The sequence below is a fragment of the Nothobranchius furzeri genome, chromosome 1 (genome assembly GCF_043380555.1).
Source record: "Nothobranchius furzeri strain GRZ-AD chromosome 1, NfurGRZ-RIMD1, whole genome shotgun sequence".
In the NCBI taxonomy this organism is placed as follows: Eukaryota; Metazoa; Chordata; class Actinopteri; order Cyprinodontiformes; family Nothobranchiidae; genus Nothobranchius; species Nothobranchius furzeri.
Genome location: NC_091741.1, coordinates 114353683 through 115507115, shown reverse-complemented (window position 1 = coordinate 115507115; position 1153433 = coordinate 114353683). Strand labels below are relative to the sequence as shown.

Below are 1153433 nucleotides of genomic sequence, written 5' to 3'. Positions count from 1 at the left end.
AAATTGTGCTTCGTGCAACATAATTCTGGGTGCCATTTACAAACCTTAAGTGCTAATGACTCCATTCCTTTTGTGGATGTAGGGGCTGTTGATTGGAGAACACTAAAACAAACCTAACCTCTCTAGGACATTCAGAAGCCAAGTTATAAGCCCACAAAGGTGTAACTGGACTGCTTCTTTAAAGTGACACCAGGCCCGGTGACCTATGGGACATGGTTTGACCCCCTTAGGAAAGTGCTATCATCTTGAAACGTTCAGATCACTTACAACTCAATAGATTCTACCTTCTTGTAGCGTTTCAGCCTGATTGGACCTTGTTTTCACACAAATGAACCCAGAATGATGTGAAATTGTGCTTCGTGCAACATAATTCTGGGTGCCATTTAAAAACCATAAGTGCTAATGACTCCATTCCTTTTTGAGGTTGTAGGGGCTGTTGATTGGAGTACACTAAAACAAACCTGATCTCTCTAGGACATTCAGAAGCCAAGTTATAAGCCCTCAAAGGTGTAACTGGACTACTTCTTTAAAGTGACACCAGGCCCGGTGACCTTTGGGAAATGGTTTTACCCCCTATAGGAATGTGCGATCATCTTGAAACGTTCAGATCACTTACAACTCAATAGATTCTACCTTCTTCTAGCGTTTCAGCCTGAATGGACCTTGTTTTCACACAAATGGACCCAGAATGATGTGAAATTGTGCTTCGTGCAACATAATTCTGGGTGCCATTTACAAACCTTAAGTGCTAATGACTCCATTCCTTTTTGTGGTTGTAGGGGCTGTTGATTGGAGTATACTAAAACAAACCTGATCTCTCTAGGACATTCAGAAGCCAAGTTATAAGCCCACAAAGGTGTAACTGGACTACTTCTTTAAATTGATACAAGATCCGGTGACCTTTGGGACATGGTTTGACCCCCTTAGGAAAGTGCTATCATCATGAAACGTTCAGATCACTTACAACTCAATAGATTCTACCTTCCTGTAACATTTCAGCCTGATTGGACCTTGTTTTCACACAAATGAACCCAGAATGATGTGAAATTGTGCTTTGTGCAACATAATTCTGGGTGCCATGTAAAAACCATAAGTGCTAATGACTCCATTCCTTTTTGAGGTTGTAGGGGCTGTTGATTGGAGTACACTAAAACAAACCTGATCTCTCTAGGACATTCAGAAGCCAAGTTATAAGCCCTCAAAGGTGTAACTGGACTACTTCTTTAAAGTGACACCAGGCCCGGTGACCTTTGGGAAATGGTTTTACCCCCTATAGGAATGTGCGATCATCTTGAAACGTTCAGATCACTTACAACTCAATAGATTCTACCTTCTTGTAGCGTTTCAGCCTGATTGGACCTTGTTTTCACACAAATGGACCCAGAATGATGTGAAATTGTGCTTCGTGCAACATAATTCTGGGTGCCATTTAAAAACCATAAGTGCTAATGACTCCATTCCTTTTTGTGGTTGTAGGGGCTGTTGATTGGAGTACACTAAAACAAACCTAACCTCTCTAGGACATTCAGAAGCCAAGTTATAAGCCCTCAAAGGTGTAACTGGACTACTTCTTTAAAGTGACACCAGGCCCGGTGACCTTTGGGACATGGTTTTACCCCCTATAGGAATGTGCGATCATCTTGAAACGTTCAGATCACTTACAACTCAATAGATTCTACCTTCTTGTAGCGTTTCAGCCTGATTGGACCTTGTTTTCACACAAATGGACCCAGAATGATGTGAAATTGTGCTTCGTGCAACATAATTCTGGGTGCCATTTACTAACCTTAAGTGCTAATGACTCCATTCCTTTTTGTGGTTGTAGGGGCTGTTGATTGGAGTACACTTAAACAAACCTAACCTCTCTAGGACATTCAGAAGCCAAGTTATAAGCCCACAAAGGTGTAACTGGACTACTTCATAAATTGACACCAGATCCGGTGACCTTTGGGACATGGTTTGACCCCCTTAGGAAAGTGCTATCATCATGAAACGTTCAGATCACTTACAACTCAATAGATTCTACCTTCCTGTAACGTTTCAGCCTGATTGGACCTTGTTTTCACACACATGAACCCAGAATGATGTGAAATTGTGCTTCGTGCAACTTAATTCTGGGTGCCATTTAAACACCATAAGTGCTAATGACTCCATTCCTTTTTGTGGTTGTAGGGGCTGTTGATTGGAGTATACTAAAACAAACCTGATCTCTCTAGGACATTCAGAAGCCATGTTATAAGCCCACAAATGTGTAACTGGACTATTTCTTTAAATTGACACAAGATCCGGTGACCTTTGGGACATGGTTTGACCCCCTTAGGAAAGTGCTATCATCATGAAACGTTCAGATCACTTACAACTCAATAGATTCTACCTTCCTGTAACATTTCAGCCTGATTGGACCTTGTTTTCACACAAATGAACCCAGAATGATGTGAAATTGTGCTTCGTGCAACATAATTCTGGGTGCCATTTAAAAACCATAAGTGCTAATGACTCCATTCCTTTTTGAGGTTGTAGGGGCTGTTGATTGGAGTACACTAAAACAAACCTGATCTCTCTAGGACATTCAGAAGCCAAGTTATAAGCCCTCAAAGGTGTAACTGGACTACTTCTTTAAAGTGACACCAGGCCCGGTGACCTTTGGGACATGGTTTGACCCCCTTAGGAAAGTGCTATCATCATGAAACGTTCATATCACTTACAACTCAATAGATTCTACCTTCCTGTAACATTTCAGCCTGGTTAGACCTTGTTTTCACACAAATGAACCCAGAATGATGTAAAATTGTGCTTCGTGCAACATAATTCTGGGTGCCATTTAAAAACCATAAGTGCTAATGACTCCATTCCTTTTTGTGGTTGTAGGGGCTGTTGATTGGAGTACACTAAAACAAACCTAACCTCTCTAGGACATTCAGAAGCCAAGTTATAATCCCACAAATGTGTAACTGGACTGCTTCTTTAAAGTGACAACAGTCCCCGTGACCTTTTGGACAAGGTTTGACCACCTATAGGAATGTGCGATCATCTTGAAACGTTCAGATCACTTACAACTCAATAGATTCTACCTTCCTGTAACGTTTCAGCCTGATTGGACCTTGTTTTCACACAAATGAACCCAGAATGATGTGAAATTGTTTTTCGTGCAACATAATTCTGGGTGCCATTTAAACACCATAAGTGCTAATGACTCCATTCCTTTTTGTGGTTGTAGGGGCTGTTGATTGGAGTATACTAAAACAAACCTGATCTCTCTAGGACATTCAGAAGCCAAGTTATAAGCCCACAAAGGTGTAACTGGACTACTTCTTTAAATTGACACAAGATCCGGTGACCTTTGGGACATGGTTTGACCCCCTTAGGAAAGTGCTATCATCATGAAACGTTCAGATCACTTACAACTCAATAGATTCTACCTTTCTGTAACATTTCAGCCTGATTGGACCTTGTTTTCACACAAATGAACCCAGAATGATGTGAAATTGTGCTTCGTGCAACATAATTCTGGGTGCCATTTAAAAACCATAAGTGCTAATGACTCCATTCCTTTTTGTGGTTGTAGGGGCTGTTGATTGGAGTACACTAAAACAAACCTGATCTCTCTAGGACATTCAGAAGCCAAGTTATAAGCCCTCAAAGGTGTAACTGGACTACTTCTTTAAAGTGACACCAGGCCCGGTGACCTTTGGGAAATGGTTTTACCCCCTATAGGAATGTGCGATCATCTTGAAACGTTCAGATCACTTACAACTCAATAGATTCTACCTTCTTGTAGCGTTTCAGCCTGATTGGACCTTGTTTTCACACAAATGAACCCAGAATGTTGTGAAATTGTGCTTCGTGCAACATAATTCTGGGTGCCATTTACAAACCTTAAGTGCTAATGACTCCATTCCTTTTGTGGATGTAGGGGCTGTTGATTGGAGAACACTAAAACAAACCTAACCTCTCTAGGACATTCAGAAGCCAAGTTATAAGCCCACAAAGGTGTAACTGGACTGCTTCTTTAAAGTGACACCAGGCCCGGTGACCTATGGGACATGGTTTGACCCCCTTAGGAAAGTGCTATCATCTTGAAACGTTCAGATCACTTACAACTCAATAGATTCTACCTTCTTGTAGCGTTTCAGCCTGATTGGACCTTGTTTTCACACAAATGAACCCAGAATGATGTGAAATTGTGCTTCGTGCAACATAATTCTGGGTGCCATTTAAAAACCATGAGTGCTAATGACTCCATTCCTTTTTGAGGTTGTAGGGGCTGTTGATTGGAGTACACTAAAACAAACCTGATCTCTCTAGGACATTCAGAAGCCAAGTTATAAGCCCTCAAAGGTGTAACTGGACTACTTCTTTAAAGTGACACCAGGCCCGGTGACCTTTGGGAAATGGTTTTACCCCCTATAGGAATGTGCGATCATCTTGAAACGTTCAGATCACTTACAACTCAATAGATTCTACCTTCTTCTAGCGTTTCAGCCTGAATGGACCTTGTTTTCACACAAATGGACCCAGAATGATGTGAAATTGTGCTTCGTGCAACATAATTCTGGGTGCCATTTACAAACCTTAAGTGCTAATGACTCCATTCCTTTTTGTGGTTGTAGGGGCTGTTGATTGGAGTACACTAAAACAAACCTAACCTCTCTAGGACATTCAGAAGCCAAGTTATAAGCCCACAAAGGTGTAACAGGACTACTTCTTTAAAGTGACACCAGGCCCGGTGACCTTTGGGACATGGTTTGACCCCCTTAGGAAAGTGCTATCATCATGAAACGTTCAGATCACTTACAACTCAATAGATTCTACCTTCCTGTAACATTTCAGCCTGATTGGACCTTGTGTTCACACAAATGAACCCAGAATGATTTGAAATTGTGCTTCGTGCAACATAATTCTGGGTGCTATTTACAAACTATAAGTGCTAATGACTCCATTCCTTTTTGTGGTTGTAGGGGCTGTTGATTGGAGAACACTAAAACAAACCTAAACTCTCTAGGACATTCAGAAGCCAAGTTATAAGCCCACAAATGTGTAATTGGACTACTTCTTTAAATTGACACCAGATCCGGTGACCTTTGGGACATGGTTTGACCCCCTTAGGAAAGTGCTATCATCATGAAACGTTCATATCACTTACAACTCAATAGATTCTACATTCCTGTAACATTTCAGCCTGGTTGGACCTTGTTTTCACACAAATGAACCCAGAATGATGTGAAATTGTGATTCGTGCAACATAATTCTTGGTGCCATTTAAAAACCATAAGTGCTAATGACTCCATTCCTTTTTGTGGTTGTAGGGGCTGTTGATTGGAGTATACTAAAACAAACCTGATCTCTCTAGGACATTCAGAAGCCAAGTTATAAGCCCACAAAGGTGTAACTGGACTACTTCTTTAAATTGACACCAGATCCGGTGACCTTTGGGAAATGGTTTTACCCCCTATAGGAATGTGCGATCATCTTGAAACGTTCAGATCACTTACAACTCAATAGATTCTACCTTCTTGTAGCGTTTCAGCCTGATTGGACCTTGTTTTCACACAAATGGACCCAGAATGATGTGAAATTGTGCTTCGTGCAACATAATTCTGGGTGCCATTTACAAACCTTAAGTGCTAATGACTCCATTCCTTTTTGTGGTTGTAGGGGCTGTTGATTGGAGAACACTAAAACAAACCTAACCTCTCTAGGACATTCAGAAGCCAAGTTATAAGCCCACAAAGGTGTAACTGGACTGCTTCTTTAAAGTGACACCAGGCCCGGTGACCTTTGGGACATGGTTTGACCCCCTTAGGAAAGTGCTATCATCTTGAAACGTTCAGATCACTTACAACTCAATAGATTCTACCTTCTTGTAGCGTTTCAGCCTGATTGGAGCTTGTTTTCACACAAATGAACCCAGAATGATGTGAAATTGTGCTTCGTGCAACATAATTCTGGGTGCCATTTAAAAACCATAAGTGCTAATGACTCCATTCCTTTTTGAGGTTGTAGGGGCTGTTGACTGGAGTACACTAAAACAAACCTGATCTCTCTAGGACATTCAGAAGCCAAGTTATAAGCCCTCAAAGGTGTAACTGGACTACTTCTTTAAAGTGACACCAGGCCCGGTGACCTTTGGGAAATGGTTTTACCCCCTGTAGGAATGTGCGATCATCTTGAAACGTTCAGATCACTTACAACTCAATAGATTCTACCTTCTTGTAGCGTTTCAGCCTGATTGGACCTTGTTTTCACACAAATGGACCCAGAGTGATGTGAAATTGTGCTTCGTGCAACATAATTCTGGGTGCCATTTACAAACCTTAAGTGCTAATGACTCCATTCCTTTTTGTGGTTGTAGGGGCTGTTGATTGGAGTACACTAAAACAAACCTAACCTCTCTAGGACATTCAGAAGCCAAGTTATAAGCCCACAAAGGTGTAACAGGACTACTTCTTTAAAGTGACACCAGGCCCGGTGACCTTTGGGACATGGTTTGACCCCCTTAGGAAAGTGCTATCATCATGAAACGTTCAGATCACTTACAACTCAAAAGATTCTACCGTCCTGTAACATTTCAGCCTGATTGGACCTTGTTTTCACACAAATGAACCCAGAATGATGTGAAATTGTGCTTCGTGCAACATAATTCTGGGTGACATTTAAAAACCATAAGTGCTAATGACTCCATTCCTTTTTGTGGTTGTAGGGGCTGTTGATTGGAGAACACTAAAACAAACCTAACCTCTCTAGGACATTCAGAAGCCAAGTTATAAGCCCACAAAGGTGTAACTGGACTGCTTCTTTAAAGTGACACCAGGCCCGGTGACCTTTGGGACATGGTTTGACCCCCTTAGGAAAGTGCTATCATCATGAAACGTTCAGATCACTTACAACTCAATAGATTCTACCTTCTTGTAGCGTTTCAGCCTGATTGGACCTTGTTTTCACACAAATGAACCCAGAATGATGTGAAATTGTGCTTCGTGCAACATAATTCTGGGTGCCATTTACAAACCATAAGTGCTAATGACTCCATTCCTTTTTGTGGTTGTAGGGGCTGTTGATTGGAGCACATTAAAATAAAACCTGATCTCTCTAGGACATTCAGAAGCCAAGTTATATTCCCACAAATGTGTAACTGGACTACTTCTTCAAATTGACACCAGATCCGGTGACCTTTGGGACATGGTTTGACCCCCTTAGGAAAGTGCTATCATCATGAAACGTTCATATCACTTACAACTCAATAGATTCTACCTTCCTGTAACATTTCAGCCTGGTTGGACCTTGTTTTCACACAAATGAACCCAGAATGATGTGAAATTGTGCTTCGTGCAACATAATTCTGGGTGCCATTTAAAAACCATAAGTGCTAATGACTCCATTCCTTTTTGTGGTTGTAGGGGCTGTTGATTGGAGGTCTGACAGAGAGCCTACAGGAGAGAGGCCCAAGCAAGACGCGCCCAAAGGAGCGTCTTGCAACATGTCAACAATGGGTCTGACTGAGTGCCTCCAGGAGAGAGGCCCAAGCAACACGCGCCCCGAGGAGCGTCAGGCCAAATTTCACTACTCAGTCTGACTGAGCGCCTCCAGGAGAGAGGCCCAAGCAAGACGCGCCCCGAGGAGCGTCTTGCCACATGTCAACAATGGGTCTTACTGAGGGCCTCCAGGAGAGAAGCCCAAGCAACACGCACCCCGAGGAGCTTCTTGCCACATGTCGGCACTCGGTCTGACTGAGCGCCTCCAGGAGAGAGGCCAAAGCAAGACGCGCCCCGAGGAGCGTCTTGCCACGGGTCAACACTGGGTCTGACTGAGCGCCTCCAGGAGAGAGACCCAAGCAAGATGCGCCCCGAGGAGCGTCTTGCCACATGTCACCACTGGGTCTGACTGAGCGCCTCCAGGAGAGAGGCCCAAGCAAGACGCGCCCCGAGGAGCGTCTTGCGACATGTCACTACTCGGTCTAACTGAGCGCCTCCAGGAGAGAGGTCCAAGCAAGACGCACCCCGAGGAGCGTCTTGCCACCTGTCAACAATGGGTCTGACTGAGGGCCTCCAGGATAGAAGCCCAAGCAAGACGCGCCCCGAGGAGCGTCAGGCCACATGTCAACACTGGGTCTGACTGAGCGCCTCCAGGAGAGAGGCCCCAGCAAGACGCGCCCCGAGGAGCGTCTTGCCACATGTCAGCACTCGGTCTGACTGAGCGCCTCCAGGAGAGAGGCCCAAGCAGGAAGCGCCCCGAGGAGCTTCTTGCCACATGTCAACAATGGGTCCCACTGAGGGCCTCCAGGAGAGAAGCCCAAGCAAGACGCGCCCCGAGGAGCGTCTTGCCACATGTCAACACTGGGTCTAATTGGGCGCCTCCAGGAGAGAGGCCCAAGCAAGACATACCCCGAGGAGCGTCTTGCCACATGTCAACACTGGGTCTGACTGAGCGCCTCCAGGAGAGAGGCCCAAGCAAGACACGCCCCGAGGAGCGTCTTGACACATGTCAACACTGGGTCTGACTGAGGGCCTCCATGAGAGAAGCCCAAGCAAGATGCGCCCGGAGGAGCGTCTTGCCACATGTCAACACTGGGTCTGACAGAGGGCCTCCAGGAGAGAGGCCCAAGCAAGACGCGCCCCGAGGAGCGTCTTGCCACATGTCACCACTGGGTCTGAATGAGCGCCTCCAGGAGAGAGGCCCAACCAAGACGCGCCCCGAGGAGTGTCTTGCCACATGCAAACACTGGGTCTGACTGAGCGCCTCCAGGAGAGAGGCCCAAGCAAGACGCGCCCCGAGGAGCGTCCTGCCACATGTCAACACTGGGTCTGACTGAGCGCCTCCAGGAGAGAGGCCCAAGCAAGACGCACCCCGAGGAGCGTCTTGCCACATGTCAACACTGGGTCATACTGAGCGCCTCCAGGAGAGAGGCCCAAGCAAGACGCGCCCCGAGGAGCGTCTTGCCACATGTCAACAATGTGTCTGACTGAGGGCCTCCAGGAGAGAGGCCCAAGCAAGATGCGCCCGGAGGAGCGTCTTGCCACATGTCAACACTGGGTCTGACAGAGGGCCTCCAGGAGAGAGGCCCAAGCAAGACGAGCCCCGAGGAGCGTCTTGCCACATGTCACCTCTGGTTCTGACTGAGCGCCTCCAGGAGAGAGGCCCAAGCAAGATGCGCCCGGAGGAGCGTCTTGCCACATGTCAACACTGGGTCTGACAGAGGGCCTCCAGGAGAGAGGCCCAACCAAGACGCGCCCCGAGGAGTGTCTTGCCACATGTCACCACTGGGTCTGACTGAGCGCCTCCAGGAGAGAGGCCCAAGCAAGACGCGCCCCGGGGAGCGTCAGGCCACATGTCACTACTCAGTCTGACTGACCGCCTCCAGGAGAGAGGCCCAAGCAAGACGCGCCCCGAGGAGCGTCTTGCCACATGTCAACAATGGGTCTGACTGAGGGCCTCCAGGAGAGAGGCCCAAGCAAGATGCGCCCGGAGGAGCGTCTTGCCACATGTCAACACTGGGTCTGACTGAGCGCCTCCAGGAGAGAGGCCCAAGCAAGATGCGCCCCGAGGAGCGTCTTGCCACATGTCACCACTGGGTCTGACTGAGCGCCTCCAGGAGAGAGGCCCAAGCAAGACGCGCCCCGAGGAGCGTCTTGCGACATGTCACTACTCAGTCTAACTGAGCGCCTCCAGGAGAGAGGTCCAAGCAAGACGCACCCCGAGGAGCGTCTTGCCACATGTCACTACTCGGTCTGACTGAGCGCCTCCAGGAGAGAGGCCCAAGCAAGACGTGCCCCGAGGAGCGTCTTGCCACATGTCAACAATGGGTCTGACTGAGGGCCTCCAGGATAGAAGCCCAAGCAAGACGCGCCCCGAGGAGCGTCAGGCCACATGTCAACACTGGGTCTGACTGAGCTCCTCCAGGAGAGAGGCCCCAGCAAGACGCGCCCCGAGGAGCGTCTTGCCACATGTCAGCACTCGGTCTGACTGAGCGCCTCCAGGAGAGAGGCCCAAGCAGGAAGCGCCCCGAGGAGCTTCTTGCCACATGTCAACAATGGGTCCCACTGAGGGCCTCCAGGAGAGAAGCCCAAGCAAGACGCGCCCCGAGGAGCGTCTTGCCACATGTCAACACTGGGTCATACTGAGCGCCTCCAGGAGAGAGGCCCAAGCAAGACGCGCCCCGAGGAGCGTCTTGCCACATGTCAACAATGTGTCTGACTGAGGGCCTCCAGGAGAGAGGCCCAAGCAAGATGCGCCCGGAGGAGCGTCTTGCCACATGTCAACACTGGGTCTGACAGAGGGCCTCCAGGAGAGAGGCCCAAGCAAGACGAGCCCCGAGGAGCGTCTTGCCACATGTCACCTCTGGTTCTGACTGAGCGCCTCCAGGAGAGAGGCCCAAGCAAGACGCGCCCCGAGGAGCGTCTTGTCACATGTCAACACTGGGTCTGTCTGAGCGTCTCCAGGAGAGAAGCCCAAGCAAGACGCGCCCCGAGGAGCGTCTTGCCACATGTCAACAATGGGTCTGTCTGAGCGTCTCCAGGAGAGAAGCCCAAGCAAGACGCGCCCCGAGGAGCGTCTTGCCACATGTCAACAATGGGTCTGACTGAGGGCCTCCAGGAGAGAGGCCCAAGCAAGACGCGCCCCGAGGAGCGTCTTGACACATGTCAACACTGGGTCTGACTGAGCGCCTCCAGGAGAGAGGCCCAACCAAGACGCGCCCCGAGGAGTGTCTTGCCACATGTCACCACTGGGTCTGACTGAGCGCCTCCAGGAGAGAGGCCCAAGCAAGACGTGCCCCGGGGAGCGTCAGGCCACATGTCACTACTCAGTCTGACTGAGCGCCTCCAGGAGAGAGGCCCAAGCAAGACGCGCCCCGAGGAGCGTCTTGCCACATGTCACTACTCGGTCTGACTGAGCGCCTCCAGGAGAGAGGCCCAAGCAAGACGTGCCCCGAGGAGCGTCTTGCCACATGTCAACAATGGGTCTGATTGAGGGCCTCCAGGATAGAAGCCCAAGCAAGACGCGCCCCGAGGAGCGTCAGGCCACATGTCAACACTGGGTCTGACTGAGCGCCTCCAGGAGAGAGGCCCCAGCAAGACGCGCCCCGAGGAGCGTCTTGCCGCATGTCAGCACTCGGTCTGACTGAGCGCCTCTAGGAGAGAGGCCCAAGCAGGAAGCGCCCCGAGGAGCTTCTTGCCACATGTAAACAATGGGTCCCACTGAGGGCCTCCAGGAGAGAAGCCCAAGCAAGACGCGCCCCGAGGAGCGTCTTGCCACATGTCAACACTGGGTCTAATTGGGCGCCTCCAGGAGAGAGGCCCAAGCAAGACATACCCCGAGGCGCGTCTTGCCACATGTCACTACTCGGTCTGACTGAGCGCCTCCAGGAGAGAGGTCCAAGCAACACGTGCCCCGAGGAGCGTCTTGCCACATGTCAACAATGGGTCTGACTGAGGGCCTCCAGGAGAGAAGCCCAAGGAAGAAGCGCCCCGAGGAGCGTCTTGCCACATGTCAACACTGGGTCTGACTGAGCGCCTCCAGGAGAGAGGCCCAAGCAAGACACGCCCCGAGGAGCGTCTTGACACATGTCAACACTGGGTCTGACTGAGGGCCTCCATGAGAGAAGCCCAAGCAAGATGCGCCCGGAGGAGCGTCTTGCCACATGTCAACACTGGGTCTGACAGAGGGCCTCCAGGAGAGAGCCCCAAGCAAGACGCGCCCCGAGGAGCGTCTTGCCACATGTCACCACTGGGTCTGAATGAGCGCCTCCAGGAGAGAGGCCCAACCAAGACGCGCCCCGAGGAGTGTCTTGCCACATGCCAACACATGGTCTGACTGAGCGCCTCCAGGAGAGAGGCCCAAGCAAGACGCGCCCCGAGGAGCGTCTTGCCACATGTCACCACTGGGTCTGAATGAGCGCCTCCAGGAGAGAGGCCCAACCAAGACGCGCCCCGAGGAGTGTCTTGCCACATGCCAACACTGGGTCTGACTGAGCGCCTCCAGGAGAGAGGCCCAAGCAAGACGCGCCCCGAGGAGCGTCCTGCCACATGTCAACACTGGGTCTGACTGAGCGCCTCCAGGAGAGAGGCCCAAGCAAGACGCACCCCGAGGAGCGTCTTGCCACATGTCAACACTGGGTCATACTGAGCGCCTCCAGGAGAGAGGCCCAAGCAAGACGCGCCCCGAGGAGCGTCTTGCCACATGTCAACAATGTGTCTGACTGAGGGCCTCCAGGAGAGAGGCCCAAGCAAGATGCGCCCGGAGGAGCGTCTTGCCACATGTCAACACTGGGTCTGACAGAGGGCCTCCAGGAGAGAGGCCCAAGCAAGACGAGCCCCGAGGAGCGTCTTGCCACATGTCACCTCTGGTTCTGACTGAGCGCCTCCAGGAGAGAGGCCCAAGCAAGACGCGCCCCGAGGAGCGTCTCGTCACATGTCAACACTGGGTCTGTCTGAGCGTCTCCAGGAGAGAAGCCCAAGCAAGACGCGCCCCGAGGAGCGTCTTGCCACATGTCAACAATGGGTCTGACTGAGGGCCTCCAGGAGAGAGGCCCAAGCAAGACGCGCCCCGAGGAGCGTCTTGACACATGACAACACTGGGTCTGACTGAGGGCCTCCAGGAGAGAGGCCCAACCAAGACGCGCCCCGAGGAGTGTCTTGCCACATGTCACCACTGGGTCTGACTGAGCGCCTCCAGGAGAGAGGCCCAAGCAAGACGCGCCCCGGGGAGCGTCAGGCCACATGTCACTACTCAGTCTGACTGACCGCCTCCAGGAGAGAGGCCCAAGCAAGACGCGCCCTGAGGAGCGTCTTGCCACATGTCAACAATGGGTCTGACTGAGGGCCTCCAGGAGAGAGGCCCAAGCAAGATGCGCCTGGAGGAGCGTCTTGCCACATGTCAACACTGGGTCTGACAGAGGGCCTACAGGAGAGAGGGCCAAGCAAGACGCGCCCCGAGGAGCGTCTTTCCACATGTCAGCACTCGGTCTGACTGAGCGCCTCCAGGAGAGAGGCCCAAGCAAGACGCGCCCAAAGGAGCGTCTTGCAACATGTCAACAATGGGTCTGACTGAGTGCCTCCAGGAGAGAGGCCCAAGCAACACGCGCCCCGAGGAGCGTCAGGCCAAATGTCACTACTTAGTCTGACTGAGCGCCTCCAGGAGAGAGGCCCAAGCAAGACGCGCCCCGAGGAGCGTCTTGCCACATGTCAACAATGGGTCTTACTGAGGGCCTCCAGGAGAGAAGCCCAAGCAACACGCACCCCGAGGAGCTTCTTGCCACATGTCAGCACTCGGTCTGACTGAGCGCCTCCAGGAGAGAGGCCAAAGCAAGACGCGCCCCGAGGAGCGTCTTGACACATGTCAACACTGGGTCTGACAGAGGGCCTCCATGAGAGAGGCCCAAACAAGACGCGCCCCGAGGAGTGTCTTGCCACATGTCAACACTGGGTCTGACTGAGCGGCTCCAGGAGAGAGGCCCAAGCAAAACGCGCCCCGAGGAGCGTCTTGCCACGTGTCAACACTGGGTCTGACTGAGCGCCTCCAGGAGAGAGGCCCAAGCAAGATGCGCCCCGAGGAGCGTCTTGCCACATGTCACCACTGGGTCTGACTTAGCGCCTCCAGGAGAGAGGCCCAAGCAAGACGCGCCCCGAGGAGCGTCTTGCGACATGTCACTACTCGGTCTAACTGAGCGCCTCCAGGAGAGAGGTCCAAGCAAGACGCACCCCGAGGAGCGTCTTGCCACATGTCACTACTCGGTCTGACTGAGCGCCTCCAGGAGAGAGGCCCAAGCAAGACGTGCCCCGAGGAGCGTCTTGCCACATGTCAACAATGGGTCTGACTGAGGGCCTCCAGGATAGAAGCCCAAGCAAGACGCGCCCCGAGGAGCGTCAGGCCACATGTCAACACTGGGTCTGACTGAGCGCCTCCAGGAGAGAGGCCCCAGCAAGACGCGCCCCGAGGAGCGTCTTGCCACATGTCAGCACTCGGTCTGACCGAGCGCCTCCAGGAGAGAGGCCCAAGCAGGAAGCGCCCCGAGGAGCTTCTTGCCACATGTCAACAATGGGTCCCACTGAGGGCCTCCAGGAGAGAAGCCCAAGCAAGACGCGCCCCGAGGAGCGTCTTGCCACATGTCAACACTGGGTCATACTGAGCGCCTCCAGGAGAGAGGCCCAAGCAAGACGCGCCCCGAGGAGCGTCTTGCCACATGTCAACAATCTGTCTGACTGAGGGCCTCCAGGAGAGAGGCCCAAGCAAGATGCCCCCGGAGGAGCGTCTTGCCACATGTCAACACTGGGTCTGACAGAGGGCCTCCAGGAGAGAGGCCCAAGCAAGACGAGCCCCGAGGAGCGTCTTGCCACATGTCACCTCTGGTTCTGACTGAGCGCCTCCAGGAGAGAGGCCCAAGCAAGACGCGCCCCGAGGAGCGTCTTGTCACATGTCAACACTGGGTCTGTCTGAGCGTCTCCAGGAGAGAAGCCCAAGCAAGACGCGCCCTGAGGAGCGTCTTGCCACATGTCAACAATGGGTCTGACTGAGGGCCTCCAGGAGAGAGGCCCAAGCAAGACGCGCCCCGAGGAGCGTCTTGACACATGTCAACACTGGGTCTGACTGAGGGCCTCCAGGAGAGAGGCCCAACCAAGACGCGCCCCGAGGAGTGTCTTGCCACATGTCACCACTGGGTCTGACTGAGCGCCTCCAGGAGAGAGGCCCAAGCAAGACGTGCCCCGGGGAGCGTCAGGCCACATGTCACTACTCAGTCTGACTGACCGCCTCCAGGAGAGAGGCCCAAGCAAGACGCGCCCCGAGGAGCGTCTTGCCACATGTCAGCACTCGGTCTGACTGAGCGCCTCCAGGAGAAAGGCCCAAGAAAGACGCGCCCTGAGGAGCGTCTTGCCACATGTCAACAATGGGTCTGACTGAGGGCCTCCAGGAGAGAGGCCCAAGCAAGATGCGCCCGGAGGAGCGTCTTGCCACATGTCAACACTGGGTCTGACAGAGGGCCTACAGGAGAGAGGCCCAAGCAAGACGCGCCCCGAGGAGCGTCTTTCCACATGTCAGCACTCGGTCTGACTGAGCGCCTCCAGGAGAGAGGCCCAAGCAAGACGCGCCCAAAGGAGCGTCTTGCAACATGTCAACAATGGGTCTGACTGAGTGCCTCCAGGAGAGAGGCCCACGCAACACGCGCCCCGAGGAGCGTCAGGCCAAATGTCACTACTCAGTCTGACTGAGCGCCTCCAGGAGAGAGGCCCAAGCAAGACGCGCCCCGAGGAGCGTCTTGCCACATGTCAACAATGGGTCTTACTGAGGGCCTCCAGGAGAGAAGCCCAAGCAACACGCACCCCGAGGAGCTTCTTGCCACATGTCAGCACTCGGTCTGACTGAGCGCCTCCAGGAGAGAGGCCAAAGCAAGACGCGCCCCGAGGAGCGTCTTGACACATGTCAACACTGGGTCTGACAGAGGGCCTCCATGAGTGAGGCCCAAACAAGACGCGCCCCGAGGAGTGTCTTGCCACATGTCAACACTGGGTCTGACTGAGCGGCTCCAGGAGAGAGGCCCAAGCAAGACGCGCCCCGAGGAGCGTCTTGCCACGTGTCAACACTGGGTCTGACTGAGCGCCTCCAGGAGAGAGGCCCAAGCAAGATGCGCCCCGAGGAGCGTCTTGCCACATGTCACCACTGGGTCTGACTGAGCGCCTCCAGGAGAGAGGCCCAAGCAAGACGCGCCCCGAGGAGCGTCTTGCGACATGTCACTACTCGGTCTAACTGAGCGCCTCCAGGAGAGAGGTCCAAGCAAGACGCACCCCGAGGAGCGTCTTGCCACATGTCACTACTCGGTCTGACTGAGCGCCTCCAGGAGAGAGGCCCAAGCAAGACGTGCCCCGAGGAGCGTCTTGCCACATGTCAACAATGGGTCTGACTGAGGGCCTCCAGGATAGAAGCCCAAGCAAGACGCGCCCCGAGGAGCGTCAGGCCACATGTCAACACTGGGTCTGACTGAGCGCCTCCAGGAGAGAGGCCCCAGCAAGACGCGCCCCGAGGAGCGTCTTGCCACATGTCAGCACTCGGTCTGACTGAGCGCCTCCAGGAGAGAGGCCCAAGCAGGAAGCGCCCCGAGGAGCTTCTTGCCACATGTCAACAATGGGTCCCACTGAGGGCCTCCAGGAGAGAAGCCCAAGCAAGACGCGCCCCGAGGAGCGTCTTGCCACATGTCATCACTGGGTCATACTGAGCGCCTCCAGGAGAGAGGCCCAAGCAAGACGCGCCCCGAGGAGCGTCTTGCCACATGTCAACAATGTGTCTGACTGAGGGCCTCCAGGAGAGAGGCCCAAGCAAGATGCCCCCGGAGGAGCGTCTTGCCACATGTCAACACTGGGTCTGACAGAGGGCCTCCAGGAGAGAGGCCCAAGCAAGACGCGCCCAGAGGAGCGTCTTGTCACATGTCAACACTGGGTCTGTCTGAGCGTCTCCAGGAGAGAAGCCCAAGCAAGACGCGCCCTGAGGAGCGTCTTGCCACATGTCACCTCTGGTTCTGACTGAGCGCCTCCAGGAGAGAGGCCCAAGCAAGACGCGCCCAGAGGAGCGTCTTGTCACATGTCAACACTGGGTCTGTCTGAGCGTCTCCAGGAGAGAAGCCCAAGCAAGACGCGCCCTGAGGAGCGTCTTGCCACATGTCAACAATGGGTCTGACTGAGGGCCTCCAGGAGAGAGGCCCAAGCAAGACGCGCCCCGAGGAGCGTCTTGACACATGTCAACACTGGGTCTGACTGAGGGCCTCCAGGAGAGAGGCCCAACCAAGACGCGCCCCGAGGAGTGTCTTGCCACATGTCACCACTGGGTCTGACTGAGCGCCTCCAGGAGAGAGGCCCAAGCAAGACGTGCCCCGGGGAGCGTCAGGCCACATGTCACTACTCAGTCTGACTGACCGCCTCCAGGAGAGAGGCCCAAGCAAGACGCGCCCCGAGGAGCGTCTTGCCACATGTCAGCACTCGGTCTGACTGAGCGCCTCCAGGAGAAAGGCCCAAGAAAGACGCGCCCTGAGGAGCGTCTTGCCACATGTCAACAATGGGTCTGACTGAGGGCCTCCAGGAGAGAGGCCCAAGCAAGATGCGCCCGGAGGAGCGTCTTGCCACATGTCAACACTGGGTCTGACAGAGGGCCTACAGGAGAGAGGCCCAAGCAAGACGCGCCCCGAGGAGCGTCTTTCCACATGTCAGCACTCGGTCTGACTGAGCGCCTCCAGGAGAGAGGCCCAAGCGAGACGCGCCCAAAGGAGCGTCTTGCAACATGTCAACAATGGGTCTGACTGAGTGCCTCCAGGAGAGAGGCCCACGCAACACGCGCCCCGAGGAGCTTCAGGCCAAATGTCACTACTCAGTCTGACTGAGCGCCTCCAGGAGAGAGGCCCAAGCAAGACGCGCCCCGAGGAGCGTCTTGCCACATGTCAACAATGGGTCTTACTGAGGGCCTCCAGGAGAGAAGCCCAAGCAACACGCACCCCGAGGAGCTTCTTGCCACATGTCAGCACTCGGTCTGACTGAGCGCCTCCAGGAGAGAGGCCAAAGCAAGACGCGCCCCGAGGAGCGTCTTGACACATGTCAACACTGGGTCTGACAGAGGGCCTCCATGAGTGAGGCCCAAACAAGACGCGCCCCGAGGAGTGTCTTGCCACATGTCAACACTGGGTCTGACTGAGCGGCTCCAGGAGAGAGGCCCAAGCAAGACGCGCCCCGAGGAGCGTCTTGCCACGTGTCAACACTGGTTCTGACTGAGCGCCTCCAGGAGAGAGGCCCAAGCAAGACGTGCCCCGAGGAGCGTCTTGCCACATGTCAACAATGGGCCTGACTGAGGGCCTCCAGGATAGAAGCCCAAGCAAGACGCGCCCCGAGGAGCTTCAGGCCACAAGTCAACACTGGGTCTGACTGAGCGCCTCCAGGAGAGAGGCCCCAGCAAGACGCGCCCCGAGGAGCGTCTTGCCACATGTCAGCACTCGGTCTGACTGAGCGCCTCCAGGAGAGAGGCCCAAGCAGGAAGCGCCCCTAGGAGCTTCTTGCCACATGTCAACAATGGGTCCCACTGAGGGCCTCCAGGAGAGAAGCCCAAGCAAGACGCGCCCCGAGGAGCGTCTTGCCACATGTCAACACTGGGTCTAATTGAGCGCCTCCAGGAGAGAGGCCCAAGCAAGACATACCCCGAGGCGCGTCTTGCCACATGTCACTACTCGGTCTGACTGAGCGCCTCCAGGAGAGAGGTCCAAGCAACACGTGCCCCGAGGAGCGTCTTGCCACATGTCAACAATGGGTCTGACTGAGGGCCTCCAGGAGAGAAGCCCAAGGAAGAAGCGCCCCGAGGAGCGTCTTGCCACATGTCAACACTGGGTCTGACTGAGCGCCTCCAGGAGAGAGGCCCAAGCAAGACACGCCCCGAGGAGCGTCTTGACACATGTCAACACTGGGTCTGACTGAGGGCCTCCATGAGAGAAGCCCAAGCAAGATGCGCCCGGAGGAGCGACTTGCCACATGTCAACACTGGGTCTGACAGAGGGCCTCCAGGAGAGAGGCCCAAGCAAGACGCGCCCCGAGGAGCGTCTTGCCACATGTCACCACTGGGTCTGAATGAGCGCCTCCAGGAGAGAGGCCCAACCAAGACGCGCCCCGAGGAGTGTCTTGCCACATGCCAACACATGGTCTGACTGAGCGCCTCCAGGAGAGAGGCCCAAGCAAGACGCGCCCCGAGGAGCGTCTTGCCACATGTCACCACTGGGTCTGAATGAGCGCCTCCAGGAGAGAGGCCCAACCAAGACGCGCCCCGAGGAGTGTCTTGCCACATGCCAACACTGGGTCTGACTGAGCGCCTCCAGGAGAGAGGCCCAAGCAAGACGCGCCCCGAGGAGCGTCCTGCCACATGTCAACACTGGGTCTGACTGAGCGCCTCCAGGAGAGAGGCCCAAGCAAGACGCACCCCGAGGAGCGTCTTGCCACATGTCAACACTGGGTCATACTGAGCGCCTCCAGGAGAGAGGCCCAAGCAAGACGCGCCCCGAGGAGCGTCTTGCCACATGTCAACAATGTGTCTTACTGAGGGCCTCCAGGAGAGAGGCCCAAGCAAGATGCGCCCGGAGGAGCGTCTTGCCACATGTCAACACTGGGTCTGACAGAGGGCCTCCAGGAGAGAGGCCCAAGCAAGACGAGCCCCGAGGAGCGTCTTGCCACATGTCACCTCTGGTTCTGACTGAGCGCCTCCAGGACAGAGGCCCAAGCAAGACGCGCCCCGAGGAGCGTCTTGTCACATGTCAACACTGGGTCTGTCTGAGCGTCTCCAGGAGAGAAGCCCAAGCAAGACGCGCCCCGAGGAGCGTCTTGCCACATGTCAACAATGGGTCTGACTGAGGGCCTCCAGGAGAGAGGCCCAAGCAAGACGCGCCCCGAGGAGCGTCTTGACACATGTCAACACTGGGTCTGACTGAGGGCCTCCAGGAGAGAGGCCCAACCAAGACGCGCCCCGAGGAGTGTCTTGCCACATGTCACCACTGGGTCTGACTGAGCCCCTCCAGGAGAGAGGCCCAAGCAAGACGCGCCCCGGGGAGCGTCAGGCCACATGTCACTACTCAGTCTGACTGACCGCCTCCAGGAGAGAGGCCCAAGCAAGACGCGCCCCGAGGAGCGTCTTGCCACATGTCAGCACTCGGTCTGACTGAGCGCCTCCAGGAGAAAGGCCCAAGAAAGACGCGCCTTGAGGAGCGTCTTGCCACATGTCAACAATGGGTCTGACTGAGGGCCTCCAGGAGAGAGGCCCAAGCAAGATGCGCCCGGAGGAGCGTCTTGCCACATGTCAACACTGGGTCTGACAGAGGGCCTACAGGAGAGAGGCCCAAGCAAGACGCGCCCCGAGGAGCGTCTTTCCACATGTCAGCACTCGGTCTGACTGAGCGCCTCCAGGTGTGTCTTGCTTGGCCCTCTCTCCTGGAGGCGCTCAGTTAGACCGAGTAGTGACATGTGGCAAGACGCTCCTCGGGGCGCGTCTTGCTTGGGCCTCTCTCCTGGATGCGCTCAGTCAGACCCAGTGGTGACATGTGGCAAGACGCTCCTCGGGGCGCATCTTGCTTGGGCCTCTCTCCTGGAGGCGCTCAGTCAGACCCAGTGTTGACACGTGGCAAGACGCTCCTCGGGGTGCGTCTTGCTTGGGCCTCTCTCCTGGAGCCGCTCAGTCAGACCCAGTGTTGACATGTGGAAAGACGCTCCTCGGGGCGCGTCTTGCTTTGGCCTCTCTCCTGGAGGCCCTCTGTCAGACCCAGTGTTGACATGTGGCAAGACGCTCCTCCGGGCGCCTCTTTCTTGGGCCTTTCTCCTGGAGGCGCTCAGTCAGACCGAGTGCTGACATGTGGCAAGACGCTCCTCGGGGTGCGTCTTGCTTGGGCCTCTCTCCTGGAGGCGGTCAGTCAGACTGAGTAGTGACATGTGGCCTGACGCTCCCCGGGGCGCGTCTTGCTTGGGCCTCTCTCCTGGAGGCGCTCAGTCAGACCCAGTGGTGACATGTGGCAAGACACTCCTCGGGGCGCGTCTTGCTTGGGCCTCTCTCCTGGAGGCCCTCAGTCAGACCCAGTGTAGACATGTGTCAAGACGCTCCTCGGGGTGCGTCTTGCTTGGGCCTCTCTCCTGGAGGCCCTCAGTCAGACCCATTGTTGACATGTGGCAAGACGCTCCTCGGGGCGCGTCTTGCTTGGGCTTCTCTCCTGGAGGCGCTCAGACAGACCCAGTGTTGTCATGTGACAAGACGCTCCTCAGGGCGCGTCTTGCTGTGGCCTCTCTCCTGGAGGCGCTCTTTCAGAACCAGAGGTGACATGTGGAAAGACGCTCCTCGGGGCGCGTCTTGCTTGGGCCTCTCTCCTGGAGGCCCTCTGTCAGACCCAGTGTTGACATGTGGCAAGACGCTCCTCCGGGCGCATCTTGCTTGGGCCTCTCTCCTGGAGGCGCTCAGTCAGACCCATTGTTGACATGTGGCAAGACGCTCCTCGGGGCGCGTCTTGCTTGGGCCTCTCTCCTGGAGGCGCTCAGTCAGACCCAGTGTTGACATGTGGCAAGACGCTCCTCGGGACGCGTCTTGCTTGGGCCTCTCTCCTGGAGGCGCTCAGTCAGACCCAGTGTTGGCATGTGGCAAGACGCTCCTCGGGGCGCGTCTTGGTTGGGCCTCTCTCCTGGAGGCGCTCATTCAGACCCAGTGGTGACATGTGGCAAGACGCTCCTCGGGGCGCGTCTTGCTTGGGCTTCTCTCATGGAGGCCCTCAGTCCGACCCAGTGTTGACATGTGTCAAGACGCTCCTCGGGGCGTGTCTTGCTTGGGCCTCTCTCCTGGAGGCGCTCAGTCAGACCCAGTGTTGACATGTGGCAAGACGCTCCTCTGGGCGCGTCTTGCTTGGGCCTCTCTCCTGGAGGCGCTCAGTCAGACCCAGTGTTGACACATGGCAAGACACTCGTCGGGGCGCGTCTTGGTTGGGCCTCTCTCCTGGAGGCGCTCATTCAGACCCAGTGGTGACATGTGGCAAGACGCTCCTCGGGTCGCGTATTGCTTCGGCCTCTCTCCTGAATGCCCTCTGTCAGACCGAGTGTTGACATGTGGCAAGACTCTCCTCGGGGCGCGTCTTGCTTGGGCTTCTCTCATGGAGGCCCTCAGTCCGACCCAGTGTTGACATGTGTCAAGACGCTCCTCGGGGCGTGTCTTGCTTGGGCCTCTCTCCTGGAGGCGCTCAGTCAGACCCAGTGTTCACATGTGGCAAGACGCTCCTCTGGGCGCGTCTTGCTTGGTCTTCTCTCCTGGAGGCCCTCAGTCAGACCCATTGTTGACATGTGGCAAGAAGCTACTCGGGGCGCTTCTTGCTTGGGCCTCTCTCCTGGAGGCGCTCAGTCAGACCGAGTGCTGACATGTGGCAAGACGCTCCTCGGGGCGCGTCTTGCTGGGGCCTCTCTCCTGGAGGCGCTCAGTCAGACCCAGTGTTGACATGTGGCCTGACGCTCCTCGGGGCGCGTCTTGCTTGGGCTTCTCTCCTGGAGGCCCTCAGTCAGACCCATTGTTGACATGTGGCAAGACGTTCCTCGGGGCACGTCTTGCTTGGGCCTCTCTCCTGGAGGCGCTCAGTCAGACCGAGTAGTGGCAAGACGCTCCTCGGGGTGTGTCTTGCTTGGACCTCTCTCCTGGAGGCGCTCAGTTAGACCGAGTAGTGACATGTGGCAAGACGCTCCTCGGGGCGCGTCTTGCTTGGGCCTCTCTCCTGGAGGCGCTCAGTCAGACCCAGTGGTGACATGTGGCAAGACGCTCCTCGGGGCGCATCTTGCTTGGGCCTCTCGCCTGGAGGCGCTCAGTCAGACCCAGTGTTGACACGTGGCAAGACGCTCCTCGGGGTGCGTCTTGCTTGGGCCTCTCTCCTGGAGCCGCTCAGTCAGACCCAGTGTTGACATAAGGCAAGACAATCCTCGGGGCGCGTCTTGCTTGGGCCTCTCTCAGGGAGGCCCTCTGTCAGACCCAGTGTTGACATGTGTCAAGACGCTCCTCGGGGCGCGTCTTGCTTGGGCCTCTCTCCAGAAGGCCCTCAATCAGACCCAGTGTTGACACGTGGCAAGACGCTCCTCGGGGCGCGTCTTGCTTGGGCCTCTCTCCTGGAGGCGCTCAGTCAGACTGAGTAGTGACATGTGGCCTGACGCTCCTCGGGGCGCGTGTTGCTTGGGCCTCTCTCCTGGAGGCGCTCAGTCAGACCCATTGTTGACATGTTGCAAGACGCTCCTTTGGGCGCGTCTTGCTTGGGCCTCTCTCCTGGAGGCGCTCAGTCAGACCGAGTGCTGACATGTGGAAAGACGCTCCTCGGGGCGCGTCTTGCTTGGGCCTCTCTCCTGGAGGCCCTCTGTCAGACCCAGTGTTGACATGTGGCTAGACGCTCCTCCGGGCGCATCTTGCTTGGGCCTCTCTCCTGGAGGCCCTCAGTCAGACCCATTGTTGACATGTGGCAAGACGCTCCTTTGGGCGCATCTTGCTTGGGCCTCTCTCCTGGAGGCGCTCAGTCAGACCGAGTGCTGACATGTGGAAAGACGCTCCTCGGGGCGCGTCTTGCTTGGGCCTCTCTCCTGGAGGCACTCTGTCAGACCCAGTGTTGACATGTGGCAAGACGCTCCTCCGGGTGCCTCTTTCTTGGGCCTTTCTCCTGGAGGCGCTCAGTCAGACCGAGTGCTGACATGTGGCAAGACGCTCCTCGGGGTGCGTCTTGCTTGGGCCTCTCTCCTGCAGGCGGTCAGTCAGAGTGAGTAGTGACATGTGGCCTGACTCTCCCCGGGGCGCGTCTTGCTTGGGCCTCTCTCCTGGAGGCGCTCAGTCAGACCCAGTGGTGACATGTGGCAAGACACTCCTCGGGGCGTGTCTTGCTTGGGCCTCTCTCCTGGAGGCGCTCAGTCAGACCCAGTGTTCACATGTGGCAAGACGCTCCTCTGGGCGCGTCTTGCTTGGGCTTCTCTCCTGGAGGCCCTCAGTCAGACCCATTGTTGACATGTGGCAAGAAGCTCCTCGGGGCGCTTCTTGCTTGGGCCTCTCTCCTGGAGGCGCTCAGTCAGACCGAGTGCTGACATGTGGCAAGACGCTCCTCGGGGCGCGTCTTGCTGGGGCCTCTCTCCTGGAGGCGCTCAGTCAGACCCAGTGTTGACATGTGGCCTGACGCTCCTCGGGGCGCGTCTTGCTTGGGCTTCTCTCCTGGAGGCCCTCAGTCAGACCCATTGTTGACATGTGGCAAGACGTTCCTCGGGGCACGTCTTGCTTGGGCCTCTCTCCTGGAGGCGCTCAGTCAGACCGAGTAGTGGCAAGACGCTCCTCGGGGTGTGTCTTGCTTGGACCTCTCTCCTGGAGGCGCTCAGTTAGACCGAGTAGTGACATGTGGCAAGACGCTCCTCGGGGCGCGTCTTGCTTGGGCCTCTCTCCTGGAGGCGCTCAGTCAGACCCAGTGGTGACATGTGGCAAGACGCTCCTCGGGGCGCATCTTGCTTGGGCCTCTCGCCTGGAGGCGCTCAGTCAGACCCAGTGTTGACACGTGGCAAGACGCTCCTCGGGGTGCGTCTTGCTTGGGCCTCTCTCCTGGAGCCGCTCAGTCAGACCCAGTGTTGACATAAGGCAAGACAATCCTCGGGGCGCGTCTTGCTTGGGCCTCTCTCATGGAGGCCCTCTGTCAGACCCAGTGTTGACATGTGTCAAGACGCTCCTCGGGGCGCGTCTTGCTTGGGCCTCTCTCCAGAAGGCCCTCAATCAGACCCAGTGTTGACACGTGGCAAGACGCTCCTCGGGGCGCGTCTTGCTTGGGCCTCTCTCCTGGAGGCGCTCAGTCAGACTGAGTAGTGACATGTGGCCTGACGCTCCTCGGGGCGCGTGTTGCTTGGGCCTCTCTCCTGGAGGCGCTCAGTCAGACCCATTGTTGACATGTTGCAAGACGCTCCTTTGGGCGCGTCTTGCTTGGGCCTCTCTCCTGGAGGCGCTCAGTCAGACCGAGTGCTGACATGTGGAAAGACGCTCCTCGGGGCGTGTCTTGCTTGGGCCTCTCTCCTGGAGGCCCTCTGTCAGACCCAGTGTTGACATGTGGCTAGACGCTCCTCCGGGCGCATCTTGCTTGGGCCTCTCTCCTGGAGGCCCTCAGTCAGACCCATTGTTGACATGTGGCAAGACGCTCCTTTGGGCGCATCTTGCTTGGGCCTCTCTCCTGGAGGCGCTCAGTCAGACCGAGTGCTGACATGTGGAAAGACGCTCCTCGGGGCGCGTCTTGCTTGGGCCTCTCTCCTGGAGGCACTCTGTCAGACCCAGTGTTGACATGTGGCAAGACGCTCCTCCGGGTGCCTCTTTCTTGGGCCTTTCTCCTGGAGGCGCTCAGTCAGACCGAGTGCTGACATGTGGCAAGACGCTCCTCGGGGTGCGTCTTGCTTGGGCCTCTCTCCTGCAGGCGGTCAGTCAGAGTGAGTAGTGACATGTGGCCTGACGCTCCCCGGGGCGCGTCTTGCTTGGGCCTCTCTCCTGGAGGCGCTCAGTCAGACCCAGTGGTGACATGTGGCAAGACACTCCTCGGGGCGCGTCTTGCTTGGGCCCCTCTCCTGGAGGCCCTCAGTCAGACCCAGTGTTGACATGTGTCAAGACGCTCCTCGGGGCGCGTCTTGCTTGGGCCTCTCTCCTGGAGGCCCTCAGTCAGACCCATTGTTGACATGTGGCAAGACGCTCCTCGGGGCGCGTCTTGCTTGGGCTTCTCTCCTGGAGGCGCTCAGACAGACCCAGTGTTGTCATGTGACAAGACGCTCCTCAGGGCGCGTCTTGCTGGGGCCTCTCTCCTGGAGGCGCTCAGTCAGAACCAGAGGTGACATGTGGAAAGACGCTCCTCGGGGCGCGTCTTGCTTGGGCCTCTCTCCTGGAGGCCCTCTGTCAGACCCAGTGTTGACATGTGGCAAGACGCTCCTCCGGGCGCATCTTGCTTGGGCCTCTCTCCTGGAGGCCCTCAGTCAGACACATTGTTGACATGTGGCAAGACGCTCCTCGGGGTGCGTCTTGCTTGGGCCTCTCTCCTGGAGGCGCTCAGTCAGACCCAGTGTTGACATGTGGCAAGACGCTCCTCGGGACGCGTCTTGCTTGGGCCTCTCTCCTGGAGGCGCTCAGTCAGACCCAGTGTTGGCATGTGGCAAGACGCTCCTCGGGGCGCGTCTTGGTTGGGCCTCTCTCCTGGAGGCGCTCATTCAGACCCAGTGGTGACATGTGGCAAGACGCTCCTCGGGGCGCGTCTTGCTTGGGCTTCTCTCATGGAGGCCCTCAGTCCGACCCAGTGTTGACATGTGTCAAGACGCTCCTCGGGGCGTGTCTTGCTTGGGCCTCTCTCCTGGAGGCGCTCAGTCAGACCCAGTGTTGACATGTGGCAAGACGCTCCTCTGGGCGCGTCTTGCTTGGGCCTCTCTCCTGGAGGCGCTCAGTCAGACCCAGTGTTGACACGTGGCAAGACGCTCCTCGGGGTGCGTCTTGCTTGGGCCTCTCTCCTGGAGCCGCTCAGTCAGACCCAGTGTTGACATAAGGCAAGACAATCCTCGGGGCGCGTCTTGCTTGGGCCTCTCTCATGGAGGCCCTCTGTCAGACCCAGTGTTGACATGTGTCAAGACGCTCCTCGGGGCGCGTCTTGCTTGGGCCTCTCTCCAGAAGGCCCTCAATCAGACCCAGTGTTGACACGTGGCAAGACGCTCCTCGGGGCGCGTCTTGCTTGGGCCTCTCTCCTGGAGGCGCTCAGTCAGACTGAGTAGTGACATGTGGCCTGACGCTCCTCGGGGCGCGTGTTGCTTGGGCCTCTCTCCTGGAGGCGCTCAGTCAGACCCATTGTTGACATGTTGCAAGACGCTCCTTTGGGCGCGTCTTGCTTGGGCCTCTCTCCTGGAGGCGCTCAGTCAGACCGAGTGCTGACATGTGGAAAGACGCTCCTCGGGGCGTGTCTTGCTTGGGCCTCTCTCCTGGAGGCCCTCTGTCAGACCCAGTGTTGACATGTGGCTAGACGCTCCTCCGGGCGCATCTTGCTTGGGCCTCTCTCCTGGAGGCCCTCAGTCAGACCCATTGTTGACATGTGGCAAGACGCTCCTTTGGGCGCATCTTGCTTGGGCCTCTCTCCTGGAGGCGCTCAGTCAGACCGAGTGCTGACATGTGGAAAGACGCTCCTCGGGGCGCGTCTTGCTTGGGCCTCTCTCCTGGAGGCACTCTGTCAGACCCAGTGTTGACATGTGGCAAGACGCTCCTCCGGGTGCCTCTTTCTTGGGCCTTTCTCCTGGAGGCGCTCAGTCAGACCGAGTGCTGACATGTGGCAAGACGCTCCTCGGGGTGCGTCTTGCTTGGGCCTCTCTCCTGCAGGCGGTCAGTCAGAGTGAGTAGTGACATGTGGCCTGACGCTCCCCGGGGCGCGTCTTGCTTGGGCCTCTCTCCTGGAGGCGCTCAGTCAGACCCAGTGGTGACATGTGGCAAGACACTCCTCGGGGCGCGTCTTGCTTGGGCCCCTCTCCTGGAGGCCCTCAGTCAGACCCAGTGTTGACATGTGTCAAGACGCTCCTCGGGGCGCGTCTTGCTTGGGCCTCTCTCCTGGAGGCCCTCAGTCAGACCCATTGTTGACATGTGGCAAGACGCTCCTCGGGGCGCGTCTTGCTTGGGCTTCTCTCCTGGAGGCGCTCAGACAGACCCAGTGTTGTCATGTGACAAGACGCTCCTCAGGGCGCGTCTTGCTGGGGCCTCTCTCCTGGAGGCGCTCAGTCAGAACCAGAGGTGACATGTGGAAAGACGCTCCTCGGGGCGCGTCTTGCTTGGGCCTCTCTCCTGGAGGCCCTCTGTCAGACCCAGTGTTGACATGTGGCAAGACGCTCCTCCGGGCGCATCTTGCTTGGGCCTCTCTCCTGGAGGCCCTCAGTCAGACACATTGTTGACATGTGGCAAGACGCTCCTCGGGGTGCGTCTTGCTTGGGCCTCTCTCCTGGAGGCGCTCAGTCAGACCCAGTGTTGACATGTGGCAAGACGCTCCTCGGGACGCGTCTTGCTTGGGCCTCTCTCCTGGAGGCGCTCAGTCAGACCCAGTGTTGGCATGTGGCAAGACGCTCCTCGGGGCGCGTCTTGGTTGGGCCTCTCTCCTGGAGGCGCTCATTCAGACCCAGTGGTGACATGTGGCAAGACGCTCCTCGGGGCGCGTCTTGCTTGGGCTTCTCTCATGGAGGCCCTCAGTCCGACCCAGTGTTGACATGTGTCAAGACGCTCCTCGGGGCGTGTCTTGCTTGGGCCTCTCTCCTGGAGGCGCTCAGTCAGACCCAGTGTTGACATGTGGCAAGACGCTCCTCTGGGCGCGTCTTGCTTGGGCCTCTCTCCTGGAGGCGCTCAGTCAGACCCAGTGTTGACAGGTGGCAAGACGCTCCTCGGGGCGCATCTTGCTTGGGCCTCTCTCCTGGAGGCATTCAGTCAGACCAAGTGTTGGCATGTGGCAAGACACTCGTCGGGGCGCGTCTTGGTTGGGCCTCTCTCCTGGAGGCGCTCATTCAGACCCAGTGGTGACATGTGGCAAGACGCTCCTCGGGGCGCGTATTGCTTCGGCCTCTCTCCTGAATGCCCTCTGTCAGACCGAGTGTTGACATGTGGCAAGACTCTCCTCGGGGCGCGTCTTGCTTGGGCTTCTCTCATGGAGGCCCTCAGTCCAACCCAGTGTTGACATGTGTCAAGACGCTCCTCGGGGCGTGTCTTGCTTGGGCCTCTCTCCTGGAGGCGCTCAGTCAGACCCAGTGTTCACATGTGGCAAGACGCTCCTCGGGGCACGTCTTGCTTGGGCCTCTCTCCTGGAGGTGCTCAGTCAGACACAGTGTTGACATGTGGCAAGACACTCCTCGGGGCGCGTCTTGCTTGGGCCTCTCTCCTGGAGGCGCTCAATTAGACCCAGTGTTGACATGTGGCAAGACGCTCCTCGGGGCGCGTCTTGCTTGGGCTTCTCTCCTGGAGGCCCTCATTCAGACCCATTGTTGACATGTGGCAAGACGCTCCTCGGGGCGCGTCTTTGCTGGGGCCTCTCTCCTGGAGGCGCTCAGTCAGACCCAGTGTTGACATGTGTCAAGACGCTCCTCGGGCGTTTCTTGCTTGCGCCTCTCTCCTGGTGGCGCTCAGTCAGACCCAGAGGTGACATGTGGCAAGACGCTCCTCAGGCCTCTCTCCTGGAGGCGCTCAGTCAGACCCAGTGTTGACATGTGGCAAGACGCTCCTCGGGGCACTTCTTGCTTGGGCCTCTCTCCTGGTGGTGCTCAGTCAGACCCAGTGTTGACATGTGGCAAGACGCTCCTCGGGGCGCGTCTTGCTGGGGCTTCTCTCATGGAGGCACTCAGTCAGACCCAGTGTTGACATGTGGCAAGATGCTCGTCGGGGCACGTCTTGCTTGGGCCTCTCTCCTGGAGGCGCTCAGTCAGACCCAGAGGAGACATGTGTCAAGACGCTCCTCGGGGCGCGTCTTGCTTGGGCCTCTCTCCTGGAGGCGCTCAGTCAGACCGAGTGCTGACATGTTGCAAGACACTCCTCCGGGCGCGTCTTGCTTGGGCCTCTCTCCTGGAGGCGCTAATTCAGACCCAGTGGTGACATGTGGCAAGACGCTCCTCGGGGCGCGTATTGCTTGGGCCTCTCTCCTGAATGCCCTCTTTCAGACCGAGTGTTGACATGTGGCAAGACTCTCCTCGGGGCGCATCTTGCTTGGGCTTCTCTCATGGAGTTCCTCAGTCCGACCCAGTGTTGACATGTGGCAAGACGCTCCTCTGGGCGCGTCTTGCTTGGGCTTCTCTCCTGGAGGCCCTCAGTCAGACCCATTGTTGACATGTGGCAAGACGCTCCTCGGGGCGCGTCTTGCTTGGGCCTCTCTCCTGGAGGCGCTCAGTCAGACCGAGTAGTGACATGTGGCAAGACGCTCCTCGGGGCGCGTCTTGCTTGGACCTCCCTCCTGGAGGCGCTCAGTCAGACCGAGTAGTGACATTTGGCAAGACGCTCCTCTGGGCGCGTCTTGATTGGACCTCTCTCCTGGAGGCGCTCAGTTTGACCGAGTAGTTACATGTGGCAAGACGCTCCTCGGGGCGCGTCTTGCTTGGGCCTCTCTAATGGAGGCGCTCAGTCAGACCGAGTGATGACATAAGGCAAGACGCTCCTCGGGGCGCGTCTTGCTGGGGCCTCTCTCCTGGAGGTGCTCAATCAGACCCAGTGGTGACACGTGGCAAGACGATCCTCTGGGTGCGTCTTGCTTGGGCCTCTCTCCTGGAGGAGCTCAGTCAGACCCAGTGGTGACACGTGGCAAGACGCTCCTAGGGGCGCACCTTGCTTGGGCCTCTCTCCTGGAGGCGCTAAGTCAGACCCAGTGTTGACACGTGGCAAGACGCGCCCCGAGGAGCGTCTTGACACATGTCTGCTCTGGGTCTGACTGAGCGCCTCCAGGAGAGAGGCCCAAGCAAGACGTGCCCCGACGAGCATCTTGCCACATGTCAACACTGGGTCTGACTGAGTGCCTCCATGAGAGAAGCCCCAGCAAGACGCGCCCCGAGGAGCGTCTTGCCACCTGTCAACACTGGGTCTGACTGAGCGCCTCCAGGAGAGAGGCCCAAGCAAGACGCGCCCAGAGGAGCTTCTTGCCACATGTCAACACTGGGTCTGACTGAGCGCCTCCAGGAGAGAGGCCCAAGCAAGACACGCCCCGAGGAGCGTCTTGACACATGTCAACACTGGGTCGGACTGAGGGCCTCCATGAGAGAAGCCCAAGAAAGACGCGCCCCGAGGAGAGTCTTGCCACATGTCAACACTGGGTCTGACAGAGGGCATCCAGGAGAGAGGCCCAAGCAATACGCGCCCCGAGGAGCGTCTTGCCACATGTCAACAATGGGTCTGACTGAGGGGCTCCAGGAGAGAAGCCAAAGCAAGACGCGCCCCGAGGAGCTTCTTTCCACATGTCAACAATGGGTCTTACTGAGGGCCTCCATGAGAGAAGCCCAAGCAAGACGCGCCCCGAGGAGTGTCTTGCCACATGTCAACACTGTGTCTGACTGAGCGCCTCCAGGAGAGAGGCCCAAGCAAGACGCGCTCCGAGGAGCGTCTTGCCACGTGTCAACACTGGGTCTGACTTAGAGCCTCCAGGAGAGAGGCCCAAGCAAGATGCGCCCCGAGGAGCGTCTTGCCACGTGTCACCACTGGGTCTGATTGAGCTCCTCCAGGAGAGAGGCCCAAGCAAGACGCGCCCAGAGGAGCGTCTTGCCACGTGTCACCACTGGGTCTGATTGAGCACCTCCAGGAGAGAGGCCCCAGCAAGACGCGCCCCGAGGAGCGTCTTGCCTTATGTCAGCACTGGGTCTGACTGAGCGCCTCCAGGAGAGAGACCGAAGCAAGACGCGCCCCGAGGAGCGTCTTGCCACATGTCACTACTCGGTCTAACTGAGCGCCTCCAGGAGAGAGGTCCAAGCAAGACGCGCCCCGAGGAGCGTCTTGCCACATGTCACTACTCGGTCTGACTGAGCGCCTCCAGGAGAGAGGCCCAAGCAAGACGTGCCCCGAGGAGCGTCTTGCCATATGTCAACAATGGGTCTGACTGAGGGTCTCCAGGAGAGAAGCCCAAGCAAGACGCGCCCAGAGGAGCGTCTTGCCACATGTCAACACTGGGTCTGACTGAGCGCCTCCAGTAGAGAGGCCCAAGCAAGACACGCCCCGAGGAGCGTCTTGACATATGTCAACACTGGGTCGGACTGAGGGCCTCCATGAGAGAAGCCCAAGCAAGACGCGCCCCGAGGAGAGTCTTGCCACATGTCAACACTCGGTCTGACAGAGGGCATTCAGGAGAGAGGCCGAAGCAATACGCGCCCCGAGGAGCGTCTTGCCACATGTCACCACTGGGTCTGAATGAGCACCTCCAGGAGAGAGGCCCAACCAAGACGCGCCCCGAGGAGTGACTTGCCACATGCCAACACTGGGTCTGACTGAGCGCCTCCAGGAGAGAGGCCCAAGCAAGACGCGCCACGAGGAGCGTCTTGCCACGTGTCAACACTGGGTCTGACTGAGCACCTCCAGGAGAGAGGCCCAAGCAAGACGCGCCACGAGGAGCGTCTTGCCACGTGTCAACACTGGGTCTGACTGAGCGCCTCCAGGAGAGAGGCCCAAGCAAGACGTGCCCCGAGGAGCGTCTTTCCACGTGTCACCACTGGGTCTGACTGAGCGCCTCCAGGAGAGAGGCCCAAGCAAGACGCGCCCCGAGGAGCGTCTTGCCACATGTCAGCACTGCGTCTGACTGAGCGCCTCCAGGAGAGAGGCCCCAGCAAGATGCGCCCCGAGGAGCGTCTTGCCTTATGTCAGCACTCGGTCTGACTGAGCGCCTCCAGGAGAGAGGCCCAAGCAAGACGCGCCCCGAGGAGCGTCTTGCCACATGTCAACAATGGGTCTGACTGAGGGCCTCCAGGAGAGAGGCCCAAGCAAGACGCGCCCCGAGGAGCGTCTTGCCACATGTCACCTCTGGTTCTGACTGAGCGCCTCCAGGAGAGAGGCCCAAGCAAGACGTGCCCCGAGGAGCCTCTTGTCACATGTCAACACTGGGTCTGTCTGAGCGCCTCCAGGAGAGAAGCCCAAGCAAGACGCGCCCCGAGGAGCGTCTTGCCACATGTCAACAATGGGTCTGACTGAGGGCCTCCAGGAGAGAAGCCCAAGCAAGACGCGCCCCGAGGAGCGTCTTGCCACATGTCAGCACTGGGTCTGACTGAGCGCCTCCAGGAGAGAGGCCCCAGCAAGACGCGCCCCGAGGAGCGTCTTGCCTTATGTCAGCACTCGGTCTGACTGAGCGCCTCCAGGAGAAAGGCCCAAGCAAGACGCGCCCTGAGGAGCGTCTTGCCACATGTCAACAATGGGTCTGACTGAGGGCCTCCAGGAGAGAGGCCCAAGCAAGATGCGCCCGGAGGAGCGTCTTGCCACATGTCAACACTGGGTCTGACAGAGGGCCTCCAGGAGAGAGGCCCAAGCAAGACACGCCCCGTGGAGCGTCTTGACATATGTCAACACTGGGTCGGACTGAGGGCCTCCATGAGAGAAGCCCAAGAAAGACGCGCCCCGAGGAGAGTCTTGCCACATGTCAACACTCGGTCTGACAGAGGGCATTCAGGAGAGAGGCCGAAGCAATACGCGCCCCGAGGAGCGTCTTGCCACATGTCACCACAGGGTCTGAATGAGCACCTCCAGGAGAGAGGCCCAACCAAGACGCGCCCCGAGGAGTGACTTGCCACATGCCAACACTGGGTCTGACTGAGCGCCTCCAGGAGAGAGGCCCAAGCAAGACGCGCCACGAGGAGCGTCTTGCCATGTGTCAACACTGGGTCTGACTGAGCGCCTCCAGGAGAGAGGCCCAAGCAAGACGCGCCACGAGGAGAGTCTTGCCACGTGTCAACACTGGGTCTGACTGAGCGCCTCCAGGAGAGAGGCCCAACCAAGACGTGCCCCGAGGATCGTCTTTCCACGTGTCACCACTGGGTCTGACTGAGCGCCTCCAGGAGAGAGGCCCAAGCAAGACGCGCCCCGATGAGCGTCTTGCCACATGTCAACACTGGGTCTGACTGAGCACCTCCAGGAGAGAGGCCCAAGCAAGACGCGCCCCGAGGAGCGTCTTGCCACATGTCAGCACTGGGTCTGACTGAGCGCCTCCAGGAGAGAGGCCCCAGCAAGACGCGCCCCGAGGAGCGTCTTGCCTTATGTCAGCACTCGGTCTGACTGAGCGCCTCCAGGAGAGAGGCCCAAGCAAGACGCGCCCCGAGGAGCGATGATGATTGCAACAGAATGTCTGCGGTGAACATACAATCCCTGGTGTCAAAAGGCTATATAAATACAAAGCACGTTTGGGTGACCTGAACGTGTCCCCGTCTCAACAGTAGACATTAAAAGCATTACCCTCGAGCCGCTTATTAATGAATCCCAGTTTATATGTCTACAGTGGATAATGCACCCTACAAATTTTTGGGGGGTGGGGGGTGAGGGGGTGGTACATAATTTAAACCCCTTGATCTTCCTGTACAGTATGTCTTCGGCGTCTTACGATGCAATCCATGTGATGGACAGAACTTTCACCGATCATGAAAAACAGTCTCTTAAACACGTTGTTATTACATCGACTGATAAGGGGGTGGCGCTGACGTTGAGTGAAATGAGCCCGCAAAATCCCATGCGTTTGCACCATCACACAAATGCAATATTGGCACTGATGGCAACTTATGTCGATCCAACGTGCCCATCCAACATCGAGTATCCACAGATACATATGCAGCACGCGTGAACAAAAGTACATCAGGGAGACATCACAGCGCTTACTAAGTGTCCCTGGGTATCTTCTGGGTCATGGGCAATGGTCACCTTTCAGCCTCTGATGCGCACGTGGTTGTCCACTTGGATGTGAAACACGCCCTTTGTGTCGCAGGAGACGTGAGGTTATTGTAAAGTGCTTTGTGGGCGGTTAAGGTCTGAATGTCGCAGACGGGTTTGAATGAACACACGAGGTCAAATAGTCATGTAACATCGAATGCAAGCTGGCCACTTTGCATGCGGTCGCAGAATTCACAAGGACCCTGTCAAATGTTTGTCTCTTTACTGGTTTTGGTTTGTGTGCAAATAAAGATACTCGCCATGAAAACAACTTGTGTGTCTGTAATGTTTCTGTGTTAACCAAACTAGACCGTCCTGTCCATATGCTGTCGTCAATTATACTTGAGGTCATATTCTGTGAGTGGACCCACGGCACAATGTCTGCCGTGAGATTGCGCAAGTTATGCAGAACGAGGTCGGTCGCAAGACTCGCCGCCAGTCTTCAACGGCGTCTGCCGTAGAACAACTAAAGCGAGAAATGAACAGGCTCGTACGAGAACTACAAGTGGAGCGCGATCGGATGCGAGCGCTGTCCGCGCGTCCACTGTGTACGTGTTTGTCTACACGGGACTGTGCGTCTGGGGATCGTTCCGATGAACGTTTACGCGAGAATAAACGATCGCTAGGCGATCTCGACTTTTATTAGACAGAACTAGAAGCAACGAGGCTCGCGTTAGAGGAAGCGTGCGTAGAAAGCGAGACTCTCAGAGTGGAACTGGCTACAGTTAAAAGCGGCCGTGTCACTGTAACGGATGAGCCAGAAACCGCAGCTAAGGACCCAACGCATTTAGACTGGGTCGGTAGAGTCAGTCAAGGATACAACGAATTCCACGTGAAGGGCACGCAGACGGGCGCTCTGTATCGAGTGGTTCCTTAAAAATGGTACTACGAACTTTATTGCAATCGCGTAACGCTAGAAGCTCGCCGTGAAACCGGTTGGCTTTTGTGTAGGGCACGTTCAAGAGTTTCATGTAATCGACCACCCAGTCCAACTTACTGCCGGAGTTACCGTGCAAGTCGGTCACAATTTTGATAAACAGGTCCATGACAATCATGTTGTGATGACCGCGTGATTTCACCCTCCTCATCGAATCCAACGCCCTAGTGATGCCCGGCACCTTATACCACCTATGATCACGTACTGATTTGGTGCACAAACAACCCGTGCTCTTAGTGAATTCAACGGCTGGGTCACCTAACATTTTCACCTGACTCGCCATGACCACGAGTTTCGTCACGAGACCATGGCTTTGCGTGGAAAGCCGTATACTACTAATAGACAATCAGTAGATTCAAGTCTCGAGGTTTGGTGGGTTTTAGTAGACGTGCTCAACGATGATGAATCGCAACAGAATGTCTGCGGTGAACATACAATCCCTGGTGTCAAAAGGCTATATAAATACAAAGCACATTTGGGTGGCCTGAACTTGTCCCCGTATCAACAGTAGACATTAAAAGCATTACCCTCGAGCCACTTATTAATGAATCCCAGTTTATATGTCTACAGTGGATAATGCGCTCTACACATTTTGGGGGGTGGGGGGGGGTGTACGTAATTTAAACCCCTTGATCTTCCTGTACAGTTTGCCTTCGGCGTCTTACGATGCAATCCATGTGATGGACAGAACTTTCACCGATCATGAAAAACAGTCTCTTAAACACGTTGTTATTACATCGACTGATAAGGGGGTGGCGCTGACGTTAAGTGAAATGAGCCCGCAAAATCCCATGCGTTTGCATTTGAGTCATCACCATCACACAAATGCAATATTGGCACTGATGGCAACTTATGTCGATCCAACGTGCCCATCCAACATCGAGTATCCACAGATACATATGCAGCACGCGTGAACAAAAGTACATCAGGGAGACATCACAGCGTTTACTAAGTGTCCCTGGGTATCTTCTGGGTGATGGGCTATGGTCACCTTTCAGCCTCTGATGCGCACGTGGTTGTCCACTTGGATGTGAAACACGCCCTTTGTGTTGCAGGAGACGTGAGGTTATTGTAAAGTGCTTTGTGGGCGGTTAAGGTCTGAATGTCGCAGACGGGTTTGAATGAACACACGAGGTCAAATAGTCATGTAACATCGAATGCAAGCTGGCCACTTTGCATGCGGTCGCAGAATTCACAAGGACCCTGTCAAATGTTTGTCTCTTTACTGGTGTTTTGGTTTGTGTGCAAATAAAGATTCTCGCCATGAAAACAACTTGTGTGTCTGTAATGTTTCTGTGTTAACCAAACTAGACCGTCCCGTCCATATGCTGTCGTCAATTATACTTGAGGTCATATTCTGTGAGTGGACCCACGGCACAATGTCTGCCGTGAGATCGCGCAAGTTATGCAGAATGAGGTCGGTCGCAAGACTCGCCGCCAGTCTTCAACGGCGTATGCCGTAGAACAGCTAAAGTGAGAAATGAACAGGCTCGTACGAGAACTACAAGTGGAGCGAGATCGGACGCGAACGCTGTCCGCGCGTCCACTGTGTATGTGTTCGTCTCCACGAGACTGTGCGTCTGGGGATCGTTCCGATGAACGTTTACGCGAGAATAAACGATCGCTAGCCGATCTTGACTTTTATTACACAGAACTAGAAGCAACGAGGCTCGCGTTAGAAGAAGCGCGCGTAGAACGCGAGGCTCTCAGAGTGGAACTGGCTACAGTTAAAAGTGGCCATGTCACTGGTACGGATGAGCCAGAAACCGCAGCTAAGGACCCAACGCATTTAGACTGGGTCGGTAGAACCAGTCAAGGATACAACGAATTCAACGTGAAGGGCACGCAGACGGGCGCTCTGTATCGAGTGGTTCCTTCAAAATGGTACTACGAACTTTATTGCATTCGCGTAACGCTAGAAGCTCGCCATGAAACCGGTTGGCTTTTGTGTAGGGCACATTCAAGAGTTTCATGTAATCGACCACCCAGTCCAACTTACTGCCGGAGTTACCGTGCAAGTCGGTCACAATTTTGATAAACAAGTCCATGACAATCATGTTGTGATGACCGCGCGATTTCACCCTCCTCATCGAATCCAACGCCCTAGTGATGCCCTGCACCTTATACCACCTATGATCACGTACTGATTTGGAGCACAAACAACCCATGCTCTTAGTGAATTCAACGGCTGGGTCGCCTAACGTTTTCACCTGACTCGCCATGACCACGAGTTTCGTCACGAGACCATGGCTTTGCGTGTAAAGCCGTATACTACTAATAGACAATCAGTGGATTCAAGTCTCGAGGTTTGGTGGGTTTTAGTAGACGTGTGCAACGATGATGAATCGCAACAGAATGTCTGCGGTGAACATACAATCCCTGGTGTCAAAAGGCTATATAAATACGAAGCACGTTTGGGTGACCTGAACGTGTCCCCGTCTCAACAGTAGACATTAAAAGCATTACCCTCGAGCCACTTATTAATGAATCCCAGTTTATATGTCTACAGTGGATAATGCGCCCTACAAATTTTTGTGTGTGTGTGTGTGTGTGTGGGGGGGGGGGGGGGGGGTACGTAATTTAAACCCCTTGATCTTCCTGTGCAGTATGTCTTCGGCGTTTTACCATGCAATCCATGTGATGGACAGAACTTTCACCGATCGTGAAAAACAGTCTCTTAAACACGTTGTTATTACATCGACTGATAAGGAGGTGGCGCTGACGTTAAGTGAAATGAGCCCGCAAAATCCCATGCGTTTGCACCATCACACAAATGCAATATTGGCACTGATGGCAACTTATGTCGATCCAACGTGCCCATCCAACATCGAGTATCCACAGATACATATGCAGCACGCATGAACAAAAGTACATCAGGGAGACATCACAGCGTTTACTAAGTGTCCCTGGGTATCTTCTGGGTGATGGGCTATGGTCACCTTTCAGCCTCTGATGCGCACGTGATTGTCCACTTGGATGTGAAACACGCCCTTTGTGTCGCAGGAGACGTGAGGTTATTGTAAAGTGCTTTGTGGGCGGTTAAGGTCTGAATGTCGCAGACGCGTTTGAATGAACACACGAGGTCAAATAGTCATGTAACATCGAATGCAAGCTGGCCACTTTGCATGCGGTTGCAGAATTCACAAGGACCCTGTCAAATGTTTGTCTCCTTACTGGTGTTTTGGTTTGTGTGCAAATAAAGATACTCGCCATGAAAACAACTTGTGTGTCTGTAATGTTTCTGTGTTAACCAAACTAGACCATCCCGTCCATATGCTGTCGTCAATTATACTTGAGGTCATATTCTGTGAGTGGACCCACGGCACAATGTATGCCGTGAGATCGCGCAAGTTATGCAGAACGAGGTCGGTCGCAAGACTCGCCGCCAGTCTTCAACGGCGTCTGCCGTAGAACAACTAAAGCGAGAAATGAACAGGCTCGTACGAGAACTACAAGTGGAGCGCGATCGGACGCGAGCGCTGTCCGCGCATCCACTGTGTACGTGTTCGTCTCCACGAGACGGTGCGTCTGGGGATCGTTCCGATGAACGTTTATGCGAGAATAAACGATCGCTAGCCGATCTCGACTTTTATTACACAGAACTAGAAGCAACGAGACTCGCGTTAGAGGAAGCGCGCGTAGAACGCGAGACTCTCAGAGTGGAACTGGCTACAGTTAAAAATGGCTGTGTCACTGTAACGGATGAGCCAGAAACCGCAGCTAAGGACCCACCTGGTCACAATTTTGATAAACAAGTCCATGACAATCATGTTGTGATGACCGCACGATTTCACCCTCCTCATCGAATCCAACGCCCTAGTGATGCCCTGCACCTTATACCACCTATGATCACGTACTGATTTGGTGCACAAACAACCCGTGCTCTTAGTGAATTCAACGGCTGGGTCGCCTAACGTTTTCACCTGACTCGCCATGACCAAGAGTTTCGTCACGAGACCATGGCATTGCGTGTAAAGCCGTATACTCCTAATAGACAATCAGTAGATTCAAGTCTCGAGGTTTGGTGGGTTTTAGTAGACGTGCGCAACGATGATGAATCGCAACAGAATGTCTGCGGTGAACATTCAATCCCTGTGGTCAAAAGGCTATATAAATACAAAGCACATTTGGGTGACCTGAACTAGTCCCCGTATCAACAGTAGACATTAAAAGCATAACCCTCGAGCCACTTATTAATGAATCCCAGTTTATATGTCTACAGTGGATAATGCGCCCTACACATTTTTTTTGGGGGGGCGGGGGGTGTACGTAATTTAAACCCCTTGATCTTCCTGTCTTCGGCGTCTTACGATGCAATCCATGTGATGGACAGAACTTTCACCGATCATGAAAAACAGTCTCTTAAACACGTTGTTATTACATCGACTGATAAGGGGGTGGCGCTGACGTTAAGTGAAATGAGCCCGCAAAATCCCATGCGTTTGCACCATCACACAAATTCAATAATGGCACTGATGGCAACTTATGTCGATCCAACGTGCCCATCCAACATCGAGTATCCACAGATACATATGCAGCACGCGTGAACAAAAGTACATCAGGGAGACATCACAGCGTTTACTAAGTGTCCCTGGGTATCTTCTGGGTGATGGGCTATGGTCACCTTTCAGCCTCTGATGCGCACGTGGTTGTCCACTTGGATGTGAAACACGCCCTTTGTGTCGCAGGAGACGTGAGGTTATTGTAAAGTGCTTTGTGGGCCGTTAAGGTTTGAATGTCGCAGACGGGTTTGAATGAACACACGAGGTCAAATAGTCATGTAACATCGAATGCAAGCTGGCCACTTTGCATGCGGTCGCAGAATTCACATGGACCCTGTCAAATGTTTGTCTCTTTACTGGTGTTTTGGTTTGTGTGCAAATAAAGATACTCGCCATGAAAACAACTTGTGTGTCTGTAAAGTTTCTGTGTTAACCAAACTAGACCGTCCCGTCCATATGCTGTCGTCAATTATACTTGAGGTCATATTCTGTGAGTGGACCCACGGCACAATGTCTTCCGTGAGATTGCGCAAGTTATGCAGAATGAGGTCAGTCGCATGTCTCGCCGCCAGTCTTCAACGGCGTCTGCCGTAGAACAACTAAAGCGAGAAATGAACAGGCTCGTGCGAGAACTACAAGTGGAGCGCGATCGGACGCGAGCGCTGTCTGCGCGTCCACTGTGTACGTGTTCGCCTCCACGAGACGGTGCATCTGGGGATCGTTCCGATGAACGTTTACGCGAGAATAAACGATCGCTAGCCGATCTCGACTTTTATTAGACAGAACTAGAAGCAACGAGGCTCGCATTAGAGGAAGCGCACGTAGAACGCGAGACTCTCAGAGTGGAACTGGCTACAGTTAAAAGCGGCCGTGTCACTGTAACGGATGAGCCAGAAATCGCAGCTAAGGACCCAACGCATTTAGACTGGGTCGGTAGAGCCAGTCAAGGATACAACGAATTCCACGTGAAGGGCACGCAGACGGGCGCTCTGTATCGAGTGGTTCCTTCAAAATGGTACTACGAACTTTATTGCATTCGCGTAACGCTAGAAGCTCGCCATGAAACCGGTTGGCTTTTGTGTAGGGCACATTCAAGAGTTTCATGTAATCGACCACCCAGTCCAACTTACTGCCGGAGTTACCGTGCAAGTCGGTCACAATTTTGATAAACAAGTCCATGACAATCATGTTGTGATGACCGCGCGATTTCACCCTCCTCATCGAATCCAACGCCCTAGTGATGCCCTGCACCTTATACCACCTATGATCACGTACTGATTTGGAGCACAAACAACCCATGCTCTTAGTGAATTCAACGGCTGGGTCGCCTAACGTTTTCACCTGACTCGCCATGACCACGAGTTTCGTCACGAGACCATGGCTTTGTGTGTAAAGCCGTATACTACTAATAGACAATCAGTGGATTCAAGTCTCGAGGTTTGGTGGGTTTTAGTAGACGTGCGCAACGATGATGAATCGCAACAGAATGTCTGCGGTGAACATACAATCCCTGGTGTCAAAAGGCTATATAAATACGAAGCACGTTTGGGTGACCTGAACGTGTCCCCGTCTCAACAGTAGACATTAAAAGCATTACCCTCGAGCCACTTATTAATGAATCCCAGTTTATATGTCTACAGTGGATAATGCGCCCTACAAATTTTTGTGTGTGTGTGTGTGTGTGGGGGGGGGGGGGGTACGTAATTTAAACCCCTTGATCTTCCTGTGCAGTATGTCTTCGGCGTTTTACCATGCAATCCATGTGATGGACAGAACTTTCACCGATCGTGAAAAACAGTCTCTTAAACACGTTGTTATTACATCGACTGATAAGGAGGTGGCGCTGACGTTAAGTGAAATGAGCCCGCAAAATCCCATGCGTTTGCACCATCACACAAATGCAATATTGGCACTGATGGCAACTTATGTCGATCCAACGTGCCCATCCAACATCGAGTATCCACAGATACATATGCAGCACGCATGAACAAAAGTACATCAGGGAGACATCACAGCGTTTACTAAGTGTCCCTGGGTATCTTCTGGGTGATGGGCTATGGTCACCTTTCAGCCTCTGATGCGCACGTGATTGTCCACTTGGATGTGAAACACGCCCTTTGTGTCGCAGGAGACGTGAGGTTATTGTAAAGTGCTTTGTGGGCGGTTAAGGTCTGAATGTCGCAGACGCGTTTGAATGAACACACGAGGTCAAATAGTCATGTAACATCGAATGCAAGCTGGCCACTTTGCATGCGGTTGCAGAATTCACAAGGACCCTGTCAAATGTTTGTCTCCTTACTGGTGTTTTGGTTTGTGTGCAAATAAAGATACTCGCCATGAAAACAACTTGTGTGTCTGTAATGTTTCTGTGTTAACCAAACTAGACCATCCCGTCCATATGCTGTCGTCAATTATACTTGAGGTCATATTCTGTGAGTGGACCCACGGCACAATGTATGCCGTGAGATCGCGCAAGTTATGCAGAACGAGGTCGGTCGCAAGACTCGCCGCCAGTCTTCAACGGCGTCTGCCGTAGAACAACTAAAGCGAGAAATGAACAGGCTCGTACGAGAACTACAAGTGGAGCGCGATCGGACGCGAGCGCTGTCCGCGCATCCACTGTGTACGTGTTCGTCTCCACGAGACGGTGCGTCTGGGGATCGTTCCGATTAACGTTTACGCGAGAATAAACGATCGCTAGCCGATCTCGACTTTTATTACACAGAACTAGAAGCAACGAGACTCGCGTTAGAGGAAGCGCGCGTAGAACGCGAGACTCTCAGAGTGGAACTGGCTACAGTTAAAAATGGCTGTGTCACTGTAACGGATGAGCCAGAAACCGCAGCTAAGGACCCACCTGGTCACAATTTTGATAAACAAGTCCATGACAATCATGTTGTGATGACCGCACGATTTCACCCTCCTCATCGAATCCAACGCCCTAGTGATGCCCTGCACCTTATACCACCTATGATCACGTACTGATTTGGTGCACAAACAACCCGTGCTCTTAGTGAATTCAACGGCTGGGTCGCCTAACGTTTTCACCTGACTCGCCATGACCAAGAGTTTCGTCACGAGACCATGGCATTGCGTGTAAAGCCGTATACTCCTAATAGACAATCAGTAGATTCAAGTCTCGAGGTTTGGTGGGTTTTAGTAGACGTGCGCAACGATGATGAATCGCAACAGAATGTCTGCGGTGAACATTCAATCCCTGTGGTCAAAAGGCTATATAAATACAAAGAACATTTGGGTGACCTGAACTAGTCCCCGTATCAACAGTAGACATTAAAAGCATAACCCTCGAGCCACTTATTAATGAATCCCAGTTTATATGTCTACAGTGGATAATGCGCCCCACACATTTTTTTGGGGGGGGCGGGGGGTGTACGTAATTTAAACCCCTTGATCTTCCTGTCTTCGGCGTCTTACGATGCAATCCATGTGATGGACAGAACTTTCACCGATCATGAAAAACAGTCTCTTAAACACGTTGTTATTACATCGACTGATAAGGAGGTGGCGCTGACGTTAAGTGAAATGAGCCCGCAAAATCCCATGCGTTTGCACCATCACACAAATTCAATAATGGCACTGATGGCAACTTATGTCGATCCAACGTGCCCATCCAACATCGAGTATCCACAGATACATATGCAGCACGCGTGAACAAAAGTACATCAGGGAGACATCACAGCGTTTACTAAGTGTCCCTGGGTATCTTCTGGGTGATGGGCTATGGTCACCTTTCAGCCTCTGATGCGCACGTGATTGTCCACTTGGATGTGAAACACGCCCTTTGTGTCGCAGGAGACGTGAGGTTATTGTAAAGTGCTTTGTGGGCGGTTAAGGTCTGAATGTCGCAGACGCGTTTGAATGAACACACGAGGTCAAATAGTCATGTAACATCGAATGCAAGCTGGCCACTTTGCATGCGGTTGCAGAATTCACAAGGACCCTGTCAAATGTTTGTCTCTTTACTGGTGTTTTGGTTTGTGTGCAAATAAAGATACTCGCCATGAAAACAACTTGTGTGTCTGTAATGTTTCTGTGTTAACCAAACTAGACCATCCCGTCCATATGCTGTCGTCAATTATACTTGAGGTCATATTCTGTGAGTGGACCCACGGCACAATGTATGCCGTGAGATCGCGCAAGTTATGCAGAACGAGGTCGGTCGCAAGACTCGCCGCCAGTCTTCAACGGCGTCTGCCGTAGAACAACTAAAGCGAGAAATGAACAGGCTCGTACGAGAACTACAAGTGGAGCGCGATCGGACGCGAGCGCTGTCCGCGCATCCACTGTGTACTTGTTCGTCTCCACGAGACGGTGCGTCTGGGGATCGTTCCGATGAACGTTTACGCGAGAATAAACGATCGCTAGCCGATCTCGACTTTTATTACACAGAACTAGAAGCAACGAGACTCGCGTTAGAGGAAGCGCGCGTAGAACGCGAGACTCTCAGAGTGGAACTGGCTACAGTTAAAAATGGCTGTGTCACTGTAACGGATGAGCAAGAAACCGCAGCTAAGGACCCACCTGGTCACAATTTTGATAAACAAGTCCATGACAATCATGTTGTGATGACCGCACGATTTCACCCTCCTCATCGAATCCAACGCCCTAGTGATGCCCTGCACCTTATACCACCTATGATCACGTACTGATTTGGTGCACAAACAACCCGTGCTCTTAGTGAATTCAACGGCTGGGTCGCCTAACGTTTTCACCTGACTCGCCATGACCAAGAGTTTCGTCACGAGACCATGGCATTGCGTGTAAAGCCGTATACTCCTAATAGACAATCAGTAGATTCAAGTCTCGAGGTTTGGTGGGTTTTAGTAGACGTGCGCAACGATGATGAATCGCAACAGAATGTCTGCGGTGAACATTCAATCCCTGTGGTCAAAAGGCTATATAAATACAAAGCACATTTGGGTGACCTGAACTTGTCCCCGTATCAACAGTAGACATTAAAAGCATAACCCTCGAGCCACTTATTAATGAATCCCAGTTTATATGTCTACAGTGGATAATGCGCCCCACACATTTTTTGGGGGGGGGCGGGGGGTGTACGTAATTTAAACCCCTTGATCTTCCTGTCTTCGGCGTCTTACGATGCAATCCATGTGATGGACAGAACTTTCACCGATCATGAAAAACAGTCTCTTAAACACGTTGTTATTACATCGACTGATAAGGGGGTGGCGCTGACGTTAAGTGAAATGAGCCCGCAAAATCCCATGCGTTTGCACCATCACACAAATTCAATAATGGCACTGATGGCAACTTATGTCGATCCAACGTGCCCATCCAACATCGAGTATCCACAGATACATATGCAGCACGCGTGAACAAAAGTACATCAGGGAGACATCACAGCGTTTACTAAGTGTCCCTGGGTATCTTCTGGGTGATGGGCTATGGTCACCTTTCAGCCTCTGATGCGCACGTGGTTGTCCACTTGGATGTGAAACACGCCCTTTGTGTCGCAGGAGACGTGAGGTTATTGTAAAGTGCTTTGTGGGCCGTTAAGGTTTGAATGTCGCAGACGGGTTTGAATGAACACACGAGGTCAAATAGTCATGTAACATCAAATGCAAGCTGGCCACTTTGCATGCTGTCGCAGAATTCACATGGACCCTGTCAAATGTTTGTCTCTTTACTGGTGTTTTGGTTTGTGTGCAAATAAAGATACTCGCCATGAAAACAACTTGTGTGTCTGTAATGTTTCTGTGTTAACCAAACTAGACCATCCTGTCCATATGCTGTCGTCAATTATACTTGAGGTCATATTCTGTGAGTGGACCCACGGCACAATGTCTGCCGTGAGATTGCGCAAGTTAGGCAGAACGAGGTCGGTCGCAAGACTCGCCGCCAGTCTTCAACGGCGTCTGCCGTAGAACAACTAAAGCGAGAAATGAACAGGCTCGTGTGAGAACTACAAGTGGAGCGCGATCGGACGCGAGCGCTGTCCGCGCGTCCACTGTGTACGTGTTTGTCTACACGGGACTGTGCGTCTGGGGATCGTTCCGATGAACGTTTACGCGAGAATAAACGATCGCTAGCCGATCTCGACTTTTATTAGACAGAACTAGAAGCAACGAGGCTCGCGTTAGAGGAAGCGTGCTTAGAAAGCGAGACTCTCAGAGTGGAACTGGCTACAGTTAAAAGCGGCCGTGTCACTGTAACGGATGAGCCAGAAACCGCAGCTAAGGACCCAACGCATTTAGACTGGGTCGGTAGAGTCAGTCAAGGATACAACGAATTCCACGTGAAGGGCACGCAGACGGGCGCTCTGTATCGAGTGGTTCCTTCAAAATGGTACTAGGACTTTATTGCAATCGCGTAACGCTAGAAGCTCGCCGTGAAACCGGTTGGCTTTTGTGTAGGGCACGTTCAAGAGTTTCATGTAATCGACCACCCAGTCCAACTTCCTGCCGGAGTTACCGTGCAAGTCGGTCACAATTTTGATAAACAAGTCCATGACAATCATGTTGTGATGACCGCGCGATTTCACCCTCCTCATCGAATTCAACGCCCTAGTGATGCCCTGCACCTTATACCACCTATGATCACGTACTGATTTGGTGCACAAACAACCCGTGCTCTTAGTGAATTCAACGGCTGGGTCGTGTTCATTTGTGTGAAAACAAGGTCCAATCGGGCTGAAACGTTACAGGAAGGTAGAATCTATTGAGTTGTAAGTGATCTGAACGTTTCATGATGATAGCACTTTCCTAAGGGGGTCAAAACATGTCCCAAAGGTCACCGGGCCTGGTGTCACTTTAAAGAAGTAGTCCATTTACACCTTTGTGGGCTTATAACTTGGCTTCTGAATGTCCTAGAGAGATCAGGTTTGTTTTAGTGTACTCCAATCAACAGCCCCTACAACCCAAAAAGGAATGGAGTCATTAGCACTTATGGTTTTTAAATGGCACCCAGAATTATGTTGCACGAAGCACAATTTCACATCATTCTGGGTTCATTTGTGTGAAAACAAGGTCCAATCAGGCTGAAACGTTATAGGAAGGTAGAATCTATTGAGTTGTAAGTGATCTGAACGTTTCATGATGATAGCACTTTCCTAAGGGGGTGAAACCATGTCCCAAAGGTCACCGGATCTGGTGTCAATTTAAAGAAGTAGTCCAGTTACACATTTGTGGGCTTATAACTTGGCTTCTGAATGTCCTAGAGAGATCAGGTTTGTTTTAGTGTATTCCAATCAACAGCCCCTACAACCACTAAAAGGAATGGAGTCATTAGCACTTAAGGTTTGTAAAGGGCACCCAGAATTATGTTGCACGAAGCACAATTTCACATCATTCTGGGTCCATTTGTGTGAAAACAAGGTCCAATCAGGCTGAAACGTTACAAGAAGGTAGAATCTATTGAGTTGTAAGTGATCTGAACGTTTCAAGATGATGGCACATTCCTATAGGGGGTCAAACCATGTCCCAAAAGTCACCGGGCCTGGTGTCACTTTAAAGAAGTAGTCCAGTTACACCTTTGTGGGCTTATAACTTGGCTTCTGAATGTCCTAGAGAGGTCAGGTTTGTTTTAGTGCACTCCAATCAAATGCCCCTACAACCACAAAAAGGAATGGAGTCATTAGCACTTATGGTTTGTAAATGGCACCCAGAATTATGTTGCACGAAGCACAATTTCACATCATTCTGGGTCCATTTGTGTGAAAACAAGGACCAATCAGGCTGAAACGTTAGAAGAAGGTAGAATCTATTGAGTTGTAAGTGATCTGAACGTTTCAAGATGATCGCACTTTCCTAAGGGGGTCAAACAATGTCCCAAATGTCACCGGATCTGGTGTCAATTTAAAGAAGTAGTCCAGTTACACATTTGTAGGCTTATAACTTGGCTTCTGAATGTCCTAGAGAGATCAGGTTTGTTTTAATGTACTCCAATCAACAGCCCCTACAGCCTCAAAAAGGAATGGAGTCATTAGCACTTATGGTTTTTAAATGGCACCCAGAATTATGTTGCACGAAGCACAATTTCACATCATTCTGGGTTCATTTGTGTGACAACAAGGTCCAATCAGGCTGAAACGTTACAGGAAGGTAGAATCTATTGAGTTGTAAGTGATCTGAACGTTTCATGATGATAGCACTTTCCTAAGGGGGTCAAACCATGTCCCAAAGGTCACCGGATCTGGTGTCAATTTAAAGATGTAGTCCAGTTACACATTTGTGGGCTTATAACTTGGCTTCTGAATGTCCTAGAGAGATCAGGTTTGTTTTAGTGTACTCCAATCAACAGCCCCTACAACCCAAAAAGGAATGGAGTCATTAGCACATATGGTTTTTAAATGGCACCCAGAATTATGTTGCACGAAGCACAATTTCACATCATTCTGGGTTCATTTGTGTGAAAACAAGGTCCAACCAGGCTGAAACGTTACTGGAAGGTAGAATCTATTGAGTTGTAAGTGATCTGAACGTTTCATGATGATAGCACTTTCCTAAGGGGGTGAAACCATGTCCCAAAGGTCACCGGATCTGGTGTCAATTTAAAGAAGTAGTCCAGTTACACATTTGTGGGCTTATAACTTGGCTTCTGAATGTCCTAGAGAGATCAGGTTTGTTTTAGTGTATTCCAATCAACAGCCCCTACAACCAATAAAAGGAATGGAGTCATTAGCACTTAAGGTTTGTAAAGGGCACCCAGAATTATGTTGCACGAAGCACAATTTCACATCATTCTCGGTCCATTTGTGTGAAAACAAGGTCCAATCAGGCTGAAACGTTACAAGAAGGTAGAATCTATTGAGTTGTAAGTGATCTGAACGTTTCAAGATGATGGCACATTCCTATAGGGGGTCAAACCATGTCCCAAAGGTCACCGGGCCTGGTGTCACTTTAAAGAAGTAGTCCAGTTACACCTTTGTGGGCTTATAACTTGGCTTCTGAATGTCCTAGAGAGGTCAGGTTTGTTTTAGTGCACTCCAATCAACAGCCCCTACAACCACAAAAAGGAATGGAGTCATTAGCACTTATGGTTTGTAAATGGCACCCAGAATTATGTTGCACGAAGCACAATTTCACATCATTCTGGGTCCATTTGTGTGAAAACAAGGTCCAATCAGGCTGAAACGTTAGAAGAAGGTAGAATCTATTGAGTTGTAAGTGATCTGAACGTTTCAAGATGATCGCACTTTCCTAAGGGGGTCAAGCAATGTCCCAAATGTCACCGGATCTGGTGTCAATTTAAAGAAGTAGTCCAGTTACACATTTGTGGGCTTATAACTTGGCTTCTGAATGTCCTAGAGAGATCAGGTTTATTTTAGTGTACTCCAATCAACAGCCCCTACAACCACAAAAACGAATGGAGTAATTAGCACTTATGGTTTTTAAATGGCACCCAGAATTATGTTGCACGAAGCACAATTTCACATCATTCTGGGTTCATTTGTGTGAAAACAAGGTCCAATCAGGCTGAAACGTTACAAGAAGGTAGAATCTATTGAGTTGTAAGTGATCTGAACGTTTCATGATGATCGCACATTCCTATAGGGGGTAAAACCATGTCCCAAAGGTCACCGGGCCTGGTGTCACTTTAAAGAAGTAGTCCAGTTACACATTTGTGGGCTTATAACTTGGCTTCTGAATGTCCTAGAGAGATCAGGTTTGTTTTAGTGTACTCCAATCAACAGCCCCTACAGCCTCAAAAAGGAATGGAGTCATTAGCACTTATGGTTTTTAAATGGCACCCAGAATTATGTTGCACGAAGCACAATTTCACATCATTCTGGGTTCATTTGTGTGAAAACAAGGTCCAATCAGGCTGAAACGTTACAGGAAGGTAGAATCTATTGAGTTGTAAGTGAACTGAACGTTTCATGATGATCGCACATTCCTATCGGGGGTCAAACCATGTCCCAAAGGTCACCGGGCCTGGTGTCACTTTAAAGAAGTAGTCCATTTACACCTTTGTGGGCTTATAACTTGGCTTCTGAATGTCCTAGAGAGATCAGGTTTGTTTTAGTGTACTCCAATCAACAGCCCCTACAGCCTCAAAAAGGAATGGAGTCATTAGCACTTATGGTTTTTAAATGGCACCCAGAATTATGTTGCACGAAGCACAATTTCACATCATTCTGGGTTCATTTGTGTGAAAACAAGGTCCAATCAGGCTGAAACTTTACAGGAAGGTAGAATCTATTGAGTTGTAAGTGATCTGAACGTTTCATGATGATCGCACATTCCTATCGGGGGTCAAACCATGTCCCAAAGGTCACCGGGCCTGGTGTCACTTTAAAGAAGTAGTCCATTTACACCTTTGTGGGCTTATAACTTGGCTTCTGAATGTCCTAGAGAGATCAGGTTTGTTTTAGTGTACTCCAATCAACAGCCCCTACAGCCTCAAAAAGGAATGGAGTCATTAGCACTTATGGTTTTTAAATGGCACCCAGAATTATGTTGCACGAAGCACAATTTCACATCATTCTGGGTTCATTTGTGTGAAAACAAGGTCCAATCAGGCTGAAACGTTACGGGAAGGTAGAATCTAATGAGTTGTAAGTGATCTGAACGTTTCATGATGATAGCACTTTCCTAAGGGGGTCAAACCATGTCCCAAAGGTCACCGGGCCTGGTGTCACTTTAAAGAAGTAGTCCATTTATACCTTTGTGGGCTTATAACTTGGCTTCTGAATGTCCTAGAGAGATCAGGTTTGTTTTAGTGTACTCCAATCAACAGCCCCTACAACCCAAAAAGGAATGGAGTCATTAGCACTTATGGTTTTTAAATGGCACCCAGAATTATGTTGCACGAAGCACAATTTCACATCATTCTGGGTTCATTTGTGTGAAAACAAGGTCCAATCAGGCTGAAACGTTACAGGAAGGTAGAATCTATTGAGTTGTAAGTGATCTGAACGTTTCATGATGATAGCACTTTCCTAATGGGGTGAAACCATGTCCCAAAGGTCACCGGATCTGGTGTCAATTTAAAGAAGTAGTCCAGTTACACATTTGTGGGCTTATAACTTGGCTTCTGAATGTCCTAGAGAGATCAGGTTTGTTTTAGTGTATTCCAATCAACAGCCCCTACAACCACTAAAAGGAATGGAGTCATTAGCACTTAAGGTTTGTAAAGGGCACCCAGAATTATGTTGCACGAAGCACAATTTCACATCATTCTGGGTTCATTTGTGTGAAAACAAGGTCCAATCAGGCTGAAACGTTACAGGAAGGTAGAATCTATTGAGTTGTAAGTGATCTGAACGTTTCATGATGATAGCACTTTCCTAAGGGGGTGAAACCATGTCCCAAAGGTCACCGGATCTGGTGTCAATTTAAAGAAGTAGTCCAGTTACACATTTGTGGGCTTATAACTTGGCTTCTGAATGTCCTAGAGAGATCAGGTTTGTTTTAGTGTATTCCAATCAACAGCCCCTACAACCACTAAAAGGAATGGAGTCATTAGCACTTAAGGTTTGTAAAGGGCACCCAGAATTATGTTGCACGAAGCACAATTTCACATCATTCTGGGTCCATTTGTGTGAAAACAAGGTCCAATCAGGCTGAAACGTTACAAGAAGGTAGAATCTATTGAGTTGTAAGTGATCTGAACGTTTCAAGATGATGGCACATTCCTATAGGGGGTCAAACCATGTCCCAAAGGTCACCGGGCCTGGTGTCACTTTAAAGAAGTAGTCCAGTTACACCTTTGTGGGCTTATAACCTGGCTTCTGAATGTCCTAGAGAGGTCAGGTTTGTTTTAGTGCACTCCAATCAACAGCCCCTACAACCACAAAAAGGAATGGAGTCATTAGCACTTAAGGTTTGTAAAGGGCACCCAGAATTATGTTGCACGAAGCACAATTTCACATCATTCTCGGTCCATTTGTGTGAAAACAAGGTCCAATCAGGCTGAAACGTTACAAGAAGGTAGAATCTATTGAGTTGTAAGTGATCTGAACGTTTCAAGATGATGGCACATTCCTATAGGGGGTCAAACCATGTCCCAAAGGTCACCGGGCCTGGTGTCACTTTAAAGAAGTAGTCCAGTTACACCTTTGTGGGCTTATAACTTGGCTTCTCAATGTCCTAGAGAGGTCAGGTTTGTTTTAGTGCACTCCAATCAACAGCCCCTACAACCACAAAAAGGAATGGAGTCATTAGCACTTATGGTTTGTAAATGGCACCCAGAATTATGTTGCACGAAGCACAATTTCACATCATTCTGGGTTCATTTGTGTGAAAACAAGGTCCAATCAGGCTGAAACGTTACAGGAAGGTAGAATCTATTGAGTTGTAAGTGATCTGAACGTTTCATGATGATCGCACATTCCTATCGGGGGTCAAACCATGTCCCAAAGGTCACCGGGCCTGGTGTCACTTTAAAGAAGTAGTCCATTTACACCTTTGTGGGCTTATAACTTGGCTTCTGAATGTCCTAGAGAGATCAGGTTTGTTTTAGTGTACTCCAATCAACAGCCCCTACAGCCTCAAAAAGGAATGGAGTCATTAGCACTTATGGTTTTTAAATGGCACCCAGAATTATGTTGCACGAAGCACAATTTCACATCATTCTGGGTTCATTTGTGTGAAAACAAGGTCCAATCAGGCTGAAACGTTACAGGAAGGTAGAATCTATTGAGTTGTAAGTGATCTGAACGTTTCATGATGATAGCACTTTCCTAAGGGGGTCAAACCATGTCCCAAAGGTCACCGGGCCTGGTGTCACTTTAAAGAAGTAGTCCATTTACACCTTTGTGGGCTTATAACTTGGCTTCTGAATGTCCTAGAGAGATCAGGTTTGTTTTAGTGTACTCCAATCAACAGCCCCTACAACCCAAAAAGGAATGGAGTCATTAGCACTTATGGTTTTTAAATGGCACCCAGAATTATGTTGCACGAAGCACAATTTCACATCATTCTGGGTTCATTTGTGTGAAAACAAGGTCCAATCAGGCTGAAACGTTACAGGAAGGTAGAATCTATTGAGTTGTAAGTGATCTGAACGTTTCATGATGATAGCACTTTCCTAAGGGGGTGAAACCATGTCCCAAAGGTCACCGGATCTGGTGTCAATTTAAAGAAGTAGTCCAGTTACACATTTGTGGGCTTATAACTTGGCTTCTGAATGTCCTAGAGAGATCAGGTTTGTTTTAGTGTATTCCAATCAACAGCCCCTAAAACCACTAAAAGGAATGGAGTCATTAGCACTTAAGGTTTGTAAAGGGCACCCAGAATTATGTTGCACGAAGCACAATTTCACATCATTCTGGGTCCATTTGTGTGAAAACAAGGTCCAATCAGGCTGAAACGTTACAAGAAGGTAGAATCTATTGAGTTGTAAGTGATCTGAACGTTTCAAGATGATGGCACATTCCTATAGGGGGTCAAACCATGTCCCAAAGGTCACCGGGCCTGGTGTCACTTTAAAGAAGTAGTCCAGTTACACCTTTGTGGGCTTATAACTTGGCTTCTGAATGTCCTAGAGAGGTCAGGTTTGTTTTAGTGCACTCCAATCAACAGCCCCTACAACCACAAAAAGGAATGGAGTCATTAGCACTTATGGTTTGTAAATGGCACCCAGAATTATGTTGCACGAAGCACAATTTCACATCATTCTGGGTCCATTTGTGTGAAAACAAGGACCAATCAGGCTGAAACGTTAGAAGAAGGTAGAATCTATTGAGTTGTAAGTGATCTGAACGTTTCAAGATGATCGCACTTTCCTAAGGGGGTCAAACAATGTCCCAAATGTCACCGGATCTGGTGTCAATTTAAAGAAGTAGTCCAGTTACACATTTGTAGGCTTATAACTTGGCTTCTGAATGTCCTAGAGAGATCAGGTTTGTTTTAATGTACTCCAATCAACAGCCCCTACAGCCTCAAAAAGGAATGGAGTCATTAGCACTTATGGTTTTTAAATGGCACCCAGAATTATGTTGCACGAAGCACAATTTCACATCATTCTGGGTTCATTTGTGTGAAAACAAGGTCCAATCAGGCTGAAACGTTACAGGAAGGTAGAATCTATTGAGTTGTAAGTGATCTGAACGTTTCATGATGATAGCACTTTCCTAAGGGGGTCAAACCATGTCCCAAAGGTCACCGGATCTGGTGTCAATTTAAAGATGTAGTCCAGTTACACATTTGTGGGCTTATAACTTGGCTTCTGAATGTCCTAGAGAGATCAGGTTTGTTTTAGTGTACTCCAATCAACAGCCCCTACAACCACTAAAAGGAATGGAGTCATTAGCACTTAAGGTTTGTAAAGGGCACCCAGAATTATGTTGCACGAAGCACAATTTCACATCATTCTCGGTCCATTTGTGTGAAAACAAGGTCCAATCAGGCTGAAACGTTACAAGAAGGTAGAATCTATTGAGTTGTAAGTGATCTGAACGTTTCAAGATGATGGCACATTCCTATAGGGGGTCAAACCATGTCCCAAAGGTCACCGGGCCTGGTGTCACTTTAAAGAAGTAGTCCAGTTACACCTTTGTGGGCTTATAACTTGGCTTCTGAATGTCCTAGAGAGGTCAGGTTTGTTTTAGTGTTCTCCAATCAACAGCCCCTACAACCACAAAAAGGAATGGAGTCATTAGCACTTATGGATTGTAAATGGCACCCAGAATTATGTTGCACGAAGCACAATTTCACATCATTCTGGGTTCATTTGTGTGAAAACAAGGTCCAATCAGGCTGAAACGTTAGAAGAAGGTAGAATCTATTGAGTTGTAAGTGATCTGAACGTTTCAAGATGATCGCACTTTCCTAAGGGGGTCAAACAATGTCCCAAATGTCACCGGATCTGGTGTCAATTTAAAGAAGTAGTCCAGTTACACATTTGTAGGCTTATAACTTGGCTTCTGAATGTCCTAGAGAGATCAGGTTTGTTTTAATGTACTCCAATCAACAGCCCCTACAGCCTCAAAAAGGAATGGAGTCATTAGCACTTATGGTTTTTAAATGGCACCCAGAATTATGTTGCACGAAGCACAATTTCACATCATTCTGGGTTCATTTGTGTGACAACAAGGTCCAATCAGGCTGAAACGTTACAGGAAGGTAGAATCTATTGAGTTGTAAGTGATCTGAACGTTTCAAGATGATGGCACATTCCTATAGGGGGTCAAACCATGTCCCAAAGGTCACCGGGCCTGGTGTCACTTTAAAGAAGTAGTCCAGTTACACCTTTGTGGGCTTATAACTTGGTTTCTGAATGTCCTAGAGAGGTCAGGTTTGTTTTAGTGCACTCCAATCAACAGCCCCTACAACCACAAAAAGGAATGGAGTCATTAGCACTTATGGTTTGTAAATGGCACCCAGAATTATGTTGCACGAAGCACAATTTCACATCATTCTGGGTCCATTTGTGTGAAAACAAGGTCCAATCAGGCTGAAACGTTAGAAGAAGGTAGAATCTATTGAGTTGTAAGTGATCTGAACGTTTCAAGATGATCGCACTTTCCTAAGGGGGTCAAGCAATGTCCCAAATGTCACCGGATCTGGTGTCAATTTAAAGAAGTAGTCCAGTTACACATTTGTGGGCTTATAACTTGGCTTCTGAATGTCCAAGAGAGATCAGGTTTATTTTAGTGTACTCCAATCAACAGCCCCTACAACCACAAAAAGGAATGGAGTAATTAGCGCTTATGGTTTTTAAATGGCACCCAGAATTATGTTGCACGAAGCACAATTTCACATCATTCTGGGTTCATTTGTGTGAAAACAAGGTCCAATCAGGCTGAAACGTTACAAGAAGGTAGAATCTATTGAGTTGTAAGTGATCTGAACGTTTCATGATGATCGCACTTCCTATAGGGGGTAAAACCATGTCCCAAAGGTCACCGGGCCTGGTGTCACTTTAAAGAAGTAGTCCAGTTACACATTTGTGGGCTTATAACTTGGCTTCTGAATGTCCTAGAGAGATCAGGTTTGTTTTAGTGTACTCCAATCAACAGCCCCTACAGCCTCAAAAAGGAATGGAGTCATTAGCACTTATGGTTTTTAAATGGCACCCAGAATTATGTTGCACGAAGCACAATTTCACATCATTCTGGGTTCATTTGTGTGAAAACAAGGTCCAATCAGGCTGAAACGTTACAGGAAGGTAGAATCTATTGAGTTGTAAGTGATCTGAACGTTTCATGATGATCGCACATTCCTATCGGGGGTCAAACCATGTCCCAAAGGTCACCGGGCCTGGTGTCACTTTAAAGAAGTAGTCCATTTACACCTTTGTGGGCTTATAACTTGGCTTCTGAATGTCCTAGAGAGATCAGGTTTGTTTTAGTGTACTCCAATCAACAGCCCCTACAGCCTCAAAAAGGAATGGAGTCATTAGCACTTATGGTTTTTAAATGGCACCCAGAATTATGTTGCACGAAGCACAATTTCACATCATTCTGGGTTCATTTGTGTGAAAACAAGGTCCAATCAGGCTGAAACGTTACAGGAAGGTAGAATCTATTGAGTTGTAAGTGATCTGAACGTTTCATGATGATCGCACATTCCTATCGGGGGTCAAACCATGTCCCAAAGGTCACCGGGCCTGGTGTCACTTTAAAGAAGTAGTCCATTTACACCTTTGTGGGCTTATAACTTGGCTTCTGAATGTCCTAGAGAGATCAGGTTTGTTTTAGTGTACTCCAATCAACAGCCCCTACAGCCTCAAAAAGGAATGGAGTCATTAGCACTTAAGGTTTGTAAAGGGCACCCAGAATTATGTTGCACGAAGCACAATTTCACATCATTCTGGGTCCATTTGTGTGAAAACAAGGTCCAATCAGGCTGAAACGTTACAAGAAGGTAGAATCTATTGAGTTGTAAGTGATCTGAACGTTTCAAGATGATGGCACATTCCTATAGGGGGTCAAACCATGTCCCAAAGGTCACCGGGCCTGGTGTCACTTTAAAGAAGTAGTCCAGTTACACCTTTGTGGGCTTATAACTTGGCTTCTGAATGTCCTAGAGAGGTCAGGTTTGTTTTAGTGCACTCCAATCAACAGCCCCTACAACCACAAAAAGGAATGGAGTCAGTAGCACTTAAGGTTTGTAAAGGGCACCCAGAATTATGTTGCACGAAGCACAATTTCACATCATTCTCGGTCCATTTGTGTGAAAACAAGGTCCAATCAGGCTGAAACGTTACAAGAAGGTAGAATCTATTGAGTTGTAAGTGATCTGAACGTTTCAAGATGATGGCACATTCCTATAGGGGGTCAAACCATGTCCCAAAGGTCACCGGGCCTGGTGTCACTTTAAAGAAGTAGTCCAGTTACACCTTTGTGGGCTTATAACTTGGCTTCTGAATGTCCTAGAGAGGTCAGGTTTGTTTTAGTGCACTCCAATCAACAGCCCCTACAACCACAAAAAGGAATGGAGTCATTAGCACTTATGGTTTGTAAATGGCACCCAGAATTATGTTGCACGAAGCACAATTTCACATCATTCTGGGTCCATTTGTGTGAAAACAAGGTCCAATCAGGCTGAAACGTTAGAAGAAGGTAGAATCTATTGAGTTGTAAGTGATCTGAACGTTTCAAGATGATCGCACTTTCCTAAGGGGGTCAAGCAATGTCCCAAATGTCACCGGATCTGGTGTCAATTTAAAGAAGTAGTCCAGTTACACATTTGTGGGCTTATAACTTGGCTTCTGAATGTCCTAGAGAGATCAGGTTTATTTTAGTGTACTCCAATCAACAGCCCCTACAACCACAAAAAGGAATGGAGTAATTAGCACTTATGGTTTTTAAATGGCACCCAGAATTATGTTGCACGAAGCACAATTTCACATCATTCTGGGTTCATTTGTGTGAAAACAAGGTCCAATCAGGCTGAAACGTTACAAGAAGGTAGAATCTATTGAGTTGTAAGTGATCTGAACGTTTCATGATGATCGCACATTCCTATAGGGGGTAAAACCATGTCCCAAAAGTCACCGGGCCTTGTGTCACTTTAAAGAAGTAGTCCAGTTACACATTTGTGGGCTTATAACTTGGCTTCTGAATGTCCTAGAGAGATCAGGTTTGTTTTAGTGTACTCCAATCAACAGCCCCTACAGCCTCAAAAAGGAATGGAGTCATTAGCACTTATGGTTTTTAAATGGCACCCAGAATTATGTTGCACGAAGCACAATTTCACATCATTCTGGGTCCATTTGTGTGAAAACAAGGTCCAATCAGGCTGAAACGTTAGAAGAAGGTAGAATCTATTGAGTTGTAAGTGATCTGAACGTTTCAAGATGATCGCACTTTCCTAAGGGGGTCAAGCAATGTCCCAAATGTCACCGGATCTGGTGTCAATTTAAAGAAGTAGTCCAGTTACACATTTGTGGGCTTATAACTTGGCTTCTGAATATCCTAGAGAGATCAGGTTTATTTTAGTGTACTCCAATCAACAGCCCCTACAACCACAAAAAGGAATGGAGTCATTAGCACTTATGGTTTTTAAATGGCACCCAGAATTATGTTGCACGAAGCACAATTTCACATCATTCTGGGTTCATTTGTGTGAAAACAAGGTCCAATCAGGCTGAAACGTTACAGGAAGGTAGAATCTATTGAGTTGTAAGTGATCTGAACGTTTCATGATGATAGCACTTTCCTAAGGGGGTCAAACCATGTCCCAAAGGTCACCGGGCCTGGTGTCACTTTAAAGAAGTAGTCCATTTACACCTTTGTGGGCTTATAACTTGGCTTCTGAATGTCCTAGAGAGATCAGGTTTGTTTTAGTGTACTCCAATCAACAGCCCCTACAACCCAAAAAGGAATGGAGTCATTAGCACTTATGGTTTTTAAATGGCACCCAGAATTATGTTGCACGAAGCACAATTTCAAATCATTCTGGGTTCATTTGTGTGAAAACAAGGTCCAATCAGGCTGAAACGTTACAGGAAGGTAGAATCTATTGAGTTGTAAGTGATCTGAACGTTTCATGATGATAGCACTTTCCTAAGGGGGTGAAACCATGTCCCAAAGGTCACCGGATCTGGTGTCAATTTAAAGAAGTAGTCCAGTTACACATTTGTGGGCTTATAACTTGGCTTCTGAATGTCCTGGAGAGATCAGGTTTGTTTTAGTGTATTCCAATCAACAGCCCCTACAACCACTAAAAGGAATGGAGTCATTAGCACTTAAGGTTTGTAAAGGGCACCCAGAATTATGTTGCACGAAGCACAATTTCACATCATTCTGGGTTCATTTGTGTGAAAACAAGGTCCAATCAGGCTGAAACGTTACAAGAAGGTAGAATCTATTGAGTTGTAAGTGATCTGAACGTTTCAAGATGATGGCACATTCCTATAGGGGGTCAAACCATGTCCCAAAGGTCACCGGGCCTGGTGTCACTTTAAAGAAGTAGTCCAGTTACACCTTTGTGGGCTTATAACTTGGCTTCTGAATGTCCTAGAGAGGTCAGGTTTGTTTTAGTGCACTCCAATCAACAGCTCCTACAACCACAAAAAGGAATGGAGTCATTAGCACTTATGGTTTGTAAATGGCACCCAGAATTATGTTGCACGAAGCACAATTTCACATCATTCTGGGTCCATTTGTGTGAAAACAAGGACCAATCAGGCTGAAACGTTAGAAGAAGGTAGAATCTATTGAGTTGTAAGTGATCTGAACGTTTCAAGATGATCGCACTTTCCTAAGGGGGTCAAACAATGTCCCAAATGTCACCGGATCTGGTGTCAATTTAAAGAAGTAGTCCAGTTACACATTTGTAGGCTTATAACTTGGCTTCTGAATGTCCTAGAGAGATCAGGTTTGTTTTAATGTACTCCAATCAACAGCCCCTACAGCCTCAAAAAGGAATGGAGTCATTAGCACTTATGGTTTTTAAATGGCACCCAGAATTATGTTGCACGAAGCACAATTTCACATCATTCTGGGTTCATTTGTGTGAAAACAAGGTCCAATCAGGCTGAAACGTTACAGGAAGGTAGAATCTATTGAGTTGTAAGTGATCTGAACGTTTCATGATGATAGCACTTTCCTAAGGGGGTCAAACCATGTCCCAAAGGTCACCGTATCTGGTGTCAATTTAAAGATGTAGTCCAGTTACACATTTGTGGGCTTATAACTTGGCTTCTGAATGTCCTAGAGAGATCAGGTTTGTTTTAGTGTACTCCAATCAACAGCCCCTACAACCACTAAAAGGAATGGAGTCATTAGCACTTAAGGTTTGTAAAGGGCACCCAGAATTATGTTGCACGAAGCACAATTTCACATCATTCTCGGTCCATTTGTGTGAAAACAAGGTCCAATCAGGCTGAAACGTTACAAGAAGGTAGAATCTATTGAGTTGTAAGTGATCTGAACGTTTCAAGATGATCGCACTTTCCTAAGGGGGTCAAGCAATGTCCCAAATGTCACCGGATCTGGTGTCAATTTAAAGATGTAGTCCAGTTACACATTTGTGGGCTTATAACTTGGCTTCTGAATGTCCTAGAGAGATCAGGTTTATTTTAGTGTACTCCAATCAACAGCCCCTACAACCACAAAAAGGAATGGAGTAATTAGCACTTATGGTTTTTAAATGGCACCCAGAATTATGTTGCACGAAGCACAATTTCACATCATTCTGGGTTCATTTGTGTGAAAACAAGGTCCAATCAGGCTGAAACGTTACAAGAAGGTAGAATCTATTGAGTTGTAAGTGATCTGAACGTTTCATGATGATCGCACATTCCTATAGGGGGTAAAACCATGTCCCAAAAGTCACCGGGCCTGGTGTCACTTTAAAGAAGTAGTCCAGTTACACATTTGTGGGCTTATAACTTGGCTTCTGAATGTCCTAGAGAGGTCAGGTTTGTTTTAGTGCACTCCAATCAACAGCTCCTACAACCACAAAAAGGAATGGAGTCATTAGCACTTATGGTTTGTAAATGGCACCCAGAATTATGTTGCACGAAGCACAATTTCACATCATTCTGGGTCCATTTGTGTGAAAACAAGGACCAATCAGGCTGAAACGTTAGAAGAAGGTAGAATCTATTGAGTTGTAAGTGATCTGAACGTTTCAAGATGATCGCACTTTCCTAAGGGGGTCAAACAATGTCCCAAATGTCACCGGATCTGGTGTCAATTTAAAGAAGTAGTCCAGTTACACATTTGTAGGCTTATAACTTGGCTTCTGAATGTCCTAGAGAGATCAGGTTTGTTTTAATGTACTCCAATCAACAGCCCCTACAGCCTCAAAAAGGAATGGAGTCATTAGCACTTATGGTTTTTAAATGGCACCCAGAATTATGTTGCACGAAGCACAATTTCACATCATTCTGGGTTCATTTGTGTGAAAACAAGGTCCAATCAGGCTGAAACGTTACAGGAAGGTAGAATCTATTGAGTTGTAAGTGATCTGAACGTTTCATGATGATAGCACTTTCCTAAGGGGGTCAAACCATGTCCCAAAGGTCACCGTATCTGGTGTCAATTTAAAGATGTAGTCCAGTTACACATTTGTGGGCTTATAACTTGGCTTCTGAATGTCCTAGAGAGATCAGGTTTGTTTTAGTGTACTCCAATCAACAGCCCCTACAACCAGTAAAAGGAATGGAGTCATTAGCACTTAAGGTTTGTAAAGGGCACCCAGAATTATGTTGCACGAAGCACAATTTCACATCATTCTCGGTCCATTTGTGTGAAAACAAGGTCCAATCAGGCTGAAACGTTACAAGAAGGTAGAATCTATTGAGTTGTAAGTGATCTGAACGTTTCAAGATGATCGCACTTTCCTAAGGGGGTCAAGCAATGTCCCAAATGTCACCGGATCTGGTGTCAATTTAAAGATGTAGTCCAGTTACACATTTGTGGGCTTATAACTTGGCTTCTGAATGTCCTAGAGAGATCAGGTTTATTTTAGTGTACTCCAATCAACAGCCCCTACAACCACAAAAAGGAATGGAGTAATTAGCACTTATGGTTTTTAAATGGCACCCAGAATTATGTTGCACGAAGCACAATTTCACATCATTCTGGGTTCATTTGTGTGAAAACAAGGTCCAATCAGGCTGAAACGTTACAAGAAGGTAGAATCTATTGAGTTGTAAGTGATCTGAACGTTTCATGATGATCGCACATTCCTATAGGGGGTAAAACCATGTCCCAAAAGTCACCGGGCCTGGTGTCACTTTAAAGAAGTAGTCCAGTTACACATTTGTGGGCTTATAACTTGGCTTCTGAATGTCCTAGAGAGGTCAGGTTTGTTTTAGTGCACTCCAATCAACAGCTCCTACAACCACAAAAAGGAATGGAGTCATTAGCACTTATGGTTTGTAAATGGCACCCAGAATTATGTTGCACGAAGCACAATTTCACATCATTCTGGGTCCATTTGTGTGAAAACAAGGACCAATCAGGCTGAAACGTTAGAAGAAGGTAGAATCTATTGAGTTGTAAGTGATCTGAACGTTTCAAGATGATCGCACTTTCCTAAGGGGGTCAAACAATGTCCCAAATGTCACCGGATCTGGTGTCAATTTAAAGAAGTAGTCCAGTTACACATTTGTAGGCTTATAACTTGGCTTCTGAATGTCCTAGAGAGATCAGGTTTGTTTTAATGTACTCCAATCAACAGCCCCTACAGCCTCAAAAAGGAATGGAGTCATTAGCACTTATGGTTTTTAAATGGCACCCAGAATTATGTTGCACGAAGCACAATTTCACATCATTCTGGGTTCATTTGTGTGAAAACAAGGTCCAATCAGGCTGAAACGTTACAGGAAGGTAGAATCTATTGAGTTGTAAGTGATCTGAACGTTTCATGATGATAGCACTTTCCTAAGGGGGTCAAACCATGTCCCAAAGGTCACCGGGCCTGGTGTCACTTTAAAGAAGTAGTCCATTTACACCTTTGTGGGCTTATAACTTGGCTTCTGAATGTCCTAGAGAGATCAGGTTTGTTTTAGTGTACTCCAATCAACAGCCCCTACAACCCAAAAAGGAATGGAGTCATTAGCACTTATGGTTTTTAAATGGCACCCAGAATTATGTTGCACGAAGCACAATTTCACATCATTCTGGGTTCATTTGTGTGAAAACAAGGTCCAATCAGGCTGAAACGTTACAAGAAGGTATAATCTATTGAGTTGTAAGTGATCTGAACGTTTCATGATGATCGCACATTCCTATAGGGGGTAAAACCATGTCCCAAAGGTCACCGGGCCTGGTGTCACTTTAAAGAAGTAGTCCAGTTACACATTTGTGGGCTTATAACTTGGCTTCTGAATGTCCTAGAGAGATCAGGTTTGTTTTAGAGTACTCCAATTAACAGCCCCCATTACCACTAAAAGGAATGGAGTCAATAGCACTTATGGTTTTTAAATGGCACCCAGAATTATGTTGCACGAAGCACAATTTCACATCATTCTGGGTTCATTTGTGTGAAAACAAGGTCCGATCAGGCTGAAACGTTACAACAAGGTAGAATCTATTGAGTTGTAAGTGATCTGAACGTTTCATGATGATAGCACTTTCCTAAGGGGGTCAAACCATGTCCCAAAGGTCACCGGATCTGGTGTCAATTTAAAGAAGTAGTCCAGTTACACATTTGTGGGCTTATAACTTCGCTTCTGAATGTCCTAGAGAGATCAGGTTTATTTTAATGTACTCCAACCAACAGCCCCTACAACCACAAAAAGGAATGGAGTCATTAGCACTTATGGTTTGTAAATGGAACCCAGAATTATGTTGCACGAAGCACGATTTCACATCATTCTGGGTTCATTTGTGTGAAAACAAGGTCCAATCAGGCTGAAACATTACAGGAAGGTAGAATCTATTGAGTTGTAAGTGATCTGAACGTTTCATGATGATAGCACTTTCCTAAGGGGGTCAAACCATGTCCCAAAGGTTACCGGATCTGGTGTCAATTTAAAGAAGTAGTCCAGTTACACCTTTGTGGGCTTATAACTTGGCTTCTGAATATCCTAGAGAGATCAGGTTTGTTTTAATGTACTCCAACCAACAGCCCCTACAACCACAAAAAGGAATGGAGTCATTAGCACTTATGGTTTTTAAATGGCACCCAGAATTATGTTGCACGAAGCACAATTTCACATCATTCTGGGTTCATTTGAGTGAAAACAAGGTCCAATCAGGCTGAAACTTTACAAGAAGGTAGAATCTATTGAGTTGTAAGTGATCTGAACGTTTCGTGATGATCGCACATTTCTGTAGGGGGTAAAACCATGTCCCAACGGTCACCGGGCCTGGTGTCACTTTAAAGAAGTAGTCCAGTTACACATTTGTGGGCTTATAACTTGGCTTCTGAATGTCCTAGAGAGATCAGGTTTGTTTTAGTGTACTCCAATCAACAGCCCCTACAACCCTAAAAGGAATGGAGTCATTAGCACTTATGGTTTCTAAATGGCACCCAGAATTACGTTGCACGAAGCACAATTTCACATCATTCTGGGTTCATTTGTGTGAAAACAAGGTCCAATCAGGCTGAAACGTTACAGGAAGGTAGAATCTATTGAGTTGTAAGTGATCTGAACGTTTCATGATGATAGCACTTTCCTAAGGGGGTCAAACCATGTCCCAAAGGTCACCGGATCTGGTGTCAATTTAAAGAAGTAGTCCAGTTACACATTTGTGGGCTTATAACTTGGCTTCTGAATGTCCTAGAGAGATCAGGTTTGTTTTAGTGTATTCCAATCAACAGCCCCTACAACCACAAAAAGGAATGGAGTCATTAGCACTTAAGGTTTGTAAAGGGCACCCAGAATTATGTTGCACGAAGCACAATTTCACATCATTCTGGGTCCATTTGTGTGAAAACAAGGTCCAATCAGGCTGAAACGTTACAGGAAGGTAGTATCTATTGAGTTGTAAGTGATCTGAACGTTTCAAGATGATAGCACTTTCCTAAGGGGGTCAAACCATGTCCCAAAGGTCACCGGATCTGGTGTCAATTTAAAGAAGTAGTCAAGTTACATATTTGTGGGCTTATAACTTGGCTTCTGAATGTCCTAGAGAGATCAGGTTTGTTTTATTGTACTCCAACCAACAGCCCCTACATCCACAAAAAGGAATGGAGTCATTAGCACTTATGGTTTTTAAATGGCACCCAGAATTATGTTGCACGAAGCACAATTTCACATCATTCTGGTTCCATTTGTGTGAAAACAAGGTCCAATCAGGCTGAAACGTTACAAGAAGGTAGAATCTATTGAGTTGTAAGTGATCTGAACGTTTCAAGATGATCGCACATTCCTATAGGGGGTCAAACCATGTCCCAAAGGTCACCGGGCCTGGTGTCACTTTAAAGAAGTAGTCCAGTTACACCTTTGTGGGCTTATAACTTGGCTTCTGAATGTCCTAGAGAGGTCAGGTTTGTTTTAGTGTACTCCAATCAACAGCCCCTACAACCACAAAAGGAATGGAGTCATTAGCTCTTATGGTTTGTAAATGGCACCCAGAATTATGTTGCACGAAGCACAATTTCACATCATTCTGGGTCCATTTGTGTGAAAACAAGGTCCAATCAGGCTGAAACGTTACAGGAAGGTAGAATCTATTGAGTTGTAAGTGATCTGAACGTTTCATGATGATCGCACATTCCTATCGGGGGTCAAACCATGTCCCAAAGGTCACCGGGCCTGGTGTCACTTTAAAGAAGTAGTCCATTTACACCTTTGTGGGCTTATAACTTGGCTTCTGAATGTCCTAGAGAGATCAGGTTTGTTTTAGTGTACTCCAATCAACAGCCCCTACAGCCTCAAAAAGGAATGGAGTCATTAGCACTTATGGTTTTTAAATGGCACCCAGAATTATGTTGCACGAAGCACAATTTCACATCATTCTGGGTTCATTTGTGTGAAAACAAGGTCCAATCAGGCTGAAACGTTACAGGAAGGTAGAATCTATTGAGTTGTAAGTGATCTGAACGTTTCATGATGATCGCACATTCCTATCGGGGGTCAAACCATGTCCCAAAGGTCACCGGGCCTGGTGTCACTTTAAAGAAGTAGTCCATTTACACCTTTGTGGGCTTATAACTTGGCTTCTGAATGTCCTAGAGAGATCAGGTTTGTTTTAGTGTACTCCAATCAACAGCCCCTACAGCCTCAAAAAGGAATGGAGTCATTAGCACTTATGGTTTTTAAATGGCACCCAGAATTATGTTGCACGAAGCACAATTTCACATCATTCTGGGTTCATTTGTGTGAAACCAAGGTCCAATCAGGCTGAAACGTTACAGGAAGGTAGAATCTATTGAGTTGTAAGTGATCTGAACGTTTCATGATGATAGCACTTTCCTAAGGGGGTCAAACCATGTCCCAAAGGTCACCGGGCCTGGTGTCACTTTAAAGAATTAGTCCATTTACACCTTTGTGGGCTTATAACTTGGCTTCTGAATGTCCTAGAGAGATCAGGTTTGTTTTAGTGTACTCCAATCAACAGCCCCTACAACCCAAAAAGGAATGGAGTCATTAGCACTTATGGTTTTTAAATGGCACCCAGAATTATGTTGCACGAAGCACAATTTCACATCATTCTGGGTTCATTTGTGTGAAAACAAGGTCCAATCAGGCTGAAACGTTACAGGAAGGTAGAATCTATTGAGTTGTAAGTGATCTGAACGTTTCATGATGATAGCACTTTCCTAAGGGGGTGAAACCATGTCCCAAAGGTCACCGGATCTGGTGTCAATTTAAAGAAGTAGTCCAGTTACACATTTGTGGGCTTATAACTTGGCTTCTGAATGTCCTAGAGAGATCAGGTTTGTTTTAGTGTATTCCAATCAACAGCCCCTACAACCACTAAAAGGAATGGAGTCATTAGCACTTAAGGTTTGTAAAGGGCACCCAGAATTATGTTGCACGAAGCACAATTTCACATCATTCTGGGTCCATTTGTGTGAAAACAAGGTCCAATCAGGCTGAAACGTTACAAGAAGGTAGAATCTATTGAGTTGTAAGTGATCTGAACGTTTCAAGATGATGGCACATTCCTATAGGGGGTCAAACCATGTCCCAAAGGTCACCGGGCCTGGTGTCACTTTAAAGTAGTAGTCCAGTTACACCTTTGTGGGCTTATAACTTGGCTTCTGAATGTCATAGAGAGGTCAGGTTTGTTTTAGTGCACTCCAATCAACAGCCCCTACAACCACAAAAAGGAATGGAGTCATTAGCACTTAAGGTTTGTAAAGGGCACCCAGAATTATGTTGCACGAAGCACATTTTCACATCATTCTCGGTCCATTTGTGTGAAAACAAGGTCCAATCAGGCTGAAACGTTACAAGAAGGTAGAATCTATTGAGTTGTAAGTGATCTGAACGTTTCAAGATGATGGCACATTCCTATAGGGGGTCAAACCATGTCCCAAAGGTCACCGGGCCTGGTGTCACTTTAAAGAAGTAGTCCAGTTACACCTTTGTGGGCTTATAACTTGGCTTCTGAATGTCCTAGAGAGGTCAGGTTTGTTTTAGTGCACTCCAATCAACAGCCCCTACAACCACAAAAAGGAATGGAGTCATTAGCACTTATGGTTTGTAAATGGCACCCAGAATTATGTTGCACGAAGCACAATTTCACATCATTCTGGGTCCATTTGTGTGAAAACAAGGTCCAATCAGGCTGAAACGTTAGAAGAAGGTAGAATCTATTGAGTTGTAAGTGATCTGAACGTTTCAAGATGATCGCACTTTCCTAAGGGGGTCAAGCAATGTCCCAAATGTCACCGGATCTGGTGTCAATTTAAAGATGTAGTCCAGTTACACATTTGTGGGCTTATAACTTGGCTTCTGAATGTCCTAGAGAGATCAGGTTTATTTTAGTGTACTCCAATCAACAGCCCCTACAACCACAAAAAGGAATGGAGTAATTAGCACTTATGGTTTTTAAATGGCACCCAGAATTATGTTGCACGAAGCACAATTTCACATCATTCTGGGTTCATTTGTGTGAAAACAAGGTCCAATCAGGCTGAAACGTTACAAGAAGGTAGAATCTATTGAGTTGTAAGTGATCTGAACGTTTCATGATGATCGCACATTCCTATAGGGGGTAAAACCATGTCCCAAAGGTCACCGGGCCTGGTGTCACTTTAAAGAAGTAGTCCAGTTACACATTTGTGGGCTTATAACTTGGCTTCTGAATGTCCTAGAGAGATCAGGTTTGTTTTAGTGTACTCCAATCAACAGCCCCTACAGCCTCAAAAAGGAATGGAGTCATTAGCACTTATGGTTTTTAAATGGCACCCAGAATTATGTTGCACGAAGCACAATTTCACATCATTCTGGGTTCATTTGTGTGAAAACAAGGTCCAATCAGGCTGAAACGTTACAGGAAGGTAGAATCTATTGAGTTGTAAGTGATCTGAACGTTTCATGATGATCGCACATTCCTATCGGGGGTCAAACCATGTCCCAAAGGTCACCGGGCCTGGTGTCACTTTAAAGAAGTAGTCCATTTACACCTTTGTGGGCTTATAACTTGGCTTCTGAATGTCCTAGAGAGATCAGGTTTGTTTTAGTGTACTCCAATCAACAGCCCCTACAGCCTCAAAAAGGAATGGAGTCATTAGCACTTATGGTTTTTAAATGGCACCCAGAATTATGTTGCACGAAGCACAATTTCACATCATTCTGGGTTCATTTGTGTGAAAACAAGGTCCAATCAGGCTGAAACGTTACAGGAAGACAGAATCTATTGAGTTGTAAGTGATCTGAACGTTTCATGATGATCGCACATTCCTATCGGGGGTCAAACCATGTCCCAAAGGTCACCGGGCCTGGTGTCACTTTAAAGAAGTAGTCCATTTACACCTTTGTGGGCTTATAACTTGGCTTCTGAATGTCCTAGAGAGATCAGGTTTGTTTTAGTGTACTCCAATCAACAGCCCCTACAGCCTCAAAAAGGAATGGAGTCATTAGCACTTATGGTTTTTAAATGGCACCCAGAATTATGTTGCACGAAGCACAATTTCACATCATTCTGGGTTCATTTGTGTGAAAACAAGGTCCAATCAGGCTGAAACGTTACAGGAAGGTAGAATCTATTGAGTTGTAAGTGATCTGAACGTTTCATGATGATAGCACTTTCCTAAGGGGGTCAAACCATGTCCCAAATGTCACCGGGCCTGGTGTCACTTTAAAGAAGTAGTCCATTTACACCTTTGTGGGCTTATAACTTGGCTTCTGAATGTCCTAGAGAGATCAGGTTTGTTTTAGTGTACTCCAATCAACAGCCCCTACAACCCAAAAAGGAATGGAGTCATTAGCACTTATGGTTTTTAAATGGCACCCAGAATTATGTTGCACGAAGCACAATTTCACATCATTCTGGGTTCATTTGTGTGAAAACAAGGTCCAATCAGGCTGAAACGTTACAGGAAGGTAGAATCTATTGAGTTGTAAGTGATCTGAACGTTTCATGATGATAGCACTTTCCTAAGGGGGTCAAACCATGTCCCAAAGGTCACCGGGCCTGGTGTCAATTTAAAGAAGTAGTCCAGTTACACATTTGTGGGCTTATAACTTGGCTTCTGAATGTCCTAGAGAGATCAGGTTTGTTTTAGTGTACTCCAATCAACAGCCCCTACAGCCTCAAAAAGGAATGGAGTCATTAGCACTTATGGTTTTTAAATGGCACCCAGAATTATGTTGCACGAAGCACAATTTCACATCATTCTGGGTTCATTTGTGTGAAAACAAGGTCCAATCAGGCTGAAACGTTACAGGAAGGTAGAATCTATTGAGTTGTAAGTGATCTGAACGTTTCATGATGATCGCACATTCCTATCGGGGGTCAAACCATGTCCCAAAGGTCACCGGGCCTGGTGTCACTTTAAAGAAGTAGTCCATTTACACCTTTGTGGGCTTATAACTTGGCTTCTGAATGTCCTAGAGAGATCAGGTTTGTTTTAGTGTACTCCAATCAACAGCCCCTACAGCCTCAAAAAGGAATGGAGTCATTAGCACTTATGGTTTTTAAATGGCACCCAGAATTATGTTGCACGAAGCACAATTTCACATCATTCTGGGTTCATTTGTGTGAAAACAAGGTCCAATCAGGCTGAAACGTTACAGGAAGGTAGAATCTATTGAGTTGTAAGTGATCTGAACGTTTCATGATGATCGCACATTCCTATCGGGGGTCAAACCATGTCCCAAAGGTCACCGGGCCTGGTGTCACTTTAAAGAAGTAGTCCATTTACACCTTTGTGGGCTTATAACTTGGCTTCTGAATGTCCTAGAGAGATCAGGTTTGTTTTAGTGTACTCCAATCAACAGCCCCTACAGCCTCAAAAAGGAATGGAGTCATTAGCACTTATGGTTTTTAAATGGCACCCAGAATTATGTTGCACGAAGCACAATTTCACATCATTCTGGGTTCATTTGTGTGAAAACAAAGTCCAATCAGGCTGAAATGTTACAGGAAGGTAGAATCTATTGAGTTGTAAGTGATCTGAACGTTTCATGATGATAGCACTTTCCTAAGGGGGTCAAACCATGTCCCAAATGTCACCGGGCCTGGTGTCACTTTAAAGAAGTAGTCCATTTACACCTTTGTGGGCTTATAACTTGGCTTCTGAATGTCCTAGAGAGATCAGGTTTGTTTTAGTGTACTCCAATCAACAGCCCCTACAACCCAAAAAGGAATGGAGTCATTAGCACTTATGGTTTTTAAATGGCACCCAGAATTATGTTGCACGAAGCACAATTTCACATCATTCTGGGTTCATTTGTGTGAAAACAAGGTCCAATCAGGCTGAAACGTTACAGGAAGGTAGAATCTATTGAGTTGTAAGTGATCTGAACGTTTCATGATGATAGCACTTTCCTAAGGGGGTGAAACCATGTCCCAAAGGTCACCGGATCTGGTGTCAATTTAAAGAAGTAGTCCAGTTACACATTTGTGGGCTTATAACTTGGCTTCTGAATGTCCTAGAGAGATCAGGTTTGTTTTAGTGTATTCCAATCAACAGCCCCTACAACCACTAAAAGGAATGGAGTCATTAGCACTTAAGGTTTGTAAAGGGCACCCAGAATTATGTTGCACGAAGCACAATTTCACATCATTCTGGGTCCATTTGTGTGAAAACAAGGTCCAATCAGGCTGAAACGTTACAGGAAGGTAGAATCTATTGAGTTGTAAGTGATCTGAACGTTTCAAGATGATGGCACATTCCTATAGGGGGTCAAACCATGTCCCAAAGGTCACCGGGCCTGGTGTCACTTTAAAGAAGTAGTCCAGTTACACATTTGTGGGCTTATAACTTGGCTTCTGAATGTCCTAGAGAGGTCAGGTTTGTTTTGGTGCACTCCAATCAACAGCCCCTACAACCACAAAAAGGAATGGAGTAATTATCACTTATGGTTTTTAAATGGCACCCAGAATTATGTTGCACGAAGCACAATTTCACATCATTCTGGGTTCATTTGTGTGAAAACAAGGTCCAATCAGGCTGAAACGTTACAAGAAGGTAGAATCTATTGAGTTGTAAGTGATCTGAACGTTTCATGATGATCGCACATTCCTATAGGGGGTAAAACCATGTCCCAAAGGTCACCGGGCCTGGTGTCACTTTAAAGAAGTAGTCCAGTTACACATTTGTGGGCTTATAACTTGGCTTCTGAATGTCCTAGAGAGATCAGGTTTGTTTTAGAGTACTCCAATTAACAGCCCCCATTACCACTAAAAGGAATGGAGTCATTAGCACTTATGGTTTTTAAATGGCACCCAGAATTATGTTGCACGAAGCACAATTTCACATCATTCTGGGTTCATTTGTGTGAAAACAAGGTCCAATCAGGCTGAAACGTTACAACAAGGTAGAATCTATTGAGTTGTAAGTGATCTGAACGTTTCATGATGATAGCACTTTCCTAAGGGGGTCAAACCATGTCCCAAAGGTCACCGGATCTGGTGTCAATTTAAAGAAGTAGTCCAGTTACACATTTGTGGGCTTATAACTTGGCTTCTGAATGTCCTAGAGAGATAAGGTTTGTTTTAATGTACTCCAACCAACAGCCCCTACAACCACAAAAAGGAATGGAGTCATTAGCACTTATGGTTTGTAAATGGAACCCAGAATTATGTTGCACGAAGCACGATTTCACATCATTCTGGGTTCATTTGTGTGAAAACAAGGTCCAATCAGGCTGAAACATTACAGGAAGGTAGAATCTATTGAGTTGTAAGTGATCTGAATGTTTCATGATGATAGCACTTTCCTAAGGGGGTCAAACCATGTCCCAAAGGTCACCGGATCTGGTGTCAATTTAAAGAAGTAGTCCAGTTACACCTTTGTGGGCTTATAACTTGGCTTCTGAATGTCCTAGAGAGATCAGGTTTGTTTTAATGTACTCCAACCAACAGCCCCTACAACCACAAAAAGGAATGGAGTCATTAGCACTTATGGTTTGTAAATGGCTCCCAGAATTATGTTGCACGAAGCACGATTTCACATCATTCTGGGTCCATTTGTGTGAAAACAAGGTCCAATCAGGCTGAAACGTTACAAGAAGGTAGAATCTATTGAGTTGTAAGTGATCTGAACGTTTCATGATGATCGCACATTCCTATAGGGGGTCAAACCATGTCCCAAATGTCACCGGGCCTGGTGTCACTTTAAAGAAGTAGTCCAGTTACACCTTTGTGGGCTTATAACTTGGCTTCTGAATATCCTAGAGAGGTCAGGTTTGTTTTAGAGTACTCCAGTTAAAAGCCCCCATTACCACTAAAAGGAATGGAGTCATTAGCACTTATGGTTTTTAAATGGCACCCAGAATTATGTTGCACGAAGCACAATTTCACATCATTCTGGGTTCATTTGAATGAAAACAAGGTCCAATCAGGCTGAAACTTTACAAGAAGGTAGAATCTATTGAGTTGTAAGTGATCTGAACGTTTCATGATGATAGCACTTTCCTAAAGGGGTCAAACAGTGTCCCAAAGGTCACCGGATCTGCTGTCAATTTAAAGAAGTAGTCCAGTTACACATTTGTGGGCTTATAACTTGGCTTCTGAATGTCCTAGAGAGATCAGGTTTGTTTTAGTGTATTCCAATCAACAGCCCCTACAACCACAAAAAGGAATGGAGTCATTAGCACTTAAGGTTTGTAAAGGGCACCCAGAATTATGTTGCACGAAGCACAATTTCTCATCATTCTGGGTCCATTTGTGTGAAAACAAGGTCCAATCAGGCTGAAACGTTACAGGAAGGTAGTATCTATTGAGTTGTAAGTGATCTGAACGTTTCAAGATGATAGCACTTTCCTAAGGGGGTCAAACCATGTCCCAAAGGTCACCGGATCTGGTGTCAATTTAAAGAAGTAGTCCAGTTACATATTTGTGGGCTTATAACTTGGCTTCTGAATGTCCTAGAGAGATCAGGTTTGTTTTATTGTACTCCAACCAACAGCCCCTACATCCACAAAAAGGAATGGAGTCATTAGCACTTATGGTTTTTAAATGGCACCCAGAATTATGTTGCACGAAGCACAATTTCACATCATTCTGGTTCCATTTGTGTGAAAACAAGGTCCAATCAGGCTGAAACGTTACAAGAAGGTAGAATCTATTGAGTTGTAAGTGATCTGAACGTTTCATGATGATCGCACATTCCTATAGGGGGTCAAACCATGTCCCAAAGGTCACCGGGCCTGGTGTCACTTTAAAGAAGTAGTCCAGTTACACCTTTGTGGGCTTATAACTTGGCTTCTGAATGTCCTAGAGAGGTCAGGTTTGTTTTAGTGTACTCCAATCAACAGCCCCTACAACCACAAAAGGAATGGAGTCATTAGCACTTATGGTTTGTAAATGGCACCCAGAATTATGTTGCACGAAGCACAATTTCACATCATTCTGGGTCCATTTGTGTGAAAACAAGGTCCAATCAGGCTGAAACGTTACAAGAAGGTAGAATCTATTGAGTTGTAAGTTATCTGAACGTTTCAAGATGATCGCACTTTCCTAAGGGGGTCAAACCATGTCCCAAAGGTCACCGGGCCTGGTGTCACTTTAAAGAAGTAGTCCAGTTACACCTTTGTTGGCTTATAACTTGGCTTCTGAATATCCTAGAGAGGTCAGGTTTGTTTTAGAGTACTCCAATTAACAGCCCCCATTACCACTAAAAGGAATGGAGTCATTAGCACTTATGGTTTTTAAATGGCACCCAGAATTATGTTGCACGAAGCACAATTTCACATCATTCTGGGTTCATTTGTGTGAAAACAAGGTCCAATCAGGCTGAAACGTTACAAGAAGGTAGAATCTATTGAGTTGTAAGTGATCTGAACGTTTCATGATGATCGCACATTCCTATAGGGGGTAAAACCATGTCCCAAAGGTCACCGGGCCTGGTGTCACTTTAAAGAAGTAGTCCAGTTACACATTTGTGGGCTTATAACTTGGCTTCTGAATGTCCTAGAGAGATCAGGTTTGTTTTAGAGTACTCCAATTAACAGCCCCCATTACCACTAAAAGGAATGGAGTCATTAGCACTTATGGTTTTTAAATGGCACCCAGAATTATGTTGCACGAAGCACAATTTCACATCATTCTGGGTTCATTTGTTTGAAAACAAGGTCCAATCAAGCTGAAACGTTACAAAAACGTAGAATCTATTGAGTTGTAAGTGATCTGAACGTTTCATGATGATAGCACTTTCCTAAGGGGGTCAAACCATGTCCCAAAGTTCACCGGATCTGGTGTCAATTTAAAGAAGTAGTCCAGTTACACATTTGTGGGCTTATAACTTGGCTTCTGAATGTCCTAGAGAGATCAGGTTTGTTTTAATGTACTCCAACCAACAGCCCCTACAACCACAAAAAGGAATGGAGTCATTAGCACTTATGGTTTGTAAATGGAACCCAGAATTATGTTGCACGAAGCACAATTTCACATCATTCTGGGTTCATTTGTGTGAAAACAAGGTCCATTCAGGCTGAAACATTACAGGAAGGTAGAATCTATTGAGTTGTAAGTGATCTGAACGTTTCATGATGATAGCACTTTCCTAAGGGGGTCAAACCATGTCCCAAAGGTCACCGGATCTGGTGTCTATTTAAAGAAGTAGTCCAGTTACACCTTTGTGGGCTTATAACTTGGCTTCTGAATGTCCTAGAGAGATCAGGTTTGTTTTAATGTACTCCAACCAACAGCCCCTACAACCACAAAAAAGGAATGGAGTCATTAGCACTTATGGTTTGTAAATGGCACCCAGAATTATGTTGCACGAAGCACAATTTCACATCATTCTGGGTCCATTTGTGTGAAAACAAGGTCCAATCAGGCTGAAACGTTACAAGAAGGTAGAATCTATTGAGTTGTAAGTGATCTGAACGTTTCAAGATGATCGCACATTCCTATAGGGGGTCAAACCATGTCCCAAATGTCACCGGGCCTGGTGTCACTTTAAAGAAGTAGTCCAGTTACACCTTTGTGGGCTAATAACTTGGCTTCTGAATATCCTAGAGAGGTCAGGTTTGTTTTAGTGTACTCCAGTTAAAAGCCCCCATTACCACTAAAAGGAATGGAGTCATTAGCACTTATGGTTTTTAAATGGCACCCAGAATTATGTTGCACGAAGCACAATTTCACATCATTCTGGGTTCATTTGTTTGAAAACAAGGTCCAATCAGGCTGAAACGTTACAACAAGGTAGAGTCTATTGAGTTGTAAGTGATCTGAACGTTTCATGATGATAGCACTTTCCTAAGGGGGTCAAACCATGTCCCAAAGGTCACCGGATCTGGTGTCAATTTAAAGAAGTAGTCCAGTTACACATTTGTGGGCTTATAACTTGGCTTCTGAATGTCCTAGAGAGATCAGGTTTGTTTTAATGTACTCCAACCATCAGCCCCTACAACCACAAAAAGGAATGGAGTCATTAGCACTTATGGTTTGTAAATGGAACCCAGAATTATGTTGCACGAAGCACAATTTCACATCATTCTGGGTTCATTTGTGTGAAAACAAGGTCCAATCAGGCTGAAACATTACAGGAAGGTAGAATCTATTGAGTTGTAAGTGATCTGAACGTTTCATGATGATAGCACTTTCCTAAGGGGGTCAAACCATGTCCCAAAGGTCACCTGATCTGGTGTCAATTTAAAGAAGTAGTCCAGTTACACCTTTGTGGGCTTATAACTTGGCTTCTGAATGTCCTAGAGAGTTCAGGTTTGTTTTAATGTACTCCAACCAACAGCCCCTACAACCACAAAAAGGAATGGAGTCATTAGCACTTATGGTTTGTAAATGGCACCCAGAATTATGTTGCACAAAGCACAATTTCACATCATTCTGGGTCCATTTGTGTGAAAACAAGGTCCAATCAGGCTGAAACGTTACAAGAAGGTAGAATCTATTGAGTTGTAAGGGATCTGAACGTTTCATGATGATCGCACATTCCTATAGGGGGTCAAACCATGTCCCAAATGTCACCGGGCCTGGTGTCACTTTAAAGAAGTAGTCCAGTTACACCTTTGTGGGCTTATAACTTGGCTTCTGAATATCCTAGAGAGGTCAGGTTTGTTTTAGAGTACTCCAGTTAAAAGCCCCCATTACCACTAAAGGAATGGAGTCATTAGCACTTATGGTTTTTAAATGGCACCCAGAATTATGTTGCACGAAGCACAATTTCACATCATTCTGGGTTCATTTGAGTGAAAACAAGGTCCAATCAGGCTGAAACTTTACAAGAAGGTAGAATCTATTGAGTTGTAAGTGATCTGAACGTTTCGTGATGATCGCACATTTCTGTAGGGGGTAAAACCATGTCCCAAAGGTCACCGGGCCTGGTGTCACTTTAAAGAAGTAGTCCAGTTACACATTTGTGGGCTTATAACTTGGCTTCTGAATGTCCTAGAGAGATCAGGTTTGTTTTAGTGTACTCCAATCAACAGGTCCTACAACCACAAAAAGGAATGGAGTCATTAGCACTTATGGTTTGTAAATGGCACCCAGAATTATGTTGCACGAAGCACAATTTCACATCATTCTGGGTCCATTTGTGTGAAAATAAGGTCCAATCAGGCTGAAACGTTACAAGAAGGTAGAATCTATTGAGTTGTAAGTGATCTGAACGTTTCATGATGATCGCACATTCCTATAGGGGGTCAAACCATGTCCCAAAGGTCACCGGGCCTGGTGTCAATTTAAAGAATTAGTCCAATTACACCTTTGAGGGCTTATAACTTGGCTTCTGAATGTCCTTGAGAGATTGGGTTTGTTTTAGTGTACTCCAATCAACAGCCCCTACAACCTCAAAAAGGAATGGAATCATTAGCACTTATGGTTTTTAAATGGCACCCAGAATTATGTTGCACGAAACACAATTTCACATCATTCTGGGTTCATTTGTGTGAAAACAAGGTCCAATCAGGCTGAAACGTTACAGGAAGGTAGAATCTATTGAGTTGTAAGTGATCTGAACGTTTCATGATGATAGCACTTTCCTAACGGGGTCAAACCATGTCCCAAAGGTCACCGGATCTGGTGTCAATTTAAAGAAGTAGTCCAGTTACACCTTTGTGGGCTTATAACTTGGCTTCTGAATGTCCTAGAGAGATCAGGTTTGTTTTAGTATACTCCAATCAACAGCCCTTACAACCACAAAAAGGAATGGAGTCATTAGCACTTATGGTTTTTAAATGGCACCCAGAATTATGTTGCACAAAGCACAATTTCACATCATTCTGGGTTCATTTGTGTGAAAACAAGGTCCAATCAGGCTGAAACGTTACAGGAAGGTAGAATCAATTGAGTTGTAAGTGATCTGAACGTTTCAAGATGATCGCACATTCCGATAGGGGGTCAAACCATGTCCCAAAGGTAACCGGGCCTGGTGTCACTTTAAAGAAGCAGTCCAGTTACACCTTTGTGGGCTTATAACTTGGCTTCTGAATGTCCTAGAGAGGTTAGGTTTGTTTTAGTGTACTCCAATCAACAGCCCCTACAACCACAAAAAGGAATGGAGTCATTAGCACTTAAGGTTTGTAAATGGCACCCAGAATTATGTTGCACAAAGCACAATTTCACATCATTCTGGGTCCATTTGTGTGAAAACAAGGTCCAATCAGGCTGAAACGCTACAACAAGGTAGAATCTATTGAGTTGTAAGTGATCTGAACGTTTCATGATGATAGCCCTTTCCTAAGGGGGTCAAACCATGTCCCAAAGGTCACCGGGCCTGGTGTCACTTTAAAGAAGCAGTCCAGTTACACCTTTGTGGGCTTATAACTTGGCTTCTGAATGTCCTAGAGAGGTTAGGTTTGTTTTAGTGTACTCCAATCAACAGCCCCTACAACCACAAAAAGGAATGGAGTCATTAGCACTTAAGGTTTGTAAATGGCACCCAGAATTATGTTGCACGAAGCACAATTTCACATCATTCTGGGTCTATTTGTATGAAAACAAGGTCCAATCAGGCTGAAACGCTACAAGAAGGTAGAATCTATTGAGTTGTAAGTGATCTGAACATTTCAAGATGATCGCACATTCCTATAGGGGGTAAAACCATGTCCCAAAGGTCACCGGGCCTGGTGTCACTTTAAAGAAGTAGTCCAGTTACACCTTTGAGGGCTTATAACTTGGCTTCTGAATGTCCTAGAGAGATCAGGTTTGTTTTAGTGTACTCCAATCAACAGCCCCTACAACCTATAAAAGGAATGGAGTCATTAGCACTTATGGTTTTTAAATGGCACCCAGAATGATGTTGCACGAAGCACAATTTCACATCATTCTGGGTTCATTTGTGTGAAAACAAGGTCCAATCAGGCTGAAATGTTACAGGAATCCATGCTTTCGTTCTTTTTTAAACACAGAAACAGTTTTGTTTACCTGTTTGTAGCTACGGTTTGTAGCTACGGTTTCGATGACTCGTTGGATCGACGTAAGTTGCCATCAGTGCCAATATTTCATTTGTGTGATGGTGATGACTCAATTGCAAACGCATGGGATTTTGCGGGCTTATTTCACTTAACGTCAGCGCCACCCCCTTATCAGTCGATGTAAGAAAAACGTGTTTAAGAGACTGTTTTTCATGATCGGTGAAAGTTCTGTCCATCACATGGATTGCATGGTAAAACGCCGAAGACATACTGCACAGGAAGATCAAGGGGTTTAAATTACGTGCACCCCCCCAAAAAATGTGTAGGGCGCATTATCCACTGTAGACATATAAACTGGGATTCATTAATAAGTGGCTCGAGGGTAATGCTTTTAATGTCTACTGTTGATACGGGGACACGTTCAGGTCACCCAAACGTGATTTGTATTTATATAGCCTTTTGACACCAGGGATTGTATGTTCACCGCAGACATTCTGTTGCGATTCATCATCGTTGCGCACGTCTACTAAAACCCACCAAACCTCGAGACTTGAATCTACTGATTGTCTATTAGTAGTATACCGCTTTACACGCAAAGCCATGGTCTCGTGACGAAACTCGTGGTCATGGCGAGTCAGGTGAAAATGTTAGACGACCCAGCCGTTGAATTCACTAAGAGCACGGGTTGTTTGTGCACCAAATCAGTACGTGATCATAGGTGGTATAAGGTGCAGGGCATCACTAGGGCGTTGGATTCGATGAGGAGGGTGAAATCGCGCGGTCATGACAACATGATTGTCATGGACTTGTTTATCAAAATTGTGACCGACTTGCACAGTAACTCCTCTGCTGCCCGCAGATAAACGGAGAAGGAAGTGACGCGCCACCATCAGCGTCAGCCTGAAGAAGCCGGCAGCTGTCGGTGAAACCGTAGCTACAAACAGGTAAACAAAACTGTTTCTGTGTTTAAAAAAGAACAAAAGCATGGATTTACAAAGACACAGCAAGAACACACCTAAGATGTTACAGGAAGGTAGAATCTATTGAGTTGTAAGTGATCTGAACGTTTCATGATGATAGCACTTTCCTAAGGGGGTCAAACCATGTCCCAAAGGTCACCGGATCTGGTGTCAATTTAAAGAAGTAGTCCAGTTACACCTTTGTGGGCTTATAACTTGGCTTCTGAATGTCCTAGAGAGATCAGGTTTGTTTTAGTATACTCAAATCAACAGCCCCTACAACCACAAAAAGGAATGGAGTCATTAGCACTTATGGTGTTTAAATGGCACCCAGAATTATGTTGCACGAAGCACAGTTTCACATCATTCTGGGTTCTGTGTGTGTAAACAAGTTCCAATCAGGCTGAAACGTTACAGGAAGGTAGAATCTATTGAGTTGTAAGTGATCTGAACGTTTCATGATGATAGCACTTTCCTAAGGGGGTCAAACCATGTCCCAATGGTCACCGGGCCTGGTGTCACTTTAAAGAAGTAGTCCAGTTACACCTTTGTGAGCTTATAACTTGGCTTCTGAATGTCCTAGAGAGGTTAGGTTTGTTTTAGTGTACTCCAATCAACAGCCCCTACAACCACAAAACGGAATGGAGTCATTAGCGCTTAAGGTTTGTAAATTGCACCCAGAATTATGTTGCACGAAGCACAATTTCACATCATTCTGGGTCCATTTGTGTGAAAACAAGGTCCAATCAGGCTGAAACGCTACAAGAAGGTAGAATCTTTTGAGTTGTAAGTGATCTGAACGTTTCAAGATGATCGCACATTCCTATAGGGGGTAAAACCATGTCCCAAAGGTCACCGGGCCTGGTGTCACTTTAAAGAAGTAGTCCAGTTACACCTTTGAGGGCTTATAACTTGGCTTCTGAATGTCCTAGAGAGATCAGGTTTGTTTTAGTGTACTCCAATCAACAGCCCCTACAACCTACAAAAAGGAATGGAGTCATTAGCACTTATGGTTTTTAAATGGCACCCAGAATTATGTTGCACGAAGCACAATTTCACATCATTCTGGGTTCATTTGTGTGAAAACAAGGTCCAATCAGTCTGAAATGTTACAGGAAGGTAGAATCTATTGCGTTGTAAGTGATCTGAACGTTTCATGATGATAGCACTTTCCTAAGGGGGTCAAACCATGTCCCAAAGGTCACCGGGCCTGGTGTCACTTTAAAGAAATAGTCCAGTTACACATTTGTGGGCTTATAACTTGGCTTCTGAATGTCCAAGAGAGATCAGGTTTGTTTTAGTATACTCCAATCAACAGTCCCTACAACCACAAAAAGGAATGGAGTCATTAGCACTTATGGTGTTTAAATGGCACCCAGAATTATGTTGCACGAAGCACAATTTCACATCATTCTGGGTTCATTTGTGTGAAAACAAGGTCCAATCAGGCTGAAATGTTACAGGAAGGTAGAATCTATTGAGTTGTAAGTGATCTGAACGTTTCATGATGATAGCACTTTCCTAAGGGGGTCAAACCATGTCCCAAAGGTCACCGGATCTGGTGTCACTTTAAAGAAGTAGTCCAGTTACACATTTGTGGGCTTATAACTTGGCTTCTGAATGTCCTAGAGAGATCAGGTTTGTTTTAGTATACTCCAATCAAAAGCCCCTACAACCACAAAAAGGAATGGAGTCATTAGCACTTATGGTGTTTAAATGGCACCCAGAATTATGTTGCACGAAGCACAATTTCACATCATTCTGGGTTCATTTGTGTGAAAACAAGGTCCAATCAGGCTGAAACGCTACAAGAAGGTAGAATCTATTGAGTTGTAAGTGATCTGAACGTTTCATGATGATAGCACTTTCCTAAGGGGGTCAAACCATGTCCCAAAGGTCACTGAGCCTGGTGTCACTTTAAAGAAGTAGTCCAGTTACACCTTTGTGGGCTTATAACTTGGCTTCTGAATGTCCTAGAGAGGTTAGGTTTGTTTTAGTGTACTCCAATCAACAGCCCCTACAACCACAAAAAGGAATGGAGTCATTAGCACTTATGGTTTGTAAATGGCACCCAGAATTATGTTGCACGAAGCAAAATTTCACATCATTCTGGGTTCATTTGTGTGAAAACAAGGTCCAATCAGGCTGAAACGTTACAGGAAGGTAGAATCTATTGAGTTGTAAGTGATCTGAACGTTTCATGATGATAGCACTTTCCTAAGGGGGTCAAACCATGTCCCAAAGGTCACCGGATCTGGTGTCAATTTAAATAAGTAGTCCAGTTACACATTTGTGGGCTTATAACTTGGCTTCTGAATGTCCTAGAGAGATCAGGTTTGTTTTAATGTACTCCAACCAACAGCCCCTACAACCACAAAAAGGAATGGAGTCATTAGCACTTATGGTTTGTAAATGGCACCCAGAATTATGTTGCACGAAGCACAATTTCACATCATTCTGGGTCCATTTGTGTGAAAACAAGGTCCAATCAGGCTGAAACGTTACAAGAAGGTAGAATCTATTGAGTTGTAAGTGATCTGAATGTTTCATGATGATCGCACATTCCTATAGGGGGTCAAACCATGTCCCAAAGGTCACCGGGCCTAGTGTCACTTTAAAGAAGTAGTCCAGTTACACCTTTGAGGGCTTATAACTTGGCTTCTGAATATCCTAGAGAGATCAGGTTTGTTTTAGTATACTCCAATCAACAGCCCCTACAACCTCAAAAAGGAATGGAGTCATTAGCACTTATGGTTTTTAAATGGCACCCAGAATTATGTTGCACGAAGCACAATTTCACATAATTCTGGGTTCATTTGTGTGAAAACAAGGTCCAATCAGGCTGAAATGTTACAGGAAGGTAGAATCTATTGAGTTGTAAGTGATCTGAACGTTTCGTGATGATCGCACATTTCTGTAGGGGGTAAAACCATGTCCCAAAGGTCACCGGGCCTGGTGTCACTTTAAAGAAGTAGTCCAGTTACACATTTGTGGGCTTATAACTTGGCTTCTGAATGTCCTAGAGAGATCAGGTTTGTTTTAGTGTACTCCAATCAACAGGTCCTACAACCACAAAAAGGAATGGAGTCATTAGCACTTATGGTTTGTAAATGGCACCCAGAATTATGTTGCACGAAGCACAATTTCACATCATTCTGGGTCCATTTGTGTGAAAATAAGGTCCAATCAGGCTGAAACGTTACAAGAAGGTAGAATCTATTGAGTTGTAAGTGATCTGAACGTTTCATGATGATCGCACATTCCTATAGGGGGTCAAACCATGTCCCAAAGGTCACCGGGCCTGGTGTCAATTTAAAGAATTAGTCCAATTACACCTTTGAGGGCTTATAACTTGGCTTCTGAATGTCCTTGAGAGATTGGGTTTGTTTTAGTGTACTCCAATCAACAGCCCCTACAACCTCAAAAAGGAATGGAATCATTAGCACTTATGGTTTTTAAATGGCACCCAGAATTATGTTGCACGAAGCACAATTTCACATCATTCTGGGTTCATTTGTGTGAAAACAAGGTCCAATCAGGCTGAAACGTTACAGGAAGGTAGAATCTATTGAGTTGTAAGTGATCTGAACGTTTCATGATGATAGCACTTTCCTAACGGGGTCAAACCATGTCCCAAAGGTCACCGGATCTGGTGTCAATTTAAAGAAGTAGTCCAGTTACACCTTTGTGGGCTTATAACTTGGCTTCTGAATGTCCTAGAGAGATCAGGTTTGTTTTAGTATACTCCAATCAACAGCCCTTACAACCACAAAAAGGAATGGAGTCATTAGCACTTATGGTTTTTAAATGGCACCCAGAATTATGTTGCACAAAGCACAATTTCACATCATTCTGGGTTCATTTGTGTGAAAACAAGGTCCAATCAGGCTGAAACGTTACAGGAAGGTAGAATCAATTGAGTTGTAAGTGATCTGAACGTTTCAAGATGATCGCACATTCCGATAGGGGGTCAAACCATGTCCCAAAGGTAACCGGGCCTGGTGTCACTTTAAAGAAGCAGTCCAGTTACACCTTTGTGGGCTTATAACTTGGCTTCTGAATGTCCTAGAGAGGTTAGGTTTGTTTTAGTGTACTCCAATCAACAGCCCCTACAACCACAAAAAGGAATGGAGTCATTAGCACTTAAGGTTTGTAAATGGCACCCAGAATTATGTTTCACAAAGCACAATTTCACATCATTCTGGGTCCATTTGTGTGAAAACAAGGTCCAATCAGGCTGAAACGTTACAGGAAGGTAGAATCTATTGAGTTGTAAGTGATCTGAACGTTTCATGATGATAGCCCTTTCCTAAGGGGGTCAAACCATGTCCCAAAGGTCACCGGGCCTGGTGTCACTTTAAAGAAGCAGTCCAGTTACACCTTTGTGGGCTTATAACTTGGCTTCTGAATGTCCTAGAGAGGTTAGGTTTGTTTTAGTGTACTCCAATCAACAGCCCCTACAACCACAAAAAGGAATGGAGTCATTAGCACTTAAGGTTTGTAAATGGCACCCAGAATTATGTTGCACGAAGCACAATTTCACATCATTCTGGGTCTATTTGTATGAAAACAAGGTCCAATCAGGCTGAAACGCTACAAGAAGGTAGAATCTATTGAGTTGTAAGTGATCTGAACATTTCAAGATGATCGCACATTCCTATAGGGGGTAAAACCATGTCCCAAAGGTCACCGGGCCTGGTGTCACTTTAAAGAAGTAGTCCAGTTACACCTTTGAGGGCTTATAACTTGGCTTCTGAATGTCCTAGAGAGATCAGGTTTGTTTTAGTGTACTCCAATCAACAGCCCCTACAACCTATAAAAGGAATGGAGTCATTAGCACTTATGGTTTTTAAATGGCACCCAGAATGATGTTGCACGAAGCACAATTTCACATCATTCTGGGTTCATTTGTGTGAAAACAAGGTCCAATCAGGCTGAAATGTTACAGGAATCCATGCTTTCGTTCTTTTTTAAACACAGAAACAGTTTTGTTTACCTGTTTGTAGCTACGGTTTGTAGCTACGGTTTCGATGACTCGTTGGATCGACGTAAGTTGCCATCAGTGCCAATATTTCATTTGTGTGATGGTGATGACTCAATTGCAAACGCATGGGATTTTGCGGGCTTATTTCACTTAACGTCAGCGCCACCCCCTTATCAGTCGATGTAAGAAAAACGTGTTTAAGAGACTGTTTTTCATGATCGGTGAAAGTTCTGTCCATCACATGGATTGCATGGTAAAACGCCGAAGACATACTGCACAGGAAGATCAAGGGGTTTAAATTACGTGCACCCCCCCAAAAAATGTGTAGGGCGCATTATCCACTGTAGACATATAAACTGGGATTCATTAATAAGTGGCTCGAGGGTAATGCTTTTAATGTCTACTGTTGATACGGGGACACGTTCAGGTCACCCAAACGTGATTTGTATTTATATAGCCTTTTGACACCAGGGATTGTATGTTCACCGCAGACATTCTGTTGCGATTCATCATCGTTGCGCACGTCTACTAAAACCCACCAAACCTCGAGACTTGAATCTACTGATTGTCTATTAGTAGTATACCGCTTTACACGCAAAGCCATGGTCTCGTGACGAAACTCGTGGTCATGGCGAGTCAGGTGAAAATGTTAGACGACCCAGCCGTTGAATTCACTAAGAGCACGGGTTGTTTGTGCACCAAATCAGTACGTGATCATAGGTGGTATAAGGTGCAGGGCATCACTAGGGCGTTGGATTCGATGAGGAGGGTGAAATCGCGCGGTCATGACAACATGATTGTCATGGACTTGTTTATCAAAATTGTGACCGACTTGCACAGTAACTCCTCTGCTGCCCGCAGATAAACGGAGAAGGAAGTGACGCGCCACCATCAGCGTCAGCCTGAAGAAGCCGGCAGCTGTCGGTGAAACCGTAGCTACAAACAGGTAAACAAAACTGTTTCTGTGTTTAAAAAAGAACAAAAGCATGGATTTACAAAGACACAGCAAGAACACACCTAAGATGTTACAGGAAGGTAGAATCTATTGAGTTGTAAGTGATCTGAACGTTTCATGATGATAGCACTTTCCTAAGGGGGTCAAACCATGTCCCAAAGGTCACCGGATCTGGTGTCAATTTAAAGAAGTAGTCCAGTTACACCTTTGTGGGCTTATAACTTGGCTTCTGAATGTCCTAGAGAGATCAGGTTTGTTTTAGTATACTCAAATCAACAGCCCCTACAACCACAAAAAGGAATGGAGTCATTAGCACTTATGGTGTTTAAATGGCACCCAGAATTATGTTGCACGAAGCACAGTTTCACATCATTCTGGGTTCTGTGTGTGTAAACAAGGTCCAATCAGGCTGAAACGTTACAGGAAGGTAGAATCTATTGAGTTGTAAGTGATCTGAACGTTTCATGATGATAGCACTTTCCTAAGGGGGTCAAACCATGTCCCAATGGTCACCGGGCCTGGTGTCACTTTAAAGAAGTAGTCCAGTTACACCTTTGTGAGCTTATAACTTGGCTTCTGAATGTCCTAGAGAGGTTAGGTTTGTTTTAGTGTACTCCAATCAACAGCCCCTACAACCACAAAACGGAATGGAGTCATTAGCGCTTAAGGTTTGTAAATTGCACCCAGAATTATGTTGCACGAAGCACAATTTCACATCATTCTGGGTCCATTTGTGTGAAAACAAGGTCCAATCAGGCTGAAACGCTACAAGAAGGTAGAATCTTTTGAGTTGTAAGTGATCTGAACGTTTCAAGATGATCGCACATTCCTATAGGGGGTAAAACCATGTCCCAAAGGTCACCGGGCCTGGTGTCACTTTAAAGAAGTAGTCCAGTTACACCTTTGAGGGCTTATAACTTGGCTTCTGAATGTCCTAGAGAGATCATGTTTGTTTTAGTGTACTCCAATCAACAGCCCCTACAACCTACAAAAAGGAATGGAGTCATTAGCACTTATGGTTTTTAAATGGCACCCAGAATTATGTTGCACGAAGCACAATTTCACATCATTCTGGGTTCATTTGTGTGAAAACAAGGTCCAATCAGTCTGAAATGTTACAGGAAGGTAGAATCTATTGCGTTGTAAGTGATCTGAACGTTTCATGATGATAGCACTTTCCTAAGGGGGTCAAACCATGTCCCAAAGGTCACCGGGCCTGGTGTCACTTTAAAGAAATAGTCCAGTTACACATTTGTGGGCTTATAACTTGGCTTCTGAATGTCCTAGAGAGATCAGGTTTGTTTTAGTATACTCCAATCAACAGTCCCTACAACCACAAAAAGGAATGGAGTCATTAGCACGTATGGTGTTTAAATGGCACCCAGAATTATGTTGCACGAAGCACAATTTCACATCATTCTGGGTTCATTTGTGTGAAAACAAGGTCCAATCAGGCTGAAATGTTACAGGAAGGTAGAATCTATTGAGTTGTAAGTGATCTGAACGTTTCATGATGATAGCACTTTCCTAAGGGGGTCAAACCATGTCCCAAAGGTCACCGGATCTGGTGTCACTTTAAAGAAGTAGTCCAGTTACACATTTGTGGGCTTATAACTTGGCTTCTGAATGTCCTAGAGAGATCAGGTTTGTTTTAGTATACTCCAATCAAAAGCCCCTACAACCACAAAAAGGAATGGAGTCATTAGCACTTATGGTGTTTAAATGGCACCCAGAATTATGTTGCACGAAGCACAATTTCACATCATTCTGGGTTCATTTGTGTGAAAACAAGGTCCAATCAGGCTGAAACGCTACAAGAAGGTAGAATCTATTGAGTTGTAAGTGATCTGAACGTTTCATGATGATAGCACTTTCCTAAGGGGGTCAAACCATGTCCCAAAGGTCACCGAGCCTGGTGTCACTTTAAAGAAGTAGTCCAGTTACACCTTTGTGGGCTTATAACTTGGCTTCTGAATGTCCTAGAGAGGTTAGGTTTGTTTTAGTGTACTCCAATCAACAGCCCCTACAACCACAAAAAGGAATGGAGTCATTAGCACTTATGGTTTGTAAATGGCACCCAGAATTATGTTGCACGAAGCAAAATTTCACATCATTCTGGGTTCATTTGTGTGAAAACAAGGTCCAATCAGGCTGAAACGTTACAGGAAGGTAGAATCTATTGAGTTGTAAGTGATCTGAACGTTTCATGATGATAGCACTTTCCTAAGGGGGTCAAACCATGTCCCAAAGGTCACCGGATCTGGTGTCAATTTAAATAAGTAGTCCAGTTACACATTTGTGGGCTTATAACTTGGCTTCTGAATGTCCTAGAGAGATCAGGTTTGTTTTAATGTACTCCAACCAACAGCCCCTACAACCACAAAAAGGAATGGAGTCATTAGCACTTATGGTTTGTAAATGGCACCCAGAATTATGTTGCACGAAGCACAATTTCACATCATTCTGGGTCCATTTGTGTGAAAACAAGGTCCAATCAGGCTGAAACGTTACAAGAAGGTAGAATCTATTGAGTTGTAAGTGATCTGAATGTTTCATGATGATCGCACATTCCTATAGGGGGTCAAACCATGTCCCAAAGGTCACCGGGCCTAGTGTCACTTTAAAGAAGTAGTCCAGTTACACCTTTGAGGGCTTATAACTTGGCTTCTGAATATCCTAGAGAGATCAGGTTTGTTTTAGTATACTCCAATCAACAGCCCCTACAACCTCAAAAAGGAATGGAGTCATTAGCACTTATGGTTTTTAAATGGCACCCAGAATTATGTTGCACGAAGCACAATTTCACATAATTCTGGGTTCATTTGTGTGAAAACAAGGTCCAATCAGGCTGAAATGTTACAGGAAGGTAGAATCTATTGAGTTGTAAGTGATCTGAACGTTTCATGATGATAGCACTTTCCTAAGGGGGTCAAACCATGTCCCAAAGGTCACCGGATCTGGTGTCAATTTAAAGAAGTAGTCCAGTTACACCTTTGTGGGCTTATAACTTGGCTTCTGAATGTCCTAGAGAGATCAGGTTCGTTTTAGTATACTCCAATCAACAGCCCCTACATCCACAAAAAGGAATGGAGTCATTAGCACTTATGGTTTGTAAATGGCACCCAGAATTATGTTGCACGAAGCACAATTTCACATCATTCTGGGTTCATTTGTGTGAAAACAAGGTCCAATCAGGCTGAAATGTTACAGGAAGGTAGAATCTATTGAGTTGTAAGTGATCTGAACGTTTCATGATGATAGCACTTTCCTAAGGGGGTCAAACCATGTCCCAAAGGTCCCCGGATCTGGTGTCAATTTAAAGAAGTAGTCCAGTTACACATTTGTGGGCTTATAACTTGGCTTCTGAATGCCCTAGAGAGATCAGGTTTGTTTTAGTATACTCCAATCAACAGCCCCTACAACCACAAAAAGGAATGGAGTCATTAGCACTTATGGTTTTTAAATGGCACCCAGAATTATGTTGCACGAAGCACAATTTCACATCATTCTGGGTTCATTTGTGTGAAAACAAGGTCCAATCAGGCTGAAACGTCACAGGAAACTAAAATCTATTGAGTTGTAAGTGATCTGAACGTTTCAAGTTGATCGCACATTCCTATAGGGGGTCAAACCATGTCCCAAAGGTCACCGGGCCTGGTGTCAATTTAAAGAAGCAGTCCAGTTACACCTTTGTGGGCTTATAACTTGGCTTCTGAATGTCCTAGAGAGATCAGGTTTGTTTTAGTATACTCCAATCAACAGCCCCTACAACCACAAAAAGGAATGGAGTCATTAGCACTTATGGTTTTTAAATGGCACCCAGAATTATGTTGCACGGAGCACAATTTCACATCATTCTGGGTTCATTTGTGTGAAAACAAGGTCCAATCAGGCTGAAATGTTACAGGAAGGTAGAATCTATTGAGTTGTAAGTGATCTGAACGTTTCATGATGATAGCACTTTCCTAAGGGGGTCAAACCATGTCCCAAAGGTCCCCGGATCTGGTGTCAATTTAAAGAAGTAGTCCAGTTACACCTTTGTGGGCTTATAACTTGGCTTCTGAATGCCCTAGAGAGATCAGGTTTGTTTTAGTATACTCCAATCAACAGCCCCTACAACCACAAAAAGGAATGGAGTCATTAGCACTTAAGGTTTGTAAATGGCACCCAGAATTATGTTGCACGAAGCACAATTTCACATCATTCTGGGTCTATTTGTATGAAAACAAGGTCCAATCAGGCTGAAACGCTACAAGAAGGTAGAATCTATTGAGTTGTAAGTGATCTGAACATTTCAAGATGATCGCACATTCCTATAGGGGGTAAAACCATGTCCCAAAGGTCACCGGGCCTGGTGTCACTTTAAAGAAGTAGTCCAGTTACACCTTTGAGGGCTTATAACTTGGCTTCTGAATGTCCTAGAGAGATCAGGTTTGTTTTAGTGTACTCCAATCAACAGCCCCTACAACCTATAAAAGGAATGGAGTCATTAGCACTTATGGTTTTTAAATGGCACCCAGAATGATGTTGCACGAAGCACAATTTCACATCATTCTGGGTTCATTTGTGTGAAAACAAGGTCCAATCAGGCTGAAATGTTACAGGAATCCATGCTTTCGTTCTTTTTTAAACACAGAAACAGTTTTGTTTACCTGTTTGTAGCTACGGTTTGTAGCTACGGTTTCGATGACTCGTTGGATCGACGTAAGTTGCCATCAGTGCCAATATTTCATTTGTGTGATGGTGATGACTCAATTGCAAACGCATGGGATTTTGCGGGCTTATTTCACTTAACGTCAGCGCCACCCCCTTATCAGTCGATGTAAGAAAAACGTGTTTAAGAGACTGTTTTTCATGATCGGTGAAAGTTCTGTCCATCACATGGATTGCATGGTAAAACGCCGAAGACATACTGCACAGGAAGATCAAGGGGTTTAAATTACGTGCACCCCCCCAAAAAATGTGTAGGGCGCATTATCCACTGTAGACATATAAACTGGGATTCATTAATAAGTGGCTCGAGGGTAATGCTTTTAATGTCTACTGTTGATACGGGGACACGTTCAGGTCACCCAAACGTGATTTGTATTTATATAGCCTTTTGACACCAGGGATTGTATGTTCACCGCAGACATTCTGTTGCGATTCATCATCGTTGCGCACGTCTACTAAAACCCACCAAACCTCGAGACTTGAATCTACTGATTGTCTATTAGTAGTATACCGCTTTACACGCAAAGCCATGGTCTCGTGACGAAACTCGTGGTCATGGCGAGTCAGGTGAAAATGTTAGACGACCCAGCCGTTGAATTCACTAAGAGCACGGGTTGTTTGTGCACCAAATCAGTACGTGATCATAGGTGGTATAAGGTGCAGGGCATCACTAGGGCGTTGGATTCGATGAGGAGGGTGAAATCGCGCGGTCATGACAACATGATTGTCATGGACTTGTTTATCAAAATTGTGACCGACTTGCACAGTAACTCCTCTGCTGCCCGCAGATAAACGGAGAAGGAAGTGACGCGCCACCATCAGCGTCAGCCTGAAGAAGCCGGCAGCTGTCGGTGAAACCGTAGCTACAAACAGGTAAACAAAACTGTTTCTGTGTTTAAAAAAGAACAAAAGCATGGATTTACAAAGACACAGCAAGAACACACCTAAGATGTTACAGGAAGGTAGAATCTATTGAGTTGTAAGTGATCTGAACGTTTCATGATGATAGCACTTTCCTAAGGGGGTCAAACCATGTCCCAAAGGTCACCGGATCTGGTGTCAATTTAAAGAAGTAGTCCAGTTACACCTTTGTGGGCTTATAACTTGGCTTCTGAATGTCCTAGAGAGATCAGGTTTGTTTTAGTATACTCAAATCAACAGCCCCTACAACCACAAAAAGGAATGGAGTCATTAGCACTTATGGTGTTTAAATGGCACCCAGAATTATGTTGCACGAAGCACAGTTTCACATCATTCTGGGTTCTGTGTGTGTAAACAAGGTCCAATCAGGCTGAAACGTTACAGGAAGGTAGAATCTATTGAGTTGTAAGTGATCTGAACGTTTCATGATGATAGCACTTTCCTAAGGGGGTCAAACCATGTCCCAATGGTCACCGGGCCTGGTGTCACTTTAAAGAAGTAGTCCAGTTACACCTTTGTGAGCTTATAACTTGGCTTCTGAATGTCCTAGAGAGGTTAGGTTTGTTTTAGTGTACTCCAATCAACAGCCCCTACAACCACAAAACGGAATGGAGTCATTAGCGCTTAAGGTTTGTAAATTGCACCCAGAATTATGTTGCACGAAGCACAATTTCACATCATTCTGGGTCCATTTGTGTGAAAACAAGGTCCAATCAGGCTGAAACGCTACAAGAAGGTAGAATCTTTTGAGTTGTAAGTGATCTGAACGTTTCAAGATGATCGCACATTCCTATAGGGGGTAAAACCATGTCCCAAAGGTCACCGGGCCTGGTGTCACTTTAAAGAAGTAGTCCAGTTACACCTTTGAGGGCTTATAACTTGGCTTCTGAATGTCCTAGAGAGATCATGTTTGTTTTAGTGTACTCCAATCAACAGCCCCTACAACCTACAAAAAGGAATGGAGTCATTAGCACTTATGGTTTTTAAATGGCACCCAGAATTATGTTGCACGAAGCACAATTTCACATCATTCTGGGTTCATTTGTGTGAAAACAAGGTCCAATCAGTCTGAAATGTTACAGGAAGGTAGAATCTATTGCGTTGTAAGTGATCTGAACGTTTCATGATGATAGCACTTTCCTAAGGGGGTCAAACCATGTCCCAAAGGTCACCGGGCCTGGTGTCACTTTAAAGAAATAGTCCAGTTACACATTTGTGGGCTTATAACTTGGCTTCTGAATGTCCTAGAGAGATCAGGTTTGTTTTAGTATACTCCAATCAACAGTCCCTACAACCACAAAAAGGAATGGAGTCATTAGCACGTATGGTGTTTAAATGGCACCCAGAATTATGTTGCACGAAGCACAATTTCACATCATTCTGGGTTCATTTGTGTGAAAACAAGGTCCAATCAGGCTGAAATGTTACAGGAAGGTAGAATCTATTGAGTTGTAAGTGATCTGAACGTTTCATGATGATAGCACTTTCCTAAGGGGGTCAAACCATGTCCCAAAGGTCACCGGATCTGGTGTCACTTTAAAGAAGTAGTCCAGTTACACATTTGTGGGCTTATAACTTGGCTTCTGAATGTCCTAGAGAGATCAGGTTTGTTTTAGTATACTCCAATCAAAAGCCCCTACAACCACAAAAAGGAATGGAGTCATTAGCACTTATGGTGTTTAAATGGCACCCAGAATTATGTTGCACGAAGCACAATTTCACATCATTCTGGGTTCATTTGTGTGAAAACAAGGTCCAATCAGGCTGAAACGCTACAAGAAGGTAGAATCTATTGAGTTGTAAGTGATCTGAACGTTTCATGATGATAGCACTTTCCTAAGGGGGTCAAACCATGTCCCAAAGGTCACCGAGCCTGGTGTCACTTTAAAGAAGTAGTCCAGTTACACCTTTGTGGGCTTATAACTTGGCTTCTGAATGTCCTAGAGAGGTTAGGTTTGTTTTAGTGTACTCCAATCAACAGCCCCTACAACCACAAAAAGGAATGGAGTCATTAGCACTTATGGTTTGTAAATGGCACCCAGAATTATGTTGCACGAAGCAAAATTTCACATCATTCTGGGTTCATTTGTGTGAAAACAAGGTCCAATCAGGCTGAAACGTTACAGGAAGGTAGAATCTATTGAGTTGTAAGTGATCTGAACGTTTCATGATGATAGCACTTTCCTAAGGGGGTCAAACCATGTCCCAAAGGTCACCGGATCTGGTGTCAATTTAAATAAGTAGTCCAGTTACACATTTGTGGGCTTATAACTTGGCTTCTGAATGTCCTAGAGAGATCAGGTTTGTTTTAATGTACTCCAACCAACAGCCCCTACAACCACAAAAAGGAATGGAGTCATTAGCACTTATGGTTTGTAAATGGCACCCAGAATTATGTTGCACGAAGCACAATTTCACATCATTCTGGGTCCATTTGTGTGAAAACAAGGTCCAATCAGGCTGAAACGTTACAAGAAGGTAGAATCTATTGAGTTGTAAGTGATCTGAATGTTTCATGATGATCGCACATTCCTATAGGGGGTCAAACCATGTCCCAAAGGTCACCGGGCCTAGTGTCACTTTAAAGAAGTAGTCCAGTTACACCTTTGAGGGCTTATAACTTGGCTTCTGAATATCCTAGAGAGATCAGGTTTGTTTTAGTATACTCCAATCAACAGCCCCTACAACCTCAAAAAGGAATGGAGTCATTAGCACTTATGGTTTTTAAATGGCACCCAGAATTATGTTGCACGAAGCACAATTTCACATAATTCTGGGTTCATTTGTGTGAAAACAAGGTCCAATCAGGCTGAAATGTTACAGGAAGGTAGAATCTATTGAGTTGTAAGTGATCTGAACGTTTCATGATGATAGCACTTTCCTAAGGGGGTCAAACCATGTCCCAAAGGTCACCGGATCTGGTGTCAATTTAAAGAAGTAGTCCAGTTACACCTTTGTGGGCTTATAACTTGGCTTCTGAATGTCCTAGAGAGATCAGGTTCGTTTTAGTATACTCCAATCAACAGCCCCTACATCCACAAAAAGGAATGGAGTCATTAGCACTTATGGTTTGTAAATGGCACCCAGAATTATGTTGCACGAAGCACAATTTCACATCATTCTGGGTTCATTTGTGTGAAAACAAGGTCCAATCAGGCTGAAATGTTACAGGAAGGTAGAATCTATTGAGTTGTAAGTGATCTGAACGTTTCATGATGATAGCACTTTCCTAAGGGGGTCAAACCATGTCCCAAAGGTCCCCGGATCTGGTGTCAATTTAAAGAAGTAGTCCAGTTACACATTTGTGGGCTTATAACTTGGCTTCTGAATGCCCTAGAGAGATCAGGTTTGTTTTAGTATACTCCAATCAACAGCCCCTACAACCACAAAAAGGAATGGAGTCATTAGCACTTATGGTTTTTAAATGGCACCCAGAATTATGTTGCACGAAGCACAATTTCACATCATTCTGGGTTCATTTGTGTGAAAACAAGGTCCAATCAGGCTGAAACGTCACAGGAAACTAAAATCTATTGAGTTGTAAGTGATCTGAACGTTTCAAGTTGATCGCACATTCCTATAGGGGGTCAAACCATGTCCCAAAGGTCACCGGGCCTGGTGTCAATTTAAAGAAGCAGTCCAGTTACACCTTTGTGGGCTTATAACTTGGCTTCTGAATGTCCTAGAGAGATCAGGTTTGTTTTAGTATACTCCAATCAACAGCCCCTACAACCACAAAAAGGAATGGAGTCATTAGCACTTATGGTTTTTAAATGGCACCCAGAATTATGTTGCACGGAGCACAATTTCACATCATTCTGGGTTCATTTGTGTGAAAACAAGGTCCAATCAGGCTGAAATGTTACAGGAAGGTAGAATCTATTGAGTTGTAAGTGATCTGAACGTTTCATGATGATAGCACTTTCCTAAGGGGGTCAAACCATGTCCCAAAGGTCCCCGGATCTGGTGTCAATTTAAAGAAGTAGTCCAGTTACACCTTTGTGGGCTTATAACTTGGCTTCTGAATGCCCTAGAGAGATCAGGTTTGTTTTAGTATACTCCAATCAACAGCCCCTACAACCACAAAAAGGAATGGAGTCATTAGCACTTATGGTTTTTAAATGGCACCCAGAATTATGTTGCACGAAGCACAATTTCACATCATTCTGGGCTCATTTGTGTGAAAACAAGGTCCAATCAGGCTGAAACGTTACAGGAAACTAAAATCTATTGAGTTGTAAGTGATCTGAACGTTTCAAGATGATCGCACATTCCTATAGGGGGTCAAACCATGTCCCAAAGGTCACCGGGCCTGGTGTCACTTTAAAGAAGCAGTCCAGTTACACCTTTGTGGGCTTATAACTTGGCTTCTGAATGTCCTAGAGAGGTTAGGTTTGTTTTAGTGTTCTCCAATCAACAGCCCCTACAACCACAAAAAGGAATGGAGTCATTAGCACTTATGGTTTGTAAATGGCACCCAGAATTATGTTGCACGAAGCACAATTTCACATCATTCTGGGTTCATTTGTGTGAAAACAAGGTCCAATCAGGCTGAAACTTTACAGGAAGGTAGAATCTATTGAGTTGTAAGCGATCTGAACGTTTCATGATGATAGCTCTTTCCTAAGGGGGTCAAACCATGTCCCAAAGGTCACCGGATCTGGTGTCAATTTAAAGAAGTAGTCCAGTTACACCTTTGTCGGCTTATAACTTGGCTTCTGAATGTCCTAGAGAGATCAGGTTTGTTTTAATGTACTCCAACCAACAGCCCCTACAACCACAAAAAGGAATGGAGTCATTAGCACTTATGGTTTGTAAATGGCACCCAGAATTATGCTGCACTAAGCACAATTTCACATCATTCTGGGTTCATTTGTGTGAAAACAAGGTCCAATCAGGCTGAAACGTTACAAGAAGGTAGAATCTATTGAGTTGTAATTGATCTGAACGTTTCATGATGATCGCACATTCCTATAGGGGGTCAAACCATGTCCCAAAGGTCACCGGGCCTGGTGTCACTTTAAAGATGTAGTCCAGTTACACATTTGTGGGCTTATAACTTGGCTTCTGAATGTCCTAGAGAGATCAGGTTTGTTTTAGTGTACTCCAATCAACAGCCCCTACAACCACAAAAAGGAATGAGTCATTAGCAATTATGGTGTTTAAATGGCACCCAGAATTATGTTGCACGAAGCACAATTTCACATCATTCTGGGTTCATTTGTGTGAAAACAAGGTCCAATCAGGCTGAAATGTTACAGGAAGGTAGAATCTATTGAGTTGTAAGTGATCTGAACGTTTCATGATGATAGCACTTTCCTAAGGGGGTCAAACCATGTCCCAAAGGTCACCGGATCTGGTGTCACTTTAAAGAAGTAGTCCAGTTACACCTTTGTGGGCTTATAACTTGGCTTCTGAATGTCCTAGAGAGATCAGGTTTGTTTTAGTATACTCCAATCAACAGCCCCTACAACCACAAAAAGGAATGGAGTCATTAGCACTTATGGTGTTTAAATGGCACCCAGAATTATGTTGCACGAAGCACAATTTCACATCATTCTGGGTTCATTTGTGTGAAAACAAGGTCCAATCAGGCTGAAATGCTACAAGAAGGTAGAATCTATTGAGTTGTAAGTGATCTGAACGTTTCATGATGATAGCACTTTCCTAAGGGGGTCAAACCATGTCCCAAAGGTCACCGGGCCTGGTGTCACTTTAAAGAAGTAGTCCAGTTACACCTTTGTGGGCTTATAACTTGGCTTCTGAAAGTCCTAGGGAGATCAGGTTTGTTTAAATGTACTCCAATCAACAGCCCCTACAACCACAAAAAGGAATGGAGTCATTAGCACTTATGGTTTGTAAATGGCACCCAGACTTATGTTGCACGAAGCACAATTTCACAACATTCTGGGAACATTTGTGTGAAAACAAGGTCCAATCAGGCTGAAACGCTACAAGAAGGTAGAATCTATTGAGTTGTAAGTGATCTGAACGTTTCAAGATGATCGCACATTCCTATAGGGGGTAAAACCATGTCCCAAAGGTCACCGGGCCTGGTGTCACTTTAAAGAAGTAGTCCAGTTACACCTTTGTGGGCTTATAACTTGGCTTCTGAATGTCCTAGAGAGGTTAGGTTTGTTTTAGTGTACTCCAATCAACAGCCCCTACAACCACAAAAAGGAATGGAGTCATTAGCACTTATGGTTTGTAAATGGCACCCAGAATTATGTTGCACGAAGCAAAATTTCACATCATTCTGGGTTCATTTGTGTGAAAACAAGGTCCAATCAGGCTGAAATGTTACAGGAAGGTAGAATCTATTGAGTTGTAAGTGATCTGAACGTTTCATGATGATAGCACTTTCCTAAGGGGGTCAAACCATGTCCCAAAGGTCCCCGGATCTGGTGTCAATTTAAAGAAGTAGTCCAGTTACACCTTTGTGGGCTTATAACTTGGCTTCTGAATGCCCTAGAGAGATCAGGTTTGTTTTAGTATACTCCAATCAACAGCCCCTACAACCACAAAAAGGAATGGAGTCATTAGCACTTATGGTTTTTAAATGGCACCCAGAATTATGTTGCACGAAGCACAATTTCACATCATTCTGGGTTCATTTGTGTGAAAACAAGGTCCAATCAGGCTGAAACGTTACAGGAAACTAAAATCTATTGAGTTGTAAGTGATCTGAACGTTTCAAGTTGATCGCACATTCCTATAGGGGGTCAAACCATGTCCCAAAGGTCACCGGGCCTGGTGTCAATTTAAAGAAGCAGTCCAGTTACACCTTTGTGGGCTTATAACTTGGCTTCTGAATGTCCTAGAGAGATCAGGTTTGTTTTAGTATACTCCAATCAACAGCCCCTACAACCACAAAAAGGAATGGAGTCATTAGCACTTATGGTTTTTAAATGGCACCCAGAGTTATGTTGCACGAAGCACAATTTCACATCATTCTGGGTTCATTTGTGTGAAAACAAGGTCCAATCAGGCTGAAATGTTACAGGAAGGTAGAATCTATTGAGTTGTAAGTGATCTGAACGTTTCATGATGATAGCACTTTCCTAAGGGGGTCAAACCATGTCCCAAAGGTCCCCGGATCTGGTGTCAATTTAAAGAAGTAGTCCAGTTACACCTTTGTGGGCTTATAACTTGGCTTCTGAATGCCCTAGAGAGATCAGGTTTGTTTTAGTATACTCCAATCAACAGCCCCTACAACCACAAAAAGGAATGGAGTCATTAGCACTTATGGTTTTTAAATGGCACCCAGAATTATGTTGCACGAAGCACAATTTCACATCATTCTGGGTTCATTTGTGTGAAAACAAGGTCCAATCAGGCTGAAACGTTACAGGAAACTAAAATCTATTGAGTTGTAAGTGATCTGAATGTTTCAAGATGATCGCACATTCCTATAGGGGGTCAAACCATGTCCCAAAGGTCACCGGGCCTGGTGTCACTTTAAAGAAGCAGTCCAGTTACACCTTTGTGGGCTTATAACTTGGCTTCTGAATGTCCTAGAGAGGTTAGGTTTGTTTTAGTGTTCTCCAATCAACAGCCCCTACAACCACAAAAGGAATGGAGTCATTAGCACTTATGGTTTGTAAATGGCACCCAGAATTATGTTGCACGAAGCACAATTTCACATCCTTCTGGGTTCATTTGTGTGAAAACAAGGTCCAATCAGGCTGAAACTTTACAGGAAGGTAGAATCTATTGAGTTGTAAGCGATCTGAACGTTTCATGATGATAGCTCTTTCCTAAGGGGGTCAAACCATGTCCCAAAGGTCACCGGATCTGGTGTCAATTTGAAGAAGTAGTCCAGTTACACCTTTGTCGGCTTATAACTTGGCTTCTGAATGTCCTAGAGAGATCAGGTTTGTTTTAATGTACTCCAACCAACAGCCCCTACAACCACAAAAAGGAATGGAGTCATTAGCACTTATGGTGTTTAAATGGCACCCAGAATTATGTTGCACGAAGCACAATTTCACATCATTCTGGGTTCATTTGTGTGAAAACAAGGTCCAATCAGGCTGAAATGTTACAGGAAGGTAGAATCTATTGAGTTGTAAGTGATCTGAACGTTTCATGATCATAGCACTTTCCTAAGGGGGTCAAACCATGTCCCAAAGGTCACCGGATCTGGTGTCACTTTAAAGAAGTAGTCCAGTTACACCTTTGTGGGCTTGTAACTTGGCTTCTGAATGTCCTAGAGAGATCAGGTTTGTTTTAGTATACTCCAATCAACAGCCCCTACAACCACAAAAAGGAATGGAGTCATTAGCACTTATGGTGTTTAAATGGCACCCAGAATTATGTTGCACGAAGCACAATTTCACATCATTCTGGGTTCATTTGTGTGAAAACAAGGTCCAATCAGGCTGAAATGCTACAAGAAGGTAGAATCTATTGAGTTGTAAGTGATCTGAACGTTTCATGATGATAGCACTTTCCTAAGGGGGTCAAACCATGTCCCAAAGGTCACCGGGCCTGGTGTCACTTTAAAGAAGTAGTCCAGTTACACCTTTGTGGGCTTATAACTTGGCTTCTGAAAGTCCTAGGGAGATCAGGTTTGTTTAAATGTACTCCAATCAACAGCCCCTACAACCACAAAAAGGAATGGAGTCATTAGCACTTATGGTTTGTAAATGGCACCCAGACTTATGTTGCACGAAGCACAATTTCACAACATTCTGGGAACATTTGTGTGAAAACAAGGTCCAATCAGGCTGAAACGCTACAAGAAGGTAGAATCTATTGAGTTGTAAGTGATCTGAACGTTTCAAGATGATCGTACATTCCTATAGGGGGTAAAACCATGTCCCAAAGGTCACCGGGCCTGGTGTCACTTTAAAGAAGTAGTCCAGTTACACCTTTGTGGGCTTATAACTTGGCTTCTGAATGTCCTAGAGAGGTTAGGTTTGTTTTAGTGTACTCCAATCAACAGCCCCTACAACCACAAAAAGGAATGGAGTCATTAGCACTTATGGTTTGTAAATGGCACCCAGAATTATGTTGCACGAAGCAAAATTTCACATCATTCTGGGTTCATTTGTGTGAAAACAAGGTTCAATCAGGCTGAAACTTTACAGGAAGGTAGAATCTATTGAGTTGTAAGTGATCTGAACGTTTCATGATGATAGCACTTTCCTAAGGGGGTCAAACCATGTCCCAAAGGTCACCGGATCTGGGGTCAATTTAAAGAAGTAGTCCAGTTACACATTTGTGGGCTTATAACTTGGCTTCTGAATGTCCTAGAGAGATCAGGTTTGTTTTAATGTACTCCAACCAACAGCCCCTACAACCACAAAAAGGAATGGAGTCATTAGCACTTATGGTTTGTAAATGGCACCCAGAATTATGTTGCACGAAGCACAATTTCACATCATTCTGGGTCCATTTGTGTGAAAACAAGGTCCAATCAGGCTGAAACGTTACAAGAAGGTAGAATCTATTGAGTTGTAAGTGATCTGAATGTTTCATGATGATCGCACATTCCTATAGGGGGTCAAACCATGTCCCAAAGGTCACCGGATCTGGTGTCAATTTAAAGAAGTAGTCCAGTTACACATTTGTGGGCTTATAACTTGGCTTCTGAATGTCCTAGAGAGATCAGGTTTGTTTTAATGTACTCCAACCAACAGCTCCTACAACCACAAAAAGGAATGGAGTCATTAGCACTTATGGTTTGTAAATGGCACCCAGAATTATGCTGCACTAAGCACAATTTCACATCATTCTGGGTTCATTTGTGTGAAAACAAGGTCCAATCAGGCTGAAACGTTACAAGAAGGTAGAATCTATTGAGTTGTAATTGATCTGAACCTTTCATGATGATCGCACATTCCTATAGGGGGTCAAACCATGTCCCAAAGGTCACCGGGCCTGGTGTCACTTTAAAGAAGTAGTCCACTTACACATTTGTGGGCTTATAACTTGGCTTCTGAATGTCCTAGAGAGATCAGGTTTGTTTTAGTATACTCCAATCAACAGCCCCTACAACCACAAAAAGGAATGGAGTCATTAGCACTTATGGTGTTTAAATGGCACCCAGAATTATGTTGCACGAAGCACAATTTCACATCATTCTGGGTTCATTTGTGTGAAAACAAGGTCCAATCAGGCTGAAATGTTACAGGAAGGTAGAATCTATTGAGTTGTAAGTGATCTGAACGTTTCATGATGATAGCACTTTCCTAAGGGGGTCAAACCATGTCCCAAAGGTCACCGGATCTGGTGTCACTTTAAAGAAGTAGTCCAGTTACACATTTGTGAGCTTATAACTTGGCTTCTGAATGTCCTAGAGAGATCAGGTTTGTTTTAGTATACTCCAATCAACAGCCCCTACAACCACAAAAAGGAATGGAGTCATTAGCACTTATGGTGTTTAAATGGCACCCAGAATTATGTTGCACGAAGCACAATTTCACATCATTCTGGGTTCATTTGTGTGAAAACAAGGTCCAATCAGGCTGAAACGCTACAAGAAGGTAGAATCTATTGAGTTGTAAGTGATCTGAACGTTTCATGATGATAGCACTTTCCTAAGGGGGTCAAACCATGTCCCAAAGGTCACCGGGCCTGGTGTCACTTTAAAGAAGTAGTCCAGTTACACCTTTGTGGGCTTATAACTTGGCTTCTGAAAGTCCTAGGGAGATCAGGTTTGTTTAAATGTACTCCAATCAACAGCCCCTACAACCACAAAAAGGAATGGAGTCATTAGCACTTATGGTTTGTAAATGGCACCCAGACTTATGTTGCACGAAGCACAATTTCACAACATTCTGGGAACATTTGTGTGAAAACAAGGTCCAATCAGGCTGAAACGCTACAAGAAGGTAGAATCTATTGAGTTGTAAGTGATCTGAACGTTTCAAGATGATCGCACATTCCTATAGGGGGTAAAACCATGTCCCAAAGGTCACCGGGCCTGGTGTCACTTTAAAGAAGTAGTCCAGTTACACCTTTGAGGGCTTATAACTTGGCTTCTGAATGTCCTAGAGAGGTTAGGTTTGTTTTAGTGTACTCCAATCAACAGCCCCTACAACCACAAAAAGGAATGGAGTCATTAGCACTTATGGTTTGTAAATGGCACCCAGAATTATGTTGCACGAAGCAAAATTTCACATCATTCTGGGGTCATTTGTGTGAAAACAATGTCCAATCAGGCTGAAACGTTACAGGAAGGTAGAATCTATTGAGTTGTAAGTGATCTGAACGTTTCATGATGATAGCACTTTCCTAAGGGGGTCAAACCATGTCCCAAAGGTCACCGGATCTGGTGTCAATTTAAAGAAGTAGTCCAGTTACACATTTGTGGGCTTATAACTTGGCTTCTGAATGTCCTAGAGAGATCAGGTTTGTTTTAATGTACTCCAACCAACAGCCCCTACAACCACAAAAAGGAATGGAGTCATTAGCACTTATGGTTTGTAAATGGCACCCAGAATTATGTTGCACGAAGCACAATTTCACATCATTCTGGGTCCATTTGTGTGAAAACAAGGTCCAATCAGGCTGAAACGTTACAAGAAGGTAGAATCTATTGAGTTGTAAGTGATCTGAATGTTTCATGATGATCGCACATTCCTATAGGGGGTCAAACCATGTCCCAAAGGTCACCGGGCCTAGTGTCACTTTAAAGAAGTAGTCCAGTTACACCTTTGAGGGCTTATAACTTGGTTTCTGAATATCCTAGAGAGATCAGGTTTGTTTTAGTATACTCCAATCAACAGCCCCTACAACCTCAAAAATGAATGGAGTCATTAGCACTTATGGTTTTTAAATGGCACCCAGAATTATGTTGCACGAAGCACAATTTCACATCATTCTGGGTTTATTCGTGTGAAAACAAGGTCCAATCAGGCTGAAATGTTACAGAAAGGTATAATCTATTGAGTTGTGAGTGATCTGAACGTTTCATGATGATAGCACTTTCCTAAGGGGGTCAAACCATGTCCCAAAGGTCACCGGGCCTGGTGTCAATTTAAAGAAGCAGTCCAGTTACACCTTTGTGGGCTTATAACTTGGCTTCTGAATGCCCTAGAGAGATCAGGTTTGTTTTAGTTTACTCCAATCAACAGCCCCTACAACCACAAAAAGGAATGGAGTCATTAGCACTTATGGTTTTTAAATGGCACCCAGAATTATGTTGCACAAAGCACAATTTCACATCATTCTGGGTTCATTTGTGTGAAAACAAGGTCCAATCAGGCTGAAACGTTACAGGAAACTAAAATCTATTGAGTTGTAAGTGATCTGAATGTTTCAAGATGATCGCACATTCCTATAGGGGGTCAAACCATGTCCCAAAGGTCACCGGGCCTGGTGTCACTTTAAAGAAGCAGTCCAGTTACACCTTTGTGGGCTTATAACTTGGCTTCTGAATGTCCTAGAGAGGTTAGGTTTGTTTTAGTGTTCTCCAATCAACAGCCCCTACAACCACAAAAAGGAATGGAGTCATTAGCACTTATGGTTTGTAAATGGCACCCAGAATTATGTTGCACGAAGCACAATTTCACATCATTCTGGGTTCATTTGTGTGAAAACAAGGTCCAATCAGGCTGAAACTTTACAGGAAGGTAGAATCTATTGAGTTGTAAGCGATCTGAACGTTTCATGATGATAGCTCTTTCCTAAGGGGGTCAAACCATGTCCCAAAGGTCACCGGATCTGGTGTCAATTTAAAGAAGTAGTCCAGTTACACATTTGTGGGCTTATAACTTGGCTTCTGAATGTCCTAGAGAGATCAGGTTTGTTTTAATGTACTCCAACCAACAGCCCCTACAACCACAAAAAGGAATGGAGTCATTAGCACTTATGGTGTTTAAATGGCACCCAGAATTATGTTGCACGAAGCACAATTTCACATCATTCTGGGTTCATTTGTGTGAAAACAAGGTCCAATCAGGCTGAAATGCTACAAGAAGGTAGAATCTATTGAGTTGTAAGTGATCTGAACGTTTCATGATGATAGCACTTTCCTAAGGGGGTCAAACCATGTCCCAAAGGTCACCGGGCCTGGTGTCACTTTAAAGAAGTAGTCCAGTTACACCTTTGTGGGCTTATAACTTGGCTTCTGAAAGTCCTAGGGAGATCAGGTTTGTTTAAATGTACTCCAATCAACAGCCCCTACAACCACAAAAAGGAATGGAGTCATTAGCACTTATGGTTTGTAAATGGCACCCAGACTTATGTTGCACGAAGCACAATTTCACAACATTCTGGGAACATTTGTGTGAAAACAAGGTCCAATCAGGCTGAAACGCTACAAGAAGGTAGAATCTATTGAGTTGTAAGTGATCTGAACGTTTCAAGATGATCGCACATTCCTATAGGGGGTAAAACCATGTCCCAAAGGTCACCGGGCCTGGTGTCACTTTAAAGAAGTAGTCCAGTTACACCTTTGTGGGCTTATAACTTGGCTTCTGAATGTCCTAGAGAGGTTAGGTTTGTTTTAGTGTACTCCAATCAACAGCCCCTACAACCACAAAAAGGAATGGAGTCATTAGCACTTATGGTTTGTAAATGGCACCCAGAATTATGTTGCACGAAGCAAAATTTCACATCATTCTGGGTTCATTTGTGTGAAAACAAGGTTCAATCAGGCTGAAACTTTACAGGAAGGTAGAATCTATTGAGTTGTAAGTGATCTGAATGTTTCATGATGATCGCACTTTCCTATAGGGGGTCAAACCATGTCCCAAAGGTCACCGGATCTGGTGTCAATTTAAAGAAGTAGTCCAGTTACACATTTGTGGGCTTATAACTTGGCTTCTGAATGTCCTAGAGAGATCAGGTTTGTTTTAATGTACTCCAACCAACAGCTCCTACAACCACAAAAAGGAATGGAGTCATTAGCACTTATGGTTTGTAAATGGCACCCAGAATTATGCTGCACTAAGCACAATTTCACATCATTCTGGGTTCATTTGTGTGAAAACAAGGTCCAATCAGGCTGAAACGTTACAAGAAGGTAGAATCTATTGAGTTGTAATTGATCTGAACATTTCATGATGATCGCACATTCCTATAGGGGGTCAAACCATGTCCCAAAGGTCACCGGGCCTGGTGTCACTTTAAAGAAGTAGTCCACTTACACATTTGTGGGCTTATAACTTGGCTTCTGAATGTCCTAGAGAGATCAGGTTTGTTTTAGTATACTCCAATCAACAGCCCCTACAACCACAAAAAGGAATGGAGTCATTAGCACTTATGGTGTTTAAATGGCACCCAGAATTATGTTGCACGAAGCACAATTTCACATCATTCTGGGTTCATTTGTGTGAAAACAAGGTCCAATCAGGCTGAAATGTTACAGGAAGGTAGAATCTATTGAGTTGTAAGTGATCTGAACGTTTCATGATGATAGCACTTTCCTAAGGGGGTCAAACCATGTCCCAAAGGTCACCGGATCTGGTGTCACTTTAAAGAAGTAGTCCAGTTACACATTTGTGAGCTTATAACTTGGCTTCTGAATGTCCTAGAGAGATCAGGTTTGTTTTAGTATACTCCAATCAACAGCCCCTACATCCACAAAAAGGAATGGAGTCATTAGCACTTATGGTGTTTAAATGGCACCCAGAATTATGTTGCACGAAGCACAATTTCACATCATTCTGGGTTCATTTGTGTGAAAACAAGGTCCAATCAGGCTGAAACGCTACAAGAAGGTAGAATCTATTGAGTTGTAAGTGATCTGAACGTTTCATGATGATAGCACTTTCCTAAGGGGGTCAAACCATGTCCCAAAGGTCACCGGGCCTGGTGTCACTTTAAAGAAGTAGTCCAGTTACACCTTTGTGGGCTTATAACTTGGCTTCTGAAAGTCCTAGGGAGATCAGGTTTGTTTAAATGTACTCCAATCAACAGCCCCTACAACCACAAAAAGGAATGGAGTCATTAGCACTTATGGTTTGTAAATGGCACCCAGACTTATGTTGCACGAAGCACAATTTCACAACATTCTGGGAACATTTGTGTGAAAACAAGGTCCAATCAGGCTGAAACGCTACAAGAAGGTAGAATCTATTGAGTTGTAAGTGATCTGAACGTTTCAAGATGATCGCACATTCCTATAGGGGGTAAAACCATGTCCCAAAGGTCACCGGGCCTGGTGTCACTTTAAAGAAGTAGTCCAGTTACACCTTTGAGGGCTTATAACTTGGCTTCTGAATGTCCTAGAGAGGTTAGGTTTGTTTTAGTGTACTCCAATCAACAGCCCCTACAACCACAAAAAGGAATGGAGTCATTAGCACTTATGGTTTTTAAATGGCACCCAGAATTATGTTGCTTGAATCACAATTTCACATCATTCTGGGTTCATTTGTGTGAAAACAAGGTCCAATCAGGCTGAAATGTTACAGGAAGGTAGAATCTGTTGAGTTGTAAGTGATCTGAACGTTTCATGATGATAGCACTTTCCTAAGGGGGTCAAACCATGTCCCAATGGTCACCGGATCTGGTGTCAATTTAAAGAAGTAGTCCAGTTACACCTTTGTGGGCTTATAACTTGGCTTCTGAATGTCCTAGAGAGATCAGGTTTGTTTTAGTGTACTCCAATCAACAGCCCCTACAACCCAAAAAGGAATGGAGTCATTAGCACTTATGGTTTTTAAATGGCACCAAGAATTATGTTGCACGAAGCAAAATTTCACATCATTCCGGGTTCATTTGTGTGAAAACAAGGTCCAATCAGGCTGAAACGTTACAGAAAGGTAGAATCTATTGAGTTGTAAGTGATCTGAACGTTTCATGATGATAGAACTTTCCTAAGGGGGTCAAACCATGTCCCAAAAGGTCACCGGATCTGGTGTCAATTTAAAGAAGTAGTCCAGTTACACATTTGTGGGGTTATAACTTGGCTTCTGAATGTCCTAGAGAGATAAGGTTTGTTTTAGTGTACTCCAATCAACAGCCCCTACAACCACAAAAAGGAATGGAGTCATTAGCACTTATGGTGTTTAAATGGCACCCAGAATTATGTTGCACGAAGCACAATTTCACATCATTCTGGGTTCATTTGTGTGAAAACAAGGTCCAATCAGGCTGAAACGCTACAAGAAGGTAGAATCTATTGAGTTGTAAGTGATCTGAACGTTTCATGATGATAGCACTTTCCTAAGGGGGTCAAACCATGTCCCAAAGGTCACCGGGCCTGGTGTCACCTTAAAGATGTAGTCCAGTTACACCTTTGTGGGCTTATAACTTGGCTTCTGAATGTCCTAGGGAGGTTAGGTTTGTTTTAGTGTACTCCAATCAAAGGCCACTACAACCACAAAAAGGAATGGAGTCATTAGCACTTATGGTTTGTAAATGGCACCCAGAAATATGCTGCACAAAGCACAATTTCACATCATTCTGGGTTCATTTGTGTGAAAACAAGGTCCAATCAGGCTGAAACGTTACAGGAAGGTAGAATCTATTGAGTTGTAAGTGATCTGAACGTTTCATGATGATAGCACTTTCCTAAGAGGGTCAAACCATCTCCCAAAGGTCACCGGATCTGGTGTCAATTTAAAGAAGTAGTCCAGTTACACATTTGTGGGCTTATAACTTGGCTTCTGAATGTCCTAGAGAGATCAGGTTTGTTTTAATGTACTCCAACCAACAGCCCCTACAACCACAAAAAGGAATGGAGTCAATAGCACTTATGGTTTGTAAATGGCACCCAGAATTATGTTGCACGAAGCACAATTTCACATCATTCTGGGTCCAATTGTGTGAAAACAAGGTCCAATCAGGCTGAAACGCTACAAGAAGGTAGAATCTATTGAGTTGTAAGTGATCTGAACGTTTCAAGATGATCGCACATTCCTATAGGGGGTAAAACCATGTCCCAAAGGTCACCGGGCCTGGTGTCACTTTAAAGAAGTAGTCCAGTTACACCTTTGAGGGCTTATAACTTGGCTTCTGAATGTCCTAGAGAGATCAGGTTTGTTTTAGTGTACTCCAATCAACAGCCCCTACAACCTACAAAAAGGAAAGGAGTCATTAGCACTTATGGTTTTTAAATGGCACCCAGAATTATGTTGCACGAAGCACAATTTCACATCATTCTGGGTTCATTTGTGTGAAAACAAGGTTCAATCAGGCTGAAATGTTACAGGAAGGTACAATCTATTGAGATGTAAGTGATCTGAACGTTTCATGATGATAGCACTTTCCTAAGGGGGTCAAACCATGTCCCAAAGGTCACCGGATCTGGTGTCAATTTAAAGAATAGTCCAGTTACACCTTTTTGGGCTTATAACTTGGCTTCTGAATGTCCTAGAGAGATCAGGTTTGTTTTAATGTACTCCTACCAACAGCCCCTACAACCACAAAAAGGAATGGAGTCATCAGCACTTATGGTTTGTAAATGGCACCCAGAATTATGTTGCACGAAGCACAATTTCACATCATTCTGGGTCCATTTGTGTGAAAACAAGGTCCAATCAGGCTGAAACGTTACAAGAAGGTAGAATCTATTGAGTTGTAAGTGATCTGAACGTTTCATGATGATCACACATTCCTATAGGGGGTCAAACCATGTCCCAAATGTCACCGGGCCTGGTGTCACTTTAAAGAAGTAGTCCAGTTACACCTTTGTGGGCTTATAACTTGGCTTCTGAATATCCTAGAGAGGTCAGGTTTGTTTTAGAGTACTCCAGTTAAAAGCCCCCATTACCACTAAAAGGAATGGCGTCATTAGCACTTATGGTTTTTAAATGGCACCCAGAATTATGTTGCACGAAGCACAATTTCACATCATTCTGGGTTCATTTGTTTGAAAACAAGGTCCAATCAGGCTGAAACGTTACAACAAGGTAGAATCTATTGAGTTGTAAGTGATCTGAACGTTTCATGATGATCACACATTCCTATAGGGGGTCAAACCATGTCCCAAATGTCACCGGGCCTAGTGTCACTTTAAAGAAGTAGTCCAGTTACACCTTTGAGGGCTTATAACTTGGTTTCTGAATATCCTAGAGAGATCAGGTTTGTTTTAGTATACTCCAATCAACAGCCCCTACAACCTCAAAAATGAATGGAGTCATTAGCACTTATGGTTTTTAAATGGCACCCAGAATTATGTTGCACGAAGCACAATTTCACATCATTCTGGGTTTATTCGTGTGAAAACAAGGTCCAATCAGGCTGAAATGTTACAGAAAGGTATAATCTATTGAGTTGTGAGTGATCTGAACGTTTCATGATGATAGCACTTTCCTAAGGGGGTCAAACCATGTCCCAAAGGTCACCGGGCCTGGTGTCAATTTAAAGAAGCAGTCCAGTTACACCTTTGTGGGCTTATAACTTGGCTTCTGAATGCCCTAGAGAGATCAGGTTTGTTTTAGTTTACTCCAATCAACAGCCCCTACAACCACAAAAAGGAATGGAGTCATTAGCACTTATGGTTTTTAAATGGCACCCAGAATTATGTTGCACAAAGCACAATTTCACATCATTCTGGGTTCATTTGTGTGAAAACAAGGTCCAATCAGGCTGAAACGTTACAGGAAACTAAAATCTATTGAGTTGTAAGTGATCTGAATGTTTCAAGATGATCGCACATTCCTATAGGGGGTCAAACCATGTCCCAAAGGTCACCGGGCCTGGTGTCACTTTAAAGAAGCAGTCCAGTTACACCTTTGTGGGCTTATAACTTGGCTTCTGAATGTCCTAGAGAGGTTAGGTTTGTTTTAGTGTTCTCCAATCAACAGCCCCTACAACCACAAAAAGGAATGGAGTCATTAGCACTTATGGTTTGTAAATGGCACCCAGAATTATGTTGCACGAAGCACAATTTCACATCATTCTGGGTTCATTTGTGTGAAAACAAGGTCCAATCAGGCTGAAACTTTACAGGAAGGTAGAATCTATTGAGTTGTAAGCGATCTGAACGTTTCATGATGATAGCTCTTTCCTAAGGGGGTCAAACCATGTCCCAAAGGTCACCGGATCTGGTGTCAATTTAAAGAAGTAGTCCAGTTACACATTTGTGGGCTTATAACTTGGCTTCTGAATGTCCTAGAGAGATCAGGTTTGTTTTAATGTACTCCAACCAACAGCCCCTACAACCACAAAAAGGAATGGAGTCATTAGCACTTATGGTGTTTAAATGGCACCCAGAATTATGTTGCACGAAGCACAATTTCACATCATTCTGGGTTCATTTGTGTGAAAACAAGGTCCAATCAGGCTGAAATGCTACAAGAAGGTAGAATCTATTGAGTTGTAAGTGATCTGAACGTTTCATGATGATAGCACTTTCCTAAGGGGGTCAAACCATGTCCCAAAGGTCACCGGGCCTGGTGTCACTTTAAAGAAGTAGTCCAGTTACACCTTTGTGGGCTTATAACTTGGCTTCTGAAAGTCCTAGGGAGATCAGGTTTGTTTAAATGTACTCCAATCAACAGCCCCTACAACCACAAAAAGGAATGGAGTCATTAGCACTTATGGTTTGTAAATGGCACCCAGACTTATGTTGCACGAAGCACAATTTCACAACATTCTGGGAACATTTGTGTGAAAACAAGGTCCAATCAGGCTGAAACGCTACAAGAAGGTAGAATCTATTGAGTTGTAAGTGATCTGAACGTTTCAAGATGATCGCACATTCCTATAGGGGGTAAAACCATGTCCCAAAGGTCACCGGGCCTGGTGTCACTTTAAAGAAGTAGTCCAGTTACACCTTTGTGGGCTTATAACTTGGCTTCTGAATGTCCTAGAGAGGTTAGGTTTGTTTTAGTGTACTCCAATCAACAGCCCCTACAACCACAAAAAGGAATGGAGTCATTAGCACTTATGGTTTGTAAATGGCACCCAGAATTATGTTGCACGAAGCAAAATTTCACATCATTCTGGGTTCATTTGTGTGAAAACAAGGTTCAATCAGGCTGAAACTTTACAGGAAGGTAGAATCTATTGAGTTGTAAGTGATCTGAATGTTTCATGATGATCGCACTTTCCTATAGGGGGTCAAACCATGTCCCAAAGGTCACCGGATCTGGTGTCAATTTAAAGAAGTAGTCCAGTTACACATTTGTGGGCTTATAACTTGGCTTCTGAATGTCCTAGAGAGATCAGGTTTGTTTTAATGTACTCCAACCAACAGCTCCTACAACCACAAAAAGGAATGGAGTCATTAGCACTTATGGTTTGTAAATGGCACCCAGAATTATGCTGCACTAAGCACAATTTCACATCATTCTGGGTTCATTTGTGTGAAAACAAGGTCCAATCAGGCTGAAACGTTACAAGAAGGTAGAATCTATTGAGTTGTAATTGATCTGAACATTTCATGATGATCGCACATTCCTATAGGGGGTCAAACCATGTCCCAAAGGTCACCGGGCCTGGTGTCACTTTAAAGAAGTAGTCCACTTACACATTTGTGGGCTTATAACTTGGCTTCTGAATGTCCTAGAGAGATCAGGTTTGTTTTAGTATACTCCAATCAACAGCCCCTACAACCACAAAAAGGAATGGAGTCATTAGCACTTATGGTGTTTAAATGGCACCCAGAATTATGTTGCACGAAGCACAATTTCACATCATTCTGGGTTCATTTGTGTGAAAACAAGGTCCAATCAGGCTGAAATGTTACAGGAAGGTAGAATCTATTGAGTTGTAAGTGATCTGAACGTTTCATGATGATAGCACTTTCCTAAGGGGGTCAAACCATGTCCCAAAGGTCACCGGATCTGGTGTCACTTTAAAGAAGTAGTCCAGTTACACATTTGTGAGCTTATAACTTGGCTTCTGAATGTCCTAGAGAGATCAGGTTTGTTTTAGTATACTCCAATCAACAGCCCCTACATCCACAAAAAGGAATGGAGTCATTAGCACTTATGGTGTTTAAATGGCACCCAGAATTATGTTGCACGAAGCACAATTTCACATCATTCTGGGTTCATTTGTGTGAAAACAAGGTCCAATCAGGCTGAAACGCTACAAGAAGGTAGAATCTATTGAGTTGTAAGTGATCTGAACGTTTCATGATGATAGCACTTTCCTAAGGGGGTCAAACCATGTCCCAAAGGTCACCGGGCCTGGTGTCACTTTAAAGAAGTAGTCCAGTTACACCTTTGTGGGCTTATAACTTGGCTTCTGAAAGTCCTAGGGAGATCAGGTTTGTTTAAATGTACTCCAATCAACAGCCCCTACAACCACAAAAAGGAATGGAGTCATTAGCACTTATGGTTTGTAAATGGCACCCAGACTTATGTTGCACGAAGCACAATTTCACAACATTCTGGGAACATTTGTGTGAAAACAAGGTCCAATCAGGCTGAAACGCTACAAGAAGGTAGAATCTATTGAGTTGTAAGTGATCTGAACGTTTCAAGATGATCGCACATTCCTATAGGGGGTAAAACCATGTCCCAAAGGTCACCGGGCCTGGTGTCACTTTAAAGAAGTAGTCCAGTTACACCTTTGAGGGCTTATAACTTGGCTTCTGAATGTCCTAGAGAGGTTAGGTTTGTTTTAGTGTACTCCAATCAACAGCCCCTACAACCACAAAAAGGAATGGAGTCATTAGCACTTATGGTTTTTAAATGGCACCCAGAATTATGTTGCTTGAATCACAATTTCACATCATTCTGGGTTCATTTGTGTGAAAACAAGGTCCAATCAGGCTGAAATGTTACAGGAAGGTAGAATCTGTTGAGTTGTAAGTGATCTGAACGTTTCATGATGATAGCACTTTCCTAAGGGGGTCAAACCATGTCCCAATGGTCACCGGATCTGGTGTCAATTTAAAGAAGTAGTCCAGTTACACCTTTGTGGGCTTATAACTTGGCTTCTGAATGTCCTAGAGAGATCAGGTTTGTTTTAGTGTACTCCAATCAACAGCCCCTACAACCCAAAAAGGAATGGAGTCATTAGCACTTATGGTTTTTAAATGGCACCAAGAATTATGTTGCACGAAGCAAAATTTCACATCATTCCGGGTTCATTTGTGTGAAAACAAGGTCCAATCAGGCTGAAACGTTACAGAAAGGTAGAATCTATTGAGTTGTAAGTGATCTGAACGTTTCATGATGATAGAACTTTCCTAAGGGGGTCAAACCATGTCCCAAAAGGTCACCGGATCTGGTGTCAATTTAAAGAAGTAGTCCAGTTACACATTTGTGGGGTTATAACTTGGCTTCTGAATGTCCTAGAGAGATAAGGTTTGTTTTAGTGTACTCCAATCAACAGCCCCTACAACCACAAAAAGGAATGGAGTCATTAGCACTTATGGTGTTTAAATGGCACCCAGAATTATGTTGCACGAAGCACAATTTCACATCATTCTGGGTTCATTTGTGTGAAAACAAGGTCCAATCAGGCTGAAACGCTACAAGAAGGTAGAATCTATTGAGTTGTAAGTGATCTGAACGTTTCATGATGATAGCACTTTCCTAAGGGGGTCAAACCATGTCCCAAAGGTCACCGGGCCTGGTGTCACCTTAAAGATGTAGTCCAGTTACACCTTTGTGGGCTTATAACTTGGCTTCTGAATGTCCTAGGGAGGTTAGGTTTGTTTTAGTGTACTCCAATCAAAGGCCACTACAACCACAAAAAGGAATGGAGTCATTAGCACTTATGGTTTGTAAATGGCACCCAGAAATATGCTGCACAAAGCACAATTTCACATCATTCTGGGTTCATTTGTGTGAAAACAAGGTCCAATCAGGCTGAAACGTTACAGGAAGGTAGAATCTATTGAGTTGTAAGTGATCTGAACGTTTCATGATGATAGCACTTTCCTAAGAGGGTCAAACCATCTCCCAAAGGTCACCGGATCTGGTGTCAATTTAAAGAAGTAGTCCAGTTACACATTTGTGGGCTTATAACTTGGCTTCTGAATGTCCTAGAGAGATCAGGTTTGTTTTAATGTACTCCAACCAACAGCCCCTACAACCACAAAAAGGAATGGAGTCAATAGCACTTATGGTTTGTAAATGGCACCCAGAATTATGTTGCACGAAGCACAATTTCACATCATTCTGGGTCCAATTGTGTGAAAACAAGGTCCAATCAGGCTGAAACGCTACAAGAAGGTAGAATCTATTGAGTTGTAAGTGATCTGAACGTTTCAAGATGATCGCACATTCCTATAGGGGGTAAAACCATGTCCCAAAGGTCACCGGGCCTGGTGTCACTTTAAAGAAGTAGTCCAGTTACACCTTTGAGGGCTTATAACTTGGCTTCTGAATGTCCTAGAGAGATCAGGTTTGTTTTAGTGTACTCCAATCAACAGCCCCTACAACCTACAAAAAGGAAAGGAGTCATTAGCACTTATGGTTTTTAAATGGCACCCAGAATTATGTTGCACGAAGCACAATTTCACATCATTCTGGGTTCATTTGTGTGAAAACAAGGTTCAATCAGGCTGAAATGTTACAGGAAGGTACAATCTATTGAGATGTAAGTGATCTGAACGTTTCATGATGATAGCACTTTCCTAAGGGGGTCAAACCATGTCCCAAAGGTCACCGGATCTGGTGTCAATTTAAAGAATAGTCCAGTTACACCTTTTTGGGCTTATAACTTGGCTTCTGAATGTCCTAGAGAGATCAGGTTTGTTTTAATGTACTCCTACCAACAGCCCCTACAACCACAAAAAGGAATGGAGTCATCAGCACTTATGGTTTGTAAATGGCACCCAGAATTATGTTGCACGAAGCACAATTTCACATCATTCTGGGTCCATTTGTGTGAAAACAAGGTCCAATCAGGCTGAAACGTTACAAGAAGGTAGAATCTATTGAGTTGTAAGTGATCTGAACGTTTCATGATGATCACACATTCCTATAGGGGGTCAAACCATGTCCCAAATGTCACCGGGCCTGGTGTCACTTTAAAGAAGTAGTCCAGTTACACCTTTGTGGGCTTATAACTTGGCTTCTGAATATCCTAGAGAGGTCAGGTTTGTTTTAGAGTACTCCAGTTAAAAGCCCCCATTACCACTAAAAGGAATGGCGTCATTAGCACTTATGGTTTTTAAATGGCACCCAGAATTATGTTGCACGAAGCACAATTTCACATCATTCTGGGTTCATTTGTTTGAAAACAAGGTCCAATCAGGCTGAAACGTTACAACAAGGTAGAATCTATTGAGTTGTAAGTGATCTGAACGTTTCATGATGATCGCACATTCCTATAGGGGGTAAAACCATGTCCCAAAGGTCACCGGATCTGGTGTCAATTTAAAGAAGTAGTCCAGTTACACATTTGTGGGCTTATAACTTGGCTTCTCAATGTCCTAGAGAGATCAGATTTGTTTTAATGTACTCCAACCAACAGCCCCTACAACCACAAAAAGGAATGGAGTCATTAGCACTTATGGTTTGTAAATGGAACCCAGACTTATGTTGCACGAAGCACAATTTCACATCATTCTGGGTTCATTTGTGTGAAAACAAGGTCCAATCAGGCTGAAACATTACAGGAAGGTAGAATCTATTGAGTTGTAAGTGATCTGAACGTTTCATGATGATAGCACTTTCCTAAGGGGGTAAAACCATGTCCCAAAGGTCACCGGATCTGGTGTCAATTTAAAGAAGTAGTCCAGTTACACCTTTGTGGGCTTATAACTTGGCTTCTGAATGTCCTAGAGAGATCAGGTTTGTTTTAATGCACTCCAACCAACAGCCCCTACAACCACAAAAAGGAATGGAGTCATTAGCACTTATGGTTTGTAAATGGCACCCAGAATTATGTTGCACAAAGCACAATTTCACATCATTCTGGGTCCATTTGTGTGAAAACAAGGTCCAATCAGGCTGAAACGTTACAAGAAGGTAGAATCTATTGAGTTGTAAGTGATCTGAACATTTAATGATGATCGCACATTCCTAGAGGGGGTCAAACCATGTCCCAAAGGTCACCGGGCCTGGTGTCACTTTAAAGAAGTAGTCCAGTTAGACCTTTGTGGGCTTATAACTTGGCTTCTGAATATCCTAGAGAGGTCAGGTTTGTTTTAGAGTACTCCAGTTAAAAGCCCACATTACCACTAAAAGGAATGGAGTCATTAGCACTTATGGTTTTTAAATGGCACCCAGAATTATGTTGCACGAAGCACAATTTCACATCATTCTGGGTTCATTTGAGTGAAAACAAGGTCCAATCAGGCTGAAACTTTACAAGAAGGAAGAATCTATTGAGTTGTAAGTTATCTGAACGTTTCGTGATGATCGCACATTTCTGTAGGGGGTAAAACCATGTCCCAAAGGTCACCGGGCCTGGTGTCACTTTAAAGAAGTAGTCCAGTTACACATTTGTGGGCTTATAACTTGGCTTCTGAATGTCCTAGAGAGATCAGGTTTGTTTTAGTGTACTCCAATCAACAGGTCCTACAACCACAAAAAGGAATGGAGTCATTAGCACTTATGGTTTGTAAACGGCACCCAGAATTATGTTGCACGAAGCACAATTTCACATCATTCTGGGTCCATTTGTGTGAAAACAAGGTCCAATCAGGCTGAAACGTTACAAGAAGGTAGAATCTATTGAGTTGTAAGTGATCTGAACGTTTCATGATGATCGCACATTCCTATAGGGGGTCAAGCCATGTCCCAAAGGTCACCGGGCCTGGTGTCACTTTAAAGAAGTAGTCCAGTTACACATTTGTGGGCTTATAACTTGGCTTCTGAATGTCCTAGAGAGATCAGGTTTGTTTTAGTGTACTCCAATCAACAGGTCCTACAACCACAAAAAGGAATGGAGTCATTAGCACTTATGGTTTGTAAACGGCACCCAGAATTATGTTGCACGAAGCACAATTTCACATCATTCTGGGTCCATTTGTGTGAAAACAAGGTCCAATCAGGCTGAAACGTTACAAGAAGGTAGAATCTATTGAGTTGTAAGTGATCTGAACGTTTCATGATGATCGCACATTCCTATAGGGGGTCAAACCATGTCCCAAAGGTCACCGGGCCTGGTGTCACTTTAAAGAAGTAGTCCAGTTACACATTTGTGGGCTTATAACTTGGCTTCTGAATGTCCTAGAGAGATCAGGTTTGTTTTAGTGTACACCAATCAACAGGTCCTACAACCACAAAAAGGAATGGAGTCATTAGCACTTATGGTTTGTAAATGGCACCCAGAATTATGTTGCACGAAGCACAATTTCACATCATTCTGGGTCCATTTGTGTGAAAACAAGGTCCAATCAGGCTGAAACATTACAAGAAGGTAGAATCTATTGAGTTGTAAGTGATCTGAACATTTCATGATGATCGCACATTCCTATAGGGGGTCAAACCATGTCCCAAAGGTCACCGGGCCTGGTGTCACTTTAAAGAAGTAGTCCAATTACACCTTTGAGGGCTTATAACTTGGCTTCTGAATGTCCTAGAGAGATAGGGTTTGTTTTAATGTACTCCAATCAACAGCCCCTACAACCTCAAAAAGGAATGGAATCATTAGCACTCATGGTTTTTAAATGGCACCCAGAATTATGTTGCACGAAGCACAATTTCACATCATTCTGGGTTCATTTGTGTGAAAACAAGGTCCAATCAGGCTGAAACGTTACAGGAAGGTAGAATCTATTGAGTTGTAAGTGATCTGAACGTTTCATGATGATAGCACTTTCCTAAAGGGGTCAAACCATGTCCCAAAGGTCACTGGATCTGGTGTCAATTTAAAGAAGTAGTCCAGTTACACATTTGTGGGCTTATAACTTGGCTTCTGAATGTCCTAGACAGATCAGGTTTGTTTTAGTATACTCCAATCAACAGCCCCTACAACCAAAAAAAGGAATGGAGTCATTAGCACTTATGGTTTTTAAATGGCACCCAGAATTATGTTGCACGAAGCACAATTTCACATCATTCTGGGTCCATTTGTGTGAAAACAAGGTCCAATCAGGTTGAAACACTACAACAAGGTAGAATCTATTGAGTTGTAAGTGATCTGAACGTTTCATGATGATAGCACTTTCCTAAGGGGGTCAAACCATGTCCCAAAGGTCACCGGATCTGGTGTCAATTTAAAGAACTAGTCCAGTTACACCTTTGTGGGCTTACAACTTGGCTTCTGAATGTCCTAGAGAGATCAGGTTTGTTTTAGTATACTCCAATCAACAGCCCCTACAACCCAAAAAGGAATGGAGTCATTAGCACTTATGGTTTTTAAATGGCACCCAGAATTATGTTGCACGAAGCACAATTTCACATCATTCTGGGTTCATTCCTTTTTGTAGGTTGTAGGGGCTGTTGATTGGAGTACACTAAAACAAACCTGATCCCTCTAGGACATTCAGAAGCCAAGTTATAAGCCCTCAAAGGTGTAACTGGACTACTTCTTTAAAGTGACACCAGGCCCGCTGACCTTTGGGACATGGTTTTTCCCCCTATAGGAATGTGCCATCATCTTGAAACGTTCAGATCACTTACAACTCAATAGATTCTACCTTCTTGTTGCGTTTCAGCCTGATTGGACCTTGTTTTCACACAAATGGACCCAGAAAGATGTGAAATTGTGCTTCGTGCAACATAATTCTGGGTGCCATTTACAAACCTTAAGTGCTAATGACTCCATTCCGTTTTGTGGTTGTAGGGGCTGTTGATTGGAGTATACTAAAACAAACCTAACCTCTGTAGGACATTCAGAAGCCAAGTTATAAGCCCACAAAGGTGTAACTGGACTACTTCTTTAAAGTGACACCAGGCCCGGTGACCATTGGGACATGGTTTGACCCCCTTAGGAAAGTGCTATTATTATGAAACTTTCAGATCACTTACAACTCAATAGATTCTACCTTCCTGTAATGTTTCAGCCTGATTGGACCTTGTTTTCACACACAGAACCCAGAATGATGTGAAACTGTGCTTCGTGCAACATAATTCTGGGTGCCATTTAAACACCATAAGTGCTAATGACTCCATTCCTTTTTGTGGTTGTAGGGGCTGTTGATTTGAGTATACTAAAACAAACCTGATCTCTCTAGGACATTCAGAAGCCAAGTTATAAGCCCACAAAGGTGTAACTGGACTACTTCTTTAAATTGACACCAGATCCGGTGACCTTTGGGACATGGTTTGACCCCCTTAGGAAAGTGCTATCATCATGAAACGTTCACATCACTTACAACTCAATAGATTCTACCTTCTTGTAAAGTTTCAGCCTGATTGGACCTTGTTTTCACACAAATGGACCCAGAATGATGTGAAATTGTGCTTCGTGCAACATAATTCTGGGTGCCATTTACAAACCTTAAGTGCTAATGACTCCATTCCTTTTTGTGGTTGTAGGGGCTGTTGATTGGAGTACACTAAAACAAACCTAACCTCTCTAGGACATTCAGAAGCCAAGTTATAAGCCCACAAAGGTGTAACTGGACTGCTTCTTTAGTGACACCAGGCCCGGTGACCTTTGGGACATGGTTGGACCCCCTATAGGAATGTGCGATCATCATGAAACGTTCAGATCCCTTACAACTCAATAGATTCTACCTTCTTGTAACGTTTCAGCCTGATTGGACCTTGTTTTCACACAAATGGACCCAGAATGATGTGAAATTGTGCTTTGTGCAACATAATTCTGGGTGCCATTTACAAACCTTAAGTGCTAATGACTCCATTCCGTTTTGTGGTTGTAGGGGCTGTTGATTGGAGTACACTAAAACAAACCTAACCTCTCTAGGACATTCAGAAGCCAAGTTATAAGCCCACAAAGGTGTAGCTGGACTACTTCTTTAAAGTGACACCAGGCCCGGTGACCATTGGGACATGGTTTGACCCCCTTAGGAAAGTGCTATCATCATGAAACGTTCAGATCACTTACAACTCAATAGATTCTACCTTCCTGTAACGTTTCAGCCTGATTGGACCTTGTTTTCACACAGAGAACCCAGAATGATGTGAAACTGTGCTTCGTGCAACATAATTCTGGGTGCCATTTAAACACCATAAGTGCTAATGACTCCATTCCTTTTTGTGGTTGTAGGGGCTGTTGATTTGAGTATACTAAAACAAACCTGATCTCTTTAGGACATTCAGAAGCCAAGTTATAAGCCCACAAAGGTGTAACTGGACTACTTCTTTAAATTGACACCAGATCCGGTGACCTTTGGGACATGGTTTGACCCCCTTAGGAAAGTGCTATCATCATGAAACGTTCAGATCACTTACAACTCAATAGATTCTACCTTCTTGTAAAGTTTCAGCCTGATTGGACCTTGTTTTCACACAAATGGACCCAGAATGATGTGAAATTGTGCTTCGTGCAACATAATTCTGGGTGCCATTTACAAACCTTAAGTGCTAATGACTCCATTCCTTTTTGTGGTTGTAGGGGCTGTTGATTGGAGTACACTAAAACAAACCTAACCTCTCTAGGACATTGAGAAGCCAAGTTATAAGCCCACAAAGGTGTAACTGGACTGCTTCTTTAAAGTGACACCAGGCCCGGTGACCTTTGGGACATGGTTTGACCCCCTATCGGAATGTGCGATCATCTTGAAACGTTCAGATCACTTACAACTCAATTGATTCTACCTTCCTGTAACGTTTCAGCCTGATTGGACCTTGTTTTCACACAAATGAACCCAGAATGATGTGAAATTGTGCTTCGTGCAACATAATTCTGGGTGCCATTTAAAAACCATAAGTGCTAATGACTCCATTCCTTTTTGTGGTTGTAAGGGCTGTTGATTGGAGTACACTAAAACAAACCCGATCTCTCTAGGACATTCAGAAGCCAAGTTATAAGCCCTCAAAGGTGTAACTGGACTACTTCTTTAAAGTGACACCAGGCCCGGTGACCTTTGGGACATGGTTTTACCCCCTATAGGAATGTGCGATCATCTTGAAACGTTCAGATCACTTACAACTCAATAGATTCGAACTTCTTGTAGCGTTTCAGCCTGATTGGACCTTGTTTTCACACAAATGGACCCAGAATGATGTGAAATTGTGCTTCGTGCAACATAATTCTGGGTGCCATTTACAAATCTTAAGTGCTAATGACTCCATTCCTTTTTGAGGTTGTAGGGGCTGTTGATTGGAGTACACTAAAACAAACCTGATCTCTCTAGGACATTCAGAAGCCAAGTTATCAGCCCTCAAAGGTGTAACTGCACTACTTCTTTAAAGTGACACCAGGCCCGGTGACCTTTGGGACATGGTTTGACCCCCTATAGGAATGTGCGATCATCATGAAACTTTCAGATCACTTACAACTCAATAGATTCTACCTTCTTGTAACGTTTCAGCCTGATTGGACCTTGTTTTCACACAAATGGACCCAGAATGATGTGAAATTGTGCTTCGTGCAACATAATTCTGGGTGCCATTTACAAACCATAAGTGCTAATGACTCCATTCCTTTTTGTGGTTGTAGGGGCTGTTGGTTGGAGTACATTAAAACAAACCTGATCTCTCTAGGACATTCAGAAGCCAAGTTATAAGCCCACAAATGTGTAACTGGACTACTTCTTTAAATTAACACCAGATCCGGTGACCTTTGGGACATGGTTTGACCCCCTTAGGAAAGTGCTATCATCATGAAACGTTCAGATCACTTACAACTCAATAGATTCTACCTTCCTGTAACGTTTCAGCCTGATTGGACCTTGTTTTCACACAAATGAACCCAGAATGATGTGAAATTGTGCTTAGTGCAACATAATTCTGGGTGCCATTTACAAACCATAATTGCTAATGACTCCATTCCTTTTTGTGGTTGTAGGGGCTGTTGGTTGGAGTACATTAAAACAAACCTGATCTCTCAAGGACATTCAGAAGCCAAGTTATAAGCCCACAAATGTGTAACTGGACTACTTCTTTAAATTAACACCAGATCCGGTGACCTTTGGGACATGGTTTGACCCCCTTAGGAAAGTGCTATCATCATGAAACGTTCAGATCACTTACAACTCAATAGATTCTACCTTCCTGTAACGTTTCAGCCTGATTGGACCTTGTTTTCACACAAATGAACCCAGAATGATGTGAAATTGTGCTTAGTGCAGCATAATTCTGGGTGCCATTTAAAAACCATAAGTTCTAATGACTCCATTGCTTTTTGTGGTTGTAGGGGCTGTTGATTGGAGTACACTAAAACAAACCTAACCTCTCTAGGACATTCAGAAGCCAAGTTATAAGCCCACAAAGTTGTAACTGGACTACTTCTTTAAAGTGACACCAGGCCCGGTGACCTTTGGGACATGGTTTTACCCCCTATAGGAATGTGCGATCATCTTGAAACGTTCAGATCACTTACAACTCAATAGATTCTACCTTCTTGTAGCGTTTCAGCCTGATTGGACCTTGTTTTCACACAAATGGACCCAGAAAGATGTGAAATTGTGCTTCGTGCAACATAATTCTGGGTGCCATTTACAAACCTTAAGTGCTAATGACTCCATTCCTTTTTGAGGTTGTAGGGGCTGTTGATTGGAGTACACTAAAACAAACCTGATCTCTCTAGGACATTCAGAAGCCAAGTTATAAGCCCTCAAAGGTGTAACTGGACTACTTCTTTAAAGTGACACCAGGCCCGGTGACCTTTGGGACATGGTTTGACCCCCTATAGGAATGTGCGATCATCATGAAACGTTCAGATCACTTACAACTCAATAGATTCTACCTTCTTGTAACGTTTCAGCCTGATTGGACCTTGTTTTCACACAAATGGACCCAGAATGATGTGAAATTGTGCTTCGTGCAACATAATTCTGGGTGCCATTTACAAACCATGAGTGCTAATGACTCCATTCCTTTTTGTGGTTGTAGGGGCTGTTGGTTGGAGTACATTAAAACAAACCTGATCTCTCTAGGACATTCAGAAGCCAAGTTATAAGCCCACAAATGTGTAACTGGACTACTTCTTTAAATTAACACCAGATCCGGTGACCTTTGGGACATGGTTTGACCCCCTTAGGAAAGTGCTATCATCATGAAACGTTCAGATCACTTACAACTCAATAGATTCTACCTTCCTGTAACGTTTCAGCCTGATTGGACCTTGTTTTCACACAAATGAACCCAGAATGATGTGAAATTGTGCTTAGTGCAGCATAATTCTGGGTGCAATTAAAAACCATAAGTTCTAATGACTCCATTGCTTTTTGTGGTTGTAGGGGCTGTTGATTGGAGTACACTAAAACAAACCTAACCTCTCTAGGACATTCAGAAGCCAAGTTATAAGCCCACAAAGGTGTAACTGGACTACTTCTTTAAAGTGACACCAGGCCCGGTGACCTTTGGGACATGGTTTTACCCCCTATAGGAATGTGCGATCATCTTGAAACGTTCAGATCACTTACAACTCAATAGATTCTACCTTCCTGTAACGTTTCAGCCTGATTGGACCTTGTTTTCACACAAATGAACCCAGAATGATGTGAAATTGTGCTTCGTGCAACATAATTCTGGGTGCCAATTACAAACCTTAAGTGCTAATGGCTCCATTCCTTTTTGTGGTTGTAGGGGCTGTTGGTTGGAGTACATTAAAACAAATCTGATCTCTCTAGGACATTCAGAAGCCAAGTTATAAGCCCACAAATGTATAACTGGACTACTTCTTTAAATTGACACCAGATCTGGTGACCTTTGTGACATGGTTTGACCCCCTTAGGAAAGTGCTATCATCATGAAACGTTCAGATCACTTACAACTCAATAGATTCTACCTTCCTGTAGCGTTTCAGCCTGATTGGACCTTGTTTTCACACAAATGAACCCAGAATGATGTGAAATTGTGCTTCGTGCAACATAATTCTGGGTGCCATTTACAAACCATAAGTGCTAATGACTCCATTCCTTTTTGTGGTTGTAGGGGCTGTTGATTGGAGTACACTAAAACAAACCTGATCTCTCTAGGACATTCAGAAGCCAAGTTATAAGCCCACAAATGTGTAACTGGACTACTTTAAATTGACACCAGATTCGGTGACCTTTGGGACATGGTTTGACCCCCTTAGGAAAAAGCTATCATCATGAAACGTTCAGATCACTTACAACTCAATAGATTCTACCTTCCTGTAGCGTTTCAGCCTGATTGGACCTTGTTTTCACACAAATGGACCCAGAATGATGTGAAATTGTGCTTCATGCAACATAATTCTGGGTGCCATTTACAAACCATAAGTGCTAATGACTCCATTCCTTTTTGTGGTTGTAAGGGCTGTTGATTGGAGTACATTAAAACAAACCTGATTTCTCTAGGACATTCAGAAGCCAAGTTATAAGCCCACAAATGTGTAACTGGACTACTTCTTTAAATTGACACCAGATCCGGTGACCTTTGGGACATGGTTTGACCCCCTTAGGAAAGTGCTATCATCATGAAACGTTCAGATCACTTACAACTCAATAGATTCTACCTTCCTGTAACGTTTCAGCCTGACTGGACCTTGTTTTCACACAAATGAACCCAGAATGATGTGAAATTGTGCTTCGTGCAACATAATTCTGGGTGCCATTTACAAACCTTAGGTGCTAATGACTCCATTCCTTTTTGTGGTTGTAGGGGCTGTTGATTGGAGTACACTAAAACAAACCTAACCTCTCTAGGACATTCAGAAGCCAAGTTATAAGCCCACAAATGTGTAACTGGACTACTTCTTTAAAGTGACACCAGGCCCGGTGACCTTTGGGACATGGTTTTACCCCCTATAGGAATGTGCGATCATCTTGAAACGTTCAGATCACTTACAACTCAATAGATTCTAACTTCTTGTAGCGTTTCAGCCTGATTGGACCTTGTTTTCACACAAATGGACTCAGAATAATGTGAAATTGTGCTTAGTGCAACATAATTCTGGGTGCCATTTACAAATCTTAAGTGCTAATGACTCCATTCCTTTTTGTGGTTGTAGGGGCTGTTGATTGGAATACACTAAAACAAACCTGATCTCTCTAGGACATTCAGAAGCCAAGTTATCAGCCCTCAAAGGTGTAACTGCACTACTTCTTTAAAGTGACACCAGGCCCGGTGACCTTTGGGACATGGTTTGACCCCCTATAGGAATGTGCGATCATCATGAAACGTTCAGATCACTTACAACTCAATAGATTCTACCTTCTTGTAACGTTTCAGCCTGATTGGACCTTGTTTTCACACAAATGGACCCAGAATGATGTGAAATTGTGCTTCGTGCAACATAATTCTGGGTGCCATTTACAAACCATAAGTGCTAATGACTCCATTCCTTTTTGTGGTTGTAGGGGCTGTTGGTTGGAGTATATTAAAACAAACCTGATCTCTCTAGGACATTCAGAAGCCAAGTTATAAGCCCACAAATGTGTAACTGGACTACTTCTTTAAATTAACACCAGATCCGGTGACCTTTGGGACATGGATTGACCCCCTTAGGAAAGTGCTATCATCATGAAACGTTCAGATCACTTACAACTCAATAGATTCAACCTTCCTGTAACGTTTCAGCCTGATTGGACCTTGTTTTCACACAAATGAACCCAGAATGATGTGAAATTGTGCTTAGTGCAGCATAATTCTGGGTGCCATTTAGAAACCATAAGTTCTAATGACTCCATTGCTTTTTGTGGTTGTAGGGGCTTTTGATTGGAGTACACTAAAACAAACCTAACCTCTCTAGGACATTCAGAAGCCAAGTTATAAGCCCACAAAAGTGTAACTGGACTACTTCTTTAAAGTGACACCAGGCCCGGTGACCTTTGGGACATGGTTTTACCCCCTATAGGAATGTGCGATCATCTTGAAACGTTCAGATCACTTACAACTCAATAGATTCTACCTTCTTGTAGCGTTTCAGCCTGATTGGACCTTGTTTTCACACAAATTGACCCAGAATGATGTGAAATTGTGCTTCGTGCAACATAATTCTGGGTGCCATTTACAAATCTTAAGTGCTAATGACTCCATTCCTTTTTGAGGTTGTAGGGGCTGTTGATTGGAGTACACTAAAACAAACCTGATCTCTCTAGGACATTCAGAAGCCAAGTTATAAGCCCTCAAAGGTGTAACTGGACTACTTCTTTAAAGTGACACCAGGCCCGGTGACCTTTGGGACATGGTTTGACCCCCTATAGGAATGTGCGATCATCATGAAACGTTCAGATCACTTACAACTCAATAGATTCTACCTTCTTGTAACGTTTCAGCCTGATTGGACCTTGTTTTCACACAAATGGACCCAGAATGATGTGAAATTGTGCTTCGTGCAACATAATTCTGGGTGCCATTTACAAACCATAAGTGCTAATGACTCCATTCCTTTTTGTGGTTGTAGGGGCTGTTGGTTGGAGTACATTAAAACAAACCTGATCTCTCTAGGACATTCAGAAGCCAAGTTATAAGCCCACAAATGTGTAACTGGACTACTTCTTTAAATTAACACCAGATCCGGTGACCTTTGGGACATCGTTTGACCCCCTTAGGAAAGTGCTATCATCATGAAACGTTCAGATCACTTACAACTCAATAGATTCTACCTTCCTGTAACGTTTCAGCCTGATTGGACCTTGTTTTCACACAAATGAACCCAGAATGATGTGAAATTGTGCTTAGTGCATCATAATTCTGGGTGCCATTTAAAAACCATAAGTTCTAATGACTCCATTGCTTTTTGTGGTTGTAGGGGCTGTTGATTGGAGTACACTAAAACAAACCTAACCTCTCTAGGACATTCAGAAGCCAAGTTATAAGCCCACAAAGGTGTAACTGGACTACTTCTTTAAAGTGACACCAGGCCCGGTGACCTTTGGGACATGGTTTTACCCCCTATAGGAATGTGCGATCATCTTGAAACGTTCAGATCACTTACAACTCAATAGATTCTACCTTCTTGTAGCGTTTCAGCCTGAATGGACCTTGTTTTCACACAAATGGACCCAGAATGATGTGAAATTGTGCTTCGTGCAACATAATTCTGGGTGCCATTTACAAACCTTAAGTGCTAATGACTCCATTCCTTTTTGAGGTTGTAGGGGCTGTTGATTGGAGTACACTAAAAAACACCTGATCTCTCTAGGACATTCAGAAGCCAAGTTATAAGCCCTCAAAGGTGTAACTGGACTACTTCTTTAAAGTGACACCAGGCCCGGTGACCTTTGGGACATGGTTTGACCCACTATAGGAATGTGCGATCATCATGAAACGTTCAGATCACTTACAACTCAATAGATTCTACCTTCTTGTAACGTTTCAGCCTGTTTGGACCTTGTTTTCACACAAATGGACCCAGAATGATGTGAAATTGTGCTTCGTGCAACATAATTCTGGGTGCCATTTACAAACCATGAGTGCTAATGACTCCATTCCTTTTTGTGGTTGTAGGGGCTGTTGGTTGGAGTACATTAAAACAAACCTGATCTCTCTAGGACATTCAGAAGCCAAGTTATAAGCCCACAAATGTGTAACTGGACTACTTCTTTAAATTAACACCAGATCCGGTGACCTTTGGGGCAATGTTTGACCCCCTTAGGAAAGTGCTATCATCATGAAACGTTCAGATCACTTACAACTCAATACATTCTACCTTCCTGTAACGTTTCAGCCTGATTGGACCTTGTTTTCACACAAATGAACCCAGAATGATGTGAAATTGTGCTTAGTGCAGCATAATTCTGGGTGCCATTTAAAAACCATAAGTTCTAATGACTCCATTGCTTTTTGTGGTTGTAGGGGCTGTTGATTGGAGTACACTAAAACAAACCTAACCTCTCTTGGACATTCAGAAGCCAAGTTATAAGCCCACAAAGGTGTAACTGGACTACTTCTTTAAAGTGACACCAGGCCCGGTGACCTTTGGGACATGGTTTTACCCCCTATAGGAATGTGCGATCATCTTGAAACGTTCAGATCACTTACAACTCAATAGATTCTACCTTCTTGTAGCGTTTCAGCCTGAATGGACCTTGTTTTCACACAAATGGACCCAGAATGATGTGAAATTGTGCTTCGTGCAACATAATTCTGGGTGCCATTTACAAACCTTAAGTGCTAATGACTCCATTCCTTTTTGAGGTTGTAGGGGCTGTTGATTGGAGTACACTAAAACAAACCTGATCTCTCTAGGACATTCAGAAGCCAAGTTATAAGCCCACAAATGTGTAACTGGACTACTTCTTTAAATTGACACCAGATCTGGTGACCTTTGTGACATGGTTTGACCCCCTTAGGAAAGTGCTATCATCATGAAACGTTCAGATCACTTACAACTCAATAGATTCTACCTTCCTGTAACGTTTCAGCCTGATTGGACCTTGTTTTCACACAAATGAACCCAGAATGATGTGAAATTGTGCTTCGTGCAACATAATTCTGGGTGCCATTTACAAACCATAAGTGCTAATGACTCCATTCCTTTTTGTGGTTGTAGGGGCTGTTGATTGGAGTACACTAAAACAAACCTGATCTCTCTAGGACATTCAGAAGCCAAGTTATAAGCCCACAAATGTGTAACTGAACTACTTCTTTAAATTGACACCAGATCCGGTGACCTTTGGGACATGGTTTGACCCCCTTTGGAAAGTGCTATCATCATGAAACGTTCAGATCACTTACAACTCAATAGATTCTACCTTCCTGTAGCGTTTCAGCCTGATTGGACCTTGTTTTCACACAAATGGACCCAGAATGATGTGAAATTGTGCTTCGTTCAACATAATTCTGGGTGCCATTTACAAACCATAAGTGCTAATGACTCCATTCCTTTTTGTCGTTGTAGGGGCTGTTGATTGGAGTACACTAAAACAAACCTGATCTCTCTAGGACATTCAGAAGCCAAGTTATAAGCCCACAAATGTGTAACTGGACTACTTTAAATTGACACCAGATTCGGTGACCTTTGGGACATGGTTTGACCCCCTTAGGAAAAAGCTATCATCATGAAACGTTCAGATCACTTACAACTCAATAGATTCTACCTTCCTGTAACGTTTCAGCCTGACTGGACCTTGTTTTCACACAAATGAACCCAGAATGATGTGAAATTGTGCTTCGTGCAACATAATTCTGGGTGCCATTTACAAACCTTAGGTGCTAATGACTCCATTCCTTTTTGTGGTTGTAGGGGCTGTTGATTGGAGTACACTAAAACAAACCTAACCTCTCTAGGACATTCAGAAGCCAAGTTATAAGCCCACAAATGTGTAACTGGACTACTTCTTTAAAGTGACACCAGGCCCGGTGACCTTTGGGACATGGTTTGACCCCCTATAGGAATGTGCGATCATCATGAAACGTTCAGATCACTTACAACTCAATAGATTCTACCTTCTTGTAACGTTTCAGCCTGATTGGACCTTGTTTTCACACAAATGGACCCAGAATGATGTGAAATTGTGCTTCGTGCAACATAATTCTGGGTGCCAATTACAAACCATAAGTGCTAATGACTCCATTCCTTTTTGTGGTTGTAGGGGCTGTTGATTGGAGTACACTAAAACAAACCTGATCTCTCTAGGACATTCAGAAGCCAAGTTATAAGCCCACAAATGTGTAACTGAACTACTTCTTTAAATTGACACCAGATCCGGTGACCTTTGGGACATGGTTTGACCCCCTTTGGAAAGTGCTATCATCATGAAACGTTCAGATCACTTACAACTCAATAGATTCTACCTTCCTGTAGAGTTTCAGCCTGATTGGACCTTGTTTTCACACAAATGGACCCAGAATGATGTGAAATTGTGCTTCGTGCAACATTATTCTGGGTGCCATTTACAAACCATAAGTGCTAATGACTCCATTCCTTTTTGTGGTTGTAGGGGCTGTTGATTGGAGTACACTAAAACAAACCTGATCTCTCTAGGACATTCAGAAGCCAAGTTATAAGCCCACAAATGTGTAACTGGACTACTTTAAATTGACACCAGATTCGGTGACCTTTGGGACATGGTTTGACCCCCTTAGGAAAAAGCTATCATCATGAAACGTTCAGATCACTTACAACTCAATAGATTCTACCTTCCTGTAGCGTTTCAGCCTGATTGGACCTTGTTTTCACACAAATGGACCCAGAATGATGTGAAATTGTGCTTCGTGCAACATAATTCTGGGTGCCATTTACAAACCATAAGTGCTAATGACTCCATTCCTTTTTGTGGTTGTAGGGGCTGTTGATTGGAGTACATTAAAACAAACCTGATCTCTCTAGGACATTCAGAAGCCAAGTTATAAGCCCACAAATGTGTAACTGGACTACTTCTTTAAATTGACACCAGATCCGGTGACCTTTGGGACATGGTTTGACCCCCTTAGGAAAGTGCTATCATCATGAAACGTTCAGATCACTTAAAACTCAATAGATTCTACCTTCCTGTAACCTTTCAGCCTGACTGGACCTTGTTTTCACACAAATGAACCCAGAATGATGTGAAATTGTGCTTCGTGCAACATAATTCTGGGTGCCATTTACAAACCTCAGGTGCTAATGACTCCATTCCTTTTTGTGGTTGTAGGGGCTGTTGATTGGAGTACACTAAAACAAACCTAACCTCTGTAGGACATTCAGAAGCCAAGTTATAAGCCCACAAATGTGTAACTTGACTACTTCTTTAAATTAACACCAGATCCGGTGACCTTTGGGACATGGTTTGACCCCCTTAGGAAAGTGCTATCATCATGAAACGTTCAGATCACTTACAACTCAATAGATTCTACCTTCCTGTAACGTTTCAGCCTGATTGGACCTTGTTTTCACACAAATGAACCCAGAATGATGTGAAATTGTTCTTAGTGCAGCATAATTCTGGGTGCCATTTAGAAACCATAAGTTCTAATGACTCCATTGCTTTTTGTGGTTGTAGGGGCTGTTGATTGGAGTTCACTAAAACAAACCTAACCTCTCTAGGACATTCAGAAGCCAAGTTATAAGCCCACAAAGGTGTACCTGGACTACTTCTTTAAAGTGACACCAGGCCCGGTGACCTTTGGGACATGGTTTGACCCCCTATAGGAATGTGCGATCATCAGGAAACGTTCAGATCACTTACAACTCAATAGATTCTACCTTCTTGTAACGTTTCAGCCTGATTGGACCTTGTTTTCACACAAATGGACCCAGAATGATGTGAAATTGTGCTTCGTGCAACATAATTCTGGGTGCCATTTACAAACCATAAGTGCTAATGACTCCATTCCTTTTTGTGGTTGTAGGGGCTGTTGGTTGGAGTACATTAAAACAACCCTGATCTCTCTAGGACATTCAGAAGCCAAGTTATAAGCCCACAAATGTGTAACTGGACTACTTCTTTAAATTGACACCAGATCCGGTGACCTTTGAGACATGGTTTGACCCCCTTAGGAAAGTGCTATCATCATGAAACGTTCAGATCACTTACAAGTCAATAGATTCTACCTTCCTGTAACGTTTCAGCCTGATTGGACCTTGTTTTCACACAAATGAACCCAGAATGATGTGAAATTGTGCTTAGTGCAGCAATATTCTGGGTGCCATTTAAAAACCATAAGTTCTAATGACTCCATTGCTTTTTGTGGTTGTAGGGGCTGTTTACTGGAGTACACTAAAACAACCCTAACCTCTCTAGGACATTCAGAAGCCAAGTTATAAGCCCACAAAGGTGTAACTGGACTACTTCTTTAAAGTGACACCAGGCCCGGTGACCTTTGGGACATGGTTTTACCCCCTATAGGAATGTGCGATCATCTTGAAACGTTCAGATCACTTACAACTCAATAGATTCTAACTTCCTGTAACGTTTCAGCCTGATTGGACCTTGTTTTCACACAAATGAACCCAGAATGATGTGAAATTGTGCTTCGTGCAACATAATTCTGGGTGCCATTTACAAACCTTAAGTGCTAATGGCTCCATTCCTTTTTGTGGTTGTAGGGGCTGTTGATTGTAGTACACTAAAACAAATCTGATCTCTCTAGGACATTCAGAAGCCAAGTTATAAGCCCAAAAATGTGTAACTGGACTACTTCTTTAAAGTGACACCAGGCCCGGTGACCTTTGGGACATGGTTTGACCCCCTATAGGAATGTGCGATCATCATGAAACGTTCAGATCACTTACAACTCAATAGATTCTACCTTCTTGTAACGTTACAGCATGAATGGACCTTGTTTTCACACAAATGGACCCAGAATGATGTGAAATTGTGCTTCGTGCAACATAATTCTGGGTGCCATTTACAAACCATAAGTGTTAATGACTCCATTCCTTTTTGTGGTTGTAGGGGCTGTTGGTTGGAGTACATTAAAACAAACCTGATCTCTGTAGGACATTCAGAAGCCAAGTTATAAGCCCACAAATGTGTAACTGGACTACTTCTTTAAATTGACACCAGATCTGGTGACCTTTGTGACATGGTTTGACCCCCTTAGGAAAGTGCTATCATCATGAAACGTTCAGAGCACTTACAACTCAATAGATTCTACCTTCCAGTAACGTTTCAGCCTGATTGGACCTTGTTTTCACACAAATGAACCCAGAATGATGTGAAATTGTGCTTCGTGCAACATAATTCTGGGTGCCATTTACAAACCATAAGTGCTAATGACTCCATTCCTTTTTGTGGTTGTAGGGGCTGTTGATTGGAGAACACTAAAACAAACCTATCCTCTCTAGGACATTCAGAAGCCAAGTTATAAGCCCACAAAGGTGTAACTGGACTACTTCTTTAAAGTGACACCAGGCCCGGTGACCTTTGGGACATGGTTTGACCCCCTTAGGAAAGTGCTATCATCATGAAACGTTCAGATCACTTACAGCTCAATAGATTCTACCTTCCTGTAACATTTCAGCCTGATTGGACCTTGTTTTCACACAAATGGGCCCAGAATGATGTGAAATTTTGCTTCGTGCAACATAATTCTTGGTGCCATTTACAAACCACAAGTGCTAATGACTCCATTCCTTTTTGTGGTTGTAGGGGCTGTTGGTTGGAGAACACTAAAACAAACCTGATCTATCTAGGACATTCAGAAGCCAAGTTATAAGCCCACAAATGTGTAACTGGACTACTTCTTTAAATTGACACCAGATCCGGTGACCTTTGGGGCATGGTTTGACCCCCTATAGGAATGTGCGATCATCTTGAAACGTTCAGATCACTTACAACTCAATAGATTCTACCTTCCTGTAACGGTTCAGCCTGATTGGACCTTGTTTTCACACAAATGAACCCAGAATGATGTGAAATTGTGCTTCGTGCAACATAATTCTGGGTGCCATTTACAAACCATAAGTGCTAATGACACCATTCCTCTTTGTGGTTGTAGGGGCTGTTGATTGGAGTATACTAAAACAAACCTAACCTCTCTAGGACATTCAGAAGCCAAGTTATAAGCCCACAAATGTGTAACTGGACTACTTCTTTAAATTAACACCAGATCCGGTGACCTTTGGGACATGGTTTGACCCCCTTAGGAAAGTGCTATCATCATGAAACGTTCAGATCACTTACAACTCAATAGATTCTACCTTCCTGTAACGTTTCAGCCTGATTGGACCTTGTTTTCACACAAATGAACCCAGAATGATGTGAAATTGTGCTTAGTGCAGCATAATTCTGGGTGCCATTTAAAAACCATAAGTTCTAATGACTCCATTGCTTTTTGTGGTTGTAGGGGCTGTTGATTGGAGTACACTAAAACAAACCTAACCTCTCTAGGACATTCAGAAGCCAAGTTATAAGCCCACAAAGGTGTAACTGGACTTCTTCTTTAAAGTGACACCAGGCCCGGTGACCTTTGGGACATGGTTTTACCCCCTATAGGAATGTGCGATCATCTTGAAACGTTCAGATCACTTACAACTCAATAGATTCTACCTTCCTGTAACATTTCAGCCTGATTGGACCTTGTTTTCACACAAATGAACCCAGAATGATGTGAAATTGTGCTTCGTGCAACATAATTCTGGGTGCCATTTACAAACCTTAAGTGCTAATGGCTCCATTCCTTTTTGTGATTGTAGGGGCTGTTGGTTGGAGTACATTAAAACAAATCTGATCCCTCTAGGACATTCAGAAGCCAAGTTATAAGCCCACAAATGTGTAACTGGACTACTTCTTTAAATTGACACCAGATCTGGTGACCTTTGTGACATGGTTTGACCCCCTTAGGAAAGTGCTATCATCATGAAACGTTCAGATCACTTACAACTCAATAGATTCTACCTTCCTGTAACGTTTCAGCCTGATTGGACCTTGTTTTCACACAAATGAACCCAGAATGATGTGAAATTGTGCTTCGTGCAACATAATTCTGGGTGCCATTTACAAACCCTAAGTGCTAATGACTCCATTCCTTTTTGTGGTTGTAGGGGCTGTTGATTGGAGTACAATAAAACAAACCTGATCTCTCTAGGACATTCAGAAGCCAAGTTATAAGCCCACAAATGTGTAACTGAACTACTTCTTTAAATTGACACCAGATCCGGTGACCTTTGGGACATGGTTTGACCCCCTTTGGAAAGTGCTATCATCATGAAACGTTCAGATCACTTACAACTCAATAGATTCTACCTTCCTGTAGCGTTTCAGCCTGATTGGACCTTGTTTTCACACAAATGGACCCAGAATGATGTGAAATTGTGCTTCGTGCAACATAATTCTGGGTGCCATTTACAAACCATAAGTGCTAATGACTCCATTCCTTTTTGTGGTTGTAGGGGCTGTTGATTGTAGTACACTAAAACAAACCTGATCTCTCTAGGACATTCAGAAGCCAAGTTATAAGCCCACAAATGTGTAACTGGACTACTTTAAATTGACACCAGATTCGGTGACCTTTGGGACATTGTTTGACCCCCTTAGGAAAAAGCTATCATCATGAAACGTTCAGATCACTTACAACTCAATAGATTCTACCTTCCTGTAGCGTTTCAGCCTGATTGGACCTTGTTTTCACACAAATGGACCCAGAATGATGTGAAATTGTGCTTCGTGCAACATAATTCTGGGTGCCATTTACAAACCATAAGTGCTAATGACTCCATTCCTTTTTGTGGTTGTAGGGGCTGTTGATTGGAGTACATTAAAACAAACCTGATCTCTCTAGGACATTCAGAAGCCAAGTTATAAGCCCACAAATGTGTAACTGGACTACTTCTTTAAATTGACACCAGATCCGGTGACCTTTGGGACATGGTTTGACCCCCTTAGGAAAGTGCTATCATCATGAAACGTTCAGATCACTTAAAACTCAATAGATTCTACCTTCCTGTAACGTTTCAGCCTGACTGGACCTTGTTTTCACACAAATGAACCCAGAATGATGTGAAATTGTGCTTCGTGCAACATAATTCTGGGTGCCATTTACAAACCTTAGGTGCTAATGACTCCATTCCTTTTTGTGGTTGTAGGGGCTGTTGATTGGAGTACACTAAAACAAACCTAACCTCTCTAGGACATTCAGAAGCCAAGTTATAAGCCCACAGATGTGTAACTGAACTACTTCTTTAAATTGACACCAGATCCGGTGACCTTTGGGACATGGTTTGACCCCCTTTGGAAAGTGCTATCATCATGAAACGTTCAGATCACTTACAACTCAATAGATTCTACCTTCCTGTAGCGTTTCAGCCTGATTGGACCTTGTTTTCACACAAATGGACCCAGAATGATGTGAAATTGTGCTTCGTGCAACATAATTCTGGGTGCCATTTACAAACCATAAGTGCTAATGACTCCATTCCTTTTTGTGGTTGTAGGGGCTGTTGATTGGAGTACACTAAAACAAACCTAACCTCTCTAGGACATTCAGAAGCCAAGTTATAAGCCCACAAATGTGTAACTGGACTACTTCTTTAAATTAACACCAGATCCGGTGACCTTTGGGACATGGTTTGACCCCCTTAGGAAAGTGCTATCATCATGAAACATTCAGATCACTTACAACTCAATAGATTCTACATTCCTGTAACGTTTCAGCCTGATTGGACCTTGTTTTCACACAAATGAACCCAGAATGATGTGAAATTGTGCTTAGTGCAGCATAATTCTGGGTGCCATTTAGAAACCATAAGTTCTAATGACTCCATTGCTTTTTGTGGTTGTAGGGGCTGTTGATTGGAGTTCACTACAACAAACCTAACCTCTCTAGGACATTCAGAAGCCAAGTTATAAGCCCACAAAGGTGTAACTGGACTACTTCTTTAAAGTGACACCAGGCCCGGTGACCTTTGGGACATGGTTTGACCCCCTATAGGAATGTGCGATCATCATGAAACGTTCAGATCACTTACAACTCAATAGATTCTACCTTCTTGTAACGTTTCAGCCAGATTGGACCTTGTTTTCACACAAATGAACCCAGAATGATGTGAAATTGTGCTTAGTGCAGCAAAATTCTGGGTGCCATTTAAAAAACATAAGTTCTAATGACTCCATTGCTTTTTGTGGTTGTAGGGGCTGTTGACTGGAGTACACTAAAACAACCCTAACCTCTCTAGGACATTCAGAAGCCAAGTTATAAGCCCACAAAGGTGTAACTGGACTACTTCTTTAAAGTGACACCAGGCCCGGTGACCTTTGGGACATGGTTTTACCCCCTATAGGAATGTGCGATCATCTTGAAACGTTCAGATCACTTACAACTCAATAGATTCTAACTTCCTGTAACGTTTCAGCCTGATTGGACCTTGTTTTCACACAAATGAACCCAGAATGATGTGAAATTGTGCTTCGTGCAACATAATTCTGGGTGCCATTTACAAACCTTAAGTGCTAATGGCTCCATTCCTTTTTGTGGTTGTAGGGGCTGTTGATTGTAGTACACTAAAACAAATCTGATCTCTCTAGGACATTCAGAAGCCAAGTTATAAGCCCTTAAAATGTGTAACTGGACTACTTCTTTAAAGTGACACCAGGCCCGGTGACCTTTGGGACATGGTTTGACCCCCTATAGGAATGTGCGATCATCTTGAAACGTTCAGATCACTTACAACTCAATAGATTCTAACTTCCTGTAACGTTTCAGCCTGATTGGACCTTGTTTTCACACAAATGAACCCAGAATGATGTGAAATTGTGCTTCGTGCAACATAATTCTGGGTGCCATTTACAAACCTTAAGTGCTAATGGCTCCATTCCTTTTTGTGGTTGTAGGGGCTGTTGATTGTAGTACACTAAAACAAATCTGATCTCTCTAGGACATTCAGAAGCCAAGTTATAAGCCCAAAAATGTGTAACTGGACTACTTCTTTAAAGTGACACCAGGCCCGGTGACCTTTGGGACATGGTTTGACCCCCTATAGGAATGTGCGATCATCATGAAACGTTCAGATCACTTACAACTCAATAGATTCTACCTTCTTGTAACGTTACAGCATGAATGGACCTTGTTTTCACACAAATGGACCCAGAATGATGTGAAATTGTGCTTCGTGCAACATAATTCTGGGTGCCATTTACAAACCATAAGTGTTAATGACTCCATTCCTTTTTGTGGTTGTAGGGGCTGTTGGTTGGAGTACATTAAAACAAACCTGATCTCTGTAGGACATTCAGAAGCCAAGTTATAAGCCCACAAATGTGTAACTGGACTACTTCTTTAAATTGACACCAGATCTGGTGACCTTTGTGACATGGTTTGACCCCCTTAGGAAAGTGCTATCATCATGAAACGTTCAGATCACTTACAACTCAATAGATTCTACCTTCCTGTAACGTTTCAGCCTGATTGGACCTTGTTTTCACACAAATGAACCCAGAATGATGTGAAATTGTGCTTCCTGCAACATAATTCTGGGTGCCATTTACAAACCATAAGTGCTAATGACTCCATTCCTTTTTGTGGTTGTAGGGGCTGTTGATTGGAGAACACTAAAACAAACCTAACCTCTCTAGGACATTCAGAAGCCAAGTTATAAGCCCACAAAGGTGTAACTGGACTACTTCTTTAAAGTGACACCAGGCCCGGTGACCTTTGGGACATGGTTTGACCCCCTTAGGAAAGTGCTATCATCATGAAACGTTCAGATCACTTACAGCTCAATAGATTCTACCTTCCTGTAACATTTCAGCCTGATTGGACCTTGTTTTCACACAAATGGGCCCAGAATGATGTGAAATTGTGCTTCGTGCAACATAATTCTTGGTGCCATTTACAAACCATAAGTGCTAATGACTCCATTCCTTTTTGTGGTTGTAGGGGCTGTTGGTTGGAGAACACTAAAACAAACCTGATCTATCTAGGACATTCAGAAGCCAAGTTATAAGCCCACAAATGTGTAACTGGACTACTTCTTTAAATTGACACCAGATCCGGTGACCTTTGGGGCATGTTTTGACCCTCTATAGGAATGTGCGATCATCTTGAAATGTTCAGATCACTTACAACTCAATAGATTCTACCTTCTTGTAGCGTTTCAGCCTTATTGGACCTTGTTTTCACTCAAATGGACCCAGAATGATGTGAAATTGTGCTTCGTGCAACATAATTCTGGGTGCCATTTACAAACCTTAAGTGCTAATGACTCCATTCCTTTTTGAGGTTGTAGGGGCTGTTGATTGGAGTACACTAAAACAAACCTGATCTCTCTAGGACATTCAGAAGCCAAGTTATAAGCCCTCAAAGGTGTAACTGGACTACTTCTTTAAATTAACACCAGATCCGGTGACCTTTGGGACATGGTTTGACCCCTTTAGGAAAGTGCTATCATCATGAAACGTTCAGATCACTTACAACTCAATAGATTCTACATTCCTGTAACGTTTCAGCCTGATTGGACCTTGTTTTCACACAAATGAACCCAGAATGATGTGAAATTGTGCTTAGTGCAGCATAATTCTGGGTGCCATTTAGAAACCATAAGTTCTAATGACTCCATTGCTTTTTGTGGTTGTAGGGGCTGTTGATTGGAGTTCACTAAAACAAACCTAACCTCTCTAGGACATTCAGAAGCCAAGTTATAAGCCCACAAAGGTGTAACTGGACTACTTCTTTAAAGTGACACCAGGCCCGGTGACCTTTGGGACATGGTTTGACCCCTATAGGAATGTGCTATCATCATGAAACGTTCAGATCACTTACAACTCAATAGATTCTACCTTCCTGTAACGTTTCAGCCTGATTGGACCTTGTTTTCACACAAATGAACCCAGAATGATGTGAAATTGTGCTTAGTGCAGCAATATTCTGGGTGCCATTTAAAAACCATAAGTTCTAATGACTCCATTGCTTTTTGTGGTTGTAGGGGCTGTTGAATGGAGTACACTAAAACAACCCTAACCTCTCTAGGACATTCAGAAGCCAAGTTATAAGCCCACAAAGGTGTAACTGGACTACTTCTTTAAAGTGACACCAGGCCCGGTGACCTTTGGGACATGGTTTTACCCCCTATAGGAATGTGCGATCATCTTGAAACGTTCAGATCACTTACAACTCAATAGATTCTAACTTCCTGTAACGTTTCAGCCTGATTGGACCTTGTTTTCACACAAATGAACCCAGAATGATGTGAAATTGTGCTTCGTGCAACATAATTCTGGGTGCCATTTACAAACCTTAAGTGCTAATGGCTCCATTCCTTTTTGTGGTTGTAGGGGCTGTTGATTGTAGTACACTAAAACAAATCTGATCTCTCTAGGACATTCAGAAGCCAAGTTATAAGCCCAAAAATGTGTAACTGGACTACTTCTTTAAAGTGACACCAGGCCCGGTGACCTTTGGGACATGGTTTGACCCCCTATAGGAATGTGCGATCATCATGAAACGTTCAGATCACTTACAACTCAATAGATTCTACCTTCTTGTAACGTTACAGCATGAATGGACCTTGTTTTCACACAAATGGACCCAGAATGATGTGAAATTGTGCTTCGTGCAACATAATTCTGGGTGCCATTTACAAACCATAAGTGTTAATGACTCCATTCCTTTTTGTGGTTGTAGGGGCTGTTGTTTGGAGTACATTAAAACAAACCTGATCTCTGTAGGAAATTCAGAAGCCAAGTTATAAGCCCACAAATGTGTAACTGGACTACTTCTTTAAATTGACACCAGATCTGGTGACCTTTGTGACATGGTTTGACCCCCTTAGGAAAGTGCTATCATCATGAAACGTTCAGATCACTTACAACTCAATAGATTCTACCTTCCTGTAACGTTTCAGCCTGATTGGACCTTGTTTTCACACAAATGAACCCAGAATAATGTGAAATTGTGCTTCGTGCAACATAATTCTGGGTGCCATTTACAAACCATAAGTGCTAATGACTCCATTCCTTTTTGTGGTTGTAGGGGCTGTTGATTGGAGAACACTAAAACAAACCTAACCTCTCTAGGACATTCAGAAGCCAAGTTATAAGCCCACAAAGGTGTAACTGGACTACTTCTTTAAAGTGACACCAGGCCCGGTGACCTTTGGGACATGGTTTGACCCCCATAGGAAAGTGCTATCATCATGAAACGTTCAGATCACTTACAGCTCAATAGATTCTACCTTCCTGTAACATTTCAGCCTGATTGGACCTTGTTTTCACACAAATGGGCCCAGAATGATGTGAAATTGTGCTTCGTGCAACATAATTCTTGGTGCCATTTACAAACCATAAGTGCTAATGACTCCATTCCTTTTTGTGGTTGTAGGGGCTGTTGGTTGGAGAACACTAAAACAAACCTGATCTATCTAGGACATTCAGAAGCCAAGTTATAAGCCCACAAATGTGTAACTGGACTACTTCTTTAAATTGACACCAGATCCGGTGACCTTTGGGGCATGGTTTGACCCCCTATAGGAATGTGCGATCATCTTGAAACGTTCAGATCACTTACAACTCAATAGATTCTACCTTCCTGTAGCGTTTCAGCCTGATTGGACCTTGTTTTCACACAAATGGACCCAGAATGATGTGAAATTGTGCTTCGTGCAACATAATTCTGGGTGCCATTTACAAACCATAAGTGCTAATGACTCCATTCCTTTTTGTGGTTGTAGGGGCTGTTGATTGGAGTACACTAAAACAAACCTAACCTCTCTAGGACATTCAGAAGCCAAGTTATAAGCCCACAAAGGTGTAACTGGACTACTTCTTTAAATTAACACCAGATCCGGTGACTTTTGGGACATGGTTTGACCCCCTTAGGAAAGTGCTATCATCATGAAACGTTCAGATCACTTACAACTCAATAGATTCTACATTCCTGTAACGTTTCAGCCTGATTGGACCTTGTTTTCACACAAATGAACCCAGAATGATGTGAAATTGTGCTTAGTGCAGCATAATTCTGGGTGCCATTTAGAAACCATAAGTTCTAATGACTCCATTGCTTTTTGTGGTTGTAGGGGCTGTTGATTGGAGTTCACTAAAACAAACCTAACCTCTCTAGGACATTCAGAAGCCAAGTTATAAGCCCACAAAGGTGTAACTGGACTACTTCTTTAAAGTGACACCAGGCCCGGTGACCTTTGGGACATGGTTTGACCCCCTATAGGAATGTGCGATCATCATGAAACGTTCAGATCACTTACAACTCAATAGATTCTACCTTCTTGTAACGTTTCAGCCAGATTGGACCTTGTTTTCACACAAATGGACCCAGAATGATGTGAAATTGTGCTTCGTGCAACATAATTCTGGGTGCCATTTACAAACCATAAGTGCTAATGACTCCATTCCTTTTTGTGGTTGTAGGGGCTGTTGGTTGGAGTACATTAAAACAACCCTGATCTCTCTAGGACATTCAGAAGCCAAGTTATAAGCCCACAAATGTGTAACTGGACTACTTCTTTAAATTGACACCAGATCCGGTGACCTTTGAGACATGGTTTGACCCCCTTAGGAAAGTGCTATCATCATGAAACGTTCAGATCACTTACAACTCAATAGATTCTACCTTCCTGTAACGTTTCAGCCTGATTGGACCTTGTTTTCACACAAATGAACCCAGAATGATGTGAAATTGTGCTTAGTGCAGCAATATTCTGGGTGCCATTTAAAAACCATAAGTTCTAATGACTCCATTGCTTTTTGTGGTTGTAGGGGCTGTTGACTGGAGTACACTAAAACAACCCTAACCTCTCTAGGACATTCAGAAGCCAAGTTATAAGCCCACAAAGGTGTAACTGGACTACTTCTTTAAAGTGACACCAGGCCCGGTGACCTTTGGGACATGGTTTGACCCCCTTAGGAAAGTGCTATCATCATGAAACGTTCAGATCACTTACAGCTCAATAGATTCTACCTTCCTGTAACATTTCAGCCTGATTGGACCTTGTTTTCACACAAATGGGCCCAGAATGATGTGAAATTGTGCTTCGTGCAACATAATTCTTGGTGCCATTTACAAACCATAAGTTCTAATGACTCCATTCCTTTTTGTGGTTGTAGGGGCTGTTGGTTGGAGAACACTAAAACAAACCTGATCTATCTAGGACATTCAGAAGCCAAGTTATAAGCCCACAAATGTGTAACTGAACTACTTCTTTAAATTGACACCAGGCCCGGTGACCTTTGGGACATGGTTTGACACCCTATAGGAATGTGCGATCATCATGAAACGTTCAGATCACTTACAACTCAATAGATTCTACCTTCTTGTAACGTTTCAGCCAGATTGGACCTTGTTTTCACACAAATGGACCCAGAATGATGTGAAATTGTGCTTCGTGCAACATAATTCTGGGTGCCATTTACAAACCATAAGTGCTAATGACTCCATTCCTTTTTGTGGTTGTAGGGGCTGTTGGTTGGAGAAAACTAAAACAAACCTGATCTATCTAGGACATTCAGAAGCCAAGTTATAAGCCCACAAATGTGTAACTGAACTACTTCTTTAAAGTGACACCAGGCCCGGTGACCTTTGGGACATGGTTTGACCCCCTATAGGAATGTGCGATCATCATGAAACGTTCAGATCACTTACAACTCAATAGATTCTACCTTCTTGTAACGTTACAGCATGAAAGGACCTTGTTTTCACACAAATGGACCCAGAATGATGTGAAATTGTGCTTCGTGCAACATAATTCTGGGTGCCATTTACAAACCATAAGTGTTAATGACTCCATTCCTTTTTGTGGTTGTAGGGGCTGTTGGTTGGAGTACATTAAAACAAACCTGATCTCTGTAGGACATTCAGAAGCCAAGTTATAAGCCCACAAATGTGTAACTGGACTACTTCTTTAAATTGAAACCAGATCTGGTGACCTTTGTGACATGGTTTGACCCCCTTAGGAAAGTGCTATCATCATGAAACGTTCAGATCACTTACAACTCAATAGATTCTACCTTCCTGTAACGTTTCAGCCTGATTGGACCTTGTTCTCACACAAATGAACCCAGAATGATGTGAAATTGTGCTTCGTGCAACATAATTCTGGGTGCCATTTACAAACCATAAGTGCTAATGACTCCATTCCTTTTTGTGGTTGTAGGGGCTGTTGATTGGAGAACACTAAAACAAACCTAACCTCTCTAGGACATTCAGAAGCCAAGTTATAAGCCCACAAAGGTGTAACTGGACTACTTCTTTAAAGTGACACCAGGCCCGGTGACCTTTGGGACATGGTTTGACCCCCATAGGAAAGTGCTATCATCATGAAACGTTCAGATCACTTACAGCTCAATAGATTCTACCTTCCTGTAACATTTCAGCCTGATTGGACCTTGTTTTCACACAAATGGGCCCAGAATGATGTGAAATTGTGCTTCGTGCAACATAATTCTTGGTGCCATTTACAAACCATAAGTGCTAATGACTCCATTCCTTTTTGTGGTTGTAGGGGCTGTTGGTTGGAGAACACTAAAACAAACCTGATCTATCTAGGACATTCAGAAGCCAAGTTATAAGCCCACAAATGTGTAACTGGACTACTTCTTTAAATTGACACCAGATCCGGTGACCTTTGGGGCATGGTTTGACCCCCTATAGGAATGTGCGATCATCTTGAAATGTTCAGATCACTTACAACTCAATAGATTCTACCTTCTTGTAGCGTTTCAGCCTGATTGGACCTTGTTTTCACACAAATGGACCCAGAATGATGTGAAATTGTGCTTCGTGCAACATAATTCTGGGTGCCATTTACAAACCTTAAGTGCTAATGACTCCATTCCTTTTTGAGGTTGTAGGGGCTGTTGATTGGAGTACACTAAAACAAACCTGATCTCTCTAGGACATTCAGAAGCCAAGTTATAAGCCCTCAAAGGTGTAACTGGACTACTTCTTTAAATTAACACCAGATCCGGTGACCTTTGGGACATGGTTTGACCCCCTTAGGAAAGTGCTATCATCATGAAACGTTCAGATCACTTACAACTCAATAGATTCTACATTCCTGTAACGTTTCAGCCTGATTGGACCTTGTTTTCACACAAATGAACCCAGAATGATGTGAAATTGTGCTTAGTGCAGCATAATTCTGGGTGCCATTTAGAAACCATAAGTTCTAATGACTCCATTGCTTTTTGTGGTTGTAGGGGCTGTTGATTGGAGTTCACTAAAACAAACCTAACCTCTCTAGGACATTCAGAAGCCAAGTTATAAGCCCACAAAGGTGTAACTGGACTACTTCTTTAAAGTGACACCAGGCCCGGTGACCTTTGGGACATGGTTTGACCCCCTATAGGAATGTGCGATCATCATGAAACGTTCAGATCACTTACAACTCAATAGATTCTACCTTCTTGTAACGTTTCAGCCAGATTGGACCTTGTTTTCACACAAATGGACCCAGAATGATGTGAAATTGTTCTTCGTGCAACATAATTCTGGGTGCCATTTACAAACCATAAGTGCTAATGACTCCATTCCTTTTTGTGGTTGTAGGGGCTGTTGGTTGGAGTACATTAAAACAACCCTGATCTCTCTAGGACATTCAGAAGCCAAGTTATAAGCCCACAAATGTGTAACTGGACTACTTCTTTAAATTGACACCAGATCCGGTGACCTTTGAGACATGGTTTGACCCCCTTGGGAAAGTGCTATCATCATGAAACGTTCAGATCACTTACAACTCAATAGATTCTACCTTCCTGTAACGTTTCAGCCTGATTGGACCTTGTTTTCACACAAATGAACCCAGAATGATGTGAAATTGTGCTTAGTGCAGCAATATTCTGGGTGCCATTTAAAAACCATAAGTTCTAATGACTCCATTGCTTTTTGTGGTTGTAGGGGCTGTTGACTGGAGTACACTAAAACAACCCTAACCTCTCTAGGACATTCAGAAGCCAAGTTATAAGCCCACAAAGGTGTAACTGGACTACTTCTTTAAAGTGACACCAGGCCCGGTGACCTTTGGGACATGGTTTTACCCCCTATAGGAATGTGCGATCATCTTGAAACGGTCAGATCACTTACAACTCAATAGATTCTAACTTCCTGTAACGTTTCAGCCTGATTGGACCTTGTTTTCACACAAATGAACCCAGAATGATGTGAAATTGTGCTTCGTGCAACATAATTCTGGGTGCCATTTACAAACCTTAAGTGCTAATGGCTCCATTCCTTTTTGTGGTTGTAGGGGCTGTTGATTGTAGTACACTAAAACAAATCTGATCTCTCTAGGACATTCAGAAGCCAAGTTATAAGCCCAAAAATGTGTAACTGGACTACTTCTTTAAAGTGACACCAGGCCCGGTGACCTTTGGGACATGGTTTGACCCCCTATAGGAATGTGCGATCATCATAAAACGTTCAGATCACTTACAACTCAATAGATTCTACCTTCTTGTAACGTTACAGCATGAATGGACCTTGTTTTCACACAAATGGACCCAGAATGATGTGAAATTGTGCTTCGTGCAACATAATTCTGGGTGCCATTTACAAACCATAAGTGTTAATGACTCCATTCCTTTTTGTGGTTGTAGGGGCTGTTGGTTGGAGTACATTAAAACAAACCTGATCTCTGTAGGACATTCAGAAGCCAAGTTATAAGCCCACAAATGTGTAACTGAACTAATTCTTTAAATTGACACCAGATCTGGTGACCTTTGTGACATGGTTTGACCCCCTTAGGAAAGTGCTATCATCATGAAACGTTCAGATCACTTACAACTCAATAGATTCTACCTTCCTGTAACGTTTCAGCCTGATTGGACCTTGTTTTCACACAAATGAACCCAGAATGATGTGAAATTGTGCTTCGTGCAACATAATTCTGGGTGCCATGGATTTGTTGGCGCTGGAGTGACAGCAGCCTTTCCAAGTAGCTCTGCAACACCGGACTTTTTTCTTTTTTTTTTCTTTTTTTCAGACTAGGATTTTAACCTTAGTGATACAAGATGGATACTGCACTACTCAAAACTTCTGGAACCAGCTCCCTCATCTATTCGAGAGCGGAACTGCTGACACTAAGAACAAAGGGACAGGTCGGCTTGCGACATAACATCCCGGCTGAGATAAAGAGGAGCTACAGAGGCTGTAAGGCCGGAGCGAGGAAAGCGGATCACCGGAGGCGATTTAAACCATCAATCCCGACAGTGATAATGGGCAACGTGAACTCGCTGCAGAATAAAATGGACGAACTGTGTGCCCTGAATAACCTCCGACTATACCGTGAGTGCAGTCTGTTTATCTACACGGAGACGTGGCTAACTGAGCTAACGCCACAGGCTAACATAGACCTAGGCGGTTTCACATCTGTAAGAGCCGATAGGGACACGCAGGCCAGTGGGAAAAGCAGAGGCGGGGGACTCATTGTCTATGTTAACAACAGATACTGCAACCCTAGACACGTCTCTGTCAAAGTTTCGGTATGCCGTCCGGATTTGGAGCTGCTAGCTGTTAGCTTGCGGCCATATTATCTACCTCGGGAGTTCAGTCATGTGATCTGTGTGTGTGTTTACATTCCTCCGGGGGCCGACGCAGCAGCTGCCTGTGAGAAAATACACACAGTCACAGCAAGACTTCAAACACAAAACCCCGAGGCTTTCATTATTATTTCTGGAGATTTTAATCATGCCACACTGGATTCTACTCTGGCTGCTTTTCACCAGTTTGTGAATTGTCCCACAAGGAACAACAGGACAATTGACCTACTGTATGCTAATGTGAAGGATGCATACAGAGCCACCCCCCTCCCCCCACTAGGGAAGTCAGACCATAACCTGGTTTATCTACAGCCACAATACATACCCCTCGTCCAAAGGCAGCCTGTTACAACACGCTCCATCAGGAAATGGACCCCAGAAAAGGAGGATGTTCTGAGAGACTGTTATGACACCACAGACTGGGATGTGCTTCTGAGCCCACATGGTGAGGACATAGAGGGGGCGACACATTGTCTGACAGATTACCTCAACTTTTGTGTGGACACAGTCGCCCCTGCTAAGACGGTACGGTGTTATCCCAATAACAAACCGTGGGTAACACGGGAAGTCAAAGCTGTCCTAAACATGAAGAAGAAGGCATTTAGGAGCAAAGTGAAGGAGGAGATGAAAGCAGCACAGCAGGAGGTGAAACGCTGCCTGAGGGAAGCAAAGGACACCTACAGGAGGAAGGTGGAGCAGAAGTTGGAGAGGAACAATATGAGAGAGGTCTGGAATGGTGTGAAAACTATAACAGGCCACAACATTAAGAAAAACACAGTGGGGGGGACTGTGGAGATGGCAAACGAACTTAACAACTTCTTCAACAGGTTTGACCAGCCCACAATCCACACACCCTCCCCCTCATTCTCACCCTCACTCTTACTACAGAGCCATCTAACCACTCTCCTACCTCCCTCGCATCCCCCCCTTCATGACACTATGACACCCCCCTTTTTCAATCATTTACCTCATAACTTCTCTCAATCATCTCCCAGTGTCACAGTGGACCAGGTCACGAGAGAATTGAGGAAACTTCGCCCCAGCAAGGCAGCAGGCCCAGATGAGGTGTGTCCCAGGATGCTTAAGGCATGTGCTACTGAACTTGGGGAGCCGCTACAACGAGTCTTCAATCTCAGCCTGCGACTGGGGAGAGTGCCCGTCCTCTGGAAGACATCCTGCATCGTTCCGGTCCCCAAAAAGAACCGGCCCAATGAGCTGAATGACTTCCGACCGGTGGCACTGACATCACATCTTATGAAGACCTTAAAGAGGCTCTTCCTCAACCTCCTCCGACCACAGGTACAACATGCCCAGGACACACTACAGTTCGCATATAAGGCGGGTGTCGGAGTGGAGGATGCCATCCTGTACCTCCTGCATAGAGCTTACTCACACCTGGATGGGGGAAAAGGCTCGGTCAGGATCCTGTTTCTTGACTTTTCCAGTGCCTTTAATACAATCCAGCCTGGTCTGCTTCAGGAAAAACTGAACAGGATGGAGGTGGACCCCTGCCTGGTCGCTTGGATCACTGACTACCTCACTAACAGACCACAGTATGTCAGGCTAAAGGACATCATGTCCGGCACTGTGGTCAGCAGCACAGGAGCACCACAGGGAACTGTGCTGTCCCCACTTCTATTCACCCTGTACACCTCTGACTTCAGCTACAACTCTGAATTATGCCATATTCAGAAGTACGCAGATGATACAGCCATCATGGGGTGTATTTGGGATGATCAGGACGCGGAGTACAGAGGTCTGGTGAGATATTTCGTCGCATGGAGTCACTCGAATCACCTGCAACTCAACACCTTAAAGACTAAGGAACTGGTTGTGGACTTCGGGAGGTCAAGAGAGGGTCCAGTGCCGATTAAGATAGAGGGGGAGGAGGTGGAGGTAGTCACTAAGTACAAGTACCTTGGGCTGTGGATGGACAATAAACTGGACTGGTCATGCAATACAGGCCACCTGTATAAGAAAGCCCAAGGCCGACTGTACTTCCTCAGGAGGCTGAGGTCTTTTAACATCTGCAGGAAGCTCCTGAGGATGTTTTACGAGTCAGTGGTTGCTGGAGTACTTCTTTTTGCTGTGGTGTGCTGGGGGAGTGGCACAGCGAAGAAGGACACATCTAGGCTGGAGAAGCTGATCAGGAAGGCAGGCTCTGTGGTCGGCATGAAACTGGACACGTTGGTGTCAGTGGCAGAGATAAGGACATTAAAAAAACTGCTTGACATCATGGACAATGCTGGGCATCCTCTGCACACGGCCATAAACAAACAGAAGAGTCTATTCAGTGAAAGGCTGCTTCTCCCCAAGATGAGAACTAACAGACTTAAAAACTCCTTTGTCCCACACGCCATCAGACTGTATAACTCCTCTCTGGAGGGGAGAGGGAGGAGAACCAGGAGGACAACGGAGGGGGACACACCGAAGCTGTAGTGACTCTTCACTTCACTGTGCAATACCTCAATGCAAGTACCTTTGTTAAACAGTTAAATTGGTTTAATGGTCAACGGTGCTAAGGACGTTGATATCCGGAAGGTGCAATTCAATTGTATTTTTATATTTATTTCTATTTTTATTATTATATAATATTTTCTGACGTTCTGTAACCTCTGTCGGTGTTGCGCTGCTTTTTTTGGAAACTGAATTTCCCGAAGGAATTCACCCGAGGGATTAATAAAGTTTTTTATTATTATTATTATTATTATTATTATTTACAAACCATAAGTGCTAATGACTCCATTCCTTTTTGTGGTTGTAGGGGCTGTTGATTGGAGAACACTAAAACAAACCTAACCTCTCTAGGACATTCAGAAGCCAAGTTATAAGCCCACAAAGGTGTAACTGGACTACTTCTTTAAAGTGACACCAGGCCCGGTGACCTTTGGGACATGGTTTGACCCCCTTAGGAAAGTGCTATCATCATGAAACGTTCAGATCACTTACAGCTCAATAGATTCTACCTTCCTGTAACATTTCAGCCTGATTGGACCTTGTTTTCACACAAATGGGCCCAGAATGATGTGAAATTGTGCTTCGTGCAACATAATTCTTGGTGCCATTTACAAACCATAAGTGCTAATGACTCCATTCCTTTTTGTGGTTGTAGGGGCTGTGGGTTGGAGAACACTAAAACAAACCTGATCTATCTAGGACATTCAGAAGCCAAGTTATAAGCCCACAAATGTGTAACTGGACTACTTCTTTAAATTGACACCAGATCCGGTGACCTTTGGGGCATGGTTTGACCCCCTATAGGAATGTGCGATCATCTTGAAACGTTCAGATCACTTACAACTCAATAGATTCTACCTTCCTGTAACGGTTCAGCCTGATTGGACCTTGTTTTCACACAAATGAACCCAGAATGATGTGAAATTGTGCTTTGTGCAACATAATTCTGGGTGCCATTTACAAACCATAAGTGCTAATGACTCCATTCCTTTTTGTGGTTGTAGGGGCTGTTGATTGGAGTATACTAAAACAAACCTAACCTCTCTAGGACATTCAGAAGCCAAGTTATAAGCCCACAAAGGTGTAACTGGACTACTTCTTTAAATTAACACCAGATCCGGTGACCTTTGGGACATGGTTTGACCCCCTTAGGAAAGTGCTATCATCATGAAACGTTCAGATCACTTACAACTCAATAGATTCTACCTTCCTGTAACGTTTCAGCCTGATTGGACCTTGTTTTCACACAAATGAACCCAGAATGATGTGAAATTGTGCTTAGTGCAGCATAATTCTGGGTGCCATTTAAAAACCATAAGTTCTAATGACTCCATTGCTTTTTGTGGTTGTAGGGGCTGTTGATTGGAGTACACTTAAACAAACCTAACCTCTCTAGGACATTCAGAAGCCAAGTTATAAGCCCACAAAGGTGTAACTGGACTACTTCTTTAAAGTGACACCAGGCCCGGTGACCTTTGGGACATGGTTTTACCCCCTATAGGAATGTGCGATCATCTTGAAACGTTCAGATCACTTACAACTCAATAGATTCTACCTTCCTGTAACGTTTCAGCCTGATTGGACCTTGTTTTCACACAAATGAACCCAGAATGATGTGAAATTGTGCTTCGTGCAACATAATTCTGGGTGCCATTTACAAACCTTAAGTGCTAATGGCTCCATTCCTTTTTGTGATTGTAGGGGCTGTTGGTTGGAGTACATTAAAACAAATCTGATCTCTCTAGGACATTCAGAAGCCAAGTTATAAGCCCACAAATGTGTAACTGGACTACTTCTTTAAATTGACACCAGATCTGGTGACCTTTGTGACATGGTTTGACCCCCTTAGGAAAGTGCTATCATCATGAAACGTTCAGATCACTTACAACTCAATAGATTCTACCTTCCTGTAGCGTTTCAGCCTGATTGGACCTTGCTTTCACACAAATGGACCCAGAATGATGTGAAATTGTGCTTCGTGCAACATAATTCTGGGTGCCATTTACAAACCATAAGTGCTAATGACTCCATTCCTTTTTGTGGTTGTAGGGGCTGTTGATTGGAGTACACTAAAACAAACCTGATCTCTCTAGGACATTCAGAAGCCAAGTTATAAGCCCACAAATGTGTAACTGGACTACTTTAAATTGACACCAGATTCGGTGACCTTTGGGACATGGTTTGACCCCCTTAGGAAAAAGCTATCATCATGAAACGTTCAGATCACTTACAACTCAATAGATTCTACCTTCCTGTAGTGTTTCAGCCTGATTGGACCTTGTTTTCACACAAATGAACCCAGAATGATGTGAAATTGTGCTTCGTGCAACATAATTCTGGGTGCCATTTACAAACCTTAGGTGCTAATGACTCCATTCCTTTTTGTGGTTGTAGGGGCTGTTGATTGGAGTACACTAAAACAAACCTAACCTCTCTAGGACATTCAGAAGCCAAGTTATAAGCCCACAAAGGTGTAACTGGACTACTTCTTTAAAGTGACACCAGGCCCGGTGATCTTTGGGACATGGTTTTACCCCCTATAGGAATGTGCGATCATCTTGAAACGTTCAGATCACTTACAACTCAATAGATTCTACCTTCCTGTAACGTTTCAGCCTGATTGGACCTTGTTTTCACACAAATGAACCCAGAATGATGTGAAATTGTGCTTCGTGCAACATAATTCTGGGTGCCATTTACAAACCTTAAGTGCTAATGGCTCCATTCCTTTTTGTGATTGTAGGGGCTGTTGGTTGGAGTACATTAAAACAAATCTGATCTCTCTAGGACATTCAGAAGCCAAGTTATAAGCCCACAAATGTGTAACTGGACTACTTCTTTAAATTGACACCTGATCTGGTGACCTTTGTGACATGGTTTGACCCCCTTAGGAAAGTGCTATCATCATGAAACGTTCAGATCACTTACAACTCAATAGATTCTACCTTCCTGTAACGTTTCAGCCTGATTGGACCTTGTTTTCACACAAATGAACCCAGAATGATGTGAAATTGTGCTTCGTGCAACATAATTCTGGGTGCCATTTACAAACCATAAGTGCTAATGACTCCATTCCTTTTTGTGGTTGTAGGGGCTGATGATTGGAGTACACTAAAACAAACCTGATCTCTCTAGGACATTCAGAAGCCAAGTTATAAGCCCACAGATGTGTAACTGAACTACTTCTTTAAATTGACACCAGATCCGGTGACCTTTGGGACATGGTTTGACCCCCTTTGGAAAGTGCTATCATCATGAAACGTTCAGATCACTTACAACTCAATAGATTCTACCTTCCTGTAGCGTTTCAGCCTGATTGGACCTTGTTTTCACACAAATGGACCCAGAATGATGTGAAATTGTGCTTCGTGCAACATAATTCTGGGTGCCATTTACAAACCATAAGTGCTAATGACTCCATTCCTTTTTGTGGTTGTAGGGGCTGTTGATTGGAGTACACTAAAACAAACCTGATCTCTCTAGGACATTCAGAAGCCAAGTTATAAGCCCACAAATGTGTAACTGGACTACTTTAAATTGACACCAGATTCGGTGACCTTTGGGACATGGTTTGACCCCCTTAGGAAAAAGCTATCATCATGAAACGTTCAGATCACTTACAACTCAATAGATTCTACCTTCCTGTAGCGTTTCAGCCTGATTGGACCTTGTTTTCACACAAATGGACCCAGAATGATGTGAAATTGTGCTTCGTGCAACATAATTCTGGGTGCAATTTACAAACCATAAGTGCTAATGACTCCATTCCTTTTTGTGGTTGTAGGGGCTGTTGATTGGAGTACATTAAAACAAACCTGATCTCTCTAGGACATTCAGAAGCCAAGTTATAAGCCCACAAATGTGTAACTGGACTACTTCTTTAAATTGACACCAGATCCGGTGACCTTTGGGACATGGTTTGACCCCCTTAGGAAAGTGCTATCATCATGAAACGTTCAGATCACTTAAAACTCAATAGATTCTACCTTCCTGTAACGTTTCAGCCTGACTGGACCTTGTTTTCACACAAATGAACCCAGAATGATGTGAAATTGTGCTTCGTGCAACATAATTCTGGGTGCCATTTACAAACCTTAGGTGCTAATGACTCCATTCCTTTTTGTGGTTGTAGGGGCTGTTGATTGGAGTACACTAAAACAAACCTAACCTCTCTAGGACATTCAGAAGCCAAGTTATAAGCCCACAAATGTGTAACTGGACTACTTCTTTAAAGTGACACCAGGCCCGGTGACCTTTGGGACATGGTTTGACCCCCTATAGGAATGTGCGATCATCATGAAACGTTCAGATCACTTACAACTCAATAGATTCTACCTTCTTGTAACGTTTCAGCCTGATTGGACCTTGTTTTCACACAAATGGACCCAGAATGATGTGAAATTGTGCTTCGTGCAACATAATTCTGGGTGCCATTTACAAACCATAAGTGCTAATGACTCCATTCCTTTTTGTGGTTGTAGGGGCTGTTGATTGGAGAACACTAAAACAAACCTGATCTCTCTAGGACATTCAGAAGCCAGGTTATAAGCCCACAAATGTGTAACTGAACTACTTCTTTAAATTGACACCAGATCCAGTGACCTTTGGGACATGGTTTGACCCCCTTTGGAAAGTGCTATCATCATGAAACGTTCAGATCACTTACAACTCAATAGATTCTACCTTCCTGTAACGTTTCAGCCTGATTGGACCTTGTTTTCACACAAATGAACCCAGAATGATGTGAAATTGTGCTTAGTGCAGCAATATTCTGGGTGCCATTTAAAAACCATAAGTTCTAATGACTCCATTGCTTTTTGTGGTTGTAGGGGCTGTTGACTGGAGTACACTAAAACAACCCTAACCTCTCTAGGACATTCAGAAGCCAAGTTATAAGCCCACAAAGGTGTAACTGGACTACTTTAAAGTGACACCAGGCCCGGTGACCTTTGGGACATGGTTTTACCCCCTATAGGAATGTGCGATCATCTTGAAACGTTCAGATCACTTACAACTCAATAGATTCTAACTTCCTGTAACGTTTCAGCCTGATTGGACCTTGTTTTCACACAAATGAACCCAGAATGATGTGAAATTGTGCTTCGTGCAACATAATTCTGGGTGCCATTTACAAACCTTAAGTGCTAATGGCTCCATTCCTTTTTGTGGTTGTAGGGGCTGTTGATTGGAGTACATTAAAACAAACCTGATCTCTCTAGGACATTCAGAAGCCAAGTTATAAGCCCACAAATGTGTAACTGGACTACTTCTTTAAATTGACACCAGATCCGGTGACCTTTGGGACATGGTTTGACCCCCTTAGGAAAGTGCTATCATCATGAAACGTTCAGATCACTTAAAACTCAATAGACTCTACCTTCCTGTAACGTTTCAGCCTGACTGGACCTTGTTTTCACACAAATGAACCCAGAATGATGTGAAATTGTGCTTCGTGCAACATAATTCTGGGTGCCATTTACAAACCTTAGGGGCTAATGACTCCATTCCTTTTTGTGGTTGTAGGGGCTGTTGATTGGAGTACACTAAAACAAACCTAACCTCTCTAGGACATTCAGAAGCCAAGTTATAAGCCCACAAATGTGTAACTGGACTACTTCTTTAAAGTGACACCAGGCCCGGTGACCTTTGGGACATGGTTTGACCCCCTATAGGAATGTGCGATCATCATGAAACGTTCAGATCACTTACAACTCAATAGATTCTACCTTCTTGTAACGTTTCAGCCTGATTGGACCTTGTTTTCACACAAATGGACCCAGAATGATGTGAAATTGTGCTTCGTGCAACATAATTCTGGGTGCCATTTACAAACCATAAGTGCTAATGACTCCATTCCTTTTTGTGGTTGTAGGGGCTGTTGGTTGGAGTACATTAAAACAACCCTGATCTCTCTAGGACGTTCAGAAGCCAAGTTATAAGCCCACAAATGTGTAACTGGACTACTTCTTTAAAGTGACACCAGGCCCGGTGACCTTTGGGACATGGTTTGACCCCCTATAGGAATGTGCGATCATCATGAAACGTTCAGATCACTTACAACTCAATAGATTCTACCTTCTTGTAACGTTTCAGCCTGATTGGACCTTGTTTTCACACAAATGGACCCAGAATGATGTGAAATTGTGCTTCGTGCAACATAATTCTGGGTGCCATTTACAAACCATAAGTGCTAATGACTCCATTCCTTTTTGTGGTTGTAGGGGCTGTTGATTGGAGAACACTAAAACAAACCTGATCTCTCTAGGACATTCAGAAGCCAAGTTATAAGCCCACAAATGTGTAACTGAACTACTTCTTTAAATTGACACCAGATCCGGTGACCTTTGGGACATGGTTTGACCCCCTTTGGAAAGTGCTATCATCATGAAACGTTCAGATCACTTACAACTCAATAGATTCTACCTTCCTGTAGCGTTTCAGCCTGATTGGACCATGTTTTCACACAAATGGACCCAGAATGATGTGAAATTGTGCTTCGTGCAACATAATTCTGGGTGCCATTTACAAACCATAAGTGCTAATGACTCCATTCCTTTTTGTGGTTGTAGGGGCTGTTGATTGGAGTACACTAAAACAAACCTGATCTCTCTAGGACATTCAGAAGCCAAGTTATAAGCCCACAAATGTGTAACTGGACTACTTTAAATTGACACCAGATTCGGTGACCTTTGGGACATGGTTTGACCCCCTTAGGAAAAAGCTATCATCATGAAACGTTCAGATCACTTACAACTCAATAGATTCTACCTTCCTGTAGCGTTTCAGCCTGATTGGACCTTGTTTTCACACAAATGGACCCAGAATGATGTGAAATTGTGCTTCGTGCAACATTATTCTGGGTGCCATTTACAAACCATAAGTGCTAATGACTCCATTCCTTTTTGTGGTTGTAGGGGCTGTTGATTGGAGTACATTAAAACAAACCTGATCTCTCTAGGACATTCAGAAGCCAAGTTATAAGCCCACAAATGTGTAACTGAACTACTTCTTTAAATTGACACCAGATCCGGTGACCTTTGGGACATGGTTTGACCCCCTTAGGAAAGTGCTATCATCATGAAACGTTCAGATCACTTACAACTCAATAGATTCTACCTTCCTGTAACGTTTCAGCCTGATTGGACCTTGTTTTCACACAAATGAACCCAGAATGATGTGAAATTGTGCTTAGTGCAGCAATATTCTGGGTGCCATTTAAAAACCATAAGTTCTGATGACTCCATTGCTTTTTGTGGTTGTAGGGGCTGTTGACTGGAGTACACTAAAACAACCCTAACCTCTCTAGGACATTCAGAAGCCAAGTTATAAGCCCACAAAGGTGTAACTGGACTACTTCTTTAAAGTGACACCAGGCCCGGTGACCTTTGGGACATGGTTTTACCCCCTATAGGAATGTGCGATCATCTTGAAACGTTCAGATCACTTACAACTCAATAGATTCTAACTTCCTGTAACGTTTCAGCCTGATTGGACCTTGTTTTCACACAAATGAACCCAGAATGATGTGAAATTGTGCTTCGTGCAACATAATTCTGGGTGCCATTTACAAACCTTAAGTGCTAATGGCTCCATTCCTTTTTGTGGTTGTAGGGGCTGTTGATTGTAGTACACTAAAACAAATCTGATCTCTCTAGGACATTCAGAAGCCAAGTTATAAGCCCAAAAATGTGTAACTGGACTACTTCTTTAAAGTGACACCAGGCCCGGTGACCTTTGGGACATGGTTTGACCCCCTATAGGAATGTGCGATCATCATGAAACGTTCAGATCACTTACAACTCAATAGATTCTACCTTCTTGTAACGTTACAGCATGAATGGACCTTGTTTTGACACAAATGGACCCAGAATGATGTGAAATTGTGCTTCGTGCAACATAATTCTGGGTGCCATTTACAAACCATAAGTGTTAATGACTCCATTCCTTTTTGTGGTTGTAGGGGCTGTTGGTTGGAGTACATTAAAACAAACCTGATCTCTGTAGGACATTCAGAAGCCAAGTTATAAGCCCACAAATGTGTAACTGGACTACTTCTTTAAATTGACACCAGATCTGGTGACCTTTGTGACATGGTTTGACCCCCTTAGGAAAGTGCTATCATCATGAAACGTTCAGATCACTTACAACTCAATAGATTCTACCTTCCTGTAACGTTTCAGCCTGATTGGACCTTGTTTTCACATAAATGAACCCAGAATGATGTGAAATTGTGCTTCGTGCAACATAATTCTGGGTGCCATTTACAAACCATAAGTGCTAATGACTCCATTCCTTTTTGTGGTTGTAGGGGCTGTTGATTGGAGAACACTAAAACAAACCTAACCTCTCTAGGACATTCAGAAGCCAAGTTATAAGCCCACAAAGGTGTAACTGGACTACTTCTTTAAATTGACACCAGGCCCGGTGACCTTTGGGACATGGTTTGACCCCCTTAGGAAAGTGCTATCATCATGAAACGTTCAGATCACTTACAGCTCAATAGATTCTACCTTCCTGTAACATTTCAGCCTGATTGGACCTTGTTTTCACACAAATGGGCCCAGAATGATGTGAAATTGTGCTTCGTGCAACATAATTCTTGGTGCCATTTACAAACCATAAGTGCTAATGACTCCATTCCTTTTTGTGGTTGTAGGGGCTGTTTATTGGAGAACACTAAAACAAACCTAACCTCTCTAGGACATTCAGAAGCCAAGTTATAAGCCCACAAATGTGTAACTGGACTACTTCTTTAAATTGACACCAGATCCGGTGACCTTTGGGGCATGGTTTGACCCCCTATAGGAATGTGCGATCATCTTGAAACGTTCAGATCACTTACAACTCAATAGATTCTACCTTCCTGTAACGTTTCAGCCTGATTGGACCTTGTTTTCACACAAATGAACCCAGAATGATGTGAAATTGTGCTTCGTGCAACATAATTCTGGGTGCCATTTAAAAACCATAAGTGCTAATGACTCCATTCCTTTTTGTGGTTGTAGGAGCTGTTGATTGGAGTATACTAAAACAAACCTGATCTCTCTAGGACATTCAGAAGCCAAGTTATAAGCCCACAAAGGTGTAACTGGACTACTTCTTTAAATTGACACCAGATCCGGTGACCTTTGGGACATGGTTTGACCCCCTTAGGAAAATGCTATCATCATGAAACTTTCAGATCACTTACAACTCAATAGATTCTACCTTCCTGTAACATTTCAGCCTGATTGGACCTTGTTTTCACACAAATGAACCCAGAATGATGTGAAATTGTGCTTCGTGCAACATAATTCTGGGTGCCATTTACAAACCATAAGTGCTAATGACTCCATTCCTTTTTGTGGTTGTAGGGGCTGTTGGTTGGAGAACACTAAAACAAACCTGATCTCTCTAGGACATTCAGAAGCCAAGTTATAAGCCCACAAATGTGTAACTGGACTACTTCTTTAAATTGACACCAGATCCGGTGACCTTTGGGACATGGTTTGACCCCCTTAGGAAAGTGCTATCATCATGAAACGTTCAGATCACTTACAACTCAATAGATTCTACCTTCCTGTAACGTTTCAGCCTGATTGGATCTTGTTTTCACACAAATGAACCCAGAATGATGTGAAATTGTGCTTTGTGCAGCATAATTCTGGGTGCCATTTACAAACCATAAGTGCTAATGACTCCATTCCTTTTTGTGGTTGTAGGGGCTGTTGATTGGAGAACACTAAAACAAACCTAACCTCTCTAGGACATTCAGAAGCCAAGTTATAAGCCCACAAAGGTGTAACTGGACTGCTTCTTTAAGGTGACACCAGGCCCGGTGACCTTTGGGACATGGTTTGACCCCCTATAGGAATGTGCGATCATCTTGAAACGTTCAGATCACTTACAACTCAATAGAGTCTACCTTCCTGTAACGTTTCAGCCTGATTGGACCTTGTTTTCACACAAATGAACCCAGAATGATGTGAAATTGTGCTTCGTGCAACATAATTTTGGGTGCCATTTAAAAACCATAAGTGCTAATGACTCCATTCATTTTTTGTGGTTGTAGGGGCTGTTTATTGGAGTATACTAAAACAAACCTGATCTCTCTAGGACATTCAGAAGCCAAGTTATAAGCCCACAAATGTGTAACTGGACTACTTCTTTAAATTGACACCAGATCCGGTGACCTTTGGGACATGGTTTGACCCCCTTAGGAAAGTGCTATCATCATGAAACGTTCAGATCACTTACAACTCAATAGATTCTACCTTCCTGTAACGTTTCAGCCTGATTGGACCTTGTTTTCACACAAATGAACCCAGAATGATGTGAAATTGTGCTTCGTGCAACATAATTCTGGGTGCCATTTACAAACCATAAGTGCTAATGACTCCATTCCTTTTTGTGGTTGTAGGGGCTGTTGGTTGGAGTAGATTACAACAAACATGATCTCTCTAGGACATTCAGAAGCCAAGTTATAAGCCCACAAATGTGTAACTGGACTACTTCTTTAAATTGACACCAGATCCGGTGACCTTTGGGACATGGTTTGACCCCCTATAGGAAAGTGCGATCATCATGAAATGTTCAGATCACTTACAACTCAATAGATTCTACCTTCTTGTAAAGTTTCAGCCTGATTGGACCTTGTTTTCACACAAATGAACCCAGAATGATGTGAAATTGTGCTTAGTGCAGCATAATTCTGGGTGCCATTTACAAACCATAAGTGCTAATGACTCCATTCCTTTTTCTGGTTGTAGGGGCTGTTGGTTGGAGTACATTAAAACAAACCTGATCTCTCTAGGACATTCAGAAGCCAAGTTATAAGCCCACAAATGTGTAACTGGACTACTTCTTTAAATTGACACCAGATCCGGTGACCTTTGGGACATGGTTTGACCCCCTTAGGAAAGTGCTATCATCATGAAACGTTCAGATCGCTTACAACTCAATAGATTCTACCTTCCTGTAACGTTTCAGCCTGATTGGACCTTGTTTTCACACAAATGAACCCAGAAAGATGTGAAATTGTGCTTCGTGCAACATAATTCTGGGTGCCATTTACAAACCATAAGTGCTAATGACTCCATTCCTTTTTGTGGTTGTAGGGGCTGTTGATTGGAGAACACTAAAACAAACCTAACCTCTCTAGGACATTCAGAAGCCAAGTTATAAGCTCACAAAGGTGTAACTGGACTGCTTCTTTAAAGTGACACCAGGCCTGGTGACCTTTGGGACATGGTTTGACCCCCTATAGGAATGTGCGATCATCTTGAAATGTTCAGATCAATTACAACTCAATAGATTTTAGTTTCCTGTAACGTTTCAGCCTGATTGGACCTTGTTTTCACACAAATGAACCCAGAATGATGTCAAATTGTGCTTCGTGCAACATAATTCTGGGTGCCATTTAAAAACCATAAGTGCTAATGACTTCATTCCTTTTTGTGGTTGTAGGGGCTGTTGATTGGAGTATACTAAAACAAACCTGATCTCTCTAGGGCATTCAGAATCCAAGTTATAAGCCCACAAATGTGTAACTGGACTACTACTTTAAATTGACACCAGATCCGGGGACCTTTGGGACATGATTTGACCCCCTTAGGAAAGTCCGATCATCATGAAACGTTCAGATCACTTACAACTCAATAGATTCTACCTTCCTGTAACATTTCAGCCTGATTGGACCTTGTTTTCACACAAATGAACCCAGAATGATGTGAAATTGTGCTTCGTGCAACATAATTCTGGGTGCCATTTAAAAACCATAAGTGCTAATGACTCCATTCCTTTTTGAGGTTGTAGGGACTGTTGATTGGAGTACACTAAAACAAACCTGATCTCTCTAGGATATTCAGAAGCCAAGTTATAAGCCCTCAAAGGTGTAACGGGACTACTTCTTTAAAGTGACACCAGGCCCGGTGACATTTGGGACATGGTTTGACCCCCTTAGGAAAGTGCTATCATCATGAAACGTTCAGATCCCTTACAACTCAATAGATTCTACCTTCCTGTAACATTTCAGCCACATTGGACCTTGTTTTCACACAAATTAACCCAGAATGATGTGAAATTGTGCTTCGTGCAACATAATTCTGGGTGCCATTTAAAAACCATAAGTGCTAATGACTCCATTCCTTTTTGTGGTTGTAGGGGCTGTTGGTTGGAGTACATTAAAACAACCCTGATCTCTCTAGGACATTCAGAAGCCAAGTTATAAGCTCACAAAGGTATAACTGGACTGCTTCTTTAAAGTGACACCAGGCCTGGTGACCTTTGGGACATGGTTTGACCCCCTATAGGAATGTGTGATCATCTTGAAACGTTCAGATCACTTACAACTCAATAGATTTTAGTTTCCTGTAACGTTTCAGCCTGATTGGACCTTGTTTTCACACAAATGAACCCAGAATGATGTGAAATTGTGCTTCGTGCAACATAATTCTGGGTGCCATTTAAAAACCATAAGTGCTAATGACTCCATTCCTTTTTGTGGTTGTAGGGGCTGTTGGTTGGAGTACATTAAAACAACCCTGATCTCTCTTGGACATTCAGAAGCCAAGTTATAAGCCCACAAATGTGTAACTGGACTACTTCTTTAAATTGACACCAGATCCGGTGACCTTTGGGACATGGTTTGACCCCCTTAGGAAAGTGCTATCATCATGAAACGTTCAGATCACTTACAACTCAATAGATTCTACCTTCCTGTAACGTTTCAGCCTGATTGGACCTTGTTTTCACACAAATGAACCCAGAATGATGTGAAATTGTGCTTAGTGCAGCAATATTCTGGGTGCCATTTAAAAACCATAAGTTCTAATGACTCCATTGCTTTTTGTGGTTGTAGGGGCTGTTGACTGGAGTACACTAAAACAACCCTAACCTCTCTAGGACATTCAGAAGCCAAGTTATAAGCCCACAAAGGTGTAACTGGACTACTTCTTTGAAGTGACACCAGGCCCGGTGACCTTTGGGACATGGTTTTACCCCCTATAGGAATGTGCGATCATCTTGAAACGTTCAGATCACTTACAACTCAATAGATTCTAACTTCCTGTAACGTTTCAGCCTGATTGGACCTTGTTTTCACACAAATGAACCCAGAATGATGTGAAATTGTGCTTCGTGCAACATAATTCTGGGTGCCATTTACAAACCTTAAGTGCTAATGGCTCCATTCCTTTTTGTGGTTGTAGGGGCTGTTGATTGTAGTACACTAAAACAAATCTGATCTCTCTAGGACATTCAGAAGCCAAATTATAAGCCCAAAAATGTGTAACTGGACTACTTCTTTAAAGTGACACCAGGCCCGGTGACCTTTGGGACATGGTTTGACCCCCTATAGGAATGTGCGATCATCATGAAACGTTCAGATCACTTACAACTCAATAGATTCTACCTTCTTGTAACGTTACAGCATGAATGGACCTTGTTTTCACACAAATGGACCCAGAATGGTGTGAAATTGTGCTTCGTGCAACATAATTCTGGGTGCCATTTACAAACCATAAGTGTTAATGACTCCATTCCTTTTTGTGGTTGTAGGGGCTGTTGGTTGGAGTACATTAAAACAAACCTGATCTCTCTCGGACATTCAGAAGCCAAGTTATAAGCCCACAAATGTGTAACTGGACTACTTCTTTAAATTGACACCAGATCTGGTGACCTTTGTGACATGGTTTGACCCCCTTAGGAAAGTGCTATCATCATGAAACGTTCAGATCACTTACAACTCAATAGATTCTACCTTCCTGTAACGTTTCAGCCTGATTGGACCTTGTTTTCACACAAATGAACCCAGAATGATGTGAAATTGTGCTTCGTGCAACATAATTCTGGGTGCCATTTACAAACCATAAGTGCTAATGACTCCATTCCTTTCTGTGGTTGTAGGGGCTGTTGATTGGAGAACACTAAAACAAACCTAACCTCTCTAGGACATTCAGAAGCCAAGTTATAAGCCCACAAAGGTGTAACTGGACTACTTCTTTAAAGTGACACCAGGCCCGGTGACCTTTGGGGCATGGTTTGACCCCCTATAGGAATGTGCGATCATCTTGAAACGTTCAGATCACTTACAACTCAATAGATTCTACCTTCCTGTAACGTTTCAGCCTGATTGGACCTTGTTTTCACACAAATGAACCCAGAATGATGTGAAATTGTGCTTCGTGCAACATAATTCTGGGTGCCATTTAAAAACCATAAGTGCTAATGACTCCATTCCTTTTTGTGGTTGTAGGAGCTGTTGATTGGAGTATACTAAAACAAACCTGATCTCTCTAGGACATTCAGAAGCCAAGTTATAAGCCCACAAAGGTGTAACTGGACTACTTCTTTAAATTGACACCAAATCCGATGACCTTTGGGACATGGTTTGACCCCCTTAGGAAAGTGCTATCATCATGAAACGTTCAGATCACTTACAACTCAATAGATTCTACCTTCCTGTAACATTTCAGCCTGATTGGACCTTGTTTTCACACAAATGGACCCAGAATGATGTGAAATTGTGCTTCGTGCAACATAATTCTGGGTGCCATTTACAAACCATAAGTGCTAATGACTCCATTCCTTTTTGTGGTTGTAGGGGCTGTTGGTTGGAGAACACTAAAACAAACCTGATCTCTCTAGGACATTCAGAAGCCAAGTTATAAGCCCACAAATGTGTAACTGGACTACTTCTTTAAAGTGACACCAGATCCGGTGACCTTTGGGGCATGGTTTGACCCCCTATAGGAATGTGCGATCATCTTGAAACGTTCAGATCACTTACAACTCAATAGATTCTACCTTCCTGTAACGTTTCAGCCTGATTGGACCTTGTTTTCACACAAATGAACCCAGAATGATGTGAAATTGTGCTTCGTGCAACATAATTCTGGGTGCCATTTAAAAACCATAAGTGCTAATGACTCCATTCCTTTTTGTGGTTGTAGGAGCTGTTGATTGGAGTATACTAAAACAAACCTGATCTCTCTAGGACATTCAGAAGCCAAGTTATAAGCCCACAAAGGTGTAACTGGACTACTTTAAATTGACACCAGATCCGATGACCTTTGGGACATGGTTTGACCCCCTTAGGAAAGGGCTATCATCATGAAACGTTCAGATCACTTACAACTCAATAGATTCTACCTTCCTGTAACATTTCAGCCTGATTGGACCTTTTTTTCACACAAATGGACCCAGAATTATGTGAAATTGTGCTTCGTGCAACATAATTCTGGGTGCCATTTACAAACCATAAGTGCTAATGACTCCATTCCTTTTTGTGGTTGTAGGGGCTGTTGGTTGGAGAACACTAAAACAAACCTGATCTCTCTAGGACATTCAGAAGCCAAGTTATAAGCCCACAAATGTGTAACTGGACTACTTCTTTAAATTGACACCAGATCCGGTGACCTTTGGGACATGGTATGACCCCCTTAGGAAAGTGCTATCATCATGAAACGTTCAGATCACTTACAGCTCAATAGATTCTACCTTCCTGTAACATTTCAGCCTGACTGGACCTTGTTTTCACACAAATGGACCCAGAATGATGTGAAATTGTGCTTCGTGCAACATAATTCTTGGTGCCATTTACAAACCATAAGTGCTAATGACTCCATTCCTTTTTGTGGTTGTAGGGGCTGTTGGTTGGAGAACACTAAAACAAACCTGATCTATCTAGGACATTCAGAAGCCAAGTTATAAGCCCACAAATGTGTAACTGGACTACTTCTTTAAAGTGACACCAGATCCGGTGACCTTTGGGGCATGGTTTGACCCCCTATAGGAATGTGCGATCATCTTGAAACGTTCAGATCACTTACAACTCAATAGATTCTACCTTCCTGTAACGTTTCAGCCTGATTGGACCTTGTTTTCACACAAATGAACCCAGAATGATGTGAAATTGTGCTTCGTGCAACATAATTCTGGGTGCCATTTAAAAACCATAAGTGCTAATGACTCCATTCCTTTTTGTGGTTGTAGGAGCTGTTGATTGGAGTATACTAAAACAAACCTGATCTCTCTAGGACATTCAGAAGCCAAGTTATAAGCCCACAAAGGTGTAACTGGACTACTTCTTTAAATTGACACCAGATCCGATGACCTTTGGGACATGGTTTGACCCCCTTAGGAAAGTGCTATCATCATGAAACGTTCAGATCACTTACAACTCAATAGATTCTACCTTCCTGTAACATTTCAGCCTGATTGGACCTTGTTTTCACACAAATGGACCCAGAATGATGTGAAATTGTGCTTCGTGCAACATAATTCTGGGTGCCATTTACAAACCATAAGTGCTAATGACTCCATTCCTTTTTGTGGTTGTAGGGGCTGTTGGTTGGAGAACACTAAAACAAACCTGATCTCTCTAGGACATTCAGAAGCCAAGTTATAAGCCCACAAATGTGTAACTGGACTACTTCTTTAAAGTGACACCAGATCCGGTGACCTTTGGGGCATGGTTTGACCCCCTATAGGAATGTGTGATCATCTTGAAACGTTCAGATCACTTACAACTCAATAGATTCTACCTTCCTGTAACGTTTCAGCCTGATTGGACCTTGTTTTCACACAAATGAACCCAGAATGATGTGAAATTGTGCTTCGTGCAACATAATTCTGGGTGCCATTTAAAAACCATAAGTGCTAATGACTCCATTCCTTTTTGTGGTTGTAGGAGCTGTTGATTGGAGTATACTAAAACAAACCTGATCTCTCTAGGACATTCAGAAGCCAAGTTATAAGCCCACAAAGGTGTAACTGGACTACTTCTTTAAATTGACACCAGATCCGATGACCTTTGGGACATGGTTTGACCCCCTTAGGAAAGTGCTATCATCATGAAACGTTCAGATCACTTACAACTCAATAGATTCTACCTTCCTGTAACGTTTCAGCCTGATTGGACCTTGTTTTCACACAAATGAACCCAGAATGATGTGAAATTGTGCTTCGTGCAACATAATTCTGGGTGCCATTTAAAAACCATAAGTGCTAATGACTCCATTCCTTTTTGTGGTTGTAGGGGCTGTTGGTTGGAGTACATTAAAACAACCCTGATCTCTCTAGGACATTCAGAAGCCAAGTTATAAGCTCACAAAGGTATAACTGGACTGCTTCTTTAAAGTGACACCAGGCCTGGTGACCTTTGGGACATGGTTTGACCCCCTATAGGAATGTGTGATCATCTTGAAACGTTCAGATCACTTACAACTCAATAGATTTTAGTTTCCTGTAACGTTTCAGCCTGATTGGACCTTGTTTTCACACAAATGAACCCAGAATGATGTGAAATTGTGCTTCGTGCAACATAATTCTGGGTGCCATTTAAAAACCATAAGTGCTAATGACTTCATTCCTTTTTGTGGTTGTAGGGGCTGTTGATTGGAGTATACTAAAACAAACCTGATCTCTCTAGGGCATTCAGAATCCAAGTTATAAGCCCACAAATGTGTAACTGGACTACTTCTTTAAATTGACACCAGATCCGGGGACCTTTGGGACATGATTTGACCCCCTTAGGAAAGTCCGATCATCATGAAACGTTCAGATCACTTACAACTCAATAGATTCTACCTTCCTGTAACATTTCAGCCTGATTGGACCTTGTTTTCACATAAATGAACCCAGAATGATGTGAAATTGTGCTTCGTGCAACATAATTCTGGGTGCCATTTAAAAACCATAAGTGCTAATGACTCCATTCCTTTTTGAGGTTGTAGGGGCTGTTGATTGGAGTACACTAAAACAAACCTGATCTCTCTAGGATATTCAGAAGCCAAGTTATAAGCCCTCAAAGGTGTAACGGGACTACTTCTTTAAAGTGACACCAGGCCCGGTGACATTTGGGACATGGTTTGACCCCCTTAGGAAAGTGCTATCATCATGAAACGTTCAGATCCCTTACAACTCAATAGATTCTACCTTCCTGTAACATTTCAGCCTGATTTGACCTTGTTTTCACACAAATGAACCCAGAATGATGTGAAATTGTGCTTCGTGCAACATAATTCTGGGTGCCATTTAAAAACCATAAGTGCTAATGACTCCATTCCTTTTTGTGGTTGTAGGGGCTGTTGGTTGGAGTACATTAAAACAACCCTGATCTCTCTTGGACATTCAGAAGCCAAGTTATAAGCCCACAAATGTGTAACTGGACTACTTCTTTAAATTGACACCAGATCCGGTGACCTTTGGGACATGGTTTGACCCCCTTAGGAAAGTGCTATCATCATGAAACGTTCAGATCACTTACAACTCAATAGATTCTACCTTCCTGTAACGTTTCAGCCTGATTGGACCTTGTTTTCACACAAATGAACCCAGAATGATGTGAAATTGTGCTTAGTGCAGCAATATTCTGGGTGCCATTTAAAAACCATAAGTTCTAATGACTCCATTGCTTTTTGTGGTTGTAGGGGCTGTTGACTGGAGTACACTAAAACAACCCTAACCTCTCTAGGACATTCAGAAGCCAAGTTATAAGCCCACAAAGGTGTAACTGGACTACTTCTTTGAAGTGACACCAGGCCCGGTGACCTTTGGGACATGGTTTTACCCCCTATAGGAATGTGCAATCATCTTGAAACGTTCAGATCACTTACAACTCAATAGATTCTAACTTCCTGTAACGTTTCAGCCTGATTGGACCTTGTTTTCACACAAATGAACCCAGAATGATGTGAAATTGTGCTTCGTGCAACATAATTCTGGGTGCCATTTACAAACCTTAAGTGCTAATGGCTCCATTCCTTTTTGTGGTTGTAGGGGCTGTTGATTGAAGTACACTAAAACAAATCTGATCTCTCTAGGACATTCAGAAGCCAAATTATAAGCCCAAAAATGTGTAACTGGACTACTTCTTTAAAGTGACACCAGGCCCGGTGACCTTTGGGACATGGTTTGACCCCCTATAGGAATGTGCGATCATCATGAAACGTTCAGATCACTTACAACTCAATAGATTCTACCTTCTTGTAACGTTACAGCATGAATGGACCTTGTTTTCACACAAATGGACCCAGAATGGTGTGAAATTGTGCTTCGTGCAACATAATTCTGGGTGCCATTTACAAACCATAAGTGTTAATGACTCCATTCCTTTTTGTGGTTGTAGGGGCTGTTGGTTGGAGTACATTAAAACAAACCTGATCTCTCTCGGACATTCAGAAGCCAAGTTATAAGCCCACAAATGTGTAACTGGACGACTACTTTAAATTGACACCAGATCTGGTGACCTTTGTGACATGGTTTGACCCCCTTAGGAAAGTGCTATCATCATGAAACGTTCAGATCACTTACAACTCAATAGATTCTACCTTCCTGTAACGTTTCAGCCTGATTGGACCTTGTTTTCACACAAATGAACCCAGAATGATGTGAAATTGTGCTTCGTGCAACATAATTCTGGGTGCCATTTACAAACCATAAGTGCTAATGACTCCATTCCTTTCTGTGGTTGTAGGGGCTGTTGATTGGAGAACACTAAAACAAACCTAACCTCTCTAGGACATTCAGAAGCCAAGTTATAAGCCCACAAAGGTGTAACTGGACTACTTCTTTAAAGTGACACCAGGCCCGGTGACCTTTGGGGCATGGTTTGACCCCCTATAGGAATGTGCGATCATCTTGAAACGTTCAGATCACTTACAACTCAATAGATTCTACCTTCCTGTAACGTTTCAGCCTGATTGGACCTTGTTTTCACACAAATGAACCCAGAATGATGTGAAATTGTGCTTCGTGCAACATAATTCTGGGTGCCATTTAAAAACCATAAGTGCTAATGACTCCATTCCTTTTTGTGGTTGTAGGAGCTGTTGATTGGAGTATACTAAAACAAACCTGATCTCTCTAGGACATTCAGAAGCCAAGTTATAAGCCCACAAAGGTGTAACTGGACTACTTCTTTAAATTGACACCAAATTCGATGACCTTTGGGACATGGTTTGACCCCCTTAGGAAAGTGCTATCATCATGAAACGTTCAGATCACTTACAACTCAATAGATTCTACCTTCCTGTAACATTTCAGCCTGATTGGACCTTGTTTTCACACAAATGGACCCAGAATGATGTGAAATTGTGCTTCGTGCAACATAATTCTGGGTGCCATTTACAAACCATAAGTGCTAATGACTCCATTCCTTTTTGTGGTTGTAGGGGCTGTTGGTTGGAGAACACTAAAACAAACCTGATCTCTCTAGGACATTCAGAAGCCAAGTTATAAGCCCACAAATGTGTAACTGGACTACTTCTTTAAAGTGACACCAGATCCGGTGACCTTTGGGGCATGGTTTGACCCCCTATAGGAATGTGCGATCATCTTGAAACGTTCAGATCACTTACAACTCAATAGATTCTACCTTCCTGTAACGTTTCAGCCTGATTGGACCTTGTTTTCACACAAATGAACCCAGAATGATGTGAAATTGTGCTTCGTGCAACATAATTCTGGGTGCCATTTAAAAACCATAAGTGCTAATGACTCCATTCCTTTTTGTGGTTGTAGGAGCTGTTGATTGGAGTATACTAAAACAAACCTGATCTCTCTAGGACATTCAGAAGCCAAGTTATAAGCCCACAAAGGTGTAACTGGACTACTTCTTTAAATTGACACCAGATCCGATGACCTTTGGGACATGGTTTGACCCCCTTAGGAAAGGGCTATCATCATGAAACGTTCAGATCACTTACAACTCAATAGATTCTACCTTCCTGTAACATTTCAGCCTGATTGGACCTTGTTTTCACACAAATGGACCCAGAATGATGTGAAATTGTGCTTCGTGCAACATAATTCTGGGTGCCATTTACAAACCATAAGTGCTAATGACTCCATTCCTTTTTGTGGTTGTAGGGGCTGTTGGTTGGAGAACACTAAAACAAACCTGATCTCTCTAGGACATTCAGAAGCCAAGTTATAAGCCCACAAATGTGTAACTGGACTACTTCTTTAAATTGACACCAGATCCGGTGACCTTTGGGACATGGTATGACCCCCTTAGGAAAGTGCTATCATCATGAAACGTTCAGATCACTTACAGCTCAATAGATTCTACCTTCCTGTAACATTTCAGCCTGACTGGACCTTGTTTTCACACAAATGGACCCAGAATGATGTGAAATTGTGCTTCGTGCAACATAATTCTTGGTGCCATTTACAAACCATAAGTGCTAATGACTCCATTCCTTTTTGTGGTTGTAGGGGCTGTTGGTTGGAGAACACTAAAACAAACCTGATCTATCTAGGACATTCAGAAGCCAAGTTATAAGCCCACAAATGTGTAACTGGACTACTTCTTTAAAGTGACACCAGATCCGGTGACCTTTGGGGCATGGTTTGACCCCCTATAGGAATGTGCGATCATCTTGAAACGTTCAGATCACTTACAACTCAATAGATTCTACCTTCCTGTAACGTTTCAGCCTGATTGGACCTTGTTTTCACACAGATGAACCCAGAATGATGTGAAATTGTGCTTAGTGCAGCATAATTCTGGGTGCCATTTACAAACCTTAAGTGCTAATGGCTCCATTCCTTTTTGTGGTTGTAGGGGCTGTTGATTGTAGTACACTAAAACAAATCTGATCTCTCTAGGACATTCAGAAGCCAAATTATAAGCCCAAAAATGTGTAACTGGACTACTTCTTTAAAGTGACACCAGGCCCGGTGACCTTTGGGACATGGTTTGACCCCCTATAGGAATGTGCGATCATCATGAAACGTTCAGATCACTTACAACTCAATAGATTCTACCTTCTTGTAACGTTACAGCATGAATGGACCTTGTTTTCACACAAATGGACCCAGAATGGTGTGAAATTGTGCTTCGTGCAACATAATTCTGGGTGCCATTTACAAACCATAAGTGTTAATGACTCCATTCCTTTTTGTGGTTGTAGGGGCTGTTGGTTGGAGTACATTAAAACAAACCTGATCTCTCTCGGACATTCAGAAGCCAAGTTATAAGCCCACAAATGTGTAACTGGACTACTTCTTTAAATTGACACCAGATCTGGTGACCTTTGTGACATGGTTTGACCCCCTTAGGAAAGTGCTATCATCATGAAACGTTCAGATCACTTACAACTCAATAGATTCTACCTTCCTGTAACGTTTCAGCCTGATTGGACCTTGTTTTCACACAAATGAACCCAGAATGATGTGAAATTGTGCTTCGTGCAACATAATTCTGGGTGCCATTTACAAACCATAAGTGCTAATGACTCCATTCCTTTCTGTGGTTGTAGGGGCTGTTGATTGGAGAACACTAAAACAAACCTAACCTCTCTAGGACATTCAGAAGCCAAGTTATAAGCCCACAAAGGTGTAACTGGACTACTTCTTTAAAGTGACACCAGGCCCGGTGACCTTTGGGGCATGGTTTGACCCCCTATAGGAATGTGCGATCATCTTGAAACGTTCAGATCACTTACAACTCAATAGATTCTACCTTCCTGTAACGTTTCAGCCTGATTGGACCTTGTTTTCACACAAATGAACCCAGAATGATGTGAAATTGTGCTTCGTGCAACATAATTCTGGGTGCCATTTAAAAACCATAAGTGCTAATGACTCCATTCCTTTTTGTGGTTGTAGGAGCTGTTGATTGGAGTATACTAAAACAAACCTGATCTCTCTAGGACATTCAGAAGCCAAGTTATAAGCCCACAAAGGTGTAACTGGACTACTTCTTTAAATTGACACCAAATCCGATGACCTTTGGGACATGGTTTGACCCCCTTAGGAAAGTGCTATCATCATGAAACGTTCAGATCACTTACAACTCAATAGATTCTACCTTCCTGTAACATTTCAGCCTGATTGGACCTTGTTTTCACACAAATGGACCCAGAATGATGTGAAATTGTGCTTCGTGCAACATAATTCTGGGTGCCATTTACAAACCATAAGTGCTAATGACTCCATTCCTTTTTGTGGTTGTAGGGGCTGTTGGTTGGAGAACACTAAAACAAACCTGATCTCTCTAGGACATTCAGAAGCCAAGTTATAAGCCCACAAATGTGTAACTGGACTACTTCTTTAAAGTGACACCAGATCCGGTGACCTTTGGGGCATGGTTTGACCCCCTATAGGAATGTGCGATCATCTTGAAACGTTCAGATCACTTACAACTCAATAGATTCTACCTTCCTGTAACGTTTCAGCCTGATTGGACCTTGTTTTCACACAAATGAACCCAGAATGATGTGAAATTGTGCTTCGTGCAACATAATTCTGGGTGCCATTTAAAAACCATAAGTGCTAATGACTCCATTCCTTTTTGTGGTTGTAGGAGCTGTTGATTGGAGTATACTAAAACAAACCTGATCTCTCTAGGACATTCAGAAGCCAAGTTATAAGCCCACAAAGGTGTAACTGGACTACTTCTTTAAATTGACACCAGATCCGATGACCTTTGGGACATGGTTTGACCCCCTTAGGAAAGGGCTATCATCATGAAACGTTCAGATCACTTACAACTCAATAGATTCTACCTTCCTGTAACATTTCAGCCTGATTGGACCTTGTTTTCACACAAATGGACCCAGAATGATGTGAAATTGTGCTTCGTGCAACATAATTCTGGGTGCCATTTACAAACCATAAGTGCTAATGACTCCATTCCTTTTTGTGGTTGTAGGGGCTGTTGGTTGGAGAACACTAAAACAAACCTGATCTCTCTAGGACATTCAGAAGCCAAGTTATAAGCCCACAAATGTGTAACTGGACTACTTCTTTAAATTGACACCAGATCCGGTGACCTTTGGGACATGGTATGACCCCCTTAGGAAAGTGCTATCATCATGAAACGTTCAGATCACTTACAGCTCAATAGATTCTACCTTCCTGTAACATTTCAGCCTGACTGGACCTTGTTTTCACACAAATGGACCCAGAATGATGTGAAATTGTGCTTCGTGCAACATAATTCTTGGTGCCATTTACAAACCATAAGTGCTAATGACTCCATTCCTTTTTGTGGTTGTAGGGGCTGTTGGTTGGAGAACACTAAAACAAACCTGATCTATCTAGGACATTCAGAAGCCAAGTTATAAGCCCACAAATGTGTAACTGGACTACTTCTTTAAAGTGACACCAGATCCGGTGACCTTTGGGGCATGGTTTGACCCCCTATAGGAATGTGCGATCATCTTGAAACGTTCAGATCACTTACAACTCAATAGATTCTACCTTCCTGTAACGTTTCAGCCTGATTGGACCTTGTTTTCACACAAATGAACCCAGAATGATGTGAAATTGTGCTTCGTGCAACATAATTCTGGGTGCCATTTAAAAACCATAAGTGCTAATGACTCCATTCCTTTTTGTGGTTGTAGGAGCTGTTGATTGGAGTATACTAAAACAAACCTGATCTCTCTAGGACATTCAGAAGCCAAGTTATAAGCCCACAAAGGTGTAACTGGACTACTTCTTTAAATTGACACCAGATCCGATGACCTTTGGGACATGGTTTGACCCCCTTAGGAAAGTGCTATCATCATGAAACGTTCAGATCACTTACAACTCAATAGATTCTACCTTCCTGTAACATTTCAGCCTGATTGGACCTTGTTTTCACACAAATGGACCCAGAATGATGTGAAATTGTGCTTCGTGCAACATAATTCTGGGTGCCATTTACAAACCATAAGTGCTAATGACTCCATTCCTTTTTGTGGTTGTAGGGGCTGTTGGTTGGAGAACACTAAAACAAACCTGATCTCTCTAGGACATTCAGAAGCCAAGTTATAAGCCCACAAATGTGTAACTGGACTACTTCTTTAAAGTGACACCAGATCCGGTGACCTTTGGGGCATGGTTTGACCCCCTATAGGAATGTGTGATCATCTTGAAACGTTCAGATCACTTACAACTCAATAGATTCTACCTTCCTGTAACGTTTCAGCCTGATTGGACCTTGTTTTCACACAAATGAACCCAGAATGATGTGAAATTGTGCTTCGTGCAACATAATTCTGGGTGCCATTTAAAAACCATAAGTGCTAATGACTCCATTCCTTTTTGTGGTTGTAGGAGCTGTTGATTGGAGTATACTAAAACAAACCTGATCTCTCTAGGACATTCAGAAGCCAAGTTATAAGCCCACAAAGGTGTAACTGGACTACTTCTTTAAATTGACACCAGATCCGATGACCTTTGGGACATGGTTTGACCCCCTTAGGAAAGGGCTATCATCATGAAACGTTCAGATCACTTACAACTCAATAGATTCTACCTTCCTGTAACATTTCAGCCTGATTGGACCTTGTTTTCACACAAATGGACCCAGAATGATGTGAAATTGTGCTTCGTGCAACATAATTCTGGGTGCCATTTACAAACCATAAGTGCTAATGACTCCATTCCTTTTTGTGGTTGTAGGGGCTGTTGGTTGGAGAACACTAAAACAAACCTGATCTCTCTAGGACATTCAGAAGCCAAGTTATAAGCCCACAAATGTGTAACTGGACTACTTCTTTAAATTGACACCAGATCCGGTGACCTTTGGGACATGGTTTGACCCCCTTAGGAAAGTGCTATCATCATGAAACGTTCAGATCACTTACAAATCAATAGATTCTACCTTCCTGTAACGTTTCAGCCTGATTGGATCTTGTTTTCACACAAATGAACCCAGAATGATGTGAAATTGTGCTTTGTGCAGCATAATTCTGGGTGCCATTTACAAACCATAAGTGCTAATGACTCCATTCCTTTTTGTGGTTGTAGGGGCTGTTGATTAGAGTACACTAAAACAAACCTAACCTCTCTAGGACATTCAGAAGCCAAGTTATAAGCCCACAAAGGTGTAACTGGACTGCTTCTTTAAGGTGACACCAGGCCCGGTGACCTTTGGGACATGGTTTGACCCCCTATAGGAATGTGCGATCATCTTGAAACGTTCAGATCACTTACAACTCAATAGAGTCTACCTTCCTGTAACGTTTCAGCCTGATTGGACCTTGTTTTCACACAAATGAACCCAGAATGATGTGAAATTGTGCTTCGTGCAACATAATTCTGGGTGCCATTTAAAAACCATAAGTGCTAATGACTCCATTCCTTTTTTGTGGTTGTAGGGGCTGTTTATTGGAGTATACTAAAACAAACCTGATCTCTCTAGGACATTCAGAAGCCAAGTTATAAGCCCACAAAGGTGTAACTGGACTACTTCTTTAAATTGACACCAGATCCGGTGACCTTTGGGACATGGTTTGACCCCCTTAGGAAAGTGCTATCATCATGAAACGTTCAGATCACTTACAACTCAAAAGATTCTACCTTCCTGTAACGTTTCAGCCTGATTGGACCTTGTTTTCACACAAATGAACCCAGAATGATGTGAAATTGTGCTTCGTGCAACATAATTCTGGGTGCCATTTACAAACCATAAGTGCTAATGACTCCATTCCTTTTTGTGGTTGTAGGGGCTGTTGGTTGGAGTAGATTACAACAAACATGATCTCTCTAGGACATTCAGAAGCCAAGTTATAAGCCCACAAATGTGTAACTGGACTACTTCTTTAAATTGACACCAGATCCGGTGACCTTTGGGACATGGTTTGACCCCCTATAGGAATGTGCGATCATCATGAAATGTTCAGATCACTTACAACTCAATAGATTCTAGCTTCTTGTAACGTTTCAGCCTGATTGGACCTTGTTTTCACACAAATGAACCCAGAATGATGTGAAATTGTGCTTAGTGCAGCATAATTCTGGGTGCCATTTACAAACCATAAGTGCTAATGACTCCATTCCTTTTTGTGGTTGTAGGGGCTGTTGGTTGGAGTACATTAAAACAAACCTGATCTCTCTAGGACATTCAGAAGCCAAGTTATAAGCCCTCAAAGGTGTAACTGGACTACTTCTTTAAATTGACACCAGATCCGGTGACCTTTGGGACATGGTTTGACCCCCTTAGGAAAGTGCTATCATCATGAAACGTTCAGATCGCTTACAACTCAATAGATTCAACCTTCCTGTAACGTTTCAGCCTGATTGGACCTTGTTTTCACACAAATGAACCCAGAAAGATGTGAAATTGTGCTTCGTGCAACATAATTCTGGGTGCCATTTAAAAACCATAAGTGCTAATGACTCCATTCCTTTTTGTGGTTGTAGGGACTGTTGATTGGAAAACACTAAAACAAACCTAACCTCTCTAGGACATTCAGAAGCCAAGTTATAAGCTCACAAAGGTGTAACTGGACTGCTTCTTTAAAGTGACACCAGGCCTGGTGACCTTTGGGACATGGTTTGACCCCCTATAGGAATGTGCGATCATCTTGAAACGTTCAGATCACTTACAACTCAATAGATTTTAGTTTCCTGTAACGTTTCAGCCTGATTGGACCTTGTTTTCACACAAATGAACCCAGAATGATGTCAAATTGTGCTTCGTGCAACATAATTCTGGGTGCCATTTAAAAACCATAAGTGCTAATGACTTCATTCCTTTTTGTGGTTGTAGGGGCTGTTGATTGGAGTATACTAAAACAAACCTGATCTCTCTAGGGCATTCAGAATCCAAGTTATAAGCCCACAAATGTGTAACTGGACTACTTCTTTAAATTAACACCAGATCCGGGGACCTTTGGGACATGATTTGACCCCCTTAGGAAAGTCCGATCATCATGAAACGTTCAGATCACTTACAACTCAATAGATTCTACCTTCCTGTAACATTTCAGCCTGATTGGACCTTGTTTTCACACAAATGAACCCAGAATGATGTGAAATTGTGCTTCGTGCAACATAATTCTGGGTGCCATTTAAAAACCATAAGTGCTAATGACTCCATTCCTTTTTGAGGTTGTAGGGGCTGTTGATTGGAGTACACTAAAACAAACCTGATCTCTCTAGGATATTCAGAAGCCAAGTTATAAGCCCTCAAAGGTGTAACTGGACTACTTCTTTAAAGTGACACCAGGCCCGGTGACATTTGGGACATGGTTTGACCCCCTTAGGAAAGTGCTATCATCATGAAACGTTGAGATCGCTTACAACTCAATAGATTCTACCTTCTTGTAGCGTTTCAGCCTGATTGGACCTTGTTTTCACACAAATGAACCCAGAATGTTGTGAAATTGTGCTTAGTGCAGCATAATTCTGGGTGCCATTTAAAAACCATAAGTGCTAATGACTCCATTCCTTTTTGTGGTTGTAGGGGATGTTGATTGGAGTACACTAAAACAAACCTGATCTCTCTAGGACATTCAGAAGCCAAGTTATAAGCCCACAAATGTGTAACTGGACTACTTCTTTAAATTGACACCAGATCCGGTGACCTCTGGGACATGGTTTGACCCCCTTAGGAAAGTGCTATCATCATGAAATGTTCAAATCACTTACAACTCAATAGATTCTACCTTCCTGTAACGGTTCAGCCTGATTGGACCTTGTTTTCACACAAATGAACCCAGAATGATGTGAAATTGTGCTTCGTGCAACATAATTCTGGGTGCCATTTACAAACCATAAGTGCTAATGACTCCATTCCTTTTTGTGGTTGTAGGGGCTGTTGATTGGAGTATACTAAAACAAACCTAACCTCTCTAGGACATTCATCCCAAGTTATAAGCCCACAAAGGTGTAACTGGACTACTTCTTTAAAGTGACACCAGGCCCGGTGACCTTTGGGACATGGTTTTACCCCCTATAGGAATGTGTGATCATCTTGAAACGTTCAGATCACTTAAAACTCAATAGATTCTACCTTCTTGTAGCGTTTCAGCCTGATTGGACCTTGTTTTCACACAAATGTTCCCAGAATGATGTGAAATTGTGCTTCGTGCAACATAAGTCTGGGTGCCATTTACAAACCATAAGTGCTAATGACTCCATTCCTTTTTGTGGTTGTAGGGGCTGTTAATTGGAGTACATTTAAACAAACCTGATCTCTCTAGGACATTCAGAAGCCAAGTTATAAGCCCACAAAGGTGTAACTGGACTACTTCTTTAAAGTGACACCAGGCCCGGTGACCTTTGGGACATGGTGTGACCCCCTTAGGAAAGTGCTATCATCATGAAACGTTCAGATCACTTACAACTCAGATTCTACCTTCTTGTAGTGTTTCAGCCTGATTGGACCTTGTTTTCACACAAATGAACCCAGAATGATGTGAAATTGTGCTTCGTGCAACATAATTCTGGGTGCCATTTAAACACCATAAGTGCTAATGACTCCATTCCTGTTTGTGGTTGTAGGGGCTGTTGATTAGAGTATACTAAAACAAACCTGATCTCTCTAGGACATTCAGAAGCCAAGTTATAAGCCCACAAAGGTGTAACTGGACTACTTCTTTAAATTGACACCAGATCCGGTGACCTTTGGGACATATTTTGACCCCCTTAGGAAAGTGCTATCATCATGAAACGTTCAGATCACTTACAACTCAATAGATTCTACCTTCCTGTAACATTTCAGCCTGATTTGACCTTGTTTTCACACAAATGAACCCAGAATGATGTGAAATTGTGCTTCGTGCAACATAATTCTGGGTGCCATTTAAAAACCATAAGTGCTAATGACTCCATTCCTTTTTGTGGTTGTAGGGGCTGTTGATTGGAGTACACTAAAACAAACCTAACCTCTCTAGGACATTCAGAAGCCAAGTTATAAGCCCTCAAAGGTGTAACTGGACTACTTCTTTAAAGTGACACCAGGCCCGGTGACCTTTGGGACATGGTTTGACCCCCTATAGGAATGTGCGATCATCTTGAAACGTTCAGATCACTTACAACTCAATAGAGTCTACCTTCCTGTAACGTTTCAGCCTGATTGGACCTTGTTTTCACACAAATGAACCCAGAATGATGTGAAATTGTGCTTCGTGCAACATAATTCTGGGTGCCATTTAAAAACCATAAGTGCTAATGACTCCATTCCTTTTTTGTGGTTGTAGGGGCTGTTTATTGGAGTATACTAAAACAAACCTGATCTCTCTAGGACATTCAGAAGCCAAGTTATAAGCCCACAAAGGTGTAACTGGACTACTTCTTTAAATTGACACCAGATCCGGTGACCTTTGGGACATGGTTTGACCCCCTTAGGAAAGTGCTATCATCATGAAACGTTCAGATCACTTACAACTCAAAAGATTCTACCTTCCTGAAACGTTTCAGCCTGATTGGACCTTGTTTTCACACAAATGAACCCAGAATGATGTGAAATTGTGCTTCGTGCAACATAATTCTGGGTGCCATTTACAAACCATAAGTGCTAATGACTCCATTCCTTTTTGTGGTTGTAGGGGCTGTTGGTTGGAGTAGATTACAACAAACATGATCTCTCTAGGACATTCAGAAGCCAAGTTATAAGCCCACAAATGTGTAACTGGACTACTTCTTTAAATTGACACCAGATCCGGTGACCTTTGGGACATGGTTTGACCCCCTATAGGAATGTGCGATCATCATGAAATGTTCAGATCACTTACAACTCAATAGATTCTAGCTTCTTGTAACGTTTCAGCCTGATTGGACCTTGTTTTCACACAAATGAACCCAGAATGATGTGAAATTGTGCTTAGTGCAGCATAATTCTGGGTGCCATTTACAAACCATAAGTGCTAATGACTCCATTCCTTTTTGTGGTTGTAGGGGCTGTTGGTTGGAGTACATTAAAACAAACCTGATCTCTCTAGGACATTCAGAAGCCAAGTTATAAGCCCTCAAAGGTGTAACTGGACTACTTCTTTAAATTGACACCAGATCCGGTGACCTTTGGGACATGGTTTGACCCCCTTAGGAAAGTGCTATCATCATGAAACGTTCAGATCGCTTACAACTCAATAGATTCTACCTTCCTGTAACGTTTCAGCCTGATTGGACCTTGTTTTCACACAAATGAACCCAGAAAGATGTGAAATTGTGCTTCGTGCAACATAATTCTGGGTGCCATTTAAAAACCATAAGTGCTAATGACTCCATTCCTTTTTGTGGTTGTAGGGGCTGTTGATTGGAAAACACTAAAACAAACCTAACCTCTCTAGGACATTCAGAAGCCAAGTTATAAGCTCACAAAGGTGTAACTGGACTGCTTCTTTAAAGTGACACCAGGCCTGGTGACCTTTGGGACATGGTTTGACCCCCTATAGGAATGTGCGATCATCTTGAAACGTTCAGATCACTTACAACTCAATAGATTTTAGTTTCCTGTAACGTTTCAGCCTGATTGGACCTTGTTTTCACACAAATGAACCCAGAATGATGTCAAATTGTGCTTCGTGCAACATAATTCTGGGTGCCATTTAAAAACCATAAGTGCTAATGACTTCATTCCTTTTTGTGGTTGTAGGGGCTGTTGATTGGAGTATACTAAAACAAACCTGATCTCTCTAGGGCATTCAGAATCCAAGTTATAAGCCCACAAATGTGTAACTGGACTACTTCTTTAAATTGACACCAGATCCGGGGACCTTTGGGACATGATTTGACCCCCTTAGGAAAGTCCGATCATCATGAAACGTTCAGATCACTTACAACTCAATAGATTCTACCTTCCTGTAACATTTCAGCCTGATTGGACCTTGTTTTCACACAAATGAACCCAGAATGATGTGAAATTGTGCTTCGTGCAACATAATTCTGGGTGCCATTTAAAAACCATAAGTGCTAATGACTCCATTCCTTTTTGAGGTTGTAGGGGCTGTTGATTGGAGTACACTAAAACAAACCTGATCTCTCTAGGATATTCAGAAGCCAAGTTATAAGCCCTCAAAGGTGTAACGGGACTACTTCTTTAAAGTGACACCAGGCCCGGTGACATTTGGGACATGGTTTGACCCCCTTAGGAAAGTGCTATCATCATGAAACGTTGAGATCGCTTACAACTCAATAGATTCTACCTTCTTGTAGCGTTTCAGCCTGATTGGACCTTGTTTTCACACAAATGAACCCAGAATGTTGTGAAATTGTGCTTAGTGCAGCATAATTCTGGGTGCCATTTAAAAACCATAAGTGCTAATGACTCCATTCCTTTTTGTGGTTGTAGGGGATGTTGATTGGAGTACACTAAAACAAACCTGATCTCTCTAGGACATTCAGAAGCCAAGTTATAAGCCCACAAATGTGTAACTGGACTACTTCTTTAAATTGACACCAGATCCGGTGACCTCTGGGACATGGTTTGACCCCCTTAGGAAAGTGCTATCATCATGAAATGTTCAAATCACTTACAACTCAATAGATTCTACCTTCCTGTAACGGTTCAGCCTGATTGGACCTTGTTTTCACACAAATGAACCCAGAATGATGTGAAATTGTGCTTCGTGCAACATAATTCTGGGTGCCATTTACAAACCATAAGTGCTAATGACTCCATTCCTTTTTGTGGTTGTAGGGGCTGTTGATTGGAGTATACTAAAACAAACCTAACCTCTCTAGGACATTCATCCCAAGTTATAAGCCCACAAAGGTGTAACTGGACTACTTCTTTAAAGTGACACCAGGCCCGGTGACCTTTGGGACATGGTTTTACCCCCTATAGGAATGTGTGATCATCTTGAAACGTTCAGATCACTTAAAACTCAATAGATTCTACCTTCTTGTAGCGTTTCAGCCTGATTGGACATTGTTTTCACACAAATGTTCCCAGAATGATGTGAAATTGTGCTTCGTGCAACATAAGTCTGGGTGCCATTTACAAACCATAAGTGCTAATGACTCCATTCCTTTTTGTGGTTGTAGGGGCTGTTAATTGGAGTACATTTAAACAAACCTGATCTCTCTAGGACAGTCAGAAGCCAAGTTATAAGCCCACAAAGGTGTAACTGGACTACTTCTTTAAAGTGACACCAGGCCCGGTGACCTTTGGGACATGGTGTGACCCCCTTAGGAAAGTGCTATCATCATGAAACGTTCAGATCACTTACAACTCAGATTCTACCTTCTTGTAGTGTTTCAGCCTGATTGGACCTTGTTTTCACACAAATGAACCCAGAATGATGTGAAATTGTGCTTCGTGCAACATAATTCTGGGTGCCATTTAAACACCATAAGTGCTAATGACTCCATTCCTGTTTGTGGTTGTAGGGGCTGTTGATTAGAGTATACTAAAACAAACCTGATCTCTCTAGGACATTCAGAAGCCAAGTTATAAGCCCACAAAGGTGTAACTGGACTACTTCTTTAAATTGACACCAGATCCGGTGACCTTTGGGACATATTTTGACCCCCTTAGGAAAGTGCTATCATCATGAAACGTTCAGATCACTTACAACTCAATAGATTCTACCTTCCTGTAACATTTCAGCCTGATTTGACCTTGTTTTCACACAAATGAACCCAGAATGATGTGAAATTGTGCTTCGTGCAACATAATTCTGGGTGCCATTTAAAAACCATAAGTGCTAATGCTCCATTCCTTTTTGTGGTTGTAGGGGCTGTTGATTGGAGTACACTAAAACAAACCTAACCTCTCTAGGACATTCAGAAGCCAAGTTATAAGCCCTCAAAGGTGTAACTGGACTACTTCTTTAAAGTGACACCAGGCCCGGTGACCTTTGGGACATGGTTTTACCCCCTATAGGAATGTGTGATCATCTTGAAACGTTCAGATCACTTACAACTCAATAGATTCTACCTTCATGTAGCGTTTCAGCCTGATTGGACCTTGTTTTCACACAAATGGACACAGAATGATGTGAAATTGTGCTTCGTGCAACATAATTCTGGGTGCCATTTACAAACCTTAAGTGCTAATGACTCCATTCCTTTTTGTGGTTGTAGGGGCTGTTGATTGGAGTACACTAAAACAAACCTAACCCCTCTAGGACATTCAGAAGCCAAGTTATAAGCCCACAAAGGTGTAACTGGACTACTTCTTTAAAGTGACACCAGGCCCGGTGACCTTTGGGACATGGTTTGACCCCCTTAGGAAAGTGCTATCATCATGAAACGTTCAGATCACTTACAACTCAATAGATTCTACCTTCCTGTAACGTTTCAGCCTGATTGGACCTTGTTTTCACACAAATGAACCCAGAATGATGTGAAATTGTGCTTCGTGCAACATAATTCTGGGTGCCATTTAAACAACATAAGTGCTAATGACTCCATTCCTTTTTGTGGTTGTAGGGGCTGTTGATTGGAGTATACTAAAACAAACCTGATCTCTCTAGGACATTCAGAAGCCAAGTTATAAGCCCACAAAGGTGTAACTGGACTACTTCTTTAAATTGACACAAGATCCGGTGACCTTTGGGACATGGTTTGACCCCCTTAGGAAAGTGCTATCATCATGAAACGTTCAGATCACTTACAACTCAATAGATTCTACCTTCCTGTAACATTTCAGCCTGATTGGACCTTGTTTTCACACAAATGAACCCAGAATGATGTGAAATTGTGCTTCGTGCAACATAATTCTGGGTGCCATTTAAAAACCATAAGTGCTAATGACTCCATTCCTTTTATAGGTTGTAGGGGCTGTTGATTGGAGTACACTAAAACAAACCTGATCTCTCTAGGACATTCAGAAGCCAAGTTATAAGCCCTCAAAGGTGTAACTGGACTACTTTAAATTGACACCAGGCCCGGTGACCTTTGGGAAATGGTTTTACCCCCTATAGGAATGTGCGATCATCTTGAAACGTTCAGATCACTTACAACTCAATAGATTCTACCTTCTTGTAGCGTTTCAGCCTGATTGGACCTTGTTTTCACACAAATGGACCCAGAATGATGTGAAATTGTGCTTCGTGCAACATAATTCTGGGTGCCATTTACAAACCTTAAATGCTAATGACTCCATTCCTTTTTGTGGTTGAAGGGGCTGTTGATTGGAGTACACTAAAACAAACCTAATTTCTCTAGGACATTCAGAAGCCAAGTTATAAGCCCACAAAGGTGTAACTGGACTACTTCTTTAAAGTGACACCAGGCCCGGTGACCTTTGGGACATGGTTTGACCCCCTTAGGAAAGTGCTATCATCATGAAACGTTCAGATCACTTACAACTCAATAGATTCTACCTTCCTGTAACGTTTCAGCCTGATTGGACCTTGTTTTCACACAAATGAACCCAGAATGATGTGAAATTGTGCTTCGTGCAACATCATTCTGGGTGCCATTTAAACACCATAAGTGCTAATGACTCCATTCCTTTTTGTGGTTGTAGGGGCTGTTGATTGGAGTATACTAAAACAAACCTGATCTCTCTAGGACATTCAGAAGCCAAGTTATAAGCCCACAAAGGTGTAACTGGACTACTTCTTTAAATTGACACAAGATCCGGTGACCTTTGGGACATGGTTTGAACCCCTTAGGAAAGTGCTATCATCATGAAACGTTCAGATCACTTACAACTCAATAGATTCTACCTTCCTGTAACATTTCAGCCTGATTGGACCTTGTTTTCACACAAATGAACCCAGAATGATGTGAAATTGTGCTTCGTGCAACATAATTCTGGGTGCCATTTACAAACCATAAGTGCTAATGACTCCATTCCTTTTTGTGGTTGTAGGGGCTGTTGATTGGAGAACACTAAAACAAACCTAACCTCTCTAGGACATTCAGAAGCCAAGTTATAAGCCCACAAAGGTGTAACTGGACTGCTTCTTTAAAGTGACACCAGGCCCGGTGACCTTTGGGACATGGTTTGACCCCCTTAGGAAAGTGCTATCATCATGAAACGTTCAGATCACTTACAACTCAATAGATTCTACCTTCCTGTAACATTTCAGCCTGATTTGACCTTGTTTTCACACAAATGAACCCAGAATGATGTGAAATTGTGCTTCGTGCAACATAATTCTGGGTGCCATTTAAAAACCATAAGTGCTAATGACTCCATTCCTTTTTGAGGTTGTAGGGGCTGTTGATTGGAGTACACTAAAACAAACCTAACCTCTCTAGGACATTCAGAAGCCAAGTTATAAGCCCTCAAAGGTGTAACTGGACTACTTCTTTAAAGTGACACCAGGCCCGGTGACCTTTGGGACATGGTTTTACCCCCTATAGGAATGTGCGATCATCTTGAAACGTTCAGATCACTTACAACTCAATAGATTCTACCTTCATGTAGCGTTTCAGCCTGATTGGACCTTGTTTTCACACAAATGGACCCAGAATGATGTGAAATTGTGCTTCGTGCAACATAATTCTGGGTGCCATTTACAAACCTTAAGTGCTAATGACTCCATTCCTTTTTGTGGTTGTAGGGGCTGTTGATTGGAGTACACTAAAACAAACCTAACCCCTCTAGGACATTCAGAAGCCAAGTTATAAGCCCACAAAGGTGTAACTGGACTACTTCTTTAAAGTGACACCAGGCCCGGTGACCTTTGGGACATGGTTTGACCCCCTTAGGAAAGTGCTATCATCATGAAACGTTCAGATCACTTACAACTCAATAGATTCTACCTTCCTGTAACGTTTCAGCCTGATTGGACCTTGTTTTCACACAAATGAACCCAGAATGATGTGAAATTGTGCTTCGTGCAACATAATTCTGGGTGCCATTTAAACACCATAAGTGCTAATGACTCCATTCCTTTTTGTGGTTGTAGGGGCTGTTGATTGGAGTATACTAAAACAAACCTGATCTCCCTAGGACATTCAGAAGCCAAGTTATAAGCCCACAAAGGTGTAACTGGACTACTTCTTTAAATTGACACAAGATCCGGTGACCTTTGGGACATGGTTTGACCCCCTTAGGAAAGTGCTATCATCATGAAACGTTCAGATCACTTACAACTCAATAGATTCTACCTTCCTGTAACATTTCAGCCTGATTGGACCTTGTTTTCACACAAATGAACCCAGAATGATGTGAAATTGTGCTTCGTGCAACATAATTCTGGGTGCCATTTAAAAACCATAAGTGCTAATGACTCCATTCCTTTTTGTGGTTGTAGGGGATGTTAATTGGAGTACATTTAAACAAACCTGATCTCTCTAGGACAGTCAGAAGCCAAGTTATAAGCCCACAAAGGTGTAACTGGACTACTTCTTTAAAGTGACACCAGGCCCGGTGACCTTTGGGACATGGTGTGACCCCCTTAGGAAAGTGCTATCATCATGAAACGTTCAGATCACTTACAACTCAGATTCTACCTTCTTGTAGTGTTTCAGCCTGATTGGACCTTGTTTTCACACAAATGAACCCAGAATGATGTGAAATTGTGCTTCGTGCAACATAATTCTGGGTGCCATTTAAACACCATAAGTGCTAATGACTCCATTCCTGTTTGTGGTTGTAGGGGCTGTTGATTAGAGTATACTAAAACAAACCTGATCTCTCTAGGACATTCAGAAGCCAAGTTATAAGCCCACAAAGGTGTAACTGGACTACTTCTTTAAATTGACACCAGATCCGGTGACCTTTGGGACATATTTTGACCCCCTTAGGAAAGTGCTATCATCATGAAACGTTCAGATCACTTACAACTCAATAGATTCTACCTTCCTGTAACATTTCAGCCTGATTTGACCTTGTTTTCACACAAATGAACCCAGAATGATGTGAAATTGTGCTTCGTGCAACATAATTCTGGGTGCCATTTAAAAACCATAAGTGCTAATGCTCCATTCCTTTTTGTGGTTGTAGGGGCTGTTGATTGGAGTACACTAAAACAAACCTAACCTCTCTAGGACATTCAGAAGCCAAGTTATAAGCCCTCAAAGGTGTAACTGGACTACTTCTTTAAAGTGACACCAGGCCCGGTAACCTTTGGGACATGGTTATACCCCCTATAGGAATGTGTGATCATCTTGAAACGTTCAGATCACTTACAACTCAATAGATTCTACCTTCATGTAGCGTTTCAGCCTGATTGGACCTTGTTTTCACACAAATGGACACAGAATGATGTGAAATTGTGCTTCGTGCAACATAATTCTGGGTGCCATTTACAAACCTTAAGTGCTAATGACTCCATTCCTTTTTGTGGTTGTAGGGGCTGTTGATTGGAGTACACTAAAACAAACCTAACCCCTCTAGGACATTCAGAAGCCAAGTTATAAGCCCACAAAGGTGTAACTGGACTACTTCTTTAAAGTGACACCAGGCCCGGTGACCTTTGGGACATGGTTTGACCCCCTTAGGAAAGTGCTATCATCATGAAACGTTCAGATCACTTACAACTCAATAGATTCTACCTTCCTGTAACGTTTCAGCCTGATTGGACCTTGTTTTCACACAAATGAACCCAGAATGATGTGAAATTGTGCTTCGTGCAACATAATTCTGGGTGCCATTTAAACAACATAAGTGCTAATGACTCCATTCCTTTTTGTGGTTGTAGGGGCTGTTGATTGGAGTATACTAAAACAAACCTGATCTCTCTAGGACATTCAGAAGCCAAGTTATAAGCCCACAAAGGTGTAACTGGACTACTTCTTTAAATTGACACAAGATCCGGTGACCTTTGGGACATGGTTTGACCCCCTTAGGAAAGTGCTATCATCATGAAACGTTCAGATCACTTACAACTCAATAGATTCTACCTTCCTGTAACATTTCAGCCTGATTGGACCTTGTTTTCACACAAATGAACCCAGAATGATGTGAAATTGTGCTTCGTGCAACATAATTCTGGGTGCCATTTAAAAACCATAAGTGCTAATGACTCCATTCCTTTTATAGGTTGTAGGGGCTGTTGATTGGAGTACACTAAAACAAACCTGATCTCTCTAGGACATTCAGAAGCCAAGTTATAAGCCCTCAAAGGTGTAACTGGACTACTTTAAATTGACACCAGGCCCGGTGACCTTTGGGAAATGGTTTTACCCCCTATAGGAATGTGCGATCATCTTGAAACGTTCAGATCACTTACAACTCAATAGATTCTACCTTCTTGTAGCGTTTCAGCCTGATTGGACCTTGTTTTCACACAAATGGACCCAGAATGATGTGAAATTGTGCTTCGTGCAACATAATTCTGGGTGCCATTTACAAACCTTAAGTGCTAATGACTCCATTCCTTTTTGTGGTTGTAGGGGCTGTTGATTGGAGTACACTAAAACAAACCTAACCCCTCTAGGACATTCAGAAGCCAAGTTATAAGCCCACAAAGGTGTAACTGGACTACTTCTTTAAAGTGACACCAGGCCCGGTGACCTTTGGGACATGGTTTGACCCCCTTAGGAAAGTGCTATCATCATGAAACGTTCAGATCACTTACAACTCAATAGATTCTACCTTCCTGTAACGTTTCAGCCTGATTGGACCTTGTTTTCACACAAATGAACCCAGAATGATGTGAAATTGTGCTTCGTGCAACATAATTCTGGGTGCCATTTAAACACCATAAGTGCTAATGACTCCATTCCTTTTTGTGGTTGTAGGGGCTGTTGATTGGAGTATACTAAAACAAACCTGATCTCCCTAGGACATTCAGAAGCCAAGTTATAAGCCCACAAAGGTGTAACTGGACTACTTCTTTAAATTGACACAAGATCCGGTGACCTTTGGGACATGGTTTGACCCCCTTAGGAAAGTGCTATCATCATGAAACGTTCAGATCACTTACAACTCAATAGATTCTACCTTCCTGTAACATTTCAGCCTGATTGGACCTTGTTTTCACACAAATGAACCCAGAATGATGTGAAATTGTGCTTCGTGCAACATAATTCTGGGTGCCATTTAAAAACCATAAGTGCTAATGACTCCATTCCTTTTTGAGGTTGTAGGGGCTGTTGATTGGAGTACACTAAAACAAACCTGATCTCTCTAGGACATTCAGAAGCCAAGTTATAAGCCCTCAAAGGTGTAACTGGACTACTTTAAAGTGACACCAGGCCCGGTGACCTTTGGGAAATGGTTTTACCCCCTATAGGAATGTGCGATCATCTTGAAACGTTCAGATCACTTACAACTCAATAGATTCTACCTTCTTGTAGCGTTTCAGCCTGATTGGACCTTGTTTTCACACAAATGGACCCAGAATGATGTGAAATTGTGCTTCGTGCAACATAATTCTGGGTGCCATTTACAAACCTTAAATATTAATGACTCCATTCCTTTTTGTGGTTGAGGGGGCTGTTGATTGGAGTACACTAAAACAAACCTAACCTCTCTAGGACATTCAGAAGCCAAGTTATAAGCCCACAAAGGTGTAACTGGACTACTTCTTTAAAGTGACACCAGGCCCGGTGACCTTTGGGACATGGTTTGACCCCCTTAGGAAAGTGCTATCATCATGAAACGTTCAGATCACTTACAACTCAATAGATTCTACCTTCCTGTAACGTTTCAGCCTGATTGGACCTTGTTTTCACACAAATGAACCCAGAATGATGTGAAATTGTGCTTCGTGCAACATAATTCTGGGTGCGATTTAAACACCATAAGTGCTAATGACTCCATTCCTTTTTGTGGTTGTAGGGGCTGTTGATTGGAGTATACTAAAACAAACCTGATCTCTCTAGGACATTCAGAAGCCAAGTTATAAGCCCACAAAGGTGTAACTGGACTACTTCTTTAAATTGACACATGATCCGGTGACCTTTGGGACATGGTTTGAACCCCTTAGGAAAGTGCTATCATCATGAAACGTTCAGATCACTTACAACTCAATAGATTCTACCTTCCTGTAATGTTTCAGCCTGATTGGACCTTGTTTTCACACAAATGAACCCAGAATGATGTGAAATTGTGCTTCGTGCAACATAATTCTGGGTGCCATTTAAAAACCATAAGTGCTAATGACTCCATTCCTTTTTGAGGTTGTAGGGGCTGTTGATTGGAGTACACTAAAACAAACCTGATCTCTCTAGGACATTCAGAAGCCAAGTTATAAGCCCTCAAAGGTGTAACTGGACTACTTTAAAGTGACACCAGGCCCGGTGACCTTTGGGAAATGGTTTTACCCCCTATAGGAATGTGCGATCATCTTGAAACGTTCAGATCACTTACAACTCAATAGATTCTACCTTCTTGTAGCGTTTCAGCCTGATTGGACCTTGTTTTCACACAAATGGACCCAGAATGATGTGAAATTGTGCTTCGTGCAACATAATTCTGGGTGCCATTTACAAACCATAAGTGCTAATGACTCCATTCCTTTTTGTGGTTGTAGGGGCTGTTGATTGGAAAACACTAAAACAAACCTAACCTCTCTAGGACATTCAGAAGCCAAGTTATAAGCTCACAAAGGTGTAACTGGACTGCTTCTTTAAAGTGACACCAGGCCTGGTGACCTTTGGGACATGGTTTGACCCCCTATAGGAATGTGCGATCATCTTGAAACGTTCAGATCACTTACAACTCAATAGATTTTAGTTTCCTGTAACGTTTCAGCCTGATTGGACCTTGTTTTCACACAAATGAACCCAGAATGATGTCAAATTGTGCTTCGTGCAACATAATTCTGGGTGCCATTTAAAAACCATAAGTGCTAATGACTTCATTCCTTTTTGTGGTTGTAGGGGCTGTTGAGTGGAGTATACTAAAACAAACCTGATCTCTCTAGGGCATTCAGAATCCAAGTTATAAGCCCACAAATGTGTAACTGGACTACTTCTTTAAATTGACACCAGATCCGGTGACTTTTGGGACATGATTTGACCCCCTTAGGAAAGTCCGATCATCATGAAACGTTCAGATCACTTACAACTCAATAGATTCTACCTTCCTGTAACATTTCAGCCTGATTGGACCTTGTTTTCACACAAATGAACCCAGAATGATGTGAAATTGTGCTTCGTGCAACATAATTCTGGGTGCCATTTAAAAACCATAAGTGCTAATGACTCCATTCCTTTTTGAGGTTGTAGGGGCTGTTGATTGGAGTACACTAAAACAAACCTGATCTCTCTAGGATATTCAGAAGCCAAGTTATAAGCCCTCAAAGGTGTAACGGGACTACTTCTTTAAAGTGACACCAGGCCCGGTGACATTTGGGACATGGTTTGACCCCCTTAGGAAAGTGCTATCATCATGAAACGTTGAGATCACTTACAACTCAATAGATTCTACCTTCTTGTAGCGTTTCAGCCTGATTGGACCTTGTTTTCACACAAATGGACCCAGAATGATGTGAAATTGTGCTTCGTGCAACATAATTCTGGGTGCCATTTACAAACCATAAGTGCTAATGACTCCATTCCTTTTTGTGGTTGTAGGGGCTGTTGATTGGAAAACACTAAAACAAACCTAATTTCTCTAGGACATTCAGAAGCCAAGTTATAAGCCCACAAAGGTGTAACTGGACTACTTCTTTAAAGTGACACCAGGCCCGGTGACCTTTGGGACATGGTTTGACCCCCTTAGGAAAGTGCTATCATCATGAAACGTTCAGATCACTTACAACTCAATAGATTCTACCTTCCTGTAACGTTTCAGCCTGATTGGACCTTGTTTTCACACAAATGAACCCAGAATGATGTGAAATTGTGCTTCGTGCAACATCATTCTGGGTGCCATTTAAACACCATAAGTGCTAATGACTCCATTCCTTTTTGTGGTTGTAGGGGCTGTTGATTGGAGTATACTAAAACAAACCTGATCTCTCTAGGACATTCAGAAGCCAAGTTATAAGCCCACAAAGGTGTAACTGGACTACTTCTTTAAATTGACACAAGATCCGGTGACCTTTGGGACATGGTTTGAACCCCTTAGGAAAGTGCTATCATCATGAAACGTTCAGATCACTTACAACTCAATAGATTCTACCTTCCTGTAACATTTCAGCCTGATTGGACCTTGTTTTCACACAAATGAACCCAGAATGATGTGAAATTGTGCTTCGTGCAACATAATTCTGGGTGCCATTTACAAACCATAAGTGCTAATGACTCCATTCCTTTTTGTGGTTGTAAGGGCTGTTGATTGGAGAACACTAAAACAAACCTAACCTCTCTAGGACATTCAGAAGCCAAGTTATAAGCCCACAAAGGTGTAACTGGACTGCTTCTTTAAAGTGACACCAGGCCCGGTGACCTTTGGGACATGGTTTGACCCCCTTAGGAAAGTGCTATCATCATGAAACGTTCAGATCACTTACAACTCAATAGATTCTACCTTCCTGTAACATTTCAGCCTGATTTGACCTTGTTTTCACACAAATGAACCCAGAATGATGTGAAATTGTGCTTCGTGCAACATAATTCTGGGTGCCATTTAAAAACCATAAGTGCTAATGACTCCATTCCTTTTTGAGGTTGTAGGGGCTGTTGATTGGAGTACACTAAAACAAACCTAACCTCTCTAGGACATTCAGAAGCCAAGTTATAAGCCCTCAAAGGTGTAACTGGACTACTTCTTTAAAGTGACACCAGGCCCGGTGACCTTTGGGACATGGTTTTACCCCCTATAGGAATGTGCGATCATCTTGAAACGTTCAGATCACTTACAACTCAATAGATTCTACCTTCATGTAGCGTTTCAGCCTGATTGGACCTTGTTTTCACACAAATGGACCCAGAATGATGTGAAATTGTGCTTCGTGCAACATAATTCTGGGTGCCATTTACAAACCTTAAGTGCTAATGACTCCATTCCTTTTTGTGGTTGTAGGGGCTGTTGATTGGAGTACACTAAAACAAACCTAACCCCTCTAGGACATTCAGAAGCCAAGTTATAAGCCCACAAAGGTGTAACTGGACTACTTCTTTAAAGTGACACCAGGCCCGGTGACCTTTGGGACATGGTTTGACCCCCTTAGGAAAGTGCTATCATCATGAAACGTTCAGATCACTTACAACTCAATAGATTCTACCTTCCTGTAACGTTTCAGCCTGATTGGACCTTGTTTTCACACAAATGAACCCAGAATGATGTGAAATTGTGCTTCGTGCAACATAATTCTGGGTGCCATTTAAACACCATAAGTGCTAATGACTCCATTCCTTTTTGTGGTTGTAGGGGCTGTTGATTTGAGTATACTAAAACAAACCTGATCTCCCTAGGACATTCAGAAGCCAAGTTATAAGCCCACAAAGGTGTAACTGGACTACTTCTTTAAATTGACACAAGATCCGGTGACCTTTGGGACATGGTTTGACCCCCTTAGGAAAGTGCTATCATCATGAAACGTTCAGATCACTTACAACTCAATAGATTCTACCTTCCTGTAACATTTCAGCCTGATTGGACCTTGTTTTCACACAAATGAACCCAGAATGATGTGAAATTGTGCTTCATGCAACATAATTCTGGGTGCCATTTAAAAACCATAAGTGCTAATGACTCCATTCCTTTTTGAGGTTGTAGGGGCTGTTGATTGGAGTACACTAAAACAAACCTGATCTCTCTAGGACATTCAGAAGCCAAGTTATAAGCCCTCAAAGGTGTAACTGGACTACTTTAAAGTGACACCAGGCCCGGTGACCTTTGGGAAATGGTTTTACCCCCTATAGGAATGTGCGATCATCTTGAAACGTTCAGATCACTTACAACTCAATAGATTCTACCTTCTTGTAGCGTTTCAGCCTGATTGGACCTTGTTTTCACACAAATGGACCCAGAATGATGTGAAATTGTGCTTCGTGCAACATAATTCTGGGTGCCATTTACAAACCTTAAATATTAATGACTCCATTCCTTTTTGTGGTTGAGGGGGCTGTTGATTGGAGTACACTAAAACAAACCTAACCTCTCTAGGACATTCAGAAGCCAAGTTATAAGCCCACAAAGGTGTAACTGGACTACTTCTTTAAAGTGACACCAGGCCCGGTGACCTTTGGGACATGGTTTGACCCCCTTAGGAAAGTGCTATCATCATGAAACGTTCAGATCACTTACAACTCAATAGATTCTACCTTCCTGTAACGTTTCAGCCTGATTGGACCTTGTTTTCACACAAATGAACCCAGAATGATGTGAAATTGTGCTTCGTGCAACATAATTCTGGGTGCGATTTAAACACCATAAGTGCTAATGACTCCATTCCTTTTTGTGGTTGTAGGGGCTGTTGATTGGAGTATACTAAAACAAACCTGATCTCTCTAGGACATTCAGAAGCCAAGTTATAAGCCCACAAAGGTGTAACTGGACTACTTCTTTAAATTGACACATGATCCGGTGACCTTTGGGACATGGTTTGAACCCCTTAGGAAAGTGCTATCATCATGAAACGTTCAGATCACTTACAACTCAATAGATTCTACCTTCCTGTAATGTTTCAGCCTGATTGGACCTTGTTTTCACACAAATGAACCCAGAATGATGTGAAATTGTGCTTCGTGCAACATAATTCTGGGTGCCATTTAAAAACCATAAGTGCTAATGACTCCATTCCTTTTTGAGGTTGTAGGGGCTGTTGATTGGAGTACACTAAAACAAACCTGATCTCTCTAGGACATTCAGAAGCCAAGTTATAAGCCCTCAAAGGTGTAACTGGACTACTTTAAAGTGACACCAGGCCCGGTGACCTTTGGGAAATGGTTTTACCCCCTATAGGAATGTGCGATCATCTTGAAACGTTCAGATCACTTACAACTCAATAGATTCTACCTTCTTGTAGCGTTTCAGCCTGATTGGACCTTGTTTTCACACAAATGGACCCAGAATGATGTGAAATTGTGCTTCGTGCAACATAATTCTGGGTGCCATTTACAAACCATAAGTGCTAATGACTCCATTCCTTTTTGTGGTTGTAGGGGCTGTTGATTGGAAAACACTAAAACAAACCTAACCTCTCTAGGACATTCAGAAGCCAAGTTATAAGCTCACAAAGGTGTAACTGGACTGCTTCTTTAAAGTGACACCAGGCCTGGTGACCTTTGGGACATGGTTTGACCCCCTATAGGAATGTGCGATCATCTTGAAACGTTCAGATCACTTACAACTCAATAGATTTTAGTTTCCTGTAACGTTTCAGCCTGATTGGACCTTGTTTTCACACAAATGAACCCAGAATGATGTCAAATTGTGCTTCGTGCAACATAATTCTGGGTGCCATTTAAAAACCATAAGTGCTAATGACTTCATTCCTTTTTGTGGTTGTAGGGGCTGTTGAGTGGAGTATACTAAAACAAACCTGATCTCTCTAGGGCATTCAGAATCCAAGTTATAAGCCCACAAATGTGTAACTGGACTACTTCTTTAAATTGACACCAGATCCGGTGACCTTTGGGACATGATTTGACCCCCTTAGGAAAGTCCGATCATCATGAAACGTTCAGATCACTTACAACTCAATAGATTCTACCTTCCTGTAACATTTCAGCCTGATTGGACCTTGTTTTCACACAAATGAACCCAGAATGATGTGAAATTGTGCTTCGTGCAACATAATTCTGGGTGCCATTTAAAAACCATAAGTGCTAATGACTCCATTCCTTTTTGAGGTTGTAGGGGCTGTTGATTGGAGTACACTAAAACAAACCTGATCTCTCTAGGATATTCAGAAGCCAAGTTATAAGCCCTCAAAGGTGTAACGGGACTACTTCTTTAAAGTGACACCAGGCCCGGTGACATTTGGGACATGGTTTGACCCCCTTAGGAAAGTGCTATCATCATGAAACGTTGAGATCACTTACAACTCAATAGATTCTACCTTCTTGTAGCGTTTCAGCCTGATTGGACCTTGTTTTCACACAAATGGACCCAGAATGATGTGAAATTGTGCTTCGTGCAACATAATTCTGGGTGCCATTTACAAACCATAAGTGCTAATGACTCCATTCCTTTTTGTGGTTGTAGGGGCTGTTGATTGGAAAACACTAAAACAAACCTAACCTCTCTAGGACATTCAGAAGCCAAGTTATAAGCTCACAAAGGTGTAACTGGACTGCTTCTTTAAAGTGACACCAGGCCTGGTGACCTTTGGGACATGGTTTGACCCCCTATAGGAATGTGCGATCATCTTGAAACGTTCAGATCACTTACAACTCAATAGATTTTAGTTTCCTGTAACGTTTCAGCCTGATTGGACCTTGTTTTCACACAAATGAACCCAGAATGATGTCAAATTGTGCTTCGTGCAACATAATTCTGGGTGCCATTTAAAAACCATAAGTGCTAATGACTTCATTCCTTTTTGTGGTTGTAGGGGCTGTTGAGTGGAGTATACTAAAACAAACCTGATCTCTCTAGGGCATTCAGAATCCAAGTTATAAGCCCACAAATGTGTAACTGGACTACTTCTTTAAATTGACACAAGATCCGGTGACCTTTGGGACATGATTTGACCCCCTTAGGAAAGTCCGATCATCATGAAACGTTCAGATCACTTACAACTCAATAGATTCTACCTTCCTGTAACATTTCAGCCTGATTGGACCTTGTTTTCACACAAATGAACCCAGAATGATGTGAAATTGTGCTTCGTGCAACATAATTCTGGGTGCCATTTAAAAACCATAAGTGCTAATGACTCCATTCCTTTTTGAGGTTGTAGGGGCTGTTGATTGGAGTACACTAAAACAAACCTGATCTCTCTAGGATATTCAGAAGCCAAGTTATAAGCCCTCAAAGGTGTAACGGGACTACTTCTTTAAAGTGACACCAGGCCCGGTGACATTTGGGACATGGTTTGACCCCCTTAGGAAAGTGCTATCATCATGAAACGTTGAGATCACTTACAACTCAATAGATTCTACCTTCTTGTAGCGTTTCAGCCTGATTGGACCTTGTTTTCACACAAATGAACCCAGAATGTTGTGAAATTGTGCTTAGTGCAGCATAATTCTGGGTGCCATTTAAAAACCATAAGTGCTAATGACTCCATTCCTTTTTGTGGTTGTAGGGGATGTTGATTGGAGTACACTAAAACAAACCTGATCTCTCTAGGACATTCAGAAGCCAAGTTATAAGCCCACAAATGTGTAACTGGACTACTTCTTTAAATTGACACCAGATCCGGTGACCTCTGGGACATGGTTTGACCCCCTTAGGAAAGTGCTATCATCATGAAATGTTCAAATCCCTTACAACTCAATAGATTCTACCTTCCTGTAACGGTTCAGCCTGATTGGACCTTGTTTTCACACAAATGAACCCAGAATGATGTGAAATTGTGCTTCGTGCAACATAATTCTGGGTGCCATTTACAAACCATAAGTGCTAATGACTCCATTCCTTTTTGTGGTTGTAGGGGCTGTTGATTGGAGTATACTAAAACAAACCTAACCTCTCTAGGACATTCAGAAGCCAAGTTATAAGCCCACAAAGGTGTAACTGGACTACTTCTTTAAAGTGACACCAGGCCCGGTGACCTTTGGGACATGGTTTTACCCCCTATAGGAATGTGTGATCATCTTGAAACGTTCAGATCACTTAAAACTCAATAGATTCTACCTTCTTGTAGCGTTTCAGCCTGATTGGACCTTGTTTTCACACAAATGTTCCCAGAATGATGTGAAATTGTGCTTCGTGCAACATAAGTCTGGGTGCCATTTACAAACCATAAGTGCTAATGACTCCATTCCTTTTTGTGGTTGTAGGGGCTGTTAATTGGAGTACATTTAAACAAACCTGATCTCTCTAGGACATTCAGAAGCCAAGTTATAAGCCCACAAAGGTGTAACTGGACTACTTCTTTAAAGTGACACCAGGCCCGGTGACCTTTGGGACATGGTGTGACCCCCTTAGGAAAGTGCTATCATCATGAAACGTTCAGATCACTTACAACTCAGATTCTACCTTCTTGTAGTGTTTCAGCCTGATTGGACCTTGTTTTCACACAAATGAACCCAGAATGATGTGAAATTGTGCTTCGTGCAACATAATTCTGGGTGCCATTTAAACACCATAAGTGCTAATGACTCCATTCCTGTTTGTGGTTGTAGGGGCTGTTGATTAGAGTATACTAAAACAAACCTGATCTCTCTAGGACATTCAGAAGCCAAGTTATAAGCCCACAAAGGTGTAACTGGACTACTTCTTTAAATTGACACCAGATCCGGTGACCTTTGGGACATATTTTGACCCCCTTAGGAAAGTGCTATCATCATGAAACGTTCAGATCACTTACAACTCAATAGATTCTACCTTCCTGTAACATTTCAGCCTGATTTGACCTTGTTTTCACACAAATGAACCCAGAATGATGTGAAATTGTGCTTCGTGCAACATAATTCTGGGTGCCATTTAAAAACCATAAGTGCTAATGACTCCATTCCTTTTTGTGGTTGTAGGGGCTGTTGATTGGAGTACACTAAAACAAACCTAACCTCTCTAGGACATTCAGAAGCCAAGATATAAGCCCTCAAAGGTGTAACTGGACTACTTCTTTAAAGTGACACCAGGCCCGGTGACCTTTGGGACATGGTTTTACCCCCTATAGGAATGTGTGATCATCTTGAAACGTTCAGATCACTTACAACTCAATAGATTCTACCTTCATGTAGCGTTTCAGCCTTATTGGACCTTGTTTTCACACAAATGGACACAGAATGATGTGAAATTGTGCTTCGTGCAACATAATTCTGGGTGCCATTTACAAACCTTAAGTGCTAATGACTCCATTCCTTTTTGTGGTTGTAGGGGCTGTTGATTGGAGTACACTAAAACAAACCTAACCCCTCTAGGACATTCAGAAGCCAAGTTATAAGCCCACAAAGGTGTAACTGGACTACTTCTTTAAAGTGACACCAGGCCCGGTGACCTTTGGGACATGGTTTGACCCCCTTAGGAAAGTGCTATCATCATGAAACGTTCAGATCACTTACAACTCAATAGATTCTACCTTCCTGTAACGTTTCAGCCTGATTGGACCTTGTTTTCACACAAATGAACCCAGAATGATGTGAAATTGTGCTTCGTGCAACATAATTCTGGGTGCCATTTAAACAACATAAGTGCTAATGACTCCATTCCTTTTTGTGGTTGTAGGGGCTGTTGATTGGAGTATACTAAAACAAACCTGATCTCTCTAGGACATTCAGAAGCCAAGTTATAAGCCCACAAAGGTGTAACTGGACTACTTCTTTAAATTGACACAAGATCCGGTGACCTTTGGGACATGGTTTGACCCCCTTAGGAAAGTGCTATCATCATGAAACGTTCAGATCACTTACAACTCAATAGATTCTACCTTCCTGTAACATTTCAGCCTGATTGGACCTTGTTTTCACACAAATGAACCCAGAATGATGTGAAATTGTGCTTCGTGCAACATAATTCTGGGTGCCATTTAAAAACCATAAGTGCTAATGACTCCATTCCTTTTATAGGTTGTAGGGGCTGTTGATTGGAGTACACTAAAACAAACCTGATCTCTCTAGGACATTCAGAAGCCAAGTTATAAGCCCTCAAAGGTGTAACTGGACTACTTTAAATTGACACCAGGCCCGGTGACCTTTGGGAAATGGTTTTACCCCCTATAGGAATGTGCGATCATCTTGAAACGTTCAGATCACTTACAACTCAATAGATTCTACCTTCTTGTAGCGTTTCAGCCTGATTGGACCTTGTTTTCACACAAATGGACCCAGAATGATGTGAAATTGTGCTTCGTGCAACATAATTCTGGGTGCCATTTACAAACCGTAAATGCTAATGACTCCATTCCTTTTTGTGGTTGAAGGGGCTGTTGATTGGAGTACACTAAAACAAACCTAATTTCTCTAGGACATTCAGAAGCCAAGTTATAAGCCCACAAAGGTGTAACTGGACTACTTCTTTAAAGTAACACCAGGCCCGTTGACCTTTGGGACATGGTTTGACCCCCTTAGGAAAGTGCTATCATCATGAAACGTTCAGATCACTTACAACTCAATAGATTCTACCTTCCTGTAACGTTTCAGCCTGATTGGACCTTGTTTTCACACAAATGAACCCAGAATGATGTGAAATTGTGCTTCGTGCAACATAATTCTGGGTGCCATTTAAACACCATAAGTGCTAATGACTCCATTCCTTTTTGTGGTTGTAGGGGCTGTTGATTGGAGTATACTAAAACAAACCTGATCTCTCTAGGACATTCAGAAGCCAAGTTATAAGCCCACAAAGGTGTAACTGGACTACTTCTTTAAATTGACACAAGATCCGGTGACCTTTGGGACATGGTTTGAACCCCTTAGGAAAGTGTTATCATCATGAAACGTTCAGATCACTTACAACTCAATAGATTCTACCTTCCTGTAACATTTCAGCCTGATTGGACCTTGTTTTCACACAAATGAACCCAGAATGATGTGAAATTGTGCTTCGTGCAACATAATTCTGGGTGCCATTTAAAAACCATAAGTGCTAATGACTCCATTCCTTTTTGAGGTTGTAGGGGCTGTTGATTGGAGTACACTAAAACAAACCTAACCTCTCTAGGACATTCAGAAGCCAAGTTATAAGCCCACAAAGGTGTAACTGGACTACTTCTTTAAAGTGACACCAGGCCCGGTGATCGTTGGGACATGGTTTGACCCCCTATAGGAAAGTGCTATCATCATGAAACGTTCAGATCACTTACAACTCAATAGATTCTACCTTCCTGTAACGTTTCAGCCTGATTGGACCTTGTTTTCACACAAATGAACCCAGAATGATGTGAAATTGTGCTTCGTGCAACATAATTCTGGGTGCCATTTACAAACCATAAGTGCTAATGACTCCATTCCTTTTTGTGGTTGTAGGGGCTGTTGATTGGAGAACACTAAAACAAACCTAACCTCTCTAGGACATTCAGAAGCCAAGTTATAAGCCCACAAAGGTGTAACTGGACTGCTTCTTTAAAGTGACACCAGGCCCGGTGACCTTTGGGACATGGTTTGACCCCCTTAGGAAAGTGCTATCATCATGAAACGTTCAGATCACTTACAACTCAATAGATTCTACCTTCCTGTAACATTTCAGCCTGATTTGACCTTGTTTTCACACAAATGAACCCAGAATGATGTGAAATTGTGCTTCGTGCAACATAATTCTGGGTGCCATTTAAAAACCATAAGTGCTAATGACTCCATTCCTTTTTGAGGTTGTAGGGGCTGTTGATTGGAGTACACTAAAACAAACCTAACCTCTCTAGGACATTCAGAAGCCAAGTTATAAGCCCTCAAAGGTGTAACTGGACTACTTCTTTAAAGTGACACCAGCCCCGGTGACCTTTGGGACATGGTTTTACCCCCTATAGGAATGTGCGATCATCTTGAAACGTTCAGATCACTTACAACTCAATAGATTCTACCTTCATGTAGCGTTTCAGCCTGATTGGACCTTGTTTTCACACAAATGGACCCAGAATGATGTGAAATTGTGCTTCGTGCAACATAATTCTGGGTGCCATTTACAAACCTTAAGTGCTAATGACTCCATTCCTTTTTGTGGTTGTAGGGGCTGTTGATTGGAGTACACTAAAACAAACCTAACCCCTCTAGGACATTCAGAAGCCAAGTTATAAGCCCACAAAGGTGTAACTGGACTACTTCTTTAAAGTGACACCAGGCCCGGTGACCTTTGGGACATGGTTTGACCCCCTTAGGAAAGTGCTATCATCATGAAACGTTCAGATCACTTACAACTCAATAGATTCTACCTTCCTGTAACGTTTCAGCCTGATTGGACCTTGTTTTCACACAAATGAACCCAGAATGATGTGAAATTGTGCTTCGTGCAACATAATTCTGGGTGCCATTTAAACACCATAAGTGCTAATGACTCCATTCCTTTTTGTGGTTGTAGGGGCTGTTGATTGGAGTATACTAAAACAAACCTGATCTCCCTAGGACATTCAGAAGCCAAGTTATAAGCCCACAAAGGTGTAACTGGACTACTTCTTTAAATTGACACAAGATCCGGTGACCTTTGGGACATGGTTTGACCCCCTTAGGAAAGTGCTATCATCATGAAACGTTCAGATCACTTACAACTCAATAGATTCTACCTTCCTGTAACATTTCAGCCTGATTGGACCTTGTTTTCACACAAATGAACCCAGAATGATGTGAAATTGTGCTTCGTGCAACATAATTCTGGGTGCCATTTAAAAACCATAAGTGCTAATGACTCCATTCCTTTTTGAGGTTGTAGGGGCTGTTGATTGGAGTACACTAAAACAAACCTGATCTCTCTAGGACATTCAGAAGCCAAGTTATAAGCCCTCAAAGGTGTAACTGGACTACTTTAAAGTGACACCAGGCCCGGTGACCTTTGGGAAATGGTTTTACCCCCTATAGGAATGTGCGATCATCTTGAAACGTTCAGATCACTTACAACTCAATAGATTCTACCTTCTTGTAGCGTTTCAGCCTGATTGGACCTTGTTTTCACACAAATGGACCCAGAATGATGTGAAATTGTGCTTCGTGCAACATAATTCTGGGTGCCATTTACAAACCTTAAATGCTAATGACTCCATTCCTTTTTGTGGTTGTAGGGGCTGTTGATTGGAGTATACTAAAACAAACCTGATCTCTCTAGGACATTCAGAAGCCAAGTTATAAGCCCACAAAGGTGTAACTGGACTACTTCTTTAAATTGACACAAGATCCGGTGACCTTTGGGACATGGTTTGAACCCCTTAGGAAAGTGCTATCATCATGAAACGTTCAGATCACTTACAACTCAATAGATTCTACCTTCCGGTAATGTTTCAGCCTGATTGGACCTTGTTTTCACACAAATGAACCCAGAATGATGTGAAATTGTGCTTCGTGCAACATAATTCTGGGTGCCATTTAAAAACCATAAGTGCTAATGACTCCATTCCTTTTTGAGGTTGTAGGGGCTGTTGATTGGAGTACACTAAAACAAACCTGATCTCTCTAGGACATTCAGAAGCCAAGTTATAAGCCCCCAAAGGTGTAACTGGACTACTTTAAAGTGACACCAGGCCCGGTGACCTTTGGGAAATGGTTTTACCCCCTATAGGAATGTGCGATCATCTTGAAACGTTCAGATCACTTACAACTCAATAGATTCTACCTTCTTGTAGCGTTTCAGCCTGATTGGACCTTGTTTTCACACAAATGGACCCAGAATGATGTGAAATTGTGCTTCATGCAACATAATTCTGGGTGCCATTTACAAACCTTAAGTGCTAATGACTCCATTCCTTTTTGTGGTTGTAGGGGCTGTTGATTGGAGTACACTAAAACAAACCTAACCCCTCTAGGACATTCAGAAGCCAAGTTATAAGCCCACAAAGGTGTAACTGGACTACTTCTTTAAAGTGACACCAGGCCCGGTGACCTTTGGGACATGGTTTGACCCCCTTAGGAAAGTGCTATCATCATGAAACGTTCAGATCACTTACAACTCAATAGATTCTACCTTCCTGTAACGTTTCAGCATGATTGGACCTTGTTTTCACACAAATGAACCCAGAATGATGTGAAATTGTGCTTCGTGCAACATAATTCTGGGTGCCATTTAAACAACATAAGTGCTAATGACTCCATTCCTTTTTGTGGTTGTAGGGGCTGTTGATTGGAGTATACTAAAACAAACCTGATCTCTCTAGGACATTCAGAAGCCAAGTTATAAGCCCACAAAGGTGTAACTGGACTACTTCTTTAAATTGACACAAGATCCGGTGACCTTTGGGACATGGTTTGACCCCCTTAGGAAAGTGCTATCATCATGAAACGTTCAGATCACTTACAACTCAATAGATTCCACCTTCCTGTAACATTTCAGCCTGATTGGACCTTGTTTTCACACAAATGAACCCAGAATGATGTGAAATTGTGCTTCTTGCAACATAATTCTGGGTGCCATTTAAAAACCATAAGTGCTAATGACTCCATTCCTTTTTGAGGTTGTAGGGGCTGTTGATTGGAGTACACTAAAACAAACCTGATCTCTCTAGGACATTCAGAAGCCAAGTTATAAGCCCTCAAAGGTGTAACTGGACTACTTTAAATTGACACCAGGCCCGGTGACCTTTGGGAAATGGTTTTACCCCCTATAGGAATGTGCGATCATCTTGAAACGTTCAGATCACTTACAACTCAATAGATTCTACCTTCTTGTAGCGTTTCAGCCTGATTGGACCTTGTTTTCACACAAATGAACCCAGAATGATGTGAAATTGTGCTTCGTGCAACATAATTCTGGGTACCATTTACAAACCTTAAATGCTAATGACTCCATTCCTTTTTGTGGTTGAAGGGGCTGTTGATTGGAGTACACTAAAACAAACCTAACCTCTCTAGGACATTCAGAAGCCAAGTTATAAGCCCACAAAGGTGTAACTGGACTACTTCTTTAAAGTGACACCAGGCCCGGTGACCTTTGGGACATGGTTTGACCCCCTTAGGAAAGTGCTATCATCATGAAACGTTCAGATCACTTACAACTCAATAGATTCTACCTTCCTGTAACGTTTCAGCCTGATTGGACCTTGTTTTCACACAAATGAAGCCAGAATGATGTGAAATTGTGCTTCGTGCAACATAATTCTGGGTGCCATTTAAACACCATAAGTGCTAATGACTCCATTCCTTTTTGTGGTTGTAGGGGCTGTTGATTGGAGTATACTAAAACAAACCTGATCTCTCTTGGACATTCAGAAGCCAAGTTATAAGCCCACAAAGGTGTAACTGGACTACTTCTTTAAATTGACACAAGATCCGGTGACCTTTGGGACATGGTTTGAACCCCTTAGGAAAGTGCTATCATCATGAAACGTTCAGATCACTTACAACTCAATAGATTCTACCTTCCTGTAACATTTCAGCCTGATTGGACCTTGTTTTCACACAAATGAACCCAGAATGATGTGAAATTGTGCTTCGTGCAACATAATTCTGGGTGCCATTTAAAAACCATAAGTGCTAATGACTCCATTCCTTTTTGAGGTTGTAGGGGCTGTTGATTGGAGTACACTAAAACAAACCTAACCTCTCTAGGACATTCAGAAGCCAAGTTATAAGCCCACAAAGGTGTAACTGGACTACTTCTTTAAAGTGACACCAGGCCCGGTGATCGTTGGGACATGGTTTGACCCCCTATAGGAAAGTGCTATCATCATGAAACGTTCAGATCACTTACAACTCAATAGATTCTACCTTCCTGTAACGTTTCAGCCTGATTGGACCTTGTTTTCACACAAATGAACCCAGAATGATGTGAAATTGTGCTTCGTGCAACATAATTCTGGGTGCCATTTACAAACCATAAGTGCTAATGACTCCATTCCTTTTTGTGGTTGTAGGGGCTGTTGATTGGAGAACACTAAAACAAACCTAACCTCTCTAGGACATTCAGAAGCCAAGTTATAAGCCCACAAAGGTGTAACTGGACTGCTTCTTTAAAGTGACACCAGGCCCGGTGACCTTTGGGACATGGTTTGACCCCCTTAGGAAAGTGCTATCATCATGAAACGTTCAGATCACGTACAACTCAATAGATTCTACCTTCCTGTAACATTTCAGCCTGATTTGACCTTGTTTTCACACAAATGAACCCAGAATGATGTGAAATTGTGCTTCGTGCAACATAATTCTGGGTGCCATTTAAAAACCATAAGTGCTAATTACTCCATTCCTTTTTGTGGTTGTAGGGGCTGTTGATTGGAGTACACTAAAACAAACCTAACCTCTCTAGGACATTCAGAAGCCAAGTTATAAGCCCACAAAGGTGTAACTGGACTACTTCTTTAAAGTGACACCAGGCCCGGTGATCGTTGGGACATGGTTTGACCCCCTATAGGAAAGTGCTATCATCATGAAACGTTCAGATCACTTACAACTCAATAGATTCTACCTTCCTGTAACGTTTCAGCCTGATTGGACCTTGTTTTCACACAAATGAACCCAGAATGATGTGAAATTGTGCTTCGTGCAACATAATTCTGGGTGCCATTTACAAACCATAAGCGCTAATGACTCCATTCCTTTTTGTGGTTGTAGGGGCTGTTGATTGGAGAACACTAAAACAAACCTAACCTCTCTAGGACATTCAGAAGCCAAGTTATAAGCCCACAAAGGTGTAACTGGACTGCTTCTTTAAAGTGACACCAGGCCCGGTGACCTTTGGGACATGGTTTGACCCCCTTAGGAAAGTGCTATCATCATGAAACGCTCAGATCGCTTACAACTCAATAGATTCTACCTTCCTGTAACATTTCAGCCTGATTTGACCTTGTTTTCTCACAAATGAACCCAGAATGATGTGAAATTGTGCTTCGTGCAACATAATTCTGGGTGCCATTTAAAAACCATAAGTGCTAATTACTCCATTCCTTTTTGTGGTTGTAGGGGCTGTTGATTGGAGTACACTAAAACAAACCTAACCTCTCTAGGACATTCAGAAGCCAAGTTATAAGCCCTCAAAGGTGTAACTGGACTACTTCTTTAAAGTGACACCAGGCCCGGTGACCTTTGGGACATGGTTTTACCCCCTATAGGAATGTGCGATCATCTTGAAACGTTCAGATCACTTACAACTCAATAGATTCTACCTTCATGTAGCGTTTCAGCCTGATTGGACCTTGTTTTCACACAAATTGACCCAGAATGATGTGAAATTGTGCTTCGTGCAACATAATTCTGGGTGCCATTTACAAACCTTAAGTGCTAATGACTCCATTCCTTTTTGTGGTTGTAGGGGCTGTTGATTGGAGTACACTAAAACAAACCTAACCCCTCTAGGACATTCAGAAGCCAAGTTATAAGCCCACAAAGGTGTAACTGGACTACTTCTTTAAAGTGACACCAGGCCCGGTGACCTTTGGGACATGGTTTGACCCCCTTAGGAAAGTGCTATCATCATGAAACGTTCAGATCACTTACAACTCAATAGATTCTACCTTCCTGTAACGTTTCAGCCTGATTGGACCTTGTTTTCACACAAATGAACCCAGAATGATGTGAAATTGTGCTTCGTGCAACATAATTCTGGGTGCCATTTAAACACCATAAGTGCTAATGACTCCATTCCTTTTTGTGGTTGTAGGGGCTGTTGATTGGAGTATACTAAAACAAACCTGATCTCCCTAGGACATTCAGAAGCCAAGTTATAAGCCCACAAAGGTGTAACTGGACTACTTCTTTAAATTGACACAAGATCCGGTGACCTTTGGGACATGGTTTGACCCCCTTAGGAAAGTGCTATCATCATGAAACGTTCAGATCACTTACAACTCAATAGATTCTACCTTCCTGTAACATTTCAGCCTGATTGGACCTTGTTTTCACACAAATGAACCCAGAATGATGTGAAATTGTGCTTCGTGCAACATAATTCTGGGTGCCATTTAAAAACCATAAGTGCTAATGACTCCATTCCTTTTTGAGGTTGTAGGGGCTGTTGATTGGAGTACACTAAAACAAACCTGATCTCTCTAGGACATTCAGAAGCCAAGTTATAAGCCCTCAAAGGTGTAACTGGACTACTTTAAAGTGACACCAGGCCCGGTGACCTTTGGGAAATGGTTTTACCCCCTATAGGAATGTGCGATCATCTTGAAACGTTCAGATCACTTACAACTCAATAGATTCTACCTTCTTGTAGCGTTTCAGCCTGATTGGACCTTGTTTTCACAGAAATGGACCCAGAATGATGTGAAATTGTGCTTCGTGCAACATAATTCTGGGTGCCATTTACAAACCTTAAATGCTAATGACTCCATTCCTTTTTGTGGTTGAAGGGGCTGTTGATTGGAGTACACTAAAACAAACCTAACCTCTCTAGGACATTCAGAAGCCAAGTTATAAGCCCACAAAGGTGTAACTGGACTACTTCTTTAAAGTGACACCAGGCCCGGTGACCTTTGGGACATGGTTTGACCCCCTTAGGAAAGTGCTATCATCATGAAACGTTCAGATCACTTACAACTCAATAGATTCTACCTTCCTGTAACGTTTCAGCCTGATTGGACCTTGTTTTCACACAAATGAACCCAGAATGATGTGAAATTGTGCTTCGTGCAACATAATTCTGGGTGCCATTTAAACACCATAAGTGCTAATGACTCCATTCCTTTTTGTGGTTGTAGGGGCTGTTGATTGGAGTATACTAAAACAAACCTGATCTCTCTAGGACATTCAGAAGCCAAGTTATAAGCCCACAAAGGTGTAACTGGACTACTTCTTTAAATTGACACAAGATCCGGTGACCTTTGGGACATGGTTTGAACCCCTTAGGAAAGTGCTATCATCATGAAACGTTCAGATCACTTACAACTCAATAGATTCTACCTTCCTGTAACATTTCAGCCTGATTGGACCTTGTTTTCACACAAATGAACACAGAATGATGTGAAATTGTGCTTCGTGCAACATAATTCTGGGTGCCATTTAAAAACCATAAGTGCTAATGACTCCATTCCTTTTTGAGGTTGTAGGGGCTGTTGATTGGAGTACACTAAAACAAACCTGATCTCTCTAGGACATTCAGAAGCCAAGTTATAAGCCCTCAAAGGTGTAACTGGACTACTTTAAAGTGACACCAGGCCCGGTGACCTTTGGGAAATGGTTTTACCCCCTATAGGAATGTGCGATCATCTTGAAACGTTCAGATCACTTACAACTCAATAGATTCTACCTTCTTGTAGCGTTTCAGCCTGATTGGACCTTGTTTTCACACAAATGGACCCAGAATGATGTGAAATTGTGCTTCGTGCAACATAATTCTGGGTGCCATTTACAAACCTTAAATGCTAATGACTCCATTCCTTTTTGTGGTTGAAGGGGCTGTTGATTGGAGTACACTAAAACAAACCTAACCTCTCTAGGACATTCAGAAGCCAAGTTATAAGCCCACAAAGGTGTAACTGGACTACTTCTTTAAAGTGACACCAGGCCCGGTGACCTTTGGGACATGGTTTGACCCCCTTAGGAAAGTGCTATCATCATGAAACGTTCAGATCACTTACAACTCAATAGATTCTACCTTCCTGTAACGTTTCAGCCTGATTGGACCTTGTTTTCACACAAATGAACCCAGAATGATGTGAAATTGTGCTTCGTGCAACATAATTCTGGGTGCCATTTAAACACCATAAGTGCTAATGACTCCATTCCTTTTTGTGGTTGTAGGGGCTGTTGATTGGAGTATACTAAAACAAACCTGATCTCTCTAGGACATTCAGAAGCCAAGTTATAAGCCCACAAAGGTGTAACTGGACTACTTCTTTAAATTGACACAAGATCCGGTGACCTTTGGGACATGGTTTGAACCCCTTAGGAAAGTGCTATCATCATGAAACGTTCAGATCACTTACAACTCAATAGATTCTACCTTCCTGTAACATTTCAGCCTGATTGGACCTTGTTTTCACACAAATGAACCCAGAATGATGTGAAATTGTGCTTCGTGCAACATAATTCTGGGTGCCATTTAAAAACCATAAGTGCTAATGACTCCATTCCTTTTTGAGGTTGTAGGGGCTGTTGATTGGAGTACACTAAAACAAACCTAACCTCTCTAGGACATTCAGAAGCCAAGTTATAAGCCCACAAAGGTGTAACTGGACTACTTCTTTAAAGTGACACCAGGCCCGGTGATCGTTGGGACATGGTTTGACCCCCTATAGGAAAGTGCTATCATCATGAAACGTTCAGATCACTTACAACTCAATAGATTCTACCTTCCTGTAACGTTTCAGCCTGATTGGACCTTGTTTTCACACAAATGAACCCAGAATGATGTGAAATTGTGCTTCATGCAACATAATTCTGGGTGCCATTTACAAACCATAAGTGCTAATGACTCCATTCCTTTTTGTGGTTGTAGGGGCTGTTGATTGGAGAACACTAAAACAAACCTAACCTCTCTAGGACATTCAGAAGCCAAGTTATAAGCCCACAAAGGTGTAACTGGACTGCTTCTTTAAAGTGACACCAGGCCCGGTGACCTTTGGGACATGGTTTGACCCCCTTAGGAAAGTGCTATCATCATGAAACGTTCAGATCACTTACAACTCAATAGATTCTACCTTCCTGTAACATTTCAGCCTGATTTGACCTTGTTTTCACACAAATGAACCCAGAATGATGTGAAATTGTGCTTCGTGCAACATAATTCTGGGTGCCATTTAAAAACGATAAGTGCTAATGACTCCATTCCTTTTTGTGGTTGTAGGGGCTGTTGATTGGAGTACACTAAAACAAACCTAACCTCTCTAGGACATTCAGAAGCCAAGTTATAAGCCCTCAAAGGTGTAACTGGACTACTTCTTTAAAGTGACACCAGGCCCGGTGACCTTTGGGACATGGTTTTACCCCCTATAGGAATGTGCGATCATCTTGAAACGTTCAGATCACTTACAACTCAATAGATTCTACCTTCATGTAGCGTTTCAGCCTGATTGGACCTTGTTTTCACACAAATGGACCCAGAATGATGTGAAATTGTGCTTCGTGCAACATAATTCTGGGTGCCATTTACAAACCTTAAGTGCTAATGACTCCATTCCTTTTTGTGGTTGTAGGGGCTGTTGATTGGAGTACACTAAAACAAACCTAACCCCTCTAGGACATTCAGAAGCCAAGTTATAAGCCCACAAAGGTGTAACTGGACTACTTCTTTAAAGTGACACCAGGCCCGGTGACCTTTGGGACATGGTTTGACCCCCTTAGGAAAGTGCTATCATCATGAAACGTTCAGATCACTTACAACTCAATAGATTCTACCTTCCTGTAACATTTCAGCCTGATTGGACCTTGTTTTCAAACAAATGAACCCAGAATGATGTGAAATTGTGCTTCGTGCAACATAATTCTGGGTGCCATTTAAAAACCATAAGTGCTAAAGACTCCATTCCTTTTTGAGGTTGTAGGGGCTGTTGATTGGAGTACACTAAAACAAACCTGATCTCTCTAGGACATTCAGAAGCCAAGTTATAAGCCCTCAAAGGTGTAACTGGACTACTTTAAAGTGACACCAGGCCCGGTGACCTTTGGGAAATGGTTTTACCCCCTATAGGAATGTGCGATCATCTTGAAACGTTCAGATCACTTACAACTCAATAGATTCTACCTTCTTGTAGCGTTTCAGCCTGATTGGACTTTGTTTTCACACAAATGGACCCAGAATGATGTGAAATTGTGCTTCGTGCAACATAATTCTGGGTGCCATTTACAAACCTTAAATGCTAATGACTCCATTCCTTTTTGTGGTTGAAGGGGCTGTTGATTGGAGTACACTAAAACAAACCTAACCTCTCTAGGACATTCAGAAGCCAAGTTATGAGCCCACAAAGGTGTAACTGGACTACTTCTTTAAAGTGACACCAGGCCCGGTGACCTTTGGGACATGGTTTGACCCCCTTAGGAAAGTGCTATCATCATGAAACGTTCAGATCACTTACAACTCAATAGATTCTACCTTCCTGTAACGTTTCAGCCTGATTGGACCTTGTTTTCACACAAATGAACCCAGAATGATGTGAAATTGTGCTTCGTGCAACATAATTCTGGGTGCCATTTAAACACCATAAGTGCTAATGACTCCATTCCTTTTTGTGGTTGTAGGGGCTGTTGATTGGAGTATACTAAAACAAACCTGATCTCTCTGGGACATTCAGAAGCCAAGTTATAAGCCCACAAAGGTGTAACTGGACTACTTCTTTAAATTGACACAAGATCCGGTGACCTTTGGGACATGGTTTGAACCCCTTAAGAAAGTGCTATCATCATGAAACGTTCAGATCACTTACAACTCAATAGATTCTACCTTCCTGTGACATTTCAGCCTGATTGGACCTTGTTTTCACACAAATGAACCCAGAATGATGTGAAATTGTGCTTCGTTCAACATAATTCTGGGTGCCATTTAAAAACCATAAGTGCTAATGACTCCATTCCTTTTTGAGGTTGTAGGGGCTGTTGATTGGAGTACACTAAAACAAACCTGATCTCTCTAGGACATTCAGAAGCCAAGTTATAAGCCCTCAAAGGTGTAACTGGACTACTTTAAAGTGACACCAGGCCCGGTGACCTTTGGGAAATGGTTTTACCCCCTATAGGAATGTGCGATCATCTTGAAACGTTCAGATCACTTACAACTCAATAGATTCTACCTTCTTGTAGCGTTTCAGCCTGATTGGACCTTGTTTTCACACAAATGGACCCAGAATGATGTGAAATTGTGCTTCGTGCAACATAATTCTGGGTGCCATTTACAAACCTTAAGTGCTAATGACTCCATTCCTTTTTGTGGTTGTAGGGGCTGTTGATTGGAGTACACTAAAACAAACCTAACCTCTCTAGGACATTCAGAAGCCAAGTTATAAGCCCACAAAGGTGTAACTGGACTACTTCTTTAAAGTGAGACCAGGCCCGGTGATCGTTGGGACATGGTTTGACCCCCTATAGGAAAGTGCTATCATCATGAAACGTTCAGATCACTTACAACTCAATAGATTCTACCTTCCTGTAACGTTTCAGCCTGATTGGACCTTGTTTTCACACAAATGAACCCAGAATTATGTGAAATTGTGCTTCGTGCAACATAATTCTGGGTGCCATTTACAAACCATAAGTGCTAATGACTCCATTCCTTTTTGTGGTTGTAGGGGCTGTTGATTGGAGAACACTAAAACAAACCTAACCTCTCTAGGACATTCAGAAGCCAAGTTATAAGCCCACAAAGGTGTAACTGGACTGCTTCTTTAAAGTGACACCAGGCCCGGTGACCTTTGGGACATGGTTTGACCCCCTTAGGAAAGTGCTATCATCATGAAACGTTCAGATCACTTACAACTCAATAGATTCTACCTTCTTGTAGCGTTTCAGCCTGATTGGACCTTGTTTTCACACAAATGAACCCAGAATGATGTGAAATTGTGCTTCGTGCAACATAATTCTGGGTGCCATTTAAAAACCATAAGTGCTAATGACTCCATTCCTTTTTGAGGTTGTAGGGGCTGTTGATTGGAGTACACTAAAACAAACCTGATCTCTCTAGGACATTCAGATGCCAAGTTATAAGCCCTCAAAGGTGTAACTGGACTACTTCTTTAAAGTGACACCAGGCCCGGTGACCTTTGGGAAATGGTTTTACCCCCTATAGGAATGTGCGATCATCTTGAAACGTTCAGATCACTTACAACTCAATAGATTCTACCTTCTTGTAGCGTTTCAGCCTGATTGGACCTTGTTTTCACACAAATGGACCCAGAATGATGTGAAATTGTGCTTCGTGCAACATAATTCTGGGTGCCATTTACAAACCTTAAATGCTAATGACTCCATTCCTTTTTGTGGTTGTAGGGGCTGTTGATTGGAGTACACTAAAACAAACCTAACCTCTCTAGGACATTCAGAAGCCAAGTTATAAGCCCACAAAGGTGTAACTGGACTACTTCTTTAAAGTGAGACCAGGCCCGGTGATCGTTGGGACATGGTTTGACCCCCTATAGGAAAGTGCTATCATCATGAAACGTTCAGATCACTTACAACTCAATAGATTCTACCTTCCTGTAACGTTTCAGCCTGATTGGACCTTGTTTTCACACAAATGAACCCAGAATTATGTGAAATTGTGCTTCGTGCAACATAATTCTGGGTGCCATTTACAAACCATAAGTGCTAATGACTCCATTCCTTTTTGTGGTTGTAGGGGCTGTTGATTGGAGAACACTAAAACAAACCTAACCTCTCTAGGACATTCAGAAGCCAAGTTATAAGCCCACAAAGGTGTAACTGGACTGCTTCTTTAAAGTGACACCAGGCCCGGTGACCTTTGGGACATGGTTTGACCCCCTTAGGAAAGTGCTATCATCATGAAACGTTCAGATCACTTACAACTCAATAGATTCTACCTTCTTGTAGCGTTTCAGCCTGATTGGACCTTGTTTTCACACAAATGAACCCAGAATGATGTGAAATTGTGCTTCGTGCAACATAATTCTGGGTGCCATTTAAAAACCATAAGTGCTAATGACTCCATTCCTTTTTGAGGTTGTAGGGGCTGTTGATTGGAGTACACTAAAACAAACCTGATCTCTCTAGGACATTCAGATGCCAAGTTATAAGCCCTCAAAGGTGTAACTGGACTACTTCTTTAAAGTGACACCAGGCCCGGTGACCTTTGGGAAATGGTTTTACCCCCTATAGGAATGTGCGATCATCTTGAAACGTTCAGATCACTTACAACTCAATAGATTCTACCTTCTTGTAGCGTTTCAGCCTGATTGGACCTTGTTTTCACACAAATGGACCCAGAATGATGTGAAATTGTGCTTCGTGCAACATAATTCTGGGTGCCATTTACAAACCTTAAATGCTAATGACTCCATTCCTTTTTGTGGTTGTAGGGGCTGTTGATTGGAGTACACTAAAACAAACCTAACCTCTCTAGGGCATTCAGAAGCCAAGTTATAAGCCCACAAAGGTGTAACTGGAATACTTCTTTAAAGTGACACCAGGCCCGGTGACCTTTGGGACATGGTTTGACCCCCTTAGGAAAGTGCTATCATCATGAAACGTTCAGATCACTTACAACTCAATAGATTCTACCTTCCTGTAACGTTTCAGCCTGATTGGACCTTGTTTTCACACAAATGAACCCAGAATGATGTGAAATTGTGCTTCGTGCAACATAATTCTGGGTGCCATTTAAACACCATAAGTGCTAATGACTCCATTCCTTTTTGTGGTTGTAGGGGCTGTTGATTGGAGTATACTAAAACAAACCTGATCTCTCTAGGACATTCAGAAGCCAAGTTATAAGCCCACAAAGGTGTAACTGGACTACTTCTTTAAAGTGACACCAGGCCCGGTGACCTTTGGGACATGGTTTGACCCCCTTAGGAAAGTGCTATCATCATGAAACGTTCAGATCACTTACAACTCAATAGATTCTACCTTCCTGTAACGTTTCAGCCTGATTGGACCTTGTTTTCACACAAATGAACCCAGAATGATGTGAAATTGTGCTTCGTGCAACATAATTCTGGGTGCCATTTAAACACCATAAGTGCTAATGACTCCATTCCTTTTTGTGGTTGTAGGGGCTGTTGATTGGAGTATACTAAAACAAACCTGATCTCCCTAGGACATTCAGAAGCCAAGTTATAAGCCCACAAAGGTGTAACTGGACTACTTCTTTAAATTGACACAAGATCCGGTGACCTTTGGGACATGGTTTGACCCCCTTAGGAAAGTGCTATCATCATGAAACGTTCAGATCACTTACAACTCAATAGATTCTACCTTCCTGTAACATTTCAGCCTGATTGGACCTTGTTTTCACACAAATGAACCCAGAATGATGTGAAATTGTGCTTCGTGCAACATAATTCTGGGTGCCATTTAAAAACCATAAGTGCTAATGACTCCATTCCTTTTTGAGGTTGTAGGGGCTGTTGATTGGAGTACACTAAAACAAACCTGATCTCTCTAGGACATTCAGAAGCCAAGTTATAAGCCCTCAAAGGTGTAACTGGACTACTTTAAAGTGACACCAGGCCCGGTGACCTTTGGGAAATGGTTTTACCCCCTATAGGAATGTGCGATCATCTTGAAACGTTCAGATCACTTACAACTCAATAGATTCTACCTTCTTGTAGCGTTTCAGCCTGATTGGACCTTGTTTTCACACAAATGGACCCAGAATGATGTGAAATTGTGCTTCGTGCAACATAATTCTGGGTGCCATTTACAAACCTTAAATGCTAATGACTCCATTCCTTTTTGTGGTTGTAGGGGCTGTTGATTGGAGTATACTAAAACAAACCTGATCTCTCTAGGACATTCAGAAGCCAAGTTATAAGCCCACAAAGGTGTAACTGGACTACTTCTTTAAATTGACACAAGATCCGGTGACCTTTGGGACATGGTTTGAACCCCTTAGGAAAGTGCTATCATCATGAAACGTTCAGATCACTTACAACTCAATAGATTCTACCTTCCGGTAATGTTTCAGCCTGATTGGACCTTGTTTTCACACAAATGAACCCAGAATGATGTGAAATTGTGCTTCGTGCAACATAATTCTGGGTGCCATTTAAAAACCATAAGTGCTAATGACTCCATTCCTTTTTGAGGTTGTAGGGGCTGTTGATTGGAGTACACTAAAACAAACCTGATCTCTCTAGGACATTCAGAAGCCAAGTTATAAGCCCCCAAAGGTGTAACTGGACTACTTTAAAGTGACACCAGGCCCGGTGACCTTTGGGAAATGGTTTTACCCCCTATAGGAATGTGCGATCATCTTGAAACGTTCAGATCACTTACAACTCAATAGATTCTACCTTCTTGTAGCGTTTCAGCCTGATTGGACCTTGTTTTCACACAAATGGACCCAGAATGATGTGAAATTGTGCTTCGTGCAACATAATTCTGGGTGCCATTTACAAACCTTAAGTGCTAATGACTCCATTCCTTTTTGTGGTTGTAGGGGCTGTTGATTGGAGTACACTAAAACAAACCTAACCCCTCTAGGACATTCAGAAGCCAAGTTATAAGCCCACAAAGGTGTAACTGGACTACTTCTTTAAAGTGACACCAGGCCCGGTGACCTTTGGGACATGGTTTGACCCCCTTAGGAAAGTGCTATCATCATGAAACGTTCAGATCACTTACAACTCAATAGATTCTACCTTCCTGTAACGTTTCAGCATGATTGGACCTTGTTTTCACACAAATGAACCCAGAATGATGTGAAATTGTGCTTCGTGCAACATAATTCTGGGTGCCATTTAAACAACATAAGTGCTAATGACTCCATTCCTTTTTGTGGTTGTAGGGGCTGTTGATTGGAGTATACTAAAACAAACCTGATCTCTCTAGGACATTCAGAAGCCAAGTTATAAGCCCACAAAGGTGTAACTGGACTACTTCTTTAAATTGACACAAGATCCGGTGACCTTTGGGACATGGTTTGACCCCCTTAGGAAAGTGCTATCATCATGAAACGTTCAGATCACTTACAACTCAATAGATTCCACCTTCCTGTAACATTTCAGCCTGATTGGACCTTGTTTTCACACAAATGAACCCAGAATGATGTGAAATTGTGCTTCTTGCAACATAATTCTGGGTGCCATTTAAAAACCATAAGTGCTAATGACTCCATTCCTTTTTGAGGTTGTAGGGGCTGTTGATTGGAGTACACTAAAACAAACCTGATCTCTCTAGGACATTCAGAAGCCAAGTTATAAGCCCTCAAAGGTGTAACTGGACTACTTTAAATTGACACCAGGCCCGGTGACCTTTGGGAAATGGTTTTACCCCCTATAGGAATGTGCGATCATCTTGAAACGTTCAGATCACTTACAACTCAATAGATTCTACCTTCTTGTAGCGTTTCAGCCTGATTGGACCTTGTTTTCACACAAATGAACCCAGAATGATGTGAAATTGTGCTTCGTGCAACATAATTCTGGGTACCATTTACAAACCTTAAATGCTAATGACTCCATTCCTTTTTGTGGTTGAAGGGGCTGTTGATTGGAGTACACTAAAACAAACCTAACCTCTCTAGGACATTCAGAAGCCAAGTTATAAGCCCACAAAGGTGTAACTGGACTACTTCTTTAAAGTGACACCAGGCCCGGTGACCTTTGGGACATGGTTTGACCCCCTTAGGAAAGTGCTATCATCATGAAACGTTCAGATCACTTACAACTCAATAGATTCTACCTTCCTGTAACGTTTCAGCCTGATTGGACCTTGTTTTCACACAAATGAACCCAGAATGATGTGAAATTGTGCTTCGTGCAACATAATTCTGGGTGCCATTTAAACACCATAAGTGCTAATGACTCCATTCCTTTTTGTGGTTGTAGGGGCTGTTGATTGGAGTATACTAAAACAAACCTGATCTCTCTTGGACATTCAGAAGCCAAGTTATAAGCCCACAAAGGTGTAACTGGACTACTTCTTTAAATTGACACAAGATCCGGTGACCTTTGGGACATGGTTTGAACCCCTTAGGAAAGTGCTATCATCATGAAACGTTCAGATCACTTACAACTCAATAGATTCTACCTTCCTGTAACATTTCAGCCTGATTGGACCTTGTTTTCACACAAATGAACCCAGAATGATGTGAAATTGTGCTTCGTGCAACATAATTCTGGGTGCCATTTAAAAACCATAAGTGCTAATGACTCCATTCCTTTTTGAGGTTGTAGGGGCTGTTGATTGGAGTACACTAAAACAAACCTAACCTCTCTAGGACATTCAGAAGCCAAGTTATAAGCCCACAAAGGTGTAACTGGACTACTTCTTTAAAGTGACACCAGGCCCGGTGATCGTTGGGACATGGTTTGACCCCCTATAGGAAAGTGCTATCATCATGAAACGTTCAGATCACTTACAACTCAATAGATTCTACCTTCCTGTAACGTTTCAGCCTGATTGGACCTTGTTTTCACACAAATGAACCCAGAATGATGTGAAATTGTGCTTCGTGCAACATAATTCTGGGTGCCATTTACAAACCATAAGTGCTAATGACTCCATTCCTTTTTGTGGTTGTAGGGGCTGTTGATTGGAGAACACTAAAACAAACCTAACCTCTCTAGGACATTCAGAAGCCAAGTTATAAGCCCACAAAGGTGTAACTGGACTGCTTCTTTAAAGTGACACCAGGCCCGGTGACCTTTGGGACATGGTTTGACCCCCTTAGGAAAGTGCTATCATCATGAAACGCTCAGATCGCTTACAACTCAATAGATTCTACCTTCCTGTAACATTTCAGCCTGATTTGACCTTGTTTTCTCACAAATGAACCCAGAATGATGTGAAATTGTGCTTCGTGCAACATAATTCTGGGTGCCATTTAAAAACCATAAGTGCTAATTACTCCATTCCTTTTTGTGGTTGTAGGGGCTGTTGATTGGAGTACACTAAAACAAACCTAACCTCTCTAGGACATTCAGAAGCCAAGTTATAAGCCCTCAAAGGTGTAACTGGACTACTTCTTTAAAGTGACACCAGGCCCGGTGACCTTTGGGACATGGTTTTACCCCCTATAGGAATGTGCGATCATCTTGAAACGTTCAGATCACTTACAACTCAATAGATTCTACCTTCATGTAGCGTTTCAGCCTGATTGGACCTTGTTTTCACACAAATTGACCCAGAATGATGTGAAATTGTGCTTCGTGCAACATAATTCTGGGTGCCATTTACAAACCTTAAGTGCTAATGACTCCATTCCTTTTTGTGGTTGTAGGGGCTGTTGATTGGAGTACACTAAAACAAACCTAACCCCTCTAGGACATTCAGAAGCCAAGTTATAAGCCCACAAAGGTGTAACTGGACTACTTCTTTAAAGTGACACCAGGCCCGGTGACCTTTGGGACATGGTTTGACCCCCTTAGGAAAGTGCTATCATCATGAAACGTTCAGATCACTTACAACTCAATAGATTCTACCTTCCTGTAACGTTTCAGCCTGATTGGACCTTGTTTTCACACAAATGAACCCAGAATGATGTGAAATTGTGCTTCGTGCAACATAATTCTGGGTGCCATTTAAACACCATAAGTGCTAATGACTCAATTCCTTTTTGTGGTTGTAGGGGCTGTTGATTGGAGTATACTAAAACAAACCTGATCTCCCTAGGACATTCAGAAGCCAAGTTATAAGCCCACAAAGGTGTAACTGGACTACTTCTTTAAATTGACACAAGATCCGGTGACCTTTGGGACATGGTTTGACCCCCTTAGGAAAGTGCTATCATCATGAAACGTTCAGATCACTTACAACTCAATAGATTCTACCTTCCTGTAACATTTCAGCCTGATTGGACCTTGTTTTCACACAAATGAACCCAGAATGATGTGAAATTGTGCTTCGTGCAACATAATTCTGGGTGCCATTTAAAAACCATAAGTGCTAATGACTCCATTCCTTTTTGAGGTTGTAGGGGCTGTTGATTGGAGTACACTAAAACAAACCTGATCTCTCTAGGACATTCAGAAGCCAAGTTATAAGCCCTCAAAGGTGTAACTGGACTACTTTAAAGTGACACCAGGCCCGGTGACCTTTGGGAAATGGTTTTACCCCCTATAGGAATGTGCGATCATCTTGAAACGTTCAGATCACTTACAACTCAATAGATTCTACCTTCTTGTAGCGTTTCAGCCTGATTGGACCTTGTTTTCACAGAAATGGACCCAGAATGATGTGAAATTGTGCTTCGTGCAACATAATTCTGGGTGCCATTTACAAACCTTAAATGCTAATGACTCCATTCCTTTTTGTGGTTGAAGGGGCTGTTGATTGGAGTACACTAAAACAAACCTAACCTCTCTAGGACATTCAGAAGCCAAGTTATAAGCCCACAAAGGTGTAACTGGACTACTTCTTTAAAGTGACACCAGGCCCGGTGACCTTTGGGACATGGTTTGACCCCCTTAGGAAAGTGCTATCATCATGAAACGTTCAGATCACTTACAACTCAATAGATTCTACCTTCCTGTAACGTTTCAGCCTGATTGGACCTTGTTTTCACACAAATGAACCCAGAATGATGTGAAATTGTGCTTCGTGCAACATAATTCTGGGTGCCATTTAAACACCATAAGTGCTAATGACTCCATTCCTTTTTGTGGTTGTAGGGGCTGTTGATTGGAGTATACTAAAACAAACCTGATCTCTCTAGGACATTCAGAAGCCAAGTTATAAGCCCACAAAGGTGTAACTGGACTACTTCTTTAAATTGACACAAGATCCGGTGACCTTTGGGACATGGTTTGAACCCCTTAGGAAAGTGCTATCATCATGAAACGTTCAGATCACTTACAACTCAATAGATTCTACCTTCCTGTAACATTTCAGCCTGATTGGACCTTGTTTTCACACAAATGAACACAGAATGATGTGAAATTGTGCTTCGTGCAACATAATTCTGGGTGCCATTTAAAAACCATAAGTGCTAATGACTCCATTCCTTTTTGAGGTTGTAGGGGCTGTTGATTGGAGTACACTAAAACAAACCTGATCTCTCTAGGACATTCAGAAGCCAAGTTATAAGCCCTCAAAGGTGTAACTGGACTACTTTAAAGTGACACCAGGCCCGGTGACCTTTGGGAAATGGTTTTACCCCCTATAGGAATGTGCGATCATCTTGAAACGTTCAGATCACTTACAACTCAATAGATTCTACCTTCTTGTAGCGTTTCAGCCTGATTGGACCTTGTTTTCACACAAATGGACCCAGAATGATGTGAAATTGTGCTTCGTGCAACATAATTCTGGGTGCCATTTACAAACCTTAAATGCTAATGACTCCATTCCTTTTTGTGGTTGAAGGGGCTGTTGATTGGAGTACACTAAAACAAACCTAACCTCTCTAGGACATTCAGAAGCCAAGTTATAAGCCCACAAAGGTGTAACTGGACTACTTCTTTAAAGTGACACCAGGCCCGGTGACCTTTGGGACATGGTTTGACCCCCTTAGGAAAGTGCTATCATCATGAAACGTTCAGATCACTTACAACTCAATAGATTCTACCTTCCTGTAACGTTTCAGCCTGATTGGACCTTGTTTTCACACAAATGAACCCAGAATGATGTGAAATTGTGCTTCGTGCAACATAATTCTGGGTGCCATTTAAACACCATAAGTGCTAATGACTCCATTCCTTTTTGTGGTTGTAGGGGCTGTTGATTGGAGTATACTAAAACAAACCTGATCTCTCTAGGACATTCAGAAGCCAAGTTATAAGCCCACAAAGGTGTAACTGGACTACTTCTTTAAATTGACACAAGATCCGGTGACCTTTGGGACATGGTTTGAACCCCTTAGGAAAGTGCTATCATCATGAAACGTTCAGATCACTTACAACTCAATAGATTCTACCTTCCTGTAACATTTCAGCCTGATTGGACCTTGTTTTCACACAAATGAACCCAGAATGATGTGAAATTGTGCTTCGTGCAACATAATTCTGGGTGCCATTTAAAAACCATAAGTGCTAATGACTCCATTCCTTTTTGAGGTTGTAGGGGCTGTTGATTGGAGTACACTAAAACAAACCTAACCTCTCTAGGACATTCAGAAGCCAAGTTATAAGCCCACAAAGGTGTAACTGGACTACTTCTTTAAAGTGACACCAGGCCCGGTGATCGTTGGGACATGGTTTGACCCCCTATAGGAAAGTGCTATCATCATGAAACGTTCAGATCACTTACAACTCAATAGATTCTACCTTCCTGTAACGTTTCAGCCTGATTGGACCTTGTTTTCACACAAATGAACCCAGAATGATGTGAAATTGTGCTTCATGCAACATAATTCTGGGTGCCATTTACAAACCATAAGTGCTAATGACTCCATTCCTTTTTGTGGTTGTAGGGGCTGTTGATTGGAGAACACTAAAACAAACCTAACCTCTCTAGGACATTCAGAAGCCAAGTTATAAGCCCACAAAGGTGTAACTGGACTGCTTCTTTAAAGTGACACCAGGCCCGGTGACCTTTGGGACATGGTTTGACCCCCTTAGGAAAGTGCTATCATCATGAAACGTTCAGATCACTTACAACTCAATAGATTCTACCTTCCTGTAACATTTCAGCCTGATTTGACCTTGTTTTCACACAAATGAACCCAGAATGATGTGAAATTGTGCTTCGTGCAACATAATTCTGGGTGCCATTTAAAAACGATAAGTGCTAATGACTCCATTCCTTTTTGTGGTTGTAGGGGCTGTTGATTGGAGTACACTAAAACAAACCTAACCTCTCTAGGACATTCAGAAGCCAAGTTATAAGCCCTCAAAGGTGTAACTGGACTACTTCTTTAAAGTGACACCAGGCCCGGTGACCTTTGGGACATGGTTTTACCCCCTATAGGAATGTGCGATCATCTTGAAACGTTCAGATCACTTACAACTCAATAGATTCTACCTTCATGTAGCGTTTCAGCCTGATTGGACCTTGTTTTCACACAAATGGACCCAGAATGATGTGAAATTGTGCTTCGTGCAACATAATTCTGGGTGCCATTTACAAACCTTAAGTGCTAATGACTCCATTCCTTTTTGTGGTTGTAGGGGCTGTTGATTGGAGTACACTAAAACAAACCTAACCCCTCTAGGACATTCAGAAGCCAAGTTATAAGCCCACAAAGGTGTAACTGGACTACTTCTTTAAAGTGACACCAGGCCCGGTGACCTTTGGGACATGGTTTGACCCCCTTAGGAAAGTGCTATCATCATGAAACGTTCAGATCACTTACAACTCAATAGATTCTACCTTCCTGTAACATTTCAGCCTGATTGGACCTTGTTTTCAAACAAATGAACCCAGAATGATGTGAAATTGTGCTTCGTGCAACATAATTCTGGGTGCCATTTAAAAACCATAAGTGCTAAAGACTCCATTCCTTTTTGAGGTTGTAGGGGCTGTTGATTGGAGTACACTAAAACAAACCTGATCTCTCTAGGACATTCAGAAGCCAAGTTATAAGCCCTCAAAGGTGTAACTGGACTACTTTAAAGTGACACCAGGCCCGGTGACCTTTGGGAAATGGTTTTACCCCCTATAGGAATGTGCGATCATCTTGAAACGTTCAGATCACTTACAACTCAATAGATTCTACCTTCTTGTAGCGTTTCAGCCTGATTGGACTTTGTTTTCACACAAATGGACCCAGAATGATGTGAAATTGTGCTTCGTGCAACATAATTCTGGGTGCCATTTACAAACCTTAAATGCTAATGACTCCATTCCTTTTTGTGGTTGAAGGGGCTGTTGATTGGAGTACACTAAAACAAACCTAACCTCTCTAGGACATTCAGAAGCCAAGTTATGAGCCCACAAAGGTGTAACTGGACTACTTCTTTAAAGTGACACCAGGCCCGGTGACCTTTGGGACATGGTTTGACCCCCTTAGGAAAGTGCTATCATCATGAAACGTTCAGATCACTTACAACTCAATAGATTCTACCTTCCTGTAACGTTTCAGCCTGATTGGACCTTGTTTTCACACAAATGAACCCAGAATGATGTGAAATTGTGCTTCGTGCAACATAATTCTGGGTGCCATTTAAACACCATAAGTGCTAATGACTCCATTCCTTTTTGTGGTTGTAGGGGCTGTTGATTGGAGTATACTAAAACAAACCTGATCTCTCTGGGACATTCAGAAGCCAAGTTATAAGCCCACAAAGGTGTAACTGGACTACTTCTTTAAATTGACACAAGATCCGGTGACCTTTGGGACATGGTTTGAACCCCTTAGGAAAGTGCTATCATCATGAAACGTTCAGATCACTTACAACTCAATAGATTCTACCTTCCTGTGACATTTCAGCCTGATTGGACCTTGTTTTCACACAAATGAACCCAGAATGATGTGAAATTGTGCTTCGTGCAACATAATTCTGGGTGCCATTTAAAAACCATAAGTGCTAATGACTCCATTCCTTTTTGAGGTTGTAGGGGCTGTTGATTGGAGTACACTAAAACAAACCTGATCTCTCTAGGACATTCAGAAGCCAAGTTATAAGCCCTCAAAGGTGTAACTGGACTACTTTAAAGTGACACCAGGCCCGGTGACCTTTGGGAAATGGTTTTACCCCCTATAGGAATGTGCGATCATCTTGAAACGTTCAGATCACTTACAACTCAATAGATTCTACCTTCTTGTAGCGTTTCAGCCTGATTGGACCTTGTTTTCACACAAATGGACCCAGAATGATGTGAAATTGTGCTTCGTGCAACATAATTCTGGGTGCCATTTACAAACCTTAAGTGCTAATGACTCCATTCCTTTTTGTGGTTGTAGGGGCTGTTGATTGGAGTACACTAAAACAAACCTAACCTCTCTAGGACATTCAGAAGCCAAGTTATAAGCCCACAAAGGTGTAACTGGACTACTTCTTTAAAGTGAGACCAGGCCCGGTGATCGTTGGGACATGGTTTGACCCCCTATAGGAAAGTGCTATCATCATGAAACGTTCAGATCACTTACAACTCAATAGATTCTACCTTCCTGTAACGTTTCAGCCTGATTGGACCTTGTTTTCACACAAATGAACCCAGAATGATGTGAAATTGTGCTTCGTGCAACATAATTCTGGGTGCCATTTACAAACCATAAGTGCTAATGACTCCATTCCTTTTTGTGGTTGTAGGGGCTGTTGATTGGAGAACACTAAAACAAACCTAACCTCTCTAGGACATTCAGAAGCCAAGTTATAAGCCCACAAAGGTGTAACTGGACTGCTTCTTTAAAGTGACACCAGGCCCGGTGACCTTTGGGACATGGTTTGACCCCCTTAGGAAAGTGCTATCATCATGAAACGTTCAGATCACTTACAACTCAATAGATTCTACCTTCTTGTAGCGTTTCAGCCTGATTGGACCTTGTTTTCACACAAATGAACCCAGAATGATGTGAAATTGTGCTTCGTGCAACATAATTCTGGGTGCCATTTAAAAACCATAAGTGCTAATGACTCCATTCCTTTTTGAGGTTGTAGGGGCTGTTGATTGGAGTACACTAAAACAAACCTGATCTCTCTAGGACATTCAGATGCCAAGTTATAAGCCCTCAAAGGTGTAACTGGACTACTTCTTTAAAGTGACACCAGGCCCGGTGACCTTTGGGAAATGGTTTTACCCCCTATAGGAATGTGCGATCATCTTGAAACGTTCAGATCACTTACAACTCAATAGATTCTACCTTCTTGTAGCGTTTCAGCCTGATTGGACCTTGTTTTCACACAAATGGACCCAGAATGATGTGAAATTGTGCTTCGTGCAACATAATTCTGGGTGCCATTTACAAACCTTAAATGCTAATGACTCCATTCCTTTTTGTGGTTGTAGGGGCTGTTGATTGGAGTACACTAAAACAAACCTAACCTCTCTAGGGCATTCAGAAGCCAAGTTATAAGCCCACAAAGGTGTAACTGGAATACTTCTTTAAAGTGACACCAGGCCCGGTGACCTTTGGGACATGGTTTGACCCCCTTAGGAAAGTGCTATCATCATGAAACGTTCAGATCACTTACAACTCAATAGATTCTACCGTCCTGTAACGTTTCAGCCTGATTGGACCTTGTTTTCACACAAATGAACCCAGAATGATGTGAAATTGTGCTTCGTGCAACATAATTCTGGGTGCCATTTAAACACCATAAGTGCTAATGACTCCATTCCTTTTTGTGGTTGTAGGGGCTGTTGATTGGAGTATACTAAAACAAACCTGATCTCTCTAGGACATTCAGAAGCCAAGTTATAAGCCCACAAAGGTGTAACTGGACTACTTCTTTAAATTGACACAAGATCCGGTGACCTTTGGGACATGGTTTGACACCCTTAGGAAAGTGCTATCATCATGAAACGTTCAGATCACTTACAACTCAATAGATTCTACCTTCCTGTAACATTTCAGCCTGATTGGACCTTGTTTTCACACAAATGAACCCAGAATTATGTGAAATTGTGCTTCGTGCAACATAATTCTGGGTGCCATTTACAAACCATAAGTGCTAATGACTCCATTCCTTTTTCTGGTTGTAGGGGCTGTTGATTGGAGAACACTAAAACAAACCTAACCTCTCTAGGACATTCAGAAGCCAAGTTATAAGCCCACAAAGGTGTAACTGGACTACTTCTTTAAAGTGACACCAGGCCCGGTGACCTTTGGGACATGGTTTGACCCCCTTAGGAAAGTGCTATCATCATGAAACGTTCAGATCACTTACAACTCAATAGATTCTACCTTCCTGTAACGTTTCAGCCAGATTGGACCATGTTTTCACACAAATCAACCCAGAATGATGTGAAATTGTGCTTCGTGCAACATAATTCTGGGTGCCATTTACAAACCATAAGTGCTAATGACTCCATTCCTTTTTGTGGTTGTAGGGGCTGTTGATTGGAGAACACTAAAACAAACCTAACCTCTCTAGGACATTCAGAAGCCAAGTTATAAGCCCACAAAGGTGTAACTGGACTGCTTCTTTAAAGTGACACCAGGCCCGGTGGCCTTTGGGACATGGTTTGACCCCCTTAGGAAAGTGCTATCATCATGAAACGTTCAGATCACTTACAACTCAATAGATTCTACCTTCTTGTAGCGTTTCAGCCTGATTGGACCTTGTTTTCACACAAATGAACCCAGAATGATGTGAAATTGTGCTTCGTGCAACATAATTCTGGGTGCCATTTACAAACCATAAGTGCTAATGACTCCATTCCTTTTTGTGGTTGTAGGGGCTGTTGATTGGAGTACATTAAAACAAACCTGATCTCTCTAGGACATTCAGAAGCCAAGTTATAAGCCCACAAATGTGTAACTGGACTACTTCTTTAAATTGACACCAGATCCGGTGACCTTTGGGACATGGTTTAACCCCCTTAGGAAAGTGCTATCATCATGAAACGTTCATATCACTTACAACTCAATAGATTCTACGTTCCTGTAACATTTCAGCCTGGTTGGACCTTGTTTTCACACAAATGAACCCAGAATGATGTGAAATTGTGCTTCGTGCAACATAATTCTGGGTGCCATTTAAAAACCATAAGTGATAATGACTCCATTCCTTTTTGTGGTTGTAGGGGCTGTTGATTGGAGTATACTAAAACAAACCTGATCTCTCTAGGACATTCAGAAGCCAAGTTATAAGCCCACAAATGTGTAACTGGACTACTTCTTTAAATTGACACCAGATCCGGTGACCTTTGGGACATGGTTTGACCCCCTTAGGAAAGTGCTATCATCATGAAACGTTCAGATCACTTACAACTCAATAGATTCTACCTTGTTGTAGCGTTTCAGCCTGATTGGACCTTGTTTTCACACAAATGGACCCAGAATGATGTGAAATTGTGCTTCGTGCAACATAATTCTGGGTGCCATTTACAAACCTTAAGTGCTAATGACTCCATTCCTTTTTGTGGTTGTAGGGGCTGTTGATTGGAGTACACTAAAACAAACCTAACCTCTCTAGGACATTCAGAAGCCAAGTTATAATCCAACAAATGTGTAACTGGACTGCTTCTTTAAAGTGACACCAGTCCCGGTGACCTTTGGGACAAGGTTTGACCACCTATAGGAATGTGCGATCATCTTGAAACATTCAGATCACTTACAACTCAATAGATTCTACCTTCCTGTAACGTTTCAGCCTGATTGGACCTTGTTTTCACACAAATGAACCCAGAATGATGTGAAATTGTGCTTCGTGCAACATAATTCCGGGTGCCATTTAAAAACCATAAGTGCTAATGACCCCATTCCTTTTTGTGGTTGTAAGTGCTGTTGATTGGAGTATACTAAAACAAACCTGATCTCTCTAGGACATTCAGAAGCCAAGTTATAAGCCCACAAAGGTGTAATTGGACTACTTCTTTAAAGTGACACCAGATCCGGTGACCTTTGGGACATGGTTTGACCCCCTTAGGAAAGTGCTATCATCATGAAACGTTCAGATCACTTACAACTCAATAGATTCTACCTTCCTGTAACGTTTCAGCCTGATTGGACCTTGTTTTCACACAAATGAACCCAGAATGATGTGAAATTGTGCTTCGTGCAACATAATTCTGGGTGCCATTTACAAACCATAAGTGCTAATGACTCCATTCCTTTTTGTGGTTGTAGGGGCTGTTGATTGGAGAACACTAAAACAAACCTAACCTCTCTAGGACATTCAGAAGCCAAGTTATTAGCCCACAAAGGTGTAACTGGACTGCTTCTTTAAAGTGACACCAGGCCCGGTGACCTTTGGGACATGGTTTGACCCCCTAGAGGAATGTGCGATCATCTTGAAACGTTCAGATCACTTACAACTCCAGAGATTCTACCTTCCTGTAACATTTCAGCCTGATTGGACCTTGTTTTCACACAAATGAACCCAGAATGATGTGAAATTGTGCTTCGTACAACATTAATTCTGGGTGCCATTTAAAAACCATAAGTGCTAATGACTCCATTCCTTTTTGAGGTTGTAGGGGCTGTTGATTGGAGTACACTAAAACAAACCTGATCTCTCTAGGATATTCAGAAGCCAAGTTATAAGCCCTCAAAGGTGTAACTGGACTATTTCTTTAAAGTGACACCAGGCCCGGTGACCATTGGGACATGGTTTGACCCCCTTTGGAAAGTGCTATCATCATGAAACGTTCAGATCACTTACAACTCAATAGATTCTACCTTCCTGTAACGTTTCAGCCTGATTGGACCTTGTTTTCACACAAATGAACCCAGAATGATGTGAAATTGTGCTTCGTGCAACATAATTCTGGGTGCCATTTACAAACCATAAGTGCTAATGACTCCATTCCTTTTTGTGGTTGTAAGGGCTGTTGATTGGAGAACACTAAAACAAACCTAACCTCTCTAGGACATTCAGAAGCCAAGTTATAAGCCCACAAAGGTGTAACTGGACTACTTCTTTAAATTGACACCAGATCCGGTGACCTTTGGGACATGGTTTGACCCCCTTAGGAAAGTGCTATCATCATGAAACGTTCAGATCACTTACAACTCAATAGATTCTACCTTGTTGTAGCGTTTCAGCCTGATTGGACCTTGTTTTCACACAAATGGACCCAGAATGATGTGAAATTGTGCTTCGTGCAACATAATTCTGGGTGCCATTTACAAACATTAAGTGCTAATGACTCCATTCCTTTTTGTGGTTGTAGGGGCTGTTGATTGGAGTACACTAAAACAAACCTAACCTCTCTAGGACATTCAGAAGCCAAGTTATAATCCCACAAATGTGTAACTGGACTGCTTCTTTAAAGTGACACCAGTCCCGGTGACCTTTGGGACAAGGTTTGACCACCTATAGGAATGTGCGATCATCTTGAAACGTTCAGATCACTTACAACTCAATCCATTCTACCTTCCTGTAACGTTTCAGCCTGATTGGACCTTGTTTTCACACAAATGAACCCAGAATGATGTGAAATTGTGCTTCGTGCAACATAATTCCGGGTGCCATTTAAAAACCATAAGTGCTAATGACCCCATTCCTTTTTGTGGTTGTAAGTGCTGTTGATTGGAGTATACTAAAACAAACCTGGTCTCTCTAGGACATTCAGAAGCCAAGTTATAAGCCCACAAAGGTGTAACTGGACTACTTCTTTAAATTGACACCAGATCCGGTGACCTTTGGGACATGGTTTGACCCCCTTAGGAAAGTGCTATCATCATGAAACGTTCATATCACTTACAACTCAATAGATTCTACCTTCCTGTAACATTTCAGCCTGGTTGGACCTTGTTTTCACACAAATGAACCCAGAATGATGTGAAATTGTGCTTCGTGCAACATAATTCTGGGTGCCATTTAAAAACCATAAGTGCTAATGACTCCATTCCTTTTTGTGGTTGTAGGGGCTGTTGATTGGAGTATACTAAAACAAACCTGATCTCTCTAGGACATTCAGAAGCCAAGTTATAAGCCCACAAATGTGTAACTGGACTGCTTCTTTAAAGTGACACCAGGCCCGGTGACCTTTGGGACATGGTTTGACCCCCTAGAGGAATGTGCGATCATCTTGAAACGTTCAGATCACTTACACCTCCAGAGATTCTACCTTCCTGTAACATTTCAGCCTGATTGGACCTTGTTTTCACACAAATGAACCCAGAATGATGTGAAATTGTGCTTCGTACAACATTAATTCTGGGTGCCATTTAAAAACCATAAGTGCTAATGACTCCATTCCTTTTTGAGGTTGTAGGGGCTGTTGATTGGAGTACACTAAAACAAACCTGATCTCTCTAGGATAATCAGAAGCCAAGTTATAAGCCCTCAAAGGTGTAACTGGACTACTTCTTTAAAGTGACACCAGGCCCGGTGACCTTTGGGACATGGTTTGACCCCCTATAGGAATGTGCGATCATTATGAAACGTTCAGATCACTTACAACTCAATAGATTCTACTTTCTTGTAACGTTTCAGCCTGATTGCACCTTGTTTTCACACAAATGGACCCAGAATGATGTGAAATTGTGCTTCGTGCAACATAATTCTGGGTGCCATTTACAAACCATAAGTGCTAATGACTCCATTCCTTTTTGTGGTTGTAGGGGCTGTTGATTGGAGTATACTAAAACAAACCTGATCTCTCTAGGACATTCAGAAGCCAAGTTATAAGCCCACAAAGGTGTAACTGAACTACTTCTTTAAATTTACACCAGATCCGGTGACCTTTGGGACATGGTTTGACCCCCTATAGGAATGTGCGATCATCATGAAACGTTCAGATCACTTACAACTCAATAGATTCTACCTTCTTGTAACGTTTCAGCCTGACTGGACCTTGTTTTCACACAAATGAACCCAGATTGATGTGAAATTGTGCTTAGTGCAACATAATTCTGGGTGCCATTTAAAAACCATAAGTGCTAATGACTCCATTCCTTTTTGTGGTTGTAGGGGCTGTTGGTTGGAGTACATTAAAACAAACCTGATCTCTCTAGGACATTCAGAAGCCAAGTTATAAGCCCACAAATGTTTAACTGGACTACTTCTTTAAATTGACACCAGATCGGGTGACCTTTGGGACATGGTTTGACCCCCTTTGGAAAGTGCTATCATCATGAAACGTTCAGATCACTTACAACTCAATAGATTCTACCTTCCTGTAACGTTTCAGCCTGATTGGACCTTGTTTTCACACAAATGAAACCAGAATGATGTGAAATTGTGCTTCGTGCAACATAATTCTGGGTGCCATTTACAAACCATAAGTGCTAATGACTCCATTCCTTTTTGTGGTTGTAGGGGCTGTTGATTGGAGAACACTAAAACAAACCTAACCTCTCTAGGACATTCAGAAGCCAAGTTATAAGCCCACAAAGGTGTAACTGGACTACTTCTTTAAATTGACACCAGATCCGGTGACCTTTGGGACATGGTTTGACCCCCTTAGGAAAGTGCTGTCATCATGAAACGTTCAGATCACTTACAACTCAATAGATTCTACCTTGTTGTAGCGTTTCAGCCTGATTGGACCTTGTTTTCACACAAATGAACCCAGAATGATGTGAAATTGTGCTTCGTGCAACATAATTCTGGGTGCCATTTACAAACCTTAAGTGCTAATGACTCCATTCCTTTTTGTGGTTGTAGGGGCTGTTGATTGGAGTACACTAAAACAAACCTGATCTCTCTAGGACATTCAGAAGCCAAGTTATAAGCCCACAAATGTGTAACTGGACTACTTCTTTAAATTGACACCAGATCCGGTGACCTTTGGGGCATGGTTTGACCCCCTAGAGGAATGTGCGATCATCTTGAAACGTTCAGATCACTTACAACTCAATAGATTCTACCTTCCTGTACCGTTTCAGCCTGATTGGACCTTGTTTTCACACAAATGAACCCAGAATGATGTGAAATTGTGCTTCGTGCAACATAATTCTGGGTGCCATTTACAAACCTTAAGTGCTAATGACTCCATTCCTTTTTGTGGTTGTAGGGGCTGTTGATTGGAGTACACTAAAACAAACCTAACCTCTCTAGGACATTCAGAAGCCAAGTTATAATCCCACAAATGTGTAACTGGACTGCTTCTTTAAAGTGACACCAGTCCCGGTGACCTTTGGGACAAGGTTTGACCACCTATAGGAATGTGCGATCATCTTGAAACGTTCAGATCACTTACAACTCAATAGATTCTACCTTCCTGTAACGTTTCAGCCTGATTGGACCTTGTTTTCACACAAATGAACCCAGAATGATGTGAAATTGTGCTTCGTGCAACATAATTCCGGGTGCCATTTAAAAACCATAAGTGCTAATGACCCCATTCCTTTTTGTGGTTGTAAGTGCTGTTGATTGGAGTATACTAAAACACACCTGGTCTCTCTAGGACATTCAGAAGCCAAGTTATAAGCCCACAAAGGTGTAACTGGACTACTTCTTTAAATTGACACCAGATCCGGTGACCTTTGGGACATGGTTTGACCCCCTTAGGAAAGTGCTATCATCATGAAACGTTCAGATCACTTACAACTCAATAGATTCTACCTTCCTGTAACGTTTCAGCCTGATTGGACCTTGTTTTCACACAAATGAACCCAGAATGATGTGAAATTGTGCTTCGTGCAACATAATTCTGGGTGCCATTTACAAACCATAAGTGCTAATGACTCCATTCCTTTTTGTGGTTGTAGGGGCTGTTGATTGGAGTACACTAAAACAAACCTAACCTCTCTAGGACATTCAGAAGCAAAGTTATAAGCCCACAAAGGTGTAACTGGACTACTTCTTTAAAGTGACACCATGCCCGGTGACCTTTGGGACATGGTTTGACCCCCTTAGGAAAGTGCTATCATCATTAAACGTTCAGATCACTTACAACTCAATAGATTCTTTCATCCTGATTGGACCTTGTTTTCACACAAATGAACCCAGAATGATGTGAAATTGTGCTTCGTGCAACATAATTCTGGGTGCCATTTAAAAACCATAAGTGCTAATGACTCCATTCCTTTTTGTGGTTGTAAGGGCTGAAGATTGGAGTAAACTAAAACAAACCTGATCTCTCTAGGACATTCAGAAGCCAAGTTATAAGCCCACAAAGGTGTAACTGGACTACTTCTTTAAATTGACACCAGATCCGGTGACCTTTGGGACATGGTTTGACCCCCTTAGGAAAGTGCAATCATCTTGAAACGTTCAGATCACTTACAACTCAATAGATTCTACCTTCCTGTAACATTTCAGCCTGATTGGACCTTGTTTTCACACAAATGAACCCAGAATGATGTGAAATTGTGCTTTGTGCAGCATAATTCTGGGTGCCATTTACAAACCATAAGTGCTAATGACTCCATTCCTTTTTGAGGTTGTAAGGGCTGTTGATTGGAGTACTCTAAAACAAACCTGATCTCTCTAGGATATTCAGAAGCCAAGTTATAAGCCCTCAAAGGTGTAACTGGACTACTTCTTTAAAGTGACACCAGGCCCGGTGACCTTTGGGACATGGTTTGACCCCCTATAGGAATGTGTGATCATTATGAAACGTTCAGATCACTTACAACTCAATAGATTCTACTTTCTTGTAACGTTTCAGCCTGATTGGACCTTGTTTTCACACAAATGAACCCAGAATGATGTGAAATTGTGCTTCGTGCAACATAATTCTGGGTGCCATTTACAAACCATAAGTGCTAATGACTCCATTCCTTTTTGTGGTTGTAGGGGCTGTTGGTTGGAGTACATTAAAACAAACCTGATCTCTCTAGAACATTCAGAAGCCAAGTTATAAGCCCACAAATGTGTAACTGGACTACTTCTTTAAATTGACACCAGATCCGGTGACCTTTGGGACATGGTTTGACCCCCTTAGGAAAGTGCTATCATCATGAAACGTTCAGATCACTTACAACTCAATAGATTCTACCTTCCTGTAACGTTTCAGCCTGATTGGACCTTGTTTTCACACAAATGAACCCAGAATGTTGTGAAATTGTGCTTAGTGCAGCATAATTCTGGGTGCCATTTAAAAACCATAAGTGCTAATGACTCCATTCCTTTTTGAGGTTGTAGGAGATGTTGATTGGAGTACACTAAAACAAACCTGATCTCTCTAGGACATTCAGAAGCCAAGTTATAAGCCCACAAATGTGTAACTGGACTGCTTCTTTAAAGTGACACCAGTCCCGGTGACCTTTGGGACAAGGTTTGACCACCTATAGGAATGTGCGATCATCTTGAAACGTTCAGATCACTTACAACTCAATAGATTCTACCTTCCTGTAACGTTTCAGCCTGATTGGACCTTGTTTTCACACAAATGAACCCAGAATGATGTGAAATTGTGCTTCGTGCAACATAATTCCGGGTGCCATTTAAAAACCATAAGTGCTAATGACCCCATTCCTTTTTGTGGTTGTAAGTGCTGTTGATTGGAGTATACTAAAACAAACCTGGTCTCTCTAGGACATTCAGAAGCCAAGTTATAAGCCCACAAAGGTGTAACTGGACTACTTCTTTAAATTGACACCAGATCCGGTGACCTTTGGGACATGGTTTGACCCCCTTAGGAAAGTGCTATCATCATGAAACGTTCAGATCACTTACAACTCAATAGATTCTACCTTCCTGTAACGTTTCAGCCTGAATCGACCTTGTTTTCACACAAATAAACCCAGAATGATGTGAAATTGTGCTTCGTGCAACATAATTCTGGGTGCCATTTACAAACCATAAGTGCTAATGACTCCATTCCTTTTTGTGGTTGTAGGGGCTGTTGATTGGAGTACACTAAAACAAACCTAACCTCTCTAGGACATTCAGAAGCAAAGTTATAAGCCCACAAAGGTGTAACTGGACTACTTCTTTAAAGTGACACCATGCCCGGTGACCTTTGGGACATGGTTTGACCCCCTTAGGAAAGTGCTATCATCATTAAACGTTCAGATCACTTACAACTCAATAGATTCTTTCAGCCTGATTGGACCTTGTTTTCACACAAATGAACCCAGAATGATGTGAAATTGTGCTTCGTGCAACATAATTCTGGGTGCCATTTAAAAACCATAAGTGCTAATGACTCCATTCCTTTTTGTGGTTGTAAGGGCTGAAGATTGGAGTATACTAAAACAAACCTGATCTCTCTAGGACATTCAGAAGCCAAGTTATAAGCCCACAAAGGTGTAACTGGACTACTTCTTTAAATTGACACCAGATCCGGTGACCTTTGGGACATGGTTTGACCCCCTTAGGAAAGTGCGATCATCTTGAAACGTTCAGATCACTTACAACTCAATATATTCTACCTTCCTGTAACATTTCAGCCTGATTGGACCTTGTTTTCACACAAATGAACCCAGAATGATGTGAAATTGTGCTTTGTGCAGCATAATTCTGGGTGCCATTTACAAACCATAAGTGCTAATGACTCCATTCCTTTTTGAGGTTGTAAGGGCTGTTGATTGGAGTACACTAAAACAAACCTGATCTCTCTAGGATATTCAGAAGCCAAGTTATAAGCCCTCAAAGGTGTAACTGGACTACTTCTTTAAAGTGACACCAGGCCCGGTGACCTTTGGGACATGGTTTGACCCCCTTAGGAAATTGCTATCATCATGAAACGTTCAGATCACTTACAGCTCAATAGATTCTACCTTCCTGTAACGTTTCAGCCTGATTGGACCTTGTTTTCACACAAATGAACCCAGAATGTTGTGAAATTGTGCTTAGTGCAGCATAATTCTGGGTGCCATTTAAAAACCATAAGTGCTAATGACTCCATTCCTTTTTGAGGTTGTAGGAGATGTTGATTGGAGTACACTAAAACAAACCTGATCTCTCTAGGACATTCAGAAGCCAAGTTATAAGCCCACAAATGTGTAACTGGACTGCTTCTTTAAAGTGACACCAGTCCCGGTGACCTTTGGGACAAGGTTTGACCACCTATAGGAATGTGCGATCATCTTGAAACGTTCAGATCACTTACAACTCAATAGATTCTACCTTCCTGTAACGTTTCAGCCTGATTGGACCTTGTTTTCACACAAATGAACCCAGAATGATGTGAAATTGTGCTTCGTGCAACATAATTCCGGGTGCCATTTAAAAACCATAAGTGCTAATGACCCCATTCCTTTTTGTGGTTGTAAGTGCTGTTGATTGGAGTATACTAAAACAAACCTGGTCTCTCTAGGACATTCAGAAGCCAAGTTATAAGCCCACAAAGGTGTAACTGGACTACTTCTTTAAATTGACACCAGATCCGGTGACCTTTGGGACATGGTTTGACCCCCTTAGGAAAGTGCTATCATCATGAAACGTTCAGATCACTTACAACTCAATAGATTCTACCTTCCTGTAACGTTTCAGCCTGAATCGACCTTGTTTTCACACAAATAAACCCAGAATGATGTGAAATTGTGCTTCGTGCAACATAATTCTGGGTGCCATTTACAAACCATAAGTGCTAATGACTCCATTCCTTTTTGTGGTTGTAGGGGCTGTTGATTGGAGAACACTAAAACAAACCTAACCTCTCTAGGACATTCAGAAGCCAAGTTATAAGCCCACAAAGGTGTAACTGGACTGCTTCTTTAAAGTGACACCAGGCCCGGTGACCTTTGGGACATGGTTTGACCCCCTAGAGGAATGTGCGATCATCTTGAAACGTTCAGATCACTTACAACTCAATAGATTCTACCTTCCTGTAACATTTCAGCCTGATTGGACCTTGTTTTCACACAAATGAACCCAGAATGATGTGAAATTGTGCTTCGTACAACATTAATTCTGGGTCCCATTTAAAAACCATAAGTGCTAATGACTCCATTCCTTTTTGAGGTTGTAAGGGCTGTTGATTGGAGTACACTAAAACAAACCTGATCTCTCTAGGATATTCAGAAGCCAAGTTATAAGCCCTCAAAGGTGTAACTGGACTACTTCTTTAAAGTGACACCAGGCCCGGTGACCTTTGGGACATGGTTTGACCCCCTATAGGAATGTGCGATCATTATGAAACGTTCAGATCACTTACAACTCAATAGATTCTACTTTCTTGTAACGTTTCAGCCTGATTGGACCTTGTTTTCACACAAATGAACCCAGAATGATGTGAAATTGTGCTTCGTGCAACATAATTCTGGGTGCCATTTACAAACCATAAGTGCTAATGACTCCATTCCTTTTTGTGGTTGTAGGGGCTGTTGGTTGGAGTACATTAAAACAAATCTGATCTCTCTAGAACATTCAGAAGCCAAGTTATAAGCCCACAAATGTGTAACTGGACTACTTTAAATTGACACCAGATCCGGTGACCTTTGGGACATGGTTTGACCCCCTTAGGAAAGTGCTATCATCATGAAACGTTCAGATCACTTACAACTCAATAGATTCTACCTTCCTGTAACGTTTCAGCCTGATTGGACCTTGTTTTCACACAAATGAACCCAGAATGTTGTGAAATTGTGCTTAGTGCAGCATAATTCTGGGTGCCATTTAAAAACCATAAGTGCTAATGACTCCATTCCTTTTTGAGGTTTTAGGAGATGTTGATTGGAGTACACTAAAACAAACCTAACCTCTCTAGGACATTCAGAAGCCAAGTTATAATCCCACAAATGTGTAACTGGACTGCTTCTTTAAAGTGACACCAGTCCCGGTGACCTTTGGGACAAGGTTTGACCACCTATAGGAATGTGCGATCATCTTGAAACGTTCAGATCACTTACAACTCAATAGATTCTACCTTCCTGTAACGTTTCAGCCTGATTGGACCTTGTTTTCACACAAATGAACCCAGAATGATGTGAAATTGTGCTTCGTGCAACATAATTCCGGGTGCCATTTAAAAACCATAAGTGCTAATGACCCCATTCCTTTTTGTGGTTGTAAGTGCTGTTGATTGGAGTATACTAAAACAAACCTGGTCTCTCTAGGACATTCAGAAGCCAAGTTATAAGCCCACAAAGGTGTAACTGGACTACTTCTTTAAATTGACACCAGATCCGGTGACCTTTGGGACATGGTTTGACCCCCGTAGGAAAGTGTTATCATCATGAAACGTTCAGATCACTTACAACTCAATAGATTCTACCTTCCTGTAACGTTTCAGCCTGATTGGACCTTGTTTTCACACAAATGAACCCAGAATGATGTGAAATTGTGCTTCGTGCAACATAATTCTGGGTGCCATTTACAAACCATAAGTGCTAATGACTCCATTCCTTTTTGTGGTTGTAGGGGCTGTTGATTGGAGAACACTAAAACAAACCTAACCTCTCTAGGACATTCAGAAGCCAAGTTATAAGCCCACAAAGGTGTAACTGGACTGCTTCTTTAAAGTGACACCAGGCCCGGTGACCTTTGGGACATGGTTTGACCCCCTAGAGGAATGTGCGATCATCTTGAAACGTTCAGATCACTTACAACTCAATAGATTCTACCTTCCTGTAACATTTCAGCCTGATTGGACCTTGTTTTCACACAAATGAACCCAGAATGATGTGAAATTGTGCTTCGTACAACATTAATTCTGGGTGCCATTTAAAAACCATAAGTGCTAATGACTCCATTCCTTTTTGAGGTTGTAAGGGCTGTTGATTGGAGTACACTAAAACAAACCTGATCTCTCTAGGATATTCAGAAGCCAAGTTATAAGCCCTCAAAGGTGTAACTGGACTACTTCTTTAAAGTGACACCAGGCCCGGTGACCTTTGGGACATGGTTTGACCCCCTATAGGAATGTGCGATCATTATGAAACGTTCAGATCACTTACAACTCAATAGATTCTACTTTCTTGTAACGTTTCAGCCTGATTGGACCTTGTTTTCACACAAATGAACCCAGAATGATGTGAAATTGTGCTTAGTGCAGCATAATTCTGGGTGCCATTTAAAAACCATAAGTGCTAATGACTCCATTCCTTTTTGAGGTTGTAGGAGATGTTGATTGGAGTACACTAAAACAAACCTGATCTCTCTAGGACATTCAGAAGCCAAGTTATAAGCCCACAAATGTGTAACTGGACTACTTCTTTAAATTGAAACCAGATCCGGTGACCTCTGGGACATGGTTTGACCCCCTTAGGAAAGTGCTGTCATCATGAAACGTTCAAATCACTTACAGCTCAATAGATTCTACCTTCCTGTAACGTTTCAGCCTGATTGGACCTTGTTTTCACACAAATGATCCCAGAATGATGTGAAATTGTGCTTCGTGCAACATAATTCTGGGTGCCATTTACAAACCATATGTGCTAATGACTCCATTCCTTTTTGTGGTTGTAGGGGCTGTTGATTGGAGTACACTAAAACAAACCTAACCTCTCTAGGACATTCAGAAGCCAAGTTATAAGCCCAAAAAGGTGTAACTGGACTACTTCTTTAAAGTGACACCAGGCCCGGTGACCTTTGGGACATGGTTTGACCCCCTTAGGAAAGTGCTATCATCATGAAACGTTCAGATCACTTACAACTCAATAGATCCTACCTTCTTGTAGCGTTTCAGCCTGATTGGACCTTGTTTTCACACAAATGAACCCAGAATGATGTGAAATTGTGCTTCGTGCAACAAAATTCTGGGTGCCATTTAAGGACCATAAGTGCTAATGACTCCATTCCTTTTTGTGGTTGTAGGGGCTGTTGATTGGAGTATACTAAAACAAACCTGATCTCTCTAGGACATTCAGAAGCCAAATTATAAGCCCACAAAAGTGTAACTGGACTACTTCTTTAAATTGACACCAGATCCGGTGACCTTTGGGACATGGTTTGACCCCCTTAGGAAAGTGCTATCATCATGAAACGTTCAAATCACTTACAACTCAATAGATTCTACCTTCCTGTAACGTTTCAGCCTGATTGGACCTTGTTTTCACACAAATGATCCCAGAATGATGTGAAATTGTGCTTCGTGCAACATAATTCTGGGTGCCATTTACAAACCATAAGTGCTAATGACTCCATTCCTTTTTGTGGTTGTAGGGGCTGTTGATTGGAGTACACTAAAACAAACCTAACCTCTCTAGGACATTCAGAAGCCAAGTTATAAGCCCACAAAGGTGTAACTGGACTACTTCTTTAAAGTGACACCAGGCCCGGTGACCTTTGGGACAAGGTTTTACCCCCTATAGGAATGTGCGATCATCTTGAAACGTTCAGATCACTTACAACTCAATAGATTCTACCTTCTTGTAGCGTTTCAGCCTGATTGGACCTTGTTTTTACACAAATGTTCCCAGAATGATGTGAAATTGTGCTTCGTGCAACATAAGTCTGGGTGCCATTTACAAACCATAAGTGCTAATGACTCCATTCCTTTTTGTGGTTGTAGGGGCTGTTGATTGGAGTACATTTAAACAAACCTGATCTCTCTAGGACATTCAGAAGCCAAGTTATAAGCCCACAAAGGTGTAACTGGACTACTTCTTTAAAGTGACACCAGGCCCGGTGACCTTTGGGACATGGTTTGACCCCCTTAGGAAAGTGCTATCATCATGAAACGTTCAGATCACTTACAACTCAATAGATTCTACCTTCTTGTAGCGTTTCAGCCTGATTGGACCTTGTTTTCACACAAATGAACCCAGAATGATGTGAAATTGTGCTTCGTGCAACATAATTCTGGGTGCCATTTAAACACCATAAGTGCTAATGACTCCATTCCTTTTTGTGGTTGTAGGGGCTGTTGATTGGAGTATACTAAAACAAACCTGATCTCTCTAGGACATTCAGAAGCCAAGTTATAAGCCCACAAAGGTGTAACTGGACTACTTCTTTAAATTGACACCAGATCAGGTGACCTTTGGGACATGGTTTGACCCCCTTAGGAAAGTGCTATCATCATGAAACGTTCAGATCACTTACAACTCAATTGATTCTACCTTTCTGTAACATTTCAGCCTGATTGGACCTTGTTTTCACACAAATGAACCCAGAATGATGTGAAATTGTGCTTCGTGCAACATAATTCTGGGTGCCATTTAAAAACCATAAGTGCTAATGACTCCATTCCTTTTTGAGGTTGTAGGGGCTGTTGATTGGAGTACACTAAAACAAACCTGATCTCTCTAGGACATTCAGAAGCCAAGTTATAAGCCCTCAAAGGTGTAACTGGACTACTTCTTTAAAGTGACACCAGGCCCGGTGACCTTTGGGACATGGTTTTACCCCCTATAGGAATGTGCGATCATCTTGAAACGTTCAGATCACTTACAACTCAATAGATTCTAACTTCTTGTAGCGTTTCAGCCTGATTGGACCTTGTTTTCACACAAATGGACCCAGAATGATGTGAAATTGTGCTTCGTGCAACATAATTCTGGGTGCCATTTACAAACCTTAAGTGCTAATGACTCCATTCCTTTTTGTGGTTGTAGGGGCTGTTGATTGGAGTACACTAAAACAAACCTAACCTCTCTAGGACATTCAGAAGCCAAGTTATAAGCCCACAAAGGTGTAACTGGACTACTTCTTTAAAGTGACACCAGGCCTGGTGACCTTTGGGACATGGTTTGACCCCCTTAGGAAAGTGCTATAATCATGAAACGTTCAGATCACTTACAACTCAATAGATTCTACCTTCCTGTAACATTTCAGCCTGATTGGACCTTGTTTTCACACAAATGAACCCAGAATGATGTGAAATTGTGCTTCGTGCAACATAATTCTGGGTGCCATTTAAAAACCATAAGTGCTAATGACTCCATTCCTTTTTGAGGTTGTAGGGGCTGTTGATTGGAGTACACTAAAACAAACCTGATCTCTCTAGGACATTCAGAAGCCAAGGTATAAGCCCTCAAAGGTGTAACTGGACTACTTCTTTAAAGTGACACCAGGCCCGGTGACCTTTGGGACATGGTTTTACCCCCTATAGGAATGTGCGATCATCTTGAAACGTTCAGATCACTTACAACTCAATAGATTCTACCTTCTTGTAGCGTTTCAGCCTGATTGGACCTTGTTTTCACACAAATGGACCCAGAATGATGTGAAAATGTGCTTCGTGCAACATAATTCTGGGTGCCATTTACAAACCTTAAGTGCTAATGACTCCATTCCTTTTTGTGGTTGTAGGGGTATTTATTGGAGTACAGTAAAACAAACCTAACCTCTCTAGGACATTCAGAAGCAAAGTTAATAGCCCACAAAGGTGTAACTGGACTACTTCTTTAAAGTGACACCAGGCCCGGTGACCTTTGGGACATGGTTTGACCCCCTTAGGAAAGTGCTATCATCATTAAACGTTCAGATCACTTACAACTCAATAGATTCTTTCAGCCTGATTGGACCTTGTTTTCACACAAATGAACCCAGAATGATGTGAAATTGTGCTTCGTGCAACATAATTCTGGGTGCCATTTACAAACCATAAGTGCTAATTATTCCATTCCTTTTTGTGGTTGTAGGGGCTGTTGATTGGAGAACACTAAAACAAACCTAACCTCTCTAGGACATTCAGAAGCCAAGTTATAAGCCCACAAAGGTGTAACTGGACTGCTTCTTTAAATTGACACCAGGCCCGGTGAAATTTGGGACATGGTTTGACCCCCTATAGGAATGTGCGATCATCTTGAAACGTTCAGATCCCTTACAACTCAATAGATTCTACCTTCCTGTAACATTTCAGCCTGATTGGACCTTGTTTTCACACAAATGAACCCAGAATGATGTGAAATTGTGCTTCGTGCAACATAATTCTGGGTGCCATTTAAAAACCATAAGTGCTAATGACTCCATTCCTTTTTGTGGTTGTAAGGGCTGTTGATTGGAGTATACTAAAACAAACCTGATCTCTCTAGGACATTCAGAAGCCAAGTTATAAGCCCACAAAGGTGTAACTGGACTGCTTCTTTAAATTGACACCAGGCCCGGTGAAATTTGGGACATGGTTTGACCCCCTATAGGAATGTGCGATCATCTTGAAACGTTCAGATCCCTTACAACTCAATAGATTCTACCTTCCTGTAACATTTCAGCCTGATTGGACCTTGTTTTCACACAAATGAACCCAGAATGATGTGAAATTGTGCTTCGTGCAACATAATTCTGGGTGCCATTTACAAACCATAAGTGCTAATGACTCCAGTCCTTTTTGTGGTTGTAGGGGCTGTTGGTTGGAGTACATTAAAACAAACCTGATCTCTCTAGGACATTCAGAAGCCAAGTTATAAGCCCACAAATGTGTAACTGGACTACTTCTTTAAATTGACACCAGATCCAGTGACCTTTGGGACATGGTTTGACCCCCTTCGGAAAGGCTATCATCATGAAACGTTCAGATCATTTACAACTCAATAGATTCTACCTTCCTGTAACGTTTCAGCCTGATTGGACCTTGTTTTCACACTAATGAACCCAGAATGATGTGAAATTGTGCTTAGTGCAGCATAATTCTGGGTGCCATTTAAAAACCATAAGTGCTAATGACTCCATTCCGTTTTGAGGTTGTAGGGGCTGTTGATTGGAGTACACTAAAACAAACCTGATCTCTCTAGGACATTCAGAAGCCAAGTTATAAGCCCACAAATGTGTAACTGGACTACTTCTTTAAATTTACACCAGATCCGGTGACCTTTGGGACATGGTTTGACCCCCTTAGGAAAGTGCTATCATCATGAAACGTTCAGGTCACTTACAACTCAATAGATTCTAACTTCCTGTAACGTTTCAGCCTGATTGGACCTTGTTTTCACACAAATGAACCCAGAATGATGTGAAATTGTGCTTCGTGCAACATAATTCTGGGTGCCATTTACAAACCATAAGTGCTAATGACTCCATTCCTTTTTGAGGTTGTAGGGGCTGTTGATTGGAGTACACTAAAACAAACCTGATCTCTCTAGGACATTCAGAAGCCAAGGTATAAGCCCTCAAAGGTGTAACTGGACTACTTCTTTAAAGTGACACCAGGCCCGGTGACCTTTGGGACATGGTTTTACCCCCTATAGGAATGTGCGATCATCTTGAAACGTTCAGATCACTTACCACTCAATAGATTCTACCTTCTTGTAGCGTTTCAGCCTGATTGGACCTTGTTTTCACACAAATGGACCCAGAATGATGTGAAATTGTGCTTCGTGCAACATAATTCTGGGTGCCATTTACAAACCTTAAGTGCTAATGACTCCATTCCTTTTTGTGGTTGTAGGGGCTGTTGATTGGAGTACACTAAAACAAACCTAACCTCTCTAGGACATTCAGAAGCCAAGTTATAAGCCCACAAAGGTGTAACTGGACTGCTTCTTTAAAGTGACACCATGCCCGGTGACCTTTGGGACATGGTTTGACCCCCTTAGGAAAGTGCTATCATCATTAAACGTTCAGATCACTTACAACTCAATAGATTCTTTCAGCCTGATTCGACCTTGTTTTCACACAAATGAACCCAGAATGATGTGAAATTGTGCTTCGTGCAACATAATTCTGGGTGCCATTTACAAACCATAAGTGCTAATGACTCCATTCCTTTTTGTGGTTGTAGGGGCTGTTGATTGGAGAACACTAAAACAAACCTAACCTCTCTAGGACATTCAGAAGCCAAGTTATAAGCCCACAAAGGTGTAACTGGACTGCTTCTTTAAAGTGACACCAGGCCCGGTGAAATTTGGGACATGGTTTGACCCCCTATAGGAATGTGGGATCATCTTGAAACGTTCAGATCACTTACAACACAATAGATTCTACCTTCCTATAACGTTTCAGCCTTATTGGACCTTGTTTTCACACAAATGAACCCAGAATGATGTGAAATTGTGCTTCGTGCAACATAATTCTGGGTGCCATTTAAAAACCATAAGTGCTAATGACTCCATTCCTTTTTGTGGTTGTAAGGGCTGTTGATTGGAGTATACTAAAACAAACCTGATCTCTCTAGGACATTCAGAAGCCAAGTTATAAGCCCACAAAGGTGTAGCTGGACTACTTATTTAAATTGACACCAGATCCGGTGACCTTTGGGACATGGTTTGACCCCCTTAGGAAAGTGCTATCATCATGAAACGTTCAGATCACTTACAACTCTATAGATTCTACCTTCCTGTAACATTTCAGCCTGAATGGACCTTGTTTTCACACAAATGAACCCAGAATGATGTGAAATTGTGCTTCGTGCAACATAATTCTGGGTGCCATTTACAAACCATAAGTGCTAATGACTCCATTCCTTTTTGTGGTTGTAGGGGCTGTTGGTTGGAGTACATTAAAACAAACCTGATCTCTCTAGGACATTCAGAAGCCAAGTTATAAGCCCACAAATGTGTAACTGGACTACTTCTTTAAATTGACACCAGATCCAGTGAACTTTGGGACATGGTTTGACCCCCTTAGGAAAGGCTATCATCATGAAACGTTCAGATCATTTACAACTCAATAGATTCTACCTTCCTGTAACGTTTCAGCCTGATTGGACCTTGTTTTCACACAAATGAACCCAGAATGATGTGAAATTGTGCTTAGTGCAGCATAATTCTGGGTGCCATTTAAAAACCATAAGTGCTAATGACTCCATTCCTTTTTGAGGTTGTAGGGGATGTTGATTGGAGTACACTAAAACAAACCTGATCTCTCTAGGACATTCAGAAGCCAAGTTATAAGCCCACAAATGTGTAACTGGACTACTTCTTTAAATTTACACCAGATCCGGTGACCTTTGGGACATGGTTTGACCCCCTTAGGAAAGTGCTATCATCATGGAACATTCAGATCACTTACAACTCAATAGATTCTACCTTCCTGTAACGTTTCAGCCTGATTGGACCTTGTTTTCACACAGATGAACCCAGAATGATGTGAAATTGTGCTTCGTGCAACATAATTCTGGGTGCCATTTACAAACCATAAGTGCTAATGACTCCATTCCTTTTTGTGGTTGTAGGGGCTGTTGATTGGAGTTTACTAAAACAAACCTGATCTCTCTAGGACATTCAGAAGCCAAGTTATAAGCCCACAAAGGTGTAACTGAACTACTTCTTTAAATTGACACCAGATCCGGTGAACTTTGGGACATGGTTTGACCCCCTTAGGAAAGTGCTATCATCATGAAACGTTCAGATCGCTTACAACTCAATAGATTCTACCTTCCTGTAACGTTTCAGCCTGATTGGACCTTGTTTTCACACAAATGAACCCAGAATGATGTGAAATTGTGCTTCGTGCAACATAATTCTGGGTGCCATTTACAAACCATAAGTGCTAATGACTCCATTCCTTTTTGTGGTTGTAGGGGCTGTTGATTGGAGAACACTAAAACAAACCTAACCTCTCTAGGACATTCAGAAGCCAAGTTATAAGCCCACAAAGGTGTAACTGGACTGCTTCTTTAAAGTGACACCAGGCCCGGTGAAATTTGGGACATGGTTTGACCCCCTATAGGAATGTGGGATCATCTTGAAACGTTCAGATCACTTACAACACAATAGATTCTACCTTCCTATAACGTTTCAGCCTTATTGGACCTTGTTTTCACACAAATGAACCCAGAATGATGTGAAATTGTGCTTCGTGCAACATAATTCTGGGTGCCATTTAAAAACCATAAGTGCTAATGACTCCATTCCTTTTTGTGGTTGTAAGGGCTGTTGATTGGAGTATACTAAAACAAACCTGATCTCTCTAGGACATTCAGAAGCCAAGTTATAAGCCCACAAAGGTGTAGCTGGACTACTTATTTAAATTGACACCAGATCCGGTGACCTTTGGGACATGGTTTGACCCCCTTAGGAAAGTGCTATCATCATGAAACGTTCAGATCACTTACAACTCTATAGATTCTACCTTCCTGTAACATTTCAGCCTGAATGGACCTTGTTTTCACACAAATGAACCCAGAATGATGTGAAATTGTGCTTCGTGCAACATAATTCTGGGTGCCATTTACAAACCATAAGTGCTAATGACTCCATTCCTTTTTGTGGTTGTAGGGGCTGTTGGTTGGAGTACATTAAAACAAACCTGATCTCTCTAGGACATTCAGAAGCCAAGTTATAAGCCCACAAATGTGTAACTGGACTACTTCTTTAAATTGACACCAGATCCAGTGAACTTTGGGACATGGTTTGACCCCCTTAGGAAAGGCTATCATCATGAAACGTTCAGATCATTTACAACTCAATAGATTCTACCTTCCTGTAACGTTTCAGCCTGATTGGACCTTGTTTTCACACAAATGAACCCAGAATGATGTGAAATTGTGCTTAGTGCAGCATAATTCTGGGTGCCATTTAAAAACCATAAGTGCTAATGACTCCATTCCTTTTTGAGGTTGTAGGGGATGTTGATTGGAGTACACTAAAACAAACCTGATCTCTCTAGGACATTCAGAAGCCAAGTTATAAGCCCACAAATGTGTAACTGGACTACTTCTTTAAATTTACACCAGATCCGGTGACCTTTGGGACATGGTTTGACCCCCTTAGGAAAGTGCTATCATCATGGAACATTCAGATCACTTACAACTCAATAGATTCTACCTTCCTGTAACGTTTCAGCCTGATTGGACCTTGTTTTCACACAGATGAACCCAGAATGATGTGAAATTGTGCTTCGTGCAACATAATTCTGGGTGCCATTTACAAACCATAAGTGCTAATGACTCCATTCCTTCTTGTGGTTGTAGGGGCTGTTGATTGGAGAACACTAAAACAAACCTAACCTCTCTAGGACATTCAGAAGCCAAGTTATAAGCCCACAAAGGTGTAACTGGACTGCTTCTTTAAAGTGTCACCAGGCCCGGTGACCTTTGGGACATGGTTTGACCCCCTTAGGAAAGTGCTATCATCATGAAACGTTCAGATCACTTACAACTCAATAGATTCTACCTTCTTGTAGCGTTTCAGCCTGATTGGACCTTGTTTTCACACAAATGAACCCAGAATGATGTGAAATTGTGCTTAGTGCAGCATAATTCTGGGTGCCATTTAAAAACCATAAGTGCTAATGACTCCATTCCTTTTTGAGGTTGTAGGGGATGTTGATTGGAGTACACTAAAACAAACCTGATCTCTCTAAGACATTCAGAAGCCAAGTTATAAGCCCACAAATGTGTAACTGGACTACTTCTTTAAATTTACACCAGATCCGGTGACCTTTGGGACATGGTTTGACCCCCTTAGGAAAGTGCTATCATCATGAAACGTTCAGATCACTTACAACTCAATAGATTCTACCTTCCTGTAACGTTTCAGCCTGATTGGACCTTGTTTTCACACAAATGAACCCAGAATGATGTGAAATTGTGCTTCGTGCAACATAATTCTGGGTGCCATTTACAAACCATAAGTGCTAATGACTCCATTCCTTCTTGTGGTTGTAGGGGCTGTTGATTGGAGTACATTAAAACAAACCTGATCTCTCTAGGACATTCAGAAGCCAAGTTATAAGCCCACAAAGGTGTAACTGGACTACTTCTTTAAAGTGACACCAGGTCCGGTGACATTTGGGACATTGTTTGACCCCCTTAGGAAAGTGCTATCATCATGAAACGTTCAGATCACTTACAACTCAATAGATTCTACCTTCTTGTAGCGTTTCAGCCTGATTGGACCTTGTTTTCACACAAATGAACCCAGAATGATGTGAAATTGTGCTTCGTGCAACATAATTCTGGGTGCCATTTACAAACCATAAGTGCTAATGACTCCATTCCTTTTTGTGGTTGTAGGGGCTGTTGATTGGAGAACACTAAAACAAACCTAACCTCTCTAGGACATTCAGAAGCCAAGTTATAAGCCCACAAAGGTGTAACTGGACTGCTTCTTTAAAGTGACACCAGGCCCGGTGACCTTTGGGACATGGTTTGACCCCCTTAGGAAAGTGCTATCATCATGAAACGTTCAGATCACTTACAACTCAATAGATTCTACCTTCCTGTAACGTTTCAGCCTGATTGGACCTTGTTTTCACACAAATGAACCCAGAATGATGTGAAATTGTGCTTCGTGCAACATAATTCTGGGTGCCATTTACAAACCATAAGTGCTAATGACTCCATTCCTTCTTGTGGTTGTAGGGGCTGTTGATTGGAGTACATTAAAACAAACCTGATCTCTCTAGGACATTCAGAAGCCAAGTTATAAGCCCACAAAGGTGTAACTGGACTACTTCTTTAAAGTGACACCAGGTCCGGTGACATTTGGGACATTGTTTGACCCCCTTAGGAAAGTGCTATCATCATGAAACGTTCAGATCACTTACAACTCAATAGATTCTACCTTCTTGTAGCGTTTCAGCCTGATTGGACCTTGTTTTCACACAAATGAACCCAGAATGATGTGAAATTGTGCTTCGTGCAACATAATTCTGGGTGCCATTTACAAACCATAAGTGCTAATGACTCCATTCCTTTTTGTGGTTGTAGGGGCTGTTGATTGGAGAACACTAAAACAAACCTAACCTCTCTAGGACATTCAGAAGCCAAGTTATAAGCCCACAAAGGTGTAACTGGACTGCTTCTTTAAAGTGACACCAGGCCCGGTGACCTTTGGGACATGGTTTGACCCCCTTAGGAAAGTGCTATCATCATGAAACGTTCAGATCACTTACAACTCAATAGATTCTACCTTCTTGTAGCGTTTCAGCCTGATTGGACCTTGTTTTCACACAAATGAACCCAGAATGATGTGAAATTGTGCTTCGTGCAACATAATTCTGGGTGCCATTTACAAACCATAAGTGCTAATGACTCCATTCCTTTTTGTGGTTGTAGGGGCTGTTGATTGGAGAACACTAAAACAAACCTAACCTCTCTAGGACATTCAGAAGCCAAGTTATAAGCCCACAAATGTGTAACTGGACTACTTCTTTAAATTGACACCAGATCCGGTGACCTTTGGGACATGGTTTGACCCCCTTAGGAAAGTGCTATCATGATGAAACGTTCAGATCACTTACAACTCAATAGATTCTACCTTCCTGTAAAATTTCAGCCTGACTGGACCTTGTTTTCACACAGATGAACCCAGAATGATGTGAAATTGTGCTTCGTGCAACATAATTCTGGGTGCCATTTACAAACCTTAAGTGCTAATGACTCCATTCCTTTTTGTGGTTGTAGGGGCTGTTGATTTGAGTACACTCAAACAAACCTAACCTCTCTAGGACATTCAGAAGCCAAGTTATAAGCCCACAAAGGTGTAGCTGGACTGATACTTTAAAGTGACACCAGGCCCGGTGACCTTTGGGACATGGTTTGACCCCCTTAGGAAAGTGCTATCATCATGAAACGTTCAGATCACTTACAACTCAATAGATTCTAACGTCTTGTAGCGTTTCAGCCTGATTGGACCTTGTTTTCACACAAATGAACCCAGAATGATGTGAAATTGTGCTTCGTGCAACATAATTCTGGGTGCCATTTACAAACCATAAGTGCTAATGACTCCATTCCTTTTTTTGGTTGTAGGGGCTGTTGATTGGAGAACACTAAAACAAACCTAACCTCTCTAGGACATTCAGAAGCCAAGTTATAAGCCCACAAATGTGTAACTGGACTACTTCTTTAAATTGACACCAGATCCGGTGACCTTTGGGACATGGTTTGACCCCCTTAGGAAAGGCTATCATCATGAAACGTTCAGATCATTTACAACTCAATAGATTCTACCTTCCTGTAACGTTTCAGCCTTATTGGACCTTGTTTTCACACAAATGAACCCAGAATGATGTGAAATTGTGCTTAGTGCAGCATAATTCTGGGTGCCATTTAAAAACCATAAGTGCTAATGACTCCATTCCTTTTTGAGGTTGTAGGGGATGTTGATTGGAGTACACTAAAACAAACCTGATCTCTCTAGGACATTCAGAAGCCAAGTTATAAACCCACAAATGTGTAACTGGACTACTTCTTTAAATTTACACCAGATCCGGTGACCTTTGGGACATGGTTTGACCCCCTTAGGAAAGTGCTATCATCATGAAACGTTCAGATCACTTACAACTCAATAGATTCTACCTTCCATTAACGTTTCAGCCTGATTGGACCTTGTTTTCACACAAATGAACCCAGAATGATGTGAAATTGTGCTTCGTGCAACATAATTCTGGGTGCCATTTACAAACCATGAGTGCTTATGACTCCATTCCTTCTTGTGGTTGTAGGGGCTGTTGATTGGAGTACATTAAAACAAACCTGATCTCTCTAGGACATTCAGAAGCCAAGTTATAAGCCCACAAAGGTGTAACTGGACTACTTCTTTAAAGTGACACCAGGTCCGGTGACATTTGGGACATTGTTTGACCCCCTTAGGAAAGTGCTATCATCATGAAACGTTCAGATCACTTACAACTCAATAGATTCTACCTTCTTGTAGCGTTTCAGCCTTATTGGACCTTGTTTTCACACAAATGAACCCAGAATGATGTGAAATTGTGCTTCGTGCAACATAATTCTGGGTGCCATTTACAAACCATAAGTGCTAATGACTCCATTCCTTCTTGTGGTTGTAGGGGCTGTTGATTGGAGTACATTAAAACAAACCTGATCTCTCTAGGACATTCAGAAGCCAAGTTATAAGCCCACAAAGGTGTAACTGGACTACTTCTTTAAAGTGACACCAGGTCCGGTGACATTTGGGACATTGTTTGACCCCCTTAGGAAAGTGCTATCATCATGACACGTTCAGATCACTTACAACTCAATAGATTCTACCTTCTTGTAGCGTTTCAGCCTGATTGGACCTTGTTTTCACACAAATGAACCCAGAATGATGTGAAATTGTGCTTCGTGCAACATAATTCTGGGTGCCATTTACAAACCATAAGTGCTAATGACTCCATTCCTTTTTGTGGTTGTAGGGGCTGTTGATTGGAGAACACTAAAACAAACCTAACCTCTCTAGGACATTCAGAAGCCAAGTTATAAGCCCAAAAAGGTGTAACTGGACTGCTTCTTTAAAGTGACACCAGGCCCGGTGACCTTTGGGACATGGTTTGACCCCCTTAGGAAAGTGCTATCATCATGAAACGTTCAGATCACTTACAACTCAATAGATTCTACCTTCTTGTAGCGTTTCAGCCTGATTGGACCTTGTTTTCACACAAATGAACCCAGAATGATGTGAAATTGTGCTTCGTGCAACATAATTCTGGGTGCCATTTACAAACCATAAGTGCTAATGACTCCATTCCTTTTTGTGGTTGTAGGGGCTGTTGATTGGAGAACACTAAAACAAACCTAACCTCTCTAGGACATTCAGAAGCCAAGTTATAAGCCCACAAATGTGTAACTGGACTACTTCTTTAAATTGACACCAGATCCGGTGACCTTTGGGACATGGTTTGACCCCCTTAGGAAAGTGCTATCATGATGAAACGTTCAGATCACTTACAACTCAATAGATTCTACCTTCCTGTAAAATTTCAGCCTGACTGGACCTTGTTTTCACACAGATGAACCCAGAATGATGTGAAATTGTGCTTCGTGCAACATAATTCTGGGTGCCATTTACAAACCTTAAGTGCTAATGACTCCATTCCTTTTTGTGGTTGTAGGGGCTGTTGATTTGAGTACACTCAAACAAACCTAACCTCTCTAGGACATTCAGAAGCCAAGTTATAAGCCCACAAAGGTGTAGCTGGACTGATACTTTAAAGTGACACCAGGCCCGGTGACCTTTGGGACATGGTTTGACCCCCTTAGGAAAGTGCTATCATCATGAAACGTTCAGATCACTTACAACTCAATAGATTCTAACGTCTTGTAGCGTTTCAGCCTGATTGGACCTTGTTTTCACACAAATGAACCCAGAATGATGTGAAATTGTGCTTCGTGCAACATAATTCTGGGTGCCATTTACAAACCATAAGTGCTAATGACTCCATTCCTTTTTTTGGTTGTAGGGGCTGTTGATTGGAGAACACTAAAACAAACCTAACCTCTCTAGGACATTCAGAAGCCAAGTTATAAGCCCACAAATGTGTAACTGGACTACTTCTTTAAATTGACACCAGATCCGGTGACCTTTGGGACATGGTTTGACCCCCTTAGGAAAGGCTATCATCATGAAACGTTCAGATCATTTACAACTCAATAGATTCTACCTTCCTGTAACGTTTCAGCCTTATTGGACCTTGTTTTCACACAAATGAACCCAGAATGATGTGAAATTGTGCTTAGTGCAGCATAATTCTGGGTGCCATTTAAAAACCATAAGTGCTAATGACTCCATTCCTTTTTGAGGTTGTAGGGGATGTTGATTGGAGTACACTAAAACAAACCTGATCTCTCTAGGACATTCAGAAGCCAAGTTATAAACCCACAAATGTGTAACTGGACTACTTCTTTAAATTTACACCAGATCCGGTGACCTTTGGGACATGGTTTGACCCCCTTAGGAAAGTGCTATCATCATGAAACGTTCAGATCACTTACAACTCAATAGATTCTACCTTCCATTAACGTTTCAGCCTGATTGGACCTTGTTTTCACACAAATGAACCCAGAATGATGTGAAATTGTGCTTCGTGCAACATAATTCTGGGTGCCATTTACAAACCATGAGTGCTTATGACTCCATTCCTTCTTGTGGTTGTAGGGGCTGTTGATTGGAGTACATTAAAACAAACCTGATCTCTCTAGGACATTCAGAAGCCAAGTTATAAGCCCACAAAGGTGTAACTGGACTACTTCTTTAAAGTGACACCAGGTCCGGTGACATTTGGGACATTGTTTGACCCCCTTAGGAAAGTGCTATCATCATGAAACGTTCAGATCACTTACAACTCAATAGATTCTACCTTCTTGTAGCGTTTCAGCCTTATTGGACCTTGTTTTCACACAAATGAACCCAGAATGATGTGAAATTGTGCTTCGTGCAACATAATTCTGGGTGCCATTTACAAACCATAAGTGCTAATGACTCCATTCCTTCTTGTGGTTGTAGGGGCTGTTGATTGGAGTACATTAAAACAAACCTGATCTCTCTAGGACATTCAGAAGCCAAGTTATAAGCCCACAAAGGTGTAACTGGACTACTTCTTTAAAGTGACACCAGGTCCGGTGACATTTGGGACATTGTTTGACCCCCTTAGGAAAGTGCTATCATCATGACACGTTCAGATCACTTACAACTCAATAGATTCTACCTTCTTGTAGCGTTTCAGCCTGATTGGACCTTGTTTTCACACAAATGAACCCAGAATGATGTGAAATTGTGCTTCGTGCAACATAATTCTGGGTGCCATTTACAAACCATAAGTGCTAATGACTCCATTCCTTTTTGTGGTTGTAGGGGCTGTTGATTGGAGAACACTAAAACAAACCTAACCTCTCTAGGACATTCAGAAGCCAAGTTATAAGCCCACAAAGGTGTAACTGGACTGCTTCTTTAAAGTGACACCAGGCCCGGTGACCTTTGGGACATGGTTTGACCCCCTTAGGAAAGTGCTATCATCATGAAACGTTCAGATCACTTACAACTCAATAGATTCTACCTTCTTGTAGCGTTTCAGCCTGATTGGACCTTGTTTTCACACAAATGAACCCAGAATGATGTGAAATTGTGCTTCGTGCAACATAATTCTGGGTGCCATTTACAAACCATAAGTGCTAATGACTCCATTCCTTTTTGTGGTTGTAGGGGCTGTTGATTGGAGAACACTAAAACAAACCTAACCTCTCTAGGACATTCAGAAGCCAAGTTATAAGCCCACAAATGTGTAACTGGACTACTTCTTTAAATTGACACCAGATCCGGTGACCTTTGGGACATGGTTTGACCCCCTTAGGAAAGTGCTATCATGATGAAACGTTCAGATCACTTACAACTCAATAGATTCTACCTTCCTGTAAAATTTCAGCCTGATTGGACCTTGTTTTCACACAAATGAACCCAGAATGATGTGAAATTGTGCTTCGTGCAACATAATTCTGGGTGCCATTTAAAAACCATAAGTGCTAATGACTCCATTCCTTTTTGTGGTTGTAGGGGCTGTTGATTGGAGTTTACTAAAACAAACCTGATCTCTCTAGGACATTCAGAAGCCAAGTTATAAGCCCACAAAGGTGTAACTGAACTACTTCTTTAAATTGACACCAGATCCGGTGAACTTTGGGACATGGTTTGACCCCCTTAGGAAAGTGCTATCATCATGAAACGTTCAGATCGCTTACAACTCAATAGATTCTACCTTCCTGTAACGTTTCAGCCTGATTGGACCTTGTTTTCACACAAATGAACCCAGAATGATGTGAAATTGTGCTTCGTGCAACATAATTCTGGGTGCCATTTACAAACCATAAGTGCTAATGACTCCATTCCTTTTTGTGGTTGTAGGGGCTGTTGGTTGGAGTACACTAAAACAAACCTAACCTCTCTAGGACATTCAGAAGCCAAGTTATAAGCCCACAAATGTGTAACTGGACTACTTCTTTAAATTGACACCAGATCCGGTGACCTTTGGGACATGGTTTGACCCCCTTAGGAAAGTGCTATCATGATGAAACGTTCAGATCACTTACAACTCAATAGATTCTACCTTCCTGTAAAATTTCAGCCTGACTGGACCTTGTTTTCACACAGATGAACCCAGAATGATGTGAAATTGTGCTTCGTGCAACATAATTCTGGGTGCCATTTACAAACCTTAAGTGCTAATGACTCCATTCCTTTTTGTGGTTGTAGGGGCTGTTGATTTGAGTACACTCAAACAAACCTAACCTCTCTAGGACATTCAGAAGCCAAGTTATAAGCCCACAAAGGTGTAGCTGGACTGATACTTTAAAGTGACACCAGGCCCGGTGACCTTTGGGACATGGTTTGACCCCCTTAGGAAAGTGCTATCATCATGAAACGTTCAGATCACTTACAACTCAATAGATTCTAACGTCTTGTAGCGTTTCAGCCTGATTGGACCTTGTTTTCACACAAATGAACCCAGAATGATGTGAAATTGTGCTTCGTGCAACATAATTCTGGGTGCCATTTACAAACCATAAGTGCTAATGACTCCATTCCTTTTTTTGGTTGTAGGGGCTGTTGATTGGAGAACACTAAAACAAACCTAACCTCTCTAGGACATTCAGAAGCCAAGTTATAAGCCCACAAATGTGTAACTGGACTACTTCTTTAAATTGACACCAGATCCGGTGACCTTTGGGACATGGTTTGACCCCCTTAGGAAAGGCTATCATCATGAAACGTTCAGATCATTTACAACTCAATAGATTCTACCTTCCTGTAACGTTTCAGCCTTATTGGACCTTGTTTTCACACAAATGAACCCAGAATGATGTGAAATTGTGCTTAGTGCAGCATAATTCTGGGTGCCATTTAAAAACCATAAGTGCTAATGACTCCATTCCTTTTTGAGGTTGTAGGGGATGTTGATTGGAGTACACTAAAACAAACCTGATCTCTCTAGGACATTCAGAAGCCAAGTTATAAACCCACAAATGTGTAACTGGACTACTTCTTTAAATTTACACCAGATCCGGTGACCTTTGGGACATGGTTTGACCCCCTTAGGAAAGTGCTATCATCATGAAACGTTCAGATCACTTACAACTCAATAGATTCTACCTTCCTGTAACGTTTCAGCCTGATTGGACCTTGTTTTCACACAAATGAACCCAGAATGATGTGAAATTGTGCTTCGTGCAACATAATTCTGGGTGCCATTTACAAACCATAAGTGCTTATGACTCCATTCCTTCTTGTGGTTGTAGGGGCTGTTGATTGGAGTACATTAAAACAAACCTGATCTCTCTAGGACATTCAGAAGCCAAGTTATAAGCCCACAAAGGTGTAACTGGACTACTTCTTTAAAGTGACACCAGGTCCGGTGACATTTGGGACATTGTTTGACCCCCTTAGGAAAGTGCTATCATCATGAAACGTTCAGATCACTTACAACTCAATAGATTCTACCTTCTTGTAGCGTTTCAGCCTTATTGGACCTTGTTTTCACACAAATGAACCCAGAATGATGTGAAATTGTGCTTCGTGCAACATAATTCTGGGTGCCATTTACAAACCATAAGTGCTAATGACTCCATTCCTTCTTGTGGTTGTAGGGGCTGTTGATTGGAGTACATTAAAACAAACCTGATCTCTCTAGGACATTCAGAAGCCAAGTTATAAGCCCACAAAGGTGTAACTGGACTACTTCTTTAAAGTGACACCAGGTCCGGTGACATTTGGGACATTGTTTGACCCCCTTAGGAAAGTGCTATCATCATGACACGTTCAGATCACTTACAACTCAATAGATTCTACCTTCTTGTAGCGTTTCAGCCTGATTGGACCTTGTTTTCACACAAATGAACCCAGAATGATGTGAAATTGTGCTTCGTGCAACATAATTCTGGGTGCCATTTACAAACCATAAGTGCTAATGACTCCATTCCTTTTTGTGGTTGTAGGGGCTGTTGATTGGAGAACACTAAAACAAACCTAACCTCTCTAGGACATTCAGAAGCCAAGTTATAAGCCCACAAAGGTGTAACTGGACTGCTTCTTTAAAGTGACACCAGGCCCGGTGACCTTTGGGACATGGTTTGACCCCCTTAGGAAAGTGCTATCATGATGAAACGTTCAGATCACTTACAACTCAATAGATTCTACCTTCCTGTAAAATTTCAGCCTGATTGGACCTTGTTTTCACACAAATGAACCCAGAATGATGTGAAATTGTGCTTCGTGCAACATAATTCTGGGTGCCATTTAAAAACCATAAGTGCTAATGACTCCATTCCTTTTTGTGGTTGTAGGGGCTGTTGATTGGAGTTTACTAAAACAAACCTGATCTCTCTAGGACATTCAGAAGCCAAGTTATAAGCCCACAAAGGTGTAACTGAACTACTTCTTTAAATTGACACCAGATCCGGTGAACTTTGGGACATGGTTTGACCCCCTTAGGAAAGTGCTATCATCATGAAACGTTCAGATCGCTTACAACTCAATAGATTCTACCTTCCTGTAACGTTTCAGCCTGATTGGACCTTGTTTTCACACAAATGAACCCAGAATGATGTGAAATTGTGCTTCGTGCAACATAATTCTGGGTGCCATTTACAAACCATAAGTGCTAATGACTCCATTCCTTTTTGTGGTTGTAGGGGCTGTTGGTTGGAGTACACTAAAACAAACCTGATCTCTCTAGGACATTCAGAAGCCAAGTTATAAGCCCACAAAGGTGTAACTGGACTGCTTCTTTAAAGTGACACCAGGCCGTTGACCTTTGGGACATGGTTTGACCCCCTATAGGAATGTGCGATCATCTTGAAACGTTCAGATCACTTACAACTCCATAGATTTTACCTTCCTGTAATGTTTCAGCCTTATTGGACCTTGTTTTCACACAAATGAACCCAGAATGATGTGAAATTGTGCTTCGTGCAACATAATTCTGGGTGCCATTTACAAACCATAAATGCTAATGACTCCATTCCTTTTTGTGGTTGTAGGGGCTGTTTTTTGGAGTATACTAAAACAAACCTGATCTCTCTAGGACATTCAGAAGCCAAGTTATAAGCCCACAAAGGTGTAACTGGACTACTTCTTTAAATTGACACCAGATCCGGGGACCTTTGGGACATGGTTTGACCCCCTCTGGAAAGTGCTATCATCATGAAACGTTCAGATCACTTACAACTCAATAGATTCTACCTTCCTGTAACATTTCAGCCTGATTGGACCTTGTTTTCACACAAATGAGCCCAGAATTATGTGAAATTGTGCTTAGTGCAGCATAATTCTGGGTGCCATTTACAAACCATAAGTGCTAATGACTCCATTCCTTTTTGTGGTTGTAGGGGCTGTTGGTTGGAGTACATTAAAACAAACCTGATCTCTCTAGGACATTCAGAAGCCAAGTTATAAGCCCACAAATGTGTAACTGGACTACTTCTTTAAATTGACACCAGATCCGGTGACCTTTGGGACATGGTTTGACCCCCTTAGGAAAGTGCTATCATCATGAAACGTTCAGATCGCTTACAACTCAATAGATTCTACCTTCTTGTAACATTTCAGCCTAATTTGACCTTGTTTTCACACAAATGAACCCAGAATGATGTGAAATTGTGCTTCGTGCAACATAATTCTGGGTGCCATTTAAAAACCATAAGTGCTAATGACTCCATTCCTTTTTGAGGTTGTAGGGGCTGTTGATTGAAGTACACTAAAACAAACCTGATCTCTCTAGGATATTCAGAAGCCAAGTTATAAGCCCACAAATGTGTAACTGGACTACTTCTTTAAATTGACACCAGATCCGGTGACCTTTGGGACATGGTTTGACCCCCTTAGGAAAGTGCTATCATCATGAAACGTTCAGATCACTTACAACTCAATAGATTCTACCTTCCTGTAACGTTTCAGCCTGATTGGACCTTGTTTTCACACAAATAAACCCAGAATGTTGTGAAATTGTGCTTAGTGCAGCATAATTCTGGGTACCATTTAAAAACCATAAGTGCTAATGACTCCATTCCTTTTTGAGGTTGTAGGGGATGTTGATTGGAGTACACTAAAACAAACCTGATCTCTCTAGGACATTCAGAAGCCAAGTTATAAGCCCACAAAGGTGTAACTGGACTGCTTCTTTAAAGTGACACCAGGCCCGGTGACCTTTGGGACATGGTTTGACCCCCTATAGCAATGTGCGATCATCTTGAAACGTTCAGATCACTTACAGCTCAATAGATTTTACCTTCCTGTACCGTTTCAGCCTGATTGGACCTTGTTTTCACACAAATGAACCCAGAATGATGTGAAATTGTGCTTCGTGCAACATAATTCTGGGTGCCATTTAAAAACCATAAGTGCTAATGACTCCATTCCTTTTTGTGGTTGTAGGGGCTGTTGATTGGAGTTTAATAAAACAAACCTGATCTCTCTAGGACATTCAGAAGCCAAGTTATAAGCCCACAAAGGTGTAACTGGACTACTTCTTTAAAGTGACACCAGGCCCGGTGACATTTGGGACATGGTTTGACCCCCTTAGGAAAGTGCTATCATCATGAAACGTTCAGATCACTTACAAATCAATAGATTCTACCTTCCTGTAACATTTCAGCCTGATTGGACCTTGTTTTCACACAAATGAACCCAGAATGATGTGAAATTGTGCTTAGTGCAGCATAATTCTGGGTGCCATTTACAAACCATAAGTGCTAATGACTCCATTCCTTTTTGTGGTTGTAGGGGCTGTTGGTTGGAGTACATTAAAACAAACCTGATCTCTCTAGGACATTCAGAAGCCAAGTTATAAGCCCACAAATGTGTAACTGGACTACTTCTTTAAATTGACACCAGATCCGGTGACCTTTGGGACATGGTTTGACCCCCTTAGGAAAGTGCTATCATCATGAAACGTTCAGATCACTTACAACTCAATAGATTCTACCTTCCTGTAACGTTTCAGCCTGATTGGACCTTGTTTTCACACAAATAAACCCAGAATGTTGTGAAATTGTGCTTAGTGCAGCATAATTCTGGGTGCCATTTAAAAACCATAAGTGCTAATGACTCCATTCCTTTTTGAGGTTGTAGGGGATGTTTATTGGAGTACACTAAAACAAACCTGATCTCTCTAGGACATTCAGAAGCCAAGTTATAAGCCCACAAAGGTGTAACTGGACTGCTTCTTTAAAGTGACACCAGGCCCGGTGACCTTTGGGACATGGTTTGACCCCCTATAGCAATGTGCGATCATCTTGAAACGTTCAGATCACTTACAACTCAATAGATTTTACCTTCCTGTACCGTTTCAGCCTGATTGGACCTTGTTTTAACACAAATGAACCCAGAATGATGTGAAATTGTGCTTCGTGCAACATAATTCTGGGTGCCATTTAAAAACCATAAGTGCTAATGACTCCATTCCTTTTTGTGGTTGTAGGGGCTGTTGATTGAAGTTTAATAAAACAAACCTGATCTCTCTAGGACATTCAGAAGCCAAGTTATAAGCCCACAAAGGTGTAACTGGACTACTTCTTTAAAGTGACACCAGGCCCGGTGACCTTTGGGACATGGTTTGACCCCCTTAGGAAAGTGCTGTCATCATGAAACGTTCAGATCACTTACAACTCAATAGATTCTACCTTCCTGTAACATTTCAGCCTGATTGGACCTTGTTTTCACACAAATGAACCCAGAATGATGTGAAATTGTGCTTAGTGCAGCATAATTCTGGGTGCCATTTACAAACCATAAGTGCTAATGACTCCATTCCTTTTTGTGGTTGTAGGGGCTGTTGGTTGGAGTACATTAAAACAAACCTGATCTCTCTAAGACATTCAGAAGCCAAGTTATAAGCCCACAAATGTGTAACTGGACTACTTCTTTAAATTGACACCAGATCCGGTGACCTTTGGGACATGGTTTGACCCCCTTAGGAAAGTGCTATCATCATGAAACGTTCAGATCGCTTACAACTCAATAGATTCTACCTTCCTGTAACGTTTCAGCCTGATTGGACCTTGTTTTCACACAAATGAACCCAGAATGATGTGAAATTGTGCTTCGTGCAACATAATTCTGGGTGCCATTTACAAACCATAAGTGCTAATGACTCCATTCCTTTTTGTGGTTGTAGGGGCTGTTGATTGGAGAACACTAAAACAAACCTAACCTCTCTAGGACATTCAGAAGCCAAGTTATAAGCCCACAAATGTGTAACTGGACTACTTCTTTAAAGTGACACCAGGCCCGGTGACCTTTGGGACATGGTTTGACCCCATATAGGAATGTGCGATCATCATGAAACGTTCAGATCACTTACAACTCAATAGATTCTACCTTCTTGTAACGTTTCAGCCTGATTGGACCTTGTTTTCACACAAATGGACCCAGAATGATGTGAAATTGTGCTTCGTGCAACATAATTCTGGGTGCCATTTACAAACCATAAGTGCTAATGACTCCATTCCTTTTTGTGGTTGTAGGGGCTGTTGGTTGGAGTACATTAAAACAAACCTGATCTCTCTAGGACATTCAGAAGCCAAGTTATAAGCCCACAAATGTGTAACTGGACTACTTCTTTAAATTGACACCAGATCCAGTGACCTTTGGGACATGGTTTGACCCCCTTAGGAAAGGCTATCATCATGAAACGTTCAGATCATTTACAACTCAATAGATTCTACCTTCCTGTAACGTTTCAGCCTGATTGGACCTTGTTTTCACACAAATGAACCCAGAATGATGTGAAATTGTGCTTAGTGCAGCATAATTCTGGGTGCCATTTAAAAACCATAAGTGCTAATGACTCCATTCCTTTTTGAGGTTGTAGGGGATGTTGATTGGAGTACACTAAAACAAACCTGATCTCTCTAGGACATTCAGAAGCCAAGTTATAAGCCCACAAATGTGTAACTGGACTACTTCTTTAAATTTACACCAGATCCGGTGAACTTTGGGACATGGTTTGACCCCCTTAGGAAAGTGCTATCATCATGAAACGTTCAGATCACTTACAACTCAATAGATTCTACCTTCCTGTAACGTTTCAGCCTGATTGGACCTTGTTTTCACACAGATGAACCCAGAATGATGTGAAATTGTGCTTCGTGCAACATAATTCTGGGTGCCATTTACAAACCATAAGTGCTAATGACTCCATTCCTTCTTGTGGTTGTAGGGGCTGTTGATTGGAGTACATTAAAACAAACCTTGATCTCTCTAGGACATTCAGAAGCCAAGTTATAAGCCCACAAAGGTGTAACTGGACTACTTCTTTAAATTTACACCAGATCCGGTGACCTTTGGGACATGGTTTGACCCCCTTAGGAAAGTGCTATCATCATGAAACGTTCAGGTCACTTACAACTGAATAGATTCTACCTTCCTGTAACGTTTCAGCCTGATTGGACCTTGTTTTCACACAAATGAACCCAGAATGATGTGAAATTGTGCTTCGTGCAACATAATTCTGGGTGCCATTTACAAACCATAAGTGCTAATGACTCCATTCCTTTTTGAGTTTGTAGGGGCTGTTGATTGGAGTACACTAAAACAAACCTGATCTCTCTAGGACATTCAGAAGCCAAGGTATAAGCCCTCAAAGGTGTAACTGGACTACTTCTTTAAAGTGACACCAGGCCCGGTGACCTTTGGGACATGGTTTTACCCCCTATAGGAATGTGCGATCATCTTGAATCGTTCAGATCACTTACAACTCAATAGATTCTACCTTCCTATAACGTTTCAGCCTTATTGGACCTTGTTTTCACACAAATGAACCCAGAATGATGTGAAATTGTGCTTCGTGCAAAATAATTCTGGGTGCCATTTAAAAACCATAAGTGCTAATGACTCCATTCCTTTTTGTGGTTGTAAGGGCTGTTGATTGGAGTATACTAAAACAAACCTGATCTCTCTAGGACATTCAGAAGCCAAGTTATAAGCCCACAAAGGTGTAGCTGGACTACTTATTTAAATTGACACCAGATCCGGTGACCTTTGGGACATGGTTTGACCCCCTTAGGAAAGTGCTATTATCATGAAACGTTCAGATCACTTACAACTCAATAGATTCTACCTTCCTGTAACATTTCAGCCTGAATGGACCTTGTTTTCACACAAATGAACCCAGAATGATGTGAAATTGTGCTTTGTGCAACATAATTCTGGGTGCCATTTACAAACCATAAGTGCTAATGACTCCATTCCTTTTTGTGGTTGTAGGGGCTGTTGGTTGGAGTACATTAAAACAAACCTGATCTCTCTAGGACATTCAGAAGCCAAGTTATAAGCCCACAAATGTGTAACTGGACTACTTCTTTAAATTGACACCAGATCCAGTGAACTTTGGGACATGGTTTGACCCCCTTAGGAAAGGCTATCATCATGAAACGTTCAGATAATTTACAACTCAATAGATTCTACCTTCCTGTAACGTTTCAGCCTGATTGGACCTTGTTTTCACACAAATGAACCCAGAATGATGTGAAATTGTGCTTAGTTCAGCATAATTCTGGGTGCCATTTAAAAACCATAAGTGCTAATGACTCCATTCCTTTTTGAGGTTGTAGGGGATGTTGATTGGAGTACACTAAAACAAACCTGATCTCTCTAGGACATTCAGAAGCCAAGTTATAAGCCCACAAATGTGTAACTGGACTACTTCTTTAAATTTACACCAGATCCGGTGACCTTTGGGACATGGTTTGACCCCCTTAGGAAAGTGCTATCATCATGGAACGTTCAGATCACTTACAACTCAATAGATTCTACCTTCCTGTAACGTTTCAGCCTGATTGGACCTTGTTTTCACACAGATGAACCCAGAATGATGTGAAATTGTGCTTCGTGCAACATAATTCTGGGTGCCAATTTACAAACCATAAGTGCTAATGACTCCATTCCTTCTTGTGGTTGTAGGGGCTGTTGATTGGAGTACATTAAAACAAACCTGATCTCTCTAGGACATTCAGAAGCCAAGTTATAAGCCCACAAAGGTGTAACTGGACTACTTCTTTAAAGTGACACCAGGTCCGGTGACATTTGGGACATTGTTTGACCCCCTTAGGAAAGTGCTATCATCATGAAACGTTCAGATCACTTACAACTCAATAGATTCTACCTTCTTGTAGCGTTTCAGCCTGATTGGACCTTGTTTTCACACAAATGAACCCAGAATGATGTGAAATTGTGCTTCGTGCAACATAATTCTGGGTGCCATTTACAAACCATAAGTGCTAATGACTCCATTCCTTCTTGTGGTTGTAGGGGCTGTTGATTGGAGTACATTAAAACAAACCTGATCTCTCTAGGACATTCAGAAGCCAAGTTATAAGCCCACAAAGGTGTAACTGGACTGCTTCTTTAAAGTGACACCAGGCCCGGTGACCTTTGGGACATGGTTTGACCCCCTTAGGAAAAAGCTATCATCATGAAACGTTCAGATAATTTACAACTCAATAGATTCTACCTTCCTGTAACGTTTCAGCCTGATTGGACCTTGTTTTCACACAAATGAACCCATAATGATGTGAAATTGTGCTTAGTGCAGCATAATTCTGGGTGCCATTTAAAAACCATAAGTGCTAATGACTCCATTCCTTTTTGAGGTTGTAGGGGATGTTGATTGGAGTACACTAAAACAAACCTGATCTCTCTAGGACATTCAGAAGCCAAGTTATAAGCCCACAAATGTGTAACTGGACTACTTCTTTAAATTTACACCAGATCCGGTGACCTTTGGGACATGGTTTGACCCCCTTAGGAAAGTGCTATCATCATGAAACGTTCAGATCACTTACAACTCAATAGATTCTACCTTCCTGTAACGTTTCAGCCTGATTGGACCTTGTTTTCACACAAATGAACCCAGAATGATGTGAAATTGTGCTTCGTGCAACATAATTCTGGGTGCCATTTACAAACCATAAGTGCTAATGACTCCATTCCTTCTTGTGGTTGTAGGGGCTGTTGATTGGAGTACATTAAAACAAACCTGATCTCTCTAGGACATTCAAAAGCCAAGTTATAAGCCCACAAAGGTGTAACTGGACTACTTCTTTAAAGTGACACCAGGTCCGGTGACATTTGGGACATTGTTTGACCCCCTTAGGAAAGTGCTATCATCATGAAACGTTCAGATCACTTACAACTCAATAGATTCTACCTTCTTGTAGCGTTTCAGCCTGATTGGACCTTGTTTTCACACAAATGAACCCAGAATGATGTGAAATTGTGCATCGTGCAACATAATTCTGGGTGCCATTTACAAACCATAAGTGCTAATGACTCCATTCCTTTTTGTGGTTGTAGGGGCTGTTGATTGGAGAACACTAAAACAAACCTAACCTCTCTAGGACATTCAGAAGCCAAGTTATAAGCCCACAAAGGTGTAACTGGACTGCTTCTTTAAAGTGACACCAGGCCCGGTGACCTTTGGGACATGGTTTGACCCCCTTAGGAAAGTGCTATCATCATGAAACGTTCAGATCACTTACAACTCAATAGATTCTACCTTCTTGTAGCGTTTCAGCCTGATTGGACCTTGTTTTCACACAAATGAACCCAGAATGATGTGAAATTGTGCTTCGTGCAACATAATTCTGGGTGCCATTTACAAACCATAAGTGCTAATGACTCCATTCCTTTTTGTGGTTGTAGGGGCTGTTGATTGGAGAACACTAAAACAAACCTAACCTCTCTAGGACATTCAGAAGCCAAGTTATAAGCCCACAAATGTGTAACTGGACTACTTCTTTAAATTGACACCAGATCCGGTGACCTTTGGGACATGGTTTGACCCCCTTAGGAAAGTGCTATCATGATGAAACGTTCAGATCACTTACAACTCAATAGATTCTACATTCCTGTAAAATTTCAGCCTGATTGGACCTTGTTTTCACACAAATGAACCCAGAATGATGTGAAATTGTGCTTCGTGCAACATAATTCTGGGTGCCATTTACAAACCATAAGTGCTAATGACTCCATTCCTTTTTGTGGTTGTAGGGGCTGTTGATTGGAGAACACTAAAACAAACCTAACCTCTCTAGGACATTCAGAAGCAAAGTTATAAGCCTACAAAGGTGTAACTGGACTACTTCTTTAAAGTGACACCATGCCCGGTGACCTTTGGGACATGGTTTGACCCCCTTAGGAAAGTGCTATCATCATTAAACGTTCAGATCACTTACAACTCAATAGATTCTTTCAGCCTGATTGGACCTTGTTTTCACACAAATGAACCCAGAATGATGTGAAATTGTGCTTCGTGCAACATAATTCTGGGTGCCATTTACAAACCATAAGTGCTAATGACTCCATTCCTTTTTGTGGTTGTAGGGGCTGTTGATTGGAGAACACTAAAACAAACCTAACCTCTCTAGGACATTCAGAAGCCAAGTTATAAGCCCACAAAGGTGTAACTGGACTGCTTCTTTAAAGTGACACCAGGCCCGGTGAAATTTGGGACATGGTTTGACCCCCTATAGGAATGTGGGATCATCTTGAAACGTTCAGATCACTTACAACTCAATAGATTCTACCTTCTTGTAGCGTTTCACCCTAATTGGACCTTGTTTTCACACAAATGGACCCAGAATGATGTGAAATTGTGCTTCGTGCAACATAATTCTGGGTGCCATTTACAAACCTTAAGTGCTAATGACTCCATTCCTTTTTGTGGTTGTAGGGGCTGTTGATTGGAGTACACTAAAACAAACCTAACCTCTCTAGGACATTCAGAAGCAAAGTTATAAGCCCACAAAGGTGTAACTGGACTACTTCTTTAAAGTGACACCATGCCCGGTGACCTTTGGGACATGGTTTGACCCCCTTAGGAAAGTGCTATCATCATTAAACGTTCAGATCACTTACAACTCAATAGATTCTTTCAGCCTGATTGGACCTTGTTTTCACACAAATGAACCCAGAATGATGTGAAATTGTGCTTCGTGCAACATAATTCTGGGTGCCATTTACAAACCATAAGTGCTAATGACTCCATTCCTTTTTGTGGTTGTAGGGGCTGTTGATTGGAGAACACTAAAACAAACCTAACCTCTCTAGGACATTCAGAAGCCAAGTTATAAGCCCACAAAGGTGTAACTGGACTGCTTCTTTAAAGTGACACCAGGCCCGGTGAAATTTGGGACATGGTTTGACCCCCTATAGGAATGTGGGATCATCTTGAAACGTTCAGATCACTTACAACTCAATAGATTCTACCTTCCTATAACGTTTCAGCCTTATTGGAACTTGTTTTCACACAAATGAACCCAGAATGATGTGAAATTGTGCTTCGTGCAACATAATTCTGGGTGCCATTTAAAAACCATAAGTGCTAATGACTCCATTCCTTTTTGTGGTTGTAAGGGCTGTTGATTGGAGTATACTAAAACAAACCTGATCTCTCTAGGACATTCAGAAGCCAAGTTATAAGCCCACAAAGGTGTAGCTGGACTACTTATTTAAATTGACACCAGATCCGGTGACCTTTGGGACATGGTTTGACCCCCTTAGGAAAGTGCTATCATCATGAAACGTTCAGATCACTTACAACTCAATAGATTCTACCTTCCTGTAACATTTCAGCCTGAATGGACCTTGTTTTCACACAAATGAACCCAGAATGATGTGAAATTGTGCTTCGTGCAACATAATTCTGGGTGCCATTTACAAACCATAAGTGCTAATGACTCCATTCCTTTTTGTGGTTGTAGGGGCTGTTGGTTGGAGTACATTAAAACAAACCTGATCTCTCTAGGACATTCAGAAGCCAAGTTATAAGCCCACAAATGTGTAACTGGACTACTTCTTTAAATTGACACCAGATCCAGTGAACTTTGGGACATGGTTTGACCCCCTTAGGAAAGGCTATCATCATGAAACGTTCAGATAATTTACAACTCAATAGATTCTACCTTCCTGTAACGTTTCAGCCTGATTGGACCTTGTTTTCACACAAATGAACCCAGAATGATGTGAAATTGTGCTTAGTTCAGCATAATTCTGGGTGCCATTTAAAAACCATAAATGCTAATGACTCCATTCCTTTTTGAGGTTGTAGGGGATGTTGATTGGAGTACACTAAAACAAACCTGATCTCTCTAGGACATTCAGAAGCCAAGTTATAAGCCCACAAATGTGTAACTGGACTACTTCTTTAAATTTACACCAGATCCGGTGACCTTTGGGACATGGTTTGACCCCCTTAGGAAAGTGCTATCATCATGGAACGTTCAGATCACTTACAACTCAATAGATTCTACCTTCCTGTAACGTTTCAGCCTGATTGGACCTTGTTTTCACACAGATGAACCCAGAATGATGTGAAATTGTGCTTCGTGCAACATAATTCTGGGTGCCATTTACAAACCATAAGTGCTAATGACTCCATTCCTTCTTGTGGTTGTAGGGGCTGTTGATTGGAGTACATTAAAACAAACCTGATCTCTCTAGGACATTCAGAAGCCAAGTTATAAGCCCACAAAGGTGTAACTGGACTACTTCTTTAAAGTGACACCAGGTCCGGTGACATTTGGGACATTGTTTGACCCCCTTAGGAAAGTGCTATCATCATGAAACGTTCAGATCACTTACAACTCAATAGATTCTACCTTCTTGTAGCGTTTCAGCCTGATTGGACCTTGTTTTCACACAAATGAACCCAGAATGATGTGAAATTGTGCTTCGTGCAACATAATTCTGGGTGCCATTTACAAACCATAAGTGCTAATGACTCCATTGCTTTTTGTGGTTGTAGGGGCTGTTGATTGGAGAACACTAAAACAAACCTAACCTCTCTAGGACATTCAGAAGCCAAGTTATGAGCCCACAAAGGTGTAACTGGACTGCTTCTTTAAAGTGACACCAGGCCCGGTGATCTTTGGGACATGGTTTGACCCCCTTAGGAAAGTGCTATCATCATGAAACGTTCAGATCACTTACAACTCAATAGATTCTACCTTCTTGTAGCGTTTCAGCCTGATTGGACCTTGTTTTCACACAAATGAACCCAGAATGATGTGAAATTGTGCTTCGTGCAACATAATTCTGGGTGCCATTTACAAACCATAAGTGCTAATGACTCCATTCCTTTTTGTGGTTGTAGGGGCTGTTGATTGGAGAACACTAAAACAAACCTAACCTCTCTAGGACATTCAGAAGCCAAGTTATAAGCCCACAAAGGTGTAACTGGACTGCTTCTTTAAATTGACACCAGATCCGGTGACCTTTGGGACATGGTTTGACCCCCTTAGGAAAGGCTATCATCATGAAACGTTCAGATCATTTACAACTCAATAGATTCTACCTTCCTGTAACGTTTCAGCCTGATTGGACCTTGTTTTCACACAAATGAACCCAGAATGATGTGAAATTGTGCTTAGTGCAGCATAATTCTGGGTGCCATTTAAAAACCATAAGTGCTAATGACTCCATTCCTTTTTGAGGTTGTAGGGGATGTTGATTGGAGTACACTAAAACAAACCTGATCTCTCTAGGACATTCAGAAGCCAAGTTATAAGCCCACAAATGTGTAACTGGACTACTTCTTTAAATTGACACCAGATCCGGTGACCTTTGGGACATGGTTTGACCCCCTTAGGAAAGTGCTATCATCATGAAACGTTCAGATCACTTACAACTCAATAGATTCTACCTTCCTGTAACGTTTCAGCCTGATTGGACCTTGTTTTCACACAAATGAACCCAGAATGATGTGAAATTGTGCTTCGTGCAACATAATTCTGGGTGCCATTTACAAACCATAAGTGCTAATGACTCCATTCCTTCTTGTGGTTGTAGGGGCTGTTGATTGGAGTACACTAAAACAAACCTGATCTCTCTAGGACATTCAGAAGCCAAGTTATAAGCCCACAAAGGTGTAACTGGACTACTTCTTTAAAGTGACACCAGGTCCGGTGACATTTGGGACATTGTTTGACCCCCTTAGGAAAGTGCTATCATCATGAAACGTTCAGATCACTTACAACTCAATAGATTCTACCTTCTTGTAGCGTTTCAGCCTGATTGGACCTTGTTTTCACACAAATGAACCCAGAATGATGTGAAATTGTGCTTCGTGCAACATAATTCTGGGTGCCATTTACAAACCATAAGTGCTAATGACTCCATTCCTTTTTGTGGTTGTAGGGGCTGTTGATTGGAGAACACTAAAACAAACCTAACCTCTCTAGGACATTCAGAAGCCAAGTTATAAGCCCACAAAGGTGTAACTGGACTGCTTCTTTAAAGTGACACCAGGCCCGGTGATCTTTGGGACATGGTTTGACCCCCTTAGGAAGGTGCTATCATCATGAAACGTTCAGATCACTTACAACTCAATAGATTCTACCTTCTTGTAGCGTTTCAGCCTGATTGGACCTTGTTTTCACACAAATGAACCCAGAATGATGTGAAATTGTGCTTCGTGCAACATAATTCTGGGTGCCATTTACAAACCATAAGTGCTAATGACTCCATTCCTTTTTGTGGTTGTAGGGGTTGTTGATTGGAGAACACTAAAACAAACCTAACCTCTCTAGGACATTCAGAAGCCAAGTTATAAGCCCACAAATGTGTAACTGGACTACTTCTTTAAAGTGACACCAGATCCGGTGACCTTTGGGACATGGTTTGACCACCTATAGGAATGTGCGATCATCTTGAAACGTTCAGATCACTTACAACTCAATAGATTCTACCTTCCTGTAACATTTCAGCCTGATTGGACCTTGTTTTCACACAAATGAACCCAGAATGATGTGAAATTGTGCTTCGTGCAACATAATTCTGGGTGCCATTTAAAAACCATAAGTGCTAATGACTCCATTCCTTTTTGTGGTTGTAAGGGCTGTTGATTGGAGTATACTAAAACAAACCTGATCTCTCTAGGACATTCAGAAGCCAAGTTATAAGCCCACAAAGGTGTAACTGGACTACTTCTTTAAATTGACACCAGATCCGGTGACCTTTGGGACATGGTTTGACCCCCTTAGGAAAGTGCGATCATCTTGAAACGTTCAGATCACTTACAACTCAATAGATTCTACCTTCCTGTAACATTTCAGCCTGATTGGACCTTGTTTTCACACAAATGAACCCAGAATGATGTGAAATTGTGCTTTGTGCAGCATAATTCTGGGTGCCATTTACAAACCATAAGTGCTAATGACTCCATTCCTTTTTGTGGTTGTAGGGGCTGTTGATTGGAGTACATTAAAACAAACCTGATCTCTCTAGGACACTCGGAAGCCAAGTTATAAGCCCACAAATGAGTAACTGGACTACTTCTTTAAATTGACACCAGATCCGGTGACCTTTGGGACATGGTTTGACCCCCTTAGCAAAGTGCTATCATCATGAAACGTTCAGATCACTTACAACTCAATAGATTCTACCTTCCTGTAACGTTTCAGCCTGATTGGACCTTGTTTTCACACAAATGAACCCAAAATGATTTGAAATTGTGCTTTGTGCAGCATAATTCTGGGTGCCATTTACAAACCATAAGTGCTAATGACTCCATTCCTTTTTGTGGTCGTAGGGGCTGTTGATTGGAGAAAAATAAAACAAACCTAACCTCTCTAGGACATTCAGAAGCCAAGTTATAAGCCCACAAAGGTGTAACTGGACTACTTCTTTAAGGTGACACCAGGCCCGGTGACCTTTGGGACATGGTTTGACCCCCTTAGGAAAGTGCGATCATCTTGAAACGTTCAGATCACTTACAACTCAATAGATTCTACCTTCCTGTAACATTTTTGCCTGATTGGACCTTGTTTTCACACAAATGAACCCAGAATGATGTGAAATTTTGCTTAGTGCAACATAATTCTGGGTGCCCTTTACAAACCTTAAGTGCTAATGACTCCATTCCTTTTTGTGGTTGTAGGGGTTGTTGATTGGAGTACACTAAAACAAACCTTATCTCTCTAGGACATTCAGAAGCCAAGTTATTACCCCACAAATGTGTAACTGGACTACTTCTTTAAATTGACACCAGATCCGGTGACCTTTGGGACATGGTTTGACCCCCTTAGGAAAGTGCTATCATCATGAAACGTTCAGATCACTTACAACTCAATAGATTGTACCTTCTTGTAACGTTTCAGCCTGATTGGACCTTGTTTTCACACAAATGAACCCAGAATGATGTGAAATTGTGCTTAGTGCAGCATAATTCTGGGTGCCATTTACAAACCATAAGTGCTAATGACTCCATTCCTTTTTGTGGTTGTAGGGGCTGTTGGTTGGAGTACATTAAAACAAACCTGATCTCTCTAGGACATTCAGAAGCCAGGTTATAAGCCCACAAATGTGTAACTGGACTACTTCTTTAAATTGACACCAGATCCGGTGACCTTTGGGACATGGTTTGACCCTCTTAGGAAAGTGCTATCATCATGAAACGTTCAGATCGCTTACAACTCAATAGATTCTACCTTCCTGTAACGTTTCAGCCTGATTGGACCTTGTTTTCACACAAATGAACCCAGAATGATGTGAAATTGTGCTTCGTGCAACATAATTCTGGGTGCCATTTACAAACCATAAGTGCTAATGACTCCATTCCTTTTTGTGGTTGTAGGGGCTGTTGGTTGGAGTACATTAAAACAAACCTGATCTCTCTAGGACATTCAGAAGCCAAGTTATAAGCCCACAAAGGTGTAACTGGACTGCTTCTTTAAAGTGACACCAGGCCGTTGACCTTTGGGACATGGTTTGACCCCCTATAGGAATGTGCGATCATCTTGAAACGTTCAGATCACTTACAACTCCATAGATTTTACCTTCCTGTAATGTTTCAGCCTGATTGGACCTTGTTTTCACACAAATGAACCCAGAATGATGTGAAATTGTGCTTCGTGCAACATAATTCTGGGTGCCATTTACAAACCATAAATGCTAATGACTCCATTCCTTTTTGTGGTTGTAGGGGCTGTTTTTTGGAGTATACTAAAACAAACCTGATCTCTCTAGGACATTCAGAAGCCAAGTTATAAGCCCACAAAGGTGTAACTGGACTACTTCTTTAAATTGACACCAGATCCGGGGACCTTTGGGACATGGTTTGACCCCCTCTGGAAAGTGCTATCATCATGAAATGTTCAGATCACTTACAACTCAATAGATTCTACCTTCCTGTAACATTTCAGCCTGATTGGACCTTGTTTTCACACAAATGAGCCCAGAATGAGGTGAAATTGTGCTTAGTGCAGCATAATTCTGGGTGCCATTTACAAACCATAAGTGCTAATGACTCCATTCCTTTTTGTGGTTGTAGGGGCTGTTGGTTGGAGTACATTAAAACAAACCTGATCTCTCTAGGACATTCAGAAGCCAAGTTATAAGCCCACAAATGTGTAACTGGACTACTTCTTTAAATTGACACCAGATCCGGTGACCTTTGGGACATGGTTTGACCCCCTTAGGAAGGTGCTATCATCATGAAACGTTCAGATCGCTTACAACTCAATAGATTCTACCTTCTTGTAACATTTCAGCCTAATTTGACCTTGTTTTCAAACAAATGAACCCAGAATGATGTGAAATTGTGCTTCGTGCAACATAATTCTGGGTGCCATTTAAAAACCATAAGTGCTAATGACTCCATTCCTTTTTGAGGTTGTAGGGGCTGTTGAATGAAGTACACTAAAACAAACCTGATCTCTATAGGATATTCAGAAGCCAAGTTATAAGCCCTCAAAGGTGTAACTGGACTACATCTTTAAAGTGACACCAGGCTCGGTGACCTTTGGGACATGGTTTGACCCCCTATAGGAATGTGAGATCATCATGAAACGTTCAGATCACTTACAACTCAATAGATTCTACCTTCTTGTAACGTTTCAGCCTGATTGGACCTTGTTTTATCACAAATGGACCCAGAATGATGTGAAATTGTGCTTCGTGCAACATAATTCTGGGTGCCATTTACAAACCATAAGTGCTAATGACTCCATTCCTTTTTGTGGTTGTAGGGGCTGTTGATTGGAGAACACTAAAACAAACCTAACCTCTCTAGGACATTCAGAAGCCAAGTTATAAGCCCACAAAGGTGTAACTGGACTGCTTCTTTAAAGTGACACCAGGCCCGGTGAAATTTGGGACATGGTTTGACCCCATTTAGGAATGTGGGATCATCTTGAAACGTTCAGATCACTTACAACTCAATAGATTCTACCTTCCTATAACGTTTCAGCCTTATTGGACCTTGTTTTCACACAAATGAACCCAGAATGATGTGAAATTGTGCTTCGTGCAACATAATTCTGGGTGCCATTTAAAAACCATAAGTGCTAATGACTCCATTCCTTTTTGTGGTTGTAAGGGCTGTTGATTGGAGTATACTAAAACAAACCTGATCTCTCTAGGACATTCAGAAGCCAAGTTATAAGCCCACAAAGGTGTAGCTGGACTACTTATTTAAATTGACACCAGATCCGGTGACCTTTGGGACATGGTTTGACCCCCTTAGGAAAGTGCTATCATCATGAAACGTTCAGATCACTTACAACTCAATAGATTCTACCTTCCTGTAACATTTCAGCCTGAATGGACCTTGTTTTCACACAAATGAACCCAGAATGATGTGAAATTGTGCTTCGTGCAACATAATTCTGGGTGCCATTTACAAACCATAAGTGCTAATGACTCCATTCCTTTTTGTGGTTGTAGGGGCTGTTGGTTGGAGTACATTAAAACAAACCTGATCTCTCTAGGACATTCAGAAGCCAAGTTATAAGCCCACAAATTTGTAACTGGACTACTTCTTTAAATTGACACCAGATCCAGTGAACTTTGGGACATGGTTTGACCCCCTTAGGAAAGTGCTATCATCATGGAACGTTCAGATCACTTACAACTCAATAGATTCTACCTTCCTGTAATGTTTCAGCCTGATTGGACCTTGTTTTCACACAGATGAACCCAGAATGATGTGAAATTGTGCTTCGTGCAACATAATTCTGGGTGCCATTTACAAACCATAAGTGCTAATGACTCCATTCCTTCTTGTGGTTGTAGGGGCTGTTGATTGGAGTACATTAAAACAAACCTGATCTCTCTAGGACATTCAGAAGCCAAGTTATAAGCCCACAAAGGTGTAACTGGACTACTTCTTTAAAGTGACACCAGGTCCGGTGACATTTGGGACATTGTTTGACCCCCTTAGGAAAGTGCTATCATCATGAAACGTTCAGATCACTTACAACTCAATAGATTCTACCTTCTTGTAGCGTTTCAGCCTGATTGGACCTTGTTTTCACACAAATAAACCCAGAATGATGTGAAATTGTGCTTCGTGCAACATAATTCTGGGTGCCATTTACAAACCATAAGTGCTAATGACTCCATTCCTTTTTGTGGTTGTAGGGGCTGTTGATTGGAGAACACTAAAACAAACCTAACCTCTCTAGGACATTCAGAAGCCAACTTATAAGCCCACAAAGGTGTAACTGGACTGCTTCTTTAAAGTGACACCAGGCCCGGTGACCTTTGGGACATGGTTTGACCCCCTTAGGAAAGTGCTATCATCATGAAACGTTCAGATCACTTACAACTCAATAGATTCTACCTTCTTGTAGCGTTTCAGCCTGATTGGACCTTGTTTTCACACAAATGAACCCAGAATGATGTGAAATTGTGCTTCATGCAACATAATTCTGGGTGCCATTTACAAACCATAAGTGCTAATGACTCCATTCCTTTTTGTGGTTGTAGGGGCTGTTGATTGGAGAACACTAAAACAAACCTAACCTCTCTAGGACATTCAGAAGCCAAGTTATAAGCCCACAAATGTGTAACTGGACTACTTCTTTAAATTGACACCAGATCCGGTGACCTTTGGGACATGGTTTGACCCCCTTAGGAAAGGCTATCATCATGAAACGTTCAGATCATTTACAACTCAATAGATTCTACCTTCCTGTAACGTTTCAGCCTGATTGGACCTTGTTTTCACACAAATGAACCCAGAATGATGTGAAATTGTGCTTAGTGCAGCATAATTCTGGGTGCCATTTACAAACCATAAGTGCTAATGACTCCATTCCTTTTTGTGGTTGTAGGGGCTGTTGGTTGGAGTACATTAAAACAAACCTGATCTCTCTAGGACATTCAGAAGCCAGGTTATAAGCCCACAAATGTGTAACTGGACTACTTCTTTAAATTGACACCAGATCCGGTGACCTTTGGGACATGGTTTGACCCTCTTAGGAAAGTGCTATCATCATGAAACGTTCAGATCGCTTACAACTCAATAGATTCTACCTTCCTGTAACGTTTCAGCCTGATTGGACCTTGTTTTCACACAAATGAACCCAGAATGATGTGAAATTGTGCTTCGTGCAACATAATTCTGGGTGCCATTTACAAACCATAAGTGCTAATGACTCCATTCCTTTTTGTGGTTGTAGGGGCTGTTGGTTGGAGTACATTAAAACAAACCTGATCTCTCTAGGACATTCAGAAGCCAAGTTATAAGCCCACAAAGGTGTAACTGGACTGCTTCTTTAAAGTGACACCAGGCCGTTGACCTTTGGGACATGGTTTGACCCCCTATAGGAATGTGCGATCATCTTGAAACGTTCAGATCACTTACAACTCCATAGATTTTACCTTCCTGTAATGTTTCAGCCTGATTGGACCTTGTTTTCACACAAATGAACCCAGAATGATGTGAAATTGTGCTTCGTGCAACATAATTCTGGGTGCCATTTACAAACCATAAATGCTAATGACTCCATTCCTTTTTGTGGTTGTAGGGGCTGTTTTTTGGAGTATACTAAAACAAACCTGATCTCTCTAGGACATTCAGAAGCCAAGTTATAAGCCCACAAAGGTGTAACTGGACTACTTCTTTAAATTGACACCAGATCCGGGGACCTTTGGGACATGGTTTGACCCCCTCTGGAAAGTGCTATCATCATGAAATGTTCAGATCACTTACAACTCAATAGATTCTACCTTCCTGTAACATTTCAGCCTGATTGGACCTTGTTTTCACACAAATGAGCCCAGAATGAGGTGAAATTGTGCTTAGTGCAGCATAATTCTGGGTGCCATTTACAAACCATAAGTGCTAATGACTCCATTCCTTTTTGTGGTTGTAGGGGCTGTTGGTTGGAGTACATTAAAACAAACCTGATCTCTCTAGGACATTCAGAAGCCAAGTTATAAGCCCACAAATGTGTAACTGGACTACTTCTTTAAATTGACACCAGATCCGGTGACCTTTGGGACATGGTTTGACCCCCTTAGGAAGGTGCTATCATCATGAAACGTTCAGATCGCTTACAACTCAATAGATTCTACCTTCTTGTAACATTTCAGCCTAATTTGACCTTGTTTTCAAACAAATGAACCCAGAATGATGTGAAATTGTGCTTCGTGCAACATAATTCTGGGTGCCATTTAAAAACCATAAGTGCTAATGACTCCATTCCTTTTTGAGGTTGTAGGGGCTGTTGAATGAAGTACACTAAAACAAACCTGATCTCTATAGGATATTCAGAAGCCAAGTTATAAGCCCTCAAAGGTGTAACTGGACTACATCTTTAAAGTGACACCAGGCTCGGTGACCTTTGGGACATGGTTTGACCCCCTATAGGAATGTGAGATCATCATGAAACGTTCAGATCACTTACAACTCAATAGATTCTACCTTCTTGTAACGTTTCAGCCTGATTGGACCTTGTTTTATCACAAATGGACCCAGAATGATGTGAAATTGTGCTTCGTGCAACATAATTCTGGGTGCCATTTACAAACCATAAGTGCTAATGACTCCATTCCTTTTTGTGGTTGTAGGGGCTGTTGATTGGAGAACACTAAAACAAACCTAACCTCTCTAGGACATTCAGAAGCCAAGTTATAAGCCCACAAAGGTGTAACTGGACTGCTTCTTTAAAGTGACACCAGGCCCGGTGAAATTTGGGACATGGTTTGACCCCATTTAGGAATGTGGGATCATCTTGAAACGTTCAGATCACTTACAACTCAATAGATTCTACCTTCCTATAACGTTTCAGCCTTATTGGACCTTGTTTTCACACAAATGAACCCAGAATGATGTGAAATTGTGCTTCGTGCAACATAATTCTGGGTGCCATTTAAAAACCATAAGTGCTAATGACTCCATTCCTTTTTGTGGTTGTAAGGGCTGTTGATTGGAGTATACTAAAACAAACCTGATCTCTCTAGGACATTCAGAAGCCAAGTTATAAGCCCACAAAGGTGTAGCTGGACTACTTATTTAAATTGACACCAGATCCGGTGACCTTTGGGACATGGTTTGACCCCCTTAGGAAAGTGCTATCATCATGAAACGTTCAGATCACTTACAACTCAATAGATTCTACCTTCCTGTAACATTTCAGCCTGAATGGACCTTGTTTTCACACAAATGAACCCAGAATGATGTGAAATTGTGCTTCGTGCAACATAATTCTGGGTGCCATTTACAAACCATAAGTGCTAATGACTCCATTCCTTTTTGTGGTTGTAGGGGCTGTTGGTTGGAGTACATTAAAACAAACCTGATCTCTCTAGGACATTCAGAAGCCAAGTTATAAGCCCACAAATTTGTAACTGGACTACTTCTTTAAATTGACACCAGATCCAGTGAACTTTGGGACATGGTTTGACCCCCTTAGGAAAGTGCTATCATCATGGAACGTTCAGATCACTTACAACTCAATAGATTCTACCTTCCTGTAATGTTTCAGCCTGATTGGACCTTGTTTTCACACAGATGAACCCAGAATGATGTGAAATTGTGCTTCGTGCAACATAATTCTGGGTGCCATTTACAAACCATAAGTGCTAATGACTCCATTCCTTCTTGTGGTTGTAGGGGCTGTTGATTGGAGTACATTAAAACAAACCTGATCTCTCTAGGACATTCAGAAGCCAAGTTATAAGCCCACAAAGGTGTAACTGGACTACTTCTTTAAAGTGACACCAGGTCCGGTGACATTTGGGACATTGTTTGACCCCCTTAGGAAAGTGCTATCATCATGAAACGTTCAGATCACTTACAACTCAATAGATTCTACCTTCTTGTAGCGTTTCAGCCTGATTGGACCTTGTTTTCACACAAATAAACCCAGAATGATGTGAAATTGTGCTTCGTGCAACATAATTCTGGGTGCCATTTACAAACCATAAGTGCTAATGACTCCATTCCTTTTTGTGGTTGTAGGGGCTGTTGATTGGAGAACACTAAAACAAACCTAACCTCTCTAGGACATTCAGAAGCCAACTTATAAGCCCACAAAGGTGTAACTGGACTGCTTCTTTAAAGTGACACCAGGCCCGGTGACCTTTGGGACATGGTTTGACCCCCTTAGGAAAGTGCTATCATCATGAAACGTTCAGATCACTTACAACTCAATAGATTCTACCTTCTTGTAGCGTTTCAGCCTGATTGGACCTTGTTTTCACACAAATGAACCCAGAATGATGTGAAATTGTGCTTCATGCAACATAATTCTGGGTGCCATTTACAAACCATAAGTGCTAATGACTCCATTCCTTTTTGTGGTTGTAGGGGCTGTTGATTGGAGAACACTAAAACAAACCTAACCTCTCTAGGACATTCAGAAGCCAAGTTATAAGCCCACAAATGTGTAACTGGACTACTTCTTTAAATTGACACCAGATCCGGTGACCTTTGGGACATGGTTTGACCCCCTTAGGAAAGGCTATCATCATGAAACGTTCAGATCATTTACAACTCAATAGATTCTACCTTCCTGTAACGTTTCAGCCTGATTGGACCTTGTTTTCACACAAATGAACCCAGAATGATGTGAAATTGTGCTTAGTGCAGCATAATTCTGGGTGCCATTTAAAAACCATAAGTGCTAATGACTCCATTCCTTTTTGTGGTTGTAAGGGCTGTTGATTGGAGTATACTAAAACAAACCTGATCTCTCTAGGACATTCAGAAGCCAAGTTATAAGCCCACAAAGGTGTAACTGGACTACTTCTTTAAATTGACACCAGATCCGGTGACCTTTGGGACATGGTTTGACCCCCTTAGGAAAGTGCGATCATCTTGAAACGTTCGGATCACTTACAACTCAATAGATTCTACCTTCCTGTAACATTTCAGCCTGATTGGACCTTGTTTTCACACAAATGAACCCAGAATGATGTGAAATTGTGCTTTGTGCAGCATAATTCTGGGTGCCATTTACAAACCATAAGTGCTAATGACTCCATTCCTTTTTGTTGTTGTAGGGGCTGTTGATTGGAGTACATTAAAACAAACCTGATCTCTCTAGGACACTCGGAAGCCAAGTTATAAGCCCACAAAAGAGTAACTGGACTACTTCTTTAAATTGACACCAGATCCGGTGACCTTTGGGACATGGTTTGACCCCCTTAGGAAAGTGCTATCATCATGAAACGTTCAGATCACTTACAAATCAATAGATTCTACCTTCCTGTAACGTTTCAGCCTGATTGGACCTTGTTTTCACACAAATGAACCCAAAATGATTTGAAATTGTGCTTTGTGCAGCATAATTCTGGGTGCCATTTACAAACCATAAGTGCTAATGACTCCATTCCTTTTTGTGGTCGTAGGGGCTGTTGATTGGAGAACACTAAAACAAACCTAACCTCTCTAGGACATTCAGAAGCCAAGTTATAAGCCCACAAAGGTGTAACTGGACTACTTCTTTAAGGTGACACCAGGCCCGGTGACCTTTGGGACATGGTTTGACCCCCTTAGGAAAGTGCGATCATCTTGAAACGTTCAGATCACTTACAACTCAATAGATTCTACCTTCCTGTAACATTTTTGCCTGATTGGACCTTGTTTTCACACAAATGAACCCAGAATGATGTGAAATTTTGCTTAGTGCAGCATAATTCTGGGTGCCCTTTACAAACCTTAAGTGCTAATGACTCCATTCCTTTTTGTGGTTGTAGGGGTTGTTGATTGGAGTACACTAAAACAAACCTTATCTCTCTAGGACATTCAGAAGCCAAGTTATTACCCCACAAATGTGTAACTGGACTACTTCTTTAAATTGACACCAGATCCGGTGACCTTTGGGACATGGTTTGACCCCCTTAGGAAAGTGCTATCATCATGAAACGTTCAGATCACTTACAACTCAATAGATTCTACCTTCTTGTAACGTTTCAGCCTGATTGGACCTTGTTTTCACACAAATGAACCCAGAATGATGTGAAATTGTGCTTAGTGCAGCATAATTCTGGGTGCCATTTACAAACCATAAGTGCTAATGACTCCATTCCTTTTTGTGGTTGTAGGGGCTGTTGGTTGGAGTACATTAAAACAAACCTGATCTCTCTAGGACATTCAGAAGCCAGGTTATAAGCCCACAAATGTGTAACTGGACTACTTCTTTAAATTGACACCAGATCCGGTGACCTTTGGGACATGGTTTGACCCCCTTAGGAAAGTGCTATCATCATGAAACGTTCAGATCGCTTACAACTCAATAGATTCTACCTTCCTGTAACGTTTCAGCCTGATTGGACCTTGTTTTCACACAAATGAACCCAGAATGATGTGAAATTGTGGTTCGTGCAACATAATTCTGGGTGCCATTTACAAACCATAAGTGCTAATGACTCCATTCCTTTTTGTGGTTGTAGGGGCTGTTGGTTGGAGTACATTAAAACAAACCTGATCTCTCTAGGACATTCAGAAGCCAAGTTATAAGCCCACAAAGGTGTAACTGGACTGCTTCTTTAAAGTGACACCAGGCCGTTGACCTTTGGGACATGGTTTGACCCCCTATAGGAATGTGCGATCATCTTGAAACGTTCAGATCACTTACAACTCCATAGATTTTACCTTCCTGTAATGTTTCAGCCTGATTGGACCTTGTTTTCACACAAATGAACCCAGAATGATGTGAAATTGTGCTTCGTGCAACATAATTCTGGGTGCCATTTACAAACCATAAATGCTAATGACTCCATTCCTTTTTGTGGTTGTAGGGGCTGTTTTTTGGAGTATACTAAAACAAACCTGATCTCTCTAGGACATTCAGAAGCCAAGTTATAAGCCCACAAAGGTGTAACTGGACTACTTCTTTAAATTGACACCAGATCCGGGGACCTTTGGGACATGGTTTGACCCCCTCTGGAAAGTGCTATCATCATGAAACGTTCAGATCACTTACAACTCAATAGATTCTACCTTCCTGTAACATTTCAGCCTGATTGGACCTTGTTTTCACACAAATGAGCCCAGAATGATGTGAAATTGTGCTTAGTGCAGCATAATTCTGGGTGCCATTTACAAACCATAAGTGCTAATGACTCCATTCCTTTTTGTGGTTGTAGGGGCTGTTGGTTGGAGTACATTATAACAAACCTGATCTCTCTAGGACATTCAGAAGCCAAGTTATAAGCCCACAAATGTGTAACTGGACTACTTCTTTAAATTGACACCAGATCCGGTGACCTTTGGGACATGGTTTGACCCCCTTAGGAAAGTGCTATCATCATGAAACATTCAGATCGCTTACAACTCAATAGATTCTACCTTCTTGTAACATTTCAGCCTAATTTGACCTTGTTTTCACACAAATGAACCCAGAATGATGTGAAATTGTGCTTCGTGCAACATAATTCTGGGTGCCATTTAAAAACCATAAGTGCTAATGACTCCATTCCTTTTTGAGGTTGTAGGGGCTGTTGAATGAAGTACACTAAAACAAACCTGATCTCTATAGGATATTCAGAAGCCAAGTTATAAGCCCTCAAAGGTGTAACTGGACTACATCTTTAAAGTGACACCAGGCTCGGTGACCTTTGGGACATGGTTTGACCCCCTATAGGAATGTGCGATCATCATGAAACGTTCACATAACTTACAACTCAATAGATTCTACCTTCTTGTAACGTTTCAGCCTGATTGGACCTTGTTTTATCACAAATGGACCCAGAATGATGTGAAATTGTGCTTTGTGCAACATAATTCTGGGTGCCATTTACAAACCACAAGTGCTAATGACTCCATTCCTTTTTGTGGTTGTAGGGGCTGTTGGTTGGAGTACATTAAAACAAACGTGATCTCTCTTGGACATTCAGAAGCCAAGTTATAAGCCCACAAATGTGTAACTGGACTACTTCTTTAAATTGACACCAGATCCGGTGACCTTTGGGACATGGTTTGACCCCCTTAGGAAAGTGCTATCATCATGAAACGTTCAGATCACTTACAACTCAATAGATTCTACCTTCCTGTAACGTTTCAGCCTGATTGGACCTTGTTTTCACACAAATAAACCCAGAATGTTGTGAAATTGTGCTTAGTGCAGCATAATTCTGGGTGCCATTTAAAAACCATAAGTGCTAATGACTCCATTCCTTTTTGAGGTTGTTGGGGATGTTGATTGGAGTACACTAAAACAAACCTGATCTCTCTAGGACATTCAGAAGCCAAGTTATAAGCCCACAAAGGTGTAACTGGACTGCTTCTTTAAAGTGACACCAGGCCCGGTGACCTTTGGGACATGGTTTGACCCCCTATAGCAATGTGCGATCATCTTGAAACGTTCAGATCACTTACAACTCAATAGATTTTACCTTCCTGTACCGTTTCAGCCTGATTGGACCTTGTTTTCACACAAATGAACCCAGAATGATGTGAAATTGTGCTTCGTGCAACATAATTCTGGGTGCCATTTAAAAACCATAAGTGCTAATGACTCCATTCCTTTTTGTGGTTGTAGGGGCTGTTGATTGGAGTTTAATAAAACAAACCTGATCTCTCTAGGACATTCAGAAGCCAAGTTATAAGCCCACAAAGGTGTAACTGGACTACTTCTTTAAAGTGACACCAGGCCCGGTGACCTTTGGGACATGGTTTGACCCCCTTAGGAAAGTGCTATCATCATGAAACGTTCAGATCACTTACAACTCAATAGATTCTACCTTCCTGTAACGTTTCAGCCTGATTTGACCTTGTTTTCACACAAATGAACCCAGAATGATGTGAAATTGTGCTTAGTGCAGCATAATTCTGGGTGCCATTTACAAACCATAAGTGCTAATGACTCCATTCCTTTTTGTGGTTGTAGGGGCTGTTGGTTGGAGTACATTAAAACAAACCTGATCTCTCTAGGACATTCAGAAGCCAAGTTATAAGCCCACAAATGTGTAACTGGACTGCTTCTTTAAATTGACACCAGATCCGGTGACCTTTGGGACATGGTTTGACCCCCTTAGGAAAGTGCTATCATCATGAAACGTTCAGATCGCTTACAACTCAATAGATTCTACCTTCCTGTAACGTTTCAGCCTGGTTGGACCTTGTTTTCACACAAATGAACCCAGAATGATGTGAAATTGTGCTTCGTGCAACATAATTCTGGGTGCCATTTACAAACCATAAGTGCTAATGACTCCATTCCTTTTTGTGGTTGTAGGGGCTGTTGATTGGAGAACACTAAAACAAACCTAACCTCTCTAGGACATTCAGAAGCCAAGTTATAAGCCCACAAAGGTGTAACTGGACTGCTTCTTTAAAGTGACACCAGGCCCGGTGACCTTTGGGACATGGTTTGACCCCCTATAGGAATGTGCGATCATCTTGAAACGTTCAGATCACTTACAACTCAATAGATTCTACCTTCCTGTAACATTTCAGCCTGCTTTGACCTTGTTTTCACACAAATGAACCCAGAATGATGTGAAATTGTGCTTCGTGCAACGTAATTCTGGGTGCCATTTAAAAACCATAAGTGCTAATGACTCCATTCCTTTTTGAGGTTGTAGGGGCTGTTGATTGAAGTACAATAAAACAAACCTGATCTCTCTAGGATATTCAGAAGCCAAGTTATAAGCCCTCAAAGGTGTAACTGGACTACTTCTTTAAATTGACACCAGATCCAGTGACCTTTGGGACATGGTTTGACCCCCTTAGGAAAGGCTATCATCATGAAACGTTCAGATCATTTACAACTCAATAGATTCTACCTTCCTGTAATGTTTCAGCCTGATTGGACCTTGTTTTCACACAAATGAACCCAGAATGATGTGAAATTGTGCTTAGTGCAGCATAATTCTGGGTGCCATTTAAAAACCATGAGTGCTGATGACTCCATTCCTTTTTGAGGTTGTAGGGGATGTTGATTGGAGTACACTAAAACAAACCTGATCTCTCTAGGACATTCAGAAGCCAAGTTATAAGCCCACAAATGTGTAACTGGACTACTTCTTTAAATTTACACCAGATCCGGTGACCTTTGGGACATGGTTTGACCCCCTTAGGAAAGTGCTATCATCATGAAACGTTCAGATCACTTACAACTCAATAGATTCTACCTTCCTGTAACGTTTCAGCCTGATTGGACCTTGTTTTCACACAGATGAACCCAGAATGATGTGAAATTGTGCTTCGTGCAACATAATTCTGGGTGCCATTTACAAACCATAAGTGCTAATGACTCCATTCCTTCTTGTGGTTGCAGGGGCTGTTGATTGGAGTACATTAAAACAAACCTGATCTCTCTAGGACATTCAGAAGCCAAGTTATAAGCCCACAAAGGTGTAACTGGACTGCTTCTTTAAAGTGACACCAGGCCCGGTGACCTTTGGGACATGGTTTGACCCCCTTAGGAAAGTGCTATCATCATGAAACGTTCAGATCACTTACAACTCAATAGATTCTACCTTCTTGTAGTGTTTCAGCCTGATTGGACCTTGTTTTCACACAAATGAACCCAGAATGATGTGAAATTGTGCTTCGTGCAACATAATTCTGGGTGCCATTTACAATCCATAAGTGCTAATGACTCCATTCCTTTTTGTGGTTGTAGGGGTTGTTGATTGGAGTACACTAAAACAAACCTTATCTCTCTAGGACATTCAGAAGCCAAGTTATTACCCCACAAATGTGTAACTGGACTACTTCTTTAAATTGACACCAGATCCGGTGACCTTTGGGACATGGTTTGACCCCCTTAGGAAAGTGCTATCATCATGAAACGTTCAGATCACTTACAACTCAATAGATTCTACCTTCTTGTAACGTTTCAGCCTGATTGGACCTTGTTTTCACACAAATGAACCCAGAATGATGTGAAATTGTGCTTAGTGCAGCATAATTCTGGGTGCCATTTACAAACCATAAGTGCTAATGACTCCATTCCTTTTTGTGGTTGTAGGGGCTGTTGGTTGGAGTACATTAAAACAAACCTGATCTCTCTAGGACATTCAGAAGCCAGGTTATAAGCCCACAAATGTGTAACTGGACTACTTCTTTAAATTGACACCAGATCCGGTGACCTTTGGGACATGGTTTGACCCCCTTAGGAAAGTGCTATCATCATGAAACGTTCAGATCGCTTACAACTCAATAGATTCTACCTTCCTGTAACGTTTCAGCCTGATTGGACCTTGTTTTCACACAAATGAACCCAGAATGATGTGAAATTGTGCTTCGTGCAACATAATTCTGGGTGCCATTTACAAACCATAAGTGCTAATGACTCCATTCCTTTTTGTGGTTGTAGGGGCTGTTGGTTGGAGTACATTAAAACAAACCTGATCTCTCTAGGACATTCAGAAGCCAAGTTATAAGCCCACAAAGGTGTAACTGGACTGCTTCTTTAAAGTGACACCAGGCCGTTGACCTTTGGGACATGGTTTGACCCCCTATAGGAATGTGCGATCATCTTGAAACGTTCAGATCACTTACAACTCCATAGATTTTACCTTCCTGTAATGTTTCAGCCTGATTGGACCTTGTTTTCACACAAATGAACCCAGAATGATGTGAAATTGTGCTTCGTGCAACATAATTCTGGGTGCCATTTACAAACCATAAATGCTAATGACTCCATTCCTTTTTGTGGTTGTAGGGGCTGTTTTTTGGAGTATACTAAAACAAACCTGATCTCTCTAGGACATTCAGAAGCCAAGTTATAAGCCCACAAAGGTGTAACTGGACTACTTCTTTAAATTGACACCAGATCCGGGGACCTTTGGGACATGGTTTGACCCCCTCTGGAAAGTGCTATCATCATGAAACGTTCAGATCACTTACAACTCAATAGATTCTACCTTCCTGTAACATTTCAGCCTGATTGGACCTTGTTTTCACACAAATGAGCCCAGAATGATGTGAAATTGTGCTTAGTGCAACATAATTCTGGGTGCCATTTACAAACCATAAGTGCTAATGACTCCATTCCTTTTTGTGGTTGTAGGGGCTGTTGGTTGGAGTACATTATAACAAACCTGATCTCTCTAGGACATTCAGAAGCCAAGTTATAAGCCCACAAATGTGTAACTGGACTACTTCTTTAAATTGACACCAGATCCGGTGACCTTTGGGACATGGTTTGACCCCCTATAGGAATGTGAGATCATCATGAAACGTTCACATCACTTACAACTCAATAGATTCTACCTTCTTGTAACGTTTCAGCCTGATTGGACCTTGTTTTATCACAAATGGACCCAGAATGATGTGAAATTGTGCTTCGTGCAACATAATTCTGGGTGCCATTTACAAACCATAAGTGCTAATGACTCCATTCCTTTTTGTGGTTGTAGGGGCTGTTGGTTGGAGTACATTAAAACAAACGTGATCTCTCTAGGACATTCAGAAGCCAAGTTATAAGCCCACAAATGTGTAACTGGACTACTTCTTTAAATTGACACCAGATCCGGTGACCTTTGGGACATGGTTTGACCCCCTTAGGAAAGTGCTATCATCATGAAACGTTCAGATCACTTACAACTCAATAGATTCTACCTTCCTGTAACGTTTCAGCCTGATTGGACCTTGTTTTCACACAAATAAACCCAGAATGTTGTGAAATTGTGCTTAGTGCAGCATAATTCTGGGTGCCATTTAAAAACCATAAGTGCTAATGACTCCATTCCTTTTTGAGGTTGTAGGGGCTGTTGATTGGAGTACACTAAAACAAACCTGATCTCTCTAGGACATTCAAAAGCCAAGTTATAAGCCCACAAAGGTGTAACTGGACTGCTTCTTTAAAGTGACACCAGGCCCGGTGACCTTTGGGACATGGTTTGACCCCCTTAGGAAAGTGCTATCATCATGAAACGTTCAGATCACTTACAACTCAATAGATTCTACCTTCCTGTAACATTTCAGCCTGATTGGACATTGTTTTCACACAAATGAACCCAGAATGATGTGAAATTGTGCTTAGTGCAGCATAATTCTGGGTGCCATTTACAAACCATAAGTGCTAATGACTCCATTCCTTTTTGTGGTTGTAGGGGCTGTTGGTTGGAGTACATTAAAACAAACCTGATCTCTCTAGGACATTCAGAAGCCAAGTTATAAGCCCACAAATGTGTAACTGGACTGCTTCTTTAAATTGACACCAGATCCGGTGACCTTTGGGACATGGTTTGACCCCCTTAGGAAAGTGCTATCATCATGAAACGTTCAGATCGCTTACAACTCAATAGATTCTACCTTCCTGTAACGTTTCAGCCAGGTTGGACCTTGTTTTCACACAAATGAACCCAGAATGATGTGAAATTGTGCTTCGTGCAACATAATTCTGGGTGCCATTTACAAACCATAAGTGCTAATGACTCCATTCCTTTTTGTGGTTGTAGGGGCTGTTGATTGGAGAACACTAAAACAAACCTAACCTCTCTAGGACATTCAGAAGCCAAGTTATAAGCCCACAAAGGTGTAACTGGACTGCTTCTTTAAAGTGACACCAGGCCCGGTGACCTTTGGGACATGGTTTGACCCCCTATAGGAATGTGCGATCATCTTGAAACGTTCAGATCACTTACAACTCAATAGATTCTACCTTCCTGTAACATTTCAGCCTGATTTGACCTTGTTTTCACACAAATGAACCCAGAATGATGTGAAATTGTGCTTCGTGCAACGTAATTCTGGGTGCCATTTAAAAACCATAAGTGCTAATGACTCCATTCCTTTTTGAGGTTGTAGGGGCTGTTGATTGAAGTACAATAAAACAAACCTGATCTCTCTAGGATATTCAGAAGCCAAGTTATAAGCCCTCAAATGTGTAACTGGACTACTTCTTTAAAGTGACACCAGGCCCGGTGACCTTTGGGACATGGTTTGACCCCCTTAGGAAAGGCTATCATCATGAAACGTTCAGATCATTTACAACTCAATAGATTCTACCTTCCTGTAACGTTTCAGCCTGATTGGACCTTGTTTTCACAGAAATGAACCCAGAATGATGTGAAATTGTGCTTAGTGCAGCATAATTCTGGGTGCCATTTAAAAACCATGAGTGCTAATGACTCCATTCCTTTTTGAGGTTGTAGGGGATGTTGATTGGAGTACACTAAAACAAACCTGATCTCTCTAGGACATTCAGAAGCCAAGTTATAAGCCCACAAATGTGTAACTGGACTACTTCTTTAAATTTACACCAGATCCAGTGACCTTTGGGACATGGTTTGACCCCCTTAGGAAAGGGCTATCATCATGAAACGTTCAGATCACTTACAACTCAATAGATTCTACCTTCCTGTAACGTTTCAGCCTGATTGGACCTTGTTTTCACACAGATGAACCCAGAATGATGTGAAATTGTGCTTCGTGCAACATAATTCTGGGTGCCATTTACAAACCATAAGTGCTAATGACTCCATTCCTTCTTGTGGTTGTAGGGGATGTTGATTGGAGTACACTAAAACAAACCTGATCTCTCTAGGACATTCAGAAGCCAAGTTATAAGCCCACAAAGGTGTAACTGGACTGCTTCTTTAAAGTGACACCAGGCCCGGTGACCTTTGGGACATGGTTTGACCCCCTTAGGAAAGTGCTATCATCATGAAACGTTCAGATCACTTACAACTCAATAGATTCTACCTTCCTGTAACGTTTCAGCCTGATTGGACCTTGTTTTCACACAAATGAACCCAGAATGATGTGAAATTGTGCTTCGTGCAACATAATTCTGGGTGCCATTTACAAACCATAAGTACTAATGACTCCATTCCTTCTCGGGTTGTAGGGGATGTTGATTGGAGTACATTAAAACAAACCTGATCTCTCTAGGACATTCAGAAGCCAAGTTATAAGCCCACAAAGGTGTAACTGGACTACTTCTTTAAAGTGACACCATGTCCGGTGACATTTGGGACATTGTTTGACCCCCTTAGGAAAGTGCTATCATCATGAAACGTTCAGATCACTTACAACTCAATAGATTCTACCTTCTTGTAGTGTTTCAGCCTGATTGGACCTTTTTTTCACACAAATGAACCCAGAATGATGTGAAATTGTGCTTCGTGCAACATAATTCTGGGTGCCATTTACAAACCATAAGTGCTAATGACTCCATTCCTTTTTGTGGTTGTAGGGGCTGTTGATTGGAGAACACTAAAACAAACCTAACCTCTCTAGGACATTCAGAAGCCAAGTTATAAGCCCACAAAGGTGTAACTGGACTGCTTCTTTAAAGTGACACCAGGCCCGGTGACCTTTGGGACATGGTTTGACCCCCTTAGGAAAGTGCTATCATCATGAAACGTTCAGATCACTTACAACTCAATAGATTCTACCTTCTTGTAGCGTTTCAGCCTGATTGGACCTTGTTTTCACACAAATGAACCCAGAATGATGTGAAATTGTGCTTCGTGCAACATAATTCTGGGTGCCATTTACAAACCATAAGTGCTAATGACTCCATTCCTTTTTGTGGTTGTAGGGGCTGTTGATTGGAGAACACTGAAACAAACCTAACCTCTCTAGGACATTCAGAAGCAAAGTTATAAGCCCACAAATGTGTAACTGGACTACTTCTTTAAATTGACACCAGATCCGGTGACCTTTGGGACATGGTTTGACCCCCTTAGGAAAGTGCTATCATCTTGAAACGTTCAGATCACTTACAACTCAATAGATTCTACCTTCCTGTAACATTTCAGCCTGATTGGACCTTGTTTTCACACAAATGAACCCAGAATGATGTGAAATTGTGCTTTGTGCAGCATCATTCTGGGTGCCATTTACAAACCATAAGTGCTAATGACTCCATTCCTTTTTGTGGTCGTAGGGGCTGTTGATTGGAGAACACTAAAACAAACCTAACCTCTCTAGGACATTCAGAAGCCAAGTTATAAGCCCACAAAGGTGTAACTGGACTACTTCTTTAAATTGACACCAGATCCGGTGACCTTTGGGACATGGTTTGACCCCCTTAGGAAAGTGCTATCATCATGAAACGTTCAGATCACTTACATCTCAATAGATTCTACCTACTTGTAGCGTTTCAGCCTGATTGGACCTTGTTTTCACACAAATGGACCCAGAATGATGTGAAATTGTGCTTCGTGCAACATAATTCTGGGTGCCATTTACAAACCTTAAGTGCTAATGACTCCATTCCTTTTTGTGGTTGTAGGGGCTGTTGATTGAAGTTTAATAAAACAAACCTGATCTCTCTAGGACATTCAGAAGCCAAGTTATAAGCCCACAAAGGTGTAACTGGACTGATACTTTAAAGTGACACCAGGCCCGGTGACCTTTGGGACATGGTTTGACCCCCTATAGGAATCTGCGATCATCTTGAAACGTTCAGATAACTTACAACTCAATAGATTCTACCTTCCTGTAACATTTCAGCCTGATTGGACCTTGTTTTCACACAAATGAACCCAGAATGATGTGAAATTGTGCTTCGTGCAACATAATTCTGGTTGCCATTTAAAAACCATAAGTGCTAATGACTCCATTCCTTTTTGTGGTTGTAAGGGCTGAAGATTGGATTATACTAAAACAAACCTGATCTCTCTAGGACATTCAGAAGCCAAGTTATAAGCCCACAAAGGTGTAACTGGACTACTTCTTTAAATTGACACCAGATCCGGTGACCTTTGGGACATGGTTTGACCCCCTTAGGAAAGTGCGATCATCTTGAAACGTTCAGATCACTTACAACTCAATAGATTCTACCTTCCTGTAACATTTCAGCCTGATTGGACCTTGTTTTCACACAAATGAACCCAGAATGATGTGAAATTGTGCTTTGTGCAGCATAATTCTGGGTGCCATTTACAAACCATAAGTGCTAATGACTCCATTCCTTTTTGTGGTCGTAGGGGCTGTTGATTGGAGAACACTAAAACAAACCTAACCTCTCTAGGACATTCAGAAGCCAAGTTATAAGCCCACAAAGGTGTAACTGGACTACTTCTTTAAGGTGACACCAGGCCCGGTGACCTTTGGGACATGGTTTGACCCCCTTAGGAAAGTGCGATCATCTTGAAACGTTCAGATCACTTACAACTCAATAGATTCTACCTTCCTGTAACATTTCAGCCTGATTGGACCTTGTTTTCACACAAATGAACCCAGAATGATGTGAAATTGTGCTTTGTGCAGCATAATTCTGGGTGCCATTTACAAACCATAAGTGCTAATGACTCCATTCCTTTTTGTGGTCGTAGGGGCTGTTGATTGGAGAACACTAAAACAAACCTAACCTCTCTAGGACATTCAGAAGCCAAGTTATAAGCCCACAAAGGTGTAACTGGACTACTTCTTTAAGGTGACACCAGGCCCGGTGACCTTTGGGACATGGTTTGACCCCCTTAGGAATGTGCGATCATCTTGAAACGTTCAGATCACTTACAACTCAATAGATTCTACCTTCCTGTAACATTTCAGCCTGATTGGACCTTGTTTTCACACAAATGAACCCAGAATGATGTGAAATTTTGCTTAGTGCAGCATAATTTTACAAACCTTAAGTGCTAATGACTCCATTCCTTTTTGTGGTTGTAGGGGTTGTTGATTGGAGTACACTAAAACAAACCTTATCTCTCTTGGACATTCAGAAGCCAAGTTATTACCCAACAAATGTGTAATTGGACTACTTCTTTAAATTGACACCAGATCCGGTGACCTTTGGGACATGGTTTGACCCCCTTAGGAAAGTGCTATCATCATGAAACGTTCAGATCACTTATAACTCAATAGATTCTACCTTCTTGTAACGTTTCAGCCTGATTGGACCTTGTTTTCACACAAATGAACCCAGAATGATGTGAAATTGTGCTTAGTGCAGCATAATTCTGGGTGCCATTTACAAACCATAAGTGCTAATGACTCCATTCCTTTTTGTGGTTGTAGGGGCTGTTGGTTGGAGTACATTAAAACAAACCTGATCTCTCTAGGACATTCAGAAGCCAGGTTATAAGCCCACAAATGTGTAACTGGACTACTTCTTTAAATTGACACCAGATCCGGTGACCTTTGAGACATGCTTTGACCCCCTTAGGAAAGTGCTATCATCATGAAACGTTCAGATCGCTTACAACTCAATAGATTCTACCTTCCTGTAACGTTTCAGCCTGATTGGACCTTGTTTTCACACAAATGAACCCAGAATGATGTGAAATTGTGCTTCGTGCAAAATAATTCTGGGTGCCATTTACAAACCATAAGTGCTAATGACTCCATTCCTTTTGGTGGTTGTAGGGGCTGTTGGTTGGAGTACATTAAAACAAACCTGATCTCTCTAGGACATTCAGAAGCCAAGTTATAAGCCCACAAAGGTGTAACTGGACTGCTTCTTTAAAGTGACACCAGGCCGTTGACCTTTGGGACATGGTTTGACCCCCTATAGGAATGTGCGATCATCTTGAAACCTTCAGATCACTTACAACTCAATAGATTTTACCTTCCTGTAATGTTTCAGCCTGATTGGACCTTGTTTTCACACAAATGAACCCAGAATGATGTGAAATTGTGCTTCGTGCAACATAATTCTGGGTGCCATTTACAAACCATAAGTGCTAATGACTCCATTCCTTTTTGTGGTTGTAGGGACTGTTTTTTGGAGTATACTAAAACAAACCTGATCTCTCTAGGACATTCAGAAGCCAAGTTATAAGCCCACAAAGGTGTAACTGGACTACTTCTTTAAATTGACACCAGATCCGGGGACCTTTGGGACATGGTTTGACCCCCTCTGGAAAGTGCTATCATCATGAAACGTTCAGATCACTTACAACTCAATAGATTCTACCTTCCTGTAACATTTCAGCCTGATTGGACCTTGTTTTCACACAAATGAGCCCAGAATGATGTGAAATTGTGCTTCGTGCAACATAATTATGGGTGCCATTTAAAAACCATAAGTGCTAATGACTCCATTCCTTTTTGAGGTTGTAGGGGCTGTTGATTGAAGTACACTAAAACAAACCTGATCTCTCTAGGATATTCAGAAGCCAAGTTATAAGCCCTCAAAGGTGTAACTGGACTACTTCTTTAAAGTGACACCAGGCTCGGTGACCTTTGGGACATGGTTTGACCCCCTATAGGAATGTGCGATCATCATGAAACGTTCAGATCACTTACAGCTCAATAGATTCTACCTTCTTGTAACGTTTCAGCCTGATTGGACCTTGTTTTCACACAAATGGACCCAGAATGATGTGAAATTGTGCTTCGTGCAACATAATTCTGGGTGCCATTTACAAACCATAAGTGCTAATGACTCCATTCCTTTTTGTGTTTGTTCGGCTCTTGGTTGGAGTACATTAAAACAAAGGTGATCTCTCTAGGACATTCAGAAGCCAAGTTATAAGCCCACAAATGTGTAACTGGACTACTTCTTTAAATTGACACCAGATCCGGTGACCTTTGGGACATGGTTTGACCCCCTTAGGAAAGTGCTATCATCATGAAACGTTCAGTTCACTTACATCTCAATAAATTCTACCTTCCTGTAACGTTTCAGCCTGATTGGACCTTGTTTTCACACAAATGAACCCAGAATGTTGTGAAATTGTGCTTAGTGCAGCATAATTCTGGGTGCCATTTAAAAACCATAAGTGCTAATGACTCCATTCCTTTTTGAGGTTGTAGGGGATGTTGATTGGAGTACACTAAAACAAACCTGATCTCTCTAGGACATTCAGAAGCCAAGTTATAAGCCCACAAAGGTGTAACTGGACTGCTTCTTTAAAGTGACACCAGGCCCGGTGACCTTTGGGACATGGTTTGACCCCCTATAGCAATGTGCGATCATCTTGAAACGTTCAGATCACTTACAACTCAATAGATTTTACCTTCCTGTACCGTTTCAGCCTGATTGGACCTTGTTTTCACACAAATGAACCCAGAATGATGTGAAATTGTGCTTCGTGCAACATAATTCTGGGTGCCATTTAAAAACCATAAGTGCTAATGACTCCATTCCTTTTTGTGGTTGTATTGGCTGTTGATTGGAGTTTAATAAAACAAACCTGATCTCTCTAGGACATTCAGAAGCCAAGTTATAAGCCCACAAAGGTGTAACTGGACTACTTATTTAAATTGACACCAGATCCGGGGACCTTTGGGACATGGTTTGACCCCCCCTGGAAAGTGCTATCATCATGAAACGTTCAGATCACTTACAACTCAATAGATTCTACCTTCCTGTAACATTTCAGCCTGATTGGACCTTGTTTTCACACAAATGAACTCAGAATGATGTGAAATTGTGCTTCGTGCAACATAATTCTGGGTGCCATTTACAAACCATAAGTGCTAATGACTCCATTCCTTTTTGTGGTTGTAGGGGCTGTTGATTGGAGAACACTAAAACAAACCTAACCTCTCTAGGACATTCAGAAGCCAAGTTATAAGCCCACAAAGGTGTAACTGGACTGCTTCTTTAAAGTGACACCAGGCCCGGTGACCTTTGGGACATGGTTTGACCCCCTATAGGAATGTGCGATCATCTTGAAACGTTCAGATCACTTACAACTCAATAGATTCTACCTTCCTGTAACATTTCAGCCTGATTTGACCTTGTTTTCACACAAATGAACCCAGAATGATGTGAAATTGTGCTTCGTGCAACGTAATTCTGGGTGCCATTTAAAAACCATAAGTGCTAATGACTCCATTCCTTTTTGAGGTTGTAGGGGCTGTTGATTGAAGTACAATAAAACAAACCTGATCTCTCTAGGATATTCAGAAGCCAAGTTATAAGCCCTCAAAGGTGTAACTGGACTACTTCTTTAAAGTGACACCAGGCCCGGTGACCTTTGGGACATGGTTTGACCCCCTATAGGAATGTGCGATCATCATGAAACGTTCAGATCACTTACAACTCAATAGATTCTACCTTCTTGTAACGTTTCAGCCTGATTGGACCTTGTTTTCACACAAATGGACCCAGAATGATGTGAAATTGTGCTTCGTGCAACATAATTCTGGGTGCCATTTACAAACCATAAGTGTTAATGACTCCATTCATTTTTGTGGTTGTAGGGGCTGTTGATTGGAGTACAATAAAACAAACCTGATCTCTCTAGGACATTCAGAAACTAAGTTATAAGCCCACAAATGTGTAACTGGACTACTTCTTTAAATTGACACCAGATCCGGTGACCTTTGGGACATGGTTTGACCCCCTTAGGAAAGTGCTATCATGATGAAACGTTCAGATCACTTACAACTCAATAGATTCTACCTTCCTGTAACGTTTCAGCCTGACTGGACCTTGTTTTCACACAAATGAACCCAGAATGATGTGAAATTGTGCTTCGTGCAACATAATTCTGGGTGCCATTTAAAAACCATAAGTGCTAATGACTCCATTCCTTTTTGAGGTTGTAGGGGCTGTTGATTGGAGTACACTAAAACAAACCTGATCTCTCTAGGACATTCAGAAGCCAAGTTATAAGCCCTCAAAGGTGTAACTGGACTACTTCTTTAAAGTGACACCAGGCCCGGTGACCTTTGGGACATGGTTTTACCCCCTATAGGAATGTGCGATCATCATGAAACGTTCAGATCACTTACAGCTCAATAGATTCTACCTTGTTGTAACGTTTCAGCCTGACTGGACCTTGTTTTCACACAAATGGACCCAGAATGATGTGAAATTGTGCTTCGTGCAACATAATTCTGGGAGCCATTTACAAACCATAAGTGCTAATGACTCCATTCCTTTTTGTGGTTGTAGGGGCTGTTGGTTGGAGTACATTAAAACAAACGTGATCTCTCTAGGACATTCAGAAGCCAAGTTATAAGCCCACAAATGTGTAACTGGACTGCTTCTTTAAAGTGACACCAGGCCCGGTGACCTTTGGGACATGGTTTGACCCCCTTAGGAAAGTGCTATCATGATGAAACGTTCAGATCACTTACAACTCAATAGATTCTACCTTCCTGTAACGTTTCAGCCTGACTGGACCTTGTTTTCACACAAATGAACCCAGAATGATGTGAAATTGTGCTTCGTGCAACATAATTCTGGGTGCCATTTAAACACCATAAGTGCTAATGACTCCATTCCTTTTTGTGGTTGTAGGGGCTGTTGATTGGAGTATACTAAAACAAACCTGATCTCTCTAGGACATTCAGAAGCCAAGTTATAAGCCCACAAAGGTGTAACTGGACTACTTCTTTAAATTGACACCAGATCCGGTGACCTTTGGGACATGGTTTGACCCCCTTAGGAAAGTGCTGTCATCATGAAACGTTCAGATCACTTACAACTCAATAGTTTCTACCTTCCTGTAACATTTCAGCCTGATTGGACCTTGTTTTCACACAAATGAACCCAGAATGATGTGAAATTGTGCTTCGTGCAACATAATTCTGGGTGCCATTTAAAAACCATAAGTGCTAATGACTCCATTCCTTTTTGAGGTTGTAGGGGCTGTTGATTGGAGTACACAAAAACAAACCTGATCTCTATAGGACATTCAGAAGCCAAGTTATAAGCCCTCAAAGGTGTAACTGGACTACTTCTTTAAAGTGACACCAGGCCCGGTGACCTTTGGGACATGGTTTTACCCCCTATAGTAATGTGCGATCATCTTGAAACGTTCAGATCACTTACAACTCAATAGATTCTACCTTCTTGTAGCGTTTCAGCCTGATTGGACCTTGTTTTCACACAAATGGACCCAGAATGATGTGAAATTGTGCTTCGTGCAACATAATTCTGGGTGCCATTTACAAACCTTAAGTGCTAATGACTCCATTCCTTTTTGTGGTTGTAGGGGTTGTTGATTGGACTACACTAAAACAAACCTAACCTCTCTAGGACATTCAGAAGCCAAGTTATTAGCCCACAAAGTTGTAACTGGACTACTTCTTTAAAGTGACACCAGGCCCGGTGACCTTTGGGACATGGTTTGACCCCCTTAGGAAAGTGCTATCATCATGAAACGTTCAGATCACTTACAACTCAATAGATTCTACCTTCTTGTAGCGTTTCAGCCTGATTGGACCTTGTTTTCACACAAATAAACCCAGAATGATGTGAAATTGTGCTTAGTGCAGCATAATTCTGGGTGCCATTTAAAAACCATAAGTGCTAATGACTCCATTCCTTTTTGTGGTTGTAGGGGCTGTTGATTGGAGTACATTAAACCAAACCTGATCTCTCTAGGACATTCGGAAGCCAAGTTATAAGCCCACAAATGTGTAACTGGACTACTTCTTTAAATTGACACCAGATCCGGTGACCTTTGGGACATGGTTTGACCCCCTTAGGAAAGGGCTATCATGTTGAAACGTTCAGATCACTTACAACTCAATAGATTCTACCTTCCTGTAACATTTCAGCCTGATTGGACCTTGTTTTCACACAAATGAACCCAGAATGATGTGAAATTGTGCTTTGTGCAGCATAATTCTGGGTGCCATTTACAAACCATAAGTGCTAATGACTCCATTCCTTTTTGTGGTTGTAGGGGCTGTTGATTGGAGTACATTAAAACAAACCTGATCTCTCTAGGACATTCAGAAGCCAAGTTATAAGCCCACAAATGAGTAACTGGACTACTTCTTTAAATTGACACCAGATCCGGTGACCTTTGGGACATGGTTTGACCCCCTTAGGAAAGTGCTATCATCATGAAACGTTCAGATCACTTACAACTCAATAGATTCTACCTTCCTGTAACGTTTCAGCCTGATTGGACCTTGTTTTCACACAAATGAACCCAGAATGATGTGAAATTGTGCTTTGTGCAGCATAATTCTGGGTGCCATTTACAAACCATAAGTGCTAATGACTCCATTCCTTTTTGTGGTTGTAGGGGCTGTTGATTGGAGTACAGTAAAACAAACCTGATCTCTCTAGGACTTTCAGAAGCCAAGTTATAAGCCCACAAATGTGTAACTGGACTACTTCTTTAAATTGACACCAGATCCGGTGACCTTTGGGACATGGTTTGACCCCCTTAGGAAAGTGCTATCATCATGAAACGTTCAGATCACTTACAACTCAATAGATTCTACCTTCCTGTAACGTTTCAGCCTGATTGGACCTTGTTTTCACACAAATGAACCCAGAATGATGTGAAATTGTGCTTCGTGCAACATAATTCTGGGTGCCATTTACAAACCATAAGTGCTAATGACTCCATTCCTTCTTGTGGTTGTAGGGGCTGTTGATTGGAGTACACTAAAACAAACCTGATCTCTCTAGGACATTCAGAAGCCAAGTTATAAGCCCACAAAGGTGTAACTGGACTACTTCTTTAAAGTGACACCAGGTCCGGTGACATTTGGGACATTGTTTGACCCCCTTAGGAAAGTGCTATCATCATGAAACGTTCAGATCACTTACAACTCAATAGATTCTACCTTCTTGTAGCGTTTCAGCCTGATTGGACCTTGTTTTCACACAAATGAACCCAGAATGATGTGAAATTGTGCTTCGTGCAACATAATTCTGGGTGCCATTTACAAACCATAAGTGCTAATGACTCCATTCCTTTTTGTGGTTGTAGGGGCTGTTGATTGGAGAACACTAAAACAAACCTAACCTCTCTAGGACATTCAGAAGCCAAGTTATAAGCCCACAAAGGTGTAACTGGACTGCTTCTTTAAAGTGACACCAGGCCCGGTGATCTTTGGGACATGGTTTGACCCCCTTAGGAAAGTGCTATCATCATGAAACGTTCAGATCACTTACAACTCAATAGATTCTACCTTCTTGTAGCGTTTCAGCCTGATTGGACCTTGTTTTCACACAAATGAACCCAGAATGATGTGAAATTGTGCTTCGTGCAACATAATTCTGGGTGCCATTTACAAACCATAAGTGCTAATGACTCCATTCCTTTTTGTGGTTGTAGGGGCTGTTGATTGGAGAACACTAAAACAAACCTAACCTCTCTAGGACATTCAGAAGCCAAGTTATAAGCCCACAAATGTGTAACTGGACTACTTCTTTAAAGTGACACCAGATCCGGTGACCTTTGGGACATGGTTTGACCCCCTATAGGAATGTGCGATCATCTTGAAACGTTCAGATCACTTACAACTCAATAGATTCTACCTTCCTGTAACGTTTCAGCCTGATTGGACCTTGTTTTCACACAAATGAACCCAGAATGATGTGAAATTGTGCTTCGTGCAACATAATTCTGGGTGCCATTTAAAAACCATAAGTGCTAATGACTCCATTCCTTTTTGTGGTTGTAAGGGCTGTTGATTGGAGTATACTAAAACAAACCTGATCTCTCTAGGACATTCAGAAGCCAAGTTATAAGCCCACAAAGGTGTAACTGGACTACTTCTTTAAATTGACACCAGATCCGGTGACCTTTGGGACATGGTTTGACCCCCTTAGGAAAGTGCGATCATCTTGAAACGTTCAGATCACTTACAACTCAATAGATTCTACCTTCCTGTAACGTTTCAGCCTGATTGGACCTTGTTTTCACACAAATGAACCCAAAATGATTTGAAATTGTGCTTTGTGCAGCATAATTCTGGGTGCCATTTACAAACCATAAGTGCTAATGACTCCATTCCTTTTTGTGGTCGTAGGGGCTGTTGATTGGAGAACACTAAAACAAACCTAACCTCTCTAGGACATTCAGAAGCCAAGTTATAAGCCCACAAAGGTGTAACTGGACTACTTCTTTAAGGTGACACCAGGCCCGGTGACCTTTGGGACATGGTTTGACCCCCTTAGGAAAGTGCGATCATCTTGAAACGTTCAGATCACTTACAACTCAATAGATTCTACCTTCCTGTAACATTTTTGCCTGATTGGACCTTGTTTTCACACAAATGAACCCAGAATGATGTGAAATTTTGCTTAGTGCAACATAATTCTGGGTGCCCTTTACAAACCTTAAGTGCTAATGACTCCATTCCTTTTTTTGGTTGTAGGGGTTGTTGATTGGAGTACACTAAAACAAACCTTATCTCTCTAGGACATTCAGAAGCCAAGTTATTACCCCACAAATGTGTAACTGGACTACTTCTTTAAATTGACACCAGATCCGGTGACCTTTGGGACATGGTTTGACCCCCTTAGGAAAGTGCTATCATCATGAAACGTTCAGATCACTTACAACTCAATAGATTCTACCTTCTTGTAACGTTTCAGCCTTATTGGACCTTGTTTTCACACAAATGAACCCAGAATGATGTGAAATTGTGCTTAGTGCAGCATAATTCTGGGTGCCATTTACAAACCATAAGTGCTAATGACTCCATTCCTTTTTGTGGTTGTAGGGGCTGTTGGTTGGAGTACATTAAAACAAACCTGATCTCTCTAGGACATTCAGAAGCCAGGTTATAAGCCCACAAATGTGTAACTGGACTACTTCTTTAAATTGACACCAGATCCGGTGACCTTTGGGACATGGTTTGACCCCCTTAGGAAAGTGCTATCATCATGAAACGTTCAGATCGCTTACAACTCAATAGATTCTACCTTCCTGTAACGTTTCAGCCTGATTGGACCTTGTTTTCACACAAATGAACCCAGAATGATGTGAAATTGTGCTTCGTGCAACATAATTCTGGGTGCCATTTACAAACCATAAGTGCTAATGACTCCATTCCTTTTTGTGGTTGTAGGGGCTGTTGGTTGGAGTACATTAAAACAAACCTGATCTCTCTAGGACATTCAGAAGCCAAGTTATAAGCCCACAAAGGTGTAACTGGACTGCTTCTTAAAAGTGACACCAGGCCGTTGACCTTTGGGACATGGTTTGACCCCCTATAGGAATGTGCGATCATCTTGAAACGTTCAGATCACTTACAACTCCATAGATTTTACCTTCCTGTAATGTTTCAGCCCGATTGGACCTTGTTTTCACACAAATGAACCCAGAATGATGTGAAATTGTGCTTCGTGCAACATAATTCTGGGTGCCATTTACAAACCATAAATGCTAATGACTCCATTCCTTTTTGTGGTTGTAGGGGCTGTTTTTTGGAGTATACTAAAACAAACCTGATCTCTCTAGGACATTCAGAAGCCAAGTTATAAGCCCACAAAGGTGTAACTGGACTACTTCTTTAAATTGACACCAGATCCGGGGACCTTTGGGACATGGTTTGACCCCCTCTGGAAAGTGCTATCATCATGAAATGTTCAGATCACTTACAACTCAATAGATTCTACCTTCCTGTAACATTTCAGCCTGATTGGACCTTGTTTTCACACTAATGAGCCCAGAATGATGTGAAATTGTGCTTAGTGCAGCATAATTCTGGGTGCCATTTACAAACCATAAGTGCTAATGACTCCATTCCTTTTTGTGGTTGTAGGGGCTGTTGGTTGGAGTACACTAAAACAAACCTAACCTCTCTAGGACATTCAGAAGCCAAGTTATAAGCCCACAAAGGTGTAACTGGACTGCTTCTTTAAAGTGACACCAGGCCCGGTGAAATTTGGGACATGGTTTGACCCCCTATAGGAATGTGGGATCATCTTGAAACGTTCAGATCACTTACAACTCAATAGATTCTACCTTCCTATAACGTTTCAGCCTTATTGGACCTTGTTTTCACACAAATGAACCCAGAATGATGTGAAATTGTGCTTCGTGCAACATAATTCTGGGTGCCATTTAAAAACCATAAGTGCTAATGACTCCATTCCTTTTTGTGGTTGTAAGGGCTGTTGATTGGAGTACACTAAAACAAACCTAACCTCTCTAGGACATTCAGAAGCCAAGTTATAAGCCCACAAAGGTGTAACTGGACTGCTTCTTTAAAGTGACACCAGATCCGGTGACCTTTGGGACATGGTTTGACCCCCTTAGGAAAGTGCTATCATCATGAAACGTTCAGATCACTTACAACTCAATAGATTCTACCTTCCTGTAACATTTCAGCCTGAATGGACCTTGTTTTCACACAAATGAACCCAGAATGATGTGAAATTGTGCTTCGTGCAACATAATTCTGGGTGCCATTTACAAACCATAAGTGCTAATGACTCCATTCCTTTTTGTGGTTGTAGGGGCTGTTGGTTGGAGTACATTAAAACAAACCTGATCTCTCTAGGACATTCAGAAGCCAAGTTATAAGCCCACAAATTTGTAACTGGACTACTTCTTTAAATTGACACCAGATCCAGTGAACTTTGGGACATGGTTTGACCCCCTTAGGAAAGGCTATCATCATGAAACGTTCAGATAATTTACAAGTCAATAGATTCTACCTTCCTGTAACGTTTCAGCCTGATTGGACCTTGTTTTCACACAAATGAACCCAGAATGATGTGAAATTGTGCTTAGTGCAGCATAATTCTGGGTGCCATTTAAAAACCATAAGTGCTAATGACTCCATTCCTTTTTGAGGTTGTAGGGGATGTTGATTGGAGTACACTAAAACAAACCTGATCTCTCTAGGACATTCAGAAGCCAAGTTATAAGCCCACAAATGTGTAACTGGACTACTTCTTTAAATTTACACCAGATCCGGTGACCTTTGGGACATGGTTTGACCCCCTTAGGAAAGTGCTATCATCATGGAACGTTCAGATCACTTACAACTCAATAGATTCTACCTTCCTGTAACGTTTCAGCCTGATTGGACCTTGTTTTCACACAGATGAACCCAGAATGATGTGAAATTGTGCTTCGTGCAACATAATTCTGGGTGCCATTTACAAACCATAAGTGCTAATGACTCCATTCCTTCTTGTGGTTGTAGGGGCTGTTGATTGGAGTACATTAAAACAAACCTGATCTCTCTAGGACATTCAGAAGCCAAGTTATAAGCCCACAAAGGTGTAACTGGACTACTTCTTTAAAGTGACACCAGGTCCGGTGACATTTGGGACATTGTTTGACCCCCTTAGGAAAGTGCTATCATCATGAAACGTTCAGATCACTTACAACTCAATAGATTCTACCTTCTTGTAGCGTTTCAGCCTGATTGGACCTTGTTTTCACACAAATGAACCCAGAATGATGTGAAATTGTGCTTCGTGCAACATAATTCTGGGTGCCATTTACAAACCATAAGTGCTAATGACTCCATTCCTTTTTGTGGTTGTAGGGGCTGTTGATTGGAGAACACTAAAAAGAACCTAACCTCTTTAGGACATTCAGAAGCCAAGTTATAAGCCCACAAAGGTGTAACTGGACTGCTTCTTTAAAGTGACACCAGGCCCGGTGACCTTTGGGACATGGTTTGACCCCCTTAGGAAAGTGCTATCATCATGAAACGTTCAGATCACTTACAACTCAATAGATTCTACCTTCTTGTAGCGTTTCAGCCTGATTGGACCTTGTTTTCACACAAATGAACCCAGAATGATGTGAAATTGTGCTTCATGCAACATAATTCTCGGTGCCATTTACAAACCATAAGTGCTAATGACTCCATTCCTTTTTGTGGTTGTAGGGGCTGTTGATTGGAGAACACTAAAACAAACCTAACCTCTCTAGGACATTCAGAAGCCAAGTTATAAGCCCACAAATGTGTAACTGGACTACTTCTTTAAATTGACACCAGATCCGGTGACCTTTGGGACATGGTTTGACCCCCTTAGGAAAGGCTATCATCATGAAACGTTCAGATCATTTACAACTCAATAGATTCTACCTTCCTGTAACGTTTCAGCCTGATTGGACCTTGTTTTCACACAAATGAACCCAGAATGATGTGAAATTGTGCTTAGTGCAGCATAATTCTGGGTGCCATTTAAAAACCATAAGTGCTAATGACTCCATTCCTTTTTGTGGTTGTAAGGGCTGTTGATAGGAGTATACTAAAACAAACCTGATCTCTCTAGGACATTCAGAAGCCAAGTTATAAGCCCACAAAGGTGTAACTGGACTACTTCTTTAAATTGACACCAGATCCGGTGACCTTTGGGACATGGTTTGACCCCCTCAGGAAAGTGCGATCATCTTGAAACGTTCGGATCACTTACAACTCAATAGATTCTACCTTCCTGTAACATTTCAGCCTGATTGGACCTTGTTTTCACACAAATGAACCCAGAATGATGTGAAATTGTGCTTTGTGCAGCATAATTCTGGGTGCCATTTACAAACCATAAGTGCTAATGACTCCATTCCTTTTTGTTGTTGTAGGGGCTGTTGATTGGAGTACATTAAAACAAACCTGATCTCTCTAGGACACTCGGAAGCCAAGTTATAAGCCCACAAATGAGTAACTGGACTACTTCTTTAAATTGATACCAGATCCGGTGACCTTTGGGACATGGTTTGACCCCCTTAGGAAAGTGCTATCATCATGAAACGTTCAGATCACTTACAACTCAATAGATTCTACCTTCCTGTAACGTTTCAGCCTGATTGGACCTTGTTTTCACACAAATGAACCCAAAATGATTTGAAATTGTGCTTTGAGCAGCATAATTCTGGGTGCCATTTACAAACCATAAGTGCTAATGACTCCATTCCTTTTTGTGGTCGTAGGGGCTGTTGATTGGAGAACACTAAAACAAACCTAACCTCTCTAGGACATTCAGAAGCCAAGTTATAAGCCCACAAAGGTGTAACTGGACTACTTCTTTAAGGTGACACCAGGCCCGGTGACCTTTGGGACATGGTTTGACCCCCTTAGGAAAGTGCGATCATCTTGAAACGTTCAGATCACTTACAACTCAATAGATTCTACCTTCCTGTAACATTTTTGCCTGATTGGACCTTGTTTTCACACAAATGAACCCAGAATGATGTGAAATTTTGCTTAGTGCAGCATAATTCTGGGTGCCCTTTACAAACCTTAAGTGCTAATGACTCCATTCCTTTTTGTGGTTGTAGGGGTTGTTGATTGGAGTACACTAAAACAAACCTTATCTCTCTAGGACATTCAGAAGCCAAGTTATTACCCCACAAATGTGTAACTGGACTACTTCTTTAAAGTGACACCAGATCCGGTGACCTTTGGGACATGGTTTGACCCCCTTAGGAAAGTGCTATCATCATGAAACGTTCAGATCACTTACAACTCAATAGATTCTACCTTCTTGTAACGTTTCAGCCTGATTGGACCTTGTTTTCACACAAATGAACCCAGAATGATGTGAAATTGTGCTTAGTGCAGCATAATTCTGGGTGCCATTTACAAACCATAAGTGCTAATGACTCCATTCCTTTTTGTGGTTGTAGGGGCTGTTGGTTGGAGTACATTAAAACAAACCTGATCTCTCTAGGACATTCAGAAGCCAGGTTATAAGCCCACAAATGTGTAACTGGACTACTTTATAAATTGACACCAGATCCGGTGACCTTTGGGACATGGTTTGACCCCCTTAGGAAAGTGCTATCATCATGAAACGTTCAGATCGCTTACAACTCAATGGATTCTACCTTCCTGTAACGTTTCAGCCTGATTGGACCTTGTTTTCACACAAATGAACCCAGAATGATGTGAAATTGTGCTTCGTGCAACATAATTCTGGGTGCCATTTACAAACCATAAGTGCTAATGACTCCATTCCTTTTTGTGGTTGTAGGGGCTGTTGGTTGGAGTACATTAAAACAAACCTGATCTCTCTAGGACATTCAGAAGCCAAGTTATAAGCCCACAAAGGTGTAACTGGACTGCTTCTTTAAAGTGACACCAGGCCGTTGACCTTTGGGACATGGTTTGACCCCCTATAGGAATGTGCGATCATCTTGAAACGTTCAGATCACTTACAACTCCATAGATTTTACCTTCCTGTAATGTTTCAGCCTGATTGGACCTTGTTTTCACACAAATGAACCCAGAATGATGTGAAATTGTGCTTCGTGCAACATAATTCTGGGTGCCATTTACAAACCATAAATGCTAATGACTCCATTCCTTTTTGTGGTTGTAGGGGCTGTTTTTTGGAGTATACTAAAACAAACCTGATCTCTCTAGGACATTCAGAAGCCAAGTTATAAGCCCACAAAGGTGTAACTGGACTACTTCTTTAAATTGACACCAGATCCGGGGACCTTTGGGACATGGTTTGACCCCCTCTGGAAAGTGCTATCATCATGAAACGTTCAGATCACTTACAACTCAATAGATTCTACCTTCCTGTAACATTTCAGCCTGATTGGACCTTGTTTTCACACAAATGAGCCCAGAATGATGTGAAATTGTGCTTAGTGCAGCATAATTCTGGGTGCCATTTACAAACCATAAGTGCTAATGACTCCATTCCTTTTTGTGGTTGTAGGGGCTGTTGGTTGGAGTACATTATAACAAACCTGATCTCTCTAGGACATTCAGAAGCCAAGTTATAAGCCCACAAATGTGTAACTGGACTACTTCTTTAAATTGACACCAGATCCGGTGACCTTTGGGACATGGTTTGACCCCCTTAGGAAAGTGCTATCATCATGAAACGTTCAGATCACTTACAACTCAATAGATTCTACCTTCTTGTAACATTTCAGCCTAATTTGACCTTGTTTTCACACAAATGAACCCAGAATGATGTGAAATTGTGCTTCGTGCAACATAATTCTGGGTGCCATTTAAAAACCATAAGTGCTAATGACTCCATTCCTTTTTGAGGTTGTAGGGGCTGTTGAATGAAGTACACTAAAACAAACCTGATCTCTATAGGATATTCAGAAGCCAAGTTATAAGCCCTCAAAGGTGTAACTGGACTACATCTTTAAAGTGACACCAGGCTCGGTGACCTTTGGGACATGGTTTGACCCCCTATAGGAATGTGAGATCATCATGAAACGTTCACATCACTTACAACTCAATAGATTCTACCTTCTTGTAACGTTTCAGCCTGATTGGACCTTGTTTTATCACAAATGGACCCAGAATGATGTGAAATTGTGCTTCGTGCAACATAATTCTGGGTGCCATTTACAAACCATAAGTGCTAATGACTCCATTCCTTTTTGTGGTTGTAGGGGCTGTTGGTTGGAGTACATTAAAACAAACGTGATCTCTCTAGGACATTCAGAAGCCAAGTTATAAGCCCACAAATGTGTAACTGGACTACTTCTTTAAATTGACACCAGATCCGGTGACCTTTGGGACATGGTTTGACCCCCTTAGGAAAGTGCTATCATCATGAAACGTTCAGATCACTTACAACTCAATAGATTCTACCTTCCTGTAACGTTTCAGCCTGATTGGACCTTGTTTTCACACAAATAAACCCAGAATGTTGTGAAATTGTGCTTAGTGCAGCATAATTCTGGGTGCCATTTAAAAACGATAAGTGCTAATGACTCCATTCCTTTTTGAGGTTGTAGGGGATGTTGATTGGAGTACACTAAAACAAACCTGATCTCTCTTGGACATTCAGAAGCCAAGTTATAAGCCCACAAAGGTGTAACTGGACTGCTTCTTTAAAGTGACACCAGGCCCGGTGACCTTTGGGACATGGTTTGACCCCCTATAGCAATGTGCGATCATCTTGAAACGTTCAGATCACTTACAACTCAATAGATTTTACCTTCCTGTACCGTTTCAGCCTGATTGGACCTTGTTTTCACACAAATGAACCCAGAATGATGTGAAATTGTGCTTCGTGCAACATAATTCTGGGTGCCATTTAAAAACCATAAGTGCTAATGACTCCATTCCTTTTTGTGGTTGTAGGGGCTGTTGATTGGAGTTTAATAAAACAAACCTGATCTCTCTAGGACATTCAGAAGCCAAGTTATAAGCCCACAAAGGTGTAACTGGACTACTTCTTTAAAGTGACACCAGGCCCGGTGACCTTTGGGACATGGTTTGACCCCCTTAGGAAAGTGCTATCATCATGAAACGTTCAGATCACTTACAACTCAATAGATTCTACCTTCCTGTAACATTTCAGCCTGATTGGACCTTGTTTTCACACAAATGAACCCAGAATGATGTGAAATTGTGCTTAGTGCAGCATAATTCTGGGTGCCATTTACAAACCATAAGTGCTAATGACTCCATTCCTTTTTGTGGTTGTAGGGGCTGTTGGTTGGAGTACATTAAAACAAACCTGATCTCTCTAGGACATTCAGAAGCCAAGTTATAAGCCCACAAATGTGTAACTGGACTGCTTCTTTAAATTGACACCAGATCCGGTGACCTTTGGGACATGGTTTGACCCCCTTAGGAAAGTGCTATCATCATGAAACGTTCAGATCGCTTACAACTCAATAGATTCTACCTTCCTGTAACGTTTCAGCCTGGTTGGACCTTGTTTTCACACAAATGAACCCAGAATGATGTGAAATTGTGCTTCGTGCAACATAATTCTGGGTGCCATTTACAAACCATAAGTGCTAATGACTCCATTCCTTTTTGTGGTTGTAGGGGCTGTTGATTGGAGAACACTAAAACAAACCTAACCTCTCTAGGACATTCAGAAGCCAAGTTATAAGCCCACAAAGGTGTAACTGGACTGCTTCTTTAAAGTGACACCAGGCCCGGTGACCTTTGGGACATGGTTTGACCCCCTATAGGAATGTGCGATCATCTTGAAACGTTCAGATCACTTACAACTCAATAGATTCTACCTTCCTGTAACATTTCAGCCTGATTTGACCTTGTTTTCACACAAATGAACCCAGAATGATGTGAAATTGTGCTTCGTGCAACGTAATTCTGGGTGCCATTTAAAAACCATAAGTGCTAATGACTCCATTCCTTTTTGAGGTTGTAGGGGCTGTTGATTGAAGTACAATAAAACAAACCTGATCTCTCTAGGATATTCAGAAGCCAAGTTATAAGCCCTCAAAGGTGTAACTGGACTACTTCTTTAAAGTGACACCAGGCCCGGTGACCTTTGGGACATGGTTTGACCCCCTATAGGAATGTGCGATCATCATGAAACGTTCAGATCACTTACAACTCAATAGATTCTACCTTCTTGTAACGTTTCAGCCTGATTGGACCTTGTTTTCACACAAATGGACCCAGAATGATGTGAAATTGTGCTTCGTGCAACATAATTCTGGGTGCCATTTACAAACCATAAGTGCTAATGACTCCATTCCTTTTTGTGGTTGTAGGGGCTGTTGGTTGGAGTACATTAAAACAAACCTGATCTCTCTAGGACATTCAGAAGCCAAGTTATAAGCCCACAAATGTTTAACTGGACTACTTCTTTAAATTGACACCAGATCCAGTGACCTTTGGGACATGGTTTGACCCCCTTAGGAAAGGCTATCATCATGAAACGTTCAGATCATTTACAACTCAATAGATTCTACCTTCCTGTAATGTTTCAGCCTGATTGGACCTTGTTTTCACACAAATGAACCCAGAATGATGTGAAATTGTGCTTAGTGCAGCATAATTCTGGGTGCCATTTAAAAACCATGAGTGCTAATGACTCCATTCCTTTTTGAGGTTGTAGGGGATGTTGATTGGAGTACGCTAAAACAAACCTGATCTCTCTAGGACATTCAGAAGCCAAGTTATAAGCCCACAAATGTGTAACTGGACTACTTCTTTAAATTTACACCAGATCCGGTGACCTTTGGGACATGGTTTGACCCCCTTAGGAAAGTGCTATCATCATGAAACGTTCAGATCACTTACAACTCAATAGATTCTACCTTCCTGTAACGTTTCAGCCTGATTGGACCTTGTTTTCACACAGATGAACCCAGAATGATGTGAAATTGTGCTTCGTGCAACATAATTCTGGGTGCCATTTACAAACCATAAGTGCTAATGACGCCATTCCTTCTTGTGGTTGCAGGGGCTGTTGATTGGAGTACATTAAAACAAACCTGATCTCTCTAGGACATTCAGAAGCCAAGTTATAAGCCCACAAAGGTGTAACTGGACTGCTTCTTTAAAGTGACACCAGGCCCGGTGACCTTTGGGACATGGTTTGACCCCCTTAGGAAAGTGCTATCATCATGAAACGTTCAGATCACTTACAACTCAATATATTCTACCTTCTTGTAGTGTTTCAGCCTGATTGGACCTTGTTTTCACACAAATGAACCCAGAATGATGTGAAATTGTGCTTAGTGCAGCATAATTCTGGGTGCCATTTACAAACCATAAGTGCTAATGACTCCATTCCTTTTTGTGGTTGTAGGGGCTGTTGGTTGGAGTACATTAAAACAAACCTGATCTCTCTAGGACATTCAGAAGCCAGGTTATAAGCCCACAAATGTGTAACTGGACTACTTCTTTAAATTGACACCAGATCCGGTGACCTTTGGGACATGGTTTGACCCCCTTAGGAAAGTGCTATCATCATGAAACGTTCAGATCGCTTACAACTCAATAGATTCTACCTTCCTGTAACGTTTAAGCCTGATTGGACCTTGTTTTCACACAAATGAACCCAGAATGATGTGAAATTGTGCTTCGTGCAACATAATTCTGGGTGCCATTTACAAACCATAAGTGCTAATGACTCCATTCCTTTTTGTGGTTGTAGGGGCTGTTGGTTGGAGTACATTAAAACAAACCTGATCTCTCTAGGACATTCAGAAGCCAAGTTATAAGCCCACAAAGGTGTAACTGGACTGCTTCTTTAAAGTGACACCAGGCCGTTGACCTTTGGGACATGGTTTGACCCCCTATAGGAATGTGCGATCATCTTGAAACGTTCAGATCACTTACAACTCCATAGATTTTACCTTCCTGTAATGTTTCAGCCTGATTGGACCTTGTTTTCACACAAATGAACCCAGAATGATGTGAAATTGTGCTTCGTGCAACATAATTCTGGGTGCCATTTACAAACCATAAATGCTAATGACTCCATTCCTTTTTGTGGTTGTAGGGGCTGTTTTTTGGAGTATACTAAAACAAACCTGATTTCTCTAGGACATTCAGAAGCCAAGTTATAAGCCCACAAAGGTGTAACTGGACTACTTCTTTAAATTGACACCAGATCCGGGGACCTTTGGGACATGGTTTGACCCCCTCTGGAAAGTGCTATCATCATGAAACGTTCAGATCACTTACAACTCAATAGATTCTACCTTCCTGTAACATTTCAGCCTGATTGGACCTTGTTTTCACACAAATGAGCCCAGAATGATGTGAAGTTGTGCTTAGTGCAGCATAATTCTGGGTGCCATTTACAAACCATAAGTGCTAATGACTCCATTCCTTTTTGTGGTTGTAGGGGCTGTTGGTTGGAGTACATTATAACAAACCTGATCTCTCTAGGACATTCAGAAGCCAAGTTATAAGCCCACAAATGTGTAACTGGACTACTTCTTTAAATTGACACCAGATCCGGTGACCTTTGGGACATGGTTTGACCCCCTTAGGAAAGTGCTATCATCATGAAACGTTCAGATCGCTTACAACTCAATAGATTCTACCTTCCTGTAACGTTTCAGCCTGGTTGGACCTTGTTTTCACACAAATGAACCCAGAATGATGTGAAATTGTGCTTCGTGCAACATAATTCTGGGTGCCATTTACAAACCATAAGTGCTAATGACTCCATTCCTTTTTGTGGTTGTAGGGGCTGTTGATTGGAGAACACTAAAACAAACCTAACCTCTCTAGGACATTCAGAAGCCAAGTTATAAGCCCACAAAGGTGTAACTGGACTGCTTCTTTAAAGTGACACCAGGCCCGGTGACCTTTGGGACATGGTTTGACCCCCTATAGGAATGTGCGATCATCTTGAAACGTTCAGATCACTTACAACTCAATAGATTCTACCTTCCTGTAACATTTCAGCCTGATTTGACCTTGTTTTCACACAAATGAACCCAGAATGATGTGAAATTGTGCTTCGTGCAACGTAATTCTGGGTGCCATTTAAAAACCATAAGTGCTAATGACTCCATTCCTTTTTGAGGTTGTAGGGGCTGTTGATTGAAGTACAATAAAACAAACCTGATCTCTCTAGGATATTCAGAAGCCAAGTTATAAGCCCTCAAAGGTGTAACTGGACTACTTCTTTAAAGTGACACCAGGCCCGGTGACCTTTGGGACATGGTTTGACCCCCTATAGGAATGTGCGATCATCATGAAACGTTCAGATCACTTACAACTCAATAGATTCTACCTTCTTGTAACGTTTCAGCCTGATTGGACCTTGTTTTCACACAAATGGACCCAGAATGATGTGAAATTGTGCTTCGTGCAACATAATTCTGGGTGCCATTTACAAACCATAAGTGCTAATGACTCCATTCCTTTTTGTGGTTGTAGGGGCTGTTGGTTGGAGTACATTAAAACAAACCTGATCTCTCTAGGACATTCAGAAGCCAAGTTATAAGCCCACAAATGTTTAACTGGACTACTTCTTTAAATTGACACCAGATCCAGTGACCTTTGGGACATGGTTTGACCCCCTTAGGAAAGGCTATCATCATGAAACGTTCAGATCATTTACAACTCAATAGATTCTACCTTCCTGTAATGTTTCAGCCTGATTGGACCTTGTTTTCACACAAATGAACCCAGAATGATGTGAAATTGTGCTTAGTGCAGCATAATTCTGGGTGCCATTTAAAAACCATGAGTGCTAATGACTCCATTCCTTTTTGAGGTTGTAGGGGATGTTGATTGGAGTACGCTAAAACAAACCTGATCTCTCTAGGACATTCAGAAGCCAAGTTATAAGCCCACAAATGTGTAACTGGACTACTTCTTTAAATTTACACCAGATCCGGTGACCTTTGGGACATGGTTTGACCCCCTTAGGAAAGTGCTATCATCATGAAACGTTCAGATCACTTACAACTCAATAGATTCTACCTTCCTGTAACGTTTCAGCCTGATTGGACCTTGTTTTCACACAGATGAACCCAGAATGATGTGAAATTGTGCTTCGTGCAACATAATTCTGGGTGCCATTTACAAACCATAAGTGCTAATGACGCCATTCCTTCTTGTGGTTGCAGGGGCTGTTGATTGGAGTACATTAAAACAAACCTGATCTCTCTAGGACATTCAGAAGCCAAGTTATAAGCCCACAAAGGTGTAACTGGACTGCTTCTTTAAAGTGACACCAGGCCCGGTGACCTTTGGGACATGGTTTGACCCCCTTAGGAAAGTGCTATCATCATGAAACGTTCAGATCACTTACAACTCAATATATTCTACCTTCTTGTAGTGTTTCAGCCTGATTGGACCTTGTTTTCACACAAATGAACCCAGAATGATGTGAAATTGTGCTTAGTGCAGCATAATTCTGGGTGCCATTTACAAACCATAAGTGCTAATGACTCCATTCCTTTTTGTGGTTGTAGGGGCTGTTGGTTGGAGTACATTAAAACAAACCTGATCTCTCTAGGACATTCAGAAGCCAGGTTATAAGCCCACAAATGTGTAACTGGACTACTTCTTTAAATTGACACCAGATCCGGTGACCTTTGGGACATGGTTTGACCCCCTTAGGAAAGTGCTATCATCATGAAACGTTCAGATCGCTTACAACTCAATAGATTCTACCTTCCTGTAACGTTTAAGCCTGATTGGACCTTGTTTTCACACAAATGAACCCAGAATGATGTGAAATTGTGCTTCGTGCAACATAATTCTGGGTGCCATTTACAAACCATAAGTGCTAATGACTCCATTCCTTTTTGTGGTTGTAGGGGCTGTTGGTTGGAGTACATTAAAACAAACCTGATCTCTCTAGGACATTCAGAAGCCAAGTTATAAGCCCACAAAGGTGTAACTGGACTGCTTCTTTAAAGTGACACCAGGCCGTTGACCTTTGGGACATTGTTTGACCCCCTATAGGAATGTGCGATCATCTTGAAACGTTCAGATCACTTACAACTCCATAGATTTTACCTTCCTGTAATGTTTCAGCCTGATTGGACCTTGTTTTCACACAAATGAACCCAGAATGATGTGAAATTGTGCTTCGTGCAACATAATTCTGGGTGCCATTTACAAACCATAAATGCTAATGACTCCATTCCTTTTTGTGGTTGTAGGGGCTGTTTTTTGGAGTATACTAAAACAAACCTGATTTCTCTAGGACATTCAGAAGCCAAGTTATAAGCCCACAAAGGTGTAACTGGACTACTTCTTTAAATTGACACCAGATCCGGGGACCTTTGGGACATGGTTTGACCCCCTCTGGAAAGTGCTATCATCATGAAACGTTCAGATCACTTACAACTCAATAGATTCTACCTTCCTGTAACATTTCAGCCTGATTGGACCTTGTTTTCACACAAATGAGCCCAGAATGATGTGAAGTTGTGCTTAGTGCAGCATAATTCTGGGTGCCATTTACAAACCATAAGTGCTAATGACTCCATTCCTTTTTGTGGTTGTAGGGGCTGTTGGTTGGAGTACATTATAACAAACCTGATCTCTCTAGGACATTCAGAAGCCAAGTTATAAGCCCACAAATGTGTAACTGGACTACTTCTTTAAATTGACACCAGATCCGGTGACCTTTGGGACATGGTTTGACCCCCTTAGGAAAGTGCTATCATCATGAAACGTTCAGATCGCTTACAACTCAATAGATTCTACCTTCTTGTAACATTTCAGCCTAATTTGACCTTGTTTTCACACAAATGAACCCAGAATGATGTAAAATTGTGCTTCGTGCAACATAATTCTGGGTGCCATTTAAAAACCATAAGTGCTAATGACTCCATTCCTTTTTGAGGTTGTAGGGGCTGTTGAATGAAGTACACTAAAACAAACCTGATCTCTATAGGATATTCAGAAGCTAAGTTATAAGCCCTCAAAGGTGTAACTGGACTACATCTTTAAAGTGACACCAGGCTCGGTGACCTTTGGGACATGGTTTGACCCCCTATAGGAATGTGAGATCATCATGAAACGTTCACATCACTTACAACTCAATAGATTCTACCTTCTTGTAACGTTTCAGCCTGATTGGACCTTGTTTTATCACAAATGGACCCAGAATGATGTGAAATTGTGCTTCGTGCAACATAATTCTGGGTGCCATTTACAAACCATAAGTGCTAATGACTCCATTCCTTTTTGTGGTTGTAGGGGCTGTTGGTTGGAGTACATTAAAACAAACGTGATCTCTCTAGGACATTCAGAAGCCAAGTTATAAGCCCACAAATGTGTAACTGGACTACTTCTTTAAATTGACACCAGATCCGGTGACCTTTGGGACATGGTTTGACCCCCTTAGGAAAGTGCTATCATCATGAAACGTTCAGATCACTTACAACTCAATAGATTCTACCTTCCTGTAACGTTTCAGCCTGATTGGACCTTGTTTTCACACAAATAAACCCAGAATGTTGTGAAATTGTGCTTAGTGCAGCATAATTCTGGGTGCCATTTAAAAACGATAAGTGCTAATGACTCCATTCCTTTTTGAGGTTGTAGGGGATGTTGATTGGAGTACACTAAAACAAACCTGATCTCTCTAGGACATTCAGAAGCCAAGTTATAAGCCCACAAAGGTGTAACTGGACTGCTTCTTTAAAGTGACACCAGGCCCGGTGACCTTTGGGACATGGTTTGACCCCCTATAGCAATGTGCGATCATCTTGAAACGTTCAGATCACTTACAACTCAATAGATTTTACCTTCCTGTACCGTTTCAGCCTGATTGGACCTTGTTTTCACACAAATGAACCCAGAATGATGTGAAATTGTGCTTCGTGCAACATAATTCTGGGTGCCATTTAAAAACCATAAGTGCTAATGACTCCATTCCTTTTTGTGGTTGTAGGGGCTGTTGATTGGAGTTTAATAAAACAAACCTGATCTCTCTAGGACATTCAGAAGCCAAGTTATAAGCCCACAAAGGTGTAACTGGACTACTTCTTTAAAGTGACACCAGGCCCGGTGACCTTTGGGACATGGTTTGACCCCCTTAGGAAAGTGCTATCATCATGAAACGTTCAGATCACTTACAACTCAATAGATTCTACCTTCCTGTAACATTTCAGCCTGATTGGACCTTGTTTTCACACAAATGAACCCAGAATGATGTGAAATTGTGCTTAGTGCAGCATAATTCTGGGTGCCATTTACAAACCATAAGTGCTAATGACTCCATTCCTTTTTGTGGTTGTAGGGGCTGTTGGTTGGAGTACATTAAAACAAACCTGATCTCTCTAGGACATTCAGAAGCCAAGTTATAAGCCCACAAATGTGTAACTGGACTGCTTCTTTAAATTGACACCAGATCCGGTGACCTTTGGGACATGGTTTGACCCCCTTAGGAAAGTGCTATCATCATGAAACGTTCAGATCGCTTACAACTCAATAGATTCTACCTTCCTGTAACGTTTCAGCCTGGTTGGACCTTGTTTTCACACAAATGCACCCAGAATGATGTGAAATTGTGCTTCGTGCAACATAATTCTGGGTGCCATTTACAAACCATAAGTGCTGATGACTCCATTCCTTTTTGTGGTTGTAGGGGCTGTTGATTGGAGAACACTAAAACAAACCTAACCTCTCTAGGACATTCAGAAGCCAAGTTATAAGCCCACAAAGGTGTAACTGGACTGCTTCTTTAAAGTGACACCAGGCCCGGTGACCTTTGGGACATGGTTTGACCCCCTATAGGAATGTGCGATCATCTTGAAACGTTCAGATCACTTACAACTCAATAGATTCTACCTTCCTGTAACATTTCAGCCTGATTTGACCTTGTTTTCACACAAATGAACCCAGAATGATGTGAAATTGTGCTTCGTGCAACGTAATTCTGGGTGCCATTTAAAAACCATAAGTGCTAATGACTCCATTCCTTTTTGAGGTTGTAGGGGCTGTTGATTGAAGTACAATAAAACAAACCTGATCTCTCTAGGATATTCAGAAGCCAAGTTATAAGCCCTCAAAGGTGTAACTGGACTACTTCTTTAAAGTGACACCAGGCCCGGTGACCTTTGGGACATGGTTTGACCCCCTATAGGAATGTGCGATCATCATGAAACGTTCAGATCACTTACAACTCAATAGATTCTACCTTCTTGTAACGTTTCAGCCTGATTGGACCTTGTTTTCACACAAATGGACCCAGAATGATGTGAAATTGTGCTTCGTGCAACATAATTCTGGGTGCCATTTACAAATCTTAAGTGCTAATGACTCCATTCCTTTTTGTGGTTGTAGGGGCTGTTGGTTAGAGTACATTAAAACAAACCTGATCTCTCTAGGACATTCAGAAGCCAAGTTATAAGCCCACAAATGTTTAACTGGACTACTTCTTTAAATTGACACCAGATCCAGTGACCTTTGGGACATGGTTTGACCCCCTTAGGAAAGGCTATCATCATGAAACGTTCAGATCATTTACAACTCAATAGATTCTACCTTCCTGTAACGTTTCAGCCTGATTGGACCTTGTTTTCACACAAATGAACCCAGAATGATGTGAAATTGTGCTTAGTGCAGCATAATTCTGGGTGCCATTTAAAAACCATGAGTGCTAATGACTCCATTCCTTTTTGAGGTTGTAGGGGATGTTGATTGGAGTACACTAAAACAAACCTGATCTCTCTAGGACATTCAGAAGCCAAGTTATAAGCCCACAAATGTGTAACTGGACTACTTCTTTAAATTTACACCAGATCCGGTGACCTTTGGGACATGGTTTGACCCCCTTAGGAAAGTGCTATCATCATGAAACGTTCAGATCACTTACAACTCAATAGATTCTACCTTCCTGTAACGTTTCAGCCTGATTGGACCTTGTTTTCACACAGATGAACCCAGAATGATGTGAAATTGTGCTTCGTGCAACATAATTCTGGGTGCCATTTACAAACCATAAGTGCTAATGACTCCATTCCTTCTTGTGGTTGTAGGGGCTGTTGATTGGAGTACATTAAAACAAACCTGATCTCTCTAGGACATTCAGAAGCCAAGTTATAAGCCCACAAAGGTGTAACTGGACTGCTTCTTTAAAGTGACACCAGGCCCGGTGACCTTTGGGACATGGTTTGACCCCCTTAGGAAAGTGCTATCATCATGAAACGTTCAGATCACTTACAACTCAATAGATTCTACCTTCTTGTAGTGTTTCAGCCTGATTGGACCTTGTTTTCACACAAATGAACCCAGAATGATGTGAAATTGTGCTTAGTGCAGCATAATTCTGGGTGCCATTTAAAAACCATAAGTGCTAATGACTCCATTCCTTTTTGAGGTTGTAGGGGATGTTGATTGGAGTACACTAAAACAAACCTGATCTCTCTAGGACATTCAGAAGCCAAGTTATAAGCCCACAAATGTGTAACTGGACTACTTCTTTAAATTTACACCAGATCCGGTGACCTTTGGGACATGGTTTGACCCCCTTAGGAAAGTGCTATCATCATGAAACGTTCAGATCACTTACAACTCAATAGATTCTACCTTCCTGTAACGTTTCAGCCTGATTGGACCTTGTTTTCACACAAATGAACCAAGAATGATGTGAAATTGTGCTTCGTGCAACATAATTCTGGGTGCCATTTACAAACCATAAGTACTAATGACTCCATTCCTTCTTGTGGTTGTAGGGGATGTTGATTGGAGTACATTAAAACAAACCTGATCTCTCTAGGACATTCAGAAGCCAAGTTATAAGCCCACAAAGGTGTAACTGGACTACTTCTTTAAAGTGACACCAGGTCCGGTGACATTTGGGACATTGTTTGACCCCCTTAGGAAAGTGCTATCATCATGAAACGTTCAGATCACTTACAACTCAATACATTCTACCTTCTTGTAGCGTTTCAGCCTGATTGGACCTTGTTTTCACACAAATGAACCCAGAATGATGTGAAATTGTGCTTCGTGCAACATAATTCTGGGTGCCATTTACAAACCATAAGTGCTAATGACTCCATTCCTTTTTGTGGTTGTAGGGGCTGTTGATTGGAGAACACTAAAACAAACCTAACCTGTCTAGGACATTCAGAAGCCAAGTTATAAGCCCACAAAGGTGTAACTGGACTGCTTCTTTAAAGTGACACCAGGCCCGGTGACCTTTGGGACATGGTTTGACCCCCTTAGGAAAGTGTTATCATCATGAAACGTTCAGATCACTTACAACTCAATAGATTCTACCTTCTTGTAGCGTTTCAGCCTGATTGGACCTTGTTTTCACACAAATGAACCCAGAATGATGTGAAATTGTGCTTCGTGCAACATAATTCTGGGTGCCATTTACAAACCATAAGTGCTAATGACTCCATTCCTTTTTGTGGTTGTAGGGGCTGTTGATTGGAGAACACTGAAACAAACCTAACCTCTCTAGGACATTCAGAAGCAAAGTTATAAGCCCACAAATGTGTAACTGGACTACTTCTTTAAATTGACACCAGATCCGGTGACCTTTGGGACATGGTTTGACCCCCTTAGGAAAGTGCTATCATGATGAAACGTTCAGATCACTTACAACTCAATAGATTCTACCTTCCTGTAAAATTTCAGCCTGATTGGACCTTGTTTTCACACAAATGAACCCAGAATGATGTGAAATTGTGCTTCGTGCAACATAATTCTGGGTGCCATTTAAAAACCATAAGTGCTAATGACTCCATTCCTTTTTGTGGTTGTAGGGGCTGTTGATTGGAGTATACTAAAACAAACCTGATCTCTCTAGGACATTCAGAAGCCAAGTTATAAGCCCACAAAGGTGTAACTGGACTACTTCTTTAAATTGACACCAGATCCGCTGACCTTTGGGACATGGTTTGACCCCCTTAGGAAAGTGCTATCATCATGAAACGTTCAGATCACTTACAACTCAATAGATTCTACCTACTTGTAGCGTTTCAGCCTGATTGGACCTTGTTTTCACACAAATGGACCCAGAATGATGTGAAATTGTGCTTCGTGCAACATAATTCTGGGTGCCATTTACAAACCTTAAGTGCTAATGACTCCATTCCTTTTTGTGGTTGTAGGGGCTGTTGATTGGAGTACACTCAAACAAACCTAACCTCTCTAGGACATTCAGAAGCCAAGTTATAAGCCCACAAAGGTGTAACTGGACTGATACTTTAAAGTGACACCAGGCCCGGTGACCTTTGGGACATGGTTTGACCCCCTATAGGAATGTGCGATCATCTTGAAACGTTCAGATCACTTACAACTCAATAGATTCTACCTTCCTGTAACGTTTCAGCCTGATTGGACCTTGTTTTCACACAAATGAACCCAGAATGATGTGAAATTGTGCTTCGTGCAACATAATTCTGGGTGCCATTTAAAAACCATAAGTGCTAATGACTCCATTCCTTTTTGTGGTTTTAAAGGCTGTTGATTGGAGTATACTAAAACAAACCTGATCTCTCTAGGACATTCAGAAGCCAAGTTATAAGCCCACAAAGGTGTAACTGGACTACTTCTTTAAATTGACACCAGATCCGGTGACCTTTGGGACATGGTTTGACCCCCTTAGGAAAGTGCGATCATCTTGAAACGTTCAGATCACTTACAACTCAATAGATTCTACCTTCCTGTAACATTTCAGCCTGATTGGACCTTGTTTTCACACAAATGAACCCAGAATGATGTGAAATTGTGCTTTGTGCAGCATAATTCTGGGTGCCATTTACAAACCATAAGTGCTAATGACTCCATTCCTTTTTGTGGTCGTAGGGGCTGTTGATTGGAGAACACTAAAACAAACCTAACCTCTCTAGGACATTCAGAAGCCAAGTTATAAGCCCACAAAGGTGTAACTGGACTACTTCTTTAAATTGACACCAGATCCGGTGACCTTTGGGACATGGTTTGACCCCCTTAGGAAAGTGCTATCATCATGAAACGTTCAGATCACTTACAACTCAATAGATTCTACCTACTTGTAGCGTTTCAGCCTGATTGGACCTTGTTTTCACACAAATGGACCCAGAATGATGTGAAATTGTGCTTCGTGCAACATAATTCTGGGTGCCATTTACAAACCTTAAGTGCTAATGACTCCATTCCTTTTTGTGGTTGTAGGGGCTGTTGATTGGAGTACACTCAAACAAACCTAACCTCTCTAGGACATTCAGAAGCCAAGTTATAAGCCCACAAAGGTGTAACTGGACTGATACTTTAAAGTGACACCAGGCCCGGTGACCTTTGGGACATGGTTTGACCCCCTATAGGAATCTGCGATCATCTTGAAACGTTCAGATCACTTACAACTCAATAGATTCTACCTTCCTGTAACATTTCAGCCTGATTGGACCTTGTTTTCACACAAATGAACCCAGAATGATGTGAAATTGTGCTTCGTGCAACATAATTCTGGGTGCCATTTAAAAACCATAAGTGCTAATGACTCCATTCCTTTTTGTGGTTGTAAGGGCTGAAGATTGGAGTATACTAAAACAAACCTGATCTCTCTAGGACATTCAGAAGCCAAGTTATAAGCCCACAAAGGTGTAACTGGACTACTTCTTTAAATTGACACCAGATCCGGTGACCTTTGGGACATGGTTTGACCCCCTTAGGAAAGTGCGATCATCTTGAAACGTTCAGATCACTTACAACTCAATAGATTCTACCTTCCTGTAACTTTTCAGCCTGATTGGACCTTGTTTTCACACAAATGAACCCAGAATGATGTGAAATTGTGCTTTGTGCAGCATAATTCTGGGTGCCATTTACAAACCATAAGTGCTAATGACTCCATTCCTTTTTGTGGTCGTAGGGGCTGTTGATTGGAGAACACTAAAACAAACCTAACCTCTCTAGGACATTCAGAAGCCAAGTTATAAGCCCACAAAGGTGTAACTGGACTACTTCTTTAAGGTGACACCAGGCCCGGTGACCTTTGGGACATGGTTTGACCCCCTTAGGAAAGTGCGATCATCTTGAAACGTTCAGATCACTTACAACTCAATAGATTCTACCTTCCTGTAAAATTTCAGCCTGATTGGACCTTGTTTTCACACAAATGAACCCAGAATGATGTGAAATTTTGCTTAGTGCAGCATAATTCTGGGTGCCCTTTACAAACCTTAAGTGCTAATGACTCCATTCCTTTTTGTGGTTGTAGGGGTTGTTGATTGGAGTACACTAAAACAAACCTTATCTCTCTAGGACATTCAGAAGCCAAGTTATTACCCCACAAATGTGTAATTGGACTACTTCTTTAAATTGACACCAGATCCGGTGACCTTTGGGACATGGTTTGACCCCCTTAGGAAAGTGCTATCATCATGAAACGTTCAGATCACTTACAACTCAATAGATTCTACCTTCTTGTAACGTTTCAGCCTGATTGGACCTTGTTTTCACACAAATGAACCCAGAATGATGTGAAATTGTGCTTAGTGCAGCATAATTCTGGGTGCCATTTACAAACCATAAGTGCTAATGACTCCATTCCTTTTTGTGGTTGTAGGGGCTGTTGGTTGGAGTACATTAAAACAAACCTGATCTCTCTAGGACATTCAGAAGCCAGGTTATAAGCCCACAAATGTGTAACTGGACTACTTCTTTAAATTGACACCAGATCCGGTGACCTTTGGGACATGGTTTGACCCCCTTAGGAAAGTGCTATCATCATGAAAGGTTCAGATTGCTTACAACTCAATAGATTCTACCTTCCTGTAACGTTTCAGCCTGATTGGACCTTGTTTTCACACAAATGAACCCAGAATGATGTGAAATTGTGCTTCGTGCAACATAATTCTGGGTGCCATTTACAAACCATAAGTGCTAATGACTCCATTCCTTTTGGTGGTTGTAGGGGCTGTTGGTTGGAGTACATTAAAACCAACCTGATCTCTCTAGGACATTCAGAAGCCAAGTTATAAGCCCACAAAGGTGTAACTGGACTGCTTCTTTAAAGTGACACCAGGCCGTTGACCTTTGGGACATGGTTTGACCCCCTATAGGAATGTGCGATCATCTTGAAACGTTCAGATCACTTACAACTCAATAGATTTTACCTTCCTGTAATGTTTCAGCCTGATTGGACCTTGTTTTCACACAAATGAACCCAGAATGATGTGAAATTGTGCTTCGTGCAACATAATTCTGGGTGCCATTTACAAACCATAAGTGCTAATGACTCCATTCCTTTTTGTGGTTGTAGGGACTGTTTTTTGGAGTATACTAAAACAAACCTGATCTCTCTAGGACATTCAGAAGCCAAGTTATAAGCCCACAAAGGTGTAACTGGACTACTTCTTTAAATTGACACCAGATCCGGGGACCTTTGGGACATGGTTTGACCCCCTCTGGAAAGTGCTATCATCATGAAACGTTCAGATCACTTACAACTCAATAGATTCTACCTTCCTGTAACATTTCAGCCTGATTGGACCTTGTTTTCACACAAATGAGCCCAGAATGATGTGAAATTGTGCTTAGTGCAGCATAATTCTGGGTGCCATTTACAAACCATAAGTGCTAATGACTCCATTCCTTTTTGAGGTTGTAGGGGCTGTTGGTTGGAGTACATTAAAACAAACCTGATCTCTCTAGGACATTCAGAAGCCAAGTTATAAGCCCACAAATGTGTAACTGGACTACTTCTTTAAATTGACACCAGATCCGGTGACCTTTGGGACATGGTTTGACCCCCTTAGGAAAGTGCTATCATCATGAAACGTTCAGATCGCTTACAACTCAATAGATTCTACCTTCTTGTAACATTTCAGCCTGATTTGACCTTGTTTTCACACAAATGAACCCAGAATGATGTGAAATTGTGCTTCGTGCAACATAATTCTGGGTGCCATTTAAAAACCATAAGTGCTAATGACTCCATTCCTTTTTGAGGTTGTAGGGGCTGTTGATTGAAGTACACTAAAACAAACCTGATCTCTCTAGGACATTCAGAAGCCAAGTTATAAGCCCTCAAAGGTGTAACTGGACTACTTCTTTAAAGTGACACCAGGCTCGGTGACCTTTGGGACATGGTTTGACCCCCTATAGGAATGTGCGATCATCATGAAACGTTCAGATCACTTACAGCTCAATAGATTCTACCTTCTTGTAACGTTTCAGCCTGATTGGACCTTGTTTTCACACAAATGGACCCAGAATGATGTGAAATTGTGCTTCGTGCAACATAATTCTGGGTGCCATTTACAAACCATAAGTGCTAATGACTCCATTCCTTTTTGTGGTTGTAGGGGCTCTTGGTTGGAGTACATTAAAACAAACGTGATCTCTCTAGGACATTCAGAAGCCAAGTTATAAGCCCACAAATGTGTAACTGGACTACTTCTTTAAAGTGACACCAGATCCGGTGACCTTTGGGACATGGTTTGACCCCCTTAGGAAAGTGCTATCATCATGAAACGTTCAGTTCACTTACATCTCAATAAATTCTACCTTCCTGTAACGTTTCAGCCTGATTGGACCTTGTTTTCACACAAATGAACCCAGAATGTTGTGAAATTGTGCTTAGTGCAGCATAATTCTGGGTGCCATTTAAAAACCATAAGTGCTAATGACTCCATTCCTTTTTGAGGTTGTAGGGGATGTTGATTGGAGTACACTAAAACAAACCTGATCTCTCTAGGACATTCAGAAGCCAAGTTATAAGCCCACAAAGGTGTAACTGGACTGCTTCTTTAAAGTGACACCAGGCCCGGTGACCTTTGGGACATGGTTTGACCCCCTATAGCAATGTGCGATCATCTTGAAACGTTCAGATCACTTACAACTCAATAGATTTTACCTTCCTGTACCGTTTCAGCCTGATTGGACCTTGTTTTCACACAAATGAACCCAGAATGATGTGAAATTGTGCTTCGTGCAACATAATTCTGGGTGCCATTTAAAAACCATAAGTGCTAATGACTCCATTCCTTTTTGTGGTTGTATTGGCTGTTTATTGGAGTTTAATAAAACAAACCTGATCTCTCTAGGACATTCAGAAGCCAAGTTATAAGCCCACAAATGTGTAACTGGACTACTTATTTAAATTGACACCAGATCCGGGGACCTTTGGGACATGGTTTGACTCCCCCTGGAAAGTGCTATCATCATGAAACGTTCAGATCACTTACAACTCAATAGATTCTACCTTCCTGTAACATTTCAGCCTGATTGGACCTTGTTTTCACACAAATGAACTCAGAATGATGTGAAATTGTGCTTCGTGCAACATAATTCTGGGTGCCATTTACAAACCATAAGTGCTAATGACTCCATTCCTTTTTGTGGTTGTAGGGGCTGTTGATTGGAGAACACTAAAACAAACCTAACCTCTCTAGGACATTCAGAACCAAGTTATAAGCCCACAAAGGTGTAACTGGACTGCTTCTTTAAAGTGACACCAGGCCCGGTGACCTTTGGGACATGGTTTGACCCCCTATAGGAATGTGCGATCATCTTGAAACGTTCAGATCACTTACAACTCAATAGATTCTACCTTCCTGTAACATTTCAGCCTGATTTGACCTTGTTTTCACACAAATGAACCCAGAATGATGTGAAATTGTGCTTCGTGCAACGTAATTCTGGGTGCCATTTAAAAACCATAAGTGCTAATGACTCCATTCCTTTTTGAGGTTGTAGGGGCTGTTGATTGAAGTACAATAAAACAAACCTGATCTCTCTAGGATATTCAGAAGCCAAGTTATAAGCCCTCAAAGGTGTAACTGGACTACTTCTTTAAAGTGACACCAGGCCCGGTGACCTTTGGGACATGGTTTGACCCCCTATAGGAATGTGCGATCATCATGAAACGTTCAATCACTTACAACTCAATAGATTCTACCTTCTTGTAACGTTTCAGCCTGATTGGACCTTGTTTTCACACAAATGGACCCAGAATGATGTGAAATTGTGCTTCGTGCAACATAATTCTGGGTGCCATTTACAAACCATAAGTGCTAATGACTCCATTCCTTTTTGTGGTTGTAGGGGCTGTTGATTGGAGTACAATAAAACAAACCTGATCTCTCTAGGACATTCAGAAGCTAAGTTATAAGCCCACAAATGTGTAACTGGACTACTTCTTTAAATTTACACCAGATCCGGTGACCTTTGGGACATGGTTTGACCCCCTTAGGAAAGTGCTATCATCATGAAACGTTCAGATCACTTACAACTCAATAGATTCTACCTTCCTGTAACGTTTCAGCCTGATTGGACCTTGTTTTCACACAAATGAACCAAGAATGATGTGAAATTGTGCTTCGTGCAACATAATTCTGGGTGCCATTTACAAACCATAAGTACTAATGACTCCATTCCTTCTTGTGGTTGTAGGGGATGTTGATTGGAGTACATTAAAACAAACCTGATCTCTCTAGGACATTCAGAAGCCAAGTTATAAGCCCACAAAGGTGTAACTGGACTACTTCTTTAAAGTGACACCAGGTCCGGTGACATTTGGGACATTGTTTGACCCCCTTAGGAAAGTGCTATCATCATGAAACGTTCAGATCACTTACAACTCAATACATTCTACCTTCTTGTAGCGTTTCAGCCTGATTGGACCTTGTTTTCACACAAATGAACCCAGAATGATGTGAAATTGTGCTTCGTGCAACATAATTCTGGGTGCCATTTACAAACCATAAGTGCTAATGACTCCATTCCTTTTTGTGGTTGTAGGGGCTGTTGATTGGAGAACACTAAAACAAACCTAACCTGTCTAGGACATTCAGAAGCCAAGTTATAAGCCCACAAAGGTGTAACTGGACTGCTTCTTTAAAGTGACACCAGGCCCGGTGACCTTTGGGACATGGTTTGACCCCCTTAGGAAAGTGTTATCATCATGAAACGTTCAGATCACTTACAACTCAATAGATTCTACCTTCTTGTAGCGTTTCAGCCTGATTGGACCTTGTTTTCACACAAATGAACCCAGAATGATGTGAAATTGTGCTTCGTGCAACATAATTCTGGGTGCCATTTACAAACCATAAGTGCTAATGACTCCATTCCTTTTTGTGGTTGTAGGGGCTGTTGATTGGAGAACACTGAAACAAACCTAACCTCTCTAGGACATTCAGAAGCAAAGTTATAAGCCCACAAATGTGTAACTGGACTACTTCTTTAAATTGACACCAGATCCGGTGACCTTTGGGACATGGTTTGACCCCCTTAGGAAAGTGCTATCATGATGAAACGTTCAGATCACTTACAACTCAATAGATTCTACCTTCCTGTAAAATTTCAGCCTGATTGGACCTTGTTTTCACACAAATGAACCCAGAATGATGTGAAATTGTGCTTCGTGCAACATAATTCTGGGTGCCATTTAAAAACCATAAGTGCTAATGACTCCATTCCTTTTTGTGGTTGTAGGGGCTGTTGATTGGAGTATACTAAAACAAACCTGATCTCTTTAGGACATTCAGAAGCCAAGTTATAAGCCCACAAAGGTGTAACTGGACTACTTCTTTAAATTGACACCAGATCCGCTGACCTTTGGGACATGGTTTGACCCCCTTAGGAAAGTGCTATCATCATGAAACGTTCAGATCACTTACAACTCAATAGATTCTACCTACTTGTAGCGTTTCAGCCTGATTGGACCTTGTTTTCACACAAATGGACCCAGAATGATGTGAAATTGTGCTTCGTGCAACATAATTCTGGGTGCCATTTACAAACCTTAAGTGCTAATGACTCCATTCCTTTTTGTGGTTGTAGGGGCTGTTGATTGGAGTACACTCAAACAAACCTAACCTCTCTAGGACATTCAGAAGCCAAGTTATAAGCCCACAAAGGTGTAACTGGACTGATACTTTAAAGTGACACCAGGCCCGGTGACCTTTGGGACATGGTTTGACCCCCTATAGGAATGTGCGATCATCTTGAAACGTTCAGATCACTTACAACTCAATAGATTCTACCTTCCTGTAACGTTTCAGCCTGATTGGACCTTGTTTTCACACAAATGAACCCAGAATGATGTGAAATTGTGCTTCGTGCAACATAATTCTGGGTGCCATTTAAAAACCATAAGTGCTAATGACTCCATTCCTTTTTGTGGTTGTAAAGGCTGTTGATTGGAGTATACTAAAACAAACCTGATCTCTCTAGGACATTCAGAAGCCAAGTTATAAGCCCACAAAGGTGTAACTGGACTACTTCTTTAAATTGACACCAGATCCGGTGACCTTTGGGACATGGTTTGACCCCCTTAGGAAAGTGCGATCATCTTGAAACGTTCAGATCACTTACAACTCAATAGATTCTACCTTCCTGTAACATTTCAGCCTGATTGGACCTTGTTTTCACACAAATGAACCCAGAATGATGTGAAATTGTGCTTTGTGCAGCATAATTCTGGGTGCCATTTACAAACCATAAGTGCTAATGACTCCATTCCTTTTTGTGGTCGTAGGGGCTGTTGATTGGAGAACACTAAAACAAACCTAACCTCTCTAGGACATTCAGAAGCCAAGTTATAAGCCCACAAAGGTGTAACTGGACTACTTCTTTAAATTGACACCAGATCCGGTGACCTTTGGGACATGGTTTGACCCCCTTAGGAAAGTGCTATCATCATGAAACGTTCAGATCACTTACAACTCAATAGATTCTACCTACTTGTAGCGTTTCAGCCTGATTGGACCTTGTTTTCACACAAATGGACCCAGAATGATGTGAAATTGTGCTTCGTGCAACATAATTCTGGGTGCCATTTACAAACCTTAAGTGCTAATGACTCCATTCCTTTTTGTGGTTGTAGGGGCTGTTGATTGGAGTACACTCAAACAAACCTAACCTCTCTAGGACATTCAGAAGCCAAGTTATAAGCCCACAAAGGTGTAACTGGACTGATACTTTAAAGTGACACCAGGCCCGGTGACCTTTGGGACATGGTTTGACCCCCTATAGGAATCTGCGATCATCTTGAAACGTTCAGATCACTTACAACTCAATAGATTCTACCTTCCTGTAACATTTCAGCCTGATTGGACCTTGTTTTCACACAAATGAACCCAGAATGATGTGAAATTGTGCTTCGTGCAACATAATTCTGGGTGCCATTTAAAAACCATAAGTGCTAATGACTCCATTCCTTTTTGTGGTTGTAAGGGCTGAAGATTGGAGTATACTAAAACAAACCTGATCTCTCTAGGACATTCAGAAGCCAAGTTATAAGCCCACAAAGGTGTAACTGGACTACTTCTTTAAATTGACACCAGATCCGGTGACCTTTGGGACATGGTTTGACCCCCTTAGGAAAGTGCGATCATCTTGAAACGTTCAGATCACTTACAACTCAATAGATTCTACCTTCCTGTAACTTTTCAGCCTGATTGGACCTTGTTTTCACACAAATGAACCCAGAATGATGTGAAATTGTGCTTTGTGCAGCATAATTCTGGGTGCCATTTACAAACCATAAGTGCTAATGACTCCATTCCTTTTTGTGGTCGTAGGGGCTGTTGATTGGAGAACACTAAAACAAACCTAACCTCTCTAGGACATTCAGAAGCCAAGTTATAAGCCCACAAAGGTGTAACTGGACTACTTCTTTAAGGTGACACCAGGCCCGGTGACCTTTGGGACATGGTTTGACCCCCTTAGGAAAGTGCGATCATCTTGAAACGTTCAGATCACTTACAACTCAATAGATTCTACCTTCCTGTAAAATTTCAGCCTGATTGGACCTTGTTTTCACACAAATGAACCCAGAATGATGTGAAATTTTGCTTAGTGCAGCATAATTCTGGGTGCCCTTTACAAACCTTAAGTGCTAATGACTCCATTCCTTTTTGTGGTTGTAGGGGTTGTTGATTGGAGTACACTAAAACAAACCTTATCTCTCTAGGACATTCAGAAGCCAAGTTATTACCCCACAAATGTGTAATTGGACTACTTCTTTAAATTGACACCAGATCCGGTGACCTTTGGGACATGGTTTGACCCCCTTAGGAAAGTGCTATCATCATGAAACGTTCAGATCACTTACAACTCAATAGATTCTACCTTCTTGTAACGTTTCAGCCTGATTGGACCTTGTTTTCACACAAATGAACCCAGAATGATGTGAAATTGTGCTTAGTGCAGCATAATTCTGGGTGCCATTTACAAACCATAAGTGCTAATGACTCCATTCCTTTTTGTGGTTGTAGGGGCTGTTGGTTGGAGTACATTAAAACAAACCTGATCTCTCTAGGACATTCAGAAGCCAGGTTATAAGCCCACAAATGTGTAACTGGACTACTTCTTTAAATTGACACCAGATCCGGTGACCTTTGGGACATGGTTTGACCCCCTTAGGAAAGTGCTATCATCATGAAAGGTTCAGATTGCTTACAACTCAATAGATTCTACCTTCCTGTAACGTTTCAGCCTGATTGGACCTTGTTTTCACACAAATGAACCCAGAATGATGTGAAATTGTGCTTCGTGCAACATAATTCTGGGTGCCATTTACAAACCATAAGTGCTACTGACTCCATTCCTTTTGGTGGTTGTAGGGGCTGTTGGTTGGAGTACATTAAAACCAACCTGATCTCTCTAGGACATTCAGAAGCCAAGTTATAAGCCCACAAAGGTGTAACTGGACTGCTTCTTTAAAGTGACACCAGGCCGTTGACCTTTGGGACATGGTTTGACCCCCTATAGGAATGTGCGATCATCTTGAAACGTTCAGATCACTTACAACTCAATAGATTTTACCTTCCTGTAATGTTTCAGCCTGATTGGACCTTGTTTTCACACAAATGAACCCAGAATGATGTGAAATTGTGCTTCGTGCAACATAATTCTGGGTGCCATTTACAAACCATAAGTGCTAATGACTCCATTCCTTTTTGTGGTTGTAGGGACTGTTTTTTGGAGTATACTAAAACAAACCTGATCTCTCTAGGACATTCAGAAGCCAAGTTATAAGCCCACAAAGGTGTAACTGGACTACTTCTTTAAATTGACACCAGATCCGGGGACCTTTGGGACATGGTTTGACCCCCTCTGGAAAGTGCTATCATCATGAAACGTTCAGATCACTTACAACTCAATAGATTCTACCTTCCTGTAACATTTCAGCCTGATTGGACCTTGTTTTCACACAAATGAGCCCAGAATGATGTGAAATTGTGCTTAGTGCAGCATAATTCTGGGTGCCATTTACAAACCATAAGTGCTAATGACTCCATTCCTTTTTGAGGTTGTAGGGGCTGTTGGTTGGAGTACATTAAAACAAACCTGATCTCTCTAGGACATTCAGAAGCCAAGTTATAAGCCCACAAATGTGTAACTGGACTACTTCTTTAAATTGACACCAGATCCGGTGACCTTTGGGACATGGTTTGACCCCCTTAGGAAAGTGCTATCATCATGAAACGTTCAGATCGCTTACAACTCAATAGATTCTACCTTCTTGTAACATTTCAGCCTGATTTGACCTTGTTTTCACACAAATGAACCCAGAATGATGTGAAATTGTGCTTCGTGCAACATAATTCTGGGTGCCATTTAAAAACCATAAGTGCTAATGACTCCATTCCTTTTTGAGGTTGTAGGGGCTGTTGATTGAAGTACACTAAAACAAACCTGATCTCTCTAGGACATTCAGAAGCCAAGTTATAAGCCCTCAAAGGTGTAACTGGACTACTTCTTTAAAGTGACACCAGGCTCGGTGACCTTTGGGACATGGTTTGACCCCCTATAGGAATGTGCGATCATCATGAAACGTTCAGATCACTTACAGCTCAATAGATTCTACCTTCTTGTAACGTTTCAGCCTGATTGGACCTTGTTTTCACACAAATGGACCCAGAATGATGTGAAATTGTGCTTCGTGCAACATAATTCTGGGTGCCATTTACAAACCATAAGTGCTAATGACTCCATTCCTTTTTGTGGTTGTAGGGGCTCTTGGTTGGAGTACATTAAAACAAACGTGATCTCTCTAGGACATTCAGAAGCCAAGTTATAAGCCCACAAATGTGTAACTGGACTACTTCTTTAAAGTGACACCAGATCCGGTGACCTTTGGGACATGGTTTGACCCCCTTAGGAAAGTGCTATCATCATGAAACGTTCAGTTCACTTACATCTCAATAAATTCTACCTTCCTGTAACGTTTCAGCCTGATTGGACCTTGTTTTCACACAAATGAACCCAGAATGTTGTGAAATTGTGCTTAGTGCAGCATAATTCTGGGTGCCATTTAAAAACCATAAGTGCTAATGACTCCATTCCTTTTTGAGGTTGTAGGGGATGTTGATTGGAGTACACTAAAACAAACCTGATCTCTCTAGGACATTCAGAAGCCAAGTTATAAGCCCACAAAGGTGTAACTGGACTGCTTCTTTAAAGTGACACCAGGCCCGGTGACCTTTGGGACATGGTTTGACCCCCTATAGCAATGTGCGATCATCTTGAAACGTTCAGATCACTTACAACTCAATAGATTTTACCTTCCTGTACCGTTTCAGCCTGATTGGACCTTGTTTTCACACAAATGAACCCAGAATGATGTGAAATTGTGCTTCGTGCAACATAATTCTGGGTGCCATTTAAAAACCATAAGTGCTAATGACTCCATTCCTTTTTGTGGTTGTATTGGCTGTTTATTGGAGTTTAATAAAACAAACCTGATCTCTCTAGGACATTCAGAAGCCAAGTTATAAGCCCACAAATGTGTAACTGGACTACTTATTTAAATTGACACCAGATCCGGGGACCTTTGGGACATGGTTTGACTCCCCCTGGAAAGTGCTATCATCATGAAACGTTCAGATCACTTACAACTCAATAGATTCTACCTTCCTGTAACATTTCAGCCTGATTGGACCTTGTTTTCACACAAATGAACTCAGAATGATGTGAAATTGTGCTTCGTGCAACATAATTCTGGGTGCCATTTACAAACCATAAGTGCTAATGACTCCATTCCTTTTTGTGGTTGTAGGGGCTGTTGATTGGAGAACACTAAAACAAACCTAACCTCTCTAGGACATTCAGAACCAAGTTATAAGCCCACAAAGGTGTAACTGGACTGCTTCTTTAAAGTGACACCAGGCCCGGTGACCTTTGGGACATGGTTTGACCCCCTATAGGAATGTGCGATCATCTTGAAACGTTCAGATCACTTACAACTCAATAGATTCTACCTTCCTGTAACATTTCAGCCTGATTTGACCTTGTTTTCACACAAATGAACCCAGAATGATGTGAAATTGTGCTTCGTGCAACGTAATTCTGGGTGCCATTTAAAAACCATAAGTGCTAATGACTCCATTCCTTTTTGAGGTTGTAGGGGCTGTTGATTGAAGTACAATAAAACAAACCTGATCTCTCTAGGATATTCAGAAGCCAAGTTATAAGCCCTCAAAGGTGTAACTGGACTACTTCTTTAAAGTGACACCAGGCCCGGTGACCTTTGGGACATGGTTTGACCCCCTATAGGAATGTGCGATCATCATGAAACGTTCAGATCACTTACAACTCAATAGATTCTACCTTCTTGTAACGTTTCAGCCTGATTGGACCTTGTTTTCACACAAATGGACCCAGAATGATGTGAAATTGTGCTTCGTGCAACATAATTCTGGGTGCCATTTACAAACCATAAGTGCTAATGACTCCATTCCTTTTTGTGGTTGTAGGGGCTGTTGATTGGAGTACAATAAAACAAACCTGATCTCTCTAGGACATTCAGAAGCTAAGTTATAAGCCCACAAATGTGTAACTGGACTACTTCTTTAAATTGACACCAGATCCGGTGACCTTTGGGACATGGTTTGACCCCCTTAGGAAAGTGCTATCATGATGAAACGTTCAGATCACTTACAACTCAATAGATTCTACCTTTCTGTAACGTTTCAGCCTGACTGGACCTTGTTTTCACACAAATGAACCCAGAATGATGTGAAATTGTGCTTCGTGCAACATAATTCTGGGTGCCATTTAAACACCATAAGTGCTAATGACTCCATTCCTTTTTGTGGTTGTAGGGGCTGTTGATTGGAGTATACTAAAACAAACCTGATCTCTCTAGGACATTCAGAAGCCAAGTTATAAGCCCACAAAGGTGTAACTGGACTACTTCTTTAAATTGACACCAGATCCGGTGACCTTTGGGACATGGTTTGACCCCCTTAGGAAAGTGCTGTCATCATGAAACGTTCAGATCACTTACAACTCAATAGTTTCTACCTTCCTGTAACATTTCAGCCTGATTGGACCTTGTTTTCACACAAATGAACCCAGAATGATGTGAAATTGTGCTTCGTGCAACATAATTCTGGGTGCCATTTACAAACCATAAGTGCTAATGACTCCATTCCTTTTTGAGGTTGTAGGGGCTGTTGATTGGAGTACACTAAAACAAACCTGATCTCTATAGGACATTCAGAAGCCAAGTTATAAGCCCTCAAAGGTGTAACTGGACTACTTCTTTAAAGTGACACCAGGCCCGGTGACCTTTGGGACATGGTTTTACCCCCTATAGGAATGTGCGATCATCTTGAAACGTTCAGATCACTTACAACTCAATAGATTCTACCTTCTTGTAGCGTTTCAGCCTGATTGGACCTTGTTTTCACACAAATGGACCCAGAATGATGTGAAATTGTGCTTCGTGCAACATAATTCTGGGTGCCATTTACAAACCTTAAGTGCTAATGACTCCATTCCTTTTTGTGGTTGTAGGGGTTGTTGATTGGACTACACTAAAACAAACCTAACCTCTCTAGGACATTCAGAAGCCAAGTTATTAGCCCACAAAGTTGTAACTGGACTACTTCTTTTAAGTGACACCAGGCCCGGTGACCTTTGGGACATGGTTTGACCCCCTTAGGAAAGTGCTATCATCATGAAACGTTCAGATCACTTACAACTCAATAGATTCTACCTTCTTGTAGCGATTCAGCCTGATTGGACCTTGTTTTCACACAAATAAACCCAGAATGATGTGAAATTGTGCTTAGTGCAGCATAATTCTGGGTGCCATTTAAAAACCATAAGTGCTAATGACTCCATTCCTTTTTGTGGTTGTAGGGGCTGTTGATTGGAGTACATTAAACCAAACCTGATCTCTCTAGGACATTCAGAAGCCAAGTTATAAGCCCACAAATGTGTAACTGGACTACTTCTTTAAATTGACACCAGATCCGGTGACCTTTGGGACATGGTTTGACCCCCTTAGGAAAGGGCTATCATGATGAAACGTTCAGATCACTTACAACTCAATAGATTCTACCTTCCTGTAACATTTCAGCCTGATTGGACCTTGTTTTCACACAAATGAACCCAGAATGATGTGAAATTGTGCTTTGTGCAGCATAATTCTGGGTGCCATTTACAAACCATAAGTGCTAATGACTCCATTCCTTTTTGTGGTTGTAGGGGCTGTTGATTGGAGTACATTAAAACAAACCTGATCTCTCTAGGACATTCAGAAGCCAAGTTATAAGCCCACAAATGAGTAACTGGACTACTTCTTTAAATTGACACCAGATCCGGTGACCTTTGGGACATGGTTTGACCCCCTTAGGAAAGTGCTATCATCATGAAACGTTCAGATCACTTACAACTCAATAGATTCTACCTTCCTGTAACGTTTCAGCCTGATTGGACCTTGTTTTCACACAAATGAACCCAGAATGATGTGAAATTGTGCTTTGTGCAGCATAATTCTGGGTGCCATTTACAAACCATAAGTGCTAATGACTCCATTCCTTTTTGTGGTTGTAGGGGCTGTTGATTGGAGTACAGTAAAACAAACCTGATCTCTCTAGGACATTCAGAAGCCAAGTTATAAGCCCACAAATGTGTAACTGAACTACTTCTTTAAAATGACACCAGATCCGGTGACCTTTGGGACATGGTTTGACCCCCTTAGGAAAGTGCTATCATCATGAAACGTTCAGATCACTTACAACTCAATAGATTCTACCTTCCTGTAACGTTTAAGCCTGATTGGACCTTGTTTTCACACAAATGGACCCAGAATGATGTGATATTGTGCTTCGTGCAACATAATTCTGGGTGCCATTTACAAACCTTAAGCGCTAATGACTCCATTCCTTTTTGTGGTTGTAGGGGCTGTTGATTGGAGTACACTAAAACAAACCTAACCTCTCTAGGACATTCAGAAGCCAAGTTATAAGCCCACAAAGTTGTAACTGGACTACTTCTTTAAAGTGACACCAGGCCCGGTGACCTTTGGGACATGGTTTGACCCCCTTAGGAAAGGGCTATCATCATGAAACGTTCAGATCACTTCCAACTCAATAGATTCTACCTTCTTGTAACGTTTCAGCCTGATTGGACCTTGTTTTCACACAAATGGACCCAGAATGATGTGAAATTGTGCTTCGTGCAACATAATTCTGGGTGCCATTTACAAACCATAAGTGCTAATGACTCCATTCCTTTTTGTGGTTGTAGGGGCTGTTGATTGGAGTACATTAAAACAAACCTGATCTCTCTAGGACATTCAGAAGCTAAGTTATAAGCCCACAAATGTGTAACTGGACTACTTCTTTAAATTGACACCAGATCCGGTGACCTTTGGGACATGGTTTGACCCCCTTAGGAAAGTGCTATCATGATGAAACGTTCAGATCACTTACAACTCAATAGATTCTACCTTCCTGTAACGTTTCAGCCTGACTGGACCTTGTTTTCACACAAATGAACCCAGAATGATGTGAAATTGTGCTTCGTGCAACATAATTCTGGGTGCCATTTAAACACCATAAGTGCTAATGACTCCATTCCTTTTTTTGGTTGTAGGGGCTGTTGATTGGAGTATACTAAAACAAACCTGATCTCTCTAGGACATTCAGAAGCCAAGTTATAAGCCCACAAAGGTGTAACTGGACTACTTCTTTAAATTGACACCAGATCCGGTGACCTTTGGGACATGGTTTGACCCCCTTAGGAAAGTGCTGTCATCATGAAACGTTCAGATCACTTACAACTCAATAGTTTCTACCTTCCTGTAACATTTCAGCCTGATTGGACCTTGTTTTCACACAAATGAACCCAGAATGATGTGAAATTGTGCTTCGTGCAACATAATTCTGGGTGCCATTTAAAAACCATAAGTGCTAATGACTCCATTCCTTTTTGAGGTTGTAGGGGCTGTTGATTGGAGTACACTAAAACAAACCTGATCTCTCTAGGACATTCAGAAGCCAAGTTATAAGCCCTCAAAGGTGTAACTGGACTACTTCTTTAAAGTGACACCAGGCCCGGTGACCTTTGGGACATGGTTTTACCCCCTATAGGAATGTGCGATCATCATGAAACGTTCAGATCACTTACAGCTCAATAGATTCTACCTTGTTGTAACGTTTCAGCCTGATTGGACCTTGTTTTCACACAAATGGACCCAGAATGATGTGAAATTGTGCTTCGTGCAACATAATTCTGGGTGCCATTTACAAACCATAAGTGCTAATGACTCCATTCCTTTTTGTGGTTGTAGGGGCTGTTGGTTGGAGTACATTAAAACAAACGTGATCTCTCTAGGACATTCAGAAGCCAAGTTATAAGCCCACAAATGTGTAACTGGACTGCTTCTTTAAAGTGACACCAGGCCCGGTGACCTTTGGGACATGGTTTGACCCCCTTAGGAAAGTGCTATCATGATGAAACGTTCAGATCACTTACAACTCAATAGATTCTACCTTCCTGTAACGTTTCAGCCTGACTGGACCTTGTTTTCACACAAATGAACCCAGAATGATGTGAAATTGTGCTTCGTGCAACATAATTCTGGGTGCCATTTAAACACCATAAGTGCTAATGACTCCATTCCTTTTTGTGGTTGTAGGGGCTGTTGATTGGAGTATACTAAAACAAACCTGATCTCTCTAGGACATTCAGAAGCCAAGTTATAAGCCCACAAAGGTGTAACTGGACTACTTCTTTAAATTGACACCAGATCCGGTGACCTTTGGGACATGGTTTGACCCCCTTAGGAAAGTGCTGTCATCATGAAACGTTCAGTTCACTTACAACTCAATAGTTTCTACCTTCCTGTAACATTTCAGCCTGATTGGACCTTGTTTTCACACAAATGAACCCAGAATGATGTGAAATTGTGCTTCGTGCAACATAATTCTGGGTGCCATTTAAAAACCATAAGTGCTAATGACTCCATTCCTTTTTGAGGTTGTAGGGGCTGTTGATTGGAGTACACTAAAACAAACCTGATCTCTATAGGACATTCAGAAGCCAAGTTATAAGCCCTCAAAGGTGTAACTGGACTACTTCTTTAAAGTGACACCAGGCCCGGTGACCTTTGGGACATGGTTTTACCCCCTATAGGAATGTGCGATCATCTTGAAACGTTCAGATCACTTACAACTCAATAGATTCTACCTTCTTGTAGCGTTTCAGCCTGATTGGACCTTGTTTTCACACAAATGGACCCAGAATGATGTGAAATTGTGCTTCGTGCAACATAATTCTGGGTGCCATTTACAAACCTTAAGTGCTAATGACTCCATTCCTTTTTGTGGTTGTAGGGGTTGTTGACTGGACTACACTAAAACAAACCTAACCTCTCTAGGACATTCAGAAGCCAAGTTATTAGCCCACAAAGTTGTAACTGGACTACTTCTTTAAAGTGACACCAGGCCCGGTGACCTTTGGGACATGGTTTGACCCCCTTAGGAAAGTGCTATCATCATGAAACGTTCAGATCACTTACAACTCAATAGATTCTACCTTCTTGTAGCGTTTCAGCCTGATTGGACCTTGTTTTCACACAAATAAACCCAGAATGATGTGAAATTGTGCTTAGTGCAGCATAATTCTGGGTGCCATTTAAAAACCATAAGTGCTAATGACTCCATTCCTTTTTGTGGTTGTAGGGGCTGTTGATTGGAGTACATTAAACCAAACCTGATCTATCTAGGACATTCAGAAGCCAAGTTATAAGCCCACAAAGGTGTAACTGGACTACTTCTTTAAATTGACACCAGATCCGGTGACCTTTGGGTCATGGTTTGACCCCCTTAGGAAAGGGCTATCATGATGAAACGTTCAGATCACTTACAACTCAATAGATTCTACCTTCCTGTAACATTTCAGCCTGATTGGACCTTGTTTTCACACAAATGAACCCAGAATGATGTGAAATTGTGCTTTGTGCAGCATAATTCTGGGTGCCATTTACAAACCATAAGTGCTAATGACTCCATTCCTTTTTGTGGTTGTAGGGGCTGTTGATTGGAGTACATTAAAACAAACCTGATCTCTCTAGGACATTCAGAAGCCAAGTTATAAGCCCACAAATGAGTAACTGGACTACTTCTTTAAATTGACACCAGATCCGGTGACCTTTGGGACATGGTTTGACCCCCTTAGGAAAGTGCTATCATCATGAAACGTTCAGATCACTTACAACTCAATAGATTCTACCTTCCTGTAACGTTTCAGCCTGATTGGACCTTGTTTTCACACAAATGAACCCAGAATGATGTGAAATTGTGCTTTGTGCAGCATAATTCTGGGTGCCATTTACAAACCATAAGTGCTAATGACTCCATTCCTTTTTGTGGTCGTAGGGGCTGTTGATTGGAGAACACTAAAACAAACCTAACCTCTCTAGGACATTCAGAAGCCAAGTTATAAGCCCACAAAGGTGTAACTGGACTACTTCTTTAAGGTGACACCAGGCCCGGTGACCTTTGGGACATGGTTTGACCCCCTTAGGAAAGTGTGATCATCTTGAAACGTTCAGATCACTTACAACTCAATAGATTCTACCTTCCTGTAACATTTCAGCCTGATTGGACCTTGTTTTCACACAAATGAACCCAGAATGATGTGAAATTTTGCTTAGTGCAGCATAATTCTGGGTGCCCTTTACAAACCTTAAGTGCTAATGACTCCATTCCTTTTTGTGGTTGTAGGGGTTGTTGATTGGAGTACACTAAAGCAAACCTTATTTCTCTAGGACATTCAGAAGCCAAGTTATTACCCCACAAATGTGTAACCGGACTACTTCTTTAAATTGACACCAGATCCGGTGACCTTTGGGACATGGTTTGACCCCCTTAGGAAAGTGCTATCATCATGAAACGTTCAGATCACTTACAACTCAATAGTTTCTACCTTTCTGTAACGTTTCAGCCTGATTGGACCTTGTTTTCACACAAATGAACCCAGAATGATGTGAAATTGTGCTTCGTGCAACATAATTCTGGGTGCCATTTGAAAACCATAAGTGCTAATGACTCCATTCCTTTTTGGATTGTAGGGGCTGTTTATTGTAGTATACTAAAACAATCCTGATCTCTCTAGGACATTCAGAAGCCTAAATATAAGCCCACAAAGGTGTAACTGGACTACTTCTTTAAATTGACAACAGATCCGTTGACCTTTGGGACATGGTTTGGCCCCCTTAGGAAAGTGCTATCATCACGAAACGTTCAGATCACTTACAACTCAATAGATTCTACCTTCCTGTAACATTTCAGCCTGATTGGACCTTGTTTTCACACAAAAGAACCCAGAATGATGTGAAATTGTGCTTCGTGCAACATAATTCTGGGTGCCATTTAAAAACCATAAGTGCTAATGACTCCATTCCTTTTTGAGGTTGTAGGGGCTGTTGATTGGAGTACACTAAAACAAACCTGATCTCTCTAGGACATTCAGAAGCCAAGTTATAAGCCCTCAAAGGTGTAAATGGACTACTTCTTTAAAGTGACACCAGGCCCGGTGACCTTTGGGACATGGTTTGACCCCCTATAGGAATGTGCGATCATCATGAAACTTTCAGATCACTTACAACTCAATAGATTCTACCTTCTTGTAACGTTTCAGCCTGATTGGACCTTGTTTTCACACAAATGAACCCAGAATGATGTGAAATTGTGCTTAGTGCAGCATAATTCTGGGTGCCATTTACAAACCATAAGTGCTAATGACTCCATTCCTTTTTGTGGTTGTAGGGGCTGTTGGTTGGAGTACATTAAAACAAACCTGATCTCTCTAGGACATTCAGAAGCCAAGTTATAAGCCTACAAAGGTGTAACTGGACTGCTTCTTTAAAGTGACACCAGGCCTGTTGACCTTTGGGACATGGTTTGACCCCCGATAGGAATGTGTAATCATCTTGAAACGTTCAGATCACTTACAACTCAATAGATTTTACCTTCCTGTAATGTTTCAGCCTGATTGGACCTTGTTTTCACACAAATGAACCCAGAATGATGTGAAATTGTGCTTCGTGCAACATAATTCTGGGTGCCATTTACAAACCATAAGTGCTAATGACTCCATTCCTTTTTGTGGTTGTAGGGGCTGTTTTTTGGAGTGTACTAAAACAAACCTGATCTCTCTAGGACATTCAGAAGCCAAGTTATAAGCCCACAAAGGTGTAACTGGACTACTTCTTTAAATTGACACCAGATCCGGGGACCTTTGGGACATGGTTTGACCCCCTCTGGAAAGTGCTATCATCATGAAACGTTCAGATCACTTACAACTCAATAGATTCTACCTTCCTGTAACAACTCAGCCTGATTGGACCTTGTTTTCACACAAATGAACCCAGAATGATGTGAAATTGTGCTTAGTGCAGCATAATTCTGGGTGCCATTTACAAACCATAAGTGCTAATGACTCCATTCCTTTTTGTGGTTGTAGGGGCTGTTGGTTGGAGTACATTAAAACAAACCTGATCTCTCTAGGACATTCAGAAGCCAAGTTATAAGCCCACAAATGTGTAACTGGACTGCTTCTTTAAATTGACACCAGATCCGGTGACCTTTGGGACATGGTTTGACCCCCTTAGGAAAGTGCTATCATCATGAAACGTTCAGATCACTTACAACTCAATAGATTCTACCTTCTTGTAACGTTTCAGCCTGATTGGACCTTGTTTTCACACAAATGGACCCAGAATGATGTGAAATTGTGCTTCGTGCAACATAATTCTGGGTGCCATTTACAAACCATAAGTGCTAATGACTCCATTCCTTTTTGAGGTTGTAGGGGCTGTTGATTGGAGTACACTAAAACAAACCTGATCTCTCTAGGACATTCAGAAGCCAAGTTATAAGCCCTCAAAGGTGTAACTGGACTACTTCTTTAAAGTGACACCAGGCCCGGTGACGTTTGGGACATGGTTTGACCCCCTTAGAAAAGTGCTATCATCATGAAACGTTCAGATCACTTACAACTCAATAGATTCTACCTTCCTGTAACGTTTCACCCTGATTGGACCTTGTTTTCACACAAATGAACCCAGAATGATGTGAAATTGTGCTTCGTGCAACATAATTCTGGGTGCCATTTTCAAACCATAAGTGCTAATGACTCCATTCCTTTTTGTGGTTGTAGGGGCTGTTGATTGGAGAACACTAAAACAAACCTGATCTCTCTAGGACATTCAGAAGCCAAGTTATAAGCCCTCAAAGGTGTAACTGGACTGCTTCTTTAAAGTGACACCAGGCCCGGTGACCGTTGGGACATGGTTTGACCCCCTTAGGAAAGTGCTATCATCATGAAACGTTCAGATCGCTAACAACTCAATAGATTTTACCTTCTTGTAGCGTTTCAGCCTGATTGGACCTTGTTTTCACACAAATAAACCAAGAATGATGTGAAATTGTTTTTAGTGAAGCATCATTCTGGGTGCCATTTAAAAACCATAAGTGCTAATGACTCCATTCCTTTTTGTGGTTGTAGGGGCTGTTGATTGGAGTACATTAAAACAAACCTGATCTCTCTAGGACATTCAGAAGCCAAGTTATAAGCCCACAAATGTGTAACTGGACTACTTCTTTAAATTGACACCAGATCCGGTGACCTTTGGGACATGGTTTGACCCCCTTAGGAAAGGGCTATCATGATGAAACGTTCAGATCACGTACAACTCAATAGATTCTACCTTCCTGTAACATTTCAGCCTGATTGGACCTTGTTTTCACACAAATGAACCCAGAATGATGTGAAATTGTGCTTTGTGCAGCATAATTCTTGGTGCCATTTAAAAACCATAAGTGCTAATGACTCCATTCCTTTTTGAGGTTGTAGGGGCTGTTGATTGGAGTACACTAAAACAAACCTGATCTCTCTAGGACATTCAGAAGCCAAGTTATAAGCCCTCAAAGGTGTAACTGGACTACTTCTTTAAAGTGACACCAGGCCCGGTGACGTTTGGGACATGGTTTGACCCCCTTAGAAAAGTGCTATCATCATGAAACGTTCAGATCACTTACAACTCAATAGATTCTACCTTCCTGTAACGTTTCACCCTGATTGGACCTTGTTTTCACACAAATGAACCCAGAATGATGTGAAATTGTGCTTAGTTCAGCATAATTCTGGTTGCCATTTACAAACCATAAGTGCTAATGACTCCATTCCTTTTTGTGGTTGTAGGGGCTGTTGGTTGGAGTACATTAAAACAAACCTGATCTCTCTAGGACATTCAGAAGCCAAGTTATAAGCCTACAAAGGTGTAACTGGACTGCTTCTTTAAAGTGACACCAGGCCTGTTGACCTTTGGGACATGGTTTGACCCCCGATAGGAATGTGTAATCATCTTGAAACGTTCAGATCACTTACAACTCAATAGATTTTACCTTCCTGTAATGTTTCAGCCTGATTGGACCTTGTTTTCACACAAATGAACCCAGAATGATGTGAAATTGTGCTTCGTGCAACATAATTCTGGGTGCCATTTACAAACCATAAGTGCTAATGACTCCATTCCTTTTTGTGGTTGTAGGGGCTGTTTTTTGGAGTATACTAAAACAAACCTGATCTCTCTAGGACATTCAGAAGCCAAGTTATAAGCCCACAAAGGTGTAACTGGACTACTTCTTTAAATTGACACCAGATCCGGGGACCTTTGGGACATGGTTTGACCCCCTCTGGAAAGTGCTATCATCATGAAACGTTCAGATCACTTACAACTCAATAGATTCTACCTTCCTGTAACAACTCAGCCTGATTGGACCTTGTTTTCACACAAATGGACCCAGAATGATGTGAAATTGTGCTTCGTGCAACATAATTCTGGGTGCCATTTACAAACCATAAGTGCTAATGACTCCATTCCTTTTTGTGGTTGTAGGGGCTGTTGGTTGGAGTACATTAAAACAAACCTGATCTCTCTAGGACATTCAGAAGCCAAGTTATAAGCCCACAAATGTGTAACTGGACTGCTTCTTTAAATTGACACCAGATCCGGTGACCTTTGGGACATGGTTTGACCCCCTTAGGAAAGTGCTATCATCATGAAACGTTCAGATCACTTACAACTCAATAGATTCTACCTTCTTGTAACGTTTCAGCCTGATTGGACCTTGTTTTCACACAAATGGACCCAGAATGATGTGAAATTGTGCTTCGTGCAACATAATTCTGGGTGCCATTTACAAACCATAAGTGCTAATGACTCCATTCCTTTTTGAGGTTGTAGGGGCTGTTGATTGGAGTACACTAAAACAAACCTGATCTCTCTAGGACATTCAGAAGCCAAGTTATAAGCCCTCAAAGGTGTAACTGGACTACTTCTTTAAAGTGACACCAGGCCCGGTGACCTTTGGGACATGGTTTGACCCCCTTAGAAAAGTGCTATCATCATGAAACGTTCAGATCACTTACAACTCAATAGATTCTACCTTCCTGTAACGTTTCACCCTGATTGGACCTTGTTTTCACACAAATGAACCCAGAATGATGTGAAATTGTGCTTCGTGCAACATAATTCTGGGTGCCATTTTCAAACCATAAGTGCTAATGACTCCATTCCTTTTTGTGGTTGTAGGGGCTGTTGATTGGAGAACACTAAAACAAACCTGATCTCTCTAGGACATTCAGAAGCCAAGTTATAAGCCCTCAAAGGTGTAACTGGACTGCTTCTTTAAAGTGACACCAGGCCCGGTGACCGTTGGGACATGGTTTGACCCCCTTAGGAAAGTGCTATCATCATGAAACGTTCAGATCGCTAACAACTCAATAGATTTTACCTTCTTGTAGCGTTTCAGCCTGATTGGACCTTGTTTTCACACAAATAAACCAAGAATGATGTGAAATTGTTTTTAGTGCAGCATCATTCTGGGTGCCATTTAAAAACCATAAGTGCTAATGACTCCATTCCTTTTTGTGGTTGTAGGGGCTGTTGATTGGAGTACATTAAAACAAACCTGATCTCTCTAGGACATTCAGAAGCCAAGTTATAAGCCCACAAATGTGTAACTGGACTACTTCTTTAAATTGACACCAGATCCGGTGACCTTTGGGACATGGTTTGACCCCCTTAGGAAAGGGCTATCATGATGAAACGTTCAGATCACGTACAACTCAATAGATTCTACCTTCCTGTAACATTTCAGCCTGATTGGACCTTGTTTTCACACAAATGAACCCAGAATGATGTGAAATTGTGCTTTGTGCAGCATAATTCTGGGTGCCATTTACAAACCATAAGTGCTAATGACTCCATTCCTTTTTGTGGTTGTAGGGGCTGTTGATTGGAGTACATTAAAACAAACCTGATCTCTCTAGGACATTCAGAAGCCAAGTTATAAGCCCACAAATGAGTAACTGGACTACTTCTTTAAATTGACACCAGATCCGGTGACCTTTGGGACATGGTTTGACCCCCTTAGGAAAGTGCTATCATCATGAAACGTTCAGATCACTTACAACTCAATAGATTCTACCTTCCTGTCACGTTTCAGCCTGATTGGACCTTGTTTTCACACAAATGAACCCAGAATGATGTGAAATTGTGCTTAGTGCAGCATCATTCTGGGTGCCATTTACAAACCATAAGTGCTAATGACTCCATTCCTTTTTGTGGTCGTAGGGGCTGTTGATTGGAGAACACTAAAACAAACCTAACCTCTCTAGGACATTCAGAAGCCAAGTTATAAGCCCACAAAGGTGTAACTGGACTACTTCTTTAAGGTGACACCAGGCCCGGTGACATTTGGGACATGGTTTGACCCCCTTAGGAAAGTGCGATCATCTTGAAACGTTCAGATCACTTACAACTCAATAGATTCTACCTTCCTGTAACATTTCAGCCTGATTGGACCTTGTTTTCACACAAATGAACCCAGAATGATGTGAAATTTTGCTTAGTGCAGCATAATTCTGGGTGCCCTTTACAAACCTTAAGTGCTAATGACTCCATTCCTTTTTGTGGTTGTAGGGGCTGTTGATTGGAGAACACTAAAAGAAACCTAACCTCTCTAGGACATTCAGAAGCCAAGTTATAAGCCCACAAAGGTGTAACTGGACTGCTTCTTTAAAGTGACACCAGGCCCGGTGACCGTTGGGACATGGTTTGACCCCCTTAGGAAAGGGCTATCATGATGAAACGTTCAGATCACTTACAACTCAATAGATTCTACCTTCCTGTAACATTTCAGCCTGATTGGACCTTGTTTTCACACAAATGAACCCAGAATGATGTGAAATTGTGCTTTGTGCAGCATAATTCTGGGTGCCATTTACAAACCATAAGTGCTAATGACTCCATTCCTTTTTGTGGTTGTAGGGGCTGTTGATTGGAGTACATTAAAACAAACCTGATCTCTCTAGGACATTCAGAAGCCAAGTTATAAGCCCACAAATGAGTAACTGGACTACTTCTTTAAATTGACACCAGATCCGGTGACCTTTGGGACATGGTTTGACCCCCTTAGGAAAGTGCTATCATCATGAAACGTTCAGATCACTTACAACTCAATAGATTCTACCTTCCTGTAACGTTTCAGCCTGATTGGACCTTGTTTTCACACAAATGAACCCAGAATGATGTGAAATTGTGCTTTGTGCAGCATAATTCTGGGTGCCATTTACAAACCATAAGTGCTAATGACTCCATTCCTTTTTGTGGTCGTAGGGGCTGTTGATTGGAGAACACTAAAACAAACCTAACCTCTCTAGGACATTCAGAAGCCAAGTTATAAGCCCACAAAGGTGTAACTGGACTACTTCTTTAAGGTGACACCAGGCCCGGTGACCTTTGGGACATGGTTTGACCCCCTTAGGAAAGTGTGATCATCTTGAAACGTTCAGATCACTTACAACTCAATAGATTCTACCTTCCTGTAACATTTCAGCCTGATTGGACCTTGTTTTCACACAAATGAACCCAGAATGATGTGAAATTTTGCTTAGTGCAGCATAATTCTGGGTGCCCTTTACAAACCTTAAGTGCTAATGACTCCATTCCTTTTTGTGGTTGTAGGGGTTGTTGATTGGAGTACACTAAAGCAAACCTTATTTCTCTAGGACATTCAGAAGCCAAGTTATTACCCCACAAATGTGTAACCGGACTACTTCTTTAAATTGACACCAGATCCGGTGACCTTTGGGACATGGTTTGACCCCCTTAGGAAAGTGCTATCATCATGAAACGTTCAGATCACTTACAACTCAATAGTTTCTACCTTTCTGTAACGTTTCAGCCTGATTGGACCTTGTTTTCACACAAATGAACCCAGAATGATGTGAAATTGTGCTTCGTGCAACATAATTCTGGGTGCCATTTGAAAACCATAAGTGCTAATGACTCCATTCCTTTTTGGATTGTAGGGGCTGTTTATTGTAGTCTACTAAAACAATCCTGATCTCTCTAGGACATTCACAAGCCAAAATATAAGCCCACAAAGGTGTAACTGGACTACTTCTTTAAATTGACAACAGATCCGTTGACCTTTGGGACATGGTTTGGCCCCCTTAGGAAAGTGCTATCATCACGAAACGTTCAGATCACTTACAACTCAATAGATTCTACCTTCCTGTAACATTTCAGCCTGATTGGACCTTGTTTTCACACAAAAGAACCCAGAATGATGTGAAATTGTGCTTCGTGCAACATAATTCTGGGTGCCATTTAAAAACCATAAGTGCTAATGACTCCATTCCTTTTTGAGGTTGTAGGGGCTGTTGATTGGAGTACACTAAAACAAACCTGATCTCTCTAGGACATTCAGAAGCCAAGTTATAAGCCCTCAAAGGTGTAAATGGACTACTTCTTTAAAGTGACACCAGGCCCGGTGACCTTTGGGACATGGTTTGACCCCCTATAGGAATGTGCGATCATCATGAAACTTTCAGATCACTTACAACTCAATAGATTCTACCTTCTTGTAACGTTTCAGCCTGATTGGACCTTGTTTTCACACAAATGAACCCAGAATGATGTGAAATTGTGCTTAGTGCAGCATAATTCTGGGTGCCATTTACAAACCATAAGTGCTAATGACTCCATTCCTTTTTGTGGTTGTAGGGGCTGTTGGTTGGAGTACATTAAAACAAACCTGATCTCTCTAGGACATTCAGAAGCCAAGTTATAAGCCTACAAAGGTGTAACTGGACTGCTTCTTTAAAGTGACACCAGGCCTGTTGACCTTTGGGACATGGTTTGACCCCCGATAGGAATGTGTAATCATCTTGAAACGTTCAGATCACTTACAACTCAATAGATTTTACCTTCCTGTAATGTTTCAGCCTGATTGGACCTTGTTTTCACACAAATGAACCCAGAATGATGTGAAATTGTGCTTCGTGCAACATAATTCTGGGTGCCATTTACAAACCATAAGTGCTAATGACTCCATTCCTTTTTGTGGTTGTAGGGGCTGTTTTTTGGAGTGTACTAAAACAAACCTGATCTCTCTAGGACATTCAGAAGCCAAGTTATAAGCCCACAAAGGTGTAACTGGACTACTTCTTTAAATTGACACCAGATCCGGGGACCTTTGGGACATGGTTTGACCCCCTCTGGAAAGTGCTATCATCATGAAACGTTCAGATCACTTACAACTCAATAGATTCTACCTTCCTGTAACAACTCAGCCTGATTGGACCTTGTTTTCACACAAATGAACCCAGAATGATGTGAAATTGTGCTTAGTGCAGCATAATTCTGGGTGCCATTTACAAACCATAAGTGCTAATGACTCCATTCCTTTTTGTGGTTGTAGGGGCTGTTGGTTGGAGTACATTAAAACAAACCTGATCTCTCTAGGACATTCAGAAGCCAAGTTATAAGCCCACAAATGTGTAACTGGACTGCTTCTTTAAATTGACACCAGATCCGGTGACCTTTGGGACATGGTTTGACCCCCTTAGGAAAGTGCTATCATCATGAAACGTTCAGATCACTTACAACTCAATAGATTCTACCTTCTTGTAACGTTTCAGCCTGATTGGACCTTGTTTTCACACAAATGGACCCAGAATGATGTGAAATTGTGCTTCGTGCAACATAATTCTGGGTGCCATTTACAAACCATAAGTGCTAATGACTCCATTCCTTTTTGAGGTTGTAGGGGCTGTTGATTGGAGTACACTAAAACAAACCTGATCTCTCTAGGACATTCAGAAGCCAAGTTATAAGCCCTCAAAGGTGTAACTGGACTACTTCTTTAAAGTGACACCAGGCCCGGTGACCTTTGGGACATGGTTTGACCCCCTTAGAAAAGTGCTATCATCATGAAACGTTCAGATCACTTACAACTCAATAGATTCTACCTTCCTGTAACGTTTCACCCTGATTGGACCTTGTTTTCACACAAATGAACCCAGAATGATGTGAAATTGTGCTTCGTGCAACATAATTCTGGGTGCCATTTTCAAACCATAAGTGCTAATGACTCCATTCCTTTTTGTGGTTGTAGGGGCTGTTGATTGGAGAACACTAAAACAAACCTGATCTCTCTAGGACATTCAGAAGCCAAGTTATAAGCCCTCAAAGGTGTAACTGGACTGCTTCTTTAAAGTGACACCAGGCCCGGTGACCGTTGGGACATGGTTTGACCCCCTTAGGAAAGTGCTATCATCATGAAACGTTCAGATCGCTAACAACTCAATAGATTTTACCTTCTTGTAGCGTTTCAGCCTGATTGGACCTTGTTTTCACACAAATAAACCAAGAATGATGTGAAATTGTTTTTAGTGCAGCATCATTCTGGGTGCCATTTAAAAACCATAAGTGCTAATGACTCCATTCCTTTTTGTGGTTGTAGGGGCTGTTGATTGGAGTACATTAAAACAAACCTGATCTCTCTAGGACATTCAGAAGCCAAGTTATAAGCCCACAAATGTGTAACTGGACTACTTCTTTAAATTGACACCAGATCCGGTGACCTTTGGGACATGGTTTGACCCCCTTAGGAAAGGGCTATCATGATGAAACGTTCAGATCACGTACAACTCAATAGATTCTACCTTCCTGTAACATTTCAGCCTGATTGGACCTTGTTTTCACACAAATGAACCCAGAATGATGTGAAATTGTGCTTTGTGCAGCATAATTCTGGGTGCCATTTAAAAACCATAAGTGCTAATGACTCCATTCCTTTTTGAGGTTGTAGGGGCTGTTGATTGGAGTACACTAAAACAAACCTGATCTCTCTAGGACATTCAGAAGCCAAGTTATAAGCCCTCAAAGGTGTAAATGGACTACTTCTTTAAAGTGACACCAGGCCCGGTGACCTTTGGGACATGGTTTGACCCCCTATAGGAATGTGCGATCATCATGAAACGTTCAGATCACTTACAACTCAATAGATTCTACCTTCTTGTAATGTTTCAGCCTGATTGGACCTTGTTTTCACACAAATGAACCCAGAATGATGTGAAATTGTGCTTAGTTCAGCATAATTCTGGTTGCCATTTACAAACCATAAGTGCTAATGACTCCATTCCTTTTTGTGGTTGTAGGGGCTGTTGGTTGGAGTACATTAAAACAAACCTGATCTCTCTAGGACATTCAGAAGCCAAGTTATAAGCCTACAAAGGTGTAACTGGACTGCTTCTTTAAAGTGACACCAGGCCTGTTGACCTTTGGGACATGGTTTGACCCCCGATAGGAATGTGTAATCATCTTGAAACGTTCAGATCACTTACAACTCAATAGATTTTACCTTCCTGTAATGTTTCAGCCTGATTGGACCTTGTTTTCACACAAATGAACCCAGAATGATGTGAAATTGTGCTTCGTGCAACATAATTCTGGGTGCCATTTACAAACCATAAGTGCTAATGACTCCATTCCTTTTTGTGGTTGTAGGGGCTGTTTTTTGGAGTATACTAAAACAAACCTGATCTCTCTAGGACATTCAGAAGCCAAGTTATAAGCCCACAAAGGTGTAACTGGACTACTTCTTTAAATTGACACCAGATCCGGGGACCTTTGGGACATGGTTTGACCCCCTCTGGAAAGTGCTATCATCATGAAACGTTCAGATCACTTACAACTCAATAGATTCTACCTTCCTGTAACAACTCAGCCTGATTGGACCTTGTTTTCACACAAATGAACCCAGAATGATGTGAAATTGTGCTTAGTGCAGCATAATTCTGGGTGCCATATACAAACCATAAGTGCTAATGACTCCATTCCTTTTTGTGGTTGTAGGGGCTGTTGGTTGGAGTACATTAAAACAAACCTGATCTCTCTAGGACATTCAGAAGCCAAGTTATAAGCCCACAAATGTGTAACTGGACTGCTTCTTTAAATTGACACCAGATCCGGTGACCTTTGGGACATGGTTTGACCCCCTTAGGAAAGTGCTATCATCATGAAACGTTCAGATCACTTACAACTCAATAGATTCTACCTTCTTGTAACGTTTCAGCCTGATTGGACCTTGTTTTCACACAAATGGACCCAGAATGATGTGAAATTGTGCTTCGTGCAACATAATTCTGGGTGCCATTTACAAACCATAAGTGCTAATGACTCCATTCCTTTTTGAGGTTGTAGGGGCTGTTGATTGGAGTACACTAAAACAAACCTGATCTCTCTAGGACATTCAGAAGCCAAGTTATAAGCCCTCAAAGGTGTAACTGGACTACTTCTTTAAAGTGACACCAGGCCCGGTGACCTTTGGGACATGGTTTGACCCCCTTAGAAAAGTGCTATCATCATGAAACGTTCAGATCACTTACAACTCAATAGATTCTACCTTCCTGTAACGTTTCACCCTGATTGGACCTTGTTTTCACACAAATGAACCCAGAATGATGTGAAATTGTGCTTCGTGCAACATAATTCTGGGTGCCATTTTCAAACCATAAGTGCTAATGACTCCATTCCTTTTTGTGGTTGTAGGGGCTGTTGATTGGAGAACACTAAAACAAACCTGATCTCTCTAGGACATTCAGAAGCCAAGTTATAAGCCCTCAAAGGTGTAACTGGACTGCTTCTTTAAAGTGACACCAGGCCCGGTGACCGTTGGGACATGGTTTGACCCCCTTAGGAAAGTGCTATCATCATGAAACGTTCAGATCGCTAACAACTCAATAGATTTTACCTTCTTGTAGCGTTTCAGCCTGATTGGACCTTGTTTTCACACAAATAAACCAAGAATGATGTGAAATTGTTTTTAGTGCAGCATCATTCTGGGTGCCATTTAAAAACCATAAGTGCTAATGACTCCATTCCTTTTTGTGGTTGTAGGGGCTGTTGATTGGAGTACATTAAAACAAACCTGATCTCTCTAGGACATTCAGAAGCCAAGTTATAAGCCCACAAATGTGTAACTGGACTACTTCTTTAAATTGACACCAGATCCGGTGACCTTTGGGACATGGTTTGACCCCCTTAGGAAAGGGCTATCATGATGAAACGTTCAGATCACGTACAACTCAATAGATTCTACCTTCCTGTAACATTTCAGCCTGATTGGACCTTGTTTTCACACAAATGAACCCAGAATGATGTGAAATTGTGCTTTGTGCAGCATAATTCTGGGTGCCATTTACAAACCATAAGTGCTAATGACTCCATTCCTTTTTGTGGTTGTAGGGGCTGTTGATTGGAGTACATTAAAACAAACCTGATCTCTCTAGGACATTCAGAAGCCAAGTTATAAGCCCACAAATGAGTAACTGGACTACTTCTTTAAATTGACACCAGATCCGGTGACCTTTGGGACATGGTTTGACCCCCTTAGGAAAGTGCTATCATCATGAAACGTTCAGATCACTTACAACTCAATAGATTCTACCTTCCTGTCACGTTTCAGCCTGATTGGACCTTGTTTTCACACAAATGAACCCAGAATGATGTGAAATTGTGCTTAGTGCAGCATCATTCTGGGTGCCATTTACAAACCATAAGTGCTAATGACTCCATTCCTTTTTGTGGTCGTAGGGGCTGTTGATTGGAGAACACTAAAACAAACCTAACCTCTCTAGGACATTCAGAAGCCAAGTTATAAGCCCACAAAGGTGTAACTGGACTACTTCTTTAAGGTGACACCAGGCCCGGTGACATTTGGGACATGGTTTGACCCCCTTAGGAAAGTGCGATCATCTTGAAACGTTCAGATCACTTACAACTCAATAGATTCTACCTTCCTGTAACATTTCAGCCTGATTGGACCTTGTTTTCACACAAATGAACCCAGAATGATGTGAAATTTTGCTTAGTGCAGCATAATTCTGGGTGCCCTTTACAAACCTTAAGTGCTAATGACTCCATTCCTTTTTGTGGTTGTAGGGGCTGTTGATTGGAGAACACTAAAAGAAACCTAACCTCTCTAGGACATTCAGAAGCCAAGTTATAAGCCCACAAAGGTGTAACTGGACTGCTTCTTTAAAGTGACACCAGGCCCGGTGACCGTTGGGACATGGTTTGACCCCCTTAGGAAAGTGCTATCATCATGAAACGTTCAGATCGCTAACAACTCAATAGATTTTACCTTCTTGTAGCGTTTCAGCCTGATTGGACCTTGTTTTCACACAAATAAACCCAGAATGATGTGAAATTGTGCTTAGTGCAGCATAATTCTGGGTGCCATTTAAAAACCATAAGTGCTAATGACTCCATTCCTTTTTGTGGTTGTAGGGGCTGTTGATTGGAGTACATTAAAACAAACCTGATCTCTCTAGGACATTCAGAAGCCAATTTATAAGCCCACAAATGTGTAACTGGACTACTTCTTTTAATCGACACCAGATCCGGTGACCTTTGGGACATGGTTTGACCCCCTTAGGAAAGGGCTATCATGATGAAACGTTCAGATCACGTACAACTCAATAGATTCTACCTTCCTGTAACGTTTCAGCCTGATTGGACCTTGTTTTCACACAAATGAACCCAGAATGATGTGAAATTGTGCTTAGTGCAGCATCATTCTGGGTGCCATTTACAAACCATAAGTGCTAATGACTCCATTCCTTTTTGTGGTTGTAGGGGCTGTTGATTGGAGTACACTAAAACAAACCTAACCTCTCTAGGACATTCAGAAGCCAAGTTATAAGCCCACAAAGGTGTAACTGGACTACTTCTTTAAGGTGACACCAGGCCCGGTGACCTTTGGGACATGGTTTGACCCCCTTAGGAAAGTGCGATCATCTTGAAACGTTCAGATCACTTACAACTCAATAGATTCTACCTTCCTGTAACATTTCAGCCTGATTGGACCTTGTTTTCACACAAATGAACCCAGAATGATGTGAAATTTTGCTTAGTGCAGCATAATTCTGGGTGCCCTTTACAAACCTTAAGTGCTAATGACTCCATTCCTTTTTGTGGTTGTAGGGGTTGTTGATTGGATTACACTAAAACAAACCTTATCTCTCTAGGACATTCAGAAGCCAAGTTATTACCCCACAAATGTGTAACTGGACTACTTCTTTAAATTGACACCAGACCCGGTGACCTTTGGGACATGGTTTGACCTCCTTAGGAAAGTGCTATCATCATGAAACGTTCAGATCACTTACAACTCAATAGATTCTACCTTTCTGTAACGTTTCAGCCTGATTGGACCTTGTTTTCACACAAATGAACCCAGAATGATGTGAAATTGTGCTTCGTGCAACATAATTCTGGGTGCCATTTAAAAACCATAAGTGCTAATGACTCCATTCCTTTTTGAGGTTGTAGGGGCTGTTGATTGGAGTACACTAAAACAAACCTGATCTCTCTAGGACATTCAGAAGCCAAGTTATAAGCCCTCAAAGGTGTAAATGGACTACTTCTTTAAAGTGACACCAGGCCCGGTGACCTTTGGGACATGGTTTGACCCCCTATAGGAAAGTGCGATCATCATGAAACGTTCAGATCACTTACAACTCAATAGATTCTACCTTCTTGTAACGTTTCAGCCTGATTGGACCTTGTTTTCACACAAATGAACCCAGAATGATGTGAAATTGTGCTTAGTGCAGCATAATTCTGGGTGCCATTTACAAACCATAAGTGCTAATGACTCCATTCCTTTTTGTGGTTGTAGGGGCTGTTGGTTGGAGTACATTAAAACAAACCTGATCTCTCTAGGACATTCAGAAGCCAAGTTATAAGCCCACAAATGTGTAACTGGACTACTTCTTTAAATTGACACCAGATCCGGTGACCTTTGGGACATGGTTTGACCCCCTTAGGAAAGTGCTATCATCATGAAACGTTCAGATCGCTTACAACTCAATAGATTCTACCTTCCTGTAACGTTTCAGCCTGATTGGACCTTGTTTTCACACAAATGAACCCAGAATGATGTGAAATTGTGCTTCGTGCAACATAATTCTGGGTGCCATTTACAAACCATAAGTGCTAATGACTCCATTCCTTTTTGTGGTCATAGGGGCTGTTGGTTGGAGTACATTAAAACAAACCTGATCTCTCTAGGACATTCAGAAGCCAAGTTATAAGCCCACAAAGGTGTATCTGGACTGCTTCTTTAAAGTGACACCAGGCCCCTTGACCTTTGGGACATGGTTTGACCCCCTATAGGAATGTGCGATCATCTTGAAACGTTCAGATCACTTACAACTCAATAGATTCTACCTTCCTGTAACATTTCAGCCTGATTGGACCTTGTTTTCACACAAATGAACCCAGAATGATGTGAAATTTTGCTTAGTGCAGCATAATTCTGGGTGCCCTTTACAAACCTTAAGTGCTAATGACTCCATTCCTTTTTGTGGTTGTAGGGGTTGTTGATTGGAGTACACTAAAACAAACCTTATCTCTCTAGGACATTCAGAAGCCAAGTTATTACCCCACAAATGTGTAACTGGACTACTTTAAATTGACACCAGACCCGGTGACCTTTGGGACATGGTTTGACCTCCTTAGGAAAGTGCTATCATCATGAAACGTTCAGATCACTTACAACTCAATAGATTCTACCTTTCTGTAACGTTTCAGCCTGATTGGACCTTGTTTTCACACAAATGAACCCAGAATGATGTGAAATTGTGCTTTGTGCAACATAATTCTGGGTGCCATTTAAAAACCATAAGTGCTAATGACTCCATTCCTTTTTGGATTGTAGGGGCTGTTTATTGTAGTATACTAATACAAACCTGATCTCTCTAGGACATTCAGAAGCCAAGTTATAAGCCCACAAAGGTGTAACTGGACTACTTCTTTAAATTGACACCAGATCCGGTGACCTTTGGGACATGGTTTGACCCCCTTAGGAAAGTGCTATCATCATGAAACGTTCATATCACTTACAACTCAATAGATTCTACCTTCCTGTAACATTTCAGCCTGATTGGACCTTGTTTTCACACAAAAGAACCCAGAATGATGTGAAATTGTGCTTCGTGCAACATAATTCTGGGTGCCATTTAAAAACCATAAGTGCTAATGACTCCATTCCTTTTTGAGGTTGTAGGGTCTGTTGATTGGAGTACACTAAAACAAACCTGATCTCTCTAGGACATTCAGAAGCCAAGTTATAAGCCCTCAAAGGTGTAAATGGACTACTTCTTTAAAGTGACACCAGGCCCGGTGACCTTTGGGACATGGTTTGACACCCTATAGGACAGTGCGATCATCATGAAACGTTCAGATCACTTACAACTCAATAGATTCTACCTTCTTGTAACGTTTCAGCCTGATTGGACCTTGTTTTCACACAAATGAACCCAGAATGATGTGAAATTGTGCTTAGTGCAGCATAATTCTGGGTGCCATTTACAAACCATAAGTGCTAATGACTCCATTCCTTTTTGTGGTTGTAGGGGCTGTTGGTTGGAGTACATTAAAACAAACCTGATCTCTCTAGGACATTCAGAAGCCAAGTTATAAGCCCACAAATCTGTAACTGGACTACTTCTTTAAATTGACACCAGATCCGGTGACCTTTGGGACATGGTTTGACCCCCTTAGGAAAGTGCTATCATCATGAAACGTTCAGATCGCTTACAACTCAATAGATTCTACCTTCCTGTAACGTTTCAGCCTGATTGGACCTTGTTTTCACACAAATGAACCCAGAATGATGTGAAATTGTGCTTCGTGCAACATAATTCTGGGTGCCATTTACAAACCATAAGTGCTAATGACTCCATTCCTTTTTGTGGTCGTAGGGGCTGTTGGTTGGAGTACATTAAAACAAACCTGATCTCTCTAGGACATTCAGAAGCCAAGTTATAAGCCCACAAAGGTGTATCTGGACTGCTTCTTTAAAGTGACACCAGGCCCCTTGACCTTTGGGACATGGTTTGACCCCCTATAGGAATGTGCGATCATCTTGAAACGTTCAGATCACTTACAACTCAATAGATTTTACCTTCCTGTAATGTTTCAGCCTGATTGGATCTTGTTTTCACACAAATGAACCCAGAATGATGTGAAATTGTGCTTCGTGCAACATAATTCTGGGTGCCATTTACAAACCATAAGTGCTAATGACTCCATTCCTTTTTGTGGTTGTAGGGGCTGTTTTTTGGAGTATACCAAAACAAACCTGATCTCTCTAGGACATTCAGATGCCAAGTTATAAGCCCACAAAGGTGTAACTGGACTACTTCTTTAAATTGACACCAGATCCTGGGACCTTTGGGACATGGTTTGACCCCCTCTGGAAAGTGCTATCATCATGAAACGTTCAGATGACTTACAACTCAATAGATTCTACCTTCCTGTAACATTTCAGCCTGAATGGACCTTGTTTTCACACAAATGAACCCAGAATGATGTGAAATTGTGCTTAGTGCAGCATAATTCTGGGTGCCATTTACAAACCATAAGTGCTAATGACTCCATTCCTTTTTGTGGTTGTAGGGGCTGTTGATTGGAGAACACTAAAACAAACCTGATCTCTCTAGGACATTCAGAAGCCAAGTTATAAGCCCACAAAGGTGTAACTGGACTGCTTCTTTAAATTGAAACCAGATCCGGTGACCTTTGGGACATGGTTTGACCCCCTTAGGAAAGTGCTATCATCATGAAACGTTCAGATCACTTACAACTCAATAGATTCTACCTTCTTGTAACGTTTCAGCCTGATTGGACCTTGTTTTCACACAAATGAACCCAGAATGATGTGAAATTGTGCATAGTGCAGCATAATTCTGGGTGCCATTTACAAACCATAAGTGCTAATGACTCCATTCCTTTTTGTGGTTGTATGGGCTGTTGGTTGGAGTACATTAAAACAAACCTGATCTCTCTAGGACATTCAGAAGCCAAGTTATAAGCCTACAAAGGTGTAACTGGACTGCTTCTTTAAAGTGACACCAGGCCTGTTGACCTTTGGGACATGGTTTGACCCCCGATAGGAATGTGTAATCATCTTGAAACGTTCAGATCACTTACAACTCAATAGATTTTACCTTCCTGTAATGTTTCAGCCTGATTGGACCTTGTTTTCACACAAATGAACCCAGAATGATGTGAAATTGTGCTTCATGCAACATAATTCTGGGTGCCATTTACAAACCATAAGTGCTAATGACTTCATTCCTTTTTGTGGTTGTAGGGGCTATTTTTTGGAGTATACTAAAACAAACCTGATCTCTCTAGGACATTCAGAAGCCAAGTTATAAGCCCACAAAGGTGTAACTGGACTACTTCTTTAAATTGACACCAGATCCGGGGACCTTTGGGACATGGTTTGACCCCCTCTGGAAAGTGCTATCATCATGAAACGTTCAGATCACTTACAACTCAATAGATTCTACCTTCCTGTAACAACTCAGCCTGATTGGACCTTGTTTTCACACAAATGAACCCAGAATGATGTGAAATTGTGCTTAGTGCAGCATAATTCTGGGTGCCATTTACAAACCATAAGTGCTAATGACTCCATTCCTTTTTGTGGTTGTAGGGGCTGTTGGTTGGAGTACATTAAAACAAACCTGATCTCTCTAGGACATTCAGAAGCCAAGTTATAAGCCCACAAATGTGTAACTGGACTGCTTCTTTAAATTGACACCAGATCCGGTGACCTTTGGGACATGGTTTGACCCCCTTAGGAAAGTGCTATCATCATGAAACGTTCAGATCACTTACAACTCAATAGATTCTACCTTCTTGTAACGTTTCAGCCTGATTGGACCTTGTTTTCACACAAATGGACCCAGAATGATGTGAAATTGTGCTTCGTGCAACATAATTCTGGGTGCCATTTACAAACCATAAGTGCTAATGACTCCATTCCTTTTTGAGGTTGTAGGGGCTGTTGATTGGAGTACACTAAAACAAACCTGATCTCTCTAGGACATTCAGAAGCCAAGTTATAAGCCCTCAAAGGTGTAACTGGACTACTTCTTTAAAGTGACACCAGGCCCGGTGACCTTTGGGACATGGTTTGACCCCCTTAGAAAAGTGCTATCATCATGAAACGTTCAGATCACTTACAACTCAATAGATTCTACCTTCCTGTAACGTTTCACCCTGATTGGACCTTGTTTTCACACAAATGAACCCAGAATGATGTGAAATTGTGCTTCGTGCAACATAATTCTGGGTGCCATTTTCAAACCATAAGTGCTAATGACTCCATTCCTTTTTGTGGTTGTAGGGGCTGTTGATTGGAGAACACTAAAACAAACCTGATCTCTCTAGGACATTCAGAAGCCAAGTTATAAGCCCTCAAAGGTGTAACTGGACTGCTTCTTTAAAGTGACACCAGGCCCGGTGACCGTTGGGACATGGTTTGACCCCCTTAGGAAAGTGCTATCATCATGAAACGTTCAGATCGCTAACAACTCAATAGATTTTACCTTCTTGTAGCGTTTCAGCCTGATTGGACCTTGTTTTCACACAAATAAACCAAGAATGATGTGAAATTGTTTTTAGTGCAGCATCATTCTGGGTGCCATTTAAAAACCATAAGTGCTAATGACTCCATTCCTTTTTGTGGTTTTAGGGGCTGTTGATTGGAGTACATTAAAAAAAACCTGATCTCTCTAGGACATTCAGAAGCCAAGTTATAAGCCCACAAATGTGTAACTGGACTACTTCTTTAAATTGACACCAGATCCGGTGACCTTTGGGACATGGTTTGACCCCCTTAGGAAAGGGCTATCATTATGAAACGTTCAGATCACGTACAACTCAATAGATTCTACCTTCCTGTAACATTTCAGCCTGATTGGACCTTGTTTTCACACAAATGAACCCAGAATGATGTGAAATTGTGCTTTGTGCAGCATAATTCTGGGTGCCATTTACAAACCATAAGTGCTAATGACTCCATTCCTTTTTGTGGTTGTAGGGGCTGTTGATTGGAGTACATTAAAACAAACCTGATCTCTCTAGGACATTCAGAAGCCAAGTTATAAGCCCACAAATGAGTAACTGGACTACTTCTTTAAATTGACACCAGATCCGGTGACCTTTGGGACATGGTTTGACCCCCTTAGGAAAGTGCTATCATCATGAAACGTTCAGATCACTTACAACTCAATAGATTCTACCTTCCTGTAACGTTTCAGCCTGATTGGACCTTGTTTTCACACAAATGAACCCAGAATGATGTGAAAATGTGCTTAGTGCAGCATCATTCTGGGTGCCATTTACAAACCATAAGTGCTAATGACTCCATTCCTTTTTGTGGTCGTAGGGGCTGTTGATTGGAGAACACTAAAACAAACCTAACCTCTCTAGGACATTCAGAAGCCAAGTTATAAGCCCACAAAGGTGTAACTGGACTACTTCTTTAAGGTGACACCAGGCCCGGTGACATTTGGGACATGGTTTGACCCCCTTAGGAAAGTGCGATCATCTTGAAACGTTCAGATCACTTACAACTCAATAGATTCTACCTTCCTGTAACATTTCAGCCTGATTGGACCTTGTTTTCACACAAATGAACCCAGAATGATGTGAAATTTTGCTTAGTGCAGCATAATTCTGGGTGCCCTTTACAAACCTTAAGTGCTAATGACTCCATTCCTTTTTGTGGTTGTAGGGGCTGTTGATTGGAGAACACTAAAAGAAACCTAACCTCTCTAGGACATTCAGAAGCCAAGTTATAAGCCCACAAAGGTGTAACTGGACTGCTTCTTTAAAGTGACACCAGGCCCGGTGACCGTTGGGACATGGTTTGACCCCCTTAGGAAAGGGCTATCATGATGAAACGTTCAGATCACGTACAACTCAATAGATTCTACCTTCCTGTAACGTTTCAGCCTGATTGGACCTTGTTTTCACACAAATGAACCCAGAATGATGTGAAATTGTGCTTAGTGCAGCATCATTCTGGGTGCCATTTAAAAACCATAAGTGCTAATGACTCCATTCCTTTTTGTGGTTGTAGGGGCTGTTGATTGGAGTACATTAAAACAAACCTGATCTCTCTAGGACATTCAGAAGCCAATTTATAAGCCCACAAATGTGTAACTGGACTACTTCTTTTAATTGACACCAGATCCGGTGACCTTTTGGACATGGTTTGACCCCCTTAGGAAAGGGCTATCATGATGAAACGTTCAGATCACGTACAACTCAATAGATTCTACCTTCCTGTAACGTTTCAGCCTGATTGGACCTTGTTTTCACACAAATGAACCCAGAATGATGTGAAATTGTGCTTAGTGCAGCATCATTCTGGGTGCCATTTACAAACCATAAGTGCTAATGACTCCATTCCTTTTTGTGGTTGTAGGGGCTGTTGATTGGAGTACACTAAAACAAACCTAACCTCTCTAGGACATTCAGAAGCCAAGTTATAAGCCCACAAAGGTGTAACTGGACTACTTCTTTAAGGTGACACCAGGCCCGGTGATCTTTGGGACATGGTTTGACCCCCTTAGGAAAGTGCGATCATCTTGAAACGTTCAGATCACTTACAACTCAATAGATTCTACCTTCCTGTAACATTTCAGCCTGATTGGACCTTGTTTTCACACAAATGAACCCAGAATGATGTGAAATTTTGCTTAGTGCAGCATAATTCTGGGTGCCCTTTACAAACCTTAAGTGCTAATGACTCCATTCCTTTTTGTGGTTGTAGGGGTTGTTGATTGGAGTACACTAAAACAAACCTTATCTCTCTAGGACATTCAGAAGCCAAGTTATTACCCCACAAATGTGTAACTGGACTACTTCTTTAAATTGACACCAGACCCGGTGACCTTTGGGACATGGTTTGACCTCCTTAGGAAAGTGCTATCATCATGAAACGTTCAGATCACTTACAACTCAATAGATTCTACCTTTCTGTAACGTTTCAGCCTGATTGGACATTGTTTTCACACAAATGAACCCAGAATGATGTGAAATTGTGCTTCGTGCAACATAATTCTGGGTGCCATTTAAAAACCATAAGTGCTAATGACTCCATTCCTTTTTGGATTGTAGGGGCTGTTTATTGTAGTATACTAAAACAAACCTGATCTCTCTAGGACATTCAGAAGCCAAGTTATAAGCCCACAAAGGTGTAACTGGACTACTTCTTTAAATTGACACCAGATCCGGTGACCTTTGGGACATGGTTTGACCCCCTTAGGAAAGTGCTATCATCATGAAACGTTCAGATCACTTACAACTCAATAGATTCTACCTTCCTGTAACATTTCAGCCTGATTGGACCTTGTTTTCACACAAAAGAACCCAGAATGATGTGAAATTGTGCTTCGTGCAACATAATTCTGGGTGCCATTTAAAAACCATAAGTGCTAATGACTCCATTCCTTTTTGAGGTTGTAGGGGCTGTTGATTGGAGTACACTAAAACAAACCTGATCTCTCTAGGACATTCAGAAGCCAAGTTATAAGCCCTCAAAGGTGTAAATGGACTACTTCTTTAAAGTGACACCAGGCCCGGTGACCTTTGGGACATGGTTTGACCCCCTATAGGAAAGTGCGATCATCATGAAACGTTCAGATCACTTACAACTCAATAGATTCTACCTTCTTGTAACGTTTCAGCCTGAATTGACCTTGTTTTCACACAAATGAACCCAGAATGATGTGAAATTGTGCTTAGTGCAGCATAATTCTGGGTGCCATTTACAAACCATAAGTGCTAATGACTCCATTCCTTTTTGTGGTTGTAGGGGCTGTTGGTTGGAGTACATTAAAACAAACCTGATCTCTCTAGGACATTCAGAAGCCAAGTTATAAGCCCACAAATGTGTAACTGGACTACTTCTTTAAATTGACACCAGATCCGGTGACCTTTGGGACATGGTTTGACCCCCTTAGGAAAGTGCTATCATCATGAAACGTTCAGATCGCTTACAACTCAATCGATTCTACCTTCCTGTAACGTTTCAGCCTGATTGGACCTTGTTTTCACACAAATGAACCCAGAATGATGTGAAATTGTGCTTCGTGCAACATAATTCTGGGTGCCATTTACAAACCATAAGTGCTAATGACTCCATTCCTTTTTGTGGTCGTAGGGGCTGTTGGTTGGAGTACATTAAAACAAACCTGATCTCTCTAGGACATTCAGAAGCCAAGTTATAAGCCCACAAAGGTGTATCTGGACTGCTTCTTTAAAGTGACACCAGGCCCCTTGACCTTTGGGACATGGTTTGACCCCCTTAGGAAAGTGCTATCATCATGAAACGTTCAGATCGCTAACAACTCAATAGATTTTACCTTCTTGTAGCGTTTCAGCCTGATTGGACCTTGTTTTCACACAAATAAACCAAGAATGATGTGACCTGATCTCTCTAGGACATTCAGAAGCCAAGTTATAAGCCCTCAAAGGTGTAAATGGACTACTTCTTTAAAGTGACACCAGGCCCGGTGACCTTTGGGACATGGTTTGACACCCTATAGGACAGTGCGATCATCATGAAACGTTCAGATCACTTACAACTCAATAGATTCTACCTTCTTGTAACGTTTCAGCCTGATTGGACCTTGTTTTCACACAAATGAACCCAGAATGATGTGAAATTGTGCTTAGTGCAGCATAATTCTGGGTGCCATTTACAAACCATAAGTGCTAATGACTCCATTCCTTTTTGTGGTTGTAGGGGCTGTTGGTTGGAGTACATTAAAACAAACCTGATCTCTCTAGGACATTCAGAAGCCAAGTTATAAGCCCACAAATGTGTAACTGGACTACTTCTTTAAATTGACACCAGATCCGGTGACCTTTGGGACATGGTTTGACCCCCTTAGGAAAGTGCTATCATCATGAAACGTTCAGATCGCTTACAACTCAATAGATTCTACCTTCCTGTAACGTTTCAGCCTGATTGGACCTTGTTTTCACACAAATGAACCCAGAATGATGTGAAATTGTGCTTCGTGTAACATAATTCTGGGTGCCATTTACAAACCATAAGTGCTAATGACTCCATTCCTTTTTGTGGTCGTAGGGGCTGTTGGTTGGAGTACATTAAAACAAACCTGATCTCTCTAGGACATTCAGAAGCCAAGTTATAAGCCCACAAAGGTGTATCTGGACTGCTTCTTTAAAGTGACACCAGGCCCCTTGACCTTTGGGACATGGTTTGACCCCCTATAGGAATGTGCGATCATCTTGAAACGTTCAGATCACTTACAACTCAATAGATTTTACCTTCCTGTAATGTTTCAGCCTGATTGGATCTTGTTTTCACACAAATGAACCCAGAATGATGTGAAATTGTGCTTCGTACAACATAATTCTGGGTGCCATTTACAAACCATAAGTGCTAATGACTCCATTCCTTTTTGTGGTTGTAGAGGCTGTTTTTTGGAGTATACTAAAACAAACTTGATCTCTCTAGGACATTCAGAAGCCAAGTTATAAGCCCACACAGGTGTAACTGGACTACTTCTTTAAATTGACACCAGATCCGGTGACCTTTGGGACATGGTTTGACCCCCTTAGGAAAGTGCTATCATCATGAAACGTTCAGATCACTTACAACTCAATAGATTCTACCTTCTTGTAACGTTTCAGCCTGATTGGACCTTGTTTTCACACAAATGAACCCAGAATGATGTGAAATTGTGCATAGTGCAGCATAATTCTGGGTGCCATTTACAAACCATAAGTGCTAATGACTCCATTCCTTTTTGTGGTTGTAGGGGCTGTTGGTTGGAGTACATTAAAACAAACCTGATCTCTCTAGGACATTCAGAAGCCAAGTTATAAGCCTACAAAGGTGTAACTGGACTGCTTCTTTAAAGTGACACCAGGCCTGTTGACCTTTGGGACATGGTTTGACCCCCGATAGGAATGTGTAATCATCTTGAAACTTTCAGATCACTTACAACTCAATAGATTTTACCTTCCTGTAATGTTTCAGCCTGATTGGACCTTGTTTTCACACAAATGAACCCAGAATGATGTGAAATTGTGCTTCGTGCAACATAATTCTGGGTGCCATTTGCAAACCATAAGTGCTAATGACTCCATTCCTTTTTGTGGTTGTAGGGGCTGTTTTTTGGAGTATACTAAAACAAACCTGATCTCTCTAGGACATTCAGAAGCCAAGTTATAAGCCCACAAAGGTGTAACTGGACTACTTCTTTAAATTGACACCAGATCCGGGGACCTTTTGGACATGGTTTGACCCCCTCTGGAAAGTGCTATCATCATGAAACGTTCAGATCACTTACAACTCAATAGATTCTACCTTCCTGTAACAACTCAGCCTGATTGGACCTTGTTTTCACACAAATGAACCCAGAATGATGTGAAATTGTGCTTAGTGCAGCATAATTCTGGGTGCCATTTACAAACCATAAGTGCTAATGACTCCATTCCTTTTTGTGGTTGTAGGGGCTGTTGGTTGGAGTACATTAAAACAAACCTAATCTCTCTAGGACATTCAGAAGCCAAGTTATAAGCCCACAAATGTGTAACTGGACTGCTTCTTTAAATTGACACCAGATCCGGTGACCTTTGGGACATGGTTTGACCCCCTTAGGAAAGTGCTATCATCATGAAACGTTCAGATCACTTACAACTCAATAGATTCTACCTTCTTGTAACGTTTCAGCCTGATTGGACCTTGTTTTCACACAAATGGACCCAGAATGATGTGAAATTGTGCTTCGTGCAACATAATTCTGGGTGCCATTTACAAACCATAAGTGCTAATGACTCCATTCCTTTTTGTGGTTGTAGGGGCTGTTGATTGGAGTACATTAAAACAAACCTGATCTCTCTAGGACATTCAGAAGCTAAGTTATAAGCCCACAAATGTGTAACTGGACTACTTCTTTAAATTGACACCAGATCCGGTGACCTTTGGGACATGGTTTGACCCCCTTAGGAAAGTGCTATCATGATGAAACATTCAGATCACTTACAACTCAATAGATTCTACCTTCCTGTAACGTTTCAGCCTGATTGGACCTTGTTTTCACACAAATGAACCCAGAATGATGTGAAATTGTGCTTCGTGCAACATAATTCTGGGTGCCATTTACAAACCATAAGTGCTAATGACTCCATTCCTTTTTGAGGTTGTAGGGGCTGTTGATTGGAGTACACTAAAACAAACCTGATCTCTCTAGGACATTCAGAAGCCAAGTTATAAGCCCTCAAAGGTGTAACTGGACTACTTCTTTAAAGTGACACCAGGCCCGGTGACCTTTGGGACATGGTTTGACCCCCTTAGAAAAGTGCTATCATCATGAAACGTTCAGATCACTTACAACTCAATAGATTCTACCTTCCTGTAACGTTTCACCCTGATTGGACCTTGTTTTCACACAAATGAACCCAGAATGATGTGAAATTGTGCTTCGTGCAACATAATTCTGGGTGCCATTTTCAAACCATAAGTGCTAATGACTCCATTCCTTTTTGTGGTTGTAGGGGCTGTTGATTGGAGAACACTAAAACAAACCTGATCTCTCTAGGACATTCAGAAGCCAAGTTATAAGCCCTCAAAGGTGTAACTGGACTGCTTCTTTAAAGTGACACCAGGCCCGGTGACCGTTGGGACATGGTTTGACCCCCTTAGGAAAGTGCTATCATCATGAAACGTTCAGATCGCTAACAACTCAATAGATTTTACCTTCTTGTAGCGTTTCAGCCTGATTGGACCTTGTTTTCACACAAATAAACTAAGAATGATGTGAAATTGTTTTTAGTGCAGCATCATTCTGGGTGCCATTTAAAAACCATAAGTGCTAATGACTCCATTCCTTTTTGTGGTTGTAGGGGCTGTTGATTGGAGTACATTAAAACAAACCTGATCTCTCTAGGACATTCAGAAGCCAAGTTATAAGCCCACAAATGTGTAACTGGACTACTTCTTTAAATTGACACCAGATCCGGTGACCTTTGGGACATGGTTTGACCCCCTTAGGAAAGGGCTATCATGATGAAACGTTCAGATCACGTACAACTCAATAGATTCTACCTTCCTGTAACATTTCAGCCTGATTGGACCTTGTTTTCACACAAATGAACCCAGAATGATGTGAAATTGTGCTTTGTGCAGCATAATTCTGGGTGCCATTTACAAACCATAAGTGCTAATGACTCCATTCCTTTTTGTGGTTGTAGGGGCTGTTGATTGGAGAACACTAAAACAAACCTGATCTCTCTAGGACATTCAGAAGCCAAGTTATAAGCCCTCAAAGGTGTAACTGGACTGCTTCTTTAAAGTGACACCAGGCCCGGTGACCGTTGGGACATGGTTTGACCCCCTTAGGAAAGTGCTATCATCATGAAACGTTCAGATCGCTAACAACTCAATAGATTTTACCTTCTTGTAGCGTTTCAGCCTGATTGGACCTTGTTTTCACACAAATAAACCAAGAATGATGTGAAATTGTTTTTAGTGCAGCATCATTCTGGGTGCCATTTAAAAACCATAAGTGCTAATGACTCCATTCCTTTTTGTGGTTGTAGGGGCTGTTGATTGGAGTACATTAAAACAAACCTGATCTCTCTAGGACATTCAGAAGCCAAGTTATAAGCCCACAAATGTGTAACTGGACTACTTCTTTAAATTGACACCAGATCCGGTGACCTTTGGGACATGGTTTGACCCCCTTAGGAAAGGGCTATCATGATGAAACGTTCAGATCACGTACAACTCAATAGATTCTACCTTCCTGTAACATTTCAGCCTGATTGGACCTTGTTTTCACACAAATGAACCCAGAATGATGTGAAATTGTGCTTTGTGCAGCATAATTCTGGGTGCCATTTACAAACCATAAGTGCTAATGACTCCATTCCTTTTTGTGGTTGTAGGGGCTGTTGATTGGAGTACATTAAAACAAACCTGATCTCTCTAGGACATTCAGAAGCCAAGTTATAAGCCCACAAATGAGTAACTGGACTACTTCTTTAAATTGACACCAGATCCGGTGACCTTTGGGACATGGTTTGACCCCCTTAGGAAAGTGCTATCATCATGAAACGTTCAGATCACTTACAACTCAATAGATTCTACCTTCCTGTAACGTTTCAGCCTGATTGGACCTTGTTTTCACACAAATGAACCCAGAATGATGTGAAATTGTGCTTCGTGCAACATAATTCTGGGTGCCATTTACAAACCATAAGTGCTAATGACTCAATTCCTTTTTGTGGTTGTAGGGGCTGTTGATTGGAGAACACTAAAACAAACCTAACCTCTCTAGGACATTCAGAAGCCAAGTTATAAGCCCACAAAGGTGTAACTGGACTACTTCTTTAAAGTGACACCAGGCCCGGTGACCTTTGGGACATGGTTTGACCCCCTATAGGAATGTGCGATCATCTTGAAACGTTCAGATCACTTACAACTCAATAGATTCTACCTTCTTGCAGCGTTTTAGCCTGATTGGACCTTGTTTTCACACAAATGTTCCCAGAATGATGTGAAATTGTGCTTTGTGCAACATAATTCTGGGTGCCATTTACAAACCATAAGTGCTAATGACTCCATTCCTTTTTGTGGTTGTAGGGGCTGTTGATTGGAGTACATTAAAACAAACCTGATCTCTCTAGGACATTCAGAAGCTAAGTTATAAGCCCACAAATGTGTAACTGGACTACTTCTTTAAATTGACACCAGATCCGGTGACCTTTGGGACATGGTTTGACCCCCTTAGGAAAGTGCTATCATGATGAAACATTCAGATCACTTACAACTCAATAGATTCTACCTTCCTGTAACGTTTCAGCCTGATTGGACCTTGTTTTCACACAAATGAACCCAGAATGATGTGAAATTGTGCTTCGTGCAACATAATTCTGGGTGCCATTTACAAACCATAAGTGCTAATGACTCCATTCCTTTTTGAGGTTGTAGGGGCTGTTGATTGGAGTACACTAAAACAAACCTGATCTCTCTAGGACATTCAGAAGCCAAGTTATAAGCCCTCAAAGGTGTAACTGGACTACTTCTTTTAATTGACACCAGATCCGGTGACCTTTGGGACATGGTTTGACCCCCTTAGGAAAGTGCTATCATCATGAAACGTTCAGATCACTTACAACTCAATAGATTCTACCTTCCTGTAACATTTCAGCCTGATTGGACCTTGTTTTCACACAAAAGAACCCAGAATGATGTGAAATTGTGCTTCGTGCAACATAATTCTGGGTGCCATTTAAAAACCATAAGTGCTAATGACTCCATTCCTTTTTGAGGTTGTAGGGGCTGTTGATTGGAGTACACTAAAACAAACCTGATCTCTCTAGGACATTCAGAAGCCAAGTTATAAGCCCTCAAAGGTGTAAATGGACTACTTCTTTAAATTGACACCAGGCCCGGTGACCTTTGGGACATGGTTTGACCCCCTATAGGAAAGTGCGATCATCATGAAACGTTCAGATCACTTACAACTCAATAGATTCTACCTTCTTGTAACGTTTCAGCCTGATTGGACCTTGTTTTCACACAAATGAACCCAGAATGATGTGAAATTGTGCTTAGTGCAGCATAATTCTGGGTGCCATTTACAAACCATAAGTGCTAATGACTCCATTCCTTTTTGTGGTTGTAGGGGCTGTTGATTGGAGTACACTAAAAAAAACCTGATCTCTCTAGGACATTCAGAAGCCAAGTTATAAGCCCACAAATTTGTAACTGGACTTCTTCTTTAAATTGACACCAGATCCGGTGACCTTTGGGACATGGTTTGACCCCCTTAGGAAAGTGCTATCATCATGACACGTTCAGATCGCTTACAACTCAATAGATTCTACCTTCCTGTAACGTTTCAGCCTGATTGGACCTTGTTTTCACACAAATGAGCCCAGAATGATGTGAAATTGTGCTTCGTGCAACATAATTCTGGGTGCCATTTACAAACCATAAGTGCTAATGACTCCATTCCTTTTTGTGGTCGTAGGGGCTGTTGGTTGGAGTACATTAAAACAAACCTGATCTCTCTAGGACATTCAGAAGCCAAGTTATAAGACCACAAAGGTGTATCTGGACTGCTTCTTTAAAGTGACACCAGGCCCCTTGACCTTTGGGACATGGTTTGACCCCCTATAGGAATGTGCGATCATCTTGAAACGTTCAGATCACTTACAACTCAATAGATTCTACCTTCCTGTAACATTTCAGCCTGATTGGACCTTGTTTTCACACAAATGAACCCAGAATGATGTGAAATTTTGCTTAGTGCAGCATAATTCTGGGTGCCCTTTACAAACCTTAAGTGCTAATGACTCCATTCCTTTTTGTGGTTGTAGGGGTTGTTGATTGGAGTACACTAAAACAAACCTTATCTCTCTAGGACATTCAGAAGCCAAGTTATTACCCCACAAATGTGTAACTGGACTACTTCTTTAAATTGACACCAGACCCGGTGACCTTTGGGACATGGTTTGGACTCCTTAGGAAAGTGCTATCATCATGAAACGTTCAGATCACTTACAACTCAATAGATTCTACCTTTCTGTAACGTTTCAGCCTGATTGGACCTTGTTTTCACACAAATGAACCCAGAATGATGTGAAATTGTGCTTCGTGCAACATAATTTTGGGTGCCATTTAAAAACCATAAGTGCTAATGACTCCATTCCTTTTTGGATTGTAGGGGCTGTTTATTGTAGTATACTAAAACAAACCTGATCTCTCTAGGACATTCAGAAGCCAAGTTATAAGCCCACAAAGGTGTAACTGGACTACTTCTTTAAATTGACACCAGATCCGGTGACCTTTGGGACATGGTTTGACCCCCTTAGGAAAGGGCTATCATCATGAAACGTTCAGATCACTTACAACTCAATAGATTCTACCTTCCTGTAACATTTCAGCCTGATTGGACCTTGTTTTCACACAAAAGAACCCAGAATGATGTGAAATTGTGCTTCGTGCAACATAATTCTGGGTGCCATTTAAAAACCATAAGTGCTAATGACTCCATTCCTTTTTGAGGTTGTAGGGGCTGTTGATTGGAGTACACTAAAAAAAACCTGATCTCTCTAGGACATTCAGAAGCCAAGTTATAAGCCCTCAAAGGTGTAAATGGACTACTTCTTTAAAGTGACACCAGGCCCGGTGACCTTTGGGACATGGTTTGACACCCTATAGGACAGTGCGATCATCATGAAACGTTCAGATCACTTACAACTCAATAGATTCTATCTTCTTGTAACGTTTCAGCCTGATTGGACCTTGTTTTCACACAAATGAACCCAGAATGATGTGAAATTGTGCTTAGTGCAGCATAATTCTGGGTGCCATTTACAAACCATAAGTGCTAATGACTCCATTCCTTTTTGTGGTTGTAGGGGCTGTTGGTTGGAGTACATTAAAACAAACCTGATCTCTCTAGGACATTCAGAAGCCAAGTTATAAGCCCACAAATGTGTAACTGGACTACTTCTTTAAATTGACACCAGATCCGGTGACCTTTGGGACATGGTTTGACCCCCTTAGGAAAGTGCTATCATCATGAAACGTTCAGATCGCTTACAACTCAATAGATTCTACCTTCCTGTAACGTTTCAGCCTGATTGGACCTTGTTTTCACACAAATGAACCCAGAATGATGTGAAATTGTGCTTCGTGCAACATAATTCTGGGTGCCATTTACAAACCATAAGTGCTAATGACTCCATTCCTTTTTGTGGTCGTAGGGGCTGTTGGTTGGAGTACATTAAAACAAACCTGATCTCTCTAGGACATTCAGAAGCCAAGTTATAAGCCCACAAAGGTGTATCTGGACTGCTTCTTTAAAGTGACACCAGGCCCCTTGACCTTTGGGACATGGTTTGACCCCCTATAGGAATGTGCGATCATCTTGAAACGTTCAGATCACTTACAACTCAATAGATTTTACCTTCCTGTAATGTTTCAGCCTGATTGGATCTTGTTTTCACACAAATGAACCCAGAATGATGTGAAATTGTGCTTCGTGCAACATAATTCTGGGTGCCATTTACAAACCATAAGTGCTAATGACTCCATTCCTTTTTGTGGTTGTAGGGGATGTTTTTTGGAGTATACTAAAACAAACCTGATCTCTCTAGGACATTCAGAAGCCAAGTTATAAGCCCACACAGGTGTAACTGGACTACTTCTTTAAATTGACACCAGATCCTGGGACCTTTGGGACATGGTTTGACCCCCTCTGGAAAGTGCTATCATCATGAAACGTTCAGATGACTTACAACTCAATAGATTCTACCTTCCTGTAACATTTCAGCCTGAATGGACCTTGTTTTCACACAAATGAACCCAGAATGATGTGAAATTGTGCTTAGTGCAGCATAATTCTGGGTGCCATTTACAAACCATAAGTGCTAATGACTCCATTCCTTTTTGTGGTTGTAGGGGCTGTTGATTGGAGAACACTAAAACAAACCTGATCTCTCTAGGACATTCAGAAGCTAAGTTATAAGCCCACAAATGTGTAACTGGACTACTTCTTTAAATTGACACCAGATCCGGTGACCTTTGGGACATGGTTTGACCCCCTTAGGAAAGTGCTATCATGATGAAACATTCAGATCACTTACAACTCAATAGATTCTACCTTCCTGTAACGTTTCAGCCTGATTGGACCTTGTTTTCACACAAATGAACCCAGAATGATGTGAAATTGTGCTTCGTGCAACATAATTCTGGGTGCCATTTACAAACCATAAGTGCTAATGACTCCATTCCTTTTTGAGGTTGTAGGGGCTGTTGATTGGAGTACACTAAAACAAACCTGATCTCTCTAGGACATTCAGAAGCCAAGTTATAAGCCCTCAAAGGTGTAACTGGACTACTTCTTTAAAGTGACACCAGGCCCGGTGACCTTTGGGACATGGTTTGACCCCCTTAGAAAAGTGCTATCATCATGAAACGTTCAGATCACTTACAACTCAATAGATTCTACCTTCCTGTAACGTTTCACCCTGATTGGACCTTGTTTTCACACAAATGAACCCAGAATGATGTGAAATTGTGCTTCGTGCAACATAATTCTGGGTGCCATTTTCAAACCATAAGTGCTAATGACTCCATTCCTTTTTGTGGTTGTAGGGGCTGTTGATTGGAGAACACTAAAACAAACCTGATCTCTCTAGGACATTCAGAAGCCAAGTTATAAGCCCTCAAAGGTGTAACTGGACTGCTTCTTTAAAGTGACACCAGGCCCGGTGACCGTTGGGACATGGTTTGACCCCCTTAGGAAAGTGCTATCATCATGAAACGTTCAGATCGCTAACAACTCAATAGATTTTACCTTCTTGTAGCGTTTCAGCCTGATTGGACCTTGTTTTCACACAAATAAACCAAGAATGATGTGAAATTGTTTTTAGTGCAGCATCATTCTGGGTGCCATTTAAAAACCATAAGTGCTAATGACTCCATTCCTTTTTGTGGTTGTAGGGGCTGTTGATTGGAGTACATTAAAACAAACCTGATCTCTCTAGGACATTCAGAAGCCAAGTTATAAGCCCACAAATGTGTAACTGGACTACTTCTTTAAATTGACACCAGATCCGGTGACCTTTGGGACATGGTTTGACCCCCTTAGGAAAGGGCTATCATGATGAAACGTTCAGATCACGTACAACTCAATAGATTCTACCTTCCTGTAACATTTCAGCCTGATTGGACCTTGTTTTCACACAAATGAACCCAGAATGATGTGAAATCGTGCTTTGTGCAGCATAATTCTGGGTGCCATTTACAAACCATAAGTGCTAATGACTCCATTCCTTTCTGTGGTTGTAGGGGCTGTTGATTGGAGTACATTAAAACAAACCTGATCTCTCTAGGACATTCAGAAGCCAAGTTATAAGCCCACAAATGAGTAACTGGACTACTTCTTTAAATTGACACCAGATCCGGTGACCTTTGGGACATGGTTTGACCCCCTTAGGAAAGTGCTATCATCATGAAACGTTCAGATCACTTACAACTCAATAGATTCTACCTTCCTGTAACGTTTCAGCCTGATTGGACCTTGTTTTCACACAAATGAACCCAGAATGATGTGAAATTGTGCTTAGTGCAGCATCATTCTGGGTGCCATTTACAAACCATAAGTGCTAATGACTCCATTCCTTTTTGTGGTTGTAGGGGCTGTTGATTGGAGAACACTAAAACAAACCTAACCTCTCTAGGACATTCAGAAGCCAAGTTATAAGCCCACAAAGGTGTAACTGGACTACTTCTTTAAGGTGACACCAGGCCCGGTGACATTTGGGACATGGTTTGACCCCCTTAGGAAAGTGCGATCATCTTGAAACGTTCAGATCACTTACAACTCAATAGATTCTACCTTCCTGTAACATTTCAGCCTGATTGGACCTTGTTTTCACACAAATGAACCCAGAATGATGTGAAATTTTGCTTAGTGCAGCATAATTCTGGGTGCCCTTTACAAACCTTAAGTGCTAATGACTCCATTCCTTTTTGTGGTTGTAGGGGCTGTTGATTGGAGAACACTAAAAGAAACCTAACCTCTCTAGGACATTCAGAAGCCAAGTTATAAGCCCACAAAGGTGTAACTGGACTGCTTCTTTAAAGTGACACCAGGCCCGGTGACCGTTGGGACATGGTTTGACCCCCTTAGGAAAGTGCTATCATCATGAAACGTTCAGATCGCTAACAACTCAATAGATTTTACCTTCTTGTAGCGTTTCAGCCTGATTGGACCTTGTTTTCACACAAATAAACCCAGAATGATGTGAAATTGTGCTTAGTGCAGCATAATTCTGGGTGCCATTTAAAAACCATAAGTGCTAATGACTCCATTCCTTTTTGTGGTTGTAGGGGCTGTTGATTGGAGTACATTAAAACAAACCTGATCTCTCTAGGACATTCAGAAGCCAATTTATAAGCCCACAAATGTGTAACTGGACTACTTCTTTTAATTGACACCAGATCCGGTGACCTTTGGGACATGGTTTGACCCCCTTAGGAAAGGGCTATCATGATGAAACGTTCAGATCACGTACAACTCAATAGATTCTACCTTCCTGTAACGTTTCAGCCTGATTGGACCTTGTTTTCACACAAATGAACCCAGAATGATGTGAAATTGTGCTTAGTGCAGCATCATTCTGGGTGCCATTTACAAACCATAAGTGCTAATGACTCCATTCCTTTTTGTGGTTGTAGGGGCTGTTGATTGGAGTACACTAAAACAAACCTAACCTCTCTAGGACATTCAGAAGCCAAGTTATAAGCCCACAAAGGTGTAACTGGACTACTTCTTTAAGGTGACACCAGGCCCGGTGACCTTTGGGACATGGTTTGACCCCCTTAGGAAAGTGCGATCATCTTGAAACGTTCAGATCACTTACAACTCAATAGATTCTACCTTCCTGTAACATTTCAGCCTGATTGGACCTTGTTTTCACACAAATGAACCCAGAATGATGTGAAATTTTGCTTAGTGCAGCATAATTCTGGGTGCCCTTTACAAACCTTAAGTGCTAATGACTCCATTCCTTTTTGTGGTTGTAGGGGTTGTTGATTGGAGTACACTAAAACAAACCTTATCTCTCTAGGACATTCAGAAGCCAAGTTATTACCCCACAAATGTGTAACTGGAATACTTCTTTAAATTGACACCAGACCCGGTGACCTTTGGGACATGGTTTGACCTCCTTAGGAAAGTGCTATCATCATGAAACGTTCAGATCACTTACAACTCAATAGATTCTACCTTTCTGTAACGTTTCAGCCTGATTGGACCTTGTTTTCACACAAATGAACCCAGAATGATGTGAAATTGTGCTTCGTGCAACATAATTCTGGGTGCCATTTAAAAACCATAAGTGCTAATGACTCCATTCCTTTTTGGATTGTAGGGGCTGTTTATTGTAGTATACTAAAACAAACCTGATCTCTCTAGGACATTCAGAAGCCAAGTTATAAGCCCACAAATGTGTAACTGTACTACTTCTTTTAATTGACACCAGATCCGGTGACCTTTGGGACATGGTTTGACCCCCTTAGGAAAGTGCTATCATCATGAAACGTTCAGATCACTTACAACTCAATAGATTCTACCTTCCTGTAACATTTCAGCCTGATTGGACCTTGTTTTCACACAAAAGAACCCAGAATGATGTGAAATTGTGCTTCGTGCAACATAATTCTGGGTGCCATTTAAAAACCATAAGTGCTAATGACTCCATTCCTTTTTGAGGTTGTAGGGGCTGTTGATTGGAGTACACTAAAACAAACCTGATCTCTCTAGGACATTCAGAAGCCAAGTTATATGCCCTCAAAGGTGTAAATGGACTACTTCTTTAAAGTGACACCAGGCCCGGTGACCTTTGGGACATGGTTTGACCCCATATAGGAAAGTGCGATCATCATGAAACGTTCAGATCACTTACAACTCAATAGATTCTACCTTCTTGTAACGTTTCAGCCTGATTGGACCTTGTTTTCACACAAATGAACCCAGAATGATGTGAAATTGTGCTTAGTGCAGCATAATTCTGGGTGCCATTTACAAACCATAAGTGCTAATGACTCCATTCCTTTTTGTGGTTGTAGGGGCTGTTGGTTGGAGTACATTAAAACAAACCTGATCTCTCTAGGACATTCAGAAGCCAAGTTATAAGCCCACAAATGTGTAACTGGACTACTTCTTTAAATTGACACCAGATCCGGTGACCTTTGGGACATGGTTTGACCCCCTTAGGAAAGTGCTATCATCATGAAACGTTCAGATCGCTTACAACTCAATAGATTCTACCTTCCTGTAACGTTTCAGCCTGATTGGACCTTGTTTTCACACAAATGAGCCCAGAATGATGTGAAATTGTGCTTCGTGCAACATAATTCTGGGTGCCATTTACAAACCATAAGTGCTAATGACTCCATTCCTTTTTGTGGTCGTAGGGGCTGTTGGTTGGAGTACATTAAAACAAACCTGATCTCTCTAGGACATTCAGAAGCCAAGTTATAAGCCCACAAAGGTGTATCTGGACTGCTTCTTTAAAGTGACACCAGGCCCCTTGACCTTTGGGACATGGTTTGACCCCCTATAGGAATGTGCGATCATCTTGAAACGTTCAGATCACTTACAACTCAATAGATTCTACCTTCCTGTAACATTTCAGCCTGATTGGACCTTGTTTTCACACAAATGAACCCAGAATGATGTGAAATTTTGCTTAGTGCAGCATAATTCTGGGTGCCCTTTACAAACCTTAAGTGCTAATGACTCCATTCCTTTTTGTGGTTGTAGGGGTTGTTGATTGGAGTACACTAAAACAAACCTTATCTCTCTAGGACATTCAGAAGCCAAGTTATTACCCCACAAATGTGTAACTGGACTACTTCTTTAAATTGACACCAGACCCGGTGACCTTTGGGACATGGTTTGACCTCCTTAGGAAAGTGCTATCATCATGAAACGTTCAGATCACTTACAACTCAATAGATTCTACCTTTCTGTAACGTTTCAGCCTGATTGGACCTTGTTTTCACACAAATGAACCCAGAATGATGTGAAATTGTGCTTCGTGCAACATAATTCTGGGTGCCATTTAAAAACCATAAGTGCTAATGACTCCATTCCTTTTTGGATTGTAGGGGCTGTTTATTGTAGTTTACTAAAACAAACCTGATCTCTCTAGGACATTCAGAAGCCAAGTTATAAGCCCACAAAGGTGTAACTGGACTACTTCTTTAAATTGACACCAGATCCGGTGACCTTTGGGACATGGTTTGACCCCCTTAGGAAAGGGCTATCATCATGAAACGTTCAGATCACTTACAACTCAATAGATTCTACCTTCCTGTAACATTTCAGCCTGATTGGACCTTGTTTTCACACAAAAGAACCCAGAATGATGTGAAATTGTGCTTCGTGCAACATAATTCTGGGTGCCATTTAAAAACCATAAGTGCTAATGACTCCATTCCTTTTTGAGGTTGTAGGGGCTGTTGATTGGAGTACACTAAAACAAACCTGATCTCTCTAGGACATTCAGAAGCCAAGTTATAAGCCCTCAAAGGTGTAAATGGACTACTTCTTTAAAGTGACACCAGGCCCGGTGACCTTTGGGACATGGTTTGACACCCTATAGGACAGTGCGATCATCATGAAACGTTCAGATCACTTACAACTCAATAGATTCTACCTTCTTGTAACGTTTCAGCCTGATTGGACCTTGTTTTCACACAAATGAACCCAGAATGATGTGAAATTGTGCTTAGTGCAGCATAATTCTGGGTGCCATTTACAAACCATAAGTGCTAATGACTCCATTCCTTTTTGTGGTTGTAGGGGATGTTTTTTGGAGTATACTAAAACAAACCTGATCTCTCTAGGACATTCAGAAGCCAAGTTATAAGCCCACACAGGTGTAACTGGACTACTTCTTTAAATTGACACCAGATCCTGGGACCTTTGGGACATGGTTTGACCCCCTCTGGAAAGTGCTATCATCATGAAACGTTCAGATGACTTACAACTCAATAGATTCTACCTTCCTGTAACATTTCAGCCTGAATGGACCTTGTTTTCACACAAATGAACCCAGAATGATGTGAAATTGTGCTTAGTGCAGCATAATTCTGGGTGCCATTTACAAACCATAAGTGCTAATGACTCCATTCCTTTTTGTGGTTGTAGGGGCTGTTGATTGGAGAACACTAAAACAAACCTGATCTCTCTAGGACATTCAGAAGCCAAGTTATAAGCCCACAAAGGTGTAACTGGACTGCTTCTTTAAATTGACACCAGATCCGGTGACCTTTGGGACATGGTTTGACCCCCTTAGGAAAGTGCTATCATCATGAAACGTTCAGATCACTTACAACTCAATAGATTCTACCTTCCTGTAACGTTTCAGCCTGATTGGACCTTGTTTTCACACAAATGAACCCAGAATGATGTGAAATTGTGCTTAGTGCAGCATCATTCTGGATGCCATTTACAAACCATAAGTGCTAATGACTCCATTCCTTTTTGTGGTCGTAGGGGCTGTTGATTGGAGAACACTAAAACAAACCTAACCTCTCTAGGACATTCAGAAGCCAAGTTATAAGCCCACAAAGGTGTAACTGGACTACTTCTTTAAGGTGACACCAGGCCCGGTGACCTTTGGGACATGGTTTGACCCCCTTAGGAAAGTGCGATGATCTTGAAACGTTCAGATCACTTACAACTCAATAGATTCTACCTTCCTGTACCATTTCAGCCTGATTGGACCTTGTTTTCACACAAATGAACCCAGAATGATGTGAAATTTTGCTTATTGCAGCATAATTCTGGGTGCCCTTTACAAACCTTAAGTGCTAATGACTCCATTCCTTTTTGTGGTTGTAGGGGTTGTTGATTGGAGTACACTAAAACAAACCTTATCTCTCTAGGACATTCAGAAGCCAAGTTATTACCCCACAAATGTGTAACTGGACTACTTCTTTAAATTGACACCAGACCCGGTGACCTTTGGGACATGGTTTGACCCCCTTAGGAAAGTGCTATCATCATGAAACGTTCAGATCACTTACAACTCAATAGATTCTACCCTTCTGTAACGTTTCAGCCTGATTGGACCTTGTTTTCACACAAATGAACCCAGAATGATGTGAAATTGTGCTTCGTGCAACATAATTCTGGGTGCCATTTAAAAACCATAGGTGCTAATGACTCCATTCCTTTTTGGATTGTAGGGGCTGTTTATTGTAGTATACTAAAACAAACCTGATCTCTCTAGGACATTCAGAAGCCAAGTTATAAGCCCACAAAGGTGTAACTGGACTACTTCTTTAAATTGACACCAGATCCGGTGACCTTTGGGACATGGTTTGACCCCCTATAGGAAAGTGCTATCATCATGAAACGTTCAGATCACTTACAACTCAATAGATTCTACCTTCCTGTAACATTTCAGCCTGATTGGACCTTGTTTTCACACAAAAGAACCCAGAATGATGTGAAATTGTGCTTCGTGCAACATAATTCTGGGTGCCATTTAAAAACCATAAGTGCTAATGACTCCATTCCTTTTTGAGGTTGTAGGGGCTGTTGATTGGAGTACACTAAAACAAACCTGATCTCTCTAGGACATTCAGAAGCCAAGTTATAAGCCCTCAAAGGTGTAAATGGACTACTTCTTTAAAGTGACACCAGGCCCGGTGACCTTTGGGACATGGTTTGACCCCCTATAGGAATGTGCGATCATCATGAAACGTTCAGATCACTTACAACTCAATAGATTCTACCTTCTTGTAACGTTTCAGCCTGATTGGACCTTGTTTTCACACAAATGAACCCAGAATGATGTGAAATTGTGCTTAGTGCAGCATAATTCTGGGTGCCATTTACAAACCATAAGTGCTAATGACTCCATTCCTTTTTGTGGTTGTAGGGGCTGTTGGTTGGAGTACATTAAAACAAACCTGATCTCTCTAGGACATTCAGAAGCCAAGTTATAAGCCCACAAATGTGTAACTGGACTACTTCTTTAAATTGACACCAGATCCGGTGACCTTTGGGACATGGTTTGACCCCCTTAGGAAAGTGCTGTCATCATGAAACGTTCAGATCGCTTACAACTCAATAGATTCTACCTTCCTGTAACGTTTCAGCCTGATTGGACCTTGTTTTCACACAAATGAACCCAGAATGATGTGAAATTGTGCTTTGTGCAACATAATTCTGGGTGCCATTTACAAACAATAAGTGCTAATGACTCCATTCCTTTTTGTGGTTGTAGGGGCTGTTGGTTGGAGTACATTAAAACAAACCTGATCTCTCTAGGACATTCAGAAGCCAAGTTATAAGCCCGCAAAGGTGTAACTGGACTGCTTCTTTAAAGTGACACCAGGCCCGTTGACCTTTGGGACATGGTTTGACCCCCTATAGGAATGTGCGATCATCTTGAAACGTTCAGATCACTTACAACTCAATAGATTTTACCTTCCTGTAATGTTTCAGCCTGATTGGACCTTGTTTTCACACAAATGAACCCAGAATGATGTGAAATTGTGCTTAGTGCAGCATAATTCTGGGTGCCATTTACAAACCATAAGGCTAATGACTCCATTCCCTTTTGTGGTTGTAGGGGCTGTTGGTTGGAGTACATTAAAACAAACCTGATCTCTCTAGGACATTCAGAAGCCAAGTTATAAGCCCACAAATGTGTAACTAGACTACTTCTTTAAATTGACACCAGATCCGGTGACCTTTGGGACATGGTTTGACCCCCTTAGGAAAGTGCTATCATCATGAAACGTTCAGATCGATTACAACTCAATAGATTCTACCTTCCTGTAACGTTTCAGCCTGATTGGACCTTGTTTTCACACAAATGAACCCAGAATGATGTGAAATTGTGCTTCGTGCAACATAATTCTGGGTGCCATTTACAAACCATAAGTGCTAATGACTCAATTCCTTTTTGTGGTTGTAGGGGCTGTTGATTGGAGAACACTAAAACAAACCTAACCTCTCTAGGACATTCAGAAGCCAAGTTATAAGCCCACAAAGGTGTAACTGGACTACTTCTTTAAAGTGACACCAGGCCCAGTGACCTTTGGGACATGGTTTGACCCCCTATAGGAATGTGCGATCATCTTGAAACGTTCAGATCACTTACAACTCAATAGATTCTACCTTCTTGTAGCGTTTTAGCCTGATTGGACCTTGTTTTCACACAAATGTTCCCAGAATGATGTGAAATTGTGCTTTGTGCAACATAATTCTGGGTGCCATTTACAAACCATAAGTGCTAATGACTCCATTCCTTTTTGTGGTTGTAGGGGCTGTTGATTGGAGTACATTAAAACAAACCTGATCTCTCTAGGACATTCAGAAGCTAAGTTATAAGCCCACAAATGTGTAACTGGACTACTTCTTTAAATTGACACCAGATCCGGTGACCTTTGGGACATGGTTTGACCCCCTTAGGAAAGTGCTATCATGATGAAACATTCAGATCACTTACAACTCAATAGATTCTACCTTCCTGTAACGTTTCAGCCTGATTGGACCTTGTTTTCACACAAATAAACCCAGAATGATGTGAAATTGTGCTTAGTGCAGCATAATTCTGGGTGCCATTTAAAAACCATAAGGGCTAATGACTCCATTTCTTTTTGTGGTTGTAGGGGCTGTTGATTGGAGTACACTAAAACAAACCTGATCTCTCTAGGACATTCAGAAGCCAAGTTATAAGCCCACAAATGTGTAACTAGACTACTTCTTTAAATTGACACCAGATCCGGTGACCTTTGGGACATGGTTTGACCCACTTAGGAAAGTGCTATCATGATGAAACATTCAGATCACTTACAACTCAATAGATTCTACCTTCCTGTAACGTTTCAGCCTGATTGGACCTTGTTTTCACACAAATAAACCCAGAATGATGTGAAATTGTGCTTAGTGCAGCATAATTCTGGGTGCCATTTAAAAACCATAAGGGCTAATGACTCCATTTCTTTTTGTGGTTGTAGGGGCTGTTGATTGGAGTACACTAAAACAAACCTGATCTCTCTAGGACATTCAGAAGCCAAGTTATAAGCCCACAAATGTGTAACTGGACTACTTCTTTAAAGTGACACCAGGCCCGGTGACCTTTGGGACATTGTTTTACCCCCTATAGGAATGTGTGATCATCTTGAAACGTTCAGATCACTTAGAACCCAATAGATTCTACCTTCTTGTAGCGTTTCAGCCTTATTGGACCTTGTTTTCACACAAATGAACCCAGAATGATGTGAAATTGTGCTTCGTGCAACATAATTCTGGGTGCCATTTAAAAACCATAAGTGCTAATGACCCCATTCCTTTTTGAGGTTGTAGGGGCTGTTGATTGGAGTACACTAAAACAAACCTGATCTCTCTAGGACATTCAGAAGCCAAGTTATAAGCCCTCAAAGGTGTAAATGGACTACTTCTTTAAAGTGACACCCGGCCCGGTGACCTTTGGGACATGGTTTGACCCCCTATAGGAATGTGCGATCATCATGAAATGTTCAGATAACTTACAACTCAATAGATTCTACCTTCTTGTAACGTTTCAGCCTGATTGGACCTTGTTTTCACACAAATGAACCCAGAATGATGTGAAATTGTGCTTAGTGCAGCATAATTCTGGGTGCCATTTACAAACCATAAGTGCTAATGACTCCATTCCTTTTTGTGGTTGTAGGGGCTGTTGGTTGGAGTACATTAAAACAAACCTGAGCTCTCTAGAACATTCAGAAGCCAAGTTATAAGCCCACAAAGGTGTAACTGGACTGCTTCTTTAAAGTGACACCAGGCCCGGTGACCTTTGGGACATGGTTATACCCCCTATAGGAAAGTGCTATCATGATGAAACGTTCAGATCACTTACAACTCAATAGATTCTACCTTCCTGTAACATTTCAGCCTGATTGGACCTTGTTTTCACACAAATGAACCCAGAAGGATGTGAAATTGTGCTTCGTGCAACATATTTCTGGATGCCATTTACAAACCATAAGTGCTAATGACTACATTCCTTTTTGAGGTTGTAGGGGCTGTTGATTGGAGTACACTAAAACAAACCTGATCTCTCTAGGACATTCAGAAGCCAAGTTATAAGCCCACAAATGTGTAACTGGACTACTTCTTTAAATTGACACCAGATCCAGTGACCTTTGGGACATGGTTTGACCCCCTTAGGAAAGTGCTATCATCATGAAACGTTCAGATCACTTACAGCTCAATAGATTCTACCTTCCTGTAACGTTTCAGCCTGATTGGACCTTGTTTTCACACAAATGAACCCAGAATGATGTGAAATTGTGCTTCGTGCAACATAATTCTGGGTGCCATTTACAAACCATAAGTGCTAATGACTCCATTCCTTTTTGTGGTTGTAGGGGCTGTTGATTGGAGTACACTAAAACAAACCTGATCTCTCTAGGACATTCAGAAGCCAAGTTATAAGCCCTCAAAGGTGTAAATGGACTACTTCTTTAAAGTGACACCAGGCCCGGTGACCTTTGGGACATGGTTTGACCCCCGATAGGAATGTGAGATCATCATGAAACGTTCAGATCACTTACAACTCAATAGATTCTACCTTCTTGTAACATTTCAGCCTGATTGGACCTTGTTTTCACACAAATGAACCCAGAATGATGTGAAATTGTGCTTAGTGCAGCATAATTCTGGGTGCCATTTACAAACCATAAGTGCTAATGACTCCATTCCTTTTTGAGGTTGTAGGGGCTGTTGATTGGAGTACACTAAAACAAACCTGATCTCTCTAGGACATTCAGAAGCCAAGTTATAAGCCCACAAATGTGTAACTGGACTACTTCTTTAAATTGACACCAGATCTGGTGACCTTTGGGACATGGTTTGACCCCCTTAGGAAAGTGCTATCATCATGAAACGTTCAGATCACTTACAACTCAATAGATTCTACCTTCCTGTAACGTTTCAGCCTGATTGGACCTTGTTTTCACACAAATGAACCCAGAATGATGTGAAATTGTGCTTCGTGCAACATAATTCTGGGTGCCATTTACAAACCATAAGTGCTAATGACTCCATTCCTTTTTGTGGTTGTAGGGGCTGTTGATTGGAGTACAATAAAACAAACCTAACCTCTCTAGGACATTCAGAAGCCAAGTTATAAGCCCACAAAGGTGTAACTGGACTACTTCTTTAAAGTGACACCAGGCCCGGTGACCTTTGGGACATTGTTTTACCCCCTATAGGAATGTGCGATCATCTTGAAATGTTCAGATCACTTACAACTCAATAGATTCTACCTTCTTGTAGCAATTCAGCCTGATTGGACCTTGTTTTCACACAAATGGACCCAGAATGATGTGAAATTGTGCTTCGTGCAACATAATTCTGGGTGCCATTTACAAACCATAAGTGCTAATGACTCCATTCCTTGTTGTGGTTGTAGGGGCTGTTGGTTGGAGTACATTAAAATAAACCTGATCTCTCTAGGACATTCAGAAGCCAAGTTATAATCCCACAAATGTGTAACTGGACTACTTCTTTAAATTGACACCAGATCCGGTGACCTTTGGGACATGGTTTGACCCCCTTAGGAAAGTGCTATCATCATGAAACGTTCAGATCACTTACAACTCAATAGATTCTACCTTCCTGTAACGTTTCAGCCTGATTGGACCTTGTTTTCACACAAATGAACCCAGAATGATGTGAAATTGTGCTTCGTGCAACATAATTCTGGGTGCCATTTTAGAACCATAAGTGCTAATGACTCCATTCCTTTTTGTGGTTGTAGGGGCTGTTGATTGGAGTACACTAAAACAAACCTGATCTCTCTAGGACATTCAGAAGCCAAGTTATAAGCCCACAAATGTGTAACTGGACTACTTCTTTAAATTGACACCAGATCCGGTGACCTTTGGGACATGGTTTGACCCCCTTAGGAAAGTGCTATCATCATGAAACGTTCAGATCACTTACAAATCAATAGATTCTACCTTCCTGTAACGTTTCAGCCTGATTGGACCTTGTTTTCACACAAATGGACCCAGAATGATGTGAAATTGTGCTTCGTGCAACATAATTCTGGGTGCCATTTTAGAACCATAAGTGCTAATGACTCCATTCCTTTTTGTGGTTGTAGGGGCTGTTGATTGGAGTACACTAAAACAAACCTGATCTCTCTAGGACATTCAGAAGCCAAGTTATAAGCCCACAAATGTGTAACTGGACTACTTCTTTAAATTGACACCAGATCCGGTGACCTTTGGGACATGGTTTGACCCCCTTAGGAAAGTGCTATCATCATGAAACGTTCAGATCACTTACAAATCAATAGATTCTACCTTCCTGTAACGTTTCAGCCTGATTGGACCTTGTTTTCACACAAATGGACCCAGAATGATGTGAAATTGTGCTTCGTGCAACATTATTCTGGGTGCCATTTTAGAACCATAAGTGCTAATGACTCCATTCCTTTTTGTGGTTGTAGGGGCTGTTGATTGGAGTACACTAAAACAAACCTGATCTCTCTAGGACATTCAGAAGCCAAGTTATAAGCCCACAAATGTGTAACTGGACTACTTCTTTAAATTGACACCAGATCCGGTGACCTTTGGGACATGGTTTGACCCCCTTAGGAAAGTGCTATCATCATGAAACGTTCAGATCACTTACAACTCAATAGATTCTACCTTCCTGTAACGTTTCAGCCTGATTGGACCTTGTTTTCACACAAATGAACCCAGAATGATATGAAATTGTGCTTCGTGCAACATAATTCTGGGTGCCATTTAAAAACCATAAGTGCTAATGACTCCATTCCTTTTTGTGGTTGTAGGGGCTGTTGATTGGAGTACACTAAAACAAACCTGATCTCTCTAGGACATTCAGAAGCCAAGTTATAAGCCCTCAAAGGTGTAAATGGACTACTTCTTTAAAGTGACACCAGGCCCGGTGACCTTTGGGACATGGTTTGACCCCCGATAGGAATGTCCGATCATCATGAAACGTTCAGATCACTTACAACTCAATAGATTCTACCTTCTTGTAATTTTTCAGCCTGATTGGACCTTGTTTTCACACAAATGAACCCAGAATGATGTGAAATTGTGCTTAGTGCAGCATAATTGTGGGTGCCATTTACAAACCATAAGTGCTAATGACTCCATTCCTTTTTGAGGTTGTAGGGGCTGTTGATTGGAGTACACTAAAACAAACCTTATCTCTCTAGGACATTCAGAAGCCAAGTTATAAGCCCACAAATGTGTAACTGGACTACTTCTTTAAATTGACACCAGATCTGGTGACCTTTGGGACATGGTTTGACCCCCTTAGGAAAGTGCTATCATCATGAAACGTTCAGATCACTTAAAACTCAATAGATTCTACCTTCCTGTAACGTTTCAGCCTGATTGGACCTTGTTTTCACACAAATGAACCCAGAATGATGTGAAATTGTGCTTCGTGCAACATAATTCTGGGTGCCATTTACAAACCATAAGTGCTAATGACTCCATTCCTTTTTGTGGTTGTAGGGGCTGTTGATTGGAGTACAATAAAACAAACCTAACCTCTCTAGGACATTCAGAAGCCAAGTTATAAGCCCACAAAGGTGTAACTGGACTACTTCTTTAAAGTGACACCAGGCCCGGTGACCTTTGGGACATTGTTTTACCCCCTATAGGAATGTGCGATAATCTTGAAACGTTCAGATCACTTACAACTCAATAGATTCTACCCTCTTGTAGCGTTTCAGCCTGATTGGACCTTGTTTTCACACAAATGGACCCAGAATGATGTGAAATTGTGCTTCGTGCAACATAATTCTGGGTGCCATTTACAAACCATAAGTGCTAATGACTCCATTCCTTGTTGTGGTAGTAGGGGCTGTTGGTTGGAGTACATTAAAACAAACCTGATCTCTCTAGGACATTCAGAAGCCAAGTTATAATCCCACAAATGTGTAACTGGACTACTTCTTTAAATTGACACCAGATCCAGTGACCTTTGGGACATGGTTTGACCCCCTTAGGAAAGTGCTATCATCATGAAACGTTCAGATCACTTACAACTCAATAGATTCTACCTTCCTGTAACGTTTCAGCCTGATTGGACCTTGTTTTCACACAAATGGACCCAGAATGATGTGAAATTGTGCTTCGTGCAACATAATTCTGGGTGCCATTTAAAAACCATAAGTGCTAATGACTCCATTCCTTGTTGTGGTTGTAGGGGCTGTTGATTGGAGTACACTAAAACAAACCTGATCTCTCTAGGACATTCAGAAGCCAAGTTATAAGCCCACAAATGTGTAACTGGACTACTTCTTTAAATTGACACCAGATCCGGTGACCTTTGGGACATGGTTTGACCCCCTTAGGAAAGTGCTATCATCATGAAACGTTCAGATCACTTACAACTCAATAGATTCTACCTTCCTGTAACGTTTCAGCCTGATTGGACCTTGTTTTCACACAAATGAACCCAGAATGATGTGAAATTGTGCTTCGTGCAACATAATTCTGGGTGCCATTTAAAAACCATAAGTGCTAATGACTCCATTCCCTTTTGTGGTTGTAGGGGCTGTTGATTGGAGTACACTAAAACAAACCTGATCTCTCTAGGACATTCAGAAGCCAAGTTATAAGCCCTCAAAGGTGTAAATGGACTACTTCTTTAAAGTGACACCAGGCCCGGTGACCTTTGGGACATGGTTTGACCCCCGATAGGAATGTCCGATCATCATGAAACGTTCAGATCACTTACAACTCAATAGATTCTACCTTCTTGTAATTTTTCAGCCTGATTGGACCTTGTTTTCACACAAATGAACCCAGAATGATGTGAAATTGTGCTTAGTGCAGCATAATTGTGGGTGCCATTTACAAACCATAAGTGCTAATGACTCCATTCCTTTTTGAGGTTGTAGGGGCTGTTGATTGGAGTACACTAAAACAAACCTTATCTCTCTAGGACATTCAGAAGCCAAGTTATAAGCCCACAAATGTGTAACTGGACTACTTCTTTAAATTGACACCAGATCTGGTGACCTTTGGGACATGGTTTGACCCCCTTAGGAAAGTGCTATCATCATGAAACGTTCAGATCACTTAAAACTCAATAGATTCTACCTTCCTGTAACGTTTCAGCCTGATTGGACCTTGTTTTCACACAAATGAACCCAGAATGATGTGAAATTGTGCTTCGTGCAACATAATTCTGGGTGCCATTTACAAACCATAAGTGCTAATGACTCCATTCCTTTTTGTGGTTGTAGGGGCTGTTGATTGGAGTACAATAAAACAGGCCTAACCTCTCTAGGACATTCAGAAGCCAAGTTATAAGCCCTCAAAGGTGTAAATGGACTACTTCTTTAAAGTGACACCAGGCCCGGTGACCTTTGGGACATGGTTTGACCCCCGATAGGAATGTGCGATCATCATGAAATGTTCAGATCACTTACAACTCAATAGATTCTACCTTCTTGTAACGTTTCAGCCTGATTGGACCTTGTTTTCACACAAATGAACCCAGAATGATGTGAAATTGTGCTTAGTGCAGCATAATTCTGGGTGCCATTTACAAACCATAAGTGCTAATGACTCCATTCCTTTTTGAGGTTGTAGGGGCTGTTGACTGGAGTACACTAAAACAAACCTGATCTCTCTAGGACATTCAGAAGCCAAGTTATAAGCCCACAAATGTGTAACTGGACTACTTCTTTAAATTGACACCAGATCTGGTGACCTTTGGGACATGGTTTGACCCCCTTAGGAAAGTGCTATCATCATGAAACGTTCAGATCACTTACAACTCAATAGATTCTACCTTCCTGTAACGTTTCAGCCTGATTGGACCTTGTTTTCACACAAATGAACCCAGAATGATGTGAAATTGTGCTTCGTGCAACATAATTCTGGGTGCCATTTACAAACCATAAGTGCTAATGACTCCATTCCTTTTTGTGGTTGTAGGGGCTGTTGATTGGAGTACAATAAAACAAACCTAACCTCTCTAGGACATTCAGAAGCCAAGTTATAAGCCCACAAAGGTGTAACTGGACTACTTCTTTAAAGTGACACCAGGCCCGGTGACCTTTGGGACATTGTTTTACCCCCTATAGGAATGTGCGATCATCTTGAAACGTTCAGATCACTTACAACTCAATAGATTCTACCTTCTTGTAGCGTTTCAGCCTGATTGGACCTTGTTTTCACACAAATGGACCCAGAATGATGTGAAATTGTGCTTCGTGCAACATAATTCTGGGTGCCATTTACAAACCATAAGTGCTAATGACTCCATTCCTTGTTGTGGTAGTAGGGGCTGTTGGTTGGAGTACATTAAAACAAACCTGATCTCTCTAGGACATTCAGAAGCCAAGTTATAATCCCACAAATGTGTAACTGGACTACTTCTTTAAATTGACACCAGATCTGGTGACCTTTGGGACATGGTTTGACCACCTTAGGAAAGTGCTATCATCATGAAACGTTCAGATCACTTACAACTCAATAGATTCTACCTTCCTGTAACGTTTCAGCCTGATTGGACCTTGTTTTCACACAAATGGACCCAGAATGATGTGAAATTGTGCTTCGTGCAACATAATTCTGGGTGCCATTTTAGAACCATAAGTGCTAATGACTCCATTCTTTTTTGTGGTTGTAGGGGCTGTTGATTGGAGTGCACTAAAACAAACCTGATCTCTCTAGGACATTCAGAAGCCAAGTTATAAGCCCACAAATGTGTAACTGGACTACTTCTTTAAATTGACACCAGATCCGGTGACCTTTGGGACATGGTTTGACCCCCTTAGGAAAGTGCTATCATCATGAAACGTTCAGATCACTTACAACTCAATAGATTCTACCTTCCTGTAACGTTTCAGCCTGATTGGACCTTGTTTTCACACAAATGAACCCAGAATGATGTGAAATTGTGCTTCGTGCAACATAATTCTGGGTGCCATTTAAAAACCATAAGTGCTAATGACTCCATTCCTTTTTGGTGGTTGTAGGGGCTGTTGATTGGAGTACACTAAAACAAACCTGATCTCTCTAGGACATTCAGAAGCCAAGTTATAAGCCCTCAAAGGTGTAAATGGACTACTTCTTTAAAGTGACACCAGGCCCGGTGACCTTTGGGACATGGTTTGACCCCCGATAGGAATGTCCGATCATCATGAAACGTTCAGATCACTTACAACTCAATAGATTCTACCTTCTTGTAACGTTTCAGCCTGATTGGACCTTGTTTTCACACAAATGAACCCAGAATGATGTGAAATTGTGCTTAGTGCAGCATAATTCTGGGTGCCATTTACAAACCATAAGTGCTAATGACTCCATTCCTTTTTGAGGTTGTAGGGGCTGTTGATTGGAGTACACTAAAACAAACCTTATCTCTCTAGGACATTCAGAAGCCAAGTTATAAGCCCACAAATGTGTAACTGGACTACTTCTTTAAATTGACACCAGATCTGGTGACCTTTGGGACATGGTTTGACTCCCTTAGGAAAGTGCTATCATCATGAAACGTTCAGATCACTTAAAACTCAATAGATTCTACCTTCCTGTAACGTTTCAGCCTGATTGGACCTTGTTTTCACACAAATGAACCCAGAATGATGTGAAATTGTGATTCGTGCAACATAAATCTGGGTGCCATTTACAAACCATAAGTGCTAATGACTCCATTCCTTTTTGTGGTTGTAGGGGCTGTTGATTGGAGTACAATAAAACAAGCCTAACCTCTCTAGGACATTCAGAAGCCAAGTTATAAGCCCACAAAGGTGTAACTGGACTACTTCTTTAAAGTGACACCAGGCCCGGTGACCTTTGGGACATTGTTTTACCCCCTATAGGAATGTGCGATCATCTTGAAACGTTCAGATCACTTACAACTCAATAGATTCTACCTTCTTGTAGCGTTTCAGCCTGATTGGACCTTGTTTTCACGCAAATGGACCCAGAATGATGTGAAATTGTGCTTCGTGCAACATAATTCTGGGTGCCATTTACAAACCATAAGTGCTAATGACTCCATTCCTTGTTGTGGTAGTAGGGGCTGTTGGTTGGAGTACATTGAAACAAACCTGATCTCTCTAGGACATTCAGAAGCCAAGTTATAATCCCACAAATGTGTAACTGGACTACTTCTTTAAATTGACACCAGATCCGGTGACCTTTGGGACATGGTTTGACCCCCTTAGGAAAGTGCTATCATCATGAAACGTTCAGATCACTTACAACTCAATAGATTCTACCTTCCTGTAACGTTTCAGCCTGATTGGACCTTGTTTTCACACAAATGGACCCAGAATGATGTGAAATTGTGCTTCGTGCAACATAATTCTGGGTGCCATTTAAAAACCATAAGTGCTAATGTCTCCATTCCTTCTTGAGGTTGTAGGGGCTGTTGATTGGAGTACACTAAAACAAACCTGATCTCTCTAGGACATGCAGAAGCCAAGTTATAAGCCCACAAATGTGTAACTGGACTACTTCTTTAAATTGACACCAGATCCGGTGACCTTTGGGACATGGTTTGACCCCCTTAGGAAAGTGCTATCATCATGAAACGTTCAGATCACTTACAACTCAATAGATTCTACCTTCTTGTAGCGTTTCAGCCTGATTGGACCTTGTTTTCACACAAATGGACCCAGAATGATGTGAAATTGTGCTTCGTGCAACATAATTCTGGGTGCCATTTTAGAACCATAAGTGCTAATGACTCCATTCCTTTTTGTGGTTGTAGGGGCTGTTGATTGGAGTACACTAAAACAAACCTGATCTCTCTAGGACATGCAGAAGCCAAGTTATAAGCCCACAAATGTGTAACTGGACTACTTCTTTAAATTGACACCAGATCCGGTGACCTTTGGGACATGGTTTGACCCCCTTAGGAAAGTGCTATCATCATGAAACGTTCAGATCACTTACAACTCAATAGATTCTACCTTCCTGTAACATTTCAGCCTGATTGGACCTTGTTTTCACACAAATGAACCAAGAATGATGTGAAATTGTGCTTCGTGCAACATAATTCTGGGTGCCATTTAAAATCCATAAGTGCTAATGTCTCCATTCCTTTTTGAGGTTGTAGGGGCTGTTGATTGGAGTACACTAAAACAAACCTGATCTCTCTAGGACATTCAGAAGCCAAGTTATAAGCCCTCAAAGGTGTAAATGGACTACTTCTTTAAAGTGACACCCGGCCCGGTGACCTTTGGGACATGGTTTGACCCACTATAGGAATGTGCGATCATCATGAAACGTTCAGATCACTTACAACTCAATAGATTCTACCTTCTTGTAACGTTTCAGCCTGATTGGACCTTGTTTTCACACAAATGAACCCAGAATGATGTGAAATTGTGCTTCGTGCAGCATAATTCTGGATGCCATTTACAAACCATAAGTGCTAATGACTCCATTCCTTTTTGTGGTTGTAGGGGCTGTTGGTTGGAGTACATTAAAACAAACCTGATCTCTCTAGGACATTCAGAAGCCAAGTTATAAGCCCACAAATGTGTAACTGGACTACTTCTTTAAATTGACACCAGATCCGGTGACCTTTGGGACATGGTTTGACCCCCTTAGGAAAGTGCTATCATCATGAAACGTTCAGATCACTTACAACTCAATAGATTCTACCTTCCTGTAACGTTTCAGCCTGATTGGACCTTGTTTTCACACAAATGAACACAGAATGATGTGACATTGTGCTTCCTGCAACATAATTCTGGGTGCCATTTACAAACCATAAGTGCTAATGACTCCATTCCTTTTTGTGGTTGTAGGGGCTGTTGATTGGAGTACACTAAAACAAACCTAACCTCTCTAGGACATTCAAAAGCCAAGTTATAAGCCCACAAAGGTGTAACTGGACTACTTCTTTAAAGTGACACCAGGCCCGGTGACCTTTGGGACATTGTTTGACCCCCTTAGGAAAGTGCTATCATCATGAAACGTTCAGATCACTTACAACTCAATAGATTCTACCTTCCTGTAACGTTTCAGCCTGATTGGACCTTGTTTTCACACAAATGAACCCAGAATGATGTGAAATTGTGCTTCGTGCAACATAATTCTTGGTGCCATTTACAAACCATAAGTGCTAATGACTCCATTCCTTTTTGTGGTTGTAGGGGCTGTTGATTGGAGAACACTAAAGCAAACCTGATCTCTCTAGGATATTCAGAAGCCAAGTTATAAGCCCTCAAAGGTGTAACTGGACTACTTCTTTAAAGTGACACCAGGCCCGGTGACCTTTGGGACATGGTTTGACCCCCTATAGGAATGTGCGATCATCTTGAAACGTTCAGATCACTTACAACTCAATAGATTCTACCTTCTTGTAACGTTTCAGCCTGATTGGACCTTGTTTTCACACAAATGAACCCAGAATGATGTGAAATTGTGCTTCGTGCAACATAATTCTGGGTGCCATTTAAAAACCATAAGTGCTAATGACTCCATTCCTTTTTGTGGTTGTAGGGGCTGTTGATTGGAGTACACTAAAACAAACCTGATCTCTCTAGGACATTCAGAAGCCAAGTTATAAGCCCTCAAAGGTGTAAATGGACTACATCTTTAAAGTGACACCAGGCCCGGTGACCTTTGGGACATGGTTTGACCCCCGATAGGAATGTGCGATCATCATGAAACGTTCAGATCACTTACAACTCAATAGATTCTACCTTCTTGTAACGTTTCAGCCTGATTGGACCTTGTTTTCACACAAATGAACCCAGAATGATGTGAAATTGTGCTTAGTGCAGAATAATTCTGGGTGCCATTTACAAACCATAAGTGCTAATGACTCCATTCCTTTTTGAGGTTGTAGGGGCTGTTGATTGGAGTACACTAAAACAAACCTGATCTCTTTAGGACATTCAGAAGCCAAGTTATAAGCCCACAAATGTGTAACTGGACTACTTCTTTAAATTGACACCAGATCTGGTGACCTTTGGGACATGGTTTGACCCCCTTAGGAAAGTGCTATCATCATGAAACGTTCAGATCACTTACAACTCAATAGATTCTACCTTCCTGTAACGTTTCAGCCTGATTGGACCTTGTTTTCACACAAATGAACCCAGAATGATGTGAAATTGTGCTTCGTGCAACATAATTCTGGGTGCCATTTACAAACCATAAGTGCTAATGACTCCATTCCTTTTTGTGGTTGTAGGGGCTGTTGATTGGAGTACAATAAAACAAACCTAACCTCTCTAGGACATTCAGAAGCCAAGTTATAAGCCCACAAAGGTGTAACTGGACTACTTCTTTAAAGTGACACCAGGCCCGGTGACCTTTGGGACATTGTTTTACCCCCTATAGGAATGTGCGATAATCTTGAAACGTTCAGATCACTTACAACTCAATAGATTCTACCCTCTTGTAGCGTTTCAGCCTGATTGGACCTTGTTTTCACACAAATGGACCCAGAATGATGTGAAATTGTGCTTCGTGCAACATAATTCTGGGTGCCATTTACAAACCATAAGTGCTAATGACTCCATTCCTTGTTGTGGTAGTAGGGGCTGTTGGTTGGAGTACATTAAAACAAACCTGATCTCTCTAGGACATTCAGAAGCCAAGTTATAATCCCACAAATGTGTAACTGGACTACTTCTTTAAATTGACACCAGATCCGGTGACCTTTGGGACATGGTTTGACCCCCTTAGGAAAGTGCTATCATCATGAAACGTTCAGATCACTTACAACTCAATAGATTCTACCTTCCTGTAACGTTTCAGCCTGATTGGACCTTGTTTTCACACAAATGGACCCAGAATGATGTGAAATTGTGCTTCGTGCAACATAATTCTGGGTGCCATTTAAAAACCATAAGTGCTAATGACTCCATTCCTTGTTGTGGTAGTAGGGGCTGTTGGTTGGAGTACATTAAAACAAACCTGATCTCTCTAGGACATTCAGAAGCCAAGTTATAATCCCACAAATGTGTATCTGGACTACTTCTTTAAATTGACACCAGATCCGGTGACCTTTGGGACATGGTTTGACCCCCTTAGGAAAGTGCTATCATCATGAAACGTTCAGATCACTTACAAATCAATAGATTCTACCTTCCTGTAACGTTTAAGCCTGATTGGACCTTGTTTTCACACAAATGGACCCAGAATGATGTGAAATTGTGCTTCGTGCAACATAATTCTTGGTGCCATTTTAGAACCATAAGTGCTAATGACTCCATTCCTTTTTGTGGTTGTAGGGGCTGTTGATTGGAGTACACTAAAACAAACCTGATCTCTCTAGGACATTCAGAAGCCAAGTTATAAGCCCACAAATGTGTAACTGGACTACTTCTTTAAATTGACACCAGATCCGGTGACCTTTGGGACATGGTTTGACCCCCTTAGGAAAGTGCTATCATCATGAAACGTTCAGATCACTTACAACTCAATAGATTCTACCTTCCTGTAACGTTTCAGCCTGATTGGACCTTGTTTTCACACAAATCAACCCAGAATGATGTGAAATTGTGCTTCGTGCAACATAATTCTGGGTGCCATTTAAAAACCATAAGTGCTAATGACTCCATTCCTTTTTGTGGTTGTAGGGGCTGTTGATTGGAGTACACTAAAACAAACCTGATCTCTCTAGGACATTCAGAAGCCAAGTTTTAAGCCCTCAAAGGTGTAAATGGATTACTTCTTTAAAGTGACACCAGGCCCGGTGACCTTTGGGACATGGTTTGACCCCCGATAGGAATGTCCGATCATCATGAAACGTTCAGATCACTTACAACTCAATAGATTCTACCTTCTTGTAATTTTTCAGCCTGATTGGACCTTGTTTTCACACAAATGAACCCAGTATGATGTGAAATTGTGCTTAGTGCAGCATAATTCTGGGTGCCATTTACAAACCATAAGTGCTAATGACTCCATTCCTTTTTGAGGTTGTAGGGGCTGTTGATTGGAGAACACTAAAACAAACCTAACCTCTCTAGGACATTCAGAAGCCAAGTTATAAGCCCACAAATGTGTAACTGGACTACTTCTTTAAATTGACACCAGATCCGGTGACCTTTGGGACATGGTTTGACCCCCTTAGGAAAGTGCTATCATCATGAAACGTTCAGATCACTTACAACTCAATAGATTCTACCTTCCTGTAACGTTTCAGCCTGATTGGACCTTGTTTTCACACAAATAAACCCAGAATGTTGTGAAATTGTGCTTAGTGCAGCATAATTCTGGGTGCCATTTAAAAACCATAAGTGCTAATGACTCCATTCCTTTTGGAGGTTGTAGGGGATGTTGATTGGAGTACACTAAAACAAACCTGATCTCTCTAGGACATTCAGAAGCCAAGTTATAAGCCCTCAAAGGTGTAAATGGACTACTTCTTTAAAGTGACACCCGGCCCGGTGACCTTTGGGACATGGTTTGACCCACTATAGGAATGTGCGATCATCATGAAACGTTCAGATCACTTACAACTCAATAGATTCTACCTTCTTGTAACGTTTCAGCCTGATTGGACCTTGTTTTCACACAAATGAACCCAGAATGATGTGAAATTGTGCTTCGTGCAACATAATTCTGGGTGCCATTTACAAACCATAAGTGCTAATGACTCCATTCCTTGTTGTGGTAGTAGGGGCTGTTGGTTGGAGTACATTAAAACAAACCTGATCTCTCTAGGACATTCAGAAGCCAAGTTATAATCCCACAAATGTGTAACTGGACTACTTCTTTAAATTGACACCAGATCCGGTGACCTTTGGGACATGGTTTGACCCCCTTAGGAAAGTGCTATCATCATGAAACGTTCAGATCACTTACAACTCAATAGATTCTACCTTCCTGTAACGTTTCAGCCTGATTGGACCTTGTTTTCACACAAATGAACCCAGAATGATGTGAAATTGTGCTTCGTGCAACATAATTCTGGGTGCCATTTACAAACCATAAGTGCTAATGACTCCATTCCTTTTTGTGGTTGTAGGGGCTGTTGATTGGAGAACACTAAAGCAAACCTGATCTCTCTAGGATATTCAGAAGCCAAGTTATAAGCCCTCAAAGGTGTAACTGGACTACTTCTTTAAAGTGACACCAGGCCCGGTGACCTTTGGGACATGGTTTGACCCCCTATAGGAATGTGCGATCATCTTGAAACGTTCAGATCACTTACAACTCAATAGATTCTACCTTCTTGTAACGTTTCAGCCTGATTGGACCTTGTTTTCACACAAATGAACCCAGAATGATGTGAAATTGTGCTTCGTGCAACATAATTCTGGGTGCCATTTAAAAACCATAAGTGCTAATGACTCCATTCCTTTTTGAGGTTGTAGGGGCTGTTGATTGGAGTACACTAAAACAAACCTGATCTCTCTAGGACATTCAGAAGCCAAGTTATAAGCCCACAAATGTGTAACTGGACTACTTCTTTAAATTGACACCAGATCTGGTGACCTTTGGGACATGGTTTGACCCCCTTAGGAAAGTGCTATCATCATGAAACGTTCAGATCACTTACAACTCAATAGATTCTACCTTCCTGTAACGTTTCAGCCTGATTGGACCTTGTTTTCACACAAATGAACCCAGAATGATGTGAAATTGTGCTTCGTGCAACATAATTCTGGGTGCCATTTACAAACCATAAGTGCTAATGACTCCATTCCTTTTTGTGGTTGTAGGGGCTGTTGATTGGAGTACAATAAAACAAACCTAACCTCTCTAGGACATTCAGAAGCCAAGTTATAAGCCCACAAAGGTGTAACTGGACTACTTCTTTAAAGTGACACCAGGCCCGGTGACCTTTGGGACATTGTTTTACCCCCTATAGGAATGTGCGATAATCTTGAAACGTTCAGATCACTTACAACTCAATAGATTCTACCCTCTTGTAGCGTTTCAGCCTGATTGGACCTTGTTTTCACACAAATGGACCCAGAATGATGTGAAATTGTGCTTCGTGCAACATAATTCTGGGTGCCATTTAAAAACCATAAGTGCTAATGACTCCATTCCTTGTTGTGGTAGTAGGGGCTGTTGATTGGAGTACACTAAAACAAACCTGATCTCTCTAGGACATTCAGAAGCCAAGTTATAAGCCCACAAATGTGTAACTGGACTACTTCTTTAAATTGACACCAGATCCGGTGACCTTTGGGACATGGTTTGACCCCCTTAGGAAAGTGCTATCATCATGAAACGTTCAGATCACTTACAACTCAATAGATTCTACCTTCCTGTAACGTTTCAGCCTGATTGGACCTTGTTTTCACACAAATCAACCCAGAATGATGTGAAATTGTGCTTCGTGCAACATAATTCTGGGTGCCATTTAAAAACCATAAGTGCTAATGACTCCATTCCTTTTTGTGGTTGTAGGGGCTGTTGATTGGAGTACACTAAAACAAACCTGATCTCTCTAGGACATTCAGAAGCCAAGTTATAAGCCCTCAAAGGTGTAAATGGATTACTTCTTTAAAGTGACACCAGGCCCGGTGACCTTTGGGACATGGTTTGACCCCCGATAGGAATGTCCGATCATCATGAAACGTTCAGATCACTTACAACTCAATAGATTCTACCTTCTTGTAATTTTTCAGCCTGATTGGACCTTGTTTTCACACAAATGAACCCAGTATGATGTGAAATTGTGCTTAGTGCAGCATAATTCTGGGTGCCATTTACAAACCATAAGTGCTAATGACTCCATTCCTTTTTGAGGTTGTAGGGGCTGTTGATTGGAGAACACTAAAACAAACCTAACCTCTCTAGGACATTCAGAAGCCAAGTTATAAGCCCACAAATGTGTAACTGGACTACTTCTTTAAATTGACACCAGATCCGGTGACCTTTGGGACATGGTTTGACCCCCTTAGGAAAGTGCTATCATCATGAAACGTTCAGATCACTTACAACTCAATAGATTCTACCTTCCTGTAACGTTTCAGCCTGATTGGACCTTGTTTTCACACAAATAAACCCAGAATGTTGTGAAATTGTGCTTAGTGCAGCATAATTCTGGGTGCCATTTAAAAACCATAAGTGCTAATGACTCCATTCCTTTTGGAGGTTGTAGGGGATGTTGATTGGAGTACACTAAAACAAACCTGATCTCTCTAGGACATTCAGAAGCCAAGTTATAAGCCCTCAAAGGTGTAAATGGACTACTTCTTTAAAGTGACACCCGGCCCGGTGACCTTTGGGACATGGTTTGACCCACTATAGGAATGTGCGATCATCATGAAACGTTCAGATCACTTACAACTCAATAGATTCTACCTTCTTGTAACGTTTCAGCCTGATTGGACCTTGTTTTCACACAAATGAACCCAGAATGATGTGAAATTGTGCTTCGTGCAACATAATTCTGGGTGCCATTTACAAACCATAAGTGCTAATGACTCCATTCCTTGTTGTGGTAGTAGGGGCTGTTGGTTGGAGTACATTAAAACAAACCTGATCTCTCTAGGACATTCAGAAGCCAAGTTATAATCCCACAAATGTGTAACTGGACTACTTCTTTAAATTGACACCAGATCCGGTGACCTTTGGGACATGGTTTGACCCCCTTAGGAAAGTGCTATCATCATGAAACGTTCAGATCACTTACAACTCAATAGATTCTACCTTCCTGTAACGTTTCAGCCTGATTGGACCTTGTTTTCACACAAATGGACCCAGAATGATGTGAAATTGTGCTTCGTGCAACATAATTCTGGGTGCCATTTAAAAACCATAAGTGCTAATGACTCCATTCCTTGTTGTGGTAGTAGGGGCTGTTGGTTGGAGTACATTAAAACAAACCTGATCTCTCTACGACATTCAGAAGCCAAGTTATAATCCCACAAATGTGTATCTGGACTACTTCTTTAAATTGACACCAGATCCGGTGACCTTTGGGACATGGTTTGACCCCCTTAGGAAAGTGCTATCATCATGAAACGTTCAGATCACTTACAAATCAATAGATTCTACCTTCCTGTAACGTTTAAGCCTGATTGGACCTTGTTTTCACACAAATGGACCCAGAATGATGTGAAATTGTGCTTCGTGCAACATAATTCTGGGTGCCATTTTAGAACCATAAGTGCTAATGACTCCATTCCTTTTTGTGGTTGTAGGGGCTGTTGATTGGAGTACACTAAAACAAACCTGATCTCTCTAGGACATTCAGAAGCCAAGTTATAAGCCCACAAATGTGTAACTGGACTACTTCTTTAAATTGACACCAGATCTGGTGACCTTTGGGACATGGTTTGACCCCCTTAGGAAAGTGCTATCATCATGAAACGTTCAGATCACTTACAACTCAATAGATTCTACCTTCCTGTAACGTTTCAGCCTGATTGGACCTTGTTTTCACACAAATCAACCCAGAATGATGTGAAATTGTGCTTCGTGCAACATAAGTCTGGGTGCCATTTAAAAACCATAAGTGCTAATGACTCCATTCCTTTTTGTGGTTGTAGGGGCTGTTGATTGGAGTACACTAAAACAAACCTGATCTCTCTAGGACATTCAGAAGCCAAGTTATAAGCCCTCAAAGGTGTAAATGGATTACTTCTTTAAAGTGACACCAGGCCCGGTGACCTTTGGGACATGGTTTGACCCCCGATAGGAATGTCCGATCATCATGAAACGTTCAGATCACTTACAACTCAATAGATTCTACCTTCTTGTAATTTTTCAGCCTGATTGGACCTTGTTTTCACACAAATGAACCCAGAATGATGTGAAATTGTGCTTAGTGCAGCATAATTCTGGGTGCCATTTACAAACCATAAGTGCTAATGACTCCATTCCTTTTTGAGGTTGTAGGGGCTGTTGATTGGAGAACACTAAAACAAACCTAACCTCTCTAGGACATTCAGAAGCCAAGTTATAAGCCCACAAATGTGTAACTGGACTACTTCTTTAAATTGACACCAGATCCGGTGACCTTTGGGACATGGTTTGACCCCCTTAGGAAAGTGCTATCATCATGAAACGTTCAGATCACTTACAACTCAATAGATTCTACCTTCCTGTAACGTTTCAGCCTGATTGGACCTTGTTTTCACACAAATGAACACAGAATGATGTGACATTGTGCTTCCTGCAACATAATTCTGGGTGCCATTTACAAACCATAAGTGCTAATGACTCCATTCCTTTTTGTGGTTGTAGGGGCTGTTGATTGGAGTACACTAAAACAAACCTAACCTCTCTAGGACATTCAGAAGCCAAGTTATAAGCCCACAAAGGTGTAACTGGACTACTTCTTTAAAGTGACACCAGGCCCGGTGACCTTTGGGACATTGTTTTACCCCCTTAGGAAAGTGCTATCATCATGAAACGTTCAGATCACTTACAACTCAATAGATTCTACCTTCCTGTAACGTTTCAGCCTGATTGGACCTTGTTTTCACACAAATGAACCCAGAATGATGTGAAATTGTGCTTCGTGCAACATAATTCTGGGTGCCATTTACAAACCATAAGTGCTAATGACTCCATTCCTTTTTGTGGTTGTAGGGGCTGTTGATTGGAGAACACTAAAGCAAACCTGATCTCTCTACGATATTCAGAAGCCAAGTTATAAGCCCTCAAAGGTGTAACTGGACTACTTCTTTAAAGTGACACCAGGCCCGGTGACCTTTGGGACATGGTTTGACCCCCTATAGGAATGTGCGATCATCTTGAAACGTTCAGATCACTTACAACTCAATAGATTCTACCTTCTTGTAACGTTTCAGCCTGATTGGACCTTGTTTTCACACAAATGAACCCAGAATGATGTGAAATTGTGCTTCGTGCAACATAATTCTGGGTGCCATTTAAAAACCATAAGTGCTAATGACTCCATTCCTTTTTGTGGTTGTAGGGGCTGTTGATTGGAGTACACTAAAACAAACCTGATCTCTCTAGGACATTCAGAAGCCAAGTTATAAGCCCTCAAAGGTGTAAATGGACTACTTCTTTAAAGTGACACCAGGCCCGGTGACCTTTGGGACATGGTTTGACCCCCGATAGGAATGTGCGATCATCATGAAACGTTCAGATCACTTACAACTCAATAGATTCTACCTTCTTGTAACGTTTCAGCCTGATTGGACCTTGTTTTCACACAAATGAACCCAGAATGATGTGAAATTGTGCTTAGTGCAGCATAATTCTAAGTGCCATTTACAAACCATAAGTGCTAATGACTCCATTCCTTTTTGAGGTTGTAGGGGCTGTTGATTGGAGTACACTAAAACAAACCTGATCTCTCCAGGACATTCAGAAGCCAAGTTATAAGCCCACAAATGTGTAACTGGACTACTTCTTTAAATTGACACCAGATCTGGTGACCTTTGGGACATGGTTTGACCCCCTTAGGAAAGTGCTATCATCATGAAACGTTCAGATCACTTACAACTCAATAGATTCTACCTTCCTGTAACGTTTCAGCCTGATTGGACCTTGTTTTCACACAAATGAACCCAGAATGATGTGAAATTGTGCTTCGTGCAACATAATTCTGGGTGCCATTTACAAACCATAAGTGCTAATGACTCCATTCCTTTTTGTGGTTGTAGGGGCTGTTGATTGGAGTACAATAAAACAAACCTAACCTCTCTAGGACATTCAGAAGCCAAGTTATAAGCCCACAAAGGTGTAACTGGACTACTTCTTTAAAGTGACACCAGGCCCGGTGACCTTTGGGACATTGTTTTACCCCCTATAGGAATGTGCGATCATCTTGAAACGTTCAGATCACTTACAACTCAATAGATTCTACCCTCTTGTAGCGTTTCAGCCTGATTGGACCTTGTTTTCACACAAATGGACCCAGAATGATGTGAAATTGTGCTTCGTGCAACATAATTCTGGGTGCCATTTACAAACCATAAGTGCTAATGACTCCATTCCTTGTTGTGGTAGTAGGGGCTGTTGGTTGGAGTACATTAAAACAAACCTGATCTCTCTAGGACATTCAGAAGCCAAGTTATAATCCCACAAATGTGTAACTGGACAACTTCTTTAAATTGACACCAGATCCGGTGACCTTTGGGACATGGTTTGACCCCCTTAGGAAAGTGCTATCATCATGAAACGTTCAGATCACTTACAACTCAATAGATTCTACCTTCCTGTAACGTTTCAGCCTGATTGGACCTTGTTTTCACACAAATGGACCCAGAATGATGTGAAATTGTGCTTCGTGCAACATAATTCTGGGTGCCATTTAAAAACCATAAGTGCTAATGACTCCATTCCTTGTTGTGGTAGTAGGGGCTGTTGGTTGGAGTACATTAAAACAAACCTGATCTCTCTAGGACATTCAGAAGCCAAGTTATAATCCCACAAATGTGTATCTGGACTACTTCTTTAAATTGACACCAGATCCGGTGACCTTTGGGACATGGTTTGACCCCCTTAGGAAAGTGCTATCATCATGAAACGTTCAGATCACTTACAAATCAATAGATTCTACCTTCCTGTAACGTTTCAGCCTGATTGGACCTTGTTTTCACACAAATGGACCCAGAATGATGTGAAATTGTGCTTCGTGCAACATAATTCTGGGTGCCATTTTAGAACCATAAGTGCTAATGACTCCATTCCTTTTTGTGGTTGTAGGGGCTGTTGATTGGAGTACACTAAAACAAACCTGATCTCTCTAGGACATTCAGAAGCCAAGTTATAAGCCCACAAATGTGTAACTGGACTACTTCTTTAAATTGACACCAGATCCGGTGACCTTTGGGACATGGTTTGACCCCCTTAGGAAAGTGCTATCATCATGAAACGTTCAGATCACTTACAACTCAATAGATTCTACCTTCCTGTAACGTTTCAGCCTGATTGGACCTTGTTTTCACACAAATCAACCCAGAATGATGTGAAATTGTGCTTCGTGCAACATAATTCTGGGTGCCATTTAAAAACCATAAGGGCTAATGACTCCATTCCTTTTTGTGGTTGTAGGGGCTGTTGATTGGAGTACACTAAAACAAACCTGATCTCTCTAGGACATTCAGAAGCCAAGTTATAAGCCCTCAAAGGTGTAAATGGACTACTTCTTTAAAGTGACACCAGGCCCGGTGACCTTTGGGACATGGTTTGACCCCCGATAGGAATGTCCGATCATCATGAAACGTTCAGATCACTTACAACTCAATAGATTCTACCTTCTTGTAATTTTTCAGCCTGATTGGACCTTGTTTTCACACAAATGAACCCAGAATGATGTGAAATTGTGCTTAGTGCAGCATAATTCTGGGTGCCATTTACAAACCATAAGTGCTAATGACTCCATTCCTTTTTGAGGTTGTAGGGGCTGTTGATTGGAGAACACTAAAACAAACCTAACCTCTCTAGGACATTCAGAAGCCAAGTTATAAGCCCACAAATGTGTAACTGGACTACTTCTTTAAATTGACACCAGATCCGGTGACCTTTGGGACATGGTTTGACCCCCTTAGGAAAGTGCTATCATCATGAAACGTTCAGATCACTTACAACTCAATAGATTCTACCTTCCTGTAACGTTTCAGCCTGATTGGACCTTGTTTTCACACAAATAAACCCAGAATGTTGTGAAATTGTGCTTAGTGCAGCATAATTCTGGGTGCCATTTAAAAACCATAAGTGCTAATGACTCCATTCCTTTTTGAGGTTGTAGGGGATGTTGATTGGAGTACACTAAAACAAACGTGATCTCTCTAGGACATTCAGAAGCCAAGTTATAAGCCCTCAAAGGTGTAAATGGACTACTTCTTTAAAGTGACACCAGGCCCGGTGACCTTTGGGACATGGTTTGACCCCCGATAGGAATGTGCGATCATCATGAAACGTTCAGATCACTTACAACTCAATAGATTCTACCTTCTTGTAACGTTTCAGCCTGATTGGACCTTGTTTTCACACAAATGAACCCAGAATGATGTGAAATTGTGCTTAGTGCAGCATAATTCTGGGTGCCATTTAAAAACCATAAGTGCTAATGACTCCATTCCTTTTTGAGGTTGTAGGGGCTGTTGATTGGAGTACACTAAAACAAACCTGATCTCTCTAGGACATTCAGAAGCCAAGTTATAAGCCCACAAATGTGTAACTGGACTACTTCTTTAAATTGACACCAGATCTGGTGACCTTTGGGACATGGTTTGACCCCCTCTGGAAAGTGCTATCATCATGAAACGTTCAGATGACTTACAACTCAATAGTTTCTACCTTCCTGTAACGTTTCAGCCTGATTGGACCTTGTTTTCACACAAATGAACCCAGAATGATGTGAAATTGTGCTTCGTGCAACATAATTCTGGGTGCCATTTACAAACCATAAGTGCTAATGACTCCATTCCTTTTTGTGGTTGTAGGGGCTGTTGATTGGAGTACAATAAAACAAACCTAACCTCTCTAGGACATTCAGAAGCCAAGTTATAAGCCCACAAAGGTGTAACTGGACTACTTCTTTAAAGTGACACCAGGCCCGGTGACCTTTGGGACATTGTTTTACCCCCTATAGGAATGTGCGATCATCTTGAAACGTTCAGATCACTTACAACTCAATAGATTCTACCTTTTTGTAGCGTTTCAGCCTGATTGGACCTTGTTTTCACACAAATGGACCCAGAATGATGTGAAATTGTGCTTCGTGCAACATAATTCTGGGTGCCATTTACAAACCATAAGTGCTAATGACTCCATTCCTTGTTGTGGTAGTAGGGGCTGTTGGTTGGAGTACATTAAAACAAACCTGATCTCTCTAGGACATTCAGAAGCCAAGTTATAATCCCACAAATGTGTAACTGGACAACTTCTTTAAATTGACACCAGATCCGGTGACCTTTGGGACATGGTTTGACCCCCTTAGGAAAGTGCTATCATCATGAAACGTTCAGATCACTTACAACTCAATAGATTCTACCTTCCTGTAACGTTTCAGCCTGATTGGACCTTGTTTTCACACAAATGGACCCAGAATGATGTGAAATTGTGCTTCGTGCAACATAATTCTGGGTGCCATTTAAAAACCATAAGTGCTAATGACTCCATTCCTTGTTGTGGTAGTAGGGGCTGTTGGTTGGAGTACATTAAAACAAACCTGATCTCTCTAGGACATTCAGAAGCCAAGTTATAATCCCACAAATGTGTATCTGGACCACTTCTTTAAATTGACACCAGATCCGGTGACCTTTGGGACATGGTTTGACCCCCTTAGGAAAGTGCTATCATCATGAAACGTTCAGATCACTTACAAATCAATAGATTCTACCTTCCTGTAACGTTTCAGCCTGATTGGACCTTGTTTTCACACAAATGGACCCAGAATGATGTGAAATTGTGCTTCGTGCAACATAATTCTGGGTGCCATTTTAGAACCATAAGTGCTAATGACTCCATTCCTTTTTGTGGTTGTAGGGGCTGTTGATTGGAGTACACTAAAACAAACCTGATCTCTCTAGGACATTCAGAAGCCAAGTTATAAGCCCACAAATGTGTAACTGGACTACTTCTTTAAATTGACACCAGATCCGGTGACCTTTGGGACATGGTTTGACCCCCTTAGGAAAGTGCTATCATCATGAAACGTTCAGATCACTTACAACTCAATAGATTCTACCTTCCTGTAACGTTTCAGCCTGATTGGACCTTGTTTTCACACAAATCAACCCAGAATGATGTGAAATTGTGCTTCGTGCAACATAATTCTGGGTGCCATTTAAAAACCATAAGTGCTAATGACTCCATTCCTTTTTGTGGTTGTAGGGGCTGTTGATTGGAGTACACTAAAACAAACCTGATCTCTCTAGGACATTCAGAAGCCAAGTTATAAGCCCTCAAAGGTGTAAATGGACTACTTCTTTAAAGTGACACCAGGCCCGGTGACCTTTGGGACATGGTTTGACCCCCGATAGGAATGTCCGATCATCATGAAACGTTCAGATCACTTACAACTCAATGGATTCTACCTTCTTGTAATTTTTCAGCCTGATTGGACCTTGTTTTCACACAAATGAACCCAGAATGATGTGAAATTGTGCTTAGTGCAGCATAATTCTGGGTGCCATTTACAAACCATAAGTGCTAATGACTCCATTCCTTTTTGAGGTTGTAGGGGCTGTTGATTGGAGAACACTAAAACAAACCTAACCTCTCTAGGACATTCAGAATCCAAGTTATAAGCCCACAAATGTGTAACTGGACTACTTCTTTAAATTGACACCAGATCCGGTGACCTTTGGGACATGGTTTGACCCCCTTAGGAAAGTGCTATCATCATGAAACGTTCAGATCACTTGCAACTCAATAGATTCTACCTTCCTGTAACGTTTCAGCCTGATTGGACCTTGTTTTCACACAAATAAACCCAGAATGTTGTGAAATTGTGCTTAGTGCAGCATAATTCTGGGTGCCATTTAAAAACCATAAGTGCTAATGACTCCATTCCTTTTTGAGGTTGTAGGGGATGTTGATTGGAGTACACTAAAACAAACGTGATCTCTCTAGGACATTCAGAAGCCAAGTTATAAGCCCTCAAAGGTGTAAATGGACTACTTCTTTAAAGTGACACCAGGCCCGGTGACCTTTGGGACATGGTTTGACCCCCGATAGGAATGTGCGATCATCATGAAACGTTCAGATCACTTACAACTCAATAGATTCTACCTTCTTGTAACGTTTCAGCCTGATTGGACCTTGTTTTCACACAAATGAACCCAGAATGATGTGAAATTGTGCTTAGTGCAGCATAATTCTGGGTGCCATTTACAAACCATAAGTGCTAATGACTCCATTCCTTTTTGAGGTTGTAGGGGCTGTTGATTGGAGTACACTAAAACAAACCTGATCTCTCTAGGACATTCAGAAGCCAAGTTATAAGCCCACAAATGTGTAACTGGACTACTTCTTTAAATTGACACCAGATCTGGTGACCTTTGGGACATGGTTTGACCGCCTATAGAAATGTGCGATCATCTTGAAACGTTCAGATCACTTACAACTCAATAGATTCTACCTTTTTGTAGCGTTTCAGCCTGATTGGACCTTGTTTTCACACAAATGGACCCAGAATGATGTGAAATTGTGCTTCGTGCAACATAATTCTGGGTGCCATTTACAAACCATAAGTGCTAATGACTCCATTCCTTGTTGTGGTAGTAGGGGCTGTTTGTTGGAGTACATTAAAACAAACCTGATCTCTCTAGGACATTCAGAAGCCAAGTTATAATCCCACAAATGTGTAACTGGACTACTTCTTTAAATTGACACCAGATCCGGTGACCTTTGGGACATGGTTTGACCCCCTTAGGAAAGTGTTATCATCATGAAACGTTCAGATCACTTACAACTCAATAGATTCTACCTTCCTGTAACGTTTCAGCCTGATTGGACCTTGTTTTCACACAAATGGACCCAGAATGATGTGAAATTGTGCTTCGTGCAACATAATTCTGGGTGCCATTTAAAAACCATAAGTGCTAATGACTCCATTCCTTGTGGTGGTAGTAGGGGCTGTTGGTTGGAGTACATTAAAACAAACCTGATCTCTCTAGGACATTCAGAAGCCAAGTTATAATCCCACAAATGTGTATCTGGACTACTTCTTTAAATTGACACCAGATCCGGTGACCTTTGGGACATGGTTTGACCCCCTTAGGAAAGTGCTATCATCATGAAACGTTCAGATCACTTACAAATCAATAGATTCTACCTTCCTGTAACGTTTCAGCCTGATTGGACCTTGTTTTCACACAAATGGACCCAGAATGATGTGAAATTGTGCTTCGTGCAACATAATTCTGGGTGCCATTTTAGAACCATAAGTGCTAATGACTCCATTCCTTTTTGTGGTTGTAGGGGCTGTTGATTGGAGTACACTAAAACAAACCTGATCTCTCTAGGACATTCAGAAGCCAAGTTATAAGCCCACAAATGTGTAACTGGACTACTTCTTTAAATTGACACCAGATCCGGTGACCTTTGGGACATGGTTTGACCCCCTTAGGAAAGTGCTATCATCATGAAACGTTCAGATCACTTACAACTCAATAGATTCTACCTTCCTGTAACGTTTCAGCCTGATTGGACCTTGTTTTCACACAAATGAACCCAGAATGATGTAAAATTGTGCTTCGTGCAACATAATTCTGGGTGCCATTTAAAAACCATAAGTGCTAATGACTCCATTCCTTTTTGTGGTTGTAGGGGCTGTTGATTGGAGTACACTAAAACAAACCTGATCTCTGTAGGACATTCAGAAGCCAAGTTATAAGCCCTCAAAGGTGTAAATGGACTACTTCTTTAAAGTGACACCAGGCCCGGTGACCTTTGGGACATGGTTTGACCCCCGATAGGAATGTCCGATCATCATGAAACGTTCAGATCACTTACAACTCAATAGATTCTACCTTCTTGTAACGTTTCAGCCTGATTGGACCTTGTTTTCACACAAATGAACCCAGAATGATGTGAAATTGTGCTTAGTGCAGCATAATTCTGGGTGCCATTTACAAACCATAAGTGCTAATGACTCCATTCCTTTTTGAGGTTGTAGGTGCTGTTGATTGGAGTACACTAAAACAAACCTTATCTCTCTAGGACATTCAGAAGCCAAGTTATAAGCCCACAAATGTGTAACTGGACTACTTCTTTAAATTGACACCAGATCTGGTGACCTTTGGGAGATGGTTTGACCCCCTTAGGAAAGTGCTATCATCATGAAACGTTCAGATCACTTAAAACTCAATAGATTCTACCTTCCTGTAACGTTTCAGCCTGATTGGACCTTGTTTTCACACAAATGAACCCAGAATGATGTGAAATTGTGCTTCGTGCAACATAATTCTGGGTGCCATTTACAAACCATAAGTGCTAATGACTCCATTCCTTTTTGTGGTTGTAGGGGCTGTTGATTGGAGTACAATAAAACAAGCCTAACCTCTCTAGGACATTCAGAAGCCAAGTTATAAGCCCACAAAGGTGTAACTGGACTACTTCTTTAGAGTGACACCAGGCCCGGTGACCTTTGGGACATTGTTTTACCCCCTATAGGAATGTGCGATCATCTTGAAACGTTCAGATCACTTACAACTCAATAGATTCTACCTTCTTGTAGCGTTTCAGCCTGATTGGACCTTGTTTTCACACAAATGGACCCAGAATGATGTGAAATTGTGCTTCGTGCAACATAATTCTGGGTGCCATTTACAAACCATAAGTGCTAATGACTCCATTCCTTGTTGTGGTAGTAGGGGCTGTTGGTTGGAGTACATTAAAACAAACCTGATCTCTCTAGGACATTCAGAAGCCAAGTTATAATCCCACAAATGTGTAACTGGACTACTTCTTTAAATTGACACCAGATCCGGTGACCTTTGGGACATGGTTTGACCCCCTTAGGAAAGTGCTATCATCATGAAACGTTCAGATCACTTACAACTCAATAGATTCTACCTTCCTGTAACGTTTCAGCCTGATTGGACCTTGTTTTCACACAAATGGACCCAGAATGATGTGAAATTGTGCTTCGTGCAACATAATTCTGGGTGCCATTTAAAAACCATAAGTGCTAATGTCTCCATTCCTTTTTGAGGTTGTAGGGGCTGTTGATTGGAGTACACTAAAACAAACCTGATCTCTCTAGGACATGCAGAAGCCAAGTTATAAGCCCACAAATGTGTAACTGGACTACTTCTTTAAATTGACACCAGATCCGGTGACCTTTGGGACATGGTTTGACCCCCTTAGGAAAGTGCTATCATCATGAAACGTTCAGATCACTTACAACTCAATAGATTCTACCTTCTTGTAGCGTTTCAGCCTGATTGGACCTTGTTTTCACACAAATGGACCCAGAATGATGTGAAATTGTGCTTCGTGCAACATAATTCTGGGTGCCATTTTAGAAACCATAAGTGCTAATGACTCCATTCCTTTTTGTGGTTGTAGGGGCTGTTGATTGGAGTACACTAAAACAAACCTGATCTCTCTAGGACATTCAGAAGCCAAGTTATAAGCCCACAAATGTGTAACTGGACTACTTCTTTAAATTGACACCAGATCCGGTGACCTTTGGGACATGGTTTGACCCCCTTAGGAAAGTGCTATCATCATGAAACGTTCAGATCACTTACAACTCAATAGATTCTACCTTCCTGTAACGTTTCAGCCTGATTGGACCTTGTTTTCACACAAATGAACCCAGAATGATGTGAAATTGTGCTTAGTGCAACATAATTCTGGGTGCCATTTACAAACCATAAGTGCTCATGACTCCATTCCTTTTTGTGGTTGTAGGGGCTGTTGATTGGAGAACACTAAAGCAAACCTAACCTCTCTAGGACATTCAGAAGCCAAGTTATAAGCCCACAAAGGTGTAACTGGACTACTTCTTTAAAGTGACACCAGGCCCGGTGACCTTTGGGACATTGTTTGACCCCCTATAGGAATGTGCGATCATCTTGAAACGTTCAGATCACTTACAACTCAATAGATTCTACCTTCTTGTAACGTTTCAGCCTGATTGGACCTTGTTTTCACACAAATGAACCCAGAATGATGTGAAATTGTGCTTCGTGCAACATAATTCTGGGTGCCATTAAAAAACCATAAGTGCTAATGACTCCATTCCTTGTGGTGGTAGTAGGGGCTGTTGGTTGGAGTACATTAAAACAAACCTGATCTCTCTAGGACATTCAGAAGCCAAGTTATAATCCCACAAATGTGTATCTGGACTACTTCTTTAATTTGACACCAGATCCGGTGACCTTTGGGACATGGTTTGACCCCCTTAGGAAAGTGCTATCATCATGAAACGTTCAGATCACTTACAAATCAATAGATTCTACCTTCCTGTAACGTTTCAGCCTGATTGGACCTTGTTTTCACACAAATGGACCCAGAATGATGTGAAATTGTGCTTCGTGCAACATAATTCTGGGTGCCATTTACAAACCATAAGTGCTAATGACTCCATTCCTTTTTGTGGTTGTAGGGGCTGTTGATTGGAGTACAATAAAACAAGCCTAACCTCTCTAGGACATTCAGAAGCCAAGTTATAAGCCCTCAAAGGTGTAAATGGACTACTTCTTTAAAGTGACACCAGGCCCGGTGACCTTTGGGACATGGTTTGACCCCCGATAGGAATGTGCGATCATCATGAAACGTTCAGATCACTTACAACTCAATAGATTCTACCTTCCTGTAACATTTCAGCCTGACTGGACCTTGTTTTCACACAAATGAACCCAGAAAGATGTGAAAATGTGCTTCGTGCAACATAATTCTGGGTGCCATTTAAAAACCATAAGTGCTAATGACTCCATTCCTTTTTGAGGTTGTAGGGGCTGTTGATTGGAGTACACTAAAACAAACCTGATCTCTCTGGGACATTCAGAAGCCAAGTTATAAGCCCTCAAAGGTGTAACTGGACTACTTCTTTAAAGTGACACCAGGCCCGGTGACCTTTGGGACATGGTTTTACTCCCTATAGGAATGTGCGATCATCTTGAAACGTTCAGATCACTTACAACTCAATAGATTCTACCTTCTTGTAGCGTTTCAGCCTGATTGGACCTTGTTTTCACACAAATGGACCCAGAATGATGTGAAATTGTGCTTCGTGCAACATAATTCTGGGTGCCATTTACAATCCTTAAGTGCTAATGACTCCATTCCTTTTTGTGGTTGTAGGGGCTGTTGATTGGAGTACACTAAAACAAACCTAACCTCTCTAGGACATTCAGAAGCCAAGTTATAAGCCCACAAAGTTGTAACTGGACTACTTCTTTAAAGTGACACCAGGCCCGGTGACCTTTGGGACATGGTTTGACCCCCTTAGGAAAGTGCTATCATCATGAAACGTTCAGATCACTTACAACTCAATAGATTCTACCTTCCTGTAACGTTTCAGCCTGATTGGACCTTGTTTTCACACAAATGAACCCAGAATGATGTGAAATTGTGCTTCGTGTAACATAATTCTGGGTGCCATTTACAAACCATAAGTGCTAATGACTCCATTCCTTTTTGTGGTTGTAGGGGCTGTTGATTGGAGAACACTAAAACAAACCTAACCTCTCTAGGACTCAGAAGCCAAGTTATAAGCCCACAAAGGTGTAACTGGAGTGCTTCTTTAAAGTGACACCAGGCCCGGTGACCGTTGGGACATGGTTTGACCCCCTTAGGAAAATGCTATCATCATGAAACGTTCAGATCGATTACAACTCAATAGATTCTTCCTTCTTGTAGCGTTTCAGCCTGATTGGACCTTGTTTTCACACAAATAAACCCAGAATGATGTGAAATTGTGCTTAGTGCAGCATAATTCTGGGTGCCATTTAAAAACCATAAGTGCTAATGACTCCATTCCTTTTGTGGTTGTAGGGGTTGTTGATTGGAGTACACTAAAACAAACCTTATCTCTCTAGGACATTCAGAAGCCAAGTTATTACCCCACAAATGTGTAACTGGACAACTTTAAATTGACACCAGATCCGGTGACCTTTGGGACATGGTTTGACCCCCTTAGGAAAGTGCTATCATCATGAAACGTTCAGATCACTTAAAACTCAATAGATTCTACCTTTCTGTAACGTTTCAGCCTGATTGGACCTTGTTTTCACACAAATGAACCCAGAATGATGTGAAATTGTGCTTTGTGCAAAATAATTCTGGGTGCCATTTAAAAACCATACGTGCTAATGACTCCATTCCTTTTTGGATTGTAGGGGATGTTTATTGTAGTGTACTAAAACAAACCTGATCTCTCTAGGACATTCAGAAGCCAAGTTTTAAGCCCACAAAGGTGTAACTGGACTACTTCTTTAAATTGACACCAGATCCGGTGACCTTTGGGACATGGTTTGACCCCCTTAGGAAAGTGCTATCATCATGAAACGTTCAGATCACTTACAACTCAATAGATTCTACCTTCCTGTAACATTTCAGCCTGATTGGACCTTGTTTTCACACAAAAGAACCCAGAATGATTTGAAATTGTGCTTCGTGCAACATAATTCTGGGTGCCATTTAAAAACCATAAGTGGTAATGACTCCATTCCTTTTTGAGGTTGTAGGGGCTGTTGATTGGAGTACACTAAAACAAACCTGATCTCTCTAGGACATTCAGAAGCCAAGTTATAAACCCTCAAATGTGTAAATGGACTACTTCTTTAAAGTGACACCAGGCCCGGTGACCTTTGGGACATGGTTTGACCACCTATAGGAATGTGCGATCATCATGAAACGTTCAGATCACTTACAACTCAATAGATTATACCTTCTTGTAACGTTTCAGCCTGATTGGACCTTGTTTTCACACAAATGAACCCAGAATGATGTGAAATTGTGCTTAGTGCAGCATAATTCTGGGTGCCATTTACAAACCATAAGTGCTAATGACTCCATTCCTTTTTGTGGTTGTAGGGGCTGTTGGTTGGAGTACATTAAAACAAACCTGATCTCTCTTGGACATTCAGAAGCCAAGTTATAAGCCCACAAATGTGTAACTGGACTACTTCTTTAAATTGACACCAGATCCGGTGACCTTTGGGACATGGTTTGACCCCCTTAGGAAAGTGCTATCATCATGAAACGTTCAGATCGCTTACAACTCAATAGATTCTACCTTCTTGTAACGTTTCAGCCTGATTGGACCTTGTTTTCACACAAATGAACCCAGAATGATGTGAAATTGTGCTTTGTGCAACATAATTCTGGGTGCCATTTACAAACCATAAGTGCTAATGACTCCATTCCTTTTTGTGGTTGTAGGGGCTGTTGGTTGGAGTACATTAAACAAACCTGATCTCTCTAGGACAGTCAGAAGCCAAGTTATAAGCCCACAAAGGTGTAACTGGACTACTTCTTTAAATTGACACCAGATCCGGTGACCTTTGGGACATTGTTTGACCCCCTTAGGAAAGTGCTATCATGATGAAACGTTCAGATCACTTACAACTCAATAGATTCTACCTTCCTGTAACGTTTCAGCCTGATTGGACCTTGTTTTCACACAAATGAACCCAGAATGATGTGAAATTGTGCTTCGTGCAACATAATTCTGGGTGCCATTTAAACACCATAAGTGCTAATGACTCCATTCCTTTTTGTGTTTGTAGGGGCTGTTGATTGGAGTATACTAAAACAAACCTGATCTCTCTAGGACATTCAGAAGCCAAGTTATAAGCCCACAAAGGTGTAACTGGACTACTTCTTTAAATTGACACCAGATCCGGTGACCTTTGGGACTTGGTTTGACCCCCTTAGGAAAGTGCTATCATCATGAAACGTTCAGATCAGTTACAACTCAATAGATTCTACCTTCCTGTAACATTTCAGCCTGATTGGACCTTGTTTTCACACAAATGAACCCAGAAAGATGTGAAAATGTGCTTCGTGCAACATAATTCTGGGTGCCATTTAAAAACCATAAGTGCTAATGACTCCATTCCTTTTTGAGGTTGTAGGGGCTGTTGATTGGAGTACACTAAAACAAACCTGATCTCTCTGGGACATTCAGAAGCCAAGTTATAAGCCCTCAAAGGTGTAACTGGACTACTTCTTTAAAGTGACACCATGCCCGGTGACCTTTGGGACATGGTTTTACTCCCTATAGGAATGTGCGATCATCTTGAAACGTTCAGATCACTTACAACTCAATAGATTCTACCTTCTTGTAGCGTTTCAGCCTGATTGGACCTTGTTTTCACACAAATGGACCCAGAATGATGTGAAATTGTGCTTCGTGCAACATAATTCTGGGTGCCATTTACAAACCTTAAGTGCTAATGACTCCATTCCTTTTTGTGGTTGTAGGGGCTGTTGATTGGAGTACACTAAAACAAACCTAACCTCTCTAGGACATTCAGAAGCCAAGTTATAAGCCCACAAAGTTGTAACTGGACTACTTCTTTAAAGTGACACCAGGCCCGGTGACCTTTGGGACATGGTTTGACCCCCGTAGGAAAGTGCTATCATCATGAAACGTTCAGATCACTTACAACTCAATAGATTCTACCTTCCTGTAACGTTTCAGCCTGATTGGACCTTGTTTTCACACAAATGAACCCAGAATGATGTGAAATTGTGCTTCGTGTAACATAATTCTGGGTGCCATTTACAAACCATAAGTGCTAATGACTCCATTCCTTTTTGTGGTTGTAGGGGCTGTTGATTGGAGAACACTAAAACAAACCTAACCTCTCTAGGACATTCAGAAGCCAAGTTATAAGCCCACAAAGGTGTAACTGGACTGCTTCTTTAAAGTGACACCAGGCCCGGTGACCGTTGGGACATGGTTTGACCCCCGTAGGAAAGTGCTATCATCATGAAACGTTCAGATCGATTACAACTCAATAGATTCTACCTTCTTGTAGCGTTTCAGCCTGATTGGACCTTGTTTTCACACAAATAAACCGAGAATGATGTGAAATTGTGCTTAGTGCAGCATAATTCTGGGTGCCATTTAAAAACCATAAGTGCTAATGACTCCATTCCTTTTGTGGTTGTAGGGGTTGTTGATTGGAGTACACTAAAACAAACCTTATCTCTCTAGGACATTCAGAAGCCAAGTTATTACCCCACAAATGTGTAACTGGACTACTTTAAATTGACACCAGATCCGGTGACCTTTGGGACATGGTTTGACCCCCTTAGGAAAGTGCTATCATCATGAAACGTTCAGATCACTTACAACTCAATAGATTCTACCTTTCTGTAACGTTTCAGCCTGATTGGACCTTGTTTTCACACAAATGAACCCAGAATGATGTGAAATTGTGCTTTGTGCAAAATAATTCTGGGTGCCATTTAAAAACCATAAGTGCTAATGACTCCATTCCTTTTTGGATTGTAGGGGCTGTTTATTGTAGTGTACTAAAACAAACCTGATCTCTCTAGGACATTCAGAAGCCAAGTTATAAGCCCACAAAGGTGTAACTGGACTACTTCTTTAAATTGACACCAGATCCGGTGACCTTTGGGACATGGTTTGACCCCCTTAGGAAAGTGCTATCATCATGAAACGTTCAGATCACTTACAACTCAATAGATTCTACCTTCCTGTAACATTTCAGCCTGATTGGACCTTGTTTTCACACAAATGAACCCAGAAAGATGTGAAAATGTGCTTCGTGCAACATAATTCTGGGTGCCATTTAAACACCATAAGTGCTAATGACTCCATTCCTTTTTGTGTTTGTAGGGGCTGTTGATTGGAGTATACTAAAACAAACCTGATCTCTCTAGGACATTCAGAAGACAAGTTATAAGCCCACAAAGGTGTAACTGGACTACTTCTTTAAATTGACACCAGATCCGGTGACCTTTGGGACATGGTTTGACCCCCTTAGGAAAGTGCTATCATCATGAAACGTTCAGATCACTTACAACTCAATAGATTCTACCTTCCTGTAACATTTCAGCCTGATTGGACCTTGTTTTCACACAAATGAACCCAGAAAGATGTGAAAATGTGCTTCGTGCAACATAATTCTGGGTGCCATTTAAAAACCATAAGTGCTAATGACTCCATTCCTTTTTGAGGTTGTAGGGGCTGTTGATTGGAGTACACTAAAACAAACCTGATCTCTCTGGGACATTCAGAAGCCAAGTAATAAGCCCTCAAAGGTGTAACTGGACTACTTCTTTAAAGTGACACCAGGCCCGGTGACCTTTGGGACATGGTTTTACTCCCTATAGGAATGTGCGATCATCTTGAAACGTTCAGATCACTTACAACTCAATAGATTCTACCTTCTTGTAGCGTTTCAGCCTGATTGGACCTTGTTTTCACACAAATGGACCCAGAATGATGTGAAATTGTGCTTCGTGCAACATAATTCTGGGTGCCATTTACAAACCTTAAGTGCTAATGACTCCATTCCTTTTTGTGGTTGTAGGGGCTGTTGATTGGAGTACACTAAAACAAACCTAACCTCTCTAGGACATTCAGAAGCCAAGTTATAAGCCAACAAAGTTGTAACTGGACTACTTCTTTAAAGTGACACCAGGCCCGGTGACCTTTGGGACATGGTTTGACCCCCTTAGGAAAGTGCTATCATCATGAAACGTTCAGATCACTTACAACTCAATAGATTCTACCTTCCTGTAACGTTTCAGCCTGATTGGACCTTGTTTTCACACAAATGAACCCAGAATGATGTGAAATTGTGCTTCGTGTAACATAATTCTGGGTGCCATTTACAAACCATAAGTGCTAATGACTCCATTCCTTTTTGTGGTTGTAGGGGCTGTTGATTGGAGAACACTAAAACAAACCTAACCTCTCTAGGACATTCAGAAGCCAAGTTATAAGCCCACAAAGGTGTAACTGGACTGCTTCTTTAAAGTGACACCAGGCCCGGTGACCGTTGGGACATGGTTTGACCCCCTTAGGAAAGTGCTATCATCATGAAACGTTCAGATCGATTACAACTCAATAGATTCTACCTTCTTGTAGCGTTTCAGCCTGATTGGACCTTGTTTTCACACAAATAAACCCAGAATGATGTGAAATTGTGCTTAGTGCAGAATAATTCTGGGTGCCATTTAAAAACCATAGGGCTAATGACTCCATTCCTTTTGTGGTTGTAGGGGTTGTTGATTGGAGTACACTAAAACAAACCTTATCTCTCTAGGACATTCAGAAGCCAAGTTATTACCCCACAAATGTGTAACTGGACTACTTTAAATTGACACCAGATCCGGTGACCTTTGGGACATGGTTTGACCCCCTTAGGAAAGTGCAATCATCATGAAACGTTCAGATCACTTACAACTCAATAGATTCTACCTTTCTGTAACGTTTCAGCCTGATTGGACCTTGTTTTCACACAAATGAACCCAGAATGATGTGAAATTGTGCTTTGTGCAAAATAATTCTGGGTGCCATTTAAAAACCATAAGTGCTAATGACTCCATTCCTTTTTGGATTGTAGGGGCTGTTTATTGTAGTGTACTAAAACAAACCTGATCTCTCTGGGACATTCAGAAGCCAAGTAATAAGCCCTCAAAGGTGTAACTGGACTACTTCTTTAAAGTGACACCAGGCCCGGTGACCTTTGGGACATGGTTTTACTCCCTATAGGAATGTGCGATCATCTTGAAACGTTCAGATCACTTACAACTCAATAGATTCTACCTTCTTGTAGCGTTTCAGCCTGATTGGACCTTGTTTTCACACAAATGGACCCAGAATGATGTGAAATTGTGCTTCGTGCAACATAATTCTGGGTGCCATTTACAAACCTTAAGTGCTAATGACTCCATTCCTTTTTGTGGTTGTAGGGGCTGTTGATTGGAGTACACTAAAACAAACCTAACCTCTCTAGGACATTCAGAAGCCAAGTTATAAGCCAACAAAGTTGTAACTGGACTACTTCTTTAAAGTGACACCAGGCCCGGTGACCTTTGGGACATGGTTTGACCCCCTTAGGAAAGTGCTATCATCATGAAACGTTCAGATCACTTACAACTCAATAGATTCTACCTTTCTGTAACGTTTCAGCCTGATTGGACCTTGTTTTCACACAAATGAACCCAGAATGATGTGAAATTGTGCTTTGTGCAAAATAATTCTGGGTGCCATTTAAAAACCATAAGTGCTAATGACTCCATTCCTTTTTGGATTGTAGGGGCTGTTTATTGTAGTGTACTAAAACAAACCTGATCTCTCTGGGACATTCAGAAGCCAAGTAATAAGCCCTCAAAGGTGTAACTGGACTACTTCTTTAAAGTGACACCAGGCCCGGTGACCTTTGGGACATGGTTTTACTCCCTATAGGAATGTGCGATCATCTTGAAACGTTCAGATCACTTACAACTCAATAGATTCTACCTTCTTGTAGCGTTTCAGCCTGATTGGACCTTGTTTTCACACAAATGGACCCAGAATGATGTGAAATTGTGCTTAGTGCAGAATAATTCTGGGTGCCATTTAAAAACCATAGGGCTAATGACTCCATTCCTTTTGTGGTTGTAGGGGTTGTTGATTGGAGTACACTAAAACAAACCTTATCTCTCTAGGACATTCAGAAGCCAAGTTATTACCCCACAAATGTGTAACTGGACTACTTTAAATTGACACCAGATCCGGTGACCTTTGGGACATGGTTTGACCCCCTTAGGAAAGTGCTATCATCATGAAACGTTCAGATCACTTACAACTCAATAGATTCTACCTTTCTGTAACGTTTCAGCCTGATTGGACCTTGTTTTCACACAAATGAACCCAGAATGATGTGAAATTGTGCTTTGTGCAAAATAATTCTGGGTGCCATTTAAAAACCATAAGTGCTAATGACTCCATTCCTTTTTGGATTGTAGGGGCTGTTTATTGTAGTGTACTAAAACAAACCTGATCTCTCTAGGACATTCAGAAGCCAAGTTATAAGCCCACAAAGGTGTAACTGGACTACTTCTTTAAATTTACACCAGATCCGGTGACCTTTGGGACATGGTTTGACCCCCTTAGGAAAGTGCTATCATCATGAAACGTTCAGATCACTTACAACTCAATAGATTCTACCTTCCTGTAACATTTCAGCCTGATTGGACCTTGTTTTCACACAAAAGAACCCAGAATGATGTGAAATTGTGCTTCGTGCAACATAATTCTGGGTGCCATTTAAAAACCATAAGTGGTAATGACTCCATTCCTTTTTGAGTTTGTAGGGGCTGTTGATTGGAGTACACTAAAACAAACCTGATCCCTCTAGGACATTCAGAAGCCAAGTTATAAGCCCTCAAATGTGTAAATGGACTACTTCTTTAAAGTGACACCAGGCCCGGTGACCTTTGGGACATGGTTTGACCACCTATAGGAATGTGCGATCATCATGAAACGTTCAGATCACTTACAACTCAATAGATTCTACCTTCTTGTAACGTTTCAGCCTGATTGGACCTTGTTTTCACACAAATGAACCCAGAATGATGTGAAATTGTGCTTAGTGCAGCATAATTCTGGGTGCCATTTACAAACCATAAGTGCTAATGACTCCATTCCTTTTTGTGGTTGTAGGGGCTGTTGGTTGGAGTACATTAAAACAAACCTGATCTCTCTTGGACATTCAGAAGCCAAGTTATAAGCCCACAAATGTGTAACTGGACTACTTCTTTAAATTGACACCAGATCCGGTGACCTTTGGGACATGGTTTGACCCCCTTAGGAAAGTGCTATCATCATGAAACGTTCAGATCACTTACAACTCAATAGATTCTACCTTCCTGTAACGTTTCAGCCTGATTGGACCTTGTTTTCACACAAATGAACCCAGAATGATGTGAAATTGTGCTTCGTGCAACATAATTCTGGGTGCCATTTAAACACCATAAGTGCTAATGACTCCATTCCTTTTTGTGTTTGTAGGGGCTGTTGATTGGAGTATACTAAAACAAACCTGATCTCTCTAGGACATTCAGAAGCCAAGTTATAAGCCCACAAAGGTGTAACTGGACTACTTCTTTAAATTGACACCAGATCCGGTGACCTTTGGGACTTGGTTTGACCCCCTTAGGAAAGTGCTATCATCATGAAACGTTCAGATCACTTACAACTCAATAGATTCTACCTTCCTGTAACATTTCAGCCTGATTGGACCTTGTTTTCACACAAATGAACCCAGAAAGATGTGAAAATGTGCTTCGTGCAACATAATTCTGGGTGCCATTTAAAAACCATAAGTGCTAATGACTCCATTCCTTTTTGAGGTTGTAGGGGCTGTTGATTGGAGTACACTAAAACAAACCTGATCTCTCTGGGACATTCAGAAGCCAAGTTATAAGCCCTCAAAGGTGTAACTGGACTACTTCTTTAAAGTGACACCATGCCCGGTGACCTTTGGGACATGGTTTTACTCCCTATAGGAATGTGCGATCATCTTGAAACGTTCAGATCACTTACAACTCAATAGATTCTACCTTCTTGTAGCGTTTCAGCCTGATTGGACCTTGTTTTCACACAAATGGACCCAGAATGATGTGAAATTGTGCTTCGTGCAACATAATTCTGGGTGCCATTTACAAACCTTAAGTGCTAATGACTCCATTCCTTTTTGTGGTTGTAGGGGCTGTTGATTGGAGTACACTAAAACAAACCTAACCTCTCTAGGACATTCAGAAGCCAAGTTATAAGCCCACAAAGTTGTAACTGGACTACTTCTTTAAAGTGACACCAGGCCCGGTGACCTTTGGGACATGGTTTGACCCCCGTAGGAAAGTGCTATCATCATGAAACGTTCAGATCACTTACAACTCAATAGATTCTACCTTCCTGTAACGTTTCAGCCTGATTGGACCTTGTTTTCACACAAATGAACCCAGAATGATGTGAAATTGTGCTTCGTGTAACATAATTCTGGGTGCCATTTACAAACCATAAGTGCTAATGACTCCATTCCTTTTTGTGGTTGTAGGGGCTGTTGATTGGAGAACACTAAAACAAACCTAACCTCTCTAGGACATTCAGAAGCCAAGTTATAAGCCCACAAAGGTGTAACTGGACTGCTTCTTTAAAGTGACACCAGGCCCGGTGACCGTTGGGACATGGTTTGACCCCCTTAGGAAAGTGCTATCATCATGAAACGTTCAGATCGATTACAACTCAATAGATTCTACCTTCTTGTAGCGTTTCAGCCTGATTGGACCTTGTTTTCACACAAATAAACCCAGAATGATGTGAAATTGTGCTTAGTGCAGCATAATTCTGGGTGCCATTTAAAAACCATAAGTGCTAATGACTCCATTCCTTTTGTGGTTGTAGGGGTTGTTGATTGGAGTACACTAAAACAAACCTTATCTCTCTAGGACATTCAGAAGCCAAGTTATTACCCCACAAATGTGTAACTGGACTACTTTAAATTGACACCAGATCCGGTGACCTTTGGGACATGGTTTGACCCCCTTAGGAAAGTGCTATCATCATGAAACGTTCAGATCACTTACAACTCAATAGATTCTACCTTTCTGTAACGTTTCAGCCTGATTGGACCTTGTTTTCACACAAATGAACCCAGAATGATGTGAAATTGTGCTTTGTGCAAAATAATTCTGGGTGCCATTTAAAAACCATAAGTGCTAATGACTCCATTCCTTTTTGGATTGTAGGGGCTGTTTATTGTAGTGTACTAAAACAAACCTGATCTCTCTAGGACATTCAGAAGCCAAGTTATAAGCCCACAAAGGTGTAACTGGACTACTTCTTTAAATTGACACCAGATCCGGTGACCTTTGGGACATGGTTTGACCCCCTTAGGAAAGTGCTATCATCATGAAACGTTCAGATCACTTACAACTCAATAGATTCTACCTTCCTGTAACATTTCAGCCTGATTGGACCTTGTTTTCACACAAAAGAACCCAGAATGATTTGAAATTGTGCTTCGTGCAACATAATTCTGGGTGCCATTTAAAAACCATAAGTGATAATGACTCCATTCCTTTTTGAGGTTGTAGGGGCTGTTGATTGGAGTACACTAAAACAAACCTGATCTCTCTAGGACATTCAGAAGCCAAGTTATAAGCCCTCAAATGTGTAAATGGACTACTTCTTTAAAGTGACACCAGGCCCGGTGACCTTTGGGACATGGTTTGACCACCTATAGGAATGTGCGATCATCATGAAACGTTCAGATCACTTACAACTCAATAGATTCTACCTTCTTGTAACGTTTCAGCCTGATTGGACCTTGTTTTCACACAAATGAACCCAGAATGATGTGAAATTGTGCTTAGTGCAGCATAATTCTGGGTGCCATTTACAAACCATAAGTGCTAATGACTCCATTCCTTTTTGTGGTTGTAGGGGCTGTTGGTTGGAGTACATTAAAACAAACCTGATCTCTCTAGGACATTCAGAAGCCAAGTTATAAGCCCACAAATGTGTAACTGGACTACTTCTTTAAATTGACACCAGATCCGGGGACCTTTGGGACATGGTTTGACCCCCTCTGGAAAGTGCTATCATCATGAAACGTTCAGATCACTTACAACTCAATAGATTCTACCTTCCTGTAACATTTCAGCCGTATTGGACCTTGTTTTCACACAAATGAACTCAGAATGATGTGAAATTGTGCTTCGTGCAACATAATTCTGGGTGCCATTTAAACACCATAAGTGCTAATGACTCCATTCCTTTTTGTGTTTGTAGGGGCTGTTGATTGGAGTATACTAAAACAAACCTGATCTCTCTAGGACATTCAGAAGACAAGTTATAAGAGCACAAAGGTGTAACTGGACTACTTCTTTAAATTGACACCAGATCCGGTGACCTTTGGGACATGGTTTGACCCCCTTAGGAAAGTGCTATCATCATGAAACGTTCAGATCACTTACAACTCAATAGATTCTACCTTCCTGTAACATTTCAGCCTGATTGGACCTTGTTTTCACACAAATGAACCCAGAAAGATGTGAAAATGTGCTTCGTGCAACATAATTCTGGGTGCCATTTAAAAACCATAAGTGCTAATGACTCCATTCCTTTTTGAGGTTGTAGGGGCTGTTGATTGGAGTACACTAAAACAAACCTGATCTCTCTGGGACATTCAGAAGCCAAGTAATAAGCCCTCAAAGGTGTAACTGGACTACTTCTTTAAAGTGACACCAGGCCCGGTGACCTTTGGGACATGGTTTTACTCCCTATAGGAATGTGCGATCATCTTGAAACGTTCAGATCACTTACAACTCAATAGATTCTACCTTCTTGTAGCGTTTCAGCCTGATTGGACCTTGTTTTCACACAAATGGACCCAGAATGATGTGAAATTGTGCTTCGTGCAACATAATTCTGGGTGCCATTTACAAACCTTAAGTGCTAATGACTCCATTCCTTTTTGTGGTTGTAGGGGCTGTTGATTGGAGTACACTAAAACAAACCTAACCTCTCTAGGACATTCAGAAGCCAAGTTATAAGCCAACAAAGTTGTAACTGGACTACTTCTTTAAAGTGACACCAGGCCCGGTGACCTTTGGGACATGGTTTGACCCCCTTAGGAAAGTGCTATCATCATGAAACGTTCAGATCACTTACAACTCAATAGATTCTACCTTCCTGTAACGTTTCAGCCTGATTGGACCTTGTTTTCACACAAATGAACCCAGAATGATGTGAAATTGTGCTTCGTGTAACATAATTCTGGGTGCCATTTACAACCATAAGTGCTAATGACTCCATTCCTTTTTGTGGTTGTAGGGGCTGTTGATTGGAGAACACTAAAACAAACCTAACCTCTCTAGGACATTCAGAAGCCAAGTTATAAGCCCACAAAGGTGTAACTGGACTGCTTCTTTAAAGTGACACCAGGCCCGGTGACCGTTGGGACATGGTTTGACCCCCTTAGGAAAGTGCTATCATCATGAAACGTTCAGATCGATTACAACTCAATAGATTCTACCTTCTTGTAGCGTTTCAGCCTGATTGGACCTTGTTTTCACACAAATAAACCCAGAATGATGTGAAATTGTGCTTAGTGCAGAATAATTCTGGGTGCCATTTAAAAACCATAAGTGCTAATGACTCCATTCCTTTTGTGGTTGTAGGGGTTGTTGATTGGAGTACACTAAAACAAACCTTATCTCTCTAGGACATTCAGAAGCCAAGTTATTACCCGACAAATGTGTAACTGGACTACTTTAAATTGACACCAGATCCGGTGACCTTTGGGACATGGTTTGACCCCCTTAGGAAAGTGCTATCATCATGAAACGTTCAGATCACTTACAACTCAATAGATTCTACCTTTCTGTAACGTTTCAGCCTGATTGGACCTTGTTTTCACACAAATGATCCCAGAATGATGTGAAATTGTGCTTTGTGCAAAATAATTCTGGGTGCCATTTAAAAACCATAAGTGCTAATGACTCCATTCCTTTTTGGATTGTAGGGGCTGTTTATTGTAGTGTACTAAAACAAACCTGATCTCTCTAGGACATTCAGAAGCCAAGTTATAAGCCCACAAAGGTGTAACTGGACTACTTCTTTAAATTTACACCAGATCCGGTGACCTTTGGGACATGGTTTGACCCCCTTAGGAAAGTGCTATCATCATGAAACGTTCAGATCACTTACAACTCAATAGATTCTACCTTCCTGTAACATTTCAGCCTGATTGGACCTTGTTTTCACACAAAAGAACCCAGAATGATGTGAAATTGTGCTTCGTGCAACATAATTCTGGGTGCCATTTAAAAACCATAAGTGGTAATGACTCCATTCCTTTTTGAGTTTGTAGGGGCTGTTGATTGGAGTACACTAAAACAAACCTGATCTCTCTAGGACATTCAGAAGCCAAGTTATAAGCCCTCAAAGGTGTAACTGGACTGCTTCTTTAAAGTGACACCAGGCCCGTTGACCTTTGGGACATGGTTTGACCCCCTTAAGAAAGTGCTATCATCATGAAACGTTCAGATCGCTTACAACTCAATAGATTCTACCTTCTTGTAACGTTTCAGCCTGATTGGACCTTGTTTTCACACAAATGAACCCAGAATGATGTGAAATTGTGCTTCGTGCAACATAATTCTGGGTGCCATTTACAAACCATAAGTGCTAATGACTCCATTCCTTTTTGTGGTTGTAGGGGCTGTTGGTTGGAGTACATTAAAACAAACCTGATTCTCTAGGACAGTCAGAAGCCAAGTTATAAGCCCACAAAGGTGTAACTGGACTGCTTCTTTAAAGTGACACCAGGCCCGTTGACCTTTGGGACATGGTTTGACCCCCTATAGGAATGTGCGATCATCTTGAAACGTTCAGATCACTTACAACTCAATAGATTTTACCTTCCTGTAATGTTTCAGCCTGATTGGACCTTGTTTTCACACAAATGAACCCAGAATGATGTGAAATTGTGCTTCGTGCAACATAATTCTGGGTGCCATTTACAAACCATAAGTGCTAATGACTCCAATCCTTTTTGTGGTTGTAGGGGCTGTTTTTTGGAGTATACTAAAACAAACCTGATCTCTCTAGGACATTCAGAAGCCAAGTTATAAGCCCACAAAGGTGTAACTGGACTACTTCTTTAAATTGACACCAGATCCGGGGACCTTTGGGACATGGTTTGACCCCCTCTGGAAAGTGCTATCATCATGAAACGTTCAGATCACTTACAACTCAATAGATTCTACCTTCCTGTAACAACTCAGCCTGATTGGACCTTGTTTTCACACAAATGAACCCAGAATGATGTGAAATTGTGCTTCGTGCAGCATAATTCTGGGTGCCATTTACAAACCATAAGTGCTAATGACTCCATTCTTTTTTGTGGTTGTAGGGGCTGTTGGTTGGAGTAGAGTACATTAAAACAAACCTGATCTCTCTAGGACCTTCAGAAGCCAAGTTATAAGCCCACAAATGTGTAACTGGACTACTTCTTTAAATTGACACCAGATCCGGTGACTTTTGGGACATGGTTTGACCCCCTTAGGAAAGTGCTATCATCATGAAACGTTCAGATCGCTTACAACTCAAGAGATTCTACCTTCCTGTAACGTTTCAGCCTGATTGGACCTTGTTTTCATACAAATGAACCCAGAATGATGTGAAATTGTGCTTCGTGCAACATAATTCTGGGTGCCATTTACAAACCATAAGTGCTAATGACTCCATTCCTTTTTGTGGTTGTAGGGGCTGTTGATTGGAGAACACTAAAACAAACCTGATCTCTCTAGGACATTCAGAAGCCAAGTTATAAGCCCACAAAGGTGTAACTGGACTGCTTCTTTAAAGTGACACCAGGCCCGGTGACCTTTGGGACATGGTTTGACCCCCTATAGGAATGTGCGATCATCTTGAAACATTCAGATCACTTACAACTCAATAGATTCTACCTTCCTGTAACATTTCAGCCTGATTTGACCTTGTTTTCACACAAATGAACCCAGAATGATGTGAAATTGTGCTTCGTGCAACATAATTCTGGGTGCCATTTAAAAACCATAAGCGCTAATGACTCCATTCCTTTTTGTGGTTGTAGGGGATGTTGATTGGAGAACACTAAAACAAACCTAACCTCTCTAGGACATTCAGAAGCCAAGTTATAAGCCCACAAAGGTGTAACTGGACTGCTTCTTTAAAGTGACACCAGGCCCGGTGACCTTTGGGACATGGTTTGACCCCCTATAGGAATGTGCGATCATCTTGAAACGTTCAGATCACTTACAACTCAATAGATTCTACCTTCCTGTAACATTTCAGCTTGATTTGACCTTGTTTTCACACAAATGAACCCAGAATGATGTGAAATTGTGCTTCGTGCAACATAATTCTGGGTGCCATTTAAAAACCATAAGTGCTAATGACTCCATTCCTTTTTGAGGTTGTAGGGGCTGTTGATTGAATTACACTAAAACAAACCTGATCTCTCTAGGATATTCAGAAGCCAAGTTATAAGCCCTCAAAGGTGTAACTGGACTGCTTCTTTAAAGTGACACCAGGCCCGGTGACCTTTGGGACATGGTTTTACCCCCTATAGGAATGTGCGATCATCTTGAAACGTTCAGATCACTTACAACTCAATAGATTCTACCTTCTTGTAGCGTTTCAGCCTGATTGGACCTTGTTTTCACACAAATGGACCCAGAATGATGTGAAATTGTGCTTCGTGCAACATAATTCTGGGTGCCATTTACAAACCTTAAGTGCTAATGACTCCATTCCTTTTTGTGGTTGTAGGGGCTGTTGATTAGAGTACACTAAAACAAACCTAACCTCTCTAGGACATTCAGAAGCCAAGTTATAAGCCCACAAAGTTGTAACTGGACTACTTCTTTAAAGTGACACCAGGCCTGGTGACCTTTGGGACATGGTTTGACCCCCTTAGGAAAGTGCTATCATCATGAAACGTTCAGATCACTTACAACTCAATAGATTCTACCTTCCTGTAACGTTTCAGCCTGATTGGACCTTGTTTTCACACAAATGAACCCAGAATGATGTGAAATTGTGCTTTGTGCAAAATAATTCTGGGTGCCATTTAAAAACCATAAGTGCTAATGACTCCATTCCTTTTTGGATTGTAGGGGCTGTTTATTGTAGTATACTAAAACAAACCTGATCTCTCTAGGACATTCAGAAGCCAAGTTATAAGCCCACAAAGGTGTAACTGGACTACTTCTTTAAATTGACACCAGATCCGGTGACATTTGGGACATGGTTTGACCCCCTTAGGAAAGTGCAATCATCATGAAACGTTCAGATCACTTACAACTCAATAGATTCTACCTTCCTGTAAGATTTCAGCCTGATTGGACCTTGTTTTCACACAAAAGAACCCAGAATGATGTGAAATTGTGCTTCGTGCAACATAATTCTGGGTGCCATTTAAAAACCATAAGTGCTAATGACACATGTCAACACTGGGTCTGACAGAGGGCCTCCATGAGAGAGGCCCAAGCAAGACGCGCCCCGAGGAGTGTCTTGCCACATGTCAACACTGGGTCTGACAGAGGGCCTCCAGGAGAGAGGCCCAAGCAAGACGCGCCCCGAGAAGTGTCTTGCCACATGTCACCACTTGGTCTGACTGAGCGCCTCCAGGAGAGAGGGCCAAGCAACACGCGCCCCGAGGAGCGTCAGGCCACATGTCACTACTCATTCTGACTGAGCGCCTCCAGGAGAGAGGCCCAAGCAAGACGCGCCCCGAGGAGCGTCTTGCCACGTGTCAACACTGGGTCTGATTGAGGGCCTTCTGGAGAGAGGCCCAAGCAAGACGCACCCCGAGGAGCGTCTTGCCAAATGTCACCACTTGGTCTGACTGAGCGCCTCCAGGAGAGAGGCCCAAGCAACACGCGCCCCGAGGAGCGTCAGGCCACATGTCACTACTCAGTCTGACTGAGCGCCTCCAGGAGAGAGGCCCAAGCAAGACGCGCCCCGAGGAGCGTCTTGCCACATGTCAACAATGGGTCTTACTGAGGGCCTCCAGGAGAGAAGCCCAAGCAAGACGCGCCCCGAGGAGCTTCTTGCCACATGTCAGCACTCGGTCTGACTGAGCGCCTCCAGGAGAGAGGCAAAAGCAAGACGCGCCACGAGGAGCGTCTTGACACATGTCAACACTGGGTCTGACTGAGCGCCTCAATGAGAGAGGCCCAAGCAAGACGCGCCCCGAGGAGCGTCTTGCCACATGTCAACAATGGGTCTTACTGAGGGCCTCCAGGAGAGAAGCCCAAGCAAGACGCGCCCCGAGGAGCTTCTTGCCACATGTCAGCACTCGGTCTGACTGAGCGCCTCCAGGAGAGAGGCCCAAGCAAGACGCGCCCCGAGGAGCGTCTTGCCACATGTCAACACTGGGTCTGACTGAGCGCCTCAATGAGAGAGGCCCAAGCAAGAGGCGCCACGAGGAGCGTCTTGCCACATGTCAGCACTGGGTCTGACTGAGCGTCTCCAGGAGAGAGGCCCCAGCAAGACGCGCCCCGAGGAGCGTCTTGCCTTATGTCACTACTCGGTCTGACTGAGCGCCTCCAGGAGAGAGACCCAAGCAAGACGCGCCCCGAGGAGTTTCTTGCCACATGTCAACAATGGGTCTGACTAAGGGCCTCCAGGAGATAGGCCCAAGCAAGTTGCGCCCGGAGGAGCGTTTTGCCACATGTCAACACTGGGTCTGACAGAGGGCCTCCAGGAGAGAGGCCCAAGCAAGACGCGCCCCGAGGAGCATCTTGCCACATGTCACCTCTGGGTCTGACTGAGCGCCTCCAGGAGAGAGGTCCAAGCAAGACGCGCCCCGAGGAGCGTCTTGTCACATGTCAACACTGGATCTGTCTGAGCGCCTCCAGGAGAGAAGCCCAAGCAAGACGCGCCCCGAGGAGTGTCTTGCCACATGTCAACAATGGGTCTGACTGAGGGCCTCCAGGAGAGAAGCACCAGCAAGACGCGCCCCGAGGAGCGTCTTGACACATGTCAACACTGGGTCTGACAGAGGGCCTCCAGGAGAGAGGCCCAAGCAAGACGTGCCCCGAGGAGTGTCTTGCCACATGTCACCACTGGGTCTGACTGAGCGCCTCCAGGAGAGAGGCCCAAGCAAGACGCGCCCCGAGGAGCGTCAGGCCACATGTCACTACTCAGTCTGACTGACCGCCTCCAGGAGAGAGGCCCAAGCAAGACGCGCCCCGAGGAGCGTCTTGCCACATGTCAGCACTGGGTATGACTGAACGCCTCCAGGAGAGAGGCCCCAGCAAGACGCGCCCCGAGGAGCGTCTTGCCTTTTGTCAGCACTCGGTCTGACTGAGCGCCTCCAGGAGAGAGGCCCAAGCAAGACGCGCCCCGAGGAGCGTCTTGCCACATGTCAACAATGGGTCTGATTGAGGGCCTCCAGGAGAGAAGCCCAAGCAACACGCGGCCCGAGGAGCGTCTTGCCACATGTCAGCACTCGGTCTGACTGAGCGCCTCCAGGAGAGAGGCCAAAGCAAGAGGCGCCCTGAGGAGCGTCTTGCCTTTTGTCAGCACTCGGTCTGACTGAGCGCCTCCAGGAGAGAGGCCCAAGCAAGACGCGCCCCGAGGAGCGTCTTGCCACATGTCAACAATGGGTCTGACTGAGGGCCTCCAGGAGAGAAGCCCAAGCAACACGCGGCCCGAGGAGCGTCTTGCCACATGTCAGCACTCGGTCTGACTGAGCGCCTCCAGGAGAGAGGCCAAAGCAAGAGGCGCCCTGAGGAGCGTCTTGCCACATGTCAACACTGGGTCTGACAGAGGGAATCCATGAGAGAGGCCCAAGCAAGACGCGCCCCGAGGAGTGTCTTGCTACATGTCAACACTGGGTCTGACAGAGGGCCTCCAGGAGAGAGGCCCAAGCAAGACGCGCCCCGAGAAGTGTCTTGCCACATGTCACCACTTGGTCTGACTGAGCGCCTCCAGGAGAGAGGCCCAAGCAACACGCGCCCCGAGGAGCGTCAGGCCACATGTCACTACTCATTCTGACTGAGCGCCTCCAGGAGAGAGGCCCAAGCAAGACGCGCCCCGAGAAGTGTCTTGCCACATGTCAACACTTGGTCTGACTGAGCGCCTCCAGGAGAGAGGCCCAGGCAACACGCGCCCCGAGGAGCGTCAGGCCACATATCACTACTCATTCTGACTGAGCGCCTCCAGGAGAGAGGCCCAAGCAAGACGCGCCCCGAGGAGCGTCTTGCCATGTGTCAACACTGGGTCTGATTGAGGGCCTTCTGTAGAGAGGCCCAAGCAAGACGCGCCCCGAGGAGCGTCTTGCCAAATGTCACCACTTGGTCTGACTGAGCGCCTCCAGGAGAGAGGCCCAAGCAACACGCGCCCCGAGGAGCGTCAGGCCACATGTCACTACTCAGTCTGACTGAGCGCCTCCAGGAGAGAGTCCCAAGCAAGACGCGCCCCGAGGAGCGTCTTGCCACATGTCAACAATGGGTCTTACTGAGGGCCTCCAGGAGAGAAGCCCAAGCAGGACGCGCCCCGAGGAGCTTCTTGCCAAATGTCAGCACTCGGTCTGACTGAGCGCCTCCAGGAGAGAGGCCAAAGCAAGACGCGCCCCGAGGAGCGTCTTGACACATGTCAACACTGGGTCTGACAGAGGGCCTCCATGAGAGAGGCCCAAGCAAGACGCGCCCCGAGGAGCGTCTTGCCACATGTCAACACTGGGTCTGACTGAGCGCCTCCAGGAGAGAGGCCCAAGCAAGACGCGCCCCGAGGAGCGTCTTGTCACATGTCAGCACTGGGTCTGACTGAGCGCCTCCAGGAGAGAGGCCCCAGCAAGACGCGCCCCGAGGAGCGTCTTGCCTTATGTCAGCACTCGGTCTGACTGAGCGCCTCCAGGAGAGAGGCCCAAGCAAGACGCGCCCCGAGGAGCGTCTTGCCACATGTCAACAATGGGTCTGACTGAGGGCCTCCAGGAGAGAGGCCCAAGCAAGTTGCGCCCGGAGGAGCGTTTTGACACATGTCAACACTGGGTCTGACAGAGGGCCTCCAGGAGAGAGGCCCAAGCAAGACGCGCCCCGAGGAGCGTCTTGCCACATGTCACCTCTGGTTCTGACTGAGCGCCTCCAGGAGAGAGGCCCAAGCAAGACGCGCCCCGAGGAGCGTCTTGTCACATGTCAACACTGGATCTGTCTGAGCGCCTCCAGGAGAGAAGCCCAAGCAAGACGCGCCCCGAGGAGTGTCTTGCCACATGTCAACAATGGGTCTGACTGAGGGCCTCCAGGAGAGAAGCCCAAGCAAGACGCGCCCCGAGGAGCGTCTTGACACATGTCAACACTGGGTCTGACAGAGGGCCTCCAGGAGAGAGGCCCAAGCAAGACGCGCCCCGAGGAGTGTCTTGCCACATGTCACCACTGGGTCTGACTGAGCGCCTCCAGGAGAGAGGCCCAAGCAAGACGCGCCCCGAGGAGCGTCAGGCCACATGTCACTACTCAGTCTGACTGACCGCCTCCAGGAGAGAGGCCCAAGCAAGACGCGCCCCGAGGAGCGTCTTGCCACATGTCAGCACTGGGTCTGACTGAACGCCTCCAGGAGAGAGGCCCCAGCAAGACGCGCCCCGAGGAGCGTCTTGCCTTTTGTCAGCACTCGGTCTGACTGAGCGCCTCCAGGAGAGAGGCCCAAGCAAGACACGCCCCGAGGAGCGTCTTGCCACATGTCAACAATGGGTCTGATTGAGGGCCTCCAGGAGAGAGGCCAAAGCAAGATGCGCCCCGAGGAGCATCTTGCCACATGTCAACAATGGGTCTGACTGAGGGCCTCCAGGAGAGAAGCCCAAGCAACACGCGGCCCGAGGATCGTCTTGCCACATGTCAGCACTCGGTCTGACTGAGCGCCTCCAGGAGAGAAGCCCAAGCAAGACGCGCCCCGAGGAGCGTCTTGCCACATGTCACCACTTGGTCTGACTGAGCGCCTCCAGGAGAGAGGCCCAAGCAACACGCGCCCCGAGGAGCGTCAGGCCACATGACACTACTCAGTCTGACTGAGCACCTCCAGGAGAGAGGCCCAAGCAAGACGTGCCCCGAGGAGCGTCTTGCCACATGTCAACACTGGGTCTGACTGAGCGCCTCCAGGAGAGAGGCCCAAGCAAGACGCGCCCCGAGGAGCGTCTTGCCACATGTCAGCACTGGGTCTGACTGAGCGCCTCCAGGAGAGAGGCCCCAGCAAGACGCGCCCCGAGGAGCGTCTTGCCTTATGTCAGCACTCGGTCTGACTGAGCGCCTCCAGGAGAGAGGCCCAAGCAAGACGCGCCCCGAGGAGCGTCTTGCCACATGTCAACAATGGGTCTGACTGAGGGCCTCCAGGAGAGAGGCCCAAGCAAGTTGCGCCCGGAGGAGCGTTTTGCCACATGTCAACACTGGGTCTGACAGAGGGCCTCCAGGAGAGAGGCCCAAGCAAGACGCGCCCCGAGGAGCGTCTTGCCACATGTCACCTCTGGTTCTGACTGAGCGCCTCCAGGAGAGAGGCCCAAGCAAGACGCGCCCCGAGGAGCGTCTTGCCACATGTCAGCACTGGGTCTGACTGAGCGCCTCCAGGAGAGAGGCCCCAGCAAGACGCGCGCCGAGGAGCGTCTTGCCTTATGTCAGCACTCGGTCTGACTGAGCGCCTCCAGGAGAGAGGCCCAAGCAAGACGCGCCCCGAGGAGCGTCTTGCCACATGTCAACAATGGGTCTGACTGAGGGCCTCCAGGAGAGAGGCCCAAGCAAGTTGCGCCCGGAGGAGCGTTTTGCCACATGTCAGCACTCGGTCTGACTGAGCGCCTCCAGGAGAGAGGCCCAAGCAAGACGCGCCCCGAGGAGCGTCTTGCCACATGTCAACACTGGGTCTGACTGAGCGCCTCAATGAGAGAGGCCCAAGCAAGAGGCGCCACGAGGAGCGTCTTGCCACATGTCAGCACTGGGTCTGACTGAGCGTCTCCAGGAGAGAGGCCCCAGCAAGACGCGCCCCGAGGAGCGTCTTGCCTTATGTCACTACTCGGTCTGACTGAGCGCCTCCAGGAGAGAGACCCAAGCAAGACGCGCCCCGAGGAGCGTCTTGCCACATGTCAACAATGGGTCTGACTAAGGGCCTCCAGGAGATAGGCCCAAGCAAGTTGCGCCCGGAGGAGCGTTTTGCCACATGTCAACACTGGGTCTGACAGAGGGCCTCCAGGAGAGAGGCCCAAGCAAGACGCGCCCCGAGGAGCATCTTGCCACATGTCACCTCTGGGTCTGACTGAGCGCCTCCAGGAGAGAGGTCCAAGCAAGACGCGCCCCGAGGAGCGTCTTGTCACATGTCAACACTGGATCTGTCTGAGCGCCTCCAGGAGAGAAGCCCAAGCAAGACGCGCCCCGAGGAGTGTCTTGCCACATGTCAACAATGGGTCTGACTGAGGGCCTCCAGGAGAGAAGCACCAGCAAGACGCGCCCCGAGGAGCGTCTTGACACATGTCAACACTGGGTCTGACAGAGGGCCTCCAGGAGAGAGGCCCAAGCAAGACGTGCCCCGAGGAGTGTCTTGCCACATGTCACCACTGGGTCTGACTGAGCGCCTCCAGGAGAGAGGCCCAAGCAAGACGCGCCCCGAGGAGCGTCAGGCCACATGTCACTACTCAGTCTGACTGACCGCCTCCAGGAGAGAGGCCCAAGCAAGACGCGCCCCGAGGAGCGTCTTGCCACATGTCAGCACTGGGTATGACTGAACGCCTCCAGGAGAGAGGCCCCAGCAAGACGCGCCCCGAGGAGCGTCTTGCCTTTTGTCAGCACTCGGTCTGACTGAGCGCCTCCAGGAGAGAGGCCCAAGCAAGACGCGCCCCGAGGAGCGTCTTGCCACATGTCAACAATGGGTCTGATTGAGGGCCTCCAGGAGAGAAGCCCAAGCAACACGCGGCCCGAGGAGCGTCTTGCCACATGTCAGCACTCGGTCTGACTGAGCGCCTCCAGGAGAGAGGCCAAAGCAAGAGGCGCCCTGAGGAGCGTCTTGCCTTTTGTCAGCACTCGGTCTGACTGAGCGCCTCCAGGAGAGAGGCCCAAGCAAGACGCGCCCCGAGGAGCGTCTTGCCACATGTCAACAATGGGTCTGACTGAGGGCCTCCAGGAGAGAAGCCCAAGCAACACGCGGCCCGAGGAGCGTCTTGCCACATGTCAGCACTCGGTCTGACTGAGCGCCTCCAGGAGAGAGGCCAAAGCAAGAGGCGCCCTGAGGAGCGTCTTGACACATGTCAACACTGGGTCTGACAGAGGGAATCCATGAGAGAGGCCCAAGCAAGACGCGCCCCGAGGAGTGTCTTGCTACATGTCAACACTGGGTCTGACAGAGGGCCTCCAGGAGAGAGGCCCAAGCAAGACGCGCCCCGAGAAGTGTCTTGCCACATGTCACCACTTGGTCTGACTGAGCGCCTCCAGGAGAGAGGCCCAAGCAACACGCGCCCCGAGGAGCGTCAGGCCACATGTCACTACTCATTCTGACTGAGCGCCTCCAGGAGAGAGGCCCAAGCAAGACGCGCCCCGAGAAGTGTCTTGCCACATGTCAACACTTGGTCTGACTGAGCGCCTCCAGGAGAGAGGCCCAGGCAACACGCGCCCCGAGGAGCGTCAGGCCACATATCACTACTCATTCTGACTGAGCGCCTCCAGGAGAGAGGCCCAAGCAAGACGCGCCCCGAGGAGCGTCTTGCCATGTGTCAACACTGGGTCTGATTGAGGGCCTTCTGTAGAGAGGCCCAAGCAAGACGCGCCCCGAGGAGCGTCTTGCCAAATGTCACCACTTGGTCTGACTGAGCGCCTCCAGGAGAGAGGCCCAAGCAACACGCGCCCCGAGGAGCGTCAGGCCACATGTCACTACTCAGTCTGACTGAGCGCCTCCAGGAGAGAGTCCCAAGCAAGACGCGCCCCGAGGAGCGTCTTGCCACATGTCAACAATGGGTCTTACTGAGGGCCTCCAGGAGAGAAGCCCAAGCAGGACGCGCCCCGAGGAGCTTCTTGCCAAATGTCAGCACTCGGTCTGACTGAGCGCCTCCAGGAGAGAGGCCAAAGCAAGACGCGCCCCGAGGAGCGTCTTGACACATGTCAACACTGGGTCTGACAGAGGGCCTCCATGAGAGAGGCCCAAGCAAGACGCGCCCCGAGGAGCGTCTTGCCACATGTCAACACTGGGTCTGACTGAGCGCCTCCAGGAGAGAGGCCCAAGCAAGACGCGCCCCGAGGAGCGTCTTGCCACATGTCAGCACTGGGTCTGACTGAGCGCCTCCAGGAGAGAGGCCCCAGCAAGACGCGCCCCGAGGAGCGTCTTGCCTTATGTCAGCACTCGGTCTGACTGAGCGCCTCCAGGAGAGAGGCCCAAGCAAGACGCGCCCCGAGGAGCGTCTTGCCACATGTCAACAATGGGTCTGACTGAGGGCCTCCAGGAGAGAGGCCCAAGCAAGTTGCGCCCGGAGGAGCGTTTTGACACATGTCAACACTGGGTCTGACAGAGGGCCTCCAGGAGAGAGGCCCAAGCAAGACGCGCCCCGAGGAGCGTCTTGCCACATGTCACCTCTGGTTCTGACTGAGCGCCTCCAGGAGAGAGGCCCAAGCAAGACGCGCCCCGAGGAGCGTCTTGTCACATGTCAACACTGGATCTGTCTGAGCGCCTCCAGGAGAGAAGCCCAAGCAAGACGCGCCCCGAGGAGTGTCTTGCCACATGTCAACAATGGGTCTGACTGAGGGCCTCCAGGAGAGAAGCCCAAGCAAGACGCGCCCCGAGGAGCGTCTTGACACATGTCAACACTGGGTCTGACAGAGGGCCTCCAGGAGAGAGGCCCAAGCAAGACGCGCCCCGAGGAGTGTCTTGCCACATGTCACCACTGGGTCTGACTGAGCGCCTCCAGGAGAGAGGCCCAAGCAAGACGCGCCCCGAGGAGCGTCAGGCCACATGTCACTACTCAGTCTGACTGACCGCCTCCAGGAGAGAGGCCCAAGCAAGACGCGCCCCGAGGAGCGTCTTGCCACATGTCAGCACTGGGTCTGACTGAACGCCTCCAGGAGAGAGGCCCCAGCAAGACGCGCCCCGAGGAGCGTCTTGCCTTTTGTCAGCACTCGGTCTGACTGAGCGCCTCCAGGAGAGAGGCCCAAGCAAGACGCGCCCCGAGGAGCGTCTTGCCACATGTCAACAATGGGTCTGATTGAGGGCCTCCAGGAGAGAGGCCAAAGCAAGATGCGCCCCGAGGAGCATCTTGCCACATGTCAACAATGGGTCTGACTGAGGGCCTCCAGGAGAGAAGCCCAAGCAACACGCGGCCCGAGGATCGTCTTGCCACATGTCAGCACTCGGTCTGACTGAGCGCCTCCAGGAGAGAAGCCCAAGCAAGACGCGCCCCGAGGAGCGTCTTGCCACATGTCACCACTTGGTCTGACTGAGCGCCTCCAGGAGAGAGGCCCAAGCAACACGCGCCCCGAGGAGCGTCAGGCCACATGACACTACTCAGTCTGACTGAGCACCTCCAGGAGAGAGGCACAAGCAAGACGTGCCCCGAGGAGCGTCTTGCCACATGTCAACACTGGGTCTGACTGAGCGCCTCCAGGAGAGAGGCCCAAGCAAGACGCGCCCCGAGGAGCGTCTTGCCACATGTCAGCACTGGGTCTGACTGAGCGCCTCCAGGAGAGAGGCCCCAGCAAGACGCGCCCCGAGGAGCGTCTTGCCTTATGTCAGCACTCGGTCTGACTGAGCGCCTCCAGGAGAGAGGCCCAAGCAAGACGCGCCCCGAGGAGCGTCTTGCCACATGTCAACAATGGGTCTGACTGAGGGCCTCCAGGAGAGAGGCCCAAGCAAGTTGCGCCCGGAGGAGCGTTTTGCCACATGTCAACACTGGGTCTGACAGAGGGCCTCCAGGAGAGAGGCCCAAGCAAGACGCGCCCCGAGGAGCGTCTTGCCACATGTCACCTCTGGTTCTGACTGAGCGCCTCCAGGAGAGAGGCCCAAGCAAGACGCGCCCCGAGGAGCGTCTTGCCACATGTCAGCACTGGGTCTGACTGAGCGCCTCCAGGAGAGAGGCCCCAGCAAGACGCGCGCCGAGGAGCGTCTTGCCTTATGTCAGCACTCGGTCTGACTGAGCGCCTCCAGGAGAGAGGCCCAAGCAAGACGCGCCCCGAGGAGCGTCTTGCCACATGTCAACAATGGGTCTGACTGAGGGCCTCCAGGAGAGAGGCCCAAGCAAGTTGCGCCCGGAGGAGCGTTTTGCCACATGTCAACATTGGGTCTGACAGAGGGCCTCCAGGAGAGAGGCCCAAGCAAGACGCGCCCCGAGGAGCGTCTTGCCACATGTCACCTCTGGTTCTGACTGAGCGCCTCCAGGAGAGAGGCCCAAGCAAGACGCGCCCCGAGGAGCGTCTTGTCACATGTCAACACTGGATCTGTCTGAGCGCCTCCAGGAGAGAAGCCCAAGCAAGACGCGCCCCGAGGAGTGTCTTGCCACATGTCAACAATGGGTCTGACTGAGGGCCTCCAGGAGAGAAGCCCAAGCAAGACGCGCCCCGAGGAGCGTCTTGACACATGTCAACACTGGGTCTGACAGAGGGCCTCCAGGAGAGAGGCCCAAGCAAGACGCGCCCCGAGGAGTGTCTTGCCACATGTCACCACTGGGTCTGACTGAGCGCCTCCAGGAGAGAGGCCCAAGCAAGACGCGCCCAGAGGAGCGTCAGGCCACATGTCACTACTCAGTCTGACTGACCGCCTCCAGGAGAGAGGCCCAAGCAAGACGCGCCCCGAGGAGCGTCTTGCCACATGTCAGCACTGGGTCTGACTGAACGCCTCCAGGAGAGAGGCCCCAGCAAGACGCGCCCCGAGGAGCGTCTTGCCTTTTGTCAGCACTCGGTCTGACTGAGCGCCTCCAGGAGAGAGGCCCAAGCAAGACGCGCCCCGAGGAGCGTCTTGCCACATGTCAACAATGGGTCTGATTGAGGGCCTCCAGGAGAGAGGCCCAAGCAAGATGCGCCCCGAGGAGCGTCTTGCCAAATGTCAACAATGGGTCTGACTGAGGGCCTCCAGGAGAGAAGCCCAAGCAACACGCGGCCCGAGGATCGTCTTGCCACATGTCAGCACTCGGTCTGACTGAGCACCTCCAGGAGAGAGGCCCAAGCAAGACGCGCCCCGAGGAGCGTCTTGCCACATGTCACCACTTGGTCTGACTGAGCGCCTCCAGGAGAGAGGCCCAAGCAACACGCGCCCCGAGGAGCGTCAGGCCACATGTCACTACTCAGTCTGACTGAGCACCTCCAGGAGAGAGGCCCAAGCAAGACGTGCCCCGAGGAGCGTCTTGCCACATGTCAACAATGGGTCTTACTGAGGGCCTCCAGGAGAGAAGCCCAAGCAAGACGCGCCCCGAGGAGCTTCTTGCCACATGTCAGCACTCGGTCTGACTGAGCGCCTCCAGGAGAGAGGCCCAAGCAAGACGCGCCCCGAGGAGCGTCTTGCCACATGTCAACAATGGGTCTGATTGAGGGCCTCCAGGAGAGAGGCCAAAGCAAGATGCGCCCCGAGGAGCGTCTTGCCACATGTCAACAATGGGTCTGACTGAGGGCCTCCAGGAGAGAAGCCCAAGCAACACGCGGCCCGAGGATCGTCTTGCCACATGTCAGCACTCGGTCTGACTGAGCGCCTCCAGGAGAGAGGCCCAAGCAAGACGCGCCCCGAGGAGCGTCTTGCCACATGTCACCACTTGGTCTGACTGGGCGCCTCCAGGAGAGAGGCCCAAGCAACACGCGCCCCGAGGAGCGTCAGGCCACATGTCACTACTCAGTCTGACTGAGCACCTCCAGGAGAGAGGCCCAAGCAAGACGTGCCCCGAGGAGCGTCTTGCCACATGTCAACACTGGGTCTGACTGAGCGCCTCCAGGAGAGAGGCCCAAGCAAGACGCGCCCCGAGGAGCGTCTTGCCACATGTCAGCACTGGGTCTGACTGAGCGCCTCCAGGAGAGAGGCCCCAGCAAGACGCGCCCCGAGGAGCGTCTTGCCACATGTCAACAATGGGTCTGACTGAGGGCCTCCAGGAGAGAGGCCCAAGCAAGTTGCGCCCGGAGGAGCGTTTTGCCACATGTCAACACTGGGTCTGACAGAGGGCCTCCAGGAGAGAGGCCCAAGCAAGACGCGCCCCGAGGAGCGTCTTGCCACATGTCACCTCTGGTTCTGACTGAGCGCCTCCAGGAGAGAGGCCCAAGCAAGACGCGCCCCGAGGAGCGTCTTGCCACATGTCAGCACTGGGTCTGACTGAGCGCCTCCAGGAGAGAGGCCCCAGCAAGACGCACGCCGAGGAGCGTCTTGCCTTATGTCAGCACTCGGTCTGACTGAGCGCCTCCAGGAGAGAGGCCCAAGCAAGACGCGCCCCGAGGAGCGTCTTGCCACATGTCAACAATGGGTCTGACTGAGGGCCTCCAGCAGAGAGGCCCAAGCAAGTTGCGCCCGGAGGAGCGTTTTGCCACATGTCAACATTGGGTCTGACAGAGGGCCTCCAGGAGAGAGGCCCAAGCAAGACGCGCCCCGAGGAGCGTCTTGCCACATGTCACCTCTGGTTCTGACTGAGCGCCTCCAGGAGAGAGGCCCAAGCAAGACGCGCCCCGAGGAGCGTCTTGTCACATGTCAACACTGGATCTGTCTGAGCGCCTCCAGGAGAGAAGCCCAATCAAGACGCGCCCCGAGGAGTGTCTTGCCACATGTCAACAATGGGTCTGACTGAGGGCCTCCAGGAGAGAAGCCCAAGCAAGACGCGCCCCGAGGAGTGTCTTGCCACATGTCAACACTGGGTCTGACAGTGGGCCTCCAGGAGAGAGGCCCAAGCAAGACGCGCCCAGAGGAGCGTCAGGCCACATGTCACTACTCAGTCTGACTGACCGCCTCCAGGAGAGAGGCCCAAGCAAGACGCGCCCCGAGGAGCGTCTTGCCACATGTCAGCACTGGGTCTGACTGAACGCCTCCAGGAGAGAGGCCCCAGCAAGACGCGCCCCGAGGAGCGTCTTGCCTTTTGTCAGCACTCGGTCTGACTGAGCGCCTCCAGGAGAGAGGCCCAAGCAAGACGCGCCCCGAGGAGCGTCTTGCCACATGTCAACAATGGGTCTGATTGAGGGCCTCCAGGAGAGAGGCCCAAGCAAGATGCGCCCCGAGGAGCGTCTTGCCAAATGTCAACAATGGGTCTGACTGAGGGCCTCCAGGAGAGAAGCCCAAGCAACACGCGGCCCGAGGATCGTCTTGCCACATGTCAGCACTCGGTCTGACTGAGCACCTCCAGGAGAGAGGCCCAAGCAAGACGCGCCCCGAGGAGCGTCTTGCCACATGTCACCACTTGGTCTGACTGAGCGCCTCCAGGAGAGAGGCCCAAGCAACACGCGCCCCGAGGAGCGTCAGGCCACATGTCACTACTCAGTCTGACTGAGCACCTCCAGGAGAGAGGCCCAAGCAAGACGTGCCCCGAGGAGCGTCTTGCCACATGTCAACAATGGGTCTTACTGAGGGCCTCCAGGAGAGAAGCCCAAGCAAGACGCGCCCCGAGGAGCTACTTGCCACATGTCAGCACTCGGTCTGACTGAGCGCCTCCAGGAGAGAGGCCAAAGCAAGACGCGCCCCGAGGAGCGTCTTGACACATGTCAACACTGGGTCTGACAGAGGGACTCCATGAGAGAGGCCAAAGCAAGACGCGCCCCGAGGAGCGTCTTGCCACATGTCAACACTGGGTCTGACAGAGGGCCTCCAGGAGAGAGGCCCAAGCAAGACGCGCCCCGAGAAGTGTCTTGCCACATGTCACCACTTGGTCTGACTGAGCGCCTCCAGGAGAGAGGCCCAAGCAACACGCGCCCCGAGGAGCGTCAGGCCACATGTCACTACTCATTCTGACTGAGCGCCTCCAGGAGAGAGGCCCAAGCAAGACGCGCCCCGAGAAGTGTCTTGCCACATGTCAACACTTGGTCTGACTGAGCGCCTCCAGGAGAGAGGCCCAGGCAACACGCGCCCCGAGGAGCGTCAGGCCACATATCACTACTCATTCTGACTGAGCGCCTCCAGGAGAGAGGCCCAAGCAAGACGCGCCCCGAGGAGCGTCTTGCCATGTGTCAACACTGGGTCTGATTGAGGGCCTTCTGGAGAGAGGCCCAAGCAAGACGCGCCCCGAGGAGCGTCTTGCCAAATGTCACCACTTGGTCTGACTGAGCGCCTCCAGGAGAGAGGCCCAAGCAACACGCGCCCCGAGGAGCGTCAGCCCACATGTCACTACTCAGTCTGACTGAGCGCCTCCAGGAGAGAGGCCCAAGCAAGACGCGCCCCGAGGAGCGTCTTGACACATGTCGACACTGGGTCTGACAGAGGGCCTCCATGAGAGAGGCCCAAGCAAGACGCGCCCCGAGGAGCGTCTTGCCACATGTCAGCACTGGGTCTGACTGAGCGCCTCCAGGAGAGAGGCCCCAGCAAGACGCGCCCCGAGGAGCGTCTTGCCTTATGTCAGCACTCGGTCTGACTGAGCGCCTCCAGGAGAGAGGCCCAAGCAAGACGCGCCCCGAGGAGCGTCTTGCCACATGTCAACAATGGGTCTGACTGAGGGCCTCCAGGAGAGAGGCCCAAGCAAGTTGCGCCCGGAGGAGCGTTTTGCCACATGTCAACACTGGGTCTGACAGAGGGCCTCCAGGAGAGAGGCCCAAGCAAGACGCTTCCCGAGGAGCGTCTTGCCACATGTCACCTCTGGTTCTGACTGAGCGCCTCCAGGAGAGAGGCCCAAGCAAGACGCGCCCCGAGGAGCGTCTTGCCACATGTCAGCACTGGGTCTGACTGAGCGCCTCCAGGAGAGAGGCCCCAGCAAGACGCGCCCCGAGGAGCGTCTTGCCTTATGTCAGCACTCGGTCTGACTGAGCGCCTCCAGGAGAGAGGCCCAAGCAAGACGCGCCCCAAGGAGCGTCTTGCCACATGTCAACAATGGGTCTGACTGAGGGCCTCCAGGAGAGAGGCCCAAGCAAGTTGCGCCCGGAGGAGCGTTTTGCCACATGTCAACATTGGGTCTGACAGAGGGCCTCCAGGAGAGAGGCCCAAGCAAGACGCGCCCCGAGGAGCGTCTTGCCACATGTCACCTCTGGTTCTGACTGAGCGCCTCCAGGAGAGAGGCCCAAGCAAGACGCGCCCCGAGGAGCGTCTTGTCACATGTCAACACTGGATCTGTCTGAGCGCCTCCAGGAGAGAAGCCCAAGCAAGACGCGCCCCGAGGAGTGTCTTGCCACATGTCAGCACTGGGTCTGACTGAACGACTCCAGGAGAGAAGCCCAAGCAACACGCGGCCCGAGGATCGTCTTGCCACATGTCAGCACTCGGTCTGACTGAGCGCCTCCAGGAGAGAGGCCCAAGCAAGACGCGCCCCGAGGAGCGTCTTGCCACATGTCACCACTTGGTCTGACTGAGCGCCTCCAGGAGAGAGGCCCAAGCAACACGCGCCCCGAGGAGCGTCAGGCCACATGTCACTACTCAGTCTGACTGAGCACCTCCAGGAGAGAGGCCCAAGGAAGACGTGCCCCGAGGAGCGTCTTGCCACATGTCAACAATGGGTCTTACTGAGGGCCTCCAGGAGAGAAGCCCAAGCAAGACGCGCCCCGAGGAGCTTCTTGCCACATGTCAGCACTCGGTCTGACTGAGCGCCTCCAGGAGAGAGGCCAAAGCAAGACGCGCCCCGAGGAGCGTCTTGACACATGTCAACACTGGGTCTGACAGAGGGACTCCATGAGAGAGGCCAAAGCAAGACGCGCCCCGAGGAGCGTCTTGCCACATGTCAACACTGGGTCTGACTGAGCGCCTCCAGGAGAGAGGCCCAAGCAAGACGCGCCCCGAGGAGCTTCTTGCCACATGTCAGCACTCGGTCTGACTGAGCGCCTCCAGGAGAGAGGCCCAAGGAAGACGCGCCCCGAGGAGCGTCTTGCCACATGTCAACAATGGGTCTGACTGAGGGCCTCCAGGAGAGAGGCCCAAGCAAGTTGCGCCCGGAGGAGCGTTTTGCCACATGTCAACACTGGGTCTGACAGAGGGCCTCCAGGAGAGAGGCCCAAGCAAGACGCGCCCCAAGGAGCATCTTGCCACATGTCACCTCTGGTTCTGACTGAGCGCCTCCAGGAGAGAGGCCCAAGCAAGACGCGCCCCGAGGAGCGTCTTGTCACATGTCAACACTGGATCTGTCTGAGCCCCTCCAGGAGAGAAGCCCAAGCAAGACGCGCCCCGAGGAGTGTCTTGCCACATGTCAACAATGGGTCTGACTGAGGGCCTCCAGGAGAGAAGCCCAAGCAAGACGCGCCCCGAGGAGCGTCTTGACACATGTCAACACTGGGTCTGACAGAGGGCCTCCAGGAGAGAGGCCCAAGCAAGACGCGCCCCGAGGAGTGTCTTGCCACATGTCACCACTGGGTCTGACTGAGCGCCTCCAGGAGAGAGGCCCAAGCAAGACGCGCCCCGAGGAGCGTCAGGCCACATGTCACTACTCAGTCTGACTGACCGCCTCCAGGAGAGAGGCCCAAGCAAGACGCGCCCCGAGGAGCGTCTTGCCTTTTGTCAGCACTCGGTCTGACTGAGCGCCTCCAGGAGAGAGGCCCAAGCAAGACGCGCCCCGAGGAGCGTCTTGCCACATGTCAACAATGGGTCTTATTGAGGGCCTCCAGGAGAGAGGCCAAAGCAAGACGCGCCCTGAGGAGAATCTTGACACATGTCACCTCTGGTTCTGACTGAGCGCCTCCAGGAGAGAGGCCCAAGCAAGATGCGCCCCGAGGAGCGTCTTGTCACATGTCAACACTGGATCTGTCTGAGCGCCTCCAGGAGAGAAGCCCAAGCAAGACGCGCCCCGAGGAGTGTCTTGCCACATGTCAACAATGGGTCTGACTGAGGGCCTCCAGGAGAGAAGCCCAAGCAAAACGCGCCCCGAGGAGCGTCTTGACACATGTCAACACTGGGTCTGACAGAGGGCCTCCAGGAGAGAGGCCAAAGCAAGACGCGCCCCGAGGAGTGTCTTGCCACATGTCACCACTGGGTCTGACTGAGCGCCTCCAGGAGAGAGGCCCAAGCAAGACGCGCCCCGAGGAGCGTCAGGCCACATGTCACTACTCAGTCTGACTGACCGCCTCCAGGAGAGAGGCCCAAGCAAGACGCGCCCCGAGGAGCGTCTTGCCACATGTCAGCACTGGGTCTGACTGAACGCCTCCAGGAGAGAGGCCCCAGCAAGACGCGCCCCGAGGAGCGTCTTGCCTTTTGTCAGCACTCGGTCTGACTGAGCGCCTCCAGGAGAGAGGCCCAAGCAAGACGCGCCCCGAGGAGCGTCTTGCCACATGTCAACAATGGGTCTGATTGAGGGCCTCCAGGAGAGAGGCCCAAGCAAGATGCGCCCCGAGGAGCGTCTTGCCACATGTCAACAATGGGTCTGACTGAGGGCCTCCAGGAGAGAAGCCCAAGCAACACGCGGCCCGAGGATCGTCTTGCCACATGTCAGCACTCGGTCTGACTGAGCGCCTCCAGGAGAGAGGCCCAAGCAAGACGCGCCCCGAGGAGCGTCTTGCCACATGTCACCACTTGGTCTGACTGAGCGCCTCCAGGAGAGAGGCCCAAGCAACACGCGCCCCGAGGAGCGTCAGGCCACATGTCACTACTCAGTCTGACTGAGCACCTCCAGGAGAGAGGCCCAAGCAAGACGTGCCCCGAGGAGCGTCTTGCCACATGTCAACAATGGGTCTTACTGAGGGCCTCCAGGAGAGAAGCCCAAGCAAGACGCGCCCCGAGGAGCTTCTTGCCACATGTCAGCACTCGGTCTGACTGAGCGCCTCCAGGAGAGAGGCCAAAGCAAGACGCGCCCCGAGGAGCGTCTTGACACATGTCAACACTGGGTCTGACAGAGGGACTCCATGAGAGAGGCCAAAGCAAGACGCGCCCCGAGGAGCGTCTTGCCACATGTCAACACTGGGTCTGACTGAGCGCCTCCAGGAGAGAGGCCCAAGCAAGACGCGCCCCGAGGAGCTTCTTGCCACATGTCAGCACTCGGTCTGACTGAGCGCCTCCAGGAGAGAGGCCCAAGGAAGACGCGCCCCGAGGAGCGTCTTGCCACATGTCAACAATGGGTCTGACTGAGGGCCTCCAGGAGAGAGGCCCAAGCAAGTTGCGCCCGGAGGAGCGCTTTGCCACATGTCAACACTGGGTCTGACAGAGGGCCTCCAGGAGAGAGGCCCAAGCAAGACGCGCCCCAAGGAGCGTCTTGCCACATGTCACCTCTGGTTCTGACTGAGCGCCTCCAGGAGAGAGGCCCAAGCAAGACGCGCCCCGAGGAGCGTCTTGTCACATGTCAACACTGGATCTGTCTGAGCGCCTCCAGGAGAGAAGCCCAAGCAAGACGCGCCCCGAGGAGTGTCTTGCCACATGTCAACAATGGGTCTGACTGAGGGCCTCCAGGAGAGAAGCCCAAGCAAGACGCGCCCCGAGGAGCGTCTTGACACATGTCAACACTGGGTCTGACAGAGGGCCTCCAGGAGAGAGGCCCAAGCAAGATGCGCCCCGAGGAGTGTCTTGCCACATGTCACCACTGGGTCTGACTGAGCGCCTCCAGGAGAGAGGCCCAAGCAAGACGCGCCCCGAGCAGCGTCAGGCCACATGTCACTACTCAGTCTGACTGACCGCCTCCAGGAGAGAGGCCCAAGCAAGACGCGCCCCGAGGAGCGTCTTGCCTTTTGTCAGCACTCGGTCTGACTGAGCGCCTCCAGGAGAGAGGCCCAAGCAAGACGCGCCCCGAGGAGCGTCTTGCCACATGTCAACAATGGGTCTTATTGAGGGCCTCCAGGAGAGAGGCCCAAGCAAGATGCGCCCCGAGGAGCGTCTTGCCACATGTCAACAATGGGTCTGACTGAGGGCCTCCAGGAGAGAAGCCCAAGCAACACGCGGCCCGAGGATCGTCTTGCCACATGTCAGCACTCGGTCTGACTGAGCGCCTCCAGGAGAGAGGCCAAAGCAAGACGCGCCCTGAGGAGCGTCTTGACACATGTCAACACTGGGTCTGACAGAGGGCCTCCATGAGAGAGGCCCAAGCAAGACGCGCCCCGAGGAGTGTCTTGCCACATGTCAACACTGGGTCTGACAGAGGGCCTCCAGGAGAGAGGCCCAAGCAAGACACGCCCCGAGAAGTGTCTTGCCACATGTCACCACTTGGTCTGACTGAGCGCCTCCAGGAGAGAGGCCCAAGCAACATGCGCCCCGAGTAGCGTCAGGCCATATGTCACTACTCATTCTGACTGAGCGCCTCCAGGAGAGAGGCCCAAGCAAGACGCGCCCCGAGGAGCGTCTTGCCACGTGTCAACACTGGGTCTGATTGAGGGCCTTCTGGAGAGAGGCCCAAGCAAGACGCGCCCCGAGGAGCGTCTTGCCACATGTCACTACTTGGTCTGACTGAGCGCCTCCAGGAGAGAGGCCCAAGCAACGAGCGCCCCGAGGAGCGTCAGGCCACATGTCACTACTCAGTCTGACTGAGCACCTCCAGGAGAGAGGCCCAAGCAAGACGCGCCCCGAGGAGCGTCTTGCCACATGTCAACAATGGGTCTTACTGAGGGCCTCCAGGAGAGAAGCCCAAGCAAGACGCGCCCCGAGGAGCTTCTTGCCACATGTCAGCACTCGGTCTGACTGAGCGCCTCCAGGAGAGAGGCCAAAGCAAGACGCGCCCCGAGGAGCGTCTTGACACATGTCAACACTGGGTCTGACAGAGGGACTCCATGAGAGAGGCCAAAGCAAGACGCGCCCCGAGGAGCGTCTTGCCACATGTCAACACTGGGTCTGACTGAGCGCCTCCAGGAGAGAGGCCAAAGCAAGACGCGCCCCGAGGAGCGTCTTGCCACATGTCTGCACTGGGTCTGACTGAGCGCCTCCAGGAGAAAGGCCCCAGCAAGACGCGCCCCGAGGAGTGTCTTGCCTTATGTCAGCACTCGGTCTGACTGAGCGCCTCCAGGAGAGAGGCCCAAGCAAGACGCGCCCCGAGGAGCGTCTTGCAACATGTCAACAATGGGTCTGACTGAGGGCCTCCAGGAGAGAGGCCCAAGCAAGATGCGCCCGGAGGAGCGTCTTGCCACATGTCAACACTGGGTCTGACAGAGGGCCTCCAGGAGAGAGGCCCAAGCAAGACGCGCCCCGAGGAGTGTCTTGCCACATGTCACCACTGGGTCTGACTGAGCGCCTCCAGGAGAGAGGCCCAAGCAAGACGCGCCCCGAGGAGCGTCAGGCCACATGTCACTACTAAGTCTGACTGAGCGCCTCCAGGAGAGAGGCCCAGGCAAGACGCGCCCCGAGGAGCGTCTTGCCACATGTCAGCACTGGGTCTGACTGAACGCCTCCAGGAGAGAGGCCCCAGCAAGACGCTCCCCGAGGAGCGTCTTGCCTTATGTCAGCACTCGGTCTGACTGAGCGCCTCCAGGAGAGAGGCCCAAGCAAGACGCGCCCCGAGGAGCGTCTTGCCACATGTCAACAATGGGTCTGACTGAGGGCCTCCAGGAGAGAGGCCCAAGCAAGATGCGCCCGGAGGAGCGTCTTGCCACATGTCAACACTGGGTCTGACAGAGGGACTCCATGAGAGAGGCCAAAGCAAGACGCGCCCCGAGGAGCGTCTTGCCACATGTCAACACTGGGTCTGACTGAGCGCCTCCAGGAGAGAGGCCCAAGCAAGACGCGCCCCGAGGAGCTTCTTGCCACATGTCAGCACTCGGTCTGACTGAGCGCCTCCAGGAGAGAGGCCCAAGGAAGACGCGCCCCGAGGAGCGTCTTGCCACATGTCAACAATGGGTCTGACTGAGGGCCTCCAGGAGAGAGGCCCAAGCAAGTTGCGCCCGGAGGAGCGTTTTGCCACATGTCAACACTGGGTCTGACAGAGGGCCTCCAGGAGAGAGGCCCAAGCAAGACGCGCCCCAAGGAGCGTCTTGCCACATGTCACCTCTGGTTCTGACTGAGCGCCTCCAGGAGAGAGGCCCAAGCAAGACGCGCCCCGAGGAGCGTCTTGTCACATGTCAACACTGGATCTGTCTGAGCGCCTCCAGGAGAGAAGCCCAAGCAAGACGCGCCCCGAGGAGTGTCTTGCCACATGTCAACAATGGGTCTGACTGAGGGCCTCCAGGAGAGAAGCCCAAGCAAGACGCGCCCCGAGGAGCGTCTTGACACATGTCAACACTGGGTCTGACAGAGGGCCTCCAGGAGAGAAGCCCAAGCAAGACGCGCCCCGAGGAGCGTCTTGCCACATGTCAGCACTCGGTCTGACTGAGCGCCTCCAGGAGAGAGGCCCAAGCTAGACGCGCCCAGAGGAGCGTCTTGCCACATGTCAACAATGGGTCTGACTGAGGGCCTCCAGGAGAGAAGCCCAAGCAACACGCGGCCCGAGGAGCGTCTTGCCACATGTCAGCACTCGGTCTGACTGAGCGCCTCCAGGAGAGAGGCCAAAGCAAGACGCGCCCTGAGGAGCGTCTTGACACATGTCAACACTGGGTCTGACAGAGGGCCTCCATGAGAGAGGCCCAAGCAAGACGCGCCCCGAGGAGTGTCTTGCCATATGTCAACACTGGGTCTGACAGAGGGCCTCCAGGAGAGAGGCCCAAGCAAGACGCGCCCCGAGAAGTGTCTTGCCACATGTCACCACTTGGTCTGACTGAGCGCCTCCAGGAGAGAGGCCCAAGCAACACGCGCCCCGAGGAGCGTCAGGCCACATGTCACTACTCATTCTGACTGAGCGCCTCCAGGAGAGAGGCCCAAGCAAGACGCACCCCGAGGAGCGTCTTGCCACGTGTCAACACTGGGTCTGATTGAGGGCCTTCTGGAGAGAGGCCCAAGCAAGACGCGCCCCGAGGAGCGTCTTGCCACATGTCACCACTTGGTCTGACTGAGCGCCTCCAGGAGAGAGGCCCAAGCAACACGCGCCCCGAGGAGCGTCAGGCCACATGTCACTACTCAGTCTGACTGAGCGCCTCCAGGAGAGAGGCCCAAGCAAGACGCCCCCCGAGGAGCGTCTTGCCACATGTCAACAATGGGTCTTACTGAGGGCCTCCAGGAGAGAAGCCCAAGCAAGACACGCCCCGAGGAGCTTCTTGCCACATGTCAGCACTCGGTCTGACTGAGCGCCTCCAGGAGAGAGGCCAAAGCAAGACGTGCCCCGAGGAGCGTCTTGACACATGTCAACACTGGGTCTGACAGAGGGCCTCCAGGAGAGAGGCCCAAGCAAGACGCGCCCCGAGGAGCGTCTTGCCACATGTCACCTCTGGTTCTGACTGAGCGCCTCCAGGAGAGAGGCCCAAGCAAGACGTGCCCCGAGGAGCGTCTCTTCACATGTCAACACTGGGTCTTTCTGAGCGCCTCCAGGAGAGAAGCCCAAGCAAGACGCGCCCCGAGGAGCGTCTTGCCACATGTCAGCACTCGGTCTGACTGAGCGCCTCCAGGAGAGAGGCCCAAGCTAGACGCGCCCAGAGGAGCGTCTTGCCACATGTCAACAATGGGTCTGACTGAGGGCCTCCAGGAGAGAAGCCCAAGCAACACGCGGCCCGAGGAGCGTCTTGCCACATGTCAGCACTCGGTCTGACTGAGCGCCTCCAGGAGAGAGGCCAAAGCAAGACGCGCCCTGAGGAGCGTCTTGACACATGTCAACACTGGGTCTGACAGAGGGCCTCCATGAGAGAGGCCCAAGCAAGACGCGCCCCGAGGAGTGTCTTGCCATATGTCAACACTGGGTCTGACAGAGGGCCTCCAGGAGAGAGGCCCAAGCAAGACGCGCCCCGAGAAGTGTCTTGCCACATGTCACCACTTGGTCTGACTGAGCGCCTCCAGGAGAGAGGCCCAAGCAACACGCGCCCCGAGGAGCGTCAGGCCACATGTCACTACTCATTCTGACTGAGCGCCTCCAGGAGAGAGGCCCAAGCAAGACGCACCCCGAGGAGCGTCTTGCCACGTGTCAACACTGGGTCTGATTGAGGGCCTTCTGGAGAGAGGCCCAAGCAAGACGCGCCCCGAGGAGCGTCTTGCCACATGTCACCACTTGGTCTGACTGAGCGCCTCCAGGAGAGAGGCCCAAGCAACACGCGCCCCGAGGAGCGTCAGGCCACATGTCACTACTCAGTCTGACTGAGCGCCTCCAGGAGAGAGGCCCAAGCAAGACGCCCCCCGAGGAGCGTCTTGCCACATGTCAACAATGGGTCTTACTGAGGGCCTCCAGGAGAGAAGCCCAAGCAAGACACGCCCCGAGGAGCTTCTTGCCACATGTCAGCACTCGGTCTGACTGAGCGCCTCCAGGAGAGAGGCCAAAGCAAGACGTGCCCCGAGGAGCGTCTTGACACATGTCAACACTGGGTCTGACAGAGGGCCTCCATGAGAGAGGCCCAAGCAAGACGCGCCCCGAGGAGTGTCTTGCCACATGTCAACACTGGGTCTGACAGAGGGCCTCCAGGAGAGAGGCCAAAGCAAGACGCGCCCCGAGGAGCGTCTTGCCACATGTCAGCACTGGGTCTGACTGAACGCCTCCAGGAGAGAGGCCCCAGCAAGACGCTCCCCGAGGATCGTCTTGCCTTATGTCAGCACTCGGTCTGACTGAGCGCCTCCAGGAGAGAGGCCCAAGCAAGACGCGCCCCGAGGAGCGTCTTGCCACATGTCAACAATGGGTCTGACTGAGGGCCTCCAGGAGAGAGGCCCAAGCAAGATGCGCCCGGAGGAGCGTCTTGCCACATGTCAACACTGGGTCTGACAGAGGGCCTCCAGGAGAGAGGCCCAAGCAAGACGCGCCCCGAGGAGCGTCTTGCCACATGTCACCTCTGGTTCTGACTGAGCGCCTCCAGGAGAGAGGCCCAAGCAAGACGTGCCCCGAGGAGCGTCTTGTCACATGTCAACACTGGGTCTTTCTGAGCGCCTCCAGGAGAGAAGCCCAAGCAAGACGCGCCCCGAGGAGCGTCTTCACACATGTCAACACTGGGTCTGACAGAGGGACTCCATGAGAGAGGCCAAAGCAAGACGCGCCCCGAGGAGCGTCTTGCCACATGTCAACACTGGGTCTGACTGAGCGCCTCCAGGAGAGAGGCCCAAGCAAGACGCGCCCCGAGGAGCTTCTTGCCACATGTCAGCACTCGGTCTGACTGAGCGCCTCCAGGAGAGAGGCCCAAGGAAGACGCGCCCCGAGGAGCGTCTTGCCACATGTCAACAATGGGTCTGACTGAGGGCCTCCAGGAGAGAGGCCCAAGCAAGTTGCGCCCGGAGGAGCGTTTTGCCACATGTCAACACTGGGTCTGACAGAGGGCCTCCAGGAGAGAGGCCCAAGCAAGACGCGCCCCAAGGAGCGTCTTGCCACATGTCACCTCTGGTTCTGACTGAGCGCCTCCAGGAGAGAGGCCCAAGCAAGACGCGCCCCGAGGAGCGTCTTGTCACATGTCAACACTGGATCTGTCTGAGCGCCTCCAGGAGAGAAGCCCAAGCAAGACGCACCCCGAGGAGTGTCTTGCCACATGTCAACAATGGGTCTGACTGAGGGCCTCCAGGAGAGAAGCCCAAGCAAGACGCGCCCCGAGGAGCGTCTTGACACATGTCAACACTGGGTCTGACAGAGGGCCTCCAGGAGAGAGGCCCAAGCAAGATGCGCCCCGAGGAGTGTCTTGCCACATGTCACCACTGGGTCTGACTGAGCGCCTCCAGGAGAGAGGCCCAAGCAAGACGCACCCCGAGGAGCGTCAGGCCACATGTCACTACTCAGTCTGACTGACCGCCTCCAGGAGAGAGGCCCAAGCAAGACGCGCCCCGAGGAGCGTCTTGCCTTTTGTCAGCACTCGGTCTGACTGAGCGCCTCCAGGAGAGAGGCCCAAGCAAGACGCGCCCCGAGGAGCGTCTTGCCACATGTCAACAATGGGTCTTATTGAGGGCCTCCAGGAGAGAGGCCCAAGCAAGATGCGCCCCGAGGAGCGTCTTGCCACATGTCAACAATGGGTCTGACTGAGGGCCTCCAGGAGAGAAGCCCAAGCAACACGCGGCCCGAGGATCGTCTTGCCACATGTCAGCACTCGGTCTGACTGAGCGCCTCCAGGAGAGAGGCCAAAGCAAGACGCGCCCTGAGGAGCGTCTTGACACATGTCAACACTGGGTCTGACAGAGGGCCTCCATGAGAGAGGCCCAAGCAAGACGCGCCCCGAGGAGTGTCTTGCCACATGTCAACACTGGGTCTGACAGAGGGCCTCCAGGAGAGAGGCCCAAGCAAGACACGCCCCGAGAAGTGTCTTGCCACATGTCACCACTTGGTCTGACTGAGCGCCTCCAGGAGAGAGGCCCAAGCAACACGCGCCCCGAGTAGCGTCAGGCCACATGTCACTACTCATTCTGACTGAGCGCCTCCAGGAGAGAGGCCCAAGCAAGACGCGCCCCGAGGAGCGTCTTGCCACGTGTCAACACTGGGTCTGATTGAGGGCCTTCTGGAGAGAGGCCCAAGCAAGACGCGCCCCGAGGAGCGTCTTGCCACATGTCACTACTTGGTCTGACTGAGCGCCTCCAGGAGAGAGGCCCAAGCAACACGCGCCCCGAGGAGCGTCAGGCCACATGTCACTACTCAGTCTGACTGAGCACCTCCAGGAGAGAGGCCCAAGCAAGACGCGCCCCGAGGAGCGTCTTGCCACATGTCAACAATGGGTCTTACTGAGGGCCTCCAGGAGAGAAGCCCAAGCAAGACGCGCCCCGAGGAGCTTCTTGCCACATGTCAGCACTCGGTCTGACTGAGCGCCTCCAGGAGAGAGGCCAAAGCAAGACGCGCCCCGAGGAGCGTCTTGACACATGTCAACACTGGGTCTGACAGAGGGACTCCATGAGAGAGGCCAAAGCAAGACGCGCCCCGAGGAGCGTCTTGCCACATGTCAACACTGGGTCTGACTGAGCGCCTCCAGGAGAGAGGCCAAAGCAAGACGCGCCCCGAGGAGCGTCTTGCCACATGTCTGCACTGGGTCTGACTGAGCGCCTCCAGGAGAGAGGCCCCAGCAAGACGCGCCCCGAGGAGTGTCTTGCCTTATGTCAGCACTCGGTCTGACTGAGCGCCTCCAGGAGAGAGGCCCAAGCAAGACGCGCCCCGAGGAGCGTCTTGCAACATGTCAACAATGGGTCTGACTGAGGGCCTCCAGGAGAGAGGCCCAAGCAAGATGCGCCCGGAGGAGCGTCTTGCCACATGTCAACACTGGGTCTGACAGAGGGCCTCCAGGAGAGAGGCCCAAGCAAGACGCGCCCCGAGGAGTGTCTTGCCACATGTCACCACTGGGTCTGACTGAGCGCCTCCAGGAGAGAGGCCCAAGCAAGACGCGCCCCGAGGAGCGTCAGGCCACATGTCACTACTAAGTCTGACTGAGCGCCTCCAGGAGAGAGGCCCAGGCAAGACGCGCCCCGAGGAGCGTCTTGCCACATGTCAGCACTGGGTCTGACTGAACGCCTCCAGGAGAGAGGCCCCAGCAAGACGCTCCCCGAGGAGCGTCTTGCCTTATGTCAGCACTCGGTCTGACTGAGCGCCTCCAGGAGAGAGGCCCAAGCAAGACGCGCCCCGAGGAGCGTCTTGCCACATGTCAACAATGGGTCTGACTGAGGGCCTCCAGGAGAGAGGCCCAAGCAAGATGCGCCCGGAGGAGCGTCTTGCCACATGTCAACACTGGGTCTGACAGAGGGCCTCCAGGAGAGAGGCCCAAGCAAGACGCGCCCCGAGGAGCGTCTCTTCACATGTCAACACTGGGTCTTTCTGAGCGCCTCCAGGAGAGAAGCCCAAGCAAGACGCGCCCCGAGGAGCGTCTTGCCACATGTCAGCACTCGGTCTGACTGAGCGCCTCCAGGAGAGAGGCCCAAGCTAGACGCGCCCAGAGGAGCGTCTTGCCACATGTCAACAATGGGTCTGACTGAGGGCCTCCAGGAGAGAAGCCCAAGCAACACGCGGCCCGAGGAGCGTCTTGCCACATGTCAGCACTCGGTCTGACTGAGCGCCTCCAGGAGAGAGGCCAAAGCAAGACGCGCCCTGAGGAGCGTCTTGACACATGTCAACACTGGGTCTGACAGAGGGCCTCCATGAGAGAGGCCCAAGCAAGACGCGCCCCGAGGAGTGTCTTGCCACATGTCAACACTGGGTCTGACAGAGGGCCTCCATGAGAGAGGCCCAAGCAAGACGCGCCCCGAGGAGTGTCTTGCCAAATGTCAACACTGGGTCTGACTGAGCGCCTCAGGGAGAGAGGTCCAAGCAAGACGCGCCCCGAGGAGCGTCTTGCCACATGTCACTACTCGGTCTGACTGAGCGCCTCAGGGAGAGAGGTCAAGCAAGACACGCCCCGAGGAGCGTCTTGCCACATGTCAACACTGGATCTGACTGAGTGCCTCCATGAGAGAAGCCCTAGCAAGACGCGCCCCGAGGAGCGTCTTGCCACATGTCACTACTCGGTCTGTTTGAGCGCCTCCAGGAGAGAGGCCCAAGCAAGACGTGCCCCGAGGAGCGTCTTGCCACATGTCAACAATGGGTCTGACTGAGGGCCTCCAGGAGAGAAGCCGAAGCAAGATACGCCCCGAGGAGCGTCTTGACACATGTCAACACTGGGTCTGACTGAGGGCCTCCATGAGAGAAGCCCAAGCAAGACGCGCCCCGAGGAGAGTCTTGCCACATGTCAACACTCGGTCTGACAGAGGGCATCCAGGAGAGAGGCCCAAGCAATAAGCGCCCCGAGGAGCGTCTTGCCACATGTCACCACTGGGTCTGACTGAGCGCCTCCAGGAGAGAGGCCCAAGCAAGACGCACCCTGAGGAGCGTCTTGCCACATGCCAACACTGGGTCTGACAGAGGGCCTCCAGGAGAGAGGCCCAAGCAAGACGCGCTCGAGGAGTGTCTTGCCACATGTCACCACTGGGTCTGACTGAGCGCCTCCAGGAGAGAGGCCCAAGCAAGACACGCCCCGAAGAGCGTCTTGCCAAATGTCACCACCTGGTCTGACTGAGCGCCTCCAGGAGAGAGGCCCAAGCAACGCGCGCCCCGAGGAGCGTCAGGCCACATGTCACTACTCAGTCTGACTGAGCGCCTCCAGGAGAGAGGCCCAAGCAAGACGCACCCCGAGGAGCGTCTTGCCACGTGTCAACACTGGGTCTGATTGAGGGCCTTCTGGAGAGAGGCCCAAGCAAGACGCGCCCCGAGGAGCGTCTTGCCACATGTCACCACTTGGTCTGACTGAGTGACTCCAGGAGAGAGGCCCAAGCAACACGCGCCCCGAGGAGCGTCAGGCCACATGTCACTACTCAGTCTGACTGAGCGTCTCCAGGAGAGAGGCCCAAGCAAGACGCCCCCCGAGGAGCGTCTTGCCACATGTCAACAATGGGTCTTACTGAGGGCCTCCAGGAGAGAAGCCCAAGCAAGACGCGCCCCGAGGAGCTTCTTGCCACATGTCAGCACTCAGTCTGACTGAGCGCCTCCAGGAGAGAGGCCAAAGCAAGACGCGCCCCGAGGAGCGTCTTGACACATGTCAACACTGGGTCTGACAGAGGGCCTCCATGAGAGAGGCCCAAGCAAGACACGCCCCGAGGAGTGTCTTGCCACATGTCAACACTGGGTCTGACAGAGGGCCTCCAGGAGAGAGGCCAAAGCAAGACGCGCCCCGAGGAGCGTCTTGACACATGTCAGCACTCGGTCTGACTGAGCGCCTCCAGGAGAGAGGCCAAAGCAAGACGCGCCCCGAGGAGCGTCTTGACACATGTCAACACTGGGTCTGACAGAGGGCCTCCATGAGAGAGGCCCAAGCAAGACGCGCCCCGAGGAGTGTCTTGCCACATGTCAACACTGGGTCTGACAGAGGTCCTCCATGAGAGAGGCCCAAGCAAGACGCGCCCCGAGGAGTGTCTTGCCAAATGTCAACACTGGGTCTGACTGAGCGCCTCAGGGAGAGAGGTCCAAGCAAGACGCGCCCCGAGGAGCGTCTTGCCACATGTCACTACTGGGTCTGACTGAGCGCCTCAGGGAGAGAGGTCCAAGCAAGACACGCCCCGAGTAGCGTCTTGCCACATGTCAACACTGGATCTGACTGAGTGCCTCCATGAGAGAAGCCCTAGCAAGACGCGCCCCGAGGAGCGTCTTGCCACATGTCACTACTCGGTCTGTTTGAGCGCCTCCAGGAGAGAGGCCCAAGCAAGACGTGCCCCGAGGAGCGTCTTGCCACATGTCAACAATGGGTCTGACTGAGGGCCTCCAGGAGAGAAGCCGAAGCAAGACACGCCCCGAGGAGCGTCTTGACACATGTCAACACTGGGTCTGACTGAGGGCCTCCATGAGAGAAGCCCAAGCAAGACGCGCCCCGAGGAGAGTCTTGCCACATGTCAACACTCGGTCTGACAGAGGGCATCCAGGAGAGAGGCCCAAGCAATAAGCGCCCCGAGGAGCGTCTTGCCACATGTCACCACTGGGTCTGACTGAGCGCCTCCAGGAGAGAGGCCCAAGCAAGACGCACCCCGAGGAGCGTCTTGCCACGTGTCAACACTGGGTCTGATTGAGGGCCTTCTGGAGAGAGGCCCAAGCAAGACGCGCCCCGAGGAGCGTCTTGCCACATGTCACCACTTGGTCTGACTGAGCGCCTCCAGGAGAGAGGCCCAAGCAACACGCGCCCCGAGGAGCGTCAGGCCACATGTCACTACTCAGTCCGACTGAGCGCCTCCAGCAGAGAGGCCCAAGCAAGACGCCCCCCGAGGAGCGTCTTGCCACATGTCAACAATGGGTCTTACTGAGGGCCTCCAGGAGAGAAGCCCAAGCAAGACGCGCCCCGAGGAGCTTCTTGCCACATGTCAGCACTCGGTCTGACTGAGCGCCTCCAGGAGAGAGGCCAAAGCAAGACGTGCCCCGAGGAGCGTCTTGACACATGTCAACACTGGGTCTGACAGAGGGCCTCCATTAGAGAGGCCCAAGCAAGACGCGCCCCGAGGAGTGTCTTGCCACATGTCACTACTCGGTCTGACTGAGCGCCTCAGGGAGAGAGGTCCAAGCAAGACACGCCCCGAGGAGCATCTTGCCACATGTCAACACTGGATCTGACTGAGTGCCTCCATGAGAGAAGCCCTAGCAAGACGCGCCCAGAGAGGCGTCTTGCAACATGTCACTACTCGGTCTGTTTGAGCGCCTCCAGGAGAGAGGCCCAAGCAAGACGTGCCCCGAGGAGCGTCTTGCCACATGTCAACAATGGGTCTGACTGAGGGCCTCCAGGAGAGAAGCCGAAGCAAGACACGCCCCGAGGAGCGTCTTGACACATGTCAACACTGGGTCTGACTGAGGGCCTCCATGAGAGAAGCCCAAGCAAGACGCGCCCCGAGGAGAGTCTTGCCACATGTCAACACTCGGTCTGACAGAGGGCATCCAGGAGAGAGGCCCAAGCAATAAGCGCCCCGAGGATCGTCTTGCCACATGTCACCACTGGGTCTGACTGAGCGCCTCCAGGAGAGAGGCCCAACCAAGACGCGCCCTGAGGAGCGTCTTGCCACATGCCAACACTGGGTCTGACAGAGGGCCTCCAGGAGAGAGGCCCAAGCAAGACGCGCTCGAGGAGTGTCTTGCCACATGTCACCACTGGGTCTGACTGAGCGCCTCCAGGAGAGAGGCCCAAGCAAGACACGCCCCGAAGAGCGTCTTGCCAAATGTCACCACTTGGTCTGACTGAGCGCCTCCAGGAGAGAGGCCCAAGCAACACGCGCCCCGAGGAGCGTCAGGCCACATGTCACTACTCAGTCTGACTGAGCGCCTCCAGGAGAGAGGCCCAAGCAAGACGCACCCCGAGGAGCGTCTTGCCACGTGTCAACACTGGGTCTGATTGAGGGCCTTCTGGAGAGAGGCCCAAGCAAGACGCGCCCCGAGGAGCGTCTTGCCACATGTCACCACTTGGTCTGACTGAGCGCCTCCAGGAGAGAGGCCCAAGCAACACGCGCCCCGAGGAGCGTCAGGCCACATGTCACTACTCAGTCTGACTGAGCGCCTCCAGGAGAGAGGCCCAAGCAAGACGCACCCCGAGGAGCGTCTCTCCACATGTCAACAATGGGTCTTACTGAGGGCCTCCAGGAGAGAAGCCCAAGCAAGACGCGCCCCGAGGAGCTTCTTGCCACATGTCAGCACTCGGTCTGACTGAGCGCCTCCAGGAGAGAGGCCAAAGCAAGACGCGCCCCGAGGAGCGTCTTGACACATGTCAACACTGGGTCTGACAGAGGGCCTCCATGAGAGAGGCCCAAGCAAGACGCGCCCCGAGGAGTGTCTTGCCACATGTCAACACTGGGTCTGACAGAGGGCCTCCAGGAGAGAGGCCAAAGCAAGACGCGCCCCGAGGAAGCGTCTTGACACATGTCAGCACTCGGTCTGACTGAGCGCCTCCAGGAGAGAGGCCAAAGCAAGACGCGCCCCGAGGAGCGTCTTGACACATGTCAACACTGGGTCTGACAGAGGGCCTCCATGAGAGAGGCCCAAGCAAGACGCGCCCCGAGGAGTGTCTTGCCACATGTCAACACTGGGTCTGACAGAGGTCCTCCATGAGAGAGGCCCAAGCAAGACGCGCCCCGAGGAGTGTCTTGCCAAATGTCAACACTGGGTCTGACTGAGCGCCTCAGGGAGAGAGGTCCAAGCAAGACGCGCCCCGAGGAGCGTCTTGCCACATGTCAACACTGGATCTGACTGAGTGCCTCCATGAGAGAAGCCCTAGCAAGACGCGCCCCGAGGAGCGTCTTGCCACATGTCACTACTCGGTCTGTTTGAGCGCCTCCAGGAGAGAGGCCCAAGCAAGACGTGCCCCGAGGAGCGTCTTGCCACATGTCAACAATGGGTCTGACTGAGGGCCTCCAGGAGAGAAGCCCTAGCAAGACGCGCCCCGAGGAGCGTCTTGCCACATGTCACTACTCGGTCTGTTTGAGCGCCTCCAGGAGAGAGGCCCAAGCAAGACGTGCCCCGAGGAGCGTCTTGCCACATGTCAACAATGGGTCTGACTGAGGGCCTCCAGGAGAGAAGCAGAAGCAAGACACGCCCCGAGGAGCGTCTTGACACATGTCAACACTGGGTCTGACTGAGGGCCTCCATGAGAGAAGCCCAAGCAAGACGCACCCCGAGGAGAGTCTTGCCACATGTCAACACTCGGTCTGACAGAGGGCATCCAGGAGAGAGGCCCAAGCAATAAGCGCCCCGAGGAGCGTCTTGCCACATGTCACCACTGGGTCTGACTGAGCGCCTCCAGGAGAGAGGCCCAACCAAGACGCGCCCTGAGGAGCGTCTTGCCACATGCCAACACTGGGTCTGACAGAGGGCCTCCAGGAGAGAGGCCCAAGCAAGACGCGCTCGAGGAGTGTCTTGCCACATGTCACCACTGGGTCTGATTGAGCACCTCCAGGAGAGAGGCCCAAGCAAGACACGCCCCGAAGAGCGTCTTGCCAAATGTCACCACTTGGTCTGACTGAGCGCCTCCAGGAGAGAGGCCCAAGCAACACGCGCCCCGAGGAGCGTCAGGCCACATGTCACTACTCAGTCTGACTGAGCGCCTCCAGGAGAGAGGCCCAAGCAAGACGCATCCCGAGGAGCGTCTTGCCACGTGTCAACACTGGGTCTGATTGAGGGCCTTCTGGAGAGAGGCCCAAGCAAGACGCGCCCCGAGGAGCGTCTTGCCACATGTCACCACTTGGTCTGACTGAGCGCCTCCAGGAGAGAGGCCCAAGCAACACGCGCCCCGAGGAGCGTCAGGCCACATGTCACTACTCAGTCTGACTGAGCGCCTCCAGGAGAGAGGCCCAAGCAAGACGCCCCCCGAGGAGCGTCTTGCCACATGTCAACAATGGGTCTTACTGAGGGCCTCCAGGAGAGAAGCCCAAGCAAGACACGCCCCGAGGAGCTTCTTGCCACATGTCAGCACTCGGTCTGACTGAGCGCCTCCAGGAGAGAGGCCAAAGCAAGACGTGCCCCGAGGAGCGTCTTGACACATGTCAACACTGGGTCTGACAGAGGGCCTCCATGAGAGAGGCCCAAGCAAGACGCGCCCCGAGGAGTGTCTTGCCACATGTCAACACTGGGTCTGACAGAGGGCCTCCAGGAGAGAGGCCAAAGCAAGACGCGCCCCGAGGAGCGTCTTGACACATGTCAGCACTCGGTCTGACTGAGCGCCTCCAGGAGAGAGGCCAAAGCAAGACGCGCCCCGAGGAGCGTCTTGACACATGTCAACACTGGGTCTGACAGAGGCCCTCCATGAGAGAGGCCCAAGCAAGACGCGCCCCGAGGAGTGTCTTGCCACATGTCAACACTGGGTCTGACAGAGGGCCTCCATGAGAGAGGCCCAAGCAAGACGCGCCCCGAGGAGTGTCTTGCCAAATGTCAACACTGGGTCTGACTGAGCGCCTCAGGGAGAGAGGTCCAAGCAAGACGCGCCCCGAGTAGCGTCTTGCCACATGTCACTACTCGGTCTGACTGAGCGCCTCAGGGAGAGAGGTCCAAGCAAGACACGCCCCGAGGAGCGTCTTGCCACATGTCAACACTGGATCTGACTGAGTGCCTCCATGAGAGAAGCCCTAGCAAGACGCGCCCCGAGGAGCGTCTTGCCACATGTCACTACTCGGTCTGTTTGAGCGCCTCCAGGAGAGAGGCCCAAGCAAGACGTGCCCCGAGGAGCGTCTTGCCACATGTCAACAATGGGTCTGACTGAGGGCCTCCAGGAGAGAAGCCGAAGCAAGACACGCCCCGAGGAGCGTCTTGACACATGTCAACACTGGGTCTGACTGAGGCCCTCCATGAGAGAAGCCCAAGCAAGACGCGCCCCGAGGAGAGACTTGCCACATGTCAACACTCGGTCTGACAGAGGGCATCCAGGAGAGAGGCCCAAGCAATAAGCGCCCCGAGGAGCGTCTTGCCACATGTCACCACTGGGTCTGACTGAGCGCCTCCAGGAGAGAGGCCCAAGCAAGACGCACCCCGAGGAGCGTCTTGCCACGTGTCAACACTGGGTCTGATTGAGGGCCTTCTGGAGAGAGGCCCAAGCAAGACGCGGCCCGAGGAGCGTCTTGCCACATGTCACCACTTGGTCTGACTGAGCGCCTCCAGGAGAGAGGCCCAAGCAACACGAGCCCCGAGGAGCGTCAGGCCACATGTCACTACTCAGTCCGACTGAGCGCCTCCAGGAGAGAGGCCCAAGCAAGACGCCCCCCGAGGAGCGTCTTGCCACATGTCAACAATGGGTCTTACTGAGGGCCTCCAGGAGAGAAGCCCAAGCAAGACGCGCCCCGAGGAGCTTCTTGCCACATGTCAGCACTCGGTCTGACTGAGCGCCTCCAGGAGAGAGGCCAAAGCAAGACGTGCCCCGAGGAGCGTCTTGACACATGTCAACACTGGGTCTGACAGAGGGCCTCCATGAGAGAGGCCCAAGCAAGACGCGCCCCGAGGAGTGTCTTGCCACATGTCAACACTGGGTCTGACAGAGGGCCTCCAGGAGAGAGGCCAAAGCAAGACGCGCCCCGAGGAGCGTCTTGACACATGTCAGCACTCGGTCTGACTGAGCGCCTCCAGGAGAGAAGCCCAAGCAAGACGCGCCCCGAGGAGCTTCTTGCCACATGTCAGCACTCGGTCTGACTGAGCGCCTCCAGGAGAGAGGCCAAAGCAAGACGTGCCCCGAGGAGCGTCTTGACACATGTCAACACTGGGTCTGACAGAGGGCCTCCATGAGAGAGGCCCAAGCAAGACGCGCCCCGAGGAGTGTCTTGCCACATGTCAACACTGGGTCTGACAGAGGGCCTCCAGGAGAGAGGCCAAAGCAAGACGCGCCCCGAGGAGCGTCTTGACACATGTCAGCACTCGGTCTGACTGAGCGCCTCCAGGAGAGAGGCCAAAGCAAGACGCGCCCCGAGGAGCGTCTTGACACATGTCAACACTGGGTCTGACAGAGGGCCTCCATGAGAGAGGCCCAAGCAAGACGCGCCCCGAGGAGTGTCTTGCCACATGTCAACACTGGGTCTGACAGAGGGCCTCCATGAGAGAGGCCCAAGCAAGACGCGCCCCGAGGAGTGTCTTGCCAAATGTCAACACTGGGTCTGACTGAGCGCCTCAGGGAGAGAGGTCCAAGCAAGACGCGCCCCGAGGAGCGTCTTGCCACATGTCACTACTCGGTCTGACTGAGCGCCTCAGGGAGAGAGGTCCAAGCAAGACACGCCCCGAGGAGCGTCTTGCCACATGTCAACACTGGATCTGACTGAGTGCCTCCATGAGAGAAGCCCTAGCAAGACGCGCCCCGAGGAGCGTCTTGCCACATGTCACTACTCGGTCTGTTTGAGCGCCTCCAGGAGAGAGGCCCAAGCAAGACGTGCCCCGAGGAGCGTCTTGCCACATGTCAACAATGGGTCTGACTGAGGGCCTCCAGGAGAGAAGCCGAAGCAAGACACGCCCCGAGGAGCGTCTTGACACATGTCAACACTGGGTCTGACTGAGGGCCTCCATGAGAGAAGCCCAAGCAAGACGCGCCCCGAGGAGAGTCTTGCCACATGTCAACACTCGGTCTGACAGAGGGCATCCAGGAGAGAGGCCCAAGCAATAAGCGCCCCGAGGAGCGTCTTGCCACATGTCACCACTGGGTCTGACTGAGCGCCTCCAGGAGAGAGGCCCAACCAAGACGCGCCCTGAGGAGTGTCTTGCCACATGCCAACACTGGGTCTGACAGAGGGCCTCCAGGAGAGAGGCCCAAGCAAGACGCGCTCGAGGAGTGTCTTGCCACATGTCACCACTGGGTCTGACTGAGCGCCTCCAGGAGAGAGGCCCAAGCAAGACACGCCCCGAAGAGCGTCTTGCCAAATGTCACCACTTGGTCTGACTGAGCGCCTCCAGGAGAGAGGCCCAAGCAACACGCGCCCCGAGGAGCGTCAGGCCACATGTCACTACTCAGTCTGACTGAGCGCCTCCAGGAGAGAGGCCCAAGCAAGACGCACCCCGAGGAGCGTCTTGCCACGTGTCAACACTGGGTCTGATTGAGGGCCTTCTGGAGAGAGGCCCAAGCAAGACGCGCCCCGAGGAGCGTCTTGCCACATGTCACCACTTGGTCTGACTGAGCGCCTCCAGGAGAGAGGCCCAAGCAACACGCGCCCCGAGGAGCGTCAGGCCACATGTCACTACTCAATCTGACTGAGCGCCTCCAGGAGAGAGGCCCAAGCAAGACGCACCCCGAGGAGCGTCTTGCCACGTGTCAACACTGGGTCTGATTGAGGGCCTTCTGGAGAGAGGCCCAAGCAAGACGCGCCCCGAGGAGCGTCTTGCCACATGTCACCACTTGGTCTGACTGAGCGCCTCCAGGAGAGAGGCCCAAGCAACACGCGCCCCGAGGAGCGTCAGGCCACATGTCACTACTCAATCTGACTGAGCGCCTCCAGGAGAGAGGCCCAAGCAAGACGCACCCCGAGGAGCGTCTTGCCACATGTCAACAATGGGTCTTACTGAGGGCCTCCAGGAGAGAAGCCCAAGCAAGACGCGCCCCGAGGAGCTTCTTGCCACATGTCAGCACTCGGTCTGACTGAGCGCCTCCAGGAGAGAGGCCAAAGCAAGACGCGCCCCGAGGAGCGTCTAGACACATGTCAACACTGGGTCTGACAGAGGGCCTCCATGAGAGAGGCCCAAGCAAGACGCGCCCCGAGGAGTGCCTTGCCACATGTCAACACTGGGTCTGACAGAGGGCCTCCAGGAGAGAGGCCAAAGCAAGACGCGCCCCGAGGAGCGTCTTGACACATGTCAGCACTCGGTCTGACTGAGCGCCTCCAGGAGAGAGGCCAAAGCAAGACGCGCCCCGAGGAGCGTCTTGACACATGTCAACACTGGGTCTGACAGAGGGCCTCCATGAGAGAGGCCCAAGCAAGACGCGCCCCGAGGAGTGTCTTGCCACATGTCAACACTGGGTCTGACAGAGGTCCTCCATGAGAGAGGCCCAAGCAAGACGCGCCCCGAGGAGTGTCTTGCCAAATGTCAACACTGGGTCTGACTGAGCGCCTCAGGGAGAGAGGTCCAAGCAAGACGCGCCCCGAGGAGCGTCTTGCCACATGTCACTACGCGGTCTGACTGAGCGCCTCAGGGAGAGAGGTCCAAGCAAGCCACGCCCCGAGGAGCGTCTTGCCACATGTCAACACTGGATCTGACTGAGTGCCTCCATGAGAGAAGCCCTAGCAAGACGCGCCCCGAGGAGCGTCTTGCCACATGTCACTACTCGGTCTGTTTGAGCGCCTCCAGGAGAGAGGCCCAAGCAAGACGTGCCCCGAGGAGCGTCTTGCCACATGTCAACAATGGGTCTGACTGAGGGCCTCCAGGAGAGAAGCCGAAGCAAGACACGCCCCGAGGAGCGTCTTGACACATGTCAACACTGGGTCTGACTGAGGGCCTCCATGAGAGAAGCCCAAGCAAGACGCGCCCCGAGGAGAGTCTTGCCACATGTCAACACTCGGTCTGACAGAGGGCATCCAGGAGAGAGGCCCAAGCAATAAGCGCCCCGAGGAGCGTCTTGCCACATGTCACCACTGGGTCTGACTGAGCGCCTCCAGGAGAGAGGCCCAACCAAGACGCGCCCTGAGGAGCGTCTTGCCACATGTCACCACTGGGTCTGATTGAGCGCCTCCAGGAGAGAGGCCCAAGCAAGACACGCCCCGAAGAGCGTCTTGCCAAATGTCACCACTTGGTCTGACTGAGCGCCTCCAGGAGAGAGGCCCAAGCAACACGCGCCCCGAGGAGCGTCAGGCCACATGTCACTACTCAGTCTGACTGAGCGCCTCCAGGAGAGAGGCCCAAGCAAGACGCGCCCCGAGGAGCGTCTTGCCACATGTCAACAATGGGTCTTACTGAGGGCCTCCAGGAGAGAAGCCCAAGCAGGACGCGCCCCGAGGAGCTTCTTGCCACATGTCAGCACTCGGTCTGACTGAGCGCCTCCAGGAGAGAGGCCAAAGCAAGACGCGCCCCGAGGAGCGTCTTGACACATGTCAACACTGGGTCTGACAGAGGGCCTCCATGAGAGAGGCCCAAGCAAGACGCGCCCCGAGGAGCGTCTTGCCACATGTCAACACTGGGTCTGACTGAGCGCCTCCAGGAGAGAGGCCCAAGCAAGACGCGCCCCGAGGAGCGTCTTGCCACATGTCAGCACTGGGTCTGACTGAGCGCCTCCAGGAGAGAGGCCCCAGCAAGACGCGCCCCGAGGAGCGTCTTGCCTTATGTCAGCACTCGGTCTGACTGAGCGCCTCCAGGAGAGAGGCCCAAGCAAGACGCGCCCCGAGGAGCGTCTTGCCACATGTCAACAATGGGTCTGACTGAGGGCCTCCAGGAGAGAGGCCCAAGCAAGTTGCGCCCAGAGGAGCGTTTTGCCACATGTCAACACTTGGTCTGACAGAGGGCCTCCAGGAGAGAGGCCCAAGCAAGACGCGCCCCGAGGAGCGTCTTGCCACATGTCACCTCTGGTTCTGACTGAGCGCCTCCAGGAGAGAGGCCCAAGCAAGACGCGCCCCGAGGAGCGTCTTGTCACATGTCAACACTGGATCTGTCTGAGCGCCTCCAGGAGAGAAGCCCAAGCAAGACGCGCCCCGAGGAGTGTCTTGCAGCATGTCAACAATCGGTCTGACTGAGGGCCTCCAGGAGAGAAGCCCAAGCAAGACGCGCCCCGAGGAGCGTCTTGACACATGTCAACACTGGGTCTGACAGAGGGCCTCCAGGAGAGAGGCCCAAGCAAGACGCGCACCGAGGAGCGTCTTGCCACATGTCACCACTGGGTCTGACTGAGCGCCTCCAGGAGAGAGGCCCAAGCAAGACGCGCCCCGAGGAGCGTCAGGCCACATGTCACTACTCAGTCTGACTGAGCGCCTCCAGGAGAGAGGCCCAAGCAAGACGCGCCCCGAGGAGCGTCTTGCCACATGTCAGCACTGGGTCTGACTGAACGCCTCCAGGAGAGAGGCCCCAGCAAGACGCGCCCCGAGGAGCGTCTTGTCTTTTGTCAGCACTCGGTCTGACTGAGCGCCTCCAGGAGAGAGGCCCAAGCAAGACGCGCCCCGAGGAGCTTCTTGCCACATGTCAGCACTCGGTCTGACTGAGCGCCTCCAGGAGAGAGGCCCCAGCAAGACGCGCCCCGAGGAGTGTCTTGCCTTATGTCAGCACTCGGTCTGACTGAGCGCCTCCAGGAGAGAGGCCCAAGCAAGACGCGCCCCGAGGAGCGTCTTGCAACATGTCAACAATGGGTCTGACTGAGGGCCTCCAGGAGAGAGGCCCAAGCAAGATGCGCCCGGAGGAGCGTCAGGCCACATGTCACTACTCAGTCTGACTGAGCGCCTCCAGGAGAGAGGCCCAAGCAAGACGCGCCCCGAGGAGCGTCTTGCCACGTGTAAACACTGGGTCTGAATGAGGGCCTTCTGGAGAGAGGCCCAAGCAAGACGCGCCCTGCGGAGTGTCTTGCCACATGTCAACAATGGGTCTTACTGAGGGTCTCCAGGAGAGAGGCCCAAGCAAGACGCGCCCCGAGGAGCGTCAGGCCACATGTCACTACTCAGTCTGAATGAGCGCCTCCAGGAGAGAGGCCCAAGCAAGACGCGCCCCGAGGAGTGTCTTGCCACATATCAACACTGGGTCTGATTGAGGGCCTTCTGGAGAGAGGCCCAAGCAAGACGCGCCCCGAGGAGCGTCTTGCCACATGTCAACAATGGGTCTTACTGAGGGCCTCCAGGAGAGAGGCCCAAGCAAGATGCGCCCGGAGAAGCGTCTTGCCACATGTCAACACTGGGTCTGACAGAGGGCCTCCAGGAGAGAGGCCCAGGCAAGACGCGCCCCGAGGAGCGTCTTGCCACATGTCACCTCTGGTTCTGACTGAGCGCCTCCAGGAGAGAGGCCCAAGCAAGACGCACCCGAGGAGCGTCTTGCCACATGTCAACAATGGGTCTGACTGAGGGCCTCCAGGAGAGAAGCCCAAGCAAGACGCGCCCCGTGGAGCGTCTTGACACATGTCAACACTGGGTCTGACAGAGGGCCTCCAGGAGAGAAGCCCAAGCAAGACGCGCCCCGAGGAGCTTCTTGCCACATGTCAGCACTCGGTCTGACTGAGCGCCTCCAAGAGAGAGGCCAAAGCAAGACGCGCCCCGAGGAGCGTCTTGACACATGTCAACACTGGGTCTGACAGAGGGCCTCCATGAGAGAGGCCCAAGCAAGACGCGCCCCGAGGAGTGTCTTGCCACGTGCCAACACTGGGTCTGACTGAGCGCCTCCAGGAGAGAGGCCCAAGCAAGACGCGCCCCGAGGAGCTTCTTGCCACGTGTCACCACTGGGTCTGACTGAGCGCCTCCAGGAGAGAGGCCCAAGCAAGACGCGCCCCGAGGAGCGTCTTGCCACGTGTCACCACTGGGTCTGATTGAGCGCCTCCAGGAGAGAGGCCCCAGCAAGACCGGTCAGGCCTGCAGTGTAAACATCAGAGACATGATGTTCTTTCACAGAACTGAGGTCGTTCATTACTAAATGACTTTTACAGGAATATTGTTATTATACTATTCAACAGGTTGATCATAATAATGTGTATTAAACCCACAACCTAGCACTGAGGACAGAGGGACTTTATTTAAATTATACTTAATGGAAACGATACATAATGATACATAAGAGCCATGTCATACATTCAGCCTAGGAATAGTAGCATTGTGCACTATTTAAAATATACACATCAATTGCTCGAATCCCATTGTTGCAAAGTAAAACTCTAATAAAACTCTAGTCTGACATCAACAGAGAAGACTTAGTGTATGTACTACAAATACAGCATTAGGATTTCGAGTGGACCGTGCACCTTGTGAACCATCAGAGGCTTATGACGCAACATATCTTCCAGTTGCTATTAGACAAGTTATAATTCTCGACCATTTTTCGGAACTGGTTTCTTGGGTCCGTGAGTAAATGCCAAATGAGATGATAGTCCTTAAGTAAGTTCCTGGCGATCCCATGTCACGCTCTTGCCCATCAGCCGGTGAACACTGAGACGGAACTCGATGAGAGCGATGTATTTTTTAAGTGCTCCGAATGTACTTCTAACAAGAGTGGGATTCACTTCGTGAGTAAACCGCAGCTGCAGCTGATTCAAACAGTCGAGCCAACTTTCTACATCACAATATGCATTTTGTAGTTAGTCGAGTTACCTTTTGTGTGGCGCATGCACGGGTTGTTAGCGTCCAGCTCCCAGCTTATAGAGTCCTGTATAGACACAGACGTCAATACATCTCGATGTCATGCAACACACAAAGTCTGTCGCATACAGGTGGGTTAACACATGTACGATACCTTTTGTGTGGCGCATGCAAGGGTCGTTAGCGTCCAGCTCCCGGCTTATAGAGAGTCCTGTATTGACACAGACGTCAATACATCTCGATGTCATGCAACACACAAAGTCTGTCGCATACAGGTGGGTTAACACACATGTACGATGTGTGCGATGGCGCGCCCGTTTACAATGGGACACGACGATGATCATTATTAACCAAACTCTTGTTTCTCACGACAGGTGGTAGCGTTGTCTCCTGCACCTGGTCTTCGTGCACAGAGGGTGCTGTAATGTGCTCGTCATAGTCGCGATCGTTGTCACTCGAATCCGTGTTTCTCACGACAGGTGGTAGCGTTGTCTCCTGCATGTTGTCTTCGCGTGCGGCAAGCGTTGTGCTGTGCTCGTAATAATGGTTGTCTTCGTACAAAGGGGGTGTTGAATACTCCTTCGCGAGTAGTCTAGGAGGTGGTGTGATGGGACGTATCTCAGAGGCGTTATGTGAGCGTACCACTATGGCCTGAGCAACTGCGACTACTGAGAGTACACCCAGTACAGACAGCGAGATCATTTTTTTCTTGGGTGTTGTACGTGTGGGTACAGCCGCTTTAATGGCAGTGGGAGCAAGTGGGCAAATGTATTTATAGGTCACTAGCAGAAACTAAGGCACGTGGTCAGAGTGTAATCGTAACCACCGTAGCTCTTGTCATAATTTAATATACATAGAAATCAGAAACGGGCATGTCAGGATAGACATCGCGAGTGATAATGCAGCCAGTATCTGTGTGCGCTTGAGAGCACCTTGTCGTTCTACTGTGGTGCCCACGCCGCCGGGTCTGTAAATGTCATCGACCTTCTTTATATACGCATACGCTAAAGACCGTATATTCTCTATGGATTTGAACACGTCCTTTGTTTTGCGTAACGCTTGAGCTGTCTCGAGCTTGATGTTGTGAGTGTACGCCAGTGTTTCGCGTGCACCGAGGTCCGATAGGGCGTGCGCTACAACTACTAACCTTGGTTTGGGAGTGTGGCGAAACGCTCGCTCCTCTGTAATGGGCGGATGCAATGTTATCACCTGGTATGTTTCGTTAGTCGGGTCGTAACACACCGGTCCGTGACACGGACCGTCACATTGTATGGGGCACAGTAAGGACAACACGCCGCCGACCGTGACTTCGCACTCGACCGCGGTGGTGTTGTCGATTTGCAAAGGATCACATATGCCTCTCCAGTCGCAATGAGGCACACACTCGATTGCCCTTCGAAACATCGGCGATCAACGTGAGCGTAGAGGTCTCCGTCGCTTTACTGTACGCCAGGATATCCGTGTGTGAGTGCACGCTCGACGTCGATTGACAACCGGTCATGTCAGACCTGATCAGACCTTCCGAACACATGACCATTAGTTGTTGTGCGGCTGAGAGTATCGCGATCATACCGTTGAGATGTGTAGAAAGTCCGTACACGCCAGCCTTCCACGTTTCCAAAGTTTCCAGCAGTCTAGAGGGACTTGTCTTAGCTCGCATGGCAGTGCTGAATTTGCGTTGTGTAGACACAACGGCTTCGACCTCGCTTAGGATCTGTGGATTCATGTACTCGTGGTAGGCCAAGACGTGTATAGTCGAGCGCGGTGACGCCCCGAACACTTGACCCGGTTTTGTTGTGGCGATATGCGTGTCCAGTAACGCGGCAAAGTCCGCGTGTCTAGCGTGTATTGATTTTACAGCTCACTCATACCCCAACAGTACGGTCTGTAGAAGTTCGTTCACTTGTTTCCATGCGCTCGTGGAACACAGGACATCGCAACCTCTGTGATACTCAAGTAAAGCGTCACACACCAGCTGCTTGCACGTTGGAAATACAATCGGTAGTAACTTCTTACTCCACTCTATGTTGAACTCGTATAGTATGTATATGGGCGGTTGCGGCGGTTGGCGCATTTTCTATCCACCCTCCGCTAATATGACTCTGTGGTCTGTCTCCTGAGATGGTGCGGTTGGAACTTAAGAGAGCGCTATCGACGGTCGGCGTTTCCATTTCGTAAACTGTGCCATTTTCAGCCGCTGGCAAACGGCCGTCGACGGTCGATGCGAGACACCAACATAACGTTAGACCGCGACCCTCATGCCAGTTTTCTGTAGTGCTGGTTGTTGTTTCTGGTGCACACTCGAAACGCCATTACGATCACAATTACGTTGATTAATAAATCCAGTGTTGTAGCGACTGCAGCCAGCGCCGTCGCGCAACTCGTGTCGGTGTTATCTCTCGATACTTTCATTCGTATCCGAGCGTATGCAGAATCTACAGATCTGGTGAAGTTGCTTGTCACTAGCTTGCGCATGTTTGATATGGCACTTTGCGCGAGACTCACACAACCTGCAGTGGCAACCGTCGCGTCAGTGCAAAGTTTTTCTGATATATCGCTCGCAACATCGTTTGTCATTTGCTGTACACTGCGCACACTGGCCACGAGGTCGCAGAGAGGGTCTTCGTTACGAGCTACTCTGGTAGCGCCGTGGTTGATGAGGACGATCATCTTTAGCAATAGTTCATCTCGAAGCGCAACGATGGTGAGGGCGACGGGTTGGCCGGTTCCGCCTTCAGGCCACTCGGTTGCCGCTAGATTGCCCAATGCCACACACGCAGACGAACCCTGTACACACTCAAAGACCCGTGTGCGATCGTTGATTTCTGCTAGTACGTTTGCTAGTTCTACGTGCTTCCACGGATCGGGCGTGGGCACGCGCTTGTTTTAGAGGCGTTTTCGCGCAGCCTCTACCCTGCACGACCGCTCGTGGCCGCACTAGCTATATTTATCTTTATTTGTTTCACACACACACACACACACACACACACACACACACACACACACACACACACACACACACACACACACACACACACACACACACACACACACACACACACACACACACACACACACACACACACACACACAGACACACACACACACACACATACAGGCCCTTGCGTGCAAACCCCGGTCAGGCCTGCAGTGTACACATCAGAGACATGATGTTCTTTCACAGAACTGAGGTTGTTCATTACTATATGACTTTTACAGGAATATTGTTATTATACTATTCAACAGGTTGATCATAATAATGTGTATTAAACCCACAACCTAGCACTGAGGACAGAGGGACTTTATTTAAATTAGTACTTAATGGAAACGATACATAATGATACATAAGAGCCATGTCATACATTCAGCCTAGGAATAGTAGCATTGTGCATTATTAAAAATATACAGATCAATTGCTCGAATCCCATTGTTGCAAAGTAAAACTCTAATAAAACTCTAGTCTGACATCAACAGAGAAGACTTAGTGTATGTACTACAAATACAGCATTAGGATTTCGAGTGGACCGTGCACCTTGTGAACCATCAGAGGCTTATGAAGCAACATATCTTCCAGTTGCTATTAGACAAGTTATAATTCTCGACCATTTTTCGAAACTGGTTTCTTGGGTCCGTGAGTAAATGCCAAATGAGATGATAGTCCTTAAGTAAGTTCCTGGCGATCCCATGTCACGCTCTTGCCCATCAGCCGGTGAACGCTGAGACGGAACTCGATGAGAGCGATGTATTTTTTAAGTGCTCCGAATGTACTTCTAACAAGCGTGCGATTCACTTCGTGAGTAAACCGCAGCTGCAGCTGATTCAAACAGTCGAGCCAACTTTCTACATCACAATATGCGTTTTGTAGTTAGTCGAGTTACCTTTTGTGTGGCGCATGCACGGGTCGTTAGCGTCCAGCTCCCAGCTTATAGAGTCCTGTATTGACACAGACATCAATACATCTCGATGTCATGCAACACACAAAGTCTGTCGTATACAGGTGGGTTAAAACATGTACGATACCTTTTGTGTGGCGCATGCACGGGTCGTTAGCGTCCAGCTCCCTAGAGAGTCCTGTATTGACACAGACGTCAATACATCTCGATGTCATGCAACACACAAAGTCTGTCGCATACAGGTGGGTTAACACACATGTACGATGTGTGCGATGGCGAGCCCATTTACAATGGGACACGACGATGATCATTGTTAACCAAACTCTTGTTTCTCACGACAGGTGGTAGTGTTGTCTCCTGCACCTGGTCTTCGTGCACAGAGGGTGTTGTAATGTGCTCGTCATAGTCGCGATCGTTGTCACTCGAATCCGTTGTTCTCACGACAGGTGGTAGCGTTGTCTCCTGTATGTTGTCTTCGCGTGCGGCAAGCGTTGTGCTGTGCTCGTTATAATGGTTGTCTTCGTACAAAGGGGGTGTTGAATACTCCTTCGCGAGTAGTCTAGGAGGTGGTGTGATGGGACGTATCTCAGAGGCGTTATGTGAGCGTATCACCATGGCCTGAGCAACTGCGACTACTGAGAGTACACCCAGTACAGACAGCGAGATCATTTTTTTTCTTGGGTGTTGTACGTGTGGGTACAGCCGCTTTAATGGCAGTGAGAGCAAGTGGGTATATGTATTTATAGGTCACTAGCAGAAACTAAGGCACGTTGTCATAGTGTAATCGTAACCACCTAAAGTAGCTCTTGTCATAATTTAATATACATAGAAATCAGAAACGGGCATGTCAGAATAGACATCACGAGTGATAATGCGGCCAGTATCTGTGTGCGCTTGAGAGCACCTTGTTGTTCTACTGTGGTGCCCATGCCGCCGGGTCTGTAAATGTCATCGACCTTCTTTATATACGCATACGCTAAAGACCGTATATTCTCTATGGATTTGAACACGTCCTTTGTTTCGCGTAACGCTTGAGCTGTCTCGAGCGTGATGTTGTGAGCGTACGCCAGTGTTTCGCGTGCACCGAGGTCCGAAAGGGCGTGCGCTACAACTATTAACCTTGGTTTGGGAGTGTGGCGAAACGCTCGCTCCGCTGTAATGGGCGGATGCAATGTTATCACCTGGTACGTTTCGTTAGTCGGGTCGTAACACACCGGTCCGTGTCAAGGACCGTCACATTGTATGGGGCACAGTAAGGACAACACGCTGCCGACCGTGACTTCGCACTCGACCGCGGTGGTGTTGTCGATTTGCAAAGGATCACATACGCCTCTCCAGTCGCAATGAGGCACATTGTAGTCGACGCGACCGTCGGTCACCATAGCTTTCGTCAGCCAACACACTCGATTGCCCTTCGAAACATCGGCGATCAACGTGAGCGTAGAAGTCGCCGTCGCTTTACTGTACGCCAGGATATCCGTGTGTGAGTGCACGCTCGACGTCGATTGACAACCGGTCATGTCAGACCTGATCAGACCTTCCGAACACATGACCATTAGTTGTTGTGCGGCCGAGAGTATCGCGATCATACCGTTGTGATGTGTAGAAAGCGCGTACACGCCAGCCTTCCACGTTTCCAAAATTTCCAGCAGTCTAGAGGGACTTGTCTTAGCACACACGGCTGTGCTGAATTTGCGTTGGGTAGACACAACGGCTTCGACCTCGCTTAGCATCTGTGGGCTCATGTACTCGTGGTAGGCCAAGACGTGTATAGTCGAGCGCGGTGACGCCCCGAACACTTGACCTGGTTTTGTTGTGGCGATATGCGTGTCCAGTAAGGCGGCAAAGTCCGCGTGTCTAGCGTGTATTGATTTTACAGCTCGCTCATACCCCAACAGTACGGTCCGTAGAAGTTTGTTAACTTGTTTCCATGCGCTCGTGGAACACAGGACATCGCAACCTCTGTGATACTCAAGTCAAGCGTCAAACACCAGCTGCTTGCACGTTGGAAATACAATCGGTAGTAACTTCTTACTCCACTCTATGTTGAACTCGTATAGTATGTATATGGGCGGTTGCGGCGGTTTGCGCATTTTCTATCTACCCTCCGCTAATATGACTCTGTGGTCTGTCTCCTGAGATGGTGCGGTTGGAACTTGCGAGAGTGCATTATCGACGGTCGGCGTTTCCATTTCGTCAACTGCCATTTTCAACCGCTGGCAAACGGCCGTCGACGGTCGATGCGAGACACCAACATAACGTTAGACCGCGACCCTCATGCCAGTTTTCTGTAGTACTGGTTGTAGTTTCTGGTGCACACTCGAAACGCCATTACGATCACAATTACGTTGATTAATAAATCCAGTGTTGTAGCGACTGCAGCCAGCGCCGTCGCGCAACTCGTGTCGGTGTTATCTCTCGATACTTTCATTCGTATCCGAGCGTATGCAGAATCTACGGATCTGGTGAAGTTGCTTGTCACTAGCTTGCGCACGTTTGATATGGCACTTTGCGCGAGACTCACACAACCTGCAGTGGCGACCATCGCGTCAGTGCAAAGTTTTTCCGATATATCGCTCGCAACATCGTTTGTCATTTGCTGTACACTGCGCACACTGGCCGCGAGGTCGCGGAGAGGGTCTTCGTTACGAGTTGTGTAATGTCCGCTGACTTGCCGATTCAATTCTGGTGGCGCTGACCCAAACGAGAACGCTTTTAAGGCGCATGTCGTGGTAACTCTGGTAGCGCCGTGGTTGACAAGGACGATCATCTTTAGCAATAGTTCATCTCGAAGCACAACGATGGTGAGGGCGACGGGTTGGCCGGTTCCGCCTTCAGGCCACTCGGTTGCCGCTAGATTGCCCTATGCCACACATGCAGACGAACCCTGTACACACTCAATGACCCGTGTGCGATCGTTGATTTCTGCTAGTACGTTTGCTAGTTCTACGTGCTTCCACGGATCGGGCGTGAGCACGCGCTTGTTTTAGAGGCGTTTTCGCGCAGCCTCTACCCTGCACGACCGCTCGTGGCCGCACTAGCTATATTTATCTTTATTTGTTTCACACACACACACACACACACACACACACACACACACACACACACACACACACACACACACACACACACACACACACACACACACACACACAGGCCCTTGCGTGCAAACCCCGGTCAGGCCTGCAGTGTACACATCAGAGACATGATGTTCTTTCACAGAACTGAGGTTGTTCATTACTAAACGACTTTTACAGGAATATTGTTATTATACTATTCAACAGGTTGATCATAATAATGTGTATTAAACCCACAACCTAGCACTGAGGACAGAGGGACTTTATTTAAATTAGTACTTAATGGAAACGATACATAATGATACATAAGAGCCATGTCATACATTCAGCCTAGGAATAGTAGCATTGTGCACTATTAAAAATATACACATCAATTGCTCGAATCCCATTGTTGCAAAGTAAAACTCTAATAAAACTCTAGTCTGACATCAACAGAGAAGACTTAGTGTATGTACTACAAATACAGCATTAGGATTTCGAGTGGACCGTGCACCTTGTGAACCATCAGAGGCTTATGACGCAACATATCTTCCAGTTGCTATTAGACAAGTTATAATTCTCGACCATTTTTCGAAACTGGTTTCTTGGGTCCGTGAGTAAATGCCAAATGAGATGATAGTCCTTAAGTAAGTTCCTGGCGATCCCATGTCACGCTCTTGCCCATCAGCCGGTGAACGCTGAGACGGAACTCGATGAGAGCGATGTATTTTTTAAGTGCTCCGAATGTACTTCTAACAAGCGTGCGATTCACTTCGTGAGTAAACCGCAGCTGCAGCTGATTCAAACAGTCGAGCCAACTTTCTACATCACAATATGCGTTTTGTAGTTAGTCGAGTTACCTTTTGTGTGGCGCATGCACGGGTCGTTAGCGTCCAGCTCCCAGCTTATAGAGTCCTGTATTGACACAGACGTCAATACATCTCGATGTCATGCAACACACAAAGTCTGTCGTATACAGGTGGGTTAACACATGTACGATACCTTTTATGTGGCGCATGCACGGGTCGTTAGCGTCCAGCTCCCGGCTTATAGAGAGTCCTGTATTGACACAGCAGTCAATACATCTCGATGTCATGCAACACACAAAGTCTGTCGCAAACAGGTGGGTTAACACACATGTACGATGTGTGCGATGGCGAGCCCATTTACAATGGGACACGACGATGATCATTGTTAACCAAACTCTTGTTTCTCACGACAGGTGGTAGCGTTGTCTCCTGCACCTGGTCTTCGTGCACAGAGGGTGGTGTAATGTGCTCGTCATAGTCGCGATCGTTGTCACTCGAATCCGTTGTTCTCACGACAGGTGGTAGCGTTGTCTCCTGCATGTTGTCTTCTTGTGCGGCAAGCGTTGTGCTGTGCTCGTTATAATGGTTGTCTTCGTACAAAGGGGGTGTTGAATGCTCCTTCGCGAGTAGTCTAGGAGGTGGTGTGATGGGACGTATCTCAGAGGCGTTATGTGAGCGTACCACCATGGCCTGAGCAACTGCGACTACTGAGAGTACACCCAGTACAGACAGCGAGATCATTTTTTTTCTTGGGTGTTGTACGTGTGGGTACAGCCGCTTTAATGGCAGTGAGAGCAAGTGGTCAAATGTATTTATAGGTCACTAGCAGAAACTAAGGCACGTGGTCAGAGTGTAATCGTAACCACCGTAGCTCCTGTCATAATTTAATATACATAGAAATCAGAAACGGGCATGTCAGGATAGACATCGCGAGTGATAATGCGGCCAGTATCTGTGTGCACTTGAGAGCACCTTGTTGTTCTACCGTGGTGCCCACGCCACCGGGTCTGTAAATGTCATCGACCTTCTTTATATACGCATACGCTAAAGACCGTATATTCTCTATGGATTTAAACACGTCCTTTGTTTTGCGTAACACTTGAGCTGTCTCGAGCGTGATGTTGTGAGTGTACGCCAGTGTTTCGCGTGCACCGAGGTCCGAAAGGGCGTGCGCTACAACTATTAACCTTGGTTTGGGAGTGTGGCGAAACGCTCGCTCCGCTGTAATGGGCAGATGCAATGTTATCACCTGGTACGTTTCGTTAGTCGGGTCGTAACACACCGGTCCGTGACACGGACCGTCACATTGTATGGGGCACAGTAAGGACAACACGCCGCCGACCGTGACTTCGCACTCGACCGCGGTGGTGTTGTCGATTTGCAAAGGATCACATATGCCTCTCCAGTCGCAATGAGGCACATTGTAGTCGACGCGACCGTCGGTCACCATAGCTTTCGTCAGCCAACACACTCGATTGCCCTTCGAAACATCGGCGATCAACGTGAGCGTAGACGTTGCTGTCGCTTTACTGTACGCCAGGATATCCGTGTGTGAGTCATGTCAGACCTGATCAGACCTTCCGAACACATGACCATTAGTTGTTGTGCAGCCGAGAGTATCGCAATCATACCGTTGAGATGTGTAGAAAGCGCGTACACGCCAGCCTTCCACGTTTCCAAAGTTTCCAGCAGTCTAGAGGGACTTGTCTTAGCGCGCACGGCTGTGCTGAATTTGCGTTGGGTAGACACAACGGGTTCGACTTCGCTTAGGATCTTGTGGGCTCATGTACTCGTGGTAGGCCAAGACGTGTATAGTCGAGCGTCACACACCAGCTGCTTGCACGTTGGAAATACAATCGGTAGTAACTTCTTACTCCACTCTATGTTGAACTCGTATAGTATGTATATGGGCGGTTGTGTTGGTTTTCTTATTTTCTATCTACCCTCCGCTAATATGACTCTGTGGTCTGTCTCCTGAGATGGTGCGGTTGGAACTTGCGAGAGTGCACTATCGACGGTCGGCGTTTCCATTTTGTCAACTGTGCCATTTTCAGCCGCTGGCAAACGGCCGTCGACGGTCGATGCGAGACACCAACATAACGTTAGACCGTGACCCTCATGCCAGTTTTCTGTAGAACTGGTTTTAGTTTCTGGTGCACACTCGATACGCCATTACGATCACAATCACGTTGATTATTAAATCCAGTGTTGTAGCGACTGCAGCCAGCGCCGTCGCGCAACTCGTGTCGGTGTTATCTCTCGATACTTTCATTCGTATCCAAGCGTATGCAGAATCTACGGATCTGGTGAAGTTGCTTGTCACTAGCTTGCGCACGTTTGATATGGCACTTTGCGCGAGACTCACACAACCTGCAGTGGTGACCGTCGCGTCAGTGCAAAGTTTTTCCGATATATCGCTCGCAACATCGTTTGTCATTTGCTGTACACTGCGCACACTGGCCGCGAGGTCGCGGAGAGGGTCTTCGTTACGAGTTGTGTAATATCCGCTGACTTGCCAATTCAATTCTGGTGGCGCTGACCAAAACGAGAACGCTTTTAAGGCGTATGTCGTGGTATCTCTGGTAGCGCCGTGGTTGACGAGGACGATCATCTTTAGCAATAGTTCATCTCGAAGCACAACGATGGTGAGGGCGACGGGTTGGCCGGTTCCGCCTTCAGGCCACTCGGTTGCCGCTAGATTGCCCAATGCCACACACGCAGACGAACCCTGTACACACTCAATGACCCGTGTGCGATCGTTGATTTCTGCTAGTACGTTTGCTAGTTCTACGTGCTTCCACGGATCGGGCGTGGGCACGCGCTTGTTTTAGAGGCAATTTCGCGCAGCCTCTACCCTGCACGACCGCTCGTGGCCGCACTAGCTATATTTATCTTTATTTGTTTCACACACACACACACACACACACACACACAAACACACACACACACACACACACACACACACACACAGGCCCTTGCGCCCTTACAACACCCAAGAAAAAAAATGATCTCGCTGTCTGTACTGGGTGTACTCTCAGTAGCCGCAGTTGCTCAGGCCATGGTGGTACGCTCACATAACGCCTCTGAGATACGTCCCATCACACCACCTCCTAGACTACTCGCGAAGGAGTATTCAACACCCACTTTGTACGAAGACAACCATTATAACGAGCACAGCACAACGCTTGCCGCACGCGAAGACAACATGCAGGAGACAACGCTACCACCTGTCATGAGAACAACGGATTCGAGTGACAACGATCGCGACTATGACGAGCACATTACAACACCCTCTGTGCACGAAGACCAGGTGCAGGAGACAACGCTACCACCTGTCGTGATAAACAAGAGTTTGGTTAACAATGATCATCGTCGTGTCCCATTGTAAACGGGCGCGCCATTGCACACATCGTACATGTGTGTTAACCCACCTGTATGCGACAGACTTTGTGTGTTGCATGACATCGAGATGTATTGACGTCTGTGTCAATACCGGACTCTCTATAAGCCGGGAGCTGGATGCTAATGACCCGTGCATGCGCCACACAAAAGGTATCGTACATGTGTTAACCCACCTGTATGCGACAGACTTTGTGTGTTGCATGACATCGAGATGTATTGACGTCTGTGTCAATACAGGACTCTCTAAGCTGGGAGCTGGACGCTAATGACCCGTGCATGCGCCACACAAAAGGTAACTCGACTAACTACAAAACGAATATTGTGATGTAGAAAGTTGGCTCGACTGTTTGAATCAGCTGCAGCTGCGGTTTACTCACGAAGTGAATCGCACGCTTGTTAGAACTACTTTCGGAGCACTTAAAAAATACATCGCTCTCATCGAGTTCCGTCTCAGCGTTCACCGGCTGATGGGCAAGAGCGTGACATGGGATCGCCAGGAACTTACTTAAGGACTATCATCTCATTTGGCATTTACTCACGGACCCAAGAAACCAGTTCCGAAAAATGGTCGAGAATTATAACTTGTCTAATAGCAACTGGAAGATATGTTGCGTCATAAGCCTCTGATGGTTCACAAGGTGCACGGTCCACTCGAAATCCTAATGCTGTATTTGTAGTGCATACACTAAGTCTTCTCTGTTGATGTCAGACTAGAGTTTTATTAGAGTTTTACTTTGCAACAATGGGATTCGAGCAATTGATGTGTATATTTTTAATAGTGCACAACGCTACTATTCCTAGGCTGAATGTATGACATGGCTCTTATGTATCATTATGTATCGTTTCCATTAAGTACTAATTTAAATAAAGTCCCTCTGTCCTCAGTGCTAGGTTGTGGGTTTGAGTGGCAAGACGCTCCTCGGGGCGCGAATTGCTTGGGCCTCTCTCCTGGATGCCCTCTGTCAGACCGAGTGTTGACATGTGGCAAGACTCTCCTCGGGGCGCCTCTTGCTGGGGCTTCTCTCATGGAGGCCCTCAGTCAGACCCAGTGTTGACATGTGTCAACACGCTCCTCGGGGCATGCCTTGCTTTGGCCTCTCTCCTGGAGGAGCTCAGTCAGACCCAGTGTTGACATGTGGCAAGACGCTCCTCGGGGCGCGTCTTGCTTGGGCTTCTCTCCTGGAGGCCCTCAGTCAGACCCAATGTTGACATGTGGCAAGACGCTCCTCGGGGCACGTCTTGCTTGGGCCTCTCTCCTGGAGGCGCTCAAACAGACCGAGTAGTGACATGTGGCAAGACGCTGCTCGGGGCGTGTCTTGCTGGGGCTTCTCTCATGGAGGCACTCAGTCAGACCCAGTGTTGACATGTGGCAAGACGCTCCTCGGGGCGCGTCTTGCTTGGACCTCTCTCCCTGAGGCGCTCAGTAAGACCGAGTAGTGACATGTGGCAAGACGCTCCTCGTGGCGCGTCTTGCTTGGACCTCTCTCCCTGAGGCGCTCAGTCAGACCCAGTGTTGACATTTGGCAAGACACTCCTCGGGGCGCGTCTTGCTTGGGCCTCTCTCATGGAGGCCCGCTGTCAGACCCAGTGTTGACATGTGTCAAGACGCTCCTCGGGGGGCGTCTTGCTTTGGCCTCTCTCCTGGAGGCACTCAGTCAGACCGAGTGCTGACATGTGGCAAGAAGCTCCTCGGGGCGCGTCTTGCTTGGGCTTCTCTCCCGGAGGCCCTCAGTAAGAACCATTGTTGACATGTGGCAAGACGCTCCTCGGGGCGCGTCTTGCTTGGGCCTCTCTCCAGAAGGCCCTCAATCAGACCCAGTGTTGACACGTGGCAAGACGCTCCTCGGGGCGCGTCTTGCTTGGGCCTCTCTCCTGGAGGCGCTCAGTCAGACTGAGTAGTGACATGTGGCCTGACGCTCCTCGGGGCGCGTGTTGCTTGGGCCTCTCTCCTGGAGGCGCTCAGTCAGACCAAGTGGTGACATGTGGCAAGACAATCCTCGGGGCGCGTCTTGCTTGGGCCTCTCTCCTGGAGGCCCTCTGTCAGACCCAGTGTTGACATGTGGCAAGACACTCCTCGGGGCGCGTCTTGCTTGGGCCTCTCTCATGGAGGCCCTCTGTCAGACCCAGTGTTGACATGTGTCAAGACGCTCCTCGGGGCGCGTCTTGCTTTGGCCTCTCTCCTGGAGGCGCTCAGTCAGACCGAGTGCTGACATGTGGCAAGAAGCTCCTCGGGGCGCGTCTTGCTTGGGCTTCTCTCTTGGAGGCCCTCAGTAAGACCCATTGTTGACATGTGGCAAGACGCTCCTCGGGGCGCGTCTTGCTTGGGCCTCTCTCCTGGAGGCGCTCAGTCAGACTGAGTAGTGACATGTGGCCTGACGCTCCTCGGGGCGCGTGTTGCTTGGGCCTCTCTCCTGGAGGCGCTCAGTCAGACCAAGTGGTGACATGTGGCAAGACACTCCTCGGGGCGCGTCTTGCTTGGGCCTCTCTCCTGGAGGCCCTCTGTCAGACCCAGTGTTGACATGTGTCAAGACGCTCCTCGGGGCGCGTCTTGCTTGGGCTTCTCTCCTGGAGGCCCTCAGTCAGACCCATTGTTGGCATGTGGCAAGACGCTCCTCGGGGCACGTCTTGCTTGGGCCTCACTCCTGGAGGCGCTCAGTCAGACCGAGTGCTGACATGTGGCAAGACGCTCCTCTGGCCGCGTGTTGCTTGGGCTTCTCTCCTGGAGGCCCTCAGTCAGACCCATTGTTTACATGTGGCAAGACGCTCCTCGGGGCGCGTCTTGCTTGGGCCTCTCTCCTGGAGGCGCTCAGTCAGACCGAGTGCTGACATGTGGCAAGACGCTCCTCGGGGCGCGTCTTGCTTGGGCTTCTCTCCTGGAGGCGCTCAGAAAGACCCAGTGTTGACATGTGACAAGACGCTCCTCGGGGCGCGTCTTGCTTGGGCCTCTCTCCTGGAGGTGTTCAGTCAGAACCAGAGGTGACATGTGGCAAGACGCTCCTCGGGGCGCGTCTTGCTTGGGCCTCTCTCCTGGAGGCCCTCTGTCTGACCCAGTGTTGACATGTGGCAAGACGCTCCTCCGGGCGCATCTTGCTTGGGCCTCTCTCCTGGAGGCCCTCAGTCAGACCCATTGTTGACATGTGGCAAGACGCTCCTCGGGGCACGTCTTGCTTGGGCCTCTCTCCTGGAGGCGCTCAGTCAGACTGAGTAGTGACATGTGGCCTGACGCTCCTCGGGGCGCGTCTTGCTGGGGCCTTTCTCCTGGAGGCGCTCAGTCAGACCCAGTGCTGACATGTGGCAAGACGCTCCTCGGGGCGCGTCTTGCTTGGGCCTCTCTCCATGAGGCGCTCAGTCAGACTGAATAGTGACATGTGGCCTGACGCTCGTCGGGGCGCGTCTTGCTTGGGCCTCTCTCCTGGAGGCCCTTAGTCAGACCCATTGTTGACATGTGGCAAGACGCTCCTCGGGGCGCGTCTTGCTTGGGCCTCTCTCCTGGAGGCGCTCAGTCAGACTGAGTAGTGACATGTGGCCTGACGCTCCTCGGGGCGCGTCTTGCTGGGGCCTTTCTCCTGGAGGCGCTCAGTCAGACCGAGTGCTGACATGTGGCAAGACGCTCCTCGGGCCGCGTGTTGCTTGGGCTTCTCTCCTGGAGGCCCTCAGTCAGACCCATTGTTGACATGTGGCAAGACGCTCCTCGGGGCGCGTCTTGCTTGGGCCTCTCTCCTGGAGGCGCTCAGTCAGACCGAGTGCTGACATGTGGCAAGACGCTCCTCGGGGCGCGTCTTGCTTGGGCTTCTCTCCTGGAGGCGCTCAGAAAGACCCAGTGTTGACAAGTGACAAGACGCTCCTCGGGGCGCGTCTTGCTTGGGCCTCTCTCCTGGAGGCGTTCAGTCAGAACCAGAGGTGACATGTGGCAAGACGCTCCTCGGGGCGCGTCTTGCTTGGGCCTCTCTCCTGGAGGCCCTCTGTCAGACCCAGTGTTGACAAGTGGCAAGACGCTCCTCCGCGCGCATCTTGCTTGGGCCTCTCTCCTGGAGGCCCTCAGTCAGACCCATTGTTGACATGTGGCAAGACGCTCCTCGGGGCGCGTCTTGCTTGGGCCTCTCTCCTGGAGGCGCTCAGTCAGACCGAGTGCTGACATGAGGCAAGATGATCCTAGGGGCGCGTCTTGCTGGGGCCTCTCTCCTGGAGGCGCTCAGTCAGACCCAGTGCTGACATGTGGCAAGACGCTCCTCGGGGCGCGTCTTGCTTGGGCCCCTCTCCTGGAGGCGCTCAGTCAGACCCAGTGCTGACATGTGGCAAGACGCTCCTCGGGGCGCGTCTTGCTTGGGCCTCTCTCCTGGAGGCGCTCAGTCAGACTGAGTAGTGACATGTGGCCTGACGCTCGTCGGGGCGCGTCTTGCTTGGGCCTCTCTCCTGGAGGCCCTTAGTCAGACCCAGTGGTGACATGTGGCAAGACACTCCTCGGGGCGCGTCTTGCTTGGGCCTCCTTCCTGGAGGCCCTCTGTCAGACCCAGTGTTGACATGTGTCAAGACGCTCCTCGGGGCGCGTCTTGCTTGGGCTTCTCTCCTGGAGGCCCTCAGTAAGACCCATTGTTGACATGTGGCAAGACGCTCCTCGGGGCGCGTCTTGCTTGGGCCTCTCTCATGGAGGCCCTCTGTCAGACCCAGTGTTGACATGTGTCAAGACGCTCCTCGGGGCGCGTCTTGCTTTGGCCTCTCTCCTGGAGGCGCTCAGTCAGATCGAGTGCTGACATGTGGCAAGAAGCTCCTCGGGACGCGTCTTGCTTGGGCTTCTCTCCTGGAGGCCCTCAGTAAGACCCATTGTTGACATGTGGCAAGACGCTCCTCAGGGCGCGTCTTGCTTGGGCCTTTCTCCTGGAGGCGCTCAGTCAGACCGAGTCCTGACATAAGGCAAGACGCTCCTTGGGGCGCGTCTTGCTGGGGCCTCTCTCCTGGAGGCGCTCAGTCAGACCCAGTGCTGACATGTGGCAAGACGCTCCTCGGGGCGCGTCTTGCTTGGGCCTCTCTCCTGGAGGCGCTCAGTCAGACTGAGTAGTGACATGTGGCCTGACGCTCCTCGGGGCGCGTCTTGCTTGGGCCTCTCTCCTGGAGGCGCTCAGTCAGACCCAGTGGTGACATGTGGCAAGACACTCCTCGGGGCGCTTCTTGCTTGGGCCTCTCTCCTGGAGGCCCTCTGTCAGACCCAGTGTTGACATGTGTCAAGACGCTCCTCGGGGCGCTTCTTGCTTGGGCTTCTCTCCTGGAGGCCCTCAGTCAGACCCATTGTTGACATGTGGCAAGACGCTCCTCGGGGCGCGTCTTGCTTGGGCTTCTCTCCTGGAGGCGCTCAGACAGACCCAGTGTTGACATGTGACAAGAGGCTCCTCGGGGCACGTCTTGCTTGGGCCTCTCTCCTGGAGGCGCTCAGTCAGAACCAGAGGTGACATGTGGCAAGACGCTCCTCGGGGCGCGTCTTGCTTGGGCCTCTCTCCTGGAGGCCCTCTGTCCGACCCAGTGTTGACATGTGGCAAGACGCTCCTCCGGGCGCATCTTGCTTGGGCCTCTCTCCTGGAGGCCCTCAGTCAGACCCATTGTTGACATGTGGCAAGACGCTCCTCGGGGCGCGTCTTGCTTGGGCCTCTCTCCTGGAGGCGCTCAGTCAGACCAAGTGCTGACATAAGGCAAGACGCTCCTCGGGGCGCGTCTTGCTGGGGCCTCTCTCCTGGAGGCGCTCAGTCAGACCCAGTGCTGACATGTGGCAAGACGCTCCTCGGGGCGCGTCTTGCTTGGGCCTCTCTCCTGGAGGCGCTCAGTCAGACGCAGTGTTGACATGTGGCAAGACGCTCCTCGGGGCGCGTCTTGCTTGGGCCTCTCTCCTGGAGGCGCTCAGTCAGACCCAGTGTTGACATGTGGCAAGACGCTCCTCGGGGCGCGTCTTGCTTGGGCCTCTCTCCTGGAGGCGCTCAGTCAGACCCAGTGGTGACACGTGGAAAGACGCTCCTCGGGGCACGTCTTGCTTGGGCCTCTCTCCTGGAGGCGCTCAGTCAGACCCAGTGTTGACAAGTGGCAAGACGCTCCTCGTGGCACGTCTTGCTTGGGCCTCTCTCCTGGAGGCGCTCAGTCAGACCCAGTGTTGGCATGTGGCAAGACACTCCTCGGGGCGCGTCTTGGTTGGGCCTCTCTCCTGGAGGCTCTCATTCAGACCCAGTGGTGACATGTGGCAAGACGCTCCTCGGGGCGCGTATTGCTTCGGCCTCTCTCCTGAATGCCCTCTGTCAGACCGAGTGTTGACATGTGGCAAGACTCTCCTCGGGGCGCGTCTTGCTTGGGCTTCTCTCATGGAGGCCCTCAGTCCGACCCAGTGTTGACATATGTCAAGACGCTCCTCGGGGCGTGTCTTGCTTGGGCCTCTCTACTGGAGGCGCTCAGTCAGACCCAGTGTTGACATGTGGCAAGACGCTCCTCTGGGCGCGTCTTGCTTGGGCTTCTCTCCTGGAGGCCCTCAGTCAGACCCATTGTTGACATGTGGCAAGACGCTCCTTGGGGCGCGTCTTGCTTCGGCCTCTCTCCTGGAGGCGCTCATTCAGACCGAGTGCTGACATAAGGCAAGACGCTCCTCGGGGTGCGTCTTGCTGGGGCCTCTCTCCTGGAGGTCCTCAATCAGACCCAGTGGTGACACGTGGCAAGACGCTCCTCTGGGCGCGTCTTGCTTGGGCCTCTCTCCTGGAGGAGCTCAGTCAGACCCAGTGGTGACACGTGGCAAGACGCTCCTCGAGGCGCATCTTGCTTCGGCCTCTCTCCTGGAGGCGCTAAGTCAGACCCAGTGTTGACACGTGGCAAGACGCTCCTCGGGGCGCGTCTTGCTTGGGCCTCTCTCCTGGAGGCGCTCAGTCAGACACAGTGTTGACATGTGGCAAGACACTCCTCGGGGCGCGTCTTGCTTGGGCTTCTCTCATGGAGGCCCTCAGTAAGACCCATTGTTGACATGTGGAAAGAAGCTCCTCGGGGCGCGACTTGCTTTGGCTTCTCTCCTGGAGCCCCTCAGTCAGACCCATTGTTGACATGTGGCAAGACGCTCCTCGGGGCGCATATTGCTTGGGCCTCTCTCCTGGATGCCTTCTGTCAGACCCAGTGTTGACATGTGGCAAGACTCTCCTCGGGGCGCATCTTGCTTGGACCTCTCTCCTGGAGGCGCTCAGTCAGACCGAGTAGTGACATGTGGCAAGACGCTCCTCGGGGGGCGTCTTGCTTGGGCCTCTCTCCTGGAGGCGCTCAATTAGACCCAGTGTTGACATGTGGCAAGACGCTCCTCGGGGCGCATCTTGCTTGGGCTTCTCTCCTGGAGGCCCTCAGTCAGAACCATTGTTGACATGTGGCAAGACGCTCCTCGGGGCGCTTCTTGCTTGGGCCTCTCTCCTGGAGGTGCTCAGTCAGACCGAGTGCTGACATGTGGCAAGACACTCCTCGGGGTGCGTCTTGCTGGGGCCTCTCTCCTGGAGGCGCTCAGTCAGACCCAGCGTTGACATGTGTCAAGACGCTCCTCGGGCCTCTCTCCTGGAAGCGCTCAGTCAGACCCAGTGTTGACATGTGGCAAGACGCTCCTCGGGGCGCTTCTTGCTTGGGCCTCTCTCCTGGAGGTGCTGAGTCAGACCCAGTGTTGACATGTCGCAAGACGCTCCTCGGGGCGCGTCTTGCTGGGGCTTCTCTCATGGAGGCACTCAGTCAGACCCAGTGTTGACATGTGGCAAGATGCTCGTCGGGACACATCTTGCTTGGGCCTCTCTCCTGGAGGCGCTCAGTCAGACCCAGAGGAGACATGTGTCAAGACGCTCCTCGGGGCGCGTCTTGCCACGTGTCAACACTGGGTCTGACTTAGCGCCTCCAGGAGAGAGGCCCAAGCAAGGTGCGCCCCGAGGAGCGTCTTGCCATGTGTCACCACTGGGTCTGACTGAGCTCCTCCAAGAGAGAGGCCCAAGCAAGACGCACCCAGAGGATCGTCTTGGCACGTGTCACCACTGGGTCTGATTGAGCACCTCCAGGAGAGAGGCCCCAGCAAGACGCGCCCCGAGGAGCGTCTTGCCACATGTCACTACTCGGTCTAACTGAGCGCCTCCAGGAGGGAGGTCCAAGCAAGACGCGCCCCGAGGAGCGTCTTGCCACATGTCACTACTCGGTCTGACTGAGCGCCTCCAGGAGAGAGGCCCAAGCAAGACGTGCCCCGAGGAGCGTCTTGCCACATGTCAACAATGGGTCTGACTGAGGGCCTCCAGGAGAGAAGCCCAAGCAAGACGCGCCCAGAGGAGCGTCTTGCCACATGTCAACACTGGGTCGGACTGAGGAACTCGATGAGAGAAGCCCAAGCAAGACGCGCCCCGAGGAGAGTCTTGCCACATGTCAACACTCGGTCTGACAGAGGGCATTCAGGAGAGAGGCCCAAGCAATACGCGCCCCGAGGAGCGTCTTGCCACATGTCACCACTGGGTCTGAATGAGCGCCTCCAGGAGAGAGGCCCAAGCAAGACGCGCCCCGAGGAGCGTCTTGCCACGTGTCAACACTGGGTCTGACTGAGCGCCTCCAGGAGAGAGGCCCAAGCAAGACGCGCCCCGAGGAGCGTCTTGCCACAGTTGAACACTGGGTCTGACTGAGCGCCTCCAGGAGAGAGGCCCAAGCAAGACGCGCCCGGAGGAGCGTCTTGCAACATGTCAGCACTCGGTCTGACTGAGCGCCTCCAGGAGAGAGGCCCAAGCAAGACGCGCCCCGAGGAGCGTCTTGACACATGTCTCCTCTGGGTCTGACTGAGCGCCTCCAGGAGAGAGGCCCAAGCAAGACGTGCCCCGACGAGCATCTTGCCACATGTCAACACTGGGTCTGACTGAGTGCCTCCATGAGAGAAGCCCCAGCAAGACGCGCCCCGAGGAGCGTCTTGCCACATGTCAACACTGGGTCTGACTGAGCACCTCCAGGAGAGAGGCCCAAGCAAGAAGCGCCCCGAGGAGCGTCTTGCCACATGTCAACACTGGGTCTGACTGAGCGCCTGAAGGAGAGAGGCCTGAGGAGCGTCTTGCCACATGTCACCTCTGGGTCTGACTGAGCGCCACCAGGAGAAAGGCGCAAGCAAGAAACGCCCGAGGAGCGTCTTGACACATGTCAACACTGGGTCTGACTGAGCGCCTCCAGGAGAGAGGCCCCAGCAAAGACGCGCCCCGAGGAGCGTCTTGCCACATGTCAACAATGGGTCTGACTGAGGGCCTCCAGGAGAGAAGCCCAAGCAAGACGCGCCCCGAGGAGCGTCTTCCCACATGTCAACACTGGGTCTAATTGAGCGCCTCCAGGAGAGAGGCCCAAGCAAGATGCGCCCCGAGGAGCGTCTTGCCACATGTCACTACTCGGACTGACTGAGCGCCTCCAGGAGAGAGATCCAAGCAAGACGTGCCCCGAGGAGAGTCTTGCCACATGTCAACACTGGGTCTGACAGAGGGCATCCAGGAGAGAGGCCCAAGCAATACGCGCCCCGAGGAGCTTCTTTCCACATGTCAACAATGGGTCTTACTGAGGGCCTCCATGAGAGAAGCCCAAGCAAGACGCGCCCCGAGGAGTGTCTTGCCACATGTCAACACTGTGTCTGACTGAGCACCTCCAGGAGAGAGGCCCAAGCAAGACGCGCCCCGAGGAGTGTCTTGCCACGTGTCAACACTGGGTCTGACTGAGCTCCTCCAGGAGAGAGGCCCAAGCAAGACGCGCCCAGAGGAGCGTCTTGCCACGTGTCACCACTGGGTCTGATTGAGCACCTCCAGTAGAGAGGCCCCAGCAAGACGCGCCCCGAGGAGCGTCTTGCCTTATGTCAGCACTCGTTCTGACAGAGCGCCTCCAGGAGAGAGGCCCAAGCAAGACGCGCCCCGAGGAGCGTCTTGCCACATGTCACTACTCGGTCTAACTGAGCGCCTCCAGGAGAGAGGTCCAAGCAAGACGCGCCCCGAGGAGCGTCCTGCCAAATGTCACTACTCGGTCTGACTGAGCGCCTCCAGGAGGGAGGTCCAAGCAAGACGCGCCCCGAGGAGCGTCTTGCCATATGTCACTACACGGTCTGACTGAGCGCCTCCAGGAGAGAGGCCCAAGCAAGACGTGCCCCGAGGAGCGTCTTGCCAAATGTCAACAATGGGTCTGACTGAGGGCCTCCAGGAGAGAAGCCCAAGCAAGACGCGCCCAGAGGAGCGTCTTGCCACATGTCAACACTGGGTCGGACTGAGGGCCTCCATGAGAGAAGCCCAAGCAAGACGCGCCCCGAGGAGAGTCTTGCCACATGTCAACACTCGGTCTGACTGAGGGCATTCAGGAGAGAAGCCGAAGCAAGACGCGCCCCGAGGAGCGTCTTGCCACATGTCACCACTGGGTCTGAATGAGCGCCTCCAGGAGAGAGGCCCAACCAAGACGCGCCCCGAGGAGTGTCTTGCCACGTGCAAACACTGGGTCTGACTGAGCGCCTCCAGGAGAGAGGCCCAAGCAAGACGCGCCCCGAGGAGCGTCTTGCCACATGTCAACACTGGGTCTGACTGAGCGCCTCCAGGAGAGAGGCCCAAGCAAGACACGCCCCGAGGAGCGTCTTGACACATGTCAACACTGGGTCGGACTGAGGGCCTCCATGAGAGAAGCCCAAGCAAGACGCGCCCCGAGGAGAGTCTTGCCACATGTCAACACTCGGTCTGACAGAGGGCATTCAGGAGAGAGGCCAAAGCAATACGCGCCCCGAGGAGCGTCTTGCCACATGTCACCACTGGGTCTGAATGAGCGCCTCCAGGAGAGAGGCCCAACCAAGACGCGCCCCGAGGAGTGTCTTGCCACATGCCAACACTGGGTCTGACTGAGCGCCTCCAGGAGAGAGGCCCAAGCAAGACGCGCCCCGAGGAGCGTCCTGCCACATGTCAACACTGGGTCTGACTGAGCGCCTCCAGGAGAGAGGCCCAAGCAAGACGCGCCCCGAGGAGCGTCTTGCCACATGTCAACAATGTGTCTGACTGAGGGCCTCCAGGACAGAGGCCCAAGCAAGATGCGCCCGGAGGAGCGTCTTGCCACATGTCAACACTGGGTCTGACAGAGGGCCTCCAGGAGAGAGGCCCAAGCAAGACGCGCCCGAGGAGCGTCTTGTCACATGTCAACACTGGGTCTGTCTGAGCGTCTCCAGGAGAGAAGCCCAAGCAAGACGCGCCCCGAGGAGCGTCTTGCCACATGTCAACAATGGGTCTGACTGAGGGCCTCCAGGAGAGAGGCCCAAGCAAGACGAGCGTCTTGAGACATGTCAACACTGGGTCTGACTGAGGGCCTCCAGGAGAGAGGCCCAAGCAAGACGCGCCCCGAGGAGTGTCTTGCCACATGTCACCACTGGGTCTGACTGAGCGCCTCCAGGAGAGAGGCCCAAGCAAGACGCGCCCCGGGGAGCGTCAGGCCACATGTCACTACTCAGTCTGACTGAGCGCCTCCAGGAGAGAGGCCCAAGCAAGACGCGCCCAAAGGAGCGTCTTGCAACATGTCAACAATGAGTCTGACTGAGCGCCTCCAGGAGAGAGGCCCATGCAAGACGCGCCCCGAGGAGCGTCTTGCCACATGTCAACACTGGGTCTGACAGAGGGCCTCCATGAGAGAGGCCCAAGCAAGACGCGCCCCGAGGAGCGTCTTGCGACATGTCACTACTCGGTCTAACTGAGCGCCTCCAGCAGAGAGGTCCAAGCAAGACGCGCCCCGAGGAGCGTCTTGCCTCATGTCACTACTCGGTCTGACTGAGCGCCTCCAGGAGAGAGGCCCAAGCAAGACGTGCCCCGAGGAGCGTCTTGCCACATGTCAACAATGGGTCTGACTGAGGGCCTCCAGGAGAGAAGCCCAAGCAAGACGCGCCCCGTGGAGCGTCTTGCCAAATGTCAACACTGGGTCTGACTGAGCGCCTCCAGGAGAGAGGCCCAAGCAAGACGGGCCCCGAGGAGCGTCTTGCCACATGTCAACAATGTGTCTGACTGAGGGCCTCCAGGAGAGAAGCCCAAGCAAGACGCGCCCCGTGGAGCGTCTTGCCACATGTCAACACTGGGTCTTATTGAGGGCCTTCTGGAGAGAGGCCCAAGCAAGACGCACCCAGAGGATCGTCTTGCCACGTGTCACCACTGGGTCTGATTGAGCACCTCCAGGAGAGAGGCCCCAGCAAGACGCGCCCCGAGGAGCGTCTTGCCACATGTCACTACTCGGTCTAACTGAGCGCCTCCAGGAGAGAGGTCCAAGCAAGACGCGCCCCGAGGAGCGTCTTGCCAAATGTCACTACTCGGTCTGACTGAGCGCCTCCAGGAGGGAGGTCCAAGCAAGACGCGCCCCGAGGAGCGTCTTGCCACATGTCACTACTCGGTCTGACTGAGCGCCTCCAGGAGAGAGGCCCAAGCAAGACGTGCCCCGAGGAGCGTCTTGCCACATGTCAACAATGGGTCTGACTGAGGGCCTCCAGGAGAGAAGCCACAGCAAGACGCGCCCAGAGGAGCGTCTTGCCACATGTCAACACTGGGTCGGACTGAGGAACTCGATGAGAGAAGCCCAAGCAAGACGCGCCCCGAGGAGAGTCTTGCCACATGTCAACACTCGGTCTGACAGAGGGCATTCAGGAGAGAGGCCCAAGCAATACGCGCCCCGAGGAGCGTCTTGCCACATGTCACCACTGGGTCTGAATGAGCGCCTCCAGGAGAGAGGCCCAAGCAAGACGCGCCCCGAGGAGCGTCTTGCCACGTGTCAACACTGGGTCTGACTGAGCGCCTCCAGGAGAGAGGCCCAAGCAAGACGCGCCCCGAAGAGCGTCTTGCCACAGTTGAACACTGGGTCTGACTGAGCGCCTCCAGGAGAGAGGCCCAAGCAAGACGCGCCCGGAGGAGCGTCTTGCAACATGTCAGCACTCGGTCTGACTGAGCGCCTCCAGGAGAGAGGCCCAAGCAAGACGCGCCCCGAGGAGCGTCTTGACACATGTCTCCTCTGGGTCTGACTGAGCGCCTCCAGGAGAGAGGCCCAAGCAAGACGTGCCCCGACGAGCATCTTGCCACATGTCAACACTGGGTCTGACTGAGTGCCTCCATGAGAGAAGCCCCAGCAAGACGCGCCCCGAGGAGCGTCTTGCCACATGTCAACACTGGGTCTGACTGAGCACCTCCAGGAGAGAGGCCCAAGCAAGAAGCGCCCCGAGGAGCGTCTTGCCACATGTCAACACTGGGTCTGACTGAGCGCCTGAAGGAGAGAGGCCTGAGGAGCGTCTTGCCACATGTCACCTCTGGGTCTGACTGAGCGCCACCAGGAGAGAGGCGCAAGCAAGAAACGCCCGAGGAGCGTCTTGACACATGTCAACACTGGGTCTGACTGAGCGCCTCCAGGAGAGAGGCCCCAGCAAAGACGCGCCCCGAGGAGCGTCTTGCCACATGTCAACAATGGGTCTGACTGAGGGCCTCCAGGAGAGAAGCCCAAGCAAGACGCGCCCCGAGGAGCGTCTTCCCACATGTCAACACTGGGTCTAATTGAGCGCCTCCAGGAGAGAGGCCCAAGCAAGATGCGCCCCGAGGAGCGTCTTGCCACATGTCACTACTCGGACTGACTGAGCGCCTCCAGGAGAGAGATCCAAGCAAGACGTGCCCCGAGGAGAGTCTTGCCACATGTCAACACTGGGTCTGACAGAGGGCATCCAGGAGAGAGGCCCAAGCAATACGCGCCCCGAGGAGCTTCTTTCCACATGTCAACAATGGGTCTTACTGAGGGCCTCCATGAGAGAAGCCCAAGCAAGACGCGCCCCGAGGAGTGTCTTGCCACATGTCAACACTGTGTCTGACTGAGCACCTCCAGGAGAGAGGCCCAAGCAAGACGCGCCCCGAGGAGTGTCTTGCCACGTGTCAACACTGGGTCTGACTGAGCTCCTCCAGGAGAGAGGCCCAAGCAAGACGCGCCCAGAGGAGCGTCTTGCCACGTGTCACCACTGGGTCTGATTGAGCACCTCCAGTAGAGAGGCCCCAGCAAGACGCGCCCCGAGGAGCGTCTTGCCTTATGTCAGCACTCGTTCTGACAGAGCGCCTCCAGGAGAGAGGCCCAAGCAAGACGCGCCCCGAGGAGCGTCTTGCCACATGTCACTACTCGGTCTAACTGAGCGCCTCCAGGAGAGAGGTCCAAGCAAGACGCGCCCCGAGGAGCGTCCTGCCAAATGTCACTACTCGGTCTGACTGAGCGCCTCCAGGAGGGAGGTCCAAGCAAGACGCGCCCCGAGGAGCGTCTTGCCATATGTCACTACTCGGTCTGACTGAGCGCCTCCAGGAGAGAGGCCCAAGCAAGACGTGCCCCGAGGAGCGTCTTGCCAAATGTCAACAATGGGTCTGACTGAGGGCCTCCAGGAGAGAAGCCCAAGCAAGACGCGCCCAGAGGAGCGTCTTGCCACATGTCAACACTGGGTCTGACTGAGCGCCTCCAGGAGAGAGGCCCAAGCAAGACACGCCCCGAGGAGCGTCTTGACACATGTCAACACTGGGTCGGACTGAGGGCCTCCATGAGAGAAGCCCAAGCAAGACGCGCCCCGAGGAGAGTCTTGCCACATGTCAACACTCGGTCTGACTGAGGGCATTCAGGAGAGAAGCCGAAGCAAGACGCGCCCCGAGGAGCGTCTTGCCACTTGTCACCACTGGGTCTGAATGAGCGCCTCCAGGAGAGAGGCCCAACCAAGACGCGCCCCGAGGAGTGTCTTGCCACGTGCAAACACTGGGTCTGACTGAGCGCCTCCAGGAGAGAGGCCCAAGCAAGACGCGCCCCGAGGAGCGTCTTGCCACATGTCAACACTGGGTCTGACTGAGCGCCTCCAGGAGAGAGGCCCAAGCAAGACACGCCCCGAGGAGCGTCTTGACACATGTCAACACTGGGTCGGACTGAGGGCCTCCATGAGAGAAGCCCAAGCAAGACGCGCCCCGAGGAGAGTCTTGCCACATGTCAACACTCGGTCTGACAGAGGGCATTCAGGAGAGAGGCCAAAGCAATACGCGCCCCGAGGAGCGTCTTGCCACATGCCACCACTGGGTCTGAATGAGCGCCTCCAGGAGAGAGGCCCAACCAAGACGCGCCCCGAGGAGTGTCTTGCCACATGCCAACACTGGGTCTGACTGAGCGCCTCCAGGAGAGAGGCCCAAGCAAGACGCGCCCCGAGGAGCGTCCTGCCACATGTCAACACTGGGTCTGACTGAGCGCCTCCAGGAGAGAGGCCCAAGCAAGACGCGCCCCGAGGAGCGTCTTGCCACATGTCAACAATGTGTCTGACTGAGGGCCTCCAGGACAGAGGCCCAAGCAAGATGCGCCCGGAGGAGCGTCTTGCCACATGTCAACACTGGGTCTGACAGAGGGCCTCCAGGAGAGAGGCCCAAGCAAGACGCGCCCCGAGGAGCGTCTTGCCACATGTCACCTCTGGTTCTGACTGAGCGCCTCCAGGAGAGAGGCCCAAGCAAGACGCGCCCGAGGAGCGTCTTGTCACATGTCAACACTGGGTCTGTCTGAGCGTCTCCAGGAGAGAAGCCCAAGCAAGACGCGCCCCGAGGAGCGTCTTGCCACATGTCAACAATGGGTCTGACTGAGGGCCTCCAGGAGAGAGGCCCAAGCAAGACGAGCGTCTTGAGACATGTCAACACTGGGTCTGACTGAGGGCCTCCAGGAGAGAGGCCCAAGCAAGACGCGCCCCGAGGAGTGTCTTGCCACATGTCACCACTGGGTCTGACTGAGCGCCTCCAGGAGAGAGGCCCAAGCAAGACGCGCCCCGGGGAGCGTCAGGCCACATGTCACTACTCAGTCTGACTGACCGCCTCCAGGAGAGAGGCCCAAGCAAGACGCGCCCCGAGGAGCGTCTTGCCACATGTCAGCACTCGGTCTGACTGAGCGCCTCCAGGAGAAAGGCCCAAGAAAGACGCGCCCTGAGGAGCGTCTTGCCACATGTCAACAATGGGTCTGACTGAGGGCCTCCAGGAGAGAGGCCCAAGCAAGACGCGCCCAAAGGAGCGTCTTGCAACATGTCAACAATGAGTCTGACTGAGCGCCTCCAGGAGAGAGGCCCATGCAAGACGCGCCCCGAGGAGCGTCTTGCCACATGTCACTACTCGGTCTGACTGAGCGCCTCCAGGAGAGAGGCCCAAGCAAGACGTGCCCCGAGGAGCGTCTTGCCACATGTCAACAATGGGTCTGACTGAGGGCCTCCAGGAGAGAAGCCCAAGCAAGACGCGCCCCGTGGAGCGTCTTGCCAAATGTCAACACTGGGTCTGACTGAGCGCCTCCAGGAGAGAGGCCCAAGCAAGACGGGCCCCGAGGAGCGTCTTGCCACATGTCAACAATGTGTCTGACTGAGGGCCTCCAGGAGAGAAGCCCAAGCAAGACGCGCCCCGTGGAGCGTCTTGCGACATGTCACTACTCGGTCTAACTGAGCGCCTCCAGCAGAGAGGTCCAAGCAAGACGCGCCCCGAGGAGCGTCTTGCCACATGTCACTACTCGGTCTGACTGAGCGCCTCCAGGAGAGAGGCCCAAGCAAGACGTGCCCCGAGGAGCGTCTTGCCACATGTCAACAATGGGTCTGACTGAGGGCCTCCAGGAGAGAAGCCCAAGCAAGACGCGCCCCGTGGAGCGTCTTGCCAAATGTCAACACTGGGTCTGACTGAGCGCCTCCAGGAGAGAGGCCCAAGCAAGACGGGCCCCGAGGAGCGTCTTGCCACATGTCAACAATGTGTCTGACTGAGGGCCTCCAGGAGAGAAGCCCAAGCAAGACGCGCCCCGTGGAGCGTCTTGCCACATGTCAACACTGGGTCTTATTGAGGGCCTTCTGGAGAGAGGCCCAAGCAAGACGCGCCCCGAGGAGCGTCTTGCCACATGTCAACAATGGGTCTTACTGAGGGCCTCCAGGAGAGAGGCCCAAGCAAGATGCGCCCGGAGGAGCGTCTTGCCACATGTCAACACTGGGTCTGACAGAGGGCCTCCAGGAGAGAGGCCCAAGCAAGACGCGCCCCGAGGAGCGTCTTGCCACATGTCACCTCTGGTTCTGACTGAGCGCCTACAGGAGAGAGGCCCAAGCATGACGCGCCCCGAGGAGCGTCTTTCCACATGTCAACAATGGGTCTGACTGAGGGCCTCCAGGAGAGAAGCCCAAGCAAGACGCGCCCCGTGGAGCGTCTTGACACATGTCAACGCTGGGTCTGACAGAGGGCCTCCAGGAGAGGGGCCCAAGCAAGACGAGCCCCGAGGAGTGTCTTGCCACATGTCACCACTGGGTCTGACTGAGCGCCTCCAGGAGAGAGGCCCAAGCAAGACGCGCCCCGAGGAGCGTCAGGCCACATGTCACTACTCAGTCTGACTGAGCGCCTCCAGGAGAGAGGCCCAAGCAAGACGCGCCCCGAGGAGCGTCTTGCCACGTGTCAACACTGGGTCTGATTGAGGGCCTTCTGGAGAGAGGCCCAAGCAAGACGCACCACGAGGAGCGTCTTGCCACATGTCAACAATGGGTCTTACTGAGGGCCTCCAGGAGAGAAGCCCAAGCAAGACGCGCCCCGAGGAGCTTCTTGCCACATGTCAGCACTCGGTCTGACTGAGCGCCTCCAGGAGAGAAGCCAAAGCAAGACGCGCCCCGAGGAGCGTCTTGACACATGTCAACACTGGGTCTGACAGAGGGCCTCCATGAGAGAGGCCCAAGCAAGACGTGCCCCGAGGAGTGCCTTTCCACATGTCAACACTGGGTCTGACTGAGCGCCTCCAGGAGAGAGGCCCAAGCAAGACGCGCCCCGAGGAGCTTCTTGCCACGTGTCACCACTGGGTCTGACTGAGTGCCTCCAGGAGAGAGGCCCAAGCAAGACGCGCCCCGAGGAGCGTCTTGCCACGTGTCACCACTGGGTCTGATTGAGCGCCTCCAGGAGAGAGGCCCCAGCAAGACCGGTCAGGCCTGCAGTGTACACATCAGAGACATGATGTTCTTTCACAGAACTGAGGTTGTTCATTACTAAATGACTTTTACAGGAATATTGTTATTATACTATTCAACAGGTTGATCATAATAATGTGTATTAAACCCACAACCTAGCACTGAGGACAGAGGGACTTTATTTAAATTAGTACTTAATGGAAACGATACATAATGATACACAAGAGCCATGTCATACATTCAGCCTAGGAATAGTAGCATTGTGCACTATTAAAAATATACACATCAATTGCTCGAATCCCATTGTTGCAAAGTAAAACTCTAATAAAACTCTAGTCTGACATCAACAGAGAAGACTTAGTGTATGCACTACAAATACAGCATTAGGATTTCGAGTGGACCGTGCACCTTGTGAACCATCAGAGGCTTATGACGCAACATATATTCCAGTTGCTATTAGACAAGTTATAATTCTCGACCATTTTTCGGAACTGGTTTCTTGGGTCCGTGAGTAAATGCCAAATGAGATGATAGTCCTTAAGTAAGTTCCTGGCGATCCCATGTCACGCTCTTGCCCATCAGCCGGTGAACGCTGAGACGGAACTCGATGAGAGCGATGTATTTTTTAAGTGCTCCGAATGTACTTCTAACAAGCGTGCAATTCACTTTGTGAGTAAACCGCAGCTGCAGCTGATTCAAACAGTCGAGCCAACTTTCTACATCACAATATGCGTTTTGTAGTTAGTCGAGTTACCTTTTGTGTGGCGCATGCACGGGTTGTTAGCGTCCAGCTCCCAGCTTAGAGAGTCCTGTATTGACACAGACGTCAATACATCTCGATGTCATGCAAAACACAAAGTCTGTCGTATACAGGTGGGTTAACACATGTACGATACCTTTTGTGTGGCGCATGCACGGGTCGTTAGCGTCCAGCTCCCGGCTTATAGAGAGTCCTGTATTGACACAGACGTCAATACATCTCGATGTCATGCAACACACAAAGTCTGTCGCATACAGGTGGGTTAACACACATGTACGATGTGTGCGATGGCACGACCAGTTTACAATGGGACACGACGATGATCATTGTTAACCAAACTCTTGTTTCTCACGACAGGTGGTAGCGTTGTCTCCTGCACCTGGTCTTCGTGCACAGAGGGTGTTGTAATGTGCTCGTCATAGTCGCGATCGTTGTCACTCGAATCCGTTGTTCTCACGACAGGTGGTAGCGTTGTCTCCTGCATGTTGTCTTCGCGTGCGGCAAGCGTTGTGCTGTGCTCGTTATAATGGTTGTCTTCGTACAAAGGGGGTGTTGAATGCTCCTTCGCGAGTAGTGTAGGAGGTGGTGTGATGGGACGTATCTCAGAGGCGTTATGTGAGCGTACCACCATGGCCTGAGCAACTGCGACTACTGAGAGTACACCCAGTACAGACAGCGAGATCATTTTTTTTCTTGGGTGTTGTACGTGTGGGTACAGCCGCTTTAATGGCAGTGAGAGCAAGTGGTCAAATGTATTTATAGGTCACTAGCAGAAACTAAGGCACGTGGTCAGAGTGTAATCGTAACCACCGTAGCTCTTGTCATAATTTAATATACATAGAAATCAGAAACGGGCATGTCAGGATAGACATCGCGAGTGATAATGCGGCCAGTATCTGTGTGCACTTGAGAGCACCTTGTTGTTCTACTGTGGTTCCCACGCCGCCGGGTCTGTAAATCTCATCGACCTTCTTTATATACGCATACGCTAAAGACCGTATATTCTCTATGGATTTGAACACGTCCTTTGTTTCGCGTAACGCTTGAGCTGTCACGAGCGTGATGTTGTGAGTGTACGCCAGTGTTTCGCATGCACCGAGGTCCGAAAGGGCGTGCGCTACAACTATTAACCTTGGTTTGGGAGTGTGGCGAAACGCTCGCTCCGCTGTAATGGGCAGATGCAATGTTATCACCTGGTACGTTTCGTTAGTCGGGTCGTAACACACCGGTCCGTGACACGGACCGTCACATTGTATGGGGCACAGTAAGGACAACACGCCGCCGACCGTGACTTCGCACTCGACCGCGGTGGTGTTGTCGATTTGCAAAGGATCACATACGCCTCTCCAGTCGCAATGAGGCACATTGTAGTCGACGCGACCGTCGGTCACCATAGCTTTCGTCAGCCAACACACTCGATTGCCCTTCGAAACATCGGCGATCAACGTGAGCGTAGACGTCGCTGTCGCTTTACTGTACGCCAGGATATCCGTGTGTGAGTGCACACTCGACGTCGATTGACAACCGGTCATGTCAGACCTGATCAGACCTTCCGAACACATGACCATTAGTTGTTGTGCGGCCGAGAGTATCGCAATCATACCGTTGAGATGTGTAGAAAGCACGTACACGCCAGCCTTCCACGTTTCCAAAGTTTCCAGCAGTCTAGAGGGACTTGTCTTAGCGCGCACGGCTGTGCTGAATTTGCGTTGGGTAGACACAACGGCTTCGACTTCGCTTAGGATCTTGTGGGCTCATGTACTCGTGGTAGGCCAAGACGTGTATAGTCGAGCGTCACACACCAGCTGCTTGCACGCTGGAAATACAATCGGTAGTATATTCTTACTCCACTCTATGTTGAACTCGTATAGTATGTATATGGGCGGTTGTGGCGGTTTGCGCATTTTCTATCTACCCTCCGCTAATATGACTCTGTGGTCTGTCTCCTGAGATGGTGCGGTTGGAACTTGCGAGAGTGCACTATCGACGGTCGGCGTTTCCATTTCGTCAACTGTGCCATTTTCAGCCGCTGGCAAACGGCCGTCGACGGTCGATGCGAGACACCAACATAACGTTAGACCGCGACCCTCATGCCAGTTTTCTGTAGAACTGGTTTTAGTTTCTGGTGCACACTCGATACGCCATTACGATCACAATTACGTTGATTATTAAATCCAGTGTTGTATCGACTGCAGCCAGCGCCGTCGCGCAACTCGTGTCGGTGTTATCTCTCGATACTTTCATTCGTATCCGAGCGTATGCAGAATCTACGGATCTGGTGAAGTTGCTTGTCACTAGCTTGCGCACGTTTGATATGGCACTTTGCGCGAGACTCACACAACCTGCAGTGGCGACCATCGCGTCAGTGCAAAGTTTTTCCGATATATCGCTCGCAACATCGTTTGTCATTTTCTGTACACTGCGCACACTGGCCGCGAGGTCGAAGAGAGGGTCTTCGTTACGAGTTGTGTAATATCCGCTGACTTGCCGATTCAATTCTGGTGGCGCTGACCCAAACGAGAACGCTTTTAAGGCGCATGTCGTGGTAACTCTGGTAGCGCCGTGGTTGACGAGGACGATCATCTTTAGCAATAGTTCATCTCGAAGCACAACGATGGTGAGGGCGACAGGTTGGCCGGTTCCGCCTTCAGGCCACTCGGTTGCCGCTAGATTGCCCAATGCCACACACGCAGACGAACCCTGTACACACTCAATGACCCGTGTGCGATCGTTGATTTCTGCTAGTACGTTTGCTAGTTCTACGTGCTTCCACGGATTGGGCGTGGGCACGCGCTTGTTTTAGAGGCAATTTCGCGCAGCCTCTACCCTGCACGACCGCTCGTGGCAGCACTAGCTATATTTATCTTTATTTGTTTCACACACACACACACACACACACACACACACACACACACACACACACACACACACACACACACACACACACACACGCACGCACGCACACACACACACACACAGGCCCTTGCGCCCTTACAACACCCAAGAAAAAAAATGATCTCGCTGTCTGTACTGGGTGTACTCTCAGTAGTCGCAGTTGCTCAGGCCATGGTGGTACGCTCACTTAACGCCTCTGAGATACGTCCCATCACACCACCTCCTAGACTACTCGCGAAGGAGTATTCAACACCCCCTTTGTACGAAGACAACCATTATAACGAGCACAGCACAACGCTTGCCGCACGCGAAGACCACATGCAGGAGACAACGCTACCACCTGTCGTGAGAACAACGGATTCGAGTGACAACGATCGCGACTATGACGAGCACATTACAACACCCTCTGTGCACGAAGACCAGGTGCAGGAGACAACGCTACCACCTGTCATGAGAAACAAGAGTTTGGTTAACAATGATCATCGTCGTGTCCCATTGTAAACGGGCGCGCCATTGCACACATCGTACATGTGTGTTAACCCACCTGTATGCGACAGACTTTGTGTGTTGCATGACATCGAGATGTATTGACGTCTGTGTCAATACAGGACTCTCTATAAGCCGGGAGCTGGATGCTAACGACCCGTGCATGCGCCACACAAAAGGTATCGTACATGTGTTAACCCACCTGTATGCGACAGACTTTGTGTGTTGCATGACATCGAGATGTATTGACGTCTGTGTCAATACAGGACTCTCTAAGCTGGGAGCTGGACGCTAATGACCCGTGCATGCGCCACACAAAAGGTAACTCGACTAACTACAAAACGAATATTGTGATGTAGAAAGTTGGCTCGACTGTTTGAATCAGCTGCAGCTGCGGTTTACTCACGAAGTGAATCGCACGCTTGTTAGAACTACTTTCGGAGCACTTAAAAAATACATCGCTCTCATCGAGTTCCGTCTCAGCGTTCACCGGCTGATGGGCAAGAGCGTGACATGGGATCGCCAGGAACTTACTTAAGGACTATCATCTCATTTGGCATTTACTCACGGACCCAAGAAACCAGTTCCGAAAAATGGTCGAGAATTATAACTTGTCTAATAGCAACTGGAAGATATGTTGCGTCATAAGCCTCTGATGGTTCACAAGGTGCACGGTCTACTCGAAATCCTAATGCTGTATTTGTAGTACATACACTAAGTCTTCTCTGTTGATGTCAGACTAGAGTTTTATTAGAGTTTTACTTTGCAACAATGGGATTCGAGCAATTGATGTGTATATTTTTAATAGTGCACAACGCTACTATTCCTAGGCTGAATGTATGACATGGCTCTTATGTATCATTATGTATCTTTTCCATTAAGTACTAATTTAAATAAAGTCCCTCTGTCCTCAGTGCTAGGTTGTGGGTTTAAGTGGCAAGACGCTCCTCGGGGCGCGTATTGCTTGGGCCTCTCTCCTGGATGCCCTCTGTCAGACCGAGTGTTGACATGTGGCAAGACTCTCCTCGGGGCGTGTCTTGCTTGGGCTTCTCTCATGGAGGCCCTCAGTCAGACCCAGTGTTGACATGTGTCAAGACGCTCCTCGGGGCATGTCTTGCTTGGGCCTCTCTCCTGGAGGAGCTCAGTCAGACCCAGTGTTGACATGTGGCAAGACGCTCCTCGGGGCGCGTCTTGCTTGGGCTTCTCTCCTGGAGGCCCTCAGTCAGACCCAATGTTGACATGTGGCAAGACGCTGCTCGGGGCGCGTCTTGCTGGGGCTTCTCTCATGGAGGCACTCAGTCAGACCCAGTTTTGACATGTGGCAAGACGCTCCTCGGGGCGCGTCTTGCTAGGACCTCTCTCCCTGAGGCGCTTAGTAAGACCGAGTAGTGACATGTGGCAAGACGCTCCTCGGGGCGCGTCTTGCTTGGGCTTCTCTCCCTGAGGCCCTCAGTAAGAACCATTGTTGACATGTGGCAAGACGCTCCTCGGGGCGCGTCTTGCTTGGGCCTCTCTCCAGAAGGCCCTCAATCAGACCCGGTGTTGACACGTGGCAAGACGCTCCTCGGGGCGCGTCTTGCTTTGGCCTCTCTCCTGGAGGCGCTCAGTCAGACTGAGTAGTGACATGTGGCCTGACGCTCCTCGGGGCGCGTGTTGCTTGGGCCTCTCTCCTGGAGGCGCTCAGTCAGACCAAGTGGTGACATGTGGCAAGACAATCCTCGGGGCGCGTCTTGCTTGGGCCTCTCTCCTGGAGGCCCTCTGTCAGACCCAGTGTTGACATGTGGCAAGACACTCCTCGGGGCGCGTCTTGCTTGGGCATCTCTCATGGAGGCCCTCTGTCAGACCCAGTGTTGACATGTGTCAAGACGCTCCTCGGGGCGCGTCTTGCTTTGACCTCTCTCCTGGAGGCGCTCAGTCAGACCGAGTGCTGACATTTGGCAAGAAGCTCCTCGGGGCGCGTCTTGCTTGGGCTTCTCTCCTGGAGGCCCTCAGTAAGACCCATTGTTGACATGTGGCAAGACGCTCCTCGGGGCGCGTCTTGCTTGGGCCTCTCTCCTGGAGGCGCTCAGTCAGAGTGAGTAGTGACATGTGGCCTGACGCTCCTCGGGGCGCGTGTTGCTTGGGCCTCTCTCCTGGAGGCGCTCAGTCAGACCAAGTGGTGACATGTGGCAAGACACTCCTCGGGGCACGTCTTGCTTGGGCCTCTCTCCTGGATGCCCTCAGTCAGACCCATTGTTGGCATGTGGCAAGACGCTCCTCGGGGCGCCTCTTGCTTGGGCCTCTCTCCTGGAGGCGCTCAGTTAGACCGAGTGCTGACATGTGGCAAGACGCTCCTCGGGCCGCGTGTTGCTTGGGCTTCTCTCCTGGAGGCCCTCAGTCAGACCCATTGTTGACATGTGGCAAGACGCTCCTCGGGGCGCGTCTTGCTTGGGCCTCTCTCCTGGAGGCGCTCAGTCAGACCGAGTGCTGACATGTGGCAAGACGCTCCTCAGGGCGCGTCTTGCTTGGGCTTCTCAACCTGGAGGCGCTCAGAAAGACCCAGTGTTGACATGTGACAAGACGCTCCTCGGGGCGCGTCTTGCTTGGGCCTCTCTCCTGGAGGCGCTCAGTCAGAACAAGAGGTGACATGTGGCAAGACGCCCCTCCGTGCGCATCTTGCTTGGGCCTCTCTCCTGGAGGCCCTCAGTCAGACCCATTGTTGACATGTGGCAAGACGCTCCTCGGGGCGCGTCTTGCTTGGGCCTCTCTCCTGGAGGCTCTCAGTCAGACCGAGTGCTGACATAAGGCAAGACGCTCCTCGGGGCGCGTCTTTCTTGGGCCTCTCTCCTGGAGGCGCTCAGTCAGACTGAGTAGTGACATGTGGCCTGACGCTCCTCGGGGCACGTCTTGCTGGGGCCTTTCTCCTGGAGGCGCTCAGTCAGACCCAGTGCTGACATGTGGCAAGAGGCTCCTCGGGGCGCGTCTTGCTTGGGCCTCTCTCCTGGAGGCGCTCAGTCAGACTGAGTAGTGACATGTGGCCTGACGCTCCTCGGGGTGCGTCTTGCTTGGGCCTCTCTCCTGGAGGCGCTTAGTCAGACCAAGTGGTGACATGTGGCAAGACACTCCTCGGGGCGCGTCTTGCTTGGGCCTCTCTCCTGGAGGCCCTCTGTCAGACCCAGTGTTGACATGTGTCAAGACGCTCCTCGGGGCGCGTCTTGCTTGGGCTTCTCTCCTGGAGGCCCTCAGTAATTCCCATTGTTGACATGTGGCAAGACGCTCCTCGGGGCGCGTCTTGCTTGGGCCTCTCTCATGGAGGCCCTATGTCAGACCCAGTGTTGACATGTGTCAAGACGCTCCTCGGGGCGCGTCTTGCTTTGGCCTCTCTCCTGGAGGCGCTCAGTCAGATCGAGTGCTGACATGTGGCAAGAAGCTCCTCGGGGCGCGTCTTGCTTGGGCTTCTCTCCTGGAGGCCCTCAGTAAGACCCATTGTTGACATGTGGCAAGACGCTCCTCGGGGCGCGTCTTGCTTGGGCCTCTCTCCTGGAGGCGCTCAGTCAGACTGAGTAGTGACATGTGGCCTGACGCTCCTCGGGGCGCGTGTTGCTTGGGCCTCTCTCCTGGAGGCGCTCAGTCAGACCAAGTGGTGTCATGTGGCAAGACGCTCCTCGGGGCGCGTCTTGCTTGGTCTTCTCTCCTGGAGGCGCTCAGAAAGACCCAGTGTTGACATGTGACAAGACGCTCCTCGGGGCGCGTCTTGCTTGGGCCTCTCTCCTGGAGGCCCTCTGTCAGACCCAGTGTTGACATGTGGCAAGACGCTCCTCCGGGCGCATCTTGCTTGGGCCTCTCTCCTGGAGGCCCTCAGTCAGACCCATTGTTGACATGTGGCAAGACGCTCCTCAGGGCGCGTCTTGCTTGGGCCTTTCTCCTGGAGGCGCTCAGTCAGACCGAGTGCTGACATAAGGCAAGACGCTCCTCGGGGTGCGTCTTGCTTGGGCCTCTCTCCTGGAGGCGCTCAGTCAGACTGAGTAGTGACATGTGGCCTGACGCTCCTCGGGGCGCGTCTTGTTTGGGCCTCTCTCCTGGAGGCGCTCAGTCAGACCGAGTGCTGACATAAGGCAAGACGCTCCTCGGGGTGCGTCTTGCTTGGGCCTCTCTCCTGGAGGCGCTCAGTCAGACTGAGTAGTGACATGTGGCCTGACGCTCCTCGGGGCGCGTCTTGTTTGGGCCTCTCTCCTGGAGGCGCTCAGTCAGACCCAGTGGTGACATGTGGCAAGACACTCCTCTGGGCGCGTCTTGCTTGGGCCTCTCTCCTGGAGGCCCTCTGTCAGACCCAGTGTTGACATGTGTCAAGACGCTCCTCGGGGCTCGTCTTGCTTGGGCTTCTCTCCTGGAGGCCCTCAGTCAGACCCATTGTTGACATGTGGCAAGACGCTCCTCGGGGCGCGTCTTGCTTGGGCTTCTCTCCTGGAGGCGCTCAGACAGACTCAGTGTTGACATGTGACAAGAGGCTCCTCAGGGCACGTCTTGCTTGGGCCTCTCTCCTGGAGGCGCTCAGTCAGAACCAGAGGTGACATGTGGCAAGACGCTCCTCGGGGCGCGTCTTTCTTGGGCCTCTCTCCTGGAGGCGCTCAGTCAGACCCAGTGTTGACATGTGGCAAGACGCTCCTCGTGGCGCGTCTTGCTTGGTCTTCTCTCCTGGAGGCGCTCAGAAAGACCCATTGTTGACATGTGACAAGACGCTCCTCGGGGCGCGTCTTGCTTGGGCCTCTCTCCTGGAGGCGCTCAGTCAGGCTGAGTAGTGACATGTGGCCTGACGCTCCTCGGGGCGCGTCTTGCTTGGGCCTCTCTCCTGGAGGCGCTCAGTCAGACTGAGTAGTGACATGTGGCCTGACGCTCCTCGGGGCGTGTCTTGCTTGGGCCTCTCTCCTGGAGGCGCTTAGTCAGACCCAGTGGTGACATGTGGCAAGACACTCCTCGGGGCGCGTCTTGCTTTGGCCTCTCTCCTGGAGGCCCTCTGTCAGACCCAGTGTTGACATGTGTCAAGACGCTCCTCGGGGCGCGTCTTGCTTGGGCTTCTCTCCTGGAGGCCCTCAGTAAGACCCATTGTTGACATGTGGCAAGACGCTCCTCGGGGCGCGTCTTGCTTGGGCCTCTCTCATGGAGGCCCTCTGTCAGACCCAGTGCTGACATGTGTCAAGACGCTCCTCGGGGCGCGTCTTGCTTTGGCCTCTCTCCTGGAGGCGCTCAGTCAGATCGAGTGCTGACATGTGGCAAGAAGCTCCTCGGGGCGCGTCTTGCTTGGGCTTCTCTCCTGGAGGCCCTCAGTAAGACCCATTGTTGACATGTGGCAAGACGCTCCTCGGGGCGCGTCTTGCTTGGGCCTCTCTCCTGGAGGCGCTCAGTCAGACTGAGTAGTGACATGTGGCCTGACGCTCCTCGGGGCACGTGTTGCTTGGGCCTCTCTCCTGGAGGCGCTCAGTCAGACCAAGTGGTGTCATGTGGGAATACGCTCCTCGGGGCGCGTCTTGCTTGGGCTTCTCTCCTGGAGGCGCTCAGAAAGACCAAGTGTTGACATGTGACAAGACGCTCCTCGGGGCGTGTCTTGCTTGGGCCTCTCTCCTGGAGGCGCTCAGTCAGAACCAGAGGTGACATGTGGCAAGACGCTCCTCGGGGCGCGTCTTGCTTGGGCCTCTCTCCTGGAGGCCCTCTGTCAGACCCAGTGTTGACATGTGGCAAGACGCTCCTCCTGGCGCATCTCGCTTGGGCCTCTCTCCTGGAGGCCCTCAGTCAGACCCATTGTTGACATGTGGCAAGACGCTCCTCAGGGCGCGTCTTGCTTGGGCCTTTCTCCTGGAAGCACTCAGTCAGACCGAGTGGTGACATAAGGCAAGACGCTCCTCGGGGCGCTTCTTGCTGGGGCCTCTCTCCTGGAGGCGCTCAGTCAGACCCAGTGCTGACATGTGGCAAGACGCTCCTCGGGGCGCGTCTTGCTTGGGCCTCTCTCCTGGAGGCGCTCAGTCAGATTGAGTAGTGACATGTGGCCTGACGCTCCTCGGGGCGCGTCCTGCTTGGGCCTCTCTCCTGGAGGCGCTCAGTCAGACCCAGTGGTGACATGTGGCAAGACACTCCTCGGGGCGCGTCTTGCTTGGGCCTCTCTCCTGGAGGCCCTCTGTCAGACCCAGTGTTGACATGTGTCAAGACGCTCCTCGGGGCGCGTCTTGCTTGGGCTTCTCTCCTGGAGGCCCTCAGTCAGACCCATTGTTGACATGTGGCAAGACGCTCCTCGGGGCGCGTCTTGCTTGGGCTTCTCTCCTGGAGGCGCTCAGACAGACCCAGTGTTGACATGTGACAAGAGGCTCCTCGGGGCACGTCTTGCTTGGGCCTCTCTCCTGGAGGCGCTCAGTCAGAACCAGTAGTGACATGTGGCAAGACGCTCCTCGGGGCGCGTCTTGCTTGGGCCTCTCTCCTGGAGGCCCTCTGTCAGACCTAGTGTTGACATGTGGCAAGACGCTCCTCCGGGCGCATCTTGCTTGGGCCTCTCTCCTGGAGGCCCTCAGTCAGACCCATTGTTGACATGTGGCAAGACGCTCCTCGGGGCGCGTCTTGCTTGGGCCTCTCTCCTGGAGGCGCTCAGTCAGACCGAGTGCTGACATAAGGCAAGACGCTCCTCGGGGTGCGTCTTGCTGGGGCCTCGCTCCTGGAGGCGCTCAGTCAGACCCAGTGCTGACATGTGGCAAGACGCTCCTCGGGGCGCGTCTTGCTTGGGCCTCTCTCCTGGAGGCGCTCAGTCAGACCCAGTGTTGACATGTGGCAAGACCATCCTCGGGGCGCGTCTTGCTTGGGCCTCTCTCCTGGAGGCGCTCAGTCAGACCCAGTGTTGACATGTGGCAAGACGCTCCTCGGGGCGCGTCTTGCTTGGGCCTCTCTCCTGGAGGCGCTCAGTCAGACCCAGTGGTGACACGTGGAAAGACGTTCCTCGGGGCACATCTTGCTTGGGCCTCTCTCCTGGAGGCCCTCAGTCAGACCCAGTGTTGACACGTGGCAAGATGCTCCTCGTGGCGCGTCTTGCTTGGGCCTCTCTCCTGGAGGCGCTCAGTCAGACCCAGTGTTGGCATGTGGCAAGACACTCCTCGGGGCGCGTCTTGGTTGGGCCTCTCTCCTGGAGGCGCTCATTCAGACCCAGTGGTGACATGTGGCAAGACGCTCCTCGGGGCGCGTATTGCTTCGGCCTCTCTCCTGAATGCCCTCTGTCAGACCGAGTGTTGACATGTGGCAAGACTCTCCTCGGGGCGCGTCTTGCTTGGGCTTCTCTCATGGAGGCCCTCAGTCCGACCCAGTGTTGACATATGTCAAGACGCTCCTCGGGGCGTGTCTTGCTTGGGCCTCTCTACTGGAGGCGCTCAGTCAGACCCAGTGTTGACATGTGGCAAGACGCTCCTCTGGGCGCGTCTTGCTTGGGCTTCTCTCCTGGAGACCCTCAGTCAGACCCATTGTTGACATGTGGCAAGACGCTCCTCGGGGCAAGTCTTGCTTGGGCCTCTCTCTTGGAGGCGCTCAGTCAGACCGAGTAGTGACATGTGGCCTGACGCTCCTCGGGGCGCGTCTTGCTTGGGCCTCTCTCCTGGAGGCGCTCAGTCAGACCCAGTGGTGACATGTGGCAAGACGCTCCTTGGGGCGCGTATTGCTTCGGCCTCTCTCCTGGAGGCCCTCTGTCAGACCCAGTGTTGACATGTGGCAAGACGCTCCTCTGGGCGCGTCTTGCTTGGGCTTCTCTCCTGGAGACCATCAGTCAGACCCATTGTTGACATGTGGCAAGACGCTCCTCGGGGCAAGTCTTGCTTGGGCCTCTCTCCTGGAGGCGCTCAGTCAGACTGAGTAGTGACATGTGGCCTGACGCTCCTCGGGGCGCGTCTTGCTTGGGCCTCTCTCCTGGAGGCGCTCAGTCAGACCCAGTGGTGACATGTGGCAAGACACTCCTCTGGGCGCGTCTTGCTTGGGCCTCTCTCCTGGAGGCCCTCTGTCAGACCCAGTGTTGACATGTGTCAAGACGCTCCTCGGGGCGCGTCTTGCTTGGGCTTCTCTCCTGGAGGCCCTCAGTCAGACCCATTGTTGACATGTGGCAAGACGCTCCTCGGGGCGCGTCTTGCTTGGGCTCCTCTCCTGGAGGCGCTCAGACAGACCCAGTGTTGACATGTGACAAGAGGCTCCTCGGAGCACGTCTTGCTTGGGCCTCTCTCCTGGAGGCGCTCATTCAGAACCAGAGGTGACATGTGGCAAGACGCTCCTCGGGGCGCATCTTGCTTGGGCCTCTCTCCTGGAGGCCCTCTGTCAGACCCAGTGTTGACATGTGGCAAGACGCTCCTCCGGGCGCATCTTGATTGGGCCTCTCTCCTGGAGGCCCTCAGTCAGACCCATTGTTGACATGTGGCAAGACGCTCCTCGGGGCGCGTCTTGCTTGGGCCTCCCTCCTGGAGGCGCTCAGTCAGACCGAGTGCTGACATAAGGCAAGACGCTCCTCGGGGCGCGTCTTGCTAGGGCCTCTCTCCTGGAGGCGCTCAGTCAGACCCAGTGCTGACATGTGGCAAGACGCTCCTCGGGGCGCGTCTTGCTTGGGCCTCTCTCCTGGAGGCGCTCAGTCAGACCCAGTGTTGACATGTGGCAAGACGCTCCTCGGGGCGCGTCTTGCATGGGCCTCTCTCCTGGAGGCGCTCAGTCAGACCCAGTGTTGACATGTGGCAAGACGCTCCTCGGGGCGCGTCTTGCTTGGGCCTCTCTCCTGGAGGCGCTCAGTCAGACCCAGTGGTGACACGTGGAAAGACGCTCCTCGGGGCACATCTTGCTTGGGCCTCTCTCCTGGAGGTGCTCAGTCAGACCCAGTGTTGACACGTGGCAAGACGCTCCTCGTGGCGCGTCTTGCTTGGCCCTCTCTACTGGAGGCGCTCAGTCCGACCCAGTGTTGACATGTGGCAAGACGCTCCTCTGGGCGCGTCTTGCTTGGGCTTTTCTCCTGGAGACCCTCAGTCAGACCCATTGTTGACATGTGGCAAGACGCTCCTCGGGGCAAGTATTGCTTGGGCCTCTCTCCTGGAGGCGCTCAGTCAGACTGAGTAGTGACATGTGGCCTGACGCTCCTCGGGGCGCGTCTTGCTTGGGCCTCTCTCCTGGAGGCGCTCAGTCAGACCCAGTGGTGACATGTGGCAAGACACTCCTCTGGGCGCGTCTTGCTTGGGCCTCTCTCCTGGAGGCCCTCTGTCAGACCCAGTGTTGACATGTGTCAAGACGCTCCTCAGGGCGCGTCTTGCTTGGGCCTTTCTCCTGGAGGCGCTCAGTCAGACCGAATGGTGACATAAGGCAAGACGCTCCTCGGGGTGCATCTTGCTGGGGCCTCTCTCCTGGAGGCGCTCAGTCAGACCCAGTGCTGACATGTGGCAAGACGCTCCTCGGGGCGCGTCTTGCTTGGGCCTCTCTCCTGGAGGCGCTCAGTCAGACTGAGTAGTGACATGTGGCCTGACGCTCCTCGGGGCGCGTCTTGCTTGGGCCTCTCTCCTGGAGGCGCTCAGTCAGACCCAGTGGTGACATGTGGCAAGACACTCCTTTGGGCGCGTCTTGCTTGGGCCTCTCTCCTGGAGGCCCTCTGTCAGACCCAGTGTTGACATGTGTCAAGACGCTCCTCGGGGCGCGTCTTGCTTGGGCTTCTCTCCTGGAGGCCCTCAGTCAGACCCATTGTTGACATGTGGCAAGACGCTCCTCGTGGCGCGTCTTGCTTGGGCTTCTCTCCTGGAGGCGCTCAGACAGACCCAGTGTTGACATGTGACAAGAGGCTCCTCGGGGCACGTCTTGCTTGGGCCTCTCTCCTGGAGGAGCTCAGTCAGAACCAGAGGTGACATGTGGCAAGACGCTCCTCGGGGCGCGTCTTGCTTGGGCCTCTCTCCTGGAGGCCCTCTGTCAGACCCAGTGTTGACATGTGGCAAGACGCTCCTCCTGGCGCATCTTGCTTGGGCCTCTCTCCTGGAGGCCCTCAGTCAGACCCATTGTTGACATGTGGCAAGACGCTCCTCGGGGCGCTTCTTGCTTGGGCCTCTCTCCTGGAGGCGCTCAGTAAGACCCTGTGCTGACATGTGGCAAGACGCTCCTCGGGGCGCGTCTTGCTTGAGCCTCTCTCCTAGAGGCGCTCAGTCAGACCCAGTGTTGACATGTGGCAAGACGCTCCTCGGGGCGCGTCGTGCTTGGGCCTCTCTCCTGGAGGCGCTCAGTCAGACCCAGTGGTGACACGTGGAAAGACGCTCCTCGGGGCACATCTTGCTTGGGCCTCTCTCCTGGAGGCGCTCAGTCAGACCCAGTGTTGACACGTGGCAAGACGCTCCTCGGGGCGCGTCTTGCTTGGGCTTCTCTCCTGGAGGCGCTCAGACAGACCCAGTGTTGACATGTGACAAGAGGCTCCTCGGAGCACGTCTTGCTTGGGCCTCTCTCCTGGAGGCGCTCATTCAGAACCAGAGGTGACATGTGGCAAGACGCTCCTCGGGGCGCATCTTGCTTGGGCCTCTCTCCTGGAGGCCCTCTATCAGACCCAGTGTTGACATGTGGCAAGACGCTCCTCCGGGCGCATCTTGCTTGGGCCTCTCTCCTGGAGGCCCTCAGTCAGACCCATTGTTGACATGTGGCAAGACGCTCCTCGGGGCGCGTCTTGCTTGGGCCTCCCTCCTGGAGGCGCTCAGTCAGACCGAGTGCTGACATGTGGCAAGACGCTCCTCGGGGCGCGTCTTGCTTGGGCCTCTCTCCTGGAGGCGCTCAGTCAGACCCAGTGTTGACATGTGGCAAGACGCTCCTCGGGGCGCGTCTTGCATGGGCCTCTCTCCTGGAGGCGCTCAGTCAGACCCAGTGTTGACATGTGGCAAGACGCTCCTCGGGGCGCGTCTTGCTTGGGCCTCTCTCCTGGAGGCGCTCAGTCAGACCCAGTGGTGACACGTGGAAAGACGCTCCTCGGGGCACATCTTGCTTGGGCCTCTCTCCTGGAGGTGCTCAGTCAGACTCAGTGTTGACACGTGGCAAGACGCTCCTCGTGGCGCGTCTTGCTTGGGCCTCTCTCCTGGAGGCACTCAGTCAGACCCAGTGTTGGCATGTGGCAAGACACTCCTCGGGGCGCGTCTTGGTTGGGCCTCTCTCCTGGAGGCGCTCATTCAGACCCAGTGGTGACATGTGGCAAGACGCTCCTCGGGGCGCGTATTGCTTCGGCCTCTCTCCTGAATGCCCTCTGTCAGACCGAGTGTTGACATGTGGCAAGACTCTCCTCGGGGCGCGTCTTGCTTGGGCTTCTCTCATGGAGGCCCTCAGTCCGACCCAGTGTTGACATATGTCAAGACGCTCCTCGGGGCATGTCTTGCTTGGGCCTCTCTACTGGAGGCGCTCAGTCAGACCCAGTGTTGACATGTGGCAAGACGCTCCTCTGGGCGCGTCTTGCTTGGGCTTCTCTCCTGGAGACCCTCAGTCAGACCCATTGTTGACATGTGGCAAGACGCTCCTCGGGGCGCGTCTTGCCTGGACCTCCCTCCTGGAGGCGCTCAGTCAGACCGAGTAGTAACATTTGGCAAGACGTTCCTCGGGGCGCGTCTTGCTTGGACCTCTCTCCTGGAGGCGCTCAGTTAGACCGAGTAGTGACATGTGGCAAGACGCTCCTCGGGGCGCGTCTAGCTTCAGCCTCTCTCCTGGAGGCGCTCAGTCAGACCGAGTGCTGACATAAGGCAAGACGCTCCTCGGGACGCGTCTTGCTGGGGCCTCTCTCCTGGAGGTGCTCAATCAGACCCAGTGGTGACACGTGGCAAGACGCTCCTCTGGGCGCGTCTTGCTTGGGCCTCTCTCCTGGAGGAGCTCAGTCAGACCCAGTGGTGGCACGTGGCAAGACGCTCCTCGGGGCGCATCTTGCTTGGGCCTCTCTCCTGGAGGCGCTCAGTCAGACCCAGTGTTGACATGTGACAAGAGGCTCCTCGGAGCACGTCTTGCTTGGGCCTCTCTCCTGGAGGCGCTCATTCAGAACCAGAGGTGACATGTGGCAAGACGCTCCTCGGGGCGCATCTTGCTTGGGCCTCTCTCCTGGAGGCCCTCTGTCAGACCCAGTGTTGACATGTGGCAAGACGCTCCTCCGGGCGCATCTTGCTTGGGCCTCTCTCCTGGAGGCCCTCAGTCAGACCCATTGTTGACATGTGGCAAGACGCTCCTCGGGGCGCGTCTTGCTTGGGCCTCCCTCCTGGAGGCGCTCAGTCAGACCGAGTGCTGACATGTGGCAAGACGCTCCTCGGGGCGCGTCTTGCTTGGGCCTCTCTCCTGGAGGCGCTCAGTCAGACCCAGTGTTGACATGTGGCAAGACGCTCCTCGGGGCGCGTCTTGCATGGGCCTCTCTCCTGGAGGCGCTCAGTCAGACCCAGTGTTGACATGTGGCAAAACGCTCCTCGGGGCGCGTCTTGCTTGGGCCTCTCTCCTGGAGGCGCTCAGTCAGACCCAGTGGTGACACGTGGAAAGACGCTCCTCGGGGCACATCTTGCTTGGGCCTCTCTCCTGGAGGTGCTCAGTCAGACCCAGTGTTGACACGTGGCAAGACGCTCCTCGTGGCGCGTCTTGCTTGGGCCTCTCTCCTGGAGGCACTCAGTCAGACCCAGTGTTGGCATGTGGCAAGACACTCCTCGGGGCGCGTCTTGGTTGGGCCTCTCTCCTGGAGGCGCTCATTCAGACCCAGTGGTGACATGTGGCAAGACGCTCCTCGGGGCGCGTATTGCTTCGGCCTCTCTCCTGAATGCCCTCTGTCAGACCGAGTGTTGACATGTGGCAAGACTCTCCTCGGGGCGCGTCTTGCTTGGGCTTCTCTCATGGAGGCCCTCAGTCCGACCCAGTGTTGACATGTGGCAAGACGCTCCTCTGGGCGCGTCTTGCTTGGGCTTCTCTCCTGGAGGCGCTCAGTCAGACCGAGTAGTAACATTTGGCAAGACGTTCCTCGGGGCGCGTCTTGCTTGGACCTCTCTCCTGGAGGCGCTCAGTTAGACCGAGTAGTGACATGTGGCAAGACGCTCCTCGGGGCGCGTCTTGCTTCGGCCTCTCTCCTGGAGGCGCTCAGTCAGACCGAGTGCTGACATAAGGCAAGACGCTCCTCGGGACGCGTCTTGCTGGGGCCTCTCTCCTGGAGGTGCTCAATCAGACCCAGTGGTGACACGTGGCAAGACGCTCCTCTGGGCGCGTCTTGCTTGGGCCTCTCTCCTGGAGGAGCTCAGTCAGACCCAGTGGTGGCACGTGGCAAGACGCTCCTCGGGGCGCATCTTGCTTGGGCCTCTCTCCTGGAGGCGCTAAGTCAGACCCAGTGTTGACACGTGGCAAGACGCTCCTCGGGGCGCGTCTTGCTTGGGCTTCTCTCCTGGAGGCGCTCAGAAAGACCCAGTGTTGACATGTGACAAGACGCTCCTCAGGGCGCGTCTTGCTTGGGCCTCTCTCCTGGAGGCGCTCAGTCAGAACCAGAGGTGACATGTGGCAAGACGCTCCTCGGGGCGCGTCTTGCTTGGGCCTCTCTCCTGGAGGCCGTCTGTCAGACCCAGTGTTGACATGTGGCAAGACGCTCCTCCGGGCGCATCTTGCTTGGGCCTCTCTCCTGGAGGCCCTCTGTCAGACCCAGTGTTGACATGTGTCAAGACGCTCCTCGGGGCGCGTCTTGCTTGGGCTTCTCTCCTGGAGGCCCTCAGTAAGACCCATTGTTGACATGTGGCAAGACGCTCCTCGGGGCGCGTCTTGCTTGGGCCTCTCTCATGGAGGCCCTCTGTCAGACCCAGTGTTGACATGTGTCAAGACGCTCCTCGGGGCGCGTCTTGCTTGGGCCTCTCTCCTGGAGGCGCTCAGTCAGACTGAGTAGTGACACGTGGCCTGACGATCCTCGGGGCGCGTGTTGCTTGGGCCACTCTCCTGGAGGCGCTCAGAAAGACCCAGTGTTGACATGTGACAAGACGCTCCTCGGGGCGCGTCTTGCTTGGGCCTCTCTCCTGGAGGCGCTCAGTCAGACACAGTGTTGACATGTGGCAAGACACTCCTCGGGGCGCGTCTTGCTTGGGCCTCTCTCCTGGAGGCGCTCAGTCAGACACAGTGTTGACATGTGGCAAGACACTCCTCGGGGCGCGTCTTGCTTGGGCTTCTCTCATGGAAACCCTCAGTAAGACCCATTGTTGATATGTGGAAAGAAGCTCCTCGGGGCGCGTCTTGCTTTGGCTTCTCTCCTGGAGCCCCTCAGTCAGACCCATTGTTGACATGTGGCAAGACGCTCCTCGGGGCGCGTATTGCTTGGGCCTCTCCTGGAGGCGCTCAGTCAGACCGAGTAGTGACATGTGGCAAGACGCTCCTCGGGGCGCGTCTTGCTTGGGGCTCTCTCCTGGAGGCGCTCAACTAGACCCAGTGTTGACATGTGGCAAGACGCTCCTCGGGGCGCGTCTTGCTTGGGCCTCTCTCCTGGAGGCGCTCAGTCAGACCGAGTGCTGACATGTGGCAAGACGCTCCTCGGGGCGCGTCTTGCTTGGGCTTCTCTCCTGGAGGCGCTCAGAAAGACCCAGTGTTGACATGTGACAAGACGCTCCTCGGGGCGCGTCTTGCTTGGGCCTCTCTCCTGGAGGCGCTCAGTCAGAACCAGAGGTGACATGTGGCAAGACGCTCCTCGGGGCGCGTCTTGCTTGGGCCTCTCTCCTGGAGGCCCTCTGTCAGACCCAGTGTAGACATGTGGCAAGACGCTCCTCCGGGCGCATCTTGCTTGGGCCTCTCTCCTGGAGGCCCTCTGTCAGACCCAGTGTTGACATGTGTCAAGACGCTCCTCGGGGCGCGTCTTGCTTGGGCTTCTCTCCTGGAGGCCCTCTGTCAGACCCAGTGTTGACATGTGGCAAGACGCTCCTCCGGGCGCATCTTGCTTGGGCCTCTCTCCTGGAGGCCCTCTGTCAGACCCAGTGTTGACATGTGTCAAGACGCTCCTCGGGGCGCGTCTTGCTTGGGCCTCTCTCCTGGAGGCGCTCAGTCAGACTGAGTAGTGACATGTGGCCTGACGATCCTCGGGGCGCGTGTTGCTTGGGCCTCTCTCCTGGAGGCGCTCAGAAAGACCCAGTGTTGACATGTGACAAGACGCTCCTCGGGGCGCGTCTTGCTTGGGCCTCTCTCCTGGAGGCGCTCAGTCAGAACCAGAGGTGACATGTGGCAAGACGCTCCTCGGGGCGCGTCTTGCTTGGGCCTCTCTCCTGGAGGCCCTCTGTCAGACCCAGTGTTGACATGTGGCAAGACGCTCCTCCTGGCGCATCTTGCTTGGGCCTCTCTCCTGGAGGTCCTCAGTCAGACCCATTGTTGACATGTGGCAAGACGCTCCTCAGGGCGCGTCTTGCTTGGGCCTTTCTCCTGGAGGCGCTCAGTCAGACCGAATGGTGACATAAGGCAAGACGCTCCTCGGGGCGCATCTTGCTGGGGCCTCTCTCCTGGAGGCGCTCAGTCAGACCCAGTGCTGACATGTGGCAAGACGCTCCTCGGGGCGCGTCTTGCTTGGGCCTCTCTCCTGGAGGCGCTCAGTCAGACTGAGTAGTGACATGTGGCCTGACGCTCCTCGGGGCGCGTCTTGCTTGGGCCTCTCTCCTGGAGGCGCTCAGTCAGACCCAGTGGTGACATGTGGCAAGACACTCCTTTGGGCGCGTCTTGCTTGGGCCTCTCTCCTGGAGGCCCTCTGTCATACCCAGTGTTGACATGTGTCAAGACGCTCCTCGGGGCGCGTCTTGCTTGGGCTTCTCTCCTGGAGGCCCTCAGTCAGACCCATTGTTGACATGTGGCAAGACGCTCCTCGTGGCGCGTCTTGCTTGGGCTTCTCTCCTGGAGGCGCTCAGACAGACCCAGTGTTGACATGTGACAAGAGGCTCCTCGGGGCACGTCTTGCTTGGGCCTCTCTCCTGGAGGAGCTCAGTCAGAACCAGAGGTGACATGTGGCAAGACGCTCCTCGGGGCGCGTCTTGCTTGGGCCTCTCTCCTGGAGGCCCTCTGTCAGACCCAGTGTTGACATGTGGCAAGACGCTCCTCCTGGCGCATCTTGCTTGGGCCTCTCTCCTGGAGGCCCTCAGTCAGACCCATTGTTGACATGTGGCAAGACGCTCCTCGGGGCGCTTCTTGCTTGGGCCTCTCTCCTGGAGGCGCTCAGTAAGACCCAGTGCTGACATGTGGCAAGACGCTCCTCGGGGCGCGTCTTGCTTGAGCCTCTCTCCTAGAGGCGCTCAGTCAGACCCAGTGTTGACATGTGGCAAGACGCTCCTCGGGGCGCGTCTTGCTTGGGCCTCTCTCCTGGAGGCGCTCAGTCAGACCCAGTGGTGACACGTGGAAAGAAGCTCCTCGGGGCACATCTTGCTTGGGCCTCTCTCCTGGAGGCGCTCAGTCAGACCCAGTGTTGACACGTGGCAAGACGCTCCTCGTGGCGCGTCTTGCTTGGGCCTCTCTCCTGGAGGCGCTCAGTCAGACCCAGTGTTGGCATGTGGCAAGACACTCCTCGGGGCGCGTCTTGGTTGGGCCTCTCTCCTGGAGGCTCTCATTCAGACCCAGTGGTGACATGTGGCAAGACGCTCCTCGGGGCGCGTATTGCTTCGGCCTCTCTCCTGAATGCCCTCTGTCAGACCGAGTGTTGACATGTGGCAAGACTCTCCTCGGGGCGCGTCTTGCTTGGGCTTCTCTCATGGAGGCCCTCAGTCCGACCCAGTGTTGACATATGTCAAGACGCTCCTCGGGGCGTGTCTTGCTTGGGCCTCTCTACTGGAGGCGCTCAGTCAGACCCAGTGTTGACATGTGGCAAGACGCTCCTCTGGGCGCGTCCTGCTTGGGCTTCTCTCCTGGAGACCCTCAGTCAGACCCATTGTTGACATGTGGCAAGACGCTCCTCGGGGCAAGTCTTGCTTGGGCCTCTCTCCTGGAGGCGCTCAGTCAGACCGAGTAGTGACATGTGGCCTGACGCTCCTCGGGGCGCGTCTTGCTTGGGCCTCTCTCCTGGAGGCGCTCAGTCAGACCCAGTGGTGACATGTGGCAAGACGCTCCTCGGGGCGCGTATTGCTTCGGCCTCTCTCCTGAATGCCCTCTGTCAGACCGAGTGTTGACATGTGGCAAGACTCTCCTCGGGGCGCGTCTTGCTTGGGCTTCTCTCATGGAGGCTCTCAGTCCGACCCAGTGTTGACATATGTCAAGACGCTCCTCGGGGCGTGTCTTGCTTGGGCCTCTCTACTGGAGGCGCTCAGTCAGACCCAGTGTTGACATGTGGCAAGACGCTCCTCGGGGCGCGTCTTGCTTGGGCCTCTCTCCTGGAGGCCCTCTGTCAGACCCAGTGTTGACATGTGGCAAGACGCTCCTCCGGGCGCATCTTGCTTGGGCCTCTCTCCTGGAGGCCCTCAGTCAGACCCATTGTTGACCTGTGGCAAGACGCTCCTCGGGGCGCGTCTTGCTTGGGCCTCCCTCCTGGACGCGCTCAGTCAGACCGGGTGCTGACATAAGGCAAGACGCTCCTCGGGGCGCGTCTTGCTGGGGCCTCTCTCCTGGAGGCGCTCAGTCAGACCCAGTGGTGACATGTGGCAAGACGCTCCTCGGGGCGCGTCTTGCTTGGGCCTCTCTCCTGGAGGCGCTCAGTCAGACCCAGTGTTGACATGTGGCAAGACGCTCCTCGGGGCGCGTCTTGCATGGGCCTCTCTCCTGGAGGCGCTCAGTCAGACCCAGTGGTGACACGTGGAAAGACGCTCCTCGGGGCACATCTTGCTTGGGCCTCTCTCCTGGAGGCGCTCAGTCAGACCCAGTGTTGACACGTGGCAAGACGCTCCTCGTGGCGCGTCTTGCTTGGGCCTCTCTCCTGGAGGCGCTCAGTCAGACCCAGTGTTGGCATGTGGCAAGACACTCCTCGGGGCGCGTCTTGGTTGGGCCTCTCTCCTGGAGGCGCTCATTCAGACCCAGTGGTGACATGTGGCAAGACGCTTCTCGGGGCGCGTATTGCTTGGGCTTCTCTCTCCTGAATGCCCTCTGTCAGACCGAGTGTTGACATGTGGCAAGACTCTCCTCGGGGCGCGTCTTGCTTGGGCTTCTCTCATGGAGGCCCTCAGTCCGACCCAGTGTTGACATATGTCAAGACGCTCCTCGGGGCATGTCTTGCTTGGGCCTCTCTACTGGAGGCGCTCAGTCAGTCCCAGTGTTGACATGTGGCAAAACGCTCCTCTGGGCGCGTCTTGCTTGGGCTTCTCTCCTGGAGACCCTCAGTCAGACCCATTGTTGACATCTGGCAAGACGCTCCTCGGGGCAAATCTTGCTTGGGCCTCTCTCCTGGAGGCGCTCAGTCAGACCGAGTAGTGACATGTGGCAAGACGCTCCTCGGGGCGCGTCTTGCTTGGACCTCCCTCCTGGAGGCGCTCAGTCAGACCGAGTAGTAACATTTGGCAAGACGCTCCTCGGGGCGCGTCTTGCTTGGACCTCTCTCCTGGAGGCGCTCATTTAGACCGAGTAGTGACATGTGGCAAGACGCTCCTCGGGGCGCGTCTTGCTTCGGCCTCTCTACTGGAGGCGCTCAGTCAGACCGAGTGCTGACATAAGGCAAGACGCTCCTCGGGGCGCGTCTTGCTGGGGCCTCTCTCCTGGAGGTGCTCAATCAGACCCAGTGGTGACACGTGGCAAGACGCTCCTCTGGGCACGTCTTGCTTGGGCCTCTCTCCTGGAGGAGCTCAGTCAGACCCAGTGGTGACACGTGGCAAGACGCTCCTCGGGGCGCATCTTGCTTGGGCCTCTCTCCTGGAGGCGCTAAGTCAGACCCAGTGTTGACACGTGGCAAGACGCTCCTCGGGGCGCGTCTTGCTTGGGCCTCTCTCCTGGATGCGCTCAGTCAGACACAGTTTTGACATGTGGCAAGACACTCCTCGGGGCGCGTCTTGCTTGGGCCTCTCTCCTGGAGGCGCTCAGTCAGACCCATTGTTGACATCTGGCAAGACGCTCCTCGGGGCAAATCTTGCTTGGGCCTCTCTCCTGGAGGCGCTCAGTCAGACCGAGTAGTGACATGTGGCAAGACGCTCCTCGGGGCGCGTCTTGCTTGGACCTCCCTCCTGGAGGCGCTCAGTCAGACCGAGTAGTAACATTTGGCAAGACGCTCCTCGGGGCGCGTCTTGCTTGGACCTCTCTCCTGGAGGCGCTCATTTAGACCGAGTAGTGACATGTGGCAAGACGCTCCTCGGGGCGCGTCTTGCTTCGGCCTCTCTACTGGAGGCGCTCAGTCAGACCGAGTGCTGACATAAGGCAAGACGCTCCTCGGGGCGCGTCTTGCTGGGGCCTCTCTCCTGGAGGTGCTCAATCAGACCCAGTGGTGACACGTGGCAAGACGCTCCTCTGGGCACGTCTTGCTTGGGCCTCTCTCCTGGAGGAGCTCAGTCAGACCCAGTGGTGACACGTGGCAAGACGCTCCTCGGGGCGCATCTTGCTTGGGCCTCTCTCCTGGAGGCGCTAAGTCAGACCCAGTGTTGACACGTGGCAAGACGCTCCTCGGGGCGCGTCTTGCTTGGGCCTCTCTCCTGGATGCGCTCAGTCAGACCCAGTGGTGACACGTGGCAAGACGCTCCTCGGGGCGCATCTTGCTTGGGCCTCTCTCCTGGAGGCGCTAAGTCAGACCCAGTGTTGACACGTGGCAAGACGCTCCTCGGGGCGCGTCTTGCTTGGGCCTCTCTCCTGGATGCGCTCAGTCAGACACAGTTTTGACATGTGGCAAGACACTCCTCGGGGCGCGTCTTGCTTGGGCCTCTCTCCTGGAGGCGCTCAGTCAGACCCAGTGTTGGCATGTGGCAAGACACTCATCGGGGCGCGTCTTGGTTGGGCCTCTCTCCTGGAGGCGCTCATTCAGACCCAGTGGTGACATGTGGCAAGACGCTTCTCGGGGCGCGTATTGCTTGGGCTTCTCTCTCCTGAATGCCCTCTGTCAGACCGAGTGTTGACATGTGGCAAGACTCTCCTCGGGGCGCGTCTTGCTTGGGCTTCTCTCATGGAGGCCCTCAGTCCGACCCAGTGTTGACATATGTCAAGACGCTCCTCGGGGCATGTCTTGCTTGGGCCTCTCTACTGGAGGCGCTCAGTCAGTCCCAGTGTTGACATGTGGCAAAACGCTCCTCTGGGCGCGTCTTGCTTGGGCTTCTCTCCTGGAGACCCTCAGTCAGACCCATTGTTGACATCTGGCAAGACGCTCCTCGGGGCAAATCTTGCTTGGGCCTCTCTCCTGGAGGCGCTCAGTCAGACCGAGTAGTGACATGTGGCAAGACTCTCCTCGGGGCGCGTCTTGCTTGGACCTCCCTCCTGGACGCGCTCAGTCAGACCGAGTAGTAACATTTGGCAAGACGCTCCTCGGGGCGCGTCTTGCTTGGACCTCTCTCCTGGAGGCGCTCATTTAGACCGAGTAGTGACATGTGGCAAGACGCTCCTCGGGGCGCGTCTTGCTTCGGCCTCTCTACTGGAGGCGCTCAGTCAGACCGAGTGCTGACATAAGGCAAGACGCTCCTCGGGGCGCGTCTTGCTGGGGCCTCTCTCCTGGAGGTGCTCAATCAGACCCAGTGGTGACACGTGGCAAGACGCTCCTCTGGGCACGTCTTGCTTGGGCCTCTCTCCTGGAGGAGCTCAGTCAGACCCAGTGGTGACACGTGGCAAGACGCTCCTCGGGGCGCATCTTGCTTGGGCCTCTCTCCTGGAGGCGCTAAGTCAGACCCAGTGTTGACACGTGGCAAGACGCTCCTCGGGGCGCGTCTTGCTTGGGCCTCTCTCCTGGATGCGCTCAGTCAGACACAGTTTTGACATGTGGCAAGACACTCCTCGGGGCGCGTCTTGCTTGGGCTTCTCTCATGGAGGCCCTCAGTAAGACCCATTGTTGACATGTGGAAAGAAGCTCCACGGGGCGCGTATTGCTTGGGCCTCTCTCCTGGATGCCCTCTGTCAGACCCAGTGTTGACATTTGGCAAGACTCTCCTCGGGGCGTGTCTTGTTTGGACCTCTCTCCTGGACGCGCTCAGTCAGACCGAGTAGTGACATGTGGCAAGACGCTCCTCGGGGCGCGTCTTGCTTGGGCCTCTCTCCTGGAGGCGCTCAATTAGACCCAGTGTTGACATGTGGCAAGACGCTCCTCGGGGCGCGTCTTGCTTGGGCTTCTCTCCTGGAGGCCCTCAGTCAGCCCCATTGTTGACATGTGGCAAGACGCTCCTCGGGGCGCTTCTTGCTTGGGCCTCTCTCCTGGAGGCGCTCAGTCAGACCGAGTGCTGACATGTGGCAAGACGCTCCTTAGGGCGCGTCTTGCTGGGGCCTCTCTCCTGGAGGCGCTCAGTCACACCCAGTGTTGACATGTGTCAAGACGCTCCTCGGGCGTTTCTTGCTTGCGCCTCTCTCCTGGAGGCGCTCAGTCAGACCCAGAGGTGACATGTGGCAAGACGCTCCTCGGGCCTCTCTCCTGGAGGCGCTCGGTCAGACCCAGTGTTGACATGTGGCAAGACGCTCCTCGGGGCGCTTCTTGCTTGGGCCTCTCTCCTGGAGGTGCTCAGTCAGACCCAGTGTTGACATGTGGCAAGACGCTCCTCGGGGCGCGTCTTGCTGGGGCTTCTCTCATGGAGGCACTCAGTCAGACCCAGTGTTGACATGTGGCAAGAAGCTCGTCGGGGCACGTCTTGCTTGGGCCTCTCTCCTGGAGGCGCTCAGTCAGACCCAGAGGAGACATGTGTCAAGATGCTCCTCGGGGCGTGTCTTGCTTGGGCCGCTCTCCTGGAGGCGCTCAGTCAGACCGAGTGCTGACATGTTGCAAGACGCTCCTCGGGCGCGTCTTGCTTGGGCCTCTCTCCTGGAGGCGCTCAGTCAGACCCAGTGTTCACATGTGGCAAGACGCTCCTCGGGGCGCGTCTTGCTTGGGCCTCTCTCCTGGAGGCGCTCAGTCAGACCCAGTGTTGACACGTGGCAAGACGCTCCTCGGGGCGCGTCTTGGTTGGGCCTCTCTCCTGGAGGCGCTCATTCAGACCCAGTGGTGACATGTGGCAAGATGCTCCTCGGGGCGCGTATTGCTTGGACCTCTCTCCTTAATGCCCTCTGTCAGACCCAGTGTTGACATGTGTCAAGACGCTCCTCGAGCGTTTCTTGCTTGCGCTTCTCTCCTGGAGGCGCTCAGTCAGACCCAGAGGTGACATGTGGCAAGACGCTCCTCGGGACTCTCTCCTGGAGGCGCTCGGTCAGACCCAGTGTTGACATGTGGCAAGACGCTCCTCGGGGCGCTTCTTGCTTGGGCCTCTCTCCTGGAGGTGCTCAGTCAGACCCAGTGTTGACATGTGGCAAGACGCTCCTCGGGGCGCGTCTTGCTGGGGCTTCTCTCATGGAGGCACTCAGTCAGACCCAGTGTTGACATGTGGCAAGACACTCCTCGGGGCGCGTCTTGGTTGGGCCTCTCTCCTGGAGGCTCTCATTCAGACCCAGTGTTGACATGTGGCAAGACGCTCCTCGGGGCGCGTATTGCTTCGGCCTCTCTCCTGAATGCCCTCTGTCAGACCGAGTGTTGACATGTGGCAAGACTCTCCTCGGGGCGCGTCTTGCTTGGGCTTCTCTCATGGAGGCCCTCAGTCCGACCCAGTGTTGACATATGTCAAGATGCTCCTCGGGGCGTGTCTTGCTTGGGCCTCTCTACTGGAGGCGCTCAGTCAGACCCAGTGTTGACATGTGGCAAGACGCTCCTCTGGGCGCGTCTTGCTTGGGCTTCTCTCCTGGAGACCCTCAGTCAGACCCATTGTTGACATGTGGCAAGACGCTCCTCGGGGCAAGTCTTGCTTGGGCCTCTCTCCTGGAGGCGCTCAGTCAGACCGAGTAGTGACATGTGGCCTGACGCTCCTCGGGGCGCGTCTTGCTTGGGCCTCTCTCCTGGAGGCGCTCAGTCAGACCCAGTGGTGACATGTGGCAAGACGCTCCTCGGGGCGCGTATTGCTTCGGCCTCTCTCCTGAATGCCCTCTGTCAGACCGAGTGTTGACATGTGGCAAGACTCTCCTCGGGGCGCGTCTTGCTTGGGCTTCTCTCATGGAGGCCCTCAGTAAGACCCATTGTTGACATGTGGAAAGAAGCTCCTCGGGGCGCGTATTGCTTGGGCCTCTCTCCTGGATGCCCTCTGTCAGACCCAGTGTTGACATTTGGCAAGACTCTCCTCGGGGCGTGTCTTGTTTGGACCTCTCTCCTGGACGCGCTCAGTCAGACCGAGTAGTGACATGTGGCAAGACGCTCCTCGGGGCGCGTCTTGCTTGGGCCTCTCTCCTGGAGGCGCTCAATTAGACCCAGTGTTGACATGTGGCAAGACGCTCCTCGGGGCGCGTCTTGCTTGGGCTTCTCTCCTGGAGGCCCTCAGTCAGACCCATTGTTGACATGTGGCAAGACGCTCCTCGGGGCGCTTCTTGCTTGGGCCTCTCTCCTGGAGGCGCTCAGTCAGACCGAGTGCTGAAATGTGGCAAGACGCTCCTTAGGGCGCGTCTTGCTGGGGCCTCTCTCCTGGAGGCGCTCAGTCGCACCCAGTGTTGACATGTGTCAAGACGCTCCTCGGGCGTTTCTTGCTTGCGCCTCTCTCCTGGAGGCGCTCAGTCAGACCCAGAGGTGACATGTGGCAAGACGCTCCTCGGGCCTCTCTCCTGGAGGCGCTCGGTCAGACCCAGTGTTGACATGTGGCAAGACGCTCCTCGGGGCGCTTCTTGCTTGGGCCTCTCTCCTGGAGGTGCTCAGTCAGACCCAGTGTTGACATGTGGCAAGACGCTCCTCGGGGCGCGTCTTGCTGGGGCTTCTCTCATGGAGGCACTCAGTCAGACCCAGTGTTGACATGTGGCAAGAAGCTCGTCGGGGCACGTCTTGCTTGGGCCTCTCTCCTGGAGGCGCTCAGTCAGACCCAGAGGAGACATGTGTCAAGATGCTCCTCGGGGCGTGTCTTGCTTGGGCCGCTCTCCTGGAGGCGTTCAGTCAGACCCAGTGTTCACATGTGGCAAGACGCTCCTCGGGCCTCTCTCCTGGAGGCGCTCGGTCAGACCCAGTGTTGACATGTGGCAAGACGCTCCTCGGGGCGCTTCTTGCTTGGGCCTCTCTCCTGGAGGTGCTCAGTCAGACCCAGTGTTGACATGTGGCAAGACGCTCCTCGGGGCGCGTCTTGCTGGGGCTTCTCTCATGGAGGCACTCAGTCAGACCCAGTGTTGACATGTGGCAAGATGCTCGTCGGGGCACGTCTTGCTTGGGCCTCTCTCCTGGAGGCGCTAAGTCAGACCCAGAGGAGACATGTGTCAAGATGCTCCTCGGGGCGTGTCTTGCTTGGGCCGCTCTCCTGGAGGCGCTCAGTCAGACCGAGTGCTGACATGTTGCAAGACGCTCCTCGGGCGCGTCTTGCTTGGGCCTCTCTCCTAGAGGCGCTCATTCAGACCCAGTGGTGACATGTGGCAAGACGCTCCTCGGGGCGCGTATTGCTTGGACCTCTCTCCTGAATGCCCTCTGTCAGACCGAGTGTTGACATGTGGCAAGACTCTCCTCGGGGCGCGTCTTGCTGGGGCCTCTCTCCTGGAGGCGCTCAGTCATACCCAGTGCTGACATGTGGCAAGACGCTCCTCGGGGCGCGTCTTGCTTGGGCCTCTCTCCTGGAGGCGCTCAGTCAGACTGAGTAGTGACATGTGGCCTGACGCTCCTCGGGGCGCGTCTTGCTTGGGCCTCTCTCCTGGAGGCGCTCAGTCAGACCCAGTGGTGACATGTGGCAAGACACTCCTCGGGGCGCGTCTTGCTTGGGCCTCTCTCCTGGAGGCCCTCTGTCAGACCCAGTGTTGACATGTGTCAAGACGCTCCTCGGGGCGCGTCTTGCTTGGGCTTCTCTCCTGGAGGCCCTCAGTCAGACCCATTGTTGACATGTGGCAAGACGCTCCTCGGGGCGCGTCTTGCTTGGGCTTCACTCCTGGAGGAGCTCAGACAGACCCAGTGTTGACATGTGACAAGACGCTCCTCGGGGCGCGTCTTGCTTGGGCCTCTCTCCTGGAGGCGCTCAGTAAGAACCAGAGGTGACATGTGGCAAGATGCTCCTCGGGGCTCGTCTTGCTTGGGCCTCACTCCTGGAGGCCCTCTGTCAGACCCAGTGTTGACATGTGGCAAGACGCTCCTCCGGGCGCATCTTGCTTGGGCCTCTCTCCTGGAGGCCCTCAGTCAGACCCATTGTTGACATGTGGCAAGACGCTCCTCGGGGCGCGTCTTGCTTGGGCCTCTCTCCTGGAGGGGCTCAGTCAGACGGAGTGCTGACATAAGGCAAGACGCTCCTCGGGGCGCGTCTTGCTGGGGCCTCTCTCCTGGAGGCGCTCAGTCAGACCCAGTGCTGACATGTGGCAAGACGCTCCTCGGGGCGCGTCTTGCTTGGGCCTCTCTCCTGGAGGCGCTCAGTCAGGCCCAGTGTTGACATGTGGCAAGACGCTCCTCGGGGCGCGTCTTGCTTGGGCCTCTCTCCTGGAGGCGCTCAGTCAGACCCAGTGTTGACATGTGGCAAGACGCTCCTCGTGGCGCGTCTTGCTTGGGCCTCTCTCCTGGAGGTGCTCAGTCAGACCCAGTGTTGGCATGTGGCAAGACACTCCTCGGGACGCGTCTTGGTTGGGCCTCTCTCCTGGAGGCGCTCATTCAGACCCAGTGGTGACATGTGGCAAGACTCTCCTCGGGGCGCGTCTTGCTTGGGCTTCTCTCATGGAGGCCCTCAGTCCGACCCAGTGTTGACATATGTCAAGACGCTCCTCGGGGCATGTCTTGCTTGGGCCTCTCTACTGGAGGCGCTCAGTCAGACCCAGTGTTGACATGTGGCAAGACGCTCCTCTGGGCGCGTCTTGCTTGGGCTTCTCTCCTGGAGACCCTCAGTCAGACCCATTGTTGACATGTGGCAAGACGCTCCTCGGGGCAAGTCTTGCTTGGGCCTCTCTCCTGGAGGCGCTCAGTCAGACCGAGTAGTGACATGTGGCAAGACGCTCCTCGGGGCGCGTCTTGCTTGGACCTCTCTCCTGGAGGCGCTCAGTTAGACCGAGTAGTGACATGTGGCAAGACGCTCCTCGGGGCGCGTCTTGCTTCGGCCTCTCTCCTGGAGGCGCTCAGTCAGACCGAGTGCTGACATAAGGCAAGACGCTCCTCGGGGCGCGTCTTGCTGGGGCCTCTCTCCTGGAGGTGCTCAATCAGACCCAGTGGTGACACGTGGCAAGATGCTCCTCTGGGCGCGTCTTGCTTGGGCCTCTCTCCTGGAGGAGCTCAGTCAGACCCAGTGGTGACACGTGGCAATACGCTCCTCGGGGCGCATCTTGCTTGGGCCTCTCTCCTGGAGGCGCTAAGTCAGACCCAGTGTTGACACGTGGCAAGACGCTCCTCGGGGCGCGTCTTGCTTGGGCCTCTCTCCTGGAGGCGCTCAGTCAGACACATTGTTGACACGTGGCAAGACACTCCTCGGGGCGCGTCTTGCTTGGGCTTCTCTCATGGAGGCCCTCAGTAAGACCCATTGTTGACATGTGGAAAGAAGCTCCTCGGGGCGCGTCTTGCTTTGGCTTCTCTCCTGGAGCCCCTCAGTCAGACCCATTGTTGACATGTGGCAAGACGCTCCTCGGGGCGCGTATTGCTTGGGCCTCTCTCCTGGATGCCCTCTGTCAGACCCAGTGTTGACATGTGGCAAGACTCTCCTCGGGGCGCGTCTTGCTTGGACCTCTCTCCTGGAGGCGTTCAGTCAGACCGAGTAGTGACATGTGGAAAGACGCTCCTCGGGGCGCGTCTTGCTTGGGCCTCTGTCCTTGAGGCGCTCAATTAGACCCAGTGTTGACATGTGGCAAGACGCTCCTCGGGGCGCGTCTTGCTTGGGCTTCTCTCCTGGAGGCCCTCAGTCAGACCCATTGTTGACATGTGGCAAGACGCTCCTCGGGGCGCTTCTTGCTTGGGCCTCTCTCCTGGAGGCGCTCAGTCAGACCGAGTGCTGACATGTGTTAAGACGCTCCTCGGGGCGCGTCTTGCTGGGGCCTCTCTCCTGGAGGCGCTCAGTCAGACCCAGTGTTGGCATGTGTCAAGACGCTCCTAGGGCGTTTCTTGCTTGCGCCTCTCTCCTGGAGGCGCTCAGTCAGACCCAGAGGTGACATGTGGCAAGACGCTCCTCGGGCCTCTCTCCTGGAGGCGCTCGGTCAGACCCAGTGTTGACATGTGGCAAGACGCTCCTCGGGGCGCTTCTTGCTTGGGCCTCTCTCCTGGAGGGGCTCAGTCAGACCCAGTGTTGACATGTGGCAAGAAGCTCCTCGGGGCGCGTCTTGCTGGGGCTTCTCTCATGGAGGCACTCAGTCAGACCCAGTGTTGACATGTGGCAAGATGCTCGTCGGGGCACGTCTTGCTTGGGCCTCTCTACTGGAGGCGCTCAGTCAGTCCCAGTGTTGACATGTGGCAAAACGCTCCTCTGGGCGCGTCTTGCTTGGGCTTCTCTCCTGGAGACCCTCAGTCAGACCCATTGTTGACATCTGGCAAGACGCTCCTCGGGGCAAATCTTGCTTGGGCCTCTCTCCTGGAGGCGCTCAGTCAGACCGAGTAGTGACATGTGGCAAGACGCTCCTCGGGGCGCGTCTTGCTTGGACCTCCCTCCTGGAGGCGCTCAGTCAGACCGAGTAGTAACATTTGGCAAGACGCTCCTCGGGGCGCGTCTTGCTTGGACCTCTCTCCTGGAGGCGCTCATTTAGACCGAGTAGTGACATGTGGCAAGACGCTCCTCGGGGCGCGTCTTGCTTCGGCCTCTCTACTGGAGGCGCTCAGTCAGACCGAGTGCTGACATAAGGCAAGACGCTCCTCGGGGCGCGTCTTGCTGGGGCCTCTCTCCTGGAGGTGCTCAATCAGACCCAGTGGTGACACGTGGCAAGACGCTCCTCTGGGCACGTCTTGCTTGGGCCTCTCTCCTGGAGGAGCTCAGTCAGACCCAGTGGTGACACGTGGCAAGACGCTCCTCGGGGCGCATCTTGCTTGGGCCTCTCTCCTGGAGGCGCTAAGTCAGACCCAGTGTTGACACGTGGCAAGACGCTCCTCGGGGCGCGTCTTGCTTGGGCCTCTCTCCTGGATGCGCTCAGTCAGACACAGTTTTGACATGTGGCAAGACACTCCTCGGGGCGCGTCTTGCTTGGGCCTCTCTCCTGGAGGCGCTCAGTCAGACCCATTGTTGACATCTGGCAAGACGCTCCTCGGGGCAAATCTTGCTTGGGCCTCTCTCCTGGAGGCGCTCAGTCAGACCGAGTAGTGACATGTGGCAAGACGCTCCTCGGGGCGCGTCTTGCTTGGACCTCCCTCCTGGAGGCGCTCAGTCAGACCGAGTAGTAACATTTGGCAAGACGCTCCTCGGGGCGCGTCTTGCTTGGACCTCTCTCCTGGAGGCGCTCATTTAGACCGAGTAGTGACATGTGGCAAGACGCTCCTCGGGGCGCGTCTTGCTTCGGCCTCTCTACTGGAGGCGCTCAGTCAGACCGAGTGCTGACATAAGGCAAGACGCTCCTCGGGGCGCGTCTTGCTGGGGCCTCTCTCCTGGAGGTGCTCAATCAGACCCAGTGGTGACACGTGGCAAGACGCTCCTCTGGGCACGTCTTGCTTGGGCCTCTCTCCTGGAGGAGCTCAGTCAGACCCAGTGGTGACACGTGGCAAGACGCTCCTCGGGGCGCATCTTGCTTGGGCCTCTCTCCTGGAGGTGCTAAGTCAGACCCAGTGTTGACACGTGGCAAGACGCTCCTCGGGGCGCGTCTTGCTTGGGCCTCTCTCCTGGATGCGCTCAGTCAGACCCAGTGGTGACACGTGGCAAGACGCTCCTCGGGGCGCATCTTGCTTGGGCCTCTCTCCTGGAGGCGCTAAGTCAGACCCAGTGTTGACACGTGGCAAGACGCTCCTCGGGGCGCGTCTTGCTTGGGCCTCTCTCCTGGATGCGCTCAGTCAGACACAGTTTTGACATGTGGCAAGACACTCCTCGGGGCGCGTCTTGCTTGGGCCTCTCTCCTGGAGGCGCTCAGTCAGACCCAGTGTTGGCATGTGGCAAGACACTCATCGGGGCGCGTCTTGGTTGGGCCTCTCTCCTGGAGGCGCTCATTCAGACCCAGTGGTGACATGTGGCAAGACGCTTCTCGGGGCGCGTATTGCTTGGGCTTCTCTCTCCTGAATGCCCTCTGTCAGACCGAGTGTTGACATGTGGCAAGACTCTCCTCGGGGCGCGTCTTGCTTGGGCTTCTCTCATGGAGGCCCTCAGTCCGACCCAGTGTTGACATATGTCAAGACGCTCCTCGGGGCATGTCTTGCTTGGGCCTCTCTACTGGAGGCGCTCAGTCAGTCCCAGTGTTGACATGTGGCAAAACGCTCCTCTGGGCGCGTCTTGCTTGGGCTTCTCTCCTGGAGACCCTCAGTCAGACCCATTGTTGACATCTGGCAAGACGCTCCTCGGGGCAAATCTTGCTTGGGCCTCTCTCCTGGAGGCGCTCAGTCAGACCGAGTAGTGACATGTGGCAAGACGCTCCTCGGGGCGCGTCTTGCTTGGACCTCCCTCCTGGAGGCGCTCAGTCAGACCGAGTAGTAACATTTGGCAAGACGCTCCTCGGGGCGCGTCTTGCTTGGACCTCTCTCCTGGAGGCGCTCATTTAGACCGAGTAGTGACATGTGGCAAGACGCTCCTCGGGGCGCGTCTTGCTTCGGCCTCTCTACTGGAGGCGCTCAGTCAGACCGAGTGCTGACATAAGGCAAGACGCTCCTCGGGGCGCGTCTTGCTGGGGCCTCTCTCCTGGAGGTGCTCAATCAGACCCAGTGGTGACACGTGGCAAGACGCTCCTCTGGGCACGTCTTGCTTGGGCCTCTCTCCTGGAGGAGCTCAGTCAGACCCAGTGGTGACACGTGGCAAGACGCTCCTCGGGGCGCATCTTGCTTGGGCCTCTCTCCTGGAGGCGCTAAGTCAGACCCAGTGTTGACACGTGGCAAGACGCTCCTCGGGGCGCGTCTTGCTTGGGCCTCTCTCCTGGATGCGCTCAGTCAGACACAGTTTTGACATGTGGCAAGACACTCCTCGGGGCGCGTCTTGCTTGGGCTTCTCTCATGGAGGCCCTCAGTAAGACCCATTGTTGACATGTGGAAAGAAGCTCCACGGGGCGCGTATTGCTTGGGCCTCTCTCCTGGATGCCCTCTGTCAGACCCAGTGTTGACATTTGGCAAGACTCTCCTCGGGGCGTGTCTTGTTTGGACCTCTCTCCTGGACGCGCTCAGTCAGACCGAGTAGTGACATGTGGCAAGACGCTCCTCGGGGCGCGTCTTGCTTGGGCCTCTCTCCTGGAGGCGCTCAATTAGACCCAGTGTTGACATGTGGCAAGACGCTCCTCGGGGCGCGTCTTGCTTGGGCTTCTCTCCTGGAGGCCCTCAGTCAGCCCCATTGTTGACATGTGGCAAGACGCTCCTCGGGGCGCTTCTTGCTTGGGCCTCTCTCCTGGAGGCGCTCAGTCAGACCGAGTGCTGACATGTGGCAAGACGCTCCTTAGGGCGCGTCTTGCTGGGGCCTCTCTCCTGGAGGCGCTCAGTCACACCCAGTGTTGACATGTGTCAAGACGCTCCTCGGGCGTTTCTTGCTTGCGCCTCTCTCCTGGAGGCGCTCAGTCAGACCCAGAGGTGACATGTGGCAAGACGCTCCTCGGGCCTCTCTCCTGGAGGCGCTCGGTCAGACCCAGTGTTGACATGTGGCAAGACGCTCCTCGGGGCGCTTCTTGCTTGGGCCTCTCTCCTGGAGGTGCTCAGTCAGACCCAGTGTTGACATGTGGCAAGACGCTCCTCGGGGCGCGTCTTGCTGGGGCTTCTCTCATGGAGGCACTCAGTCAGACCCAGTGTTGACATGTGGCAAGAAGCTCGTCGGGGCACGTCTTGCTTGGGCCTCTCTCCTGGAGGCGCTCAGTCAGACCCAGAGGAGACATGTGTCAAGATGCTCCTCGGGGCGTGTCTTGCTTGGGCCGCTCTCCTGGAGGCGCTCAGTCAGACCGAGTGCTGACATGTTGCAAGACGCTCCTCGGGCGCGTCTTGCTTGGGCCTCTCTCCTGGAGGCGCTCAGTCAGACCCAGTGTTCACATGTGGCAAGACGCTCCTCGGGGCGCGTCTTGCTTGGGCCTCTCTCCTGGAGGCGCTCAGTCAGACCCAGTGTTGACACGTGGCAAGACGCTCCTCGGGGCGCGTCTTGGTTGGGCCTCTCTCCTGGAGGCGCTCATTCAGACCCAGTGGTGACATGTGGCAAGATGCTCCTCGGGGCGCGTATTGCTTGGACCTCTCTCCTTAATGCCCTCTGTCAGACCCAGTGTTGACATGTGTCAAGACGCTCCTCGAGCGTTTCTTGCTTGCGCTTCTCTCCTGGAGGCGCTCAGTCAGACCCAGAGGTGACATGTGGCAAGACGCTCCTCGGGACTCTCTCCTGGAGGCGCTCGGTCAGACCCAGTGTTGACATGTGGCAAGACGCTCCTCGGGGCGCTTCTTGCTTGGGCCTCTCTCCTGGAGGTGCTCAGTCAGACCCAGTGTTGACATGTGGCAAGACGCTCCTCGGGGCGCGTCTTGCTGGGGCTTCTCTCATGGAGGCACTCAGTCAGACCCAGTGTTGACATGTGGCAAGACACTCCTCGGGGCGCGTCTTGGTTGGGCCTCTCTCCTGGAGGCTCTCATTCAGACCCAGTGTTGACATGTGGCAAGACGCTCCTCGGGGCGCGTATTGCTTCGGCCTCTCTCCTGAATGCCCTCTGTCAGACCGAGTGTTGACATGTGGCAAGACTCTCCTCGGGGCGCGTCTTGCTTGGGCTTCTCTCATGGAGGCCCTCAGTCCGACCCAGTGTTGACATATGTCAAGATGCTCCTCGGGGCGTGTCTTGCTTGGGCCTCTCTACTGGAGGCGCTCAGTCAGACCCAGTGTTGACATGTGGCAAGACGCTCCTCTGGGCGCGTCTTGCTTGGGCTTCTCTCCTGGAGACCCTCAGTCAGACCCATTGTTGACATGTGGCAAGACGCTCCTCGGGGCAAGTCTTGCTTGGGCCTCTCTCCTGGAGGCGCTCAGTCAGACCGAGTAGTGACATGTGGCCTGACGCTCCTCGGGGCGCGTCTTGCTTGGGCCTCTCTCCTGGAGGCGCTCAGTCAGACCCAGTGGTGACATGTGGCAAGACGCTCCTCGGGGCGCGTATTGCTTCGGCCTCTCTCCTGAATGCCCTCTGTCAGACCGAGTGTTGACATGTGGCAAGACTCTCCTCGGGGCGCGTCTTGCTTGGGCTTCTCTCATGGAGGCCCTCAGTAAGACCCATTGTTGACATGTGGAAAGAAGCTCCTCGGGGCGCGTATTGCTTGGGCCTCTCTCCTGGATGCCCTCTGTCAGACCCAGTGTTGACATTTGGCAAGACTCTCCTCGGGGCGTGTCTTGTTTGGACCTCTCTCCTGGACGCGCTCAGTCAGACCGAGTAGTGACATGTGGCAAGACGCTCCTCGGGGCGCGTCTTGCTTGGGCCTCTCTCCTGGAGGCCCTCAATTAGACCCAGTGTTGACATGTGGCAAGACGCTCCTCGGGGCGCGTCTTGCTTGGGCTTCTCTCCTGGAGGCCCTCAGTCAGACCCATTGTTGACATGTGGCAAGACGCTCCTCGGGGCGCTTCTTGCTTGGGCCTCTCTCCTGGAGGCGCTCAGTCAGACCGAGTGCTGAAATGTGGCAAGACGCTCCTTAGGGCGCGTCTTGCTGGGGCCTCTCTCCTGGAGGCGCTCAGTCGCACCCAGTGTTGACATGTGTCAAGACGCTCCTCGGGCGTTTCTTGCTTGCGCCTCTCTCCTGGAGGCGCTCAGTCAGACCCAGAGGTGACATGTGGCAAGACGCTCCTCGGGCCTCTCTCCTGGAGGCGCTCGGTCAGACCCAGTGTTGACATGTGGCAAGACGCTCCTCGGGGCGCTTCTTGCTTGGGCCTCTCTCCTGGAGGTGCTCAGTCAGACCCAGTGTTGACATGTGGCAAGACGCTCCTCGGGGCGCGTCTTGCTGGGGCTTCTCTCATGGAGGCACTCAGTCAGACCCAGTGTTGACATGTGGCAAGAAGCTCGTCGGGGCACGTCTTGCTTGGGCCTCTCTCCTGGAGGCGCTCAGTCAGACCCAGAGGAGACATGTGTCAAGATGCTCCTCGGGGCGTGTCTTGCTTGGGCCGCTCTCCTGGAGGCGCTCAGTCAGACCCAGTGTTCACATGTGGCAAGACGCTCCTCGGGCCTCTCTCCTGGAGGCGCTCGGTCAGACCCAGTGTTGACATGTGGCAAGACGCTCCTCGGGGCGCTTCTTGCTTGGGCCTCTCTCCTGGAGGTGCTCAGTCAGACCCAGTGTTGACATGTGGCAAGACGCTCCTCGGGGCGCGTCTTGCTGGGGCTTCTCTCATGGAGGCACTCAGTCAGACCCAGTGTTGACATGTGGCAAGATGCTCGTCGGGGCACGTCTTGCTTGGGCCTCTCTCCTGGAGGCGCTAAGTCAGACCCAGAGGAGACATGTGTCAAGATGCTCCTCGGGGCGTGTCTTGCTTGGGCCGCTCTCCTGGAGGCGCTCAGTCAGACCGAGTGCTGACATGTTGCAAGACGCTCCTCGGGCGCGTCTTGCTTGGGCCTCTCTCCTAGAGGCGCTCATTCAGACCCAGTGGTGACATGTGGCAAGACGCTCCTCGGGGCGCGTATTGCTTGGACCTCTCTCCTGAATGCCCTCTGTCAGACCGAGTGTTGACATGTGGCAAGACTCTCCTCGGGGCGCGTCTTGCTGGGGCCTCTCTCCTGGAGGCGCTCAGTCATACCCAGTGCTGACATGTGGCAAGACGCTCCTCGGGGCGCGTCTTGCTTGGGCCTCTCTCCTGGAGGCGCTCAGTCAGACTGAGTAGTGACATGTGGCCTGACGCTCCTCGGGGCGCGTCTTGCTTGGGCCTCTCTCCTGGAGGCGCTCAGTCAGACCCAGTGGTGACATGTGGCAAGACACTCCTCGGGGCGCGTCTTGCTTGGGCCTCTCTCCTGGAGGCCCTCTGTCAGACCCAGTGTTGACATGTGTCAAGACGCTCCTCGGGGCGCGTCTTGCTTGGGCTTCTCTCCTGGAGGCCCTCAGTCAGACCCATTGTTGACATGTGGCAAGACGCTCCTCGGGGCGCGTCTTGCTTGGGCTTCACTCCTGGAGGAGCTCAGACAGACCCAGTGTTGACATGTGACAAGACGCTCCTCGGGGCGCGTCTTGCTTGGGCCTCTCTCCTGGAGGCGCTCAGTAAGAACCAGAGGTGACATGTGGCAAGATGCTCCTCGGGGCTCGTCTTGCTTGGGCCTCACTCCTGGAGGCCCTCTGTCAGACCCAGTGTTGACATGTGGCAAGACGCTCCTCCGGGCGCATCTTGCTTGGGCCTCTCTCCTGGAGGCCCTCAGTCAGACCCATTGTTGACATGTGGCAAGACGCTCCTCGGGGCGCGTCTTGCTTGGGCCTCTCTCCTGGAGGGGCTCAGTCAGACGGAGTGCTGACATAAGGCAAGACGCTCCTCGGGGCGCGTCTTGCTGGGGCCTCTCTCCTGGAGGCGCTCAGTCAGACCCAGTGCTGACATGTGGCAAGACGCTCCTCGGGGCGCGTCTTGCTTGGGCCTCTCTCCTGGAGGCGCTCAGTCAGGCCCAGTGTTGACATGTGGCAAGACGCTCCTCGGGGCGCGTCTTGCTTGGGCCTCTCTCCTGGAGGCGCTCAGTCAGACCCAGTGTTGACATGTGGCAAGACGCTCCTCGTGGCGCGTCTTGCTTGGGCCTCTCTCCTGGAGGTGCTCAGTCAGACCCAGTGTTGGCATGTGGCAAGACACTCCTCGGGACGCGTCTTGGTTGGGCCTCTCTCCTGGAGGCGCTCATTCAGACCCAGTGGTGACATGTGGCAAGACTCTCCTCGGGGCGCGTCTTGCTTGGGCTTCTCTCATGGAGGCCCTCAGTCCGACCCAGTGTTGACATATGTCAAGACGCTCCTCGGGGCATGTCTTGCTTGGGCCTCTCTACTGGAGGCGCTCAGTCAGACCCAGTGTTGACATGTGGCAAGACGCTCCTCTGGGCGCGTCTTGCTTGGGCTTCTCTCCTGGAGACCCTCAGTCAGACCCATTGTTGACATGTGGCAAGACGCTCCTCGGGGCAAGTCTTGCTTGGGCCTCTCTCCTGGAGGCGCTCAGTCAGACCGAGTAGTGACATGTGGCAAGACGCTCCTCGGGGCGCGTCTTGCTTGGACCTCTCTCCTGGAGGCGCTCAGTTAGACCGAGTAGTGACATGTGGCAAGACGCTCCTCGGGGCGCGTCTTGCTTCGGCCTCTCTCCTGGAGGCGCTCAGTCAGACCGAGTGCTGACATAAGGCAAGACGCTCCTCGGGGCGCGTCTTGCTGGGGCCTCTCTCCTGGAGGTGCTCAATCAGACCCAGTGGTGACACGTGGCAAGATGCTCCTCTGGGCGCGTCTTGCTTGGGCCTCTCTCCTGGAGGAGCTCAGTCAGACCCAGTGGTGACACGTGGCAATACGCTCCTCGGGGCGCATCTTGCTTGGGCCTCTCTCCTGGAGGCGCTAAGTCAGACCCAGTGTTGACACGTGGCAAGACGCTCCTCGGGGCGCGTCTTGCTTGGGCCTCTCTCCTGGAGGCGCTCAGTCAGACACATTGTTGACACGTGGCAAGACACTCCTCGGGGCGCGTCTTGCTTGGGCTTCTCTCATGGAGGCCCTCAGTAAGACCCATTGTTGACATGTGGAAAGAAGCTCCTCGGGGCGCGTCTTGCTTTGGCTTCTCTCCTGGAGCCCCTCAGTCAGACCCATTGTTGACATGTGGCAAGACGCTCCTCGGGGCGCGTATTGCTTGGGCCTCTCTCCTGGATGCCCTCTGTCAGACCCAGTGTTGACATGTGGCAAGACTCTCCTCGGGGCGCGTCTTGCTTGGACCTCTCTCCTGGAGGCGTTCAGTCAGACCGAGTAGTGACATGTGGAAAGACGCTCCTCGGGGCGCGTCTTGCTTGGGCCTCTGTCCTTGAGGCGCTCAATTAGACCCAGTGTTGACATGTGGCAAGACGCTCCTCGGGGCGCGTCTTGCTTGGGCTTCTCTCCTGGAGGCCCTCAGTCAGACCCATTGTTGACATGTGGCAAGACGCTCCTCGGGGCGCTTCTTGCTTGGGCCTCTCTCCTGGAGGCGCTCAGTCAGACCGAGTGCTGACATGTGTTAAGACGCTCCTCGGGGCGCGTCTTGCTGGGGCCTCTCTCCTGGAGGCGCTCAGTCAGACCCAGTGTTGGCATGTGTCAAGACGCTCCTAGGGCGTTTCTTGCTTGCGCCTCTCTCCTGGAGGCGCTCAGTCAGACCCAGAGGTGACATGTGGCAAGACGCTCCTCGGGCCTCTCTCCTGGAGGCGCTCGGTCAGACCCAGTGTTGACATGTGGCAAGACGCTCCTCGGGGCGCTTCTTGCTTGGGCCTCTCTCCTGGAGGGGCTCAGTCAGACCCAGTGTTGACATGTGGCAAGAAGCTCCTCGGGGCGCGTCTTGCTGGGGCTTCTCTCATGGAGGCACTCAGTCAGACCCAGTGTTGACATGTGGCAAGATGCTCGTCGGGGCACGTCTTGCTTGCGCCTCTCTCCTGGAGGCGCTCAGTCAGAACCAGAGGAGACATGTGTCAAGATGCTCCTCGGGGCGCGTCTTGCTTGGGCCTCTCTCCTGGAGGCGCTCAGTCAGACCGAGTGCTGACATGTTGCAAGACGCTCCTCGGGCGCGTCTTGCTTGGGCCTCTCTCCTGGAGGCGCTCAGTCAGACCCAGTGTTCACATGTGGCAAGACGCTCCTCGGGGCGCGTCTTGCTTGGGCCTCTCTCCTGGAGGCGCTCAGTCAGACCCAGTGTTGACACGTGGCAAGACGCTCCTCGGGGCGCGTCTTGGTTGGGCCTCTCCTGGAGGCGCTCATTCAGACCCACTGGTGACATGTGGCAAGACGCTCCTCGGGGCGCGTATTGCTTGGACCTCTCTCCTGAATGCCCTCTGTCAGACCGAGTGTTGACATGTGGCAAGACTCTCCTCGGGGCACGTCTTGCTGGGGCCTCTCTCCTGGAGGCGCTCAGTCAGACTGAGTAGTGACATGTGGCCTGACGCTCCTCGGGGCGCGTCTTGCTTGGGCCTCTCTCCTGGAGGCGCTCAGTCAGACCCAGTGGTGACATGTGGCAAGACACTCCTCGGGGCGCGTCTTGCTTGGGCCTCTCTCCTTGAGGCCCTCTGTCAGACCCAGTGGTGACATGTGTCAAGACGCTCCTCGGGGCGCGTCTTGCTTGGGCTTCTCTCCTGGAGGCCCTCAGACAGACCCAGTGTTGACATGTGACAAGACGCTCCTCGGGGCGCGTCTTGCTTGGGCCTCTCTCCTGGAGGCGCTCAGTCAGAACCAGAGGTGACATGTGGCAAGACGCTCCTCGGGGCTCATCTTGCTTGGGCCTCTCTGCTGGAGGCCCTCTGTCAGACCCAGTGTTGACATGTGGAAAGACGCTCCTCCGGGCGCATCTTGCTTTGGCCTCTCTCCTGGAGGCCCTCAGTCAGACCCATTGTTGACATGTGGCAAGACGCTCCTCGGGGCGCGTCTTGCTTGGGCCTCTCTCCTGGAGGCGCTCAGTCAGACCGAGTGCTGACATAAGGCAAGACGCTCCAAAACAAGCGCGTGCCCACACCCGATCCGTGGAAGCACGTAGAACTAGCAAACGTACTAGCAGAAATCAACGATCGCACATGGGTCATTGAGTGTGTACAGGGTTCGTCTGCGTGTGTGGCATTGGGCAATCTAGCGGCAACCGAGTGGCCTGAAGGCGGAACCGGCCAACCCATCGCCCTCACCATCGTTGTGCTTTGAGATGAACTATTGCTAAAGATGATCGTCCTCGTCAACCACGGCGCTACCAGAGTTACCACGACATGCGCCTTAAAAGCGTTCTCGTTTGGGTCAGCGCCACCAGAATTGAATCGCCAAGTCAGCGGATATTACACAACTCGTAACGAAGACCCACTGCGCGACCTCGCGGCCAGTGTGCGCAGTGTACAGCAAATGACAAACGATGTTGGGAGCGATATATCGGAAAAACTTTGCACTGACGTGACGGTCGCCACTGCAGGTTGTGTGAGTCTCGCGCAAAGGGCCATATCAAACGTGCGCAAGCTAGTGACAAGCAACTTCACCAGATCCGTAGATTCTGCATACGCTTGGATCCGAATGAAAGTATTGAGAGATAACACCGACACGAGTTGCGCGACAGCGCTGGCTGCAGTCGCTACAACACTGGATTTATTAATCAACGTAATTGTGATCGTAATGGCGTATCGAGTGTGCACCAGAAACTACAACCAGTACTACAGAAAACTGGCATGAGGGTCGCTGTCTAACGTTATGTTGGTGTCTCGCATCGACCGTCGACGGCCGTTTGCCAGCGGCTGAAAATGGCACAGTTGACGAAATGGAAACGCCGACCGTCGATAGTGCACTCTCGCAAGTTCCAACCGTACCATCTCAGGAGACAGACCACAGAGTCATATTAGCGGAGGGTGGATAGAAATTGCGCAAACCGCCGCAACCGCCCAAATACATACTATACGAGTTCAACATAGAGTGGAGTAAGAAGTTACTACCGATTGTATTTCCAACGTGCAAGCAGCTGGTGTGTGACGCTTTACTTGAGTATCACAGAGGTTGCGATGTCCTGTGTTCCACGAGCGCATGGAAACAAGTGAACGAACTTCTACGGACCGTACTGTTGGGGTATGAGCGAGCTGTAAAATCAATACACGCTAGACACGCGGACTTTGCCACGTTACTGGACACTTATATCGCCACAACAAAACTGGGTCAAGTGTTCGGGACGTCACCGCGCTCGACTATACACTTCTTGGCCTACCACGAGTACATGAGCCCACAAGATCCTAAGCGAGGTCGAAGCCGTTGTGTCTACCCAACGCAAATTCAGCACAGCCGTGCGCGCTAAGACAAGTCCCTCTAGACTGCTGGAAACTTTGGAAATGTGGAATGCTGGCGTGTACGCGCTTTCTTCACATCTCAACGGTATGATCGCGATACTCTCGGCCGCACAACAACTAATGGTCATGTGTTCGGAAGGTCTGATCAGGTCTGACATGACCGGTTGTCAATCGACGTCGAGCGTGCACTCACACACGGATATCCTGGCGTACAGTAAAGCGACAGCGACCTCAACGCTCACGTTGATCGCCGATGTTTCGAAGGGCAATCGAGTGTGTTGGCTGACGAAAGCTATGGTGACCGACGGTCGCGTCGACTACAATGCGCCTCATTGCGACTGGAGAGGCGTATGTGATCCTTTGCAAATCGACAACACCACCACGGTCGAGTGCGAAGTCACGGTCGGCGGCGTGTTATCCTTACTGTGCTCCATACAATGTGACGGTCCGTGTCACAGACCGGTGTGTTACGACCCGACTAATGAAACGTACCAGGTGATAACATTGCATCTGCCCATTACAGCGGAGCGAGCGTTTCGCCACACTCCCAAACCAAGGTTAATAGTTGTAGCGCACGCCCTTTCGGACCTCGGTGCACGCGAAACACTGGCGTACACTCACAACATCACGCTCGAGACAGCTAAAGTGTTACGCAAAACAAAGGACGTGTTCAAATCCATAGAGAATATACGGTCTTTAGCGTATGCGTATATAAAGAAGGTCGATGACATTTACAGACCCGGCGGCGTGGGCACCACAGTAGAACAACAAGGTACTCTCAAGCGCACACAGATACTGGCCGCATTATCACTCGCGATGTCTATCCTGACATGCTCGTTTCTGATTTCTATGTATATTAAATTATGACAAGAGCTACGGTGGTTACGATTACACTCTGACCACGTGCCTTAGTTTCTGCTAGTGACCTATTAATACATTTGACCACTTGCTCTCACTGCCATTAAAGCGGCTGTACCCACACGTACAACACCCAAGAAAAAAAATGATCTCGCTGTCTGTACTGGGTGTACTCTCAGTAGTCGCAGTTGCTCAGGCCATGGTGGTACGCTCACATAACGCCTCTGAGATACGTCCCATCACACAACCTACTGAGCGCCTCCAGGAGAGAGGCCCCAGCAAGTCGCGCCCCGAGGAGCGTCTTGCCACATGTCACCTCTGGGTCTGACTGAGTGCCTCCAGGAGAGAGGCCCAAGCAAGACGCGCCCCGAGGAGCGTCTTGTCACATGTCAACACTGGGTCTGACTGAGCGCCTCCAGGAGAGAAGCCCCAGCAAGACGTGCCCCGAGGAGCGTCTTGCTACATGTCAGCACTCGGTCTGACTGAGCGCCTCCAGGAGAGAGGCCCAAGCAAGATGAGCCCCGAGGAGCGTCTTGCCACATGTCAACAATGGGTCTGACTGAGGGCCTCCAGGAGAGAATCCCAAGCAAGAGGCGCCCCGAGGAGCATCTTGCCACATGTCAGCACTCGGTCTGACTGAGCGCCTGCAGGAGAGAGGGCCAAGCAAGACGCGCCCCGAGGAGCATCTTGCCACATGTCAACACTGGGTCTGACTGAGCGCCTCCAGGAGAGAGGCCCAAGCAAGAAACGCCCGAGGAGCCTCTTGACACATGTCAACACTGGGTCTGACTGATCGCCTCCCCAGGAGAGAGGCCCAAGCAAGACGCGCCCCGTGGAGCGTCTTGCCACATGTCAACAATGGGTCTGACTGAGGGCCTCCAGGAGAGAAGCCCAAGCAAGACGCGCCCCAAGGAGCATCTTGCCACATGTCAGCACTCGGTCTGACTGAGCGCCTCCAGGAGAGAGGCCCAAGCAAGACGTGCCCCGAGGAGCGTCTTGTCACATGTCAACACTGGGTCTGACTGAGCGCCTCCAGGAGAGAGGCCCAAGCAAGAAACGCCCGAGGAGCGTCTTGACACATGTCAACACTGGGTCTGACTGATCGCCTCCCCAGGAGAGAGGCCCAGGCAAGACGCGCCCTGAGGAGCGTCTTGCCACATGTCAACACTGGGTCTGACTGAGTGCCTCCAAGAGAGAAGCCCCAGCATGACGCGCCCCAAGGAGCGTCTTGCCACATGTCAACACTGGGTCTGACTGAGCGCCTCCAGGAGACAGGCCCAAGCAAGACGCGCCTGGAGGAGCGTTTTGCCACATGTCAACACTGGGTCTGACAGAGGGCCTCAAGGGGAGCGGCCCAAGCAAGATGCGCCCCGAGGAGCATCTTGCCACATATAAACAATGGGTCTGACTGAGGGCCTCCAGGAGAGAAGCCCAAGCAAGACGCGCCCCGAGGATCGTCTTGCCACATGTCAGCACTCGGTCTGACTGAGCACCTCCAGGAGAGAGGCCCAAGCAAGACGTGCCCCGAGGAGCGTCTTGCCACATGTAAACACTGGGTCTGACTGAGCGCCTCCAGGAGAGAGGCCGAAGCAAGACGCGCCCCGAGGAGCGTCTTGCCACATGTGAACACTGGGTCTTACTGAGCGCCTCCAGGAGAGAGGCCCAAGCAAGACGTGCCCCGAGGAGCGTCTTGCCATATGTCAACACTGGGTCTGACTGAGTGCCTCCATGAGAGAAGCCCCAGCAAGACGCGCCCCGAGGAGCATCTTGCCACATGTCAACACTGGGTCTGACTGAGAACCCCCAGGAGAGAGGCCCAAGCAAGAAGCGCCCCGAGGAGCGTCAGGCCACATGTCACTACTCGGTCTGACTGAGCGCCTCCAGGAGAGAGGCCCAAGCAAGACTTGCCCCGAGGAGCGTCTTGCCACATGTCAACAATGGGTCTGACTGAGCGCCTCCAGGAGAGAGGCCCAAGCAAGACGCGCCCCGAGGAGCGTCAGGCCACATGTCACTACTCGGTCTGACTGAGCGCCTCCAGGAGAGAGGCCCAAGCAAGACTTGCCCCGAGGAGCGTCTTGCCACATGTCAACAATGGGTCTGACTGAGGGTCTCCAGGAGAGAAGCCCAAGCAAGACGCGCCCAGAGGAGCGTCTTGCCACATGTCAACACTGGGTCTGACTGAGCGCCTCCAGTAGAGAGGCCCAAGCAAGACAAGCCCCGAGGAGCGTCTTGACATATGTCAACACTGGGTCGGACTGAGGGCCTCCATGAGAGAAGCCCAAGCAAGACGCGCCCCGAGGAGAGTCTTGCCACATGTCAACACTCGGTCTGACAGAGGGCATTCAGGAGAGAGGCCGAAGCAATACGCGCCCCGAGGAGCGTCTTGCCACATGTCACCACTGGGTCTGAATGAGCGCCTCCAGGAGAGAGGCCCAACCAAGACGCGCCCCGTGGAGTGTCTTGCCACATGCCAACACTGGGTCTGACTGAGCGCCTCCAGGAGAGAGGCCCAAGCAAGACGCGCCACGAGGAGCGTCTTGCCACGTGTCAACACTGGGTCTGACTGAGCGCCTCCAGGAGAGAGGCCCAAGCAAGATGTGCCCCGAGGAGCGTCTTTCCACGTGTCACCACTGGGTCTGACTGAGCTCCTCCAGGAAAGAGGCCCAAGCAAGACGCGCCCCGAGGAGCGTCTTGCCACATGTCAACACTGGGTCTGACTGAGCGCCTCCAGGAGAGAGGCCCAAGCAAGACACGCCCCGAGGAGCGTCTTGCCACATGTCAACACTGGGTCTGACTGAGCGCCTCCAGGAGAGAGGCCCAAGCAAGACGCGCCCCGAGGAGCGTCTTGCCACATGTCACCTCTGGTTCTGACTGAGCGCCTCCAGGAGAGAGGCCCAAGGAAGACGTGCCCCGAGGAGCCTCTTGTCACATGTCAACACTGGGTCTGTCTGAGCGCCTCCAGGAGAGAAGCCCAAGCAAGACGCGCCCCGAGGAGCGTCTTGCCACATGTCAACAATGGGTCTGACTGAGGGCCTCCAGGAGAGAAGCCCAAGCAAGACGCGCCCCGAGGAGCGTCTTGACACATGTCAACACTGGGTCTGACAGAGGGCCTCCAGGAGAGAGGCCCAAGCAAGACGCGCCCAGAGGAGTGTCTTGTCACATGTCACCACTGGGTCTGACTGAGCGCCTCCAGGAGAGAGGCCCAAGCAAGACGCGCCCCGAGGAGCGTCAGGCCACATGTCACTACTCAGTCTGACTGAGCGCCTCCAGGAGAGAGGCCCAAGCAAGACTTGCCCCGAGGAGCGTCTTGCCACATGTCAACAATGGGTCTGACTGAGGGTCTCCAGGAGAGAAGCCCAAGCAAGACGCGCCCAGAGGAGCGTCTTGCCACATGTCAACACTGGGTCTGACTGAGCGCCTCCAGTAGAGAGGCCCAAGCAAGACACGCCCCGAGGAGAGTCTTGCCACATGTCAACACTCGGTCTGACAGAGGGCATTCAGGAGAGAGGCCGAAGCAATACGCGCCCCGAGGAGCGTCTTGCCACATGTCACCACTGGGTCTGACTGAGCGCCTCCAGGAGAGAGGCCCAAGCAAGACGCGCCCCGAGGAGCGTCAGGCCACATGTCACTACTCGGTCTGACTGAGCGCCTCCAGGAGAGAGGCCCAAGCAAGATGCGCCACGAGGAGCGTCTCGCCACGTGTCAACACTGGGTCTGACTGAGCGCCTCCAGGAGAGAGGCCCAAGCAAGATGTGCCCCGTTGAGCGTCTTTCCACGTGTCACCACTGGGTCTGACTGAGCGCCTCCAGGAGAGAGGCCCAAGCAAGACGCGCCCCGAGGAGCGTCTTGCCACATGTCAACACTGGGTCTGACTGAGCGCCTCCAGGAGAGAGGCCCAAGCAAGATACGCCCCGAGGAGCGTCTTGCCACATGTCAACACTGGGTCTGACTGAGCGCCTCCAGGAGAGAGGCCCAAGCAAGACGCGCCCCGAGGAGCGTCTTGCCACATGTCAGCACTGGGTCTGACTGAGCGCGTCCAGGAGAGAGGCCCCAGCAAGACGCGCCCCGAGGAGCGTCTTGCCTTATGTCAGCACTCGGTCTGACTGAGCGCCTCCAGGAGAGAGGCCCAAGCAAGACGCGCCCCGAGGAGCGTCTTGCCACATGTCAACAATGGGTCTGACTGAGGGCCTCCAGGAGAGAGGCCCAAGCAAGATGCGCCCGGAGGAGCGTCTTGCCACATGTCAACACTGGGTCTGACAGAGCGCCTCCAGGAGAGAGGCCCAAGCAAGACGTGCCCCGAGGAGCCTCTTGTCACATGTCAACACTGGGTCTGTCTGAGCGCCTCCAGGAGAGAAGCCCAAGCAAGACGCGCCCCGAGGAGCGTCTTGCCACATGTCAACAATGGGTCTGACTGAGGGCCTCCAGGAGAGAAGACCAAGCAAGATGCGCCCCGAGGAGCGTCTTGACACATGTCAACACTGGGTCTGACAGAGGGCCTCCAGGAGAGAGGCCCAAGCAAGACGCGCCCAGAGGAGTGTCTTGCCACATGTCACCACTGGGTCTGACTGAGCGCCTCCAGGAGAGAGGCCCAAGCAAGACGCGCCCCGAGGAGCGTCAGGCCACATGTCACTACTCAGTCTGACTGAGCGCCTCCAGGAGAGAGGCCCAAGCAAGACGCGCCCCGAGGAGCGTCTTGCCACATGTCAGCACTGGGTCTGACTGAGCGCCTCCAGGAGAGAGGCCCCAGCAAGACGCGCCCCGAGGAGCGTCTTGCCTTATGTCAGCACTCGGTCTGACTGAGCGCCTCCAGGAGAAAGGCCCAAGCAAGACGCGCCCTGAGGAGCGTCTTGCCACATGTCAACAATGGGTCTGACTGAGGGCCTCCAGGAGAGAGGCCCAAGCAAGACGCGCCCCGAGGAGCGTCTTGTCACATGTCAACACTGGGTCTTTCTGAGCGCCTCCAGGAGAGAAGCCCAAGCAAGACGCGCCCCGAGGAGCGTCTTGCCACATGACACCACTTGGTCTGACTGAGCGCCTCCAGGAGAGAGGCCCAAGCAACACGCACCCCGGGGAGCGTCAGGCCACATGTCACTGCTCAGTCTGACTGAGCGCCTCCAGCAGAGAGGCCCAAGCAAGACGCGCCCCGAGGAGCGTCTTGCCACATGTCAACAATGGGTCTTACTGAGGGCCTCCAGGAGAGAAGCCCAAGCAAGACGCGCCCCGAGGAGCTTCCTGCCACATGTCAGCACTCGATCTGACTGAGCGCCTCCAGGAGAGAGTCCAAAGCAAGACGCGCCCCGAGGAGCGTCTTGACACATATCAACACTGGGTCTGACTGAGCGCCTCCAGGAGAGAGGCCCAAGCAAGACGCGCCCCGAGGAGCGTCTTGCCACATGTCAGCACTGGGTCTGACTGAGCGCCTCCAGGAGAGAGGCCCCAGCAAGACGCGCCCCGAGGAGCGTCTTGCCTTATGTCAGCACTGGGTCTGTCTGAGCGCCTCCAGGAGAGAGGCCCAAGCAAGACGCGCCCCGAGGAGCGTCTTGCCACATGTCAACAATGGGTCTGACTGAGGGTCTCCAGGAGAGAAGCCCAAGCAAGACGTGCCCAGAGGAGCGTCTTGCCACATGTCAACACTGGGTCTGACTGAGCGCCTCCAGGAGAGAGGCCCAAGCAAGACGCGCCCCGAGGAGCGTCTTGCCACATGTCACCTCTGGTTCTGACTGAGCGCCTCCAGGAGAGAGGCCCAAGCAAGACGTGCCCCGAGGAGCCTCTTGTCACATGTAAACACTGGGTCTGTCTGAGCGCCTCCAGGAGAGAAGCCCATGCAAGACGCGCCCCGAGGAGCATCTTGCCACATGTCAACAATGGGTCTGACTGAGGGCCTCCAGGAGAGAAGCCCAAGCAAGACGTGCCCCGAGGAGCGTCTTGACACATGTCAACACTGGGTCTGACAGAGGGCCTCCAGGAGAGAGGCCCAAGCAAGACACGCCCAGAGGAGTGTCTTGCCACATGTCACCACTGGGTCTGACTGAGCGCCTCCAGGAGAGAGGCCCAAGCAAGACGCGCCCCGAGGAGCGTCAGGCCACATGTCACTACTCAGTCTGACTGAGCGCCTCCAGGAGAGAGGCCCAAGCAAGACTTGCCCCGAGGAGCGTCTTGCCACATGTCAACAATGGGTCTGACTGAGGGTCTCCAGGAGAGAAGCCCAAGCAAGACGTGCCCAGAGGAGCGTCTTGCCACATGTCAACACTGGGTCTGACTGAGCGCCTCCAGTAGAGAGGCCCAAGCAAGACACGCCCAGAGGAGTGTCTTGCCACATGTCACCACTGGGTCTGACTGAGCGCCTCCAGGAGAGAGGCCCAAGCAAGACGCGCCCCGAGGAGCGTCAGGCCACATGTCACTACTCAGTCTGACTGAGCGCCTCCAGGAGAGAGGCCCAAGCAAGACTTGCCCCGAGGAGCGTCTTGACATATGTCAACACTGGGTCGGACTGAGGGCCTCCACGAGAGAAGCCCAAGCAAGACGCGCCCCGAGGAGAGTCTTGCCACATGTCAACACTCGGTCTGACAGAGGGCATTCAGGAGAGAGGCCGAAGCAATACGCGCCCCGAGGAGCGTCTTGCCACATGTCACCACTGGGTCTGACTGAGCGCCTCCAGGAGAGAGGCCCAAGCAAGACGCGCCCCGAGGAGCGTCAGGCCACATGTCACTACTCGGTCTGACTGAGCGCCTCCAGGAGAGAGGCCCAAGCAAGACTTGCCCCGAGAAGCGTCTTGCCACATGTCAACAATGGGTCTGACTGAGGGTCTCCAGGAGAGAAGCCCAAGCAAGACGCGCCCAGAGGAGCGTCTTGCCACATGTCAACACTGGGTCTGACTGAGCGCCTCCAGTAGAGAGGCCCAAGCAAGACAAGCCCCGAGGAGCGGCTTGACATATGTCAACACTGGGTCGGACTGAGGGCCTCCATGAGAGAAGCCCAAGCAAGACGCGCCCCGAGGAGAGTCTTGCCACATGTCAACACTCGGTCTGACAGAGGGCATTCAGGAGAGAGGCCGAAGCAATACGCGCCCCGAGGAGCATCTTGCCACATGTCACCAATGGGTCTGAATGAGCGCCTCCAGGAGAGAGGCCCAACCAAGACGCGCCCCGAGGAGCGTCTTGCCACATGTCACCTCTGGTTCTGACTGAGCGCCTCCAGGAGAGAGGCCCAAGGAAGACGTGCCCCGAGGAGCCTCTTGTCACATGTCAACACTGGGTCTGTCTGAGCGCCTCCAGGAGAGAAGCCCAAGCAAGACGCGCCCCGAGGAGCGTCTTGCCACATGTCAACAATGGGTCTGACTGAGGGCCTCCAGGAGAGAAGCCCAAGCAAGACGCGCCCCGAGGAGCGTCTTGACACATGTCAACACTGGGTCTGACAGAGGGCCTCCAGGAGAGAGGCCCAAGCAAGACGCGCCCAGAGGAGTGTCTTGTCACATGTCACCACTGGGTCTGACTGAGCGCCTCCAGGAGAGAGGCCCAAGCAAGACGCGCCCCGAGGAGCGTCAGGCGACATGTCACTACTCAGTCTGACTGAGCGCCTCCAGGAGAGAGGCCCAAGCAAGACTTGCCCCGAGGAGCGTCTTGCCAAATGTCAACAATGGGTCTGACTGAGGGTCTCCAGGAGAGAAGCCCAAGCAAGACGCGCCCAGAGGAGCGTCTTGCCACATGTCAACACTGGGTCTGACTGAGCGCCTCCAGTAGAGAGGCCCAAGCAAGACACGCCCCGAGGAGCGTCTTGACATATGTCAACACTGGGTCGGACTGAGGGCCTCCACGAGAGAAGCCCAAGCAAGACGCGCCCCGAGGAGAGTCTTGCCACATGTCAACACTCGGTCTGACAGAGGGCATTCAGGAGAGAGGCCGAAGCAATATGCGCCCCGAGGAGCGTCTTGCCACATGTCACCACTGGGTCTGACTGAGCGCCTCCAGGAGAGAGGCCCATGCAAGACGCGCCCCGAGGAGCGTCAGGCCACATGTCACTACTCGGTCTGACTGAGCGCCTCCAGGAGAGAGGCCCAAGCAAGACTTGCCCCGAGGAGCGTCTTGCCACATGTCAACAATGGGTCTGACTGAGGGTCTCCAGGAGAGAAGCCCAAGCAAGACGCGCCCAGAGGAGCGTCTTGTCACATGTCAACACTGGGTCTGACTGAGCTCCTCCAGTAGAGAGGCCCAAGCAAGACAAGCCCCGAGGAGCGTCTTGACATATGTCAACACTGGGTTGGACTGAGGGCCTCCATGAGAGAAGCCCAAGCAAGACGCGCCCCGAGGAGAGTCTTGCCACATGTCAACACTCGGTCTGACAGAGGGCATTCAGGAGAGAGGCCGAAGCAATACGCGCCCCGAGGAGCGTCTTGCCACATGTCACCACTGCGTCTGAATGAGCGCCTCCAGGAGAGAGGCCCAACCAAGACGCGCCCCGAGGAGTGTCTTGCCACATGCCAACACTGGGTCTGACTGAGCGCCTCCAGGAGAGAGGCCCAAGCAAGACGCGCCACAAGGAGCGTCTTGCCACGTGTCAACACTGGGTCTGACTGAGCGCCTCCAGGAGAGAGGCCCAAGCAAGATGTGCCCCGAGGAGCGTCTTTCCACGTGTCACCACTGGGTCTGACTGAGCGCCTCCAGGAGAGAGGCCCAAGCAAGACGCGCCCCGAGGAGCGTCTTGCCACATGTCAACACTGGGTCTGACTGAGCGCCTCCAGGAGAGAGGCCCAAGCAAGACGCGCCCCGAGGAGCGTCTTGCCACATGTCAGCACTGGGTCTGACTGAGCGCCTCCAGGAGAGAGGCCCAAGCAAGACGCGCCCCGAGGAGCGTCTTGCCTTATGTCAGCACTCGGTCTGACTGAGCGCCTCCAGGAGAGAGGCCCAAGCAAGACGCGCCCCGAGGAGCGTCTTGCCACATGTCAACAATGGGTCTGACTGAGGGCCTCCAGGAGAGAGGCCCAAGCAAGATGCGCCCGGAGGAGCGTCTTGCCAAATGTCAACACTGGGTCTGACAGAGCGCCTCCAGGAGAGAGGCCCAAGCAAGACGTGCCCCGAGGAGCCTCTTGTCACATGTCAACACTGGGTCTGTCTGAGCGCCTCCAGGAGAGAAGCCCAAGCAAGACGCGCCCCGAGGAGCGTCTTGCCACATGTCAACAATGGGTCTGACTGAGGGCCTCCAGGAGAGAAGCCCAAGCAAGACGCGCCCCGAGGAGCGTCTTGACACATGTCAACACTGGGTCTGACAGAGGGCCTCCAGGAGAGAGGCCCAAGCAAGACGCGCCCAGAGGAGTGTCTAGCCACATGTCACCACTGGGTCTGACTGAGCGCCTCCAGGAGAGAGGCCCAAGCAAGACGCGCCCCGAGGAGTGTCAGGCCACATGTCACTACTCAGTCTGACTGAGCGCCTCCAGGAGAGAGGCCCAAGCAAGACGCGCCCCGAGGAGCGTCTTGCCACATGTCAGCACTGGGTCTGACTGAGCGCCTCCAGGAGAGAGGCCCCAGCAAGACGCGCCCCGAGGAGCGTCTTGCCTTATGTCAGCACTCGGTCTGACTGAGCGCCTCCAGGAGAAAGGCCCAAGCAAGACGCGCCCTGAGGAGCGTCTTGCCACATGTCAACAATGGGTCTGACTGAGGGCCTCCAGGAGAGAGGCCCAAGCAAGATGCGCCCAGAGGAGCGTCTTGCCACATGTCAACACTGGGTCTGACAGAGGGCCTCCAGGAGAGAGGCCCAAGCAAGACGTGCCCCGAGGAGCCTCTTGTCACATGTCAACACTGGGTCTGTCTGAGCGCCTCCAGGAGAGAAGCCCAAGCAAGACGCGCCCCGAGGAGCGTCTTGCCACATGTCAACAATGGGTCTGACTGAGGGCCTCCAGGAGAGAAGACCAAGCAAGATGCGCCCCGAGGAGCGTCTTGACACATGTCAACACTGGGTCTGACAGAGGGCCTCCAGGAGAGAGGCCCAAGCAAGACGCGCCCAGAGGAGTGTCTTGCCACATGTCACCACTGGGTCTGACTGAGCGCCTCCAGGAGAGAGGCCCAAGCAAGACGCGCCCCGAGGAGCGTCAGGCCACATGTCACTACTCAGTCTGACTGAGCGCCTCCAGGAGAGAGGCCCAAGCAAGACGCGCCCCGAGGAGCGTCTTGCCACATGTCAGCACTGGGTCTGACTGAGCGCCTCCAGGAGAGAGGCCCCAGCAAGACGCGCCCCGAGGAGCGTCTTGCCTTATGTCAGCACTCGGTCTGACTGAGCGCCTCCAGGAGAAAGGCCCAAGCAAGACGCGCCCTGAGGAGCGTCTTGCCACATGTCAACAATGGGTCTGACTGAGGGCCTCCAGGAGAGAGGCCCAAGCAAGACGCGCCCCGAGGAGCGTCTTGTCACATGTCAACACTGGGTCTTTCTGAGCGCCTCCAGGAGAGAAGCCCAAGCAAGACGCGCCCCGAGGAGCGTCTTGCCACATGACACCACTTGGTCTGACTGAGCGCCTCCAGGAGAGAGGCCCAAGCAACACGCACCCCGGGGAGCGTCAGGCCACATGTCACTGCTCAGTCTGACTGAGCGCCTCCAGCAGAGAGGCCCAAGCAAGACGCGCCCCGAGGAGCGTCTTGCCACATGTCAACAATGGGTCTTACTGAGGGCCTCCAGGAGAGAAGCCCAAGCAAGACGCGCCCCGAGGAGCTTCCTGCCACATGTCAGCACTCGATCTGACTGAGCGCCTCCAGGAGAGAGTCCAAAGCAAGACGCGCCCCGAGGAGCGTCTTGACACATATCAACACTGGGTCTGACTGAGCGCCTCCAGGAGAGAGGCCCAAGCAAGACGCGCCCCGAGGAGCGTCTTGCCACATGTCAGCACTGGGTCTGACTGAGCGCCTCCAGGAGAGAGGCCCCAGCAAGACGCGCCCCGAGGAGCGTCTTGCCTTATGTCAGCACTGGGTCTGTCTGAGCGCCTCCAGGAGAGAGGCCCAAGCAAGACGCGCCCCGAGGAGCGTCTTGCCACATGTCAACAATGGGTCTGACTGAGGGTCTCCAGGAGAGAAGCCCAAGCAAGACGTGCCCAGAGGAGCGTCTTGCCACATGTCAACACTGGGTCTGACTGAGCGCCTCCAGGAGAGAGGCCCAAGCAAGACGCGCCCCGAGGAGCGTCTTGCCACATGTCACCTCTGGTTCTGACTGAGCGCCTCCAGGAGAGAGGCCCAAGCAAGACGTGCCCCGAGGAGCCTCTTGTCACATGTAAACACTGGGTCTGTCTGAGCGCCTCCAGGAGAGAAGCCCATGCAAGACGCGCCCCGAGGAGCATCTTGCCACATGTCAACAATGGGTCTGACTGAGGGCCTCCAGGAGAGAAGCCCAAGCAAGACGTGCCCCGAGGAGCGTCTTGACACATGTCAACACTGGGTCTGACAGAGGGCCTCCAGGAGAGAGGCCCAAGCAAGACACGCCCAGAGGAGTGTCTTGCCACATGTCACCACTGGGTCTGACTGAGCGCCTCCAGGAGAGAGGCCCAAGCAAGACGCGCCCCGAGGAGCGTCAGGCCACATGTCACTACTCAGTCTGACTGAGCGCCTCCAGGAGAGAGGCCCAAGCAAGACTTGCCCCGAGGAGCGTCTTGCCACATGTCAACAATGGGTCTGACTGAGGGTCTCCAGGAGAGAAGCCCAAGCAAGACGTGCCCAGAGGAGCGTCTTGCCACATGTCAACACTGGGTCTGACTGAGCGCCTCCAGTAGAGAGGCCCAAGCAAGACACGCCCAGAGGAGTGTCTTGCCACATGTCACCACTGGGTCTGACTGAGCGCCTCCAGGAGAGAGGCCCAAGCAAGACGCGCCCCGAGGAGCGTCAGGCCACATGTCACTACTCAGTCTGACTGAGCGCCTCCAGGAGAGAGGCCCAAGCAAGACTTGCCCCGAGGAGCGTCTTGACATATGTCAACACTGGGTCGGACTGAGGGCCTCCACGAGAGAAGCCCAAGCAAGACGCGCCCCGAGGAGAGTCTTGCCACATGTCAACACTCGGTCTGACAGAGGGCATTCAGGAGAGAGGCCGAAGCAATACGCGCCCCGAGGAGCGTCTTGCCACATGTCACCACTGGGTCTGACTGAGCGCCTCCAGGAGAGAGGCCCAAGCAAGACGCGCCCCGAGGAGCGTCAGGCCACATGTCACTACTCGGTCTGACTGAGCGCCTCCAGGAGAGAGGCCCAAGCAAGACTTGCCCCGAGAAGCGTCTTGCCACATGTCAACAATGGGTCTGACTGAGGGTCTCCAGGAGAGAAGCCCAAGCAAGACGCGCCCAGAGGAGCGTCTTGCCACATGTCAACACTGGGTCTGACTGAGCGCCTCCAGTAGAGAGGCCCAAGCAAGACAAGCCCCGAGGAGCGGCTTGACATATGTCAACACTGGGTCGGACTGAGGGCCTCCATGAGAGAAGCCCAAGCAAGACGCGCCCCGAGGAGAGTCTTGCCACATGTCAACACTCGGTCTGACAGAGGGCATTCAGGAGAGAGGCCGAAGCAATACGCGCCCCGAGGAGCATCTTGCCACATGTCACCAATGGGTCTGAATGAGCGCCTCCAGGAGAGAGGCCCAACCAAGACGCGCCCCGAGGAGCGTCTTGCCACATGTCACCTCTGGTTCTGACTGAGCGCCTCCAGGAGAGAGGCCCAAGGAAGACGTGCCCCGAGGAGCCTCTTGTCACATGTCAACACTGGGTCTGTCTGAGCGCCTCCAGGAGAGAAGCCCAAGCAAGACGCGCCCCGAGGAGCGTCTTGCCACATGTCAACAATGGGTCTGACTGAGGGCCTCCAGGAGAGAAGCCCAAGCAAGACGCGCCCCGAGGAGCGTCTTGACACATGTCAACACTGGGTCTGACAGAGGGCCTCCAGGAGAGAGGCCCAAGCAAGACGCGCCCAGAGGAGTGTCTTGTCACATGTCACCACTGGGTCTGACTGAGCGCCTCCAGGAGAGAGGCCCAAGCAAGACGCGCCCCGAGGAGCGTCAGGCGACATGTCACTACTCAGTCTGACTGAGCGCCTCCAGGAGAGAGGCCCAAGCAAGACTTGCCCCGAGGAGCGTCTTGCCAAATGTCAACAATGGGTCTGACTGAGGGTCTCCAGGAGAGAAGCCCAAGCAAGACGCGCCCAGAGGAGCGTCTTGCCACATGTCAACACTGGGTCTGACTGAGCGCCTCCAGTAGAGAGGCCCAAGCAAGACACGCCCCGAGGAGCGTCTTGACATATGTCAACACTGGGTCGGACTGAGGGCCTCCACGAGAGAAGCCCAAGCAAGACGCGCCCCGAGGAGAGTCTTGCCACATGTCAACACTCGGTCTGACAGAGGGCATTCAGGAGAGAGGCCGAAGCAATATGCGCCCCGAGGAGCGTCTTGCCACATGTCACCACTGGGTCTGACTGAGCGCCTCCAGGAGAGAGGCCCATGCAAGACGCGCCCCGAGGAGCGTCAGGCCACATGTCACTACTCGGTCTGACTGAGCGCCTCCAGGAGAGAGGCCCAAGCAAGACTTGCCCCGAGGAGCGTCTTGCCACATGTCAACAATGGGTCTGACTGAGGGTCTCCAGGAGAGAAGCCCAAGCAAGACGCGCCCAGAGGAGCGTCTTGTCACATGTCAACACTGGGTCTGACTGAGCTCCTCCAGTAGAGAGGCCCAAGCAAGACAAGCCCCGAGGAGCGTCTTGACATATGTCAACACTGGGTTGGACTGAGGGCCTCCATGAGAGAAGCCCAAGCAAGACGCGCCCCGAGGAGAGTCTTGCCACATGTCAACACTCGGTCTGACAGAGGGCATTCAGGAGAGAGGCCGAAGCAATACGCGCCCCGAGGAGCGTCTTGCCACATGTCACCACTGCGTCTGAATGAGCGCCTCCAGGAGAGAGGCCCAACCAAGACGCGCCCCGAGGAGTGTCTTGCCACATGCCAACACTGGGTCTGACTGAGCGCCTCCAGGAGAGAGGCCCAAGCAAGACGCGCCACAAGGAGCGTCTTGCCACGTGTCAACACTGGGTCTGACTGAGCGCCTCCAGGAGAGAGGCCCAAGCAAGATGTGCCCCGAGGAGCGTCTTTCCACGTGTCACCACTGGGTCTGACTGAGCGCCTCCAGGAGAGAGGCCCAAGCAAGACGCGCCCCGAGGAGCGTCTTGCCACATGTCAACACTGGGTCTGACTGAGCGCCTCCAGGAGAGAGGCCCAAGCAAGACGCGCCCCGAGGAGCGTCTTGCCACATGTCAGCACTGGGTCTGACTGAGCGCCTCCAGGAGAGAGGCCCCAGCAAGACGCGCCCCGAGGAGCGTCTTGCCTTATGTCAGCACTCGGTCTGACTGAGCGCCTCCAGGAGAGAGGCCCAAGCAAGACGCGCCCCGAGGAGCGTCTTGCCACATGTCAACAATGGGTCTGACTGAGGGCCTCCAGGAGAGAGGCCCAAGCAAGATGCGCCCGGAGGAGCGTCTTGCCAAATGTCAACACTGGGTCTGACAGAGCGCCTCCAGGAGAGAGGCCCAAGCAAGACGTGCCCCGAGGAGCCTCTTGTCACATGTCAACACTGGGTCTGTCTGAGCGCCTCCAGGAGAGAAGCCCAAGCAAGACGCGCCCCGAGGAGCGTCTTGCCACATGTCAACAATGGGTCTGACTGAGGGCCTCCAGGAGAGAAGCCCAAGCAAGACGCGCCCCGAGGAGCGTCTTGACACATGTCAACACTGGGTCTGACAGAGGGCCTCCAGGAGAGAGGCCCAAGCAAGACGCGCCCAGAGGAGTGTCTAGCCACATGTCACCACTGGGTCTGACTGAGCGCCTCCAGGAGAGAGGCCCAAGCAAGACGCGCCCCGAGGAGTGTCAGGCCACATGTCACTACTCAGTCTGACTGAGCGCCTCCAGGAGAGAGGCCCAAGCAAGACGCGCCCCGAGGAGCGTCTTGCCACATGTCAGCACTGGGTCTGACTGAGCGCCTCCAGGAGAGAGGCCCCAGCAAGACGCGCCCCGAGGAGCGTCTTGCCTTATGTCAGCACTCGGTCTGACTGAGCGCCTCCAGGAGAAAGGCCCAAGCAAGACGCGCCCTGAGGAGCGTCTTGCCACATGTCAACAATGGGTCTGACTGAGGGCCTCCAGGAGAGAGGCCCAAGCAAGATGCGCCCGGAGGAGCGTCTTGCCACATGTCAACACTGGGTCTGACAGAGGGCCTCCAGGAGAGAGGCCCAAGCAAGACGCGCCCCGAAGAGCGTCTTGTCACATGTCAACACTGGGTTTTTCTGAGCGCCTCCAGGAGAGAAGCCCAAGCAAGACGCGCCCCGAGGAGCGTCTTGCCACATGACACCACTTGGTCTGACTGAGCGCCTCCAGGAGAGAGGCCCAAGCAACATGCACCCCGAGGAGCGTCAGGCCACATGTCACTACTCAGTCTGACTGAGCGCCTCCAGGAGAGAGGCCCAAGCAAGACGCGCCCCGAGGAGCGTCTTGCCACATGTCAACAATGGGTCTTACTGAGTGCCTCCAGGAGAGAAGCCCAAGCAAGACGCGCCCCGAGGAGCTTCCTGCCACATGTCAGCACTCGATCTGACTGAGCGCCTCCAGGAGAGAGGCCAAAGCAAGACGCGCCCCGAGGAGCGTCTTGACACATGTCAACACTGGGTCTGACTGAGCGCCTCCAGGAGAGAGGCCCAAGCAAGACGCACCCCGAGGAGCGTCTTGCCACATGTCAGCACTCGGTCTGACTGAGCGCCTCCAGGAGAGAGGCCCCAGCAAGACGCGCCCCGAGGAGCGTCTTGCCTTATGTCAGCACTGGGTCTGACTGAGCGCCTCCAGGAGAGAGGCCCAAGCAAGACGCGCCCCGAGGAGCGTCTTGCCACATGTCAACAATGGGTCTGACTGAGGGCCTCCAGGAGAGAGGCCCAAGCAAGACGCGCCCCGAGGAGCGTCTTGCCACATGTCACCTCTGGTTCTGACTGAGCGCCTCCAGGAGAGAGGCCCAAGCAAGACGTGCCCCGAGGAGCCTCTTGTCACATGTAAACACTGGGTCTGTCTGAGCGCCTCCAGGAGAGAAGCCCAAGCAAGACGCGCCCCGAGGAGCGTCTTGCCACATGTCAACAATGGGTCTGACTGAGGGCCTCCAGGAGAGAAGCCCAAGCAAGACGCGCCCCGAGGAGCGTCTTGACACATGTCAACACTGGGTCTGACAGAGGGCCTCCAGGAGAGAGGCCCAAGCAAGACACGCCCAGAGGAGTGTCTTGCCACATGTCACCACTGGGTCTGACTGAGCGCCTCCAGGAGAGAGGCCCAAGCAAGACGCGCCCCGAGGAGCGTCAGGCCACATGTCACTACTCAGTCTGACTGAGCGCCTCCAGGAGAGAGGCCCAAGCAAGACTTGCCCCGAGGAGCGTCTTGCCACATGTCAACAATGGGTCTGACTGAGGGTCTCCAGGAGAGAAGCCCAAGCAAGACGTGCCCAGAGGAGCGTCTTGCCACATGTCAACACTGGGTCTGACTGAGCGCCTCCAGTAGAGAGGCCCAAGCAAGACACGCCCAGAGGAGTGTCTTGCCACATGTCACCACTGGGTCTGACTGAGCGCCTCCAGGAGAGAGGCCCAAGCAAGACGCGCCCCGAGGAGCGTCAGGCCACATGTCACTACTCAGTCTGACTGAGCGCCTCCAGGAGAGAGGCCCAAGCAAGACTTGCCCCGAGGAGCGTCTTGACATATGTCAACACTGGGTCGGACTGAGGGCCTCCACGAGAGAAGCCCAAGCAAGACGCGCCCCGAGGAGAGTCTTGCCACATGTCAACACTCGGTCTGACAGAGGGCATTCAGGAGAGAGGCCGAAGCAATACGCGCCCCGAGGAGCGTCTTGCCACATGTCACCACTGGGTCTGACTGAGCGCCTCCAGGAGAGAGGCCCAAGCAAGACGCGCCCCGAGGAGCGTCAGGCCACATGTCACTACTCGGTCTGACTGAGCGCCTCCAGGAGAGAGGCCCAAGCAAGACTTGCCCCGAGAAGCGTCTTGCCACATGTCAACAATGGGTCTGACTGAGGGTCTCCAGGAGAGAAGCCCAAGCAAGACGCGCCCAGAGGAGCGTCTTGCCACATGTCAACACTGGGTCTGACTGAGCGCCTCCAGTAGAGAGGCCCAAGCAAGACAAGCCCCGAGGAGCGGCTTGACATATGTCAACACTGGGTCGGACTGAGGGCCTCCATGAGAGAAGCCCAAGCAAGACGCGCCCCGAGGAGAGTCTTGCCACATGTCAACACTCGGTCTGACAGAGGGCATTCAGGAGAGAGGCCGAAGCAATACGCGCCCCGAGGAGCATCTTGCCACATGTCACCAATGGGTCTGAATGAGCGCCTCCAGGAGAGAGGCCCAACCAAGACGCGCCCCGAGGAGCGTCTTGCCACATGTCACCTCTGGTTCTGACTGAGCGCCTCCAGGAGAGAGGCCCAAGGAAGACGTGCCCCGAGGAGCCTCTTGTCACATGTCAACACTGGGTCTGTCTGAGCGCCTCCAGGAGAGAAGCCCAAGCAAGACGCGCCCCGAGGAGCGTCTTGCCACATGTCAACAATGGGTCTGACTGAGGGCCTCCAGGAGAGAAGCCCAAGCAAGACGCGCCCCGAGGAGCGTCTTGACACATGTCAACACTGGGTCTGACAGAGGGCCTCCAGGAGAGAGGCCCAAGCAAGACGCGCCCAGAGGAGTGTCTTGTCACATGTCACCACTGGGTCTGACTGAGCGCCTCCAGGAGAGAGGCCCAAGCAAGACGCGCCCCGAGGAGCGTCAGGCGACATGTCACTACTCAGTCTGACTGAGCGCCTCCAGGAGAGAGGCCCAAGCAAGACTTGCCCCGAGGAGCGTCTTGCCAAATGTCAACAATGGGTCTGACTGAGGGTCTCCAGGAGAGAAGCCCAAGCAAGACGCGCCCAGAGGAGCGTCTTGCCACATGTCAACACTGGGTCTGACTGAGCGCCTCCAGTAGAGAGGCCCAAGCAAGACACGCCCCGAGGAGCGTCTTGACATATGTCAACACTGGGTCGGACTGAGGGCCTCCACGAGAGAAGCCCAAGCAAGACGCGCCCCGAGGAGAGTCTTGCCACATGTCAACACTCGGTCTGACAGAGGGCATTCAGGAGAGAGGCCGAAGCAATATGCGCCCCGAGGAGCGTCTTGCCACATGTCACCACTGGGTCTGACTGAGCGCCTCCAGGAGAGAGGCCCATGCAAGACGCGCCCCGAGGAGCGTCAGGCCACATGTCACTACTCGGTCTGACTGAGCGCCTCCAGGAGAGAGGCCCAAGCAAGACTTGCCCCGAGGAGCGTCTTGCCACATGTCAACAATGGGTCTGACTGAGGGTCTCCAGGAGAGAAGCCCAAGCAAGACGCGCCCAGAGGAGCGTCTTGTCACATGTCAACACTGGGTCTGACTGAGCTCCTCCAGTAGAGAGGCCCAAGCAAGACAAGCCCCGAGGAGCGTCTTGACATATGTCAACACTGGGTTGGACTGAGGGCCTCCATGAGAGAAGCCCAAGCAAGACGCGCCCCGAGGAGAGTCTTGCCACATGTCAACACTCGGTCTGACAGAGGGCATTCAGGAGAGAGGCCGAAGCAATACGCGCCCCGAGGAGCGTCTTGCCACATGTCACCACTGCGTCTGAATGAGCGCCTCCAGGAGAGAGGCCCAACCAAGACGCGCCCCGAGGAGTGTCTTGCCACATGCCAACACTGGGTCTGACTGAGCGCCTCCAGGAGAGAGGCCCAAGCAAGACGCGCCACAAGGAGCGTCTTGCCACGTGTCAACACTGGGTCTGACTGAGCGCCTCCAGGAGAGAGGCCCAAGCAAGATGTGCCCCGAGGAGCGTCTTTCCACGTGTCACCACTGGGTCTGACTGAGCGCCTCCAGGAGAGAGGCCCAAGCAAGACGCGCCCCGAGGAGCGTCTTGCCACATGTCAACACTGGGTCTGACTGAGCGCCTCCAGGAGAGAGGCCCAAGCAAGACGCGCCCCGAGGAGCGTCTTGCCACATGTCAGCACTGGGTCTGACTGAGCGCCTCCAGGAGAGAGGCCCCAGCAAGACGCGCCCCGAGGAGCGTCTTGCCTTATGTCAGCACTCGGTCTGACTGAGCGCCTCCAGGAGAGAGGCCCAAGCAAGACGCGCCCCGAGGAGCGTCTTGCCACATGTCAACAATGGGTCTGACTGAGGGCCTCCAGGAGAGAGGCCCAAGCAAGATGCGCCCGGAGGAGCGTCTTGCCAAATGTCAACACTGGGTCTGACAGAGCGCCTCCAGGAGAGAGGCCCAAGCAAGACGTGCCCCGAGGAGCCTCTTGTCACATGTCAACACTGGGTCTGTCTGAGCGCCTCCAGGAGAGAAGCCCAAGCAAGACGCGCCCCGAGGAGCGTCTTGCCACATGTCAACAATGGGTCTGACTGAGGGCCTCCAGGAGAGAAGCCCAAGCAAGACGCGCCCCGAGGAGCGTCTTGACACATGTCAACACTGGGTCTGACAGAGGGCCTCCAGGAGAGAGGCCCAAGCAAGACGCGCCCAGAGGAGTGTCTAGCCACATGTCACCACTGGGTCTGACTGAGCGCCTCCAGGAGAGAGGCCCAAGCAAGACGCGCCCCGAGGAGTGTCAGGCCACATGTCACTACTCAGTCTGACTGAGCGCCTCCAGGAGAGAGGCCCAAGCAAGACGCGCCCCGAGGAGCGTCTTGCCACATGTCAGCACTGGGTCTGACTGAGCGCCTCCAGGAGAGAGGCCCCAGCAAGACGCGCCCCGAGGAGCGTCTTGCCTTATGTCAGCACTCGGTCTGACTGAGCGCCTCCAGGAGAAAGGCCCAAGCAAGACGCGCCCTGAGGAGCGTCTTGCCACATGTCAACAATGGGTCTGACTGAGGGCCTCCAGGAGAGAGGCCCAAGCAAGATGCGCCCGGAGGAGCGTCTTGCCACATGTCAACACTGGGTCTGACAGAGGGCCTCCAGGAGAGAGGCCCAAGCAAGACGCGCCCCGAAGAGCGTCTTGTCACATGTCAACACTGGGTTTTTCTGAGCGCCTCCAGGAGAGAAGCCCAAGCAAGACGCGCCCCGAGGAGCGTCTTGCCACATGACACCACTTGGTCTGACTGAGCGCCTCCAGGAGAGAGGCCCAAGCAACATGCACCCCGAGGAGCGTCAGGCCACATGTCACTACTCAGTCTGACTGAGCGCCTCCAGGAGAGAGGCCCAAGCAAGACGCGCCCCGAGGAGCGTCTTGCCACATGTCAACAATGGGTCTTACTGAGTGCCTCCAGGAGAGAAGCCCAAGCAAGACGCGCCCCGAGGAGCTTCCTGCCACATGTCAGCACTCGATCTGACTGAGCGCCTCCAGGAGAGAGGCCAAAGCAAGACGCGCCCCGAGGAGCGTCTTGACACATGTCAACACTGGGTCTGACTGAGCGCCTCCAGGAGAGAGGCCCAAGCAAGACGCACCCCGAGGAGCGTCTTGCCACATGTCAGCACTCGGTCTGACTGAGCGCCTCCAGGAGAGAGGCCCCAGCAAGACGCGCCCCGAGGAGCGTCTTGCCTTATGTCAGCACTGGGTCTGACTGAGCGCCTCCAGGAGAGAGGCCCAAGCAAGACGCGCCCCGAGGAGCGTCTTGCCACATGTCAACAATGGGTCTGACTGAGGGCCTCCAGGAGAGAGGCCCAAGCAAGACGCGCCCCGAGGAGCGTCTTGCCACATGTCACCTCTGGTTCTGACTGAGCGCCTCCAGGAGAGAGGCCCAAGCAAGACGTGCCCCGAGGAGCCTCTTGTCACATGTAAACACTGGGTCTGTCTGAGCGCCTCCAGGAGAGAAGCCCAAGCAAGACGCGCCCCGAGGAGCGTCTTGCCACATGTCAACAATGGGTCTGACTGAGGGCCTCCAGGAGAGAAGCCCAAGCAAGACGCGCCCCGAGGAGCGTCTTGACACATGTCAACACTGGGTCTGACAGAGGGCCTCCAGGAGAGAGGCCCAAGCAAGACACACCCAGAGGAGTGTCTTGCCACATGTCACCACTGGGTCTGACTGAGCGCCTCCAGGAGAGAGGCCCAAGCAAGACGCGCCCTGATGAGCGTCAGGCCACATGTCACTACTCAGTCTGACTGAGCGCCTCCAGGAAAGAGGCCCAAGCAAGACTTGCCCCGAGGAGCGTCTTGCCACATGTCAACAATGGGTCTGACTGAGGGTCTCCAGGAGAGAAGCCCAAGCAAGACGCGCCCAGAGGAGCGTCTTGCCACATGTCAACACTGGGTCTGACTGAGCGCCTCCAGTAGAGAGGCCCAAGCAAGACAGCCCCGAGGAGCGTCTTGACATATGTCAACACTGGGTCGGACTGAGGGCCTCCACGAGAGAAGCCCAAGCAAGACGCGCCCCGAGGAGAGTCTTGCCACATGTCAACACTCGGTCTGACAGAGGGCATTCAGGAGAGAGGCCGAAGCAATACGCGCCCCGAGGAGCGTCTTGCCACATGTCACCACTGGGTCTGACTGAGCGCCTCCAGGAGAGAGGCCCAAGCAAGACGCGCCCCGAGGAGCGTCAGGCCACATGTCACTACTCGGTCTGACTGAGCGCCTCCAGGAGAGAGGCCCAAGCAAGACTTGCCCCGAGGAGCGTCTTGCCACATGTCAACAATGGGTCTGACTGAGGGTCTCCAGGAGAGAAGCCCAAGCAAGACGCGCCCAGAGGAGCGTCTTGCCACATGTCAACACTGGGTCTGACTGAGCGCCTCCAGTAGAGAGGCCCAAGCAAGACAAGCCCCGAGGAGCGTCTTGACATATGTCAACACTGGGTCGGACTGAGGGCCTCCATGAGAGAAGCCCAAGCAAGACGCGCCCCGAGGAGAGTCTTGCCACATGTCAACACTCGGTCTGACAGAGGGCATTCAGGAGAGAGGCCGAAGCAATACGCGCCCCGAGGAGCGTCTTGCCACATGTCACCACTGGGTCTGAATGAGCGCCTCCAGGAGAGAGGCCCAACCAAGACGCGCCCCGAGGAGTGTCTTGCCACATGCCAACACTGGGTCTGACTGAGCGCCTCCAGGAGAGAGGCCCAAGCAAGACGCGCCACGAGGAGCATCTTGCCACGTGTCAACACTGGGTCTGACTGAGCGCCTCCAGGAGAGAGGCCCAAGCAAGATGTGCCCCGAGGAGCGTCTTTCCACGTGTCACCACTGGGTCTGACTGAGCTCCTCCAGGAGAGAGGCCCAAGCAAGACGCGCCCCGAGGAGCGTCTTGCCACATGTCAACACTGGGTCTGACTGAGCGCCTCCAGGAGAGAGGCCCAAGCAAGACACGCCCCGAGGAGCGTCTTGCCACATGTCAACACTGGGTCTGACTGAGCGCCTCCAGGAGAGAAGCCCCAGCAAGACGTGCCCCGAGGAGCGTCTTGCTACATGTCAGCACTCGGTCTGACTGAGCGCCTCCAGGAGAGAGGCCCAAGCAAGATGAGCCCCGAGGAGCGTCTTGCCACATGTCAACAATGGGTCTGACTGAGGGCCTCCAGGAGAGAATCCCAAGCAAAAGGCGCCCCGAGGAGCGTCTTGCCACATGTCAGCACTCGGTCTGACTGAGCGCCTGCAGGAGAGAGGGCCAAGCAAGACGCGCCCCGAGGAGCGTCTTGCCACATGTCAACACTGGGTCTGACTGAGCGCCTCCAGGAGAGAGGCCCAAGCAAGAAACGCCCGAGGAGCCTCTTGACACATGTCAACACTGGGTCTGACTGATCGCCTCCCCAGGAGAGAGGCCCAAGCAAGACGCGCCCCGTGGAGCGTCTTGCCACATGTCAACAATGGGTCTGACTGAGGGCCTCCAGGAGAGAAGCCCAAGCAAGACGCGCCCCAAGGAGCATCTTGCCACATGTCAGCACTCGGTCTGACTGAGCGCCTCCAGGAGAGAGGCCCAAGCAAGACGTGCCCCGAGGAGCGTCTTGTCACATGTCAACACTGGGTCTGACTGAGCGCCTCCAGGAGAGAGGCCCAAGCAAGAAACGCCCGAGGAGCGTCTTGACACATGTCAACACTGGGTCTGACTGATCGCCTCCCCAGGAGAGAGGCCCAGGCAAGACGCGCCCTGAGGAGCGTCTTGCCACATGTCAACACTGGGTCTGACTGAGTGCCTCCAAGAGAGAAGCCCCAGCATGACGCGCCCCAAGGAGCGTCTTGCCACATGTCAACACTGGGTCTGACTGAGCGCCTCCAGGAGACAGGCCCAAGCAAGACTCGCCTGGAGGAGCGTTTTGCCACATGTCAACACTGGGTCTGACAAAGGGCCTCAAGGGGAGCGGCCCAAGCAAGATGCGCCCCGAGGAGCATCTTGCCACATATAAACAATGGGTCTGACTGAGGGCCTCCAGGAGAGAAGCCCAAGCAAGACGCGCCCCGAGGATCGTCTTGCCACATGTCAGCACTCGGTCTGACTGAGCACCTCCAGGAGAGAGGCCCAAGCAAGACGTGCCCCGAGAAGCGTCTTGCCACATGTAAACACTGGGTCTGACTGAGCGCCTCCAGGAGAGAGGCCGAAGCAAGACGCGCCCCGAGGAGCGTCTTGCCACATGTGAACACTGGGTCTTACTGAGCGCCTCCAGGAGAGAGGCCCAAGCAAGACGTTTCCCGAGGAGCGTCTTGCCATATGTCAACACTGGGTCTGACTGAGTGCCTCCATGAGAGAAGCCCCAGCAAGACGCGCCCCGAGGAGCATCTTGCCACATGTCAACACTGGGTCTGACTGAGAACCCCCAGGAGAGAGGCCCAAGCAAGAAGCGCCCCGAGGAGCGTCAGGCCACATGTCACTACTCGGTCTGACTGAGCGCCTCCAGGAGAGAGGCCCAAGCAAGACTTGCCCCGAGGAGCGTCTTGCCACATGTCAACAATGAGTCTGACTGAGCGCCTCCAGGAGAGAGGCCCAAGCAAGACGCGCCCCGAGGAGCGTCAGGCCACATGTCACTACTCGGTCTGACTGAGCGCCTCCAGGAGAGAGGCCCAAGCAAGACTTGCCCCGAGGAGCGTCTTGCCACATGTCAACAATGGGTCTGACTGAGGGTCTCCAGGAGAGAAGCCCAAGCAAGACGCGCCCAGAGGAGCATCTTGCCACATGTCAACACTGGGTCTGACTGAGCGCCTCCAGTAGAGAGGCCCAAGCAAGACAAGCCCCGAGGAGCGTCTTGACATATGTCAACACTGGGTCGGACTGAGGGCCTCCATGAGAGAAGCCCAAGCAAGACGCGCCCCGAGGAGAGTCTTGCCACATGTCAACACTCGGTCTGACAGAGGGCATTCAGGAGAGAGGCCGAAGCAATACGCGCCCCGAGGAGCGTCTTGCCACATGTCACCACTGGGTCTGAATGAGCGCCTCCAGGAGAGAGGCCCAACCAAGACGCGCCCCGAGGAGTGTCTTGCCACATGCCAACACTGGGTCTGACTGAGCGCCTCCAGGAGAGAGGCCCAAGCAAGACGCGCCACGAGGAGCGTCTTGCCACATGTCAACAATGGGTCTGACTGAGCGCCTCCAGGAGAGAGGCCCAAGCAAGATGTGCCCCGAGGAGCGTCTTTCCACGTGTCACCACTGGGTCTGACTGAGCTCCTCCAGGAAAGAGGCCCAAGCAAGACGCGCCCCGAGGAGCGTCTTGCCACATGTCAACACTGGGTCTGACTGAGCGCCTCCAGGAGAGAGGCCCAAGCAAGACACGCCCCGAGGAGCGTCTTGCCACATGTCAACACTGGGTCTGACTGAGCGCCTCCAGGAGAGAGGCCCAAGCAAGACGCGCCCCGAGGAGCGTCTTGCCACATGTCAGCACTGGGTCTGACTGAGCGCCTCCAGGAGAGAGGCCCCAGCAAGACGCGCCCCGAGGAGCGTCTTGCCTTATGTCAGCACTGGGTCTGACTGAGCGCCTCCAGGAGAGAGGCCCAAGCAAGACGCGCCCCGAGGAGCGTCTTGCCACATGTCAACAATGGGTCTGACTGAGGGCCTCCAGGAGAGAGGCCCAAGCAAGATGCGCCCGGAGGAGCGTCTTGCCACATGTCAACACTGGGTCTGACAGAGGGCCTCCAGGAGAGAGGCCCAAGCAAGACGCGCCCCGAGGAGCGTCTTGCCACATGTCACCTCTGGTTCTGACTGAGCGCCTCCAGGAGAGAGGCCCAAGGAAGACGTGCCCCGAGGAGCCTCTTGTCACATGTCAACACTGGGTCTGTCTGAGCGCCTCCAGGAGAGAAACCCAAGCAAGACGCGCCCCGAGGAGCGTCTTGCCACATGTCAACAATGGGTCTGACTGAGGGCCTCCAGGAGAGAAGCCCAAGCAAGACGCGCCCCGAGGAGCGTCTTGACACATGTCAACACTGGGTCTGACAGAGGGCCTCCAGGAGAGAGGCCCAAGCAAGACGCGCCAAGAAGGAGTGTCTTGTCACATGTCACCACTGGGTCTGACTGAGCGCCTCCAGGAGAGAGGCCCAAGCAAGACGCGCCCCGAGGAGCGTCAGGCCACGTCACTACTCAGTCTGACTGAGCGCCTCCAGGAGAGAGGCCCAAGCAAGACTTGCCCCGAGGAGCGTCTTGCCACATGTCAACAATGGGTCTGACTGAGGGTCTCCAGGAGAGAAGCCCAAGCAAGACGCGCCCAGAGGAGCGTCTTGCCACATGTCAACACTGGGTCTGACTGAGCGCCTCCAGTAGAGAGGCCCAAGCAAGACACGCCCCGAGGAGCGTCTTGACATATGTCAAAACTGGGTCGGACTGAGGGCCTCCACGAGAGATGCCCAACAAGACGCGCCCCGAGGAGAGTCTTGCCACATGTCAACACTCGGTCTGACAGAGGGCATTCAGGAGAGAGGCCGAAGCAATACGCGCCCCGAGGAGCGTCTTGCCACATGTCACCACTGGGTCTGACTGAGCGCCTCCAGGAGAGAGGCACAAGCAAGACGCGCCCCGAGGAGCGTCAGGCCACATGTCACTACTCGGTCTGACTGAGCGCCTCCAGGAGAGAGGCCCAAGTAAGATGCGCCACGAGGAGCGTCTTGCCACGTGTCAACACTGGGTCTTACTGAGCGCCTCCAGGAGAGAGGCCCAAGCAAGACGCGCCCCGAGGAGCGTCTTGCCACATGTCAACACTGGGTCTGACTGAGCGCCTCCAGGAGAGAGGCCCAAGCAAGACACGCCCCGAGGAGCGTCTTGCCACATGTCAACACTGGGTCTGACTGAGCGCCTCCAGGAGAGAGGCCCAAGCAAGACGCGCCCCGAGGAGCGTCTTGCCACATGTCAGCACTGGGTCTGACTGAGCGCCTCCAGGAGAGAGGCCCCAGCAAGACGCGCCCCGAGGAGCGTCTTGCCTTATGTCAGCACTCGGTCTGACTGAGCGCCTCCAGGAGAGAGGCCCAAGCAAGACGCGCCCCGAGGAGCGTCTTGCCACATGTCAACAATGGGTCTGACTGAGGGCCTCCAGGAGAGAGGCCCAAGCAAGATGCGCCCGGAGGAGCGTCTTGCCACATGTCAACACTGGGTCTGACAGAGGGCCTCCAGGAGAGAGGCCCAAGCAAGACGTGCCCCGAGGAGCCTCTTGTCACATGTCAACACTGGGTCTGTCTGAGCGCCTCCAGGAGAGAAGCCCAAGCAAGACGCGCCCCGAGGAGCGTCTTGCCACATGTCAACAATGGGTCTGACTGAGGGCCTCCAGGAGAGAAGACCAAGCAAGATGCGCCCCGAGGAGCGTCTTGACACATGTCAACACTGGGTCTGACAGAGGGCCTCCAGGAGAGAGGCCCAAGCAAGACGCGCCCAGAGGAGTGTCTTGCCACATGTCACCACTGGGTCTGACTGAGCGCCTCCAGGAGAGAGGCCCAAGCAAGACGCGCCCCGAGGAGCGTCAGGCCACACGTCACTACTCAGTCTGACTGAGCGCCTCCAGGAGAGAGGCCCAAGCAAGACGCGCCCCGAGGAGCGTCTTGCCACATGTCAGCACTGGGTCTGACTGAGCGCCTCCAGGAGAGAGGCCCCAGCAAGACGCGCCCCGAGGAGCGTCTTGCCTTATGTCAGCACTCGGTCTGACTGAGCGCCTCCAGGAGAAAGGCCCAAGCAAGACGCACCCTGAGGAGCGTCTTGCCACATGTCAACAATGGGTCTGACTGAGGGCCTCCAGGAGAGAGGCCCAAGCAAGACGCGCCCCGAGGAGCGTCTTGTCACATGTCAACACTGGGTCTTTCTGAGCGCCTCCAGGAGAGAAGCCCAAGCAAGACGCGCCCCGAGGAGCGTCTTGCCACATGACACCACTTGGTCTGACTGAGCGCCTCCAGGAGAGAGGCCCAAGCAACACGCACCCCGAGGAGCGTCAGGCCACATGTCACTACTCAGTCTGACTGAGCGCCTCCAGGAGAGAGGCCCAAGCAAGACGCGCCCCGAGGAGCGTCTTGCCACATTTCAACAATGGGTCTTACTGAGGGCCTCCAGGAGAGAAGCCCAAGCAAGACGCGCCCCGAGGAGCTTCCTGCCACATGTCAGCACTCGATCTGACTGAGCGCCTCCAGGAGAGAGTCCAAAGCAAGACGCGCCCCGAGGAGCGTCTTGACACATGTCAACACTGGGTCTGACTGAGCGCCTCCAGGAGAGAGGCCCAAGCAAGACGCGCCCCGAGGAGCGTCTTGCCACATGTCAGCACTGGGTCTGACTGAGCGCCTCCAGGAGAGAGGCCCCAGCAAGACGCGCCCCGAGGAGCGTCTTGCCTTATGTCAGCACTGGGTCTGTCTGAGCGCCTCCAGGAGAGAGGCCCAAGCAAGACGCGCCCCGAGGAGCGTCTTGCCACATGTCAACAATGGGTCTGACTGAGGGTCTCCAGGAGAGAAGCCCAAGCAAGACGTGCCCAGAGGAGCGTCTTGCCACATGTCAACACTGGGTCTGACTGAGCGCCTCCAGGAGAGAGGCCCAAGCAAGACGCGCCCCGAGGAGCGTCTTGCCACATGTCACCTCTGGTTCTGACTGAGCGCCTCCAGGAGAGAGGCCAAAGCAAGACGTGCCCCGAGGAGCCTCTTGTCACATGTCAACACTGGGTCTGTCTGAGCGCCTCCAGGAGAGAAGCCCATGCAAGACGCGCCCCGAGGAGCGTCTTGCCACATGTCAACAATGGGTCTGACTGAGGGCCTCCAGGAGAGAAGCCCAAGCAAGACGCGCCCCGAGGAGCGTCTTGACACATGTCAACACTGGGTCTGACAGAGGGCCTCCAGGAGAGAGGCCCAAGCAAGACACGCCCAGAGGAGTGTCTTGCCACATGTCACCACTGGGTCTGACTGAGCGCCTCCAGGAGAGAGGCCCAAGCAAGACGCGCCCCGAGGAGCGTCAGGCCACATGTCACTACTCAGTCTGACTGAGCGCCTCCAGGAGAGAGGCCCAAGCAAGACTTGCCCCGAGGAGCGTCTTGCCACAAGTCAACACTGGGTCTGACTGAGCGCCTCCAGTAGAGAGGCCCAAGCAAGACACGCTCAGAGGAGTGTCTTGCCACATGTCACCACTGGGTCTGACTGAGCGCCTCCAGGAGAGAGGCCCAAGCAAGACGCGCCCCGAGGAGCGTCAGGCCACATGTCACTACTCAGTCTGACTGAGCGCCTCCAGGAGAGAGGCCCAAGCAAGACTTGCCCCGAGGAGCGTCTTGACATATGTCAACACTGGGTCGGACTGAGGGCCTCCACGAGAGAAGCCCAAGCAAGACGCGCCCCAAGGAGAGTCTTGCCACATGTCAACACTCGGTCTGACAGAGGGCATTCAGGAGAGAGGCCGAAGCAATACGCGCCCCGAGGAGCGTCTTGCCACATGTCACCACTGGGTCTGACTGAGCGCCTCCAGGAGAGAGGCCCAAGCAAGACGCGCCCCGAGGAGCGTCAGGCCACATGTCACTACTCGGTCTGACTGAGCGCCTCCAGGAGAGAGGCCCAAGCAAGACTTGCCCCGAGAAGCGTCTTGCCACATGTCAACAATGGGTCTGACTGAGGGTCTCCAGGAGAGAAGCCCAAGCAAGACGCGCCCAGAGGAGCGTCTTGCCACATGTCAACACTGGGTCTGACTGAGCGCCTCCAGTAGAGAGGCCCAAGCAAGACAAGCCCCGAGGAGCGGCTTGACATATGTCAACACTGGGTCGGACTGAGGGCCTCCATGAGAGAAGCCCAAGCAAGACGCGCCCCGAGGAGAGTCTTGCCACATGTCAACACTCGGTCTGACAGAGGGCATTCAGGAGAGAGGCCGAAGCAATACGCGCCCCGAGGAGCGTCTTGCCACATGTCACCAATGGGTCTGAATGAGCGCCTCCAGGAGAGAGGCCCAACCAAGACGCGCCCCGAGGAGTGTCTTGCCACATGCCAACACTGGGTCTGACTGAGCGCCTCCAGGAGAGAGGCCCAAGCAAGACGCGCCACGAGGAGCGTCTTGCCACATGTCAACAATGGGTCTGACTGAGGGCCTCCAGGAGAGAGGCCCAAGCAAGATGCGCCCGGAGGAGCGTCTTGCCACATGTCAACACTGGGTCTGACAGAGGGCCTCCAGGAGAGAGGCCCAAGCAAGACGCGCCCCGAGGAGCGTCTTGCCACATGTCACCTCTGGTTCTGACTGAGCGCCTCTAGGAGAGAGGCCCAAGGAAGACGTGCCCCGAGGAGCCTCTTGTCACATGTCAACACTGGGTCTGTCTGAGCGCCTCCAGGAGAGAAGCCCAAGCAAGACGCGCCCCGAGGAGCGTCTTGCCACATGTCAACAATGGGTCTGACTGAGGGCCTCCAGGAGAGAAGCCCAAGCAAGACGCGCCCCGAGGAGCGTCTTGACACATGTCAACACTGGGTCTGACAGAGGGCCTCCAGGAGAGAGGCCCAAGCAAGACGCGCCCAGAGGAGCGTCTTGCCACATGTCACCACTGCGTCTGAATGAGCGCCTCCAGGAGAGAGGCCCAACCAAGACGCGCCCCGAGGAGTGTCTTGCCACATGCCAACACTGGGTCTGACTGAGCGCCTCCAGGAGAGAGGCCCAAGCAAGACGCGCCACGAGGAGCGTCTTGCCACGTGTCAACACTGGGTCTGACTGAGCGCCTCCAGGAGAGAGGCCCAAGCAAGATGTGCCCCGAGGAGCGTCTTTCCACGTGTCACCACTGGGTCTGACTGAGCGCCTCCAGGAGAGAGGCCCAAGCAAGACGCGCCCCGAGGAGCGTCTTGCCACATGTCAACACTGGGTCTGACTGAGCGCCTCCAGGAGAGAGGCCCCAGCAAGACGCGCCCCGAGGAGCGTCTTGCCTTATGTCAGCACTGGGTCTGACTGAGCGCCTCCAGGAGAGAGGCCCCAGCAAGACGCGCCCCGAGGAGCGTCTTGCCTTATGTCAGCACTGGGTCTGACTGAGCGCCTCCAGGAGAGAGGCCCAAGCAAGACGCGCCCCGAGGAGCGTCTTGCCACATGTCAACAATGGGTCTGACTGAGGGCCTCCAGGAGAGAGGCCCAAGCAAGATGCGCCCGGAGGAGCGTCTTGCCACATGTCAACACTGGGTCTGACAGAGGGCCTCCAGGAGAGAGGCCCAAGCAAGACGCGCCCCGAGGAGCGTCTTGCCACATGTCACCTCTGGTTCTGACTGAGCGCCTCCAGGAGAGAGGCCCAAGGAAGACGTGCCCCGAGGAGCCTCTTGTCACATGTCAACACTGGGTCTGTCTGAGCGCCTCCAGGAGAGAAACCCAAGCAAGACGCGCCCCGAGGAGCGTCTTGCCACATGTCAACAATGGGTCTGACTGAGGGCCTCCAGGAGAGAAGCCCAAGCAAGACGCGCCCCGAGGAGCGTCTTGACACATGTCAACACTGGGTCTGACAGAGGGCCTCCAGGAGAGAGGCCCAAGCAAGACGCGCCAAGAAGGAGTGTCTTGTCACATGTCACCACTGGGTCTGACTGAGCGCCTCCAGGAGAGAGGCCCAAGCAAGACGCGCCCCGAGGAGCGTCAGGCCACGTCACTACTCAGTCTGACTGAGCGCCTCCAGGAGAGAGGCCCAAGCAAGACTTGCCCCGAGGAGCGTCTTGCCACATGTCAACAATGGGTCTGACTGAGGGTCTCCAGGAGAGAAGCCCAAGCAAGACGCGCCCAGAGGAGCGTCTTGCCACATGTCAACACTGGGTCTGACTGAGCGCCTCCAGTAGAGAGGCCCAAGCAAGACACGCCCCGAGGAGCGTCTTGACATATGTCAAAACTGGGTCGGACTGAGGGCCTCCACGAGAGATGCCCAACAAGACGCGCCCCGAGGAGAGTCTTGCCACATGTCAACACTCGGTCTGACAGAGGGCATTCAGGAGAGAGGCCGAAGCAATACGCGCCCCGAGGAGCGTCTTGCCACATGTCACCACTGGGTCTGACTGAGCGCCTCCAGGAGAGAGGCACAAGCAAGACGCGCCCCGAGGAGCGTCAGGCCACATGTCACTACTCGGTCTGACTGAGCGCCTCCAGGAGAGAGGCCCAAGTAAGATGCGCCACGAGGAGCGTCTTGCCACGTGTCAACACTGGGTCTGACTGAGCGCCTCCAGGAGAGAGGCCCAAGCAAGACGCGCCCCGAGGAGCGTCTTGCCACATGTCAACACTGGGTCTGACTGAGCGCCTCCAGGAGAGAGGCCCAAGCAAGACACGCCCCGAGGAGCGTCTTGCCACATGTCAACACTGGGTCTGACTGAGCGCCTCCAGGAGAGAGGCCCAAGCAAGACGCGCCCCGAGGAGCGTCTTGCCACATGTCAGCACTGGGTCTGACTGAGCGCCTCCAGGAGAGAGGCCCCAGCAAGACGCGCCCCGAGGAGCGTCTTGCCTTATGTCAGCACTCGGTCTGACTGAGCGCCTCCAGGAGAGAGGCCCAAGCAAGACGCGCCCCGAGGAGCGTCTTGCCACATGTCAACAATGGGTCTGACTGAGGGCCTCCAGGAGAGAGGCCCAAGCAAGATGCGCCCGGAGGAGCGTCTTGCCACATGTCAACACTGGGTCTGACAGAGGGCCTCCAGGAGAGAGGCCCAAGCAAGACGTGCCCCGAGGAGCCTCTTGTCACATGTCAACACTGGGTCTGTCTGAGCGCCTCCAGGAGAGAAGCCCAAGCAAGACGCGCCCCGAGGAGCGTCTTGCCACATGTCAACAATGGGTCTGACTGAGGGCCTCCAGGAGAGAAGACCAAGCAAGATGCGCCCCGAGGAGCGTCTTGACACATGTCAACACTGGGTCTGACAGAGGGCCTCCAGGAGAGAGGCCCAAGCAAGACGCGCCCAGAGGAGTGTCTTGCCACATGTCACCACTGGGTCTGACTGAGCGCCTCCAGGAGAGAGGCCCAAGCAAGACGCGCCCCGAGGAGCGTCAGGCCACATGTCACTACTCAGTCTGACTGAGCGCCTCCAGGAGAGAGGCCCAAGCAAGACGCGCCCCGAGGAGCGTCTTGCCACATGTCAGCACTGGGTCTGACTGAGCGCCTCCAGGAGAGAGGCCCCAGCAAGACGCGCCCCGAGGAGCGTCTTGCCTTATGTCAGCACTCGGTCTGACTGAGCGCCTCCAGGAGAAAGGCCCAAGCAAGACGCACCCTGAGGAGCGTCTTGCCACATGTCAACAATGGGTCTGACTGAGGGCCTCCAGGAGAGAGGCCCAAGCAAGACGCGCCCCGAGGAGCGTCTTGTCACATGTCAACACTGGGTCTTTCTGAGCGCCTCCAGGAGAGAAGCCCAAGCAAGACGCGCCCCGAGGAGCGTCTTGCCACATGACACCACTTGGTCTGACTGAGCGCCTCCAGGAGAGAGGCCCAAGCAACACGCACCCCGAGGAGCGTCAGGCCACATGTCACTACTCAGTCTGACTGAGCGCCTCCAGGAGAGAGGCCCAAGCAAGACGCGCCCCGAGGAGCGTCTTGCCACATTTCAACAATGGGTCTTACTGAGGGCCTCCAGGAGAGAAGCCCAAGCAAGACGCGCCCCGAGGAGCTTCCTGCCACATGTCAGCACTCGATCTGACTGAGCGCCTCCAGGAGAGAGTCCAAAGCAAGACGCGCCCCGAGGAGCGTCTTGACACATGTCAACACTGGGTCTGACTGAGCGCCTCCAGGAGAGAGGCCCAAGCAAGACGCGCCCCGAGGAGCGTCTTGCCACATGTCAGCACTGGGTCTGACTGAGCGCCTCCAGGAGAGAGGCCCCAGCAAGACGCGCCCCGAGGAGCGTCTTGCCTTATGTCAGCACTGGGTCTGTCTGAGCGCCTCCAGGAGAGAGGCCCAAGCAAGACGCGCCCCGAGGAGCGTCTTGCCACATGTCAACCATGGGTCTGACTGAGGGTCTCCAGGAGAGAAGCCCAAGCAAGACGTGCCCAGAGGAGCGTCTTGCCACATGTCAACACTGGGTCTGACTGAGCGCCTCCAGGAGAGAGGCCCAAGCAAGACGCGCCCCGAGGAGCGTCTTGCCACATGTCACCTCTGGTTCTGACTGAGCGCCTCCAGGAGAGAGGCCAAAGCAAGACGTGCCCCGAGGAGCCTCTTGTCACATGTCAACACTGGGTCTGTCTGAGCGCCTCCAGGAGAGAAGCCCATGCAAGACGCGCCCCGAGGAGCGTCTTGCCACATGTCAACAATGGGTCTGACTGAGGGCCTCCAGGAGAGAAGCCCAAGCAAGACGCGCCCCGAGGAGCGTCTTGACACATGTCAACACTGGGTCTGACAGAGGGCCTCCAGGAGAGAGGCCCAAGCAAGACACGCCCAGAGGAGTGTCTTGCCACATGTCACCACTGGGTCTGACTGAGCGCCTCCAGGAGAGAGGCCCAAGCAAGACGCGCCCCGAGGAGCGTCAGGCCACATGTCACTACTCAGTCTGACTGAGCGCCTCCAGGAGAGAGGCCCAAGCAAGACTTGCCCCGAGGAGCGTCTTGCCACAAGTCAACACTGGGTCTGACTGAGCGCCTCCAGTAGAGAGGCCCAAGCAAGACACGCCCAGAGGAGTGTCTTGCCACATGTCACCACTGGGTCTGACTGAGCGCCTCCAGGAGAGAGGCCCAAGCAAGACGCGCCCCGAGGAGCGTCAGGCCACATGTCACTACTCAGTCTGACTGAGCGCCTCCAGGAGAGAGGCCCAAGCAAGACTTGCCCCGAGGAGCGTCTTGACATATGTCAACACTGGGTCGGACTGAGGGCCTCCACGAGAGAAGCCCAAGCAAGACGCGCCCCAAGGAGAGTCTTGCCACATGTCAACACTCGGTCTGACAGAGGTCATTCAGGAGAGAGGCCGAAGCAATACGCGCCCCGAGGAGCGTCTTGCCACATGTCACCACTGGGTCTGACTGAGCGCCTCCAGGAGAGAGGCCCAAGCAAGACGCGCCCCGAGGAGCGTCAGGCCACATGTCACTACTCGGTCTGACTGAGCGCCTCCAGGAGAGAGGCCCAAGCAAGACTTGCCCCGAGAAGCGTCTTGCCACATGTCAACAATGGGTCTGACTGAGGGTCTCCAGGAGAGAGGCCCAAGGAAGACGCGCCACGAGGAGCGTCTTGCCACATGTCAACAATGGGTCTGACTGAGGGCCTCCAGGAGAGAGGCCCAAGCAAGATGCGCCCGGAGGAGCGTCTTGCCACATGTCAACACTGGGTCTGACAGAGGGCCTCCAGGAGAGAGGCCCAAGCAAGACGCGCCCCGAGGAGCGTCTTGCCACATGTCACCTCTGGTTCTGACTGAGCGCCTCCAGGAGAGAGGCCCAAGGAAGACGTGCCCCGAGGAGCCTCTTGTCACATGTCAACACTGGGTCTGTCTGAGCGCCTCCAGGAGAGAAGCCCAAGCAAGACGCGCCCCGAGGAGCGTCTTGCCACATGTCAACAATGGGTCTGACTGAGGGCCTCCAGGAGAGAAGCCCAAGCAAGACGCGCCCCGAGGAGCGTCTTGACACATGTCAACACTGGGTCTGACAGAGGGCCTCCAGGAGAGAGGCCCAAGCAAGACGCGCCCAGAGGAGTGTCTTGTCACATGTCACCACTGGGTCTGACTGAGCGCCTCCAGGAGAGAGGCCCAAGCAAGACGCGCCCCGAGGAGCGTCAGGCCACATGTCACTACTCAGTCTGACTGAGCGCCTCCAGGAGAGAGGCCCAAGCAAGACTTGCCCCGAGGAGCGTCTTGCCACATGTCAACAATGGGTCTGACTGAGGGTCTCCAGGAGAGAAGCCCAAGCAAGACGCGCCCAGAGGAGCGTCTTGCCACATGTCAACACTGGGTCTGACTGAGCGCCTCCAGTAGAGAGGCCCAAGCAAGACACGCCCCGAGGAGCGTCTTGACATATGTCAACACTGGGTCGGACTGAGGGCCTCCACGAGAGAAGCCCAAGCAAGACGCGCCCCGAGGAGAGTCTTGCCACATGTCAACACTCGGTCTGACAGAGGGCATTCAGGAGAGAGGCCGAAGCAATACGCGCCCACGAGGAGCGTCTTGCCAAATGTCACCACTGGGTCTGACTGAGCGCCTCCAGGAGAGAGGCCCATGCAAGACGCGCCCCGAGGAGCGTCAGGCCACATGTCACTACTCGGTCTGACTGAGCGCCTCCAGGAGAGAGGCCCAAGCAAGACTTGCCCCGAGGAGCGTCTTGCCACATGTCAACAATGGGTCTGACTGAGGGTCTCCAGGAGAGAAGCCCAAGCAAGACGCGCCCAGAGGAGCGTCTTGTCACATGTCAACACTGGGTCTGACTGAGCGCCTCCAGTAGAGAGGCCCAAGCAAGACAAGCCCCGAGGAGCGCCTTGACATATGTCAACACTGGGTTGGACTGAGGGCCTCCATGAGAGAAGCCCAAGCAAGACGCGCCCCGAGGAGAGTCTTGCCACATGTCAACACTCGGTCTGACAGAGGGCATTCAGGAGAGAGGCCGAAGCAATACGCGCCCCGAGGAGCGTCTTGCCACATGTCACCACTGCGTCTGAATGAGCACCTCCAGGAGAGAGGCCCAACCAAGACGCGCCCCGAGGAGTGTCTTGCCACATGCCAACACTGGGTCTGACTGAGCGCCTCCAGGAGAGAGGCCCAAGCAAGACGCGCCACGAGGAGCGTCTTGCCACGTGTCAACACTGGGTCTGACTGAGCGCCTCCAGGAGAGAGGCCCAAGCAAGATGTGCCCCGAGGAGCGTCTTTCCACGTGTCACCACTGGGTCTGACTGAGCGCCTCCAGGAGAGAGGCCCAAGCAAGACGCGCCCCGAGGAGCGTCTTGCCACATGTCAACACTGGGTCTGACTGAGCGCCTCCAGGAGAGAGGCCCAAGCAAGACGCGCCCCGAGGAGCGTCTTGCCACATGTCAGCACTGGGTCTGACTGAGCGCCTCCAGGAGAGAGGCCCCAGCAAGACGCGCCCCGAGGAGCGTCTTGCCTTATGTCAGCACTCGGTCTGACTGAGCGCCTCCAGGAGAGAGGCCCAAGCAAGACGCGCCCCGAGGAGCGTCTTGCCACATGTCAACAATGGGTCTGACTGAGGGCCTCCAGGAGAGAGGCCAAAGCAAGATGCGCCCGGAGGAGCGTCTTGCCAAATGTCAACACTGGGTCTGACAGAGCGCCTCCAGGAGAGAGGCCCAAGCAAGACGTGCCCCGAGGAGCCTCTTGTCACATGTCAACACTGGGTCTGTCTGAGCGCCTCCAGGAGAGAAGCCCAAGCAAGACGCGCCCCGAGGAGCGTCTTGCCACATGTCACTAATGGGTCTGACTGAGGGCCTCCAGGAGAGAAGCCCAAGCAAGACGCGCCCCGAGGAGCGTCTTGACACATGTCAACACTGGGTCTGACAGAGGGCCTCCAGGAGAGAGGCCCAAGCAAGACGCGCCCAGAGGAGTGTCTAGCCACATGTCACCACTGGGTCTGACTGAGCGCCTCCAGGAGAGAGGCCCAAGCAAGACGCGCCCCGAGGAGCGTCAGGCCACATGTCACTACTCAGTCTGACTGAGCGCCTCCAGGAGAGAGGCCCAAGCAAGACGCGCCCCGAGGAGCGTCTTGCCACATGTCAGCACTGGGTCTGACTGAGCGCCTCCAGGAGAGAGGCCCCAGCAAGACGCGCCCCGAGGAGCGTCTTGCCTTATGTCAGCACTCGGTCTGACTGAGCGCCTCCAGGAGAAAGGCCCAAGCAAGACGCGCCCTGAGGAGCGTCTTGCCACATGTCAACAATGGGTCTGACTGAGGGCCTCCAGGAGAGAGGCCCAAGCAAGATGCGCCCGGAGGAGCGTCTTGCCACATGTCAACACTGGGTCTGACAGAGGGCCTCCAGGAGAGAGGCCCAAGCAAGACGCGCCCCGAGGAGCGTCTTGCCACATGTAACCTCTGGTTCTGACTGAGCGCCTCCAGGAGAGAGGCCCAAGCAAGACGCGCCCCGAGGAGCGTCTTGTCACATGTCAACACTGGGTCTTTCTGAGCGCCTCCAGGAGAGAAGCCCAAGCAAGACGCGCCCCGAGGAGCGTCTTGCCACATGACACCACTTGGTCTGACTGAGCGCCTCCAGGAGAGAGGCCCAAGCAACATGCACCCCGAGGAGCGTCAGGCCACATGTCACTACTCAGTCTGACTGAGCGCCTCCAGGAGAGAGGCCCAAGCAAGACGCGCCCCGAGGAGCGTCTTGCCACATGTCAACAATGGGTCTTACTGAGGGCCTCCAGGAGAGAAGCCCAAGCAAGACGCGCCCCGAGGAGCTTCCTGCCACATGTCAGCACTCGATCTGACTGAGCGCCTCCAGGAGAGAGGCCAAAGCAAGACGCGCCCCGAGGAGCGTCTTGACACATGTCAACACTGGGTCTGACTGAGCGCCTCCAGGAGAGAGGCCCAAGCAAGACGTGCCCCGAGGAGCGTCTTGCCACATGTCAGCACTCGGTCTGACTGAGCGCCTCCAGGAGAGAGGCCCCAGCAAGACGCGCCCCGAGGAGCGTCTTGCCTTATGTCAGCACTGGGTCTGACTGAGCGCCTCCAGGAGAGAGGCCCAAGCAAGACGCGCCCCGAGGAGCGTCTTGCCACATGTCAACAATGGGTCTGACTGAGGGCCTCCAGGAGAGAGGCCCAAGCAAGACGCGCCCCGAGGAGCGTTTTGCCACATGTCACCTCTGGTTCTGACTGAGCGCCTCCAGGAGAGAGGCCCAAGCAAGACGTGCCCCGAGGAGCCTCTTGTCACATGTAAACACTGGGTCTGTCTGAGCGCCTCCAGGAGAGAAGCCCAAGCAAGACGCGCCCCGAGGAGCGTCTTGCCACATGTCAACAATGGGTCTGACTGAGGGCCTCCAGGAGAGAAGCCCAAGCAAGACGCGCCCCGAGGAGCGTCTTGACACATGTCAACACTGGGTCTGACAGAGGGCCTCCAGGAGAGAGGCCCAAGCAAGACACGCCCAGAGGAGTGTCTTGCCACATGTCACCACTGGGTCTGACTGAGCGCCTCCAGGAGAGAGGCCCAAGCAAGACGCGCCCCGAGGAGCGTCAGGCCACATGTCACTACTCAGTCTGACTGAGCACCTCCAGGAGAGAGGCCCAAGCAAGACTTGCCCCGAGGAGCGTCTTGCCACATGTCAACAATGGGTCTGACTGAGGGTCTCCAGGAGAGAAGCCCAAGCAAGACGCGCCCAGAGGAGCGTCTTGCCACATGTCAACACTGGGTCTGACTGAGCGCCTCCAGTAGAGAGGCCCAAGCAAGACACGCCCCGAGGAGCGTCTTGACATATGTCAACACTGGGTCGGACTGAGGGCCTCCACGAGAGAAGCCCAAGCAAGACGCGCCCCGAGGAGAGTCTTGCCACATGTCAACACTCGGTCTGACAGAGGGCATTCAGGAGAGAGGCCGAAGCAATACGCGCCCCGAGGAGCGTCTTGCCACATGTCACCACTGGGTCTGACTGAGCGCCTCCAGGAGAGAGGCCCAAGCAAGACGCGCCCCGAGGAGCGTCAGGCCACATGTCACTACTCGGTCTGACTGAGCGCCTCCAGGAGAGAGGCCCAAGCAAGACTTGCCCCGAGGAGCGTCTTGCCACATGTCAACAATGGGTCTGACTGAGGGTCTCCAGGAGAGAAGCCCAAGCAAGACGCGCCCAGAGGAGCGTCTTGCCACATGTCAACACTGGGTCTGACTGAGCGCCTCCAGTAGAGAGGCCCAAGCAAGACAAGCCCCGAGGAGCGTCTTGACATATGTCAACACTGGGTCGGACTGAGGGCCTCCATGAGAGAAGCCCAAGCAAGACGCGCCCCGAGGAGAGTCTTGCCAAATGTCAACACTGGGTCTTACAGAGCGCCTCCAGGAGAGAGGCCCAAGCAAGACGTGCCCCGAGGAGCCTCTTGTCACATGTCAACACTGGGTCTGTCTGAGCGCCTCCAGGAGAGAAGCCCAAGCAAGACGCGCCCCGAGGAGCGTCTTGCCACATGTCACTAATGGGTCTGACTGAGGGCCTCCAGGAGAGAAGCCCAAGCAAGACGCGCCCCGAGGAGCGTCTTGACACATGTCAACACTGGGTCTGACAGAGGGCCTCCAGGAGAGAGGCCCAAGCAAGACGCGCCCAGAGGAGTGTCTAGCCACATGTCACCACTGGGTCTGACTGAGCGCCTCCAGGAGAGAGGCCCAAGCAAGACGCGCCCCGAGGAGCGTCAGGCCACATGTCACTACTCAGTCTGACTGAGCGCCTCCAGGAGAGAGGCCCAAGCAAGACGCGCCCCGAGGAGCGTCTTGCCACATGTCAGCACTGGGTCTGACTGAGCGCCTCCAGGAGAGAGGCCCCAGCAAGACGCGCCCCGAGGAGCGTCTTGCCTTATGTCAGCACTCGGTCTGACTGAGCGCCTCCAGGAAAAAGGCCCAAGCAAGACGCGCCCTGAGGAGCGTCTTGCCACATGTCAACAATGGGTCTGACTGAGGGCCTCCAGGAGAGAGGCCCAAGCAAGATGCGCCCGGAGGAGCGTCTTGCCACATGTCAACACTGGGTCTGACAGAGGGCCTCCAGGAGAGAGGCCCAAGCAAGACGCGCCCCGAGGAGCGTCTTGCCACATGTCACCTCTGGTTCTGACTGAGCGCCTCCAGGAGAGAGGCCCAAGCAAGACGCGCCCCGAGGAGCGTCTTGTCACATGTCAACACTGGGTCTTTCTGAGCGCCTCCAGGAGAGAAGCCCAAGCAAGACGCGCCCCGAGGAGCGTCTTGCCACATGACACCACTTGGTCTGACTGAGCGCCTCCAGGAGAGAGGCCCAAGCAACATGCACCCCGAGGAGCGTCAGGCCACATGTCACTACTCAGTCTGACTGAGCGCCTCCAGGAGAGAGGCCCAAGCAAGACGCGCCCCGAGGAGCGTCTTGCCACATGTCAACACTGGGTCTGACTGAGCGCCTCCAGGAGCGAGGCCCAAGCAAGACGCGCCCCGAGGAGCGTCTTGCCACATGTCAGCACTCGGTCTGACTGAGCGCCTCCAGGAGAGAGGCCCCAGCAAGACGCGCCCCGAGGAGCGTCTTGCCTTATGTCAGCACTGGGTCTGACTGAGCGCCTCCAGGAGAGAGGCCCAAGCAAGACGCGCCCCGAGGAGCGTCTTGCCACATGTCAACAATGGGTCTGACTGAGGGCCTCCAGGAGAGAGGCCCAAGCAAGACGCGCCCCGAGGAGCGTTTTGCCACATGTCACCTCTGGTTCTGACTGAGCGCCTCCAGGAGAGAGGCCCAAGCAAGACGTGCCCCGAGGAGCCTCTTGTCACATGTAAACACTGGGTCTGTCTGAGCGCCTCCAGGAGAGAAGCCCAAGCAAGACGCGCCCCGAGGAGCGTCTTGCCACATGTCAACAATGGGTCTGACTGAGGGCCTCCAGGAGAGAAGCCCAAGCAAGACGCGCCCCGAGGAGCGTCTTGACACATGTCAACACTGGGTCTGACAGAGGGCCTCCAGGAGAGAGGCCCAAGCAAGACACGCCCAGAGGAGTGTCTTGCCACATGTCACCACTGGGTCTGACTGAGCGCCTCCAGGAGAGAGGCCCAAGCAAGACGCGCCCCGAGGAGCGTCAGGCCACATGTCACTACTCAGTCTGACTGAGCACCTCCAGGAGAGAGGCCCAAGCAAGACTTGCCCCGAGGAGCGTCTTGCCACATGTCAACAATGGGTCTGACTGAGGGTCTCCAGGAGAGAAGCCCAAGCAAGACGCGCCCAGAGGAGCGTATTGCCACATGTCAACACTGGGTCTGACTGAGCGCCTCCAGTAGAGAGGCCCAAGCAAGACACGCCCAGAGGAGCGTCTTGACATATGTCAACACTGGGTCGGACTGAGGGCCTCCACGAGAGAAGCCCAAGCAAGACGCGCCCCGAGGAGAGTCTTGCCACATGTCAACACTCGGTCTGACAGAGGGCATTCAGGAGAGAGGCCGAAGCAATACGCGCCCCGAGGAGCGTCTTGCCACATGTCACCACTGGGTCTGACTGAGCGCCTCCAGGAGAGAGGCCCAAGCAAGACGCGCCCCGAGGAGCGTCAGGCCACATGTCACTACTCGGTCTGACTGAGCGCCTCCAGGAGAGAGGCCCAAGCAAGACTTGCCCCGAGGAGCGTCTTGCCACATGTCAACAATGGGTCTGACTGAGGGTCTCCAGGAGAGAAGCCCAAGCAAGACGCGCCCAGAGGAGCGTCTTGCCACATGTCAACACTGGGTCTGACTGAGCGCCTCCAGTAGAGAGGCCCAAGCAAGACAAGCCCCGAGGAGCGTCTTGACATATGTCAACACTGGGTCGGACTGAGGGCCTCCATGAGAGAAGCCCAAGCAAGACGCGCCCCGAGGAGAGTCTTGCCACATGTCAACACTCGGTCTGACAGAGGGCATTCAGGAGAGAGGCCGAAGCAATACGCGCCCCGAGGAGCGTCTTGCCACATGTCACCACTGGGTCTGAATGAGCGCCTCCAGGAGAGAGGCCCAACCAAGACGCGCCCCGAGGAGTGTCTTGCCACATGCCAACACTGGGTCTGACTGAGCGCCTCCAGGAGAGAGGCCCAAGCAAGACGCGCCACGAGGAGCATCTTGCCACGTGTCAACACTGGGTCTGACTGAGCGCCTCCAGGAGAGAGGCCCAAGCAAGACGCGCCCCGAGGAGCGTCTTGCCACATGTCAACACTGGGTCTGACTGAGCGCCTCCAGGAGAGAGGCCCAAGCAAGACGCGCCCCGAGGAGCGTCTTGCCACATGTCAGCACTGGGTCTGACTGAGCGCCTCCAGGAGAGAGGCCCCAGCAAGACGCGCCCCGAGGAGCGTCTTGCCTTATGTCAGCACTGGGTCTGACTGAGCGCCTCCAGGAGAGAGGCCCAAGCAAGACGCGCCCCTAGGAGCGTCTTGCCACATGTCAACAATGGATCTGACTGAGGGCCTCCAGGAGAGAGGCCCAAGCAAGATGCGCCCGGAGGAGCGTCTTGCCACATGTCAACACTGGGTCTGACAGAGGGCCTCCAGGAGAGAGGCCCAAGCAAGACGCGCCCCGAGGAGCGTCTTGCCACATGTCACCTCTGGTTCTTACTGAGCGCCTCCAGGAGAGAGGCCCAAGGAAGACGTGCCCCGAGGAGCCTCTTCTCACATGTCAACACTGGGTCCTTCTGAGCGCCTCCAGGAGAGAAGCCCAAGCAAGACGCGCCCCGAGGAGCGTCTTGCCACATGTCAACAATGGGTCTGACTGAGGGCCTCCAGGAGAGAAGCCCAAGCAAGACGCGCCCCGAGGAGCGTCTTGACACATGTCAACACTGGGTCTGACAGAGGGCCTCCAGGAGAGAGGCCCAAGCATGACGCGCCCAGAGGAGTGTCTTGCCACATGTCACCACTGGGTCTGACTTAGCGCCTCCAGGAGAGAGGCCCAAGCAAGACGCGCCCCGAGGAGCGTCAGGCCACATGTCACTACTCAGTCTGACTGAGCGCCTCCAGGAGAGAGGCCCAAGCAAGACTTGCCCCGAGGAGCGTCTTGCCACATGTCAACAATGGGTCTGACTGAGGGTCTCCAGGAGAGAAGCCCAAGCAAGACGCGCCCAGAGGAGCGTCTTGCCACATGTCAACAATGGGTCTGACTGAGCGCCCCCAGTAGAGAGGCCCAAGCAAGACACGCCCCGAGGAGCGTCTTGACATATGTCAACACTGGGTCGGACTGAGGGCCTCCACGAGAGAAGCCCAAGCAAGACGCGCCCCGAGGAGAGCCTTGCCACATGTCAACACTCGGTCTGACAGAGGGCATTCAGGAGAGAGGCCGAAGCAATACGCGCCCCGAGGAGCGTCTTGCCACATGTCACCACTGGGTCTGACTGAGCGCCTCCAGGAGAGAGGCCCCAGCAAGACGCGCCCCGAGGAGCGTCTTGCCTTATGTCAGCACTCGGTCTGACTGAGCGCCTCCAGGAAAAAGGCCCAAGCAAGACGCGCCCTGAGGAGCGTCTTGCCACATGTAAACAATGGGTCTGACTGAGGGCCTCCAGGAGAGAGGCCCAAGCAAGATGCGCCCGGAGGAGCGTCTTGCCACATGTCAACACTGGGTCTGACAGAGGGCCTCCAGGAGAGAGGCCCAAGCAAGACGCGCCCCGAGGAGCGTCTTGCCACATGTCACCTCTGGTTCTGACTGAGCGCCTCCAGGAGAGAGGCCCAAGCAAGACGCGCCCCGAGGAGCGTCTTGTCACATGTCAACACTGGGTCTTTCTGAGCGCCTCCAGGAGAGAAGCCCAAGCAAGACGCGCCCCGAGGAGCGTCTTGCCACATGACACCACTTGGTCTGACTGAGCGCCTCCAGGAGAGAGGCCCAAGCAACATGCACCCCGAGGAGCGTCAGGCCACATGTCACTACTCAGTCTGACTGAGCGCCTCCAGGAGAGAGGCCCAAGCAAGACGCGCCCCGAGGAGCGTCTTGCCTTATGTCAGCACTGGGTCTGACTAAGCGCCTCCAGGAGAGAGGCCCAAGCAAGACGCGCCCCGAGGAGCGTCTTGCCACATGTCAACAATGGGTCTTACTGAGGGCCTCCAGGAGAGAAGCCCAAGCAAGACGCGCCCCGAGGAGCTTCCTGCCACATGTCAGCACTCGATCTGACTGAGCGCCTCCAGGAGAGAGGCCAAAGCAAGACGCGCCCCGAGGAGCGTCTTGACACATGTCAACACTGGGTCTGACTGAGCGCCTCCAGGAGCGAGGCCCAAGCAAGACGCGCCCCGAGGAGCGTCTTGCCACATGTCAGCACTCGGTCTGACTGAGCGCCTCCAGGAGAGAGGCCCCAGCAAGACGCGCCCCGAGGAGCGTCTTGCCTTATGTCAGCACTGGGTCTGACTAAGCGCCTCCAGGAGAGAGGCCCAAGCAAGACGCGCCCCGAGGAGCGTCTTGCCACATGTCAACAATGGGTCTGACTGAGGGCCTCCAGGAGAGAGGCCCAAGCAAGACGCGCCCCGAGGAGCGTTTTGCCACATGTCACCTCTGGTTCTGACTGAGCGCCTCCAGGAGAGAGGCCCAAGCAAGACGTGCCCCGAGGAGCCTCTTGTCACATGTAAACACTGGGTCTGTCTGAGCGCCTCCAGGAGAGAAGCCCAAGCAAGACGCGCCCCGAGGAGCGTCTTGCCACATGTCAACAATGGGTCTGACTGAGGGCCTCCAGGAGAGAAGCCCAAGCAAGACGCGCCCCGAGGAGCGTCTTGACACATGTCAACACTGGGTCTGACAGAGGGCCTCCAGGAGAGAGGCCCAAGCAAGACACGCCCAGAGGAGTGTCTTGCCACATGTCACCACTGGGTCTGACTGAGCGCCTCCAGGAGAGAGGCCCAAGCAAGACGCGCCCCGAGGAGCGTCAGGCCACATGTCACTACTCAGTCTGACTGAGCACCTCCAGGAGAGAGGCCCAAGCAAGACTTGCCCCGAGGAGCGTCTTGCCACATGTCAACAATGGGTCTGACTGAGGGTCTCCAGGAGAGAAGCCCAAGCAAGACGCGCCCAGAGGAGCGTATTGCCACATGTCAACACTGGGTCTGACTGAGCGCCTCCAGTAGAGAGGCCCAAGCAAGACACGCCCCGAGGAGCGTCTTGACATATGTCAACACTGGGTCGGACTGAGGGCCTCCACGAGAGAAGCCCAAGCAAGACGCGCCCCGAGGAGAGTCTTGCCACATGTCAACACTCGGTCTGACAGAGGGCATTCAGGAGAGAGGCCGAAGCAATACGCGCCCCGAGGAGCGTCTTGCCACATGTCACCACTGGGTCTGACTGAGCGCCTCCAGGAGAGAGGCCCAAGCAAGACGCGCCCCGAGGAGCGTCAGGCCACATGTCACTACTCGGTCTGACTGAGCGCCTCCAGGAGAGAGGCCCAAGCAAGACTTGCCCCGAGGAGCGTCTTGCCACATGTCAACAATGGGTCTGACTGAGGGTCTCCAGGAGAGAAGCCCAAGCAAGACGCGCCCAGAGGAGCGTCTTGCCACATGTCAACACTGGGTCTGACTGAGCGCCTCCAGTAGAGAGGCCCAAGCAAGACAAGCCCCGAGGAGCGTCTTGACATATGTCAACACTGGGTCGAACTGAGGGCCTCCATGAGAGAAGCCCAAGCAAGACGCGCCCCGAGGAGAGTCTTGCCACATGTCAACACTCGGTCTGACAGAGGGCATTCAGGAGAGAGGCCGAAGCAATACGCGCCCCGAGGAGCGTCTTGCCACATGTCACCACTGGGTCTGAATGAGCGCCTCCAGGAGAGAGGCCCAACCAAGACGCGCCCCGAGGAGTGTCTTGCCACATGCCAACACTGGGTCTGACTGAGCGCCTCCAGGAGAGAGGCCCAAGCAAGACGCGCCACGAGGAGCATCTTGCCACGTGTCAACACTGGGTCTGACTGAGCGCCTCCAGGAGAGAGGCCCAAGCAAGACGCGCCCCGAGGAGCGTCTTCCCACATGTCAACACTGGGTCTGACTGAGCGCCTCCAGGAGAGAGGCCCAAGCAAGACGCGCCCCGAGGAGCGTCTTGCCACATGTCAGCACTGGGTCTGACTGAGCGCCTCCAGGAGAGAGGCCCCAGCAAGACGCGCCCCGAGGAGCGTCTTGCCTTATGTCAGCACTGGGTCTGACTGAGCGCCTCCAGGAGAGAGGCCCAAGCAAGACGCGCCCCGAGGAGCGTCTTGCCACATGTCAACAATGGATCTGACTGAGGGCCTCCAGGAGAGAGGCCCAAGCAAGATGCGCCCGGAGGAGCGTCTTGCCACATGTCAACACTGGGTCTGACAGAGGGCCTCCAGGAGAGAGGCCCAAGCAAGACGCGCCCCGAGGAGCGTCTTGCCACATGTCACCTCTGGTTCTTACTGAGCGCCTCCAGGAGAGAGGCCCAAGGAAGACGTGCCCCGAGGAGCCTCTTCTCACATGTCAACACTGGGTCCTTCTGAGCGCCTCCAGGAGAGAAGCCCAAGCAAGACGCGCCCCGAGGAGCGTCTTGCCACATGTCAACAATGGGTCTGACTGAGGGCCTCCAGGAGAGAAGCCCAAGCAAGACGCGCCCCGAGGAGCGTCTTGACACATGTCAACACTGGGTCTGACAGAGGGCCTCCAGGAGAGAGGCCCAAGCATGACGCGCCCAGAGGAGTGTCTTGCCACATGTCACCACTGGGTCTGACAGAGCGCCTCCAGGAGAGAGGCCCAAGCAAGACGCGCCCCGAGGAGCGTCAGGCCACATGTCACTACTCAGTCTGACTGAGCGCCTCCAGGAGAGAGGCCCAAGCAAGACTTGCCCCGAGGAGCGTCTTGCCACATGTCAACAATGGGTCTGACTGAGGGTCTCCAGGAGAGAAGCCCAAGCAAGACGCGCCCAGAGGAGCGTCTTGCCACATGTCAACAATGGGTCTGACTGAGCGCCCCCAGTAGAGAGGCCCAAGCAAGACACGCCCCGAGGAGCGTCTTGACATATGTCAACACTGGGTCGGACTGAGGGCCTCCACGAGAGAAGCCCAAGCAAGACGCGCCCCGAGGAGAGCCTTGCCACATGTCAACACTCGGTCTGACAGAGGGCATTCAGGAGAGAGGCCGAAGCAATACGCGCCCCGAGGAGCGTCTTGCCACATGTCACCACTGGGTCTGACTGAGCGCCTCCAGGAGAGAGGCCCAAGCAAGACGCGCCCCGAGGAGCGTCAGGCCACATGTCACTACTCGGTCTGACTGAGCGCCTCCAGGAGAGAGGCCCAAGCAAGACTTGCCCCGAGGAGCGTCTTGCCACATGTCAACAATGGGTCTGACTGAGGGTCTCCAGGAGAGAAGCCCAAGCAAGACGCGCCCAGAGGAGCGTCTTGCCACATGTCAACACTGGGTCTGACTGAGCGCCTCCAGTAGAGAGGCCCAAGCAAGACAAGCCCCGAGGAGCGTCTTGACATATGTCAACACTGGGTCAGACTGAGGGCCTCCATGAGAGAAACCCAAGCAAGACGCGCCCCGAGGAGAGTCTTGCCACATGTCAACACTCGGTCTGACAGAGGGCATTCAGGAGAGAGGCCGAAGCAATACGCGCCCCGAGGAGCGTCTTGCCACATGTCACCACTGGGTCTGACTGAGCGCCTCCAGGAGAGAGGCCCAAGCAAGACGCGCCCCGAGGAGCGTCTTGCCACATGTCAGCACTGGGTCTGACTGAGCGCCTCCAGGAGAGAGGCCCCAGCAAGACGCGCCCCGAGGAGCGTCTTGCCTTATGTCAGCACTGGGTCTGACTGAGCGCCTCCAGGAGAGAGGCCCAAGCAAGACGCGCCCCGAGGAGCGTCTTGCCACATGTCAACAATGGATCTGAATGAGGGCCTCCAGGAGAGAGGCCCAAGCAAGATGCGCCCGGAGGAGCGTCTTGCCACATGTCACTACTCAGTCTGACTGAGCGCCTCCAGGAGAGAGGGCCAAGCAAGACTTGCCCCGAGGAGCGTCTTGCCACATGTCAACAATGGGTCTGACTGAGGGTCTCCAGGAGAGAAGCCCAAGCAAGACGCGCCCAGAGGAGCGTCTTGCCACATGTCAACAATGGGTCTGACTGAGCGCCCCCAGTAGAGAAGCCCAAGCAAGACGCGCCCCGAGGAGAGCCTTGCCACATGTCAACACTCGGTCTGACAGAGGGCATTCAGGAGAGAGGCCGAAGCAATACGCGCCCCGAGGAGCGTCTTGCCACATGTCACCACTGGGTCTGACTGAGCGCCTCCAGGAGAGAGGCCCAAGCAAGACGCGCCCCGAGGAGCGTCAGGCCACATGTCACTACTCGGTCTGACTGAGCGCCTCCAGGAGAGAGGCCCAAGCAAGACTTGCCCCGAGGAGCGTCTTGCCACATGTCAACAATGGGTCTGACTGAGGGTCTCCAGGAGAGAAGCCCAAGCAAGACGCGCCCAGAGGAGCGTCTTGCCACATGTCAACACTGGGTCTGACTGAGCGCCTCCAGTAGAGAGGCCCAAGCAAGACAAGCCCCGAGGAGCGTCTTGACATATGTCAACACTGGGTCAGACTGAGGGCCTCCATGAGAGAAACCCAAGCAAGACGCGCCCCGAGGAGAGTCTTGCCACATGTCAACACTCGGTCTGACAGAGGGCATTCAGGAGAGAGGCCGAAGCAATACGCGCCCCGAGGAGCGTCTTGCCACATGTCACCACTGGGTCTGACTGAGCGCCTCCAGGAGAGAGGCCCAAGCAAGACGCGCCCCGAGGAGCGTCTTGCCACATGTCAGCACTGGGTCTGACTGAGCGCCTCCAGGAGAGAGGACCCAGCAAGACGCGCCCCGAGGAGCGTCTTGCCTTATGTCAGCACTGGGTCTGACTGAGCGCCTCCAGGAGAGAGGCCCAAGCAAGACGCGCCCCGAGGAGCGTCTTGCCACATGTCAACAATGGATCTGACTGAGGGCCTCCAGGAGAGAGGCCCAAGCAAGATGCGCCCGGAGGAGTGTCTTGCCACATGTCAACACTGGGTCTGACAGAGGGCCTCCAGGAGAGAGGCCCAAGCAAGACGCGCCCCGAGGAGCGTCTTGCCACATGTCACCTCTGGTTCTTACTGAGCGCCTCCAGGAGAGAGGCCCAAGGAAGACGTGCCCCGAGGAGCCTCTTCTCACATGTCAACACTGGGTCCTTCTGAGCGCCTCCAGGAGAGAAGCCCAAGCAAGACGCGCCCCGAGGAGCGTCTTGCCACATGTCAACAATGGGTCTGACTGAGGGCCTCCAGGAGAGAAGCCCAAGCAAGACGCGCCCCGAGGAGCGTCTTGACACATGTCAACACTGGGTCTGACAGAGGGCCTCCAGGAGAGAGGCCCAAGCAAGACGCGCCCAGAGGAGTGTCTTGCCACATGTCACCACTGGGTCTGACTGAGCGCCTCCAGGAGAGAGGCCCAAGCAAGACGCGCCCCGAGGAGCGTCAGGCCACATGTCACTACTCAGTCTGACTGAGCGCCTCCTGGAGAGAGGCCCAAGCAAGACTTGCCCCGAGGAGCGTCTTGCCACATGTCAACAATGGGTCTGACTGAGGGTCTCCAGGAGAGAAGCCCAAGCAAGACGCGCCCAGAGGAGCGTCTTGCCACATGTCAACAATGGGTCTGACTGAGCGCCCCCAGTAGAGAGGCCCAAGCAAGACACGCCCCGAGGAGCGTCTTGACATATGTCAACACTGGGTCGGACTGAGGGCCTCCACGAGAGAAGCCCAAGCAAGACGCGCCCCGAGGAGAGCCTTGCCACATGTCAACACTCGGTCTGACAGAGGGCATTCAGGAGAGAGGCCGAAGCAATACGCGCCCCGAGGAGCGTCTTGCCACATGTCACCACTGGGTCTGACTGAGCGCCTCCAGGAGAGAGGCCCAAGCAAGACGCGCCCCGAGGAGCGTCAGGCCACATGTCACTACTCGGTCTGACTGAGCGCCTCCAGGAGAGAGGCCCAAGCAAGACTTGCCCCGAGGAGCGTCTTGCCACATGTCAACAATGGGTCTGACTGAGGGTCTCCAGGAGAGAAGCCCAAGCAAGACGCGCCCAGAGGAGCGTCTTGCCACATGTCAACACTGGGTCTGACTGAGCGCCTCCAGTAGAGAGGCCCAAGCAAGACAAGCCCCGAGGAGCGTCTTGACATATGTCAACACTGGGTCAGACTGAGGGCCTCCATGAGAGAAGCCCAAGCAAGACGCGCCCCGAGGAGAGTCTTGCCACATGTCAACACTCGGTCTGACAGAGGGCATTCAGGAGAGAGGCCGAAGCAATACGCGCCCCGAGGAGCGTCTTGCCACATGTCACCACTGGGTCTGAATGAGCGCCTCCAGGAGAGAGGCCCAACCAAGACGCGCCCCGAGGAGTGTCTTGCCACATGCCAACACTGGGGCTGACTGAGCGCCTCCAGGAGAGAGGCCCAAGCAAGACGCGCCACGAGGAGCGTCTTGCCACGTGTCAACACTGGGTCTGACTGAGCGCCTCCAGGAGAGAGGCCCAAGCAAGATGTGCCCCGAGGAGCGTCTTTCCACGTGTCACCACTGGGTCTGACTGAGCGCCTCCAGGAGAGAGGCCCAAGCAAGACGCGCCCCGAGGAGCGTCTTGCCACATGTCAACACTGGGTCTGACTGAGCGCCTCCAGGAGATAGGCCCAAGCAAGACACGCCCCGAGGAGCGTCTTGCCACATGTCAACACTGGGTCTGACTGAGCGCCTCCAGGAGAGAGGCCCAAGCAAGACGCGCCCCGAGGAGCGTCTTGCCACATGTCAGCACTGGGTCTGACTGAGCGCCTCCAGGAGAGAGGCCCCAGCAAGACGCGCCCCGAGGAGCGTCTTGCCTTATGTCAGCACTCCGTCTGACTGAGCGCCTCCAGGAGAGAGGCCCAAGCAAGACGCGCCCCGAGGAGCGTCTTGCCACATGTCAACAATGGGTCTGACTGAGGGCCTCCAGGAGAGAGGCCCAAGCAAGATGCGCCCGGAGGAGCGTCTTGCCAAATGTCAACACTGGGTCTGACAGAGCGCCTCCAGGAGAGAGGCCCAAGCAAGACGCGCCCCGAGGAGCGTCTTGCCACATGTCAACAATGGGTCTGACTGAGGGCCTCCAGGAGAGAAGCCCAAGCAAGACGCGCCCCGAGGAGCGTCTTGACACATGTCAACACTGGGTCTGACAGAGGGCCTCCAGGAGAGAGGCCCAAGCAAGACGCGCCCAGAGGAGTGTCTTGCCACATGTCACCACTGGGTCTGACTGAGCGCCTCCAGGAGAGAGGCCCAAGCAAGACGCGCCCCGAGGAGCGTCTTGCCACATGTCAGTACTGGGTCTGACTGAGCGCCTCCAGGAGAGAGGCCCCAGCAAGACGCGCCCCGAGGAGCGTCTTGCCTTATGTCAGCACTCGGTCTGACTGAGCGCCTCCAGGAGAAAGGCCCAAGCAAGACGCGCCCTGAGGAGCGTCTTGCCACATGTCAACAATGGGTCTGACTGAGGGCCTCCAGGAGAGAGGCCCAAGCAAGATGCGCCCGGAGGAGCGTCTTGCCACATGTCAACACTGGGTCTGACAGAGGGCCTCCAGGAGAGAGGCCCAAGCAAGACGCGCCCCGAGGAGCGTCTTGCCACATGTCACCTCTGGTTCTGACTGAGCGCCTCCAGGAGAGAGGCCCAAGCAAGACGTGCCCCGAGGAGCCTCTTGTCACATGTAAACACTGGGTCTGTCTGAGCGCCTCCAGGAGAGAAGCCCAAGCAAGACGCGCCCCGAGGAGCGTCTTGCCACATGTCAACAATGGGTCTGACTGAGGGCCTCCAGGAGAGAAGCCCAAGCAAGACGCGCCCCGAGGAGCGTCTTGACACATGTCAACACTGGGTCTGACAGAGGGCCTCCAGGAGAGAGGCCCAAGCAAGACACGCCCAGAGGAGTGTCTTGCCACATGTCACCACTGGGTCTGACTGAGTGCCTCCAGGAGAGAGGCCCAAGCAAGACGCGCCCCGAGGAGCGTCAGGCCACATGTCACTACTCAGTCTGACTGAGCGCCTCCAGGAGAGAGGCCCAAGCAAGACTTGCCCCGAGGAGCGTCTTGCCACATGTCAACAATGGGTCTGACTGAGCGCCTCCAGTAGAGAGGCCCAAGCAAGACACGCCCCGAGGAGCGTCTTGACATATGTCAACACTGGGTCGGACTGAGGGCCTCCACGAGAGAAGCCCAAGCAAGACGCGCCCCGAGGAGAGTCTTGCCACATGTCAACACTCGGTCTGACAGAGGGCATTCAGGAGAGAGGCCGAAGCAATACGCGCCCCGAGGAGCGTCTTGCCACATGTCACCACTGGGTCTGACTGAGCGCCTCCAGGAGAGAGGCCCAAGCAAGACGCGCCCCGAGGAGCGTCAGGCCACATGTCACTACTCGGTCTGACTGAGCGCCTCCAGGAGAGAGGCCCAAGCAAGACTTGCCCCGAGGAGCGTCTTGCCACATGTCAACAATGGGTCTGACTGAGGGTCTCCAGGAGAGAAGCCCAAGCAAGACGCGCCCAGAGGAGCGTCTTGCCACATGTCAACACTGGGTCTGACTGAGCGCCTCCAGTAGAGAGGCCCAAGCAAGACAAGCACCGAGGAGCGTCTTGACATATGTCAACACTGGGTCGGACTGAGGGCCTCCATGAGAGAAGCCCAAGCAAGACGCGCCCCGAGGAGAGTCTTGCCACATGTCAACACTCGGTCTGACAGAGGGCATTCAGGAGAGAGGCCGAAGCAATACGCGCCCCGAGGAGCGTCTTGCCACATGTCACCACTGGGTCTGAATGAGCGCCTCCAGGAGAGAGGCCCAACCAAGACGCGCCCCGAGGAGTGTTTTGCCACATGCCAACACTGGGTCTGACTGAGCGCCTCCAGGAGAGAGGCCCCAGCAAGACGCGCACCGAGGAGCGTCTTGCCTTATGTCAGCACTCGGTCTGACTGAGCGCCTCCAGGAGAGAGGCCCAAGCAAGACGCGCCCCGAGGAGCGTCTTGCCACATGTCAACAATGGGTCTGACTGAGGGCCTCCAGGAGAGAGGCCCAAGCAAGATGCGCCCGGAGGAGCGTCTTGCCAAATGTCAACACTGGGTCTGACAGAGCGCCTCCAGGAGAGAGGCCCAAGCAAGACGTGCCCCGAGGAGCCTCTTGTCACGTGTCAACACTGGGTCTGTCTGAGCGCCTCCAGGAGAGAAGCCCAAGCAAGACGCGCCCCGAGGAGCGTCTTGCCACATGTCAACAATGGGTCTGACTGAGGGCCTCCAGGAGAGAAGCCCAAGCAAGACGCGCCCCGAGGAGCGTCTTGACACATGTCAACACTGGGTCTGACAGAGGGCCTCCAGGAGAGAGGCCCAAGCAAGACGCGCCCAGAGGAGTGTCTTGCCACATGTCACCACTGGGTCTGACTGAGCGCCTCCAGGAGAGAGGCCCAAGCAAGACGCGCCCCGAGGAGCGTCTTGCCACATGTCAGCACTGGGTCTGACTGAGCGCCTCCAGGAGAGAGGCCCCAGCAAGACGCGCCCCGAGGAGCGTCTTGCCTTATGTCAGCACTCGGTCTGACTGAGCGCCTCCAGGAGAGAGGACCCAGCAAGACGCGCCCCGAGGAGCGTCTTGCCTTATGTCAGCACTGGGTCTGACTGAGCGCCTCCAGGAGAGAGGCCCAAGCAAGACGCGCCCCGAGGAGCGTCTTGCCACATGTCAACAATGGATCTGACTGAGGGCCTCCAGGAGAGAGGCCCAAGCAAGATGCGCCCGGAGGAGTGTCTTGCCACATGTCAACACTGGGTCTGACAGAGGGCCTCCAGGAGAGAGGCCCAAGCAAGACGCGCCCCGAGGAGCGTCTTGCCACATGTCAACAATGGGTCTGACTGAGGGCCTCCAGGAGAGAAGCCCAAGCAAGACGCGCCCCGAGGAGCGTCTTGACACATGTCAACACTGGGTCTGACAGAGGGCCTCCAGGAGAGAGGCCCAAGCAAGACGCGCCCAGAGGAGTGTCTTGCCACATGTCACCACTGGGTCTGACTGAGCGCCTCCAGGAGAGAGGCCCAAGCAAGACGCGCCCCGAGGAGCGTCAGGCCACATGTCACTACTCAGTCTGACTGAGCGCCTCCTGGAGAGAGGCCCAAGCAAGACTTGCCCCGAGGAGCGTCTTGCCACATGTCAACAATGGGTCTGACTGAGGGTCTCCAGGAGAGAAGCCCAAGCAAGACGCGCCCAGAGGAGCGTCTTGCCACATGTCAACAATGGGTCTGACTGAGCGCCCCCAGTAGAGAGGCCCAAGCAAGACACGCCCCGAGGAGCGTCTTGACATATGTCAACACTGGGTCGGACTGAGGGCCTCCACGAGAGAAGCCCAAGCAAGACGCGCCCCGAGGAGAGCCTTGCCACATGTCAACACTCGGTCTGACAGAGGGCATTCAGGAGAGAGGCCGAAGCAATACGCGCCCCGAGGAGCGTCTTGCCACATGTCACCACTGGGTCTGACTGAGCGCCTCCAGGAGAGAGGCCCAAGCAAGACGCGCCCCGAGGAGCGTCAGGCCACATGTCACTACTCGGTCTGACTGAGCGCCTCCAGGAGAGAGGCCCAAGCAAGACTTGCCCCGAGGAGCGTCTTGCCACATGTCAACAATGGGTCTGACTGAGGGTCTCCAGGAGAGAAGCCCAAGCAAGACGCGCCCAGAGGAGCGTCTTGCCACATGTCAACACTGGGTCTGACTGAGCGCCTCCAGTAGAGAGGCCCAAGCAAGACAAGCCCCGAGGAGCGTCTTGACATATGTCAACACTGGGTCAGACTGAGGGCCTCCATGAGAGAAGCCCAAGCAAGACGCGCCCCGAGGAGAGTCTTGCCACATGTCAACACTCGGTCTGACAGAGGGCATTCAGGAGAGAGGCCGAAGCAATACGCGCCCCGAGGAGCGTCTTGCCACATGTCACCACTGGGTCTGAATGAGCGCCTCCAGGAGAGAGGCCCAACCAAGACGCGCCCCGAGGAGTGTCTTGCCACATGCCAACACTGGGTCTGACTGAGCGCCTCCAGGAGAGAGGCCCAAGCAAGACGCGCCACGAGGAGCGTCTTGCCACGTGTCAACACTGGGTCTGACTGAGCGCCTCCAGGAGAGAGGCCCAAGCAAGATGTGCCCCGAGGAGCGTCTTTCCACGTGTCACCACTGGGTCTGACTGAGCGCCTCCAGGAGAGAGGCCCAAGCAAGACGCGCCCCGAGGAGCGTCTTGCCACATGTCAACACTGGGTCTGACTGAGCGCCTCCAGGAGATAGGCCCAAGCAAGACACGCCCCGAGGAGCGTCTTGCCACATGTCAACACTGGGTCTGACTGAGCGCCTCCAGGAGAGAGGCCCAAGCAAGACGCGCCCCGAGGAGCGTCTTGCCACATGTCAGCACTGGGTCTGACTGAGCGCCTCCAGGAGAGAGGCCCCAGCAAGACGCGCCCCGAGGAGCGTCTTGCCTTATGTCAGCACTCGGTCTGACTGAGCGCCTCCAGGAGAGAGGCCCAAGCAAGACGCGCCCCGAGGAGCGTCTTGCCACATGTCAACAATGGGTCTGACTGAGGGCCTCCAGGAGAGAGGCCCAAGCAAGATGCGCCCGGAGGAGCGTCTTGCCAAATGTCAACACTGGGTCTGACAGAGCGCCTCCAGGAGAGAGGCCCAAGCAAGACGCGCCCCGAGGAGCGTCTTGCCACATGTCAACAATGGGTCTGACTGAGGGCCTCCAGGAGAGAAGCCCAAGCAAGACGCGCCCCGAGGAGCGTCTTGACACATGTCAACACTGGGTCTGACAGAGGGCCTCCAGGAGAGAGGCCCAAGCAAGACGCGCCCAGAGGAGTGTCTTGCCACATGTCACCACTGGGTCTGACTGAGCGCCTCCAGGAGAGAGGCCCAAGCAAGACGCGCCCCGAGGAGCGTCTTGCCACATGTCAGTACTGGGTCTGACTGAGCGCCTCCAGGAGAGAGGCCCCAGCAAGACGCGCCCCGAGGAGCGTCTTGCCTTATGTCAGCACTCGGTCTGACTGAGCGCCTCCAGGAGAAAGGCCCAAGCAAGACGCGCCCTGAGGAGCGTCTTGCCACATGTCAACAATGGGTCTGACTGAGGGCCTCCAGGAGAGAGGCCCAAGCAAGATGCGCCCGGAGGAGCGTCTTGCCACATGTCAACACTGGGTCTGACAGAGGGCCTCCAGGAGAGAGGCCCAAGCAAGACGCGCCCCGAGGAGCGTCTTGCCACATGTCACCTCTGGTTCTGACTGAGCGCCTCCAGGAGAGAGGCCCAAGCAAGACGTGCCCCGAGGAGCCTCTTGTCACATGTAAACACTGGGTCTGTCTGAGCGCCTCCAGGAGAGAAGCCCAAGCAAGACGCGCCCCGAGGAGCGTCTTGCCACATGTCAACAATGGGTCTGACTGAGGGCCTCCAGGAGAGAAGCCCAAGCAAGACGCGCCCCGAGGAGCGTCTTGACACATGTCAACACTGGGTCTGACAGAGGGCCTCCAGGAGAGAGGCCCAAGCAAGACACGCCCAGAGGAGTGTCTTGCCACATGTCACCACTGGGTCTGACTGAGTGCCTCCAGGAGAGAGGCCCAAGCAAGACGCGCCCCGAGGAGCGTCAGGCCACATGTCACTACTCAGTCTGACTGAGCGCCTCCAGGAGAGAGGCCCAAGCAAGACTTGCCCCGAGGAGCGTCTTGCCACATGTCAACAATGGGTCTGACTGAGCGCCTCCAGTAGAGAGGCCCAAGCAAGACACGCCCCGAGGAGCGTCTTGACATATGTCAACACTGGGTCGGACTGAGGGCCTCCACGAGAGAAGCCCAAGCAAGACGCGCCCCGAGGAGAGTCTTGCCACATGTCAACACTCGGTCTGACAGAGGGCATTCAGGAGAGAGGCCGAAGCAATACGCGCCCCGAGGAGCGTCTTGCCACATGTCACCACTGGGTCTGACTGAGCGCCTCCAGGAGAGAGGCCCAAGCAAGACGCGCCCCGAGGAGCGTCAGGCCACATGTCACTACTCGGTCTGACTGAGCGCCTCCAGGAGAGAGGCCCAAGCAAGACTTGCCCCGAGGAGCGTCTTGCCACATGTCAACAATGGGTCTGACTGAGGGTCTCCAGGAGAGAAGCCCAAGCAAGACGCGCCCAGAGGAGCGTCTTGCCACATGTCAACACTGGGTCTGACTGAGCGCCTCCAGTAGAGAGGCCCAAGCAAGACAAGCACCGAGGAGCGTCTTGACATATGTCAACACTGGGTCGGACTGAGGGCCTCCATGAGAGAAGCCCAAGCAAGACGCGCCCCGAGGAGAGTCTTGCCACATGTCAACACTCGGTCTGACAGAGGGCATTCAGGAGAGAGGCCGAAGCAATACGCGCCCCGAGGAGCGTCTTGCCACATGTCACCACTGGGTCTGAATGAGCGCCTCCAGGAGAGAGGCCCAACCAAGACGCGCCCCGAGGAGTGTTTTGCCACATGCCAACACTGGGTCTGACTGAGCGCCTCCAGGAGAGAGGCCCCAGCAAGACGCGCACCGAGGAGCGTCTTGCCTTATGTCAGCACTCGGTCTGACTGAGCGCCTCCAGGAGAGAGGCCCAAGCAAGACGCGCCCCGAGGAGCGTCTTGCCACATGTCAACAATGGGTCTGACTGAGGGCCTCCAGGAGAGAGGCCCAAGCAAGATGCGCCCGGAGGAGCGTCTTGCCAAATGTCAACACTGGGTCTGACAGAGCGCCTCCAGGAGAGAGGCCCAAGCAAGACGTGCCCCGAGGAGCCTCTTGTCACGTGTCAACACTGGGTCTGTCTGAGCGCCTCCAGGAGAGAAGCCCAAGCAAGACGCGCCCCGAGGAGCGTCTTGCCACATGTCAACAATGGGTCTGACTGAGGGCCTCCAGGAGAGAAGCCCAAGCAAGACGCGCCCCGAGGAGCGTCTTGACACATGTCAACACTGGGTCTGACAGAGGGCCTCCAGGAGAGAGGCCCAAGCAAGACGCGCCCAGAGGAGTGTCTTGCCACATGTCACCACTGGGTCTGACTGAGCGCCTCCAGGAGAGAGGCCCAAGCAAGACGCGCCCCGAGGAGCGTCTTGCCACATGTCAGCACTGGGTCTGACTGAGCGCCTCCAGGAGAGAGGCCCCAGCAAGACGCGCCCCGAGGAGCGTCTTGCCTTATGTCAGCACTCGGTCTGACTGAGCGCCTCCAGGAGAAAGGCCCAAGCAAGACGCGCCCTGAGGAGCGTCTTGCCACATGTCAACAATGGGTCTGACTGAGGGTCTCCAGGAGAGAAGCCCAAGCAAGACGCGCCCAGAGGAGCGTCTTGCCACATGTCAACACTGGGTCTGACTGAGCGCCTCCAGTAGAGAGGCCCAAGCAAGACAAGCACCGAGGAGCGTCTTGACATATGTCAACACTGGGTCGGACTGAGGGCCTCCATGAGAGAAGCCCAAGCAAGACGCGCCCCGAGGAGAGTCTTGCCACATGTCAACACTCGGTCTGACAGAGGGCATTCAGGAGAGAGGCCGAAGCAATACGCGCCCCGAGGAGCGTCTTGCCACATGTCACCACTGGGTCTGAATGAGCGCCTCCAGGAGAGAGGCCCAACCAAGACGCGCCCCGAGGAGTGTTTTGCCACATGCCAACACTGGGTCTGACTGAGCGCCTCCAGGAGAGAGGCCCCAGCAAGACGCGCCCCGAGGAGCGTCTTGCCTTATGTCAGCACTCGGTCTGACTGAGCGCCTCCAGGAGAGAGGCCCAAGCAAGACGCGCCCCGAGGAGCGTCTTGCCACATGTCAACAATGGGTCTGACTGAGGGCCTCCAGGAGAGAGGCCCAAGCAAGATGCGCCCGGAGGAGCGTCTTGCCAAATGTCAACACTGGGTCTGACAGAGCGCCTCCAGGAGAGAGGCCCAAGCAAGACGTGCCCCGAGGAGCCTCTTGTCACATGTCAACACTGGGTCTGTCTGAGCGCCTCCAGGAGAGAAGCCCAAGCAAGACGCGCCCCGAGGAGCGTCTTGCCACATGTCAACAATGGGTCTGACTGAGGGCCTCCAGGAGAGAAGCCCAAGCAAGACGCGCCCCGAGGAGCGTCTTGACACATGTCAACACTGGGTCTGACAGAGGGCCTCCAGGAGAGAGGCCCAAGCAAGACGCGCCCAGAGGAGTGTCTTGCCACATGTCACCACTGGGTCTGACTGAGCGCCTCCAGGAGAGAGGCCCAAGCAAGACGCGCCCCGAGGAGCGTCTTGCCACATGTCAGCACTGGGTCTGACTGAGCGCCTCCAGGAGAGAGGCCCCAGCAAGACGCGCCCCGAGGAGCGTCTTGCCTTATGTCAGCACTCGGTCTGACTGAGCGCCTCCAGGAGAAAGGCCCAAACAAGACGCGCCCTGAGGAGCGTCTTGCCACATGTCAACAATGGGTCTGACTGAGGGCCTCCAGGAGAGAGGCCCAAGCAAGATGCGCCCGGAGGAGCGTCTTGCCACATGTCAACACTGGGTCTGACAGAGGGCCTCCAGGAGAGAGGCCCAAGCAAGACGCGCCCCGAGGAGCGTCTTGCCACATGTCACCTCTGGTTCTGACTGAGCGCCTCCAGGAGAGAGGCCCAAGCAAGACGTGCCCCGAGGAGCCTCTTGTCACATGTAAACACTGGGTCTGTCTGAGCGCCTCCAGGAGAGAAGCCCAAGCAAGACGCGCCCCGAGGAGCGTCTTGCCACATGTCAACAATGGGTCTGACTGAGGGCCTCCAGGAGAGAAGCCCAAGCAAGACGCGCCCCGAGGAGCGTCTTGACACATGTCAACACTGGGTCTGACAGAGGGCCTCCAGGAGAGAGGCCCAAGCAAGACACGCCCAGAGGAGTGTCTTGCCACATGTCACCACTGGGTCTGACTGAGTGCCTCCAGGAGAGAGGCCCAAGCAAGACGCGCCCCGAGGAGCGTCAGGCCACATGTCACTACTCAGTCTGACTGAGCGCCTCCAGGAGAGAGGCCCAAGCAAGACTTGCCCCGAGGAGCGTCTTGCCACATGTCAACAATGGGTCTGACTGAGCGCCTCCAGTAGAGAGGCCCAAGCAAGACAAGCCCCGAGGAGCGTCTTGACATATGTCAACACTGGGTCGGACTGAGGGCCTCCACGAGAGAAGCCCAAGCAAGACGCGCCCCGAGGAGAGTCTTGCCACATGTCAACACTCGGTCTGACAGAGGGCATTCAGGAGAGAGGCCGAAGCAATACGCGCCCCGAGGAGCGTCTTGCCACATGTCACCACTGGGTCTGACTGAGCGCCTCCAGGAGAGAGGCCCAAGCAAGACGCGCCCCGAGGAGCGTCAGGCCACATGTCACTACTCGGTCTGACTGAGCGCCTCCAGGAGAGAGGCCCAAGCAAGACTTGCCCCGAGGAGCGTCTTGCCACATGTCAACAATGGGTCTGACTGAGGGTCTCCAGGAGAGAAGCCCAAGCAAGACGCGCCCAGAGGAGCGTCTTGCCACATGTCAACACTGGGTCTGACTGAGCGCCTCCAGTAGAGAGGCCCAAGCAAGACAAGCACCGAGGAGCGTCTTGACATATGACAACACTGGGTCGGACTGAGGGCCTCCATGAGAGAAGCCCAAGCAAGACGCGCCCCGAGGAGAGTCTTGCCACATGTCAACACTCGGTCTGACAGAGGGCATTCAGGAGAGAGGCCGAAGCAATACGCGCCCCGAGGAGCGTCTTGCCACATGTCACCACTGGGTCTGAATGAGCGCCTCCAGGAGAGAGGCCCAACCAAGACGCGCCCCGAGGAGTGTTTTGCCACTTGCCAACACTGGGTCTGACTCAGCGCCTCCAGGAGAGAGGCCCAAGCAAAACGCGCCACGAGGAGCATCTTGCCACGTGTCAACACTGGGTCTGACTGAGCGCCTCCAGGAGAGAGGCCCAAGCAAGATGTGCCCCGAGGAGCGTCTTTCCACGTGTCACCACTGGGTCTGACTGAGCTCCTCCAGGAGAGAGGCCCAAGCAAGACGCGCCCCGAGGAGCGTCTTGCCACATGTCAACACTGGGTCTGACTGAGCGCCTCCAGGAGAGAGGCCCAAGCAAGACACGCCCCGAGGAGCGTCTTGCCACATGTCAACACTGGGTCTGACTGAGCGCCTCCAGGAGAGAGGCCCAAGCAAGACGCGCCCCGAGGAGCGTCTTGCCACATGTCAGCACTGGGTCTGACTGAGCGCCTCCAGGAGAGAGGCCCCAGCAAGACGCGCCCCGAGGAGCGTCTTGCCTTATGTCAGCACTGGGTCTGACTGAGCGCCTCCAGGAGAGAGGCCCAAGCAAGACGCGCCCCGAGGAGCATCTTGCCACATGTCAACAATGGATCTGACTGAGGGCCTCCAGGAGAGAGGCCCAAGCAAGATGCGCCCGGAGGAGCGTCTTGCCACATGTCAACACTGGGTCTGACAGAGGGCCTCCAGGAGAGAGGCCCAAGCAAGACGCGCCCCGAGGAGCGTCTTGCCACATGTCACCTCTGGTTCTTACTGAGCGCCTCCAGGAGAGAGGCCCAAGGAAGACGTGCCCCGAGGAGCCTCTTCTCACATGTCAACACTGGGTCCTTCTGAGCGCCTCCAGGAGAGAAGCCCAAGCAAGACGCGCCCCGAGGAGCGTCTTGCCACATGTCAACAATGGGTCTGACTGAGGGCCTCCAGGAGAGAAGCCCAAGCAAGACGCGCCCCGAGGAGCGTCTTGACACATGTCAACACTGGGTCTGACAGAGGGCCTCCAGGAGAGAGGCCCAAGCAAGACGCGCCCAGAGGAGTGTCTTGCCACATGTCACCACTGGGTCTGACTGAGCGCCTCCAGGAGAGAGGCCCAAGCAAGACGCGCCCCGAGGAGCGTCAGGCCACATGTCACTACTCAGTCTGACTGAGCGCCTCCAGGAGAGAGGCCCAAGCAAGACTTGCCCCGAGGAGCGTCTTGCCACATGTCAACAATGGGTCTTACTGAGGGTCTCCAGGAGAGAAGCCCAAGCAAGACGCGCCCAGAGGAGCGTCTTGCCACATGTCAACAATGGGTCTGACTGAGCGCCCCCAGTAGAGAGGCCCAAGCAAGACACGCCCCGAGGAGCGTCTTGCCATATGTCAACACTGGGTCGGACTGAGGGCCTCCACGAGAGAAGCCCAAGCAAGACGCGCCCCGAGGAGAGTCTTGCCACATGTCAACACTCGGTCTGACAGAGGGCATTCAGGAGAGAGGCCGAAGCAATACGCGCCCCGAGGAGCGTCTTGCCACATGTCACCACTGGGTCTGACTGAGCGCCTCCAGGAGAGAGGCCCAAGCAAGACGCGCCCCGAGGAGCGTCAGGCCACATGTCACTACTCGGTCTGACTGAGCGCCTCCAGGAGAGAGGCCCAAGCAAGACTTGCCCCGAGGAGCGTCTTGCCACATGTCAACAATGGGTCTGACTGAGGGTCTCCAGGAGAGAAGCCCAAGCAAGACGCGCCCAGAGGAGCGTCTTGCCACATGTCAACACTGGGTCTGACTGAGCGCCTCCAGTAGAGAGGCCCAAGCAAGACAAGCCCCGAGGAGCGTCTTGACATATGTCAACACTGGGTCAGACTGAGGGCCTCCATGAGAGAAGCCCAAGCAAGACGCGCCCCGAGGAGAGTCTTGCCACATGTCAACACTCGGTCTGACAGAGGGCATTCAGGAGAGAGGCCGAAGCAATACGCGCCCCGAGGAGCGTCTTGCCACATGTCACCACTGGGTCTGAATGAGCGCCTCCAGGAGAGAGGCCCAACCAAGACGCGCCCCGAGGAGTGTCTTGCCACATGCCAACACTGGGTCTGACTGAGCGCCTCCAGGAGAGAGGCCCAAGCAAGACGCGCCACGAGGAGCGTCTTGCCACGTGTCAACACTGGGTCTGACTGAGCGCCTCCAGGAGAGAGGCCCAAGAAGGATGTGCCCCGAGGAGCGTCTTTCCACGTGTCACCACTGGGTCTGACTGAGCGCCTCCAGGAGAGAGGCCCAAGCAAGACGCGCCCCGAGGAGCGTCTTGCCACATGTGAACACTGGGTCTGACTGAGCGCCTCCAGGAGAGAGGCCCAAGCAAGACACGCCCCGAGGAGCGTCTTGCCACATGTCAACACTGGGTCTGACTGAGCGCCTCCAGGAGAGAGGCCCAAGCAAGACGCGCCCCGAGGAGCGTCTTGCCACATGTCAGCACTGGGTCTGACTGAGCGCCTCCAGGAGAGAGGCCCCAGCAAGACGCGCCCCGAGGAGCGTCTTGCCTTATGTCAGCACTCGGTCTGACTGAGCGCCTCCAGGAGAGAGGCCCAAGCAAGACGCGCCCCGAGGAGCGTCTTGCCACATGTCAACAATGGGTCTGACTGAGGGCCTCCAGGAGAGAGGCCCAAGCAAGATGCGCCCGAAGGAGCGTCTTGCCAAATGTCAACACTGGGTCTGACAGAGCGCCTCCAGGAGAGAGGCCCAAGCAAGACGTGCCCCGAGGAGCCTCTTGTCACATGTCAACACTGGGTCTGTCTGAGCGCCTCCAGGAGAGAAGCCCAAGCAAGACGCGCCCCGAGGAGCGTCTTGCCACATGTCAACAATGGGTCTGACTGAGGGCCTCCAGGAGAGAAGCCCAAGCAAGACGCGCCCCGAGGAGCGTCTTGACACATGTCAACACTGGGTCTGACAGAGGGCCTCCAGGAGAGAGGCCCAAGCAAGACGCGCCCAGAGGAGTGTCTAGCCACATGTCACCACTGGGTCTGACTGAGCGCCTCCAGGAGAGAGGCCCAAGCAAGACGCGCCCCGAGGAGTGTCAGGCCACATGTCACTACTCAGTCTGACTGAGCGCCTCCAGGAGAGAGGCCCAAGCAAGACGCGCCCCGAGGAGCGTCTTGCCACATGTCAGCACTGGGTCTGACTGAGCGCCTCCAGGAGAGAGGCCCCAGCAAGACGCGCCCCGAGGAGCGTCTTGCCTTATGTCAGCACTCGGTCTGACTGAGCGCCTCCAGGAGAAAGGCCCAAGCAAGACGCGCCCTGAGGAGCGTCTTGCCACATGTCAACAATGGGTCTGACTGAGGGCCTCCAGGAGAGAGGCCCCAGCAAGATGCGCCCGGAGGAGCGTCTTGCCACATGTCAACACTGGGTCTGACAGAGGGCCTCCAGGAGAGAGGCCCAAGCAAGACGCGCCCCGAGGAGCGTCTTGTCACATGTCAACACTGGGTCTTTCTGAGCGCCTCCAGGAGAGAAGCCCAAGCAAGACGCGCCCCGAGGAGCGTCTTGCCACATGACACCACTTGATCTGACTGAGCGCCTCCAGGAGAGAGGCCCAAGCAACATGCACCCCGAGGAGCGTCAGGCCACATGTCACTACTCAGTCTGACTGAGCGCCTCCAGGAGAGAGGCCCAAGCAAGACGCGCCCCGAGGAGCGTCTTGCCACATGTCAACAATGGGTCTTACTGAGGGCCTCCAGGAGAGAAGCCCAAGCAAGACGCGCCCCGAGGAGCTTCCTGCCACATGTCAGCACTCGATCTGACTGAGCGCCTCCAGGAGAGAGGCCAAAGCAAGACGCGCCCCGAGGAGCGTCTTGACACATGTCAACACTGGGTCTGACTGAGCGCCTCCAGGAGAGAGGCCCAAGCAAGACGCGCCCCGAGGAGCGTCTTGCCACATGTCAGCACTCGGTCTGACTGAGCGCCTCCAGGAGAGAGGCCCCAGCAAGACGCGCCCCGAGGAGCGTCTTGCCTTATGTCAGCACTGGGTCTGACTGAGCGCCTCCAGGAGAGAGGCCCAAGCAAGACGCGCCCCGAGGAGCGTCTTGCCACATGTCAACAATCGGTCTGACTGAGGGCCTCCAGGAGAGAGGCCCAAGCAAGACGCGCCCCGAGGAGCGTCTTGCCACATGTCACCTCTGGTTCTGACTGAGCGCCTCCAGGAGAGAGGCCCAAGCAAGACGTGCCCCGAGGAGCCTCTTGTCACATGTAAACACTGGGTCTGTCTGAGCGCCTCCAGGAGAGAAGCCCAAGCAAGACGCGCCCCGAGGAGCGTCTTGCCACATGTCAACAATGGGTCTGACTGAGGGCCTCCAGGAGAGAAGCCCAAGCAAGACGCGCCCCGAGGAGCGTCTTGACACATGTCAACACTGGGTCTGACAGAGGGCCTCCAGGAGAGAGGCCCAAGCAAGACACGCCCAGAGGAGTGTCTTGCCACATGTCACCACTGGGTCTGACTGAGCGCCTCCAGGAGAGAGGCCCAAGCAAGACGCGCCCCGATGAGCGTCAGGCCACATGTCACTACTCAGTCTGACTGAGCGCCTCCAGGAAAGAGGCCCAAGCAAGACTTGCCCCGAGGAGCGTCTTGCCACATGTCAACAATGGGTCTGACTGAGGGTCTCCAGGAGAGAAGCCCAAGCAAGACGCGCCCAGAGGAGCGTCTTGCCACATGTCAACACTGGGTCTGACTGAGCGCCTCCAGTAGAGAGGCCCAAGCAAGACACGCCCCGAGGAGCGTCTTGACATATGTCAACACTGGGTCGGACTGAGGGCCTCCACGAGAGAAGCCCAAGCAAGACGCGCCCCGAGGAGAGTCTTGCCACATGTCAACACTCGGTCTGACAGAGGGCATTCAGGAGAGAGGCCGAAGCAATACGCGCCCCGAGGAGCGTCTTGCCACATGTCACCACTGGGTCTGACTGAGCGCCTCCAGGAGAGAGGCCCAAGCAAGACGCGCCCCGAGGAGCGTCAGGCCACATGTCACTACTCGGTCTGACTGAGCGCCTCCAGGAGAGAGGCCCAAGCAAGACTTGCCCCGAGGAGCGTCTTGCCACATGTCAACAATGGGTCTGACTGAGGGTCTCCAGGAGAGAAGCCCAAGCAAGACGCGCCCAGAGGAGCGTCTTGCCACATGTCAACACTGGGTCTGACTGAGCGCCTCCAGTAGAGAGGCCCAAGCAAGACAAGCCCCGAGGAGCGTCTTGACATATGTCAACACTGGGTCGGACTGAGGGCCTCCATGAGAGAAGCCCAAGCAAGACGCGCCCCGAGGAGAGTCTTGCCACATGTCAACACTCGGTCTGACAGAGGGCATTCAGGAGAGAGGCCGAAGCAATACGCGCCCCGAGGAGCGTCTTGCCACATGTCACCACTGGGTCTGAATGAGCGCCTCCAGGAGAGAGGCCCAACCAAGACGCGCCCCGAGGAGTGTCTTGCCACATGCCAACACTGGGTCTGACTGAGCGCCTCCAGGAGAGAGGCCCAAGCAAGACGCGCCACGAGGAGCATCTTGCCACGTGTCAACACTGGGTCTGACTGAGCGCCTCCAGGAGAGAGGCCCAAGCAAGATGTGCCCCGAGGAGCGTCTTTCCACGTGTCACCACTGGGTCTGACTGAGCTCCTCCAGGAGAGAGGCCCAAGCAAGACGCGCCCCGAGGAGCGTCTTGCCACATGTCAACACTGGGTCTGACTGAGCGCCTCCAGGAGAGAGGCCCAAGCAAGACACGCCCCGAGGAGCGTCTTGCCACATGTCAACACTGGGTCTGACTGAGCGCCTCCAGGAGAGAGGCCCCAGCAAGTCGCGCCCCGAGGAGCGTCTTGCCACAGTCACCTCTGGGTCTGACTGAGTGCCTCCAGGAGAGAGGCCCAAGCAAGACGCGCCCCGAGGAGCGTCTTGTCACATGTCAACACTGGGTCTGACTGAGCGCCTCCAGGAGAGAAGCCCCAGCAAGACGTGCCCCGAGGAGCGTCTTGCTACATGTCAGCACTCGGTCTGACTGAGCGCCTCCAGGAGAGAGGCCCAAGCAAGATGAGCCCCGAGGAGCGTCTTGCCACATGTCAACAATGGGTCTGACTGAGGGCCTCCAGGAGAGAATCCCAAGCAAAAGGCGCCCCGAGGAGCGTCTTGCCACATGTCAGCACTCGGTCTGACTGAGCGCCTGCAGGAGAGAGGGCCAAGCAAGACGCGCCCCGAGGAGCGTCTTGCCACATGTCAACACTGGGTCTGACTGAGCGCCTCCAGGAGAGAGGCCCAAGCAAGAAACGCCAGAGGAGCCTCTTGACACATGTCAACACTGGGTCTGACTGATCGCCTCCCCAGGAGAGAGGCCCAAGCAAGACGCGCCCCGTGGAGCGTCTTGCCACATGTCAACAATGGGTCTGACTGAGGGCCTCCAGGAGAGAAGCCCAAGCAAGACGCGCCCCAAGGAGCATCTTGCCACATGTCAGCACTCGGACTGACTGAGCGCCTCCAGGAGAGAGGCCCAAGCAAGACGTGCCCCGAGGAGCGTCTTGTCACATGTCAACACTGGGTCTGACTGAGCGCCTCCAGGAGAGAGGCCCAAGCAAGAAACGCCCGAGGAGCGTCTTGACACATGTCAACACTGGGTCTGACTGATCGCCTCCCCAGGAGAGAGGCCCAGGCAAGACGTGCCCTGAGGAGCGTCTTGCCACATGTCAACACTGGGTCTGACTGAGTGCCTCCAAGAGAGAAGCCCCAGCATGACGCGCCCCAAGGAGCGTCTTGCCACATGTCAACACTGGGTCTGACTGAGCGCCTCCAGGAGACAGGCCCAAGCAAGACGCGCCTGGAGGAGCGTTTTGCCACATGTCAACACTGGGTCTGACAAAGGGCCTCAAGGGGAGCGGCCCAAGCAAGATGCGCCCCGAGGAGCATCTTGCCACATATAAACAATGGGTCTGACTGAGGGCCTCCAGGAGAGAAGCCCAAGCAAGACGCGCCCCGAGGATCGTCTTGCCACATGTCAGCACTCGGTCTGACTGAGCACCTCCAGGAGAGAGGCCCAAGCAAGACGTGCCCCGAGGAGCGTCTTGCCACATGTAAACACTGGGTCTGACTGAGCGCCTCCAGGAGAGAGGCCGAAGCAAGACGCGCCCCGAGGAGCGTCTTGCCACATGTGAACACTGGGTCTTACTGAGCGCCTCCAGGAGAGAGGCCCAAGCAAGACGTGCCCCGAGGAGCGTCTTGCCATATGTCAACACTGGGTCTGACTGAGTGCCTCCATGAGAGAAGCCCCAGCAAGACGCGCCCCGAGGAGCATCTTGCCACATGTCAACACTGGGTCTGACTGAGAACCCCCAGGAGAGAGGCCCAAGCAAGAAGCGCCCCGAGGAGCGTCAGGCCACATGTCACTACTCGGTCTGACTGAGCGCCTCCAGGAGAGAGGCCCAAGCAAGACTTGCCCCGAGGAGCGTCTTGCCACATGTCAACAATGAGTCTGACTGAGCGCCTACAGGAGAGAGGCCCAAGCAAGACGCGCCCCGAGGAGCGTCAGGCCACATGTCACTACTCGGTCTGACTGAGCGCCTCCAGGAGAGAGGCCCAAGCAAGACTTGCCCCGAGGAGCGTCTTGCCACATGTCAACAATGGGTCTGACTGAGGGTCTCCAGGAGAGAAGCCCAAGCAAGACGCGCCCCGAGGAGAGTCTTGCCACATGTCAACACTCGGTCTGACAGAGGGCATTCAGGAGAGAGGCCGAAGCAATACGCGCCCCGAGGAGCGTCTTGCCACATGTCACCACTGGGTCTGAATGAGCACCTCCAGGAGAGAGGCCCAACCAAGACGCGCCCAGAGGAGTGTCTTGCCACATGCCAACACTGGGTCTGACTGAGCGCCTCCAGGAGAGAGGCCCAAGCAAGACGCGCCACGAGGAGCGTCTTGCCACGTGTCAACACTGGGTCTGACTGAGCGCCTCCAGGAGAGAGGCCCAAGCAAGATGTGCCCCGAGGAGCGTCTTTCCACGTGTCACCACTGGGTCTGACTGAGCTCCTCCAGGAAAGAGGCCCAAGCAAGACGCGCCCCGAGGAGCGTCTTGCCACATGTCAACACTGGGTCTGACTGAGCGCCTCCAGGAGAGAGGCCCAAGCAAGACACGCCCCGAGGAGCGTCTTGCCACATGTCAACACTGGGTCTGACTGAGCGCCTCCAGGAGAGAGGCCCAAGCAAGACGCGCCCCGAGGAGCGTCTTGCCACATGTCAGCACTGGGTCTGACTGAGCGCCTCCAGGAGAGAGGCCCCAGCAAGACGCGCCCCGAGGAGCGTCTTGCCTTATGTCAGCACTGGGTCTGACTGAGCGCCTCCAGGAGAGAGGCCCAAGCAAGACGCGCCCCGAGGAGCGTCTTGCCACATGTCAACAATGGGTCTGACTGAGGGCCTCCAGGAGAGAGGCCCAAGCAAGATGCGCCCGGAGGAGCGTCTTGCCACATGTCAACACTGGGTCTGACAGAGGGCCTCCAGGAGAGAGGCCCAAGTAAGACGCGCCCCGAGGAGCGTCTTGCCACATGTCACCTCTGGTTCTGACTGAGCGCCTCCAGGAGAGAGGCCCAAGGAAGACGTGCCCCGAGGAGCCTCTTGACACATGTCAACACTGGGTCTGACAGAGGGCCTCCAGGAGAGAGGCCCAAGCAAGACACGCCCAGAGGAGTGTCTTGCCACATGTCACCACTGGGTCTGACTGAGCGCCTCCAGGAGAGAGGCCCAAGCAAGACGCGCCCCGAGGAGCGTCAGGCCACATGTCACTACTCAGTCTGACTGAGCGCCTCCAGGAGAGAGGCCCAAGCAAGACTTGCCCCGAGGAGCGTCTTGCCACATGTCAACAATGGGTCTGACTGAGGGTCTCCAGGAGAGAAGCCCAAGCAAGACGCGCCCAGAGGAGCGTCTTGCCACATGTCAACACTGGGTCTGACTGAGCGCCTCCAGTAGAGAGGCCCAAGCAAGACACGCCCCGAGGAGCGTCTTGACATATGTCAAAACTGGGTCGGACTGAGGGCCTCCACGAGAGATGCCCAAGCAAGACGCGCCCCGAGGAGAGTCTTGCCACATGTCAACACTCGGTCTGACAGAGGGCATTCAGGAGAGAGGCCGAAGCAATACGCGCCCCGAGGAGCGTCTTGCCACATGTCACCACTGGGTCTGACTGAGCGCCTCCAGGAGAGAGGCCCAAGCAAGACGCGCCCCGAGGAGCGTCAGGCCACATGTCACTACTCGGTCTGACTGAGCGCCTCCAGGAGAGAGGCCCAAGTAAGATGCGCCACGAGGAGCGTCTTGCCACGTGTCAACACTGGGTCTGACTGAGCGCCTCCAGGAGAGAGGCCCAAGCAAGATGTGCCCCGAGGAGCGTCTTTCCACGTGTCACCACTGGGTCTGACTGAGCGCCTCCAGGAGAGAGGCCCAAGCAAGACGCGCCCCGAGGAGCGTCTTGCCACATGTCAACACTGGGTCTGACTGAGCGCCTCCAGGAGAGAGGCCCAAGCAAGACACGCCCCGAGGAGCGTCTTGCCACATGTCAACACTGGGTCTGACTGAGCGCCTCCAGGAGAGAGGCCCAAGCAAGACGCGCCCCGAGGAGCATCTTGCCACATGTCAGCACTGGGTCTGACTGAGCGCCTCCAGGAGAGAGGCCCCAGCAAGACGCGCCCCGAGGAGCGTCTTGCCTTATGTCAGCACTCGGTCTGACTGAGCGCCTCCAGGAGAGAGGCCCAAGCAAGACGCGCCCCGAGGAGCGTCTTGCCACATGTCAACAATGGGTCTGACTGAGGGCCTCCAGGAGAGAGGCCCAAGCAAGATGCGCCCGGAGGAGCGTCTTGCCACATGTCAACACTGGGTCTGACAGAGGGCCTCCAGGAGAGAGGCCCAAGCAAGACGTGCCCCGAGGAGCCTCTTGTCACATGTCAACACTGGGTCTGTCTGAGCGCCTCCAGGAGAGAAGCCCAAGCAAGACGCGCCCCGAGGAGCGTCTTGCCACATGTCAACAATGGGTCTGACTGAGGGCCTCCAGGAGAGAAGACCAAGCAAGATGCGCCCCGAGGAGCGTCTTGACACATGTCAACACTGGGTCTGACAGAGGGCCTCCAGGAGAGAGGCCCAAGCAAGACGCGCCCAGAGGAGTGTCTTGCCACATGTCACCACTGGGTCTGACTGAGCGCCTCCAGGAGAGAGGCCCAAGCAAGACGCGCCCCGAGGAGCGTCAGGCCACATGTCACTACTGAGTCTGACTGAGCGCCTCCAGGAGAGAGGCCCAAGCAAGACGCGCCCCGAGGAGCGTCTTGCCACATGTCAGCACTGGGTCTGACTGAGCGCCTCCAGGAGAGAGGCCCCAGCAAGACGCGCCCCGAGGAGCGTCTTGCCTTATGTCAGCACTCGGTCTGACTGAGCGCCTCCAGGAGAAAGGCCCAAGCAAGACGCACCCTGAGGAGCGTCTTGCCACATGTCAACAATGGGTCTGACTGAGGGCCTCCAGGAGAGAGGCCCAAGCAAGACGCGCCCCGAGGAGCGTCTTGTCACATGTCAACACTGGGTCTTTCTGAGCGCCTCCAGGAGAGGAGCCCAAGCAAGACGCGCCCCGAGGAGCGTCTTGCCACATGACACCACTTGGTCTGACTGAGCGCCTCCAGGAGAGAGGCCCAAGCAACACGCACCCCGAGGAGCGTCAGGCCACATGTCACTACTCAGTCTGACTGAGCGCCTCCAGGAGAGAGGCCCAAGCAAGACGCGCCCCGAGGAGCGTCTTGCCACATTTCAACAATGGGTCTTACTGAGGGCCTCCAGGAGAGAAGCCCAAGCAAGACGCGCCCCGAGGAGCTTCCTGCCACATGTCAGCACTCGATCTGACTGAGCGCCTCCAGGAGAGAGTCCAAAGCAAGACGCGCCCCGAGGAGCGTCTTGACACATGTCAACACTGGGTCTGACTGAGCGCCTCCAGGAGAGAGGCCCAAGCAAGACGCGCCCCGAGGAGCGTCTTGCCACATGTCAGCACTGGGTCTGACTGAGCGCCTCCAGGAGAGAGGCCCCAGCAAGACGCGCCCCGAGGAGCGTCTTGCCTTATGTCAGCACTGGGTCTGTCTGAGCGCCTCCAGGAGAGAGGCCCAAGCAAGACGCGCCCCGAGGAGCGTCTTGCCACATGTCAACAATGGGTCTGACTGAGGGTCTCCAGGAGAGAAGCCCAAGCAAGACGTGCCCAGAGGAGCGTCTTGCCACATGTCAACACTGGGTCTGACTGAGCGCCTCCAGGAGAGAGGCCCAAGCAAGACGCGCCCCGAGGAGCGTCTTGCCACATGTCACCTCTGGTTCTGACTGAGCGCCTCCAGGAGAGAGGCCAAAGCAAGACGTGCCCCGAGGAGCCTCTTGTCACATGTCAACACTGGGTCTGTCTGAGCGCCTCCAGGAGAGAAGCCCATGCAAGACGCGCCCCGAGGAGCGTCTTGCCACATGTCAACAATGGGTCTGACTGAGGGCCTCCAGGAGAGAAGCCCAAGCAAGACGCGCCCCGAGGAGCGTCTTGACACATGTCAACACTGGGTCTGACAGAGGGCCTCCAGGAGAGAGGCCCAAGCAAGACACGCCCAGAGGAGTGTCTTGCCACATGTCACCACTGGGTCTGACTGAGCGCCTCCAGGAGAGAGGCCCAAGCAAGACGCGCCCCGAGGAGCGTCAGGCCACATGTCACTACTCAGTCTGACTGAGCGCCTCCAGGAGAGAGGCCCAAGCAAGACTTGCCCCGAGGAGCGTCTTGCCACAAGTCAACACTGGGTCTGACTGAGCGCCTCCAGTAGAGAGGCCCAAGCAAGACACGCCCAGAGGAGTGTCTTGCCACATGTCACCACTGGGTCTGACTGAGCGCCTCCAGGAGAGAGGCCCAAGCAAGACGCGCCCCGAGGAGCGTCAGGCCACATGTCACTACTCAGTCTGACTGAGCGCCTCCAGGAGAGAGGCCCAAGCAAGACTTGCCCCGAGGAGCGTCTTGACATATGTCAACACTGGGTCGGACTGAGGGCCTCCACGAGAGAAGCCCAAGCAAGACGCGCCCCAAGGAGAGTCTTGCCACATGTCAACACTCGGTCTGACAGAGGGCATTCAGGAGAGAGGCCGAAGCAATACGCGCCCCGAGGAGCGTCTTGCCACATGTCACCACTGGGTCTGACTGAGCGCCTCCAGGAGAGAGGCCCAAGCAAGACGCGCCCCGAGGAGCGTCAGGCCACATGTCACTACTCGGTCTGACTGAGCGCCTCCAGGAGAGAGGCCCAAGCAAGACTTGCCCCGAGAAGCGTCTTGCCACATGTCAACAATGGGTCTGACTGAGGGTCTCCAGGAGAGAAGCCCAAGCAAGACGCGCCCAGAGGAGCGTCTTGCCACATGTCAACACTGGGTCTGACTGAGCGCCTCCAGTAGAGAGGCCCAAGCAAGACAAGCCCCGAGGAGCGGCTTGACATATGTCAACACTGGGTCGGACTGAGGGCCTCCATGAGAGAAGCCCAAGCAAGACGCGCCCCGAGGAGAGTCTTGCCACATGTCAACACTCGGTCTGACAGAGGGCATTCAGGAGAGAGGCCGAAGCAATACGCGCCCCGAGGAGCGTCTTGCCACATGTCACCAATGGGTCTGAATGAGCGCCTCCAGGAGAGAGGCCCAACCAAGACGCGCCCCGAGGAGTGTCTTGCCACATGCCAACACTGGGTCTGACTGAGCGCCTCCAGGAGAGAGGCCCAAGCAAGACGCGCCACGAGGAGCGTCTTGCCACATGTCAACAATGGGTCTGACTGAGGGCCTCCAGGAGAGAGGCCCAAGCAAGATGCGCCCGGAGGAGCGTCTTGCCACATGTCAACACTGGGTCTGACAGAGGGCCTCCAGGAGAGAGGCCCAAGCATGACGCGCCCCGAGGAGCGTCTTGCCACATGTCACCTCTGGTTCTGACTGAGCGCCTCCAGGAGAGAGGCCCAAGGAAGACGTGCCCCGAGGAGCCTCTTGTCACATGTCAACACTGGGTCTGTCTGAGCGCCTCCAGGAGAGAAGCCCAAGCAAGACGCGCCCCGAGGAGCGTCTTGCCACATGTCAACAATGGGTCTGACTGAGGGCCTCCAGGAGAGAAGCCCAAGCAAGACGCGCCCCGAGGAGCGTCTTGACACATGTCAACACTGGGTCTGACAGAGGGCCTCCAGGAGAGAGGCCCAAGCAAGACGCGCCCAGAGGAGTGTCTTGTCACATGTCACCACTGGGTCTGACTGAGCGCCTCCAGGAGAGAGGCCCAAGCAAGACGCGCCCTGAGGAGCGTCAGGCCACATGTCACTACTCAGTCTGACTGAGCGCCTCCAGGAGAGAGGCCCAAGCAAGACTTGCCCCGAGGAGCGTCTTGCCACATGTCAACAATGGGTCTGACTGAGGGTCTCCAGGAGAGAAGCCCAAGCAAGACGCGCCCAGAGGAGCGTCTTGCCACATGTCAACACTGGGTCTGACTGAGCGCCTCCAGTAGAGAGGCCCAAGCAAGACACGCCCCGAGGAGCGTCTTGACATATGTCAACACTGGGTCGGACTGAGGGCCTCCACGAGAGAAGCCCAAGCAAGACGCGCCCCGAGGAGAGTCTTGCCACATGTCAACACTCGGTCTGACAGAGGGCATTCAGGAGAGAGGCCGAAGCAATACGCGCCCCGAGGAGCGTCTTGCCAAATGTCACCACTGGGTCTGACTGAGCGCCTCCAGGAGAGAGGCCCATGCAAGACGCGCCCCGAGGAGCGTCAGGCCACATGTCACTACTCGGTCTGACTGAGCGCCTCCAGGAGAGAGGCCCAAGCAAGACTTGCCCCGAGGAGCGTCTTGCCACATGTCAACAATGGGTCTGACTGAGGGTCTCCAGGAGAGAAGCCCAAGCAAGACGCGCCCAGAGGAGCGTCTTGTCACATGTCAACACTGGGTCTGACTGAGCGCCTCCAGTAGAGAGGCCCAAAGCAAGACAAGCCCCGAGGAGCGTCTTGACATATGTCAACACTGGGTTGGACTGAGGGCCTCCATGAGAGAAGCCCAAGCAAGACGCGCCCCGAGGAGAGTCTTGCCACATGTCATCACTCGGTCTGACAGAGGGCATTCAGGAGAGAGGCCGAAGCAATACGCGCCCCGAGGAGCGTCTTGCCACATGTCACCACTGCGTCTGAATGAGCGCCTCCAGGAGAGAGGCCCAACCAAGACGCGCCCCGAGGAGTGTCTTGCCACATGCCAACACTGGGTCTGACTGAGCGCCTCCAGGAGTGAGGCCCAAGCAAGACGCGCCACGAGGAGCGTCTTGCCACGTGTCAACACAGGGTCTGACTGAGCGCCTCCAGGAGAGAGGCCCAAGCAAGATGTGCCCCGAGGAGCGTCTTTCCACGTGTCACCACTGGGTCTGACTGAGCGCCTCCAGGAGAGAGGCCCAAGCAAGACGCGCCCCGAGGAGCTTCTTGCCACATGTCAACACTGGGTCTGACTGAGCGCCTCCAGGAGAGAGGCCCAAGCAAGACGCGCCCCGAGGAGCGTCTTGCCACATGTCAGCACTGGGTCTGACTGAGCACCTCCAGGAGAGAGGCCCCAGCAAGACGCGCCCCGAGGAGCGTCTTGCCTTATGTCAGCACTCGGTCTGACTGAGCGCCTCCAGGAGAGAGGCCCAAGCAAGACGCGCCCCGAGGAGCGTCTTGCCACATGTCAACAATGGGTCTGACTGAGGGCCTCCAGGAGAGAGGCCAAAGCAAGATGCGCCCGGAGGAGCGTCTTGCCAAATGTCAACACTGGGTCTGACAGAGCGCCTCCAGGAGAGAGGCCCAAGCAAGACGTGCCCCGAGGAGCCTCTTGTCACATGTCAACACTGGGTCTGTCTGAGCGCCTCCAGGAGAGAAGCCCAAGCAAGACGCGCCCCGAGGAGCGTCTTGCCACATGTCAACAATGGGTCTGACTGAGGGCCTCCAGGAGAGAAGCCCAAGCAAGACGCGCCCCGAGGAGCGTCTTGACACATGTCAACACTGGGTCTGACAGAGGGCCTCCAGGAGAGAGGCCCAAGCAAGACGCGCCCAGAGGAGTGTCTAGCCACATGTCACCACTGGGTCTGACTGAGCGCCTCCAGGAGAGAGGCCCAAGCAAGACGCGCCCCGAGGAGCGTCAGGCCACATGTCACTACTCAGTCTGACTGAGCGCCTCCAGGAGAGAGGCCCAAGCAAGACGCGCCCCGAGGAGCGTCTTGCCACATGTCAGCACTGGGTCTGACTGAGCGCCTCCAGGAGAGAGGCCCCAGCAAGACGCGCCCCGAGGAGCGTCTTGCCTTATGTCAGCACTCGGTCTGACTGAGCGCCTCCAGGAGAAAGGCCCAAGCAAGACGCGCCCTGAGGAGCGTCTTGCCACATGTCAACAATGGGTCTGACTGAGGGCCTCCAGGAGAGAGGCCCAAGCAAGATGCGCCCGGAGGAGCGTCTTGCCACATGTCAACACTGGGTCTGACAGAGGGCCTCCAGGAGAGAGGCCCAAGCAAGACGCGCCCCAAGGAGCGTCTTGCCACATGTCACCTCTGGTTCTGACTGAGCGCCTCCAGGAGAGAGGCCCAAGCAAGACGCGCCCCGAGGAGCGTCTTGTCACATGTCAACACTGGGTCTTTCTGAGCGCCTCCAGGAGAGAAGCCCAAGCAAGACGCGCCCCGAGGAGCGTCTTGCCACATGACACCACTTGGTCTGACTGAGCGCCTCCAGGAGAGAGGCCCAAGCAACATGCACCCCGAGGAGCGTCAGGCCACATGTCACTACTCAGTCTGACTGAGCGCCTCCAGGAGAGAGGCCCAAGCAAGACGCGCCCCGAGGAGCGTCTTGCCACATGTCAACAATGGGTCTTACTGAGGGCCTCCAGGAGAGAAGCCCAAGCAAGACGCGCCCCGAGGAGCTTCCTGCCACATGTCAGCACTCGATCTGACTGAGCGCCTCCAGGAGAGAGGCCAAAGCAAGACGCGCCCCGAGGAGCGTCTTGACACATGTCAACACTGGGTCTGACTGAGCGCCTCCAGGAGAGAGGCCCAAGCAAGACGCGCCCCGAGGAGCGTCTTGCCACATGTCAGCACTCGGTCTGACTGAGCGCCTCCAGGAGAGAGGCCCCAGCAAGACGCGCCCCGAGGAGCGTCTTGCCTTATGTCAGCACTGGGTCTGACTGAGCGCCTCCAGGAGAGAGGCCCAAGCAAGACGCGCCCCGAGGAGCGTCTTGCCACATGTCAACAATGGGTCTGACTGAGGGCCTCCAGGAGAGAGGCCCAAGCAAGACGCGCCCCGAGGAGCGTTTTGCCACATGTCACCTCTGGTTCTGACTGAGCGCCTCCAGGAGAGAGGCCCAAGCAAGACGTGCCCCGAGGAGCCTCTTGTCACATGTAAACACTGGGTCTGTCTGAGCGCCTCCAGGAGAGAAGCCCAAGCAAGACGCGCCCCGAGGAGCGTCTTGCCACATGTCAACAATGGGTCTGACTGAGGGCCTCCAGGAGAGAAGCCCAAGCAAGACGCGCCCCGAGGAGCGTCTTGACACATGTCAACACTGGGTCTGACAGAGGGCCTCCAGGAGAGAGGCCCAAGCAAGACACGCCCAGAGGAGTGTCTTGCCACATGTCACCACTTGGTCTGACTGAGCGCCTCCAGGAGAGAGGCCCAAGCAAGACGCGCCCCGAGGAGCGTCAGGCCACATGTCACTACTCAGTCTGACTGAGCACCTCCAGGAGAGAGGCCCAAGCAAGACTTGCCCCGAGGAGCGTCTTGCCACATGTCAACAATGGGTCTGACTGAGGGTCTCCAGGAGAGAAGCCCAAGCAAGACGCGCCCAGAGGAGCGTCTTGCCACATGTCAACACTGGGTCTGACTGAGCGCCTCCAGTAGAGAGGCCCAAGCAAGACACGCCCCGAGGAGCGTCTTGACATATGTCAACACTGGGTCGGACTGAGGGCCTCCACGAGAGAAGCCCAAGCAAGACGCGCCCCGAGGAGAGTCTTGCCACATGTCAACACTCGGTCTGACAGAGGGCATTCAGGAGAGAGGCCGAAGCAATACGCGCCCCGAGGAGCGTCTTGCCACATGTCACCACTGGGTCTGACTGAGCGCCTCCAGGAGAGAGGCCCAAGCAAGACGCGCCCCGAGGAGCGTCAGGCCACATGTCACTACTCGGTCTGACTGAGCGCCTCCAGGAGAGAGGCCCAAGCAAGACAAGCCCCGAGGAGCGTCTTGACATATGTCAACACTGGGTTGGACTGAGGGCCTCCATGAGAGAAGCCCAAGCAAGACGCGCCCCGAGGAGAGTCTTGCCACATGTCATCACTCGGTCTGACAGAGGGCATTCAGGAGAGAGGCCGAAGCAATACGCGCCCCGAGGAGCGTCTTGCCACATGTCACCACTGCGTCTGAATGAGCGCCTCCAGGAGAGAGGCCCAACCAAGACGCGCCCCGAGGAGTGTCTTGCCACATGCCAACACTGGGTCTGACTGAGCGCCTCCAGGAGAGAGGCCCAAGCAAGACGCGCCACGAGGAGCGTCTTGCCACGTGTCAACACTGGGTCTGACTGAGCGCCTCCAGGAGAGAGGCCCAAGCAAGATGTGCCCCGAGGAGCGTCTTTCCACGTGTCACCACTGGGTCTGACTGAGCGCCTCCAGGAGAGAGGCCCAAGCAAGACGCGCCCCGAGGAGCGTCTTGCCACATGTCAACACTGGGTCTGACTGAGCGCCTCCAGGAGAGAGGCCCAAGCAAGACGCGCCCCGAGGAGCGTCTTGCCACATGTCAGCACTGGGTCTGACTGAGCGCCTCCAGGAGAGAGGCCCCAGCAAGACGCGCCCCGAGGAGCGTCTTGCCTTATGTCAGCACTCGGTCTGACTGAGCGCCTCCAGGAGAGAGGCCCAAGCAAGACGCGCCCCGAGGAGCGTCTTGCCACATGTCAACAATGGGTCTGACTGAGGGCCTCCAGGAGAGAGGCCAAAGCAAGATGCGCCCGGAGGAGCGTCTTGCCAAATGTCAACACTGGGTCTGACAGAGCGCCTCCAGGAGAGAGGCCCAAGCAAGACGTGCCCCGAGGAGCCTCTTGTCACATGTCAACACTGGGTCTGTCTGAGCGCCTCCAGGAGAGAAGCCCAAGCAAGACGCGCCCCGAGGAGCGTCTTGCCACATGTCAACAATGGGTCTGACTGAGGGCCTCCAGGAGAGAAGCCCAAGCAAGACGCGCCCCGAGGAGCGTCTTGACACATGTCAACACTGGGTCTGACAGAGGGCCTCCAGGAGAGAGGCCCAAGCAAGACGCGCCCAGAGGAGTGTCTAGCCACATGTCACCACTGGGTCTGACTGAGCGCCTCCAGGAGAGAGGCCCAAGCAAGACGCGCCCCGAGGAGCGTCAGGCCACATGTCACTACTCAGTCTGACTGAGCGCCTCCAGGAGAGAGGCCCAAGCAAGACGCGCCCCGAGGAGCGTCTTGCCACATGTCAGCACTGGGTCTGACTGAGCGCCTCCAGGAGAGAGGCCCCAGCAAGACGCGCCCCGAGGAGCGTCTTGCCACATGTCAACAATGGGTCTGACTGAGGGCCTCCAGGAGAGAGGCCCAAGCAAGATGCGCCCGGAGGAGCGTCTTGCCACATGTCAACACTGGGTCTGACAGAGGGCCTCCAGGAAAGAGGCCCAAGCAAGACGCGCCCCAAGGAGCGTCTTGCCACATGTCACCTCTGGTTCTGACTGAGCGCCTCCAGGAGAGAGGCCCAAGCAAGACGCGCCCCGAGGAGCGTCTTGTCACATGTCAACACTGGGTCTTTCTGAGCGCCTCCAGGAGAGAAGCCCAAGCAAGACGCGCCCCGAGGAGCGTCTTGCCACATGACACCACTTGGTCTGACTGAGCGCCTCCAGGAGAGAGGCCCAAGCAACATGCACCCCGAGGAGCGTCAGGCCACATGTCACTACTCAGTCTGACTGAGCGCCTCCAGGAGAGAGGCCCAAGCAAGACGCGCCCCGAGGAGCGTCTTGCCACATGTCAACAATGGGTCTTACTGAGGGCCTCCAGGAGAGAAGCCCAAGCAAGACGCGCCCCGAGGAGCTTCCTGCCACATGTCAGCACTCGATCTGACTGAGCGCCTCCAGGAGAGAGGCCAAAGCAAGACGCGCCCCGAGGAGCGTCTTGACACATGTCAACACTGGGTCTGACTGAGCGCCTCCAGGAGAGAGGCCCAAGCAAGACGCGCCCCGAGGAGCGTCTTGCCACATGTCAGCACTCGGTCTGACTGAGCGCCTCCAGGAGAGAGGCCCCAGCAAGACGCGCCCCGAGGAGCGTCTTGCCTTATGTCAGCACTGGGTCTGACTGAGCGCCTCCAGGAGAGAGGCCCAAGCAAGACGCGCCCCGAGGAGCGTCTTGCCACATGTCAACAATGGGTCTGACTGAGGGCCTCCAGGAGAGAGGCCCAAGCAAGACGCGCCCCGAGGAGCGTTTGCCACATGTCACCTCTGGTTCTGACTGAGCGCCTCCAGGAGAGAGGCCCAAGCAAGACGTGCCCCGAGGAGCCTCTTGTCACATGTAAACACTGGGTCTGTCTGAGCGCCTCCAGGAGAGAAGCCCAAGCAAGACGCGCCCCGAGGAGCGTCTTGCCACATGTCAACAATGGGTCTGACTGAGGGCCTCCAGGAGAGAAGCCCAAGCAAGACGCGCCCCGAGGAGCGTCTTGACACATGTCAACACTGGGTCTGACAGAGGGCCTCCAGGAGAGAGGCCCAAGCAAGACACGCCCAGAGGAGTGTCTTGCCACATGTCACCACTGGGTCTGACTGAGCGCCTCCAGGAGAGAGGCCCAAGCAAGACGCGCCCCGAGGAGCGTCAGGCCACATGTCACTACTCAGTCTGACTGAGCACCTCCAGGAGAGAGGCCCAAGCAAGACTTGCCCCGAGGAGCGTCTTGCCACATGTCAACAATGGGTCTGACTGAGGGTCTCCAGGAGAGAAGCCCAAGCAAGACGCGCCCAGAGGAGCGTCTTGCCACATGTCAACACTGGGTCTGACTGAGCGCCTCCAGTAGAGAGGCCCAAGCAAGACACGCCCCGAGGAGCGTCTTGACATATGTCAACACTGGGTCGGACTGAGGGCCTCCACGAGAGAAGCCCAAGCAAGACGCGCCCCGAGGAGAGTCTTGCCACATGTCAACACTCGGTCTGACAGAGGGCATTCAGGAGAGAGGCCGAAGCAATACGCGCCCCGAGGAGCGTCTTGCCACATGTCACCACTGGGTCTGACTGAGCGCCTCCAGGAGAGAGGCCCAAGCAAGACGCGCCCCGAGGAGCGTCAGGCCACATGTCACTACTCGGTCTGACTGAGCGCCTCCAGGAGAGAGGCCCAAGCAAGACTTGCCCCGAGGAGCGTCTTGCCACATGTCAACAATGGGTCTGACTGAGGGTCTCCAGGAGAGAAGCCCAAGCAAGACGCGCCCAGAGGAGCGTCTTGCCACATGTCAACACTGGGTCTGACTGAGCGCCTCCAGTAGAGAGGCCCAAGCAAGACAAGCCCCGAGGAGCGTCTTGACATATGTCAACACTGGGTCGGACTGAGGGCCTCCATGAGAGAAGCCCAAGCAAGACGCGCCCCGAGGAGAGTCTTGCCACATGTCAACACTCGGTCTGACAGAGGGCATTCAGGAGAGAGGCCGAAGCAATACGCGTCCCGAGGAGCGTCTTGCCACATGTCACCACTGGGTCTGAATGAGCGCCTCCAGGAGAGAGGCCCAACCAAGACGCGCCCCGAGGAGTGTCTTGCCACATGCCAAAACTGGGTCTGACTGAGCGCCTCCAGGAGAGAGGCCCAAGCAAGACGCGCCACGAGGAGCATCTTGCCACGTGTCAACACTGGGTCTGACTGAGCGCCTCCAGGAGAGAGGCCCAAGCAAGATGTGCCCCGAGGAGCGTCTTTCCACGTGTCACCACTGGGTCTGACTGAGCTCCTCCAGGAGAGAGGCCCAAGCAAGACGCGCCCCGAGGAGCGTCTTGCCACATGTCAACACTGGGTCTGACTGAGCGCCTCCAGGAGAGAGGCCCAAGCAAGACACGCCCCGAGGAGCGTCTTGCCACATGTCAACACTGGGTCTGACTGAGCGCCTCCAGGAGAGAGGCCCAAGCAAGACGCGCCCCGAGGAGCGTCTTGCCACATGTCAGCACTGGGTCTGACTGAGCGCCTCCAGGAGAGAGGCCCCAGCAAGACGCGCCCCGAGGAGCGTCTTGCCTTATGTCAGCACTGGGTCTGACTGAGCGCCTCCAGGAGAGAGGCCCAAGCAAGACGCGCCCCGAGGAGCGTCTTGCCACATGTCAACAATGGATCTGACTGAGGGCCTCCAGGAGAGAGGCCCAAGCAAGATGCGCCCGGAGGAGCGTCTTGCCACATGTCAACACTGGGTCTGACAGAGGGCCTCCAGGAGAGAGGCCCAAGCAAGACGCGCCCCGAGGAGCTTCTTGCCACATGTCACCTCTGGTTCTTACTGAGCGCCTCCAGGAGAGAGGCCCAAGGAAGACGTGCCCCGAGGAGCCTCTTCTCACATGTCAACACTGGGTCCTTCTGAGCGCCTCCAGGAGAGAAGCCCAAGCAAGACGCGCCCCGAGGAGCGTCTTGCCACATGTCAACAATGGGTCTGACTGAGGGCCTCCAGGAGAGAAGCCCAAGCAAGACGCGCCCCGAGGAGCGTCTTGACACATGTCAACACTGGGTCTGACAGAGGGCCTCCAGGAGAGAGGCCCAAGCATGACGCGCCCAGAGGAGTGTCTTGCGTCATGTCACCACTGGGTCTGACTGAGCGCCTCCAGGAGAGAGGCCCAAGCAAGACGCGCCCCGAGGAGAGTCAGGCCACATGTCACTACTCAGTCTGACTGAGCGCCTCCAGGAGAGAGGCCCAAGCAAGACTTTGCCCCGAGGAGCGTCTTGCCACATGTCAACAATGGGTCTGACTGAGGGTCTCCAGGAGAGAAGCCCAAGCAAGACGCGCCCAGAGGAGCGTCTTGCCACATGTCAACAATGGGTCTGACTGAGCGCCCCCAGTAGAGAGGCCCAAGCAAGACACGCCCCGAGGAGCGTCTTGACATATGTCAACACTGGGTCGGACTGAGGGCCTCCACGAGAGAAGCCCAAGCAAGACGCGCCCCGAGGAGAGCCTTGCCACATGTCAACACTCGGTCTGACAGAGGGCATTCAGGAGAGAGGCCGAAGCAATACGCGCCCCGAGGAGCGTCTTGCCACATGTCACCACTGGGTCTGACTGAGCGCCTCCAGGAGAGAGGCCCAAGCAAGACGCGCCCCGAGGAGCGTCAGGCCACATGTCACTACTCGGTCTGACTGAGCGCCTCCAGGAGAGAGGCCCAAGCAAGACTTGCCCCGAGGAGCGTCTTGCCACATGTCAACAATGGGTCTGACTGAGGGTCTCCAGGAGAGAGGCCCCAGCAAGACGCGCCCCGAGGAGCGTCTTGCCTTATGTCAGCACTGGGTCTGACTGAGCGCCTCCAGGAGAGAGGCCCAAGCAAGACGCGCCCCGAGGAGCGTCTTGACACATGTCAGCACTGGGTCTGACTGAGCGCCTCCAGGAGAGAGGCCCCAGCAAGACGCGCCCCGAGGAGCGTCTTGCCTTATGTCAGCACTGGGTCTGACTGAGCGCCTCCAGGAGAGAGGCCCAAGCAAGACGCGCCCCGAGGAGCGTCTTGCCACATGTCAACAATGGATCTGACTGAGGGCCTCCAGGAGAGAGGCCCAAGCAAGATGCGCCCGGAGGAGCGTCTTGCCACATGTCAACACTGGGTCTGACAGAGGGCCTCCAGGAGAGAGGCCCAAGCAAGACGCGCCCCGAGGAGCATCTTGCCACATGTCACCTCTGGTTCTTACTGAGCGCCTCCAGGAGAGAGGCCCAAGGAAGACGTGCCCCGAGGAGCCTCTTCTCACATGTCAACACTGGGTCCTTCTGAGCGCCTCCAGGAGAGAAGCCCAAGCAAGACGCGCCCCGAGGAGCGTCTTGCCACATGTCAACAATGGGTCTGACTGAGGGCCTCCAGGAGAGAAGCCCAAGCAAGACACGCCCCGAGGAGCGTCTTGACACATGTCAACACTGGGTCTGACAGAGGGCCTCCAGGAGAGAGGCCCAAGCAAGACGCGCCCAGAGGAGTGTCTTGCCACATGTCACCACTGGGTCTGACTGAGCGCCTCCAGGAGAGAGGCCCAAGCAAGACGCGCCCCGAGGAGCGTCAGGCCACATGTCACTACTCAGTCTGACTGAGCGCCTCCAGGAGAGAGGCCCAAGCAAGACTTGCCCCGAGGAGCGTCTTGCCACATGTCAACAATGGGTCTGACTGAGGGTCTCCAGGAGAGAAGCCCAAGCAAGACGCGCCCAGAGGAGCGTCTTGCCACATGTCAACAATGGGTCTGACTGAGCGCCCCCAGTAGAGAGGCCCAAGCAAGACACGCCCCGAGGAGCGTCTTGACATATGTCAACACTGGGTCGGACTGAGGGCCTCCACGAGAGAAGCCCAAGCAAGACGCGCCCCGAGGAGAGCCTTGCCACATGTCAACACTCGGTCTGACAGAGGGCATTCAGGAGAGAGGCCGAAGCAATACGCGCCCCGAGGAGCGTCTTGCCACATGTCACCACTGGGTCTGACTGAGCGCCTCCAGGAGAGAGGCCCAAGCAAGACGCGCCCCGAGGAGCGTCAGGCCTTATGTCACTACTCGGTCTGACCGAGCGCCTCCAGGAGAGAGGCCCAAGCAAGACTTGCCCCGAGGAGCGTCTTGCCACATGTCAACAATGGGTCTGACTGAGGGTCTCCAGGAGAGAAGCCCAAGCAAGACGCGCCCAGAGGAGCGTCTTGCCACATGTCAACACTGGGTCTGACTGAGCGCCTCCAGTAGAGAGGCCCAAGCAAGACAAGCCCCGAGGAGCGTCTTGACATATGTCAACACTGGGTCAGACTGAGGGCCTCCATGAGAGAAGCCCAAGCAAGACGCGCCCCGAGGAGAGTCTTGCCACATGTCAACACTCGGTCTGACAGAGGGCATTCAGGAGAGAGGCCGAAGCAATACGCGCCCCGAGGAGCGTCTTGCCACATGTCACCACTGGGTCTGAATGAGCGCCTCCAGGAGAGAGGCCCAACCAAGACGCGCCCCGAGGAGTGTCTTGCCACATGCCAACACTGGGTCTGACTGAGCGCCTCCAGGAGAGAGGCCCAAGCAAGACGCGCCACGAGGAGCGTCTTGCCACGTGTCAACACTGGGTCTGACTGAGCGCCTCCAGGAGAGAGGCCCAAGCAAGATGTGCCCCGGGGAGCGTCTTTCCACGTGTCACCACTGGGTCTGACTGAGCGCCTCCAGGAGAGAGGCCCAAGCAAGACGCGCCCCGAGGAGCGTCTTGCCACATGTCAACACTGGGTCTGACTGAGCGCCTCCAGGAGATAGGCCCAAGCAAGACACGCCCCGAGGAGCTTCTTGCCACATGTCAACACTGGGTCTGACTGAGCGCCTCCAGGAGAGAGGCCCAAGCAAGACGCGCCCCGAGGAGCGTCTTGCCACATGTCAGCACTGGGTCTGACTGAGCGCCTCCAGGAGAGAGGCCCCAGCAAGACGCGCCCCGAGGAGCGTCTTGCCTTATGTCAGCACTCGGTCTGACTGAGCGCCTCCAGGAGAGAGGCCCAAGCAAGACGCGCCCCGAGGAGCGTCTTGCCACATGTCAACAATGGGTCTGACTGAGGGCCTCCAGGAGAGAGGCCCAAGCAAGATGAGCCCGGAGGAGCGTCTTGCCAAATGTCAACACTGGGTCTGACAGAGCGCCTCCAGGAGAGAGGCCCAAGCAAGACGTGCCCCGAGGAGCCTCTTGTCACATGTCAACACTGGGTCTGTCTGAGCGCCTCCAGGAGAGAAGCCCAAGCAAGACGCGCCCCGAGGAGCGTCTTGCCACATGTCAACAATGGGTCTGACTGAGGGCCTCCAGGAGAGAAGCCCAAGCAAGACGCGCCCCGAGGAGCGTCTTGACACATGTCAACACTGGGTCTGACAGAGGGCCTCCAGGAGAGAGGCCCAAGCAAGACGCGCCCAGAGGAGTGTCTTGCCACATGTCACCACTGGGTCTGACTGAGCGCCTCCAGGAGAGAGGCCCAAGCAAGACGCGCCCCGAGGAGCGTCTTGCCACATGTCAGCACTGGGTCTGACTGAGCGCCTCCAGGAGAGAGGCCCCAGCAAGACGCGCCCCGAGGAGCGTCTTGCCTTATGTCAGCACTCGGTCTGACTGAGCGCCTCCAGGAGAAAGGCCCAAGCAAGACGCGCCCTGAGGAGCGTCTTGCCACATGTCAACAATGGGTCTGACTGAGGGCCTCCAGGAGAGAGGCCCAAGCAAGATGCGCCCGGAGGAGCGTCTTGCCACATGTCAACACTGGGTCTGACAGAGGGCCTCCAGGAGAGAGGCCCAAGCAAGACGCGCCCCGAGGAGCGTCTTGCCACATGTCACCTCTGGTTCTGTCTGAGCGCCTCCAGGAGAGAAGCCCAAGCAAGACGCGCCCCGAGGAGCGTCTTGCCACATGTCAACAATGGGTCTGACTGAGGGCCTCCAGGAGAGAAGCCCAAGCAAGACGCGCCCCGAGGAGCGTCTTGACACATGTCAACACTGGGTCTGACAGAGGCCCTCCAGGAGAGAGGCCCAAGCAAGACACGCCCAGAGGAGTGTCTTGCCACATGTCACCACTGGGTCTGACTGAGTGCCTCCAGGAGAGAGGCCCAAGCAAGACGCGCCCCGAGGAGCGTCAGGCCACATGTCACTACTCAGTCTGACTGAGCGCCTCCAGGAGAGAGGCCCAAGCAAGACTTGCCCCGAGGAGCGTCTTGCCACATGTCAACAATGGGTCTGACTGAGCGCCTCCAGTAGAGAGGCCCAAGCAAGACACGCCCCGAGGAGCGTCTTGACATATGTCAACACTGGGTCGGACTGAGGGCCTCCACGAGAGAAGCCCAAGCAAGACGCGCCCCGAGGAGAGTCTTGCCACATGTCAACACTCGGTCTGACAGAGGGCATTCAGGAGAGAGGCCGAAGCAATACGCGCCCCGAGGAGCGTCTTGCCACATGTCACCACTGGGTCTGACTGAGCGCCTCCAGGAGAGAGGCCCAAGCAAGACGCGCCCCGAGGAGCGTCAGGCCACATGTCACTACTCGGTCTGACTGAGCGCCTCCAGGAGAGAGGCCCAAGCAAGACTTGCCCCGAGGAGCGTCTTGCCACATGTCAACAATGGGTCTGACTGAGGGTCTCCAGGAGAGAAGCCCAAGCAAGACGCGCCCAGAGGAGCGTCTTGCCACATGTCAACACTGGGTCTGACTGAGCGCCTCCAGTAGAGAGGCCCAAGCAAGACAAGCCCCGAGGAGCGTCTTGACATATGTCAACACTGGGTCGGACTGAGGGCCTCCATGAGAGAAGCCCAAGCAAGACGCGCCCCGAGGAGAGTCTTGCCACATGTCAACACTCGGTCTGACAGAGGGCATTCAGGAGAGAGGCCGAAGCAATACGCGCCCCGAGGAGCGTCTTGCCACATGTCACCACTGGGTCTGAATGAGCGCCTCCAGGAGAGAGGCCCAACCAAGACGCGCCCCGAGGAGTGTTTTGCCACATGCCAACACTGGGTCTGACTGAGCGCCTCCAGGAGAGAGGCCCAAGCAAGACGCGCCACGAGGAGCATCTTGCCACGTGTCAACACTGGGTCTGACTGAGCGCCTCCAGGAGAGAGGCCCAAGCAAGATGTGCCCCGAGGAGCGTCTTTCCACGTGTCACCACTGGGTCTGACTGAGCTCCTCCAGGAGAGAGGCCCAAGCAAGACGCGCCCCGAGGAGCGTCTTGCCACATGTCAACACTGGGTCTGACTGAGCGCCTCCAGGAGAGAGGCCCAAGCAAGACACGCCCCGAGGAGCGTCTTGCCACATGTCAACACTGGGTCTGACTGAGCGCCTCCAGGAGAGAGGCCCAAGCAAGACGCGCCCCGAGGAGCGTCTTGCCACATGTCAGCACTGGGTCTGACTGAGCGCCTCCAGGAGAGAGGCCCCAGCAAGACGCGCCCCGAGGAGCGTCTTGCCTTATGTCAGCACTGGGTCTGACTGAGCGCCTCCAGGAGAGAGGCCCAAGCAAGACGCGCCCCGAGGAGCGTCTTGCCACATGTCAACAATGGATCTGACTGAGGGCCTCCAGGAGAGAGGCCCAAGCAAGATGCGCCCGGAGGAGCGTCTTGCCACATGTCAACACTGGGTCTGACAGAGGGCCTCCAGGAGAGAGGCCCAAGCAAGACGCGCCCCGAGGAGCGTCTTGCCACATGTCACCTCTGGTTCTTACTGAGCGCCTCCAGGAGAGAGGCCCAAGGAAGACGTGCCCCGAGGAGCCTCTTCTCACATGTCAACACTGGGTCCTTCTGAGCGCCTCCAGGAGAGAAGCCCAAGCAAGACGCGCCCCGAGGAGCGTCTTGCCACATGTGAACAATGGGTCTGACTGAGGGCCTCCAGGAGAGAAGCCCAAGCAAGACGCGCCCCGAGGAGCGTCTTGACACATGTCAACACTGGGTCTGACAGAGGGCCTCCAGGAGAGAGGCCCAAGCAAGACGCGCCCAGAGGAGTGTCTTGCCACATGTCACCACTGGGTCTGACTGAGCGCCTCCAGGAGAGAGGCCCAAGCAAGACGCGCCCCGAGGAGCGTCAGGCCACATGTCACTACTCAGTCTGACTGAGCGCCTCCAGGAGAGAGGCCCAAGCAAGACTTGCCCCGAGGAGCGTCTTGCCACATGTCAACAATGGGTCTGACTGAGGGTCTCCAGGAGAGAAGCCCAAGCAAGACGCGCCCAGAGGAGCGTCTTGCCACATGTCAACAATGGGTCTGACTGAGCGCCCCCAGTAGAGAGGCCCAAGCAAGACACGCCCCGAGGAGCGTCTTGACATATGTCAACACTGGGTCGGACTGAGGGCCTCCACGAGAGAAGCCCAAGCAAGACGCGCCCCGAGGAGAGTCTTGCCACATGTCAACAATGGGTCTGACTGAGCGCCCCCAGTAGAGAGGCCCAAGCAAGACACGCCCCGAGGAGCGTCTTGACATATGTCAACACTGGGTCGGACTGAGGGCCTCCACGAGAGAAGCCCAAGCAAGACGCGCCCCGAGGAGAGCCTTGCCACATGTCAACACTCGGTCTGACAGAGGGCATTCAGGAGAGAGGCCGAAGCAATACGCGCCCCGAGGAGCGTCTTGCCACATGTCACCACTGGGTCTGACTGAGCGCCTCCAGGAGAGAGGCCCAAGCAAGACGCGCCCCGAGGAGCGTCAGGCCTTATGTCACTACTCGGTCTGACTGAGCGCCTCCAGGAGAGAGGCCCAAGCAAGACTTGCCCCGAGGAGCGTCTTGCCACATGTCAACAATGGGTCTGACTGAGGGTCTCCAGGAGAGAAGCCCAAGCAAGACGCGCCCAGAGGAGCGTCTTGCCACATGTCAACACTGGGTCTGACTGAGCGCCTCCAGTAGAGAGGCCCAAGCAAGACAAGCCCCGAGGAGCGTCTTGACATATGTCAACACTGGGTCAGACTGAGGGCCTCCATGAGAGAAGCCCAAGCAAGACGCGCCCCGAGGAGAGTCTTGCCACATGTCAACACTCGGTCTGACAGAGGGCATTCAGGAGAGAGGCCGAAGCAATACGCGCCCCGAGGAGCGTCTTGCCACATGTCACCACTGGGTCTGAATGAGCGCCTCCAGGAGAGAGGCCCAACCAAGACGCGCCCCGAGGAGTGTCTTGCCACATGCCAACACTGGGTCTGACTGAGCGCCTCCAGGAGAGAGGCCCAAGCAAGACGCGCCACGAGGAGCGTCTTGCCACGTGTCAACACTGGGTCTGACTGAGCGCCTCCAGGAGAGAGGCCCAAGCAAGATGTGCCCCGAGGAGCGTCTTTCCACGTGTCACCACTGGGTCTGACTGAGCGCCTCCAGGAGAGAGGCCCAAGCAAGACGCGCCCCGAGGAGCGTCTTGCCACATGTCAACACTGGGTCTGACTGAGCGCCTCCAGGAGATAGGCCCAAGCAAGACACGCCCCGAGGAGCTTCTTGCCACATGTCAACACTGGGTCTGACTGAGCGCCTCCAGGAGAGAGGCCCAAGCAAGACGCGCCCCGAGGAGCGTCTTGCCACATGTCAGCACTGGGTCTGACTGAGCGCCTCCAGGAGAGAGGCCCCAGCAAGACGCGCCCCGAGGAGCGTCTTGCCTTATGTCAGCACTCGGTCTGACTGAGCGCCTCCAGGAGAGAGGCCCAAGCAAGACGCGCCCCGAGGAGCGTCTTGCCACATGTCAACAATGGGTCTGACTGAGGGCCTCCAGGAGAGAGGCCCAAGCAAGATGCGCCCGGAGGAGCGTCTTGCCAAATGTCAACACTGGGTCTGACAGAGCGCCTCCAGGAGAGAGGCCCAAGCAAGACGTGCCCCGAGGAGCCTCTTGTCACATGTCAACACTGGGTCTGTCTGAGCGCCTCCAGGAGAGAAGCCCAAGTAAGACGCGCCCCGAGGAGCGTCTTGCCACATGTCAACAATGGGTCTGACTGAGGGCCTCCAGGAGAGAAGCCCAAGCAAGACGCGCCCCGAGGAGCGTCTTGACACATGTCAACACTGGGTCTGGCAGAGGGCCTCCAGGAGAGAGGCCCAAGCAAGACGCGCCCAGAGGAGTGTCTTGCCACATGTCACCACTGGGTCTGACTGAGCGCCTCCAGGAGAGAGGCCCAAGCAAGACGCGCCCCGAGGAGCGTCTTGCCACATGTCAGCACTGGGTCTGACTGAGCGCCTCCAGGAGAGAGGCCCCAGCAAGACGCGCCCCGAGGAGCGTCTTGCCTTATGTCAGCACTCGGTCTGACTGAGCGCCTCCAGGAGAAAGGCCAAAGCAAGACGCGCCCTGAGGAGCGTCTTGCCACATGTCAACAATGGGTCTGACTGAGGGCCTCCAGGAGAGAGGCCCAAGCAAGATGCGCCCGGAGGAGCGTCTTGCCACATGTCAACACTGGGTCTGACAGAGGGCCTCCAGGAGAGAGGCCCAAGCAAGACGCGCCCCGAGGAGCGTCTTGCCACATGTCACCTCTGGTTCTGTCTGAGCGCCTCCAGGAGAGAAGCCCAAGCAAGACGCGCCCCGAGGAGCGTCTTGCCACATGTCAACAATGGGTCTGACTGAGGGCCTCCAGGAGAGAAGCCCAAGCAAGACGCGCCCCGAGGAGCGTCTTGACACATGTCAACACTGGGTCTGACAGAGGCCCTCCAGGAGAGAGGCCCAAGCAAGACACGCCCAGAGGAGTGTCTTGCCACATGTCACCACTGGGTCTGACTGAGTGCCTCCAGGAGAGAGGCCCAAGCAAGACGCGCCCCGAGGAGCGTCAGGCCACATGTCACTACTCAGTCTGACTGAGCGCCTCCAGGAGAGAGGCCCAAGCAAGACTTGCCCCGAGGAGCGTCTTGCCACATGTCAACAATGGGTCTGACTGAGCGCCTCCAGTAGAGAGGCCCAAGCAAGACACGCCCCGAGGAGCGTCTTGACATATGTCAACACTGGGTCGGACTGAGGGCCTCCACGAGAGAAGCCCAAGCAAGACGCGCCCCGAGGAGAGTCTTGCCACATGTCAACACTCGGTCTGACAGAGGGCATTCAGGAGAGAGGCCGAAGCAATACGCGCCCCGAGGAGCGTCTTGCCACATGTCACCACTGGGTCTGACTGAGCGCCTCCAGGAGAGAGGCCCAAGCAAGACGCGCCCCGAGGAGCGTCAGGCCACATGTCACTACTCGGTCTGACTGAGCGCCTCCAGGAGAGAGGCCCAAGCAAGACTTGCCCCGAGGAGCGTCTTGCCACATGTCAACAATGGGTCTGACTGAGGGTCTCCAGGAGAGAAGCCCAAGCAAGACGCGCCCAGAGGAGCGTCTTGCCACATGTCAACACTGGGTCTGACTGAGCGCCTCCAGTAGAGAGGCCCAAGCAAGACAAGCCCCGAGGAGCGTCTTGACATATGTCAACACTGGGTCGGACTGAGGGCCTCCATGAGAGAAGCCCAAGCAAGACGCGCCCCGAGGAGAGTCTTGCCACATGTCAACACTCGGTCTGACAGAGGGCATTCAGGAGAGAGGCCGAAGCAATACGCGCCCCGAGGAGCGTCTTGCCACATGTCACCACTGGGTCTGAATGAGCGCCTCCAGGAGAGAGGCCCAACCAAGACGCGCCCCGAGGAGTGTTTTGCCACATGCCAACACTGGGTCTGACTGAGCGCCTCCAGGAGAGAGGCCCAAGCAAGACGCGCCACGAGGAGCATCTTGCCACGTGTCAACACTGGGTCTGACTGAGCGCCTCCAGGAGAGAGGCCCAAGCAAGATGTGCCCCGAGGAGCGTCTTTCCACGTGTCACCACTGGGTCTGACTGAGCTCCTCCAGGAGAGAGGCCCAAGCAAGACGCGCCCCGAGGAGCGTCTTGCCACATGTCAACACTGGGTCTGACTGAGCGCCTCCAGGAGAGAGGCCCAAGCAAGACACGCCCCGAGGAGCGTCTTGCCACATGTCAACACTGGGTCTGACTGAGCGCCTCCAGGAGAGAGGCCCAAGCAAGACGCGCCCCGAGGAGCGTCTTGCCACATGTCAGCACTGGGTCTGACTGAGCGCCTCCAGGAGAGAGGCCCCAGCAAGACGCGCCCCGAGGAGCGTCTTGCCTTATGTCAGCACTGGGTCTGACTGAGCGCCTCCAGGAGAGAGGCCCAAGCAAGACGCGCCCCGAGGAGCGTCTTGCCACATGTCAACAATGGATCTGACTGAGGGCCTCCAGGAGAGAGGCCCAAGCAAGATGCGCCCGGAGGAGCGTCTTGCCACATGTCAACACTGGGTCTGACAGAGGGCCTCCAGGAGAGAGGCCCAAGCAAGACGCGCCCCGAGGAGCGTCTTGCCACATGTCACCTCTGGTTCTTACTGAGCGCCTCCAGGAGAGAGGCCCAAGGAAGACGTGCCCCGAGGAGCCTCTTCTCACATGTCAACACTGGGTCCTTCTGAGCGCCTCCAGGAGAGAAGCCCAAGCAAGACGCGCCCCGAGGAGCGTCTTGCCACATGTCAACAATGGGTCTGACTGAGGGCCTCCAGGAGAGAAGCCCAAGCAAGACGCGCCCCGAGGAGCGTCTTGACACATGTCAACACTGGGTCTGACAGAGGGCCTCCAGGAGAGAGGCCCAAGCAAGACGCGCCCAGAGGAGTGTCTTGCCACATGTCACCACTGGGTCTGACTGAGCGCCTCCAGGAGAGAGGCCCAAGCAAGACGCGCCCCGAGGAGCGTCAGGCCACATGTCACTACTCAGTCTGACTGAGCGCCTCCAGGAGAGAGGCCCAAGCAAGACTTGCCCCGAGGAGCGTCTTGCCACATGTCAACAATGGGTCTGACTGAGGGTCTCCAGGAGAGAAGCCCAAGCAAGACGCGCCCAGAGGAGCGTCTTGCCACATGTCAACAATGGGTCTGACTGAGCGCCCCCAGTAGAGAGGCCCAAGCAAGACACGCCCCGAGGAGCGTCTTGACATATGTCAACACTGGGTCGGACTGAGGGCCTCCACGAGAGAAGCCCAAGCAAGACGCGCCCCGAGGAGAGTCTTGCCACATGTCAACACTCGGTCTGACAGAGGGCATTCAGGAGAGAGGCCGAAGCAATACGCGCCCCGAGGAGCGTCTTGCCACATGTCACCACTGGGTCTGACTGAGCGCCTCCAGGAGAGAGGCCCAAGCAAGACGCGCCCCGAGGAGCGTCAGGCCACATGTCACTACTCGGTCTGACTGAGCGCCTCCAGGAGAGAGGCCCAAGCAAGACTTGCCCCGAGGAGCGTCTTGCCACATGTCAACAATGGGTCTGACTGAGGGTCTCCAGGAGAGAAGCCCAAGCAAGACGCGCCCAGAGGAGCGTCTTGCCACATGTCAACACTGGGTCTGACTGAGCGCCTCCATTAGAGAGGCCCAAGCAAGACAAGCCCCGAGGAGCGTCTTGACATATGTCAACACTGGGTCAGACTGAGGGCCTCCATGAGAGAAGCCCAAGCAAGACGCGCCCCGAGGAGAGTCTTGCCACATGTCAACACTCGGTCTGACAGAGGGCATTCAGGAGAGAGGCCGAAGCAATACGCGCCCCGAGGAGCGTCTTGCCACATGTCACCACTGGGTCTGAATGAGCGCCTCCAGGAGAGAGGCCCAACCAAGACGCGCCCCGAGGAGTGTCTTGCCACATGCCAACACTGGGTCTGACTGAGCGCCTCCAGGAGAGAGGCCCAAGCAAGACGCGCCACGAGGAGCGTCTTGCCACGTGTCAACACTGGGTCAGACTGAGGGCCTCCATGAGAGAAGCCCAAGCAAGACGCGCCCCGAGGAGAGTCTTGCCACATGTCAACACTCGGTCTGACAGAGGGCATTCAGGAGAGAGGCCGAAGCAAGACGCGCCCCGAGGAGCGTCTTGCCTTATGTCAGCACTCGGTCTGACTGAGCGCCTCCAGGAGAGAGGCCCAAGCAAGACGCGCCCCGAGGAGCGTCTTGCCACATGTCAACAATGGGTCTGACTGAGGGCCTCCAGGAGAGAGGCCCAAGCAAGATGCGCCCGGAGGAGCGTCTTGCCAAATGTCAACACTGGGTCTGACAGAGCGCCTCCAGGAGAGAGGCCCAAGCAAGACGTGCCCCGAGGAGCCTCTTGTCACATGTCAACACTGGGTCTGTCTGAGCGCCTCCAGGAGAGAAGCCCAAGCAAGACGCGCCCCGAGGAGCGTCTTGCCACATGTCAACAATGGGTCTGACTGAGGGCCTCCAGGAGAGAAGCCCAAGCAAGACGCGCCCCGAGGAGCGTCTTGACACATGTCAACACTGGGTCTGACAGAGGGCCTCCAGGAGAGAGGCCCAAGCAAGACGCGCCCAGAGGAGTGTCTTGCCACATGTCACCACTGGGTCTGACTGAGCGCCTCCAGGAGAGAGGCCCAAGCAAGACGCGCCCCGAGGAGCGTCTTGCCACATGTCAGCACTGGGTCTGACTGAGCGCCTCCAGGAGAGAGGCCCCAGCAAGACGCGCCCCGAGGAGCGTCTTGCCTTATGTCAGCACTCGGTCTGACTGAGCGCCTCTAGGAGAAAGGCCCAAGCAAGACGCGCCCTGAGGAGCGTCTTGCCACATGTCAACAATGGGTCTGACTGAGGGCCTCCAGGAGAGAGGCCCAAGCAAGATGCGCCCGGAGGAGCGTCTTGCCACATGTCAACACTGGGTCTGACAGAGGGCCTCCAGGAGAGAGGCCCAAGCAAGACGCGCCCCGAGGAGCGTCTTGCCACATGTCACCTCTGGTTCAGACTGAGCGCCTCCAGGAGAGAGGCCCAATCAAGACGCGCCCCGAGGAGCGTCTTGTCACATGTCAACACTGGGTCTTTCTGAGCGCCTCCAGGAGAGAAGCCCAAGCAAGACGCGCCCCGAGGAGCGTCTTGCCACATGACACCACTTGGTCTGACTGAGCGCCTCCAGGAGAGAGGCCCAAGCAACACGCGCCCCGAGGAGCGTCAGGCCACATGTGACTACTCAGTCTGACTGAGCGCCTCCAGGAGAGAGGCCCAAGCAAGACGCGCCCCGAGGAGCGTCTTGCCACATGTCAACAATGGGTCTTACTGAGGGCCTCCAGGAGAGAAGCCCAAGCAAGACGCGCCCCGAGGAGCTTCCTGCCACATGTCAGCACTCGATCTGACTGAGCGCCTCCAGGAGAGAGGCCAAAGCAAGACGCGCCCCGAGGAGAGTCTTGACACATGTCAACACTGGGTCTGACTGAGCGCCTCCAGGAGAGAGGCCCAAGCAAGACGCGCCCCGAGGAGCGTCTTGCCACATGTCAGCACTGGGTCTGACTGAGCGCCTCCAGGAGAGAGGCCCCAGCAAGACGCGCCCCGAGGAGCGTCTTGCCACATGTCAACAATGGGTCTGACTGAGGGCCTCCAGGAGAGAGGCCCAAGCAAGACGCGCCCCGAGGAGCGTCTTGCCACATGTCACCTCTGGTTCTCACTGAGCGCCTCCAGGAGAGAGGCCCAAGCAAGACGTGCCCCGAGGAGCCTCTTGTCACATGTCAACACTGGGTCTGTCTGAGCGCCTCCAGGAGAGAAGCCCAAGCAAGACGCGCCCGAGGAGCGTCTTGCCACATGTCAACAATGGGTCTGACTGAGGGCCTCCAGGAGAGAAGCCCAAGCAAGACGCGCCCCGAGGAGCGTCTTGCCACATGTCAACACTGGGTCTGACAGAGGGCCTCCAGGAGAGAGGCCCAAGCAAGACGCGCCCCGAGGAGCGTCTTGCCACATGTCACCTCTGGTTCTGACTGAGCGACTCCAGGAGAGAGGCCCAAGCAAGACGCGCCCCGAGGAGCGTCTTGTCACATGTCAACACTGGGTCTTTCTGAGCGCCTCCAGGAGAGAAGCCCAAGCAAGACGCGCCCCGAGGAGCGTCTTGCCACATGACACCACTTGGTCTGACTGAGCGCCTCCAGGAGAGAGGCCCAAGCACCACGCGCCCCGAGGAGCGTCAGGCCACATGTCACTACTCAGTCTGACTGAGCGCCTCCAGGAGAGAGGCCCAAGCAAGACGCGCCCCGAGGAGCGTCTTGCCACATGTCAACAATGGGTCTTACTGAGGGCCTCCAGGAGAGAAGCCCAAGCAAGACGCGCCCCGAGGAGCTTCCTGCCACAGGTCAGCACTCGATCTGACTGAGCGCCTCCAGGAGAGAGGCCAAAGCAAGACGCGCCCCGAGGAGAGTCTTGACAATTGTCAACACTGGGTCTGACTGAGCGCCTCAAGGAGAGAGGCCCAAGCAAGACGCGCCCCGAGGAGCGTCTTGCCACATGTCAGCACTGGGTCTGACTGAGCGCCTCCAGGAGAGAGGCCCCAGCAAGACGCGCCCCGAGGAGCGTCTTGCCACATGTCAACAATGGGTCTGACTGAGGGCCTCCAGGAGAGAGGCCCAAGCAAGACGCGCCCCGAGGAGCGTCTTGCCACATGTCACCTCTGGTTCTGACTGAGCGCCTCCAGGAGAGAGGCCCAAGCAAGACGTGCCCCGAGGAGCCTCTTGTCACATGTCAACACTGGGTCTGTCTGAGCGCCTCCAGGAGAGAAGCCCAAGCAAGACGCGCCCCGAGGAGCGTCTTGCCACATGTCAACAATGGGTCTGACTGAGGGCCTCCAGGAGAGAAGCCCAAGCAAGACGCGCCCCGAGGAGCGTCTTGACACATGTCAACACTGGGTCTGACAGAGGGCCTCCAGGAGAGAGGCCCAAGCAAGACGCGCCCTGAGGAGCGTCTTGCCACATGTCAACAATGGGTCTGACTGAGGGCCTCCTGGAGAGAGGCCCAAGCAAGATGCGCCCGGAGGAGCGTCTTGCCACATGTCAACACTGGGTCTGACAGAGGGCCTCCAGGAGAGAGGCCCAAGCAAGACGCGCCCCGAGGAGCGTCTTGCCACATGTCACCTCTGGTTCTGACTGAGCGACTCCAGGAGAGAGGCCCAAGCAAGACGCGCCCCGAGGAGCGTCTTGTCACATGTCAACACTGGGTCTTTCTGAGCGCCTCCAGGAGAGAAGCCCAAGCAAGACGCGCCCCGAGGAGCGTCTTGCCACATGACACCACTTGGTCTGACTGAGCGCCTCCAGGAGAGAGGCCCAAGCAAGACGCGCCCCGAGGAGCGTCTTGCCACATGTCAGCACTGGGTCTGACAGAGGGCCTCCAGGAGAGAAGCCCAAGCAAGACGCGCCCCGAGGAGCGTCTTGACACATGTCAACACTGGGTCTGACTGAGCGCCTCAAGGAGAGAGGCCCAAGCAAGACGCGCCCCGAGGAGCGTCTTGCCACATGTCAGCACTGGGTCTGACTGAGCGCCTCCAGGAGAGAGGCCCCAGCAAGACGCGCCCCGAGGAGCGTCTTGCCACATGTCAACAATGGGTCTGACTGAGGGCCTCCAGGAGAGAGGCCCAAGCAAGACGCGCCCCGAGGAGCGTCTTGCCACATGTCACCTCTGGTTCTGACTGAGCGCCTCCAGGAGAGAGGCCCAAGCAAGACGTGCCCCGAGGAGCCTCTTGTCACATGTCAACACTGGGTCTGTCTGAGCGCCTCCAGGAGAGAAGCCCAAGCAAGACGCGCCCCGAGGAGCGTCTTGCCACATGTCAACAATGGGTCTGACTGAGGGCCTCCAGGAGAGAAGCCCAAGCAAGACGCGCCCCGAGGAGCGTCTTGACACATGTCAACACTGGGTCTGACAGAGGGCCTCCAGGAGAGAGGCCCAAGCAAGACACGCCCAGAGGAGTGTCTTGCCACATGTCACCACTGGGTCTGACTGAGCGCCTCCAGGAGAGAGGCCCAAGCAACACGCGCCCCGAGGAGCGTCAGGCCACATGTCACTACTCAGTCTGACTGAGCGCCTCCAGGAGAGAGGCCCAAGCAAGACTTGCCCCGAGGAGCGTCTTGCCACATGTCAACAATGGGTCTGACTGAGGGTCTCCAGGAGAGAAGCCCAAGCAAGACGCGCCCAGAGGAGCGTCTTGCCACATGTCAACACTGGGTCTGACTGAGCGCCTCCAGTAGAGAGGCCCAAGCAAGACACGCCCCGAGGAGCGTCTTGACATATGTCAACACTGGGTCGGACTGAGGGCCTCCACGAGAGAAGCCCAAGCAAGACGCGCCCCGAGGAGAGTCTTGCCACATGTCAACAATGGGTCTGACTGAGCGCCTCCAGGAGAGAGGCCCAAGCAACACGCGCCCCGAGGAGCGTCAGGCCACATGTCACTACTCAGTCTGACTGAGCGCCTCCAGGAGAGAGGCCCAAGCAACACGCGCCCCGAGGAGCGTCAGGCCACATGTCACTACTCAGTCTGACTGAGCGCCTCCAGGAGAGAGGCCCAAGCAAGACGCGCCCCGAGGAGCGTCTTGCCACATGTCAACAATGGGTCTTACTGAGGGCCTCCAGGAGAGAAGCCCAAGCAAGACGCGCCCCGAGGAGCTTCCTGCCACATGTCAGCACTCGATCTGACTGAGCGCCTCCAGGAGAGAGGCCAAAGCAAGACGCGCCCCGAGGAGCGTCTTGACACATGTCAACACTGGGTCTGACAGAGGGCCTCCATGAGAGAGGCCCAAGCAAGACGCGCCCCGAGGAGCGTCTTGCCACATGTCAACAATGGGTCTTACTGAGGGCCTCCAGGAGAGAAGCCCAAGCAAGACGCGCCCCGAGGAGCGTCTTGACACATGTCAACACTGGGTCTGACAGAGGGCCTCCAGGAGAGAGGCCCAAGCAAGACGCACCCCGAGGAGTGTCTTGCCACATGTCACCACTGGGTCTGACTAAGCGCCTCCAGGAGAGAGGCCCAAGAAAGACGCGCCCAGAGGAGCGTCAGGCCACATGTCACTACTCAGTCTGACTGAGCGCCTCCAGGAGAGAGGCCCAAGCAAGACGCGCCCAGAGGAGCGTCTTGCCACATGTCAGCACTGGGTCTGACTGAGCGCCTCCAGGAGAAAGGCCCCAGCAAGACGCGCCCCGAGGAGCGTCAGGCCACATGTCACTACTCAGTCTGACTGAGCGCCTCCAGGAGAGAGGCCCAAGCAAGACGCGCCCCGGGGAGCGTCTTGCCACATGTCAGCACTGGGTCTGACTGAGCGCCTCCAGGAGAGAGGCCCCAGCCAGACGCGCCCTGAGGAGCGTCTTGCCTTATGTCAGCACTCGGTCTGACTGAGCGCCTCCAGGAGAGAGGCCCAAGGAAGACGCGCCCCGAGGAGCGTCTTGCCACATGTCAACAATGGGTCTGACTGAGGGCCTCCAGGAGAGAGGCCCAAGCAAGATGCGCCCGGAGGAGCGTCTTGCCACATGTCAACACTGGGTCTGACAGAGGGCCTCCAGGAGAGAGGCCCAAGCAAGATGCGCCCCGAGGAGCGTCTTGTCACATGTCAACACTGGGTCTTTCTGAGCGCCTCCAGGAGAGAAGCCCAAGCAAGACGCGCCCCGAGGAGCGTCTTGCCACATGTCAGCACTCGGTCTGACTGAGCGCCTCCAGGAGAGAGGCCCAAGCAAGACGCGCCCCGAGGAGCGTCTTGCCACATGTCAACAATGGGTCTGACTGAGGGCCTCCAGGAGAGAAGCCCAAGCAACACGCGGCCCGAGGAGCGTCTTGCCACATGTCAGCACTCGGTCTGACTGAGCGCCTCCATGAGAGAGGCCCAAGCAAGACGCGCCCCGAGGAGTGTCTTGCCACATGCCAACAATGGGTCTGACTGAGGGCCTCCAGGAGAGAAGCCCAAGCAAGACGCGCCCCGAGGAGCGTCTTGACACATGTCAACACTGGGTCTGACAGAGGGCCTCCAGGAGAGAGGCCCAAGCAAGACGCGCCCCGAGGAGTGTCTTGCCACATGTCACCACTTGGTCTGACTGAGCGCCTCCAGGAGAGAGGCCCATGCAACACGCGCCCCGAGGAGCGTCAGGCCACATGTCACTACTCAGTCTGACTGAGCGCCTCCAGGAGAGAGGCCCAAGTAAGACGCGCCCCGAGGAGCGTCTTGCCACATGTCAACAATGGGTCTTACTGAGGGCCTCCAGGAGAGAAGCCCAAGCAAGACGCGCCCCGAGGAGCTTCTTGCCACATGTCAGCACTCGGTCTGACTGAGCGCCTCCAGGAGAGAGGTCAAAGCAAGACGCGCCCCGAGGAGCGTCTTGACACATGTCAACACTGGGTCTGACAGAGGGCCTCCATGAGAGAGGCCCAAGCAAGACGCGCCCCGAGGAGTGTCTTGCCACATGTCAACACTGGGTCTGACAGAGGGCCTCCAGGAGAGAGGCCCAAGCAAGACGCGCCCCGAGGATTGTCTTGCCACATGTCACCACTTGGTCTGACTGAGCGCCTCCAGGAGAGAGGGCCAAGCAACACGCGCCCCGAGGAGCGTCAGGCCACATGTCACTACTCAGTCTGACTGAGCGCCTCCAGGAGAGAGGCCCAAGCAAGACACGCCCCGAGGAGAGTCTTGCCACATGTCAACACTCGGTCTGACAGAGGGCATCCAGGAGAGAGGCCCAAGCAATACGCGCCCCGAGGAGCGTCTTGCCACTTAAACCCACAACCTAGCACTGAGGACAGAGGGACTTTATTTAAATTAGTACTTAATGGAAACGACACATAATGATACATAAGAGCCATGTCATACATTCAGCCTAGGAATAGTAGCGTTGTGCACTATTAAAAATATACACATCAATTGCTCGAATCCCATTGTTGCAAAGTAAAACTCTAATAAAACTCTAGTCTGACATCAACAGAGAAGACTTAGTGTATGTACTACAAATACAGCATTAGGATTTCGAGTGGACCGTGCACCTTGTGAACCATCAGAGGCTTATGACGCAACATATCTTCCAGTTGCTATTAGACAAGTTATAATTCTCGACCATTTTTCGGAACTGCTTTCTTGGGTCCGTGAGTAAATGCTAAATGAGATGATAGTCCTTAAGTAAGTTCCTGGCGATCCCATGTCACGCTCTTGCCCATCAGCCGGTGAACGCTGAGATGGAACTCGATGAGAGCGATGTATTTTTTAAGTGCTCCGAAAGTAGTTCTAACAAGCGTGCGATTCACTTCGTGAGTAAACCGCAGCTGCAGCTGATTCAAACAGTCGAGCCAACTTTCTACATCACAATATTCGTTTTGTAGTTAGTTGAGTTACCTTTAGTGTGGCGCATGCACGGGTCATTAGCGTCCAGCTCCCAGCTTAGAGAGTCCTGTATTGACACAGACGTCAATACATCTCGATGTCATGCAACACACAAAGTCTGTCGCATACAGGTGGGTTAACACATGTACGATACCTTTTGTGTGGCGCATGCACGGGTCGTTAGCATCCAGCTCCCGGCTTATAGAGAGTCCTGTATTGACACAGACATCAATACATCTCGATGTCATGCAACACACAAAGTCTGTCGCATACAGGTGGGTTAACACACATGTACGATGTGTGCAATGGCGCGCCCGTTTACAATGGGACACGACGATGATCATTGTTAACCAAACTCTTGTTTCTCACGACAGGTGGTAGCGTTGTCTCCTGCACCTGGTCTTCGTGCACAGAGGGTGTTGTAATGTGCTCGTCATAGTCGCGATCGTTGTCACTCGAATCCGTTGTTCTCACGACAGGTGGTAGCGTTGTCTCCTGCATGTTGTCTTCGCGTGCGGCAAGCGTTGTGCTGTGCTCGTTATAATGGTTGTCTTCGTACAAAGGGGGTGTTGAATACTCCTTCGCGAGTAGTCTAGGAGGTGGTGTGATGGGACGTATCTCAGAGGCGTTATGTGAGCGTACCACCATGGCCTGAGCAACTGCGACTACTGAGAGTACACCCAGTACAGACAGCGAGATCATTTTTTTTCTTGGGTGTTGTAAGGGCGCAAGGGCCTGTGTGTGTGTGTGTGTGTGCGTGCGTGCGTGCGTGTGTGTGTGTGTGTGTGTGTGTGTGTGTGTGTGTGTGTGTGTGTGTGTGTGTGTGTGTGTGTGTGTGTGTGAAACAAATAAAGATAAATATAGCTAGTGCGGCCACGAGCGGTCGTGCAGGGTAGAGGCTGCGCGAAATTGCCTCTAAAACAAGCGCGTGCCCACGCCCGATCCGTGGAAGCACGTAGAACTAGCAAACGTACTAGCAGAAATCAACGATCGCACACGGGTCATTGAGTGTGTACAGGGTTCGTCTGCGTGTGTGGCATTGGGCAATCTAGCGGCAACCGAGTGGCCTGAAGGCGGAACCGGCCAACCCTTCGCCCTCACCATCGATGTGCTTCGAGATGAACTATTGCTAAAGATGATCGTCCTCGTCAACCACGGCGCTACCAGAGTTACCACGACATGCGCCTTAAAAGCGTTCTCGTTTGGGTCAGCGCCACCAGAATTGAATCGGCAAGTCAGCGGATATTACACAACTCGTAACGAAGACCCTCTCCGCGACCTCGCGGCCAGTGTGCGCAGTGTACAGCAAATGACAAACGATGTTGCGAGCGATATATCGGAAAAACTTTGCACTGACGCGACGGTCGCCACTGCAGGTTGTGTGAGTCTCGCGCAAAGTGCCATATCAAACGTGCGCAAGCTAGTGACAAGCAACTTCACCAGATCCGTAGATTCTGCATACGCTTGGATACGAATGAAAGTATCGAGAGATAACACCGACACGAGTTGCGCGACGGCGCTGGCTGCAGTCGCTACAACACTGGATTTAATAATCAACGTAATTGTGATCGTAATGGCGTATCGAGTGTGCACCAGAAACTAAAACCAGTTCTACAGAAAACTGGCACGAGGGTCGCGGTCTAACGTTATGTTGGTGTCTCGCATCGACCGTCGACGGCCGTTTGCCAGCGGCTGAAAATGGCACAGTTGACGAAATGGAAACTCCGACCGTCGATAGTGCACTCTCGCAAGTTCCAACCGCACCATCTCAGGAGACAGACCACAGAGCCATATTAGCGGAGGGTAGATAGAAAATGAGCAAACCGCCACAACCGCCCATATACATACTATACGAGTTCAACATAGAGTGGAGTAAGAAGTTACTACCGATTGTATTTCCAACGTGCAAGCAGCTGGTGTGTGACGCTCGACTATACACGTCTTGGCCTACCACGAGTACATGAGCCCAAAAGATCCTAAGCGAAGTCGAAGCCGTTGTGTCTACCCAACGCAAATTCAGCACAGCCGTGCGCGCTAAGACAAGTCCCTCTAGACTGCTGGAAACTTTGGAAACGTGGAAGGCTGGCGTGTACGTGCTTTCTACACATCTCAACGGTATGATTGCGATACTCTCGGCCTCACAACAACTAATGGTCATGTGTTCGGAAGGTCTGATCAGGTCTGACATGACCGGTTGTCAATCGACGTCGAGCGTGCACTCACACACGGATATCCTGGCGTACAGTAAAGGGACAGCGACGTCTACGCTCACGTTGATCGCCGATGTTTCGAAGGGCAATCGAGTGTGTTGGCTGACGAAAGCTATGGTGACCGACGGTCGCGTCGACTACAATGTGCCTCATTGCGACTGGAGAGGCGTATGTGATCCTTTGCAAATCGACAACACCACCGCGGTCGAGTGCGAAGTCACGGTCGGCAGCGTGTTGTCCTTACTGTGCCCCATACAATGTGACGGTCCGTGTCACGGACCGGTGTGTTACGACCCGACTAACGAAACGTACCAGGTGATAACATTGCATCTGCCCATTACAGCGGAGCGAGCGTTTCGCCACACTCCCAAACCAAGGTTAATAGTTGTAGCGCACGCCCTTTCGGACCTCGGTGCATGCGAAACACTGGCGTACACTCACAACATCACGCTCGTGACAGCTCAAGCGTTACGCGAAACAAAGGACGTGTTCAAATCCATAGAGAATATACGGTCTTTAGCGTATGCGTATATAAAGAAGGTCGATGACATTTACAGACCCGGCGGCGTGGGCACCAGAGTAGAACAACAAGGTGCTCTCAAGTGCACACAGATACTGGCCGCATTATCACTCGCGATGTCTATCCTGACATGCCCGTTTCTGATTTCTATGTATATTAAATTATGACAAGAGCTACGGTGGTTACGATTACACTCTGACCACGTGCCTTAGTTTCTGCTAGTGACCTATAAATACATTTGACCACTTGCTCTCACTACCATTAAAGCGGCTGTACCCACACGTACAACACCCAAGAAAAAAAATGATCTCGCTGTCTGTACTGGGTGTACTCTCAGTAGTCGCAGTTGCTCAGGCCATGGTGGTACGCTCACATAACGCCTCTGAGATACGTCCCATCACACCACCTCCTAGACTACTCGCGAAGGAGCATTCAACACCCCCTTTGTACGAAGACAACCATTATAACGAGCACAGCACAACGCTTGCCGCACGCGAAGACAACATGCAGGAGACAACGCTACCACCTGTCGTGAGAACAACGGATTCGAGTGACAACGATCGCGACTATGACGAGCACATTACAACACCCTCTGTGCACGAAGACCAGGTGCAGGAGACAACGCTACCACCTGTCATGAGAAACTAGAGTTTGGTTAACAATGATCATCGTCGTGTCCCATTGTAAACGGGCGCGCCATTGCACACATCGTACATGTGTGTTAACCCACCTGTATGCGACAGACTTTGTGTGTTGCATGACATCGAGATGTATTGACGTCTGTGTCAATACAGGACTCTCTAAGCTGGGAGCTGGACGTTAATGACCCGTGCATGCGCCACACAAAAGGTAACTCGACTAACTACAAAACGATTATTGTGATGTAGAAAGTTGGCTCGACTGTTTGAATCAGCTGCAGCTGCGGTTTACTCACGAAGTGAATCGCACGCTTGTTAGAAGTACATTCGGAGCACTTAAAAAATACATCGCTCTCATCGAGTTCCGTCTCAGCGTTCACCGGCTGATGGGCAAGAGCGTGACATGGGATCGCCAGGAACTTACTTAAGGACTATCATCTCATTTGGCATTTGCTCACGGACCCAAGAAACCAGTTCCGGAGAATGGTCGAGAATTATAACTTTTCTAATAGCAACTGGAAGATATGTTGCGTCATAAGCCTCTGATGGTTCACAAGGTGCACGGTCCACTCGAAATCCTAATGCTGTATTTGTAGTACATACACTAAGTCTTCTCTGTTGATGTCAGACTAGAGTTTTATTAGAGTTTTACTTTGCAACAATGGGATTCGAGCAATTGATGTGTATATTTTTAATAGTGCACAACGCTACTATTCCTAGGCTGAATGTGTGACATGGCTCTAATGTATCATTATGTATCGTTTCCATTAAGTACTAATTTAAATAAAGTCCCTCTGTCCTCAGTGCTAGGTTGTGGGTTTAAGTGGCAAGACGCTCCTCGGGGCGGATATTGCTTGGGCCTCTCTCCTGGAGGCGCTCAAACAGACCGAGTAGTGACATGTGGCAAGACGCTCCTCGGGGCGCGTCTTGCTGGGGCTTCTCTCATGGAGGCACTCATTCAGACCCAGTGTTGACATGTGGCAAGACGCTCCTCGGGGCGCGTCTTGCTTGGACCTCTCTCCCTGAGGCGCTCAGGAAGACCGAGAAGTGACATGTGGCAAGACGCTCCTCGGGGTGCGTCTTGCTTGGGCCACTCTCATGGAGGCCCTCTGTCAGACCCAGTGTTGACATGTGTCAAGACGCTCCTCGGGGGGCGTCTTGCTTTGGCCTCTCTCCTGGAGGCACTCAGTCGGACCGAGTGCTGACATGTGGCAAGAAGCTCCTCGGGGCGTGTCTTGCTTGGATTTATCTCCCTTGAGGCCCTCAGTAAGAACCATTGTTGACATGTGGCAAGACGCTCCTCGGGGCGCGTCTTGCTTAGGCCTCTCTCCAGAAGGCCCTCAATCAGACCCAGTGTTGACACGTGGCAAGACGCTCCTCGGGGCGCGTCTTGCTTGGGCCTCTCTCCTGGAGGCGCTCAGTCAGACTGAGTAGTGACATGTGGCCTGACGCTCCTCGGGGTGCGTGTTGCTTGGGCCTCTCTCCTGGAGGCGCTCAGTCAGACCAAGTGGTGACATGTGGCAAGACAATCCTCGGGGCGCGTCTTGCTTGGGCCTCTCTCCTGGAGGCCCTCTGTCAGACCCAGTGTTGACATGTGGCAAGACACTCCTCGGGGCGCGTCTTGCTTGGGCCTCTCTCATGGAGGCCCTCTGTCAGACCCAGTGTTGACATGTGTCAAGACGCTCCACCGGGGCGCATCTTGCTTTGGCCTCTCTCCTGGAGGCGCTCAGTCAGATCGAGTGCTGACATGTGGCAAGAAGCTCCTCGGGGCGCGTCTTGCTTGGGCTTCTCTCCTGGAGGCCCTCAGTAAGACCCATTGTTGACATGTGGCAAGACGCTCCTCGGGGCGCGTCTTGCTTGGGCCTCTCTCCTGGAGGCCCTCTGTCATACCCAGTGTTGACATGTGTCAAGACGCTCCTCGGGGCGCGTCTTGCTTGGGCTTCTCTCCTGGAGGCCCTCAGTCAGACCCATTGTTGGCATGTGGCAAGACGCTCCTCGGGGCGCGTCTTGCTTGGGCCTCTCTCCTGGAGGCGCTCAGTCAGACCGAGTGCTGACATGTGGCAAGACGCTCCTCGGGGCGCGTTTTGCTTGGGCCTCTCTCCTGGAGGCGCTCAGTCAAACCGAGTGCTGACATGTGGCAAGACGCTCCTCGGGGCGCGTCTTGCTTGGGCTTCTCTCCTGGAGGCGCTCAGAAAGACCCAGTGTTGACATGTGACAAGACGCTCCTCGGGACGCGTCTTGCTTGGGCCTCTCTCCTGGAGGCGCTCAGTCAGAACCAGAGGTGACATGTGGCAAGACGCTCCTCGGGGTGCGTCTTGCTTGGGCCTCTCTCCTGGAGGCCCTCTGTCAGACCCAGTGTTGACATGTGGCAAGACGCTCCTCCGGGCGCATCTTGCTTGGGCCTCTCTCCTGGAGGCCCTCAGTCAGACCCATTGTTGACATGTGGCAAGACGCTCCTCGGGCGCGTCTTGCTTATGCCTCTCTCCTGGAGGCGCTCAGTCAGACCGAGTGCTGACATAAGGCAAGACGCTCCTCGGGGCGCGTCTTGCTGGGGCCTCTCTCCTGGAGGCGCTCAGTCAGACTGAGTAGTGACATGTGGCCTGACGCTCCTCGGGGCACGTCTTGCTTGGGCCTCTCTCCTGGAGGCGCTCAGTCAGACCCAGTGGTGACATGTGGCAAGACACTCCTCGGGGCGCGTCTTGCTTGGGCCTCTCTCGTGGAGCCCCTCTGTCAGACCCAGTGTTGACATGTGTCAAGACGCTCCTCGGGGCGCGTCTTGCTTGGGCTTCTCTCCTGGAGGCCCTCAATCAGACCCATTGTTGACATGTGGCAAGACGCTCCACCGGGGCGCATCTTGCTTTGGCCTCTCTCCTGGAGGCGCTCAGTCAGATCGAGTGCTGACATGTGGCAAGAAGCTCCTCGGGGCGCGTCTTGCTTGGGCTTCTCTCCTGGAGGCCCTCAGTAAGACCCATTGTTGACATGTGGCAAGACGCTCCTCGGGGCGCGTCTTGCTTGGGCCTCTCTCCTGGAGGCCCTCTGTCATACCCAGTGTTGACATGTGTCAAGACGCTCCTCGGGGCGCGTCTTGCTTGGGCCTCTCTCCTGGAGGCCCTCTGTCATACCCAGTGTTGACATGTGTCAAGACGCTCCTCGGGGCGCGTCTTGCTTGGGCTTCTCTCCTGGAGGCCCTCAGTCAGACCCATTGTTGGCATGTGGCAAGACGCTCCTCGGGGCGCGTCTTGCTTGGGCCTCTCTCCTGGAGGCGCTCAGTCAGACCGAGTGCTGACATGTGGCAAGACGCTCCTCGGGGCGCGTTTTGCTTGGGCCTCTCTCCTGGAGGCGCTCAGTCAGACCGAGTGCTGACATGTGGCAAGACACTCCTCGGGGCGCGTCTTGCTTGGGCTTCTCTCCTGGAGGCGCTCAGTCAGACCGAGTGCTGACATGTGGCAAGACACTCCTCGGGGCGCATCTTGCTTGGGCCTCTCTCCTGGAGGCCCTCAGTCAGACCCATTGTTGACATGTGGCAAGACGCTCCTCGGGGCGCGTCTTGCTTGGGCCTCTCTCCTGGAGGCGCTCAGTCAGACCGAGTGCTGACATAAGGCAAGACGCTCCTCGGGGCGCGTCTTGCTGGGGCCTCTCTCCTGGAGGCGCTCAGTCAGACTGAGTAGTGACATGTGGCCTGACGCTCCTCGGGGCACGTCTTGCTTGGGCCTCTCTCCTGGAGGCGCTCAGTCAGACCCAGTGGTGACATGTGGCAAGACACTCCTCGGGGCGCGTCTTGCTTGGGCCTCTCTCGTGGAGCCCCTCTGTCAGACCCAGTGTTGACATGTGTCAAGACGCTCCTCGGGGCGCGTCTTGCTTGGGCTTCTCTCCTGGAGGCCCTCAATCAGACCCATTGTTGACATGTGGCAAGACGCTCCTCGGGGCGCGTCTTGCTTGGGCTTCTCTCCTGGAGGCGCTCCGACAGACCCAGTGTTGACATGTGACAAGACGCTCCTCGGGGCGCGTCTTGCTTGGGCCTCTCTCCTGGAGGCGCTCAGTCAGAACCAGAGGTGACATGTGGCAATACGCTCCTCGGGGCGCGTCTTGCTTGGGCCTCTCTCCTGGAGGCCCTCAGTCAGACCCATTGTTGACATGTGGCAAGACGCTCCTCGGGGCGCGTCTTGCTTGGGCCTCTCTCCTGGAGGCGCTCAGTCAGACCCAGTGTTGACATGTGGCAAGACGCTCCTCGGGGCGCGTCTTGCTTGGGCCTCTCTCCTGGAGGCGCTCAGTCAGACCCAGTGGTGACACGTGGAAAGACGCTCCTCGGGGTGCGTCTTGCTTGGGCATCTCTCCTGGAGGCGCTCAGTCAGCTGGCCGCATTATATCTCGCGATGTCTATCCTGACATGCCCGTTTCTGATTTCTATGTATATTAAATTATGACAAGAGCTACGGTGGTTACGATTACACTCTGACCACGTGCCTTAATTTCTGCTAGTGACCTATAAATACATTTGACCACTTGCTCTCACTGCCATTAAAGCGGCTGTACCCACACATACAAAACCCAAGAAAAAAAATTATCTCGCGGTCTGTACTGGGTGTACTCTCAGTAGTCGCAGTTGCTCAGGCCATGGTGGTACGCTCACATAACGCCTCTGAGATACGTCCCATCACACCACCTCCTAGACTACTCGCAAAGGAGTATTCAACAACCCCCTTTGTACAAAGACAACCATTATAACGAACACAGCACAACGCTTGCCGCACGCGAAGACAACATGCAGGAGACAACGCTACCACCTGTCGTGAGAACAACGGATTCGAGTGACAACGATCGCGACTATGACGAGCACATTACAACACCCTCTGTGCACGAAGACCAGGTGCAGGAGACAACGCTACCACCTGTCGTGAGAAACAAGAGTTTGGTTAACAATGATCATCGTCGTGTCCCATTGTAAACGGGGGCGCCATCGCACACATCGTACATGTGTGTTAACCCACCTGTATGCGACAGACTTTGTGTGTTGCATGACATCGAGATGTATTGACGTCTGTGTCAATACAGGACTCTCTGTAAGCCGGGAGCTGGACGCTAACGACCCGTGCATGCGCCACACAAAAGGTATCGTACATGTGTTAACCCACCTGTATACGACAGACTTTGTGTGTTGCATGACATCGAGATGTATTGACGTCTGTGTCAATACAGGACTCTGTAAGCTGGGAGCTGGACGCTAACGACCCGTGCATGCGCCACACAAAAGGTAACTCGACTAACTACAAAACGCATATTGTGATGTAGAAAGTTGGCTCGACTGTTTGAATCAGCTGCAGCTGCGGTTTACTCACGAAGTGAATCGCACGCTTGTTAGAAGTACATTCGGAGCACTTAAAAAATACATTGCTCTCATCGAGTTCCGTCTCAGCGTTCACCGGCTGATGGGCAAGAGCGTGACATGGGATCGCCAGGAACTTACTTAAGGACTATCATCTCATTTGGCATTTACTCACGGACCCAAGAAACCAGTTTCGAAAAATGGTCGAGAATTATAACTTGTCTAATAGCAACTGGAAGATATGTTGCGTCATAAGCCTCTGATGGTTCACAAGGTGCACGGTCCACTCGAAATCCTAATGCTGTATTTGTAGTACATACACTAAGTCTTCTCTGTTGATGTCAGACTAGAGTTTTATTAGAGTTTTACTTTGCAACAATGGGATTCGAGCAATTGATGTGTATATTTTTAATAGTGCACAATGCTACTATTCCTAGGCTGAATGTATGACATGGCTCTTATGTATCATTATGTATCGTTTCCATTAAGTACTAATTTAAATAAAGTCCCTCTGTACTCAGTGCTAGGTTGTGGGTTTAATACACATTATTATGATCAACCTGTTGAATAGTATAATAACAATATTCCTGTAAAAGTCATTTAGTAATGAACAACCTCAGTTCTGTGAAAGAACATCATGTCTCTGATGTGTACACTGCAGGCCTGACCGGGGTTTGCACGCAAGGGCCTGTGTGTGTGTGTGTGTGTGGGTGTGTGTGTGTGTGTGTGTGTGTGTGTGTGTGTGTGTGTGTGTGTGTGTGTGTGTGTGTGTGTGTGTGTGTGTGTGTGTGTGTGAAACAAATAAAGATAAATATAGCTAGTGCGGCCACGAGCGGTCGTGTAGGGTAGAGGCTGCGCGAAAACGCCTCTAAAAACAAGCGCGTGCCCACGCCCGATCCGTGGAAGCACGTAGACCTAGCAAACGTACTAGCAGAAATCAACGATCGCACATGGGTCATTGAGTGTGTACAGGGTTCGTCTGCGTGTGTGGCATTGGGCAATCTAGCGGCAACCGAGTGGCCTGAAGGCGGAACCGGCCAACCCTTCGCCCTCACCATCGTTGCGCTTCGAGATGAACTATTGCTAAAGATGATCGTCCTCATCAACCACGGCGCTACCAGAGTAGCTCGTAACGAAGACCCTCTCCGCGACCTCGCAGCCAGTGTGCGCAGTGTACAGCAAATGAGAAACGATGTTGCGAGCGATATATCGGGAAAAACTTTGCACTGACGCGACGGTCGCCACTGCAGGTTGTGTGAGTCTCGCGCAAAGTGCCATATCAAACGTGCGCAAGCTAGTGACAAGCAACTTCACCAGATCCGTAGATTCTGCATACGCTTGAATACCAACGAAAGTATCGAGAGATAACACCGACACGAGTTGCGCGACGGCGCTGGCTGCAGTCGCTACAACACTGGATTTATTAATCAACGTAACTGTGATCGTAATGGCGTATCGAGTGTGCACCAGAAACTACAACCAGTACTACAGAAAACTGGCATGAGGGTCGCGGTCTAACGTTATGTTGGTGTCTCGCATCGACCGTCGACGGCCGTTTGCCAGCGGCTGAAAATGGCACAGTTGACGAAATGGAAACGCCGACCGTCCATAGTGCACTCTCGCAAGTTCCAACCGCACCATCTCAGGAGACAGACCACAGTGTCATATTAGCAGAGGGTAGATAGAAAATGCGCAAACCGCCGCAACCGCCCATATACATACTATACGAGTTCAACATAGAGTGGAGTAAGAAGTTACTACCGATTGTATTTACAACGTGCAAGCAGCTGGTGTGTGACGCTTTACTTGATTATCACAGAGGTTGCGATGTCCTGTGTTCCACGAGCGCATGGAAACAAGTGAACGAACTTCTACGGACCGTACTGTTGGGGTATGAGCGAGCTGTAAAATCAATACAAGCTAGACACGCGGACTTTGCCGCGTTACTGGACACGCATATCGCCACAACAAAACCGGGTCAAGTGTTTGGGGCGTCACCGCTCTCGACTATACACGTCTTGGCCTACCACGAGTACATGAGCCCACAAGATCCTAAGCGAGGTCGAAGCCGTTGTGTCTACCCAACGCAAATTCAGCACAGCCGTGCGCGCTAAGACAAGTCCCTCTAGATTGCTGGAAACTTTGGAAACGTGGAAGGCTGGAGTGTACGCGCTTTCTACACATCTCAACAGTATGATCGCGATACTCTCGGCCGCACAACAACTAATGGTCATGTGTTCGGAAGGTCTGATCAGGTCTGACATGACCGGTTGTCAATCGACGTCGAGCGTGCACTCACACACGGATATCCTGGCGTACAGTAAAGCGACAGCGACCTCTACGCTCACGTTGATCGCCGATGTTTCGAAGGGCAATCGAGTGTGTTGGCTGATGAAAGCTATGGTGACCGACGGTCGCGTCGACTACAATGTGCCTCATTGCGACTGGAGAGGCGTATGTGATCCTTTGCAAATAGACAACACCACCGCGGTCGAGTGCGAAGTCACGGTCGGCGGCGTGTTGTCCTTACTGTGCCCCATACAATGTGGCGGTCCGTGTCACGGACCGGTGTGTTACGACCCGACTAACGAAACGTACCAGGTGATAACATTGCATCTGCCCATTACAGCGGAGCGAGCGTTTCGCCACACTCCCAAACCAAGGTTAATAGTTGTAGCGCACGCCCTTTCGGACCTCGGTGCACGCGAAACACTGGCGTACACTCACAAAATCACGCTCGAGACAGCTCAAATGTTGCGCAAAACAAAGGACGTGTTCAAATCCATAGAGAATATACGGTCTTTAGCGTATGCGTATATAAAGAAGGTCGATGACATTTACAGACCCGGCGGCATGGGCACCACAGTAGAACAACAAGGTGCTCTCAAGCGCACACAGATACTGGCCGCATTATCACTCGCGATGTCTATCCTGACATGCCCGTTTCTGATTTCTATGTTATTTAAATTATGACAAGAGCTACGGTGGTTACGATTACACTCTGACCACGTGCCTTAGTTTATGCTAGTGACCTATAAATACATTTGACCACTTGCTCTCACTGCCATTAAAGCGGCTGTACCCACACGTACAACACCCAAGTAAAAAAATGATCTCGCTGTCTGTACTGGGTGTACTCTCAGTAGTCGCAGTTGCTCAGGCCATGGTGGTACGCTCACATAACGCCTCTGAGATACGTCCCATCACAACACCTCCTACACTACTCGCGAAGGAGTATTCAACACCCCCTTTGAACGAAGACAACCATTATAACGAGCACAGCACAACGCTTGCCGCACGCGAAGACAACATGCAGGAGACAACGCTACCACCTGTCGTGAGAACAACGGATTCGAGTGACAACGATCGCGACTATGACGAGCACATTACAGCACCCTCTGTGCACGAAGACCAGGTGCAGGAGACAACGCTACCACCTGTCGTGAGAAACAAGAGTTTGGTTAACAATGATCATCGTCGTGTCCCATTGTAAACTGGGCGTGCCATCGCACACATCGTACATGTGTGTTAACCCACCTGTATGCGACAGACTTTGTGTGTTGCATGACATCGAGATGTATTGACGTCTGTGTCAATACAGGACTCTCTATAAGCCGGGAGCTGGATGCTAATGACCCGTGCATGCGCCACACAAAAGGTATCGTACATGTGTTAACCCACCTGTATGCGACAGACTTTGTGTGTTGCATGACATCGAGATGTATTGACGTCTGTGTCAATACAGGACTCTCTAAGCTGGGAGCTGGACGCTAATAACCCGTGCATGCGCCACACAAAAGGTATCGTACATGTGTTAACCCAACTGTATGCGACAGACTTTGTGTGTTGCATGACATCGAGATGTATTGACGTCTGTGTCAATACAGGACTCTCTAAGCTTGGAGCTGGACGATAACGACCCGTGCATGCGCCACACAAAAGGTAACTCGACTAACTACAAAACGCATATTGTGATGTAGAAAGTTGGCTCGACTGTTTGAATGAGCTGCAGCTGCGGTTTACTCACAAAGTGAATCGCACGCTTGTTAGAAGTACATTCGGAGCTCTTATGTATCATTATGTATCGTTTCCATTAAGTACTAATTTAAATAAAGTCCCTCTGTCCTCAGTGCTAGGTTGTGGGTTTAATACACATTATAATGATCAACCTGTTGAATAGTATATTAACAATATTCCTGTAAAAGTCATTTAGTAATGAACAACCTCAGTTCTGTGAAAGAACATCATGTCTCTGATGTGTACACTGCAGGCCTGACCGGTCTTGCTTGGGCCTCTCTCCTGGAGGCGCTCAGTCAGACTGAGTAGTGACATGTGGCCTGACGCTCCTCGGGGCGCGTCTTGCTTGGGCCTCTCTCCTGGAGGCGCTCAGTCAGACCCAGTGGTGACATGTGGCAAGACACTCCTCGGGGCTCGTCTTGCTTGGGCCCCTCTCCTGGAGGCCCTCTGTCAGACCCAGTGTTGACATGTGTCAAGACGCTCCACGGGGCGCGTCTTGCTTGGGCTTCTCTCCTGAAGGCCCTCAGTCAGACCCATTGTTGACATGTGGCAAGACGCTCCTCGGGGCGCGTCTTGCTTGGGCCTCTCTCCTGGAGGCGCTCAGTCAGAACCAGAGGTGACATGTGGCAAGACGCTCCTCGGGGCGCGTCTTGCTTGGGCCTCTCTCCTGGAGGCCCTCTGTCAGACCCAGTGTTGACATGTGGCAAGACGCTCCTCCGGGCGCATCTTGCTTGGGCCTCTCTCCTGGAGGCCCTCAGTAAGACCCATTGTTGACATGTGGCAAGACGCTCCTCGGGGCGCGTCTTGCTTTGGCCTCTCTCCAGAAGGCCCTCAATAAGAACCAGTGTTGACATGTGGCAAGACGCTCCACGGGGCGCGTCTTGCTTGGGCTTCTCTCCTGGAGGCCCTCAGTCAGACCCATTGTTGACATGTGGCAAGACGCTCCTCGGGGCGTGTCTTGCTTGGGCCTCTCTCCTGGAGGCGCTCAGTCAGACCCAGTGTTGACATGTGGCAAGACGCTCCACGGGGCGCGTCTTGCTTGGGCTTCTCTCCTGGAGGCCCTCAGTCAGACACATTGTTGACATGTGGCAAGACGCTCCTCGGAGCACGTCTTGCTTGGGCCTCTCTCCTGGAGGCGCTCAGTCAGACCGAGTAGTGACATGTGGCAAGACGCTCCTCGGGGCGCGTCTTGCTTGGACCTCTCTCCTGGAGGCGCTCAGGTAGACCGAGTAGTGACATGTCGCAAGATGCTCCTCGGGGCGCGTCTTGCTTGGGCCTCTCTCATGGAGGCCCTCTGTCAGACCCAGTGTTGACATGTGGCAAGACGCTCCTCGGGGTGCGTCTTGCTTGGGCCTCTCTCCTGGAGGCCCTCTGTCAGACCCAGTGTTGACATGTGGAAAAACGCTCCTCCGGGCGCATCTTGCTTGGGCCTCTCTCCTGGAGGCCCTCAGTAAGACCCATTGTTGACATGTGGCAAGACGCTCCTCGGGGCGCGTCTTGCTTGGGCCTCTCTCCAGAAGGCCCTCAATCAGACCCAGTGTTGACATGTGGCAAGACGCTCCTCGGGGCGCGTCTTGCTTGTGCCTCTCTCCTGGAGGCGCTCAGTCAGACTGAGTAGTGACATGTGGCAAGACGCTCCTCGGGGCGCGTCTTGCTTGGACCTCTCTCCCTGAGGCGCTCAGTCAGACCCAGTGTTGACATTTGGCAAGACACTCCTCGGGGCGCGTCTTGCTTGGGCCTCTCTCATGGAGGCCCTCTGTCAGACCCAGTGTTGACATGTGTCAAGACGCTCCTCGGGGGGCGTCTTGCTTGGGCTTCTCTCATGGAGGCCCTCAGTCCGACCCAGTGTTGACATGTGTCAAGACGCTCCTCGGGGCGTGTCTTGCTTGGGCCTCTCTCCTGGAGGCGCTCAGTCAGACCGAGTGCTGACATGTGGCAAGAAGCTCCTCGGAGCGCGTCTTGCTTGGGCTTCTCTCCTGGAGGCCCTCAGTAAGACCCATTGTTGACATCTGGCAAGACGCTCCTCGGGGCGCGTCTTGCTTTGGCCTCTCTCCTGGAGGCGCTCAGTCAGACTGAGTAGTGACATGTGGCCTGACGCTCCTCGGGGCGCGTGTTGCTTGGGCCTCTCTCCTGGAGGCGCTCAGTCAGACCAAGTGGTGACATGTGGCAAGACGCTCCTCGGGGCGCGTCTTGCTTGGGCCTCTCTCCAGAAGGCCCTCAATCAGACCCAGTGTTGACACGTGGCAAGACGCTCCTCGGGGCGCGTCTTGCTTGGGCCTCTCTCCTGGAGGCGCTCAGTCAGAATGAGTAGTGACATGTGGTCTGACGCTCCTCGGGGCGCGTGTTGCTTGGGCCTCTCTCCTGGAGGCGCTCAGTCAGACCAAGTGGTGACATGTGGCAAGACACTTCTCGGGGCGCGTCTTGCTTGGGCCTCTCTCCTGGAGGCCCTCTGTCAGACCCAGTGTTGACATGTGGCAAGACACTCCTCGGGGCGCGTCTTGCTTGGGCCTCTCTCATGGAGGCGCTCAGTCAGACCCAGTGTTGACATGTGGCAAGACGCTCCTCTGGGCGCGTCTTGCTTGGGCTTCTCTCCTGGAGGCCCTCAGTCAGACCCATTGTTGACATGTGGCAAGACGCTCCTCGGGGCACGTCTTGCTTGGGCCTCTCTCCTGGAGGCTCTCAGTCAGACCGAGTAGTGACATGTGGCAAGACGCTCCTCGGGGCGCGTCTTGCTTGGACCTCCCTCCTGGAGGCGCTCAGTCAGACCGAGTAGTGACATTTGGGAAGACGCTCCTCGGCGCGCGTCTTGCTTGGGCCTCTCTCCTTTAGGCGCTCAGTCAGACCGAGTGCTGACATAAGGCAAGACGCTCCTCGGGGCGCGTCTTGCTGGGGCCTCTCTCCTGGAGGTGCTCAATCAGACCCAGTGGTGACACGTGGCAAGACGCTCCTCTGGGCGCGTCTTGCTTGGGCCTCTCTCCTGGAGGAGCTCAGTCAGACCCAGTGGCGACACGTGGCAAGACGCTCCTCGAGGCGCATCTTGCTTGGGCCTCTCTCCTGGAGGCGCTAAGTCAGACCCAGTGTTGACACGTGGCAAGACGCTCCTCGGGGCGCATCTTGCTTGGGCCTCTCTCCTGGAGGCGCTCAGTCAGACACAGTGTTGACAAGTGGCAAGACACTCCTCGGGGCGCGTCTTGCTTGGGCTTCTCTCATGGAGGCCCTCAGTAAGACACATTGTTGACATGTGGAAAGAAGCTCCTCGGGGCACGTCTTGCTTTGGCTTCTCTCCTGGAGGCCCTCAGTCTGACCCATTGTTGACATGTGGCAAGACGCTCCTCGGGGCACGTGTTGCTTGGACCTCTCTCCTGGAGGCGCTCAGTCAGACCGAGTAGTGACATGTGGCAAGACGCTCCTCGGGGTATGTCTTGCTTGGGCCTCTCTCCTGGATGCCCTCTATCAGACCCAGTGTTGACATGTGGCAAGACTCTCCTCGGGGTGCGTCTTGCTTGGGCTTCTCTCATGGAGGCCCTCAGTCAGACCCAGTGTTGACATGTGTCAAGACGCTACTTGGGGCGTGTCTTGCTTGGGCCTCTCTCCTGGAGGCGCTCAGTCAGACCCAGTGTTGACATGTGGCAATACGCTCCTCGGGGCGCTTCTTCCTTGGGCTTCTCTCCTGGAGGCCCTCAGTCAGACCCATTGTTGACATGTGGCAAGACGCTCCTCGGGGCACGTGTTGCTTGGACCTCTCTCCTGGAGGCGCTCAGTCAGACCGAGTAGTGACATGTGGCAAAACGCTCCTCGGGGTATGTCTTGCTTGGGCCTCTCTCCTGGAGGCGCTCAATTAGACCCAGTGTTGACATGTGGCAAGACGCTCCTCGGGGCGCGTCTTGCTTGGGCTTCTCTCCTGGAGGCCCTCAGTCAGACCCATTGTTGACATGTGGCAAGAAGCTCCTCGGGGCGCTTCTTGCTTGGGCCTCTCTCCTGGAGGCGCTCAGTCAGACCGAGTGCTGACTTGTGGCAAGACGCTCCTCGGGGCGCGTCTTGCTGGGGCCTCTCTCCTGGAGGCGCTCAGTCAGACCCAGTGTTGACATGTGGCTTGACGCTCCTCGGGGCGCGTCTTGCTTGGGCTTCTCTCCTGGAGGCCCTCAGTCAGACCCATTGTTGACATGTGGCAAGATGCTCCTCGGGGCACGTCTTGCTTGGGCCTCTCTCCTGGAGGCGCTCAGTCAGACCGAGTAGTGACATGTGGCAAGACGCTCCTCGGGGCGCGTCTTGCTTGGACCTCCCTCCTGGAGGCGCTCAGTCAGACCGAGTAGTGACATTTGGGAAGACGCTCCTCGGGGCGTGTCTTGCTTGGGCCTCTCTCCTGGAGGCGCTCAGTCAGACCGAGTGCTGACATAAGGCAAGACGCTCCTCGGGGCGCGTCTTGCTGGGGCCTCTCTCCTGGAGGTGCTCAATCAGACCCAGTGGTGACACGTGGCAAGACGCTCCTCTGGGCGCGTCTTGCTTGGGCCTCTCTCCTGGAGGAGCTCAGTCAGACCCAGTGGCGACACGTGGCAAGACGCTCCTCGAGGCGCATCTTGCTTGGGCCTCTCTCCTGGAGGCGCTAAGTCAGACCCAGTGTTGACACGTGGCAAGACGCTCCTCGGGGCGCATCTTGCTTGGGCCTCTCTCCTGGAGGCGCTCAGTCAGACACAGTGTTGACACGTGGCAAGACACTCCTCGGGGCGCTTCTTGCTTGGGCTTCTCTCATGGAGGCCCTCAGTAAGACACATTGTTGACATTTGGAAAGAAGCTCCTCGGGGCACGTCTTGCTTTGGCTTCTCTCCTGGAGGCCCTCAGTCAGACCCATTGTATACATGTGGCAAGACGCTCCGCGGGGCGCGTATTGCTTGGGACTCTCTCCTGGATGCCCTCTGTCAGACCCAGTGTTGACATGTGGCAAGACTCTCCTCGGGGCGCGTCTTGCTTGGGCTTCTCTCATGGAGGCCCTCAGTCAGACCCAGTGTTGACATGTGTCAAGACGCTCCTTGGGGCATGTCTTGCTTGTGCCTCTCTCCTGGAGGCGCTCAGTCAGACTGAGTAGTGACATGTGGCAAGACGCTCCTCGGGGCGCGTCTTGCTTGGACCTCTCTCCCTGAGGCGCTCAGTCAGACCCAGTGTTGACATTTGGCAAGACACTCCTCGGGGCGCGTCTTGCTTGGGCCTCTCTCATGGAGGCCCTCTGTCAGACCCAGTGTTGACATGTGTCAAGACGCTCCTCGGGGGGCGTCTTGCTTTGGCCTCTCTCCTGGAGGCGCTCAGTCAGACCGAGTGCTGACATGTGGCAAGAAGCTCCTCGGAGCGCGTCTTGCTTGGGCTTCTCTCCTGGAGGCCCTCAGTAAGACCCATTGTTGACATCTGGCAAGACGCTCCTCGGGGCGCGTCTTGCTTTGGCCTCTCTCCTGGAGGCGCTCAGTCAGACTGAGTAGTGACATGTGGCCTGACGCTCCTCGGGGCGCGTGTTGCTTGGGCCTCTCTCCTGGAGGCGCTCAGTCAGACCAAGTGGTGACATGTGGCAAGACGCTCCTCGGGGCGCGTCTTGCTTGGGCCTCTCTCCAGAAGGCCCTCAATCAGACCCAGTGTTGACACGTGGCAAGACGCTCCTCGGGGTGCGTCTTTCTTGGGCCTCTCTCCTGGAGGCGCTCAGTCAGAATGAGTAGTGACATGTGGTCTGACGCTCCTCGGGGCGCGTGTTGCTTGGGCCTCTCTCCTGGAGGCGCTCAGTCAGACCAAGTGGTGACATGTGGCAAGACACTTCTCGGGGCGCGTCTTGCATGGGCCTCTCTCCTGGAGGCCCTCTGTCAGACCCAGTGTTGACATGTGGCAAGACACTCCTCGGGGCGCGTCTTGCTTGGGCCTCTCTCATGGAGGCGCTCAGTCAGACCCAGTATTGACATGTGGCAAGACGCTCCTCTGGGCGCGTCTTGCTTGGGCTTCTCTCCTGGAGGCCCTCAGTCAGACCCATTGTTGACATGTGGCAAGACGCTCCTCGGGGCACGTCTTGCTTGGGCCTCTCTCCTGGAGGCGCTCAGTCAGACCGAGTAGTGACATGTGGCAAGACGCTCCTCGGGGCGCGTCTTGCTTGGACCTCCCTCCTGGAGGCGCTCAGTCAGACCGAGTAGTGACATTTGGGAAGACGCTCCTCGGGGCGCGTCTTGCTTGGGCCTCTCTCCTGGAGGCGCTCAGTCAGACCGAGTGCTGACATAAGGCAAGACGCTCCTCGGGGCGCGTCTTGCTGGGGCCTCTCTCCTGGAGGTGCTCAATCAGACCCAGTGGTGACACGTGGCAAGACGCTCCTCTGGGCGCGTCTTGCTTGGGCCTCTCTCCTGGAGGCGCTAAGTCAGACCCAGTGTTGACACGTGGCAAGACGCTCCTCGGGGCGCGTCTTGCTTGGGCTTCTCTCATGGAGGCCCTCAGTAAGACACATTGTTGACATGTGGAAAGAAGCTCCTCGGGGCACGTCTTGCTTTGGCTTCTCTCCTGGAGGCCCTCAGTCAGACCCATTGTTGACATGTGTCAAGACGCTCCTTGGGGCGTGTCTTGCTTGGGCCTCTCTCCTGGAGGCGCTCAGTCAGACCCAGTGTTGACATGTGGCAAGACTCTGCTCGGGGCGCGTCTTGCTTGGGCTTCTCTCATGGAGGCCCTCAGTCAGACCCAGTGTTGACATGTGTCAAGACGCTCCTTGGGGCGTGTCTTGCCTGGGCCTCTCTCCTGGAGGCGCTCAGTCAGACCCAGTGTTGACATGTGGCAAGACGCTCCTCGGGGCGCTTCTTCCTTGGGCTTCTCTCCTGGAGGCCCTCAGTCAGACCCATTGTTGACATGTGGCAAGACGCTCCTCGGGGCACGTGTTGCTTGGACCTCTCTCCTGGAGGCGCTCAGTCAGACCGAGTAGTGACATGTGGCAAGACGCTCCTCGGGGTATGTCTTGCTTGGGCCTCTCTCCTGGAGGCGCTCAATTAGACCCAGTGTTGACATGTGGCAAGAAGCTCCTCGGGGCGCTTCTTGCTTGGGCCTCTCTCCTGGAGGCGCTCAGTCAGACCGAGTGCTGACATGTGGCAAGACGCTCCTCGGGGCGCGTCTTGCTGGGGCCTCTCTCCTGGAGGCGCTCAGTCAGACCCAGTGTTGACATGTGGCTTGACGCTCCTCGGGGCGCGTCTTGCTTGGGCTTCTCTCCTGGAGGCCCTCAGTCAGACCCATTGTTGACATGTGGCAAGACGCTCCTCGGGGCACGTCTTGCTTGGGCCTCTCTCCTGGAGGCGCTCAGTCAGACCGAGTAGTGACATGTGGCAAGACGCTCCTCGGGGCGCGTCTTGCTTGGACCTCCCTCCTGGAGGCGCTCAGTCAGACCGAGTAGTGACATTTGGGAAGACGCTCCTCGGGGCGCGTCTTGCTTGGGCCTCTCTCCTGGAGGCGCTCAGTCAGACCGAGTGCTGACATAAGGCAAGACGCTCCTCGGGGCGCGTCTTGCTGGGGCCTCTCTCCTGGAGGTGCTCAATCAGACCCAGTGGTGACACGTGGCAAGACGCTCCTCTGGGCGCGTCTTGCTTGGGCCTCTCTCCTGGAGGAGCTCAGTCAGACCCAGTGGCGACACGTGGCAAGACGCTCCTCGAGGCGCATCTTGCTTGGGCCTCTCTCCTGGAGGCGCTAAGTCAGACCCAGTGTTGACACGTGGCAAGACGCTCCTCGGGGCGCATTTTGCTTGGGCCTCTCTCCTGGAGGCGCTCAGTCAGACACAGTGTTGACACGTGGCATGACACTCCTCGGGGCGCGTCTTGCTTGGGCTTCTCTCATGGAGGCCCTCAGTCAGACCCATTGTTGACATGTGGCAAGACGCTCCTCGGGGCACGTGTTGCTTGGACCTCTCTCCTGGAGGCGCTCAGTCAGACCGAGTAGTGACATGTGGCAAGACGCTCCTCGGGGTATGTCTTGCTTGGGCTTCTCTCCTGGAGGCCCTCAGTCAGACCCATTGTTGACATGTGGCAAGAAGCTCCTCGGGGCGCTTCTTGCTTGGGCCTCTCTCCTGGAGGCGCTCAGTCAGACCGAGTGCTGACATGTGGCAAGACGCTCCTCGGGGCGCGTCTTGCTGGGGCCTCTCTCCTGGAGGCGCTCAGTCAGACCCAGTGTTGACATGTGGCTTGACGCTCCTCGGGGCGTGTCTTGCTTGGGCTTCTCTCCTGGAGGCCCTCAGTCAGACCCATTGTTGACATGTGGCAAGACGCTCCTCGGGGCACGTCTTGCTTGGGCCTCTCTCCTGGAGGCGCTCGGTCAGACCGAGAAGTGACATGTGGCAAGACGCTCCTCGGGGTGCGTCTTGCTTGGACATCTCTCCTGGAGGCGCTCAGTTAGACCGAGTAGTGACATGTCGCAAGACGCTCCTCGGGGCGCGTCTTGCTTGGGCCTCTCTCCTGGAGGCGCTCAGTCAGACCCAGTGTTGACATGTGGCAAGACACTCCTCGGGGCGCGTCTTGTTTGGGCCTCTCTCATGGAGGCCCTCAGTCAGACCCATTGTTGACATACGGCAAGACGCTCCTCAGGGCGCGTCTTTCTTTGGCCTTTCTCCTGGAGGCGCTCAGTCAGACCGAGTGCTGACATGTGGCAAAGCGCTCCTCGGGGCGCGTCTTGCTTTGGCCTCTCTCCTGGAGGCGCTCAGTCAGACCGAGTACTGACATGTGGCAAGAAGCTCCTCGGGGCGCTTGTTGCTTGGGCTTCTCTCCTGGAGGCCCTCAGTAAGACCCATTGTTGACATGTGGCAAGACGCTCCTCGGCGAGCGTCTTGCTTGGGCCTCTCTCCTGGAGGCGCTCAGTCAGACTGAGTAGTGACATGTGGCCTGACGCTCCTCGGGGCGCGTGTTGCTTGGGCCTCTCTCCTGGAGCCGCTCAGTCAGACCCATTGTTGACATGTTGCAAGACGCTCCTTTGGGCGCGTCTTGCTTGGGCCTCTCTCCTGGAGGCGCTCAGTCAGACCGAGTGCTGACATGTGGAAAGACGCTCCTCGGGGCGCGTCTTGCTTGGGCCTCTCTCCTGGAGGCCCTCTGTCAGACCCAGTGTTGACATGTGGCAAGACGCTCCTCCGGGCGCATCTTGCTTGGGCCTCTCTCCTGGAGGCCCTCAGTCAGACCCATTGTTGACATACGGCAAGACGCTCCTCAGGGCGCGTCTTTCTTGGGCCTTTCTCCTGGAGGCGCTCAGTCAGACCGAGTGCTGACATGTGGCAAGACGCTCCTCGGGGCGCGTCTTGCTTGGGCCTCTCTCCTGGAGGCGGTCAGTCAGACTGAGTAGTGACATGTGGCCTGACGCTCCCCGGGGCGCGTCTTGCTTGGGCCTCTCTCCTGGAGGCGCTCAGTCAGACCCAGTGGTGACATGTGGCAAGACACTCCTCGGGGCGCGTCTTGCTTGGGCCTCTCTCCTGGAGGCCCTCAGTCAGACCCAGTGTTGACATGTGACAAGACGCTCCTCGGGGCGCGTCTTGCTTGGGCCTCTCTCCTGGAGGCGCTCAGTCAGAACCAGAGGTGACATGTGGCAAGACGCTCCTCAGGGCGCGTCTTGCTTGGACCTCTCTCCTGGAGGCCCTCTGTCAGACCCAGTGTTGACATGTGGCAAGACGCTCCTCCGGGCGCATCTTGCTTGGGCCTCTCTCCTGGAGGCCCTCAGTCAGACACATTGTTGACATGTGGCAAGACTCTCCTCGGGGCGCGTCTTGCTTGGGCCTCTCTCCTGGTGGCGCTCAGTCAGACCCAGTGTTGACATGTGGCAGTACGCTCCTCGGGGCGCGTCTTGCTTGGGCCTCTCTCCTGGAGGCGCTCAGTCAGACCCAGTGTTGGCATGTGGCAAGACACTCCTCGGGGCGCGTCTTGGTTGGGCCTCTCTCCTGGAGGCGCTCATTCAGACCCAGTGGTGACATGTGGCAAGACGCTCCTCGGGGCGCGTATTGCTTCGGCCTCTCTCCTGAATGCCCTCTGTCAGACCGAGTGTTGACATGTGGCAAGACTCTCCTCGGGGCGCGTCTTGCTTGGGCTTCTCTCATGGAGGCCCTCAGTCCGACCCAGTGTTGACATGTGTCAAGACGCTCCTCGGGGCGTGTCTTGCTTGGGCCTCTCTCCTGGAGGCGCTCAGTCAGACCCAGTGTTGACATGTGGCAAGACGCTCCTCTGGGCGCGTCTTGCTTGGGCCTCTCTCCTGGAGGCGCTCAGTCAGACCCAGTGTTGACACGTGGAAAGACGCTCCTCGGGGCGCGTCTTGCTTGGGCCTCTCTCCTGGAGGCGCTCAGTCAGACCCAGTGTTGGCATGTGGCAAGACACTCCTCGGGGCGCGTCTTGGTTGGGCCTCTCTCCTGGAGGCGCTCATTCAGACCCAGTGGTGACATGTGGCAAGACGCTCCTCTGGGGCGCGTCTTGCTTCGGCCTCTCTCCTGAATGCCCTCTGTCAGACCGAGTGTTGACATGTGGCAAGACTCTCCTCGGGGCGCGTCTTGCTTGGGCTTCTCTCATGGAGGCCCTCAGTCCGACCCAGTGTTGACATGTGTCAAGACGCTCCTCGGGGCGTGTCTTGCTTGGGCCTCTCTCCTGGAGGCGCTCAGTCAGACCCAGTGTTGACAAGTGGCAAGACGCTCCTCTGGGCGCGTCTTGCTTGGGCTTCTCTCCTGGAGGCCCTCAGTCAGACCCATTGTTGACATGTGGCAAGACGCTCCTCGGGGCACGTCTTGCTTGGGCCTCTCTCCTGGAGGCGCTCAGTCAGACCGAGTAGTGACATGTGGCAAGACGCTCCTCGGGGTGCGTCTTGCTTGGACCTCTCTCCTGGAGGCGCTCAGTTAGACCGAGTAGTGACATGTCGCAAGACGCTCCTCGGGGCGCGTCTTGCTTGGGCCTCTCTCCTGGAGGCGCTCAGTCAGACCCAGTAGTGACATGTGGCAAGACGCTCCTCGGGGCGCATCTTGCTTGGGCCTCTCTCCTGGAGGCGCTCAGTCAGACCCAGTGTTGACACGTGGCAAGACGCTCCTCGGGGCGCGTCTTGCTTGGGCCTCTCTCCTGGAGGCGGTCAGTCAGACTGAGTAGTGACATGTGGCCTGACGCTCCCCGGGGCGCGTCTTGCTTGGGCCTCTCTCCTGGAGGCGCTCAGTCAGACCCAGTGGTGACATGTGGCAAGACACTCCTCGGGGCGCGTCTTGCTTGGGCCTCTCTCCTGGAGGCCCTCAGTCAGACCCAGTGTTGACATGTGTCAAGACGCTCCTCGGGGCGCGTCTTGCTTGGGCCTCTCTCCTGGAGGCCCTCAGTCAGACCCATTGTTGACATGTGGCAAGATGCTCCTCGGGGCGCGTCTTGCTTGGGCTTCTCTGCTGGAGATGCTCAGACAGACCCAGTGTTGACATGTGACAAGACGCTCCTCGGGGCGCGTCTTGCTTGGGCCTCTCTCCTGGAGGCGCTCAGTCAGAACCAGAGGTGACATGTGGCAAGACGCTCCTCGGGGCGCGTCTTGCTTTGGGCCTCTCTCCTGGAGGCCCTCTGTCAGACCCAGTGTTGACATGTGGCAAGACGCTCCTCCGGGCGCATCTTGCTTGGGCCTCTCTCCTGGAGGCCCTCAGTCAGACACATTGTTGACATGTGGCAAGACGCTCCTCGGGGCGCGTCTTGCTTGGGCCTCTCTCCTGGAGGCGCTCAGTCAGACCCAGTGTTGACATGTGGCAGGACGCTCCTCGGGGCGCGTCTTGCTTGGGCCTCTCTCCTGGAGGCACTCAGTCAGACCCAGTGTTGGCATGTGGCAAGACACTCCTCGGGGCGCCTCTTGGCTGGGCCTCTCTCCTGGAGGCGCTCATTCAGACCCAGTGGTGACATGTGGCAAGACGCTCCTCGGGGCGCGTATTGCTTCGGCCTCTCTCCTGAATGCCCTCTGTCAGACCGAGTGTTGACATGTGGCAAGACTCTCCTCGGGGCGCGTCTTGCTTGGGCTTCTCTCATGGAGGCCCTCAGTCCGACCCAGTGTTGACATGTGTCAAGACGCTCCTCGGGGCGTGTCTTGCTTGGGCCTCTCTCCTGGAGGCGCTCAGTCAGACCCAGTGTTGACATGTGGCAAGACGCTCCTCTGGGCGCGTCTTGCTTGGGCCTCTCTCCTGGAGGCGCTCAGTCAGACCCAGTGTTGACACGTGGCAAGACGCTCCTCGGGGCGCGTCTTGCTTGGGCCTCTCTCCTGGAGGCGCTCAGTCAGACCCAGTGTTGGCATGTGGCAAGACACTCCTCGGGGCGCGTCTTGGTTGGGCCTCTCTCCTGGAGGCGCTCATTCAGACCCAGTGGTGACATGTGGCAAGACGCTCCTCGGGGCGCGTCTTGCTTCGGCCTCTCTCCTGAATGCCCTCTGTCAGACCGAGTGTTGACATGTGGCAAGACTCTCCTCGGGGCGCGTCTTGCTTGGGGCTTCTCTCATGGAGGCCCTCAGTCCGACCCAGTGTTGACATGTGTCAAGACGCTCCTCGGGGCGTGTCTTGCTTGGGCCTCTCTCCTGGAGGCGCTCAGTCAGACCCAGTGTTGACATGTGGCAAGACGCTCCTCTGGGCGCGTCTTGCTTGGGCTTCTCTCCTGGAGGCCCTCAGTCAGACCCATTGTTGACATGTGGCAAGACGCTCCTCGGGGCACGTCTTGCTTGGGCCTCTCTCCTGGAGGCGCTCAGTCAGACCGAGTAGTGACATGTGGCAAGACGCTCCTCGGGGCACGTCTTGCTTGGGCCTCTCTCCTGGAGGCGCTCAGTCAGACCGAGTAGTGACATGTGGCAAGACACTCCTCGGGGCGCGTATTGCTTGGGCCTCTCTCCTGGAGGAGCTCAGTCAGACCCAGTGGTGACACGTGGCAAGACGCTCCTCGGGGCGCATCTTGCTTGGGCCTCTCTCCTGGAGGCGCTAAGTCAGACCCAGTGTTGACACGTGGCAAGACGCTCCTCGGGGCGCGTCTTGCTTGGGCCTCTCTCCTGGAGGTGCTCAGTCAGACACAGTGTTGACATGTGTCAAGACACTCCTCGGGGCGCGTCTTGCTTGGGCTTCTCTCATGGAGGCCCTCAGTAAGACCCATTGTTGACATGTGGAAAGAAGCTCCTCGGGGCGCGTATTGCTTGGGCCTCTCTCCTGGATGCCCTCTGTCAGACCCAGTGTTGACATGTGGCAAGACTCTCCTCGGGGCACGTCTTGCTTGGACCTCTCTCCTGGAGGCGCTCAGTCAGTCCGAGTAGTGACATGTGGCAAGACGCTCCTCGGGGCGCGTCTTGCTTGGGCCTCTCTCCTGGAGGCGCTCAATTAGACCCAGTGTTGACATGTGGCAAGACGCTCCTCGGGGCGCGTCTTGCTTGGGCTTCTCTCCTGGAGGCCCTCAGTCAGAACCATTGTTGACATGTGGCAAGACGCTCCTCGGGGCGCGTCTTTGCTGGGGCCTCTCTCCTGGAGGCGCTCAGTCAGACCCAGTGTTGACATGTGTCAAGACGCTCCTCGGGCGTTTCTTGCTTGCTCCTCTCTCCTGGTGGCGCTCAGTCAGACCCAGAGGTGACATGTGGCAAGACGCTCCTCTGGCCTCTCTCCTGGAGGCGCTCAGTCAGACCCAGTGTTGACATGTGGCAAGACACTCCTCGGGGCGCGTCTTGTTTGGGCCTCTCTCATGGAAGTCCTCTGTCAGACCCAGTGTTGACATGTGTCAAGACGCTCCTCGGGGCGCGTCTTGCTTTGGCCTCTCTCCTGGAGGCGCTCAGTCAGACCGAGTGCTGACATGTGGCAAGAAGCTCCTCGGGGCGCGTGTTGCTTGGGCTTCTCTCCTGGAGGCCCTCAGTAAGACCCATTGTTGACATGTGGCAAGACGCTCCTCGGGGCGCGTCTTGCTTGGGCCTCTCTCCTGGAGCCGCTCAGTCAGACCCAGTGTTGACATGTGGCAAGTCACTCCTCGGGGCACGTCTTGTTTGGGCCTCTCTCATGGAAGTCCTCTGTCAGACCCAGTGTTGACATGTGTCAAGACGCTCCTCGGGGCGCGTCTTGCTTTGGCCTCTCTCCTGGAGGCGCTCAGTCAGACCGAGTGCTGACATGTGGCAAGAAGCTCCTCGGGGCGCGTGTTGCTTGGGCTTCTCTCCTGGAGGTCCTCAGTAAGACCCATTGTTGACATGTGGCAAGACGCTCCTCGGGGCGCGTCTTGCTTGGTCCTCTCTCCAGAAGGCCCTCAATCAGACCCAGTGTTGACACGTGGCAAGACGCTCCTCGGGGCGCGTCTTGCTTGGGCCTCTCTCCTGGAGGCGCTCAGTCAGACTGAGTAGTGACATGTGGCCTGACGCTCCTCGGGGCACGTGTTGCTTGGGCCTCTCTCCTGGAGGCGCTCAGTCAGACCCATTGTTGACATGTTGCAAGACGCTCCTCCGGGCGCATCTTGCTTGGGCCTCTCTCCTGGAGGCCCTCAGTCAGACCCATTGTTGACATAGGGCAAGACGCTCCTCAGGGCGCGTCTTTCTTGGGCCTTTCTCCTGGAGGCGCTCAGTCAGACCGAGTGCTGACATGTGGCAAGACGCTCCTCGGGGCACGTCTTGCTTGGGTCTCTCTCCTGGAGGCGGTCAGTCAGACTGAGTAGTGACATGTGGCCTGACGCTCCCCGGGGCGCGTCTTGCTTGGGCCTCTCTCCTGGAGGCGCTCAGTCAGACCCAGTGTTGACATGTGGCAAGACGCTCCTCGGGGCGCGTCTTGCTTGGGCCTCTCTCCTGGAGGCGCTCAGTCAGACCCAGTGTTGACATGTGGCAGGACGCTCCTCGGGGCGCGTCTTGCTTGGGCCTCTCTCCTGGAGGCGCTCAGTCAGACCCAGTGTTGGCATGTGGCAAGACACTCCTCGGGGCGCGTCTTGGTTGGGCCTCTCTCCTGGAGGCGCTCATTCAGACCCAGTGGTGACATGTGGCAAGACGCTCCCCGGGGCGCGTATTGCTTCGGCCTCTCTCCTGAATGCCCTCTGCCAGACCGAGTGTTGACATGTGGCAAGACTCTCCTCGGGGCGCGTCTTGCTTGGGCTTTTCTCTTGGAGGCCCTCAGTCCGACCCAGTGTTGACATGTGTCAAGACGCTCCTCGGGGCGTGTCTTGCTTTGGCCTCTCTCCTGGAGGCGCTCAGTCAGACCCAGTGTTGACATGTGGCAAGACGCTCCTCTGGGCGCGTCTTGCTTGGGCCTCTCTCCTGGAGGCGCTCAGTCAGACCCTGTGTTGAAACATGGCAAGACGCTCCTCGGGGCGTGTCTTGCTTGGGCCTCTCTCCTGGAGGCGCTCAGTCAGACCCAGTGTTGGCATGTGGCAAGACACTCCTCTGGGCGCGTCTTGGTTGGGCCTCTCTCCTGGAGGCGCTCATTCAGACCCAGTGGTGACATGTGGCAAGACGCTCCTCCGGGCGCGTCTTGCTTCGGCCTCTCTCCTGAATGCCCTCTGTCAGACCGAGTGTTCACATGTGGCAAGACTCTCCTCGGGGCGCGTCTTGCTTGGGCTTCTCTCATGGAGGCCCTCAGTCCGACCCAGTGTTGACATGTGTCAAGACGCTCCTCGGGGCTTGTCTTGCTTGGGCCTCTCTCCTGGAGGTGCTCAGTCAGACCCAGTGTTGACATTTGGCAAGACGCTCCTCTGGGCGTGTCTTGCTTGGGCTTCTCTCCTGGAGGCCCTCAGTCAGACCCATTGTTGACATGTGGCAAGACGCTCCTCGGGGCGCGTCTTGCTTGGACCTCCCTCCTGGAGGCGCTCAGTCAGACCGAGTAGTGATATTTGGCAAGACGCTCCTCGGGGCGCGTCTTGCTTGGACCTCTCTCCTGGAGGCGCTCAGTTAGACCGAGTAGTGACATGTGGCAAGACGCTCCTCGGGGCGCGTCTTGCTTGGGCCTCTCTCCTGGAGGCGCTCAGTCAGACCGAGTGCTGACATAAGGCAAGACGCTCCTCGGGGCGCGTCTTGCTGGGGCCTCTCTACTGGAGGTGCTCAATCAGACCCAGTGGTGACACGTGGCAAGACGCTCCTCTGGGCGCGTCTTGCTTGGGCCTCTCTCCTGGAGGAGCTCAGTCAGACCCAGTGGTGTCACGTGGCAAGACGCTCCTCGGGGCGCATCTTGCTTGGGCCTCTCTCCTGGAGGCGCTAAGTCAGACCCAGTGTTGACATGTGGCAAGACGCTCCTCGTGGCGCGTCTTGCTTGGGCCTCTCTCCTGGAGGTGCTCAGTCAGACACAGTGTTGACATGTGGCAAGAAACTCCTCGGGGCGCGTCTTGCTTGGGCTTCTCTCATGGAGGCCCTCAGTAAGACCCATTGTTAACATGTGGAAAGAAGCTCCTCGGGGCGCGTATTGCTTGGGCCTCTCTCCTGGATGCCTTCTGTCAGACCCAGTGTTGACATGTGGCAAGACTCTCCTCGGGGCACGTCTTGCTTGGACCTCTCTCCTTGAGGCGCTCAGTCAGTCCGAGTAGTGACATGTGGCAAGACGCTCCTCGGGGCGCGTCTTGCTTGGGCCTCTCTCCTGGAGGCGCTCAATTTGACCCAGTGTTGACATGTGGCAAGACGCTCCTCGGGGCGCGTCTTGCTTGGGCTTCTCTCCTGGAGGCCCTCAGTCAGACCCATTGTTGACATGTGGCAAGACGCTCCTCGGGGCGCGTCTTTGCTTGCGCCTCTCTCCTGGTGGCGCTCAGTCAGACCCAGAGGTGACATGTGGCAAGACGCTCCTCAGGCCTCTCTCCTGGAGGCGCTCAGTCAGACCCAGTGTTGACATGTGGCAAGACGCTCCTCGGGGCTCTTCTTGCTTGGGCCTCTCTCCTGGAGGTGCTCAGTCAGACCCAGTGTTGACATGTGGCATGACATCGAGATGTATTGACGTCTGTGTCAATACAGGACTCTCTAAGCTGGGAGCTGGACGCTAATAACCCGTGCATGCGCCACACAAAAGGTATCGTACATGTGTTAACCCAACTGTATGCGACAGACTTTGTGTGTTGCATGACATCGAGATGTATTGACGTCTGTGTCAATACAGGACTCTCTAAGCTGGGAGCTGGACGATAACGACCCGTGCATGCGCCACACAAAAGGTAACTCGACTAACTACAAAACGCATATTGTGATGTAGAAAGTTGGCTCGACTGTTTGAATGAGCTGCAGCTGCGGTTTACTCACAAAGTGAATCGCACGCTTGTTAGAAGTACATTCGGAGCTCTTATGTATCATTATGTATCGTTTCCATTAAGTACTAATTTAAATAAAGTCCCTCTGTCCTCAGTGCTAGGTTGTGGGTTTAATACACATTATAATGATCAACCTGTTGAATAGTATATTAACAATATTCCTGTAAAAGTCATTTAGTAATGAACAACCTCAGTTCTGTGAAAGAACATCATGTCTCTGATGTGTACACTGCAGGCCTGACCGGTCTTGCTTGGGCCTCTCTCCTGGAGGCGCTCAGTCAGACTGAGTAGTGACATGTGGCCTGACGCTCCTCGGGGCGCGTCTTGCTTGGGCCTCTCTCCTGGAGGCGCTCAGTCAGACCCAGTGGTGACATGTGGCAAGACACTCCTCGGGGCTCGTCTTGCTTGGGCCCCTCTCCTGGAGGCCCTCTGTCAGACCCAGTGTTGACATGTGTCAAGACGCTCCACGGGGCGCGTCTTGCTTGGGCTTCTCTCCTGATGGCCCTCAGTCAGACCCATTGTTGACATGTGGCAAGACGCTCCTCGGGGCGCGTCTTGCTTGGGCCTCTCTCCTGGAGGCGCTCAGTCAGAACCAGAGGTGACATGTGGCAAGACGCTCCTCGGGGCGCGTCTTGCTTGGGCCTCTCTCCTGGAGGCCCTCTGTCAGACCCAGTGTTGACATGTGGCAAGACTCTCCTCCGGGCGCATCTTGCTTGGGCCTCTCTCCTGGAGGCCCTCAGTAAGACCCATTGTTGACATGTGGCAAGACGCTCCTCGGGGCGCGTCTTGCTTTGGCCTCTCTCCAGAAGGCCCTCAATAAGACCCAGTGTTGACATGTGGCAAGACGCTCCACGGGGCGCGTCTTGCTTGGGCTTCTCTCCTGGAGGCCCTCAGTCAGACCCATTGTTGACATGTGGCAAGACGCTCCTCGGGGCGCGTCTTGCTTGGGCCTCTCTCCTGGAGGCGCTCAGTCAGACCCAGTGTTGACATGTGGCAAGACGCTCCACGGGGCGCGTCTTGCTTGGGCTTCTCTCCTGGAGGCCCTCAGTCAGACACATTGTTGACATGTGGCAAGACGCTCCTCGGGGCACGTCTTGCTTGGGCCTCTCTCCTGGAGGCGCTCAGTCAGACCGAGTAGTGACATGTGGCAAGACGCTCCTCGGGGCGCGTCTTGCTTGGACCTCTCTCCTGGAGGGGCTCAGGTAGACCGAGTAGTGACATGTCGCAAGATGCTCCTCGGGGCGCGTCTTGCTTGGGCCTCTCTCATGGAGGCCCTCTGTCAGACCCAGTGTTGACATGTGGCAAGACGCTCCTCGGGGCGCGTCTTGCTTGGGCCTCTCTCCTGGAGGCGCTCAGTCAGAACCAGAGGTGACATGTGGCAAGACGCTCCTCGGGGTGCGTCTTGCTTGGGCCTCTCTCCTGGAGGCCCTCTGTCAGACCCAGTGTTGACATGTGGCAAAACGCTCCTCCGGGCGCATTTTGCTTGGGCCTCTCTCCTGGAGGCCCTCAGTAAGACCCATTGTTGACATGTGGCAAGACGCTCCTCGGGGCGCGTCTTGCTTGGGCCTCTCTCCAGAAGGCCCTCAATCAGACCCAGTGTTGACATGTGGCAAGACGCTCCTCGGGGCGCGTCTTGCTTGTGCCTCTCTCCTGGAGGCGCTCAGTCAGACTGAGTAGTGACATGTGGCAAGACGCTCCTCGGGGCGCGTCTTGCTTGGACCTCTCTCCCTGAGGCGCTCAGTCAGACCCAGTGCTGACATTTGGCAAGACACTCCTCGGGGCGCGTCTTGCTTGGGCCTCTCTCATGGAGGCCCTCTGTCAGACCCAGTGTTGACATGTGTCAAGACGCTCCTCGGGGGGCGTCTTGCTTGGGCTTCTCTCATGGAGGCCCTCAGTCCGACCCAGTGTTGACATGTGTCAAGACGCTCCTCGGGGCGTGTCTTGCTTGGGCCTCTCTCCTGGAGGCGCTCAGTCAGACCGAGTGCTGACATGTGGCAAGAAGCTCCTCGGAGCGCGTCTTGCTTGGGCTTCTCTCCTGGAGGCCCTCAGTAAGACCCATTGTTGACATGTGGCAAGACGCTCCTCGGGGCGCGTCTTGCTTGGACCTCCCTCCTGGAGGCGCTCAGTCAGACCGAGTAGTGATATTTGGCAAGACGCTCCTCGGGGCGCGTCTTGCTTGGACCTCTCTCCTGGAGGCGCTCAGTTAGACCGAGTAGTGACATGTGGCAAGACGCTCCTCGGGGCGCGTCTTGCTTGGGCCTCTCTCCTGGAGGCGCTCAGTCAGACCGAGTGCTGACATAAGGCAAGACGCTCCTCGGGGCGCGTCTTGCTGGGGCCTCTCTACTGGAGGTGCTCAATCAGACCCAGTGGTGACACGTGGCAAGACGCTCCTCTGGGCGCGTCTTGCTTGGGCCTCTCTCCTGGAGGAGCTCAGTCAGACCCAGTGGTGTCACGTGGCAAGACGCTCCTCGGGGCGCATCTTGCTTGGGCCTCTCTCCTGGAGGCGCTAAGTCAGACCCAGTGTTGACATGTGGCAAGACGCTCCTCGTGGCGCGTCTTGCTTGGGCCTCTCTCCTGGAGGTGCTCAGTCAGACACAGTGTTGACATGTGGCAAGAAACTCCTCGGGGCGCGTCTTGCTTGGGCTTCTCTCATGGAGGCCCTCAGTAAGACCCATTGTTAACATGTGGAAAGAAGCTCCTCGGGGCGCGTATTGCTTGGGCCTCTCTCCTGGATGCCTTCTGTCAGACCCAGTGTTGACATGTGGCAAGACTCTCCTCGGGGCACGTCTTGCTTGGACCTCTCTCCTGGAGGCGCTCAGTCAGTCCGAGTAGTGACATGTGGCAAGACGCTCCTCGGGGCGCGTCTTGCTTGGGCCTCTCTCCTGGAGGCGCTCAATTTGACCCAGTGTTGACATGTGGCAAGACGCTCCTCGGGGCGCGTCTTGCTTGGGCTTCTCTCCTGGAGGCCCTCAGTCAGACCCATTGTTGACATGTGGCAAGACGCTCCTCGGGGCGCGTCTTTGCTTGCGCCTCTCTCCTGGTGGCGCTCAGTCAGACCCAGAGGTGACATGTGGCAAGACGCTCCTCAGGCCTCTCTCCTGGAGGCGCTCAGTCAGACCCAGTGTTGACATGTGGCAAGACGCTCCTCGGGGCTCTTCTTGCTTGGGCCTCTCTCCTGGAGGTGCTCAGTCAGACCCAGTGTTGACATGTGGCATGACATCGAGATGTATTGACGTCTGTGTCAATACAGGACTCTCTAAGCTGGGAGCTGGACGCTAATAACCCGTGCATGCGCCACACAAAAGGTATCGTACATGTGTTAACCCAACTGTATGCGACAGACTTTGTGTGTTGCATGACATCGAGATGTATTGACGTCTGTGTCAATACAGGACTCTCTAAGCTGGGAGCTGGACGATAACGACCCGTGCATGCGCCACACAAAAGGTAACTCGACTAACTACAAAACGCATATTGTGATGTAGAAAGTTGGCTCGACTGTTTGAATGAGCTGCAGCTGCGGTTTACTCACAAAGTGAATCGCACGCTTGTTAGAAGTACATTCGGAGCTCTTATGTATCATTATGTATCGTTTCCATTAAGTACTAATTTAAATAAAGTCCCTCTGTCCTCAGTGCTAGGTTGTGGGTTTAATACACATTATAATGATCAACCTGTTGAATAGTATATTAACAATATTCCTGTAAAAGTCATTTAGTAATGAACAACCTCAGTTCTGTGAAAGAACATCATGTCTCTGATGTGTACACTGCAGGCCTGACCGGTCTTGCTTGGGCCTCTCTCCTGGAGGCGCTCAGTCAGACTGAGTAGTGACATGTGGCCTGACGCTCCTCGGGGCGCGTCTTGCTTGGGCCTCTCTCCTGGAGGCGCTCAGTCAGACCCAGTGGTGACATGTGGCAAGACACTCCTCGGGGCTCGTCTTGCTTGGGCCCCTCTCCTGGAGGCCCTCTGTCAGACCCAGTGTTGACATGTGTCAAGACGCTCCACGGGGCGCGTCTTGCTTGGGCTTCTCTCCTGATGGCCCTCAGTCAGACCCATTGTTGACATGTGGCAAGACGCTCCTCGGGGCGCGTCTTGCTTGGGCCTCTCTCCTGGAGGCGCTCAGTCAGAACCAGAGGTGACATGTGGCAAGACGCTCCTCGGGGCGCGTCTTGCTTGGGCCTCTCTCCTGGAGGCCCTCTGTCAGACCCAGTGTTGACATGTGGCAAGACTCTCCTCCGGGCGCATCTTGCTTGGGCCTCTCTCCTGGAGGCCCTCAGTAAGACCCATTGTTGACATGTGGCAAGACGCTCCTCGGGGCACGTCTTGCTTTGGCCTCTCTCCAGAAGGCCCTCAATAAGACCCAGTGTTGACATGTGGCAAGACGCTCCACGGGGCGCGTCTTGCTTGGGCTTCTCTCCTGGAGGCCCTCAGTCAGACCCATTGTTGACATGTGGCAAGACGCTCCTCGGGGCGCGTCTTGCTTGGGCCTCTCTCCTGGAGGCGCTCAGTCAGACCCAGTGTTGACATGTGGCAAGACGCTCCACGGGGCGCGTCTTGCTTGGGCTTCTCTCCTGGAGGCCCTCAGTCAGACACATTGTTGACATGTGGCAAGACGCTCCTCGGGGCACGTCTTGCTTGGGCCTCTCTCCTGGAGGCGCTCAGTCAGACCGAGTAGTGACATGTGGCAAGACGCTCCTCGGGGCGCGTCTTGCTTGGACCTCTCTCCTGGAGGGCCTCAGGTAGACCGAGTAGTGACATGTCGCAAGATGCTCCTCGGGGCGCGTCTTGCTTGGGCCTCTCTCATGGAGGCCCTCTGTCAGACCCAGTGTTGACATGTGGCAAGACGCTCCTCGGGGCGCGTCTTGCTTGGGCCTCTCTCCTGGAGGCGCTCAGTCAGAACCAGAGGTGACATGTGGCAAGACGCTCCTCGGGGTGCGTCTTGCTTGGGCCTCTCTCCTGGAGGCCCTCTGTCAGACCCAGTGTTGACATGTGGCAAAACGCTCCTCCGGGCGCATTTTGCTTGGGCCTCTCTCCTGGAGGCCCTCAGTAAGACCCATTGTTGACATGTGGCAAGACGCTCCTCGGGGCGCGTCTTGCTTGGGCCTCTCTCCAGAAGGCCCTCAATCAGACCCAGTGTTGACATGTGGCAAGACGCTCCTCGGGGCGCGTCTTGCTTGTGCCTCTCTCCTGGAGGCGCTCAGTCAGACTGAGTAGTGACATGTGGCAAGACGCTCCTCGGGGCGCGTCTTGCTTGGACCTCTCTCCCTGAGGCGCTCAGTCAGACCCAGTGTTGACATTTGGCAAGACACTCCTCGGGGCGCGTCTTGCTTGGGCCTCTCTCATGGAGGCCCTCTGTCAGACCCAGTGTTGACATGTGTCAAGACGCTCCTCGGGGGGCGTCTTGCTTGGGCTTCTCTCATGGAGGCCCTCAGTCCGACCCAGTGTTGACATGTGTCAAGACGCTCCTCGGGGCGTGTCTTGCTTGGGCCTCTCTCCTGGAGGCGCTCAGTCAGACCGAGTGCTGACATGTGGCAAGAAGCTCCTCGGAGCGCGTCTTGCTTGGGCTTCTCTCCTGGAGGCCCTCAGTAAGACCCATTGTTGACATCTGGCAAGACGCTCCTCGGGGCGCGTCTTGCTTTGGCCTCTCTCCTGGAGGCGCTCAGTCAGACTGAGTAGTGACATGTGGCCTGACGCTCCTCTGGGCGCGTCTTGCTTGGGCCTCTCTCCTGGAGGAGCTCAGTCAGACCCAGTGGCGACACGTGGCAAGACGCTCCTCGAGGCGCATCTTGCTTGGGCCTCTCTCCTGGAGGCGCTAAGTCAGACCCAGTGTTGACACGTGGCAAGACGCTCCTCGGGGCGCATCTTGCTTGGGCCTCTCTCCTGGAGGCGCTCAGTCAGACACAGTGTTGACACGTGGCAAGACACTCCTCGGGGCGCGTCTTGCTTGGGCTTCTCTCATGGAGGCCCTCAGTAAGACACATTGTTGACATTTGGAAAGAAGCTCCTCGGGGCACGTCTTGCTTTGGCTTCTCTCCTGGAGGCCCTCAGTCAGACCCATTGTATACATGTGGCAAGACGCTCCTCGGGGCGCGTATTGCTTGGGACTCTCTCCTGGATGCCCTCTGTCAGACCCAGTGTTGACATGTGGCAAGACTCTCCTCGGGGCGCGTCTTGCTTGGGCTTCTCTCATGGAGGCCCTCAGTCAGACCCAGTGTTGACATGTGTCAAGACGCTCCTTGGGGCGTGTCTTGCTTGTGCCTCTCTCCTGGAGGCGCTCAGTCAGACTGAGTAGTGACATGTGGCAAGACGCTCCTCGGGGCGCGTCTTGCTTGGACCTCTCTCCCTGAGGCGCTCAATCAGACCCAGTGGTGACACGTGGCAAGACGCTCCTCTGGGCGCGTCTTGCTTGGGCCTCTCTCCTGGAGGAGCTCAGTCAGACCCAGTGGTGTCACGTGGCAAGACGCTCCTCGGGGCGCATCTTGCTTGGGCCTCTCTCCTGGAGGCGCTAAGTCAGACCCAGTGTTGACACGTGGCAAGACGCTCCTCGTGGCGCGTCTTGCTTGGGCCTCTCTCCTGGAGGTGCTCAGTCAGACACAGTGTTGACATGTGGCAAGAAACTCCTCGGGGCGCGTCTTGCTTGGGCTTCTCTCATGGAGGCCCTCAGTAAGACCCATTGTTAACATGTGGAAAGAAGCTCCTCGGGGCGCGTATTGCTTGGGCCTCTCTCCTGGATGCCTTCTGTCAGACCCAGTGTTGACATGTGGCAAGACTCTCCTCGTGGCACGTCTTGCTTGGACCTCTCTCCTGGAGGCGCTCAGTCAGTCCGAGTAGTGACATGTGGCAAGACGCTCCTCGGGGCGCGTCTTGCTTGGGCCTCTCTCCTGGAGGCGCTCAATTTGACCCAGTGTTGACATGTGGCAAGACGCTCCTCGGGGCGCGTCTTGCTTGGGCTTCTCTCCTGGAGGCCCTCAGTCAGACCCATTGTTGACATGTGGCAAGACGCTCCTCGGGGCGCGTCTTTGCTTGCGCCTCTCTCCTGGTGGCGCTCAGTCAGACCCAGAGGTGACATGTGGCAAGACGCTCCTCAGGCCTCTCTCCTGGAGGCGCTCAGTCAGACCCAGTGTTGACATGTGGCAAGACGCTCCTCGGGGCTCTTCTTGCTTGGGCCTCTCTCCTGGAGGTGCTCAGTCAGACCCAGTGTTGACATGTGGCATGACATCGAGATGTATTGACGTCTGTGTCAATACAGGACTCTCTAAGCTGGGAGCTGGACGCTAATAACCCGTGCATGCGCCACACAAAAGGTATCGTACATGTGTTAACCCAACTGTAAGCGACAGACTTTGTGTGTTGCATGACATCGAGATGTATTGACGTCTGTGTCAATACAGGACTCTCTAAGCTGGGAGCTGGACGATAACGACCCGTGCATGCGCCACACAAAAGGTAACTCGACTAACTACAAAACGCATATTGTGATGTAGAAAGTTGGCTCGACTGTTTGAATGAGCTGCAGCTGCGGTTTACTCACAAAGTGAATCGCACGCTTGTTAGAAGTACATTCGGAGCTCTTATGTATCATTATGTATCGTTTCCATTAAGTACTAATTTAAATAAAGTCCCTCTGTCCTCAGTGCTAGGTTGTGGGTTTAATACACATTATAATGATCAACCTGTTGAATAGTATATTAACAATATTCCTGTAAAAGTCATTTAGTAATGAACAACCTCAGTTCTGTGAAAGAACATCATGTCTCTGATGTGTACACTGCAGGCCTGACCGGTCTTGCTTGGGCCTCTCTCCTGGAGGCGCTCAGTCAGACTGAGTAGTGACATGTGGCCTGACGCTCCTCGGGGCGCGTCTTGCTTGGGCCTCTCTCCTGGAGGCGCTCAGTCAGACCCAGTGGTGACATGTGGCAAGACACTCCTCGGGGCTCGTCTTGCTTGGGCCCCTCTCCTGGAGGCCCTCTGTCAGACCCAGTGTTGACATGTGTCAAGACGCTCCACGGGGCGCGTCTTGCTTGGGCTTCTCTCCTGGAGGTGCTCAGTCAGACCCAGTGTTGACATGTGGCATGACATCGAGATGTATTGACGTCTGTGTCAATACAGGACTCTCTAAGCTGGGAGCTGGACGCTAATAACCCGTGCATGCGCCACACAAAAGGTATCGTACATGTGTTAACCCAACTGTATGCGACAGACTTTGTGTGTTGCATGACATCGAGATGTATTGACGTCTGTGTCAATACAGGACTCTCTAAGCTGGGAGCTGGACGATAACGACCCGTGCATGCGCCACACAAAAGGTAACTCGACTAACTACAAAACGCATATTGTGATGTAGAAAGTTGGCTCGACTGTTTGAATGAGCTGCAGCTGCGGTTTACTCACAAAGTGAATCGCACGCTTGTTAGAAGTACATTCGGAGCTCTTATGTATCATTATGTATCGTTTCCATTAAGTACTAATTTAAATAAAGTCCCTCTGTCCTCAGTGCTAGGTTGTGGGTTTAATACACATTATAATGATCAACCTGTTGAATAGTATATTAACAATATTCCTGTAAAAGTCATTTAGTAATGAACAACCTCAGTTCTGTGAAAGAACATCATGTCTCTGATGTGTACACTGCAGGCCTGACCGGTCTTGCTTGGGCCTCTCTCCTGGAGGCGCTCAGTCAGACTGAGTAGTGACATGTGGCCTGACGCTCCTCGGGGCGCGTCTTGCTTGGGCCTCTCTCCTGGAGGCGCTCAGTCAGACCCAGTGGTGACATGTGGCAAGACACTCCTCGGGGCTCGTCTTGCTTGGGCCCCTCTCCTGGAGGCCCTCTGTCAGACCCAGTGTTGACATGTGTCAAGACGCTCCACGGGGCGCGTCTTGCTTGGGCTTCTCTCCTGATGGCCCTCAGTCAGACCCATTGTTGACATGTGGCAAGACGCTCCTCGGGGCGCGTCTTGCTTGGGCCTCTCTCCTGGAGGCGCTCAGTCAGAACCAGAGGTGACATGTGGCAAGACGCTCCTCGGGGCGCGTCTTGCTTGGGCCTCTCTCCTGGAGGCCCTCTGTCAGACCCAGTGTTGACATGTGGCAAGACTCTCCTCCGGGCGCATCTTGCTTGGGCCTCTCTCCTGGAGGCCCTCAGTAAGACCCATTGTTGACATGTGGCAAGACGCTCCTCGGGGCGCGTCTTGCTTTGGCCTCTCTCCAGAAGGCCCTCAATAAGACCCAGTGTTGACATGTGGCAAGACGCTCCACGGGGCGCGTCTTGCTTGGGCTTCTCTCCTGGAGGCCCTCAGTCAGACCCATTGTTGACATGTGGCAAGACGCTCCTCGGGGCGCGTCTTGCTTGGGCCTCTCTCCTGGAGGCGCTCAGTCAGACCCAGTGTTGACATGTGGCAAGACGCTCCACGGGGCGCGTCTTGCTTGGGCTTCTCTCCTGGAGGCCCTCAGTCAGACACATTGTTGACATGTGGCAAGACGCTCCTCGGGGCACGTCTTGCTTGGGCCTCTCTCCTGGAGGCGCTCAGTCAGACCGAGTAGTGACATGTGGCAAGACGCTCCTCGGGGCGCGTCTTGCTTGGACCTCTCTCCTGGAGGGGCTCAGGTAGACCGAGTAGTGACATGTCGCAAGATGCTCCTCGGGGCGCGTCTTGCTTGGGCCTCTCTCATGGAGGCCCTCTGTCAGACCCAGTGTTGACATGTGGCAAGACGCTCCTCGGGGCGCGTCTTGCTTGGGCCTCTCTCCTGGAGGCGCTCAGTCAGAACCAGAGGTGACATGTGGCAAGACGCTCCTCGGGGTGCGTCTTGCTTGGGCCTCTCTCCTGGAGGCCCTCTGTCAGACCCAGTGTTGACATGTGGCAAAACGCTCCTCCGGGCGCATTTTGCTTGGGCCTCTCTCCTGGAGGCCCTCAGTAAGACCCATTGTTGACATGTGGCAAGACGCTCCTCGGGTCGCGTCTTGCTTGGGCCTCTCTCCAGAAGGCCCTCAATCAGACCCAGTGTTGACATGTGGCAAGACGCTCCTCGGGGCGCGTCTTGCTTGTGCCTCTCTCCTGGAGGCGCTCAGTCAGACTGAGTAGTGACATGTGGCAAGACGCTCCTCGGGGCGCGTCTTGCTTGGACCTCTCTCCCTGAGGCGCTCAGTCAGACCCAGTGTTGACATTTGGCAAGACACTCCTCGGGGCGCGTCTTGCTTGGGCCTCTCTCATGGAGGCCCTCTGTCAGACCCAGTGTTGACATGTGTCAAGACGCTCCTCGGGGGGCGTCTTGCTTGGGCTTCTCTCATGGAGGCCCTCAGTCCGACCCAGTGTTGACATGTGTCAAGACGCTCCTCGGGGCGTGTCTTGCTTGGGCCTCTCTCCTGGAGGCGCTCAGTCAGACCGAGTGCTGACATGTGGCAAGAAGCTCCTCGGAGCGCGTCTTGCTTGGGCTTCTCTCCTGGAGGCCCTCAGTAAGACCCATTGTTGACATCTGGCAAGACGCTCCTCGGGGCGCGTCTTGCTTTGGCCTCTCTCCTGGAGGCGCTCAGTCAGACTGAGTAGTGACATGTGGCCTGACGCTCCTCTGGGCGCGTCTTGCTTGGGCCTCTCTCCTGGAGGAGCTCAGTCAGACCCAGTGGCGACACGTGGCAAGACGCTCCTCGAGGCGCATCTTGCTTGGGCCTCTCTCCTGGAGGCGCTAAGTCAGACCCAGTGTTGACACGTGGCAAGACGCTCCTCGGGGCGCATCTTGCTTGGGCCTCTCTCCTGGAGGCGCTCAGTCAGACACAGTGTTGACACGTGGCAAGACACTCCTCGGGGCGCGTCTTGCTTGGGCTTCTCTCATGGAGGCCCTCAGTAAGACACATTGTTGACATTTGGAAAGAAGCTCCTCGGGGCACGTCTTGCTTTGGCTTCTCTCCTGGAGGCCCTCAGTCAGACGCATTGTATACATGTGGCAAGACGCTCCTCGGGGCGCGTATTGCTTGGGACTCTCTCCTGGATGCCCTCTGTCAGACCCAGTGTTGACATGTGGCAAGACTCTCCTCGGGGCGCGTCTTGCTTGGGCTTCTCTCATGGAGGCCCTCAGTCAGACCCAGTGTTGACATGTGTCAAGACGCTCCTTGGGGCGTGTCTTGCTTGTGCCTCTCTCCTGGAGGCGCTCAGTCAGACTGAGTAGTGACATGTGGCAAGACGCTCCTCGGGGCGCGTCTTGCTTGGACCTCTCTCCCTGAGGCGCTCAGTCAGACCCAGTGTTGACATTTGGCAAGACACTCCTCGGGGCGCGTCTTGCTTGGGCCTCTCTCATGGAGGCCCTCTGTCAGACCCAGTGTTGACATGTGTCAAGACGCTCCTCGGGGGGCGTCTTGCTTTGGCCTCTCTCCTGGAGGCGCTCAGTCAGACCGAGTGCTGACATGTGGCAAGAAGCTCCTCGGAGCGCGTCTTGCTTGGGCTTCTCTCCTGGAGGCCCTCAGTAAGACCCATTGTTGACATCTGGCAAGACGCTCCTCGGGGCGCGTCTTGCTTTGGCCTCTCTCCTGGAGGCGCTCAGTCAGACTGAGTAGTGACATGTGGCCTGACGCTCCTCGGGGCGCGTGTTGCTTGGGCCTCTCTCCTGGAGGCGCTCAGTCAGACCAAGTGGTGACATGTGGCAAGACGCTCCTCGGGGCGCGTCTTGCTTGGGCCTCTCTCCAGAAGGCCCTCAATCAGACCCAGTGTTGACACGTGGCAAGACGCTCCTCGGGGCGCGTCTTGCTTGGGCCTCTCTCCTGGAGGCGCTCAGTCAGAATGAGTAGTGACATGTGGTCTGACGCTCCTCGGGGCGCGTGTTGCTTGGGCCTCTCTCCTGGAGGCGCTCAGTCAGACCAAGTGGTGACATGTGGCAAGACACTTCTCGGGGCGCGTCTTGCATGGGCCTCTCTCCTGGAGGCCCTCTGTCAGACCCAGTGTTGACATGTGGCAAGACACTCCTCGGGGCGCGTCTTGCTTGGGCCTCTCTCATGGAGGCGCTCAGTCAGACCCAGTATTGACATGTGGCAAGACGCTCCTCTGGGCGCGTCTTGCTTGGGCTTCTCTCCTGGAGGCCCTCAGTCAGACCCATTGTTGACATGTGGCAAGACGCTCCTCGGGGCACGTCTTGCTTGGGCCTCTCTCCTGGAGGCGCTCAGTCAGACCGAGTAGTGACATGTGGCAAGACGCTCCTCGGGGCGCGTCTTGCTTGGACCTCCCTCCTGGAGGCGCTCAGTCAGACCGAGTAGTGACATTTGGGAAGACGCTCCTCGGGGCGCGTCTTGCTTGGGCCTCTCTCCTGGAGGCGCTCAGTCAGACCGAGTGCTGACATAAGGCAAGACGCTCCTCGGGGCGCGTCTTGCTGGGGCCTCTCTCCTGGAGGTGCTCAATAAGACCCAGTGGTGACACGTGGCAAGACGCTCCTCTGGGCGCGTCTTGCTTGGGCCTCTCTCCTGGAGGAGCTCAGTCAGACCCAGTGGCGACACGTGGCAAGACGCTCCTCGAGGCGCATCTTGCTTGGGCCTCTCTCCTGGAGGCGCTAAGTCAGACCCAGTGTTGACACGTGGCAAGACGCTCCTCGGGGCGCGTCTTGCTTGGGCTTCTCTCATGGAGGCCCTCAGTAAGACACATTGTTGACATGTGGAAAGAAGCTCCTCGGGGCACGTCTTGCTTTGGCTTCTCTCCTGGAGGCCCTCAGTCAGACCCATTGTTGACATGTGTCAAGACGCTCCTTGGGGCGTGTCTTGCTTGGGCCTCTCTCCTGGAGGCGCTCAGTCAGACCCAGTGTTGACATGTGGCATGACTCTGCTCGGGGCGCGTCTTGCTTGGGCTTCTCTCATGGAGGCCCTCAGTCAGACCCAGTGTTGACATGTGTCAAGACGCTCCTTGGGGCGTGTCTTGCTTGGGCCTCTCTCCTGGAGGCGCTCAGTCAGACCCAGTGTTGACATGTGGCAAGACGCTCCTCGGGGCGCTTCTTCCTTGGGCTTCTCTCCTGGAGGCCCTCAGTCAGACCCATTGTTGACATGTGGCAAGACGCTCCTCGGGGCACGTGTTGCTTGGACCTCTCTCCTGGAGGCGCTCAGTCAGACCGAGTAGTGACATGTGGCAAGACGCTCCTCGGGGTATGTCTTGCTTGGGCCTCTCTCCTGGAGGCGCTCAATTAGACCCAGTGTTGACATGTGGCAAGAAGCTCCTCGGGGCGCTTCTTGCTTGGGCCTCTCTCCTGGAGGCGCTCAGTCAGACCGAGTGCTGACATGTGGCAAGACGCTCCTCGGGGCGCGTCTTGCTGGGGCCTCTCTCCTGGAGGCGCTCAGTCAGACCCAGTGTTGACATGTGGCTTGACGCTCCTCGGGGCGCGTCTTGCTTGGGCTTCTCTCCTGGAGGCCCTCAGTCAGACCCATTGTTGACATGTGGCAAGACGCTCCTCGGGGCACGTCTTGCTTGGGCCTCTCTCCTGGAGGCGCTCAGTCAGACCGAGTAGTGACATGTGGCAAGACGCTCCTCGGGGCGCGTCTTGCTTGGACCTCCCTCCTGGAGGCGCTCAGTCAGACCGAGTAGTGACATTTGGGAAGACGCTCCTCGGGGCGCGTCTTGCTTGGGCCTCTCTCCTGGAGGCGCTCAGTCAGACCGAGTGCTGACATAAGGCAAGACGCTCCTCGGGGCGCGTCTTGCTGGGGCCTCTCTCCTGGAGGTGCTCAATCAGACCCAGTGGTGACACGTGGCAAGACGCTCCTCTGGGCGCGTCTTGCTTGGGCCTCTCTCCTGGAGGAGCTCAGTCAGACCCAGTGGCGACACGTGGCAAGACGCTCCTCGAGGCGCATCTTGCTTGGGCCTCTCTCCTGGAGGCGCTAAGTCAGACCCAGTGTTGACACGTGGCAAGACGCTCCTCGGGGCGCATTTTGCTTGGGCCTCTCTCCTGGAGGCGCTCAGTCAGACACAGTGTTGACACGTGGCAAGACACTCCTCGGGGCGCGTCTTGCTTGGGCTTCTCTCATGGAGGCCCTCAGTAAGACACATTGTTGACATGTGGAAAGAAGCTCCTCGGGGCACGTCTTGCTTTGGCTTCTCTCCTGGAGGCCCTCAGTCAGACCCATTGTTGACATGTGGCAAGACGCTCCTCGGGGCGCGTATTGCTTGGGCCTCTCTCCTGGATGCCCTCTGTCAGACCCAGTGTTGACATGTGGCAAGACTCTCCTCGGGGCGCGTCTTGCTTGGGCTTCTCTCATGGAGGCCCTCAGTCAGACCCAGTGTTGACATGTGTCAAGACGCTCCTTGGGGCGTGTCTTGCTTGGGCCTCTCTCCTGGAGGCGCTCAGTCAGACCCAGTGTTGACATGTGGCAAGACGCTCCTCGGGGCGCTTCTTCCTTGGGCTTCTCTCCTGGAGGCCCTCAGTCAGACCCATTGTTGACATGTGGCAAGACGCTCCTCGGGGCACGTGTTGCTTGGACCTCTCTCCTGGAGGCGCTCAGTCAGACCGAGTAGTGACATGTGGCAAGACGCTCCTCGGGGTATGTCTTGCTTGGGCTTCTCTCCTGGAGGCCCTCAGTCAGACCCATTGTTGACATGTGGCAAGAAGCTCCTCGGGGCGCTTCTTGCTTGGGCCTCTCTCCTGGAGGCGCTCAGTCAGACCGAGTGCTGACATGTGGCAAGACGCTCCTCGGGGCGCGTCTTGCTGGGGCCTCTCTCCTGGAGGCGCTCAGTCAGACCCAGTGTTGACATGTGGCTTGACGCTCCTCGGGGCGCGTCTTGCTTGGGCTTCTCTCCTGGAGGCCCTCAGTCAGACCCATTGTTGACATGTGGCAAGACGCTCCTCGGGGCACGTCTTGCTTGGGCCTCTCTCCTGGAGGCGCTCAGTCAGACCGAGAAGTGACATGTGGCAAGACGCTCCTCGGGGTGCGTCTTGCTTGGACATCTCTCCTGGAGGCGCTCAGTTAGACCGAGTAGTGACATGTCGCAAGACGCTCCTCGGGGCGCGTCTTGCTTGGGCCTCTCTCCTGGAGGCGCTCAGTCAGACCCAGTGTTGACATGTGGCAAGACACTCCTCGGGGCGCGTCTTGTTTGGGCCTCTCTCATGGAGGCCCTCTGTCAGACCCAGTGTTGACATGTGTCAAGACGCTCCTCGGGGCGCGTCTTGCTTTGGCCTCTCTCCTGGAGGCGCTCAGTCAGACCGAGTACTGACATGTGGCAAGAAGCTCCTCGGGGCGCTTGTTGCTTGGGCTTCTCTCCTGGAGGCCCTCAGTAAGACCCATTGTTGACATGTGGCAAGACGCTCCTCGGCGAGCGTCTTGCTTGGGCCTCTCTCCTGGAGGCGCTCAGTCAGACTGAGTAGTGACATGTGGCCTGACGCTCCTCGGGGCGCGTGTTGCTTGGGCCTCTCTCCTGGAGCCGCTCAGTCAGACCCATTGTTGACATGTTGCAAGACGCTCCTTTGGGCGCGTCTTGCTTGGGCCTCTCTCCTGGAGGCGCTCAGTCAGACCGAGTGCTGACATGTGGAAAGACGCTCCTCGGGGCGCGTCTTGCTTGGGCCTCTCTCCTGGAGGCCCTCTGTCAGACCCAGTGTTGACATGTGGCAAGACGCTCCTCCGGGCGCATCTTGCTTTGGCCTCTCTCCTGGAGGCCCTCAGTCAGACCCATTGTTGACATACGGCAAGACGCTCCTCAGGGCGCGTCTTTCTTGGGCCTTTCTCCTGGAGGCGCTCAGTCAGACCGAGTGCTGACATGTGGCAAGACGCTCCTCGGGGAGCGTCTTGCTTGGGCCTCTCTCCTGGAGGCGGTCAGTCAGACTGAGTAGTGACATGTGGCCTGACGCTCCCCGGGGCGCGTCTTGCTTGGGCCTCTCTCCTGGAGGCGCTCAGTCAGACCCAGTGGTGACATGTGGCAAGACACTCCTCGGGGCGCGTCTTGCTTGGGCCTCTCTCCTGGAGGCCCTCAGTCAGACCCAGTGTTGACATGTGACAAGACGCTCCTCGGGGCGCGTCTTGCTTGGGCCTCTCTCCTGGAGGCGCTCAGTCAGAACCAGAGGTGACATGTGGCAAGACGCTCCTCAGGGCGCGTCTTGCTTGGACCTCTCTCCTGGAGGCCCTCTGTCAGACCCAGTGTTGACATGTGGCAAGACGCTCCTCCGGGCGCATCTTGCTTGGGCCTCTCTCCTGGAGGCCCTCAGTCAGACACATTGTTGACATGTGGCAAGACGCTCCTCGGGGCGCGTCTTGCTTGGGCCTCTCTCCTGGTGGCGCTCAGTCAGACCCAGTGTTGACATGTGGCAGTACACTCCTCGGGGCGCGTCTTGCTTGGGCCTCTCTCCTGGAGGCGCTCAGTCAGACCCAGTGTTGGCATGTGGCAAGACACTCCTCGGGGCGCGTCTTGGTTGGGCCTCTCTCCTGGAGGCGCTCATTCAGACCCAGTGGTGACATGTGGCAAGACGCTCCTCGGGGCGCGTATTGCTTCGGCCTCTCTCCTGAATGCCCTCTGTCAGACCGAGTGTTGACATGTGGCAAGACTCTCCTCGGGGCGCGTCTTGCTTGGGCTTCTCTCATGGAGGCCCTCAGTCCGACCCAGTGTTGACATGTGTCAAGACGCTCCTCGGGGCGTGTCTTGCTTGGGCCTCTCTCCTGGAGGCGCTCAGTCAGACCCAGTGTTGACATGTGGCAAGACGCTCCTCTGGGCGCGTCTTGCTTGGGCCTCTCTCCTGGAGGCGCTCAGTCAGACCCAGTGTTGACACGTGGCAAGACGCTCCTCGGGGCGCGTCTTGCTTGGGCCTCTCTCCTGGAGGCGCTCAGTCAGACCCAGTGTTGGCATGTGGCAAGACACTCCTCGGGGCGCGTCTTGGTTGGGCCTCTCTCCTGGAGGCGCTCATTCAGACCCAGTGGTGACATGTGGCAAGACTCTCCTCGGGGCGCGTCTTGCTTGGGCTTCTCTCATGGAGGCCCTCAGTCCGACCCAGTGTTGACATGTGTCAAGACGCTCCTCGGGGCGTGTCTTGCTTGGGCCTCTCTCCTGGAGGCGCTCAGTCAGACCCAGTGTTGACAAGTGGCAAGACGCTCCTCTGGGCGCGTCTTGCTTGGGCTTCTCTCCTGGAGGCCCTCAGTCAGACCCATTGTTGACATGTGGCAAGACGCTCCTCGGGGCACGTCTTGCTTGGGCCTCTCTCCTGGAGGCGCTCAGTCAGACCGAGTAGTGACATGTGGCAAGACGCTCCTCGGGGTATGTCTTGCTTGGGCCTCTCTCCTGGAGGCACTCAATTAGACCCAGTGTGGACATGTGGCAAGACGCTCCTCGGGGCGCGTCTTGCTTGGGCTTCTCTCCTGGAGGCCCTCAGTCAGACCCATTGTTGACATGTGGCAAGAAGCTCCTCGGGGCGCTTCTTGCTTGGGCCTCTCTCCTGGAGGCGCTCAGTCAGACCGAGTGCTGACATGTGGCAAGATGCTCCTCGGGGCGCGTCTTGCTGGGGCCTCTCTCCTGGAGGCGCTCAGTCAGACCCAGTGTTGACATGTGGCTTGACGCTCCTCGGGGCGCGTCTTGCTTGGGCTTCTCTCCTGGAGGCCCTCAGTCAGACCCATTGTTGACATGTGGCAAGACGCTCCTCGGGGCACGTCTTGCTTGGGCCTCTCTCCTGGAGGCGCTCAGTCAGACCGAGTAGTGACATGTGGCAAGACGCTCCTCGGGGTGCGTCTTGCTTGGACCTCTCTCCTGGAGGCGCTCAGTTAGACCGAGTAGTGACATGTCGCAAGACGCTCCTCGGGGCGCGTCTTGCTTGGGCCTCTCTCCTGGAGGCGCTCAGTCAGACCCAGTAGTGACATGTGGCAAGACGCTCCTCGGGGCGCATCTTGCTTGGGCCTCTCTCCTGGAGGCGCTCAGTCAGACCCAGTGTTGACACGTGGCAAGACGCTCCTCGGGGCGCGTCTTGCTTGGGCCTCTCTCCTGGAGGCGGTCAGTCAGACTGAGTAGTGACATGTGGCCTGACGCTCCCCGGGGCGCGTCTTGCTTGGGCCTCTCTCCTGGAGGCGCTCAGTCAGACCCAGTGGTGACATGTGGCAAGACACTCCTCGGGGCGCGTCTTGCTTGGGCCTCTCTCCTGGAGGCCCTCAGTCAGACCCAGTGTTGACATGTGTCAAGACGCTCCTCGGGGCGCGTCTTGCTTGGGCCTCTCTCCTGGAGGCCCTCAGTCAGACCCATTGTTGACATGTGGCAAGATGCTCCTCGGGGCGCGTCTTGCTTGGGCTTCTCTGCTGGAGATGCTCAGACAGACCCAGTGTTGACATGTGACAAGACGCTCCTCGGGGCGCGTCTTGCTTGGGCCTCTCTCCTGGAGGCGCTCAGTCAGAACCAGAGGTGACATGTGGCAAGACGCTCCTCGGGGCGCGTCTTGCTTTGGGCCTCTCTCCTGGAGGCCCTCTGTCAGACCCAGTGTTGACATGTGGCAAGACGCTCCTCCGGGCGCATCTTGCTTGGGCCTCTCTCCTGGAGGCCCTCAGTCAGACACATTGTTGACATGTGGCAAGACGCTCCTCGGGGCGCGTCTTGCTTGGGCCTCTCTCCTGGAGGCGCTCAGTCAGACCCAGTGTTGACATGTGGCAGGACGCTCCTCGGGGCGCGTCTTGCTTGGGCCTCTCTCCTGGAGGCACTCAGTCAGACCCAGTGTTGGCATGTGGCAAGACACTCCTCGGGGCGCCTCTTGGCTGGGCCTCTCTCCTGGAGGCGCTCATTCAGACCCAGTGGTGACATGTGGCAAGACGCTCCTCGGGGCGCGTATTGCTTCGGCCTCTCTCCTGAATGCCCTCTGTCAGACCGAGTGTTGACATGTGGCAAGACTCTCCTCGGGGCGCGTCTTGCTTGGGCTTCTCTCATGGAGGCCCTCAGTCCGACCCAGTGTTGACATGTGTCAAGACGCTCCTCGGGGCGTGTCTTGCTTGGGCCTCTCTCCTGGAGGCGCTCAGTCAGACCCAGTGTTGACATGTGGCAAGACGCTCCTCTGGGCGCGTCTTGCTTGGGCCTCTCTCCTGGAGGCGCTCAGTCAGACCCAGTGTTGACACGTGGCAAGACGCTCCTCGGGGCGCGTCTTGCTTGGGCCTCTCTCCTGGAGGCGCTCAGTCAGACCCAGTGTTGGCATGTGGCAAGACACTCCTCGGGGCGCGTCTTGGTTGGGCCTCTCTCCTGGAGGCGCTCATTCAGACCCAGTGGTGACATGTGGCAAGACGCTCCTCGGGGCGCGTCTTGCTTCGGCCTCTCTCCTGAATGCCCTCTGTCAGACCGAGTGTTGACATGTGGCAAGACTCTCCTCGGGGCGCGTCTTGCTTGGGCTTCTCTCATGGAGGCCCTCAGTCCGACCCAGTGTTGACATGTGTCAAGACGCTCCTCGGGGCGTGTCTTGCTTGGGCCTCTCTCCTGGAGGCGCTCAGTCAGACCCAGTGTTGACATGTGGCAAGACGCTCCTCTGGGCGCGTCTTGCTTGGGCTTCTCTCCTGGAGGCCCTCAGTCAGACCCATTGTTGACATGTGGCAAGACGCTCCTCGGGGCACGTCTTGCTTGGGCCTCTCTCCTGGAGGCGCTCAGTCAGACCGAGTAGTGACATGTGGCAAGACGCTCCTCGGGGCGCGTCTTGCTTGGACCTCTCTCCTGGAGGAGCTCAGTCAGACCCAGTGGTGACACGTGGCAAGACGCTCCTCGGGGCGCATCTTGCTTGGGCCTCTCTCCTGGAGGCGCTAAGTCAGACCCAGTGTTGACACGTGGCAAGACGCTCCTCGGGGCGCGTCTTGCTTGGGCCTCTCTCCTGGAGGTGCTCAGTCAGACACAGTGTTGACATGTGGCAAGACACTCCTCGGGGCGCGTCTTGCTTGGGCTTCTCTCATGGAGGCGCTCAGTCAGACCGAGTGCTGACATAAGGCAAGACACTCCTCGGGGCGCGTATTGCTTGGGCCTCTCTCCTGGAGGAGCTCAGTCAGACCCAGTGGTGACACGTGGCAAGACGCTCCTCGGGGCGCATCTTGCTTGGGCCTCTCTCCTGGAGGCGCTAAGTCAGACCCAGTGTTGACACGTGGCAAGACGCTCCTCGGGGCGCGTCTTGCTTGGGCCTCTCTCCTGGAGGTGCTCAGTCAGACACAGTGTTGACATGTGGCAAGACACTCCTCGGGGCGCGTCTTGCTTGGGCTTCTCTCATGGAGGCCCTCAGTAAGACCCATTGTTGACATGTGGAAAGAAGCTCCTCGGGGCGCGTATTGCTTGGGCCTCTCTCCTGGATGCCCTCTGTCAGACCCAGTGTTGACATGTGGCAAGACTCTCCTCGGGGCACGTCTTGCTTGGACCTCTCTCCTTGAGGCGCTCAGTCAGTCCGAGTAGTGACATGTGGCAAGACGCTCCTCGGGGCGCGTCTTGCTTGGGCCTCTCTCCTGGAGGCGCTCAATTAGACCCAGTGTTGACATGTGGCAAGACGCTCCTCGGGGCGCGTCTTTGCTGGGGCCTCTCTCCTGGAGGCGCTCAGTCAGACCCAGTGTTGACATGTGTCAAGACGCTCCTCGGGCGTTTCTTGCTTGCTCCTCTCTCCTGGTGGCGCTCAGTCAGACCCAGAGGTGACATGTGGCAAGACGCTCCTCTGGCCTCTCTCCTGGAGGCGCTCAGTCAGACCCAGTGTTGACATGTGGCAAGACACTCCTCGGGGCGCGTCTTGTTTGGGCCTCTCTCATGGAAGTCCTCTGTCAGACCCAGTGTTGACATGTGTCAAGACGCTCCTCGGGGCGCGTCTTGCTTTGGCCTCTCTCCTGGAGGCGCTCAGTCAGACCGAGTGCTGACATGTGGCAAGAAGCTCCTCGGGGCGCGTGTTGCTTGGGCTTCTCTCCTGGAGGCCCTCAGTAAGACCCATTGTTGACATGTGGCAAGACGCTCCTCGGGGCGCGTCTTGCTTGGGCCTCTCTCCTGGAGCCGCTCAGTCAGACCCAGTGTTGACATGTGGCAAGACACTCCTCGGGGCACGTCTTGTTTGGGCCTCTCTCATGGAAGTCCTCTGTCAGACCCAGTGTTGACATGTGTCAAGACGCTCCTCGGGGCGCGTCTTGCTTTGGCCTCTCTCCTGGAGGCGCTCAGTCAGACCGAGTGCTGACATGTGGCAAGAAGCTCCTCGGGGCGCGTGTTGCTTGGGCTTCTCTCCTGGAGGTCCTCAGTAAGACCCATTGTTGACATGTGGCAAGACGCTCCTCGGGGCGCGTCTTGCTTGGGCCTCTCTCCAGAAGGCCCTCAATCAGACCCAGTGTTGACACGTGGCAAGACGCTCCTCGGGGCGCGTCTTGCTTGGGCCTCTCTCCTGGAGGCGCTCAGTCAGACTGAGTAGTGACATGTGGCCTGACGCTCCTCGGGGCGCGTGTTGCTTGGGCCTCTCTCCTGGAGGCGCTCAGTCAGACCCATTGTTGACATGTTGCAAGACGCTCCTCCGGGCGCATCTTGCTTGGGCCTCTCTCCTGGAGGCCCTCAGTCAGACCCATTGTTGACATAGGGCAAGACGCTCCTCAGGGCGCGTCTTGCTTGGGCCTTTCTCCTGGAGGCGCTCAGTCAGACCGAGTGCTGACATGTGGCAAGACGCTCCTCGGGGCGCGTCTTGCTTGGGTCTCTCTCCTGGAGGCGGTCAGTCAGACTGAGTAGTGACATGTGGCCTGACGCTCCCCGGGGTGCGTCTTGCTTGGACCTCTCTCCTGGAGGCGCTCAGTTAGACCGAGTAGTGACATGTCGCAAGACGCTCCTCGGGGCGCGTCTTGCTTGGGCCTCTCTCCTGGAGGCGCTCAGTCAGACCCAGTAGTGACATGTGGCAAGACGCTCCTCGGGGCGCATCTTGCTTGGGCCTCTCTCCTGGAGGCGCTCAGTCAGACCCAGTGTTGACACGTGGCAAGACGCTCCTCGGGGCGCGTCTTGCTTGGGCCTCTCTCCTGGAGGCGGTCAGTCAGACTGAGTAGTGACATGTGGCCTGACGCTCCCCGGGGCGCGTCTTGCTTGGGCCTCTCTCCTGGAGGCGCTCAGTCAGACCCAGTGGTGACATGTGGCAAGACACTCCTCGGGGCGCGTCTTGCTTGGGCCTCTCTCCTGGAGGCCCTCAGTCAGACCCAGTGTTGACATGTGTCAAGACGCTCCTCGGGAAGCGTCTTGATTGGGCCTCTCTCCTGGAGGCCCTCAGTCAGACCCATTGTTGACATGTGGCAAGATGCTCCTCGGGGCGCGTCTTGCTTGGGCTTCTCTGCTGGAGATGCTCAGACAGACCCAGTGTTGACATGTGACAAGACGCTCCTCGGGGCGCGTCTTGCTTGGGCCTCTCTCCTGGAGGCGCTCAGTCAGAACCAGAGGTGACATGTGGCAAGACGCTCCTCGGGGCGCGTCTTGCTTTGGGCCTCTCTCCTGGAGGCCCTCTGTCAGACCCAGTGTTGACATGTGGCAAGACGCTCCTCCGGGCGCATCTTGCTTGGGCCTCTCTCCTGGAGGCCCTCAGTCAGACACATTGTTGACATGTGGCAAGACGCTCCTCGGGGCGCGTCTTGCTTGGGCCTCTCTCCTGGAGGCGCTCAGTCAGACCCAGTGTTGACATGTGGCAGGACGCTCCTCGGGGCGCGTCTTGCTTGGGCCTCTCTCCTGGAGGCACTCAGTCAGACCCAGTGTTGGCATGTGGCAAGACACTCCTCGGGGCGCCTCTTGGCTGGGCCTCTCTCCTGGAGGCGCTCATTCAGACCCAGTGGTGACATGTGGCAAGACGCTCCTCGGGGCGCGTATTGCTTCGGCCTCTCTCCTGAATGCCCTCTGTCAGACCGAGTGTTGACATGTGGCAAGACTCTCCTCGGGGCGCGTCTTGCTTGGGCTTCTCTCATGGAGGCCCTCAGTCCGACCCAGTGTTGACATGTGTCAAGACGCTCCTCGGGGCGTGTCTTGCTTGGGCCTCTCTCCTGGAGGCGCTCAGTCAGACCCAGTGTTGACATGTGGCAAGACGCTCCTCTGGGCGCGTCTTGCTTGGGCCTCTCTCCTGGAGGCGCTCAGTCAGACCCAGTGTTGACACGTGGCAAGACGCTCCTCGGGGCGCGTCTTGCTTGGGCCTCTCTCCTGGAGGCGCTCAGTCAGACCCAGTGTTGGCATGTGGCAAGACACTCCTCGGGGCGCGTCTTGGTTGGGCCTCTCTCCTGGAGGCGCTCATTCAGACCCAGTGGTGACATGTGGCAAGACGCTCCTCGGGGCGCGTCTTGCTTCGGCCTCTCTCCTGAATGCCCTCTGTCAGACCGAGTGTTGACATGTGGCAAGACTCTCCTCGGGGCGCGTCTTGCTTGGGCTTCTCTCATGGAGGCCCTCAGTCCGACCCAGTGTTGACATGTGTCAAGACGCTCCTCGGGGCGTGTCTTGCTTGGGCCTCTCTCCTGGAGGCGCTCAGTCAGACCCAGTGTTGACATGTGGCAAGACGCTCCTCTGGGCGCGTCTTGCTTGGGCTTCTCTCCTGGAGGCCCTCAGTCAGACCCATTGTTGACATGTGGCAAGACGCTCCTCGGGGCACGTCTTGCTTGGGCCTCTCTCCTGGAGGCGCTCAGTCAGACCGAGTAGTGACATGTGGCAAGACGCTCCTCGGGGCGCGTCTTGCTTGGACCTCTCTCCTGGAGGAGCTCAGTCAGACCCAGTGGTGACACGTGGCAAGACGCTCCTCGGGGCGCATCTTGCTTGGGCCTCTCTCCTGGAGGCGCTAAGTCAGACCCAGTGTTGACACGTGGCAAGACGCTCCTCGGGGCGCGTCTTGCTTGGGCCTCTCTCCTGGAGGTGCTCAGTCAGACACAGTGTTGACATGTGGCAAGACACTCCTCGGGGCGCGTCTTGCTTGGGCTTCTCTCATGGAGGCGCTCAGTCAGACCGAGTGCTGACATAAGGCAAGACACTCCTCGGGGCGCGTATTGCTTGGGCCTCTCTCCTGGAGGAGCTCAGTCAGACCCAGTGGTGACACGTGGCAAGACGCTCCTCGGGGCGCATCTTGCTTGGGCCTCTCTCCTGGAGGCGCTAAGTCAGACCCAGTGTTGACACGTGGCAAGACGCTCCTCGGGGCGCGTCTTGCTTGGGCCTCTCTCCTGGAGGTGCTCAGTCAGACACAGTGTTGACATGTGGCAAGACACTCCTCGGGGCGCGTCTTGCTTGGGCTTCTCTCATGGAGGCCCTCAGTAAGACCCATTGTTGACATGTGGAAAGAAGCTCCTCGGGGCGCGTATTGCTTGGGCCTCTCTCCTGGATGCCCTCTGTCAGACCCAGTGTTGACATGTGGCAAGACTCTCCTCGGGGCACGTCTTGCTTGGACCTCTCTCCTTGAGGCGCTCAGTCAGTCCGAGTAGTGACATGTGGCAAGACGCTCCTCGGGGCGCGTCTTGCTTGGGCCTCTCTCCTGGAGGCGCTCAATTAGACCCAGTGTTGACATGTGGCAAGACGCTCCTCGGGGCGCGTCTTTGCTGGGGCCTCTCTCCTGGAGGCGCTCAGTCAGACCCAGTGTTGACATGTGTCAAGACGCTCCTCGGGCGTTTCTTGCTTGCTCCTCTCTCCTGGTGGCGCTCAGTCAGACCCAGAGGTGACATGTGGCAAGACGCTCCTCTGGCCTCTCTCCTGGAGGCGCTCAGTCAGACCCAGTGTTGACATGTGGCAAGACACTCCTCGGGGCGCGTCTTGTTTGGGCCTCTCTCATGGAAGTCCTCTGTCAGACCCAGTGTTGACATGTGTCAAGACGCTCCTCGGGGCGCGTCTTGCTTTGGCCTCTCTCCTGGAGGCGCTCAGTCAGACCGAGTGCTGACATGTGGCAAGAAGCTCCTCGGGGCGCGTGTTGCTTGGGCTTCTCTCCTGGAGGCCCTCAGTAAGACCCATTGTTGACATGTGGCAAGACGCTCCTCGGGGCGCGTCTTGCTTGGGCCTCTCTCCTGGAGCCGCTCAGTCAGACCCAGTGTTGACATGTGGCAAGACACTCCTCGGGGCACGTCTTGTTTGGGCCTCTCTCATGGAAGTCCTCTGTCAGACCCAGTGTTGACATGTGTCAAGACGCTCCTCGGGGCGCGTCTTGCTTTGGCCTCTCTCCTGGAGGCGCTCAGTCAGACCGAGTGCTGACATGTGGCAAGAAGCTCCTCGGGGCGCGTGTTGCTTGGGCTTCTCTCCTGGAGGTCCTCAGTAAGACCCATTGTTGACATGTGGCAAGACGCTCCTCGGGGCGCGTCTTGCTTGGGCCTCTCTCCAGAAGGCCCTCAATCAGACCCAGTGTTGACACGTGGCAAGACGCTCCTCGGGGCGCGTCTTGCTTGGGCCTCTCTCCTGGAGGCGCTCAGTCAGACTGAGTAGTGACATGTGGCCTGACGCTCCTCGGGGCGCGTGTTGCTTGGGCCTCTCTCCTGGAGGCGCTCAGTCAGACCCATTGTTGACATGTTGCAAGACGCTCCTCCGGGCGCATCTTGCTTGGGCTTCTCTCCTGGAGGCCCTCAGTCAGACCCATTGTTGACATAGGGCAAGACGCTCCTCAGGGCGCGTCTTGCTTGGGCCTTTCTCCTGGAGGCGCTCAGTCAGACCGAGTGCTGATATGTGGCAAGACGCTCCTCGGGGCGCGTCTTGCTTGGGTCTCTCTCCTGGAGGCGGTCAGTCAGACTGAGTAGTGACATGTGGCCTGACGCTCCCCGGGGCGCGTCTTGCTTGGGCCTCTCTCCTGGAGGCGCTCAGTCAGACCCAGTGTTGACATGTGGCAAGACGCTCCTCGGGGCGCGTCTTGCTTGGGCCTCTCTCCTGGAGGCGCTCAGTCAGACCCAGTGTTGACATGTGGCAGGACGCTCCTCGGGGCGCGTCTTGCTTGGGCCTCTCTCCTGGAGGCGCTCAGTCAGACCCAGTGTTGGCATGTGGCAAGACACTCCTCGGGGCGCGTCTTGGTTGGGCCTCTCTCCTGGAGGCGCTCATTCAGACCCAGTGGTGACATGTGGCAAGACGCTCCCCGGGGCGCGTATTGCTTCGGCCTCTCTCCTGAATGCCCTCTGCCAGACCGAGTGTTGACATGTGGCAAGACTCTCCTCGGGGCGCGTCTTGCTTGGGCTTTTCTCTTGGAGGCCCTCAGTCCGACCCAGTGTTGACATGTGTCAAGACGCTCCTCGGGGCGTGTCTTGCTTTGGCCTCTCTCCTGGAGGCGCTCAGTCAGACCCAGTGTTGACATGTGGCAAGACGCTCCTCTGGGCGCGTCTTGCTTGGGCCTCTCTCCTGGAGGCGCTCAGTCAGACCCAGTGTTGACACATGGCAAGACGCTCCTCGGGGCGTGTCTTGCTTGGGCCTCTCTCCTGGAGGCGCTCAGTCAGACCCAGTGTTGGCATGTGGCAAGACACTCCTCGGGGCGCGTCTTGGTTGGGCCTCTCTCCTGGAGGCGCTCATTCAGACCCAGTGGTGACATGTGGCAAGACGCTCCTCCGGGCGCGTCTTGCTTCAGGCCTCTCTCCTGAATGCCCTCTGTCAGACCGAGTGTTCACATGTGGCAAGACTCTCCTCGGGGCGCGTCTTGCTTGGGCTTCTCTCATGGAGGCCCTCAGTCCGACCCAGTGTTGACATGTGTCAAGACGCTCCTCGGGGCTTGTCTTGCTTGGGCCTCTCTCCTGGAGGTGCTCAGTCAGACCCAGTGTTGACATTTGACAAGACGCTCCTCTGGGCGTGTCTTGCTTGGGCTTCTCTCCTGGAGGCCCTCAGTCAGACCCATTGTTGACATGTGGCAAGACGCTCCTCGGGGCACGTCTTGCTTGGGCCTCTCTCCTGGAGGCGCTCAGTCAGACCGAGTAGTGGCATGTGGCAAGACGCTCCTCGGGGCGCGTCTTGCTTGGACCTCCCTCCTGGAGGCGCTCAGTCAGACCGAGTAGTGATATTTGGCAAGACGCTCCTCGGGTCGCGTCTTGCTTGGACCTCTCTCCTGGAGGCGCTCAGTTAGACCGAGTAGTGACATGTGGCAAGACGCTCCTCGGGGCGCGTCTTGCTTGGGCCTCTCTCCTGGAGGCGCTCAGTCAGACCGAGTGCTGACATAAGGCAAGACGCTCCTCGGGGCGCGTCTTGCTGGGTCCTCTCTACTGGAGATGCTCAATCAGACCCAGTGGTGACACGTGGCAAGACGCTCCTCTGGGCGCGTCTTGCTTGGGCCTCTCTCCTGGAGGAGCTCAGTCAGACCCAGTGGTGTCACGTGGCAAGACGCTCCTCGGGGCGCATCTTGCTTGGGCCTCTCTCCTGGAGGCGCTAAGTCAGACCCAGTGTTGACACGTGGCAAGACGCTCCTCGTGGCGCGTCTTGCTTGGGCCTCTCTCCTGGAGGTGCTCAGTCAGACACAGTGTTGACATGTGGCAAGAAACTCCTCGGGGCGCGTCTTGCTTGGGCTTCTCTCATGGAGGCCCTCAGTAAGACCCATTGTTGACATGTGGAAAGAAGCTCCTCGGGGCGCGTATTGCTTGGGCCTCTCTCCTGGATGCCTTCTGTCAGACCCAGTGATGACATGTGGCAAGACTCTCCTCGGGGCAGGTCTTGCTTGGACCTCTCTCCTGGAGGCGCTCAGTCAGTCCGAGTAGTGACATGTGGCAAGACGCTCCTCGGGGCGCGTCTTGCTTGGGCCTCTCTCCTGGAGGCGCTCAATTTGACCCAGTGTTGACATGTGGCAAGACGCTCCTCGGGGCGCGTCTTGCTTGGGCTTCTCTCCTGGAGGCCCTCAGTCAGACCCATTGTTGCCATGTGGCAAGACGCTCCTCGGGGCGCGTCTTTGCTTGCGCCTCTCTCCTGGTGGCGCTCAGTCAGACCCAGAGGTGACATGTGGCAAGACGCTCCTCAGGCCTCTCTCCTGGAGGCGCTCAGTCAGACCCAGTGTTGACATGTGGCAAGACGCTCCTCGGGGCTCTTCTTGCTTGGGCCTCTCTCCTGGAGGTGCTCAGTCAGACCCAGTGTTGACATGTGGCAAGACGCTCCTCGGGGCGCGTCTTGCTGGGGCTTCTCTCATGGAGGCACTCAGTCAGACCCAGTGTTGACATGTGGCAAGATGCTCGTCGGGGCACGTCTTGCTTGGGCCTCTCTCCTGGAGGCGCTCAGTCAGACCCAGAGGAGACATGTGTCAAGACGCTCCTCGGGGCGCGTCTTGCTTGGGCCTCTCTCCTGGAGGCGCTCAGTCAGACCGAGTGCTGACATGTTGCAAGACTCTCCTCCGGGCGCGTCTTGCTTGGGCCTCTCTCCTGGAGGCGCTCAGTCAGACCCAGTGTTCAACTGTGGCAAGACGCTCCTCGGGGCGCGTCTTGCTTGGGCCTCTCTCCTGGAGGCGCTCAGTCAGACCCAGTGTTGACACGTGGCAAGACGCTCCTCGGGGCGCGTCTTGCTTGGGCCTCTCTCCTGGAGGCGCTCAGTCAGACCCAGTGTTGGCATGTGGCAAGACACTCCTCGGGGCGCGTCTTGGTTGGGCCTCTCTCCTGGAGGCGCTCATTCAGACCCAGTGGTGACATGTGGCAAGACGCTCCTCGGGGCGCGTATTGCTTGGGCCTCTCTCCTGATTGCCCTCTGTCAGACCGAGTGTTGACATGTGGCAAGACTCTCCTCGGGGCGCGTCTTGCTTGGGCTTCTCTCATCGAGTTCCTCAGTCCGACCCAGTGTTGACATGTGGCAAGACGCTCCTCTGGGCGCGTCTTGCTTGGGCTTCTCTCCTGGAGGCCCTCAGTCAGACCCATTGTTGACATGTGGCAAGACGCTCCTCGGGGCACGTCTTGCTTGGGCCTCTCTCCTGGAGGAGCTCAGTCAGACCGAGTAGTGACATGTGGCAAGACGCTCCTCGGGGCGCGTCTTGCTTGGACCTCCCTCCTGGAGGCGCTCAGTCAGACCGAGTAGTGACATTTGGCAAGACGCTCCTCGGGGCGCGTCTTGCTTGGACCTCTCTCCTGGAGGCGCTCAGTTAGACCGAGTAGTGACATGTGTCAAGACGCTCCTCGGGGCGCGTCTTGCTGGGGCCTCTCTCCTGGAGGTGCTCAATCAGACCCAGTGGTGACACGTGGCAAGACGATCCTCTGGGTGCGTCTTGCTTGGGCCTCTCTCCTGGAGGAGCTCAGTCAGACCCAGTGGTGACACGTGGCAAGACGCTCCTCGGGGCGCACCTTGCTTGGGCCTCTCTCCTGGAGGCGCTAAGTCAGACCCAGTGTTGACACGTGGCAAGACGCGCCCCGAGGAGCGTCTTGACACATGTCTCCTCTGGGTCTGACTGAGCGCCTCCAGGAGAGAGGCCCAAGCAAGACGTGCCCCGACGAGCATCTTGCCACATGTCAACACTGGGTCTGACTGAGTGCCTCCATGAGAGAAGCCCCAGCAAGACGCGCCCCGAGGTGCGTCTTGCCACATGTCACTACTCGGTCTGACTGAGCGCCTCCAGGAGAGAGGTCCAAGCAAGACGCGCCCCGAGGAGAGTCTTGCCACATGTCAACACTGGGTCTGACAGAGGGCATCCAGGAGAGAGGCCAAAGCAATACGCGCCCCAAGGAGCGTCTTGCCACACGTCAACAATGGGTCTGACTGAGGGGCTCCAGGAGAGAAGCCAAAGCAAGACGCGCCCCGAGGAGCTTCTTTCCACATGTCAACCATGGGTCTTACTGAGGGCCTCCATGAGAGAAGCCCAAGCAAGACGCGCCCCGAGGAGTGTCTTGCCACATGTCAACACTGTGTCTGACTGAGCGCCTCCAGGAGAGAGGCCCAAGCAAGATGCGCCCCGAGGAGCGTCTTGCCACGTGTCAACACTGGGTCTGACTTAGCGCCTTCAGGAGAGAGGCCCAAGCAAGATGCGCCCCGAGGAGTGTCTTGCCACGTGTCACCACTGGGTCTGACTGAGCTCCTCCAGGAGAGAGGCCCAAGCAAGACGCGCCCAGAGGAGCGTCTTGCCACGTGTCACCACTGGGTCTGATTGAGCACCTCCAGGAGAGAGGCCGAAGCAAGACGCGCCCCGAGGAGCGTCTTGCCACATGTCACTACTCGGTCTAACTGAGCGCCTCCAGGAGAGAGGTCCAAGCAAGACGCGCCCCGAGGAGCGTCTTGCCAAATGTTACTACTCGGTCTGACTGAGCGCCTCCAGGAGGGAGGTCCAAGCAAGACACGCCCCGAGGAGCGTCTTGACATATGTCAACACTGGGTCTGAATGAGAGCCTCCAGGAGAGAGGCCCAACCAAGACGCGCCCCGAGGAGTGTCTTGCCACATGCCAACACTGGGTCTGACTGAGCGCCTCCAGGAGAGAGGCCCAAGCAAGACGCGCCCCGAGGAGCGTCTTTCCACGTGTCACCACTGGGTCTGACTGAGCGCCTCCAGGAGAGAGGCCCAAGCAAGACGCGCCCCGAGGAGCGTCTTGCCACATGTCAACACTGGGTCTGACTGAGCGCCTCCAGGAGAGAGGCCCAAGCAAGACGCGCCCCGAGGAGCGTCTTGCCACATGTCAACACTGGGTCTGACTGAGCGCCTCCAGGAGAGAGGCCCAAGCAAGACGCGCCCCGAGGAGCATCTTGCCACATGTCAGCACTGGGTCTGACTGAGCGCCTCCAGGAGAGAGGCCCCAGCAAGACGCGCCCCGAGGAGCGTCTTGCCTTATGTCAGCACTCGGTCTGACAGAGCGCCTCCAGGAGAGAGGCCCAAGCAAGACGCGCCGCGAGGAGCGTCTTGCCACATGTCAACAATGGGTCTGACTGAGGGCCTCCAGGCGAGAGGCCCAAGCAAGATGTGCCCGGAGGAGCGTCTTGCCACATGTCAACACTGGGTCTGACAGAGGGCCTCCAGGAGAGAAGCCCAAGCAAGACGCGCCCCGAGGAGAGTCTTGCAACATGTCAACACTCGGTCTGACAGAGGGCATTCAGGAGAGAGGCCGAAGCAATACGCGCCCCGAGGAGCGTCTTGCCACATGTCACCACTGGGTCTGAATGAGAGCCTCCAGGAGAGAGGCCCAACCAAGACGCGCCCCGAGGAGTGTCTTGCCACATGCCAACACTGGGTCTGACTGAGCGCCTCCAGGAGAGAGGCCCAAGCAAGACGCGCCACGAGGAGCGTCTTGCCACGTGTCAACACTGGGTCTGACTGAGCGCCTCCAGGAGAGAGGCCCAAGCAAGACGCGCCCCGAGGAGCGCCTTGCCACATGTCAACACTGGGTCTGATTGAGCGCCTCCAGGAGAGAGGCCCAAGCAAGACGCGCCCCGAGGAGCGTCTTGCCACATGTCAACACTGGGTCTGACTGAGCGCCTCCAGGAGAGAGGCCCAAGCAAGACGCGCCCCGAGGAGCGTCTTGCCACATGTCAGCACTGGGTCTGACTGAGCGCCTCCAGGAGAGAGGCCCCAGCAAGACGCGCCCCGAGGAGCGTCTTGCCTTATGTCAGCACTCGGTCTGACTGAGCGCCTCCAGGAGAGAGGCCCAAGCAAGACGCGCCCCGAGGAGCGTCTTGCCACATGTTAACAATGGGTCTGACTGAGGGCCTCCAGGAGAGAGGCCCAAGCAAGATGCGCCCGGAGGAGCGTCTTGCCACATGTCAACACTGGGTCTGACAGAGGGCCTCCAGGAGAGAAGCCCAAGCAAGACGCGCCCCGAGGAGCGTCTTGACACATGTCAACACTGGGTCTGACAGAGGGCCTCCAGGAGAGAGGCCCAAGCAAGACGCGCCCCGAGGAGTGTCTTGCCACATGTCACCACTGGGTCTGACTGAGCGCCTCCAGGAGAGAGGCCCGAGGAGCATCTTGCCACATGTCACCTCTGGGTCTGACTGAGCGCCTCCAGGAGAGAGGCGCAAGCAAGAAACGCCCGAGGAGCGTCTTGACACATGTAAACAATGGGTCTGACTGAGGGCCTCCAGGAGAGAAGCCCAAGCAAGACGCACCCCGAGGAGCGTCTTGCCACATGTCAACACTGGGTCTAATTGAGCGCCTCCAGGAGAGAGGCCCAAGCAAGACGCGCCCCGAGGAGCTTCTTGCCACATGTCACTACTCGGTCTGACTGAGCGCCTCCAGGAGAGAGGTACAAGCAAGACGCGCCCCGAGGAGAGTCTTGCCACATGTCAACACTGGGTCTGACAGAGGGCATCCAGGAGAGAGGCCAAAGCAATACGCGCCCCAAGGAGCGTCTTGCCACATGTCAACAATGGGTCTGACTGAGGGGCTCCAGGAGAGAAGCCAAAGCAAGACGCTCCCCGAGGAGCTTCTTTCCACATGTCAACAATGGGTCTTACTGAGGGCCTCCATGAGAGAAGCCCAAGCAAGACGCGCCCCGGGGAGTGTCTTGTCCCATGTCAACACTGTGTCTGACTGAGCGCCTCCAGGAGAGAGGCCCAAGCAAGATGCGCCCCGAGGAGCGTCTTGCCACGTGTCAACACTGGGTCTGACTTAGCGCCTTCAGGAGAGAGGCCCAAGCAAGATGCGCCCCGAGGAGTGTCTTGCCACGTGTCACCACTGGGTCTGACTGAGCTCCTCCAGGAGAGAGGCCCAAGCAAGACGCGCCCAGAGGAGCGTCTTGCCACGTGTCACCACTGGGTCTGATTGAGCACCTCCAGGAGAGAGGCCCCAGCAAGACGCGCCCCGAGGAGCGTCTTGCCTTATGTCAGCACTCGGTCTGACTGAGCGCCTCCAGGAGAGAGGCCGAAGCAAGACGCGCCCCGAGGAGCGTCTTGCCAAATGTTACTACTCGGTCTGACTGAGCGCCTCCAGGAGGGAGGTCCAAGCAAGACACGCCCCGAGGAGCGTCTTGACATATGTCAACACTGGGTCGGACTGAGGGCCTCCATGAGAGAAGCCCAAGCAAGACGCGCCCCGAGGAGAGTCTTGCCACATGTCAACACTCGGTCTGAGAGAGGGCATTCAGGAGAGAGGCCGAAGCAATACGCGCCCCGAGGAGCGTCTTGCCACATGTCACCACTGGGTCTGAATGAGAGCCTCCAGGAGAGAGGCCCAACCAAGACGCGCCCCGAGGAGTGTCTTGCCACATGCATACACTGGGTCTGACTGAGCGCCTCCAGGAGAGAGGCCCAAGCAAGACGCGCCACGAGGAGCGTCTTGCCACGTGTCAACACTGGGTCTGACTGAGCGCCTCCAGGAGAGAGGCCCAAGCAAGACGTGCCCCGAGGAGCGTCTTTCCACGTGTCACCACTGGGTCTGACTGAGCGCCTCCAGGAGAGAGGCCCAAGCAAGACGCGCCCCGAGGAGCGTCTTGCCACATGTCAACACTGGGTCTGACTGAGCGCCTCCAGGAGAGAGACCCAAGCAAGACGCGCCCCGAGGAGCGTCTTGCCACATGTCAACAATGGGTCTGACTGAGGGCCTCCAGGAGAGAGGCCCAAGCAAGATGCGCCCGGAGGAGCGTCTTGCCACATGTCAACATTGGGTCTGACAGAGGGCCTCCAGGAGAGAGGCCCAAGCAAGACGCGCCCCGAGGAGCGTCTTGCCACATGTCACCTCTGGTTCTGACTGAGCGCCTCCAGGAGAGAGGCCCAAGCAAGACGTGCCCCGAGGAGCCTCTTGTCACATGTCAACACTGGGTCTGTCTGAGCGCCTCCAGGAGAGAAGCCCAAGCAAGACGCGCCCCGAGGAGCGTCTTGCCACATGTCAACAATGGGTCTGACTGAGGGCCTCCAGGAGAGAAGCCCAAGCAAGACGCGCCCCGAGGAGCGTCTTGACACATGTCAACACTGGGTCTGACAGAGGGCCTCCAGGAGAGAGGCCCAAGAAAGACGCGCCCCGAGGAGTGTCTTGCCACATGTCACCACTGGGTCTGACTGAGCGCCTCCAGGAGAGAGGCCCAAGCAAGACGCGCCCCGAGGAGCGTCTTGCCTTATGTCAGCACTCGGTCTGACTGAGCGCCTCCAGGAGAAAGGCCCAAGCACGACGCGCCCTGAGGAGCGTCTTGCCACATGTCAACAATGGGTCTTACTGAGGGCCTCCAGGAGAGAAGCCCAAGCAAGACGCGCCCCGAGGAGCTTCTTGCCACATGTCAGCACTCGATCTGACTGAGCGCCTCCAGGAGAGAGGCCAAAGCAAGACGTGCCCCGAGGAGCGTCTTGACACATGTCAACACTGGGTCTGACAGAGGGCCTCCAGGAAGGAGGCCCAAGCAAGACGCGCCCCGAGGAGTGTCTTGCCACATGTCACCACTGGGTCTGACTAAGCGCCTCCAGGAGAGAGGCCCAAGCAAGACGTGCCCCGAGGAGCGTCAGGCCACATGTCACTACTCAGTCTGACTGAGCGCCTCCAGGAGAGAGGCCCAAGCAAGACGCGCCCCGAGGAGCGTCTTGCCACATGTCAGCACTGGGTCTGACTGAGCGCCTCCAGGAGAAAGGCCCCAGCAAGACGCGCCCCGAGGAGCGTCAGGCCACATGTCACTACTCAGTCTGACTGAGCGCCTCCAGGAGAGAGGCCCAAGCAAGACGCGCCCCGAGGAGCGTCTTGCCACATGTCAACAATGGGTCTGACTGAGGGCCTCCAGGAGAGAGGCCCAAGCAAAATGCGCCCGGAGGAGCGTCTTGCCACATGTCAACACTGGGTCTGACAGAGGGCCTCCAGGAGAGAGGCCCAAGCAAGACGCGCCCCGAGGAGCGTCTTGCCACATGTCACCTCTGGTTCTGACTGAGCGCCTCCAGGAGAGATGCCCAAGCAAGACGCGCCCCGAGGAGCGTCTTGTCACATGTCAACACTGGGTCTTTCTGAGCGCCTCCAGGAGAGAAGCCCAAGCAAGACGCGCCCCGAGGAGCGTCTTGCCACATGTCAGCACTCGGTCTGACTGATCGCCTCCAGGAGAGAGGCCCAAGCAAGATGCGCCCCGAGGAGCGTCTTGCCACATGTCAACAATGGGTCTGACTGAGGGCCTCCAGGAGAGATGCCCAAGCAACACGCGGCCCGAGGAGCGTCTTGCCACATTTCAGCACTCGGTCTGACTGAGCGCCTCCAGGAGTGAGGCCCAAGCAAGACGCGCCCCGAGGAGCGTCTTGCCACATGCCAACAATGGGTCTGACTGAGGGCCTCCAGGAGAGAAGCCCAAGCAAGACGCGCCCCGAGGAGCGTCTTGACACATGTCAACACTGGGTCTGACAGAGGGCCTCCAGGAGAGAGGCCCAAGCAAGACACGCCCCGAGGAGTGTCTTGCCACATGTCACCACTTGGTCTGACTGAGCGGCTCCAGGAGAGAGGCCCAAGCAACACGCGCCCCGAGGAGCGTCAGGCCACATGTCACTACTCAGTCTGACTGAGCGCCTCCAGGAGAGAGGCCCAAGCAAGACGCGCCCCGAGGAGCGTCTTGCCACATGTCAACAATGGTTCTTACTGAGGGCCTCCAAGAGAGAAGCCCAAGCAAGACGCGCCCCGAGGAGCTTCTTGCCACATGTCAGCACTCGGTCTGACTGAGCGCCTCCAGGAGAGAGGCCAAAGCAAGACGCGCCCCGAGGAGCGTCTTGACACATGTCAACACTGGGTCTGACAGAGGGCCTCCATGAGAGAGGCCCAAGCAAGACGCGCCCCGAGGAGTGTCTTGCCACATGTCAACACTGGGTCTGACAGAAGGCCTCCAGGAGAGAGGCCAAGCAAGACGCGCCCCGAGGATTGTCTTGCCACATGTCACCACTTGGTCTGACTGAGCGCCTCCAGGAGAGAGGCCCAAGCAACACGCGCCCCGAGGAGCGTCAGGCCACATGTCACTACTCAGTCTGACTGAGCGCCTCCAGGAGAGAGGCCCAAGCAAGACGCGCCCCGAGGAGCGTCTTGCCACGTGTCAACACTGGGTCTGATTGAGGGCCTTCTGGAGAGAGGCCCAAGCAAGACGCGCCCCGAGGAGCGTCTTGCCACATGTCAACAATGGATCTTACTGAGGGCCTCCGGGAGAGAAGCCCAAGCAAGACGCGCCCCGAGGAGCTTCTTGCCACATGTCAGCACTCGGTCTGACTGAGTGCCTCCAGGAGAGAGGCCAAAGCAAGACGCCCACCGAGGAGCGTCTTGACACATGTCAACACTGGGTTTGACAGCGGGCCTCCATGAGAGAGGCCCAAGCAAGACGCGCCCCGAGGAGTGTCTTGCCAAATGTCAACACTGGGTCTGACTGAGCGCCTCAGGGAGAGAGGTCCAAGCAAGACGCGCCCCGAGGAGCGTCTTGCCACATGTCACTACTCGGTCTTACTGAGCGCCTCAGGGAGAGAGGTCCAAGCAAGACGCGCCCCGAGGAGCGTCTTGCCACATGTCAACACTGGGTCTGACTGAGTGCCTCCATGAGAGAAGCCCCAGCAAGACGCGCCCCGAGCAGCGTCTTGCCACATGTCACTACTCGGTCTGTTTGAGCGCCTCCAGGAGAGAGGCCCAAGCAAGACGTGCCCCGAGGATCGTCTTGCCACATGTCAACATTGGGTCTGACTGAGGGCCTCCAGGAGAGAAGCCCAAATAAGACGCGCCCCGAGGAGCGTCTTGCCACATGTCAACACTGGGTCTGACTGAGCTCCTCCAGGAGAGAGGCCCAAGCAAGACATGCCCCGAGGAGCGTCTTGACACATGTCAACACTGGGTCTGACTGAGGGCCTCCATGAGAGAAGCCCAAGCAAGACGCGCCCCGAGGAGCGTCTTGCCACTTAAACCCACAACCTAGCACTGAGGACAGAGGGACTTTATTTAAATTAGTACTTAATGGAAACGATACATAATGATAAATAAGAGCCATGTCATACATTCAGCCTAGGAATAGTAGCGTTGTGCACTATTAAAAATATACACATCAATTGCTCGAATCCCATTGTTGCAAAGTAAAACTCTAATAAAACTCTAGTCTGACATCAACAGAGAAGACTTAGTGTATGTACTACAAATACAGCATTAGGATTTCGAGTGGACCGTGCACCTTGTGAACCATCAGAGGCTTATGACGCAACATATCTTCCAGTTGCTATTAGACAAGTTATAATTCTCGACCATTTTTCGGAACTGGTTTCTTGGGTCCGTGAGTAAATGCCAAATGAGATGATAGTCCTTAAGTAAGTTCCTGGCGATCCCATGTCACGCTCTTGCCCATCAGCCGGTGAACGCTGAGACGGAACTCGATGAGAGCGATGTATTTTTTAAGTGCTCCGAAAGTAGTTCTAACAAGCGTGCGATTCACTTCGTGAGTAAACCGCAGCTGCAGCTGATTCAAACAGTCGAGCCAACTTTCTACATCACAATATTCGTTTTGTAGTTAGTCGAGTTACCTTTTGTGTGGCGCATGCACGGGTCATTAGCGTCCAGCTCCCAGCTTAGAGAGTCCTGTATTGACACAGACGTCAATACATCTCGATGTCATGCAACACACAAAGTCTGTCGCATACAGGTGGGTTAACACATGTACGATACCTTTTGTGTGGCGCATGCACGGGTCGTTAGCATCCAGCTCCCGGCTTATAGAGAGTCCTGTATTGACACAGACGTCAATACATCTCGATGTCATGCAACACACAAAGTCTGTCGCATACAGGTGGGTTAACACACATGTACGATGTGTGCAATGGCGCGCCCGTTTACAATGGGACACGACGATGATCATTGTTAACCAAACTCTTGTTTCTCATGACAGGTGGTAGCGTTGTCTCCTGCACCTGGTCTTCGTGCACAGAGGGTGTTGTAATGTGCTCGTCATAGTCGCGATCGTTGTCACTCGAATCCGTTGTTCTCACGACAGGTGGTAGCATTGTCTCCTGCATGTTGTCTTCGCGTGCGGCAAGCATTGTGCTGTGCTCGTTATAATGGTTGTCTTCGTACAAAGTGGGTGTTGAATACTCCGTCGCGAGTAGTCTAGGAGGTGGTGTGATGGGACATATCTCAGAGGCGTTATGTGAGCGTACCACCATGGCCTGAGCAACTGCGACTACTGAGAGTACACCCAGTACAGACAGCGAGATCATTTTTTTTCTTGGGTGTTGTAAGGGCGCAAGGGCCTGTGTGTGTGTGTGTGTGTGTGCGTGTGTGTGTGTGTGTGTGTATGTGTGTGTGTGTGTGTGTGTGTGTGTGTGTGTGTGTGTGTGTGTGTGTGTGTGTGTGTGTGTGTGTGTGTGTGTGTGTGTGTGTGTGTGTGTGAAACAAATAAAGATAAATATAGCTAGTGCGGCCACGAGCGGTCGTGCAGGGTAGAGGCTGCGCGAAATTGCCTCTAAAACAAGCGCGTGCCCACGCCCGATCCGTGGAAGCACGTAGAACTAGCCAACGTACTAGCAGAAATCAACGATCGCACACGGGTCATTGAGTGTGTATTGGGTTCGTCTGCGTGTGTGGCATTGGGCAATCTAGCGGCAACCGAGTGGCCTGAAGGCGGAACCGGCCAACCCGTCGCCCTCACCATCGTTGTGCTTCGAGATGAACTATTGCTAAAGATGATCGTCCTCGTCAACCACGGCGCTACCAGAGTTACCACGACATGCGCCTTAAAAGCGTTCTCGTTTGGGTCAGCGCCACCAGAATTGAATCGGCAAGTCAGCGGATATTACACAACTCGTAACGAAGACCCTCTCCGCGACCTCGCGGCCAGTGTGCGCAGTGTACAGCAAATGACAAACGATGTTGCGAGCGATATATCGGAAAAACTTTGCACTGACGCGACGGTCGCCACTGCAGGTTGTGTGAGTCTCGCGCAAAGTGCCATATCAAACGTGCGCAAGCTAGTGACAAGCAACTTCACCAGATCCGTAGATTCTGCATACGCTTGGATACGAATGAAAGTATCGAGAGATAACACCGACACGAGTTGCGCGACGGCGCTGGCTGCAGTCGCTACAACACTGGATTTAATAATCAACGTGATTGTGATCGTAATGGCGTATCGAGTGTGCACCAGAAACTAAAACCAGTTCTACAGAAAACTGGCATGAGGGTCGCGGTCTAACGTTATGTTGGTGTCTCGCATCGACCGTCGACGGCCGTTTGCCAGCGGCTGAAAATGGCACAGTTGACGAAATGGAAACGCCGACCGTCGATAGTGCACTCTCGCAAGTTCCAACCGCACCATCTCAGGAGACAGACCACAGAGTCATATTAGCGGAGGGTAGATAGAAAATGCGCAAACCAACACAACCGCCCATATACATACTATACGAGTTCAACATAGAGTGGAGTAAGAAGTTACTACCGATTGTATTTCCAACGTGCAAGCAGCTGGTGTGTGACGCTCGACTATACACGTCTTGGCCTACCACGAGTACATGAGCCCACAAGATCCTAAGCGAAGTCGAAGCCGTTGTGTCTACCCAACGCAAATTCAGCACAGCCGTGCGCGCTAAGACAAGTCCCTCTAGACTGCTGGAAACTTTGGAAACGTGGAAGGCTGGCGTGTACGCGCTTTCTACACATCTCAACGGTATGATTGCGATACTCTCGGCCGCACAACAACTAATGGTCATGTGTTCGGAAGGTCTGATCACGTCTGACATGACCGGTTGTCAATCGACGTCGAGCGTGCACTCACACACGGATATCCTGGCGTACAGTAAAGCGACAGCGACGTCTACGCTCACGTTGATCTTCATGTTTCGAAGGGCAATCGAGTGTGTTGGCTGACGAAAGCTATGGTGACCGACGGTCACGTCGACTACAATGTGCCTCATTGCGACTGGAGAGGCATATGTGATCCTTTGCAAATCGACAACACCACCGCGGTCGAGTGCGAAGTCACGGTCGGCGGCGTGTTGTCCTTACTGTGCCCCATACAATGTGACGGTCCGTGTCACGGACCGGTGTGTTACGACCCGACTAACGAAACGTACCAGGTGATAACATTGCATCTGCCCATTACAGCGGAGCGAGCGTTTCGCCACACTCCCAAACCAAGGTTAATAGTTGTAGCGCACGCCCTTTCGGACCTCGGTGCACGCGAAACACTGGCGTACACTCACAACATCACGCTCGAGACAGCTCAAGCGTTACGCGAAACAAAGGACGTGTTCAAATCCATAGAGAATATACGGTCTTTAGCGTATGCGTATATAAAGAAGGTCGATGACATTTACAGACCCGGCGGCGTGGGCACCACAGTAGAACAACAAGGTGCTCTCAAGTGCACACAGATACTGGCCGCATTATCACTCGCGATGTCTATCCTGACATGCCCGTTTCTGATTTCTATGTATATTAAATTATGACAAGAGCTACGGTGGTTACGATTACACTCTGACCACGTGCCTTAGTTTCTGCTAGTGACCTATAAATACATTTGACCACTTGCTCTCACTGCCATTAAAGCTGCTGTACCCACACGTACAACACCCAAGAAAAAATATGATCTCGCTGTCTGTACTGGGTGTACTCTCAGTAGTCGCAGTTGCTCAGGCCATGGTGGTACGCTCACATAACGCCTCTGAGATACGTCCCATCACACCACCTCCTAGACTACTCGCGAAGGAGCATTCAACACCCCCTTTGTACGAAGACAACCATTATAACGAGCACAGCACAACGCTTGCCGCACGCGAAGACAACATGCAGGAGACAACGCTACCACCTGTCGTGAGAACAACGGATTCGAGTGACAACGATCGCGACTATGACGAACACATTACAACACCCTCTGTGCACGAAGACCAGGTGCAGGAGACAACGCTACCACCTGTCGTGAGAAACAAGAGTTTGGTTAACAATGATCATCGTCGTGTCCCATTGTAAACGGGCGCGCCATTGCACACATCGTACATGTGTGTTAACCCTCCTGTATGCGACAGACTTTGTGTGTTGCATGACATCGAGATGTATTGACGTCTGTGTCAATACAGGACTCTCTATAAGCCGGGAGCTGGACGCTAACGACCCGTGCATGCGCCACACAAAAGGTATCGTACATGTGTTAACCCACCTGTATGCGACAGACTTTGTGTGTTGCATGACATCGAGATGTATTGACGTCTGTGTCACCGACCCAATATAAATACATATACCCACTTGCTCTCACTGCCATTAAAGCGGCTGTACCCACACGTACAACACCCAAGAAAAAAAATGATCTCGCTGTCTGTACTGGGTGTACTCTCAGTAGTCGCAGTTGCTCAGGCCATGGTGATACGCTCACATAACGCCTCTGAGATACGTCCCATCACACCACCTCCTAGACTACTCGCGAAGGAGTATTCAACACCCCCTTTTTACGAAGACAACCATTATAACGAGCACAGCACATTGCTTGCCGCACGCGAAGACAACATACAGGAGACAAAGCTACCACCTGTCGTGAGAACAACGGATTCGAGTGACAACGATCGCGACTATGACGAGCACATTACACCACCCTCTGTGCACGAAGACCAGGTGCAGGAGACAACGCTACCACCTGTCGTGAGAAACAAGAGTTTGGTTAACAATGATCATCGTCGTGTTCCATTGTAAATGGGCTCGCCATCGCACACATCGTACATGTGTGTTAACCCACCTGTTTGCGACAGACTTTGTGTGTTGCATGACATCGAGATGTATTGACGTCTGTGTCAATACAGGACTCTCTATAAGCCGGGAGCTGGACGCTAACGACCCGTGCATGCGCCACACAAAAGGTATCGTACATGTGTTAACCCACCTGTATACGACAGACTTTGTGTGTTGCATGACATCGAGATGTATTGACGTCTGTGTCAATACAGGACTCTATAAGCTGGGAGCTGGACGCTAACGACCCGTGCATGCGCCACACAAAAGGTAACTCGACTAACTACAAAACGCATATTGTGATGTAGAAAGTTGGCTCGACTGTTTGAATCAGCTGCAGCTGCGGTTTACTCACGAAGTGAATCGCACGCTTGTTAGAAGTACATTCGGAGCACTTAAAAAATACATCGCTCTCATCGAGTTCCGTCTCAGCGTTCACCGGCTGATGGGCAAGAGCGTGACATGGGATCGCCAGGAACTTACTTAAGGACTATCATCTCATTTGGCATTTACTCACGGACCCAAGAAACCAGTTTCGAAAAATGGTCGAGAATTATAACTTGTCTAATAGCAACTGGAAGATATGTTGCGTCATAAGCCTCTGATGGTTCACAAGGTGCACGGTCCACTCGAAATCCTAATGCTGTATTTGTAGTACATACACTAAGTCTTCTCTGTTGATGTCAGACTAGAGTTTTATTAGAGTTTTACTTTGCAACAATGGGATTCGAGCAATTGATGTGTATATTTTTAATAGTGCACAATGCTACTATTCCTAGGCTGAATGTATGACATGGCTCTTATGTATCATTATTTATCGTTTACATTAAGTCATAATTTAAATAAAGTCCCTCTGTCCTCAGTGCTAGGTTGTGGGTTTAATACACATTATTATGATCAACCTGTTGAATAGTATAATAACAATATTCCTGTAAAAGTCATTTAGTAATGAACAACCTCAGTTCTGTGAAAGAACATCATGTCTCTGATGTGTACACTGCAGGCCTGACCGGGGTTTGCACGCAAGGGCCTGTGTGTGTGTGTGTGTGTGTGTGTGTGTGTGTGTGTGTGTGTGTGTGTGTGTGTGTGTGTGTGTGTGTGTGTGTGTGTGTGTGTGTGTGTGTGTGTGAAACAAATAAAGATAAATATAGCTAGTGCGGCCACGAGCGGTCGTGCAGGGTAGAGGCTGCGCGAAAACGCCTCTAAAACAAGCGCGTGCCCACGCCCGATACGTGGAAGCACGTAGAACTAGCAAACGTACTAGCAGAAATCAACGATCGCACACGGGTCTTTGAGTGTGTACAGGGTTCGTCTGCGTGTGTGGCATTGGGCAATCTAGCGGCAACCGAGTGGCCTGAAGGCAGAACCGGCCAACCCGTTGCCCTCACCATCGTTGCGCTTCGAGATGAACTATTGCTAAAGATGATCGTCCTCATCAACCACGGCGCTACCAGAGTAGCTCGTAACGAAGACCCTCTCTGCGACCTCGTGGCCAGTGTGCGCAGTGTACAGCAAATGACAAACGATGTTGCGAGCGATATATCGGAAAAACTTTGCACTGACGCGACGGTCGCCACTGCAGGTTGTGTGAGTCTCGCGCAAAGTGCCATATCAAACATGCGCAAGCTTGTGACAAGCTACTTCACCAGATCCGTAGATTCTGCATACGCTCGGATACGAATGAAAGTATCGAGAGATAACACCGACACGAGTTGTGCGACGGCGCTGGCTGCAGTCGCTACAACACTGGATTTATTAATCAACGTAATTGTGATCATAATGGCGTTTCGAGTGTGCACCAGAAACTACAACCAGCACTACAGAAAACTGGCATGAGGGTCGCGGTCTAACGTTATGTTGGTGTCTCGCATCGACCATCGACGGCCGTTTGCCAGTGGCTGAAAATGGCACAGTTTAAGAAATGGAAACGCCGACTGTCGATAGCGCTCTCTTAAGTTCCAACCGCACCATCTCAGGAGACAGACCACAGAGTCATATTAGCGGAGGGTAGATAGAAAATGCGCAAACCGCAGCAACCGCCCATATACATACTATACGAGTTCAACATAGAGTGGAGTAAGAAGTTACTACCGATTGTATTTCCAACGTGCAAGCAGCTGGTGTGTGAAGCTTTACTTGAGTATCACAGAGGTTGCGATGTCCTGTGTTCCACGAGCGCATGGAAACAAGTGAACGAACTTCTACGGACCGTACTGTTGGGGTATGAGCGAGCTGTAAAATCAATACACGCTAGACACGCGGACTTTGCCGCGTTACTGGACACGCATATCGCCACAACAAAACCGGGTAAGGTGTTCGGGGCGTCACCGCGCTCGACTATACACGTCTTGGCCTACCACAAGTACATGAGCCCACAGATCCTAAGGGAGGTCGAAGCCGTTGTGTCTACACAACGCAAATTCAGCACTGCCATGCGAGCTAAGACAAGTCCCTCTAGACTGCTGGAAACTTTGGAAACGTGGAAGGCTGGCATGTACGGACTTTCTACACATCTCAACGGTATGATCGCGATACTCTCAGCCGCACAACAACTAATGGTCATGTGTTCGGAATGTCTGATCAGGTCTGACATGACCGGTTGTCAATCGACGTCGAGCGTGCACTCACACACGGATATCCTGGCGTACAGTAAAGCGACGGCGACCTCTACGCTCACGTTGATCGCCGATGTTTCGAAGGGCAATCGAGTGTGTTGGCTGACGAAAGCTATGGTGACCGACGGTCGCGTCGACTACAATGTGCCTCATTGCGACTGGAGAGGCATATGTGATCCTTTGCAAATCGACAACACCACCGCGGTCGAGTGCGAAGTCACGGTCGGCGGCGTGTTGTCCTTACTGTGCCCCATACAATGTGACGGTCCGTGTCACGGACCGGTGTGTTACGACCCGACTAACGAAACGTACCAGGTGATAACATTGCATCCGCCCATTACAGCGGAGCGAGCGTTTCGCCACACTCCCAAACCAAGGTTAATAGTTGTAGCGCACGCCCTTTCGGACCTCGGTGCACGCGAAACACTGGTGTACACTCACAACATCACGCTCGAGACAGCTCAAGCGTTACGCGAAACAAAGGACGTGTTCAAATCCATAGAGAATATACGGTCTTTAGCGTATGCGTATATAAAGAAGGTCGATGACATTTACAGACCCGGCGGCGTGGGCACCACAGTAGAACAACAAGGTGCTCTCAAGCGCATACAGATACTGGCCGCATTATCACTCGCGATGTCTATCCTGACATACCCGTTTCTGATTTCTATGTATATTAAATTATGACAAGAGCTACTTTAGGTGGTTACGATTACACTCTGACCACGGGCCTTAGTTTCTGCTAGTGACCTATAAATACATTTGCCCACTTGCTCTCACTGCCATTAAAGCGGCTGTACCCACACGTACAAAACCCAAGAAAAAAAATGATCTCGCTGTCTGTACTGGGTGTACTCTCAGTAGTCGCAGTTGCTCAGGCCATGGTGGTACGCTCACATAACGCCTCTGAGATACGTTCCATCACACCACCTCCTAGACTACTCGCGAAGGAGTATTCAACACCCCCTTTGTACGAAGACAACCATTATAACGAGCACAGCACAACGCTTGCCGCACGCGAAGACAACATGCAGGAGACAACGCTACCACCTGTCGTGAGAACAACGGATTCGAGTGACAACGATCGCGACTATGACGAGCACTTTACAACACCCTCTGTTCACGAAGACCAGGTGCAGGAGACAACGCTACCACCTGTCGTGAGAAACAAGAGTTTGGTTAACAATGATCATCGTTGTGTCCCGTTGTAAACGGGCGCGCCATTGCACACATCGTACATGTGTGTTAACCCACCTGTATGCGACAGACTTTGTGTGTTGCATGACATCGAGATGTATTGACGTCTGTGTCAATACAGGACTCTCTATAAGCCGGGAGCTGGACGCTAACGACCAGTGCATGCGCCACACAACAGGTATCGTACATGTGTTAACCCACCTGTATGCGACAGACTTTGTGTGTTGCATGACATCGAGATGTATGGACGTCTGTGTCAATACAGGACTCTCTAAGCTGGGAGCTGGACGCTAACGACTCGTGCATGCGCCACACAAAAGGTAACTCGACTAACTACAAAACGCATATTGTGATGTAGAAAGTTGGCTCGACTGTTTGAATCAGCTGCAGCTGCGGTTTACTCACGAAGTGAATCGCACGCTTGTTAGAAGTACATTCGGAGCACTTAAAAAATACATCGCTCTCATCGAGTTCCGTCTCAGCATTCACCGGCTGATGGGCAAGAGCGTGACAAGTGATCGCCAGGAACTTACTTAAGGACTATCATCTCATTTGGCATTTACTCACGGACCCAAGAAACCAGTTCCGAAAAATGGTCGAGAATTATAACTTGTCTAATAGCAACTGGAAGATATGTTGCGTCATAAGCCTCTGATGGTTCGCAAGGTGCACGGTCCACTCGAAATCCTAATGCTGTATTTGTAGTACATACACTAAGTCTTCTCTGTTGATGTCAGACTAGAGTTTTATTAGAGTTTTACTTTGCAACAATGGGATTCGAGCAATTGATCTGTATATTTTTAATAATGCACAATGCTACTATTCCTAGGCTGAATGTATGACATGGCTCTTATGTATCATTATGTATCGTTTCCATTAAGTACTAATTTAAATAAAGTCCCTCTGTCCTCAGTGCTAGGTTGTGGGTTTAATACACATTATTATGATCAACCTGTTGAATAGTATAATAACAATATTCCTGTAAAAGTCATTTAGTAATGAACAACCTCAGTTCTGTGAAAGAACATCATGTCTCTGATGTGTACACTGCAGGCCTGACCGGGGTTTGCACGCAAGGGCCTGTGTGTGTGTGTGTGTGTGTGTGTGTGTGTGCGTGCGTGTGTTTGTGTGTGTGTGTGTGTGTGTGTGTGTGTGGGTGTGTGTGTGTGTGTGTGTGTGTGTGTGTGTGTGTGTGTGTGTCTGTGTGTGTGTGTGTGTGTGTGTGTGAAACAAATAAAGATAAATATAGCTAGTGCGGCCACGAGCGGTCATGCAGGGTAGAGGCTGCGCGAAAACGCCTCTAAAACAAGCGCGTGCCCACGCCCGATCCGTGGAAGCACGTAGAACTAGCAAACGTACTAGCAGAAATCAACGATCGCACACGGGTCATTGAGTGTGTACAGGGTTCATCTGCATGTGTGGCATTGGGCAATCTAGCGGCAACCGAGTGGCCTGAAGGCGGAACCGGCCAACCCGTCGCCCTCACCATCGTTGTGCTTCGAGATGAACTATTGCTAAAGATGATCGTCCTCATCAACCACGGCGCTACCAGAGTTACCACGACATGCGCCTTAAAAGCGTTCTCGTTTGGGTCAGCGCCACCAGAATTGAATCGGCAAGTCAGCGGATATTACACAACTCGTAACGAAGACCCTCTCCGCGACCTCGCGGCCAGTGTGCGCAGTGTACAGCAAATGACAAACGATGTTGCGAGCGATATATCGGAAAAACTTTGCACTGAAGCGACGGTCGCCACTGCAGGTTGTGTGAGTCTCGCGCAAAGTGCCATATCAAACGTGCGCAAGCTAGTGACAAGCAACTTCACCAGATCCGTAGATTCTGCATACGCTCGGATACGAATGAAAGTATCGAGAGATAACACCGACACGAGTTGCGCGACGGCGCTGGCTGCAGTCGCTACAACACTGGATTTATTAATCAACGTAATTGTGATCGTAATGGCGTTTCGAGTGTGCACCAGAAACTACAACCAGTACTACAGAAAACTGGCATGAGGGTCACGGTCTAACGTTAAGTTGGTGTCTCGCATCGACCGTCGACGGCCGTTTGTCAGCGGCTGAAAATGGCAGTTGACGAATTGGAAACGCCGACCGTCGATAATGCACTCTCGCAAGTTCCAACCGCACCATCTCAGGAGACAGACCACAGAGTCATATTAGCGGAGGGTAGATAGAAAATGCGCAAACCGCCGCAACCGCCCATATACATACTATACGAGTTCAACATAGAGTGGAGTAAGAAGTTACTACCGATTGTATTTCCAACGTGCAAGCAGCTGGTGTTTGACGCTTCACTTGAGGATCACAGAGGCTGCGATGTCCTGTGTTCCACGAGCGCATGGAAACAAGTGAACGAACTTCTACGGACCGTACTGTTGGGGTATGAGCGAGCTGTAAAATCAATACACGCTAGACACGCGGACTTTGCCGCGTTACTGGACACGCATATCGCCACAACAAAACCAGGTCAAGTGTTCGGGGCGTCACCGCGCTCGACTATACACGTCTTGGCCTACCACGAGTACATGAGCCCACAGATCCTAAGCGAGGTCGAAGCCGTTGTGTCTACCCAACGCAAATTCAGCACAGCCGTGCGCGCTAAGACAAGTCCCTCTAGACTGCTGGAAATTTTGGAAACGTGGAAGGCTGGCGTGTACGCGCTTTCTACACATCACAACGGTATGATCGCGATACTCTCGGCCGCACAACAACTAATGGTCATGTGTTCGGAAGGTCTGATCAGGTCTGACATGACCGGTTGTCAATCGACGTCGAGCGTGCACTCACACACGGATATCCTGGCGTACAGTAAAGCGACGGCGACCTCTACGCTCACGTTGATCGCCGATGTTTCGAAGGGCAATCGAGTGTGTTCGCTGACGAAAGCTATGGTGACCGACGGTCGCGTCGACTACAATGTGCCTCATTGCGACTGGAGAGGCGTATGTGATCCTTTGCAAATCGACAACACCACCGCGGTCGAGTGCGAAGTCACGGTCGCAGCATGTTGTCCTTACTGTGCCCCATACAATGTGACGGTCCGTGACACGGACCGGTGTGTTACGACCCGACTAACGAAACGTACCAGGTGATAACATTGCATCCGCCCATTACAGCGGAGCGAGCGTTTCGCCACACTCCCAAACCAAGGTTAATAGTTGTAGCGCACGCCCTTTCGGACCTCGGTGCACGCGAAACACTGGCGTACGCTCACAACATCACACTCGAGACAGCTCAAGCGTTACGTGAAACAAAGGACGTGTTCAAATCCATAGAGAATATACGGTCTTTAGCGTATGAGTATATAAAGAAGGTCGATGACATTTACAGACCCGGCGGCATGGGCACCACAGTAGAACAACAAGGTGCTCTCAAGCGCACACAGATACTGGCCGCATTATCACTCGTGATGTCTATTCTGACATGCCCGTTTCTGATTTCTATGTATATTAAATTATGACAAGAGCTACTTTAGGTGGTTACGATTACACTATGACAATGTGCCTTAGTTTCTGCTAGTGACCTATAAATACATATACCCACTTGCTCTCACTGCCATTAAAGCGGCTGTACCCACATGTACAACACCCAAGAAAAAAAATGATCTCGCTGTCTGTACTGGGTGTACTCTCAGTAGTCGCAGGTACTCAGCCATGGTGATACGCTCACATAACGCCTCTGAGATACGTCCCATCACACCACCTCCTAGACTACTCGCGAAGGAGTATTCAACACCCCCTTTGTACGAAGACAACCATTATAACGAGCACAGCACAACGCTTGCCGCACGCGAAGACAACATACAGGAGACAACGCTACCACCTGTCGTGAGAACAACGGATTCGAGCGACAACAATCGCGACTATGACGAGCACATTACAACACCCTCTGTGCACGAAGACCAGGTGCAGGAGACAACGCTACCACCTGTCGTGAGAAACAAGAGTTTGGTTAACAATGATCATCGTCGTGTCCCATTGTAAATGGGCTCGCCATCGCACACATCCTACATGTGTGTTAACCCACCTGTATGCGACAGACTTTGTGTGTTGCATGACATCGAGATGTATTGACGTCTGTGTCAATACAGGACTCTCTAGGGAGCTGGACGCTAACGACCCGTGCATGTGCCACACAAAAGGTATCGTACATGTGTTAACCCACCTGTATACGACAGACTTTGTGTGTTGCATGACATCGAGATGTATTGATGTCTGTGTCAATACAGGACTCTATAAGCTGGGAGCTGGACGCTAACGACCCATGCATGCGCCACACAAAAGGTAACTCGACTAACTACAAAACGCATATTTTGATGTAGAAAGTTGGCTCGACTGTTTGAATCAGCTACAGCTGAGGTTTACTCATGAAGTGAATCGCACGCTTGTTAGAAGTACATTCGGAGCACTTAAAAAATACATCGCTCTCATCGAGTTCCGTCTCAGCGTTCACCGGCTGATGGGCAAGAGCGTGACATGGGATCGCCAGGAACTTACTTAAGGACTATCATCTCATTTGGCATTTACTCACGGACCCAAGAAACCAGTTTCGAAAAATGGTCGAGAATTATAACTTGTCTAATAGCAACTGGAAGATATGTTGCTTCATAAGCCTCTGATGGTTCACAAGGTGCACGGTCCACTCGAAATCCTAATGCTGTATTTGTAGTACATACACTAAGTCTTCTCTGTTGATGTCAGACTAGAGTTTTATTAGAGTTTTACTTTGCAACAATGGGATTCGAGCAATTGATCTGTATATTTTTAATAATGCACAATGCTACTATTCCTAGGCTGAATGTATGACATGGCTCTTATGTATCATTATGTATCGTTTCCATTAAGTACTAATTTAAATAAAGTCCCTCTGTCCTCAGTGCTAGGTTGTGGGTTTAATACACATTATTATGATCAACCTGTTGAATAGTATAATAACAATATTCCTGTAAAAGTCATTTAGTAATGAACAACCTCAGTTCTGTGAAAGAACATCATGTCTCTGATGTGTACACTGCAGGCCTGACCGGGGTTTGCACGCAAGGGCCTGTGTGTGTGTGTGTGTGTGTGTGTGTGTGTGTGTGAAACAAATAAAGATAAATATAGCTAGTGCGGCCACGAGCGGTCGTGCAGGGTAGAGGCTGCGCGAAAACGCCTCTAAAGCAAGCGCGTGCCCACGCCCGATACGTGGAAGCACGTAGAACTAGCAAACGTACTAGCAGAAATCAACGATCGCACACGGGTCTTTGAGTGTGTACAGGGTTCGTCTGCGTGTGTGGCATTGGGCAATCTAGCGGCAACCGAGTGGCCTGAAGGCAGAACCGGCCAACCCGTTGCCCTCACCATCGTTGCGCTTCGAGATGAACTATTGCTAAAGATGATCGTCCTCATCAACCACGGCGCTACCAGAGTAGCTCGTAACGAAGACCCTCTCTGCGACCTCGTGGCCAGTGTGCGCAGTGTACAGCAAATGACAAACGATGTTGCGAGCGATATATCGGAAAAACTTTGCACTGACCCGACGGTCGCCACTGCAGGTTGTGTGAGTCTCGCGCAAAGTGCCATATCAAACATGCGCAAGCTGGTGACAAGCAACTTCACCAGATCCGTAGATTCTGCATACGCTCGGATACGAATGAAAGTATCGAGAGATAACACCGACACGAGTTGTGCGACGGCGCTGGCTGCAGTCGCTACAACACTGGATTTATTAATCAACGTAATTGTGATCATAATGGCGTTTCGAGTGTGCACCAGAAACTACAACCAGCACTACAGAAAACTGGCATGAGGGTCGCGGTCTAACGTTATGTTGGTGTCTCGCATCGACCATCGACGGCCGTTTGCCAGTGGCTGAAAATGGCACAGTTTACGAAATGGAAACGCCGACTGTCGATAGCGCTCTCTTAAGTTCCAACCGCACCATCTCAGGAGACAGACCACAGAGTCATATTAGCGGAGGGTAGATAGAAAATGCGCAAACCGCCGCAACCGCCCATATACATACTATACGAGTTCAACATAGAGTGGAGTAAGAAGTTACTACCGATTGTATTTCCAACGTGCAAGCAGCTGGTGTGTGAAGCTTTACTTGAGTATCACAGAGGTTGCGATGTCCTGTGTTCCACGAGCGCATGGAAACAAGTGAACGAACTTCTACGGACCGTACTGTTGGGGTATGAGCGAGCTGTAAAATCAATACACGCTAGACACGCGGTCTTTGCCGCGTTACTGGACACGCATATCGCCACAACAAAACCGGGTAAGGTGTTCGGGGCGTCACCGCGCTCGACTATACACGTCTTGGCCTACCACGAGTACATGAGCCCACAGATCCTAAGGGAGGTCGAAGCCGTTGTGTCTACACAACGCAAATTCAGCACTGCCATGCGAGCTAAGACAAGTCCCTCTAGACTGCTGGAAACTTTGGAAACGTGGAAGGCTGGCATGTACGGACTTTCTACACATCTCAACGGTATGATCGCGATACTCTCAGCCGCACAACAACTAATGGTCATGTGTTCGGAAGGTCTGATCAGGTCTGACATGACCGGTTGTCAATCGACGTCGAGCGTGCACTCACACACGGATATCCTGGCGTACAGTAAAGCGACGGCGACCTCTACGCTCACGTTGATCGCCGATGTTTCGAAGGGCAATCGAGTGTGTTGGCTGACGAAAGCTATGGTGACCGACGGTCGCGTCGACTACAATGTGCCTCATTGCGACTGGAGAGGCATATGTGATCCTTTGCAAATCGACAACACCACCGCGGTCGAGTGCGAAGTCACGGTCGGCGGCGTGTTGTCCTTACTGTGCCCCATACAATGTGACGGTCCGTGTCACGGACCGGTGTGTTACGACCCGACTAACGAAACGTACCAGGTGATAACATTGCATCCGCCCATTACAGCGGAGCGAGCGTTTCGCCACACTCCCAAACCAAGGTTAATAGTTGTAGTGCACGCCCTTTCGGACCTCGGTGCACGCGAAACACTGGTGTACACTCACAACATCACGCTCGAGACAGCTCAAGCGTTACGCGAAACAAAGGACGTGTTCAAATCCATAGAGAATATACGGTCTTTAGCGTATGCGTATATAAAGAAGGTCGATGACATTTACAGACCCGGCGGCGTGGGCACCACAGTAGAACAACAAGGTGCTCTCAAGCGCATACAGATACTGGCCGCATTATCACTCGCGATGTCTATCCTGACATACCCGTTTCTGATTTCTATGTATATTAAATTATGACAAGAGCTACTTTAGGTGGTTACGATTACACTCTGACCACGGGCCTTAGTTTCTGCTAGTGACCTATAAATACATTTGCCCACTTGCTCTCACTGCCATTAAAGCGGCTGTACCCACACGTACAACACCCAAGAAAAAAAATGATCTCGCTGTCTGTACTGGGTGTACTCTCAGTAGTCGCAGTTGCTCAGGCCATGGTGGTACGCTCACATATCGCCTCTGAGATACGTTCCATCACACCACCTCCTAGACTACTCGCGAAGGAGTATTCAACACCCCCTTTGTACGAAGACAACCATTATAACGAGCACAGCACAACGCTTGCCGCACGCGAAGACAACATGCAGGAGACAACGCTACCACCTGTCGTGAGAACAACGGATTCGAGTGACAACGATCGCGACTATGACGAGCACTTTACAACACCCTCTGTTCACGAAGACCAGGTGCAGGAGACAACGCTACCACCTGTCGTGAGAAACAAGAGTTTGGTTAACAATGATCATCGTTGTGTCCCGTTGTAAACGGGCGCGCCATTGCACACATCGTACATGTGTGTTAACCCACCTGTATGCGACAGACTTTGTGTGTTGCATGACATCGAGATGTATTGACGTCTGTGTCAATACAGGACTCTCTATAAGCCGGGAGCTGGACGCTAACGACCAGTGCATGCGCCACACAACAGGTATCGTACATGTGTTAACCCACCTGTATGCGACAGACTTTGTGTGTTGCATGACATCGAGATGTATTGACGTCTGTGTCAATACAGGACTCTCTAAGCTGGGAGCTGGACGCTAACGACTCGTGCATGCGCCACACAAAAGGTAACTCGACTAACTACAAAACGCATATTGTGATGTAGAAAGTTGGCTCGACTGTTTGAATCAGCTGCAGCTGCGGTTTACTCACGAAGTGAATCGCACGCTTGTTAGAAGTACATTCGGAGCACTTAAAAAATACATCGCTCTCATCGAGTTCCGTCTCAGCATTCACCGGCTGATGGGCAAGAGCGTGACAAGGGATCGCCAGGAACTTACTTAAGGACTATCATCTCATTTGGCATTTACTCACGGACCCAAGAAACCAGTTCCGAAAAATGGTCGAGAATTATAACTTGTCTAATAGCAACTGGAAGATATGTTGCGTCATAAGCCTCTGATGGTTCGCAAGGTGCACGGTCCACTCGAAATCCTAATGCTGTATTTGTAGTACATACACTAAGTCTTCTCTGTTGATGTCAGACTAGAGTTTTATTAGAGTTTTACTTTGCAACAATGGGATTCGAGCAATTGATCTGTATATTTTTAATAATGCACAATGCTACTATTCCTAGGCTGAATGTATGACATGGCTCTTATGTATCATTATGTATTGTTTCCATTAAGTACTAATTTAAATAAAGTCCCTCTGTCCTCAGTGCTAGGTTGTGGGTTTAATACACATTATTATGATCAACCTGTTGAATAGTATAATAACAATATTCCTGTAAAAGTCATTTAGTAATGAACAACCTCAGTTCTGTGAAAGAACATCATGTCTCTGATGTGTACACTGCAGGCCTGACCGGGGTTTGCACGCAAGGGCCTGTGTGTGTGTGTGTGTGTGTGTGTGTGTGCGTGCGTGTGTTTGTGTGTGTGTGTGTGTGTGTGTGTGTGGGTGTGTGTGTGTGTGTGTGTGTGTGTGTGTGTGTGTGTGTGTGTGTGTGTGTGTGTGTGAAACAAATAAAGATAAATATAGCTAGTGCGGCCACGAGCGGTCATGCAGGGTAGAGGCTGCGCGAAAACGCCTCTAAAACAAGCGCGTGCCCACGCCCGATCCGTGGAAGCACGTAGAACTAGCAAACGTACTAGCAGAAATCAACGATCGCACACGGGTCATTGAGTGTGTACAGGGTTCATCTGCATGTGTGGCATTGGGCAATCTAGCGGCAACCGAGTGGCCTGAAGGCGGAACCGGCCAACCCGTCGCCCTCACCATCGTTGTGCTTCGAGATGAACTATTGCTAAAGATGATCGTCCTCATCAACCACGGCGCTACCAGAGTTACCACGACATGCGCCTTAAAAGCATTCTCGTTTGGGTCAGCGCCACCAGAATTGAATCGGCAAGTCAGCGGATATTACACAACTCGTAACGAAGACCCTCTCCGCGACCTCGCGGCCAGTGTGCGCAGTGTACAGCAAATGACAAACGATGTTGCGAGCGATATATCGGAAAAACTTTGCACTGAAGCGACGGTCGCCACTGCAGGTTGTGTGAGTCTCGCGCAAAGTGCCATATCAAACGTGCGCAAGCTAGTGACAAGCAACTTCACCAGATCCGTAGATTCTGCATACGCTCGGATACGAATGAAAGTATCGAGAGATAACACCGACACGAGTTGCGCGACGGCGCTGGCTGCAGTCGCTACAACACTGGATTTATTAATCAACGTAATTGTGATCGTAATGGCGTTTCGAGTGTGCACCAGAAACTACAACCAGTACTACAGAAAACTGGCATGAGGGTCACGGTCTAACGTTATGTTGGTGTCTCGCATCGACCGTCGACGGCCGTTTGTCAGCGGCTGAAAATGGCAGTTGACGAAATGGAAACGCCGACCGTCGATAATGCACTCTCGCAAGTTCCAACCGCACCATCTCAGGAGACAGACCACAGAGTCATATTAGCGGAGGGTAGATAGAAAATGCGCAAACCGCCGCAACCGCCCATATACATACTATACGAGTTCAACATAGAGTGGAGTAAGAAGTTACTACCGATTGTATTTCCAACGTGCAAGCAGCTGGTGTTTGACGCTTCACTTGAGGATCACAGAGGTTGCGATGTCCTGTGTTCCACGAGCGCATGGAAACAAGTGAACGAACTTCTACGGACCGTACTGTTGGGGTATGAGCGAGCTGTAAAATCAATACACGCTAGACACGCGGACTTTGCCGCGTTACTGGACACGCATATCGCCACAACAAAACCAGGTCAAGTGTTCGGGGCGTCACCGCGCTCGACTATACACGTCTTGGCCTACCACGAGTACATGAGCCCACAGATCCTAAGCGAGGTCGAAGCCGTTGTGTCTACCCAACGCAAATTCAGCACAGCCGTGCGCGCTAAGACAAGTCCCTCTAGACTGCTGGAAATTTTGGAAACGTGGAAGGCTGGCGTGTACGCGCTTTCTACACATCACAACGGTATGATCGCGATACTCTCGGCCGCACAACAACTAATGGTCATGTGTTCGGAAGGTCTGATCAGGTCTGACATGACCGGTTGTCAATCGACGTCGAGCGTGCACTCACACACGGATATCCTGGCGTACAGTAAAGCGACGGCGACCTCTACGCTCACGTTGATCGCCGATGTTTCGAAGGGCAATCGAGTGTGTTCGCTGACGAAAGCTATGGTGACCGACGGTCGCGTCGACTACAATGTGCCTCATTGCGACTGGAGAGGCGTATGTGATCCTTTGCAAATCGACAACACCACCGCGGTCGAGTGCGAAGTCACGGTCGCAGCATGTTGTCCTTACTGTGCCCCATACAATGTGACGGTCCGTGACACGGACCGGTGTGTTACGACCCGACTAACGAAACGTACCAGGTGATAACATTGCATCCGCCCATTACAGCGGAGCGAGCGTTTCGCCACACTCCCAAACCAAGGTTAATAGTTGTAGCGCACGCCCTTTCGGACCTCGGTGCACGCGAAACACTGGCGTACGCTCACAACATCACACTCGAGACAGCTCAAGCGTTACGTGAAACAAAGGACGTGTTCAAATCCATAGAGAATATACGGTCTTTAGCGTATGAGTATATAAAGAAGGTCGATGACATTTACAGACCCGGCGGCATGGGCACCACAGTAGAACAACAAGGTGCTCTCAAGCGCACACAGATACTGGCCGCATTATCACTCGTGATGTCTATTCTGACATGCCCGTTTCTGATTTCTATGTATATTAAATTATGACAAGAGCTACTTTAGGTGGTTACGATTACACTATGACAATGTGCCTTAGTTTCTGCTAGTGACCTATAAATACATATACCCACTTGCTCTCACTGCCATTAAAGCGGCTGTACCCACACGTACAACACCCAAGAAAAAAAATGATCTCGCTGTCTGTACTGGGTGTACTCTCAGTAGTCGCAGTTGCTCAGGCCATGGTGGTACGCTCACATAACGCCTCTGAGATACGTTCCATCACACCACCTCCTAGACTACTCGCGAAGGAGTATTCAACACCCCCTTTGTACGAAGACAACCATTATAACGAGCACAGCACAACGCTTGCCGCACGCGAAGACAACATGCAGGAGACAACGCTACCACCTGTCGTGAGAACAACGGATTCGAGTGACAACGATCGCGACTATGACGAGCACTTTACAACACCCTCTGTTCACGAAGACCAGGTGCAGGAGACAACGCTACCACCTGTCGTGAGAAACAAGAGTTTGGTTAACAATGATCATCGTTGTGTCCCGTTGTAAACGGGCGCGCCATTGCACACATCGTACATGTGTGTTAACCCACCTGTATGCGACAGACTTTGTGTGTTGCATGACATCGAGATGTATTGACGTCTGTGTCAATACAGGACTCTCTATAAGCCGGGAGCTGGACGCTAACGACCAGTGCATGCGCCACACAACAGGTATCGTACATGTGTTAACCCACCTGTATGCGACAGACTTTGTGTGTTGCATGACATCGAGATGTATTGACGTCTGTGTCAATACAGGACTCTCTAAGCTGGGAGCTGGACGCTAACGACTCGTGCATGCGCCACACAAAAGGTAACTCGACTAACTACAAAACGCATATTGTGATGTAGAAAGTTGGCTCGACTGTTTGAATCAGCTGCAGCTGCGGTTTACTCACGAAGTGAATCGCACGCTTGTTAGAAGTACATTCGGAGCACTTAAAAAATACATCGCTCTCATCGAGTTCCGTCTCAGCATTCACCGGCTGATGGGCAAGAGCGTGACAAGGGATCGCCAGGAACTTACTTAAGGACTATCATCTCATTTGGCATTTACTCACGGACCCAAGAAACCAGTTCCGAAAAATGGTCGAGAATTATAACTTGTCTAATAGCAACTGGAAGATATGTTGCGTCATAAGCCTCTGATGGTTCGCAAGGTGCACGGTCCACTCGAAATCCTAATGCTGTATTTGTAGTACATACACTAAGTCTTCTCTGTTGATGTCAGACTAGAGTTTTATTAGAGTTTTACTTTGCAACAATGGGATTCGAGCAATTGATCTGTATATTTTTAATAATGCACAATGCTACTATTCCTAGGCTGAATGTATGACATGGCTCTTATGTATCATTATGTATTGTTTCCATTAAGTACTAATTTAAATAAAGTCCCTCTGTCCTCAGTGCTAGGTTGTGGGTTTAATACACATTATTATGATCAACCTGTTGAATAGTATAATAACAATATTCCTGTAAAAGTCATTTAGTAATGAACAACCTCAGTTCTGTGAAAGAACATCATGTCTCTGATGTGTACACTGCAGGCCTGACCGGGGTTTGCACGCAAGGGCCTGTGTGTGTGTGTGTGTGTGTGTGTGTGTGCGTGCGTGTGTTTGTGTGTGTGTGTGTGTGTGTGTGTGTGGGTGTGTGTGTGTGTGTGTGTGTGTGTGTGTGTGTGTGTGTGTGTGTGTGTGTGTGTGTGAAACAAATAAAGATAAATATAGCTAGTGCGGCCACGAGCGGTCATGCAGGGTAGAGGCTGCGCGAAAACGCCTCTAAAACAAGCGCGTGCCCACGCCCGATCCGTGGAAGCACGTAGAACTAGCAAACGTACTAGCAGAAATCAACGATCGCACACGGGTCATTGAGTGTGTACAGGGTTCATCTGCATGTGTGGCATTGGGCAATCTAGCGGCAACCGAGTGGCCTGAAGGCGGAACCGGCCAACCCGTCGCCCTCACCATCGTTGTGCTTCGAGATGAACTATTGCTAAAGATGATCGTCCTCATCAACCACGGCGCTACCAGAGTTACCACGACATGCGCCTTAAAAGCATTCTCGTTTGGGTCAGCGCCACCAGAATTGAATCGGCAAGTCAGCGGATATTACACAACTCGTAACGAAGACCCTCTCCGCGACCTCGCGGCCAGTGTGCGCAGTGTACAGCAAATGACAAACGATGTTGCGAGCGATATATCGGAAAAACTTTGCACTGAAGCGACGGTCGCCACTGCAGGTTGTGTGAGTCTCGCGCAAAGTGCCATATCAAACGTGCGCAAGCTAGTGACAAGCAACTTCACCAGATCCGTAGATTCTGCATACGCTCGGATACGAATGAAAGTATCGAGAGATAACACCGACACGAGTTGCGCGACGGCGCTGGCTGCAGTCGCTACAACACTGGATTTATTAATCAACGTAATTGTGATCGTAATGGCGTTTCGAGTGTGCACCAGAAACTACAACCAGTACTACAGAAAACTGGCATGAGGGTCACGGTCTAACGTTATGTTGGTGTCTCGCATCGACCGTCGACGGCCGTTTGTCAGCGGCTGAAAATGGCAGTTGACGAAATGGAAACGCCGACCGTCGATAATGCACTCTCGCAAGTTCCAACCGCACCATCTCAGGAGACAGACCACAGAGTCATATTAGCGGAGGGTAGATAGAAAATGCGCAAACCGCCGCAACCGCCCATATACATACTATACGAGTTCAACATAGAGTGGAGTAAGAAGTTACTACCGATTGTATTTCCAACGTGCAAGCAGCTGGTGTTTGACGCTTCACTTGAGGATCACAGAGGTTGCGATGTCCTGTGTTCCACGAGCGCATGGAAACAAGTGAACGAACTTCTACGGACCGTACTGTTGGGGTATGAGCGAGCTGTAAAATCAATACACGCTAGACACGCGGACTTTGCCGCGTTACTGGACACGCATATCGCCACAACAAAACCAGGTCAAGTGTTCGGGGCGTCACCGCGCTCGACTATACACGTCTTGGCCTACCACGAGTACATGAGCCCACAGATCCTAAGCGAGGTCGAAGCCGTTGTGTCTACCCAACGCAAATTCAGCACAGCCGTGCGCGCTAAGACAAGTCCCTCTAGACTGCTGGAAATTTTGGAAACGTGGAAGGCTGGCGTGTACGCGCTTTCTACACATCACAACGGTATGATCGCGATACTCTCGGCCGCACAACAACTAATGGTCATGTGTTCGGAAGGTCTGATCAGGTCTGACATGACCGGTTGTCAATCGACGTCGAGCGTGCACTCACACACGGATATCCTGGCGTACAGTAAAGCGACGGCGACCTCTACGCTCACGTTGATCGCCGATGTTTCGAAGGGCAATCGAGTGTGTTCGCTGACGAAAGCTATGGTGACCGACGGTCGCGTCGACTACAATGTGCCTCATTGCGACTGGAGAGGCGTATGTGATCCTTTGCAAATCGACAACACCACCGCGGTCGAGTGCGAAGTCACGGTCGCAGCATGTTGTCCTTACTGTGCCCCATACAATGTGACGGTCCGTGACACGGACCGGTGTGTTACGACCCGACTAACGAAACGTACCAGGTGATAACATTGCATCCGCCCATTACAGCGGAGCGAGCGTTTCGCCACACTCCCAAACCAAGGTTAATAGTTGTAGCGCACGCCCTTTCGGACCTCGGTGCACGCGAAACACTGGCGTACGCTCACAACATCACACTCGAGACAGCTCAAGCGTTACGTGAAACAAAGGACGTGTTCAAATCCATAGAGAATATACGGTCTTTAGCGTATGAGTATATAAAGAAGGTCGATGACATTTACAGACCCGGCGGCATGGGCACCACAGTAGAACAACAAGGTGCTCTCAAGCGCACACAGATACTGGCCGCATTATCACTCGTGATGTCTATTCTGACATGCCCGTTTCTGATTTCTATGTATATTAAATTATGACAAGAGCTACTTTAGGTGGTTACGATTACACTATGACAATGTGCCTTAGTTTCTGCTAGTGACCTATAAATACATATACCCACTTGCTCTCACTGCCATTAAAGCGGCTGTACCCACATGTACAACACCCAAGAAAAAAAATGATCTCGCTGTCTGTACTGGGTGTACTCTCAGTAGTCGCAGGTACTCAGCCATGGTGATACGCTCACATAACGCCTCTGAGATACGTCCCATCACACCACCTCCTAGACTACTCGCGAAGGAGTATTCAACACCCCCTTTGTACGAAGACAACCATTATAACGAGCACAGCACAACGCTTGCCGCACGCGAAGACAACATACAGGAGACAACGCTACCACCTGTCGTGAGAACAACGGATTCGAGTGACAACAATCGCGACTATGACGAGCACATTACAACACCCTCTGTGCACGAAGACCAGGTGCAGGAGACAACGCTACCACCTGTCGTGAGAAACAAGAGTTTGGTTAACAATGATCATCGTCGTGTCCCATTGTAAATGGGCTCGACATCGCACACATCCTACATGTGTGTTAACCCACCTGTATGCGACAGACTTTGTGTGTTGCATGACATCGAGATGTATTGACGTCTGTGTCAATACAGGACTCTCTAGGGAGCTGGACGCTAACGACCCGTGCATGTGCCACACAAAAGGTATCGTACATGTGTTAACCCACCTGTATACGACAGACTTTGAATCAGCTACAGCTGCGGTTTACTCATGAAGTGAATCGCACGCTTGTTAGAAGTACATTCGGAGCACTTAAAAAATACATCGCTCTCATCGAGTTCCGTCTCAGCGTTCACCGGCTGATGGGCAAGAGCGTGACATGGGATCGCCAGGAACTTACTTAAGGACTATCATCTCATTTGGCATTTACTCACGGACCCAAGAAACCAGTTTCGAAAAATGGTCGAGAATTATAACTTGTCTAATAGCAACTGGAAGATATGTTTCTTCATAAGCCTCTGATGGTTCACAAGGTGCACGGTCCACTCGAAATCCTAATGCTGTATTTGTAGTACATACACTAAGTCTTCTCTGTTGATGTCAGACTAGAGTTTTATTAGAGTTGTACTTTGCAACAATGGGATTCGAGCAATTGATCTGTATATTTTTAATAATGCACAATGCTACTATTCCTAGGCTGAATGTATGACATGGCTCTTATGTATCATTATGTATCGTTTCCATTAAGTACTAATTTAAATAAAGTCCCTCTGTCCTCAGTGCTAGGTTGTGGGTTTAATACACATTATTATGATCAACCTGTTGAATAGTATAATAACAATATTCCTGTAAAAGTCATTTAGTAATGAACAACCTCAGTTCTGTGAAAGAACATCATGTCTCTGATGTGTACACTGCAGGCCTGACCGGGGTTTGCACGCAAGGGCCTGTGTGTGTGTGTGTGTGTGTGTGTGTGTGTGTGTGTGTGTGTGTGTGTGTGTGTGTGTGTGTGTGTGTGTGAAAAAAATAAAGATAAATATAGCTAGTGCGGCCACGAGCGGTCGTGCAGGGTAGAGGCTGCGCGAAAACGCCTCTAAAACAAGCGCGTGTCCACGCCCGATCCGTGGAAGCACGTAGAACTAGCAAACGTACTAGCAGAAATCAACGATCGCACACGTGTCTTTGAGTGTGTACAGAGTTCGTCTGCGTGTGTGGCATTGGGCAATCTAGCGGCAACCGAGTGGCCTGAAGGCAGAACCGGCCAACCCGTCGCCCTCACCATCGTTGCGCTTCGAGATGAACTATTGCTAAAGATGATCGTCCTCATCAACCACGGCGCTACCAGAGTAGCTCGTAACGAAGACCCTCTCTGCGACCTCGTGGCCAGTGTGCGCAGTGTACAGCAAATGACAAACGATGTTGCGAGCGATATATCGGAAAAACTTTGCACTGACGCGACGGTTGCCACTGCAGGTTGTGTGAGTCTCGCGCAAAGTGCCATATCAAACATGCGCAAGCTAGTGACAAGCAACTTCACCAGATCCGTAGATTCTGCATACGCTCGGGTACGAATGAAAGTATCGAGAGATAACACCGACACGAGTTGCGCGACGGCGCTGGCTGCAGTCGCTACAACACTGGATTTATTAATCAACGTAATTGTGATCGTAATGGCGTTTCGAGTGTGCACCAGAAACTACAACCAGCACTACAGAAAACTGGCATGAGGGTCGCGGTCTACCGTTATGTTGGTGTCTCGCATCGACCGTCGACGGCCGTTTGCCAGCGGCTGAAAATGGCACAGTTTACGAAATGGAAACGCCGACCGTCGATAGCGCTCTCTTAAGTTCCAACCGCACCATCTCAGGAGACAGACCACAGAGTCATATTAGCGGAGGGTAGATAGAAAATGCGCAAACCGCCGCAACCGCCCATATACATACTATACGAGTTCAACATAGAGTGGAGTAAGAAGTTATTACCGATTGTATTTCCAACGTGCAAGCAGCTGGTGTGTGACGCTTTACTTGAGTATCACAGAGGTTGCGATGTCCTGTGTTCCACGAGCGCATGGAAACAAGTGAACGAACTTCTACCGACCGTACTATTGGGGTATGAGCGAGCTGTAAAATCAATACACGCTAGGCACGCGGACTTTGCCGTGTTACTGGACACGCATATCGCAACAACAAAACCGGGTCAAGTGTTCGGGGCGTCACAGCGCTCGACTATACACGTCTTGGCCTACCACGAGTACATGAGCCCACAAGATCCTAAGCGAGGTCGAAGCCGTTGTGTCTACCCAACGCAAATTCAGCACAGCCGTGCGCGCTAAGACAAGTCCCTCTAGACTGCTGGAAACTTTGGAAACGTGGAAGGCTGGCGTGTACGCGCTTTCTTCACATCTCAACGGTATGATCGCGATACTCTCAGCCGCACAACAACTAATGGTCATGTGTTCGGAGGTACTAATTTAAATAAAGTCCCTCTGTCCTCAGTGCTAGGTTGTGGGTTTAAGTGGCAAGACGCTCCTCGGGGTGCGTATTGCTTGGGCCTCTCTCCTGGATGCCCTCTGTCAGACCGAGTGTTGACATGTGGCAAGACTCTCCTCGGGGTGCGTCTTGCTTGGGCTTCTCTCATGGAGGCCCTCAGTCAGACCCAGTGTTGACATGTGTCAAGACGCTCCTCGGGGCATGTCTTGCTTGGGCCTCTCTCCTGGAGGAGCTCAGTCAGACCCAGTGTTGACTTGTGGCAAGACACTCATCGGGGCGTGTCTTGCTTGGGCTTCTCTCCTGGAGGCCCTCAGTCAGACCCAATGTTGACATGTGGCAAGACGCTCCACGGGGCACGTCTTGCTTGGGCCTCTCTCCTGGAGGTGCTCAAACAGACCGAGTAGTGACATGTGGCAAGACGCTGCTCGGGGCGCGTCTTGCTGGGGCTTCTCTCATGGAGGCACTCAGTCAGACCCAGTGTTGACATGTGGCAAGACGCTCCTCGGGGCGCGTCTTGCTTGGAGCTCTCTCCCTGAGGCGCTTAGTAAGACCGAGTAGTGGCATGTGGCAAGACGCTCCTCGGGGCGCGTCTTGCTTGGGCTTCTCTCCCGGAGGCCCTCAGTAAGAACCATTGTTGACATGTGGCAAGACGCTCCTCGGGGCGCGTCTTGCTTGGGCCTCTCTCCAGAAGGCCCTCAATCAGACCCCGTGTTGACACGTGGCAAGACTCTCCTCGGGGCGCGTCTTGCTTGGGCCTCTCTCCTGGAGGCGCTCAGTCAGACTGAGTAGTGACATGTGGCCTGACGCTCCTCGGGGCGCGTCTTGCTTGGGCATCTCTCCTGGAGGCCCTCTGTCAGACACAGTGTTGACATGTGGCAAGACACTCCTCGGGGCGCGTCTTGCTTGGGCCTCTCTCATGGAGGCCCTCTGTCAGACCCAGTGTTGACATGTGTCAAGACGCTCCTCGGGGCGCGTCTTGCTTTGGCCTCTCTCCTGGAGGCGCTCAGTCAGACCGAGTGCTGACATGTGGCAAGAAGCTCCTCGGGGCGCGTCTTGCTTGGGCTTCTCTCCTGGAGGCCCTCAGTAAGACCCATTGTTGACATGTGGCAAGACGCTCCTCGGGGCGCGTCTTGCTTGGGCCTCTCTCCTGGAGGCGCTCAGTCAGACTGAGTAGTGACATGTGGCCTGACGCTCCTCGGGGCGCGTGTTGCTTGGGCCTCTCTCCTGGAGGCGCTCAGTCAAACCAAGTGGTGACATGTGGCAAGACACTCCTCGGGGCGCGTCTTGCTTGGGCCTCTCTCCTGGAGGCCCTCTGTCAGACCCAGTGTTGACATGTGTCAAGACGCTCCTCGGGGCGCGTCTTGCTTGGGCTTCTCTCCTGGAGGCCCTCAGTCAGACCCATTGTGGCATGTGGCAAGACGCTCCTCGGGGCTCGTCTTGCTTGGGCCTCTCTCCTGGAGGCGCTCAGTCAGACCGAGTGCTGACATGTGGCAAGACGCTCCTCGGGCCGCGTGTTGCTTGGGCTTCTCTCCTGGAGGCCCTCAGTCAGACCCATTGTTGACATGTGGCAAGACGCTCCTCGGGGCGCGTCTTGCTTGGGCCTCTCTCCTGGAGGTGCTCAGTAAGACCGAGTGCTGACATGTGGCAAGACGCTCCTCGGGGCGCGTCTTGCTTGGGCTTCTCTCCTGGAGGCGCTCAGAAAGACCCAGTGTTGACATTTGACAAGGGGCTCCTCGGGGCGCGTCTTGCTTGGGCCTCTCTCCTGGAGGCGCTCAGTCAGAACCAGAGGTGACATGTGGCAAGACGCTCCTCGGGGCGCGTCTTGCTTGGGCCTCTCTCCTGGAGGCCCTCTGTCAGACCCAGTGTTGACATGTGGCAAGACGCTCCTCCGGGCGCATCTTGCTTGGGCCTCTCTCCTGGAGGCCCTCAGTCAGACCCATTGTTGACATGTGGCAAGACGCTCCTCGGGGCGCGTCTTGCTTGGGCCTCTCTCCTGGAGGCGCTCAGTCAGACCGAGTGCTGACATAAGGCAAGACGCTCCTCGGGGCGCGTCTTGCTGGGGCCTCTCTCCTGGAGGCGCTCAGTCAGACCCAGTGCTGTCATGTGGCAAGACGCTCCTCGGGGCGCATCTTGCTTGGGCCTCTCTCCTGGAGGCGCTCAGTCAGACTGAGTAGTGACATGTGGCCTGACGCTCCTCGGGGCGCGTCTTGCTGGGGCCTTTCTCCTGGAGGCGCTCAGTCAGACCCAGTGCTGACATGTGGCAAGACGCTCCTCGGGGCGCGTCTTGCTTGGGCCTCTCTCCTGGAGGTTTATATGTCTACAATGGATAATGCGCCCTACAAATATTTGTGTGTGTGTGTGTGGGGGGGGGGGGGGGGGGATGTACGTAATTTAAACCCCTTGATCTTCCTGTACAGTATGTCTTCGGCGTCTTACGATGCAATCCATGTGATGGACAGAACTTTCACCGATCATGAAAAACAGTCTCTTAAACACGTTATTACATCAACTGATAAGGGGGTGGCGCTGACGTTAAGTGAAATGAGCCCGCAAAATCCCATGCTTTTGCATTTGAGTCATCACAATCACACAAATGCAATATTGGCACTGATGGCAACTTACGTCGATCCAACGTGCCCATCCAGCATCGAGTATCCACAGATACATATGCAGCACGCGTGAACAAAAGTACATCGGGGAGACATCACAGCGTTTACTAAGTGTCCCTGGGTATCTTCTGGGTGATGGGCTACGGTCACCTTTCAGCCTCTGATGCGCACGTGGTTGTCCACTTGGATGTGAAACACGCCCTTTGTGTCGCAGGAGACGTGAGGTTATTGTAAAGTGCTTTGTGGGCGGCTAAGGTCTGAATGTCGCAGACGGGTTTGAATGAACACACAGTGTCAAATAGTCATGTCACATCGAATGCAAGCTGGCCACTTTGCATGCGGTCGCAGAATTCACAAGGACCCTGTCAAATGTTTGTCTCTTTACTGGTGTTTTGGTTTGTGTGCAAATAAAGATACTCGCCATGAAAACAACTTGTGAGTCTGTAATGTTTCTGTGTTAACCAAACTAGACCGTCCTGTCCATATGCTGTCGTCAATTATACTTGAGGTCATATTCTGTGAGTGGACCCACGGCACAATTTCTGCCGTGAGATCGCGCAAGTTATGCAGAACGAGGTCGGTCGCAAGATTCGCCGCCAGTCTTCAACGGCGTCTGCCGTAGAACAACTAAAGCGAGAAATGAACAGGCTCGTACGAGAACTACAAGTGGAGCGCGATCGGACGCGAGCGCTGTCTGCGCGTCCACTGTGTACGTGTTCGTCTCCCCGAGACGGTGCGTCTGGGGATCGTTCCGATGAACGTTTACGCGAGAATAAACGATCGCTAGCCGATCTCGACTTTTATTACACAGAACTAGAAGCAACGAGGCTAGCGTTAGAGGAAGCGCGCGTAGAACGCGAGACTCTCAGAGTGGAACTGGCTACAGTTAAAAGCGGCCGTGTCACTGTAACGGATGAGCCAGAAACCGCAGCTAAGGACCCAACGCATTTAGACTGGGTCGGTAGAGCCAGTCAAGGATACAACGAATTCCACGTGAAGGGCACGCAGACGGGCGCTCTGTATCGAGTGGTTCCTTCAAAAATGTACTACGAACTTTATTGCATTCGCGTAACGCTAGAAGCTCGCCGTGAAACCGGTTGGCTTTTGTGTAGGGCACGTTCAAGAGTTTCATGTAATCGACCACCCAGTCCAACTTCCTGCCGGAGTTACCGTGCAAGTCGGTCACAATTTTGATAAACAAGTCCATGACAATCATGTTGTGATGACCGCGCGATTTCACCCTCCTCATCGAATCCAACGCACTAGTGATGCCGTGCACCTTATACCACCTATGATCACGTACTGATTTGGTGCACAAACGACCCCTGCTCTTAGTGAATTCAACGGCTGGGTCGCCTAACGTTTTCACCTGACTCGCCATGACCACGAGTTTCGTCACGAGACCATGGCTTTGCGTGTAAAGCGATATACTACTAATAGACAATCAGTAGATTCAAGTCTCGAGGTTTGGTGGGTTTTAGTAGACGTGCACAACGATGATGATCGCAACAGAATGTCTGCGTTGAACATACAATCCCTGGTGTCAAAAGGCTATATAAATACAAAGCACGTTTGGGTGACCTGAACGTGTCCCCGTATCAACAGTAGACATTAAAAGCATTACCCTCAAGGCCACTTATTAATGAATCCCAGTTTATATGTCTACAGTGGATAATGCGCCCTACACATTTTTTTTTGGGGGGGGGGGGGGGGGGGGGGGTTTACATAATTTAAACCCCTTGATATTCCTGTCTCCGGCGTCTTACGATGCAATCCATGTGATGGACAGAACTTTCACCGATCATGAAAAACAGTCTCTTAAACACGTTGATTTTACATCGACTGATAAGGGGGTGGCGCTGACGTTGAGTGAAATGAGCCCGCAAAATCCCATGCGTTTGCACCATCACACAAATGCAATATTGGCACTGATGGCAACTTATGTCGATCCAACGTGCCCATCCAACATCGAGTATCCACAGATACATATGCAGCACGCGTGAACAAAAGTACATCAGGGAGACATCACAGCGTTTACTAAGTGTCCCTGGGTATCTTCTGGGTGATGGGCAATGGTCACCTTTCAGCCTCTGATGCGCACGTGGTTGTCCACTTGGATGTGAAAAACGCCCTTTGTGTCGCAGGAGACGTGAGGTTATTGTAAAGTGCTTTGTGGGCGGTTAAGGTCTGAATGTCGCAGACGGGTTTGAATGAACACACGAGGTCAAATAGTCATGTAACATCGAATGCAAGCTGGCCACTTTGCATGCGGTCGCAGAATTCACAAGGACCCTGTCAAATGTTTGTCTCTTTACTGGGGTTTTGGTTTGTGTGCAAATAAAGATACTCGCCATGAAAACAACTTGTGTGTCTGTAATGTTTCTGTGTTAACCAAACTAGACCGTCCCGTCCATATGCTGTCGTCAATTATACTTGAGGTCATATTCTGTGAGTGGACCCACGGCACAATGTCTGCCGTGAGATCGCGCAAGTTATGCAGAACGAGGTCGGTCGCAAGACTCGCCGCCAGTCTTCAATGGCGTCTGCCGTAGAACAACTAAAGCGAGAAATGAACAGGCTCGTACGAGAACTACAAGTGGAGCGCGATCGGACGCGAGCGCTGTCCGCGCGTCCTCTGTGTACGTGTTTGTCTACACGGGACTGTGCGTCTGGGGATCGTTCCGATGAACGTTTACGCGAGAATAAACGATCGCTAGCCAATCTCGACTTTTATTAGACAGAACTAGAAGCAACGAGGCTCGCGTTAGAGGAAGCGCGCGTAGAACGCAATACTCTCAGAGTGGAACTGGCTACAGTTAAAAGCGGCCGTGTCACTGTAACGGATGAGCCAGAAACCGCAGCTAAGGACCCAACGCATTTAGACTGGGTCGGTAGAGCCAGTCAAGGATACAACGAATTCCACGTGAAGGGCACGCAGACGGGCGCTCTGTATCGAGTGGTTCCTTCAAAATGGTACTACGAACTTTATTGCATTCGCGTAACGGTAGAAGCTCGCCGTGAAACCGCTTGGCTTTTGTGTAGGGCACGTTCAAGAGTTTCATGTAATCGACCACCCAGTCCAACTTACTGCCGGAGTTACCGTGCAAGTCGGTCACAATTTTGATAAACAAGTCCATGACAATCATGTTGTGATGACCGCGCGATTTCACCCTCGTCATCGAATCCAACGTCCTAGTGATGCCCTGCACCTTATACCACCTATGATCACGTACTGATTTGGTGCACAAACAACCTGTGCTCTTAGTGAATTCAACGGCTGGGTCGCCTAAAGTTTTCACCTGACTCGCCATGACCATGAGTTTCGTCACGAGACCATGGCTTTGCGTGTAAAGCGGTATACTACTAATAGACAATCAGTAGATTCAAGTCTCGAGGTTTGGTGGGTTTTAGTAGACGTGCGCAACGATAATGAATTGCAACAGAATGTCTGCGGTGAACATACAATCCCTGGTGTCAAAAGGCTATATAAATACAAAGCACGTTTGGGTGACCTGAACGTGTCCCCGTATCAACAGTAGACATTAAAAGCATTACCCTCGAGCTACTTATTAATGAATCCCAGTTTATATGTCTACAGTGGATAATGCACCCTACAAATTTTGTGTGTGTGTGTGGGTGTGGGTGGGTGGGTGGGGGGGGGGGGGGGTGTTCGTAATTTAAACCCCTTGATCTTCCTGTACAGTATGTCTTCGGCGTCTTACGATGCAATCCATGTGATGGACAGAACTTTCACCGATCATGAAAAACAGTATCTTAAACACGTTGTTATTACATCGACTGATAAGGGGGTGGCGCTGACGTTAAGTGAAATGAGCCCGCAAAATCCCATGCGTTTGCATTTGAGTCATCACCATCACACAAATGCAATATTGCCACTGATGGCAACTTACGTCGATCCAACGTGCCCCTCCAACATCGAGTATCCACAGATACATATGCAGCACGCGTGAACAAAAGTACATCGGGGAGACATCACAGCGTTTACTAAGTGTCCCTGGGTATCTTCTGGGTGATGGGCTAAGGTCATCTTTCAGCCTCTGATGCGCACGTGGTTGTCCACTTGGATGTGAAACACGCCCTTTGTGTCGCAGGAGACGTGAGGTTATTGTAAAGTGCTTTGTGGGCGGCTAAGGTCTGAATGTCGCAGACGGGTTTGAATGAACACACGAGGTCAAATAGTCATGTAACATCGAATGCAAGCTGGCCACTTTGCATGCGGTCGCAGAAGTCACAAGGACCCTGTCAAATGTTTGTCTCTTTACTGGTGTTTTGGTTTGTGTGCAAATAAAGATACTCGCCATGAAAATAACTTGTGAGTCTGTAATGTTTCTGTGTTAACCAAACTAGACCGTCCCGTCCATATGCTGTTGTCAATTATACTTGAGGTCATATTCTGTGAGTGGACCCATGGCACAATATCTGCCGTGAGATTGCGCAAGTTATGCAGAACGAGGTCGGTCGCAAGATTCGCCGCCAGTCTTCAACGGCGTCTGCCGTAGAACAACTACAGCGAGAAATGAACAGGCTCGTACGAGAACTACAAGTGGAGCGCGATCGGACGCGAGCGCTGTCCGCGCGTCCACTGTGTACGTGTTCGTCTCCACGAGACGGTGCGTCTGGGGATCGTTCCGATGAACGTTTACGCGAGAATAAACGATCGCTAGCCGATCTCGACTTTTATTACACAGAACTAGAAGCAACGAGGCTCGCGTTAGAGGAAGCGCGCGTAGAACGCGAGACTCTCAGAGTGGAACTGGCTACAGTTAAAAGCGGTCGTGTCACTGTAACGGATGAGCCAGAAACCGCAGCTAAGGACCCAACGCATTTAGACTGGGTCGGTAGAGCCAGTCCAGGATACAACGAATTCCACGTGAAGGGCACGCAGACGGGCGCTCTGTATCGAGTGGTTCCTTCAAAATGGTACTACGAACTTTATTGCAATCGCGTAACGCTAGAAGCTCGCCGTGAAACCGGTTGGCTTTTGTGTAGGGCACGTTCAAGAGTTTCATGTAATCGACCACCCAGTCCAACTTACTGCCGGAGTTACCGTGCAAGTCAGTCACAATTTTGATAAACAAGTCCATGACAATCATGTTGTGATGACCGCGTGATTTCACCCTCCTCATCGAATCCAACGCCCTAGTGATGCCCTGCACCCTATACCACCTATGATCACGTACTGATTTGGTGCACATACAACCCGTGCTCTTAGTGAATTCAACGGCTGGGTCGCCTAAAGTTTTCACCTGACTCGCCATGACCACGAGTTTCGGCACGAGACCATGGCTTTGCGTGTAAAGCGGTATAGTACTAATAGACAATCAGTAGATTCAAGTCTCGAGGTTTGGTGGGTTTTAGTAGACGTGCGCAACGATGATGAATCGCAACAGAATGTCTGCGGTGAACATACAATCCCTGGTGTCAAAAGGCTATATAAATACAAAGCACATTTGGGTGACCTGAACGTGTCCCCGTATCAACAGTAGACATTAAAAGCATTACCCTCGAGCCACTTATTAATGAATCCCAGTTTATATGTCTACAGTGGATAATGCGCCCTACACATTTTTTTGGGGGGTGTACGTAATTTAAACCCCTTGATCTTCCTGTACAGTATGTCTTCGGCGTCTTACGATGCAATCCATGTGATGGACAGAACTTTCACCGATCATGAAAACTAGTCTCTTAAACACGTTGTTATTACATCGACTGATAAGGGGGGTGGCGCTGACGTTAAGTGAAATGAGCCCGCAAAATCCCATGCGTTTGCATCATCACACAAATGCAATATTGGCACTGATGGCAACTTATGTCGATCCAACGTGCCCATCCAACATCGAGTATCCACAGATACATATGCAGCACGCGTGAACAAAAATACATCGGGGAGACATCACAGCGTTTACTAAGTGTCCCTGGGTATCTTCTGGGTGATGGGCTACGGTCACCTTTCAGCCTCTGATGCGCACTTGGTTGTCCACTTGGATGTGAAACACGCCCTTTGTGTCGCAGGAGACGTGAGGTTATTGTAAAGTGCTTTGTGGGCGGCTAAGGTCTGAATGTCGCAGACGGGTTTGAATGAACACACGAGGTCAAATAGTCATGTAACATCGAATGCAATCTGGCGACTTTGCATGCGGTCGCAGAATTCACAAGGACCCTGTCAAATGTTTGTCTCTTTACTGGTGTTTTGGTTTGTGTGCAAATAAAGATACTCGCCATGAAAACAACTTCTGTGTCTGTAATGTTTCTGTGTTAACCAAACTAGACCGACCCGTCCATATGCTGTCGTCAATTATACTTGAGGTCATATCCTGTGAGTGGACCCACGGCACAATGTCTGCCGTGAGATCGCGCAAGTTATGCAGAACGAGGTCGGTCGCAAGACTCGCCGCCAGTCTTCAATGGCGTCTGCCGTAGAACAACTAAAGCGAGAAATGAACAGGCTCGTACGAGAACTACAAGTGGAGCGCGATCGGACGCGAGCGCTGTCCGCGCGTCCACTGTGTACGTGTTCGTCTACACGAGACGGTGCGTCTGGGGATCGTTCCGATGAACGTTTACGTGAGAATAAACGATCGCTAGCCGATCTCGACTTTTATTAGACAGAACTAGAAGCAACGAGGCTCGCGTTAGAGGAAGCGCGCGTAGAACGCGAGACTCTCAGAGTGGAACTGGCTACAGTTAAAAGCGGCCGTGTCACTGTAATGGATGAGCCAGAAACCGCAGCTAAGGACCCAACGCATTTAGACTGGATCAGTAGAGCCAGTCAAGGATACAACGAATTCCACGTGAAGGGCATGCAGACGGGCGCTCTGTATCGAGTGGTTCCTTCAAAATGGTACTACGAACTTTATTGCATTCGCGTAACGCTAGAAGCTCGCCGTGAAACCGGTTGGCTTTTGTGTAGGGCACGTTCAAGAGTTTCATGTAATCGACCACCCAGTCCAACTTACTGCCGGAGTTACCGTGCAAGTCGGTCACAATTTTAATAAACAAGTCCATGACAATCATGTTGTGGTGACCGCGCGATTTCACTGTCCTAATCGACTCCAACGCCCTAGTGATGCCCTGCACCTTATACCACCTATGATCACGTACTGATTTGGTGCACAAACAACCCGTGCTCTTAGTGAATTCAACGGCTGGGTCGCCTAACGTTTTCACCTGACTCGCCATGACCACGAGTTTCGTCACGAGACCATGGCTTTGCGTGTAAAGCGGTATAGTACTAATAGACAATCAGTAGATTCAAGTCTCGAGGTTTGGTGGGTTTTAGTAGACGTGCGCAACGATGATGAATCGCAACAGAATGTCTGCGTTGAACATACAATCCCTGGTGTCAAAAGGCTATATAAATACAAAGCACATTTGGGTGACCTGAACGTGTCCCCGTATCAACAGTAGAAATTAAAAGCATTACCCTCGAGCCACTTATTAATGAATCCCAGTTTATATGTCTACAGTGGATAATGCGCCCTACACATTTTTGGGGGGGGGGGGGGGGTTGGGGGGGGGGGTACGTAAATTAAACCCCTTGATCTTCCTGTACAGTATGTCTTCGGCGTCTTACGATGCAATCCATGTGATGGACAGAACTTTCACCGATCATGAAAAACAGTCTCTTAAACACGTCGTTATTACATCGACTGATAAGGGGGTGGCGCTGACGTTAAGTGAAATGAGCCCGAAAAATCCCATGCGTTTGCATTTGAGTCATCACCATCACACAAATGCAATGTTGGCACTGATGGCAACTTACGTCGATCCAACGTGCCCATCCAACATCGAGTATCCACAGATACATATGCAGCACGCGTGAACAAAAGTACATCTGGGAGACATCACAGCGTTTACTAAGTGTCCCTGGGTATCTTCTGGGTGATGGGCTACGGTCACCTTTCAGCCTCTGATGCGCACGTGGTTGTCCACTTGGATGTGAAACACGCCCTTTGTGTCGCAGGAGACGTGAGGTTATTGTAAAGTGCTTTGTGGGCGGTTAAGGTCTGAATGTCGCAGACGGGTTTGAATGAACACACGAGGTCAAATAGTCATGTAACATCGAATGCAAGCTGGCCACTTTGCATGCGGTCGCAGAATTCACAAGGACCCTGTCAAATGTTTGTCTCTTTACTGGGGTTTTGGTTTGTGTGCAAATAAAGATACTCGCCATGAAAACAACTTGTGTGTCTGTAATGTTTCTGTGTTAACCAAACTAGACCGTCCCGTCCATATGCTGTCGTCAATTATACTTGAGGTCATATTCTGTGAGTGGACCCACGGCACAATGTCTGCCGTGAGATCGCGCAAGTTATGCAGAACGAGGTCGGTCGCAAGACTCGCCGCCAGTCTTCAACGGCGTCTGCCGTAGAACAACTAAAGCGAGAAATGAACAGGCTCGTACGAGAACTACAAGTGGAGCGCGATCGGACCCGAGCGCTGTCCGCGCGTCCTCTGTGTACGTGTTTGTCTACACGGGACTGTGCGTCTGGGGATCGTTCCGATGAACGTTTACGCGAGAATAAACGATCGCTAGCCAATCTCGACTTTTATTAGACAGAACTAGAAGCAACGAGGCTCGCGTTAGAGGAAGCGCGCGTAGAACGCAATACTCTCAGAGTGGAACTGGCTACAGTTAAAAGCGGCCGTGTCACTGTAACGGATGAGCCAGAAACCGCAGCTAAGGACCCAACGCATTTAGACTGGGTCGGTAGAGCCAGTCAAGGATACAACGAATTCCACGTGAAGGGCACGCAGACGGGCGCTCTGTATCGAGTGGTTCCTTCAAAATGGTACTACGAACTTTATTGCATTCGCGTAACGGTAGAAGCTCGCCGTGAAACCGCTTGGCTTTTGTGTAGGGCACGTTCAAGAGTTTCATGTAATCGACCACCCAGTCCAACTTACTGCCGGAGTTACCGTGCAAGTCGGTCACAATTTTGATAAACAAGTCCATGACAATCATGTTGTGATGACCGCGCGATTTCACCCTCGTCATCGAATCCAACGTCCTAGTGATGCCCTGCACCTTATACCACCTATGATCACGTACTGATTTGGTGCACAAACAACCTGTGCTCTTAGTGAATTCAACGGCTGGGTCGCCTAAAGTTTTCACCTGACTCGCCATGACCATGAGTTTCGTCACGAGACCATGGCTTTGCGTGTAAAGCGGTATACTACTAATAGACAATCAGTAGATTCAAGTCTCGAGGTTTGGTGGGTTTTAGTAGACGTGCGCAACGATAATGAATTGCAACAGAATGTCTGCGGTGAACATACAATCCCTGGTGTCAAAAGGCTATATAAATACAAAGCACGTTTGGGTGACCTGAACGTGTCCCCGTATCAACAGTAGACATTAAAAGCATTACCCTCGAGCTACTTATTAATGAATCCCAGTTTATATGTCTACAGTGGATAATGCACCCTACAAATTTTGTGTGTGTGTGTGGGTGTGGGTGGGTGGGTGGGGGGGGGGGGGGGGTGTTCGTAATTTAAACCCCTTGATCTTCCTGTACAGTATGTCTTCGGCGTCTTACGATGCAATCCATGTGATGGACAGAACTTTCACCGATCATGAAAAACAGTATCTTAAACACGTTGTTATTACATCGACTGATAAGGGGGTGGCGCTGACGTTAAGTGAAATGAGCCCGCAAAATCCCATGCGTTTGCATTTGAGTCATCACCATCACACAAATGCAATATTGCCACTGATGGCAACTTACGTCGATCCAACGTGCCCCTCCAACATCGAGTATCCACAGATACATATGCAGCACGCGTGAACAAAAGTACATCGGGGAGACATCACAGCGTTTACTAAGTGTCCCTGGGTATCTTCTGGGTGATGGGCTAAGGTCATCTTTCAGCCTCTGATGCGCACGTGGTTGTCCACTTGGATGTGAAACACGCCCTTTGTGTCGCAGGAGACGTGAGGTTATTGTAAAGTGCTTTGTGGGCGGCTAAGGTCTGAATGTCGCAGACGGGTTTGAATGAACACACGAGGTCAAATAGTCATGTAACATCGAATGCAAGCTGGCCACTTTGCATGCGGTCGCAGAAGTCACAAGGACCCTGTCAAATGTTTGTCTCTTTACTGGTGTTTTGGTTTGTGTGCAAATAAAGATACTCGCCATGAAAATAACTTGTGAGTCTGTAATGTTTCTGTGTTAACCAAACTAGACCGTCCCGTCCATATGCTGTTGTCAATTATACTTGAGGTCATATTCTGTGAGTGGACCCATGGCACAATATCTGCCGTGAGATTGCGCAAGTTATGCAGAACGAGGTCGGTCGAAGGATCTTTCATGGCGGTGAAAACGAAGAGTCGGCGTACCCGGCCCGGAGGGTTACCGGGGTCCCACCCTGGAGCCAGGCCTGGGGTTGGGGCCCGTGAGCGAGCGCCTGGTGGCCGGGCTTTCGCCCATGGGGCCCGGCCGGGCCCAGCCCGAACCGGACACATGGGCTCGTCCAACTGTGGACCCACCACCTGCAGGAGGAACATGAAGGGTCCGGTGCAATGTGAATCGGGTGGCAGACCAAGGCGGGAGCCTTGGCGGTCCAATCCCCGGACAAGAAAACTAGTTTTTGGGACATGGAACGTCACCTCGCTGGCGGGGAAGGAGCCGGAGCTTGTGGCAGAGGTTGAGCGGTACCGGCTAGATATAGTCGGACTCACCTCGACACATTGCATTGGCTCTGGAACCCGAGACCTGGAGAGGGGTTGGACACTCTACTTTGCTGGAGTTGCTCCGGGTGAGAGGCGGAGGGCTGGGGTTGGCTTTTTGTTAGCCCCGAGACTCTCTGCCTGTGTGTTGGGGTTTACCCCGGGGGACAAGAGGGTAGCTTCCTTGCGCCTTCGGGTCGGGGAACGGGTCCTGACTGTTGTTTGTGCTTATGGGCCAAATATCAGTTCAGAGTACCCACCCTTTTTGGAGTCCCTGGGACGAGTGCTAGATAGTGCTCCATCAGGGGACTCCATTGTCCTGCTGGGGGACTTCAATGCTCACGTGGGCAATGACAGCTTGACCTGGAGGGGTGTGATTGGGAGGAACGGCCCACCTGATCAGAACTCGAGCGGTGTTTTGTTATTGGACTTCTGTGCAAGCCGCAGTTTGGCCATAACGAACACCATGTTCGAACATAAGGATGCCCACCGGTACACTTGGTACCAGGGCAGCCTAGGTCACAGGTCGATGATAGATTTTGTAGTCGTATCATCTGACCTGCGGCCGTATGTTTTGGACACCCGAGTGAAGAGAGGGGCGGAGCTGTCAACTGATCACCACCTGGTGGTGAGTTGGATCAGATGGCAAGGGAACATGCCGCGTAGACCTGGCAGACCCAAACGCATAGTGAGGGTCTGCTGGGAACGCCTGGCAGAAGAACCTGTCAAGACGGTCTTCAACTCCCACCTCCGGCAGAGCTTTGACCACGTCCCGAGAGCAGTGGGGGACATTGAGTCCGAGTGGGCCTTGTTCCACTCTGCGATTGTCGAGGCGGCTGTTGCTAGCTGTGGTCGTAAGGTGGCCGGTGCCAGTCGTGGTGGCAACCCCCGTACCCGCTGGTGGACACCAGAGGTTCGGGGAGCCGTCAGGCTGAAGAAGGAGGCCTACAGGGCGTGGCTGGTCTGTGGGTCTCCGGAGGCAGCAGACAGGTACCGGATAGCCAAGCGGGGTGCAGCAGTGGCAGTTGCCGAGGCAAAATCTCGGGCGTGGGAGGAGTTTGGTGAGGCCATGGAGAAAGACTATCGATCGGCTCCAAAGAGGTTCTGGCAAACTGTCCGGCGCCTCAGGAGAGGAAGGCAGCAACTCGCTCACACTGTTTACAGTGGGGATGGGGAGCTGCTGACGTCAACTGAGGCTATAGTCGGACGGTGGAAGGAATACTTTGAGGAGCTCCTCAATCCCACCAATGCGCATTCCGAGGAGGAACCAGAGCTGGGAGGCCTGGGGATGGACTGTCCGATCTCGGGGGCAGAAGTTGCTGAGGTAGTCAAACAACTACACAGCGGCGGAGCCCCGGGGGCGGATGAGGTTCGTCCTGGGTATCTCAAGGCTATGGATGTTGTAGGGCTGTCATGGTTGACACGTCTCTACAACATTGCGTGGTCATCGGGGGCAGTTCCTAGGGAGTGGCAGACCGGGGTGGTGGTCCCCATCTTTAAGAAGGGTGACCTGAGGGTGTGTTCCAACTATAGGGGGATCACACTCCTCAGCCTCCCTGGAAAGGTCTACGCCAAGGTACTGGAGAGGAGGGTCCGATCGATAGTTGAATCTCAGATAGAGGAGGAGCAATGTGGTTTTCGTCCTGGCCGTGGAACTGTGGACCAGCTCTATACCCTTGCAAGGGTGATGGAGGGGGCATGGGAGTTTGCCCAACCAATCCACATGTGCTTTGTGGATTTGGAGAAGGCTTATGACCGTGTCCCCAGGGGCACCCTGTGGGGGACGCTCCAGGAGTATGGGGTGGGTGGCTTTCTGTTAAGGGCCATTCAGTCCCTTTACCAGAGGAGCGTGAGTTTGGTCCGCATAGCCGGTAGTAAGTCGGACCTGTTCCCAGTGAGGGTTGGACTCCGCCAGGGCTGCCCTTTGTCACCGGTTCTGTTCATCACTTTTATGGACAGAATTTCTAGACGCAGCCGTGGTGTGGAGTGTGTCGAGTTTGGTGGCAGGAGAATCTCGTCTCTGCTTTTTGCGGATGATGTGGTCCTCCTAGCTTCATCCAGCTCTGACCTTCAGCTCTTGCTGGGTAGGTTCGCGGCCGAATGTGAAGCGGCTGGGATGAGGATCAGCACCTCCAAATCTGAGACCATGGTTCTCGACCGGAAAAGGGTGGCTTGCCAACTCCGGGTCGGGGGAGAGGTCCTACCTCAAGTGGAGGAGTTTAAGTATCTCGGGGTCTTGTTCACGAGTGAGGGTAGGAGGGATCGGGAGATCGACAGGCGGATTGGTTCGGCGTCTGCAGTGATGCGGACGCTGAGCCGATCTGTCGTGGGGAAGAGGGAGCTGAGCCAGAAAGCCAGGCTCTCGATTTACCGGTCGATCTACGTCCCAATCCTCACCTATGGTCATGAGCTTTGGGTAATGACCGAAAGAACGAGATCGCGGATACAAGCGGCCGAAATGAGTTTCCTCCGTAGGGTGGCCGGGCTCAGCCTTAGAGATAGGGTGAGGAGCTCGGACATTCGGGAGGGACTCGGAGTAGAACCGCTGCTCCTCCGGATCGAAAGGAGCCAGTTGAGGTGGTTTGGGCATCTGGTCAGGATGCCACCTGGACGCCTCCCCGGGGAGGTGTTTCAGGCATGTCCTGCCGGCAGAAGGCCCCCGGGTCGACCCAGGACACGTTGGAGAAGTTACATCTCCAATCTGGTCCGGGAACGCCTTGGGGTCCTGCCGGAGGAGCTGGTGGACAAGGCCGGGGAGAGGACGGCCTGGAGCTCCCTAGTTGGGATGCTGCCCCCGCGACCCGGACCCGGATAAGCGGAGGAAGACGACGACGACGACGAGGTCGGTCGCAAGATTCGCCGCCAGTCTTCAACGGCGTCTGCCGTAGAACAACTACAGCGAGAAATGAACAGGCTCGTACGAGAACTACAAGTGGAGCGCGATCGGACGCGAGCGCTGTCCGCGCGTCCACTGTGTACGTGTTCGTCTCCACGAGACGGTGCGTCTGGGGATCGTTCCGATGAACGTTTACGCGAGAATAAACGATCGCTAGCCGATCTCGACTTTTATTACACAGAACTAGAAGCAACGAGGCTCGCGTTAGAGGAAGCGCGCGTAGAACGCGAGACTCTCAGAGTGGAACTGGCTACAGTTAAAAGCGGTCGTGTCACTGTAACGGATGAGCCAGAAACCGCAGCTAAGGACCCAACGCATTTAGACTGGGTCGGTAGAGCCAGTCCAGGATACAACGAATTCCACGTGAAGGGCACGCAGACGGGCGCTCTGTATCGAGTGGTTCCTTCAAAATGGTACTACGAACTTTATTGCAATCGCGTAACGCTAGAAGCTCGCCGTGAAACCGGTTGGCTTTTGTGTAGGGCACGTTCAAGAGTTTCATGTAATCGACCACCCAGTCCAACTTACTGCCGGAGTTACCGTGCAAGTCAGTCACAATTTTGATAAACAAGTCCATGACAATCATGTTGTGATGACCGCGTGATTTCACCCTCCTCATCGAATCCAACGCCCTAGTGATGCCCTGCACCCTATACCACCTATGATCACGTACTGATTTGGTGCACATACAACCCGTGCTCTTAGTGAATTCAACGGCTGGGTCGCCTAAAGTTTTCACCTGACTCGCCATGACCACGAGTTTCGGCACGAGACCATGGCTTTGCGTGTAAAGCGGTATAGTACTAATAGACAATCAGTAGATTCAAGTCTCGAGGTTTGGTGGGTTTTAGTAGACGTGCGCAACGATGATGAATCGCAACAGAATGTCTGCGGTGAACATACAATCCCTGGTGTCAAAAGGCTATATAAATACAAAGCACATTTGGGTGACCTGAACGTGTCCCCGTATCAACAGTAGACATTAAAAGCATTACCCTCGAGCCACTTATTAATGAATCCCAGTTTATATGTCTACAGTGGATAATGCGCCCTACACATTTTTTTGGGGGGTGTACGTAATTTAAACCCCTTGATCTTCCTGTACAGTATGTCTTCGGCGTCTTACGATGCAATCCATGTGATGGACAGAACTTTCACCGATCATGAAAACTAGTCTCTTAAACACGTTGTTATTACATCGACTGATAAGGGGGTGGCGCTGACGTTAAGTGAAATGAGCCCGCAAAATCCCATGCGTTTGCACCATCACACAAATGCAATATTGGCACTGATGGCAACTTATGTCGATCCAACGTGCCCATCCAACATCGAGTATCCACAGATACATATGCAGCACGCGTGACCAAAAATACATCGGGGAGACATCACAGCGTTTACTAAGTGTCCCTGGGTATCTTCTGGGTGATGGGCTACGGTCACCTTTCAGCCTCTGATGCGCACTTGGTTGTCCACTTGGATGTGAAACACGCCCTTTGTGTCGCAGGAGACGTGAGGTTATTGTAAAGTGCTTTGTGGGCGGCTAAGGTCTGAATGTCGCAGACGGGTTTGAATGAACACACGAGGTCAAATAGTCATGTAACATCGAATGCAATCTGGCGACTTTGCATGCGGTCGCAGAATTCACAAGGACCCTGTCAAATGTTTGTCTCTTTACTGGTGTTTTGGTTTGTGTGCAAATAAAGATACTCGCCATGAAAACAACTTCTGTGTCTGTAATGTTTCTGTGTTAACCAAACTAGACCGACCCGTCCATATGCTGTCGTCAATTATACTTGAGGTCATATCCTGTGAGTGGACCCACGGCACAATGTCTGCCGTGAGATCGCGCAAGTTCTGCAGAACGAGGTCGGTCGCAAGACTCGCCGCCAGTCTTCAATGGCGTCTGCCGTAGAACAACTAAAGCGAGAAATGAACAGGCTCGTACGAGAACTACAAGTGGAGCGCGATCGGACGCGAGCGCTGTCCGCGCGTCCACTGTGTACGTGTTCGTCTACACGAGACGGTGCGTCTGGGGATCGTTCCGATGAACGTTTACGTGAGAATAAACGATCGCTAGCCGATCTCGACTTTTATTAGACAGAACTAGAAGCAACGAGGCTCGCGTTAGAGGAAGCGCGCGTAGAACGCGAGACTCTCAGAGTGGAACTGGCTACAGTTAAAAGCGGCCGTGTCACTGTAATGGATGAGCCAGAAACCGCAGCTAAGGACCCAACGCATTTAGACTGGATCAGTAGAGCCAGTCAAGGATACAACGAATTCCACGTGAAGGGCATGCAGACGGGCGCTCTGTATCGAGTGGTTCCTTCAAAATGGTACTACGAACTTTATTGCATTCGCGTAACGCTAGAAGCTCGCCGTGAAACCGGTTGGCTTTTGTGTAGGGCACGTTCAAGAGTTTCATGTAATCGACCACCCAGTCCAACTTACTGCCGGAGTTACCGTGCAAGTCGGTCACAATTTTAATAAACAAGTCCATGACAATCATGTTGTGGTGACCGCGCGATTTCACTGTCCTAATCGACTCCAACGCCCTAGTGATGCCCTGCACCTTATACCACCTATGATCACGTACTGATTTGGTGCACAAACAACCCGTGCTCTTAGTGAATTCAACGGCTGGGTCGCCTAACGTTTTCACCTGACTCGCCATGACCACGAGTTTCGTCACGAGACCATGGCTTTGCGTGTAAAGCGGTATAGTACTAATAGACAATCAGTAGATTCAAGTCTCGAGGTTTGGTGGGTTTTAGTAGACGTGCGCAACGATGATGAATCGCAACAGAATGTCTGCGGTGAACATACAATCCCTGGTGTCAAAAGGCTATATAAATACAAAGCACATTTGGGTGACCTGAACGTGTCCCCGTATCAACAGTAGAAATTAAAAGCATTACCCTCGAGCCACTTATTAATGAATCCCAGTTTATATGTCTACAGTGGATAATGCGCCCTACACATTTTTTGGGGGGGGGGGGGGGGGGGGTTTGGGGGGGGGGGTACGTAAATTAAACCCCTTGATCTTCCTGTACAGTATGTCTTCGGCGTCTTACGATGCAATCCATGTGATGGACAGAACTTTCACCGATCATGAAAAACAGTCTCTTAAACACGTCGTTATTACATCGACTGATAAGGGGGTGGCGCTGACGTTAAGTGAAATGAGCCCGAAAAATCCCATGCGTTTGCATTTGAGTCATCACCATCACACAAATGCAATGTCGGCACTGATGGCAACTTACGTCGATCCAACGTGCCCATCCAACATCGAGTATCCACAGATACATATGCAGCACGCGTGAACAAAAGTACATCTGGGAGACATCACAGCGTTTACTAAGTGTCCCTGGGTATCTTCTGGGTGATGGGCTACGGTCACCTTTCAGCCTCTGATGCGCACGTGGTTGTCCACTTGGATGTGAAACACGCCCTTTGTGTCGCAGGAGACGTGAGGTTATTGTAAAGTGCTTTGTGGGCGGCTAAGGTCTGAATGTCGCAGACGGGTTTGAATGAACACACGAGGTCAAATAGTCATGTAACATCGAATGCAAGCTGGCCACTTTGCATGCGGTCGCAGAATTCACAAGGACCCTGTCAAATGTTTGTCTCTTTACTGGTGTTTTGGTTTGTGTGCAAATAAAGATACTCGCCATGAAAACAACTTGTGAGTCTGTAATGTTTCTGTGTTAACCAAACTAGACCGTCCCGTCCATATGCTGTCGTCAATTATACTTGAGGTCATATTCTGTGAGTGGACCCACGGCACAATGTCTGCCGTGAGATTGCGCAAGTTATGCAGAACGAGGTCGGTCGCAAGACTCGCCGCAAGTCTTCAACGGCGTCTGCCGTAGAACAACTAAAGCGAGAAATGAACAGGCTCGTACGAGAACTACAAGTGGAGCGCGATCGGACGCAAGCGCTGTCCGCACGTCCACAGTGTACGTGTTCGTCTCCACGAGACGGTGCATCTGGGGATCGTTCCGATGAACGTTTACGCGAGAATAAACGATCGCTAGCCGATCTCGACTTTTATTAGACAGAACTAGAAGCAACGAGGCTCGCGTTAGAGGAAGCGCGCGTAGAACGCGAGACTCTCAGAGTGGAACTGGCTACAGTTAAAAGCGGCCGTGGCACTGTAACGGATGAGCCAGAAACCGCAGCTAAGGACCCAACGCATTTAGACTGGGTCGGTAGAGCCAGTCAAGGATACATCGAATTCCACGTGAAGGGCACGCAGACGGGTGCTCTGTATCGAGTGGTTCCTTCAAAATGGTACTACGAACTTTATTGCATTCGCGTAATGCTAGAAGCTCGCCGTGAAACCGGTTGGCTTTTCTGTAGGGCACGTTCAAGAGTTTCATGTAATCGACCACCCAGTCCAACTTCCTGCCGGAGTTACCGTGCAAGTCGGTCACAATTTTGATAAACAAGTCCATGACAATCATGTTGTGATGACCGCGTGATTTCACCCTCCTCATCGAATCCAATGCCCTAGTGATGCCCTGCACCCTATACCACCTATGATCACGTGCTGATTTGGTGCACAAACAACCCGTGCTCTTAGTGAATTCAACGGCTGGGTCGCCTAACGTTTTCACCTGACTCGCCATGACCACGAGTTTCGTCACGAGACCATGGCTTTGCGTGTAAAGCGGTATACTACTAATAGACAACCAGTAGATTCAAGTCTCGAGGTTTGGTGGGTTTTAGTAGACGTGCGCAACGATGATGAATCGCAAAAGAATGTCTGCGGTGAACATACAATCCCTGGTGTCAAAAGGCTATATAAATACAAAGCACGTTTGGGTGACCTGAACGTGTTCCCGTATCAACAGTAGACATTAAAAGCATTACCCTCAAGGCCACTTATTAATGAATCCCAGTTTATATGTCTACAGTGGATAATGCGCCCTACACATTTTTTTTGGGGGGGGGGGGGGGGGGGGTTACATAATTTAAATCCCTTGATATTCCTGTCTTCGGCGTCTTACGATGCAATCCATGTGATGGACAGAACTTTCACCGATCATGAAAAACAGTCTCTTAAACACGTTTTTATTACATCGACTGATAAGGGGGTGGCGCTGACGTTAAGTGAAATGAGCCCGCAAAATCCCATGCGTTTGCAATTGAGTCATCACCATCACACAAATGCAATATTGGCACTGATGGCAACTTACGTCGATCCAACGTGCCCATCCAACATTTAGTATCCACAGATACATATGCAGCACGCATGAACAAAAGTACATCGGGGAGACATCAAAGCGTTTACTAAGTGTCCCTGGGTATCTTCTGGGTGATGGGCTACGGTCAGCCTCTGATGCGCACGTGGTTGTCCACTTGGATATGAAACACTCCCTTTGTGTCGCAGGAGACGTGAGGTTATTGTAAAGTGCTTTGTGGGCGGTTAAGGTCTGAATGTCGCAGACGGGTTTGAATGAACACACAAGGTCAAATAGTCATGTAACATCGAATGCAAGCTGGCCACTTTGCATGCGGTCGCAGAATTCACAAGGACCCTGTCAAATGTTTGTCTCTTTACTGGTGTTTTGGTTTGTGTGCAAATAAAGATACTCGCCATAAAAACAACTTGTGAGTCTGTAATGTTTCTGTGTTAACCAAACTAGACCGTCCCGTCCATATGCTGTCGTCAATTATACTTGAGGTCATATTCTGTGAGTGGACCCACGGCACAATGTGTGCCGTGAGATCACGCAAGTTCTGCAGAACGAGGTCGGTCGCAAGATTCGCCGCCAGTCTTCAACGGCGTCTGCCGTAGAACAACTAAAGCGAGAAATGAACAGGCTCGTACGAGAACTACAAGTGGAGCGCGATCGGACGCGAGCGCTGTCCGCGCGTCCACTGTGTACGTGTTCGTCTCCACGAGACGGTGCGTCTGGGGATCGTTCCGATGAACGTTTACGCGAGAATAAACGATCGCTAGCCGATCTCGAATTTTATTACACAGAGCTAGAAGCAACGAGGCTCGCGTTAGAGGAAGCGCGTGTAGAACGCGAGACTCTCAGAGTGGAACTGGCTACAGTTAAAAGCGGCCGTGTCACTGCAACGGATGAGCCAGAAACCGCAGCTAAGGACCCAACGCATTTAGACTGGGTCGGTAGAGCCAGTCAAGGATACAACGAATTCCACGTGAAGGGCACGCAGACGGGCGCTCTGTATTGAGTGGTTCCTTCAAAATGGTACTACGAACTTTATTGCATGCGCGTAACGCTAGAAGCTCGCCGTGAAACCGGTTGGCTTTTGTGTAGGGCACGTTCAAGAGTTTCATGTAATCGACCACCCAGTCCAACTTCCTGCCGGAGTTACCGTGCAAGTCGGTCACAATTTTGATAAACAAGTCCATGACAATCATGTTGTGATGACCGCGCGATTTCACCCTCCTCATCGAATCCAACGCCCTAGTGATGCCCTGCACCTTATACCACCTATGATCACGTACTGATTTGGTGCACAAACAACCCGTGCTCTTAGTGAATTCAACGGCTGGGTCGCCTAACGTTTTCACCTGACTCGCCATGACCACGAGTTTCGTCACGAGACCATGGCTTTGCGTGTAAAGCGGTATACTACTAATGGACAATCAGTAGATTCAAGTCTCGAGGTTTGGTGGGTTTTAGTAGACGTGCGCAACGATGATGATCGCAACAGAATGTCTGCGGTGAACATACAATCCCTGGTGTCAAAAGGCTATATAAATACAAAGCACGTTTGGGTGACCTGAACGTGTTCCCGTATCAACAGTAGACATTAAAAGCATTACCCTCAAGGCCACTTATTAATGAATCCCAGTTTATATGTCTACAGTGGATAATGCGCCCTACACATTTTTTTTGGGGGGGGGGGGGGGGGGGGTTACATAATTTAAATCCCTTGATATTCCTGTCTTCGGCGTCTTACGATGCAATCCATGTGATGGACAGAACTTTCACCGATCATGAAAAACAGTCTCTTAAACACGTTTTTATTACATCGACTGATAAGGGGGTGGCGCTGACGTTAAGTGAAATGAGCCCGCAAAATCCCATGCGTTTGCATTTGAGTCATCACCATCACACAAATGAAATATTGGCACTGATGGCAACTTACGTCGATCCAACGTGCCCATCCAACATTGAGTATCCACAGATACATATGCAGCACGCATGAACAAAAGTACATCGGGGAGACATCACAGCATTTACTAAGTGTCCCTGGGTATCTTCTGGGTGATGGGCTACGGTCAGCCTCTGATGCGCACGTGGTTGTCCACTTGGATGTGAAACACGCCCTTTGTGTCGCAGGAGACGTGAGGTTATTGTAAAGTGCTTTGTGGGCGGCTAAGGTCTGAATGTCGCAGACGGGTTTGAATGAACACACGGGGTCAAATAGTCATGTAACATCGAATGCAAGCTGGCCACTTTGCATGCGGTCGCAGAATTCACAAGGACCCTGTCAAATGTTTGTCTCTTTACTGGTGTTTTGGTTTGTGTACAAATAAAGATACTCGCCATGAAAACAACTTGTGTGTCTGTAATGTTTCTGTGTTAACCAAACTAGACCGTCCCGTCCATATGCTGTCGTCAATTATACTTGAGGTCATATTCTGTGAGTGGACCCACGGCACAATGTCTGCCGTGAGATCGCGCAAGTTATGCAGAACGAGGTCGGTCGCAAGACTCGCCCGCCTTTCTTCAACGGCGTCTGCCGTAGAACAACTAAAGCAAGAAATGAACAGGCTCGTACGAGAACTACAAGTGGAGCGCGATCAGACGCGAGCGCTGTCCGCGCATCCACTGTGTACGTGTTCGTGTCCACGAGACGGTGCGTCTGGGGATCGTTCTGATGAACGTTTACGCGAGAATAAACGATCGCTAGCCGATCTCGACTTTTATTAGACAGAACTAGAAGCAACGAGGCTCGCGTTAGAGGAAGCGCGCGTAGAACGCGAGACTCTCAGAGTGGAACTGGCTACAGTTAAAAGCGGCCGTGTCACTGTAACGGATGAGCCAGAAACCGCAGCTAAGGACCCAACGCATTTAGACTGGGTCGGTAGAGCCAGTCAAGGATACAACGAATTCCACGTGAAGGGCACGCAGACGGGCGCTCTGTATCGAGTGGTTCCTTCAAAATGGTACTACAAACTTTATTGCATTCATGTAACGCTAGAAGCTGACCGTGAAACCGGTTGGCTGTTGTGTAGGGCACGTTCAAAATTTTCATGTAATCGACCACCCAGTCCAACTTACTGCCGGAGTTACCGTGCAAGTCGGTCACAATTTTGATAAACAAGTCCATGACAATCATGTTGTAATGACTGCGCGATTTCACCCTCCTCATCGAATCCAACGCCCTAGTGATGCCCTGCACCTTATACCACCTATGATCACGTACTGATTTGGTGCACAAACAACCCGTGCTCTTAGTGAATTCAACGGCTGGGTCGCCTAACGTTTTCACCTGACTCGCCATGACCACGAGTTTCGTCACGAGACCATGGCTTTGCGTGTAAAGCGGTATACTACTAATAGACAATCAGTAGATTCAAGTCTCGAGGTTTGGTGGGTATTAGTAGACATGCGCAACGATGATGATCGCAACAGAATGTCTGCGGTGAACATACAATTCCTGGTGTCAAAAGGCTATATAAATACAAAGCACGTTTGGGTGACCTGAACGTGTCCCCGTATCAACAGTAGACATTAAAAGCATTACCCTCGAGCCACTTATTAATGAATCTCAGTTTATATGTCTACAGTGGATAATGCGCCCTACAAATTTTTGTGTGTGTGTGTGTGTCTGTGTGTGTGTGTGTGTGTGTGGGGGGGGGGGTACGTAATTTAAACCCCTTGATCTTCCTGTACAGTATGTCTTCGGCGTTTTACGATGCAATCCATGTGATGGACAGAACTTTCACCGATCATGAAAAACAGTCTCTTAAACACGTTGTTATTACATGGACTGATAAGGGGGTGGCGCTGACGTTAAGTGAAATGAGCCCGCAAACTCCCATGCGTTTGCACCATCACACAAATGCAATATTGGCACTGATGGCAACTTATGTCGATCCAACGTGCCCATCCAACATCTAGTATCCACAGATACATATGCAGCACGCGTGAACAAAAGTACATCAGGGAGACATCACAGCGTTTACTAAGTGTCCCTGGGTATCTTCTAGGTGATGGGCTATGGTCACCTTTCAGCCTCTGATGCGCACGTGATTGTCCACTTGGATGTGAAACACGCCCTTTGTGTCGAAAGAGACGTGAGGTTATTGTAAAGTGCTTTGTGGGCGGTTAAGGTCTGAATGTCGCAGACGGGTTTGAATGTACACACGAGGTCAAATAGTCATGTAACATCGAATGCAAGCTGGCCACTTTGCATGCGGTCGCAGAATTCACAAGGACCCTGTCAAATGTTTGTCTCTTTACTGGTGTTTTGGTTTGTGTGCAAATAAAGATACTCGCCATGAAAAAAACTTGAGTGTCTGTAATGTTTCTGTGTTAACCAAACTAGACCGTTCCGTCCATATGCTGTCGTCACTTATACTTGAGGTCATATTCTGTGAGTGGACCCACGGCACAATGTCTGCCGTGAGATCGCGCAAGTTATGCAGAACGAGGTCGGTCGCAAGACTCGCCGCCAGTCTTCAACGGCGTTTGCCGTAGAACAACTAAAGCGAGAAATGAACAGGCTCGTACGAGAACTACAAGTGGAGCGCGATCGGACGCGAGCGCTGTCCGCGCGTCCACTGTGTACGTGTTCGTCTCCACGAGACGGTGCATCTGGGGATCGTTCCGATAAACGTTTCTGCGAGAATAAACGATCGCTAGCCGATCTCGACTTTTATTAGACAGAACTAGAAGCAACGAGGCTCGCGTTAGAGGAAGCGCGCGTAGAACGCGAGTTTCTCAGAGTGGAACTGGCTACATTTAAAAGTGGCCATGTCACTGTAACGGATGAGCCAGAAACCGCAGCTAAGGACCCAATGCATTTAGACTGGGTCGGTAGAGCCAGTCAAGGATACAACGAATTCCACGTGAAGGGCACGCAGACGGGCGCTCTGTATCGAGTGGTTCCTTCAAAATGGTACTACGAACTTTATTGCATTCGCGTAACGCTAGAAGCTCGCCGTGAAACCGGTTGGCTTTTGTGTAGGGCACGTTCAAGTGTTTCATGTAATCGACCACATGGTCGTACTTACTGCCCGAGATACCGTGCAGGTCGGTCACAATTTTGATAAACAAGTCCATGACAATCATGTTGCGATGACCGCGCAATTTCACCCTCCTCATCGAATCCAACGCCCTAGTGATGCCCTGCACCTTATACCACCTATGATCACGTACTGATTTGGTGCACATACAACCCGTGCTCTTAGTGAATTCAACGGCTGGGTCGCCCAACGTTTTCACCTGACTCGCCATGACCACGAGTTTCGTCATGAGACCATGGCTTTGCGTGTAAAGTGGTATACTACTAATAGACAATCAGTAGATTCAAGTCTCGAGGTTTGGTGGGTTTTAGTAGACGTGTGCAACGATGATGAATTGCAACAGAATGTCTGCGGTGAACATACAATCCCTGGTGTCAAAAGGCTATATAAATACAAAGCACATTTGGGTGACCTGAACGTGTCCCCGTATCAACAGTAGACATTAAAAGCATTACCCTCGAGCCACTTATTAATGAATCCCAGTTTATATGTCTACAGTGGATAATGCGCCCTACACATTTTTTGGGGGGGGGGGGGGGGGGGAGTGTGTACGTAATTTAAACCCCTTGATCTTCCTGTACAGTATGTCTTCGGCGTCTTACGATGCAATCCATGTGATGGACAGAGCTTTCACCGATCATGAAAAACAGTCTCTTAAACATGTTGTTATTACATCGACTGATAAGGGAGTGGCGCTGACGTTAAGTGAAATGAGCCCGCAAAATCCCATGCGTTTGCATTTGAGTCATCACATCTCACAAATGCAATATTGGCACTGACGGCAACTTACGTCGATCCAACGTGCCCATCCAATATTGAGTATCCACAGATACATATGCAGCACGCGTGAACAAAAGTACATCGAGGAGACATCACAGCGTTTACTAAGTGTCCCTGGGTATCTTCTGGGTGATGGGCTACGGTCACCTTTCAGCCTCTGATGCGCACGTGGTTGTCCACTTGGATGTGAAACACGCCCTTTGTGTCGAAAGAGACGTGAGGTTATTGTAAAGTGCTTTGTGGGCGGTTAAGGTCTGAATGTCGCAGACGGGTTTGAATGTACACACGAGGTCAAATAGTCATGTAACATCGAATGCAAGCTGGCCACTTTGCATGCGGTCGCAGAATTCACAAGGACCCTGTCAAATGTTTGTCTCTTTACTGGTGTTTTGGTTTGTGTGCAAATAAAGATACTCGCCATGAAAAAAACTTGAGTGTCTGTAATGTTTCTGTGTTAACCAAACTAGACCGTTCCGTCCATATGCTGTCGTCACTTATACTTGAGGTCATATTCTGTGAGTGGACCCACGGCACAATGTCTGCCGTGAGATTGCGCAAGTTATGCAGAACGAGGTCGGTCGCAAGACTCGCCGCCAGTCTTCAACGGCGTCTGCCGTAGAACAACTAAAGCGAGAAATGAACAGGCTCGTACGAGAACTACAAGTGGAGCGCGATCGGACGCGAGCGCTGTCCGCGCGTCCACTGTGTACGTGTTCGTCTCCACGAGACGGTGCATCTGGGGATCGTTCCGATGAACGTTTCTGCGAGAATAAACGATCGCTAGCCGATCTCGACTTTTATTAGACAGAACTAGAAGCAACGAGGCTCGCGTTAGAGGAAGCGCGCGTAGAACGCGAGTTTCTCAGAGTGGAACTGGCTACATTTAAAAGCGGCCATGTCACTGTAACGGATGAGCCAGAAACCGCAGCTAAGGACCCAATGCATTTAGACTGGGTCGGTAGAGCCAGTCAAGGATACAACGAATTCCACGTGAAGGGCACGCAGACGGGCGCTCTGTATCGAGTGGTTCCTTCAAAATGGTACTACGAACTTTATTGCATTCGCGTAACGCTAGAAGTTTGCCGTTAAACCGGTTGGCTTTTTTGTAGGGCACACTCAGTTTCATGTAATCGACCACCCAATCCAACTTACTGCAGGAGTTACCGTGCAAGTCGGTCACAATTTTGATAAACAAGTCCATGACAATCATGTTGTGATGACCGCGCGATTTCACCCTCCTCATCGAATTCAACGCCCTAGTGATGCCCTGCACCTTATACCACCTATGACCACATACTGATTTGGTGCACAAACAACCCGTGCTCTTAGTGAATTTAACGGCTGGGTCGCCTAACGTTTTCACCTGACTCGCCATGACCACGAGTTTCGTCACGAGACCATGGCTTTGCGTGGAAAGCGGTATACTACTAATAGACAATCAGTAGATTCAAGTCTCGAGGTTTGGTGGGTTTTAGTAGACGTGCGCAACGATGATGAATCGCAACAGAATGTCTGCGGTGAACATACAATCCCTGGTGTCAAAAGGCTATATAAATACAAATCAGGTTTGAGTGACCTGAACGTGTCCCCGTATCAACAGTAGACATTAAAAGCATTACCCTCGAGCCACTTATTAATGAATCCCAGTTTATATGTCTACAGTGGATAATGCGCCCTACACATTTTTTGGGGGGGTGTACGTAATTTAAACCCCTTGATCTTCCTGTACAGTATGTCTTCGGCGTCTTACGATGCAATCCATGTGATGGACAGAACTTCCACCGATCATGAAAAACAGTCTCTTAAACACGTTTTTATTACATCGACTGATAAGGGGGTGGCGCTGACGTTAAGTGAAATGAGCCCGCAAAATCCCATGCGTTTGCAATTGAGTCATCACCATCACACAAATGTAATATTGGCACTGATGGCAACTTACGTCGATCCAACGTGCCCATCCAACATTTAGTATCCACAGATACATATGCAGCACGCATGAACAAAAGTACATCGGGGAGACATCACAGCGTTCACTAAGTTTCCCTGGGTATCTTCTGGGTGATGGGCTACGGTCACCTTTCAGCCTCTGATGCACATGTGGTTGTCCACTTGGATGTGAAACACGCCCTTTGTGTCGCAGGAGACGTGAGGTTATTGTAAAGTGCTTTGTGGGCGGCTACGGTCTGAATGTCGCAGACGGGTTTGAATGAACACACAAGGTCAAATAGACATGTCAAATCGAATGCAAGCTGGCCACTTTGCATGCGGTCGCAGAATTCACAAGGACCCTGTCAAATGTTTGTCTCTTCACTGGTGTTTTGGTTTGTTTGCAAATAAAGATACTCACCATGAAAACAACTTGTGTGTCTGTAATGTTTCTGTGTTAAATAAACTAGACCGTCCCGTCCATATGCTGTTGTCAATTATACTTGAGGTCATATTCTGTGAGTGGACCCATGGCACAATGTCTGCCGTGAGATCGCGCAAGTTATGCAGAACGAGGTCGGTCGCAAGACTCGCCGCCAGTCTTCAACGGCGTCTGCCGTAGAACAACTAAAGCGAGAAATGAACAGGCTCGTACAAGAACTACAAGTGGAGCGCGATCGGACGCGAGGGCTGTCCGCGCGTCCACTGTGTACGTGTTCGTCTCCACGAGACGGTGCGTCTGGGGATCGTTCCGATGAACGTTTACGCGAGAATAAACGATCGCTTACCAATCTCGACTTTTATTAGACAGAACTAGAAGCAACGAGGCTCGCGTTAGAGGAAGCGCGCGTAGAACGCGAGACTCTCAGAGTGGAACTGGCTACAGTTAAAAGTGGCCGTGTCACTGTAACGGATGAGCCAGAAACCTCAGCTAAGGACCCAACGCATTTAGACTGGGTCGGTAGAGCCAGTCAAGGATACAATGAATTCCACGTGAAGGGCACTCAGACGGGCACTCTGTATCGAGTGGTTCCTTCAAAATGGTACTACGAACTTTATTGCATTCTTATAACGCTAGAAGCTCGCCGTGAAACCGGTTGGCTTTTGTGTAGGGCACGTTCAAGAGTTTCATGTAATCGACCACCCAGTCCAACTTACTGCCGGAGTTACCGTGCAAGTCGGTCACAATTTTGATAAACAAGTCCATGACAATCATGTTGTGATGACCGCGTGATTTCACCCTCCTCATCGAATCCAATGCCCTAGTGATGCCCTGCACCCTATACCACCTATGATCACGTACTGGTTTGGTGCACAAACAACCCGTGCTCTTAGTGAATTCAACGGCTGGGTCGCCCAACGTTTTCACCTGACTCGCCATGACCACGAGTTTCGTCACGAGACCATGGCTTTGCGTGGAAAGCGGTATACTACTAATAGACAATTAGTAGATTCAAGTCTCGAGGTTTGGTGGGTTTTAGTAGACGTGCGCAACGATGATGAATCGCAACAGAATGTCTGTGGTGAACATACAATCCCTGGTGTCAAAAGGCTATATAAATACAAAGCACGTTTGGGTGACCTGAACGTGTTCCCGTATCAACAGTAGACATTAAAAGCATTACCCTCGAGCCACTTATTAATGAATCCCAGTTTATATGTCTACAGTGGATAATGCACCCTACAAATTTTTGTGTGTGTGTGTGTGTGTGGGGGGGGGGGGGGGGGGGAGTGTGTACGTAATTTAAACCCCTTGATCTTCCTGTACAGTATGTCTTCGGCGTCTTACGATGCAATCCATGTGATAGACAGAACTTTCACCGATCATGAAAAACAGTCTCTTAAACACGTTGTTATTACATCGACTGATAAGGGGGTGGCGCTGACGTTAAGTGAAATAAGCCCACAAAATCCCATGCGTTTGCACCATCACACAAATGCAATATTGGCACTGATGGCAACTTATGTCCATCCAACGTGCCCATCCAACATCGTGTATCCACAGATACATATGCAGCACGCGTGAACAAAAGTACATCGGGGAGACATCACAGCGTTTACTAAGTGTCCCTGGGTATCTTCTGGGTGATGGGCTACGGTCACCTTTCAGCCTCTGATGCGCACGTGGTTGTCCACTTGGATGTGAAACACGCCCTTTGTGTCGCAGGAGACGTGAGGTTATTGTAAAGTTCTTTGTGGGCGGCTATGGTCTGAATGTCGCAGACGGGTTTGAATGAACACACGAGGTCAAATAGTCATGTAACATCGAACGCAAGCTGGCCACTTTGCATGCGGTCGCAGAATTCACAAGGACCCTGTCAAATGTTTGTCTCTTTACTGGTGTTTTGGTTTGTGTGCAAATAAAGATACTCGCCATGAAAACAACTTGTGTGTCTGTAATGTTTCTGTGTTAAATAAACTAGACCGTCCCATCCATATGCTGTTGTCAATTATACTTGAGGTCATATTCTGTGAGTGGACCCACGGCACAATGTCTGCCGTGAGATCGCGCAAGTTATGCAGAACGAGGTCGGTCGCAAGACTCGCCGCCAGTCTTCAACGGAGTCTGCCGTAGAACAACTAAAGCGAGAAATGAACAGGCTCGTACGAGAACTACAAGTGGAGCGCGATCGGACATTAGCGCTGTCCGCGCGTCCACTGTGTACGTGTTCGTCTCCACGAGACGGTGCGTCTGGGGATCGTTCCGATGAACGTTTACGCGAGAATAAACGATCGCTAGCCAATCTCGACTTTTATTAGACAGAACTAGAAGCAACGAGGCTCGCGTTAGAGGAAGCGCGCGTAGAACGCGAGACTCTCAGAGTGGAACTGGCTACAGTTAAAAGTGGCCGTGTCACAGTAACGGATGAGCCAGAAACCGCAGCTAAGGACCCAACGCATTTAGACTGGGTCGGTAGAGCCAGTCAAGGATACAATGAATTCCACGTGAAGGGCACGCAGACGGGCGCTCTGTATCGAGTGGTTCCTTCAAAATGGTACTACGAACTTTATTGCATTCGCGTAACGCTAGAAGCTCGCCTTGAAACCGGTTGGCTTTTTTGTAGGGCACACTCAGTTTCATGTAATCGACCACCCAGTCCAACTTACTGCCGGAGTTACCGTGCAAGTCGGTCACAATTTTGATAAAAAAGTCCATGAAAATCATGTTGTCATAACCGCGCGATTTCACCCTCCTCATCGAATCCAACGCCATAGTGATGCCCTGCACCCTATACCACCTATGATCACGTACTGATTTGGTGCACAAACAACCCGTGCTCTTAGTGAATTCAACGGCTGGGTCGCCTAACGTTTTCACCTGACTCGCCATGACCATGAGTTTCGTCACGAGACCATGGCTTTGCGTGTAAAGCGGTATACTACTAATAGACAATCAGTAGATTCAAGTCTCGAGGTTTGGTAGACGTGCGCAAAGATGATGAATCGCAACAGAATGTCTGCGGTGAACATACAATCCCTGGTGTCAAAAGGCTATATAAATACAAAGCACGTTTGGGTGACCTGAACGTGTCCCCGTATCAACAGTAGACATTAAAAGCATTACCCTCGAACCACTTATTAATGAATCCCAGTTTATATGTCTACAATGGATAATGCGCCCTACAATTTTTGTGTGTGTGTGTGTGTGTGGGGGGGGGGTGTACGTAATATAAACCCCTTGATCTTCCTGTACAGTATGTCTTCGGCGTCTTACGATGCAATCCATGTGATGGACAGAACTTTCACCGATCATGAAAAACAGTCTCTTAGACACGTTAGTACATCGCCTGATAAGGGGGTGGCGCTGACGTTAAGTGAAATGAGCCCGCAAAATCCCATGCTTTTGCATTTGAGTCATCACAATCACACAAATGCAATATTGGCACTGATGGCAACTTATGTCGATTCAACGTGCCCATCCAACATCGAGTATCCACAGATACATATGCAGCACGCGTGAACAAAAGTACATCGGGGAGACATCACAGCGTTTACTAAGTGTCCCTGGGTATCTTCTGGGTGATGGGCTATGGTCACCTTTCAGCCTCTGATGCGCACGTGATTGTCCACTTGGATGTGAAACACGCCCTTTGTGTCGCAGGAGACGTGAGGTTATTGTAAAGTGCTTTGTGGGCGGTTAAGGTCTGAATGTCGCAGACGGGTTTGAATGAACACACGAGGTCAAATAGTCATGTAACATCGAATGCAAGCTGGCCACTTTGCATGCGGTCGCAGAATTCACAAGGACCCTGTCAGATGTTTGTCTCTTTACTGGTGTTTTGGTTTGTGTGCAAATAAAGATACCCGCCATGAAAACAACTTGTGTGTCTGTAATCTTTCTGTGTTAACCAAACTAGACCGTCCCGTCCATATGCTGTCGTCAATTATACTTGAGGTCATATTCTGTGAGTGGACCCACGGCACAATGTCTGCCGTGAGATCGCGCAAGTTATGCAGAACGAGGTCGGTCGCAAGACTCGCCGCCAGTCTTCAACGGCGTTTGCCGTAGAACAACTAAAGCGAGAAATGAACAGGCTCGTACGAGAACTACAAGTGGAGCGCGATCGGACGCGAGCGCTGTCCGCGCTTCCACTGTGTACGTGTTCGTCTCCACGAGACGGTGCATCTGGGGATCGTTCCGATGAACGTTTACGCGGGAATAAACGATCGCTAGCCGATCTCGACTTTTATTAGACAGAACTAGAAGCAACGAGGCTCGCGTTAGAGGAAGCGCGCGTAGAACGCAAGACTCTCAGAGTGCAACTGGCTACACTTAAAAGTGGCCGTGTCACTGTAACGGATGAGCCAGAAACCGCAGCTAAGGACCCAACGCATTTAGACTGGGTCGGTAGAGCCAGTCAAGGATACAACGAATTCCACGTGAAGGGCACACAGACGGGCACTCTGTATCGAGTGGTTCCTTCAAAATGGTACTATGAACTTTATTGCATTCGCGTAACACTAGAAGCTCGCCGTGAAACCGGTTGGCTTTTGTGTAGGGCACGTTGAAGAGTTTCATGTAATCGACCACCCAGTCAAACTTACTGCCGGAGTTACCGTGCAAGTCAGTCACAATTTTGATAAACAAGTCCATGACAATCATGTTGTGATGACCGCGCAATTTCACCCTCCTCATCGAATCCAAAGCCCTAGTGATGCCCTGCACCCTATACCACCTATGATCACGTACTGATTTGGTGCACAACCAACCCGTGCTCTTAGTGAATTCAACGGCTGGGTCGCCTAACGTTTTCACCTGACTCGCCATGACCACGAGTTTCGTCACGAGACCATGGCTTTGCGTGTAAAGCGGTATACTACTAATAGACAATCAGTAGATTCAAGTCTCGAGGTTTGGTGGGTTTTAGTAGACGTGCGCAACGATGATGAATCGCAACAGAATGTCTGCGGTGAACCTACAATCCCTGGTGTCAAAAGGCTATATATATACAAAGCATGTTTGAGTGACCTGAACGTGTCCCCGTATCAACAGTAGACATTAAAAGCATTACCCTCGAGCCACTTATTAATGAATCCCAGTTTATATGTCTACAGTGGATAATGCGCCCTACACATTTTTTGTGGGGGGGTGCGGGAGGGGGAGTGTGTACGTAATTTAAACCCCTTGATCTTCCTGTACAGTATGTCTTCGGCGTCTTACGATGCAATCCATGTGATGGACAGAACTTTCACCGATCATGAAAAACAGTCTCTTAAACATGTTGTTATTACATCGACTGATAAGGGAGTGGCGGTGACGTTAAGTGAAATGAGCCCGCAAAATCCCATGCGTTTGCATTTGAGTCATCACATCTCACAAATGCAATATTGGCACTGACGGCAACTTACGTCGATCCAACGTGCCCATCCAATATTGAGTATCCACAGATACATATGCAGCACGCGTGAACAAAAGTACATCGAGGAGACATCACAGCGTTTACTAAGTGTCCCTGGGTATCTTCTGGCTGATGGGCTACGGTCACCTTTCAGCCTCTGATGCGCACGTGGTTGTCCACTTGGATGTGAAACACGCCCTTTGTGTCGAAAGAGACGTGAGGTTATTGTAAAGTGCTTTGTGGGCGGTTAAGGTCTGAATGTCGCAGACGGGTTTGAATGTACACACGAGGTCAAATAGTCATGTAACATCGAATGCAAGCTGGCCACTTTGCATGCGGTCGCAGAATTCACAAGGACCCTGTCAAATGTTTGTCTCTTTACTGGTGTTTTGGTTTGTGTGCAAATAAAGATACCCGCCATGAAAACAACTTGAGTGTCTGTAATGTTTCTGTGTTAACCAAACTAGACCGTCCCGTCCATATGCTGTCGTCAATTATACTTGAGGTCATATTCTGTGAGTGGACCCACGGCACAATGTCTGCCATGAGATCGCGCAAGTTATGCAGAACGAGGTCGGTCGCAAGACTCGCCGCCAGTCTTCAACGGCGTCTGCCGTAGAACAACTAAAGCGAGAAATGAACAGGCTCGTGCGAGAACTACAAGTGGAGCGCGATCGGACGCGAGCGCTGTCCGCTCGTCCACTGTGTACGTGTTCATCTCCACGAGACGGTGCATCTGGGGATCGTTCCGATGAACGTTTACGCGAGAATAAACGATCGCTAGCCGATCTCGACTTTTATTAGACAGAACTAGAAGCAACGAGGCTCGCGTTAGAGGAAGCGCGCGTAGAACGGGAGACTCTCAGAGTGGAACTGGCTACAGTTAAAAGCGGCCGTGTCACTGTAACGGATGAGCCAGAAACCGCAGCTAAGGACCCAACGCATTTAGACTGGGTCGGTAGAGCCAGTCAAGGATACAACAAATTCCACGTGAAAGGCACGCAGACGGGCGCTCTGTATCGAGTGGTTCCTTCAAAATGGTACTACGAACTTTATTGCATTCGCGTAACCCTAGAAGCTCGCCGTGAAACTGGTTGGCTTTTGTGTAGGGCACGTTCAAGAGTTTCATGTAATCGACCACCCAGTCCAACTTACTGCCGGAGTTACCGTGCAAGTCGGTCACAATTTTGATAAACAAGTCCATGACAATCATGTTGTGATGACCGCGCGATTTCAGCGTCCTCATCGAATCCAACGCCCTAGTGATGCCCTGCACCTTATACCACCTATGATCACGTACTGATTTTGTGTACAAACAACCCGTGCTCTTAGTGAATTCAACAGCTGGGTCGCCTAACGTTTTCACCTGACTCGCCATGACCACGAGTTTCGTCACGAGACCATGGCTTTGCGTGTAAAGCGGTATACTACTAATAGTCAATCAGTAGATTCAAGTCTCGAGGTTTGGTGGGTTTTAGTAGACGTGCGCAACGATGATGAATAGCAAAAGAATGTCTGCGGTGAACACACAATTCCTGGTGTCAAAAGGCTATATAAATGCAAAGCACGTTTGGGTGACCTGAACGTGTCCCCGTCTCAACAGTAGACATTAAAAGCATTACCCTCGAGCCACTTATTAATGAATCCCAGTTGATATGTCTACAGTGGATAATGCGCCCTACAAATTTGTGTGAGTGTGTGTGTGTGTGTGTGTGGGGGGGGGGGGGGGGTACGTAATTTAAACCCCTTGATCTTCCTGTACAGTATGTCTTCGACATTTTACCATGCAATCCATGTGATGGACAGAACTTTCACCGATCATGAAAAACTGTCTCTTAAACACTTTGTTATTACATCGACTGATAAGGAGGTGGCGCTGACGTTAAGTGAAATGAGCCCGCAAAATCCCATGCGTTTGCACCATCACACAAATGCAATATTGGCACTGATGGCAACTTATGTCGATCCAACGTGCCCATCCAACATCGAGTATCCACAGATACATATGCAGCACGCGTGAACAAAAGTACATCAGGGAGACATCACAGCGTTTACTAAGTGTCCCTGGGTATCTTCTGGGTGATGGGCTATGGTCACCTTTCAGCCTCTGATGTGCACGTGATTGTCCACTTGGATGTGAAACACGCCCTTTGTGTCGCAGGAGACGTGAGGTTATTGTAAAGTGCTTTGTGGGCGGTTAAGGTCTGAATGTCGCAGACGGGTTTGAATGAACACACGAGGTCAAATAGTCATGTAACATCGAATGCAACTGGCCACTTTGCATGCGGTTGCAGAATTCACAAGGACCCTGTCAAATGTTTGTCTCTTTACTGGTGTTTTGGTTTGTGTGCAAATACAGATACTCGCCATGAAAACAACTTGTGTGTCTGTAATGTTTCTGTTTTAACCAAACTAGACCGTCCCGTCCATATGCTGTCGTCAATTATACTTGAGGTCATATTCTGTGAGTGGACCCACGGCACAATGTCTGCCGTGAGATCGCGCAAGTTATGCAGAACGAGGTCGGTCGCAAGACTCGCCGCCAGTCTTCAACGGCGTCTGCCGTAGAACAACTAAAGCGAGAAATGAACAGGCTCGTACGAGAACTACAAGTGGAGCGCGATCGGACGCGAGCGCTGTCCGCGCGTCCACTGTGTACGTGTTCGTCTCCACGAGACGGTGCGTCTGGGGATCGTTCCGATGAACATTTACGCGAGAATAAATGATCGCTAGCCGATCTCGACTTTTATTAGACAGAACTAGAAGCAACGAGGCTCGCGTTAGAGGAAGCGTGCGTAGAACGCGAGACTCTCAGAGTGGAACTGGCTACAGTTAAAAGCGTCCGTGTCACTGTAACGGATGAGCCAGAAAACGCAGCTAAGGACCCAACGCATTTAGACTGGGTCGGTAGAGCCAGTCAGGGATACAACGAATTCCACGTGAAGGGCACGCAGACGGGCGCTCTGTATCGAGTGGTTCCTTCAAAATGGTACTACGAACTTTATTGCATTCGCGTAACGCTAGAAGCTCGCCGTGAAACCGGTTGGCTTTTGTGTAGGGCACGTTCAAGAGTTTCATGTAATCGACCACCCAGTCCAACTTCCTGCCGGAGTTACCGTGCAAGTTGGTCACAATTTTGATAAACAAGTCCATGACAATCATGTTGTGATGACCGCGCGATTTCACCCTCCTCATCGAATCCAACGCCCTAGTGATGCCCTGCACCTTATACCACCTATGATCACGTACTGATTTGGTGCACAAACAACCCGTGCTCTTAGTGAATTCAACGGCTGGGTCGCCTAACGTTTTCACCTGACTCGCCATGACCACGAGTTTCGTCACGAGACCATGGCTTTGCGTGTCAAGCGGTATACTACTAATAGACAATCAGTAGATTCAAGTCTCGAGGTTTGGTGGGTTTTAGTAGACGTGCGCAACAATGATGATCGCAACAGAATGTCTGCGGTGAACATACAATCCCTGGTGTCAAAAGGCTATATAAATACAAAGCACGTTTGGGTGACCTGAACGTGTCCCCGTATCAACAGTAGACATTAAAAGCATTACCCTCAAGGCCACTTATTAATTAATCCCAGTTTATATGTCTACAGTGGATAATGCGCCCTACATTTTTTTTTTGGGGGGGGGGGGGGGTTTACATAATTTAAACCCCTTGATATTCATTGTCTTCGGCGTCTTACGATGCAATCCATGTGATGGACAGAACTTTCACTGATCATGAAAAACAGTCTCTTAAACACGTTGTTATTACATCGACTGATAAGGGGGTGGCGCTGACGTTGAGTGAAATGAGCCCGCAAAATCCCATGCGTTTGCACCATCACACAAATGCAATATTGGCACTGATGGCAACTTATGTCGATCCAACGTGCCCATCCAACATCGAGTATCCACAGATACATATGCAGCACGCGTGAACAAAAGTACATCAGGGAGACATCACAGCGTTTACTAAGTGTCCCAGGGTATCTTCTGGGTGATGGGCAATGGTCACCTTTCAGCCTCTGATGCGCACGTGGTTGTCCACTTGGATGTGAAACACGCCCTTTGTGTCGCAGGAGACGTGAGGTTATTGTAAAGTGCTTTGTGGGCGGTGAACGTCTGAATGTCGCAGATGGGTTTGAATGAACACACGAGGTCAAATAGTCATGTAACATCGAATGCAAGCTGGCCACTTTGCATGCGGTCGCAGAATTCACAAGGACCCTGTCAAATGTTTGTCTCTTTACTGGTGTTTTGGTGTGTGTGCAAATAAAGATACTCGCCATGAAAACAACTTGTGTGTCTGTAATGTTTCTGTGTTAACCAAACTAGACCGTCCCGTCCATATGCTGTCGTCAATTATACTTGAGGACATATTCTGTGAGTGGACCCACGGCACAATGTCTGCCGTGAGATCGCGCAAGTTATGCAGAACGAGGTCGGTCGCAAGACTCGCCGCCAGTCTTCAACGGCGTCTGCCGTAGAACAACTAAAGCGAGAAATGAACAGGCTCGTACGAGAACTACAAGTGGAGCGCGATCGGACGCGAGCGCTGTCCGCGCGTCCACTGTGTACGTGTTTGTCTACACGGGACTGTGCGTCTGGGGATCATTCCGATGAATGTTTACGCGAGAATAAACGATCGCTAGCCGATCTCGACTTTTATTAGACAGAACTAGAAGCAACGAGGCTCGCGTTAGAGGAAGCGCGCGTAGAACGCGAGACTCTCAGAGTGGAACTGGCTACAGTTAAAAGCGGCCGTGTCACTGTAACGGATGAGCCAGAAACCGCAGCTAAGGACCCAACGCATTTACACTGGGTCGGTAGAGCCAGTCAAGGATACAACGAATTCCACGTGAAGGGCACGCAGACGGGCGCTCTGTATCGAGTGGTTCCTTCAAAATGGTACTACGAACTTTATTGCATTCGCGTAATGCTAGAAGCTCGCCGTGAAACCGGTTGGCTTTTGTGTAGGGCACGTTCAAGAGTTTCATGTAATTGACCACCCAGTCCAACTTCCTGCCGGAGTTACCGTGCAAGTCGGTCACAATTTTGATAAACAAGTCCATGACAATCATGTTGTGATGACCGCGCAATTTCACCCTCCTCATCGAATCCAACGCCCTAGTGATGCCCTGCACCTTATACCACCTATGATCACGTACTGATTTGGTGCACAAACAACCCATGCTCTTAGTGATTTCAACGGCTGGGTCGCCTAACGTTTTCACCTGACTCGCCATGACCACGAGTTTCGTCACGAGACCATGGCTTTGCGTGTCAAGCTGTATACTACTAATAGACAATCAGTAGATTCAAGTCTCGAGGTTTGGTGGGTTTTAGTAGACGTGCGCAACGATAATGATCGCAACAGAATGTCTGCGGTGAACATACAATCCCTGGTGTCAAAAGGCTATATAAATACAAAGCACGTTTGGGTGACCTGAACGTGTCCCCGTATCAACAGTAGACATTAAAAGCATTACCCTCAAGGCCACTTATTAATGAATCCCAGTTTATATGTCTACAGTGGATAATGCGCCCTACAAATTTTTGTGTGTGTGTGTGTGTGTGTGTGGGGGGGGGGGGGGGCGGGGGTGTTCGTAATTTAAACCCCTTGATCTTCCTGTACAGTATGTCTTCGGCGTCTTACGATGCAATCCATGTGATGGACAGAACTTTAACCGATCATGAAAAACAGTCTCTTAAACACGTTGCCATTACATCGACTGATAAGGAGGTGGCGCTGACGTTAAGTGAAATGAGCCCGCAAAATCCCATAAGTTTGCATTTGAGTCATCACCATCACAGAAATGCAATATTGGCACTGATGGCAACTTACGTCGATCCAACGTGCCCATCCAACATCGAGTATCCACAGATACATATGCAGCACGCGTGAACAAAAGTACATCAGGGAGACATCACAGCGTTTACTAAGTGTCCCTGGGTATCTTCTGGGTGATGGGCTACGGTCACCTTTCAGCCTCTGATGCGCACGTGACTTAGTCAGTCAGACCCAGTGTTGACATGTGTCAAGACGTTCCTCGGGGCGTGTCTTGCTTGGGCCTCTCTCCTGGAGGCGCTCAGTCAGACCCAGTGTTGACATGTGGCAAGACGCTCCTCGGGGCGCTTCTTGCTTGGGCTTCTCTCCTGGAGGCCCTCAGTCAGACCCATTGTTGACATGTGGCAAGACGCTCCTCGGGGCACGTCTTGCTTGGGCCTCTCTCCTGGAGGCGCTCAGTCAGACCGAGTAGTGACATGTGGCAAGACGCTCCTCGGGGCGCGTCTTGCTGGGGCTTCTCTCATGGAGGCACTCAGTCAGACCCAGTGTTGACATGTGGCAAGACGCTCCTCGGGGCGCGTGTTGCTTGGACCTCTCTCCTGGAGGCGCTCAGTCAGACCGAGTAGTGACATGTGGCTAGACGCTCCTCGGGGTGCGTCTTGCTTGGGCCTCTCTTCTGGAGGCGCTCAATTAGACCCAGTGTTGACATGTGGCAAGACGCTCCTCGGGGCGCGTCTTGCTTGGGCTTCTCTCCTGGAGGCCCTCAGTCAGACCCATTGTTGACATGTGGCAAGAAGCTCCTCGGGGCGCTTCTTGCTTGGGCCTCTCTCCTGGAGGCGCTCAGTCAGACCGAGTGCTGACATGTGGCAAGACGCTCCTCGGGGCGCGTCTTGCTGGGGCCTCTCTCCTGGAGGCGCTCAGTCAAACCCAGTGTTGACATGTGTCAAGACGCTCCTTGGGCGTTTCTTGCTTGCGCCTCTCTCCTGGAGGCGCTCAGTCAGACCCAGAGGTGACATGTGGCAAGATGCTCCTCGGGGCTCTCTCCTGGAGGCGCTCAGTCAGACCCAGTGTTGACATGTGGCAAGACGCTCCTCGGGGCGCGTCTTGCTGGGGCTTCTCTCATGGAGGCACTCAGTCAGACCCAGTGTTGACATGTGGCAAGATGCTCGTCGGGGCACGTCTTGCTTGGGCCTCTCTCCTGGAGGTGCTCAGTCAGACCCAGAGGAGACATGTGTCAAGACCCTCCTCGGGGCGCGTCTTGCTTGGGCCTCTTTCCTGGAGGCGCTCAGTCAGACCGAGTGCTGACATGTTGCAAGACGCTCCTCCGGGCGCGTCTTGCTTGGGCCTCTCTCCTGGAGGCGCTCAGTCAGACCCAGTGTTCACATGTGGCAAGACGCTCCTCGGGGCGCGTCTTGCTTGGGCCTCTCTCCTGGAGACGCTCAGTCAGACCGAGTGCTGACATGTGGCAAGACGCTCCTCGGGGCGCATCTTGCTTGGGCTTCTCTCCTGGAGGCCCTCAGTCAGACCCAGTGTTGACATGTGGCAAGACGCTCCTCGGGAAGCGTCTTATTTGGGCCTCTCTCCTGGAGGCCCTCAGTCAGACCCAGTGTTGACATGTGGCAAGACGCTCCTCGGGGCGCGTCTTGCTTGGGCTTCTCTCCTGGAGGCCCTCAGTGAGACCCATTGTTGACATGTGGCAAGACGCTCCTCGGGGCACGTCTTGCTTGGGCCTCTCTCCTGGAGGCGCTCAGTCAGACCGAGTAGTGACATGTGGCAAGACGCTCCTCGGGGCGCGTCTTACTTGGGCCTCTCTCCTGGAGGCGCTCAGTCAGACTGAGTAGTGACATGTGGCCTGACGCTCCTCGGGGCGCGTGTTGCTTGGGCCTCTCTCCTGGAGGCGCTGTGTCAGACCAGGTGGTGACATGTGGCAAGACACTCCTCGGGGCGCGTCTTGCTTGGGCCTCTCTCCTGGAGGCCCTCTGTCAGACCCAGTGTTGACATGTGTCAAGACGCTCCTCGGGGCGCGTCTTGCTTGGGCTTCTCTCCTGGAGGCCCTCAGTCATACCCATTGTTGACATGTGGCAAGACGCTCCTCGGGGCGCGTCTTGCTTTGGCCTCTCTCCTGGAGGCGCTCAGTCAGACCGAGTGCTGACATGTGGAAAGACGCTCCTCGGGGCGCGTCTTGCTTGGGCTTCTCTCCTGGAGGCGCTCAGAAAGACCCAGTGTTGACATGTGACAAGACGCTCCTCGGGGCGCGTCTTGCTTGGGCCTCTCTCCTGGAGGCGCTCAGTCAGACCCAGTGTTGGCATGTGGCAAGACGCTCCTCAGGGCGCGTCTTGGTTGGGCCTCTCTCCTGGAGGCGCTCAGTCAGACCCAGTGGTGACATGTGGCAAGACGCTCCTCGGGGCGCGTATTGCTTGGGCCTCTCTCCTGGATGCCCTCTGTCAGACCGAGTGTTGACATGTGGCAAGACTCTCCTCGGGGCGCGTCTTGCTTGGGCTTCTCTCATGGAGGCCCTCAGTCAGACCCAGTGTTGACATGTGTCAAGACGCTCCTCGGGGCGTGTCTTGCTTGGGCCTCTCTCCTGGAGGCGCTCAGTCAGACCCAGTGTTGACATGTGGCAAGACGCTCCTCGGGGCGCGTCTTGTTTGGGCTTCTCTCCTGGAGGCCCTCAATCAGACCCATTGTTGACATGTGGCAAGACGCTCCTCGGGGCACGTCTTGCTTGGGCCTCTCTCATGGAGGCACTCAGTCAGACCCAGTGTTGACATGTGGCAAGACGCTCCTCGGGGCGCGTCTTGCTTGGACCTCTCTCCCTGAGGCGCTCAGTCAGACCGAGTAGTGACATTTGGCAAGACACTCCTCGGGGCGCGTCTTGCTTGGGCCTCTCTCATGGAGGCCCTCTGTCAGACCCAGTGTTGACATGTGTCAAGATGCTCCTCGGGGGGCGTCTTGCTTTGGCCTCTCTCCTGGAGGCGCTCAGTCAGACCGAGTGCTGACATGTGGCAAGAAGCTCCTCGGGGCGCGTCTTGCTTGGGCTTCTCTCCCGGAGGCCCTCAGTAAGAACCATTGTTGACATGTGGCAAGACGCTCCTCGGGGCGCGTCTTGCTTGGGCCTCTCTCCAGAAGGCCCTCAATCAGACCCAGTGTTGACACGTGGCAAGACGCTCCTCGGGGCGCGTCTTGCTTTGGCCTCTCTCCTGGAGGCGCTCAGTCAGACCGAGTGCTGACATGTGGCAAGACGCTCCTCGGGCCGCGTGTTGCTTGGGCTTCTCTCCTGGAGGCCCTCAGTCAGACCCATTGTTGACATGTGGCAAGACGCTCCTCCGGGCGCATCTTGCTTGGGCCTCTCTCCTGGAGGCGCTCAGTCAGACCCAGTGTTGACATGTGGCAAGACGCTCCTCGGGGCGCGTCTTGCTTGGGCTTCTCTCCTGGAGGCGCTCAGACAGACCCAGTGTTGACATGTGACAAGACGCTCCTCGGGGCGCGTCTTGCTTGGGCCTCTCTCCTGGAGGCGCTCAGTCAGAACCAGAGGTGACATGTGGCAAGACGCTCCTCGGGGCGCTTCTTGCTTGGGCCTCTCTCCTGGAGGCCCTCTGTCAGACCCAGTGTTGACATGGTGCAAGACGCTCCACCGGGCGCATCTTGCTTGGGCCTCTCTCCTGGAGGCCCTCAGTCAGACCCATTGTTGACATGTGGCAAGACGCTCCTCGGGGCGCGTCTTGCTTGGGCCTCTCTCCTGGAGGCGCTCAGTCAGACCGAGTGCTGATATAAGGCAAGACGCTCCTCGGGGCACGTCTTGCTGGGGCCTCTCTCGTGGAGGCGCTCAGTCAGACCCAGTGCTGACATGTGGCAAGACGCTCCTCGGGGCGCGTCTTGCTTGGGCCTCTCTCCTGGAGGCGCTCAGTCAGACCCAGTGTTGACATGTGGCAAGACGCTCCTCGGGGCGCGTATTGCTTGGGCCTCTCTCCTGAATGCCCTCTGTCAGACCGAGTGTTGACATGTGGCAAGACTCTCCTCGGGGCGCGTCTTGCTTGGGCTTCTCTCATGGAGGCCCTCAGTCCGACCCAGTGTTGACATGTGTCAAGACGCTCCTCGGGGCGTGTCTTGCTTGGGCCTCTCTCCTGGAGGCGCTCAGTCAGACACAGTGTTGACATGTGGCAAGACGCTCCTCTGGGCGAGTCTTGCTTGGGCTTCTCTCCTGGAGGCCCTCAGTCAGACCCATTGTTGACATGTGGAAAGACCCTCCTCGGGGCACGTCTTGCTTGGGCCTCTCTCCTGGAGGCGCTCAGTCAGACCGAGTAGTGACATGTGGCAAGACGCTCCTCGGGGCGTGTCTTGCTTGGACCTCCCTCCTGGAGGTGCTCAGTCAGACCGAGTAGTGACATTTGGCAAGACGCTCCTCGGGGCGCGTCTTGCTTGGACCTCTCTCCTGGAGGCGCTCAGAAAGACCCAGTGTTGACATGTGACAAGACGCTCCTCGGGGCGCATCTTGCTTGGGCCTCTCTCCTGGAGGCGCTCAGTCAGACCCAGTAGTGACATGTGGCAAGACACTCCTCGGGGCGCGTCTTGCTTGGGCCTCTCTCCTGGAGGCCCTCTGTCAGACCCAGTGTTGGCATGTGGCAAGACGCTCCTCAGGGCGCGTCTTGGTTGGGCCTCTCTCCTGGAGGCGCTCAGTCAGACCCAGTGGTGACATGTGGCAAGACGCTCCTCGGGGCGCGTATTGCTTGGGCCTCTCTCCTGGATGCCCTCTGTCAGACCGAGTGTTGACATGTGGCAAGACTCTCCTCGGGGCGCGTCTTGCTTGGGCTTCTCTCATGGAGGCCCTCAGTCAGACCCAGTGTTGACATGTGTCAAGACGCTCCTCGGGGCGTGTCTTGCTTGGGCCTCTCCTGGAGGCGCTCAGTCAGACCCAGTGTTGACATGTGGCAAGACGCTCCTCGGGGCGCGTCTTGTTTGGGCTTCTCCCCTGGAGGCCCTCAGTCAGACCCATTGTTGACATGTGGCAAGACGCTCCTCGGGGCACGTCTTGCTTGGGCCTCTCTCATGGAGGCACTCAGTCAGACCCAGTGTTGACATGTGGCAAGACGCTCCTCGGGGCGCGTCTTGCTTGGACCTATCTCCCTGATGCGCTCAGTCAGACCGAGTAGTGACATTTGGCAAGACACTCCTCGGGGCGCGTCTTGCTTGGGCCTCTCTCATGGAGGCCCTCTGTCAGACCCAGTGTTGACATGTGTCAAGACGCTCCTCGGGGGGCGTCTTGCTTTGGCTTCTCTCCTGGAGGCGCTCAGTCAGACCGAGTGCTGACATGTGGCAAGAAGCTCCTCGGGGCGCGTCTTGCTTGGGCTTCTCTCCCGGAGGCCCTCAGTAAGAACCATTGTTGACATGTGGCAAGACGCTCCTCGGGGCGCGTCTTGCTTGGGCCTCTCTCCAGAAGGCCCTCAATCAGACCCAGTGTTGACACGTGGCAAGACGCTCCTCGGGGCGCGTCTTGCTTTGGCCTCTCTCCTGGAGGCGCTCAGTCAGACCGAGTGCTGACATGTGGCAAGACGCTCCTCGGGCCGCGTGTTGCTTGGGCTTCTCTCCTGGAGGCCCTCAGTCAGACCCATTGTTGACATGTGGCAAGACGCTCCTCCGGGCGCATCTTGCTTGGGCCTCTCTCCTGGAGGCGCTCAGTCAGACCCAGTGTTGACATGTGGCAAGACGCTCCTCGGGGCACGTCTTGCTTGGGCTTCTCTCCTGGAGGCGCTCAGACAGACCCAGTGTTGACATGTGACAAGACGCTCCTCGGGGCGCGTCTAGCTTGGGCCTCTCTCCTGGAGGCGCTCAGTCAGAACCAGAGGTGACATGTGGCAAGACGCTCCTCGGGGCGCTTCTTGCTTGGGCCTCTCTCCTGGAGGCCCTCTGTCAGACCCAGTGTTGACATGTGGCAAGACGCTCCTCCGGGCGCATCTTGCTTGGGCCTCTCTCCTGGAGGCCCTCAGTCAGACCCATTGTTGACATGTGGCAAGACGCTCCTCGGGGCGCGTCTTGCTTGGGCCTCTCTCCTGGAGGCGCTCAGTCAGACCGAGTGCTGATATAAGGCAAGACGCTCCTCGGGGCGCGTCTTGCTGGGGCCTCTCTCGTGGAGGCGCTCAGTCAGACCCAGTGCTGACATGTGGCAAGACGCTCCTCGGGGCGCGTCTTGCTTGGGCCTCTCTCCTGGAGGCGCTCAGTCAGACCCAGTGTTGACATGTGGCAAGACGCTCCTCGGGGCGCGTATTGCTTGGGCCTCTCTCCTGAATGCCCTCTGTCAGACCGAGTGTTGACATGTGGCAAGACTCTCCTCGGGGCGCGTCTTGCTTGGGCTTCTCTCATGGAGGCCCTCAGTCCGACCCAGTGTTGACATGTGTCAAGACGCTCCTCGGGGCGTGTCTTGCTTGGGCCTCTCTCCTGGAGGCGCTCAGTCAGACACAGTGTTGACATGTGGCAAGACGCTCCTCTGGGCGAGTCTTGCTTGGGCTTCTCTCCTGGAGGCCCTCAGTCAGACCCATTGTTGACATGTGGCAAGACCCTCCTCGGGGCACGTTCTGCTTGGGCCTCTCTCATGGAGGCACTCAGTCAGACCCAGTGTTGACATGTGGCAAGACGCTCCTCGGGGCGCGTCTTGCTTGGACCTATCTCCCTGATGCGCTCAGTCAGACCGAGTAGTGACATTTGGCAAGACACTCCTCGGGGCGCGTCTTGCTTGGGCCTCTCTCATGGAGGCCCTCTGTCAGACCCAGTGTTGACATGTGTCAAGACGCTCCTCGGGGGGCGTCTTGCTTTGGCTTCTCTCCTGGAGGCGTTCAGTCAGACCGAGTGCTGACATGTGGCAAGAAGCTCCTCGGGGCGCGTCTTGCTTGGGCTTCTCTCCCGGAGGCCCTCAGTAAGAACCATTGTTGACATGTGGCAAGACGCTCCTCGGGGCGCGTCTTGCTTGGGCCTCTCTCCAGAAGGCCCTCAATCAGACCCAGTGTTGACACGTGGCAAGACGCTCCTCGGGGCGAGTCTTGCTTTGGCCTCTCTCCTGGAGGCGCTCAGTCAGACCGAGTGCTGACATGTGGCAAGACGCTCCTCGGGCCGCGTGTTGCTTGGGCTTCTCTCCTGGAGGCCCTCAGTCAGACCCATTGTTGACATGTGGCCAGACGCTCCTCCGGGCGCATCTTGCTAGGGCCTCTCTCCTGGAGGCGCTCAGTCAGACCCAGTGTTGACATGTGGCAAGACGCTCCTCGGGGCACGTCTTGCTTGGGCTTCTCTCCTGGAGGCGCTCAGACAGACCCAGTGTTGACATGTGACAAGACGCTCCTCGGGGCGCGTCTTGCTTGGGCCTCTCTCCTGGAGGCGCTCAGTCAGAACCAGAGGTGACATGTGGCAAGACGCTCCTCGGGGCGCTTCTTGCTTGGGCCTCTCTCCTGGAGGCCCTCTGTCAGACCCAGTGTTGACATGTGGCAAGACGCTCCTCCGGGCGCATCTTGCTTGGGCCTCTCTCCTGGAGGCCCTCAGTCAGACCCATTGTTGACATGTGGCAAGACGCTCCTCGGGGCGCGTCTTGCTTGGGCCTCTCTCCTGGAGGCGCTCAGTCAGACCGAGTGCTGATATAAGGCAAGACGCTCCTCGGGGCGCGTCTTGCTGGGGCCTCTCTCGTGGAGGCGCTCAGTCAGACCCAGTGCTGACATGTGGCAAGACGCTCCTCGGGGCGCGTCTTGCTTGGGCCTCTCTCCTGGAGGCGCTCAGTCAGACCCAGTGTTGACATGTGGCAAGACGCTCCTCGGGGCGCGTATTGCTTGGGCCTCTCTCCTGAATGCCCTCTGTCAGACCGAGTGTTGACATGTGGCAAGACTCTCCTCGGGGCGCGTCTTGCTTGGGCTTCTCTCATGGAGGCCCTCAGTCCGACCCAGTGTTGACATGTGTCAAGACGCTCCTCGGGGCGTGTCTTGCTTGGGCCTCTCTCCTGGAGGCGCTCAGTCAGACACAGTGTTGACATGTGGCAAGACGCTCCTCTGGGCGAGTCTTGCTTGGGCTTCTCTCCTGGAGGCCCTCAGTCAGACCCATTGTTGACATGTGGCAAGACCCTCCTCGGGGCACGTCTTGCTTGGGCCTCTCTCCTGGAGGCGCTCAGTCAGACCGAGTAGTGACATGTGGCAAGACGCTCCTCGGGGCGCATCTTGCTTGGACCTCTCTCCTGGAGGCACTCAGTCAGACCCAGTGTTGACATGTGGCAAGACGCTCCTCGGGGCGCGTCTTGCTTGGACCTCTCTCCCTGAGGCGCTCAGTCAGACCGAGTAGTGACATTTGGCAAGACACTCCTCGGGGCGCGTCTTGCTTGGACCTCTCTCCCTGAGGCGCTCAGTCAGACCGAGTAGTGACATTTGGCAAGACACTCCTCGGGGCGCGTCTTGCTTGGGCCTCTCTCATGGAGGCCCTCTGTCAGACCCAGTGTTGACATGTGTCAAGACGCTCCTCGGGGGGCGTCTTGCTTTGGCCTCTCTCCTGGAGGCGCTCAGTCAGACCGAGTGCTGACATGTGGCAAGAAGCTCCTCGGGGCGCGTCTTGAGGGCTTCTCTCCCGGAGGCCCTCAGTAAGAACCATTGTTGACATGTGGCAAGACGCTCTTCGGGGCGCGTCTTGCTTGGGCCTCTCTCCTGGAGGCGCTCAGTCAGACTGAGTAGTGACATGTGGCCTGACGCTCCTCGGGGCGCGTGTTGCTTGGGCCTCTCTCCTGGAGGCGCTCAGTCAGACCAAGTGGTGACATGTGGCAAGACAATCCTCGGGGCGCTTCTTGCTTGGGCCTCTCTCCTGGAGGCCCTCTGTCAGACCCAGTGTTCACATGTGGCAAGACGCTCCTCGGGGCGCGTCTTGCTTGGGCTTCTCTCCTGGAGGCCCTCAGTCAGACCCATTGTTGACATGTGGCAAGACGCTCCTCGGGGCATGTGTTTCTTGGGCCTCTCTCCTGGAGGCGCTCAGTCAGACCGAGTAGTGACATGTGGCGAGACGCTCCTCGGGGCGCGTCTTGCTTGGGCCTCTCTCCAGAAGACCCTCAATCAGACCCAGTGTTGACACGTGGCAAGACGCTCCTCGGGGCGCGTCTTACTTGAGCCTCTCTCCTGGAGGCGCTCAGTCAGACTGAGTAGTGACATGTGGCCTGACGCTCCTCGGGGCGCGTGTTGCTTGGGCCTCTCTCCTGGAGGCGCTCAGTCAGACCAAGTGGTGACATGTGGCAAGACACTCCTCGGGGCGCGTCTTGCTTGGGCCTCTCTCCTGGAGGCCCTCTGTCAGACTCAGTGTTGACATGTGTCAAGACGCTCCTCGGGGGGCGTCTTGCTTTGGCCTCTCTCCTGGAGGCGCTCAGTCAGACCGAGTGCTGACATGTGGCAAGAAGCTCCTCGGGGCGCGTCTTGAGGGCTTCTCTCCCGGAGGCCCTCAGTAAGAACCATTGTTGACATGTGGCAAGACGCTCCTCGGGGCACTTCTTGCTTGGGCCTCTCTCCTGGAGGCGCTCAGTCAGACTGAGTTGTGACATGTGGCCTGACGCTCCTCGGGGCGCGTGTTGCTTGGGCCTCTCTCCTTGAGGCGCTCAGTCAGACCAAGTGGTGACATGTGGCAAAACAATCCTCGGGGCGCGTCTTGCTTGGGCTTCTCTCCTGGAGGCCCTCAGTCAGACCCATTGTTGACATGTGGCAAGACGCTCCTCGGGGCATGTCTTGCTTGGGCCTCTCTCCTGGAGGCGCTCAGTCAGACCGAGTAGTGACATGTGGCGAGACGCTCCTCGGGGCGCATCTTGCTTGGGCCTCTCTCCAGAAGGCCCTCAACCAGACCCAGTGTTGACACGTGGCAAGACGCTCCTCGGGGCGCGTCTTACTTGGGCCTCTCTCCTGGAGGCGCTCAGTCAGACTGAGTAGTGACATGTGGCCTGACGCTCCACGGGGCGCGTGTTGCTTGGGCCTCTCTCCTGGAGGCGCTCAGTCAGACCCAGTGTTGACATGTGGCAAGACACTCCTCGGGGCGCGTGTTGCTTGGGCCTCTCTCCTGGAGGCGCTCAGTCGAACCAAGTGGTGACATGTGGCAAGACAATCCTCGGGGCGCGTCTTGCTTGGGCCTCTCTCCTGGAGGCGCTCAGTCAGACTGAGTAGTGACATGTGGCCTGACGCTCCTCGGGGCGCGTGTTGCTTTGGCCTCTCTCATGGAGGCGCTCAGTCAGACCGAGTAATGACATGTGGAAAGACGCTCCTCAGGGCGCTTCTTGCTTGGGCTTCTCTCCTGGAGGCCCTCAGTCAGACCCATTGTTGACATGTGGCAAGACGCTCCTCGGGGCACGTCTTGCTTGGGCCTCTCTCCTGGAGGCGCTCAGTCAGACCCAGTGGTGACATGTGGCTAGACGCTCCTCGGGGTGCGTCTTGCTTTGGCCTCTCTCCTAGAGGCCCTCTGTCAGACCCAGTGTTGGCATGTGGCAAGACGCTCCTCGGGGCGCTTCTTGCTTGGGCCTCTCTCCTGGAGGCGCTCAGTCAGACCCAGTGTTGACATGTGGCAAGACGCTCCTCTGGGCGCGTCTTGCTTGGACCTCTCTCCCTGAGACGCTCAGTCAGACCCAGTGTTGACATTTCGCAAGACACTCCTCGGGGCGCGTCTTGCTTGGGCCTCTTTCCTGGAGGCCCTCTGTCAGACCCAGTGTTGACATGTGGCAAGACGCTCCTCCGGGCGCATCTTGCTTGGGCCTCTCTCCTGGAGGCCCTCAGTCAGACGCGCCCTGAGGAGCGTCTTGCCACATGCCAACACTGGGTCTGACAGAGGGCCTCCAGGAGAGAGGCCCAAGCAAGACGCGCCCCGAGGAGCTTCATGACACATGTCAACACTGGGTCTGACAGAGGGCCTCCATGAGAGAGGCCCAAGCAAGACGCGCCCCGAGGAGTGTCTTGCCACATGTCAGCACTCGGTCTGACTGAGCGCCTCCAGGAGAGAGGCCCAAGCAAGAAGCGCCCCGAGGAGCTTCATGACACATGTCAACACTGGGTCTGACAGAGGGCCTCCATGAGAGAGGCCCAAGCAAGACGCGCCCCGAGGAGCTTCATGACACATGTCAACACTGGGTCTGACAGAGGGCCTCAATGAGAGAGGCCCAAGCAAGATGCGCCCCGAGGAGTGTCTTGCCACATGTCAGCACTCGGTCTGACTGAGCGCCTCCAGGAGAGAGGCCCAAGCAAGACGCGCCCCGAGGAGCTTCATGACACATGTCAACACTGGGTCTGACAGAGGGCCTCCATGAGAGAGGCCCAAGCAAGACGCGCCCCGAGGAGCTTCATGACACATGTCAACACTGGGTCTGACAGAGGGCCTCCATGAGAGAGGCCCAAGCAAGACGCGCCCCGAGGAGCGTCTTGCCTTATGTCACTACTCAGTCTGACTGAGCGCCTCCAGGAGAGAGGCCCAAGCAAGATGCGCCCCGAGGAGCGTCTTGCCACATGTCAGCACTGGGTCTGACTGAGCGCCTCCAGGAGAGAGGCCCAAGCAAGACGCGCCCCGAGGAGCTTCATGACACATGTCAACACTGGGTCTGACAGAGGGCCTCCATGAGAGAGGCCCAAGCAAGACGCGCCCCGAGGAGTGTCTTGCCACATGTCAGCACTCGGTCTGACTGAGCGCCTCCAGGAGAGAGGCCCAAGCAAGACGCGCCCCGAGGAGCTTCATGACACATGTCAACACTGGGTCTGACAGAGGGCCTCCATGAGAGAGGCCTGAGCAAGACGCGCCCCGAGGAGTGTTTTGCCACATGTCAGCACTCGGTCTGACTGAGCGCCTCCAGGAGAGAGGCCCAAGCAAGACGCGCCCCGAGGAGCTTCATGACACATGTCAACACTGGGTCTGACAGAGGGCCTCCATGAGAGAGGCCCAAGCATGATGCGCCCCGAGGAGTGTCTTGCCACATGTCAGCACTCGGTCTGACTGAGCGCCTCCAGGAGAGAGGCCCAAGCAAGACGCGCCCCGAGGAGCTTCATGACACATGTCAACACTGGGTCTGACAGAGGGCCTCCATGAGAGAGGTCCAAGCAAGATGCGCCCCGAGGAGTGTCTTGCCACATGTCAGCACTCGGTCTGACTGAGCGCCTCCAGGAGAGAGGCCCAAGCAAGACGTGCCCCGAGGAGCGTCAGGCCACATGTCACTACTCAGTCTGACTGAGCGCCTCCAGGAGAGAGGCCCAAGCAAGATGCGCCCCGAGGAGCGTCTTGCCACATGTCAGCACTGGGTCTGACTGAGCGCCTCCAGGAGAGAGGCCCCAGCAAGACGCGCCCCGAGGAGCGTCTTGCCTTATGTCAGCACTCGGTCTGACTGAGCGCCTCCAGGAGAGAAGCCCAAGCAAGACGTGCCCCAAGGAGCGTCTTGCCACATGTCAACAATGGGTCTGACTGAGGGCCTCCAGGAGAGAGGCCCAAGCAAGACGCGCCCCGAAGAGCGTCTTGCCACATGTCACCTCTGGTTCTGACTGAGCGCCTCCAGGAGAGAGGCCCAAGCAAGACGCGCCCCGAGGAGCGTCTTGCCACATGTCAACAATGGGTCTGACTGAGGGCCTCCAGGAGAGAAGCCCAAGCATAACGCGGCCCGAGGAGCGTCTTGCCAGATGTCAGCACTCGGTCTGACTGAGCGCCTCCAGGAGAGAGGCCCAAGCAAGACGCTCCCCGAGGAGCGTCTTGACACATGTCAACACTGGGTCTGACAGAGGGCCTCCAGGAGAGAGGCCCAAGCAAGACGCGCCCCGCGGAGTGTCTTGCCACATGTCACCACTTGGTCTGACTGAGCGCCTCCAGGAGAGAGGCCCAAGCAACACGCGCCCCGAGGAGCGTCAGGCCACATGTCACTACTCAGTCTGACTGAGCGCCTCCAGGAGAGAGGCCCAAGCAAGACGCGCCCCGAGGAGCGTCTTGCCACATGTCAACAATGGGTCTTACTGAGGGCCTCCAGGAGAGAAGCCCAAGCAAGACGCGCCCCGAGGAGCTTCTTGCCACATGTCAGCACTCGGTCTGACTGAGCGCCTCCAGGAGAGAGGCCAAAGCAAGACGCGCCCCGAGGAGCGTCTTGACACATGTCAACACTGGGTCTGACAGAGGGCCTGCATGAGAGAGGCCCAAGCAGGACGCGCCCCGATGAGTGTCTTGCCACATGTCAACACTGGGTCTGACAGAGGGCCTCCAGGAGAGAGGCCCAAGCAAGACGCGCCCCGAGGATTGTCTTCCCACATGTCACCACTTGGTTCGACTGAGCGCCTCCAGGAGAGAGGCCCAAGCAACACGCGCCCCGAGGAGCGTCAGGCCACATGTCACTACTCAGTCTGACTGAGCACCTCCAGGAGAGAGGCCCAAGCAAGACGCGCCCCGAGGAGCGTCTTGCCACGTGTCAACACTGGGTCTGATTGAGGGCCTTCTGGAGAGAGGCCCAAGCAAGACGCGCCCCGAGGAGCGTCTTGCCACATGTCAACAATGGTTCTTACTGAGTGCCTCCGGGAGAGAAGCCCAAGCAAGACGCGCCCCGAGGAGCTTCTTGCCACTTGTCAGCACTCGGTCTGACTGAGCGCCTCCAGGAGAGAGGCCAAAGCAAGACGCCCCCCGAGGAGCTTCATGACACATGTAAACACTGGGTCTGACAGAGGGCCTCCATGAGAGAGGCCCAAGCAAGACGCGCCCCGAGGAGTGTCTTGCCAAATGTCAACACTCGGTCTGACTGAGCGCCTCCAGGAGAGAGGGCCAAGCAAGATGCGCCCCGAGGAGCTTCATGACACATGTCAACACTGGGTCTGACAGAGGGCCTCCAAGAGAGAGGCCCAAGCAAGACGCGCCCCGAGGAGTGTCTTGCCACATGTCAGCACTCGGTCTGACTGAGCGCCTCCAGGAGAGAGGCCCAAGCAAGAAGCGCTCCGAGGAGCTTCATGACACATGTCAGCACTGGGTCTGACAGAGGGCCTCCATGAGAGAGGCCCAAGCAAGACGCGCCCCGAGGAGTGTCTTGCCACATGTCAGCACTCGGTCTGACTGAGCGCCTCCAGGAGAGAGGCCCAAGCAAGACGCGCCCCGAGGAGCTTCATGACACATGTCAACACTGGGTCTGACAGAGGGCCTCCATGAGAGAGGCCCAAGCAAGACGCGCCCCGAGGAGTGTCTTGCCACATGTCAGCACTCGGTCTGACTGAGCGCCTCCAGGAGAGAGGCCCAAGCAAGACGCGCCCCGAGGAGCTTCATGACACATATAAACACTGGGTCTGACAGAGGGCCTCCATGAGAGAGGCCCAAGCAAGACACGCCCCGAGGAGTGTTTTGCCACATGTCAGCACTCGGTCTGACTGAGCGCCTCCAGGAGAGAGGCCCAAGCAAGACGCGCCCCGAGGAGCTTCATGACACATGTCAACACTGGGTCTGACAGAGGGCCTCCATGAGAGAGGCCCAAGCAAGACGCGCCCCGAGGAGTGTCTTGCCACATGTCAGCACTCGGTCTGACTGAGCGCCTCCAGGAGAGAGGCCCAAGCAAGACGTGCCCCGAGGAGCTTCATGACACATGTCAACACTGGGTCTGACAGAGGGCCTCCATGAGAGAGGTCCAAGCAAGATGCGCCCCGAGGAGTGTCTTGCCACATGTCAGCACTGGGTCTGACTGAGCGCCTCCAGGAGAGAGGCCCAACCAAGACGCGCCCTGAGGAGCGTCTTGCCACATGCCAACACTGGGTCTGACAGAGGGCCTCCAGGAGAGAGGCCCAAGCAAGATGCGCCCCGAGGAGTGTCTTGCCACATGTCACCACTGGGTCAGACTGAGCGCCTCCAGGAGAGAGGCCCAAGCAAGACGCGCCCCGAGGAGCGTCTTGTCACATGTCAACACTGGGTCTTTCTGAGCACCTCCAGGAGAGAAGCCCAAGCAAGACGCGCCCCGAGGAGCTTCTTGCCACATGTCAGCACTCGGTCTGACTGAGCGCCTCCAGGAGAGAGGCCCAAGCAAGACGCGCCCCGAGGAGCGTCTTGCCACATGTCAACAATGGGTATGACTGAGGGCCTCCAGGAGAGAAGCCCAAGCAAGACGCGCCCCGAGGAACGTCTTGACACATGTCAACACTGAGTCTGACTGAGCGCCTCCAGGAGAGAGGCCCAAGCAACACGCGCCCCGAGGAGCGTCAGGCCACATGTCACTACTCAGTCTGACTGAGCACCTCCAGGAGAGAGGCCCAAGCAAGACGCGCCCCGAGGAGCGTCTTGCCACATGTCAACAATGGTTCTTACTGAGGGCCTCCGGGAGAGAAGCCCTCAAGACGCGCCCCGAGGAGCTTCTTGCCACATGTCAGCACTCGGTCTGACTGAGCGCCTCCAGGAGAGAGGCCCAAGCAAGACGCGCCCCGAGGAGCTTCATGACACATTAAACACTGGGTCTGACAGAGGGCCTCCATGAGAGAGGCCCAAGCAAGACACGCCCCGAGGAGTGTTTTGCCACATGTCAGCACTCGGTCTGACTGAGCGCCTCCAGGAGAGAGGCCCAAGCAAGACGCGCCCCGAGGAGCTTCATGACACATGTCAACACTGGGTCTGACAGAGGGCCTCCATGAGAGAGGCCCAAGCAAGACGCGCCCCGAGGAGTGTCTTGCCACATGTCAACAATGGGTATGACTGAGGGCCTCCAGGAGAGAAGCCCAAGCAAGACGCGCCCCGAGGAACGTCTTGACACATGTCAACACTGAGTCTGACAGAGGGCCTCCAGGAGAGAGGCCCAAGCAAGACGCGCCCCGAGGTGTGTCTTGCCACATGTCACCACTTGGTCTGACTGAGCGCCTCCAGGAGAGAGGCCCAAGCAACACGCGCCCCGAGGAGCGTCAGGCCACATGTCACTACTCAGTCTGACTGAGCGCCTCCAGGAGAGAGGCCCAAGCAAGACGCGCCCCGAGGAGCGTCTTGCCACATGTCAACAATGGTTCTTACTGAGGGCCTCCGGGAGAGAAGCCCTCAAGACGCGCCCCGAGGAGCTTCTTGCCACATGTCAGCACTCGGTCTGACTGAGCGCCTCCAGGAGAGAGGCCCAAGCAAGACGCGCCCCGAGGAGCTTCATGACACATTAAACACTGGGTCTGACAGAGGGCCTCCATGAGAGAGGCCCAAGCAAGACACGCCCCGAGGAGTGTTTTGCCACATGTCAGCACTCGGTCTGACTGAGCGCCTCCAGGAGAGAGGCCCAAGCAAGACGCGCCCCGAGGAGCTTCATGACACATGTCAACACTGGGTCTGACAGAGGGCCTCCATGAGAGAGGCCCAAGCAAGACGCGCCCCGAGGAGTGTCTTGCCACATGTCAGCACTCGGTCTGACTGAGCGCCTCCAGGAGAGAGGCCCAAGCAAGACGCGCCCCGAGGAGCTTCATGACACATGTCAACACTGGGTCTGACAGAGGGCCTCCATGAGAGAGGTCCAAGCAAGATGCGCCCCGAGGAGTGTCTTGCCACATGTCAGCACTGGGTCTGACTGAGCGCCTCCAGGAGAGAGGCCCAACCAAGACGCGCCCTGAGGAGCGTCTTGCCACATGCCAACACTGGGTCTGACAGAGGGCCTCCAGGAGAGACGCCCAAGCAAGACGCGCCCCGAGGAGTGTCTTGCCACATGTCATCACTGGGTCAGACTGAGCGCCTCCAGGAGAGAGGCCCAAGCAAGACGCGCCCCGAGGAGCGTCTTGTCACATGTCAACACTGGGTCTTTCTGAGCACCTCCAGGAGAGAAGCCCAAGCAAGACGCGCCCCAAGGAGCGTCTTTCCACATGTCAGCACTCGGTCTGACTGAGCGCCTCCAGGAGAGAGGCCAAAGCAAGACGCGCCCCGAGGAGCGTCTTGCCACATGTCAACAATGGGTATGACTGAGGGCCTCCAGGAGAGAAGCCCAAGCAAGACGCACCCCGAGGAGCGTCTTGACACATGTCAGCACTCGGTCTGACTGAGCGCCTCCAGGAGAGAGGCCAAAGCAAGACGCGCCCCGAGGAGCGTCTTGCCACATGTCAACAATGGGTATGACTGAGGGCCTCCAGGAGAGAAGCCCAAGCAAGACGCGCCCCGAGGAACGTCTTGACACATGTCAACACTGAGTCTGACAAAGAGGCCTCCAGGAGAGAGGCCCAACCAAAACGCGCCCCGAGGAGTGTCTTGCCACATGTCACCACTTGGTCTGACTGAGCGCCTCCAGGAGAGAGGCCCAAGCAACACGCGCCCCGAGGAGCGTCAGGCCACATGTCACTACTCAGTCTGACTGAGCGCCTCCAGGAGAGAGGCCCAAGTAAGACGTGCCCCGAGGAGCATCCTGCCACGTGTCAACACTGGGTCTGATTGAGGGCCTTCTGGAGAGAGGCCCAAGCAAGACGCGCCGCGAGGAGCGTCTCGCCACATGTCACTACTCGGTCTGACTGAGCGCCTCCAGGAGAGAGGCCCAAGCAAGACGTGCCCCGAGGAGCGTCTTGCCACATGTCAACAATGGGTCTGACTGAGGGCCTCCAGGAGAGAAGCCCAAGCAAGAAGCGCCCCGAGGAGCGTCTTGCCACATGTGAACACTGGGTCTTACAGAGGGCCTCCAGGAGAGAGGCCCAAGCAAGACACGCCCCGAGGATTGTCTTGCCACATGTCACCACTTGGTCTGACTGAGCGCCTCCAGGAGAGAGGCCCAAGCAACACGCGCCCCGAGGAGCGTCAGGCCACATGTCACTACTCAGTCTGACTGAGCGCCTCCAGGAGAGAGGCCCAAGCAAGACGCGCCCCGAGGAGCGTCTTGCCACATGTCAACAATGGTTCTTACTGAGGGCCTCCGGGAGAGAAGCCCTCAAGACGCGCCCCGAGGAGCTTCTTGCCACATGTCAGCACTCGGTCTGACTGAGCGCCTCCAGGAGAGAGGCCAAAGCAAGACGCCCCCCGAGGAGCGTCTTGACACATGTCAACACTGGGTCTGACAGAGGGCCTCCATGAGAGAAGCCCCAGCAAGACGCGCCCCGAGGAGCGTCTTGCCACATGTCACTACTCGGTATGTTTGAGCGCCTCCAGGAGAGAGGCCCAAGCAAGACGTGCCCCGAGGAGCGTCTTGCCACATGTCAACAATGGGTCTGACTGAGGGCCTCCAGGAGAGAAGCCCAAGCAAGACGCGCCCCGAGGAGCGTCTTGCCACATGTCAACACTGGGTCTGACTGAGCGCCTCCAGGAGAGAGGCCCAAGTAAAGACACGCCCCGAGGAGCGTCTTGACACATGTCAACACTGGGTCTGACTGAGGGCCTCCATGAGAGAAGCCCAAGCAAGACGCGCCCCGAGGAGAGTCTTGCCACATGTCAACACTCGGTCTGACAGAGGGCATCCAGGAGAGAGGCCCAAGCAATACGCGCCCCGAGGAGCGTCTTGCCACATGTCACCACTGGGTCTGACTGAGCGCCTCCAGGAGAGAGGCCCAACCAAGACGCGCCCTGAGGAGCGTCTTGCCACATGCCAACACTGGTTCTGACAGAGGGCCTCCAGGAGAGAGGCCCAAGCAAGACGCGCCCCGAGGAGTGTCTTGCCACAAGTCACCACTGGGTCTGACTGAGCGCCTCCAGGAGAGAGGCCCAAGCAAGACGCGCCCCGAGGAGCGTCTTGTCACATGTCAACACTGAGTCTTTCTGAGCGAATCCAGGAGAGAAGCCCAAGCAAGACGCGCCCCGAGGAGCGTCTTTCCACATGTCAGCACTCGGTCTGACTGAGCGCCTCCAGGAGAGAGGCCCAAGCAAGACGCGCCCCGAGGAGTGTCTTGCCAAATGTCACTACTCGGTCTGACTGAGCGCCTCAGGGAGAGAGGTCCAAGCAAGGCGCGCCCCGAGGAGCGTCTTGCCACATGTCAACACTGGGTCTGACTGAGTGCCTCCATGAGAGAAGCCCCAGCAAGACGCGCCCCGAGGAGCGTCTTGCCACATGTCACTACTCGGTATGTTTGAGCGCCTCCAGGAGAGAGGCCCAAGCAAGACGTGCCCCGAGGAGCGTCTTGCCACATGTCAACAATGGGTCTGACTGAGGGCCTCCAGGAGAGAAGCCCAAGCAAGACGCGCCCCGAGGAGCGTCTTGCCACATGTCAACACTGGGTCTGACTGAGCACCTCCAGGAGAGAGGCCCAAGTAAAGACACGCCCCGAGGAGCGTCTTGACACATGTCAACACTGGGTCTGACTGAGGGCCTCCATGAGAGAAGCCCAAGCAAGACGCGCCCCGAGGAGAGTCTTGCAACATGTCAACACTCGGTCTGACAGAGGGCATCCAGGAGAGAGGCCCAAGCAATACGCTCCCCGAGGAGCGTCTTGCCACATGTCACCACTGGGTCTGACTGAGCGCCTCCAGGAGAGAGGCCCAACCAAGACGCGCCCCGAGGAGCGTCTTGCCACATGTCAACAATGGGTATGACTGAGGGCCTCCAGGAGAGAAGCCCAAGCAAGACGCGCCCCGAGGAGCGTCTTGACACATGTCAACACTGGGTCTGACAGAGGGCCTCCAGGAGAGAGGCCCAAGCAAGACGCGCCCCGAGGAGTGTCTTGCCACATGTCACCACTTGGTCAGACTCAGCGCCTCCAGGAGAGAGGCCCAAGCAACACGCGCCCCGAGGAGCGTCAGACCAAATGTCACTACTCAGTCTGACTGAGCGCCTCCAGGAGAGAGGCCCAAGTAAGAAGCGCCCCGAGGAGCGTCTTGCCACGTGTCAACACTGGGTCTGATTGAGGGCCTTCTGGAGAGAGGCCCAAGCAAGACGCGCCCCGAGGAGCGTCTTGCCACATGTCACTACTCGGTCTGACTGAGCGCCTCTAGGAGAGAGGCCCAAGCAAGACGTGCCCCGAGGAGCGTCTTGCCTCATGTCAACACTGGGTCTGACTGAGGGCCTCCAGGAGAGAGGCCCAAGTAAGACGCACCCCGAGGAGCATCTTGCCACATGTCAACACTGGGTCTGACTGAGGGCCTCCAGGAGAGAAGCCCAAGCAAGATGCGCCCCGAGGAGCGTCTTGCCACATGTCAGCACTCGGTCTGACTGAGCGCCTCCAGGAGAGAGGCCCAAGCAAGACGCGCCCCGAGGAGCGTCTTGCCACATGTCAACACTGGGTCTGACTGAGGGCCTCCAGGAGAGAAGCCCAAGCAAGATGCGCCCCGAGGAGCGTCTTGCCACATGTCAGCACTCGGTCTGACAGAGCGCCTCCAGGAGAGAGACCCAAGCAACACGCGCCCCGAGGAGCATCAGACCACATGTCACTACTCAGTCTGACTGAGCGCCTCCAGGAGAGAGGCCCAAGTAAGAAGCGCCCCGAGGAGCGTCTTGCCACGTGTCAACACTGGGTCTGATTGAGGGCCTTCTGGAGAGAGGCCCAAGAAAGACGCGCCCCGAGGATTGTCTTGCCACATGTCACTACTCGGTCTGACTGAGCGCCTCTAGGAGAGAGGCCCAAGCAAGACGTGCCCCGAGGAGCGTCTTGCCACATGTCAACAATGGGTCTGACTGAGGGCCTCCAGGAGAGAAGCCCAAGCAAGACGCGCCCCGAGGAGCGTCTTGCCACATGTCAACACTGGGTCTGACTGAGGGCCTCCAGGAGAGAGGCCAAAGTAAGACGCCCCCCGAGGAGCGTCTTGCCACATGTCAACACTGGGTCTGACTGAGGGCCTCCAGGAGAGAAGCCCAAGCAAGATGCGCCCCGAGGAGCGTCTTGCCACATGTCAGCACTCGGTCTGACTGAGCGCCTCCAGGAGAGAGGCCCAAGCAAGACGCGCCCCGAGGAGCGTCTTGCCACATGTGAACACTGGGTCTGACTGAGCGCCTCCAGGAGAGAGGCCCAAGCAAGACGCGCCTGGAGGAGCGTCTTGCAACATGTCAGCACTCGGTCTGACTGAGCGCGTCCAGGAAAGAGGCCCAAGCAAGACGGGCCCCGAGGAGGGTCTTGACACATGTCTCCTCTGGGTCTGACTGAGCGCCTCCAGGAGAGAGGCCCTAGCAAGACGTGCCCCGACGAGCATCTTGCCACATGTCAACAATGGGTCTGACTGAGTGCCTCCATGAGAGAAGCCCCAGCAAGACACGCCCCGAGGAGCGTCTTGCCACATGTCAACACTGGGTCTGACTGAGCACCTCCAGGAGAGAGGCCCAAGCAAGAAGCGCCCCGAGGAGCGTCTTGCCACATGTCAACACTGGGTCCGACAAATTTAGAGGTGGCTACTCTTCAGCCATGTATACTCTTGTAATGTGAAAAAAAAATCACATCTTTACAACTCCATAGTTTTGCATTACATTAGTGAGCTATTAATTTACACTCTTACAGGGTCAAGTCATGAAACAAAAAATATGTAATTTTCTGAAAGACATAAGAAATAAAGAAATTAGTACAGATGCACTTTTATTTGAATTAACCTTATTCAGAGTTTGAACAGACAAATTTGGAACACATTTTAATCTTGAAACATGATTTTACACACTTTAGGATAATAAAGAATAGATCTAACGTAAAAGACTGTGCAGAATTTATGTGCTACTTCAAGTAAAAAGAACAACATGTTAGCACAGTAGTAAAGACATCAAAGTGCAATATCTACATTTTTATGTACATTACATTAGTAACACGCAGCAGGTATAGAATACTCCATGTAAATGTAGACAAGATCGTCACTGGAGGCCTGTAGCTGTGTTGAGTTCTGATACTGTGAAAAAAGTATTGTAAGACAAGTGTAGGTAAAGAACTGAGCTGTAGTCAAAGGATGCTAAAATGACACATACCAAGACCTCGGCTGACTTGGATCTGCACTAGCTCTGAAATAGGTGGTGGAGCGATGGGTGGCACAAGACCGAGCCGTCTGGGGTCATCATCCCTCATTGATCTGGTACGAGGCATCCCGACTCGATGTTACATTCTGTTGCGATGATCATCGTTGCGCATGTCTACTAATACCCACCAAACCTCGAGACTTGAATCTACTGATTGTCTATTAGTAGTATACCGCTTTACACGCAAAGCCATGGTCTCGTGACGAAACTCGTGGTCATGGCGAGTCAGGTGAAAACGTTAGGCGACCCAGCCGTTGAATTCACTAAGAGCACGGGTTGTTTGTGCACCAAATCAGTACGTGATCATAGGTGGTATAAGGTGCAGGGCATCACTAGGGCGTTGGATTCGATGAGGAGGGTGAAATCGCGCAGTCATTACAACATGATTGTCATGGACTTGTTTATCAAAATTGTGACCGACTTGCACGGTAACTCCGGCAGTAAGTTGGACTGGGTGGTCGATTACATGAAAATCTTGAACGTGCCCTACACAAAAGCCAACCGGTTTCACGGTCAGCTTCTAGCGTTACATGAATGCAATAAAGTTTGTAGTACCATTTTGAAGGAACCACTCGATACAGAGCGCCCGTCTGCGTGCCCTTCACGTGGAATTCGTTGTATCCTTGACTGGCTCTACCGACCCAGTCTAAATGCGTTGGGTCCTTAGCTGCGGTTTCTGGCTCATCCGTTACAGTGACACGGCCGCTTTTAACTGTAGCCAGTTCCACTCTGAGAGTCTCGCGTTCTACGCGCGCTTCCTCTAACGCGAGCCTCGTTGCTTCTAGTTCTGTCTAATAAAAGTCGAGATCGGCTAGCGATCGTTTATTCTCGCGTAAACGTTCATCAGAACGATCCCCAGACGCACCGTCTCGTGGACACGAACACGTACACAGTGGACGCGCGGACAGCGCTCGCGTCTGGTCGCGCTCCACTTGTAGTTCTCGTACGAGCCTGTTCATTTCTCGCTTTAGTTGTTCTACGGCAGACGCCGTTGAAGAAAGGCGGGCGAGTCTTGCGACCGACCTCGTTCTGCATAACTTGCGCGATCTCACGGCAGACATTGTGCCGTGGGTCCACTCACAGAATATGACCTCAAGTATAATTGACGACAGCATATGGACGGGACGGTCTAGTTTGGTTAACACAGAAACATTACAGACACACAAGTTGTTTTCATGGCGAGTATCTTTATTTGTACACAAACCAAAACACCAGTAAAGAGACAAACATTTGACAGGGTCCTTGTGAATTCTGCGACCGCATGCAAAGTGGCCAGCTTGCATTCGATGTTACATGACTATTTGACCCCGTGTGTTCATTCAAACCCGTCTGCGACATTCAGACCTTAGCCGCCCACAAAGCACTTTACAATAACCTCACGTCTCCTGCGACACAAAGGGCGTGTTTCACATCCAAGTGGACAACCACGTGCGCATCAGAGGCTGACCGTAGCCCATCACCCAGAAGATACCCAGGGACACTTAGTAAATGCTGTGATGTCTCCCCGATGTACTTTTGTTCATGCGTGCTGCATATGTATCTGTGGATACTCAATGTTGGATGGGCACGTTGGATCGACGTAAGTTGCCATCAGTGCCAATATTTCATTTGTGTGATGGTGATGACTCAAATGCAAACGCATGGGATTTTGCGGGCTCATTTCACTTAACGTCAGCGCCACACCCTTATCAGTCGATGTAATAACGTGTTTAAGAGACTGTTTTTTGTTATCGGTGAAAGTTCTGTCCATCACATGGATTGCATCGTAAGACGCCGAAGACATACTGTACAGGAAGATCAAGGGGTTTAAATTACGTACGACCCCCCCCCCCCCTCCCACCAAAAAAAATGTGTAGGGCGCATTATCCACTGTAGACATATAAACTGGGATTCATTAATAAGTGGCTCGAGGGTAATGCTTTTAATGTCTACTGTTGATACGGGGACACGTTCAGGTCACCCAAATGTGCTTTGTATTTATATAGTCTTTTGACACCAGGAAATGTATGTTCACCGCAGACATTCTGTTGCGATCATCATCGTTGCGCACGTCTACTAAAACCCACCAAACCTCGAGACTTGAATCTACTGATTGTCTATTAGTAGTATACCGCTTTACACGCAAAGCCATGGTCTCGTGACGAAACTCGTGGTCATGGCGAGTCAGGTGAAAACGTTAGGCGACCCAGCCGTTGAATTCACTAAGAGCACGGGTTGTTTGTGCACCAAATCAGTACGTGATCATAGGTGGTATAAGGTGCAGGGCATCACTAGGGCGTTGGATTCGATGAGGAGGGTGAAATCGCACGGTCATCACAACATGATTGTCATGGACTTGTTTATCAAAATTGTGACCGACTTGCACGGTAACTCCGGCAGTAAGTTTGACTGGGTGGTCGATTACATGAAACTCTTGAACGTGCCCTACACAAAAGCCAACCGGTTTCACGGCCAGCTTCTAGCGTTACGCGAATGCAATAAAGTTCGTAGTACCATTTTGAAGGAACCACTCGATAAGGAGCGCCTGTCTGCATGCCCTTGGCGTGGAATTCGTTGTATCCTTGACTGGCTCTACCGACCCAGTCTAAATGCGTTGGGTCCTTAGCTGCGGTTTCTGGCTCATCCGTTACAGTGACACGGCCGCTTTTAACTGTAGCCAGTTCCACTCTGAGAGTCTCGCGTTCTACGCGCGCTTCCTCTAACGCGAGCCGCGTTGCTTCTAGTTCTTTCTAATAAAAGTCGAGATCGGCTAGCGATCGTTTATTCTCGCGTAAACGTTCATCGAAACGATCCCCAGACGCACAGTCTCGTGTAGACGAACACGTACACAGTGGACGCGCGGACAGCGCTCGCGTCCGATCGCGCTCCACTTGTAGTTCTCGTACGAGCCTGTTCATTTCTCGCTTTAGTTGTTCTACGGCAGACGCAGTTGAAGACTGGCGGCCAGTCTTGCGACCGACCTCGTTCTGCATAACTTGCGCGATCTCACGGCAGACATTGTGCCGTGGGTCCACTCACAGAATATGACCTCAAGTATAATTGACGACAGCATATGTACAGGACGGTCTAGTTTGGTTAACACAGAAACATTACAGACACACAAGTTGTTTTCATGGCGAGTATCTTTATTTGCACACAAACCAAAACACCAGTAAAGAGACAAACATTTGACAGGGTCCTTGTGAATTCTGCGACCGCATGCAAAGTGGCCAGCTTGCATTCGATGTTACATGACTATTTGACCTCGTGTGTTCATTCAAACCCGTCTGCGACATTCAGACCTTAACCGCCCACAAAGCACTTTACAATAACCTCACGTCTCCTGCGACACAAAGGGAGTGTTTCATATCCAAGTGGACAACCACGTGCGCATCAGAGGCTGACCGTAGCCCCTCACCCAGAAGATACCCAGGGACACTTAGTAAACGCTTTGATGTCTCCCCGATGTACTTTTGTTCATGCGTGCTGCATATGTATCTGTGGATACTAAATGTTGGATGGGCACGTTGGATCGACGTAAGTTGCCATCAGTGCCAATATTGCATTTGTGTGATGGTGATGACTCAATTGCAAACGCATGGGATTTTGCGGGCTCATTTCACTTAACGTCAGTGCCACCCCCTTATCACTCGATGTAATAACAATGTGTTTAAGAGACAGTTTTTCATGATCGGTGAAAGTTCTGTCCATGACATGGATTGCATCGTAAGACGCCGAAGACAGGAATATCAAGGGATTTAAATTATGTAACCCCCCCCCCCCCCCAAAAAAATGTGTAGGGCGCATTATCCACTGTAGACATATAAACTGGGATTCATTAATAAGTGGCCTTGAGGGTAATGCTTGTAATGTCTACTGTTGATACGGGAACACGTTCAGGTCACCCAAATGTGCTTTGTATTTATATAGCCTTTTGACACCAGGGATTGTATGTTCACCGCAGACATTCTGTTGCGATCATCATCGTTGCGCACGTCTACTAAAACCCACCAAACCTCGAGACTTGAATCTACTGATTGTCCATTAGTAGTATACCGCTTTACACGCAAAGCCATGGTCTCGTGACGAAACTCGTGGTCATGGCGAGTCAGGTGAAAACGTTAGGCGACCCAGCCGTTGAATTCACTAAGAGCACGGGTTGTTTGTGCACCAAATCAGTACGTGATCATAGGTGGTATAAGGTGCAGGGCATCACTAGGGCGTTGGATTCGATGAGGAGGGTGAAATCGCGCGGTCATCACAACATGATTGTCATGGACTTGTTTATCAAAATTGTGACCGACTTGCACGGTAACTCCGGCAGGAAGGTGGACTGGGTGGTCGATTACATGAAACTCTTGAACGTGCCCTACACAAAAGCCAACCGGTTTCACGGCGAGCTTCTAGCGTTACGCGAATGCAATAAAGTTCGTAGTACCATTTTGAAGGAACCACTCAATACAGAGCGCCCGTCTGCGTGCCCTTCACGTGGAATTCGTTCTATCCTTGACTGGCTCTACCGACCCAGTCTAAATGCGTTGGGTCCTTAGCTGCGGTTTCTGGCTCATCCGTTGCATTGACACGGCCGCTTTTAACTGTAGCCAGTTCCACTCTGAGAGTCTCGCGTTCTACGCGCGCTTCCTCTAACGCGAGCCTCGTTGCTTCTAGTTCTGTGTAATAAAATTCGAGATCGGCTAGCGATCGTTTATTCTCGCGTAAACGTTCATCGGAACGATCCCCAGACGCACCGTCTCGTGGAGACGAACACGTACACAGTGGACGCGCGGACAGCGCTCGCGTCCGATCGCGCTCCACTTGTAGTTCTCGTACGAGCCTGTTCATTTCTCGCTTTAGTTGTTCTACGGCAGACGCCGTTGAAGACTGGCGGCGAATCTTGCGACCGACCTCGATCTGCATAACTTGCGCGATCTCACGGCACACATTGTGCCGTGGGTCCACTCACAGAATATGACCTCAAGTATAATTGACGACAGCATATGGACGGGACGGTCTAGTTTGGTTAACACAGAAACATTACAGACTCACAAGTTGTTTTCATGGCGAGTATCTTTATTTGCACACAAACCAAAACACCAGTAAAGAGACAAACATTTGACAGGGTCCTTGTGAATTCTGCGACCGCATGCAAAGTGGCCAGCTTGCATTCGATGTTACATGACTATTTGACCTCGTGTGTTCATTCAAACCCGTCTGCGACATTCAGACCAGTAATTTCACATCATTCTGGGTCCATTTGTGTGAAAACAAGGTCCAATCAGGCTGAAACGTTACAAGAAGGTAGAATCTATTGAGTTGTAAGTGATCTGAACGTTTCAAGATGATCGCACTTTCCTAAGGGGGTCAAACAATGTCCCAAATGTCACCGGATCTGGTGTCAATTTAAAGAAGTAGTCCACTTACACATTTGTGGGCTTATAACTTGGCTTCTGAATGTCCTAGAGAGATCAGGTTTATTTTAGTGTACTCCAATCAACAGCCCCTACAACCACAAAAAGGAATGGAGTCATTAGCACTTATGGGTTTTAAATGGCACCCAGAATTATGTTGCACGAAGCACAATTTCACATCATTCTGGGTTCATTTGTGTGAAAACAAGGTCCAATCAGGCTGAAACGTTACAAGAAGGTAGAATCTATTGAGTTGTAAGTGATCTGAACGTTTCATGATGATCGCACATTCCTATAGGGGGTAAAACCATGTCCCAAAGGTCACCGGGCCTGGTGTCACTTTAAAGAAGTAGTCCAGATACACATTTGTGGGCTTATAACTTGGCTTCTGAATGTCCTAGAGAGATCAGGTTTGTTTTAGAGTACTCCAATTAACAGCCCCCATTACCACTAAAAGGAAAGGAGTCATTAGCACTTATGGTTTTTAAATGGCACCCAGAATTATGTTGCACGAAGCACAATTTCACATCATTCTGGGTTCATTTGTGTGAAAACAAGGTCCAATCAGGCTGAAACGTTATAACAAGGTAGAATCTATTGAGTTGTAGGTGATCTGAACGTTTCATGATGATAGCACTTTCCTAAGGGGGTCAAACTATGTCCCAAAGGTCACCGGATCTGGTGTCAATTTAAAGAAGTAGTCCAGTTACACATTTGTGGGCTTATAACTTGGCTTCTGAATGTCCTAGAGAGATCAGGTTTGTTTAAGTGTACTCCAATCAACAGCCCCTACAACCTCAAAAAGGAATGGAGTCATTAGCACTTATGGTTTTTAAATGGCACCCAGAATTATGTTGCACGAAGCACAATTTCACATCATTCTGGGTTCATTTGTGTGAAAACAAGGTCCAATCAGGCTGAAACGTTACAAGAAGGTAGAATCTATTGAGTTGTAAGTGATCTGAACGTTTCAAGATGATCACACATTCCTATAGGGGGTAAAACCATGTCCCAAAGGTCACCGGGCCTGGTGTCACTTTAAAGAAGTAGTCCAGTTACACCTTTGTGGGCTTATAACTTGGCTTCTGAATGTCCTAGAGAGGTTAGGTTTGTTTTAGTATACTCCAATCAACAGCCCCTACAACCACAAAAAGGAATGGAGTCATTAGCACTTATGGTTTTTAAATGGCATCCAGAATTATGTTGCACGAAGCACAATTTCACATCATTCTGGGTTCATTTGTGTGAAAACAAGGTCCAATCAGGCTGAAATGTTACAGGAAGGTAGAATCTATTGAGTTGTAAGTGATCTGAACGTTTCATGATGATAGCACTGTCCTATAGGGGGTCAAACCATGTCCCAAAGGTCACCGGGCCTGGTGTCACTTTAAAGAAGCAGTCCAGTTACACATTTGTGGGCTTATAACTTGGCTTCTGAATGTCCTAGAGAGATCAGGTTTGTTTTAGTGTACTCCAATCAACAGCCCCTACAGCCTCAAAAAGGAATGGAGTCATTAGCACTTATGGTTTTTAAATGGCACCCAGAATTATGTTGCACGAAGCACAATTTCACATCATTCTGGGTTCATTTGTGTGAAAACAAGGTCCAATCAGGCTGAAACGTTACAGGAAGGTAGAATCTATTGAGTTGTAAGTGATCTGAACGTTTCATGATGATAGCCTTTCCTAAGGGGGTCAAACCATGTCCCAAAGGTCACCGGATCTGGTGTCAATTTAAAGAAGTAGTCCAGTTACACATTTGTGGGCTTATAACTTGGCTTCTGAATGTTCTAGAGAGATCAGGTTTGTTTTAGTGTATTCCAATCAACAGCCCCTACAACCACAAAAATGAATGGAGTCATTAGCACTTAAGGTTTGTAAAGGGCACCCAGAATTATGTTGCACGAAGCACAATTTCTCATCATTCTGGGTCCATTTGTGTGAAAACAAGGTCCAATCAGGCTGAAACGTTACAGGAAGGTAGAATCTATTGAGTTGTAAGTGATCCGAACGTTTCAAGATGATAGCATTTTCCTAAGGGGGTCAAACCATGTCCCAAAGGTCACCGGATCTGGTGTCAATTTAAAGAAGTAGTCCAGTTACATATTTGTGGGCTTATAACTTGGCGTCTGAATGTCCTAGAGAGATCAGGTTTGATTAATTGTACTCCAACCAACAGCCCCTACAACCACAAAAAGGAATGGAGTCATTAGCACTTATGGTTTGTAAATGGCACCCAGAATTATGTTGAACGAAGCACAATTTCACATCATTCTGGGTCCATTTGTGTGAAACCAAGGTCCAATCAGGCTGAAACGTTACAAGAAGGTAGAATCTATTGAGTTGTAAGTGATCTGAACGTTTCAAGATGATGGCACATTCCTATAGGGGGTCAAACCATGTCCCAAAGGTCACCGGGCCTGGTGTCACTTTAAAGAAGTAGTCCAGTTACACCTTTGTGGGCTTATAACTTGGCTTCTGAATGTCCTAGAGAGGTTAGGTTTGTTTTAGTGTTCTCCAATCAACAGCCCCTACAACCACAAAAAGGAATGGAGTCATTAGCACTTATGGTTTGTAAATGGCACCCAGAATTATGTTGCACGAAGCACAATTTCACATCATTCTGGGTCCATTTGTGTGAAAACAAGGTCCAATCAGGCTGAAACGTTACAAGAAGGTAGAATCTATTGAGTTGTAAGTGATCTGAACGTTTCAAGATGATCGCACTTTCCTAAGGGGGTCAAACAATGTCCCAAATGTCACCGGATCTGGTGTCAATTTAAAGAAGTAGTCCAGTTACACATTTGTGGGCTTATAACTTGGCTTCTGAATGTCCTAGAGAGATCAGGTTTATTTTAGTGGACTCCAATCAACAGCCCCTACAACCTCAAAAAGGAATGGAGTCATTAGCTTTTATGGTTTTTAAATGGCACCCAGAATTATGTTGCACGAAACACAATTTCGCATCATTCTGGGTTCATTTGTGTGAAAACAAGGTCCAATCAGGCTGAAATGTTACAAGAAGGTAGAATCTATTGAGTTGTAAGTGATCTGAACGTTTCATGATGATCGCACATTCCTATAGGGGGTAAAACCATGTCCCAAAGGTCACCGGGCCTGGTGTCACTTTAAAGAAGTAGTCCAGTTACACATTTGTGGGCTTATAACTTGGCTTCTGAATGTCCTAGAGAGATCAGGTTTGTTTTAGAGTACTCCAATTAACAGCCCCCATTACCACTAAAAGGAATGGAGTCATTAGCACCTTTGGTTTTTAAATGGCACCCAGAATTATGTTGCACGAAGCACAATTTCACATCATTCTGGGTTCATTTGTGTGAAAACAAGGTCCAATCAGGCTGAAACGTTACAACAAGGTAGAATCTATTGAGTTGTAAGTGATCTGAACGTTTCATGATGATAGCACTTTCCTAAGGGGGTCAAACTATGTCCCAAAGGTCACCGGATCTGGTGTCAATTTAAAGAAGTAGTCCAGTTACACATTTGTGGGCTTATAACTTGGCTTCTGAATGTCCTAGAGAGATCAGGTTTGTTTTAGTGTACTCCAATCAACAGCCCCTACAACCTCAAAAAGGAATGGAGTCATTAGCACTTAAGGTTTTTAAATGGCATCCAGAATTATGTTGCACGAAGCACAATTTCACATCATTCTGGGTTCATTTGTGTGAAAACAAGGTCCAATCAGGCTGAAATGTTACTTTTTGTGGTTGTAGGGGCTGTTGGTTGGAGTACAATTAATCAAACCTGATCTCTCTAGGACATTCAGAAGCCAAGTTATAAGCCCACAAATATGTAACTGGAATACTTCTTTAAATTGACACCAGATCCGGTGACCTTTGGGACATGGTTTGACCCCCTTAGGAAAATGATATCATCTTGAAACGTTCGGATCACTTACAACTCAATAGATTCTACCTTCCTGTAACGTTTCAGCCTGATTGGACCTTGTTTTCACACAAATGGACCCAGAATGATGAGAAATTGTGCTTCGTGCAACATAATTCTGGGTGCCCTTTACAAACCTTAAGTGCTAATGACTCCATTCATTTTTGTGGTTGTAGGGGCTGTTGATTGGAATACACTAAAACATACCTGATCTCTCTAGGACATTCAGAAGCCAAGTTATAAGCCCACAAATGTGTAACTGGACTACTTCTTTAAATTGACACCAGATCCGGTGACCTTTGGGACATGGTTTGACCCCCTTAGGAAATTGCTATCATCATGAAACGTTCAGATCACTTACAACTCAATAGATTCTACCTTCCTGTAACGTTTCAGCCTGATTGCACCTTGTTTTCACACAAATGGACCCAGAATGATGTGAAATTGTGCTTCGTGCAACATAATTCTGGGTGCCATTTAAAAACCATAAGTGCTAATGACTCCATTCCTTTTTGGGTTGTAGGGGCTGTTGATTGGAGTACACTAAAACAAACCTGATCTCTCTAGGACATTCAGAAGCCAAGTTATAAGCCCACAAATGTGTAACTGGACTACTTCTTTAAATTGACACCAGATCCGGTGACCTTTGGGACATGGTTTGACCCCCTTAGGAAAGTGCTATCATCATGAACCGTTCAGATCACTTACAACTCAATAGATTCTACCTTCCTGTAACGTTTCAGCCTGATTGGACCTTGTTTTCACACAAATGAACCCAGAATGATGTGAAATTGTGCTTCGTGCAACATAATTCTGGGTGCCATTTAAAAACCATAAGTGCTAATGACTCCATTCCTTTTTGAGGCTGTAGGGGCTGTTGATTGGAGTACACTAAAACAAACCTGATCTCTCTAGGACATTCAGAAGCCAAGTTATAAGCCCACAAATGTGTAACTGGACTGCTTCTTTAAAGTGACACCAGGCCCGGTGACCTTTGGGACATGGTTTGACCCCCTATAGGACAGTGCTATCATCATGAAACGTTCAGATCACTTACAACTCAATAGATTCTACCTTCCTGTAACATTTCAGCCTGATTGGACCTTGTTTTCACACAAATGAACCCAGAATGATGTGAAATTGTGCTTCGTGCAACATAATTCTGGATGCCATTTAAAAACCATAAGTGCTAATGACTCCATTCCTTTTTGTGGTTGTAGGGGCTGTTGATTGGAGTATACTAAAACAAACCTAACCTCTCTAGGACATTCAGAAGCCAAGTTATAAGCCCACAAAGGTGTAACTGGACTACTTCTTTAAAGTGACACCAGGCCCGGTGACCTTTGGGACATGGTTTTACCCCCTATAGGAATGTGTGATCATCTTGAAACGTTCAGATCACTTACAACTCAATAGATTCTACCTTCTTGTAACGTTTCAGCCTGATTGGACCTTGTTTTCACACAAATGAACCCAGAATGATGTGAAATTGTGCTTCGTGCAACATAATTCTGGATGCCATTTAAAAACCATAAGTGCTAATGACTCCATTCCTTTTTGTGGTTGTAGGGGCTGTTGATTGGAGTATACTAAAACAAACCTAACCTCTCTAGGACATTCAGAAGCCAAGTTATAAGCCCACAAAGGTGTAACTGGACTACTTCTTTAAAGTGACACCAGGCCCGGTGACCTTTGGGACATGGTTTTACCCCCTATAGGAATGTGTGATCATCTTGAAACGTTCAGATCACTTACAACTCAATAGATTCTACCTTCTTGTAACGTTTCAGCCTGATTGGACCTTGTTTTCACACAAATGAACCCAGAATGATGTGAAATTGTGCTTCGTGCAACATAATTCTGGGTGCCATTTAAAAACCATAAGTGCTAATGACTCCATTCCTTTTTGTGGTTGTAGGGGCTGTTGATTGGAGTCCACTAAAATAAACCTGATCTCTCTAGGACATTCAGAAGCCAAGTTATAAGCCCACAAATGTGTAACTGGACTACTTCTTTAAATTGACACCAGATCCGGTGACATTTGGGACATTGTTTGACCCCCTTAGGAAAGTGCGATCATCTTGAAACGTTCAGATCACTTACAACTCAATAGATTCTACCTTCTTGTAACGTTTCAGCCTGATTGGACCTTGTTTTCACACAAATGGACCCAGAATGATGTGAAATTGTGCTTCGTGCAACATAATTCTGGGTGCCATTTACAAACCATAAGTGCTAATGACTCCATTCCTTTTTGTGGTTGTAGGGGCTGTTGATTGGAGAACACTAAAACAAACCTAACCTCTCTAGGACATTCAGAAGCCAAGTTATAAGCCCACAAAGGTGTAACTGGACTACTTCTTTAAAGTGACACCAGGCCCGGTGACCTTTGGGACATGGTTTGACCCCCTATAGGAATGTGCCATCATCTTCAAACGTTCAGATCACTTACAACTCAATAGATTCTACCTTCTTGTAACATTTCAGCCTGATTGGACCTTGTTTTCACACAAATGGACCCAGAATGATGTGAAATTGTGCTTCGTTCAACATAATTCTGGGTGCCATTTACAAACCATAAGTGCTAATGACTCCATTCCTTTTTGTGGTTGTAGGGGCTGTTGGTTGGAGTACAATTAATCAAACCTGATCTCTCTAGGACATTCAGAAGCCAAGTTATAAGCCCACAAATATGTAACTGGACTACTTCTTTAAATTGACACCAGATCCGGTGACCTTTGGGACATGGTTTGACCCCCTTAGGAAAATGCTATCATCTTGAAACGTTCGGATCACTTACAACTCAATAGATTCTACCTTCCTGTAACGTTTCAGCCTGATTGGACCTTGTTTTCACACAAATGGACCCAGAATGATGAGAAATTGTGCTTCGTGCAACATAATTCTGGGTGCCCTTTACAAACCTTAAGTGCTAATGACTCCATTCATTTTTGTGGTTGTAGGGGCTGTTGATTGGAATACACTAAAACATACCTGATCTCTCTAGGACATTCAGAAGCCAAGTTATAAGCCCACAAATGTGTAACTGGACTACTTCTTTAAATTGACACCAGATCCGGTGACCTTTGGGACATGGTTTGACCCCCTTAGGAAATTGCTATCATCATGAAACGTTCAGATCACTTACAACTCAATAGATTCTACCTTCCTGTAACGTTTCAGCCTGATTGCACCTTGTTTTCACACAAATGGACCCAGAATGATGTGAAATTGTGCTTCGTGCAACATAATTCTGGGTGCCATTTAAAAACCATAAGTGCTAATGACTCCATTCCTTTTTGGGTTGTAGGGGCTGTTGATTGGAGTACACTAAAACAAACCTGATCTCTCTAGGACATTCAGAAGCCAAGTTATAAGCCCACAAATGTGTAACTGGACTACTTCTTTAAATTGACACCAGATCCGGTGACCTTTGGGACATGGTTTGACCCCCTTAGGAAAGTGCTATCATCATGAAACGTTCAGATCACTTACAACTCAATAGATTCTACCTTCCTGTAACGTTTCAGCCTGATTGGACCTTGTTTTCACACAAATGAACCCAGAATGATGTGAAATTGTGCTTCGTGCAACATAATTCTGGGTGCCATTTAAAAACCATAAGTGCTAATGACTCCATTCCTTTTTGAGGCTGTAGGGGCTGTTGATTGGAGTACACTAAAACAAACCTGATCTCTCTAGGACATTCAGAAGCCAAGTTATAAGCCCACAAATGTGTAACTGGACTGCTTCTTTAAAGTGACACCAGGCCCGGTGACCTTTGGGACATGGTTTGACCCCCTATAGGACAGTGCTATCATCATGAAACGTTCAGATCACTTACAACTCAATAGATTCTACCTTCCTGTAACATTTCAGCCTGATTGGACCTTGTTTTCACACAAATGAACCCAGAATGATGTGAAATTGTGCTTCGTGCAACATAATTCTGGATGCCATTTAAAAACCATAAGTGCTAATGACTCCATTCCTTTTTGTGGTTGTAGGGGCTGTTGATTGGAGTATACTAAAACAAACCTAACCTCTCTAGGACATTCAGAAGCCAAGTTATAAGCCCACAAAGGTGTAACTGGACTACTTCTTTAAAGTGACACCAGGCCCGGTGACCTTTGGGACATGGTTTTACCCCCTATAGGAATGTGTGATCATCTTGAAACGTTCAGATCACTTACAACTCAATAGATTCTACCTTCTTGTAACGTTTCAGCCTGATTGGACCTTGTTTTCACACAAATGAACCCAGAATGATGTGAAATTGTGCTTCGTGCAACATAATTCTGGATGCCATTTAAAAACCATAAGTGCTAATGACTCCATTCCTTTTTGTGGTTGTAGGGGCTGTTGATTGGAGTATACTAAAACAAACCTAACCTCTCTAGGACATTCAGAAGCCAAGTTATAAGCCCACAAAGGTGTAACTGGACTACTTCTTTAAAGTGACACCAGGCCCGGTGACCTTTGGGACATGGTTTTACGCCCTATAGGAATGTGTGATCATCTTGAAACGTTCAGATCACTTACAACTCAATAGATTCTACCTTCTTGTAACGTTTCAGCCTGATTGGACCTTGTTTTCACACAAATGAACCCAGAATGTTGTGAAATTGTGCTTCGTGCAACATAATTCTGGGTGCCATTTAAAAACCATAAGTGCTAATGACTCCATTCCTTTTTGTGGTTGTAGGGGCTGTTGATTGGAGTCCACTAAAATAAACCTGATCTCTCTAGGACATTCAGAAGCCAAGTTATAAGCCCACAAATGTGTAACTGGACTACTTTAAATTGACACCAGATCCGGTGACATTTGGGACATTGTTTGACCCCCTTAGGAAAGTGCGATCATCTTGAAACGTTCAGATCACTTACAACTCGATAGATTCTACCTTCTTGTAACGTTTCAGCCTGATTGGACCTTGTTTTCACACAAATGGACCCAGAATGATGTGAAATTGTGCTTCGTGCAACATAATTCTGGGTGCCATTTACAAACCATAAGTGCTAATGACTCCATTCCTTTTTGTGGTTGTAGGGGCTGTTGATTGGAGAACACTAAAACAAACCTAACCTCTCTAGGACATTCAGAAGCCAAGTTATAAGCCCACAAAGGTGTAACTGGACTACTTCTTTAAAGTGACACCAGGCCCGGTGACCTTTGGGACATGGTTTGACCCCCTATAGGAATGTGCCATCATCTTGAAACGTTCAGATCACTTACAACTCAATAGATTCTACCTTCTTGTAACGTTTCAGCCTGATTGGACCTTGTTTTCACACAAATGGACCCAGAATGATGTGAAATTGTGCTTCGTTCAACATAATTCTGGGTGCCATTTACAAACCATAAGTGCTAATGACTCCATTCCTTTTTGTGGTTGTAGGGGCTGTTGGTTGGAGTACAATTAATCAAACCTGATCTCTCTAGGACATTCAGAAGCCAAGTTATAAGCCCACAAATATGTAACTGGACTACTTCTTTAAATTGACACCAGATCCGGTGACCTTTGGGACATGGTTTGACCCCCTTAGGAAAATGCTATCATCTTGAAACGTTCGGATCACTTACAACTCAATAGATTCTACCTTCCTGTAACGTTTCAGCCTGATTGGACCTTGTTTTCACACAAATGGACCCAGAATGATGAGAAATTGTGCTTCGTGCAACATAATTCTGGGTGCCCTTTACAAACCTTAAGTGCTAATGACTCCATTCATTTTTGTGGTTGTAGGGGCTGTTGATTGGAATACACTAAAACATACCTGATCTCTCTAGGACATTCAGAAGCCAAGTTATAAGCCCACAAATGTGTAACTGGACTACTTCTTTAAATTGACACCAGATCCGGTGACCTTTGGGACATGGTTTGACCCCCTTAGGAAATTGCTATCATCATGAAACGTTCAGATCACTTACAACTCAATAGATTCTACCTTCCTGTAACGTTTCAGCCTGATTGCACCTTGTTTTCACACAAATGGACCCAGAATGATGTGAAATTGTGCTTCGTGCAACATAATTCTGGGTGCCATTTAAAAACCATAAGTGCTAATGACTCCATTCCTTTTTGGGTTGTAGGGGCTGTTGATTGGAGTACACTAAAACAAACCTGATCTCTCAAGGACATTCAGAAGCCAAGTTATAAGCCCACAAATGTGTAACTGGACTGCTTCTTTAAAGTGACACCAGGCCCGGTGACCTTTGGGACATGGTTTGACCCCCTATAGGACAGTGCTATCATCATGAAACGTTCAGATCACTTACAACTCAATAGATTCTACCTTCCTGTAACATTTCAGCCTGATTGGACCTTGTTTTCACACAAATGAACCCAGAATGATGTGAAATTGTGCTTCGTGCAACATAATTCTGGATGCCATTTAAAAACCATAAGTGCTAATGACTCCATTCCTTTTTGTGGTTGTAGGGGCTGTTGATTGGAGTATACTAAAACAAACCTAACCTCTCTAGGACATTCAGAAGCCAAGTTATAAGCCCACAAAGGTGTAACTGGACTACTTCTTTAAAGTGACACCAGGCCCGGTGACCTTTGGGACATGGTTTTACCCCCTATAGGAATGTGTGATCATCTTGAAACGTTCAGATCACTTACAACTCAATAGATTCTACCTTCTTGTAACGTTTCAGCCTGATTGGACCTTGTTTTCACACAAATGAACCCAGAATGATGTGAAATTGTGCTTCGTGCAACATAATTCTGGGTGCCATTTAAAAACCATAAGTGCTAATGACTCCATTCCTTTTTGAGGTTGTAGGGGCTGTTGATTGGAGTACACTAAAACATACCTGATCTCTCTAGGACATTCAGAAGCCAAGTTATAAGCCCACAAATGTGTAACTGGACTACTTCTTTAAATTGACACCAGATCCGGTGACCTTTGGGACATAGTTTGACCCCCTTAGGAAAGTGCTATCATCATGAAACGTTCAGATCACCTACAACTCAATAGATTCTACCTTGTTGTAACGTTTCAGCCTGATTGGACCTTGTTTTCACACAAATGAACCCAGAATGATGTGAAATTGTGCTTCGTGCAACATAATTCTGGGTGCCATTTAAAAACCATAAGTGCTAATGACTCCTTTCCTTTTATTGGTAATGGGGGCTGTTAATTGGAGTACTCTAAAACAAACCTGATCTCTCTAGGACATTCAGAAGCCAAGTTATAAGCCCACAAATGTGTATCTGGACTACTTCTTTAAAGTGACACCAGGCCCGGTGACCTTTGGGACATGGTTTTACCCCCTATAGGAATGTGCGATCATCATGAAACGTTCAGATCACTTACAACTCAATAGATTCTACCTTCTTGTAACGTTTCAGCCTGATTGGACCTTGTTTTCACACAAATGAACCCAGAATGATGTGAAATTGTGCTTCGTGCAACATAATTCTGGGTGCCATTTAAAACCCATAAGTGCTAATGACTCCATTCCTTTTTGTGGTTGTAGGGGCTGTTGATTGGAGTACACTAAAATAAACCTGATCTCTCTAGGACATTCAGAAGCCAAGTTATAAGCCCACAAATGTGTAAGTGGACTACTTCTTTAAATTGACACCAGATCCGGTGACATTTGGGACATTGTTTGACCCCCTTAGGAAAGTGCGATCATCTTGAAACGTTCAGATCACTTACAACTCAATAGATTCTACCTTCTTGTAACGTTTCAGCCTGATTGGACCTTGTTTTCACACAAATGGACCCAGAATGATGTGAAATTACTGGTCTGAATGTCGCAGACGGGTTTGAATGAACACACGAGGTCAAATAGTCATGTAACCTCGAATGCAAGCTGGCCACTTTGCATGCGGTCGCAGAATTCACAAGGACCCTGTCAAATGTTTGTCTCTTTACTGGTGTTTTGGTTTGTGTGCAAATAAAGATACTCGCCATGAAAACAACTTGTGAGTCTGTAATGTTTCTGTGTTAACCAAACTAGACCGTCCCGTCCATATGCTGTCGTCAATTATACTTGAGGTCATATTCTGTGAGTGGACCCACGGCACAATGTGTGCCGTTAGATCGCGCAAGTTATGCAGATCGAGGTCGGTCGCAAGATTCGCCGCCAGTCTTCAACGGCGTCTGCCGTAGAACAACTAAAGCGAGAAATGAACAGGCTCGTACGAGAACTACAAGTGGAGCGCGATCGGACGCGAGCGCTGTCCGCGCGTCCACTGTGTACGTGTTCGTCTCCACGAGACGGTGCGTCTGGGGATCGTTCCGATGAACGTTTACGCGAGAATAAACGATCGCTAGCCGATCTCGAATTTTATTACACAGAACTAGAAGCAACGAGGCTCGCGTTAGAGGAAGCGCGCGTAGAACGCGAGACTCTCAGAGTGGAACTGGCTACAGTTAAAAGCGGCCGTGTCAATGCAACGGATGAGCCAGAAACCGCAGCTAAGGACCCAACGCATTTAGACTGGGTCGGTAGAGCCAGTCAAGGATACAACGAATTCCACGTGAAGGGCAAGCAGACGGGCACTCTGTATTGAGTGGTTCCTTCAAAATGGTACTACGAACTTTATTGCATTCGCGTAACGCTAGAAGCTCGCCGTGAAACCGGTTGGCTTTTGTGTAGGGCACGTTCAAGAGTTTCATGTAATCGACCACCCAGTCCAACTTACTGCCGGAGTTACCGTGCAAGTCGGTCACAATTTTGATAAACAAGTCCATGACAATCATGTTGTGATGACCGCGCGATTTCACCCTCCTCATCGAATCCAACGCCCTAGTGATGCCCTGCACCTTATACCACCTATGATCACGTACTGATTTGGTGCACAAACAACCCGTGCTCTTAGTGAATTCAACGGCTGGGTCGCCTAACGTTTTCACCTGACTCGCCATGACCACGAGTTTCGTCACGAGACCATGGCTTTGCGTGTAAAGCGGTATACTACTAATAGACATTCAGTAGATTCAAGTCTCGAGGTTTGGTGGGTATTAGTAGACATGCGCAACGATGATGATCGCAACAGAATGTAACATCGAGTCGGGATGCCTCGTACCAGATCAATGAGGGATGATGACCCCAGACGGCTCGGTCTTGTGCCACCCATCGCTCCACCACCTATTTCAGAGCTAGTGCAGATCCAAGTCAGCCGAGGTCTTGGTATGTGTCATTTTAGCATCCTTTGACTACAGCTCAGTTCTTTACCTACACTTGTCTCACAATACTTTTTTCACAGTATCAGAACTCAACACAGCTACAGGCCTCCAGTGACGATCTTGTCTACATTTACATGGAGTATTCTATACCTGCTGCGTGTTACTAATGTAATGTACATAAAAATGTAGATATTGCACTTTGATGTCTTTACTACTGTGCTAACATGTTGTTCTTTTTACTTGAAGTAGCACATAAATTCTGCACAGTCTTTTACGTTAGATCTATTCTTTATTATCCTAAAGTGTGTAAAATCATGTTTCAAGATTAAAATGTGTTCCAAATTTGTCTGTTCAAACTCTGAATAAGGTTAATTCAAATAAAAGTGCATCTGTACTAATTTCTTTATTTCTTATGTCTTTCAGAAAATTACATATTTTTTGTTTCATGACATGACCCTGTAAGAGTGTAAATTAATAGCTCACTAATGTAATGCAAAACTATGGAGTTGTAAAGATGTGATTTTTTTTTCACATTACAAGAGTATACATGGCTGAAGAGTAGCCACCTCTAAATTTGTCAGACCCAGTGTTGACATGTGGCAAGACGCTCCTCGGGGCGCTTCTTGCTTGGGCCTCTCTCCTGGAGGTGCTCAGTCAGACCCAGTGTTGACATGTGGCAAGACGCTCCTCGGGGCGTGTCTTGCTGGGGCTTCTCTCATGGAGGCACTCAGTCAGACCCATTGTTGACATGTGGCAAGATGCTCGTCGGGGCACGTCTTGCTAGGGCCTCTCTCCTGGAGGCGCTCAGTCAGACCCAGAGGAGACATGTGTCAAGACCCTCCTCGGGGCCCGTCTTGCTTGGGCCTCTTTCCTGGACGCGCTCAGTCAGACCGAGTGCTGACATGTTGCAAGACGCTAATACAGGCGCGTCTTGCTTGGGCCTCTCTCCTGGAGGCGCTCAGTCAGACCCAGTGTTCACATGTGGCAAGACGCTCCTCGGGGCGCGTCTTGCTTGGGCCTCTCTCCTGGAGGCGCTCAGTCAGACCGAGTGCTGACATGTGGCAAGACGCTCCTCGGGGCGCATCTTGCTTGGGCTTCTCTCCTGGAGGCCCTCAGTCAGACCCAGTGTTGACATGTGGCAAGACGCTCCTCGGGGCGCGTCTTACTTTGGCCTCTCTCCTGGAGGCCCTCAGTCAGACCCAGTGTTGACATGTGGCAAGACGCTCCTCGGGGCGCGTCTTGCTTGGGCTTCTCTCCTGGAGGCCCTCAGTCAGACCCATTGTTGACATGTGGCAAGACGCTCCTCGGGGCACGTCTTGCTTGGGCCTCTCTCCTAGAGGCGCTCAGTCAGACCGAGTAGTGACATGTGGCAAGACACTCCTCGGGGCGCGTCTTGCTTGGGCCTCTCTCCAGAAGGCCCTCAATCAGACCCAGTGTTGACACGTGGCAAGACGCTCCTCGGGGCGCTTCTTACTTGGGCCTCTCTCCTGGAGGCGCTCAGTCAGACTGAGTAGTGACATGTGGTCTGACGCTCCTCGGGGCGCGTGTTGCTTGGGCCTCTCTCCTGGAGGCGCTCAGTCAGACCCAGTGTTGACATGTGGCAAGACGCTCCTCGGGGCGCGTCTTGCTTGGGCCTCTCTCCTGGAGGCGCTCAGTCAGACCGAGTGCTGACATGTGGCAAGACGCTCCTCGGGGCGCATCTTGCTTGGGCTTCTCTCCTGGAGGCCCTCAGTCAGACCCAGTGTTGACATGTGGCAAGACGCTCCTCGGGGTGCGTCTTACTTGGGCCTCTCTCCTGGAGGCCCTCAGTCAGACCGAGTAGTGACATGTGGCAAGACGCTCCTCGGGGCGCGTCTTGCTTGGGCCTCTCTCCAGAAGGCCCTCAATCAGACCCAGTGTTGACACGTGGCAAGACGCTCCTCGGGGCGCTTCTTACTTGGGCCTCTCTCCTGGAGGCGCTCAGTCAGACTGAGTAGTGACATGTGGTATGACTCTCCTCGGGGCGCGTGTTGCTTGGGCCTCTCTCCTGGAGGCGCTGAGTCTGACCAAGTGGTGACATGTGGCAAGACACTCCTCGGGGCGCGTCTTGCTTGGGCCTCTCTCCTGGAGGCCCTCTGTCAGACCCAGTGTTGACATGTGTCAAGACGCTCCTCGGGGCGCGTCTTGCTTGGGCTTCTCTCCTGGAGGCCCTCAGTCATACCCATTGTTGACATGTGGCAAGACGCTCCTCGGGGCGCGTCTTGCTTTGGCCTCTCTCCTGGATTCGCTCAGAAAGACTCAGTGTTGACATGTGACAAGACGCTCCTCGGGGCGCGTCTTGCTTGGGCCTCTCTCCTGGAGGCGCTCAGTCAGACCCAGTGGTGACTTGTGGCAAGACACTCCTCGGGGCGCGTCTTGCTTGGGCCTCTCTCCTGGAGGCCCTCTGTCAGAACCAGTGTTGGCATGTGGCAAGACGCTCCTCAGGGCGCGTCTTGGTTGGGCCTCTCTCCTGGAGGCGCTCAGTCAGACCCAGTGGTGACATGTGGCAAGACGCTCCTCGGGGCGCGTCTTGCTTGGGCCTCTCTCCTGGATGCCCTCTGTGAGACCGAGTGTTGACATGTGGCAAGACTCTCCTCGGGGCGCGTCTTGCTTGGGCTTCTCTCATGGAGGCCCTCAGTCAGACCCAGTGTTGACATGTGTCAAGACGCTCCTCGGGGCGTGTCTTTACTTGGGCCTCTCTCCTGGAGGCGCTCAGTCAGACCCAGTGTTGACATGTGGCAAGACGCTCCTCGGGGCGCGTCTTGCTTGGGCTTCTCTCCCGGAGGCCCTCAGTCAGACCCATTGTTGACATGTGGCAAGACGCTCCTCGGGGCACGTCTTGCTTGGGCCTCTCTCCTGGAGGCGCTCAAACATACCGAGTAGTGACATGTGGCAAGACGCTCCTCGGGGTGCGTCTTGCTGGGGCTTCTCTCATGGAGGCACTCAGTCAGACCCAGTGTTGACATGTGGCAAGACGCTCCTCGGGGCGCGTCTTGCTTGGACCTCTCTCCCTGAGGCGCTCAGTCAGACCGAGTAGTGACATTTGGCAAGACACTCCTCGGGGCGCGTCTTGCTTGGGCCTCTCTCATGGAGGCCCTCTGTCAGACCCAGTGTTGACATGTGTCAAGACGCTCCTCGGGGGGCGTCTTGCTTTGGCCTCTCTCCTGGAGGCGCTCAGTCAGACCGAGTGCTGACATGTGGCAAGAAGCTCCTCGGGGCGCGTCTTGAGGGCTTCTCTCCCGGAGGCCCTCAGTAAGAACCATTGTTGACATGTGGCAAGACGCTCCTCGGGGCGCGTCTTGCTTGGGCCTCTCTCCTGGAGGCGCTCAGTCAGACTGAGTAGTGACATGTGGCCTGACGCTCCTCGGGGCGCGTGTTGCTTGGGCCTCTCTCCTGGAGGCGCTCAGTCAGACCAAGTGGTGACATGTGGCAAGACAATCCTCGGGGCGTGTCTTGCTTGGGCCTCTCTCCTGGAGGCCCTCTGTCAGACCCAGTGTTCACATGTGGCAAGACGCTCCTCGGGGCGCTTCTTGCTTGGGCTTCTCTCCTGGAGGCCCTCAGTCAGACCCATTGTTGACATGTGGCAAGACGCTCCTCGGGGCACGTCTTGCTTGGGCCTCTCTCCTGGAGGCGCTCAGTCAGACCGAGTAGTGACATGTGGCGAGACGCTCCTCGCGGCGCGTCTTGCTTGGGCCTCTCTCCAGAAGGCCCTCAATCAGACCCAGTGTTGACACGTGGCAGGATGCTCCTCGGGGCACGTCTTACTTGGGCCTCTCTCCTGGAGGCGCTCAGTCAGACTGAGTAGTGACATGTGGCCTGACGCTCCTCGGGGCGCGTGTTGCTTGGGCCTCTCTCCTGGAGGCGCTCAGTCAGACCAAGTGGTGACATGTGGCAAGACACTCCTCGGGGCGCGTCTTGCTTGGGCCTCTCTCCTGGAGGCCCTCTGTCAGACTCAGTGTTGACATGTGTCAAGACGTTCCTCGGGGCGCGTCTTGCTTGGGCTTCTCTCCTGGAGGCCCTCATTCATACCCATTGTTGACATGTGACAAGACGCTCCTCGGGGCGCGTCTTGCTTTGGCCTCTCTCCTGGAGGCGCTCAGTCAGACCGAGTGCTGACATGTGGAAAGACGCTCCTCGGGGCGCGTCTTGCTTGGGCTTCTCTCCTGGAGGTGCTCAGAAAGACCCAGTGTTGACATGTGACAAGACGCTCCTCGGGGCGCGTCTTGCTTGGGCCTCTCTCCTGGAGGCGCTCAGTCTGACCCAGTGGTGACATGTGGCAAGACACTCCTCGGGGCGCGTCTTGCTTGGGCCTCTCTCCTGGAGGCTCTCTGTCAGACCCAGTGTTGGCATGTGGCAAGACGCTCCTCAGGGCGCGTCTTGGTTGGGCCTCTCTCCTGGAGGCGCTCAGTCAGACCCAGTGCTGACATGTGGCAACACACTCCTCGGGGCGCATCTTGCTTGGACCTCTCTCATGGAGGCCCTCTGTCAGACCCAGTGTTGACATGTGTCATGAAGCTCTTCGGGGCGCGTCTTGCTTGGGCCTCTCTCCTGGAGGCGCTCAGTCAGACCGAGTGCTGACATGTGGCAAGACACTCCTCGGGGCGCGTCTTGCTTGGGCCTCTCTCATGGAGGCCCTCTGTCAGACCCAGTGTTGACATGTGTCATGAAGCTCCTCGGGGCGCGTCTTGCTTGGGCCTCTCTCCTGGAGGCGCTCAGTCAGACCGAGTGCTGACATGTGGCAAAACACTCCTCGGGGCGTGTCTTGCTTGGGCCTCTCTCATGGAGGCCCTCTGTCAGACCCAGTGTTTAATGTGTCATGAAGCTCCTCGGGGCGCGTCTTGCTTGGGCCTCTCTCCTGGAGGCGCTCAGTCAGACCGAGTGCTGACATGTGGCGAGACGCTCCTCGCGGCGCGTCTTGCTTGGGCCTCTCTCCAGAAGGCCCTCAATCAGACCCAGTGTTGACACGTGGCAGGATGCTCCTCGGGGCACGTCTTACTTGGGCCTCTCTCCTGGAGGCGCTCAGTCAGACTGAGTAGTGACATGTGGCCTGACGCTCCTCGGGGCGCGTGTTGCTTGGGCCTCTCTCCTGGAGGCGCTCAGTCAGACCAAGTGGTGACATGTGGCAAGACACTCCTCGGGGCGCGTCTTGCTTGGGCCTCTCTCCTGGAGGCCCTCTGTCAGACTCAGTGTTGACATGTGTCAAGACGTTCCTCGGGGCGCGTCTTGCTTGGGCTTCTCTCCTGGAGGCCCTCAGTCATACCCATTGTTGACATGTGGCAAGACGCTCCTCGGGGCGCGTCTTGCTTTGGCCTCTCTCCTGGAGGCACTCAGTCAGACCGAGTGCTGACATGTGGAAAGACGCTCCTCGGGGCGCGTCTTGCTTGGGCTTCTCTCCTGGAGGTGCTCAGAAAGACCCAGTGTTGACATGTGACAAGAAGCTCCTCGGGGCGCGTCTTGCTTGGGCCTCTCTCCTGGAGGCGCTCAGTCTGACCCAGTGGTGACATGTGGCAAGACACTCCTCGGGGCGCGTCTTGCTTGGGCCTCTCTCCTGGAGGCCCTCTGTCAGACCCAGTGTTGGCATGTGGCAAGACGCTCCTCAGGGCGCGTCTTGGTTGGGCCTCTCTCCTGGAGGCGCTCAGTCAGACCCAGTGCTGACATGTGGCAAGACACTCCTCGGGGCGCTTCTTGCTTGGACCTCTCTCATGGAGGCCCTCTGTCAGACCCAGTGTTGACATGTGTCATGAAGCTCCTCGGGGCACGTCTTGCTTGGGCCTCTCTCCTGGAGGTGCTCAGTCAGACCGAGTGCTGACATGTGGCAAGACACTCCTCGGGGCGCGTCTTGCTTGGGCCTCTCTCATGGAGGCCCTCTGTCAGACCCAGTGTTGACATGTGTCATGAAGCTCCTCGGGGCGCGTCTTGCTTGGGCCTCTCTCCAGGAGGCGCTCAGTCAGACCGAGTGCTGACATGTGGCAAAACACTCCTCGGGGCGTGTCTTGCTTGGGCCTCTCTCATGGAGGCCCTCTGTCAGACCCAGTGTTTATATGTGTCATGAAGCTCCTCGGGGCGCGTCTTGCTTGGGCCTCTCTCCTGGAGGCGCTCAGTCAGACCGAGTGCTGACATGTGGCAAGACACTCCTCGGGGCGCGTCTTGCTTGGGCCTCTCTCATGGAGGCCCTCTGTCAGACCCAGTGTTGACATGTGTCATGAAGCTTCTCGGGGCGCGTCTTGCTTGGGCCTCTCTCCTGGAGGCGCTCAGTCAGACCGAGTGCTGACATGTGGCAAGACACTCCTCGGGGCGCGTCTTGCTTGGGCCTCTCTCATGGAGGCCCTCTGTCAGACCCAGTGTTGACATGTGTCATGAAGCTCCTCGGAGCGCTTCTTGCTTGGGCCTCTCTCCTGGAGGCGCTCAGTCAGACCGAGTGCTGACATGTGGCAAGACACTCCTCGGGGCGCGTCTTGCTTGGGCCTCTCTCATGGAGGCCCTCTGTCAGACCCAGTGTTGACATGTGTCATGAAGCTCCTCGGGGCGCATCTTGCTTGGCCCTCTCTCCTGGAGGCGCTCAGTCAGACCGAGTGTTGACATTTGGCAAGACACTCCTCGGGGCGCGTCTTGCTTGGGCCTCTCTCATGGAGGCCCTCTGTCAGACCCAGTGTTGACATGTGTCATGAAGCTCCTCGGGGGGCGTCTTGCTTTGGCCTCTCTCCTGGAGGCGCTCAGTAAGACCGAGTGCTGACAAGTGGCAAGAAGCTCCTCGGGGCGCGTCTTGCTTGGGCTTCTCTCCCGGAGGCACTCAGTAAGAACCATTGTTGACATGTGGCAAGACGCTCCTCGGGGCGCGTCTTGCTTGGGCCTCTCTCCAGAAGGCCCTCAATCAGACCCAGTGTTGACACGTGGCAAGACGCTCCTCGGGGCGCGTCTTGCTTGGGCCTCTCTCCTGGAGGCGCTCAGTCAGACTGAGTAGTGACATGTGGCCTGACGCTCCTCGGGGCGCGTCTTGCTTGGGCCTCTCTCCTGGAGGCGCTCAGTCGAACCAAGTGGTGACATGTGGGAAGACAATCCTCGGGGCGCGTCTTGCTTGGGCCTCTCTCCTGGAGGCCCTCTGTCAGACACAGTGTTGACATGTGGCAAGACACTCCTCGGGGCGCGTCTTGCTTGGGCCTCTCTCATGGAGGCCCTCTGTCAGACCCAGTGTTGACATGTGTCAAGACGCTCCTCGGGGCGCGTCTTGCTTTGGCCTCTCTCCTGGAGGCGCTCAGTCAGACCGAGTGCTGACATGTGGCAAGAAGCTCCTCGGGGCGCGTCTTGCTTGGGCTTCTCTCCTGGAGGCCCTCAGTAAGACCCATTGTTGACATGTGGCAAGACGCTCCTCGGGGCGCGTCTTGCTTGGGCCTCTCTCCTGGAGGCGCTCAGTTAGACTGAGTAGTGACATGTGGCCTGACGCTCCTCGGGGCGCGTGTTGCTTGGGCCTCTCTCCTGGAGGCGCTCAGTCAGACCAAGTGGTGACATGTGGCAAGACACTCCGCGGGGCGCGTCTTGCTTGGGCCTCTCTCCTGGAGGCCCTCTGTCAGACCCAGTGTTGACATGTGTCAAGACGCTCCTCGGGGAGCGTCTTGCTTGGGCCTCTCTCCTGGAGGCGCTCAGTCAGACCGAGTGCTGACATCTGGCAAGACGCTCCTCGGGCCGCGTGTTGCTTGGGCTTCTCTCCTGGAGGCCCTCAGTCAGACCCATTGTTGACATGTGGCAAGACGCTCCTCGGGGCGCGTCTTGCTTGGGCCTCTCTCCTGGAGGCGCTCAGTCAGACCGAGTGCTGACATGTGGCAAGACGCTCCTCGGGGCGCATCTTGCTTGGGCCTCTCTCCTGGAGGCGCTCAGTCAGAACCAGAGGTGACATGTGGCAAGACGCTCTTCGGGGTGCGTCTTGCTTGGGCCTCTCTCCTGGAGGCCCTCAGTCAGACCCATTGTTGACATGTGGCAAGACGCTCCTCGGGGCACGTCTTGCTTGGGCTTCTCTCCTGGAGGCGCTCAGTCAGACCGAGTGCTGACATAAGGCAAGACGCTCCTCGGGGCGCGTCTTGCTGGGGCCTCTCTCCTGGAGGCGCTCAGTCAGACCCAGTGCTGACATGTGGCAAGACGCTCCTCGGGGCGCATCTTGCTTGGGCCTCTCTCCTGGAGGCGCTCAGTCAGACTGAGTAGTGACATGTGGCCTGACGCTCCTCGGGGCACGTCTTGCTTGGGCCTCTCTCCTGGAGGCGCTCAGTCAGACCGAGTGCTGACATGTGGCAAGACACTCCTCGGGGCGCATCTTGCTTGGACCTCTCTCATGGAGGCCCTCTGTCAGACCCAGTGTTGACATGTGTCATGAAGCTCCTCGGGGCGCGTCTTGCTTGGGCCTCTCTCCTGGAGGCGCTCAGTCAGACCGAGTGCTGACATGTGGCAAGACACTCCTCGGGGCGCATCATGCTTGGGCCTCTCTCATGGAGGCCCTCTGTCAGACCCAGTGTTGACATGTGTCATGAAGCTCCTCGGGGCGAGTCTTGCTTGGGCCTCTCTCCTGGAGGCGCTCAGTCAGACCGAGTGCTGACATGTGGCAAAACACTCCTCGGGGCGCGTCTTGCTTGGGCCTCTCTCATGGAGGCCCTCTGTCAGACCCAGTGTTGACATGTGTCATGAAGCTCCTCGGGGCGCGTCTTGCTTGGGCCTCTCTCCTTTAGGCGCTCAGTCAGACCGAGTGCTGACATGTGTCTAGACACTCCTCGGGGCGCGTCTTGCTTGGGCCTCTCTCATGGAGGCCCTCTGTCAGACCCAGTGTTGACATGTGTCATGAAGCTCCTCGGGGCGCGTCTTGCTTGGGCCTCTCTCCTGGAGGCGCTCAGTCAGACCCAGTGCTGACATGTGGCAAGACGCTCCTCGGGGCGCATCTTGCTTGGGCCTCTCTCCTGGAGGCGCTCAGTCAGACCCAGTGTTGACATGTGTCATGAAGCTCCTCGGGGCGCGTCTTGCTTGGGCCTCTCTCCTGGAGGCGCTCAGTCAGACCGAGTGCTGACATGTGGCAAGACACTCCTCGGGGCGCGTCTTGCTTGGGCCTCTCTCATGGAGGCCCTCTGTCAGACCCAGTGTTGACATGTGTCATGAAGCTCCTCGGGGCGCGTCTTGCTTGGGCCTCTCTCATGGAGGCCCTCTGTCAGACCCAGTGTTGACATGTGTCATGAAGCTCCTCGGGGCGCGTCTTGCTTGGGCCTCTCTCCTGGAGGCGCTCAGTCAGACCGAGTGCTGACAAGTGGCAAGAAGCTCCTCGGGGCGCGTCTTGCTTGGGCTTCTCTCCCGGAGGCACTCAGTAAGAACCATTGTTGACATGTGGCAAGACGCTCCTCGGGGCGCGTCTTGCTTGGGCCTCTCTCCAGAAGGCCCTCAATCAGACCCAGTGTTGACACGTGGCAAGACGCTCCTCGGGGCGCGTCTTGCTTGGGCCTCTCTCCTGGAGGCGCTCAGTCAGACTGAGTAGTGACATGTGGCCTGACGCTCCTCGGGGCGCGTCTTGCTTGGGCCTCTCTCCTGGAGGCGCTCAGTCGAACCAAGTGGTGACATGTGGGAAGACAATCCTCGGGGCGCGTCTTGCTTGGGCCTCTCTCCTGGAGGCCCTCTGTCAGACACAGTGTTGACATGTGGCAAGACACTCCTCGGGGCGCGTCTTGCTTGGGCCTCTCTCATGGAGGCCCTCTGTCAGACCCAGTGTTGACATGTGTCAAGACGCTCCTCGGGGCGCGTCTTGCTTTGGCCTCTCTCCTGGAGGCGCTCAGTCAGACCGAGTGCTGACATGTGGCAAGAAGCTCCTCGGGGCGCGTCTTGCTTGGGCTTCTCTCCTGGAGGCCCTCAGTAAGACCCATTGTTGACACGTGGCAAGACGCTCCTCGGGGCGCGTCTTGCTTGGGCCTCTCTCCTGGAGGCGCTCAGTTAGACTGAGTAGTGACATGTGGCCTGACGCTCCTCGGGGCGCGTGTTGCTTGGGCCTCTCTCCTGGAGGCGCTCAGTCAGACCAAGTGGTGACATGTGGCAAGACACTCCGCGGGGCGCGTCTTGCTTGGGCCTCTCTCCTGGAGGCCCTCTGTCAGACCCAGTGTCGACATGTGTCAAGACGCTCCTCGGGGAGCGTCTTGCTTGGGCCTCTCTCCTGGAGGCGCTCAGTCAGACCGAGTGCTGACATCTGGCAAGACGCTCCTCGGGCCGCGTGTTGCTTGGGCTTCTCTCCTGGAGGCCCTCAGTCAGACCCATTGTTGACATGTGGCAAGACGCTCCTCGGGGCGCGTCTTGCTTGGGCCTCTCTCCTGGAGGCGCTCAGTCAGACCGAGTGCTGACATGTGGCAAGACGCTCCTCGGGGCGCATCTTGCTTGGGCCTCTCTCCTGGAGGCGCTCAGTCAGAACCAGAGGTGACATGTGGCAAGACGCTCTTCGGGGTGCGTCTTGCTTGGGCCTCTCTCCTGGAGGCCCTCAGTCAGACCCATTGTTGACATGTGGCAAGACGCTCCTCGGGGCACGTCTTGCTTGGGCTTCTCTCCTGGAGGCGCTCAGTCAGACCGAGTGCTGACATAAGGCAAGACGCTCCTCGGGGTGCGTCTTGCTGGGGCCTCTCTCCTGGAGGCGCTCAGTCAGACCCAGTGCTGACATGTGGCAAGACGCTCCTCGGGGCGCATCTTGCTTGGGCCTCTCTCCTGGAGGCGCTCAGTCAGACTGAGTAGTGACATGTGGCCTGACGCTCCTCGGGGCACGTCTTGCTTGGGCCTCTCTCCTGGAGGCGCTCAGTCAGACCGAGTGCTGACATGTGGCAAGACACTCCTCGGGGCGCATCTTGCTTGGACCTCTCTCATGGAGGCCCTCTGTCAGACCCAGTGTTGACATGTGTCATGAAGCTCCTCGGGGCGCGTCTTGCTTGGGCCTCTCTCCTGGAGGCGCTCAGTCAGACCGAGTGCTGACATGTGGCAAGACACTCCTCGGGGCGCATCATGCTTGGGCCTCTCTCATGGAGGCCCTCTGTCAGACCCAGTGTTGACATGTGTCATGAAGCTCCTCGGGGCGCGTCTTGCTTGGGCCTCTCTCCTGGAGGCGCTCAGTCAGACCGAGTGCTGACATGTGGCAAAACACTCCTCGGGGCGCGTCTTGCTTGGGCCTCTCTCATGGAGGCCCTCTGTCAGACCCAGTGTTGACATGTGTCATGAAGCTCCTCGGGGCGCGTCTTGCTTGGGCCTCTCTCCAGGAGACGCTCAGTCAGACCGAGTGCTGACATGTGGCAAAACACTCCTCGGGGCGTGTCTTGCTTGGGCCTCTCTCATGGAGGCCCTCTGTCAGACCCAGTGTTTATATGTGTCATGAAGCTCCTCGGGGCGCGTCTTGCTTGGGCCTCTCTCCTGGAGGCGCTCAGTCAGACCGAGTGCTGACATGTGGCAAGACACTCCTCGGGGCGCGTCTTGCTTGGGCCTCTCTCATGGAGGCCCTCTGTCAGACCCAGTGTTGACATGTGTCATGAAGCTTCTCGGGGCGCGTCTTGCTTGGGCCTCTCTCCTGGAGGCGCTCAGTCAGACCGAGTGCTGACATGTGGCAAGACACTCCTCGGGGCGCGTCTTGCTTGGGCCTCTCTCATGGAGGCCCTCTGTCAGACCCAGTGTTGACATGTGTCATGAAGCTCCTCGGAGCGCTTCTTGCTTGGGCCTCTCTCCTGGAGGCGCTCAGTCAGACCGAGTGCTGACATGTGGCAAGACACTCCTCGGGGCGCGTCTTGCTTGGGCCTCTCTCATGGAGGCCCTCTGTCAGACCCAGTGTTGACATGTGTCATGAAGCTCCTCGGGGCGCATCTTGCTTGGCCCTCTCTCCTGGAGGCGCTCAGTCAGACCGAGTGTTGACATTTGGCAAGACACTCCTCGGGGCGCGTCTTGCTTGGGCCTCTCTCATGGAGGCCCTCTGTCAGACCCAGTGTTGACATGTGTCATGAAGCTCCTCGGGGGGCGTCTTGCTTTGGCCTCTCTCCTGGAGGCGCTCAGTCAGACCGAGTGCTGACAAGTGGCAAGAAGCTCCTCGGGGCGCGTCTTGCTTGGGCTTCTCTCCCGGAGGCACTCAGTAAGAACCATTGTTGACATGTGGCAAGACGCTCCTCGGGGCGCGTCTTGCTTGGGCCTCTCTCCAGAAGGCCCTCAATCAGACCCAGTGTTGACACGTGGCAAGACGCTCCTCGGGGCGCGTCTTGCTTGGGCCTCTCTCCTGGAGGCGCTCAGTCAGACTGAGTAGTGACATGTGGCCTGACGCTCCTCGGGGCGCGTCTTGCTTGGGCCTCTCTCCTGGAGGCGCTCAGTCGAACCAAGTGGTGACATGTGGGAAGACAATCCTCGGGGCGCGTCTTGCTTGGGCCTCTCTCCTGGAGGCCCTCTGTCAGACACAGTGTTGACATGTGGCAAGACACTCCTCGGGGCGCGTCTTGCTTGGGCCTCTCTCATGGAGGCCCTCTGTCAGACCCAGTGTTGACATGTGTCAAGACGCTCCTCGGGGCGCGTCTTGCTTTGGCCTCTCTCCTGGAGGCGCTCAGTCAGACCGAGTGCTGACATGTGGCAAGAAGCTCCTCGGGGCGCGTCTTGCTTGGGCTTCTCTCCTGGAGGCCGTCAGTAAGACCCATTGTTGACATGTGGCAAGACGCTCCTCGGGGCGCGTCTTGCTTGGGCCTCTCTCCTGGAGGCGCTCAGTTAGACTGAGTAGTGACATGTGGCCTGACGCTCCTCGGGGCGCGTGTTGCTTGGGCCTCTCTCCTGGAGGCGCTCAGTCAGACCAAGTGGTGACATGTGGCAAGACACTCCGCGGGGCGCGTCTTGCTTGGGCCTCTCTCCTGGAGGCCCTCTGTCAGACCCAGTGTTGACATGTGTCAAGACGCTCCTCGGGGAGCGTCTTGCTTGGGCCTCTCTCCTGGAGGCGCTCAGTCAGACCGAGTGCTGACATCTGGCAAGACGCTCCTCGGGCCGCGTGTTGCTTGGGCTTCTCTCCTGGAGGCCCTCAGTCAGACCCATTGTTGACATGTGGCAAGACGCTCCTCGGGGCGCGTCTTGCTTGGGCCTCTCTCCTGGAGGCGCTCAGTCAGACCGAGTGCTGACATGTGGCAAGACGCTCCTCGGGGCGCATCTTGCTTGGGCCTCTCTCCTGGAGGCGCTCAGTCAGAACCAGAGGTGACATGTGGCAAGACGCTCTTCGGGGTGCGTCTTGCTTGGGCCTCTCTCCTGGAGGCCCTCAGTCAGACCCATTGTTGACATGTGGCAAGACGCTCCTCGGGGCACGTCTTGCTTGGGCTTCTCTCCTGGAGGCGCTCAGTCAGACCGAGTGCTGACATAAGGCAAGACGCTCCTCGGGGCGCGTCTTGCTGGGGCCTCTCTCCTGGAGGCGCTCAGTCAGACCCAGTGCTGACATGTGGCAAGACGCTCCTCGGGGCGCATCTTGCTTGGGCCTCTCTCCTGGAGGCGCTCAGTCAGACTGAGTAGTGACATGTGGCCTGACGCTCCTCGGGGCACGTCTTGCTTGGGCCTCTCTCCTGGAGGCGCTCAGTCAGACCGAGTGCTGACATGTGGCAAGACACTCCTCGGGGCGCATCTTGCTTGGACCTCTCTCATGGAGGCCCTCTGTCAGACCCAGTGTTGACATGTGTCATGAAGCTCCTCGGGGCGCGTCTTGCTTGGGCCTCTCTCCTGGAGGCGCTCAGTCAGACCGAGTGCTGACATGTGGCAAGACACTCCTCGGGGCGCATCATGCTTGGGCCTCTCTCATGGAGGCCCTCTGTCAGACCCAGTGTTGACATGTGTCATGAAGCTCCTCGGGGCGCGTCTTGCTTGGGCCTCTCTCCTGGAGGCGCTCAGTCAGACCGAGTGCTGACATGTGGCAAAACACTCCTCGGGGCGCGTCTTGCTTGGGCCTCTCTCATGGAGGCCCTCTGTCAGACCCAGTGTTGACATGTGTCATGAAGCTCCTCGGGGCGCGTCTTGCTTGGGCCTCTCTCCTGGAGGCGCTCAGTCAGACCGAGTGCTGACATGTGGCTAGACACTCCTCGGGGCGCGTCTTGCTTGGGCCTCTCTCATGGAGGCCCTCTGTCGGACCCAGTGTTGACATGTGTCATGAAGCTCCTCGGGGCGCGTCTTGCTTGGGCCTCTCTCCTGGAGGCGCTCAGTCAGACCCAGTGCTGACATGTGGCAAGACGCTCCTCGGGGCGCATCTTGCTTGGGCCTCTCTCCTGGAGGCGCTCAGTCAGACTGAGTAGTGACATAAGGCAAGACGCTCCTCGGGGCGCGTCTTGCTTGGGCCTCTCTCATGGAGGCCCTCTGTCAGACCCAGTGTTGACATGTGTCATGAAGCTCCTCGGGGCGCGTCTTGCTTGGGCCTCTCTCCTGGAGGCGCTCAGTCAGACCGAGTGCTGACATGTGGCAAGACACTCCTCGGGGCGCATCATGCTTGGGCCTCTCTCATGGAGGCCCTCTGTCAGACCCAGTGTTGACATGTGTCATGAAGCTCCTCGGGGCGCGTCTTGCTTGGGCCTCTCTCCTGGAGGCGCTCAGTCAGACCGAGTGCTGACATGTGGCAAAACACTCCTCGGGGCGCGTCTTGCTTGGGCCTCTCTCATGGAGGCCCTCTGTCAGACCCAGTGTTGACATGTGTCATGAAGCTCCTCGGGGCGCGTCTTGCTTGGGCCTCTCTCCTGGAGGCGCTCAGTCAGACCGAGTGCTGACATGTGGCTAGACACTCCTCGGGGCGCGTCTTGCTTGGGCCTCTCTCATGGAGGCCCTCTGTCAGACCCAGTGTTGACATGTGTCATGAAGCTCCTCGGGGCGCGTCTTGCTTGGGCCTCTCTCCTGGAGGCGCTCAGTCAGACCCAGTGCTGACATGTGGCAAGACGCTCCTCGGGGCGCATCTTGCTTGGGCCTCTCTCCTGGAGGCGCTCAGTCAGACTGAGTAGTGACATAAGGCAAGACGCTCCTCGGGGCGCGTCTTGCTTGGGCCTCTCTCATGGAGGCCCTCTGTCAGACCCAGTGTTGACATGTGTCATGAAAATCCTCGGGGCGCGTCTTGCTTGGGCCTCTCTCCTGGAGGCGCTCAGTCAGACCGAGTGCTGACATGTGGCAAGACACTCCTCGGGGCGCGTCTTGCTTGGGCCTCTCTCATGGAGGCCCTCTGTCAGACCCAGTGTTGACATGTGTCATGAAGCTCCTCGGGGCGCGTCTTGCTTGGGCCTCTCTCATGGAGGCCCTCTGTCAGACCCAGTGTTGACATGTGTCATGAAGCTCCTCGGGGCGCGTCTTGCTTGGGCCTCTCTCCTGGAGGCGCTCAGTCAGACCGAGTGCTGACAAGTGGCAAGAAGCTCCTCGGGGCGCGTCTTGCTTGGGCTTCTCTCCCGGAGGCACTCAGTAAGAACCATTGTTGACATGTGGCAAGACGCTCCTCGGGGCGCGTCTTGCTTGGGCCTCTCTCCAGAAGGCCCTCAATCAGACCCAGTGTTGACACGTGGCAAGACGCTCCTCGGGGCGCGTCTTGCTTGGGCCTCTCTCCTGGAGGCGCTCAGTCAGACTGAGTAGTGACATGTGGCCTGACGCTCCTCGGGGCGCGTCTTGCTTGGGCCTCTCTCCTGGAGGCGCTCAGTCGAACCAAGTGGTGACATGTGGGAAGACAATCCTCGGGGCGCGTCTTGCTTGGGCCTCTCTCCTGGAGGCCCTCTGTCAGACACAGTGTTGACATGTGGCAAGACACTCCTCGGGGCGCGTCTTGCTTGGGCCTCTCTCATGGAGGCCCTCTGTCAGACCCAGTGTTGACATGTGTCAAGACGCTCCTCGGGGCGCGTCTTGCTTTGGCCTCTCTCCTGGAGGCGCTCAGTCAGACCGAGTGCTGACATGTGGCAAGAAGCTCCTCGGGGCGCGTCTTGCTTGGGCTTCTCTCCTGGAGGCCCTCAGTAAGACCCATTGTTGACATGTGGCAAGACGCTCCTCGGGGCGCGTCTTGCTTGGGCCTCTCTCCTGGAGGCGCTCAGTTAGACTGAGTAGTGACATGTGGCCTGACGCTCCTCGGGGCGCGTGTTGCTTGGGCCTCTCTCCTGGAGGCGCTCAGTCAGACCAAGTGGTGACATGTGGCAAGACACTCCGCGGGGCGCGTCTTGCTTGGGCCTCTCTCCTGGAGGCCCTCTGTCAGACCCAGTGTTGACATGTGTCAAGACGCTCCTCGGGGAGCGTCTTGCTTGGGCCTCTCTCCTGGAGGCGCTCAGTCAGACCGAGTGCTGACATCTGGCAAGACGCTCCTCGGGCCGCGTGTTGCTTGGGCTTCTCTCCTGGAGGCCCTCAGTCAGACCCATTGTTGACATGTGGCAAGACGCTCCTCGGGGCGCGTCTTGCTTGGGCCTCTCTCCTGGAGGCGCTCAGTCAGACCGAGTGCTGACATGTGGCAAGACGCTCCTCGGGGCGCATCTTGCTTGGGCCTCTCTCCTGGAGGCGCTCAGTCAGAACCAGAGGTGACATGTGGCAAGACGCTCTTCGGGGTGCGTCTTGCTTGGGCCTCTCTCCTGGAGGCCCTCAGTCAGACCCATTGTTGACATGTGGCAAGACGCTCCTCGGGGCACGTCTTGCTTGGGCTTCTCTCCTGGAGGCGCTCAGTCAGACCGAGTGCTGACATAAGGCAAGACGCTCCTCGGGGCGTGTCTTGCTGGGGCCTCTCTCCTGGAGGCGCTCAGTCAGACCCAGTGCTGACATGTGGCAAGACGCTCCTCGGGGCGCATCTTGCTTGGGCCTCTCTCCTGGAGGCGCTCAGTCAGACTGAGTAGTGACATGTGGCCTGACGCTCCTCGGGGCACGTCTTGCTTGGGCCTCTCTCCTGGAGGCGCTCAGTCAGACCGAGTGCTGACATGTGGCAAGACACTCCTCGGGGCGCATCTTGCTTGGACCTCTCTCATGGAGGCCCTCTGTCAGACCCAGTGTTGACATGTGTCATGAAGCTCCTCGGGGCGCGTCTTGCTTGGGCCTCTCTCCTGGAGGCGCTCAGTCAGACCGAGTGCTGACATGTGGCAAGACACTCCTCGGGGCGCATCATGCTTGGGCCTCTCTCATGGAGGCCCTCTGTCAGACCCAGTGTTGACATGTGTCATGAAGCTCCTCGGGGCGCGTCTTGCTTGGGCCTCTCTCCTGGAGGCGCTCAGTCAGACCGAGTGCTGACATGTGGCAAAACACTCCTCGGGGCGCGTCTTGCTTGGGCCTCTCTCATGGAGGCCCTCTGTCAGACCCAGTGTTGACATGTGTCATGAAGCTCCTCGGGGCGCGTCTTGCTTGGGCCTCTCTCCTGGAGGCGCTCAGTCAGACCGAGTGCTGACATGTGGCAAGACACTCCTCGGGGCGCGTCTTGCTTGGGCCTCTCTCATGGAGGCCCTCTGTCAGACCCAGTGTTGACATGTGTCATGAAGCTCCTCGGGGCGCGTCTTGCTTGGGCCTCTCTCCTGGAGGCGCTCAGTCAGACCCAGTGCTGACATGTGGCAAGACGCTCCTCGGGGCGCATCTTGCTTGGGCCTCTCTCCTGGAGGCGCTCAGTCAGACTGAGTAGTGACATAAGGCAAGACGCTCCTCGGGGCGCGTCTTGCTTGGGCCTCTCTCATGGAGGCCCTCTGTCAGACCCAGTGTTGACATGTGTCATGAAGCTCCTCGGGGCGCGTCTTGCTTGGGCCTCTCTCCTGGAGGCGCTCAGTCAGACCGAGTGCTGACATGTGGCAAGACACTCCTCGGGGCGCGTCTTGCTTGGGCCTCTCTCATGGAGGCCCTCTGTCAGACCCAGTGTTGACATGTGTCATGAAGCTCCTCGGGGCGCGTCTTGCTTGGGCCTCTCTCATGGAGGCCCTCTGTCAGACCCAGTGTTGACATGTGTCATGAAGCTCCTCGGGGTGCGTCTTGCTTGGGCCTCTCTCCTGGAGGCGCTCAGTCAGACCGAGTGCTGACATGTGGCAAGACACTCCTCGGGGTGCATCTTGCTTGGGCCTCTCTCATTGAGGCCCTCTGTCAGACCCAGTGTTGACATGTGTCATGAAGCTCCTCGGGGCGCGTCTTGCTTGGGCCTCTCTCATGGAGGCCCTCTGTCAGACCCAGTGTTGACATGTGTCATGAAGCTCCTCGGGGCGCTTCTTGCTTGGGCCTCTCTCCTGGAGGCGCTCAGTCAGACCGAGTGCTGACATGTGGCAAGACACTCCTCGGGGCGCGTCTTGCTTGGGCCTCTCTCATGGAGGCCCTCTGTCAGACCCAGTGTTGACATGTGTCATGAAGCTCCTCGGGGTGCGTCTTGCTTCGGCCTCTCTCCTGGAGGCAATCTGTCAGACCCAGTGTTGGCATGTGGCAAGACGCTCCTCAGGGCGCGTCTGACTGAGGGCCTCCAGGAGAGAGGCCCAAGCAAGATGCGCCCGGAGGAGCGTCTTGCCACATGTCAACACTGGGTCTGACAGAGGGCCTCCAGGAAAGAGGCCCAAGCAAGACGCACCCCGAGGAGTGTCTTGCGAAATGTCAACACTGGGTCTGACTGAGCGTCTCAGGGAGAGAGGTCCAAGCAAGACGTGCCCAGAGGAGCGTCTTGCCACATGTCAACACTGGGTCTGACTGAGCGCCTCCAGGACAGAGGCCCAAGCAAGAAGCGCCCCGAGGAGCGTCTTGCCACATGCCAACACTGGGTCTGACAGAGGGCCTCTAGGAGAGAGGCCAAAGCAAGACGCACCCCGAGGAGCGTCTAGCCACATGTCACCACTGGGTCTGACTGAGCGCCTCCAGGAGAGAGGCCCAAGCAAGACGTGCCCCGAGGAGCGTCTTGCCACATGTCAACAATGGGTCTGACTGAGGGCCTCCAGGAGAGAAGCCCAAGCAAGAAGCGCCCTGAGGAGCGTCTTTCCACATGTCATTACTCGGTCTGACTGAGCGCCTCCATGAGAGAGGCCAAAGCAACACGCGCCCCGAGGAGCGTCAGGCCACATGTCACTACTCAGTCTGACTGAGCGCCTCCAGGAGAGAGGCCCAAGCAAGACGCGCCCCGAGGATTGTCTTGCCACATGTCACCACTTGGTTCGACTGAGCGCCTCCAGGAGAGAGGCCCAAGCAACACGCGCCCCGTGGAGCGTCAGGCTACATGTCACTACTCAGTCTGACTGAGCGCCTCCAGGAGAGAGGCCCAAGTAAGACGCGCCCCGTGGAGCGTCAGGCTACATGTCACTACTCAGTCTGACTGAGCGCCTCCAGGAGAGAGGCCCAAGCAAGACATGCCCCGAGGAGCGTCTTGCCACATGTCAACAATGGGTCTGACTGAGGGCCTCCAGGAGAGAAGCCCAAGCAACACGCGCCCCGTGGAGCGTCAGGCTACATGTCACTACTCAGTCTGACTGAGCGCCTCCAGGAGAGAGGCCCAAGTAAGACGCGCCCCGAGGAGCGTCTTGCCACGTGTCAACACTGGGTCTGGTTGAGGGCCTTCTGGAGAGAGGCCCAAGCAAGATGCGCCCCGAGGAGCGTCTCGCCACATGTCACTACTCGGTCTGACTGAGCGCCTCCAGGAGAGAGGCCCAAGCAAGACATGCCCCGAGGAGCGTCTTGCCACATGTCAACAATGGGTCTGACTGAGGGCCTCCAGGAGAGAAGCCCAAGCAAGACGCGCCCCGAGGATTGTTTTGCCACATGTCACCACTTGGTCTGACTGAGCGCCTCCAGGAGAGAGGCCCAAGCAACACGCGCCCCGAGGAGCGTCAGGCCACATGTCACTACTCAGTCTGACTGAGCGCCTCCAGGAGAGAGGCCCAAGCAAGACGCGCCCCGAGGAGCGTCTTGCCACATGTCAACAATGGTTCTTACTGAGGGCCTCCGGGAGAGAAGCCCTCAAGACGCGCCCCGAGGAGCTTCTTGCCACATGTCAGCACTCGGTCTGACTGAGCGCCTCCAGGAGAGAGGCCAAAGCAAGACGCCCCCCGAGGAGCGTCTTGACACATGTCAACACTGAGTCTGACAGAGGGCCTCCAGGAGAGAGGCCCAAGCAAGACGCGCCCCGAGGAGTGTCTTGCCACATGTCACCACTTGGTCTGACTGAGCGCCTCCAGGAGAGAGGCCCAAGTAACACGCTCCCCGAGGAGCGTCAGGCCACATGTCACTACTCAGTCTGACTGAGCGCCTCCAGGAGAGAGGCTCAAGTAAGACGCGCCCCGGGGAGCGTCTTGCCACGTGTCAACACTGGGTCTGATTGAGGGTCTTCTGGAGAGAGGCCCAAGCAAGACGCGCCCCGAGGAGCGTCTCGCCACATGTCACTACTCGGTCTGACTGAGCGCCTCCAGGAGAGAGGCCCAAGAAACACATGCCCCGAGGAGCGTCTTGCCACATGTCAACAATGGGTCTGACTGAGGGCCTACAGGAGAGAAGCCCAAGCAAGACGCGCCCCGAGGAGCGTCTTGCCACATGTGAACACTGGGTCTGACAGAGGGCCTCCAGGAGAGAGGCCCAAGCAAGAAGCGCCCCGAGGATTGTCTTGCCACATGTCACCACTTGGTCTGACTGAGCGCCTCCAGGAGAGAGGCCCAAGCAACACGCGCCCCGAGGAGCGTCAGGCCACATGTCACTACTCAGTCTGACTGAGCGCCTCCAGGAGAGAGGCCCAAGCAAGACGCGCCCCGAGGAGCGTCTTGCCACATGTCAACAATGGTTCTTACTGAGGGCCTCCGGGAGAGAAGCCCTCAAGACGCGCCCCGAGGAGCTTCTTGCCACATGTCAGCACTCGGTCTGACTGAGCGCCTCCAGGAGAGAGGCCAAAGCAAGACGCCCCCCGAGGAGCGTCTTGACACATGTCAACACTGGGTCTGACAGAGGGCCTCCATGAGAGAGGCCCAAGCAAGACGCTCCCCGAGGAGTGTCTTGCCAAATGTCACTACTCGGTCTGACTGAGCGCCTCAGGGAGAGAGGTCCAAGCAAGACGCGCCCCGAGGAGTGTCTTGCCAAATGTCACTACTCGGTCTGACTGAGCGCCTCAGGGAGAGAGGTCCAAGCAAGACGCGCCCCGAGGAGCGTCTTGCCACATGTCAACACTGGGTCTGACTGAGTGCCTCCAGGAGAGAGGTCCAAGCAAGACGCGCCCCAAGGAGCGTCTTGCCACATGTCACTACTCGGTCTGACTGAGCGCCTCCAGGAGAGAGGCCCAAGCAAGACGCGCCCCGAGGAGCGTCTTGCCACATGTCAGCACTGGGTCTGACTGAGCGCCTCCACGAGAGAGGCCCCAGCAAGACGCGCCCCGAGGAGCGTCTTGCCTTATATCAGCACTCGGTCTGACTGAGCGCCTCCAGGAGAGAGGCCCAAGCAAGACACGCCCCGAGGAGCGTCTTGACACATGTCAACACTGGGTCGGACTGAGGGCCTCCATGAGAGAAGCCCAAGCAAGACGCGCCCCGAGGAGAGTCTTGCCACATGTCAACACTCGGTCTGACAGAGGGCATTCAGGAGAGAGGCCCAAGCAATACGCGCCCCGAGGAGCGTCTTGCCACATGTCAACACTGGGTCTGACTGAGCGCCTCCAGGAGAGAGGCCCAAGCAAGACGCGCCCCGAGGAGCGTCTTGCCACATGTCAGCACTGGGTCTGACTGAGCACCTCCACGAGAGAGGCCCCAGCAAGACGCGCCCCAAGGAGCGTCTTGCCTTATATCAGCACTCGGTCTGACTGAGCGCCTCCAGGAGAGAGGCCCAAGCAAGACGCGCCCCGAGGAGCGTCTTGCCACATGTCAACAATGGGTCTGACTGAGGGCCTCCAGGAGAGAGGCCCAAGCAAGATGCGCCCGGAGGAGCGTCTTGCCACATGTCAACACTGGGTCTGACAGAGGGCCTCCAGGAGAGAGGCCCAAGCAAGAAGCGCCCCGAGGAGCGTCTTGCCACATGTCACCTCTGGTTCTGACTGAGCGCCTCCAGGAGAGAGGCCCAAGCAAGACGCGCCCCGAGGAGCGTCTTGTCACATGTCAACACTGGGTCTGTCTGAGCGCCTCCAGGAGAGAAGCCCAAGCAAGACGTGCCCCGAGGAGCGTCTTGCCACATGTCAACACTGGGTCTGACTGAGCGCCTCCAGGAGAGAGGCCCAAGCAAGATGCGCCCGGAGGAGCGTCTTGCCACATGTCAACAATGGGTCTGACTGAGGGCCTCCAGGAGAGAAGCCCAAGCAACACGCGGCCCGAGGAGCGTCTTGCCACATGTCAGCACTCGGTCTGACTGAGCGCCTCCAGGAGAGAGGCCAAAGCAAGATGCGCCCCGAGGAGCGTCTTGCCACGTGTCAACACTGGGTCTGATTGAGGGCCTTCTGGAGAGAGGCCCAAGCAAGACGCGCCCCGAGGAGCGTCTTGCCACATGTCAACAATGGTTCTTACTGAGGGCCTCCGGGAGAGAAGCCCAAGCAAGACGCGCCCCGAGGAGCGTCTTGACACATGTCAACACTGGGTCTGACTGAGGGCCTCCATGAGAGAAGCCCAAGCAAGACGCGCCCCGAGGAGAGTCTTGCCACATGTCAACACTCGGTCTGACAGAGGGCATCCAGGAGAGAGGCCCAAGCAATACGCGCCCCGAGGAGCGTCTTGCCACATGTCACCACTGGGTCTGACTGAGCGCCTCCAGGAGAGAGGCCCAACCAAGACGCGCCCTGAGGAGCGTCTTGCCACATGCCAACACTGGGTCTGACAGAGGGCCTCCAGGAGAGAGGCCCAAGCAAGACGCGCCCCGAGGAGTGTCTTGCCACATGTCACCACTGGGTCTGATTGAGCGCCTCCAGGAGAGAGGCCCAAGCAAGATGCGCCCCGAGGAGCGTCTTGTCACATGTCAACACTGGGTCTTTCTGAGCGCCTCCAGGAGAGAGGTCCAAGCAAGACGCGCCCCGAGGAGCGTCTTGCCAAATGTCACTACTCGGTCTGACTGAGCACCTCCAGGAGGGAGGTCCAAGCAAGACGCGCCCCGAGGAGCGTCTTGCCACATGTCACTACTCGGTCTGACTGAGCGCCTCCAGGAGAGAGGCCCAAGCAAGACGTGCCCCGAGGAGGGTCTTGCCACATGTCAACAATGGGTCTGACTGAGGGCCTCCAGGAGAGAAGCCCAAGCAAGACTCGCCCAGAGGAGCGTCTTGCCACATGTCAACACTGTGTCTGACTGAGCGCCTCCAGGAGAGAGGCCCAAGCAAGACACGCCCCGAGGAGCGTCTTGACACATGTCAACACTCGGTCGGACTGAGGGCCTCCATGAGAGAAGCCCAAGCAAGACGCGCCCCGAGGAGAGTCTTGCCACATGTCAACACTCGGTCTGACAGAGGGCATTCAGGAGAGAGGCCCAAGCAATACGCGCCCCGAGGAGCGTCTTGCCATATGTCAACACTGGGTCTGACTGAGCGCCTCCAGGAGAGAGGCCCAAGCAAGACGCGCCCCGAGGAGCGTCTTGCCACATGTCAGCACTGGGTCTTACTGAGCGCCTCCACGAGAGAGGCCCCAGCAAGACGCGCCCCGAGGAGCGTCTTGCCTTATATCAGCACTCGGTCTGACTGAGCGCCTCCAGGAGAGAGGCCCAAGCAAGACGCGCCCCGAGGAGCGTCTTGCCACATGTCAACAATGGGTCTGACTTAGGGCCTCCAGGAGAGAGGCCCAAGCAAGATGCGCCCGGTGGAGCGTCTTGCCACATGTCAACACTGGGTCTGACAGAGGGCCTCCAGGAGAGAGGCCCAAGCAAGAAGCGCCCCGAGGAGCGTCTTGCCACATGTCACCTCTGGTTCTGACTGAGCGCCTCCAGGAGAGAGGCCCAAGCAAGACGCGCCCCGAGGAGCGTCTTGTCACATGTCAACACTGGGTCTGTCTGAGCGCCTCCAGGAGAGAAGCCCAAGCAAGACGCGCCCCGAGGAGCGTCTTGCCACATGTCAACACTGGGTCTGACTGAGCGCCTCCAGGAGAGAGGCCCAAGCAAGATGCGCCCGGAGGAGCGTCTTGCCACATGTCAACAATGGGTCTGACTGAGGGCCTCCAGGAGAGAAGCCCAAGCAACACGCGGCCTGAGGAGCGTCTTGCCACATGTCAGCACTCGGTCTGACTGAGCGCCTCCAGGAGAGAGGCCAAAGCAAGACGCGCCCCGAGGAGCGTCTTGCCACGTGTCAACACTGGGTCTGATTGAGGGCCTTCTGGAGAGAGGCCCAAGCAAGACGCGCCCCGAGGAGCGTCTTGCCACATGTCAACAATGGTTCTTACTGAGGGCCTCCGGGAGAGAAGCCCAAGCAAGACGCGCCCCGAGGAGCTTCTTGCCACATGTCAGCACTCGGTCTGACTGAGCGCCTCCAGGAGAGAGGCCAAAGCAAGACGCCCCCCGAGGAGCGTCTTGACACATGTCAACACTGGGTCTGACAGAGGGCCTCCATGAGAGAGGCCCAAGCAAGACGCGCCCTGAGGAGTGTCTTGCCAAATGTCACTACTCGGTCTGACTGAGCGCCTCAGGGAGAGAGGTCCAAGCAAGACGCGCCCCGAGGAGCGTCTTGCCACATGTCAACACTGGGTCTGACTGAGTGCCTCCATGAGAGAGGCCCAAGCAAGACGTGCCCCGAGGAGCGTCTTGCCACATGTCAACAATGGGTCTGATTGAGGGCCTCCAGGAGAGAAGCCCAAACAAGACGCGCCCCGAGGAGCGTCTTGCCACATGTCAACACTGGGTCTGACTGAGCGCCTCCAGGAGAGAGGCCCAAGCAAGACACGCCCCGAGGAGCGTCTTGACACATGTCAACACTGGGTCTGACTGAGGGCCTCCATGAGAGAAGCCCAAGCAAGACGCGCCCCGAGGAGAGTCTTGCCACATGTCAACACTCGGTCTGACAGAGGGCATCCAGGAGAGAGGCCCAAGCAATACGCGCCCCGAGGAGCGTCTTGCCACATGTCACCACTGGGTCTGACTGAGCGCCTCCAGGAGAGAGGCCCAACCAAGACGCGCCCTGAGGAGCGTCTTGCCACATGCCAACACTGGGTCTGACAGAGGGCCTCCAGGAGAGAGGCCCAAGCAAGACGCGCCCCGAGGAGTGTCTTGCCACATGTCACCACTGGGTCTGACTGAGCGCCTCCAGGAGAGAGGCCCAAGCAAGACGCGCCCCGAGGAGCGTCTTGTCACATGTCAACACTGGGTCTTTCTGAGCGCCTCCAGGAGAGAAGCCCAAGCAAGACGCGCCCCGAGGAGTGTCTTTCCACATGTCAGCACTCGGTCTGACTGAGCGCCTCCAGGAGAGAGGCCAAAGCAAGACGCGCCCCGAGGAGCGTCTTGCCACATGTCAACAATGGGTATGACTGAGGGCCTCCAGGAGAGAAGCCCAAGCAAGACGCGCCCCGAGGAGCGTCTTGACACATGTCAACACTGGGTCTGACAGAGGGCCTCCAGGAGAGAGGCCCAAGCAAGACGCGCCCCGAGGAGTGTCTTGCCACATGTCACCACTTGGTCTGACACAGCGCCTCCAGGAGAGAGGCCCAAGCAACACGCGCCCCGAGGAGCGTCAGGCCACATGTCACTACTCAGTCTGACTGAGCGCCTCCAGGAGAGAGGCCCAAGTAAGACGCGCCCCGAGGAGCGTCTTGCCACATGTCACTACTCGGTCTGACTGAGCGCCTCCAGGAGAGAGGCCCAAGCAAGATGCGCCCGGAGGAGCGTCTTGCCACATGTCAACAATGGGTCTGACTGAGGGCCTCCAGGAGAGAAGCCCAAGCAACACGCGGCCCGAGGAGCGTCTTGCCACATGTCAGCACTCGGTCTGACTGAGCGCCTCCAGGAGAGAGGCCAAAGCAAGATGCGCCCCGAGGAGCGTCTTGCCACGTGTCAACACTGGGTCTGATTGAGGGCCTTCTGGAGAGAGGCCCAAGCAAGACGCGCCCCGAGGAGCGTCTTGCCACATGTCAACAATGGTTCTTACTGAGGGCCTCCGGGAGAGAAGCCCAAGCAAGACGCGCCCCGAGGAGCGTCTTGACACATGTCAACACTGGGTCTGACTGAGGGCCTCCATGAGAGAAGCCCAAGCAAGACGCGCCCCGAGGAGAGTCTTGCCACATGTCAACACTCGGTCTGACAGAGGGCTTCCAGGAGAGAGGCCCAAGCAATACGCGCCCCGAGGAGCGTCTTGCCACATGTCACCACTGGGTCTGACTGAGCGCCTCCAGGAGAGAGGCCCAACCAAGACGCGCCCTGAGGAGCGTCTTGCCACATGCCAACACTGGGTCTGACAGAGGGCCTCCAGGAGAGAGGCCCAAGCAAGACGCGCCCCGAGGAGTGTCTTGCCACATGTCACCACTGGGTCTGACTGAGCGCCTCCAGGAGAGAGGCCCAAGCAAGATGCGCCCCGAGGAGCGTCTTGTCACATGTCAACACTGGGTCTTTCTGAGCGCCTCCAGGAGAGAGGTCCAAGCAAGACGCGCCCCGAGGAGCGTCTTGCCAAATGTCACTACTCGGTCAGACTGAGCACCTCCAGGAGGGAGGTCCAAGCAAGACGCGCCCCGAGGAGCGTCTTGCCACATGTCACTACTCGGTCTGACTGAGCGCCTCCAGGAGAGAGGCCCAAGCAAGACGTGCCCCGAGGAGGGTCTTGCCACATGTCAACAATGGGTCTGACTGAGGGCCTCCAGGAGAGAAGCCCAAGCAAGACTCGCCCAGAGGAGCGTCTTGCCACATGTCAACACTGTGTCTGACTGAGCGCCTCCAGGAGAGAGGCCCAAGCAAGACACGCCCCGAGGAGCGTCTTGACACATGTCAACACTCGGTCGGACTGAGGGCCTCCATGAGAGAAGCCCAAGCAAGACGCGCCCCGAGGAGAGTCTTGCCACATGTCAACACTCGGTCTGACAGAGGGCATTCAGGAGAGAGGCCCAAGCAATACGCGCCCCGAGGAGCGTCTTGCCACATGTCAACACTGGGTCTGACTGAGCGCCTCCAGGAGAGAGGCCCAAGCAAGACGCGCCCCGAGGAGCGTCTTGCCACATGTCAGCACTGGGTCTGACTGAGCGCCTCCACGAGAGAGGCCCCAGCAAGACGCGCCCCGAGGAGCGTCTTGCCTTATATCAGCACTCGGTCTGACTGAGCGCCTCCAGGAGAGAGGCCCAAGCAAGACGCGCCCCGAGGAGCGTCTTGCCACATGTCAACAATGGGTCTGACTTAGGGCCTCCAGGAGAGAGGCCCAAGCAAGATGCGCCCGGTGGAGCGTCTTGCCACATGTCAACACTGGGTCTGACAGAGGGCCTCCAGGAGAGAGGCCCAAGCAAGAAGCGCCCCGAGGAGCGTCTTGCCACATGTCACCTCTGGTTCTGACTGAGCGCCTCCAGGAGAGAGGCCCAAGCAAGACGCGCCCCGAGGAGCGTCTTGTCACATGTCAACACTGGGTCTGTCTGAGCGCCTCCAGGAGAGAAGCCCAAGCAAGACGCGCCCCGAGGAGCGTCTTGCCACATGTCAACACTGGGTCTGACTGAGCGCCTCCAGGAGAGAGGCCCAAGCAAGATGCGCCCGGAGGAGCGTCTTGCCACATGTCAACAATGGGTCTGACTGAGGGCCTCCAGGAGAGAAGCCCAAGCAACACGCGGCCCGAGGAGCGTCTTGCCACATGTCAGCACTCGGTCTGACTGAGCGCCTCCAGGAGAGAGGCCAAAGCAAGACGCGCCCCGAGGAGCGTCTTGCCACGTGTCAACACTGGGTCTGATTGAGGGCCTTCTGGAGAGAGGCCCAAGCAAGACGCGCCCCGAGGAGCGTCTTGCCACATGTCAACAATGGTTCTTACTGAGGGCCTCCGGGAGAGAAGCCCAAGCAAGACGCGCCCCGAGGAGCTTCTTGCCACATGTCAGCACTCGGTCTGACTGAGCGCCTCCAGGAGAGAGGCCAAAGCAAGACGCCCCCCGAGGAGCGTCTTGACACATGTCAACACTGGGTCTGACAGAGGGCCTCCATGAGAGAGGCCCAAGCAAGACGCGCCCTGAGGAGTGTCTTGCCAAATGTCACTACTCGGTCTGACTGAGCGCCTCAGGGAGAGAGGTCCAAGCAAGACGCGCCCCGAGGAGCGTCTTGCCACATGTCAACACTGGGTCTGACTGAGTGCCTCCATGAGAGAGGCCCAAGCAAGACGTGCCCCGAGGAGCGTCTTGCCACATGTCAACAATGGGTCTGATTGAGGGCCTCCAGGAGAGAAGCCCAAACAAGACGCGCCCCGAGGAGCGTCTTGCCACATGTCAACACTGGGTCTGACTGAGCGCCTCCAGGAGAGAGGCCCAAGCAAGACACGCCCCGAGGAGCGTCTTGACACATGTCAACACTGGGTCTGACTGAGGGCCTCCATGAGAGAAGCCCAAGCAAGACGCGCCCCGAGGAGAGTCTTGCCACATGTCAACACTCGGTCTGACAGAGGGCATCCAGGAGAGAGGCCCAAGCAATACGCGCCCCGAGGAGCGTCTTGCCACATGTCACCACTGGGTCTGACTGAGCGCCTCCAGGAGAGAGGCCCAACCAAGACGCGCCCTGAGGAGCGTCTTGCCACATGCCAACACTGGGTCTGACAGAGGGCCTCCAGGAGAGAGGCCCAAGCAAGACGCGCCCCGAGGAGTGTCTTGCCACATGTCACCACTGGGTCTGACTGAGCGCCTCCAGGAGAGAGGCCCAAGCAAGACGCGCCCCGAGGAGCGTCTTGTCACATGTCAACACTGGGTCTTTCTGAGCGCCTCCAGGAGAGAAGCCCAAGCAAGACGCGCCCCGAGGAGCGTCTTTCCACATGTCAGCACTCGGTCTGACTGAGCGCCTCCAGGAGAGAGGCCAAAGCAAGACGCGCCCCGAGGAGCGTCTTGCCACATGTCAACAATGGGTATGACTGAGGGCCTCCAGGAGAGAAGCCCAAGCAAGACGCGCCCCGAGGAGCGTCTTGACACATGTCAACACTGGGTCTGACAGAGGGCCTCCAGGAGAGAGGCCCAAGCAAGACGCGCCCCGAGGAGTGTCTTGCCACATGTCACCACTTGGTCTGACACAGCGCCTCCAGGAGAGAGGCCCAAGCAACACGCGCCCCGAGGAGCGTCAGGCCACATGTCACTACTCAGTCTGACTGAGCGCCTCCAGGAGAGAGGCCCAAGTAAGACGCGCCCCGAGGAGCGTCTTGCCACATGTCACTACTCGGTCTGACTGAGCGCCTCCAGGAGAGAGGCCCAAGCAAGACGTGCCCCGAGGAGCGTCTTGCCACATGTCAACAATGGGTCTGACTGAGGGCCTCCAGGAGAGAAGCCCAAGCAAGACGCGCCCCGAGGAGCGTCTTGCCACATGTCAACACTGGGTCTGACTGAGGGCCTCCAGGAGAGAGGCCCAAATAAGACGCGCTCCGAGGAGCGTCTTGCCACATGTCAACACTGGGTCTGACTGAGGGCCTCCAGGAGAGAAGCCCAAGCAAGATGCGCCCCGAGGAGCGTCTTGCCACATGTCAGCACTCGGTCTGACTGAGCGTCTCCAGGAGAGAGGCCCAAGCAAGACGCGCCCCGAGGAGCGTCTTGCCACATGTGAACACTGGGTCTGACTGAGCGCCTCCAGGAGAGAGGCCCAAGCAAGACGCGCCCGGAGGAGCGTCTTGCAACATGTCAGCACTCGGTCTGACTGAGCGCCTCCAGGAAAGAGGCCCAAGCAAGACGCGCCCCGAGGAGGGTCTTGACACATGTCTCCTCTGGGTCTGACTGAGCACCTCCAGGAGAGAGGCCCAAGCAAGACGTGCCCCGACGAGCATCTTGCCACATGTCAACACTGGGTCTGACTGAGTGCCTCCATGAGAGAAGCCCCAGCAAGACGCGCCCCGAGGAGCGTCTTGCCACATGTCAACACTGGGTCTGACTGAGCAACTCCAGGAGAGAGGCCCAAGCAAGACGCGCCCCGAGGAGCGTCTTGCCATATGTCAACACTGGGTCTGACTGAGCGCCTCCAGGAGAGAGCCCCGAGGAGCATCTTGCCACATGTCACCTCTGGGTCTGACTGAGCGCCTCCAGGAGAGCGGCGCAAGCAAGAAACGCCCAAGGAGCGTCTTGACACATGTCAACACTGGGTTTGACTGAGCGCCTCCAGGAGAGAGGCCCCAGCAAGACGCGCCCCGAGGAGCGTCTTGCCACATGTCAGCACTCGGTCTGACTGAGCGCCTCCAGGAGAGAGGCCCAAGCAAGAAGCGCCCCGAGGAGCTTCTTGCCACATGTCAACAATGGGTCTGACTGAGGGCCTCCAGGAGAGAAGCCCAAGCAAGACGCGCCCCGAGGAGCGTCTTGCCACATGTCAACACTGGGTCTAATTGAGCGCCTCCAGAAGAGAGGCCCAAGCAAGACGCACCCCGAGGAGCGTCTAGCCACATGTCACTACTCGGTCTGACTGAGCGCCTCCAGGAGAGAGGTCCAAGCAACACGCGCCCCGAGGAGCGTCTTGCCACATGTCAACACTGGGTCTGACTGAGTGCCTCCATGAGAGAAGCCCCAGCAAGACGCGCCCCGAGGAGCGTCTTGCCACATGTCACTACTCGGTCTGACTGAGCGCCTCCAGGAGAGAGGCCCAAGCAAGACGTGCCCCGAGGAGCGTCTTGCCACATGTCAACAATGGGTCTGACTGAGGGCCTCCAGGAGAGAAGCCCAAGCAAGAAGCGCCCCGAGGAGCGTCTTGCCACATGTCAACACTGGGTCTGACTGAGCGCCTCCAGGAGAGAGGCCCAAGCAAGACACGCCCCGAGGAACGTCTTGCCACATGTCACCACTGGGTCTGACTGAGCGCCTCCAGGAGAGAGGCCCAAGCAAGATGCGCCCCGAGGAGCGTCTTGTCACATGTCAACACTGGGTCTTTCTGAGCGCCTCCAGGAGAGAGGTCCAAGCAAGACGCGCCCCGAGGAGCGTCTTGCCAAATGTCACTACTCGGTCTGACTGAGCACCTCCAGGAGGGAGGTCCAAGCAAGACGCGCCCCGAGGAGCGTCTTGCCACATGTCACTACTCGGTCTGACTGAGCGCCTCCAGGAGAGAGGCCCAAGCAAGACGTGCCCCGAGGAGGGTCTTGCCACATGTCAACAATGGGTCTGACTGAGGGCCTCCAGGAGAGAAGCCCAAGCAAGACTCGCCCAGAGGAGCGTCTTGCCACATGTCAACACTGTGTCTGACTGAGCGCCTCCAGGAGAGAGGCCCAAGCAAGACACGCCCCGAGGAGCGTCTTGACACATGTCAACACTCGGTCGGACTGAGGGCCTCCATGAGAGAAGCCCAAGCAAGACGCGCCCCGAGGAGAGTCTTGCCACATGTCAACACTCGGTCTGACAGAGGGCATTCAGGAGAGAGGCCCAAGCAATACGCGCCCCGAGGAGCGTCTTGCCACATGTCAACACTGGGTCTGACTGAGCGCCTCCAGGAGAGAGGCCCATGCAAGACGCGCCCCGAGGAGCGTCTTGCCACATGTCAGCACTGGGTCTGACTGAGCGCCTCCACGAGAGAGGCCCCAGCAAGACGCGCCCCGAGGAGCGTCTTGCCTTATATCAGCACTCGGTCTGACTGAGCGCCTCCAGGAGAGAGGCCCAAGCAAGACGCGCCCCGAGGAGCGTCTTGCCACATGTCAACAATGGGTCTGACTTAGGGCCTCCAGGAGAGAGGCCCAAGCAAGATGCGCCCGGTGGAGCGTCTTGCCACATGTCAACACTGGGTCTGACAGAGGGCCTCCAGGAGAGAGGCCCAAGCAAGAAGCGCCCCGAGGAGCGTCTTGCCACATGTCACCTCTGGTTCTGACTGAGCGCCTCCAGGAGAGAGGCCCAAGCAAGACGCGCCCCGAGGAGCGTCTTGTCACATGTCAACACTGGGTCTGTCTGAGCGCCTCCAGGAGAGAAGCCCAAGCAAGACGCGCCCCGAGGAGCGTCTTGCCACATGTCAACACTGGGTCTGACTGAGCGCCTCCAGGAGAGAGGCCCAAGCAAGATGCGCCCGGAGGAGCGTCTTGCCACATGTAAACAATGGGTCTGACTGAGGGCCTCCAGGAGAGAAGCCCAAGCAACACGCGGCCCGAGGAGCGTCTTGCCACATGTCAGCACTCGGTCTGACTGAGGGCCTCCAGGAGAGAGGCCCAAGCAAGACGCGCCCCGAGGAGTGTCTTGCCACATGTCACCACTTGGTTTGACTGAGCGCCTCCAGGAGAGAGGCCCAAGCAACACGCGCCCCGAGGAGCGTCAGGCCACATGTCACTACTCAGTCTGACTGAGCGCCTCCAGGAGAGAGGCCCAAGCAAGACGCGCCCCGAGGAGCGTCTTGCCACATGTCAACAATGGGTCTTACTGAGGGCCTCCAGGAGAGAAGCCCAAGCAAGACGCGCCCCGAGGAGCTTCTTGCCACATGTCAGCACTCGGTCTGACTGAGCGCCTCCAGGAGAGAGGCCAAAGCAAGACGCGCCCCGAGGAGCGTCTTGCCACATGTCAACAATGGGTCTGACTGAGGGCCTCCAGGAGAGAGGCCCAAGCAAGATGCGCCCGGAGGAGCGTCTTGCCACTTGTCAACACTGGGTCTGACAGAGGGCCTCCAGGAGAGAGGCCCAAGCAAGACGCGCCCCGAGGAGCGTCTTGCCACATGTCAGCACTCGGTCTGACTGAGCACCTCCAGGAGAGAGGCCCAAGCAAGACGCGCCCCGAGGAGCGTCTTGCCACATGTCAACAATGGGTCTGACTGAGGGCCTCCAGGAGAGAAGCCCAAGCAACACGCGGCCCGAGGAGCGTCTTGCCACATGTCAGCACTCGGTCTGACTGAGCGCCTCCAGGAGAGAGGCCCAAGCAAGACGAGCCCCGAGGAGCGTCTTGCCACATGCCACAATGGGTCTGACTGAGGGCCTACAGGAGAGAAGCCCAAGCAAGACGCGCCCCGAGGAGCGTCTTGACACATGTCAACACTGGGTCTGACAGAGGGCCTCCAGGAGAGAGGCCCAAGAGAGACGCGCCCCAAGGAGTGTCTTGCCACATGTCACCACTTGGTTTGACTGAGCGCCTCCAGGAGAGAGGCCCAAGCAACACGCGCCCCGAGGAGCGTCAGGCCACATGTCACTACTCAGTCTGACTGAGCGCCTCCAGGAGAGAGGCCCAAGCAAGACGCGCCCCGAGGAGCGTCTTGCCACATGTCAACAATGGGTCTTACTGAGGGCCTCCAGGAGAGAAGCCCAAGCAAGACGCGCCCTGAGGAGCTTCTTGCCACATGTCAGCACTCGGTCTGACTGAGCGCCTCCAGGAGAGAGGCCAAAGCAAGACGCGCCCCGAGGAGCGTCTTGACACATGTCAACACTGGGTCTGACAGAGGGCCTCCATGAGAGAGGCCCAAGCAAGACGCGCCCCGAGGAGTGTCTTGCCACATGTCAACACTGGGTCTGACAGAGGGCCTCCAGGAGAGAGGCCCAAGCAAGACGCGCCCCGAGGAGCGTCAGGCCACATGTCAACAATGGGTCTGACTGAGGGCCTCCAGGAGAGAAGCCCAAGCAACACGCGGCCCGAGGAGCGTCTTGCCACATGTCAGCACTCGGTCTGACTGAGCGCCTCCAGGAGAGAGGCCCAAGCAAGACGAGCCCCGAGGAGCGTCTTGCCACATGCCACAATGGGTCTGACTGAGGGCCTCCAGGAGAGAAGCCCAAGCAAGACGCGCCCCGAGGAGCGTCTTGACACATGTCAACACTGGGTCTGACAGAGGGCCTCCAGGAGAGAGGCCCAAGCAAGACGCGCCCCGAGGAGTGTCTTGCCACATGTCACCACTTGGTTTGACTGAGCGCCTCCAGGAGAGAGGCCCAAGCAACACGCGCCCCGAGGAGCGTCAGGCCACATGTCACTACTCAGTCTGACTGAGCGCCTCCAGGAGAGAGGCCCAAGCAAGACGCGCCCCGAGGAGCGTCTTGCCACATGTCAACAATGGGTCTTACTGAGGGCCTCCAGGAGAGAAGCCCAAGCAAGACGCGCCCCGAGGAGCTTCTTGCCACATGTCAGCACTCGGTCTGACTGAGCGCCTCCAGGAGAGAGGCCAAAGCAAGACACGCCCCGAGGAGCGTCTTGACACATGTCAACACTGGGTCTGACAGAGGGCCTCCATGAGAGAGGCCCAAGCAAGACGCGCCCCGAGGAGTGTCTTGCCACATGTCAACACTGGGTTTGACAGAGGGCCTCCAGGAGAGAGGCCCAAGCAAGACGCGCCCCGAGGAGCGTCAGGCCACATGTCACTACTCAGTCTGACTGAGCGCCTCCAGGAGAGAGGCCCAAGCAAGACGCGCCCCGAGGAGCGTCTTGCCACGTGTCAACACGGGGTCTGATTGAGGGCCTTCTGGAGAGAGGCCCAAGCAAGACGCGCCCCGAGGAGCGTCTTGCCACATGTCAACAATGGTTCTTACTGAGGGCCTCCGGGAGAGAAGCCCAAGCAAGACGCGCCCCGAGGAGCGTCTTGCCACATGCCACTACTCGGTCTTACTAAGCGCCTCAGGGAGAGAGCTCCAAGCAAGACGCGCCCCGAGGAGCGTCTTGCCACATGTCAACACTGGGTCTGACTGAGTGCCTCCATGAGAAAAGCCCCAGCAAGACGCGCCCCGAGCAGCGTCTTGCCACATGTCACTACTCAGTCTGTTTGAGCGCCTCCAGGAGAGAGGCCCAAGCAAGACGTGCCCCGAGGAGCGTCTTGCCACATGTCAACATTGGGTCTGACTGAGGGCCTCCAGGAGAGAAGCCCAAGCAAGACACGCCCCGAGGAGTGTCTTGCCACATGTCAACACTGGGTCTGACTGAGCTCCTCCAGGAGAGAGGCCCAAGCAAGACATGCCCCGAGGAGCGTCTTGACACATGTCAACACTGGGTCTGACTGAGGGCCTCCATGAGAGAAGCCCAAGCAAGACGCACCCCGAGGAGAGTCTTGCCACATGTCAACACTCGGTCTGACAGAGGGCATCCAGGAGAGAGGCCCAAGCAATACGCACCCCGAGGAGCGTCTTGCCACTTAAACCCACAACCTAGCACTTAGGACAGAGGGACTTTATTTAAATTAGTACTTAATGGAAACGATACATAATGATACATAAGAGCCATGTCATACATTCAGCCTAGGAATAGTAGCGTTGTGCACTATTAAAAATATACACATCAATTGCTCGAATCCCATTGTTGCAAAGTAAAACTCTAATAAAACTCTAGTCTGACATCAACAGAGAAGACTTAGTGTATGTACTACAAATACAGCATTAGGATTTCGAGTGGACCGTGCACCTTGTGAACCATCAGAGGCTTATGAAGCAACATATCTTCCGGTTGCTATTAGACAAGTTATAATTCTCGACCATTTTTCGAAACTGGTTTCTTGGGTCCGTGAGTAAATGCCAAATGAGATGATAGTCCTTAAGTAAGTTCCTGGCGATCCCATGTCACGCTCTTGCCCATCAGCCGGTGAACGCTGAGACGGAACTCGATGAGAGCGATGTATTTTTTAAGTGCTCCGAATGTACTTCTAACAAGCGTGCGATTCACTTCGTGAGTAAACCGCAGCTGCAGCTGATTCAAACAGTCGAGCCAACTTTCTACATCACAATATGCATTTTGTAGTTAGTCGAGTTACCTTTTGTGTGGCGCATGCACGGGTTGTTAGCGTCCAGCTCCCAGCTTATAGAGTCCTGTATAGACACAGACGTCAATACATCTCGATGTCATGCAACACACAAAGTCTGTCGCATACAGGTGGGTTAACACATGTACGATACCTTTTGTGTGGCGCATGCAAGGGTCGTTAGCGTCCAGCTCCCGGCTTATAGAGAGTCCTGTATTGACACAGACGTCAATACATCTCGATGTCATGCAACACACAAAGTCTGTCGCATACAGGTGGGTTAACACACATTTACGATGTGTGCGATGGCGAGCCCATTTACAATGGGACACGACGATGATCATTGTTAACCAAACTCTTGTTTCTCATGACAGGTGGTAGCGTTGTCTCCTGCACCTGGTCTTCGTGCACAGAGGGTGCTGTAATGTGCTCGTCATAGTCGCGATCGTTGTCACTCGAATCCGTGTTTCTCACGACAGGTGGTAGCGTTGTCTCCTGCATGTTGTCTTCGCGTGCGGCAAGCGTTGTGCTGTGCTCGTTATAATGGTTGTCTTCGTACAAAGGGGGTGTTGAATACTCCTTCGCGAGTAGTCTAGGAGGTGGTGTGATGGGACGTATCTCAGAGGCGTTATGTGAGCGTACCACCATGGCCTGAGCAACTGCGACTACTGAGAGTACACCCAGTACAGACAGCAAGATCATTTTTTTTCTTGGGTGTTGTACGTGTGGGTACAGCCGCTTTAATGGCAGATGGAGCAAGTGGGCAAATGTATTTATAGGTCACTAGCAGAAACTAAGGCACGTGGTCAGAGTGTAATCGTAACCACCGTAGCTCTTGTCATAATTTAATATACATAGAAATCAGAAACGGGCATGTCAGGATAGACATCGCGAGTGATAATGCAACCAGTATCTGTGTGCGCTTGAGAGCACCTTGTTGTTCTACTGTGGTGCCCACGCCGCCGGGTCTGTAAATGTCATCGACCTTCTTTATATACGCATACGCTAAAGACCGTATATTCTCTATGGATTTGAACACGTCCTTTGTTTTGCGTAACGCTTGAGCTGTCTCGAGCTTGATGTTGTGAGTGTACGCCAGTGTTTCGCGTGCACCGAGGTCCGATAGGGCGTGCGCTACAACTATTAACCTTGGTTTGGGAGTGTGGCGAAACACTCGCTCCGCTGTAATGGGCGGATGCAATGTTATCACCTGGTACGTTTCGTTAGTCGGGTCGTAACACACCGGTCCGTGACACGGACCGTCACATTGTATGGGGCACAGTAAGGACAACACGCCGCCGACCGTGACTTTGCACTCGACCGCGGTGGTGTTGTCGATTTGCAAAGGATCACATATGCCTCTCCAGTCGCAATGAGGCACATTGTAGTCGACGCGACCGTCGGTCACCATAGCTTTCGTCAGCCAACACACTCGATTGCCCTTCGAAACATCGGCGATCAACGTGAGCGTAGAGGTCGCCGTCGCTTTACTGTACACCAGGATATCCGTGTGTGAGTGCACGCTCGACGTCGATTGACAACCGGTCATGTCAGACCTGATCAGACCTTCCGAACACATGACCATTAGTTGTTGTGCGGCTGAGAGTATCGCGATCATACCGTTGAGATGTGTAGAAAGTCCGTACACGCCAGCCTTCCACGTTTCCAAAGTTTCCAGCAGTCTAGAGGGACTTGTCTTAGCTCGCATGGCAGTGCTGAATTTGCGTTGTGTAGTCACAACGGCTTCGACCTCGCTTAGGATCTGTGGGCTCATGTACTCGTGGTAGGCCAAGACGTGTATAGTCGAGCGCGGTGACGCCCCGAACACTTGACCCGGTTTTGTTGTGGCGATATGCGTGTCCAGTAACGCGGCAAAGTCCGCGTGTCTAGCGTGTATTGATTTTACAGCTCACTCATACCCCAACAGTACGGTCTGTAGAAGTTCGTTCACTTGTTTCCATGCGCTCGTGGAACACAGGACATCGCAACCTCTGTGATACTCAAGTAAAGCGTCACACACCAGCTGCTTGCACGTTGGAAATACAATTGGTAGTAAGTTCTTACTCCACTCTATGTTGAACTCGTATAGTATGTATATGGGCGGTTGCGGCGGTTTGCGCATTTTCTATCTACCCTCCGCTAATATGACTCTGTGGTCTGTCTCCTGAGATGGTGCGGTTGGAACTTAAGAGAGCGCTATCGACGGTCGGCGTTTCCATTTAGTAAACTGTGCCATTTTCAGCCGCTGGCAAACGGCCGTCGACGGTCGATGCGAGACACCAACATAACGGTAGACCGCGACCCTCATGCCAGTTTTCTGTAGTGCTGGTTGTAGTTTCTGGTGCACACTCGAAACGCCATTACGATCACAATTACGTTGATTAATAAATCCAGTGTTGTAGCGACTGCAGCCAGCGCCGTCGCGCAACTCGTGTCGGTGTTATCTCTCGATACTTTCATTCGTATCCGAGCCTATGCAGAATCTACGGATCTGGTGAAGTTGCTTGTCACTAGCTTGCGCATGTTTGATATGGCACTTTGCGCGAGACTCACACAACCTGCAGTGGCAACCGTCGCGTCAGTGCAAAGTTTTTCCGATATATCCCTCGCAACATCGTTTGTCATTTGCTGTACACTGCGCACACTGGCCACGAGGTCGCAGAGAGGGTCTTCGTTACGAGCTACTCTGGTAGCGCCGTGGTTGATGAGGACGATCATCTTTAGCAATAGTTCATCTCGAAGCGCAACGATGGTGAGGGCGACGGGTTGGCCGGTTCTGCCTTCAGGCCACTCGGTTGCCGCTAGATTGCCCAATGCCACACACGCAGACGAACCCTGTACACACTCAAAGACACGTGTGCGATCGTTGATTTCTGCTAGTACGTTTGCTAGTTCTACGTGCTTCCACGGATCGGGCGTGGACACGCGCTTGTTTTAGAGGCGTTTTCGCGCAGCCTCTACGCTGCACGACCGCTCGTGGCCGCACTAGCTATATTTATCTTTATTTTTTTCACACACACACACACACACACACACACACACACACACACACACACACACACACACACACACACACACACACACACACACACAGGCCCTTGCGTGCAAACCCCGGTCAGGCCTGCAGTGTACACATCAGAGACATGATGTTCTTTCACAGAACTGAGGTTGTTCATTACTAAATGACTTTTACAGGAATATTGTTATTATACTATTCAACAGGTTGATCATAATAATGTGTATTAAACCCACAACCTAGCACTGAGGACAGAGGGACTTTATTTAAATTAGTACTTAATGGAAACGATACATAATGATACATAAGAGCCATGTCATACATTCAGCCTAGGAATAGTAGCATTGTGCATTATTAAAAATATACAGATCAATTGCTCGAATCCCATTGTTGCAAAGTAAAACTCTAATAAAACTCTAGTCTGACATCAACAGAGAAGACTTAGTGTATGTACTACAAATACAGCATTAGGATTTCGAGTGGACCGTGCACCTTGTGAACCATCAGAGGCTTATGAAGCAACATATCTTCCAGTTGCTATTAGACAAGTTATAATTCTCGACCATTTTTCGAAACTGGTTTCTTGGGTCCGTGAGTAAATGCCAAATGAGATGATAGTCCTTAAGTAAGTTCCTGGCGATCCCATGTCACGCTCTTGCCCATCAGCCGGTGAACGCTGAGACGGAACTCGATGAGAGCGATGTATTTTTTAAGTGCTCCGAATGTACTTCTAACAAGCGTGCGATTCACTTCGTGAGTAAACCGCAGCTGCAGCTGATTCAAACAGTCGAGCCAACTTTCTACATCACAATATGCGTTTTGTAGTTAGTCGAGTTACCTTTTGTGTGGCGCATGCACGGGTCGTTAGCGTCCAGCTCCCAGCTTATAGAGTCCTGTATTGACACAGACATCAATACATCTCGATGTCATGCAACACACAAAGTCTGTCGTATACAGGTGGGTTAACACATGTACGATACCTTTTGTGTGGCGCATGCACGGGTCGTTAGCGTCCAGCTCCCGGCTTATAGAGAGTCCTGTATTGACACAGACGTCAATACATCTCGATGTCATGCAACACACAAAGTCTGTCGCATACAGGTGGGTTAACACACATGTACGATGTGTGCGATGGCGCGCCCGTTTACAACGGGACACAACGATGATCATTGTTAACCAAACTCTTGTTTCTCACGACAGGTGGTAGCGTTGTCTCCTGCACCTGGTCTTCGTGAACAGAGGGTGTTGTAAAGTGCTCGTCATAGTCGCGATCGTTGTCACTCGAATCCGTTGTTCTCACGACAGGTGGTAGCGTTGTCTCCTGCATGTTGTCTTCGCGTGCGGCAAGCGTTGTGCTGTGCTCGTTATAATGGTTGTCTTCGTACAAAGGGGGTGTTGAATACTCCTTCGCGAGTAGTCTAGGAGGTGGTGTGATGGAACGTATCTCAGAGGCGTTATGTGAGCGTACCACCATGGCCTGAGCAACTGCGACTACTGAGAGTACACCCAGTACAGACAGCGAGATCATTTTTTTTCTTGGGTGTTGTACGTGTGGGTACAGCCGCTTTAATGGCAGTGAGAGCAAGTGGGCAAATGTATTTATAGGTCACTAGCAGAAACTAAGGCCCGTGGTCAGAGTGTAATCGTAACCACCTAAAGTAGCTCTTGTCATAATTTAATATACATAGAAATCAGAAACGGGTATGTCAGGATAGACATCGCGAGTGATAATGCGGCCAGTATCTGTATGCGCTTGAGAGCACCTTGTTGTTCTACTGTGGTGCCCACGCCGCCGGGTCTGTAAATGTCATCGACCTTCTTTATATACGCATACGCTAAAGACCGTATATTCTCTATGGATTTGAACACGTCCTTTGTTTCGCGTAACGCTTGAGCTGTCTCGAGCGTGATGTTGTGAGTGTACACCAGTGTTTCGCGTGCACCGAGGTCCGAAAGGGCGTGCGCTACAACTATTAACCTTGGTTTGGGAGTGTGGCGAAACGCTCGCTCCGCTGTAATGGGCGGATGCAATGTTATCACCTGGTACGTTTCGTTAGTCGGGTCGTAACACACCGGTCCGTGACACAGACCGTCACATTGTATGGGGCACAGTAAGGACAACACGCCGCCGACCGTGACTTTGCACTCGACCGCGGTGGTGTTGTCGATTTGCAAAGGATCACATATGCCTCTCCAGTCGCAATGAGGCACATTGTAGTCGACGCGACCGTCGGTCACCATAGCTTTCGTCAGCCAACACACTCGATTGCCCTTCGAAACATCGGCGATCAACGTGAGCGTAGAGGTCGCCGTCGCTTTACTGTACGCCAGGATATCCGTGTGTGAGTGCACGCTCGACGTCGATTGACAACCGGTCATGTCAGACCTGATCAGACCTTCCGAACACATGACCATTAGTTGTTGTGCGGCTGAGAGTATCGCGATCATACCGTTGAGATGTGTAGAAAGTCCGTACATGCCAGCCTTCCACGTTTCCAAAGTTTCCAGCAGTCTAGAGGGACTTGTCTTAGCTCGCATGGCAGTGCTGAATTTGCGTTGTGTAGACACAACGGCTTCGGCCTCCCTTAGGATCTGTGGGCTCATGTACTCGTGGTAGGCCAAGACGTGTATAGTCGAGCGCGGTGACGCCCCGAACACCTTACCCGGTTTTGTTGTGGCGATATGCGTGTCCAGTAACGCGGCAAAGTCCGCGTGTCTAGCGTGTATTGATTTTACAGCTCGCTCATACCCCAACAGTACGGTCCGTAGAAGTTCGTTCACTTGTTTCCATGCGCTCGTGGAACACAGGACATCGCAACCTCTTTGATACTCAAGTAAAGCTTCACACACCAGCTGCTTGCACGTTGGAAATACAATCGGTAGTAACTTCTTACTCCACTCTATGTTGAACTCGTATAGTATGTATATGGGCGGTTGCGGCGGTTTGCGCATTTTCTATCTACCCTCCGCTAATATGACTCTGTGGTCTGTCTCCTGAGATGGTGCGGTTGGAACTTAAGAGAGCGCTATCGACAGTCGGCGTTTCCATTTCGTAAACTGTGCCATTTTCAGCCGCTGGCAAACGGCCGTCGATGGTCGATGCGAGACACCAACATAACGTTAGACCGCGACCCTCATGCCAGTTTTCTGTAGTGCTGGTTGTAGTTTCTGGTGCACACTCGAAACACCATTATGATCACAATTACGTTGATTAATAAATCCAGTGTTGTAGCGACTGCAGCCAGCGCCGTCGCACAACTCGTGTCGGTGTTATCTCTCGATACTTTCATTCGTATCCGAGCGTATGCAGAATCTACGGATCTGGTGAAGTTGCTTGTCACCAGCTTGCGCATGTTTGATATGGCACTTTGCGCGAGACTCACACAACCTGCAGTGGCGACCGTCGCGTCAGTGCAAAGTTTTTCCGATATATCGCTCGCAACATCGTTTGTCATTTGCTGTACACTGCGCACACTGGCCACGAGGTCGCAGAGAGGGTCTTCGTTACGAGCTACTCTGGTAGCGCCGTGGTTGATGAGGACGATCATCTTTAGCAATAGTTCATCTCGAAGCGCAACGATGGTGAGGGCAACGGGTTGGCCGGTTCTGCCTTCAGGCCACTCGGTTGCCGCTAGATTGCCCAATGCCACACACGCAGACGAACCCTGTACACACTCAAAGACCCGTGTGCGATCGTTGATTTCTGCTAGTACGTTTGCTAGTTCTACGTGCTTCCACGTATCGGGCGTGGGCACGCGCTTGTTTTAGAGGCGTTTTCGCGCAGCCTCTACCCTGCACGACCGCTTGTGGCCGCACTAGCTATATTTATCTTTATTTGTTTCACACACACACACACACACACACACACACACACACACACACACACACACACACACACACACACACAGGCCCTTGCGTGCAAACCCCGGTCAGGCCTGCAGTGTACACATCAGAGACATGATGTTCTTTCACAGAACTGAGGTTGTTCATTACTAAATGACTTTTACAGGAATATTGTTATTATACTATTCAACAGGTTGATCATAATAATGTGTATTAAACCCACAACCTAGCACTGAGGACAGAGGGACTTTATTTAAATTAGTACTTAATGTAAACGATAAATAATGATACATAAGAGCCATGTCATACATTCAGCCTAGGAATAGTAGCATTGTGCACTATTAAAAATATACACATCAATTGCTGGAATCCCATTGTTGCAAAGTAAAACTCTAATAAAACTCTAGTCTGACATCAACAGAGAAGACTTAGTGTATGTACTACAAATACAGCATTAGGATTTCGAGTGGACCGTGCACCTTGTGAACCATCAGAGGCTTATGACGCAACATATCTTCCAGTTGCTATTAGACAAGTTATAATTCTCGACCATTTTTCGAAACTGGTTTCTTGGGTCCGTGAGTAAATGCCAAATGAGATGATAGTCCTTAAGTAAGTTCCTGGCGATCCCATGTCACGCTCTTGCCCATCAGCCGGTGAACGCTGAGACGGAACTCGATGAGAGCGATGTATTTTTTAAGTGCTCCGAATGTACTTCTAACAAGCGTGCGATTCACTTCGTGAGTAAACCGCAGCTGCAGCTGATTCAAACAGTCGAGCCAACTTTCTACATCACAATATGCGTTTTGTAGTTAGTCGAGTTACCTTTTGTGTGGCGCATGCACGGGTCGTTAGCGTCCAGCTCCCAGCTTATAGAGTCCTGTATTGACACAGACGTCAATACATCTCGATGTCATGCAACACACAAAGTCTGTCGTATACAGGTGGGTTAACACATGTACGATACCTTTTGTGTGGCGCATGCACGGGTCGTTAGCGTCCAACTCCCGGCTTATAGAGAGTCCTGTATTGACACAGACGTCAATACATCTGGATGTCATGCAACACACAAAGTCTGTCGCAAACAGGTGGGTTAACACACATGTACGATGTGTGCGATGGCGAGCCCATTTACAATGGGACACGACGATGATCATTGTTAACCAAACTCTTGTTTCTCACGACAGGTGGTAGCGTTGTCTCCTGCACCTGGTCTTCGTGCACAGAGGGTGGTGTAATGTGCTCGTCATAGTCGCGATCGTTGTCACTCGAATCCGTTGTTCTCACGACAGGTGGTAGCGTTGTCTCCTGTATGTTGTCTTCGCGTGCGGCAAGCAATGTGCTGTGCTCGTTATAATGGTTGTCTTCGTACAATTGGGGTGTTGAATACTCCTTCGCGAGTAGTCTAGGAGGTGGTGTGATGGGACGTATCTCAGAGGCGTTATGTGAGCGTATCACCATGGCCTGAGCAACTGCGACTACTGAGAGTACACCCAGTACAGACAGCGAGATCATTTTTTTTCTTGGGTGTTGTACGTGTGGGTACAGCCGCTTTAATGGCAGTGAGAGCAAGTGGGCAAATGTATTTATAGGTCACTAGCAGAAACTAAGGCACGTGGTCAGAGTTTAATCGTAACCACCTAAGGTAGCTCTTGTGATAATTTAATATACATAGAAATCAGAAACGGGTATGTCAGGATAGACATCGCGAGTGATAATGCGGCCAGTATCTGTGTGCGCTTGAGAGCACCTTGTTGTTCTACTGTGGTGCCCACGCCGCCGGGTCTGTAAATGTCATCGACCTTCTTTATATACGCATACGCTAAAGACCGTATATTCTCTATGGATTTGAACACGTCCTTTGTTTCGCGTAACGCTTGAGCTGTCTCGAGCGTGATGTTGTGAGTGTACACCAGTGTTTCGCGTGCACCGAGGTCCGAAAGGGCGTGCGCTACAACTATTAACCTTGGTTTGGGAGTGTGGCGAAACGCTCGCTCCGCTGTAATGGGCAGATGCAATGTTATCACCTGGTACGTTTCGTTAGTTGGGTCGTAACACACCGGTCCGTCACACGGACCGTCACATTGTATGGGGCACAGTAAGGACAACACGCCCCCGACCGTGACTTCGCACTCGACCGCGGTGGTGTTGTCGATTTGCAACGGATCTCATACGCCTCTCCAGTCGCAATGAGGCACATTGTAGTCGACGCGACCGTCGGTCACCATAGCTTTCGTCAGCCAACACACTCGATTGCCCTTCGAAACATCGGCGATCAGCGTGAGCATAGAGGTCGCTGTCGCTTTACTGTACGCCAGGATATCCGTGTGTGAGTGCACGCTCGACGTCGATTGACAACCGGTCATGTCAGACCTGATCAGACATTCCGAACACATGACCATTAGTTGTTGTGCGGCCGAGAGTATCGCGATCATACCGTTGAGATGTGAAGAAAGCGCGTACACGCCAGCCTTCCACGTTTCCAAAGTTTCCAGCAGTCTAGAGGGACTTGTCTTAGCGCGCACGGCTGTGCTGAATTTGCGTTGGGTAGACACAACGGCTTCGACCTCGCTTAGGATCTTGTGGGCTCATGTACTCGTGGTAGGCCAAGACGTGTATAGTCGAGCGCTGTGACGCCCCGAACACTTGACCCGGTTTTGTTGTTGCGATATGCGTGTCCAGTAACACGGCAAAGTCCGCGTGCCTAGCGTGTATTGATTTTACAGCTCGCTCATACCCCAATAGTACGGTCGGTAGAAGTTCGTTCACTTGTTTCCATGCGCTCGTGGAACACAGGACATCGCAACCTCTGTGATACTCAAGTAAAGCGTCACACACCAGCTGCTTGCACGTTGGAAATACAATCGGTAATAACTTCTTACTCCACTCTATGTTGAACTCGTATAGTATGTATATGGGCGGTTGCGGCGGTTTGCGCATTTTCTATCTACCCTCCGCTAATATGACTCTGTGGTCTGTCTCCTGAGATGGTGCGGTTGGAACTTGCGAGAGTGCGCTATCGACGGTCGGCGTTTCCATTTCGTCAACTGTGCCATTTTCAGCCGCTGGCAAACGGCCGTCGACGGTCGATGCGAGACACCAACATAATGTTAGACCGCGACCCTCATGCCAGTTTTCTGTAGTACTGGTTGTAGTTTCTGGTGCACACTCGAAACGCCATTACGATCAAAATTACGTTGATTAATAAATCCAGTGTTGTAGCGACTGCAGCCAGCGCCGTCGCTCAACTCGTGTCGGTGTTATCTCTCGATACTTTCATTCGTATCCGAGCGTATGCAGAATCTATGGATCTGGTGAAGTTGCTTGTCACTAGCTTGCGCACGTTTGATATGGCACTTTGCGCGAGACTCACACAACCTGCAGTGGCGACCGTCGCGTCAGTGCAGAGTTTTTCCGATATATCGCTCGCAACATCGTTTGTCATTTGCTGTACACTGCGCACACTGGCCGCGAGGTCGCGGAGAGGGTCTTCGTTACGAGTTGTGTAATATCCGCTGACTTGCCAATTCAATTCTGGTGGCGCTGACCCAAACGAGAACGCTTTTAAGGCGCATGTCGTGGTAACTCTGGTAGCGCCGTGGTTGACGAAGACGATCATCTTTAGCAATAGTTCATCTCGAAGCGCAACGATGGTGAGGGCGACGGGTTGGCCGGTTCCGCCTTCAGGCCACTCGGTTGCCGCTAGATTGCCCAATGCCACACACGCAGACGAACCCTGTACACACTCAATGACCCGTGTGCGATCGTTGATTTCTGCTAGTACGTTTGCTAGTTCTACGTGCTTCCACGGATCGGGCGTGGGCACTCGCTTGTTTTAGAGGCGTTTTCGCGCAGCCTCTACCCTGGACGACCGCTCGTGGCCGCACTAGCTATTTTTATCTTTATTTGTTTCACACACACACACACACACACACACACACACACACACACACACACACACACACACACACACACACACACACACACCCACACACACACACACACACACACACACACACACACACAAACACACGCACGCACACACACACACACACACACACACAGGCCCTTGCGTGCAAACCCCGGTCAGGCCTGCAGTGTACACATCAGAGACATGATGTTCTTTCACAGAACTGAGGTTGTTCATTACTAAATGACTTTTACAGGAATATTGTTATTATACTATTCAACAGGTTGATCATAATAATGTGTATTAAACCCACAACCTAGCACTGAGGACAGAGGGACTTTATTTAAATTAGTACTTAATGGAAACGATACATAATGATACATAAGAGCCATGTCGTACATTCAGCCTAGGAATAGTAGCATTGTGCACTATTAAAAATATACACATCAATTGCTCGAATCCCATTGTTGCAAAGTAAAACTCTAATAAAACTCTAGTCTGACATCAACAGAGAAGACATAGTGTATGTACTACAAATACAGCATTAGGATTTCGAGTGGACCGTGCACCTTGTGAACCATCAGAGGCTTATGACGCAACATATCTTCCAGTTGCTATTAGACAAGTTATAATTCTCGACCATTTTTCGGAACTGGTTTCTTGGGTCCGTGAGTAAATGCCAAATGAGATGATAGTCCTTAAGTAAGTTCCTGGCGATCCCATGTCACGCTCTTGCCCATCAGCCGGTGAACGCTGAGACGGAACTCGATGAGAGCGATGTATTTTTAAGTGCTCCGAATGTACTTCTAACAAGCGTGCGATTCACTTTGTGAGTAAACCGCAGCTGCAGCTGATTCAAACAGTTGAGCCAACTTTCTACATCACAATATGCGTTTTGTAGTTAGTCGAGTTACCTTTTGTGTGGCGCATGCATGGGTCGTTATCGTCCAGCTCCCAGCTTAGAGAGTCCTGTATTGACACAGACGTCAATACATCTCGATGTCATGCAACACACAAAGTCTGTCGCATACAGGTGGGTTAAGGCAAGACGCTCCTCGGGGCGCGTCTTGCTTGGGCTTCTCTCCTGGAGACCCTCAGTCAGACCCATTGTTGACATGTGGCAAGACGCTCCTCGGGGCGCGTCTTGCTTGGGCTTCTCTCCTGGAGGCGCTCAGACAGACCCAGTGTTGACATGTGACAAGACGCTCCTCGGGGCACGTCTTGCTTGGGCCTCTCTCCTGGAGGCGCTCAGTCAGAACCAGAGGTGACATGTGGCAAGACGCTCCTCGGGGCGCGTCTTGCTTGGGCCTCTCTCCTGGAGGCCCTCTGTCAGACCCAGTGTTGACATGTGGCAAGACGCTCCTCCGGGCACATCTTGCTTGGGCCTCTCTTCTGGAGGCCCTCAGTCAGACCCATTGTTGACATGTGGCAAGACAGTCCTCGGGGCGCGTCTTGCTTGGGCCTCTCTCCTGGAGGCGCTCAGTCAGAACCAGTGTTGACATGTGTCAAGACGCTCCTCGGGGCGCGTCTTGCTTGGGCCTCTCTCCTGGAGGCGCTCAGTCAGAACCAGAGGTGACATGTGGCAAGACGCTCCTCGGGGCGCGTCTTGCTTGGGCCTCTTTCCTGGAGGCCCTCTGTCAGACCCAGTGTTGACATGTGGCAAGACGCTCCTCCGGGCGCATCTTGCTTGGGCCTCTCTCCTGGAGGCCCTCAGTCAGACCCATTGTTGACATGTGGCAAGACTTTCCTCAGGGCGCGTCTTGCTTGGGTCTCTCTCATGGAGGCGCTCAGTCAGACCCAGTGTTGACATGTGGCAAGACGCTCCTCGGGGCGCGTCTTGCTTGGACCTCTCTCCTGGAGGCGCTCAGTCAGAACCAGTGTTGACACGTGGCAAGACGCTCCTCGGGGCGCGTCTTGCTTGGGCCTCTCTCCTGGAGGCGCTCAATCAGACCCAGTGTTGACACGTGGCAAGACGCTCCTCGGGGCGCGTCTTGCTTGGGCCTCTCTCTTGGAGGCGCTCAGTCAGACCCAGTGTTGGCATGTGGCAAGACACTCCTCGGGGCGCGTCTTGGTAGGGCCTCTCTCCTGGAGGCGCTCATTCAGACCCAGTGGTGACATGTGGCAAGACGCTCCTCGGGGCGCGTATTGCTTGGGCCTCTCTCCTGAATAGCCTCTGTCAGACTGAGTGTTGACATGTGGCAAGACGCTCCTCTGGGCGCGTCTTGCTTGGGCTTCTCTCCTGGAGGCCCTCAGTCAGACCCATTGTTGACATGTGGCAAGACGCTCCTCGGGGCGCGTCTTGCTTGGACCTCCCTCCTGGAGGCGCTCAGTCAGACCGAGTAGTGACATTTGGCAAGACGCTCCTCGGGGCGCGTCTTGCTTGGACCTCTCTCCTGGAGGCGCTCAGTTAGACTGAGTAGTGACATGTGGCAAGACGCTCCTCGGGGCGCGTCTTGCTTGGGCCTCTCTCCTGGAGGCGCTAAGTCAGGCCCAGTGTTGACACGTGGCAAGACGCTCCTCGGGGCGCGTCTTGCTTGGGCCTCTCTCCTGGAGGCGCTCAGTCAGACCCAGTGTTGAAATGTGGCAAGACGCTCCTCGGGGCGCTTCTTGCTTGGGCTTCTCTCCTGGAGGCCCTCAGTCAGACCCATTGTTGACATGTGGCAAGACGCTCCTCGGGGCACGTCTTGCTTGGGCCTCTCTCCTGGAGGCGCTCAGTCAGACCGAGTAGTGACATGTGGCAAGACGCTCCTCGGGGCGCGTGTTGCTTGGACCTCTCTCCTGGAGGCGCTCAGTCAGACCGAGTAGTGACATGTGGCAAGACGCTCCTCGGGGCGCCTCTTGCTTGGGCCTCTCTCCTGGAGGCGCTCAATTAGACCCAGTGTTGACATGTGGCTAGACGGTCCTCGGGGCGCGTCTTGCTTGGGCTTCTCTCCTGGAGGCCCTCAGTCAGACCCATTGTTGACATGTGGCAAGACGCTCCTCGGGGCGCTTCTTGCTTGGGCCTCTCTCCTGGAGGCGCTCAGTCAGACCGAGTGCTGACATGTGGCAAGACGCTCCTCGGGGCGCGTGTTGCTGGGGCCTCTCTCCTGGAGGCGCTCAGTCAGACCCAGTGTTGACATGTGTCAAGACGCTCCTCGGGCGTTTCTTGCTTGCGCCTCTCTCCTGGAGGCGCTCAGTCAGACCCAGAGGTGACATGTGGCAAGACGCTCCTCGGGCCTCTCTCCTGGAGGCGCTCAGTCAGACCCAGTGTTGACATGTGGCAAGACGCTCCTCGGGGCGCGTCTTGCTTGGGCCTCTCTCCTGGAGGTGCTCAGTCAGACCCAGTGTTGACATGTGGCAAGATGCTCCTCGGGGCACGTCTTGCTTGGGCCTCTCTCCTGGAGGCGCTCAGTCAGACCCAGTGTAGACATGTGGCAAGACGCTCCTCGGGGCGCGTCTTGCTTGGGCCTCTCTCCTGGAGGCGCTCAGTCGGACCGAGTGCTGACATGTGGCAAGACGCTCCTCGGGGCGCATCTTGCTTGGGCTTCTCTCCTGGAGGCCCTCAGTCAGACCCATATTTGACATGTGGCAAGACGCTCCTCGGGGCACGTCTTGCTTGAGCCTCTCTCCTGGAGGCGCTCAGTCAGACTGAGTAGTGACATGTGGCAAGACGCTCCTCGGGGCGGGTCTTGCTTGGTCCTCTCTCCTGGAGGCGCTCAGTCAGACCGAGTGCTGACATAAGGCAAGATGCTCCTCGTGGCGCGTCTTGCTGGGGCCTCTCTCCTGGAGGTGCTCAAGCAGACCCAGTGGTGACACGTGGCAAGACGCTCCTCGGGGCGCGTCTTGCTTGGGCCTCTCTCCTGGAGGCGCTCAGTCAGACCGAATGCTGACATAAGGCAAGATGCTCCTCGCGGCACGTCTTGCTGGGGCCTCTCTCCTGGAGGTGCTCAATCAGACCCAGTGGTGACACATGGCAAGACGCTCCTCGGGGCCCGTCTTGCTTGGGCCTCTCTCCTGGAGGAGCTCAGTCAGACCCAGTGGTGACACGTGGCAAGACGCTCCTCGGGGCGCGTCTTGCTTGGGCCTCTCTCCTGGAGGCGCTCAGTCAGACCCAGTGTTGACATGTGGCAAGACACTCCTCGGGGCGCGTCTTGCGTAGGCATCTCTCATGGAGGCCCTCTGTCAGACCCAGTGTTGACATGTGTCAAGACGCTCCTCGGGGCGCATCTTGCTTTGGCCTCTCTCCTGGAGGCGCTCAGTCAGACCGAGTGCTGACATGTGCCAAGAAGCTCCTTGGGGCGCGTCTTCCTTGGGCTTCTCTCCTGGAGGCCCTCAGTCAGACCCATTGTTGACATGTGGCAAGACGCTCCTCGGGGCGCGTATTGCTTGGGCCTCTCTCCTGGATGCCCTCTGTCAGACCCAGTGTTGACATGTGGCAAGACTCTCCTCGGGGCGCGTCTTGCTTGGTCTTCTCACATGGAGGCCCTCAGTCAGACCCAGTGTTGACATGTGGCAAGACGCTCCTTCGGGGCGCATGTTGCTTGGACCTCTCTCCTGGAGGCGCTCAGTCAGACCCAGTGTTGACAAGTGGCAAGACGCTCCTCGGGGCGCGTCTTGCTTGGGCTTCTCTCCTGGAGGCCCTCAGTCAGACCCATATTTGACATGTGGCAAGACGCTCCTCGGGGCACGTCTTGCTTGAGCCTCTCTCCTGGAGGCGCTCAGTCAGACTGAGTAGTGACATGTGGCAAGACGCTCCTCGGGGCGGGTCTTGCTTGGGCCTCTCTCCTGGAGGCCCTCAGTCAGACCCATATTTGACATGTGGCAAGACGCTCCTCGGGGCACGTCTTGCTTGAGCCTCTCTCCTGGAGGCGCTCAGTCAGACTGAGTAGTGACATGTGGCAAGACGCTCCTCGGGGCGGGTCTTGCTTGGGCCTCTCTCCTGGAGGCGCTCAGTCAGACCGAGTGCTGACATAAGGCAAGATGCTCCTCGTGGCGCGTCTTGCTGGGGCCTCTCTCCTGGAGGTGCTCAAGCAGACCCAGTGGTGACACGTGGCAAGACGCTCCTCGGGGCGCGTCTTGCTTGGGCCTCTCTCCTGGAGGCGCTCAGTCAGACCGAATGCTGACATAAGGCAAGATGCTCCTCGCGGCACGTCTTGCTGGGGCCTCTCTCCTGGAGGTGCTCAATCAGACCCAGTGGTGACACATGGCAAGACGCTCCTCGGGGCCCGTCTTGCTTGGGCCTCTCTCCTGGAGGAGCTCAGTCAGACCCAGTGGTGACACGTGGCAAGACGCTCCTCGGGGCGCGTCTTGCTTGGGCCTCTCTCCTGGAGGCGCTCAGTCAGACCCAGTGTTGACATGTGGCAAGACACTCCTCGGGGCGCGTCTTGCGTAGGCATCTCTCATGGAGGCCCTCTGTCAGACCCAGTGTTGACATGTGTCAAGACGCTCCTCGGGGCGCATCTTGCTTTGGCCTCTCTCCTGGAGGCGCTCAGTCAGACCGAGTGCTGACATGTGCCAAGAAGCTCCTTGGGGCGCGTCTTCCTTGGGCTTCTCTCCTGGAGGCCCTCAGTCAGACCCATTGTTGACATGTGGCAAGACGCTCCTCGGGGCGCGTATTGCTTGGGCCTCTCTCCTGGATGCCCTCTGTCAGACCCAGTGTTGACATGTGGCAAGACTCTCCTCGGGGCGCGTCTTGCTTGGTCTTCTCACATGGAGGCCCTCAGTCAGACCCAGTGTTGACATGTGGCAAGACGCTCCTTCGGGGCGCATGTTGCTTGGACCTCTCTCCTGGAGGCGCTCAGTCAGACCCAGTGTTGACATGTGGCAAGACGCTCCTCGGGGCACGTCTTGCGTGGGCCTCTCTCCTGGAGGCGCTCAGTCAGACCGAGTAGTGACATGTGACAAGACGCTCCTCGGGGCGCGTCTTGCTGGGGCTTCTCTCATGGAGGCACTCAGTGAGACCCAGTGTTGACATGTGGCAAGAAGCTCCTTCGGGGCGCGTGTTGCTTGGACCTCTCTCCTGGAGGCGCTCAGTCAGACCCAGAGGTGACATGTGTCAAGACGCTCCTCGGGCCTCTCTCCTGGAGGCGCTCAGTCAGACCCAGTGTTGACATGTGGAGAGACGCTCCTCGGGGCGCTTCTTGCTTGGGCCTCTCTACTGGAGGTGCTCAGTCAGACCCAGTGTTGACATGTGGCAAGACGCTCCTCGGGGCGCGTCTTGCTGGGGCTTCTCTCATGGAGGCACTCAGTCAGACCGAGTGTTGACATGTGGATAGATGCTCCTCGGGGAACGTCTTGCTCTGGCCTCTCTCCTGGAGGCGCTCAGTCAGACCCAGAGGAGAAATGTGTCAAGACGCTCCTCGGGGCGCGTGTTGCTTGGGCCTCTCTCCTGGAGGCGCTCAGTCAGACCGAGTGCTTACATGTGGCAAGACGCTCCTCGGGGCGCGTCTTATTTGGGCCTCTCTCCTGGAGGCCCTCAGTCAGACCCAGTGTTGACATGTGGCAAGACGCTCCTCGGGGCGCGTCTTGCTTGGGCTTCTCTCCTGGAGGCCCTCAGTCAGACCCATTGTTGACATGTGGCAAGACGCTCCTCGGGGCACGTCTTGCTTGGGCCTCTCTCCTGGAGGCGCTCAGTCAGACCGAGTAGTGACATGTGGCAAGACGCTCCTCGGGGCGCATCTTGCTTGGACCTCTCTCCTGGAGGCGCTCAGTTAGACCGAGTAGTGACATGTGGCAAGACGCTCCTCGGGGCGCGTCTTGCTTGGGCCTCTCTCCTGGAGGCGCTCAGTCAGACCGAGTGCTGACATAAGACAAGACGCTCCTCGGGGCGCATCTTGCTGGAGCCTCTCTCCTGGAGGTGCTCAATCAGACCCAGTGGTGACATGTGGCAAGACGCTCCTCGGGGCGCGTCTTGCTTGGGCCTCTCTCCTGGAGGAGCTCAGTCAGACCCAGTGGTGACACGTGGCAAGACGCTCCTCGGGGCGCATATTGCTTGGGCCTCTCTCCTGGAGGCGCTACGTCAGACACAGTGTTGACACGTGGCAAGACGCTCCTCAGTGCGCTTCTTGCTTGGGCCTCTCTCCTGGAGGCGCTCAGTCTGACCCAGTGTTGACAAGTGGCAAGACACTCCTCGGGGCGCGTCTTGCTTGGGCCTCTCTCATGGAGGCCCTCTGTCAGACCCAGTGTTGACATGTGTCAAGACGCTCCTCGGGGCGCGTCTTGCTTTGGCCTCTCTCCTGGAGGCGCTCAGTCAGACCGAGTGCTGACATGTGGCAAGAAGCTCCTCGGGGCGCGTCTTGCTTGGGCTTCTCTCCTGGAGGCCCTCAGTCAGACCCATTGTTGACATGTGGCAAGACGCTCCTCGGGGCGCGTCTTGCTTGGGCCTCTCTCCAGAAGGCCCTCAATAAGACCCAGTGTTGACACGTGGCAAGACGCTCCTCGGGGCGCTTCTTGCTTCGGCCTCTCTCCTGGAGGCGCTCAGTCAGACCCAGTGGTGACATATGGCAAGACGCTCCTCGGGGCACGTATTGCTTGGGCCGCTCTCCTGGATGCCCTCTGTTAGACCCAGTGTTGACATGTGGCAAGACTCTCCTCGGGGCGCGTCTTGCTTGGGCTTCTCTCATGGAGGCCCTCAGTCAGACCCAGTGTTGACATGTGTCAAGACGCTCCTCGGGGCGTGTCTTGCTTGGGCCTCTCTCCTGGAGGCGCTCAGTCAGACCGAGTGTTGACATGTGGCAAGACGCTCCTCGGGGCGCTTCTTGCTTGGGCTTCTCTCCTGGAGGCCCTTAGTCAGACCCATTGTTGACATGTGGCAAGACGCTCCTCGGGGCACGTCTTGCTTGGGCCTCTCTCCTGGAGGCGCTCAGTCAGACCGAGTAGTGACATGTGACAAGACCCTCCCCGGGGCGCGTCTTGCTTGGGCCTCTCTCCTGGAGGCGCTCAGTCAGACCCAGTGTTGACATGTGGCAAGACGCTCCTCGGGGCGCGTCTTGCTTGGGCCTCTCTCCAGAAGGCCCTCAATAAGACCCAGTGTTGACACGTGGCAAGACGCTCCTCGGGGCGCTTCTTGCTTCGGCCTCTCTCCTGGAGGCGCTCAGTCAGACCCAGTGGTGACATATGGCAAGACGCTCCTCGGGGCACGTATTGCTTGGGCCGCTCTCCTGGATGCCCTCTGTTAGACCCAGTGTTGACATGTGGCAAGACTCTCCTCGGGGCGCGTTTTGCTTGGGCTTCTCTCATGGAGGCCCTCAGTCAGACCCAGTGTTGACATGTGTCAAGACGCTCCTCGGGGCGTGTCTTGCTTGGGCCTCTCTCCTGGAGGCGCTCAGTCAGACCGAGTGTTGACATGTGGCAAGACGCTCCTCGGGGCGCTTCTTGCTTGGGCTTCTCTCCTGGAGGCCCTTAGTCAGACCCATTGTTGACATGTGGCAAGACGCTCCTCGGGGCACGTCTTGCTTGGGCCTCTCTCCTGGAGGCGCTCAGTCAGACCGAGTAGTGACATGTGACAAGACCCTCCCCGGGGCGTGTCTTGCTTGGGCCTCTCTCCTGGAGGCGCTCAGTCAGACCCAGTGTTGACATGTGGCAAGACGCTCCTCGGGGCGCGTCTTGCTTGGGCCTCTCTCCTGGAGTTTCTCAGTCAGACCCAGTGTTGACATGTGGCAAGATGCTCCTCGGGGCGCGTCTTGCTGGGGCTTCTCTCATGGAGGCACTCAGTCAGACCCAGTGTTGACATGTGGCAAGACGCTCCTCGGGGCACGTCTTGCTTGGGCCTCTCTCCTGGAGGCGCTGAGTCAGACCCAGAGGAGACATGTGTCAAGATGCTCCTCGGGGCGCGTCTTGCTTGGGCCTCTCTCCTGGAGGCGCTCAGTCAGACCGAGTGTTGACATGTGACAAGACGCTCCTCGGGGCGCGTCTTGCTTGGGCCTCTCTCCTGGAGGTGCTCAGTCAGACCCAGAGGTGACATGTGGCAAGACGCTCCTCGGGGCGCGTCTTGCTTGGGCCTCTCTCCTGGAGAAGCTCAGTCAGACCCAGTGTTGACATGTGGCAATACGCTCCTCGGGGCACGTCTTGCTTGGGCCTCTCTCCTGGAGGCGCTCAGTCAGACCGAGTGCTGACATGTGGCAAGATGCTCCTTGGGGCGCGTCTTGCTTGGGCTTCTCTCCTGGAGGCCCTCAGTCAGACCCATTGTTGACATGTGGCAAGACGCTCCTCGGGGCGCGTCTTAATTGGGCCTCTCTCCTGGGGAGGCGATCAGTCAGACCCAGTGTTGACATGTGTCAAGAGGCTCCTCGGGCGTTTCTTGCTTGGGCCTCTCTCCTGGAGGCGCTCAGTCAGACCCAGTGTTGACATGTGGCAAGACGCTCCTCGGGGCGCGTCTTGCTTGGCCCTCTCTCCTGCAGGCGCTCAGTCAGACCGAGTGCTGACATGTGGCAAGACGCTCCTCGGGGCGCCTCTTGCTTGGGATTCTCTCCTGGAGGCCCTCAGTCAGACCCATTGTTGACATGTGGCAAGACGCTCCTCGGGGAGCATCTTGCTTGGGCCTCTCTCCTGGAGGCGCTCAGTCAGGCCGAGTGCTGACATGTGGCAAGACGCTCCTCGGGGCAAGTCTTGCTTGGGCCTCTCTCCTGGAGGCGCTCAGTCAGACCCAGTGTTGACATGTGACAAGACGCTCCTCGGGGCGCGTCTTGCTTGGGCCTCTCTCCTGGAGGCGCTCAGTCAGACCCAGTGGTGACATGTGGCAAGACGCTCCTCGGGGCGCGTATTGCTTGGGCCTCTCTCCTGGAGGTTCTCAGTCAGACCCAGTGTTGACATGTGGCAAGATGCTCCTCGGGGCGCGTCTTGCTGGGGCTTCTCTCATGGAGGCACTCAGTCAGACCCAGTGTTGACATGTGGCAAGACGCTCCTCGGGGCACGTCTTGCTTGGTCCTCTCTCCTGGAGGCGCTCAGTCAGACCCAGAGGAGACATATGTCAAGATGCTCCTCGGGGCGCGTCTTGCTTGGGCCTCTCTCGTGGAGGCGCTCAGTCAGACCGAGTGCTGACATGTGGGAAGACGCTCCTCCGGGCGCGTCTTGCTTGGGCCTCTCTCCTGGAGGCGCTCAGTAAGACCCAGTGTTCACATGTGGCAAGACGCTCCTCGGGGCGCGTCTTGCTTCGGCCTCTCTCCTGGAGGCGCTCAGTCAGACCCAGTGTTGACATGTGGCAAGACGCTCCTCGGGGAACGTCTTGCTTGGGCCTTTCTTCTGGAGGTGCTCAGTCAGACCGAGTGCTGACATGTGGCAAGACGCTCCTCGGGGCGCGTCTTGCTTGGGCTTCTCTCCTGGAGGCCCTCAGTCAGACCCATTGTTTATATGTGGCAAGATGCTCCTCGGGGCGCATCTTGCTTGGGCCGCTCCCCTTGAGGCCCTCTGTCAGACCCAGTGTTGACATGTGGCAAAACGCTCCTCCAGGCGCGTCTTGCTTGGGCCTGTCTCCTGGAGGCGCTCAGTCAGACCCAGTGTTGACATGTGGCAAGACGCTCCTTGGGGCGCGTCATGCTGGGGCTTCTCTCTTGGAGGCAATCAGTCAGACCCAGTGTTGACATGTGGCAAGACGATCCTCAGGGCGCGTCTTGCCTGGGCCTCTCTCCTGGGGAGGCGATCAGTCAGACCCAGTGTTGACATGTGTCAAGACGCTCCTCGGGCGTTTCTTGCTTGGGCCTCTCTCCTGGAGGCGCTCAGTCAGACCCAGTGTTGACATGTGACAAGACGCTCCTCGGGGCGCGTCTTGCTTGGGCCTCTCTCCTGGAGGTGCTCAGTCAGACCCAGAGGTGACATGTGGCAAGATGCTCCACGGGGCGCGTCTTGCTTTGGCCTCTCTCCTGGAGAAGCTCAGTCAGACCCAGTGTTGACATGTGGCAAGATGCTCCTCGGGGCACGTCTTGCTTGGGCCTCTCTCCTGGAGGCGCTGAGTCAGACCCAGAGGAGACATGTGTCAAGATGATCCTCGGGGCGCGTCTTGCTTGGGCCTCTCTCCTGGAGGCGCTCAGTCAGACCGAGTGCTGACATGTGTCAAGACGCTACTCCGGGCGCGTCTTGCTTGGGCCTCTCTACTGGAGGCGCTCAGTCAGACCAAGTATTCACATGTGGCAAGACGCTCCTCGGGGCGCGTCTTGCTTGGGCCTCTCTCCTGGAGGCGCTCAGTCAGACCCAGTGTTGAAATGTGGCAAGACGCTCCTCGGGGCACGTCTTGCTTGGGCCTCTCTCCTGGAGGCGCTCAGTCAGACCAAGTGCTGACATGTGGCAAGACGCTCCTCGGGGCGCTTCTTGCTTGGGCCTCTCTCCTTGAGGCGCTCAGTCAGACCCAGTGGTGACATGTGGCAAGACTCTCCTCGGGGCGCGTCTTGCTTGGGCCTCTCTCCTGGATGCCCTCAGTCAGACCCAGTGTTGACATGTGTCTAGACGCTCCTCGGGGCACGTCTTGCTTGGGCCTCTCTCCTGGAGGCGCTCAGTCAGACCAAGTGCTGACATGTGGCAAGACGCTCCTCGGGGCGCTTCTTGCTTGGGCCTCTCTCCTTGAGGCGCTCAGTCAGACCCAGTGTTGACATGTGGCAAGACTCTCCTCGGGGCGCGTCTTGCTTGGGCTTCTCTCATGGAGGCCCTCAGTCAGACCCAGTGTTGACATGTGTCTAGACGCTCCTCGGGGCGTGTCTTGCTTGGGCCTCTCTCCTGGAGGCGCTCAGTCAAACCCAGTGTTGACATGTGGCAAGACGCTCCTCGGGGCGCTTCTTGCTTGGGCTTCTCTCCTGGAGGCCCTCAGTCAGACCCATTGTTGACATGTGTCAAGACGCTCCTCGGGGCACGTCTTGCTTGGGCCTCTCTCCTGGAGGCGCTCAGTCAGACCGAGTAGTGACATGTGACAAGACGCTCCTCGGGGCGCGTCTTGCTTGGGCCTCTCTCCTGGAGGCGCTCAGTAAGACCCAGTGTTGACATGTGGCAAGACGCTCCTCGGGGCGCGTCTTGCTTGGGCCTCTCTCCTGGAGGTTCTCAGTCAGACCCAGTGTTGACATGTGGCAAGATGCTCCTCGGGGCGCGTCTTGCTGGGGCTTCTCTCATGGAGGCACTCAGTCAGACCCAGTGTTGACATGTGACAAGACGCTCCTCGGGGCACGTCTTGCTTGGGCCTATCTCCTGGAGGCGCTCAGTCAGACCCAGAGGAGACATATGTCAAGATGCTCCTCGGGGCGCGTCTTGCTTGGGCCTCTCTCCTGGAGGCGCTCAGTCAGAACGAGTGCTGACATGTGGCAAGACGCTCCTCCGGGCACGTCTTGCTTGGGCCTCTCTCCTGGAGGCGCTCAGTCAGACCCACTGTTCACATGTGGCAAGACGCTCCTCGGGGCGCGTCTTGCTTGGGCCTCTCTCCTGGAGGTGCTCAGTCAGACCGAGTGCTGACATGTGGCAAGACGCTCCTCGGGGCGCGTCTTGCTTGGATTTCTCTCCCTGAGGCCCTCAGTCAGACCCATTGTTGATATGTGGCAAGATGCTCCTCATGGCACATCTTGCTTGGGCCGCTCCCCTTGAGGCCCTCTGTCAGACCCAGTGTTGACATGTGGCAAAACGCTCCTCCAGGCGCGTCTTGCTTGGGCCTGTCTCCTGGAGGCGCTCAGTCAGACCCAGTGTTGACATGTGGCAAGACGCTCCTTGGGGCGCGTCTTGCTGGGGCTTCTCTCATGGAGGCACTCAGTCAGACCCAGTGTTGACATGTGACAAGACGCTCCTCGGGGCGCGTCTTGCTTGGGCCTCTCTCCTGGAGGTGCTCAGTCAGACCCAGAGGTGACATGTGGCAAGACGCTCCTCGGGGCGCGTCTTGCTTGGGCCTCTCTCCTGGAGAAGCTCAGTCAGACCCAGTGTTGACATGTGGCAATACGCTCCTCGGGGCACGTCTTGCTTGGGCCTCTCTCCTGGAGGCGCTCAGTCAGACCGAGTGCTGACATGTGGCAAGATGCTCCTTGGGGCGCGTCTTGCTTGGGCTTCTCTCCTGGAGGCCCTCAGTCAGACCCATTGTTGACATGTTGCAAGACGCTCCTCGGGGCGCGTCTTGCTTGGGCCTCTCTCCTGGGGAGGCGATCAGTCAGACCCAGTGTTGATATGTGTCAAGTCGCTCCTCGGGGCGTGTCTTGCTTGGCCCTCTCTCCTGTAGGCGCTCAGTCAGACCGAGTGCTGACATGTGGCAAGACGCTCCTCGGGGCGCCTCTTGCTTGGGATTCTCTCCTGGAGGCCCTCAGTCAGACCCATTGTTGACATGTGGCAAGACGCTCCTCAGGGCGCATCTTGCTTGGGCCTCTCTCCTGGAGGCGCTCAGTCAGACCGAGTGCTGACATGTGGCAAGACGCTCCTCGGGGCACGTCTTGCTGGGGCTTCTCTCCTGGAGGCGCTCAGTCAGACCCAGTGTTGACATGTGACAAGACGCCCCTCGGGGCGCGTCTTGCTTGGGCCTCTCTCCTGGAGGCGCTCAGTCAGACCCAGTGGTGACATGTGGCAAGATGCTCCTCGGGGCGCGTATTGCTTGGGCCTCTCTCCTGGATGCCCTCTGTCAGACCCAGTGTAGACATGTGGCAAGACTCTCCTCGGGGCGCGTCTTACTTGGGCTTCTCTCATGGAGGCCATCAGTCAGACCCAGTGTTGACATGTGTCAAGACGCTCCTCGGGGCGTGTCTTGCTTGGGCCTCTCTCCTGGAGGCGCTCAGTCAGACCCAGTGTTGACATGTGGCAAGACGCTCCTCGGGGCGCTTCTTGCTTGGGCTTCTCTCCTGGAGGCCCTCAGTGAGACCAATTGTTGACATGTGTCAAGACGCTCCTCGGGGCACGTCTTGCTTGGGCCTCTCTCCTGGAGGCGCTCAGTCAGACCGAGTAGTGACGTGTGACAAGACGCTCCTCGGGGCGCGTCTTGCTTGGGCCTCTCTCCTGGAGGCGCTCAGTAAGACCCAGTGTTGACATGTGGCAAGAATCTCCTCGGGGCGCGTCTTGCTTGGGCTTCTCTCATGGAGGCACTCAGTCAGACCCAGTGTTGACATGTGGCAAGACGCTCCTCGGGGCACGTCTTGCTTGGGCCTCTCTCCTGGAGGCGCTCAGTCAGACCCAGAGGAGACATATGTCAAGATGCTCCTCGGGGCGCGTCTTGCTTGGGCCTCTCTCCTGGAGGCACTCAGTAAGACCCAGTGTTCACATGTGGCAAGATGCTCCTCGGGGCGCGTCTTGCTTGGGCCTCTCTCCTGGAGGCGCTCAGTCAGACCCAGTGTTGACATGTGGCAAGACGCTCCTTGGGGCGCGTCTTGCTGGGGCTTCTCTCATGGAGGCACTCAGTCAGACCCAGTGTTGACATGTGACAAGACGCTCCTCGGGGCGCGTCTTGCTTGGGCCTCTCTCCTGGAGGTGCTCAGTCAGACCCAGAGGTGACATGTGGCAAGACGCTCCTCGGGGCGCGTCTTGCTTGGGCCTCTCTCCTGGAGAAGCTCAGTCAGACCCAGTGTTGACATGTGGCAATACGCTCCTCGGGGCATGTCTTGCTTGGGCCTCTCTCCTGGAGGCGCTCAGTCAGACCGAGTGCTGACATGTGGCAAGATGCTCCTTGGGGCGCGTCTTGCTTGGGCTTCTCTCCTGGAGGCCCTCAGTCAGACCCATTGTTGACATGTGGCAAGACGCTCCTCGGGGCGCGTCTTGCTTGGGCCTCTCTCCTGGGGAGGCGATCAGTCAGACCCAGTGTTGATATGTGTCAAGACGCTCCTCGGGGCGTGTCTTGCTTGGCCCTCTCTCCTGTAGGCGCTCAGTCAGACTGAGTGCTGACATGTGGCAAGACGCTCCTCGGGGCGCCTCTTGCTTGGGATTCTCTCCTGGAGGCCCTCAGTCAGACCCATTGTTGACATGTGGCAAGACGCTCCTCAGGGCGCATCTTGTTTGGGCCTCTCTCCTGGAGGCGCTCAGTCAGACCGAGTGCTGACATGTGGCAAGACGCTCCTCGGGGCACGTCTTGCTGGGGCTTCTCTCCTGGAGGCGCTCAGTCAGACCCAGTGTTGACATGTGACAAGACGCCCCTCGGGGCGCGTCTTGCTTGGGCCTCTCTCCTGGAGGCGCTCAGTCAGACCCAGTGGTGACATGTGTTAAGATGCTCCTCGGGGCGCGTATTGCTTGGGCCTCTCTCCTGGATGCCCTCTGTCAGACCCAGTGTAGACATGTGGCAAGACTCTCCTCGGGGCGCGTCTTGCTTGGGCTTCTCTCATGGATGCCCTCAGTCAGACCCAGTGTTGACATGTGTCAAGACGCTCCTCGGGGCGTGTCTTGCTTGGGCCTCTCTCCTGGAGGCGCTCAGTCAGACCCAGTGTTGACATGTGGCAAGACGCTCCTCGGGGCGCTTCTTGCTTGGGCTTCTCTCCTGGAGGCCCTCAGTGAGACCAATTGTTGACATGTGTCAAGACGCTCATCGGGGCACGTCTTGCTTGGGCCTCTCTCCTGGAGGCGCTCAGTCAGACCGAGTGCTGACATGTGGCAAGATGCTCCTTGGGGCGCGTCTTGCTTGGGCTTCTCTCCTGGAGGCCCTCAGTCAGACCCATTGTTGACATGTGGCAAGACGCTCCTCGGGGCGCGTCTTGCTTGGGCCTCTCTCCTGGGGAGGCGATCAGTCAGACCCAGTGTTGACATGTGTCAAGAGGCTCCTCGGGCGTTTCTTGCTTGGGCCTCTCTCCTGGAGGCGCTCAGTCAGACTCAGTGTTGACCTGTGGCAAGACGCTCCTCGGGGCGCGTCTTGCTTGGCCCTCTCTCCTGCAGGCGCTCAGTCAGACCGAGTGCTGACATGTGGCAAGACGCTCCTCGGGGCGCCTCTTGCTTGGGATTCTCTCCTGGAGGCCCTCAGTCAGACCCATTGTTGACATGTGGCAAGACGCTCCTCGGGGCGCATCTTGCTTGGGCCTCTCTCCTGGAGGCGCTCAGTCAGACCGAGTGCTGACATGTGGCAAGACGCTCCTCGGGGCGCGTCTTGCTGGGGCTTCTCTCCTGGAGGCGCTCAGTCAGACCCAGTGTTGACATGTGACAAGACGCTCCTCGGGGCGCGTCTTGCTTGGGCCTCTCTCCTGGAGGCGCTCAGTCAGACCCAGTATTGACATGTGACAAGACGCTCCTCGGGGCGCGTCTTGCTTGGGCCTCTCTCCTTGAGGCGCTCAGTCAGACCCAGTGGTGACATGTGGCAAGACGCTCCTCGGGGCGCGTATTGCTTGGGCCTCTCTCCTGGAGGTTCTCAGTCAGACCCAGTGTTGACATGTGGCAAGATGCTCCTCGGGGCGCGTCTTGCTGGGGCTTCTCTCATGGAGGCACTCAGTCAGACCCAGTGTTGACATGTGGCAAGACGCTCCTCGGGGCACGTCTTGCTTGGGCCTCTCTCCTGGAGGCGCTCAGTCAGACCCAGAGGAGACATATGTCAAGATGCTCCTAGGGGCGCGTCTTGCTTGGGCCTCTCTCCTGGAGGCGCTCAGTCAGACCGAGTGCTGACATGTGGCAAGACGCTCCTCCGGGCGCGTCTTGCTTGGGCCTCTCTCCTGGAGGCGCTCAGTAAGACCCAGTGTTCACATGTGGCAAGACGCTCCTCGGGGCGCGTCTTGCTTCGGCCTCTCTCCTGGAGGCGCTCAGTCAGACCCAGTGTTGACATGTGGCAAGACGCTCCTCGGGGCACGTCTTGCTTGGGCCTCTCTTCTGGAGGTGCTCAGTCAGACCGAGTGCTGACATGTGGCAAGACGCTCCTCGGGGCGCGTCTTGCTTGGGCTTCTCTCCTGGAGGCCCTCAGTCAGACCCATTGTTTATATGTGGCAAGATGCTCCTCGGGGCGCATCTTGCTTGGGCCGCTCCCCTTGAGGCCCTCTGTCAGACCCAGTGTTGACATGTGGCAAGACGCTCCTCAGGGCACGTCTTGCCTGGGCCTCTCTCCTGGGGAGGCGATCAGTCAGACCCAGTGTTGACATGTGTCAAGACGCTCCTCGGGCGTTTCTTGCTTGGGCCTCTCTCCTGGAGGCGCTCAGTCAGACCCAGTGTTGACATGTGACAAGACGCTCCTCGGGGCGCGTCTTGCTTGGGCCTCTCTCCTGGAGGTGCTCAGTCAGACCCAGAGGTGACATGTGGCAAGACGCTCCACGGGGCGCGTCTTGCTTGGGCCTCTCTCCTGGAGAAGCTCAGTCAGACCCAGTGTTGACATGTGGCAAGATGCTCCTCGGGGCACGTCTTGCTTGGGCCTCTCTCCTGGAGGCGCTGAGTCAGACCCAGAGGAGACATGTGTCAAGATGCTCCTCGGGGCGCGTCTTGCTTGGGCCTCTCTCCTGGAGGCGCTCAGTCAGACCGAGTGCTGACATGTGAGAAGACGCTCCTCCGGGCGCGTCTTGCTTGGGCCTCTCTCCTGGAGGCGCTCAGTCAGACCCAGTGTTCACATGTGGCAAGACGCTCCTCGGGGCGCGTCTTGCTTGGGCCTCTCTCCTGGAGGCGCTCAGTCAGACCCAGTGTTGAAATGTGGCAAGACGCTCCTCGGGGCACGTCTTGCTTGGGCCTCTCTCCTGGAGGCGCTCAGTCAGACCAAGTGCTGACATGTGGCAAGACGCTCCTCGGGGGGCGTATTGCTTGGGCCTCTCTCCTGGATGCACTCTGTCAGACCCAGTGTTGACATGTGGCAAGACTCTCCTCGGGGCGCGTCTTGCTTGGGCTTCTCTCATGGAGGCCCTCAGTCAGACCCAGTGTTGACATGTGTCAAGACGCTCCTCGGGGCGTGTCTTGCTTGGGCCTCTCTCCTGGAGGCGCTCAGTCAGACCCAGTGTTGACATGTGGCAAGACGCTCCTCGGGGCGCTTCTTGCTTGGGCTTCTCTCCTGGAGGCCCTCAGTCAGACCCATTGTTGACATGTGTCAAGACGCTCCTCGGGGCACGTCTTGCTTGGGCCTCTCTCCTGGAGGCGCTCAGTAAGACCCAGTGTTGACATGTGGCAAGACGCTCCTCGGGGCGCGTCTTGCTTGGGCCTCTCTCCTGGAGGTTCTCAGTCAGACCCAGTGTTGACATGTGGCAAGATGCTCCTCGGGGCGCGTCTTGCTGGGGCTTCTCTCATGGAGGCACTGAGTCAGACCCAGTGTTGACATGTGACAAGACGCTCCTCGGGGCACGTCTTGCTTGGGCCTATCTCCTGGAGGCGCTCAGTCAGACCCAGAGGAGACATATGTCAAGATGCTCCTCGGGGCGCGTCTTGCTTGGGCCTCTCTCCTGGAGGCGCTCAGTCAGACCGAGTGCTGACATGTGGCAAGACGCTCCTCCGGGCACGTCTTGCTTGGGCCTCTCTCCTGGAGGCGCTCAGTCAGACCCACTGTTCACATGTGGCAAGACGCTCCTCGGGGCACGTCTTGCTTGGGCCTCTCTCCTGGAGGTGCTCAGTCAGACCGAGTGCTGACATGTGGCAAGACGCTCCTCGGGGCGCGTCTTGCTTGGGCTTCTCTCCCTGAGGCCCTCAGTCAGACCCATTGTTGATATGTGGCAAGACGCTCCTCGGGGCGCGTCTTGCTTGGGCCTCTCTCCTGGAGAAGCTCAGTCAGACCCAGTGTTGACATGTGGCAATACGCTCCTCGGGGCACGTCTTGCTTGGGCCTCTCTCCTGGAGGCGCTCAGTCAGACCGAGTGCTGACAAGTGGCAAGATGCTCCTTGGGGCGCGTCTTGCTTGGGCTTCTCTCCTGGAGGCCCTCAGTCAGACCCATTGTTGACATGTGGCAAGACGCTCCTCGGGGCGCGTCTTGCTTGGGCCTCTCTCCTGGGGAGGCGATCAGTCAGACCCAGTGTTGACATGTGTCAAGACGCTCCTCGGGGCGCGTCTTGCTTGGCCCTCTCTCCTGCAGGCGCTCAGTCAGACCGAGTGCTGACATGTGGCAAGACGCTCCTCGGGGTGCCTCTTGCTTGGGATTCTCTCCTGGAGGCCCTCAGTCAGACCCATTGTTGACATGTGGCAAGACGCTCCTCAGGGCACATCTTGCTTGGGCCTCTCTCCTGGAGGCGCTCAGTCAGACCGAGTGCTGACATGTGGCAAGACGCTCCTCGGGGCACGTCTTGCTGGGGCTTCTCTCCTGGAGGCGCTCAGTCAGACCCAGTGTTGACATGTGACAAGACGCTCCTCGGGGCGCGTCTTGCTTGGGCCTCTCTCCTGGAGGCGCTCAGTCAGACCCAGTGGTGACATGTGGCAAGATGCTCCTCGGGGCGCGTATTGCTTGGGCCTCTCTCCTGGATGCCCTCTGTCAGACCCAGTGTTGACATGTGGCAAGACTCTCCTCGGGGCGCGTCTTGCTTGGGCTTCTCTCATGGAGGCCCTCAGTCAGACCCAGTGTTGACATGTGTCAAGACGCTCCTCGGGGCGTGTCTTGCTTGGGCTTCTCTCCTGGAGGCGCTCAGTCAGACCCAGTGTTGACATGTGGCAAGACGCTCCTCGGGGCGCTTCTTGCTTGGGCTTCTCTCCTGGAGGCCCTCAGTGAGACCAATTGTTGACATGTGTCAAGACGCTCCTCGGGGCACGTCTTGCTTGGGCCTCTCTCCCGGAGGCGCTCAGTCAGACCGAGTAGTGACATGTGACAAGACGCTCCTCGGGGCGCGTCTTGCTTGGGCCTCTCTCCTGGAGGCGCTCAGTAAGACCCAGTGTTGACATGTGGCAAGAATCTCCTCGGGGCGCGTCTTGCTTGGGCCTCTCTCCTGGAGGTTCTCAGTCAGACCCAGTGTTGACATGTGGCAAGATGCTCCTCGGGGCGCGTCTTGCTGGGACTTCTCTCATGGAGGCACTCAGTCAGACCCAGTGTTGACATGTGGCAAGACGCTCCTCAGGGCACGTCTTGCTTGGGCCTCTCTCCTGGAGGCGCTCAGTCAGACCCAGAGGAGACATATGTCAAGATGCTCCTCGGGGCGCGTCTTGCTTGGGCCTCTCTCCTGGAGGCACTCAGTAAGACCCAGTGTTCACATGTGGCAAGATGCTCCTCGGGGCGCGTCTTGCTTGGGCCTCTCTCCTGGAGGTGCTCAGTCAGACCCAGAGGTGACATGTGGCAAGACGCTCCTCGGGGCGCGTAATGCTTGGGCCTCTCTCCTGGAGAAGCTCAGTCAGACCCAGTGTTGACATGTGGCAAGACGCTCCTCGGGGCACGTCTTGCTTGGGCCTCTCTCCTGGAGGCGCTCAGTCAGACCGAGTGCTGACATGTGGCAAGATGCTCCTTGGGGCGCGTCTTGCTTGGGCTTCTCTCCTGGAGGCCCTCAGTCAGACCCATTGTTGACATGTGGCAAGACGCTCCACGGGGCGCGTCTTGCTTGGGCCTCTCTCCTGGGGAGGCGATCAGTCAGACCCAGTGTTGACATGTGTCAAGAGGCTCCTCGGGCGTTTCTTGCTTGGGCCTCTCTCCTGGAGGGGCTCAGTCAGACCCAGTGTTGACATGTGGCAAGACGCTCCTCGGGGCGCGTCTTGCTTGGCCCTCTCTCCTGCAGGCGCTCAGTCAGACCGAGTGCTGACATGTGGCAAGACGCTCCTCGGGGCGCCTCTTGCTTGGGATTCTCTCCTGGAATGCCCTCAGTCAGACCCATTGTTGACATGTGGCAAGACGCTCCTCAGGGTGCATCTTGCTTGGTTCTCTCTCCTGGAGTCGCTCAGTCAGACTGAGTGCTGACATGTGGCAAGACGCTCCTCGGGGCACGTCTTGCTGGGGCTTCTCTCCTGGAGGCGCTCAGTCAGACCCAGTGTTGACATGTGTCAAGACGCTCCTCGGGGCGTGTCTTGCTTGGGCCTCTCTCCTGGAGGCGCTCAGTCAGACCCAGTGTTGACATGTGGCAAGACGCTCCTCGGGGCGCTTCTTGCTTGGGCTTCTCTCCTGGAGGCCCTCAGTGAGACCAATTGTTGACATGTGTCAAGACGCTCCTCGGGGCGCGTCTTGTTTGGGCCTCTCTCCTGGAGAAGCTCAGTCAGACCCATTGTTAACATGTGGCAAGACGCTCCACGGGGCACGTCTTGCTTGGGCCTCTCTCCTGGGGAGGCGATCAGTCAGACCCAGTGTTGACATGTGTCAAGAGGCTCCTCGGGCGTTTCTTGCTTGGGCCTCTCTCCTGGAGGCGCTCAGTCAGACCCAGTGTTGACATGTGGCAAGACGCTCCTCGGGGCGCGTCTTGCTTGGCCCTCTCTCCTGCAGGCGCTCAGTCAGACCGAGTGCTGACATGTGGCAAGACGCTCCTCAGGGCGCCTCTTGCTTGGGATTCTCTCCTGGAGGCCCTCAGTCAGACCCATTGTTGACATGTGGCAAGACGCTCCTCGGGGCGCATCTTGCTTGGGCCTCTCTCCTGGAGGCGCTCAGTCAGACCGAGTGCTGACATGTGGCAAGACGCTCCTCGGGGCACGTCTTGCTGGGGCTTCTCTCCTGGAGGCGCTCAGTCAGACCCAGTGTTGACATGTGACAAGACGCTCCTCGGGGCGCGTCTTGCTGGGGCTTCTCTCATGGAGGCACTCAGTCAGACCCAGTGTTGACATGTGGCAAGACGCTCCTCGGGTCACGTCTTGCTTGGGCCTCTCTCCTGGAGGCGCTCAGTAAGACCCAGTGTTCACATGTGGCAAGACGCTCCTCGGGGAGCGTCTTGCTTCGGCCTCTCTCCTGGAGGCGCTCAGTCAGACCCAGTGTTGACATGTGGCAAGACGCTCCTCGGGGCACGTCTTGCTTGGGCCTCTCTCCTGGAGGTGCTCAGTCAGACCGAGTGCTGACATGTGGCAAGACGCTCCTCGGGGCACGTCTTGCTTGGGCTTCTCTCCTGGAGGCCCTCAGTCAGACCCATTGTTTATATGTGGCAAGATGCTCCTCGGGGCGCATCTTGCTTGGGCCACTCCCCTTGAGGCCCTCTGTCAGACCCAGTGTTGACATGTGGCAAAACGCTCCTCCAGGCGCGTCTTGCTTGGGCCTGTCTCCTGGAGGCGCTCAGTCAGACCCAGTGTTGACATGTGGCAAGACGCTCCTTGGGGCGCGTCATGCTGGGGCTTCTCTGTTGGAGGCACTCAGTCAGACCCAGTGTTGACATGTGGCAAGACGCTCCTCAGGGCGCGTCTTGCCTGGGCCTCTCTCCTGGGGAGGTGATCAGTCAGACCCAGTGTTGACATGTGTCAAGACGCTCCTCGGGCGTTTCTTGCTTGGGCCTCTCTCCTGGAGGCGCTCAGTCAGACCCAGTGTTGACATGTGACAAGACGCTCCTCGGGGCGCGTCTTGCTTGGGCCTCTCTCCTGGAGGTGCTCAGTCAGACCCAGAGGTGACATGTGGCAAGACGCTCCTCGGGGCGCGTCTTGCTTGGGCCTCTCTCCTGGAGAAGCTCAGTCAGACCCAGTGTTGACATGTGGCAAGACGCTCCTTGGGGCACGTCTTGCTTGGGCCTCTCTCCTGGAGGCGCTCAGTCAGACCAAGTGCTGACATGTGGCAAGATGCTCCTTGGGGCGCGTCTTGCTTGGGCTTCTCTCCTGGAGGCCCTCAGTCAGACCCATTGTTGACATGTGGCAAGACGCTCCACGGGGCGCGTCTTGCTTGGGCCTCTCTCCTGGGGAGGCGATCAGTCAGACCCAGTGTTGACATGTGGCAAGACACTCCTCGGGGCGCGTCTTGCTTGGCCCTCTCTCCTGCAGGCGCTAAGTCAGACCGAGTGCTGACATGTGGCAAGACGCTCCTCGGGGCGCCTCTTGCTTGGGATTCTCTCCTGGAGGCCCTCAGTCAGACCCATTGTTGACATGTGGCAAGACGCTCCTCGGGGCGCATCTTGCTTGGGCCTCTCTCCTGGAGGCGCTCAGTCAGACCGAGTGCTGACATGTGGCAAGACGCTCCTCGGGGCACGTCTTGCTGGGGCTTCTCTCCTGGAGGCGCTCAGTCAGACCCAGTGTTGACATGTGACAAGACGCTCCTCAGGGCGCGTCTTGCTTGGGCCTCTCTCCTGGAGGCACTCAGTCAGACCCAGAGGTGACATGTGGCAAGACGCTCCTCGGGGCGCGTCTTGCTGGGGCCTCTCTGCTTGAGGCGCTCAGTAGGTGGTGTGATGGGACGTATCTCAGAGGCGTTATGTGAGCGTACCACCATGGCCTGAGCAACTGCGACTACTGAGAGTACACCCAGTACAGACAGTGAGATCATTTTTTTTCTTGGGTGTTGTACGTGTGGGTACAGCCGCTTTAATGGCAGTGAGAGCAAGTGGTCAAATGTATTATTAGGTCACTAGCAGAAACTAAGGCACGTGGTCATAGTGTAATCGTAACCACCGTAGCTCTTGTCATAATTTAATATACATAGAAATCAGAAACGGGCATGTCAGGATAGACATCGCGAGTGATAATGCGGCCAGTATCTGTGTGCGCTTGAGAGAACCTTGTTGTTCTACTGTGGTGCCCACGCCGCCGGGTCTGTAAATGTCATCGACCTTCTTTATATACGCATACGCTAAAGACCGTATATTCTCTATGGATTTGAACACGTCCTTTGTTTTGCGTAACGCTTTAGCTGTCTCGAGCGTGATGTTGTGAGTGTACGCCAGTGTTTCGCGTGCACCGAGGTCCGAAAGGGCGTGCGCTACAACTATTAACCTTGGTTTGGGAGTGTGGCGAAATGCTCGCTCCGCTGTAATGGGCAGATGCAATGTTATCACCTGGTACGTTTCGTTAGTCGGGTCGTAACACACCGGTCCGTGACACGGACCGTCACATTGTATGGAGCACAGTAAGGATAACACGCCGCCGACCGTGACTTCGCACTCGACCGTGGTGGTGTTGTCGATTTGCAAAGGATCACATACGCCTCTCCAGTCGCAATGAGGCGCATTGTAGTCGACGCGACCGTCGGTCACCATAGCTTTCGTCAGCCAACACACTCGATTGCCCTTCGAAACATCGGCGATCAACGTGAGCGTAGAGGTCGCTGTCGCTTTACTGTATGCCAGGATATCCGTGTGTGAGTGCACGCTCGACGTCGATTGACAACCGGTCATGTCAGACCTGATCAGACCTTCCGAACACATGACCATTAGTTGTTGTGCGGCCGAGAGTATCGCGATCATACCGTTGAGATGTGTAGAAAGCGCGTACACGCCAGCCTTCCACGTTTCCAAAGTTTCCAGCAGTCTAGAGGGACTTGTCTTAGCGCGCACGGCTGTGCTGAATTTGCGTTGGGTAGACACAACGGCTTCGACCTCGCTTAGGATCTTGTGGGCTCATGTACTCGTGGTAGGCCAAGACGTGTATAGTCGAGGGCGGTGACGTCCCGAACACTTGACCCGGTTTTGTTGTGGCGATATGCGTGTCCAGTAACGTGGCAAAGTCTGCGTGTCTAGCGTGTATTGATTTTACAGCTCGCTCATACCCCAACAGTACGGTCTGTAGAAGTTCGTTCACTTTTTTCCATGCGCTCGTGGAACACAGGACATTGCAACCTCTGTGATACTCAAGTAAAGCGTCACACACCAGCTGCTTGCACGTTGGAAATACAATCGGTAGTAACTTCTTACTCCACTCTATGTTGAACTCGTATAGTATGTATATGGGCGGTTGCGGCGGTTTGCGCATTTTCTATCTACCCTCCGCTAATATGACTCTGTGGTCTGTCTCCTGAGATGGTGCGGTTGGAACTTGCGAGAGTGCACTATCGACGGTCGGCGTTTCCATTTCGTCAACTGTGCCATTTTCAGCCGCTGGCAAACGGCCGTCGACGGTCGATGCGAGACACCAACATAACGTTAGACAGCGACCCTCATGCCAGTTTTCTGTTGTACTGGTTGTAGTTTCTGGTGCACACTCGATACGCCATTACGATCACAATTACGTTGATTAATAAATCCAGTATTGTAGCGACTGCAGCCAGCGCCGTCGGGCAACTCGTGTCGGTGTTATCTCTCAATACTTTCATTCGTATCCAAGCGTATGCAGAATCTACGGATCTGGTGAAGTTGCTTGTCACTAGCTTGCGCACGTTTGATATGGCCCTTTGCGCGAGACTCACACAATCTGCAGTGGCGACCGTCACGTCAGTGCAAAGTTTTTCCGATTAATCGCTCGCAACATCGTTTGTCATTTGCTGTACACTGCGCACACTTGCCGCGAGGCGGCGGAGAGGGTCTTCGTTACGAGTTGTGTAATATCCGCTGACTTGCCGATTCAATTATGGTGGCGCTGACCCAAACGAGAACGCTTTTAAGGCGCATGTCGTGGTAACTCTGGTAGCGCCGTGGTTGACGAGGACGATCATCTTTAGCAATAGTTCATCTCGAAGCACAACGATGGTGAGGGCGACGGGTTGGCCGGTTCCGCCTTCAGGCCACTCGGTTGCCGCTAGATTGCCCAATGCCACACACGCAGATGAACCCTGTACACACTCAATGACCCGTGTGCGATCGTTGATTTCTGCTAGTACGTTTGCTAGTTCTACGTGCTTCCACGGATCGGGCGTGGGCACGCGCTTGTTTTGGAGCGTCTTGCCTTATGTCAGCACTCGGTCTGACTGAGCGCCTCCAGGAGAGAGGCCCAAGCAAGACGTGCCCCGAGGAGCGTCTTGACACATGTCAACAATTGGTCTCACTGAGGGCCTCCAGGAGAGAAGCCCAAGCAAGACGCGCCCCGAGGAGCGTCTTGCCACATGTCAACAATGGGTCTGACTGAGGGCCTCCAGGAGAGAGGCCCAAGCAAGATGCGCCCGGAGGAGCGTCTTGCCCCATGTCAACACTGGGTCTGACAGAGGGCCTCCAGGAGAGAGGCCCAAGCAAGACGAGCCCCGAGGAGCGTCTTGCCACATGTCACCTCTGGTTCTGACTGAGCGCCTCCAGGAGAGAGGCCCAAGCAAGACGCGCCCCGAGGAGCGTCTTGTCACATGTCAACACTGGGTCTGTCTGAGCACCTCCAGGAGAGAAGCCCAAGCAAGACGCGCCCCGAGGAGCGTCTTGCCACATATCAACAATGGGTCTGACTGAGGGCCTCCAGGAGAGAAGTCCAAGCAAGACGCGCCCCGAGGAGCGTCTTGACACATGTCAACACTGGGTCTGACAGAGGGCCTCCAGGAGAGAGGCCCAAGCAAGACGCGCCCCGAGGAGTGTCTTGCCACATGTCACCACTGGGTCTGACTGAGCGCCTCCAGGAGTGAGCCCCAAGCAAGACGCGCCCCGAGGAGCGTCAGGCCACATGTCACTACTCAGTCTGACTGAGCGCCTCCAGGAGAGAGGCCCAAGCAAGACGCGCCCCGAGGAGCGTCTTGCCACGTGTCAACACTGGGTCTGACTGAGCGCCTCCAGGAGAGGGGCCCAAGCAAGACGCGCCCCGAGGAGCGTCTTGCCACATGTGAACACTGGGTCTGACTGAGCGCCTCCAGGAGAGAGGCCCAAGCAAGACGCGCCCCGAGGAGCGTCTTGCCACATGTCAACACTGGGTCTTACTGAGCGCCTCCAGGAGAGAGGCCCAAGCAAGACGCGCCCCGAGGAGCATCTTGACACATGTCTCCTCTGGGTCTGACTGAGCGCCTCCAGGAGAGAGGCCCAAGCAAGACGTGCCCCGACGAGCATCTTGCCACATGTCAACACTGGGTCTGACTGAGTGCCTCCATGAGAGAAGCCCCAGCAAGACGCGCCCCGAGGAGCGTCTTGCCACATGTCAACACTGGGTCTGACTGAGCACCTCCAGGAGAGAGGCCCAAGCAAGAAGAGCCCCGAGGAGCGTCTTGCCACATGTCAAGACTGGGTCTGACCGAGCGCCTCCAGGAGAGAGGCCCGAGGAGCGTCTTGCCACATGTCACCTCTGGGTCTGACTGAGCGCCTCCAGGAGAGAGGCCCCAGCTAGACGCGCCCCGAGGAGCGTCTTGCCACATGTCAGCACTCGGTCTGACTGAGCGCCTCCAGGAGAGAGGCCCAAGCAAGAAGCGCCCCGAGGAGCGTCTTGCCACATGTCAACAATGGGTCTGACTGAGGGCCTCCAGGAGAGAAGCCCAAGCAAGACGCGCCCCGAGGAGCGTCTTGCCACATGTCAACACTGGGTCTATTTGAGCGCCTCCAGGAGAGAGGCCCAAGCAAGACGCGCCCCGAGGAACTTCTTGCCACATGTCACTACTCGGTCTGACTGAGCGCCTCCAGGAGAGAGGTCCAAGCAAGACGCGCCCCGAGGAGAGTCTTGCCACATGTCAACACTGGGTCTGACAGAGGGCATCCAGGAGAGAGGCCCAAGCAATACGCGCCCCGAGGAGCGTCTTGCCACATGTCAACAATGGGTCTGACTGAGGGGCTCCAGGAGAGAAGCCAAAGCAAGACGCGCCCCGAGGAGCTTCTTTCCACATGTCAACAATGGGTCTTACTGAGGGCCTCCATGAGAGAAGCCCAAGCAAGACGCGCCCCGAGGAGTGTCTTGCCACATGTCAACACTGTGTCTGACTGAGCGCCTCCAGGAGAGAGGCCCAAGCAAGATGCGCCCCGAGGAGCGTCTTGCCACGTGTCACCACTGGGTCTGACTGAGCTCCCCCAGGAGAGAGGCCCAAGCAAGACGCGCCCAGAGGAGCGTCTTGCCACGTGTCACCACTGGGTCTGATTGAGCACCTCCAGGAGAGAGGCCCCAGCAAGACGCGCTCCGAGGAGCGTCTTACCTTATGTCAGCTCTCGGTCTGACTGAGCGCCTCCAGGAGAGAGGCCGAAGCAAGACGCGCCCCGAGGAGCGTCTTGCCACATGTCACTACTCGGTCTAACTGAGCGCCTCCAGGAGAGAGGTCCAAGCAAGACGCGCCCCGAGGAGCGTCGTGCCACATGTCACTACTCGGTCTGACTGAGCGCCTCCAGGAGAGAGGCCCAAGCAAGACTTGCCCCGAGGAGCGTCTTGCCACATGTCAACAATGGGTCTGACTGAGGGTCTCCAGGAGAGAAGCCCAAGCAAGACGCGCCCAGATGAGCGTCTTGCCACATGTCAACACTGGGTCTGACTGAGCGCCTCCAGTAGAGAGGCCCAAGCAAGACATGCCCCGAGGAGCGTCTTGACATATGTCAACACTGGGTCGGACTGAGGGCCTCCATGAGAGAAGCCCAAGCAAGACGCGCCCCGAGGAGAGTCTTGCCACATGTCAACACTCGGTCTGACAGAGGGCATTCAGGAGAGAGGCCGAAGCACTACGCGCCCCGAGGAGCGTCTTGCCACATGTCACCACTGGGTCTGAATGAGCGCCTCCAGGAGAGAGGCCCAACCAAGACGCGTCCCGAAAAGTTTCTTGCCACATGCCAACACTGGGTCTGACTGAGCGCCTCCAGGAGAGAGGCCCAAGCAAGACGCGCCACGAGGAGCGTCTTGCCACGTGTCAACACTGGGTCTGACTGAGCGCCTCCAGGAGAGAGGCCAAAGCAAGAAGTGCCCCGAGGAGCGTCTTTCCACGTGTCACCACTGGGTCTGACTGAGCGCCTCCAGGAGAGAGGCCCAAGCAAGACGCGCCCCGAGGAGCGTCTTGCCACATTTCAACACTGGGTCTGACTGAGCGCCTCCAGGAGAGAGGCCCAAGAAAGACGCGCCCCGAGGAGCGTCTTGCCACATGTCAACACTGGGTCTGACTGAGCGCCTCCAGGAGAGAGGCCCAAGCAAGACGCGCCCCGAGGAGCGTCTTGCCACATGTCAGCACTGGGTCTGACTGAGCGCCTCCAGGAGAGAGGCCCCAGCAAGACGCGCCCTGAGGAGCGTCTTGCCTTATGTCAGCACTCGGTCTGACTGAGCGCCTCCAGGAGAGAGGCCCAAGCAAGACGCGCCCCGAGGAGCGTCTTGCCACATGTCAACAATGGGTCTGACTGAGGGCCTCCAGGAGAGAGGCCCAAGCAAGATGCGCCCGGAGGAGCGTCTTGCCACATGTCAACACTGGGTCTGACAGAGGGCCTCCAGGAGAGAGGCCCAAGCAAGACGAGCCCCGAGGAGCGGCTTGCCACATGTCACCTCTGGTTCTGACTGAGCGCCTCCAGGAGAGAGGCCCAAGCAAGACGCGCCCCGAGGAGCGTCTTGTCACATGTCAACACTGGGTCTGTCTGAGCGCCTCCAGGAGAGAAGCTCAAGCAAGACGCGCCCCGAGGAGCGTCTTGCCACATGTCAACACTGGGTCTTACTGAGCGCCTCCAGGAGAGAGGCCCAAGCAAGACGCGCCCCGAGGAGCATCTTGACACATGTCTCCTCTGGGTCTGACTGAGCGCCTCCAGGAGAGAGGCCCAAGCAAGACGTGCCCCGACGAGCATCTTGCCACATGTCAACACTGGGTCTGACTGAGTGCCTCCATGAGAGAAGCCCCAGCAAGACGCGCCCCGAGGAGCGTCTTGCCACATGTCAACACTGGGTCTGACTGAGCACCTCCAGGAGAGAGGCCCAAGCAAGAAGAGCCCCGAGGAGCGTCTTGCCACATGTCAAGACTGGGTCTGACCGAGCGCCTCCAGGAGAGAGGCCCGAGGAGCGTCTTGCCACATGTCACCTCTGGGTCTGACTGAGCGCCTCCAGGAGAGAGGCCGCAGCTAGACGCGCCCCGAGGAGCGTCTTGCCACATGTCAGCACTCGGTCTGACTGAGCGCCTCCAGGAGAGAGGCCCAAGCAAGAAGCGCCCCGAGGAGCGTCTTGCCACATGTCAACAATGGGTCTGACTGAGGGCCTCCAGGAGAGAAGCCCAAGCAAGACGCGCCCCGAGGAGCGTCTTGCCACATGTCAACACTGGGTCTATTTGAGCGCCTCCAGGAGAGAGGCCCAAGCAAGACGCGCCCCGAGGAACTTCTTGCCACATGTCACTACTCGGTCTGACTGAGCGCCTCCAGGAGAGAGGTCCAAGCAAGACGCGCCCCGAGGAGAGTCTTGCCACATGTCAACACTGGGTCTGACAGAGGGCATCCAGGAGAGAGGCCCAAGCAATACGCGCCCCGAGGAGCGTCTTGCCACATGTCAACAATGGGTCTGACTGAGGGGCTCCAGGAGAGAAGCCAAAGCAAGACGCGCCCCGAGGAGCTTCTTTCCACATGTCAACAATGGGTCTTACTGAGGGCCTCCATGAGAGAAGCCCAAGCAAGACGCGCCCCGAGGAGTGTCTTGCCACATGTCAACACTGTGTCTGACTGAGCGCCTCCAGGAGAGAGGCCCAAGCAAGATGCGCCCCGAGGAGCGTCTTGCCACGTGTCACCACTGGGTCTGACTGAGCTCCCCCAGGAGAGAGGCCCAAGCAAGACGCGCCCAGAGGAGCGTCTTGCCACGTGTAACCACTGGGTCTGATTGAGCACCTCCAGGAGAGATGCCCCAGCAAGACGCGCTCCGAGGAGCGTCTTACCTTATGTCAGCACTCGGTCTGACTGAGCGCCTCCAGGAGAGAGGCCGAAGCAAGACGCGCCCCGAGGAGCGTCTTGCCACATGTCACTACTCGGTCTAACTGAGCGCCTCCAGGAGAGAGGTCCAAGCAAGACGCGCCCCGAGGAGCGTCGTGCCACATGTCACTACTCGGTCTGACTGAGCGCCTCCAGGAGAGAGGCCCAAGCAAGACTTGCCCCGAGGAGCGTCTTGCCACATGTCAACAATGGGTCTGACTGAGGGTCTCCAGGAGAGAAGCCCAAGCAAGACGCGCCCAGATGAGCGTCTTGCCACATGTCAACACTGGGTCTGACTGAGCGCCTCCAGTAGAGAGGCCCAAGCAAGACATGCCCCGAGGAGCGTCTTGACATATGTCAACACTGGGTCGGACTGAGGGCCTCCATGAGAGAAGCCCAAGCAAGACGCGCCCCGAGGAGAGTCTTGCCACATGTCAACACTCGGTCTGACAGAGGGCATTCAGGAGAGAGGCCGAAGCACTACGCGCCCCGAGGAGCGTCTTGCCACATGTCACCACTGGGTCTGAATGAGCGCCTCCAGGAGAGAGGCCCAACCAAGACGCGTCCCGAAAAGTGTCTTGCCACATGCCAACACTGGGTCTGACTGAGCGCCTCCAGGAGAGAGGCCCAAGCAAGACGCGCCACGAGGAGCGTCTTGCCACGTGTCAACACTGGGTCTGACTGAGCGCCTCCAGGAGAGAGGCCCAAGCAAGAAGTGCCCCGAGGAGCGTCTTTCCACGTGTCACCACTGGGTCTGACTGAGCGCCTCCAGGAGAGAGGCCCAAGCAAGACGCGCCCCGAGGAGCGTCTTGCCACATTTCAACACTGGGTCTGACTGAGCGCCTCCAGGAGAGAGGCCCAAGCAAGACGCGCCCCGAGGAGCGTCTTGCCACATGTCAACACTGGGTCTGACTGAGCGCCTCCAGGAGAGAGGCCCAAGCAAGACGCGCCCCGAGGAGCGTCTTGCCACATGTCAGCACTGGGTCTGACTGAGCGCCTCCAGGAGAGAGGCCCCAGCAAGACGCGCCCTGAAGAGCGTCTTGCCTTATGTCAGCACTCGGTCTGACTGAGCGCCTCCAGGAGAGAGGCCCAAGCAAGACGCGCCCCGAGGAGCGTCTTGCCACATGTCAACAATGGGTCTGACTGAGGGCCTCCAGGAGAGAGGCCCAAGCAAGATGCGCCCGCAGGAGCGTCTTGCCACATGTCAACACTGGGTCTGACAGAGGGCCTCCAGGAGAGAGGCCCAAGCAAGACGAGCCCCGAGGAGCGGCTTGCCACATGTCACCTCTGGTTCTGACTGAGCGCCTCCAGGAGAGAGGCCCAAGCAAGACGCGCCCCGAGGAGCGTCTTGTCACATGTCAACACTGGGTCTGTCTGAGCGCCTCCAGGAGAGAAGCCCAAGCAAGACGCGCCCCGAGGAGCGTCTTGCCACATGTCAACAATGGGTCTGACTGAGGGCCTCCAGGAGAGAAGCCCAAGCAAGACGCGCCCCGAGGAGCGTCTTGACACATGTCAACACTGGGTCTGACAGAGGGCCTCCAGGAGAGAGGCCCAAGCAAGACGCGCCCCGAGGAGTGTCTTGCCACATGTCACCACTGGGTCTGACTGAGCGCCTCCAGGAGAGAGGCCCAAGCAAGACGCGCCCCGAGGAGCGTCAGGCCACATGTCACTACTCAGTCTGACTGAGCGCCTCCAGGAGAGAGGCCCAAGCAAGACGCGCCCCGAGGAGCGTCTTGCCACATGTCAGCACTGGGTCTGACTGAGCGCCTCCAGGAGAGAGGCCCCAACAAGACGCGCCCCGAGGAGAGTCTTGCCACATGTCAACACTCGGTCTAACAGAGGGCATTCAGGAGAGAGGTCCAAGCAATACGCGCCCGAGGAGCGTCTTGCCACATGTCACCACTGGGTCTGAATGAGCGCCTCCAGGAGAGAGGCCCAACCAAGACGCGCCCCGAGGAGCGTCTTGCCACGTGTCAACACTGGGTCTGACTGAGCGCCTCCAGGAGAGAGGCCCAAGCAAGACGCGCACCAAGGAGCGTCTTGCCACATGTGAACACTGGGTCTGACTGAGCGCCTCCAGGAGAGAGGCCCAAGCAAGACGCGCCCGAGGAGCGTCTTGCAACATGTCAGCACTCGGTCTGACTGAGCGCCTCCAGGAGAGAGGCCCAAGCAAGACGCGCCCCGAGGAGCATCTTGACACATGTCTCCTCTGGGTCTGACTGAGTGCCTCCAGGAGAGAGGCCCAAGCAAGACGTGCCCCGACGAGCATCTTGCCACATGTCAACACTGGGTCTGACTGAGTGCCTCCATGAGAGAAGCCCCAGCAAGACGCGCCCCGAGGAGCGTCTTGCCACATGTCAACACTGGGTCTGACTGAGCACCTCCAGGAGAGAGGCCCAAGCAAGAAGCGCCCCGAGGAGCGTCTTGCCACATGTCAACACTGGGTCTGACTGAGCGCCTCCAGGAGAGAGGCCCGAGGAGCGTCTTGCCACATGTCACCTCTGGGTCTGACTGAGCGCCTCCAGGAGAGAGGCGCAAGCAAGAAACGCCCGAGGAGCGTCTTGACACATGTCAACACTGGGTCTGACTGAGCGCCTCCAGGAGAGAGGCTCCAGCAAGACGCGCCCCGAGGAGCGTCTTGCCACATGTCAGCACTCGGTCTGACTGAGCGCCTCCAGGAGAGAGGCCCAAGCATGAAGCGCCCCGAGGAGCGTCTTGCCACATGTCAACAATGGGTCTGACTGAGGGCCTCCAGGAGAGAAGCCCAAGCAAGACGCGCCCCGAGGAGCGTCTTGCCACATGTCAACACTGGGTCTAATTGAGCGCCTCCAGGAGAGAGGTCCAAGCAAGACGCGCCCCGAGGAGAGTCTTGCCACATGTCAACACTGGGTCTGACAGAGGGCATCCAGGAGAGAGGCCCAAGCAATACGCGCCCCGAGGAGCGTCTTGCCACATGTCAACAATGGGTCTGACTGAGGGGCTCCAGGAGAGAAGCCAAAGCAAGACGCGCCCCGAGGAGCTTCTTTCCACATGTCAACAATGGGTCTTACTGAGGGCCTACATGAGAGAAGCCCAAGCAAGACGCGCCCCGAGGAGTGTCTTGCCACATGTCAACACTGTGTCTGACTGAGCGCCTCCAGGAGAGAGGCCCAAGCAAGACGCGCCCCGAGGAGCGTCTTGCCACGTGTCAACACTGGGTCTGACTTAGCGCCTCCAGGAGAGAGGCCCAAGCAAGATGCGCCCCGAGGAGCGTCTTGCCACGTGTCACCACTGGGTCTGACTGAGCTCCTCCAGGAGAGAGGCCCAAGCAAGACGCGCCCAGAGTAGCGTCTTGCCACGTGTCACCACTGTGTCTGATTGAGCACCTCCAGGAGAGAGACCCCAGCAAGACGCGCCCCGAGGAGCGTCTTGCCTTATGTCAGCACTCGGTCTGACTGAGCGCCTCCAGGAGAGAGGCCGAAGCAAGACGCGCCCCGAGGAGCGTCTTGCCACATGTCACTACTCGGTCTAACTGAGCGCCTCCAGGAGAGAGGTCCAAGCAAGACGCGCCACGAGGAGCGTCTTGCCAAATGTTACTACTCGGTCTGACTGAGCGCCTCCAGGAGGGAGGTCCAAGCAAGACGCGCCCCGAGGAGCGTCTTGCCACATGTCACTACTCGGTCTGACTGAGCGCCTCCAGGAGAGAGGCCCAAGCAAGACTTGCCCCGAGGAGCGTCTTGCCAGTTGTCAACAATGGGTCTGACTGAGGGTCTCCAGGAGAGAAGCCCAAGCAAGACGCGCCCAGAGGAGCGTCTTGCCACATGTCAACAATGGGTCTGACTGAGCGCCTCCAGTAGAGAGGCCCAAGCAAGACATGCCCCGAGGAGCGTCTTGACATATGTCAACACAGGGTCGGACTGAGGGCCTCCATGAGAGAAGCCCAAGCAAGACGCGCCCCGAGGAGAGTCTTGCCACATGTCAACACTCGGTCTGACAGAGGGCATTCAGGAGAGAGGCCGAAGCAATATGCACCCCGAGGAGCGTCTTGCCACATGTCACCACTGGGTCTGAATGAGCGCCTCCAGGAGAGAGGCCCAACCTAGACGCGCCCCGTGGAGTGTCTTGCCACATGCCAACACTGGGTCTGACTGAGCGCTTCCAGGAGAGAGGCCCAAGCAAGATGCGCCACGAGGAGCGTCTTGCCACGTGTCAACACTGGGTCTGACTGAGCGCCTCCAGGAGAGAGGCCCAAGCAAGATGTGCCCCGAGGAGCGTCTTTCCACGTGTCACCACTGGGTCTGACTGAGCGCCTCCTGGAGAGAGGCCCAAGCAAGACGCGCCCCGAGGAGCGTCTTGCCACATGTCAACACTGGGTCTGACTGAGCGCCTCCAGGAGAGAGGCCCAAGCAAGACGCGCCCCGAGGAGCGTCTTGTCACATGTCAGCACTGGGTCTGACTGAGCGCCTCCAGGAGAGAGGCCCCAGCAAGATGCGCCCCGAGGAGCGTCTTGCCTTATGTCAGCACTGGGTCTGACTGAGCGCCTCCAGGAGAGAGGCCCAAGCAAGACGCGCCCCGAGGAGCGTCTTGCCACATGTCAACAATGGGTCTGACTGAGGGCCTCCAGGAGAGAGGCCCAAGCAAGATGCGCCCGGAGGAGCGTCTTGCCACATGTCAACACTGGGTCTGACAGAGGGCCTCCAGGAGAGAGGCCCAAGCAAGACGCGCTCCGAGGAGCGTCTTGCCACATGTCACCTCTGGTTCTGACTGAGCTCCTCCAGGAGAGAGGCCCAAGCAAGACGCGCCCAGAGGAGCGTCTTGCCACGTGTCACCACTGGGTCTGATTGAGCACCTCCAGGAGAGAGGCCCCAGCAAGACGCGCCCCGAGGAGCGTATTGCCTTATGTCAGCACTCGGTCTGATTGAGCGCCTCCAGGAGAGAGGCCGAAGCAAGACGCGCCCCGAGGAGCGTCTTGCCACATGTCACTACTCTGTCTAACTGAGCGCCTCCAGGAGAGAGGTCCAAGCAAGACGCGCCCCGAGGAGCGTCTTGCCAAATGTTACTACTCGGTCTGACTGAGCGCCTCCAGGAGGGAGGTCCAAGCAAGACGCGCCCCGAGGAGCGTCTTGCCACATGTCAACAATGGGTCTGACTGAGGGTCTCCAGGAGAGAAGCCCCAGCAAGACGCGCCCCGAGGAGCGTCTTGCCTTATGTCAGCACTCGGTCTGACTGAGCGCCTCCGGGAGAGAGGCCCAAGCAAGACGCGCCCCGAGGAGCGTCTTGCCACATGTCAACAATGGGTCTGACTGAGGGCCTCCAGGAGAGAGGCCCAAGCAAGATGCGCCCGGAGGAGCGTCTTGCCACATGTCAACACTGGGTCTGACAGAGGGCCTCCAGGAGAGAGGCCCAAGCAAGACGAGCCCCGAGGAGCGGCTTGCCACATGTCACCTCTGGTTCTGACTGAGCGCCTCCAGGAGAGAGGCCCAAGCAAGACGCGCCCCGAGGAGCGTCTTGTCACATGTCAACACTGGGTCTGTCTGAGTGCCTCCAGGAGAGAAGCCCAAGCAAGACGCACCCCGAGGAGCGTCTTGCCACATGTCAACAATGGGTCTGACTGAGGGCCTCCAGGAGAGAAGCCCAAGCAAGACGCGCCCCGAGGAGCGTCTTGACACATGTCAACACTGGGTCTGACAGAGGGCCTCCAGGAGAGAGGCCCAAGCAAGACGCGCCCCGCGGAGTGTCTTGCCACATGTCACCACTGGGTCTGACTGAGCGCCTCCAGGACAGAGGCCCAAGCAAGACGCGCCCCGAGGAGCGTCAGGCCACATGTCACTACTCAGTCTGACTGAGCGCCTCCAGGAGAGAGGCCCAAGCAAGACGCGCCCGGAGGAGCGTCAGGCCACATGTCACTACTCAGTCTGACTGAGCGCCTCCAGGAGAGAGGCCCAAGCAAGACGCGCCCCGAGGAGAGTCTTGCCACATGTCAACACTCGGTCTAACAGAGGGCATTCAGGAGAGAGGTCCAAGCAATACGCGCCCGAGGAGCGCCTTGCCACATGTCACCACTGGGTCTGAATGAGCGCCTCCAGGAGAGAGGCCCAACCAAGACGCGCCCTGAGGAGCGTCTTGCCACGTGTCAACACTGGGTCTGACTGAGCGCCTCCAGGAGAGAGGCCCAAGCAAGACGCGCCCCGAGGAGCGTCTTGCCACATGTGAACACTGGGTCTGACTGAGCGCCTCCAGGAGAGAGGCCCAAGCAAGACGCGCCCGAGGAGCGTCTTGCAACATGTCAGCACTCGGTCTGACTGAGCGCCTCCAGGAGAGAGGCCCAAGCAAGACGCGCCCCGAGGAGCATCTTGACACATGTCTCCTCTGGGTCTGACTGAGCGCCTCCAGGAGAGAGGCCCAAGCAAGACGTGCCCCGACGAGCATCTTGCCACATGTCAACACTGGGTCTGACTGAGTGCCTCCATGAGAGAAGCCCCAGCAAGACGCGCCCCGAGGAGCGTCTTGCCACATGTCAACACTGGGTCTGACTGAGCACCTCCAGGAGAGAGGCCTAAGCAAGAAGCGCCCCGAGGAGCGTCTTGCCACATGTCAACCCTGGGTCTGACCGAGCGCCTCCAGGAGAGAGGCCCGAGGAGCGTCTTGCCACATGTCACCTCTGGGTCTGACTGAGCGCCTCCAGGAGAGAGGCCCCAGCAAGACGCGCCCCGAGGAGCGTCTTGCCACATGTCAGCACTCGGTCTGACTGAGCGCCTCCAGGAGAGAGGCCCAAGCAAGAAGCGCCCCGAGGAGCGTCTTGCCACATGTCAACAATGGGTCTGACTGAGGGCCTCCAGGAGAGAAGCCCAAGCAAGACGCGCCCCGAGGAGCGTCTTGCCACATGTCAACACTGGGTCTAATTGAGCGCCTCCAGGAGAGAGGCCCAAGCAAGACGCGCCCCGAGGAGCGTCTTGCCACATGTCACTACTCGGTCTGACTGACCGCCTCCAGGAGAGAGGTCCAAGCAAGACGCGCCCCGAGGAGAGTCTTGCCACATGTCAACACTGGGTCTGACAGAGGGCATCCAGGAGAGAGGCCCAAGCAATACACGCCCCGAGGAGCGTCTTGCCACATGTCAACAATGGGTCTGACTGAGGGGCTCCAGGAGAGAAGCCAAAGCAAGACGCGCCCCGAGGAGCTTCTTTCCACATGTCAACAATGGGTCTTACTGAGGGCCTCCATGAGAGAAGCCCAAGCAAGACGCGCCCCGAGGAGTTTCTTGCCACATGTCAACACTGTGTCTTACTGAGCGCCTCCAGGAGAGAGGCCCAAGCAAGACGTGCCCCGAGGAGCGTCTTGCCACGTGTCAACACTGGGTCTGACTTAGCGCCTCCAGGAGAGAGGCCCAAGCAAGATGCGCCCCGAGGAGCGTCTTGCCACGTGTCACCACTGGGTCTGACTGAGCTCCTCCAGGAGAGAGGCCCAAGCAAGACGCGCCCAGAGGAGCGTCTTGCCACGTGTCACCACTGGGTCTGATTGAGCACCTCCAGGAGAGAGGCCCCAGCAAGACGCGCCCCGAGGAGCGTCTTGCCTTATGTCAGCACTCGGTCTGACTGAGCGCCTCCAGGAGAGAGGCCAACGCTAGAAGCGCCCCGAGGAGCGTCTTGCCACATGTCACTACTCGGTCTAACTGAGCGCCTCCAGGAGAGAGGTCCAAGCAAGACGCGCCCCGAGGAGCGTCTTGCCAAATGTTACTACTCGGTCTGACTGAGCGCCTCCAGGAGGGAGGTCCAAGCAAGACGCGCCCCGAGGAGCGTCTTGCCACATGTCACTACTCGGTCTGACTGAGCGCCTCCAGGAGATAGGCCCAAGCAAGACTTGCCCCGAGGAGCGTCTTGCCAGTTGTCAACAATGGGTCTGACTGAGGGTCTCCAGCAGAGAAGCCCAAGCAAGACGCGCCCAGAGGAGCGTCTTGCCACATGTCAACAATGGGTCTGACTGAGCGCCTCCAGTAGAGAGGCCCAAGCAAGACATGCCCCGAGGAGCGTCTTGACATATGTAAACACTGGGTCGGACTGAGGGCCTCCATGAGAGAAGCCCAAGCAAGACACGCCCCGAGGAGAGTCTTGCCACATGTCAACACTCGGTCTGACAGAGGGCATTCAGGAGAGAGGCCGAAGCAATACGCGCCCCGAGGAGCGTCTTGCCACATGTCACCACTGGGTCTGAATGAGCACCTCCAGGAGAGAGGCCCAACCAAGACGCGCCCCGAGGAGTGTCTTGCCACATGCCAACACTGGGTCTGACTGAGCGCCTCCAGGAGAGAGGCCCAAGCAAGACGCGCCACGAGGAGCGTCTTTCCACGTGTCACCACTGGGTCTGACTGAGCGCCTCCAGGAGAGAGGCCCAAGCAAGACGCGCCCCGAGGAGCGTCTTGCCACATGTCAGCACTGGGTCTGACTGAGCGCCTCCAGGAGATAGGCCCCAGCAAGACGCGCCCCGAGGAGCGTCTTGCCTTATGTCAGCACTGGGTCTGACTGAGCGCCTCCAGGAGAGAGGCCCAAGCAAGACGCGCCCCGAGGAGCGTCTTGCCACATGTCAACAATGGGTCTGACTGAGGGCCTCCAGGAGAGAGGCCCAAGCAAGATGCGCCCGGAGAAGCGTCTTGCCACATGTCAACACTGGGTCTGACAGAGGGCCTCCAGGAGAGAGGCCCAAGCAAGACGCGCCCCGAGGAGCGTCTTGCCACATGTCACCTCTGGTTCTGACTGAGCGCCTCCAGGAGAGAGGCCCAAGCAAGACGTGCCCCGAGGAGCCTCTTGTCACATGTCAACACTGGGTCTGTCTGAGCGCCTCAAGGAGAGAAGCCCAAGCAAGACGCGCCCCGAGGAGCGTCTTGCCACATGTCAACACTGGGTCTGACTGAGCGCCTCCAGGAGAGAGGCCCAAGCAAGATGTGCCCCGAGGAGCGTCTTTCCACGTGTCACAGCTGGGTCTGACTGAGCGCCTCCAGGAGAGAGGCCCAAGCAAGACGCGCCCCGAGGAGCGTCTTGCCACATGTCAGCACTGGGTCTGACTGAGCGCCTCCAGGAGAGAAGCCCAAGCAAGACGCGCCCCGAGGAGCGTCTTGCCACATGTCAACACTGGGTCTGACTGAGCGCCTCCAGGAGAGAGGCCCAAGCAAGATGTGCCCCGAGGAGCGTCTTTCCACGTGTCACAGCTGGGTCTGACTGAGCGCCTCCAGGAGAGAGGCCCAAGCAAGACGCGCCCCGAGGAGCGTCTTGCCACATGTCAGCACTGGGTCTGACTGAGCGCCTCCAGGAGATAGGCCCCAGCAAGACGCGCCCCGAGGAGCGTCTTGCCTTATGTCAGCACTGGGTCTGACTGAGCGCCTCCAGGAGAGAGGCCCAAGCTAGACGCGCCCCGAGGAGCGTCTTGCCACATGTCAACAATGGGTCTGACTGAGGGCCTCCAGGAGAGAGGCCCAAGCAAGATGCGCCCGGAGGAGCGTCTAGCCACATGTCAACACTGGGTCTGACAGAGGGCCTCCAGGAGAGAGGCCCAAGCAAGACGCGCCCCGAGGAGCGTCTTGCCACATGTCACCTCTGGTTCTGACTGAGCGCCTCCAGGAGAGAGGCCCAAGCAAGACGTGCCCCGAGGAGCCTCTTGTCACATGTCAACACTAGGTCTGTCTGAGCGCCTCCAGGAGAGAAGCCCAAGCAAGACGCGCCCCGAGGAGCGTCTTGCCACATGTCAACAATGGGTCTGACTGAGGGTCTCCAGGAGAGAGGCCCAAGCAAGATGCGCCCGGAGGAGCGTCTTGCCACATGTCAACACTGGGTCTGACAGAGGGCCTCCAGGAGAGAGGCCCAAGCAAGACGAGCCCCGAGGAGCGGCTTGCCACATGTCACCTCTGGTTCTGACTGAGCGCCTCCAGGAGATAGGCCCAAGCAAGACGCGCCCCGAGGAGCGTCTTGTCACATGTCAACACTGGGTCTGTCTGAGCGCCTCCAGGAGAGAAGCCCAAGCAAGACGCGCCCCGAGGAGCGTCTTGCCACATGTCAACAATGGGTCTGACTGAGGGCCTCCAGGAGAGAAGCCCAAGCAAGACGCGCCCCGAGGAGCGTCTTGACACATGTCAACACTGGGTCTGACAGAGGGCCTCCAGGAGAGAGGCCCAAGCAAGACGCGCCCCGAGGAGTGTCTTGCCACATGTCACCACTGGGTCTGACTGAGCGCCTCCAGGAGAGAGGCCCAAGCAAGACGCGCTCCGAGGAGCGCCAGGCCACATGTCACTACTCAGTCTGACTGAGCGCCTCCAGGAGAGAGGCCCAAGCAAGACGCGCCCCGAGGAGCGTCTTGCCACATGTCAGCACTGGGTCTGACTGAGCGCCTCCAGGAGAGAGGCCCCAACAAGACGCGCCCCGAGGAGAGTCTTGCCACATGTCAACACTCGGTCTAACAGAGGGCATTCAGGAGAGAGGTCCAAGCAATACGCGCCCGAGGAGCGTCTTGCCACATGTCACCACTGGGTCTGAATGAGCGCCTCCAGGAGAGAGGCCCAACCAAGACGCGCCCCGAGGAGCGTCTTGCCACGTGTCAACACTGGGTCTGACTGAGCGCCTCCAGGAGAGAGGCCCAAGCAAGAACCGCCCCGAGGAGCGTCTTGCCACATGTGAACACTGGGTCTGACTGAGCGCCTCCAGGAGAGAGGCCCAAGCAAGAACCGCCCCGAGGAGCGTCTTGCCACATGTGAACACTGGGTCTGACTGAGCGCCTCCAGGAGAGAGGCCCAAGCAAGACGCGCCCCGAGGAGCGTCTTGCCACATGTCAGCACTGGGTCTGACTGAGCGCCTCCAGGAGAGAGGCCCCAACAAGACGCGCCCCGAGGAGAGTCTTGCCACATGTCAACACTCGGTCTAACAGAGGGCATTCAGGAGAGAGGTCCAAGCAATACGCGCCCGAGGAGCGTCTTGCCACATGTCACCACTGGGTCTGAATGAGCGCCTCCAGGAGAGAGGCCCAACCAAGACGCGCCCCGAGGAGCGTCTTGCCACGTGTCAACACTGGGTCTGACTGAGCGCCTCCAGGAGAGAGGCCCAAGCAAGAACCGCCCCGAGGAGCGTCTTGCCACATGTGAACACTGGGTCTGACTGAGCGCCTCCAGGAGAGAGGCCCAAGCAAGACGCGCCCGAGGAGCGTCTTGCAACATGTCAGCACTCGGTCTGACTGAGCGCCTCCAGGAGAGAGGCCCAAGCAAGACGCGCCCCGAGGAGCATCTTGACACATGTCTCCTCTGGGTCTGATTGAGCGCCTCCAGGAGAGAGGCCCAAGCAAGACGTGCCCCGACGAGCATCTTGCCACATGTCAACACTGGGTCTGACTGAGTGCCTCCATGAGAGGAGCCCCAGCAAGACGCGCCCCGAGGAGCGTCTTGCCACATGTCAACACTGGGTCTGACTGAGCACCTCCAGGAGAGAGGCCCAAGCAAGAAGCGCCCCGAGGAGCTTCTTGCCACATGTCAACACTGGGTCTGACCGAGCGCCTCCAGGAGAGAGGCCCGAGGAGCGTCTTGCCACATGTCACCTCTGGGTCTGACTGAGCGCCTCCAGGAGAGAGGCCCAAGCAAGACGCGCCTCGAGGAGCATCTTGCCACATGTCAACACTGGGTCTGACTGAGTGCCTCCATGAGAGAAGCCCCAGCAAGACGCGCCCCGAGGAGCGTCTTGCCACATGTCAACACTGGGTCTGACTGAGCACCTCCAGGAGAGAGGCCCAAGCAAGAAGCGCCCCGAGGAGCGTCTTGCCACATGTCAACACTGGGTCTGACCGAGCGCCTCCAGGAGAGAGGCCCGAGGAGCATCTTGCCACATGTCACCTCTGGGTCTGACTGAGCGCCTCCAGGAGAGAGGCCCCAGCAAGACGCGCCCCGAGGAGCGTCTTGCCACATGTCAGCACTCGGTCTGACAGAGCGCCTCCAGGAGAGAGGCCCAAGCAAGAAGCGCCCCGAGGAGCGTCTTGCCACATGTCAACAATGGGTCTGACTGAGGGCCTCCAGGAGAGAAGCCCAAGCAAGACGCGCCCCGAGGAGCGTCTTGCCACATGTCAACACTGGGTCTAATTGAGGGCCTCCAGGAGAGAGGCCCAAGCAAGACGCGCCCCGAGGAGCGTCTTGCCACATGTCACTACTCGGTCTGACTGAGCGCCTCCAGGAGAGAGGTCCAAGCAAGACGCGCCCCGAGGAGAGTCTTGCCACATGTCATCACTGGGTCTGACAGAGGGCATCCAGGAGAGAGGCCCAAGCAATACGCGCCCCGAGGAGCGTCTTGCCACATGTCAACAATGGGTCTGACTGAGGGGCTCCAGGAGAGAAGCCAAAGCAAGACGCGCCCCGAGGAGCTTCTTTCCACATGTCAACAATGGGTCTTACTGAGGGCCTCCATGAGAGAAGCCCAAGCAAGACGCGCCCCGAGGAGTGTCTTGCCACATGTCAACACTGTGTCTGACTGAGCGCCTCCAGGAGAGAGGCCCAAGCAAGACGTGCCCCGAGGAGCGTCTTGCCACGTGTCAACACTGGGTCTGACTTAGCGCCTCCAGGAGAGAGGCCCAAGCAAGATGCGCCCCGAGGAGCGTCTTGCCACGTGTCACCACTGGGTCTGACTGAGCTCCTCCAGGAGAGAGGCCCAAGCAAGACGCGCCCAGAGGAGCGTCTTGCCACGTGTCACCACTGGGTCTGATTGAGCACCTCCAGGAGAGAGGCCCCAGCAAGACGCGCCCCGAGGAGCGTCTTGCCTTATGTCAGCACTCGGTCTGACTGAGCGCCTCCAGGAGAGAGGCCGAAGCAAGACGCGCCCCGAGGAGCGTCTTGCCACATGTCACTACTCGGTCTAACTGAGCGCCTCCAGGAGAGAGGTCCAAGCAAGACGCGCCCCGAGGAGCGTCTTGCCAAATGTTACTACTCGGTCTGACTGAGCGCCTCCAGGAGGGAGGTCCAAGCAAGATGCGCCCCGAGGAGCGTCTTGCCACATGTCACTACTCGGTCTGACTGAGCGCCTCCAGGAGAGAGGCCCAAGCAAGATGCGCCCGGAGGAGCGTCTAGCCACATGTCAACACTGGGTCTGACAGAGGGCCTCCAGGAGAGAGGCCCAAGCAAGACGCGCCCCGAGGAGCGTCTTGCCACATGTCACCTCTGGTTCTGACTGAGCGCCTCCAGGAGAGAGGCCCAAGCAAGACGTGCCCCGAGGAGCCTCTTGTCACATGTCAACACTAGGTCTGTCTGAGCGCCTCCAGGAGAGAAGCCCAAGCAAGACGCGCCCCGAGGAGCGTCTTGCCACATGTCAACAATGGGTCTGACTGAGGGTCTCCAGGAGAGAGGCCCAAGCAAGATGCGCCCGGAGGAGCGTCTTGCCACATGTCAACACTGGGTCTGACAGAGGGCCTCCAGGAGAGAGGCCCAAGCAAGACGAGCCCCGAGGAGCGGCTTGCCACATGTCACCTCTGGTTCTGACTGAGCGCCTCCAGGAGAGAGGCCCAAGCAAGACGCGCCCCGAGGAGCGTCTTGTCACATGTCAACACTGGGTCTGTCTGAGCGCCTCCAGGAGAGAAGCCCAAGCAAGACGCGCCCCGAGGAGCGTCTTGCCACATGTCAACAATGGGTCTGACTGAGGGCCTCCAGGAGAGAAGCCCAAGCAAGACGCGCCCCGAGGAGCGTCTTGACACATGTCAACACTGGGTCTGACAGAGGGCCTCCAGGAGAGAGGCCCAAGCAAGACGCGCCCCGAGGAGTGTCTTGCCACATGTCACCACTGGGTCTGACTGAGCGCCTCCAGGAGAGAGGCCCAAGCAAGACGCGCCCCGAGGAGCGTCAGGCCACATGTCAGCACTGGGTCTGACTGAGCGCCTCCAGGAGAGAGGCCCCAACAAGACGCGCCCCGAGGAGAGTCTTGCCACATGTCAACACTCGGTCTAACAGAGGGCATTCAGGAGAGAGGTCCAAGCAATACGCGCCCGAGGAGCGTCTTGCCACATGTCACCACTGGGTCTGAATGAGCGCCTCCAGGAGAGAGGCCCAACCAAGACGCGCCCCGAGGAGCGTCTTGCCACGTGTCAACACTGGGTCTGACTGAGCGCCTCCAGGAGAGAGGCCCAAGCAAGAACCGCCCCGAGGAGCGTCTTGCCACATGTGAACACTGGGTCTGACTGAGCGCCTCCAGGAGAGAGGCCCAAGCAAGAACCGCCCCGAGGAGCGTCTTGCCACATGTGAACACTGGGTCTGACTGAGCGCCTCCAGGAGAGAGGCCCAAGCAAGACGCGCCCCGAGGAGCGTCTTGCCACATGTCAGCACTGGGTCTGACTGAGCGCCTCCAGGAGAGAGGCCCCAACAAGACGCGCCCCGAGGAGAGTCTTGCCACATGTCAACACTCGGTCTAACAGAGGGCATTCAGGAGAGAGGTCCAAGCAATACGCGCCCGAGGAGCGTCTTGCCACATGTCACCACTGGGTCTGAATGAGCGCCTCCAGGAGAGAGGCCCAACCAAGACGCGCCCCGAGGAGCGTCTTGCCACGTGTCAACACTGGGTCTGACTGAGCGCCTCCAGGAGAGAGGCCCAAGCAAGAACCGCCCCGAGGAGCGTCTTGCCACATGTGAACACTGGGTCTGACTGAGCGCCTCCAGGAGAGAGGCCCAAGCAAGACGCGCCCGAGGAGCGTCTTGCAACATGTCAGCACTCGGTCTGACTGAGCGCCTCCAGGAGAGAGGCCCAAGCAAGACGCGCCCCGAGGAGCATCTTGACACATGTCTCCTCTGGGTCTGATTGAGCGCCTCCAGGAGAGAGGCCCAAGCAAGACGTGCCCCGACGAGCATCTTGCCACATGTCAACACTGGGTCTGACTGAGTGCCTCCATGAGAGGAGCCCCAGCAAGACGCGCCCCGAGGAGCGTCTTGCCACATGTCAACACTGGGTCTGACTGAGCACCTCCAGGAGAGAGGCCCAAGCAAGAAGCGCCCCGAGGAGCTTCTTGCCACATGTCAACACTGGGTCTGACCGAGCGCCTCCAGGAGAGAGGCCCGAGGAGCGTCTTGCCACATGTCACCTCTGGGTCTGACTGAGCGCCTCCAGGAGAGAGGCCCAAGCAAGACGCGCCTCGAGGAGCATCTTGCCACATGTCAACACTGGGTCTGACTGAGTGCCTCCATGAGAGAAGCCCCAGCAAGACGCGCCCCGAGGAGCGTCTTGCCACATGTCAACACTGGGTCTGACTGAGCACCTCCAGGAGAGAGGCCCAAGCAAGAAGCGCCCCGAGGAGCGTCTTGCCACATGTCAACACTGGGTCTGACCGAGCGCCTCCAGGAGAGAGGCCCGAGGAGCATCTTGCCACATGTCACCTCTGGGTCTGACTGAGCGCCTCCAGGAGAGAGGCCCCAGCAAGACGCGCCCCGAGGAGCGTCTTGCCACATGTCAGCACTCGGTCTGACAGAGCGCCTCCAGGAGAGAGGCCCAAGCAAGAAGCGCCCCGAGGAGCGTCTTGCCACATGTCAACAATGGGTCTGACTGAGGGCCTCCAGGAGAGAAGCCCAAGCAAGACGCGCCCCGAGGAGCGTCTTGCCACATGTCAACACTGGGTCTAATTGAGGGCCTCCAGGAGAGAGGCCCAAGCAAGACGCGCCCCGAGGAGCGTCTTGCCACATGTCACTACTCGGTCTGACTGAGCGCCTCCAGGAGAGAGGTCCAAGCAAGACGCGCCCCGAGGAGAGTCTTGCCACATGTCATCACTGGGTCTGACAGAGGGCATCCAGGAGAGAGGCCCAAGCAATACGCGCCCCGAGGAGCGTCTTGCCACATGTCAACAATGGGTCTGACTGAGGGGCTCCAGGAGAGAAGCCAAAGCAAGACGCGCCCCGAGGAGCTTCTTTCCACATGTCAACAATGGGTCTTACTGAGGGCCTCCATGAGAGAAGCCCAAGCAAGACGCGCCCCGAGGAGTGTCTTGCCACATGTCAACACTGTGTCTGACTGAGCGCCTCCAGGAGAGAGGCCCAAGCAAGACGTGCCCCGAGGAGCGTCTTGCCACGTGTCAACACTGGGTCTGACTTAGCGCCTCCAGGAGAGAGGCCCAAGCAAGATGCGCCCCGAGGAGCGTCTTGCCACGTGTCACCACTGGGTCTGACTGAGCTCCTCCAGGAGAGAGGCCCAAGCAAGACGCGCCCAGAGGAGCGTCTTGCCACGTGTCACCACTGGGTCTGATTGAGCACCTCCAGGAGAGAGGCCCCAGCAAGACGCGCCCCGAGGAGCGTCTTGCCTTATGTCAGCACTCGGTCTGACTGAGCGCCTCCAGGAGAGAGGCCGAAGCAAGACGCGCCCCGAGGAGCGTCTTGCCACATGTCACTACTCGGTCTAACTGAGCGCCTCCAGGAGAGAGGTCCAAGCAAGACGCGCCCCGAGGAGCGTCTTGCCAAATGTTACTACTCGGTCTGACTGAGCGCCTCCAGGAGGGAGGTCCAAGCAAGATGCGCCCCGAGGAGCGTCTTGCCACATGTCACTACTCGGTCTGACTGAGCGCCTCCAGGAGAGAGGCCCAAGCAAGACTTGCCCCGAGGAGAGTCTTGCCACATGTCAACACTTGGTCTGACAGAGGGCATTCAGGAGAGAGGCCGAAGCAATACGCGCCCCGAGGAGCGTCTTGCCACATGTCACCACTGGGTCTGAATGAGCGCCTCCAAGAGAGAGGCCCAACCAAGACGCGCCCCGAGGAGTGTCTTGCCACATGCCAACACTGGGTCTGCCTGAGCGCTTCCAGGAGAGAGGCCCAAGCAAGACGCGCCACGAGGAGCGTCTTGCCACGTGGCAACACTGGGTCTGACTGAGCGCCTCCAGGAGAGAGGCCCAAGCAAGATGTGCCCCGAGGAGCGTCTTTCCACGTGTCACCACTGGGTCTGACTGAGCGCCTCCAGGAGAGAGGCCCAAGCAAGACGCGCCCCGAGGAGCGTCTTGCCACATGTCAGCACTGGGTCTGACTGAGCGCCTCCAGGAGATAGGCCCCAGCAAGACGCGCCCCGAGGAGCGTCTTGCCTTATGTCAGCACTGGGTCTGACTGAGCGCCTCCAGGAGAGAGGCCCAAGCAAGACGCGCCCCGAGGAGCGTCTTGCCACATGTCAACAATGGGTCTGACTGAGGGCCTCCAGGAGAGAGGCCCAAGCAAGATGCGCCCGGAGGAGCGTCTTGCCACATGTCAACACTGGGTCTGACAGAGGGCCTCCAGGAGAGAGGCCCAAGCAAGACGCGCCCCGAGGAGCGTCTTGCCACATGTCACCTCTGGTTCTGACTGAGCGCCTCCAGGAGAGAGGCCCAAGCAAGACGTGCCCCGAGGAGCCTCTTGTCACATGTCAACACTGGGTCTGTCTGAGCGCCTCCAGGAGAGAAGCCCAAGCAAGACGCGCCCCGAGGAGCGGCTTGCCACATGTCACCTCTGGTTCTGACTGAGCGCCTCCAGGAGTGAGGCCCAAGCAAGACGCGCCCCGAGGAGCGTCTTGTCACATGTCAACACTGGGTCTGTCTGAGCGTCTCCAGGAGAGAAGCCCAAGCAAGACGCGCCCCGAGGAGCGTCTTGCCACATGTCAACAATGGGTCTGACTGAGGGCCTCCAGGAGAGAAGCCCAAGCAAGACGCGCCCCGAGGAGCGTCTTGACACATGTCAACAGTGGGTCTGACAGAGGGCCTCCAGGAGAGAGGCCCAAGAAAGACGCGCCCCGAGGAGTGTCTTTCCACATGTCACCACTGGGTCTGACTGAGCGCCTCCAGGAGAGAGGCCCAAGCAAGACGCACCCCGAGGAGCGTCAGGCCACATGTCACTACTCAGTCTGACTGAGCGCCTCCAGGAGAGAGGCCCAAGCAAGACGCGCCCCGAGGAGCGTCTTGCCACATGTCAGCACTGGGTCTGACTGAGCGCCTCCAGGAGAGAGGCCCCAACAAGACGCGCCCCGAGGAGAGTCTTGCCACATGTCAACACTCGGTCTAACAGAGGGCATTCAGGAGAGAGGTCCAAGCAATACGCGCCCGAGGAGCGTCTTGCCACATGTCACCACTGGGTCTGAATGAGCGCCTCCAGGAGAGATGCCCAACCAAGACGCGCCCCGAGGAGCGTCTTGCCACGTGTCAACACTGGGTCTGACTGAGCGCCTCCAGGAGAGAGGCCCAAGCAAGACGCGCCCCGAGGAGCGTCTTGCCACATGTGAACACTGGGTCTGACTGAGCGCCTCCAGGAGAGAGGCCCAAGCAAGACGCGCCCGAGGAGCGTCTTGCAACATGTCAGCACTCGGTCTGACTGAGCGCCTCCAGGAGAGAGGCCCAAGCAAGACGCGCCCCGAGGAGCATCTTGACACATGTCTCCTCTGGGTCTGACTGAGCGCCTCCAGGAGAGAGGCCCAAGCAAGACGTGCCCCGACGAGCATCTTGCCACATGTCAACACTGCGTCTGACTGAGTGCCTCCATGAGAGAAGCCCCAGCAAGACGCGCCCCGAGGAGCGTCTTGCCACAAGTCAACACTGGGTCTGACTGAGCACCTCCAGGAGAGAGGCCCAAGCAAGAAGCGCCCAGAGGAGCTTCTTGCCACATGTCAACACTGGGTCTGACCGAGCGCCTCCAGGAGAGAGGCCCGAGGAGCGTCTTGCCACATGTCACCTCTGGGTCTGACTGAGCGCTTCCAGGAGAGAGGCGCAAGCAAGAAACGCCCGAGGAGCGTCTTGACACATGTCAACACTGGGTCTGACTGAGCGCCTCCAGGAGAGAGGCCCCAGCAAGACGCGCCCCGAGGAGCGTCTTGCCACATGTCAGCACTCGGTCTGACTGAGCGCCTCCAGGAGAGAGGCCCAAGCAAGAAGCGCCCCGAGGAGCGTCTTGCCACATGTCAACAATGGGTCTGACTGAGTGCCTCCAGGAGAGAAGCCCAAGCAAGACGCGCCCCGAGGAGCGTCTTGCCACATGTCAACACTGGGTCTAATTAAGCGCCTCCAGGAGAGAGGCCCAAGCAGGACGCGCCCCGAGGAGCGTCTTGCCACATGTCACTACTCGGTCTGACTGAGCGCCTCCAGGAGAGAGGTCCAAGCAAGACGCGCCCCGAGGAGAGTCTTGCCACATGTCAACACTGGGTCTGACAGAGGGCATCCAGGAGAGAGGCCCAAGCAATACGCGCCCCGAGGAGCGTCATGCCACATGTCAACAATGGGTCTGACTGAGGGGCTCCAGGAGAGAAGCCAAAGCAAGACGCGCCCCGAGGAGCTTCTTTCCACATGTCAACAATGGGTCTTACTGAGGGCCTCCATGAGAGAAGCCCAAGCAAGACGCGCCCCGAGGAGTGTCTTGCCACATGTCAACACTGTGTCTGACTGAGCGCCTCCAGGAGAGAGGCCCAAGCAAGACGCGCCCCGAGGAGCGTCTTGCCACGTGTCAACACTGGGTCTGACTTAGCGCCTCCAGGAGAGAGGCCCAAGCAAGATGCGCCCCGAGGAGCGTCTTGCCACGTGTCACCACTGGGTCTGACTGAGCTCCTCCAGGAGAGAGGCCCAAGCAAGACGCGCCCAGAGGAGCGTCTTGCCAGTTGTCAACAATGGGTCTGACTGAGGGTCTCCAGGAGAGAAGCCCAAGCAAGACGCGCCCAGAGGAGCGTCTTGCCACATGTCAACAATGGGTCTGACTGAGCGCCTCCAGTAGAGAGGCCCAAGCAAGACATGCCCCGAGGAGCGTCTTGACATATGTCAACACTGGGTCGGACTGAGGGCCTCCATGAGAGAAGCCCAAGCAAGACGCGCCCCGAGGAGAGTCTTGCCACATGTCAACACTCGGTCTGACAGAGGGCATTCCGGAGAGAGGCCGAAGCAATACGCGCCCCGAGGAGCGTCTTGCCACATGTCACCACTGGGTCTGAATGAGTGCCTCCAGGAGAGAGGCCCAACCAAGACGCGCCCCGAGGAGTGTCTTGCCACATGCCAACACTGGGTCTGACTGAGCGCCTCCAGGAGAGAGGCCCAAGCAAGACGCGCCACGAGGAGCGTCTTTCCACGTGTCACCACTGGGTCTGACTGAGCGCCTCCAGGAGAGAGGCCCAAGCAAGACGCGCCCCGAGGAGCGTCTTGCCACATGTCAGCACTGGGTCTGACTGAGCGCCTCCAGGAGAGAGGCCCCAGCAAGACGCGCCCCGAGGAGCGTCTTGCCTTATGTCAGCACTGGGTCTGACTGAGCGCCTCCAGGAGAGAGGCCCAAGCAAGACGCGCCCCGAGGAGCGTCTTGCCACATGTCAACAATGGGTCTGACTGAGGGCCTCCAGGAGAGAGGCCCAAGCAAGATGCGCCCGGAGGAGCGTCTTGCCACATGTCAACACTGGGTCTGACAGAGGGCCTCCAGGAGAGAGGCCCAAGCAAGACGCGCCCCGAGGAGCGTCTTGCCACATGTCACCTCTGGTTCTGACTGAGCGCCTCCAGGAGAGAGGCCCAAGCAAGACGTGCCCCGAGGAGCCTCTTGTCACATGTCAACACTAGGTCTGTCTGAGCGCCTCCAGGAGAGAAGCCCAAGCAAGACGCGCCCCGAGGAGCGTCTTGCCACATGTCAACAATGGGTCTGACTGAGGGCCTCCAGGAGAGAAGCCCAAGCAAGATGCGCCCCGAGGAGCGTCTTGACACATGTCAACACTGGGTCTGACAGAGGGCCTCCAGGAGAGAGGCCCAAGCAAGACGCGCCCAGAGGAGTGTCTTGCCACATGTCACCACTGGGTCTGACTGAGCGCCTCCAGGAGAGAGGCCCAAGCAAGACGCGCCCCGAGGAGCGTCAGGCCACATGTCACTACTCAGTCTGACTGAGAGCCTCCAGGAGAGAGGCCCAAGCAAGACTTGCCCCGAGGAGCGTCTTGCCACATGTCAACAATGGGTCTGACTGAGGGTCTCCAGGAGAGAAGCCCAAGCAAGACGCGCCCAGAGGAGCGTCTTGCCACATGTCAACACTGGGTCTGACTGAGCGCCTCCAGTAGAGAGGCCCAAGCAAGACACGCCCCTAGGAGCGTCTTGACATATGTCAACACTGGGTCGGACTGAGGGCCTCCATGAGAGAAGCCCAAGCAAGACGCGCCCCGAGGAGAGTCTTGCCACATGTCAACACTCGGTCTGACAGAGGGCATTCAGGAGAGAGGCCGAAGCAATATGCGCCCCGAGGAGCGTCTTGCCACATGTCACCACTGGGTCTGAATGAGCGCCTCCAGGAGAGAGGCCCAACCAAGACGCGCCCCGAGGAGTGTCTTGCCACATGCCAACACTGGGTCTGACTGAGCGCCTCCAGGAGAGAGGCCCAAGCAAGACGCGCCACGAGGAGCGTCTTGCCACGTGTCAACACTGGGTCTGACTGAGTTTCTCCAGGAGAGAGGCCCAAGCAAGATGTTCCCCGTGGAGCGTCTTTCCACGTGTCACCACTGGGTCTGACTTAGCGGCTCCAGGAGAGAGGCCCAAGCAAGACGCGCCCCGAGGAGCGTCTTGCCACATGTCAACACTGGGTCTGACTGAGCGCCTCCAGGAGAGAGGCCCAAGCAAGACACGCCCCGAGGAGCGTCTTGCCACATGTCAGCACTGGGTATGACTGAGCGCCTCCAGGAGAGAGGCCCAAGCAAGACGCGCCCCGAGGAGCGTCTTGCCACATGTCAGCACTGGGTCTGACTGAGCGCCTCAGGAGAGAGGCCCCAGCAAGACGCGCCCCGAGGAGCGTCTTGCCTTATGTCAGCACTCGGTCTGACTGAGCGCCTCCAGGAGAGAGGCCCAAGCAAGACGCGCCCCGAGGAGCGTCATGCCACATGTCAACAATGGGTCTGACTGAGGGCCTCCAGGAGAGAGGCCCAAGCAAGATGCGCCCGGAGGAGCGTCTTGCCACATGTCAACACTGGGTCTGACAGAGGGCCTCCAGGAGAGAGGCCCAAGCAAGACGCGCCCCGAGGAGCGTCTTGCCACATGTCACCTCTGGTTCTGACTGAGCGCCTCCAGGAGAGAGGCCCAAGCAAGACGTGCCCCGAGGAGCCTCTTGTCACATGTCAACACTGGGTCTGTCTGAGCGCCTCCAGGAGAGAAGCCCAAGCAAGACGCGCCCCGAGGAGCGTCTTGCCACATGTCAACAATGGGTCTGACTGAGGGCCTCCAGGAGAGAAGCCCAAGCAAGACGCGCCCCGAGGAGCGTCTTGACACATGTCAACACTGGGTCTGACAGAGGGCCTCCAGGAGAGAGGCCCAAGCAAGACGCGCCCAGAGGAGTGTCTTGCCACATGTCACCACTGGGTCTGACTGAGCGCCTCCAGGAGAGAGGCCCAAGCAAAACGCGCCCCGAGGAGCGTCAGGCCACATGTCACTACTCAGTATGACTGAGCGCCTCCAGGAGAGAGGCCCAAGCAAGACGCGCCCCGAGGAGCGTCTTGCCACATGTCAGCACTGGGTCTGACTGAGCGCCTCCAGGAGAGAGGCCCCAGCAAGACGCGCCCCGAGGAGCGTCTTGCCTTATGTCAGCACTCGGTCTGACTGAGCGCCTCCAGGAGAAAGGCCCAAGCAAGACGCGCCCTGAGGAGCGTCTTGCCACATGTCAGCACTGGGTCTGACTGAGCGCCTCCAGGAGAGAGGCCCCAACAAGACGCGCCCCGAGGAGAGTCTTGCCACATGTCAACACTCGGTCTAACAGAGGGCATTCAGGAGAGAGGTCCAAGCAATACGCGCCCGAGGAGCGTCTTGCCACATGTCACCACTGGGTCTGAATGAGCGCCTCCAGGAGAGATGCCCAACCAAGACGCGCCCCAAGGAGCGTCTTGCCACGTGTCAACACTGGGTCTGACTGAGCGCCTCCAGGAGAGAGGCCCAAGCAAGACGCGCCCCGAGGAGCGTCTTGCCACATGTGAACACTGGGTCTGACTGAGCTCCTCCAGGAGAGAGGCCCAAGCAAGACGCGCCCGAGGAGCGTCTTGCAACATGTCAGCACTCGGTCTGACTGAGGGCCTCCAGGAGAGAAGCCCAAGCAAGACGCGCCCCGAGGAGCGTCTTGACACATGTCAACAGTGGGTCTGACAGAGGGCCTCCAGGAGAGAGGCCCAAGCAAGACGCGCCCCGAGGAGTGTCTTGCCACATGTCACCACTGGGTCTGACTGAGCGCCTCCAGGAGAGAGGCCCAAGCAAGACGCGCCCCGAGGAGCGTCAGGCCACATGTCACTACTCAGTCTGACTGAGCGCCTCCAGGAGAGAGGCCCAAGCAAGACACGCCCCGAGGAGCGTCTTGCCACATGTCAGCACTGGGTCTGACTGAGCGCCTCCAGGAGAGAGGCCCCAACAAGACGCGCCCCGAGGAGAGTCTTGCCAAATGTCAACACTCGGTCTAACAGAGGGCATTCAGGAGAGAGGTCCAAGCAATACGCGCCTGAGGAGCGTCTTGCCACATGTCACCACTGGGTCTGAATGAGCGCCTCCAGGAGAGATGCCCAACCAAGACGCGCCCCGAGGAGCGTCTTGCCACGTGTCAACACTGGGTCTGACTGAGCGCCTCCAGGAGAGAGGCCCAAGCAAGACGCCCCCCGAGGAGCGTCTTGCCACATGTGAACACTGGGTCTGACTGAGGGACTCCAGGAGAGAAGCCCAAGCAAGACGCGCCCCGAGGAGCGTCTTGACACATGTCAACAGTGGGTCTGACAGAGGGCCTCCAGGACAGAGGCCCAAGCAAGACGCGCCCCGAGGAGTGTCTTGCCACATGTCACCACTGGGTCTGACTGAGCGCCTCCAGGAGAGAGGCCCAAGCAAGACGCGCCCCGAGGAGCGTCAGGCCACATGTCACTACTCAGTCTGACTGAGCGCCTCCAGGAGAGAGGCCCAAGCAAGACGCGCCCCGAGGAGCGTCTTGCCACATGTCAGCACTGGGTCTGACTGAGCGCCTCCAGGAGAGAGGCCCCAACAAGACGCGCCCCGAGGAGAGTCTTGCCACATGTCAACACTCGGTCTAACAGAGGGCATTCAGGAGAGAGGTCCAAGCAATACGCGCCCGAGGAGCGTCTTGCCACATGTCACCACTGGGTCTGAATGAGCGCCTCCAGGAGAGATGCCCAACCAAGACGCGCCCCAAGGAGCGTCTTGCCACGTGTCAACACTGGGTCTGACTGAGCGCCTCCAGGAGAGAGGCCCAAGCAAGACGCGCCCCGAGGAGCGTCTTGCCACATGTGAACACTGGGTCTGACTGAGCGCCTCCAGGAGAGAGGCCCAAGCAAGACGCGCCCGAGGAGCGTCTTGCAACATGTCAGCACTCGGTCTGACTGAGCGCCTCCAGGAGAGAGGCCCAAGCAAGACGCGCCCCGAGGAGCATCTTGACACATGTCTCCTCTGGGTCTGACTGAGCGCCTCCAGGAGAGAGGCCCAAGCAAGACGTGCCCCGACGAGCATCTTGCCACATGTCAACACTGGGTCTGACTGAGTGCCTCCATGAGAGAAGCCCCAGCAAGACGCGCCCCGAGGAGCGTCTTGCCACATGTCAACACTGGGTCTGACCGAGCGCCTCCAGGAGAGAGGCCCGAGGAGCGTCTTGCCACATGTCACCTCTGGGTCTGACTGAGCGCCTCCAGGAGAGAGGCGCAAGCAAGAAACGCCTGAGGAGCGTCTTGACACATGTCAACACTGGGTCTGACTGAGCGCCTCCAGGAGAGTGGCCCCAGCAAGGCGCGCCCCGAGGAGCGTCTTGCCACATGTCAGCACTCGGTCTGACTGAGCGCCTCCAGGAGAGAGGCCCAAGCAAGAAGCGCCCCGAGGAGCGTCTTGCCACATGTCAACAATGGGTCTGACTGAGTGCCTCCAGGAGAAAAGCCCAAGCAAGACGCGCCCCGAGGAGCGTCTTGCCACATGTCAACACTGGGTCTAATTAAGCGCCTCCAGGAGAGAGGCCCAAGCAAGACGCGCCCCGAGGAGAGTCTTGCCACATGTCAACACTGGGTCTGACAGAGGGCATCCAGGAGAGAGGCCCAAGCAATACGCGCCCCGAGGAGCGTCTTGCCACATGTCAACAATGGGTCTGACTGAGGGGCTCCAGGAGAGAAGCCAAAGCAAGACGCGCCCCGAGGAGCTTCTTTCCACATGTCAACAATGGGTCTTACTGAGGGCCTCCATGAGAGAAGCCCAAGCAAGACGCGCCCCGAGGAGTGTCTTGCCACATGTCAACAATGTGTCTGACTGAGTGCCTCCAGGAGAGAGGCCCAAGCAAGACGCGCCCCGAGGAGCGTCTTGCCACGTGTCAACAATGGGTCTGACTTAGCGCCTCCAGGAGAGAGGCCCAAGCAAGATGCGCCCCGAGGAGCGTCTTGCCACGTGTCACCACTGGGTCTGACTGAGCTCCTCCAGGAGAGAGGCCCAAGCAAGACGCGCCCAGAGGAGCGTCTTGCCACGTGTCACCACTGGGTCTGATTGAGCACCTCCAGGAGAGAGGCCCCAGCAAGACGCGCCCCGAGGAGCGTCTTGCCTTATGTCAGCACTCGGTCTGACTGAGCGCCTCCAGGAGAGAGGCCGAAGCAAGACGCGCCCCGAGGAGCGTCTTGCCACATGTCACTACTCGGTCTAACTGAGCGCCTCCAGGAGAGAGGTCCAAGCAAGACGCGCCCCGAGGAGCGTCTTGCGAAATGTTACTACTCGGTCTGACTGAGCGTCTCCAGGAGGGAGGTCCAAGCAAGACGCGCCCCGAGGAGCGTCTTGCCACATGTCACTACTCGGTCTGACTGAGCGCCTCCAGGAGAGAGGCCCAAGCAAGACTTGCCCCGAGGAGCGTCTTGCCAGTTGTCAACAATGGGTCTGACTGAGGGTCTCCAGGAGAGAAGCCCAAGCAAGACGCGCCCAGAGGAGCGTCTTGCCACATGTCAACAATGGGTCTGACTGAGCGCCTCCAGTAGAGAGGCCCAAGCAAGACATGCCCCGAGGAGCGTCTTGACATATGTCAACACTGGGTCGGACTGAGGGCCTCCATGAGAGAAGCCCAAGCAAGACGCGCCCCGAGGAGAGTCTTGCCACATGTCAACACTCGGTCTGACAGAGGGCATTCAGGAGAGAGGCCGAAGCAATACGCGCCCCGAGGAGCGTCTTGCCACATGTCACCACTGGGTCTGAATGAGCGCCTCCAGGAGAGAGGCCCAACCAAGACGCGCCCCGAGGAGTGTCTTGCCACATGCCAACACTGGGTCTGACTGAGCGCCTCCAGGAGAGAGGCCCAAGCAAGACGCGCCACGAGGAGCGTCTTGCCACGTGTCAACAATGGGTCTGACTGAGCTCCTCCAGGAGAGAGGCCCAAGCAAGATATGCCCCGAGGAACGTCTTTCCACGTGTCACCACTGGGTCTGACTGAGCGCCTCCAGGAGAGAGGCCCAAGCAAGACGCGCCCCGAGGAGCGTCTTGCCACATGTCAACACTGGGTCTGACTGAGCGCCTCCAGGAGAGAGGCCCAAGCAAGACGCGCCCCGAGGAGCGTCTTGCCACATGTCAGCACTGGGTCTGACTGAGCGCCTCCAGGAGAGAGGCCCCAGCAAGACGCGCCCCGAGGAGCGTCTTGCCTTATGTCAGCACTGGGTCTGACTGAGCGCCTCCAGGAGAGAGGCCCAAGCAAGACGCGCCCCGAGGAGCGTCTTGCCACATGTCAACAATGGGTCTGACTGAGGGCCTCCAGGAGAGAGGCCCAAGCAAGATGCGCCCGGAGGAGCGTCTTGCCACATGTCAACACTGGGTCTGACAGAGGGGCTCCAGGAGAGAGGCCCAAGCAAGACGCGCCCCGAGGAGCGTCTTGCCACATGTCACCTCTGGTTCTGACTGAGCGCCTCCAGGAGAGAGGCCGAAGCAAGACGTGCCCCGAGGAGCCTCTTGTCACATGTCAACACTGGGTCTGTCTGAGCGCCTCCAGGAGAGAAGCCCAAGCAAGACGCGCCCCGAGGAGCGTCTTGCCACATGTCAACAATGGGTCTGACTGAGGGCCTCCAGGAGAGAAGCCCAAGCAAGACGCGCCCCGAGGAGCGTCTTGACACATGTCAACACTGGGTCTGACAGAGGGCCTCCAGGAGAGAGGCCCAAGCAAGACGCGCCCAGAGGAGTGTCTTGCCACATGTCACCACTGGGTCTGACTGAGCGCCTCCAGGAGAGAGGCCCAAGCAAGACGCGCCCCGAGGAGCGTCAGGCCACATGTCACTACTCAGTCTGACTGAGCGCCTCCAGGAGAGAGGCCCAAGCAAGACTTGCCCCGAGGAGCGTCTTGCCACATGTCAACAATGGGTCTGACTGAGGGTCTCCAGGAGAGAAGCCCAAGCAAGACGCGCCCAGAGGAGCGTCTTGCCACATGTCAACACTGGGTCTGACTGAGCGCCTCCAGTAGAGAGGCCCAAGCAAGACACGCCCCTAGGAGCGTCTTGACATATGTCAACACTGGGTTGGAGTGAGGGCCTCCATGAGAGAAGCCCAAGCAAGACGCGCCCCGAGGAGAGTCTTGCCACATGTCAACACTCGGTCGGACAGAGGGCATTCAGGAGAGAGGCCGAAGCAATATGCGCCCCGAGGAGCGTCTTGCCACATGTCACCACTGGGTCTGACTGAGCGCCTCCAGGAGAGAGGCCCAAGCAAGACTTGCCCCGAGGAGCGTCTTGCCACATGTCAACAATGGGTCTGACTGAGGGTCTCCAGGAGAGAAGTCCAAGCAAGACGCGCCCAGAGGAGCGTCTTGCCACATGTCAACACTGGGTCTGACTGAGCGCCTCCAGTAGAGAGGCCCAAGCAAGACACGCCCCGAGGACCGTCTTGACATATGTCAACACTGGGTAGGACTGAGGGCCTCCATGAGAGAAGCCCAAGCAAGACGCGCCCCGAGGAAATTCTTGCCACATGTCAACACTCGGTCTGACAGAGGGCATTCAGGAGAGAGGCCGAAGCAATACGCGCCCCGAGGAGCGTCTTGCAACATGTCACCACTGGGTCTGAATGAGCGCCTCCAGGAGAGAGGCCCAACCAAGACGCGCCCCGAGGAGTGTCTTGCCACATGCCAACACTGGGTCTGACTGAGCGCCTCCAGGAGAGAGGCCCAAGCAAGACGCGCCACAAGGAGCGTCTTGCCACGTGTCAACACTGGGTCTGACTGAGTGCCTCCAGGAGAGAGGCCCAAGCAAGATGTTCCCCGAGGAGCGTCTTTCCACGTGTCACCACTGGGTCTGACTGAGCGCCTCCAGGAGAGAGGCCCAAGCAAGACGCGCCCCGAGGAGCGTCTTAACACATGTCAACACTGGGTCTGACAGAGGGCCTCCAGGAGAGAGGCCCAAGCAAGACGCGCCCAGAGGAGTGTCTTGCCACATGTCACCACTGGGTCTGACTGAGCGCCTCCAGGAGAGAGGCCCAAGCAAAACGCGCCCCGAGGAGCGTCAGGCCACATGTCACTACTCAGTCTGACTGAGCGCCTCCAGGAGAGAGGCCCAAGCAAGACGCGCCCCGAGGAGCGTCTTGCCACATGTCAGCACTGGGTCTGACTGAGCGCTTCCAGGAGAGAGGCCCCAGCAAGACGCGCCCCGAGGAGCGTCTTGCCTTATGTCAGCACTCGGTCTGACTGAGCGCCTCCAGGAGAAAGGCCCAAGCAAGACGCGCCCTGAGGAGCGTCTTGCCACATGTCAACAATGGGTCTGACTGAGGGCCTCCAGGAGAGAGGCCCAAGCAAGATGCGCCCAGAGGAGCGTCTTGCCACATGTCAACACTGGGTCTGACAGAGGGCCTCCAGGAGAGAGGCCCAAGCAAGACGCGCCCCGAGGAGCGTCTTGCCACATGTCACCTCTGGTTCTGACTGAGCGCCTCCAGGAGAGAGGCCCAGGCAAGACGCGCCCCGAGGAGCGTCTTGTCACATGTCAACACTGGGTCTTTCTGAGCGCCTCCAGGAGAGAGGCCCAAGCAAGACGCGCCCAGAGGAGTGTCTTGCCACATGTCACCACTGGGTCTGACTGAGCGCCTCCAGGAGAGAGGCCCAAGCAACACGCGCCGCGACGAGCGTCAGGCCACATGTCACTACTCAGTCTGACTGAGCGCCTCCAGGAGAGAGGCCCAAGCAAGACGCGCCCCGAGGAGCGTCTTGCCACATGTCAAATATGGGTCTTACTGAGGGCCTCCAGGAGAGAAGCCCAAGCAAGACGCGCCCCGAGGAGCTTCTTGACACATGTCAACACTGGGTCTGACAGAGGGCCTCCATTAGAGAGGCCCAAGCAAGACGCGCCCCGAGGAGCGTCTTGCCACATGTCAACAATGGGTCTTACTGAGGGCCTCCAGGAGAGAAGCCCAAGCAAGACGCACCTCGAGGAGCGTCTTGACACATGTCAACACTGGGTCTGACAGAGGGCCTCCAGGAGAGAGGCCCAAGCAAGACGCGCCCCGAGGAGTGTCTTGCCACATGTCACCACTGGGTCTGACTAAGCGCCTCCAGGAGAGAGGACCAAGCAAGACGCGCCCCGAGGAGCGTCAGGCCACATGTCACTACTCAGTCTGACTGAGCGCCTCCAGGAGAGAGGCCCAAGCAAGACGCGCCCCGAGGAGCGTCTTGCCACATGTCAGCACTGGGTCTGACTGAGCGCCTCCAGGAGAAAGGCCCCAGCAAGACGCGCCCCGAGGAGCGTCAGGCCACATGTCACTACTCAGTCTGACTGAGCGCCTCCAGGAGAGAGGCCCAAGCAAGACGCGCCCCGAGGAGCGTCTTGCCACATGTTAGCACTGGGTCTGACTGAGCGCCTCCAGGAGAGAGGCCCAAGCAAGACGCGCCCCGAGGAGCGTCTTGCCACATGTCAACAATGGGTCTGACTGAGGGCCTCCATTAGAGAGGCCCAAGCAAGATGCGCCCGGAGGAGCGTCTTGCCACATGTCAACACTGGGTCTGACAGAGGGCCTCCAGGAGAGAGGCCCAAGCAAGACGCGCCCCGAGGAGCGTCTTGCCACACGTCACCTCTGGTTCTGACTGAGCGCCTCCAGGAGAGAGGCCCAAGCAAGACGCGCCCCGAGGAGCGTCTTGTCACATGTCAACACTGGGTCTTTCTGAGCGCCTCCAGGAGAGAAGCCCAAGCAAGACACGCCCCGAGGAGCGTCTTGCCACATGTCAGCACTCGGTCTGACTGAGCGCCTCCAGGAGAGAGGCCCAAGCAAGACGCGCCCCGAGGAGCGTCTTGCCACATGTCAACAATGGGTCTGACTGAGGGCCTCCAGGAGAGAAGCCCAAGCAACACGCGGCCCGAGGAGCGTCTTGACACATGTCAACACTGGGTCTGACAGAGGGCCTCCAGGAGAGAGGCCCAAGCAAGACGCGCCCCGAGGAGTGTCTTGCCACATGTCACCACTTGGTCTGACTGAGCGCCTCCAGGAGAGAGGCCCAAGCAACACGCGCCCCGAGGAGCCTCAGGCCACATGTCACTACTCAGTCTGACTGAGTGCCTCCAGGAGAGAGGCCCAAGCAAGACGCGCCCCGAGGAGCTTCTTGCCACATGTCAGCACTCGGTCTGACTGAGCGCCTCCAGGAGAGAGGTCAAAGCAAGACGCGCCCCGAGGAGCGTCTTGACACATGTCAACAATGGGTCTTACTGAGGGCCTCCAGGAGAGAAGCCCAAGCAAGACGCGCCCCGAGGAGCTTCTTGCCACATGTCAGCACTCGGTCTGACTGAGCGCCTCCAGGAGAGAGGCCCAAGCAAGACGCGCCCCGAGGAGCGTCTTGCCACATGTTAGCACTGGGTCTGACTGAGCGCCTCCAGGAGAGAGGCCCAAGCAAGACGCGCCCCGAGGAGCGTCTTGCCACATGTCAACAATGGGTCTGACTGAGGGCCTCCATTAGAGAGGCCCAAGCAAGATGCGCCCGGAGGAGCGTCTTGCCACATGTCAACACTGGGTCTGACAGAGGGCCTCCAGGAGAGAGGCCCAAGCAAGACGCGCCCCGAGGAGCGTCTTGCCACACGTCACCTCTGGTTCTGACTGAGCGCCTCCAGGAGAGAGGCCCAAGCAAGACGCGCCCCGAGGAGCGTCTTGTCACATGTCAACACTGGGTCTTTCTGAGCGCCTCCAGGAGAGAAGCCCAAGCAAGACACGCCCCGAGGAGCGTCTTGCCACATGTCAGCACTCGGTCTGACTGAGCGCCTCCAGGAGAGAGGCCCAAGCAAGACGCGCCCCGAGGAGCGTCTTGCCACATGTCAACAATGGGTCTGACTGAGGGCCTCCAGGAGAGAAGCCCAAGCAACACGCGGCCCGAGGAGCGTCTTGACACATGTCAACACTGGGTCTGACAGAGGGCCTCCAGGAGAGAGGCCCAAGCAAGACGCGCCCCGAGGAGTGTCTTGCCACATGTCACCACTTGGTCTGACTGAGCGCCTCCAGGAGAGAGGCCCAAGCAACACGCGCCCCGAGGAGCCTCAGGCCACATGTCACTACTCAGTCTGACTGAGTGCCTCCAGGAGAGAGGCCCAAGCAAGACGCGCCCCGAGGAGCTTCTTGCCACATGTCAGCACTCGGTCTGACTGAGCGCCTCCAGGAGAGAGGTCAAAGCAAGACGCGCCCCGAGGAGCGTCTTGACACATGTCAACAATGGGTCTTACTGAGGGCCTCCAGGAGAGAAGCCCAAGCAAGACGCGCCCCGAGGAGCTTCTTGCCACATGTCAGCACTCGGTCTGACTGAGCGCCTCCAGGAGAGAGGTCAAAGCAAGATGCGCCCCGAGGAGCGTCTTGACACATGTCAACACTGGGTCTGACAGAGGGCCTCCATGAGAGAGGCCCAAGCAAGACGCGCCCCGAGGAGTGTCTTGCCACATGTCAACACTGGGTCTGACAGAGGGCCTCCAGGAGAGAGGCCCAAGCAAGACGCGCCCCGAGGAGCGTCTTGCCACATGCCAACAATGGGTCTGACTGAGGGCCTCCAGGAGAGAAGCCCAAGCAAGACGCGCCCCGAGGAGCGTCTTGACACATGTCAACACTGGGTCTGACAGAGGGCCTCCAGGAGAGAGTTCCAAGCAAGACGCGCCCCGAGGAGTGTCTTGCCACATGTCACCACTTGGTCTGACTGAGCGCCTCCAGGAGAGAGGCCCAAGCAACACGCGCCCCGAGGAGCGTCAGGCCACATGTCACTACTCAGTCTGACTGAGTGCCTCCAGGAGAGAGGCCCAAGCAAGACGCGCCCCGAGGAGCTTCTTGCCACATGTCAGCACTCGGTCTGACTGAGCGCCTCCAGGAGAGAGGTCAAAGCAAGACGCGCCCCGAGGAGCGTCTTGACACATGTCAACAATGGGTCTTACTGAGGGCCTCCAGGAGAGAAGCCCAAGCAAGACGCGCCCCGAGGAGCTTCTTGCCACATGTCAGCACTCGGTCTGACTGAGCGCCTCCAGGAGAGAGGTCAAAGCAAGATGCGCCCCGAGGAGCGTCTTGACACATGTCAACACTGGGTCTGACAGAGGGCCTCCATGAGAGCGGCCCAAGCAAGACGCGCCCCGAGGAGTGTCTTGCCACATGTCAACACTGGGTCTGACAGAGGGCCTCCATGAGAGAGGCCCAAACAAGACGCGCCCCGAGGATTGTCTTGCCACATGTCACCACTTGGTCTGACTGAGCGCCTCCAGGAGAGAGGCCCAAGCAACACGCACCCCGAGGAGCGTCAGGCCACATGTCACTACTCAGTCTGACTGAGCGCCTCCAGGAGAGAGGCCCAAGCAAGACGCGCCCCGAGGAGCGTCTTGCCACGTGTCAACACTGGGTCTGATTGAGGGCCTTCTGGAGAGAGGCCCAAGCAAGACGCGCCCCGAGGAGCGTCTTGCCACATGTCAACAATGGTTCTTACTGAGGGCCTCCGGGAGAGAAGCCCAAGCAAGACGCGCCCCGAGGAGCGTCTTGCCACATGTCACTACTAGGTCTTACTAAGCGCCTCAGGGAGAGAGGTCCAAGCAAGACGCGCCCCGAGGAGCGTCTTGCCACATGTCAACACTGGGTCTGACTGAGTGCCTCCATGAGAGAAGCCCCAGCAAGACGCGCCCCGAGCAGCGTCTTGCCACATGTCACTACTCGGTCTGTTTGATCGCCTCCAGGAGAGAGGCCCAAGCAAGACGTGCCCCGAGGAGCGTCTTGCCACATGTCAACATTGGGTCTGACTGAGGGCCTCCAGGAGAGAAGCCCAAGCAAGACGCGCCCCGAGGAGCGTCTTGCCACATGTCAACACTGGGTCTGACTGAGCTCCTCCAGGAGAGAGGCCCAAGCAAGACATGACCCGAGGAGCGTCTTGACACATGTCAACACTGGGTCTGACTGAGGGCCTCCATGAGAGAAGCCCAAGCAAGACGCGCCCCGAGGAGAGTCTTGCCACATGTCAACACTCGGTCTGACAGAGGGCCTCCAGGAGAGAGGCCCAAGCAAGACGCGCCCCGAGGAGCGTCTTGCCACATGTCACCTCTGGTTCTGACTGAGCGCCTCCAGGAGAGAGGCCCAAGCAAGACGTGCCCCGAGGAGCCTCTTGTCACATGTCAACACTGGGTCTGTCTGAGCGCCTCCAGGAGAGAAGCCCAAGCAAGATGCGCCCCGAGGAGCGTCTTGCCACATGTCAACAATGGGTCTGACTGAGCGCCTCCAGGAGAGAGGTCAAAGCAAGATGCGCCCCGAGGAGCGTCTTGACACATGTCAACACTGGGTCTGACAGAGGGCCTCCATGAGAGAGGCCCAAGCAAGACGCGCCCCGAGGAGTGTCTTGCCACATGTCAACACTGGGTCTGACAGAGGGCCTCCAGGAGAGAGGCCCAAGCAAGACGCGCCCCGAGGAGCGTCTTGCCACATGCCAACAATGGGTCTGACTGAGGGCCTCCAGGAGAGAAGCCCAAGCAAGACGCGCCCCGAGGAGCGTCTTGACACATGTCAACACTGGGTCTGACAGAGGGCCTCCAGGAGAGAGGCCCAAGCAAGACGCGCCCCGAGGAGTGTCTTGCCACATGTCACCACTTGGTCTGACTGAGCGCCTCCAGGAGAGAGGCCCAAGCAACACGCGCCCCGAGGAGCGTCAGGACACATGTCACTACTCAGTCTGACTGAGTGCCTCCAGGAGAGAGGCCCAAGCAAGACGCGCCCCGAGGAGCTTCTTGCCACATGTCAGCACTCGGTCTGACTGAGCGCCTCCAGGAGAGAGGTCAAAGCAAGACGCGCCCCGAGGAGCGTCTTGACACATGTCAACAATGGGTCTTACTGAGGGCCTCGAGGAGAGAAGCCCAAGCAAGACGCGCCCCGAGGAGCTTCTTGCCACATGTCAGCACTCGGTCTGACTGAGCGCCTCCAGGAGAGAGGTCAAAGCAAGATGCGCCCCGAGGAGCGTCTTGACACATGTCAACACTGGGTCTGACAGAGGGCCTCCATGAGAGAGGCCCAAGCAAGACGCGCCCCGAGGAGTGTCTTGCCACATGTCAACACTGGGTCTGACAGAGGGCCTCCAGGAGAGAGGCCCAAGCAAGACGCGCCCCGAGGATTGTCTTGCCACATGTCACCACTTGGTCTGACTGAGCGCCTCCAGGAGAGAGGCCCAAGCAACACGCACCCCGAGGAGCGTCAGGCCACATGTCACTACTCAGTCTGACTGAGCGCCTCCAGGAGAGAGGCCCAAGCAAGACGCGCCCCGAGGAGCGTCTTGCCACGTGTCAACACTGGGTCTGATTGAGGGCCTTCTGGAGAGAGGCCCAAGCAAGACGCGCCCCGAGGAGCGTCTTGCCACATGTCAACAATGGTTCTTACTGAGGGCCTCCGGGAGAGAAGCCCAAGCAAGACGCGCCCCGAGGAGCGTCTTGCCACATGTCACTACTAGGTCTTACTAAGCGCCTCAGGGAGAGAGGTCCAAGCAAGACGCGCCCCGAGGAGCGTCTTGCCACATGTCAACACTGGGTCTGACTGAGTGCCTCCATGAGAGAAGCCCCAGCAAGACGCGCCCCGAGCAGCGTCTTGCCACATGTCACTACTCGGTCTGTTTGATCGCCTCCAGGAGAGAGGCCCAAGCAAGACGTGCCCCGAGGAGCGTCTTGCCACATGTCAACATTGGGTCTGACTGAGGGCCTCCAGGAGAGAAGCCCAAGCAAGACGCGCCCCGAGGAGCGTCTTGCCACATGTCAACACTGGGTCTGACTGAGCTCCTCCAGGAGAGAGGCCCAAGCAAGACATGACCCGAGGAGCGTCTTGACACATGTCAACACTGGGTCTGACTGAGGGCCTCCATGAGAGAAGCCCAAGCAAGACGCGCCCCGAGGAGAGTCTTGCCACATGTCAACACTCGGTCTGACAGAGGGCCTCCAGGAGAGAGGCCCAAGCAAGACGCGCCCCGAGGAGCGTCTTGCCACATGTCACTTCTGGTTCTGACTGAGCGCCTCCAGGAGAGAGGCCCAAGCAAGACGTGCCCCGAGGAGCCTCTTGTCACATGTCAACACTGGGTCTGTCTGAGCGCCTCCAGGAGAGAAGCCCAAGCAAGATGCGCCCCGAGGAGCGTCTTGCCACATGTCAACAATGGGTCTGACTGAGGGCCTCCAGGAGAGAAGCCCAAGCAAGACGCACCCAGAGGAGTGTCTTGCCACATGTCACCACTGGGTCTGACTGAGCGCCTCCAGGAGAGAGGCCCAAGCAAGACGCGCCCCGAGGAGCGTCAGGCCACATGTCACTACTCAGTCTGACTGAGCGCCTCCAGGAGAGAGGCCCAAGCAAGACTTGCCCCGAGGAGCGTCTTGCCACATGTCAACAATGGGTCTGACTGAGGGTCTCCAGGAGAGAAGCCCAAGCAAGACGCGCCCAGAGGAGCGTCTTGCCACATGTCAACACTGGGTCTGACTGAGCGCCTCCAGTAGAGAGGCCCAAGCAAGACACGCCCCTAGGAGCGTCTTGACATATGTCAACACTGGGTCGGACTGAGGGCCTCCATGAGAGAAGCCCAAGCAAGACGCGCCCCGAGGAGAGTCTTGCCACATGTCAACACGGTCTGACAGAGGGCATTCAGGAGAGAGGCCGAAGCAATATGCGCCCCGAGGAGCGTCTTGCCACATGTCACCACTGGGTCTGACTGAGCGCCTCCAGGAGAGAGGCCCAAGCAAGACTTGCCCCGAGGAGCGTCTTGCCACATGTCAACAATGGGTCTGACTGAGGGTCTCCAGGAGAGAAGTCCAAGCAAGACGCGCCCAGAGGAGCGTCTTGCCACATGTCAACACTGGGTCTGACTGAGCGCCTCCAGTAGAGAGGCCCAAGCAAGACACGCCCCGAGGAGCGTCTTGACATATGTCAACACTGGGTCGGACTGAGGGCCTCCATGAGAGAAGCCCAAGCAAGACGCGCCCCGAGGAAAGTCTTGCCACATGTCAACACTCGGTCTGACAGAGGGCATTCAGGAGAGAGGCCGAAGCAATACGCGCCCCGAGGAGTGTCTTGCCACATGCCAACACTGGGTCTGACTAAGCGCCTCCAGGAGAGAGGCCCAAGCAAGACGCGCCACGAGGAGCGTCTTGCCACGTGTCAACACTGGGTCTGACTGAGTGCCTCCAGGAGAGAGGCCCAAGCAAGATGTTCCCCGAGGAGCGTCTTGCCACATGTCAACACTGGGTCTGACTGAGCGCCTCCAGGAGAGAGGCCCAAGCAAGACACGCCCCGAGGAGCGTCTTGCCACATGTCAGCACTGGGTATGACTGAGCGCCTCCAGGAGATAGGCCCAAGCAAGACGCGCCCCGAGGAGCGTCTTGCCACATGTCAGCACTGGGTCTGACTGAGCGCCTCAGGAGAGAGGCCCCAGCAAGACGCGCCCCGAGGAGCGTCTTGCCTTATGTCAGCACTCGGTCTGACTGAGCGCCTCCAGGAGAGAGGCCCAAGCAAGACGCGCCCCGAGGAGCGTCATGCCACATGTCAACAATGGGTCTGACTGAGGGCCTCCAGGAGAGAGGCCCAAGCAAGATGCGCCCGGAGGAGCGTCTTGCCACATGTCAACACTGGGTCTGACAGAGGGCCTCCAGGAGAGAGGCCCAAGCAAGACGCGCCCCGAGGAGCGTCTTGCCACATGTCACCTCTGGTTCTGACTGAGCGCCTCCAGGAGAGAGGCCCAAGAAAGACGTGCCCCGAGGAGCCTCTTGTCACATGTCAACACTGGGTCTGTCTGAGCGCCTCCAGGAGAGAAGCCCAAGCAAGACGCACCCCCAGGAGCGTCTTGCCACATGTCAGCACTGGGTCTGACTGAGCGCCTCCAGGAGAGAGGCCCCAGCAAGACGCGCCCCGAGGAGCGTCTTGCCTTATGTCAGCACTCGGTCTGACTGAGCGCCTCCAGGAGAAAGGCCCAAGCAAGACGCGCCCTGAGGAGCGTCTTGCCACATGTCAACAATGGGTCTGACTGAGGGCCTCCAGGAGAGAGGCCCAAGCAAGATGCGCCCAGAGGAGCGTCTTGCCACATGTCAACACTGGGTCTGACAGAGGGCCTCCAGGAGAGAGGCCCAAGCAAGACGCGCCCCGAGGAGCGTCTTGCCACATGTCACCTCTGGTTCTGACTGAGCGCCTCCAGGAGAGAGGCCCAAGCAAGACGCGCCCCGAGGAGCGTCTTGTCACATGTCAACACTGGGTCTTTCTGAGCGCCTCCAGGAGAGAAGCCCAAGCAAGACGCGTCCCGAGGAGCGTCTTGCCACATGACACCACTTGGTCTGACTGAGCGCCTCCAGGAGAGAGGCCCCAGCAAGACGCGCCCCGAGGAGCGTCTTGCCTTATGTCAGCACTCGGTCTGACTGAGCGCCTCCAGGCGAAAGGCCCAAGCAAGACGCGCCCTGAGGAGCGTCTTGCCACATGTCAACAATGGGTCTGACTGAGGGCCTCCAGGAGAGAGGCCCAAGCAAGATGCGCCCAGAGGAGCGTCTTGCCACATGTCAACACTGGGTCCGACAGAGGGCCTCCAGGAGAGAGGCCCAAGCAAGACGCGCCCCGAGGAGCGTCTTGCCACATGTCACCTCTGGTTCTGACTGAGCGCCTCCAGGAGAGAGGCCCAAGCAAGACGCGCCCCGAGGAGCGTCTTGTCACATGTCAACACTGGGTCTTTCTGAGCGCCTCCAGGAGAGAAGCCCAAGCAAGACGCGTCCCGAGGAGCGTCTTGCCACATGACACCACTTGGTCTGACTGAGCGCCTCCAGGAGAGAGGCCCAAGCAACACGCGCCCCGACGAGCGTCAGGCCACATGTCACTACTCAGTCTGACTGAGCGCCTCCAGGAGAGAGGCCCAAGCAAGACGCGCCCCGAGGAGCGTCTTGCCACATGTCAAATATGGGTCTTACTGAGGGCCTCCAGGAGAGAAGCCCAAGCAAGACGCGCCCCGAGGAGCTTCTTGCCACATGTCAGCACTCGATCTGACTGAGCGCCTCCAGGAGAGAGGCCCAAGCAAGACGCGCCCTGAGGAGCGTCAGGCCACATGTCACTACTCAGTCTGACTGAGCGCCTCCAGGAGAGAGGCCCAAGCAAGACTTGCCCCGAGGAGCGTCTTGCCACATGTCAACAATGGGTCTGACTGAGGGTCTCCAGGAGAGAAGCCCAAGCAAGACGCGCCCAGAGGAGCGTCTTGCCACATGTCAACACTGGGTCTGACTGAGCGCCTCCAGTAGAGAGGCCCAAGCAAGACACGCCCCTAGGAGCGTCTTGACATATGTCAACACTGGGTCGGACTGAGGGCCTCCATGAGAGAAGCCCAAGCAAGACGCGCCCCGAGGAGAGTCTTGCCACATGTCAACACGGTCTGACAGAGGGCATTCAGGAGAGAGGCCGAAGCAATATGCGCCCCGAGGAGCGTCTTGCCACATGTCACCACTGGGTCTGACTGAGCGCCTCCAGGAGAGAGGCCCAAGCAAGACTTGCCCCGAGGAGCGTCTTGCCACATGTCAACAATGGGTCTGACTGAGGGTCTCCAGGAGAGAAGTCCAAGCAAGACGCGCCCAGAGGAGCGTCTTGCCACATGTCAACACTGGGTCTGACTGAGCGCCTCCAGTAGAGAGGCCCAAGCAAGACACGCCCCGAGGAGCGTCTTGACATATGTCAACACTGGGTCGGACTGAGGGCCTCCATGAGAGAAGCCCAAGCAAGACGCGCCCCGAGGAAAGTCTTGCCACATGTCAACACTCGGTCTGACAGAGGGCATTCAGGAGAGAGGCCGAAGCAATACGCGCCCCGAGGAGTGTCTTGCCACATGCCAACACTGGGTCTGACTAAGCGCCTCCAGGAGAGAGGCCCAAGCAAGACGCGCCACGAGGAGCGTCTTGCCACGTGTCAACACTGGGTCTGACTGAGTGCCTCCAGGAGAGAGGCCCAAGCAAGATGTTCCCCGAGGAGCGTCTTGCCACATGTCAACACTGGGTCTGACTGAGCGCCTCCAGGAGAGAGGCCCAAGCAAGACACGCCCCGAGGAGCGTCTTGCCACATGTCAGCACTGGGTATGACTGAGCGCCTCCAGGAGATAGGCCCAAGCAAGACGCGCCCCGAGGAGCGTCTTGCCACATGTCAGCACTGGGTCTGACTGAGCGCCTCAGGAGAGAGGCCCCAGCAAGACGCGCCCCGAGGAGCGTCTTGCCTTATGTCAGCACTCGGTCTGACTGAGCGCCTCCAGGAGAGAGGCCCAAGCAAGACGCGCCCCGAGGAGCGTCATGCCACATGTCAACAATGGGTCTGACTGAGGGCCTCCAGGAGAGAGGCCCAAGCAAGATGCGCCCGGAGGAGCGTCTTGCCACATGTCAACACTGGGTCTGACAGAGGGCCTCCAGGAGAGAGGCCCAAGCAAGACGCGCCCCGAGGAGCGTCTTGCCACATGTCACCTCTGGTTCTGACTGAGCGCCTCCAGGAGAGAGGCCCAAGAAAGACGTGCCCCGAGGAGCCTCTTGTCACATGTCAACACTGGGTCTGTCTGAGCGCCTCCAGGAGAGAAGCCCAAGCAAGACGCACCCCCAGGAGCGTCTTGCCACATGTCAGCACTGGGTCTGACTGAGCGCCTCCAGGAGAGAGGCCCCAGCAAGACGCGCCCCGAGGAGCGTCTTGCCTTATGTCAGCACTCGGTCTGACTGAGCGCCTCCAGGAGAAAGGCCCAAGCAAGACGCGCCCTGAGGAGCGTCTTGCCACATGTCAACAATGGGTCTGACTGAGGGCCTCCAGGAGAGAGGCCCAAGCAAGATGCGCCCAGAGGAGCGTCTTGCCACATGTCAACACTGGGTCTGACAGAGGGCCTCCAGGAGAGAGGCCCAAGCAAGACGCGCCCCGAGGAGCGTCTTGCCACATGTCACCTCTGGTTCTGACTGAGCGCCTCCAGGAGAGAGGCCCAAGCAAGACGCGCCCCGAGGAGCGTCTTGTCACATGTCAACACTGGGTCTTTCTGAGCGCCTCCAGGAGAGAAGCCCAAGCAAGACGCGTCCCGAGGAGCGTCTTGCCACATGACACCACTTGGTCTGACTGAGCGCCTCCAGGAGAGAGGCCCCAGCAAGACGCGCCCCGAGGAGCGTCTTGCCTTATGTCAGCACTCGGTCTGACTGAGCGCCTCCAGGCGAAAGGCCCAAGCAAGACGCGCCCTGAGGAGCGTCTTGCCACATGTCAACAATGGGTCTGACTGAGGGCCTCCAGGAGAGAGGCCCAAGCAAGATGCGCCCAGAGGAGCGTCTTGCCACATGTCAACACTGGGTCCGACAGAGGGCCTCCAGGAGAGAGGCCCAAGCAAGACGCGCCCCGAGGAGCGTCTTGCCACATGTCACCTCTGGTTCTGACTGAGCGCCTCCAGGAGAGAGGCCCAAGCAAGACGCGCCCCGAGGAGCGTCTTGTCACATGTCAACACTGGGTCTTTCTGAGCGCCTCCAGGAGAGAAGCCCAAGCAAGACGCGTCCCGAGGAGCGTCTTGCCACATGACACCACTTGGTCTGACTGAGCGCCTCCAGGAGAGAGGCCCAAGCAACACGCGCCCCGACGAGCGTCAGGCCACATGTCACTACTCAGTCTGACTGAGCGCCTCCAGGAGAGAGGCCCAAGCAAGACGCGCCCCGAGGAGCGTCTTGCCACATGTCAAATATGGGTCTTACTGAGGGCCTCCAGGAGAGAAGCCCAAGCAAGACGCGCCCCGAGGAGCTTCTTGCCACATGTCAGCACTCGATCTGACTGAGCGCCTCCAGGAGAGAGGCCCAAGCAAGACGCGCCCTGAGGAGCGTCAGGCCACATGTCACTACTCAGTCTGACTGAGCGCCTCCAGGAGAGAGGCCCAAGCAAGACGCGCCCCGAGGAGCGTCTTGCCACATGTCAGCACTGGGTCTGACTGAGCGCCTCCAGGAGAAAGGCCCCAGCAAGACGCGCCCCGAGGAGCGTCAGGCCACATGTCACTACTCAGTCTGACTGAGCGCCTCCAGGAGAGAGGCCCAAGCAAGACGCGCCCCGAGGAGCGTCTTGCCACATGTCAGCACTGGGTCTGACTGAGCGCCTCCAGGAGAGAGGCCCAAGCAAGACGCGCCCCGAGGAGCGTCTTGCCACATGTCAACAATGGGTCTGACTGAGGGCCTCCAGGAGAGAGGCCCAAGCAAGATGCGCCCGGAGGAGCGTCTTGCCACATGTCAACACTGGGTCTGACAGAGGGCCTCCAGGAGAGAGGCCAAAGCAAGACGCGCCCCGAGGAGCGTCTTGCCACACGTCACCTCTGGTTCTGACTGAGCGCCTCCAGGAGAGAGGCCCAAGCAAGACGCGCCCCGAGGAGCGTCTTGTCACATGTCAACACTGGGTCTTTCTGAGCGCCTCCAGGAGAGAAGCCCAAGCAAGACGCGCCCCGAGGAGCATCTTGCCACATGTCAGCACTCGGTCTGACTGAGCGCCTCCAGGAGAGAGGCCCAAGCAAGACGCGCCCCGAGGAGCGTCTTGCCACATTTCAACAATGGGTCTGACTGAGGGCCTCCAGGAGAGAAGCCCAAGCAACACGCGGCCCGAGGAGCGTCTTGCCACATGTCAGCACTCGGTCTGACTGAGCGCCTCCAGGAGAGAGGCCCAAGCAAGACGCGCCCCGAGGAGCGTCTTGCCACATGCCAACAATGGGTCTGACTGAGGGCCTCCAGGAGAGAAGCCCAAGCAAGACGCGCCCCGAGGAGCGTCTTGACACATGTCAACACTGGGTCTGACAGAGGGCCTCCAGGAGAGAGGCCCAAGCAAGACGCGCCCCGAGGAGCGTCTTGCCACATGTCACCTCTGGTTCTTACTGAGCGCCTCCAGGAGAGAGGCCCAAGCAAGACGCGCCCCGAGGAGCGTCTTGTCACATGTCAACACTGGGTCTTTCTGAGCGCCTCCAGGAGAGAAGCCCAAGCAAGACGCGTCCCGAGGAGCGTCTTGCCACATGACACCACTTGGTCTGACTGAGCGCCTCCAGGAGAGAGGCCCAAGCAACACGCGCCCCGACGAGCGTCAGGCCACATGTCACTACTCAGTCTGACTGAGCGCCTCCAGGAGAGAGGCCCAAGCAAGACGCGCCCCGAGGAGCGTCTTGCCACATGTCAAATATGGGTCTTACTGAGGGCCTCCAGGAGAGAAGCCCAAGCAAGACGCGCCCCGAGGAGCTTCTTGCCACATGTCAGCACTCGATCTGACTGAGCGCCTCCAGGAGAGAGGCCCAAGCAAGACGCGCCCTGAGGAGCGTCAGGCCACATGTCACTACTCAGTCTGACTGAGCGCCTCCAGGAGAGAGGCCCAAGCAAGACGCGCCCCGAGGAGCGTCTTGCCACATGTCAGCACTGGGTCTGACTGAGCGCCTCCAGGAGAAAGGCCCCAGCAAGACGCGCCCCGAGGAGCGTCAGGCCACATGTCACTACTCAGTCTGACTGAGCGCCTCCAGGAGAGAGGCCCAAGCAAGACGCGCCCCGAGGAGCGTCTTGCCACATGTCAGCACTGGGTCTGACTGAGCGCCTCCAGGAGAGAGGCCCAAGCAAGACGCGCCCCGAGGAGCGTCTTGCCACATGTCAACAATGGGTCTGACTGAGGGCCTCCAGGAGAGAGGCCCAAGCAAGATGCGCCCGGAGGAGCGTCTTGCCACATGTCAACACTGGGTCTGACAGAGGGCCTCCAGGAGAGAGGCCAAAGCAAGACGCGCCCCGAGGAGCGTCTTGCCACACGTCACCTCTGGTTCTGACTGAGCGCCTCCAGGAGAGAGGCCCAAGCAAGACGCGCCCCGAGGAGCGTCTTGTCACATGTCAACACTGGGTCTTTCTGAGCGCCTCCAGGAGAGAAGCCCAAGCAAGACGCGCCCCGAGGAGCATCTTGCCACATGTCAGCACTCGGTCTGACTGAGCGCCTCCAGGAGAGAGGCCCAAGCAAGACGCGCCCCGAGGAGCGTCTTGCCACATTTCAACAATGGGTCTGACTGAGGGCCTCCAGGAGAGAAGCCCAAGCAACACGCGGCCCGAGGAGCGTCTTGCCACATGTCAGCACTCGGTCTGACTGAGCGCCTCCAGGAGAGAGGCCCAAGCAAGACGCGCCCCGAGGAGCGTCTTGCCACATGCCAACAATGGGTCTGACTGAGGGCCTCCAGGAGAGAAGCCCAAGCAAGACGCGCCCCGAGGAGCGTCTTGACACATGTCAACACTGGGTCTGACAGAGGGCCTCCAGGAGAGAGGCCCAAGCAAGACGCGCCCCGAGGAGTGTCTTGCCACATGTCACCACTTGGTCTGACTGAGCGCCTCCAGGAGAGAGGCCCAAGCAACACGCGCCCCGAGGAGCGTCAGGCCACATGTCACTACTCAGTCTGACTGAGCGCCTCCAGGAGAGAGGCCCAAGCAAGACGCGCCCCGAGGAGCTTCTTGCCACATGTCAGCACTCGGTCTGACTGAGCGCCTCCAGGAGAGAGGTCAAAGCAAGACGCGCCCCGAGGAGCGTCTTGACACATGTCAACAATGGGTCTTACTGAGGGCCTCCAGGAGAGAAGCCCAAGCAAGACGCGCCCCGAGGAGCTTCTTGCCACATGTCAGCACTCGGTCTGACTGAGCGCCTCCAGGAGAGAGGTCAAAGCAAGACGCGCCCCGAGGAGCGTCTTGACACATGTCAACACTGGGTCTGACAGAGGGCCTCCATGAGAGAGGCCCAAGCAAGACTCGCCCCGAGGAGTGTCTTGCCACATGTCAACACTGGGTCTGACAGAGGGCCTCCAGGAGAGAGGCCCAAGCAAGACGCGCCCCGAGGATTGTCTTGCCACATGTCACCACTTGGTCTGACTGAGCGCATCCAGGAGAGAGGCCCAAGCAACACGTACCCTGAGGAGCGTCAGGCCACATGTCACTACTCAGTCTGACTGAGCGCCTCCAGGAGAGAGGCCCAAGCAAGACGCGCCCCGAGGAGCGTCTTGCCACGTGTCAACACTGGGTCTGATTGAGGGCTTTCTGGAGAGAGGCCCAAGCAAGACGCGCCCCGAGGAGCGTCTTGCCACATGTCAACAATGGTTCTTACTGAGGGCCTCCGGGAGAGAAGCCCAAGCAAGACGCGCCCCGAGGAGCGTCTTGCCACATGTCACTACTAGGTCTTACTAAGCGCCTCAGGGAGAGAGGTCCAAGCAAGACGCGCCACGAGGAGCGTCTTGCCACATGTCAACACTGGGTCTGACTGAGAGCCTCCATGAGAGAAGCCCCAGCAAGACGCGCCCCGAGCAGCGTCTTGCCACATGTCACTACTCGGTCTGTTTGAGCGCCTCCAGGAGAGAGGCCCAAGCAAGACGTGCCCCGAGGAGCGTCTTGCCACATGTCAACATTGGGTCTGACTGAGGGCCTCCAGGAGAGAAGCCCAAGCAAGACGCGCCCCGAGGAGCGTCTTGCCACATGTCAACACTGGGTCTGACTGAGCTCCTCCAGGAGAGAGGCCCAAGCAAGACATGACCCGAGGAGCGTCTTGACACATGTCAACACTGGGTCTGACTGAGGGCCTCCATGAGAGAAGCCCAAGCAAGACGCGCCCCGAGGAGAGTCTTGCCACATGTCAACACTCGGTCTGACAGAGGGAATCCAGGAGAGAGGCCCAAGCAATACGCGCCCCGAGGAGCGTCTTGCCACTTAAACCCACAACCTAGCACTGAGGACAGAGGGACTTTATTTAAATTAGTACTTAATGGAAACGATACATAATGATACATAAGAGCCATGTCATACATTCAGCCTAGGAATAGTAGCGTTGTGCACTATTAAAAATATACACATCAATTGCTCGAATCCCATTGTTGCAAAGTAAAACTCTAATAAAACTCTAGTTTGACATCAACAGAGAAGACTTAGTGTATGTACTACAAATACAGCATTAGGATTTCGAGTGGACCGTGCACCTTGTGAACCATCAGAGGCTTATGACGCAACATATCTTCCAGTTGCTATTAGACAAGTTATAATTCTCGACCATTTTTCGGAACTGGTTTCTTGGGTCCGTGAGTAAATGCCAAATGAGATGATAGTCCTTAAGTAAGTTCCTGGCGATCCCATGTCACGCTCTTGCCCATCAGCCGGTGAACGCTGAGACGGAACTCGATGAGAGCGATGTATTTTTTAAGTGCTCCGAAAGTAGTTCTAACAAGCGTGCGATTCACTTCGTGAGTAAACCGCAGCTGCAGCTGATTCAAACAGTCGAGCCAACTTTCTACATCACAATATTCGTTTTGTAGTTAGTCGAGTTACCTTTTGTGTGGCGCATGCACGGGTCATTAGCGTCCAGCTCCCAGCTTAGAGAGTCCTGTATTGACACAGACGTCAATACATCTCGATGTCATGCAACACACAAAGTCTGTCGCATACAGGTGGGTTAACACATGTACGATACCTTTTGTGTGGCGCATGCACGGGTCGTTAGCGTCCAGCTCCCGGCTTATAGAGAGTCCTGTATTGACACAGACGTCAATACATCTCGATGTCATGCAACACACAAAGTCTGTCGCATACAGGTGGGTTAACACACATGTACGATGTGTGCGATGGCACGCCCAGTTTACAATGGGACACGACGATGATCATTGTTAACCAAACTCTTGTTTCTCATGACAGGTGGTAGCGTTGTCTCCTGCACCTGGTCTTCGTGCACAGAGGGTGTTGTAAAGTGCTCGTCATAGTCGCGATCGTTGTCACTCGAATCCGTTGTTCTCACGACAGGTGGTAGCGTTGTCTCCTGCATGTTGTCTTCGCGTGCGGCAAGCGTTGTGCTATGCTCGTTATAATGGTTGTCTTCGTACAAAGGGGGTGTTGAATACTCCTTCGCGAGTAGTCTAGGAGGTGGTGTGATGGGACGTATCTCAGAGGCGTTATGTGAGCGTACCACCATGGCCTTAGCAACTGCGACTACTGAGAGTACACCCAGTACAGACAGCGAGATCATTTTTTTCTTGGGTGTTGTAAGGGCGCAAGGGCCTGTGTGTGTGTGTGTGTGTGTGTGCGTGCGTGCGTGTGCGTGCGTGTGCGTGCGTGCGTGTGTGTGTGTGTGTGTGTGTGTGTGTGTGTGTGTGTGTGTGTGTGTGTGTGTGTGTGTGTGTGTGTGTGTGTGTGTGTGTGTGTGAAACAAATAAAGATAAATATAGCTAGTGCGGCCACGAGCGGTCGTGCAGGGTAGAGGCTGCGCGAAAACGCCTCTAAAAACAAGCGCTTGCCCACGCCCGATCCGTGGAAGCACGTAGACCTAGCAAACGTACTAGCAGAAATCAACGATCGCACACGAGTCATTGAGTGTGTACAGGGTTCGTCTGCGTGTGTGGCATTGGGCAATCTAGCGGCAACCGAGTGGCCTGAAGGCGGAACCGGCCAACCCGTCGCCCTCACCATCGTTGCGCTTCGAGATGAACTATTGCTAAAGATGATCGTCCTCATCAACCACGGCGCTACCAGAGTAGCTCGTAACAAAGACCCTCTCCGCGACCTCGCGGCCAGTGTGCGCAGTGTACAGCAAATGAGAAACAATGTTGCGAGCGATATATCGGAAAAACTTTGCACTGACGCGACGGTCGCCACTGCAGGTTGTGTGAGTCTCGCGCAAAGTGCCATATCAAACGTGCGCAAGCTAGTGACAAACAACTTCACCAGATCCGTAGATTCTGCATACACTTGAATACCAACGAAAGTATCGAGAGATAACACCAACACGAGTTGCGCGACGGCGCTGGCTGCAGTCGCTACAACACTGGATTTATTAATCAACGTAATTGTGATCGTAATGGCGTATCGAGTGTGCACCAGAAACTACAACCAGTACTACAGAAAACTGGCATGAGGGTCGCGGTCTAACGTTATGTTGGTGTCTCGCATCGACCGTCGACGGCCGTTTGCCAGCGGCTGAAAATGGCACAGTTGACGAAATGGAAACGCCGACCGTCCATAGTGCACTCTCGCAAGTTCCAACCGCACCATCTCAGGAGACAGAGCACAGAGTCATATTAGCGGAGGGTAGATAGAAAATGCGCAAACCGCCGCAACCGCCCATATACATACTATACGAGTTCAACATAGAGTGGAGTAAGAAGTTACTACCGATTGTATTTACAACGTGCAAGCAGCTGGTGTGTGACGCTTTACTTGATTATCACAGAGGTTGCGATGTCCTGTGTTCCACGAGCGCATGGAAACAAGTGAACGAACTTCTACGGACCGTACTGTTGGGGTATGAGCGAGCTGTAAAATCAATACACGCTAGACACGCGGACTTTGCCGCGTTACTGGACACGCATATCGCCACAACAAAACCGGGTCAAGTGTTCGGGGCGTCACCGCGCTCGACTATACATGTCTTGGCCTACCACGAGTACATGAGCCCACAAGATCCTAAGCGAGGTCGAAGCCGTTGTGTCTACCCAACGCAAATTCAGCACAGCCGTGCGCGCTAAGACAAGTCCCTCTAGATTGCTGGAAACTTTGGAAACGTGGAAGGCTGGCGTGTACGCGCTTTCTACACATCTCAACGGTATGATCGCGATACTCTCGGCCGCACAACAACTAATGGTCATGTGTTCGGAAGGTCTGATCAGGTCTGACATGACCGGTTGTCAATCGACGTCGAACTTGCACTCACACACGGATATCCTGGCGTACAGTAAAGCGACAGCGACCTCTACGCTCACGTTGATCGCCGATGTTTCGAAGGGCAATCGAGTGTGTTGGCTGACTAAAGCTATGGTGACCGACGGTCGCGTCGACTACAATGTGCCTCATTGCGACTGGAGAGGCGTATGTGATCCTTTGCAAATAGACAACACCACCGCGGTCGAGTGCGAAGTCACGGTCGGCGGCGTGTTGTCCTTACTGTGCCCCATACAATGTGGCGGTCCGTGTCATGGACCGGTGTGTTACGACCCGACTAACGAAACGTACCAGGTGATAACATTGCATCTGCCCATTACAGCGGAGCGAGCGTTTCGCCACACTCCCAAACCTAGGTTATTAGTTGTAGCGCACGCCCTTTCGGACCTCGGTGCACGCGAAACACTGGCGTACACTCACAAAATCACGCTCGAGACAGCTCAAGCGTTACGCGAAACAAAGGACGTATTCAAATCCATAGAGAATATACGGTCTTTAGCGTATGCGTATATAAAGAAGGTCGATGACATTTACAGACCCGGCGGCGTGGGCACCACAGTAGAACAACAAGGTGCTCTCAAGCGCACACAGATACTGGCCGCATTATCACTCGCGATGTCTATCCTGACATGCCCGTTTCTGATTTCTATGTTAATTAAATTATGACAAGAGCTACGGTGGTTACGATTACACTCTGACCACGTGCCTTAGTTTCTGCGAGTGACCTATAAATACATTTGACCACTTGCTCTCACTGCCATTAAAGCGGCTGTACCCACAACTACAACACCCATGTAAAAAAATGATCTCGCTGTCTGTACTGGGTGTACTCTCAGTAGTCGCAGTTGCTCAGGCCATGGTGGTACGCTCACATAACGCCTCTGAGATACGTCCCATCACAACACCTCCTACACTACTCGCGAAGGAGTATTCAACACCCCCTTTGTACGAAGACAACCATTATAACGAGCACAGCACAACGCTTGCCGCACGCGAAGACAACATGCAGGAGACAACGCTACCACCTGTCGTGAGAACAACGGATTCGAGTGACAACGATCGCGACTATGACGAGCACATTACAGCACCCTCTGTGCACGAAGACCAGGTGCAGGAGACAACGCTACCACCTGTCGTGAGAAACAAGAGTTTGGTTAACAATGATCATCGTCGTGTCCCATTGTAAACTGGGCGTGCCATCGCACACATCGTACATGTGTGTTAACCCACCTGTATGCGACAGACTTTGTGGGTTGCATGACATCGAGATGTATTGACGTCTGTGTCAATACAGGACTCTCTATAAGCCGGGAGCTGGACGCTAACGACCCGTGCATGCGCCACACAAAAGGTATCGTACATGTATTAACCCACCTGTATGCGACAGACTTTGTGTGTTGCATGACATCGAGATGTATTGACGTCTGTGTCAATACAGGACTCTCTAAGCTGGGAGCTGGACGCTAACAACCCGTGCATGCGCCACACAAAAGGTATCGTACATGTGTTAACCCACCTGTATGCGACAGACTTTGTGTGTTGCATGACATCGAGATGTATTGACGTCTGTGTCAATACAGGACTCTCTAAGCTGGGAGCTGGACGATAACGACCCGTGCATGCGCCACACAAAAGGTAACTTGACTAACTACAAAACGCATATTGTGATGTAGAAAGTTGGCTCGACTGTTTGAATCAGCTGCAGCTGCGGTTTACTCACGAAGTGAATCGCACGCTTGTTAGAAGTACATTCGGAGCACTTAAAAAATACATCGCTCTCATCGAGTTCCGTCTCAGCGTTCACCGGCTGATGGGCAAGAGCGTGACATGGGATCGCCAGGAACTTACTTAAGGACTATCATCTCATTTGGCATTTACTCACGGACCCAAGAAACCAGTTCCGAAAAATGGTCGAGAATTATAACTTGTCTAATAGCAACTGGAATATATGTTGCGTCACAAGCCTCTGATGGTTCACAAGGTGCACGGTCCACTCGAAATCCTAATGCTGTATTTGTAGTGCATACACTAAGTCTTCTCTGTTGATGTCAGACTAGAGTTTTATTAGAGTTTTACTTTGCAACAATGGGATTCGAGCAATTGATGTGTATATTTTTAATAGTGCACAATGCTACTATTCCTAGGCTGAATGTATGACATGGCTCTTGTGTATCATTATGTATCGTTTCCATTAAGTACTAATTTAAATAAAGTCCCTCTGTCCTCAGTGCTAGGTTGTGGGTTTAATACACATTATTATGATCAACCTGTTGAATAGTATAATAACAATATTCCTGTAAAAGTCATTTAGTAATGAACAACCTCAGTTCTGTGAAAGAACATCATGTCTCTGATGTGTACACTGCAGGCCTGACCGGTCTTGCTGGGGCCTCTCTCCTGGAGGCGCTCAATCAGACCCAGTGGTGACACGTGGCAAGACGCTCCTCGGGGCGCTTCTTGCTTGGGCCTCTCTCCTGGAGGCGCTCAGTCAGACCCAGTGGTGACACGTGGCAAGAAGCTCCTCGGGGCGCATCTTGCTTGGGCCTCTCTCCTGGAGGCGCTCAGTCAGACCCAGTGTTGACATGTGGAAAGACACTCCTCGGGGCGCGTCTTGCTTGGGCCTCTCTCATGGAGGCCCTCTGTCAGACCCAGTGTTGACATGTGTCAAGACGCTCCTCGGGGCGCGTCTTGCTTTGGCTTCTCTCCTGGAGGCGCTCAGTCAGACCGAGTGCTGACATGTGGCAAGAAGCTCCTCGGGGCGCGTCTTGCTTGGGCTTCTCTCCTGGAGGCCCTCAGTAAGACCCATTGTTGACATGTGGCAAGACGCTCCTCGTGGTGCGTCTTGCTTGGGCCTCTCTCCAGAAGGCCCTCAATCAGACCCAGTGTTGACACGTGGCAAGACGCTCCTCGGGGCGCGTCTTGCTTGGGCCTCTCTCCTGGAGAAGCTCAGTCAGACTGAGTAGTGACATGTGGCCTGACGCTCCTCGGGGCGCGTCTTGCTTGGGCCTCTCTCCTGGAGGCGCTCAGTCAGACCCAGTGGTGACATGTGGCAAGACACTCCTCGGGGCTCGTCTTGCTTGGGCCCCTCTCCTGGAGGCCCTCTGTCAGACCCAGTGTTGACATGTGTCAAGACGCTCCACGGGGCGCGTCTTGCTTGGGCTTCTCTCCTGGAGGCCCTCAGTCAGACCCATTGTTGACATGTGGCAAGACGCTCCTCGGGGCGCGTCTTGCTTGGGCCTCTCTCCTGGAGGCGCTCATTCAGAACCAGAGGTGACATGTGGCAAGACGCTCCTCGGGGTGCGTCTTGCTTGGGCCTCTCTCCTGGAGGCCCTCTGTCAGACCCAGTGTTGACATGTGGCAAGACGCTCCTCCGGGCGCATCTTGCTTGGGCCTCTCTCCTGGAGGCCCTCAGTAAGACCCATTGTTGACATGTGGCAAGACGCTCCTCGGGGCGCGTCTTGCTTGGGCCTCTCTCCAGAAGGCCCTCAATAAGACCCAGTGTTGACATGTGGCAAGACGCTCCACGGGGCGCGTCTTGCTTGGGCTTCTCTCCTGGAGGCCCTCAGTCAGACCCATTGTTGACATGTGGCAAAACGCTCCTCGGGGCCCGTCTTGCTTGGGCCTCTCTCCTGGAGGCGCTCAGTCAGACCCAGTGTTGACATGTGGCAAGACGCTCCACGGGGCGCGTCTTGCTTGGGCTTCTCTCCTGGAGGCCCTCAGTCAGACCCATTGTTGACATGTGGCAAGACGCTCCTCGGGGCACGTCTTGCTTGGGCCTCTCTCCTGGAGGCGCTCAGTCAGACCCAGTGGTGACATGTGGCAAGACACTCCTCGGGGCGCGTCTTGCTTGGGCCTCTCTCCTGGAGGCCCTCTGTCAGACCCAGTGTTGGCATGTGGCAAGATGCTCCTCAGGGCGCGTCTTGGTTGGGCCTCTCTCCTGGAGGCGCTCAGTCAGACCCAGTGGTGACATGTGGCAAGACGCTCCTCGGGGCGCGTCTTGGTTGGGCCTCTCTCCTGGAGGCGCTCAGTCAGACCCAGTGGTGACATGTGGCAAGACGCTCCTCGGGGCGCGTATTGCTTGGGCCTCTCTCCTGGATGCCCTCTGTCAGACCGAGTGTTGACATGTGGCAAGACTCTCCTCGGGGCGCGTCTTGCTTGGGCTTCTCTCATGGAGGCCCTCAGTCAGACCCAGTGTTGACATGTGTCAAGACGCTCCTCGGGGCGTGTCTTGCTTGGGCCTCTCTCCTGGAGGCGCTCAGTCCGACCCATTGTTGACATGTGGCAAGACGCTCCTCGGGGCACGTCTTGCTTGGGCCTCTCTCCTGGAGGCGCTCAAACAGACCGAGTAGTGACATGTGGCAAGACGCTCCTCGGGGCGCGTCTTGCTGGGGCTTCTCTCATGGAGGCACTCAGTCAGACCCAGTGTTGACATGTGGCAAGACGCTCCTCGGGGCGCGTCTTGCTTGGACCTCTCTCCCTGAGGCGCTCAGTCAGACCGAGTAGTGACATTTGGCAAGACACTCCTCGGGGCGCGTCTTGCTTGGGCCTCTCTCATGGAGGCCCTCTGTCAGACCCAGTGTTGACATGTGTAAAGACGCTCCTCGGGGGGCGTCTCGCTTTGGCCTCTCTCCTGGAGGCGCTCAGTCAGACCGAGTGCTGACATGTGGCAAGAAGCTCCTCGGGGCGCGTCTTGCTTGGGCTTCTTTCCCGGAGGCCCTCAGTAAGAACCATTGTTGACATGTGGCAAGACGCTCCTCGGGGCGCGTCTTGCTTGGGCATCTCTCCTGGAGGCGCTCAGTCAGACTGAGTAGTGACATGTGGCCTGACGCTCCTCGGGGCGCGTGTTGCTTGGGCCGCTCTCCTGGAGGCGCTCAGTCAGACCAAGTGGTGACATGTGGCAAGACAATCCTCGGGGCGCGTCTTGCTTGGGCCTCTCTCCTGGAGGCCCTCTGTCAGACCCAGTGTTCACATGTGGCAAGACGCTCCTCGGGGCGCGTCTTGCTTGGGCTTCTCTCCTGGAGGCCCTCAGTCAGACCCATTGTTGACATGTGGCAAGACGCTCCTCGGGGCACGTCTTGCTTGGGCCTCTCTCCTGGAGGCGCTCAGTCAGACCGAGTAGTGACATGTGGCGAGAGGCTCCTCGGGGCGCGTCTTGCTTGGGCCTGTCTCCAGAAGGCCCTCAATCAGACCCAGTGTTGACACGTGGCAAGACGCTCCTCGGGGCGCGTCTTACTTGGGCCTCTCTCCTGGAGGCGCTCAGTCAGACTGAGTAGTGTTATGTGGCCTGACGCTCCTCGGGGCACGTCTTGCTTGGGCCTCTCTCCTGGAGGCGCTCAGTCAGACCGAGTAGTGACATGTGGCGAGACGCTCCTCGGGGTGCGTCTTGCTTGGGCTTCTCTCCTGGAGGCGCTCAGAAAGACCCAGTGTTGACATGTGACAAGACGCTCCTCGGGGCGCGTCTTGCTTGGGCCTCTCTCCTGGAGGCGCTCAGTCAGACCCAGTGGTGACATGTGGCAAGACACTCCTCGGGGCGCGTCTTGCTTGGGCCTCTCTCCTGGAGGCCCTCTGTCAGACCCAGTGTTGGCATGTGGCAAGACGCTCCTCAGGGCGCATCTTGGTTGGGCCTCTCTCCTGGAGGCGCTCAGTCAGACCCAGTGATGACATGTGGCAAGACGCTCCTCGGGGCGCGTATTGCTTGGGCCTCTCTCCTGGATGCCCTCTGTCAGACCGAGTGTTGACATATGGCAAGACTCTCCTCGGGGCGCGTCTTGCTTGGGCTTCTCTCATGGAGGCCCTCAGTCAGACCCAGTGTTGACATGTGTCAATACGCTCCTCGGGGCGTGTCTTGCTTGGGCCTCTCTCCTGGAGGCGCTCAGTCAGACCCAGTGTTGACATGTGGCAAGACGCTCCTCGGGGCGCGTCTTGCTTGGGCTTCTCTCCTGGAGGCCCTCAGTCAGACCCATTGTTGACATGTGGCAAGACGCTCCTCGGGGCACGTCTTTCTTTGGCCTCTCTCCTGGAGGCACTCAAACAGACCGAGTAGTGACATGAGGCAAGACGCTCCTCGGGGCGCGTCTTGCTGGGGCTTCTCTCATGGAGGCACTCAGTCAGACCCAGTGTTGACATGTGGCAAGACGCTCCTCGGGGCGCGTCTTGCTTGGACCTCTCTCCCTGAGGCGCTCAGTCAGACCCAGTGTTGACATTTGGCAAGACACTCCTCGGGGCACGTCTTGCTTGGGCCTCTCTCATGGAGGCCCTCTGTCAGACCCAGTGTTGACATGTGTCATGAAGCTCCTCGGGGGGCGTCTTGCTTTGGCCTCTCTCCTGGAGGCGCTCAGTCAGACCGAGTGCTGACATGTGGCAAGAAGCTCCTCGGGGCGCGTCTTGCTTGGGCTTCTCTCCCGGAGGCCCTCAGTAAGAACCATTGTTGACATGTGGCAAGACGCTCCTCGGGGCGCGTCTTGCTTGGGCCTCTCTCCAGAAGGCCCTCAATCAGACCCAGTGTTGACACGTGGCAAGACGCTCCTCGGGGCGCGTCTTGCTTTGGCCTCTCTCCTGGAGGCGCTCAGTCATTCTGAGTAGTGACATGTGGCCTGACGCTCCTCGGGGCGCGTGTTGCTTGGGCCTCTCTCCAGAAGGCCCTCAATCAGACCCAGTGTTGACACGTGGCAAGACGCTCCTCGGGGCGCGTCTTGCTTTGGCCTCTCTCCTGGAGGCGCTCAGTCAGTCCCAGTGTTGACATGTGGCAAGACACTCCTCGGAGCGCGTCTTGCTTGGGCCTCTCTCATGGAGGCCCTCTGTCAGACCCACTGTTGACATGTGTCAAGACGCTCCTCGGGGCGCGTCTTGCTTTGGCCTCTCTCCTGGAGGCGCTCAGTCAGACCGAGTGCTGACATGTGGCAAGAAGCTCCTCGGGGTGCGTCTTGCTTGGGCTTCTCTCCTGGAGGCCCACAGTAAGACCCATTGTTGACATGTGGCAAGACGCTCCTCGGGGCGCGTCTTGCTTGGGCCTCTCTCCTGGAGGCGCTCAGTCAGACTGAGTAGTGACATGTGGCCTGACGCTCCTCGGGGCGCGTGTTGCTTGGGCCTCTCTCCTGGAGGCGCTCAGTCAGACCAAGTGGTGACATGTGGCAAGACACTCCTCGGGGCGCGTCTTCCTTGGGCCTCTCTCCTGGAGGCCCTCTGTCAAACCCAGTGTTGACATGTGTCAAGACGCTCCTCGGGGCGCGTCTTGCTTGGGCCGCTCTCCTGGAGGCGCTCAGTCAGACCGAGTGCTGACATGTGGCAAGACGCTCCTCGGGCCGCGTGTTGCTTGGGCTTCTCTCCTGGAGGCCCTCAGTCAGACCCATTGTTGACATGTGGCAAGACGCTCCTCGGGGCGCGTCTTGCTTGGGCCTCTCTCCTGGAGGCGCTCAGTCAGACCGAGTGCTGAAATGTGGCAAGACGCTCCTCGGGGCGCGTCTTGCTTGGGCTTCTCTCCTGGAGGCGCTCAGAAAGACCCAGTGTTGACATGTGACAAGACGCTCCTCGGGGCGCGTCTTGCTTGGGCCTCTCTCCTGGAGGCGCTCAGTCAGAACCAGAGGTGACATGTGGCAAGACGCTCCTCGGGGCGCATCTTGCTTGGGCCTCTCTCCTGGAGGCCCTCTGTCAGACCCAGTGTTGACATGTGGAAAGACGCTCCTCCGGGCGCATCTTGCTTGGGCCTCTCTCCTGTAGGCCCTCAGTCAGACCCATTGTTGACATGTGGCAAGACGCTCCTCGGGGCGCGTCTTGCTTGGGCTTCTCTGCTGGAGGCGCTCAGTCAGACCGAGTGCTGACATAAGGCAAGACGCTCCTCGGGGCGCGTCTTGCTGGGGCCTCTCTCCTGGAGGCGCTCAGTCAGACCCAGTGCTGACATGTTGCAAGACGCTCCTCGGGGCACGTCTTGCTTGGGCCTCTCTCCTGGACGCGCTCAGTCAGACCCAGTGGTGACATGTAGGAAGACACTCCTCGGGGCGCGTCTTGCTTGGGCTTCTCTCGTGGAGGCTCTTTGTCAGACCCAGTGTTGACATGTGTCAAGACGCTCCTCGGGGCGCGTCTTGCTTGGGCTTCTCTCCTGGAGACCCTCAGTCAGACCCATTGTTGACATGTGGCAAGACGCTCCTCGGGGCGCGTCTTGCTTGGGCTTCTCTCCTGGAGGCGCTCAGACAGACCCAGTGTTGACATGTGACAAGACGCTCCTCGGGGCGCGTCTTGCTTGGGCCTCTCTCCTGGAGGCGCTCAGTCAGAACCAGAGGTGACATGTGGCAAGACGCTCCTCGGGGCGCGTCTTGCTTGGGCCTCTCTCCTGGAGGCCCTCTGTCAGACCCAGTGTTGACATGTGGCAAGACGCTCCTCCGGGCGCATCTTGCTTGCGCCTCTCTCCTGGAAGCCCTCAGTCAGACCCATTGTTGACATGTGGCAAGACGCTCCTCGGGGCTCGTCTTGCTTGGGCCTCTCTCCTGGAGGCGCTCAGTCAGAACAAGTGTTGACATGTGTCAAGACGCTCCTCGGGGCGCGTCTTGCTTGGGCTTCTCTCCTGGAGGCCCTCAGTCAGACCCATTGTTGACATGTGGCAAGACGCTCCTCGGGGCGCATCTTGCTTGGGCTTCTCTCCTGGAGGCGCTCAGACAGACCCAGTGTTGACATGTGACAAGACGCTCCTCGGGGCGCGTCTTGCTTGGGCCTCTCTCCTGGAGGCGCTCAGTCAGAACCAGAGGTGACATGTGGCAAGACGCTCCTCGGGGCGCGTCTTGCTTGGGCCTCTCTCCTGGAGGCCCTCTGTCAGACCCAGTGTTGACATGTGGCAAGACGCTCCTCCGGGCGCATCTTGCTTGCGCCTCTCTCCTGGAAGCCCTCAGTCAGACCCATTGTTGACATGTGGCAAGACGCTCCTCGGGGCTCGTCTTGCTTGGGCCTCTCTCCTGGAGGCGCTCAGTCAGAACAAGTGTTGACATGTGTCAAGACGCTCCTCGGGGAGCGTCTTGCTTGGGCTTCTCTCCTGGAGGCCCTCAGTCAGACCCATTGTTGACATGTGGCAAGACGCTCCTCGGGGCGCGTCTTGCTTGGGCTTCTCTCCTGGAGGCGCTCAGACAGACCCAGTGTTGACATGTGACAAGACGCTCCTCGGGGCGCGTCTTGCTTGGGCCTCTCTCCTGGAGGCGCTCAGTCAGAATCAGAGGTGACATGTGGCAAGACGCTCCTCGGGGCGCGTCTTGCTTGGGCCTCTTTCCTGGAGGCCCTCTGTCAGACCCAGTGTTGACATGTGGCAAGACGCTCCTCCGGGCGCATCTTGCTTGGGCCTCTCTCCTGGAGGCCCTCAGTCAGACCCATTGTTGACATGTGGCAAGACTTTCCTCGGGGCGCGTCTTGCTTGGGCCTCTCTCCTGGAGGCGCTCAGTCAGACCCAGTGTTGACATGTGGAAAGACGCTCCTCGGGGCGCGTCTTGCTTGGGCCTCTCTCCTGGAGGCGCTCAGTCAGACCCAGTGGTGACACATGGATAGACACTCCTCGGGGCGCGTCTTCCTTGGGCCTCTCTCCTGGAGGCCCTCTGTCAAACCCAGTGTTGACATGTGTCAAGACGCTCCTCGGGGCGCGTCTTGCTTGGGCCGCTCTCCTGGAGGCGCTCAGTCAGACCGAGTGCTGACATGTGGCAAGACGCTCCTCGGGCCGCGTGTTGCTTGGGCTTCTCTCCTGGAGGCCCTCAGTCAGACCCATTGTTGACATGTGGCAAGACGCTCCTCGGGGCGCGTCTTGCTTGGGCCTCTCTCCTGGAGGCGCTCAGTCAGACCGAGTGCTGAAATGTGGCAAGACGCTCCTCGGGGCGCGTCTTGCTTGGGCTTCTCTCCTGGAGGCGCTCAGAAAGACCCAGTGTTGACATGTGACAAGACGCTCCTCGGGGCGCGTCTTGCTTGGGCCTCTCTCCTGGAGGCGCTCAGTCAGAACCAGAGGTGACATGTGGCAAGACGCTCCTCGGGGCGCATCTTGCTTGGGCCTCTCTCCTGGAGGCCCTCTGTCAGACCCAGTGTTGACATGTGGAAAGACGCTCCTCCGGGCGCATCTTGCTTGGGCCTCTCTCCTGTAGGCCCTCAGTCAGACCCATTGTTGACATGTGGCAAGACGCTCCTCGGGGCGCGTCTTGCTTGGGCTTCTCTGCTGGAGGCGCTCAGTCAGACCGAGTGCTGACATAAGGCAAGACGCTCCTCGGGGCGCGTCTTGCTGGGGCCTCTCTCCTGGAGGCGCTCAGTCAGACCCAGTGCTGACATGTTGCAAGACGCTCCTCGGGGCACGTCTTGCTTGGGCCTCTCTCCTGGACGCGCTCAGTCAGACCCAGTGGTGACATGTAGGAAGACACTCCTCGGGGCGCGTCTTGCTTGGGCTTCTCTCGTGGAGGCTCTTTGTCAGACCCAGTGTTGACATGTGTCAAGACGCTCCTCGGGGCGCGTCTTGCTTGGGCTTCTCTCCTGGAGACCCTCAGTCAGACCCATTGTTGACATGTGGCAAGACGCTCCTCGGGGCGCGTCTTGCTTGGGCTTCTCTCCTGGAGGCGCTCAGACAGACCCAGTGTTGACATGTGACAAGACGCTCCTCGGGGCGCGTCTTGCTTGGGCCTCTCTCCTGGAGGCGCTCAGTCAGAACCAGAGGTGACATGTGGCAAGACGCTCCTCGGGGCGCGTCTTGCTTGGGCCTCTCTCCTGGAGGCCCTCTGTCAGACCCAGTGTTGACATGTGGCAAGACGCTCCTCCGGGCGCATCTTGCTTGCGCCTCTCTCCTGGAAGCCCTCAGTCAGACCCATTGTTGACATGTGGCAAGACGCTCCTCGGGGCTCGTCTTGCTTGGGCCTCTCTCCTGGAGGCGCTCAGTCAGAACAAGTGTTGACATGTGTCAAGACGCTCCTCGGGGCGCGTCTTGCTTGGGCTTCTCTCCTGGAGGCCCTCAGTCAGACCCATTGTTGACATGTGGCAAGACGCTCCTCGGGGCGCGTCTTGCTTGGGCTTCTCTCCTGGAGGCGCTCAGACAGACCCAGTGTTGACATGTGACAAGACGCTCCTCGGGGCGCGTCTTGCTTGGGCCTCTCTCCTGGAGGCGCTCAGTCAGAACCAGAGGTGACATGTGGCAAGACGCTCCTCGGGGCGCGTCTTGCTTGGGCCTCTCTCCTGGAGGCCCTCTGTCAGACCCAGTGTTGACATGTGGCAAGACGCTCCTCCGGGCGCATCTTGCTTGCGCCTCTCTCCTGGAAGCCCTCAGTCAGACCCATTGTTGACATGTGGCAAGACGCTCCTCGGGGCTCGTCTTGCTTGGGCCTCTCTCCTGGAGGCGCTCAGTCAGAACAAGTGTTGACATGTGTCAAGACGCTCCTCGGGGAGCGTCTTGCTTGGGCTTCTCTCCTGGAGGCCCTCAGTCAGACCCATTGTTGACATGTGGCAAGACGCTCCTCGGGGCGCGTCTTGCTTGGGCTTCTCTCCTGGAGGCGCTCAGACAGACCCAGTGTTGACATGTGACAAGACGCTCCTCGGGGCGCGTCTTGCTTGGGCCTCTCTCCTGGAGGCGCTCAGTCAGAATCAGAGGTGACATGTGGCAAGACGCTCCTCGGGGCGCGTCTTGCTTGGGCCTCTTTCCTGGAGGCCCTCTGTCAGACCCAGTGTTGACATGTGGCAAGACGCTCCTCCGGGCGCATCTTGCTTGGGCCTCTCTCCTGGAGGCCCTCAGTCAGACCCATTGTTGACATGTGGCAAGACTTTCCTCGGGGCGCGTCTTGCTTGGGCCTCTCTCCTGGAGGCGCTCAGTCAGACCCAGTGTTGACATGTGGAAAGACGCTCCTCGGGGCGCGTCTTGCTTGGGCCTCTCTCCTGGAGGCGCTCAGTCAGACCCAGTGGTGACACATGGATAGACGCTCCTCGGGGCGCGTCTTGCTTGGGCCTCTCTCCTGGAGGCACTCAGTCAGACCCAGTGTTGACACGTGGCAAGACGCTCCTCGGGGCGCGTCTTGCTTGGGCCTCTCTCCTGGAGGCGCTCAGTCAGACCCAGTGTTGGCATGTGGCAAGACACTTCTCGGGGCGCGTCTTGGTAGGGCCTCTCTCCTGAAGGCGCTCATTCCGACCCAGTGGTGACATGTGGCAAGACGCTCCTCGGGGCGCATAATGCTTGGGCCTCTCTCCTGAATAGCCTCTGTCAGACCGAGTGTTGACATGTGGCAAGACTCTCCTCGGGGCGCGTCTTGCTTGGGCTTCTCTCATGGAGGCCCTCAGTCCGACCCAGTGTTGACATGTGTCAAGACGCTCCTCGGGGCGTGTCTTGCTTGGGCCTCTCTCCTGGAGGCGCTCAGTCAGACCCAGTGTTGACATGTGGCAAGACGCTCCTCTGGGCACGTCTTGCTTGGGCTTCTCTCCTGGAGGCCCTCAGTCAGACCCATTGTTGACATGTGGCAAGACGCTCCTCGGGGCACGTCTTGCTTGGGCCTCTCTCCTGGAGGGGCTCAGTCAGACCGAGTAGTGACATGTGGCAAGACGCTCCTCGGGGCGCGTCTTGCTTGGACCTCCCTCCTGGAGGCGCTCAGTCAGACCGAGTAGTGACATTTGGCAAGACGCTCCTCGGGGCGCGTCTTGCTGGGGCCTCTCTCCTGGAGGTGCTCAAGCAGACCCAGTGGTGACACGTGGCAAGACGCTCCTCGGGGCGCGTCTTGCTTGGGCCTCTCTCCTGGAGGCGCTCAGTCAGACCGAGTGCTGACATAAGGCAAGATGCTCCTCGCGGCGCGTCTTGCTGGGGCCTCTCTCCTGGAGGTGCTCAATCAGACCCAGTGGTGACACGTGGCAAGACGCTCCTCGGGGCGCGTCTTGCTTGCGCCTCTCTCCTGGAGGAGCTCAGTCAGACCCAGTGGTGACACGTGGCAAGACGCTCCTCGGGGCGCATCTTGCTTGGGCCTCTCTCCTGGAGAGGCTAAGTCAGACCCAGTGTTGACACGTGGCAAGACGCTCCTCGGGGCGCATCTTGCTTTGGCCTCTCTCCTGGAGGCACTCAGTCAGACCCAGTGTTGACATGTGGCAAGACACTCCTCGGGGCGCGTCTTGCTTGGGCCTCTCTCATGGAGGCCCTCTGTCAGACCCAGTGTTGACATGTGTCAAGACGCTCCTCGGGGCGCATCTTGCTTTGGCCTCTCTCTTGGAGGCGCTCAGTCAGACCTAGTGCTGACATGTGGCAAGAAGCTCCTCGGGGCGCATCTTCCTTGGGCTTCTCTCCTGGAGACCCTCAGTCAGACCCATTGTTGACATGTGGCAAGACGCTCCTCGGGGCGCGTATTGCTTGGGCCTCTCTCCTGGATGCCCTTTGTCAGACCCAGTGTTGACATGTGGCAACACTCTCCTCGGGGCGCGTCTTGCTTGGGCTTCTCACATGGAGGCCCTCAGTCAGACCCAGTGTAAACATGTGTCAAGACGCTCCTCGGGGCGTGTCTTGCTTGGGCCTCTCTCCTGGAGGCGCTCAGTCAGACCCAGTGTTGACATGTGGCAAGACGCTCCTCGGGCGTTTCTTGCTTGGGCATCGCTCCTGGAGGCGCTCAGTCAGACCCAGTGTTGACATGTGACAAGACGCTCCTCGGGGCGCGTCTTGCTTGGGCGTCTCTCCTGGAGGCGCTCAGTCAGACCCAGAGGTGACATGTGTCAAGACGCTCCTCGGGCCTCTCTCCTGGAGGCGCTCAGTCAGACCCAGTGTTGACATGTGGCAAGACGCTCCTCGGGGCGCGTCTTGCTTGGGCCTCTCTACTGGATGCGCTCAGTCAGACCGAGTGCTGACATGTGGCAAGACGCTCCTCGGGGCGCGTCTTGCTTGGGCTTCTCTCCTGGAGGCCCTCAGTCAGACCCATTGTTGACATGTGGCAAGACGCTCCTCGGGGCGCGTCTTATTTGGGCCTCTCTCCTGGAGGCCCTCAGTCAGACCCAGTGTTGACATGTGGCAAGACGCTCCTCGGGGCACGTCTTGCTTGGGCTTCTCTCCTGGAGGCCCTCAGTCAGACCCATTGTTGACATGTGGCAAGACGCTCCTCGGGGCACGTCTTGCTTGGGCCTCTCTCCTGGAGGCGCTCAGTCAGACCGAGTAGTGACATGTGGCAAGACGCTCCTCGGGGCGCATCTTGCTGGGGCCTCTCTCCTGGAGGTGCTCAATCAGACCCTGTGGTGACACGTGGCAAGACGCTCCTCGGGGCGCGTCTTGCTTGGGCCTCTCTCCTGGAGGAGCTCACTCAGACCCAGTGGTGACACGTGGCAAGACGCTCCTCGGGGCGCATCTTGCTTGGGCCTCTCTCCTGGAGGCGCTAAGTCAGACCCAGTGTTGACACGTGGCAAGACGCTCCTCAGTGCGCTTCTTGCTTGGGCCTCTCTCCTGGAGGCGCTCAGTCTGACCCAGTGTTGACAAGTGGCAAGACACTCCTCGGGGTGTGTCTTGCTTGGGCCTCTCTCATGGAGGCCCTCTGTCAGACCCAGTGTTGACATGTGTCAAGACGCTCCTCGGGGCGCGTCTTGCTTTGGCCTCTCTCCTGGAGGCGCTCAGTCAGACCGAGTGCTGACATGTGGCAAGAAGCTCCTCGGGGCGCGTCTTGCTTGGGCCTCTCTCCAGAAGGCCCTCAATCAGACCCAGTGTTGACACGTGGCAAGACGCTCCTCGGGGCGCGTCTTGCTTGGGCCTCTCTCCTGGAGGCGCTCAGTCAGAATGAGTAGTGACATGTGGCCTGACGCTCCTCCGGGCGCATCTTGCTTGGGCCTCTCTCCTGGAGGCGCTCAGTCAGACCCAGTGTTGACATGTGGCAAGACGCTCCTCGGGGCGCGTCTTGCTTGGGCATTCTCTCCTGGAGGCGCTCAGACAGACACAGTGTTGACATGTGACAAGACGCTCCTCGGGGCGCGTCTTGCTTGGGCCTCTCTCCTGGAGGCCCTCTGTCAGACCCAGTGTTGACATGTGGCAAGACGCTCCTCCGGGCGCATCTTGCTTGGGCCTCTCTCCTGGAGGCCCTCAGTCAGACCCATTGTTGACATGTGGCAAGACGCTCCTCGGGGCGCGTCTTGCTTGGGCCTCTCTCCTGGAGGCGCTCAGTCAGACCGAGTGCTGACATAAGGCAAGACGCTCCTCGGGGCGCGTCTTGCTGGGGCCTCTCTCGTGGAGGCGCTCAGTCAGACCCAGTGCTGACATGTTGCAAGACGCTCCTCGGGGCGCGTCTTGCTTGGGCCTCTCTCCTGGAGGCGCTCAGTCAGACCCAGTGTTGACATGTGGCAAGACGCTCCTCGGGGCGCGTATTGCTTGGGCCTCTCTCCTGAATGCCCTCTGTCAGACCGAGTGTTGACATGTGGCAAGACTCTCCTCGGGGCGCGTCTTGCTTGGGCTTCTCTCATGGAGGCCCTCAGTCCGACCCAGTGTTGACATGTGTCAAGACGATCCTCGGGGCGTGTCTTGCTTGGGCCTCTCTCCTGGAGGCGCTCAGTCAGACCCAGTGTTGACATGTGGCAAGACGCTCCTCTCGGCGAGTCTTGCTTGGGCTTCTCTCCTGGAGGCCCTCAGTCAGACCCATTGTTGACATGTGGCAAGACGCTCCTCGGGGCACGTCTTGCTTGGGCCTCTCTCCTGGAGGCGCTCAGTCAGACCGAGTAGTGACATGTGGCAAGACGCTCCTCGGGGCGCGTCTTGCTTGGACCTCCCTCCTGGAGGTGCTCAGTCAGACCGAGTAGTGACATTTGGCAAGACGCTCCTCGGGGCGCGTCTTGCTTGGACCTCTCTCCTGGAGGCGCTCTGTTTGACCGAGTAGTTACATGTGGCAAGACGCTCCTCGGGGCGCGTCTTGCTTGGGCCTCTCTCCTGGAGGCGCTCAGTCAGACCGAGTGCTGACATGTGGCAAGACGCTCCTAGGGGCGCGTCTTGCTGGGGCCTCTCTCCTGGAGGTGCTCAATCAGACCCAGTGGTGACACGTGGCAAGACGCTCCTCTGGGCGCGTCTTGCTTGGGCCTCTCTCCTGGAGGAGCTCAGTCAGACCCAGTGGTGACACGTGGCAAGACGCTCCTCGGGGCGCATCTTGCTTGGGCCTCTCTCCTGGAGACGCTAAGTCAGACCCAGTGTTGACACGTGGCAAGACGCTCCTCGGGGCGCGTCTTGCTTGGGCCTCTCTCCTGGAGGCGCTCAGTCAGACACAGTGTTGACATGTGGCAAGACACTCCTCGGGGTGCGTCTTGCTTGGGCTTCTCTCATGGAGGCCCTCAGTAAGACCCATTGTTGACATGTGGAAAGAAGCTCCTCGGGGCGCGTCTTGCTTGGGCTTCTCTCCTGGAGGCCCTCAGTCAGACCCATTGTTGACATGTGGCAAGACGCTCCTCGGGGCGTGTATTGCTTGGGCCTCTCTCCTGGATGCCCTCTGTCAGACCCAGTGTTGACATGTGGCAAGACTCCCCTCGGGGCGCGACTTGCTTGGGCTTCTCTAATGGTGGCCCTCAGTCAGACCCAGTGTTGACATGTGTCAAGACGCTCCTCGGGGCGTGTCTTGCTTGGGCCTCTCTCCTGGAGGCGCTCAGTCAGACCCAGTGTTGACATGTGGCAAGACGCTCCTCGGGGCGCTTTTTGCTTGGGCTTCTCTCCTGGAGGCCCGCAGTCAGACCCATTGTTGACATGTGGCAAGACGCTCCTCGGGGCACGTCTTGCTTGGGCCTCTCTCCTGGAGGCGCTCAGTCAGACCGAGTAGTGACATGTGGCAAGACGCTCCTCGGGGCGCGTGTTGCTTGGACCTCTCTCCTGGAGGCGCTCAGTCAGACCGAGTAGTGACATGTGGCTAGACGCTCCTCGGGGCGCGTCTTGCTTGGGCCTCTCTCCTGGAGGCGCTCAATTAGACCCAGTGTTGACATGTGGCAAGACGCTCCTCGGGGCGCGTCTTGCTGGGGCCTCTCTCCTGGAGGCGCTCATTCAAACCCAGTGTTGACATGTGTCAAGACGCTCCTCGGGCGTTTCTTGCTTGCGCCTCTCTCCTGGAGGCGCTCAGTCAGACCCAGAGGTGACATGTGGCAAGATGCTCCTCGGGCCTCTCTCCTGGAGGCGCTCAGTCAGACCCAGTGTTGACATGTGGCAAGACGCTCCTCGGGGCGCGTCTTGCTTGGGCCTCTCTCCTGGAGGTGCTCAGTCAGACCCAGTGTTGACATGTGGCAACACGCTCCTCGGGGCGCGTCTTGCTTGGGCCTCTTTGCTGGAGGCGCTCAGTCAGACCGAGTGCTGACATGTTGCAAGACGCTCCTCGGGGGGCATCTTGCTTGGGCTTCTCTCCTGGAGGCCCTCAGTCAGGCCCAGTGTTGACATGTGGCAAGACGCTCCTCGGGGCACGTCTTATTTGGGCCTCTCTCCTGGAGGCCCTCAGTCAGACCCGGTGTTGACATGTGGCAAGACGCTCCTCGGGGCACGTCTTGCTTGGGCCTCTCTCCTGGAGGCGCTCAGTCAGACCGAGTAGTGACATGTGGCAAGACGCTCCTCGGGGCGCGTCTTGCTTGGGCCTCTCTCCAGAAGGCCCTCAATCAGACCCAGTGTTGACACGTGGCAAGACGCTCCTCAGGGCGCTTCTTACTTGGGCCTCTCTCCTGGAGGCGCTCAGTCAGACTGAGTAGTGACATGTGGCCTGACGCTCCTCGGGGCGCGTGTTGCTTGGGCCTCTCTCCTGGAGGCGCTGAGTCAGACCAAGTGGTGACATGTGGCAAGACACTCCTCGGGGCGCGTCTTGCTTGGGCCTCTCTCCTGGAGGCCCTCTGTCAGACCCAGTGTTGACATGTGTCAAGACGCTCCTCGGGGCGCGTCTTGCTTGGGCTTCTCTACTGGAGGCCCTCAGTCATACCCATTGTTGACATGTGTCAAGACGCTCCTCGGGGCGCGTCTTGCTTGGGCTTCTCTCCTGGAGGCCCTCAGTCATACCCATTGTTGACATGTGGCAAGACGCTCCTCGGGGCGCGTCTTGCTTTGGCCTCTCTCCTGGAGGCGCTCAGTCAGACCGAGTGCTGACATGTGGAAAGACGCTCCTCGGGGCGCGTCTTGCTTGGGCCTCTCTCCTGGAGGCGCTCAGTCAGAACGAGTGTTGACATGTGTCAAGACGCTCCTCGGGGCGCGTCTTGCTTGGGCCTCTCTCCTGGAGGCGCTCAGTCAGACCCAGTGTTGACATGTGGCAAGACGCTCCTCGGGGCGCGTATTGCTTGGGCCTCTCTCCTGAATGCCCTCTGTCAGACCGAGTGTTGACATGTGGCAAGACTCTCCTCGGGGCGCGTCTTGCTTGGGCTTCTCTCATGGAGGCCCTCAGTCCGACCCAGTGTTGACATGTGTCAAGACGCTCCTCGGGGCGTGTCTTGCTTGGGCCTCTCTCCTGGAGGCGCTCAGTCAGACCCAGTGTTGACATGTGGCAAGACGCTCCTCTCGGCGAGTCTTGCTTGGGCTTCTCTCCTGGAGGCCCTCAGTCAGACCCATTGTTGATATGTGGCAAGACGCTCCTCGGGGCACGTCTTGCTTGGGCCTCTCTCCTGGAGGTGCTCAGTCAGACCGAGTAGTGACATGTGGCAAGACGCTCCTCGGGGCGCGTCTTGCTTGGACCTCCCTCCTGGAGGTGCTCAGTCAGACCGAGTAGTGACATTTGGCAAGACGCTCCTCGGGGCGCGTCTTGCTTGGACCTCTCTCCTGGAGGCGCTAAGTCAGACCCAATGTTGACACGTGGCAAGACGCTCCTCGGGGCGCGTCTTGCTTGGGCTTCTCTCCTGGAGGCGCTCAGTCAGACACAGTTGACATGTGGCAAGACACTCCTCGGGGTGCGTCTTGCTTGGGCTTCTCTCATGGAGGCCCTCAGTAAGACCCATTGTTGACATGTGGAAAGAAGCTCCTCGGGGCGCATCTTGCTTTGGTTTCTCTCCTGGAGGCCCTCAGTCAGACCCATTGTTGACATGTGGCAAGACGCTCCTCGGGGCGTGTATTGCTTGGGCCTCTCTCCTGGATGCCCTCTCTCAGACCCAGTGTTGACATGTGGCAAGACTCCCCTCGGGGCGCGACTTGCTTGGGCTTCTCTAATGGTGGCCCTCAGTCAGACCCAGTGTTGACATGTGTCAAGACGCTCCTCGGGGCGTGTCTTGCTTGGGCCTCTCTCCTGGAGGCGCTCAGTCAGACCCAGTGTTGACATGTGGCAAGACGCTCCTCGGGGCGCTTCTTGCTTGGGCTTCTCTCCTGGAGGCCCGCAGTCAGACCCATTGTTGACATGTGGCAAGACGCTCCTCGGGGCACGTCTTGCTTGGGCCTCTCTCCTGGAGGCGCTCAGTCAGACCGAGTAGTGACATGTGGCAAGACGCTCCTCGGGGCGCGTGTTGCTTGGACCTCTCTCCTGGAGGCGCTCAGTCAGACCGAGTAGTGACATGTGGCTTGACGCTCCTCGGGGCGCGTCTTGCTTGGGCCTCTCTCCTGGAGGCGCTCAATTAGACCCAGTGTTGACATGTGGCAAGACGCTCCTTGGGGCGCGTCTTGCTGGGGCCTCTCTCCTGGAGGCGCTCATTCAAACCCAGTGTTGACATGTGTCAAGACGCTCCTCGGGCGTTTCTTGCTTGCGCCTCTCTCCTGGAGGCGCTCAGTCAGACCCAGAGGTGACATGTGGCAAGATGCTCCTCGGGCCTCTCTCCTGGAGGCGCTCAGTCAGACCCAGTGTTGACATGTGGCAAGACGCTCCTCGGGGCGCGTCAAGCCTGGGCCTCTCTCCTGGAGGTGCTCAGTCAGACCCAGTGTTGACATGTGGCAATACGCTCCTCGGGGCGCGTCTTGCTTGGGCCTCTTTGCTGGAGGCGCTCAGTCAGACCGAGTGCTGACATGTTGCAAGACGCTCCTCGGGTCGCATCTTGCTTGGGCTTCTCTCCTGGAGGCCCTCAGTCAGACCCAGTGTTGACATGTGGCAAGACGCTCCTCGGGGCGCGTCTTATTTGGGCCTCTCTCCTGGAGGCCCTCAGTCAGACCCGGTGTTGACATGTGGCAAGACGCTCCTCGGGGCACGTCTTGCTTGGGCCTCTCTCCTGGAGGCGCTCAGTCAGACCGAGTAGTGACATGTGGCAAGACGCTCCTCGGGGCGCGTCTTGCTTGTGCCTCTCTCCAGAAGGCCCTCAATCAGACCCAGTGTTGACACGTGGCAAGACGCTCCTCGGGGCGCGTCTTACTTGGGCCTCTCTCCTGGAGGCGGTCAGTCAGACTGAGTAGTGACATGTGGCCTGACGCTCCTCGGGGCGCGTGTTGCTTGGGCCTCTCTCCTGAAAGCGCTGAGTCAGACCAAGTGGTGACATGTGGCAAGACACTCCTCGGGGCGCGTCTTGCTTGGGCCTCTCTCCTGGAGGCCCTCTGTCAGACCGAGTGTTGACATGTGTCAAGACGCTCCTCGGGGCGCGTCTTGCTTGGGCTTCTCTCCTGGAGGCCCTCAGTCATACCCATTGTTGACATGTGGCAAGACGCTCCTCGGGGCGCGTCTTGCTTTGGCCTCTCTCCTGGAGGCGCTCAGTCAGACCGAGTGCTGACATGTGGAAAGACGCTCCTCGGGGCGCGTATTGCTTGAGCCTCTCTCCTGGATGCCCTCTGTCAGACCGAGTGTTGACATGTGGCAAGACTCTCCTCGGGGCGCGTCTTGCTTGGGCTTCTCTCATGGAGGCCCTCAGTCAGACCCAGTGTTGACATGTGTCAAGACGCTCCTCGGGGCGTGTCTTGCTTGGGCCTCTCTCCTGGAGAAGCTCAGTCAGACCCATTGTTGACATGTGGCAAGACGCTCCTCGGGGCACGTCTTGCTTGGGCCTCTCTCCTGGAGGCGCTCAAACAGACCGAGTAGTGACATGTGGCAAGACGCTCCTCGGGGCGCGTCTTGCTGGGGTTTCTCTCCCGGAGGCCCTCAGTAAGAACCATTGTTGACATGTGGCAAGACGCTCCTCGGGGCGCGTCTTGCTTGGGCATCTCTCCTGGAGGCGCTCAGTCAGACTGAGTAGTGACATGTGGCCTGACGCTCCTCGGGGCGCTTGTTGCTTGGGCCTCTCTCCTGGAGGCGCTCAGTCAGACCAAGTGGTGACATGTGGCAAGACAATCCTCGGGGCGCGTCTTGCTTGGGCCTCTCTCCTGGAGGCCCTCTGTCAGACCAAGTGTTCACATGTGGCAAGACGCTCCTCGGGGGGCGTCTTGCTTGGGCTTCTCTCCTGGAGGCCCTCAGTCAGACCCATTGTTGACATGTGGCAAGACGCTCCTCGGGGCACGTCTTGCTTGGGCCTCTCTCCTGGAGGCGCTCAGTCAGACCGAGTAGTGACATGTGGCGAGACGCTCCTCGGGGCGCGTCTTGCTTGGGCCTCTCTCCAGAAGGCCCTCAATCAGACCCAGTGTTGACACGTAGCAAGACGCTCCTCGGGGCGCGTCTTACTTGGGCCTCTCTCCTGGAGGCGCTCAGTCAGACTGAGTAGTGACATGTGGCCTGACGCTCCTCGGGGCGCGTGTTGCTTGGGCCTCTCTGCTGGAGGCGCTCAGTCAGACCGAGTGCTGACATGTGGAAAGACGCTCCTCGGGGCGCGTCTTGCTTGGGCTTCTCTCCTGGAGGCGCTCAGAAAGACCCAGTGTTGACATGTGACAAGACGCTCCTCGGGGCGCGTCTTGCTTGGGCCTCTCTCCTGGAGGCGCTCAGTCAGACCCAGTGGTGACATGTGGCAAGACACTCCTCGGGGCGCGTCTTGCTTGGGCCTCTCTCCTGGAGGCCCTCTGTCAGACCCAGTGTTGGCATGTGGCAAGACGCTCCTCAGGGCGCGTCTTGGTTGGGCCTCTCTCCTTGAGGCGCTCAGTCAGACCCAGTGGTGACATGTGGCAAGACGCTCCTCGGGGCGCGTATTGCTTGGGCCTCTCTCCTGGATGCCCTCTGTCAGACCGAGTGTTGACATGTGGCAAGACTCTCCTCGGGGCGCGTCTTGCTTGGGCTTCTCTCATGGAGGCCCTCAGTCAGACCCAGTGTTGACATGTGTCAATACGCTCCTCGGGGCGTGTCTTTCTTGGGCCTCTCTCCTAGAGGCGCTCAGTCAGACCCAGTGTTGACATGTGGCAAGACGCTCCTCGGGGCGCGTCTTGCTTGGGCTTCTCTCCTGGAGGCCCTCAGTCAGACCCATTGTTGACATGTGGCAAGACGCTCCTCGGGGCACGTCTTTCTTTGGCCTCTCTCCTGGAGGCGCTCAAACAGACCGAGTAGTGACATGAGGCAAGACGCTCCTCGGGGCGCGTCTTGCTGGGGCTTCTCTCATGGAGGCACTCAGTCAGACCCAGTGTTGACATGTGGCAAGACGCTCCTCGGGGCGCGTCTTGCTTGGACCTCTCTCCCTGAGGCGCTCAGTCAGACCCAGTGTTGACATTTGGCAAGACACTCCTCGGGGCACGTCTTGCTTGGGCCTCTCTCATGGAGGCCCTCTGTCAGACCCAGAGTTGACATGTGTCATGAAGCTCCTCGGGGGGCGTCTTGCTTTGGCCTCTCTCCTGGAGGCGCTCAGTCAGACCGAGTGCTGACATGTGGCAAGAAGCTCCTCGGGGCGCGTCTTGCTTGGGCTTCTCTCCCGGAGGCCCTCAGTAAGAACCATTGTTGACATGTGGCAAGACGCTCCTCGGGGCGCGTCTTGCTTGGGCCTCTCTCCAGAAGGCCCTCAATCAGACCCAGTGTTGACAACTGGCAAGACGCTCCTCGGGGCGCGTCTTGCTTGGGCCTCTCTCCTGGAGGCGCTCAGTCATTCTGAGTAGTGACATGTGGCCTGACGCTCCTCGGGGCGCGTGTTGCTTGGGCCTCTCTCCTGGAGGCGCTCAGTCGAACCAAGTGGTGACATGTGGCAAGACAATCCTCGGGGCGCGTCTTGCTTGGGCCTCTCTCCTGGAGGCCCTCTGTCAGACCCAGTGTTGACATGTGGCAAGACACTCCTCGGAGCGCGTCTTGCTTGGGCCTCTCTCATGGAGGCCCTCTGTCAGACCCACTGTTGACATGTGTCAAGACGCTCCTCGGGGCGCGTCTTGCTTTGGCCTCTCTCCTGGAGGCGCTCAGTCAGACCGAGTGCTGACATGTGGCAAGAAGCTCCTCGGGGTGCGTCTTGCTTGGGCTTCTCTCCTGGAGGCCCTCAGTAAGACCCATTGTTGACATGTGGCAAGACGCTCCTCGGGGCGCGTCTTGCTTGGGCCTCTCTCCTGGAGGCGCTCAGTCAGACTGAGTAGTGACATGTGGCCTGACGCTCCTCGGAGCGCGTGTTGCTTGGGCCTCTCTCCTGGAGGCGCTCAGTCAGACCAAGTGGTGACATGTGGCAAGACACTCCTCGGGGCGCGTTTTGCTTGGGCCTCTCTCCTGGAGGCCCTCTGTCAGACCCAGTGTTGACATGTGTCAAGACGCTCCTCGGGGCGCGTCTTGCTTTGGCCTCTCTCCTGGAGGTGCTCAGTCAGACCGAGTGCTGACATGTGGCAAGACGCTCCTCGGGCCGCGTGTTGCTTGGGCTTCTCTCCTGGAGGTCCTCAGTCAGACCCATTGTTGATATGTGGCAAGACGCTCCTCGGGGCGCGTCTTGCTTGGGCCTCTCTCCTGGAGGCGCTCAGTCAGACCGAGTGCTGAAATGTGGCAAGACGCTCCTCGGGGCGCGTCTTGCTTGGGCTTCTCTCCTGGAGGCGCTCAGAAAGACCCAGTGTTGACATGTGACAAGACGCTCCTCGGGGCGCGTCTTGCTTGGGCCTCTCTCCTGGAGGCGCTCAGTCAGAACCAGAGGTGACATGTGGCAAGACGCTCCTCGGGGCGCGTCTTGCTTGGGCCTCTCTCCTGGAGGCCCTCTGTCAGACCCAGTGTTGACATGTGGAAAGACGCTCCTCCGGGCGCATCTTGCTTGGGCCTCTCTCCTGTAAGCCCTCTGTCAGACCCATTGTTGACATGTGGCAAGACGCTCCTCGGGGCGCGTCTTGCTTGGGCTTCTCTCCTGGAGGCGCTCAGTCAGACCGAGTGCTGACATAAGGCAAGACGCTCCTCGGGGCGCGTCTTGCTGGGGCCTCTCTCCTGGAGGCGCTCAGTCAGACCCAGTGCTGACATGTGGCAAGACGCTCCTCGGGGCACGTCTTGCTTGGGCCTCTCTCCTGGACGCGCTCAGTCAGACCCAGTGGTGACATGTAGGAAGACACTCCTCGGGGCGCGTCTTGCTTGGGCTTCTCTCGTGGAGGCTCTCTGTCAGACCCAGTGTTGACATGTGTCAAGACGCTCCTCGGGGCGCGTCTTGCTTGGGCTTCTCTCCTGGAGACCCTCAGTCAGACCCATTGTTGACATGTGGCAAGACGCTCCTCGGGGCGCGTCTTGCTGGGGCTTCTCTCCCGGAGGCCCTCAGTAAGAACCATTGTTGACATGTGGCAAGACGCTCCTCGGGGCGCGTCTTGCTTGGGCATCTCTCCTGGAGGCGCTCAGTCAGACTGAGTAGTGACATGTGGCCTGACGCTCCTCGGGGCGCTTGTTGCTTGGGCCTCTCTCCTGGAGGCTCTCAGTCAGACCAAGTGGTGACATGTGGCAAGACAATCCTCGGGGCGCGTCTTGCTTGGGCCTCTCTCCTGGAGGCCCTCTGTCAGACCAAGTGTTCACATGTGGCAAGACGCTCCTCGGGGGGCGTCTTGCTTGGGCTTCTCTCCTGGAGGCCCTCAGTCAGACCCATTGTTGACATGTGGCAAGACGCTCCTCGGGGCACGTCTTGCTTGGGCCTCTCTCCTGGAGGCGCTCAGTCAGACCGAGTAGTGACATGTGGCGAGACGCTCCTCGGGGCGCGTCTTGCTTGGGCCTCTCTCCAGAAGGCCCTCAATCAGACCCAGTGTTGACACGTAGCAAGACGCTCCTCGGGGCGCGTCTTACTTGGGCCTCTCTCCTGGAGGCGCTCAGTCAGACTGAGTAGTGACATGTGGCCTGACGCTCCTCGGGGCGCGTGTTGCTTGGGCCTCTCTGCTGGAGGCGCTCAGTCAGACCGAGTGCTGACATGTGGAAAGACGCTCCTCGGGGCGCGTCTTGCTTGGGCTTCTCTCCTGGAGGCGCTCAGAAAGACCCAGTGTTGACATGTGACAAGACGCTCCTCGGGGCGCGTCTTGCTTGGGCCTCTCTCCTGGAGGCGCTCAGTCAGACCCAGTGGTGACATGTGGCAAGACACTCCTCGGGGCGCGTCTTGCTTGGGCCTCTCTCCTGGAGGCCCTCTGTCAGACCCAGTGTTGGCATGTGGCAAGACGCTCCTCAGGGCGCGTCTTGGTTGGGCCTCTCTCCTTGAGGCGCTCAGTCAGACCCAGTGGTGACATGTGGCAAGACGCTCCTCGGGGCGCGTATTGCTTGGGCCTCTCTCCTGGATGCCCTCTGTCAGACCGAATGTTGACATGTGGCAAGACTCTCCTCGGGGCGCGTCTTGCTTGGGCTTCTCTCATGGAGGCCCTCAGTCAGACCCAGTGTTGACATGTGTCAATACGCTCCTCGGGGCGTGTCTTGCTTGGGCCTCTCTCCTAGAGGCGCTCAGTCAGATCCAGTGTTGACATGTGGCAAGACGCTCCTCGGGGCGCGTCTTGCTTGGGCTTCTCTCCTGGAGGCCCTCAGTCAGACCCATTGTTGACATGAGGCAAGACGCTCCTCGGGGCGCGTCTTGCTTGGACCTCTCTCCCTGAGGCGCTCAGTCAGACCCAGTGTTGACATTTGGCAAGACACTCCTCGGGGCACGTCTTGCTTGGGCCTCTCTCATGGAGGCCCTCTGTCAGACCCAGTGTTGACATGTGTCATGAAGCTCCTCGGGGGGCGTCTTGCTTTGGCCTCTCTCCTGGAGGCGCTCAGTCAGACCGAGTGCTGACATGTGGCAAGAAGCTCCTCGGGGCGCGTCTTGCTTGGGCTTCTCTCCCGGAGGCCCTCAGTAAGAACCATTGTTGACATGTGGCAAGACGCTCCTCGGGGCGCGTCTTGCTTGGGCCTCTCTCCAGAAGGCCCTCAATCAGACCCAGTGTTGACAACTGGCAAGACGCTCCTCGGGGCGCGTCTTGCTTGGGCCTCTCTCCTGGAGGCGCTCAGTCATTCTGAGTAGTGACATGTGGCCTGACGCTCCTCGGGGCGCGTGTTGCTTGGGCCTCTCTCCTGGAGGCGCTCAGTCGAACCAAGTGGTGACATGTGGCAAGACAATCCTCGGGGCGCGTCTTGCTTGGGCCTCTCTCCTGGAGGCCCTCTGTCAGACCCAGTGTTGACATGTGGCAAGACACTCCTCGGAGCGCGTCTTGCTTGGGCCTCTCTCATGGAGGCCCTCTGTCAGACCCACTGTTGACATGTGTCAAGACGCTCCTCGGGGCGCGTCTTGCTTTGGCCTCTCTCCTGGAGGCGCTCAGTCAGACCGAGTGCTGACATGTGGCAAGAAGCTCCTCGGGGTGCGTCTTGCTTGGGCTTCTCTCCTGGAGGCCCTCAGTAAGACCCATTGTTGACATGTGGCAAGACGCTCCTCGGGGCGCGTCTTGCTTGGGCCTCTCTCCTGGAGGCGCTCAGTCAGACTGAGTAGTGACATGTGGCCTGACGCTCCTCGGGGCGCGTGTTGCTTGGGCCTCTCTCCTGGAGGCGCTCAGTCAGACCAAGTGGTGACATGTGGCAAGACACTCCTCGGGGCGCGTCTTGCTTGGACCTCTTTCCTGGAGGCCCTCTGTCAGACCCAGTGTTGACATGTGTCAAGACGCTCCTCGGGGCGCGTCTTGCTTTGGCCTCTCTCCTGGAGGCGCTCAGTCAGACCGAGTGCTGACATGTGGCAAGACGCTCCTCGGGCCGCGTGTTGCTTGGGCTTCTCTCCTGGAGGCCCTCAGTCAGACCCATTGTTGACATGTGGCAAGACGCTCCTCGGGGCGCGTCTTGCTTGGGCCTCTCTCCTGGAGGCGCTCAGTCAGACCGAGTGCTGAAATGTGGCAAGACGCTCCTCGGGGCGCGTCTTGCTTGGGCTTCTCTCCTGGAGGCGCTCAGAAAGACCCAGTGTTGACATGTGACAAGACGCTCCTCGGGGCGCGTCTTGCTTGGGCCTCTCTCCTGGAGGCGCTCAGTCAGAACCAGAGGTGACATGTGGCAAGACGCTCCTCGGGGCGCGTCTTGCTTGGGCCTCTCTCCTGGAGGCCCTCTGTCAGACCCAGTGTTGACATGTGGAAAGACGCTCCTCCGGGCGCATCTTGCTTGGGCCTCTCTCCTGTAAGCCCTCTGTCAGACCCATTGTTGACATGTGGCAAGACGCTCCTCGGGGCGCGTCTTGCTTGGGATTCTCTCCTGGAGGCGCTCAGTCAGACCGAGTGCTGACATAAGGCAAGACGCTCCTCGGGGCGCGTCTTGCTGGGGCCTCTCTCCTGGAGGCGCTCAGTCAGACCCAGTGCTGACATGTGGCAAGACGCTCCTCGGGGCACGTCTTGCTTGGGCCTCTCTCCTGGACGCGCTCAGTCAGACCCAGTGGTGACATGTAGGAAGACACTCCTCGGGGCGCGTCTTGCTTGGGCTTCTCTCGTGGAGGCTCTCTGTCAGACCCAGTGTTGACATGTGTCAAGACGCTCCTCGGGGCGCGTCTTGCTTGGGCTTCTCTCCTGGAGACCCTCAGTCAGACCCATTGTTGACATGTGGCAAGACGCTCCTCGGGGCGCGTCTTGCTTGGGCTTCTCTCCTGGAGGCGCTCAGACAGACCCAGTGTTGACATGTGACAAGAAGCTCCTCGGGGCGCGTCTTGCTTGGGCCTCTCTCCTGGAGGCGCTCAGTCAGAACCAGAGGTGACATGTGGCAAGACGCTCCTCGGGGCGCGTCTTGCTTGGGCCTCTCTCCTGGAGGCCCTCTGTCAGACCCAGTGTTGACATGTGGCAAGACGCTCCTCCGGGCGCATCTTGCTTGGGCCTCTCTCCTGGAAGCCCTCAGTCAGACCCATTGTTGACATGTGGCAAGACGCTCCTCGGGGCTCGTCTTGCTTGGGCCTCTCTCCTGGAGGCGCTCAGTCAGAACCAGTGTTGACATGTGTCAAGACGCTCCTCGGGGCGCGTCTTGCTTGGGCTTCTCTCCTGGAGGCCCTCAGTCAGACCCATTGTTGACATGTGGCAAGATGCTCCTCGGGGCGCGTCTTGCTTGGGCCTCTCTCCTGGAGGCGCTCAGTCAGAATCAGAGGTGACATGTGGCAAGACGCTCCTCGGGGCGCGTCTTGCTTGGGCCTCTTTCCTGGAGGCCCTCTGTCAGACCCAGTGTTGACATGTGGCAAGACGCTCCTCTGGGCGCATCTTGCTTGGGCCTCTCTCCTGGAGGCCCTCAGTCAGACCCATTGTTGACATGTGGCAAGACTTTCCTCGGGGCGCGTCTTGCTTGGGCCTCTCTCCTGGAGGCGCTCAGTCAGACCCAGTGTTGACATGTGGCAAGACGCTCCTCGGGGCCCGTCTTGCTTGGGCCTCTCTCCTGGAGGCGCTCAGTCAGACCCAGTGGTGACACGTGGATAGACGCTCCTCGGGGCGCGTCTTGCTTGGGCCTCTCTCCTGGAGGAGCTCAGTCAGACCCAGTGTTGACACGTGGCAAGACGCTCCTCGGGGCGCGTCTTGCTTGGGCCTCTCTCCTGGAGGCGCTCAGTCAGACCCAGTGTTGACACGTGGCAAGACGCTCCTCGGGGCGCGTCTTGCTTGGGCCTCTCTCCTGGAGGTGCTCAGTCAGACCCAGTGTTGGCATGTGGCAAGACACTCCTCGGGGCGCGTCTTGGTAGGGCCTCTCTCCTGGAGGCGCTCATTCCGACCCAGTGGTGACATGTGGCAAGACGCTCCTCGGGGCGCATATTGCTTGGGCCTCTCTCCTGAATAGCCTCTGTCAGACCGAGTGTTGACATGTGGCAAGACTCTCCTCGGGGCGCGTCTTGCTTGGGCTTCTCTCATGGAGGCCCTCAGTCCGACCCAGTGTTGACATGTGTCAAGACGCTCCTCGGGGCGTGTCTTGCTTGGGCCTCTCTCCTGGAGGCGCTCAGTCAGACCCAGTGTTGACATGTGGCAAGACGCTCCTCTGGGCGCGTCTTGCTTGGGCTTCTCTCCTGGAGGCCCTCAGTCAGACCCATTGTTGACATGTGGCAAGACGCTCCTCGGGGCACGTCTTGCTTGGGCCTCTCTCCTGGAGGCGCTCAGTCAGACCGAGTAGTGACATGTGGCAAGACGCTCCTCGGGGCGCGTCTTGCTTGGACCTCCCTCCTGGAGGCGCTCAGTCAGACCGAGTAGTGACATTTGGCAAGACGCTCCTCGGGGCGCGTCTTGCTGGGGCCTCTCTCCTGGAGGTGCTCAAGCAGACCCAGTGGTGACACGTGGCAAGACGCTCCTCGGGGCGCGTCTTGCTTGGGCCTCTCTCCTGGAGGCGCTCAGTCAGACCGAGTGCTGACATAATGCAAGATGCTCCTCGCGGCGCGTCTTGCTGGGGCCTCTCTCCTGGAGGTGCTCAATCAGACCCAGTGGTGACACGTGGCAAGACGCTCCTCGGGGCGCGTCTTGCTTGGGCCTCTCTCCTGGAGGAGCTCAGTCAGACCCAGTGGTGACACGTGGCAAGACGCTCCTCGGGGCGCATCTTGCTTGGGCCTCTCTCCTGGAGGCGCTAAGTCAGACCCAGTGTTGACACGTGGCAAGACGCTCCTCGGGGCGCGTCTTGCTTGGGCCTCTCTCCTGGAGGCACTCAGTCAGACCCAGTGTTGACATGTGGCAAGACACTCCTCGGGGCGCGTCTTGCTTGGGCCTCTCTCATGGAGGCCCTCTGTCAGACCCAGTGTTGACATGTGTCAAGACGCTCCTCGGGGCGCATCTTGCTTTGGCCTCTCTCCTGGAGGCGCTCAGTCAGACCGAGTGCTGACATGTGGCAAGAAGCTCCTCGGGGCGCGTCTTCCTTGGGCTTCTCTCCTGGAGGCCCTCAGTCAGACCCATTGTTGACATGTGGCAAGATGCTCCTCGGGGCGCGTATTGCTTGGGCCTCTCTCCTGGATGCCCTCTGTCAGACCCAGTGTTGACATGTGGCAAGACTCTCCTCGGGGCGCGTCTTGCTTGGGCTTCTCACATGGAGGCCCTCAGTCAGACCCAGTGTAAACATGTGTCAAGACGCTCCTCGGGGCGTGTCTTGCTTGGGCCTCTCTCCTGGAGGCGCTCAGTCAGACCCAGTGTTGACATGTGGCAAGACGCTCCTCGGGCGTTTCTTGCTTGGGCCTCGCTCCTGGAGGCGCTCAGTCAGACCCAGTGTTGACGTGTGACAAGACGCTCCTCGGGGAGCGTCTTGCTTGGGCCTCTCTCCTGGAGGCGCTCAGTCAGACCCAGAGGTGACATGTGTCAAGACGCTCCTCGGGCCTCTCTCCTGGAGGCGCTCAGTCAGACCCAGTGTTGACATGTGGCAAGACACTCCTCGGGGCGCGTCTTGCTTGGGCCTCTCTACTGGAGGCGCTCAGTCAGACCGAGTGCTGACATGTGGCAAGACGCTCCTCGGGGCGCGTCTTGCTTGGGCTTCTCTCCTGGAGGCCCTCAGTCAGACCCATTGTTGACATGTGGCAAGACGCACCTCGGGGCGCGTCTTATTTGGGCCTCTCTCCTGGAGGCCCTCAGTCAGACCCAGTGTTGACATGTGTCAAGACGCTCCTCGGGGCGCGTCCTCCTTTGGCCTCTCTCCTGGAGGCGCTCAGTCAGACCGAGTGCTGACATGTGGCAAGAAGCTCCTCGGGGCGCGTCTTGCTTGGGCTTCTCTCCTGGAGGCCCTCAGTCAGACCCATTGTTGACATGTGGCAAGACGCTCCTCAGTGCGCTTCTTGCTTGGGCCTCTCTCCTGGAGGCGCTCAGTCCGACCCAGTGTTGACAAGTGGCAAGACACTCCTCGGGGCGTGTCTTGCTTGGGCCTCTCTCATGGAGGCCCTCTGTCAGACCCAGTGTTGACATGTGTCAAGACGCTCCTCGGGGCGCGTCTTGCTTTGGCCTCTCTCCTGGAGGCGCTCAGTCAGACCGAGTGCTGACATGTGTCAAGAAGCTCCTCGGTGCGCGTCTTGCTTGGGCTTCTCTCCTGGAGGCCCTCAGTCAGACCCATTGTTGACATGTGGCAAGACGCTCCTCGGGGCGCGTCTTGCTTGGGCCACTCTCCAGAAGGCCCTCAATCAGACCCAGTGTTGACACGTGGCAAGATGCTCCTCGGGGCGCTTCTTGCTTCGGCCTCTCTCCTGGAGGCGCTCAGTCAGACCCAGTGGTGACATTTGGCAAGACGGTCCTCGGGGCGCGTATTGCTTGTGCCTCTCTCCTGGATGCCCTCTGTCAGACCCAGTGTTGACATGTTGCAAGACTCTCCTCGGGGCGCGTCTTGCTTGGGCTTCTCTCATGGAGGCCCTCAGTAAGACCCAGTGTTGACATGTGGCAAGACGCTCCTCGGGGCACGTCTTGCTTGGGCCTCTCTCCAGGATGCCCTCTGTCAGACCCAGTGTTGACATGTGACAAGACTCTCCTCGGGGCGCGTCTTGCTTGGGCTTCTCACATGGAGGCCCTCAGTCAGACCCAGTGAAAAACATGTGTCAAGACGCTCCTCGGGGCGTGTCTTGCTTGGGCCTCTCTCCTGGAGGCGCTCAGTCAGACCCAGTGTTGACATGTGGCAAGACGCTCCTCGGGCGTTTCTTGCTTGGGCCTCGCTCCTGGAGGCGCTCAGTCAGACCCAGTGTTGACATGTGACAAGACGCTCCTCGGGGCGCGTCTTGCTTGGGCCTCTCTCCTGGAGGCGCTCAGTCAGACCCAGAGGTGACATGTGTCAAGACGCTCCTCGGGCCTCTCTCCTGGAGGCGCTCAGTCAGACCCAGTGTTGACATGTGGCAAGACGCTCCTCGGGGCGCGTCTTGCTTGGGCCTCTCTACTGGAGGCGCTCAGTCAGACCGAGTGCTGACATGTGGCAAGACGCTCCTCGGGGCGCGTCTTGCTTGGGCTTCTCTCCTGGAGGCCCTCAGTCAGACCCATTGTTGACATGTGGCAAGACGCACCTCGGGGCGCGTCTTATTTGGGCCTCTCTCCTGGAGGCCCTCAGTCAGACCCAGTGTTGACATGTGTCAAGACGCTCCTCGGGGCGCGTCTTGCTTTGGCCTCTCTCCTGGAGGCGCTCAGTCAGACCGAGTGCTGACATGTGGCAAGAAGCTCCTCGGGGCGCGTCTTGCTTGGGCTTCTCTCCTGGAGGCCCTCAGTCAGACCCATTGTTGACATGTGGCAAGACGCTCCTCAGTGCGCTTCTTGCTTGGGCCTCTCTCCTGGAGGCGCTCAGTCTGACCCAGTTTTGACAAGTGGCAAGACACTCCTCGGGGCGTGTCTTGCTTGGGCCTCTCTCATGGAGGCCCTCTGTCAGACCCAGTGTTGACATGTGTCAAGACGCTCCTCGGGGCGCGTCTTGCTTTGGCCTCTCTCCTGGAGGGGCTCAGTCAGACCGAGTGCTGACATGTGGCAAGAAGCTCCTCGGGGCGCGTCTTGCTTGGGCTTCTCTCCTGGAGGCCCTCAGTCAGACCCATTGTTGACATGTGGCAAGACGCTCCTCGGGGTGCGTCTTGCTTGGGCCACTCTCCAGAAGGCCCTCAATCAGACCCAGTGTTGACACGTGGCAAGATGCTCCTCGGGGCGCTTCTTGCTTCGGCCTCTCTCCTGGAGGCGCTCAGTCAGACCCAGTGGTGACATTTGGCAAGACGGTCCTCGGGGCGCGTATTGCTTGTGCCTCTCTCCTGGATGCCCTCTGTCAGACCCAGTGTTGACATGTTGCAAGACTCTCCTCGGGGCGCGTTTTGCTTGGGCTTCTCTCATGGAGGCCCTCAGTAAGACCCAGTGTTGACATGTGGCAAGACGCTCCTCGGGGCACGTCTTGCTTGGGCCTCTCTCCTGGACGCGCTCAGTCAGACCCAGTGGTGACATGTAGGAAGACACTCCTCGGGGCGCGTCTTGCTTGGGCTTCTCTCGTGCAGTCTCTCTGTCAGACCCAGTGTTGACATGTGTCAAGACGCTCCTCGGGGTGCGTCTTGCTTGGGCTTCTCTCCTGGAGACCCTCAGTCAGACCCATTGTTGACATGTGGCAAGACGCTCCTTGGGGCGCATCTTGCTTGGGCTTCTCTCCTGGAGGCGCTCAGACAGACCCAGTGTTGACATGTGACAAGACGCTCCTCGGGGCGCGTCTTGCTTGGGCCTCTCTCCTGGAGGCGCTCAGTCAGAACCAGAGGTGACATGTGGCAAGACGCTCCTCGGGGCGCGTCTTGCTTGGGCCTCTCTCCTGGAGGCCCTCTGTCAGACCCAGTGTTGACATGTGGCAAGACGCTCCTCCGGGCGCATCTTGCTTGGGCCTCTCTCCTGGAAGCCCTCAGTCAGACCCATTGTTGACATGTGGCAAGACGCTCCTCGGGGCGCGTCTTGCTTGGGCCTCTCTCCTGGAGGCGCTCAGTCAGAACCAGTGTTGACATGTGTCAAGACGCTCCTCGGGGCGCGTCTTGCTTAGGCTTCTCTCCTGGAGGCCCTTAGTCAGACCCATTGTTGCCATGTGGCAAGTCGCTCCTCGGGGCGCGTCTTGCTTGGGCTTCTCTCCTGGAGGCGCTCAGACAGACCCAGTGTTGACATGTGACAAGACGCTCCTCGGGGCGCGTCTTGCTTGGGCCTCTCTCCTGGAGGCGCTCAGTCAGAACCAGAGGTGACATGTGGCAAGACGCTCCTCCGGGCGCATCTTGCTTGGGCCTCTCTCCTGGAGGCCCTCAGTCAGACCCATTGTTGACATGTGGCAAGACTTTCCTCGGGGCGCGTCTTGCTTGGGCCTCTCTCCTGGAGGCGCTCAGTCAGACCCAGTGTTGACATGTGGCAAGACGCTCCTCGGGGCGCGTCTTGCTTGGGCCTCTCTCCTGGAGGCGCTCAGTCAGACCAAGTGGTGACACGTGGATAGACGCTCCTCGGGGCGCGTCTTGCTTGGGCTTCTCTCATGGAGGCCCTCAGTCAGACCCAGTGTTGACACGTGGCAAGACGCTCCTCGGGGCGCGTCTTGCTTGGGCCTCTCTCCTGGAGGCGCTCAGTCAGACCCAGTGTTGTCATGTGGCAAGACACTCCTCGGGGCGCGTCTTGGTAGGGCCTCTCTCCTGGAGGCACTCATTCAGACCCAGTGGTGACATGTGGCAAGACGCTCCTCGGGGCGCATATTGCTTGGGCCTCTCTCCTGAATAGCCTCTGTCAGACCGAGTGATGACATGTGGCAAGACTCTCCTCGGGGCGCGTCTTGCTTGGGCTTCTCTCATGGAGGCCCTCAGTCCGACCCAGTGTTGACATGTGTCAAGACGCTCCTCGGGGCGTGTCTTGCTTGGGCCTCTCTCCTGGAGGCGCTCAGTCAGACCCAGTGTTGACATGTGGCAAGACGCTCCTCTGGGCGCGTCTTGCTTGGGCTTCTCTCCTGGAGGCGCTCAGTCAGACCCAGTGTTGACATGTGGCAAGACGCTCCTCGGGGCACGTCTTGCTTGGGCCTCTCTCCTGGAGGCGCTCAGTCAGACCGAGTAGTGACGTGTGGCAAGACGCTCCTCGGGGCGCGTCTTGCTTGGACCTCCCTCCTGGAGGCGCTCAGTCAGACCGAGTAGTGACATCTGGCAAGACGCTCCTCGGGGCGCGTCTTGCTGGGGCCTCTCTCCTGGAGGTGCTCAAGCAGACCCAGTGGTGACACGTGGCAAGACGCTCCTCGGGGCGCGTCTTGTTTGGGCCTCTCTCCTGGAGGCGCTCAGTCAGACCGAGTGCTGACATAAGGCAAGATGCTCCTCGCGGCGCGTCTTACTGGGGCCTCTCTCCTGGAGGTGCTCAATCAGACCCAGTGGTGACACGTGGCAAGACGCTCCTCGGGGCGCATCTTGCTTGGGCCTCTCTCCTGGAGGAGCTCAGTCAGACCCAGTGGTGACACGTGGCAAGACGCTCCTCGGGGCGCATCTTGCTTGGGCTTCTCTCCTGGAGGCGCTAAGTCAGACCCAGTGTTGACACGTGGCAAGACGCTCCTCGGGGCGCGTCTTGCTTGGGCCTCTCTCCTGGAGGCGCTCAGTCAGACCCAGTGTTGACATGTGGCAAGACACTCCTCGGGGCGTGTCTTGCTTGGGCCTCTCTCATGGAGGCCCTCTGTCAGACCCAGTGTTGACATGTGTCAAGACGCTCCTCGGGACGCATCTTGCTTTGGCCTCTCTCCTGGAGGCGCTCAGTCAGACCGAGTGCTGACATGTGGCAAGAAGCTCCTCGGTGCGCGTCTTCCTTGGGCTTCTCTCCTGGAGGCCCTCAGTCAGACCCATTGTTGACATGTGGCAAGACGCTCCTCGGGGCGCGTATTGCTTGGGCCTCTCTCCTGGATGCCCTCTGTCAGACCCAGTGTTGACATGTGGCAAGACTCTCCTCGGGGCGCGTCTTGCTTGGGCTTCTCACATGGAGGCCCTCAGTCAGACCCAGTGTAAACATGTGTCAAGACGCTCCTCGGGGTGTGTCTTGCTTGGGCCTCTCTCCTGGAGGCGCTCAGTCAGACCCAGTGTTGACATGTGGCAAGACGCTCCTCGGGCGTTTCTTGCTTGGGCTTCGCTCCTGGAGGCGCTCAGTCAGACCCAGTGTTGACATGTGACAAGACGCTCCTCGGGGCGCGTCTTGCTTGGGCCTCTCTCCTGGAGGCGCTCAGTCAGACCCAGAGGTGACATGTGTCAAGACGCTCCTCGGGCCTCTCTCCTGGAGGCGCTCAGTCAGACCCAGTGTTGACATGTGGCAAGACGCTCCTCGGGGCGCGTCTTGCTTGGGCCTCTCTACTGGAGGTGCTCAGTCAGACCCAGTGTTGACATGTGGCAAGACGCTCCTCGGGGCGCGTCTTGCTGGGGCTTCTCTCATGGAGGCACTCAGTCAGACCCAGTGTTGACATGTGGATAGACGCTCCTCGGGGAACGTCTTGCTTGGGCCTCTCTCCTGGAGGTGCAAAGTCAGACCCAGAGGAGAAATGTGTCAAGACGCTCCTCGGGGCGCGTGTTGCTTGGGCCTTTCTCCTGGAGGCGCTCAGTCAGACAGAGTGCTGACATGTGGCAAGACTCTCCTCGGGGCGCGTCTTGCTTGGGCCTCTCTCCTGGAGGCGCTCAGTCAGACCCAGTGTTGACATGTGGCAAGACGCTCCTCGGGGCGCGTCTTGCTTGGGCCTCTCTCCTGGAGGCGCTCAGTCAGACCGAGTGCTGACATGTGGCAAGACGCTGAGCGTCTTGCTTGGGCTTCTCTCCTGGAGGCCCTCAGTCAGACCCATTTTTGACATGTGGCAAGACGCTCCTCGGGGCGCGTCTTATTTGGGCCTCTCTCCTGGAGGCCCTCAGTCAGACCCAGTGTTGACATGTGGCAAGACGCTCCTCGGGGCGCGTCTTGCTTGGGCTTCTCTCCTGGAGGCCCTCAGTCAGACCCATTGTTGACATGTGGCAAGACGCTCCTCGGGGCACGTCTTGCTTGGGCCTCTCTCCTGGAGGCGCTCAGTCAGACCGAGTAGTGACATGTGGCAAGACGCTCCTCGGGGCGCATCTTGCTTGGACCTCTCTCCTGGAGGCGCTCAGTTAGACCGAGTAGTGACATGTGGCAAGACGCTCCTCGGGGCGCGTCTTGCTTGGGCCTCTCTCCTGGAGGCGCTCAGTCAGACCGAGTGTTGACATAAGACAAGACGCTCCTCGGGGCGCATCTTGCTGGGGCCTCTCTCCTGGAGGTGCTCAATCAGACCCAGTGGTGACACGTGGCAAGACGCTCCTCGGGGCGCGTCTTGCTTGGGCCTCTCTCCTGGAGGAGCTCAGTCAGACCCAGTGGTGACACGTGGCAAGACGCTCCTCGGGGCGCATCTTGCTTGGGCCTCTCTCCTGGAGGCGCTAAGTCAGACCCAGTGTTGACAAGTGGCAAGACACTCCTCGGGGCGCGTCTTGCTTGGGCCTCTCTCATGGAGGCCCTCTGTCAGACCCAGTGTTGACATGTGTCAAGACGCTCCTCGGGGCGCGTCTTGCTTTGGCCTCTCTCCTGGAGGCGCTCAGTCAGACCGAGTGCTGACATGTGGCAAGAAGCTCCTCGGGGCGCGTCTTGCTTGGGCTTCTCTCCTGGAGGCCCTCAGTCAGACCCATTGTTGACATGTGGCAAGACGCTCCTCGGGGCACATCTTGCTTGGGCCTCTCTCCAGAAGGCCCTCAATCAGACCCAGTGTTGACACGTGGCAAGATGCTCCTCGGGCGCTTCTTGCTTCGGCCTCTCTCCTGGAGGCGCTCAGTCAGACCCAGTGGTGACATTTGGCAAGACGCTCCTCGGGGCGCGTATTGCTTGTGCCTCTCTCCTGGATGCCCTCTGTCAGACCCAGTGCTGACATGTTGCAAGACTCTCCTCGGGGCGCGTCTTGCTTGGGCTTCTCTCATGGAGGCCCTCAGTCAGACCCAGTGTTGACATGTGGCAAGACGCTCCTCGGGGCGCTTCTTGCTTGGGCTTCTCTCCTGGAGGCCCTTAGTCAGACCCATTGTTGACATGTGGCAAGACGCTCCTCGGGGCACGTCTTGCTTGGGCCTCTCTCCTGGAGGCGCTCAGTCAGACCGAGTAGTGACATGTGACAAGACGCTCCTCGGGGCGCGTCTTGCTTGGGCCTCTCTCCTGGAGGCGCTCAGTCAGACCCAGTGTTGACATGTGGCAAGACGCTCCTCGGGGCGCGTCTTGCTTGGGCCTCTCTCCTGGAGGTTCTCAGTCAGACCCAGTGTTGACATGTGGCAAGATGCTCCTCGGGGCGCGTCTTGCTGGGGCTTCTCTCATGGAGGCACTCAGTCAGACCCAGTGTTGACATGTGGCAAGACGCTCCTCGGGGCACGTCTTGCTTGGGCCTCTCTCCTGGAGGCGCTGAGTCAGACCCAGAGGAGACATGTGTCAAGATGCTCCTCGGGGCGCGTCTTGCTTGGGCCTCTCTCCTTGAGGCGCTCAGTCAGACCGAGTGCTGACATGTGGCAAGACGCTCCTCCGGGCGCGTCTTGCTTGGGCCTCTCTCCTGGAGGCGTTCAGTCAGACCCAGTGTTCACATGTGGCAAGACGCTCCTCGGGGCGCGTCTTGCTTGGGCCTCTCTCCTGGAGGCGCTCAGTCAGACCCAGTATTGACATGTGGCAAGACGCTCCTCGGGGCACGTCTTGCTTGGGCCTCTCTCCTGGAGGCGCTCAGTCAGACCGAGTGCTGACATGTGGCAAGACGCTCCTCTGGGCGCTTCTTGCTTGGGCCTCTCTCCTGGAGGCGCTCAGTCAGACCCAGTGGTGACATCTGGCAAGACGCTCCTCGGGGCGCATATTGCTTGGGCCTCTCTCCTGGATGCCCTCTGTCAGACCCAGTGTTGACATGTGGCAAGACTCTCCTCGAGGCACGTCGTGCTTGGGCTTCTCTCATGGAGGCCCTCAGTCAGACCCAGTGTTGACATGTGTCAAGACGCTCCTCGGGGCGTGTCTTGCTTGGGCCTCTCTCCTGGAGGCGCTCAGTCAGACCCAGTGTTGACATGTGGCAAGACGCTCCTCGGGGCGCTTCTTGCTTGGGCTTCTCTCCTGGAGGCCCTCAGTCAGACCCATTGTTGACATGTGTCAAGACGCTCCTCGGGGCACGTCTTGCTTGGGCCTCTCTCCTGGAGGCGCTCAGTCAGACCGAGTAGTGACATGTGACAAGACGCTCCTCGGGGTGCGTCTTGCTTGGGCCTCTCTCCTGGAGGCGCTCAGTAAGACCCAGTGTTGACATGTGGCAAGACGCTCCTCGGGGCGCATCTTGCTTGGGCCTCTCTCCTGGAGGTTCTCAGTCAGACCCAGTGTTGACATGTGGCAAGATGCTCCTCAGGGCGCGTCTTGCTGGGGCTTCTCTCATGGAGGCACTCAGTCAGACCCAGTGTTGACATGTGGCAAGACGCTCCTCGGGGCACGTCTTGCTTGGGCCTCTCTCCTGGAGGCCCTTAGTCAGACCCATTGTTGACATGTGGCAAGACGCTCCTCGGGGCACGTCTTGATTGGGCCTCTCTCCTGGAGGCGCTCAGTCAGACCGAGTAGTGACATGTGACAAGACGCTCCTCGGGGCGCGTCTTGCTTGGGCCTCTCTCCTGGAGGCGCTCAGTCAGACCCAGTGTTGACATGTGGCAAGACGCTCCTCGGGGCGCGTCTTGCTTGGGCCTCTCTCCTGGAGGTTCTCAGTCAGACCCAGTGTTGACATGTGGCAAGATGCTCTTCGCTGCGCGTCTTGATGGGGCTTCTCTCATGGAGGCACTCAGTCAGACCCAGTGTTGACATGTGGCAAGACGCTCCTCGGGGCACGTCTTGCTTGGGCCTCTCTCCTGGAGGCGCTGAGTCAGACCCAGAGGAGACATGTGTCAAGATGCTCCTCGGGGCGCGTGTTGCTTGGGCCTCTCTCCTGGAGGCGCTCAGTCAGACCGAGTGCTGACATGTGGCAAGACGCTCCTCCGGGCGCGTCTTGCTTGGGCCTCTCTCCTGGAGGCGCTCAGTCAGACCCAGTGTTCACATGTGGCAAGACGCTCCTCGGGGCGCGTCTTGCTTGGGCCTCTCTCCTGGAGGCGCTCAGTCAGACCCAGTGTTGACATGTGGCAAGACGCTCCTCGGGGCACGTCTTGCTTGGGCCTCTCTCCTGCAGGCGCTCAGTCAGACCGAGTGCTGACATGTGGCAAGACGCTCCTCGGGGCGCTTCTTGCTTGGGCCTCTCTCCTGGAGGCGCTCAGTCAGACCCAGTGGTGACATGTGGCAAGACGCTCCTCGGGGCGCGTATTGCTTGGGCCTCTCTCCTGGATGCCCTCTGTCAGACCCAGTGTTGACATGTTGCAAGACTCTCCTCGGGGCGCGGCTTGCTTGGGCTTCTCTCATGGAGGCCCTCAGTCAGACCCAGTGTTGACATGTGCCAAGACGCTCCTCGGGGCGTGTCTTGCTTGGGCCTCTCTCCTGGAGGCGCTCAGTCAGACCAAGTGTTGACATGTGGCAAGACGCTCCTCGGGGCACTTCTTGCTTGGGCTTCTCTCCTGGAGGCCCTTAGTCAGACCCATTGTTGACATGTGGCAAGACGCTCCTCGGGGCACGTCTTGCTTGGGCCTCTCTCCTGGAGGCGCTCAGTCAGACCGAGTAGTGACATGTGACAAGACGCTCCTCGGGGCGCGTCTTAATGGGCCTCTCTCATGGAGCCGCTCAGTCAGACCCAGTGTTGACATGTGGCAAGACGCTCCTCGGGGCGCGTCTTGCTTGGGCCTCTCTCCTGGAGGTTCTCAGTCAGACCCAGTGTTGACATGTGGCAAGATGCTCCTCGGGGCGCGTCTTGCTGGGGCTTCTCTCATGGAGGCACTCAGTCAGACCCAGTGTTGACATGTGGCAAGACGCTCCTCGGGGCACGTCTTGCTTGGGCCTCTCTCCTGGAGGCGCTGAGTCAGACCCAGAGGAGACATGTGTCAAGATGCTCCTCGAAGCGCGTCTTGCTTGGGCCTCTCTCCTGGAGGCGCTCAGTCAGACCGAGTGCTGACATGTGGCAAGACGCTCCTCCGGGCGCGTCTTGCTTGGGCCTCTCTCCTGGAGGCGCTCAGTCAGACCCAGTGTTCACATGTGGCAAGACGCTCCTCGGGGCGCGTCTTGCTTGGGCCTCTCTCCTGGAGGCGCTCAGTCAGACCCAGTGTTGACATGTGGCAAGACGCTCCTCGGGGTGCTTCTTGCTTGGGCTTCTCTCCTGGAGGCCCTCAGTCAGACCCATTGTTGACATGTGTCAAGACGCTCCTCGGGGCACGTCTTGCTTGGGCCTCTCTCCTGGAGGCGCTCAGTCAGACCGAGTAGTGACATGTGACAAGATGCTCCTCGGGGCGCGTCTTGCTTGGGCCTCTCTCCTGGAGGCGCTCAGTAAGACCCAGTGTTGACATGTGGCAAGACGCTCCTCGGGGCGCGTCTTGCTTGGGCCTCTCTCCTGGAGGTTCTCAGTCAGACCCAGTGTTGACATGTGGCAAGATGCTCCTCGGGGCGCGTCTTGCTGGGGCTTCTCTCATGGAGGCGCTCAGTCAGACCCAGTGGTGACATGTGACAAGACGCTCCTCGGGGTGCGTCTTGCTTGGGCCTCTCTCCTGGAGGCGCTCAGTAAGACCCAGTGTTGACATGTGGCAAGACGCTCCTCGGGGCGCGTCTTGCTTGGGCCTCTCTCCTGGAGGTTCTCAGTCAGATCCAGTGTTGACATGTGGCAAGATGCTCCTCGGGGCGCGTCTTGCTGGGGCTTCTCTCATGGAGGCGCTCAGTCAGACCCAGTGGTGACATGTGGCAAGACGCTCCTCGGGGCGCATATTGCTTGGGCCTCTCTCCTGGATGCCCTCTGTCAGACCCAGTGTTGACATGTGGCAAGACTCTCCTCGGGGCGCGTCTTGCTTGGGCCTCTCTCATGGAGGCCCTCAGTCAGACCCAGTGTTGACATGTGTCAAGACGCTCCTCGGGGCGTGTCTTGCTTGGGCCTCTCTCCTGGAGGCGCTCAGTCAGACCCAGTGTTGACATGTGGCAAGACGCTCCTCGGGGCGCTTCTTGCTTGGGCTTCTCTCCTGGAGGCCCTCAGTCAGACCCATTGTTGACATGTGTCAAGACGCTCCTCGGGGCACGTCTTGCTTGGGCCTCTCTCCTGGAGGCGCTCAGTCAGACCGAGTAGTGACATGTGACAAGACGCTCCTCGGGGCGCGTCTTGCTTGGGCCTCTCTCCTGGAGGCGCTCAGTAAGACCCAGTGTTGACATGTGGCAAGACGCTCCTCGGGGCACGTCTTGCTTGGGCCTCTCTCCTGGAGGCGCTCAGTCAGACCGAGTAGTGACATGTGGCAAGACGCTCCTCGGGGCGCATCTTGCTTGGACCTCTCTCCTGGAGGCGCTCAGTTAGACCGAGTAGTGACATGTGGCAAGACGCTCCTCGGGGCGCGTCTTGCTTGGGCCTCTCTCCTGGAGGCGCTCAGTCAGACCGAGTGTTGACATAAGACAAGACGCTCCTCGGGGCGCATCTTGCTGGGGCCTCTCTCCTGGAGGTGCTCAATCAGACCCAGTGGTGACACGTGGCAAGACGCTCCTCGGGGCGCGTCTTGCTTGGGCCTCTCTCCTGGAGGAGCTCAGTCAGACCCAGTGGTGACACGTGGCAAGACGCTCCTCGGGGCGCATCTTGCTTGGGCCTCTCTCCTGGAGGCGCTAAGTCAGACCCAGTGTTGACAAGTGGCAAGACACTCCTCGGGGCGCGTCTTGCTTGGGCCTCTCTCATGGAGGCCCTCTGTCAGACCCAGTGTTGACATGTGTCAAGACGCTCCTCGGGGCGCGTCTTGCTTTGGCCTCTCTCCTGGAGGCGCTCAGTCAGACCGAGTGCTGACATGTGGCAAGAAGCTCCTCGGGGCGCGTCTTGCTTGGGCTTCTCTCCTGGAGGCCCTCAGTCAGACCCATTGTTGACATGTGGCAAGACGCTCCTCGGGGCACATCTTGCTTGGGCCTCTCTCCAGAAGGCCCTCAATCAGACCCAGTGTTGACACGTGGCAAGATGCTCCTCGGGCGCTTCTTGCTTCGGCCTCTCTCCTGGAGGCGCTCAGTCAGACCCAGTGGTGACATTTGGCAAGACGCTCCTCGGGGCGCGTATTGCTTGTGCCTCTCTCCTGGATGCCCTCTGTCAGACCCAGTGCTGACATGTTGCAAGACTCTCCTCGGGGCGCGTCTTGCTTGGGCTTCTCTCATGGAGGCCCTCAGTCAGACCCAGTGTTGACATGTGGCAAGACGCTCCTCGGGGCGCTTCTTGCTTGGGCTTCTCTCCTGGAGGCCCTTAGTCAGACCCATTGTTGACATGTGGCAAGACGCTCCTCGGGGCACGTCTTGCTTGGGCCTCTCTCCTGGAGGCGCTCAGTCAGACCGAGTAGTGACATGTGACAAGACGCTCCTCGGGGCGCGTCTTGCTTGGGCCTCTCTCCTGGAGGCGCTCAGTCAGACCCAGTGTTGACATGTGGCAAGACGCTCCTCGGGGCGCGTCTTGCTTGGGCCTCTCTCCTGGAGGTTCTCAGTCAGACCCAGTGTTGACATGTGGCAAGATGCTCCTCGGGGCGCGTCTTGCTGGGGCTTCTCTCATGGAGGCACTCAGTCAGACCCAGTGTTGACATGTGGCAAGACGCTCCTCGGGGCACGTCTTGCTTGGGCCTCTCTCCTGGAGGCGCTGAGTCAGACCCAGAGGAGACATGTGTCAAGATGCTCCTCGGGGCGCGTCTTGCTTGGGCCTCTCTCCTGGAGGCGCTCAGTCAGACCGAGTGCTGACATGTGGCAAGACGCTCCTCCGGGCGCGTCTTGCTTGGGCCTCTCTCCTGGAGGCGCTCAGTCAGACCCAGTGTTCACATGTGGCAAGACGCTCCTCGGGGCGCGTCTTGCTTGGGCCTCTCTCCTGGAGGCGCTCAGTCAGACCCAGTATTGACATGTGGCAAGACGCTCCTCGGGGCACGTCTTGCTTGGGCCTCTCTCCTGGAGGCGCTCAGTCAGACCGAGTGCTGACATGTGGCAAGACGCTCCTCTGGGCGCTTCTTGCTTGGGCCTCTCTCCTGGAGGCGCTCAGTCAGACCCAGTGGTGACATCTGGCAAGACGCTCCTCGGGGCGCATATTGCTTGGGCCTCTCTCCTGGATGCCCTCTGTCAGACCCAGTGTTGACATGTGGCAAGACTCTCCTCGAGGCACGTCGTGCTTGGGCTTCTCTCATGGAGGCCCTCAGTCAGACCCAGTGTTGACATGTGTCAAGACGCTCCTCGGGGCGTGTCTTGCTTGGGCCTCTCTCCTGGAGGCGCTCAGTCAGACCCAGTGTTGACATGTGGCAAGACGCTCCTCGGGGCGCTTCTTGCTTGGGCTTCTCTCCTGGAGGCCCTCAGTCAGACCCATTGTTGACATGTGTCAAGACGCTCCTCGGGGCACGTCTTGCTTGGGCCTCTCTCCTGGAGGCGCTCAGTCAGACCGAGTAGTGACATGTGACAAGACGCTCCTCGGGGTGCGTCTTGCTTGGGCCTCTCTCCTGGAGGCGCTCAGTAAGACCCAGTGTTGACATGTGGCAAGACGCTCCTCGGGGCGCGTCTTGCTTGGGCCTCTCTCCTGGAGGTTCTCAGTCAGACCCAGTGTTGACATGTGGCAAGATGCTCCTCAGGGCGCGTCTTGCTGGGGCTTCTCTCATGGAGGCACTCAGTCAGACCCAGTGTTGACATGTGGCAAGACGCTCCTCGGGGCACGTCTTGCTTGGGCCTCTCTCCTGGAGGCCCTTAGTCAGACCCATTGTTGACATGTGGCAAGACGCTCCTCGGGGCACGTCTTGATTGGGCCTCTCTCCTGGAGGCGCTCAGTCAGACCGAGTAGTGACATGTGACAAGACGCTCCTCGGGGCGCGTCTTGCTTGGGCCTCTCTCCTGGAGGCGCTCAGTCAGACCCAGTGTTGACATGTGGCAAGACGCTCCTCGGGGCGCGTCTTGCTTGGGCCTCTCTCCTGGAGGTTCTCAGTCAGACCCAGTGTTGACATGTGGCAAGATGCTCTTCGCTGCGCGTCTTGATGGGGCTTCTCTCATGGAGGCACTCAGTCAGACCCAGTGTTGACATGTGGCAAGACGCTCCTCGGGGCACGTCTTGCTTGGGCCTCTCTCCTGGAGGCGCTGAGTCAGACCCAGAGGAGACATGTGTCAAGATGCTCCTCGGGGCGCGTGTTGCTTGGGCCTCTCTCCTGGAGGCGCTCAGTCAGACCGAGTGCTGACATGTGGCAAGACGCTCCTCCGGGCGCGTCTTGCTTGGGCCTCTCTCCTGGAGGCGCTCAGTCAGACCCAGTGTTCACATGTGGCAAGACGCTCCTCGGGGCGCGTCTTGCTTGGGCCTCTCTCCTGGAGGCGCTCAGTCAGACCCAGTGTTGACATGTGGCAAGACGCTCCTCGGGGCACGTCTTGCTTGGGCCTCTCTCCTGCAGGCGCTCAGTCAGACCGAGTGCTGACATGTGGCAAGACGCTCCTCGGGGCGCTTCTTGCTTGGGCCTCTCTCCTGGAGGCGCTCAGTCAGACCCAGTGGTGACATGTGGCAAGACGCTCCTCGGGGCGCGTATTGCTTGGGCCTCTCTCCTGGATGCCCTCTGTCAGACCCAGTGTTGACATGTTGCAAGACTCTCCTCGGGGCGCGGCTTGCTTGGGCTTCTCTCATGGAGGCCCTCAGTCAGACCCAGTGTTGACATGTGTCAAGACGCTCCTCGGGGCGTGTCTTGCTTGGGCCTCTCTCCTGGAGGCGCTCAGTCAGACCAAGTGTTGACATGTGGCAAGACGCTCCTCGGGGCACTTCTTGCTTGGGCTTCTCTCCTGGAGGCCCTTAGTCAGACCCATTGTTGACATGTGGCAAGACGCTCCTCGGGGCACGTCTTGCTTGGGCCTCTCTCCTGGAGGCGCTCAGTCAGACCGAGTAGTGACATGTGACAAGACGCTCCTCGGGGCGCGTCTTAATGGGCCTCTCTCATGGAGCCGCTCAGTCAGACCCAGTGTTGACATGTGGCAAGACGCTCCTCGGGGCGCGTCTTGCTTGGGCCTCTCTCCTGGAGGTTCTCAGTCAGACCCAGTGTTGACATGTGGCAAGATGCTCCTCGGGGCGCGTCTTGCTGGGGCTTCTCTCATGGAGGCACTCAGTCAGACCCAGTGTTGACATGTGGCAAGACGCTCCTCGGGGCACGTCTTGCTTGGGCCTCTCTCCTGGAGGCGCTGAGTCAGACCCAGAGGAGACATGTGTCAAGATGCTCCTCGGGGCGCGTCTTGCTTGGGCCTCTCTCCTGGAGGCGCTCAGTCAGACCGAGTGCTGACATGTGGCAAGACGCTCCTCCGGGCGCGTCTTGCTTGGGCCTCTCTCCTGGAGGCGCTCAGTCAGACCCAGTGTTCACATGTGGCAAGACGCTCCTCGGGGCGCGTCTTGCTTGGGCCTCTCTCCTGGAGGCGCTCAGTCAGACCCAGTGTTGACATGTGGCAAGACGCTCCTCGGGGTGCTTCTTGCTTGGGCTTCTCTCCTGGAGGCCCTCAGTCAGACCCATTGTTGACATGTGTCAAGACGCTCCTCGGGGCACGTCTTGCTTGGGCCTCTCTCCTGGAGGCGCTCAGTCAGACCGAGTAGTGACATGTGACAAGATGCTCCTCGGGGCGCGTCTTGCTTGGGCCTCTCTCCTGGAGGCGCTCAGTAAGACCCAGTGTTGACATGTGGCAAGACGCTCCTCGGGGCGCGTCTTGCTTGGGCCTCTCTCCTGGAGGTTCTCAGTCAGACCCAGTGTTGACATGTGGCAAGATGCTCCTCGGGGCGCGTCTTGCTGGGGCTTCTCTCATGGAGGCGCTCAGTCAGACCCAGTGGTGACATGTGACAAGACGCTCCTCGGGGTGCGTCTTGCTTGGGCCTCTCTCCTGGAGGCGCTCAGTAAGACCCAGTGTTGACATGTGGCAAGACGCTCCTCGGGGCGCGTCTTGCTTGGGCCTCTCTCCTGGAGGTTCTCAGTCAGATCCAGTGTTGACATGTGGCAAGATGCTCCTCGGGGCGCGTCTTGCTGGGGCTTCTCTCATGGAGGCGCTCAGTCAGACCCAGTGGTGACATGTGGCAAGACGCTCCTCGGGGCGCATATTGCTTGGGCCTCTCTCCTGGATGCCCTCTGTCAGACCCAGTGTTGACATGTGGCAAGACGCTCCTCGGGGCACGTCTTATTTGGGCCTCTCTCCTGGAGGCGCTGAGTCAGACCCAGAGGAGACATGTGTCAAGATGCTCCTCGGGGCGCGTGTTGCTTGGGCCCCTCTCCTGGAGGCGCTCAGTCAGACCCAGTGTTCACATGTGGCAAGACGCTCCTCGGGGCGCGTCTTGCTTGGGCCTCTCTCCTGTAGGCGCTCAGTCAGACCCAGTGTTGACATGTGGCAAGACGCTCCTCGGGGCACGTCTTGCTTGGGCCTCTCTCCTGCAGGCGCTCAGTCAGACCGAGTGCTGACATGTGGCAAGACGCTCCTCGGGGCGCTTCTTGCTTGGGCCTCTCTCCTGGAGTTGCTCAGTCAGACCCAGTGGTGACATGTGGCAAGACGCTCCTCGGGACGCGTATTGCTTGGGCCTCTCTCCTGGATGCCCTCTGTCAGACCCAGTGTTGACATGTGGCAAGACTCTCCTCCGGGCGCGTCTTACTTGGGCTTCTCTCATGGAGGCCCTCAGTCAGACCCAGTGTTGACATGTGTCAAGACGCTCCTCGGGGCGTGTCTTGCTTGGGCCTCTCTCCTGGAGGCGCTCAGTCAGACCCAGTGTTGACATGTGGCAAGACGCTCCTCGGGGCGCTTCTTGCTTGGGCTTCTCTCCTGGAGGCCCTCAGTCAGACCCATTGTTGACATGCGTCAAGACGCTCCTCGGGGCACGTCTTGCTTGGGCCTCTCTCCTGGAGGCGCTCAGTCAGACCGAGTAGTGACATGTGACAAGACGCTCCTCGGGGCGCGTCTTGCTTTGGCCTCTCTCCTGGAGGTTCTCAGTCAGACCCAGTGTTGACATGTTGCAAGATGCTCCTCGGGGCGCGTCTTGCTGGGGCTTCTCTCATGGAGGCACTCAGTCAGACCCAGTGTTGACATGTGGCAAGACGCTCCTCGGGGCACGTCTTGCTTGGGCCTTTCTCCTGGAGGCGCTCAGTCAGACCCAGAGGAGACATATGTCAAGATGCTCCTCGGGGCGCGTCTTGCTTGGGCCTCTCTCCTGGAGCCGCTCAGTCAGACCGAGTGCTGACATGTAGCAAGACGCTCCTCCGGGCGCGTCTTGCTTGGGCCTCTCTCCTGGAGGCGCTCAGTCAGACCCAGTGTTCACATGTGGCAAGACGCTCCTCGGGGCGCGTCTTGCTTGGGCCTCTCTCCTGGAGGCGCTCAGTCAGACCCAGTGTTGACATGTGGCAAGATGCTCTTCGGGGCGCGTCTTGATGGGGCTTCTCTCATGGAGGCACTCAGTCAGACCCAGTGTTGACATGTGGCAAGACGCTCCTCGGGGCACGTCTTATTTGGGCCTCTCTCCTGGAGGCGCTGAGTCAGACCGAGAGGAGACATGTGTCAAGATGCTCCTCGGGGCGCGTGTTGCTTGGGCCCCTCTCCTGGAGGCGCTCAGTCAGACCCAGTGTTCACATGTGGCAAGACGCTCCTCGGGGCGCGTCTTGCTTGGGCCTCTCTCCTGTAGGCGCTCAGTCAGACCCAGTGTTGACATGTGGCAAGACGCTCCTCGGGGCACGTCTTGCTTGGGCCTCTCTCCTGCAGGCGCTCAGTCAGACCGAGTGCTGACATGTGGCAAGACGCTCCTCGGGGCGCTTCTTGCTTGGGCCTCTCTCCTGGAGTTGCTCAGTCAGACCCAGTGGTGACATGTGGCAAGACGCTCCTCGGGACGCGTATTGCTTGGGCCTCTCTCCTGGATGCCCTCTGTCAGACCCAGTGTTGACATGTGGCAAGACTCTCCTCCGGGCGCGTCTTACTTGGGCTTCTCTCATGGAGGCCCTCAGTCAGACCCAGTGTTGACATGTGTCAAGACGCTCCTCGGGGCGTGTCTTGCTTGGGCCTCTCTCCTGGAGGCGCTCAGTCAGACCCAGTGTTGACATGTGGCAAGACGCTCCTCGGGGCGCTTCTTGCTTGGGCTTCTCTCCTGGAGGCCCTCAGTCAGACCCATTGTTGACATGCGTCAAGACGCTCCTCGGGGCACGTCTTGCTTGGGCCTCTCTCCTGGAGGCGCTCAGTCAGACCGAGTAGTGACATGTGACAAGACGCTCCTCGGGGCGCGTCTTGCTTGGGCCTCTCTCCTGGAGGTTCTCAGTCAGACCCAGTGTTGACATGTTGCAAGATGCTCCTCGGGGCGCGTCTTGCTGGGGCTTCTCTCATGGAGGCACTCAGTCAGACCCAGTGTTGACATGTGGCAAGACGCTCCTCGGGGCACGTCTTGCTTGGGCCTATCTCCTGGAGGCGCTCAGTCAGACCCAGAGAAGACATATGTCAAGATGCTCCTCGGGGCGCGTCTTGCTTGGGCCTCTCTCCTGGAGCCGCTCAGTCAGACCCAGTGTTCACATGTGGCAAGACGCTCCTCGGGGCGCGTCTTGCTTGGGCCTCTCTCCTGTAGGCGCTCAGTCAGACCCAGTGTTGACATGTGGCAAGACGCTCCTCGGAGCACGTCTTGCTTGGGCCTCTCTCCTGCAGGCGCTCAGTCAGACCGAGTGCTGACATGTGGCAAGACGCTCCTCGGGGCGCTTCTTGCTTGGGCCTCTCTCCTGGAGGTGCTCAGTCAGACCCAGTGGTGACATGTGGCAAGACGCTCCTCGGGGCGCGTATTGCTTGGGCCTCTCTCCTGGATGCCCTCTGTCAGACCCAGTGTTGACATGTGGCAAGACTCTCCTCCGGGCGCGTCTTACTTGGGCTTCTCTCATGGAGGCCCTCAGTCAGACCCAGTGTTGACATGTGTCAAGACGCTCCTCGGGGCGTGTCTTGCTTGGGCCTCTCTCCTGGAGGCGCTCAGTCAGACCCAGTGTTGACATGTGGCAAGACGCTCCTCGGGGCGCTTCTTGCTTGGGCTTCTCTCCTGGAGGCCCTCAGTCAGACCCATTGTTGACATGCGTCAAGACGCTCCTCGGGGCACGTCTTGCTTGGGCCTCTCTCCTGGAGGCGCTCAGTCAGACCGAGTAGTGACATGTGACAAGACGCTCCTCGGGGCGCGTCTTGCTTGGGCCTCTCTCCTGGAGGTTCTCAGTCAGACCCAGTGTTGACATGTGGCAAGATGCTCCTCGGGGCGCGTCTTCCTGGGGCTTCTCTCATGGAGGCACTCAGTCAGACCCAGTGTTGACATGTGGCAAGACGCTCCTCGGGGCACGTCTTGCTTGGGCCTATCTCCTGGAGGCGCTCAGTCAGACCCAGAGGAGACATATGTCAAGATGCTCCTCGGGGCGCGTCTTGCTTGGGCCTCTCTCCTGGAGCCGCTCAGTCAGACCGAGTGCTGACATGTAGCAAGACGCTCCTCGGGGCACGTCTTGCTTGGGCCTCTCTCCTGCAGGCGCTCAGTCAGACCGAGTGCTGACATGTGGCAAGACGCTCCTCGGGGCGCTTCTTGCTTGGGCCTCTCTCCTGGAGGCGCTCAGTCAGACCCAGTGGTGACATGTGGCAAGACGCTCCTCGGGGCGCGTATTGCTTGGGCCTCTCTCCTGGATGCCCTCTGTCAGACCCAGTGTTGACATGTTGCAAGACTCTCCTCGGGGCGCGGCTTGCTTGGGCTTCTCTCATGGAGGCCCTCAGTCAGACCCAGTGTTGACATGTGTCAAGACGCTCCTCGGGGCGTGTCTTGCTTGGGCCTCTCTCCTGGAGGCGCTCAGTCAGACCAAGTGTTGACATGTGGCAAGACGCTCCTCGGGGCGCTTCTTGCTTGGGCTTCTCTCCTGGAGGCCCTTAGTCAGACCCATTGTTGACATGTGGCAAGACGCTCCTCGGGGCACGTCTTGCTTGGGCCTCTCTCCTGGAGGCGCTCAGTCAGACCGAGTAGTGACATGTGACAAGACGCTCCTCGGGGCGCGTCTTGCTTGGGCCTCTCTCCTGGAGGCGCTCAGTCAGACCCAGTGTTGACATGTGGCAAGACGCTCCTCGGGGCGCGTCTTCCTTGGGCCTCTCTCCTGGAGGTTCTCAGTCAGACCCAGTGTTGACATGTGGCAAGATGCTCCTCGGGGCGCGTCTTGCTGGGGCTTCTCTCATGGAGGCACTCAGTCAGACCCAGTGTTGACATGTGGCAAGACGCTCCTCGGGGCACGTCTTGCTTGGGCCTCTCTCCTGGAGGCGCTGAGTCAGACCCAGAGGAGACATGTGTCAAGATGCTCCTCGGGGCGCGTCTTGCTTGGGCCTCTCTCCTGGAGGCGCTCAGTCAGACCGAGTGCTGACATGTGGCAAGACGCTCCTCCGGGCGCGTCTTGCTTGGGCCTCTCTCCTGGAGGCGCTCAGTCAGACCCAGTGTTGACATGTGGCAAGACGCTCCTCGGGGCGCTTCTTGCTTGGGCTTCGCTCCTGGAGGCCCTCAGTCAGACCCATTGTTGACATGTGTCAAGACGCTCCTCGGGGCACGTCTTGCTTGGGCCTCTCTCCTGGAGTTGCTCAGTCAGACCGAGTAGTGACATGTGACAAGACGCTCCTCGGGGCGCGTCTTGCTTGGGCTTCTCTCCTGGAGACCCTCAGTCAGACCCATTGTTGACATGTGGCAAGACGCTCCTCGGGGCGCGTTTTGCTTGGGCTTCTCTCCTGGAGGCGCTCAGACAGACCCAGTGTTGACATGTGACAAGACGCTCCTCGGGGCGCGTCTTGCTTGGGCCTCTCTCCTGGAGGCGCTCAGTCAGAACCAGAGGTGACATGTGGCAAGACGCTCCTCGGGGCGCGTCTTGCTTGGGCCTCTCTCCTGGAGGCCCTCTGTCAGACCCAGTGTTGACATGTGGCAAGACGCTCCTCCGGGCGCATCTTGCTTGGGCCTCTCTCCTGGAAGCCCTCAGTCAGACCCATTGTTGACATGTGGCAAGATGCTCCTCGGGGCTCGTATTGCTTGGGCCTCTCTCCTGGAGGCGCTCAGTCAGAACAAGTGTTGACATGTGTCAAGACGCTCCTCGGGGCGCGTCTTGCTTGGGCTTCTCTCCTGGAGGCCCTCAGTCAGACCCATTGTTGACATGTGGCAAGACGCTCCTCGGGGCGCGTCTTGCTTGGGCTTCTCTCCTGGAGGCGCTCAGACAGACCCAGTGTTGACATGTGACAAGACGCTCCTCGGGGCGCGTCTTGCTTGGGCCTCTCTCCTGGAGGCGCTCAGTCAGAATCAGAGGTGACATGTGGCAAGACGCTCCTCGGGGCGCGTCTTGCTTGGGCCTCTTTCCTGGAGGCCCTCTGTCAGACCCAGTGTTGACATGTGGCAAGACGCTCCTCCGGGCACATCTTGCTTGGGCCTCTCTCCTGGAGGCCCTCAGTCAGACCCATTGTTGACATGTGGCAAGACTTTCCTCGGGGCGCGTCTTGCTTGGGCCTCTCTCCTGGAGGCGCTCAGTCAGACCCAGTGGTGACACGTGGATAGACGCTCCTCGGGGCGCGTCTTGCTTGGGCCTCTCTCCTGGAGGCGCTCAGTCAGACCCAGTGTTGACACGTGGCAAGACGCTCCTCGGGGCGCGTCTTGCTTGGGCCTCTCTCCTGGAGGCGCTCAGTCAGACCCAGTGTTGGCATGTGGCAAGACACTCCTCGGGGCGCGTCTTGGTAGGGCCTCTCTCCTGGAGGCGCTCATTCCGACCCAGTGGTGACATGTGGCAAGACGCTCCTCGGGGCGCATATTGCTTGGGCCTCTCTCATGGAGGCCCTCAGTCCGACCCAGTGTTGACATAAGTCAAGACGCTCCTCGGGGCGTGTCTTGCTTGGGCCTCTCTCCTGGAGGCGCTCAGTCAGACCCAGTGTTGACATGTGGCAAGACGCTCCTCTGGGCGCGTCTTGCTTGGGCTTCTCTCCTGGAGGCCCTCAGTCAGACCCATTGTTGACATGTGGCAAGACGCTCCTCGGGGCACGTCTTGCTTGGGCCTCTCTCCTGGAGGCGCTCAGTCAGACCGAGTAGTGACATGTGGCAAGACGCTCCTCGGGGCGCGTCTTGCTTGGACCTCCCTCCTGGAGGCGCTCAGTCAGACCGAGTAGTGACATTTGGCAAGACGCTCCTCGGGGCGCGTCTTGCTGGGGCCTCTCTCCTGGAGGTGCTCAAGCAGACCCAGTGGTGACACGTGGCAAGACGCTCCTCGGGGCGCGTCTTGCTTGGGCCTCTCTCCTGGAGGCGCTCAGTCAGACCGAGTGCTGACATAAGGCAAGATGCTCCTCGCGGCGCGTCTTGCTGGGGCCTCTCTCCTGGAGGTGCTCAATCAGACCCAGTGGTGACACGTGGCAAGACGCTCCTCGGGGCGCGTCTTGCTTGCGCCTCTCTCCTGGAGGAGCTCAGTCAGACCTAGTGGTGACACGTGGCAAGACGCTCCTCGGGGCGCATCTTGCTTGGGCCTCTCTCCTGGAGAGGCTAAGTCAGACCCAGTGTTGACACGTGGCAAGACGCTCCTCGGGGCGCATCTTGCTTGGGCCTCTCTCCTGGAGGCCCTCTGTCAGACCTAGTGCTGACATGTGGCAAGAAGCTCCTCGGGGCGCGTCTTCCTTGGGCTTCTCTCCTGGAGGCCCTCAGTCAGACCCATTGTTGACATGTGGCAAGACGCTCCTCGGGGCGCGTATTGCTTGGGCCTCTCTCCTGGATGCCCTCTGTCAGACCCAGTGTTGACATGTGGCAAGACTCTCCTCGGGGCGCGTCTTGCTTGGGCTTCTCACATGGAGGCCCTCAGTCAGACCCAGTGTAAACATGTGTCAAGACGCTCCTCGGGGCGTGTCTTGCTTGGGCCTCTCTCCTGGAGGCGCTCAGTCAGACCCAGTATTGACATGTGGCAAGACGCTCCTCGGGCGTTTCTTGCTTGGGCCTCGCTCCTGGAGGCGCTCAGTCAGACCCAGTGTTGACATGTGACAAGACGCTCCTCGGGGCGCGTCTTGCTTGGGCGTCTCTCCTGGAGGCGCTCAGTCAGACCCAGAGGTGACATGTGTCAAGACGCTCCTCGGGCCTCTCTCCTGGAGGCGCTCAGTCAGACCCAGTGTTGACATGTGGCAAGACGCTCCTCGGGGCGCGTCTTGCTTGGGCCTCTCTACTGGAGGCGCTCAGTCAGACCGAGTGCTGACATGTGGCAAGACGCTCCTCGGGGCGCGTCTTGCTTGGGCTTCTCTCCTGGAGGCCCTCCATCAGACCCATTGTTGACATGTGGCAAGACGCTCCTCGGGGCGCGTCTTATTTGGGCCTCTCTCCTGGAGGCCCTCAGTCAGACCCAGTGTTGACATGTGGCAAGACGCTCCTCGGGGCACGTCTTGCTTGGGCTTCTCTCCTGGAGGCCCTCAGTCAGACCCATTGTTGACATGTGGCAAGACGCTCCTCGGGGCACGTCTTGCTTGGGCCTCTCTCCTGGAGGCGCTCAGTCAGACCGAGTAGTGACATGTGGCAAGACGCTCCTCGGGGCGCATCTTGCTGGGGCCTCTCTCCTGGAGGTGCTCAATCAGACCCAGTGGTGACACGTGGCAAGACGCTCCTCGGGGCGCGTCTTGCTTGGGCCTATCTCCTGGAGGAGCTCACTCAGACCCAGTGGTGACACGTGGCAAGACGCTCCTCGGGGCGCATCTTGCTTGGGCCTCTCTCCTGGAGGCGCTAAGTCAGACCCAGTGTTGACACGTGGCAAGACGCTCCTCAGTGCGCTTCTTGCTTGGGCCTCTCTCCTGGAGGCGCTCAGTCTGACCCAGTGTTGACAAGTGGCAAGACACTCCTCGGGGTGTGTCTTGCTTGGTCCTCTCTCATGGAGGCCCTCTGTCAGACCCAGTGTTGACATGTGTCAAGACGCTCCTCGGGGCGCGTCTTGCTTTGGCCTCTCTCCTGGAGGCGCTCAGTCAGACCGAGTGCTGACATGTGGCAAGAAGCTCCTCGGGGCGCGTCTTGCTTGGGCCTCTCTCCAGAAGGCCCTCAATCAGACCCAGTGTTGACACGTGGCAAGACGCTCCTCGGGGCGCGTCTTGCTTGGGCCTCTCTCCTGGAGGCGCTCAGTCAGAATGAGTAGTGACATGTGGCCTGACGCTCCTCCGGGCGCATCTTGCTTGGGCCTCTCTCCTGGAGGCGCTCAGTCAGACCCAGTGTTGACATGTGGCAAGACGCTCCTCGGGGCGCGTCTTGCTTGGGCATTCTCTCCTGGAGGCGCTCAGACAGACCCAGTGTTGACATGTGACAAGACGCTCCTCGGGGCGCGTCTTGCTTGGGCCTCTCTCCTGGAGGCCCTCTGTCAGACCCAGTGTTGACATGTGGCAAGACGCTCCTCCGAGCGCATCTTGCTTGGGCCTCTCTCCTGGAGGCCCTCAGTCAGACCCATTGTAGAACATGTGGCAAGACGCTCCTCGGGGCGCGTCTTGCTTGGGCCTCTCTCCTGGAGGCGCTCAGTCAGACCGAGTGCTGACATAAGGCAAGACGCTCCTCGGGGCGCGTCTTGCTGGGGCCTCTCTCGTGGAGGCGCTCAGTCAGACCCAGTGCTGACATGTTGCAAGACGCTCCTCGGGGCGCGTCTTGCTTGGGCCTCTCTCCTGGAGGCCCTCAGTCAGACCCAGTGTTGACATGTGGCAAGACGCTCCTCGGGGCACGTCTTGCTTGGGCTTCTCTCCTGGAGGCCCTCAGTCAGACCCATTGTTGACATGTGGCAAGACGCTCCTCGGGGCACGTCTTGCTTGGGCCTCTCTCCTGGAGGCGCTCAGTCAGACCGAGTAGTGACATGTGGCAAGACGCTCCTCGGGGCGCATCTTGCTGGGGCCTCTCTCCTGGAGGTGCTCAATCAGACCCAGTGGTGACACGTGGCAAGACGCTCCTCGGGGCGCGTCTTGCTTGGGCCTCTCTCCTGGAGGAGCTCACTCAGACCCAGTGGTGACACGTGGCAAGACGCTCCTCGGGGCGCATCTTGCTTGGGCCTCTCTCCTGGAGGCGCTAAGTCAGACCCAGTGTTGACACGTGGCAAGACGCTCCTCAGTGCGCTTCTTGCTTGGGCCTCTCTCCTGGAGGCGCTCAGTCTGACCCAGTGTTGACAAGTGGCAAGACACTCCTCGGGGTGTGTCTTGCTTGGTCCTCTCTCATGGAGGCCCTCTGTCAGACCCAGTGTTGACATGTGTCAAGACGCTCCTCGGGGCGCGTCTTGCTTTGGCCTCTCTCCTGGAGGCGCTCAGTCAGACCGAGTGCTGACATGTGGCAAGAAGCTCCTCGGGGCGCGTCTTGCTTGGGCCTCTCTCCAGAAGGCCCTCAATCAGACCCAGTGTTGACACGTGGCAAGACGCTCCTCGGGGCGCGTCTTGCTTGGGCCTCTCTCCTGGAGGCGCTCAGTCAGAATGAGTAGTGACATGTGGCCTGACGCTCCTCCGGGCGCATCTTGCTTGGGCCTCTCTCCTGGAGGCGCTCAGTCAGACCCAGTGTTGACATGTGGCAAGACGCTCCTCGGGGCGCGTCTTGCTTGGGCATTCTCTCCTGGAGGCGCTCAGACAGACCCAGTGTTGACATGTGACAAGACGCTCCTCGGGGCGCGTCTTGCTTGGGCCTCTCTCCTGGAGGCCCTCTGTCAGACCCAGTGTTGACATGTGGCAAGACGCTCCTCCGAGCGCATCTTGCTTGGGCCTCTCTCCTGGAGGCCCTCAGTCAGACCCATTGTTGACATGTGGCAAGACGCTCCTCGGGGCGCGTCTTGCTTGGGCCTCTCTCCTGGAGGCGCTCAGTCAGACCGAGTGCTGACATAAGGCAAGACGCTCCTCGGGGCGCGTCTTGCTGGGGCCTCTCTCGTGGAGGCGCTCAGTCAGACCCAGTGCTGACATGTTGCAAGACGCTCCTCGGGGCGCGTCTTGCTTGGGCCTCTCTCCTGGAGGCGCTCAGTCAGACCCAGTGTTGACATGTGGCAAGACGCTCCTCGGGGCGCATATTGCTTGGGCCTCTCTCCTGAATGCCCTCTGTCAGACCGAGTGTTGACATGTGGCAAGACTCTCCTCGGGGCGCGTCTTGCTTGGGCTTCTCTCATGGAGGCCCTCAGTCCGACCCAGTGTTGACATGTGTCAAGACGCTCCTCGGGGCGTGTCTTGCTTGGGCCTCTCTCCTGGAGGCGCTCAGTCAGACCCAGTGTTGACATGTGGCAAGACGCTCCTCTCGGCGAGTCTTGCTTGGGCTTCTCTCCTGGAGGCCCTCAGTCAGACCCATTGTTGACATGTGGCAAGACGCTCCTCGGGGCACGTCTTGCTTGGGCCTCTCTCCTGGAGGCGCTCAGTCAGACCGAGTAGTGACATGTGGCAAGACGCTCCTCGGGGCGCGTCTTGCTTGGACCTCCCTCCTGGAGGTGCTCAGTCAGACCGAGTAGTGACATTTGGCAAGACGCTCCTCGGGGCGCGTCTTGCTTGGACCTCTCTCCTGGAGGCGCTCAGTTAGACCGAGTAGTGACATGTGGCAAGACGCTCCTCGGGGCGCGTCTTGCTTGGGCCTCTCTCCTGGAGGCGCTCAGTCAGACCGAGTGCTGACATAAGGCAAGACGCTCCTAGGGGCGCGTCTTGCTGGGGCCTCTCTCCTGGAGGTGCTCAATCAGACCCAGTGGTGACACGTGGCAAGACGCTCCTCTGGGCGCGTCTTGCTTGGGCCTCTCTCCTGGAGGAGCTCAGTCAGACCCAGTGGTGACACGTGGCAAGACGCTCCTCGGGGCGCATCTTGCTTGGGCCTCTCTCCTGGAGGCGCTAAGTCAGACCCAGTGTTGACACGTGGCAAGACGCTCCTCAGGGCGCGTCTTGCTTGGGCCTCTCTCCTGGAGGCGCTCAGTCAGACACAGTGTTGACATGTGGCAAGACACTCCTCGGGGTGTGTCTTGCTTGGTCCTCTCTCATGGAGGCCCTCAGTCAGACCGAGTGCTGACATGTGGCAAGAAGCTCCTCGGGGCGCGTCTTGCTTGGGCCTCTCTCCAGAAGGCCCTCAATCAGACCCAGTGTTGACACGTGGCAAGACGCTCCTAGGGGCGCGTCTTGCTGGGGCCTCTCTCCTGGAGGTGCTCAATCAGACCCAGTGGTGACACGTGGCAAGACGCTCCTCGGGGCGCGTCTTGCTTGGGCCTCTCTCCTGGAGGCGCTCAGTCAGAATGAGTAGTGACATGTGGCCTGACGCTCCTCCGGGCGCATCCTACTTGGGCCTCTCTCCTGGAGGTGCTCAGTCAGACCCAGTGTTGACATGTGGCAAGACGCTCCTCGGGGCGCGTCTTGCTTGGGCATTCTCTCCTGGAGGCGCTCAGATAGACCCAGTGTTGACATGTGACAAGACGCTCCTCCGGGCGCGTCTTGCTTGGGCCTCTCTCCTGGAGGCCCTCTGTCAGACCCAGTGTTGACATGTGGCAAGACGCTCCTCCGGGCGCATCTTGCTTGGGCCTCTCTCCTGGAGGCCCTCAGTCAGACCCATTGTTGACATGTGGCAAGACGCTCCTCGGGGCGCGTCTTGCTTGGGCCTCTCTCCTGGAGGCGCTCAGTCAGACCGAGTGCTGACATAAGGCAAGACGCTCCTCGGGGCGCGTCTTGCTGGGGCCTCTCTCGTGGAGGCGCTCAGTCAGACCCAGTGCTGACATGTTGCAAGACGCTCCTCGGGGCGCGTCTTGCTTGGGCCTCTCTCCTGGAGGCGCTCAGTCAGACCCAGTGTTGACATGTGGCAAGACTCTCCTCGGGGCGCGTCTTGCTTGGGCTTCTCTCATGGAGGCCCTCAGTCCGACCCAGTGTTGACATGTGTCAAGACGCTCCTCGGGGCGTGTCTTGCTTGGGCCTCTCTCCTGGAGGCGCTCAGTCAGACCCAGTGTTGACATGTGGCAAGACGCTCCTCTCGGCGAGTCTTGCTTGGGCTTCTCTCCTGGAGGCCCTCAGTCAGACCCATTGTTGACATGTGGCAAGACGCTCCTCGGGGCACGTCTTGCTTGGGCCTCTCTCCTGGAGGCGCTCAGTCAGACCGAGTAGTGACATGTGGCAAGACGCTCCTCGGGGCGCGTCTTGCTTGGACCTCCCTCCTGGAGGTGCTCAGTCAGACCGAGTAGTGACATTTGGCAAGACGCTCCTCGGGGCGCGTCTTGCTTGGACCTCTCTCCTGGAGGCGCTCAGTTAGACCGAGTAGTGACACGTGGCAAGACGCTCCTCAGGGCGCGTCTTGCTTGGGCCTCTCTCCTGGAGGCGCTCAGTCAGACACAGTGTTGACATGTGGCAAGACACTCCTCGGGGTGTGTCTTGCTTGGTCCTCTCTCATGGAGGCCCTCTGTCAGACCCAGTGTTGACATGTGTCAAGACGCTCCTCGGGGCGCGTCTTGCTTTGGCCTCTCTCCTGGAGGCGCTCAGTCAGACCGAGTGCTGACATGTGGCAAGAAGCTCCTCGGGGCGCGTCTTGCTTGGGCCTCTCTCCAGAAGGCCCTCAATCAGACCCAGTGTTGACACGTGGCAAGACGCTCCTAGGGGCGCGTCTTGCTGGGGCCTCTCTCCTGGAGGTGCTCAATCAGACCCAGTGGTGACACGTGGCAAGACGCTCCTCGGGGCGCGTCTTGCTTGGGCCTCTCTCCTGGAGGCGCTCAGTCAGAATGAGTAGTGACATGTGGCCTGACGCTCCTCCGGGCGCATCTTGCTTGGGCCTCTCTCCTGGAGGTGCTCAGTCAGACCCAGTGTTGACATGTGGCAAGACGCTCCTCGGGGCGCGTCTTGCTTGGGCATTCTCTCCTGGAGGCGCTCAGACAGACCCAGTGTTGACATGTGACAAGACGCTCCTCGGGGCGCGTCTTGCTTGGGCCTCTCTCCTGGAGGCCCTCTGTCAGACCCAGTGTTGACATGTGGCAAGACGCTCCTCCGGGCGCATCTTGCTTGGGCCTCTCTCCTGGAGGCCCTCAGTCAGACCCATTGTTGACATGTGGCAAGACGCTCCTCGGGGCGCGTCTTGCTTGGGCCTCTCTCCTGGAGGCGCTCAGTCAGACCGAGTGCTGACATAAGGCAAGACGCTCCTCGGGGCGCGTCTTGCTGGGGCCTCTCTCGTGGAGGCGCTCAGTCAGACCCAGTGCTGACATGTTGCAAGACGCTCCTCGGGGCGCGTCTTGCTTGGGCCTCTCTCCTGGAGGCGCTCAGTCAGACCCAGTGTTGACATGTGGCAAGACTCTCCTCGGGGCGCGTCTTGCTTGGGCTTCTCTCATGGAGGCCCTCAGTCCGACCCAGTGTTGACATGTGTCAAGACGCTCCTCGGGGCGTGTCTTGCTTGGGCCTCTCTCCTGGAGGCGCTCAGTCAGACCCAGTGTTGACATGTGGCAAGACGCTCCTCTCGGCGAGTCTTGCTTGGGCTTCTCTCCTGGAGGCGCTCAGTCAGACCCAGTGTTGACATGTGGCAAGACTCTCCTCGGGGCGCGTCTTGCTTGGGCTTCTCTCATGGAGGCCCTCAGTCCGACCCAGTGTTGACATGTGTCAAGACGCTCCTCGGGGCGTGTCTTGCTTGGGCCTCTCTCCTGGAGGCGCTCAGTCAGACCCAGTGTTGACATGTGGCAAGACGCTCCTCTCGGCGAGTCTTGCTTGGGCTTCTCTCCTGGAGGCCCTCAGTCAGACCCATTGTTGACATGTGGCAAGACGCTCCTCGGGGCACGTCTTGCTTGGGCCTCTCTCCTGGAGGCGCTCAGTCAGACCGAGTAGTGACATGTGGCAAGACGCTCCTCGGGGCGCGTCTTGCTTGGGCATTCTCTCCTGGAGGCGCTCAGTCAGACCCAGTGTTGACATGTGGCAAGACGCTCCTCTCGGCGAGTCTTGCTTGGGCTTCTCTCCTGGAGGCCCTCAGTCAGACCCATTGTTGACATGTGGCAAGACGCTCCTCGGGGCACGTCTTGCTTGGACCTCCCTCCTGGAGGTGCTCAGTCAGACCGAGTAGTGACATTTGGCAAGACGCTCCTCGGGGCGCGTCTTGCTTGGACCTCTCTCCTGGAGGCGCTCAGTTAGACCAAGTAGTGACATGTGGCAAGACGCTCCTCGGGGCGCGTCTTGCTTGGGCCTCTCTCCTGGAGGCGCTCAGTAAGACCGAGTGCTGACATAAGGCAAGACGCTCCTAGGGGCGCGTCTTGCTGGGGCCTCTCTCCTGGAGGTGCTCAATCAGACCCAGTGGTGACACGTGGCAAGACGCTCCTCTGGGCGCGTCTTGCTTGGGCCTCTCTCCTGGAGGAGCTCAGTCAGACCCAGTGGTGACACGTGGCAAGACGCTCCTCGGGGCGCATCTTGCTTGGGCCTCTCTCCTGGAGGCGCTAAGTCAGACCCAGTGTTGACACGTGGCAAGACGCTCCTCGGGGCGCGTCTTGCTTGGGCCTCTCTCCTGGAGGCGCTCAGTCAGACACAGTGTTGACATGTGGCAAGACACTCCTCGGGGTGCGTCTTGCTTGGGCTTCTCTCCTGGAGGCCCTCAGTAAGACCCATTGTTGACATGTGGAAAGAAGCTCCTCGGGGCGCGTCTTGCTTTGGCTTCTCTCCTGGAGGCCCTCAGTCAGACCCATTGTTGACATGTGGCAAGACGCTCCTCGGGGCGTGTATTGCTTGGGCCTCTCTCCTGGATGCCCTCTGTCAGACCCAGTGTTGACATGTGGCAAGACTCCCCTCGGGGCGCGACTTGCTTGGGCTTCTCTAATGGTGGCCCTCAGTCAGACCCAGTGTTGACATGTGTAAAGACGCTCCTCGGGGCGTGTCTTGCTTGGGCCTCTCTCCTGGAGGCGCTCAGTCAGACCCAGTGTTGACATGTGGCAAGACGCTCCTCGGGGCGCTTTTTGCTTGGGCTTCTCTCCTGGAGGCCCGCAGTCAGACCCATTGTTGACATGTGGCAAGACGCTCCTCGGGGCACGTCTTGCTTGGGCCTCTCTCCTGGAGGCGCTCAGTCAGACCGAGTAGTGACATGTGGCAAGACGCTCCTCGGGGCGCCTGTTGCTTGGACCTCTCTCCTGGAGGCGCTCAGTCCGACCGAGTAGTGACATGTGGCTAGACGCTCCTCGGGCCTCTCTCCTGGAGGCGCTCAGTCAGACCCAGTGTTGACATGTGGCAAGACGCTCCTCGGGGCGCGTCTTGCTTGGGCCTCTCTCCTGGAGGTGCTCAGTCAGACCCAGTGTTGACATGTGGCAAGACGCTCCTCGGGGCGCGTCTTGCTTGGGCCTCTTTGCTGGAGGCGCTCAGTCACACCGAGTAGTGACATGTTGCAAGACGCCCCTCGGGGGGCATCTTGCTTGGGCTTCTCTCCTGGAGGCCCTCAGTCAGACCCAGTGTTGACATGTGGCAAGACGCTCCTCGGGGCGCGTCTTATTTGGGCCTCTCTCCTGGAGGCCCTCAGTCAGACCCGGTGTTGACATGTGGCAAGACGCTCCTCGGGGCACGTCTTGCTTGGGCCTCTCTCCTGGAGGCGCTCAGTCAGACCGAGTAGTGACATGTGGCAAGACGCTCCTCGGGGGGCGTCTTGCTTGGGCCTCTCTCCAGAAGGCCCTCAATCAGACCCAGTGTTGACACGTGGCAAGAAGCTCCTCGGGGCGCGTCTTACTTGGGCCTCTCTCCTGGAGGCGCTCAGTCAGACTGAGTAGTGACATGTGGCCTGACACTCCTCGGGGCGCGTGTTGCTTGGGCCTCTCTCCTGGAGGCGCTGAGTCAGACCAAGTGGTGACATGTGGCAAGACACTCCTCGGGGCGCGTCTTGCTTGGGCCTCTCTCCTGGAGGCCCTCTGTCAGACCCAGTGTTGACATGTGTCAAGACGCTCCTCGGGGCGCGTCTTGCTTGGGCTTCTCTCCTGGAGGCCCTCAGTCAGACCCAGTGTTGACATGTGGCAAGACGCTCCTCGGGGCGCGTCTTATTTGGGCCTCTCTCCTGGAGGCCCTCAGTCAGACCCGGTGTTGACATGTGGCAAGACGCTCCTCGGGGCATGTCTTGCTTGGGCCTCTCTCCTGGAGGCGCTCAGTCAGACCGAGTAGTGACATGTGGCAAGACGCTCCTCGGGGCGCGTCTTGCTTGGGCCTCTCTCCAGAAGGCCCTCAATCAGACCCAGTGTTGACACGTGGCAAGAAGCTCCTCGGGGCGCGTCTTACTTGGGCCTCTCTCCTGGAGGCGCTCAGTCAGACTGAGTAGTGACATGTGGCCTGACGCTCCTCGGGACGCGTGTTGCTTGGGCCTCTCTCCTGGAGGCGCTGAGTCAGACCAAGTGGTGACATGTGGCAAGACACTCCTCGGGGCGCGTCTTGCTTGGGCCTCTCTCCTGGAGGCCCTCTGTCAGACCCAGTGTTGACATGTGTCAAGACGCTCCTCGGGGCGCGTCTTGCTTGGGCTTCTCTCCTGGAGGCCCTCAGTCATACCCATTGTTGACATGTGGCAAGACGCTCCTCGGGGCGCGTCTTGCTTTGGCCTCTCTCCTGGAGGCGCTCAGTCAGACCGAGTGCTGACATGTGGAAAGACGCTCCTCGGGGCGCGTCTTGCTTGGGCCTCTCTCCTGGAGGCGCTCAGTCAGAACGAGTGTTGACATGTGTCAAGACGCTCCTCGGGGCGCGTCTTGCTTGGGCCTCTCTCCTGGAGGCGCTCAGTCAGACCCAGTGTTGACATGTGGCAAGACGCTCCTCGGGGCGCGTATTGCTTGGGCCTCTCTCCTGAATGCCCTCTGTCAGACCGAGTGTTGACATGTGGCAAGACTCTCCTCGGGGCGCGTCTTGCTTGGGCTTCTCTCATGGAGGCCCTCAGTCCGACCCAGTGTTGACATGTGTCAAGACGCTCCTCGGGGCGTGTCTTGCTTGGGCCTCTCTCCTGGAGGCGCTCAGTCAGACCCAGTGTTGACATGTGGCAAGACGCTCCTCTCGGCGAGTCTTGCTTGGGCTTCTCTCCTGGAGGCCCTCAGTCAGACCCATTGTTGACATGTGGCAAGACGCTCCACGGGGCACGTCTTGCTTGGGCCTCTCTCCTGGAGGCGCTCAGTCAGACCGAGTAGTGACATGTGGCAAGACGCTCCTCGGGGCGCGTCTTGCTTGGACCTCCCTCCTGGAGGTGCTCAGTCAGACCGAGTAGTGACATGTGGCAAGACGCTCCTCGGGGCGCGTCTTGCTTGTGCCGCTCTCCTGGAGGCGCTCAGTCAGACCGAGTGCTGACATAAGGCAATACGCTCCTAGGGGCGCGTCTTGCTGGGGCCTCTCTCCTGGAGGTGCTCAATCAGACCCAGTGGTGACACGTGGCAAGACGCTCCTCTGGGCGCGTCTTGCTTGGGCCTCTCTCCTGGAGGAGCTCAGTCAGACCCAGTGGTGACACGTGGCAAGACGCTCCTCGGGGCGCATCTTGCTTGGGCCTCTCTCCTGGAGGCGCTAAGTCAGACCCAATGTTGACACGTGGCAAGACGCTCCTCGGGGCGCGTCTTGCTTGGGCCTCTCTCCTGGAGGCGCTCAGTCAGACACAGTGTTGACATGTGGCAAGACACTCCTCGGGGTGCGTCTTGCTTGGGCTTCTCTCATGGAGGCCCTCAGTAAGACCCATTGTTGACATGTGGAAAGAAGCTCCTCGGGGCGCGTCTTGCTTTGGCTTCTCTCCTGGAGGCCCTCAGTCAGACCCATTGTTGACATGTGGCAAGACGCTCCTCGGGGCGTGTATTGCTTGGGCCTCTCTCCTGGATGCCCTCTGTCAGACCCAGTGTTGACATGTGGCAAGACTCCCCTCGGGGCGCGACTTGCTTGGGCTTCTCTAATGGTGGCCCTCAGTCAGACCCAGTGTTGACATGTGTCAAGACGCTCCTCGGGGCGTGTCTTGCTTCGGCCTCTCTCCTGGAGGCGCTCAGTCAGACCCAGTGTTGACATGTGGCAAGACGCTCCTCGGGGCGCTTCTTGCTTGGGCTTCTCTCCTGGAGGCCCGCAGTCAGACCCATTGTTGACATGTGGCAAGACGCTCCTCGGGGCACGTCTTGCTTGGGCCTCTCTCCTGGAGGCGCTCAGTCAGACCGAGTAGTGACATGTGGCAAGACGCTCCTCGGGGCGCGTGTTGCTTGGACCTCTCTCCTGGAGGCGCTCAGTCAGACCGAGTAGTGACATGTGGCTTGACGCTCCTCGGGGTGCGTCTTGCTTGGGCCTCTCTCCTGGAGGCGCTCAATTAGACCCAGTGTTGACATGTGGCAAGACGCTCCTCGGGGCGCGTCTTGCTGGGGCCTCTCTCCTGGAGGCGCTCATTCAAACCCAGTGTTGACATGTGTCAAGACGCTCCTCGGGCGTTTCTTGCTTGCGCCTCTCTCCTGGAGGCGCTCAGTCAGACCCAGAGGTGACATGTGGCAAGATGCTCCTCGGGCCTCTCTCCTGGAGGCGCTCAGTCAGACCCAGTGTTGACATGTGGCAAGACGCTCCTCGGGGCGCGTCAAGCTTGGGCCTCTTTGCTGGAGGCGCTCAGTCAGACCGAGTGCTGACATGTTGCAAGACGCTCCTCGGGGCGCATCTTGCTTGGGCTTCTCTCCTGGAGGCCCTCAGTCAGACCCAGTGTTGACATGTGGCAAGACGCTCCTCGGGGCGCGTCTTATTTGGGCCTCTCTCCTGGAGGCCCTCAGTCAGACCCGGTGTTGACATGTGGCAAGACGCTCCTCGGGGCACGTCTTGCTTGGGCCTCTCTCCTGGAGGCGCTCAGTCAGACCGAGTAGTGACATGTGGCAAGATGCTCCTCGGGGCGCGTCTTGCTTGGGCCTCTCTCCAGAAGGCCCTCAATCAGACCCAGTGTTGACACGTGGCAAGACGCTCCTCGGGGCGCGTCTTACTTGGGCCTCTCTCCTGGAGGCGCTCAGTCAGACTGAGTAGTGACATGTGGCCTGACGCTCCTCGGGGCGCGTGTTGCTTGGGCCTCTCTCCTGGAGGCGCTGAGTCAGACCAAGTGGTGACATGTGGCAAGACACTCCTCGGGGCGCGTCTTGCTTGGGCCTCTCTCCTGGAGGCCCTCTGTCAGACCCAGTGTTGACATGTGTCAAGACGCTCCTCGGGGCGCGTCTTGCTTGGGCTTCTCTCCTGGAGGCCCTCAGTCATACCCATTGTTGACATGTGGCAAGACGCTCCTCGGGGCGCGTCTTGCTTTGGCCTCTCTCCTGGAGGCGCTCAGTCAGACCGAGTGCTGACATGTGGAAAGACGCTCCTCGGGGCGCGTCTTGCTTGGGCTTCTCTCCTGGAGGCGCTCAGAAAGACCCAGTGTTGACATGTGACAAGACGCTCCTCGGGGCGCGTCTTGCTTGGGCCTCACTCCTGGAGGCGCTCAGTCAGACCCAGTGGTGACATGTGGCAAGACACTCCTCGGGGCGCGTCTTGCTTGGGCCTCTCTCCTGGAGGCCCTCTGTCAGACCCAGTGTTGGCATGTGGCAAGACGCTCCTCAGGGCGCGTCTTGGTTGGGCCTCTCTCCTGGAGGCGCTCAGTCAGAACCAGTGGTGACATGTGGCAAGACGCTCCTCGGGGCGCGTCTTGGTTGGGCCTCTCTCCTGGAGGCGCTCAGTCAGACCTAGTGGTGACATGTGGCAAGACGCTCCTCGGGGCGCTTATTGCTTGGGCCTCTCTCCTGGATGCCCTCTGTCAGACCGAGTGTTGACATGTGGCAAGACTCTCCTCGGGGCGCGTCTTGCTTGGGCTTCTCTCATGGAGGCCCTCAGTCAGACCCAGTGTTGACATGTGTCAAGACGCTCCTCGGGGCGTGTCTTGCTTGGGCCTCTCTCCTGGAGGCGCTCAGTAAGTCCCATTGTTGACATGTGGCAAGACGCTCCTCGGGGCACATCTTGCTTGGGCCTCTCTCCTGGAGGCGCTCAAACAGACCGAGTAGTGACATGTGGCAAGACGCTCCTCGGGGCGCGTCTTGCTGGGGCTTCTCTCATGGAGGCACTCAGTCAGACCCAGTGTTGACATGTGGCAAGACGCTCCTCGGGGCGCGTCTTGCTTGGACCTCTCTCCATGAGGCGCTCAGTCAGACCGAGTAGTGACATTTGGCAAGACACTCCTCGGGGCGCGTCTTGCTTGGGCCTCTCTCATGGAGGCCCTCTGTCAGACCCAGTGTTGACATGTGTCAAGACGCTCCTCGGGGGGCGTCTCGCTTTGGCCTCTCTCCTGGAGGCGCTCAGTCAGACCGAGTGCTGACATTTGGCAAGAAGCTCCTCGGGGCGCGTCTTGCTTGGGCTTCTCTCCCGGAGGCCCTCAGTAAGAACCATTGTTGACATGTGGCAAGACGCTCCTCGGGGCGCGTCTTGCTTGGGCATCTCTCCTGGAGGCGCTCAGTAAGACTGAGTAGTGACATGTGGCCTGACGCTCCTCGGGGCGCTTGTTGCTTGGGCCTCTCTCCTGGAGGCGCTCAGTCAGACCAAGTGGTGACATGTGGCAAGACAATCCTCGGGGCGCGTCTTGCTTTGGCCTCTCTCCTGGAGGCCCTCTGTCAGACCAAGTGTTCACATGTGGCAAGACGCTCCTCGGGGGGCGTCTTGCTTGGGCTTCTCTCCTGGAGGCCCTCAGTCAGACCCATTGTTGACATGTGGCAAGACGCTCCTCGGGGCACGTCTTGCTTGGGCCTCTCTCCTGGAGGCGCTCAGTCAGACCGAGTAGTGACATGTGGCGAGACGCTCCTCGGGGCGCGTCTTGCTTGGGCCTCTCTCCAGAAGGCCCTCAATCAGACCCAGTGTTGACACGTGGCAAGACGCTCCTCGGGGCGCGTCTTACTTGGGCCTCTCTCCTGGAGGCGCTCAGTCAGACTGAGTAGTGACATGTGGCCTGACGCTCCTCGGGGCGCGTGTTGCTTGGGCCTCTCTGCTGGAGGCGCTCAGTCAGACCGAGTGCTGACATGTGACAAGACGCTCCTCGGGGCGCGTCTTGCTTGGGCCTCTCTCCTGGAGGCGCTCAGTCAGACCCAGTGGTGACATGTGGCAAGACACTCCTCGGGGCGCGTCTTGCTTGGGCCTCTCTCCTGGAGGCCCTCTGTCAGACCCAGTGTTGGCATGTGGCAAGACGCTCCTCAGGGCGCGTCTTGGTTGGGCCTCTCTCCTGGAGGCGCTCAGTCAGACCCAGTGTTGACATGTGGCAAGACGCTCCTCGGGGCACGTCTTTCTTTGGCCTCTCTCCTGGAGGCGCTCAAACAGACCGAGTAGTGACATGAGGCAAGACGCTCCTCGGGGCGCGTCTTGCTGGGGCTTCTCTCATGGAGGCACTCAGTCAGACCCAGTGTTGACATGTGGCAAGACGCTCCTCGGGGCGCGTCTTGCTTGGACCTCTCTCCCTGAGGCGCTCAGTCAGACCCAGTGTTGACATTTGGCAAGACACTCCTCGGGGCACGTCTTGCTTGGGCCTCTCTCATGGAGGCCCTCTGTCAGACCCAGTGTTGACATGTGTCATGAAGCTCCTCGGGGGGCGTCTTGCTTTGGCCTCTCTCCTGGAGGCGCTCAGTCAGACCGAGTGCTGACATGTGGCAAGAAGCTCCTCGGGGCGCGTCTTGCTTGGGCTTCTCTCCCGGAGGCCCTCAGTAAGAACCATTGTTGACATGTGAAAAGACGCTCCTCGGGGCGCGTCTTGCTTGGGCCTCTCTCCAGAAGGCCCTCAATCAGACCCAGTGTTGACATGTGTCATGAAGCTCCTCGGGGGGCGTCTTGCTTGGGCCTCTCTCCTGGAGGCGCTCAGTCATTCTGAGTAGTGACATGTGGCCTGACGCTCCTCGGGGCGCGTGTTGCTTGGGCCTCTCTCCTGGAGGCGCTCAGTCGAACCAAGTGGTGACATGTGGCAAGACAATCCTCGGGGCGCGTCTTGCTTGGGCCTCTCTCCTGGAGGCCCTCTGTCAGACCCAGTGTTGACATGTGGCAAGACACTCCTCGGAGCGCGTCTTGCTTGGGCCTCTCTCATGGAGGCCCTCTGTCAGACCCACTGTTGACATGTGTCAAGACGCTCCTCGGGGCGCGTCTTGCTTTGGCCTCTCTCCTGGAGGCGCTCAGTCAGACCGAGTGCTGACATGTGGCAAGAAGCTCCTCGGGGTGCGTCTTGCTTGGGCTTCTCTCCTGGAGGCCCTCAGTAAGACCCATTGTTGACATGTGGCAAGACGCTCCTCGGGGCGCGTCTTGCTTGGGCCTCTCTCCTGGAGGCGCTCAGTCAGACTGAGTAGTGACATGTGGCCTGACGCTCCTCGGGGCGCGTGTTGCTTGGGCCTCTCTCCTGGAGGCGCTCAGTCAGACCAAGTGGTGACATGTGGCAAGACACTCCTCGGGGCGCGTCTTGCTTGGGCCTCTCTCCTGGAGGCCCTCTGTCAGACCCAGTGTTGACATGTGTCAAGACGCTCCTCGGGGCGCGTCTTGCTTTGGCCTCTCTCCTGGAGGCGCTCAGTCAGACCGAGTGCTGACATGTGGCAAGACGCTCCTCGGGCCGCGTGTTGCTTGGGCTTCTCTCCTGGAGGCCCTCAGTCAGACCCATTGTTGACATGTGGCAAGACGCTCCTCGGGGCGCGTCTTGCTTGGGCCTCTCTCCTGGAGGCGCTCAGTCAGACCGAGTGCTGAAATGTGGCAAGACGCTCCTCGGGGCGCGTCTTGCTTGGGCTTCTCTCCTGGAGGCGCTCAGAAAGACCCAGTGTTGACATGTGACAAGACGCTCCTCGGGGCGCGTCTTGCTTGGGCCTCTCTCCTGGAGGCCCTCTGTCAGACCCAGTGTTGACATGTGGAAAGACGCTCCTCCGGGCGCATCTTGCTTGGGCCTCTCTCCTGTAAGCCCTCAGTCAGACCCATTGTTGACATGTGGCAAGACGCTCCTCGGGGCGCGTCTTGCTTGGGCTTCTCTCCTGGAGGCGCTCAGTCAGACCGAGTGCTGACATAAGGCAAGACGCTCCCCGGGGCGCGTCTTGCTGGGGTCTCTCTCCTGGAGGCGCTCAGTCAGACCCAGTGCTGACATGTGGCAAGACGCTCCTCGGGGCACGTCTTGCTTGGGCCTCTCTCCTGGACGCGCTCAGTCAGACCCAGTGGTGACATGTAGGAAGACACTCCTCGGGGCGCGTCTTGCTTGGGCTTCTCTCGTGGAGGCTCTCTGTCAGACCCAGTGTTGACATGTGTCAAGACGCTCCTCGGGGCGCGTCTTGCTTGGGCTTCTCTCCTGGAGACCCTCAGTCAGACCCATTGTTGACATGTGGCAAGACGCTCCTCGGGGCGCGTCTTGCTTGGGCTTCTCTCCTGGAGGCGCTCAGACAGACCCAGTGTTGACATGTGACAAGAAGCTCCTCGGGGCGCGTCTTGCTTGGGCCTCTCTCCTGGAGGCGCTCAGTCAGAACCAGAGGTGACATGTGGCAAGACGCTCCTCGGGGCGCGTCTTGCTTGGGCCTCTCTCCTGGAGGCCCTGTGTCAGACCCAGTGTTGACATGTGGCAAGACGCTCCTCTGGGCGCATCTTGCTTGGGCCTCTCTCCTGGAAGCCCTCAGTCAGACCCATTGTTGACATGTGGCAAGACGCTCCTCGGGGCTCGTCTTGCTTGGGCCTCTCTCCTGGAGGCGCTCAGTCAGAACCAGTGTTGACATGTGTCAAGACGCTCCTCGGGGCGCGTCTTGCTTGGGCTTCTCTCCTGGAGGCCCTCAGTCAGACCCATTGTTGACATGTGGCAAGACGCTCCTCGGGGCGCGTCTTGCTTGGGCTTCTCTCCTGGAGGCCCTCAGTCAGACCCATTGTTGACATGTGGCAAGACGCTCCTCGGGGCACGTCTTGCTTGGGCCTCTCTCCTGGAGGCGCTCAGTCAGACCGAGTAGTGACATGTGGCAAGATGCTCCTCGGGGCGCGTCTTGCTTGGGCCTCTCTCCAGAAGGCCCTCAATCAGACCCAGTGTTGACACGTGGCAAGACGCTCCTCGGGGCGCGTCTTACTTGGGCCTCTCTCCTGGAGGCGCTCAGTCAGACTGAGTAGTGACATGTGGCCTGACGCTCCTCGGGGCGCGTGTTGCTTGGGCCTCTCTCCTGGAGGCGCTGAGTCAGACCAAGTGGTGACATGTGGCAAGACACTCCTCGGGGCGCGTCTTGCTTGGGCCTCTCTCCTGGAGGCCCTCTGTCAGACCCAGTGTTGACATGTGTCAAGACGCTCCTCGGGGCGCGTCTTGCTTGGGCTTCTCTCCTGGAGGCCCTCAGTCATACCCATTGTTGACATGTGGCAAGACGCTCCTCGGGGCGCGTCTTGCTCTGGCCTCTCTCCTGGAGGCGCTCAGTCAGACCGAGTGCTGACATGTGGAAAGACGCTCCTCGGGGCGCGTCTTGCTTGGGCTTCTCTCCTGGAGGCGCTCAGAAAGACCCAGTGTTGACATGTGACAAGACGCTCCTCGGGGCGCGTCTTGCTTGGGCCTCACTCCTGGAGGCGCTCAGTCAGACCCAGTGGTGACATGTGGCAAGACACTCCTCGGGGCGCGTCTTGCTTGGGCCTCTCTCCTGGAGGCCCTCTGTCAGACCCAGTGTTGGCATGTGGCAAGACGCTCCTCAGGGCGCGTCTTGGTTGGGCCTCTCTCCTGGAGGCGCTCAGTCAGAACCAGTGGTGACATGTGGCAAGACGCTCCTCGGGGCGCGTCTTGGTTGGGCCTCTCTCCTGGAGGCGCTCAGTCAGACCTAGTGGTGACATGTGGCAAGACGCTCCTCGGGGCGCTTATTGCTTGGGCCTCTCTCCTGGATGCCCTCTGTCAGACCGAGTGTTGACATGTGGCAAGACTCTCCTCGGGGCGCGTCTTGCTTGGGCTTCTCTCATGGAGGCCCTCAGTCAGACCCAGTGTTGACATGTGTCAAGACGCTCCTCGGGGCGTGACTTGCTTGGGCCTCTCTCCTGGAGGCGCTCAGTAAGTCCCATTGTTGACATGTGGCAAGACGCTCCTCGGGGCACATCTTGCTTGGGCCTCTCTCCTGGAGGCGCTCAAACAGACCGAGTAGTGACATGTGGCAAGACGCTCCTCGGGGCGCGTCTTGCTGGGGCTTCTCTCATGGAGGCACTCAGTCAGACCCAGTGTTGACATGTGGCAAGACGCTCCTCGGGGCGCGTCTTGCTTGGACCTCTCTCCATGAGGCGCTCAGTCAGACCGAGTAGTGACATTTGGAAAGACACTCCTCGGGGCGCGTCTTGCTTGGGCCTCTCTCATGGAGGCCCTCTGTCAGACCCAGTGTTGACATGTGTCAAGACGCTCCTCGGGGGGCGTCTCGCTTTGGCCTCTCTCCTGGAGGCGCTCAGTCAGACCGAGTGCTGACATTTGGCAAGAAGCTCCTCGGGGCGCGTCTTGCTTGGGCTTCTCTCCCGGAGGCCCTCAGTAAGAACCATTGTTGACATGTGGCAAGACGCTCCTCGGGGCGCGTCTTGCTTGGGCATCTCTCCTGGAGGCGCTCAGTAAGACTGAGTAGTGACATGTGGCCTGACGCTCCTCGGGGCGCTTGTTGCTTGGGCCTCTCTCCTGGAGGCGCTCAGTCAGACCAAGTGGTGACATGTGGCAAGACAATCCTCGGGGCGCGTCTTGCTTTGGCCTCTCTCCTGGAGGCCCTCTGTCAGACCAAGTGTTCACATGTGGCAAGACGCTCCTCGGGGGGCGTCTTGCTTGGGCTTCTCTCCTGGAGGCCCTCAGTCAGACCCATTGTTGACATGTGGCAAGACGCTCCTCGGGGCACGTCTTGCTTGGGCCTCTCTCCTGGAGGCGCTCAGTCAGACCGAGTAGTGACATGTGGCGAGACGCTCCTCGGGGCGCGTCTTGCTTGGGCCTCTCTCCAGAAGGCCCTCAATCAGACCCAGTGTTGACACGTGGCAAGACGCTCCTCGGGGCGCGTCTTACTTGGGCCTCTCTCCTGGAGGCGCTCAGTCAGACTGAGTAGTGACATGTGGCCTGACGCTCCTCGGGGCGCGTGTTGCTTGGGCCTCTCTGCTGGAGGCGCTCAGTCAGACCGAGTGCTGACATGTGACAAGACGCTCCTCGGGGCGCGTCTTGCTTGGGCCTCTCTCCTGGAGGCGCTCAGTCAGACCCAGTGGTGACATGTGGCAAGACACTCCTCGGGGCGCGTCTTGCTTGGGCCTCTCTCCTGGAGGCCCTCTGTCAGACCCAGTGTTGGCATGTGGCAAGACGCTCCTCAGGGCGCGTCTTGGTTGGGCCTCTCTCCTGGAGGCGCTCAGTCAGACCCAGTGTTGACATGTGGCAAGACGCTCCTCGGGGCACGTCTTTCTTTGGCCTCTCTCCTGGAGGCGCTCAAACAGACCGAGTAGTGACATGAGGCAAGACGCTCCTCGGGGCGCGTCTTGCTGGGGCTTCTCTCATGGAGGCACTCAGTCAGACCCAGTGTTGACATGTGGCAAGACGCTCCTCGGGGCGCGTCTTGCTTGGACCTCTCTCCCTGAGGCGCTCAGTCAGACCCAGTGTTGACATTTGGCAAGACACTCCTCGGGGCACGTCTTGCTTGGGCCTCTCTCATGGAGGCCCTCTGTCAGACCCAGTGTTGACATGTGTCATGAAGCTCCTCGGGGGGCGTCTTGCTTTGGCCTCTCTCCTGGAGGCGCTCAGTCAGACCGAGTGCTGACATGTGGCAAGAAGCTCCTCGGGGCGCGTCTTGCTTGGGCTTCTCTCCCGGAGGCCCTCAGTAAGAACCATTGTTGACATGTGAAAAGACGCTCCTCGGGGCGCGTCTTGCTTGGGCCTCTCTCCAGAAGGCCCTCAATCAGACCCAGTGTTGACACGTGGCAAGACGCTCCTCGGGGCGCGTCTTGCTTGGGCCTCTCTCCTGGAGGCGCTCAGTCATTCTGAGTAGTGACATGTGGCCTGACGCTCCTCGGGGCGCGTGTTGCTTGGGCCTCTCTCCTGGAGGCGCTCAGTCGAACCAAGTGGTGACATGTGGCAAGACAATCCTCGGGGCGCGTCTTGCTTGGGCCTCTCTCCTGGAGGCCCTCTGTCAGACCCAGTGTTGACATGTGGCAAGACACTCCTCGGAGCGCGTCTTGCTTGGGCCTCTCTCATGGAGGCCCTCTGTCAGACCCACTGTTGTCATGTGTCAAGACGCTCCTCGGGGCGCGTCTTGCTTTGGCCTCTCTCCTGGAGGCGCTCAGTCAGACCGAGTGCTGACATGTGGCAAGAAGCTCCTCGGGGTGCGTCTTGCTTGGGCTTCTCTCCTGGAGGCCCTCAGTAAGACCCATTGTTGACATGTGGCAAGACGCTCCTCGGGGCGCGTCTTGCTTGGGCCTCTCTCCTGGAGGCGCTCAGTCAGACTGAGTAGTGACATGTGGCCTGACGCTCCTCGGGGCGCGTGTTGCTTGGGCCTCTCTCCTGGAGGCGCTCAGTCAGACCAAGTGGTGACATGTGGCAAGACACTCCTCGGGGCGCGTCTTGCTTGGGCCTCTCTCCTGGAGGCCCTCTGTCAGACCCAGTGTTGACATGTGTCAAGACGCTCCTCGGGGCGCGTCTTGCTTTGGCCTCTCTCCTGGAGGCGCTCAGTCAGACCGAGTGCTGACATGTGGCAAGACGCTCCTCGGGCCGCGTGTTGCTTGGGCTTCTCTCCTGGAGGCCCTCAGTCAGACCCATTGTTGACATGTGGCAAGACGCTCCTCGGGGCGCGTCTTGCTTGGGCCTCTCTCCTGGAGGCGCTCAGTCAGACCGAGTGCTGAAATGTGGCAAGACGCTCCTCGGGGCGCGTCTTGCTTGGGCTTCTCTCCTGGAGGCGCTCAGAAAGACCCAGTGTTGACATGTGACAAGACGCTCCTCGGGGCGCGTCTTGCTTGGGCCTCTCTCCTGGAGGCCCTCTGTCAGACCCAGTGTTGACATGTGGAAAGACGCTCCTCCGGGCGCATCTTGCTTGGGCCTCTCTCCTGTAAGCCCTCAGTCAGACCCATTGTTGACATGTGGCAAGACGCTCCTCGGGGCGCGTCTTGCTTGGGCTTCTCTCCTGGAGGCGCTCAGTCAGACCGAGTGCTGACATAAGGCAAGACGCTCCCCGGGGCGCGTCTTGCTGGGGTCTCTCTCCTGGAGGCGCTCAGTCAGACCCAGTGCTGACATGTGGCAAGACGCTCCTCGGGGCACGTCTTGCTTGGGCCTCTCTCCTGGACGCGCTCAGTCAGACCCAGTGGTGACATGTAGGAAGACACTCCTCGGGGCGCGTCTTGCTTGGGCTTCTCTCGTGGAGGCTCTCTGTCAGACCCAGTGTTGACATGTGTCAAGACGCTCCTCGGGGCGCGTCTTGCTTGGGCTTCTCTCCTGGAGACCCTCAGTCAGACCCATTGTTGACATGTGGCAAGACGCTCCTCGGGGCGCGTCTTGCTTGGGCTTCTCTCCTGGAGGCGCTCAGACAGACCCAGTGTTGACATGTGACAAGAAGCTCCTCGGGGCGCGTCTTGCTTGGGCCTCTCTCCTGGAGGCGCTCAGTCAGAACCAGAGGTGACATGTGGCAAGACGCTCCTCGGGGCGCGTCTTGCTTGGGCCTCTCTCCTGGAGGCCCTGTGTCAGACCCAGTGTTGACATGTGGCAAGACGCTCCTCTGGGCGCATCTTGCTTGGGCCTCTCTCCTGGAAGCCCTCAGTCAGACCCATTGTTGACATGTGGCAAGACGCTCCTCGGGGCTCGTCTTGCTTGGGCCTCTCTCCTGGAGGCGCTCAGTCAGAACCAGTGTTGACATGTGTCAAGACGCTCCTCGGGGCGCGTCTTGCTTGGGCTTCTCTCCTGGAGGCCCTCAGTCAGACCCATTGTTGACATGTGGCAAGACGCTCCTCGGGGCGCGTCTTGCTTGGGCTTCTCTCCTGGAGGCGCTCAGACAGACCCAGTGTTGACATGTGACAAGACGCTCCTCGGGGCGCGTCTTGCTTGGGCCTCTCTCCTGGAGGCGCTCAGTCAGAATTAGAGGTGACATGTGGCAAGACGCTCCTCGGGGCGCGTCTTGCTTGGGCCTCTTTCCTGGAGGCCCTCTGTCAGACCCATTGTTGACATGTGGCAAGACTTTCCTCGGGGCGCGTCTTGCTTGGGCCTCTCTCCTGGAGGCGCTCAGTCAGACCCAGTGTTGACATGTGGCAAGACGCTCCTCGGGGCGCGTCTTGCTTGGGCCTCTCTCCTGGAGGCGCTCAGTCAGACCCAGTGGTGACACGTGGATAGACGCTCCTCGGGGCGCGTCTTGCTTGGGCCTCTCTCCTGGAGGAGCTCAGTCAGACCCAGTGTTGACACGTGGCAAGACGCTCCTCGGGGCGCGTCTTGCTTGGGCCTCTCTCCTGGAGGCGCTCAGTCAGACCCAGTGTTGACACGTGGCAAGACGCTCCTCGGGGCGCGTCTTGCTTGGGCCTCTCTCCTGGAGGCGCTCAGTCAGACCCAGTGTTGGCATGTGGCAAGACACTCCTCGGGGCGCGTCTTGGTAGGGCCTCTCTCCTGGAGGCGCTCATTCCGACCCAGTGGTGACATGTGGCAAGACGCTTCTCGGGGCGAATATTGCTTGGGCCTCTCTCCTGAATAGCCTCTGTCAGACCGAGTGTTGACATGTAGCAAGACTCTCCTCGGGGCGCGTCTTGCTTGGGCTTCTCTCATGGAGGCCCTCAGTCCGACCCAGTGTTGACATGTGTCAAGACGCTCCTCGGGGCGTGTCTTGCTTGGGCCTCTCTCCTGGAGGCGCTCAGTCAGACCCAGTGTTGACATGTGGCAAGACGCTCCTCTGGGCGCGTCTTGCTTGGGCTTCTCTCCTGGAGGCCCTCAGTCAGACCCATTGTTGACATGTGGCAAGACGCTCCTCGGGGCACGTCTTGCTTGGGCCTCTCTCCTGGAGGCGCTCAGACAGACCCAGTGTTGACATGTGACAAGAAGCTCCTCGGGGCGCGTCTTGCTTGGGCCTCTCTCCTGGAGGCGCTCAGTCAGAACCAGAGGTGACATGTGGCAAGACGCTCCTCGGGGCGCGTCTTGCTTGGGCCTCTCTCCTGGAGGCCCTGTGTCAGACCCAGTGTTGACATGTGGCAAGACGCTCCTCTGGGCGCATCTTGCTTGGGCCTCTCTCCTGGAAGCCCTCAGTCAGACCCATTGTTGACATGTGGCAAGACGCTCCTCGGGGCTCGTCTTGCTTGGGCCTCTCTCCTGGAGGCGCTCAGTCAGAACCAGTGTTGACATGTGTCAAGACGCTCCTCGGGGCGCGTCTTGCTTGGGCTTCTCTCCTGGAGGCCCTCAGTCAGACCCATTGTTGACATGTGGCAAGACGCTCCTCGGGGCGCGTCTTGCTTGGGCTTCTCTCCTGGAGGCGCTCAGACAGACCCAGTGTTGACATGTGACAAGACGCTCCTCGGGGCGCGTCTTGCTTGGGCCTCTCTCCTGGAGGCGCTCAGTCAGAATTAGAGGTGACATGTGGCAAGACGCTCCTCGGGGCGCGTCTTGCTTGGGCCTCTTTCCTGGAGGCCCTCTGTCAGACCCATTGTTGACATGTGGCAAGACTTTCCTCGGGGCGCGTCTTGCTTGGGCCTCTCTCCTGGAGGCGCTCAGTCAGACCCAGTGTTGACATGTGGCAAGACGCTCCTCGGGGTGCGTCTTGCTTGGGCCTCTCTCCTGGAGGCGCTCAGTCAGACCCAGTGGTGACACGTGGATAGACGCTCCTCGGGGCGCGTCTTGCTTGGGCCTCTCTCCTGGAGGAGCTCAGTCAGACCCAGTGTTGACACGTGGCAAGACGCTCCTCGGGGCGCGTCTTGCTTGGGCCTCTCTCCTGGAGGCGCTCAGTCAGACCCAGTGTTGACACGTGGCAAGACGCTCCTCGGGGCGCGTCTTGCTTGGGCCTCTCTCCTGGAGGCGCTCAGTCAGACCCAGTGTTGGCATGTGGCAAGACACTCCTCGGGGCGCGTCTTGGTAGGGCCTCTCTCCTGGAGGCGCTCATTCCGACCCAGTGGTGACATGTGGCAAGACGCTTCTCGGGGCGAATATTGCTTGGGCCTCTCTCCTGAATAGCCTCTGTCAGACCGAGTGTTGACATGTAGCAAGACTCTCCTCGGGGCGCGTCTTGCTTGGGCTTCTCTCATGGAGGCCCTCAGTCCGACCCAGTGTTGACATGTGTCAAGACGCTCCTCGGGGCGTGTCTTGCTTGGGCCTCTCTCCTGGAGGCGCTCAGTCAGACCCAGTGTTGACATGTGGCAAGACGCTCCTCTGGGCGCGTCTTGCTTGGGCTTCTCTCCTGGAGGCCCTCAGTCAGACCCATTGTTGACATGTGGCAAGACGCTCCTCGGGGCACGTCTTGCTTGGGCCTCTCTCCTGGAGGCGCTCAGTCAGACCGAGTAGTGACATGTGGCAAGACGCTCCTCGGGGCGCGTCTTGCTTGGACCTCCCTCCTGGAGGCGCTCAGTAGGACCGAGTAGTGACATTTGGCAAGACGCTCCTCGGGGCGCGTCTTGCTGGGGCCTCTCTCCTGGAGGTGCTCAAGCAGACCCAGTGGTGACACGTGGCAAGACGCTCCTCGGGGCGCGTCTTGCTTGGGCCTCTCTCCTGGAGGCGCTCAGTCAGACCGAGTGCTTACATAAGGCAAGATTCTCCGCGCGGCGCGTCTTGCTGGGGCCTCTCTCCTGGAGGTGCTCAATCAGACCCAGTGGTGACACGTGGCAAGACGCTCCTCGGGGCGCGTCTTGCTTGGGCCTCTCTCCTGGAGGAGCTCAGTCAGACCCAGTGGTGACACGTGGCAAGACGCTCCTCGGGGCGCATCTTGCTTGGGCCTCTCTCCTGGAGGCGCTAAGTCAGACCCAGTGTTGACACGTGGCAAGACGCTCCTCGGGGCGCGTCTTGCTTGGGCCTCTCTCCTGGAGGCACTCAGTCAGACCCAGTGTTGACATGTGGCAAGACACTCCTCGGGGCGCGTCTTGCTTGGGCCTCTCTCATGGAGGCCCTCTGTCAGACCCAGTGTTGACATGTGTCAAGACGCTCCTCGGGGCGCATCTTGCTTTGGCCTCTCTCCTGGAGGCGCTCAGTCAGACCGAGTGCTGACATGTGGCAAGAAGCTCCTCGGGGCGCGTCTTCCTTGGGCTTCTCTCCTGGAGGCCCTCAGTCAGACCCATTGTTGACATGTGGCAAGATGCTCCTCGGGGCGCGTATTGCTTGGGCCTCTCTCCTGGATGCCCTCTGTCAGACCCAGTGTTGACATGTGGCAAGACTCTCCTCGGGGCGCGTCTTGCTTGGGCTTCTCACATGGAGGCCCTCAGTCAGACCCAGTGTAAACATGTGTCAAGACGCTCCTCGGGGCGCGTCTTGCTTGGGCATTCTCTCCTGGAGGCGCTCAGACAAACCCAGTGTGGACATGTGACAAGACGCTCCTCGGGGCGCGTCTTGCTTGGGCCTCTCTCCTGGAGGCCCTCTGTCAGACCCAGTGTTGACATGTGGCAAGACGCTCCTCCGGGCGCATCTTGCTTGGGCCTCTCTCCTGGAGGCCCTCAGTCAGACCCATTGTTGACATGTGGCAAGATGCTCCTCGGGGCGCGTCTTGCTTGGGCCTCTCTCCTGGAGGCGCTCAGTCAGACCGAGTGCTGACATAAGGCAAGACGCTCCTCGGGGCGCGTCTTGCTGGGGCCTCTCTCGTGGAGGCGCTCAGTCAGACCCAGTGCTGACATGTTGCAAGACGCTCCTCGGGGCGCGTCTTGCTTGGGCCTCTCTCCTGGAGGCGCTCAGTCAGACCCAGTGTTGACATGTGGCAAGACTCTCCTCGGGGCGCGTCTTGCTTGGGCTTCTCTCATGGAGGCCCTCAGTCCGACCCAGTGTTGACATGTGTCAAGACGCTCCTCGGGGCGTGTCTTGCTTGGGCCTCTCTCCTGGAGGCGCTCAGTCAGACCCAGTGTTGACATGTGGCAAGACGCTCCTCTCGGCGAGTCTTGCTTTGGCTTCTCTCCTGGAGGCCCTCAGTCAGACCCATTGTTGACATGTGGCAAGACGCTCCTCGGGGCACGTCTTGCTTGGGCCTCTCTCCTGGAGGCGCTCAGTCAGACCGAGTAGTGACATGTGGCAAGACGCTCCTCGGGGCGCGTCTTGCTTGGACCTCCCTCCTGGAGGTGCTCAGTCAGACCGAGTAGTGACATTTGGCAAGACGCTCCTCGGGGCGCGTCTTGCTTGGACCTCTCTCCTGGAGGCGCTCAGTTAGACCGAGTAGTGACATGTGGCAAGACGCTCCTCGGGGCGCGTCTTGCTTGGGCCTCTCTCCTGGAGGCGCTCAGTCAGACCGAGTGCTGACATAAGGCAAGACGCTCCTAGGGGCGCGTCTTGCTGGGGCCTCTCTCCTGGAGGTGCTCAATCAGACCCAGTGGTGACACGTGGCAAGACGCTCCTCTGGGCGCGTCTTGCTTGGGCCTCTCTCCTGGAGGAGCTCAGTCAGACCCAGTGGTGACACGTGGCAAGACGCTCCTCGGGGCGCATCTTGCTTGGGCCTCTCTCCTGGAGGCGCTAAGTCAGACCCAGTGTTGACACGTGGCAAGACGCTCCTCGGGGCGCGTCTTGCTTGGGCCTCTCTCCTGGAGGCGCTCAGTCAGACACAGTGTTGACATGTGGCAAGACACTCCTCGGGGTGCGTCTTGCTTGGGCTTCTCTCATGGAGGCCCTCAGTAAGACCCATTGTTGACATGTGGAAAGAAGCTCCTCGGGGCGCGTCTTGCTTTGGCTTCTCTCCTGGAGGCCCTCAGTCAGACCCATTGTTGACATGTGGCAAGACGCTCCTCGGGGCGTGTATTGCTTGGGCCTCTCTCCTGGATGCCCTCTGTCAGACCCAGTGTTGACATGTGGCAAGACTCCCCTCGGGGCGCGACTTGCTTGGGCTTCTCTAATGGTGGCCCTCAGTCAGACCCAGTGTTGACATGTGTAAAGACGCTCCTCGGGGCGTGTCTTGCTTGGGCCTCTCTCCTGGAGGCGCTCAGTCAGACCCAGTGTTGACATGTGGCAAGACGCTCCTCGGGGCGCTTTTTGCTTGGGCTTCTCTCCTGGAGGCCCGCAGTCAGACCCATTGTTGACATGTGGCAAGACGCTCCTCGGGGCACGTCTTGCTTGGGCCTCTCTCCTGGAGGCGCTCAGTCAGACCGAGTAGTGACATGTGGCAAGACGCTCCTCGGGGCGCGTGTTGCTTGGACCTCTCTCCTGGAGGCGCTCAGTCCGACCGAGTAGTGACATGTGGCTAGACGCTCCTCGGGCCTCTCTCCTGGAGGCGCTCAGTCAGACCCAGTGTTGACATGTGGCAAGACGCTCCTCGGGGCGCGTCTTGCTTGGGCCTCTCTCCTGGAGGTGCTCAGTCAGACCCAGTGTTGACATGTGGCAAGACGCTCCTCGGGGCGCGTCTTGCTTGGGCCTCTTTGCTGGAGGCGCTCAGTCAGACCGAGTAGTGACATGTTGCAAGACGCTCCTCGGGGGGCATCTTGCTTGGGCTTCTCTCCTGGAGGCCCTCAGTCAGACCCAGTGTTGACATGTGGCAAGACGCTCCTCGGGGCGCGTCTTATTTGGGCCTCTCTCCTGGAGGCCCTCAGTCAGACCCGGTGTTGACATGTGGCAAGACGCTCCTCGGGGCACGTCTTGCTTGGGCCTCTCTCCTGGAGGCGCTCAGTCAGACCGAGTAGTGACATGTGGCAAGACGCTCCTCGGGGCGCGTCTTGTTTGGGCCTCTCTCCAGAAGGCCCTCAATCAGACCCAGTGTTGAAAGGTGGCAAGAAGCTCCTCGGGGCGCGTCTTACTTGGGCCTCTCTCCTGGAGGCGCTCAGTCAGACTGAGTAGTGACATGTGGCCTGACGCTCCTCGGGGCGCGTGTTGCTTGGGCCTCTCTCCTGGAGGCGCTGAGTCAGACCAAGTGGTGACATGTGGCAAGACACTCCTCGGGGCGCGTCTTGCTTGGGCCTCTCTCCTGGAGGCCCTCTGTCAGACCCAGTGTTGACATGTGTCAAGACGCTCCTCGGGGCGCGTCTTGCTTGGGCTTCTCTCCTGGAGGCCCTCAGTCATACCCATTGTTGACATGTGGCAAGACGCTCCTCGGGGCGCGTCTTGCTTTGGCCTCTCTCCTGGAGGCGCTCAGTCAGACCGAGTGCTGACATGTGGAAAGACGCTCCTCGGGGCGCGTCTTGCTTGGGCCTCTCTCCTGGAGGCGCTCAGTCAGACCCAGTGTTGACATGTGGCAAGACGCTCCTCGGGGCGCGTATTGCTTGGGCCTCTCTCCTGAATGCCCTCTGTCAGACCGAGTGTTGACATGTGGCAAGACTCTCCTCGGGGCGCGTCTTGCTTGGGCTTCTCTCATGGAGGCCCTCAGTCCGACCCAGTGTTGACATGTGTCAAGACGCTCCTCGGGCGTGTCTTGCTTGGGCCTCTCTCCTGGAGGCGCTCAGTCAGACCCAGTGTTGACATAAGGCAAGACGCTCCTCTCGGCGAGTCTTGCTTGGGTTTCTCTCCTGGAGGCCCTCAGTCAGACCCATTGTTGACATGTGGCAAGACGCTCCACGGGGCACGTCTTGCTTGGGCCTCTCTCCTGGAGGCGCTCAGTCAGACCGAGTAGTGACATGTGGCAAGACGCTCCTCGGGGCGCGTCTTGCTTGGAACTCCCTCCTGGAGGTGCTCAGTCAGACCGAGTAGTGACATGTGGCAAGACGCTCCTCGGGGCGCGTCTTGCTTGGGCCGCTCTCCTGGAGGCGCTCAGTCAGACCGAGTGCTGACATAAGGCAATACGCTCCTAGGGGCGCGTCTTGCTGGGGCCTCTCTCCTGGAGGTGCTCAATCAGACCCAGTGGTGACACGTGGCAAGACGCTCCTCTGGGCGCGTCTTGCTTGGGCCTCTCTCCTGGAGGAGCTCAGTCAGACCCAGTGGTGACACGTGGCAAGACGCTCCTCGGGGCGCATCTTGCTTGGGCCTCTCTCCTGGAGGCGCTAAGTCAGACCCAATGTTGACACGTGGCAAGACGCTCCTCGGAGCGCATCTTGCTTGGGCCTCTCTCCTGGAGGCGCTCAGTCAGACACAGTGTTGACATGTGGCAAGACACTCCTCGGGGTGCGTCTTGCTTGGGCTTCTCTCATGGAGGCCCTCAGTAAGACCCATTGTTGACATGTGGAAAGAAGCTCCTCGGGGCGCGTCTTGCTTTGGCTTCTCTCCTGGAGGCCCTCAGTCAGACCCATTGTTGACATGTGGCAAGACGCTCCTCGGGGCATGTATTGCTTGGGCCTCTCTCCTGGATGCCCTCTGTCAGACCCAGTGTTGACATGTGGCAAGACTCCCCTCGGGGCGCGACTTGCTTGGGCTTCTCTAATGGTGGCCCTCAGTCAGACCCAGTGTTGACATGTGTCAAGACGCTCCTCGGGGCGTGTCTTGCTTCGGCCTCTCTCCTGGAGGCGCTCAATCAGACCCAGTGTTGACATGTGGCAAGATGCTCCTCGGGGCGCTTATTGCTTGGGCTTCTCTCCTGGAGGCCCGCAGTCAGACCCATTGTTGACATGTGGCAAGACGCTCCTCGGGGCACGTCTTGCTTGGGCCTCTCTCCTGGAGGCGCTCAGTCAGACCGAGTAGTGACATGTGGCAAGACGCTCCTCGGGGCGCGTGTTTCTTGGACCTCTCTCCTGGAGGCGCTCAGTCAGACCGAGTAGTGACATGTGGCTTGACGCTCCTCGGGGCGCGTCTTGCTTGGGCCTCTCTCCTGGAGGCGCTCAATTAGACCCAGTGTTGACATGTGGCAAGACGCTCCTCGGGGCGCGTCTTGCTGGGGCCTCTCTCCTGGAGGCGCTCATTCAAACCCAGTGTTGACATGTGTCAAGACGCTCCTCGGGCGTTTCTTGCTTGCGCCTCTCTCCTGGAGGCGCTCAGTCAGACCCAGAGGTGACATGTGGCAAGATGCTCCTCGGGCCTCTCTCCTGGAGGCGCTCAGTCAGACCCAGTGTTGACATGTGGCAAGACGCTCCTCGGGGCGCGTCAAGCTTGGGCCTCTTTGCTGGAGGCGCTCAGTCAGACCGAGTGCTGACATGTTGCAAGACGCTCCTCGGGGCGCGTCTTGCTTGGGCCTCTTTGCTGGAGGCGCTCAGTCAGACCGAGTGCTGACATGTTGCAAGACGCTCCTCGGGGCGCATCTTGCTTGGGCTTCTCTCCTGGAGGCCCTCAGTCAGACCCAGTGTTGACATGTGGCAAGACGCTCCTCGGGGCGCGTCTTATTTGGGCCTCTCTCCTGGAGGCCCTCAGTCAGACCCGGTGTTGACATGTGGCAAGACGCTCCTCGGGGCACGTCTTGCTTGGGCCTCTCTCCTGGAGGCGCTCAGTCAGACCGAGTAGTGACATGTGGCAAGATGCTCCTCGGGGCGCGTCTTGCTTGGGCCTCTCTCCAGAAGGCCCTCAATCAGACCCAGTGTTGACACGTGGCAAGACGCTCCTCGGGGCGCGTCTTACTTGGGCCTCTCTCCTGGAGGCGCTCAGTCAGACTGAGTAGTGACATGTGGCCTGACGCTCCTCGGGGCGCGTGTTGCTTGGGCCTCTCTCCTGGAGGCGCTGAGTCAGACCAAGTGGTGACATGTGGCAAGACACTCCTCGGGGCGCGTCTTGCTTGGGCCTCTCTCCTGGAGGCCCTCTGTCAGACCCAGTGTTGACATGTGTCAAGACGCTCCTCGGGGCGCGTCTTGCTTGGGCTTCTCTCCTGGAGGCCCTCAGTCATACCCATTGTTGACATGTGGCAAGACGCTCCTCGGGGCGCGTCTTGCTTTGGCCTCTCTCCTGGAGGCGCTCAGTCAGACCGAGTGCTGACATGTGGAAAGACGCTCCTCGGGGCGCGTCTTGCTTGGGCTTCTCTCCTGGAGGCGCTCAGAAAGACCCAGTGTTGACATGTGACAAGACGCTCCTCGGGGCGCGTCTTGCTTGGGCCTCACTCCTGGAGGCGCTCAGTCAGACCCAGTGGTGACATGTGGCAAGACACTCCTCGGGGCGCGTCTTGCTTGGGCCTCTCTCCTGGAGGCCCTCTGTCAGACCCAGTGTTGGCATGTGGCAAGACGCTCCTCAGGGCGCGTCTTGGTTGGGCCTCTCTCCTGGAGGCGCTCAGTCAGACCCAGTGGTGACATGTGGCAAGACGCTCCTCGGGGCGCGTCTTGGTTGGGCCTCTCTCCTGGAGGCGCTCAGTCAGACCCAGTGGTGACATGTGGCAAGACGCTCCTCGGGACGCGTATTGCTTGGGCCTCTCTCCTGGATGCCCTCTGTCAGACCGAGTGTTGACATGTGGCAAGACTCTCCTCGGGGCGCGTCTTGCTTGGGCTTCTCTCATGGAGGCCCTCAGTCAGACCCAGTGTTGACATGTGTCAAGACGCTCCTCGGGGCGTGTCTTGCTTGGGCCTCTCTCCTGGAGGCGCTCAGTCAGACCCATTGTTGACATGTGGCAAGACGCTCCTCGGGGCACGTCTTGCTTGGGCCTCTCTCCTGGAGGCGCTCAAACAGACCGAGTAGTGACATGTGGCAAGACGCTCCTCGGGGCGCGTCTTGCTGGGGCTTCTCTCATGGAGGCACTCAGTCAGACCCAGTGTTGACATGTGGCAAGACGCTCCTCGGGGCGCGTCTTGCTTGGACCTCTCTCCATGAGGCGCTCAGTCAGACCGAGTAGTGACATTTGGCAAGACACTCCTCGGGGCGCGTCTTGCTTGGGCCTCTCTCATGGAGGCCCTCTGTCAGACCCAGTGTTGACATGTGTCAAGACGCTCCTCGGGGGGCGTCTCGCTTTGGCCTCTCTCCTGGAGGCGCTCAGTCAGACCGAGTGCTGACATTTGGCAAGAAGCTCCTCGGGGCGCGTCTTGCTTGGGCTTCTCTCCCGGAGGCCCTCAGTAAGAACCATTGTTGACATGTGGCAAGACGCTCCTCGGGGCGCGTCTTGCTTGGGCATCTCTCCTGGAGGCGCTCAGTCAGACTGAGTAGTGACATGTGGCCTGACGCTCCTCGGGGCGCTTGTTGCTTGGGCCTCTCTCCTGGAGGCGCTCAGTCAGACCAAGTGGTGACATGTGGCAAGACAATCCCCGGGGCGCGTCTTGCTTGGGCCTCTCTCCTGGAGGCCCTCTGTCAGACCAAGTGTTCAAATGTGGCAAGACGCTCCTCGGGGGGCGTCTTGCTTGGGCTTCTCTCCTGGAGGCCCTCAGTCAGACCCATTGTTGACATGTGGCAAGACGCTCCTCGGGGCACGTCTTGCTTGGGCCTCTCTCCTGGAGGCGCTCAGTCAGACCGAGTAGTGACATGTGGCGAGACGCTCCTCGGGGCGCGTCTTGCTTGGGCCTCTCTCCAGAAGGCCCTCAATCAGACCCAGTGTTGACACGTGGCAAGACGCTCCTCGGGGCGCGTCTTACTTGGGCCTCTCTCCTGGAGGCGCTCAGTCAGACTGAGTAGTGACATGTGGCCTGACGATCCTCGGGGCGCGTGTTGCTTGGGCCTCTCTGCTGGAGGCGCTCAGTCAGACCGAGTGCTGACATGTGAAAAGACGCTCCTCGGGGCGCGTCTTGCTTGGGCCTCTCTCCTGGAGGCGCTCAGTCAGACCCAGTGGTGACATGTGGCAAGACACTCCTCGGGGCGCGTCTTGCTTGGGCCTCTCTCCTGGAGGCCCTCTGTCAGACCCAGTGTTGGCATGTGGCAAGACGCTCCTCAGGGCGCGTCTTGGTTGGGCCTCTCTCCTGGAGGCGCTCAGTCAGACCCAGTGTTGACATGTGGCAAGACGCTCCTCGGGGCACGTCTTTCTTTGGCCTCTCTCCTGGAGGCGCTCAAACAGACCGAGTAGTGACATGAGGCAAGACGCTCCTCGGGGCGCCTCTTGCTGGGGCTTCTCTCATGGAGGCACTCAGTCAGACCCAGTGTTGACATGTGGCAAGACGCTCCTCGGGGCGCGTCTTGCTTGGACCTCTCTCCCTGAGGCGCTCAGTCAGACCCAGTGTTGACATTTGGCAAGACACTCCTCGGGGCACGTCTTGCTTGGGCCTTTCTCATGGAGGCCCTCTGTCAGACCCAGTGTTGACATGTGTCATGAAGCTCCTCGGGGGGCGTCTTGCTTTGGCCTCTCTCCTGGAGGCGCTCAGTCAGACCGAGTGCTGACATGTGGCAAGAAGCTCCTCGGGGCGCGTCTTGCTTGGGCTTCTCTCCCGGAGGCCCTCAGTAAGAACCATTGTTGACATGTGAAAAGACGCTCCTCGGGGCGCGTCTTGCTTGGGCCTCTCTCCAGAAGGCCCTCAATCAGACCCAGTGTTGACACGTGGCAAGACGCTCCTCGGGGCGCGTCTTGCTTGGGCCTCTCTCCTGGAGGCGCTCAGTCATTCTGAGTAGTGACATGTGGCCTGACGCTCCTCGGGGCGCGTGTTGCTTGGGCCTCTCTCCTGGAGGCGCTCAGTCGAACCAAGTGGTGACATGTGGCAAGACAATCCTCGGGGCGCGTCTTGCTTGGGCCTCTCTCCTGGAGGCCCTCTGTCAGACCCAGTGTTGACATGTGGCAAGACACTCCTCGGAGCGCGTCTTGCTTGGGCCTCTCTCATGGAGGCCCTCTGTCAGACCCACTGTTGACATGTGTCAAGACGCTCCTCGGGGCGCGTCTTGCTTTGGCCTCTCTCCTGGAGGCGCTCAGTCAGACCGAGTGCTGACATGTGGCAAGAAGCTCCTCGGGGTGCGTCTTGCTTGGGCTTCTCTCCTGGAGGCCCTCAGTAAGACCCATTGTTGACATGTGGCAAGACGCTCCTCGGGGCGCGTCTTGCTTGGGCCTCTCTCCTGGAGGCGCTCAGTCAGACTGAGTAGTGACATGAGGCCTGACGCTCCTCGGGGCGCGTGTTGCTTGGGCCTCTCTCCTGGAGGCGCTCAGTCAGACCAAGTGGTGACATGTGGCAAGACACTCCTCGGGGCGCGTCTTGCTTGGGCCTCTCTCCTGGAGGCCCTCTGTCAGACCCAGTGTTGACATGTGTCAAGACGCTCCTCGGGGCGCGTCTTGCTTTGGCCTCTCTCCTGGAGGCGCTCAGTCAGACCGAGTGCTGACATGTGGCAAGACGCTCCTCGGGCCGCGTGTTGCTTGGGCTTCTCTCCTGGAGGCCCTCAGTCAGACCCATTGTTGACATGTGGCAAGACGCTCCTCGGGGCGCGTCTTGCTTGGGCCTCTCTCCTGGAGGCGCTCAGTCAGACCGAGTGCTGAAATGTGGCAAGACGCTCCTCGGGGCGCGTCTTGCTTGGGCTTCTCTCCTGGAGGCCCTCAGTCAGACCCATTGTTGACATGTGGCAAGACGCTCCTCGGGGCGCGTCTTGCTTGGGCATCTCTCCTGGAGGCGCTCAGTCAGACTGAGTAGTGACATGTGGCCTGACGCTCCTCGGGGCGCTTGTTGCTTGGGCCTCTCTCCTGGAGGCGCTCAGTCAGACCAAGTGGTGACATGTGGCAAGACAATCCCCGGGGCGCGTCTTGCTTGGGCCTCTCTCCTGGAGGCCCTCTGTCAGACCAAGTGTTCACATGTGGCAAGACGCTCCTCGGGGGGCGTCTTGCTTGGGCTTCTCTCCTGGAGGCCCTCAGTCAGACCCATTGTTGACATGTGGCAAGACGCTCCTCGGGGCACGTCTTGCTTGGGCCTCTCTCCTGGAGGCGCTCAGTCAGACCGAGTAGTGACATGTGGCGAGACGCTCCTCGGGGCGCGTCTTGCTTGGGCCTCTCTCCAGAAGGCCCTCAATCAGACCCAGTGTTGACACGTGGCAAGACGCTCCTCGGGGCGCGTCTTACTTGGGCCTCTCTCCTGGAGGCGCTCAGTCAGACTGAGTAGTGACATGTGGCCTGACGATCCTCGGGGCGCGTGTTGCTTGGGCCTCTCTGCTGGAGGCGCTCAGTCAGACCGAGTGCTGACATGTGAAAAGACGCTCCTCGGGGCGCGTCTTGCTTGGGCCTCTCTCCTGGAGGCGCTCAGTCAGACCCAGTGGTGACATGTGGCAAGACACTCCTCGGGGCGCGTCTTGCTTGGGCCTCTCTCCTGGAGGCCCTCTGTCAGACCCAGTGTTGGCATGTGGCAAGACGCTCCTCAGGGCGCGTCTTGGTTGGGCCTCTCTCCTGGAGGCGCTCAGTCAGACCCAGTGTTGACATGTGGCAAGACGCTCCTCGGGGCACGTCTTTCTTTGGCCTCTCTCCTGGAGGCACTCAAACAGACCGAGTAGTGACATGAGGCAAGACGCTCCTCGGGGCGCCTCTTGCTGGGGCTTCTCTCATGGAGGCACTCAGTCAGACCCAGTGTTGACATGTGGCAAGACGCTCCTCGGGGCGCGTCTTGCTTGGACCTCTCTCCCTGAGGCGCTCAGTCAGACCCAGTGTTGACATTTGGCAAGACACTCCTCGGGGCACGTCTTGCTTGGGCCTCTCTCATGGAGGCCCTCTGTCAGACCCAGTGTTGACATGTGTCATGAAGCTCCTCGGGGGGCGTCTTGCTTTGGCCTCTCTCCTGGAGGCGCTCATTCAGACCGAGTGCTGACATGTGGCAAGAAGCTCCTCGGGGCGTGTCTTGCTTGGGCTTCTCTCCCGGAGGCCCTCAGTAAGAACCATTGTTGACATGTGAAAAGACGCTCCTCGGGGCGCGTCTTGCTTGGGCCTCTCTCCAGAAGGCCCTCAATCAGACCCAGTGTTGACACGTGGCAAGACGCTCCTTGGGGCGCGTCTTGCTTGGGCCTCTCTCCTGGAGGCGCTCAGTCATTCTGAGTAGTGACATGTGGCCTGACGCTCCTCGGGGCGCGTGTTGCTTGGGCCTCTCTCCTGGAGGCGCTCAGTCGAACCAAGTGGTGACATGTGGCAAGACAATCCTCGGGGCGCGTCTTGCTTGGGCCTCTCTCCTGGAGGCCCTCTGTCAGACCCAGTGTTGACATGTGGCAAGACACTCCTCGGAGCGCGTCTTGCTTGGGCCTCTCTCATGGAGGCCCTCTGTCAGACCCACTGTTGACATGTGTCAAGACGCTCCTCGGGGCGCGTCTTGCTTTGGCCTCTCTCCTGGAGGCGCTCAGTCAGACCGAGTGCTGACATGTGGCAAGAAGCTCCTCGGGGTGCGTCTTGCTTGGGCCTCTCTCCTGGAGGCGCTCAGTCAGACTGAGTAGTGACATGTGGCCTGACGCTCCTCGGGGCGCGTGTTGCTTGGGCCTCTCTCCTGGAGGCGCTCAGTCAGACCAAGTGGTGACATGTGGCAAGACACTCCTCGGGGCGCGTCTTGCTTGGGCCTCTCTCCTGGAGGCCCTCTGTCAGACCCAGTGTTGACATGTGTCAAGACGCTCCTCGGGGCGCATCTTGCTTTGGCCTCTCTCCTGGAGGCGCTCAGTCAGACCGAGTGCTGACATGTGGCAAGACGCTCCTCGGGCCGCGTGTTGCTTGGGCTTCTCTCCTGGAGGCCCTCAGTCAGACCCATTGTTGACATGTGGCAAGACGCTCCTCGGGGCGCGTCTTGCTTGGGCCTCTCTCCTGGAGGCGCTCAGTCAGACCGAGTGCTGAAATGTGGCAAGACGCTCCTCGGGGCGCGTCTTGCTTGGGCTTCTCTCCTGGAGGCGCTCAGAAAGACCCAGTGTTGACATGTGACAAGACGCTCCTCGGGGCGCGTCTTGCTTGGGCCTCTCTCCTGGAGGCCCTCTGTCAGACCCAGTGTTGACATGTGGCAAGACGCTCCTCGGGGCGCGTCTTGCTTGGGCTTCTCTCCTGGAGGCGCTCAGTCAGACCGAGTGCTGACATAAGGCAAGACGCTCCTCGGGGCGCGTCTTGCTGGGGCCTCTCTCCTGGAGGCGCTCAGTCAGACCCAGTGCTGACATGTGGCAAGACGCTCCTCGGGGCACGTCTTGCTTGGGCCTCTCTCCTGGACGCGCTCAGTCAGACCCAGTGGTGACATGTAGGAAGACACTCCTCGGGGCGCGTCTTGCTTGGGCTTCTCTCGTGGAGGCTCTCTGTCAGACCCAGTGTTGACATGTGTCAAGACGCTCCTCGGGGCGCGTCTTGCTTGGGCTTCTCTCCTGGAGACCCTCAGTCAGACCCATTGTTGACATGTGGCAAGACGCTCCTCGGGGCGCGTCTTGCTTGGGCTTCTCTCCTGGAGGCGCTCAGACAGACCCAGTGTTGACATGTGACAAGAAGCTCCTCGGGGCGCGTCTTGCTTGGGCCTCTCTCCTGGAGGCGCTCAGTCAGAACCAGAGGTGACATGTGGCAAGACGCTCCTCGGGGCGCGTCTTGCTTGGGCCTCTCTCCTGGAGGCCCTGTGTCAGACCCAGTGTTGACATGTGGCAAGACGCTCCTCCGGGCGCATCTTGCTTGGGCCTCTCTCCTGGAAGCCCTCAGTCAGACCCATTGTTGACATGTGGCAAGACGCTCCTCGGGGCTCGTCTTGCTTGGGCCTCTCTCCTGGAGGCGCTCAGTCAGAACCAGTGTTGACATGTGTGAAGATGCTCCTCGGGGCGCGTCTTGCTTGGGCTTCTCTCCTGGAGGCCCTCAGTCAGACCCATTGTTGACATGTGGCAAGACGCTCCTCGGGGCGCGTCTTGCTTGGGCCTCTCTCCTGGAGGCGCTCAGTCAGAATTAGAGGTGACATGTGGCAAGACGCTCCTCGGGGCGCGTCTTGCTTGGGCCTCTCTCCTGGAGGCGCTCAGTCAGACCCAGTGTTGACATGTGGCAAGACGCTCCTCGGGGCGCGTCTTGCTTGGGCCTCTCTCCTGGAGGCGCTCAGTCAGACCCAGTGGTGACACGTGGATAGACGCTCCTCGGGGCGCGTCTTGCTTGGGCCTCTCTCCTGGAGGAGCTCAGTCAGACCCAGTGTTGACACGTGGCAAGACGCTCCTCGGGGCGCGTCTTGCTTGGGCCTCTCTCCTGGAGGCGCTCAGTCAGACCCAGTGTTGACACGTGGCAAGACGCTCCTCGGGGCGCGTCTTGCTTGGGCCTCTCTCCTGGAGGCGCTCAGTCAGACCCAGTGTTGGCATGTGGCAAGACACTCCTCGGGGCGCGTCTTGGTAGGGCCTCTCTCCTGGAGGCGCTCATTCCGACCCAGTGGTGACATGTGGCAAGACGCTCCTCGGGGCGCATATTGCTTGGGCCTCTCTCCTGAATAGCCTCTGTCAGACCGAGTGTTGACATGTGGCAAGACTCTCCTCGGGGCGCGTCTTGCTTGGGCTTCTCTCATGGAGGCCCTCAGTCCGACCCAGTGTTGACATGTGTCAAGACGCTCCTCGGGGCGTGTCTTGCTTGGGCCTCTCTCCTGGAGGCGCTCAGTCAGACCCAGTGTTGACATGTGGCAAGACGCTCCTCTGGGCGCGTCTTGCTTGGGCTTCTCTCCCGGAGGCCCTCAGTAAGAACCATTGTTGACATGTGAAAAGACGCTCCTCGGGGCGCGTCTTGCTTGGGCCTCTCTCCAGAAGGCCCTCAATCAGACCCAGTGTTGACACGTGGCAAGACGCTCCTCGGGGCGCGTCTTGCTTGGGCCTCTCTCCTGGAGGCGCTCAGTCATTCTGAGTAGTGACATGTGGCCTGACGCTCCTCGGGGCGCGTGTTGCTTGGGCCTCTCTCCTGGAGGCGCTCAGTCGAACCAAGTGGTGACATGTGGCAAGACAATCCTCGGGGCGCGTCTTGCTTGGGCCTCTCTCCTGGAGGCCCTCTGTCAGACCCAGTGTTGACATGTGGCAAGACACTCCTCGGAGCGCGTCTTGCTTGGGCCTCTCTCATGGAGGCCCTCTGTCAGACCCACTGTTGACATGTGTCAAGACGCTCCTCGGGGCGCGTCTTGCTTTGGCCTCTCTCCTGGAGGCGCTCAGTCAGACCGAGTGCTGACATGTGGCAAGAAGCTCCTCGGGGTGCGTCTTGCTTGGGCTTCTCTCCTGGAGGCCCTCAGTAAGACCCATTGTTGGCATGTGGCAAGACGCTCCTCGGGGCGCGTCTTGCTTGGGCCTCTCTCCTGGAGGCGCTCAGTCAGACTGAGTAGTGACATGTGGCCTGACGCTCCTCGGGGCGCGTGTTGCTTGGGCCTCTCTCCTGGAGGCGCTCAGTCAGACCAAGTGGTGACATGTGGCAAGACACTCCTCGGGGCGCGTCTTGCTTGGGCCTCTCTCCTGGAGGCCCTCTGTCAGACCCAGTGTTGACATGTGTCAAGACGCTCCTCGGGGCGCGTCTTGCTTTGGCCTCTCTCCTGGAGGCGCTCAGTCAGACCGAGTGCTGACATGTGGCAAGACGCTCCTCGGGCCGCGTGTTGCTTGGGCTTCTCTCCTGGAGGCCCTCAGTCAGACCCATTGTTGACATGTGGCAAGACGCTCCTCGGGGCGCGTCTTGCTTGGGCCTCTCTCCTGGAGGCGCTCAGTCAGACCGAGTGCTGAAATGTGGCAAGACGCTCCTCGGGGCGCGTCTTGCTTGGGCTTCTCTCCTGGAGGCCCTCAGTCAGACCCATTGTTGACATGTGGCAAGACGCTCCTCGGGGCGCGTCTTGCTTGGGCATCTCTCCTGGAGGCGCTCAGTCAGACTGAGTAGTGACATGTGGCCTGACGCTCCTCGGGGCGCTTGTTGCTTGGGCCTCTCTCCTGGAGGCGCTCAGTCAGACCAAGTGGTGACATGTGGCAATACAATCCCCGGGGCGCGTCTTGCTTGGGCCTCTCTCCTGGAGGCCCTCTGTCAGACCAAGTGTTCACATGTGGCAAGACGCTCCTCGGGGGGCGTCTTGCTTGGGCTTCTCTCCTGGAGGCCCTCAGTCAGACCCATTGTTGACATGTGGCAAGACGCTCCTCGGGGCACGTCTTGCTTGGGCCTCTCTCCTGGAGGCGCTCAGTCAGACCGAGTAGTGACATGTGGCGAGACGCTCCTCGGGGCGCGTCTTGCTTGGGCCTCTCTCCAGAAGGCCCTCAATCAGACCCAGTGTTGACACGTGGCAAGACGCTCCTCGGGGCGCGTCTTACTTGGGCCTCTCTCCTGGAGGCGCTCAGTCAGACTGAGTAGTGACATGTGGCCTGACGATCCTCGGGGCGCGTGTTGCTTGGGCCTCTCTGCTGGAGGCGCTCAGTCAGACCGAGTGCTGACATGTGAAAAGACGCTCCTCGGGGCGCGTCTTGCTTGGGCCTCTCTCCTGGAGGCGCTCAGTCAGACCCAGTGGTGACATGTGGCAAGACACTCCTCGGGGCGCGTCTTGCTTGGGCCTCTCTCCTGGAGGCCCTCTGTCAGACCCAGTGTTGGCATGTGGCAAGATGCTCCTCAGGGCGCGTCTTGGTTGGGCCTCTCTCCTGGAGGCGCTCAGTCAGACCCAGTGTTGACATGTGGCAAGACGCTCCTCGGGGCACGTCTTTCTTTGGCCTCTCTCCTGGAGGCGCTCAAACAGACCGAGTAGTGACATGAGGCAAGACGCTCCTCGGGGCGCCTCTTGCTGGGGCTTCTCTCATGGAGGCACTCAGTCAGACCCAGTGTTGACATGTGGCAAGACGCTCCTCGGGGCGCGTCTTGCTTGGACCTCTCTCCCTGAGGCGCTCAGTCAGACCCAGTGTTGACATTTGGCAAGACACTCCTCGGGGCACGTCTTGCTTGGGCCTCTCTCATGGAGGCCCTCTGTCAGACCCAGTGTTGACATGTGTCATGAAGCTCCTCGGGGGGCGTCTTGCTTTGGCCTCTCTCCTGGAGGCGCTCAGTCAGACCGAGTGCTGACATGTGGCAAGAAGCTCCTCGGGGCGCGTCTTGCTTGGGCTTCTCTCCCGGAGGCCCTCAGTAAGAACCATTGTTGACATGTGAAAAGACGCTCCTCGGGGCGCGTCTTGCTTGGGCCTCTCTCCAGAAGGCCCTCAATCAGACCCAGTGTTGACACGTGGCAAGACGCTCCTCGGGGCGCGTCTTGCTTGGGCCTCTCTCCTGGAGGCGCTCAGTCATTCTGAGTAGTGACATGTGGCCTGACGCTCCTCGGGGCGCGTGTTGCTTTGGCCTCTCTCCTGGAGGCGCTCAGTCGAACCAAGTGGTGACATGTGGCAAGACAATCCTCGGGGCGCGTCTTGCTTGGGCCTCTCTCCTGGAGGCCCTCTGTCAGACCCAGTGTTGACATGTGGCAAGACACTCCTCGGAGCGCGTCTTGCTTGGGCCTCTCTCATGGAGGCCCTCTATCAGACCCACTGTTGACATGTGTCAAGACGCTCCTCGGGGCGCGTCTTGCTTTGGCCTCTCTCCTGGAGGCGCTCAGTCAGACCGAGTGCTGACATGTGGCAAGAAGCTCCTCGGGGTGCGTCTTGCTTGGGCCTCTCTCCTGGAGGCGCTCAGTCAGACTGAGTAGTGACATGTGGCCTGACGCTCCTCGGGGCGCGTGTTGCTTGGGCCTCTCTCCTGGAGGCGCTCAGTCAGACCAAGTGGTGACATGTGGCAAGACACTCCTCGGGGCGCGTCTTGCTTGGGCCTCTCTCCTGGAGGCCCTCTGTCAGACCCAGTGTTGACATGTGTCAAGACGCTCTTCGGGGCACATCTTGCTTTGGCCTCTCTCCTGGAGGCGCTCAGTCAGACCGAGTGCTGACATGTGGCAAGACGCTCCTCGGGCCGCGTGTTGCTTGGGCTTCTCTCCTGGAGGCCCTCAGTCAGACCCATTGTTGACATGTGGCAAGACGCTCCTCGGGGCGCGTCTTGCTTGGGCCTCTCTCCTGGAGGCGCTCAGTCAGACCGAGTGCTGAAATGTGGCAAGACGCTCCTCGGGGCGCGTCTTGCTTGGGCTTCTCTCCTGGAGGCGCTCAGAAAGACCCAGTGTTGACATGTGACAAGACGCTCCTCGGGGCGCGTCTTGCTTGGGCCTCTCTCCTGGAGGCCCTCTGTCAGACCCAGTGTTGACATGTGGCAAGACGCTCCTCGGGGCGCGTCTTGCTTGGGCTTCTCTCCTGGAGGCGCTCAGTCAGACCGAGTGCTGACATAAGGCAAGACGCTCCTCGGGGCGCGTCTTGCTGGGTCCTCTCTCCTGGAGGCGCTCAGTCAGACCCAGTGCTGACATGTGGCAAGACGCTCCTCGGGGCACGTCTTGCTTGGGCCTCTCTCCTGGACGCGCTCAGTCAGACCCAGTGGTGACATGTAGGAAGACACTCCTCGGGGCGCGTCTTGCTTGGGCTTCTCTCGTGGAGGCTCTCTGTCAGACCCAGTGTTGACATGTGTCAAGACGCTCCTCGGGGCGCGTCTTGCTTGGGCTTCTCTCCTGGAGACCCTCAGTCAGACCCATTGTTGACATGTGGCAAGACGCTCCTCGGGGCGCGTCTTGCTTGGGCTTCTCTCCTGGAGGCGCTCAGACAGACCCAGTGTTGACATGTGACAAGAAGCTCCTCGGGGCGCGTCTTGCTTGGGCCTCTCTCCTGGAGGCGCTCAGTCAGAACCAGAGGTGACATGTGGCAAGACGCTCCTCGGGGCGCGTCTTGCTTGGGCCTCTCTCCTGGAGGCCCTGTGTCAGACCCAGTGTTGACATGTGGCAAGACGCTCCTCCGGGCGCATCTTGCTTGGGCCTCTCTCCTGGAAGCCCTCAGTCAGACCCATTGTTGACATGTGGCAAGACGCTCCTCGGGGCTCGTCTTGCTTGGGCCTCTCTCCTGGAGGCGCTCAGTCAGAACCAGTGTTGACATGTGTCAAGATGCTCCTCGGGGCGCGTCTTGCTTGGGCTTCTCTCCTGGAGGCCCTCAGTCAGACCCATTGTTGACATGTGGCAAGACGCTCCTCGGGGCGCGTCTTGCTTGGGCTTCTCTCCTGGAGGCGCTCAGACAGACCCAGTGTTGACATGTGACAAGACGCTCCTCGGGGCGCGTCTTGCTTGGGCCTCTCTCCTGGAGGCGCTCAGTCAGAATTAGAGGTGACATGTGGCAAGACGCTCCTCGGGGCGCGTCTTGCTTGGGCCTCTCTCCTGGAGGCGCTCAGTCAGACCCAGTGTTGACATGTGGCAAGACGCTCCTCGGGGCGCGTCTTGCTTGGGCCTCTCTCCTGGAGGCGCTCAGTCAGACCCAGTGGTGACACGTGGATAGACGCTCCTCGGGGCGCGTCTTGCTTGGGCCTCTCTCCTGGAGGAGCTCAGTCAGACCCAGTGTTGACACGTGGCAAGACGCTCCTCGGGGCGCGTCTTGCTTGGGCCTCTCTCCTGGAGGCGCTCAGTCAGACCCAGTGTTGACACGTGGCAAGACGCTCCTCGGGGCGCGTCTTGCTTGAGCCTCTCTCCTGGAGGCGCTCAGTCAGACCCAGTGTTGGCAAGTGGCAAGACACTCCTCGGGGCGCGTCTTGGTAGGGCCTCTCTCCTGGAGGCGCTCATTCCGACCCAGTGGTGACATGTGGCAAGACGCTCCTCGGGGCGCATATTGCTTGGGCCTCTCTCCTGAATAGCCTCTGTCAGACCGAGTGTTGACATGTGGCAAGACTCTCCTCGGGGCGCGTCTTGCTTGGGCTTCTCTCATGGAGGCCCTCAGTCCGACCCAGTGTTGACATGTGTCAAGACGCTCCTCGGGGCGTGTCTTGCTTGGGCCTCTCTCCTGGAGGCGCTCAGTCAGACCCAGTGTTGACATGTGGCAAGACGCTCCTCTGGGCGCGTCTTGCTTGGGCTTCTCTCCTGGAGGCCCTCAGTCAGACCCATTGTTGACATGTGGCAAGACGCTCCTCGGGGCACGTCTTGCTTGGGCCTCTCTCCTGGAGGCGCTCAGTCAGACCGAGTAGTGACATGTGGCAAGACGCTCCTCGGGGCGCGTCTTGCTTGGACCTCCCTCCTGGAGGCGCTCAGTCAGACCGAGTAGTGACATTTGGCAAGACGCTCCTCGGGGCGCGTCTTGCTGGGGCCTCTCTCCTGGAGGTGCTCAAGCAGACCCAGTGGTGACACGTGGCAAGACGCTCCTCGGGGCGCGTCTTGCTTGGGCCTCTCTCCTGGAGGCGCTCAGTCAGACCGAGTGCTGACATAAGGCAAGATGCTCCTCGCGGCGCGTCTTGCTGGGGCCTCTCTCCTGGAGGTGCTCAATCAGACCCAGTGGTGACACGTGGCAAGACGCTCCTCGGGGCGCGTCTTGCTTGGGCCTCTCTCCTGGAGGAGCTCAGTCAGACCCAGTGGTGACACGTGGCAAGACGCTCCTCGGGGCGCATCTTGCTTGGGCCTCTCTCCTGGAGGCGCTAAGTCAGACCCAGTGTTGACACGTGGCAAGACGCTCCTCGGGGCGCGTCTTGCTTGGGCCTCTCTCATGGAGGCCCTCTGTCAGACCCAGTGTTGACATGTGTCAAGACGCTCCTCGGGGCGCATCTTGCTTTGGCCTCTCTCCTGGAGGCGCTCAGTCAGACCGAGTGCTGACATGTGGCAAGAAGCTCCTCGGGGCGCGTCTTCCTTGGGCTTCTCTCCTGGAGGCCCTCAGTCAGACCCATTGTTGACATGTGGCAAGACGCTCCTCGGGGCGCGTATTGCTTGGGCCTCTCTCCTGGATGCCCTCTGTCAGACCCAGTGTTGACATGTGGCAAGACTCTCCTCGGGGCGCGTCTTGCTTGGGCTTCTCACATGGAGGCCCTCAGTCAGACCCAGTGTAAACATGTGTCAAGACGCTCCTCGGGGCGTGTCTTGCTTGGGCCTCTCTCCTGGAGGCGCTCAGTCAGACCCAGTGTTGACATGTGGCAAGACGCTCCTCGGGCGTTTCTTGCTTTGGCCTCGCTCCTGGAGGCGCTCAGTCAGACCCAGTGTTGACATGTGACAAGACGCTCCTCGGGGCGCGTCTTGCTTGGGCCTCTCTCCTGGAGGCGCTCAGTCAGACCCAGAGGTGACATGTGTCAAGACGCTCCTCGGGCCTCTCTCCTGGAGGCGCTCAGTCAGACCCAGTGTTGACATGTGGCAAGACGCTCCTCGGGGCGCGTCTTGCTTGGGCCTCTCTACTGGAGGCGCTCAGTCAGACCGAGTGCTGACATGTGGCAAGACGCTCCTCGGGGCGCGTCTTGCTTGGGCTTCTCTCCTGGAGGCCCTCAGTCAGACCCATTGTTGACATGTGGCAAGACGCACCTCGGGGCGCGTCTTATTTGGGCCTCTCTCCTGGAGGCCCTCAGTCAGACCCAGTGTTGACATGTGTCAAGACGCTCCTCGGGGCGCGTCTTGCTTTGGCCTCTCTCCTGGAGGCGCTCAGTCAGACCGAGTGCTGACATGTGGCAAGAAGCTCCTCGGGGCGCGTCTTGCTTGGGCTTCTCTCCTGGAGGCCCTCAGTCAGACCCATTGTTGACATGTGGCAAGACGCTCCTCAGTGCGCTTCTTGCTTGGGCCTCTCTCCTGGAGGCGCTCAGTCCGACCCAGTGTTGACAAGTGGCAAGACACTCCTCGGGGCGTGTCTTGCTTGGGCCTCTCTCATGGAGGCCCTCTGTCAGACCCAGTGTTGACATGTGTCAAGACGCTCCTCGGGGCGCGTCTTGCTTTGGCCTCTCTCCTGGAGGCGCTCAGTCAGACCGAGTGCTGACATGTGGCAAGAAGCTCCTCGGGGCGCGTCTTGCTTGGGCTTCTCTCCTGGAGGCCCTCAGTCAGACCCATTGTTGACATGTGGCAAGACGCTCCTCGGGGCACGTCTTGCTTGGGCCACTCTCCAGAAGGCCCTCAATCAGACCCAGTGTTGACACGTGGCAAGATGCTCCTCGGGGCGCTTCTTGCTTCGGCCTCTCTCCTGGAGGCGCTCAGTCAGACCCGTGGTGACATTTGGCAAGACGGTCCTCGGGGCGCGTATTGCTTGTGCCTCTCTCCTGGATGCCCTCTGTCAGACCCAGTGTTGACATGTTGCAAGACTCTCCTCGGGGCGCGTCTTGCTTGGGCTTCTCTCATGGAGGCCCTTAGTAAGACCCAGTGTTGACATGTGGCAAGACGCTCCTCGGGGCACGTCTTGCTTGGGCCTCTCTCCTGGATGCCCTCTGTCAGACCCAGTGTTGACATGTGGCAAGACTCTCCTCGGGGAGCGTCTTGCTTGGGCTTCTCACATGGAGGCCCTCAGTCAGACCCAGTGTAAACATGTGTCAAGACGCTCCTCGGGGCGTGTCTTGCTTGGGCCTCTCTCCTGCAGACGCTCAGTCAGACCCAGTGTTGACATGTGGCAAGACGCTCCTCGGGCGTTTCTTGCTTGGGCCTCGCTCCTGGAGGCGCTCAGTCAGACCCAGTGTTGACATGTGACAAGACGCTCCTCGGGGCGCGTCTTGCTTGGGCCTCTCTCCTGGAGGCGCTCAGTCAGACCCAGAGGTGACATGTGTCAAGACGCTCCTCGGGCCTCTCTCCTGGAGGCGCTCAGTCAGACCCAGTGTTGACATGTGGCAAGACGCTCCTCGGGGCGCGTCTTGCTTGGGCCTCTCTACTGGAGGCGCTCAGTCAGACAGAGTGCTGACATGTGGCAAGACGCTCCTCGGGGCGCGTCTTGCTTGGGCTTCTCTCCTGGAGGCCCTCAGTCAGACCCATTGTTGACATGTGGCAAGACGCTCCTCGGGGCGCGTCTTGCTTTGGCCTCTCACCTGGAGGCGCTCAGTCAGACCGAGTGCTGACATGTGGCAAGAAGCTCCTCGGGGCGCGTCTTGCTTGGGCTTCTCTCCTGGAGGCCCTCAGTCAGACCCATTGTTGACATGTGGCAAGACGCTCCTCAGTGCGCTTCTTGCTTGGGCCTCTCTCCTGGAGGCGCTCAGTCTGACCCAGTTTTGACAAGTGGCAAGACACTCCTCGGGGCGTGTTTTGCTTGGGCCTCTCTCATGGAGGCCCTCTGTCAGACCCAGTGTTGACATGTGTCAAGACGCTCCTCGGGGCGCGTCTTGCTTTGGCCTCTCTCCTGGAGGCGCTCAGTCAGACCGAGTGCTGACATGTGGCAAGAAGCTCCTCGGGGCGCGTCTTGCTTGGGCTTCTCTCCTGGAGGCCCTCAGTCAGACCCATTGTTGACATGTGGCAAGACGCTCCTCGGGGTGCGTCTTGCTTGGGCCACTCTCCAGAAGGCCCTCAATCAGACCCAGTGTTGACACGTGGCAAGATGCTCCTCGGGGCGCTTCTTGCTTCGGCCTCTCTCCTGGAGGCGCTCAGTCAGACCCAGTGGTGACATTTGGCAAGACGGTCCTCGGGGCGCGTATTGCTTGTGCCTCTCTCCTGGATGCCCTCTGTCAGACCCAGTGTTGACATGTTGCAAGACTCTCCTCGGGGCGCGTCTTGCTTGGGCTTCTCTCATGGAGGCCCTCAGTAAGACCCAGTGTTGACATGTGGCAAGACGCTCCTCGGGGCATGTCTTGCTTGGGCCTCTCTCCTGGACGCGCTCAGTCAGACCCAGTGGTGACATGTAGGAAGACACTCCTCGGGGCGCGTCTTGCTTGGGCTTCTCTCGTGGAGGCTCTCTGTCAGACCCAGTGTTGACATGTGTCAAGACGCTCCTCGGGGTGCGTCTTGCTTGGGCTTCTCTCCTGGAGACCCTCAGTCAGACCCATTGTTGACATGTGGCAAGACGCTCCTCGGGGCGCGTCTTGCTTGGGCTTCTCTCCTGGAGGTGCTCAGACAGACCCAGTGTTGACATGTGACAAGACGCTCCTCGGGGCGCGTCTTGCTTGGGCCTCTCTCCTGGAGGCGCTCAGTCAGAACCAGAGGTGACATGGGGCAAGATGCTCCTCGGGGCGCGTCTTGCTTGGGCCTCTCTCCTGGAGGCCCTCTGTCAGACCCAGTGTTGACATGTGGCAAGACGCTCCTCTGGGCGCATCTTGCTTGGGCCTCTCTCCTGGAAGCCCTCAGTCAGACCCATTGTTGACATGTGGCAAGACGCTCCTCGGGGCGCGTCTTGCTTGGGCCTCTCTCCTGGAGGCGCTCAGTCAGAACCAGTGTTGACATGTGTCAAGACGCTCCTCGGGGCGCGTCTTGCTTGGGCTTCTCTCCTGGAGGCCCTCAGTCAGACCCATTGTTGCCATGTGGCAAGTCGCTCCTCGGGGCGCGTCTTGCTTGGGCTTCTCTCCTGGAGGCGCTCACACAGACCCAGTGTTGACATGTGACAAGACGCTCCTCGGGGCCCGTCTTGCTTGGGCCTCTCTCCTGGAGGCGCTCAGTCAGAACCAGAGGTGACATGTGGCAAGACGCTCCTCCGGGCGCATCTTGCTTGGGCCTCTCTCCTGGAGGCCCTCAGTCAGACCCATTGTTGACATGTGGCAAGACTTTCCTCGGGGCGCGTCTTGCTTGGGCCTCTCTCCTGGAGGCGCTCAGTCAGACCCAGTGTTGACATGTGGCAAGACGCTCCTCGGGGCGCATCTTGCTTGGGCCTCTCTCCTGGAGGCGCTCAGTCAGACCCAGTGGTGACACGTGGATAGACGCTCCTCGGGGCGTGTCTTGCTTGGGCTTCTCTCATGGAGGCCCTCAGTCAGACCCAGTGTTGACACGTGGCAAGACGCTCTTCGGGGCGCGTCTTGCTTGGGCCTCTCTCCTGGAGGCGCTCAGTCAGACCCAGTGTTGGCATGTGGCAAGACACTCCTCGGGGCGCGTCTTGGTAGGGCCTCTCTCCTGGAGGCACTCATTCAGACCCAGTGGTGACATGTGGCAAGACGCTCCTCGGGGCGCACTTTGCTTGGGCCTCTCTCCTGAATAGCCTCTGTCAGACCGAGTGATGACATGTGGCAAGACTCTCCTCGGGGCGCGTCTTGCTTGGGCTTCTCTCATGGAGGCCCTCAGTCTGACCCAGTGTTGACATGTGTCAAGACGCTCCTCGGGGCGTGTCTTGCTTGGCCCTCTCTCCTGGAGGCGCTCAGTCAGACCCAGTGTTGACATGTGGCAAGACGCTCCTCTGGGCGCGTCTTGCTTGGGCTTCTCTCCTGGAGGCCCTCAGTCAGACCCATTGTTGACATGTGGCAAGACGCTCCTCGGGGCACGTCTTGCTTGGGCCTCTCTCCTGGAGGCGCTCAGTCAGACCGAGTAGTGACGTGTGGCAAGACGCTCCTCGGGGCGCGTCTTGCTTGGACCTCCCTCCTGGAGGCGCTCAGTCAGACCGAGTAGTGACATTTGGCAAGACGCTCCTCGGGGCGCGTCTTGCTGGGGCCTCTCTCCTGGAGGTGCTCAAGCAGACCCAGTGGTGACACGTGGCAAGACTCTCCTCGGGGCGCTTCTTGCTTGGGCCTCTCTCCTGGAGGCGCTCAGTCAGACCGAGTGCTGACATAAGGCAAGATGCTCCTCGCGGCGCGTCTTACTGGGGCCTCTCTCCTGGAGGTGCTCAATCAGACCCAGTGGTGACACGTGGCAAGACGCTCCTCGGGGCGCGTCTTGCTTGGGCCTCTCTCCTGGAGGAGCTCAGTCAGACCCAGTGGTGACACGTGGCAAGACGCTCCTCGGGGCGCATCTTGCTTGGGCCTCTCTCCTGGAGGCGCTAAGTCAGACCCAGTGTTGACACGTGGCAAGACGCTCCTCGGGGCGCGTCTTGCTTGGGCCTCTCTCCTGGAGGCGCTCAGTCAGACCCAGTGTTGACATGTGGCAAGACACTCCTCGGGGCGTGTCTTGCTTGGGCCTCTCTCATGGAGGCCCTCTGTCAGACCCAGTGTTGACATGTGTCAAGACGCTCCTCGGGACGCATCTTGCTTTGGCCTCTCTCCTGGAGGCGCTCAGTCAGACCGAGTGCTGACATGTGGCAAGAAGCTCCTCGGGGCGCGTCTTCCTTGGGCTTCTCTCCTGGAGGCCCTCATTCAGACCCATTGTTGACATGTGGCAAGACGCTCCTCGGGGCGCGTATTGCTTGGGCCTCTCTCCTGGATGCCCTCTGTCAGACCCAGTGTTGACATGTTGCAAGACTCTCCTCGGGGCGCGTCTTGCTTGGGCTTCTCACATGGAGGCCCTCAGTCAGACCCAGTGTAAACATGTGTCAAGACGCTCCTCGGGGCGTGTCTTGCTTGGGCCTCTCTCCTGGAGGCGCTCAGTCAGACCCAGTGTTGACATGTGGCAAGACGCTCCTCGAGCGTTTCTTGCTTGGGCTTCGCTCCTGGAGGCGCTCAGTCAGACCCAGTGTTGACATGTGACAAGACGCTCCTCGGGGCGCGTCTTGCTTGGGCCTCTCTCCTGGAGGCGCTCAGTCAGACCCAGAGGTGACATGTGTCAAGACGCTCCTCGGGCCTCTCTCCTGGAGTTGCTCAGTCAGACCCAGTGTTGACATGTGGCAAGACGCTCCTCGGGGCGCGTCTTGCTGGGGCTTCTCTCATGGAGGCACTCAGTCAAACCCAGTGTTGACATGTGGATAGACGCTCCTCGGGGAACGTCTTGCTTGGGCCTCTCTCCTGGAGGCGCAAAGTCAGACCCAGAGGAGAAATGTGTCAAGACGCTCCTCGGGGCGCGTGTTGCTTGGGCCTTTCTCCTGGAGGCGCTCAGTCAGACCGAGTGCTGACATGTGGCAAGACTCTCCTCGGGGCGCGTCTTGCTTGGACCTCTCTCCTGGAGGCGCTCAGTCAGACCCAGTGTTGACATGTGGCAAGACGCTCCTCGGGGCGCGTCTTGCTTGGGCTTCTCTCCTGGAGGCCCTCAGTCAGACCCATTGTTGACATGTGGCAAGACGCTCCTCGGGGCGCGTCTTATTTGGGCCTCTCTCCTGGAGGCCCTCAGTCAGACCCAGTGTTGACATGTGGCAAGACGCTCCTCGGGGCGCGACTTGCTTGGGCTTCTCTCCTGGAGGCCCTCAGTCAGACCCATTGTTGACATGTGGCAAGACGCTCCTCGGGGCACGTCTTGCTTGGGCCTCTCTCCTGGAGGCGCTCAGTCAGACCGAGTAGTGACATGTGGCAAGACGCTCCTCGGGGCGCATCTTGCTTGGACCTCTCTCCTGGAGGCGCTCAGTTAGACCGAGTAGTGACATGTGGCAAGACGCTCCTCGGGGGGCGTCTTGCTTGGGCCTCTCTCCTGGAGGCGCTCAGTCAGACCGAGTGCTGACATAAGACAAGACGCTCCTCGGGGCGCATCTTGCTGGGGCCTCTCTCCTGGAGGTGCTCAATCAGACCCAGTGGTGACACGTGGCAAGACGCTCCTCGGGGCGCGTCTTGCTTGGGCCTCTCTCCTGGAGGAGCTCAGTCAGACCCAGTGGTGACACGTGGCAAGATGCTCCTCGGGGCGCATCTTGCTTGGGCCTCTCTCCTGGAGGCGCTAAGTCAGACCCAGTGTTGACAAGTGGCAAGACACTCCTCGGGGCGCGTCTTGCTTGGGCCTCTCTCATGGAGGCCCTCTGTCAGACCCAGTGTTGACATGTATCAAGACGCTCCTCGGGGCGCGTCTTGCTTTGGCCTCTCTCCTGGAGGCGCTCAGTCAGACCGAGTGCTGACATGTGGCAAGAAGCTCCTCGGCGCGCGTCTTGCTTGGGCTTCTCTCCTGGAGGCCCTCAGTCAGACTTATTGTTGACATGTGGCAAGACGCTCCTCGGGGCGCATCTTGCTTGGGCCTCTCTCCAGAAGGCCCTCAATCAGACCCAGTGTTGACACGTGGCAAGATGCTCCTCGGGCGCTTCTTGCTTCGGCCTCTCTCCTGGAGGCGCTCAGTCAGACCCAGTGGTGACATTTGGCAAGACGCTCCTCGGGGCGCGTATTGCTTGTGCCTCTCTCCTGGATGCCCTCTGTCAGACCCAGTGCTGACATGTTGCAAGACTCTCCTCGGGGCGCGTCTTGCTTGGGCTTCTCTCATGGAGGCCCTCAGTCAGACCCAGTGTTGACATGTGTCAAGACGCTCCTCGGGGCGTGTCTTGCTTGGGCCTCTCTCCTGGAGGCGCTCAGTCAGACCGAGTGTTGACATGTGGCAAGACGCTCCTCGGGGCGCTTCTTGCTTGGGCTTCTCTCCTGGAGGCCCTTAGTCAGACCCATTGTTGACATGTGGCAAGATGCTCCTCGGGGCACGTCTTGCTTGGGCCTCTCTCCTGGAGGCGCTCAGTCAGACCGAGTAGTGACATGTGACAAGACGCTCCTCGGGGCGCGTCTTGCTTGGGCCTCTCTCCTGGAGGCGCTCAGTCAGACCCAGTGTTGACATGTGGCAAGACGCTCCTCGGGGCGCGTCTTGCTTTGGCCTCTCTCCTGGAGGTTCTCAGTCAGACCCAGTGTTGACATGTGGCAAGATGCTCCTCGGGGCGCGTCTTGCTGGGGCTTCTCTCATGGAGGCACTCAGTCAGACCCAGTGTTGACATGTGGCAAGACGCTCCTCGGGGCACGTCTTGCTTGGGCCTCTCTCCTGGAGGCGCTGAGTCAGACCCAGAGGAGACATGTGTCAAGATGCTCCTCGGGGCGCGTGTTGCTTGGGCCTCTCTCCTGGAGGCGCTCAGTCAGACCGAGTGCTGACATGTGGCAAGACGCTCCTCCGGGCGCGTCTTGCTTGGGCCTCTCTCCTGGAGGCGCTCAGTCAGACCCAGTGTTCACATGTGGCAAGACGCTCCTCGGGGCGCGTCTTGCTTGGGCCTCTCTCCTGGAGGCGCTCAGTCAGACCCAGTGTTGACATGTGGCAAGACGCTCCTCGGGGCACGTCTTGCTTGGGCCTCTCTCCTGCAGGCGCTCAGTCAGACCGAGTGCTGACATGTGGCAAGACGCTCCTCGGGGCGCTTCTTGCTTGGGCCTCTCTCCTGGAGGCGCTCAGTCAGACCCAGTGGTGACATGTGGCAAGACGCTCCTCGGGGCGCGTATTGCTTGGGCCTCTCTCCTGGATGCCCTCTGTCAGACCCATTGTTGACATGTTGCAAGACTCTCCTCGGGGCGCGGCTTGCTTGGGCTTCTCTCATGGAGGCCCTCAGTCAGACCCAGTGTTGACATGTGTCAAGACGCTCCTCGGGGCGTGTCTTGCTTGGGCCTCTCTCCTGGAGGCGCTCAGTCAGACCAAGTGTTGACATGTGGCAAGACGCTCCTCGGGGCGCTTCTTGCTTGGGCTTCTCTCCTGGAGGCCCTTAGTCAGACCCATTGTTGACATGTGGCAAGACGCTCCTCGGGGCACGTCTTGCTTGGGCCTCTCTCCCGGAGGCGCTCAGTCAGACCGAGTAGTGACATGTGACAAGACGCTCCTCGGGGCGCGTCTGGCTTGGGCCTCTCTCCTGGAGGCGCTCAGTCAGACCCAGTGTTGACATGTGGCAAGACGCTCCTCGGGGCGCGTCTTCCTTGGGCCTCTCTCCTGGAGGTTCTCAGTCAGACCCAGTGTTGACATGTGGCAAGATGCTCCTCGGGGCGCGTCTTGCTGGGGCTTCTCTCATGGAGGCACTCAGTCAGACCCAGTGTTGACATGTGGCAAGACGCTCCTCGGGGCACGTCTTGCTTGGGCCTCTCTCCTGGAGGCGCTGAGTCAGACCCAGAGGAGACATGTGTCAAGATGCTCCTCGGGGCGCGTCTTGCTTGGGCCTCTCTCCTGGAGGCGCTCAGTCAGACCGAGTGCTGACATGTGGCAAGACGCTCCTCCGGGCGCGTCTTGCTTGGGCCTCTCTCCTGGAGGCGCTCAGTCAGACCCAGTGTTGACATGTGGCAAGACGCTCCTCGGGGCGCTTCTTGCTTGGGCTTAGCTCCTGGAGGCCCTCAGTCAGACCCATTGTTGACATGTGTCAAGACGCTCCTCGGGGCACGTCTTGCTTGGGCCTCTCTCCTGGAGGCGCTCAGTCAGACCGAGTAGTGACATGTGACAAGACGCTCCTCGGGGCGCGTCTTGCTTGGGCCTCTCTCCTGGAGGCGCTCAGTAAGACACAGTGTTGACATGTGGCAAGACGCTCCTCGGGGCGCGTCTTGCTTGGGCCTCTCTCCTGGAGGTTCTCAGTCAGACCCAGTGTTGACATGTGGCAAGATGCTCCTCGGGGCGCGTCTTGCTGGAGCTTCTCTCATGGAGGTGCTCAGTCAGACCCAGTGGTGACATGTGACAAGACGCTCCTCGGGGTGCGTCTTGCTTGGGCCTCTCTCCTGGAGGCGCTCAGTAAGACCCAGTGTTGACATGTGGCAAGACGCTCCTCGGGGCGCATATTGCTTGGGCCTCTCTCCTGGATGCCCTCTGTCAGACCCAGTGTTGACATGTGGCAAGACTCTCCTCGGGGCGCGTCTTGTTTGGGCTTCTCTCATGGAGGCCCTCAGTCAGACCCAGTGTTGACATGTGGCAAGACGCTCCTCGGGGCACGTCTTGCTTGGGCCTCTCTCCTGGAGGCGCTGAGTCAGACCCAGAGGAGACATGTGTCAAGATGCTCCTCGGGGCGCGTGTTGCTTGGGCCTCTCTCCTGGAGGCGCTCAGTCAGACCGAGTGCTGACATGTGGCAAGACGCTCCTCCGGGCGCGTCTTGCTTGGGCCTCTCTCCTGGAGGCGCTCAGTCAGACCGAGTGTTCACATGTGGCAAGACGCTCCTCGGGGCGCGTCTTGCTTGGGCCTCTCTCCTGGAGGCGCTCAGTCAGACCCAGTGTTGACATGTGGCAAGACGCTCCTCGGGGCACGTCTTGCTTGGGCCTCTCTCCTGCAGGCGCTCAGTCAGACCGAGTGCTGACATGTGGCAAGACGCTCCTCGGGGCGCTTCTTGCTTGGGCCTCTCTCCTGGAGGTGCTCAGTCAGACCCAGTGGTGACATGTGGCAAGACGCTCCTCGGGGCGCGTATTGCTTGGGCCTCTCTCCTGGATGCCCTCTGTCAGACCCAGTGTTGACATGTGGCAAGACTCTCCTCCGGGCGCGTCTTGCTTGGGCTTCTCTCATGGAGGCCCTCGACCCAGTGTTGACATGTGTCAAGACGCTCCTCGGGGCGTGTCTTGCTTGGGCCTCTCTCCTGGAGGCGCTCAGTCAGACCCAGTGTTGACATGTGGCAACACGCTCCTCGGGGCGCTTCTTGCTTGGGCTTCTCTCCTGGAGGCCCTCAGTCAGACCCATTGTTGACATGCGTCAAGACGCTCCTCGGGGCACGTCTTGCTTGGGCCTCTCTCCTGGAGGCGCTCAGTCAGACCGAGTAGTGACATGTGACAAGACGCTCCTCGGGGCGCGTCTTGCTTGGGCCTCTCTCCTGGAGGTTCTCAGTCAGACCCAGTGTTGACATGTGGCAAGATGCTCCTCGGGGCGCGTCTTGCTGGGGCTTCTCTCATGGAGGCACTCAGTCAGACCCAGTGTTGACATGTGGCAAGACGCTCCTCGGGGCACGTCTTGCTTGGGCCTATCTCCTGGAGGCGCTCAGTCAGACCCAGAGGAGACATATGTCAAGATGCTCCTCGGGGCGCGTCTTGCTTGGGCCTCTCTCCTGGAGCCGCTCAGTCAGACCGAGTGCTGACATGTGGCAAGACGCTCCTCCGGGCGCGTCTTGCTTGGGCCTCTCTCCTGGAGGCGCTCAGTCAGACCCAGTGTTGACATGTGGCAAGACGCTCCTCGGGGCACGTCTTGCTTGGGCCTCTCTCCTGGAGGCGCTCAGTCAGACCCAGAGGAGACATATGTCAAGATGCTCCTCGGGGCGCGTCTTGCTTGGGCCTCTCTCTTGGAGGCGCTCAGTCAGACCGAGTGCTGACATGTGGCAAGACGCTCCTCCGGGCGCGTCTTGCTTGGGCCTCTCTCCTGGAGGCGCTCAGTAAGACCCAGTGTTCACATGTGGCAAGACGCTACTCGGGGCGCGTCTTGCTTCGGCCTCTCTCCTGGAGGCGCTCAGTCAGACCCAGTGTTGACATGTGGCAAGACGCTCCTCGGGGCACGTCTTGCTTGGGCCACTCTCCTGGAGGCGCTCAGTCAGACTGAGTAGTGACATGTGGCTTGACGCTCCTCGGGGCGCGTCTTGCTTGGGCCTCTCTCCTGGAGGCGCTCAGTCAGACTGAGTGTTGACATGTGGCAAGACTCTCCTCGGGGCGCGTCTTGCTTGGGCTTCTCTCATGGAGGCACTCAGTCAGATCCAGTGTTGACATGTGGCAAGACGCTCCTCGGGGCGCGTCTTGCTTGGACCTCTCTCCCTGAGGCGCTCAGTCAAACCGAGTAGTGACATGTGGCAAGACGCTCCTCGGGGCGCGTCTTGCTTGGACCTCTCTCCCTGAGGCGCTCAGTCAGACCCAGTGTTGACATTTGGCAAGACACTCCTCGGGGCGCGTCTTGCTTGGGCCTCTCTCATGGAGGCCCTCTGTCAGACCCAGTGTTGACATGTGTCAAGACGCTCCTCGGGGGGCGTCTTGCTTTGGCCTCTCTCCTGGAGGCGCTCAGTCAGACCGAGTGCTGACATGTGGCAAGAAGCTCCTCGGGGCGCGTCTTGCTTGGGCTTCTCTCCTGGAGGCCCTCAGTAAGAACCATTGTTGACATGTGGCAAGACACTCCTCGGGGCGCGTCTTGCTTGGGCCTCTCTCCAGAAGGCCCTCAATCAGACCCAGTGTTGACACGTGGCAAGACGCTCCTCGGGGCGCGTCTTGCTTGGGCCTCTCTCCTGGAGGCGCTCAGTCAGACCAAGTGGTCACATGTGGCAAGACACTCCTCAGGGCACGTCTTGCTTGGGCCTCTCTCCTGGAGGCCCTCTGTCAGACCCAGTGTTGACATGTGGCAAGACACTCCTCGGGGCGCGTCTTGCTTGGGCCTCTCTCATGGAGACCCTCTGTCAAACCCAGTGTTGACATGTGTCAAGACGCTCCTCGGGGCGCGTCTTGCTATGGCCTCTCTCCTGGAAGCGCTCAGTCAGACCGAGTGCTGATATGTGTCAAGAAGCTCCTCGGAGCGCGTCTTGCTTGGGCTTCTCTCCTGGAGGCCCTCAGTAAGACCCATTGTTGACATGTGGCAAGACGCTCCTCGGGGCGCGTCTTGCTTGGGCCTCTCTCCTGGAGGCGCTCAGTCAGACTGAGTAGTGACATGTAGCCTGACGCTCCTCGGGGCGCGTGATGCTTGGGCCTCTCTCCTGGAGGCGCTCAGTCAGACCAAGTGGTGACATGTGGCAAGACGCTCCTCGGGGCGCGTCTTGCTTGGGCCTCTCTCCAGAAGGCCCTCAATCAGACCCAGTGTTGACACGTGGCAAGACGCTCCTCGGGGCGCGTCTCGCTTGGGCCTCTCTCATGGAGGCGCTCAGTCAGACCCAGTGTTGACATGTGGCAAGACGCTCCTCTGGGCGCGTCTTGCTTGGGCTTCTCTCCTGGAGGCCCTCAGTCAGACCCATTGTTGACATGTGGACAGACGCTCCTCGGGGCACGTCTTGCTTGGGCCTCTCTCCTGGAGGCGCTCAGTCAGACCGAGTAGTGACATGTGGCAAGACGCTCCTCGGGGCGCGTCTTGCTTGGACCTCCCTCCTGGAGGCGCTCAGTCAGACCAAGTAGTGACATTTGGGAAGACGCTCCTCGGGGCGTGTCTTGCTTGGGCCTCTCTCCTAGAGGCGCTCAGTCAGACCGAGTGCTGACATAAGGCAAGACGCTCCTCGGGGCGCGTCTTGCTGGGGCCTCTCTCCTGGAGGTGCTCAATCAGACCCAGTGGTGACATGTGGCAAGACGCTCCTCTGGGCGCGTCTTGCTTGGGCCTCTCTCCTGGAGGAGCTCAGTCAGACCCAGTGGCGACACGTGGCAAGACGCTCCTCGAGGCGCATCTTGCTTGGGCCTCTCTCCTGGAGGCGCTAAGTCAGACCCAGTGTTGACACGTGGCAAGACGCTCCTCGGGGCGCGTCTTGCTTGGGCCTCTCTCCTGGAGGCGCTTAGTCAGACACAGTGTTGACACGTGGCAAGACACTCCTCGGGGCGCGTCTTGCTTGGGCTTCTCTCATGGAGGCCCTCAGTAAGACCCATTGTTGACATGTGGAAAGAAGCTCCTCGGGGCGCGTCTTGCTTTGGCTTCTCTCCTGGAGGCCGTCAGTCAGACCCATTGTTGACATGTGGCAAGACGCTCCTCGGGGCGCGTCTTGCTTGGGCCTCTCTCCTGGATGCCCTCTGTCAGACCCAGTGTTGACATGTGGCAAGACTCTCCTCGGGGCGCGTCTTGCTTGGGCTTCTCTCATGGAGGCCCTCAGTCAGACCCAGTGTTGACATGTGTCAAGACGCTCCTCGGGGCGTGTCTTGCTTGGGCCTCTCTCCTGGAGGCGCTCAGTCAGACCCAGTGTTGACATGTGGCAAGACGCTCCTCGGGGCGCTTCTTCCTTGGGCTTCTCTCCTGGAGGCCCTCAGTCAGACCCATTGTTGACATGTGGCAAGACGCTCCTCGGGGCACGTGTTGCTTGGACCTCTCTCCTGGAGGCACTCAGTCAGACCGAGTAGTGACATGTGGCAAGACGCTCCTCGGGGTATGTCTTGCTTGGGCCTCTCTCCTGGAGGCGCTCAATTAGACCCAGTGTTGACATGTGGCAAGACGCTCCTCGGGGCGCGTCTCTCTTGGGCTTCTCTCCTGGAGGCCCTCAGTCAGACCCATTGTTGACATGTGGCAAGAAGCTCCTCGGGGCGCTTCTTGCTTGGGCCTCTCTCCTGGAGGCGCTCAGTCAGACCGAGTGCTGACATGTGGCAAGACGCTCCTCGGGGCGCGTCTTGCTGGGGCCTCTCTCCTGGAGGCGCTCAGTCAGACCGAGTAGTGACATGTGGCAAGACGCTCCTAGGGGTGCGTCTTGCTTGGACCTCTCTTCTGGAGGCGCTCAATTAGACCGAGTAGTGACATGTCGCAAGACGCTCCTCGGGGCGCGTCTTGCTTGGGCCTCTCTCCTGGAGACGCTCAGTCAGACCCAGTGGTGACATGTGGCAAGACGCTCCTCGGGGCGCATCTTGCTTGGGCCTCTCTCCTGGAGGCGCTCAGTCAGACCCAGTGTTGACACGTGGCAAGACGCTCCTCGGGGCGCGTCTTGCTTGGGCCTCTCTCCTGGAGCCGCTCAGTCAGACCCAGTGTTGACATGTGGCAAGACACTCCTCGGGGCGCGTCTTGTTTGGGCCTCTCTCATGGAGGCCCTCTGTCAGACCCAGTGTTGACATGTGTCAAGACGCTCCTCGGGGCGCGTCTCGCTTTGGCCTCTCTCCTGGAGGCGCTCAGTCAGACCGAGTGCTGACATGTGGCAAGAAGCTCCTCGGGGCGCGTGTTGCTTGGGCTTCTCTCCTGGAGGCCCTCAGTAAGACCCATTGTTGACATGTGGCAAGACGCTCCTCGGGGCGCGTCTTGCTTGGGCCTCTCTCCAGAAGGCCCTCAATCAGACCCAGTGTTGACACGTGGCAAGACGCTCCTCGGGGCGCGTCTTGCTTGGGCCTCTCTCCTGGAGGTGCTCAGTCAGACTGAGTAGTGACATGTGGCCTGACGCTCCTCGGGGCGCGTGTTGCTTGGGCCTCTCTCCTGGAGGCGCTCAGTCAGACCCATTGGTGACATGTTGCAAGACGCTCCTTTGGGCGCGTCTTGCTTGGGCCTCTCTCCTGGAGGCGCTCAGTCAGACCGAGTGCTGACATGTGGAAAGACGCTCCTCGGGGCGTGTCTTGCTTGGGCCTCTCTCCTGGAGGCCCTCTGTCAGACCCAGTGTTGACATGTGGCAAGACGCTCCTCCGGGCGCATCTTGCTTGGGCCTCTCTCCTGGAGGCCCTCAGTCAGACCCATTGTTGACATGTGGCAAGACGCTCCTCGGGGCGCGTCTTGCTTGGGCCTCTCTCCTGGAGGCCCTCAGTCAGACCCATTGTTGACATGTGGCAAGACGCTCCTCAGGGCACGTCTTTCTTGGGCCTTTCTCCTGGAGGCGCTCAGTCAGACCGAGTGCTGACATGTGGCAAGACGCTCCTCGGGGCGCGTCTTGCTTGGGCCTCTCTCCTGGAGGCGGTCAGTCAGACTGAGTAGTGACATGTGGCCTGACGCTCCCCGGGGCGTGTCTTGCTTGGGCCTCTCTCCTGGAGGCGCTCAGTCAGACCCAGTGGTGACATGTGGCAAGACGCTCCTCGGGGCACGTGTTGCTTGGACCTCTCTCCTGGAGGCGCTCAGTCAGACCGAGTAGTGACATGTGGCAAGACGCTCCTCGGGGTATGTCTTGCTTGGGCCTCTCTCCTGGAGGCGCTCAATTAGACCCAGTGTTGACATGTGGCAAGACGCTCCTCGGGGCGCGTCTTGCTTGGGCTTCTCTCCTGGAGGCCCTCAGTCAGACCCATTGTTGACTTGTGGCAAGAAGCTCCTCGGGGCGCTTCTTGCTTGGGCCTCTCTCCTGGAGGCGCTCAGTCAGACCGAGTGCTGACATGTGGGAAGACGCTCCTCGGGGCGCGTCTTGCTGGGGCCTCTCTCCTGGAGGCGCTCAGTCAGACCCAGTGTTGACATGTGGCCTGACGCTCCTCGGGGCGCGTCTTGCTTGGGCCTCTCTCCTGGAGGCGCTCAGTCAGACCCAGTGTTGACATGTGGCCTGACGCTCCTCGGGGCGCGTCTTGCTTGGGCCTCTCTCCTGGAGCCGCTCAGTCAGACCCAGTGTTGACATGTGGCAAGACACTCCTCGGGGCGCGTATTGTTTGGGCCTCTCTCATGGAGGCCCTCTGTCAGACCCAGTGTTGACATGTGTCAAGACGCTCCTCGGGGCGCGTCTTGCTTTGGCCTCTCTCCTGGAGGCGCTCAGTCAGACCGAGTGCTGACATGTGGCAAGAAGCTCCTCGGGGCGCGTGTTGCTTGGGCTTCTCTCCTGGAGGCCCTCAGTAAGACCCATTGTTGACAAGTGGCAAGACGCTCCTCGGGGCGCGGCTTGCTTGGGCCTCTCTCCAAAAGGCCCTCAATCAGACCCAGTGTTGACACGTGGCAAGACGCTCCTCGGGGCGCGTCTTGCTTGGGCCTCTCTCCTGGAGGCGCTCAGTCAGACTGAGTAGTGACATGTGGCCTGACGCTCCTCGGGGCGCGTGTTGCTTGGGCCTCTCTCCTGGAGGCGCTCAGTCAGACCCATTGTTGACATGTTGCAAGACGCTCCTCGGGGCGCGTCTTGCTTGGGCCTCTCTCCTGGAGGCCCTCAGTCAGACACATTGTTGACATGTGGCAAGAAGCTCCTCGGGGCGCTTCTTGCTTGGGCCTCTCTCCTGGAGGCGCTCAGTCAGACCGAGTGCTGACATGTGGGAAGACGCTCCTCGGGGCGCGTCTTGCTGGGGCCTTTCTCCTGGAGGCGCTCAGTCAGACCCAGTGTTGACATGTGGCCTGACGCTCCTCGGGGCGCGTCTTGCTTGGGCCTCTCTCCTGGAGGCGCTCAGTCAGACCCAGTGTTGACATGTGGCAAGACAATCCTCGGGGCGCGTCTTGTTTGGGCCTCTCTCATGGAGGCCCTCTGTCAGACCCAGTGTTGACATGTGTCAAGACGCTCCTCGGGGCGCGTCTTGCTTTGGCCTCTCTCCTGGAGGCGCTCAGTCAGACCGAGTGCTGACATGTGGCAAGAAGCTCCTCGGGGCGCGTGTTGCTTGGGCTTCTCTCCTGGAGGCCCTCAGTAAGACCCATTGTTGACAAGTGGCAAGACGCTCCTCGGGGCGCGTCTTGCTTGGGCCTCTCTCCAAAAGGCCATCAATCAGACCCAGTGTTGACACGTGGCAAGACGCTCCTTGGGGCGCGTCTTGCTTGGGCCTCTCTCCTGGAGGCGCTCAGTCAGACCCATTGTTGACATGTTGAAAGACGCTCCTCAGGGCGCGTCTTGCTTGGGCCTCTGTCCTGGAGGCCCTCAGTCAGACACATTGTTGACATGTGGCAAGACGCTCCTCCGGGCTTGTCTTGCTTGGGCCTCTCTCCTGGAGGCGCTCAGTCAGACCCAGTGTTGACATGTGGCAAGACACTCCTCAGGGCGCGTCTTGGTTGGGCCTCTCTCCTGGAGGCGCTCATTCAGACCCAGTGGTGACATGTGGCAAGACGCTCCTCGGGGCGCGTATTGCTTAGGCCTCTCTCCTGAATGCCCTCTGTCAGACCGAGTGTTGACATGTGGCAAGACTCTCCTCGGGGCGCGTCTTGCTTGGGCCTCTCTCCTGGAGGCGCTCAGTCAGACCCAGTGTTGAAACGTGGCAAGACGCTCCTCGGGGCGCGTCTTGCTTGGGCCTCTCTCCTGGAGGCGCTCAGTCAGACTGAGTAGTGACATGTGGCCTGACGCTCCTCGGGGCGCGTGTTGCTTGGGCCTCTCTCCTGGAGGCGCTCAGTCAGACCCATTGTTGACATGTTGCAAGACGCTCCTCGGGGCGCGTCTTGCTTGGGCCTCTCTCCTGGAGGCCCTCAGTCAGACACATTGTTGACATGTGGCAAGACACTCCTCGGGGCGCGTCTTGCTTGGGCCTCTCTCCTGGAGGCCCTCAGTGAGACCCAGTGTTGACATGTGTCAAGACGCTCCTCGGGGCGCGTCTTGCTTGGGCCTCTCTCCTGGAGGCGCTCAGTTAGACCGAGTAGTGACATGTCGCAAGACGCTCCTCGGGGCGCGTCTTGCTTGGGCCTCTCTCCTGGAGACGCTCAGTCAGACCCAGTGGTGACATGTGGCAAGACGCTCCTCGGGGCGCATCTTGCTTGGGCCTCTCTCCTGGAGGCGCTCAGTCAGACCCAGTGTTGACACGTGGCAAGACGCTCCTCGGGGCGCGTCTTGCTTGGGCCTCTCTCCTGGAGAAGCTCAGTCAGACCCAGTGTTGACATGTGGCAAGACACTCCTCGGGGCGCGTCTTGTTTGGGCCTCTCTCATGGAGGCCCTCTGTCAGACCCAGTGTTGACATGTGTCAAGACGCTCCTCGGGGCGCGTCTCGCTTTGGCCTCTCTCCTGGAGGCGCTCAGTCAGACCGAGTGCTGACATGTGGCAAGAAGCTCCTCGGGGCGCGTGTTGCTTGGGCTTCTCTCCTGGAGGCCCTCAGTAAGACCCATTGTTGACATGTGGCAAGACGCTCCTCGGGGCGCGTCTTGCTTGGGCCTCTCTCCAGAAGGCCCTCAATCAGACCCAGTGTTGACACGTGGCAAGACGCTCCTCGGGGCGCGTCTTGCTTGGGCCTCTCTCCTGGAGGCGCTCAGTCAGACTGAGTAGTGACATGTGGCCTGACGCTCCTCGGGGCGCGTGTTGCTTGGGCCTCTCTCCTGGAGGCGCTCAGTCAGACCCATTGGTGACATGTTGCAAGACGCTCCTTTGGGCGCGTCTTTCTTGGGCCTTTCTCCTGGAGGCGCTCAGTCAGACCGAGTGCTGACATGTGGCAAGACGCTCCTCGGGGCGCGTCTTGCTTGGGCCTCTCTCCTGGAGGCGGTCAGTCAGACTGAGTAGTGACATGTGGCCTGACGCTCCCCGGGGCGTGTCTTGCTTGGGCCTCTCTCCTGGAGGCGCTCAGTCAGACCCAGTGGTGACATGTGGCAAGACGCTCCTCGGGGCGCGTCTTGCTTGGGCCTCTCTCCTGGAGGCCCTCAGTCAGACCCAGTGTTGACATGTGTCAAGACGCTCCTCGGGGCGCGTCTTGCTTGGGCCTCTCTCCTGGAGGCCCTCAGTCAGACCCATTGTTGACATGTGGCAAGACGCTCCTCGGGGCGCGTCTTGCTTGGGCTTCTCTCCTGGAGACGCTCAGACAGACCCAGTGTTGACATGTGGCAAGACGCTCCTCGGGGCGCGTCTTGCTTGGGCCTCTCTCCTGGAGGCCCTCTGTCAGACCCAGTGTTGACATGTGGCAAGACGCTCCTCCGGGCGCATCTTGCTTGGGCTTCTCTCATGGAGGCCCTCAGTCAGACCCAGTGTTTACATGTGTCAAGACGCTCCTCGGGGCGTGTCTTGCTTGGGCCTCTCTCCTGGAGACGCTCAGTCAGACCCAGTGTTTACATGTGGCAAGACGCTCCTCGGGGCGCTTCTACCTTGGGCTTCTCTCCTGGAGGCCCTCAGTCAGACCCATTGTTGACATGTGTCAAGATGCTCCTCGGGGCACGTGTTGCTTGGACCTCTCTCCTTGAGGCGCTCAGTCAGACCGAGTAGTGACATGTGGCAAGACGCTCCTCGGGGTATGTCTTGCTTGGGCCTCTCTCCTGGAGGCGCTCAATTAGACCCAGTGTTGACATGTGGCAAGACGCTCCTCGGGGCGCGTCTTGCTTGGGCTTCTCTCCTGGAGGCCCTCAGTCAGACCCATTGTTGACTTGTGGCAAGAAGCTCCTCGGGGCGCTTCTTGCTTGGGGCTCTCTCCTGGAGGCGCTCAGTCAGACCGAGTGCTGACATGTGGGAAGACGCTCCTCGGGGCGCGTCTTGCTGGGGCCTCTCTCCTGGAGGCGCTCAGTCAGACCCAGTGTTGACATGTGGCCTGACGCTCCTCGGGGCGCGTCTTGCTTGGGCCTCTCTCCTGGAGGCGCTCAGTCAGACCCAGTGTTGACATGTGGCCTGACGCTCCTCGGGGCGCGTCTTGCTTGGGCCTCTCTCCTGGAGCCGCTCAGTCAGACCCAGTGTTGACATGTGGCAAGACACTCCTCGGGGCGCGTCTTGTTTGGGCCTCTCTCATGGAGGCCCTCTGTCAGACCCAGTGTTGACATGTGTCAAGACGCTCCTCGGGGCGCGTCTTGCTTTGGCCTCTCTCCTGGAGGCGCTCAGTCAGACCGAGTGCTGACATGTGGCAAGAAGCTCCTCGGGGCGCGTGTTGCTTGGGCTTCTCTCCTGGAGGCCCTCAGTAAGACCCATTGTTGACAAGTGGCAAGACGCTCCTCGGGGCGCGGCTTGCTTGGGCCTCTCTCCAAAAGGCCCTCAATCAGACCCAGTGTTGACACGTGGCAAGACGCTCCTCGGGGCGCGTCTTGCTTGGGCCTCTCTCCTGGAGGCGCTCAGTCAGACTGAGTAGTGACATGTGGCCTGACGCTCCTCGGGGCGCGTGTTGCTTGGGCCTCTCTCCTGGAGGCGCTCAGTCAGACCCATTGTTGACATGTTGCAAGACGCTCCTCGGGGCGCGTCTTGCTTGGGCCTCTCTCCTGGAGGCCCTCAGTCAGACCCATTGTTGACATGTGGCAAGAAGCTCCTCGGGGCGCTTCTTGCTTGGGCCTCTCTCCTGGAGGCGCTCAGTCAGACCGAGTGCTGACATGTGGGAAGACGCTCCTCGGGGCGCGTCTTGCTGGGGCCTTTCTCCTGGAGGCGCTCAGTCAGACCCAGTGTTGACATGTGGCCTGACGCTCCTCGGGGCGCGTCTTGCTTGGGCCTCTCTCCTGGAGGCGCTCAGTCAGACCCAGTGTTGACATGTGGCAAGACACTCCTCGGGGCGCGTCTTGTTTGGGCCTCTCTCATGGAGGCCCTCTGTCAGACCCAGTGTTGACATGTGTCAAGACGCTCCTCGGGGCGCGTCTTGCTTTGGCCTCTCTCCTGGAGGCGCTCAGTCAGACCGAGTGCTGACATGTGGCAAGAAGCTCCTCGGGGCGCGTGTTGCTTGGGCTTCTCTCCTGGAGGCCCTCAGTAAGACCCATTGTTGACAAGTGGCAAGACGCTCCTCGGGGCGCGTCTTGCTTGGGCCTCTCTCCAAAAGGCCCTCAATCAGACCCAGTGTTGACACGTGGCAAGACGCTCCTAGGGGCGCGTCTTGCTTGGGCCTCTCTCCTGGAGGCGCTCAGTCAGACTGAGTAGTGACATGTGGCCTGACGCTCCTCGGGGCGCGTGTTGCTTGGGCCTCTCTCCTGGAGGTGCTCAGTCAGACCCATTGTTGACATGTTGCAAGACGCTCCTCGGGGCGCGTCTTGCTTGGGCCTCTGTCCTGGAGGCCCTCAGTCAGACACATTGTTGACATGTGGCAAGACGCTCCTCGGGGCGTGTCTTGCTTGGGCCTCTCTCCTGGAGGCGCTCAGTCAGACCCAGTGTTGACATGTGGCAAGACACTCCTCAGGGCGCGTCTTGGTTGGGCCTCTCTCCTGGAGGCGCTCATTCAGACCCAGTGGTGACATGTGGCAAGACGCTCCTCGGGGCGCGTATTGCTTCGGCCTCTCTCCTGAATGCCCTCTGTCAGACCGAGTGTTGACATGTGCAAGACTCTCCTCGGGGCGCGTCTTGCTTGGGCCTCTCTCCTGGAGGCGCTCAGTCAGACCCAGTGTTGAAACGTGGCAAGACGCTCCTCGGGGCGCGTCTTGCTTGGGCCTCTCTCCTGGAGGCGCTCAGTCAGACTGAGTAGTGACATGTGGCCTGACGCTCCTCGGGGCGCGTGTTGCTTGGGCCTCTCTCCTGGAGGCGCTCAGTCAGACCCATTGTTGACATGTTGCAAGACGCTCCTCGGGGCGCGTCTTGCTTGGGCCTCTCTCCTGGAGGCCCTCAGTCAGACACATTGTTGACATGTGGCAAGACACTCCTCGGGGCGCGTCTTGCTTGGGCCTCTCTCCTGGAGGCCCTCAGTGAGACCCAGTGTTGACATGTGTCAAGACGCTCCTCGGGGCGCGTCTTGCTTGGGCCTCTCTCCTGGAGGCCCTCAGTCAGACCCATTGATGACATGTGGCAAGACGCTCCCCGGGGCGCGTCTTGCTTGGGCTTCTCTCCTGGAGACGCTCAGACAGACCCAGTGTTGACATGTGACAAGACGCTCCTCGGGGCGCGTCTTGCTTGGGCCTCTCTCCTGGAGGCCATCTGTCAGACCCAGTGTTGACATGTGGCAAGACGCTCCTCCGGGCGCATCTTGCTTGGGCTTCTCTCATGGAGGCCCTCAGTCAGACCCAGTGTTGACATGTGTCAAGACGCCTCCAGGAGAGAGGCCCAAGCAAGACGCGCCCCGAGGAGCGTCTTGCCACATGTCAACAATGGGTCTGACTGAGGGCCTCCAGGAGAGAGGCCCAAGCAAGATGCGCCCCGAGGAGCGTCTTCACACATGTCAACACTGGGTCTGACTGAGGGCCTCCAGGAGAGAGGCCCAAGCAAGACGCGCCCCGAGGAGCGTCTTGACACATGTCACCACTGGGTCTGAATGAGCGCCTCCAGGAGAGAGGCCCAACCAAGACGCGCCGCGAGGAGAGTCTTGCCACATGCGAACACATGGTCTGACTGAGCGCCTCCAGGAGAGAGGCCCAAGCAAGACGCGCCCCGAGGAGCGTCTTGCCACGTTTCAACACTGGGTCTGACTGAGCGCCTCCAGGAGAGAGGCCCAAGCAAGACGCGCCCCGAGGAGCGTCAGGCCACATGTCAACACTCGGTCTGACAGAGGGCATTCAGGAGAGAGGCCGAAGCAATACGCGCCCCGAGGAGCGTCTTGCCACATGTCACCACTGGGTCTGAATGAGCGCCTCCAGGAGAGAGGCCCAACCAAGACGCGCCCCGAGGAGTGTCTTGCCACATGTCAACACTGGGTCTGACTGAGCGCCTCCAGGAGAGAGGCCCAAGCAAGACACGCCCCGAGGAGCGTCTTGCCACATGTCAACAATGTGTCTGACTGAGGGCCTCCAGGAGAGAGGCCCAAGCAAGACGCGCCCCGAGGAGCGTCTTGCAACATGTCAACAATGGGTCTGACTGAGCGCCTCCAGGAGAGAGGCCCAAGCAACACGCGCCCCGAGGAGCATCAGGCCACATGTCACTACTCAGTCTGACTGAGCGCCTCCAGGAGAGAGGCCCAAGCAAGACGCGCCCCGAGGAGCGTCTTGCCACGTGTCAACACTGGGTCTGATTGAGGGCCTTTTGGAGAGAGGCCCAAGCAAGACGCGCCCCGAGGAGCGTCTTGCCACTTGTCAACAATGGGTCTTACTGAGGGCCTCCAGGAGAGAAGCCCAAGCAACACGCGCCCCGAGGAGCTTCTTGCCACATGTCAGCACTCGGTCTGACTGAGCGCCTCCAGGAGAGAGGCCAAAGCAAGACGCGCCCCGAGGAGCGTCTTGACACATGTCAACACTGGGTCTGACATAGGGCCTCCATGAGAGAGGCCCAAACAAGACGCGCCCCGAGGAGTGTCTTGCCACATGTCAACACTGGGTCTGACTGAGCGGCTCCAGGAGAGAGGCCCAAGCAAGACGCGCCCCGAGGAGCGTCAGGCCACATGTCAACACTGGGTCTGACTGAGCGCCTCCAGGAGAGAGGCCCAAGCAAGACGCGCCCCGAGGAGCGTCAGGCCACATGTCAACACTGGGTCTGACTGAGCGCCTCCAGGAGAGAGGCCCCAGCAAGACGCGCCCCGAGGAGCGTCTTCCCACATGTCAGCACTCGGTCTGACTGAGCGCCTCCAGGAGAGAGGCCCAAGCAAGAAGCGCCCCGAGGAGCTTCTTGCCACATGTCAACACTGGGTCTGACTGAGCGCCTCCAGGAGAGAGGCCCCAGCAAGACGCGCCCCGAGGAGCGTCTTCCCACATGTCAGCACTCGGTCTGACTGAGCGCCTCCAGGAGAGAGGCCCAAGCAAGACGCGCCCCGAGGAGCGTCTTGCAACATGTCAACAATGGGTCTGACTGAGCGCCTCCAGGAGAGAGGCCCAAGCAACACGCGCCCCGAGGAGCGTCAGGCCACATGTCACTACTCAGTCTGACTGAGCGCCTCCAGGAGAGAGGCCCAAGCAAGACGCGCCCCGAGGAGCGTCTTGCCACGTGTCAACACTGGGTCTGATTGAGGGCCTTTTGGAGAGAGGCCCAAGCAAGACGCGCCCCGAGGAGCGTCTTGCCACTTGTCAACAATGGGTCTTACTGAGGGCCTCCAGGAGAGAAGCCCAAGCAACACGCGCCCCGAGGAGCTTCTTGCCACATGTCAGCACTCGGTCTGACTGAGCGCCTCCAGGAGAGAGGCCAAAGCAAGACGCGCCCCGAGGAGCGTCTTGACACATGTCAACACTGGGTCTGACAGAGGGCCTCCATGAGAGAGGCCCAAACAAGACGCGCCCCGAGGAGTGTCTTGCCACATGTCAACACTGGGTCTGACTGAGCGGCTCCAGGAGAGAGGCCCAAGCAAGACGCGCCCCGAGGAGCGTCAGGCCACATGTCAACACTGGGTCTGACTGAGCGCCTCCAGGAGAGAGGCCCAAGCAAGACGCGCCCCGAGGAGAGTCAGGCCACATGTCAACACTGGGTCTGACTGAGCGCCTCCAGGAGAGAGGCCCCAGCAAGACGCGCCCCGAGGAGCGTCTTCCCACATGTCAGCACTCGGTCTGACTGAGCGCCTCCAGGAGAGAGGCCCAAGCAAGAAGCGCCCCGAGGAGCTTCTTGCCACATGTCAACAATGGGTCTGACTGAGGGCCTCCAGGAGAGAAGCCCAAGCAAGACGCGCCCCGAGGAGCGTCTTGCCACATGTCAACACTGGGTCTAATTGAGCGCCTCCAGGAGAGAGGCCCAAGCAAGACATACCCCGAGGAGCGTCTTGCCACATGTCACTACTCGGTCTGACTGAGCGCCTCCAGGAGAGAGGTCCAAGCAACACGTGCCCCGAGGAGCATCTTGACACATGTCAACAATGGGTCTGACTGAGGGCCTCCAGGAGAGAAGCCCAAGGTAGAAGCGCCCCGAGGAGCGTCTTGCCACATGTAAACACTGGGTCTGACTGAGCGCCTCCAGGAGAGAGGCCCAAGCAAGACACGCCCTGAGGAGCGTCCTGACACATGTAAACACTGGGTCTGACTGAGGGCCTCCATGAGAGAAGCCCAAGCAAGATGCGCCCGGAGGAGCGTCTTGCCACATGTCAACACTGGGTCTGACAGAGGGCCTCCAGGAGAGAGGCCCAAGCAAGACGCGCCCCGAGGAGCGTCTTGCCACATGTCACCTCTGGTTCTGACTGAGCGCTTCCAGGAGAGAGGCCCAAGCAAGACGCGCCCCGAGGAGCGTCTTGTCACATGTCAACACTGGGTCTGTCTGAGCGTCTCCAGGAGAGAAGCCCAAGCAAGACGCGCCCCGAGGAGCGTCTTGCCACATGTCAACAATGGGTCTGACTGAGGGCCTCCAGGAGAGAGGCCCAAGCAAGACGCGCCCCGAGGAGCGTCTTGACACATGTCAACACTGGGTCTGACTGAGGGCCTCCAGGAGAGAGGCCCAAGCAAGACGCGCCCCGAGGAGCGTCTTGCCACATGTCACCACTGGGTCTGACTGAGCGCCTCCAGGAGAGAGGCCCAAGCAAGACGCGCCCCGGGGAGCGTCAGGCCACATGTCACTACTCAGTGTGACTGACCGCCTCCAGGAGAGAGGCCCAAGCAAGACGCGCCCCGAGGAGCGTCTTGCCACATGTCAGCACTCGGTCTGACTGAGCGCCTCCAGGAGAAAGGCCCAAGAAAGACGTGCCCTGAGGAGCGTCTTGCCACATGTCAACAATGGGTCTGACTGAGGGCCTCCAGGAGAGAGGCCCAAGCAAGACGCGCCCCGAGGAGCGTCTTGCCACATGTCAACAATGGGTCTGACTGAGGGCCTCCAGGAGAGAGGCCCAAGCAAGATGCGCCCGGAGGAGCGTCTTGCCACATGTCAACACTGGGTCTGACAGAGGGCCTCCAGGAGAGAGGCCCAAGCAAGACACGCCCCGAGGAGCGTCTTTCCACATGTCAGCACTCGGTCTGACTGAGCGCCTCCAGGAGAGAGGCCCAAGCAAGACGCGCCCAAAGGAGCGTCTTGCAACATGTCACCAATGGGTCTGACTGAGCGCCTCCAGGAGAGAGGCCCAAGCAACACGCGCCCCGAGGAGCGTCAGGCCACATGTCACTACTCAGTCTGACTGAGCGCCTCCAGGAGAGAGGCCAAAGCGAGACGCGCCCCGAGGAGCGTCTTGACACATGTCAACACTGGGTCTGACAGAGGGCCTCCATGAGAGAGGCCCAAACAAGACGCGCCCCGAGGAGTGTCTTGCCACATGTCAACACTGGGTCTGACTGAGCGGCTCCAGGAGAGAGGCCCAAGCAAGACGCGCCCCGAGGAGCGTCTTGCCACGTGTCAACACTGGGTCTGACTGAGCGCCTCCAGGAGAGAGGCCCAAGCAAGATGCGCCCCGAGGAGCGTCTTGCCACATGTCACCACTGGGTCTGACTGAGCGTCTCCAGGAGAGAGGCCCAAGCAAGACGCGCCCCGAGGAGCGTCTTGCGACATGTCACTACTCGGTCTAACTGAGCGCCTCCAGAAGAGAGGTCCAAGCAAGACGCACCCCTAGGAGCGTCTTGCCACATGTCACTACTCGGTCTGACTGAGCGCCTCCAGGAGAGAGGCCCCAGCAAGACGCGCCCCGAGGAGCGTCTTGCCACATGTCAGCACTCGGTCTGACTGAGCGCCTCCAGGAGAGAGGCCCAAGCAAGAAGCGCCCCGAGGAGCTTCTTGCCACATGTCAACAATGGGTCTGACTGAGGGCCTCCAGGAGAGAAGCCCAAGAGAGACGCGCCCCGAGGAGCGTCTTGCCACATTTCAACACTGGGTCTAATTGAGCGCCTCCAGGAGAGAGGCCCAAGCAAGACATACCCCGAGGAGCGTCTTGCCACATGTCACTACTCGGTCTGACTGAGTGCCTCCAGGAGAGAGGTCCAAGCAACACGTGCCCCGAGGAGCGTCTTGCCACATGTCAACAATGGGTCTGACTGAGGGCCTCCAGGAGAGAAGCCCAAGGAAGAAGCGCCCCGAGGAGCGTCTTGCCACATGTCAACACTGGGTCTGACTGAGCGCCTCCAGGAGAGAGGCCCAAGCAAGACACGCCCCGAGGAGCGTCTTGACACATGTCAACACTGGGTCTGACTGAGGGCCTCCATGAGAGAAGCCCAAGCAAGACGCGCCCCGAGGAGAGTCTTGCCACATGTCAACACTGGGTCTGACAGAGGGCATCCAGGAGAGAGGCCCAAGCAAGACGCGCCCCGAGGAGCGTCTTGCCACATGTCAACAATGGGTCTGACTGAGGGCCTCCAGGAGAGAAGCCAAAGCAAGACGCGCCCCGAGGAGCTTCTTTCCACATGTCAACAATGGGTCTTACTGAGGGCCTCCATGAGAGAAGCCCAAGCAAGACGCGCCCCGAGGAGTGTCTTGCCACGTGTCAACACTGTGTCTGACTAAGCGCCTCCAGGAGAGAGGCCCAAGCAAGACGCGCCCCGAGGAGCGTCTTGCCACGTGTCAACACTGGGTCTGACTTAGCGCCTCCAGGAGAGAGGCCCAAGCAAGATGCGCCTCGAGGAGCGTCTTGCCACGTGTCGCCACTGGGTCTGACTGAGCTCCTCCAGGAGAGAGGCCCAAGCAAGACGCGCCCAGAGGAGCGTCTTGCCACATGTCACCACTGGGTCTGATTGAGCACCTCCAGGAGAGAGGCCCCAGCAAGACGCGCCCCGAGGAGCGTCTTGCCTTATGTCAGCACTCGGTCTGACTGAGCGCCTCCAGGAGAGAGGCCCAAGCAAGACGCGCCCCGAGGAGCGTCTTCCCAAATGTCACTACTTGGTCTGACTGAGCGCCTCCAGGAGGGAGGTCCAAGCAAGACGCGCCCCGAGGAGCGTCTTGCCACATGTCACTACTCGGTCTGACTGAGCGCCTCCAGGAGAGAGGCCCAAGCAAGACGTGCCCCGAGGAGCGTCTTGCCACATGTCAACAATGGGTCTGACTGAGGGCCTCCAGGAGAGAAGCCCAAGCAAGACGCGCCCAGAGGAGCGTCTTGCCACATGTCAACACTGGGTCTGACTGAGAGCCTCCATGAGAGAGGCCCAAGCAAGACGCGCCCCGAGGAGCGTCTTGCCACGTGTCAACACTGGGTCTGATTGAGGGCCTTCTGGAGAGAGGCCCAAGCAAGACGCGCCCCGAGGAGCGTCTTGCCACATGTCACCACTTGGTCTGACTGAGCGCCTCCAGGAGAGAGGCCCAAGCAACACGCGCCCCGAGGAGCGTCAGGCCACATGTCACTACTCAGTCTGACTGAGCGCCTCCAGGAGAGAGGCCCAAGCAAGACGCGCCCCGAGGAGCGTCTTGCCACATGTCAACAATGGGTCTTACTGAGGGCCTCCAGGAGAGAAGCCCAAGCAAGACGCGCTCCGAGGAGCTTCTTGACACATATCAGCACTCGGTCTGACTGAGCGCCTCCAGGAGAGAGGCCATAGCAAGACGCGCCCCGAGGAGCGTCTTGACACATGTCAACACTGGGTTTGACAGAGGGTCTCCATGAGAGAGGCCAAAGCAAGATGCGCCCCGAGGAGTGTCTTGCCACATGTCAACACTGGGTCTGACAGAGGGCCTCCAGGAGAGAGGCCCAAGCAAGACGCGCCCTGAGGAGTGTCTTGCCACATGTGACCACTTGGTCTGACTGAGCGCCTCCAGGAGAGAGGCCCAAGCAAGACGCGCCCCGAGGAGCGTCTTGCCACGTGTCAACACTGGGTCTGATTGAGGGCCTTCTGGAGAGAGGCCCAAGCAAGACACGCCCCGAGGAGTGTCTTGCCACATGTCAACAATGGTTCTTACTGAGGGCCTCCAGGAGAGAAGCCCAAGCAAGACGCGCCCCGAGGAGCTTCTTGCCACATGTCAGCACTCGGTCTGACTGAGCGCCTCCAGGAGAGAGGCCAAAGCAAGACGCCCCCCGAGGAGCGTCTTGACACATGTCAACACTGGGTCTGACAGAGGGCCTCCATGAGAGAGGCCCAAGCAAGACGCGCCCCGAGGAGTGTCTTGCCAAATGTCAACACTGGGTCTGACTGAGCGCCTCAGGGAGAGAGGTCCAAGCAAGACGCGCCCCGAGGAGCGTCTTGCCACATTTCACTACTCGGTCTGACTGAGCGCCTCAGGGAGAGAGGTCCAAGCAAGATGCGCCCCGAGGAGCGTCTTGCCACATGTCAACACTGGATCTGACTGAGTGCCTCCATGAGAGAAGCCCAAGCAAGACGCGCCCCGAGGAGAGTCTTGCCACATGTCAACACTCAGTCTGACTGAGCGCCTCCAGGAGAGAGGCCCAAGCAAGACGCGCCCCGAGGAGCGTCAGGCCACATGTCACTACTCAGTCTGACTGAGCGCCTCCAGGAGAGTGGCCCAAGCAAGACGTGCCCCGAGGAGCGTCTTGCCACATGTCAACACTGGGTCTGACTGAGCGCCTCCAGGAGAGAGGCCGAAGCAAGACGCGCCCCGAGTAGCGTCTTGCCACATGTGAACACTGGGTCTTACTGAGCGCCTCCAGGAGAGAGGCCCAAGCAAGACGCGCCCGGAGGAGCGTCTTGCCACATGTCAGCACTCGGTCTGACTGAGCGCCTCCAGGAGAGAGGCCCAAGCAAGACGCGCCCCGAGGAGCATCTTGACATATGTCTCCTCTGGGTCTGACTGAGCGCCTCCAGGAGAGAGGCCCAAGCAAGACGTGCCCCGAGGAGCGTCTTGCCACATGTCAACACTGGGTCTGACTGAGTGCCTCCAGGAGAGAGGCCGAAGCAAGACGCGCCCCGAGGAGCGTCTTGCCACATGTGAACACTGGGTCTGACTGAGCGCCTCCAGGAGAGAGGCCCAAGCAAGACGCGCCCTGAGGAGTGTCTTGCCACATGTGACCACTTGGTCTGACTGAGCGCCTCCAGGAGAGAGGCCCAAGCAAGACGCGCCCCGAGGAGCGTCTTGCCACGTGTCAACACTGGGTCTGATTGAGGGCCTTCTGGAGAGAGGCCCAAGCAAGACACGCCCCGAGGAGTGTCTTGCCACATGTCAACAATGGTTCTTACTGAGGGCCTCCAGGAGAGAAGCCCAAGCAAGACGCGCCCCGAGGAGCTTCTTGCCACATGTCAGCACTCGGTCTGACTGAGCGCCTCCAGGAGAGAGGCCAAAGCAAGACGCCCCCCGAGGAGCGTCTTGACACATGTCAACACTGGGTCTGACAGAGGGCCTCCATGAGAGAGGCCCAAGCAAGACGCGCCCCGAGGAGTGTCTTGCCAAATGTCAACACTGGGTCTGACTGAGCGCCTCAGGGAGAGAGGTCCAAGCAAGACGCGCCCCGAGGAGCGTCTTGCCACATTTCACTACTCGGTCTGACTGAGCGCCTCAGGGAGAGAGGTCCAAGCAAGATGCGCCCCGAGGAGCGTCTTGCCACATGTCAACACTGGATCTGACTGAGTGCCTCCATGAGAGAAGCCCAAGCAAGACGCGCCCCGAGGAGAGTCTTGCCACATGTCAACACTCAGTCTGGCTGAGCGCCTCCAGGAGAGAGGCCCAAGCAAGACGCGCCCCGAGGAGCGTCAGGCCACATGTCACTACTCAGTCTGACTGAGCGCCTCCAGGAGAGTGGCCCAAGCAAGACGTGCCCCGAGGAGCGTCTTGCCACATGTCAACACTGGGTCTGACTGAGCGCCTCCAGGAGAGAGGCCGAAGCAAGACGCGCCCCGAGTAGCGTCTTGCCACATGTGAACACTGGGTCTTACTGAGCGCCTCCAGGAGAGAGGCCCAAGCAAGACGCGCCCGGAGGAGCGTCTTGCCACATGTCAGCACTCGGTCTGACTGAGCGCCTCCAGGAGAGAGGCCCAAGCAAGACGCGCCCCGAGGAGCATCTTGACATATGTCTCCTCTGGGTCTGACTGAGCGCCTCCAGGAGAGAGGCCGAAGCAAGACGCGCCCCGAGGAGCGTCTTGCCACATGTGAACACTGGGTCTGACTGAGCGCCTCCAGGAGAGAGGCCCAAGCAAGACGCGCCCGGAGGAGCGTCTTGCCACATGTCAGCACTCGGTCTGACTGAGCGGCTCCAGGAGAGAGGCCCAAGCAAGACGCGCCCCGAGGAGCATCTTGACATATGTCTCCTCTGGGTCTGACTGAGCGCCTCCAGGAGATAGGCCCAAGCAAGACGTGCCCCGAGGAGCGTTTTGCCACATGTCAACACTGGGTCTGACTGAGTGCCTCCATGAGAGAAGCCCCAGCAAGACGCGCCCCGAGGAGCATCTTGCCACATGTCAACACTGGGTCTGACTGAGAACCTCCAGGAGAGAGGCCCAAGCAAGACGCGCCCCGAGGAGCGTCTTGTCACATGTCACTACTCGGTCTGACTGAGCGCCTCCAGGAGAGAGGCCCAAGCAAGACGTGCCCCGAGGAGCGTCTTGACGCATGTCAACAATGGGTCTGACTGAGGGCCTCCAGGAGAGAAGCCCAAGCAAGAAGCGCCCCGAGGAGCGTGTTGCCACATGTCAACACTGGGTCTGACTGAGCGCCTCCAGGAGAGAGGCCCAAGCAAGACACGCCCCGAGGAGCATCTTGACACATGTCAACACTGGGTCGAGGGCCTCCATGAGAGAAGCCCAAGCAAGACGCGCCCGGAGGAGAGTCTTGCCACATGTCAACACTGGGTCTGACAGAGGGCATCCAGGAGAGAGGCCCAAGCAATACGCGCCCCGAGGAGCGTCTTGCCACATGTCACCACTGGGTCTGACTGAGCACCTCCTGGAGAGAGGCCCAAGCAAGAAGCGCCCCGAGGAGCGTCTTGCCACATGTCAGCACTCGGTCTGACTGAGCGCCTGCAGGAGAGAGGCCCAAGCAAGACGTGCCCCGAGGAGCGTCTTGCCACATGTCAACACTGGGTCTGACTGAGCGCCTCCAGGAGAGAGGCCCAAGCAAGACGCGCCCCGAGGAGCGTCTTGCCACATGTGAACACTGGGTCTGACTGAGCGCCTCCAGGAGAGAGGCCCAAGCAAGACGCGCCCGGAGGAGCGTCTTGCCACATGTCAGCACTCGGTTTGACTGAGCGCCTCCAGGAGAGAGGCCCAAGCAACACGCGCCCCGAGTAGCATCTTGACACATGTCTCCTCTGGGTCTGACTCAGCGCCTCCAGGAGAGAGGCCCAAGCAAGACGTGCCCCGAGGAGCGTCTTGCCACATGTCAACACTGGGTCTGACTGAGTGCCTCCATGAGAGAAGCCCCATCAAGACGCGCCCCGAAGAGCATCTTGCCACATGTCAACACTGGGTCTGACTGAGGGCCTCCATGAGAGAAGCCCAAACAAGACGCGCCCCGAGGAGAGTCTTGCCACATGTCAACACTGGGTCTGACAGAGGGCATCCAGGAGAGACGCCCAAGCAATATGCGCCCCGAGGAGCGTCTTGCCACATGTCAACACTGGGTCTGACAGAGGGCATCCAGGAGAGAGGCCCAAGCAATATGCGCCCCGAGGAGCGTCTTGCCACATGTCACCACTGGGTCTGACTGAGCGCCTCCATGAGAGAAGCCCCAGCAAGACGCGCCCCGAGGAGCATCTTGCCACATGTCAACACTGGATCTGACTGAGAACCTCCAGGAGAGAGGCCCAAGCAAGACGCGCCCCGAGGAGCGTCTTGCCACATGTCAACACTGGGTCTTACTGAGCGCCTCCAGGAGAGAGGCCCAAGCAAGACGCACCCCGAGGAGCGTCTTGTCACATGTCACCACTGGGTCTGACTGAGCGCCTCCATGAGAGAAGCCCCAGCAAGACGCGCCCCGAGGAGCGTCTTGCCACATGTCAGCACTCGGTTTGACTGAGCGCCTCCAGGAGAGAGGCCCAAGCAACACGCGCCCCGAGTAGCATCTTGACACATGTCTCCTCTGGGTCTGACTCAGCGCCTCCAGGAGAGAGGCCCAAGCAAGACGTGCCCCGAGGAGCGTCTTGCCACATGTCAACACTGGGTCTGACTGAGTGCCTCCATGAGAGAAGCCCCATCAAGACGCGCCCCGAAGAGCATCTTGCCACATGTCAACACTGGGTCTGACTGAGGGCCTCCATGAGAGAAGCCCAAACAAGACGCGCCCCGAGGAGAGTCTTGCCACATGTCAACACTGGGTCTGACAGAGGGCATCCAGGAGAGACGCCCAAGCAATATGCGCCCCGAGGAGCGTCTTGCCACATGTCAACACTGGGTCTGACAGAGGGCCTCCATGAGAGAAGCCCAAGCAAGCCGCGCACCGAGGAGAGTCTTGCAACATGTCAACACTGGGTCTGACAGAGGGCATCCAGGAGAGAGGCCCAAGCAAGACGCGCCCGGAGGAGCGTCTTGCCACATGTCAGCACTCGGTCTGACTGAGCGCCTCCAGGAGAGAGGCCCAAGCAAGACGCGCCCCGAGGAGCATCTTGACACATGTCTCCTCTGGGTCTGACTCAGCGCCTCCAGGAGAGAGGCCCAAGCAAGACGTGCCCCGAGGAGCGTCTTGCCACATGTCAACACTGGGTCTGACTGAGTGCCTCCATGAGAGAAGCCCCAGCAAGACGCGCCCCGAGGAGCATCTTGCCACATGTCAACACTGGGTCTGACTGAGAACCTCCAGGAGAGAGGCCCAAGGAAGACGCGCCCCGAGGAGCGTCTTGCCACATGTCAACACTGGGTCTGACTGAGCGCCTCCAGGAGAGAGGCCCAAGCAAGACGTGCCCCGAGGAGCGTCTTGCCTCATGTCAACAATGGGTCTGACTAAGGGCCTCCAGGAGAGAAGCCCAAGCAAGAAGCGCCCCGAGGAGCGTCTTGCCACATGTCAACACTTGGTCTGACTGAGCGCCTCCAGGAGAGAGGCCCAAGCAAGACACGCCCCGAGGAGCGTCTTGACACATGTCAACACTGGGTCTGACTGAGGGCCTCCATGAGAGAAGCCCAAGCAAGCCGCGCACCGAGGAGAGTCTTGCAACATGTCAACACTGGGTCTGACAGAGGGCATCCAGGAGAGAGGCCCAAGCAATACGCGCCCCGAGGAGCGTCTTGCCACATGTCACCACTGGGTCTGACTGAGCGCCTCCAGGAGAGAGGCCCAAGCAAGAAGCGCCCCGAGGAGCGTCTTGCCACATGTCAGCACTCGGTCTGACTGAGCGCCTGCAGGAGAGAGGCCCAAGCAAGACGTGCCCCGAGGAGCGTCTTGCTACATGTCAGCACTCGGTCTGACTGAGCGGCTCCAGGAGAGAGGCCCAAGCAAGACGCGCCCCGAGGAGCATCTTGACATATGTCTCCTCTGGGTCTGACTGAGCGCATCCAGGAGATAGGCCCAAGCAAGACGTGCCCCGAGGAGCGTCTTGCCACATGTCAACACTGGGTCTGACTGAGTGCCTCCATGAGAGAAGCCCCAGCAAGACGCGCCCCGAGGAGCATCTTGCCACATGTCAACACTGGGTCTGACTGAGAACCTCCAGGAGAGAGGCCCAAGCAAGACGCGCCCCGAGGAGCGTCTTGTCACATGTCACTACTCGGTCTGACTGAGCGCCTCCAGGAGAGAGGCCCAAGCAAGACGTGCCCCGAGGAGCGTCTTGACGCATGTCAACAATGGGTCTGACTGAGGGCCTCCAGGAGAGAAGCCCAAGCAAGAAGCGCCCCGAGGAGCGTCTTGCCACATGTCAACACTGGGTCTGACTGAGTGCCTCCAGGAGAGAGGCCCAAGCAAGACACGCCCCGAGGAGCGTCTTGCCACATGTGAACACTGGGTTTGACTGAGCGCCTCCAGGAGAGAGGCCCAAGCAAGACGCGCCCGGAGGAGCGTCTTGCCACATGTCAGCACTCGGTCTGACTGAGCGGCTCCAGGAGAGAGGCCCAAGCAAGACGCGCCCCGAGGAGCATCTTGACATATGTCTCCTCTGGGTCTGACTGAGCGCCTCCAGGAGATAGGCCCAAGCAAGACGTGCCCCGAGGAGCGTTTTGCCACATGTCAACACTGGGTCTGACTGAGTGCCTCCATGAGAGAAGCCCCAGCAAGACGCGCCCCGAGGAGCATCTTGCCACATGTCAACACTGGGTCTGACTGAGAACCTCCAGGAGAGAGGCCCAAGCAAGACGCGCCCCGAGGAGCGTCTTGTCACATGTCACTACTCGGTCTGACTGAGCGCCTCCAGGAGAGAGGCCCAAGCAAGACGTGCCCCGAGGAGCGTCTTGACGCATGTCAACAATGGGTCTGACTGAGGGCCTCCAGGAGAGAAGCCCAAGCAAGAAGCGCCCCGAGGAGCGTGTTGCCACATGTCAACACTGGGTCTGACTGAGCGCCTCCAGGAGAGAGGCCCAAGCAAGACACGCCCCGAGGAGCGTCTTGACACATGTCAACACTGGGTCGAGGGCCTCCATGAGAGAAGCCCAAGCAAGACGCGCCCGGAGGAGAGTCTTGCCACATGTCAACACTGGGTCTGACAGAGGGCATCCAGGAGAGAGGCCCAAGCAATACGCGCCCCGAGGAGCGTCTTGCCACATGTCACCACTGGGTCTGACTGAGCACCTCCTGGAGAGAGGCCCAAGCAAGAAGCGCCCCGAGGAGCGTCTTGCCACATGTCAGCACTCGGTCTGACTGAGCGCCTGCAGGAGAGAGGCCCAAGCAAGACGTGCCCCGAGGAGCGTCTTGCCACATGTCAACACTGGGTCTGACTGAGCGCCTCCAGGAGAGAGGCCCAAGCAAGACGCGCCCCGAGGAGCGTCTTGCCACATGTGAACACTGGGTCTGACTGAGCGCCTCCAGGAGAGAGGCCCAAGCAAGACGCGCCCGGAGGAGCGTCTTGCCACATGTCAGCACTCGGTTTGACTGAGCGCCTCCAGGAGAGAGGCCCAAGCAACACGCGCCCCGAGTAGCATCTTGACACATGTCTCCTCTGGGTCTGACTCAGCGCCTCCAGGAGAGAGGCCCAAGCAAGACGTGCCCCGAGGAGCGTCTTGCCACATGTCAACACTGGGTCTGACTGAGTGCCTCCATGAGAGAAGCCCCATCAAGACGCGCCCCGAAGAGCATCTTGCCACATGTCAACACTGGGTCTGACTGAGGGCCTCCATGAGAGAAGCCCAAACAAGACGCGCCCCGAGGAGAGTCTTGCCACATGTCAACACTGGGTCTGACAGAGGGCATCCAGGAGAGACGCCCAAGCAATATGCGCCCCGAGGAGCGTCTTGCCACATGTCAACACTGGGTCTGACAGAGGGCATCCAGGAGAGAGGCCAAAGCAATATGCGCCCCGAGGAGCGTCTTGCCACATGTCACCACTGGGTCTGACTGAGCGCCTCCATGAGAGAAGCCCCAGCAAGACGCGCCCCGAGGAGCATCTTGCCACATGTCAACACTGGATCTGACTGAGAACCTCCAGGAGAGAGGCCCAAGCAAGACGCGCCCCGAGGAGCGTCTTGCCACATGTCAACACTGGGTCTTACTGAGCGCCTCCAGGAGAGAGGCCCAAGCAAGACGCACCCCGAGGAGCGTCTTGTCACATGTCACCACTGGGTCTGACTGAGCGCCTCCATGAGAGAAGCCCCAGCAAGACGCGCCCCGAGGAGCATCTTGCCACATGTCAACACTGGGTCTGACTGAGAACCTCCAGGAGAGAGGCCCAAGCAAGACGCGCCCCGAGGAGCGTCTTGCCACATGTCAACACTGGGTCTTACTGAGCGCCTCCAGGAGAGAGGCCCAAGCAAGACGCGCCCCGAGGAGCGTCTTGTCACATGTCACTACTCGGTCTGACTGAGCAACTCCAGGAGAGAGGCCCAAGCAAGACGTGCCCCGAGGAGCGTCTTGACACATGTCAACAATGGGTCTGACTGAGGGCCTCCAGGAGCGAAGCCCAAGCAAGAAGCGCCCCGAGGAGCGTCTTGCCACATGTCAACACTGGGTCTGACTGAGCGCCTCCAGGAGAGAGGCCCAAGCAAGACGCGCCCGGAGGAGCGTCTTGCCACATGTCAGCACTCGGTCTGACTGAGCGCCTCCAGGAGAGAGGCCCAAGCAAGACGCGCCCCGAGGAGCATCTTGACACATGTCTCCTCTGGGTCTGACTCAGCGCCTCCAGGAGAGAGGCCCAAGCAAGACGTGCCCCGAGGAGCGTCTTGCCACATGTCAACACTGGGTCTGACTGAGTGCCTCCATGAGAGAAGCCCCAGCAAGACGCGCCCCGAGGAGCATCTTGCCACATGTCAACACTGGGTCTGACTGAGAACCTCCAGGAGAGAGGCCCAAGGAAGACGCGCCCCGAGGAGCGTCTTGCCACATGTCAACACTGGGTCTGACTGAGCGCCTCCAGGAGAGAGGCCCAAGCAAGACGCGCCCCGAGGAGCGTCTTGTCACATGTCACTACTCGGTCTGACTGAGCGCCTCCAGGAGAGAGGCCCAAGCAAGACGTGCCCCGAGGAGCGTCTTGCCTCATGTCAACAATGGGTCTGACTAAGGGCCTCCAGGAGAGAAGCCCAAGCAAGAAGCGCCCCGAGGAGCGTCTTGCCACATGTCAACACTTGGTCTGACTGAGCGCCTCCAGGAGAGAGGCCCAAGCAAGACACGCCCCGAGGAGCGTCTTGACACATGTCAACACTGGGTCTGACTGAGGGCCTCCATGAGAGAAGCCCAAGCAAGCCGCGCCCCGAGGAGAGTCTTGCAACATGTCAACACTGGGTCTGACAGAGGGCATCCAGGAGAGAGGCCCAAGCAATACGCGCCCCGAGGAGCGTCTTGCCACATGTCACCACTGGGTCTGACTGAGCGCCTCCAGGAGAGAGGCCCAAGCAAGAAGCGCCCCGAGGAGCGTCTTGCCACATGTCAGCACTCGGTCTGACTGAGCGCCTGCAGGAGAGAGGCCCAAGCAAGACGTGCCCCGAGGAGCGTCTTGCTACATGTCAGCACTCGGTCTGACTGAGCGGCTCCAGGAGAGAGGCCCAAGCAAGACGCGCCCCGAGGAGCATCTTGACATATGTCTCCTCTGGGTCTGACTGAGCGCCTCCAGGAGATAGGCCCAAGCAAGACGTGCCCCGAGGAGCGTCTTGCCACATGTCAACACTGGGTCTGACTGAGTGCCTCCATGAGAGAAGCCCCAGCAAGACGCGCCCCGAGGAGCATCTTGCCACATGTCAACACTGGGTCTGACTGAGAACCTCCAGGAGAGAGGCCCAAGCAAGACGCGCCCCGAGGAGCGTCTTGTCACATGTCACTACTCGGTCTGACTGAGCGCCTCCAGGAGAGAGGCCCAAGCAAGACGTGCCCCGAGGAGCGTCTTGACGCATGTCAACAATGGGTCTGACTGAGGGCCTCCAGGAGAGAAGCCCAAGCAAGAAGCGCCCCGAGGAGCGTCTTGCCACATGTCAACACTGGGTCTGACTGAGCGCCTCCAGGAGAGAGGCCCAAGCAAGACACGCCCCGAGGAGCGTCTTGACACATGTCAACACTGGGTCTGACTGAGGGCCTCCATGAGAGAAGCCCAAGTAAGACGCGCCCGGAGGAGAGTCTTGCCACATGTCAACACTGGGTCTGACAGAGGGCATCCAGGAGAGAGGCCCAAGCAATACGCGCCCCGAGGAGCGTCTTGCCACATGTCACCACTGGGTCTGACTGAGCACCTCCAGGAGAGAGGCCCAAGCAAGAAGCGCCCCGAGGAGCGTCTTGCCACATGTCAGCACTCGGTCTGACTGAGCGCCTGCAGGAGAGAGGCCCAAGCAAGACGTGCCCCGAGGAGCGTCTTGCCACATGTCAACACTGGGTCTGACTGAGCGCCTACAGGAGAGAGGCCCAAGCAAGACGCGCCCCGAGGAGCGTCTTGCCACATGTGAACACTGGGTGTGACTGAGCGCCTCCAGGAGAGAGGCCCAAGCAAGACGCGCCCGGAGGAGCGTCTTGCTACATGTCAGCACTCGGTCTGACTGAGCGGCTCCAGGAGAGAGGCCCAAGCAAGACGCGCCCCGAGGAGCATCTTGACATATGTCTCCTCTGGGTCTGACTGAGCGCCTCCAGGAGATAGGCCCAAGCAAGACGTGCCCCGAGGAGCGTCTTGCCACATGTCAACACTGGGTCTGACTGAGTGCCTCCATGAGAGAAGCCCCAGCAAGACGCGCCCCGAGGAGCATCTTGCCACATGTCAACACTGGGTCTGACTGAGAACCTCCAGGAGAGAGGCCCAAGCAAGACGCGCCCCGAGGAGCGTCTTGTCACATGTCACTACTCGGTCTGACTGAGCGCCTCCAGGAGAGAGGCCCAAGCAAGACGTGCCCCGAGGAGCGTCTTGCCACATGTCAACACTGGGTCTGACTGAGCGCCTCCAGGAGAGAGGCCCAAGCAAGACGTGCCCCGAGGAGCGTCTTGCCACATGTGAACACTGGGTCTGACTGAGCGCCTCCAGGAGAGAGGCCCAAGCAAGACGCGCCCGGAGGAGGGTCTTGCCACATGTCAGCACTCGGTCTGACTGAGCGCCTCCAGGAGAGAGGCCCAAGCAACACGCGCCCCGAGGAGCATCTTGACACATGTCTCCTCTGGGTCTGACTCAGCGCCTCCAGGAGAGAGGCCCAAGCAAGACGTGCCCCGAGGAGCGTCTTGCCACATGTCAACACTGGGTCTGACTGAGTGCCTCCATGAGAGAAGCCCCATCAAGACGCGCCCCGAAGAGCATCTTGCCACATGTCAACACTGGGTCTGACTGAGGGCCTCCATGAGAGAAGCCCAAACAAGACGCGCCCCGAGGAGAGTCTTGCCACATGTCAACACTGGGTCTGACAGAGGGCATCCAGGAGAGAGGCCCAAGCAATATGCGCCCCGAGGAGCGTCTTGCCACATGTCAACACTGGGTCTGAAAGAGGGCATCCAGGAGAGAGGCCCAAGCAATATGCGCCCCGAGGAGCGTCTTGCCACATGTCACCACTGGGTCTGACTGAGCACCTCCATGAGAGAAGCCCCAGCAAGACGCGCCCCGAGGAGCATCTTGCCACATGTCAACACTGGATCTGACTGAGAACCTCCAGGAGAGAGGCCCAAGCAAGACGCGCCCCGAGGAGCGTCTTGCCACATGTCAACACTGGGTCTTACTGAGCGCCTCCAGGAGAGAGGCCCAAGCAAGACGCACCCCGAGGAGCGTCTTGTCACATGTCACCACTGGGTCTGACTGAGCGCCTCCATGAGAGAAGCCCCATCAAGACGCGCCCCGAGGAGCATCTTGCCACATGTCAACACTGGGTCTGACTGAGAACCTCCAGGAGAGAGGCCCAAGCAAGACGCGCCCCGAGGAGCGTCTTGCCACATGTCAACACTGGGTCTGACTGAGCGCCTCCAGGAGAGAGGCCCAAGCAAGACGCGCCCCGAGGAGCGTCTTGACATATGTCTCCTCTGGGTCTGACTGAGCGCCTCCAGGAGATAGGCCCAAGCAAGACGTGCCCCGAGGAGCGTCTTGCCACATGTCAACACTGGGTCTGACTGAGTGCCTCCATGAGAGAAGCCCCAGCAAGACGCGCCCCGAGGAGCATCTTGCCACATGTCAACACTGGGTCTGACTGAGAACCTCCAGGAGAGAGGCCCAAGCAAGACGCGCCCCGAGGAGCGTCTTGTCACATGTCACTACTCGGTCTGACTGAGCGCCTCCAGGAGAGAGGCCCAAGCAAGACGTGCCCCGAGGAGCGTCTTGCCACATGTCAACACTGGGTCTGACTGAGCGCCTCCAGGAGAGAGGCCCAAGCAAGACGCGCCCCGAGGAGCGTCTTGCCACATGTGAACACTGGGTCTGACTGAGCGCCTCCAGGAGAGAGGCCCAAGCAAGACGCGCCCGGAGGAGCGTCTTGCCACATGTCAGCACTCGGTCTGACTGAGCGCCTCCAGGAGAGAGGCCCAAGCAACACGCGCCCCGAGGAGCATCTTGACACATGTCTCCTCTGGGTCTGACTCAGCGCCTCCAGGAGAGAGGCCCAAGCAAGACGTGCCCCGAGGAGCGTCTTGCCACATGTCAACACTGGGTCTGACTGAGTGCCTCCATGAGAGAAGCCCCATCAAGACGCGCCCCGAAGAGCATCTTGCCACATGTCAACACTGGGTCTGACTGAGGGCCTCCATGAGAGAAGCCCAAACAAGACGCGCCCCGAGGAGAGTCTTGCCACATGTCAACACTGGGTCTGACAGAGGGCATCCAGGAGAGAGGCCCAAGCAATATGCGCCCCGAGGAGCGTCTTGCCACATGTCAACACTGGGTCTGACAGAGGGCATCCAGGAGAGAGGCCCAAGCAATATGCGCCCCGAGGAGCGTCTTGCCACATGTCACCACTGGGTCTGACTGAGCGCCTCCATGAGAGAAGCCCCAGCAAGACGCGCCCCGAGGAGCATCTTGCCACATGTCAACACTGGATCTGACTGAGAACCTCCAGGAGAGAGGCCCAAGCAAGACGCGCCCCGAGGAGCGTCTTGCCACATGTCAACACTGGGTCTTACTGAGCGCCTCCAGGAGAGAGGCCCAAGCAAGACGCACCCCGAGGAGCGTCTTGTCACATGTCACCACTGGGTCTGACTGAGCGCCTCCATGAGAGAAGCCCCAGCAAGACGCGCCCCGAGGAGCATCTTGCCACATGTCAACACTGGGTCTGACTGAGAACCTCCAGGAGAGAGGCCCAAGCAAGACGCGCCCCGAGGAGCGTCTTGCCACATGTCAACACTGGGTCTTACTCAGCGCCTCCAGGAGAGAGGCCCAAGCAAGACGCGCCCCGAGGAGCGTCTTGTCACATGTCACTACTCGGTCTGACTGAGCAACTCCAGGAGAGAGGCCCAAGCAAGACGTGCCCCGAGGAGCGTCTTGACACATGTCAACAATGGGTCTGACTGAGGGCCTCCAGGAGCGAAGCCCAAGCAAGAAGCGCCCCGAGGAGCGTCTTGCCACATGTCAACACTGGGTCTGACTGAGCGCCTCCAGGAGAGAGGCCCAAGCAAGACGCGCCCGGAGGAGCGTCTTGCCACATGTCAGCACTCGGTCTGACTGAGCGCCTCCAGGAGAGAGGCCCAAGCAAGACGCGCCCCGAGGAGCATCTTGACACATGTCTCCTCTGGGTCTGACTCAGCGCCTCCAGGAGAGAGGCCCAAGCAAGACGTGCCCCGAGGAGCGTCTTGCCACATGTCAACACTGGGTCTGACTGAGTGCCTCCATGAGAGAAGCCCCAGCAAGACGCGCCCCGAGGAGCATCTTGCCACATGTCAACACTGGGTCTGACTGAGAACCTCCAGGAGAGAGGCCCAAGGAAGACGCGCCCCGAGGAGCGTCTTGCCACATGTCAACACTGGGTCTGACTGAGCGCCTCCAGGAGAGAGGCCCAAGCAAGACGCGCCCCGAGGAGCGTCTTGTCACATGTCACTACTCGGTCTGACTGAGCGCCTCCAGGAGAGAGGCCCAAGCAAGACGTGCCCCGAGGAGCGTCTTGCCACATGTCAACAATGGGTCTGACTAAGGGCCTCCAGGAGAGAAGCCCAAGCAAGAAGCGCCCCGAGGAGCGTCTTGCCACATGTCAACACTTGGTCTGACTGAGCGCCTCCAGGAGAGAGGCCCAAGCAAGACACGCCCCGAGGAGCGTCTTGACACATGTCAACACTGGGTCTGACTGAGGGCCTCCATGAGAGAAGCCCAAGCAAGCCGCGCCCCGAGGAGAGTCTTGCAACATGTCAACACTGGGTCTGACAGAGGGCATCCAGGAGAGAGGCCCAAGCAATACGCGCCCCGAGGAGCGTCTTGCCACATGTCACCACTGGGTCTGACTGAGCGCCTCCAGGAGAGAGGCCCAAGCAAGAAGCGCCCCGAGGAGCGTCTTGCCACATGTCAGCACTCGGTCTGACTGAGCGCCTGCAGGAGAGAGGCCCAAGCAAGACGTGCCCGAGGAGCGTCTTGCCACATGTCAACACTGGGTCTGACTGAGCGCCTCCAGGTGAGAGGCCCAAGCAAGACGCGCCCCGAGGAGCGTCTTGCCACATGTGAACACTGGGTCTGACTGAGCGCCTCCAGGAGAGAGGCCCAAGCAAGACGCGCCCGGAGGAGCGTCTTGCCACATGTCAGCACTCGGTCTGACTGAGCGCCTCCAGGAGAGAGGCCCAAGCAACACGCGCCCCGAGGAGCATCTTGACACATGTCTCCTCTGGGTCTGACTCAGCGCCTCCAGGAGAGAGGCCCAAGCAAGACGTGCCCCGAGGAGCGTCTTGCCACATGTCAACACTGGGTCTGACTGAGTGCCTCCATGAGAGAAGCCCCATCAAGACGCGCAGCGAAGAGCATCTTGCCACATGTCAACACTGGGTCTGACTGAGAACCTCCAGGAGAGAGGCCCAAGCAAGACGCGCCCCGAGGAGCGTCTTGCCACATGTCAACACTGGGTCTGACTGAGCGCCTCCAGGAGAGAGGCCCAAGCAAGACGCGCCCCGAGGAGCGTCTTGTCACATGTCACTACTCGGTCTGACTGAGCGCCTCCAGGAGAGAGGCCCAAGCAAGACGCGCCCGGAGGAGCGTCTTGCCACATGTCAGCACTCGGTCTGACTGAGCGCCTCCAGGAGAGAGGCCCAAGCAAGACGCGCCCCGAGGAGCATCTTGACACATGTCTCCTCTGGGTCTGACTCAGCGCCTCCAGGAGAGAGGCCCAAGCAAGACGTGCCCCGAGGAGCGTCTTGCCACATGTCAACACTGGGTCTGACTGAGTGCCTCCATGAGAGAAGCCCCAGCAAGACGCGCCCCGAGGAGCGTCTTGCCACATGTCAACACTGGGTCTGACTGAGCGCCTCCAGGAGAGAGGCCCAAGCAAGACGCGCCCCGAGGAGCGTCTTGTCACATGTCACTACTCGGTCTGACTGAGCGCCTCCAGGAGAGAGGCCCAAGCAAGACGTGCCCCGAGGAGCGTCTTGCCACATGTCAACAATGGGTCTGACTAAGGGCCTCCAGGAGAGAAGCCCAAGCAAGAAGCGCCCCGAGGAGCGTCTTGCCACATGTCAACACTCGGTCTGACTGAGCGCCTCCAGGAGAGAGGCCCAAGCAAGACACGCCCCGAGGAGCGTCTTGACACATGTCAACACTGGGTCTGACTGAGGGCCTCCATGAGAGAAGCCCTAGCAAGACGCGCCCCGAGGAGAGTCTTGCAACATGTCAGCACTGGGTCTGACAGAGGGCATCCAGGAGAGAGGCACAAGCAATACGCGCCCCGAGGAGCGTCTTGCCAAATGTCACCACTGGGTCTGACTGAGCGCCTCCAGGAGAGAGGCCGAAGCAAGAAGCGCCCGAGGAGCATCTTGCCACGTGTCAACACTGGGTCTGATTGAGGGCCTTCTGGAGAGAGGCCCAAGCAAGATGCGCCCCGAGGAGCGTCTTGCCACCTGTCAACAATAAGTCTGACTGAGGGCCTCCAGGAGAGAAGCCCAAGCAAGACGCGCCCCGAGGAGCTTCTTGCCACATGTCAGCACTCGGTCTGACTGAGCGCCTCCAGGAGAGAGGCCAAAGCAAGACGCGCCCCGAGGAGCGTCTTGATACATGTCAACACTGGGTCTGACAGAGGGCCTCCATGAGAGAGGCCCAAGCAAGACGCGCCCCGAGGAGTGTCTTGCCACTTGTCAACACTGGGTCTGACTTAGCGCCTCCAGGAGAGAGGCCCAAGCAAGATGCGCCCTGAGGAGCATCTTGCCACGTGTCACCACTGGGTCTGACTGAGCTCCTCCAGGAGAGAGGCCCAAGCAAGACGCGCCCCGAGGAGCGTCTTGCCACGTGTCACCACTGGGTCTGATTGAGCACCTCCAGGAGAGAGGCCCCAGCAAGATGCGCCCCGAGGAGCGTCTTGTCTTATGTCAGCACTCGGTCTGACTGAGCGCCTCCAGGAGAGAGGCCCAAGCAAGACGCGCCCCGAGGAGCGTCTTGCCACATGTCACTACTCGGTCTAACTGAGCGCCTCCAGGAGAGAGGTCCAAGCAAGATGCGCCCCGAGGAGCGTCTTGCCACATGTCACTACTCGGTCTGACTGAGCGCCTCCAGGAGAGAGGCCCAAGCAAGACGTGCCCCGAGGAGCGTCTTGCCACATGTCAACAATGGGTCTGACTGAGGGCCTCCAGGAGAGAAGCCCAAGCAAGTCGCGCCCCGAGGAGCGTCTTGCCACATGTCAACACTGGGTCTGACTGAGGGCCTCGCCGAGAGAGGCCCAAATAAGACGCGCCCCGAGGAGCGTCTTGCCACATGTCAACAATGGGTCTGACTGAGGGCCTCCAGGAGAGAAGCCCAAGCAAGACGCGCCCCGAGGAGCGTCTTGCCACATGTCAACACTGGGTCTGACTGAGCGCCTCCAGGAGAGAGGTCCAAGCAAGACGCGCCCCGAGGAGAGTCTTGCCACATGTCAGCACTCGGTCTGACTGAGCGCCTCCAGGAGAAAGGCCCAAGCAACACGCGCCCCGAGGAGCGTCTTGACACATTTCTCCTCTGGGTCTGACTTTGCGCCTCCAGGAGAGAGGCCCAAGCAAGACGTTCCCCGAGGAGCGTCTATCCACATGTCAACACTGGGTCTGACTGAGTGCCTCCATGAGAGAAGCCCCAGCAAGACGTGCCCCGAGGAGCGTCTTGCCACATGTCAACACTGGGTCTGACTGAGCACCTCCAGTAGAGAGGCCCAAGCAAGACGCGCCCCGAGGAGCGTCTTGCCACATGTCAACACTGGGTCTGACTGAGCGCCTCCAGGAGAGAGGCCCGAGGAGCGTCTTGACACATGTCACCTCTGGGTCTGACTGAGCGCCTCCAGGAGAGAGGCCCAAGCAAGACGCGCCCCGAGGAGCGTCTTGTCACATGTCAACACTGGGTCTGACTGAGCGCCTCCAGGAGCGAAGCCCAAGCAAGAAACGCTCGAGGAGCGTCTTGCCACATGTCAACACTGGGTCTGACTGAGCGCCTCCAGGAGAGAGGCCCAAGCAAGACACGCCCCGAGGAGCGTCTTGACACATGTTTACACTGGGTCTGACTGAGGGCCTCCATGTGAGAAGCCCAAGCAAGACGCGCCCCGAGGAGAGTCTTGCCACATGTCAACACTGGGTCTGACAGAGGGCATCCAGGAGAGAGGCCCAAGCAATACGCGCCCCGAGGAGCGTCTTGCCACATGTCAACAATGGGTCTGACTGAGGGCCTCCAGGAGAGAAGCCCAAGGAAGACGCGCCCCGAGGAGCTTCTTGCCACATGTCAGCACTCGGTCTGACTGAGCGCCTCCAGGAGAGAGGCCAAAGCAAGATGCGTCCCGAGGAGCGTCTTGACACATGTCAACACTGGGTCTGACAGAGGGCCTCCATGAGAGAGGCCCAAGCAAGACACGCCCCGAGGAGTGTCTTGCCACATGTCAACACTGGGTCTGACTGAGCGCCTCCAGGAGAGAGGCCCAAGCAAGACGCGCCCCGAGGAGCGTCTTGCCACGTGTCAACACTGGGTCTGACTTAGCGCCTCCAGGAGAGAGGCCCAAGCAAGATGCGCCCCGAGGAGCGTCTTGCCACGTGTCACCACTGGGTCTGACTGAGCTCCTCCAGGAGAGAGGCCCAAGCAAGACGCGCCCCGAGGAGCGTCTTGCCACGTGTCACCACTGGGTCTGATTGAGCACCTCCAGGAGAAAGGCCCCAGTAAGACGCGCCGCGAGGAGCATCTTGCCGTATGTCAGCACTCGGTCTGACTGAGCGCCTCCAGGAGAGAGGCCCAAGCAAGACGCGCCCCGAGGAGCGTCTTGCCACGTGTCACCACTGGGTCTGCTTGAGCACCTCCAGGAGAGAGGCCCCAGCAAGACGCGCCCCGAGGAGCGTCTTGCCACATGTCAACAATGGGTCTGACTGAGGGCTTCCAGGAGAGAGGCCCAAGCAAGATGCGCCCGGAGGAGCGTCTTGCCACATGTCAACACTGGGTAGGACAGAGGGCCTCCAGGAGAGAGGCCCAAGCAAGACGCGCCCCGAGGAGTGTCTTGCCACACGTCACTACTCGGTCTGACTGAGCGCCTCCAGGAGAGAGGCCCAAGCAAGACGTGCCCCGAGGAGCGTCTTGCCACATGTCAACAATGGGTCTGACTGAGGGCCTCCAGGAGAAAAGCCCAAGCAAGACGCGCCCAGAGGAGCGTCTTGCCACATGTCAACACTGGGTCTGACTGAGCGCCTCCAGGAGAGAGGGCCAAGCAAGACACGCCCCGAGGAGCGTCTTGACACATGTCAACACTGGGTCGGACTGAGGGCCTCCATGAGAGAAGCCCAAGCAAGACGCGCCCCGAGGAGAGTCTTGCCACATGTCATCACTCGGTCTGACAGAGGCTATTCAGGAGAGAGGCCCAAGCAATATGCGCCCCGAGGAGCGTCTTGTCACATGTCAACACTGGGTCTGTCTGAGCGCCTCCAGGAGAGAAGCCCAAGCAAGACGCGCCCCGAGGAGCGACTTGCCACATGGCAACAATGGGTCTGACTGAGGGCCTCCAGGAGAGAAGCCCAAGCAAGACGCGCCCCGAGGAGCGTCTTGACACATGTCAACACTGGTTCTGACTGAGCGCCTCCAGGAGAGAGGCCCAAGCAAGACGCGCCCCGAGGAGCGTCTTGCCACATGTCAACAATGGGTCTGACTGAGGGCTTCCAGGAGAGAGGCCCAAGCAAGATGCGCCCGGAGGAGCGTCTTGCCACATGTCAACACTGGGTAGGACAGAGGGCCTCCAGGAGAGAGGCCCAAGCAAGACGCGCCCCGAGGAGCGTCTTGCCCCATGTCACCTCTGGTTCTGACTGAGCGCCTCCAGGAGAGAGGCCCAAGCAAGACGCGCCCCGAGGAGCGTCTTGTCACATGTCAACACTGGGTCTGTCTGAGCGCCTCCAGGAGAGAAGCCCAAGCAAGACGCGCCCCGAGGAGCGTCTTGCCACATGTCAACAATGGGTCTGACTGAGGGTCTCCAGGAGAGAAGCCCAAGCAAGACGCACCCCGAGGAGCGTCTTGACACATGTCAACACTGGGTCTGACAGAGAGCCTCCACGAGAGAAGCCCAAGCAAGACGCGCCCCGAGGAGTGTCTTCCTACATGTCACCACTGGGTCTGACTGAGCGCGTCCAGGAGAGGGGCCCAAGCAAGACGTGCCCCGAGGAGCGTCTTGCCACATGTCAACACTGGGTCTTACTGAGGGCCTCCATGAGAGAAGCCCAAGCAAGACGCGCCCCGAGGAGAGTCTTGCAACATGTCAACACTGGGTCTGACAGAGGGCATCCAGGAGAGAGGCACAAGCAATACGCGCCCCGAGGACCGTCTTGCCAAATGTCACCACTGGGTCTGACTGAGCGCCTCCAGGAGAGAGGCCGAAGCAAGAAGCGCCCCGAGGAGCATCTTGCCACGTGTCAACACTGGGTCTGATTGAGGGCCTTCTGGAGAGTGGCCCAAGCAAGACGCACCCCGAGGAGCGTCTTGCCACATGTCAACAATGGGTCTGACTGAGGGCCTCCAGGAGAGAAGCCCAAGCAAGACGCGCCCCGAGGAGCTTCTTGCCACATGTCAGCACTCGGTCTGACTGAGCGCCTCCAGGAGAGAGGCCAAAGCAAGACGCGCCCCGAGGAGCGTCTTGACACATGTCAACACTGTGTCTGACAGAGGGCCTCCATGAGAGAGGCCCAAGCAAAACACGCCCCGAGGAGTGTCTTGCCACTTGTCAAAACTGGGTCAGACTGAGCGCCTCCAGGAGAGAGGCCCAAGCAAGAAGCGCACTGAGGAGCGTCTTGCCACATGTCAACAATGGGTCTGACTGAGGGCCTCCAGGAGAGAAGCCCAAGCAAGACGCGCCCCGAGGAGCTTCTTGCCACATGTCAGCACTCGGTCTGACTGAGCGCCCCCAGGAGAGAGGCCAAAGCAAGACGCGCCCCGAGGAGCGTCTTGCCACATGTCAACAATGGGTCTGACTGAGGGCCTCCAGGAGAGAAGCCCAAGCAAGACGCGCCCCGAGGAGCGTCTTGCCACATGTCAGCACTCGGTCTGACTGAGCGCCTCCAGTAGAGAGGCCCAAGCAAGACGCGCCCCGAGGAGCGTCTTGCCACATGTCAACACTGGGTCTGACTGAGCGCCTCCAGGAGAGAGGCCCGAGGAGCGTCTTGACACATGTCACCTCTGGGTCTGACTGAGCGCCTCCAGGAGAGAGGCCCAAGCAAGACGCGCCCCGAGGAGCGTCTTGTCACATGTCAACACTGGGTCTGACTGAGCGCCTCCAGGAGCGAGGCCCAAGCAAGAAACGCCCGAGGAGCGTCTTGCCACATGTCAACACTGGGTCTGACTGAGCGCCTCCAGGAGAGAGGCCCAAGCAAGACACGCCCCGAGGAGCGTCTTGACACATGTTTACACTGGGTCTGACTGAGGGCCTCCATGTGAGAAGCCCAAGCAAGACGCGCCCCGAGGAGAGTCTTGCCACATGTCAACACTGGGTCTGACAGAGGGCATCCAGGAGAGAGGCCCAAGCAAGACGTGCCCCGAGGAGCGTCTTGCCACATGTCAACACTGGGTCTTACTGAGGGCCTCCATGAGAGAAGCCCAAGCAAGACGCGCCCCGAGGAGAGTCTTGCAACATGTCAACACTGGGTCTGACAGAGGGCATCCAGGAGAGAGGCACAAGCAATACGCGCCCCGAGGACCGTCTTGCCAAATGTCACCACTGGGTCTGACTGAGCGCCTCCAGGAAAGAGGCCGAAGCAAGAAGCGCCCCGAGGAGCATCTTGCCACGTGTCAACACTGGGTCTGATTGAGGGCCTTCTGGAGAGTGGCCCAAGCAAGACGCGCCCCGAGGAGCGTCTTGCCACATGTCAACAATGGGTCTGACTGAGGGCCTCCAGGAGAGAAGCCCAAGCAAGACGCGCCCCGAGGAGCTTCTTGCCACATGTCAGCACTCGGTCTGACTGAGCGCCTCCAGGAGAGAGGCCAAAGCAAGACGCGCCCCGAGGAGCGTCTTGACACATGTCAACACTGGGTCTGACAGAGGGCCTCCATGAGAGAGGCCCAAGCAAGACACGCCCCGAGGAGTGTCTTGCCACTTGTCAACACTGGGTCGGACTGAGCGCCTCCAGGAGAGAGGCCCAAGCAAGAAGCGCACTGAGGAGCGTCTTGCCACATGTCAACAATGGGTCTGACTGAGGGCCTCCAGGAGAGAAGCCCAAGCAAGACGCGCCCCGAGGAGCTTCTTGCCACATGTCAGCACTCGGTCTGACTGAGCACCTCCAGGAGAGAGGCCAAAGCAAGACGCGCCCCGAGGAGCGTCTTGACACATGTCAACACTGGGTCTGACTGAGGGCCTCCAGGAGAGAGGCCCAAATAAGACGCGCCCCGAGGTGCGTCTTGCCACATGTCAACAATGGGTCTGACTGAGGGCCTCCAGGAGAGAAGCCCAAGCAAGACGCGCCCCGAGGAGCGTCTTGCCACATGTCAGCACTCGGTCTGACTGAGCGCCTCCAGTAGAGAGGCCCAAGCAAGACGCGCCCCGAGGAGCGTCTTGCCACATGTCAACACTGGGTCTGACTGAGCGCCTCCAGGAGAGAGGCCCGAGGAGCGTCTTGACACATGTCACCTCTGGGTCTGACTGAGCGCCTCCAGGAGAGAGGCCCAAGCAAGACGCGCCCCGAGGAGCGTCTTGTCACATGTCAACACTGGGTCTGACTGAGCGCCTCCAGGAGCGAGGCCCAAGCAAGAAACGCCCGAGGAGCGTCTTGCCACATGTCAACACTGGGTCTGACTGAGCGCCTCCAGGAGAGAGGCCCAAGCAAGACACGCCCCGAGGAGCGTCTTGACACATGTTTACACTGGGTCTGACTGAGGGCCTCCATGTGAGAAGCCCAAGCAAGACGCGCCCCGAGGAGAGTCTTGCCACATGTCAACACTGGGTCTGACAGAGGGCATCCAGGAGAGAGGCCCAAGCAATACGCGCCCCGAGGAGCGTCTTGCCACATGTCAACAATGGGTCTGACTGAGGGCCTCCAGGAGAGAAGCCCAAGGAAGACGCGCCCCGAGGAGCTTCTTGCCACATGTCAGCACTCGGTCTGACTGAGCGCCTCCAGGAGAGAGGCCAAAGCAAGATGCGCCCCGAGGAGCGTCTTGACACATGTCAACACTGGGTCTGACAGAGGGCCTCCATGAGAGAGGCCCAAGCAAGACGCGCCCCGAGGAGTGTCTTGCCACATGTCAACACTGGGTCTGACTGAGTGCCTCCAGGAGAGAGGCCCAAGCAAGACGCGCCCCGAGGAGCGTCTTGCCACGTGTCAACACTGGGTCTGACTTAGCGCCTCCAGGAGAGAGGCCCAAGCAAGATGCGCCCCGAGGAGCGTCTTGCCACGTGTCACCACTGGGTCTGACTGAGCTCCTCCAGGAGAGAGGCCCAAGCAAGACGCGCCCCGAGGAGCGTCTTGCCACGTGTCACCACTGGGTCTGATTGAGCACCTCCAGGAGAGAGGCCCCAGCAAGACGCGCCGCGAGGAGCATCTTGCCTTATGTCAGCACTCGGTCTGACTGAGCACCTCCAGGAGAGAGGCCCCAGCAAGACGCGCCCCGAGGAGCGTCTTGCCAAATGTCACTACTCGGTCTGACTGAGCGCCTCCAGGAGGGAGGTCCAAGCAAGACGCGCCCCGAGGAGCGTCTTGCCACATGTCACTACTCGGTCTGACTGAGCGCCTCCAGGAGAGAGGCCCAAGCAAGACGTGCCCCGAGGAGCGTCTTGCCACATGTCAACAATGGGGCTGACTGAGGGCCTCCAGGAGAGAAGCCCAAGCAAGACGCGCCCAGAGGAGCGTCTTGCCACATGTCAACACTGGGTCTGACTGAGCGCCTCCAGGAGAGAGGCCCAAGCAAGACACGCCCCGAGGAGCGTCTTGACACATGTCAACACTGGGTCGGACTGAGGGCCTCCATGAGAGAAGCCCAAGCAAGACGCGCCCCGAGGAGAGTCTTGCCACATGTCAACACGCGGTCTGACAGAGGCTATTCAGGAGAGAGGCCCAAGCAATATGCGCCCCGAGGAGCGTCTTGCCACATGTCACCACTGGGTCGGAATGAGCACCTCCAGGAGAGAGGCCCTACCAAGACGCGCCCCGAGGAGTGTCTTGCCACATGCCAACACTGGGTCTGACTGAGCGCCTCCAGGAGAGAGGCCCAAGCAAGACGCGCCCCGAGGAGCGTCTTGCCACGTGTCAACACTGGGTCTGACTGAGCGCCTCCAGGAGAGAGGCCCAAGCAAGACGCGCCCCGAGGAGCGTCTTGCCACGTGTCAACACTGGGTCTGACTGAGCTCCTCCAGGAGAGAGGCCCAAGCAAGACGCGCCCCGAGGAGCGTCTATCCACGTGTCACCACTGGGTCTGACTGAGCGCCTCCAGGAGAGAGGCCCAAGCAAGACGCGCCCCGAGGAGCGTCTTGCCACATGTCAACACTGGGTCTGACTGAGCTCCTCCAGGAGAGAGGCCCAAGCAAGACGCGCCCCGAGGAGCGTCTTGCCACATGTCACCTCTAATTCTGACTGAGCGCCTCCAGGAGAGAGGCCCAAGCAAGACGCGCCCCGAGGAGCGTCTTGTCACATGTCAACACTGGGTCTGTCTGAGCGCCTCCAGGAGAGAAGCCCAAGCAAGACGCGCCCCGAGGAGCGTCTTGCCACATGTCAACAATGGGTCTGACTGAGGGCCTCCAGGAGAGAAGCCCAAGCAAGACGCGCTCCGAGGAGCATCTTGACACATGTCAACACTGGTTCTGACTGAGCGCCTCCAGGAGAGAGGCCCAAGCAAGACGAGCCCCGAGGAGCGTCTTGCCACATGTCAACAATGGGTCTGACTGAGTGCTTCCAGGAGAGAGGCCCAAGCAAGATGCGCCCGGAGGAGCGTCTTGCCACATGTCAACACTGGGTCTGACACAGGGCCTCCAGGAGAGAGGCCCAAGCAAGACGCGCCCCGAGGAGCGTCTTGCCACATGTCACCTCTGGTTCTGACTGAGCGCCTCCAGGAGAGAGGCCCAAGCAAGACGCGCCCCGAGGAGCTTCTTGTCACATGTCAACACTGGGTCTGTCTGAGCGCCTCCAGCAGAGAAGCCCAAGCAAGACGCGCCCCGAGGAGCGTCTTGCCACATGTCAACAATGGGTCTGACTGAGGGTCTCCAGGAGAGAAGCCCAAGCAAGACGCGCCCCGAGGAGCGTCTTGACACATGTCAACACTGGGTCTGACAGAGAGCCTCCACGAGAGAAGCCCAAGCAAGACGCGCCCCGAGGAGTGTCTTCCTACATGTCACCACTGGGTCTGACTGAGCGCGTCCAGGAGAGAGGCCCAAGCAAGACGTGCCCCGAGGAGCGTCTTGCCACATGTCAGCACTGGGTCTGACTGAGCGCCTCCAGGAGAGAGGCCCCAGCAAGACGCGCCCCGAGGAGCGTCTTGCCTTATGTCAGCACTCGGTCTGACTGAGCGCCTCCAGGAGAGAAGCCCAAGCAAGACGCGCCCCGAGGAGCGTCTTGCCACATGTCAACACTGGGTCTGACAGAGGGCCTCCAGGAGAGAGGCCCAAGCAAGACGCGCCCCGAGGAGCGTCTTGTCACATGTAAACACTGGGTCTTTCTGAGCGCCTCCAGGAGAGAAGCCCAAGCAAGACGCGCCCCGAGGAGCGTCTTGCCACATTTCAGCACTCGGTCTGACTGAGCGCCTCCAGGAGAGAGGCCCAAGCAAGACGCGCCCCGAGGAGCGTCTTGCCACATGTCAACAATGGGTCTGACTGAGGGCCTCCAGGAGAGAAGCCCAAGCAACACGCGGCCCGAGGAGCGTCTTGCCACATGTCAGCACTCGGTCTGACTGAGCGCCTCCAGGAGAGAGGCCAAAGCAAGACGCGCCCCGAGGAGCGTCTTGACACATGTCAACACTGGGTCTGACAGAGGGCCTCCAGGAGAGAGGCCCAAGCAAGACGCGCCCCGAGGAGTGTCTTGCCACATGTCACCACTTGGTCTGACTGAGCGCCTCCAGGAGAGAGGCCCAAGCAACACGCGCCCCGAGGAGCGTCAGGCCACATGTCACTACTCAGTCTGACTGAGCGCCTCCAGGAGAGAGGCCCAAGCAAGACGCGCCCCGAGGAGCGTCTTGCCACATGTCAACAATGGGTCTTACTGAGGGCCTCCAGGAGAGAAGCCCAAGCAAGACGCACCCCGAGGAGCTTCTTGCCACATGTCAGCACTCGGTCTGACTGAGCGCCTCCAGGAGAGAGGCCAAAGCAAGACGCGCCCCGAGGAGCGTCTTGACACATGTCAACAGTGGGTCTGACAGAGGGCCTCCATGAGAGAGGCCCAAGCAAGACGCGCTCCGAGGAGTGTCTTGCCACATGTCAACACTGGGTCTGACAGAGGGCCTCCAGGAGAGAGGCCCAAGCAAGACGCGCCCCGAGGATTGTCTTGCCACATGTCACCACTTGGTTCGACTGAGCGCCTCCAGGAGAGAGGCCCAAGCAACACGCGCCCCGAGGAGCGTCAGGCCACATGTCACTACACAGAATGACTGAGCGCCTCCAGGAGAGAGGCCCAAGCAAGACGCGCCCCGAGGAGCGTCTTGCCACGTGTCAACACTGGGTCTGATTGAGGGCCTTCTGGAGAGAGGCCCAAGCAAGACGCGCCCCGAGGAGCGTCTTTTCACATGTCAACAATGGTTCTTACTGAGGGCCTCCGGGAGAGAAGCCCAAGCAAGACGCGCCCCGAGGAGCTTCTTGCCACATGTCAGCACTCGGTCTGACTGAGCGCCTCCAGGAGAGAGGCCAAAGCAAGACGCCCCCCGAGGAGCTTCATGACACATGTCAACACTGGGTCTGACAGAGGGCCTCCATGAGAGAGGCCCAAGCAAGACGTGCCCCGAGGAGTGTCTTGCCAAATGTCAACACTGGGTCTGACTGAGCGCCTCAGGGAGAGAGGTCCAAGCAAGACGCGCCCCGAGGAGCGTCTTGCCACATGTCAACACTGGGTCTGACTGAGTGCCTCCATGAGAGAAGCCCCAGCAAGACGCGCCCCGAGGAGCGTCTTGCCTCATGTCACTACTCGGTCTGTTTGAGCGCCTCCAGGAGAGAGGCCAAAGAAAGACGTGCCCCGAGGAGCGTCTTGCCACATGTCAACACTGGGTCTGACTGAGCGCCTCCAGGAGAGAGGCCCAACCAAGACGCGCCCTGAGGAGCGTCTTGCCACATGCGAACACTGGGTCTGACAGAGGGCCTCCAGGAGAGAGGCCCAAGCAAGACGCGCCCCGAGGAGTGTCTTGCCACATGTCACCACTGGGTCTGACTGAGCGCCTCCAGGAGAGAGGCCCAAGCAAGACGCGCCCCGAGGAGCGTCTTGTCACATGTCAGCACTCGGTCTGACTGAGCGCCTCCAGCAGAGAGGCCCAAGCAACACGCGCCCCGAGGAGCGTCAGGCCACATGTCACTACTCAGTCTGACTGAGCGCCTCCAGGAGAGAGGCCCAAGTAAGACGCGCCCCGAGGAGCGTCTTGCCACGTGTCAACACTGGGTCTGATTGAGGGCCTTCTGGAGAGAGGCCCAAGCAAGACGCGCCCCGAGGAGCGTCTCGCCACATGTCACTACTCGGTCTGACTGAGCGCCTCCAGGAGAGAGGCCCAAGCAAGACGTGCCCCGAGGAGCGTCTTGCCACATGTCAACAATGGGTCTGACTGAGGGCCTCCAGGAGAGAAGCCCAAGCAAGACGCGCCCCGAGGATTGTCTTGCCACATGTCACCACTTGGTCTGACTGAGCGCCTCCAGGAGAGAGGCCCAAGCAACAAGCGCCCCGAGGAGCGTCAGGCCACATGTCACTACTCAGTCTGACTGAGCGCCTCCAGGAGAGATGCCCAAGCAAGACGCGCCCCGAGGAGCGTCTTGCCACATGTCAACAATGGTTCTTACTGAGGGCCTCCGGGAGAGAAGCCCAAGCAAGACGCGCCCCGAGGAGCTTCTTCCCAAATGTCAGCACTCGGTCTGACTGAGCGCCTCCAGGAGAGAGGCCAAAGCGAGACGCCCCCCGAGGAGCGTCTTGACACATGTCAACACTGGGTCTGACAGAGGGCCTCCATGAGAGAGGCCCAAGCAAGACGCGCCCCGAGGAGTGTCTTGCCAAATGTCACTACTCGGTCTGACTGAGCGCCTCATGGAGAGAGGTCCAAGCAAGACGCGCCCCGAGGAGCGTCTTGCCACATGTCAACACTGGGTCTGACTGAGTGCCTCCATGAGAGAAGCCCCAGCAAGACGCGCCCCGAGGAGCGTCTTGCCACATGTCACTACTCGGTCTGTTTGAGCGCCTCCAGGAGAGAGGCCCAAGCAAGACGTGCCCCGAGGAGCGTCTTGCCACATGTCAACAATGGGTCTGACTGCGGGCCTCCAGGAGAGAAGCCCAAGCAAGAAGCGCCCCGAGGAGCGTCTTGCCACATGTCAACACTCGGTCTGACAGAGGGCATCCAGGAGAGAGGCCCAAGCAATACGCGCCACGAGGAGCGTCTTGCCACATGTCACCACTGGGTCTGACTGAGCGCCTCCAGGAGAGAGGCCCAACCAAGACGCACCCCGAGGAGCGTCTTGCCACATGTCACCACTGGGTCTGACTGAGCGCCTCTAGGAGAGAGGCCCAACCAAGACGCGCCCTGAGGAGCGTCTTGCCACATGCCAACACTGGGTCTGACAGAGGGCCTCCAGGAGAGAGGCCCAAGCAAGACGCGCCCCGAGGAGTGTCTTGCCACATGTCACCACTGGGTCTGACTGAGCGCCTCCAGGAGTGAGGCCCAAGCAAGACGCGCCCCGAGGAGCGTCTTGTCACATGTCAACACTGGGTCTTTCTGAGCGCCTCCAGGAGAGAAGCCCAAGCAAGACGAGCCCCGAGGAGCGTCTTTCCACATGTCAGCACTCGGTCTGACTGAGCGCCTCCAGGAGAGAGGCCAAAGCAAGACGCGCCCCGAGGAGCGTCTTGCCACATGTCAACAATGGGTATGACTGAGGGCCTCCAGGAGAGAAGCCCAAGCAAGACGCGCCCCGAGGAGCGTCTTGACACATGTCAACACTGGGTCTGACAGAGGGCCTCCAGGAGAGAGGCCCAAGCAAGACGCGCCCCGAGGAGTGTCTTGCCACATGTCACCACTTGGTCTGACTCAGCGCCTCCAGGAGAGAGGCCCAAGCAACACGCGCCCCGAGGAGCGTCAGGCCACATGTCACTACTCAGTCTGACTGAGCGCCTCCAGGAGAGAGGCCCAAGTAAGACGCGCCCCGAGGAGCGTCTTGCCACGTGTCAACACTGGGTCTGATTGAGGGCCTTCTGGAGAGAGGCCCAAGCAAGACGCGCCCCGAGGAGCATCTTGCCACATGTCACTACTCGGTCTGACTGAGCGCCTCCAGGAGAGAGGCCCAAGCAAGACGTGCCCCGAGGAGCGTCTTGCCACATGTCAACACCGGGTCTGACTGAGGGCCTCCAGGAGAGAGGCCCAAATAAGACGCGCCCCGAGGAGCGTCTTGCCACATGTCAACACTGGGTCTGACTGAGGGCCTCCAGGAGAGAAGCCCAAGCAAGATGCGCCCGGAGGAGCGTCTTGCCACATGTCACCACTTGGTCTGACTGAGCGCCTCCAGGAGAGAGGCCCAAGCAACACGCGCCCCGAGGAGCGTCAGGCCACATGTCACTACTCAGTCTGACTGAGCGCCTCCAGGAGAGAGGCCCAAGCAAGACGCGCCCCGAGGAGCGTCTTGCCACATGTCAACAATGGGTCTTACTGAGGGCCTCCAGGAGAGAAGCCCAAGCAAGACGCACCCCGAGGAGCTTCTTGCCACATGTCAGCACTCGGTCTGACTGAGCGCCTCCAGGAGAGAGGCCAAAGCAAGACGCGCCCCGAGGAGCGTCTTGACACATGTCAACAGTGGGTCTGACAGAGGGCCTCCATGAGAGAGGCCCAAGCAAGACGCGCTCCGAGGAGTGTCTTGCCACATGTCAACACTGGGTCTGACAGAGGGCCTCCAGGAGAGAGGCCCAAGCAAGACGCGCCCCGAGGATTGTCTTGCCACATGTCACCACTTGGTTCGACTGAGCGCCTCCAGGAGAGAGGCCCAAGCAACACGCGCCCCGAGGAGCGTCAGGCCACATGTCACTACACAGAATGACTGAGCGCCTCCAGGAGAGAGGCCCAAGCAAGACGCGCCCTGAGGAGCGTCTTGCCACGTGTCAACACTGGGTCTGATTGAGGGCCTTCTGGAGAGAGGCCCAAGCAAGACGCGCCCCGAGGAGCGTCTTTTCACATGTCAACAATGGTTCTTACTGAGGGCCTCCGGGAGAGAAGCCCAAGCAAGACGCGCCCCGAGGAGCTTCTTGCCACATGTCAGCACTCGGTCTGACTGAGCGCCTCCAGGAGAGAGGCCAAAGCAAGACGCCCCCCGAGGAGCTTCATGACACATGTCAACACTGGGTCTGACAGAGGGCCTCCATGAGAGAGGCCCAAGCAAGACGTGCCCCGAGGAGTGTCTTGCCAAATGTCAACACTGGGTCTGACTGAGCGCCTCAGGGAGAGAGGTCCAAGCAAGACGCGCCCCGAGGAGCGTCTTGCCACATGTCAACACTGGGTCTGACTGAGTGCCTCCATGAGAGAAGCCCCAGCAAGACGCGCCCCGAGGAGCGTCTTGCCTCATGTCACTACTCGGTCTGTTTGAGCGCCTCCAGGAGAGAGGCCAAAGAAAGACGTGCCCCGAGGAGCGTCTTGCCACATGTCAACACTGGGTCTGACTGAGCGCCTCCAGGAGAGAGGCCCAACCAAGACGCGCCCTGAGGAGCGTCTTGCCACATGCGAACACTGGGTCTGACAGAGGGCCTCCAGGAGAGAGGCCCAAGCAAGACGCGCCCCGAGGAGTGTCTTGCCACATGTCACCACTGGGTCTGACTGAGCGCCTCCAGGAGAGAGGCCCAAGCAAGACGCGCCCCGAGGAGCGTCTTGTCACATGTCAGCACTCGGTCTGACTGAGCGCCTCCAGCAGAGAGGCCCAAGCAACACGCGCCCCGAGGAGCGTCAGGCCACATGTCACTACTCAGTCTGACTGAGCGCCTCCAGGAGAGAGGCCCAAGTAAGACGCGCCCCGAGGAGCGTCTTGCCACGTGTCAACACTGGGTCTGATTGAGGGCCTTCTGGAGAGAGGCCCAAGCAAGACGCGCCCCGAGGAGCGTCTCGCCACATGTCACTACTCGGTCTGACTGAGCGCCTCCAGGAGAGAGGCCCAAGCAAGACGTGCCCCGAGGAGCGTCTTGCCACATGTCAACAATGGGTCTGACTGAGGGCCTCCAGGAGAGAAGCCCAAGCAAGACGCCCCCCGAGGAGCGTCTTGCCACATGTGAACACTTGGTCTGACAGAGGGCCTCCAGGAGAGAGGCCCAAGCAAGACGCGCCCCGAGGATTGTCTTGCCACATGTCACCACTTGGTCTGACTGAGCGCCTCCAGGAGAGAGGCCCAAGCAACAAGCGCCCCGAGGAGCGTCAGGCCACATGTCACTACTCAGTCTGACTGAGCGCCTCCAGGAGAGATGCCCAAGCAAGACGCGCCCCGAGGAGCGTCTTGCCACATGTCAACAATGGTTCTTACTGAGGGCCTCCGGGAGAGAAGCCCAAGCAAGACGCGCCCCGAGGAGCTTCTTCCCAAATGTCAGCACTCGGTCTGACTGAGCGCCTCCAGGAGAGAGGCCAAAGCGAGACGCCCCCCGAGGAGCGTCTTGACACATGTCAACACTGGGTCTGACAGAGGGCCTCCATGAGAGAGGCCCAAGCAAGACGCGCCCCGAGGAGTGTCTTGCCAAATGTCACTACTCGGTCTGACTGAGCGCCTCATGGAGAGAGGTCCAAGCAAGACGCGCCCCGAGGAGCGTCTTGCCACATGTCAACACTGGGTCTGACTGAGTGCCTCCATGAGAGAAGCCCCAGCAAGACGCGCCCCGAGGAGCGTCTTGCCACATGTCACTACTCGGTCTGTTTGAGCGCCTCCAGGAGAGAGGCCCAAGCAAGACGTGCCCCGAGGAGCGTCTTGCCACATGTCAACAATGGGTCTGACTGCGGGCCTCCAGGAGAGAAGCCCAAGCAAGAAGCGCCCCGAGGAGCGTCTTGCCACATGTCAACACTCGGTCTGACAGAGGGCATCCAGGAGAGAGGCCCAAGCAATACGCGCCACGAGGAGCGTCTTGCCACATGTCACCACTGGGTATGACCGAGAGCCTCCAGGAGAGAGGCCCAACCAAGACGCGCCCCGAGGAGCGTCTTGCCACATGTCACCACTGGGTCTGACTGAGCGCCTCTAGGAGAGAGGCCCAACCAAGACGCGCCCTGAGGAGCGTCTTGCCACATGCCAACACTGGGTCTGACAGAGGGCCTCCAGGAGAGAGGCCCAAGCAAGACGCGCCCCGAGGAGTGTCTTGCCACATGTCACCACTGGGTCTGACTGAGCGCCTCCAGGAGTGAGGCCCAAGCAAGACGCGCCCCGAGGAGCGTCTTGTCACATGTCAACACTGGGTCTTTCTGAGCGCCTCCAGGAGAGAAGCCCAAGCAAGACGCGCCCCGAGGAGCGTCTTTCCCCATGTCAGCACTCGGTCTGACTGAGCGCCTCCAGGAGAGAGGCCAAAGCAAGACGCGCCCCGAGGAGCGTCTTGCCACATGTCAACAATGGGTATGACTGAGGGCCTCCAGGAGAGAAGCCCAAGCAAGACGCGCCCCGAGGAGCGTCTTGACACATGTCAACACTGGGTCTGACAGAGGGCCTCCAGGAGAGAGGCCCAAGCAAGACGCGCCCCGAGGAGTGTCTTGCCACATGTCACCACTTGGTCTGACTCAGCGCCTCCAGGAGAGAGGCCCAAGCAACACGCGCCCCGAGGAGCGTCAGGCCACATGTCACTACTCAGTCTGACTGAGCGCCTCCAGGAGAGAGGCCCAAGTAAGACGCGCCCCGAGGAGCGTCTTGCCACGTGTCAACACTGGGTCTGATTGAGGGCCTTCTGGAGAGAGGCCCAAGCAAGACGCGCCCCGAGGAGCATCTTGCCACATGTCACTACTCGGTCTGACTGAGCGCCTCCAGGAGAGAGGCCCAAGCAAGACGTGCCCCGAGGAGCGTCTTGCCACATGTCAACACCGGGTCTGACTGAGGGCCTCCAGGAGAGAGGCCCAAATAAGACGCGCCCCGAGGAGCGTCTTGCCACATGTCAACACTGGGTCTGACTGAGGGCCTCCAGGAGAGAAGCCCAAGCAAGATGCGCCCGGAGGAGCGTCTTGCAACATGTCAGCACTCGGTCTGACTGAGCGCCTCCAGCAAAGAGGCCCAAGCAAGACGCGCCCCGAGGAGCGTCTTGCAACATGTCAGCACTCGGTCTGACTGAGCGCCTCCAGCAAAGAGGCCCAAGCTTGACGCGCCCCGAGGAGCGTCTTGCCACATGTCAACGCTGGGTCTGACTGAGCGCCTCCAGGAGAGAGGCCCGAGGAGCATCTTGCCACATGTCACCTCTGGGTCTGACTGAGCGCCTCCAGGAGAGAGGCGCAAGCAAGAAACGCCCGAGGAGCGTCTTGACACATGTCAACACTGGGTTTGAATGAGCGCCTCCAGGAGAGAGGCCCCAGCAAGACGCGCCCCGAGGAGCGTCTTGCCACATGTCAACACTGGGTCTAATTGAGCGCCTCCAGGAGAGAGGCCCAAGCAAGACGCGCCCCGAGGAGCGTCAAGCCACATGTCACTACTCGGTCTGACTGAGCGCCTCCAGGAGAGAGGTCCAAGCAACACGCGCCCCGAGGAGCGTCTTGCCACATGTCACTACTCGGTCTGACTGAGCGCCTCCAGGAGAGAGGCCCAAGCAAGACGTGCCCCGAGGAGCGTCTTGCCACATGTCAACAATGGGTCTGACTGCGGGCCTCCAGGAGAGAAGCCCAAGCAAGAAGCGCCCCGAGGAGCGTCTTGCCACATGTCAACACTGGGTCTGACTGAGCGCCTCCAGGAGAGAGGCCGAAGCAAGACACGCCCCGAGGAGCGTCTTGACACATGTCAACACTGGGTCTGACTGAGGGCCACCATTAGAGAAGCCCAAGCAAGTCGCGCCCCGAGGGGAGTCTTGCCACATGTCAACACTGGGTCTGACAGAGGGCATCCAGGAGAAAGGCCCAAGCAATACATGCCCCGAGGAGCGTCTTGCCACATGTCAACAATGGGTCTGACTGAGGGCCTCCAGGAGAGAAGCCAAAGCAAGACGAGCCCCGAGGAGCTTCTTTTCACATGTCAACAATGGGTCTTACTGAGGGCCTCCATGAGAGAAGCCCAAGCAAGACGCACCCCGAGGAGTGTCTTGCCACATGTCAACACTGTGTCTGACTGAGCGCCTCCAGGAGAGAGGCCCAAGCAAGACGCGCTCCGAGGAGCGTCTTGCCACGTGTCAACATTGGGTCTGACTTAGCGCCTCCAGGAGAGAGGCCCAAGCAAGATGCGCCCCGAGGAGCGTCTTGCCACGTGTCACCACTGGGTCTGACTGAGCTCCTCCAGGAGAGAGGCCCAAGCAAGACGCGCCCAGAGGAGCGTCTTGCCACGTGTCACCACTGGGTCTGATTGAGCACCTCCAGGAGAGAGGCCCCAGCAAGACGCGCCCCTAGGAGCGTATTGCCTTATGTCAGCACTCGGTCTGACTGAGCGCCTCCAGGAGAGCGGCCCAAGCAAGACGCGCCCCGAGGAGCGTCTTGCCACATGTCACTACTCGGTCTGACTGAGCACCACCAGGAGGGAGGTCCAAGCAAGACGCGCCCCGAGGAGCGTCTTGCCACATGTCACTACTCGGTCTGACTGAGCGCCTCCAGGAGAGAGGCCCAAGCAAGACGTGCCCCGTGGAGCGTCTTGCCACATGTCAACAATGGGTCTGACTGAGGGCCTCCAGGAGAGAAGCCCAAGCAAGACTCGCCGAGAGGAGCGTCTTGCCACATGTCAACACTGGGTCTGACTGAGCGCCTCCAGGAGAGAGGCCCAAGCAAGACACGCCCCGAGGAGCGTCTTGACACATGTCAACACTGGGTCGGACTGAGGGCCTCCATGAGAGAAGCCCAAGCAAGACGCGCCCCGAGGAGAGTCTTGCCACATGTCAACACTCGGTCTGACAGAGGGCATTCAGGAGAGAGGCCCAAGCAATACGCGCCCCGAGGAGCGTCTTGCCACATGTCAACACTGGGTCTGACTGAGCGCCTCCAGGAGAGAGGCCCAAGCAAGACGCGCCCCGAGGAGCGTCTTGACACATGTCAACACTCGTTCTGACTGAGCGCCTCCAGGAGAGAGGCCCAAGCAAGACGCGCCCCGAGGAGCGTCTTTCCACATGTCAGCACTCGGTCTGACTGAGCGCCTCCAGGAGAGAGGCCAATGCAAGACGCGCCCCGAGGAGCGTCTTGCCACATGTCAACAATGGGTATGACTGAGGGCCTCCAGGAGAGAAGCCCAAGCAAGACGCGCCCCGAGGAGCGTCTTGACACATGTCAACACTGGGTCTGACAGAGGGCCTCCAGGAGAGAGGCCCAAGCAAGACGCGCCCCGAGGAGTGTCTTGCCACATGTCACCACTTGGTCTGACTCAGCGCCTCCAGGAGAGAGGCCCAAGCAACACGCGCCCCGAGGAGCGTCAGGCCACATGTCACTACTCACTCTGACTGAGCGCCTCCAGGAGAGAGGCCCAAGTAAGACGCGCCCCGAGGAGCTTCTTGCCACGTGTCAACACTGGGTCTGATTGAGGGCCTTCTGGAGAGAGGCCCAAGCAAGACGCGCCCCGAGGAGCGTCTTGCCACATGTCACTACTCGGTCTGACTGAGCGCCTCCAGGAGAGAGGCCCAAGCAAGACGTGCCCCGAGGAGCGTCTTGCCACATGTCAACACCGGGTCTGACTGAGGGCCTCCAGGAGAGAGGCCCAAATAAGACGCGCCCCGAGGAGCGTCTTGCCACATGTCAACACTGGGTCTGACTGAGGGCCTCCAGGAGAGAAGCCCAAGCAAGACGCGCCCCGAGGAGCGTCTTGACACATGTCAACACTGGGTCTGACAGAGGGCCTCCAGGAGAGAGGCCCAAGCAAGACGCGCCCCGAGGAGTGTCTTGCCACATGTCACCACTTGGTCTGACTCAGCGCCTCCAGGAGAGAGGCCCAAGCAACACGCGCCCCGAGGAGCGTCAGGCCACATGTCACTACTCAGTCTGACTGAGCGCCTCCAGGAGAGAGGCCCAAGTAAGACGCGCCCCGAGGAGCTTCTTGCCACGTGTCAACACTGGGTCTGATTGAGGGCCTTCTGGAGAGAGGCCCAAGCAAGACGCGCCCCGAGGAGCGTTTTGCCACATGTCACTACTCGGTCTGACTGAGCGCCTCCAGGAGAGAGGCCCAAGCAAGACGTGCCCCGAGGAGCGTCTTGCCACATGTCAACACCGGGTCTGATTGAGGGCCTCCAGGAGAGAGGCCCAAATAAGACGCGCCCCGAGGAGCTTCTTGCCACATGTCAACACTGGGTCTGACTGAGGGCCTCCAGGAGAGAAGCCCAAGCAAGATGCCCCCCGAGGAGCGTCTTGCAACATGTCACTACTCGGTCTGACTAAGCGCCTCCAGCAAAGAGGCCCAAGCAAGACGCGCCCCGAGGAGCGTCTTGCCACATGTCAACACTGGGTCTGACTGAGCGCCTCCAGGAGAGAGGCCCGAGGAGCGTCTAGCCACATGTCACTACTCGGTCGGACTGAGCGCCTCCAGGAGAGAGGTCCAAGCAACACGCGCCCCGAGGAGCGTCTTGCCACATGTCACTACTCGGTCTGACTGAGCGCCTCCAGGAGAGAGGCCCAAGCAAGACGTGCCCCGAGGAGCGTCTTGCCACATGTCAACAATGGGTCTGACTGCGGGCCTCCAGGAGAGAAGCCCAAGCAAAAAGCGCCCCGAGGAGCGTCTTGCCACATGTCAACACTGGGTCTGACTGAGCGCCTCCACGAGAGAGGCCCAAGCAAGACACGCCCCGAGGAGCGTCTTGACACATGTCAACACTGGGTCTGACTGAGGGCCACCATTAGAGAAGCCCAAGCAAGTCGCGCCCCGAGGGGAGTCTTGCCACATGTCAACACTGGGTCTGACAGAGGGCATCCAGGAGAGAGGCCCAAGCAATACACGCCCCGAGGAGCGTCTTGCCACATGTCAACAATGGGTCTGACTGAGGGCCTCCAGGAGAGAAGCCAAAGCAAGACGCGCCCCGAGGAGCTTCTTTCCACATGTCAACAATGGGTCTTACTGAGGGCCTCCATGAGAGAAGCCCAAGCAAGACGCACCCCGAGGAGTGTCTTGCCACATGTCAACACTGTGTCTGACTGAGCGCCTCCAGGAGAGAGGCCCAAGCAAGATGCGCCCCGAGGAGCGTCTTGCCACGTGTCAACACTGGGTCTGACTTAGCGCCTCCAGGAGAGAGGCCCAAGCAAGATGCGCCCCGAGGAGCGTCTTGCCACGTGTCACCACTGGGTCTGACTGAGCTCCTCCAGGAGAGAGGCCCAAGCAAGACGCGCCCAGAGGAGCGTCTTGCCACATGTCACCACTGGGTCTGATTGAGCACCTCCAGGAGAGAGGCCCCAGCAAGACGCGCCCCTAGGAGCGTCTTGCCTTATGTCAGCACTCGGTCTGACTGAGCGCCTCCAGGAGAGAGGCCCAAGCAAGACGTGCCCCAAGGAGCGTCTTGCCACATGTCAACACCGGGTCTGACTGAGGGCCTCCAGGAGAGAGGCCCAAATAAGACGCGCCCCGAGGAGCGTCTTGCCACATGTCAACACTGGGTCTGACTGAGGGCCTCCAGGAGAGAAGCCCAAGCAAGACGCGCCCCGAGGAGCGTCTTGACACATGTCAACACCGGGTCTGACTGAGGGCCTCCAGGAGAGAGGCCCAAATAAGACGCGCCCCGAGGAGCGTCTTGCCACATGTCAACACTGGGTCTGACTGAGGGCCTCCAGGAGAGAAGCCCAAGCAAGACGCGCCCCGAGGAGCGTCTTGACACATGTCAACACTGGGTCTGACAGAGGGCCTCCAGGAGAGAGGCCCAAGCAAGACGCGCCCCGAGGAGTGTCTTGCCACATGTCACCACTTTGTCTGACTCAGCGCCTCCAGGAGAGAGGCCCAAGCAACACGCGCCCCGAGGAGCGTCAGGCCACATGTCACTACTCAGTCTGACTGAGCGCCTCCAGGAGAGAGGCCCAAGTAAGACGCGCCCCGAGGAGCTTCTTGACACGTGTCAACACTGGGTCTGATTGAGGGCCTTCTGGAGAGAGGCCCAAGCAAGACGCGCCCCGAGGAGCGTCTTGCCACATGTCACTACTCGGTCTGACTGAGCGCCTCCAGGAGAGAGGCCCAAGCAAGACGTGCCCCGAGGAGCGTCTTGCCACATGTCAACACCGGGTCTGACTGAGGGCCTCCAGGAGAGAGGCCCAAATAAGACACGCCCCGAGGAGCGTCTTGCCACATGTCAACACTGGGTCTGACTGAGGGCCTCCAGGAGAGAAGCCCAAGCAAGATGCCCCCCGAGGAGCGTCTTGCAACATGTCACTACTCGGTCTGACTGAGCGCCTCCAGCAAAGAGGCCCAAGCAAGCCGCGCCCCGAGGAGCGTCTTGCCACATGTCAACACTGGGTCTGACTGAGCACCTCCAGGAGAGAGGCCCAAGCAAGACGCGCCCCGAGGAGCGTCTTGCCACATGTCAACACTGGGTCTGACTGAGCGCCTCCAGGAGAGAGGCCCGAGGAGCGTCTAGCCACATGTCACTACTCGGTCGGACTGAGCGCCTCCAGGAGAGAGGTCCAAGCAACAGGCGCCCCGAGGAGCGTCTTGCCACATGTCACTACTCGGTCTGACTGAGCGCCTCCAGGAGAGAGGCCCAAGCAAGACGTGCCCCGAGGAGCGTCTTGCCACATGTCAACAATGGGTCTGACTGCGGGCCTCCAGGAGAGAAGCCCAAGCAAAAAGCGCCCCGAGGAGCGTCTTGCCACATGTCAACACTGGGTCTGACTGAGCGCCTCCAGGAGAGAGGCCCAAGCAAGACACGCCCCGAGGAGCGTCTTGACACATGTCAACACTGGGTCTGACTGAGGGCCACCATTAGAGAAGCCCAAGCAAGTCGCGCCCCGAGGGGAGTCTTGCCACATGTCAACACTGGGTCTGACAGAGGGCATCCAGGAGAGAGGCCCAAGCAATACACGCCCCGAGGAGCGTCTTGCCACATGTCAACAATGGGTCTGACTGAGGGCCTCCAGGAGAGAAGCCAAAGCAAGACGCGCCCCGAGGAGCTTCTTTCCACATGTCAACAATGGGTCTTACTGAGGGCCTCCATGAGAGAAGCCCAAGCAAGACGCACCCCGAGGAGTGTCTTGCCACATGTCAACACTGTGTCTGACTGAGCGCCTCCAGGAGAGAGGCCCAAGCAAGACGCGCCCCGAGGAGCGTCTTGCCACGTGTCAACACTGGGTCTGACTTAGCGCCTCCAGGAGAGAGGCCCAAGCAAGATGCGCCCCGAGGAGCGTCTTGCCACGTGTCACCACTGGGTCTGACTGAGCTCCTCCAGGAGAGAGGCCCAAGCAAGACGCGCCCAGAGGAGCGTCTTGCCACGTGTCACCACTGGGTCTGATTGAGCACCTCCAGGAGAGAGGCCCCAGCAAGACGCGCCCCTAGGAGCGTCTTGCCTTATGTCAGCACTCGGTCTGACTGAGCGCCTCCAGGAGAGAGGCCCAAGCAAGACGCGCCCCGAGGAGCGTCTTGCCACATGTCACTACTCGGTCTAACTGAGCGCCTCCAGGAGAGAGGTCCAAGCAAGACGCTCCTCGGGGCGCGTCTTGCCACATGTCAACAATGGGTCTGACTGAGGGCCTCCAGGAGAGAAGCCCAAGCAAGACTCGCCGAGAGGAGCGTCTTGCCACATGTCAACACTGGGTCTGACTGAGCGCCTCCAGGAGAGAGGCCCAAGCAAGACACGCCCCGAGGAGCGTCTTGACACATGTCACTACTCGGTCTGACTGAGCGCCTCCAGGAGAGAGGCCCAAGCAAGACGCGCCCCGAGGAGCGTCTTGCCACATGTCACTACTCGGTCTGACTGAGCGCCTCCAGGAGAGAGGCCCAAGCAAGACGTGCCCCGAGGAGCGTCTTGCCACATGTCAACAATGGGTCTGACTGAGGGCCTCCAGGAGAGAAGCCCAAGCAAGACTCGCCGAGAGGAGCGTCTTGCCACATGTCAACACTGGGTCTGACTGAGCGCCTCCAGGAGAGAGGCCCAAGCAAGACACGCCCCGAGGAGCGTCTTGACACATGTCAACACTGGGTCGGACTGAGGGCCTCCATGAGAGAAGCCCAAGCAAGACGCGCCCCGAGGAGAGTCTTGCCACATGTCAACACTGGGTCTGACTGAGCGCCTCCAGGAGAGAGGCCCAAGCAAGACGCGCCCCGAGGAGCGTCTTGCAACATGTCAGCACTGGGTCTGACTGAGCGCCTCCACGAGAGAGGCCCCAGCAAGACGCGCCCCGAGGAGCGTCTTGCCTTATGTCAGCACTCGGTCTGACTGAGCGCCTCCAGGAGAGAGGCCCAAGCAAGACGCGCCCCGAGGAGCGTCTTGCCACATGTCAACAATGGGTCTCACTGAGGGCCTCCAGGAGAGAGGCCCAAGCAAGATGCGCCCGGAGGAGCGTCTTGCCACATGTCAACACTGGGTCTGACAGAGGGCCTCCAGGAGAGAGGCCCAAGCAAGACGCGCCCCGAGGAGCGTCTTGTCACATGTCAACACTGGGTCTGTCTGAGCGCCTCCAGGAGAGAATGCCCAAGCAAGACGCGCCCCGAGGAGCGTCTTGCCACATGTCAACACTGGGTCGGACTGAGCACCTCCAGGAGAGAGGCCCAAGCAAGATGCGCCCGGAGGAGCGTCAGGCCACATGTCACTACTCATTCTGACTGAGCGCCTCCAGGAGAGAGGCCCAAGCAAGACGCGCCCCGAGGAGCGTCTTGCCACGTGTGACCACTGGGTCTGATTGAGCACCTCCAGGAGAGAGGCCCCAGCAAGACGCGCCCCTAGGAGCGTCTTGCCACGTGTCAACACTGGGTCTGATTGAGGGCCTTCTGGAGAGAGGCCCAAGCAAGACGCGCCCCGAGGAGCTTCTTGCCACATGTCAGCACTCGGTCTGACTGAGCGCCTCCAGGAGAGAGGCCAAAGCAAGACGCGCCCCGAGGAGCGTCTTGACACATGTCAACACTGGGTCTGACAGAGGGCCTCCATGAGAGAGGACCAAGCAAGACACACCCCGAGGAGTGTCTTGCCACATGTCAACACTGTGTCTGACTGAGCGCCTCCAGGAGAGAGGCCCAAGCAAGACGCGCCCCGAGGAGCGTCTTGCCACGTGTCAACACTGGGTCTGACTTAGCGCCTCCAGGAGAGAGGCCCAAGCAAGATGCGCCCCGAGGAGCGTCTTGCCACGTGTCACCACTGGGTCTGACTGAGCTCCTCCAGGAGAGAGGCCCAAGCAAGACGCGCCCAGAGGAGCGTCATGCCACGTGTCACCACTGGGTCTGATTGAGCACCTCCAGGAGAGAGGCCCCAGCAAGACGCGCCCCTAGGAGCGTCTTGCCTTATGTCAGCACTCGGTCTGACTGAGCGCCTCCAGGAGAGAGGCCCAAGCAAGACGCGCCCCGAGGAGCGTCTTGCCACATGTCACTACTCGGTCTAACTGAGCGCCTCCAGGAGAGAGGTCCAAGCAAGACGCGCCCCGAGGAGCGTCTTGCCAAATGTCACTACTCGGTCTGACTGAGCACCTCCAGGAGGGAGGTCCAAGCAAGACGCGCCCCGAGGAGCGTCTTGCCACATGTCACTACTCGGTCTGACTGAGCGCCTCCAGGAGAGAGGCCCAAGCAAGACGTGCCCCGAGGAGCGTCTTGCCACATGTCAACAATGGGTCTGACTGAGGGCCTCCAGGAGAGAAGCCCAAGCAAGACTCGCCGAGAGGAGCGTCTTGCCACATGTCAACACTGGGTCTGACTGAGCGCCTCCAGGAGAGAGGCCCAAGCAAGACACGCCCCGAGGAGCGTCTTGACACATGTCAACACTGGGTCGGACTGAGGGCCTCCATGAGAGAAGCCCAAGCAAGACGCGCCCCGAGGAGAGTCTTGCCACATGTCAACACTCGGTCTGACAGAGGGCATTCAGGAGAGAGGCCCAAGCAATACGCGCCCCGAGGAGCGTCTTGCCACATGTCAACACTGGGTCTGACTGAGCGCCTCCAAGAGAGAGGCCCAAGCAAGACGCGCCCCGAGGAGCGTCTTGCAACATGTCAGCACTGGGTCTGACTGAGCGCCTCCACGAGAGAGGCCCCAGCAAGACGCGCCCCGAGGAGCGTCTTGCCTTATGTCAGCACTCGGTCTGACTGAGCGCCTCCAGGAGAGAGGCCCAAGCAAGACGCGCCCCGAGGAGCGTCTTGCCACATGTCAACAATGGGTCTGACTGAGGGCCTCCAGGAGAAAGGCCCAAGCAAGATGCGCCCGGAGGAGCGTCTTGCCACATGTCAACACTGGGTCTGACAGAGGGCCTCCAGGAGAGAGGCCCAAGCAAGACGCGCCCCGAGGAGCGTCTTGTCACATGTCAACACTGGGTCTGTCTGAGCGCCTCCAGGAGAGAGGCCCAAGCAAGATGCGCCCGGAGGAGCTTCAGGCCACATGTCACTACTCATTCTGACTGAGCGCCTCCAGGAGAGAGGCCCAAGCAAGACGCGCCCCGAGGAGCGTCTTGCCACGTGTCAACACTCGGTCTGATTGAGGGCCTTCTGGAGAGAGGCCCAAGCAAGACGCGCCCCGAGGAGCTTCTTGCCACATGTCAGCACTCGGTCTGACTGAGCGCCTCCAGGAGAGAGGCCAAAGCAAGACGCGCCCCGAGGAGCGTCTTGACACATGTCAACACTGGGTCTGACAGAGGGCCTCCATGAGAGAGGACCAAGCAAGACACACCCCGAGGAGTGTCTTGCCACTTGTCAACACTGGGTCAGACTGAGCGCCTCCAGGAGAGAGGCCCAAGCAAGATGCGCCCCGAGGAGCGTCTTGCCACGTGTCACCACTGGGTCTGAGTGAGCTCCTCCAGGAGAGAGGCCCAAGCAAGACGCGCCCCGAGGAGCGTCTTGCCACGTGTCACCACTGGGTCTGATTGAGCACCTCCAGGAGAGAGGCCCCAGCAAGATGCGCCCCGAGGAGCGTCTTGCCACATGTCACTACTCGGTCTGACTGAGCGCCTCCAGGAGAGAGGCCCAAGCAAGACGTGCCCCGAGGAGCGTCTTGCCACATGTCAACAATGGGTCTGACTGAGGGCCTCCAGGAGAGAAGCCCAAGCAAGACGTGCCCCGAGGAGCGTCTTGCCACATGTCAACACTGGGTCTGACTGAGGGCCTCCAGGAGAGAGGCCCAAATAAGACGCGCCCCGAGGAGCGTCTTGCCACATGTCAACAATGGGTCTGACTGAGGGCCTCCAGGAGAGAAGCCCAAGCAAGACACGCCCCGAGGAGCGTCTTGCCACATGTCAGCACTCGGTCTGACTGAGCGCCTCCAGTAGAGAGGCCCAAGCAAGACGCGCCCCGAGGAGCGTCTTGCCACATGTCAACACTGGGTCTGACTGAGCGCCTCCAGGAGAGAGGCCCGAGGAGCGTCTTGACACATGTCACCTCTGGGTCTGACTGAGCGCCTCCAGGAGAGACGCCCAAGCAAGACGCGCCCCGAGGAGCGTCTTGTCACATGTCAACACTGGGTCTGACTGAGCGCCTCCAGGAGCGAGGCCCAAGCAAGAAACGCCCGAGGAGCGTCTTGCCACATGTCAATACTGGGTCTGACTGAGCGCCTCCAGGAGAGAGGCCCAAGCAAGACACGCCCCGAGGAGCGTCTTGACACATGTTTACACTGGGTCTGACTGAGGGCCTCCATGTGAGAAGCCCAAGCAAGACGCGCCCCGAGGAGAGTCTTGCCACATGTCAACACTGGGTCTGACAGAGGGCATCCAGGAGAGAGGCCCAAGCAATACGCGCCCCGAGGAGCGTCTTGCCACATGTCAACAATGGGTCTGACTGAGGGCCTCCAGGAGAGAAGCCCAAGGAAGACGCGCCCCGAGGAGCTTCTTGCCACATGTCAGCACTAGGTCTGACTGAGCGCCTCCAAGAGAGAGGCCAAAGCAAGATGCGCCCCGAGGAGCGTCTTGACACATGTCAACACTGGGTCTGACAGAGGGCCTCCATGAGAGAGGCCCAAGCAAGACGCGCCCCCAGGAGTGTCTTGCCACATGTCAACACTGGGTCTGACTGAGTGCCTCCAGGAGAGAGGCCCAAGCAAGATGCGCCCCGAGGAGCGTCTTGCCACGTGTCAACACTGGGTCTGACTTAGCCTCTCCAGGAGAGAGGCCCAAGCAAGATGCGCCCCGAGGAGCGTCTTGCCACGTATCACCACTAGGTCTGACTGAGCTCCTCCAGGAGAGAGGCGCAAGCAAGACGCGCCCCGAGGAGCGTCTTGCCACGTGTCACCACTGGGTCTGATTGAGCACCTCCAGGAGAGAGGCCCCAGCAAGACGCGCCGCGAGGAGCATCTTGCCTTATGTCAGCACTCGGTCTGACTGAGCGCCTCCAGGAGAGAGGCCCAAGCAAGACGCGCCCCGAGGAGCGTCTTGCCACGTGTCACCACTGGGTCTGCTTGAGCACCTCCAGGAGAGAGGCCCCAGCAAGACGCGCCCCGAGGAGCGTCTTGCCAAATGTCACTACTCGGTCTGACTGAGCGCCTCCAGGAGGGAGGTTCAAGCAAGACGCGCCCCGAGGAGCGTCTTGCCACATGTCACTACTCGGTCTGACTGAGCGCCTCCAGGAGAGAGGCCCAAGCAAGACGTGCCCCGAGGAGCGTCTTGCCACATGTCAACAATGGGTCTGACTGAGGGCCTCCAGGAGAGAAGCCCAAGCAAGACGCACCCAGAGGAGCGTCTTGCCACATGTCAACACTGGGTCTGACTGAGCGCCTCCAGGAGAGAGGCCCAAGCAAGACACGCCCCGAGGAGCGTCTTGACACATGTCAACACTGGGTCGGACTGAGGGCCTCCATGAGAGAAGCCCAAGCAAGACGCGCCCCGAGGAGAGTCTTGCCACATGTCAACACTCGGTCTGACAGAGGCTATTCAGGAGAGAGGCCCAAGCAATATGCGCCCCGAGGAGCGTCTTGCCACATGTCACCACTGGGTCTGACTGAGCGCCTCCAGGAGAGAGGCCCAAGCAAGACGCGCCCCGAGGAGCGTCTTGCCACGTGTCAACACTGGGTCTGACTGAGCGCCTCCAGGAGAGAGGCCCAAGCAAGACGCGCCCCGAGGAGCGTCTATCCACGTGTCACCACTGGGTCTGACTGAGCGCCTCCAGGAGAGAGGCCCAAGCAAGACGCGCCCCGAGGAGCGTCTTGCCACATGTCAACACTGGGTCTGACTGAGCGCCTCCAGGAGAGAGGCCCAAGCAAGACGCGCCCCGAGGAAAGTCTTGCCACATGTCAACAATGGGTCTGACTGAGGGCCTCCAGGAGAGAGGCCCAAGCAAGATGCGCCCGGAGGAGCGTCTTGCCACATGTCAACACTGGGTCTGACAGAGGGCCTCCAGGAAAGAGGCCCAAGCAAGACGCGCCCCGAGGAGCGTCTTGCCACATGTCACCTCTGATTCTGACTGAGCGCCTCCAGGAGAGAGGCCCAAGCAAGACGCGCCCCGAGGAGCGTCTTGTCACATGTCAACACTGGGTCTGTCTGAGCGCCTCCAGGAGAGAAGCCCAAGCAAGACGCGCCCCGAGGAGCGTCTTGCCACATGTCAACAATGGGTCTGACTGAGGGCCTCCAGGAGAGAAGCCCAAGCAAGACGCGCCCCGAGGAGCGTCTTGACACATGTCAACACTTGTTCTGACTGAGCGCCTCCAGGAGAGAGGCCCAAGCAAGACGAGCCCCGAGGAGCGTCTTGCCACATGTCAACAATGGGTCTGACTGAGGGCTTCCAAGAGAGAGGCCCAAGCAAGATGCGCCCGGAGGAGCGTCTTGCCACATGTCAACACTGGGTCTGACAGAGGGCCTCCAGGAGAGAGGCCCAAGCAAGACGCGCCCCGAGGAGCGTCTTGCCACATGTCACCTCTGGTTCTGACTGAGCGCCTCCAGGAGAGAGGCCCAAGCAAGACGCGCCCCGAGGAGCGTCTTGTCACATGTCAACACTGGGTCTGTCTGAGCGCCTCCAGGAGAGAAGCCCAAGCTAAACTTGCCCCGAGGAGCGTCTTGCCACATGTCAACAATGGGTCTGACTGAGGGTCTCCAGGAGAGAAGCCCAAGCAAGACGCGCCCCGAGGAGCGTCTTGACACATGTCAACACTGGGTCTGACAGAGAGCCTCCACGAGAGAAGCCCAAGCAAGACGCGCCCCGAGGAGCATCTTGCCACATGTCAACAATGGGTCTTACTGGGGGCCTCCAGGAGAGAAGCCCAAGCAAGACGCACCCCGAGGAGCTTCTTGCCACATGTCAGCACTCGGTCTGACTGAGCGCCTCCAGGAGAGAGGCCAAAGCAAGACGCGCCCCGAGGAGCGTCTTGACACATGTCAACAGTGGGTCTGACAGAGGGCCTCCATGAGAGAGGCCCAAGCAAGACGCGCTCCGAGGAGTGTCTTGCCACATGTCAACACTGGGTCTGACAGAGGGCCTCCAGGAGAGAGGCCCAAGCAAGACGCGCCCCGAGGATTGTCTTGCCACATGTCACCACTTGGTTCGAATGAGCGCCTCCAGGAGAGAGGCCCAAGCAACACGCGCCCCGAGGAGCGTCAGGCCACATGTCACTACTCAGAATGACTGAGCGCCTCCAGGAGAGAGGCCCAAGCAAGACGCGCCCCGAGGAGCGTCTTGCTACGTGTCAACACTGGGTCTGATTGAGGGCCTTCTGGAGAGAGGCCCAAGCAAGACGCGCCCCGAGGAGCGTCTTGCCACATGTCAACAATGGTTCTTACTGAGGGCCTCCGGGAGAGAAGCCCAAGCAAGACGCGCCCCGAGGAGCTTCTTGCCACATGTCAGCACTCGGTCTGACTGAGCGCCTCCAGGAGAGAGGCCAAAGCAAGACGCCCCCCGAGGAGCTTCATGACACATGTCAATACTGGGTCTGACAGAGGGCCTCCATGAGAGAGGCCCAAGCAAGACGTGCCCCGAGGAGTGTCTTGCCAAATGTCAACACTTGGTCTGACTGAGCGCCTCAGGGAGAGAGGTCCAAGCAAGACGCGCCCCGAGGAGCGTCTTGCCACATGTCAACACTGGGTCTGACTGAGTGCCTCCATGAGAGAAGCCCGAGCAAGACGCGCCCCGAGGAGCGTCTTGCCTCATGTCACTACTCGGTCTGTTTGAGCGCCTCCAGGAGAGAGGCCAAAGAAAGACGTGCCCCGAGGAGCATCTTGCCACATGTCAACAATGGGTCTGACTGAGGGCCTCCAGGAGAGAAGCCCAAGCAAGACGCGCCCCGAGGAGCGTCTTGCCACATGTCAACACTGGGTCTGACTGAGCGCCTCCAGGAGAGAGGCCCAAGCAAGACACGCCCCGAGGAGCGTATTGACACATGTCAACACTGGGTCTGACTGAGGGCCTCCATGAGAGAAGCCCAAGCAAGACGCGCCCCGAGGAGAGTCTTGCCACATGTCAACACTCGGTCTGACAGAGGGCATCCAGGAGAGAGGCCCAAGCAATACGCGCCCCGAGGAGCGTCTTGCCACATGTCATCACTGGGTCTGACTGAGCGCCTCCAGGAGACAGGCCCAACCAAGACGCGCCCCGAGGAGCGTCTTGCCACATGTCACCTCTGGTTCTGACTGAGCGCCTCCAGGAGAGAGGCCCAAGCAAGACGCGCCCCGAGGAGCGTCTTGTCACATGTCAACACTGGGTCTGTCTGAGCGCCTCCAGGAGAGAAGCCCAAGCAAGACGCGCCCCGAGGAGCGTCTTGCCACATGTCAACAATGGGTCTGACTGAGGGTCTCCAGGAGAGAAGCCCAAGCAAGACGCGCCCCGAGGAGCGTCTTGACACATGTCAACACTGGGTCTGACAGAGAGCCTCCACGAGAGAAGCCCAAGCAAGACGCGCCCCGAGGAGTGTCTTCCTACATGTCACCACTGGGTCTGACTGAGCGCGTCCAGGAGAGAGGCCCAAGCAAGACGTGCCCCGAGGAGCGTCTTGCAACATGTCAGCACTGGGTCTGACTGAGCGCCTCCAGGAGAGAGGCCCCAGCAAGACGCGCCCCGAGGAGCGTCTTGCCTTATGTCAGCACTCGGTCTGACTGAGCGCCTCCAGGAGACAGGCCCAACCAAGACGCGCCCCGAGGAGCGTCTTGCCACATGTCACCTCTGGTTCTGACTGAGCGCCTCCAGGAGAGAGGCCCAAGCAAGACGCGCCCCGAGGAGAGTCTTGCCACATGTCAACACTCGGTCTGACAGAGGGCATCCAGGAGAGAGGCCCAAGCAATACGCGCCCCGAGGAGCGTCTTGCCACATGTCATCACTGGGTCTGACTGAGCGCCTCCAGGAGACAGGCCCAACCAAGACGCGCCCCGAGGAGCGTCTTGCCACATGTCACCTCTGGTTCTGACTGAGCGCCTCCAGGAGAGAGGCCCAAGCAAGACGCGCCCCGAGGAGCGTCTTGTCACATGTCAACACTGGGTCTGTCTGAGCGCCTCCAGGAGAGAAGCCCAAGCAAGACGCGCCCCGAGGAGCGTCTTGCCACATGTCAACAATGGGTCTGACTGAGGGTCTCCAGGAGAGAAGCCCAAGCAAGACGCGCCCCGAGGAGCGTCTTGACACATGTCAACACTGGGTCTGACAGAGAGCCTCCACGAGAGAAGCCCAAGCAAGACGCGCCCCGAGGAGTGTCTTCCTACATGTCACCACTGGGTCTGACTGAGCGCGTCCAGGAGAGAGGCCCAAGCAAGACGTGCCCCGAGGAGCGTCTTGCAACATGTCAGCACTGGGTCTGACTGAGCGCCTCCAGGAGAGAGGCCCCAGCAAGACGCGCCCCGAGGAGCGTCTTGCCTTATGTCAGCACTCGGTCTGACTGAGCGCCTCCAGGAGAGAAGCCCAAGCAAGACGCGCCCCGAGGAGCGTCTTGCCACATGTCAACAATGGGTCTGACTGAGGGCCTACAGGAGAGAGGCCCAAGCAAGATGCGCCCGGAGGAGCGTCTTTCCACATGTCAACACTGGGTCTGACAGAGGGCCTCCAGGAGAGAGGCCCAAGCAAGACGCGCCCCGAGGAGCGTCTTGCCACATGTCACCTCTGGTTCGGACTGAGCGCCTCCAGGAGAGAGGCCCAAGCAAGACGCGCCCCGAGGAGCGTCTTGTCACATGTCAACACTGGGTCTTTCTGAGCGCCTCCAGGAGAGAAGCCCAAGCAAGACGCGCCCCGAGGAGCGTCTTGCCACATTTCAGCACTCGGTCTGACTGAGCGCCTCCAGGAGAGAGGCCCAAGCAAGACGCGCCCCGAGGAGCGTCTTGCCACATGTCAACAATGGGTCTGACTGAGCGCCTCCAAGAGAGAGGCCCAAGCAAGAAGCGCCCCCAGGAGCGTCTTGACACATGTCAACACTGGGTCTGACAGAGGGCCTCCAGGAGAGAGGCCCAAGCAAGACGCGCCCAGAGGAGTGTCTTGCCAAATGTCACCACTTGGTCTGACTGAGCGCCTCCAGGAGAGAGGCCCAAGCAACACGCGCCCCGAGGAGCGTCAGGCCACATGTCACTACTCAGTCTGACTGAGCGCCTCCAGGAGAGAGGCCCAAGCAAGACGCGCCCCGAGGAGCGTCTTGCCACATGTCAACAATGGGTCTTACTGTGGGCCTCCAGGAGAGAAGCCCAAGCAAGACGCACCCCGAGGAGCTTCTTGCCACATGTCAGCACTCGGTCTGACTGAGCGCCTCCAGGAGAGAGGCCAAAGCAAGACGCGCCCCGAGGAGCGTCTTGACACATGTCAACAGTGGGTCTGACAGAGGGCCTCCATGAGAGAGGCCCAAGCAAGACGCGCTCCGAGGAGTGTCTTGCCACATGTCAACACTGGGTCTGACAGAGGGCCTCCAGGAGAGAGGCCCAAGCAAGACGCGCCCCGAGGATTGTCTTGCCACATGTCACCACTTGGTTCGACTGAGCGCCTCCAGGAGAGAGGCCCAAGCAACACGCGCCCCGAGGAGCGTCAGGCCACATGTCACTACTCAGAATGACTGAGCGCCTCCAGGAGAGAGGCCCAAGCAAGACGCGCCCCGAGGAGCGTCTTGCCACGTGTCAACACTGGGTCTGATTGAGGGCCTCCGGGAGAGAAGCCCAAGCAAGACGCGCCCCGAGGAGTGTCTTGCCAAATGTCAACACTGGGTCTGACTGAGCGCCTCAGGGAGAGAGGTCCAAGCAAGACGCGCCCCGAGGAGCGTCTTGCCACATGTCAACACTGGGTCTGACTGAGTGCCTCCATGAGAGAAGCCCCAGCAAGACGCGCCCCGAGGAGCGTCTTGCCTCATGTCACTACTCGGTCTGTTTGAGCGCCTCCAGGAGAGAGGCCAAAGAAAGACGTGCCCCGAGGAGCGTCTTGCCACATGTCAACAATGGGTCTGACTGAGGGCCTCCAGGAGAGAAGCCCAAGCAAGACGCGCCCCGAGGAGCGTCTTGCCACATGTCAACACTGGGTCTGACTGAGCGCCTCCAGGAGAGAGGCCCAAGCAAGACACGCCCCGAGGAGCGTATTGACACATGTCAACACTGGGTCTGACTGAGGGCCTCCATGAGAGAAGCCCAAGCAAGACGCACCCCGAGGAGAGTCTTGCCACATGTCAACACTCGGTCTGACAGAGGGCATCCAGGAGAGAGGCCCAAGCAATACGCGCCCCGAGGAGCGTCTTGCCACATGTCATCACTGGGTCTGACTGAGCGCCTCCAGGAGAGAGGCCCAACCAAGACGCGCCCTGAGGAGCGTCTTGCCACATGCCAACACTGGGTCTGACAGAGGGCCTCCAGGAGAGAGGCCCAAGCAAGACGCGCCCCGAGGAGTGTCTTGCCACATGTCACCACTGGGTCTGACTGAGCGCCTCCAGGAGAGAGGCCCAAGCAAGACGCGCCCCGAGGAGCGTCTTGTCACATGTCAACACTGGGTCTTTCTGAGCGCCTCCAGTAGAGAAGCCCAAGCAAGACGCGCCCCGAGGAGCGTCTCGCCACATGTCACTACTCGGTCTGACTGAGCGCCTCCAGGAGAGAGGCCCAAGCAAGACGTGCCCCGAGGAGCGTCAGGCCACATGTCACTACTCAGTCTGACTGAGCGCCTCCAGGAGAGAGGCCCAAGTAAGACGCGCCCCGAGGAGCGTCTTGCCACGTGTCAACACTGGGTCTGATTGAGGGCCTTCTGGAGAGAGGCCCAAGCAAGACGCGCCCCGAGGAGCCTCTCGCCACATGTCACTACTCGGTCTGACTGAGCGCCTCCAGGAGAGAGGCCCAAGCAAGACGTGCCCCGAGGAGCGTCTTGCCACATGTCAACAATGGGTCTGACTGAGGGCCTCCAGGAGAGAAGCCCAAGCAAGACGCGCCCCGAGGAGCGTCTTGCCACATGTGAACACTGGGTCTGACAGAGGGCCTCCAGGAGAGAGGCCCAAGCAAGACGCGCCCCGAGGATTGTCTTGCCACATGTCACCACTTGGTCTGACTGAGCGCCTCCAGGAGAGAGGCCCAAGCAACACGCGCCCCGAGGAGCGTCAGGCCACATGTCACTACTCAGTCTGACTGAGCGCCTCCAGGAGAGATGCCCAAGCAAGACGCGCCCCGAGGAGCGTCTTGCCACATGTCAACAATGGTTCTTACTGAGGGCCTCCGGGAGAGAAGCCCAAGCAAGATGCGCCCCGAGGAGCTTCTTGCCACATGTCAGCACTCGGTCTGACTGAGCGCCTCCAGGAGAGAGGCCAAAGCGAGACGCCCCCCGAGGAGCGTCTTTACACATGTCAACACTGGGTCTGACAGAGGGCCTCCATGAGAGAGGCCCAAGCAAGACGCGCCCCGAGGAGTGTCTTGCCAAATGTCACTACTCGGTCTGACTGAGCGCCTCAGGGAGAGAGGTCCAAGCAAGACGCGCCCCGAGGAGCGTCTTGCCACATTTCAACACTGGGTCTGACTGAGTGCCTCCATGAGAGAAGCCCCAGCAAGACGCGCCCCGAGGTGCGTCTTGCCACATGTCACTACTCGGTCTCTTTGAGCGCCTCCAGGAGAGAGGCCCAAGCAAGACGTGCCCCGAGGAGCGTCTTGCCACATGTCAACAATGGGTCTGACTGAGCACCTCCAGGAGAGAGGCCCAAGCAAGACACGCCCCGAGGAGCGTCTTGACACATGTCAACACTGGGTCTGACTGAGGGCCTCCATGAGAGAAGCCCAAGCAAGACGCGCCCCGAGGAGAGTCTTGCCACATGTCAACACTCGGTCTGACAGAGGGCATCCAGGAGAGAGGCCCAAGCAATACGCGCCCCGAGGAGCGTCTTGCCACATGTCACCACTGGGTCTGACTGAGCGCCTCCAGGAGAGAGGCCCAACCAAGACGCGCCCCGAGGAGCGGCTTGCCACATGTCACCACTGGGTCTGACTGAGCGCCTCCAGGAGAGAGGCCCAACCAAGACGCGCCCTGAGGAGCATCTTGCCACATGCCAACACTGGGTCTGACAGAGGGCCTCCAGGAGAGAGGCCCAAGCAAGACGCGCCCCGAGGAGTGTCTTGCCACATGTCACCACTGGGTCTGACTGAGCGCCTCCAGGAGAGAGGCCCAAGCAAGACGTGCCCCGACGAGCGTCTTGCCACATGTCAACAATGGGTCTGACTGAGCGCCTCCAGGAGAGAGGCCCAAGCAAGACGGGCCCCGAGGAGCGTTTTGCCACATGTCAACAATGGGTCTTACTGAGGGCCTCCAGGAGAGAAGCCCAAGCAAGACGCGCCCCGTGGAGCGTCTTGCCACATGTCAACACTGGGTCTTATTGAGGGCCTTCTGGAGAGAGGCCCAAGCAAGACGCGCCCCGAGGAGCGTCTTGCCACATGTCAACAATGGGTCTTACTGAGGGCCTCCAGGAGAGAGGCCCAAGCAAGATGCGCCCGGAGGAGCGTCTTGCCACATGTCAACACTGGGTCTGACAGAGGGCCTCCAGGAGAGAGGCCCAAGCAAGACGCGCCCCGAGGAGCGTCTTGCCACATGTCACCTCTGGTTCTGACTGAGCGCCTCCAGGAGAGAGGCCCAAGCAAGACGCGCCCCGAGGAGCGTCTTGCCACATGTCAACAATGGGTCTGACTGAGGGCCTCCAGGAGAGAAGCCCAAGCAAGACGCGCCCCGTGGAGCGTCTTGACACATGTCAACACTGGGTCTGACAGAGGGCCTCCAGGAGAGGGGCCCAAGCAAGACGAGCCCCGAGGAGTGTCTTGCCACATGTCACCACTTGGTCTGACTGAGCGCCTCCAGGAGAGAGGCCCAAGCAAGACGCGCCCCGAGGAGCGTCAGGCCACATGTCACTACTCAGTCTGACTGAGCGCCTCCAGGAGAGAGGCCCAAGCAAGACGCGCCCCGAGGAGCGTCTTGCCACGTGTCAACACTGGGTCTGATTGAGGGCCTTCTGGAGAGAGGCCCAAGCAAGACGCACCACGAGGAGCGTCTTGCCACATGTCAACAATGGGTCTTACTGAGGGCCTACAGGAGAGAAGCCCAAGCAAGACGCGCCCCGAGGAGCTTCTTGCCACATGTCAGCACTCGGTCTGACTGAGCGCCTCCAGGAGAGAGGCCCAAGCAAGACGCGCCCCGAGGAGCGTCTTGACACATGTCAACACTGGGTCTGACAGAGGGCCTCCATGAGAGAGGCCCAAGCAAGACGCGCCCCGAGGAGTGTCTTTCCACATGTCAACACTGGGTCTGACTGAGCGCCTCCAGGAGAGAGGCCCAAGCAAGATGCGCCCCGAGGAGCTTCTTGCCACGTGTCACCACTGGGTCTGACTGAGCGCCTCCAGGAGAGAGGCCCAAGCAAGACGCGCCCCGAGGAGCGTCTTGCCACGTGTCACCACTGGGTCTGATTGAGCGCCTCCAGGAGAGAGGCCCCAGCAAGACCGGTCAGGCCTGCAGTGTACACATCAGAGACATGATGTTCTTTCACAGAACTGAGGTTGTTCATTACTAAATGACTTTTACAGGAATATTGTTATTATACTATTCAACAGGTTGATCATAATAATGTGTATTAAACCCACAACCTAGCACTGAGGACAGAGGGACTTTATTTAAATTAGTACTTAATGGAAACGATACATAATGATACACAAGAGCCATGTCATACATTCAGCCTAGGAATAGTAGCATTGTGCACTATTAAAAATATACACATCAATTGCTCGAATCCCATTGTTGCAAAGTAAAACTCTAATAAAACTCTAGTCTGACATCAACAGAGAAGACTTAGTGTATGCACTACAAATACAGCATTAGGATTTCGAGTGGACCGTGCACCTTGTGAACCATCAGAGGCTTGTGACGCAACATATATTCCAGTTGCTATTAGACAAGTTATAATTCTCGACCATTTTTCAGAACTGGTTTCTTGGGTCCGTGAGTAAATGCCAAATGAGATGATAGTCCTTAAGTAAGTTCCTGGCGATCCCATGTCACGCTCTTGCCCATCAGCCGGTGAACGCTGAGACGGAACTCGATGAGAGCGATGTATTTTTTAAGTGCTCCGAATGTACTTCTAACAAGCGTGCGATTCACTTCGTGAGTAAACCGCAGTTGCAGCTGATTCAAACAGTCGAGCCAACTTTCTACATCACAATATGCGTTTTGTAGTTAGTCAAGTTACCTTTTGTGTGGCGCATGCACGGGTCGTTATCGTCCAGCTCCCAGCTTAGAGAGTCCTGTATTGACACAGACGTCAATACATCTCGATGTCATGCAACACACAAAGTCTGTCGCATACAGGTGGGTTAACACATGTACGATACCTTTTGTGTGGCGCATGCACGGGTTGTTAGCGTCCAGCTCCCAGCTTAGAGAGTCCTGTATTGACACAGACGTCAATACATCTCGATGTCATGCAACACACAAAGTCTGTCGCATACAGGTGGGTTAACACATGTACGATACCTTTTGTGTGGCGCATGCACGGGTCGTTAGCGTCCAGCTCCCGGCTTATAGAGAGTCCTGTATTGACACAGACGTCAATACATCTCGATGTCATGCAACACACAAAGTCTGTCGCATACAGGTGGGTTAACACACATGTACGATGTGTGCGATGGCACGCCCAGTTTACAATGGGACACGACGATGATCATTGTTAACCAAACTCTTGTTTCTCACGACAGGTGGTAGCGTTGTCTCCTGCACCTGGTCTTCGTGTACAGAGGGTGCTGTAATGTGCTCGTCATAGTCGCGATCGTTGTCACTCGAATCCGTTGTTCTCACGACAGGTGGTAGCGTTGTCTCCTGCATGTTGTCTTCGCGTGCGGCAAGCGTTGTGCTGTGCTCGTTATAATGGTTGTCTTCGTACAAAGGGGGTGTTGAATACTCCTTCGCGAGTAGTGTAGGAGGTGTTGTGATGGGACGTATCTCAGAGGCGTTATGTGAGCGTACCACCATGGCCTGAGCAACTGCGACTACTGAGAGTACACCCAGTACAGACAGCGAGATCATTTTTTTACTTGGGTGTTGTACGTGTGGGTACAGCCGCTTTAATGGCAGTGAGAGCAAGTGGTCAAATGTATTTATAGGTCACTCGCAGAAACTAAGGCACGTGGTCAGAGTGTAATCGTAACCACTGTAGCTCTTGTCATAATTTAATTAACATAGAAATCAGAAACGGGCATGTCAGGATAGACATCGCGAGTGATAATGCGGCCAGTATCTGTGTGCGCTTGAGAGCACCTTGTTGTTCTACTGTGGTGCCCACGCCGCCGGGTCTGTAAATGTCATCGACCTTCTTTATATACGCATACGCTAAAGACCGTATATTCTCTATGGATTTGAACACGTCCTTTGTTTCGCGTAACGCTTGAGCTGTCTCGAGCGTGATTTTGTGAGTGTACGCCAGTGTTTCGCGTGCACCGAGGTCCGAAAGGGCGTGCACTACAACTATTAACCTAGGTTTGGGAGTGTGGCGAAACGCTCGCTCCGCTGTAATGGGCAGATGCAATGTTATCACCTGGTACGTTTCGTTAGTCGGGTCGTAACACACCGGTCCATGACACGGACCGCCACATTGTATGGGGCACAGTAAGGACAAAACGCCGCCGACCGTGACTTCGCACTCGACCGCGGTGGTGTTGTCTATTTGCAAAGGATCACATACGCCTCTCCAGTCGCAATGAGGCACATTGTAGTCGACGCGACCGTCGGTCACCATAGCTTTCGTCAGCCAACACACTCGATTGCCCTTCGAAACATCGGCGATCAACGTGAGCGTAGAGGTCGCTGTCGCTTTACTGTACGCCAGGATATCCGTGTGTGAGTGCAAGTTCGACGTCGATTGACAACCGGTCATGTCAGACCTGATCAGACCTTCCGAACACATGACCATTAGTTGTTGTGCGGCCGAGAGTATCGCGATCATACCGTTGAGATGTGTAGAAAGCGCGTACACGCCAGCCTTCCACGTTTCCAAAGTTTCCAGCAATCTAGAGGGACTTGTCTTAGCGCGCACGGCTGTGCTGAATTTGCGTTGGGTAGACACAACGGCTTCGACCTCGCTTAGGATCTTGTGGGCTCATGTACTCGTGGTAGGCCAAGACATGTATAGTCGAGCGCGGTGACGCCCCGAACACTTGACCCGGTTTTGTTGTGGCGATATGCGTGTCCAGTAACGCGGCAAAGTCCGCGTGTCTAGCGTGTATTGATTTTACAGCTCGCTCATACCCCAACAGTACGGTCCGTAGAAGTTCGTTCACTTGTTTCCATGCGCTCGTGGAACACAGGACATCGCAACCTCTGTGATAATCAAGTAAAGCGTCACACACCAGCTGCTTGCACGTTGTAAATACAATCGGTAGTAACTTCTTACTCCACTCTATGTTGAACTCGTATAGTATGTATATGGGCGGTTGCGGCGGTTTGCGCATTTTCTATCTACCCTCCGCTAATATGACTCTGTGGTCTGTCTCCTGAGATGGTGCGGTTGGAACTTGCGAGAGTGCACTATGGACGGTCGGCGTTTCCATTTCGTCAACTGTGCCATTTTCAGCCGCTGGCAAACGGCCGTCGACGGTCGATGCGAGACACCAACATAACGTTAGACCGCGACCCTCATGCCAGTTTTCTGTAGTACTGGTTGTAGTTTCTGGTGCACACTCGATACGCCATTACGATCACAATTACGTTGATTAATAAATCCAGTGTTGTAGCGACTGCAGCCAGCGCCGTCGCGCAACTCGTGTCGGTGTTATCTCTCGATACTTTCATTCGTATCCGAGCGTATGCAGAATCTACGGATCTGGTGAAGTTGCTTGTCACTAGCTTGCGCATGTTTGATATGGCACTTTGCGCGAGACTCACACAACCTGCAGTGGCGACCGTCGCGTCAGTGCAAAGTTTTTCCGATATATCGCTCGCAACATCGTTTGTCATTTGCTGTACACTGCGCACACTGGCCACGAGGTCGCAGAGAGGGTCTTCGTTACGAGCTACTCTGGTAGCGCCGTGGTTGATGAGGACGATCATCTTTAGCAATAGTTCATCTCGAAGCGCAACGATGGTGAGGGCGACGGGTTGGCCGGTTCTGCCTTCAGGCCACTCGGTTGCCGCTAGATTGCCCAATGCCACACACGCAGACGAACCCTGTACACACTCAAAGACCCGTGTGCGATCGTTGATTTCTGCTAGTACGTTTGCTAGTTCTACGTGCTTCCACGGATCGGGCGTGGGCACGCGCTTGTTTTAGAGGCGTTTTTGCGCAGCCTCTACCCTGCACGACCGCTCGTGGCCGCACTAGCTATATTTATCTTTATTTGTTTCACACACACACACACACACACACACACACACACACACACACACACACACACACACACACACACACACACACACACACACACACAACACACACACACACACACACACACACACACACACACACAAACACACACACACACACACACACACACACACACACACACAGGCCCTTGCGTGCAAACCCCGGTCAGGCCTGCAGTGTACACATCAGAGACATGATGTTCTTTCACAGAACTGAGGTTGTTCATTACCAAATGACTTTTACAGGAATATTGTTATTAAACTATTCAACAGGTTGATCATAATAATGTGTATTAAACCCACAACCTAGCACTGAGGACAGAGGGACTTTATTTAAATTAGTACTTAATGGAAACGATACATAATGATACATAAGAGCCATGTCATACATTCAGCCTAGGAATAGTAGCATTGTGCACTATTAAAAATATACACATCAATTGCTCGAATCCCATTGTTGCAAAGTAAAACTCTAATAAAACTCTAGTCTGACATCAACAGAGAAGACTTAGTGTATGTACTACAAATACAGCATTAGGATTTCGAGTGGAACGTGCACCTTGTGAACCATCAGAGGCTTATGACGCAACATATCTTCCAGTTGCTATTAGACAAGTTATAATTCTCGACCATTTTTCGAAACTGGTTTCTTGGGTCCGTGAGTAAATGCCAAATGAGATGATAGTCCTTAAGTAAGTTCCTGGTGATCCCATGTCACGCTCTTGCCCATCAGCCGGTGAACGCTGAGACGGAACTCGATGAGAGCGATGTATTTTTTAAGTGCTCCGAATGTACTTCTAACAAGCGTGCGAGTCACTTCGTGAGTAAACCGCAGCTGCAGCTGATTCAAACAATCGAGCCAACTTTCTACATCACAATATGCGTTTTGTAGTTAGTCGAGTTACCTTTTGTGTGGCGCATGCACGGGTCGTTAGGGTCCAGCTCCCAGCTTATAGAGTCCTGTATTGACACAGACGTCAATACATCTCGATGTCATGCAACACACAAAGTCTGTCGTATACAGGTGGGTTAACACATGTACGATACCTTTTGTGTGGCGCATGCACGGGTCGTTAGCGTCCAGCTCCCGGCTTATAGAGAGTCCTGTATTGACACAGACGTCAATACATCTCGATGTCATGCAACACACAAAGTCTGTCGCATACAGGTGGGTTAACACACATGTACGATGTGTGCGATGGCGAGCCCATTTACAATGGGACACGACGATGATCATTGTTAACCAAACTCTTGTTTCTCATGACAGGTGGTAGCGTTGTCTCCTGCACCTGGTCTTCGTGCACAGAGGGTGTTGTAATGTGCTCGTCATAGTCGCGATCGTTGTCACTCGAATCCGTTGTTCTCACGACAGGTGGTAGCGTTGTCTCCTGTATGTTGTCTTTGCGTGCGGCAAGCAATGTGCTGTGCTCGTTATAATGGTTGTCTTCGTACAAAGGGGGTGTTGAATACTCCTTCGCGAGTAGTCTAGGAGGTGGTGTGATGGGACGTATCTCAGAGGCGTTATGTGAGCGTATCACCATGGCCTGAGCAACTGCGACTACTGAGAGCACACCCAGTACAGACAGCGAGATCATTTTTTTCCTTGGGTGTTGTACGTGTGGGTACAGCCGCTTTAATGGCAGTGAGAGCAAGTGGGTATATGTATTTATATTGGGTCGGTGACACAGACGTCAATACATCTCGATGTCATGCAACACACAAAGTCTGTCGCATACAGGTGGGTTAACACATGTACGATACCTTTTGTGTGGCGCATGCACGGGTCGTTAGCGTCCAGCTCCCGGCTTATAGAGAGTCCTGTATTGACACAGACGTCAATACATCTCGATGTCATGCAACACACAAAGTCTGTCGCATACAGGTGGGTTAACACACATGTACGATGTGTGCGATGGCGAGCCCATTTACAATGGGACACGACGATGATCATTGTTAACCAAACTCTTGTTTCTCATGACAGGTGGTAGCGTTGTCTCCTGCACTTGGTCTTCGTGCACAGAGGGTGGTGTAATGTGCTCGTCATAGTCGCGATCGTTGTCACTCGAATCCGTTGTTCTCACGACAGGTGGTAGCGTTGTCTCCTGTATGTTGTCTTTGCGTGCGGCAAGCAATGTGCTGTGCTCGTTATAATGGTTGTCTTCGTACAAAGGGGGTGTTGAATACTCCTTCGCGAGTAGTCTAGGAGGTGGTGTGATGGGACGTATCTCAGAGGCGTTATGTGAGCGTATCACCATGGCCTGAGCAACTGCGACTACTGAGAGTACACCCAGTACAGACAGCGAGATCATTTTTTTTCTTGGGTGTTGTACGTGTGGGTACAGCCGCTTTAATGGCAGTGAGAGCAAGTGGGTATATGTATTTATATTGGGTCGGTGACACAGACGTCAATACATCTCGATGTCATGCAACACACAAAGTCTGTCGCATACAGGTGGGTTAACACATGTACGATACCTTTTGTGTGGCGCATGCACGGGTCGTTAGTGTCCAGCTCCTGGCTTATAGAGAGTCCTGTATTGACACAGACGTCAATACATCTCGATGTCATGCAACACACAAAGTCTGTCGCATACAGGTGGGTTAACACACATGTACGATGTGTGCGATGGCGCGCCCGTTTACAATGGGACACGACGATGATCATTGTTAACCAAACTCTTGTTTCTCACGACAGGTGGTAGCGTTGTCTCCTGCACCTGGTCTTCGTGCACAGAGGGTGTTGTAATGTGCTCGTCATAGTCGCGATCGTTGTCACTCGAATCCGTTGATCTCACGACAGGTGGTAGCGTTGTCTCCTGCATGTTGTCTTCGCGTGCGGCAAGCGTTGTGCTGTGCTTGTTATCATGGTTGTCTTCGTACAAAGGGGGTGTTGAATACTCCTTCGCGAGTAGTCTAGGAGGTGGTGTGATGGAACGTATCTCAGAGGCGTTATGTGAGCGTACCACCATGGCCTGAGCAACTGCGACTACTGAGAGTACACCCAGTACAGACAGCGAGATCATTTTTTTCTCCTCGGGGCGCGTCTTGCTTGGGCCTCTCTCCTGGAGGCCCTCTGTCAGACCCAGTGTTGACATGTGTCAAGACGCTCCTCGGGGCGCGTCTTGCTTGGGCTTCTCTCCTGGAGGCCCTCAGTCAGACCCATTGTTGGCATGTGGCAAGACGCTCCTCGGGGCGCGTCTTGCTTGGGCCTCTCTCCTGGAGGCGCTCAGTCAGACCGAGTGCTGACATGTGGCAAGAAGCTCCTCGGGCCGCGTGTTGCTTGGGCTTCTCTCCTGGAGGCCCTCAGTCAGACCCATTGTTGAAATGTGGCAAGACGCTCCTCGGGGCGCGTCTTGCTTGGGCCTCTCTCCTGGAGGCGCTCAGTCAGACCGAGTGCTGACATGTGGCAAGACGCTCCTCGGGGCGCGTCTTGCTTGGGCTTCTCTCCTGGAGGCGCTCAGAAAGACCCAGTGTTGACATGTGACAAGACGCTCCTCGGGGCGCGTCTTGCTTGGGCCTCTCTCCTGGAGGCGCTCAGTCAGAACCAGAGGTGACGTGTGGCAAGACCCTCCTCGGGGCGCGTCTTGCTTTGGCCTCTCTCCTGGAGGCGTCTTGCCACATGTCAGCACTCGGTCTGACTGAGCGCCTCCAGGAGAGAGGCCCAAGTAAGATGCGCCCCGAGGAGCATCTTGCCACATGTCAACAATGGGTCTGACTGAAGGCCACCAGGAGAGAATCCCAAGCAAGAGGCGCCCCGAGGAGCGTCTTGCCACATGTCAGCACTCGGTCTGACTGAGCGCCTGCAGGAGAGAGGGCCAAGCACGACGCGCCCCGAGGAGCGTCTTGCCACATGTCAACAATGGGTCTGACTGAGGGCCTCCAGGAGAGAAGCCCAAGCAAGACGCGCCCCAAGGAGCATCTTGCCACATGTCAGCACTCGGTCTGACTGAGCGCCTCCAGGAGAGAGGCCCAAGCAAGACGTGCCCCGAGGAGCGTATTGCCACATGTCAACACTGGGTCTGACTGAGCTTCTCCAGGAGAGAGGCCCAAGCAAGACGCGCCCCGAGGAGCGTCTTGCCACATGTCACCTCTGGGTCTGACTGAGCACCTCCAGGAGAGAGGCCCAAGCAAGACGCGCCCCGAGGAGCGTCTTGTCACATGTCAGCACTCGGTCTGACTGAGCGCCTCCAGGAGAGAGGCCCAAGCAAGATGTGCCCCGAGGAGCATATTGCCACATGTCAACACTGGGTCTGACTGAGCTTCTCCAGGAGAGAGGCCCAAGCAAGACGCGCCCCGAGGAGCGTCTTGCCACGTGTCACCTCTGGGTCTGACTGAGCACCTCCAGGAGAGAGGCCCAAGCAAGACGCGCCCCGAGGAGCGTCTTGTCACATATCAACACTGGGTCTGACTGAGCGCCTCCAGGAGAGAGGCCCAAGCAAGAAACGCCCGAGGAGCCTCTTGACACATGTCAACACTGGGTCTGACTGATCGCCTCCCCAGGAGAGAGGCCCAAGCAAGACGCGCCCCGAGGAGCGTCTTGCCACATGTCAACAATCGGTCTGACTGAGGGCCTCCAGGAGAGAAGCCCAAGCAAGACGCGCCCCAAGGAGCATCTTGCCACATGTCAGCACTCGGTCTGACTGAGCGCCTCCAGGAGAGAGGCCCAAGCAAGACGTGCCCCGAGGAGCGTATTGCCACATGTCAACACTGGGTCTGACTAAGCTTCTCCAGGAGAGAGGCCCAAGCAAGACGCGCCCCGAGGAGCGTCTTGCCACATGTCACCTCTGGGTCTGACTGAGCACCTCCAGGAGAGAGGCCCAAGCAAGACGCGCCCCGAGGAGCGTCTTGTCACATGTCAACACTGGGTCTGACTGAGCGCCTCCAGGAGAGAGGTCCAAGCAAGAAACGCCCGAGGAGCGTCTTGACACATGTCAACACTGGGTCTGACTGATCGCCTCCCCAGGAGAGAGGCCCAAGCAAGACGCGCCCTGAGGAGCGTCTTGCCACATGTCAACACTGGGTCTGACTGAGTGCCAACATGAGAGAAGCCCCAGCAAGACGCGGCCCAAGGAGCGTCTTGCCACATGTCAACACTGGGTCTGACTGAGCGCCTCCAGGAGACAGGCCCAAGCAAGACACGCCTGGAGGAGCGTTTTGCCACATGTCAACACTGGGTCTGACAGAGGGCCTCAAGGGGAGCGGCCCAAGCAAGATGCGCCCTGAGGAGCATCTTGCCACATATCAACAATGGGTCTGACTGAGGGACTCAGGGAGAGAAGCCCAAGCAAGACGCGCCCCGAGGAGCGTCTTGCCACATGTCAGCACTCGGTCTGACTGAGCACCTCCAGGAGAGAGGCCCAAGCAAGACGCGCCCCGAGGAGCGTCTTGCTACATGTCAGCACTCGGTCTGACTGAGCGGCTCCAGGAGAGAGGCCCAAGCAAGACGCGCCCCGAGGAGCATCTTGACATATGTCTCCTCTGGGTCTGACTGAGCGCCTCCAGGAGATAGGCCCAAGCAAGACGTGCCCCGAGGAGCGTCTTGCCACATGTCAACACTGGGTCTGACTGAGTGCCTCCATGAGAGAAGCCCCAGCAAGACGCGCCCCGAGGAGCATCTTGCCACATGTCAACACTGGGTCTGACTGAGAACCTCCAGGAGAGAGGCCCAAGCAAGACGCGCCCCGAGGAGCGTCTTGTCACATGTCACTACTCGGTCTGACTGAGCGCCTCCAGGAGAGAGGCCCAAGCAAGACGTGCCCCGAGGAGCGTCTTGACGCATGTCAACAATGGGTCTGACTGAGGGCCTCCAGGAGAGAAGCCCAAGCAAGAAGCGCCCCGAGGAGCGTCTTGCCACATGTCAACACTGGGTCTGACTGAGCGCCTCCAGGAGAGAGGCCCAAGCAAGACACGCCTCGAGGAGCGTCTTGACACATGTCAACACTGGGTCTGACTGAGGGCCTCCATGAGAGAAGCCCAAGTAAGACGCGCCCGGAGGAGAGTCTTGCCACATGTCAACACTGGGTCTGACAGAGGGCATCCAGGAGAGAGGCCCAAGCAATACGCGCCCCGAGGAGCGTCTTGCCACATGTCACCACTGGGTCTGACTGAGCACCTCCAGGAGAGAGGCCCAAGCAAGAAGCGCCCCGAGGAGCGTCTTGCCACATGTCAGCACTCGGTCTGACTGAGCGCCTGCAGGAGAGAGGCCCAAGCAAGACGTGCCCCGAGGAGCGTCTTGCCACATGTCAACACTGGGTCTGACTGAGCGCCTACAGGAGAGAGGCCCAAGCAAGACGCGCCCCGAGGAGCGTCTTGCCACATGTGAACACTGGGTCTGACTGAGCGCCTCCAGGAGAGAGGCCCAAGCAAGACGCGCCCGGAGGAGCGTCTTGCTACATGTCAGCACTCGGTCTGACTGAGCGGCTCCAGGAGAGAGGCCCAAGCAAGACGCGCCCCGAGGAGCATCTTGACATATGTCTCCTCTGGGTCTGACTGAGCGCCTCCAGGAGATAGGCCCAAGCAAGACGTGCCCCGAGGAGCGTCTTGCCACATGTCAACACTGGGTCTGACTGAGTGCCTCCATGAGAGAAGCCCCAGCAAGACGCGCCACGAGGAGCATCTTGCCACATGTCAACACTGGGTCTGACTGAGAACCTCCAGGAGAGAGGCCCAAGCAAGACGCGCCCCGAGGAGCGTCTTGTCACATGTCACTACTCGGTCTGACTGAGCGCCTCCAGGAGAGAGGCCCAAGCAAGACGTGCCCCGAGGAGCGTCTTGACGCATGTCAACAATGGGTCTGACTGAGGGCCTCCAGGAGAGAAGCCCAAGCAAGAAGCGCCCCGAGGAGCGTCTTGCCATATGTCAACACTGGGTCTGACTGAGCGCCTCCAGGAGAGAGGCCCAAGCAAGACACGCCCCGAGGAGCGTCTTGACACATGTCAACACTGGGTCTGACTGAGGGCCTCCATGAGAGAAGCCCAAGTAAGACGCGCCCGGAGGAGAGTCTTGCCACATGTCAACACTGGGTCTGACAGAGGGCATCCAGGAGAGAGGCCCAAGCAATACGCGCCCCGAGGAGCGTCTTGCCACATGTCACCACTGGGTCTGACTGAGCACCTCCAGGAGAGAGGCCCAAGCAAGAAGCGCCCCGAGGAGCGTCTTGCCACATGTCAGCACTCGGTCTGACTGAGCGCCTGCAGGAGAGAGGCCCAAGCAAGACGTGCCCCGAGGAGCGTCTTGCCACATGTCAACACTGGGTCTGACTGAGCGCCTACAGGAGAGAGGCCCAAGCAAGACGCGCCCCGAGGAGCGTCTTGCCACATGTGAACACTGGGTCTGACTGAGCGCCTCCAGGAGAGAGGCCCAAGCAACACGCGCCCCGAGGAGCATCTTGACACATGTCTCCTCTGGGTCTGACTCAGCGCCTCCAGGAGAGAGGCCCAAGCAAGAAGCGCCCCGAGGAGCGTCTTGCCACATGTCAGCACTCGGTCTGACTGAGCGCCTGCAGGAGAGAGGCCCAAGCAAGACGTGCCCCGAGGAGCGTCTTGCCACATGTCAACACTGGGTCTGACTGAGCGCCTACAGGAGAGAGGCCCAAGCAAGACGCGCCCCGAGGAGCGTCTTGCCACATGTGAACACTGGGTCTGACTGAGCGCCTCCAGGAGAGAGGCCCAAGCAACACGCGCCCCGAGGAGCATCTTGACACATGTCTCCTCTGGGTCTGACTCAGCGCCTCCAGGAGAGAGGCCCAAGCAAGACGTGCCCCGAGGAGCGTCTTGCCACATGTCAACACTGGGTCTGACTGAGTGCCTCCATGAGAGAAGCCCCATCAAGACGCGCCCCGAAGAGCATCTTGCCACATGTCAACACTGGGTCTGACTGAGAACCTCCAGGAGAGAGGCCCAAGCAAGACGCGCCCCGAGGAGCGTCTTGCCACATGTCAACACTGGGTCTGACTGAGCGCCTCCAGGAGAGAGGCCCAAGCAAGACGCGCCCCGAGGAGCGTCTTGTCACATGTCACTACTCGGTCTGACTGAGCGCCTCCAGGAGAGAGGCCCAAGCAAGACGTGCCCCGAGGAGCGTCTTGCCACATGTCAACAATGGGTCTGACTAAGGGCCTCTAGGAGAGAGGCCCAAGCAAGACGTGCCCCGAGGAGCGTCTTGCCACATGTCAACACTGGGTCTGACTGAGTGCCTCCATGAGAGAAGCCCCAGCAAGACGCGCCCCGAGGAGCAGCTTGCCACATGTCAACACTGGGTCTGACTGAGAACCTCCAGGAGAGAGGCCCAAGCAAGACGCGCCCCGAGGAGCGTCTTGCCACATGTCAACACTGGGTCTTACTGAGCGCCTCCAGGAGAGAGGCCCAAGCAAGACGCGCCCCGAGGAGCGTCTTGTCACATGTCACTACTCGGTCTGACTGAGCGCCTCCAGGAGGGAGGCCCAAGCAAGACGTGCCCCGAGGAGCGTCTTGACACATGTCAACAATGGGTCTGACTGAGGGCCTCCAGGAGAGAAGCCCAAGCAAGAAGCGCCCCGAGGAGCGTCTTGCCACATGTCAACACTGGGTCTGACTGAGCGCCTCCAGGAGAGAGGCCCAAGCAAGACACGCCCCGAGGAGCGTCTTGACACATGTCAACACTGGGTCTGACTGAGGGCCTCCATGAGAGAAGCCCAAGCAAGACGCGCCCCAAGGAGAGTCTTGCCACATGTCAACACTGGGTCTGACAGAGGGCATCCAGGAGAGAGGCCCAAGCAATATGCGCCCCGAGGAGCGTCTTGCCACATGTCACCACTGGGTCTGACTGAGCGCCTCCATGATAGAAGCCCCAGCAAGACGCGCCCCGAGGAGCATCTTGCCACATGTCAACACTGGATCTGACTGAGAACCTCCAGGAGAGAGGCCCAAGCAAGACGCGCCCCGAGGAGCGTCTTGCCACATGTCAACACTGGGTCTTACTGAGCGCCTCCAGGAGAGAGGCCCAAGCAAGACGCACCCCGAGGAGCGTCTTGTCACATGTCACCACTGGGTCTGACTGAGCGCCTCCATGAGAGAAGCCCCAGCAAGACGCGCCCCGAGGAGCATCTTGCCACATGTCAACACTGGGGCTGACTGAGAACCTCCAGGAGAGAGGCCCAAGCAAGACGCGCCCCGAGGAGCGTCTTGCCACATGTCAACACTGGGTCTTACTGAGCGCCTCCAGGAGAGAGGCCCAAGCAAGACGCGCCCCGAGGAGCATCTTGTCACATGTCACTACTCGGTCCGACTGAGCACCTCCAGGAGAGAGGCCCAAGCAAGACGTGCCCCGAGGAGCGTCTTGCCACATGTCAACACTGGGTCTGACTGAGCGCCTACAGGAGAGAGGCCCAAGCAAGACGCGCCCCGAGGAGCGTCTTGCCACATGTGAACACTGGGTCTGACTGAGCGCCTCCAGGAGAGAGGCCCAAGCAACACGCGCCCCGAGGAGCATCTTGACACATGTCTCCTCTGGGTCTGACTCAGCGCCTCCAGGAGAGAGGCCCAAGCAAGACGTGCCCCGAGGAGCGTCTTGCCACATGTCAACACTGGGTCTGACTGAGTGCCTCCATGAGAGAAGCCCCATCAAGACGCGCCCCGAAGAGCATCTTGCCACATGTCAACACTGGGTCTGACTGAGAACCTCCAGGAGAGAGGCCCAAGCAAGACGCGCCCCGAGGAGCGTCTTGCCACATGTCAACACTGGGTCTGACTGAGCGCCTCCAGGAGAGAGGCCCAAGCAAGACGCGCCCCGAGGAGCGTCTTGTCACATGTCACTACTCGGTCTGACTGAGCGCCTCCAGGAGAGAGGCCCAAGCAAGACGTGCCCCGAGGAGCGTCTTGCCACATGTCAACAATGGGTCTGACTAAGGGCCTCCAGGAGAGAGGCCCAAGCAAGACGTGCCCCGAGGAGCGTCTTGCCACAAGTCAACACTGGGTCTGACTGAGTGCCTCCATGAGAGAAGCCCCAGCAAGACGCGCCCCGAGGAGCAGCTTGCCACATGTCAACACTGGGTCTGACTGAGAACCTCCAGGAGAGAGGCCCAAGCAAGACGCGCCCCGAGGAGCGTCTTGCCACATGTCAACACTGGGTCTTACTGAGCGCCTCCAGGAGAGAGGCCCAAGCAAGACGCGCCCCGAGGAGCGTCTTGTCACATGTCACTACTCGGTCTGACTGAGCGCCTCCAGGAGAGAGGCCCAAGCAAGACGTGCCCCGAGGAGCGTCTTGACACATGTCAACAATGGGTCTGACTGAGGGCCTCCAGGAGAGAAGCCCAAGCAAGAAGCGCCCCGAGGAGCGTCTTGCCACATGTCAACACTGGGTCTGACTGAGCGCCTCCAGGAGAGAGGCCCAAGCAAGACACGCCCCGAGGAGCGTCTTGACACATGTCAACACTGGGTCTGACTGAGGGCCTCCATGAGAGAAGCCCAAGCAAGACGCGCCCCGAGGAGAGTCTTGCCACATGTCAACACTGGGTCTGACAGAGGGCATCCAGGAGAGAGGCCCAAGCAATATGCGCCCCGAGGAGCGTCTTGCCACATGTCACCACTGGGTCTGACTGAGCGCCTCCATGAGAGAAGCCCCAGCAAGACGCGCCCCGAGGAGCATCTTGCCACATGTCAACACTGGATCTGACTGAGAACCTCCAGGAGAGAGGCCCAAGCAAGACGCGCCCCGAGGAGCGTCTTGCCACATGTCAACACTGGGTCTTACTGAGCGCCTCCAGAGAGAGGCCCAAGCAAGACGCACCCCGAGGAGCGTCTTGTCACATGTCACCACTGGGTCTGACTGAGCGCCTCCATGAGAGAAGCCCCAGCAAGACGCGCCCCGAGGAGCATCTTGCCACATGTCAACACTGGGTCTGACTGAGAACCTCCAGGAGAGAGGCCCAAGCAAGACGCGCCCCGAGGAGCGTCTTGCCACATGTCAACACTGGGTCTTACTGAGCGCCTCCAGGAGAGAGGCCCAAGCAAGACGCGCCCCGAGGAGCATCTTGTCACATGTCACTACTCGGTCCGACTGAGCACCTCCAGGAGAGAGGCCCAAGCAAGACGTGCCCCGAGGAGCGTCTTGACACATGTCAACAATGGGTCTGACTGAGGGCCTCCAGGAGAGAAGCCCAAGCAAGAAGCGCCCCGAGGAGCGTCTTGCCACATGTCAACACTGGGTCTGACTGAGCGCCTCCAGGAGAGAGGCCCAAGCAAGACGCGCCCCGAGGAGCGTCTTGCCACATGTGAACACTGGGTCTGACTGAGCGCCTCCAGGAGAGAGGCCCAAGCAAGACGCGCCCGGAGGAGCGTCTTGCCACATGTCAGCACTCGGTCTGACTGAGCGCCTCCAGGAGAGAGGCCCAAGCAAGACGCGCCCCGAGGAGCATCTTGACACATGTCTCCTCTGGGTCTGACTCAGCGCCTCCAGGAGAGAGGCCCAAGCAAGACGTGCCCCGAGGAGCGTCTTGCCACATGTCAACACTGGGTCTCACTGAGTGCCTCCATGAGAGAAGCCCCAGCAAGACGCGCCCCGAGGAGCATCTTGCCACATGTCAACACTGGGTCAGACTGAGAACCTCCAGGAGAGAGGCCCAAGCAAGACGCGCCCCGAGGAGCGTCTTGCCACATGTCAACACTGGGTCGGACTGAGCGCCTCCAGGAGAGAGGCCCAAGCAAGACGCGCCCCGAGGAGCGTCTTGTCACATGTCACTACTCGGTCTGACTGAGCGCCTCCAGGAGAGAGGCCCAAGCAAGACGTGCCCCGAGGAGCGTCTTGCCACATGTCAACACTGGGTCTCACTGAGTGCCTCCATGAGAGAAGCCCCAGCAAGACGCGCCCCGAGGAGCATCTTGCCACATGTCAACACTGGGTCAGACTGAGAACCTCCAGGAGAGAGGCCCAAGCAAGACGCGCCCCGAGGAGCGTCTTGCCACATGTCAACACTGGGTCTGACTGAGCGCCTCTAAGAGAGAGGCCCAAGCAAGACGCGCCCCGAGGAGCGTCTTGTCACATGTCACTACTCGGTCTGACTGAGCGCCTCCAGGAGAGAGGCCCAAGCAAGACGTGCCCCGAGGAGCGTCTTGCCACATGTCAACAATGGGTCTGACTAAGGGCCTTCAGGAGAGAGGCCCAAGCAAGACGCGCCCCGAGGAGCGTCTTGTCACATGTCACTACTCGGTCTGACTGAGCGCCTCCAGGAGAGAGGCCCAATCAAGACGTGCCCCGAGGAGCGTCTTGCCACATGTCAACAATGGGTCTGACTAAGGGCCTCCAGGAGAGAGGCCCAAGCAAGACGTAACCCGAGGAGCGTCTTGCCACATGTCAACACTGGGTCTGACTGAGTGCCTCCATGAGAGAAGCCCCAGCAAGACGCGCCCTGAGGAGCATCTTGCCACATGTCAACACTGGGTCTTACTGAGCGCCTCCAGGAGAGAGGCCCAAGCAAGACGCACCCCGAGGAGCGTCTTGTCACATGTCACTACTCGGTCTGACTGAGCGCCTCCAGGAGAGAGGCCCAAGCAAGACGTGCCCCGAGGAGCGTCTTGACACATGTCAACAATGGGTCTGACTGAGGGCCTCCAGGAGAGAAGCCCAAGCAAGAAGCGCCCCGAGGAGCGTCTTGCCACATGTCAACACTGGGTCTGACTGAGCGCCTCCAGGAGAGAGGCCCAAGCAAGACACGCCCCGAGGAGCGTCTTGACACATGTCAACACTGGGTCTGACTGAGGGCCTCCATGAGAGAAGCCCAAGCACGACGCGCCTCGAGGAGAGTCTTGCCACATGTCAACACTGGGTCTGACAGAGGGCATCCAGGAGAGAGGCCCAAGCAATATGCGCCCCGAGGAGCGTCTTGCCAGATGTCACCACTGGGTCTGACTGAGCGCCTCCAGGAGAGAGGCCCAAGCAAGAAGCGCCCAGAGGAGCGTCTTGCCACATGTCAGCACTCGGTCTGACTGAGCGCCTCCAGGAGAGAGGCCCAAGCAAGACGTGCCCCGAGGAGCGTCTTGCCACATGTCAACACTGGGTCTGACTGAGCGCCTCCAGGAGAGAGGCCCAAGCAAGACGCGCCCCGAGGAGCGTCTTGCCACATGTGAACACTGGGTCTGACTGAGCGCCTCCAGGAGAGAGGCCCAAGCAAGACGCGCCCGGAGGAGCGTCTTGCCACATGTCAGCACTCGGTCTGACTGAGCGCCTCCAGGAGAGAGGCCCAAGCAAGACGCGCCCCGAGGAGCATCTTGACACATGTCTCCTCTGGGTCTGACTCAGCGCCTCCAGGAGAGAGGCCCAAGCAAGACGTGCCCCGAGGAGCGTCTTGCCACATGTCAACACTGGGTCTGACTGAGTGCCTCCATGAGAGAAGCCCCAGCAAGACGCGCCCCGAGGAGCATCTTGCCACATGTCAACACTGGGTCTGACTGAGAACCTCCAGGAGAGAGGCCCAAGCAAGACGCGCCCCGAGGAGCGTCTTGCCACATGTCAACACTGGGTCTGACTGAGCGCCTCCAGGAGAGAGGCCCAAGCAAGACGCGCCCCGAGGAGCGTCTTGTCACATGTCACTACTCGGTCTGACTGAGCGCCTCCAGGAGAGAGGCCCAAGCAAGATGTGCCCCGAGGAGCGTCTTGCCACATGTCAACAATGGGTCTGACTAAGGGCCTCCAGGAGAGAAGCCCAAGCAAGAAGCGCCCCGAGGAGCGTCTTGCCACATGTCAACACTCGGTCTGACTGAGCGCCTCCAGGAGAGAGGCCCAAGCAAGACACGCCCCGAGGAGCGTCTTGACACATGTCAACACTGGGTCTGACTGAGGGCCTCCATGAGAGAAGCCCAAGCAAGATGCCTCCGAGGAGAGTCTTGCAACATGTCAGCACTGGGTCTGACAGAGGGCATCCAGGAGAGAGGCACAAGCAATACGCGCCCCGAGGAGCGTCTTGCCAAATGTCACCACTGGGTCTGAATGAGCGCCTCCAGGAGAGAGGCCGAAGCAAGAAGCGCCCGAGGAGCATCTTGCCACGTGTCAACACTGGGTCTGATTGAGGTCCTTCTGGAGAGAGGCCCAAGCAAGATGTGCCCCGAGGAGCGTCTTGCCACATGTCAACAATGGGTCTGACTGAGGGCCTCCAGGAGAGAAGCCCAAGCAAGACGCGCCCCGAGGAGCTTCTTGCCACATGTCAGCACTCGGTCTGACTGAGCACCTCCAGGAGAGAGGCCAAAGCAAGACGCGCCCCGAGGAGCGTCTTGACACATGTCAACACTGGGTCTGACAGAGGGCCTCCATGAGAGAGGCCCAAGCAAGACGCGCCCCGAGGAGTGTCTTGCCACTTGTCAACACTGGGTCTGACTTAGCGCCTCCAGGAGAGAGGCCCAAGCAAGATGCGCCCCGAGGAGCGTCTTGCCACGTGTCACCACTGGGTCTGACTGAGCTCCTCCAGGAGAGAGGCCCAAGCAAGACGCGCCCCGAGGAGCGTCTTGCCACGTGTCACCACTGGGTCTGATTGAGCACCTCCAGGAGAGAGGCCCCAGCAAGATGCGCCCCGAGGAGCGTCTTGTCTTATGTCAACACTCGGTCTGACTGAGCGCCTCCAGGAGAGAGGCCCAAGCAAGACGCGCCCCGAGGAGCGTCTTGCCACATGTCACTACTCGGTCTAACTGAGCGCCTCCAGGAGAGAGGTCCAAGCAAGATGCGCCCCGAGGAGCGTCTTGCCACATGTCACTACTCGGTCTGACTGAGCGCCTCCAGGAGAGAGGCCCAAGCAAGACGTGCCCCGAGGAGCGTCTTGCCAAATGTCAACAATGGGTCTGACTGAGGGCCTCCAGGAGAGAAGCCCAAGCAAGACGCGCCCCGAGGAGCGTCTTGCCACATGTCAACACTGGGTCTGACTGAGGGCCTCCAGGAGAGAGGCCCAAATAAGACGCGCCCCGAGGAGCGTCTTGCCACATGTCAACAATGGGTCTGACTGAGGGCCTCCAGGAGAGAAGCCCAAGCAAGACGCTCAGCGTCTTGCCACATGTCAGCACTCGGTCTGACTGAGCGCCTCCAGGAGAGAGGCCCAAGCAAGACGCGCCCCGAGGAGCGTCTTGCCACATGTCACCACTGGGTCTGACTGAGCGCCTCCAGGAGAGAGGCCCAAGCAAGACGCGCCCCGAGGAGAGTCTTGCCACATGTCAGCACTCGGTCTGACTGAGCGCCTCCAGGAGAAAGGCCCAAGCAACACGCGCCCCGAGGAGCGTCTTGACACATTTCTCCTCTGGGTCTGACTTTGCGCCTCCAGGAGAGAGGCCCAAGCAAGACGTTCCCCGAGGAGCGTCTATCCACATGTCAACACTGGGTCTGACTGAGTGCCTCCATGAGAGAAGCCCCAGCAAGACGCGCCCCGAGGAGCGTCTTGCCACATGTCAACACTGGGTCTGACTGAGCACCTCCAGTAGAGAGGCCCAAGCAAGACGCGCCCCGAGGAGCGTCTTGCCACATGTCAACACTGGGTCTGACTGAGCGCCTCCAGGAGAGAGGCCCGAGGAGCGTCTTGACACATGTCACCTCTGGGTCTGACTGAGCGCCTCCAGGAGAGAGGCCCAAGCAAGACGCGCCCTGAGGAGCGTCTTGTCACATGTCAACAGTGGGTCTGACTGAGCGCCTCCAGGAGCGAAGCCCAAGCAAGAAAAGCCCGAGGAGCGTCTTGCCACATGTCAACACTGGGTCTGACTGAGCGCCTCCAGGAGAGAGGCCCAAGCAAGACACACCCCGAGGAGCGTCTTGACACATGTTTACACTGGGTCTGACTGAGGGCCTCCATGTGAGAAGCCCAAGCAAGACGCGCCCCGAGGAGAGTCTTGCCACATGTCAACACTGGGTCTGACAGAGGGCATCCAGGAGAGAGGCCCAAGCAATACGCACCCCGAGGAGCGTCTTGCCACATGTCAACAATGGGTCTGACTGAGGGCCTCCAGTAGAGAAGCCCAAGGAAGACGCGCACCGAGGAGCTTCTTGCCACATGTCAGCACTCGGTCTGACTGAGCGCCTCCAGGAGAGAGGCCAAAGCAAGATGCGTCCCGAGGAGCGTCTTGACACATGTCAACACTGGGTCTGACAGAGGGCCTCCATGAGAGAGGCCCAAGCAAGACACGCCCCGAGGAGTGTCTTGCCACATGTCAACACTGGGTCTGACTGAGCGCCTCCAGGAGAGAGGCCCAAGCAAGATGCGCCCCGAGGAGCGTCTTGCCACGTGTCACCACTGGGTCTGACTGAGCTCCTCCAGGAGAGAGGCCCAAGCAAGACGCGCCCCGAGGAGCGTCTTGCCACGTGTCACCACTGGGTCTGATTGAGCACCTCCAGGAGAGAGGCCCCAGCAAGATGCGCCCCGAGGAGCGTCTTGTCTTATGTCAACACTCGGTCTGACTGAGCGCCTCCAGGAGAGAGGCCCAAGCAAGACGCGCCCCGAGGAGCGTCTTGCCACATGTCACTACTCGGTCTAACTGAGCGCCTCCAGGAGAGAGGTCCAAGCAAGATGCGCCCCGAGGAGCGTCTTGCCACATGTCACTACTCGGTCTGACTGAGCGCCTCCAGGAGAGAGGCCCAAGCAAGACGTGCCCTGAGGAGCGTCTTGCCACATGTCAACAATGGGTCTGACTGAGGGCCTCCAGGAGAGAAGCCCAAGCAAGACGCGCCCCGAGGAGCGTCTTGCCACATGTCAACACTGGGTCTGACTGAGGGCCTCCAGGAGAGAGGCCCAAATAAGACGCGCCCCGAGGAGCGTCTTGCCACATGTCAACAATGGGTCTGACTGAGGGCCTCCAGGAGAGAAGCCCAAGCAAGACGCTCAGCGTCTTGCCACATGTCAGCACTCGGTCTGACTGAGCGCCTCCAGGAGAGAGGCCCAAGCAAGACGCGCCCCGAGGAGCGTCTTGCCACATGTCAACACTGGGTCTGACTGAGCGCCTCCAGGAGAGAGGCCCAAGCAAGACGCGCCCCGAGGAGAGTCTTGCCACATGTCAGCACTCGGTCTGACTGAGCGCCTCCAGGAGAAAGGCCCAAGCAACACGCGCCCCGAGGAGCGTCTTGACACATTTCTCCTCTGGGTCTGACTTTGCGCCTCCAGGAGAGAGGCCCAAGCAAGACGTTCCCCGAGGAGCGTCTATCCACATGTCAACACTGGGTCTGACTGAGTGCCTCCGTGAGAGAAGCCCCAGCAAGACGCGCCCCGAGGAGCGTCTTGCCACATGTCAACACTGGGTCTGACTGAGCACCTCCAGTAGAGAGGCCCAAGCAAGACGCGCCCCGAGGAGCGTCTTGCCACATGTCAACATTGGGTCTGACTGAGCGCCTCCAGGAGAGAGGCCCGAGGAGCGTCTTGACACATGTCACCTCTGGGTCTGACTGAGCGCCTCCAGGAGAGAGGCCCAAGCAAGACGCGCCCCGAGGAGCGTCTTGTCACATGTCAACAGTGGGTCTGACTGAGCGCCTTCAGGAGCGAAGCCCAAGCAAGAAACGCCCGAGGAGCGTCTTGCCACATGTCAACACTGGGTCTGACTGAGCGCCTCCAGGAGAGAGGCCCAAGCAAGACACACCCCGAGGAGCGTCTTGACACATGTTTACACTGGGTCTGACTGAGGGCCTCCATGTGAGAAGCCCAAGCAAGACGCGCCCCGAGGAGAGTCTTGCCACATGTCAACACTGGGTCTGACAGAGGGCATCCAGGAGAGAGGCCCAAGCAATACGCACCCCGAGGAGCGTCTTGCCACATGTCAACAATGGGTCTGACTGAGGGCCTCCAGGAGAGAAGCCCAAGGAAGACGCGCACCGAGGAGCTTCTTGCCACATGTCAGCACTCGGTCTGACTGAGCGCCTCCAGGAGAGAGGCCAAAGCAAGATGCGTCCCGAGGAGCGTCTTGACACATGTCAACACTGGGTCTGACAGAGGGCCTCCATGAGAGAGGCCCAAGCAAGACACGCCCCGAGGAGTGTCTTGCCACATGTCAACACTGGGTCTGACTGAGCGCCTCCAGGAGAGAGGCCCAAGCAAGACGCGCCCCGAGGAGCGTCTTGCCACGTGTCAACACTGGGTCTGACTTAGCGCCTCCAGGAGAGAGGCCCAAGCAAGATGCGCCCCGAGGAGCGTCTTGCCACGTGTCACCACTGGGTCTGACTGAGCTCCTCCAGGAGAGAGGCCCAAGCAAGATGCGCCCCGAGGAGTGTCTTGCCACGTGTCACCACTGGGTCTGATTGAGCACCTCCAGGAGAGAGGCCCCAGTAAGACGCGCCACGAGGAGCATCTTGCCGTATGTCAGCACTCGGTCTGACTGAGCGCCTCCAGGAGAGAGGCCCAAACAAGACGCGCCCCGAGGAGCGTCTTGCCACGTGTCACCACTGGGTCTGCTTGAGCACCTCCAGGAGAGAGGCCCCAGCAAGACGCGCCCCGAGGAGCGTCTTGCCAAATGTCACTACTCGGTCTGACTGAGCGCCTCCAGGAGGGAGGTCCAAGCAAGACGCGCCCCGAGGAGCGTCTTGCCACACGTCACTACTCGGTCTGACTGAGCGCCTCCAGGAGAGAGGCCCAAGCAAGACGTGCCCCGAGGAGCGTCTTGCCACATGTCAACAATGGGTCTGACTGAGGGCCTCCAGGAGAGAAGCCCAAGCAAGACGCGCCCAGAGGAGCGTCTTGCTACATGTCAACACTGGGTCTGACTGAGCGCCTCCAGGAGAGAGGCCCAAGCAAGACACGCCCCGAGGTGCGTCTTGACACATGTCAACACTGGGTCGGACTGAGGGCCTCCATGAGAGAAGCCCAAGCAAGACGCGCCCCGAGGAGAGTCTTGCCACATGTCATCACTCGGTCTGACAGAGGCTATTCAGGAGAGAGGCCCAAGCAATATGCGCCCCGAGGAGCGTCTTGCCACATGTCACCACTGGGTCTGAATGAGTGCCTCCAGGAGGGAGGCCCTACCAAGACGCGCCCCGAGGAGTGTCTTGCCACATGACAACACTGGGTCTGACTGAGCGTTTCCAGGAGAGAGGCCCAAGCAAGACGCGCCCCGAGGAGCGTCTTGCCACGTGTCAACACTGGGTCTGACTGAGGGCCTCCATGAGAGAAGCCCAAGCAAGACGCACCCCGAGGAGCGTCTATCCACGTGTCACCACTTGGTCTGACTGAGCGCCTCCAGGAGAGAGGCCCAAGCAAGACGCGCCCCGAGGAGCGTCTTGCCACATGTCAACACTGGGTCTGACTGAGCGCCTCCAGGAGAGAGGCCCAAGCAAGACGCGCCCCAAGGAAAGTCTTGCCACATGTCAACAATGGGTCTGACTGAGGGCCTCCAGGAGAGAGGCCCAAGCAAGATGCGCCCGGAGGAGCGTCTTGCCACATGTCACCTCTGGTTCTAACTGAGCGCCTCCAGGAGAGAGGCCCAAGCAAGACGCGCCCCGAGGAGCGTCTTGTCACATGTCAACACTGGGTCTGTCTGAGCGCCTCCAGGAGAGAAGCCCAAGCAAGACGCGCCCCGAGGAGCGACTTGCCACATGGCAACAATGGGTCTGACTAAGGGCCTCCAGGAGAGAAGCCTAAGCAAGACGCGCCCCGAGGAGCGTCTTGACACATGTCAACACTGGTTCTGACTGAGCGCCTCCAGGAGAGAGGCCCAAGCAAGACGCGCCCCGAGGAGCGTCTTGCCACATGTCAACAATGGGTCTGACTGAGGGCTTCCAGGAGAGAGGCCCAAGCAAGATGCGCCCGGAGGAGCGTCTTGCCACATGTCAACACTGGGTCTGACAGAGGGCCTCCAGGAGAGAGGCCCAAGCAAGACGCGCCCCGAGGAGCGTCTTGCCACATGTCACCTCTGGTTCTGACTGAGCGCCTCCAGGAGAGAGGCCCAAGCAAGACGCGCCCCGAGGAGCGTCTTGTCACATGTCAACACTGGGTCTGTCTGAGCGCCTCCAGGAGAGAAGCCCAAGCAAGACGCGCCCCGAGGAGCGTCTTGCCACATGTCAACAATGGGTCTGACTGAGGGTCTCCAGGAGAGAAGCCCAAGCAAGACGCACCCCGAGGAGCGTCTTGACACATGTCAACACTGGGTCTGACAGAGAGCCTGCACGAGAGAAGCCCAAGCAAGACGCGCCCCGAGGAGTGTCTTCCTACATGTCACCACTGGGTCTGACTGAGCGCGTCCAGGAGAGAGGCCCAAGCAAGACGTGCCCCGAGGAGCGTCTTGCCACATGTCAACACTGGGTCTTACTGAGGGCCTCCATGAGAGAAGCCCAAGCAAGACGCGCCCCGAGGAGAGTCTTGCAACATGTCAACACTGGGTCTGACAGAGGGCATCCAGGAGAGAGGCACAAGCAATACGCGCCCCGAGGACCGTCTTGCCAAATGTCACCACTGGGTCTGACTGAGCGCCTCCAGGAGAGAGGCCGAAGCAAGAAGCGCCCCGAGGAGCATCTTGCCACGTGTCAACACTGGGTCTGATTGAGGGCCTTCTGGAGAGTGGCCCAAGCAAGACGCACCCCGAGGAGCGTCTTGCCACATGTCAACAATGGGTCTGACTGAGGGCCTCCAGGAGAGAAGCCCAAGCAAGACGCGCCCCGAGGAGCTTCTTGCCACATGTCAGCACTCGGTCTGACTGAGCGCCTCCAGGAGAGAGGCCAAAGCAAGACGCGCCCCGAGGAGCGTCTTGACACATGTCAACACTGGGTCTGACAGAGGGCCTCCATGAGAGAGGCCCAAGCAAGACACGCCCCGAGGAGTGTCTTGCCACTTGTCAAAACTGGGTCAGACTGAGCGCCTCCAGGAGAGAGGCCCAAGCAAGAAGCGCACTGAGGAGCGTCTTGCCACATGTCAACAATGGGTCTGACTGAGGGCCTCCAGGAGAGAAGCCCAAGCAAGACGCGCCCCGAGGAGCTTCTTGCCACATGTCAGCACTCGGTCTGACTGAGCGCCTCCAGGAGAGAGGCCAAAGCAAGACGCGCCCCGAGGAGCGTCTTGACACATGTCAACACTGGGTCTGACTGAGGGCCTCCAGGAGAGAGGCCCAAATAAGACGCGCCCCGAGGTGCGTCTTGCCACATGTCAACAATGGGTCTGACTGAGGGCCTCCAGGAGAGAAGCCCAAGCAAGACGCGCCCCGAGGAGCGTCTTGCCACATGTCAGCACTCGGTCTGACTGAGCGCCTCCAGTAGAGAGGCCCAAGCAAGACGCGCCCTGAGGAGCGTCTTGCCACATGTCAACACTGGGTCTGACTGAGCGCCTCCAGGAGAGAGGCCCGAGGAGCGTCTTGACACATGTCACCTCTGGGTCTGACTGAGCGCCTCCAGGAGAGAGGCCCAAGCAAGACGCGCCCCGAGGAGCGTCTTGTCACATGTCAACACTGGGTCTGACTGAGCGCCTCCAGGAGCGAGGCCCAAGCAAGAAACGCCCGAGGAGCGTCTTGCCACATGTCAACACTGGGTCTGACTGAGCGCCTCCAGGAGAGAGGCCCAAGCAAGACACGCCCCGAGGAGCGTCTTGACACATGTTTTTCACTGTTTCTGACTGAGGGCCTCCATGTGAGAAGCCCAAGCAAGACGCGCCCCGAGGAGAGTCTTGCCACATGTCAACACTGGGTCTGACAGAGGGCATCCTGGAGAGAGGCCCAAGCAAGACGTGCCCCGAGGAGCGTCTTGCCACATGTCAACACTGGGTCTTACTGAGGGCCTCCATGAGAGAAGCCCAAGCAAGACGCGCCCCGAGGAGAGTCTTGCAACATGTCAACAGTGGGTCTGACTGAGCGCCTCCAGGAGAGAGGCCCGAGGAGCGTCTTGACACATGTCACCTCTGGGTCTGACTGAGCGCCTCCAGGAGAGAGGCCCAAGCAAGACGCGCCCCGAGGAGCGTCTTGTCACATGTCAACAGTGGGTCTGACTGAGCGCCTTCAGGAGCGAAGCCCAAGCAAGAAACGCCCGAGGAGCGTCTTGCCACATGTCAACACTGGGTCTGACTGAGCGCCTCCAGGAGAGAGGCCCAAGCAAGACACACCCCGAGGAGCGTCTTGACACATGTTTACACTGGGTCTGACTGAGGGCCTCCATGTGAGAAGCCCAAGCAAGACGCGCCCCGAGGAGAGTCTTGCCACATGTCAACACTGGGTCTGACAGAGGGCATCCAGGAGAGAGGCCCAAGCAATACGCACCCCGAGGAGCGTCTTGCCACATGTCAACAATGGGTCTGACTGAGGGCCTCCAGGAGAGAAGCCCAAGGAAGACGCGCACCGAGGAGCTTCTTGCCACATGTCAGCACTCGGTCTGACTGAGCGCCTCCAGGAGAGAGGCCAAAGCAAGATGCGTCCCGAGGAGCGTCTTGACACATGTCAACACTGGGTCTGACAGAGGGCCTCCATGAGAGAGGCCCAAGCAAGACACGCCCCGAGGAGTGTCTTGCCACATGTCAACACTGGGTCTGACTGAGCGCCTCCAGGAGAGAGGCCCAAGCAAGACGCGCCCCGAGGAGCGTCTTGCCACGTGTCAACACTGGGTCTGACTTAGCGCCTCCAGGAGAGAGGCCCAAGCAAGATGCGCCCCGAGGAGCGTCTTGCCACGTGTCACCACTGGGTCTGACTGAGCTCCTCCAGGAGAGAGGCCCAAGCAAGATGCGCCCCGAGGAGCGTCTTGCCACGTGTCACCACTGGGTCTGATTGAGCACCTCCAGGAGAGAGGCCCCAGTAAGACGCGCCGCGAGGAGCATCTTGCCGTATGTCAGCACTCGGTCTGACTGAGCGCCTCCAGGAGAGAGGCCCAAACAAGACGCGCCCCGAGGAGCGTCTTGCCACGTGTCACCACTGGGTCTGCTTGAGCACCTCCAGGAGAGAGGCCCCAGCAAGACGCGCCCCGAGGAGCGTCTTGCCAAATGTCACTACTCGGTCTGACTGAGCGCCTCCAGGAGGGAGGTCCAAGCAAGACGCGCCCCGAGGAGCGTCTTGCCACACGTCACTACTCGGTCTGACTAAGCGCCTCCAGGAGAGAGGCCCAAGCAAGACGTGCCCCGAGGAGCGTCTTGCCACATGTCAACAATGGGTCTGACTGAGGGCCTCCAGGAGAGAAGCCCAAGCAAGACGCGCCCAGAGGAGCGTCTTGCTACATGTAGACACTGGGTCTGACTGAGCGCCTCCAGGAGAGAGGCCCAAGCAAGACACGCCCCGAGGTGCGTCTTGACACATGTCAACACTGGGTCGGACTGAGGGCCTCCATGAGAGAAGCCCAAGCAAGACGCGCCCCGAGGAGAGTCTTGCCACATGTCATCACTCGGTCTGACAGAGGCTATTCAGGAGAGAGGCCCAAGCAATATGCGCCCCGAGGAGCGTCTTGCCACATGTCACCACTGGGTCTGAATGAGTGCCTCCAGGAGAGAGGCCCTACCAAGACGCGCCCCGAGGAGTGTCTTGCCACATGACAACACTGGGTCTGACTGAGCGTTTCCAGGAGAGAGGCCCAAGCAAGACGCACCCCGAGGAGCGTCTTGCCACGTGTCAACACTGGGTCTGACTGAGGGCCTCCATGAGAGAAGCCCAAGCAAGACGCACCCCGAGGAGCGTCTATCCACGTGTCACCACTTGGTCTGACTGAGCGCCTCCAGGAGAGAGGCCCAAGCAAGACGCGCCCCGAGGAGCGTCTTGCCACATGTCAACACTGGGTCTGACTGAGCGCCTCCAGGAGAGAGGCCAAAGCAAGACGCGCCCCGAGGAAAGTCTTGCCACATGTCAACAATGGGTCTGACTGAGGGCCTCCAGGAGAGAGGCCCAAGCAAGATGCGCCCGGAGGAGCGTCTTGCCACATGTCACCTCTGGTTCTAACTGAGCGCCTCCAGGAGAGAGGCCCAAGCAAGACGCGCCCCGAGGAGCGTCTTGTCACATGTCAACACTGGGTCTGTCTGAGCGCCTCCAGGAGAGAAGCCCAAGCAAGACGCGCCCCGAGGAGCGACTTGCCACATGGCAACAATGGGTCTGACTAAGGGCCTCCAGGAGAGAAGCCTAAGCAAGACGCGCCCCGAGGAGCGTCTTGACACATGTCAACACTGGTTCTGACTGAGCGCCTCCAGGAGAGAGGCCCAAGCAAGACGCGCCCCGAGGAGCGTCTTGCCACATGTCAACAATGGGTCTGACTGAGGGCTTCCAGGAGAGAGGCCCAAGCAAGATGCGCCCGGAGGAGCGTCTTGCCACATGTCAACACTGGGTCTGACAGAGGGCCTCCAGGAGAGAGGCCCAAGCAAGACGCGCCCCGAGGAGAGTCTTGCCACATGTCACCTCTGGTTCTGACTGAGCGCCTCCAGGAGAGAGGCCCAAGCAAGACGCGCCCCGAGGAGCGTCTTGTCACATGTCAACACTGGGTCTGTCTGAGCGCCTCCAGGAGAGAAGCCCAAGCAAGACGCGCCCCGAGGAGCGTCTTGCCACATGTCAACAATGGGTCTGACTGAGGGTCTCCAGGAGA

The 1153433-nt window shown here is 52.7% G+C and overlaps 2 long non-coding RNA genes across 2 annotated transcripts; one reads left to right on the top strand and one right to left on the bottom strand.

Moving 5' to 3' along the window:
* Positions 1-801786: 801786 nt before the first annotated feature.
* On the bottom strand, positions 801787-802210 carry LOC139071431 (uncharacterized). The gene is made up of 2 exons (XR_011521316.1): positions 802177-802210; positions 801787-802100 (listed from the first exon to the last, which is right to left on the bottom strand). It is a non-coding gene; the product is annotated as an uncharacterized lncRNA (long non-coding RNA).
* Positions 802211-820565: 18355 nt separating this feature from the next.
* Positions 820566-821058, top strand: LOC139071430 (uncharacterized). The gene is made up of 2 exons (XR_011521315.1): positions 820566-820668; positions 820745-821058. It is a non-coding gene; the product is annotated as an uncharacterized lncRNA (long non-coding RNA).
* Positions 821059-1153433: the final 332375 nt, after the last annotated feature.